The 1,045,348-nt window shown below is 38.9% G+C and overlaps 46 protein-coding genes and 1 long non-coding RNA gene across 59 annotated transcripts; 22 read left to right on the top strand and 25 right to left on the bottom strand.

The window, feature by feature from the left end:
• Nucleotides 1-11,083: 11,083 nt before the first annotated feature.
• red (LysM peptidoglycan-binding domain-containing protein red) lies at nucleotides 11,084-36,457 on the bottom strand. Its single transcript, XM_028175623.2, has 4 exons — nucleotides 36,141-36,457; nucleotides 35,773-36,062; nucleotides 18,778-19,002; nucleotides 11,084-12,929 (listed from the first exon to the last, which is right to left on the bottom strand). The coding sequence occupies exons 1-3, from the start codon at nucleotides 36,333-36,335 to the stop codon at nucleotides 18,795-18,797; spliced, it is 693 nt and encodes a 230-aa protein (XP_028031424.1). The 5' UTR covers nucleotides 36,336-36,457; the 3' UTR covers nucleotides 11,084-12,929; nucleotides 18,778-18,794.
• Nucleotides 36,458-37,275: 818 nt separating this feature from the next.
• Nucleotides 37,276-150,445, top strand: Myo81F (unconventional myosin 81F). The gene is made up of 39 exons (XM_028175524.2): nucleotides 37,276-37,620; nucleotides 71,811-71,875; nucleotides 110,160-110,287; nucleotides 111,142-111,204; nucleotides 111,670-111,759; nucleotides 115,147-115,306; nucleotides 115,834-116,024; nucleotides 116,570-116,791; nucleotides 118,484-118,648; nucleotides 119,788-120,030; nucleotides 121,002-121,127; nucleotides 121,668-121,928; nucleotides 122,079-122,212; nucleotides 122,818-123,024; nucleotides 123,850-123,991; nucleotides 124,995-125,227; nucleotides 126,118-126,358; nucleotides 126,819-127,185; nucleotides 128,427-128,604; nucleotides 129,410-129,560; nucleotides 130,236-130,410; nucleotides 130,916-131,070; nucleotides 131,785-131,913; nucleotides 132,469-132,741; nucleotides 133,213-133,448; nucleotides 134,161-134,299; nucleotides 134,749-134,925; nucleotides 135,939-136,086; nucleotides 136,438-136,609; nucleotides 137,178-137,414; nucleotides 138,781-138,949; nucleotides 139,579-139,764; nucleotides 140,422-140,607; nucleotides 141,437-141,644; nucleotides 142,055-142,181; nucleotides 143,161-143,296; nucleotides 144,496-144,735; nucleotides 148,088-148,291; nucleotides 148,786-150,445. Exons 3-39 carry the CDS (start codon nucleotides 110,165-110,167, stop codon nucleotides 148,891-148,893), a joined length of 6,702 nt encoding a protein of 2,233 aa, XP_028031325.2. The 5' UTR covers nucleotides 37,276-37,620; nucleotides 71,811-71,875; nucleotides 110,160-110,164; the 3' UTR covers nucleotides 148,894-150,445.
• Nucleotides 82,009-86,346, bottom strand: LOC149499825 (uncharacterized). The gene is made up of 2 exons (XM_089738296.1): nucleotides 85,195-86,346; nucleotides 82,009-82,119 (listed from the first exon to the last, which is right to left on the bottom strand). The coding sequence occupies exons 1-2, from the start codon at nucleotides 86,119-86,121 to the stop codon at nucleotides 82,027-82,029; spliced, it is 1,020 nt and encodes a 339-aa protein (XP_089594422.1). The 5' UTR covers nucleotides 86,122-86,346; the 3' UTR covers nucleotides 82,009-82,026.
• Nucleotides 150,446-152,412: 1,967 nt separating the features above from the next.
• Nucleotides 152,413-156,261, bottom strand: Rpb7 (DNA-directed RNA polymerase II subunit RPB7). The gene is made up of 6 exons (XM_028175578.2): nucleotides 155,875-156,261; nucleotides 155,687-155,796; nucleotides 154,706-154,865; nucleotides 153,518-153,568; nucleotides 153,155-153,292; nucleotides 152,413-152,598 (listed from the first exon to the last, which is right to left on the bottom strand). The coding sequence occupies exons 1-6, from the start codon at nucleotides 155,884-155,886 to the stop codon at nucleotides 152,548-152,550; spliced, it is 522 nt and encodes a 173-aa protein (XP_028031379.1). The 5' UTR covers nucleotides 155,887-156,261; the 3' UTR covers nucleotides 152,413-152,547.
• Nucleotides 156,262-156,478: 217 nt separating this feature from the next.
• Rab8 (RAS oncogene family member Rab8) lies at nucleotides 156,479-164,120 on the top strand. Its single transcript, XM_028175614.2, has 5 exons — nucleotides 156,479-156,677; nucleotides 156,911-156,971; nucleotides 158,007-158,211; nucleotides 158,332-158,472; nucleotides 163,573-164,120. Exons 1-5 carry the CDS (start codon nucleotides 156,554-156,556, stop codon nucleotides 163,672-163,674), a joined length of 633 nt encoding a protein of 210 aa, XP_028031415.1. The 5' UTR covers nucleotides 156,479-156,553; the 3' UTR covers nucleotides 163,675-164,120.
• Nucleotides 164,121-164,146: 26 nt separating this feature from the next.
• LOC114243923 (mitochondrial inner membrane subdomain organizer) lies at nucleotides 164,147-165,579 on the bottom strand. The gene is made up of 5 exons (XM_028175575.2): nucleotides 165,370-165,579; nucleotides 165,232-165,291; nucleotides 164,988-165,161; nucleotides 164,765-164,908; nucleotides 164,147-164,685 (listed from the first exon to the last, which is right to left on the bottom strand). The coding sequence occupies exons 1-5, from the start codon at nucleotides 165,439-165,441 to the stop codon at nucleotides 164,323-164,325; spliced, it is 813 nt and encodes a 270-aa protein (XP_028031376.2). The 5' UTR covers nucleotides 165,442-165,579; the 3' UTR covers nucleotides 164,147-164,322.
• Nucleotides 165,580-166,392: 813 nt separating this feature from the next.
• Nucleotides 166,393-167,901, top strand: Sec13 (nuclear pore and COPII coat complex component secretory 13). The gene is made up of 2 exons (XM_028175532.2): nucleotides 166,393-167,116; nucleotides 167,464-167,901. The coding sequence occupies exons 1-2, from the start codon at nucleotides 166,547-166,549 to the stop codon at nucleotides 167,833-167,835; spliced, it is 942 nt and encodes a 313-aa protein (XP_028031333.2). The 5' UTR covers nucleotides 166,393-166,546; the 3' UTR covers nucleotides 167,836-167,901.
• A 457-nt stretch (nucleotides 167,902-168,358) lies between these two features.
• Nucleotides 168,359-208,368, bottom strand: DNApol-epsilon255 (DNA polymerase epsilon catalytic subunit 1). Of its 2 annotated transcripts, none has more exons than XR_016325401.1 (41): nucleotides 208,144-208,368; nucleotides 207,946-208,069; nucleotides 207,401-207,619; nucleotides 206,225-206,454; nucleotides 205,643-205,963; nucleotides 204,785-204,885; nucleotides 203,721-203,862; nucleotides 202,933-203,065; nucleotides 201,126-201,239; nucleotides 199,661-199,835; nucleotides 198,973-199,240; nucleotides 198,236-198,345; nucleotides 197,751-197,869; nucleotides 197,204-197,343; nucleotides 196,519-196,701; nucleotides 195,761-195,879; nucleotides 193,865-193,983; nucleotides 193,052-193,253; nucleotides 192,359-192,680; nucleotides 191,651-191,882; nucleotides 190,802-190,972; nucleotides 189,869-190,039; nucleotides 189,332-189,419; nucleotides 186,588-186,706; nucleotides 185,207-185,439; nucleotides 184,350-184,475; nucleotides 182,724-182,817; nucleotides 181,006-181,187; nucleotides 180,254-180,450; nucleotides 178,600-178,750; nucleotides 177,530-177,685; nucleotides 176,908-177,113; nucleotides 175,084-175,228; nucleotides 174,055-174,239; nucleotides 173,770-173,894; nucleotides 172,859-172,939; nucleotides 172,099-172,259; nucleotides 170,570-170,732; nucleotides 170,240-170,359; nucleotides 169,171-169,303; nucleotides 168,359-168,560 (listed from the first exon to the last, which is right to left on the bottom strand). XR_016325401.1 is itself a non-coding variant. In XM_089738582.1 (41 exons), exons 1-41 carry the CDS (start codon nucleotides 208,224-208,226, stop codon nucleotides 168,393-168,395), a joined length of 6,684 nt encoding a protein of 2,227 aa, XP_089594708.1. In that variant the 5' UTR covers nucleotides 208,227-208,368; the 3' UTR covers nucleotides 168,359-168,392. The 2 variants fall into 2 exon arrangements, 1 of the variants encoding a protein (XP_089594708.1); XM_089738582.1 differs by having other exon boundaries at nucleotides 170,240-170,412.
• Nucleotides 208,369-211,236: 2,868 nt separating this feature from the next.
• Gle1 (Gle1 RNA export mediator) lies at nucleotides 211,237-213,952 on the top strand. Its single transcript, XM_028175616.2, has one exon. It carries the CDS (start codon nucleotides 211,734-211,736, stop codon nucleotides 213,729-213,731), a length of 1,998 nt encoding a protein of 665 aa, XP_028031417.2. The 5' UTR covers nucleotides 211,237-211,733; the 3' UTR covers nucleotides 213,732-213,952.
• Nucleotides 213,953-217,028: 3,076 nt separating this feature from the next.
• Nucleotides 217,029-231,477, top strand: LOC114243956 (DDB1- and CUL4-associated factor 10 homolog). 2 transcript variants are annotated; one of them, XM_028175621.2, is made up of 11 exons: nucleotides 217,029-217,490; nucleotides 218,251-218,364; nucleotides 219,458-219,827; nucleotides 222,376-222,531; nucleotides 224,332-224,391; nucleotides 225,655-225,776; nucleotides 226,279-226,378; nucleotides 227,080-227,165; nucleotides 228,920-229,024; nucleotides 229,911-230,052; nucleotides 231,171-231,477. In XM_028175621.2, exons 1-11 carry the CDS (start codon nucleotides 217,276-217,278, stop codon nucleotides 231,444-231,446), a joined length of 1,746 nt encoding a protein of 581 aa, XP_028031422.2. In that variant the 5' UTR covers nucleotides 217,029-217,275; the 3' UTR covers nucleotides 231,447-231,477. The 2 variants fall into 2 exon arrangements, with proteins under 2 accessions (XP_028031422.2, XP_028031423.2); XM_028175622.2 differs by lacking the exon at nucleotides 228,920-229,024 and having other exon boundaries at nucleotides 217,087-217,490.
• A 1,777-nt stretch (nucleotides 231,478-233,254) lies between these two features.
• Nucleotides 233,255-236,003, bottom strand: Etfb (Electron transfer flavoprotein beta subunit). The gene is made up of 6 exons (XM_028175577.2): nucleotides 235,839-236,003; nucleotides 235,217-235,375; nucleotides 234,789-234,947; nucleotides 234,628-234,708; nucleotides 234,139-234,279; nucleotides 233,255-233,542 (listed from the first exon to the last, which is right to left on the bottom strand). The coding sequence occupies exons 1-6, from the start codon at nucleotides 235,887-235,889 to the stop codon at nucleotides 233,372-233,374; spliced, it is 762 nt and encodes a 253-aa protein (XP_028031378.1). The 5' UTR covers nucleotides 235,890-236,003; the 3' UTR covers nucleotides 233,255-233,371.
• A 10,889-nt stretch (nucleotides 236,004-246,892) lies between these two features.
• Nucleotides 246,893-262,290, bottom strand: Sf3b2 (splicing factor 3B subunit 2). The gene is made up of 13 exons (XM_089738345.1): nucleotides 260,305-262,290; nucleotides 258,792-258,922; nucleotides 257,924-258,075; nucleotides 256,937-257,129; nucleotides 256,137-256,346; nucleotides 255,632-255,834; nucleotides 254,636-254,786; nucleotides 252,308-252,511; nucleotides 251,683-251,758; nucleotides 250,584-250,740; nucleotides 249,606-249,712; nucleotides 248,115-248,305; nucleotides 246,893-247,059 (listed from the first exon to the last, which is right to left on the bottom strand). The coding sequence occupies exons 1-13, from the start codon at nucleotides 261,215-261,217 to the stop codon at nucleotides 246,991-246,993; spliced, it is 2,757 nt and encodes a 918-aa protein (XP_089594471.1). The 5' UTR covers nucleotides 261,218-262,290; the 3' UTR covers nucleotides 246,893-246,990.
• A 3,346-nt stretch (nucleotides 262,291-265,636) lies between these two features.
• On the top strand, nucleotides 265,637-267,470 carry LOC114243961 (ubiquitin-conjugating enzyme E2 J1). The gene has a single exon (XM_028175629.2). The coding sequence runs from the start codon at nucleotides 265,822-265,824 to the stop codon at nucleotides 266,581-266,583; it is 762 nt and encodes a 253-aa protein (XP_028031430.2). The 5' UTR covers nucleotides 265,637-265,821; the 3' UTR covers nucleotides 266,584-267,470.
• A 2,719-nt stretch (nucleotides 267,471-270,189) lies between these two features.
• Nucleotides 270,190-274,716, bottom strand: eIF4AIII (eukaryotic initiation factor 4A-III). Its single transcript, XM_028175617.2, has 5 exons — nucleotides 274,520-274,716; nucleotides 273,899-274,234; nucleotides 273,080-273,302; nucleotides 271,957-272,211; nucleotides 270,190-270,611 (listed from the first exon to the last, which is right to left on the bottom strand). Exons 1-5 carry the CDS (start codon nucleotides 274,668-274,670, stop codon nucleotides 270,359-270,361), a joined length of 1,218 nt encoding a protein of 405 aa, XP_028031418.1. The 5' UTR covers nucleotides 274,671-274,716; the 3' UTR covers nucleotides 270,190-270,358.
• A 948-nt stretch (nucleotides 274,717-275,664) lies between these two features.
• On the top strand, nucleotides 275,665-284,104 carry H (transcriptional corepressor hairless). The gene is made up of 3 exons (XM_028175572.2): nucleotides 275,665-276,560; nucleotides 279,374-280,717; nucleotides 281,071-284,104. Exons 1-3 carry the CDS (start codon nucleotides 276,386-276,388, stop codon nucleotides 281,097-281,099), a joined length of 1,548 nt encoding a protein of 515 aa, XP_028031373.1. The 5' UTR covers nucleotides 275,665-276,385; the 3' UTR covers nucleotides 281,100-284,104.
• Nucleotides 284,105-287,337: 3,233 nt separating this feature from the next.
• On the bottom strand, nucleotides 287,338-365,438 carry MTA1-like (metastasis associated 1-like). 3 transcript variants are annotated; one of them, XM_028175574.2, is made up of 17 exons: nucleotides 365,068-365,438; nucleotides 349,324-349,485; nucleotides 321,627-321,734; nucleotides 302,794-302,987; nucleotides 301,562-301,679; nucleotides 300,735-300,937; nucleotides 298,599-298,787; nucleotides 297,034-297,167; nucleotides 296,414-296,526; nucleotides 296,169-296,269; nucleotides 293,823-293,942; nucleotides 292,908-293,121; nucleotides 291,832-292,041; nucleotides 291,303-291,416; nucleotides 289,341-289,498; nucleotides 288,316-288,422; nucleotides 287,338-287,665 (listed from the first exon to the last, which is right to left on the bottom strand). In XM_028175574.2, exons 1-17 carry the CDS (start codon nucleotides 365,093-365,095, stop codon nucleotides 287,551-287,553), a joined length of 2,388 nt encoding a protein of 795 aa, XP_028031375.2. In that variant the 5' UTR covers nucleotides 365,096-365,438; the 3' UTR covers nucleotides 287,338-287,550. The 3 variants fall into 3 exon arrangements, with proteins under 3 accessions (XP_028031375.2, XP_089594704.1, XP_089594705.1); XM_089738578.1 differs by lacking the exons at nucleotides 321,627-321,734; nucleotides 349,324-349,485; nucleotides 365,068-365,438 and adding an exon at nucleotides 312,410-312,677; XM_089738579.1 differs by lacking the exons at nucleotides 287,338-287,665; nucleotides 288,316-288,422; nucleotides 289,341-289,498 and adding an exon at nucleotides 290,157-290,188.
• Nucleotides 365,439-365,844: 406 nt separating this feature from the next.
• Sec23 (transport protein Sec23) lies at nucleotides 365,845-384,100 on the top strand. 3 transcript variants are annotated; one of them, XM_028175526.2, is made up of 14 exons: nucleotides 365,845-366,011; nucleotides 366,099-366,386; nucleotides 366,480-366,735; nucleotides 367,501-368,074; nucleotides 368,642-368,784; nucleotides 369,605-369,744; nucleotides 370,598-370,713; nucleotides 372,162-372,315; nucleotides 373,832-373,983; nucleotides 374,430-374,604; nucleotides 375,831-375,986; nucleotides 381,576-381,641; nucleotides 381,889-381,909; nucleotides 382,878-384,100. In XM_028175526.2, the coding sequence occupies exons 2-14, from the start codon at nucleotides 366,108-366,110 to the stop codon at nucleotides 382,965-382,967; spliced, it is 2,322 nt and encodes a 773-aa protein (XP_028031327.2). In that variant the 5' UTR covers nucleotides 365,845-366,011; nucleotides 366,099-366,107; the 3' UTR covers nucleotides 382,968-384,100. The 3 variants fall into 3 exon arrangements, with proteins under 3 accessions (XP_028031327.2, XP_089594707.1, XP_089594706.1); XM_089738581.1 differs by lacking the exon at nucleotides 381,889-381,909; XM_089738580.1 differs by lacking the exons at nucleotides 381,889-381,909; nucleotides 382,878-384,100 and having other exon boundaries at nucleotides 381,576-381,815.
• LOC149499824 (uncharacterized) lies at nucleotides 377,262-380,473 on the bottom strand. The gene is made up of 4 exons (XM_089738541.1): nucleotides 380,314-380,473; nucleotides 380,083-380,232; nucleotides 378,590-379,051; nucleotides 377,262-378,324 (listed from the first exon to the last, which is right to left on the bottom strand). The coding sequence occupies exons 1-4, from the start codon at nucleotides 380,460-380,462 to the stop codon at nucleotides 377,367-377,369; spliced, it is 1,719 nt and encodes a 572-aa protein (XP_089594667.1). The 5' UTR covers nucleotides 380,463-380,473; the 3' UTR covers nucleotides 377,262-377,366.
• Nucleotides 384,101-385,351: 1,251 nt separating the features above from the next.
• Nucleotides 385,352-389,122, bottom strand: elm (calcineurin like EF-hand protein 1 elm). The gene is made up of 4 exons (XM_028175606.2): nucleotides 388,750-389,122; nucleotides 388,311-388,574; nucleotides 387,864-387,957; nucleotides 385,352-387,123 (listed from the first exon to the last, which is right to left on the bottom strand). Exons 1-4 carry the CDS (start codon nucleotides 388,814-388,816, stop codon nucleotides 386,979-386,981), a joined length of 570 nt encoding a protein of 189 aa, XP_028031407.1. The 5' UTR covers nucleotides 388,817-389,122; the 3' UTR covers nucleotides 385,352-386,978.
• A 744-nt stretch (nucleotides 389,123-389,866) lies between these two features.
• Nucleotides 389,867-573,670, top strand: lobo (coiled-coil domain-containing protein lost boys). Its single transcript, XM_028175557.2, has 14 exons — nucleotides 389,867-390,292; nucleotides 391,036-391,161; nucleotides 561,407-561,601; nucleotides 562,282-562,443; nucleotides 563,631-563,816; nucleotides 564,929-565,139; nucleotides 565,857-566,004; nucleotides 567,213-567,322; nucleotides 567,653-567,800; nucleotides 568,680-568,953; nucleotides 569,347-569,568; nucleotides 571,160-571,369; nucleotides 572,136-572,227; nucleotides 573,254-573,670. The coding sequence occupies exons 1-14, from the start codon at nucleotides 389,867-389,869 to the stop codon at nucleotides 573,408-573,410; spliced, it is 2,667 nt and encodes an 888-aa protein (XP_028031358.2). The 3' UTR covers nucleotides 573,411-573,670.
• On the bottom strand, nucleotides 393,537-398,952 carry LOC114243965 (protein distal antenna). The gene is made up of 2 exons (XM_028175634.2): nucleotides 398,546-398,952; nucleotides 393,537-396,181 (listed from the first exon to the last, which is right to left on the bottom strand). The coding sequence occupies exon 2, from the start codon at nucleotides 396,163-396,165 to the stop codon at nucleotides 394,666-394,668; it is 1,500 nt and encodes a 499-aa protein (XP_028031435.2). The 5' UTR covers nucleotides 396,166-396,181; nucleotides 398,546-398,952; the 3' UTR covers nucleotides 393,537-394,665.
• On the bottom strand, nucleotides 573,536-587,863 carry Bili (FERM domain-containing protein 8 Bili). The gene is made up of 11 exons (XM_028175543.2): nucleotides 587,634-587,863; nucleotides 586,104-586,321; nucleotides 585,438-585,563; nucleotides 582,258-582,497; nucleotides 581,416-581,581; nucleotides 580,408-580,569; nucleotides 579,520-579,705; nucleotides 578,884-579,013; nucleotides 577,114-577,254; nucleotides 576,361-576,478; nucleotides 573,536-575,541 (listed from the first exon to the last, which is right to left on the bottom strand). The coding sequence occupies exons 1-11, from the start codon at nucleotides 587,762-587,764 to the stop codon at nucleotides 575,357-575,359; spliced, it is 1,803 nt and encodes a 600-aa protein (XP_028031344.2). The 5' UTR covers nucleotides 587,765-587,863; the 3' UTR covers nucleotides 573,536-575,356.
• Nucleotides 587,864-589,913: 2,050 nt separating this feature from the next.
• Saysd1 (SAYSVFN motif domain containing 1) lies at nucleotides 589,914-592,191 on the top strand. Its single transcript, XM_089738577.1, has 2 exons — nucleotides 589,914-590,329; nucleotides 590,893-592,191. The coding sequence occupies exons 1-2, from the start codon at nucleotides 590,165-590,167 to the stop codon at nucleotides 591,274-591,276; spliced, it is 549 nt and encodes a 182-aa protein (XP_089594703.1). The 5' UTR covers nucleotides 589,914-590,164; the 3' UTR covers nucleotides 591,277-592,191.
• Nucleotides 592,192-592,548: 357 nt separating this feature from the next.
• LOC114243955 (post-GPI attachment to proteins factor 6) lies at nucleotides 592,549-613,247 on the bottom strand. Its single transcript, XM_028175618.2, has 4 exons — nucleotides 612,719-613,247; nucleotides 609,220-609,468; nucleotides 599,582-600,724; nucleotides 592,549-597,665 (listed from the first exon to the last, which is right to left on the bottom strand). The coding sequence occupies exons 1-4, from the start codon at nucleotides 612,999-613,001 to the stop codon at nucleotides 596,932-596,934; spliced, it is 2,409 nt and encodes an 802-aa protein (XP_028031419.2). The 5' UTR covers nucleotides 613,002-613,247; the 3' UTR covers nucleotides 592,549-596,931.
• A 1,846-nt stretch (nucleotides 613,248-615,093) lies between these two features.
• LOC114243970 (piggyBac transposable element-derived protein 4) lies at nucleotides 615,094-621,051 on the bottom strand. Its single transcript, XM_089738575.1, has 8 exons — nucleotides 620,909-621,051; nucleotides 620,182-620,277; nucleotides 619,603-619,707; nucleotides 619,453-619,530; nucleotides 619,253-619,309; nucleotides 619,119-619,157; nucleotides 618,957-619,024; nucleotides 615,094-618,627 (listed from the first exon to the last, which is right to left on the bottom strand). The coding sequence occupies exons 1-8, from the start codon at nucleotides 620,914-620,916 to the stop codon at nucleotides 616,883-616,885; spliced, it is 2,196 nt and encodes a 731-aa protein (XP_089594701.1). The 5' UTR covers nucleotides 620,917-621,051; the 3' UTR covers nucleotides 615,094-616,882.
• A 2,654-nt stretch (nucleotides 621,052-623,705) lies between these two features.
• Adss (adenylosuccinate synthetase) lies at nucleotides 623,706-656,052 on the top strand. The gene is made up of 10 exons (XM_028175625.2): nucleotides 623,706-624,014; nucleotides 630,228-630,330; nucleotides 641,487-641,620; nucleotides 645,314-645,459; nucleotides 646,391-646,596; nucleotides 649,850-650,004; nucleotides 651,317-651,441; nucleotides 652,074-652,200; nucleotides 652,637-652,757; nucleotides 653,374-656,052. Exons 1-10 carry the CDS (start codon nucleotides 623,829-623,831, stop codon nucleotides 653,424-653,426), a joined length of 1,356 nt encoding a protein of 451 aa, XP_028031426.1. The 5' UTR covers nucleotides 623,706-623,828; the 3' UTR covers nucleotides 653,427-656,052.
• A 6,222-nt stretch (nucleotides 656,053-662,274) lies between these two features.
• On the bottom strand, nucleotides 662,275-666,167 carry Sgf11 (SAGA associated factor 11kDa). The gene is made up of 4 exons (XM_089738576.1): nucleotides 665,235-666,167; nucleotides 664,469-664,658; nucleotides 663,962-664,105; nucleotides 662,275-663,364 (listed from the first exon to the last, which is right to left on the bottom strand). Exons 1-4 carry the CDS (start codon nucleotides 665,593-665,595, stop codon nucleotides 663,124-663,126), a joined length of 936 nt encoding a protein of 311 aa, XP_089594702.1. The 5' UTR covers nucleotides 665,596-666,167; the 3' UTR covers nucleotides 662,275-663,123.
• A 302-nt stretch (nucleotides 666,168-666,469) lies between these two features.
• Nucleotides 666,470-668,471, top strand: LOC114243915 (SCAN domain-containing protein 3-like). Its single transcript, XM_028175566.2, has one exon. It carries the CDS (start codon nucleotides 667,100-667,102, stop codon nucleotides 668,348-668,350), a length of 1,251 nt encoding a protein of 416 aa, XP_028031367.2. The 5' UTR covers nucleotides 666,470-667,099; the 3' UTR covers nucleotides 668,351-668,471.
• Nucleotides 668,472-673,943: 5,472 nt separating this feature from the next.
• On the top strand, nucleotides 673,944-949,675 carry LOC114243932 (N-acetylneuraminate lyase). Of its 2 annotated transcripts, XR_016325399.1 has the most exons (9): nucleotides 673,944-674,217; nucleotides 676,057-676,500; nucleotides 680,861-680,990; nucleotides 681,791-681,936; nucleotides 685,497-685,665; nucleotides 685,930-686,075; nucleotides 686,750-686,921; nucleotides 687,934-688,131; nucleotides 949,631-949,675. XR_016325399.1 is itself a non-coding variant. In XM_028175585.2 (8 exons), exons 1-8 carry the CDS (start codon nucleotides 674,020-674,022, stop codon nucleotides 688,074-688,076), a joined length of 1,548 nt encoding a protein of 515 aa, XP_028031386.2. In that variant the 5' UTR covers nucleotides 673,944-674,019; the 3' UTR covers nucleotides 688,077-688,307. The 2 variants fall into 2 exon arrangements, 1 of the variants encoding a protein (XP_028031386.2); XM_028175585.2 differs by lacking the exon at nucleotides 949,631-949,675 and having other exon boundaries at nucleotides 687,934-688,307.
• LOC149499823 (uncharacterized) lies at nucleotides 677,389-680,025 on the bottom strand. The gene is made up of 2 exons (XR_016325400.1): nucleotides 679,619-680,025; nucleotides 677,389-677,628 (listed from the first exon to the last, which is right to left on the bottom strand). It is a non-coding gene; the product is annotated as an uncharacterized LOC149499823 (long non-coding RNA).
• LOC114243906 (N-acetylneuraminate lyase) lies at nucleotides 688,131-698,393 on the bottom strand. Its single transcript, XM_028175556.2, has 7 exons — nucleotides 697,862-698,393; nucleotides 696,960-697,086; nucleotides 692,407-692,552; nucleotides 691,412-691,580; nucleotides 690,861-690,994; nucleotides 690,198-690,369; nucleotides 688,131-689,136 (listed from the first exon to the last, which is right to left on the bottom strand). Exons 1-7 carry the CDS (start codon nucleotides 697,862-697,864, stop codon nucleotides 688,991-688,993), a joined length of 897 nt encoding a protein of 298 aa, XP_028031357.2. The 5' UTR covers nucleotides 697,865-698,393; the 3' UTR covers nucleotides 688,131-688,990.
• LOC114243926 (N-acetylneuraminate lyase) lies at nucleotides 701,145-711,843 on the bottom strand. Its single transcript, XM_028175579.2, has 7 exons — nucleotides 711,684-711,843; nucleotides 708,665-708,788; nucleotides 707,692-707,837; nucleotides 706,107-706,272; nucleotides 704,158-704,297; nucleotides 703,268-703,442; nucleotides 701,145-701,341 (listed from the first exon to the last, which is right to left on the bottom strand). The coding sequence occupies exons 1-7, from the start codon at nucleotides 711,762-711,764 to the stop codon at nucleotides 701,187-701,189; spliced, it is 987 nt and encodes a 328-aa protein (XP_028031380.2). The 5' UTR covers nucleotides 711,765-711,843; the 3' UTR covers nucleotides 701,145-701,186.
• Nucleotides 714,507-721,928, bottom strand: LOC114243963 (N-acetylneuraminate lyase). The gene is made up of 7 exons (XM_028175632.2): nucleotides 721,770-721,928; nucleotides 720,768-720,888; nucleotides 719,790-719,935; nucleotides 718,684-718,858; nucleotides 716,334-716,473; nucleotides 715,462-715,636; nucleotides 714,507-714,764 (listed from the first exon to the last, which is right to left on the bottom strand). The coding sequence occupies exons 1-7, from the start codon at nucleotides 721,839-721,841 to the stop codon at nucleotides 714,610-714,612; spliced, it is 984 nt and encodes a 327-aa protein (XP_028031433.2). The 5' UTR covers nucleotides 721,842-721,928; the 3' UTR covers nucleotides 714,507-714,609.
• LOC114243964 (N-acetylneuraminate lyase) lies at nucleotides 724,958-733,307 on the top strand. Its single transcript, XM_028175633.2, has 7 exons — nucleotides 724,958-725,093; nucleotides 726,404-726,533; nucleotides 727,109-727,254; nucleotides 728,657-728,834; nucleotides 729,347-729,486; nucleotides 731,956-732,133; nucleotides 733,075-733,307. Exons 1-7 carry the CDS (start codon nucleotides 725,028-725,030, stop codon nucleotides 733,224-733,226), a joined length of 990 nt encoding a protein of 329 aa, XP_028031434.2. The 5' UTR covers nucleotides 724,958-725,027; the 3' UTR covers nucleotides 733,227-733,307.
• On the top strand, nucleotides 735,050-760,928 carry LOC114243962 (uncharacterized). Its single transcript, XM_028175630.2, has 13 exons — nucleotides 735,050-735,412; nucleotides 741,746-741,871; nucleotides 742,366-742,478; nucleotides 743,329-743,454; nucleotides 748,782-748,906; nucleotides 749,868-750,097; nucleotides 751,343-751,497; nucleotides 754,469-754,582; nucleotides 755,307-755,363; nucleotides 755,660-755,804; nucleotides 756,641-756,770; nucleotides 759,136-759,361; nucleotides 760,634-760,928. The coding sequence occupies exons 1-13, from the start codon at nucleotides 735,196-735,198 to the stop codon at nucleotides 760,775-760,777; spliced, it is 1,908 nt and encodes a 635-aa protein (XP_028031431.2). The 5' UTR covers nucleotides 735,050-735,195; the 3' UTR covers nucleotides 760,778-760,928.
• On the top strand, nucleotides 743,706-748,031 carry LOC149499822 (uncharacterized). The gene is made up of 2 exons (XM_089738343.1): nucleotides 743,706-744,541; nucleotides 747,936-748,031. Exon 1 carries the CDS (start codon nucleotides 743,706-743,708, stop codon nucleotides 744,192-744,194), a length of 489 nt encoding a protein of 162 aa, XP_089594469.1. The 3' UTR covers nucleotides 744,195-744,541; nucleotides 747,936-748,031.
• Nucleotides 761,936-771,726, bottom strand: LOC114243905 (uncharacterized). The gene is made up of 5 exons (XM_089738361.1): nucleotides 771,368-771,726; nucleotides 771,029-771,100; nucleotides 770,434-770,566; nucleotides 763,269-763,428; nucleotides 761,936-762,110 (listed from the first exon to the last, which is right to left on the bottom strand). Exons 1-5 carry the CDS (start codon nucleotides 771,545-771,547, stop codon nucleotides 761,936-761,938), a joined length of 720 nt encoding a protein of 239 aa, XP_089594487.1. The 5' UTR covers nucleotides 771,548-771,726.
• LOC114243971 (uncharacterized) lies at nucleotides 764,123-767,198 on the top strand. Its single transcript, XM_028175640.2, has one exon. It carries the CDS (start codon nucleotides 764,849-764,851, stop codon nucleotides 766,922-766,924), a length of 2,076 nt encoding a protein of 691 aa, XP_028031441.2. The 5' UTR covers nucleotides 764,123-764,848; the 3' UTR covers nucleotides 766,925-767,198.
• LOC149499821 (uncharacterized) lies at nucleotides 767,194-769,758 on the top strand. Its single transcript, XM_089738362.1, has 4 exons — nucleotides 767,194-767,300; nucleotides 767,799-767,902; nucleotides 768,547-768,771; nucleotides 769,179-769,758. Exons 1-4 carry the CDS (start codon nucleotides 767,216-767,218, stop codon nucleotides 769,710-769,712), a joined length of 948 nt encoding a protein of 315 aa, XP_089594488.1. The 5' UTR covers nucleotides 767,194-767,215; the 3' UTR covers nucleotides 769,713-769,758.
• Nucleotides 774,538-780,033, top strand: LOC114243972 (uncharacterized). Of its 2 annotated transcripts, none has more exons than XM_028175641.2 (5): nucleotides 774,538-774,698; nucleotides 776,248-776,392; nucleotides 777,819-777,975; nucleotides 779,100-779,286; nucleotides 779,849-780,033. In XM_028175641.2, exons 1-5 carry the CDS (start codon nucleotides 774,628-774,630, stop codon nucleotides 780,003-780,005), a joined length of 717 nt encoding a protein of 238 aa, XP_028031442.1. In that variant the 5' UTR covers nucleotides 774,538-774,627; the 3' UTR covers nucleotides 780,006-780,033. The 2 variants fall into 2 exon arrangements, with proteins under 2 accessions (XP_028031442.1, XP_089594472.1); XM_089738346.1 differs by having other exon boundaries at nucleotides 774,595-774,698; nucleotides 776,236-776,392.
• Nucleotides 781,262-796,543, bottom strand: PpD3 (protein phosphatase D3). Of its 2 annotated transcripts, XR_003624711.2 has the most exons (10): nucleotides 795,987-796,543; nucleotides 795,635-795,876; nucleotides 794,810-794,957; nucleotides 792,891-793,012; nucleotides 792,352-792,622; nucleotides 791,366-791,596; nucleotides 789,175-789,394; nucleotides 788,244-788,325; nucleotides 787,453-787,576; nucleotides 781,262-786,622 (listed from the first exon to the last, which is right to left on the bottom strand). XR_003624711.2 is itself a non-coding variant. In XM_028175582.2 (9 exons), the coding sequence occupies exons 1-9, from the start codon at nucleotides 796,078-796,080 to the stop codon at nucleotides 787,514-787,516; spliced, it is 1,473 nt and encodes a 490-aa protein (XP_028031383.2). In that variant the 5' UTR covers nucleotides 796,081-796,543; the 3' UTR covers nucleotides 781,262-787,513. The 2 variants fall into 2 exon arrangements, 1 of the variants encoding a protein (XP_028031383.2); XM_028175582.2 differs by having other exon boundaries at nucleotides 781,262-787,576.
• On the bottom strand, nucleotides 797,685-844,811 carry Chbp (chlorophyllide A binding protein). Of its 3 annotated transcripts, XM_089738568.1 has the most exons (58): nucleotides 844,658-844,809; nucleotides 841,030-841,234; nucleotides 840,698-840,784; nucleotides 840,058-840,290; nucleotides 839,262-839,475; nucleotides 837,048-837,143; nucleotides 835,982-836,211; nucleotides 834,864-835,080; nucleotides 834,538-834,633; nucleotides 833,492-833,721; nucleotides 832,946-833,162; nucleotides 832,322-832,414; nucleotides 831,287-831,516; nucleotides 830,184-830,391; nucleotides 829,757-829,852; nucleotides 829,169-829,395; nucleotides 828,636-828,852; nucleotides 828,464-828,559; nucleotides 827,026-827,255; nucleotides 826,336-826,552; nucleotides 826,127-826,219; nucleotides 825,334-825,563; nucleotides 824,702-824,909; nucleotides 824,532-824,627; nucleotides 824,001-824,227; nucleotides 823,462-823,678; nucleotides 823,290-823,385; nucleotides 821,842-822,071; nucleotides 821,271-821,487; nucleotides 821,062-821,154; nucleotides 820,275-820,504; nucleotides 819,644-819,851; nucleotides 819,472-819,567; nucleotides 818,941-819,167; nucleotides 818,261-818,477; nucleotides 817,489-817,584; nucleotides 816,585-816,814; nucleotides 816,282-816,498; nucleotides 815,763-815,855; nucleotides 815,249-815,478; nucleotides 814,161-814,365; nucleotides 812,858-812,953; nucleotides 811,945-812,171; nucleotides 810,682-810,901; nucleotides 809,664-809,753; nucleotides 808,663-808,895; nucleotides 808,192-808,399; nucleotides 806,824-806,916; nucleotides 806,286-806,518; nucleotides 805,540-805,750; nucleotides 804,876-804,971; nucleotides 804,029-804,255; nucleotides 803,112-803,319; nucleotides 802,054-802,134; nucleotides 800,585-800,811; nucleotides 799,271-799,493; nucleotides 798,622-798,717; nucleotides 797,685-797,998 (listed from the first exon to the last, which is right to left on the bottom strand). In XM_089738568.1, the coding sequence occupies exons 1-58, from the start codon at nucleotides 844,781-844,783 to the stop codon at nucleotides 797,787-797,789; spliced, it is 10,302 nt and encodes a 3,433-aa protein (XP_089594694.1). In that variant the 5' UTR covers nucleotides 844,784-844,809; the 3' UTR covers nucleotides 797,685-797,786. The 3 variants fall into 3 exon arrangements, with proteins under 3 accessions (XP_089594694.1, XP_089594695.1, XP_028031446.2); XM_089738569.1 differs by lacking the exons at nucleotides 840,058-840,290; nucleotides 840,698-840,784; nucleotides 841,030-841,234 and having other exon boundaries at nucleotides 844,658-844,811; XM_028175645.2 differs by lacking the exons at nucleotides 824,001-824,227; nucleotides 824,532-824,627; nucleotides 824,702-824,909; ... (4 more) ...; nucleotides 828,464-828,559; nucleotides 828,636-828,852 and having other exon boundaries at nucleotides 844,658-844,806.
• Nucleotides 857,548-867,018, top strand: LOC114243975 (bilin-binding protein). The gene is made up of 4 exons (XM_028175644.2): nucleotides 857,548-857,712; nucleotides 862,593-862,806; nucleotides 863,184-863,285; nucleotides 866,105-867,018. The coding sequence occupies exons 1-4, from the start codon at nucleotides 857,605-857,607 to the stop codon at nucleotides 866,284-866,286; spliced, it is 606 nt and encodes a 201-aa protein (XP_028031445.1). The 5' UTR covers nucleotides 857,548-857,604; the 3' UTR covers nucleotides 866,287-867,018.
• LOC114243974 (lopap) lies at nucleotides 873,203-877,662 on the bottom strand. Its single transcript, XM_028175643.2, has 4 exons — nucleotides 877,462-877,662; nucleotides 875,983-876,208; nucleotides 874,689-874,793; nucleotides 873,203-873,462 (listed from the first exon to the last, which is right to left on the bottom strand). The coding sequence occupies exons 1-4, from the start codon at nucleotides 877,570-877,572 to the stop codon at nucleotides 873,269-873,271; spliced, it is 636 nt and encodes a 211-aa protein (XP_028031444.2). The 5' UTR covers nucleotides 877,573-877,662; the 3' UTR covers nucleotides 873,203-873,268.
• Nucleotides 883,762-890,715, top strand: LOC114243973 (insecticyanin-A). Its single transcript, XM_028175642.2, has 4 exons — nucleotides 883,762-883,998; nucleotides 886,656-886,887; nucleotides 888,996-889,097; nucleotides 890,442-890,715. Exons 1-4 carry the CDS (start codon nucleotides 883,777-883,779, stop codon nucleotides 890,630-890,632), a joined length of 747 nt encoding a protein of 248 aa, XP_028031443.2. The 5' UTR covers nucleotides 883,762-883,776; the 3' UTR covers nucleotides 890,633-890,715.
• LOC149499820 (apolipoprotein D) lies at nucleotides 893,064-896,758 on the bottom strand. Its single transcript, XM_089738574.1, has 4 exons — nucleotides 896,386-896,758; nucleotides 894,334-894,541; nucleotides 893,746-893,844; nucleotides 893,064-893,272 (listed from the first exon to the last, which is right to left on the bottom strand). The coding sequence occupies exons 1-4, from the start codon at nucleotides 896,500-896,502 to the stop codon at nucleotides 893,082-893,084; spliced, it is 615 nt and encodes a 204-aa protein (XP_089594700.1). The 5' UTR covers nucleotides 896,503-896,758; the 3' UTR covers nucleotides 893,064-893,081.
• LOC114243977 (uncharacterized) lies at nucleotides 896,652-906,345 on the top strand. 2 transcript variants are annotated; one of them, XM_089738573.1, is made up of 4 exons: nucleotides 896,652-896,768; nucleotides 901,733-901,946; nucleotides 902,741-902,836; nucleotides 905,917-906,345. In XM_089738573.1, exons 2-4 carry the CDS (start codon nucleotides 901,733-901,735, stop codon nucleotides 906,132-906,134), a joined length of 528 nt encoding a protein of 175 aa, XP_089594699.1. In that variant the 5' UTR covers nucleotides 896,652-896,768; the 3' UTR covers nucleotides 906,135-906,345. The 2 variants fall into 2 exon arrangements, with proteins under 2 accessions (XP_089594699.1, XP_028031447.2); XM_028175646.2 differs by lacking the exon at nucleotides 896,652-896,768 and adding an exon at nucleotides 901,191-901,348.
• Nucleotides 949,676-1,045,348: the final 95,673 nt, after the last annotated feature.

Raw genomic sequence — 1,045,348 nt, 5'->3', positions numbered from 1 at the left:
CTTTTGCAACTGGAGCAACAGCACCTTCTCTTCTCCATGTGGTAGCCAGTCGCAGATGTGTAGTGTAGTTGCGGTGTATCGCACATTCTCTAGCCGACCCACGAAGACATCTGTCTTTGTTGTCCCATCCATACACGTGTTCCAACTGGTCGATCTTGTGCAGCCATCCCTTGACGTTGCTAGATTTTTCATCCGGCCGGAACGTTGGAATAACCTCCGCATCGGTTTGGGTGACACGTCGCATTTTGTATCGCCTGTGTTTCTCAGCGGTCTCAAATCCGTCAATGTATGGGCCTGGCATAATCCCGCTTCTGAAGTATAAACGGATCCTCAGGGTGGCGGCGACAATTGAGACAATTTACATCCACACGAAATATTATATTCTCTTTAGTACACGTTACGGTGGGTAGAATACGAATGCAATAGAGATATGCTAACCGCCGGTATTTATACAATCATCTTGACCTATTTAAATACAAACTTAGTAGGTAATATTAAACATTGTTCATCTTAATTATTCTGCTGATTATTTACGTACAATTATTATTTAATAATATCGAATTATGTAACATAAATAGCATTAAGGCTTATTGCGCCGTAAGGTTTATTGCGCCGGAAGCTGTCAAGCGGAAGGCGCCAATAAAATATTATAAGTATAAAGAAATATGAATGAACTATTTACTTGATTATGAAATTACTAATTATATTATAAGACAATAATAAGTTCTATATATTTCCTAAGTTCGTAAATAATTAATTATGTGAGGCCGGAAGTGTTGCTCGATAACAGTATATATTTTACGGTGTAGGCGATCATTGGGAACTTTTATGACGAGCTAACTAACATAGACACAACAAACCCACTGAGTTTCTCGCCGGATCTTCTGCGGAGCACTGCTCTTGCTAGGACTAGGGAAACTACAAGCTGTGTGAAAGCATTTTGTACTGCCTCCTGGGAAGAAAACTTTTTATCATGTAGAAAATTGTTCAAATTACGAAAATTCCGTTGGAGCAAGGTCTGGCGAATATGGAGGGTGACGAATGGTTGCTAATTGCAGTTCCTGTGGAGTTAAAACGGTTTCTCGTGCTGTATGAGGTCTCGCGTTATCATGGAGCAATAATGGTGAAGATCGATTATGAGTCGGGGCTGTTTGACTGCATTGTTTTGCTATCAATGAAATGTGATGAGATGATATGGAATGAAATATAATCTCAGTAAAATGGTGGTCATTTACTGAGATTTTTTTAGTGGATTTTTTGGAGGAACCCAAAAAAAATTACGTCCAGCGTCTTTGTTTCATTTTCCCACATTTGTGCACTTTTACAGATATTAAACAGTTAATAAACCACCGTTATTACACATTAAAACCTGAAGACACACTAAATAGACAAAATAAAACAAATCACACAGCTTCACTCCTCGCGTTCCCGCCAAAAAGTCTCATCACATTTTTTTATTTTTTATTGTACAGATTAAATCTTTTTCTCCCATAGACTTGTAAATATTTTATAATCTGTGGAAAACTTATTAACAGTAATGAAGTTAGCGTTATCGCATATCAGCTTGATATTTAGACTCAACTGGCTATAGTTACATGTAGAACCTGCTAGAGATAACAACAAATCTTCAACAATTTAAAGGAATTAGGCTTTTCACAAATAGAGATGGGAACGTTACAATACATATTAGTTTTGGGTTTTATTTTTATTAAAGCATTTATTTTAGTTATAGCTTGTATTAATTATGCCTGGTTTTAAGAGGTTACAAAAGCCTGTTGATATCACAAAATGTAAGCCGACATCAACGTCAACGAGACATGAGGTCTTTTTTTTTTTTTTTTTTTTTTTTTTTCCTACCTATGCTGATAGCCTTGAGAGGCTATTTCAGCTTCACCCTAACGTTAGCAGGTGAGCTCGCGGGGCTCAACCGGAGAGTTGCTAACACTGACCCTAGCGAGAGCAGTGCTTCGCAGAATCTACCACCGGATCGGAAACGCGACCCACTGAGAAGATCCGGCGAGAAACTCAGTGGGCTGTGTCTATGGGTTAGTTCGCTCGTCGAGCCCTTCGTCGCAAGCGACGGGTTCGACGAGGACGGTGACCGGTGCTTGTGGTGCCTAAAAGCACCGTTAATGGATCAGGAGGATCCGTAATGACGTGCTTTGGGCGACGTCGACGGTTTACCATTCGGTCTACTGGGTCGGGTATGTAATTTCCAGCGGCTACGATGAGAGGGTTCTCATGTCGTGCCGCCTTCTCAAAATGTCGCAGCGATGCCGACTGTAGATACTTACTAAAAGAGTCGAGCTCCAGGTCGTCGTGGAGATCCACATTCCTAAGGAACCAAGGCGCTCCGACGGCTATCCTGCAGAATCGTGATTGAATAACCTGAAGGGATTTCAAGTTGGTGCGGGCTGCGTGAGCGAACACTACGCTTGCATACGTCATGACGGGGCGTATACAAGTTTTGTAGAGAGTTACCTTATTGCGGAGGGACAGTTTGCTTCGACTACAAAGCATTGGATAGAGTCGTCCTAGAATAAACGCGGCGCGGTCGCGTACCGTTTTTATATGGGGACGGAATGTCATCCCTCTGTCGAGGGTGACGCCTAGATATTTGACCTTCGAGACCCACGGAATGGGCTGGCCAAAGAGAGTGATGGGACTAACGGCGGAGGTGTTTGCGCGCCTACTACGGAGTGGGATGCTCGAAGTGATGTTCGGAGGGCGACCCCTTTTGAAGAGCACCGCTGCGCTTTTCGTGGGGTTGATGTCTATTCGCCACTTCCGGAACCACTGTCCCATGGTGGCTACTGCGATCTGGAGTCGCCGATGAAGCAGCGACATCTTCCTACACGAGTAGTAGATAGCCGTGTCATCGGCGAAGAGCGCTAGATGGGTCTCCGGAGACCGGGGTATATCATTGATATACAAACTAAATAATAACGGGGAGAGCGCGGAGCCTTGCGGGACTCCGGCGGTCAGTTGGCGGGGACGAGAACGAGTTCCCTCTACTCGATATCGAAACGAACGGTTCGACAAGAAGTCTCGTATGATGAGCACGAGTCTGTCTGGCACTCCCATGTTGTACAGTTTATAAATTAAACCGTTGTGCCAGACTTTGTCGAACGCCTTCGCGATGTCGAAGAAGAGGGCGCCGGTCGGGATTTGTTTACGCCTATTTAGTCCTATCAGAATGTGCTCCGTGAGGCGGTGCACTTGTTGTACGCACGAGTGTTTAGAGCGGAATCCGAACTGTTCGTCAATGAGAATTTTGTTCGCGGTAACAAAATCCCAGAGGCGTTTCCTAAGGAGCCGTTCGTAAATTTTTCCTATCGTCGAGAGGAGACTAATCGGACAGTAACTAGAAGTTTCGTTTGTCGGTTTGCCCGGCTTATGTATACCGATAACGTCCGCTTCTTTCCACACCGCGGGAAAGATGCAGTGCGTCATAGCGGCATTTAAAATTGTAGCCAACATTGCTATCAGTTGGACTGGCAAAAATTTTAGCGCGCGGTTGTGGATGCCGTCGGAGCCGGGTGCCTTCCTAGGTTGGAGGTTGTGGATCGCGTCTCTAACTTCGTCAGTGGTAATGGGGGGTAACGCGTCCGAGGGCGGCAGGGAAGCTCTGCGCTCGACCTCCCTGTCGACTAACTCGGTGTGTTCGGGGTCCGCGTGTTGAGTGCTGGTGGTGCACTGCTCTTGCAGTGCATCGGCCAGCAGCTCAGCCTTGTCATCGTCATCGAATGCCGGTGGTTGGCCTGAAGGGCGTATGAGGGGAGGCATAGTAGCGGTAGTTTCGGATTTGAGAGTCCTAGCTAATCGCCAGTATGCTTGGTGGGAGGGCGCGAGTTGTTCTAGATAACTATGCCAATTATCGTTACGCGCGTCGCTTAAGCGGGAGTGGACTTCGCGTTGTAGACGACGCATCCGAATCCGGTTTGAATGCGTGGGAAGACGATCGTAGGCCCGGATTGCCGCGTTCCTAACTCTTAAGAGATTCCTAAGATCGGGGGACAGTCTGATGCGGTGGAAGCTGTCCTCCACATCGACTTCTTTTGAAGATCTAATGATCGCGGAAGAGATGTGATCGGTAATGATGTTTATGGATTCGACGGTGTCCTCGGGGGATGGATTCGAATCCGGGCCGCAAGGGAGGATTGGCGGAGCGGCGTCGGCTAGGCACGTGCCCAGCTTATTCCAATCCACCATGGACCTCGTAACAGTGACTGGGTTGTGAGGGCGACCGAGCTGCATAACGACAGGTCGGTGGTCTGAGTCGAGCTCTGACATTGCTTCGATGGAACGCAAGCGCAGAGTTACGTTCCTAAGCAATGCCAGGTCTATAGTGCTCGGACGGAGCGCGATGTTATACGGATAACATGTTGGAGTTGTGGGACCGACTATTTCAAAGGTGAGGTCGTCTATAAACGCGTCGAGACGCCTACCGTTGACGTTTGTACGATGGCAGTTCCACCTAGTGTGGTGGCAATTTAGATCGCCTGCCAGGATGACAGAGTCTCCCATGCCGAACAGTGACTCGATGTCACTGCTCAGAAGGGGCTTGTCCGGGGGGAGATAAACGGATGCGATGACGATCGGCTGGTGTCCCGTCAGCGAGATACGGCACACTGACGCCTCGATATGTAAGAGCGAGGGAGTATCGAGAGGGACAACGTGCAGGGCCCGTCTATAGTAAATGGCAGTCCCGCCTTTGGAGGCGGTGAGTCTGTCATTCCTAACCATGACGTAGTTCGCGACTTTCGGGTCGCGACGCGAGGGCTTCAGACAGGTTTCCTGCACTAATAGAATATCTACAAGATTATCGCGGAGGAATTCAAAAATTTGATCGCGTTGCCGCGCGAGTCCGTTAGCATTATAGAATGCTAACGTAAGGGAATACGGTTTTTCTCTACCTTTTTGCGCCATTGATTATCGGTAAAGATTTTATAACGTACGCGACACGGACTCGTAGACGTCCATGTGATCGAAAGCGGCCGCGAGCCGCTGTTCGGGGGTTACCGACCTACGTATCGCGTCTGCGAACGATCGCAGACGGTCGAAGTTGACTGCGGTGACGAAGTCACGCACGAGCGCGAAGTCGTTGACGGCAGAGGGTTGCGGGGGACGGAACGCGGGCGCGGGGCGAGGTGCGAGCAGGGGCTGGGGCGCGGGGCGTGTCACGAGCGGGGGCGGGGGTGCGGTTTCCGTTCCCGCCTTCGTATACGGCAGCGGTTTTTTCCACGCCGACACCGTGGGAACTGCAGCCGGCACGAAGGCGGGTTTCGGCACTGAAGGCGCCGAAGTCTTTGGGCCGACGGTTCGGGGGGCTGGGTGGGTCGGACGTTTTCGCGGAGCCCTAGGACATCCACGGTAGTTCGCGGGGTGCCCTTGCTTAAGGCATAGGACACAGCTTGGAGGTTCGGTCGCGGTTTCCCTAACACGCGAGCAATCTAGTGTGGCGTGGTCGCCGAGGCACTTTACGCAGAGGGGGCGCGCGTGGCAATTACGAGCCGAGTGGCCGTAAAGCTGGCATCTGTAGCACTGCCCGGGAGTGCCACGTCTATGGGGGGCTTCAATTGAGATCCCGGATAGGCCGCAAATTGTCGTGAGACATGCGATCTTCTTCGCTCGCTTCGAGGAGCTCGCGGTCCTCCTGAAGAGCATAGGTGTGAAAACCTATGTTCTCCTTTCGGAGGTATGAAGAGAGGGCCCTATGGTCGCCCGGCGTTGCGACCTTTATCTGAATCCCATGCGCGACGTTACGCGCATGGGTATAATTAATTTTATTTGCCTGAAGGGCCTGGGAAACGCGGTTCCACGCAGTTTTTTCCTGGAGAATCAGCGGGGGCGGGGCAGCTACTTTAGGAGCGGGCGCGGGTTTGGGACGCGGCGGTGGGGTTACACGGCGAGCGGAGTCCGACTCCGGTGTCACGACTACCTGCGGGCGGGAGGCGGTCGCGGATTTAGTCTGCTTCGTCGTGGAGCTCCGGGACTCCACGGCGCGAGTACGCTTTTTACCGCGCGTTACGGTTTGGAACCCATCCGAAGTTCCAGGCTGAGGGCTTGACGCGGATTCGAAATCCATCTCCGATTCGGTATCGGAGCCTGAACTCGAAACGATCGAGGTCGCGACGGACGAAACGCGCGATGACATAGTCGACGCGGGCGCGGGGGTGGGGGTAGCGTTAGGCGCTTCGTGAGTCGCTACGTCGGAACGTGCGCTCGAACTTGACGCGGCGGCGGGGGGCGCGCGGCGTGCCTCCGAGGCACGTTTGAAGTACGCGGCGACGGACGCGGGGGGGGAGGGATTGCCACGGGCGGCCCTAAACTCTAGGTACTCGGCCCTAATTGACGGGTACCTATCCCGGAGGAACCCGACAATATCACTAGCACAATCTTCTTCCATTTTTCGGTCTTCTTGCCCGGGGGGGGCGGCCCCGGGACTTTTGTTGAACTCGCCGAAAGGCGAGGCCCCGGATAGGATTTGTAACCCCCCCTGTGCTGCAGGACAGCAAGGAGCAGGGGGGGGGGGAATGTCTATGCCGTGAAAACGGCAATCGGCGGGGAAAAGGAAAGGAACCCGCTCGGGCTGTATAGTGCTACAGCAGGCAGAATCGCGAGCGGGGGTCTAGTCTTGAAAAAGACTGTTGTTTTTGGGAAGGGTTAGGAAATCGCTAGCCTGTGAGTGCCACAGGAAGCTGAACGTAGCGATTGGTTTTGCCTTGAAAAAGGCAGTTGGTAAGGGTGGGTTCGCGGTTACAAAACTTTAGCGCACAAAAATGGACCTCGATACGCAGATCGCAAGCGACCAACGGATCGGCACGTCCGCACTACTGAATTGTACGCACGATGTATTCACGGTCACTACACTGTCGAGCACAACTGTGAGTTCAGAGACGCAGCTCGCAAGCGGGCCACGGATCGGAAAGCACGTCCGCGCACGACCGAGTCGTGAGCGAGAATGTTTTGACATGAGGTCGATGTCTCTGACGTATTAACAACTGTCAGAAAACCTTCAAATCACAAACAGAACCATCTATGGAGAGACAATAATTGTCATTTCATCACGGTCAATTGAATGGTTTAGGAACGCATAGAAGACAAGCACACAAACATTGATCTTTTATATGGACGGATACGGTCATAGCTGAAGGAACAGGAAGGCTTAGCCAAAAATACTTGCCGCTGAGTTCCTCGCCGGATCTTCTGTGGGTCGAGATTCCAATCTGGTAGTAGCCTTAACGAAGCACCAGTATTAGCAATTGTCTCAGGTTGAGCCCGTGAGCTCACCTACACGTCAAGAATCTGAAATAGCCTCTGAAGACTATCAGCATAGGTAGGAAAAAAAAGGTACTCCACCGGTGTTGCTAACACTGGCCCTAGCAAGAGCAGTGTTTCGCAGAATCTCCCACCGGATCGGAAACGCGACCCACTGAGAGGATCGGCAAGAAACTCAGTGGGCTGTGTCTATGGTTTATTTACTCGTCGAGCCCTTCGTTGTAAGCGACGACTTCGGCAAGGACGGTGACCGGTGCTTGAGGTACCTAAAAGCACCGTTACTGGATCGGGAGGATCCGTAATGACGTGTGATTTCGACTGTTTACCATTCGGTCTACAGGATCGGGTATGATGGAGATGGATTAACCGACTGTCAGATTGCGTATTGAATTACGCCAAGCGACGCGCGCGACGAGATCTATTATAAAAAATGCGTAGACTTCTCGCTGTGTGAAATAAATTATTATTAGATATATACATATTTTTTGTATTTATTTATGTATGTCTGTGCATTTAAGTAAATAAAATATGAAATACTAAAAAATATGTATAGGTGAGAAGTACAAAAACAAAGGGTTTTCGTAAAATAAAAAAAGAGTACACATATAAATATATGGTAGGCCACAAGCCTTTAATCAATAGTTGCCGTAGATAACAAAATGAATTCGTGTGTAGATCTCAACATGACACTTAAAAATCCATATTAATATTACAAGAGAGTAATTTTGCCTGTGACGTTTTCACGCGCAAACCATCGAACCAATTTTGATAACATTCAAAATGAAAACAGTTTGAACTCTGATAACTTTTATCCCCCTGCTGAACACGGATCCACGCGAATTGGTCGATCTTTCAAGTAGGTAAGTATTTTCATCGGTAGCAAACTAACAGAATTCATTCAATGTTGCACAGCGTATTTCTATGATCTCTCTCAGAAGGCATTACAACTCTCCATAAACCGGTAAATGCAAGAATATATTGACAAGCGTATTTAGTTGAATGTCAAAATTTCATTAGTAAAATTTATAATTTTTGAAGTGAAACTTCTTTAGGCGCATGAGGGTAACATTTTTACAGAACGTCACGCAGGTATGCAACGGAAGTGACATCAAACTACTATTGAAATTAAGTACTTGTCAAATGTCAGTAGTAATAGTAGTTGTTGTATTTTTCCAACTGGAAAGGCAAATGTATCATCATACCATACAGCCTATTATTTTATAATTTTTTTGTGAAAAATGTTAATAGGAATTGAAATGAAATGAAAAGAATTTGGAACATTAATCAAATAGCATGAAATTAAATTAGTCAATTCAATTGGCAAAATATTAGTCATTTACAATTTAGAAATCTAAACATAATGTGACTGTCAACACTGAGGTTTAAGATTGACATTTGACAGACTTTTGGCGGGAACATATCTTCCTTTTTCCCTTCCTCTTAGTCTCGGAAATCTAAAGTTTTAGATTTGTATAAATATAAGCAAGACTCATAAATTAGTTCGCCAAAAAAAAAAGTTTCACTTCTGACATGTGTACTTTCTACGCACGCACTTTTTTTGATAAATATTTAACCATCAGAATCCTTTAATTATTCACACTCGAAAAATTACAAAAACAGCTATATTATTATTAAATTCGTAGTCCGAATACACTCATTATGTTTTTAAATAAATCTATAGGATTAAGATTCGATTCGTTAAATAAAAAACTGGTCAAAGATTAATATATCACTGATTTTATGAACAGCATAAAAACAATTAACAACTGTTACAACAATTATATTAAAATAGCTTAAAAAAATGTTACATTTTCAAAAATCAACAAATTTAATATATGAAAATATTCAGAAGCGCAAAGTTATAGGAGTCAACCCTAACAATTAGGGATGTGCTGCAATGAAAGCCAGCAATGTTGAAACTCGATTTTTCACATAGTACATAATATTATACCTATATACATATGTGTTAATAATAGTTGCCTAGGATACATTTGATAATATACAAAACGATTTACATTACATATTTTAATTACATATTATTTATAAGCTCAACAAACACTATTAAATATAAAACACGTAAATGTATTTTAGTGCCTCGTTTACATAGGTAATTATTTTTTACTATACAATTTTAACTTTGATATAACTATCTTATATACATACATATAACTGAACTTGGTTCTAAAGATATTTTTGACAAAACAGAAAAATTATCTTTAGGGTCAATTCCCACTGAAAGAGCAGCGGCGCACAGCGGCCGTAAGAGCAAGTGACTGAGCGCGGCGCTGCGCGGGGCAGTGCGGCGCGGCGAGAGGCGCCGCAATGAGCCTCCGCGTGGTAGCTTTGAAAACTAGTGTGCGATCTACTTCACTCAAGGAAAGTTGTGTGGCAATAAATATGGTGGATTTGGATTTATGTATCATAGCACTGGCTGTAGAAGAAGAACAAGATACCCTCTAATAAAATGACGCGAAATGCGCAAGCGGCAGGGCGGGCGGGTATGAAATGGTCGCTCGCGCGCAGCCGCGAGTCTGTCAGCTGCACCGCGGTCGGCCGCACGTCAGCTAGCTGCGCTGCGATCAGCCGCGCGGCGCCTCTTTTGACTAGTCGGTAGAAGGCTCGTGCAGCCTCGCGACGCCACGCTACCCCTCCTTTGCCTTTAAATGACTATGAACTTTTTAATCACGTAGATAAGATTCAAAATAGTTTGTAATATTTTGCCTCAAAAAGACGCTGCCGGCCGCTGCTCTTTCAGTGGGAATTGACCCTTATTGTTTTTATTGGGTTTTTTTTTATTGCATTGTTGAGTGAACGAGATACCGGCCCACCTAATAGTAAGTGATTAGCATAGCCCACACAGATCATAACTTGAATTCCATCTATCTTGAGACTAGAAGTCTGTTTTTCAATTGTATAACAAATTTTCAATTTTTTTTAAATCGATTTTATACCTTCCTTGTCACAATCACTTCTCTCAATATGAGTAAGCCGTGCGTTTGAATCTTCAAACCACGACGACTTCCAACTTCCAACCTTCTTTTTCAATAAGCACATCCAAGAACATTTTTCATTTTGTAAGTTTACATTTTTCATTTTGTAAGTTTTCAAGTTGGTACTGTAGATTGGGGGGAATAGAGACTAGAGCTAACTCTAGGGACAAATCTGGGATGTCACAATACTTTTGTTGAGTTTTTAGATTTAACTTTGTTGAACTGAAAATGACTTTTATTTAGTGTTTAATTAATTTAGTCATTAAAGTTAAAGACATTAAAAAGTTAATTCCCTAAAGTTAGATATCTACCTAAAAACTAAAGAGTGCCAGCCCTATCGAAAAACTCTCTTGTCCCCGTACATACGTAACTTGATTCACCCCAAAGCCAAGGTCAATCGGGTCAAGCTAAATTTTTCCGTTTTTGTGTATATTTTGTAATGAGCTATGTATAATAACGCATCGCATATAAAAATTGAATTTTATTAGTAAGAAAAACCACTGAAAATTTGTGTTGGATTTGGAAAAGGTCCCGATCCCCCCAATCTACGGTACCTAACGCCATCATAACTATCATACTTCAGCTGCAGTTAAATCGTTTAGTAAAATAATTCTCTCTAGTTTTAAGAACGAACCTTGTATCAGTACAATCGTAGATTCAATACTAAGAAGGCAATGTACTGCTCACAACGTGGCTTGAGTCTTCGATAGTCGAACCAAGCCACGAAGTCGTCGTGGCCTAACAGATAAGACGTCCGGTACATTCGTGTTGAAACGATGCACCGGTGTTCGAATCCCGCAGGCGGGTACCAATTTTTCTAATGAAATATGTACTCAACAAATGTTCACAATTGACTTCCACGGTGAAGGAATAAATAACATCGTGTAATAAAAATGAAACCCGCAAAATTATAATTTGCGTTATTACTGGTGGTAGGACCTCTTGTGAGTCCGCGCGGGTGGGTACCACCACCCTGCCTATTTCTGCCGTGAAGCAGTAATGCGTTTCGGTTTGAAGGGTGGGGCAGCCGTCGTAACTATACTTGAGACCTTAGAACTTGTATCTCAAGGTGGGTGGCGCATTTACGTTGTGGATGTCTATGGGCTCCAGTAACCACTTAACACCAGGTGGGCTGTGAGATCGTCCACCCACCTAAGCAATAAAAATAAAAAAAAAATGTACTGCTCACAGCGTGCCGTGAGCTTCGATAGTCGAACCAAGCCACTTAAATAAAGAGGGTACTTCAAAATTAACACGATAATCCTTCATTGACTTCAGAAACAAATTCCGAATAACAAGAAAAGACGATTATCATACATCTAAAATATACCTTAAGATTAAACAACAACATTTATATTGCCTTAGTAACTTATCGAGACTACGTTGACACATCCGAAGAGTCAGTGACCATATCGACGAGTGAATGGCTATTTGGTTTAAGCGACATTTTTGCAACTTTACATGAGAACCATTTAAAGTTTATAATTTGGAAAAAATATAATTACAAAAATAAACTTCTTTAGCTATTTATTGAATGAAGTAAACCTAATTGAAATTCAATTAACAATGTAGAACTGTTGATGCTACTCGTATTCTATACTTAACAATAAAATTGGAGTGTCTGTTTGTAATATTTAAATAACCGCTTTTTACTACATGTATATTTTATGAATATAATATATACGGTATATACACCAAAATAATTTTTTACAATTTTTGTCGTCTGTCTGTCGGTTTTTTCCGGCTAATCTCTGGAACGGCTGGACCGAATTTGACGAGACTTTCACTGATAGGTAGCTTATGATGTCACCCGCGGTACGGCAAGCTATCAATAATAAAATTTAATATTACCGAAGCGAAGTGAGGGCGGGTCGCTAGTACCAAATAAAACGCACATTTAATTACAAAGATAAATGTCGCGTATTAAGTCAAATGTCCCTTAAACCAAATAGCTTTTCATCCGTCGGTACGTGTTCCGATATTCTCAACTGTATTAATTCATATTTTTTTAATTGATTTACTAATAAAATTAGAAAATACATTCAAAGTCAATTTTGACTATTAACTTAATTTTAGAAGTCGATAATGTTACAGAATATTTTCATATAATTTATATACATATTATTATATATTTAGAAACATAACACTGTATAGTTCATCCCGGATACCACTAGGGGTGCTAGTGCTAAATTATATATATACCGAATATTCACATTACGAACATTTTAAATCACAGTACAGAAATTTTGATTTTAACATACAAATTTGCTTTAGACACGACAATGTTTTTATTAATACGCTTTCATTAAGTTGTCCTGTCTGTACATTTGTGACGGAATCTTTCAACGTACGTTTCCAAGTGGTCGGAGATCATATTTGCTCACGTATCAAGGACCGATGACCCTTCTAATGATTTTTTACTATGACCAAAGTCACACACTTCCAGTACAGCTTTCCATTGAAGCGTGCTTTTTTTTAAAAACTATATTTATATATTTATTCTATCGTTGAATTCCATAGTCCTTTTCACCAGACTCACCGTTAGGCTTAGTGGCGGTCGACTGCGCGATCGTCGGATCGTCGCGGCGACCGTTGCGACCCCGCTGCGATATCAATACGATATCAATAGCGGATCGCATTCACTCGAGTCGCGCATACCTGAAAACGTAAACAGTATTCAAAGGTAAACATGTGACCCACGGGATTTATAACCGAGGGACCCTTCAAATGTTACGAGACGAAACTAGATAACGCATTCATATACAATCTATACTAATATATAAATCTACAGTGGTTTTTACGGATGTTCCGTTATAACTACTGAACCGTGCATCCGATTGACTTGAAACCTGGTATTCATGTAGAAAATACATGTACTTAATGGATAGGCTAATATTTATATGAGTGTTGGACTCCCTACACCAGTTGCGGGGGCGTTAATGATCAGAATCTTTGCGGGGGTGAGAAATAATAATGTTAATTTTAAATGCCCAGCGAAGCCGACGGGTACAGCTAGTAGTATATACAATTGCGTATTGCATAATGACAGGTAACTACATTCCTGATCCTGCGGACCGAATGTAAAGCAGTCGACGTCGACCAAAACACGTCATTGCGGATCCCCCCGATCCACTTTTAGGTACCTCATGCACCGGTCATCGTTCTCGTCGAACCCGTCGCTTGATTGCGCTGCCCGGAACATTGTCAAAAGTAGGTATTCTACTTTAAATCAAGTGTCTCCGGTCACCATGCTCGGCGTACCCGTCGATCATTGTGAAGAGCTCGACAAGCCAACTAACCCATAGACACAATCCACTAAGTTTCCCGCCGGATGGTCTCACTGGGTCGCGATTCCAATCCGGTGGTAGATTCTGCTAAGCACTGCTCTTGCCAGGTCCTGTCTTAGCAAACCATTTGAAGTTGAGCCCCGCGAGCTAACCTATTAGCTACAGCGTAGCAGGAACAGCCCCTTAGGTTACAAGCGAAACGTAGAGCACAAAAAAAGACTCACGGTGCGACATGTATATGAATTTCGGTGTTCTCACCTTACGAATTCTACGCGGTTCTTCATTATTCTTTTTTTTTCCTACTTATTCCAGTAACCTCGAGAGGTTATTCTAGATTCGCCGAACTAGTAAGTGAGCTCACGGGGCTCAAACCTGAATACGTTGCTAACACGAACCCTAGCAATAGTAGTGCTTCGCAGAATCTACCACCGCATCGGAAACGCGACCCACTGAGAAGATCCGGCGAGAAACTCAGTGGGCTGTGTCTGTGGGTTAATTCGCTCGTCGAGCCCTTCGTCGCAAGCGACGAGTTCGGTGACCGGATTGGGGCCGGATGACCGTGCTTTGTTCATAGTTATTTATTACGAATGGACAATTTACGAGAGCGGCACTGAAAATTTCGGGAATTAACGAAGTGACACAACATTACTATTTAAAAATGTATTTATTGCTTTTCGAAGTATTCTCCGCGAAATTTGACACATTTTTCCATACAATGGAACCAATCATTGAAGCAACCATTCCATTCGGAAGTTGTTCGGAAGTTTTGTAGGCGTCCACAGCTTCTTCAGGTGATGAAAATCTCTGTCCACGCAATTTATTCTTTATTTTAGGGAAAGTATAAAAATCATTAGGGCTTAGGTCGGGGCTGTACGGCGGATGGTCTAATAATTCTATGTTTTCTTGCTCTAAAAACTCTTTTGTTCTGTGCGCGGTGTGAGAACTCGCATTGTCGTGATGGAGGATGATGCGGCGGTTGCAGTTCTCTTTACGGAGTTCAGAAACGACCTGTGGCAAACAAATGCTAGCATACCATTCTGCATTAACCGTTCTTTGTCCCTCAAGAGGAATAGTCGTAACATGGCCGGTTTTGGAGACAAACGTGGCCACCATTTTTTTTGCAACACTCCGTGAACGAACAATTTTTGTTGGCTTTAACTCATTTTCGAACACCCAAACTCGTGACTGGTTTTTTGTTTCGGGTTCGTACGCGTATATCCAGGAATCGTCACCTGATACAATGTTGTATAAGCATTTGAGGATCCTGCGTGGAATCTTTCGAGAGTTCTGACGCACCAAGTAACGCGAGCCGCTTTTTGCTCTTCACAGAGCGAATGCGGTACCCATCGGGAAAACAACTTTTTTACGCCTAATTGTTAATGCAAGATTATTTGTATTTGACTCATGCCAATGTCTAAAGTTGCCTGAATTTCGCGGTATGTCACATGTCGATCTTCCTCAATCAGCTTACGCACAGCATCAACGTTTTCTTGGGTGACTGCAGTTTTTGGACGACCTTGACGGGGATCATCACTGAGCTTGACACGTCCACGTTGAAACTCAGCAAACCAGCGATAAATTGTGGTTTTGGATGGGGCTTCATCACCAAATGCAGAAATCATCCGGTTAACACACTGTTTTTGTGTTAAACCTCTTCGAAAGTCATAATAAATCATCGCTCTTGAATTTTCTCGAGTCAATTCCATTTTCTCAACGACTAAACAAGTTTGACAAAACCTCGTGACAATACCGAGAATCTTTTTTTAAATAAATAAATGGTATTCGATTTTTAAAACCAAGGAGTTTTCAATTAAAAAGATTTTAATATGACAGGAACAGTGGAAATATTCCATTCCCGATACTTTTAGTGCAGCCTAGTAAATCCGCTAATAAAATTGTACATTATAAAATTTCATTTTTTTTGATACGGATTGAGACGATAGGATGCTGGTCTTTTCCAGCAAAATGATGTTTATTAATATATAAGTTGCACTGCACGCTATCTTTGTATTTACTGTGGTCGATTTATTGAACTACGGACGATATGAGTGTTGTGATGACTTTGTGTTTTGCTATGTGACGCATATCTGCTTTCAACGTATTCTCAGCTACTTCGGTCAAATCGCCCGCAGAGACCCCGATAACTTAGAGAAGCTTATGGTAGTTGGTCAGGTTGATGGGAGAAGATTACGCGGGCGCTCACCTACCCGCTGGTCTGATCTAATAAAGACGCTCACCGGCCTGCCAATAACAGAGGCTATAAAGACCGCCGAGGACAGGAAGACGTGGGATAGTATAATGCATCGAGTGGTCAACTTTTCAAACTAGACACGACCTTCAGCAATGAAGAGACCGACTCAGAAGAAGAAGAAGAAGATGTGATACATGTGTTTTAATATTAGCAGTTTCTCGTGCAAGTGAATTTTGCGTGTTTAGAAATATACTAAAGCTAAATCTGTAGGGCACAAGATAAACTAACAAATAACGCGTTTTCTCCGTAAAATTAACAACTTCCAATTATTAGTATTTTTTTATTGCTTAGATGGGTGGACGAGCTCACAGCCAACCTGGTTGTTAAGTGGTTACTGGAGCCCATAGACATCTACACGTAAATGCGTCACCCACCTTAAGGTATAAGTTCTAAGGTCTCAGTATAGTTACAACGGTTGCCCCACTCTTCAAACAGAAACGCATTACTGCTTCACGGCAGAAATAGACAGGGTGGTGGTACCTACCCATGCGAACTCACAAGAGGTCCTCCAACCACTAGTAAGAAAGTTTAAGAAATTCCGCAAAATAGAAACCGCGTACCTACTCTTTTAACGAGCGCTTCGCTCAAAAACAAAATATATTTTTCACATCTAAAATATGTAATAAAATAAACAGCTCACGCGCTGACGTCAATGGCGTGGTTGCAGCAATAAAGCTGACTAACAACACGCTACGTGTCTACCCACTGATCGAGTCGAGATGACGGACGCGTATCGATCAAAAACTATTCAAGGATAAAAGTGGTTAATAAAACCTACTCGTTCGGTTTACGTTTTCACCGGGGACACAGATAAGCCCTGTACACGTATTATCGATTGGCCTGGATGTAAAAATAACGACATGTATGTCTTTTCATTGTTCTACTTTTTAAATCAATTTTATACGAAACAACTCGATCGGGTGTTCTCGGGTCGAATGTTAGGTTAGGTCGGATTGGATTATTTCGCGTACTGTATCTTCTTTGTGTTCTTTTTTTTTATTGCACTAGGCAGGGTAGACTTGAACATTCGACTAGACTCCTTAAAGTGAATAGCCTCAGATACCTTGAAAGATTACTGGTGGTGGGACCTCTTGTGAGTCCGCGCGGGTGGGTACCACCACCCTACCTATTTCTGCCGTGAAGCAGTAATGCGTTTCGGTTTGAAAGGTGGGGCAGCCGTTGTAACTATACTTGAGACCTTAGAACTTATATCTCAATGTGGGTGGCGCATTTACGTTGTGGATGTCTATGGGCTCCAGTAACCACTTAACACCAGGTGGTCTGTGAGCTCGTCCAACCATCTAAGCAATAAAAAAAAATAAAAAAATGAGGTCGAAATTTCAAATGTATTCGAAAACGGTTCTCGCAGATTTCAAAGCAGAATTGCTCCGAAGAAGAACTCTGCGTGATGCCGTTGCTTGCCCTTGCTGGATCACAGCAAATGGGCCGCAGGTGGAACTCAGCTTGCGTTTCTTTACTAATTCCTTCTTTTTTCTTTTCCCTACCTATTCGCTGGTAGCCTAAGGGGCTATTCCAGCTACGTTCTGCCTGGTAGGTTAGCTCCCGGGGTTGAAACTGAGAGCGTTTGCTAACACTGGCTCTAGCAAGAGCAGGGCTTCACAAAACCTACCACCGGATCAGGGACTCGAACTACTTAGAAGATTCGGCGAAAAACTCAGTGGTTTGTGTCTATAGGCCAGTTCGCACATCGATTACAATAGGAATAACGATGCCATTCTTTATTTAAATTTTAAGACTGACAAAGAACGAAAAAAGGACGGTTTACGATCGAGCATCTATATATTAATACGTGAAGGAAAAACTTTGTATCCCTTTTTAAGAAAATCGCGCGGACGGAGGAGTATGTAATTTCCCACACTTACAGAGAATATAGAAAAGGAGTTCGGAATGTTAATATTTTTTTAAATTATGCCTAAAAAATACATTAAATCAATAAAAAAAACATTACACACACTACCATGTATTTGACGCACACACGCATGCATACTAAATATTGATTTATTGTCAAACTTTTGTTCTTGACGTCTGTGGTCAAATTGAGAATAGATTAAATATTGTTTGTCTTTATTAATACTTTTCTATAGTGTAGTCTTGGCGAAATTTGTGATTATAGAAGTTTAATAGTCTTTGAAAATAGAATCATAATAGTGTACAAACTTACAATTTCAGTTAATTATAGTCGAATTTCGACTATAATTGTGGGACCACTAGTTTTTATTAATGCTTAAATGGGCGGACGAGCTCTCGGCCCATCTGATATTAACTCGTTATCGGAGCCCAAAGGCATTAACAACATAAATGCGGGTGGCGGCATTGGCGACCTTGAGACGTGACTTCTAAGTCTCAGTTCTATAGTACATCGTCTGCCCCGCCCTTCAAATCGAAACGTTTTAATGCTTCAAGGCAGAAATAGAATGCTATGAATGTATGAATGTCGCTAAAACGACGCCGCGACGGTCCGAATATTGTTTGAAGCTCGCATGTATGGAAAGAAAATGCGGTCAGCGTAAATCGAGTTTTAAAAAAAATTGTTTCTGTTGTATGATAGCTACCACGACTTGCAAGTAAATATACTAATGCTCTTATCGCCGGGTGCAATCATGCTTGATTTTCATAGAAAACCCAACCAATCGTAAGTTTATATTGTCATGGGGAGTTATCGAGTTCCAGTGGTAACACCCAAAAACGGACTAGAAAGAGGGTAGACAGTTTCTCTCTACGGACTCTTTCTGTTTTACGGACAGTACGATGGCATTCTGATGTAGGTACGATGAGATGTATAGGAATCACCTTCAATTCTTCAGATTACAAAACAATTTTTATCTACTGCTTCTTCTCAGTCGTTTGCACTCTTGGCAGAGTGGTCGTGGTCATCATGCTTACTGCTAGACTCTCACAATTTATCAATAAAAAAACAATCCCATTATTTTAATTTAGGTCAGTTTACCTGCGCTGTTTCTGCCGCTACAACTGGAACAGGTCGTCGTGTGTCCTCTCCAGCCGTCTGAGCGAGGAGTCGACGCGTCTGCCCTGGGTGAGGGAGACGGGCGGAGGCGGCAAGGGAGGCGGTATTACTTCATTGTAAGACGACGAAGCGCCCATAGACGCGGACTGTCTGAGTCGCGCCGTCGGCCTGTGCCTCACGTAACCCTCATCTATATCCTTCACGAACCTGGAAGGCGTAAACACATATTGATCAGTACTCGCAATACTCGCATTGGTAGCCTAAGAGCTATTCTAACTATGCGTGGTAGGAGAGCTTACAGGGTTCAACCTGGGAGGACTTACTAACTTGCTAAGATGCTTCGCTGAATCTACCACCGGATCGGAATCGCGACCCGCTAAGAAGATTCCTCGAGAAACCGAATTAGTTTTGTCTATGGGCGTTGGTCGGGCCTGACTAGGTTATGGACTAGGAATATTATACTACCGAGTTGGGAGACCTATTATACAATAATTGTTATTTCAAAAAACTGCAAAAATAGTGAAAAAATTTTCTGGACGTGCCCAAATACAAATCTGGGCCACTAGCACAATGTTGTACACGTGTTGTTTCATACAGAACAACACAATAATAATAATATTGTTTCTATATAAATAGAAACTTCTTGTAAGACTATAGCACTTAATTTAGTTACAGCATATTTAAAGTGAGAGCACAACCATTCAGGGCAAGGTGGCCCGCGAGCCTGCCCATTGGGCATAATAGTATGTATGGTGCACTCCTTGCACGGCAGTAATAGGAAGGATGTACTTAACTCTGCCAGTGCCGGTCCCGAGCCCGGATGAGAAAAGAGGAGGGTTGGCGTCGGTATGCTACCTACCCAGCCGTAAAATTATAACGCCTAGCAACGGGCAGCGATCAACCAACCTGAACTAGGGCTTCAGTAGCCCAGAGGAACTAAATCGCCTCTGAAAGTATGGTGTGGAAGGACGCCACCCACCACTAGCAATTTTCCCAAGAAAACCTTTACGTATGTACTCCGTAAAGGTCACGATTCTCAACACTGAGGAACACGACGCGCGGAGGAGGTGATGCACTCAACAATTACGCGACTTATTTAAGACCCTTCTATTGGCTTTATTATTATTTATTATAAATATTTATTTAATAAGAAGCAAAACAGAAAAATGGGCTAGATTAGTAACTGAATGGTACCCTCGAGAGGGAAAAAGATTAAAAGGACGACCGCTACAAAGGTTTTTTTTTTTATTGCCCTTGTAGGCAGACGAGCATACGGCCCACCTGATGGTGAGTGGTTATCGTCGCCCATGGACTTCAGCAATGCCAGGGGCAGAGCCAAGCCGCTGCCTAAATGTGGTAGCCGACGTAAAAGGCTTTACGTGGAAGAGGAAATGCCACGACCGGAACTTATGGCAGGATTTGGGGGAGGCCTATGCGAAAGCAAAACAATCTTAGCCGATGTCAAAGGCAAAGAAAAAAAAAAGAATAGTATGTACCTAAATATGAATTAAGGTTGTTTGTTAATAAAGGCTTCTTTATCTATATCTTTTATTGGCTGTATATTTATGTAACGGAATCTTTTAAAGTCATTTTCATTGACTTCAAAACTTCCTTCGTCACAACGTAACGTTACCGGAAAAATAATATTCAATAAAATTAACAGACGTTTGATATTAAAAGTTTTGCTTTCCACTGCCAAAATGAACTAATAAAAATTTCGCTAGCATGAAATGCAAGAATGTTGCCCGGCAAAGACATCCGTTCGTTATAACAAGACCGACCACAAAGTCGATGACGTATAACGTTATCAATGGAGAGCGGTCGATGACCTCGAGACATCATTTCGGCTAATAAAAAACGTTTCTAACCTAAAAACATGAAACGAATAATTGAAGAATTCAGCGCCCGCGACGGGCGATAGGCAATTTCAAGGCTAACAAAAAAATTTTGATATTATTTTCATTAATTTATCGCATTATGATGCAGTCCATTCTCCAGTGGACACGTTATTATGAACAGTCCACACGTTATTTTAGGCAGCGACTTGGCTTAGGCAGCGGCTTGGCTTTAGGCAGCGGCTTGGCTCTGCCCCTGGTATTGCTGAAGTCCATGGGCGACGGTAACCACTCACCATCAGGTGGGCCGTATGCTCGTCTGCCTACAAGGGCAATAAAAAAAAAAAAAAATATGAACTTAGCTAGAAATGTTTAAATTACATAATATAATACAAATTTCTTTTATTTCTTTACCTGTCCCTAGTCCGGCTATTATTCTCCGCTTTTATTTATTTAATGTTCACACCTTTTTACATGTATGATTACCAGTTTTTCGCGGACAACATTCTGAAATAATATACCCGGTATCACTCTCACGACTAAGAAATTATACCTCATGTGTTAAAATGCTTCAAAAGTCTCGATTGAACGTGCACAAAATTATAAACTGTCAGTTAGATATTGGGTATCAATGACATATATTTTTTTCAGAAAACTAAATATCGTGAGATTCATTTGGCAACGTTACAAATAAAAAGTTGTTTCTATTTTTGGAATCGAGTATTCTCTTTAACAAATTCTCTATTTCCAAACTAATTTCAAATAAGATATTGCACTTTAAAACTGATTTCGACTTGTGACAGTTTGGTTCTGATGTATCGATCGAAACTACATAGGATGCATTGCTCCCAGAAAACCTGAAAATTCTCAACAAGAAAAGATCAAGTAGTGGATCGATCACCTTTTTTTTTAATTGGAGTTTACTCCTTTAGAATCGATTTACATATATAGGCCCGGGGTATGAAAATTATGGGGACCAAAATCGTACTAGCATGTCACACGAAATGCGTTATGCGCATTTCGTGTGACATGCTAGTACATGCGCCGGCAGTCCGCCACAAAGCCTCGTACTGATCGCGCGTTTCTCTCATTATTGTATTTTCATATATTTGTTAGTCGTTTGTTTTGTGTCTCGTTAATTTGTTAATAATCTGTAGTGTATCGTGTTGTCGTAATATAGAACTATTTCTCGTATTGTTTCGTTTAATTTTTTATATCCAGTAAACTCCAGTCGTGCGTCGGAGCGGACACACACACTTTTTTTTTTTTTTAACTCTGGCTAATCCGTTTACGGATACCCAGTCGAGAGGGGGTAACAAGCCGGGTTATTTCGGACTCCGGCGCCTCCAGAGAACAAGAGGGAGAAGAGAAAGACCGAAGTCCTCCTCTTCTTCCAATTCCTGCCGGGAGTATGCGCCTTAAGTAATGGATCACCTACTCTTGATCAAAACTAATACATAGCATCAGTTACAGAAATGCTCATACCTGAAGCACTTAGGCCAGCCGAAGATAAGAGACACGTGGAAAGAAATTTTGCAATGAGAGAACAGTTATCATCAAACTAGACACGACCTTCAGAACTGAATGTACCGACTCAGAAGAAGTATCGAAATGATCGACAAATATTACACCCAATCGGCGGTCGGAAAATAACTTCGATATCTCGGTAAGAATCTAAAATTCAAATGACCAAACCTAACGTATTTTATAAACTAAGATAACTTTAATATTACGTTAAAAATAGATTGTTACAAGGTCGCGTAATATATGTATACAATTTCTTCATTCCGTAACCGGTTTTACGATCAACAAAATACACTAACTTTTATGTAAAGTCGTATCAAATCAACAACGTTTATGGAGCATAACTTTAGCATTGCTTACGAAGGTGCTACCCTACCGACAATTGTCACAGGACATACTAGAAAACAATGTAGCCACTAACTGTTTACGATAATGGAATTATCACTTCCTATAGCAAAGTCAGACTTGCAATATTTATAAGATAGGTATTATTATCTCCATTACGTTCAGACTGGCTTCATTAACGTCGTAGTATCGATTCGAGATAATTTTAATGACAATCGAATCTGTTTACGGTTAATTAAACCGAGAAATTAGCATTACGTACTTCTTACAAGAATTACATAAGCCATTATCTACTCCAAATAAAAAAAGAACAATCCCAATCATCATTATTAATACATGAACATGAAAAAATAAAGTACCTTCAGACAAAAATGAAATTTGAAATATATCTCGAAGGGGAGGTTGCAAATAGACCGCGAATAATTTGTGTAGATGATTACTTTAAAGCCAACACTTCTACGGCCCGTCTCCACGTCATTTCGGATCCTCCCGATCCACTAACGATGCTTTTAGGTACCTCAAGCACCGGTCATCGTTCTCGTCGAACCCGTCGCTTGCGACGAAGGGCTCGGCGAGTAAGCTAACCCACAGACACAGCCCACTGAGTTTCTCGCCGGATCTTCTCAGTAGGTCGCGCTTACGATCCGGTAGTAGATTCTGCGAAGCACTGCTCTTGCTAGGGTCAGTGTTAGCAACTTCGGTAGATTTGAGCCCCGTGAGCTCACCTACTTGTTCGGTTCGGCTGATATAGCCTCTCAAGGCTTAGGTAGGAAAAAGCCCGTCTCCTTCCGAATTACCCTACACCATCATCCGTCGTTAGGAATACTACCTAATTTTTAGCAAGTGTTTCTCTACAATCATCTTGGTAGCAGATGTTTTGCGATTAGGCTAGACGCGATATTCGCCCCCTTTCCCTTTCAGAATTCTTTAGAAAACGCGACAGCATCAAGACCCTCAATCTAACGTCTCGTCGGTCGGCGAACTTTCGGAATCGCTCTTAAATGCGCCGCCATCTCTGACCCCCAGGATACGCCACTAGGTCATAATTAGCGTAGGTCAGGTAGTGCGGTCATCCGTGACCTTGTTGCTCTTTTGCAAGACGCGTGTACGGTACATATTATGTGTATACACGTCGGTTTATGGGGTGTCCCGCACCAAACTCCAAGCCCGTAAACGAAGTCTAACCGAAACACTTATGAGGCCATGATTCGCATCACCATCACAGCGACAAACCGTAATAATCCATCGATATTCGACTTTCCGTAGCCATGGACTTCATCTTAGATAAAAACCAAGGACACAGGCAAATCATTAACACCGTAAAGTCATTCTCACCTACCTCAATACAGAAGCTTACAAAAAACCCGTTTTTGTTTAGTTCATAGAAAGCAAAATGTACAGTATTATCTAAGATTATAAATTTCACATAAATTTGAGAGTCAAATTCGATGGACGTAATGTGTAACATTTCCTTTTTTTGTGTATCACTTTGCTACGAAAAATATAAATTTTCTATTAATTTTTTTTGCGAATAATTTGAGATTTTTGTCATCTTTAGAACGTTTATTTCTAAATGATATTAAAGATTCAACATTTCAAATATCCGCTGATGGTTATTTATTGAGGAGGCATGAATGACGTAATGGGAACTTGGTGTACTATTTTATTTCTAAATTTTCTAATGCATTTGACCGTATTTGTTACAAATAACAGAAACAATACTGGCCTCTAAGAAATCAATTGGCGCCTGTTTTTCGGCATCAACCAGAGACTTTAGATAAACTCAGGGTAAAGGTAAATGGTAAACCAAATGAACTTAGATTTAATTTATTGCATAGGTCGGTAGACGAGCTCTCAGTCCACTTGGTGTTAAATGGTTACCGGAGCCCATAGACATCTACAACGTAAATACCGCCACCCACCTTCAGATATGAGTTCTAAGGTCTCAGTATAATTACAACGGCTGCCCCGCCCTTCAAACCGAAACGCATTACTGCTTCACGGCAGAAATAGGCAGGGCGGTGGTACCTACCCGTGCGGACTCACAAGAGGTCCTACCACCAGTACAACTCAAAAAACATCAATTTCAACAACTCAAAAAACATCAATTTCTCGAAATCAATCAACTAATCACCAATTAACCACAAATTTTATTTTGACTGTATCGTTAGACTGCATATCTCCGAGTGTACCATATTGCGGTTCCGATCACGAAGTCTTTTGTGAGTTGTATGAATCGACAAACAATTTTCAAAGGAAATTTACTAAGCTTTACGTTGTTCAAGGCTGGTCGAATAACGCTAAACATTGCTCATTTGACAAATCTTAGCAAAAAACTTATACTTCGCTAAAACGATAAATATTTTCTCTTAATGACTTATTTCTACTCTACCAACGTATAAGTCATTCACATCAAAAGCATAAGCATGTAATTGTTACGATACGGCAACGATCAGTTTTAAGCGGAATCTTTTTTAGATCATACTAGCTGACCCGGCAGACTTCGTAGTGCCTCAATCGATAAATAAAAGACCTAAACTTATTACAAATTAAACTTAAAAAAAACAAAAGGAATCCGTCCGACGGGGGGGGGGGGGGGGCATCAAAGGGAAAACAAAATTGTTATTTTTATTTAATTCCGAGTATTTTCATATTTATCTACCTTTTAAACCTTCTCTGGACTTCGACAAATAATTCAAGACCAAAATTAGCCAAATCGATCCAACCGTTCTCGAGTTTTAGCGAGACTAACGAACAGCAATTCATTTTTATATATATAGATAAATCTCTCTCTCTTTCTCTTAAACTACAAATACTCGTGTATCAACGTAGAATACTTACATTGGAAACAATAAAAAAATAATTTAATAATTATTCGACAACGAATTATTTATTTCGAAAATTAAAATATCCAATGTAGTGTTGTATCATTGTATTTCTCGCTAATAAAAACTTCACAACATAAATATTACAATTTTATATTTAGCTATCTATATGATTTCAATAATACTGTTACACACGTGAGTCGTGTGTTTCGAAAGTACTGAACTGTCTTGCTTCGTGATTACGATTACAAATGTTTATTGGCAACAAATGGTATCCAAATTCCAATCATATTTATTGCAAATATATTTACGTTAAACTTTCATATTACATGCATTTCGTGAGTGTTTTTTTAGTTGCTTAATGGGTGGACGAGCTCACGGCCCACAACGTGAATGCCGCCACCCACCTTGAGACATGAGTTCTAAGTCTCAGTTTTACTACCCAACGGCTGCAACAATACTCATTGTAAAAAATGAATATTTAAAAAAATATCTAATATTAAAAGACATTCCCGCTGAGTTTCTTGCCAGTTCTTCTCAGGACGGAGGCTAGTTTTTGTGAATTGGCGGTAGTTCTTTTTGACGTCCAACAAGTATATACATAGTCAGGTCATAAGTATTGTCACACAGTAAAAACTTTTCTTTTAGAATGCTGGCCACAAAAAAGTTTATTGAATTCGAATTTCGAATTGTTCATGAAAATAAAAATAGTATACTTTTAGAATTTTACTCATTTTTAAATATGGAGTGGACGCTTAAAGAAGACCGTGTTGCAGTTATTGCGTTGCATCGTTGCGGTTACGCGCCAATCCAAATTTTTAACATACTGAAAAATTTGAATATAACCAAAAGATTCGTTTATCGTACCATCAAACGATACAATGAAGACTCTAGTGTAGATGACAGGTCAAGAAGTGGTCGCCCTCGGTCTGTTAGGACTCCAGCAGTGATAAAAGCTGTGAAGGCGCGAATTCAAAGAAATCCCAAACGTAAGCAGAAACTGTTGGCCCTTCAGATGGGGTAAAACAGAACCACGGTGAAAAGGGTGTTAAATGAAGACTTAGGGCTTCGGGCATATCGAAGAAAAACAGGACATCGTTTGAATGCTCGTCTAATGGACCTGAGACTGAAGAGATGCCGCGCTTTGTTGAAGCGGTACGCAGGAAAAAAATATCGGGAAATTCTTTTTTCGGATGAAAACATTTTTACCGTAGAAGAGAGCTACAACAAACAAAATGATAAGGTGTACGCACACAGTAGTGAAGAAGCGAGCAACCGTATTCCGCGTGTCCAACGAGGTCATTTTCCATCCTCGCTCATGGTATGGTTGGGAGTTTCTTATTGGGGCTTAACAGAGGTACATTTTTGTGAGAAAGGTGTAAAAACGAATGCAGTTGTGTACGAAAATACAGTCCTGACGAACCTTGTGGAACCTGTTTCTCATACCATGTTCAATAACAGGCACTGGGTATTCCAACAAGATTCGGCGCCAGCTCATAGAGCGAAGAGCACACGAGACTGGCTGGCGGCGCGTGAAATCGACTTCATCCGGCACGAAGACTGGCCCTCCTCCAGTCCAGATTTGAATCCGTTAGATTACAAGATATGGCAACACTTGGAGGAAAAGGCGTGCTCAAAGCCTCATCCCAATTTGGAGTCACTCAAGACATCCTTGATTAAGGCAGCCGCCGATATTGACATGGACCTCGTTCGTGCTGCGATAGACGACTGGCCGCGCAGATTGAAGGCCTGTATTCAAAATCAAGGAGGTCATTTTGAATAAACTTTAGTTTCATAAGAATCTATGTTTTATTAAGTTCATTTTGGTATATGAATGGTTACATAATGAATAAACTTGTTTCAATTATTTTACATTAAACATGTGACAGAATTTATGACCTGACTAGCTACTTTCATTTACGTTAAAAAAAATTTTTTTGATTTGAATTGATTTGCCCCAGAAACAGGCCGAGAGGTGGTACCTACCCGTGCGGACTCCCAAAACGCCCTACTATCGTTGAAAATGTATGGGCCGATAACAATTTATTTTGTTTTCTTTCCCGCCGATAATATCTGCTATAACCTATTATGAGCGTAAAGGGGAACCAACATGCCTATATTTAAAACAACCATTACGCTTATTATCGATTTTATCATCAATATGGTCGTTTATAATAATCGTCAACGTCAAAAAAACGTTTAAGCCAACTCTCTCCAAGACCTCGTACATATCACTCACGTGGAGACTGCCCTCACGCAAAAAACCTTCCGAAAAGTACCTACTCAACAATGTACCTCAACTAATGTGAGGAGCATAATACAATAGCGCTACGGTAAAACCGAATCTCCTTGTATTCCTAAGTCAGCAGCTGCGTTGAAAATACCCTCTGGAACAGCACTGGTTTGATGAGGATGATATTCGTACCTACTGTTTATATTGGGAGCTCACACGGGTAGCTTCCACCGCTTATTTCTGTCGCGAGGTGCATTGATGCTTTCCAGAATCAAGAGTACGACAACCAGTTATGACAACAGTTTCGAGATTTCAACTTCACACCTCAATCTTGACTACATCCACTAATCTGTACTCTGTAAGCCGCTAGCTCAACTCCTACTCACTTGCTACACTTAACCCTTTGACTGCCATGTAGGACACCGGTGCCCTACGCGGCGCACTGAAGTAATTATGTCGATTTATCTCTTCGATCTTCTTATTAAGGCTCTGGAATATCTAGTAGACTCTGGTAGACTGGAATTCGAATATACTGGAAATGAATAAATTTCTAAGAAACCCAAAAGACTACATCAAACATTAAAAACAGAAAGAAGGTAAAGTTAGACAATCCAGAGGTTTAGTAATAGAAATCGACGTAATTACTCCAGAGCGGCGCGTAGGGCACCGGTGACCTACATGGCAGGCAACGTGTTAATGTACTGGTAACTAAAATAAATTTAATATAATCAAAATTGCGAAGTGTCACCCCGCATTAGCATTGAACAATGGACGGCTTGCAATCAAACATAAGAACTCTTGAAAACAATTAACGTCACTGAAATGTTTTCAAATAAAGAAGAAAGAACATCCGTGTTCTAAATCTGTTATCGTTTTGTGACAAGTAATGAAATATTTCCGAATCAACGGCGACATTAAAAGCGAGTCTAGAGATCTCTACCAAGGTAAATTCAAGTGTAGTTCTCAAGACTCTTTGATATTTATTCAGTAATAATACGCGTTGGGTAATGCAAATTAATTGATGTATTAATGTTTCGTTCCTTGCAAAATGTGACGTTGTATTTTCAGGACTTGTATTAGGAACTAAATATTAGAATCTCTTTCGGCTTTCACGAGTCGTAGTCGTAATTAAAAATTATTTTACGATTTACTTTCGCGTTTTTTTTTTATGGTTATCATATTATTATTTTCGACGAGTGGTCCGTGACCACGAAAACTGTAAATCATTCGAAAAGTCTGAACTAATACAATGACAATAAAAAACTGGAAATTAAACCCGATTTTTTTTATTGGCTAGCTAGGTAGACAAGCTCACGGCCCACCTGGTTTTAAGTGGTCACCGGAGCCCATAGACATCTACAACATAAGCACCAACCACCTTAAGGCACGGGTTCTAAGGTCTCAGTTTTTGCAGTACAACGGCTGTTCTAAAAATAACGGTTAATTAGAGCAATTATAATCTTCAAAATGGATGTATTTTACAAAAGACAATGGCAGTTAAACAAACACCGCGCTTATATGCCGACGGCTTTTGGAATAAAAGATCTGAACAAAATGGACTACATTGGCAAACGGCCCATTTCAAGGATATTTTCATTCACTTTTTTTCTCGAACAACGTATATTTCAAGTATTTTTGGAAAAATTTGGCTGAATGTTAACACGTTTACTAGCGAGCATTCACGACAATGACACTAGGATAGTTTGTTAATACATTAAAAACAGGATGAGGCCAACCCACGCGCAATTTGCCCTCATTACTGTTATCTATCCTAGCGCCTCTGAAAAATTATTTAGTTATATTTTCCAAGATTTTTCATTGTTTTTCTAATGTTGGAGATTAAGCAATCTATACTAGATGTTCCGTTATAACTACTGAATTATGCATCTGATTGACTTGAAACTTGGTATCCATGTAGAAAATACATGTACTTAATGGATAGGCTAATATTTTTTTTATTGCTTAGATGGGTGGACGAGCTCACAGCCCACCTGGTGTTAGGTGGTTACTGGAGCCCATAGACATCTATAACGTAAATGCGCTACCCACCTTGAGATATAAGTTCTAAGATCTCAGTATAGTTACAACGAGCATATATAACTCAGTATAGTTATATGAGTGTTGGACTCCCTAATAGTAATGACAATAAAAAATAATGTTAATTTTAAATGCCCAGCGAAGCGGGCGAGTACGGCTAGTATTTTATAAATATCTAAATCTGAGAACTGTGACATTATAGAGATGACATTAGTGCAAGTGTCACTTCGCCAGTAGTAACTTAGGAGTGTATTTAAGAAGTGTTCGTCGTGGCCTAAAGGATAATACGCCCGGTTTGCTCACATCAAGCGATGCGACCATGCCGGTGTTCAAATCCCGTAGCAGGTACAGATTTTTTAAATGAAATACGTACTTAACGCATGTTTACCAGGGGCTTCCGCGATGAAGAAATAACATCGTATAGTAAAAATCGAAACCGCCAAAATTGGAACATGCGCAATTACTAAGCAATGAGCTCCGGTAACCAAGTAAAACCAGGTGTGCAATGAGCTAGTTCGCTCTTCTGACAATTGTAATTGCCAAATAAAAAATTTCATGGCATTCTTCCGTGACTGTGTACAATCGAAGAGGCACGAAAGATACAGGCTAATTTACGACTGTCCGTCCACTCAAGTAATAATGTAAACAACCAATCAACTGGGAATAACATCAGAATCCTGAGAACTTGGAAAAATTTATAGTTGTAGGTCACGTGGAAGGAAAGAGATGTCGAGGAAGATTGCCAACCAGGTGGACGGACATTGTCAAGAAGGCCACAAACACCAGCGTCCCGGGCGCCATTAGGCAGGCCGAATGCAGGCAACATTGGAGGAAGCTGGTGCAAAAACTGGACCAAGGTGGTCACGACCCTCAGTAATGAGGAAACGACAAAGAAGAAGAAAAAGAATCAACTAAATCAACTAAACTAAGAATACTAAACTAAATTATGTAATTACCGGTGATAGGATGTTATGGGAGAATAGTGATACCGATCTATGTAACAAACTAAATTAGCCGAAATAAATCGAACGAAATCCTGTAACTTGTGCGAAAATGACAGAGATCGTCACATCGGTGTCAGCTGTGAAAAAGTTAAAGAAAAATTTTATCTTTCAGACATTGTAGACTTACTGAAAATCAGATAACAAATCTAATGCATCAAAATAATGTTATTGAATGTCTGGACAAAAGGTTAACGCTCCTTTTAATGTGTGTGTGTGTGTGTTCGATTACTCAGAATCAAGTTCATTGCCACTTCTTGACTTTGCGTCTTCGGCTTCATGATTAGCCTATTCGGAATCTGCTGCAAATATCAACGGGATATAGTTTCAGACAAAATAGAGCGGATAAACTCATGAATCACATGTTGGGCCCAAAAGCGATAAGATTGGAATACCAAATGCATTTGCAAAACGGTTTAATACATCAACACGATTGATTTTGTCATTGTACAAATGCTGCACTAGAAAATTTCAATTTCTCGGACCGGAATAAACCATCAAGACACACAAAGGACATTATTTTTAGCGAACGAACGTCACAGCGCGGAATATGCCGCAAGTCACGACCCTTTATACGACAGTTTGCTTTCGCGAGATACAACGCTTAAGCCAAGGGGTTAAGGTATTATTTTCATTGATGCTACGATTGTTAACAGACCTCAAGTAAACTTGTACATAGATATGTAGTATAGGGTAGGGACCATTAACATGCACAGATTGCAATATCAATGCCAGATGATCTTGCGTGATAATAATCTATCTGGCTATTTACCACGATAGAGGTATGTGACCGACCTCTCTGAACTACTACTCCCCTATTCGTCCGTAATAATAGAATCCTTAGGTAGTAGTGCCTAAGTCTCCCCCAATTTGTATTATCTTATCTGAATTACTAATGTAAGAACTGTTAACATCGTGAACCTTTAACGCGCTTTATTGCTTAATTACCGGTACCGGGTCGCGAGATCGCACGTACTAATGCTACCACCCAGCCTATTTCTGCCTAAAAGTAGGCATGCGTCATTGATCAGCCGTTACACAACAAAACTGAAAATCGTGCTTGTCTTTACTTTCTTATATCGGTGGCATTCAATTAGTTATATTAGTTTTTTTCTTCAGAAAAAAACCACATCAATAGCTTTCCTCCTTCGCAACGACTCTCGTTTAACACAGCGCAGGCGAAATGTATGACTTTGAAAACAAACAAATGAAATCTTTTCTTTTTGTTAACACAAGTGGATAGTCTTGTGACTTATTACATTATCTCTACACATTTTTATTTTGTTGCATACGTTCAGCTTTTTTTTCTTTTCTTTTTCCTACCTAAGCTGAGAGCCCTGAGAGGCTATTTCAGCGTAACCTTAACTAGTAAGTGAGCTCACGGGGCTCAAACCTGACGACGTTGCTAACACGAACCCTAGCAAGAGCCGTGCTTCGCAGAAACGCGGCCCACTGAGAAGATCTGGCGAGAAACTCAGTGGGTTGAGCATCATGGCTTGACGTTAATACGCTGCCTCCTGATGGCGCCAGTCTCACTTTCGTGCATTAAAATGGACGAGAGTCCAGAGACACCGCAAGCAAAAGCAAGGAGGCAGATAATCCGCAGTATTCTCTTCAGACCAGAAAAAGGACTTATCTGGAGAAGCATCGGGGATTGAACAAAAACTAATACATATAAGATTTCTTAGAGTAGTGTCATCAGTTACCAGAGAACAGGTACCGTTGCGGTCACTATTGGACACCGTATGTAAAACGCTTGGTCATGTGACACGGAATTAGAAAGAGTCAGAATGGTCGCCTCGACCTTGAATGACGCTTAATCACAAGACGACCGTAAAAACGTACTGTCAATTTTTTTGTTTGCATGCTCATTATTTGCTTTAAAAGGATTTTTATGTTTTTATAGATGTAAACAAAAGAAATTACACAGTCAGGCTAATTCTGTAATAATTCTGTTCGTAAAAATTTCTGTAATTAATTTATTACAAAAGCATTTAGTGTAATTTTGTGTTCATGATTTGTTAATATTATAAGAGTTTTTGTTGGGAACACTAATCTCAATCGACATGGCATAAAATTTGACTGATAAGGAGCATCCCCATTTGTTAAATCATAACCATGTTTTACTAATTGAAAAACGATGGAAACAAATGTTCTTAAACATATTAAAACTATAATAGATTCTAAAAAAAAATTTCGCCAATGTAAACAAATAGGTTGATGTTGGTCTATTGGTGAACTGTTACCGGTTCTCGTGAAAATTGCAATGCTTGAAGCACTCTGCAATCCGTATTTGAAGAGTTTGTGGTCTATTGGTTAAATGACAATTCAAATAAAAAACGAAACAAGTAAGAATGTTTCTTAATAAAAAACATGCACCGTGTAATGAAACTGGAGAAAGCATTTTTTTGCATTAATATGTATCAATGGCCCTACCATAATGCCTGTTTCTATCTTGCTACAGATATGTAATATCTAAACGGTACAGCAGCCGCACGACTGGGACATTAACTTCATATCTCAATCATGCGTCCACCTCGTCATCATCAACAATCCCCAACAATTACAGCAAAAACACCAAGACTCATGTTCTAGAAGTTTGATGTTGCCAACATAACTTATTTCATATAATTACGTAACATACTTTTAATTTTCGTAAGCTAGGCGGTCTACCACCTAGGTTTTCATTGAAAATATGAATAATTCTAACTAGAATATAAGTTAAAAGGTCGAAAATTATCTATATAAAACAGATATTTCATCCAACTAAGCATTTCTACTTACATGAGAATGTACTATGGAATATTGTTATCTTATCAGTCACATGTTAACTTGTATTTGATTTGAAATTAATTGTAACCATATAAGGAAATTAGATATTCACATTTATTATTATATTATTATTGCTCGCAAGGAATGATAGGACTAAAGAGTTCATCCATTATGGCACGGCATATGCACCTACTGAAACATTCCCCAAGTATTAGATTTCTCTGATCAAGCATAGATACAGCATAAACTGCACTACTTTTCAATGACAAATTTCCCCATAGCAAAGATTATACTGTCCAAAGAGAGCTTGTAAAGGTGCTTTTGCAGCTTAAAGGGAAACAGTGACGATTCTTCTCCGATGATGGGTCTTCTAGTTTATTGAGATTTATTGTAATAAAATTTTGAAATAAACGTACAATTTTGAAAACATTCTCATAGTGTTCTATCAGTACTCTAGGCTCACCGCCTCCTGACCACACCTTGACCTTATGACACAAAGTCACCTGCCTATTTCTGCCGTGAAGTAGTAATGCCTTTCGGTTTGAAGGGCGGGACAGCCGTTCTAACTATACTTGAGACCTTAGAACTTATATCTCAAGGTGGGTGACGCATTTACATCGTAGATGTATATGGACCCAGTAACCACTTAACACCAGGTGGGCTGTGAGCTCGTCCACCCATTTAAGCAATAAAAAAAAAACACCTAAAATAGAGACAACCAGAGGCACCTTGTTAACTTGCTGGAGAAGATGGTGCTCAAATGAGCACTCTCATGAACATGTAAAATAGCAGATGGTTTACTGAGAAATGGTTTGGATGGTTTGAGATGGTTTTCAGTTTTCAGTTTTCATATTTATAAACCAGTATCACAGTATCCACATGGAACAGATTTTTAACTTATTTTAATATAGTACTGTAGTACATGTAGAATGGAATCCTAGTTTACGGTCAGTAGACGCAGTGAAATTTGTCCCACATTATTCATTTAAGCAATTAAGACTTGCACAACTTGCTTTTTTAAGAAAGTTTTCCATGTAAAATCAACATATGAATACTTTTCTTACTTAACGAGTTTTAACATGAATACACCCACTTTTCATGTACCATGTACCAATGATTTTATTAATAATTCGTTATAATATCTATATATTAATACGTGAAGCAAAAACTTTGTATCCCTTTTTATGAAAATTGCGCTGACGGAGGAGTATGAAGTTTTCCACACTTATAGAGAATATAAAGAAGTGCACAATGCTAATATTTTTTTAAAATAATGCATAAAAGATACATTAAATCATAAAGAAAACATTACACACACTACATACCATGTATTTGACGCACACATGCATGCATACTATTTATTGTCAAACTTTTGTTCTTGACGTCTGTTGTCAAATTGAGAATAGATTAAATATTGTTTGTCTTTGTTAATATTTTTTATAATGTAGTCTTGGCGAAATTTGTGATTATAGAAGTATAAAATACAATCATAATAGTGTACAAACTTACAATTCCAATTAATTATAGTCGAATTTCGACTACTGCGGGACTACTAGTTTATTAGAAGTCTTTAAAATATGGTATAGTGACAGTTTCTAAATTAGTCATTTTCGTATGATTCCTAAATGCTAGAGTGATGTTTGTGGAATCAATTCCCATTTCAGGCAAAGCAATCTTACGATACACAGGTTTCTTTGCTTTTTGTGGGTTTAATTTTTATGTCTGTTTCTTTCACATTATATTTGGGGTAGATGATTATTATGATTAGTCCCTGATTATTTAATTAAATTACTTTCTACAAGCTATGCCAAAAATTTTAAAAATTTACATTCAGTTCTGTGAACCCTTAGAAAAATAATTTGTGGACAGGTCACTGGCATGGGTGGTATATTCAAAAGAGCCTAGTGTACATTGTCCCTGAAATTTAAGGATGCTACGCACAATGCACTTTTTTTACAATTAACAAAAGAAGATAACAGTATTTTTGATAAGACCTATTTAAAGCTTGTAAAGTAGATAAGTAAGGATTAAGGTCAAAGTTACATAAAAACAACGTAAACTGCGCACAGATAAAATACTAAAACAAATAATGTTATCAGGCGTCTTGTGTATATGTACATATAACATTATCACCAGGTACAAACTGTGTTTGCTTTTATAACCTATGATTTTAGATCTCTAGAATATGTAACTAAGAATTGGAATAAAATATACTTTTGACAATTAATTGGAGTTTTTATGAACTATTAATTATAATCACAAAATATAATCTATTTTTCTTTGTCTTTAGTCTCTTCTTTTAGTTCCGTGCATGCACTTCAAATATTGAACATCTTTAACTTTTTTTAAATAATCTTTTTCATATTTGTCTTTGCCTACTAAAAATATACTGTTGAGATACTCACTCACTGTTTTCTTTTGTTTTTTCTACATGTCGCTTTATGTCAGCCAATGATGAGTCTACTCTGTTCAGGAATTCGTCAAAACTCTTCTTCTCATCGGGGCTTCCAGGCGAAAAACTGTTTCTAGTTGGCATGCCTGCTATGGAGGCGCGATGATTCGGGGGAGGCAGCTCGGTTACGCGTTCCCCATTTTCGTAAAAAGGAGAATCTTTGGTCACCGGAATCAATAAATATTCTCTCAAAAACAAACTGTCCGTAGCGAACAATCTATTGGCCCTTCTTATTTTCTCCATCTAAAACAAATACAACAAAGTTTCAACTGCCCGCTCTCTGAATCTTGGGAAATATTAACTTTTTAGAGTGGTACATACAGTTACACCATATTTTAATGCGATCCCTTGCAAGGTGTCCCCTTTAGACATAACATGTTTAATGTATTCCTCGTTCCTTTTCATGTGGTTACAGGTGCTTCCATACTTTTTTAATGGTCGAGCAGACTCTCGAATAGAAACTCTCTCGTCAAAGAGACGTTCCTCCTCCATATTTGACGTCTTTAAATATGACATCCACAACGTCGACGACCCACTACTAAACTAAAATTTAGTGAACGTGACACAATAAGTAAGGACAACTTCCTAACTACAATCACAGATCAGTAATACAACAACAGCACTAAAGACTAAAAAATCTATGAACAGTACTGACATTGACAACAGTGACAAAACCGTATTAGTTCCATTTTCCAACAATAAAGGTTAAGGTATCAAACCATACAGCCTTGTTTTTTATTTTCTTGTTATTTGAATAATAATACGGAGAAAATGATTAGAAGATGCTTTATTTGAGACTGTGATAATTAGGATGAAATAAAGTCTCATGAAATTTGTACCGATTTACTTACTTTAGACTTTAGTGGACTTTTTGGAAAAACCCAAAAAGCTACGTCCAGCGACCGTTTTATTTTCCCATCTTTATGCACTTTTACGGATGTTAAAAAATTATTATAACATTATTATTAATGAATGAACTAATTTTTCAAAATTAAATAAATCACATAGCTTCGCTCTCTCTCCTCGCATTCCCGCCAAATAAAAATAGTGAGACACAACTAACTCTGCTTGACGGTGACATTTTTTTTCTTTCAATGGCAGTTTTAAAGATTATTTAATTTGTAGCGGCTGAAAATTAGAATTTATTATATTAAATTTATATTTCCAGAGTCAAGATCAAAACATTCAATAATGTATTGCTTCATTTCAAGAATTTCTTTAATTATTGCCATCTATTGACGCACAGCGGAGAAATTACAAGTAGTTGTTTGTCTAACGCTAAGGTGACTACAGATGTCGCTGTTAATAAGACTATTGATTGGACAAAGTTCACTCTAAATAACCATGCATTGGTTCATTCAAAATCAAGTAAACGAACGAGCATAAACCACAGATAAAAACACTACATGCGCCAATGTTTAGTTTGGTACAAAACTCAGCTAGGCAGCTAGGTACCGCTTAACAATATTCCGAAGCACCGGGATCGGGCGTGAGCTCAATCGAGCAGCTGTTGCAAAAGCTCGGTTTCATTCATTCGTTATTTCGGTCATTCCGTTCTTTCTTTCAGTCTCGTTTAACTTCGGAACGGTAGTGGTGTTGTTCTTCGTGTTAAAAATACATTAACATAGTAAATTCAAAATATTTAAAATTAAATAACCTTCTGTTACATTACTATTTAAAGTTCAAATTAATGTAAGAAAAAAATACTTGTGTGCAGATTCGTAATTTTTTTATTTCATAAGTGGATTTTTCGTACACATGTGATCGATATTGTTTTCGAAAAACACTTTCGTCGTCGGGGGTATGTACGGATAATGTAATATTTTTATGTTAATGTTAAAAGTTCTACGTGTTATGTGAAATTCGTGAATTGCACGCGCTTGTTTTCCCCATTGCAGTGCACACCCGCCCCGTTGCGAAATTTTCGAGGGTTGCGGTGGTCTATACAATATTCGTCACTTGAACCAACAGTGCTACAATGCATTTACATCAATTCTCAACTTAACAATAAAATTTAATACAAACTATTTTTTATACGAACTACAACTATTGAAGGAAACAAAATATACTTCGGAAAAAACTTAACTCACCTATTAATTATGTACTGTTTACTTTTTAGTTTCATGAAAGCTCTCGTTTTCGTCGGAAGAAATCGTTTTTATTAATCCGCTGAGGTCATAGACCTGCGACCATAATGTCATTAGGGTTAGAAGTTACGGTCGACAGTAACTGCGACATTAAATCAAGTTAATTATGTGTGTACACACTGCGATTCTTGTTTTATAGCGAATAGTTTGCGCCTCGTAAACAATAGATACTATTAAACGATTTATATTATGTAAAGACAATTTTTTTTTTTCCGTATCTAGTGACTGGTAACATAATTAATGACAATTGATTCTAAATAGATATTTAACAATATGCAAGAGATGTAAGTAGTTTTAATTATATTTTTATGCTCCTAGCCATCACGGATAGGTGGCCCCATATCCTATTTCGACCTTGAAGCTCGAACAAATGTCTAGATTTCGTGGGTAAGTTACCCGTTCAGGATTCGAACTCAGGTCTATGGGATCTCTAAAAACCTAATGAGCGTTCAAAAAAAAAAACTGCACCTATTGCTTGCTGTAGAATACTCACCGTATTAAAATGGCTTATGAAGTAGTCCAATAAGACATTGTAGTAATAGGGTCATTTCGCCTGTTCGCGTCCATCGCCCAATTCGCGTCCATTTTACGGATCTCCCTTTCAAAACTCTATAAATTAAGTATACTAACACACTAATAAGTCAAAATGTCATTACTGGCAATACCTCAATATAGAAGAGGCACGCACACATAGTCAAAAGGTCCGTACGTCCAAGCAATCCTTTTTAAAAAAAATATTTAGTGACGGCTGTTCAACAAGAGAGCGCGGACGTCCGGGTTTACGAGACAAAAATAGTGGGCAGCGGTGCGTTTGAAGGTAAGTGTTATAATGTTTTATGGGTCTTTTGGATACATAGCTGTTTCTAGACGTTGATAATGATAAAAGGAATTATATTAAATATGAATTTGCTATTTTATTTTATAGTCAACAGTTAAAATAAGGTGGACGCGAATTACTACACTGAATTTATAAAACTTCCACTTTGCGTCCGCAACGGACGCAATCTATATCTACAGGGAATAATAACAAAATCAAATCGCGTCCATTTTTTTAATTAATTCCCTTCAATTGGTTTGTTTGTAAGTATTTTTGAATACTAAATTTATTATAGGTACATTTTTGAATACTAAATGTATTGTAGGTACATTTTTGAATATGACTACAAGCTTAATACCTATTCTACTTTGAATGAAAAGTATTTTTTTTAATTCTTATTGTTTCTGTTTAAGATGACTTATTCAGAGATAAGAAAGAAGAAGGAAAAAAGAACATACACAGAAGAAGATTTAAGGGAAGCGTTGCATGAAATTCGAGAGAATAAGAAATCGGTAAGACAAGTATGCAAAGAATATGCTATTCCGAAGAAAACAATATTGGACAAAATCAGTGGGTGCAGACCAGGTGGAGTAAACAAACCGGGCCCAGAACCTGCGCTAAGAGTAGATGGTGAAAAAAAGGTAGTTGAATGGCTTCTTAACATTTCCAAATGTGGATTTCCAGTGAAAAAACAGGAATTGCTTGATACTGTTCAGAAAGTAATACGATCTGATGCTGCCTGAAATCTCTAACAAAGCAAGAAAAAATAATCAAAGAACTCCAGCAGCCATATCTTCTGCCGCATGGAGAAAGTACTATGAAGATAAAGAGCAGATCAAGAATGAAAAGCAGGAAGCAATACGAAAAAGAAAGTTAGAACGAATAGAAAAGCAAGAACTGAAAAAAACTTTAAAACACCCTCAAACGGTTCGTAAAACTGCTCCGAAACGAAAAAAGGAAATACACCCAAGAAGTTACAAAGAAAACTGTAGATGTGGAAATTGAGAAAGAAAATTTACCAGCCGTGGAACGAGTGAAATGTCCTGAATGTGACGATATACTAATTTCAGATGTAGAAGAGGACGATGAGAAAAACATTGGCTGTGACAAGTGTATTAGATGGTATCATCTGAAATGCACGCGATTAGTAGGATTAAGTTATTTAGAGGCCAAAGATAAGTCTCTTGAATGTGACTTGTGTCATTAATTAAAATTCTAGGGCTTTAATCATCTTTCATCATTATCAATCATCTTTAATAAGTAAATTATAAAAAATCAAATCTCTCTTTAACTATATTATCATAAAAATATCACCCCTTAATTCCTTTTCTAAGCTGGTGGACGCCAAGTGGTCCAACGGGTGGACGCAAATTGGATTTTATGGACGCAAAGTGGGTAAATCGCATAATTCTTAATTTTGTCTTTAAACAAAAAAAACACAACATGTTTCGAACTAAACTAAAATTTACGTTAAAATAGACTATTATAATGAACACATTACATAAACTTTTAATTGAAATTAGTGCTGGGACGTTTTTATTTTCTCCTTCAAACTTGCCAACTGCACTAAGTGGACGCGAACAGGCGAAATGACCCTACTTATCTGTTTACCGCGGCAAACTGCTTAGAACTCAATTGAAACAGTCAAGTAAATCTAAATATGTTCATATGATCCTTTTAATCTACATGAACGTAAAGGATCTCCATCAACAATTACAAAACAGATTATATTTAGATAAATAGAAAGATATTATAAAAAAATCTCAAACATGCGTGTGAGTCACCGTGAAAGAACGGAACTTGTTTTCAAAACAAAATCTCGACATCTTAAGGTCGTTATGACGTGAGTCATGTTAGCTCTGTGGAAGCCCCCTTATCTGTGTTCTATTATAACATTTTCCTATTATTCGTAGGTGTCCCTATTATTCACAACTCTTATGCGTTTAATAATAAATATGTTTACGAAAAGTACAATATTTGACGGTAAACGGACTAAACGGTTCCAAGTTTTTTCTTAACAGACTTGCCAGTGTTATTAAATAAAACTAACCAGCGACGAACCATCGACATGCGTATGTTAGTGATTGAAAGTTGTCTCGCCAATTATTAAAAAAAAGGATTCTTCCAATGTTCTGCAAATTTCTTGGTGATTGAAATAACTTAAGATACTGTTACTAATTTATTTTACACCTTGAACCTATTTTGTCAAGAACTTTTTTTACAGAAAAAGTAGCAGCATTATTAGTAGCACCATTATTTCAAATCGTAAGTTTTTTTTCCCTACCTAAGCTGAGAGCCTTGAGAGGCTATTTCAGCGTAACCTTAACTAGTAGGTGAGCTCACGGGGCTCAAACCTGGCGACGTTGCTGACACGAACCCTAGCAAGAGCCGTGCTTCGCAGAGTCTACCACCTGATCGGAAACGCGACCCACTGAGAAGATCCGGCGAGAAACTCAGTGAGCTGTGTCTGAGGGGATTACAGTTTTGTATGACTAAAATAAATTCATTAAATTCCTCGCGCGCTTATTCGGTAGCACCGAACGTTTTTTCTGTGACTGAATTTCGCAGCACGGGTCATTTATTATAACTCTCCGTTCGAAATTCGACCATAATTACGTGCTACTCAAGATTCAAATTCATTTAATATACATTTATAATAATAATAATAATAATAAAGATCATTTATTGCCTTTCACATCATAAAATGAAATACAAAAAAAGAAAAGCAAAAAAAAGAGAAAAAGGCAAAAGGAGGTGGCTCAGCTATTGCTGTTCAAGGTTGATAAATTGAACAGCGCTGATTTTCAGTCACCCCCGTTTCCCTTTGGTTCTTTGCGGGAATGAAGACTCCGTACGCGTGTACATACTCAGAATGTGATATAAATTAGTAAATTATAAAAATTTAAGAAAAAACAAAATAAAAATCAAATTAAATGGTGAAACCGAAAACAAAACCAAAAATTTAAGAAAAAAAAAAAAAAACAAAACAAAAATCAAATTAAATGGTGAACCCGAATACAAAACATAATAAGCACACAGTAATAACAACCTGTGGGCAGCTTAAAAAAAAATATAAAAATAAATAAAAATTTAATAAAAGGAAGTTTTCACAAGCTAGGATTAAATTAGTTACTATAAATACTATAAATTAGATTAGTTTTTGTGAGTCCAAAAGAAATGTTTTTAAACGATTAATAAAGCCATGCTTTGTTACAATGTGACGAATAGGTGGAGGGAGATCATTCCAGCAATGCGTAGCTGCGTATTTAAACGCTCCCCGAAAAGCAGCTGTTCTGTATTTGGGCGTCAACAGTGGCTTAACAGTAGCTCGTGAGCCATACCTGTACTGAGTACTTCTCCAATCCAACTTCTCATACAAGTACCTAGGTTCATGTGTCGAAATCACTCCAAATAGTAAGACTGCTAAGTGCAACCTTCTTCTAGCTGCCATTTTCAATATATTGTGATCATTTAAATAGGGCGTTATGTGTCCTCTCACGGGAATGTCAAAGCAATACCTGGCACAGGCATTTTGAATGCGTTGTATTAATTTTTCAGTTCTCGAGAGTAAACAGGGACCATAAACAGTATCACAGTAATTTAATTTCGACAAAACTAGACTATCGATAAGCAACTTCCTAATGGGTACACTGACGTACTGTCTAAACGAGTACAGAATCTTCAGTCTGTAAAAACAAGCTGTTAAGTTCTTTGTAATATGGGCCTCGAATCGCAATTCGGGATCAATTGTCAAACCCAAACTGCATGCTAACTCCACCCGATCAATTTCCTTACCAGAAACAGTCACCTTAGGATCGAGTGATAAAATCTTTGCTATCTGAGATTTACTGCCTAGTATCATGTATTTAGACTTAGAGGGGTTCAGTACTAAGGAATTCTGTTCAGACCAAGAGACAATCCTCTGCAGATCCTCATTGATAAAACTGACAGCAGAAGGGGTATCTCCAACATCAAAAGAATGGTATAATTGTACATCGTCAGCATAAACATGATATTTACAATTCTTGAAACACTGAACGATATCTGCACTGTACAAAATAAACAACAATGGTCCCAGGACAGAACCTTGGGGAACGCCTCTAGTAATCGGCTTAGAAGTAGAGGTTAGTTTAGTTCCATCTTCTTTCCGTATTTGTACAAATTGCGTTCTACTCGACATATAACTGCTAAGTGCAACATTTACCTTTTTGTTTTTTATTTTTTAACTTTTTACCGGTGAAGGTAGTGGGAAAAATGTTATCCTAATTTTTATTGTTCAACCTAAATACCAGCAATAGCCACTAAATCAGTTGAAAAATAGAGATAGGACAAGGAACTGTCCTGTCTTCATACCTTAACGACCGACAAGTCACGCACTATCAACTGCCCCCTAACTAGGATTTCCTGTACTACGGGAACTAAAGACTGATGTACTTTTGGACGCTTAAATATTAACACGTCATAGATATTAAACACGCAGAAAAAAAAAAGCAAACAAACCTGTGTATCACATGAATATTTGACCGATGCGGGTATCGAACCCAGCTCTCGTAGACCCTCGGCCCAGCAATCAGGTGCACTGATCACTCTAGCACCAGGTCAATCGATGCCATAAAAAGAGCAGTGCTTCATTGAATCTACCACCGAATAGCGACCACTATCTGTGGGTCCCTGAGTGAGGGTTTTTTTATTTTTTTTTTATTGCCTTTGTAGGCAGACGAGCGTACGGCCCACCTGATGGTAAGTGGTTACCGTCGCCCATAGACTTCAGCAATGCCAGGAGCAGAGCCAAGCCGCTGCCTACTGTGACACAATTAAGCCACATACAAAGCTCGATATCGAACGAAGTAAATTAACTTGAATATAAAAGTGCCAAGATTTATATTGATATTAAAAATAACTTTTAGATTACCTGACTAATTAATAGATATTTAGTACATTTTTGCCTTTCACTGTAAATTACTTCTTTCAATCTTACTTTCGAAGCTGCTCTTGATATTTTGTACTGGTCCCTGTCTGCACAAAAAAAAAACCTAAATTCAATGCCTCCCTAACTTGAATATCACCCTTATTTAAAAGCGATTATGTTCCATAGAAACCTTTCAAAGTGACAAGTGGGACGAATAAAAAAAGCAATTACTTATATTACATAGCTAAATAATCCGTTTTGACCGCCGACCTGCGTCATCAAACAAATGTAACTTCTTAACCTACATGTTGGTCTGTGAAGATTTTTTTTTAAAATAACCAAACTGAAAATTGTAATTTTATGATTTTCAAACGAGCTATGCAAAGTGACGCGATCTTTTATATCAACAGATTTCAATGAAACAAATACAGAATATTAACCTGAAATTTTATCTAACTCATAACTAGTATATCCAAATATTAGACTTCCAAAAACCGATCGGCGTGCACAAACTCAAAGAAGACAGACTTCGTCTGTTTACGATTTTTTGCGACAAAACCACCATGTATGTATATAATTCGCAAGTCAACGGTCTCATTGTTACAGCTATAAATTAATATCGAATAAAATTCCATATAAAACTGTAATTCAATAACAGCAGTCGTGATTGTCTTGCTAGGAATTGACTCCCGAGTCGTCAAAAGCTTGAAATTCTTAGAACACCGAACAACTTAGTTCATTACGTAAATGTTTATAAATGATGTCAAGCAAGGGCACTCAGACAGGGCCGATAATTTAGAAGACCCGATCCGTTGCCTTTCTATTGTAATGGACTTTCAAAGCGAATTTCACTTTACGTATTCAAAAAAATAAAGAGGTGCAAAAGAGGTTTTGAAGTCGTCGTGGCCTAAACGATAAGACGTCCGGTGCATTCGTGTTGAGCGATGCACCGGTGTTCGAATCTCATGCGGGTACCAATTTTTGTAATGAAATACGTACTCAACAAATGTTCACGATCGATAAAAGTCAAACCCGCAAAATTATAATTTGCGTAATTACTGGTGGTAGGACTTCTTGTGAGTCCGCACGGGTAGGTATCACCGCCCTGCCTATTTCTGCCGTGAAGCAGTAATGCGTTTCGGTTTAAAGGGTGGGGCAGCCGTTGCAACTATACTTGAGGCATTAGAACTTATATCTCAAGGTGGGTGGCGCATTTACGTCCTAGATGTCTATGGGCTCCAGTAACCACTTTACACCAGGTAGCCTGTGAGCTTGTCCATCCACCAAAGCCATAAAAATTTTTTTGGATTGTTTGAAGTTTGTTAAAAACAATATAATAATACTGTTTAACATTAACTAATGCTGTAAAAACACCCTTTTTGAAGTCAATTTTTCAATTAGAGCAAGGTAATGCAAGTAAATAAATAAAGCACAAGGTTTTCACTGGTGGTAGGACCTCTTGTGAGTCCGCACGGGTAGGTACCACAACCCTACCTATATCTGCCGTGAAGCAGCAATGCGTTTCGGTTTGAAGGGTGAAGCAGCCGTTGTAATTATACTGAGACCTTAGAACTTATATCTCAAGGTGGGTGGCGCATTTACATTGTAGATGTCTATGGGCTCTTGTAACCACTTTACACCAGGTAGCCTGTGAGCTTGTCCATCCACCAAAGCCATAAAAAAAAATTTGGATTGTTTGAAATTTGTTAAAAACAATATAATAATACTGTTTAACAACAACTAATACTGTAAAAACAACCTTTTTGAAGTCAATTTTTCAATTGGAGCAAGGTAATGCAAGTAAATAATTAAACCAAAAGGTTCTTAGAATTGTATCCAGCTAGCAAACCATCACACATGATTTTTCTATACAAAAACGAATATTACCTTAGAATTCCGACCACACACGTTTATCCATAATTATTATTATGCTAATCTCGTCAAATCATCTATTTAAAATGTACTACTAAATTTTAACTAGCATGTCATGTTGAATTATTTGAATGCTTGAAAGGCAATCGAAACCCGTTACATTGATTGCTTTGGCAAGTTTTTGTGTGCGACGCAATGATAATGGTATTGAATAATGAATCATTATTAATGATCGTCATTTATCCGATGTCTATTTTAAAAACGTCTCGGACTTTTCAAGCGATTCTAAGTTCGAACTAAGTAATTTTCGTAAAAAAAAAAGTTAAGCTTGATGAACTTGGTATAATATACGAGACTCGTAAAAGTGCGCGCTTTCAATTGTAATACAATATACAACGTAAACTTAATTGAAGTTCCAATTAAAAACATCGAACTGTTGATGCTGATACCAAATAAAACGCACCTTTAATTACAAAGTTTTTTTTTATTGCTTAGATGGGTGGACGAGCTCACAGCCCACCTGGTATTAAGTGGTTACTGAGCCCATAGACATCTACAATGTAAATGCGCCACCCACCTTGAGATATAAGTTCTAAGGTCTCAGTATAGTTACAACGGCTACCCCACCCTTCAAACCGAAACGCATTACTGCTTCACGGCAGAAAATAGGCAGGGCGGTGGTACCTACCCGTGCGGACTCACAACAGGTCCTACCACCAATGTCGCGTATTAAGCAAAATGTCCGTTAAATTAAATAGCCCTCGATATGTAATGCGAAATCTTAACAACAGTAGTGTTGTCGTATACATAGTTCAAACAACTTTTACGGCTTAATCTCGTCTGTGACGACAAAAACGGTAAAATGTTTAAAACTTCTGAAATAATAATACGAGAATTAAAACGGTAGACTAAACTGTAAACTGTTACGGTGATGAATTTCAATGATGTCTAAAAACGGTTTCAATGAAAATGAAGGGGAAAAAGACGCACTGTTTGTACGATGACGTCAACGTTCAAAAGCGCCCGAGTTCGTGTTCTGTGGCGATTAAAGAAATAAATTTGATTCCTACCTAATGCTATTAGGAATAGTAATTATTTTTCAAAAGCTACGATAGCTTGAAGGGTTTTCGCGGATAGATTTTATTTATCGTGAATTCTCTACCTATATAGCAGCCTTTCCCAAGGTGGGCGATAACGCCCCCTTGTGGGCGCTGCAGGCTTAATGGGGGGCGGTAATAGACCCAGAAAAAAATAGGGGCGTTGTGTAGAAGCTTGGGAGGCGATTTGTAATTTCATCTAGGAGGACTCTTAGACACAGACTGAGCTCTGGCTACAGTGGTTTTTAAGTAGGTAGAAAAAATGGGGGCACTAAAAAATAATTTATTCTCAAAGTGGGCAGTAGACAAAATAAGTTTAGAAACCATTGCTATATAGAGTTTTTTGCGTTTTTTGGGTAAAAGAAGAGAATCTTATAAAAAATTCAAACTTTTACATCTCAGGGGATGAAAACCTTTGTAGTTAATACAATTAAATATTAAACTCAATTCCTTACTAAGATTTCCATAAACACTGCATCAGAAAATAACCCATTATAATATTCCTTTCCGTTACCAATTAAATAATTCATTAATTCAAAATATCGTTATAAAAAATTCTTCAGACTCCCAATCTGCATAATGACTGAGATAAGCTTTTTATTTATTTTTGTTGCCCCTGTAGGCAGACGAGCATACCGCTCACCTGATGATGAGTGTTTACCGTCACTCATGGACGTCAGCAATGCCAGGGGAAGAGCCAAGCCGCTGTCTTGGTTTAGTAAGCTAACACTAGTGTGACAAATCTTGTTAATAATATAAATTGAAAGCACTTACAGAACTCTCTCTCTCTCTCTCTCTCGATTATTTTAAACAAAAACTTTTGCAACGGAACAATATTTTAGGAGTAACAAGTACAACACCATTAAAGCATTCAGACTTACTAAAATAGCCTCTAGACCGTGTGCTATAAACAATAAAGCAACAAAACAGACAGAAACCAGACGTATTATAAATAGTTGATGCATTAATTTTAAAGTTTATTGTTAGTAATTAATCATATTTAATGTTGGGCTTTATCACAATGTAACGCCAGATTAATTTGAAATATTTATTTTATAGACTTGTAGGTTTGTGATAATGTATGGTTGTTTTGTATGTTTCCTTTCGTGAGGTTTAAGAATTTTGATTAAATTTTTTCTTCCCTACCTATTCGCTGGTAGCCTAAGAGGCTATTTCAGCTTCTCCTTGACGTGTAGGTGAGCTCACGGGGCTCCAACCGGGACAGTTGCTAACACTGTCCCTAGCAAGAGCAGTGCTTCGCAGAATCTACCACTGGATCGGAAACACGACCCAGTGAGAAGATCCGGCGAGAAACTCAGTGGGCTGTATCTATGGATTAATTTATTCGTCGAGCCCTAAAACTAACGACTAAAGCTAAAAAAAAACGTTCAACACGATACTCAAAAAAATATATATTCGCAATAATAATTATACATAATTATAACAGAATAATTATTTACATAAAGATTATAAACGAAATAAAATATAAATAAGTACTAGCTACTTACTTCATATAACAACATACAGCATTTTTTATTGCTAAATTACCAGACTAAGTACCCTTTTGACGCAGGCCTCTTCTTATTCCCTCCCTTGTGTCGGTCCAGTACTCCACGACTTTGATAGATTGTTATTACACCTTTTCATTTGCGTTATTCTCGACGTCTTTTTCCGTTTCTCAACTGCCAATCGGCAACTCTTTAGTTAATTTTTTTGTCTTATACTTTTAGTTTTAAACCCATTAATATCTTACCTAGTGTGGTACCAGTATAATAAAAACAGATGTCTATTAGACTTTGTTTTTTTTTATTGGTTAAATTGGTGAACGAGCTCAAAGTCCACCTGGTGTTAAGTGGTTACTGGAGCCCATGGACATCTACGACATAAATGCGCCACCCACCTTGAGATATAAGTTCTAAGGTCTCAAGTATAGTTGCAACGGCTGCCCCACCCTTCAAACCGAAACGCATTACTGCTTCACGGCAGAAATAGGCAGGGTGGTGGTACCTGCCCGCGCGGACTCACAAGAGGTCCTACCACCAGTAATTACGCAAATTATAATTTTGCGGGTTTGATTTTTATCGATCGTGAACATTTGTTGAGTATGTATTTCAATAGAAAAATCGGTACCCGCCTGGGATTCGAACACCGGTGCATCGCTCAACACGAATGCACCGGACGTCTTATCCTTTAGGCCGCGACGACTTCAAAGAATAATTTCGAACTGTATAAATGAATGTCCAGAAAAAACAATTAACCGTATTCACTATTACCATCACGGGGATGAACTTTTATTTCCGTATAATTTCTACCTGAATTTGGGTTGTTGCAAAGGTGTTGGTTATACAAGACAGATGTTCGGCCTGTGGGCAACAGGTGTTCACGCGCCCAACATTTTTTTCCCTTGATTTTTTGTCATAATGCTCCTTTAAAATTGAGCTCGTATTTGCATGTGAGCTTCGACTTGAAAATCTCCCTATTCTTACGTGTTCTAAAAGAAGAAGATTATGTGACATAATGTATATTTTTATATTTTGGGATACTATAAAGTATTAAATATGAAGGTATCACATAAAATATTACAAAATTTAAACGAACTAATGAACTTATAAGATTGATTGAAAAATTGAAAAAATACCAATCTTATACCTTTAAACGAGCAATTCTTGTATATATATATAATCTGAATCTCGGAAACGGCTCCAACGATTTTCATAAAATTTAGTATACGGGGGATTTCGGGGGCGATAAATCGATCTAGCTACGATTTATTTTCAGAAAATGTTGTTTTTTCGTGTTTTCAATAATCAACTCTTCCCGACATCTATTGGCGAATAATAATACTATTTTTCTTAATTGAGGGCAACTAACCGCCTTAAAGAAACAACAAGATGGTGTTATAAAAAAAAAAACCTAGCATAGCTCGATCATCATCTAGTAATAATAATAGGAAAGACTGGAATTCGACTGATACAAATCAACCAATAAAATAAATAATCAAGGAACTGTTAAACCCTTAATCACCTAATCTTGGTCGTTGGAAGCGCGTCATCATTAGTGCGTATCTTAAAAAAAAAACAATTATAAATAAGTATGTAGGTACATGTACCTACATACTTATTTATAATTGTTTTTTTCATGAATAATTCAAGACATCAAAATGAAATCTTGAACACGCAGGTGCGACAGAAAGGTGCCCGTGTGTTAGCCAAATAAAAAAATAAGAGTTCGATAATACTGATATGCGATATATCGATACAGGTGCTCGATACACTGGTTTTTCGCGGATCGGCAGATGTATCGCAGAGTTTTTTTACAACTTCGAACATCGATTTCAAATTCGTTAACGACGTATCGATACAATCGGTCTGTTTGACTTTAAATTTTCGTATTTTCGATTACTCCATATGTATTTTATTTAGCAGTCAATGTTCTAATAGTTGTTTTTTTATACTTTACTGTAAACTTATCATTGAATGATTTCATTTGTGTGTGTGTGTGTGTGTGTGTGTGTGTGCGTGCTGTGCTTTCGTTTGTCTCTAAATTATTTAATAAAAGTGAACCGTGAACCGGAAAAATTTTAAAACACGCGGAACATCTCAAAGAATTATAATGACAGTATAAGAAAACAAGACTAAACCGTAAAAGTAGTTTCTCTTAGGTGTGTGTATATAATTCGCAAGAACCGAAGAAGGTTCTATGTATACTTAAGTATATAGAAGAATATACAGTCAAACCTGGGTGAGAACTGGATAAGTGAGAAAACTCTATAAGTGAGAATAATAGCCAGGACCCTTCATTTTAAGCTCCCAAAAACTATTAGCGAGAAACAGAAACCTCTGTAAGAGAGAGTCGTTTTTCCCTCATGGACCTCCGTAAGTGAGACTGCTACTTATCTATACCTCTATAAGCGACAGTCGAGCTTTATTTATTTATATTATTTAGGAGGAACAAATGACATAACAAATTACAAATTTAACATCTGCTATTTGATGACTCATTCTTAACTTTTGTGGAACTTCCTACCATTGTTTTTGTATTGTTTTCTCGTCAATATTGAACCTATTCTATTTCGTAGAACTAAATAACGTTGTTATTTTATCGCATTCTTTTCGAATGGACACGTGTGCCTGTATACCGTCCTGTTTGTTGGACTTACTCAGTTTATTGGTAATCAATTGCGAAGGAAACTTCTGTTCTGCATCATGTCAAAACGGAAAATTAAAGTACTGTCATTAAGTGATAAACTTAAAAAAGGGATGCGTTTGAATCCGGAAAATCGCAAAATGAAATTCAGAGGGAGCATTAACGAGAAACTCGGGTTAGTGAGAAACCTCTATAAGCGAGAATGAGATTGTGCTCCCTTGAACTCTCGCTTATCCAGGTTTGACTGTATAAGATATGATAAAAGTCTCAGACTTACACGACCCCCTTGAACGACTCCTATAACCATAAACATACCTTTTTTTATAAATGAATCTCAGCGTTTCGTAAGTGCTTACTGGTCCCGAGCGTTCACCCACTTTTGCTGCAACCTTTTACAATCTAAAAACAGTTAAATATATCCATCCCGTTTATTAATGGCTGGTTCGTTGCTTGGCCAAACAAACGGTTCAGTTTCATATAAATACGGAACAATTGTTACGATAATTCACGTCACTGTAATAAATAATATTTCTAAATTTGAGTCGACTATTATCAAAGCCGGCAATCTGACTTTTGGACAATGATTGGTAAATCAGAAAAACGAATTATTGACTTTGTATTCCATTGGCAGTCACAAAACTCTTCTGAACGACATCTTAGATAAATAACAGGTTAAGTATTAACATTTATTTAATGCCGGTTTTGAACCGTATTCTTTGAAGGAGACGATTATATTCAAATCAATCTGTATTGACATATCAATAAATTTTTTTTGTCCAAATGCACAGATTGCCACCTTTGATAATAGACGACTCATTTATTACCAGTATATTATAACATCTGAAAACATGGTGTGCTTAGATGCGCTAATGCATTTCCCGTGAAACAAATGTTCGCTGTCAACGCTGCAAAGAATTCCTGAAACTCTTAGGTAAGCAGATACAGACATCAAAGCTATGCACGATGCGGCTCTTAATAGCCATTAGCTTTTAGTTAATCGTATTATTATTATAGTAAAAATTTTTACTTGTTTGGTGTAAAATTGTGTTTTTTTTATTGCTTATATGGGTGGACGAGCTCACAACCCACCTCGTGTTCAGTGGTTACTGGAGCCCATAGACATCTACAACGTAAATGCGCCACCACCTTGAGATACAAGTTTTAAGGTCTCAGTATAGTTACAACGGCTGCCCCACCCTTCAAACCGAAACGCATTCACGGCAGAAATAGGCAGGGCAGTGGTACCTACCCGTGCGGACTCACAAGAGGTCCTACCACCAGTATCGAAAATCGAGTAGTAGAGGGTGTCTTAGGCCTTAAGCTCGCAAATGTTGGCCGTTTCAGCTCTTACATACGGACCCAATAATCGGTGATGTAGCTCTCCAAGTTGTAATTCTATAGCCCATCACTCTTTCACTCCCAGTGCTTTTTTTATTTAATTTATTTTTATGCTTTTGAACTTTGTTTTGGTGCCGAATATTTTTTTTAGCCTATATGAAATATGCCTTGGGCGTTCACTCAACTTTTAGCTATCTACTTATATAAAAATCAGCGTGTGCGCGTATGTATGTTGTAAATAAACTCCGAACTGGACGGATTTCGTTGAAATTTTCAGGAAAACAATAGATTGGCCTAGAACACTCATCCTGTGATGTTTGGTAGCGACCGTATCAAAGTCAAATCGAAGGTCGGCCAGCAAAATGGACCGGGATATGACTGGTTGTTCATAAATTTTACTGGTGGTAGGGCTTGTGGGTCCGCGCGGGTAGGTACCACCACCCCGCCTATTTCTGCCGTAAAGCAGTAATGCGTTTTGGTTTGAAGGGTGGGGCAGCCGTTGTAACTATACTTGAGACTTTAGAACTGATATCTCAAGGTGGGTGGCGCATTTACGTTGTGGATGTCTATGGGCTCCAGTAACCACTTAACACCAGGTGGAGTGTGAGCTCGTCCACCCATCTAAGCAATAAAAAAAAGCTGTCGCCATTACTTATCCATTTACGCAACCTTTCACCTCAATGTAATAATATGTAGTAAGTCGATTACGTCATTTTACACGAAACTGATGTAATGACGGTAGGTGAACATCAATCATGTTAAAAGGTATTTGCTTTTGTAAGAACAACCTTGAGCGAAAAAGACTTTTCATGTTTGCCTAAAATATATTAGAAAAGGGAACAATTGTCCCATAGGAGTATAAAATATAAAATTATGACTTCGATCTCGTGTCTCAAGGTGAGTGGTGGCATTCACGTAGTGGTCTATGGGCTCCAGTAATTAGGACAATAAAAACAAACGTTAAAACTGATGAACTCTAAACCATTAATTGTATTTTTTTTTTAATAAACTTAGTGTTAGTTTTTTTTTTTTTCATTTTTATTGCTTAGATGAGTGGACGAGCTCACAGCCCACCTGATGTTAAGTGGTTACTGGAGCCCATAGACATCTACAACGTAAATGCCGCCACCCACCTTGAGATATGAGTTATATGGTCTCAGTATAGTATCAACGGCTGCCCCGCCTTTCAAACCAAAACGCATTACTGCTTCACGGCAGAAATAGACACCTCACATAGGTGGTAATACCTCACAAGAGGTCCTAGCACCAGTAAATTCATTTGAATTTTAATTATTTGTACAATTCATTTATCCTTGTTCGGAATGGAATTTTTACGTCACAATATCACCGACAATATTTATCGTGTGTTAATACAAACATAATTTCAATGCTAATATTGTTTTTGAGCGTTCATAAAAAATAAAAGATGCCTAACCGGATGTTGGTATTATTTATTTATTTATAACTTCATATACTAGAAAGTATAAAGGCGGACTTAATGCCATAGGCATTCTCTAACAGTCTACCTTAGGGGAGTGCAGAGATGAACCTTGGCAGGTGTAGTGTGAAGGTGATATTAGTTAAACATATGTGTATATATAACATACCTAATATTTATAGATACAAATACTCGTACTTAAATAAATACATATACATAAATATATACATATACATATCATAAATATCTACATATAAAAACATACATAAACAAATATTATCAATTAGATGACTCTGCTTACTCTCTGAGAAACAGTTCTCGAACCTTCGTCTTAAACGCTTCACGTGTAGTGGCCGACCTTATTTTGAGGGGGAGCGCATTCCATAGAAGAATAGACTGAATAGTGAATGAAGAATGTAAAAAGTCAGAACTATGTGGAGGACAGCGAAGAAGAAGATTGTGAGATTTGATTTATGTTGCGCACAGAAATATAAAATTACGGATTCCTTTTTTTTTCTGTGTATATATGTAGAATAGGGATCGCAGCGCATAAAACAAAACTTCCACTATTCCAAAACCTTCTTTTATAATAATAATTAATAATTAACACTTATTACGTCTTGCTCATTTTTCAACCGTCTTCGCCATCTTCCAATTCTCTGTCATTTCGTCTGTCATTCTCTTCTCTCTTTCTTTCCGTTTTATCTCACTCACATCTTAGCGCTCCGTTTCACACTCTTTTCATACGTTCCGTTCTTACCAATCCTACATATTTATACACACATATGTAAAAATATTTTGGTTAAATATGTATTTCATTCGACAAAATAAAGACGGAAGCTCTATACGAAACTCGATATTGCTACGTTTAAGCTTCTCCGAATTTATAAATAAACGAAAATAAGTACCTACTTCGTTTTAAGTCATGTGGTTTTTTTGTACTAATTTTTCAAAACTTTACATCCATTTCTAAAACTAGGGATCGTTTTCATTTGACAATTACCTAAGCAACCACTTAATATTATATTTACACTATTATTTAACGGGTTCTTACTCCGATATTCACATCTAATGAGTTCCCGATATTTTGACGTGTTGCAAGCGCCACGGTCACGGGTAGACTAAAGACTGCGGGCTGGATATTAAGAGCAGAAAAATCTGTCTACCCTCATTCTATTCCAGGTTTCGGCTGTTACCACTAGAACTCGATTGCTCCTTCCGAAAATAATAATAAATACTGTATCGAGCATGTTCTGAACATCTTCTGCGTAGGACAAAACTTAGTTCGTATCCCTTCTCAATATCGTAACATTCCGTTATAAATACCATTAGTGTTGTTATCAAAACAACAATGCATTCGTCCTTCGGTCAGCTCGGGTCGTCAACCCCTCATCTACTGATAACAGAACCAGAAAAGGACCTGCGCTGATAAATTCCTTTCATATAACACTAAGTTATTAATAAGATGCAAACGTTTGATTTTAAACGGCTGCCAATCACTGCAAGCAAATTGTTAAAATAAAATTATTTTATCGCAAAGCCAATGATTTTTTTTTTCTCCCGTCGTGGTCCTAGCCTCCTACGAAGTACACCCGCCTAGGGAAATCGCGAGGTATGTGGGAGTAGGGGGGTTCCCGCGGTCAACACAACAACCTCGCGGCACCACCCCGAGGACGCCCGACCGATGGGTCATCGAGGCGATATTCAACGACCAACGACACCGATCTCCGCGGTACGGCAGCCCTGCCAGGCCGCCCAGACGATGCCGCTGGTTTTCCAGGATACCCCGCTGGGTCAGAACCAGCCGGAACGCGATACATCGCCGACCGGGTAGATTTTCCACAGTATGTTCAGTGACGACAGCGACGACGACAACGCGGACTACAACAAAACCCGCAGCCGCCGACGCGCCTTCCCGTCCTCCTGGTGCCAGGTAGCGTGCGACGCAGCCTCAACCCCCTCAGGTCGCCTCGTGACCATCACTGGGAGGAGACTGCCCCTTCACAGGGGCCAGAGCTGGACGAACGCCCTCCTCCGACCCCTGGCTCGGCGGCAGCGGCACGGCGCCGAGAGGGAAGAAAAGCTCTCCCTCTCCCGTTCCGCCGCCTCCTTCTGCAAGATGGTGGACTCGCAGAAGTCGAGCATCGCTTGTTAGGACTTATCGCTCCTGAGCATCTTAGCCACGACGTTCGGAAGCGACAAGTCCGGTCCTATTTTTGCAACGAGGACGCGGCGCTGCTCCGCGTAAGCGGGGCGATACGCGAGCGTGTGCTTCGCCGTGTCCTCGTTGCAGCCACCGTAATGGTGGCACTTCGGCGTGGGCTCCCTTCGGGCGACGAGGTGCACGAAGAATGAAAGAATATTCAAAGACAACAAATGAGCTAAGGGTATCAAATGTTTCGGGGTCAACGACAAAAGCAAGATGGCAATGTTATCCTTCGGAACTTGTATATGCAAAATAAAGAGTTCGACGTACAACCTAGTCCATAGTAACAAACCACTGAGCTCCTCGGCAGGTATTCTCAGTAAGTCGCGATTCCGATTTGGTGGTATATTCAGCAAAGCGCCGCCCTTATTAGTATTAATAAGTTCTCTCAGGTTGAGACCCGTCTGGGCGTCGTTGGATTCAGTAATTGGTAGGAAAAACAAATATTTTGTCTTCTATGATGTCTACCGCCATATATGGTTTCTGTTGTCCGCCTTTTGAAACACAAGCAGAAATCTCGCATGCATTTCGTATATCGGCCTTTTTTAACATATCACAAGTATAGCGATAACTGTTTGGATTAATATCTTTAATTTAGCATAATATATGAACGAGTTCTTAGACAATATATAATACTATGTGAATATAATTAGGGTGTCGGAGATATCACAACGTGAATGCCATGACCGATCTTGTGACAAGATATCGAAGTTTCAATTTGACCTTACAACCTATAGGTAGTAACAGTAAATCTAAGGAAGTAAATAAAAACATCACACAAAATCTCATGAAAGCTATCTGACCAACCAACCAATCCATCCACAGATTAATGTGCTGTAAATTAATCTCGTTAATCTTCATCCCAAAGATGGTTGACCTAAATATAATGGATATGATAAATTTTCGATTACACGTGGCTGGGGTTATTAACCTATAATTTGACGGGATAAATCAAATAGACCCCCCACGTGTACAATGTAATATCTGTGCAAATATACGCTTTGGTAGGGCTGTCGAAACTGCTGAGTATTTATTCCGTTCGGAAGTATACGAACGAGCACGCGAGCAATTCAGAGACGGAACCCTATCGTTGCTTATGCGAGTTAGTGGCTTCAGGTGAATCAAACGCGATATCTGTGGGCTCAGTGTGCTTAGTGAGAGTTTTTTAAGTTTTCGATAACGTAAAAGTTAACAGCGGCAATAAAACAGCGGCAAACGTACCAACTCCATACCAATTTAAGTGAACTTTTACGCTATAGAGAACGTTAAAAAACTTGCACTAAGCACACTGATATGGCAATTGAACTCGGTCAAGGGTTGCTACGTAAATCACTCCAACATTACATTTCATCGTATTTTCATTGAATTTCCTTTATAATACTAACACCACGAAATCTTCGCTCGTTCACCATGATGGTGATCAAAAATCTAATTCGCTTGATACGGGAAAAAGTTTTTACGGCTTGTGGTGATGACGCGCTGACGGTATAGTATGATGAGCACTATAGACGCCCCGTCGCAGGTCACCAGCTTTGATAACTACAAACAAAGTGTGTTCCACTGTGCGAATGATTTTGCTCGATACACTGTCGGTTCGATTGCTGTTGTACTTAGATTAGCATTATACAAATTTCTATATATAAAAATGATTTGCTGTTCGTTAGTCTCGCTAAAACTCGAGAACGGCTTAACCGATTTGGATAATTTTGGTCTTGAATTATTTGTGGAAGTCCAGAGAAGGTTTAAAAGGTGAAAATGAATATGAAAATGCTCGGAATTAAATAAAAATAACAATTTTGTTTTTCTTTTGATGTGTCCCCCTTCGGCCGGACTCCTTTTGTTTGTTTTATCGATGGAGGCACTACGAAGTCTGCCGGGTCAGCTAGTTTAACATAAAAATGTCCTTATCGCGATTCAAGTTTTTTTTCAACTATCTCCAGCCACGCTTCAAATTACCGACTTATAACACGGCTTGCTCCTGGTACGTTAAACAGGAAGGAGACATTTAATAAGGAGTTTGTTAGTAAAATATGCGATGTTGCTACTCCGAAAAATAGTATCAGTAGGTCAACAAAGACAAGGTCACAAACTATCGTAATTAAAGTCCTCTGACTTAACTGTGAGATGGCTACATACCTAAACAAATAAACACGATGTGTTCATGATTAACTTGACAATAAAAAAATTAATACCTTTTAAAAAATAATAGTGAAAACGGATGGCACTCCGCCGTGACTGTAGCTAATTGTATGAAAAGCATCTATTTCATTAATTTATTTGCGCACGCATTTTGTACCTTAATTGCATTATACGTATTATAGTCTACGTGCTATTATGATGATTAAACTATTTATTTGTGGAATTTCATACACATTTGTCTAGTAGTCTTTTTTATTTTATTTTATTGGGTACCAACATGTTATTCATCAGCACAGAACATTACAGGTATCATATACATTGATTTCACACTAAATGCTAACACAATTACAGGTACCGACTGCATGCATTAAAAAAAAGCGGTTCATTATATAAAAAAACAAAGAAAAACTATATATAACATTGCATTACCTTACATTAGAAGACCTTACATTATTACACATTTACTACCAAATACGCTATTACTATTACTATTTACTACAAAATCCTGAGAACTTGGAAAAAATAATAGTTGTAGGTCACGTGGAAGGAAAGAGAAGTCGAGGAAGATTGCCAACCAGGTGGACGGACATTATCAGGGAGGCCACAAACACCAGCGTCCCGGGCGCCATTAAGCAGGCAGCATTGGAGGAAGCTGGTGCAAAAACTGGACCAAGGTGGTCACGACCCTCAGTAATGAGGAAACGACAGAGAAGAAGAAGACGCTATTACTTAATTGAAAAAACTCAATGAGCTAGGCTGTCTTTGCTTGAAACAGTAACAAACTTAAATTCTCACATACTTTCGCATTTGTTTGCTTGGACACGTGAACGAACTTATAAACTACCTGATCTTAAGTGGTTATCGGAGCCCATTGCCATCAACAACGTAAATGCCGCCACCCACCTTGAGACATGAGCTCCAAATCTCTGTTCTAGAGTACAACGGCCTTTCAAACCGGACCACATTAAGGACTCGTCACAGAAATAAGAGTCGACTATTATCAAAGCCGGCAATGTGACTTTTGGACAATTATTGGTAAATCAGAAAAACGAATTATTGACTTTGTGTTCCATTGGCAGTCACAAAACTTTTCTGAACGACATCTTAGATAAATAACAGGTTAAGCATTAACCTTTATTTAATGCAATTTTTGAACCGTATTCTTTGAAGGAGACGATTATATTCAAATCAATCTGTATTGACATATCAATAACATTTTTTTGTCCAAATGCACAGATTGCCACCTTTGATAATAGACTACTCATAAGTAAGTGGTGCCTACACGTGCCGGCTCACAAGACGCATCCGTAGACAGTCAAAATTAACTTTAAAAAAATTCTCAGGTATGAATAGCTCAACTAAATAACGTCTAATTGGTGTTTTCGACTAACGGTAATGATAATTACTTAACACAAATATAAAATCAATATAGAAAAAAATTACCGAATCTTTTATCTTCCGTCTGGTGTAGTGGTAAGTGACATGGTCACTACACAAGGGGGTCGCGGGTTCGAATCCCGCCAAGGGAGGATATTTGTATGATAAATATAAATGTCTTTTCCAGGGTTATGGATGTATATTAAATATATGTATGTGTATAATAAAAATCTTACATTTATTTCCGATATCTGGTACCTGTAACACAAGTTCTTTACGAACTTATCACGGGACCAGTTAACGTGGCGTGATTGTTAGTAAATATTTATTTATTTATTTATTATTACTTTTTGGAATATTTAGGCAATAGGAAAATTAGGTCAATTACCGGCTTTTAAAACGTTAATTAATTATGGGGCCTTTCCGAGGGCTATTCTGATTATGAGGTTCATTTTAATTGGATAATTGATTTTGCCTTCAATTTTCATTTAATGAATTCGTGTTTACTTAACGGTTTTCGATGTAAAAATTAATTCAGGAATAGCGATTCATTAAATATATTGTAAGAACAGACGTGAAATCTTGAAAAAAAACTAGAGCAGTTGTTAACAGGGATCTTAAGTAAAGAATCTATAAGAATGAGATTTATTTACATTCAAACTCAATGTTATAAGTACTATTTTCATGCAATCAATAACAAACATATACTTACACACATAATAAGAAATCAAATAGTAAAATTAAAATAGAACGTACTTACAAATCCCACCGAATCAAACCGAGTTATCGCATCACAAAATTTTAAAAGCGCCACGACTATTTTCCCCTCTATTTTTTACGGGAACTTTAACAGATAACCTACCCGTACATATATAAAATAAAAAATATCCAACTATTTATATTCTAAATAATCCAAAATATAAAAATAATCTTGCGTAGTTTACAGGCTTCGGAAGCTCAGCCTACATCCATTTAATTGTTACTGCAGTACATAACATTGATGACAATCACGTGACTGTCATACTTCCAGCCGAAACATATGACTGCATCCAAAGTAGAAATACACAGGAAGTTATATATTCCCTTGCAACCGCAAGTAAATTAGCTATCTATAAATCTCACGTATTGTGTAACGTGTGATATGAAGAACGCATATCATGGCGACATATTTATTACAACTGTTAGTTTTTTTTATCGAAATCCCATTTGAACATATCCATGCACACATGTTTAATATGTCGCACGCGACGGACGTGCGGGAGTTCTGTCCGTGATGTGATATCGTTGTTTGCCTTTTGTCCTCCACGCTCGGCTGAACCAATCCCAGGCTATATTAAATCGAAAACTGGAAGTGTCTTTTAGGGTTCCGTATTGCAAAAATAGAAATCTAAACCCATATAGTTTTGCTTGTGGCTCGTATTCGTAGATAATTATATATAATTCGTATGTGGTAATGTTTATCACGGATGTGTATTACTTTGTTGTGTGTTTGTGTGTGTGCGTAGTTTTTTTTGTTGGTATAGGTACCACGTACTCCCGTTTGAGAAGGAAGCGTTAGCCCACTGAGTTTTTCGCCGGATCTTCTCAGGGGTTCGCGATTCCGTTCCGGTAGTAGATTCATACGCGAAGCAGCTGTTCTTGAGTTGTTAGATCTGTCTACAAGGGCAATAAAAAAAAGGTGGCCGGTCTGCCCATCAGCGATCTACAGCTTAAACACCTTGATAATGAACCATAACAGAAATACAATCGCAATTACTTTAATAGTCCTCAACCGCTTCCTGAAGTACCTACCGTAAAAATTACGCCAAAAGAAATAGAATTAGAACGCAGCACAATTTGAATCAAGTTAAGTCAGCGAAATAAGAACCAAGTAACTTCTAATTGCTGTCAATTGAGCATATTTCGTAGAATTCGATGCACAAACCTATTTTAATTTTTCAATAAATAAAACTACATATTTAGTATAATAATCCATACTAACAGAATAAATGCGAAACTAACTTTTTTCTCTTACATTTTCACGCCCAAAGCACTGAGCCGATTTTAACGAAATTTGGAAGAAAAAAAAAACAAATTTAATCCCGGGAAAGAGTACGGGATGCCTTTCATCCCACTACTGAGAACGAGTCTCGCCCACACTATATACAGTTTAGTCGACACGGACGAAGCTAGAATGTAACACTTAACAGAGTACAAAAAACATACGACAAAATCCCCTAACATCAAGTTATCAATTTTTTTATAAATTTTTTTTATTGCCTTTGTAGGCAGACGAGCATACGGCCCACCTGATGGTGAGTGGTTACCGTTGCCCATGGACTTCAGCAACGCCAAGGGCAGAGCCAAGCCGCTGCCTACCGCATTTGTTTGTTCGTTAAAGCATCTCGCTGAAATCGCTCGACCGATTTTGATGAAACTTTTTGCGTTATAAGTCAGCGGCCCGTATTATGCAGATATAATTAACCAATGATACCACACTACCGGATATCTCGCGACGATCGCGTGCTGTCGGAGCCACCTATACTGGCGCTTCATTGTAAGTAATCATGGCTGGCGCACGCAACTCTGTATACACTCGAACATTATAGCTTGTAGATTTGGGTATTTTGCACTACGTTCGTTTTAATACTTTTTAGAAGAACTTCTTCAAGAACTCTGCATAAAGCAGCGTCTTTCGGCGCTCGTGTATGGGCGCATACTATCATTTTTTTTACATATCTCCCGTCGAGGAAATGACTCCATCGAGCGCCTTGTCGTTCAGGGCAAGAAGGCACCAGACAGCGTGAAAGGTTGCTCATGCTATGGACCGACCAAGTCAAGTCTGCATTTGGCGGCTGTTTGCATGAGTGTACCAGACTCACCACAAACCGGGACGAGTGGCGATGCTCGTGAGGCGCATAAAATCTGCCCACGGCAATGATATTAAATAATGACCACGACCGCTCTGACAAGAGTGATACAACAAAGAAAAAATATATATAAAAATGAAGGAATAGCGTGTGACTGAATATGAGAATGAAATAGACCAATATTGCTATTTATTTGCTTTTTTCATTGCTACTATCTTTAAATATAGATGCTGATGTCCATGAACTACGTTGACCACTCACCATCTGGTGTGCTGCATGCTCGTCTAGATACAGTGGCAATTTTGTTTCTTTAACACCGGTCACCGCGCTTCTAAATAATAAGATTTATCTAAACAAGATAAAGATCTAAACAACAGAATGGATATCTGCGATTTCCGTTATCATCTCTATCGATGATTTAACAGAAATCTACGTGCGTGCATATGTGGCGTGAAAAATTACACTTCAACTCAACAGCCGGCGTTCCGCATTGGATATCTATAATAATATTACGGCTTGAGGAAAACAGTACATACAAGGCAATCAAATTCCTTTTACGGTAACAACAGGGAAGTCATTTAAAAATATTCCGTGCCCTTTAAGCGCATTGTTACTTTTATTCGCGACAGATATCACGTGTATTCTGCGTGCTACCTTGACCGGCCCCTCGAACTAGAATGCTTCCTTGCAGAAATAGGCCGGACAGTCATACCATCCTGTATGGCTCATCATATATTACAATCTAAATAACGATGTTGAGTGACTTCACTCATTATAGGCTACATAGACTTGGAAGGGGGCATGTTCGACGCGTCTGACAATTCTCCGCCATTTCACCGTGCTTGAGAACATTCTGCTGCGGTAATTAAAAGAAACTCCCACTGCAGTTCTGATTTGGTCGGTAAATCGCATTATCACTAGGAGTAGAGATCCCGGTAACCGTACTTGTCGAACTCGGCAAAGAGTTCTACGTGCAACCTAACCTAAGTATCAGCCAGTTTCTCGCCGGCTCTTTTCAGCGGGTCGCGGATCCGATCCGGTAGTAGATTCATTCGCGAAGCAGCTACTCTCGAGTTGTTAGGTCTCCTTTGGAGACGCTCGGGTAGCTGTTAGCGAATCCCTTCTGGCTGAGTCCTTGCTCACCCACCTGTCCTTGTGAAACGGGAAAGGCCTCAGGGCCAGCACTAAACTCTCAATCATAAAAAAAAATTAGCATTAGAGACGTCCAGTACGGTCTTGTGCCGTCCACCCTTCCTTGCACGACAAGGCTTTCTATTGATTGGTTATCTCGTCGTGAAACGTATGCAAAGGAAGCTACCATCAGAGTCTGTACTGCGAGTTCTTAAAGTATCTAGATGTTCGTACGAAACTGTCCACGTAACCTCAACCATTCTTTTCCAGCATCGCGTCTCCAGAGCGTCTATTTTTTTTTTCTTTCCAATTCTCGCACGTTCCACATCTCAGCAGCATATACAAATACGGAGTATAATCTAGTGCAGCGATCGGAGAACCGGGCGGGGTAAATTACCCCAAATGGGGTAAAAAGAAATTTTGGGGGGTAAAAATGAAACTTTTGTGAGTAAAAAGTATATATTGTTATATAGTATATAGCATAAAGTATATAGTTTTTTTTCCTCAACTGTATATTACATATATGACTATTATTACCGTTATGTATTACTAGGTATTACATTGATAAATTGAATAAATAATGTTTAAATAAAAATTTTAGCTATTGTTTTCTTTTCAAAATTTTCATGGGGGCTATAATATGAAAGATGCTAAAATGGGTAATATCAACTTGCACAAAAATATTTTGGAGTAATAATTAAAAAAGTTCCCCGACCGCTGATCTAGTGATAACTACTAACATGCCCAATCCCTAATCTGCGAACTTTGATTATTCGGTAAGCATGTTCGCTCGACTGGGCCATAAGTACCTTTCTGTCCTAATGGGTTTGCGATCGCGATAGGGTAGACCTATTCTAGACCTGTTTATTAAAACTTCCTAGTATCCCACATCAGCTATACTCGGTTGGTATCAATTACACCTCTGCTGCTCCTTCCACAACTTCGATTTTCATTGAAGTATAAATTAATAAATACATAATCCGCAGGGGTAGGTACCACCACCCTGTCTATTTCTGCCGTGAAGTAGTAATGCGTTTCGGCTTGAAGGTTGGGGCAGCCGTTGTAACTATACTGAGACCTAAGAACTCATATCTCATGGTGGGTGGAGGCATTTACGTTGTAGATGTCTATGGTCTCCAGTAACCACTTAACACCAGGTGGGCTGTGAGGTCGTCCACCCATCTAAGCAATAAAAAATAAGTTCACAAAGACTGTAAATATTTTATTAAAATTAATTTCGGAGTTCTATACTTATTGTTAGTACTACTAGCAGAAGTATCAGTGACAGGTAATAAATAGTGTTATGAGTTGCAATTTATGCCACAAAGAACTTTTAAACAGGAATTTAGTTGCACGACCTCAATCCCTTATTAGATCGTGGCATATGAAACATCGCTCGATTTACCTCAATTCGTTATTTATTAGATCGTGGCGTATGAAACTCCGACCAGAATATGTGAAGATTTATAATATAAAATATTTATTCTTGAGTGGAGGAATGAAAATGAGGAATGAAATTTTATGCTTCGACAAGAATCATCCTTCAATATTGAAATTGTAATGTGGAACATTCTTGCCAATAAATACTGGCACGCCACAAACTCGTGCGTTTTGGTCTTTCGAAACTTGGAACCAATGTTTCCAGGCAGATGGGGCGGTAGGGTCTATGGGCCATATACCTGCCATAGACGAGGGAAAAATGATCACGTCTTCCCATGTAGACTTAGAAGTATACCTTAGTACCACATAATCCAGATCTAAAATAAACTTAAATATTCGCTGAAGCCATAGCTCACACCAACACTTCGCAAACAAAGGGTTTCAAAGTCCAGAGATCATTCCCGCCCTCCAAACAGGAACTCGCTAATGGGAGTGTTATTGTTTTGCATCAAAAACAACCACGACAAGACTGTGAGGGTCCTTTGTATTAATATTCACGCAGAGCGACTTCTTGACTGGACACGACAATTCAAATAACTATTGCCCATATTCTCGAAAGGATACATACTATCATCCTTCATATTTTTAGATGGAAAATACAAGATGGTACTTAACTAATCTAGTTTTTGAGCGAATCTATTATAAGCATATGTTGTAGTTTGTTCGAAATAAAACTCATTGCAATATCTTTACGTATTTTTCCTTGACCATTAGATTATTATTTTTTGCTTAGATGGGTGGACGATCTCACAGCCCACCTGGTTGTTAAGTGGTAACTGGAGCCCATAAACATCTACAACCTAAATGCGCCACCCACCTTGAGATATAAGTTCTAAGGTCTCAGTATAGTTGCAACGGCTGCCCCACCCTTCAAACCGAAACGCATTACTGTTTCACGGCAGAAATAGACAGGGTGGTGATACCTGCCCGTGCGGGCTTACAAGAGGTCCTACCACCAGTAAAAGCTAAGTATACTCTTGAAACGTTGCGTAAAGAAGAAAGAAATTGCTCTTAAGAGTCAGAAGATGCTTAGCAGAAGAATCTTTAAAACTCACAATTGATTAGCTCATGGTTGTAGGTGCTATTAAGTCCGCTAAGGTCATGCATAGTCCAAAAGGGATAGTGATGGGATCAAATTGTATAATACCTTAGAGCGCTCCAAGACTCACAAGAGGTCCTACCACCAATAAACCTATAATTGAGATTTAATATCAGTCATTGATGTGATTGATATCCACGGCCAAGCATCGGCTTAACCCTTAACACCATTTATGTGAGCTCTTTTTTCGTTCAGTTTGTACGTTAATAAAGGATATATATTTAATTTTTAATCTGCTTACAGTAAGTAAGTAATACGCGAGTTATTACATTACTTACAACATGATTCGTTATTTTACGAGTTCTCATACAAAACGGAAGCTATTCATTGCTCAATACTTTTAATGAGTGCGTTCCCTAATGAGGCGTTCACTGTAATCGATCGTTATAACGTTATTTATAGTTGCAATTGGTTATTTTTATTTATTTTAACGAACCATTCGATTCAATTAGTTGTATATATAAATTTACAATGGTAAATTAAGCGACGTTGCGTTGGTCAAAATTGCGACATATGAGCACTGATTGTTAAGCTCAAGGGTATGATCTATAAGACCATAATAAGGCCTGTTCTTATGTATGGCAGCGAAACATGGGCGGCAACCAAAAGGAACGTGCATACCATTCAAGTTGCTGAAATGAAGATGCTGAGGTGGATGTGCGGCGTGACTAGGCTCGATAAAATCCGCAACGAGTACGTTCGTGGAAGTCTAGGTGTACGGGACATCGCCGACAAGATGCAGGAGAGTATGCTGAGATGGTATGGTCACGTGAAAACGAAGCCACCTGACTACGTCGAAAATTTGGCGCTACTGCTCGACCTCCCCGGTCGGAGACCTAGAGGCAGACCCAAGACAAGGTGGAGGGACGTAGTGCTGAAGGACAAGAGAGAATGCAATGTTGCTGACGAGGATGTCGAAGACAGAGCGAAGTGGAGGAGTAAAAAGTCAGGAAAGCTGACCACACCACCATGTGGGATAAATAGCTGGGAAGAGAGAGAGAGAGAGAGCACTGATTGTACTGATGATATGAGCACTGGCATAATATCGTCGCTGTCAAACCAGAATCTGCCATGTGCAAAAACTCTATTTTGAAATAACGAGTAAAAACATTTTCTTATAAAATTTTATGTGAAAGTCAATTTTTAAGAACTATATCAAATGCAAGCTATAGACACATAACAGTTTTTTTATACGGTATATAGGGCTGTGAACTATACGAAAAGGTCAAAAAGTAAAAACTCAAAAATTGCATATAGCAGATTTTGGTTTGACAACGACGATATGCAAAAATCAGGGCTTAATTTTTTTACTATGCTTTCCGATCTTCGATAAATGATAATTAAACAATCCCTGAAAGCTGTATGCCCCGTGAAAAGTGTTTACGAATGCTCGCTACTGTTTATATTGCGTGAATAGCAATATTTAAAACGGACTGCATGTCTGTCAACGTGTGGAGATTAACAAAATGAATATTGTGAGTTACTGTCACTTCTCTCATAACGAGAGTAGACGACTAGTAGAGAGTAGTAGGTAGTAGAGTTCGGTCAGGTCTGTGGCGCAGTCTTGTGTCCGAAGCTAAAACCTACTTTGGATCGTTGCAAAAGTAATTAAATATTGGACATACCTTTTACAAAACAAATTTAAATCCCGAAAAATACCGTTATCCATTCATACACTGGTGGTAGGACCTATTGTAAGTCCGCACGGGTAGGTACCACCACCCCGCCTATTTCTGCCGTGAAGCAGTAATGCGTTTCGGTTTGAAGGGTGGGGTAGCCGTTGTAACTATACTGAGACCTTAGAACTTATATCTCAAGGTGGGTGGCGCATTTATATTGTAGATGTCTATGGGCTCCAGTAACCACTTAAGACCAGGTGGGCTGTGAGCTCGTCCACCCATCTAAGCAATAAAAAAAAAAAAACAGGCGTGTACCCAACTCCAAATAATACATAGACAATTGTCCTATTTACTGATCGATTTACTGAAAACGCTGGCTTCCGTTTTAGGAGCTGGATTTGCATCAGACGTTTATATTAGTCTCACTAATGAACTGTGACCTCGTTCTTAATTCGAATTTAACTTGACTCTTCTGAGGTTCAATAGGCAACACTAAAGGTGTTGTCATCTAACATAGAATTAAGAATTCAATAACAGTAAAGTTAGCGGATTTTTTTACTTAATGTCATACGCTATGCCATTGTCCTACGCTCAACGTTTAAAGAATAAAATATATTGTTATCTATATATTAATACGTGAAGCAAAAATTTGTATCCCTTTTTACGAAAATTGCCCAGGAAGAGTATGAAATTTTCCACACTTATAAAGAATATTGATAAGAAGTGCACAATGCTAATATTTTTTAAAATAATGCATAAAAGTTACATTAAATCAGTAAAGAAATCATTACACACACTATATAAATGTATTTGACGCACACACGCATGCATACTATTTATTGTCAAACTTTTGTTCTTGACGTCTGTTGTCAAATTTAGAATAGATTAAATATTGTTTGTCTTTGTTAATATTCTTTATAGTGTAGTCTTGGCGAAATTTGGGGTTATAAAAGTATAAAATACAATCATAATAGTGTATAAACTTACAATTCCAATTAATTATAGTTGAATTTCGACTACTGCGGGACCTCTAGTTTTTATTAATCGATTATTTATAGCTTGCGCAATTACTAGTGAGTTGTGACGTCATTTCGGATGCTCCTAATCTACTATCGGTGCTTTTAGGTATCTTAAGCACCGGTCACCGTCGTCGTCGAATACGTCGCGACGAAGAGTTCGGCGAGCAAATTAACTCTCAGACACAGCCCACTGAGTTTCTCCCCGAATCATCTCATTGGGTCGCGTTTCCGATCCGGTGGTAGATTCTACGAAGCACTGCTCTTGCGAAGGCTAGTGTTAGCAAATTCACAGATTAGAGCCTCGTGAGCTTACCTACTCATTCAGTGAATCTAATATAACCCCTCTAGGTTACTAGAATACGTATGAGAAGAAGAAAAGTGAGTTGTTCCCATCCAGGACATAATATACTATTTTACTTTCCATTTATATTTCAAATCGAGTTTTCGTTTCTCTTGGCGCAACGGTAACTGCTTAAAACCAAATCAGACTATAATGTATAAATATTAGGTACATTTAGTTGTGGACATGAAAGCTAATAAATTGCTCGGAACACCGGTGCTAGGACCTCTTGTGGGTCCGCACAGGTAGGTACCACCACCCCGCCTATTTCTGCCGTGAAGCAGTAATGTGTTTCGGTTTGAAGAGCGGGGCAGCCGTTGTAACTATACTGAGACCATACAACTCATATCTCAAGGTGGGTGGCGGCATTTACGTTGTAGATGTGTATGGGCTCCGGTAACCACTTAACACCAGGTGGGCTGGGAGCTCGCTCACCCATACAAGCAATAAAAATAAAGACCAGCAGAATTTCACAAGACGTATCTGTTACAAAGTTAATCTATTTTCGAGCGTTAGAAGCAGATAGCCCCGCTATCAAGTACAAGCCCACTGAGTTTCTCGCCGGATCTTCTCAGTGGGTCGCGTTTCCGATCCGGTGGTAGATTCTGCGAAGCACTGCTCTCGCTAGGGTCAGTGTTAGCAACACTCCGGTTGAGCCCCGCGAGCTCACCTACAAACGTTAGGGCGAAGCTGAAATAGCCTCTCAAGGCTATCAGCACAGGTAGGAAAAAAAAAATAAAAAAATAATCAAGTACAAAATAGAAGCATACGACTAAGGTTAATTAATACTCTTATATTAACATTTCATCAAAGTTGTTCAAAATTCGAACACGCCACTCGCCGCAGGTTCGAAAACCTCAAAGACTAAAATAAAACACATTATGCAGATACGACACGATTGTGCTGGCCCGCTGTCTTCCGGTGTGCCCAACCGAAATTGTACAACATATATAATTGTATTATTTTCGCTTAATAACTGTACGTAATGAGGTTTGGGTGACCGATCGCGTATACACCTTCCAGTTTTTCCTGAATGCAGCTGTGAATATTTATGAGTTATCTAACATTTATAACGAACGGTATTAATTAATATATTAATGGATTTTCCTCTATATAAACTAAGTATTATAATTAAAAACAATTATAGTTGCTTCAATATTATAACAAAACAGTTATTCTGTGAAATTATGTAGTTAATTTCTTTCATCACATAAGCTATCATTCTGAAAGTATAAGTAAGATAAATTAGTTTAAATGTAATCTTGGAGGTATTTGTTATATAACGAAAAGGGTACGTGTATCGCTTAATGACGTCACTTTTATTACATTTGAAGTCGTCGTGGCCTAAAGGATAAGACGTCCGGTGCATTCGTGTCTAGCGATGGCACGATGTTCGAATCCCGCAGGCGGGTACCAATTTTTCTAATGAAATACGTACTTGACAAATGTTCACGATCAACTTCCACGGTGAAGGAATAACATCATGTAATAAAAATCAAATCCGCAAAATTATAATTTGTGTAATTACTGGTGGTAGGAGTAGGACCTCTTCTCCTACCACCTCTGAGTCCGCACGGATAGGTACCACCATGCGTTTCGGTTTGATGGGTGGGACAGCCGTTGTAACTATACTGAGATCTTAGAACTTATATCTCAAGGTGGGTGCCGCATTTACGTTGTAGATGTCTATGACCGTTACGTGTATGAACTGTTTGAAGAGATTCATCAGTGGCAGAGCCGTGTGAGTGACGACAACCACTCACCGTCTAGTGGTCGAACATGCCTTAATAATATCGTCCTTGGATCGCGAAGTTCAGTAATTACGCAAATAAACTTCAAAAACAATCACATTCCCCCACACACATACGATCGTACAACAAATACGTATAGGAAAATATAGTATTGATTCCCATTATCAAGTACACCGTCCTTGTTTATTGGGTAACATAATATGTTATTACACATTGATATGCCTTCATACCCTTCGGCATGTTATCTCCCTTGGCGGGGGTTGGGAACGCGACGCTAGCAATGATTGGATATTGAAATGTTTTCCATGTTTACTTGAAGCAGTGTCTTACACACAAGTGACAATTAATTCTATCTATCAAGAAAAAAACTTATAAGTTCAGTTCTCTTTTTTATTCAGAGTTTCTATAAGTAAACATATTGAAGGTACTTAAAAATTTTGTTGTAACAATTGTACGGAAATCGTATATATTTGTTAAACTTTTAAAATTAACTCCCGTAACATATTATTTTTATAAGATTGTTTATATACAAATATAAAAATAAGTACTCGTGAAATAATGCGTTGCCTAAATTACAATGAAAGTAAAAGTTAAATTCTTATTAATTGTTTATACTTTGAAGTCTAATTGAATATATGTATATTTTTTAAACTGTTTTAATTACTGATACAAATTCTTTTTCTATTATAAAGATTTTAAATCAAACAATAACATTATCTGCACACATTTTTTTTTATTAAATGACTAAATGAGTCGTCTATTATCAAAGGTGGCAATCTGTGCATTTGGACAAAAATTTTTTATTGATATGTCAATACAGATTGATTTGAATATAATCGTCTCCTTCAAAGAATACGGTTCAAAACCTGCATTAAATAAAGGTTAATACTTAACCTGTTATTTATCTAAGATGTCGTTCCGAAGAGTTCTGTCACTGCCAATGGAATACAAAGTCAATAATTCGTTTTTCTGATTTACCAATCATTGTCCGAAAGTCAGATTGCCGGCTTTGATAATAGTCGACTCAAATAATGTTTATTTTATTGTACGACAACCAATTAGTTTCCCAAACTAGTCGCATATAAAAAACAAACATTAAGGATATATTATTTCTATACATACTCTATACATGCGAACGTGACAAGAATAAACACATCGAAACACCAATACGTATGTATATGTATATGTATATATGTATGTATACTTCAAATAAAGCAGGTGGTCGAATAATTAAAGGTTTTTTTTTCTTATTTCCAGATAACCTTACGATGAGGCGACCGTGACGACTTAACCCTTCGACGTGACAAAGACTCAAACAACAGGTGCGTTCATACACCCAAAACCATCACCTGTCTTTAGATACATTCAAATACTTTCCGATCACGTATTTCATACGCGGAGCTTACAGAAGAACAAAACTGTGGCTGCTTTTTATTTAGGAATTTAATTTTTTTTCTCAATTGTATAAAACTATGAATTGTGTAAACGAAGATTGGATAAGTGTAATTAATTGAAATTTTATGAGATCCATTCTCGGATAATGCAGTCGTACGGAGTTTGTAAGGCCAAACTAAAAAAAAAAGAATTCGTAGTTCGACATTATTACAGTCTAGTTCCATGCTTTTTCTGATGCCTACAAATTACACAGTAAATAATAACAAAACAAATCGCAAATTATTCAAAAACGGAAATTATTACACAGTTCTTCTGCAAGATTCATAAATTTGAAACGCACATAGCAATACAAAATAGATTTAACAAAGATAAGTTTCATCTAAATAAAACATTATTCTTAGAGTCATTTGCTGTTTCTTCTGTCGTAAATGTTTCCTAGTCACCCCACACTTTCTCAGTGGGTCGCGTTTCCGATCCAGTGGTAAATTCTGCGAAGCACTGCTCTTGCTAGGGCCAGTGTTAGCAACACCTCTAGCTTGAGCCCCGAGAGCTCACCTACACGCTAGGGTAACGCTGATATAGCCTCTCAAAGCCATCAGCATAGGTAGGATAAAAAAAAGTTTCCGAGTAAATTTCAGGTAAACGTTGTGTCATTTAAAATTTTACTAAATATAGATATTCGGGCACATTCTGTTTTATCGATTATCAGTTACACGAGGAACATCAATTTATGAAATTACTCTACCTATCTTATTTTGATGGTACTATGACAGGAACCTCCTGGGAGAACAAGCAATAATTCTAGCGATCTTTGTCACAATAGCCACAGAATAAAAAAGCTTTCGTTTTTATTTACATAAATTATAGTGAGCTCCTTTTTAAAAACGATGATCCGTATAAATGAACCAATAAAAATCGAGCTGAGTCAAAACAAGTATGAAAATTAAAATTTACTAGAGTTCCCGCAGTAGTCGAAATTCGACTAATTAATTGGAATTGTAAGTTTGTACACCATTATGATTGTATTTTATACTTCTATAATCACAAATTTCGCCAAGGCTGCACTATAAAAAATATTAACAAAGACAAACAATATTTAATCTATTCTCAATTTGACAACAGGCGTCAAGAACAAAAGTTTGACAATAAACAGTATGCATGCGTGTGTGCGTCAAATACATGGTATGTAGTGTGTGTAACGTTTTCTTTATTGATTTAATGTATCTTTTATGCATTATTTAAAAAAAATATTATCATTGTGCACTTCTCTATATTCTCTATAAGTGTAGAAAATTTCATACTCCTCCGTCCACGCAATTTTGCGTAAAAAGGGATACAAAGTTTTTGCTTCACGTATTAATATTAGATAAATAACACTATTCTATTACTAATATAACTTATAAACTGTACAAAAACAGGAAAATAACTTCCCGAGTCGCGACATATTTATCCCGTTTGCGGCTTAAATTATCCCGGCCATCGAGCCAAAGGTGCACGGATGCACCATTCAGGGCACAATAGACAATACGCTGTTTATAATTCAGTACAAAGTTTAACAAAGGAAGTGTAGCGTGTACCGCGGCGTCGCTTCAAGAATATTTTATGACGTCATCCGAAGGAATATGAATTTGGAACAAATTAAGTTTGAAATGCGCTTGATGATTCTTCGATTGATTAAATTTATTTTTTACTGGCAATAATCACACATAAATCAAACAATCTAACCAACATCTCGAAATGGTGAGATTGAACTCTGAAGTGTCACCGTAGCTTAAAGGATAAGACGGCCCGATGCGATGCGATGCGACTAGGGTGGTGTTCAAATCTCGAAAGCACCCAACTCATGTTCACGAATGAAGGATTAACCTCGCTAAAATTAATAAAAATCTTAAAAAAAATATTGCGTAATTTAAAAATATCCAAACAATAATAAATAGGTATTACTCGGTACACTACAGGAAAACAGAGCATTAATAATAAAGCATGGTATGTCATCACATCAAGTGCTGGTATCAGCAATATCATTGTTCTGCCAATATCTGGCGAAAAAATATGTTTTCCGCTATAAATCAGGAAAAACGTTATTTAACTTCAACTGTGAATGCAATCACATGTCTCCCAAATGCCTGGTCTGGTAAGTGCTTAGCGACGGGCGGACAGGTATTCTTCGGCTTCTTTTGTAGTCGTCGTGGCCTAACGGATAAGACGTCCGGTGCATTCGTGTTGAAGCGATGCACCGGTGTTCGAATCCCGCAGGCGGGTACCGATTTTTCTAATGAAATACGTACTCAACAAATGTTCACGATTGACTTCCACGGTGAAGGAATAACATCGTGTAATAAAAATGAAACCCGCAAAATTATAATTTGCGTAATTACTGGTGGTAGGACCTCTTGTGAGTCCGCGCGGGTGGGTACCACCACCCTGCCTATTTCTGCTGTGAAGCAGTAATGCGTTTCGATTTGAAGGGTGGGGCAGCCGTTGTAACTATACTTGAGACCTTAGAACTCGCATCTCAAGGTGGGTGGCGCATTTACGTTGTGGATGTCTATGGGTTCCAGTAACCATTTAACACCAGGTGGGCTGTGAGCTCGTCCACCCATCTAAGCAATAAAAATTTTTTTTTTTGCTAATCACTTATAGAAGAAATCCGATAAAAACTTGAATTGCACTAACGACAGTAAATAGAATCTTGCGTTCTATGACTAAGTACCGAAAAACATTCCGACTGTTGTCGCTCCAAATATATCTTCTCTTTAAAGTCGATGCTAATAAATACAAAAATAAATCTACTTTTTGACAAAGTTCGAAAGCAACGAGCGATTAATACGATGAATATTGAAATTAAAATAAGTATTATCTCATCCACCTCCGACCAGAACTTCCGGAACGCGACCCAGAACATTATCTGTTTTTTTTAACTATTAAATTATTAGTGCTAAAATTAACTTTGCTATGTTAAATAAAAACAATACTGAATAAAGAAAAGTACATCTAATATTAAATAGCAAATCCCATACACGACTTTTTGGTAGGATCGCGATCTATAAAATATCGGAAAACGTCAATGCATTTCGTTTTGAGGGGTGGCGCGGCTGTTAAACAATGCTATCACGAATCCGACCTCATTTCTCATGTGGAACTTGCATTGTGATATCTGCGAGCTTCGATAATTAAAATCAAGTGGACTGTGAGCTCGTCCATACATAGTCAGTGGAAAAAACAAAAGCTAAAAATAGACAAAGCTAAATCAACTAACTGAAAAAACGAGAAAATAACTGCCTAAATTTTATATGTGTAGAGTTCAGTAACCTAAAACTATATGTACACAGTAGATGTACAGAGTCAAGTCGCGCTCACATTCAAAAGCCTGCAACCACTTGACTGTCCTACATTCATCCTTACAAGGAACTTTTTAAGACACTTTGTATCTTGAATGTTTGTGACGCAGTAGAAAGATTCAGATCTCTGTAATTTGCTTTAATAAGTTATGTTAAGTTTTATGTAAATCACGACTAAAATTTAGTTCTATTAAAAAAAAAACATAAATTTTTTAAGATTCTCCAACAAGATTTTCAGATGTTGGATACATAAAACAAACCCACGATAGAGTATTACAAACAGATGTAATTATAGCCATTTCCCTATACAGCTCCGTTCTTACGTCGGCCTCAAAATCTCAGTCATCGACAAGGGCCATAAAACTCCCCTATAGATTCGTGACCTAATTTTTTCAATGATCAAAGGTTCAAACTGAATCTCAACTGGGACTTGGGAATTTTTTCAATTAAGCAATTTAAAGGTCGACAGGAAAGGCGCTTAGTAGACTAAAATATAACACCCCTGGTGTATCTGTATCGAATACTGCAAGTAACTATGCATGTGCTCAACTACCGCAGACCGGTATTATTTTTTTAACGAAATACGTACTTGAAAGGTTGTTCACGAACGATTTCAAAGTTGAATTTTAACAATCCACCTCACAATTTCTATAAATTTCAGTTTCCTTAAGTAATTCTGCACGGGTAGGTGGCAAACTGCTTGCTTTTTGCTCCTAAACAGTTATGCGTTTCTGTTTGTAAGGAGGAAAGCTTGGAACAGCCGTTATATTGTCCAATACTGAAATCGTCACACAGATAAGACACCGGGTGTTTTTGTATCGAATGATGTAAGTATGCCGGTCTTCGAATCCCCTAGGCAGGTACCTATACTTCTTACCATTATCACGCTATGTGGTATCAAACCTCATTATACTGCATATCTGTACTGATACTCTTCTCTCGCGTTTCCTCTTTCACACAGCTTATTAAAGTCCTTTTAGAATGGTCCCTCTTCACATTACCATAGAGAAAGGTACCGATTTTTCTAAATTAAATACTTATTTATCTCATGTTCACCAATGACTTCGCCGACTAATAAATAACATCATTTAATAAAAATCTCGTAATTACATAGAGTCCAGAGATTCACGTTTTGCAGTCTATTGGCTCCTATAACCACTTAACACCAGGTGGGCCGTGAAAATGAAGAGAAATTTGAACCGATTTTCTTAATGTAATCTATATATTAATACGTGAAGCAAAACTTTGTATCCCTTTTTACGAAAATTGCGCGGACGGAGGCGTATGAAATTTTCCACACTTATAGAGAATATAGAGAAGAAGTGCACAATGCTAATATTTTTTTTAAATAATGCATGAAAGATACATTAAATCAATAAAGAAAACATTACACACACTACATACCATGTATTTGACGCACACACGCATGCATACTATTTATTGTCAAACTTTTGTTCTTGACGTCTGTGGTCAAATTGAGAATTGATTAAATATTGTTTGTCTTTATTAATATTTTTTTATAGAGTAGCCTTGGCGAAATTTGTGATTATAGAAGTATAAAATACAATCATAATAGTGTACAAACTTACAATTCCAATTAATTATAGTCGAATTTCGACTACTGCGGGAACTTTAGTAAATTTTAATTTTCATCTAGTAATCATTATTTTAGAGAAGTTGTGAAAATTACATATACCTTAAGAACTTTGACGGTGATATATTTCTAATTTTCAATAATAACTACATATTTTTTGCGAAACAAATTATGTTAATTTTAGAATTTTAGATTAATAAATACAATTAATTTTCTATACTAATATTATAAAGAGGAAAGATTTGTTTGTTTGTTTGTTTCGAATAGGCTCCGAAACTACTGGACCGATTTGAAAAATTCTTTTTCCATTAGAAGCCGACATTGTCCCTGATGAACATAGGCTACTTTTTTTTAATTTTTTTTTATTTATTTTTTTGTTTCATGTGTGTTTTAATGTTTCCGAAGCGAAGCGAGGGCGGGTCGCTAGTAATATTATAAAACCCAAAAGTCGCAAACGTATTTGAATTTTCTGTTTCACGGCTGAACTCATTTCGAATCGCGATTTTAAAACGTCTTCAGCCTAATTTTACCCTACATACACCTATCTACGTTAACCGTCTAAAACATGTCAAGAGGTTATTTGAGCCCGCATAAACTACAACGTAAAATAATCCGTTCTTCTTTACACATAAAGTCGAAAATTGAAGTAGAGCATAGCTATACCCTGCTAACTCCTAATAAACGGCCGAAGAAACTTCTTTCGTATGAAACCCAACAAACAGCCTCATTTCAAAACAACAAAAACTAATCTAACACTAAATAAGTATTTGTAAATTAAATTATGTGAAGTCGTCGTGGCCTAAAGGATAAGACGTCCGGTGCATTCGTATGTAGCGATGCAACGGTGTTCGAATCCCGCAGGCGGGGTACCAATTTTTCTAATGAAATACGTACTTAATAATTGTTCACGATTGACTTCCACGGTGAAGGAATAACATCGTGTAATAAAAAACAAACCCGCAAAATTATAATTTGCGTAATTACTGCTGGTAGGACTTCTTGCGAGTCCGCACGGGTAGGTACCACCGCCTCGCCTATTTCTGCCGTGAAGCAGTAATGCGTTTCGGTTTGAAGGGTGGGGCAGCCGTTGTAACTATACTTGAGACCTTAGAACTTATATCTCAAGGTGGGTGGCGCAATTTACGTTGTAGATGTCTATGGGCTCCAGTAACCGCTTAACACCAGGTGCGATGTGAGCTCGTCCACCCATCTAAGCAATAAAAATAAAATAAAAAAAACAACAAAAACTAATCGAACACTATATAAGTATTTTTAAATTGAAGTATTTTTACGTTTGCCTCAGTATTCCCACCCTTTTAATTTAAAGTTTTAATGACTGTACACGAAGCATGTTGCTTTTACCCTACGTCTGCAAATCCCCTGCCGCTAAACATTCTCGACCCAATTCAAACGCTCGAGCTCTCCGGGATAACCTAATTCGTTGATTAGTTTAACATGAGTCTCTAAATTCACTTCATTAGTGCTCTGTTTTTGTTATCATGACACACGTTGGACGCTAAATGTGTAACAGCTGTGAATTATAGATTAGAACCCGTTGAAACATAACTACAATACAATAAAAGGGATTAATGCCGCTTCCATGAATTTATAGCTCTGGGACCGATGGTCAAATAATAGACCTGTCGTGTTAAGTTACGAAACTGACTAACAGTAATCCAATGGACGTAGCACAACGAACTAGTTTTCCTTTAATTTTAGTGAATTTAAAACTACATATTTCTATTTTCCTTCAATAAAATCTAGAAGCGTATTCAATAACATTTGGAAATAATAAAGACAAATAATTTGACACCGTCGTGCGCTCTAGCTAGGTTCCGTTCGAAAATGGTATTAACAATCCGGTGATAAATCCTTCGACGCGGTTCGTAATACAACCCCCAATGTGATACTAAGGAACATAGTAGAAAGGGCTTTGAAAGTGAAATTGTAAGCTTCAGGCATTCCATGTTCACGTAGTCCCTTTGACGCTGCCCTAGCTCGTGCTAGGCTCCTTTTGAATGATGATTTGCCTTTTGCTGTAAACGAAATGGATTTTGAATTGATCCGATTGCCACAGTCGCCGACGGAGGGTAGCGGGTTCGATTCAAACATCATTCAAACATTTGTATAACGAACAGGTTTCCTTGCTTTGTGTTTGAATGCTTAATATCTATATAAAAATCTCTGGTTCCATGATACAGGGAATCCTATCATCGGGGCTAAGTGACTGTAATTCGTTCCTAATTATGCCTATTATTACATGTATAAATGAAATAGAAATTTACTTAGAATACCCAACAGTAGGCAGCGACTAGGCTGCAACCTAGATGTTACTGACGACATTGAGCGACGGTAACCACTCACCATCAAGTGGGCCGTATACTCGAATGCCTTCAAGGTCAATGAAAAGTATACACTATTAGTTAGCGCCACAACGATTTACAATCGAGAATTTCTTAACAACATATAGAAAATAAATTTTAACGCGTCTAATTCACATAATAATTTTAGATATCAGTTTCGTATATAATAATGATTTATAAAATAGTTTACTACTTGCTAACCAGAATTGAATAAACCTGAATAAAAGATTAAAAACGCAAGCAAAAACTCTTATTATAACGCTTAACGATTGATACGTTCAGTAGCTTAATTGCGAGACGCTTAGTTAATCGTGCGTAACGATAGAGCGTTATAGCAAAGGGATTAGAAATGTAATCCTATTGGAAAAAAAAAAACGGTAAACTACTCACCACAAGATTGACGTATTTTAACTTTGACTCATTTTACGTTTATGAAACTACCGCTTACTTTCTATCTATCTTATATATAGAACATTTGTTTTAAGCGTTATTTTTGCAACCTTACAGAAGAGCCATTTAAAGTTTAAAATTTGGAAAAAATATCATGTCAAAAAAACTTTTTCAGCTATTTGAATGGAGTAAACTTAGTTGGTTGAAGTTGAATTAAAATCATCGAATTTTTGATACTAATGTGGCGGGTAGCCATCATACAACGCAAGATAATTGACAGATGCCTAAATCTCGCTTACGACATTTTCAAGATAAAGCGCATATATACAAGTTCCGAACAACAACATATGGACCGTCGGTCTACCGAGCAATGTCACCCGCTCGGTGGAAGATCTTCCCTTTGTCGTATATAAGCCCCAAAGTGGTGACCCCGACGTGATGTGAACACGCAACCTTCTGATTCATCATCAGCGCATCAAGAACTTCGGCTACCACAATCCCCGCATTCTCGCTGATAAATCACGTCATTGACAGTCGTCCCACAGCAAGCCAGCATCGTAGCCTCAACAGGACCATCGCAGCCGACTCACCGCGCTTCCTGGCCCTACGGCACGCACCTACACTGCCTCATCGCGCAGCATTTAAGCTCAGTCTCGACTCACCGCAGACTTCGAGCAGCACTGGCGACAATCACGCAGCATTCAAGCTCAGTTTCGACTCACCGCAAACTTCGAGCAGCACTGGCACTTGCAAGCTAATCTCAGCACGGATAACGATAACTAAAAATGACATGACCTCCGGCCTCGGAGGGGAGTGATGTGGCGGGTAGCCATCATACAACGCAAGATAATTGACAGATGCCTGAATCTCGCTTACGACATTTTCAAGATAAGCTTGCATATATACAAGTTCCGAACAACAACATTTGGACCGTCGGTCTACCGAGCAATATCACCCGCTCGGTGGAAGATCTTCCCTTTGTCGTATATAAGCCCCAAACTAATACCAAATGAAACGGACATTTAATTACAAAGATAAATGTCGGGTATGAAGCGAACTGTCGCTTAAACCAAATAGCCCTTCACCCCTCGATACTTACTTATTATATTTTTAATGATTTGAGCTGTACTTTTTAATTTATGTAACAGACAAGTCAACGGCCAACTGCTCTTTATTTGTGACCGATGCATTGAAACAAAACGGTTACCATCACTTATACAATGGTATTAGATTAGAATTTAAAAACTTTAAAATCGTAGTCTTTCGTTACCGTGGTCTGTCAGGAAGTCTTTAACTTCTTATCGAAGTCATATTTGTAGATGCGCCAATTCAAACTTCGGTTTTAACAAAATCATAGCTTCTAAAGCTAACAAGTGTTCACCAAATGATCGAAATTAAACTATAAAAGAGACTCAAACCTCCAAGTTTTGATTAATTTTACATATTACATTTCCTTTTTGTTTTGTTATTAACAATTTGAAAATGAATGAATAATTACTTACAAAATATTCATAAAGATCATTAATAGCTGTTAAAGATAAAACAAAAATGGTGAATGGGTTAATAGAGCAGAGTAGAATTTAATTGTTAGATGATAGTTCAAAAAAATCTCATTTTTGTCTATTAATAATGTTACGCCGGTAAGAGTAACGCCGTCTATCGCCGAATAGTTTAACGAATATCGAAGGATCTAGTAGCGCCCAGAACGCTCGAGAAGTACAACGCCATCTATTGACAGATAGCGGAAACTACTACTAGAGATGTGCCGAATATTCTCGATAATTCTAAGGATGAGGTATCGGCTATAAAAACGTTGTAGAGATGGCAGGCAGTCAGTCAGTAATCGGAACTACTCGAAGCGAAACAGCGAACGAATCACCTGAAGCGAAGCGGAACAAGTGAATTGAGAGTTTTAAAGTGTTTATGAAGTGTTTAAGTGTGCTAAGTGCTGAATACAGTTATTAGTTGGACTTTGGTAAAATTTTATTTATCCCGAACCCCAGAGGGTAACAATAACTTCAAACACCTCAGTGGGGAAAAAAATAAATAAAAAAATTGGTTAAAAACTCCGGTGAAATGGTACTTAAGTTTTGTGTCTCGGCCTATTTAACTACATATAAATAATAATCATAACAGCATTTTTCATTAGCCGGTATATATATATATTATTAAATCGGACCATAAAAGTAGATTCAGAGGATTCATAGACGAGTACAATTCAAAACCAAAGAAATCGCTTTTTTAAGTTGTAATAAATTCAACACTTACACTTTTTTTAACTTTAAGCTCCATTTATATGCTGAAGTATTGTAATAACTGTATTTAATTAGTTAGTAAAAGGTTATTAAGACAACTGTAATGAAACACATAAGTATTCACACGCGCCATGTTTATTCTGTAGTGCCGTCCCCCGTACATGTCAACCACAGCTTATACCAATAAGTATCTTCACATGACATCTCCCTTTCTTTACTCAAATAAACCTACAAAGTAACCAATTTGAAGTTTTATTTAACTTAGATTCTAACTTAATATAAGACTTGACCCTTTAGCCAACTTGGTTGTTTTACCTGCCTTCCAGACCTTGTTTGCCTTATGTCTGTATTTACATTTTCCAAAGTTACTGACTTCCTATTGCTAGTAGCGTCATTAGACTGTATATTGTCATTGTCACTCTCAATATTGTCATTGTCACTGCCAATGCCACTACTACCAATTGAATCTTCTATATCACCACTGTTATAGTCTCTTTGTCTATTAGAAGAGCCTTTGTAAATATTGTATCTATTTCTTTTAATCACTTGTCCTTGCTCTGTTAGAATATTGTATGCTCTATGTTTGTTTTTTTGTATTATTTTCCCCCTAAGATTTTTATTTTTACTATCCCTTATAAACACATTTTGACCCTCTGTAAACTCAATTCCTTTTTGATTATTTCTTCTATCATGATAATATTTGTATTTAATTTGCTTTTTCTGCAAACTATTCCTAACTTTCTTTAATTTATTTTTACCTGGCAAAGAAGATCTGGTAGGTAACAAAGTTACTGTTTGTCTTCCTAAGAGTAACTCATTAGGAGACATGTTAATTTCTGAATCTATAGGTGTGTTGCGATATTCCATCAAGGCCATATAAATATCTTTCTGATCAAAATCACATTTTTTAAACATTTTTTTAACAATCTGAATGTGCCGTTCAACCATACCGTTGGACCTCGCATAATATGGACTAGATTTAACTAACTGAAATCCCCATTCTTTCACAAATTCTTGAAATTCGTAACTATTAAACTGTGATGCATCATCTGTACATAGCTTTGTTGGAATACCCCATCTCGCGAACATCTGCTTTAATGCTAATATGTGACTTTGCGTGGATTGATCCACCATATTTATAATTTCCACATATTTAGTTAAATAATCTACAACCATTAAGTATATATTATTTTTATAGAAGAACATATCAGCTCCTATTATATCCCAAGGTTGTTTCGGTATGTCCCTTAGAATTAGGGTTTCAAATGAATGAGATTTTTGATATTTCAAACATGCTTCACAGTTTCTGATGTGGTCTTCCAGCTCTTTATTCATAAATGGCCAATATAACAATCCTCTTATCTTATTTTTGCATTTTTCTAATCCTAGGTGGTTGTAGTGAATTAAGTTTAATATTTCTTTCCTCAGTGACTTTGGTACAAAAACTGCATTATTTTTAAATATTAACCCATTTGCATAATACAAATCCTCTTTTATAGAATGATAATATTTTAAATCTGTTGGTAATTTTACTTTATCTGGCCATCCCATTTCAATATTTTTTATAATTTTTTGACATTCTTCATCATTTGCAGTTTTTTTTTTAAAATCTTCTAATTTTTGTTCTGTGAATTTTAATCCTTCCGTTATCAAGCAAACATGCAATTCTACATGCTGATCCAAATCTTTATTACATATTTTGTCTGGTAAGCTATTCCTAGACAAGGCGTCAGCTACAAATAATTCTTTTCCTGGTTTATATCTTATTTCCAGGTCATACCCTTGAATTCTCAATCTAAGCCTTTGTAGTCTTAGTGGAGTTTCATTGATTGTTTTTTTAAATATGTATTCTAAAGGCCTATGATCAGATTCAACTATTACATGTTTATCATAAATATATTGATGAAACTTTTCACATCCATATACTATTGCCAACATTTCTTTTTCAATTTGTGCCCATGACTTTTGGCACTCTGTCAAGGTCTTTGACCCATAAGCAACTGGTAAATTATCCTGTAGGAGTACCGCTCCCAACCCTGTGGAGCTACTGTCGACTGAAAGAGTCACTGGTTTGTTGACATCAAAGTATCTGAGCACTGTTGCACTAGTGAGAAATTGTTTTATTTTTTTAAAATCTTCTTTTTGTTTGTCACCCCAAATGTACTCTACGTTTTTTTTTAGCAATTGTCTTAGTGATTCTGTCAATTCTGATGTATTTGGTATAAATTTAGAAATGTATGTTATAATACCCAAGACAGTTTGTAATTCCTTTTTTGTTGTTGGCTCTTTCATGTCCACAATAGCTCGCACTTTTTCTGGGTCTGGCTTAAGGCCCTCACTAGATAGGATATGACCCACATATTTAACCTCTTTTACACCTATGACACATTTCTCTTTATTAAACTTGACCCCAGCCTGCCGAGCCTTTTCTAAAACTTGGAGTAATCTTTCATCATGTGTTTTTCTCGTATCTCCCCATACTAATATTTCATCAACATAAGTTACTACACCCTGTATATCATTGAAAATTTCTGAATAACACTTAGTAAATACCTCAGGGGCAGAATTCAGGCCAAATGGTAACCGCTTAAAACAATATCTTCCAAATTGACCTGCATTGAACGTTGTTAGCAGTTGACTTTCTTCTGCTAACAAAATCTGATAAAATCCTTTGTTTGCATCTAACACTGAGTAATATTTGGCATCAGGCATGGCTGAAGTAAGTTCCTCAAAGGTAGGTATTTTATGACGTTCTCTAATGATACATTTGTTTATATTTTGTGGATCTAAACACAATCTAATTTTATCTTGACTTTTTTTTACAATCACCATAGAGTTAACCCACTCAGTTGGTTCTTGCACTTTCTTTATTACATCAAGTTGCTCCAATCGATCAAGCTCATTTTTTACTTTATCTACTAATTTAAAAGGAATTTTCCTTGGTGGCTCCACTACAGGTGCACAATTGTCTGTTAATTTAATTTTGTATACATAGTTCAATTTTCCTAAGCCATGAAACAAATCTTTGTATTCACCAATGTCCTGAACTACATATTCCTTTGAAATATTTTCAACTTTGTTTATTAAACCCAACTGCACAGCAGCTTTATAGCTCAGCACATTAGTAGTTTTAAATTTTACCACATAAAAGTCAAGTACATACTTTTTTTTATTGAATTTCACTATAGTTTTAGTCATACCTACTGTTTCTATAGTTGAGCCATCAAAGTTTTTTAATTTTGTACAAGTTTCTGTCATTTTTAAGTCTAGTTTTTTCACTATAGCACTAGTCAAAATATTAACCTGCGATCCTGTATCCACTTTGAACTTCATCTTCTGTCCTCTCACTTTTGCCTCAACGATCCAGTCCTCTGTATCAACCTGGCCCACAGTTACTGACCCCACTACTAATGAGTCATCACTATCATCATCGCTGACATACACAGCACCAACTGTTCTGCACATCTGCATGTAATGTCCATATCGATTACACTTAGCACATCTCCTTCCAAAGGCTGGGCAGGATCGATGAGAATGCACTCCTCCGCATCTTTCACAATTATTATTCTTCAACCTTACTGATCCTTCTCCACTCTTACCTAGATGTTGTTTATTATTAAAACTGGTTTTATTCTGATTAGGCATTCTGCTTCGAGATTCTTGTTTTCTTGTAACAGCTTCAACTGTCTTTTCTGTCATGACTTGAACCTGTTTTGCAGCACTCTCAGCCACTTTACATATTTTCATGCAGCTATCCAATGTTAAGGTCGATTCCTTAAGCAATCTTTCTGTTAATTTGGCATCATTTAAGCCTAATATGATTTGGTCTCTTATTAAGCTTTCTTCTAGGTCTGCAAACCCACAGTCTCCCGCCAATTTTCTCAACGTACAGAAAAATTCATCAAAACTTTCTCCATCTCTCTTTTTTCTGCTGAAGAAGACATGTCTACTAAAAGTTTCATTTCCGGGTGGCGAACAATATTCATTAAACTTCTGTTTTACTTCCACATAAGATAACTTTTCTTTGTTCTTAAAACCATTGTATATGGTTAGTGCTTCTGCACCTAGACAGTGCAAATAGATTGCCTTTTTCTGCTTATCTTTAATTTTTTCATCACCTTCCGTCCCGCTAGCAATCATATAAATATCATATTGCTGTGTCCATTTTTGAAAATTTTGTTTCAAGTCGCCCATGAGGCATAATGGTGGCGGTGGTTTTAACGAATCCATCTTCCGTTTACAACGGTTTACTTCCACTTAGGTTTTTATATTTATCTCAATAAGTTCTTTAAGTCCTCAGCGCCATGTAATAACTGTATTTAATTAGTTAGTAAAAGGTTATTAAGACAACTGTAATGAAACACATAAGTATTCACACGCGCCATGTTTATTCTGTAGTGCCGTCCCCCGTACATGTCAACCACAGCTTATACCAATAAGTATCTTCACATGACAAGTATCCACTTATCCGGAGAATGTTTTGAGAGTTTTTTTTTTCTGTGACGTAATTTATTGGACGTTTAACTTTTAGGTGTGATTGAAAAAAATATAATTGAATAAAATATACACTAAACGTGGCCCGCGATTTCGCCAGCGGATCCGATTTCTTATTCAGTAACATATATGTACTCCGCTTTATATACTTTTTAAAATCTACAGTCGTCTGTAAAAGGACTGTTCTTACAAACGATCCATATCCTTTGTTCCGCTGCATGCAATCACGGGATGTCAGTCTGCTGCGGTAGTCTAGCCGGTAAGTAATGTTTTCCTAGCTGCGGAATCCGACGTCTTTGTGTGACAATTGCGAGCCCATTCAAACCTTTTTGCTTCGAAGCTTCACAGTCATTACTACTGCGGATCGTAATAGACCGCTGAGTAAAAAAAGGCATTTTTGAATATAGAATTATTTCTATTTTATGGCTAATAATATGAACGCATAATTCATCTTAATTATCATTTATGAGAAACCCTAAAAACATTTTAAAATAATTCATTACACACAAACATTATATGATTTAAACTTGACGAACTCATAATTATATATTTCCCAATAAATTTCAATCATACGTCTAGAGCAAAGTAGCAGTCATCAATTAAACTATCATACTGTTACACCGGTAAGAGTAACGCTATCTATCGCCGAATAGCCGAAACGAATATCAAAGGATCTAGTAACATCTAGAACGCTCGAGAAGTACAACGCGATCAATTGTCAGATAGCGGAAACACACGTCGAAAATACTCGACTTGTGAGAAATGTTCTCGATAATTCTAGGGATGTCGTATCGACTATAAAAGCGTTGCAGAGATGTTACGAAGCAGTTAGTAATCGGAACTACTCGAAGCGAAACAGCGAACGGATCACCTGAAGCGAAGCGGAAGAAGCGAATTGAGAATTTTAAGGTTCTCGTTAAGTGTTCTAAGTGTCAATACAGCTTTAATTTATACTTCGGTAGAATTTTATTTATCCCGAATCCCAACGCGTAATAATACTATGACAAAATTTCGGTTTAATAATTAAGATGTAAATATTGCAACACCAATACTATGACAAAATTTCGGTCTAATAATTAAGAAGTAAATATTGCAACACCATTACAATTAAGAAGCGACCATCAATCACGACAGACTAAATTCGTTCAGTAATAAACTATCAGTTAATGTAACGACCCAGACGACAGGTTAAACGCTCTATTCGATCTGCAAACACCAACGCGATCGTTTCATTCCTTGATTGTACTTACACAATATCCATTAAAAAAAGCACATACAAATTTAGACTATAGTACTTTGCAAATAAAGGTCATTCATATAACGGAGATGTTTGCTAATAACCTAAAGCTGGTGGAAAGATGCTATGGTATTTACAAGCAATTTTACGTGCCTCGGAGGATTTAGGTCGCTTCACTTTTTTTTTCATTAAAATTGATTGATGCAAATGAAGCTAGTAGGTTCATTTGTTATTGTTTTACAGCGGTGTAAAATTTTCGCACGGATATCTTTTTTTTTTTTTTTTGCTTAGATGGGTGGACGAGCTCACAGCCCACCTGGTGTTAAGTGATTACTGGAGCCCATAGACATCCACAACGTAAATGCGCCACCCACCTTGAGATACAAGTTCTAAGGTCTCATGTATAGTTACAACGGCTGCCCCACCCTTCAAACCGAAACGCATTACTGCTTCACGGCAGAAATAGGCAGGGTGGTGGTACCCACCCGCACGGACTCACAAGAGGTCCTACCACCAGTAATCTATGTGAATTGTAATATCTATGTGAATTGTGTATACATTTGTATAAAAATATTGAAATAAGTACAGTCAAAACCGTTTACTGCGACATCGTTTAATACAACATGCCGGTTATAATAACCAAGAACAAAGGTCCCGGCTGAATGCCATAAGACCGCCTTATTAAAAATATTGCTTTCTACGACATTGGTAATAACGACATACCTCATAAAACGACCACATTTAACTAATATTTCGCAGAATTAGATCTGTTAGAATGACCGGCTAAGCCGTATTGTAAACAATTTGAATAGGTATCCACATTTGTCTTCAATGGCTTTTAAAATCAGGAAGGAAAACAATAGGATTTAGTTTAGTGTAGGGTATTTTCTAATTCTTCGAAACAAAACACGTGCATGCGGTAGTCAAAGCCCACTTCTTCATATCTCTTCAGTTAGTTTGTTACTTATCTATACACAAGACGCACCAAAACTTTGTGGAGTTATTCGTGAAACTTTCAAAATCTCGCAAAGAAAAAGAAAACAAATTAATATTGAAGAAAAATCGCGTATTATGTAAATATATTTTTCCAATAATTCCCTATCGATTTATTTGTACTTGCACGATACACATTAAGCATCACCGGTTGTTACGACTATCGGTTTTTACGACTGAATATGGGCAGTCCCTTCGATGTCGTTATAACAGATTTTGACTGTATAATGAAAATATTTATTCAACAACATTACTTATGGTTCGGTAATTTATCGCAAAATCATATTTAGTCCATAGTTGACATAATTTTTCTAAATGTTTTTTTTAGGGAGTTTATGACCTGGTAACTAAGACCTTTAGGTCATGTCTTATTTTAATTTATATTCTTATTGATATGAAAAATGATAATATCAATCATTCTTAGTAGGTCAAATAGATAACAAAGTTTATATCGCAAAGACAACGCCACCAGAAAGCTACATCGCCATTGCGATCACGACCCGTCAAGAATGCCGTTTTCTAAGCGACGTTAATTTTTACACGCTCATTCTAGCCACTCTTGAGAAACGGTCTGTAGCTTACTTCGTATTACAGTTAAGCGGACGAGCTAGTGGGCAATCAATAGTTACTGAACACCCGTGGACGGAACAACGTGGGTGTCGCCTGCCTTCAAACGTTTATTGAAGTCCTCTGCTGCATTGCGGAGTGTCTGCCCACGCTTCAGACCGAAACCCACGATTGGTTCGCACCAGAAATCTATATATTAATACGTGAAGCAAAAACTTTGTATCCCTTTTTACGAAAATTGCGCGGACGGAGGAGTATGAAATTTTCCACACTTATAGAGAATATAGAGAAGAAGTGCACAATGCTTTTTTTTTTAAATAATGCATAAAAGATACATTAAATCAATAAAGAAAACATTACACACACTACATACCATGTATTTGACGCAAACACGCATGCATACTATTTATTGTTAAACTTTTGTTCTTGACGTCTGTTGTCAAATTGGGAATAGATTCAATATTGTTTGTCTTTGTTCATATTTTTCATAGTGTAGTCTTGGCGAAATTTGTGATTATAGAAGTATAAAATACAATCATAATAGTGTACAAACTTACAATTCCAATTAATTATAGTCGAATTTCGACTACTGTGGGACCTCTAGTACATATCAAAGAGTGAAATGCTATTTGGTTTAAGAGACATTTCACTTAATATGCGACATTTATCTTTGTAATTAAAGGTCCGTTTTGGTATTTAGCAACAACAATTCAATGTTTTTAATTGAACTTCAATTAAGTTTATCCCGTTGAAATAGCTGAAAAAAGTTTTTTTTTGTTATGGTATTTTTTCCAAATTTTAACCATTAAATGACTCTCCTGTCGCAAAAATGTCGCTTACGCTAAATAGCTTTTCAGCACTCGATATATTGTACATACTATATTTAATGGGTTATTGCAACGGTTTTCTGCCTTGAAAGCTTAAAACAATTAGTAACACGTACATATATATGTATAGTGATAACTATAAATCGCTTCTCATCAATAAATTATAATTCACACTATACATTCTTATTAACATATTAACACACTAGCGACCCGCCCTCGCTTCGCTTCGGAAACATTAAAACACACATGAAACAAAAAAATAAATAAAAAAAAATGAAAAAAAAGTAGCCTATGTTCATCAGGGACAATGTCGGCTTCTAATGGAAAAAGAATTTTTCAAATCGGTCCAGTAGTTTCGGAGCCTATTCGAAACAAACAAACAAACAAATCTTTCCTCTTTATAATATTAGTATAGATTGTAAAACAACATAGCGTATAATGCGTTAGCTTAATTTCTCGATCCCTAAATACGACGCTGAACTAAAACCACACTGACCACAAACATTTACGAGCAATTCGATACACAAGCCATTCAATTTTAGTTTTTATTTTTAATCGTAGAGGACTTCTTAATAAGGAACTTCGTTTTAAGGAGTTCTTGTCGTAGCCATATCATTATTTTAGACTTTAAGACGATGTAATAGGCAACCGGAAACTAATAACAAAAAGAAAGTAGTAAAAAGGAATGTTAAATTTATTAATCGTAATTATGAAATTAATTTAATGGCTTAACGAACGATGAAGAAAAATAATTAGATCAAATGTATGAGCTCTTGTTTGGACGCCCATCTTTGCGATGTGTTCGACTAAAATTTGTTATAATAAGGAGTAATTATTCAAAAAGTTTGTCCTTAAAGCTATACAAACTGAAACTAAATAAAAAAAACTTTCACGCTAAACCACCACACGTCATTGGTAATTTAAAAGATCGCTCTGTCATTTTATTCTGTTCTTTTTGATATTTTTACAAAGGCCCACCAAATTGTCTCTCTCAATTATAACAAAAAAAAATGAGAATAATAAATTGTGATCGAAACATTTCGTCAAAAAAACTAGTACTATACGAACATGAATACAGCTCCTCGCCGAAACTCATTAAGTCTGCAGCTTGTAACAGAATATCCAAAAGAGGTAAGCTATTTGCCAGCGTTTTAACAGCTTAGAGTCAGAGCGAACGGAAATTACCAAGCGATGAGAGCTGCAAGGAATGTATGTAGCAACCTCATGTCGACGTAATGTTGTGGAAGTTGAAACACATCCTCGCAGCTTATTGAATTTTAGAACAGATTCTTGCGATTATGAGAACATAATTATCTTAATACATCCAAAACTGTACATGTAGCTAAAATGATAGACTAGTTGCATTTGCTTACCGTTGGAAGAGCATTGACAAGGAATTCATGATACAAAATGGTTTACCATAATATTTGTTCCTAGAAAGTTATCGTCTATACTAATAATATTATAAAGAGGAAAGATTTGTTTGTTTGTTTGTTTCGAATAGGCTCCAAAACTACTGGACTGATTTGAAAAATTCTTTTTCCATTAGAAGCCGACATTGTCCCTGATGAACATAGGCTACTTTTTTTTTTTTTTTTGGTTTCATGTGTGTTTTAATGTTTCCGAAGCGAAGCGAGGGCGGGTCGCTAGTTGTTAATAATTAAACTAAGCCTAAGGCCGTAGCTTACTCTTTATTTATTAAGGCAAAATAGAAAATCGCACCAATTGTGATATAAATAAAAATATCTTGTTAGCAGATCTTTGTTAAACTCGCTGACATGATTAAAAATTATAAGTGAAAACACCACATCAGAAAAAACATAAATTATTTTTAAATATATCGGTTTATTTTTTACGTCAAAACAAATTATCCACTTGTAGACAAGGAGTTTCCTTCATACAAAATTACACGTGTAGGACGATGCTTTTTAAAATAGAAGTGCTCATAAATCTAGCGTAGGAAATGTTATTTATGGCTCTCACAAATGAGAGGTTATAAAAAGGACTGTACGAAAGATTTGAAAGGCGCTTAGTATTTTTAATGAAACAAAATGATTCCAATGGCGGATCCAGGGGGGGGGGGTCATGGGCGTCATGACCACCCCCTGAGCTGGTTCCAGGACTTAGGTGGGCCACTAATTGAATATAATGATTTTATTTATATATTTTGTCAACATACAGATTTTATGTAACTACATACCTTCAATATTTCAATTAATTTAATATAATATAATAACTTTGTATAATGGCAAACGTTTGGGAACGAACGCATCTAAATTTGACTATTTGACCCCCTCCTGTCGCCAAAGCTGGATCCGCCCTTGAATGATTCTCATTAATTGCGTCTCTAATAATAAAAAGGAATACTTTCACAAAATTCTGAAATGAATTTGGATTGTAAGGTTTTTATAAAATGTCTATTTGATACAACTAATTGATGACTCTTTATCTGTTTTACACTGGTGGTAGGACCTCTTGTGAGTCCGCACGCGTAGGTACCACCACCACTCCGCCTATTTCTGCCGTGAAGCAGTAATGTGTTTCGGTTTGAAAGGCTGGGCAGCCGTTGTAACTATACTGAGACATTAGAACTTATATCTCAAGGTGGGTGACGCATTTATGTCGTAGATGTCTATGGGCTCCAGTAACCAGCTAACACCAGGTGGACTGTGAGCTCGTCCACTTCGTGTTTAGATAGCAATAAAAAAAAAGATGTTTTCTTCATCTTGAATACTTCGGTAGCACTCATTGGGAGCTTAACTTAACTTCAGTTATTGGTACTTTGTGGTTCTGCGGATGATCTATCTCCGGATATCATTCAGTGCATTTGTTGGAAGAATACCCAATCGAATCCAAAATAATTTACGAAATTTACTCAACCCAATTAAACAGGCTCAAAAATTTAATATTTGCACACATTTCATCAATTTGCATTATAACTACATCCTGTACGCGATTGTTCTTCCGACATATCAGTCATGTGAATTTAAATAATCACATAGCGTAGGCGATAGTCGATTGTCAACGGCTGATATAATTACATCCATTGTAAATATTTGCATGACTTTTGTTTTGTTTAGCTTGTTTCAGAGGTCAAGCCTATTTTTTTCTTTTTTTTATATCATATTTGGGTGGACGAGCTCGCAGCCCACCTGGTTTTAAGTGGTTACTGGAGCCCATAGACATATACACGTATCCCACGTTGTGGATATTTATGGGCTACAGTAACCACTTAACACCAGGTGGGCTGCGAGCTCGTTCACCCAAAAAAAATATACAACGTAAATGCGCCACCCACCTTGAGATATGAGTTCTAAGGTTTCAGTATTTTGGTTGAGTATTTTAATATTGATATTTTATTACATTCTATTGAGTTGTTTTGAAGTCGTTGTGGCCTAAAGGATAAGACGTCCGATGCATTCGTATCTATCAATGCCATGGTGTTCGAATCCCGCAGGCGGGTAGCACTTTTGGCAAATTCGGTGAAGGAATAACATCTTGTAATAAAAATCAAATTCGAAAAAATATAATTTGCGTAATTACTGGTGGTAGGACCTCTTGTGAGTCCGCACGGGTAGGTACCACCGCCCTGCCTATTCCTGCCGTGAAGCAGCAATGCGTTTCGGTTTGAAGGGTGGGGCAGCCGTTGTAACTATACTTGAGACCTTAGAACTTATATCTCAAGGTGGGTGGTGCAGTTACGTGGTAGATGTTTATGGGCTCCAGTAACCACTAAACAACAGGTAGGCTGTGAACTCGTCCACACATCTAAGCAATAGAAAAAAAACTAAGTAATCTGATATTTTTTTCATAATCGTATTTTTGTGGTCGAATAGGTCCAATAATCTTAAGTCGTTTTACAAATTAATTGTTAATCAACAACAATATACCATCAATAAAGGCTTACGGCAGCATTAGATGAGTGAACGTAACCGAGACCATAAATCTACCGCTACACGTTCGTTCAATCGGTTTAGAGGTGACTTAATTTCATGAAATATGTACATACTAATGAGATTAGCGTTTTTATATGCGCTTACGAGTCGTGGCTATTTTCACATTTTTATCTCGCGCTTACACACTCGCAACTAACTTATTTACTGGTGGTAGGAACTCATGTGAGTCCGCGCGGGTAGGTACCACCACCCCGCCTATTTCTGCCGTGAAGCATTAATGCGTTTCGGTTTGAAGGGTGGGACAGCCGTTGTAACTATACTTGAGACCTTAGAACTTATATCTCAAGGTGGGTGGCGCATTTACGTTGTAGATGTCTATTGGATCCAGTAACCACTTAACACCAGGTGGGCTGTGAGCTCGTCCGCCCGGCTAAGCAATAAAAAAAATAACGCAAACTAGTAAACATATTGATATAAATACCAACATTTTGCCGAAATCTTGCGAAAGAACCTCGAATAAAGTGGAAATCTGCCAAAACAGGATAAGGCCTCAACTCTCATCTCGAACAGTAATGTTGACATTAATATTCTACTCAGCATTTGATCAAACTACCTATTAATTCATTACCACACTCGTCCAATCTCATTTATTTCTAAGAAACTACCGCTAAACAAGACTGTGATAAATTCTGATCTGCCTAAAAAGCATTTTCGGCGTACACGGACGTTTTTTTACGAGAAAGCCAGTTAAACAAAAGGCTCCCGAAATAGCATTCTCATGGTCCTCGGGCCATTGTTTTCCAGATTAGGGAAAAGAATGTACGTTCCTGTTTAGGGCTGACAAGTGTTTGCTTATCGTCTTGGCGTGACAGGCACTTGTTCAAAGATATATTGGTAAACCAAATTAAAATTTACGAAAGCATGCGATAAGTTTACTGGAACAATCGAGAAACTGCTTTTATTTAAAAATAAAAGGGTGCGTGTACTTATGTACGCGCGTAAGAAGTTATACTTTATTTTTATTAAATTTATTTCTTTTTTTTTAAAATGTTAAATAATTAATAATAAATATTTAACGTTAATAATTTAATAATATTTAGTGTGAATTATATTAAATAATAATTTTGTCATTTATATTACTAAAAAATGAATGCTAATAACACTTTATTTTTACGAGTGTACATGCGCGAAAGTTCACCTGCGGCTATATTCAGACTCGCCAAGTTACGTCGGTCGTATTGTAATGAGCGATTTAGTGGGCAACTTCATTCTGTTAATTTTGTGTCACGGTGCGTGCGCATCGTAAAATTTCACTCTCATCAATTTTTTCATAACGCGCCTAAAGAAGTATAACTTCAAAAATATCCCTATTATTTTCAGCGTCAACCCTGTAGTTAGAAGAGTCTACGATGCCTGATTTTTCAGGCTCACGTTCCGTTACTTAAGTTGTTTTTCATGTAACTAGGTAGGTATGCTATTGTCAGAGCTATGAGTCGTTGAGCTATTTTCAACGTAAGCTCTAGACTATAATAACATTGAGAGTAGGCTAGAAAGTTTCTTAAAGCCGGAAGATTTAAAACACTAGATTAGAAGGCCGATACTTTACAATGGTAATCTGCGGATATCGTTTTTGTAAGCACGAACAATATTTTTAATAGTAACTTATCCCTTATTCTTTCTACTTCGACTTTTATTAAGTAACTAGCCGTACTCGCCCGCTTCGCTGGGCATTTAAAATTGACATCATTATTTATTATCATTATTATTAGGGAGTCCAACACTCGTCATATAAATATTAGCCTATCCATTAAGTACATGTATTTTCTACATGGATACCAGGTTTCAAGTCAATCGGATGCACGGTTCAGTAGTTATAACGGAACATCCGTAAAAACCACTGTAAATCTATATATTAGTATAGATTAACTACTTTTCGACAGGATTAGATCTTACGTGATTTAAAAATTACACTGTCAACTTCCAATACTTTTCTCATGAAATAAACTGTCAATTATTCTCAAACTGTGTATTAATAACACATAAATATTGCGATTAGACGGTAATATTCTCATAATTATTTTATATCAATTCGCCACATTCATTATGTACGATTCATTATTATGTATGATATACAAATGATGAATGAAAGTTGAAGAGTCATGATGCGTGGAAAATGTTTCTGCCGTAATTAGTGAGTGATATGTGTAATGATGATTGTGGTATATATCGATTCATCATTCTTTGTGGTGCTGAAATATGGAATGTTCAGAATTATCGTTACAGTGATGTGAATTAAATATGTTTATAATTATGATTTCAAGCAAAACTATTTAAGACTTGTGACTTGAGGCCGAAAAAGGGATGTCCTTTAATAGCCTTAGATTCATCAATCTTAGGCTTAGTTAGACTTTACTATTAATACACCCGCGAAAGAATAAAAAGCAATTCAAATAGGTATATACTTAAAAAAGATTACTGTTACATAAATCTACCTGTTTTTATAACGATGATTCGCGTAGAATATTATTGATTCTTGTCGAACCTAGATGTGTTTCTATGAACACCGGTCATTATTATAATGATACTCATACAGACATCAAATCTGAAGTTCAACTTTACATAAAAATCTTAAAGACTTACCGTCTTTCCCACTTACCCTCATTGTTTGATCAAAAAAATTAACGACTTTATATTCTGTATTTAGTCAATGTATTTTTTTCTTATTATAATAATACAGTTATGTTATTAGATTATTTAATAAATTCTTAGCTTTGAAATTCTTTGTCCTCGTCGATGTCATGATTTAATGGGTGCGCAAGGAGCCACGCCGGCTCCTTTCTTATTCTAATGGTGATGCGATGGTTGGATACGCACGGTGAGTGTCGTGTGAATGTTCCTTCGCTATGTGGGCTCATTGTTATTCACTCATTATCTATACAACTTTGGTGCATGCATATGTAATCAGTCCGATTTGGATTATAATTACACTTCCACTACGTTCACCATAGAAAAAAAAGTCTTTGAATTTGCTTATTTAAATTTTGTTTGTTTTAAAATTAGTCACTATGATAAAAAGTTATCGGACTCTGTAACAACAAGTGAACGGCAAGAAAACCAAAAACCGTCTTATTTTCTGTATATCTTTGTTATTTGTTTACATAAATAGTTGTCGTTTTAAAATTGTTTTCATCGAATTTTTGTACGAGTATTACCGTTAATTCAAAAAGTTTGAGAACCAATTTTGAAACTCGTATGATAAAAGTTTAAAATTTGTCACCTCAATGGTATTATTACTTGACAGTCTATTAACTCAATTTTTGTGACTACGTGATCTCATCACCCATCTGGTTTATAGTGGTTACGGTAGCCCGTACACATTGACAATGCAATTCCGCCACCCATCTTGAGGCACCGAAAGGCATTTCAACTTCGGTGGCAGAAATCGGCAGACAAAATCCTACCCGTGCGATCTGACAAAATACGACCAGTAAAAACAAAAAATGTATTACCTACAAAGGCGCACGCGATTTTATATCTTGACTTTCAGTGTAGTGCTCTAAGATCTTTAGTTATTCGTCCCAGACGGGTCGCAGGATTTGACCTTTGCTGAAGTTACTTTCGGGCGACCCGACATTGTTTAAAGGACAAATTGTGTAAGACTTAGGTTAACTATTTTTTTATTGCTTAGATGGGTTAGACGAACAGCTCACAACCCTTAGCCCTCCTGGTGTTAATTGGTTACTGGAGCCTCTAAACATTAACAACGTAAATGCTGCCACCCCACACAGTAAGATCCAACCGTGAAGTTTTTAATCGGAATCATTATGACATAAAATATATGTTCTGAACAGAGTAGTACCTATATTCAAGCAAAAAAAATCATTGTACCTAGTCAGGTCATAAATTCTGTCACATGTTTAATGTAAAATAATTGAAACAAGTTTATTCATTATGTAACCATTCATATACCAAAATGAACTTAACAAAACATAGATTCTTGTGACACTAAAGTTTATTCAAAATGACCTCCGTGATTTTGAATGCAGGCCTTCAATCTGCGCGGCCAGTCGTCTATCGCAGCACGAACGAGGTCCATGTCATATCGGCGGCTGCCTTAATCAAGGATGTCTTGAGTGACTCCAAATTGGGATGAGGCTTTGAGCACGCCTTTTCCTCCAAGTGTTGCCATATCTTGTAATCTAACGGATTCAAATCTGGACTGGAGGAGGGCCAGTCTTCGTGCCGGATGAAGTCGATTTCACGCGCCGCCAGCCAGTCTTGTGTGCTCTTCGCTCTATGAGCTGGCGCCGAATCTTGTTGGAATACCCAGTGCCTGTTATTGAACATGGTATGAGAAACAGGTTCCACAAGGTTCGTCAGGACTGTATTTTGATACACAACTGCATTCGTTTTTACACCTTTTTCACAAAAATGTACCTCTGTTAAGCCCCAATAAGAAACTCCCAACCATACCATGAGCGAGGATGGAAAATGACCTCGTTGGATACGCGGAATACGGTTGCTCGCTTCTTCACTACTGTTACTACACTACTTCACTACACCTTATCATTTTGTTTGTTGTAGCTCTCTTCTACGGTAAAAAATTTTTCATCCGAAAAAAGAATTTCCCGAAATTTTTTTCCCGCGTACCGCTTCAACAAAGCGCGGCATCTCTTCAGTCTCAAGTCCATTAGACGAGCATTCAAACGATGTCCTGTTTTTCTTTGATATGCCCGAAGCCCTAAGTCTTCATTTAACACCCTTTTCACCGTGGTTTTGCTTAACCCCATCTGAAGGGCCAACAGTTTCTGCTTACGTTTGGGATTTCTTTAAATTCGCGCCTTCACAGCTTTTATCACTGCTGGAGTCCTAACAGACCGAGGGCGACCACTTCTTGACCTGTCATCTACACTAGAGTCTTCATTGTATCGTTTGATGGTACGATAAACGAATCTTTTGGTTATATTCAAATTTTTCAGTATGTTAAAAATTTGAATTGGCGCGTAACCGCAACGATGCAACGCAATAACTGTAACACGGTCTTCTTTAAGCGTCCACTCCATATTTAAAAATGAGTGAAAATTCTAAAAGTATACATTTTTATTTTCATGAACAATTCGAAATTCGAATTCAATAAACTTTTTTGTGGCCAGCATTCTAAAAGAAAAGTTTTTACTGTGAGACAATACTTATGACCTGACTAGTTATTTTTATTCAATTATTCTAATTTCAAGATGTTGTCAACTATTGCACTGTCGATTGTACCTAGAGGTGTAATAGAGTTGACATCTGTCATGAGCTTCTTGTCAATTTGTCAATATTTTATATTGATGATCACTTTGTTGGTTCAACTAACTAAATAAAGAAATATTCCACAGACACCAACTCGAGTAACGTCTTATCCACTGTATTTTTTAGCGAACAATTTTATAAGCTACCAACGGCTAACTGATTGTTAGTGCCATGGACGGTCAAAGATCTCCTGAAATCATTAACAAATAGTATACAGCGTTAATGCCGTTCGAGGCAATCGAATTCGAACTGTCACTTGTGTAGCTATCAAACCGGAACACCTTATGGCTTGGCGGCGGGCTGGTGCCAGCTTATCCGCTCACGATACGCCCGCGCAATCAAAATTTACATTGCGGTGGTATTGTAAAACAAAATCTGATACACCATAAACGAAATAAGATTCACAATATACATACAATATACATATATTAATAATTAACTACTTTAGCAGTTTAGTCGCGTTTTTACTGTCATTCTATATTTTATTATACACATTGATGACGTTACACATCGCGCATACAGTACAATAACGTCACTTATGCAAATTATGTAATTTTTCAGGAAAAACGTTGGAAAATTCAACATCTCATTATATCATTTTTATATAGTTCTGCTAGGCTATAGAAATAAAATGATAATATTTAAACTAGAACTATAAACTTCACCAGTAAAAGCAAACATCTCGCCCGTCTCATATTGCGTTCCCACATGTTATACATCAGCACAGAACATTACAGGTATCATGTACATTGATTTCAAACTAAATGCTAACACAATTACAGGTACCGACTGCATGCATTAATAAAAAAAACGGCTCATTGTATAAAAAAAAACTAAATGTAACATTACATGAAAACCTTACATTATTACACATTTACTACCAGATACGCTATATTACGTAATTGAAAAAGCTCATTGATCAAGGTTGTAGACTTCTCGTCTACAACTGTCAACAGTGCCAACAAAGACGTCCAGAGAATACTTGCTATGCAAATTGTTTAATTCCACAACTAGTCTGCTGAGAGACGCGTTCTGACCGAGGTTAATGTAGTATCTGGGAACCCTGAACATCATCAGCTTCGAAGCCCTTTGCTTTGGTAGAGTCGAGGTGTCATCGCTTAGGTTGAATCGAAGCATATACGTTCCCGTAGGAGGAATGAGGACGTCTCAGAATTTTCTTATTTCAAGCATTCAAGCATTTACCATTATGAATGTTTTCACCCAACGGTCGAGATTCAATTAATTAAGGACACTTCTAGATTTAGTTCATAATAAAATTTACATTTTCTGTTTGGGTGTTCGTAATGATTTTTTATTTAAATTATTTAATAATGAATTTTAGTTTATACGTCATTTGTCGTGAGAAAATAAAAGGTTATAATTAAATCACATTGTTGACAAAATTTGTTGTAAAGAAAAAGAAAAAGAAATTCGGTTGAGAAATAGATGATAAAAAGGTAACTGAATAGTTTTGTTTTTTATTGCAAACAATTCTAATGCTAATTCTTGGTATTATTTGCGTGGTCATACCAACATTTATGAATTTATTTCTGAACACAATTTTGGGTTTTTAATTGGCAGCCGTTTAATATGCCATTGTCAATGTCCAATAGTTATTACCGTAACTTGTACTGTTAGCTAAACCTGTTTGTTTTTTGTTCATAAGATGACTAATTTTCATACTCAAACATTTCGGATACGTGTCACTATCATGTATTATCTTTGAAAGAAAGATTAGTCGTTATGTAGTGGTAGTTTCGACTTTATTACTTCGAATTTAGGAATGACGAGTCTTCTTTTTCGCCACCTTATCCCACTAGGTGGGGTCGGAACAGCTAATTTTTCTCTTCCATTCTCTTCTATCAGCCGTCAACCCAACACTCATTCTCTCTCTCTCATATCGTCATTCACACACTCCATCCATGTCTTCTTCGGTCGATCTCTTCCCCCTCTACCTTGCACTATCATTTCCATACATTTCCTAGTCACATGCATCTTCTCTCTACGCATCACATGTCCATACCACGCTAACCGTCCGCTCTTTAATTTGTTGATTACCGGGGCTACTTTCATACTTCCTCTGATATACTCATTCTTTATCTTGTCCATTCTTGTCACTCCACACATCCATCTCAACAGTCGCATCTCTGCGGCATGCACTCCTCTTTCATGCTTTACTTTCGTCGCCCAACATTCAGATCCATACAGTACGACAGGTCTAATGATCGTTTTGGAAATTTTTCCCTTTACGAGTAAATTCCAAAATATAAAAGAAACGAAAAATATTTTAATTGCAAATTTGTCTTTGGAAATGGTTACAAAATATATATATTGGCATTGCTGTGAGTCAGTTACTTTGTTTTTGAACGAGATTGTACATACAGCTTGTTTGCTCTTTGCACGCCCACTCTATACATATTCGGAGTGTGCGAGTCAAATACGAACCAGTAAAAATGTCGCGTCTGTTTAACCCGATTTCGCGGCTATGAACGATTTTTCTCCTACCTATTGCTGGTAACCTCGGGGTGTTAGGATAATTTCACCGAACGTGAGAGCTTTACGTTGACAATTTATCTGGAATTGTTGAATATCTTCCAATCGTTGTATCTACAGTGCGTAATCACGTCATTACGGATCCTCTCGATCCATTAACGGTGCTTTTAGGTACCACAAGCACCGGTCACCGTCCTCGTCGAACCCGTCGCTTGCGATGAAGAGCTCGACGAGCGAATCAACCCATAGACACAGCTCACTGAGTTTCTCGCCGGATCTTCTCAGTGGGTCGCGTTTCCGATCCGGTGGTAGATTCTGCGAAGCACTGCTCTTGCTAGGGCCAGTGTTAGCAACACTCCGGCTTGAGCCCCGAGAGCTCACCTAGATCTTAGGGCGAAGCTGAAATAACCTCTCAATCAGCATAGATACGAAGAAAAAAAAAGTGCGTGAATTTGACTTTTATTAACAAAGGCTACCGGAAACTTCGATATTAATAATATTTTAACAATTAATAATAACAATACTACTTTTTATGTTAATGAAAGTTGCTAACTAATTTTAAGCCCTTAAAATTACTGAGTAGATGTGTGTATCGGTTGTACCAATCTCTCTGGCTCGCTTTGAATATATTTTATCCATTATATTTGTTTGAATCCGAATTTATTTGTTACTTGCATTCTATATTTTATTATCGTAATATCAAGAAACATCTAGAAATCTACTGTCGGCCTAAATCGCTACATCTTTTGTTTTATTAAACACCATACTACAGACGCACGATCTTCATGTCACGTCAACAATAAACACTTGAATAAATCAATAGGGTTTATGTGAACAACAAAAAAGTGAAAGCGTGTTGTAAACGACTTGTTACCGGAATTGTTCGACAACGAGTATCCCACGTGTGACGTCTCCCGTCCAACAAGCCAGGCATTATTTGTACTCCCACATAGTGGAGTTAAGAATGTAGCGTTTTCGTAATCCATACTATTTCATGGGAAGGCTTGGCCTACGACGGTGTTTTATTGCCATGTGAGCGGTAATTGACGCCTTTTTAATCTTAGTTGACGTTTTGACGTTTACAATTTGATTATGGTGTTGCGGTGAAAATATCGTCGCGGTCGAAATTGCTATTTGAGTCGTCTATTATCAAAGGTGGCAATCTGTGCATTTGGACAAAAAAATTTTTATTGATATGTCAATACAGATTGATTTGAATATAATCGTCTCCTTCAAAGAATACGGTTCAAAACCTGCATTAAATATACGTTAATACTTAACCTGTTATTTATCTAAGATGTCGTTCAGAAGAGTTTTGTGACTGCCAATGGAATACAAAGTCAATAATTCGTTTTTCTGATTTACCAATAATTGTCCAATAGTCACATTGCCGGCTTTGATAATAGTCGACTCATTTATTGTTCCTACCAACCTCGGGATGTTATGCCAGTTTAACCGAGCGAGTAGGTGAGCTCACTCAGCTCTAATCTGATGGCGATGCTAATACAGTGCTCCGCAGAATATACCGCCGGATCAGGAACGCGACCCATTGAAAAGATCCGGCGAGAAACTAAGTTTTTTTTTATCGCCTAAATGGGGATCGAGCTCACATTCCACCTGGTGTTAAGTGATTACTGAAGCCCATAGACATCTACAAAGTAAATGCGCCACCCATCTTGAAATATAAGATCTAAGGTCTCAAGTATAGTTACAACGGCTGCCCTCAGCCTTCAAACCGAAACACATTACTGCTTAACGGCTGAAATAGGCAGGGTGGTGGTACCTACCCGTACGGACTCACAAGAGGTCCTACCACCAGTAAAAAAGTAAAGTGGGCTGTGTCTGACGGTTAGTTTGCTCATAGAGCCCTTCGTCGCAAGCGACAGGTTCGACAAGAACGGTAATCGGTGCTTTTTAAGTACCTAAAAAAACCGCTGGTTGATCTGAAGGATCCGAAATGACGCGCTTAGAGCGACAGCGACTGTATAACGTTCGGTCCGCCGGATCGGGTATGAAGTTTTCGGCGGTTTTCTCTTTGCATTAATAGCCAACAAAAACTGTTGGTTATAGAAAAAGATGCGTATAAAATCATTTTTTACGTCAACGAAACGTTGTAGTGAATAATGTCATTCAATCGGGAATTCGGGAGGGCGTTTCCTACCCACCCATTAAATATCGGGGGATGGGTGCCCCACAAAAGAACAGTTTCAAAGGATAGGTCGTGGGCGAGTGCGGTGCCACTCTCTCTAATGCCTCGTGGCCTAAGTCATAAGCTTATAGCTATTAGCTATATTTTATTTGTAATTCAGAAACTTAACTTTAGTGTCTTTAATTCCATGTAATTTGACTTACATTCTTAAGTAAATTAAATGAACATTCCACAATCCCTCAAATGTGTGGAAAGGAAAAAAATTAAATACTAATACACTAGTCAATCTCAACAAATCAATTTAAAACCTAATTTGGATAAAAAGTATCTCCAGATTCGGACGTCGTAATGTTCTCAACCGCTCACATTTCGGAACGATAAGGGATTTCCAAAATCACTAATTCAATCACTCTCAAATTTTATTGATAATGTACCATAACAATCCGTTACAATGTTTTTTTGTGTGTATGTAATAAATTTTGGATACAACGCATCAGCCTATGGCTCGGTCCACTTTTGTGTGTCTCTCTCTTGAGGACAGGCTTTTGAATCTCGTCATTGACAGTGTCACTAGCCATCTATTGAATAAAGCAATTGCTCTAATAATAACTGGGAGACAGGAGAAAACTTTGAGGGGGGGTAGTTGCTAAATTCGCTATTCAATTATCTTTGGCTATGTTGACTACACGTATTTAGATAATGAAATATATTAGCTGTTTATTAAAACGAATAAGTTAATATAGTTTACCCCGGGAATCATCAGAGTATCAGAGTAGAAGAAACAATCTCTACCACTTTTAAAGTTAACAAAGGCGTGAGGCAAGGCTGCATATTATCTCTTGTTGTACTTGTTGACTTGTGGAGGCTGGGATGGTGGAATTACCATTGGTGGGGTAAAATTGACCAACCTCCGATACGCCGATGACACCACTCTTATCGCGGCTAATGAAAGCGAGATGGCTGCTCTCGTGAGCAAGCTTGAAAACATTAGCGTCGAACTTGGCCTTGCCATTAATTGATCCGAAACAAAATTATGGTAATAGACCGCATGAACAAACACGGGGTCACTGCATCTTAAAATAAAGGAAAGATTCATATACCTGGGCTCCATGATTGCGAATACTGCGTGCGATTGAGCGAACCTGAGATACGAAGACGTATCGGGATAGCAAAATGTGCCATGTATCAGCTTTATAGCATCTGGTCCGACAGAACCATCTCCATAAAAATCAACTTGTTAAAAGTCTTAAGTTTTCTATATTCTTATATGCGGCGGAGACACGGACTCTAAAGAGGCTGATCGAAGTCGTGTCGACGCGTTTGAGATGTGGTGCTGGAGGAAAATGCTGCGGATTCCCTGAACGGGACATGGGACAAACGCATCAATCCTGGAAGAACTAGGTGTCTCGACAAGACTCTCCACCACTTGACTACGTAGGATTTTCTAGATTTTCGGTCACGTTGTGAGGAAAAAGGGTGAAAATCTCGAAAGACTACTCATCACCGGCAAAGTGGGAGGAAAGAGGCCTAGGGGGCGCAGTCCCTTGCGCTGGTCCGATCAGATTAAGACTACTTTGGACTCCAGCATCAATGACGGTATCGACTGCGCGGAGGACAGTAAGGAATGGAGGAACATAGTCCTAACAAAAGTGCTCCGTAAAGGTCACGACCCTCAGCACTGAGGAACACGACGCACGGAGGACGGAGATATATATTTTAATATTTATTGTACGTTGGTCTAGTGTTAAGCAAACTTACCACTGTACCATCAGGTCCGGATTCAATTGGTGCTTGTTTTGTGTGTTAACATCAAAGAAGGTAATATTTGCTCCGAACCCTTGAAGTGTATACTGCTAAACTTGATAACATTACTTTTTACTTCTTGCATTGCATCACGTGAATTCTCAATTATGTTGCCTAACTACTCATCCACCCTTCAAACTAGAACGTATGAATACTTCACAGCAGAAATTGTTGTTCACTGATGGTAGGGCGCCTTGTAGTAGTAGATGATACCACCGTTCCGCCTATTTCTGCCGTGAAGCAGTAATGCGTTTCGGCTTAAAACACCACGGGGCAGCCGTTGTACTATAGAAAACTGAGACACAGAAGTCAAGTCTTTTTTTTTATTGCTTAGATGGGTGGACGAGCTCACAGCCCACCTGGTGTTAAGTGGTTACCGGAGCCCATAGACATCTACAACGTAAATGTGCCACTTACCTTGACATATAAGTTGTCGGGTCTCAGTTATAGTTACAAAGGCTGCCCCGTCCTTCAAACCGAAACGCATTACTGCTACACGGCAGAAATAGGCGGGGTGGTGGTACCTGCCCGTGGGGACTCACAAGAGGTCCTACCACCAGTAAAAAGGTGGGTGGTGGAATTTTTGTTGATGTCTATGAGCTCCGGTAACCACTCTACACACAAGTTGGGCTGTGATTTCGCCAACCAATTTAAGCAATAAACAATGACATACACCCGGTACCTACCACTAAATATCTAATTTAAAAAACGCGCGTTCACATTAATACATTGTACATTAGTTAGATACCTACGTTGTTATATTGAAAAGGACAATGCCCAAAAGTGGGCCAACTTTATGTCAAAACTATTTGTACTTGAAAAACTATGCCTTATTTTTTCACGTTGTTTAGTTTATGTATCAACATTTCTTTCAACCTGGCATTGTTTTCCAAAAAAATAAATTACTTATTTGAATACATCCCAAAACTATCCATGCCATAGTTTTTAAATTCGCCAATAGGCAAAGGGCTTAGCCCATACAGCTTTATAGCAAACCTATATGCTGTCAAACGAAAGAGATGTTAGTGACTAACAACAAATTAAAAAAAAAAAGCTAATGTTTATGATTCACAGGCTGCTTAGTTTATTTTTGTTCAATTCAATATTTATATATTGTAATAATAATTATTACTTAAAACCATGAATAATTTAATATTTTTAGATATTAATGATTCCATTAATAAAAATATCAATGGCCTACCATTACTCTATTCTTATTATATATGATCAGAGAGTTTTGGCAGCAACCCGAGTGAAGCGTCACTTGAATTTTTATTTTTATGTTTTTTTAATAGTTTATTGTGTAATTTGTATTATTTGTATTTGTAATATTGTGTATAAAAGGTCTGCGTAAACTCATGCTCAGTCATTGTGGTATTCGTCGAGTTGACGTCAAAACTCCCAAAAAGCAATAAAAAGAGATACACCGGCTTTTTATTGACATAAAAATATATAACTTCGACAGACTAGGCTGTATAGGCTACGCTCTTTGCCTACTTATTGGTGAATTTAAAAACAACAACAACAATATCGTTGCCAGCTTCCGGATTTTCATTTTATTATTATTATGAGGATATAATAATAATAAAATGTACGTAAGGGCTTATTTCTAGCAACATTAACCACAATTAACTTATTTAATACTGTAAATAATTATGAGAGCGATTATTGATTTCGAAGAAAACAATTAACAACTTAATTTTAGCTGCAGAAAAAAACAGATTTATCTTAAACATGGGTGAGAATATATAAAATCGTTTTCTGAATATGAAACGATATTTCTTTGTCTATCAAATTAAGTTAAAACCATCATGACAGGACAACTTTTTTAGGGGCCCAAACGCCCATAGAAAATGGGCATTGTCCTTTCGTGAAAATAGTAGTGAACTTTGAGACACATAAAACAGATTAACTATTCCCGTATTACGTGTTAAAAGCAATAAAAACCGTTTAATACATCGATCAACAAGATAAAGTGATATTCGAGAAGGTTCGGGGGAGCCTCGGGGCTGTTTAGGGAGCGAAGGGAAGGTGAATGTAAATTGAAACGCGATTGTAAAGTGGTTATTCTTAAATCTTTCGATATTTAAAATTTTAAAAATACATAATTATTATAATTTTTTACTTAAGCTGATAGCCCTGAGAGGCTATTTCAGCATAACCTTAAGTAGTAGGTGAGTTCACGGAGCTCAAACCTGACGACGTTGCTAACACGAACCCTAGCAAGAGCCGTGCTTCGCAGAATCTACCACTGGATCGGAAACGCGACCCACTGAGAAGATCCGGCGAGAAACTCAGTGGGCTATAATTATAATAAGTGAATCTATACTAATAATACATAGATACTGCATATAAAGGGTTTTGAAAACTTTTATTAGTCTTTGTGATTTGACTCGATGAAACAGAATGTACCTTCGAAAAGCGACGCTAAAAGATTGGATATGAATACCTGCGATCGAAAATAGAGAACCTAGGTATGGAGCGGTCACTGTCGCCCTAGACATCAGCAATGGATTATCCCTGAAAGAAGAGCCTTGTAAGAAACACCGTGGAGGGAAGTTAATTTCGACTCACACAATCGTCAACACAAATCAATAAAGGATCCCTTAGTTTGTCTCGAAGTTACACGAACAATTTATACCACGGAGTATCTATGCATATTCCGTTTTATGTTGTTATTTACTGCTGTCGATGCCATACGCAACTTATGGTAATTGTTTACTGTCGCTCGGGGATGTCAACCGCGCCCCGTCAGCTCGGACACGACTTGTCGCAAAGATAATAAAAATAATAGTTGGTAAAACGAAAAAAGTCTTTTATATATCGAGCGATATCATAATATTTTCATAAGAACAGCATGTATTCACTACTTTGAAAATTCACCTGAGAATTATCAGTAATTTTATATTGTATCATTAAAAAATATTTAAAAGTATCATTTGACATTGACGCCATAAGTCAGACATTTTATTTTATATGTTACTAGCGAACCGCCCTCGCTTCACTTCGGAAACTGTAATTTATTATTGATTTCTCCATTATTTAATGGATGTTATTATAAATATAAACCATCCTCTTCAATCACTCTATCCTTTAAAAAAAACCGCATCAAAATCCGTTGCGTAGTTTTAAAGATTTAAGCATACATAGGGATGTAAAAACGTCGTCGTGGCTTAAAGGATAAGACGTCCGTCCGGTGCATTCGTGTCGAGCGATGCACCGATGTTCGAATCCCGCAGGCGGGTACCAATTTTTCTAATGAAATATGTACTTAACAATTGTTCACGATTGACTTCCACGGTGAAGGAATAACATCGTGTAATAAAAATGAAACCCGCAAAATTATAATTTGCGTAATTACTGGTGGTAGGACCTCTTATGAATCCGCAAGGGTAGGTACCACCGCCCCGCCTATTTCTGCCGTGAAGCAGTAATGCGTTTCGGTTTGAAGGGTGGGGCAGCCGTTGTGACTATACTGAGACCTTAGAACTATATCTCAAGGTGTGTGGCGCATTTACATTGAAGATGTCTATGGGTTCCAGTAACCACTTAACACCAGGTGGGCTGTGAGCTCGTCCACACATCTAAGCAATAAAAAAAATATTTAGGGACAGAGAAAGAGACTTTGCTTTATAATATGTAGTGATACACGCGCTTAGTATACGCGTGTGTTACAAACAACTGACCAAACTCTGTATCAACAGCATCAAAATTGTTTACGAAAGAACATTCTGGTACAACCAAGAAACGACCAGCATTACATAAGTTCTCGCCCTTAAACTTCGTTGTACAATTACGTCCGCTACCACAATCGACTTTGAATGCTGCGTCACAGTTAAATAAATTTATTTAGACGTACAATTGGAAGCCTGTTTAGTTTTTAATATGTCTAGACTAAACCTAATAAAGTGAACGAAGTTTATGTATTGTAATTTTCGTTCTTCATATTATCTATATAGATATTAATACGTAAAGCAAAACTTTGTATCCCTTTTTACGAAAATTGTGCGGACGGAGGAGTACGAAATTTCCCACAGTTAGAGAATATAGAGGAGTGCAGAATGCTAATTTTTTTCCCTACTAACTCGCTGATAGCCTAAGAGGTTATTCCAGCTACGACCGGGCGGGTAGGTGAGCTCACAGGCTCAACCTAGAGAATTTGATAACCGCCTAGCAAAACTAGTGCTTCGCAGAATCCACCACCGGATCGGAATCGCGACCTACTGAGAAGATCCGACGAGAAACTCAGTGGGCGGCACACATTAGGCTCTGCCTAGTGGCATCTACTAAATATGCTTTAAATTTCAATAAGCATGCCTGTTTAATTGACACCTGTTGAAATATTGTGATGCTTACGTATGGTGTTTGGGTGCTATTTAGTAGTTTTGATATTATAAGTTATCTTTACCGAAACAAAAATGTTATAGTACTCCTCAATTTGAACAGAAATATACTATAATACCGAACCTAATGATCTTATATAACTTACGTATAATAAATTTTACTTTTGTTGACAGACAAGATGGGGGTGCCGAATGAGAATGACGCCGACCCGGGCGTTCCAGATATGACTATGATGCCCCAGATTACCGAACAGGCCATCAACGACAACCTCAAGAAGCGGTATCTTCGCGACCTCGTATATGTATCCTTTTCGAGAAATACGAGATGGGAATTTTGATGGGATATAACTTTTCGATTCTCAAATATTCCTTTTCTTGGGACAGCATTGTCGGTGCGAATGACAACGAATGTCAAGTCTGACATTTGGAGTTTTGAATTAGTTACAACGAAGTTAATGTTTCATTTTATTTTGCATTACAACCAAATATTTTGAATACTGGAGAAAATGCTCTTGGTTTTATAATTTTCTATCGTCCTTAAGAAAACTTTTCTATTTGATTATACTTTAGCATACTAGTATAGTAGTACAGTTTCGTATACAGAAAATAACATTTATTTTTCTTCTAAAATATCAATGTCCTCTATAAGCCTAATTTAAACATTTAATAAGTTGTCTTCGTTTAAAACATAGAATGCTAAGCTTCACGATATTTGGCGGAATATAAAGTGGCAGATTCAAAACATTACATTCGATTACAATTGTAATTAATCAGTCGTAAAATATCTCAAAACTGTATCATACCTAACCCAACTAAGATAAAAAATCTATCGGTCATAATTTTTCAATAATAACAATTAATTGTTTTTATAGTATGTATGTATATGAAGAAATGGGCTTTATATTAAAATAAACAAATATATTTACAAATGATTTATGTATAAAAATTATAACCTCTGTCTCTCCGATGATTTGTTATTTACAGATTGGTTTAGGTTTATACCGGCAGTTTTAATAAATTATTCTTGCACTCAATCCTGCCAGCCGATCCACCGTATAAAAGTTTGGAGAAATACACAATATAAGCCTTATTGATTAACCCATTTTTTTTACAAAATGAAAGAAATTTCAAAAGGTTCCTTGACTCATGAGCGCAGACATACACTGGCTCAATTCTGGTCGCAGTAAATCCCTACAAGGAGTTGGGATGCTACACAATGGTAAGTGACGATAACATTGTGTTAATTAATTAACAAAAGACAAACAAAAGAGTATGTTCGTTCTTTCAGAGCTATTAACACCTCGTCATTAACATACAATAGTACGTCACTTTCTATGTGTTTATATTTTCCTGTGAAAAAGATGTCACGTTTTTTCACAAGATCTATTTTCCAGCAGCAAAAGGCTCAACTGATTCTATGTAGGCTTTCAAGGAACTACTCTAGAAATTGTCATTCTGCCAGTAATAATACGTGAAAATAGTTTTCTTTACTGTTCAATATAATATGTACCTACTATTTAATTCGTCAAACCGAATTTATTTGGGAATCAATAATGTATTAGGTGATAAGATCTACGACATTGTTTCATTCTATTCGCACAAATATTTGAGGAGTGCACACAAATTTGGCGAGGACCCCGACTCCAATATCGAAATGTACAAACATGATGTTTTGTGTACACAGGAACATATGCAGAACTACAGGAATAAAACCTTTGGGACAATGCCGCCCCATGTGTTTGCGTTGGCCGAATCCGCTTACAGCCTCTTGCAAGTATGTCAAACTTATTTACTTTGATTAAATTGGCAACAATACGTGAACTTAGTGTCATTTTTGGGACTTTTTGGCGGGAACGCGAGGAGTGAAGTTGTGTGATTTGTTTTATTTTGTCTATTTAGTGTTTCTTTGGGTTTAAATGTGTAATATTGTGGTTTATTAACTGTTTAATATCTGTGAAAGTGCACAAATGTGGGAAAATGAAACAAAGCCACTGGACGTAACTTCACGGGATCCTCCAAAAAGTCCACTGAAAAAATCGTAGTAAATGACCACCATTTTACTGAGATTATATTTCATCTCATTTCATTTCATCCCAGTTGATTAATGTCTCAAATTCTTTATTGATGAATATTCTTTTATGAATCTTCATTTCATTTCACTCCTTATTATCATTTCTCATAAAAATATGAATATAAATTAAAATAAGACATGAATTAAAGGTCTCAGTTACCAGGTCATAAAATCCCTTTAAAAAAAGTGTCATTTTTGTATTAATGAATTTTATGACCTGGTAACTAAGCCCTTTAAGACAAGTCTTTAATTTAATTTTAATGAAAACTTTTTATATGAAAAATGATATTAAGAAATGAAATGATGTTGATTAATATGAAACATGGCATGAAATGAAATGAGATGATATGGGATGAAATATAATCTCAGTAAAATGGTGGTCCTTTTTCAGGACTTTTTGGAAGATCCCGGGAAGTTACTTTTAGCGGCTTTGTTTCATTTTCCTATATTTGTGCACTTTCACAGATACTAAATAGTTAGGGATCCACCGTTATTACACATTTAAACCTGAAGAAACATTAAATAGACAAAATAAAACAAATCACACAACTTCACACCTCGTATTCCCGCCAAAATTCCAACTTACGGCCTGGCCACGGGGATCGGCGGTGCGAACAGCGAAGCGGTGGGCGAGGCGACCATTCGCGCAGCACCGTTTGCAGGCCACGGGTACTCACGTTCGCCGCCGCGACTAGTAAGGAAGTCCGACAGCGAAATGTCTATATTGAAATTATCTCGATATTGCTTACAAATTAATAGTTTTTTGGTTCAGGACCTATTATTTGGAAAAGATTGTGAAGTACATGATTTGAATAAGAATCGGAGTATACCTATAGATGGAGAATTCCACAAGAAGTACGAGAAATACTTTGAGTGGCTAGACTTCCAAATAGCTGGTCTAGCTAGTATTTCAGCTATATATATATTTTTTATTGCTTAGATGTGTGGACGAGCTCACAGACCACCTTGTGTTAAGTGGTTACTGAAGCCCATAGACATCCACAACGTAAATGCGCCACCCACCTTGAGATATAAGTTCTAAGGTCTCAAGTATAGTTACAATGGCTGCCCCACCCTTCAAACCGAAACGCATTACTACTTCACGGCAGAAACAGGCAGGGTGGTGGTACCCACCCGCGCGGACTCACAAGAGGTCATACCCCCAGTAATTACGCAAATTATAATTTTGAGGGTTTCATTTTTATCACACGATGTTATTCCTTCACCGTGGAAATCAATCGTGAACATTAAAATTTGTTGAGTACGTATTTCATTACAAAAATTGGTACCCGCCTGATATTCGACTACCGGTGCATCGCTCAACACCGGACGTCTTATCCGTTCGGCCACGACGAGTTTAAAAATATAAAAAAAAAAAATTAATAAAAAATATAAAATATAAAAATTTCGGCGTTCATTTTTCGCGGCGAAAACAACTAAACTCATTTAATCACTGCACTATTCGCCGCGACTACCGCTCGACTCCGTGGCTTGCGCCGTCCTTATTCATGCATTTGTTTTGCTCGCCCGCCGCATCGTAAGTCGCCCGCGCGATTCGCTCGGTACATTCCGCCGGTCGCTTCGCCGGTCGCCGGTGCGCGTGGCTTGTTAGGTACATTTCTATGCGCTTGTTTTAGTCGCTAGACGCTTCGCCGTTCGCACCGCGCGAATATTCGTATCCGCGAATGTCCCGTGGCCAGGCTGTTAGTATCAGAGTTCTTGGCGGGAACGCATGTAGAGATGATGATTATGTGAATCGTTTTATTTTATAATCACGGTGGCTTATTTACTGCTTAATATCTGTAAAAGTGAATAAAATGATCAATATCGTCATTAGTGGCTTCTTGGTTTTTTCATAAAAGTCTGTAAATTCTCACAATTTCGCTGGAACACTATTTCATCGTATCTCGTCTTGTTTCATTTAAGTTTATTCAATCTCATCCTGAAATCAATTTTGTATAAATCTTTATTTATTATATTCTACTTCATTTAACTTTTTAGATTTCCAATTAGATAAATGACCAAAATAATCTAAATAATTACATTGTTTGCCATATTTCTGCAAATATAAAGACGGATTTAATATGTGCTGTCTGTAACAATGTATTTTCGGTATGGGCGAAAATTACTGAAGCTAAAAAAATTGTCTCTTAGAAAAATGAGTGAGGTGTCAGATGTTATTCACGGTTACCTAAAGTGATTCATCCGTTTTGTCTCGAATGTAGATTAGTAATTACTTGTAATTACAGTAGTCACGACTATGACTATGACGTACTCAAGGTTGCGAAATATGTTCTTAGCTATTATAGAAAAATGGCAACTACTTTTAGAATAACAAACAAACATCATCAATACAGTACTTACTATGAGACGAGTATCTTAGCTATCCATAGATTAACCGTGCGGAAGGTGCCGAGTCCATTGTGTTGTTCAGAGAGTTGAAAAATGCCAGTAGACTTGCGATGCTGGTGTGGGCCCCTATTAATGCGCATATTACCCTCACCTCCATTCTCCGCATTCCTCTCTCTGCCAAACAAATGCTTGTAATAAACTCTTATATGTCCGTTTGCAGCGATTTAGCTATGCCCCTGGCATTATTCGTCTAGAGGGCCTAAAAATCGTCACATCTTGAAACTTCGAGCGTATTAAAATTGGTGGTAGTCTAAAAAAAAGACATTTGATGTCCTCGTATCGAGTGATATGGCTATAATTAGGTCACAATCTCGCAGAAGAGTATCAATTATTTAAAAAGATTATGAACCTAAAATACGACACTAACCACTACCAAGATGAAGGAATAGTATAGTTTAATCCAAATAAAAATCCCGCAAAATTATTATCAATATGTTATTCCCGTTCCGGTTTGAAATCTTGGATAGCCGTTACACATTAGACCGAACTCTTGTTTCAAATTCAGTAGTATTCACCGTGTGATATCTATGGGTTTCGGTAATTCCTTAACACCATGTAGACCTTGAACTCAAACCCCAACTGGTACAATAAAAAGTCATATGAAACAAAGCTGCAAAAATGATTACGAAAATTCGGGCTGAACCAATACAGACGGTAATTTATATTTCCTGTTCGTAGAATGGAGAAAAAAATCAATCCGTCGTGATATCCGGCGAGAGCGGTGCCGGGAAGACGGAAACAACGAAACTAATACTTCAGTATCTGTGCGCTGCTGGGGGACAAGCTTCGTGGGCTGAACAACAAATCTTGGAAGCGAACACAGTTTTGGAGGCTTTTGGTAAACAAACGCATACTGTACAGAAACAGAAATGGTGCATTTCTTTTTTTTTATTGATGCACAAAACAAATTACAACCATAGAAATTATAAGTTTAAATATTTAACATAACAATCTGGATTGCAATTCTAAACAGGTGCATACAGAAAAAAATTTACAACTGAACAGAGGCCTAAATACCTTGTGTATATATACATGTATATACATACACACATACGCTCACACACACACACACGCACGCACTCGCACGCACACACGCACACAGACACGAACGCACGCACGCACACACACACACACACACCCACACGCACACCCATATGTAAGTTACTATCTAATTAAATCAAATGTATCATTAACTGGACAATATTAATTATCTGAGAATATTTTTAACTAATTTACAAGACAAGAATTTTCTAGACGTAAAGTTTGTCCAAGGTCCAAATGTTTAACTTGACATCAAGATTTACAATATATTTTTTTAATTACCATTAACTAGATCAAAGAGTTCATCGTAAACATTCCTCACAGGTAACGCAAAGACAGTTCGAAACGACAATTCATCAAGGTTCGGCAAGTTTGTAGAAGTGCGACTCGACCATCGCGGCAGTATCCGAGGTGCCGTACTGAGAGACTTCCTGTTGGAGAGGGCCAGGATAACGGGTCCCGCGCCCAGGGAGACTAACTACCATGTGTTTTATCAACTGGTCGAGGGGGCCAAAGTAAGTTTTCGTCACGATACGGGAAGGATAATGTAGGCAGCGGCTTGGCTCTGCCCCTGGCATTGCTGAAGTCCATGGGCGACGGTAAGCACTCACCATCAGGTGGGCCGTATGCTCGTCTGCCTAAAAGGCAATAAAAAAACCCTGTATAGTTGATGTTTTAGATTTCAAAACCTAATAATTTCTGGGTAATTATGTGTCACAAATGTTTGATCATTAGTTCGGTAACGTATCCAAACATCATAGGACAGAAACGGTACATATGAAACTAATGATTTTCATAAGATCATTCATTTTACTGGTGGTAGGACCTCTGTGAGTCCGCGCGGGTAGGTACCACCACCCTGCCTATTTCTGCCGTGAAGCAGTAATGCGTTTCGGTTTGAAGGGTGGGGCAGCCGTTGTAATATATCTCAAAGCTGGGTGGCGGCATTTACGTTGTAGTTGTCTATGGGCTCCAGTAACCACTTAACACCAGGTGGGCTGTGAGCCAGTCCAACCATCTCAGCAATAAAAAATAAAATAAATGTTTTTTCTTGTTACAGCACAACAATGAGCTGCGGAACACGTTACGCTTACGACAAGAAGTTCACTTCAAATACCTTCGGCCTGAAGATGAAGAGGCTCACAGGGGCCGCGGAGGGGAACAAGGGAAGCTCGAAGCGCTGCAACTGGCATTAACTGTACTCCAAGTACCACCTCACATGTGCGAGGGGCTGTTTAAAGTTTTGGCTGCCGTTCTCTGGCTGGGGAATATTCAGTTTCAGGTATGTATGAAATAATTTAGGAATAAATAGCTGGTGGTAAGACCCCTGTGAGTCCGCACGGGTAGGTACCACCGCCTCGCCTATTTCTGCCGTGAAACAGTAATGCGTTTCGGTTTGAAGGGTGGGGCAGCCGTTGTAACTATAGTGAGACCTTAGAACTTATATCTCAAGGTGGGTGGCGCATTTACGTCGTAGATGTCTATGGGCTCCAGTAACCACTTAACACCAGGTGAGCTGTGAGCTCGTCCACCCATCTAAGCAATAAATAAAAAAAATTGGTAGTAAGAATGGTATTATGCTGTATTGAACCAGGAAAGTCTAAGTTGAATTACAGATAATTTCTAAAACTAAATTACAATAGGCATCCGCATTGTTACGCACTGCAGCTCGGGATAAATAAAAACTTTCACCGAAGTATAAATTAAAATTCATTTTGAATATTACCACACTCGAGGTAGATTTCAATTATCGCAATTCACTTCTTTCGCTTCGGGTAGAACTGATTTATTAACTAACGAACTTCGTGTCGACGTTGCAGAGTCACACACATGTCTACAATTTTCGAGAACATTCCCGATAGCACTAGTTGTTTTAATAATCGTGTCTGCTATTTGGTGACAGATGGCGTTACTCGTATCAGCATAAAAATCCCTACATAGTATAAAACAAAATCACTTTGTCTGTCCCTATATCCCTATCTATGTATGCTTAAATCTTTAAAACTACGTAACGGATTTTGATGCGGTTTTTTTAATAGATAGAGTGATTGAAGGGGAAGGTTTATGTGTATAATAACATCCATTAAATAGTGGAGAAATTTAATAATAAATTACAGTTTCCGAAGTGAAGCGAGGACGGGTCGCTAGTATTGATTATAGCGATCTGTTCCGAAATACCGATAAAGAAATTAAATTCAAATGCATTCTAGTGTAATAATTGAAAATTCTCAGTTGATTTATTGTATAATAATAATTAACATTTTACTGTGGTACAGTAAATACGAACACGTCCAAATAATAATTCGGATAACGGATTTTGTTCAAAATTCTTTTTTTTATTGGTTATATGGGTGGACGTGGTCACAGCCTACCTGGTGCTATGTGGTTATTGGAGCCCATAAGCATCTACGACGTAAATGCGCAATCCACCTTGAGATACCAGTTCTAAGGTCTCAGTATAGTTACAACGGCTACCCCACCCTTCAAACCGAAACGCATTACTGCTTCACGGCAGAAATAGGCAGGGTGGTGGTACCTACCCGCGCGGACTCATAGGAGGTCCTACCACCAGTAAAGTTTAAATTAGAATAACACATAGACTATAATATAGTAGTAATAATAACGTACGACAGGTGGCGCGTTAGACGTTCTGAAGATGAATGCGTGCACATACCTAAAGTCTTGTAAATAGTTCACTACAGGGAAATTTTAACTGTGCTCGCAAAAGTACATATCGACGCTTGAAAGGCAAACGTGACTAAACGAGAATAAGTGCTTTATACATAAATGATAGGCAATAACCATATTCGATGCGCAAAAAATATATATTTCTAGGTCTATTAAAATCATTTCAATCCTACAGCTCTAGATTCGTTAAAATATAGGTATTTCAACTTTAAATTAGTCTACTGTAAAGTTCACGCATTGTCGCTTAGTCACGTTTGCCTTTCAAGCGTCGATATAATCTTGGCAGGATGTTGACGGTGAGCGGTCGTCTCTTGCGCCCGAGGACTCTGAGGCGGTGGAGGCGGTCGCCAGCCTGCTGGGCCTGGCGCCGCCGACCGCAGAGCGAGTGCTGCTCGAGCGACAGATCAACGTGCGGGGAAACGTGACCGACATCCCGCTTAGATTGCACGAGGTAACTAAATCTAATTCGTTGCTTTGCTTCAAATTTATCAGCTTACATTGTCTGCTACGTGAATGTAAGCTGTAGTAATCGTTGCATACGTTTAAAAAAAAATTGGTAAATACTACCCTCGAAAAATAGATACATATATTTATATAATGTATTGTTTTATTCACATCAAAATAAAGTTTAGCCTAGTAAAACTATAGCACAAACCGAGTTGCTCTATGAAGAGAAACAACATTTAAAGCTATTGCTTCACCAGTTTTTATGTTTTTGAAGTGAAAACTTCTTTAGAATCGTTGTGATTTCAAACCGGATGCAACGGAAAAAACGACAGGTAAGAGACACAAATACAAAAATGTGTAGGATGAAGCCAGCAAAGAATGAGACAGAAATATACATACTATTTAATACAGCGCCATCTGTGAGATTTTTTAATACTAACGTGTGTATGAAAGCTCTTGTAGTGAATTTTAATTTAGGATTATACGTGAAATTAAAATATCAATTCACAGAGGGCGCTACCTTACAATTATTTACTAATGATAAAATTTTACATATACTTAAGACGTTTAGGATAATTGTATTTTAATTTTGGAAGGTTTCACTTCTACCACGTGTGAATTGCACACATTTTGTTTTTTTTATATTTCAATATTCAAAAATGTTTTAATATTTCTAATGTTCCTTCTTCTTATGTTTCAATATTCAGATTATCATTTATGTCACCTTTATAACATATTAACCTCTTCTAAGATTTTTGTCATAAATCATATAGTGGTTACATTTATATAAATATTTGGTGGGTATTTTGAAATTGTCGCGTTCAAAGAGTAATGAGATCTCCGATATTTAGTTTCCTACTTGTAAATAATTAGCAAACCTTTACCATATTACTCGTGGTAAGACTTCTTGTGAGTCCGCACGGGTAGGTACCACCGCCCTGCCTATTTCTACCGTGAAGCAGTAATGCGTTTCGGTTTGAAGGGTGGGGGCAGCCGTTCTAACTATACCGATACTGTCTTTGGGCTCCGGTAACCACTTGACACCAGGTGGGCTATGATGCAATAAAAATAAAATAAACTTCTTATAGCTAGATGATGTTGTAATGCCTTGTAACCGAGTTTTAATCCGCGGATTAATTTCAGGCACGCGAGAATCGTCACGCGATGGCGCGCGCCTTGTACTCTCGCACGTTCGCTTGGCTCGTCCGGCACGTGAACAGCTGCTCGGCGCCGGGCCGCGAGGCTCCCCGCGCGCTGGGCGTGCTCGACATCTTCGGCTTCGAGAACTTCGCTTCGAACTCGCTGGAGCAGCTCTGCATCAACTACGCCAACGAGAAACTACACATGTTCTTCAATAATTACGTTTTCGCGTTAGAACAGGAAATTGTACGTCTTTTCTTTTTTATTTTAAGTTGCTTTCAGACTACGTTATACTATAGCAGCCTATACTTAGCCAATAATATATAGTACAGTTTTTTTTTTTTTTTTATGATTGAAGGATTACTGGTGGCCCGGAGGCCTTTCCAGTTTCACCAGGACAGGTGGGCGAGCAAAGGCTCAGCCAGGAGGGGTGGGATTTGCTAACAGCTACCCGAGCGCCTCCGAAGGAGACCTAACAGCTCAAGAGTAGCTGCTTCGCGAATGAATCTACTACCGGATCGGAATCGCGACCCGCTGAGAAGATCCGGCGAGAAACTCAGCGAGCTGATTCATGGGTTAGGTTGCACGGCGAACTCTTTGTCGAGTTCGACGAGTACGGTTACCGAGGTCCCTAAGCCTGCTCCTAGTGTTAGAGCTGAAGGCGTCTAATGCAAAGGTTATTGGATCTGATGGATCCGTAAGGACGTGCCTAGATATAGTACAGTACAGCGTGAACGTGTCCATAACAATGAATGGTGCGCGATATTGTTATGCTATGAGCTATATGCTATTATATTATAGCGTAGTCTGAAAGCAGCTTTGATCACTGTCTAGACAGGCAATTGAGTTAATCGAAATAATGAAAATTCAATTCAATTGAGATTTGGATTATACTAATTACGCTGACACTATTCATTTATTTATAGCAGAGTACCAATCACTTTACAATATGACCACTCATTCCTCGTTCCTTTCAATTTAACAAATCTATATTTACATTAAAATGTGGTCATATAGATTATTCAAAATTTTATGGAATTGTTTACGTCTATAAGTGACAGTAACCCCTTACCATCAGTTAGGCCGTAAACTCGTCTGCTGGCTTAGGCAATAAGAAAACCGTGCCGTAACTTAATGCCTTGAATCATCAAAAACAAATTATTAGCAAAAATCTTAAAAAAACTAGTCTTTATTGTTTGTGCTTTTTTTTATTGCAGTATCGACAAGAAGGCATCGTTTACAATCAGATACAGTTCACCGACAACGCTGCTTGTCTCGAGCTGTTAGAGAAACCACCGAGGAGTCTGCTCAAACTGCTCAGCGAACAATGTCATATGCCGAAGGTAAAAAAGATGCAGTTTTTATTGTTCCGTTTTCTATGATAATTATTCCTACCTTGCTTATGTGTATAATAAAAAAATATCTGACAAAATAATTGTACATAAAAACACGTGTGGCACTCGGGGACCGCCGCGGTAAAGCATAGCACTTTTTATAAACTTATGCAATTATAATTAGACAATGATAATAATTTAATATTAAAGCAATAATAAAATAAGACCACGCTATGTTAATAAACATTAACAAAAGCAAAACATTAACTGTCCCTTTCACACTCATAAGCTAGACCGCGCAAGAGAGAGATGGGCAGACTTTTCATGATGCGCATGCAGTGCGATGTCACGGCGCGCTCTTTTTCACAAACACTACACAAGCGCAACGTGTAAATGTGTTGAACGCGAGCTACATCGTTGGCGGAGTGGGGGTGTTAGGTTTTATTGTCGTAACGGAATTTCTTGATTCGGTCGCCTAGCCGAAATAAAAGCTATGCAATAGCTTAAAAAAATTCAATGTGTTTGTAACAATTTCAATTTCATTGTTAGGGCTCGGACAGCGCGTACCTAACTAATATACAAGGAGAATTCGGCGAACACCAGAGTTTCGTCAAGGGCTCCCGGAGGAAATGGGAGGAAGAGTTCGGGGTGCAACACTACGCCGGTACGGTGTCGTACAGCGTGCACGGTTTTGTCGATAAAAATAGAGATACGCAACAAGACGCCTTCATTGACCATCTAAGTCGTTCGGCGAATCCTTTCGTCAGGGAATTGGCTGATTACGTGCAAGACTTGGCTCCTCCAGGTCATGTGAGTATTAGAAAATTTCATTTCAAATAACGGAAAATAAAAATGTTTTCTCAGACAATACATACATACCATCACGAATAACTTCTACAGATGGAAGAACTTAAATATATTTTTATATAATTATATATTATATATAATTAATTTATACAGGACATGTCACTATCAAGTCCGAATTCAACTGGCACCACGCAGAGGGGCACGTCGAAGGGACGTCCTACTGTTGTCGATACTTTTAGAGCTCAACTGCAATCTCTAGTTGATATGCTACAAGCTACTGACGTTTGGTAAGATAATCATGCAGTTTCTGTTTTTAACCGAAGCTCTCTTATCTTTTCCTAATGCTCTGTTTGTCCTATTCTTTGGAATGTTCCCTCTTATTACGGCTCCAAATAATATTCATAGAAAACTGAAAATAAAAAATCGATATCGTGTAATACTATTGAGATTGTTAGCTTTATCGATGTCAACTTTAATTTCAAATATTTAAACACTATTAAAAATGTATGTCTTATATATTAAAAAACAGTGCGCGTGCAACTTAGTGCACGCGAATGAAGTGAAATTTCTTTTTCGATGTGTAGTAGTATTGTGGTTTTCTTCATTTTTTATTCTTAAATCAGATTACTCTTGTAATAGGGAATGCTGTGTATAAGTGATGCGACATCAAATATACTATAGAAAAATAAATATATATTTATTTTTTAAATACTTCATTAAAATATAGGACGCCACTCGTTGCTAACGCTCGCGCTGGCCTGTAACAGGTATACTACGCGCATGCGTTCGAGTGCCGCACGCATTCACTCTCGCTCTGTCTCTTTCTAGCAGGGCAACCTGTTGGAAGTCGCATTAGATGTTTCACTTCAATTAAAATAATTATGGCCTTTAGGTATGTCCGTTGCATAAAACCTAATGAAAAGAAGGAGGCCGGTAAATACAACGAGCAGCTCGTGCTGGAACAACTCCGGTACTTGGGCATGAACGAGATTGTGAGGATCCGGAGGGACGGGTACCCGGTACACCTGCCGACCCCGATGTTCCAGGCCAGGTACAGGTGTTTACTGCCGCACCCGAGACCCAGCTGCCCGGATATCGCGTAAGTTATTTTAACTCATTTTTGATCGTACTCACTATTTGACTCAATAACTCACTAGCAACATTCATTGGTGGTAGTAAGTTTTGTGCGTCTACACAGGTAGATACCACCACCCTGCCTATTTCAGTCGTAATGCAGTAATGCGTTTCAGTTCGAAAGACGTTGTACTATAAAAACTGTGATCTTAGAGCGTATATCTCAAGGTGGTTGGCGGCATTTGCGTTGTAGATGTCTATGGGCCCCGGTAACCCATAAACACCATGCGAACCGGAAGCTCGTCCATACATCTAAGCAAAAAAAAAACAATCTGCACAACACTTTGTTACAGTACTGATTCAGTACTTTTTAAGAGACATTCAATGTTATCTTTTTCGTGTTTTATATCAGTAGAAGGATAATTCAATAAATAACTATTCCAGTAATAGTATGTATAGAATGTAACGCAAATATATTTTTATGCACCACTTAATAACAAAAAAATTTGCTATCCATTATGCTACATACCCTTTTTTATAATTTAACTAGCTGTACCCGTCCGTTTCTCGGAGAATTTAAAATTAACATTATTATTTCTCACCCCCACAAAGATTTTCATCATTAACGCCCCCGCAACTACTGTAGGGAGTCCAACACTCATATAAATATTAGCCTATCTATTAAGTACATGTATTTTCTACATGGATATCAAATTTCAAGTCAATCGGATGCACGGTTCAGTAGTTATAACGGAACATCCGTAAAAACCACTGTAGATTTATATACATATTAGTATAGATAATATGGATAACAGACGCAGACTCGATAAACGAATTCAAAATCTTTCAGAACAATAACAGCAATAGTAAACGCCACGAATACAGACTGGCAGATAGGGCATTCGAAGATTTTTATGAGGACTTCGGTGCACTCTCCGCTGGAGGCCAAGAGGACCGCGTTATTGCAGGCGTCTGCTTTGCTCATACAGAAGGTGAGTACATTTGATCCATGTAAACCTAACCTAAACATCAGCCCGCTGAGTTTCTCGCCGGATCTTATCAGCGGGTTGCGATTCCGATCCGGTAGTAGATTCATTCGCGAAGCAGCTGCTCTTGAGTTGTCAGGTCTCCTTCGAAGGAACTCGGGCAGCTGTTAGCAAATCTCTTCAGTTGAGCCCTTGCTCGCCCACCTGCTCTGGTAAAACTGGAAAGGCCTTCGAGCCACCAATAATCTCTCAAACATAAAAAAAATTTAATCCATACGAGAATGTGAAATAACCATTTTTTAAACACCATTCCTTTTTAACATGTAGAATTGGATTATCGAAAATGACATCAAAGTGCGTATGGTATTAAATTAACTTCTAGTAAGAAACATATTTGTCTGAGAGGGCCACAATTATTAATACCATCGTCAGACATCGTAGGGGCGAATAGGGTGATCGAGCTATGAGAAATATTGAGTACACCAAAACGTTTGTTGTCTTAGAACAATTTAGAAATCTCTTGACGTTAGCAAACGAAAATGAAAAACAATTCTTAGGACGAAGGCACCGCTCTTCAAGAGGGCTGGTTTGTAAGTGTGATGGCGTTTACGCGCCTCCATCGGCTAGGCTCTGCTGTAGCACGAAATTAGCCGAGTGTTTTATTTTTATTTATTTTTTATTGCTTCAATAAGTGGACGATCTCACAGCCCACTTGGTGTTAAGTGGTTACTGGAGCCCATAGACATCTACAACGTAAACGCGCCATCCACCTTGAGATACAAGTTCTAAGGTCTCAGTATGTTACAACGACTGCCCCACCCTTCAAACCGAAACGCATTACTGCTTCACGGCCGAAATAGGCAGGGCGGTAGTACCTACCCGCGCGGACTCACAAGTGGCCCTATCACCAGTAAACGATCGACGATACCGCAATCGTGCTGCGTTTCGTTTAACTAACTAACTATATATATATAATCGATATCGGCTACATCGTCCCCCCCGCCCGCAGTGGTACAAGGGGAGCGTGCGGCGCCGCCACTACGTGCAGTGGCGGGCGGCGGCCGTGGTGCTGCAGGCAGCGTGGCGCGGCTGGAAGGAGCGCTACACGTTCCTGCGGCTGCGGCGGGCCGCGCTCACGCTGCAGCGACACCTGCGCGGAGCCTTCGCCAGGGAAGTGGCTGCGGCGCTCCGGGAGATGAAGAGGGTCAACCAGGAGATCAAACTGAGGGAAGAGCGCAACAGGTACTGGTTTGACTTTGAATCTGTCTCGACATGTCGAGCGCCTTACATGATGAAACTTTAAGAAACGGACGCGAATATAATGAGAATTTTATAATAAGTCACCCCTTACTAAGGCATTTCATATCGAAATTTGTTTATTAGTTATACTAGTGGTACTTTTTTTTATTGTTTACATGAGTGGACGAGCTCACGGCCCACCTGGTGTTAAGTGGTTGCTGGAGCCCATAGACATCTACAACGTAAACGCGCCGTACACCTTGAGATATAAGTTCTAAAGTCTCAGTGTAGCTAGGCTTCTAACACAGTAAACAAAGAACAGTAGCGTTTGTAAGTGAGCAATTGTGCCTTCTAGTTCTACACCAGATCTGTGGCTACTATATTTTTAGAAGGATGTGAAGTAAAATATAATTTTTACTAGCGTCTGTGGCCATATAAACTCATGGCTCACTTGGTCTTCTGCGAGTTCATATTCCAATGTAATTAAAACATGCCATTAACAATATCAACTAGGTATATTGCGAACAATTTTTTAAGGGATTTTTTAAAAGATTTTATGGTAACTAAGACCATTAAGTCTTATTTTTATTTTAATAAAAAATATTATATTAAAAATTATATTATGAAATGAAGTGAAGTAGATTAATATGAAACATGGCATCAACTGAAATGAAATGTAAACGAAATTAATTGAAATGATATGGGATGAAATATAATCTCAGTAAAGTGGTGGTCATTTACTGAGATTTTTTCAGTGGACTTTCGGCCAAAAAGTCATATTGCGTACAAAATAAAAAACACTATCATTTTCGAATTATTAATCTAGGGCTGCATCTGATACCGTTTGCTATATTATACTTGTAACTGTATCAATATTAACCTAACCCATACAGTCTCCAAGAGAAACAAGAGCAGGAGCGTGCCGAGCTGGAGACGATGGCGGACCAGCTGCGGGGGCTGTCCTGCGCCGCGGCCAACCGGGCGGAGTCCGTGAACCTGGACAACTTGTTCGACTTCCTGGCCGACGTGCCCACGCAGCGGGGCGCGCCCGACGGCGAGCCGGACCTCAGGCAGCCCACCATTGCGGAGATCGGGGACTCCATGGAGAGGCTGGCTGATGATCTGCACCAAGAGGTGGGTGGGAGACGTTTGTTTTTCAAATATCCAGATAATAATGGTATCCAGACTTTAGTTAACTTTACCCCTCTTAGATTTTTAGTAGCAAACTAGCTGACTCGGCAGACTTCGTAGTGCCTCAATCGATAAACAAAAGACCTAAACTTTTGTATAAACAAACAAAAGGAATCCGTCCGACGGGGGGGGACATCAAAGGGAAAAGAAAATTGTTATTTTTATTTAATTCCGAGCATTTTCATATTTATCTATCTTTTAAACCTTCTCTGGACTTCCACAAATAATTCAAGACCAAAATTAGCCAAATCGGTCCAGCCGTTCTCGAGTTTTAGCGAGACTGACGAACACCAATTCATTGTTATATATATAGATATAACTTCTCATTTGAAACCTCAAAAAAGGTACAAGTTAGAAAACAAATTGTATCGAAGAAAATATTTCATAAGAAACTTTATTTTAGCTGGAACATGTCTTAGCAGCTGAAATGAACGAATTAAGCAAATCCCATACGGAAGCTCAACGCAAGCCAGACGGTGCTCCATCGGACGCCATCCCCCCACCGCCCCCCACTTCTCTACCACTTCATTCGGTCATATCCCCACCACCTCCAGCCTCTCCGGTAATGTCGCCATTAAATGGACTGTCGTCACCATTGAGTAACGGCACTCCAATGTCCAACGGTGATGCGATGACGTCATCATTAATTCTGCCGCCTCCCCCTCCTCCTTTGGAACCTTCGGCCGAAGATTCCCCAGTCTTTCCTCCACCTCCAACGCAATGTTCGCTACCGGAACCAATTGGGCCACCGCCTCCTCCACCTGCAAAAGGTTTGTAATGTTCAAAAAAACTACTATTTCTATAACGCAGAAGCTTACATTCAATTTCAAATGTGTTCAAGCATATAAAATTTACAGCTAGACAGAGAGAGCAATACAACAAGGCGTGACGTCAAATCTCATGTACTCTACACAAACGTACCCTTGCTTCGTTTTACGTTCCCCTCAATCATCGTAAGCTTTTATGGATTTTTTGGTTATTTTGAACACACCTTCCTTGTTATTGATGATTGCAATTAAAATATATTCTTTAAAAAAAAGGATTTGAACAAATCCGATATTAATCGCCTGCTTCATTGAGAATTTATGTAGGTTAATACGCAAAGATCTTCTTAAAAAAGATTTAATAGGAAACCTTGCAAGAACTGAAAATAGTCCTAAAATTTCTACATCTCCACACGTAAAAGACAAATACAAAATTTCCCTACACAATATGAATCTCTTCACACATTAGATTAGCCTACAAGTAAATTAAGGACTTTTTGGCGGGAACGCGAGGATTGAAGTTGTGTGATTTGTTTTATTGTGTCTATTTAGTGTTTCTTCAGGTTTAAATGTGTAATAACGGTGGTTTACTAACTGTTTAATATCTGTGAAGGTGCACAAATGTAGGAAAATGAAACAAAGCCGCTGGACGTAACTTCTCGGGATCTTCCAAAAAGTCCACTGAAAAAAATCTCAGTAAATGACCACCATTTTACTAAGATTATATTTTATCCCATATCATCTCATCCCATTTCATTTAATTTCATTTCATCCCAGTTAATTAATGTCTCAAATTAATAATAAATAAATAAATATTTACTAACAATCACGCCTCGTTAACTGGTTCCGTGATAAGTTCGTAAAGAACTTGTGTTACAGGTACCAGATAACGGAAATAAATGTAAGATTTTTATTATACACATACATATATATAATATACATCCTTAACCCTGGAAAATACATTTATATTTATCATACAAATATCTTCCCTTGGCGGTATTCGAACCCGCAACCCCCTTGTGTAGTGACCATGTCACTTACCACTACACCAGACGGTCGTCATTAATCATCTTCATTTCATACCATATCATTTCATTTCACTTCACTCCATATTATCATTTTACATAAAAATAAGAATATAAATTAAAATAAGACATGACTTAAAGGTCTTAGCTACCAGGTCATAAAATCTCTTAAAAACAAGTAAATGAAGCACAGTAAAGTATAGTAAGCACCTCACCTTACAGATACAACACCTCCGGAGTTGACGAACGGTGTAATACCGAACGGGAAGCTGACTGTTATCAACGGCAAGGAGCCGATATACGAGTCGGTGATACCGCGCCCGCCCTCTGACGGCGCGCCCAAGGACGCGGCGGTCGAGCCCCCGCCCCCGCCCCCGCCACCCCTACCCGAGACCAATGGGTAAGAACAACCAAAGCGCGGAAAAATCTTAAGGGCAGATTTCTATTACGAAGTGTTACGCCTGCCTATTTCTGCCGTGAAGCAGTAATGCGTTTCGGTTTGAAGGGTGGGGCAGCTATACTGAGATTTTAGAACTTATATCTCAAGGTGGGTGGCGCATTTACGTTAGTAGATGTCTATGGGCTCCAGTAACCACTTAACATCAGGCGGGCTGTGAGCACGTCTACCCATCTAAGCAATAAAAAAAAACAAAAGCGATCGTTATCACTTATTGACATTATGCTTTGTGGCGCGCAACGTATTACAAATAAATGAAATGACGTACGTTGACCGCGTTTGTGCTTTTGCTATACATTGCCGTTTCACGAGATTGGAGCCAACTAAAACTGTAAGTACTGATGCGACTAATGAAGCTATTTATTAAAGACTTTTTAGTGGTTTACTGAAGTTTTAGCTCACTTTGTATTCAAGACAATAGAAAATCAAATGATAATTATTTTTAGGACAGTAAACTGTTTTGGGAATTGAATAACGCCGTTTTAATTCAAATCGGGCAAGCCGTACTCGCCCGCTTCGCTGCGCATTTAAAATTAACATTATTTTTTATTGTCATTATTATTAGGGAGTCCAACACTCATATAAATATTAGCCTATCCATTAAGTACATATATTTTCTACATGGACACCAAGTTTCAAGTCAATCAGATGCATGGTTCAATAGTTATAGTTCATGGTTATTTTTCTGCTTAAGTGCTGTAACTTAAATAATACTAGGCCATAATCTTAAATGATTGTAACTAAACAGACTCACCGAAGAATACGACGCCGTGCCAGCCGAAGTGCCTCCGCCGGCGATATCTAATGTGACGTCACAAGACACCCCCATCTCCCCTCCGCTTCCAATACCAATGGACACGTGTGTTAGTCCACCGCCCGCAATGAATGGCGACTCCACTGTAAGTATTTTTAAACACGTAAATGAAATGCTATTGCCTTCTAGATTTTTTTTATCCTACCCATGCTGGTAACCTCAAGGGGAAATTCAAAGTACCGATAGTGGATCGGGAGGATCCGAAATGACGTGGTTTCTAATGACGCAGCTTTTTAACACTTATAAGTGACGTCACAGTCCACCGTAAGAATGAGTAGAGACCGTAATTGATCAAGTAATAATTTTGGAATATAGTTTTTGTTTGTTGTATTGTTATTGTTCTTCTTCTTCTTTATTTTTTGGCTCCGGCACGGTTTCTGCATTAGCCAGCGTCAAGTAATAATATTTTTATAATTAGCTGTTTTAATTATTTACAGTTTATGAATAATAAAAACACAAAGGAAACTTAATCAATTGGCATGAAATTAAATGATATGAGATGAAATATAATCTCAGTAAAATGTGGTCATTTACTGAGACTTTTTCAGTGGACTTTTTGGAGGATCCCGAGAAGTTACGTCCAGCGGCTTTTTTCATTTTCCCACATTTGTGCACTTTCACAGACACTAAACAGTTAAAAAACCACCGTTATTACACATTTAAACCCGAAGAAACACTAAATAGACAAAATAAAACAAATCACACAACTTCACTCCTCGCGTTCCCGCCAAAAAGTCTGTTATTGTTTATGTTTGTTCAGAGTACTGAACGTAACGCCCGCCGCAAAGAACGTGTCGAACGTCGACTGAATCAACTAGAGGCGGCATCTCCCCCCGCCACCGCCGCGCCCCCTACCACACCCCCTGCAGAGTCGACCAACGATTTTACGGAATTTGCTAAACTTTGCTTCAATGATCACCCTAGATCGCCTGAAGGTATGTGCCTCAATAAAATAATCCCTATTTTCAATAGTCTATGTAAGGAAAACCGTTAGTATTTAAAACTTTCGTTTTTAAAAAGGATTTTTCTTCAATGTCATGAAGTGAAGTCTGTCATTCAGTAAAAAGAGAGCTGAGTTTTATATAGTTTATTAATACTGTTAATTTTAAAAGAGATTAAAGGCTTTAAATATTGTTTTCTTATTGTATAACAGAAAACGCAATTAAGTCTTTTATTGCTTAGTCATTCTGAAATACTCCATATCATTATGATCTATCTGAACTGATTAACATGTTACATGCACTAAGGCACTCCGTCGTCACATATAAAGTAGAAGCTAGAAGTATAAACTTTAAATCCACTCTTAAAAATAGTCAAATATAATAGAGATAGCGCTGTGCGATTTCTTTCATTCAATTCTTAAGTAAACATTTAATTAAGACTATTCCATTCATTAACCTGTGTTTTTTTGTAAATTTTACATAAAATTGCCGTTAACAGGTACAATCATGGCAACACTGACACGCAAGAGCAAGTCGATGGAGCTACTCACCAAAGAGGAGATGGTGACTTATCACAAAGGGAATAATATACCAACTTCGCATATACAACTTCATGATCCAGATAGCGTCACGACTGCTGTCAATATATTTAGGGTGAGATTTGTTTAAAGTATATTATTTATTATCTGGTTCAAATTCAATATTTGAGAATATAAGTCGGTCAGATTCATGCCAAATAAAACCTTAATAAATATAGATTTTTTTATTGGGTAAATTATTGAACCCACCTTGTGTAAAGTGTGCTAATGTACCATTTTTATTTTTCTCTTCTTCTTTTTTTAATTAACGATATACTTTTTTTTCAATTAAACACCACATAAATTTTTTTTTTTTTTTTATTGCTTAGATGTGTGGACGAGCTCACAGCCCACCTGGTGTTAAGTGGTTACTGGAGCCCATAGACATATACAGCGTAAATGCGCCACACACCTTGAGATATAAGTTCTAAGGTCTCAGTATAGTTACAACGGCTGCCCCACCCTTCCAACCGAAACGCATTACGGCTTCACGGCAGAAATAGGCGGGGCGGTGGTACCTACCCGTGCGGACTCCCAAGAGGTCCTACCACCAGTAATTACGCAAATTATAATTTTGCGGGTTTCATTTTTATTACACGATGTTATTCCTTCACCGTGGAAATCAATCGTGAACATTTGTTAAGTACGTATTTCATTAGAAAAATTGGTACCCGCCTGCGGGGTCGAACACCGGTGCATCGCTAGATACGAATGCACCGGACGTCTTATCCTTTAGGCCACGACGACTTCAAAAATCACTTATGAGTTTACGATATGTTTTTTCTTTTAGGAACTGTGTCGATACATGCGAGGGGAGTTGACGGCGGAGAAGGAAACCCAAGTTATTCAGTCACTGATCGGGAAAGGATTGGAAAGAGAAGAATTGAGAGATGAAATAATCGTTCAGTGCGTCAGACAGGTGAGGCGTAGATATTGTATCGAATAATGGATTCTGTGATATGTTTCTGTACATAAATAATGACTCGAAATATAAATTTTATAGTAACATTTCTATTAAAATACGTTTAACTCTACACCTTCGTACCGCACTGTCAATATGACCGGTAGTTAAAAACAGTTATCGTTTTTAGTATTACCATTTTTTATCTTGTATAAGTGAAAAATAATTCGACGTAGAGTGAAACAAACTGTATGCTACGAAAGAGAGAGAGAGAGAGAGAGAGAGTGTGTGTTTTAACGGTATTCAAACGTTTAAAATATGTGTAATATTTCTAAAAGCTTGAAAGAGATCAATTTGACAGGTATTAATAGGTTTGGCGCTAACATATATCAATGACACGGTCAGTTAATAAAACTAGTATCAAAACCGTAAAGTGGTACTCATTTCTCTTATATAGCTCGATACATTTTGAAGAGCAGTGGATCCTGAATGAACGTGAACATACTTCAGAAATTTTTAATTGTTCGTACATGTTTATGTTCCAATATAATTTTGTTTTATAATTGGTTTCAGATAACAGATTGTCCGGTGGAAGAATGGGCGGAAAGAGTATGGCTGATACTCTGTCTGATAGCTGTGGCCTGGCAGCCCAGCCGGGGCTTGGCTCGGTACTACAGCGGCTGGCTGCGAGCGCGCGCCCGCCTCGCCGCCGACGCGGACTCGTCGCCGGCGGGTGCACCCGCCAGCACGCCCGCCGCCCGCGCCGCACACTGCGCGCAGTGGTGCCTCGACAACTGCAGGGGGGCCGCGCCGAGACAACTGCCGCCCAGTACTGTGGAGATCGCGGTACGGAAACTGATAGTTATGGATCTCAAAAATAATCCGCTATTTTGTTCCTTATATTCCATTAAAAAGAATGACATCATTTAAGTCGAACTTACATTTCCTTGCGTCGATAATCCTCAATGCTGGGGGTCGTGGCCTCCCTTAATAACATCCTCCTGGACTACCAGGTCCAAAGCAGCAGCCTTTCTAAATAAATTGTCACCTCATTCTGGCAGTCATCATCATCATCATCAGCCTTTATCTGCCCACTGCTAGACATAGGCCTTCCCAAATGCCTTCCACAGAATGCAGTCCTCCGCCTGTGTAATGTGTCAAAGAATTCAGAACTCCTAAAATGCTCATCAGTAAATAAAATTAGTATAAATACGTTCAATCCGTAAGTTAATACGCCCTGTTGCAATCTATATTGCTCTACCAAGTTCTCTGACCCAAACAAATGATGTGAATGTCTCTATGGATGTGTGTGTACAGGCGATGCGTCGTCTCGGCACGATAGTGTGCCGGTTCTTCTTCCTGGACGGTCGCACGAAGGCGATCGACGTGCACCCGGCGGACACGGCGGCGGCGGCGGCGGCGCGGCTCGCGGACAAGCTGGGCCTGTCGCCGCACGCGCGCGCCGGCTGGGCCGTGTACCAGCAGCGCGCCGGCAAGGAGGAGCACGTCCGCGCCACGCACTACCTGTACGATGTTATCGCCGCTTGGGAAATGTGAGCCTTATTGCTATTGTAAATATAGATCATTTTAGTGATGAGCTCATAATAACATGTATTAACCAGGCTTATCCCCGAAGGCTTTAGAGGCCACACCAGTCTTACTATAAAATGACATGTTAAGTTTTGGTATTGGACTTATCATCACACAAAGCGACCCCGATCCATTAACGGTGCTTTTAGGTACCTTTGCGTAATTACTGGTAGTAGGACCTCTTGTGAGTCCGCGCGGGTAGGTACCACCACCCTGCCTATTTCTGCCGTGAAGCAGTAATGCGTTTCGGTTTGAACGGAGGGGGCAGCCGTTGTAACTATACTTGAGACCTTAGAACTTATGTCTCAAGGTGGGTGGCGCATTTACGTTGCAGATGTCTATGGGCTCCAGTAACCACTTAACACTTGGTGGGCTGTAAGCTCGTCCACCCAGCTAAGCAATAAAAAAAAACTCAAATTCGAAAATTTGGATTATAATTAAATATTTCAAAACTCCTACCTTTTTTACTGACTACCTTTTTTTTCGGCTTGACAGCTATGACGTCACAATATGGCGCAGGTCCATATACATTATTATTTGAAACGCATTATAATTTTGTGTATCTACCCCCCACCAAGCAAGAAAGTACTGATGTTTTTACGAGTCTTATGGATAACACTTGTATAGTTATTAATGTCTTACGGAATTTAAGATGTCATTTTTTTATCCTCGAAGGCAACAGGGTCCAGGCGGTGGTTCGGCCGACAATCGGTTCGTCTTCAAACGCCGGTTGTTCCGCGGCGGACGCGAACTACCCCACGATCCAGTCGAAGTGGCCTTGCTCTATGCACAGGCGGTCCACAGTGTAGTCAAGGTAACTAAATATTATCCAACCTAATTGCGTTGACGTGTAGCTTTCGTTAACTCGAAGTATACAAGATTGTTTTGTGAAATCTTTGACCTATTTTTCGTGGCTATGGGACTTGGGACTATCTCGCTATCTCTCTCACACGCACACACTTTAATGACTGAAAAAAAAAGTTTACCATTTTTTTTTAAATCCTGCGCTGATTCTATTTGTGACTTTTGATTCATTTCACTCTTCAATCTATACTATTTATACTAATATATAAATCTACAGTGGTTTTTACGGATGTTATATTTATATCAGTATTGGACTCCCTAATAATAATGACAATAAATAATAATGTTAATTTTAAATGCCCAGCAAAGCGGTCGAGTACGGCTTGTCGTATCTAAATATCATGAAATATCACAACTAACATTTACTCTACTAATATTAAACATGTAATATGGGTACAGCTGGACGAGTTCCCGGTGTCGGAGAAGGTGGCCCTACAGCTGGCGGGCCTACAGGCGCAGGTGTCTCTGGGCGAGCCGCCGCCGAGCCCCCCACCCCCGCACACCCGCGCCTACTACGCTCACCCCGAGCAGTTCCTGCCGCAGCGGATCGCCAGGCCTCGTCCTGCCCATCAGTGGGTCGGTAGCAATCAATCACACGGACTTTGTATAATGAATAGCACCAGTCTGACAATTCGAACCGATACACACGTTTGTTTAATGAAGAAGGCAGAAATATAATAACTGTCTGGACGAACGATTCTTGAAAAGAAATAAGATTTAAGAATTAAGACGTCCTTTGATTATTTTTTATCCTGTTTATACTGATCAGGATATTACGGTGAAGTTATAAAATTATTGTATTTTATTGTCGGTCCATGATGCGTGTGCAAAATTTCAAATTAGTCGAACGTCGTGAATACTGTGAAAATGACATTCTAGGACTACATCACACACACATCACACACAGAGACGCACAAAATCCATAAATAAAAAGTCTCTTGACACACGTCTAACCGATTTGATAACTACGATGATATCTACAAAAATAACATTTAACGTAGTATCATGGATAGTTACAAAACACGTATATACAATAATATTTGTAATTTTTTATTTTTATTATGGCTCACACGGTTTGTGCATTAACCAGTGGCCTTCTTAATTATTTACAGTTTATGAATAATAAAAACGAAGGGAACTGTCCATTTTGGCCATTATTAATATCAGTATAAGTATAAATTAAATTAGCAGCGTCTTACGGTATAAAAAATTAGATTGAGAAAGTAAGTCGATTAATGAAGTAATTAACTCTGCAAATGATAATATGAGTGAAGTGAAGTGAAACTAAATGAAATTGATTAATATTATGAAACATGGCATGAAATGAAATATAATCCCAATAAAATGGTGGTCATTTACTGAGACTTTTTCAGCTGACTTTTTGAAGGATCCCGAGAAGTTATGTCCAGCAGCTTTATTTCATTTTCCCACATTTGAGCACTTTCACAGATACTAAACAGTTAATAAACCAACATTATTACACATTTAAACCTGAAATAACACTAAATAGACAAAACAAATCACATAACTTCACTCCTCGCGTTCCCGCCAAAAAGCCTACAATGATATTAAGGGGCTGTCTATTTCAGGCGACAATACTCGCTCAGGCGCACCGGCAGTACGGCGCCGGGCGGGCGGAGCTCACCGCCAAGGCTCTGTACCTGTCGTGCGTGATGCAGTACCCGCTCTACGGAGTCACACTCTTCCCCGTCACGTACAAGGGCTACTGGGCACACGGTCAGCACTCATAGTTATTTATTAATATATTATTTAACCCTTTGACTGCCATGCAGGTCACCGGTGCCCTACGCGGCGCACGGAAGTAATTATGTCGATTTCTGTTATTAAGGCGCCTGGATTGCCTAACTTTGCCCTCTTTTGTTTGTTAATGTAACATACATAACATTAGTTCTTTAGGTCTCCTAGAAATAGATTTATTCTCAGTATCTTCGGATTCGTCTTTCCCAGAGTCTACTAGATATTCCTGCGCCTTAGTAATTAATGTAAACAAAAAAAATCCGGCTAAATTCATTAAAAGACATAAAATATTAAATGTTATATTTTTATTATTTAAATGTTATTTTTTAGGTCCAAACGTAATGCTGGGCGTGGGTTCGGAGGGCGTCGTCCTGGTGCGGCCCGCAGACAAGGTCGTACTGGCCGAGTACCCGTACGGCACCATAGCCGCTCTACTCATGGACCCCGTCGACAACGGACTGACCATCAGCCTCACGCACCACGGACAGCACGACGGCTTGAGGTCAGTTTTGTTTTTTAGTCAATCTTTTTTTTTTGCTCTGTATCCCTCAATTGACAACGTCATATTGTACCTATACAAAGACAAATGAACCCCTTGAGTAGGGGGAGACAAACTGGGGGGATCTTTTACAATTTCATGTCGAGTGTTAGTGACTATGAATTATATAGTATGACATATGCATAATTACCTTTTTTTATTGCTTAGATGGGTGGACGAGCTCACAGCCCACCTGGGGCTAAGTGGTTCATCCATAATATATCGCAAGGACGGTTACCGAAGCCCATAGACATTCTACAACGTAAATGCGCCACTCACCTTGAGATATAAGTTCTAAGGTCCCAGTATAGTTACAACGGCTGCCCCAACCTTCAAACCGAAACGCGTTACTGTTTCACCTACCACCATTAACCTATACTTACCTATCACCACTTCTTTCTCCACATGAGGTTTGAAAAAAAATGTACAACGCACAGGTTTGTTCATTGCCTCTAAGTCACGTCACTATCACATTAGTACGGTCATTGGTCTTCACATTGTATACCTATTGATATGTGCTTGTTGAATCCAGATGCATAGTGCTGGAGACGAGTCAGAAGCACGAGGCGGCGTGGCTGATGGCGGCGTACAGCCCGGTGCTGGGCAACGGCCTGGCCGACGAGCCGCCGCGCCGCGCCGCGCCCGCCTCGGAGCGGTCCCGCCTCGCCGTGGCGCTGCGCTCCGCCCGCCGCGCGCTCGTCGACTGCGGCCTGCTGCGCCGCCCCGCCGAGCAGCACGCCGGGAACTTCCTCAGGAACACGCTCAGGAGGTAACCACTCACCTCAGAAATGGAGGACATTTTTTGAAGTTATACTTCTTTAGGCGCGTTATGAAAAATTGATGAGAGTGAAATTTTACGATGCGCGCGCGCGCGCACCGTGACACAAAGTTAACAGAATGAAGTTTCCCACTAAATCGCTCATTACAATACGACCGACGTACGTAACTTGGCGAGTCTGAATATAGCCGCAGGTGAACTTTCCGAACCGTACCGAGAACATAATTTATACGATTTCAAGAAAAGGGATGTCCAATATGCGTGTTTGAGGATGTTGTTTAATCGTTTCTTTTTTCAAATAGATAAAAATTTAAATAAAAATTATTAAAAATAAAGTATAACTTCTTACGCGCGTACATAAGTACATGCACTCTTTTTTTTGTTGCTTTGATGGATGGCGAGCTCACAGCCCACCTGATGTTAAGTGGTTACTGGAGCCCATAGACATCTACAACGTAAATGTGCCATCTACCTTGAGACATAAGTTCGAAGGTCTCAAGTATAGTTACAACGGCTGCCCCACCCTTCAAGCCGAAACGCATTACTGCTTTTCGGCAGAAATAGGCGGGGTGGTGGTACCTACCCGCGCGGACTCACAAGAGGTCCTACCACCAGTAAATTTTCGCCGTATCTTCTCAGTGGGTCGCGTTTCCGTTCCGGTGGTAGATTCTGCGAAGCACGGCTCTTGCTAGGGTTAGTGTTAGCAACTTCGTCAGGTTTGAGCCCCGTGAGCTCACCTACTAATTTGGCGAATCTAGAATAACCCCCCGAGGTTACTAGAATGGGTAATGAAAAACAAGAGCAATGAAAGGGCATAAAGATATAAAGCTGTTTTTTTTTGCCGTGAAGACCTGATATATTTTGCCTTTCAGTTGCTTTTTTTATTTTTTTATTGCCCTTGTAGTTGACAAGCATACGGCCTACCTGATGGTGAGTGGTTACCTTTGTCCATGGACATCAGCAATTCGAGGGGCAGGGCCGAGCCGCTGCCTACCGCTTAATATTCTCCACAACCCTCTTTTAAAGAAGAACATGTCATAGCGCTCGGGAAACACCGTGGAGGGGAGCTCATTCCATAGCCGGATGGTACGTGGCAAAAAAGACCTCTGGAAACACACTATCGATGAACGCAGCGGTTCCAGATGATATGGATGAACTCTGCTCCGATGGCGGGAGGTGCGATGATAAAAAGGAGATGAGGGAATCATCTCAAACAATTCTTCAGAGCACTCCCCATGGAACATACGGTACAAAATACAGAGGAAACCGAAGTCCCTCCGCAGACCCAGAGGTTCTAAACGATCTTGCTCCAATCGATGCTTGTCACTATCTATATGATTTGACGTAACTCCCGCAGATTAAGCAAGCACAGACTTGAGAAGCTGCGTCAAGACATCGACGCGGACAGCCAGAGCGAGTGCTACAAGGGCTTCCCGGTGCCGTACTGGTGCTGGTCGCGCACGCTGCCGCACAGCCTCACCAAGCTGAACGAGGCCGAGGAAGTCGCCGCTATGCAGATATTCAAGGTATCCTTAATTATATTCAAAATCGCTAATACGCTACAGAGAATACCAACCAAAAATCTATCTATACTATGAATATATAAACCTACAGTGGTTTTTACGGATGTTCTGTTATAACTACTGAACTATGGATCCGATTGACTTGAAACTTGGTATCCGTGTAGAAAATACATGTACTTAATGGATAGGCTAATATGTATATGCGTGTTGGACTCCCTACACCAGTTGCGGGGGCGTTAATGATGAGAATCTTTGTGGGGGTGAGAAATGATAATGTTAATTTTAAATGCGAAATCCAGCGAAGCGGACGGGGGTACAGTTAGTCTACATATATAAAAATGAATTGCTGTTCGTTAGTCTCTGCGGAGCGGCTGGACTGATTTGGCTAATTTTGGTCTTGAATTACTTGTGAAAGCCCAGAGAAGGTTTAAAAGGTAGATTAATAAGAAAATGCTCAGAATTAAATAAAAATAATCATTTTGTTTTTCCTTTGATGTGTCCCCCCGTCGGACGGATTCTTTTTGTTTGTTTTAAGTTTATTTTACACAAAAGCTTAGGTCTTTTATTTATCGATTGAGGCACTAGGAAGTTTGCGAGGTCAGCTAGTATTTAAAAAAAAAAACGATTTACAGGATATAATGAGTCACGCCGGTTTGAACACGAACGAGGGTAGTACGAACAACCTCGCGAACAATAACAGCGTCAGTAGCCAGGAGAGCGACAGCGACGACAGAGTCGCCCTAGCTCAGACCCTCCTGCAGCGCTGCCTGCAGAAGGACACGCTGCTCAACGAAATGTACATGCAGCTCATCAAACAGGTGGGCCATGAGTCACGTCAGCGGCTCTCAAACTTGGAGCCGCTCCACTTTTGTGTGCCGCAAAAATTATCATCATAAATATTGGACACAGTGTATTTTAGATAATTAAACAACTTTTGAACTTATCTTCATCTTTGTGTGTCGTCAATTTTTGAATTTAAAAGGTGTGTCGCTACAACAAAAGTTTAAGAATAACTGCCTTAAATAATCATCACTGTTATAAAAACAAGATAACGAGTAGCAACAGGCTATAAATGCGTAATCTCACAGCGGAAACTATACAAATCGTTTCCTAACGGTCTTTTGAAAAAGGCAAATAATATATAGTATGAAGTCGTCATGGCCTAAAAGATAAGACGCCCAGTGTACTCGTATCGAGCGGTGCAACTGTTCCGATGTTCGAATCCCGCAGGCAGCTACAATTTTTTTTAATAAACATACTTTACAAATGTTGCCGAATGACTTCCACGACGAAGGAATAGTATTTTATTAGAATTATTATACAATAGACACATAAATTTGAAATCTCAAGGTGGTGGATTCATGCTGTCATGTCTACGGGCTCCGATAACCACTTAACACCGGCTGGGCCGTGAGATCATTCATTCGTCAACGCAATAAAAATGTAATGGTTGTATCTATGTCCGACCGTTCCAGACGACGGAAGCGCCGGAGTCTGCGAAGCACGTGTCGGCGCGGCACTGGGCGCTGCTGTGCGCGGCGGTGGGCGCGGCGCTGCCGACCGCCAAGCCGCTGCGGAGGCTGCTGCTGGCGCACCTGCGGTACAGGGCCATCGCGCTACACCACGGCCAGGAGGGGAAGTTCGCGCGCAGAGCTGAACAGGTACTCTTCTTCTTCTTTTTCTTCATCATATCCCACTAGGTGAGCAGCGGCTTGGCTGACGTCCATGGGCGACGGTAACCACTCACCATCAGGTGGGCCGTATGCTCCTCTGCCTTTAAGGGCAATAAAAAAAAGTGGGATCGGCAAAGCTAATTTTTCCTTTTCCATTCTCTTCTATCAGCTGTCAGCTCAACACTCACTTTTCTCTCTCTCATATCGTCATTCACACAGGCATGAACTGCTACTCTTCATATAATTCAAGATTGTTAATACCCACTTCAAATTCTTTTAACTGTCTTAGGGCAGTAATAGAATCATGAAATAATTTGAAACGTTTATGTGGAATTGAGTTTACGTGACTCTGTACTAATATCCTCTCTATGTGTGCTGTCAAGCAGACCATTAAAGTTGTGGAGTCTCCTAATACTAGACTTGTGTGACTGCAATTTCTTGCCTACCTAAGCTGGTAGCCTTGGAGGGCTATGCCAGCATAACCGAGCGAGTAGGAGAGCTCACAGGGCTCTTAACCCGAGGACGTTGTTTACTCACACTAGCCCTAGCAAGAGCAATGCTTCGCAGAATTTACCATGGGATCGGAAACGTGACCCACTTAGAAGATCCGGCGAAAAACTCAGTGGGCTGTGTCTGTGGGTTAATTTACTCGCAGAACCCGTCGCTTGCAAAAGCACCGTTAGTGGATCGAGAGAATCCGAAATGACGTGTTTAAGGCGACATCGACTGTTTACCATTCGGTCCTCAAAATTGGGTATGATGACCACCCAAGAGTGATACTTCAAACTAAAAAAATACATTACAATTGCAACACCAGGTGGCGCTGAGTACGGCTCAAGTAGCTCGTCGCTTATCCGCCCCGTCCAAAGAAGAAATACTGTGCGCTGCTGCCCGGAGACCGCTGCACGTCCGAGTGCTGTTGCTGGACGGGAAACAGCACGGGCTCGTGTTCGGACCGGCCGCCACTGCCGATCACCTGGTCACCATGCTCAGGGAGAAAATTGGGCTCAGCGAGTCTGCTACCGGTGAGTCTTAATAGATGTATGCGTTTATAAAAACATGTGTAGATTTGTGTCTGATGAGTCTTAATAGATGTATGCTTTGATAAAAATATGTGTAGACTTTTAATCCGTTATCTATCTAAGGAGTGAAATGTAAACATGTGATTTATTTAAAGTACTGTAACATATTTTCCATTTTCAGTTATTGGAAATGTTTGAATTAACGTAAATACAGCCACATACAACCTAAAATATTTTCACTGTACCGTAACACATATTTTGTACTGAATTGTAATAATGCAAACAGGGGCGAATGCTAAGTAAAAAAATATGTGTATGGACACATTTTTTTATTTTTTTTAATCTCAATTATTCAATAAACACGAAAATGTCGATGTAAATATTCTAGTGTTTGATTGAGGGTAATATTTCAGGTTATGCGTTGTACGAGGTGTGCGCCAACACGACGGGTGCGGGCGAGCGCGCACTGGCGGGCGCCGAGCGGGCGGGCGACGTACTGGCGCGCTGGGAGAAGGCCGGGGCCACCGCCGCCGCCTGCAGGTACGTGCTACCCGCGGGGGAGGGGGAATGTGGAACACGGAGGAACATTTATTGTCCAGGAATTTAACAAAATGAAAAAAATATTTTTTTATACTTGTATTTTGTACTGCTTTTTATTTATTTATTTGGGAAACAAACAGTACAATACAAACATATAATATTTTAAAAAATATAGCTAAAGCAATAACCAAATATGTTTCCACAATCAAAATCACATATTAGTAGAAAGTGAACAGAGAAGAGAAATTTAGAAATATAATTACAAAAAAAAACAAAAGCAACACAATACGCACATATTATTTTGTATATCAACTTATACTATAAAACTATAATACTCATCGGACTAAATCAATATCTTATAAATATTTTAAAATATCTTTTCTATATGCTACAATGATTTTATATTATTTGATTCACATTAAGTTTGCCGCGTGTTGCTTATGTTGTTGGTGTTGCGCACGCGTCTCTCCTCGCGTCTGTCCGTCTTCACGTTTTGTTTCCGGATCACCCCGCACCCCGTTTCCGCGTGCCCCCCACGTTTGGGTATCGTCGCCGACATCTATCGACACACAAATATCACAAGTGACTGTACAACTGATTTAAAACAGTTTTCATCACAGAACGTTTTTTTTTTCTACCTATTCATTAATAGTCTAAGGGGCTATTCCAGCTACACACTGGCTGTGGGTGAGCTCACGGTTGAGAGACTCAAGAGTTGCTAACACTGACGCTAGAAAGAGCGGTACTTCGTAGAATCTTCCACTGAGAAGATCTGGCGAGAAGCTCAGCGGGTTATGACTCCGGGCAAAACGTAAAGTTTTATTTCGGTTGTAGAGCTAGTCTATCAGTCTTCTGGTTAGAGCCCCGTGAGCTCACCTACTCATTTGGTTATGCTAGCATAACCTTCTTAAGATTACCAGCGTAGGTAGGAAAAAAAAACGAAAAAACGTGTCATATTAAAGTGGTGTTTCCTGAATAGGCTGGTGTTCAAAAAGCGTCTGTTCCTCGGCGACAAGCCGCTGCAGACGTCGTGCCCTACGGAAATGGAGCTGTTGTACTATCAAGTGCTGCACGCGGTGCGACACGACCGCCTGCCCATCGAGACCGATGAAGCGGTATGTTGTGTTTTATTTAAAATTAGAAGTTCACAAGTCGTCGTGGTCTAAAGGATAAGACGTCCGGTGCATTCGTGTTGAGCGATGCACCGGTGTTCGAATCCCAGGCGGGTACCAATTTTTCTAATGAAATACGTACTCAACAAATGTTCACGATTGACTTCCACGGTGAAGGAATAACATCGTATAATAAAAATCAAACCCGCCAAAATTATAATTTGCGTAATTACTGGTGCTAGGACCTCTTGTGAATCCGCGGGGGTAGGTACCACCATCCTGCCTATTTCTGCCGTGAAACAGTAATGCGTTTCGGTTTGAAGGGTGGGGCAGCCGTTGTAACTATACTTGAGACCTTAGAACTTATATCTCAAGGTGGGTGGCGCATTTACGTTGTAAATGTCTATGGACTCCAATAACCACTTAACACCAGGTGGGCTGTGAGCTCGTCCATCCATCTAAGCAATAAATAAATAAAACATATTTAAATCACTGAATGCAAAATACATTTGGTTATGTTTGATTTTAAATTTTAATTTAACTTCAGGAACTAATTTAATTGATAATCAAAGATTTATTTTGTATTCGTGATGTGAAAATTACTTCATATCATTCAAGTATGTGACACAAACAAACTTAAAGGGATCTTAAGTAAAACTGTATAGATAGATTGATGATTAATATAATCATTCAAGCCGGTGATTGTTTGTTAAGCCACATAGTTAGCTCAAATTTGTATGCAGTTGGAACAGCGCGCCTAGCGGCAAACGTTTCAACTTCATACAAATTTGTGTTCACTTTTACGCAATTGAGAACGTCAAAAAACTCGCCTAAGCACACAGTTCGTGTACTACCATCAGCAAGCCGTTACGTACTTGCATAAGATCATTTTTACCATATCATTGATCAGTTAATCTAAGTTTACCAATACTAAACTTTTATTTATTTCCAAACATTTACACAAAATATTATTTTAACAACGTAAAAGTACATATTATTATCAATTATGTCTCAAAACCTTGGAGTTGTTGTATGACAACAGAAGGGTGCCTGGACACACTGTACAGATGTGTTTGTGTAAACAGTGTATATGGGTTGGATCAAACAAACGAATGAAACGAATCTTTCGTCTCTTTCCAACATTAGCATAACAGAAAGGATAAACTGTTTGTGATGTAAGAATGGTTGCGTTGTGTATGCAGGTGATGGTGGCGGCGCTGCACGCGCAAGTGGTGGGCGGCGAGTGCTCTGGCGGCGAGGAGTGCGCGGCGGTGGCGGGCGCGGTGCTGCCGGCGCGGCTGGCGGGCGCGGCTCTGCCCGCCCCGGCGTTGCGGCGCCACCACCTGGCGCTGCGCGGGACCACGCCGCACGCCGCCATGCAGCGCGCACTCACGCTCGCCTCCTCCTGGCCGCTCACCAGGGCCACCGTCTTTGACGTCATGGTACGTACTATAATTGGCATTTCGTAATTTGATTTGATAAAATTTCCCTTTATTCTATATTGTGCTTTTATAACAAATGTTTACTTTAAAATGATGCCCTTCTAATCAGTCGGACGAGCAGGAACTTTGCTAATGTGCCCCTAGCGTCGATAACTTTCATGAAAATTATAGGTGATTATTAGTGGTCGAAGTAGGTAGATTGATTTTATATACTTGCGTCAAGATATTATAATATGGACATGCCGTTTTATCCATAATGTGCGGGAACCACCGGAAAAAGTTCCGAGATTTGAACTATAGTATAAAATAAAATAAAAAACATACAGATAGGCTAAGAAAATCGTTTATTATTAATACAAGAACAATTATTTTTAATTAAACAAAAACATACATAAATTATTTTAATCCTCATCGGATACAATATCTATATTTAAAAATGTTAACATTATGCTTTAAAAAAAGGCCTAAAACGTACTTACATAAGAAAATTATTAAAGCTTACCCGAACCAAAATAACTTGAAGTAGAGATCCAATCTAAAAACAAATCGATGTCCGTAGATACAAGCCAAATTCGTCGTTTTAAAAAGGTACCAGAAATCAGTAAACAAGCCAGGGTGTGATTATTATTTACACAACACAGGAATTTCACAAATTAGGAGCACACTACGAACCGAGGTAAACGAGTGAGATACCTGGAACACAGCGCGCGCGCATCGTTTTCTAACAAATACCCAATGATTCATACAGGATACAGGATGATTGGTCGTTGCGTGCGGTCGATTCGTTGTGAACATAGATGAACATGAGATAAAGTAACAAAAGGCCCTGTCTAAGTTTTGTCTCATACTGACAAGCGTCATTTCTAGTTCAACAGAAAAGGGACAAAACACGGTGTAATTATTCCAAGGTGTTTTTGTATAAAATAGAATACTGATTTCTTTCACCATTAGCTAGCACTGGCAGCGTAAATTGATATTATTAATACCTATTTCACCTTAAACAAAGATTCATGCTAATTTCAAAATTCCGGAACAAATATCACAATAAATATGAAGTTCCGGTATTTTGGAGGCATATCCATATTATCCTCTACGTTTGACGTCAACGACCTTAAATCAATCTACTTACTCCGACCTCTGGTGATTATTCACGGTTCTAATGCCCGTATCTTTAGACGTTTTGTAAAATAGTCCTCCACTCTTAACTCATCCGATGATGCTCGAGCATTCCTCCCAAACTTACTCGAGTTTGGTATTTTTAGTCGACCATTACAATATTCCTCAACTGTCCTCGAGTGAGGTAGAGAGGTGTTATTGCGTCACCACAACAACATCAGTTTGAGGAAAATTTGATCAAGCTAGCATCAAACCCATAGAGTTCTGTAGTCTATGGTCATTGTTTAATGTCAAAGTCAAGCTGCCGCTGTCTGTTTGACACTAGATGAATTTGTTTGATGTTTTGGTTGCTGAGTTATTCGTAAATATGTGTGCGTGCGGTAAATCTGAAAGTGTATTATTTATTTTCTAACGTATTATTATTTTAGATTTCGGATCCGGCTTTGTATTTTTATTCGCCGCTTTTGTGTGATTTTGATTGCATCGTGTTGTTGAAGTGCTTTTCCACAACCACCAGTTTATTATTATATAAATAAAACTTATAATCGCATTGACTTTATTTATCAGGTAGTAAGCAAAATATGACTCTTATGTAGGTAAATAAAATAAAGAGTTTCAAATGTCTAACCTCGAACTATTTACTTTATTAATAAATATTATCAAAATATGCGGGAATCATGCACAGATCCAGGCCATTGCACAACAATATCATATATTTCCATTTGCGGTCCACATACTATTTGGACATTGATAGAAAACAAGCGTTGAGGAACGTTCAAGGTACATCGCGACGTACCTTGACTTGACAGTTCGCTTACTTCACTCCGGTTAGGAAAATTTTCCAAGGACGTTTGAGTGGAGTTTATTTTTACGACTAATGCCCGTATCTTTAGACGTTTCGTAAAATAGTCCTCCACTCTTAACTCATCCGATGATGCTCGAGACTTCCCTCCAAACTTACTCGAGTTTGATATTTTTAGTCGACCATTACAATATTCCTCAACTGTCCTCGAGTGAGGTAATAATGATGAAAATTTGATCAAGCTAGCATCAAACCCATAGAGTTCTGTAGTCTATGGTCATTGTTTAATGTCAAAGTCAGGCTGCCGCTGTCTGTTTGACACTAGATGAACTTGTTTGATGTTTTGGTTGCTGAGTTATTCGTAAATATGTGTGCGTGCGGTAAATCTGAAAGTATATTACTTATTTTCTAACCTATTATTATTTTAGATTTCGGATCCGGCTTTGTATTTTTATTCGCCACTTTTGTGTGATTTTGGTTGCATCGTGTTGTTGAAGTGCTTTTCCACAACCACCAGTTTATTATTATATAAATAAAACTTATAATCGCATTGACTTTATTTATCAGGTAGTAAGCAAAATATGTCTCTTATGTAGGTAAATAAAATAAAGAGTTTCAAATATCTAACCTCGAACTATTTACTTTATTAATAAATATTATCAAACTTAAATTATCAAAATATGCGGGAATCATGCACAGATCCAGGCCATTGCACAACAATATCATATATTTCCATTTGCGGTCCACATACTATTTTGGACATTGATAGAAAACCAGCCTTGAGGAACGTTCGAGGTACGTCGCGACGTACCTTGACTTGACAGTTCGCTTACTTCACTCCGGTTAGGAAATTTTTCCAAGGACCTTTGAGTGGAGTTTATTTTTACGACTAATCATACCAAAACGCGCGTTGGAGGTTGAGTCGAGTCGAGTTAAGCTCGTGTAAACGACTAAAGATACGGGTGTAAGCATACCAAAACGAGCGTTGGAGGTTGAGTCGAGTCGAGTTAAGCTCGTGTAAACGACTAAAGATACGGGTGTAAGCATACCAAAACGAGCGTTGGAGGTTGAGTCGAGTCGAGTTAAGCTCGTGTAAACGACTAGATACGGGGGTAAATCTTGGTAAAGTCATCGCCCCAATGTTTTAAATTAAATATATATTTTTTTAGAATTCTATCAACAAGGTTTAATGAAAAGACGCCGGATATAAAAACGATTTTAGGGCATTGTTCTTTTGTGACGTATTGTTAATTGATACATCGAAATATACATAAAATATATATAATTTTATCACGAATATATTTGTAAAATTTAAGTATTACTTTGAGACCCATATAACTTTTATTGTGTTTTTATTTTATTTACATACTTTAACAACCGTCGTAACTTTTTATGTATAACAAATGTCATTAATCTACATGTGTTTTTGATCAGCAATCGTTCACATCGAACTGGCCCCGCGCGCTGTGGCTGGCGGTGGACGCGCGCGGCCTGACGCTGCTGAGGCGCAGCTCGCGCGTGGCGCTAGTGTCGCACGATCACGAGCAGCTGCTGGCGGTGTCGCCGGCGCCTCGCGCTCTCCTCCTAGTCACGCGAGCCGACCGGAAACACGCCAAACTTGTGCTCTCAACTGACCAGGTGTGTATTTAACACTGCCCGCTGAGTTTCTCGCCGGATCTTCTCAGTGGGTCGCGATTCCGATCCGTGTGCTTAGTGCGAGTTTTTTAACGTTCTCGATAGCGTAAACGTTAATTCGAATTTGTATGGAGTTGGAATGTTTGCGTAAGTTTGCCGCTAGGGGTGCTGTTCCAACTGCATACAAATTCTAGTTACCTTTTACGCTATCGAGAACCGACGGGGGTCACATCAAAAGGAAAAACAAAATTGTTATTTTTATTTAATTCCGAGCATTTTCATATTTATCTACCTTTTAAACCTTCTCTGGACTTCCACAAATAATTCAAGACCAAAATTAGCCAAATCGGTCCAGCCTTTCTCGAGTTTTAGCGAGACTAATGAACAGCAATTCATTTTTATATATATAGACAAAAATTTTAGTGTTTTATTTATCGATTGAGGCACTACGAAGTCTGCCGGGTCAGCTAGTAATTAATAAATTGGTGTTTCGACAGGCATATCAAATAGCGACCCTGATCAAGGATTACATTGAAGCCGTGCGCGGCCCGGTGTCGCCCGCCGTGGCGGACGCGTGCGGCGCGGGTGCGGCGCCCGCTTCGTGACCCGCGCCCGCCTAGTGCCAGTGCTTCCACGTGCGCTGAGCGCCGCGCCGCCGCGACACCGCGACACCACCGCACGACGCCGCACCTGAACGACGACTGGCGCGCCACCGCACACACCCGAGCGTTTTTTGAAACTAAGCTTGTCTATGTTAGCCGGTATCGGTCTCCGCTAAAACGTGACGTCATCTCGTTTGATTTAAGTCAATCGAAAATCGTTTTTTTTTTTCGATTTGAATTCGTTATCGATATAGGATACTTAAATAGTCATATTTCGTTTGTAGTGATGTTAATGTGCAGTGAAAATGTCAGTGGCTTTGTTTGAACTGGAAAGATAGTTCGCCATAAACTAAGTTATAGAACGTTGGGCGTAAATAGGTATTTCATGAAATTTAAATTTAAAAACGAATTGAAATTATAAATTTTCGGAAACACCTAATAAATACGTTTTGTATGAAACTATAGATATGGCAATCTCGACTAAGCTGTCACTGCGATTTACGCTTTACTGTGAAGCTTTGTTATAATATTTATACTAGGCAAATTTTTGGTTTATATTAATAATGGTATTCGAGGAATGTTGTTCTTAGATTATACAGTTATTAAATAAACTATTCGCTCAATTATAAACTCCGATAATACAAAAGACTAACGCTAGGACCGGCTGTAAGTGATTATTTTAGAAATGTAATACGATCATACGATCGTGATTTAAACTAAACTAAACGTTTTATCGGGCTTTTTGTTTGCTAAAAAAAATTATATACATCAACTCGAAAAATAAATCAGGTGGTTTAATAGAAGTGGTGTTCGGTTTGGTGTGCAGCAATGGACGATTTAATTTGCCATGCCACGGGGAAGCAATCTACACGAATAATAGTATATGTAATAAATAGTTCAGTGGTTTTAACATTTAAAATTAATCGTTATATTCCCTTCTTGTAGATTTCTGTAGTAGATTGTGATTTTAAACAGGAAAAAATGGGTAAAATATTGACTTGAATATTGTAGTAATCTATGTGGCATGTGAACTGGTCGTATTAAGATCCCCACTTAAGTGGGAACCATCGTATTATTACTGCCGCGAAACAGTTGTGTTCCAATTATAAATGGCGTGATCGTTGTCATACGATTCAGCATTCATGGTTCGTTTGCCCAAATACAGAAAAACCTATCAAATAACGCCATCGGTGGATGCTCGTCTCAAAGTTTTACAACATTTTTTTCAATTTAAGACACAAAATATATTCCGGTATTATAGATGTTATTCGATATCATTAATGTTGTTACTGTTAAGAAATTTTGATGTTTTTAGATAGAGATGTTCCATGATATCGATTACTTCATCATTAGGGTTATCCATTCCCCTTATTCTATGGTATTTCTTTTTAAAACATTTACCGATATTGTAATGAATGTATCGAATGATACTAAACTATACAAAATAATATCGATAACTTGGTGTTTAGCTGAGCCTGACCCACTATTGTTTAACTACATCATAAATAGTGCGTATTCGATTTAAGTATTCTAATTAAATTATACACTTCAAAAATTTGTTGTGTGACATATATTCCCATAATTTTTACCTTATGACTATTTGAAGCTCCAGAAATAAAAATATTAAGAGAAAATAAGTATTTAAATAGTTTACTGAAGTATTAAACTAAATGATCTCTTATTTTTTCATTATTAACAATACTCCCAACGATATACATAGTACTAATTGAATGTGACATTGTGGATTTACTTTTGAAAATGTTTCAATTACAAACATGTATAAATGTCGTTGTTCAATAAGATGAATTGCTTTAAATTCTATAATAGTTCCCATCTTGTTTCGTGCCTTGTATAAAGCTGAAATATGTTGTATTATGTGTGTTTTCTACAAGTCGAAATTGTTGATGGAAATAATAAGATTTCCCTAACTTGTTGGCACACAACAATGCAGTTTCATCTTGCAGAACACATATATTTTCCAACAGACATGTAAGCTTTTTCAGTGATCATTTGTGTGCAAATTTTATTGTAAATGCAAACGATCGACTCTAAATATAATCGTGTTTTATGCACAATGTTATATCTCAAATATTTATTGTAGAAAACAATTAGATATTTATGATTCGATCATAGGATATGATCGACCCACTCGGGTTGAATATATTTAATATTATAAAAAAATATATTATATTATGATAAAATAAAGTGTGAGGTTAGAAAAGAAAAATAAATACTGTACTTGAAAGGTAAGTTAAGTGAACATTAGATAAATTACATTAGGTTTCAATAAAAGTTTGTTTTTGAGTTGAATTGAATTGAACTTTAAATTAAATTCAAAATGTGTTTTTATGTAATAGATTTGTGTATGTTCTAAGTCCTGATATTTATTTTAACAAATACTTTTTCGGATCTACTCCGAAAGACTTGTATTGACAAAAAAAAACATAGTACTGTGTACCTAATTGGTATTGATCAATTTTAAATCAATCAATATAAACGACGATTGGCAATAAGGTAATCTCTGACATTATGTAATATGAATACTTTATTATTTTATAGTGATAATAATAATTGCTTTTAAACCTAAAACCATTTTAGTCCAATATAGTTGTGTGTACTCTGATTTTCTTAATTGATGCCTTCTATATTTACATGCAAATTCATTTGGTGCTTTATTTGACACAGATATATAGGCTTGTGTCTGATCTCAAAACTGAGTATTATTTTCGTTAGATGCCATACGAATAATACGTAGAATTCAATTCACTATTTCATTTGTTATACTAATATTTGCACAGCCGATTCGCAATTAAATGAAATAACTAGTGTCTTTTGTGAAAAACCCTATAACAATTACCAGCAGCGTTATGGCTAACCATAGCAACCATACAAATAGATTTATCACTCTCGAAAAAAATATCAGTTATTTCATCTCTTAAGCGACTAGTAGAATAAAATTAAATATAAATTTGTACATAGGCAATTGGTACACCAAAGACATTACTTTCGATAAAATTTTATTATCGATTTAACTAAATACAACTATCGATTATATTCGATATTGATTATTCGATTATTATACATAAGTGATTACCTATTTATATAGTTATAAAAAATTGACTGGTTGACTTTGAAAAAATATTATAATAATCTGAAATAATGCGAAAGTGGCAAAAAATTAGCTTTTCCTGCTTACTTACTAGTTATGACAGTTTGTGATTCATAGTTCTAATTTTTTTAACTTTGGAAATCCTCTGTTCGATATCCTGTATTCAATTTCTATAATTTTGTTATTCTATTTTCCTTATATGGTTACTCATACAGTCAAACGCTCAATTGTAAATCTTAATAATGTATCAATTTTTATTATTATTTCAAACCACCATGAACACTGCCCAAATAGACTGAGTGTCCAAATATTGAACTTCGTTTTTATGTATGTTTTTGTTATTGTGTACGTTTTGAAGGTTTTTTATAATAGATAATTCGATTATTTTTTTGAATGCCAAATAAAAGAAAGAGTATGAAAATATCGTTTTATTTCATTGTGCTCATTTAATTCTTAAGACTATGAACATTCCTAACGTTAAAAATTGAGGTGTGGTAGTTCAATCCTGCGCATAACGTGGTCTGTAACTGTGTTACATAAATTTCAAGTTATTGTGGTACTAATCCCAAATAGTCTCCAATTAAAGTCCCGATTGCAAACTGTAAAACAAAATTTTCGACATTTTTATAATGATCTAATAATAAATATTACATATTATTTTAGACATTACATACCTGTTTTACATTGATTATAAATTTATGTACGAATTTTGAAATTTAATAAAAATGTGTCGTGCGTATTCGCATATGCATATCGTTAAAAATATTTTTGATGTCGATTGGCAACACTGATAGTAATAATGTAGAACTCTTGTGATTTACAATATACATTTAGGGAAAACTATGAAAAAATTGTCCAGAATTCGCCATTATGTTTAGGTTTTGAATTAAATAAATTTCATTTCAAACTTTTTTTGCACATTTTCAAAAATAAATGTCAGTAATAAAAACAAAGAGATTGTTTTTTTTTCAAAGCAGAATCAGTGATACCTTAGAATATAACACATGATTTAATAGCAATTGTGACTATTTTATAATATTGCACCACCAACTTATGTTGAAAGTAAATGGAGGACTGATTAGTTTTCTACTATATACTTTATACAAATATTCCATCATGGATATTTTAAACATAATTATTAAAACAATGTCTTACAATGCCACTCGCGTCAACCCTCGTACCAACAATCTTTAATCGGATCACATCCTCTTCTTGTATTACGCTATCCTCTTGTTTACTCTTATAACATGGAGGATTTACATTAGGACAGAACTCCATATAGTCTGGTATTGACTGTAAAATAAAAATATTTTTATAATTTAATTTTATGGTACAAAAATTTGTAAGCCTTTCTGGGTTATAAAATATTATTTGGTAGTATAAGACAAAGGGAAGATCTTTCACCAAACGGGTGTAATTGGTAGATGGGCTGAGGGGCTCAATATTTTTAGGAAGGAATACTCTTGATAATTTTAAAATAATTTAAGCTTAATTATATAATTCACTCTGAATACTTACATGATGGGATATAAAACATTTCAGAGGTCCTATTTGCGCAAACATGCCAACCTAAAAACATTAAACATAGTAAATTTGCAATTTTAATTACGACTTGATGTAGCTGTGCCCTTGGCATTACTGACATGAGCGATAAATACTACTTACCATCAGATGGGTCGTAAGAGAGCCTGCCAACAACGGTATTAAAAATATTGGGGGAAAACCTTGTAAACAGCTCTTTAAATTAAATTTGATTTATTCTAGCTTAATAAAAGAGACATTTTAGAATACACCTATCCCCTATTTATACTGAAGATATGTCAGTCATAAAACAGTGTAAAATAAAATCTTTGATTGTGCTATTTGAAACCATGTAAAATAAACTTCCACTGTGCCGTTAATTCAGTCCTTTATTTAAGTAAAACATGTTAAATAGTCTATCTAAACCTACTTTAGATTATTGTGGCCACATTCATGAGAAATATGCTACATCAAGCAAATACATCAACATCCACAGAGGCAGAGTAACTTTTTGCTCTATTTTATGTTCTTAAACAACCCAATATTTTCTTCATTTTTGTTTTCAAAGATCTTATTTCATTAAATTTTTTATGTAGAAGTTTTTTGACACAAATTAGACATAGACTTCAAAAAGTTATAAAATTAATAACGATAAATGCTAATAGCTCAGTCATTTTAAAAAATATATGGCTTGTTCAATTACTTTCACATGAGCTTATTTCTGCTTGGTTACATATTAAGGGTATATAATTCACTAAATGTATGTTGTATGTCACAATACAGGGACTAGTACACTATTGCATCAGTGTTGCCAAATTATTGAGACCCAATAATGTGAATATGCAACCAATGTATACATTTTCATAAATTTACATACTGTGAAAAAGCCAAAATCAAGTATTATAGGTACCATATAAATAGGGGGATAGGTGTTACTAGAGTAAACGGTTGATTTATAAATGGTGGTACTAAAACAGCATACTATAGATTCATTACAGGGTGAAGGAAACTTTTTCTGAAAATATAACCGCAATATAATAAAGTTATAATATTTGTTATTTTGTAAGTTTCTATTTGTGATTAATTTCACTTTGGTAGGAATTACCAGTTCTACTATCTTTATTTCAGAAATTATTCCAACTCATCCTAAATAACATTAAGCATAATTTTAATAGTTTAAGTCACCTTGTTTACTTGTGTGACAATACCATCTAAAACTTCTCCTTTGAATGGTCTGAACACAACAGCTTTGTATTTAACAGGGTACATGACAAACCCTTGTCCATGTTGTATGAGACCAGCTCCAATATTGTCTATTTGAGTTACCGCTATCACAAATCCATATCTAAAAATGTTTTGCTTTTCACTGTATTTTGTTCACAAATTGCACAATAAATTCAGAGAACAGTTAGTTAAATATGTAATGGCAGTAAGGCAAAATTTGAGCTTTTTTCAGTGAATACCAACCACCCTCTAGTTTATTTTTGCCACAAAGCAATCCTTCATTCCAGTTTGAAGTGTGGTAAAGGAGTTTGGAATGCCATTAAGATATCGACTCCATTTATCAGTGAGTGATATTATACATTAATGTTGCTATAATAATTATATACATTGATATTGTAATTTTTATGGGCTCAGATAACCACTTTTTAACAATTGTTCCGTAAATCATGAAAAATTTATCTAGAGCCTGGTTTTCTAACAAGGTTTCTTTTCTTTTTTTTTTATTTGATTGTTAACGGGATCAATTTAGCAAATTTTAAAATTGGTAAGTGTTTTGTATTCATAGGAAAAAAACTACAGAAAGCGTTTTGTAAAAGTGATTTTGCTATGGGCTATGGAAATAGTTTGGGCATCCCAGATCTAGAATAATAAATATAAAAAGCAAAAGTTACTGTCAGTTCCTGTTTAAGCCTATTTCAGACCTTATTTTCTATTCATATAACACTTGTGAGTAGAGTGCGACTTCTGAGCAGCAGCTGCAGGGAAGACAGTTCATTCCAGTATTTATTCCGACATTAAAGATGAAAAGTATTTTATACACTCCATAGTTACAGAAATAAATATAATGTGGAAATTAGCGAAGCGTTACTCACATCGCAATCAAAAGTCGCTAGGTCTTGTTCGAACATAACTCAGTGGGCCTACGGCCTATTAACGACTTACTTGCCAGTACAGGTGCCTTCCACATCAGTGTATAGCTTTTGTTTGACTGTCTCCAATAGTTGTGGACCGAAATATTTCGGATGTAACAAAATTTCGTGCTCCAATGAAATCTGAAAAGTTTTATTTACAAAACTAATGCATTGGCGTTCATTTTAAGCAGAGTGAAACAGGAAAATAAAATTTCATACGTGGTAGAACATTTTTCAGCGGTGGACAAATTACGATTAGTATTCCATTCAATTAGATTTGTTTTATTCTTATTTTTTAGAAATATACATAAACAGCATCAACTCTCAAGACTGCATGCTAAATTTCAAATTTAAACCAAATTGAAAATTGAGCCATGTCAACAGTCAATGTCATTATTTTTCCTTTAATTTGAGCATTGGACAGGCAAAAGGAATGAAACTTATAAAGCTAAACTGCAAATTTTGTTATTGTTGTACTAGTAACGTGGATTGCATTATTAACAAACGAGCAACGACCTCTCGATATTTTCGTCTAGTCAAAAATTAGAAGTAGTTGCTAAAAATACCAAATCATAAATAAACACATAATTTTCAACACTTTTCACCTAGCATAATAAATTTAAAAAAAATAAAATATCAATTGTTTCTAATCATAAACAAACTTCCTTATTTATAGTTCTTATTTCATACAAATTAATTTATGTTACAAATATTTTTTATATAATTTATGTAAATAAATATTTATTTTTTCAATTTAACTATTATTAAAAAAATCAGTATCTCATGTGACTAATTTACTATAGAAAATTAAAATTCGTTTCACATCACTAGTGGAGATTGAAAAATGCCAAATGAATGGCAGGCTATGTGTATTAGCGTAATCAGATTGTTGTAAAAAATGGCAAAAACTTACGATTGTTTATTCAAATTACTCTTAATCGGAGATTCGGGAGTGGGAAAAACATCAATACTATTTAGATTTTCTGAAGATGCATTTAACATCTCCTTTATATCCACAATTGGTAAGTGGTTTCTTCAGATCAAAAGTGTCAATGAAGAATTTTTTTGTACACTTAATGTAGGTAATGGAAGTGTTTTTTGTTTCCTATCCATTGTTTCATTTTTTAAATACATGATGATCAGGGCGCGGCCTTTATAACGGAACCCTTATCAATTTAAAGGATACTAGAATTAATGACATCATACTCACTAATTTTAATTAGTCCCTCCAGTTTCAATGGGTTTTTGTTTCCAGGTATCGACTTTAAAATTCGAACAATAGACCTTGATGGCAAAAAAGTTAAATTACAAATATGGTGAGTTTTATTCTTTAACAAAAGACTATCCTATTTGGATTAAAGAAATCTAAAAGTTGTTTCATTGTTATTTTTACTGTAGATTTATGTATTATAATTATATTTTACATGTTCATTATCAGTATGTAAGTAATAATCAATGAATTAATGTACATTATAGTTTGTCTCACATTGCATATTTAATCTTCTTACATTATTTTTTTTGGTAATTAATTTGAATCACTGGATTATTATATTACAATAATACAAAATTTTAATTGTAAATTACCATTTTTTTAATTAGTACTTATTTAAGTTTAGTGTATCACAAAGTAATACAATGAAGCAGGTGAAAAATAATACTAGTGGTAAATCATATTGTTGAACCCACCAAGGCTAATACCACCATAAAAGTAAAAGCCTACTTTTGACACAAAGAAGTCATGCTTTCTTTTTTGAATGGTGGGACATCATTCAAACATTATTCATGTTTTGATTTCTATTAGCTCTGGTAACTTACAGGACTGGCTTGTAAGTTTTTTTGTCAGCTTGCAAAGAAAGCAGAACATAATAATTCAATCTTAACATAAATTCCTAAAAGTTTTTTGGAAATTTGCCAAAGTTGATATAGTATATAATAGGCTTAGGATAATAATAGACTTTTCGTAAAGAAATAGTCTTTATTAATATTTCATGACAACTTTATGAATAATTGTTTTAAGAGTACCTTTTTTTCAATATGCATGCATGTATTAAGTGTGCATGAGTTGTCTGAATCTTGTATGAGTTGATCCAACTAATGAAATAAATGATGCAACATATAATAGTACAGTAACATTAGTTAACAATAATATTTTAAAAGCTTAATTTTTTCACATAAAAAAAAAATAGAATTTTGGTACAGTGGATTTTTTAATACACATTCAATAGATTGTTGTAGCTTGATGTGTAATTAAATCTCAATGTTTATTTACTCACCATATTTATGTAATTATGGTTCAAATGCTATCTGCCTAACAGAATCAAAACATTAAGTCAATTTCTATATCATTTTAGGGATACTGCTGGTCAAGAGAGATTCCGTACAATAACAACAGCATACTACCGTGGTTCTATGGGAATTATGCTTGTCTACGATGTTACGAATGAGAAGAGCTTTGAAAACATTAAGAATTGGATTAGGAACATTGAAGAGAATGCCAGTGCTGATGTTGAGAAAATGATACTTGGAAATAAGTGTGACTTAGATTCTCAAAGACAGGTGCTTAAATAGAGTTGATTTAAATTTCTTGTGTTAATGATTATAATTGAGTAAATGATACTAATAAGTACATAACATCGCTTATTTGTGTTAATATATGGTTCTCAATGTATTCTACAGGTATCAAAGGAACGAGGTGAACAATTAGCCATAGAATATCAGATAAAATTTGTGGAGACATCAGCAAAAGACTCGTTAAATGTTGAATATGCATTTTACACTTTAGCCAGGGACATAAAAGCGAAAATGGAAAAGAAACAGGTATTTATGCAAAATTTCAATTTAATTGTAATAATAAATTAGTCTGTTTTATCACAATATTGCGTGAAGGTCATTTTCATAAATGTCTATTCCCGCATCCCACTCTGAGCTAATTTTATGACAGTTAATGACACATTGTGTGTTTAATATGACTACATTTCCTTTATAACCTCAGTTGGTGGTATGATTAAGAGATTGAAAAGCAATTGTCTCATGTACAGCTAAAAACGGACAGACATGTTAATAATTAAGACTTTCACAAAAATTAAAAGCTGTGGAACAGACTGGGCGTATGAACTCAACTGTAGTTTGAGACATATAAAGTATTTTAAATCCATACAATTTTAAAAGTTGCCATTATAAATAAATTTTAGTTATCTAAGATTGTGTTGCTCGCAAGAGTATCCGATAATGGTAAAATAATATTACCAAATAAATTAAATTCAGGTAAATACACAAAAAAAAACTTCCAAATTTTATGTGCATACAGTAGTGAAATAATATAACCAAGTATCTAATGACTAAACTTTTTGGGATTTTGATTTCAACATGTAATTGGTCACCTTGAGATCAAATTAAAATGCAAGAAGTCAAGAATGACCACATTTTCCATGGGCGTTGTAAAAGTCGATCTAAGGGAGTTATCGCAGTATTTTCCGAAAATTACCCGTGCGGTGATCTATAACCCCAGCAAGTAACCATACTAGTGTTGTGGTGTTTTGTGAAACTGCACAGGGAAGTGACGCCATTATGCCTACTTCTGCCGCAAAACAAATATGCGTTCCCGTTCGAGAAGTTCTAATTTTAATGCGATACAATAGAGAGGACCATTCTGTGTCTCAAAATGGGCGGTACCATTCACGTAGTGCCCCTTATAGTAGTAGCTAGTAGATAGAACAATAAACCAGGGATCCCGTGTATGCCAGTAATAATAAAATCTAATCTTAGTACTTTGTTTGTTTCATGGCCGCTTTTCGAAATCCAGAAGGTAAAATATACTTTTAAACATATACTCGTGTTGTGTTTTTGTATGATTATTGTTTTGTTTGCCTGTTTTTTATGAGATTCGATATTGTTAGTAGTTTTGTAGAAAATAACATAAAACAGCATACATTTCGTTTTAATGCTGAATTGTAATCATGCTTTCAATAGTAATTTATTACTACTCATAAAAAAAAAACATTGTGTTTTCTTACAATACTACATTTGTAGTGCTGCCAAAATGATGATAGCAATTTGATAGAAGCCTGATAGATGCTTTTGATAGCAAAAAATAGAAGACATTCAATGCTTAGTGACAGAAGTCTAAATACAAACACGGATTCTTTTGTCTTAATTAGTAGCCCGAAGCCTTGAAAAAAAGTAAACAAAACTGTTTCCAAGTCTAAAAATGCATCGATCTGTGGGCGTCTATGAACATTTTTGTTTTTTACAAATTAGGTAAAAGTATACATAATATAATTGCCGTGAAAACTTTACATTAGATGTCTAAACGCAACTACTTTACCTATGACGTCACTTGGGGCCAAAATGTATGTCTAACCACTTATAATAATACACGAATACGTGCTATATATGAGTCGTCTATTATCAAAGGTGGCAATCTGTGCATTTGGACAAAAAAATGTTATTGATATGTCAATACAGATTGATTTGAATATAATCGTCTCCTTCAAAGAATACGGTTCAAAACCTGCATTAAATAAAGGTTAATAGTTAACCTGTTATTTATCTAAGATGTCGTTCCGAAGAGTTTTGTGATTGCCAATGGAATACAAAGTCAATAATTCGTTTTTCTGATTTACCAATAATTGTCCAAAAGTCAGATTGCCGGCTTTGATAATAGTCGACTCATATATTTGTTTCCCTCTCTAATACTTTGCATACAACTTTAAAATCTCTAGAAGTAATAACTTCCATCTTGATCCTTATAACAATATTAGATGTAGGTAATTTGATGATTTGGAATAATAATGTATAGGTATGTACCTAGTTTAAAAATAATGCTAATATAACAATAACCCGAAGTAAAAATTAATTACATTTTTTTTATACTGTTAATACACTACACTACTACAGACATTAGAGCAAAGTTATAAAACCGTCAGTTCCTTGATGCGTATACAGATTTTCAAGTTAATCGGACTTCTTGAAGTCTGCGAAAATGACGTTCAAAGATTGCATACATACATACAGACCAAGTTAATAAAAACTAGTTAAAAACTAATATTTCACAATAAGTATTGGATTGGAATACTAGTTTTTTAATTATGAATTAAATTGTTAGATAGTTCAGTTATTGGTGTGTGTATTGTAATTAATTATAAAACCATCATTCTTTGTGCCTTAACACGGTCAGCTTGTCTTACTCACCATTTCCGTTATCAATGAAGCATCCCCATACATTTAACTTTGTGACTCAGTACTCAGATAGAATAACGATTAGTGCTTGCTGTTTTTATAGTATGCAATAACATACTTATAAGCCTTTGTTTCATTGTGGATTCCATAATACTCAGTAGGCAAAGGGAGAGCTAGAGTTGTTTTTTTTTTATTGCTTAGATGGTTGGACGAGCTCGCAGCCCACCTGGTGTTAAGCGGCTACTGGAGCCCATGGACATCTACAACGTAAATGCGCCACCCAACTTGAGATATAAGTTCTAAGATCTCAGTATAGTTACAACGGCTGCCCCACCCTTCAAACCGAAAAGCATTACTACTTCACGGCAGAAATAGGCAGGGCGGTGGTACCTACCCGCGCGGACTCACAAGAGGTCCTACCACCAGTAAAAGAAGGAGTTGATAAATTTTAACACAGCTTCGTGTGTAAAACTAGCAACGTGTGATAATTAAGTCTAAAATTTACGTTTTTAAAGTATCTCAGGTCTTCCGCATGTCTTTGGCTAGGCTACTTGAAGTGAGTGATATACTTGATCAATGCAATACAGTAAAATTCGATCCCATAGCTCAAGGTACGCTATTCGTGATGTCTATGAGTTTCAGTTACAGGAACACGGAAATAAATTATTAATTTATTTTTGCTCCTTTCACATCTTAAGATTTTCCATAAAATAATAAGTTTTTTTTTTAAAACAGTTCGTTTGGATTGTTGAGTATACGTCGATAGGGGCTGCAGTATAAAAATATATATTTTTAATAGCGCTTATAAAACTTTAGGCTACTCATAGGTTCCAGATGAAAAATAATATGTTTTTTTTTTAATTTACCGACCTATAGAACTTACCTTTGTCTCTAATAAATAAATCGACTTCAAACAAACTACAAGTATGATATAATGCTGTACAGAATCATACCTATCAATGCTACGTATCGTAGTTATCTGATTGAATTGATAAAATCAATTGTATTGGGACAGCGTAACAAGAATGTGACTCGCTTTGCCTTTTGTATTTATACGACGCAACCTATAAAAATTTTGCTAGTGGAATGTGTTGCATTGAAACCATAGACTTATTTTGAAGTAAAAAAAAAACGTAAAATTCATAAAATATGTACGTATTTTTCTTCTTTCAAATCATTATCCTAAACGGTAAATAGTGTAGGATTTACCAGTACTAGAAGTAGAAGTAAAATTATTTGCCGGATTAGCTTATTAGATAATTTATTATTAAGTAGTACTTATGAATATTCTGAAAGACCAATCTAGATTGCGGTCGAATTCAGTAGTTGTGTCAAAAATAATCCAGTTTTTTTTTTGTTACTATAGTAAATCATGATTACCGAAACCAAAAATTAACTGAACATAAACCGTACCCGTCATAAATTATCACGTCACGCGATAACGTTATTTCATATAGAAACATACCCTATACTTGTGCATCGAGTATTGCACGTAGGCGTTTTTAAAAGATTTTGTAAATATGAATGAATGGAGAGACATTTCTTGCTGGTGGTCCACAGAGAACGTTTTGAAACCGAACGCGTCGGAACTATTTCTGAAAAAGTTGTACATTCCAGTTCGTATGATAGCCGCTATTAAAATCAAATGAGACTTCGACCTGATACGTCATGATAAACGAGCAGCAGTCACGATGTCGTGTTTAAGTCCAGAGTGCATAGTGACCATTTTTTAACGTTCTCATAACGTAAAAGTTAACTCAAATTTGTAGGCAGTTAGAACATCGCCCTTGGCGGCAAACGTTCTACACGAGCACACAGCAGAGCCGTGAATTCCACTGCCTAAACGCGCCTATAGAGAATAAAGCAGAAATTAAACAACACACAACTAATATATTATATGTTACGATAAATATACACTCTTGGGAAATGTACACTTACTGGCAATGGCGATTTTGTATTTTGTATGCCACGCTCACATATTTTACCAAAACGACATGGTCATTGTGAATTCAATGTACATTTCCCTTCTTTGAAATTGTAAATGTTAGTTGAATGTACATTACCCAAACGAGGAGGTAATTGTGCACATTTACCGGAAAATGTGTACATTTGCCCCAATATGTACTTTTACACCGGTCACTCACATGCGCACGAATACGCAAACCCGCAAGTGTAGGACGACATTTAATTTTGCAAATGATTATGCAAAGTTTTCGCTGCATTCGTGGTTTTCCAAGCTGTGTCGGTTTTTTAACCGTTTTTAACTGCGAACCTTCGCGTAGTCTCACACACATTCGTTTGACCAGTTGCGTCGACGATTGCGAAGGTAACGGAAGTATCGCCATTTTCATAGTTCGTGACGTCTACTGTGTAGCGTATCTTCATCAAAAGAAATCCCATAAAAACAGCATGGCTGTTAATGATGTCTGGGAAAAAATTCAAAACTCTTTCTCTTCAATGTTCTATTGACGAATTAAAAAGGAGGATAAATTCGTGAGACATTCGTGAACAAGTGTAGGAGGATGCGCAAACGGGTTCGCAAATTGAGTACCGAACCCATTTGCACAGCCGCTAAGTTTGCGAATGAATGTTTGACGGCCCTTCACATGCGCGCAAACATTCGTACTATGTACGAATATTTGCCCGCATGTGAGTGGCCGGCATTACCGTAACATATAGATCACGATTGTTCGTTAATGTTATTAGTGGAAATATGCTAAATTGTTGTTCTGATAATAGGAAGCGAGTAATCCGTCGGGCGGTAGGAGTGGCGTCCACAAGCCGACGCTGAACGACGCTCGCAAGCCGGTGACGTGGCTGTCGCGTTGCAGCGTGCTTTGACCCCGTCTGCACACTACGACCCCCGCCCCAGCCCTATTCTAACACTGTGGTACTTTGAACTGCCCACCTTGACTATATTTTTCTACCTACTTTACTTGACGGTGCGTTGACCTCCTGCGGGGATGAGACTTGCTTTTGTATTTTTATATCCAAGACTACGAATACATACTTAATTTCGTCTTTGAAAATAAATAAACAGTATTGTTCATTAAATTATCTGTAATCGGTTTGTAATTTGATTTTGTATTTAAAAACTTAAAATTTCACTGTGTTATGTTCATATCAATTTTAATGGTAAAAGGATATTATTTCAATAGATTATTTTAGCTGTACTTTATCTTTTGCTACTTTTTAAATTAAGATTATATATTATATATATATATATATTTTAATGTAATATAAAATGTACACTATTTAATTTGAATAAAGAGCTTTTTTTACATAAATCTATTTTGTTTCAATAAAATTCCAATTTAAGTAACGAATTAGTAATTTTTATTTACCAACATTAAATGTATACAAAGATAATTTATTTCACTATATAAATGGAAGGAACATCACTAGTTTTGAAGAGAAACCGAATAATTATAATTGTAATAACTCATTTGGTTCTTTTCTGAACTAGACTTTATATGAAAGTTTTTCATTTCATGATGTTTGTACTTGTTTAGGTTTTGACCTGAATGGAATTAATATTAAATTCTTTGTTCCTATTAAAGCACTTTTGGTGGTAAATTTTAACAGTTGCAGTAACTTCTTGGCTGTCAATACAAATAACTCCAAAGTAAGCTGTGAACCTTTTCTCCAATAAACAATATATGCTGGAATTGGTGGGAGATTCTCAGACCAAATGCCGTTTCTGAGGCTTTTTGCTTGTGCTTCTGCTGATAATAGAGCAGGGGCAATTTGTGACTCAATGGTATTCTTTTTTAATTCTTTAGGAAATGATGCTTTTGCAAATCCAAGTTCCACCAATTTTTTACCAATATCCAATGTTTGAACACCTTTACTCTGAAATGGAAAACATTTTTGAAGAGTAATTTTTAATAATTTAAGGTATTTTGTTGAATTTGTTTAAATTGAAATATACCTTAGGCTGAGGTAAATGCAATAATACAGTAGAAACTAGATCATCATTATCTCTTCCGATTGGCTTTAATGTCACTTGCTGGCCCCTAGCAACACATTCCAGCCAATTGACTGCATTCCCACTAACTACTTCAATTCCCCACAGCTAAAACAAAACAAAAAGAAAATATTTTTATTACTTTGTAGGTAAATTTTCGTACAAGTTATATTTTTATCACATTTACCTTAACTGGTAGTGGAGGTTTACTGGAATGCCATAGCGGTAAATATATTGGGGCTTTGTGATTGACCAGAACACGAACTGGTGAATGTTGCACTCCAGCACATAGTCCTTTCAAAGGTTCATGATTTCTGATGAAATGATCTGGAACTTTACTGGCTTTCGAAAACTTGCTAACCTATCGAAGTAATTTTATTATTTATAGTTATGTAATTATTAATATTGGCTTTTTTTAAACAAATACTTACAGGGCGAATCTTATGAACAGATATGGCGAGACCAGCGGTGGCTAGGGCATATACTGCTATCTGTAAACAACAATCAGATGATGGTGCTTCGTTTACAAAGTTATTATTATCAACATCAACTTGTAATTATCTACATACGTTAACCCCGCGATAATCTTGTTGTAATAAATATTGTATGTTGTAAAATATTCCTCCTTCTTTTTGAGACATTTTGATGTCTACAGATACGAAATTCTCATAATTTCTTAAACTTTCGTAAATTAGCTCATCAATATTTTCAATCCAATTCTGAATTTAGATGAATGAGAGAAAAAACAGCTTCAGACTTGTCAGAATTTTTGTTTGATTCTACTGAGCTCTTTATTATCTTTGGTTAACTACCAAATGTAACCTGACACAGTGTTTAATCTTTGGTTAATAGTTACATAAAGCATAGATTTTTAAATTTATTGGAGGGCTAGTCTTGATATCTCAATAAAAGTATCTTCATACAGTTTAGGTTTAGCTATAAATATAAATGCTTTAAACTTTTGGGAGATGCTTCATAAGTACGCGCAAAAAGTAATAAAGTAATAAATAACCTAACCAAAGATTGTGCTAACCTAAGGTTAACAAATAATACCAAAGAGGTAATTTATGACCTCTAACACACGAGCGGCATTCTGGCACTAAAATATTTGTGCTTTTTTGTAGACTGTGTTGGAGCTATGTGATCAATAATCTCGAATCATCAAGAAAATCTCTAGCTTCCATAACAAAATTGATAAAAAGAATAATTCAGTTGTAGCGTCGCGTATGTTGAAGCTGCAATTAAATTCTGCCACTTTTTAATAATATGAGTCGTCTATTATCAAAGGTGGCAATCTGTGCATTTGGACAAAAATTTTTTATTGATATGTCAATACAGATTGATTTGAATATAATCGTCTCCTTCAAAGAATACGGTTCAAAACCTGCATTAAATAAAGGTTAATAGTTAACCTGTTATTTAACTAAGATGTCGTTCCGAAGAGTTTTGTGACTGCCAATGGAATACAAAGTCAATAATTCGTTTTTCTGATTTACCAATCATTGTCCAAAAGTCACATTGCCGGCTTTGATAATAGTCGACTCAATTATATTTAGTTATAGTTAATCTTACCTAATAAGTTTATAGGGGACGCACTGCGACTGTCTTTGCAATGTCGAAATAGCTCGTGTGGGTGGTTATAAAATATTTTACTGGTAGCACTGTTGAAATTCCACGTCAACTGGTTTGACAGTTGATTGCCCATTTTCCGTTGTGTATTGTGTAGGTTAATAAAAATAATTAATAATGATCACTGTTTTGAATACTATTGATACCGGCCATGAAGATATGATACATGACGCTGAACTGGATTATTACGGACTAAAACTAGCTACATGTTCTTCGGATCATTCAGTGAAAATATACGACATTAAGAATGGTACACAAACATTGGCTGCTGATTTGAAGGGTCATTTTGGCCCCGTGTGGCAGGTAGCTTGGGCTCATCCCAAGTATGGGAACCTATTAGCGTCATGCTCTTATGACAGGAAAGTTATCATATGGAAAGAGTCTGGAGAGTGGACTAAACTATACGAACACACTGGACACGAAAGCTCTGTGAACTCTGTTGCGTGGGCGCCGGCTGAGTACGGCTTAATCCTCGCTTGTTGTAGTTCAGATGGCTCAATCTCTATCATACAATATTCACAAGATACTGGTAATTGGGACGTAAAAAAGATAACGGGTGCACATGCCATTGGTGTTAATTCTATTAGTTGGTGCCCAGCTTTATCTGCAGATTTGAACTTAGATCCGCTTACCAATAAAGATGCTCCAAAGAGATTAGTTACTGGAGGATGTGATAATTTAATCAAGGTATGTTACAAGTTGTGTTTACTGACTCTGTATTACAGTAGTTAGCACTCCTAACTGTTGCGCCGCAGAGAATCCTGATTTGAGGCCAGATGAATGTGTGTGATTTATTCCGGGTTATTTATTTATAAGGTAAAAAAAAACAAGGCAGCAATTATTATTTTTTTAAAATAGATATATAGCAACAATAATTAATTGAACATGTTTTAACATACCTACCTAAAACTACCTTGTCCTTTATTATCCATATGTTCTTAATAAACCCTGTGTTTCATGATTACTATTTAATGACATAATGTTTCTTAATTCTTGTTTTTTTATTTATTAGTTATTCCGGTTGTTGTTTTCAGATTTGGAGAGAGCAAGGTGATCAATGGGTTGAAGAGAACCGATTAGAGTTGCACATTGATTGGGTCAGAGATGTAGCGTGGGCACCCTCTCTGGGATTACAACGTTCAATGATTGCCAGCTGCTCCCAAGACAAGAGGGTTGTCATATGGTCTAGTGATGATAATGTATCTTGGACCCCAACAATATTAAACACATTTGATGATGTAGTATGGAGTGTTAGCTGGTCTCTCACTGGCAACATCTTGGCTGTATCAGGAGGAGATAACAAAGTCAGCCTTTGGCGTGAGAGCACTGACGGCCAGTGGTTATGTATTAGTGAAGTTGCCAAAGGTTTGGGCCAAACACCTAATGATGAAAGAAGCACACTTTGAATTTGCTTTTAATTTCATTTGTTAATTTTGTAATCTGCTAATAGTAATATAAAATATGTACATTAACACTGATTTTTTATAAACTTCATCAAAACCCAGATTTAATATATATATTCAATTTGATAATCCAATAATTGGGTTGTGACATATCTAACAGGTTTTAAATAAATTGCTATGATTATTATTACTGTATGTATTTAACATGGGCTGAAGAGATGACATCACTATTGTCAATGTACAAAATCATTATCAATTAGATAGTGTGTTTTAGAATTTAGTACTATACTGCAAAAACTACAATTATATCATCTTGGATCATGCATGTGGTCATTGTAGTTTCTATTCCAGTAACAGTTTAAAGAGAAAAGTTCACATGTATACTTTTATGATGATAAAAATTAGAGGAATGTACTTTTCACATTGGAAAGTTTATTTTCATTTGTCGCCAAAATAGCTAGAATATGTAAAAATATTTGGGTTCTCGTCTTAATTGTTTGTGACAATAGAAATAAAACAAAGGGACATATATAAAAAAAATATACTTAAAATACAAACTATCACATGTTTTTAAGATTAAAGTCAATTTGTTCTAACAATAATGGCATCTGATAATATTCAGCTATTGTCTTGAAAGTCATTAGTTGGTCTTTGATCTCTGTTACGGGAACCATCAGTGAAAAATCTCCAGCACAATCACAGACCACTGACAAATTCTCACGTTTTACCTGGAAGAAATATACATGTACATAGATTCAAATTCTGAATGAAACCAAACATTTTTTCCTAGTCTTTTTATATGTATATGCAGTCTGCTCACAATCCCCTATGGTATATATTCCTTTATTTCTTCCTTTAAAGAGCCACATTAACTTCTTACTCTGAGTGCTAAAGAATGTAATTTCTTACTAAAGGAGGTTTAAATAGAAAGCTGTAGTTGACTTTTACACACTATCATTAAAAATTAATTATTCTATGAAAATAGTATTATTGTAGTAAAATATTAAAAATAATAAGCTTTTGAGATGAGCTTCCTCATTTAGTCATTTTGTGTTGTGGCTATGAGGTATTTCGATTTAGCCTAGTCACAGAATGATTGAAATAATCAATACTGCAGTATTGATTATTTCAATCTAACTGCTATGCAATGTAACACTGCAACGAATTGCAGTGTTACCTATTGTGCTAACATACTTATTTGATGCTGTTACGTCTATATAAGTTTTAAGTTATATCGATAATGGTGGGTACGGGGTGTGTTCATAGTTTCTCACACGAAAAAAATATAGTTTTTGTGCATACTCTAACAATGAATGTGTAATATTTAATTATTCATACCTGGTGACATCGGCTACATATAAGATCTTGCAGTGTATACGCCATCGTACGTTTGTTCATCGTCTCGATTAGTCGCCATTCTATTTCCTGATTATCATATGCTGTTCCACATGTTGGACATAAACACGCCGGACTGAAAATAAACAAATATTGTACACATGTTTTATAAGTACTGAAATATCAGCTCTCTCGTATTCTACAAAACACATCTTTGGCCAGATGATTAGTCTACAGTCACTTAATTATTCTTAAAAAACATTGTTTACTATTTATCAAATATTAATTAAAATAATAATATTGTACGCGTGGAACTTGGCGCATGTGAAAGAAGTGAAACTTCTTTTGCGTTGTGTAGTATTGGGATTTTCTACATTTTTCATTTTTAAATCAAATTTCTCTTGCAATATGGAATGCTGTGTATAAGAGAAAGGACCTAGCTCGCTTTGTCCTTTCTCTCCACGGTCGAGTGGTTCGCCAGACGCTATCTATTTTCTCAATCTCGCTCTTCCTAAAATCTGTATCTCCCTAGCCGTAACGAATCTGTCGCGAGTTAAATTTTACTGTCAAAGGGCCTAAAGAAGTTTCACTTCAATAAATTAGTGTTCTCGATTCGATTCGAATCGATTTAAATTCATCATTCGCAGAATATTTTTTTTATTGCCCTTGTAGGCAGACGAGCATACGAGCATAACCTCTTTCGAGTTATTACTAATACAGGTTATTTGAATGATCACTGAATCGTGGTTGGTAGGGTCGGGTCGGTTACCGTTCCGTCGACTATCGCCTCGACGACCCGTCGGTCGGGCGTCCTCGGGGTGGCGCCGCGTGTCTGGCTGTAGTGTTGACCGCGGAAACCCCCCTACTCTGACCGGGTTCTGACCCCGGACAGAGATCGGACGTCGGGTGTAAGAGTGCAGGGGAGTCGTTTAGTGCGGTAGGGCCCTAAAATTCTTAGGGCCCGCGGTCTGCTCCCAACACTTTGCAGATCGTCAAGTCCCACATACCCCACGCGTCCCCTACGCGCGAGCACATCGTAGGTTCGGCCCCGGCCCGAAAAAAAAAAGGTTACCGTTCCGTATCGTCTCGCGCGTCCCTGCACAGGTCGAGGTCGCGGCAGTGGTTGCACACGCGGCACGTGAGCTCGGTCAGCACGCACGCGGCGCACGGCTCGCGCCACTCCGCCGCGCTGCTGAACTCGCCCACGCCGATCAGACGGAGCAGGTTGCGCCGCACAAGCGTCATCTGTCAGGTGTTTGTCACATCTATACCGGGTGTTAGGAGACCGCTTCCGAAAACGAAGACAGACGATAGTACTAATGGCGCCTTTGATGATGGAGTTATTTAGACAAATGTTGTATATTATTGATGTAAATGATTGTAAATGTTGTATGATATTCACCTCTTCGTCTAAGGTCGGATCGAGGGAGAAAACTTTACAGACGGCGTTGACGAAGAGCAGGGCGGGCGTGACGTCACTGAGCGCGTCCGCCTTGAGGCCGGGCTGCGGCCCGATGTCCGACAGCCGGAGCGTCGGCATCCGCGTGTTTATCTTCTCCGTTACTCTGTCGAAGTTCATCGATAAGTTTTATTAACTAAATCTATATAAAACTTTAGTACCTAATTTATATGTCTCTGTAGTCAACGATTTATTTGAGTCTATGTATTGGTATTGATGACTGAATGACGCAGTCTGAGATTCCATATTGGGTTCTGGTCAGTACCCATAGACACAACCCGCTGAGTTTCTCGCCGGATTTTCTCAGTGGATCGCGTTTCCGATCCGGTGGTAGATTCTGCGAAGCACTGCTCTTGCTGGGGCCAGTTTAGTAACGAAGTCAGGTTTCAAGCTCGTAGTTTCACCTACTAGGTCGGTGTATCTATCTCGAGGTTACTAGAATAGATAGAAAAAAACAGTGGCGCTAACAACATAGCCAAACATGTGAATATGAAAATTGTTCTTTTTTATTGTTAATTATAAATGAACGAACTCAAGAATATATTCTGTAGTTGTAGTTCACTAAACACATACTTTTCTTTATTTTTTTATTGCTTAGATGGATGATGCGAGCTCACAGCCCACCTGGTGTTAAGTGGTTACTGGAGCCCATAGACATCTACAATGTAAATGCGCCACCCACCTTGAGATATAAGTTCTAAGGTCTCTGTAAAGTTACACTTATACTTTATATTATTATGTTATACTTTTCAATCTGATTGTCTATTTAAATGTTCTTGAGGACAGAACAACCTTTACTTAGAAATATTGGGTTGTTTTTATTATTCTAACATCCCAGATTTATACTTGACATTATACTGAACATTTGTTAACACGCTTTCATAGCCTATACTTGTATCTATTACTGGGTGTTAGGAGACCGCTTCCGAAAACGAAGACAGACTAATAACACCTTTGATGATGGAGTTATTTAGACAAATGTCGTAAATAAGTATTTGTGCGATCGCGCGAGTGTGCGCAGCGCTGCGCCCGGGCGTTCGTTGACCCGATCATCAGCTGTTTTTGATTTTGTGTTTCATTGCTGTTTTTTTTTAAAACAAATTAATGTATCTTTTATGAAAATATCGTTTCATTTAGCTGTACTAACATGGTGAAACGTAAATAATGCTGATATAACGTTTTAAAATTATGATTTTTTTTAAAAATCAGTACGGTATTTTTTCCATACCATCATCAAAGGTGTAATTAGTATTATCGTTTGTCTTCGTTTTCGGAAGCGGTCGGTATCGGAATTTTTCAACTTCATTTTTATTAACTTCAAGACATCTGTTTGACTTAAAATTTTGTCTAAATATCGAGGACCGAAGGTACTACAATATAATGATATTGTAGTTTGTCTAATTATCGAAGACCGAGGGTACTAGAATATAGTGATGTTGTAGTCTAGCAGCGGGCGGGGCGGGTGTACTGACCGGAACAGTTTCTGCGAGATCTCGCCGCGCAGCAGGGCGGGCAGGTCGGCGGGGCGCGTGCGGGCGGCGGCCAGGTACCCGGCCACGGCGGACACGAACTGCTCCCGGACGAAGCCCGGCAGGAACTTGGCCAGGTTCCAGTGCATCACTATCGAACTCTCCTGTTTAGGATTTCAATCGATTATTATCAAAAGCGAGTCTTTTTTTTAACAGAACCCGTCGCTTGCGGCTCGCGGCTCGGCGAGTAAATTAATCCATAGACACAGCCCACTTAGTTTCTCGGTGGATCGCTTTTGCGATCCGTGCTAGATTCTGCGAAGCACTTTTCTTGCTAGGGCCGGTGTTAGAACACTCCCGGTTTGAGCCCCGTGAGCTCACCTACACTAGCGTGTAAAGCTAGCGGATAAAGCTGAAATAGCCTCTCAAGGCTATCAGCATAGGTATGAGAAAAAAATTAACAAAAAAAACGTTTAAATCTAAAACTGATATATTAGATAGAGGCCTCGAAAGACACAGTATAAGTTAAACTCATGTATGTGCTTGATCACACGGGTTGAGTTGTCTTTGAGCAAACTTACTTTACTGGTGGTGGGACGTTTTGTGAGCCCACACTTAATCGCTAATAATTAAATTAGTATGTAAGTGACGTATATTCACAAGTGTCCAATAATAATCAGATGACAGCTAGACAGGTCTATTAAACATTATTATTGCCATCGACAATATAAAGCGTCAAGTGTAGATAGATAAAAATAGGTACCTCATCAGTGTCGCCGTCCTCGTTATTGCTCGGAGGAACTTGAGAAGATCCCACTTCAGTTAAGCCTTCCGGAAGCTTGCCCTGTTCGAGTAAACGAAAATTAGACTTCATTTTGGAAACTTAGGAATGTTCTGGAAGCGCCCTACAAAGTGTAGGATGTTGGAGGTTTTCCAGAAACATCGGTGAGGCACCTTCGACCGGTCTGATGATAACAACAATTTCTATTAATAAGAGAAAATTCACTCGTACTGGTGTGTAGAAACACAAAGTCTTAAAAACACAAGCCGAATCCGGAATAAGCTATTTACGAAAAATGAACTCGTGATAGCTACTTGACCGAATTTAGAATTAATTTAGACGCTCGAGGTCGTTCACCTCACGCGCCAACTGATTTTTTAATTGTAATACATTGCGCGTAATGTCTTTATTTTTGTTTTATTGACCTTGTAGGCAGACGAGCATGCGGCCTTCCTGATAGTGAGGGGTTATCGTCGCCCATGGGCGTCAGCAATGCCAGAGGCAAAGAGCCAAACCGCTGCCTACCGTTAAGTACTCTGCACAAGTCTTGTTTGAAGAAGAAGAAGCGCGTAATGTAAGAAAACGTATAATTTTCGCGCCAACTGTCTTCGGTTTTGAGATAGTTTACAATACGTCCGCGTGCACGTTGTAGGTCTACCGTTTGACCGATACGACCCTTAAGGTATTAAGTGGTGCATAAAATAATCTTCGTGTTACATTCTATAAATACTAGTATTTGGGTAGTTATTTATTAAACTATCATTGTACTCATATCAAAAAAAAAAAGAAAACGTTAAATGTCTCTTAAAATGTAATTAGGTGACTTTTTTTTACTAGAAGAAACAGAATAACCGACCTTATTATGTCGAGTCTTTGAGTTTAATTTATCATACCTGTATCCCCGCATAGTTGGCCTCGTCGAGCCACAGCAGATGCACCCAGCACTGCCGGTACCTAATATCGATGCCGTGGAACAATTCCTTATTCCTTATGCTCTGCACCACGAATTCTACGTATCCTGGGAACAAGGTGGAGTAGGATGATTTACTTGACGCTCGTCAAGTGGTTCACGTGGAATACTGCACGGAGAGGGACCTCTCGGGACCACTACGTTGCTCTGCCATGGGACACAGGAGCGATTCTCATTTATGGGAAACTTTTCATTTGAGCCTCCTTACCTATTCCGTCGACGACCGAAGTCTTCTTAGTGCTGAGCAGGATCTTGTTGAAGTCGGCGTGCACGAGCACCGAGCCCAGCCGCCTGAACTCCGCCAGCAGCATCAGGAACAGCTTCTTCATCAGGTTGTACAGGGTGCGCCGAAGCGCCGGGTCGTACAGCAGAGACGTCGGCGTTTTTAACCACCTGAATTATTATTAACATGATTAAAATGATAACACCGCAACATACCTATTGTACGATATGATAAAAGGGTGGTCTGGAAGAGATCGGTTTTAGCGATAAGACTTCATAATAATAAGCAAAGGATGTCTTAAAAACACTTGGATGGATCGTGTCTGAGGGTGATAGGCCTGAATGGAACATAGGATATGCTGCCTCGACCTCACATAGCTCAGCATAGCTGGATGTAGTTTTATATATTATATATCGACGGGGTCAGAGGCTATTTGGTTTAAGCGACATTTTTACTTACAACGTTACAAGAGAGCCGTTTAAAATTTGGAAAGAATATCATAATAAAAAAACTTCTTCAGCTATAAATGGGGTAAACTTAATTGAAGTTCAATTAAAAACATCGAATTGTTGATGCTAATAACAAATAAAATTACAAAGATAAATGTCGCATATTAAGCGAAATGTCACTTAAACCAAACAGTCTTTCACCCGTCGAGATATATCTATATTAACGACCATCTGGTGTAGTGGTAAGTGACATGGTCACTACATAAGGGGGTCGCGGGTTCGAATCCCGCCAAGGGAAGATATTTGTATGATAAATATAAAAGTCTTTTCCAGGGTTATGGATGTATATTAAATATATGTATGTGTATAATAAAAATCTTAAATTTATTTCCGTTATCTGGTACCTATAACACAAGTTTTTTACGAACTTATAACGGGACTAGTTAACGTGGCGTGATTGTTAGTAAATATTTATTTATTATTTATTATATCCTGCCTCTATCGTCGAATATCGCGAAAGAGATAGTTGATGTGTGCTCGTGGATAAATCTACGAGGTTACATACCTGTAGAAGTGCGTTATTTGGAAGTCTGCGAAGACGTTTTTGTATTGCGTGACGTCACGGAGCCAGGACGCGACCATCGTCCTCAGGATCTTGAAGGCGGCGCTGCACTGAGCCGCCTCGTCGTAGTTCAGGGACGCGTTTGGACCTACAGGGTGTGTTTTATTGAGCATCATTGGCTGTATTTTTTTTTTTTATTGCTTAGATGAGTGGACGAACTCAAGGCCCACCTGGTGTTAAATGGTTACCGCAGACCCATAGACGTCTACAACGAAAATGCCGCCACCCACCTTGAGACGTGGGTGAGAGAGTGAGAGGTTTTGTGTACCTCTAATGTGGATTACTTCGAAATGTCGCAATATTATAGATGGAACAAGAGAGGTTTGGACAAATCATACGAGTTCCGAACATTAGGAAGGTCGCTCTAACGAAGCAATATTAGCCCTCGGATTTTTAATTGTGTAAGTGAGTGAAAGACCTCGTGACCAACCAGTACGCTTAGTGCGAGTTTTTTAACTTATAGTTCGCGTAAAAGTTAACTTTAATTCGTATGGAGTTGCAAAGTGGAGTTGTCGCTAGGGACGCTGTTCCAACTCCATATAAATTTGAGTTAACTTTAACGCGATCGATATGTTAAAAAACTCGCACTAAGAACACAGATGTTAAGCGTTTTCTATATAATACTATGTGTCACGGTCGGTGGCTATTTATTATTACGGTTTATAATTTTACACGGTGTTAGAGAAACTATGAGGTTATTGTACTACTAGTGCCCGAAGCTCCCAGTGGAGATGCGATCGTCTCGACCTTACTACTACAAGACTAGCCATTTTACTTTTTAACCTTTGCATTAGATGCCTTCAGCTCTAATACTAGGGGCAGGCTTAGGGACCCCGGTAACCGTACTCGTCGAACTCGACAAAGAGGTCGACGTGCAACCTAACCCATGCACCAGCTCGCTGAGTTTCTCGCCGGATCTTCTCAGCGGGTCGCGATTCCGATCCGGTAGTAGATTCATTCGCGAAGCAGCTACTCTTGAGCTGTTAGGTCTCCTTCGGAGGCGCTCGGGTAGCTGTTAGCAAATCCCACCTCTCCTGGCTGAGCCTTTGCTCGCCCACGTGTCCTGGTGAAACTGGAAAGGCCTTCGGGCCACCAGTAAACTTTCAATCATAAAAAAAAAAAAAAAAAAAAAACTTTTTACCTAGTTCGATCCACATCATAATTCGTCTTTCAAGACTCTTACCTCTTCGAAATTAAAAATTATGAAATTAATTTATTTCTACAATGTTCCTCGGAGGTTATTCGAAGCAATTTCCTAGTTTGTCAGTAAGTGCTTGTCGTCTAAGCGGTAATAAGTGGTTTGTCCAATAAATTATTCTCTTTGACTTTTTTTTAAAGGGATTTAATGACCTGGTAACTAAGGCCTTTAAGTTATGTCTTATTTTAATTTATATTCTTATTTTTATGAAAAATGATAATATGGAGTGAAACGAAATGAAATGAAGATGATTAATTTGAGACATTAATCAACTGGGATGAAATGAAATGAGATGAAATATAATCTCAACAAAACGGTGGTCATTTACTGAGATTTTTTCAGTGGACATTTTGGGGGATCCCAAGAAGTTACGTCCAACGGCTTTGTTTCATTTTCCCACGTCCGTTATTACACATTTAAACCTGAAGCAACACTAAATAGACAAAATAAAATAAATAACAGGATTTCACTCCTCGCGTTCCCGCCAAAAAGTCCCTTTCTCTATGACTGGCGTGATGAAGTGTTGCCAGTGCGTCAACATGGTTGTCGCCAGGGAGATTAGAGGGTACCGGTGTTGTCGAGCAGATGCTGTAGACTGGTGGGCGCGTGCCCGAAGGCGGTGGCTGCGCTGGTGCCCTCCGCCTGCAGCACGAGGTGCGCCTGCAGCAGCGCGCACACGCTGAGCGCGTCCAGCCCCAGCTCCACGCACACGCCGCCGTGCGCGCCGCCCGCGCCGCCACTCCACGCCCCGCCCTCCTCCGCCTCGCTCGCCAGTCTGCGCGCAACGTAGAGGGTCATACACTACCAGTAAACACATTTAGAGTGGCTTTGTATAATGACTTTGAAAGGCGTGTATAGGCAGGATTTTAGTAATACTAGTATAAATTCACTTATCTTTCTTTTTTTTATTGCTTAGATGGGTGGACCAGCTCACAGCCCACTTGGTGGTTACTGGAGCCTATAGACATCTACAACGTAAATACGTCACCCACCTTGAGATATAAGTTTTAAGGTCTCAGAATAGTTAAACCGGCTGCCCCGCCCTTCAAACCGAACCACATTACTGCTTCACGGCAGAAATAGGCAGGGTGGTGGTACCTACCCGCGCGGACTCACAGAGGTCCTACCACCAGTAAACTTGATATGAATGTCAAGTTCTACAGCCGTAAAGGTTAATAAAGCGACGATCACCTGTTATCGTCGATCTCTCTCCCTCCGAGGTCCGGACGTTCGAGGTTGGAGCACCAGAGCACGAAGTTGTGCTTGACGAGGTGGCGGGCGTAGAACAAGTCCGCGCCGAACAGCGTCGGATCCGCCGGCATGTTGCCCAGCGGCACGTGGAAATATCTGACCAAATACATTAATATCTTAATGTTCGCTTGTTAATCTAAAATCGACCCTAATCGCTGACACTTTAAGTCTTAAATTCATTACGTTATTATGTATAAACTAGCCGTACTCGCCCGCTTCGCTGGGCATTTAAAATTAACATTATTATTTATTGTCATTATTAAACACTCATATAAATATTAGCCTATCCATTAAGTACATGTATTTTCTACACGGATACCAAGTTTCAAGTCAATCGGATGCACGGTTCAGTAGTTATAACGGAACATCCGTAAAAACCACTATAGATTTATATATTAGTATAGAAGTATAGATTACCCATTATTTTCTCTTTTATTTCGCTAAGGACAATTTTAAGAAAACAAATCACTATAGTCATTTCTTTAATTGATGATACTAAAACTCGTCATGCTTGATATTATTATGAAAATACAGAATAAAAGATTAAGAAAGTTCGAATATATAATACATTTTTAACTTATTATTTAAATATCTAAATGTTTATAATAACAAAATGTAAATCCTAGAAACAAAAATGGATGAATCAACAAAAAGACCAAAAAAAAAAGAGAAAATGTAAGACACGTTGCAATGGGTATACGAACATACAGCCTCAGGAGGGTTGAGCGCTAAGGAGGGGAGGAAGTATTGGAGCATGATAAGGGGACTCGCTGAACGTACATAATATTGGCCAAGAACAAGAAGAAAACATTAAAACTCGGACAAGCAGCGGAGAAAATTATTAATACCATACGTAATTTTAATAGGACAAATGATTTTGTCGAAGTTTTTGCAATGTCACAAAATTGTTCATAGATTTTGAGCTTTTGAGTTCTTCTGGAGCGAGATTTCCATTTAATTTACACAGGGAGACGGTAGTCTGCCTGCAGCTGTTTGCATTGCGCACCCACCTGCACTGCTCGATGGTGAGCGCCAGCACCGACTCCAAGTTGAGGTAGTGCCTGACGATGGCCCTCGCGCCTATCCTCTGCCACTCCAACGTGTTGTACAGGGTCTCCACGTCGCGGACGTGCAGCGGCACTATCGGGTAGTCAACCAGACCTGTCGGAACCATGAGACTGTTAAACATTCATCATCTATGTGGTTCATTTGATTATGCTTGTTTCGAATATCGTTTTTTTCTTTAAATTAAAAGGTTAATAATCCGATGAGACCAGATGCAGCTGCTTTAAGATATGAGGTAGAAGTTAATAGCGTTGTAAAATGTGAGCAGACTGTCGGACCGGAGCTGAGGGGTATTGGCGAGCAGGCTGGTAAGGTCGCGGTACCTACCCGTCTAATCTGTGTTACATCTAATCACCAGTAAAGTAAGAAAGAGATTAGAAGCGGAAAGTAGTTCGAAATAAGATCGCTTGTCCGCCGGAACGGAGCAACGGAGTAAGGCGGAGCGGAATTGTGTACTGTGTCTGTCCACCGGAGCGGAACGAGGCTACGGAGCGAAGCGAGAAAGTAATGCGGGGTTTTGTACCTAAGCGACGAGTAAGTTCAGACTACGCGCCCGCACTCTGTTCCCCGCTCCGCTGCCTCGCTCCGCTATCCCGCTCCGCTTACCGGTTTTGTATGAATTTTTAAACTATGTAGTTCGCAACTCCCTGTCTACTAAAGAGGAGCGGGTATTTTGTGCAATCTTATTGGTTAATATTACTCCGTTTCTCCGCTCCACTGCCTCGCTCCGCCCCCGTGGACAGGCAGCCTTAGGGTGTGTACACGTCATTTCGGATCCTCCCAATCCACTAATGGTGCTTTTAGGTACACCAAGCACCGGTCATCGTTCTCGTCGAACCTGTCGCGTGCGACGAAGGGCTCGGCGAGTAAATTAACCCAGAGACCCAGCCCACTGAGTTTCTCACCAGATCTTCTCTCAGTGGATCGCGTATAATAATTACATTTATTTACTCCACAATACAAATAACTTTTCAATTAATATGACCTAAATTTCTAATTCTATCTAAACAATATTACAATATATTAATTATACTTTCAGTAATGTCTCAAAGTCGCATACAGACGTCGCGAGGCGTGCGACGCGAACGGTTCGTCGAGCATGCCTCGGGCTGTGTGGACGTGAGCATTCAACAGAGCATAATATATCTTTTGGGACGCCAGCACCGTTGTATGCCTCAGGTATGCCGCATGCCTCGCGATGTCTGTAAGGGGCTCAAGGAAAGTGACGACATTCACGTCGTGATATCCAGGAGGATTTGGTAACCACTTACATGGGTCTTGATTCTTTCTCAATAAACCAAATAAAAATAAGGTGTTCCATTATACATACACATTTTTTTTGTCATCAGCCGGAAAGCTGATGGTCTTGAGAGATCATTTCAGCATAACCGGGTGAGTAGTTGAGCTCAAGGGGCTCAAACTTGACGTTGTTACAAACACGAACCCCAGCAACAGCAGTGCTTCGCAGAATCTACCACCGGATCGGAAAGGCGACCCACTGAGAAGATCCGGTGAGAAACTCAGTGGGCTGTGTCTGTGGGAGGGCGGTGACCGGGGTGCAACCGATGGTTACGCTAAAGTATAGTGGGTAGCTCGTACCGGGCATGAGCGCGGTGAGGGCGGGCAGCGAGAGCGCGGCCTGCACGGCCAGCAGCGCCGGCCCCGCGCGCTCCGTGCGGCCGCGGCCCAGCGCCGCCTGCAGCCCGCGGCACAGCGCGCGCGTCGAGCTCTCCACCACCACCTCCCACGACAGCTCGGGGCCCGGCAGCGTGCTCTCGTCTGTTCCTTGATTTATTCTGGGGAATTTATCAGAATAAGATATAAGATTGAAGGTGCACTGGAATAACAGTTAAATTTAATTTTTTTATTGCTTAGATGGGTGGACGACAACCCACCTGATGTTAAGTGGTCACTGGAGCCCATAGACATCTACAACGTAAATGCGCCACCCACCTTGAGATATAAGGTCTAAGGTCTCAAGTATAGTTACAACGGCTGCCCCGCCCTTCAAACCGAAACGCATTACTGCTTCACGACAGAAATAGGCAGGGCGGTGGTGCCTACCCGCGCGGACTCGCAAGAGGTCCTACCACCAGTAAGAGTATCTAGACTGCATTGTATGATTGCTACGCAGGATGATGAATTTGACCCGTTCAGACTCGGGAAATATAATAAATAATTTATATGTTTATCATACAGTCTATTAGTAACTTTCAATGGCAGCTATAAGAACTAGTCCATGCATAGTGGGAACATTTCGCTATCTCTTTCGCACACCTGCTCTTCAATAGCAGTGACGTCATAAAATACTACATGCATCCTTTTGACTAAATGTTGTTTATAGGGCTCACTTAGCTGTCCTTTCGGCTGCGTAAAGGGTGCTCATGTTAGGTACTTGATTGGTCTTGACCGTGTCCTGTACGAAAATATATCCTTTTTTCAGAGGACCCAGTATCAATGCCCACATACTGCGACTAGAATTCGCAGACGAATGCTGGTACAGGAATATGTGTTTAATCGGAAACTGTCCATCCTAGAACAAAGTATATAATATTATATTAAAGACTAGCGGCCCGTTCCGGCTCCGCTCGGGTCTTTAACTAAACTTTTAACGAAATTTGACGTTGTTTTTTTTTTTAAATAAAATAACACTTATTGTGGCATAACTATAGTAGTTAGACATATGCTGTCGCGACACTTTTTGTAAATAATAATGTGTTCTACAAAGTCGTAGTACATTATTTTATTCTATCAATAGTTTTCGCAGGGCACGCGATCTAAAGAATACTTTAGGTAATTTTTTTACACCTTGGGTTACATTATTAGTTTTAGTAAGGAACCCTAATTTTTTTATATAAAAATATTATAGCCTATGTCACTCGGGAATAGTGTAGCTTCCAAGCTGTGAAAGAATTTTTCAAATCGGTTCAGTAGTTTCGGAGTCTATTCAATACAAACAATGAACAAATCTTTCCTCTTTATAATATTAATAATAATAATATAGATATTGACACTTTTTTATTGCACTAGAGAGGTTACCTCATCTGTTAGTTTATCGATTAGGTTGCATACATTCAATACAATAAATCGAAATTTCAACCTCATATTTGAGTCGTCTATTATCAAAGGCGGCAATCTGTACATTTGGACAAAATTTTTTTATTGATATGTCAATACAGATTTATTTGAATATAATCGTCTCCTTCAAAGAATACGGTTCAAAACCTGCATTAAATAAAGGTTAATAGTTAACCTGTTATTTATCTAAGATGTCGTTCCGAAGAGTTTTGTGACTGCCAATGGAATACAAAGTCAATAATTCGTTTTTCTGATTTACCAATCATTGTCCAAAAGTCAGATTGCCGCCTTTGATAATAGTCGACTCATTTCAGCTTATCGCGCTTATCTGCATTTTCGTCAAACTTGGACCAGCTTCCATAAAAGTTTTACCACTGTTTGGAAATATTTTGAAGTCATCCTATTTGTTCGATTTGGGGGCTTACATTTTGAAATCTCCCGCTAACTTGCTCGGTACCCGCGCGACACTAACGCTACGCGTTGCCGCAGTGTTTGCAACGTTTGGAAAAGTCAGTCGTGAAATTATTAGCAGTTGAAGGTAAGTCCGTATTTCTTAAAATCTTTAGAATTTAATAAAACTGAGCTATTGTACAGTACTAACCACAGAGTATAATTGGAGTTTACTCCTTTAGAATCGATTTACATATATAGGCCCGGGGTATGAAAATTATGGGGACCAAAATCGTACTAGCATGTCACACGAAATGCGTTATGCGCATTTCGTGTGACATGCTAGTACATGCGCCGGCAGTCCGCCACAAAGCCTCGTACTGATCGCGCGTTTCTCTCATTATTGTATTTTCATATATTTGTTAGTCGTTTGTTTTGTGTCTCGTTAATTTGTTAATAATCTGTAGTGTATCGTGTTGTCGTAATATAGAACTATTTCTCGTATTGTTTCGTTTAATTTTTTATATCCAGTAAACTCCAGTCGTGCGTCGGAGCGGACACACACACTTTTTTTTATTAAATATTGGTAGAAACTATTTACCTGCTTCGGTAAGTAAGGTTGATGTGCGACACTCTTGAACTGTAGTTGATTCAACGTAAACGAATCCATATTGTTTGAACCGAACTGTATCATTCTGGAAATTAAATTTATAATATGTCAGAATGGTTGTGTCTGGTGGAAGGGGAATACCCGAGGTAGGGTGTATTGTGACATAGATGTCACTACCGCCACACAGGCGCTCTATGCTGCCGACAGGCTACCTTCTAGTATGGAGGCATTAGACATTAGGCATTAGATGTCACACATAACAGAGCCTTCGAAAATGATAACGGCACATTAAGGAGTCTATTGAACTCGGTCAGGACTTATCAACATATGCCAGAGACTTAAATACATTCAAATATATAGATAATAAACAGCCAGACAAAGAGCAAACAAACACGTTCATCACACGAATGTTTGCTCAATGTGGGAATCGAACCCACGACCCTGGGCGCGACAGTCAAGCGCGCTTACTACTGCACCGCCGAGTCAGTGTAAATGCAGAAATTTCACAAAACTACTCGTGCGCGATCTGTCGTACTTTGATGGTACTATCCCAAAAACCAGAAAGTCTAAAGCATCAATAACTATGTTACGGGTTTAGTTTAATCTGTGTCGAGTCCATAGATAAAGCACTTAATATTTAAGGTCGAGTTGTCGCAAAATAAGCAGGTTGCAAACTATCGTGTCTTTAATCATTATCGCCCTACATAATCTACTCGCTCTATGTATAAGCACAGACTCAATAAATATAAAAAGTTTCAACTCAAAACTTAGGGTATCCCTTAATTTTTATATATCGAGGGGTGAAAGGTTATTTAGCTTAAGCGACATACTTGAGACTTTACAGGAGAGCCATTTAAAGTTTAAAATTTAGAAAAATTTTAAAAAAATATGACAAAAAACTTCTTCAGCTATTTGAATGTGGTAATAATAATAATTGAAGTTCAATTAAAAACATCGAATTGTTGATGCTAAAATACCAAATAAAACAAACCTTGAATTACAAAGATAAATATAGCGTATTAAGAGAAATTTCGCTTAAACCGAATAGCCTTTCACCCCGCGTTAATTATTACAATATAATCATTACATAGTATATATGAGTCGACTATTATCAAAGCCGGCAATCTGACTTTTGGACAATTATTGGTAAATCAGAAAAACGAATTATTGACTTTGTATTCCATTGGCAGTCACAAAACTCTTCTGAACGACATCTTAGATAAATAACAGGTTAAGTATTAACCTTTATTTAATGCAGGTTTTGAACCGTATTCTTTGAAGGAGACGATTATATTCAAATCAATCTGTATTGACATATCAATAACATTTTTTTGTCCAAATGCACAGATTGCCACCTTTGATAATAGACGACTCATATAAAACAAAGTCGCGTACTTTGTCCCTATATCCCTATGTATGCTTAAATCTTTAAAACTACGCAACAAATTTTGATGCGGTTTTTTTTAATAGATAGGGTGATTGAAGAGGAAGGTTTATATGTATAATAACATCCATTAAATAGTGGAGAAATCAACAATAAATTACAGTTTCCGAAGCGAAGCGAGGGCGGGTCGCTAGTATTTTATTAAACTATTGTGATATACGAAATGTGGTTACCGTCTCGCCTCCTGCGGCTCCACGGCGCAGATGCACCCGAGTTGTACCAGGATCCTGAACTCTAAGCTCATCTGTGTCTCGTAAATACCTTCTATTTCAGGAGCCGATAATTCACCCATGAGCTCTCTGAAATTATTTTATACTTTTTAGTACATATTTATTAATTTTGTAGGCTTTATTATAAGTCCGTTGAACGAGCTTACGGTCCACCTGGTTTTATGGTCTATACAGGTATCTTAATTGTATAGTTCCTAATTATACTAAACTTTTTGCGGATTTAATTTTTACTACACGATGTTATTATACTTTCATCGTGGAATTCATTCGTGAACATGAGTTAAGTGTAATTTGTAGATTTCACTAAAAAAAATTATGCCTGCCTGGGGGATTTGAACACCGGCACAGTCGCATCGCTAATCATGATTGTACACGGGCAGTCTTATCCTTTAGGCCACGACGACTCTTTACTTTGCTTATTTCGGAAGCAGTCACGTGTCATGATTTTATGAGACTTAGACCTGACATACAGAGGGATTAGGAGAAATTGATTTCCACGGTGAAGGAATAACATCGTGTAATAAAAATCAAACCCGCAAAATTATAATTTGCCTAATTGGACCTTTGCCTGGTTGGACCTCTTGTGAGTCCGCGCGGGTAGGTACCACCAACCTGCCTATTTCTGCCGTGACGCAGTAATGCGTTTCGGTCTGAAGTGTGGGGCAGCGGTTGTAACTATACTGAGATCTTAGAATTTATATCTCAAGGTGGGTGGCGCATTTACGGTTGCAGATGTCTATGGTCCAAGTGAACTATGATCTCGTTCATCAGTCTAGCAATTAAAGTAGAAAGTCGCTAACTCCTGATGTTCCCTGTAGAGCTGTTCGGGCACGGAGTACTGGTAGAGGTGCAGCACGGGGTGCGCGCGGGGCAGCAGGCGGCTGCAGCGGCGCCAGTAGCGGCCGCTGTCGGCGCCGCGGCACACGCGCTGGTTCACGTAGAACACGCGCGGCACCGACAGCTTCACCTGGTGCAGCTCGGCGCCGACCAGCGCCCACACCTTGAACAGCCCCGGCTCTGCTGTTTCCGCTACCTGTTCAAAAAAATAAGTACATACGTTTTCAGGAGCACGCGGTGGCCACACCATTTTTTTATTGCTTTGATGAATAGAGGATCTCTGGCCCACCTGATGTTAAGTGATTACCTGAGCATCGACAACATTAAAGCCGCCAATCACCTTGAGAGACGCGTTCTAAGTCTCAGTTTTACAATACAACGGCTGCCCCACTCTTCAAACTGAAACACATTACTGCTTCACAGCAGAAGTGGGGATGGTGGTGGTACCTACTGTCCGCGCGCGAGCTCCGAGGATTTTTAAGGAATGTTGACGTAATGAGCTAGTGTTGTAATTAGTCGATATTGCGCTATCGATACTAACACATCTTAAGCCTCCGTGCGAGTGTAAATTATAAAATAGTTTTATGAGGGTATTATATACTTGAAAAAAAAAAAAAACAATTGATCACGTATGAATTTCATTTAATAAACTGATTTTTATTGAACAAAATGAACGTGATATCTTATTAATTACTCTCGCAATCAGATTAATCAGTAGTTGAAGAATTTGATGTACTCTCCTCTTGATGTCACTCTCCTCACATACTTCAATAATAAATGATTCGACAACGTCCTCCATTAAGCCATCCTTTTGCCAGTAATTTTCCTCTAATGCAAAGACATGTTTATTATGCTAGTGCTCGCCATTCCTTTTTCATCAAATTAAATAGCTATTTGTGCAAACAAAAAGACTTATAAGTGTAAGACTATTTATATTAAAAATCACACGTAATTAACACTGCTATCGCAAAATTAAAAACAACGAGTCGGTAAGCGTACTCTCACGTTAAGGTCGACACTAGTACTGGGAGAGTGCGGGGTATGAAGCGAGGGGCGGGCGCGGTGCACGCCCGCCCGCTTCCTCAGCCCCCGAATACTCGGAGCTCGCGCGCGGAGTTTGCATGACGCCCTACCAACCAGTAAGCATTTGAGCAAATAGTAAGATATAAATCATAGATTATAGGTAAATAGCCTGAGGTGTTTAAAACAAAAACGGCGGCGAGGAGGTCAGCGACCTCATAACGGCGGTCAATGACCCTAGATTTTGTGTGCCTCACATTGCGGCTTCACCAGATGCAGAAATTTTAAAGTATTTATATTTGTGCGTAAGTTAATTTTTACAACCTGTATAATTTGCCATGGTGTATTCAACAAAGTGCGCTGTGCTCTCCTGATGAAACTACCTAACGTGGCGGCCGGCCCGGAGCTCCTCGGCGGCGGCATTATGTCATTGTCCATTTTACCTGTCCATCCACAACATTCAACAAATATCACAAAAAGTTAATAACTAAAATGACTATAAAGAACCTTACCTGGTAGTAGGACCTCTTGTGAGTCCGCGCGGGTAGGTTTTTTTTTTTTTTTCCTACCTATGCTGATAGCCTTGAGAGGCTATTTCAGCTTCGCCCTAACGTTTGTAGGTGAGCTCGCGGGGCTCAACCGGAGTGTTGCTAACACTGACCCTAGCAAGAGCAGTGCTTCGCAGAATCTACCACCGGATCGGAAACGCGACCCACTGAGAAGATCCGGCGAGAAACTCAGTGGGCTGTGTCTATGGGTTAGTTCGCTCGTCGAGCCCTTCGTCGCAAGCGACGGGTTCGACGAGGACGGTGACCGGTGCTTGTGGTGCCTAAAAGCACCGTTAATGGATCAGGAGGATCCGTAATGACGTGCTTTGGGCGACGTCGACGGTTTACCATTCGGTCTACTGGGTCGGGTATGTAATTTCCAGCGGCTACGATGAGAGGGTTCTCATGTCGTGCCGCCTTCTCAAAATGGCGCAGCGATGCCGACTGTAGATACTTACTAAATGAGTCGAGCTCCAGGTCATCGTGGAGATCCACGTTCCTAAGGAACCAAGGCGCTCCGACGGCTATCCTGCAGAATCGTGATTGAATAACCTGAAGGGATTTCAAGTGGGTGCGGGCTGCGTGAGCGAACACTACGCTTGAATACGTCATGACGGGGCGTATACAAGTTTTGTAGAGAGTTACCTTATTGCGAAGGGACAGTTTGCTTCGACTACAAAGCATTGGATAGAGTCGTCCTAGAATAAACGCGGCGCGGTCGCGTACCGTTTTTATATGGGGACGGAATGTCATCCCTCTGTCGAGGGTGACGCCTAGGTATTTGACCTTCGAGACCCACGGTATGGGCTGGCCAAAGAGAGTGATGGGACTAACGGCGGAGGTGTTTGCGCGCCTATTACGGAGTGGGATGCTCGAAGTGATGTTCGGAGGGCGACCCCTTTTGAAGAGCACCGCTGCGCTTTTCGTGGGGTTGATGTCAATTCGCCACTTCCGGAACCACTGTCCCATGGTGGCTACTGCGATCTGGAGTCGCCGATGAAGCAGCGACATCTTCCTACACGAGTAGTAGATAGCCGTGTCATCGGCGAAGAGCACTAGATGGGTCTCCGGAGACCGGGGTATATCATTGATATACAAACTAAATAATAACGGGGAGAGCGCGGAGCCTTGCGGGACTCCGGCAGTCAGTTGACGGGGACGAGAACGAGTTCCCTCTACTCGATATCGAAACGAACGGTTCGACAAGAAGTCTCGTATGATGAGCACGAGTCTGTCTGGCACTCCCATGTTGTACAGTTTGTAAATTAAACCGTTGTGCCAGACTTTGTCGAACGCCTTCGCGATGTCGAAGAAGAGGGCGCCGGTCGGGATTTGTTTACGCCTATTTAGTCCTATCAGGATGTGCTCCGTGAGGCGGTGCACTTGTTGTACGCACGAGTGTTTAGAGCGGAATCCGAACTGTTCGTCAATGAGAATTTTGTTCGCGGTAACAAAATCCCAGAGGCGTTTCCTAAGGAGCCGTTCGTAAATTTTTTCTATCGTCGGGAGGAGACTAATCGGACGGTAACTAGAAGTTTCGTTTGTCGGTTTGCCCGGCTTATGTATACCGATAACGTCCGCTTCTTTCCACACCGCGGGAAAGATGCAGTGCGTCATAGCGGCATTTAAAATTGTAGCCAACATTGCTATCAGTTGGACTGGCAAGAGTTTTAGCGCGCGGTTGCGGATGCCGTCGGAGCCGGGTGCCTTCCTAGGTTGGAGGTTGTGGATCGCGTCTCTAACTTCGTCAGTGGTAATGGGGGGTAACGCGTCCGAGGGCGGCAGGGAAGCTCTACGCTCGACCTCCCTGTCGACTAACTCGGTGTGTTCGGGGTCCGCGTGTTGAGTGCTGGTGGTGCACTGCTCTTGCAGTGCATCGGCCAGTAGCTCAGCCTTGTCATCGTCATCGAATGCCGGTGGTTGGCCTGAAGGGCGTACGAGGGGAGGCATAGTAGCGGTAGTTTCGGATTTGAGAGTCCTAGCTAGTCGCCAGTATGCTTGGTGAGAGGGCGCGAGTTGTTCTAAATAACTATGCCAATTATCGTTACGCGCGTCGCTTAGGCGGGAGTTGACTTCGCGTTGTAGACGACGCATCCGAATCCGGTTTGAATGCGTGGGAAGACGATCGTAGGCCCGGATTGCCGCGTTCCTAACTCTTAAGAGATTCCTAAGATCGGGGGACAGTCTGATGCGGTGGAAGCTGTCTTCCACATCGACTTCTTTGGAAGATCTAATGATCGCGGAAGAGATGTGATCGGTAATGATGTTCGCGCGGGTAGGTACCACCACCCTGCCTATTTCTGCCGTGAAGCAGTAATGCGTTTCGGTTTGAAGGGTGGCGCAGCCGTTGTAACTATACTGAGACCCTAGAATTTACATCTCAAGATCGGTGGCGCATTTACGTTATAGATGTCTATGGGATCCAGTAACCACTTAACACCAGGGCCGTGAGCTCATTCTACTGTCTTAACAAAAAAAAAAAAATCAAGTTTTTTTTAAATTATATTATAGTTTCTATACCTCGTTTGTTTCGATTTCTTAAACCACGCTGCTCCATTTGCCACAGCCATTTTCTTTTTTGAAACAAAATCCAATTTCTTCGTTCTTCCTGTAATATAAATTTAAGCATTGCCCCCGTAAGTCCCGTCGCTTCTGAAGTACTCACATAGAATTATGGAGGGTGGAAGTCAGGAGGATCATCTCGGTGTATTAAAAAGTGTCAGCTGAAAGAGAACCAAAGAAGGTGGCGCCACAGTAGCAGGTAGAAAGATTTAAAAAAATAGCGCCATAAACAACGTACCACATTTCACTCCGTTTAAAATTGCTATATTCATATCATTCCCATTTCCTACATTTACGCTATTTCGGCGAGTCTTCACAATAACTTTCAGGTTACAGATGGATACTTTTCAACTTGTCCCCAAAACAAGATGGTGCTCCTTATTTCAACCCTGCTTCACTGTCCTTTCTACCTATTACTATCGCTAAGTGATGACCCGATGAGATTGGAAAGGCTATTATGGTTAATAATTTTAAAAAAAATCTTCTCGTCTATACCTTAGTATTTCCGAAAGACGGCGGAGGTCCCAGCGCCTCTCTCCACGTGGCGGCGGCGTCTTGAGGCGGAGATTCAGTCCGTTTCCTCTTCATAGTGTGCACTACCGGACGAATTATTGTGGCCCTCCCTGTCTTGTCTTTGCCAATGTCTTCCATGTCCATTTCTGTGTTCTTTTGAAAATTAAAATTTTATTTACTTTTTAATTTAGTTAAATAATGTTTAATTGTAAATTCGAAGTAAGGATGCGGCCTATTTGATGACTTAACATCATTGCCCACGAGTTAGTACCGAACCGACCGATATCCTGTGAACTATTTTTTTATTGTCGTTATCTTTGATTTCGATTTTAGCAATCTATACTAATATTATAAAGAGGAAAGATTTGTTTGTTTGTTTGTTTCGAATAGGCTCCGAAACTACTGGACCGATTTGAAAAATTCTTTTTTCATTAGAAGCCGACATTGTCCCTGATGAACATAGGCTACTTTTAAAAAAAAAAAAAATTGTATTTTTTTGGTTTCATGTGTATTTTAATGTTTCCGAAGCGAAGCGAGGGCGGGTCGCTAGTCCACAATAAGTACGCGTATTTGCCTTAACCTGTTTCGTTATCTTGTACCTTACCTGGTAATTCCTCATTGAAATAGCTTTTTAATTGTTTTAATTTTTTTCTAAAATAACAGTATTAAAAAAAAAACGATGATATTTGCAACGCCGTGCGCTTTGATAGGTAGATCGAGCCACGTAACTAATAGATTTTATAATACTTTATTAATTTCTTAAATAATTAATAAATCACAACTTAGGTTAATTTTCTACATTCTTAGATTACAGAACATAAAAAAAATTTCTATGTTTTCCATTACTGCCATTCACTATGTGCTAAGCTCGTTAGCGAATGTCAGATAATGGCCTCTATGTGTATAGCTCCTCACCGAGGTATCAGCACCAGCGGCTTCCTCCGCGTCTTCCTCCACGGCGCGTAGTTCCCTGGGCTGCGCGCTGAACATGTCCGTGATCTTCCTCGTTTTGTACTTATCCGTTTTGGCGAGCATCTTCTTGTGCAGCCAATCCGGGTACTGCACCCGGGGCACCGGATTGTCCAACTGGAGAACAACAACAAGAGAGTTTGACAACGAGTCTCAACTACCCTCTCTGCTGCTTAATTATAAGATCTTTTCGACAAAACTTCATACATTTGACAATAATTATTGTATTGCTTACTAGCTGACCCGGCAGACTTCGTAGTGCCTCAATCGATAAATAAAAGACCTAAACTTTTGTATAAAATAAACTTAAAACAAACAAAAGGAATCGGTCCGACGGGGGACACATCAAAGGAAAAACTAAATTGTTATTTTTATTTAATTCTGAGCATTTTCATATTTATATACCTTTTAAACCTTCTCTGGACTTCCACAAATAATTCAAACCGAAAATTAGCCAAATCGGTCCAGCCGTTCTCGAGTCTTAGCGAGACAACGAACAGCAATTCATTTTTTTTGTTGCTTATATGGGTGGACGAGCTCACAGCCTATCTGGTGTTAAGTGGTCACTGGAGCTCATAGACATCTACGACGTAAATGCGCCACCCACCTTGACATATAAGTTCTAAGGTCTCAAGTATAGTTACAGCGGCTGCCCCACCCTTGCCCGGCTGCCAAACCGAAACGCATCACTGCTTCACGATAGAAATAGGCAGGGCGATGGTACCTACCCGTGCGGACTCACAAGAGGTCCTACGACCTGTAAAAGATTATTAGGATGTTGAGTGCGGAACTCACGCCTTGCATGGCGGCCGGTATGGTGATGATCTTCTGTATGGCCCCGCTGAGCCTCTCGATGTAGTAGGCCCAGTCCAGCACGTCGCGGATGTCGATGTGCTCGGAGACGCTGGAGTCCTTGAGCCAGCGCCGCAGGTGGTGCCGCTTCACGGCGGCCGGCGACTGGAAGATGGCGAGCGGGATCGCTCGTTCCGTCACCGGAGCACCCTCGGGCTTCTTCGATATTATGAATCTGTGACACAACAATTATTTTTCATTATTTTTCCTACCCATTCTAGTAGCATCGAGGGTTTATTCTAGATTCATCGAACTAGTAGGCGAGTTCACGGGGCTCAAGCCTGACGTCATGACGTCATGCCGTCAGGTCTGTAGTAATGACTAACCCTAGCAAGAGCAGTGTTTCGCAGAATCTACAACCGACCCACTGAAAAGATCCGGCGAGAAACTCAGTGGGCTATGTCTATGGGTTAATTTACTCGTCGCGAACCCTTGAACCGTCGAACCGTCGAACGATCACCAGTGCTTGAGGTACCTAAAAGCACCGTTAGTGGATCGGGAGGATCCGAAATGACGTGTTTTGGGCGACGTCGACTGCTTTCAATTCGGTCCGCAGGATCGGGAATGATTACATTATGCGAATAGTCCATGAATATGAATATAATATCAGTTGGATATTTTTATAAATGAATATGGATGAAGTTCGCTCACCTGCAAGCCAAGCCGGCGTCCTTGACCATCTGATCACCGAGGAACTCGGCCAGTCTTTTAGCGGTCGATATCGACGTAGACTTCTGTCCGCCGTAATCCTCCAGCTTCTTGGACATGGAACGGTTCTCCGATATCAGCTCGAACAGTTCGGCGTCGGGCATGTTGGAGCCCCGGCTGTACAGCACGTCCAGCCAGTAGTCCGCGACCCGGGCCACGGCGCCGTAGCACGACTTCAGATCGTTCCCTTTGAGGAAGGCCTCGAATACGGACGACTGAAATATTTTGATGAGTTGCAGTTCGCCGCGACGTTTTACTTCGAAACCTGAAATTTTAATTAAATGTCATTAATGGTGCGCCCTGATTTAGTAACGTCTTTGGATTTCGCGAGTCGATACTAATGTGGTACCAACTGTGGTTTTGTTGCAGTGAAATGATACCACCAATTACAATTTTATATTTCATTAAAGAGCGGACAAATACAAATGTTAATAGCGGAGCACCCAGCGTATGTTTGTCTCGAACTCAACCGAATGAAAACATTTTGCGAGTACCGTCGAATATCATATATAGTGCGATGCTCCAGCGCAGGGCCGTACTCAGCGCAGGGCTGCACTCAGGCTCGCTATACTAATATATAAATCTACATTGGTTTTTACGAATGTTTCGTTATAACTACCGAACCAAAGCCCTCACCTTTTAATTCCGCTAATGACCCGTCAAAATTGAAGACGGCATAACGCTTCTTCAACCTTTTGCCTTCTTCTTTCGAAGCCGGCAACACCATGGCCAAGTAAGGGCCGTCCACTTCAAAGAATATCGAGTTTTCCGAGCGCTGCTCGTATCTCTTCTGTTCCGGATCCACGAGTTCGAAGTACTGGTCGTTTGTAAAATGATCCTAATGAAAAAATAAAGTTTTTTTAACAGAAAATTGATTGAATAGCTCATACTCGTATTCTGACTCAAAATAAAATGCGAATAAGACGAACATTCTTGCAGCACCGAGATGACAGAATCACAGGTTTATTTTGCTTAATAATCATTATTAAGCTCATACTACTAAATCATACTACATCTTATATATAAAATTCTCGTGTCACAATGTTAGTTACCATACTCCTCTGAAACGGTTTGACCGATTTTTATGAAATTTGATATGCATGTTCAGTAGGTCTGAGAATCGGTTACTATCTATTTTTCATACCCCTAAGTGATAACATGTTAATTACAAAACATCATTCAATGCCTCAGCATGTTTTGTTATTTTTATATTCCCTGAACGTTCACAGCTCTACATGCCTCTTTTACTCATTTACCACATCCTTACACACTTACAATAAGTTAGTTTTTTTTTCTACACTAGAAATTCCCTAGAAATCTTATATATGGCAAAAACAACGTTTGCCGGGTCAGCTAGTACTAATATATTTTTGACCACCACTACCACCAATACTCATTGGACTCCTCTCCCTCTGGCTGGATGTAGGGAAGTGTATGTGTTCCACTGACCTTAACCATTGCATTGAGTACAGCATTAGGGAAGGAAACATTAATCTTCTTTTTCTTAGGATGATTTGTGTGGATGGTCACGTTTTCTGGAAACGATGAGGGTAATATGCACCAGATACCTGAAAAATACCACAAATTTTTAACGATATATTCATTTCTTTCCTTAAATTACTCCTTTTAATAACCGAGTAATTATTAACATATTAGTAAGAAAGGTGACCATGGTCAACACTGAAATTTCGTCTGACCACCAGAGTTAGCGGAAAGATTAATCCGGTAGAACCGCAACTGACGTAGCATATTGAACGTGAGCGCTCGTGAATACACTTCAGATTATATACAGAAGAATTTCAGGTCAGAGTCAGGTCAGAGGATCTTAGTGATAGTCCAATGATCAATTACAAAATCCTCCATCCTCCACGTTAAGAATAGGTTAAGTAGTGTAATTGTTTAATGTGTATTGTGAATAAAATTATTTCCTTACGTGATAAGTTAGATTGGCTTTCGTTATCGTGTTGTTATCTCGTATAGTTGTAAGGACCATTGTGTACAAATTCAGCACTTTGTCTTGCTTGGTCGTGCGCACATGGCTTATGTTGCAAATCAGATTTTGTTTCTTTTTACTTGTGTTTTTTATGTATTTTTTTAGCTTGTGATTTGTATTGCGTGCCTAATAAATAAATAAAAGATACGAAGCAAACCAAAGCTACGTATTACTACTATTCGTATTTCCCTATCGACCGGTATCAGCAGTTTCTGAACCCATTCTTCTTCATAGCTGTTTCGTTCGTAGCTCATACTTGCTAAAGGTAAGGTTTGTTGGTAATTTTGCGAGCCTCACAGACGACACTCCAATTAGGTTGAGCGGTAAGCCTAATCAGCTATAAAAACTGCTAAGTAGTAATCGTTTGCTCATTAAAAAAAATGTAATGCCTTAACCCTTTCACAACCATGTAGGTCACCGGTGCCCTCTACATGGCGCACTGAAGTAAGTTATTATGTCGATTTCTATTACTAAGGCGCCGGAATATCGTATACTGGAAAAGACGATTCTGTATACTGTGAATGAATCTAAGAGACTTAAAACACTAACACTGTGGTCGTCGTGGCCTAACGGATAAGACGTCCGGTGCATTCGTGTTGAAGCGATGCACCGGTGTTCGAATCCCGCAGGCGGGTCCCAATTTTTCTAATGAAATACTTACTCAACAAATGTTCACGATTGACTTCCACGGTGAAGGAATAACATCGTGTAATAAAAATGAAACCCGCAAAATTATAATTTGCGTAGTTACTGGTGGTAGGACCTCTTGTGAGTCCGCACGGGTAGGTACCACCGCCCCGCCTATTTCTGCCGTGAAGCAGTAATGCGTTTCGGTTTGAAGGGTGGGGCAGCCGTTGTGACTATACTGAGACCTTAGAACTATATCTCAAGGTGTGTGGCGCATTTACGTTGTAGATGTCTATGGGCTCCAGTAACCACTTAACATCAGGTGGGCTGTGAGCTCGTCCACACAGCTAAGCAATAAAAAAAAAAAAAAACTAAAACGTACATTAAAAACAAAAGAACGCAAAGGTAGCCAATCTAGGTGCTTAGTAACAAAAGTCGACATAATCACTTCAGTGCGCCGCGTAGGGCGCCGGTGACCTACATGGCACTCAAAGGTTAATCTCGAAATTCTGTGTGCTTAGTGCGAGTTTATTAACGTTCTCGATAGCGTAAAAGTTAGTCAAATTTTGTATGCAGTTGGAACAGCGCCCCTAGCGGCAAACGTAGGCAAACGATCCCATTCCATACAAATATGAGCTAACTTTTACGATATCGAGAACGTTAAAAAACTCGCACTGAGCACAGTGTTCATTGTATTAGAGGCCGTGTAGACGTTAGTGACATACCGTCAGTATCCAGCTCGAGCGGTCTGCCAACTTGTTCGATGATCTCCCGAGCTCGCATGATGATATTGGCGCCCGTGTAGCACACGATCCCCGCCATCTCCATGCTGTGCCATCGAGCACTGCAAAACATTCAGTATTTTATTTCAAATGCATTACATATAAACTATAATGTGATTCTAATCTTTAGATGAAATATACACATCTTAAAGACTTACATCGAAAATCTGACTTAATAAATGATTCTGATTCATAAAGAACATATTCAGAATGTAGAATGATTGCTTCGGGTTAAATTATATTGGGAAAATTGGAACGAAGTTCCTTATGCGACGATGTGGAGGGGTACCGTAACCGGGAAAAAACGTCCGTAACGTAAGATTTTTATTAGTAATGCACACAGTGTACGACTTAACTTTGTAATAACGTACAAAAAATAACATATTTTTATTATAATATTATATATTATTATAAATCATGGTGAATAAAATAAAGTTGATAACTTTATAAAGTAGTTTTTTTTTAACAATGAACAAATCATAATAAAAAATGTATACCCAAATAATTATTTTCTTTATACCTCGAATAGAACTTAAAATGAATATTTTTATAACAAGGAACTTCGTTCCTATCTGGTGTCCCACGACATCACACACCTTTTTTTGTTAATATTTTATTTTTCAATATTGTCGTATTGTAATTCGGTTTTAAGCGACTCGAATGTGGATAGTTTAAAAAAATTAAAAAAGATATATATTTACCCTCTCCTCATGACGTAGCCATAGAAAGAATTGAGAATACATTTATGTGCCAATTGCAGTGAATCGTACAAAACTTCTCTGCTTTTGGCGGATTTGATCTCCGCCGCGTCTCCGCTTGCAACCGCCTCGGAGACCTTCGCTTTCGCTTGCTTGTTCAGAGCTTTGTACTCGTAACGACGATCTCTATAAAAAACAATAATTGCATAATTTTTTTTTCATTCCAACCAACATTATAAACAATATGAACGAATGAATGAATGAAATACGCATACGAGCGAATGAAAGTAACGTACACTAATGAAGTTATTTCTTTATTTTTATCAAATTTACTTTGACAAGGTTTTTTTTTGCAGTTACTTGAGATAGTTTAATATATATAATAACAAATTTATAAACTACCATCGAATCATCAGTCATGTTTTGTGCTATCCATCTTCTTCTTAAACAAATTTAATCGAAAATGTAAAAATTAAGCCAGTACTTGAAACTGATCTGTGAATTTAGATTAATTAAAAAAAAAACCAAACCTTCAATATTAATTCCACGTCCCCACACATATATATTACATATTATGATATACTATTTTTAACTCTACACCAAGACCGGTGAGAGGACCCAAACCTTTTATATAGAAATTAGACAAATCTCATAGTACTCTAGTTAGAGTATTCAAAGTCGATCTCACCTGAACGCACGTACAGTATCCACATAGAAAGAGTTCTCCTTCTGGCATATAGTGGTTGTTCTTATTTCACTTCTGGTAACTTTAGTTTTCTTATACGCGACCTTGCAGTAATCCGCTAATCGTTTTTTCTCGTATGCAGCCTAAGGGCCAATTTAAAAACTAAAGCATAGAGCATTATGATATATGAACTATATAATTAAGAGTGGCGGCTGCCGGACATTCGGTATTAGACGGTTTTGTACGTCGTACATTTTTTATTTATTGCTTAGTTGGATGGACGAGCTCACAGCTCACCTGGTGTTAAGTGGTTACTAGAGCTCATAGACATCTATAAGGTAAATGCGTCACCCACTTTGAGATATAAGTTGTAAGGTCTCAAGTATAGTTACAACGGCTGCCCCACCCTTCAAACCGAAACGCATTACTGCTTCACGGCAGAAATAGACAGGGTGGTGGTACCTACCCGCGCGGACTCACAAGAGGTTCGACCATCAGTAAAATTGCCGGCTCAACAAATAAATGTCATTTCAACTGTTCAACATCTCACCTGTTCCTCTTTCGGCAGTGCGTGGAAGGGTCTGGGTGGGCCCCCAGGATATAGAGGTGGAAATTTTTCAGTTTCCAGCTGCTGTTGTATACGTTGGTACTCGCTCCTCGTAGCCGGTACTGTTTGGTATAAAAGAGTATTAGTTTGACGCATGAGGTAATGTAGAAACTTGTGGTGTTTGCTTTCTACTGCATGGGGAACACGAGATGCCGTGCCATTAGGGCTTATCATATCTGGAGATGTGAGGTCTAAGTGAATAGTATGGTACGGTAGTAATATGGCTAATAATCTCACCCTTCAAATCGGAAGGCAAGGTTTCACGACAGAATGGCGGTACCTACCTAATTAAGCATTTTCGCGTTTTTTACCTTACTGCAACCTTAATGGAAATAATTCGTGAATATGAGTTAAGTTCGTATTTCATTAAGGTAATTGGTACCTGCTTGCAGAATTTCAAGACCGGTCCTAAGATAAATATGTCTTACAGTAATCCCCGCGCCACATCCACTCCATGTGTCTCTGGCATGTGGCCCCGGGCTTGTTGTAATCACAGACTGCGCATGTACTGGCATTCACCATCGCAGAGGGCTGCAATCTATGTAGGAAAAAGAAATGAATCAATATGAATATTATAAGATATGGTTTGGACTCTATATAGCTACAAATTACAGCTACAAAGTTCTAGGCTATTATTTTGGTCGTAAGAACATCGCAATGATTTTTTTATGATATTTCTCCACTTTCATTATTTTTATTTAATAATTATATTCACGAAGATCTAACTTATGTGTTTCACATACATATAATGTGCGGGTGGCAGTATTTATGTAATTTTAAGAAAAAATCTAGCCGACACCACTTCTCATATTCTTCTTCTTCTATGTTTCCTATTACCGCTTTCATTTAGGCAGTCTGTTTTATTATACATATACTTCTCATATTAGCAATAATATCTTGAACTTGTGTCAAGAGTGAGTACAGCTATTCATTAACAATCGAAAAGAAATAATTGTAGTGAAAATTTGGAGGGGGAGGGTGATGGGAGAGATGTGCTCCGCGCTAAGCGCTTCACTCTCCCCCCTTTGCCTTTTGATGAGTTCTGTCTCATGAGAGGCTCGGACGTGGGATGTTGAGCGACAGGGGGTTTTAGTCGGTTCGACACCGACATGCCCCGCCCGCTATCCCCAGTGGAGGGAGGGAGTCACAAAAAAAAAAGAATTACCTATTCGTCAATATGATGTTAGGGTACATAGCGCCGACGTCCAAATGATAAATCAAAGGGTTCTCGTCCCTTCGCGGGTGCTCTTTCATATGTTGTAGTTTCGCTTTAATCTCTCCGCAGACCTCGTCGAAATTCGTGACCATATCCAGCGGTATACCTTCCTCCACCTCTATGGCGTGCCTCATGGTCTTCTCGGTGTTCTCCAGCAGCTTGTCCACGGCCGTTGGGGCGATACGGAACTTGCATTTAATGTCCGCTCTGAATACACCTACAAGCATTTTAAGACATAATTAAATGAAAATTCGATTAATAATAAAGATTTAACCATTCAAGGATTCATCAGACAAGCTTGGAGTATTTTGTGGTATTTTGGAATAGTTGGAAGATTACATTAGATTTATACATGTACATTTTACTCTATGTACGGATTATTTATAAGAAATAGGTTCAAGAGATAAGGCTCTCCAGTTGTAACTTTGTAAAAAGTACTATATTCTCTAATATACAATCAAGTACATATAATCTAGTATAATTTAAAGCATTCATGGCCGTTTATTTTACTAACTGACTGATACAAGTGATGTCTATAAACACAGTGACCCCTCAATCGAGCACCTAGAGCCAAGCTCAGCCAAGCTCAGATGTACGTTCTACTCGCGTGGTGGCGCTAGTATCGTGGTGTACGCACCGGACTCCAGAGCCTCGACGTGTCCCCCGACGTAAGTCTCCGTCTCCAGCACGTGGCCGTCGCTCGTCAGCTTGTTCAGCTCCTCCACCTGCTTGTTCGGGAACACGATGTTCGCGTGGAACGCCTCGACCATCAGCAACGACTCGCACAGCGTACCGGAACCTTTCCGGAGTACCTGACCGTGGACACGAACATTACCTCGTGAACTGACTTGGAACACACTTTGCAATATAAATAGAGCGTTGGAAGGCGAGTAGTAACTAGAGGAAATCAGGGTACAAAACATAACTATCATCGAAAAGTGAAAAATTCACTTTCTCTCTCCGTCCCTTTATTTACTGATTGTAGGACTCATTGGAAAGCTGCGCTCGCCGATACTATCGTCTTGCATAGTTCTGCACACAGCAATATGATCTTTTAAAGCGGATTACATACCAACTTTGATTATTTTTTTAAATGAAATTCTAACCAAAACCATGACACAGGCATTTGAAATTTTAAGTATCAATAAAAAATATACCCATGTCTTAGTATATAATAGAATAGAAGAAATTTACACGATAGATTTACATTTAAACACATTTCGAACAAGATATGTGTGCTTAGTGCGAGTTTTTTAACGTTCTCGATATCGAAAAAGTTAACTTAAATTTGTATAGAGTTGGAACAGTGCCCCTAGCGGCCAACGTACTCAAGTTTGTATAGAGTTGGAACAGTGACCCTAGCGGCCAACGTACTCAAGTTTGTATAGAGTTGGAACAGTGACCCTAGCGGCCAACGTACTCAAGTTTGTATAGAGTTGGAACAGTGCCCCTAGCGGCCAACGTTCCAACTCTATACAAATTTGAGTTAACTTTTTCGATATCGAGAACGTTAAAAAACTCGCACTAAGCACACTGAACTAAGGGTGTATCGGGCAAATATACTCCGCTCAGTGACAGATTTCTCGTGCAAGCCATATAATATACACTTAAACATTTTATTTCTAAATGTAAATTTATGAGATTTACTATAAAGGCTTATTCTCTATCGACGAAAACTATCGAAATGTACAATTACATTTAGTCTATAATATATAATACAATATATACTATAATACAATATATAATATAATACAATATAATATAATATATGTAGTGTATACCTAATATGATATCATATTATTATATCGAGGGGTTTCACTGTGCCTACTTTATTTAAGAGACACTTCGCTTAATACGCCACATTTATCTTTGTAGTTAAAGGTCCGTTTATTATTTTGTATCAGCATCAAAAACTCGATGTTTTTAATTGAACATCAATTAAGTTTACCCCATTTAAATAGCTGAAGTTTTTTTATTATGAGATTTTTCCAAATTTCAAACTTTAAATGGCTCTCCTGTAAAGTTGCAAAAATGTCGGTTAAACCAAATAAATAAACTTTCACCCCCCGATATAATATAGGCAAATAAGGATCGTTTCTCACCTCGTCGGGCTCCAGCGGGATAATGGTGCAGAGGGCAAATATGAACGGATGCACGTACTTCATGTACAAGTAGTACGTGGCGACCGCGTCCGACACTGAGTAGTTCGACAGCACCTATAAATCATTACGTAGGACCCGTTTTTTATTTATTTATTGCTTAGATGGGTGGACGAGCTCACAGTCCACCTGATGTTATGTGGTTACCGGAGCCCATAGACATCTAGAACGTAAATGACGTCGCCCACCTTGAGATATGAGTTTTAAGGTCTCGGTATAGTTACAACAGCTATCCCACCCTTCAAACCGAGTCGCATTACTACTTCACGGCAGAAATAGACAGGGTGGTGGTACCCACTCATAAGACGTCCTACCACCAGTCCATCTCGTATTACGGAAACTGAGACAGCGCGCGACCCACCGATGTCTGCACGACTCGCAACAGTGGCTATTACCGCCATAGACTTCAACCTTAGTTCGATATTACAGATATTTTCTTTCTGTTTTTTTTTATTGCCCTTGTAGTCAGACGAGCGTACGGCCCACCTGATGGTGAGTGGTTACCGTCGCCCATGAACTTCAGCAATGCCAGGGGCAGAGCCAAGCCGCTGCCTACCGCTTAATACTCTCCACAAGCCTCGTTTGAAGAAGGACATGTCATAGCGCTCGGGAAACATCGTGGAGGGGAGCTCATTCCATGGTACGTGGCATGATGGTGTGATGGTACGTGGCGTGATGGTACGTGGCAAAAAAGACCTCTGGAAACGCACTGTGGATGACCGCAGTGGCTCCAGGTAGTACGGATGAACTCTACTCCGGTGGCGGGCGGCGCGTAGGTAAAAACGAGATGCCGGTATCATCTCGAGCAATTCCTCAGAGCACTCCCCATGGAGAATTTCTTTACCTATCTACTGTTAATAACTTCAAGGGGTTATAACTAGCTTAACCAAACGTGTAAGCGACCTTACGGGGCTCAGTCTGAGATACTTTGCTAACACTAGCCCTAGCGAGAGCCGTGCTTCGCAGAATCTACCATCGAATCGGAATGGCGACCCACTGAGAAGAATCGCAGAGAAACTGAGCGGGCTGTGCCTGTGGGCTAGTTCGCTCGTCGAACTCATCTTCGCAATCGACGGTTTCGACTAGAACGGTGACCGGTGTTTGGTATGCCTAAACGCACCCAGACTGAATTGAGAGTCTCCGAAATGACGTCTTTAAGGGGGACGATGACAATTTGTTATTCGGACATCTGGTTGGGTATGTTGGGTAGCACCGCTCACCGCCAAACGCTTATTTAATTGCATTTATTTACTCCAAATGGGTTGGACCCTTGCGAGAGTCTACTTCTCAAAGACGGAGGCAGGGCATTTTAGATTTTGGATGCGGCGGAAGAGAAACCACCCCCTGTAGCTTTATTTATACAATTAGGCCGTCTGAGTAATCTACATTATGTCCTTCGCTGGACACAGGCTCCATGTTGGCAACGAATCCTGCGACATTCATCAGGTCTGTTGTCACTAAAGTACACCTAGTATAGTACTCCAGTAGGATATTTTAGAATTACAAATTAATATAAGTCCTATCGGCCAAGGATTGCTTTACTTAGTACAATTTTATCAGCATCAATTCCTCAGGGCTTGAGATAGTGGGAAATTCCTGGTACCACTTAAACATTGCAGTGGGAATGTGACCACCGTGAGACATGAGGTTGACGTGCCCCACAATGAGTGTGACGTCATGTTGCAGAGCGGATGATGCAGTATGATTACACCTTACAGCGGGTGCGGTCTCGTGCCTGCGTTGGTATTACCTGAGGCTGTTCGGACGCCATCCTGCACATGTCTTCAGGGTCCAGCTCGACGGGGTCGTACCTCAGCTTGGCTTTAGCGACCGCCTTCAGGCCCTGCGAGCCGACCGGCAGATACGAGTCTCTTTTCACCCAGCTGCGGAGAAGGACAACGTTTAAATTTTTACTAAAATCTGAATTCTGAAATTTGAATAGTGAAAGGTTTTCTGGTGGTAGGACCTATTGTGAGTCCACAAATGTAGACAATAAAAAAAAAAAGTTTGTACGACTGGTTCCTATGAAGTGTTTGTAGTCTTTTATGAGTTTTTTTTTAAATTAAATCTACTTTTAAGTTTATATCTTAAGGTTACTAATTTAGCTTTAATAATACTTGGCTTGGCTTATAGTTTTGGGAGGTCACTAAGCCATTCTATAAAAAACAATTATCGACTTTTATAAAACGTAACAACGTAAAGAAACCTTTACGTGCAATTATTTCGGCATCCTTTTTTTTAACTTAGCCCCATCAGTAATTTATACTCACTATTATCTACTATTAACATATTATACTAGGGGCCAATTAGAAAGATAGGCAACACAGAAGCATTAAAATGAAAATAATATGGAAACAAAATTATAAAGCCAAACTTATGAAACCAATAATCAGTTATCGTAAGTTCAATCTGACTATAACTTAAATCATAATTTTGTATAGTTCAAACCTAATCCGGAAAAGAGACTTTATGGTTCTGATTTCTAGATTTTATCTTTGAAAGCAGGCCCTTCTTGTATGCAGTCTTTTTGTTACGCACCATAAGCAGTCCATGTGCATCGCAGGTCTGCAGACGTACGTGTTGTCGCGTGACGTCACCTTACTGAACCCTATCTCCTGCTTCATGTCCAGCCCTAGAATCGCGGCACGAGCTTCCACAAATGGCCAATCGAAGAAATCACCTAAAGCAGAATTTAGAATTAGTAACATAAATAACTCTCGGAATAAGTCTTCTTATCCTTCGGCATCCTTCGGCAAAAAAACCGGTCATAAAGTACGTCTGATTAGTTGAAGGGGTACGAGTGACTTTTTAAAATCTCTACTATATATAACCCAATTAATACACAACGAACAAGGGCAATACCATTATCGTCACCAGATCAGACCTTAGTTGCAATAAATATTCGTTTTTCTTTTTTTTCCTACCTAAGCTGATAGCCTTGGGAGGCTATATCAGCGGAACCTTAACTGGTAGGTGAGCTCACGGGGCTCAAACCTGACGACATTGCTAACACGAACCCTAGCAAGAGCCGTGCTTCGCAGAATCTACCGCCGGATCGGAAACGCGACCCACTGAGAAGATCCGGCGAGAAACTCAGTGGGCTGTGTCTGAGAGTTAATTTACTCGTCGAGCCCTTCGTCGCAAGAGACGGGTTCGACGAGAACGGTGACCGGTGCTTGAGGTACTTAAAAGCACCGTTAGTGGATCGGGAGGATCCGAAATGTCGTGTTTGGGGCGACGTCGACTGCTTTCCATTCTTTCCGCAGGATCGGGAATGTAGTTACCGGCGGCCACGATGACAGAGGGTTCTCGTGTCGTGCCGCTTTATCGAAGTGAAGATTAGTATATGCGTCCAGATATTTTTATTGCATAGTTCTCAAGGCTACAACAAAAACATAATTTAAAAGCTTTAAAACTTTTTTTACATGCCACTTAAGACTATATTCTTGATGGGACGCAAAGATGAAGACAAAATTAACAAAAGAAAAATAACTAAACCGAAATCGTTTAAATCATATATTAGTAGGCAACTGTTATGAAAGTTGTGAAAATTCAGCAATATGAGCTCAGATTTTAAAATTTAATTATCAAATTATCCTTACCGTTATATGTGACAAAGATGTGTGGTTTCACATCCATGATATGATCGAAAAACTTCTGTATAAGTGCCAGCTCATTTGGTTCATTAAATACTATGAATTGGCTGTAAAAGTTATTAAATATTAACCTTCTGTATTCGAATAAGAAAAATGTAAAAAGGGACCAGTTTAAAAGTGGAACTAAAGTTAATCATACTGCTTGAGATAAAGCACCCAATTCGCAACCCATTTGCGTACCAATTTACGCCACTAGGCCAGTTTTTGGCTCTGTTCATCTCCACCTGGTGGGCTAGCATCTTTCGTGCTTTTGCCGGTTTATGGTCTACCCTCAAACCCATTGCAGGGGTCGTTAGTTCTAAGACGTGTATTTCCAATCCATCGCCACTAGCTTGCCGATTCTGTCGGCTATGACGGTTCGATTTTAGTTCACTCAAATAACCTTAGTTAATTTTTGTTTGCATGAGTGTACCAGGCTCACCACAAACCGCGAGGAGTGGCGATTGCTCGTGAGGCACACAACATCTGCTCACAACAATGATACTGGATGACGACCACGACCGCTCTGACAAATTACACGATACGATAATCTTTAAAGAAGTTCCAAGCACAGCTTTTCACATAGCTGGCTGAGCAAACCTTAAGTTCATGAACTAATTATATTTTCAGTTTCCACATCTCAGAGGTACAGTGAGTTATAAACAATAGAATGCACTTGTTGACAGTTGTTAAATGACAATAATAATATTTTTTCACTCTGTTTGAACAAATTTAAGGCATGCTATGTTATACTTTTCTGTAAAATTTTATAGGCAAAGAAGCTGAAAAATAGAACTACGAAATATTGAATCTCTCGAAACGTACCCTTCAAATTCCGGTTTAGGAGTATATTCAAAGTCTTCAACGTCGACCGATATAATTTCTCTGTTTGTTATTAAGTATCCCTGTGCATCGATCATGTAAGAGATCATCATTATTTGATCTGTTTGCGAGTCTGGAAACTTTAATGGTAGTTTTGTAGTTTCTATATCAAAGGCCAGTACTATAGGATCTGGTCTCTCGATGATGTCATCTCGTTTTGTGAAAATAGGAGGGTCAGTACCTCTGCATTTCACCGTGTACCATGTACCACAGAATATTCTCATGTCTATAGAGACTCTTACATGATATGGCACATCGTGTTCCCTGTCGAAATAGAGTTTACTTTATTGATTTGTTTGTTAAACTTAAAATTAAAAATTATATAGAAATAATATAAAATTCGATTGGTATGCATTAGAGGTACATAATTTGAAATAACAGTAAAGGAACTGAATTTAAGAAATAGACTTAGAACCTTACTTAGAATTAGCATTTTTATTTTTATTAAGCTACAAATGGAATTCAGCTACGGCATTCAAGAAGCATCATTATGAATGTAGAGTAATGATTGTTTCTGCAACTTACCGGATGTCCAAAATATTTTCCATGTGGTCAGTAGTTTTCTTAGCGTGTTCGATAGCCGCTGCACTGGTTAATGCATTAGTTAACATTTCAGCATAAATAACATCTTTCTTTTCCCGCTCTTTATTTTTATTAACTGCCGTCAATATCTCCCGTCGGACTTTCATCATATCATTTTGAGACATAAATGATAATTTTATGTAACGCTGTTTCAGACCTGATAAGTGGTTCATCTGAAAATACAGATGAATTTTATTTTTAATGGACAGTCGAAAATTTCTCATTTTAAATTACAGCTGGAGCTTGTAATATTATCACAGCTGACCATTTCTGCCATAGAGCAGATGCTTTACACCAGTACCCTTTTAATACCTAGTAGACCATGAGTCTTTTCACCAAACAAGTGCAATTAGTGAAATAGAAACTAACTCTTTAATTCTTAAGCTCTACCACACTGACTAACACTATGTTATGTGGAATAGAATTAAAGTATAGTGTTCCAGACAGACAGTTGCATTAATTTTATTGTTTATGAGCTTCACTCAGTACTAAACATTATTTGGGTGTGAACTCCTCATCTGTGTGGATCAGCAAAAAAGAAAAACATTACCTTATTATGGCAGTTATGTAATAATTTTAAGAAATGAATAATATAATGTTCAGAGATTCAATTTACAAATTAACAATAGCACCCAATATACATGGATAGATGGACTAATCAGAGGTAATTATCATAGATACATTACACTTAATTGACATAATATTAAAAACACTACTCATGATGCAAATTGGCAGGAAATTAATATGCTGTCCCAAATGGAAAAAACAATTATTTTCAGGGTATAGTATAAATTTTATTTTTAGTGAGTTCAATCATTGTAGCCTGATAATACTGGACTGAAGACTTGCATGTTCTACCACCATTTGAATGACATCTCACAGAACACATGATTTTCACAAATTAGAGCATTAGTAATGTTAAAGTAAGATAACATCTGAACGATATAGGATCTGAGTAACAAAATATACACTACTGAAACTAACATTGAAAATTAATCTCTAGAGACTACCTATTAAAATTATAATATAAATAAGACACTTCAAGAATAAAATCCTTATATAAATTGAATAGTAAAATTTATTTGAACATATAAGTAGAAATAACTTATCACAAAATACCAAGTCCAAATCTTCCTTCTCCAATACTTCAATCTTTTGCACTGAACTAGCAAACTTCTTAGAGATGTATTGTATAACTTCCTGTTCACATTCTCTTCTGGCCATTATTAGAAAATATGGTTGAAACATTAACGAAATTTTGAATCTGGTACCATCCATCTCTATGAAATAGTAATCCATGGCAGCAACTAGTCGTTTGTCTTCATCTAGTACCTCAGCCTAGTTGGAATGTTCAATAATAAATTTTAAACCCTTCTTATCGGCGTATGTAAGTCTTTCAAGTAATTGCTACTTATTACACTGATAAATGGATATAAGTGCAAAAACTTTGAAGAGATTTTAAATAAATTGGTGTTGAGATATCAACTCACCAAGGTAAAAAACGTAATATGACTAAAAATTTACTATACAAGTGATGTATATTAAATGTAGGAGTCTTCTACAATATTGAAATTACAAAAATTTATTACTAAATTGAAACTTCACGCATACTCGTTCTCATGGTTGGGGAGATGTGTATTTAAATATTTACAAATCATAATTACCGTGTGCATATTGATCAAGTAGCCAGTCCTTTCTTTTAAATCTCTCACTCGATCGAAACCATACTTTGAGTCAATTCTGTCATTCTCCAGAGCGGCACGAATTCTAGTTTCCGATGACTCTTCCCTTATAACATTAAGTTTAACGTTAAATTAATATCACAAATGCAATAACTTTAAAAATGTTCTTTCTATACTTACTTGAGCCCACCTGAAGAACTTCCTTCTCTTCTAGCAGAATCATCTTTATCGGGTCGGTATTTTCCAGTGTTTTGAAGCACCATGATTAAAAAAGTACCTCGCAATATTAAACTAATCACGTACCATTCTTATCCAAGATAATTTAATAATATTAAACCCTCCTTGTAAATTCCTCAAAATTATTTTGTATCAACAAATAGATTCAAACAGCTGACCATTAACTCTGCAGTGACACTAGACATGCGTAGTTCCGGACCGAAATAGTTCCTGGAACTATGTCCTCATATGGAACTATATCATTCAATCCGAGTTGTCAAAGCTAACATGTTCAGACAGTTCCATTTCCATTCCAAGTGTACTGTTATGCAGGAACTACGAACGCGTTGAACATGACGGACATGCGGACATGATTAGAGCATAAAAACCGCGCGGCGCGGAGGCGTGGCGCGGCGAGTCCACCCGAACGAGTCCCGAACTGACACGAGTCCACGTAAAGAGATAAGGCGAAATATGGCGCTAATACGAGGGAGTGAGATGGAGCGCGTGCATGCAACTGCGTGTGGAGTTCTTTCACATTACATTTTTATGAATATTGAAGTTATGTTCTACGACCTATGTGTTACAGTCGATAGTTGAATGAATTAAAATGTTTTGCTTAGGATTTTGACCTTGACCATGCATCATTCCTAAAAGCACTTAACCTTAAGTGTTTGTAGACCATTTCTTAGAAAATCATAATAAAAAATTAGAGAATTTTTAAACATTCACCACTTTCGCTAGTTTTGTTAGCTACATTACGTAATGAAAATAAAATATCTTGTTATCTCGGTTATGGGAAAAAGGTTGTAAAACTAAAACGAGCTCAATATGTTGTATATCAGAATAACGTGGTATTTTAATTGACAATTGATAGGTTATAGTTTCCGGTGCATCGTACAATACATTGAAAAATAATGAAAATAGTAGAGTAATTGAAATTATGACAAAGTGGAATAGTACATTAATAAATTATGAAACAAACTGTAACAATGAACCTAAAACTAAAAACCTTACAAAATAATAATTATAATGATGCCATCAGCGGCAATCTATTTTTATATAGTGTTTTAAAAAAATTGTATTAGTAATACCTTTTTTGAAAAATATTGTGTAATTAATAATAATTTAATACGTGATACGCTACACTACAAACAGCTACTAGACTTAACATGTCCGCGGAACTAAACGGCTACATACAGCTACCAGACTTAATATGTCCGCGGAACTAAACAGCTACAAACAGCTACTAGACTTAACATGTCCGCGGAACTAAACAGTTCCGCGAACATGTTTACTGGAACTAGTTCCGACACTCTAAAGAACGATGTCATGTTCAATCCTTTTCCGAACATGATTAGCGCACGTCTAAGTGACACTTAAGCGCTGTCAAATTTCCCGCGAAATTGATTTTACTTTTCGAACTGAACAGGCAAAGTGAACAGGCAGACAAAAACAGACGACCAGAGACAATTTTTTTTCGTGCAACTTTTCCTTATTAAGAAAAGAAGGGGATCTAAGCCCTTACGGCCTTGTCTGTTCTATTTACAACCAGAGACAAATATTTTAAATTGAAAGGACAAACCCGAAATCCATACAAACTTGGGCCTGGCGTTACAGTACTAGCATTTGGGCATAAGTTACAATACCTAAGAAGGTTTCATGAGCCCAATTTTCAGGTCTCCCAGCAATGGCCAAATTGGTAAAATCAGACAATGTTTACATTTTAGGTTATGTTTATTGTTCGAGATATTTGAATAAAAACGATATTTTTGAGGCTATTTCCTACTAAAGATGAGTAATTTTTTACGAAACCTGTTGCAGCAACAGGTTGCTTTAAAATAAAAATGGAACCTGTTACGAGAAATCGCGCGTTAGGTTGTTTACGAAAACGAACGAAAGCCAAAAATTAAAAACAACGTAATGCGAAACGCGCTGCGCACGAAATGATTTTTTTAAGGGATTTTATGACCTGGTAACTAAGACCTTTAGGTCAGTCTTATTTTAATTTTAATGAAAACTTTTTTATATGAAAAACTATTTTTATATGATAGCTTTTTTATATAAAATATAAATCATTACGTGCTCCCATATTATCTCATCACATTTCATTTCATTTTAGTTCATGCCTTTTTTATTTTTATTTTTTATTGCTTAGATACCCATCGACGAGCTTACAGCCCACCTGATGTTAAGTGGTTACTGGAGCTCATAGACATCTACGACGTAAATGCGCCACCCACCTTGAGATATAAGTTCTAAGGTCTCAGTATAGTTACAACGGCTGCCCCGCCCTTCAAACTGAAACGCATTACTGCTTTACGGCAAAATCCAAAATATCTTCAGTTGGCAACATTAAAGATAACATAACACGATTTGATACATTTGTGTTTTTCTATGGCATAGTCACATTAATATAAAAATGCAAAACTACCCTTTCATGCTATATTTAATGTTGTCAGTTGTAGATATTTTGAATTGCCGCCATTGTAAGTAGTTGTGTCACGATTCGATGGCCATACTCTATTACATTGATTAAAATACCTATAAAAACAGTCATTTATCCTAAAGCAAAAGAGTATTAATTATTTTTTACACTTGATTTCCACTAAATCGATCCTATTTTATGGATGTTCTAATTCTAATCCGCACGTTTGTGGAGCTAGTTACGTATATTGAAATAAGTGTTGCAGATGTTTACAAAGATTGTTTAAAACAAAAAATTGAATTCAACTTATTTTCTACACTTGGCCATTGTCAATGAAGCTAAGATTTTAATAGGTTAATCAAGCAAAATAGACGAATTTTTTGGTACATATCCCATTCGTGTAACGCTTAGGCCCAAAATGGGGTTTCTCCAAATTTATTGATGAGATTCAATTCCATTGTTTTTCATTCACTTCAGTACGACTATACGTAATTATGTTTTGATTGGCGTTTTTTATGAAAAAACAGACATAAATTATTATATTTTTACTTAATTTTGGAAAGAAAAATATTTTTTATAAGCTTTAATAAAATATTATCGTCTTAAAGTATATTGTATAGGTTCTTCTACAACCAAGGTGGTAATAATAGGCATTCGTAACATCCATCTCTCTTTATAATATGCCAACCACTTTTTTATTTTTTATTCTAAACCCAAAAATGTGTAACACACATGGAGTTAATAAGTACCGTAACACAAGAGTTCAACGTGCAATCTAGCCCATAGATACAGCTCGCTGAGTTTCTCTTTGGATTATAGCTGGGAAAGTCCACTGAAAAAGTCTCAGTAAATGACCACCATTTTACTAAGATTATATTTCATCATCACATTTGTAAATTTAATTCGTTCCTGATTAGTTTCCGTCCTTTTTCATTATTTATAAACTGTAAATAATTAAAACGGCGAATTGTAAAAATCTTTTTACTTGACGCTGGCTTAAGCACAAATCGTGCCGTAGCCAAAAAATAAAGAACAAGAAGTTTATGGTCTGGTAAAATGGTTGTACAATGCAGGTGCAGGTGTTTGTAGTAATATGTACATTTACAAGTATTTTTAAGGGATACACATGAATAGTACAAAGAATTCATCTTACGACAGCTACAATGATAGACTTGGAGAAATTCTCAATAGAAGCATTACTTCGAAAATGAGAGATTCTAGTATTGACGAAACTTTAGCGGGGTTTGGCAAATTAAGAATATCAGCCCTTACTAAAGCCGTTGAATTAAGTCCTTTAGTAAAAGAAGCGACCATAGGACCTAACAGTCCTGTAAAGAAAGAATTAATTTATGAAGAAAAACAAATCCCCGCCAAAATTGAACCGTTGCCAGAGGACCTTGTTGAAGATAAGCTCCGAGGGGATCTCGGTTATAATCTCATAATGAAAGAATGTGAAGCACAGTTGCATCAATTATCAGTGGAATTTTTCCGAAAATCCTTTGAACAGATGATTTGTAAAAGGGCGGAAATAATGAACAAATGCTTTCAGAAGTATAGCGAACAACGTGAGCGCAGAGACATGAAATACCATAAACGGAAACTACAGCTACAGAAGGATTTTCATGAAAATGACAATTTAAATGTATTAAAAATAGCCAAATTAGATGAACAGAACAACAGTGCAATGATCAACAGGCAGACAATTGACAATATGAATAGAATCTTAGAAGAACAAAATAAAGCCACAGCTCGATTTGCGGCAATAACTGACAGTCATACTAAAATATGCATCTGTTATAATGAAATCACAAACGTAATAGCTTCGGAGCCTCTGTCCCAACAGGTTTGTGACAAATACATACCGACTATCAAAACAGTCATTTCTAATATTAGTGCTATCATGGAACTTTGTAAAAATGCATCTGTTACCGACAAAGAGGTAAAACAAGCAGAAATATTATCTTTGAACTTAGAAAATGTACTAAAAAAGATTTTAAATGAAATTAATGAAATTAAAGAAAAGGAAAGGATTTTGAAAGATAATGAAAGGGAATTATTAAAATTGAAAGAAATAGAAGAAAAGAAAGCTAGAGAGTTGGCTGAAAAGGAAGCGCAAGAAACAAAGGTTCCTGAGGTGACAAAAACTGTTAAAATAGTTCGTCCTGATAAAACAAAGGTCAAACCCATGTTCTACTCCAGTAAAAACTACAACTATTTTAAAGAGTTAAGCAACTTTATGATAAGTTATGAAGCACAATACAGTGATTTATTAGAGAATGTAAACATGAAAAAGTTTAGATTTGACTGCCAAAAAGCTGTGAACACTCCAGTGAATGCATTGTCTTCAGTTAGTAGTACACACATGAAGGACAAATATGAAAAGCTGTACAAACTACTCAAAGGAGAGAGTGTACAAGTGTTAGACATATATTTTACTGTAACTCAGCATCCACATGGAGTGACATACTGTACAGCACTCTTAGCCAAGAAAATAGTGAGGCAAGGGGAGTTATTGGTTTCAAGTCATCCTGAAGCTGCATTCCCATTAGCAGCTGTAGTTATAGCACTTTGGGCTTCTTTCCCAGATTTTGGAAAATTATTGCTAGCCAATTTTCACAAGCAGTGCCCTTATTTAGTTCCCATGTTTATGCCCCAAAAAGAAGGTCAAACAGATAAGGAATTCTACTTGTCTAGAGGGTATACATATAATGATGAAGGTGTAGTTGAAAAACAAGATAAATTCTTGAAAAGAATGTCAGGTATCTTTAGACTCATCTGTGCTATTTGGATAATGAGCACCCCCAAATTTATAAACATACCTAACCCCCATGGATTACAGTATGGATGGCAGTGGCTTGCATCTTTCATCAACTTGAAACCAGAACCTGATATATCTGCCACTCTTCTTTATGATTTCTTTACAGTGTGTGGGTCTAAATTTCTCTTACATTATAAGATACAGTTTATTAAGTTAATAAAATTAATTAGCACAGATTATTTGGAAGTTTTACAAAACATTGATGAAGGAGGGCCGAAAACGAGACTGGAAGTACTCTTACAAAACATACTGAAGACCGGACACATTGATCCTCCCAGTGGTTTGTTACAATCAGATATATGGTGAACATCTCTCAATTATTTGTAAATTTATCCAATCCAATTATGAAATATTGACAATAATATCAATGATAGTGCATGTTTAAAAGTGTTATTATGTCGAACAAGTTAAATAAAGTGAATTGATTTGAATGTATTTCATTAATTATTTAAGCTGTGTACTCATTGTGAACAATCATAAACTTAAATTTGACTGTAAATCATAATAATAAAATTTCTGCCTACTTATGTTTTAAACTTTTTCAACAATGCACTGAAAATATTCAATTAATGTAAATTAAATGTTATCCAAGATCCTCTCTTTAATAATCCCCATCATTTTTTACACAATTTGACTGATGACATCTCTATTGATCTTTCTCAATATCATAATTTTATAAACAAAAAAATGTATGAATATTCATTACTTTGGTTTCATTTTCTTCCCAAGATCAAGAGGACTATAAATATTATTTTGTTTGGCTCGATGTTAACACTTTTCGTTAAACTTTTCGCTAACCTTACAGTTTTTAAACTATTTATGGTGATTGATAAACGTAGTGTTACATACTCTTTGGTGATTGATTTAAAACAATATGTGGTCTACTTCATCATGCGTTTGTCATTGTCAAACTCCTTATCAATATGACTGCTTTGATTTCTTACTATATAACGTAGCAACCTCTTTTTTTCCTATCTATTCGCTTGTAGCCTAAGCCTATTCAGTAGACATGTGTAAGTAATGCGAGTGATATTACTCGGGTAATATTACTCTACGATGTAATGCAACATCACACATTACGCGAAGGAAACAAACATCACACCATCACCCAACATGTTTCTTTCTTTGTCGTGTAATGTTGCTTAATACACGAACGGAACCGAGCGAGCGAGACAGACCGATCGACGCAAAATAAATGAGCAAGCGACACGGAATTATTCCTAGTGATTTGGAACCGTATGTCCTGGCCGCTAGGTACATTTTTATACCTATGGTACGTCTGAATTTTAATATAGGTATTTGTGTTTATATTTCCCCGGTCTCCGGAGACCCATCTGGCGCTCTTCGCCGATGACACCGCCATCTACTACTCGTGTAGGAAGAAGGCGTTGCTTCATCGACGACTTCAGACCGCAGCTACCACCATGGGACAGTGGTTCCGGAAGTGGCGCATCGACATTAACCCCACGAAAAGCACAGCGGTGCTCTTCAAAAGGGGTCGCCCTCCGAACACCACGCTGAGCATCCCTCTCCCGACTAGGCGCGTCAACACCCCCGCCCCCGCCGTTCGCCCAATCACGATGTACGACCAGCCCATACCGTGGGCCCCGAAGGTCAAATATTTAGGCGTCACCCTCGACAGTAGGATGACATTCCGCCCCCACATCAAGACGGTACGCGATCGTGCCGCCTTCATCCTAGGACGTCTCTACCCGATGATATGTAGGCGAAGTAAAATGTCCCTTAGAAATAAGGTGACACTCTACAAAACTTGCATACGCCCCGTCATGACCTATGCAAGTGTAGTGTTCGCTCACGCGGCCCGCATACACTTAAAATCCTTTCAAATTATTCAATCCCGTTTTTGCAGGATAGCCGTCGGAGCCCCGTGGTTCGTCAGGAACGTCGACCTCCATGACGACCTGGACTTAGAGTCCACCAGTAAGTATATGCAGTCGGCGTCGATGCGCCACTTCGATAAAGCGGCACGTCATGAGAACCCTCTCATCGTGGCCGCCGGTAACTACATTCCCGATCCTGCGGACAGAATGGAAAGCAGTCGACGTCGCCCAAAACACGTCATCTCGGATCCTCCCGATCCAATAACGGTGCTTTTAGGTACTTCAAGCACCGGTCACCGTTCTCGTCGAACCCGTCGCTTGCGACGAAGGGCTCGACGAGTAAATTAACTCTCAGACACAGCCCACTGAGTTTCTCGCCGGATCTTCTCAGTGGGTCGCGTTTCCGATCCGGTGGTAGATTCTGCGAAGCACGACTCTTGCTAGGGTTCGTGTTAGCAACATCGTCAGGTTTGAGCCCCGTGAGCTCACCTACTAAAGTTAGGGTTACGCTGATATAGCCTCTCAAGGCTCTCAGCTTAGGTAGGAAAAAAAAAAAAAAAAAAAAAAAGTGTTTATATTTTTCATGCGGCCAGCCGGTAGTTTCCCGCAAGTACTTACATAATTTTTTATTCGCAACTTTTGTAAAATCGCTTGTCGCTCGTAATTGTTTAGTAATATTTCATATTAATTTTTGTGTTTGATTTGCATTACTTAAGCACTTGTTTGAAGATAGTTTTATTATTTGTTTTAATGCGTGTTTAATAAGTGAAAGAAATAACGGCGTCTAAATGAAAGTACAGTCCTCATTGGATGCACTTTGAGGATATCGCGCCGAAACAATGCATCTACTGCTCTTGTATATTAACATTATTGTCGAGCTCAATTTGCAGTCTAAGTCGCCATATGAAATCCGTTCATCCCACAATAAATTATATTAAGTAAAAAATAAAATTATTATATTATTAAGTAAGTCAATCTCTGTCAAGTAATATAACAGTGTATTACAATACAAAGTTCATACTTTGTATTGTAATACACTACTGTAATGACACACCCGAATCATTACCTAAGTGATGTGTTGAATCAACACATCACTTAGGTAATGATTCGGGTGTATAGATACAATGTATTCGTCGTCACAGTATCTATTGAACGCACCGAGTAATGTTAAGAGTGATGTGTAATGTTTTCGAGTAATATCACCTGTCTGTAAAAGTGATGTCATATCACATTACATTGGGAAGTGATGTTTTGCGCAAGTCTACTATTCAGGCAGAGCCCATATATAAGACAATAGTATTATTTGACTCAACAGTATATGGCTTGCTATATTGCAAGCCGAAACAAATACATATCTAGGCAGATAGATCATCATAATCCCAAATGCATAATTAAACATGCTTTCCATATTTGTAAGATTTACTGCTTACGACCTCATACATATTTGAATTTATTAAATATGATCTTTGCTGTTTTTTTTTTAACTCCCAAAACCCAAATCATTTAGCGAAATATTAAGGATTTCATCAATTTCCTAGTACCTAAATTAACTACAGCACAATGTTTGTCGGCACACCGACAATTTTCAAAATAATTTGGTGGTAACGCGAAAAGGGAAGATTGTGAATTTGTATATATCGTAATTTAGTGTATTACCATTTATAATGCTGGAAAATCTAAGTATTAGTAAGTTCTCACATTGTTTCTTAGATTTTTGAACTCATTTTATTCTACTTCATTTTACTTTTCAGATATTAGATTAATTAGAAATGATTTTGGCATAAAACAAATTAGTTGGTACCAGAGAAGAGGATACCTTTGCTTTTATTGGATATGAAAAAAAAAACACACTTAAAACCTGTCAAAAAGACAAGTGTCTTCTGCATAAAAATCGGATTTTATAAATAAAGATGTGATACAAAAATATAAATTAACATTCCATATATTTTACTCAGAGTAGTACTTAACACAGTATAATTGAATCCGTCTTAATAGTGGCATTTAACAAAATGGGTAATCGAGATATTTTCAATTCAAGAAATTCTGCATTCAGCCCTCACAGGCTACGCGATTGGGAGATGGGATTTCAGAAGCCCATAGGGGCGGACGATGCGATGGCAAAGAGTCTGTACTGTGGTATGAAACCCATAGCTTCATGGGAATCTGACAATACAAGAACTCCTCCCACTGGAGGAGTTTTTAACCTTGAATTTTCACCTGACGGGTAAGTACCAACCAGGAACTCAAGAGATTAACCTTGGTTCTGTAAATTCCACCAAAGCTTAGTACTCTGCTGTTACACCTGCAACAATATCCACAGCCTTTGTTGGAATTTATATTTATTTTTCTAATAATACATTTAAACATTCAAAAACAGTCTAAAGTAGGTAACTAAACTATTACATAGTGAAATTTGGAAAAAATATATGTCTGAATAATAGGGATATGGATTCTACACTTATAAAAATATAATAAATACAAAACTATACTAGATACTAATATTATTCTTGAAGAAGGAAGTTCGGTAAAAATAAACTTGTAAAACTTGATTCCTTTCTCTGGCGTATTCTTATCTTGGTATATTTTTTTTGTATAATTATATTATTTAAATTGACCGAATTTAATAAATTTATAATCAACAAAAATATATTTTAAATTGACATTTATGAGTTATCTGGCAGCAAAACAAAAGTAATATAAGAAGATTAGGGGGTAATTTTAGATTTTTTGAAGTCCAAAAATGTGCTTTCATGGTATAATGTCACATTCTGTCACATCTCCATTAAATGGTTAATGGAATTAAAAAATGTCACGGCTATTATCAGAAATGATGTAACACTTGTATATATGTATTAAAATGTGGTCATAAATACATAAATTCACTACAGACTTATATTCTGGTTATCCTGTATGACAACTAAGAAATAACAAATAATTTTATTTAACATCAACCATTTTGTTGTGAAAATAATAATATGTTTTAGATCACTGTTAGTGGCTGCTTGTGAAAAAAAATCCTTACAAATCTTTGATCCTTTAACACACCAAAGGACACATTGTGTGACCGAAGCACATTCGGATTGTGTAAATTGTGTTAAGTAAGTACTTTCTTTAACAAGTTTTATGTTAAGGCTATGAAAGGTGTTATCAGTATACTTGTAAAATGAATTAAACAATTGATCTCAACATTTATGTCAAGTAGGGGAGGAGGGGTTAATGGTTCAGATTCATTGTATAAGAACTACAATTTGTCCTTAATATAAGGTGAAGTGTGAAAATTGATAATATACTCTGGTCAATTATAAGCCTTTAATTTTTTTAAAATCGGCTATGTAAGTAATATGTATAGGTTGACGCCATCCTTATGACAAGTGGTTACTGTAATCCATAGAAGTTGCAAGGTGAATGCTCTCAGCTATATTTAGACATGTTCTCAAAGCCTCAGTAATGTGGTTTAACATGTGACATACTTTGCAATGCATCACAACTTTGAGGTATAAATAGCCAGAGTGATGGTACCTATCCTTACAAACTCACAATGACTTATTGGGGTTTGAGTTTATATAACATAAAAGAAAATTTTCAACTTTTTTTTTTTAATTAAGAAATTTTTGAATCGTTGTTTCATGTTATTAGAAACAAGTGACAAATAATTTGTAATTAATTTTAATAGTAAAAGCCCAAACATAATTCAGAATCACTATGTTATCCAAAACAGAGCTGCATGGTATTATCATACTATTTGAAAAATAAGTATATATAGTAAAACTAACTATTGATAGATAAATTTTATATGGTTTTTAATCAAAAATATACAAATAAAAAAAAAGAAGACAGAATTCAAATATATATCTTTAGCTGGGACAAGCAGTGACAAGTTGATGAAAGTGTCAATGTTGAGTAGTTAAATTTGCATGCCAAAAAGTCGAGCATGGAAATTGTGACCAAAATAGACTAATTTATTACAATACTGCGTTCTAATATATTCAATATGAATAATGTTTAAGTAATTACATCTGTAAATAGTATAATGTTATGCAAATTATAGCTCATGAATAAGAGATTCTTTTGTTGTTCGTTAATGTTATTTAATTGGATTGTAGATTTGTAGGTCATAGATCACGAAACAGTATCATCTGTAAGAACAGTATAATGCCATATTACACGCGTATTTTCTTATTTAATTTTCAGATTCTTAGACGCTAGGATGTTTGCCACATGCTCCGATGACACAACAGTAGCACTATGGGATGTACGTAACATGAAGAAGAAGATACGTTCCCTCTTAGGTCATCTCAGATGGGTCAAAAGTATAGAATTCTCGGTTAAAGATAAATTATTAGTTACGTCTGGTTTGGATGGCAGCATATACACATGGGATATAAATTCATATACAGAATGTAATCTTGTATACCAAAGAGTATTTCATACGTCTAGTTTGATGAGGTGTCGTCTTTCGCCCGACGCAAGGAAAATGGTGCTGTGCACAACTGGAGGTTTAATAATTATTATACACGACCTTAATTTATCAACTTTAGCTCAAGATTTACATGGGTTCAAGGTAAGAATAACATCTTAACAATTGCATAGGATGAATTACTTATGTTAAATTATTATTGACTAGCGGCCCGCTCCGGCTCCGCTCGGGTCTTTAACAAAAATTTCAACGATATTTGACGTTGTTTTATTTTTTTAAATAAAGGAACACCATTGCGGCATAACTATAATAGTTAGACATATGCTGTCGCGACACTTTTTGTAAATAATTATGTGTTCTACAAAGTCGTACATTATTTTATTCTATCATCAATAGTTTTCGTAGGGCACGCGATGTAAAGAATATTGTAGGTAATTTTTTATTGGAGTTTTAAGTAGTAAGGATCCTTAATTTTTTTCAAAATAGATTATCGACTATGTCACTCGGGAATAGTGTAACTTCCAAACTGTGAAAGAATTTTTCAAATCGGTTCAGTAGTTTCGGAGCCTATTCAATACAAACAAACAAACAAATCTTTCCTCATTATAATATTAGTATAGAGTATAGATTAGTATAGACAAACATTTGACTAATCACCAAAAGGTTATTACAAGTGATAATCGTGTCAAGTAGTTCACAAAGTGTATGCCGCCACCCTCTTTGATATGTGAGGTCTTAGTTTTATTCGTATTGTCCAATCGGACAAACGAGGAATGCCTCAAACCAGAACACACAAGTGAATTCTTCGTGGCGTAAAGGATAAGACGCTCTTGGCGTGACTGACTATGGCCAGTATTCAAATCCTGCAGATGTTTGATTTATTACAAGATGGTTTCATCTTTACTAATATTATAAAGCTGAAGAGTATTTTTTTGTTTGTTTGAACGTGCCAATCTCAGGGACTACTGGTCCGATTTGAAAAATTCTTCCAGCTCATTTATTGAGGAAGGCTATAATAATATAGCATCACGCTAAGACCAATACAAGGGCACCAATAAGGAATGTTTCAAAATCGGGGTATTTTTCCCTTTTGATAGCTTCTGCTGTGTGCGCTGCGGAAAGGTATAACGGAATAATAATAATAATAAAATTAAATTCGGCATGTACGATTGCTTTGAAGCAGACACTAATACCTAGTCAGGTCATAAATTCTGTCACACGTTTAATGTAAAATAAATGAAACAAGTTTATTCATTATGTAACCATTCATATACCAAAATGAACTTAACAAAACATAGATTCTTATGACACTAAAGTTTATTGAAAATGACCTCCGTGATTTTGAATACAGGCCTTCAATCTGCGCGGCCAGTCGTCTATCGCAGCACGAACGAGGTCCATGTCAATATCGGCGGCTGCCTTAATAAAGGATGTCTTGAGTGACTCCAAATTGGGATGAGGCTTTGAGCACGCCTTTTCCTCCAAGTGTTGCCATATCTTGTAATCTAACGGATTCAAATCTGGACTGGAGGGCCAGACTGGAGGGCCAGTCTTCGTGCCGGATGAAGTCGATTTCACGCGCCGCCAGCCAGTCTTGTGTGCTCTTCGCTCTATGAGCTGGCGCCGAATCTTGTTGGAATACCCAGTGCCTGTTATTGAACATGATATGAGAAACAGGTTCCACAAGGTTCGTCAGGACTGTATTTTGATACACAACTGCATTCGGTTTTACACCTTTCTCACAAAAATGTACCTCTGTTAAGCCCCAATAAGAAACTCCCAACCATACCATGAGCGAGGATGGAAAATGACCTCGTTGGACACGCGGAATACGGTTGCTCGCTTCTTCACTACTGTGTGCGTACACCTTATCATTTTGTTTGTTGTAGCTCTCTTCTACGGTAAAAATTTTTTCATCCGAAAAAATTATTTCCCGATATTTTTTTCCCGCGTACCGCATCAACAAAGCGCGGCATCTCTTCAGTCTCAGGTCCATTAGACGAGCATTCAAACGATGTCCTGTTTTTCTTCGATGTGCCCGAAGCCCTAAGTCTTCATTTAACACCCTTTTCACCGTGGTTCTGCTTAACCCCATCTGAAGGGCCAACAGTTTCTGCTTACGTTTGGGATTTCTTTGAATTCGCGCCTTCACAGCTTTTATCACTGCTGGAGTCCTAACAGACCGAGTTTTTTTTTTTTTTTTTTTTCTTTTTTTTTTTTTTTTTTCCTACCTAAGCTGAGAGCCTTGAGAGGCTATATCAGCGTAACCCTAACTTTTGTAGGTAAGCTCACGGGGCTCAAACCTGATGAACCAGACCGAGGGCGACCACTTCTTGACCTGTCATCTACACTAGAGTCTTCATTGTATCGTTTGATGGTACGATAAACGAATCTTTTGGTTATATTAAAATTTTTCAGTATGTTAAAAATTTGAATTGGCGCGTAACCGCAACGATGCAACGCAATAACTGCAACACGGTCTTCTTTAAGAGTCCACTCCATATTTAAAAATGAGTAAAATTCTAAAAGTATACATTTTTATTTTCATGAACAATTCGAAATTCGAATTCAATAAACTTTTTTGTGGCCAGCATTCTAAAAGAAAAGTTTTTACTGTGTGACAATACTTATGACCTGACTAGGTACAATGTTAATTGATTATTCTCAGCTTTAAAATCATTGCATTCAACAGCCGAACCTGTACAAACTGATGCAAATGAGCAAACAGCTGATACCGATAGCAGCAATGTACGATCATCTCTTTGATAGTACACGGAAGGAGAACAGAATAGAGTTTGTCTCGGACTTCCCCGACGGTAATGATGCGGAGGTCATCAGTGCATTGCAGGTCAGTAATGCAGCAAACAGATAAAGCAGTAGACACATTCACATAATAGGTAAAGCAGTATGTACATAAATAAAAACTCGTATTTAATTAGGATAAAAGTGTTAAACCACAGATAAGTTTGGACGGAACTGTTTACTGGGCATTTTAATTTGTATACAATAAAATTATGCAACTATTTTGTTTAAAGAAGTCTAGGCTTGGTCGCAAACGCCATATTGAAATAGGCCAATAAAACAATTATAATGAATCGATTGAAACAGATCGTACATACTTTTCTAACGCCCGATTTAGTAAAAAAAAAAAAAATTAAGCCCGTTGTGACAGTATTTTTGTAAAATTGATAAAGATTTGGATCGACGTCGTTCGAGTTATGGAGGGTAGAAGATGCACCATCCTAGTGTATTCAAAAGTGTCCGCTGAAAGAGAGCCAATTAAGTGGCAGCATAGTATAGTAATCGGCACGATTCGTGAGCTCTGACCTTGACATGAGCAGAAGTACAATTCGTCGTGGCCTAAATGATAAAGACATCCGGTGCATTCGTGTTGAGCGATGCACCGGTGTTCGAATCCCGCAGGCGGGTACCAATTTTACTAATGAAATACGTACTCAACAAATGTTCACGATTGACTTCCACGGTGAAGGAGTAACATCGTGTAATAAAAAACAAACCCGCAAAATTATAAGTTGCGTAATTACTGGTGGTAGGACCTCTTGTGAGTCTGCGTGGGTAGTTACCACCACCCGGCCTATTTCTGCCGTGAGGCAGTAATGCGTTTCGGTTTGAAGGCAAAAAAACTGCATTTTTGGGTCTGTTTGGGGAAAGAGGCAAAAACGGGGGTGGCGCCGGCCATATCGATTGCATGATTGGATCTTCCCGCGTCGCGTCACCGTCAGTTGTGATTGGTTTCCAGTGTTCTCCACGCGCATCACTGCAGCAAACTACACTTTCGTGCAATTTTATTAAGCGTATTATTGTCTATGTTTATTAACCACACATTTTTATCAACCTCATTTAATTCTTCCAGACATCAACTATACCAAGTGGAAAGATTTAAAAAACAGCGCCATTAACTATTAAAGTAGGATACTAAATTAAGAAACACTTTCTACGTAAATGAGTAATAAAAATAAATAGTTTAAGTTTTAAATACTGAATAGTTTTTAACTACACAAATTGCGACAAAATTTTAAATTTTTCAACGCAGAACACTTCACTCTGTTCAAAATTGCTTAAATCATATCATTTCCATTTTCTACACTATCGCTATTTCAATGAGTCTTTCAACAATAACTTGCTATTTACAGGTGGACATTTTTTTAACTTGTCCCATATACAATTTTTTTTAAGGGATTTTATGACCTGGTATCTGAGACCTTTAAGTCATGTCTTATTTTAATTTATATTCATATTTTTATGAAAAATGATAATATTATGAAGTGAAGTGAAATGAAGACGAATAATTTGGTCATTTACTAAGATTTTTTCAGTGGACTTTTTGGAGGATCCCGAGAAGTTACGTCGAGCGGCTTTGTTTCGTTTTCCCACATTTGTGCACTTTCACAGATATTAAACAGTTAATAAACCACCATTATTACACATTCAAACCCGAAGAAACACTAAATAGACAAAATAAAACAAATCACACAACTTCACTCCTCGCGTTCCCGCCAAAAAGTCTGCCATATACAAGATGATGCTCCTTACTTCTACCCTCCATAGTTCGAGTACCAAAAAAGAAAACCACAGATAATATAAGATTCTTTGTACTGGAAATTAACAAAGGCGCGTTTTGTTACAGATACACCCGCAAGGATGGAGTGCGTTAAGTCGGAATCTAAGTCACGAGGATAGGTCCGAGGTAATAAATATGTATATTGACGTGAATCATAAACAATGTCAGTTTACTAAGACACCAAACTTTTTCACTTTCGTCCATAGTGCGTTACGAAATATTATTTTTATAACGCCCCGTGTCCTGATATGTATTCCTCTCCACTGTGTTGCCGAGGGTTCTTCTACAATTGAGTCTTCAGCTGCAGACTGCGGCTTGGCTGTGCCCCCATTTTTTTTATTGCTTAGATGGGTGGACGTGCTAACAGCCCACCTGGTGTGAAGTGATTACTGGAGCCCATAGACATTTACGACGTAAATACGCCACCCACCTTAAGATGTAACTTCTAAGGTTTCAGTATAGTTACAACGGCTACCCGACCCGTCAAATCGAAATGCATTACTGCTTCACGGCAGAAATAGGCGGCCTGCGGACTCACAAGAGGTCCTACCACCAGTAATTACGCAAATTATAATTTTGCGGGTATGATTTTTATTACACGGTGTTATTCCTTCAATGTGGAAGTCAATCGTGAACATTTGTCAAGTACGTATTTCATTAGGAAAATTGGTACCCGCCTGCGGGATTCGGATACCGTTGCACTAGATACGAATGCACCGGACGTCTTACCCTTTAGGCCACGACGACTTAAAATAGACTCGCGCTACATTCTCTGGACCCGCGCGCCGTTACTTAGCATTTATAGTACGTATGTATACAGTGGTGGATTTACACTAGGGGCAGTCGGGGCAAGTGCCCAGGGCGGAAATTTTTTTAGGGTGGCAAAATTTTGAAAGTAAAAAAATTTTTTAGTCGTATCAAGATTGCGCAATATAATTAACTACTAATTTTCTTTTTAATTGATAATTCAAGAAATTCAATTCATCCATTATTTGTGAATTATAATTTTGACACTTTTGGTAAAAATTTATAATCAAAATGATTTAATCAATTTATTTCCTTGGAGATTCAAAATAATAATCGATTTTTCTGTAATCAAAGAAATGTTATAATTTTTTTTATGTAATATAATTATGAGTCACCCTTAGTGCATAATTTATAATTGTTAGAAAACAAAAAACAAATATTTATTTATATTTTTGGAATATATGACATAATTTTCTTTCAATATAATATAATATAATATAAAATTCTTTTAATTTTGAACAATAAAATATAATATAAACTATAAGTAGTTAAAATTTCCAGTATTGGGGCGGATGTTTTTTCCGGTGCCCAGGGGCGGTATTAAGTTTAAATACGGCCCTGTACGTATAATGTGTTACGCAGTGGACGTGCATTCACGACATCCAGCCGGAGGACGCGTGCCCGACGAAGCCGACGCGCGACACGAGCGCCCCCCCGCCGCGCCGCAACATGCGTCGCTTCCGTCTGCACCTGCGACTGCGACCGTACGTACCCACCCCCCGCTCCAACCTCAGTGTGCTTAGTGCGAGTTTTTTAACGTTCTCGATATCGTAAAAGTTAGCTCATATTTGTATGGAATGGGATCGTTTGCCTACGTTTGCCGTTAGGGGCGCTGCTCCAACTGGATACAAAATTGGTTAAACTTTTACGTTATCGAGAACGTTAAGAAACTCGCACAAAGCATGAAGGCCTTAAGCAATTGCCAATAAGAGCTGATTTACGCAAGCAGAGTCGCGTTTTAATAGATGGCAGTGTGTATTGTAAAACAGCAAAAGTAGATGCCAATTTCTGTCACGAAGTAGACATTCGCTAATGTTTGAATTGAATATCATTGTTATAAGAAAATTCAATCCTACGCAGGTTTTACCGTATCAATTTTATAAACACACTTCATAATAACTTGACACGCACACACACACACAGACGCACGCACGCGCAAACACACACACACGCACGCACGCAACTTAATTTTTATTGTACGAACAGTTCTCGGACGGAGACTGCAGCAGTTCCGAGCGAGGCGGACCCGGAGCCCGAGCCGGGCCCGTCCGGCGCCGCCGCCTCCGCCACTTCCAGGCTCTCGCCGGTAACATTCAAATATACACAAATATAATAATACTAGTGTAGGAATATACGACAAAGGGAAGATCTTCCACCGAAGATATTGCTCGGCAGACCGACGGTCCGAATGTTGTTGTTCGGAACTTGTATATATGCAAGCTTATCTTGAAAATGTCGTAAGCGAGATTCAGGCATCTGTCAATTGTCTTGCGTTGTATGTAAAGATGTGGTAAATGAGTGAAGGAGGCATGTAGCGCTGTGAAACGATGAGGGAATATAAAAATAACCAAACCACATTCAACCACATAATGCCTCATTATAACAACGACAAAAAAATGTCCAAAAAATTAAAAATAAATGTTAGGGGTGGACAACCCTTATCACTTAGGGGTATGACAAATAGACAGTAGCCGATTCTCAGACCTATTGAACATGCATATTTTTATTTCATAAAAATCGGTCAAACCGTTTCAGAGGAGTATGTTAACTAACATTGTGACACGAGAATTTTATTTATAAGATATACATAGACATCAACAATAACCTTCTACAGTAACTTGACTATGGCACCGGCATTGACGGTGTTCATCCACACCACCAGATGCCGTATTGGCGTGGTCACAGGTCCATTCATTATTCGACTTGATTAGAAGCCGCTTGTCAATATTAACCGTTCGTTATGTGAATGAATAATGATTTGAATTCTTGCATTCCGCTGCGTCACAGCAAGGCCTGTCGAGTATACAGAACGACTTATGGGAGGCGTCGATAACGGTCAAACAAAACAGAATGCTTCAAGACATTTATAGCAGGTATGTTTCGTTTATTTTATTAATTTTATTATAATATATTATTTAATTACTTAATTTACGGGATCGAAACAATTGTGAAATATTCATAGACTATGGCACTAGTGAGACCTGACGTCACTAGCTACTATTGTGTGTGAGAGAGAGAGAGAGAGAGAGGGAGAAAGTATTCTTTATTGTACACCAAAAAATTTATAAACAATGCAATACATTAAATACAGTAAAAGTACAATTTTGGCAGTTTTATCGCTAAGAGCGATCTCTTCCAAACAACCATCAGGTGGACAAGAACCATTGGAAAACGAATTGTGCTCTCTGTCTAGAAATATAGACGTGTGTGTGTATTTTTTAATATTTTTATGATTAGTTTTTTTGAGACGATACTATAACTATCTATTAATATTGGATAATTAAAAATGTGGACACACTGGTCATACTCGACAAAGATGTGTATAGCAGATATGCATAGGCTCTTATTCCCATACACTATTTAAAGTAATGCGCTGTGAACTTTCCTTCGCTATGTCTGTTCTATAAATCTTATAAATATTTGTTCAAAGTGGTTTGGGTCTTTCATTATTTCATCTTTTGTACATATATTGTAACAATTTATTTCAACTTGAATGTCTGAAACATACACTGCACTGTGACGTCACAAGACAGTAAATCAAACACAGAGGCATGACAAAAAAGCTTGACATTAAAAATGTGTTTTTAGTGATTTGTAAGAAATTACAATACATTATGATTATTAATCTCTAATGATGACTCTGAATCGAAACATTTTAACATAGTCAATAATTTATGTAATACTTAAAAATATATATTATAGTAGTAGGGTACATTTTAAGTTTTTTTTTATTGCCCTTGTAGGCGGCCCACCTGATGGTGAGTGGTTACCGTCGCCCATGGACTTCAGCAATGCCAAGGGCAGAGCCAAGTCGCTGCCTACCGAAAAGCTATAAAAAAAAATAATTCGGATACAACATTTTGATTCAATATTAACTTTTTTTTTCCATACCTTAAACTCATGACGAACAAAATTCCCGATTCGCGCCGATTGCGAGAATAAACATTAAGATCCCATAAACTTTTCATGTGGTGATGAAATAAAAGAATAAGCAATGTTAAGTGATTATGCCACTAATCAACATTTTTTATTTCGCTTTCGTCAAAAGGGCTAGCAGGTATGTGTTTTTATTTTTTCCAAAAATAAAGAGCTTTCATTTTGGAAACCAAATACATATTTTAAGTCATGACTTTACCACCGATTCGGGAATTTAGTTACACTACTTATAAAAAAAAGGCAAAGAACTCAGGGATTTATGTACTTTTTCAAATATAATAATGTACATCACACACAAAATTTACATAATCTTATTTTACGTAACAAAAAAGACCTACGTAAATAGACCTAATGACTTCACATGCGTTCTTTATTCATAAAAACGCTGAATTTGCATAAATTTTGATTATTTACTAACATTTTCATCTCTTACACGCTTTTTGCGTAAGAAGGAAGCGAATTTGAGATGTTCGAAATGAAGACTTAACGTGGGTAGGCCTCCCAGTAGATGGATCGACCTATTGATGTTCGCGGGGATCCGCTGGATGCAAGCAGCGCAGGACCGATCTTTGTGGCGAGGCTTGGGGGAGGCCTATGTCCAGCAGTGGACGTCTGTGGGCTGATAGAATAGAAATGAAACTTTTGTTAGTGGGTAATTACATTGAATAAATGATGCAATGTCACAACTCAGGGGCCAGGTACGTCGTAACTTCAACATGCAGCGGATAACCGGGATTAATACAGGGATCACTCCGCCCTCGACGCTTCGAGCGAGGCACCCAAGAGATTCCACATTGTACGACAGGTTTTTTTAAAAATGATAGTGAAATTAGCAATAATTTTGACAGATTTGTTTTTTGACCATCAATTAGATTTGACATCATTGAAATTTTGGGCCTTTGATTCGTGTCTGATTGTTGACTGAAGTCACTTTGGTCATTCCAGAAAACTTCCGAGGAACCCCTATATTCTGCAGTGAAACTAGCCATCCAGTGGATGAACATTGAAAAATTATATTTTCTTAAATCCCATTATCATTCCGTAATAACAGCCTGCTGTATATAATACAATATTACTGTGTTAAAATTAGAGGGCGTCCATAAATTACGTGAAGCATTTTTGTAAATTTTTCGACAAACTATTGTATCAGATCCGGCAATATTTTATTCTAAATATAAAATTTCACGCAATTTTACATCGTTTTCTACTAGATTTTTTTAAACCTGAAACTGCTAAGACATTCCCCTCTCCTCCCCCTAGAACACCTCACGTAATTAATGGACACCTCCTTAGAGACTTACAAGGTTTGGTTAAAGTTGCTAACTTTTATTTTCTTGTAAATTTCCAAATAAAGGTATTCATTATTAATCTTCTCATAAAAAGCGTTTATTCATTTATAACTTACAAATATTTTTACACAGAATCATTATAATTATATTTTATTTTATAATTTTAATACTAATTCTCTAAAAATTTTTTTCATTCTGTTAACTAATTAAATTCAAACTCAGCATGTGATCCACACTTGGAAGACCAGATTGATTCACACGCAATTTTAGGTGAAAAAAAACCCAAATACGAATTAGATGTTTCCCTAAATTGAAGGCTTCTAGCAATAGACATTGATCGGTTTAAATTTTCAGTGGTTTTTCATTAAAACTAACAAAACGATTTATCTTTAGTACGACGCCTTCGACGTCTGGCCACTACCCACGCGAAGTCATCATAGATAAATGCGTTTCATCGAAACCCTTCATCAGACAGAACAAGGATAGACTGCTTTACTACATTGAAGAAACGAATGAAGGCAGAGGATTCATAAAGGTGAACAATTTGATGTGCTCTTTTTTTGTCCTACCTATGCTGATAATCTTGAGAGGCTATATCAGCGTTACCCTAGCGTGTAGGTGAGCTCTGGGGGCTCAAACCGGAGGTGTTGCTAACACTGGTTCTAGCTAGAGCAGTTCTTCGCAGAATCTACCGCCGGATCGGAAATGCGATCCACTGAGAAGATCCCGCGAGAAACCCAGTGGGCTGTGTGGGTTTACCACTTAGCACCCTATTTTTACGAATCTTCATGTTTCAATGTTTTTTTTTATTTATTATTTGTTAATTTTGACTTATTGTTTTGACGTAAATTTTGGGAAACTTGTACTCATTATGTTTTTTTGTTTACAAGGCATATGTTACACTTATTGTAACATTTTACGTAACGATACTCCACTACAAAGAATATTTTGTTGTGTAAGTGTAACATAAATAATTTCGGTGGCCGGGCGCCCTTATTGTCTTGGCACCGTACACTCCGCACACGGGAACGGTGCGGCCCTGGCTGTATGCTCGTCTGCCTATAAGAGCAATAAAAAAAAAATATATATTTATTTATTTATACACAAAACAAATCACAATCATTACAGTACATATTAGCTAAATCGTACAAGTAGTAGTACCTAGATCTAATCTGGATTGCAACCTAAATAGTGTGTGCACTCAGCAAATCCATATTAATGTGCATAGCTTTGGCTATCGAAAACACAATTGAAATTACAAATATTGATAACTAGCCATTGTTAAATAGGATATCCTTCACACATTTGACAAATCCCCTGAGTCTAGGTTCAAAGATATCAAGGTTACCGTGACATTTAGCCAAATCATTATACTGCCTGACCATTCTGACCATAGGGCTATGGGGTTATAGTATGATATATTATTTTTATATGTCCGTAACGTAAAGAAGTTTACCAAATGCGAATTTCGGGCTCTGAAGTGGATGTTTTTTTTTATTGCTCTTGTAGGTAGACGAACATACAGCCCACCTGATGGTGAGTGGTTACCGTCGCCCATGGACTTCAGTAATGCCAGAGGCACAGCCAAGCCGCTGCCTACCGCTTAATACTCTTGTGTGTGGGTATTGATAGAAATATTGTTTTCCAAAATAGGAATTGTGTTACTCTGCGGACGGTCGCATCGTGTGTTCGCCATTCGGGTGCGGCATGCGGCTCCTGGCTCTCAACCAGCAGTGCAGCGAGCTCCCCCACCTCGTCCAGGACTCGTCGGGGCCCAGGGTCATGACCGAAGTTGGCCAGAGTTTGGGCATTCACCAAGATCTCGTAGTTAGTTCGCGGTTCAGTCCTCGATATCACATGCTCGTCACGGGCTGTCTAGACGGCAAGATAGTCTGGTACCAGCCGTACAGCGGAGAAGATTTGTATTAAAATAGATACTTAAATACAATTTCGGAAATCATTCTGTTTCTATTTTTGATCCTGTAGCTTTAATGAATTTTTCTTTTGATTAGAAAATATAAAGTGCCAGTGAAAAGTTTATTACCGAAAGTCGATTCGTGTCAAAGTCACACTTTTGCAGCACTTTGTACTTTAAAATATGTTTGCTTCCTCTTCCTCCTCCCCAACTGAGAGTTGCGAGCATAATTAAGCCTGTTTACGAAAGTAAACGTCGAAGGATAAATAATTGATATAATAAGGAGGGTAGAGGTACGGAAAACCGTCTCATGTGGGAGCTTGAAAAAGTGTCCCACTTTCAGCACTAAATAACAGTTCAAAAATCCTCCAGAATGCCGCTAGCATAGACACAGGGTATGATATTAATTGAGCAGTTGTTAACTGATTGAAGTATGCTGAGTTACGAAATTTAATATATTTAATGACTAGAATAGTTAGCGATAGTGTAATATACAATACTCACATGTTTGCGTAGTCCAAACTAATTTCGTCAATATAACCTAAAATTGATCAATGGCAAGAGATCTCGTGGACGAATCCCCATGCGTTGGACGAATCCCCATGCGTTGGACTAATCAGGTGAAATACCTTACTGAAACCCCACTTAACGAGTGTGTGCGCCGGGCCTCGGTTCGCAAACTGTGGAAAACATCTGTCAAAGCTTTAATGAGCAAGAATTCCACATGACCACAACTGCTCTGCCAAGAGCAACCGATTACGATGATGATGAACCTAAAATTATTGCTGTGGTAAAACGTGGAGACATCGATTGCATTTTCTTATCAGCTTTAAATAAAATACTTTTTGTGATTTTGTAGTGCTTACAGTTCTTTCGTCCTTTTTTATTTCTCTATCTTATTCTAATAACTTTCAGCGCCTTTTTTTAAATTTACCCGGTTGCTACAGTAGCGCCACCCTTATTTAGCAGATTTTAACGGACACTTTTCACACACAGAGACGGTTCTTCTTACCTCTACCCTCCATATGATTTAGGTAAGTTTCTATTCTTTACCAATACATTTAGTAACGCCATCTAGTTATGATATTGGGAAAGATTACCTGTTAACTTCTAACTCATTTGAGACCGCCTAATAATAATATTATACTTATTTGTGGAATTATTAAAATTATCGCCAAAGACGAAGTGAAAAAAATTGTAATCGTATAAAATAAACCAAAAAAATTTATAGTCTCGCATGTTTGTAAACGAACTACCTACATAATCGCAATTCAAATTGCGGTTCGCAATCACCTCCGTTGCTGAAAATTTTCGAGAGAAGAGTGCTGCTGCCCACATGCACAAGTGGTGTAAATAGTACAAGTTAGTGTATGCTGTCCTTTTGGGCATCATCTCGCAATTTTTATAAATTAATTACTACAATATACAATCCACTTCATAGGTGGATTCGCGCACCCAATATTATGCATGGTTGAAACTTTTTTATTTATTTATTGCTTAGATAGGTGGAAGAGTTCACGGCCCACTAAGTGAGAAGTGATTACCGGGGCCCTACAATCTACAATGTAAATGCCGCTATCTATCTTGAGATAGGAGTTCTAAGGTCTCAGTATAGTTACAACGGCTGCCCCGCTCTTCAAACTGAAACGCCTTAGTGCTTCATGGCAGAAATAGGCAGGGTGTTGGTACCTACCCGTGCGGACTTACAAGAGGTCCTACCACCAGTAAATGGTTCGTTTCATTAGATTAACCCAAATGTGAAAGATTTAATTCTCTATTTCTTAACGTTGAAATGGGAGTTTTTAATTAAAAGACAAAAAAGTAAACAATGTCAATAATTACATTAACAATATACATAAAACATGATTCTATAAACATTTAATATAAAAATGTTCCCTATGATTTTTCACTATTGATAAATTAAAGGTTCAATTTACGATTACACATGTCCGCCTTCCTTAAGCTTAGCTACGAGAGTGTCCACGTCAGGTATGATGGAGCCAGCCTGTCTGACTGGAGGATCTTCCACAGACACCACCTTGATACGAGGTGCCAGGTCCACCCCAAGGTCTTTGGCACTTACTTTTTTGAGAGGCTTCTTCTTTGCTTTCTAAAACAAATATAAATTACGGTAGATGAGGATCCTTCCCAACTAAAATAGAGACTATATATTCCATGTATTCAAAAAATTTATCATGAATCAGTTATCTTGATGACAACCATGTTACAATTAATTAATTTAATTTTTTATGTGAAAAAAACGGTGTGCTGAGAACTAAATGAAAATATTTTAGATTTTAGATGTTCATGCTTTTGGAATTTTACTATTATCCTATTTAGTTTTTGTTTTACGTATCAACCGAAATGCACTTCGGTAGTTAAAAATAGCATCAATAGCATTAATGTTAGATTGAAGAACCAATAAGTATATTGAAAACTGTAAACATTAAATTATATGTGACGTTGTTCAACTTATCAAGAATAGTTAGCAATAGTTGTATTGAAAGTTTAAATTGTATGAGGCATTAATAAACTTATCAAGAATAGTTCATCCTTATCAAATTCTCAAAGGAAATCTATACATCAAAAACAACAACAGTTTATCAGGCACAGCTTAATATGGAACTTGGGGTTCTTCATCTGCAGTGTATCAGTGTATGTTCTTCTAATTTTCATATTAATATATCACTTTAGTGTTGTATTTACCATGATGTTAGGCAGTGTAGCATATCGTGGTTCATTCAGTCGCAGATCAGCACTCAGTACAGCTGGGATTTTTGTCTTGATAACCTCTAAACCTCCATCAATTTCACGGGTTATAGTTAGAGCACCATCAGTCTTTTCTATCTACAATAAAGATGAATTTGTTACTGTTTATTTTAATTGAAGGTTTAGCCAGGTTAATTATGCGTATGTCATTAAAATTGTCAATAAATTGCTTACAGACGGCCAACCCAGCACACAGGTGGCACTGTTGTATGTATTTATGTTAATTTATATTGAAGATGTTAGATAATTCGGTAATCTCAATGTTGAACTTATGACTTCTTGCATAAAAGAAGAAAAGAGCATAATTTCAAACAAAATTTAATGTTTTTTTTTAAATCACTGAATTAAAACTCGTAATAATTGATTATTATTGAAAACTAATTATAACTTAATTCATTATTGTTATTTACAAATTATAAAAATTACCTTTGATGCAAATGTGCCTTGTGGCCAATCTAATAAAGCAGCAGTCATCTGTGCTGTCTGGTTGGAGTCATCATCTATGGCCTTAAAAATTAAAAAGAAAGTTTTAGGTATTTATGACACAATGATATTAAAAATATATATGCATTTTTAATTGTTGTTACCTGTTTGCCAACAATAACTAAGTCTGCCTTCTCATCTTGTGACAGTTTTGCTAAGATTTTTGCAACATGAATGGGCTGTAATGTGTCATATTCAGCCCCAGCCACTTCAACATGAATAGCTCGATCTGCACCCATAGCAAGAGCAGTTCTGAGAGTTTCCTTTAAAATAAAATAAACAAGCTTTAGCCTCAAAAATATGTAAAAAAAAATAATGAGACTATAAACATTTTTTACTACTAATAGATGAAATTTATTATTATATTAATTTATTGTTTTTATAAGGAATTTAAGTCATTAGTGTTAAAAAGACCAATTAGAATAAATTCTGTTCTTTTTAAATGAAATTTTATTTAAAATGAATTATAATTTTATTAGTTTAACATGAACATTTAATCAATCTGCATTTTTAATTTTTTTTTAATGGATACCTGTGCTTGTGATGGTCCACAAGAGACTGCAATGACTTCGCTTGCTAACTTTTTTTCTTTCATTCGAACAGCCTCCTCTACTGCTATCTCATCAAAAGGATTCATTGAGTGCTTCACCCCATCTGTGACTACACCAGACTTGTCTGGCTTCACACGAATCTGAATATAAAAATCATATTAATCCTCTTTGTGATACTAAATTTCATATTACATTGCACACACTTGCCAAAAAACTTATTAATATAATTATACTAACTTAAAGTAAGCAATCAACTTTAATATTGAATAAAAAAAATCTGTTAGGATCTAAGTGCGTCATTTTAAACCAACTTTAGTATAGTATAGTTCGGAGTTAAAGGATTTTATCAGTAATGTCATCTTAATTTAAGTGGTCGAAAAGATTGCCAAGTGGCAAAGGGTCATTAATCAAGGCTATTATGAAAGATTATAGATAAGAATAGCTTAGCAACGCAAAGGTACTATATTCCAAATACAATTGTAGTCTTTATTGGTCATATATGTATGTATATATATATGTATTAAAAACTATTAATTCTTTATTAATCTTTTAATAATAAAAACGGTGCATAAAAAATAACCTTTGCACTTTCATATAACTTACTTTTACAGCATAGTCGATAACTCTCTTAACGCCAACAAGAACACGAGACATTTTTCTTTTAATTAGTATCTAAAAGGCGTAATAATTAAAGGACTAAATATTAATGAAAACAAACTAACAGGTAGGTACGAAGTCCAAATTTAAAATATCCACAGATTACTAACAAAGAGAGCAAAACTTTAAAACGTTAATAACATCTATAATAATCTGTGGAACTTCGCTGGGTCACAGTGTTTCCACTTTTAGAGAATTCTCTTTTTTTTTAGGGAAAAACTGTTGATATTTTGGATGGTTAAAGACAATTTGAATAATACAATGATTTAGGGAATTTCGGGGTAAAACGCAAAGCCTATACTAGTAACCTTGTAGTAAAGTAAATCATAGACTAAACCACTGCTTTTTTCTTAGGAATTCACCAGAATCCTAAGAAGTGTAATCCGCCAAAATTTTATTTACCTATGTCACCAGAACCTACTCGTATTGTAATATATAGGTACTTCATGAACCATGAAAGATTATCGTGGTAATTTCATTTACGAAAACCTTGAAGTTGCCGTTTCACTTTTATTAGCAGTTCCTTCTTCAAAGACTGAAGTGGAAAGATTATTCAGTGTTCTTAAAAATGTAAAAACTGACAAAAGAAACAGGCTTTTAATGACACCCCGAAAGGCTTGCTTCATACAAAGCTTAAAATGCTAGCAAACAATTGCTCAATCTTAGAACCGAACAGCGTTATGTTGCGTGCAGCAAAAGAAAAAGCAATGCGTCGACTTCCCAAAAATTCTAATCCTATAGATCTATGATCTTCTGTGGGCGTTTTGTTATTATATATACCTACATTAAATATATGCATATTATACATTAATAATATGCTGTGGTTTATTTTCTGTATTTTATTTATGCTTCCTAAATAAAGGATTTATGAAAATTGTTTGGGGAATTTTAGGGATAAATTCAAAAGAAACTAGGGTAAAATGAGAAACGTAAGTGGAACCACTGCTGGGTCATAGAATATATCAATGAAGTAGGAAACCTATGGAAATGAAACGTCAACCAAAATTTCGTGCCGCTGTGACGTCATCTGGCCACAAAACATGGCGGCTTTAGTGCTGTACAAAAGATTTCAATGTTATCAGGTTTTATCGATAAACGTTCTTGGCTCATTTTATTTTAAATATTGTTGAGTATTATTTATTTGTAGAATTTATACTTTAATGGGAAGTAAGTAGGTATATTGTTATGTGCAAATATGATATGATTTAGATGGGTGAAATCTAAGACAAGTTCGTCCTTCGAATTTGCCAAGTAAACGATATGATGATTTTTAAAAGTTGCTACACTGATTTTATAAAGTTGTCGTTTGTCGCAAAACATAAAGATATGGCGTAGTTCAAAGCCATCAGCCCATTTCTAGCATGCCAAATGTTATCGTATTTTGAGTACGTGTTTTTCTTAGACTATTACAATCTATTTTAATTGTTTTGCTGACTCTAAAGTCCGTAACATACTACCGCAGCGCACCCCAAGGAAGGTGCGCCGCACCATTTGAATCACTTTCGCTTGAGAGTGATTCAAATTTTAAACTTATCAAGGGACCGCGTGAAAAAAAAAACACCTACAGAACATTTATTCATTAATTACAAACGTCATTCCTTGTGACTTCCTCTCTAAAATCACTTAATTATTAAATATTTAACAAATTTACAATAGTGTTTTACTCACTGCGGAATAAAACTATTTTATTTAAATAGTTCCGAAGAGATTTTGTCGGTAGCCTTTTTCCCGAAATATCTAAACAGAATGTCTAAATATGTTTTGATGACATATTTTAAAGTGGTATTTATGATTAGTGTCATGATCAATAGATTCCGACCGAAAAATGGATTTTTCGGATGAGGGCTCCATAATGAATTTAAATACATATAGATAATAGTTTTAGGGCATCGACTTTCTTGAGATCCTATAAAATACGTTTTAATTATTATTTTTGTATGTTTTAAGCATGATAAATTATGAAATTTTATATAATCAATCATATTAAATCGATATCATAGTCAATAAATAATGTACAACCCAAAACAGACGGCCGAACTGACGTGACAATGACATTTGGCGCGCTAAACATGGCGGATTTTCGGCCTCATTAGACGGAGACGGAGATATTTACGTATATTCATGTTTCATTTTATGTACGCACTGAAATACTGTTATATTGTTTTCCTGCGAGTTAAAGTGCTGAGTAAGAACGAGATAGATATATGTTTATGTATGTGCCTTCAAAATGGGTGCTATTTATATAAGCGATTGTACGTATAGAACAATATGTCGTGTCCCTACTATATAGGTCTATGGAATATATCCATTGTTCGAAAGGGAGTTTGAATTAGATTGTAGTTTGTACTAATCTGACAAGTATTTATAAAACGAACATTAAGGAAGTTTGTGCAATTGCAATAGCTAATTGAAGAATATTTCAACCTTTTGAAACTTAACGAGGTCCACTACAAAGTATATGCACGGAATGTCATCCGGAATTCGGACTTGGTCCTGCTAGTTTTCTTCGTCTTTTTTTCAGTAGGTACGGTGATCAGCTATTCTCTCTAATGAGCTTTACTGGTAACTGATTATTATCGATTGTCAAACGAGAGAAAACTTAGGAAAATCATTGGTGATAACTTTTCATTGTCATGTAATTGATTAAAAAATTTATGTATCACATTATGGCCAGAAGTGCCGTATCCTCGTTGAACTTGTCGATTACGACGAAGAGCTCGATGAGCGAACTAACCCTTAGACACAGCCTACTGAGTTTATCGCTGGATCTTCTTGGATCTGGGATCCTCCCGATTCACTAACGATGCTTTTAGGTGCCCTAAACACCGGTCATCGTTCTCGTCGAACCTTCGATTGCGACGAAGGGCTCGACGAGTAAATTAACCCACTGAGTTTCTCGCCGGATCTTTTCAGTGCGTCGCGTTTCCGATCCGGTGTTAGATGCTGTGGAGCACGGCTCTTGCTAGGGTTCGTGTTAGCAACGACGTCAGGATTGAATCCCGTGAGCTCACCTACTAATTCGGCGAATCTAGAATAACCCCTAGCTACTACCCCTGGTTACTAGAATAGGTAAGAAAAAAAACTGCTCTTGCTGGGGCTAGTGTTAGCAAATTCTCTCAGGCTGAGCCCGTCAGGTTACCTACCGGTCCGGGCGTAGCTGAAATAGCCTCTTAAGCTGCCAGCGACTATGTAGGGAAAAAAAAGTGGCATAACAAGGTTCCAAGTTGCGATTTTACTTCTTCTTCTTCATTCATCTTCATTCTTTGATAACACATTCACCGTGCAGGCGGTTCGATTGTGGAATGCTCTGCCGGTGCAGTGAGAAGTGCTCCAACTTTAAACTGCTTTAAAAGAATGGCGAAGGAACATTACCTATCCGCCTAGTGTTGTTTGCTTGTTTATACTTTATCCTTACTGTTAATTTATTATTGTATGTAAGTGTATTGGAGTATAAATCATATGGTGATTTCATATTGTGTTTAACGGTATATATACCTAGTCAGGTCATAAATTCTGTCACATGTTTAATGTAAAATAATTGAAACAAGTTTATTCATTACGTAACCATTCATATACCAAAATGAACTTAACAAAACATAGATTCTTATGACTTAAAGTTTATTCAAAATGACCTCCGTGATTTTGAATACAGGCCTTCAATCTGCGCGGCCAGTCGTCTATCGCAGCGCGAACGAGGTCCATGTCAATATCGGCGGCTGCCTTAATCAAGGATGTCTTGAGTGACTCCAAATTGGGATGAGGCTTTGAGCACGCCTTTTCCTCCAAGTGTTGCCATATTTTGTAATCTAACGGATTCAAATCTGGACTGGAGGAGGGCCAGTCTTCGTGCCGGATGAAGTCGATTTCACGCGCCGCCAGCCAGTCTTGTGTGCTCTTCGCTCTATGAGCTGGCGCCGAATCTTGTTGCAATACCCAGTGCCTGTTATTGAACATGGTATGAGAAACAGGTTCCACAAGGTTCGTCAGGACTGTATTTTGATACACAACTGCATTCGTTTTTACACCTTTGTCAAAAAAATGTACCTCTGTTAAGCCCCAATAAGAAACTCCCAACCATAAATAAATAAATAATAAATAAATATTTACTAACAATCACGCCACGTTAACTGGTCCCGTGATAAGTTCGTAAAGAACTTGTGTTACAGGTACCAGATAACGGAAATAAATGTAAGATTTTTATTATACACATACATATACTTAATATACATCCATAACCCAGGAAAAGACATTTATATTTATCATACAAATATCTTCCCTTGGCGGGATTCGAACCCGCGACCCCCTTGTGTAGTGACCATGTCACTTACCACTACACCAGACGGCCGTTAAATGTAAATTAGTTATTTAGTTAAATTAGTTATAAAATAGTTAAATTAAACCATACCATGAGCGAGGATGGAAAATGACCTCGTTGGACACGCGGAATACGGTTGCTCGCTTCTTCACTACTGTGTGCGTACGCCTTATCATTTTGTTTGTTGTAGCTAAAAATTTTTTCATCCGAAAAAAGAATTTCCCGATATTTTTTTCCCGCGTACCGCTTCAACAAAGCGCGGCATCTCTTCAGTCTCAGGTCCATTAGACGAGCATTCAAACGATGTCCTGTTTTTCTTCGATATGCCCGAAGCCCTAAGTCTTCATTTAACACCCTTTTCACCGTGGTTCTGCTTAACCCCATCTGAAGGGCCAGCAGTTTCTGCTTACGTTTGGGATTTCTTTGAATTCGCGCCTTCACAGCTTTTATCACTGCTGGAGTCCTAACAAACCGAGGGCGACCACTTCTTGGCCTGTCATCTACACTAGAGTCTTCATTGTATCGTTTGATGGTACGATAAACGAATCTTTTGGTTATATTCAAAATTTTCAGTATGTTAAAAATTTGAATTGGCGCGTAACCGCAACGATGCAACGCAATAACTGCAACACGGTCTTCTTTAAGAGTCCACTCCATATTTAAAATGAGTAGAATTCTAAAAGTATACATTTTTATTTTCACGAACAATTCGAAATTCGAATTCAATAAACTTTTTTGTGGCCAGCATTCTAAAAGAAAAGTTTTTACTGTGTGACAATACTTATGACCTGACTAGGTATATTTATCGTATGTGTTGTTAATAGTACACCGCAACATACCTGCTATATCTTTATCTGTCCAAAATTCCGGATAATTAATTAAACGGTTGCCTGGAAGAGATCGCTTTTAGCGATAAGACCGCCTATTGTACAAACGTATCTGCTTGTTGACTGTTTTCTGATGTTAATTGTGTTTTGGTGTGTAATAAAGTATGTTCTCCCTTCTTCTATTCCTTCTGTAAGTAGGCAGTTAGTATGCGGGCCGTAATATGGGAATGGTCGGAGGGCGGTACCTGGTACCTACAGCTTAAATTTTACATTTCGGTTGCGTTTCGGTTCGAAGGGTGGGGTAGCCGTTGTAACTATACTGAAACCTTACAACTTATATATCGAGGTGGGTGGCGCATTTACGTTGTAGATGTCTATGGGTTCCAGTAACCACTTAACATCAGGTAGGCTGTGAGCTCGTCCATGCATCTAAGCAATAAAAAAAAAACTCAAACGTAACCGTTTTTTTTAAATAATAATAATAATCGTTATATCGATTACTACAACTTGTATACTATGTGATAAATAATATATATAAGTAAATGAAATAAAATAGCTACTTATTATTTATATTTCATATATTTTCATCATATATGTTATCGAGCAACACTTCCGGCCTCACATAGTTAAATATTTACGAACTTAGGAAATATATAGAACTTATTATTGTCTTATAATATAATTAGTAATTTCATAATCAAGTAAATAGTTCATTCATATTTCTTTATACTTATAATATTTTATTGGTGCCTCCCGCTTGACAGCTTCCGGCGCAATAAACCTTACGGCGCAATAAGCCTTAATGCTATTTATGTTACATAATCCGATATTATTAAATAATAATTGTACGTAAATAAGCAGCAGAATAATTAAGATGAACAATGTTTAATATTACCTACTAAGTTTGTATTAAAATAGGTCAAGATGATTGTATAAATACCGGCGGTTAGCATATCTCGATTGCATTCGTATTCTACCCACCGTAACCTGTACTAAAGAGAATATAATATTTCGTGTAGATGTAAATTGTCTCAATTGTCGCTGCCACCCTGAGGATCCGTTTATACTTCAGAAGTGGGATTATGCCAGGCCCATACATTGACGGATTTGAGACCGCTGAGAAACACAGGCGATACAAAATGCGACGTGTCACCCAAACCGATGCGGAGGTTATTCCAACGTTCCGGCTGGATGAAAAATCGAGCAACGTCAAGGGATGGCTGCACAAGATCGACCAGTTGGAACACGTGTATGGATGGGACAACAAAGACCGCCAGTTCATCATGCAGATGTCTTCGTGGGTCGGCTAGAGAATGTGCGATACACCGCAACTATACTACACATCTGCGACTGGCTACCACATGGAGAAGAGAAGGTGCTGTTGCTCCAGTTGCAAGAGGGACTGACTTTCAACCGAAGAAATGTTACGCCTGCCGAAGAGAAGGTCGCGCTGCGAGGTGTGCCATCGCCCGGGATACACGTCGGCCAGCTGATGGTATGCGGCCAGCTCTTCACACCCAAACGTGAGTAATGTCTTATTTACAACATACAGCATATGCATAGATTTGCACAAAAAGATAGTGTTAATAATGGCTCTAGTCTCATTGCATACATAGACACGGGCAGCAAATTAAATAATTCTGTGTGGCATATGCTGATAAGTTAAAAAATTCAAGATTAAGTTTTCCGTGGTTACAATGAAAGGTTTTGGAGGCGCATACCCGTCGACCTCTTTAGGAACGTCCCCCGTGAATGTTCATATAGACAATATTATTGTGGCTTTGTGGAAATAACGAATTACGACATCGCTGATATAGATTTAATAATCGGAGAATCATGATAAATCAACCTATTATCAATATCACAAAATTCTGTTAAATTCGTGGGTAGTAGTGGTACTTTTAATAGTACTCTTAGTGAGATAAAATTACATGACAGACTTGTCGAATGTATTTAGGACACAGCTGTATAATACCACAGTAAAGTGCTGCTTTGGTACAAGTTTATCTCAATATTAACACTAATGAAGCATTTCTTGTGAATTCTATATATTTTGAGCTGGGCTGTATGTCCTATTATGGGTGGACTTGTAAGGTCGAAAGATTGCTTTTTAAAAATAATTAATATCTGAGACAAAATCATTGAATGGAAACATAATTGATTAATAAGCACGCGTGGAAATTATAACACAAAATAAAACTACTACAGGATAGAGGCTGCATAAGTTATAAATAAAATCTGTGTGATGTACAACTGATAAAATCTGTGTGATGTACAACTGATAAAATCTGTGTGATGCACAACTGATAAAATCTGTGTGATGCACAACTGATAAAATCTGTGTGATGAACAACTGATAAAATCTGTGTGATGCACAACTGATAAAATCTGTGTGATGCACAACTGATAAAATCTGTGTGATGCACAACTGATAAAATCTGTGTGATGCACAACTGATAAAATCTGTGTGATGAACAACTGATAAAATCTGTGTGATGCACAACTGATAAAATCTGTGTGATGCACAACTGATAAAATCTGTGTGATGCACAACTGATAAAATCTGTGTGATGCACAACAAACAAAAGGTGTGTGATGTACAACAAACAAAAGGTGTGTGATGTACAACAAACAAAAGGTGTGTGATGTACAACAAACAAAAGGTGTGTGATGTACAACAAACAAAAGGTGTGTGATGTACAACAAACAAAAGGTGTGTGATGTACAACAAACAAAAGGTGTGTGATGTACAACAAACAAAAGGTGTGTGATGTACAACAAACAAAAGGTGTGTGATGTACAACAAACAAAAGGTGTGTGATGTACAACAAACAAAAGGTGTGTGATGTACAACAAACAAAAGGTGTGTGATCTAAGATAAATAAAAGTCGTATGAATTAGATAATACAAGATGTAATTACTGCTTAAACATGTGAATTTCAGGTGCCAAACACCAGCGACAAAGCAGGCGCCAATAGCAGCGCTGATCGCCGTGGGACACGGCATACACAGGATGGCCGAATGTTATCGAGCAACACTTCCGGCCTCACATAGTTAAATATTTACGAACTTAGGAAATATATAGAACTTATTATTGTCTTATAATATAATTAGTAATTTCATAATCAAGTAAATAGTTCATTCATATTTCTTTATACTTATAATATTTTATTGGTGCCTCCCGCTTGACAGCTTCCGGCGCAATAAACCTTACGGCGCAATAAGCCTTAATGCTATTTATGTTACATAATCCGATATTATTAAATAATAATTGTACGTAAATAAGCAGCAGAATAATTAAGATGAACAATGTTTAATATTACCTACTAAGTTTGTATTAAAATAGGTCAAGATGATTGTATAAATACCGGCGGTTAGCATATCTCGATTGCATTCGTATTCTACCCACCGTAACCTGTACTAAAGAGAATATAATATTTCGTGTAGATGTAAATTGTCTCAATTGTCGCTGCCACCCTGAGGATCCGTTTATATATATTATCCGAAATTCAACATGGAATCAAGTCACAAATCAATTTAACTAATGCTTGCAAACAATATATAAAATATTAATTATGTACGTTGCGATTCAAATAAGATGACCGTCATTTTGAGCAGTCATTTTAAACAACATTTCGTACCTAGGCATAATCCAATCCAGATGTTGTAACAAAGACAATAGTTTTGCTTGACAAAATCATATCCTTGGCGGTTTATAATTTTATATAATATATTTATGATATAAATTATATGAAGTGAATATAGTTTGTCATAATCTTATTAACAAAATAAATTTGACAGCCTATATCGGTTCAAAACCGATAATATGAAATAAAAGTCATTGAGCTATAGTAAAAGAATTATTCTAGTTATCTTAATTGTGTAGTGTTCTACGTGAGGCACAATTTTAAATGAAAAGATTATCCAGCTGTAAACAACAAATTATAACTTAACAACTGATCACGGTAGCGCTAACGTAGCAAGTGGTATAATCTTTATATATATATATTTATATATAACGGCCGTCTGGTGTGGTGGTAAGTGACATGGTCACTACACAAGGGGGTCGCGGGTTCGAATCCCGCCAAGGAAAGATATTTGTATGATAAATATAAATGTCTTTTCCAGGGTTATGGATGTATATTAAATATATGTATGTGTATAATAAAAATCTTACATTTATTTCCGTTATCTGGTACCTGTAACACAAGTTCTTTACGAACTTATCACGGGACCAGTTAACGTGGCGTGATTGTTAGTAAATATTTATTATTATTTATTATTATTATTTATTATTTATATTTCTTCTGTGCGTGTGTTTGTCACTGAGCTCCTCCTAAACGGCTGGATCGATTTGAATGATTTTTTTGGGTGGCACCCTGAATGGTTTAAATTCACAAATCAGCCCGGCAGATGGCGCTGCAGTCGATATCTAGGTTATTTAACTATACTACAACTAAACGGCTGGACCGACTTGAATGAATTTTTGCAGGACAACGTCTGTCGGGTGAAGTATGTGCAGAGTTGAAATTCCTTAAATAAGGACTCTGGGCGCTATCTTTGAAATTAGGCTCATTTAGACATAATTTCAATTAGGTTTCCTTGCATACTTCACTGTCGTATTAGTACAGTCAGTCGATCATTTCTCGTGACCCGTTCGTGATATAAATCGATGTTTCTGTAGGTTGCTGTATGCCATTTTAAACGGACATAAGCTAGATAAAATAATCGAGACGCCTAGAGTGTTCTTGAACTCCTGTTTTTAACGAAGAACCTAAACAGTTCGTGGGATTTTGAAAAGGCGTACAATGAAATCAAAACGATGAATAAACTATATTTGCTGGTGGTAGGACCTCTTGTGAGTCCGCGCGGGTAGGTACCACCACCCCGCCTATTTCTGCCGAAAAGCAGTAATGCGTTTCGGTTTGAAGGGCGGGGCAGCCGTTGTAACTATATTGAGACCTTAGAACTCATATATCAAGGTGGGTGGCGGCATTTACATTGTAGATGTCTATAGGCTCCGGAAACCACTTCACACCAGGTGGGCCGTGAACTCATCCATCCATCTATGCATTTAAAAGCAAAAAAATTGTTTTGTGGAAATTAAGACCAGTTTAGGTTTTAAGGCATCGCCTTTCGCTTCTATTGTCTGCACATCGATAGTGTATACATAGTCCATTGAAATGTTACAGGAGCTTTGCATTTTTTAGAGGACGCAATTTTATTTTTGGGACATGTGTGGGGGGTCAATAGAAGCTTAACCTCAAGTTAGTGGGGTCGCCACCCTTGCTTCTCCCGGCTGCCATCTTGGGAAAAGGGGTGAAAAACTTTTTTCGCGATATCTCGGAAACGATGCGTCTTACAAAAAATTGTAGTCATAATTTGTAGCAAATTGTTTTGCCTACAAATATGTTTATATAACTTTTTGCCCTAAATTAAAAATTAAAGAAGTTATAAGCAAAAGAGTGAGAGCCCCTAAATCACACATCCTCCAAAAATAAAATATCGTCCTCTAAAAATGCAATATTCGTTCCTTAAATTGTAACATTACAATGGACTAACACTACACTAATTGACGCATATAAAATACAATCGAATATTTAAGCGGCACGTCATTACGACCACTAGTGTTCCGCTGAGATCATGTCAATCATAATAAACTCTTCAAGATAGTCTTCAAGTTTAGATTCACAAACCACATCACTTACGATCAGAGCCTTTCTAAAACCAGACATTACCGATTTAGAAATAATGAATTAAATATTTAAATACTTAATCTAAAAAATATTTTTTTTCTATTTTCGGTTGATTTGTCAAAATCTGTATCTAAAGAGAGAGAGAGAGAGCAAAACCCAAAATTCGTTTGTCACTTTGAAATATTATTTGAAACGCATAGTACACATTCCTTTATTCACAATAATACTTAATACTAAATGTAATGATAAGTCTGGAATCACTAAAATTTGAACTCCTTGTATTTCTTCGCATGTTTTGAGTCCGTGTTCTGTTGACGTTTCCTTTTGTTCTGTAAAAAAAAATATTTTACTTTCCATCAGCGAGTTCTCGTAAACTTTATGAGACGGGTAAGTTATTATTATAATACGTTTTAATGATCCATCCCAACGTGTTTGATTACAACTCGAATCAAGGTGATAGTTATCATGAGAATTCAAATCTAACTATAAGACTGCGCGTTGCGGTATCGGCGATAGGGAGTAGGGTTGCCACCTTTTTTTTGCAGATAAAGTACATTTATTATTATAGATAGGAAAAAAGAACATAGTATTAAAATAAAGTACAATGTATTTTTAATTATTATTATCTTTAAATACGTATTTTTTATTACAATTGAACAAACTAAGAAAACGAGTGCTTAGGTGATGTAACGTTGGCGAGTGACGACATCGATTGAGCAATCGATGTATTTCGGTTACAAAAAAATTATGTGGTGTCGTGGGACACCAGGTAGGAACGAAATTCCTTCGGCTAATGTAGAATCGACACAAATTGCAAAAAAAATCGTGCTCAATTTTATGTAGGTTTTCTTGATTTTTCTCTTAAATTTTGCTGATTAGTTTTTATTTAAGTATATTAAGGTATTTAGGAAATTCAGTATTTTAGGAAATAATAAATTACGTAAAATAGAAAGAGAACGTATGAGAGAACGAAAAGAAAGAGGGAGAAAGAGAAAGGTATTATACACTACTCGCTTGTGTATGCGACTGTCGCGCCTGCGCACGTCTCATTTAACGGTTTTATTCCACGCACTTTTTTCCACGGATTTTTTCCACGCACTTTTTTCCACGGATTTTTTCTTACGGTTTTACTATCACCTTTTTTTCAGTTCGGTCGCGCAGCAAAATCCCTATCCCCTCCAAGCCTGCCGTAAGGAACTTCGTTCCAAAAAATACATATGACTAGACTTTTCAAAATCCCTAAGAAACCAAATCATGCCAAATAGAGTACATATTTTCGTGTACCTTATTGTTGACATAAAGTATAGAGTAAAAATACCTAAAATAAAGTACGGGTGGCAACCCTAATAAGGAGCGACTCAGCTGTGTCTCTGGCATTGCTCACCTTCTGCCTGGCCACGTGGTCCGCGAGCATGTCGGAGAGGTCCTCGTGGGTGTTGGGTCGCTGGTCACGCAGATGGCGCTCGTAGCGCGCCGCCACCGCCTCGGGCTCCAGCTCCAGCTCGGACGGGTCCAGCGTGACCTCCACGCCGCCCGCCGGGCCGTGACCCGTTGAGGTCGCGCCAGCTCGCTTCACTATGCACCACATAATATTATTACACCCTATTCTTATCCCTATAGTTCGTTCGCGTTAAGAATGCAGTGAGTCACCAGTGCAACTGCGAGTAAAGATGTATTCACAGTGGTGTAAAATTCATACAAATTATATTTTCAAAGATTAAGTTTAATGAATTTAAAAAATACACTTAAAAGTAAAAAATCAAAATTCAGTCATTAATATTTTAATGGTATAATATAATAATCCGAGCTCATGCATTATTTTGTAAAGTGTGGTACGTTTAAATGCTGGAATATCTTCATCAGCTTCACAAATTGTCATAATTTTATTTAATGTCGGATTTTCATTATTTAAATATATTGAGTGTACTTTTTTCTTATCGCACATTTGTCTAATTCAATCATAGACAATTCATAAATTTATCAACTGCTCAACTGTGAACTTGATCTTGTAATTTTAAAAGATTTGCGAACAATGATGACTCACTGGATTCTTAACGCGAACGAACTATAGCTTAAAATTAACCTAAAAATGACCTTACACAAATACAAAACATTATATTATAAGAATGTACTTGTTTAAGCTAAAATTAAAAGTGCCGATACCTCAACTTCAAAATACACGCGGGATGGGATTCGTTATACATATAAGTTATGATTTATCATGACACATAAAGTTGAAAGGCTTAAACCCGCCTAATTCCTAAAACCCCGCAACTAATTCAAGTTTTTTTTTTAAATCTACATTTACTGACAGATTCAATCAGAAAGTATGCCCGATGTTTCATCTTCAATTTATATTCCTACATAGTATAGTTTTATAACATTGTTCGCTTATGACATCTCATTAACTCTATTTAAACCCATCCTAAAATAATAAATACAAAGATGAGTTTGTATGTTTTCTCGTAACAAATACTCAATAGATTATCATGAAATTGTGCAACAGACGTTGACAGGGATGTAGAGCGTAACATGATGTATCTTTTAACTAGAAAAATAATATGTCTCTGAGAGTCTAGATCTCTATCACATTAACGCGAACAAAATCCTGTTTAAAATATAATTATCAATAACTAGCTGTACCGCTTCACTGGGCATTTTAATTAACATTATTATTTATGGTGGTCATTATTATTAGGAAGTCCAACACTCATATAAATATTAGCCTATCCATTAAGTACATGTATTTTCTACATGGATACCAAGTTTCAAGTCAATCAGATGCATGGTTCAGTAGTTATAACGGAACATCCGTAAAAACTACTGTAGATTTATATATTAGTATAGAAGTATAGATATAGATGAGTGCACTGACCGGGGTTCGTTGCGTTAATGTCGTACACGTGCGTGGACGCCATCATCCCCGATGTCACCCCGACGCGGCGCTCCGGCAGTACTTGGTACAGAGCCGGAGTCTCTCCTCTGGAAAAATATAAAAAAAAATATTTAAAACAAATCCAAGATTTTTTTATTGCTTCACATCTGCAACGTAAATGCGCCACCCACCTTGAGCTATAAGTTCTAAGGTCCCAGTACAGTTACAACGGCTGCCCCACCCTTCCAACCGAAACGCATTACTGTTTCACGACAGAAATAGGCAAGGTGGTGGTGCCTACCCGCGCGGACTCACAAGAGGTCCTACCACCACTATTTTTCACGACACGACTCTATTGTTCGTGGTGTTGATGGATTCCCAAATCTATTCGTGGCGTTCAGATTGGCATTTAGATTTAATGCTAACGTAGTGCCAATTACGTACGACAGGTGGTGCGCGGGTCGTTTCAACAAATAGATTTATTTTAGACATGTGGGCATAGTATAGCAGTAATATTTAAACAGGTCCCAACAGTTGTAACATCCCCTTAAAATTTCGAACTTACTTCTTCTTCTTCTTCAGTTTTTGGCTCCGGCACGGTCTGTGCATTAGCCAGCGTCAAGTAATACGATTTTTATAATTCGTCGTTTTAATTATTTACAGTTTATGAATAATAAAAAACGAAGGAAACTTAATCAATTGAAATTAAATGAAATGGGATGAAATATAATCTCAGTAAAATGGTGGTCGTTTACTGAGACTTTTTCAGTGGACTTTTTGGAGGATCCCGAGATACGTTTAGCAGCTTTGTTTCATTTTCCCAGATTAGTGCACTTTTACAGATACTAAACAGTTAATAAACCACCGTTATGACACGTTTAAACCCGAAGAAATACTAAATAGACAAAATAAAGCAAATCACACAATTTCACACCTCGCGTTCCCGCCAAAATTACGAATTTACTCAAAACGAATTACCCGTCAAGATCGGAGTCCAGTTTCTTTTTCCTGAGTTCAATGCTGTCGGGAGTCTCGAGTCCGGGCGGCACGGAGCTGAGTCCGAGCGGCGTGGCGAGTCCCTCCGCGGGAGTGCCGACCCCGCCCATCTCTGCCTCGCCCTCCTCGCCCGATTCCTCTGTATACATACATTCAAGACGAAATCATTTCACCATTTTCATTGCAATGTTATTCTACTTTGACAGATTATTCGACATGCGGAATTATTTTCAAATATCGCACTAACAATTAATTAATGACTTTATGACTTAAAGGTCTTAGTTACCAGGTCATAAAATCACTTTAAAAAAATTATTAATGATTTCGGTTCAAAGTTGTAGTACTCCGAATCGGGAAGAAAGAAATAGATTTACATTAATTGTATGAATTCGTGAAAAATTAATGAAATTTTAAAACGTATTTTTCTTATTATTTACATATAACAGCTGTGTTTCTTCCACAGGAGAAAATCGCCGGATCCCCATCCGCGCAACGGGTGGTTTATGTGGGAGTTGAACCTCACTAAAAACTCCTGCCGCTCACAGCCGGCGCCCTACCCCGGACCAGGCCGGAGCCCAGTCGGAGTTATTGAGACGGCGGGACAGGGTTTACGTAGAGCATTTCATCCATCCATCCCGCCGTACCCCAGACGCCGGACCGGCGGTCGTGTCGCCGGCGGGATGGATGTGATATGCTATGGATTCCCACGGTCGACGGGCCGGCAGCCCACCTTGAAGGGTAAAAGGCTATTTGGTGTAAGCGACATTTATCTTTGTAATTAAAGATGCGTTTTATTTGATATTAGCATCAACAGTTCGATGTGTTTATTTGGACTTCAATTAAGTTTACTCCATTCAAATAGCTGAAAAAGTTTGTTTTTTATGATATATTTTCCCAGTTTAAAACTTTAAATGGCTCTCCTGTAAATTTGCGAAATGTCGCTTCAACCAAATAACCTTTAACCCCTCGATAAGGGTTGTCAGGGTTGAATATTAATTTATTATTAGTGCGATATTTGCAAATAATTCCGAGAGTTCCGCATACGTGCAACCAAAGAAAAAAAAAGCAACCAAATACTGACCCTCCTCCGACTCTTCTTCTGATTCAGACTCCAGTTCGCCCCACATTGTCCTGTCGATGTCCACGTCTTCGCCGTCCTAGAGAATTAAGGTTAAACAATAAATTACATTAACATTATGTACTTATTATGAGATAATTCATTTGTGCATTTCAATTTGCAATATGAGGTATCACTTGATTGAGACTTTAGTCTTGTATGTACCCAAAAGAGGGTAGGAGAATTCTCGTTATGATATCTGCAGGTTCTGGTAACCATTTAATATGAGATAGACGGTCAATTAATTATTATGTAATGTTGACAATTATGAGATTAATTCAGAAAATTATTCAGAGATTTACATAGGACATTTAATATGAGTTTATTGTAATATTTAATAGGGGAAAGAAATGAAAAAAAAGGAATCATCTTTGAAAAAGTCAAAGTTTCTACGGATATGTTGACAGAGTTTGAGCCTTTTTATCATTGCCACACGACATTACTATTTCATCCGCAACATAGTATAACAAAATTCATCAGGTTTGAGCCCCGTGAGCTCACTTACTAGGTAAGGCGACGCTGATATAGCCTCTCAAGGCTATCAGCAAAGGAGGATTAAAAAAAAAAAGTATGACAAAGTCCAACTCACATCTTGTCCACTCGTCTGATGTCCGAAGACATCTCCGTAGAGCGGTTTTCCCATTTCGTCGACGGGCGGTTTGCCCCACCCCCCGGCGTGGTAGCCGAAGGCGCACCCCTCGGGTATGGGCGCGTTAAGGCCGGGGATCTTGAGGTTCGGGTACGAGGGCGGCGGCCCGTACCGCTGCTGCGCGATCAGCCACGGCGGTGGTACCTTAAAAAATTTAATTTAACGCCCTTCGTTAGCAAATATTGTATTTAATAATCTATACTAATATATAAATCTACAGTGGTTTTTACGGATGTTCCGTTATAACTACAGAACCATGCATCCGATCGACTTGAAACTTCGTATCCATGTAGACAATACATGTACTTAATGGATAGGCTAATATTGATATGAGTGTTGGACTCCCTACACTAGTTGCGCGGGCGTTAATGATGAGAATCTTTGTGGGGGTGAAAACTAATAATGTTAATTTTAAATGCCCAGCGTAGCGGACGGGTACACCTAGTTAAATATAAAAATGTTTTGAAATTAAAATATTTATTACATAGCTATGTAATGTTTTCACTTCAGAAATATTAAAGAACAATGGCAATTTTTTACCTGAATGTTTTAAAAGGCGTCTAAGATTAAGACATAAATGAAACTTCATCATTTTATTTGCTCGTTTTTTATACGATGTTAGATTTACGTGGCAAAGCCACGAAAAAATGTTAATTTAATAAGCTTTTAATTAGATTTTTGTGTACTTCCGGTTTAATACATTTGTAAAGGATGGCATTTATACTATTGGCACAAAAAAGCAATATTTTTTGATAATTAATAATATTCAGTATTTAAAATGAAAATAATAATATTAATTATCCTTTGTTACAATTAGTACTTAATTAAATAACTAAATATGTAATAGTAATGGCAGCACTGCAGATGAAATGATTTTTACAGTATGACAACTGACATAATGCGCATCACTGTGCCCGTCCATAAGGCTCGTGAGTGGAAGAGAGAGGGAAATACTCGCTTCACCGCTCCGATTTTTTATGACCCAAACGTCCCAAACTGCATGGACAAAATAATTCTACTAGGTATAGTAAATTAGCTTTGCAAGCCTTCGTTTGTCGCAAATATGTGACTAATTCGTTCAAAAGGTTAAAAGTACCTATCTCTGACACACATTTTTACACATTTACAAAGAAGAAAGAACACACTATATAATATGTATATGTACCTAGGTAGCTCTGCAATTGCTAAGGGTACCTACTCGAGTACTATTAGAGGTGTATCCTTGGTTCATCTATGATAATGAAACTAAAAATGTTATTTAAACATATCGTTTACTTATTTTTTCAATTTGTTATAGTCCGTGCCTACAAAAATCAGAGACATCTCTTATTGATAGATAACCTCAAATTATAAAGTAAACATGTTGATATCTTTTTTTTGTGACTTTCTAATACCAAAAATATTTCTGATTAAGCTTAAGCTATGTTATTCCTATCGTTTTAGTATTTTTTTGTTTCAAGACGCCTCAAATAGATATCAGGTAAAATGTTGTATAGAAAGCTGCCATTGTTCTTTGTTACTGGGAAATTTATTGTAATATTTCAATTAACTTAATACCATTTAGATTCGAATAAATCAACCAGGGGAATTATTAATTACATTTGAATAAAATAATCTGTTTTATATATTATATTTCGAGTAACAGGGTCAAATAAACTTAGCACAACTTTCCGAAATTTTTACCCCTCACAGACTGGTACCGTCACCCTGCCTATTTCTGCTACGAAGCGATCATACGTTCCGATTGGTACTGCCTAGACGTTGCAGACAGCTAGTATTTTGAATTTGGTCTCCACAATTGCGGGTATTATGAATTAAGATGTTATCCACAACAATCGGGACTTTTTGGCGGGAACCCGAGGAGTGAAGTTGTGTGTTTTGTTTTATTTTGTCTATTTAGTGTTTCTTCAGGTTGAAATGTTTAATAACAGTAGTTTATTAACTGTTTAATATCTGTGAAAGTGCACAAATGTGGAAAAATGACACAAAGCCGCTGGACGTAACTTCTCGGGATCCTCCAAAAAGTCCACCGGAAAAATCTTAGTAAATGACTACCATTTTACTGAGATTATATTTCATATGTTTTTTTAATGACTCAAATTAATCATCTTTATTTCATTTCACTACATGTTATTATTTTTCATAAAAATAAGAATTTATATTAAAATAAGATATGACTTAAAGGTCTCAGTTACCAGGTCATAAAATCCCTTAAAAAAAAAAATCAACAACAATCCGACATCATTGAGATGTTCACGTTAATGATACCTTCTGTGAGCCGGGCCCGACGGGCATACCGAGAGCAGTTCTCAGTTCTTCGGACAGATCTCCGGGCTTCTTCTCGCGCAGACGAGTCTCGAACTCCTTGCCTTCGTAGTACAGATCTCCGTGGATTGTCATACGCGGTTTTGTTTGCCATCTAGAAATACAAAAATATGAGAATCAAATATGATCCGAGTATATTATATTATTCTGAGTCCGCGCGGGTAGGTACCACCGCCCTGCCTGTTTCTGCCGTGAAGCAGTAATGGGTTTCGGTTTAAAGGGCGGGGCAGCCGTTGTAACTATACTGAGATCTTAGAACTCATATCTCAAGGTGGGTGGGGCATTTACGTTGTAGATGTCTATCGGCTGCGGTAACCACTTAACACCAGGTGAGCTGTGAGCTCGTCCATCCATATAAGCAATAAAAAATAAATAAATAAAAAGTCTTCACAAATATGCGGATGCGTTCCTAAATCGTTAATATAATTGTTATGAAACTTGGTTTCAGTGCTATTTCTATTTTATTTATTATTTTTATTATTATATTTAATTTTCTATTATAGTAATATCAACGAGCGACCCGTGTTTTCTAGGGCAGTGTGTATTAATATTATGGTTGCATTAGACTATAAAAAACAAAAGATTCATAACTTACCATTTCTCATGTAGAATTCATGTTTCACTTCTGAGCCTGTCCTGAGGTAAAACGGACCAGTTCTTACACTGGTGTATATAAGAACAGAATGTTTTTCTGGTCCAATACGAAAGAATTTAAGATATGCAGGGAGAAGCTACACTAATGTTTTAAAGTGTATTTAGTTTTATTATCCGAATTCTAGGGAGACCGGTGTGGATAGCAAGTCGGTTTACCATGTCAGTGTTTATCCAATGATAAATACTAACCAGGTGTGACAGTTTAAAAAAAATTGAAATTAATTTTAATTCTATCTTCTATCTTCACACTTACAATTCAAATTATTCTCAGATAATTTAACTCACTTGAAAAAGGCATCATGCAATTTCTGGTAGTCAATATCGATCTTGCCCAATTTTGGTCTAGAACGTTCCCTCATCTTCGCTTTAAGGGTTTTAGTCTCTTCTTTGTCCTGCAGCGATGCTCTCATTTCCATGATTCCTGTCTTCTTTATAAAGTCCGGTAGATCGAAGGGAGGTTTTTCTATACCGCGTTTTCCTTGCAAGTACTGCAATATAAGAACATATTGTTTTTTTTTGTTTTTCCCTAACAATATTACTCTAAGATGGAACTATTTTTAGTACTATGAATAAAAACTTATTAACGAATACAAAAAACTTAATAACAAATATATTCTAATTTTAATATTTAATTCTTTGTTTCTGTGTCTGTAACAATTAAAAGCAAATCAGAAAATTTGTTTACCTAAGAATTCAAGCTATGACAACGTGAAAATCTTTCTACTTGTTTTCTGGAGTCTATTTAGTTTAGTTGAATTAGTTTTGATAGCGTTTCTTTTATCCTACTCACCTTCCTCTTGTAACACCAATGTCTGGGTACTTGGACAGTGTTCCTGTGTGCCTTTAGCTGGACCAGTAGTTTGGGATCCCGCGCGGTCACATCGTACATTTCCACGACGTCGGGCCGAGCCACTAGCTGCTTCAGTTCGGCCACTGACAAACGCGACAATTTTTTTAGTTTGCGTTTTGATAGGCGCTCCTTTTCGTCGGCTGCGTTTTTCTGAGAACATTTGTACAATACAGTATGTAGGCGACACATATCAATATTTTAATTATTTATTTAGTTACATTTAGAATTATGTGTTTTATAACAGTGTACATGTTTTCATTGTTAATTATGATTCACGTTTATTTCTTTAATAAATACACGAGCGCACCCGGTCGTCGACGATGGTTTGAAGAACTGTGACATTTTTTGATACAGTCAGTCGGGCAGATACATCGACACCGCGCGAACGACAATCGCGCTCATACCTCAGTAAAATCTCGTCTTTTATTTACATCGCCTACACAGTAGTTTGCTAGCAATTATATAAAATTTTCGTGAAAATTTTTAATTGTATTTAATATGTTTATTGAATCATTAGTTTAAATTCTGATATATATATTAGCATTTCAAAGTTGCTGTCAAAGGTAGTTATAGCATTTCAAAGTTGCTGTAGGTTAGTACAGTAATTGCAATGCAGTGTAAAATGTTGTTAAATCCAAATGTGGAACAAATTTATTAGAAAGTTTTATGTTTTTATGACTTAATTTATCGTTATGTATGTAGAGTTGGTAATTTTAAGATGAATTTGGTTATTTACATACCTCAGCTGCCTCATCATCCGCTGCGAACTGGTCCTGCACTTTATCCTGATGTTTTGTTGGTTTTGGAGCATCCATACCCTCATCTTTGATCGTCTCTTCCTTTTTCTCCGAAATTTTAAATGCTTCCAGTATCCGATGGAACTGACGGTACATTGGTTCCATTTCATGAAACTGTATGTTTTCTTGCACGTATCTGATTAATTATGTTTAATATAAGTATTTAATATGTAAGTTAAACTATCCAAAATTTGATGGTACGCAATTTGAGATATTGAAGGATACTTTTGGACCATTCCCAACTATAACTTAAGCAAGCTTTTATTTATTTATTGCTTAGGTGTGTGGACGAGCTCACAGATCACCTGGTGTTAAATGGTTACTGGAGCCCATAGACATCTACGACGTAAATGCGCCCCCCACCTTGAGATATAAGTTCTAAGGCCTCAAGTATAGTTACAGCGGCTGCCCCATCCTTCAAACCGAAACGCATTACTGCTTCACGGCAGAAATAAACAGGGTGGTGGTATCTAACCGCGCGGACTCACAAGAGGTCCTACCACCATTTATTACGCAAATTATAATTTTGTGGGTTTGATTTTTATTACACGATGTTATTCCTTCACCGTGGAAGTCAATCGTGAACATTTGTTGAGTACGTATCTCATTAGAAAAATTGGTAGCCGCCTGGGATTCGAACATCGGTGCATCGCTCAACACGATCTTCACCGGGCGGTCACCGGACGTCTTATCCTTTAGGTCACGACGACTTCAGCTACTGATTCCTATACGCGCTTGTCAAATGAAACCATATTCAAACGCAATTATTTTATTATTATTTACCAAAAAAGTTTAACGTTAAGCAGAGAGCAAACCGCGGTCAGAATAATTGAAACGACACAAGTGAAAAAAAAGTGGTTTTCAGTAAACGGTAACAGAAAATAAAATCTTATATTGCAATTTAAAATATAAAAGCTTTTTTACACTCACTCAATATCTGCTTCTTTTTCATTTTCTTTGTCACTGGATCTCTTTTCTTCTTGTGCGTTGTTCTTTGTCTTAGACTCTTCATTGCGTTTCTGTTTAGCCAGCTTCTTTTTCTTTTTCTTTCTTTTGTTTTTATTGGATTTGCTAGCTTGGGACTGAGGAAGTAAAATGAGAATTAAATAAAATCTTTATTTCTTAATCTTGTAACACAAGTAACATATTTTTTAAAAAACAAAAAAAACAAGTAACATATTTTTTGACGAAGCATGTTGCTGATAACTTTATTTCTGTAATCTGACGAAGCATGTTGCGGATAATAACATGTACTTTTAGGTTAGGAATATTGTGTTCTTTTTTTTTTATAATTTAATAAAGATTATTTAAATATTTTTTTAAAAAAATACTTAAATCAATATTATGAATATGATGATGAATTTTCATATACATACACAATAGTATTTACGATCATTGAGTTTATGGTTTTCGGATTATAAAGTCTGGGTCTTTGCTTATACTTACAAAAGATTTTAAGAGAGTTAGAGATTAAATGTATATCTTTTATTTTGTTTTTTTTCTACACAATATTTTTAGTCAGACTGTATATAAACAGTATCTATAAAAGAATAGGAAATGTATGAAATATTCTTCCGGTTTTCAAAGTAAACTTGCTTGTATGCAACAATATTCAGATCATAAGCTTAGAGAGTAATATGATTGATATCATATGAATAATATGATACCTAGTGTTTATCGTTCACACCTGAAAAATAAGGAAATTTCAATATTTCTAATTCAATGAAATATGTATCCTATTTTTTTTTAAAGGTTGTTTTGCTTAGTGATAACTAATATATACTTTAATAAAAAGTACCTCTTGTTTGGAAATTACTGGTGGCATAGGTGGATCAGGAATGTTTTCATCGTCGGACTGTTCATCCTCTTCCACGTCATACTCCGTACTGATTACGGGAGCTGGCGGTGCTTCCATGTCTTTTTGCACATCTGTATAGGGGCAAAACATCATTATAAGATACTGTTTAATGTGCTATTTTTTTTATTGCTTAGATGGGTGCACGAGCTCACAGCCAACCTGGTGTTAAGTGGTTACTAGAGCCCATAGATATCTACAACGTAAATGCGCCACCCACCTTGAGATATAAGTTCTAAGGTCTCAAGTATAGTTACAACAGCTGCCCCACCCTTCAAACCGAAACACATTACTGCTTCACGGCAGAAATAGGCAGGGTGGTGGTATCTAACTGTGCGAACTCACAAGAGGTCCTACCACCACCAACAAGGTAAATGTGCTATTTTATATACAAAATATATAACTTTATAACTGACCCTCTTTTACAAAATAGAACTCAAAGTAAAGTGCTTGTTTGCCAATGTAGTTACCTCAATTTTTTTCAGAATGTCTATAGGATTGTTGAAAGAAAAGATGTAGGGAACATTTTGGATCTTAAAAGAGCAACATATACTGGTAGTAGAGTATGCTGTGAGCATGCACTAGCGTGTACCATCACCTTGCCTATTTCTGGCATGAAGCAGTAATGTGTTTCGATTTGAAGGGTGAGGCAGCTGTTGTACTATGAAATTTAGACTTATAATTCATGTCTGATGTTGGGTAGTGGCATTTATGTGTTGATGTCTATGGGCTAGTATTTTCTGCAGATGTTGCATGATATAGGTATAGTTAAAGCTACAGCTACAGTTTTACAGTTTACATCAGTGACCAGAAAAACTGTAGCTGTTCAAAACATTGAAAGCAATAAAATCACAATTAAAATTTGAAATTAAACCATAAAAATGTTCAGTGTGATAAAAAAAATTAATATTAAATATGGAAGTAATTTAGATTGCCGTGATAGATATATAGAGATACTGGATAAAACAATAAAGGCTGGGCTATTTTCATTTAGGCTAAGAAACATAAATTTAGTTAAGATGGATGTTTAAGTTTACAATCATCATAATTAGTAATAATGTGCTCAGACTTTTAGAAATCCCAAATAGTTATGAATTTGTAGTCATCTCCTAGTAAAAATGAAACTTAAAATCGATTACAGACATTGATTTGGCTATTGACAATGATTAACTATAAAAATAACATAGAAATGATTAAGAAGAGAGTATCGGTATGTTTTGTCTTTCATTTTATTATTCGTTTTTTGTTTCATTATCAATAATAAGTCCATTGAAAAAGAATACATTTTTAAACACCTAAGTGAATTAAATCGGGATGGCAGTTCTAAAATACAATTGAGTCTTCAACCATATATAATGGTGGTGGCTTTCATGTTGTGATGCCAACGGGCTCCATTGATAGTTTAATAATGTGTGGGCAATGGCTTGTTCACCAATCTATAAAATAAAAAAGTTACCTGTTTCTTTATCTTCTTCACTACCAAGAGCTGCTTGTCTTTGGTCTTTGTAAGCAAGAGCTTCTTCCAGAGCCTTTGGGAGTACTACACCTCCAGCATTTCCCTGTTTATTTTTAAATTCTTCTGGTGTTTCAATCTTCATGGTCAAGAGTGATGGCAGAGAAGAATGTTGGTCAGAGGATAAATCTTCTTCCCCATCTTCTTCTTCTTCTTCATCATCATCATCTTGATCATTCCATCCTGGCGGACCATCACTCTGCATTCCCCACCCAGGCCCAGGGGGGCCAGGTGGACCAGGTGGACCAGGTGGTACAGGACCTGGTGGTCCATCCCATGGTCCCATAGGTGGTCTCATCCCAGGTGGTCCCATGTCCATATTTTGATTATTATAATTATTCTTATTACGCATCATATTTGGTGGCATTCGGGGTGGACCCATTCCTGGAGGTCCCATTCCGGGAGGACCCATTCCGGGAGGTCCCATACCGGGTGGACCCATACCAGGAGGTCCCATACCCGGGGGGCCCATTGGAGGTGGACCCATTCCAGGCGGCCCCATTGGCGGTGGTCCCATTCCCGGAGGCATCATTCCTGGTGGAGGTGGACCTATTCCCGGCATGTTTGGAGGTCCACCAGACGAGCTAACAGGTGGTGGTCCAGGCGGACCCATTGGTGGAGGCCCCATGGATCCCGGTGGCGGTCCCATAGCTCCTGGTGGCGGTCCCATAGTTCCTGGTGGCGGTCCCATAGTTCCTGGTGGCGGTCCCATAGTTCCTGGTGGCGGTCCAATGGACCCCGGTGGCGGTCCCATAGATCCCGGTGGTGGCGGCATCGGAGGAAAGTTTGGCATCCCCGGTGGAGGCCCCACCGAAGCATTGTTATTCGTAGATCCGGTCCCTGGTGGACCATCCATAGCTAATTCACAGTACTGCTATTGAATTCACTGTATAAAATAGACTTTTAACTACAAAGGTATGATTTAGTTAGTGATTATTAAGATCTATTCATTTATAAATTTACAGTAAAAAACAAAACTGATTTGTTTGAGGTTAACGCGGTTGACAATAAGTGTCAACATACCACAGAGACTGTCTTGTCTATGGTATAATGTGGAATCTATGTGCTTAATTATCTATGTTAATTATAGATAATACTTACTGTTCTTTAAGTCGTCACTTTTTCGGTTCTTTTTTGGCCTTTGGTTTTAATAAAACTTGTGAAGGTCAATTTGACAATCGTCTTCTATTAGAACTATCGATTTAACCACAAAAAAGGTTTCCAAGTAGATAGTTTCCGAATAAACAGTACTTAAACATATCGAACAAACCTCCCTTGAATTGTATTTTCTCTTAATGCTTAAGGACGAACGAGCTAACAACCCACGTAATGCTAAGTGCTTAAAGAAGCCCATAGACTTCAACAACGTAAATGCCGCCTTCCACCTTGGGATATGAGTTTTTACATTTTTTACAATACAACGGCTGCACCACCCATCAAACCGAAACAAATTGCGTCACGGCAGAAATAGGCATGGTGAGCCCGCATACACCTGCGCGGACCGACAAGACCCTTCCAGCCCTAGCACCAGTTAGTACCACCAGGAAGTAAATAATTATACTATTACAGATCGTACAAATTGCGTGCGCACACTGAATAGTTTTTCTTTGCAAATAGGCACTGTCCTTGTGATAGCACTTTCATTGAGCCCTGTGTGAGCATGTGATGAGGAGAAGATATTTTCTAGAGAGAATATATCTTCTAGATCAAGGTTATAAGTAAGTAACTACTTAAATCACTTTTATCTCAAAAGGTTTATGACCGTAAACCAAGTTTAATGCATTGAAAGGTAAAAATTATTTTATAAAACTAGACAGTATAAGAATTATTGTAAAAATCCCATCACCTTCGGATTGTTCATTAAATTTTTTTTTGGTGACCTATTGCTAGTAAACACAAGCGGCTATGTTTGTTTCGCCGAACTTGTATGCGAGTTCACGTGGCCTAGCCTATAGTCGGATTTTTAATTAGACGAAGCCAGCTGACAGTAGCTAATGTCACTTTGTGAAATAATGTTGCTATATTTAAAGTAATAGTGATGCGTTCAGTTCTCATTCAATCACATAAATGAACTTGTGAAGAGTTAATCATTAATTTCAAACTATAAAAGAATATTATTTATATTTTACAATAAAATTGTATTAAAGTGATCCAATATAATAATATGTTACTAGTAGTATGTAACTACAATCAGTTTTTTTTATTTTCATTACCTATGTACCTATAATTGTTATATTTTATACATCTATAGTTTCAACTATATGATGCATTGGAAATAGGACAGTCTTACAAGCTTCCTCGCAATGTTTTTCTTAATGTTTAAAACACTCGGTATTCAGTACAGGTAGATACCATAGGAACATAATGTTTCGTCGAAAACTCGTTGGTATGTACAAAGCACGGCTAAAATTCGAACCCCATGCCCGATATCGGCAGTTCGGCACACTAACTATTCACTAGACAATCGAGGCAATTTCATTAATTCAGGAGTTTTTTCAATCGTTCACTTTGTCACAACACTATTTTTATTTCTTCAAAAACTGACAACACAGTAAACGTCAGTTTACTTCGTCTAATAAAAAATCCGACTATAGGAGACTTTGCGAGCATCAGCCCTAGCAAGAGCTGTGCTTCGCTGAATCTACCATCGAATCGGAATTGCGATTCACGCGTTGATCCGCTTCGACAATGTTGGCACATCAAAGAGCTTCTTTTTATCTTTGCAGTAAAGTTGAAATTGAGTAACATTCACCGTAGTATATTTAAAATTTGCAGAAGCTTTTGAGCCTTACGTAGAATCTAATAATAAGATTCCATTTTTTGTTGAATTTATTGATTTAAATAAGTTGAATAAATCTAGTAATGTCTATCTCGTTCTGACGCTTTTACCAGAATGAACAGCGTACATAACAGCACTTTTTTTGTATAAATTTAAAGCTGCCGTCGAAAAATTGAAACAATTAACAAAGTAGTTTTAATTAAGACGTCGATTTTTATCATTTTTAATCTGATTTACATTGTTGACACTATAGCTACGTTTCATTCGTTACAGCTTATTTCGGAAATAAAAAGCTAGTAAACCAAGAAGAGGGCCTCAAAAAAATTAACGGATTGAATCGGATAAAATGCGCCATGGGAACTAAATAAGGGATTTCGGATTTTATGACCTGGTAACTGAGACCTTTAAGTCACATCTTATTTTAATTTATATTCATATTTTTATGAAAAATGATATTATGGAATGAAATGAAATGAAGATGATTAATTTGAGACATTAATCAACTGGGATGAAATGAAATGAAATGAGATGATATGGGATAAAATATAATCTCAGTAAAATGGTGGTCATTTACTAAGACTTTTTCAGTGGACTTTTTGGAGGATCCCGAGAAGTTACGTCCAGCGGCTTTGTTCCATTTTCCCACATTTGTGCACTTTCACAGATAGTAAACAGTTAATTAACCACCATTATTACACATTTAAACCCGAAGAAACACTAAATAGACAAAATAAAACAAATCACACAACTTCACTCCTCGCGTTCCCGCCAAAAAGTCCGGAACTAAATAAGAATTTTTTTTAAAGGATTTTATGACCTGGTAACTAAGACCTTTAAGTCAACTAAATAAGAGACAATATGGAATCATAGATTATGCAAAACATAGGTAAAGGTTTAATAAGCTTAAATATGAATAGATACCGTAAAATGGGGTAAATAGGGACAAAATCGAACTTCAGATTGAATTTTAAAATAGTTCTAATTAAATAGTCACTGCCCAACCAAAGAAATAAGTTGAGTCTTGAGCGTACCTAGGTGATAAAAACCGTTACATTATTTTAATTATTCAATTTAAAGAAATAATCGGAAAAATAATGGCTATCCCAATTTTCCCCGCATTCGGGGTAAATTGACACGGGTAAGGGTTAAATTGGGATATTTGTAAGGGTTGTCAGTTCGCGGTACTGCGATATATAGGTAGGTAGGTAGGTGCCATACAATTATTTATATGGACCGAAATGATGAATACAATCCATAATTTAAGCACAATACACAACATAGTGTAAATTAAGCTGGTTTCTATTCCGAAGCGATGTGACGTGAATGATAATCAACAATACAATGATCAAAAAAAGTATCTGCATGTTATATTTTAGAAAATTATTATTTAATTTCCTTAAAAATCACAATTCTAAAACAAAATCATAAAATAGAATAAAAAATAGAAAACAAAAGGACTGGAAATGCAATAATACAATTTTATTTAATCAACATTTTCAAAATAATCTTTGAGCAAGAGTAAGATATCAGGTGAATAAGATAAAAAAGCAGATTTATCTGATTACTGCCTATAATAACAAAATTATAAGAAATTTTTTATATGCTAAATAACTAAACTCAATTAATTCACTCACTCATAATTGGAACCTAGATATCTCGGATTTTTAATTAATGTTACATTTAAAATCTGAGGCCTGTTTTTATTTGTCTGTGCGTTGTGAATGTTAAAAAAATCATGATTCGACGCGTGAATAGATTCTGAAATTACAAAAGTTTTGATTCGTTTGAGTTCTTTTTAATTTTTAATTTTATTTTATGCTATAAAGGACATACGACCGGGCAGATATTACAAGGTAAATGTCGCGAAAAAATGTAATTATATATATACTTTTCTTTTACCTATAGTACTTACATAAACTAACTGATAAACACATTAACCTTCTTTACATCACGCAATTGAGTGATAGTATAGGCTAAAAAATCTATTATAAGATATCAGTGACAACCCTAACAAGCCATCCCTATTTTGTCTTTTGGCGTTCCAATTTTGTTTTTTCTCGTCCCTAATTTTTCCAGTCTCGTTCCAAATTACCCCACATACGTCCCAATTTTCCCCAAAAAGAAAGGAAAAAATATACATTTTTTATTTTGTCGAAATATTGTATTTAAAATAAGAATATTGCAACTTACCGTTTGTTGTGGTATTTCGAGGTGTATTAAAAACTTATATAAACTGTGATCTTATTGAAAAAACAACGATAATATTACTTTTTTTAAAAGTTCTTTAAGCTGTTTTAAAACGCACTTTTCAACCACTATTTTCAATTTATTTTGACGAATTTTTGGGACCAACTTAACTCATATTTAGTACTTCCATAGTTAACTTGGTTTTTTTTCTATACATTGATAAATATTAACATAAACAAAATTAGGTAGATTCCGTGCTACAGGTACTTTGAGAATCTTCCGCAGGTTTGTCCCAATTTACCCCAGGATCCCAATTTACCCCATGTCATGGTACTACATCAAAATAGACGACAAATGGGAATGGGTATAAAAACTTGTTGAAAACAGATGAACAATTTCCTTTTTGTTATCAAATTTGTTTGATTAGATTGCTAACTTGCTAGTGTGGAAGTCAATTATTGCGTCACCAAAATAATAGTTTAAAATTAAATAAAATGGCCGAAATAGTTGAAAAATATAATACGAAATGTCCCGGAGTAAAACGATTAATGCGAGAAGCGATCGAACTAGCCGAGGCCACTGAGGAATATTGTGCAAGGCCTTTGGAAGACAATCTGTTTGAATGGCACTTCACCGTACAAGGACCTAAAGGTACGGAATTCGAAGGAGGCATTTACCATGGAAGAATATTACTACCTAAAGAATATCCCATGCATCCACCTCACATCATTTTATTGACACCTAACGGCAGGTTTGAAATTAACAAAAAAATTTGTCTATCTATATCTGGCCACCATCCTGAGACATGGCAGCCTTCATGGTCAATAAGGACTGCATTGCTAGCTCTCATTGCATTCATGCCAACGCCTGCCGAAGGCACGATAGGCTCGCTTGACTATACACCAGCAGAGCGTAAAATATTAGCTAAAAAGTCCACCAACTGGTCTTGTTCTCATTGTGGAGAAATAAAGTTATTATTGTCGTCCACTGCTGCTAAACCTCTAACAGAAGAAGAGCAGTCCGTGTTGAACCAGATAGCATTCAAAGGCGAAGATGATCAAAGTTCCAAGCCACCTCCACCTACAGAAGAAGAAACTCCAGAACCTGAACTACAAGTTTTGGAGTCTACTGAACCAGTTACTGGCTTTTTAGATCAACTCACAGAAATTCTTGTAGCACTTCTTGTAGGTGCAATTGGAATATTCATATACAGGCGTTGGAATGCTTTTTATGCAGAAGCAGAAACTGAATTGTAAATTATTTAATATTATCATAGATTAAGTTCAATATGGTGTTTTCTTTGATACTTCTATTAATAAACCATTCCGCTAGTGTTATTAATAATTTTAAATTAAAATTTCTATAAATTAAAAAGCAAAGCTTGTTTTGAACTATTTTACTAAGTCAAATGTTAGTATTTTTGCAATAAATATTTTAGAAGTGACTCAAAGAAATGTTGCATATTATGTTTTGTAAGTAAATTATTTTATTAAAGATTTGATCTAGTTTGATTAGTGTAATAAATCTAATATTCATTGATGCAGTAAACACTTGAATTGTTACTAATTGCTTTTTACCTAGAGATAAACTACCATTAAAATATAAAAAAATAAAATAAATTTAAAAAGAAAATGTATAAATTTTATATTCATGTAAATCAAATTTCATTTAGCATAATTATATACTGTGATTAAAAAGATTAATTGGTTACTGGTGATTAAATTTTCACATTTCATGTAGTTGATAAGAATTTAAAGTTAATACCTATATAAAATAGATTGTTTTTCTTTGATTTATGTGGCCAATCTTTAATTGTTAAATGTATGTGTATTGAAATTATTGTCCTTATTTATTTTGAAATCAAACAGCTCGTTAATTTTGTACCTTATTAATTGGAAATTTTGTTAAATGTCTTACTAGTGTGAAGGAACAGCATCTAATAATAAAAATAGTTAAATGGAGTAATCTCAGCCATATTATGTGTTTCTGGCTATTGAATTCGACAATCTCTAATATATGAGAAACAGTTAAGTACGATTGTATTATAAACATCTTTTTCAAATCATTGTGAAAATGAGCTTGTAAATTTATTGTCTTTGTAAATATTATAATTTCAATAAACTCATTGCTCTTTTACTCACAAGTACTCATATGGCTTACGGGATGAATTAATGTAATGTTAAACGATACCAACTTCCACTATGTTTTTTTTTTTTCCTACCTAAGCTGAGAGCCTTGAGAGGCTATGTCAGCGTAACCCTAACTTTTGTAGGTGAGCTCACGGGGCTCAAACCTGATGACGTTGCTAACACGAACCCTAGCAAGAGTCGTGCTTCGCAGAATCTACCACCGGATCGGAAACGCGACCCACTGAGAAGATCCGGCGAGAAACTCAGTGGGCTGTGTCTGAGAGTTAATTTACTCGTCGAGCCCTTCGTCGCAAGCGACGGGTTCGACGAGAACGGTGACCGGTGTTTGAAGTACCTAGAAGCACCGTTAGTGGATCGGGAGGATCCGAGATGACGTGTTTTGGGCGACGTCGACTGCTTTCCATTCTGTCCGCAGGATCGGGAATGTAGTTACCGGCGGCCACGATGAGAGGGTTCTCATGTCGTGCCGCTTTATCGAAGTGGCGCATCGACGCCGACTGCAGATACTTACTGATGGACTCTAAGTCCAGGTCGTCATGGAGGTCGACGTTCCTGACGAACCACGGGGCTCCGACGGCTATCCTGCAAAAACGGGATTGAATGACTTGGAATGATTTCAAGTGTATGCGGGCCGCGTGAGCGAACACTACACTTGCATAGGTCATGACGGGGCGTATGCAAGTTTTGTAGAGTGTCACCTTATTTCTAAGGGACATTTTACTTCGCCTACATATCATCGGGTAGAGACGTCCTAGAATGAAGGCGGCACGATCGCGTACCGTCTTGATGTGAGGGCGGAATGTCATCCTATTGTCGAGGGTGACGCCTAAATATTTGACCTTCGGGGCCCACGGTATGGGCTGGTCGAACATCGTGATCGGGCGAACGGCGAGGGCGGGGGTATTGACGCGCCTAGTCGGGAGGGGGATGCTCAGCGTGGTGTTCGGAGGGCGACCCCTTTTGAAGAGCACCGCTGTGCTTTTCGTGGGGTTGATGTCGATGCGCCACTTCCGGAACCACTGTCCCATGGTGGTAGCTGCGGTCTGAAGTCGTCGATGAAGCAACGCCTTCTTCCTACACGAGTAGTAGATGGCGGTGTCATCGGCGAAGAGCGCCAGATGGGTCTCCGGAGACCGGGGTATATAATTGATATACAAACTAAATAGTAACGGGGAGAGGGCGGAGCCTTGCGGGACTCCGGCTGTGACGTGACGGGGTCGGGAACGCGTTCCCTCGACTCGATATCGGAACGAACGGTTCGACAAGTAGTCTCGTATGATGAGCACGAGTCTGTCTGGCACTCCCATGTTATACAGTTTGTATATCAAACCGTTGTGCCAGACTTTGTCGAACGCCTTCGTTATATCGAAGAAGAGGGCTCCTGTCGGAATGGGTTTCCGCCTGTTCAGCCCTAGTAATATGTGCTCCGTGAGGCGGTGCACTTGATGGACGCACGAGTGTCTGGCGCGGAATCCAAACTGCTCGTCTATAAGAATTTTATTCGCGGATACGAAGTCCCAGAGGCGTTTACGAAGGAGCCGTTTGTATAGTTTGCCTATCGCCGGGAGGAGACTGATGGGGCGGTAACTCGCGGTTTCGTTCTTCGGCTTGCCCGGCTTGTGTATGCCGATAACGTCCGCTTCTTTCCACGCCGCGGGAAAGATGCAGTTCGTCATAGCAGCATTTAGTATGGTGGCCAACATCGTTATCAGTTGGGCTGGTAACAATTTAAGCGCGCGGTTGCGGATGCCGTCGGAGCCGGGAGCTTTCCGTGGTTGTAGGCTATCGATCGCCTCCTTAACCTCGGAAGTGGCAATGGGGGGTAACGCGTCCGAGGGCGGCAGGGAAGCTCTGCGCTCGACCTCCCTGTCGACGAACTCGGTGTGTTCGGGGTCCGCGTTTTGAGTGCTGGTGGTGCACTGCTCTTGCAGTGCATCGGCCAGCTTCCACTATGATTGAATAACATTGTGCAATAAAAATGAAACCTGGAAAAAATTATAAATTTGTAAAATTAGTCATAGTTGGATGTAAGCCAGTATGGAGAGGTACCACTGTCTATATTTGCCATGGAGTAGTTATATGGTCCGGTTTGAAGAGTGGGACAGAAATTATACAATTACTTCAACCTCATATCGTAAGGAAACAATTTTTTTTTAATTGACCTTGTAGGCAGACGAGCATACGGCCCACCTGATGGTGAGCGGTTACCGTCGCCCATGGATTTCAGCAATGCCACGGGCAGAGCCAAGCCGCTTCCCTACCGCATCTGGATTCAGTAAACTTCCGTATACCCGATCTTGCAGACCGAACGGTAAACACTCGCCGTCGCCCAAAACATGAAATCCTCTCGATCCACTGTCGGTGCTTTTAGGCATTTCAAGCATCATTCTCGTCGATGGCAAAATTCAAATTTAACTTTCCAAGCTAATTTTGGAAAATTAGCATGAATTCAAAAACAGTACAAGATATCTGTTTTTGTTGTGACACCCCATTTGTGTGTGTTTAAATGGGGAACATAAAGATAAATTATTTCAAAGAAATTTAAATTCATATTTGTCACATGAGGACTATCATGTGGATCAATAGAGCCCTATGAACTGCTTAACATTAGATGGGTCTGTCATATTATAACAGATTAGGAAAATCTCTCAAAATAAACAGTGTGATATATTATGCAATTTTAGATAGAGCTTTAATAAATAAAACTGCCTATTATACAATAAAACATTTATGTTTTGATAATACAGAAATACAGATATTACGGCTAAGTTATATAATGAAGTATTGGTAAATGTGCCTTTAGTGTGCTTAACCAGGCTAATACCCTGGGTAGACAGAAGATCCATTCCACACAAAGATAATGAACACAATATAAACAATGTTATATTAAGTCAGCCACATTCATTGGCATTTCATCTATTTGAGTAGAATAGTACTGTTCAATGTCTCTCAAGATCCTGATGTCATCTGATTTAACGAAGTTGATGGCGACACCCTTACGACCGAATCGACCCGATCTACCAATTCTGTGAATGTATAACTCACGATTGTTGGGCAAGTCATAGTTTATAACCAAGGATACTTGTTGGACATCAATGCCTCGTGCCCAGACGTCAGTTGTAATGAGAACACGGCTGAAAATAAAAGTTATTTAATGTATATTATGGGGATGATGAGAAGCCCAGAAATTAGTGGTAAGCCACATTGCAGTATTTATTTCGATTATTGTCATAAAGAGAACTATAATTGAGACTTAAGAATAATGCCCGTCCAGTGTTGGCCTTAAGCTTAGTATAGAAAAAAATGAATAATAGTGGAACCATGAAAAATATGGTTCCTCTAAAAAACTGACCAACATATTGAGTGATAGCCTTAACCAATAACTATTCAAAACTGAATTGAGGTTGTAGTTGCTATAATTTCTAGACATAGTCATCTATTACATACTATATAACACTATAAATTAGATATTAGACATTAAGCACTTTTTTTTTTTTTTTCGGGCCGAGGGCCGAACCTCTTACCAAGTCCCCGCGCCTAGAGGGCGCGCGGAGTACACATACATGCAGATCTTGTGAGACTCAACGATCTGCATCTGCAGGTGTTGAGAAAAGACCGCGGGCCCAAGGAATTTAGGGCCCACCCACTAAACGACTCCCCTGCACTCTTACACCCGGCGTCCGATCTCCGTCCGGGGTCAAAACCCGGTCAGAGGGGGGTTCCCGCGGTCAACACTACAACCAGACACGCGGCGCCACCCCGAGGACGCCCGACCGACGGGTCGTCGAGGCGATAGTCGATGACCAACGACGTCAGTCTCCGCGGTAGGGCGGCCCTACCAGGCCGCCCGGGCGATGCCGCTGGTGTTCCGGGATACCCCGCTGGGCCAGAACCAGCCTGCCGGGTCGGAACGCGATACACCGCCGACCGGGTTGCTCTTCCACAGTATGTTCAGGGACGACAGCGACGACGAAAATGCGGAGCGCATCGCAATCCGCAGCCGCCGACGCGTCGTCCCGTCCTCCTGGTGCCAGCGCGCTAGATTGACGGTAGCGTGCGGCGCAGTCTCAACCCCCTTAGGTCGCCCCGTGACCATCACCGGGAGGAGACTGCCTCCTCATAGGGGCCGGAGCTGGACAAACGCCCTCCTCCGACCCCCGGCTCAACGGCGGCGGCACGGCGCCGAGAGGGAGGAAGAGTTCTCCCTCTCCCGTTCCGCCGCCTCCTTCTGCGAGATGGTGGACTCGCAGAAGTCGAGCATCGCCTGTCAGGACTCATCGCTGCCGAGCATCGCAGCCACGACGGTCGGAAGTGACAAGTCCGGTCCTATTTTTGCAACGAGGACGCGCCGCTGCTCCGCGAAAGCGGGGCAGTACGCGAGCGTATGCTCCGCCGTGTCCTCGTTGCAGCCACTACAGTAGTGGCACTTCGGCGGCGTTCAAGATCGTATTGTTTTTATTTTAATAGAATTTCCATTACCTTTGACCAGAACGGAATTCCTTCATAATGTTGTCTCTCTCTTTCTGTGGCATGTCACCGTGCATTGAGCTGACAGTGAAATTTGCCTCTTGCATCTTCTGTGTGAGCCAGTCAACCTTCCTCTTTGTATTACAAAATATTACTGCTTGGGTAATTGTCAGTGTATCATAGAGGTCACAAAGTGTGTCAAACTTCCATTCTTCTCGTTCAACTGCCACAAAGAACTGTTTGATACCCTCCAGTGTCAACTCATCACTGTAGAAAAAATGATTCTTAATTTCAAATACATTTACCATGATAGAAAATTTGTTTACTTAATTACTATTTAGCTTGCATAGGTTTATGTGTTGAGCAATTAACAAAACGATAGTCCATACAGAAATAAGCTTCATCCTAGAAATTGTATAGTTCATAATGCTAAAATAAAACAGATAGTTTTATACACTTAATGTAACTTCTTTTCTTAATCTAAATCTCCTCTAGTGTTTCCTGAGTACTGTGACATAATTTTATTCAAGTGAGATATCAGGCAAATTACCCCTAGCGTTACTAGTGTCCATAGGCGGCAGTAATCACTCACTATCAGGTGGACAAATTCCTTCAAGGGCAATATAAAACAAATATTTAATTTAACTTAGTGGGTGGATGAGTTCAAGGCCCACGGTGTTAATGGTGTTAAGTGGTTACCAGAGTCCATAGACACCTAGAACAGCTTTGCTGTACTGAATTCCATGGGCGATTGTCACCACTCACCATCAGATGGGTGGTATGCTAGTCTGCCTACAAGGAGACTAAAAAAATAAAATGACATGAGTTCTAGTGCCTCGCATTTTACAGTACAACAGCTGACCCACCGTTCAAACCAAAACACATTACTGCATCCCAGCAAAAATAGACAGGATCTTGGTACCTACCCGTACGGACTTACAAGACATTCCTACCACCTACCACCAGTAATTACGCAAATTATAATTTTACACGTTTGATTTTTATTATAAGATGTTATTCCTTCACTATGGAAGTTAATCGTGAACAATTGTGAAGTACGTATTTCATTAGAAAAATTAGTACTTGCCTGCAGGATTCGAACTTTAATGTATATTTTTGAAATAATCAAACAAACCGTTTTACTAATATCCTTATTGGATCAGTCATAAACTTTGATGTCATTTCCAATATCTCATGGGGTAGTGTTGCTGATATAAGCACAACCTGAGTTGCAGGAGGCAGATAGCGGTATACATCATAAATTTGCTCTTTGAAACCTTTGTTCAACATCTCATCAGCCTCATCAAGAACCAGCATCTTTATTGACCGGGTTCTCAACACACGCCTTCTGATCATATCTGAAAATAAGATCGTTTTCTTAAAATCTAGGGCACCCTACATCTTGCAGTGGATAAATTATTTAACTTTTTCAATTATTGCACAAGGATGACAATTTATAGACACCATCCCTGTTCCGAGATGCCTGAAACCATACAGATGGGTTTGTGGTGAGACTACTGTAGTGAGTAGTACTGTTGGTGAATTTGCGAAGTGGAAGTTATGTTACTACTTTTAAGAAATAAAAAGGTGAACCAGCCAGACAACAAAAAAGATCACAGAAGGATTTATCTTTGGATTTGGAAACTAAAACAATTAGTACTTTTTTTATTTATTTTTTATTGCTTAGATGGGTGGACGAGCTCACAGCCCACCTGGTGTTAAGTGGTTACTGGAGCCCATAGACATCCACAACGTAAATGCGCCACCCACCTTGAGATATAAGTTCTAAGGTCTCAAGTAAGTTACAATGGCTGCCCCACCCTTCAAACCGAAACGCATTACTGCTTCACGGCAGAAATAGGCAGGGTGGTGGTACCCACCCGTGCGGACTCACAAGAGGTCCTACCACCAGTAAAAACTTATTTACTTGGATTAGCAATTTTCATTTATTTACCAAAAACTCTGCCAGGTGTGCCAGACACAACATGCTGTCCGTAATCCAATTTCCTTATATCTTCTCCAAGATTGGTACCTCCAATACAAGCATGACATTGAACGTTCATGAAATCTCCAAGAGCTAATATCACTTTCTGAATCTGAGTTGCCAGTTCACGGGTCGGTGAAAGAATAAGTACTTGAGTTTCACGCAGAGTCGTGTCTAAAGTCTGTAGTATTGAAATTGAGAATGTCGCAGTCTTTCCTGTACCAGATTGTGCTTGAGCTATTACATCTCTGCCTTTGACTATAGGCAAGATGCTTCTCTGCTGAATTGCTGAAGGTTTTTCGAAACCTGTAAATTAACGTTGGTTATTACTAAGTGGTTACTGGACCCCACATACATCACAATACGGAATCTACCAGCCCCCAAGGTTTAACAGTGCGATTGATTTTAAATGTATTGTAAATTAGTATGTTACTCTTCGAAGCCGGAACGCAGAACTGTCGCGAAAAAACAGGACGACAGTCTGACGGACGGACGACCATAATACGGTCTAAAGCTGGTAAGATAATGCCCACATGATCGTTTATGTAGGCAGTAGTAATAACTGTAAATAACACCACAATTTGTACTAACCATATGTGTATATTCCTCGCAATAACTCATCTCGAAGTCCCATGGAGTCAAAAGTGGGTATAACTTCGACATCTTCACTCGTGTCGAACTCAACATTCGACAAATCTTCCGACAATATTTTTCTATTGGACGATACTTCAGACGATGTCATTTTTCGAATCTAGTTCGCTTCTAAGTTTTTAAAATAACAAGTTAAACGATAGGTGAAAATCTCTTAGAATCTGAATTTCTAAATTACCAAAGGGAAACTCAGGAAACTGTGTCCATAACCATAGATAACACCATAGATAATGCATTTAATTCCGTAAGATAGATAATACATTTCATACATAAGATCCATAGACTACTAAGTGTATTAAATTTATTATTACGCTTTTATTAGCTCCATACCTATGTAGGTATGTAACGGAATCTTTGAATATGATTTTAACCACCTTCAAAATGTCGGATCAACTCGAAATTTGGCATACTTAGGTATTAAGGACCGATGATAATTCAATATTTTAAACAGTAGACTCGTTATTTAATTTCGGCAGTCAAAACAACAAATTTTTTTCTGCGCCTTCTTTTCTTCACTTAGAAAATTTGGAAACTGTTTTATTTGCCTGAATGCACATTAAAGAATAATTTATGATAGATAATAAGTAGGTAAACTAAAAAATGAAAAATACATAATAGTTTAAAAAAACTAAAATACATGTTTTTATAGAAAATCCAACTAAAAAATGGAAAATAATGTAGTGTGCAACAACGTTACTTCCCACACATCACAATAAATTTATTTTTAAAAAAGCATGGGATGCTTTTTATGAGATTATCAAAATGATAAGACTTAGCTACCAATTTCTGTCAATAAAATATTTAAACTATTGACACCGCGCATCTCACGATTTTCTATAAAAACGTGTATTTTAGTTTTTTTTAATTATTATTTATTCATGTATTCTTAAGCCGCGATAACCGGAGTGATGGTAAGAACTCATCCGAAAATAATATGATTGTTTATAGTACTGAAAGGCGACGACGCGACGCGGGGGCTCATAGCTACTGACGAAACCCCTTACTAAAATAAATTAATAATGTTGATTTGTAGATAGTCTGTGGTTTCAAGAGTCACAGGTAACAATCTAAAATGGAAAAGAAATAAAACGGCTATAGATTATACACAAAGTAAAAAAAACGTGATACAAAACGCGAAAGAAGAAACGTTAAAAAAAGAAAGTTTTAGAGCGTAATCAGCAAAAGATATAATGCGGCTACAAATTTTAAAAATACATGTAATATATGATTCTATAATTTAACTGTTGATATTGTTAACTGTGCTTTACAAGATTAATTTGAGATCTAAACATTTTTTCGACTGGGTCGAAACAAAACGCAATTAACAACGCATTCGTTCAGAGGTCGAACTGGTCGAAGGAATTTCGTTTTAATTTGTGGCCAAAAGAACGACCGTATTTGATTTTGAACGAATCAAAATGGATGCTGGGTGTGAATGAACTGTATACTGAAACCAACAGCTTTTCAATAAATTGTGTCGCGGGTTCGATTGATGATAAAATTCCTACGTAGGGGTATGAATTTAAAATTTTAAACAGTGAGCAAATCGGATTTCTTTCCTTTGCAGAGTCACTTTGCTTATTGTTGAAATCAGTAGTCACTGTGTCGGTAATGTGTTTTTATTACGGGATTCTGGGCGAGCCCACAGCCCGCAGGTGGTCATAAGATGAGGATTTCCAAGGAAATGTTTCATGTCGACCGTAATTCGCGAGTGTTTGATGTGTCGGTATATCCATGTTCATGTACGTCATGGCGAAAAAATTCGGACTAATGTGTCGACGCGCTGTTTGAGCGGTCAGAAATGAAATGCATATACAGGAAGGAACCAACACAACCCTGACAACATGTACCAAAATGACAGAGGAAGTAGACAGAAGACATGGCGTGAATGGTAACAGCAGCAGTAAGGGTACAAGTGATGATGTTCCAGTTCACAGCTCAGCTATCAATGCCACTGGAGGAAGACTCAAGTTCTTTAAAGGTTCGTACTACCTATTCATATTTCTCAGTCACATTATTTAATTAGATTAGCTTAAAAATGTAAGCAGAATTAATAAGAACTCAATATGAAGTTTACAAAACGAAAAACTAGAAAGTTTTCATGCTCTGATAATTGCACAGATATAAGCACACTTGATGGAGTTGTGAATTATCCTCATCTAGCCTCAAGCCTATTGTTATTTTGTTTCGCAAGCAGCCTTGATCACTGTACCAGAAAAAAACACAATTTAAATAATATTTTTTTTTATGCATAGTTTAAAAATACTACTTAACAAAATTGAAGTTATCAGATATTGTGTTCGATAAATTAAAATGATTAATTTAGCAAAATAAAAAGCTAGAGAACTAGAATATTGAGTAAAGCTGTTTGGGCTGTATAAAAAAAAATTGAAACAAATGCATGTTACCATATTGACTTATCTGAACAAAAAATATTTAAATAAATTATATGTGTTAATTATTATACATAATTGAAACATTAAAGAAAAATAGTTCACTGAAAAATATCATATTTAATGAGTCTTTGTACTAAAACCAGATATCTAAAATTATTTATTGCATATTTTTTTGTATTACCAGGTTATTTTATTATTATTAAGTTATGTTACTTGGTTAGGTTACATTATTTAACCATTTTAAAAAACTTTAATATTTCATTACTGGTAGTAGGACGTCTTATGAGTCCGTACGGGTAGGTACCACCACCCTCCTTATTTCTGCCGTGAAGTAGTGTTGTGTTTCAGTTTGAAGGGTGGGGCAGCCATTGTAACTATACCTGAGTCTTTAGAACTTATGTCTCAAAGGTGGGGGGCGTATTTACGTTGTAGATGTCTATGGGCTCCAGTAACCACTAAACACCAGGTGGGCTGTGAGATCGTCTACCAATCTAAGCAAAAAAGAATCTATCATATTTATGTATTGATTTTTAAATTATAAGTACTGATTCAGTATTATTATATAATAATATTTTGTAAATTTTGTGTCATTAATATCAACTTAGAAAACAACAGACTCCGAGTCTCTCATAGATTCTACTCAGTGATAAAACTGCAGTCTAAATTGGTGGTAAAGTAATATCATATTAGAAGCACCACTGTAAGACCTTGATTAAAAAACTATTGCTCTGATTTTTATGGTGCAGGCCTAAAATAAATTCTAAATTTATTTCTCATAGCTTTGGCATTCTTGGGAATTACTTTTTGATTAAATTATGAATGTTGTGTTATTTTATCATACCAGAAATCTAATGCTGCCATTAATTTTATACATTGTACTTTCTTCAGTTTTTGTGAGCTGTAGACTTAGACTATAGACTAACTTATATAGTTTTAAAAACATAGAAAAACAAAGTAAAATGCATTCCTAAGTGTATGCTTGCACATTAACAGTTTTTCCCCGTGTGTGCCTAGAGAGAGGTAATTAAAAACTGTGTGTGAAGTGTATTTGGAATTGGGCCTCATAATAAGTCTGTACAGAAATTAGCAAACTTTTCTTTATTGGTCTAGATAGGTGGACAAGCTCACAACAAGTGGTTATCAGGGCTCATAAACACAGTATGAGCCATCAAACCAGAATTAATGTGAAACTGGGTGGGCACCCTATGCTTTGACAAATTTTTACATTGAAATTATGATTTATAATTGTCATATAACATCATAAAACAAGTACTACGAAAAAAATAACTAAAACAACCATATTGTATTTCATAAAGTTATCGTAATATTTAGTTGGCCTATATAATGGAATGTTTGTCTCATATTACACTACTAAACAGTTATCATGAATAAAAGCATAATGCTGTTGCATCTAAAAATCAAAACGAAATCTGTCGATACAGTAATGATATCACTTTACAGAACTAAGAAATTGAAAAAGCAATTTTGTAGCACATTTGAAATCTATGCAAACAAACTAATTAAAAACATATTTCGCTAGCTTTTTTTTTTATTACATATATCTTTAAAGCATTATGAAAGTCTTATTGTTTGTGCTTGAACAACTTTTCTAACAGCCTATAAGATGTGATAAAAATATGTTCTTGCAGATTTTAGATTTCGAGCTTGTCTTGTGCTGCTATTTTCTGTGCTCAAAACTCTTTGACCATGTCTAACACTTAAAAAAATCTCAAGGATAAAGACAGCAATCACTTTGCAAGCGTATTTATGCATTTGAGTCAATCCCGAACATTGATCTGTTCAAGCCCATTTAAATATATTGACTGTGACAGCAAAGACCTCAGTACCATTAATAACTACTTTTTTTTTCAAACCTTAAGGCCTGTGCTCATGAAACATTGTTGATTTTCTATTAAAATGATTTTAATTGTCTGTACTGTATATCTGATGGTTAAATTGTGCAGAGTAAGGTTTGTATATTTTAGCCCTACTATAAATGGGCAATAAAATTCTTTAAGTAATAAATAAGCAATACTGAATTATGCTATAATAATAATAAGTGTTAAAATAAAACAATAAGCAAATAAATTATTATTAAAAACAAACAATTCAAGCAACTTGTCATATTTAGATATCTAATGTAAACTCAAGATAATGCACTAATGTAAAGTGTTCCTTGTCCTAATCTAGTTTTGCTTATTTAGTACAATAATAATACATGATTATTATGAAGGAGAGGAGGAGAAAGTAGGCATTTTATTTATTAAAGAAATAAGGTCAAAATGTATTGAATGTGCCAGTGTTGACAGTAATTAGGATTAAACAATATTGTATTATATTATCTAAATAGTATGAATTTGTTCATACAAGTAAATAATGAAATGATTGTTTTTTTCAGATGGAAAATTCATTTTGGAACTGGTACGCGGATGCCCACGTGAAGGCGAGCGGGCTGGATGGGTGTCAGTGCCGCGGAAGACATTCTGGCCGCCCGCCGCCGCGCCCTCCACTCCGCCTGCTGGCGCCCCGCCCTCCGCTGCGCTCAGCCTCTCCGACGATAATAGTTCCGTTCAATCCTCGCCTTGGCAGCGCGACCATTGCTGGAAGCAGGCAACGCCGCGTCGAAACATATCCAAAGAGTTAGCAATGTACTACTGCAGGCCGAGCACGTTGCAGATATCTGCTATAAACACGGCAAGCCGCCTTAAGCGGAGACGGCCCTATGATCTGACCCATCTCGACGGGCTCGTGAATGGAGGCAGTTCTAAAAAGTCAATCAGTAACGGCATCTACGATAGAAAGCGTAACGGCGACGTGGCATCGCCTGAGCCGCGGGGCGAGGACGCTATCGACGGTGTTACGAAAACTAAATCGAGCTCTGACGACGACAGGTGGACGGATTACGATCGAGAAAAGTACTACCATATGAAATTGAAAAAACCATACCAGTATCGGAAGCTCAGGGTGTACAGGAAGACTCGATCCGCCATAAGGCGTAAAGAGTTAACGAAAACGATTAACAGACTTTACGAACGACTTCCGCCGATTCCGGCGCCCGTTAACGCGAAACTAGCGAGCTGCCGGCAGGAACACATGATGGTTTCTCCAAGAAAACGAATCCTCCGGGAGCTCGAGCGGGTCAGCCTCGAAGATCAAGGCAGCAAACGACGCGCGAAGACCGCCCCCGCGCTCAGCACCGCTTCGTACCCGTCGTCGCCGGGCCCGAGTCACGCGGCGCACAAACCACCGCAAGAAACGCCTACGCGATCTCACAATGGAACTGCTGCACCACGAAAAGAGGCAGCCGTTTCAAAGAACGTGAGCAGCTACAGCATTCATTCCCTGTTAAGCATGCCCGACGAGAGTCCAACTCGACCGGCGCCGCCTCTCCCGACGGAATCTCCGTCGAGCGTACATTCGCCGGACCTGAGCCCGAGTCCGGACGGATACCGGTACCGGCACTCGCTGGGCGTGCGGGACTCGCCCACGCCGCCGCACGAGATGGCTCGGTACCGCGCGCTGACGCCGTACGCGCGCCACTGGAGCCCGGCCGCGTACCGCTCGGCGGCGCGCGAGGAGTGGCGGGACCTGCCCTACGTGTACGGCTACGGGTACGTGCCGCCCTACGGGTACCGCGCCCCGCCGCCGCTGTGGATGCACTACGCCGTGCCGCCTAGTCCCTGGGCGCCGCTCACGCTGCCCCTCCTCACCGACCACATCCCTAAAGATGAATCCGCTTCAGGTCAGTTTCATTAATCTTTTTGTACGAGTCATGTATCGCACAGGGCACGCGCGTATTCACATCAGCACTTTAACATCGCTTTACTCAAATCTTAGTATAAAGCGCCAGTACACGTTCAGCACTCATATACAGCGGTACTCACCACATCAACATAGATAGATAGAATTAGTTACTTGTTAGCGAAGTATATAATAAACGGATTTGCTTTGACTATCAGTGGTTTCTTCCTATCTAAACCTCAAGTTGTGTACGCCACATTCAGAATCACACACCAAAGAAAAATACTTTTTAGTTAAAATAAGTGCAAAGGAAGTATACTGTGGATCTCCTAAATAATGTTCTTTGTTTTTCAGATTTGCCGCTGAACTTGTCGAAGCACTGAGCAGCGCTGCGCCCGTCGCAAGTCCGACATGCGAGACTGATAATAATCCTGGTGATGTGAAATGTTATTCGTTCAGAGGTCAATCGAACTAATATTGTATAGATTTTAATCGCATGGTGTGTTAAGTTCCATGATGGATTATGTATTCACGAAGTGCGAATATATCGTCCATAATCATCTCAGTAAGCCCAGTGTTGTGGCTCATGGTCAAATTTTCGAAGCAACATTCCATTGTCGCACCCTTTGATTGGCGCGTGTCAAAGTCCAAAAAGTACATCCCACCTATCTCAGCGTTCGATTGTTTATATGAATGACTAGTGAATTGCGTTTTGCAAACTCGCAAATAATATTTTTGTATAGATCATAGTTTCCGAGCGACGTTTTTTTTTGTTCGGGAATCTATTTACAAACTACTGTATATTACATTAAAATATATTTTAGTATAGATGTATGTATGTATGCAGAGTAATGTGTGTATTTTCATACGAATCATTTTGATATGCAAGTTAAATATTTTAACATTGGCTATTATATTAGTATAAGATGATCAAATTAAAAGCCATTATCAATTGTTAGCAATCAGTGCCTTGGAATATAAAAATATTATGAACATATTTATAAATGAAAGGTGTGACATAAAAATCTGGCTTCGTCCAATTATACAAAAAATATGACAATAGTTTACATAACATGGGTACTGACAGTTGTCTTTAAAAAAAAACTCAAATGATTGTTCAGTAAATAGAATTGATGAAAAATCCTGTTGATTTCATGATATTGCGAAATTCCATAAATATTTATGTTCGATCTCATTATTTAATTTAGAAAATAAAACGAGGTAAAGACTACAGTTTTTTGGGATCAAATTTTGGATGTGTGTTTATGAAACCTGTATGAAATATGTATCTAAGAGACCTTGTAAATAGTTTGTGAATGGTGTATTATTGAGTCGTCGAGGAGTAGATTTTTATCGGAGCATTAATTTGCTATACAATATATATGTAAGAGTTTATTACCTTCAGAATAATTATTGTAATTGTACAGTATTTTTATAATGAGTATTTTATGGTGTTTACGATGAATGATGTGAAGAGTTATAGAGGGAATGTTGCGAGTACGTTGCGCAGTGTTGCCAGCGCGTCGCACGCCGCGCGCCACGAGCGGCCTCTCGCGGCCTCACGCGGGACTAACGAGATTAAACGTAGACGTAGATTAATTGCAATGACAAAGCTACGGGGTTATGTATTATAAGGACAGTTATGACGGTAAGGGACTGATTTCAGATGTAATATTATCATTAAAGGAATTGTATAAAATAGTTGTGTATTCGGAGGCCTATTTGTTCACATCGTGTTGTCCGCCAACAAAGTTGACTTAGTATATAAACGAATAGCTGTTAATACATCCTGCTCAATTTAATTCTTGAGTACATGTAGTGTACAACGTTTTGACATAGCGGTTTTACGGGAGGAAATTTGTGTCTAAAAATATTGCACAAAAGTGTATTTTTCTAATGATTTTATTTGCATGTTTTAATAAGTGCAACAACAGACATGAGCAATGTTAATTATTTAAAATATGAAAACAATATATATTTGTGCGTTGACAGTTTTGAGACTATTAAAAAATTAGTTGTTATACAATTAATAGTATGACGAAAACAAATTTACAGCTAGCTGTCAAGAGGAAATCAAATACGAAATGCTCGTGTTGTGTACATTTCATTTTTTCAATTTGAATTGTATGAACATGACCATAGTCCAAATGTGAATTTGATTTATATGTTACTGTACTAGAATTTTATACAATACTTGGTGCTTCTCATTCTCTTGTGTGAAGGACGGGATTAGCGATTGGCGATTGTTAAAAACGATGAAAGATATTTTTGCTTGTACAATGAGAGAAATCAAGGTGTCCTTATCAGTCGACGGCGGTACCGTTTTAATGTAAAGCCCTTGTGTGAAAGAATATGGCTTGTAAAGCCTTATTTAATAAATAAAAAACCTGTAACAACATAAAAAGTGCAGTCAGCCATTATGAGCTTTGTGGCCTTAAACGCGTCGCGCTTTGACAGACCCAAAACTATTATTGTAATTCACTATTTATTAGTAACGAATTTAGTACATAATGGCGCAATAGTCGATTTGAAATTTTTCATTGAACGATCGCCAATCTCTTCTCTGGTCGTGGTATTCTTCTCGCAGTCGATTCAATTTCAAACAAGTTTTTTCGCCAGCTAAAGGTCAGCCTCAAATGTCTACTGATTGACACAGCGTTTTGTTTTCAGTCTGATATTAAAATATTTCTATGATTACTTCAACATAAACTAAACCCTGTCTATTTGCTAATTTATACATTAATACTTATCGTTGTAGTAGTACATACTTTGTATGCTTGTACTGGGAGTCAGTCGGCGACCCTCCCCTCGTCTTGCGGAAGCGTGGCCACGCACCGGTTACGTTCATACAAAAATCATCAGTAAAATATGTTTTATTTTGTAACGACATTTTTTACATCGCAAACACTGTCTGTTTGCAAAAGATCCCACGAATTCAGTAGATTTATTTATAACGAAGAATAGCAAAAATGTTAAAAAAAAATTGTTCAATTTGGTCAACTGTAAAGAGAAATGAAATGAGGACCAGAAACTTACATTTTGTACCATTTTTATAATATATATAGGTGCAAATGTTTTTATTTATCCAGTTATATTTAGTAGAGGCTTATTTGAATTATTGATGTTTATGATCAATTACATTTTCCTCCCTGCCACACTATTATTTGCCGATGTTGAGAGAAAAAAACCACATATTTTTGTACTCAAAATTTTGTATGTTAATGAGAAACGTTGGATCCTTTAATAATAAATAAAAGACTTAAATATATCAACGGATGTCTTTAAACCACTTAAAATAATGTATTTATCAAGCGGAAAATAGTGTTATTATCCATTTATATTAAGATGTAGTTATGTACTCGAATAAATATAACTTTTTCAAAAAAAATTACTTTTTATTGATTTTTAACCGACTTCAAAAAAGGAGGAGGTTCTCAAGTCGACTATGCTTTTTTGTTTGTTACCTTCTAACTTTTGACTGGGTGAATCGATTTTGATGATTCTTTTTTATTAGAAAGCTGACGCTTCCCGTGTGGTTCCATTTCAATTTAGTTCAGTTCTGATAATGACATCCATGATACAACCATATAAGTCTTAAATTTGCATTAAGTACGTGCGCGACAAATAGATGAATAACTCAATATCACGCCAACCCATTTCGATGATTATTGTTTTTAGTGTATAATAATTTATTTTGGAATAACTTTTTTTTTCTATTTGAAGTCGTTTTGTTAAAGCATGTCCATTTACAATACTTTCAATGCGTCGATGTTACCGGGACGGCAATTAGTTTTTCAAGATGTCTTCCCTTCCTTTAGATGTCTTCCCGATGCCAGATTGTTGCAGTAAGACATAAACAAATTTTTAATTGTTTTAATATTATAATAAATACAATCATTAAAAATATGAGCTATGCCCTTGGTGGAAGCTCTGTCTACCCATGGACGTCTGTGAGCTGATGATATAAACTATGTTTAGTTTTCATAATTATATCTATGATACCGTGACATTAGACATAGACGTACGTGTACGCGTGCAGTGCCGTCTGGTGAATAATTGCATGACTAATTGTTCTTTCAATCATATCTTCATGAACTTGAATGACATAGATAATACAGTTAATGTTTGAATAAATCTACAGGCTCCCGTTATGGTTGTTGTTATATACGTAAAATAATCTCAGTTAAATTTAAGTATTTTTTAAAAATCGTTTTTAAAATGAAAAAAACCGCGATTTACTTATTCGATACCTACGACATGCGTAAAATCATAAAATAATTTTTAGTTCATAAACCAGCCGATTTTTAGATTCGTTGCTATGAAAAATCACTAATCACCTAAACGGTCGTATTTATTAATTATACCATATTCGGCACCCGGAGTCACTCGAGTTATTTACCATTATAAAAAGTTAATCCGAGTTGTGTACGAAGATTCAGCCAATCCACATAGAGTTTTTTTCATTTATATATATTATACCGGTCACTCACATTCGCACGAATACGCAAACCCACAAGTGTAGGACGACATTTGCAATTAATTATGCAAAGTTTTGTTGCATTCGTGGTTTTCCAAGTTGTGTCGGTTTTTTAACGGACATCAAAGCGCGCGAGCCGCGATCCTTTGCGTAGTCTCCCACACCTTTGTATGATAGGAGTGGGTGATATAAATCGTATATAGATTCAATATCTATATATCGCAGCAATATCGTTGAATCCGATATCGCCCCGCACGAAATCTATATATCGATATCAGCCGACACACGATATTGCTCGATGTGATGCGCATCGCCATATCGTACCGATTCGTGAATCGACATCTATATTTCGATATCAGCCGATACACGATATCGCTCGATGTGATGCGCATCGGCATATCTTACCGATTCGTTAATATCAGCAATATTCGTTTGGTTCGTATCGAATCGGCCAGAGTGAGTGAGCGCACGATAGGGATATCATGTGATGAATGAAACAGAAACAGGCATTATCCATACAATTGTAAACCTTATATTTAAGTCCATATGTCTGTAGATTATTCTTAGCGTATCAGCAGGATACAATTAAGGAAAGAAGTTTCAACTTTCGACCCTAACTTGAATGCAGTATAGCCTATTTGCATCGTTGAATTTAATTTCACGCGCTTTGACCTTGAACTAGAATTTTTGGACAAGTGTTTATAAATACTTAAAAGTTTTTTGTGTTTGATTTTTAAAGTACACATTTTTCTATTTTTAGTTGAATCCAAATAATTGAGTTTATTTCTTGTGTTTGTATTAAACTTTTGAAATCTACACTCTTTTGGTATATTTTGTAATTTTAAATTAAGACACAAAATACTAAAAACTGAAAATAATGTAGCCAGTCCTAAGCCTGGTAAAAGCATGAAGGAAAGTTTTTTTGATATTTTTATTTTCATGTTCTTTTTATTACTTTAAGATCATATTATAAATTGATATCAGAAAACCAACCGTATAACGTTGACTTAAATCTATATCTACTACGATATTATATCAGCGTATCGTTTCAAATCTCAAATATCATGAATCGAGAAAATCTACTAGCATCCATCAATATATAGATTCAATATCCGATATTGATCCTCGATATATAGATACGATTCGATACGCGGCAAAACCGATATTACCCACTCCTATTGTATGACCAGTTGTGCCCACGACTGCGAAGGTAACGGACGTTTGAATTTGTTGTTGAACTCCTGCAAAATGAATCGACCACATGGAACCCTCAAAATAAATCCCATAAAAACAGAATGGCTGTTAATAACGCCTGGGAAAGAATTAAAAACTCTTTTCCTCTTCAATGTTCTATTGACGAATTAAAAAAGAGGAGAAATTCGTGAAAAATTCGTAAACAAGTGTAGGAGGAAGCGCAAACGGGTTCGCAAATTGAATACCGAACCCATTTGCACAGCCGCTAAGTTTGCGAATGAATGTCTGACAGCCGACAGCCCTTCACATGCGCGCGAACATTGTACGAATGTTTGCGCGCATGTGAGTGGCCGGCATTATAGTACAGACACGTGGTTCGGCTTTAGCTGAAAACGTCATCCCCTTAAATACCATGATTAAAAAATTTGAAAAAATATTGCATTTTTGACACATTCTAAGGTCACATAATTTATTGATGCTTCTTATGCGTGGCACTGAACTGATAACAAATTCAGTGAGGCATTGTTGTTAGATTCGCCTGCAAATGCTTCAGTTTAGATGCGATGTGTTTGTCTATGTATAATTCGAGGGGTGAAAGGCTATTTGGTTTAAGCGACATTTATCTTTGTAAGTAAAGGTCCTGTATTATTTGGTATTAGTATCAATAATTCGATGTTTATAATTGAACTTTAATTAAGTTTACTCCATTCAAATAGCTGAAGATGGTTTTTTTTATGATATTTATTCCAAATTTTAAACTTCAAATGCCTCTCCTGTGATGTTACAAAAATGTCGCCTACACCAAATACAAAGAAATTACCCTTCGAATTATAAATATAATTTTTTGAATGACGCTTTCCAATACAGTGATCAAACGCCAATTTAATTATTAATACTGCACCACGAGTGGAGCGACAAACAGGAGAAAGAAACAAAGAAAACCAGCCAAAGTTTCGATTTGTGCTTTATTTATGAAAAAAATTGTAAATTATCCTACAATGAATCTCCGAATGAAATAGACTTACATATCGTTTTATGTATCAAATACATGATTGTCGCGGGACACGAGTCGAGTCGGGTCGCGGTTAGAAGAACATAGTCGAAAGTATTATCTACAGGGGCGGCGGTCAGGCGAGCAGCGCGTCCACGGAGTGCGGGCGCCGTCAGTCCAGGATCACGAGCTGCAGCGGCGGCGCCTTCCCGCCCGCGCGCACCGCCCGCCACGGCGCCCGCGCCCCGCGCCGCACCTCCCCGCCGCTCAGCGCGCGCCGCGCCGCCCTGCACGCACACAAGCACGATTACTGCTGGTAGGACCTCTTGTGACTCCACCCTGCCTATTTCTGCCGTGAAGCAATAATGCGTATACTGAGATCTTAGAACTTATATCTCAAGGTGGGTGGCGCATTTACGTTGTACATGTCTATGAGCTCCAGTAACCACTTAACACCAGGTGGGCTGTGAGCTCGTACACCCATCTGAGCAATAAAAAAAACCAGGGCAGGAGGGGTGGGATTTGCTAACAGTTGCCTGTGTGCCTCCGAAGAAGACCTAACAACTCAAGAGCTGATGCTTCGCGAATGAATCTACTACCGCTGAGAAGGTCCGGCGAGAAACTCAGCGGCGCCACTCGCGTCTTAGGTATATTCTTAGTAAAAACAACTCTATGAATTGTTTTATACATTTAGTCAGCACCTACCATGTAAAATTAAGTCGAAACTTCAACTAAATAAATGAGGATGGATTTTTAGGTCTGAAACTTAAAAGAGCTTCTATTTCTTTCAATTACCATTATTTTACCTCTAATAACTTTACTTGGCAGCATTTACATTCATTTTTGTTAGAGGCTCGTATATGACATAATGTCGATTCTCACGATACCTATAGGCTCGGTGAGCACGTACAGTGGTTAAACATTAGAAAGCACTCACTTGGCCGCATCGGTGGCTCTGAAGTATAGGTCGTCGGGGGCGTCCATCCACGAGATCACGTGTCGGCGGCCGCCGCGTCCTGTGATGTTTGTCGGTTTGCCATTTACCTAACACGTACATTTATTATTAACTCAAATCTATCTTTTTATTTGTTATTAAAATCAATTTAATTTTATTAATTTAAAAAGCGGTTGTCATAAATTACAGGACAATCTTCTAGAAAACAAGGTCAACAACATAATTCAAATGTAATATGTTTTTCTATATTCTAAATGATTAGTTGAAAAGTATCAATTGTTAACAAACTAGGCGCGTCTCGTTAATTTAGGCATGCTAAATTAGTAACTCGCGAATAATAAAACAAATTGTATATTGGGATGAATCGTTACTATCTGGTACAAAAAGTTAAGTCGATTAGTAGTACATTTTTCTCCTACCTATTCGCTGGTAGCCTAAAAGAGCCTATTCCAGCTACGCTCCAAGTGAGCTCAGGGCGCTCAATCTGAGGGGCCTTGCTAACACTAGCTTTAGCGGACTTTTTGGCGGGAACGCGAGGAGTGAAGTTGTGTGATTTGTTTTATTTTGTCTATTTAGTGTTTCTTGAGGTTTAAATGTGTAATAACGGTGGTTTATTAACTGTTTGATATCTGTGCACAAATGTGGGAAAATGAAACAAAGCCGCTGGACGTAACTTCTCGGGATCCTCCAAAAAGTCCACTAAAAAATCTCAGTAAATGACCACTATTTTACTGAGATTATATTTCATCCCCTATCATTTCGTTTCATTTAATTTCATCCCAGTTGATTAATCTCCCAAATTAATCATTTTCATCTCATTTCATTTCACTCCATATTATCATTTTTAATAAAATTAAGAATATAAATTAAAATAAGACATCACTTAAAGGTCTTAGTTACCAGGTCATAAAATTACTTATAAAATATATACTAGGGCTGGCAAGAGCAGTGGTTCGCATGAGTGTAGGAGTGAGGAGAGTGAGCGGTACAGTGCGAGCGGTACGTACGTGCGCGAAGACGTGCGGCGGCAGCGGCTGTCCGGTGGCCTGCGCGCGCGCGCACATGGCGGCGTACTGCTCGCGCGAGGGCCGCTGCATGGGCGCCGGGTGCTTGTTGGGGCGCTTGGCGGGCGGCGCCAGCGTCTCGCGCGACCGCTCGCCCACTCCTGCGACAACCGCATCATACATATATGTACAATTGTAACAAGAACAATGGAAAACATTCAACTGTCGAAGGTACAGTACGAACATTCAACGGTAGGTGAAGTCCATGGGTGACGGTAAATATTCAGGTGGGCCGTATGCTCGGCTGCCTACAGGGGCAATAAAAAATAATATGAATTTAACAAATGACATATCGTTGTTGCAAATTTGATATCTCCTGTGACATTCTGGGCCAGAATGATCTTTTGAGATTTTGACTTTACGAAATGGAAGGTTTTTGAAAGGACTTTCCCTTTAGTTTCCGAAACAAATAAAGCTCAAGGGTATTGTGATTCCTTAGCTATGCATTCACATATCGTTTTGGTAGTTTTGTTTCCTACTGTAGGGGAATGATACTCCGTCCCGCTTAGCCTCCTATGCAGTAAAAGTAATAGTAATAAGCTATATACGTCAGTGGTTAACGTGCAGCGATCCGACGCGGTCGTTGACGCGAATAAACATATAATTATACTAAGTGTTTTATTGACCACTCTGATGAGGTTTGCGGAGGACAACTCGACCAACGCACACAAACCCTCACAACACCAAAGACCTCACACTACATTTTCCATAAACTTGTGAATTCATAACATTTACTTTTTCCCCACATTTATTGATTTTTATAATTCTCATTTACTAACCTGGTGTTGTTGCTGTTTCCGTAAAGGTAAGCATTTAACAAATTATACATTTATTACTCATTATTCTAAATACAATATTATCTATTTAATTAAAAGGTTAATTAACTTGCGAAAATATTAAATATTTTTTTATATGATATAATTCGTTGGTCGTTTGAATATAAGTTAACACGTTGACTGCCATGTAGGTCATTGGTGCCCTACGCGGCGCACTGAAGTAATTATATCGAATTCTGTTACTAAGTTCTACTAAGTTCTTTTGTTTGTGAATGTATGTTTTAATCTTTTAAGTTTCTTAGAAATAGATTCATTCTGAGTATCTACCGCTTTTTTTTTCAGTCTACTATATATTCCGTGTATTAGTAAGATGATCGAGGAGAGAAATCGATATAATCGATAAACCATGAGCTCCCCTCCACGGTGTTTCCCGAGCGCTATGACATATCCTTCTTCAAACGAGGCTTATGGAGAGAGTACTTAACGGTATGCAGCGGCTTGGCTTTGCCCCTGGCAATGCTGAATTCCATGGGCGACGGTAACCACTCACCATCAGATGGGCCGTATGGTTGTCTGCCTACAAGGGCAATCTATACTTCTATACTAATATTATAAAGAGGAAAGATTTCTTTGTTTGTATTGAGTAGGCTTCCAAACTACTGAATCGATTTGAAAAATTCTTTCACTGTTTGGAAGCTAAACTATTCACGAGTGACATAGGCTATAGTCTTTTTTGAAAAGAAAAAAAAGGATCCTTACTAAAACTCCAATAATGTAACCCAAGGTGTAAAAATATTACCCAAAATATTCCATCGCGTGCCCTGCGAAAACTATTGATCATAGAAAAAAATTATGTACTACGACTTTGTAGAACACATTATTATTAACAAAAAAGTGTCGCGACTGCATATGTCAAACTATTATAGTGATGCTGCAATAAGTGTTCTTTTATTTAAAAAAATAAAACAACGTCAAATATCGTTGAAATTTGTTGTTAAAGACACGAGCGGAGCCGGAGCGAGCCGTTTGTATAAAAAAAAAAAAAATACACTTCAGTGCGCCGCGTAGGGCACCGGTGACCTACACGACAGTGAACGTGTTAAGTGAGCGAGTGCGGGGCGGTACTGACTGTCGAGTCCGTTGATGTCGTCGTAGGCGCGGCGCTTGAGCGGCGGCGCGGGCTCGGCCCGGCGCGCCTCCAGCTCGCCGCGGGACAGCACGCGCTCGTACAGCAGGCTGCCGTCTGTAACGCACACGCACGCGTCACGACCTCACTTCTAAACTACTTTAGACTCTAGACTACCTTTTATTAGATTTCATATGACGTAAACGTAAATCTCACTAACCGATTTTATAAATTACTACTGAAACTTTGCTTAGGTAAATATGATACAGTGTCGTGCGTCGAAGGCACTATGACACAGATCTTCCAAAGAGTCAACGACTACAAAAAAAAATCAATTTAATCATAAAAAAACATTTGACTAATAATCATTTGAATTTTTTGGGAAATAGTACCACGGTTTTTCGTAGTGATCCTTAAATTCTTTGGGGAAAGGTGTTATTTATTCATTAAGTAATGCAGCGTATATGGAGTTTAATTTTATTTAAAGGCAAGTTATATTAACGATGTATTGGAGAGTTGGAAGCGCACTGACCTGGTGCCTTGGGCGGTTTGGGGAAGGCGACGTGGTCGGGCACGGGCATGCGGTCCTTGGGCGTGAGCAGCAGCCACTCGTGCGTGGCGGAGCGGGACAGCGGCGCCCCGCGCGCGGCCGCCAGTCGCGCCGCCACCGCGCCCACCGGCCCGCGCACGCGCGCCGCGCCCGCCGCCCCGCCCGCGCTGCCCGCCTCCGCCCCCGCGGTGCCTGGGCCGAAAGAGCGTCACGTTCACATCAACATATTAACAACAGATTATTATGCAAAAATGAATACTAACCTAACCAAAAGATAGATTGCAGGTTGCTTTCATTATTGATTTTTTTACGACTTTAAGAGAATGTTGTCTATTTTAGAAAAGTACAATATTCATTGGAAAATTTTATAGATCAATTAAACATCTGTTGTCACAAAGCTTATTATAATATGGAAAAAAAAAAACACTTGAGCTTTGCACTTTCTTGGCCGACTTTAACAGATATTTTGTCCAAGTTTCATTAATTTTGTGTTTATTTTTTTATGTTTTTGAACTGAAAAACTTATTAGAAGAACTATTAGGAACATTTAAGAAATCCATTATCTTGGGCTCAGTGTGAGTTTTTTTAACTTCCCGTTCGCGTAAAAGAACACTCAAATTTGTAAGGAGTTGGAACAGCGCCCCTAGCGGCAAATGTAGTGAGTTAACTTTTACGTGATCGAGAAGTTAAAAAACTCGCATTAGGCACACGAGTTAGAGCAGTTTTTCCAAAGTGGGCGATAACGCCCCTTGTGGGCGCTGCAGGCCTAAAGGGGGGCGGTAAGAAACCCAGAAAAAAAATGGGGGCGTTGTGTAGAGGCTTGGGAAGCGATTGGTAATTTCATTTAGAAGGACCGACTGAGCTCTCGCTATAGTAGTTTTTAGGTAGGTGAAAAAATGGGGGCGCTAAAAAATAATTTATTCTCAAAGTGGGCAGTAGATGAAATAAGTTTGGAAACCTCTGGGTTAGAGCGTTAAATGAACAAATTTTGTTTTATTATATTAATATTTTTGTTATTAATTTTGATTGCAACTATGACTAGTAGGTTAGGTACTCACAGTCGTTCTTGAGCAGCGTCAGGTTGATGGGCGAGAAGGGCGAGCGCGCGTAGTGCTTGGGGCGGCGCAGCGTGCGGGACAGGCGGCGCGCGAGGCGCGTGTAGGGCGACGCGCGCAGGTAGAAGGCGGCGCGCGTCTTCATGACGGGGCGCGCGCCCTCGCCGCCGTGCGCGGTGGCCACGTGCCGCGCCAGGTGGGCGCGTAACTTGAACTCCTACGCCACAACACAACTATATTATTACGGACGTACGACAATATGCCACGTACCATCCGGCTATGGAATGAGCTCCCCTCCACGGTGTTTCCCGAGCGCTATGACATGTCCTTCTTCAAACGAGGCTTGTGGAGAGTATCAAACGGTAGGCAGCGGCTTGGCTCTGCTCCTGGCGTTGCTAAAGTCCATGGGCGACGGTAGCCACTCAACATCAGGAGGGCCGTATGCTCGTCTGCCTACAAAGGCAATAAAAAAAAAAGAAAAAAAAACGCAGCCAGCCAATATACAATTATGTCACAAATTTAAACCTAATTTAAAGCCAAAACTTAGATTCACCTCAGGTGACGTTATATTTTTTTTTTTTCTAACCAAGTTAAATTATATTCTGCAGTGACATAAAACTCAAGAAACGAGAATTAGTCTTGTTACAAAAATCAAGTAATAGAAAAAAGTTTTGTTTCGAGAAGCTTGTCGTTATGAGAGAGGTATTATCATAAATGTCAAACTCTTTGTTTAGGTTGAGTTCTTCCTACTAAAAGTTGATATTCTATCGTCCAATAAATTTATCAGGGCGGTAGGTCGGCGGCGACGCGTGACGTACATTAAAGCATTGCAAAATTGAAAGACATGTCAATGTGTGTAAGCTGTGATGTGATATTGGCCAGCAGGGGCGTGTGGAGAGGAGGGGGGGGGGGGGTCACCTTGGCGCAGTTGAGCACGGCGCAGCGGTGGGGCCGGTGCGGCGCGGAGAGCGCGGTCTCGTCAGGTTCCCTCACACTCTTGGTCGTCTCCGCCTCGCTCTCACTGAACACACCCGCCGTCTGTACCGAACAAACGTCTCATACAATGCGTTATTTCGTGACAGCTGTACAGTGTGCTTAGTTCGAGTTTTTTAACGCTCTCGATAACGTAAAAGTTAACTCAACTTTGTATGGAGTTGGAACGGTTACCTACGTTTGCCGCTAGGGGCGCTGTTCCAACTGCATACGATTTTGAGCTAACTTTTACGCTATCGAGAACGTTAAAAAACTCGCACTAAGCACACTGGTCTACTGATTCAAAGGCACCGGTATGTGGCTTTTATTTCACAATATCTTTGTGTAATAGGAATATTGTTTATTTTCTACATTTAGTTCATGTTGTCCCGTTGCTCCAGCCTGGGTCGTTGCTCCTCTAAATTTCAAACTGGACCCATGAGCCAAGCGACTTAACATCAGATGGACAGTGAACTTATCAGCCTATCTAAGCTAATTGAAAATAAGTTTTCAAATCATTGCAAATTTACTTAAGTTCCAGTTTGTAGATTACAGTTAACAATCTAATGAAGTGTAAGGTTCTCGTTAACCAGTTAAGCTTAGCATTTTTCAGTTTTGATATTTTTCAAATATCAAAATTGTTCAGTGACTCAAGATGTTTTTGTGGTTACTTGACAAACATTAAACTTAAATAATTACAGAATTTATAGGAACCGAGACAACAATTCCTCTTCGTATTGTCTAATGTAAGTCAAACTAAGGTCATATAATATATAGAGGGGTCAAAAGGCTATTCGGTTTAAACGACATTTTTGTAACTACAGAAGAACCATTCAATAGTTAAAATTTGGAAAAACGCCATAACAAAAAAACTTCTTCAGCTATTTCAATGGGAAAAACTTAATTGAAGTTCAGTTGAGAACATCAAATTGTTAATGCTAATACCAAATAAAACGCACCTTTAATCACAAGATAAATATCGCTTAAAACAAATAGCCTTTCACCTTTCGATATGTTTTTTTTTGTAAGTGTCGAATAATAACAATTGTCTAGTACACTATACAAATGTACAAGACAAAGTCAGTTTTGTAGTAATTTTCTTACTAAAGTTGTTTTGAGAATATTTTTACAGCACCCAAATGTAGCTATATAAATGTATGTACTGTAGACAGAGCACCGATATTATTTTGTAAAACGGGGACAGGCTTTTAAGTTTTATTACGTATTACAAAATGTTATGCATTTTGTATTTAAAAAAAAAAGTGAACATTTTGATTGTGATTGTACAATACTTTCACTGAAGCGGTATAATTGTGAATGAAGTGAAATTATTGGCAGTATATTTCAGCTTAATAATTTTCATTTTTGCAATATTATGTTCTTTTATCTGAATCAAAAAATTTATACGTTTTCTGAGGATTTGAATGTCTATTTCATCTTTTATATCACTCGATGTTGTCAATGTATAAAAGAAATTTTTTTATAAGATAATTCAAGTAAATTTGCGAAAAATCTAATTCTCTAGATTTTTAGGTCCCGAGTGATCAGGGGCTACCAACATTAGACGGTTTACCGCTGCTGCTAATTGCTAATGTTATTTGTGCTGTAGTAATTGTTGAAAATCAGAGGTTAAGAAAAATCCTTTTGTTAAACAATGACAATGCATTAGAGGGTTTTTAAATGAAAAAAATGTTTTTAAAATTAAATCTGCGTTATTTTATTAAGTTTGTTTCATGTTTATGCAGCATCATTATATTATAAATCACTTACGTAAAAGTATCAGGTAAATATTCTACTTTTTTACATTATAATTGTTGACATAAACAGATAAATAATAAGTAATTAATATGAATGAGTATTTCCTTAAGATAATTTTTCAGTTAAAATATGACCGAATAAAAATCCAAGATTGTATCATTTGATGAAATATGTGATGAATTCGAAAAAGGTCTTATAAGCCCTAACGGGCCCTTTTCTCTATTATTTATTAAATTACATATAAATGAATAAAATGTAATTTGAACTTTGAAATGAGCATCCAAACGATTCGTTATTGTTTCGCAGCGGGTCGCCACTAGAGCCATTAGTGCTGCCCTCTATAGCCCCCTCTCGGTCCCTATTGTAATTCCGGAATTTAAAGAAGTTTTGATATTGCGATCTACAATAAAGAATAATTAACAATTTGTAATGATTTCCGTTAACAGTTCAATGTTGCTATACGATGATTTCTTTTATGTTTTTCTTTTTTTGCATTAAGATCTATTTATGAGTTTTATGTATTTAAATTTTCACCTTTAGACCGCCATATTTTTTCCAGTACTGCCAACATGAACCACACAATCTGTACTGTAAATGCTGTGGTCCCCATGAATACCACTGGTTTGAACTTGTAACTGTTGACAATAAATAACAAAAAATTAAGATAGAAACAATGAAATAAAATATTTTAACAATTAATTTAATGTTACATTTTTTGTGGATAAACGAAAATACTCCTAAATTATATTTAGTCGTTATTGTTTTAGAGCATAATTTACCTTGACATGATGCACAGAGTTGCGGCGCGGGCGTGCCGTTCGTGCCTCCGTTTAGGACACCGCTTTTGCTACCACTGCTGTTGTTCGTAATTAACGCCGGATTCGGTTTGTTACTGAAAATATATAACTAGAATTTAGAATCTGTTATGTCTCCAATTCGGCATTGTTGAAAATAAAATTCATTCTCATTATCTTAACAGCAAATTTTAACTCCGAACGAAAAACTCTCAGTTTAATTAATTCTTAAACTAAACTGAACTTTATAATGTGACCTCCACACATACAAATCAACAAAACTGGGTTAAGATCGACTTTCAAGATTCATTAACATAGTTTGTAACAAATCAATTTTAGTTTTATATAGTTATTTTTATATCATATAATGTATGCATTAGCAACATATAATAATATTTATAAACAATATCCCAGGAAATAATTATTAGATTAAATAGGCAGCGCAGGACCAGTCTTTGTGGCGAGGCTTGGGGGAGGCCAATGTCCAGCAGTGGACGTCTTTGGGCTGATAAGAAGAAGAGGAACCCAGGAAATAGTTGTATTATATATTTAAGCAAAATAATAATAATAATAAAAAAGTATAGTTTGTCGGTACAAACACTCACTAGTTGGGAATGTACACTTGTTTCAGTTTTGACTCAGCTTCGACCGCTTTCACGCGTTTCTGTTGTACATAGCGATCCGTCGTCTTCCACATGTAGTAGTACTCCACTAAATTCTTTAACGTTTTCCATGGTAACTGTGACGAAACGAAAAACTAAAGAGCTTACATTGAAGAAATATATTTTTGATAATAATATTATTATTACCTATGGTTAATATATTGATTTTAAAATCTGGAGAAGAAAGGAAACCATTGTCATTAAAGTATGTATGATGTTGTTTTTTATTTTTATTGCTTAGATGGGTGGACGAGCTCACAGCCCACCTGGTGTTAAGTGGTTACTGGAGCCCAGACATCCACAACGTAAATGCGCCACCCACCCTTCAAACCGAAACGCATTACTGCTTCACGGCAGAAATGGGCAGGGTGGTGGTACCTACCCGTGCGGACTCACAAGAGATCCTACCACCAGTAATTACGCAAATTATAATTTTGCGGGTTTCATTTTTATTACACGATGTTATTCCTTCACCGTGGAAGTCAATCGTGGACATTTGTTGAGTACGTATTTAATTAGAAAAATTGGTACCCGCCTGGGATTCGAACATCGGTGCATCGCTCAACAAGAATGCACCGGACGTCTTATCCGTTACGCCACGACGACTTTAAAATGATGAAGAAAAGTACTACTGAAATCTTATCATGTAAAGTTCAAAGTAAGAGAATTCAGTCGATACTGATGCAGTATGATTGTTCACACTCATTCATAATAATGTGGATCGCAACATCGTTTGTCTTCGTTTGTAATTCTCGAACTTAGTGCACTGTTGTATTTCATTCAATATGTATTTATGTTATCTATATCGCAATCACTCTTTAATCTATGGCATTTTTACGCTTTCAGTTCGCGCCGTGGATTTTTTGGCGCGAACGCGAGGAGTGAAGTCATGAGATTTGTTTTATTTTGTCTATTTAGAGTTTCTTCAAGTTTAAATGTGTAATAACGGTGGTTTATTAACTGTATGTATTATAATATCTGTGAAAGTGCACAAATGTGGGAAAATGAAACAAAACCGCTGGACGTAACGGGATGCAGGATCTCGGGATCCACCACAAAGTCCACTGAAATGACCACCATTTTACTGAGATTATATTTCATCCCATATCATATTCTCATCTTATTCCATTAATTTCATTCCAGTTGATTAATGTCTCAAATTAATCATCTTCGTTTCATTGCATTTCATTTCCCTCCATATTATCATTTTTCATAAAAATAAGAATATAAATTAAAATAAGACATGACTTAAAGGTAAGACCTTTAAGTCCAGATACCAGGTCATAAAATACCATTTAAAAAAATCAGTTCGCACTCATTTCGTTAATTCCATTTTCGAATTTTGAAAAGATAGTTTGGATGTACCAACACCCTATTGTATATTTTAATTTTGTTTTTATATTCGAAATACCATTGAATTTTCCTTTAAACGTTCAATGAATAATTGGCAAGGAAGTTATTGCTGAATAACGAGCCTTATGCAATAGGTTATAAGGTGCAATACTAACAAAGTCCTGTCGTATATCAGCGAAGTCCTTTCCGTATTTGTCGAGTGCCTCCTCGAACAGGTTGGCCTCGGAGGCGGACCACTCCTCCATCTCGTCGCGGCACAGCACGGGGCCCGACGCCGGCACCAGCGACGACAGCGCCGACTCTATGCTGTAGCCAGACTTGTGGAGGGTGTCCATCGCATGGAACTGCAAACACATTATCATCGTTTTAGTTAGTTTCTAGCTTTTTTTTCCTACCTAATCTTATAGCCTTGAGAGGCTATGTCATCGTAACCGGGCGAGTAGGTAAGCTCATGGGGCTCAAACCGGGAGTGTTGCTAACACTGTGCTTCGCAGAATCGACCACCTGATCGGAAACGCGACCCACTGAGAAGATCCGACGAGAAACTCAATGGGTTGTGTCGATGGATTAGTTTACTCGTCGAGCCCTTCGTCAAGCGACGGGTTTGGCGAGGACGGTGACCGGAGTTTCTAGCAAGAGTCACCAATTTATGGATGAAATTAATGTTCGTATTGTAATTTTTGTTTAAATATTTTAATGATTTAATAATAAAACAATTATAGGTTTTTCTGTCAACGTTAATGTGCGTTATATTGGTACAGTTCAGATATAATTTAACAACGTGGTACGCGGGTAGTTTTAAGAAATCAATGTTCTTTATAGAATTAGCTATAATCACATATTATCATAAATAATCACGTATTATTAAAAATAAATTATATTTAAGTTGTTAATAATACCCAATATTTATATTTCGTGAATTTCGTGGCAAGAATATTTGATTTAATTTTGGCATATTAAGACCAAAGTATTTTTATACAATTCAAAACATTGATTCAAGTGTCATGTTTTAAATTATACTTATATATTATATTTATATTTATATAAGTTATTTGTTATATTACTTGTGGACTTTGTTGCCATTGCTATTTGTTGAGTGTTTGTTGTTTTTTTATAAAACATACACTATGCCGCGACAAACTGGTGTAGTATTCAAAAGAAAGGGTAGAAAAATTGTGTACGACGTATATTGCTTCATTATAAAACAGGGGAAGAATTATATGGAAAAAGTAAAACAGACTTCGGAAGCAACAAAAACATTTAGGTGCATTATTAAGGAAGCTAAAGGCTCTGGCTTGCTCGCCGTGTTTCGGACTCCGGGTAAGAAAAGATCAGGGAAGAAGAAAGTTACCGGAATGGATAGTTTCGTTCAATCTGTAATAAAAAGATGTAATCATAATAACTACATAACAAGCAGCGAAACTCCGTACCGTAGAAAGGCTTCGAAAATTTTAAAGAAGATATAAATTTTAATGGCTCGGAATGAAGCTTACGACGTATTATGAAAGAGCTAGGCTTTAGATGGAAAAAAAGAACAGAAAATAATCGGAAGCTGGTAATTGAAAAAAGTAACATTCGATTACTACGAATCGAATATCTTCAAAAAATAATTAATTATAGACAAAAAAGAAGACCGAATCGACCGAGTTGTAAACTACACCGATGAGCCCTATGTCGACTAATCACTATGATAGCGACTCGGGTGATGAAAACAGTGATGATGATGATGATGGTCAAGATTATGATAACGAAAAAAATAATACAAATACCAGCTTCGCTTCAACTGAACCAAGACCTGGCAACAGCTCTAGTTTTGACTTAATAGAAGGAATATCTATTTTACCCCAAGATTAAATTATTACAATTATTAACCTACATTTTTTGTTGATGTTCTAATAAATATATAAAAAAATACATATGTTGATTTTAATAATTTAATTGCATTATGACGCAGAGTATATAATGTTTTTGCACGTGAGTGTACCATGCGCAAACTTAACCCCACTACGTCAACAAATGCTCAAGAAGTTTGCCGGCTATTATACGAGACAGTGTGAAAATCAGTGCAAGCTTTCTTTTTGCAAGATGTACCCTCCTTTTCAAACTGAACCTATTGACTAGTTGTTATTAATACAATGTTCTCAAGTTATAATATATACATGTAAGGTATATAAATTTGGTTGAATTAAGCTACAAGACTGTTTGACATCGCAATACCACAAGCAAAGTCAATTCTTTGCACGCTGATCTTATCAAGACCAAGGTAAATCAGGATAGAAGATATGATTTACCAGTGTGATGTCCCTGCTCGCGGCGGCGGCGGACATGTGCAGCGAGGGTTGCTTGACGCTGGAGGAGCAGTCGAGGGCTCGTGCGAACGTGCCCACGGACCGCGACACAACTAAGAACTGATCTATCTGCCGGTCCGTGAGCCCGTGCTCCGGTGTCCAAACCAACGTTTCTAATTCTTCACTGATCCGTGGGTCCTCTTCGCCTGGAAAACACAATTTACACCATTAAAATTATATTCTCCTCAGAATATTATTAGTTTATGATGATAGAAAAATAGCAACCATTAAGATCTTGTGGCCAATGCCACCGCTTTCACTTTTAATTGAATAAAGTATGTAGAACTGAAGTTTCATAACATTAGAACAACCACTATAATAGTGTACAATACAGAATTGCTTAGCGGCCTTAACTCACAGGATAGATGGTGTATCAATCAACTCTAATAACATGCTACCGGTACCTAATATAAGTAGGAGCGTTGGTTAAAGAAAAAGGGTAGGTAAAGATTTTAATTAAAGGAATTACTATGTTGAAAAAAGGATGTGACTAACTACTAGTAGAAGGTTGGAGTTATTTATCAATAACATCTGACTGACACTCTCTCTCTCTGGTCATCTCTGGTTTGAATTATTTTGTAAGCTCATTGACACACAATTTTATATTTATAAAGATTGAATAATTTGAATCTATAGGGGCAATCCACATTTATTCAGATTAGTACTGTAAGGTCTTTAGTACATTTTTAGTGATTATGATATCATCCTGTTGGAAAAAAAATACAAACAAATGTTCTAAATCTTTAGTTTATTTGTTAGAATTGACATACCTTCTTTTAATAAATTAGTTACTTCAGTCTGATATCTACTTCCAACTCTGATTTCTCCCTTATCTGCTAATAAAGTCTTTTGTGAAGGATCAAATACTAAACAATAAAAAAATGCGTCCTGAAACAAAAGAGAAAAGTTTTTTAATTAAAATTCAATTTTATTATTTTGATTTTCCTTTTGGTTACTTGAACTTTAAAATCTTCTTTAATCTTCATAATTGGATACATTTCAATATAATTTTATATAATCAAGATCAGACTTTTATGAAATGGAACGTTTGAAACATTTTATTGTTTGACCAAAATTTACTTCAAGTTTTACAAGACGCAACTAATTAATTACTTTTAAAAGACATGTAATTATAATTCAGGTCAGTATTGAATATTAGTCGACTAATTTAAAAAAATCTTTGACACATACATAATGAGCTTTTGAGTACATTATCTGTGGTTTTTTTCTAATTACAAATTGACACTCTTAGGGTAAAGGTCTATCATAATTAAGACAGATGTATTAACATTAAGAGTAATATTTTAATACTTCCAATTACTGTATTTTATATTTATGTGGGAACGATTAAGCAACTTATCTAATACATTGAAGCCTTTATTTCATAATATATCAGTTTATGTACTTAAAACAATCGTACTAAATCTTTAATTCGATGTTAATAACAATTTTTATTTTTACATTTAAATCCCAAATTAAATTGTTCATCTCTATGGTGTTATCCAAATTTAGTTTTAGTATCCAACTGGTTAGTTTTTATGAGAGACTAGCCGTACTTGCCCGCTTCGCTGGGCATTTAAAATTGACACTATTATTAGGGAGTCCAACACTCATATAAATATTAGCCTATCCATTAAGTACATATATGTTCTACATGGATACCAAGTTTCAAGTCAATCGGATGCACGGTTCAGTAGTTATAACGGAACAATCGTAAAAAACACTGTAAATTTATATATTAGTATAGATATCTTAGATTCGAAAAAGGCAAAGGGAGGACGGTTAAAAACAAAAATCCCGATATGCTTCTCCTCCTCGCGTCGTTTCCTCACTGCTGAGGATCGTGACCATTATATGTCGACAGGATTTTGCTCCTTGTAATGTCCCGCCAGCGCCTCCGATCATTGGCCGCATGAAGGGCGTCGTGGAATGGGATCTCTATTGCGATATGCTTAATGTAGTTTTGTTATCAGTTCGTTCGTGTCCCCGGGTACATACTCACATCCTTATTGAGATAGCTGAGCAGCGACTCCGTCTCGTTGAGTAGCGTGACGGTGCACTTGCCGCGAATGTGCGTCGCCGGCAACGTTTCCACGTGCCTGGACAGGAACAGCTCGCGGTGTTTCGCTTGGTGCCGCTGCTTCGGCGCCAGGCCGTCTGTACCTGGCAATTCGGTAGATTCCTCCTCCATCGCCGCTGTAACAGAGAAAATTATATTGTTTTTTTTTATTGCTTAGATGGGTGGACGAACTCACAGCCCACCTGGTGTTAAGTGGTTACTGGAGCCCATAGACATCTACAACATAAATGCGACACCCACCTTGAGATATAAGTTCTAAGGCCTCAATTATAGTTACAACGGCTGCCCCACCCTTCAAACTGAAACGCATTACTGCTTCACGGTAGAAATAGGCAGGGTGGTGGTACCTACCCGCGCGGACTCTCAAGAGGTCCTACCACCAGTTAATATATCAACCGTTTTTATAGTGTCGCGTCAACTTATATCGACAGATCAAGTGAGCTCAACCAGAAAGAAGGGAAGACAGCATCATCTAATTCAATAAACCGTTTATAAAAATCACTATCACTACATAATATAAAACAAAATTGCTTTCTCTGTCCCTATGTATGCTTAAATCTTTAAAACTACGTAACGGATTTTGATGCGTTTTTTTTAATAGATAGAGTGATTGAAGAGGAAGGTTTATATGTATAATAACATCCATCAAATAGTGGAGAAATCAATAATAAATTACAGTTTCCGAAGCGAAGCGAGGGCGGGTCGCTACTTTACTATAAAATTTAGTCAGTAAAAGTTGCTATAAGATAAGAGAACACACATCATCAGTACCTTTTCAAAACTACAGTAATTCTATAGTACTTGTAATAAAATAACTAACATGATTCCGATTTATGTTTGTATATATGCTCTTTGACACACAACTCGTACGTAATACCCAAAATCAATGGCTTCAATAGAAAATTGTGTGGCGATCGTACGAGGCGAGGGTCCAAGAAGGGTGACAAATCCGCTACATTGTCTTTTTTGTGTATTTGCGACAATGCATTATTTAGTTGGTACGCAAACCTGGGCTTCTCCTTATTCATATAAAATATGTAACTATGTTGAGTTCTCATGTAGAGCATCAAATCCGGTTTTTACAAATCGCGATTACAAGATAGTAACCCCGAACCGGTAACGATCAAGACTCATGCGTAAATATTCAAAATATGTATATGAAGACAAATTTAAATGCACTGAATATTATAAAATCATCAGTAGATTGAATATATAATGAGAAAACATAATATACAACTATATTCAAATACTTTACTAAGCAGGGATTATCGTTTGCCGTATTCGCAGTTCTAAAATGATAGAAACAGAGCAGGGAATTTAAGTGTTGTTCATTTAAAAAAAAAGTTTTTAAGGTTCTGGTGGTAGGACCTCTTGTGAGTCCGGGCCGGTAGTTACCACCGCCTTGCCTATTTCTGCCTAGAAGCAGTAATGCGTTTCGGTTTGAAGAGTGGGGCAGCCGCTGTAAATATACTGAGACCTTAGAACATATATCTCAATGTGGGTGGCAAATTTACGTTGTAGATGTCTATGGGCTCCAGTAACCAATTAACATCAGGTGGGCTGTGAGCTCGTCCACCCATCTAAGAAAAAAAAACATAATTCTAACACTATACATCTACACTACACTACACTACACTATCAATCCCAAATGGGGTATTTGGGTTCATCAGAATCGGGGTAGAGCACAGCAGCCGGCGAGCAGGTGTTGCGAAACGAGCCCACGTCAACTTTTGATTTTAACGTACCGATGTGCGGCCGCCATTACGACACGCGTCCTACACGTACACACATACGTATCGACAAACATGTCCGACTTTCCGTTGGAATCTTATTATATTAATGCATCGTAAGAGATGCGTGCGTGTAACAGTCGTGTTTATTATTGTTTCAACAAAAATCCGTTTTGGTAATCTCACGAGACCTTGCCGAGTGAATGCCTTAACGTGGTTGAGTTGTAGTACCTGTTTTATTGAGAAAGTGGGAATACACAGTACAATTTAAACTCGTTATCAGCGAGAGTTTAATACCAAACTTTACATCATACGCGCGTTGTTTGAATCGACCTTCGACGACTTATGATTTTATTTCACGTCTTATCTCTTTTACATCTGTTGTATTTTTAAATGTAATGATGATAAATAATGATTTTGTATTCGAGTTAATTTTTGGAAATTTTACAAAACATGTAATTTGAAATCGTAAATGAATAACCATTAATGTTGTTTTTCGCAGGGTAAGCCGAGCTGGGGTGTGGACGAGTAGGTAAACAAACAAAAGGGAGGCTCGGCTGCAAAGAGCTCACAAAAGCGCGACCCCTGCCGAGAAGTTGGTCGTGTCGTATTGACGCGTGCCCACGTCACAGCGGCTACCATCATCATCATCATCATGCCAATCTGCTGACCTTGCATACAGTTACAACATTTTTTTTTTTTTTTATTGCTTAGATGGATGGACGAGTTCACAGCCCACCTGGTGTTAAGTGGTTACTGGAGCCCATAGACATCTACAACGTAAATGCGCCACCCACCTCGAAAATTCCTTCCCCTAGTTTTACATTCGTCCAACAATTGTTTTACTACAAACATAGATACACAAAAAAAATAACGAGGCCACGTCACGTCTATTATGGGTCATTAAACTATTATTTAATCATCTATTTTAATACGTTTTAATTGGTTTGAGCCCTATCTGTCTTTGAACTGAATTTTTCAACGTAATGTTTATCACCTTCGAAACAATTAACTTCGACAGTTACACACGTGTCGAGAACCAATACAATTTTACTTTGATCCAATATCCTCAACAGGATTAGTAAGTAGGATTAAAAAAATATTATTTCAATATAATACTTCTAGTCAACAAATTTTTGTAAGTCCGATTTAACTAAAAATAAAATCGTATTTTTAAGTTTCCAAGTTTACGTTACGTTTATGTCTTTAGGTTAAAAACGTGTACTATTTCCCGGACAATTTTAAAACGTAATATAATCGATTCCAGGATTATTTTCGTAATCAATAAAGCCCGCAACGTAAGTTTAAATTGTTTTAAGAAGATTCGAGACCCTGGCGGTGGGGTGGCTCGAGGGGTGAGTTATAACGGCGACTTATTGTTGGCACACATACACGTGTAGACAGATACGTCAATAGGCAACATGTATAATAAAAGTCGTTCGGTGAACTGGAATTAAATTAAGATCAATATTCTGCGACTCCTTAGGAATATTCGTTATCGCATGTTATACGTCTCCAAAACCTACTTTATTACTATGCATAATATACATAAAATGACTTAATTTATTTTACCAAAATTAAATTTAAACTAGTATTTAAAACTAGTTAATTCGCTTCATTGTTCGAATTTTTGTGTAGTGGTAGTTTATAGAGTCAAATTATATAAGTAGCTATTCAAGGAGCATGCAGCGGTGGTATCCGCATAGACACAATATTAAGCATTTTGAATTTAATTTAAAATTCAAACAGTAGAATCGAGTTTGAAATACTGTAATAAATTGTTACTTCAATCGTAATTTACGTCAACATTTTTTGTCAAAAACTACACGTGTACAAAGTACAAAAATATTTATATCGTTTGTTATTCGTTTTAAAAACATAAGGTTTACGAAAAACATATTTTGTAAGTGTTAACCTATTTTGACCTGTCTAAAATTTTTTTAAAGATGGCATGATGTATCTTATGGTTCAATTTTTATCAAAATTATGATAAATAGCGGCCCGCTCCGGCTCCGCTCGGGTCTTTAACCAAAAAGGATATTTGCCGTTTTTTCTATTTTTTTAAATAAAAGATCACTTATTGCGGCATAACTATAATAGTTAGACATAATAATATGCTGTCGCGACACTTTTTGTAAATAATAATGTGTTCTACAAAGTTGTAGTATTTTATTTTATTTTACTATCAATAGTTTTCGCAGGACACGCGATGTAAAGAATATTTTAGGTAATTTTTTAGGCCTTGGGTTACATTATTAAAGTTTTAGTAAGCATACCTCATTTTTTTCAAAAAAGATTATAGCATATGTCACTCGGCAATAGTGTAGCTTCCAAATAGTGAAAGAATTTTTCAAAGCGGTTCAGTAGTTTCGGAGCCTATTCAATACAAACAAACAAACTTCCAAATATCACCGAAAAAAGTAATAACGATCTGAATTCGATTTGAAGTAGTTGATGATAATTATTTTATCGATACGATCGTGACGATTTTCGATAGCCAACACTAAGAGACGCGGCGGCGGCGAGGGTCTGCCATTTACCGCGACGACGCCCCGCTCCGGGGGCGGTCGCCGAATTGCGGGGGATTTACTTTATGATAATTATTTCGATTGCCATCGCGAGGAAAAGGAGGAGTGAACTCGAAGCGGTCTCGAATACGGTGTAATGTTTGTGAAAATCAATGCTTTTATCTCGTATTTCTTATATTATATATAGCCTATTTATATATGTATAACGTATATTACATATAGTACCTAGTCCAGCCATAAGTTCTGTTACAAATGAAAATATATTTTTTTAAATGAATTTTTTTTTTTTATTGCCTAGATGGGTGGACGAGCTCACAGCCCACCTGGTGTTAAGTGGTTACTGGAGCCCATAGACATCTACAACGTAAATGCGCAACCCACCTTGAGATATAAGTTCTAAGGTCTCAGTGTAGAGTTACAACGGCTGCCCCACTCTTCAAACCGAAACGCATTACTGCTTCACGGCAGAAATTGGCAGGGCGGTGGTACCTATCCGTGGGGACTCACAAGAGGTCCTACCACCAGTAAAATTACGTACATATTTCATTAGAAAAATTGGTCCAAGCTTGCCGGATTCGAACAACGTTGCATCGCTCGACAAGAATGCACTGCACGTCTTATCCTTTAGGCCACGACGACTTCGAGGTCGAAAATCCATTATTACAATTGCAAACAAATTAAGGTTCGGTAACCGTTTTGAAATAGCGCATACCATAATTTTGGAAATAGAAGGTAGTATGCCAGATTTCTTGTAATTAAATCTGAAATCAGAAAAATCTAATTGCTTCGCTGCAGCAATGGATTATAAAGGATGGTACAATGCCGGCTCTTAACCTTAGATCACAAATATTTCTACTCTCAATAGGAATACTGGTGAGTTACAAAACATTTTAAGAACCTAACAAATGAATCTTATTTATTACTCATGATTTTTTTTCAATGATTATTTGATAATGCTCAATTTTCAATATGTTTGGCCTGATTTCATTGTTTTATATTATTATTTATGTATTTGTAAATAATAATAAATTTGTAAGCCTACATTTAAACGAGTTGTTACCATTTGTTATAGACGGCAGAAAGCACAATACCACGTTAAGTTTAACGGTAGGCAGTGGGCTTCGCTTAGCTCCTGTCATTCCTGACGTCTATGAGTGATGGGAACAACTCACCATCAGGTGGGCCGTATGCTCGTCTGCCTACAAGGGCAATAAAAAGTAGCTATCGTTCAATACCCTCCGGAAATCTCGTTTCAAGAGGAATGTGTCATAGCGCTCAGTAAACAGAGGAGAAAAGTTCATTCCAAACCCTGATGGTAACGTGGCAAAAAAAGATCTCTGGAAACGCATTGGTTTTTTTTTTTTTATTGCTTCGATGGGTGGATGAGCTCACAGCCCACCTGGTGTTAAGTGGTTACTGGAGCCCATAGACATTTACAATGCAAATGCGCCACCCACCTTGAGATATCAGTTCTAAGGTCTCAGTATAGTTACAACTGCTGCCCCATCCATCAAGCCGAAACGCATTACTGCTTCACGGCAGAAATAGGCGGGGTGGTGGTACCTACCCGTGCGGACTCACATGAGGTCCTACCACCAGTATTACGCAAATTATAATTTTGGGGGTTTGATTTTTTATTACACGATGTTATTCCTTCACCGTGGAAGCCGATCGTGAACATTTGTTGAGTACATATTTCATTAGAAAAATTGGTACTCGCCTGCAGGAATCGAACACCGGTGCATCAACCGGTGCACCGGTGCTTCAACACGAATGCACCGGACGTCTTATCTTTTAGGCCACGACGACTTGTACGCACTTGTACTTGACTTGACGCATTGTGGATGAGCGCATTAACTAGAATGGATAAACTCTGCTCCAGTGGCAGACAGTGTGATAATAAAAATGACATGACGAGATCATCTCCACCTTTTTTATTAATTCACTATTTAATTAGCAAATAATAAGAAACTATGTACACAGCTTGAACAATAATTTTAAAAAGGAACCTTCGAATGCCTTTACACAATATTATTGATGACTAAAAGTATGCGCGACTAAAAGTATGGTATATTTTAAGATGTTTAATTAGTATACGTGGTAATTGTGACGATTTTGGTATCTCTTTGCATTTTATCATGGCATTCGCAGAAGTAAATGGAATGCGGAATAACGACAATCACCGTGCGAGGCGTATGAATACAAAACAATTACCATAGAAGACAGTCTTACAATGCTTTTTGACAGGCACTTACAAACGTTGAACAGTTAGAATATTAGTTTGAAAAAATAAAAGCATATATTTTTATTTGGCGGACCACAATTTACTTTATCACGCTGGTATATATTTTAATAGTTATATGTTTATTGTGTCCTCACAGATAGATGCACCATTTCGCCCACCTGCCGCGAAGCCAATCATGTGATATGAAAGGTGGGAAAGCCGATTCACATTTACATAAACTTGATACTTTAGCCTCATGTCTCAAAGTGGATGGTGGCATTTATATTGTGAAGCCTGTGGACAATGGTAACTACCTGATATCAAATGAAGTTATGATATGATAAGTGTAGGATATAATAATTAATACTAGTGGTCCCCTGGTAGTTGAAATTCGACTATAATTAATTGAAATTATAAGTTTGTACACTATTATGGTTCTATTGTCAAAGACTTCGCCAAGACTACACTTTAGACAAATATTTATAAAGACAAACAATATTTAATCTATTCTCAATTTATGCTCGACTTCTGCGAGTGCACCATCTCGCAGAAGGAGGCGGCGGGGCGAGTGAGGCAAAGCTCTCCTCACTACGCAGAAACCCGCCGCCGCCGAGCAGGGGGTCGGGACCGGGGTCTCGTCCGTAACCCGGCCCCCTAAGAGCTTCGGGCTCCACCCGCTTTGTGCGGGGAGGAGCTTAGGCGTGGGGCGGCGTGGTAGGTCGCGTTCCCCCGACCGCTCCGGGGGAAGGTGTAGCGCGGCGCTATCAATCGGGCTCTTGGCCCGTCGACCGAGGGAACCGGCGGTCATGTTGCTGGCGGCCGCCGGTCCGGCGTCTGGGGGACGGCGGGATGGATGTAATGTGCTCTGCGTAAACCCTGTCCCGCCGTCTCAATAACTCCGACTGGGTTCCCACCCGGTCCGGGGTAGGGCGCCGGCTGTGAGCGGCAGGAGTTTTTAGTGAGGTTCGACTCCCACATACCCCACCTGCCGTGCGGGTGGGGATCCGGCGATTTTCTCCTGTGGAAAAAAAAAAAAAAAAAAAAAAATCTATTCTCAATTTGACCACAGACTACGAGTATAAGCAATAACAGAAGTTTGACAATAAACAAACATGCATGCGTGTGTGTGTCAGAAGTCGTCGTGGCCTAACGGATAAGACGTCCGGTACATTCGTGTTTAGCGATGCATCGGTGTTCGAATCCCGCTGGCGGGTACCAATTTTTGTAATGAAATACGTACTCAACAAATGTTCACGATTGATTTCCACGGTGAAGGAATAACATCGTGTAATAGAAATGAAACCCGCAAAATTATAATTTGCGTAATTACTGGTGGTAGGACCTCTTGTGAGTCCGCACGGGTAGGTACCACCACCCTGCCTATTTCTGCCGTGAAGCAGTAATGCGTTTCGGTTTGAAGGGTGGGGCAGCCGTTGTAACTATAATTGAGACCTTAGAACTTATATCTCAAGGTGGGTGGCGCATTTACGTTGTAGATGTCTATGGGCTCCAGTAACCACTTAACACCAGGTGGGCTGTGAGCTCGTCCACTCATCTAAGCAATAAAAAAAAAAAAAAAAAAAAAAAAAACATGGTAGTGTGTGTAATGTTTTCTTTTATTGATTTAATGCATTTTTTAACATAATTAAAAAAAAAATTACATTCTGCACTCCTTCTCTATATTGTTTGGGAAATTTCATACTCCTTCGTCCGCGCAATTTTCATAAAAAGGGGTACAAAATTTTTGCTTCAAGTATTAATATATTGTATAGTATTAATATATTATATAATTAATATATTCCTTTGGCGGTCTGTAGTCTTCAAGACCTAAACCTAACCAAAGTTCGAAGTCTCTTAATTTAATTGCATTTAGTATCTTAAATGGACAAGAATATGTATTTGTTTAGATGTTACTTTCTCCAAATGAAACGAAATTTTAGCATTACTTCCACCTGTCCCTTCAAGACAGGTTTCCAAAGCATTGCCTTAAGTGTTTTATTTTAAAAATAAATTTGTACGTTATCTACATTCCGACCATTGTCTTTGTGTGGACTGGTTTTGTCAATGCTTTTAATGGGTTACGAAGGTGCATTAAAATTAAAAGTTCTGAGAATCGTTAAATATAAAAGCCTTATTGTAGTATTGTTAGTTGAGCATACTAACTTACGATCCAGCCCGTGTTTAGCGATTACCGGAATCAACGGATTATTATAACGTAAAGAACGTTTTACGGGTTTGAATTTGAAATTCGAGATTTTTCAAGATTCTTACATGTCAAAATTAAGAGTTGAACTATTATATATTATTAAAATATTACGAGATCGTCTTTGTTGTCAGCACATTTCAGGTGCGTTGCGTTGCTTGAACTGTGGATATTATCAAGCATTATCTTATCTCGTTTCCATGGTTCGTACTCAATGCTTGGTACACACACGGTTAGAGTAATATTATTTTTAAATAATTTTAAATACAGTACTTTGGATTGAAAAAAAAAAAACAAAAGCTGATCAATATTTTGTCTATTTTTCGGGCAAGTTGCAAGAACGATTTCGTAGTTATAGTAGTTTAGTTTATAGCTTGTACGGGAAGATTTTACCAACACATTAAAGGAACTAATAGGTACACATTACACATATACATTACGGTATTAACTTAGTAAGCTCCTATTAGGACTGTGATATACAGATAAAAATAGTAATTCCTGCATTGTTATAGCTTATCGTTTTTTATGTTAGTTTTGCTCGACTTATAGATGGGGGGTTAGTGAAGTAGTTTTTTTTTCAGTTGCATTTTTTAACTAAAATACGGTATAGTTGTGAATGAGTCATGGTTTGTAGTTAGGAATTAAGGTACAACGATGTGGCGAGTGAGAGTATATAATTTATGGAATATGGGATTATGGATACACACGCATCAACACGCAACTAATTAAAGCGTAGGCAAAGAGAAAATGGCAATCTGTGGAGTCCTCCTACTGCTAGTGGGGGTGTCGGTTACGTGTGCCCCCTGGGGGTGGTTGGGTGTATGGTTTTTCTGCTCGGGCATCCTTTGCTTACTTATTGATCCAGTCAAATGTGTGGAGGTGGCGCGGTGGGTGGCGCGCCCGGCCCCGCGACCCCTGAAGGGGTACGTCCAAATAAATCTGCCCGCCGCGAAACACCGCAGTGACAACAGCGGCGGACGGTAAGATGCGGCCACACTATATCCATTGTCGTATCCACCTTGAGGGAAGCCGCTGACCTCCGTCCCGGGGGCCGAGGCCGCTCGACTCGTTCCGGCACACAGACAAAAAAAAATTGCAAGTGCCATTTTAATTGGAATGATTTCCATCGAGAGGCAAAGCGGCCGGCTCGACCTTAGAAACAGGCATGCGCGCGACTGTTGAATGTACCTAAAAACCGCGACGCCTTTACTCTCTTCAAAAAGGTCAATGACGTTTCTTTATCAAATACGAGAATCCACGCCCCGTTTAATATTTACGTTTGAGAAATTAAGAAAATATTTCAAGAGCTAGGCGGCGTTATTAATTCATAGTACCTATGTATTACACATAATTTTATCGAGTTCATAAAATCACTGCCGCTTGTTAAAAATATATGATAAAACGTAATAACCGACACTGAAAATTTAGTTTGATTACGCAAAGTCCACACAACAATGACCTGTCTTCATTGCTTATCTTAATAGGTCACAGGATGAAATGAGTAATAAATAATAAGTACTCCATTACTTGGTTGCTTTACATCAATAAATATATATTGCGACATCGGGTATTATAAAAAGCCACATTTTCTCTCGGAAATTGTGGATGACTAATGCTCGACGAGATATTAATTTATGTAAGATATTTTGAACCAAAATCTAGTCACCTTTGGGATTTAGCCCGACTGAAAACATCTAGTCGTACCAGTAGAGTACTACTAAACTAAGGTGTTCGATTTTCAACGCGGTAATCTGTCCTTTCTTTCTTTGTTATCGAAATGACAAAATACGTCAGATATTTTATATGATTGGTAAATTGTTTTCATTTTTTTGGTAATGTGACATGTACCTAATGAATATACTTATAATATGTATTAACACTACTAAGTAACAAAGATCTTGGGATCGAAATTTTCAGGGATTTATTCCCAGTCTTGACCGGTGGACATTAAAAAAAAGGGATATATTTCAGAAATTAGTACACTAATCCGTTATTTTATTATTACACCACGTGTCATTGGAATTTTGCCACAAATCTCTCTGGCGCTATAACCTTTGTCCTTCTTCTAATGAGGTTGTCAAAGAATGCACTGGCATGCAATGGCATTGCCGATATGGATTGTGCTTAAGTGTGTTGTGTGCTAGTCTAACTTTAATGTTTTTAAAAAAATAACGTAATAGAGCATCAATTTAATTAAAAACGATACGAAAACTCAATGGGTCTCAACTCACTCGATCAAGGATTATAAAAACAAACCAGGTCAATTTTTTTTTTATTGCTTATATGGGTCGACGAGCTCACAGTCCACCTGGTGTTAAGTGGTTACTGGAGCCCATAGACATCTACCCACCTAAAAACCAATTTCCGTAATTACTGGTGGTAGGCTATTGTAAACCCACAAAGGTATCATCATTGGACACCATTTCTGCCGCGCAGCAGTCACGAGTTCGGGTTTGGAGTCTGGGACAGCCGTCATACAACAAAATAATTAATTAAGACTAAGATACGGATCGGAGACTAATGTCTCAAAGTGCCTCTAAAAATCTAAATAAATATAAAATAAAATCCAAAATATTTCGTTGGTGAAGTGGCATAAGCAAATCACCATTATTTTTCTTTACTTATTATTTATCAATGAAAATTCGATAGTTCATTCATTCATTGCATTTTTCATTTTTTACAAAAAATGTTTGGTTAAGGAAATGTTGTTATGGTGTGCTCGACACATTTTATCATAAATTAGATAGTTTAATAACCCAACTAGATGGTAGATAGACAGTAAATCAGTTCTATTAGGTATTATCACAGATTTAACGTTGAGATCAAATTTCCGAAATAATAGAATTAAAGCCGACAACGTTTGAACAAATGACTGTCCTCCGCTACAAACAAAAATGTATGATTACTTTACGTAATTTATAGAATGGTAACAACTGGCGAACGCCTGTCTGCCACCTGTCTGCAACTCATAATGCGCTACTTTGGCCACGTTGCCCACAGATGTGTAGATAACTTGGAACCTCTGATGATCACTGGAAAAGTAAAAGGAAAACGTCCTAGAGGCCGGAGCCCCAAACGTTGGTCCGACCAGATCTCCGAGCAAACCAGCGGACCACTTAGCGCTGCACTACACCAGGCAACTGAACGGAACCGATGGAGGCTGGCAGTCGACAAGCTGAAACGGAGTCACGATCCCTCCCTAAGTAATGAGGGAGCGATGGAGAAGAAGAAGAACAAATGATGAAGGCTTAAACATCCCTAGAAAGTGTAAACGACAATTTCTTGCTGCTGGCCTTCAGGACCCGCCTTTACACCGGTGATTACCACTATCGACTTTAGTAGACGGGGACGACGATTCAATTTTCGACGGTACTCTCAGGTATATGCTTATAATACTCCTAAATTCTACAAAAACTACGAATTTATTATTATTTAGTAACCTACATTTTTTTGCACGATAATTTTCCCTAAGCCTGGATGTCATGTTTTACATGATTATTTCAGAGGCACTATGATGAAATTGTATTTAACTTTAAACTCAGGCTCGTTTTTCTTCGCCATACATCTTACGCCATTCTGCCGTGAAGTAGTAATGCGTTTCGACTTGGAGTGGGGCGGCCGTTGGTAAAACTATACTGAGACCTTAGAACTGATATTTAAAAAAAAAAACATTTTTTTGATATCGTACCTACTTTGATCGATTTTCGCGAGTCCTAAACATAATTATACTGGTGGTAGGACCTCTTGTGAGTCCGCACAGGTAGGTACCACCACCTTGCCTATTTCTGCCGTGAAGCAGTACCTACTACGTTTCAGATTGAAGGACGGGGCAGTCGTACTGTAAAAACGGAGACCTTAGAACCCATGTCTAAGGTAGGTGGCGCATTTACGTCGTAGATGTCTATGGGCTCTAGTAACCACTTAACACCAGGTGGGCTGTGAGCTCGTCCATCCATCTAAGTAATAAAAAAAAAACTTCTAGTATTCGTAGAGTCAATATTATTGGTTATTTATTGGCGGTCATTCGCTTAGCACAATACCATAGCACTTTTTGTGTTGTTAATAACCGACCGTAACGTTTCCAATGCCCAAAAACAACTTGTACATATCGAATATGTTTAATTGAGATTCTTCGAATCAACTGCCCCGGTAACGACATCATATTTCGTCTGTTTAAAAAACCAGTTTTCCTAAACAACAAGAGACAACGCATTAAAAACTTTGAACGGACATTTTGTGGCGTGAGACAGTTCGAGTTGAATGTGTTTCATGAATTTTAAGAATTAGACGTATGTAAGTACCGTTATTCAAAAGCGACATCTTTTTTTTTCACTCCACTCGTTTACTGTCGTCACCAAATTTTATGTATTGGGAGCGTTTCAGCAATATCTTTTTTTTTTTATTGCCTAGATGTGTGGACGAGCTCACAGTCCACCTGGTGTTAAGTGGTTACTGGAACCCATAGACATCTACAACGTAAATGCGCCACACACCTTGAGATATAAGTTCTAAGGTCTCAGTATAGTTACAACGGCTGCCCCACCCTTCAAACCGAAACGCATTACTGCTTCACGGCAGAAATAGGCAGGGTGGTGGTACCTACCCGTGCGGACTCACAAGAGGTCCTACCACCAGTAACATCATTTTAGAAAACAAGTATAAAACGAAAAGCATTACCGTAAACTCTTGTTTTTCAACGCATCATATTGGCATTTGAACAGATGTCAACAGATTTGAACGCATTCAGACTGCTTCCATTAAATAATAAAAGATTTATGAAGTTTACATTTTTTACTGGTGGTAGGACCTCTTGTGAGTCCTTGCGGGTGAGTACCACCACCCCACCTATTTCTGCCGTGAAGCAGTAATGCGTTTCGGTTTGAAGGGCGGGGCAGCCGTTGTAACTATACTTGAGACCTTAGAACTTGTATCTCAAGGTGGGTGGCGCATTTACGTTGTAGATGTCTATGGGCTCCAGTAACCACTTAATATCAGGTGGGCTGTGAGCTCGTCCACACATCTAAGCAATAAAAAAAAAGGGATTTTAGTTGGGCTTTTGAGGCCTAAGTCGACTCGCTTGCGTTTTATTCACATTGTCGATCAGTTGAGTATCATTTTAGTTGTAGCCAATCACGGGATAACGCGATATTTGGCTTTAGAAAATACCCTATCTAGCAAATTAATTAGTTCTGCCCAACTACTCGAACTTCTAGAGAGAGAAAAACACACGATTAATTAGACATGCTTCCTGCTTGGCTTTAATGTTGAACCCATAAACACCACAAATTGGATGGCACCCAAATTGAGATATAAAAACGAAGTGTCAATTACATTCATATATCCTTTCTTTTCTTACCTTTTACATTTATTTGGCAAACGTAACCAAGAAGGTGAAAAGTTACTACTGTCCCTACCACATGTACTAAAGATGTAAGGGAAGATTTTGGTAGGAAAATAGAATTTTACAAGCAGTTGACTTAAAAAAAAGAACTGATTGATCTGAACAAAAACAGACAACGTTACATTTCACCATATTTTATATGAAATTCGTAATTCAAAAGTTCCACTATTCTAATATTTTTTGACAATTGTGTACGTGTGTGTGTGCTGGAATAGTTTCCTTTTCTTTGTCAAAATTACTCAAGACTGGAAAAGCACATCTGAGAATTTTAACTATTTTAGTGGTCTCATTTTATGCAAAACGATTTCTGTCGCAAGTCGTTAATGGGAGTTCTGGGTTTTCACCACTGTCTCGTTCTTTCTAATTTTTATATTATTTGGTACGGCGTTCGATAGCCAAAATGTAAAAAAAAAAACCAAATCTTCTGAATTAGGCACGTTCGGCCATCAGTTTATGTGATACGGACTTTTTTTTTGGGAAACCATTGGTAATGTAATTAATGTCCGGAAAGTAGGACAAATTCCTATTTTGTATGTTGAAATCACGAAAAACATTTAGAGATGACATTCCGATGAATATATAAATAAGTGTACACGAAGGATTTCTTCAAATCGTTTTAATGTATTAGCTTTATACTTATATCTAATGGCTAAAGCTGCTGTAATATGTTCATAAGCGAACAATAGATGCTGCTTTTTTTCTAGACCACTCGAACCTTGATAACGACACCTTATCCACGACCTAACCACAGAGATATTGAAAGTAGCATACAACATAGAACGTATAGATATGTTTAAAACATAGATTACCAAGCTTTTTGTTCCGTGTTATAATTGCAGGGTCGCCTTACTTTCCTATTTACGTGCATTTCCTATAGATTACGTCGAAATAAAGATATAAAAATGTGATTAGACTGAATAAAACAATTAAAATTTTGTTTCAACGATATGTTTTCAACCAGATAAAACAATGTTTATAGCTTTCAGTTAATTCTTGAATCCAAAGAGATTTGAAAAGTTCATCTACTTCACATAAGCTAGCGTTTGTAATGAAGTAGTTAGATAGTTGGGCATATTCAAATAAAAAATTATTAAAGGTTTGTGATATTCACTTTTGTTACCTATTTTATTGAATTTACGGTAAAAAAGGAGCTTTCATAATTTCCCTATGTTAATTACTCATTTTTTTTTTTTTCAATTTGTAAGTTTCGTCTTTCTTAGTAAATATAGTTTTATATTCTGTTTATCGTTCAATAGTACGATGTAGCAGTTTTTTTTTACTATCAAGTATTAATGATACACATTTTAGCTTTAACTTTATTAGGACGTACCTAAGCCCCGTTCCATTTATCCATCTCACGGTCGTCGATAAGAAAACTATTCTAGAATTAATCCAATATGGTTTAGTTTAAATTATAATTCTTTAATGATCTTTTTTTTTTGTGGCGAGGCTTGGGGGAGGCCATGTCCAGCAGTGTGGACGTCTGTGGGCTGATAAAAAAAATTGCTCTTTTTTAGAAAGAACCAATTTGTGTTTTGCACTTCTCTGGATATCGAAGTTCTTCAACGACCACCTGAATGATGAACTGTAATCATTATTGTTGGAAATGGACGCAATTTTTCTAGTCAAACTTTAAAACAATAAATCGAACGATTATCTGGATCCAATGTTTTGAGAACAAATAAAACACATTCGAAATCAGCGGCTGGAACGGTTTATTTTTAACTTTAGGTAGCGCATACAAACATAACCACCTGTTAACAAATAAGATACGGCTAATGAATAAATGACTTGTATGTTCTGTGTTGTAGCTTTCCTCTAAAAATTTTAATTATTGAACAATTCTGCAGTCTCCTCAGTCGCCCTATTTGACATATTTTAATAGTACGAAATAGTTGAGCCAGATAAGTGAAAGGCGTCTGTAACATAACATAGCAAACATAAACTATTACAGATATGAGGCATACAACACGCCGAGTGCAAGTGGACCGCAATGCTCATTGCACAATAGTGTACCAAGTAGATATTACACAAATTGTGACGTCACACGTTATACGTAAACAATTAATTTGTTTTAATTTGCTTACTGAGAGTTTTTTAATAATAATGTATCAAAAACAAAACGTTTGCTCGGCGTCAGTACGTTTCTATATTAACTATTTTGAACCTTAAGAGAAACGACAAAGAAATCATATTCATTTGAGTCGAAATCGTTTTCATTGTTTGGCAACGTTGTCGTGTTTCAGTTACAAAATTTACACACATTATGTGCAACTGTTTTAGTTCTACGAGTGTAGTGATTAATTAATCACGTTTCAATTGTGTCAGAATATTGATATTTGTGTTAGTCGAGTCGAAGCTGTCGTATGCAAGGTGTTAATCGTGACCGGAGGGGTCGGCGGCGGTCCTGTGCGGCGCCGCGTGATGTGGCTCTCGGCCGGCCGGTCGTGGGGCGGGAGGGCGCGCGCGGAAGGAATGCGTCGTTTTCGCATCGGGAGAAACGAATGCGTTTAAGCGTCGCGGGTATACAATGGCGGCGTGACGAGATCCGGTTCGCGGGCGACGTGGGGGCAGGGGACGGGGCCTCTAATCGATAGCCGGCGAGCGACGGTCGGGCAACGGCGGCGCATAGGTGACAGTTCAAACCCAATCAAATTACCGGGCCACTGAGGAGTGGTGCAGCGTCACGCACAAATTCGAAACAAGGCAACGTCGCTTGCGCCGACCCCGCTCTGCACGAGCCGCCTAAACTACACGTACAAGCACAGCCTCACACTTTGCCCTCACCCACCATTGCATTGACGGACTGTAGTTACTTATCACGTCACTCGATACGCGAAAGCCACCTATATCCCACCTCCCTCTATGCACTTTGATAGTTATCATCTAATACAGGCCTACAAGTGCGGGGTACAAGTAAATTGTACCTTCAGTTTTGTATTTTTATTACTAATTTCAGCAGACCTAAACCATAATTAAGGAGGTCAATCTATATCTATATCTATACTAATATTATAAAGAGGAAAGATTTGTTTCGAATAGGCTCCGAAACTACTGGACCGATTTGAAAAATTCTTTTTCCATTAAAGCCGACATTGTCCCTGATGAACATAGGCTACTTTTTTAATTTTTTTGTTTTTTGTTTCATGTGTGTTTTAATGTTTCCGAAGCGAAGCGAGGGCGGGTCGCTAGTGTTTGATAAAATATCAAAATCTATGCACGTATATGTGATATGTAGCTTGTTATTATTGGCTGAATTATTTTTTGACATATTGTGTAAAACAATTACAGAATTAATTGTTACTAATTTCGGTACAAACTATAAACAGTAGTATCTGAACATAAGCTGATTTTACGATTCAAAAATGAAAGTTCGTCGACGCCATATTCAAAACATATTCTATTGTAAAGTCAGAGCACAGATACGTTACAGTGATGCAGAAAAAAATATTTGCAAGTCCGATTGGTATCCTCCCACTCAATAAAGTAAATATCGGTAACTATTCTGCATAGCATACGTCAGCGGATGTAGAGTGAACGAGACATCTACGTGTTCCAAGACTGTGGAATGGTGTACGCGCATCTAATTATAGGTTATTCCACCCGCGTACCACACAACAGATTCACGTTGTACCATTAACGACCTGTGCACGAACGTCTGTCTACCCTCTACCTATACTAAACGCTCCCGATACCGCATACGCCGCCGATAAATGCAGAGAAATGTGATGTAACCCGTCCAGGCTATGTGGACTTCACTCGGCCCCTCTGACCATGTTAAAGCGGCTCCAGAATAAATGGCCGTTTAAACGTTTACAATAAAACGGAATCTTGACATTGAGAAAGGGAATCAAACCAAAACACAACGTAAAAATATAACGACGCCGTAAAGTTTCCACAAATCGATCGTCCGCGTTTCGAAGTTATTGAAGCTTGTTTAGACGGAAGACTGAAATAAATGTCGCTTTTATAGGTGGATAATGAAATGGCCGACGTAATTAAATCGATGACATCATACGTTGAGTGCGTGGCATTATGAGATATAAAAGCACAATTCAATCGACGGAGATCGCAAACGGGACTCTGTGACGAGTGCTATGTGTAGTCTTCAAGTAAAATGTGCGGATATTTCAGGTTAAATTAAATACTAATAATAGTAATTAAAGCATTTCCAAAACATTTCAATTTGTTTAAGAGAATACGCGATGTTGTCGACCGAATAACTAATAGCTATATTCACCTTGAAAAAACTGATAAGCGAGACTCGTCCTAGGGAGGTAATTTTTGTAGTTACCTCATTGCTTCGAGTCGATATAGTAATATCAAATACACAAAATACACTTATTTGTAATCTTGATTTGCGTTTTCTTTAATTCCAGACCAAAATCACTGGATACCTCAAGATTTAGATTAATTTTATATATTATATTGTCACCTTTGTTTCGATATTGAAGTTTACCAAAAAAAAAAGATAAACAACATTGTTAATCGATACTTACATAACAACAACAACACAGTTGACAAACACAGTGGTAATGGTACTTAGCTAATTTGTCTTTGCCTAGATAACTAGTCGAATGATAAATGTAATTTTCTCTCATTATTACTATTACTCGTCTATAGGAAAGGTATTACATACATACGAATAATATGTTTCTTCGTTTCTTACCTAACGCTGGGTCGAGAACTGCTTGTGCCGCCTGTTCCTCGCCAACCGGCGTTTTAAGGCATATTTTCTTGAGTTTCATCGCGACCGGTGAGTCTTCTGACTGGGCCACTGAAACAAAAACAAATTACTAATGCGACACTCAAATAGGTTCTTTGTTCTAATGTAAGACAAATACAAAAAAAGATGCGTGGTGTCGTGGGATACCAGATAAGAACGAAGTTTTCCTTATTATAAAAATATTAATTTTAAGTTCTATTCGAGGTATAAAGAAAAAAAATATTCGGGTATACATTTTTTTATTATAATTTTTTTAGGGATAAAAAAAAACTACTTTACAAAGTTATCAACTTTCTTTTATTCACAATGATTTATAAAAAATATATAGTAAAAATATGTTATTATTTGTACGTTATTACAAAGTTAAGTCGTACACTATGTGCATTACTAATAAAAATCTTACGTTACGGACGTTTTTTCCCGGTTAGGGGGGTACCTCTCCGCATCGTACCATAAGGAATTTCGTTCCAAAATAATTGAAAAAAAAAAAGCTCTCGTAGGTCATGAGATGAAAGAAATCTACATAACGGTTTAATCTATGAGTTGCGGCTCGATATTCCCTGACATTAGCAATGTCACTGAGCGACTCACCATTTACGTCTGTGGTGTGTGGTTACCAGATCCCACGAAAACAAAACGTCAACGCTGCTGCCTACCTTGAGACGTAAGATTGAAGTGACATTTCCATAATGATTATGCCATCCTTCTAACAGGACCGTAGGATTGCTTCGCGAAAGATTTCCAACAAATACATTAGTAGTGGTCACGTAGGACTTCGTTGACGTCGTCCAAAACACGTGATTACGGATCCTCCCGATCCATTAACTGTGCTTTTAGGTACCACAAGCACCGATCACCGTCATCGTCGAACCCGTCGTTTGCGACGAAGGGCTCGACGAGCGAATCAATCCACAGACACAGCACACTGAGTTTCTTGCCTGATCTTCTCAGGGGGTCGCGTTTCCGATCCGGTGGTAGATTCTGCAAAGCACTGCTCTTGCTGGGGCCAGTGTTAGCAACATTCCAGTTTGAGCCCCGTGAGCTCACCTACATGTTAGGGCGACGCTGAAATAGCCTCTCAAGACTATCAGCATAGGTAGAAAAAAAAAGGAGGACGTAAGTTTCCTCTGTTTGATTTACTAATTCAATTGAATAATTTCGATATCACTCTAGCTACCATATAAGCAATTAAATAAAAGTGAACATTTTGCTTTCTTTCTGCATGGTATGTGTCCGCAACTGCGAGTTGCTTCTTAATTTTTCTGATTGAGCCGAAATATCCGTAAAGTTACTGTCAGCACTTCAGAGAATATTCCTGAGATAGAGCAATAAAACGTACTACAAATTGCGCGCGAGTACTTTCAATGCTTTTCATCACCAGTTAAATACAATATTTCGTTAGATATAGTCGCAAGCATCACAATGAATCGAGATCACGTGCCAAATAAAAAAAACCTTTACTGTCCCAACATTTTTTTTTCACTAGCACAGAAAGAATAACAGTATTTTGAAGTTGGTCAGATTCTTCGACTTGATGTTTTATGTTTACAAGACGAATTCTCGGATATTACAAACATACCCTTACCCTGTCCAAATAAAAAAAAGTGGACTCTCAGCACACCTGTTGTTAAGCGGTTATCGAAGTCTATGGAAATGATAGTGTGAATTCTGCCATTGACCTTGAGATATGTTCATTGAATTCGCGGCACATATAGCAAAGACCAAAGTTATAATTCACCAACTCGTGCCTTAACATAACATGGAACCCGCTCCAAGCAAAGCTAAGTTTTCATTTTGATTGTTTGGTTCAAATCGTATGATGAATTTATCACAATTAATTTTAATAATTTATTTTGAGCACAATTTGTAAACAATTCGAAGATGTTAGTTTCACGAATACATGAGCACATACACGTACGAGTACTATTAAATTTAAAATGACCAAGCTAAATGTGCGTAATTAGACTGTCAATGTCGAGCGATATGAAGGTGCTGTTCTTGTGGCAGGTATAAATTTTTAGAAATTAATACGTGTAATGAAAATTATGTAAAATTGGGTAAGTACTAATGGTTGCCCGCACGAGTTAATACCCCCTCCTGTTTATTTTTGAAACGAAACATCCGTGCATTTCAGACTGAAGGGTAAGCCATCTTTACTACTGAGACTTTTATCGCGTATTTCATTGTGGTATTCACTTGCATGGGCTTTACAACAAATTAACTATGAAATTGACCACTTATACTCATCAACGCCAATAAAATAATCGCATTGAATTCAATTTAACATTTAAGAAAGGGCTAATTAATACCATAACGATATAGTTCAAAATGTGTGAGTGCGCCAGAACTAGTTTGTGACCTTGAAGTTATGAACGGGGGCCACCGGAGATCAGGCCGGCTTAGGTGTCGAGGGCGCGACATGGAATCCCGAGTGAAGGTGGGCGCACACTGCCGACTACGTTATTACTACTACAGGCACGACCTACGGCAATATTATAAGATGCCGGCATGAATGGAAACGACCAATATCAGCATTTATGTCCTTTATGAACGTAAATATCGATTTTTGAAGAGCATCCCAAAGGGTCTGCCTTCGTCGAGAACATCAGCGTTATACAGCCTGATGATATCAGTGTCTACCCTTTTTATAAATTACGCATTGCGTTTGAAACGCTAACTTTAGGTCAGAACGCATTGAAACAATTAAGATTGTAAGGTGGTCACATGTGAACGAGTGTGCAGCGTTCATAGGCTGAGCGTTGTGACGTAGCTATTGTGTCGCGGTGGTTACGGGCAGGTGCAAGCCAAGCTGCACGCTGCGCCGCGCGGAGGCTGAGACCACCCTCGCCACCCCTCGTCACGTCCCCCCCTCCGAAATCCCCGCGCACGCCATCTTAACAAATCGATAGGATATGACTGTTCTCTACTTCGCGGGCACGACTTTTGGGCGCGGACAGGATGACCCCTTCATTACATAACACAAATCCACTTTAACATTACCACCCTGTCTGGGATACTAAAACTCATTTATAGTTCTACTTAATATTTCTTAAATCAAATCATAAGTACTAGTTGGTTTATTACATTTGACTTTATTAATTACTGTAATTACGATCTTTTACATTTATTATTGGACATTTGTATTATATGTCTTATTAGACGATTTCTACCTTTGTGGTACATACCGCTCGTGGACGTCAAACAATAGGTACAGCTTAGGGTGAATATTTTATAACAATCTTTAACATTTTTTTTACATTGCTTTAACTCTAGGTTGTTTGCCTGTGAATAATTACATTAACGAATCGGTATTTTTTCTTCTTTGAAAGCTCACTCACATTAACCACTACACAAGTCTAAAGGAGTTACCTAAAAATAAAATTCGCAGTTTCACTCAATGTAATTCTCCTGTTTTCGTAAATGGGTATACATACATAGGCGCTTTTTTCATCTGCAAACAGAATTAATTCAATGAGAAGGTAATCCCAACCGTCCCATAACCCAAGCTCGGGAGCGAAACCGCGACCCGCCACCTCTACTTAAATATTCACGCCGTCTAATGACACGCTGCCGGGGTTCTTTGACAAGCTTCGAGATCTGTAGCTTGTCTTTATTGATGTTTTTTTCGTACTAAAACGATATTCTTTAAATATACTAGTTGCCCGTCCATTATTGATCAGACTTTTGACACCTAAAAATTTTGTTATTGACGTTATGAAGAGAGAAAAACTGACTAGTTTCGTGTATACTTAGTCTGGCCATAAATACTGTTACAATTAAAAATAAACAAAATATTACATTTGAATTTGGAATCTGTCATTTTTATATGATTGCTCATTGAGTTTTCTCATTTTGGCGCCAATACATTGTACAATATTTTGCGATATTAAAATGGAGTGGGGTGATAAAGAAAACCGAATCGCTGTGATTGCATTACATAAAGCCAGCCAAATGCAATTTTTAAAACTCTCCATACGCTTGGTGTTAGTAAAATGTTTGTGTACCGGGCTATTAATAGGTGCAATGAGACCTCCTCTGTTTGTGACAGAAAAAGATCTGGCCGTCCACGTAGTGTTCTTACGAAAAAGGTGGTCAAAGCAGTAAGGGAAAGAATTCGAAGAAATCCTGTCCGAAAGCAAAAGATTTTATCTCGGGAGATGAAGATAGCACCTAGAACCATGTCGCGTATTTGAAAAGATGACTTAGGACTTGCAGCCTATAAGAGACGTACTGGTCATTTCTTAACTGATAATTTAAAAGGGAATAGGGTGGAAAAATCGAAACAACTACTGAAACAGTACGCAAAGGGAGGTCATAGAAAAATTTTGTTTACGGATGAGAAATTTTTTACAATTGAGCAACATTTTAACAAACAAAATGACCGTATTAATGCTCAAAGCTCTAAGGAAGCTTCCTAATCAGTCGACAGAGTGCAACGTGGGTACTATCCGACTTCAGTGATGGTTTGGTGGGGTATTAGCTATGAAGGAGTGACTGAGCCATACTTTTGTGAAAAAGGTATAAAAACATCGGCACAAGTGTAACAAGATACAATTCTTGAGAAGGTAGTGAAGCCCCTTAACAACAACATGTTCAATAATCAAGAATGGTCCTTCCAGCAAGACTCGGCGCCAGGTCATAAAGCTCGGTCTGCGCAGTCTTGGTTGGAAACGAACGTTTCGGACTTCATCAGAACTGAAGACTGGCCGTCGTCTAGTCCCGATCTTAATCCGCTGAATTATAATTTATGGTCAGTTTTAGAGAGTACGGCTTGCTCTAAACGCCATGATAATTTGGAGTCCCTAAAACAATCCGTACAATTGGTAGTGAAAATTTTCCCATGGAAAGAGTGCGTGCTTCTATTGATAACTGGCCTCAACGTTTAAAGGACTGTATTGCATCCAATGGAGACCACTTCGAATAAGCTTTTTATACTTTAAATTGTTTTATATTTATGTATTAAACTAACACACTGTAAAAGTAATAAATGTTATTTGCAATAGAATTTTTTTTTTCCTTTGTCTCAGTATTTATGGCAAGACTAGGTATTTTAGCACAAATATGCTTTGTTTCAATGTTGCGAAAAATACTACGAGAGAACGATGCTGTTCCTATTTACTAGTTGTCCGTCCAATGATCACTCTTTTGACACCTCAAAATTTTCTTATTGACTTTATTTTAGCGGAAATACGCATCGTTTCAATGAAATCGGATGTTGCGAAAAATAGTTACCATCGTTATTGTTTGTTGGAATTTACATTAATTATTGAATCAGATGCTCGTTAATAGCTATTTAGAAAATACGGGTTGAGAAACACAGGTACAGATATAGATTACTAGTGTGAAAGCCGCGCGTCGCTATTACTAATTGAATTTTAAATGAAAATATATCATTTGTTGAAACTACTTGGGCGCGCAAGCGGTCTCAACAATATGTTTCAACTCACTGGAAAAGAACTTGCAAACGCGTATAACATGAACAAAAAATAAAATAATAAATATCATAATTATCTATAAAGTTGATTGTTGTGTAGCTTTACTTGTGGTAGAGCATATTATTTATAAGACCTTACCGGTAGGTATCATCAGGCCGGTCATCTTTCTCGTCGAACCCGTCGCTTGTGACGAAGGGCTCGGCGAGTAAATTAACCCACAGACACAGCCCGTTGAGTTTTCTCGCCGGATCCTCTCAGTGGGTTGCGTTTCCGATCCGGTGGTAGATTCTGCGAAGCACGGCCCTTGCTAGGGTTCGTGTTTGCAACATCGTCAGGTTTGAGCCTCGTGAACTCACATAGTCACTACATAGTTAAGGTTAAGCTGATATGGTATATATGGAAGCCTAATTTAACCTCTGTGAAATCCTGCATTCGACGTTATCATCTCATCTCATCTTTTAATAGCGTAATGAATAGCGTTCGTCTGCCCATCTACATAAAAAAGAGACTAAGAGAAATGTTGTATTTGGGTATTGTCGATATGTGATTATAATATTATATTATATTGATATTGTTGTTGTGGTCGTGTTAATAAATACAGATTCACAGTCTGGCCATTCATAATAATAAAAACCAGAGTATTATTACATTTGAATTTGGACCAGTTATATTATGAATATTCACTGTGTATTCTGATGTTCGCGCCATATTACATATCTTTGATATTTCTTGTGATGTTAAAATGAAGTAAGGTGATAAAGGACCTAGTTTCTGTGTTACTATTACGTAACGTAGGTGGTAACATAATCGTGTACTTAACATTTTCAGAGAAATGGCCGAAGATAAACATTATAATGTTTCTTGTAAATTACGAACAGATTGGCGTTCCTGTGCTGATGAAGCTGGAAAGGTCTCCAGGCCTCCAGTAAGCCTTCAAACATAAAAAAAACGAGTTGATTGGTTTATACTATTGGTTACTAGTGGAGCTTAACAATTCTTTTCTATTATCTATTGCTATTATCTTTACTACTATTGTATAACAAACGGATCTACAAAATAGGTGGGTAGTAGTTTTTTAAGATAGGATTCCTAAAACGAAAACCAAGAAAAAAAGGGGTGAGAAACTATGTTTTTCTTTGTACGTAATGGATTGCAATTTATATTCACATGACGCTCGGAGTTAAGATATGGAAGGTAAGGTTTCTTAATTTCAAAGAACCTGTTTTGAAATTCTAGAACGGAAAAAGAAAAATAAAACATTTTTTTAGGGCTGGACGAACAATTAAGAAACTAAGCAATCCAATTGCACATTAGCGTATCGAATGTCTGACAATTAACTCCAAGCTGGTATCCTAAAGACCTTCTTTGGGATTCAGTGGGATATCATGTTAAGGTTTTCAAAATGATAGGAGAGGTTCTAAAGGAGTTATAGTAAGTAGCAAGTAACATGTGAAATATTCGTGTTAGTACTCTCTAAATTCTCATTTAAAGGGTACAATATAGACAAACGAGATCCGACAACTTAATTAATTAATTAGCAAAAGATAATTCAACGAAGTTTAATATTTAACCAGTGGAACCCGCTATGGATTGACTGTGATTATTGTTGCATGAAATAAATCGATTTCTTGAAACTACTTGCGTCCCACGTATCGTAAATACATTATTGGTACTACGACAGAAGCCCTCCCCGGTGTGCCAAGAATAATTGTAGCAAATTCATCACAATCGGATGAATGGTTAAGAGGAAAAACCTCCATAGCAACGTTGGTGTTTATTAATTAAAATGGACAATTTAAAATTTGAATCGTAAATGTTTATGACAAATATGGAATCATCCAAGATGCCTAGTCTGGCATGCACTCGGTTTTACGGTGTGTAAAATTTGATCTTAGCCTCATTATTATTTTATTCATTGCATCAAGTATTTCGGAAACTTGTGCTTGTATATTCTCGTGCCAATGCGTATTGTCATGTCAGGATTTTTGGAAGATATACCCGATCCTGTAGACCGAATGGCAAACAGTCGACGTCGCCCAAAGCATGTCATTACGGATGTACCACATGTACCACAAGCACCGGTCACCGTCCTCGCCGAACCTGTCGCTTGGGATAAAGGGCTCGACGAGCGAACTAACCCATAGACACAGCCCACTAAGTTTCTCGCCAGATCTTCTCAGTGGGTCGCGTTTCCGATCCGGTGGTAGATTCTGCAAAGCACTGCTCTTGTTAGGGTCAGTGTTAGCAATACTCCGGTTTGAGCCCCGTGAGCTCACCTACATACGTTAGGGCTGCTTAGCTGAAATAGCCTCTCATCTCAAGGCTATAAGCATAGGTAGGAAAAAAATGGTAGAATTAAAATACATTTTTTATAGATATTTGCACGAATTTACGCTCCGTCTCGCTTTAATGGTTAGCACAGTCAATATACATCAACTGATGCCAATCACTGACACCAGGAGAGCCAACTCGTCCGGCCATCTCTACGCCGATAACAATACTAATGACATGACTATTAATAATAAAATATGTATTACTTTAAAGTGTCATCTGCGAGTTCTATGTTTGAACGACCTTGGTGTTAATACAACGCAACACACATTTAATACTTGATCCGATCACCGCTCAATACATCCTTAGCAGAATAATTGATATTATTATACAGTCTATAACGTTACTGTACGGAATCAACTCAATTTAAAATTTAAAATTATCTGCGTCCGAACGACGCTTTTGCTCTTGAAAAACAATTCTGTAACATGGTTAAGTTTTAATATTTGGATAGATTATATAGTATAAATAGATTATATGTTACTTAGTTTTTATTTTATTTTATTGCTTTGATGGGTGGACGAGCTCACGGCCCACCTGGTGTTAAGTGGTTACTGGAGCCCATAGACATTTAACACGTAAATGCCGCCACCCACCTTGAGATATGAGGTCTAAGGTCTCAGTATAGTTACAACGGCTGCCCCACCCTTCAAAAAGAAACGCATTACTGCTTCACGGCAGAAATAGGCAGGGCGGTGGTACCTACACGTGCGAACTCACAAGAATATAAGTAGTTAATTTCAACGCCACGTGGTTTAGATTAGCACGTTTCCACGTTGAATTATTGGATTAGAATTTTATATCTTAACTATAATTATTATGAAACTACCAGCAATAACATTGTGTTTTAAGTGATGTCGCATGACGTCGAAAGTGTGTATGACCATTGTCGCCGGGCGACGAAGCGGATACCCGCTTCACCTCACTTCCGCTAAAACTAAATGCATAAAAAATAACTTAACTCTTTATATGTTTCGTTTCATAATTTTTAATCCAAAAAAAAACTGGTCAGTTAACGTATATGTTAATCTATAAATGGTAGGTTTTATTGGTGTCGCGTTTGAGTGTGAAGTACGAGATGGTGAAACAATGCGACCGTCGGTCTTGTACAAGTGCGGATCGGTCGGATGCGCGAGGTTCAGTGACCTCGTGTCCTCCCCGCTAATGCCCCTCCCGCGGTCTCACTTTCGATGCGCCGGAGGCCTTCCACGAGTCCACGTGCCTGCGCACCGGCTACGGAGTCGTCGTAGGTGACGTAGTAATAATGCATTTACAAATCTGATCAAATCGCATCAAAAGCTTTTACATTAGAATCAAAAGTAATACCGATGTATGTATAACTATTTAAAACCAAATCAACCAACGTAGTAACATTAAATTATGAAGTACTGAATTTTATTTTCACCTCTTAGTTTCTCAGTTACAGTTTAGATTAACAATATTATTAGTTAGAACACATATGTACATAATATGTTACAAGTTGTTACAATGTGTTGTAAGTTTTTTAATTAGCATGATACTATTTTATCAACTTAATGAAATAGTGTTGATTCGTTGTTTCAAGTACAATTATATGCTGACTTTTTTTAACCGATTAAGACGTTGTACTTTTTTGTATTGGCCTGTATGAAGATATGAGTTCACAATCCAACTAGTGTTTAGCGGTAAGCGAAGTCTATCACAACGTAAATTCCTTTTTTTTTCAACCTAAGCTGATAGGCTTGAGAGGCTATTTCAGCGTAATCTTAACTAGTTGGTGAGCTCACGGGGCTCAAACCTGATGATGTTGCTAACACGAACCTTAGCGCAAGAGCCGTGCTTCGCAGAATCTACCACCGGATCGGAAACGCGACCCACTGAGAAGATCCGGCGAGATACTCAGTGGGCTGTGTCTTTGGATTAATTTACTCGTCGAGCCCTTCGTCGCAAGCGACGGGTTCGACGAGAACGATGACCGGTTGTGAATTGCGTCGCCTATACTACACTAGGCTGATGTCTTAATTAAACGGTATAAAAGTTATTCTACTCTTCATAGCGGAATGCGTTTATTTGTTGATTCTCTAGGCAGATGAGCAGACGAACGAGCTGAAGGTGAGTGATTACTGTCGTTGCTAGACGTCAGCATAGGCATAGACAATCCCTTGCTTACCACTGAGTACTATCAACAAAGCTCGATTGAAAAAAGACATGTCGTAGCACGCGAGAAACGCTGTGGGTGAGTTCATTCCAGTCCGATGGTATGACTGAGTCGCGACAATATGAAGCACGGCACACTGGTAGTTTTTTACTGGTGGTAGGACCTCTTGTAAGTCCGCACGGGTAGGTGCCGTGAAGCAGTAATGAGTTTCGGCTTGAAGGGTGGGGCAGCCGTTCTAACTATACTGAGATCTTAGAACTTATATCTCATGGTGAGTGGCGCATTTGCGTTGTAAATGTCTATGGGCTCCAGCAACCACTTAACACCAGGTGGGCTGTGAGCTCGTCCACCCATCTAAGCAATAAACAAAATTATTATTAATTTTTCAAATACAAAATGAGCCGTGTATTTTTCTCGACAATGAATCTAACAATAAATATTAAACCAATTTCCCCACAAACTTGCAAGGTCTAATTCATACCCGCGAAATGGGGTTCAACTTATTGGTGGTCACGATTGTGGAAGAAATCTCGGTTCGTCGTGACAAGTTAAAAAAAACATGTAATGTATCCATTTTTTAAGTTTACACTTAATAAAATATTCAAATTGCGTAAAACAGTCATTTTGATCTATCACCAACTAAACGAAGGACGCATTGGTAATCAAGCAAAATTCTAAAGTTACGACTTTTTGAAATAAATAACGACGTACATTATAATATTTTAAGAAATTACTTTAATTGAAAAAAAAAAAACACACACACACAAAAAAAACAAGACGATAATTCGCAACAAACATACTCAACTTAAATTCTTAACATAATTTGTAAACTTGTTTTGTCTATAGATAGTTTGAAAACGACTTTAAGAAAGTGACAAATGTCGCATATTAATGCAAACAACACTAGTGTGAAGTTCAAATCAAAACCTGAGAAACGAGACAGTAAAATCTCAAGTTTGTTGACAATGGTCAACATTTAACTTGCGTATTCTCGTATTATTTATTTATACCTTATGCACAAAATAAAACTTGTGCACACAGGCGGACTTAATGCCATGGGCGTTCTCTTCCAGTCGACCATAGGGTGGTGCAGAGACAATGCATGGTAGGTGCATTAACAAAAGAATAACAAACAACCACAACAAAACAAAAAAAGAACAAAATCAAAACAAAAATCTTCCTTAAAATAACATCTTAGTATTATAGAATACACATAATGTTAAATATAGGTACTTATATAGATTACATATTACTTTGTATGCATAAATAAACAAACTACAATTTAATATACCTATGTATAAAATAGGAAAATACATACATACACATAATTACACACAATATAATATACATGTAAAGTAAAATAAATAGTAATAAAAATGTTATAATTTTTTTTTTAATAAATATTTACTAACAATCACGCCACGTTAACTGGTCCCGTGATAAGTTCGTAAAAAACTTGTGTTACAGGTACCAGATAACGGAAATAAATGTAAGATTTTTATTATACACATACATATATTTAATATACATCCATAACCCTGGAAAAGACATTTATATTTAACACAAATATCTTCCCTTGGCGGGATTCGAACCCGCGACCCCCTTGTGTAGTGACCATGTCACTTACCACTACACCAGACGGCCGTTAAATTGTATTGTATATGTAATTGTATTGTTGTATAAATAGTATTAAAAATGTCGACTTTAATAATAATAAAAAACAAGTCGAATTTAAAATCCCAGTTAATTCCGCTGATGATAGACCAGTGCAATAAAATAATTACTGTACTGTCATCGATCCTTGATGTGTGTCATGTTAATCGGAGGTGGTGAATTAGTGAGTGAAAATTGAATGAATTGGATTGACAAATATAGGTTACGCTAATAGTTTTAAAAATACTTTTTGGCGGGAACGCGAGGAGTGAAGTTGTGTGATTTGATTTATTTTGTCTATTGAGTGTTTCTTCAGTCTTAAATGTGTAATAACGGTGGTTTATTAACTGTTTAATATCTGTGAAAGTGCACAAATTTGGGAAAATGAAACAAACCCGCTGGACGTAGTTTCTCGGGATCCTCCAAAAAGCTTACTGAAAAAGTCTCGGTAAATAACCACCATTTTAAAGAGATTATATTTCATCCCATACCATCTCATCTCATTTCATTTAATTTCATCTCAGTTGATGATGAATGTCTCAAATTAATCGTCTTCATTTCATTTCACTCCATATTATAATTTATCATAAATATAAGAATATAAATTAAAATAAGACTTGACCTAAAGGTCTTAATTACCAGGTCATAAAATCCCTTTAAAAAAAGTGATTTAAAAACAAGGGCAATGTGGAAATTTACGTCGCAAAGTCACTTTGACACTATCAATGTAATCAATGTCGCGACGTAGTGAGTAATTTGAAATTGTGAAAAAACCGGTCTTAAACAATATTTTTGATGAGTAATAAACGATTTTCTGAGTACAAACAATTGAAATCTATCATAATTAAATTACTTTCTTTTATTGCCTTTGCAAGTAGGCGAGCGTACGGCCCACCTGATAGTAAGTGGTTACCGTCGCTCATGGTGCCCAGCAAAGCCAGGGGCAGAGCCAAGCTGCTGTCTACAAATAAGCTACCAAATAGACTATAGTCTACTTCTTATGTACTTTATAAGTTCGATATTCATAATGGATTTTTAACGAACTAATCTCTATTTTTACATTTTTAATGCATTAGACGAGAGCACATGGGCCAATTGGCCTTGAGTTCATAGACATCATAAAGTGAATGCCGCCGTCATCTATCTACCTTGAGACGTAAAGTCTCAGTACAGTTACAACAGCTGCCCAACCCTTCAAATCGAAACGCATTACTGCTTCACGGCAGAAATAGGCAGGGTGGTGGTGGTACCTACCCGTGCAGACTCACAAGAGGTCCTACCACCATTGATTACGTAAATTATAATTTTTCGGATTTGATTTTTATTACACGATGTCCTATACCGTGGAAGTCGATCGTGAACATTTGTTGAGTACGTATTTCATCAGAAATCTTGGTACCCGCCTGCAGGATTCGAACACCGTTGCATCGCTAGATACGCATGCACCGAAAGTCTTATCCTTTAGGCCACGACGACTTCTAAAATACTTTAATAAGAACTTTATAAGTCTCGAGGTAACTCATGTTGCGCATTCAGTGTTCAATTATTTAATATCAATAGTCCAGGATCTTAACATGATTTGCGGTTATGTGCTAAATAGATACATAAACACTGAACAATAATGGGGAAGTTTCAAAGAACATTTATATTTCGCAAAAAAAAAATGGATTCACATCCTAATAATATACGGCATGTTCTTTAGCTCACGATTTACCTGGCGTGTAATTGGTTAACGGAGTCGAACATTGGGTCCAAATCTCAATAATAATTGTAATGTGCAACGCCTTATAGCAAGATGATGGGCTACTTTTGTGGCCAATAATTACGCATATTTATGTAATTCATATCTTACACAATTGTTTTAAGTGCGTTTTTCTTCGTATCTAAAAGGAGTATGATACATATGTATGTAAATAAAAAGTGACAAGTGCCGAATTTGAAGAAAAGAAAACAAGAGACACGTGCGGTAATCGAAATTTAAATATATCATGTTAATATCAACGTTCAATTGGTGTTCAATGAAAACTGAAATCCTCTTATAATGAAAACGAAACCGCAAAACTAAAAAACTACAAAAATCTTATCTACACCCAATAACACTTACAAGAAATTACCAGACTTATGAGTTCGTTTTTAAAATCTATTATGAAATTTAGTTATACGAAATTAATAAAATGCTTAAAGATCAGAGCGATAAGCGTTTTTAGTGTGTCTACAAATCTGTGGAATAAACATTTGGATTAACTAAAAATTCAAGTGCCTCCGCAGAAAGACACTCAGTGGCTTTATGTTTTAATTATACGTATGTTGTCTCTTTTTAATTTTGTTTTAATTATACTTGTCTTTTTAACAAAAAACACCTTAGGTACGATAAATGTTATGCAAAAAGCCTTATTTAAGGAATCTCTGGATTTTACAGTACAGATAGTTAGTTACATGTACCACTCATTTTTTTCTCGTAATTTCAGTTGAAACGGTGGCTGATGAAGAAAATTTTCTTTTAATTTACATACAAAACTTGTGTTTTTTTCTTTTTATTTAAACTCATGTGTACTAACTAAAAACACAGAGTACGTTCACGGCGGTCACGTTTGGCAATCTATTCTCATTGTTATTGTCATGGGTGATGGTCGCGGGTAGCCTAATAATAAAAGTTTATCATTTTAAAAAGCAACGCCTTGGTTGTGCAGATATTTCATCACCATGGTCTAAGGTCCAGCTTCGACGGCAGTAGATAACGAGTTCCAGGAAGGAACAAAAAAAAAAAACCTTTGGTGTTCACTCCTTTAGAATGGCATGTGAGCGACGTCAGTTTCATACGTTGGCTATGCATATTTAAATTAAGCAACACCTTCCAGATCTTGCGCAATGTCTGTTTACTGGGGCCGATAAAACTATTACCAAAGAAGTCAGCGTAGCGAGTTATCGTGATAATTGCTGAAGATTTATTAAATTAATAATAGTGAATAGTGAAGTCGCTGTGAAACATGCATTTCGAAAAAGTTAAGTTCAAAACCAGAATGGATCTCAATAGTCGAGTTGGACTCCGCAGTACAGTGCATATTGAGAAGTTTTTTGACTCGGATAATCACTTAACATAAAGTGACCTCGTCATTCTAACTATCTCGTCTTAATCTTAATGAATAAAAAAATCTCTAGAAATAATAAAACTCGAAGACGAAAAATCTCAATATTTATATTTGGTTGTATTCTTAACGAACCTATGATCCAAGAATTGCTGGAAATAATAGCATTCTTTTAGTAGCTTTAGGCGTAGACGTAAAAAAACGAATATAAAAAATAAAAATGTTTAGTATTATTATTACTAAAATATTCTCGGTCTATCATCAAGCTTAAAATGTTACTGTTAAAACTAGAAACATATTTTGCCTTATTTTTAAAGCGGTACGTTTATTAGAGAATAAACGTTGGCGTGTACATCCGAAGCCAACAATTTACTAAAATTATGTTGTAAAATGTCTATAAGTAGACTTATTAGGGCCTGTTACGCGTCATTATTGCGATTATCATCTATAAAAATTATCTAATTATTATTGTTGTTTACTTAGGGATTTAAATACGATTTATTTTCAGGATTGACTCAGGGCTGTCGCGTTCTTGATATATCGAAACACAGATTTATACAGACAGACAGCACCGAGTCTGAGTCGTGTGAGATTAATTATCAATTATTAATCTTTCAACCCACAGACGTCCACTACTGGACATAGACCTCCCCAAGCCTCGCCACTACGAGCGATCCCGCGCCGCCGGCATTAGGCAGGTTCCTCCGTCGTTCAACAGGTCCGTTGGTCCACATTGTGGAAATTCTACCCACGCAAGCTACGTCTTCCAGTACGCGATCGCCTCTTGAAGACTTTTTGGCCCTCTGTTCTACGATCACTTTGCCCTGCCCACAGGTACTTTAAATTCGAAATCGTTTGGGCTACGTTGGTTATAATTCTTCTGCGATTCTCCTGATTTGATCTCGCAGGGGAACTCCGAGCATAGCGCTCTCCACTCCACTCTCTTTGGGTGATCTTCTAATAAGGCCTATTGTGAGCGACCAGGTCTTAGTGCCATATATACTGGGCAACACACATTGGTTAAAGACTTTCGACTTGAGACACTGCGGTATTTGTGATGATAAGATTCTACTTAGCTTTACCAATTTTATACGACGATTGATCTCTCTTTGGAAGTTAGACCAACTTAGCTGGGCAGTTTGGATCAAGTAAATATATTCGTCAACAACTTCGAGCGTAGATCTTTCGACTTTTACTGCAGTTGACGTTAAATAGACATTCAAAGTAATTTTTTGTTTTTCCCATGTTCAATTTAAGGTTTACTCGAGTTCAATTCTACTGAGGTCATTGAGCATTATATTGAAGTCCTTCAAGGTTTCAGCCACAATATCAACGGAAAACCGAAGGTGAGTTATATACTTGCCGTTGATGTTGATGCCTAGCCCCCCCTTCCGGGCCTTAGCTTTGAAAACATACTTCAATGTCGCGGTAAGCAGTGATTATGAATAATGTTGAATTGGAATTATATTCAATTAAATTTATATCAAATCAAAAGTTTCTCTTGCTTTTTGCGAGTTTATAAAACTGTATAACTTTTTATTTTATTTTTATTGCTTAGATGGATAGACGAGCTCACGGCCCACCTGGTGGTAACTGGTTACCGGAGCCCATAGACTTATTAACGTAAATATCGCCACCCACCTTCAGACATGAGTTATAATGTCTTAGTTTTAACAGTATAACGGCTGCCCCACCCGTCCAACCGAAACGCATTACTGCTTCTCGGCAGAAATAGGCAGGGTGGTGGTACCCACCCGTGCGGACTCACTAGACTTTCTATCACCAGTAAAAACGTCTATACGTGATATAAATGCGCAGCTTCTGCTCACGGGACACTTGGTTAAGCGCAGCGCATAGACACTTTTTTGAACATTCTTGAGAATGCAACAACTGTTATAGCTGTATTTTATCTTGATCATCAAGGGCGAAAGGCGAAGCACACTGCGATAATATGTCACTAAAATTAATTTCAGAGGGATGTTAAGACAAAATATATTAAGAATTTCACTAAAATGTATGCTCGGAGTCATTGTTAAACTTTAGAAAAACACGATAAGCTTTCAATCCTCCATCTTTATCCTTTCAATCAATATGTTTCACTGTTCCGTAAAAAAAAAATACAATTTAACAAAACATAACAATAATTTAAAAAGAATCGAACGATAAATTTATATATGAACTAATTAATTATCACACTGAGAAGAGTAAAAACTCTGAAAATAATATTGATTCAAACAAAGAACAAATTTCCGTTTTTAATCATCGTCTACAAAGATTAAACAATTTTATTTATTTATAAATCGTGAGGCACGCAATGCATACATATGTACATACATAATACGTAAGCGATATTATACAGTCTTACGAGAAACCGCGCGCAGGACTCCGAATCATTTGGTTACAATCAATTTGTGACTGCTAACTATGTGTCGTACCTATGTATCATAAAATACAAATCATCTACTTTCAGTAATTTCGATTTTCCTTAATTATTATTAAAACTGGTTATGCGTCAAAGGTGAATGTTAATGAAAATCATCGGTTATTAAACTAGTTATGATAGTCAAGATGTCGTAATCAACAAAAAGTGAACACGGCAGATTGACAATTCGTAGTTTGACAATGACGATGAGCACATTTAAAAAAAATCTTAAAAAAAAAAAAAAACATCTTACCGTCTCCCTGAAATTAATTTTATTGGCATATCATCGTAGGGCACTACTAGAGCATTTGTGTAAAATTAGGACGCATATACTTCAGTGTTAAAAATAATATGATAATTTTGATTTGTCTATTATAACAGTACAGAAATCGGATAGGGTCATCAGTGCGTGGCGACAATTAAAACCGGGGATAAGTGTTGCGTGTACCTGCGAGATGAGGACTTCACGGTCGATACGAGGTGGCCAGGGGAGGTGGGGAAGGCAGCCATTCAACGAAAGGTGTTTAGAATACAAGACACGGAGTATTGATGTCTCCGTTGTTTTTTTTGCTTACCGACGAATTTAATTAGATCCAGACCGTTTTTTGATTCAGTCTCAAATACGTACAAGTTCTCATTTATTTTTCCTATGGTTGCGGAAAAAATATTTCGAAGAATTAAGGGGATCGGAATGATTTCGCAAGATAATTTGTTTGATTCGTTTCAACATCTGCGTCACAAGACGTGTGGGCGGCGGTAGAGAGCGTGGCGTGGTGTGAGGAAGGGCGCGGGCGAGGCAACTCTTCATTCCCGTTTAGCTACTGAATTGTACAGCGGGAGGACTGAGGAGGCCATGATTATGTTTACTAACGCCGGCCGCCCGCGCCCCCTGTTCTACGCGGACCGAATTAACACACGATCTTTGTCCCGAAATCAGCAAATCGTTGTTGATACATTTTCGATATTTGCTATCGCTTATTTATTTTTGAACTACACAAGACTGTAGATATAGTTTATTGAAATTAGGTTTGCTTAACATAGCCACAGAAATGTAAGGTGTACGAGTAAAACAGATACACGAATTTAGTTATGATTTTGTTTTATTGAAATTTGTATAAATCTGCAAAAATTCATATATGTATGATGCAATTCCTGTGGCTTAGATATTTGGCATCGGTTTCTTTTTTTAAATTTCGAATTTAATGCGGATAATACGCTCAAACTCTCAAAATCAAATAATAGGTCTTTACGTATTATGAAGTTGCCGTTTTAAAATAATGACCATAAATAAATTCTTAATTCGAATGAATTTTATTTAAAAAAATACGGTATCCTATTTTCAAATTCAGCCTTTTCTTTTCACTAAATTTCTATATTTTTCAACAATATGGACTCTATAAAAACAGGAGTTATTATGGAATACGAGTTCCGTCGCGGTAGCAATACCACTCAAACGGCTCACAGCATTAATGATGTGTACGGATTGAACACTACAAACGAATGCACGACTCGTTATTGGCTTGAATGATTCCGAGATGGAAATTGTGATCTAAAAAATGAACCCAGTGGTCGCCCGAAAACCAAAGTCAACAACAACGAATTAAAGGTTATAGTGGAAGCTCACTTTTTTATTCCTTACCTAATCGTTGGTAGCCTAAGGGGCTATTACAACTTCGCGCGGACCGGTAGGTGAGCTCACGGGCTCAACCTGAGAGAATTGCTAACACTAGCCCCAGCAAAAGCAGTGCTATGCTGAATCTACTACTGGATCGGAATCGCAACCCACTGAAAAGATCCGGCAAGAAACTCATTTGGGTTGTGTCTATAGGCTAGTTCGCACGTCGAACTCTTTCTTCGTCGGAGTCGGCGAGTTCGACGAGGAAGGAAGATCACGATACTGGATCTACTGCTTAGTTAGCAGCGGGTTTGAGCGTTAGCATCAAAACAATAAAGGTATATTTGCGTCAAATTAGCATGGTAAGAAAAACTTGATGAGTGAGTGCTGTGCGAGCTGAACGATCGCCAACAGGACGAAAGCGTTAAGATATGCATTGTGTTGCTTAAAAGACACAGATACGTAGATATTTTGATTGGTAAACATATAACATATTTAAAAAAAAGACTAGATTTCTGTACACTACACGGCAATTTCGTAGTTTAGGATCTAATATTTTTAACAGAATGATTCCAACCTATAATCATAGACAAATGTAAGCTATCCAAACCGTCCGAAATATTAAAACTAAAATAATCAACCTGAGATTAATCCGTAAATTATTGTTTTATTATGTCTAAGGCTCGCGAAAACCAAAGGTTGTTTGTTGGTCAGACTACTGTTCTACGGGGTCCGGTTCGATTCCTGGTCAGTCTGTATGGTACCTTCGATTAAGAAGTTAGGCATTCGAAGTCGTGCACTCGTATGTGTTCGTATCTCATAACTGATGTTTCCCGTTTCTATAGGCTTATATCCTAAGTTTGGCCTTGTTGAATGTATAGCATTTAGTCTTTTTTTTTTTTGTAAGCGCTTAAGTAAGCTCACGGGCGACTATTATTTTAAAGTGGATGACCGCACTCTTACTGCACCCGTTTAACACCAGATGGGCCGTAAGTACCACCACTTGTTATGTTACAACAAATAAAAAAAAACGATTTATTCATAGCTAGTGTAATACTGACATTCGTAAAAAAATCGATAGAATTGAAGTAAAATAAATACTGAAATCCAGTAAAATAATAAATCGAACACAGACGTACAAGTTCAAGATTGATCACGGTTATATTGTTTAGCTTGTTCCGTCATCGAACCCACAAAAATAAATGATCAATATATTGATGTAAATACATATTGTGGTCAAATCATTCTATACACATTCTGTTTACCCCGTGTATAAAACCCAAAACAAACGGGCTTAATACGGAGTGGGATTGCTAATTTGCTCATCAAAGTAAATAACAATTCCCACGTCAGATGTACATATTTACTTTTATCAATATTGTTTTGCACTACATAGTTAATAATAATATTGCCTTATCGCTTTTATGACGTTCTTATATTATCTATTATTTGTAAGTATTACGTAACTGACGTTTGACCCAAAGTCAACGGTATTGCCAATTATTGCATTTAAAATTTAAAGTAATTGATAATAATAGTGTACTTCCAAGACGGCACGACACGACTTAAGTACTATACGATTCCGAGCGTCAATTTTTACATGAACGATTTTCAAACAAAATTTATACAGCTGTCACATCGGTCCCGATATTACGTTTTAATAATTGATAGTATACAACCGGTTCACGAAACAAAGTTCATTTTTGTCACGAACGATAGCACGACACAGGGCACGATTTTTATTTCTCAAAAGCGCTGGTTGCAAAGTTTATAGCTAGTGAAAATCGGACGATATGTCGTGTGTAGTACATACATTTATCATGACCGTGAATCGTGTCGTGCAGTCTCTCTCGAGGACAACTATCTAAACGTTCAATGCGTACTACAAAAACGATTCATTGCGATTGTTATGTGTTACGTAGTGATTGATACTTTAAATAGAAGAGCGCACAGTGAAGTTCAATCAATTATTATGACATTTAGTGGTGGTAGGACGTCTTGTAATCCGCACAGGTAAATATCACTGCCCTGTCTATTTCTGCCGTGAAGCAGCATTGCGTTTCGGTTTGAACGATGCGGCAGCCGTTGTAATGTAAAAACTTAGACCTTAGAATTCATATCTCAAGGTAGATGGCGGCTATGGTGGTATATGGACTCCGGTCACCACTTAACATCAGGTGGGCCGTGAGCTCGTCCATACAACTAAGCAATAAAAAGAAAACATCGAAGAGAGATAAGGAATGTTTGTCACACGTTGTCTTTGTTCGGAAAGCAAATCACGAAATTTGGTAGATCAAGATTTTACGCGACATATTAAACAAGATTTGGTCCGAAGATCTTAATAATAATAATAATTAGTTTTGCTTTAATGTGAGTACTCGGACCTGTTCTTTATTACCAACCATAGTACCAGCAACCTCATCTATTTTCCTACCACCTACACTCTTATCATTAGTACTGGTGGCAGGCAGGCTTTGCTACAAGCCTGCATTGGTGAGTACTATTATGCTTCTATACAAGCTACTACCACGGATATCTTCTTTGAATAGGCAGCCGTTACGCATTATACAATACAGTTGAAACTCCGATCTCACGAGTTAAGGATTTCACTCGGCATTATCATTGTCACGTCTATGGACTCGGACAACCCATTAACACTAGGTAAGCTCGTTCGCTCATCTAGAGTAATGAAAAATAAGATACATGTACACGTAAATGATAGAACTCGCGTATACAAAAGGCGGTGTATAAACATATGAAGTCGTCGTGGCCTAAAGGGTAAGACGTCGGGTGCAATCGTATCTAGCGATGCAATAGTGTTCGAATCCTGCAGGCGGGTACCAAGATTTCTGATGAAATAGGTACTTAACAAATGTTCACGATTGACATCCACGGTATAGGATTAACATCGTGTAATAAAAATCAAACACGAAAAATTAAAATTTGCATAATTACTGATGGTAGGACCTCTCGTGAGTCCTAACGGGTGGGTACCACCATCCGGCCTACTTCTGCCGTAAAGCAGTAATGCGTTTGGGTTTTAAGGGCGGGGCAGCCCTTGTAACTATACTGAGACCTAAGAACTTATATTTCAAGGTGGGTGGCGCATTGACGTTGTAGATGTCTATGGGCTCAAGTAACCACTTGGCACCAGGTGGGCTGTGAGCTCATCCACCCATCTAAACAATAAATAAATAAAAAATGTATAAAGATAGAACGTCAAGTATAAAGACCGATCCGCGGACGAGACATTCCGTATATTATAGCTATAGTACTTAAGTAACGCAGTTCAGGTAGAGGGTCGCCTAATGAAAGTCGATGAGATGAATGTTTCGAGCTTAATTAGTATTAATTTAAGTCACCAGATCTCTGCTTTTTCTTCTAACGTAAGCGTGCGTTATTTTGAATGCATCGCCGAATCTGGCTTTAAATACAAACGTGACTGATTGTAAACGGTTATGTTCTAAAACGCGAGTTATAAGTCTGGTGGACATTTTGTAGATCCAATCTTTTAATTTAAGAACCGTTTATCTAATCATTGAATTTGTTGGATAATTAGTTTTGCTTTATAAGGCACGTGACTCATACTGGCTACTAATGTTAGTGTTATGATCGATACATAAAGTTACAAGTGGAAAAAGTAAATTCCCATTAATATCTATACTAATATTATAAAGCTCAAGAGTTTGTTTGTTTGAACGCGCTAATCTCAGGAACTGCTGGTCCGATTTGAAGAATTCTTTGTGTTAGATAGCCCATTTATCGAGAAGGCTATAGGCTATATAACATCACGCTAAGACCAATGCAAGCGGAGCACCAATAAATAAAGAATGTTTCAAAATCAAGGTTTTTTTCCCTTTTGAGAGCTTCCACTGCGTGCGCTGCGGAAACGGTTAAAGTTTCGCTAAAATAATGTACGAGAGAATCGTTCCCCTTTAAAAGATCTAAAAAGAAGTCCGCGACAGCATATGTCTATATGTTAAGGTTGGCTCTCTATAACGTTTTTTATGCTAACCATAAAGCATTATTCGTGACATTGTAACTATACTGAGACCTTAGAACTTATATCTCAAGGTGAGTGGCGCATTTACGTTGTAGATGTCTATGGGCTCCAGTAACCACTTACCACCAGGTGGGTTGTGAGCTCGTCCACCCATCTAAGCAATATAAAAAAAAGGTGTTTTTATAAAGATGATATTTTACGGAAATGAAGAGGCGGGTAAAATTTAGCGTTATGTCAAACTATTTCACGCGGACGAAGTCGCGGGCACAAGCTAGTATAACAATAAATTCAAACGTTGCCGTGGACATCTGTTCATAGTTCGTAATACAATTCATCGTTATTCAAATGGTAAATAATAAATGATGAAGTATACTTTACAAGTCAGTTCATATATATTAAATAGTAATTTGACGTAACTTCATGCACTTACATTGCAACGGATTAGATATAGATACCAACCAACTTATTAATGTATTCTTAAAGAATATTATTTATTCGCTAACTAGCTAAAATTTTACGTTTAAATAATGAAAGATTAGTCCAAAATTACAAGGTCGAATGAATTAACCTTGAATGCTGACTCTAATCATACTGAGTAATTTCTTAACTACATTAAAATCTTGATCGTACATATTATCTATAGTTTAGCAGATAATCCAGGGGTATAAATGTACAAATATTAATCACTTCTTTGTATAGAATATGATTTAAGGCAAACTAGTACGTTTTTAATTTTTTTTTATTGCTTAGGTGGGTGGACGAGCTCACGGCCCACCTGGTGTTAAGTGGTTACCAGAGCCCATAGACATCTACAGCGTACATGCCGCCACCCACCTTAAGATAGGAGTTCTAAGGTCTCAGTATAGTTACAACGGCTACCCCACCCTTCAAACCGAAACGCATTACTGCTTCACGGCAGAAATAGGCAGGGTGGTGGTACCAACCCGTGCGGATTCACAAGACGTCCTAGCACCAGTAATTACGCAAATTATAATTTTGCGGATTTGGATTACGCGGGTACGTTTTAATAAGAACTAAAATTCATTAAGAAAGCTATAAATGTTTAACTTATAATGTTAAAAACTTATGTTTTTGTTGCTTGAATGGGTCAACGAGAATAGGGCCCGCTTAGTCTGAAGTTATTCACCTTGAGGCGTTACGACGAAATCTGAATTGAATTCTATAACCGCTGTACTATCCTTCAAAACGGAACGCATGACCTCATCGCGGCAGGAATAGGCTGGATTGTGGTACCTAACCCCTACGGACTTCAAAACGCTCTTCCAAACGTAGACGACAAGTGTTAACGAAGAGATTTACAGTAAAAACCTGGATAAGCGAGAGTTCAAGGGAGCACAATCTCATTCTCGCTTATAGAGGTTTCTCACTAACCCGAGTTTCTCGTTAATGCTCCCTCTGAATTTCATTTCGCGATTTTCCGGATTCAAACGCATTCACTATTTTGAGTTTATTACTTAATGACAGTACTTTAATTTTCCGTTTTGACATGATGCAGAACAGAACTTTTCTTCGCAATTGATTAACGATAAACTGAGTAAGTTCGACAAACAGGACGGTACACAGGCACACGTGTCCATTCGAAAAGAAATCGAATAAAGAACAACGTTATTTAGTTCCACGAAATAGAATAGGTTCAATAGTGACGAGAAAACAATACAAAAACAATGTTAAGAAGTTCCACGAAAGTTAAGAATGGGTCATAAAATAGCAGATGTTAAATTTGTAATTTGTTTGTCATTTGTTCCTCCTAAATAATATAAATAAATAAAGCTCGACTGTCGCTTATAGAGATATAGATAAGTAGCAGTCTCACTCACGGAGGTCCATGAGGCAAAAACGACTCTCTCTTACAGAGGTTTCTGTTTCTCGCTAATAGAGGTTTTAGGAGCTAAAAATGACGGGTCCTGGCTATTACTCTCACTTATAGAGTTTTCTCACTTATCCAGGTTTGACTGTATATCTATACCGTAACCATTTTAAGGCAAGAATAAATTAACATCATTATTTCGTTACATTGAAACAATCGTTGGTTCAACTGAATTCTTTAACAACTATTTAATAGATAATATGAATTGCATTGCAAATCATACACTATTAAACTATGACGAATACTATTTAATAATGATTCAACTGTAAAATATCTGACAGAATTCCCATGCTAATCAATAAGCAGATTATTTTTAATCACTTTACTGAGCGCACTGTCCGATACGAACTATCAGACAAAAATCATAATATGAGTATTGAATATGTTAATTTTTAGCATATTATAACATTCCTCCGATTACAAAACAATTGGGATTAGTAACAGACGCAGGTATAGAGAAGCGTTTGTACACGCGCCCAATTCCAGACACCCGCTGAGTAATCTAGTTTCGTCTCATGATAAACGTCTATTTATAGAAAAGAATCAAACACGCGTTAATCCACATGGACCCACGTGACGCTCACGTTACAATATAATATTAAAACGCGAGTACGCGATGCCCGGTGCCATGTCTCTGTATGTTCCAGCGTGACCGGTCTCAAACACGAAAATCGATATTAATACAATGTACACTTTGTAAAGTTGAACTTCAAGGATGACTGTGTGTTGCGAGAGTTAATAACGGCAATAAACAACAGTCGGCCTAATCTATGTACAAGTAGGTATCTATCGTGATTTGGCACTAATGGTTAATAGTTTTATTCGCATTGAGCTATTTTATTGGTTAACGTTCATAACCGAATGGTCTTCGATTTAACGAAAACGATTGCGTGTTTTAAAATTATATTATACATATAATTCACGTTCATTACATTACTTATGATATGGACCAATCACTTATGTTAAGGACCGGTTTTAAATGTTTTTTTTTAATTTACTTATTTAATATTTAATGCAACTGTAAGATAAATGATATTAAGACCCCGTTGTATTGTTTAATTAATAAGGTGTGATGGTAAAAATAGCTAAGAACAAGTCACCAAGACGTATACTTATATATTCTACAATGTGGTAGACCTGGTAGAGTATACATACATATATCTATGAGTATCCAATATGTACTTGGTAAGGTGTATTGTGAAGCTCATACCAGTAGGTGCACTACCTAGTAGTCTATTTTTGTCAAGAATGAGTTATGTGTTGCGATTTCAAGAGTGAGACAGTCATTGCCTAATACAATTGATATTTTGACCTCATGTCAAAATAGCATCCACGTTGCATTGTCTATGAACTCGCATAACTTATTAGCAAGCACCAGCTGAGCGGAGACATTGGCCGTTCATATTCATTTTTTTCCTACCTAAGCTGATGGTCTTGAGAGATCATTTCAGCGTAACTTTAACTAGTAGGTGAGCTCACAGAGCTCAAGCTTGACATCGTTGCTAACACTACCCTACCAGGAGCAGTGCTTCGCAGAATCTACCACCGGTTCGGAAACGTGACCCATTGAGAATATCCGACGAGAAACTCAGCGTGCTGTGTCTGTGGGTTAATTTACTCGCCGAGCCCTTCATCGCAAGCGACGGGTTCGACGAGAACAATGATTGGTGCTAGGGGTACCTAAAGGCACCGTTAGTGGATCAGGAGGATCCGAAAAGACGTGTTTTGAGCGACGTCGACTGCTTACCATTCGGTCCGCAGGATCGGGAATGTCTTTGTATTGAGCACTAAAAAAAGAACACAACAGATTTCGATGATAGAACTACATATATCGTTGAGCTATGATCTTGGAATGGAAAAGCCATGCTAGCATTCGCGATAAGGAAATATTGCTTTGTCGAAAGATCACATGCCAGTATGTTGAATCTCTCGTCATTAAGTGTCTCCTGTATGTTTCTAATGTAATCGTTTGATTATAAATGTGAGAAACCCGGTATAGTATCATCTTTTGTTACTATTTTACTAAGGTGTGTCCCGCGATTCAAAAAGGTGCGATCGGAAATAAATAGATACATGAAAAGGGACTAGAGAGTTCACGTATAGTGAGTGATACGTCGCTAGCATTTGTTTGTAAAATAAAAGCGGTTTATTGTTATATCTCCAGCTCGCGTTGTAGTAGCAAAATGTCGGTTTAATTTATGATCGGATGGGTCATAATATATATTGTCTTCAGAGGTAGTAAAAAAATTAAGTCTAGTAATAATAGGCTTTTAAGCAGCACTAAAATCTAAATCATTATCTTACTTTTTACGTCATAACCGAACAAACAAAAATTTGGGCATACCTAAAGTTCAGACACTTCTGCTACGTTCTAAAGATTTTTTTTTGTTTAGACCACGTTGTCACATTTTCGTAGGAAGTAGTGGAATAACACACAATTTTTATTATATTATTATCAATGAATTTCGCAAATGCTGGCTCATATGGTGATAAGATGTAAACCGTTATAAAAGTGGACTGTAATTGTTACGACATATTCTTTGTTATTCGAGTTGGGTCAAGAATTATTAAATCTCTGCTTAAATGAAGTCGTGGACTTAATATTGTTATCATATTCCCCGAGGATATTTTGTTAAAACTTAAACTAATGACAGCTCAATAAACTTTTCGTTAATTATTATTAGAATCTATATCGTGTTTTCAGAGATTATCATCTACACACATACATTCAAGCAAACAAATTCTAAAATTAGTGAAGATAACAAAAGTGTGATAAGGATACCTATAAAGATCAGCTTGCCTTTTTTTTCTCTCAAATCAAAATTAATAAGTGACCGCATGCCGTGCCTTGCAAAAAGTTAAAATTTAAGTTAGTTCAATGATATACAACTGGTATTCTTTTGTCAGTATCATTGAGAATCATGAAGACAAATGGGTTTAAGTGAGACTAATTCATTTCTAAAAAAAACGCGAATTGACTCGATCGGGCATGAATGTTTCTTCGAAATAAAAATGACGATTTTTCCTGGTTCCAACCCCGATATTAGCATGCACAATTCAGAATACTCACTTTGATGCTTATCAGCTAATTGTATTAAGGGATTGGGTAGGTCTCGCCGCCTGTAAAAACACAAGACTTTTGCCTCGACGTTGCCCGAAGTCGTCTTGTTAAGTTCCTCTATCCGCCGGATCTGGTACGGAGACGTCGACGACGTCTCGAAATAGACGCAGTCTGCGGACAAACAAATTGGGTATCGCTTAGATTTAATGTAAGATTGTAGTACGTTAACAATTCGTAGACATTCGACTGCACATGCTCTGGTTCGACTACTGGTTGTTAGCAGATTCGCAATTTACGTACACCAGTGATTTTAATAATGGCTAACCAAATAAGCCGTTTTATGTTCTCAATCAAATTATTATTGCATTAAAATTTACGATTTAAAATAATAATTTACATTTCAGAAATGTCGGCATAAAACAATGACTTTTTGGGTTTTTGATTATGAAACAATTCTTATTATGTAATTGTGTAACGTTATCACACTTTGTTTATTACATAATCACTGGTTCTCTTATATAGTAATAGTAGGTAATAGTAGTAGATGATATGTAATTAGGTTTGAATTGAATAGATTGTAAACAAACAAAAAAAAAAACAATATTGAATAACGCCAATATATTGCCGTGATAGCACATACATAAGAATTTGCTTCGTATTTACAACAAGAATTGTTTATAATCCAACGAGCGTTAAGTTTTGTTTTTGTTTTTATTGAATAGGGGGTGGCTGAGAGCTCACAGCCCACATGGTATTAAGTGGTTACCGGAGCTCATAGACACGTAAATGCCGCCACCTACCTTGAGATATGAGTTCTAAGGTCTCTGTTTTAACATTACATCGGCTACCCCAATCTTCAAACCGAAACACATTACTGCTAAGTTTTATTATATAAAAAAATATTGGCTACCCACGTATTATTTGAGTGGGTTTATTAATTTGGCATAAAATCACTGAAAAATGCGCTGCCACTGAACTACCACAATGTTGTTAATTGTTCCAAATGAAGGAACATTCATCAAAGCAATATCCCAATGAGGAAAATAAATCAAAAATCTCTCAAATCAAAATTATCCTGGTCTACTAAATTTAGGGGGCCGTGTTAACTCTAGGATTAATTTCAACTTAAGTTCAAAATTTCGTAATGTCATTGTTGTGTGTGTGTTAGGTTTTCAATTTTCTTTTGATCAAGTATTAGGGTTCATACTTCTTTCATAATATTTTAGTTTAAGCAGCATCCGTTTATTTCAGTTTAAGCATTAAACAAACCTTAAATATCCATACTCAATCATTTACTTAATGGCCACAACTGACATCCTTTAGTAATCATATTAAGGTCAACATATAAGAAAGATTATGAATACACGTACAAAAACAACCGTTATTTTGGTGCGGTCCCTTCCTTTATAGCACGCGTTAAGCCCGTAACCGGAAAAGGGGAACAGAATCTTTGAACATTATCGGCCTTGGTAATAATACAATTACCGGAGTTCTACACAAATTAAAAAATAAATAATAAACGTGTGGCACTCGGGAATTGCCGCGGTAAAGCGCATAGCATTTTTTATCAACTTATGCAATTATAATTAGACAATGATAATTTAATATTAAAACAATAATAAAACAAGACCACGCTATATTAAACATTCATAAAAGCAAAACATTAACTGCCCCCTTCACACTCATAAGCCAGACCGCGCGAGAGAGAGATGGGCAGACTTTTCATTATGCGCATGCAGTGTGACGTCACGCCACGTGCTTATTCACAAACACTAAACAAGCGCAACGTGTGAATGTGTTGAACGCGAGCTACATAGTAGGCGTAGTGGGGGTGTCAGGTTATTTTCGTTACGGAATTTCTTGATACAGTCGCAGCGCTCAAAGCCCGCGATAAAATCTATGCAATAGCTTAAAAAGTCAATTTTTTTAAGGTACAAAGAGAAGGCTAAAAAAGATCGTTTGAGTTATAATTCCGCGTTCGGCCTGTCGCGTCGGTGCGGAACGTTCCGATGTTCGAGTGATACTTATGTAATTGGTGCACTATCACATGATCGACTAATTTAAAATGGCGTTTTTACTTTACCGTTACGCTCAACGCGACTAAATAACTCGCGCGGATAATGACACGCTTCGAACCTTTTATTCGGAGCGGTGACTAAGTTTAAGTCGCTTTAGAACGATTAATCTCATGACAATATCTTTAGAATGTAAAAGGATTAGAGTAGAACAACCGAATGGTTTTTGAACATTTTACCGGCTATACTAACTACTATATATGTCAGTATCGTAAACAAAAATATTATTACGATACACATTCACATTCAACGACTCCAAGCTAAGATTTCTCGTGTGTTATGGCTACAGGATACACATAGACAAAGATAATTTCATATATTTCACAAGGACACTGACAATGACAATGACAAACTAGTCAGGATCGTTAGCAACTCAATCGACGATCAAAAACAATGAATAAATAAAAACTTTCATACCATGGATGCATGCGTTTTTAATTATTTTCTGAATTTACAGTTCTTACGGTAGTTACCCGTCGTCGAGTTTGTTTCTTTCAAATTAGGACCAAATTATTAATTTATTTTAATAATTATTATTAATAATGATTAAAATAAATCGTTTCCTGAAAATCTAATTAGAGCTGTGAGATAAACGGTTGTTACGTTTAATAATTTAAATATACATGCAACTTTTAAAACTGTGGCGGGTAGCCATCATAGAACGCAAGATAATTGACAGATGCCTGAATTTCGCTTACGACATTTTCAAGATAAAGCGCATATATACAAGTTCCGAACAACAACATTCGGACCGTCGGTCTACCGAGCAATATCACCCGCTCGGTGGAAGATCTTTCCTTTCGTCGTATATTCCCAAAAAACTAAACCTTCCGCGATTAAAAACTGTAACTCATAACTTGTTATACAAGGCACGTTACAATTAAATGTTATGTTAATTTAAATACATTTTTAACAACGTTGATGTTTTGCTGACACACGGTTTACGTAGCGTTAAGTGATCACCGGAGCTCAAACCGACTATAAAATTAATGAGACCCTCTAAAACTACGTCTGGGAGTAACGCCTGTTGCAACGTTTAAATTAGAATTCATACTAACCTATGCCTCACAAACTCTCAACAAAACTTTTGATTAATATATTCATGCGACTGTCATACTTATTTTTATTTATAAAGTTTAATACGATTTATTTTAATACATACCTAGGCAAACCTTATATAAGTTTATAAGGTATTACTTTTCATTTAATGTATTTTTGTGCCACCGAAAATAAGAAATAAAAAAAACCTGATAATTACAGTAGCCCAGATCTGCGGCTATTAACCATAAGCTATTAATGCCCTTACGTCTGAGGGGGGCCTGGGGTGTTTTAAAGCCGCACAGGACGATAACACAAGCCTTTATTAGTTTTACCGTGAAGCAATCTTGCCTCTCGGTCTGAAGGACGAAATATCTTTTATTCAACTGGAACCATGAAGATATATCTCAATATGTTTTTTTTCCTACCTATCATAGTAACCTCGAGGGGTTATTCTAGGTTTTGAGCTAGTAAGTAGGTGAGCTCATGGGGCTTAAACCGGGAATGTTGGTAACACTGGCCCTAGCATGAGCAGTGTGCTTAGTTGCGATTAGCCGCAAATTTGTATGCAGTTGGAACAGCGCTGCTAGCGGCAAACGTTGCAACTCCATACAAATTGCAGTAACTTTTACGCTATAGAGAACGTTAAAGAACTCGCACAAGTACACAGTGCTTCGCAGAATCTACGGCCGAATCGGAAACGCGACCCACTGAGAATCTCAATATGATTGGCTGTACCATCCATAATGGTGGGATCTGTTACGTTCGGTAGCCGGTTGAAACCAGGCAAATTCATCAACTTAAAAAAGTTAAAAACTAATCAAATATCGAATGTATCAGTAAAGTTGTTGAATATCGAAAACACGCCTACTTACACAGCTAGGTACTATATAGTCAAAGTGGTCTGTCGCAATGTTTACTAAATTAAAACAATAATATGATCGCGCTATTGATTTTATCATATTGAATAATTCTTTTTAATATCAAGGAGCAATGATATCAATTTTTTTACTGGTGGTAGGACCTCTTGTGAGTCCGCGCGGGAAGGTACCACCGCCCTGCCTATTTCTGCCATGAAGCAGTAAAGCGTTTCGGTCTGAAGGGCAGGGCAGCCGTTGTAACTATACTGAGATCTTAGAACTTATATCTCAAGGTGGGTGGCGCCTTTACGTTGTAGGTGTCTATGGGCTCCAGTAACCACTTAACACCAGGTGGGCTGTGAGCTCGTCCACACATCTAAGCAATAAACAATAATAAAAAATCAATTTTTTTTATTGCTTGTGCGGGTGAACCAGCCTACAGTCCATTTGGTGTTAAGCGGTTATCGAAGTTCATAGGTAACAACATAAATGCTGTTACCTACCTTGAGATGTGATTTCTAAGTCTCACTGGTATTGCTGCTCCATCATTCAAATCCGAAGGCCGCCGGTTTGTTCTGTTACGCCGCAGAAATAGGCGATGGATGGTGGTAATCACCCGCGCGAGCTCACAAGATTCACTACTACATATAAACATTTCATTTACAATTAAATTACTTAAATTACCAATTAAAAAAAAACGCAAGCCAAAATTAATTCTTCAGTTTGGGTGTTGACAAACAGAAATCACTGCTTCCGTTACGTGCAATACTCGAGTTAGCTAAACTTTTTTTCCATTATTTTTTTTCAATAATTCTTGTGTGAAGACCTTGATTTGTCATTAGATACAGACTTTGTGCAAGACATTGATCATTATTGTAATTCGGCAAGTAATGCTTTGATCTACTGATGTTTGCTACTATATAAAGTACGAGTAATTATAGGATGCATGTGTCCAGCATTTTCTACATGCTTGGTAGAAGTTCATGAATGATTATGTGAAGGATAGTGCGAATTGCCCAGGATTTCTGGTGTGCAAGGTCACGACTTTGACATAAACTGGTGGCAGGACCACATGTGAGTCCGCACGGGTAGGTACCACCACCCCGCCTATTTTTGCCGTGAAGCAGTAATGCGTTTCGGCTTGAAGGGTGGGGGCAGCCGTTGTAACTATACTGAGACCTTAGAACTTATACAGGGTGGCCCATAAGTCCTTTGAAAAGTAAAATTTGAATAAAACGAACAGGGCGCGCGTGAGCGGTGCAGGGGAAGCGTGGGGAGTAACTTCGGTTTCTGGGAATTTAGTCGCGATGGAGCGTTTTACCGGAGCGGACCGTGCGTTTTGTGTGCGCGAGTTTTATAAAAACGACAATTCGGCAACCGTTGCGCGGCGTAAATTTCGAGAACACAAAGGTTTACACAAATTTGACGACACTCCAACTCTTCAAACGATTAAGAACTGGGTTGCTAAGTTCGAGGAGACCGGTTCGACGTTAGATAAACCGCGGTTGGGTCGCCCAAGGACGTCACGTACGGAACAAAACATAGACACAGTGACACAGTCTATTCGCGAAAATCCGACACAGTCAACTCGTAAGCGATATGTGGCTATGATCGAAGAGTTTTTCATACCAGAATTGCAAAACTTTTCAGGCTTTAATGCCAGGACGTGGTTTCAACAGGATGGGGCCACTTCTCACACCTCTAACACTGCTATGCCCGTTATCCGTCAACTTTTTCCTGGCAAAGTTATCTCTAAGAGAGGAGACATTTCCTGGCCTCCACGTAGTCCAGATCTGACCCCGATGGATTTTTTTTTGTGGGGCTACCTTAAGGCTAAAGTATACGACACAAACCCGCGGTCAATTGAGGCCCTAAAAGAAAACATCCGCAGAGAAATGACAAGCATTTCAGCAGTGACGTGCCGCGCAGTCATCGACAATTTTAGACGTCGTTTGCAAGAGTGCCGTGATCGCAACGGATTACATTTAGGAGATGTTATTTTCAAAAAATAATTCCCGTTTTTTAAGCTTTTTATGTAAATAAAAATTTAATTCATAATGTAATTAGTTTTATTTTAATAATTTTTTTTCATATCAAAGGACTTATGGGCCACCCTGTATCTCAAGGTGGGTGGCGCATTTACGTTGTAAATGTCTATGGGCTCCAGTAACCACTTAACACCAGGTAGGCTGTGAGCTCTTCCACTCATGTAAGCAATAAAAAAAAAACTGAATAAAATCTATGAAATGTAAGCGAAGCCTGCGGAGAATATGTTAATTAGGAAAAATCACGATTCACCTTCGTGTGCGTTTTGAACAAATGATCAGCTTGTTCTTTATTGGTTACTTTCTTCACAAGAATTATTTTAGACACCTATTACAACAATGTTTGACGCAACCAGAATTGATAGACCATCAAAAGATATTCAATCAATAACCCTGTCAAAAAATACTTAGTGCTGCTTTCATGAAAATGGATGTATAGATATTCTTATTAAAAATATAATAATGCTAGATTTTGCTTGCAACTTGGCCCGCGTGGAAATAGTTCACAAAGAATGCTTTATTTTAGAACAAATTTGGTTAGCATAAAAAACGTTATAGTGAGCCAACCTTTACATATTGACATATGCTGTCGCGGACTTTTTTTAGATCTTTTAAAGGGGAACAATTCTGTTATACATTATTTTAGCGAAACTTTAATTGTTTCTGTAGTGCACGCAACGGAAGCTCTCAAAAGGGGAAAAAACCCCGATTTTGAATCATTCTTTATTGGTGCTCCGTTTGTATTGATCTTAGCGTGATGTTGTATAGAATTTTTCAAATCGGACCAGTAGCTCCTGCGATAAGCGCGTTCAAACAAACAAACTCTTCAGCTTTATAATATTAATAGTATAGATATATTTTTGTAGATTCAGTGGCGGCAACAAAAATTGTATTCAAGGGTGACGGAAAGTTCTATTAGCTGTCGCCGAAATAATCGCAAGATTTGTTGACACATTTAGATGCTTATTACTGTACAAAAGGTGTAGGCTTTTAATAATCTTGTTAGACATATTTTAGACAGAGCTTTTTGCATCGCTATGTGACAGACTGAAAAGATTATACTATGTGCTATCTAAATATCATACAATATATATGCACAGAATGAAATCTTATTCTAATTGGTTGTATAACTTGCAACAACAACAAAAATTATAATTTTTTTATCACAGAAGGAAATCATTTACCAAATCGTTTTTTACATGTGCCTACAAGTTGCGGTATTATGTAGCTGATAGCGGTGTTAACGCCCGTTCAGTTTTGCCAAGAAGTGTATTTTTGGAACGTGTCAATAAGTAAGTGTATAGTAAATTTAGCCAAGACACGTCATGCGCAGGGCGGAGTAATGATTGAATTCACTCTCTGATTACATTTTTTATTTACTAACTACATCGTCCACATCATGGATAATGATATTATCATGAAAACGAGAGTGGGACTTAGAATATTAATTCACTAGCTTTTACATGCGGCTTCGCTCATATTAATGTAGAAAAAAATGAGATCCCTCGGAGATATTACTTTTCTGGATGAAATGTACCCTCCCCTATGCCTTTATCTGAAAGCTGTTCATGTGTATGCAAAGTTTTATTGTGATCGGTTTAATAGTGAAGTCATGAATAGTAAACAAACAAACACAATTTCGCGTGTATAATATTAGTATGGTAATAGTATGGATATAAAGTCCTCGCGAATGAGTGTGGGTCAATGTAATTAACCGAATATGAATATTTCGAACGTTGTGACTTTAGAAGAATCACTAGGAAATGCGTACGATCTTGATAATCATGTTCTCAAAAAAGAAGTAGGTACTCTCGTCTTTGGAAACTAAAATCTCTGGAAGCACATCGAGCTGACTCGGCAACGGCTAACGTTATTCTTTTGTTGTTAATTACCATAACACGATTCAGGGTCACCCATTATGACCGACAGGCTGTCGCCGCTTAGGAATTAACATTAAAATAAAAGTAAATGAAATTTAAAACTCGAATGTAGAAGATTTGATTCCGGCATTGTAAACTACGTATTTTTATCAAAGATTTTTTTCAACATTCTATTTAATGTTTTGATTTTTTATTATTATTGCTCTTGTAGGCAGACGAGCATACGGCCCGCCTGATGGTGAGAGGTTATCGTCGCCCAGGGACTTCAACAATGCCAAGGGCAGAGCCAAGTCGTAGCCTACAGTTAAGTACTCTCAAAAAGACAAGTTTGAAGAAAGACATGTAGCGCTCGGGATACACCGGGGAGCTCATTTCAAAGCTGGATGGTATGTGGCATAAAAGATCTCTGGAAACGGACTGTGGAAGAACGCAATGGCTCCATGTAGTATGGATCAACTCTACTCCGGTGGCAGGTGGTAGGATGGTAAAAACGGAATGATGGTATCATCTCAAACAATTCCTCGGATCACTCAAATAATGACATTTCAGTTTCATTGTAATACTTTTACATGCAAATAACTATGTATATGTATTTGAAGGTTTGTCGATTTGAACAATAACGATATAAATGCAAATTAAATCAAATAGCACGACTCGCGTTCCGGTGTTCTGCACGTATTCGAATTAAAGAAGCCTGAATTAACAATGTTAATTTAAATTTTCAACTATTATTTGACTTAATATTATGTATTTTGAATGAGTGATGTCTATTTGGTTTAATAATATGTACGACTTTTAGGATAATCAGATACACCTAAGCACAGAAACTAATAAGGGCATTCCCTATATCTGCGTATTATGTAGGAATATAATCGAATTTCTATCGATACTTCTCGACTTGTTTTTGTTGTTGTTCGTAACACCGTCCTTCCCTTGATTACTTTATCTTTCCGAAATTCTTACATCATCCTCGTTTCTAATTTCACTGATGGTAGGGCGTATTTTAGACGCACCCATATATCATCATTACATACTACACATCATCATTATCTACTATATACCATGATTATAACCGTTTCTGCCGCAAACTATTCGTGCGTTACGGTCTGAAGGATATAATTACCTTAATTTTCCTACTGCCTTGGCTATGAATTGATTCAACATTATCGAGACCAACACCTCACGTTTGAAAGTGGACGAACGGCGCCATTGTCTTTCGGTTATCACTTATGACACCAGGAACAGCGTGAGTTCCTCTGCCAATTTAATGCAAAAAAACAGAAGAAAAAAAAACTGTTTCATAGTCTGCACAATGTGGCCTTAGCAATTTTTTTTTTTTTTTATTGCTTAGATGTTGGACGAACTCACAGCCCACCTGGTGTTACTGAGCTATAGACATCTAAGACGTAAATGCGCCACCCACCTTGAGATATAAGTTCTAAGGTCTCAAGTATAGTTACAACGGCTGCCTCACCCTTCAAACCGAAACGCATTACTGCTGCACGGCAGAAATAGGCAGGGTGGTACCCGCGCGGACTCACAAGAGGTCCTACCACCAGCAAATATAGTTTATTCATATTATAATATAGAAATTGAATGGGTATGGTTCACCTAAAATATAAATACTAAGTGACGTGTCTTTACAATACCCAAAATCGGATACAATGATAATATTCGATTATAGGTAGTAGCTGTTAACATTTTAGTCCTATACGACGCATAGAGGTTTATTAGGACTGCTTGACAAGCTGTTGTATATTTCACGTGCTTTTTCTTTTCGTTTTGTCAACCAGTGTTTTATAGGTTCTGTCCGTTATATCTAAATCTAAAGACAAGATTCGGTTGTGGTCTTATAAGCAAGAAGTCGATTATACCTATTCGTAATCGGGCGATCATGTGTTCAATTATCGTACGAATGTCACGATGAAGATATGTAGATGGTGTAAATTTATAACTACTGGTTGTAGAGCATAATGTAAACCGCATAGATCAGTACCTACGTCTCACTTGTCTTTGCCGCAAAGCAGTCTGTTTTCCTATTTGAGGACCGTCATACTAATGCACTGCGACCTCGTGATTCGAGTGGGGCGACGAGCGTGTGTTATTCATGGTCGAAAACGGTTAACATCACCTGGTTTAAAGCCGTTTCGACCGAAGTACCACCTGGGTAGGTAGGATCATATGCTTGTCTACGCCAATAAAAAAAATACAACTGGTATTATTAGTTTTATTTCTGAACGCATTGTCTGGTCTATTGTAATGGATTGTTCGATTAATAAATGTGACTTAGTCGAAATAAAATTGCTTTGTTGTAGGACTACACGTGTTCAAGAATGACTTCCGCGATGAAAGAATATTGAAAACGAAATAACAAAAAATCAATTTATTTGCATAAACACTGGTTGGTAGTATGACATACTGCTTGCACTGGTAGGTATATCCTACCTATTTCGCTTGCTACCCTGACTTCACTCTGAGTGGATTTCGGCAATCACGTTGTTGTTTTAAGCTCTTGCTACCACTGAACACCAGGTGGGTTGTAAGCTGGTCTACCACCCACTTTGACTAGCAAAAAACGTTTTGGTTTATAATTCAATATACTTTCACAGCGGTTTCACATTTTTGTAGGTGGGAAATATGTTATTATTGGTGTTATCCTAAACATTTTAAATGTATTAAATATCAGTTATTTTGCAGCTTTTTCTTTTAATTAACGTAAGTATATGGGCCCGCTTATAACTGATTGAATACCGAAGCCATGAAAATAGGTGTTTGAGCCCACTGAGTCCGCGACCGAATCGGAATCGCGACCCATTGAGAAGATCCGATGGTAGATTTTGCGAAGCATTGCTCTTGCTGGGGCAAGTGTTAGCATATTTTTTCAGGTTGAGCTCGGGAGCTACCCTATTCGTCCGCGAGAAGTTGGAATAGCCTTATAGGCCATAGGCTAACAACGAATAGGCATCCGGAAAAAAATAATTATGACATGAATTACATTTTAATAACCTATCGGCGCTTGCTCACCGCAATCATTGACTACTTTGCTGTAAAAATAGACAGATCAATGGTACTAATGCGATTTCACATTTAATTACGTAAATGTTGGTACTGTGCCGGTGAATTTATTACAAGCAGTTGTTCTACTGTGAGTCCTTTTTATGCTATATTCGTTTCTTTTAAAGTTGGCTATATTAAAAAAACGAGGTTTTAAAAATCAACAAGTGTGCGTAAAAATCTGAACTGATTATTTGGAAATATAACATTTTCTATACGGTTCCTACTATACGGCGGCATCTAACATTGAATGAAACAAAAAAAAAAATCAATTCAACATTTTTTTTTTTTTTTTTTATTGCCCTTGTAGGCAGACGAGCATACGGCCCACCTGATGGTGAGTGGTTACCGTCGCCCATGGACTTCAGCAATGCCAGGGGCAGAGCCAAGCCGCTGCCTACAAAACTGAAGGAATTCACTTGAGATTGCGTAAGTAAAAACTGGCATCATCTAATATCTATAGTTATTTTTAAAACGTATCGAAGTGAGTTCGTTTCGCAAACCATTTTTGTCAATTTTACTATTCACATTTAAAATATATGTTAAAGGTTGACATGTATTTCTATTGAACAAGAAATAGAAGAGATATAGTCAGACACTTTGTTGGTAGAGTGGTTAGTAATTTTGGCTATTAGATCACAAGGCCCAATTATCAGTCATAGATTTAATCTTTATAAGAAAAATCGCTAATCGGTGTCTGGATATACTAGTTCTAGGGAAGTACATATTATTATGTGTTTTCGAAAACTATAACTGAGAAGAAAACCTTTCAATTCTGTTGAATATGAAACATCTAATGAATATGAGAGAACAAACGACCGATACTCTTATAGACAAAGATAACTAAAATAGCTGTCACTATTATCTAAGACGTCTATTTAATAATACTTAAATAAACATTATCACCTATTTTATAACCGACATTGTATAATCGATGTTAATATCCGATTTATATTATTATCATTGTCGGCTCACGGGCGTGAGTCGTTTTACTATTTTCATTTATAACTGAGCATCCGTTGAAGTAGTTTACGAGTTCGTACACACTGGTTTTAGTGGTTGTTAAACAAATATTAGACCAAAAAAAAAGGATATATCGTGCGTCCCGGAGCGTCGACCGACAAGATTTAAGAGTGTCATGATGTCACAGATACAATGTTGCGCTCCACTTGGGTCTTGAATATCAATAGCGTGTGTTGACTCTTTTGCTTCGGGTTATGAGTAAGTAAATAAAATCATTAATCTTTTTGATATCGACCGGTTTTTATTTAGATGATTTTCTTTTATGCAGTATATGAATTGAGTTTTCGGTTCACCTGGTGTATACCGTCACTTATTTAGAGAGATGAGGTCGGAAACTCAACTGTATATTGTGAATATGACGTGCATTTTCTGATAAAAGGATGAACATCTCGATTTTTTGCGTAGTTATCTACAGCAGCGGACTGAATTTCGGCCTATCTGTCGTAAACACGACGCAAATGCGGCCACCCCTTTGGAACATGAAACCGAAGTAACGGCTACTTTACTATTCAAAACTCTACCACATTAATGTTTCGCGAGATAAATAGGTAAGATGAATAAGAAATAGCTTTACATAATTAAATTTATTTATGAATGTAAGGTAGTGAAACCAAATTGCCTCCTCTGTCTATTTTTTGTTTTTATTGAGACTTCATACTAGAAAGACATTTTACAAGATTTTTACGTTTGTTATGGTGGGGTCGTATGAATGTGTTTCGTATCGTCTATAAAAAATGAAAAAGCTCAAATTGACACTGCTGTAGCCCCTGATCTGCCCAGAATTTTCTCGTCATTTACAATAAACTAATAAAATTTTCGAGTACATTACATTTTAAGATAACTACAAATGAAGTATCCTGTTTGTTCACGAAAAATAAATTACTTAATTTCATGATTATCTTTGGTGATAAAACTTAATAACGACATGTAATAATATTATCAATGATTCTCCATGACGAGACCAGTCAAACCAGAACTTTAGCCAAAACTTTCACAATCACGCCACAATTGATACGCCTTGGAGTCTTTAATAAAACAATGCCACAACTTTAACATTCACAATATATTCTCAGGACTTGTTTCATTGTAATATTATATGGACATTACTGATCAATTTTTATTCTTAATCGTAGTAATACCAGCGTTACGTAATATAATAATTGATCTCATCCCCCGTCGTCTTTAAATACGTTGCTTGATAAATAATTGGCGACAGGGCATAAGCGTGGTGATACTACCAAAATAAATGATTCAAAATGCATTTAGAAAGGATTTCCTTATTTAAGGGAGTCTGACATTAAGCCTTGTATCCCAAGATAGGTGATCTATCTTATTTATTATTTATTAACTCAATAAAAAAATATAGTACTTTAAGAAAATGCTAGAGATGTTTTCGTAAAACTTGGCAAGCAATGTAATAATATAAGGTCATTTGTTTTAAATTACATATTTTCACACACACCACATTTTAATTTTATTTAAGTTACTTTCTTGATAACTGTTATATTTTTATTATTATTATGTTTAAAATGAACTTCAGTAATCCTATTACATTATATAGGCTTATAACACTGATATTATTAGTGTAGGTATTAGCGACATAAGCAGGAAAAATAGAAGAAGAATAATGTATGATTAAATATATTTAAGGGGACTTTGAAAATGGATAATTAACTTATTTTATTAATGCTATTTTATAAAATACTTTTAGTGTTAATTTATATAAATACATATTAAATATTTTGAAATTTCTACTATTCAATTTATATATGCATAGAAATACTATGTTAGCTTATATAACAAAAAATAGTTTTTAGTTGGACAAAACTAAGCATAGGTCATTGAGCTCAACCAATTTTCAAACGCTGAAGGTCACTGATAAAGACAATTTTATACTTTTATTGAATAAAAAAACACTTGAAAAAAACTACTATTTTCCATTTTCATTATTGAAATTTTAATAATCATCCTAGTGATTTTGAATTTATTTATATCTGTATGTGTATATCATATGGTTTCTTATTGTACTGCGTCACTGTGTTTTTAGTGTATTTTCTTTACTCAGCACCTAAATTAAATTTATATTATGCAGATGTATATTATATATCTGCATGTTTGCATTAAAATTGCAATATGTAGAAATTTATAAATAGAATACAATAACAAACTAGAGTAGAGCAGAGACGTTTTGTTGTAGATAAAAATATTCTATTACAAACAAATATACTTAAAATAACACTACGCTAACACAATACTATTAATTTAAACTGAAAGAATGCAATGTATTGTTATGATTCTTTTCCTAGATACCCTGAAATGTTTTAATTCATTTATTGCAGGGTCACTGAATGACAGCTGACAAACCCTTTAAACTTTTATGCCAAAATAGATTTAATAATCACTGTGATCATGGTCTATATAAATCATTGGATTAATAAAATACCTTGTAATTTTGAATCCTTTGCATTTGCAATATTAAACTTTCAGTTTATTGCAGCATATACCTACTGCTTTCAGTACATCTGAAGTATTTGTGGTAGCCTTGATAGAATAAAGAAATGCATGTTTGTTTATGTTATTAGTGTTGATTGCAAAAAATTGTGTTTGACAGCATTTTCAACATGTTTTTATTATTTTAATAATGAGAACAGTTTGGCAGTAGTTTGAGAATAATAAAAAAATGTGTATAGCTCTTTTAAGTTTAAAAGATTAACAAATTTTAACATTAATTCATTGAACTGACAATTTAACTTGATTTAATAGCAAAGTAAAATTTTATTGGCTTTAGAACATATTTTATAATTGTTGTATAGGTAATTAGAATGAAATTGTTAATTTTATGTTTTGGAGGGAAAAAAATATTTCATTTTAAGATTTACTATATTGACCTAAGGTAGTGTAAAACTACGGGTCAAGATTTAATTTTAAAATTAAAAACTTTAATAATCCCTAATTTATAGTTGATAAGAGAGTAAGTAATATTTATTTACCCATTTAATGAAATTATTAAATAAAATACATTCCATCGGTTCTAACAAAATTATTTTATTAAGAATTAGCTAATTTTGAAACAAAGACATAACCTTAACAGAAGCATTACATTACATGATAGGAAGTGATACAAAAGGAAGGGCTAATTAACATTCGACGCGACGGACGCCGAGTGCGGTACATGAGGCGCTCGTGTTGTTCTCGCGACTCGCGGCATCAATATCCTACAGCAACCGACATCCTCGACTAACACCGTCCATACACAAACAAACCAATAATTTATAATGACTTGCGACGCTACACTTTTACTGTTTACTTTCTTATCATCCCTAAACCCTTCCAAGATATACCAAATAACCCAAAAACAACCAGCTCTCGTATCAAAATGTTTTGACAACATCGAATATAACCTAAAATCTCACGTCAAAATCATCAAACTATTCTAAAAAACTATCATCTCAGTTAGGTAACTAAAGACGCTTCATGCCTAACCGCCCGCACGCAGATACACGAGCCGATACAATGATACCTAGACGTAAATGCTAATGTCCTATTTGATTTGACGAATTTTGGTAAAATATAACTTTTCCGCAAACTTTATCAAACGGTTATAAACACGATAACCTCCACGGATACATAAAAACCGGCATTTTTTGGGTGTTTAATATGTTTGGATTAATTAATATAAGCAATTAATGAAAGTACGACAATCAAAGCAAAGCACCGCTAGTCGGCTGGCGGTGAACCGGCGAAGCTACAACAAAAATAACCAATTATTGCTACTCACCGCCGACTCTGTACATATTCGCAGCCATTTTTATACACAATCACTATTCATTAACACTTAATTAATCTACATCTGACACAATTAATAACTATAACACTATGTAATTGAGCTTTTAACAATGTTTTTCATCACGTTAACTCCGGACGCCTTTCGCTGATCGCCATTTTCTTTCACACTACTAATTTGGCCAGTGCGCAGTCGCAGTTTTTGGCGTAAACTTCCTGCTTTTGAAACAAAGCAATGACATGTCATTAATTTTGTGTCCACAAATAAAATCCAAATGATTATTATTTTGAATTATAAAAAGAATTGTTTGAAAATAATATCGTCCATTGAAAATTTATTTTACGATGTCCTAAAATAAAAAAAATAATTCATTCAACCACGTTTCGTTCTTTTAACGGGAACAGTGTTGACAAGATTTTAATTACATTAAATATTTACTATAATTTTTTTTTTCAACAAGAAGTAAGAAAGTTTCTTTAATTAAATAATTTTTAACATAATATTTATTTGTATATTGAAGACTGAATATAATAAATTGTGTTTTATATCTAAAATTAATTTTAATTCGAATTTGGAATGTGGAAAGGAACGTCAGAGAACCATAAACAAAACCAAAAATTTTTATCTTTTTCTCGCTTAAAAGTATTCTTAATTAAAAATGTTATTTATATATTTTAAGATTTATTATTTTGTGGTTCGTTTGATGGTAAAATTTCAAATTATTTTTATATGTTGTGATGGATGGCGTGTAAAAATGTGACGTGGCCAGTATGACAGCTGATTTGTCTATGGTGTTGACAACTGCCAAATCAGCCAGCCTCTCCCGTCTGCTTGGTTTCTAAAAAATTGAGAAATTTATGGGATTTCTGAATGAAGACATATTGTGATTTAAGAAATTTGCTCATGTGCTTATAACTGATTCGCCGCATGACTTTTTGGTACGTACATTTGGTTAATAGTGCTTCTAAAGTTACCAGAGTCTGTGTGCATTTATGATGTTTTTGTAATGTATCTTTTTCGTATAGATCGGCGATATGGCCACATACGAGGAGTTCATCCAGCAGAATGAAGACCGCGATGGCATACGGTTCACTTGGAACGTATGGCCATCAAGTAGAATTGAGGCTACGAGGCTTGTTGTGCCTTTGGCTTGCTTGTACCAACCGCTTAAGGAGCGCCCCGATTTACCACCGATACAGTACGAGCCTGTACTCTGTACACGAAATACATGCAGAGCTATATTGAACCCAATGTGCCAGGTGGATTACAGAGCTAAATTATGGGTCTGCAACTTTTGCTTCCAACGAAACCCAGTGAGTAATAGAAGAAATTCGCTACTAACTCAATTAGTGCATTGTTTTTTCTTTTAAAGTACTTATAGAGTAATCAACATATTTTAATTTCAGTTTCCACCTCAATATGCTGCTATATCAGAACAGCATCAACCTGCAGAACTGATTCCTAACTTTTCCACCATAGAGTACACAATAACGCGGGCACAGGCTATGCCCCCAATCTACCTGCTTGTTGTTGATACTTGTTTAGATGAGGAAGAACTTGGGGCTCTCAAAGATTCCTTGCAGACTTCACTTAGTTTAATGCCTCAAAATGCACTCGTTGGACTAATAACATTTGGTAAAATGGTACAGATTCATGAATTAGGTAAGCAATATGCTTAAGATGTTATTTTATTTGTTTATATCTCTTATCTAAAATATAATATGTAGTCACAGAAAAAATAAGAACATAAGCTTCCTGCAGACTGAGAGAAGTATCAAATTAACATGATTAACCATTAAATAAATATTATTAAATAAAGTTTCTTTCGATGCCTCCAATGAACACTACGCTAACTCCAAATTTGTAGCTTTACAGGAGGAGTGTTTAAACGAAAAAAGTTGATAAAATCTTTATGATTGCAGATATATTTATGGTTTTTTCTTGTGTAACTAGCTGATTTACTCTTGCGTAGAACCCCATCAATAACATCAATACTTTTAAAATAGTGAAGCGATTTGCGTGAAAAATGAAAATTTCAAAATTTTGAGTTAGAGTAGTGTTCCTTGGAAGCATCGATTTAAATTTTAATATTTTGTTTAAAGTCATGCTTCAGTCAAGTTAGTGTCACAAGTATTTTTTTAAATATGTTATGTTTTATATGATGATTAAAATTTTAGTATGATGACATGAGCTTTGTCAAAAAAGGTGTGAATGTAGACATCTGCACTATTGCCAATGTCCATGAGTAATAGTGACTGAAAATTAAGCAAGGCATTTAAAAGATAATCATATTAATGTAATATAATGACAATTGATTTTGAAGTTTTTTGGTATACAGGCTAATTATTTTTAAAAATAAATTTTGTCACATATTTTTAATGCCATTTATGTATTTAATTAATGACAAAAAAATCATTATCCTTTCAGGTACAGAAGGCATATCAAAATGCTATGTTTTCAAAGGAACAAAAGATTTGTCAGCAAAGCAAATTCAAGAGCAACTAGCTATTGGCCGTGTGAATGCACCAAATCCTCAGCAGCAGCGTCCTGGTGCTCCTGTTCCACAGCCTCCAGCTCACAGATTCTTGCAGCCAGTCAAACAATGTGATATGTCATTAACTGACCTGCTCGGTGAACTTGGGAGGGATCCTTGGCCCTTAGGTGTTGGAAAGAGACCCTTACGTAGTAGCGGAGTAGCACTTTCATTGGCTGTTGGATTACTGGAAGTTACATATCCCAACACCGGCGCAAGAATCATGATGTTCCTAGGTGGACCATGTTCTCAGGGACCAGGTCAGGTTGTGAATGATGAGTTGAAACAGCCCATCCGATCCCATCATGACATTCATAAGGATAATGCTAAATATATGAAAAAGGCTATTAAACATTATGAAGCTTTGTCTCTAAGATCAGCAACAAATGGTCATTCTATAGATATTTATTCATGTGCTTTGGACCAGACTGGCCTGATGGAAATGAAACAGTGCTGTAATTCTACTGGGTAAAATATATATTGATTATTTTTAGCTACTAAATTTTGAACCTGTATCAGCAATGGTTTATTTAGATTATAGCCATAGGCTTTGTAATTTAAATTTATAGTAGTAGTTCTGGGTTATCAGATAGTGCACACTCAGCCACCACTAGCTACTGTTATTACAACCTTTTAACTGATCCATAGTATTTAACACAGTTTGGTGCCACCATCTAACATATTTTGGAGGAAATGGAGTCATGGGGTCAGTCTCAATTGCATTGCTGCTTTAATTGCTGTCCCATCATTCAATCTGAAATGCATGACTGCCCGTACACATACCCAGCCATAGACAAGGTGGTGGTGCCTACCTGTTTCTGATTATAATGCACTATTTGGCTGGAGTACTGGCTCTACGAAATCTTTTTCACTTTGGTAATTGCTCAACAGCAGATGATCAACAAATGTAGTAAATTATAGATATACAGAACTTATGAAATGTGAAAATCATGATAGGAACCAAATAATAGTGTTCCTAATGTAGATAGTCGTGGTGAATTAAAACAGTTCATAATGCAAATAATTTCTTTTCAGAGGTCACATGGTGATGGGAGACTCGTTCAATTCATCTCTGTTCAAACAGACGTTCCAAAGAGTGTTCGCTAAAGACACAAAAGGAGATTATAAGATGGCATTCAATGGTACTTTAGAAGTCAAATGTAGCCGTGAACTGAAAAGTAAGTAATAAAGCAAATTTTACCCCTTTTGAAATTTTTTGTGTGCCAAATTTTACAGGTACGAATATAAAAGGTTATATAAAAACTAAAACAAGGGCTACCATATTTATGTGACCGACTTTAACTCTTATTTAAGCTTGGATATAAAGAAGGAAAGACTATTTGGTTTAAGCAACATTTCAGTTAATAAGCCACATTCTTTGTAATATAAAAAGGTCCGTTTTATTTGGTATCAGTATTAAGAATTCGATGTTTTTAATTGAACTTCAATTATGTTTAAATTTAAATAGAAGAAGAATATTTTTTATCATGATATTTTTTAAAAAATTTAAATTGTTCTCCAGTAAAATTGCAAAAATGTCGCTTAAACCAAATAACCTTTCACCCGTCGATATATAAATGTGGTTTGTTACAGTAAGAAGATATATTTTTTAAGGGATTTTATGACCTGGTAACTAAGACCTATATGAGACTAAGACTGGTCATGTCGCATTTTAATTTATGTTCTTATTTTTATGAAAAAATGATAATAAGGAGTGAAATGAATATGATTGATATGAAATAAGATGAGATGAAATTGTGGTCATTTACTAAGATTTTTTCAGTGGACCTTTTGAAGGATCCCGGGAAGTTACGTCCAGCGGCTTTGTTTCATTTTCCCACAATTGTGCACTTTCACAGATATTAAACAGTTAATAAACCGCCGTTACACATTTAAACCTGAAGAAACACTAAATAGACAAAATAAAACAAATCGCACAACTTCACTCCTCGCGTTCCCGCCAAAATGTCAGTAACAAGATAAGATTTTTGTTTCTAGTATCTGGTGCGATTGGTTCCTGCGTGTCTCTAAATGTGAAGGGACCGTGCGTGTCCGATCAGGAGGTCGGAATGGGCAACACGTGTCAATGGAAGCTATGCACTTTCACTCCCAGTACTACCATGTCCATATTCTTTGAGGTAAACTTTATTATTGACTAGCTGACCCGGCAGACTTCGTAGTGCCTCAATCGATAAATAAAACACCTAAACTTTTGTATAAAATAAACTTAAAACAAACAAAAGGAATCCGTCCGACGGGGGACGAATTTTGTTTTCAAAGGGAAAACAAAATTGTTATTTTTATTTAATTCCGAGCATTTTCACATTTATCTACCTTTTAAACCTTCTCTGGACTTCCAGAAATAATTCAAGACCAAAATTAGCCAAATTGGTCCAGCCGTTCTCGAGTTTTAGCGAGACTAACGAACAGGAATTCATTTTTATATATAAAGATTGCCATCACTAATCACATCTATTATATGTTAGTTATTTTTAATATTCTAAATGAAACAATTATAAAGTATGACTCTTCTTCAAAATAGTTTTTAGCACCTTTAGTTGATGACATGATATATAAGTCTCGGTTATTTCGAGTAAATATTATTGCTGACATAATGCTATTAAGGAAAATTTGCTGCACCATCAGTTAATACTTTATATTTTAAAATTATCATTAGATATTATGATTTTCTTACACACACAATTGCTTAGAAATAATTTGTATTTGCTATTATCATAAATAAGATCGCATGACAACATAACACACCGGCTCTCTACATTTTTTATTTATTCCATTACACGATGTTATTCCTTCACTGTGGACGTCAATCGTGATCATTTGATAAGTATGTATTTCATTAAAAAAATTGGTACTTGCCAGCGGGATTCGAACACCGGTGCATCGCTAGATACAAATGCAGCGGACGTCTTATCTTTTAGGCCACGACGGCTTCAAATTGATATGTAAAGAGACATTGATTGTTTATTATAGGTTGCAAACCAAGCTTCGACGGTACCCCAGGGTGGTCGCGGCTGCGTACAGTTCATCACGCAGTACCAGCACTCGACCGGACAGAGACGCGTCCGAGTCACAACAGTGGCTAGAAAGTCAGTATTGCCATACATTAATACACATACTTTTTTTTATTGCTTTGAAGGGTGGACGAGCTCATAGCCCACCTGGTGTTCAGTGGGTACTGGAGCCAATAGACATCTACAACGTAAATGCGCCACCCACCTTGAGATATAAGTTCTAAGGTCTCAAGTATAGTTACAACGGCTGCCCCACCCTTCAAACCGAAACGCATTACTGCTTTACGGCAGAAATAGGTAGGGTGGTGGTACCTACCCGCGCGGACTCACAAGTGGTCCTACCACCAGTAATTCTTGTCAATAGTAGTTCCTTCGATAGTAATATCACTATGATAGATTTTAGCTGTAGATATCCAGTTGATATCGTGGTTGTGAAACATTTCAAGATATCTATATATATAAAAATTAATTGCTGTTCGTTAGTCTCGCTAAAACTCGAGAACGGCACGACCGATTTGGCTAATTTTGGTCTTGAATTATTTGTGGGAGTCCAGAGAAGGTTTAAAAGGTAGATAAATATGAAAAAGCTCGGAAATAAATAAAAAATCCCCCGTTAGACAGATTCCTTTTGTTTGTTTTAAGTTTATTTTATACAAAAGTTTAGGTCTTTTATTTATCGATTGAGGCACTACGAAGTCTGCCGGGTCAGCTAGTCAATAATAAAATTTAATGTTTCCGAAGCGAAGCGAGGACGGGTCGCTAGTTTTACATAAATATATGTCGGAGGAACCGCATTATTAACACCATCGTCAGACATCGTAGGGGCGAGTAGGGTGATGGAGTTAAGAGAAATATTGAGAACAACAAACACGCTTGTTGTCTTAGAACAATTTAGAAAGCTTCCCTTGAGGTTAGCGAACGAAAACGAATGACAGTTCTTAGGACAGAGGCACCGCTCTTGAAGAAGGCTGGTTGGTAAGTGTGTAATGGCGTCTACGCGCCTCCATCGGCTAGGCTCTGTCGTAGCACAAAGTTAGCCGAGTTGCAACGACATCGCGGTCGTGTCTGTCACCTCTCGGGAATCATACCGCGTTTCGTTTTGCTACCAAACTAATAACCGTCTCCGAAATATAGATAAGTTCCGAATAACAATAGTGGAATCTGTTTACTGGGTCAAAAGCCGGTCACCGTCCTCGTCCAACCCGTCGCTTGCGACGAAGGGCTCGACGAGTGAATTAACCCATAGACACAGCCCACTGACTTTCTCGCCGGATCTTCTCAGTGGATCGCGTTTCCGATCCGGTGGTAGATTCTGCGAAGCACTGCTCTTGCTAATGTCAGTGTTAGCAACACTCCCGGTTTGAGCCCCGTGAGTTCACCTACACGTCAAGGCGAATCTGAAATAGCCTCTCAAGGCTATCAGCATAGGTAGGGAAATAAAAAGGTCAAAAGCTTTCGTTTTTAGTCGTATCGTTATTATCAAATGAAAGACATAAATTAAATATATTTTTTGTAAAATACAGCTGGGGCGACGCAGCGGTGAGTCTCCATCACATAGCGGCCGGCTTCGACCAGGAGGCGGCCGCCGTGGTGATGTCGCGGCTCGTGGTCTACCGCGCCGAGATCGAGGACGGACCTGACGTGCTGCGCTGGCTCGACCGGATGCTCATACGATTGGTATGCCTTGTCAACTTTACTAATATTTTGGTGTACGATCAGCACATAAGGAAAAAAAAACTATTTTTGTTTTTTACAATATAGCGCATTCAAAACACGTTAGGTAAGCACAAATGGCACTCATCACGATCTACTCTCACGGCTTGGTGTAATTTAGATACTCCGTAGGATATGTTAGTTTAGCACCTTTCTTGCTTAAAATAGAAGGAAAATATTTTCTTGTTCTCAAAAATTGATCGTTCCTTTTTATTAACGAATTCGTCACCATGGCAACGTTACCGAAGATTTTAATTTTTTTTGTAAGAGGTCCGATTGGATTCGAGTGTGCCACTTGACAGACTTGAGGTCGTCTGCATCTGGCGCGAATTTTTAAAATGTGCAAATGAAAAGATTGTCGGGACGATACATTTGGAATCCAGACAGATGGTCTAATTGGACCCGAATGGATGGTATCTACAAAATCGATTTTTCACTGTATGATACTGCTTGTATTTATATAAATTACAAAATTTATTTATTTATTACAAGAAGAACCAACAACCAACTCAACATAATATAATAATATAACAAACAATAGAAACAAAAGCTAATTAAAGGTCCTCACCAATATAAACAAGTTAAAACACTAGAGAACCAAGAAAATAAAAATAAAAACAATCAGCAAGCAAGAAACAACATAAGCAAAGGAAGGAATACACCAAACTAATTTAAATGTACACTTCTAAATAAATGTTAGAAATCAATAAAAATCAATTGTGCTGCACATCACACACACATGACCCTCAACACTGAGGAAAAATCTGGCACTAAGCTGACGTCTCATCCCTGTGATAGAGGAATAAAGTTGTTTACAAAATGTTTATAAATAAATATAAATAAAAATAATTTAAATCAGATCATTAAGTATATAAGTTCATATGTTGTTAGTAGAGTAATACTTATAACTATGATAGTAAAACTAAAATTCTTAATTTTATATTGCATAATTTTTTATTAAATATAGATTTATTTATAAAAAATTATTTATAAAATAATATAATCTATAATAATAATTCATATTATAAATTACTTTATAAAATTGCCCAAGATATTTATATGCTATTAACACATCGACTCCAGTCGCAAATATAATTAGATACGATCTAGGTCCCAAACTTGTTGGACTAATGAGGCGAAGCACTATAACATTTCCTAAAAAAAATTTTATTGCTTAGATGGGTGGACGAGCTCAGAGCCCACCTGGTGTTAAGTGGTTATCGGAGCCCATAGACATTTACGACGTAAATGCGCCACCCACCTTGAGATATCAGTTCTAAGGTCTCAAGTATAGTTACAACGGCTGCCCCACCCTTCAAACCGAAACGCATTACTGCTTCACCGCAGAAATTGGCAGGGTGGTGGTACCTACCCGTACGGACTCACAAGAGGTCCTAACACCAGTAAGAAATATAATCCTTGATCGTCATTGATGTAGTGTAAATTTTTTGTTGTCAACAATTTTATGTCATTTCAACAGTGCCAGAAGTTCGGTGAATACGGCAAAGACGATCCGAACAGCTTCCGTCTGTCGGAGAACTTCAGTCTGTACCCGCAGTTCATGTACCATCTGCGACGCTCGCAATTCCTTCAGGTCTTCAACAACTCACCGGACGAGACCACATTCTATAGGTTCATTTTTATATTATAGCTATTATCTATTAAGGGAAGCGTATTTGTCGTTACGTATTTCTTGAATACGAAATTAAAATCGAATAAATCGCCGTATTCTTTCGATACTACATTCTGTGCGCCTATATGGTATTTTAACTAGCGTACAAATGTAAGAAGTTGAACTTCTCCGGTGTAATTGTATTACTAACTTTTCGTTGTTTATTACATACAAATAAATGCTTAAATAGACGCAAATCTATATGTAAAATAATTACAATGAAATCAATTATTATATTATGTAACGTTGGCTCGCGCAACTTCATCGAGCTATAAAAGAATATACTGCGTTCTATTTTCGCGATCAACAGAAGTCGAACTACAAAAGCTATAGCATATCAACTTTTACATCACTATACGACATACAGTAAGTACATTTTGTTTTTAGTTGCATCATTTGATTTCAGGCACATGTTGATGCGTGAAGATCTGACCCAGTCTCTGATCATGATCCAGCCGATCTTGTACTCGTACAGCTTCGGAGGTCCCCCGGAGCCGGTCCTCCTGGACACGTCCTCCATACAAGCGGACCGCATACTCCTGATGGACACCTTCTTCCAAATATTGATATATCACGGCGAGGTAATTTTCTATACAGCCTTAACACGTTAACAGCCGCGTAGGTCACCGGTGCCCTACGCGGCGCACTGAAATAAATATGTCCATTTCTGTTACTAAGCCCCTGGATTGCTTAATTTTGCCTTCTTTTGTTTGTTAATGTATGTTTTAGTCTTTTAGGTGTCTTAGATTAGATAAAATTTTGGTCTCTTAGATTATGTGGCGGGTAGCCATCGTACAATACAAGATATTTGACAGACTTTTTGGCGGGAACGCGAGGAGTGCAGTTGTGTGATTTGTTTTATTTTGTCTATTTAGTGTTTCTTCGGGTTTAAATGTGTAATAATGGTGGTTTATTAACTGTTTAATATCTGTGAAAGTGCACAAATGTGGAAAAATGAAACAAAGCTGCTGGACGTAACTTCTCGGGTTCCTCCAAAAAGTCCACTGAAAAAATCTCAGTAAATGACCACCATTTTACTGCGATTATATTTCATCCCATATCATCTCATTTCATTAAATTTCATCCCAGTTGATTAATGTCTCAAATCAATCTTCATTTCATTTCACTCCATATTATCATTTTTCATAAAATTAAGAATATAAAGTAAAATAAGACATGACTTAAAGGTCTTAGTTACCAGGTCATAAAATCTCTTAAAAAAAAAAATATATTTGACAGATGCCTGAATCTCGCTCACGACATTTTCAAGATAAGCTTGCATATATACAAGTTCCCAACCACAACAATCGGACCGTCGGTCCACCGAGCAATATCACGCGCTCGGTGGAAGATCTTTCAAATCGTCGTTTAAGCCTCCCACAATTATTACAACTAAATAATGAATTGCCGAGACCTATCTAGATATACTAGATGCGATTCGCGACTAATGTACCATAAATATATGTATTGTTAACACGCAATGTAAAGCAAAGGCAGATGAAACCTCGCTATCCCATAAACATACGGTCAACTCATCTTTAATTTTTTATACTGTATTATCAGAAATTATTAGCTTTAACAGTCGTCTTGCTGTGGGTGAATATAAAATAAAATATACAGTTTTGGAAGACAACGAATTGATAATGATGATAAAACCGACACTCGACGGCCGACCAGCGTTCGCTCCAACGTTGGGGCCAATACTATTTTCTGGGTCCACACGTTGGGCGAGTGGCGTTGGGTCTATGTTGGGGCCAACGTGTGACGCCGGTGTAAGTGTTACCTAAACACAGATGTGTTACAATAGACGATAGCACAATGGCGGGCGCTGCGTTACCAAGACATGCCGGAGTACGAGAGCTTCGCGCAGCTGCTGCGGGCGCCCGTGGACGACGCGCAGGAGATCCTGCAGAGCAGGTTCCCGGTGCCCCGGTACATCGACACGGAGCACGGCGGCTCGCAGGTTAGTACACGCCGAGTTGTATAATCAAAATTTACTGGTGGTAGGACCTCTTGTGAGTCTGTACGGGTAGGTACCACCACCCTGCCTATTTCTGCCATGAAGCAGAAGTGCGTTTCGGTTTGAAGGGCGGGGCAGCTGCTGTAACTATACTTGAGACCTTAGAACTTATATCTCAAGGTGGGTGGCGCATTTATGTTGTGGATGTCTATGGGCTCCAGTAACCACTTAACACCAGGTGGGCGGTGAGCTCGTTTACCCATATATGCAATAAAAAATAAATAAAAAAACGATCCCGGGGCGTACTTTTTAGCGGGAACGCGAGGAGTCAAGTTGTTTGATTTGTTTTATTTTGTCTATTTAGTGTTACTACAGGTTTAAATGTGTAATAACGGTGGTTTATTAACTGCTTAGTGTATGTGAAAGTGCACAAATGTGGGAAAATAAAACAAAGTCCACTAAAAAAGTTTCAGTAAATGACCACTATTTAAGTGAGATTATATTTCATTCCATATCATCTCATTTCGTGCCATGCCATGTTTAATATTAATTAACTTCATTTAATTTCACTTTATAATATAATTTTTTATATAATTTTCACATTCCGGTTTTAAGGGTGAAGCAGCCTCGTGGCTCGGGGTGGGTGGTGACATTCCGTTGTGATGTCTGTGGACTTTATTAGTAATAGCGTTACATCAGATGAGCTTATTCACTCGTCTACGCAATAAATATCGTAAAAATACGAAATGAGAGCACACCAAAATTAGGGACGGAATTACAGACATTTTTATTTTTGCAACACAATTTGATGTAAGATTTTGTACGTAGTTTTTGAATACGTCGACGAATTGAATTAAAACTAGATTTTCTTAAATGTAACACAAATACGTGCCCATTAATTTACACATTCTCTGAAATTTGCTTATAAATTTGAAATAGTAGTTTGACTCTTCGTTTTATTATATGTTATTTTTGTATCTTGTTTTGTAATATAATACATTACACATAATACGGGTTATAACCCGATATATCTTATCTCGAAATATCAAAGCACAATCAAATCGTTTCAGAATTTCATCCCTTTTTAAAACTCATATATCAAATATTTATTATTTGTTTGTTACATATAACTATAGACCATCTGATTTGTATGTGATCGGGTTTGAGCGGGTTTGTTCAAATTATCAATGTCGCATACGACGTAACTATTCAAAAAATAAAGGCGCAAAGTCGCCTTTGAAATAATTTTAGTAAATAAAAAAAATAAAAAAACTTGCATGTAACTTTTATTTATTTTTTAATGCTTATAATTGTCGTTTAAAATGGAACCTAACTAAAGTTTAATAAAAAAAGCTACAATATAATAAGAAACTGCTGGTAGTGTCACGTAGTTTCGATGCTTTTCGGTTTTTCATCTTTGGTTCTGCTCGCCAAAATCTTTTCCAGCATATCGTTAACCTTTTGCTGCGTTCTAAGAAAATTTCTAAAACGTGCATCATCTTGATGTTTCTTTGCGTCACTCAACGGTACTTGTTGTCTTGAAGAAATTTTCGCTTTGCAACAACCGTTGTCATAGTCTGAAGACTCTCTGCCTATGTTATCTGTTCTCTCCAATTTTTCATGGTAACCCCTAACGTTGTTATTTCCGAGTCTCTCATAATCAGTGTTTTGCGTTCGATAGTCTCTTAGTCTACTACGATATTTCTCTTCGTATTTTGCATTAAAATCTCTTTCGTTCGGTTCGTATTTCACGTACCCCCTTTTATCCTCGTAAAATCTGTTCTTAGTCCGATATCTTTCAAAATCCGTATCAATATCAATCTTGGTCGCTTCCTTTGATGCTCTATGCGTTCTATCCGGGCCGTTATTTGAATAGTCATCTCTGTAAACTTTGAGCGAGAAAAATGGATTTCTCGTTGTGACAATTATATTCTGGTGAATCAGTGAATTTGTTTTCGGTAAATGTACACCTAAAGGTTTTATTTCGTTCGAGTTTGTTTGAATAGTAATAGGAACTGATCTGGTTTTTGTCATGAAAATATTATTGTTTGTATGTTTGTTAATGTGGTAGTTTTCGTAAGGAATATCTTGGTATTGGTGGATGTTATTGGATAATGGTGGATATCTTAATACTGGGTGGGGTTTGTATGGCGTCGGAGGTGTTCGAACCAAATCTGTTTTAACTGAATATTTGTTTTCGTTACGTTGCTTAGTTTCCAGTTCTGTTATGATTTTTTCTTCTTTATTTTGTAGCTGTTGGAATAGTTTCATGAACTTTTTCAGTACGTCGGTAACGTCGATTAGAGTTTCGGATTGTTTTTCGATTGCTGTTGTACTTTTTCTGAAATTATAGATATAGCTTTAGTGTATTGTGCTCTAATCTATAGTTGTTTTCGATCAAACCTGACAGAGGAACATTAAAACGACGATTTGAATAATTAATTCCAAAGGTTTGAATCAATTAAGATATAATCACTGAGGTATGAGATCAAAGTATTGAGTACATGCAACAAAATATCTAATATTATCCCCTAAGCCCTTTACAAAATACTGAGGTACCGATTTTGGTCGTGGTTAATTTACGCTACACAACATTATTTCAATACTCTATTGGCTCTTTACCTGTTGTTACCGTCGTTGTTATTGTTGTAGACATTATTGGAGTCATAGTTACAATGTCCTTTTTCAAATCATCCAATATTAATTTTCTTATTTTATCCGCTATAACTTTCAATGCGTCTTCAGGAGCAGAAGTCGTGTGATCTAAATTGTAAATGTGCCCTAATTTCGAATACATGTCATTAACTGCTTGTATGTTTAAGTTATTAATGGGAGCTTGGAATATTGTTGGTTGTGAAATGCTTTCTATTTTACTCTCTTTTGTGTCGTGAAGATTATCATTGGTTTTCGTTACCGTATCGACTTTTGTAGTTTCATCCGAACGAAACATATTGTTTATATAATTGAGTGCATTATTCTTTAGTTCAGTTCTTTTTTGTTCTAAAGCGTTTAGTTCGACATCTCTGTTTGATACGCTCATATCGTTCATATCTCGTGTAGGTTGTCCACTGTATTGCGCGTTATTGTTATATATAGCTTTATCCGTTTTCGCATTTTGTTTAGTACTGTCCCTTTTAAATTCATTCAAATTAACGCTTCGAGATCTGGGATCGTTAGCAATAATCGCACTAATTTGCTTGGCTATATCACCCATACCTAGTTTTTCTGAGTCATTCAAAATTTGAATGTTTTTTGTTTTTAAAAAACTATCAATTATCTTGTTAATACCAACATCATTTCCCTCTAAATCGGTTTTAAAGTAATTCTCTTTTTGTTTAGGTTTTGATGTTGTCAGTACATGGGAAATTAAGTTTCTTTGTTTCTCTAAAATATTAGCGTTATCTGAAGCGTAAGTTTTCCATAATTTTATTAAACTTTCCAAATTAGGAATTTGATTGTTTTTACGTGTGTCATCTAACTTATCTTTTATTATATCTATATAATCTGTCGACATGTGAACAATAGCTGGCGTTATTGTCGTTTTGTCTTTATATATAAATCGAGAATCTTCGATAGTTTCATTTTTAGAGTTTGGTATGAATTTTAGCATTTCAGAGATGTAATCATTAATGTTTTGTTTTCAAGTTTAATTAACTCTTCTCTTTCATCGTTATTTGTTTCTGAAAAGTTTATTTTCAAAATATTGTTTAAATACATATGTACTAATATCTAGAGACGGTTTTACAAGGTGGGTGGCGCATTTACGTTGTAGATGTCTATGGGCTCCAGTAACCACTTAACATCAGGTGGGCTGTGAGGTCGTCCATCCATCTAAGCAATAAAAAAAAAACGATTTCGCCGTTAACAACTTTTTTTGATTAACTTTAATAATTCTATGTTGCCACACAGTTAAGCGTTATCTACAGTGGTTTGGCGTACTATTATAAATATCATAATAATATGTAAACAGATGCTTGAACATTTTCACGTTATGTTTCAGTTGTCAATCAGGTTTTATCTCTAAAAAACGCATAGAGCTTTTTATCTATTACTTATTATATCGCAAACGAGAATATGTAACATTATAAAGAAATTTTACTAGTTATTGTCATTTAGAAAATCAACTAAAATTACATTACCTAATGCTTTTGTGTTATTGTAAGTGAATTTTTTTTCATCATTCCTCGCTTCGTAGGTTTCAACAGGATTGTTTATAATCGAAAGATTTTTACATGCACTTGCTATATTTCTGCAATATAAAAGATGTAACGAATGCTGGAATAAATGTACATTTTGTATTGGAAAAACAAAAAAATACAATAAAACTCACAAATTCGCCACATCGTCAATGTTTATGTTGTACTTTTGAAGTTTTTTCACAACATTCTCGCTCAAATCCCCCTTTTGTAAACCGCTCAATAATAACAGACATAGAAGATCTGAAATTTCATTGTCCTGTCGTAAAAAAATCACTGACATATTTAATGAATATTCATTATGAATTAACTTTTTTTATGTCGCGCAATTATGTAACTCAATAATGAGACATTTAAATTGATATTTCGAAAATTTATTGACATTTTTAAATTAGTATCCCGAGCGTTTTTTTGATATGCTCAAAATCCGTTTAATCTCGTGTTCAATGTAATTTTCTAATAAAAATAATACGAGATTAAATCTTAGAAACGTTTTTCGATCAATATCGCGCTATTTGACGTTCGCACGTTACACGTTACGACTAGTGTTTTTTGTTTTTTTTTATTACATATTTATTATACCCTTTATTTGTAACAAACGCGTGTTTCCCTGACCGCTCGTTTTGTTTAACGTACATGTTGCAACCACAATAGTCAGCAACGCGCGGCACAGCATTGTACAGGCTTATCGCCGTCGACTCGTTGTTTCATTGTTTCGATCACAATTCAAGACGAACACAGTGGATCGTATTTTTCAATTAGAGTTGTGAGTGTGGCAGCACTTACGTAATTTTAGCGCTAGCCCACTGAGTTTCTCGCCGGATCTTCCACGTGTGTTATTTTTTTTCTCCTACCTAATCTTGTAAACTCGAGGGGTTATTCTAGATTCATCGAACTAGGAGCAGAGCTTACTAGGCTCAAACCTGACTAACTCTAGCAAGAGCAGTGCTTCGCAGAATCTACCATCGGATCGGAAACGCGACCCACTGAGAAGGTCCAGCGAGAAACTCAGTGGGCTGTGTCTGTGGGTTAATTTACTCGTCCTTCGTCGCAAGCGACGGGTTGGACGAAAACAATGACCGGGTGTGTCAATGCCGTAGTCAGTTCGATAGGTGTGATCGAAATCTTAATTGCAATGTAATAAACACTGCTTTAACCTGCAAACTGGATCGCAAAAATGCTTTACAGTAGAAATAGGTTAGATAATATCTACTATAAAATATACTTTTTGAAGTGAAAACTTCTATAACACTTCTGATGATGGAACTAGACGAAACGGAGCCAATAAGCGACAAACTATAAACATCCACAGGATTTAGGCTGCGAGAGAAAGGGATAGAAGATTTCGGAAGGCTTCACTTGTGCCGCGTGTGAAATATATTTTCTTTTTTCTCAGGCTCGTTTCCTCCTGTCCAAGGTGAATCCATCGCAGACCCATAACAACATGTACGCATACGGCGGGGTGAGTAAAACAAAATATCCTGATACTTGTACCTTATTAAAATGTTCATTATTTTTTATATTAATTAAACTTTTAATTTATGATTTTTTAAATATTGTTACGGAAGAAGCATGAAGTGTGTGCCTTCCGAAAACAAAAAAAAAAGTTTAACTACTTAACCGAGCATGTATAGAGTTGTCGTGTAGAGCAAGCACGGTGTGAAAATTATTGTTTTTTTTTTGTTTCATCTTTGTTTGGCGATATCCAGGCGATGCCGATACCATCTGCGGTATATACCTTTTATATTTACAATCTGGGTGTTGGGTGTCCTTAATTTTTACTAATTTATTATTATTTAAAAAAAAATAAGGGCTGACATTCTTTTGTTGAAATACGACGTAATTTTTTTTTCCTACCTATGCTGTGATAGTCATCCCTATCCTGATAGCCTTGAGAGCGTTACCCTAGCGTGTAGGTGAGCTCTCGGGGCTCAAACCGGAGGCGTTGCTAACACTGGCCTTAGCAAGAGCCGTGCTTCACAGAATCTACCACCGGATCGGAAACGCGACCCACTGAGAAGATCTGATCTGGCGAAAAACTCAGTGGGCTTACGTCGTAATGAGATATCAGCATTTTAAACCGCTTATTGATCTGTCCTCTTTACTGAATGAAGTTGAAACGTGTCCGAGTCTCTAAATAAAATCGTTATGACACACGGACAAAACGAATTAAATACAATAAGGACTGTTATTTAATTAAAGAAATATGAGTATGAGATTGTTTTTCAAAAGAATGCCAGCTTGCTACGGTCTTTTGATTGCTTTTTTTCTTTCTTTTGTAACTAATTTGTGTAACACAATGCATGTTTTTTTTTTGTTTCCTGCATGAAACACGATGAATCATTTTTAAATATCTTTTCATTTAAAAAGCTTTTGATAAACTTCAATGGTAAACTGTTAAATTTGGTTGACCTCACATTTATCGTAATAATATAAAATTAATTAGATACGTACTGGACATTGTTACGTTTGTATGTGAGTAAATAAATAAATTATTTTTTTGTTAATTCAAACGGGCAAATGCTTTCTTTTTGGTTGAAGAACATTACAAATTTACGTTAAAGTTTGTGATGCTGTGACAAACTATTACAGTGTATAGATTCTTCAAATTATTGCATTGAGGGTGCATATTATAACTGGTGTTGGTAAATTTTACTTAACATTTCAAGAGAATTGAAGCGTATTTTCCCATAAACAGGACGGTGGCGCTCCCGTGCTGACCGATGACGTCTCACTGCAAGTTTTCATGGAACATCTGAAAAAGTTGGCCGTCTCTTCGACTGCTTAATTTTTCCTATGAAACTAAAACTTTTCCCTATATTGATCAAACGTTACAAAGTTGACAACACCGAACTTAGGCTGATGACAAGTGACAGACGACAAAGATGACAGTTGACAAGTAATTTCTCGAATACGAGCTGCGAGGTCATCGCACGAGATTTTGGCGTGCCGGAACACTTCTAAGATCTTCGACTGTTTATATAGAAGCTTAATATTTCAACCTTGAAGAAGACTTGGACTTTCGAGTGCTTAAACTAGGCAATAGTGTTCCGACATTCTCGGAGTTCGTATTCAAGAGACTGCCTTCGTCTAAGTCAAACGTTCCCGTAGTCAATTGTGATTCGTGACAAACACTGTAGATTTAACGAAATGGCTTTTCAAACGGACCTTTATTATTTCGTTCGATAGTATATCAGATTGAATGCTTCGTGCACAGATGTGATCGCGGGACATAAGAAAGTTCGAGTGTTACTTAAATCCAATTAAATTTGTTTACGTATAGATCTTAGTTGTAATTCACTCATATAATGAAATAGTTTTTACACAGATGTCTGAGAGGAATTCGTTGCTTACCTGTTAAAGTTTTGCTTTTGTCGGTTTTGAGGGTATAGGGATCACTTTCATTAACCATTAGCTCCTGAAGTATTCTTATGTATACTTTAGATAAAGAGCTCTACTGTTTAACGAATGTTTTTGAGGTCACAATTGAACCTCCTGTGACTTAGAACACCTGGATGTTGGTACTGGTATGCTGAAGAATGTTTGGCCTCTGGCCACTTGAGATGCTGTTAATGGGATTCCTAGTATTGGATGATAATCAGCTTGAGGAGACTCAGAAAATATTTTTTTGAGCTGAGCTTGAAACATATAATAAAATTGGAGTCCATCAGAATATATGTAGATATAAAAAACGATTTCCCATAGCTTCGTAATGTTTATTCCTGATTGTATTCAATATGTAAAACTAATAATAGCTAGAAGACGTTTGTATGTAAGAGTTCTAATTTCAACACATAGGGAGTGCTGTTATGGAGATTTTGTGTGTATGGATAAATTAAATTTCATTAATTAATAATACTTTTAAGTTATATTTTCTACAAATTATTGTAAATTATAATATGGAATAAAATGTTTATGAAATTTGTGTTTTTTTTTCAATAGCGTGGCCTCTATCGCGCTTGCAACTTCTTTGACAAAAGACGTGTTTTAATGTGAAAAAACTTTTTTCATTTTTTTTTTATTGCTTAGTTGTATGGACGAGCTCACAGCCCACCTGGTGTTAAATGGTTACTGGAGCCCATAGACATCTACAATATAAATGCGCCACCCACCTTGAGATATAAGTTCTAAGGTCTCAGTATAGTTACAACGGCTACCCCACCCTTCGAACCGAAACACATTACTGCTTCATGGCGGAAATAGGCGGGGTGGTGGTACCTATCCGTGCGGACTCCAAGAGGCCCTACCACCAGTTAGTACGCAAATTATAATTTTGCGGGTTTGATTTTTATTACACGATGTTATTCCTTCATCGTGGAAGTCAATCGTGAACATTTGTTGAGTACGTATTTCATTGGAAAAATTGGTACCCACCTGCGGGATTCGAACACGGGTGCATCGCTACAATACGAATGCACCGGACGTCTTATCCTTTAGGCCACGACGACTTCTCAAAACTATATAACACTATATGTATCAACAGTCTCTGGGAAGCCCGCTTGATAACTGATCATCAGTGTCCTACAATTTGAATGCAAGACTAAAATGTATTCTAAACCGTTTAAGACACAATGGCTACCCCACCCTTCATAACGGAACGCTTTGCTGCTTCACAGCAGAAATAGATAGGGTGGTGGTACCTACCCGTGCGGACTCACAAGACGTCCTGCCAACAGTAAATGCAGTAAATAATCAACTTTGTTCAAAATGGATATTCAATCGAAATAATATATGTATGAGAATATGTATATGGATGTGTAAATTGTATATTATTTTATATTATAATATTTACGGCGATGTATGTTAAATCTCTAAATTTATACTGCATGTGTTCTGTATATGTATTTATATAATAGATTTTGAATAAACCAATGCAGCTAGCTCAACACTACTCCACGCTTTGTTCACTGGTAGGGAATGCCTTAGACATTTTGGTCCGCCAATGTATTCTTGTGCACTACGATAAATATTTCTAACATCCTTTAGAAACATTTACTTCAAACTTGGTTAGGATGTGTATCTAGTACAGGCGAAGCATATTCAGTGCACCAGCACGTCCGGTTTCACAGACAATAAATGTCATTAAAACTTTTTTTACATCACAAAAAAAGTGTGAGACACTAAGCTTAGAATTTGGTACGTACCGAACGCGCAGAGTAAAAAACAAAGCGATAGTTTGGTGAAACATTTATTTCCATTTGTAACACCATACAATGATTATTATATAAATAAATTAGACAGCCCATATCCGATTAGTATTTGGTAACGCGATTCCTCTGGTCCACTCTGGTACCACAATCAAATCATGATTGCGTTATTCAATCAGTCATACATCTTTATAGTTGCTTCTATATTTTTCCCTTAAAGAGAAACCCTATTTGAACGACATTGTGATCATTGACTAATCATTTATCTATATTCCCTAGATAGCGTGCTTCAATTTACTAGTTTTAAAAGTTATAAACGTCGGGCTATGTATGACACTGATTGAAACTAAAGTTTGTATAAATTAACTATTTATAGCCTTTTTTATTATATTTAAAATACATTTCCTGGTTACTAAAAATTCTTACTATGTATTTTGTTATAAAGGTATCAAATACCAATTGTTGAATAACTACATTTTTCTAATACTGCACACTAGACTACAAAGACCTACTACATTGATTTTATCTATAGACACATTTCAATTATGACATGTCAGTACAAACAGATGGCCTAAGAGCTCCTTCACTTGGAAACGAGTGATGCTTTGTTTCATCCTATCTATAATACCTAATTTCAAAATTTCCCTACACTAAACGTTAACAAGTATCACAAGATAGCATTGACCGTTTGCAATGTTCAAATAAATTATATTCTACAAATTAAAACCGTGATATACAAATAAAATATTACATTATACCAGTCAGACATATTTCTGCGTGCTTAAACAATATAATGTAACGTCTACATTTGCTATGGTGAATCAAATTTTAAGTTAGGGTCAGTGTACACATTTTTTAAACACGCGTTTGTAGCGATACAGACGCGATACGCACGCAAGTCACGCAGCCTGTAGACCTTTGCACACCTGTATAAATCCAAATACGCGTTTGTATCGATACAGACGACAACAAACCGCTCTGTAGGATAAAAGCGCGTTTAAAAAACGTGGTGTACACAGGAGCTTAACTGTAAAACCTAAACCGCCTTTGCTTATAATCGAAAGGTAATGCGATACTTTTAAAATATGACATTTCAGCACAACTGTTTTTCATTTAACACGTTCCGTGTCGCGTGTACATACTGCTATTGGTACAAGAAGCAATATATTAACAAATATATTACAACAAATAATATTCACAATGCAACGCAAAAAACTTATTTGTTCAACTGTTAAATAAAAAATAATTAATAATTTTATGGTGTAATATAACAATATTTAGTTAATATATGAAACTGCCTGAATAACAATTTTACGTGTAAATAAATTGTTTGGCACGGAACATGTCAACTCTTCAAGTATGAAAGTTTTTAAAATTGGATATCTATTAATTCCTTTTATCGTGCAGTTTATCTTTTAATCAATTTAATAGAAAAAAACAACCATGCTATGAATCTTAACTTAATAAAAAAAAAGAAAATAAATACGCTGCCCCCATGATAAGTATCTAACTAGTTAACCCTTCACGATAAGTTCATTAAATATGTACAAGTTTCGCATAAATTGTTCATTTTTCTTGTAGAGCCCATAGACAATGACTATTAGTACAATTGTCAGAATGTACTTGATGTACGCGGTTCAAGAGTTTGGAGGTCAATTGAGGAATCGAATGGACATCTTTTGTTCCACATCGGTCCTCTCGAGAGCCCGGCAGAACTCCTCGAAGGATATCATTTGGTCATTGTTAGTGTCCGCTTCAATGATTGTTCGTTCAGCAATACTCGTCAGCTGTTCCTCACTGGAATTCCAAAAGAAAAATGATTTCACTATCTCTTAGTAATTCAAAGGAAAATTGTTTTTACACACATTTTCATTGACGGTATCTATTTGTGAAATGGAATGGAGTTATTTTCTTTTAACCAGCTTTAAGTCGTCCAATTAACTTGAATAATTGCTCAATGCTCAATGACAATGCAATAATTTTATTCCTTTGGCCAAATACCTCGACTGGGATTGTCATGATAGAAAAACTATTTTGTCATTTTTAGTTCACTTTGGTTTTGGTTTTTATATGTATTTTGGTCTCGGTTGATAAATGAATTTTAATAATATTGTATCACAGCAAGAATTCTTTACAAAATATTTCAAGTTTGAATCAGTCATTTTATACTGCATAATTATTGTTTATATAACAAATCAATAAGTTTGTATTGTTGAAGTATGTTTGATAAATTAAATTGACTGATAAGAGATTGCAAGTAACATGTATGATGCAAAACCAGTTCCATAAACAAATATTATGCAATTAAAGTATTAAAACTTTTAGATAAATATTTCAAGAAAAACAATAAAATTTTGTGACACAATATAATTGAGATTTCGACCTGTCAGAAAAAAGGTGGCAACAATCACCTAAAATCAGGCAGGCCAATCATTTGTCCAACCATCAACAGTTATATAGATCATTGGAAAAGCTACTTATATTTGAATTTGATTTTATTTTTCATAAAAATTAACTGAACAGACAATTTATCTTACCTAATATTGGCTCCAACCATCATGTGCAGTATAGCGAGGAGTTCATCTCTGGATATTTTACCATCACTATCCAGATCATACATAGAAAATGCAACTGAAAGTAAAACTCATTTTCATTTATAGCTTAATGATGATCTAAAATATTTCCTGCAGTAGCCTGTTAGGAGTGGACAGAAATAGCTTGGGGCTGATTTCGTATATAAAAAAGATACATCATCGTCGAAGGTGGTGCGAGATGGTGGCTTTTTAACTCCCCCTAACCCCCATTTAAGGACACAAGATTTCTCAAATTCCCCTTCTTCCTTTTATATAGGATTACATCTAGATTTCAGACACTAGACAATGTAAATGGCATAAACCTTAGACTAATGTGAATGTTTTGCGATGAGTTACAATGGCCATTAATGTAAAGTAGTTACTGAAGTTTGCAGACAATTTTTTACTTACACCTCAATTTTTCTTCTCTGCAATTGAGTTTATTTTCCCTATTCTTCTTGATGGGCCTAAAGTGTGCAAGAACCCTCATGAACTGCAGGAAGTTAACTCTGTCATCGTGGCTTTCGGCAAAGAATGATTGCACAATTCTCTCGCTTAGTGGATTGATTGCTAACTCTGGAATTCTCAGGAAGTCCTCACGAGATAATGTTCCGCAGTCATTTTTGTCTAGTGATGTGAAACGGGAATAAAGGCGTTCTATTTGATTAGGTGTGACTGAAAATTTTAAACATTGATTAGGTACAGAATGGTGTTTCAATCAGTTTCAGTGTATTATAAATGTTACTAATGTTTATTCATTTTATTAAAGTATGCATGGACATATCACTTGCTGACTACATCATAAATAATTACAATAACAAACAATTGATTTAATAAGGAAATAACTTACACCCGGTTTCTTCTTGTATTTGTGCAATTTCCTCCTCTCTCAACAACAAAGACGACTTATTTCCCATCTTTCTGTGAAATCACTACTAACCTTTGTGCCAAGACCTTTGATAAGGGAGCCCTGATAGCACTTAATTATTAATTAACCGCAGAACTAAAATTTAATAATTTACATTGGTTATGTGTGATAGTTATGTTTTTCAAAATTTTTATAACATGAAGTGTATATAACTATTCCATTTGAAATCACAGTGAAAAAATTAAATTTCCTAAATTGATTTGAAGTATTTTGCCAATCAATTAATGAGCAAACTATGAAATGTTCACGATCAGACTGACTGACATTTCACTTTTTGACATTTGAGAGTGACAGTAATTGTGACATGTACGGTATGCAGACATGAATAGTGTTGCTAATGATTTTTTCGAATTCTGGCCTCTGAAAAAAACCTGACCTCAAACCTGTATGTTAAATTATCAATTTTGCAGACAATGCTTTACTTACACCGGATAGGATAAGATTTAGGTGTGTACGAAAATTTACACATACTAAAATGGTCGTTGTGGAAAGGGTTTCGGAGGACCGCACGGGTATAAGCACTAAATAATTCCGGCTTAAAGCGATAAGGCAGCTAAAGATCTGAATAAAAAAAAATGAAAGGTGGTGTTTTTTGCTATGTTTTTGCTAGAATTGGATTTAAATATGATATTATTTTACACGTAAACTTGTCAATTTACTAAATTCACATAACCTTCCGCATTGCACGATCGGTTGTCATGGTCTTTTTAGTTAGAATTTTTATTTCCCCAACCTATGTATCGTATTATAATTTTAACTTTTAACATAGTTGTAGCTTTTGCGGTCGTTTTATCCTCAGAAGTTCCAAGCCATCCTAATTGATGGCAATAGTTCTTAGTTTGCAACACAAACATACCCTAACGTTTTGATATTGCTATGAAATTTTGAAATTACTAATGGAAACAGACAGAATGTTACACTGAAAACGGCTGTATTCAGGAAAGTTACGTGGTTGCGTAGGTAACTGAAATTTGAGTAGTCTAGTTATGTTTATGTTAAATGAATCCAATTAATAGAAGTTGTAGCTTAATCATCTACAATGAGTGTTCCAAAACTACAATCAGAAACGTTTGGGACAGAAAGGAAATCGGAATTGGAGCCTCTGGACCCATTATTGGAGGTAAATGAAAATGTAGCGAGTGAGATATTAGATGAACCAGATAAAGAAGAAGAATTCGATGAAATATCTCCTAAAGTGTTTAGTTTGAAAGATGTGAATGAACCTTTAACATTAGAAACGTTGAACAACACCATCTATGAGCTCGGTGTGATAAACTTATGCTGGCCGGATATCGTCGAACCAGTGTTCGAGACGAGAACTAAATTTCCAGAAAGCTACTACACGAACAGTCCAAAAGAACGCTTACTACTTGCTCATGCGGAATGTTTTAGGCGACAGTTCTTATTTCATTACAAACCTCGGAAACCTTTGTTGCTACAAGCGCCAAACGAATGTGGATTGCAGGTAATCTTTGTCAACAATAGATGTCGCTAGATGTAACTTTGACCAAATGCACTTACGAACATTGGATAACGAGCTTAAAATACTATTACATACTAGTAATTTTTTAAACACACATACTTCGATTTGCTTCGGTTTACGCGTAGACATATTAACCTTACGATTTAATATCGCGTTTATTATTATCGGAAGCTTCAGCGTGACCGAGAAAGCTTTTTTTTAAATTGTTTTTCCTACCTAAGCTGATGGTCTTGAGAGACCATATCAGCGTCATCGGGATGTGAGCTCACGGGGCTCAAACCTGATGTTGTTGCTAACAGGAACTCTAGCAAGAGCGGTGCTTCGCAGAATCTACCACCGGATCGGAAACGCGACCCACTGAGAAGATCCGGCGTGAAACTCAGTGGGCTGTGTCTGTGGGTTCATTTACTCGTCGAGCCCTTCGTCACAAGCGACGGGTTCGACGAGAACAATGACCGGTGCTTGGGGTACCTAAAAGCACCGTTAGTGGATCGGGACCACGAAGTCTGTGAAGTATTCGACAAATCGGAAATATTGAACTCAAGATTAATTAGTAAAAGTAGTTTTAAATAGATTAATGCTTGTTTCTCTGAAATAATAGAGTTAGATGTGTGTCAATGCATCAATCAACCAGTAAGTAGGTTGTAGGATGCAATAAGGATCCTAAAATATAGTTTCTTAAAGGTTGCGAATTTCATAAATGTCCGTTACTTTTTTATCCAAAGAAAATGGTGTGCACCTCCATACGTCCAACGAAGCTCTGCTATTCTGACACGTCTACCTGGCAGGGGCTGGCTTCTTTAGTCGCAGATTACTTCGATTACGAAGCACTTAGCAAGCCGATGTTGCACGTAAGTTATTTAATTTTCCATTAATTGTTATATACAATGGATAGCAAGAAGATATGCAGAAGGAAAAATGTAATTTAATAAAAAATCTTGTTATCTTTAAATCTGTAACCTCGCGCGACTTTAAACTTTATTTATCGACTGCGTACGGGTCTATGTTGGATCCAATGGTACAGTCAGGGTTGTAATCACAAGACAAACAGGCGATAATATTTTATTCTTGAATTTGGCCCACACTAAGAAAATAACGGCTAAGGATGGGTAAAAGGAATTTGGATGAACGATGAAAAATCGCAGGTAAGTGATCAAAGACATTTGACATCAGAATTTTATGTGGTAATAATAGAATGGAATAGAACGTAGTACTGAGGGGTCATCGAGCCTAGTAGATAGTACTGAGTTAATGACGTCACAAACCTTAACACACGGGTGTGAAGTCTTAACAATATTGTTATGCTGGATGAATCTTTAATCATACTCTTATGACTATAAATGCTTGGCGGGAGATACAGAAAGGGTGGTATCCAGGGCTGCATTTACCTCAAGTGCACTTTGGGGTAGCTACCGTGAAAATTGGGAAACGAGTTTATTTATATGTATACCACGATTATTCATTGAAAAAATATATTGGAATAACTATTTAAAACGTCAACTGAAAAAAAAAGAAATGTATACAGTACAAACAAACATTGTAGGCTCTGGTCCTAGAATTGCATAGTGCAATTCTGTTAGTAGGGACCCTGTGTAGACTCTGATTCGCTATGATTCATAAAGGAACGTATGAATTGCCAACGAAACATTTAATGCCTCTCTGTGACATCCCGTTGCGTAGAAGTAGTCTAAATGAATGAGCCGTTTGTGTCTATGTCGCGTTATGTGAATTATTTATCTGTGGGTATTTAGAAAGCGATTCTCTCTGGAAGAACTTTTTGGCGGGAACGCGAGGAGTAAAGTTGTGTGATTTGTTTTATTTTGTCTATTTAGCGTTTCTTCAGATTTAAATGTGTAATAACGGTGTTTTATTAACTGTTTAATATATGTGAAAGTGCACAAATATGGGAAAATGAAATAAAGCCGCTGGACACAACTTCTCGGGATCCTCCAAAAAGGCCACTGAAAAATTTTTAGTAAATGACCATCGTTTTACTGAGATTATATTTCATCCCATATCATCTCATTTCATTTCATTTCATCCCAGTTGATTAATGTCGCAAATTAATCATCTTCATTTCATTTCACTCCATAATATAATTTTTCTTAAAAATATGAATATAAATGAAAATAAGATTTGACTTAAAGTTCTCAGTTACCAGGTCATAAAATCCCTTAAAAAAAAAAGATTCTCACTCGAAGGACTTTTTGGCGGGAACGCGAGAAGTGAAGTTTCTTCAGGTTTAAATGAGTAATAACGGTGGTTTATTAACTGTTTAATATCTGTGAAAGTTCACAAATTTGGGAAAATGAAACAAAGCCGCTGGACGTAACTTCTCGGGATCCTCCAAAAAGTCCACTGAAAAAATCTCCTCCTCTCCACTCCTATACCAGCGGCTGTCAAACTCTCAACTTTTTTTTCTGAGCGAGACGCTAACTCCAAAAATACGCGGCACTCTTAAATAATTATTATTAAAATGTGATACATGAACTAAAGGTACCTATTATACCTATACATGGTTATAAAATCATACATCGATAATTTAATAAGTTGTACAGGTATCATCTAGTAAATAGTTGTATATTTACTCCATACGTAGTTCAGAGATGCAATTACCCCGGGTCATCATAGATAGATTTTTCCTGCCTAATCATTGGTAGCATAGGAGGCTATTTCGGCCACTCATGGACCGGTAGGTGAGCTCACGGGCTTAACCTACGAGAATTGCTAACACTGGTCCTAGAAAGAACAGTGCTTCTCAGAATCTACCATCGGATCGGAAACGTGACCCACTGAGAAGATCCGGCGAGTAACTCGGTTAGCGTGTGTGTAAATCTCCGACAGACTTGACAGCTTGCGACATACTAATGTGTCGCGACATGATGATTGAGAGCCACTGTTATTATAGCAAACATATTAAAAAAAACTTCTGTTATTATGGTCAAGGTGGTCAACTACGGGTGGTAGGACCTCTTCTGAGTCCGCACGGGTAGGTACCACCGCCCTCCCTATTTCTGCCGTGAAGCAGTAATGCGTTTCGGTCTGAAGGGTGGGGCAGCCGTTGTTATTATACTGATACCTTAAAACTCATATCTCAAAGTAGGCAGCGAATTTACGTTGTAGACGTCTATGGGCTCCAGTAACCACTTAACATCTGATGGGCTGTGAGCTCGTCCACCCATCTAAGCAATAAAAAAAAGGTGGTAGCGATGAATAAAAGTCAGCCTTAAAGTTCAATCAAGTTTAATCATTCAACATTATCGAGATCACAAACAAGTGATTAAGAGAATCATTTTATAATCCTATTATCTCCTTCTTTTTTCTTTTACTTTTTTTTAAATCAATTTTGTACAAAATATCAATCTCTTCGATAAATTTTTAGTGGAGCTAATACAATAAAGACGAAACGCATTATTATAATATTTGATGGCGTAACAGTCGCCATAATCTGGAAGTTGCTAGAAGTAGCAACTTTTTGATCTCGAAAAACATTTGTCACGACCGGACAATCTCTCTTATACATAACATTAAGATTAATACACTCTATACATTAATAATCTCTCAATAATTTATAATTTTGATCACAGTGTACTTAACTGTTAAACTTTAACGTATAATACAATTCCGATTTGAGACACAGAACAATGTCTACGATATAAAATACTGAGCACATATTACAAAACAATTAGACGAATGCTAACGCGATAGAGACCTATATTTTCTTAACAATAATATTATGTATTACCTTGTTCGTAATGTTGGCACAAGATGCGGGCGAATCCTTTTAGTTTTTTTTTGGTATCCTCCGCGACAAAGGCCGCGTTCGCCACACGCACACGTACACCATACGCCGATACAGTCGGTAGTGTGTCGAGCGTGACTTAACATAGTTTTGACTTGAGGTAGTAGAACATAATGATTTAACTATAAACTATAAATAAGGGTACAAACTAGGAATGTAATCGTCGAATGGCAACATAAAATATATCCCTTAAAACTAAAGTAGAAACACTTTCCGGGAAACGCGGAAAGCTATTGTACATTTGAACTTGTGCTACCTATATTCTATTAAATGTATCCGGAACACGGAGAATTTAACTATAATCTAGAGCGCTTAGCGGCACGCTGTGTTCCCGCTAGCGTTAATGAGCATCATTGAAAACAAAACCGATATCTTTTCTCCTCGACACGTTTGCCTTAAACTAATAATGTAATTAATGCATAGCTTTCCTTTTAGAACAAAGAAATTACGCAAATTTTGGCTACACATATCACAAGTGAACGCTTAATGGCGACGACGTAGTTATGTACATAATTGAAGTATTCCCTGTAGCGAGCTAGACCGGGGTCCGTGTTTACTTGCGGCGCGCGTGCTCGGCGGAGGGGGCCCGGCGCGCCCGCAGGTTGTGCAGCAGGGCCCGCAGCTGGTGCACGTGCATGCGCGTCACGCTCGGGTCGCCGCTCGACTCCAGCCACGACAGGAACTTGTCGCCGTGCTCCAGAGCCTCTGCGGCCCCCGTTTCCCACTCTTCGTTCGGTTGATTCTCCAATGCCGAGTCCTTGTTCGTGGTCGCGCCCGAATTGTTGAATAATAGACTATCTAAGACGGTTCTGGCTTTCGTTTGGTTTCTCGGGGCATCGAGACTGCGTTCGGTCATGGGTTCCTTGTTTTCTGAACCTATTTCGGGGCTGGCGACCGGGGTGGCGACGCGTGTGCCTTCATTTGGCATATCGCGTGTGTCCTCTTCGCGTATCTGCGGTCTGTCGGGACTTATCGCCGCTCCCTTCTCCGGCTTTCCTTTAGTGAGTTGCGAATAGAGAATGTTCTCCGCCGTCTTTTCCTTTGGTACCTGAGATGCTGGCTTATGTTTGTCTTCGGGTAGCGGCATAGCGCCACCGAACTGTTTATAGTATTGCCACAGCCACGAGTTTCGGTTGTAGTCGAGATGTGGATTGACCGGGGCGGCTGGGGCCACTGGTTTAGATGGCATGCTTGGCTCGGAGGATTTGCTCAGTTGTAGTGGATGAGCAGCCGTCGTTTGCGCGGTTAGATCCAGCATCGCCTGTTGAGTTTTTAGCCAATACCAGAGAGTGTCGTCCACGGGCTGAGTGGCCGCCGATGGTAATGATCCGTGATGATGGCTCGACTTGGACCCTGAGTGACGATAAGGATCGGAGTGATGTGACTTGCGATGTTTGGTGTCACTCAAGTTGAGTCCACCATTGTGTGCTGGTTTCGGGGATCGCACCGAACGCAAAAGACTAGATGGCTGGGCGGACAAGGCCGAGAGGCCCGGGTTGAGCTGTGCCAAGAGCGTGAGATTGGTTGCTATTTCGTTGAAACTGAGTCCGAGATGTGAATGCGAGAGGCCAGGAATGTGACCGAGGCCGGAGAGTGGGCTGATGGCGCTCATAGAAACACTGGCCCCGGGGTCCGGTCTGCGCTCGCGGGGTACATGTGGGATGGGTGATGGTTCGCTGCGTTTTGTTGTGAGTTCCACGGGAGCGTCGGCCGGTGCCGGCGGTAGTTGTGTGGCGGTGGATGTAGGTATAGACGCGGCGGTCAGGTCGAGGCCGGAGGGCGCGGGGGGTGAGGGCGCGGCCGGGGACACGGTGCGTGCACGTTTCTCTAGAGGCTCGCCGTCATTGCTCTTGTCCGTGTCGGGCGACGATAATCGTGACGTCATGTAGCGCAGTTTGTCCTCGTTCTTGCACCAGCCGCGCAGTGTGGACTCTGGCACGCCTATGTCTCGTGCGACCGATGCCTTGGACTCTCCGTCGTTGACCCGTTGTATGGCCTCGATTTTGTCGCCGGGCGTCAGAGCGCGCATAGGTCGCTTACCCTTGGTTGCCATAATGGCCACTCGCTTACTGTAACAAAAAAAAAAAAGAACCGATTACTAATAGAATAAATCATACACGTCGCTTTATGAACAATCATCACAGTCGAAATTTTCGAAGCAATAAATTGTTTAAACTCTTCAACGAATGTATAATGATACAATTCATAAAACGCGTTAAAGACACATTAAAACTCTTTGCGAGCACGATCGTAATAATTTCGTTTACAGGAAGCCCATAAAAAACTGTATAAACGTGGCAAGTTGTAAAGTTACGAAAAAGATAAACAAAAAGAAATAAAATTATGACCTACGACAACAGTAGGCGGCAAAAGTTGTCGGGTCGTTGACACGGTGACCTTGCGAGCGGTCTCGGCCCGTTCACTCGGTCACCGCTAGATGGCGCCACACGTATTAAACACGAACGAATTATACGCGAATTTTTATTTGTCGTTTTTTGTTTATTAGTTTTGTTGTTGTAGTTTTGTTTATTTATTTCATTGTTTGTTTATGTACACGTGAACTTTTCAAATTTGTGGCTCCTTGTGTAACTTATGGATAATAGTAGATCTTGGGATATTATTAAATCCTGTACTTTTGAGATGTTGTTTCTGCTCCTCTATCGTCCGTCTGTAGCAGAATTATCTTCAATCGTTTTTTATGTTAACTTCCTATTCTTTACTTAGCGGCTCTCTAAGTATTGATGGTATATTGCTAGGCTGCAAGGATGGGCATGAATTTAGCTTTTTTTTTGCTAGCCTAAGGGGTTATTCCAGCTACATTCAGAATGAGTGATGAGTGAGCTCGCGGCCTTAACCAGAGAGAATTTGCTAACACTAGCCCTAACAAGAGCATTGCTTCGCTGAATCGATGAACGGAATCGCGACCCACTGAGAAGATCCGGCGAGAAACTTAATGGGTTGAGTTTGTGCGTTAGGTTGCATAGGCGATCGCATAATTTCCTCGCCAAGCAATGTTTTTAGTTTTAGTTTGAGCGTCAGTTTTGTCAATGTCACTTGTTCAGTCTAGGCTCCACGAATGTGGCTCCCGTTACCGAATAATATCGAAATGGGCCGTCACTTCGTGGCCGATAACCAATTATTTAATGTACTTTATGATAATTATGTAGATAGAGAGAACACCAAGTTTGCCCTGCATTTTAAAATTTGATTACTTGGCAGTACGTTTAATAACCCGCTGATAATTTGATTTAAAAAAAAAAGCCGGCGCTATCTTTTACTAAAATTAAAATCACAGGGAATTTTCTCTAGGAATTACGTCAATAACGCTTTAAACTTTTCGTTTTCCATTAAAGAAGAACAAACGTTACCTATGAATAAAATTGAGTACATTTTGTATGACTTGTTATTGAACGCATTTGAATCAAATCAGCAAATTGTCTTAAACTCGATGGTGTTCGAATGCGATGTGAATTACATGTGTTCTAATGACATTTTAATTTAAATATTAAAGTGTTCTAATTGATAAAAAGGTTTTGTACAATTTTATGATTGGGAATTAAAAAAAAACAATAATCTTTCATGATGTATATCTTTCGTGATGTATTCTGTTTACATTGCATCAAAGACTCTTGACTGTCTTAAGGCTTTGAAGGAAGCATTATTTTCATTATATTCTTACGTTAACTTAACGTTAAATAACTCATTAATTTGGACATCATTTGCACTAAAACGTTTGAAGCTATATCGTCAATATTGTTATGTTTTCTTTTTTATTTTATTAATAATTGTTATTTAGAAGCGCGCTTTAATATCGAGACGAATAATTGAATAATCATTTTGTTTATTCTACTTATTCCGGATATTAGATCAAAGTACAAAAATTATAATATTGTCTTAGAATATATTCTAAGAATATTGTATTGAATCGTGCCTCAATGCGTCTGCAAATTTTTAAGATAATCGGAAATTAATTGAAGTCGGTGAAAAAACAAGGGTTAAGCTAATCAAGGTGTTTTTAAAAACAAGATATTTTTAATTTTGAAAAAAATATATATTTTAGGCGTCTTGTATGTATTTCTTTGCATTGCATTCAGATGTCACGAGTCGCCATTTTTTCTTTGCACTATTTTTCTGATATTATTAGTTTAACAGCTTTACCAATTTGATTATTTTCTATGAAATACACTGAATGATAATGATGCAAGTCATTATCTTTTTTTTTTATATTTAAATATCTATGTACCTACATGAAATTACCATAGAATCTAATTCGATAAAAAAGTTTTACAATATACGTTAAGGTTTGATTCACGAAAGGACTTTTAGATTTTCTATTATTATTCTTTTACACAAACACTTTGTTAGGATTTAAGTTGCTGTATCAGGAAATCGGAGCAGGCTGGACATGAATGAGCAAAAGTTTTGTAACTTACTTGCGAGCCGGCGTGTGTTTTGTTTACAATTTTTGACAGGGCAGTCGTTATCGCTTTTATGAGCGTACGTTGAATGGACGAATCCCAACCAATAAAAATATAGTGTGGATGCGCAGTGCGCGGCACGTGTCACTGATTTCACAGATGCGTTCACAAGTCACTGAGCGAAGACGCGCGTAACGCGATGCGGCGATAGGTACGTACGTCGCGGACCGCGCGAGCCGACTGTGCGCTCGCCGTGATAAGGGCGCCGGGCCGCGGCCGCGTCCGCGACCAGCCTTTGTGTCCGTCCGGCCGCCCCGCGCGCCCCGCGCCCGCGCCCCGCCACCGAGCCCCCGCGCGATATTACCCATACACCTTAATTACTCGCCGAGTTGCCGCTCGCTGTCGCACCCAAAAACGAGACTAAACTTTTTTCGTCGAAGGACCGAGAACTCAGACCTAAAGTTCGTTTCCTAAGGTTTCTTTAACTTTCCAAGTGCGAAACTTTGAGTCGCGATGTCGTCTCGCGCCTGTCTGTCGCGCGCGTATTAGTTCAGAAGTAATAACACTCTCGGCGTTTCTAGTTCGCGTACCGGAAAACGAGTTCAAACAACCTTTAAAAACATTAAATAAAAAATTTAACTCGATATGCCGCGTAGAGCATCGTAGGTGATGTCTACGCCGGGCTATGTTTGTCTTTCATTGCGTAGCACCCAAGTTGCGCGGATCATAATTATATTCTCTTGCTCAAATACACCGATGCTATTGTATTATAACATATTAAGCATTAGCTAAATAGCATCGTTATGCACTTTTAACAATGTGTAAGTAATGTTTTAATCTAAACGTGCATATATTAGTCGCGAACAATGCGTCTGTCTGGTCTATGGTCCAACAGACGATCCCACTTGTGCACGCGTCGAAGGAAATGAAAGTGTATAATATACTTGTGTGTTACCTGTATCGGTCGGTGAAAGCGCGGCTAGACTTGCATATTTTGATGATGTTAAGCAAGAACTTAATGATGCGACTTAATTCGTTTTGCGATGTATACTGTACGAATTTTACTGGTTACGGTGGGTGCGTTTTTTTAGGGGGGAAAGATTATGAATGGACCGAATGGCTTCTCTAGTTACACTAGGATGGGTGGATGAGCTTGGGCTCAGCTGGGAGGAGTGAGATATGTAGCTGTCCGAAAACCTCCGAAGAAGGCTTAGCAGCTCGAGGGCAGCTGCTTCGCGAATGCACCTACTACCGGAATGAGATCGCGCGCATTGTCTGTGGAATGACAGCAATAACTTAAGATTCGGTTGACCGTGGGCTGGACGTCGAAAGCGATATACTTACTATGTTTAAGAGCAGTTGGTTGGTTTTCTGAGTCCATGCGGGTCGTTACATTTTTCCTAGTTAATCGTTGGTACCCTAAAGAGCAATTCCAACTACTTACAGACCGGTAGGTGGGCCCATGGGCTCTAGTAAGATTAATGCTTCGCTGAATTTACCACCTGATCGAAATCGCAGCCCACTGAGAAGATTTGGCAAGAAAAAGTGGATTCTGTCTATGGGCTAGTTTGCACGTTAAACTTTTCGTCGTGATCGACGAGTTCTATGATGACCTGTGCCTGTAGGTAAGCTCACGGGGTTCAAGCCTGACGACTTTGCTAACATTAACCCTAGTAAGAGCAGTGCTTCGCAGAATCTACTTCCATCGGAAACGCGACCCACTGAGAAGATCCGGCGAGAAACTCAGTGGGCTGTGTTCGTGGATTAATTAGCTCTTCGTCGCAAGAGACGGGTCCGACGAGAACGATGACCGGTGCTTGAAAGGCCTAAAATCACTGAGAGTAGATCTTGGGGATCCGGCATGACATGTTTTGGGCGACGGTGGCTTTGCTACGTGTGCTATTTTGCCTTTTAAACAGTTAAGTTTAATGTCTTTTTATGGATCTAGATCGACGGACAATCTCAATGCTCAATTATGTTTAGGACTCGCGAATATTTATGAGAGTAGGTACGATATAAAAAAAAATGTTTTTGTGATAAGGGAGGGAGTACTGGTGATCTGTAAGCCTTTCCAGTTTTACCATGACGTTTGGGCGAGTACAGGGCTCAGCTAGGAGACATGGGATTTGCTAACAGCTGCCCGAGCGCCTCCAAAGGAGACCTAACTACTCAAGAACAACTGCTTCGCGCATGAATCTACTACCGGATCGGAATCGCGACCCGCTGAGAAGATCCGGCGAGAAACTCAGCGGGTCGATGTATGGGTTAGACATATGAATACTTCTATTTTATTATCTCATTTATTGTTTCGTTTTGTTAATGCCGGGTGTGAAGGAGACGGTAATGTGAGCAGGGGGCATCTTAAAAAGATTTGGACGGACCGTGTGTAAGAGGATACGCGAGAGAAGAGCATGAGTGCAGAGATGACGTACGATAGGCCTGAATGGATAAAGAGGATATGCTGCGACGACCCCACATAATGTGGGATAAGGGTAAGAAGATGATTGTTTCGTTGTGTTGCCGTTGAATAGGTTGACATTATTAAAATACGTTACAGTTGCCAGCCTTTAATTATTGTAAAGTTGAATCTAATGCTTTTTTTTCAGCTTAGTTTGGACGAAAATTTCGAACGAAAAATTTGAAAATTTCGATTGGTCTATTGAATGGTCGAATGAAAAACTGGTCGATACGACACGAACTATAAAAAATAAAAAATCGGATCGGCTTGACTAATATATTTTAGTAGTCAAACAGTGCGTTTGCTACGCACTGTTTTACTATGAAATGGACCATCTCAGGTCTTGCCTGGGGCCTATGACGTGCCTTTTTTCAAACGTGATGAGTTTTAAGTATTAAAAAAGGCTTTAAGTACCTTAACTGCGCACCTAGGATTGTTCTAATCCTCTTATTATCAGCATATTCGTTTGCCTTGGAAGACAATAAAAAAAAACTTTAATTGTGAAGTGCAAACGTGTCTTTTCAAGTTTGTCTTATTGCTGTGTGTGTAAGGGTAGATTCGTAACGTTTTTGTCGTTAGCGTGATGCGCTTTAGCTGGGTTAGGGGTTTTTGTGGCTCGGTGACCAAACTAAGACGTCCCTCGCGCTTATTTACGAGACGCGACGCCCGCACTGTATTTTGGGCATTGCCGTTGTGCCTTGCACGTGTGAAATATTGCGGATGTGGCACTTTTAAACTAAATTCATTTGTGATCGTTGTGCTTAATGCGAGTTTTTTAACGTTCTCGATAGCGTAAAAGTTAACTAACGTTAAGTAAGAAAACGTTCCAACTCCATACAAATTTACTAACTCCATACAAATTTAAACTTACTAAAACTTTTACGCCATCAAGAACGTTAAAAAACTCTCACTAAGCACACGATACACCATCGGTCTAAAGACGTCCGTTCTTGGACCGAGACCTCTAAGTTAATGGAAAATTAACTAATTTAGATGCCTATGTCGAATGTTAATTCGAGCACGGTATTATTTAAAGGTGGTAGGGAAAATGGTGAACGCGGCCGGGTAGGTATAGCAATCCTCTATTTCTGCTGCAAATCAAGCGTACCTTGAGATTTGAAGGATGGGACTGCCGTTGTACAATACAGTTGAGATTTTGTCGTCATTGTCATGAAGTTGTGTTAGCGGTAAGTTGAATTTAGGACAAGTGGACAACATTCGCATATATGACAATTTCACGAATCTTAGCATAAATACGAGTGTGCGTGACCATAATAAGACGAAGGAGGACTGTCTTCATGGAAAAACGCGCGTGGTCTTTCTTTTGTAATAACGGAGCTGTTAACGATCTTTGCTAAAAGATTAATACACAGTAATAAATTAGTAGGTACTTAAAACTTGCTGTATTTTACTGTAATCACGCTTATCAGATGATACTTCTGAGTATCATCTGAATATCATCTGATACTGTGAGTTCTGCTAAGGTACGGATTTGAACGGTTAATTAATTGCGTCTTACGCATATTTACGTCATATTTTTAACTGGAACGCGTCATTTTGGAGAAAATAATTACGAAAATTTATAAACAAGCACTGCTTAAAACAAAATGAAGACGTAGTAATCAGGGTTTTTCAAAATGGTATGCCTGATTGCGCGAGTTTTGGGTTGAAAATTTTAAATCAATCTTCATTGCTTTTGTAGGAAGAAACATTAAGCATAATATTGCGACTTCTTAACAATGTCAATAAGGACTTGGCCATAGGTAGAAAGATATGGCTTACAGTATAACGTTCTGGTTATCGATGAACTATTTTGTTTCATCGTAGGGCCAATTTAGTTCCGCGAATGTAATGAAAGGACACTTTGTTTTAGAATCTACCATTACGTCCTGTTCTTTGTCGAACTACTCGTAATACAAAAGAAATGTCTATCGTCTTTTGAATAGATTAGTCATCGTTATACCTGAATATTGGAAATGTTTACCACTTTTAACAACTCTCGACTCTAATGAATAATTAGAATATTTTGTACATGTTCTTGTTACCCTCGTGGTAGTTTCAAAGTGGTTCAAGGTGGTCAATGTAGGAGATGTTTACCGAAAACCATGGTGCGATTATGTGGAGATTAGGGACGTCTTTTTAGGGTAGCCCTTCTGCTGGCTGAATCAGCTCTACGTAACTAATTTGAGAAGATGCATATTTAGACATTATATATCGTCATGGTGTCGGAAGAATACTTGATGCCTGAAGTGAGAGGGACTAAGGAAAGAGAAAAGATTGTGTTGTTTCGTCTAGTCGTTATCTACGTTCTGACTAATTCGCCGATAAAGCGACCACCCGTTCTCCTTTGAAGACTACGACTAATAAATTGTTATTGAGTCCTTATGCCGTATGCTCGTATGCATGTACTTTTTTTTGAGCCGCAAAGTAATAATCCGGTCGTGATGCAATATAATTGAGAATTCGACCTTATACCTCGAGGTGATTGAATTCATTCGTGTGACGTCTATGGTTTGTTGGGATGTACGGTCGTGCGTTCGTTTACACGTCTAAAGTAATGAAAAAAAAAATTAAATTCTAAAATGGAAGGTCTACATTATTTCGGTTGAGGTGCGTTCGTTGTACAGCGATTTCGTTATCGGCGGCGGCGCGGCTCCCCCGGCGACATCCGACGCCGCGCCATTACCGCTCGCCGCCGCCGTGACCCTGCCCCGCCGCCCGCGCCCCTCGCGCCCGCCCCCGCGGACACGCTCATTAGCTCCGACTCTCAGAGCTTTATCTGGTACAGCCATTCGACCATTATGTACTAAACCTACGCACTTATTAGCAGCTCAATAAGAACTAATCGACGGAAGATATTTCAAATGGACCACCTGTTAAGCGAGTCTATTAAGTAGGAGAATTTTGGTTAAAAGTCGCTTTCGTTTCTGACCCGGCTTGCAAACGGAATGATAGCTTCGCAGCCATTGATGTATTATATCAATGTTCGGAGCAGAAACATGCCTGAAGGTGGTGGCACAGACCCGTGCGGGCTCACAACAAGCTCTGCCACCAATCTTGTTTGTTTTTTGATTTTAGTGATCGCCCGATTACCTACATATATTAACAGTCTTAGGTTTAGTCTAGACGTATTTGTCTTCCCATAACAACAATACGTTATAATTTTAGAAATGCTAAGTGACGCATTCGCGTGTCATGCTCGTTCTCGGGTTCTATAGCACATTAACGAGGTCTCAGCGGTTTTGTGGTAATAGATAAGGGGTCGTGGGCCCGGCCCTGGACTGAGGAGGAAAAACAAACGTTATTGTCTGAGCTTGTATTTGGAATAACTAAAAGTCTACCAGTCATTGATGCTTAAGGTTTGCATCGACATATGTACGTTTCGCCTTTTTTTATTTTATTGCTTAGATGTGTGGACAAGCTCACGGCCCATCTGGTGTTAAGTGGTTACCGGAGCCCATAGACATCTACAATAAAATTCCAACACCTTAAGACATGAGTTCTAAGGTTTGACGTGTAACGATACAACGGCTGCCCCGCCCTTCAAACCGAAACGCATTACTGCTTCACGGCAGAAATAGGCAGGGTGGTGGTACCTACCCGCGCGGACTCACAAGAGGTCCTACCACCAGTAATTACGCAAATTATAATTTTGCGGGCTTAATTATTATTACCCAGTGTTATTCCTTCACCGTGAAGTCAATTGTGAACATTTGTTAGGTACGTATTTCATTAGAAAAATTGGTACCCGCCTGCAGGATCCGAACACCGGTGCATCGCTAGATACGAATGCACGTCTTATCCTTTAGGCCACGACGACTTCAAATTCAAATTCGCCTCTCCTCATCCACTTCTTGCTGGTCACCGGTCGGAGGTCATTGCAATAACTAACTAGGGTGGATGAGGGAAGCCGAAGACCGGGCTCAGTGGTGTGGATTGGGATATGCCTATGTCCAGCAGTGGACGACTGTGGGTTGATGATGATGATGATGAGGTTCCAAAGTATTCACAAATTTGAATTTAAGGGTTGTCTCCTGATGGTTCGAAAGTGGGCCGAACTTAGCACCTCCTGGTCATTTAGATGCTATTGACCTGTTTGGAGTTTAGGCGCACTACCGTAGACGTAGATCGCGTCTTAATCTGTGTTGACTTAAATGGAACGCTGTCTATGTTTTTGATGTATGGAGAGTGTTTATTTATTTATTTGGTACTCTCATAAATACATCGCGGTTATATCAGGAATCATGGATAAAGAATTATCCGTGCCCTAAACAGGTCATCGAAACAATGAACTTAATATTTATGGTTGAGTTAGTAACGAGGTTCTCTTTTGCGCACAAAAGCGCGCTGCGAAAGCTTTGGCTGACAGTCTAATAAAAATATGACTGGTTCAATTTGCCGGTGGTGATGTTAAAACTGCTTCTGACACTGGGAACACTCTGAGGAATTCCTTGAGATAATCCCGCCATCGAGAGATTTGTAGAGATATTTTTGCCACGCACTATTGGGTTTTGGTATGAATACTCACCAAGAACCACTTGGCCCAAAACCACTGCGTTGATCCCCAGAGCGTTTCCAGAGATATGTTTTGCCATGTATCATCCGGATTTATAATGAACTTCCTCTATGTTTCTTGGGCGTTATGACATGTTCTCTTTTGAAGTCGTCATGGCCTAAAAGATAAGACGTCCGATGCATTCGTGTTCAAGTGATGTACCGGTGCTTGAATCCCGCAGGCGGGTGGGTACATTTTTCTAATGAAATACGTACTCAACAAATGTTCACGATTGACTTCCACGGTGAAGGAATAACATCGTGTAATAAAAATCAAACCCGCAAAATTATAATTTGTGTAATTACTGGTGGTAGGACCTCTTGTGAGTCCGCGCGGGTAGGTACCATCGCCCTGCCTATTTCTGCCGTGAAGCAGTAATGCGTTTCGGTTTGAAGGGTAGGGCAGCCGTTGTAACTATACTTGAGACCTTAGAACTTAAATCTCAAGGTGAGTGGCGCATTTACGTAGTAGATGTCTATGGGCTCCAGTAACCACTTGACACCAGGTGGGCTGTGAGCTAGTACACCCATCTAAGCAATAAAAATAAATTTTTAAACGAGGCTTGTGAAGAATGCTCAATAGTAGTCAATGGCTTGACCGTGTCCCTGGTAACGTTGGCCTCTGTGAGCTACAGCAACTACTCACTTTGAGGCGGGCCGTATGCTTTTCTTCCTGGAATAACAATAAAAAATTACCCAGCGTGGGTGGTGGCAATAGGTGATGTCTGTACGTTCCGATGACCACTTGTAACCAAACGGTACGCAAGACCATTCACCTGTCAACACATTTTTTTTATTTATTTCTATCTCTCAAAGAAGTCTAGATAGTGAATAATTCACTATCTAGATCTGTATCCGAAATTATAGCTTTATCTTTGATTATGTGATAAATATGAAGTTGAAATGTGAATATTGAGTGACGGCAACCCTTAAAAAGTCGCAAAAAACTTAAAGTGTATTCTCTCTCTCTCTATAAAATTATTGTCTTATCATCGGTCCTTGATGCGTGTGTTTAAGTTAATCAGACGTCTTGAAAAGTAGCCCTAGCAAGAGTAGTGCTTCGCAGAATCTATCACCGGATCGGAATAGTGACCCACTGAGAAGATACGGCGAGAAACTCAGAGGGCACTCACAGTGTAGGGCGAAATTTTTTAAGGTTAAGGCATCCGTCTTATTATAAAAACTCGTCTTAGAAGGTCATATTACAATTTGAATGGCGTCTAAGCAATAAAAAACGTACCAGCGTCAAATCTATTATGGTATGAGGCTCTCGTGCGTTCTGGCTTCAACGATGCATCGTCCGAATCCAAAAAAAAAGACATCAACAAAACAAATAAAATATTCGTCTCGAGAATTCAGCAATCGATAGACAATTAATCGATTTCAAACAAAAAAGGGGTTTGTTGTTATAAACTTGATTTTTTTATGAGTTTATCGAACTGAGGCTTGTATCTCGATTGTCCACGTTCGCGCTCGATACATCTCGTGAGCTCGGTTTTATTTGAAGACAACACAGCTACCGAGAAACGTGTAAATGAGCTGTAATGACCGAAATTTACGATCGATATTTAAAACAAAAGCAATACGTTTCATTATCGAATGTACCATAAAGCTATACGGGATTACGCAGCTACTAACTAAACGATTTTTTTTGAAAATGTTGTTTTTTTTTTGTAATTATCCTAATATTAAAAGAGTATTTCGTTGTGGTCATTATTAAATTACGTAAATACCTAATAATGGTACATTAGTTTCTAATTATTTTTTACGGTTAAAGCGAACTATGGTTCCATCCCAAATCACATTAACATTCACCTACCTCTTACAAACCGTTTCCCGAAATCATCAAAAGCCGATGGTTGGCACATAAAAAAATGGACATTCGGGGATGGTCCATCGGCGGCGCGCTCTTCTCTCTCATTAAACTGAAGCAGTAAGGTCGAAAATAGATCGTGTCGTGTTTCGAGTAAACAACACAATAAGTTTTCTTTGTAATTGTTATCGCGCGCGGTCGCGAATGGCGCCGAGGCCAGACGACGGCCGGCGCACAGATAATGCACGCCCTACCCTGCAACCTTCGCATGGCGCGGCGTTAAGTGTTGTTAATATGTGAAATTGGAACTTCGTTTATCGTCCGCTACTGGTGTTGATGCACTCGTATTTGTACGATACATTTTACGTACATCTCGAGTGTGTTTGGTTTGGTCATACTTGGAATAGCTGTGCTTTTAAAAATGAAAAAAAAAATAATCACAATTTCCTTCCTAGCTGAGAGCCTTGAGAGGTTATTTTAGCGTAACCTTAACTAGTAGGTGAGCTCACGGGGCTCAAACCTGACGACGTTGCTAACACGAACCCTAGCCAGAGCCGTGCTTCGCAGAATCTACCACCGGATCGACACGCGACCCACTGAGAAGATCCGGCGAGAAACTCAGTGGGTTGTGTCTGAGGGTTAATTTACTCGTCGAGCCCTTCGTCGCAAGCGACGGTTCGACGAGAACGATGACCGGAACTACAAGGCTACTAACTTGTTGCATTATTTTTTGGCCCGGCTATCGAAATTTAATCACTGACACCTCAAGGCTTAGATTCATTTTATGAATTCACGTTTCCTTATTTATTTTTTAATTAACATTTCTTTTTGTCAACGTAGAAAAATGAAAACAAAATGTTTTTGAATTGAACACATAAAATGTAACACTAAAAGTTATGAATAGCTCTGATTTAAAGTACCTACAAGACAAAAAATGATAATAGGTTGAAGAGCATTGGAGAAAAGGGCACTGAGCTCTATTCTCTTTGGCTATTATTATTCAGAGGCATAAAAGTGAAAAATACCCGTCATTATATTATGTCCGATACATACCTACTTTAAATACTGCACAGAGTCTAATTTTGTAATTTAGGCACTTGTTTGACATAAATCCTACCCAGAATGCAAAATCAATCAATCATCGCGTAACAAAAGTTGCCATCGTAACCGTTGCTATAAGACTGATAGTCGATTAACCAGAGAGTGATAGAAGCAACTTTTATCAAAAAAATTCAACGTGCTCCTATAGACACTGCCCACGGAATTTCATAGTAGGGTCGCGATTCGTGTGCTTAGTGCGAGTTTTTTAACGTTCTCGATAGCGTAAAAGTTAACTCAAATTTGAATGCAGTTGGAACAGCACCCCTAGCGGCAAACGCAGACAAACGTTCCAACTCCATACAAATTTGAGTTAACTTTTACGCTATCGAGAACGTTAAAAAAGTCGCAGTAAGCACATCGATCCGGGGGTGGATTCAGCGCATCACTGCTCTCACTATGGCAGCAAATTCCATAAGGCTGACTCCGCGAGCTAATTTACCGGTCTTTAAGTAGCTAGAATAGCCCCTTAGGCTACTAGCGATCAGGTAGACAGAGAAAAAAGGGAAATGTGATTTATATCACGTGAGCCCGTAGTCTAAAGCGGAATTAGCTAGCGGATTCTGTCACTGCGTCTCTTGAGGCCGTTGACCGCGCAAATCAGCTGATTTTCGATTGTTATATAGTGGATGCAATTCGATAACAATGATAAAATCCATATTTATCTTATCAGGAATTCTCAGCACTATCGCATCTCGAGTTGCTGTACTGTTTAATTCTGTCCTGTGTCTCAATGTCGGCGATGGTACCTACGTGATCTTCTGTCTCGCTCACACTAATGTGTTACGTGACGCGTTATGCGTACACTGCCATCCAAATGGTGAATTAACAACATTAATTATTATGTACCAAAATTAATAATAATTTTGTAGAATCGAAACTATTTCAGGCTTTGAACTTTACGTTTATTTTTAATTTTACATATTAGATATAATGTATTTTTAGGGTTCTCTGTTTCTCTGTGGCCACGCGTCAAGGACCGATGACAGTACAATAATTTTATAACTTCGCTTTAATATCTTGACCAGTATCAACAGAATAAAAAAGATGACATTAATTATTAATTCGTGGTACTATTTAAATGTGTTTTAACTTTTTAAACTACATGCAACTACAATTAGTATACTTATTTGTTTTGTTTAGTGGCTTGACTGTTTAAACTAGTCAAACCGGGCCTGCTTTGTTTGTCAATCATTGATTTAACTTTGAGCCAATCTCTACCAAACATCACATAATCATCCGCTAGGTTAATCTGAATGTCTTTTGAGAATTTCATCGAAATGAGTTTAGCCGTTTTTATTTTTTTATTACTTAAATGGATGGACGAACTCACGGCCCGTCTGGTATTTATTAGGTGTCCATAGACATCTACAATGTAAATGCCCCACCCACCTTCAGGCACGAGTTCTAAGGTCTCAGTTTTTACTGTACAACAGCTGCTCCACCCTTCAAACCAAAACGCGTTACTGTTTCACGGCAGAAATAGCCAGGATGGTGGTACCTACCCGTGCGGACTCACAGGCCGTCCTACCACCAGTAGTCTAGTAAAGTCTATGGATGACATACATATAAAGATAAAAGGAAAGTCCAGTATTTCCTTATAACAATAAAACAGAGCATGTTACATATAAAATTCATATAGATCTTCATGCGTTTTGGCTTATGTTTGTTATGATCGGATCGCAATCATTGAGTCTCCAGTGAGGCAATAAGGATAAATATAATGTATTTATGAATTACTAAAAAACATTGTGAGTAGTTAGTTGCGCCCGCGTACTTTCCCGCCTCTTCAAACTTATCGTAGCTGTTCAAGTTTTGACCGCAAGCATGTTTTTTTTACACGCTTTATATTAGCTTCACTTGTATGTATGTTTGTAACGGACTCCTTTAGACGCGATTTTGACCAACGTTAAACGGCCAGATTTCATTCAAACTTTGTAGATTTATCGAGGATAGATAACGGACCGATGACAATACACTAATTTGATAAGATTATTCCGTTATTCAATTTGCAAAATAAGATGGATTGGATACTTAATTTTAATAACCATTAGCACAAAATAATACCTTCATAGTCAAATGTTCCTTTCTGGGAGGCCATTGTGAATTTGGTGTCGAAGAATAACGGGGTAATGTCAATGATAATTAGTTAATCAGGAGATGGGATAGGTTATTGTTTTTCTGTAGAAGTGCTCTCGGCCCAGTTGATATTAAGCGGTCATCTGAGTTCACAGATGTCACAATGGGAACGCCGCCACCTACCTACCTTGAGGTATTAGATGTAAGTCCCCTTTGTGTAGTGGCTGTTCTATCTTTCAACCTGACCTGATGACTGCTTCTTGACGCAAAAGAGATGGTGGTTGAATCTAATCGCGTAGGCTTGCATTATGACCTATGATACAAATACTCAGAGTCTCTTACTAACATTTTAATAATTCACTTTTTTTTCTTTCCACGCGATCGTGCTCAGTGACGTAATCAATTCCAAAGATCTGTAAAACTTACCTGCGCATGCCATCCGCGTTGCAACGCGTACTAACCCAGCACAACCGTTTCTATGCGGACTGCATGGATAAATCGAGATACAAGTTAACTACAATAATATTAGTTGCCATTAAACATAACTAACTGATTAGTCTATTAATATATATTGTATCTATATAATATCTAACACGCGTAATAAAGGCAATGAAGTTGTTTTTCGGTATTGTTTTTTTTGGTTCAACGATTCGCAAAATCTTTTCAACTTAACATCCGTTTCGGAGAATACTATGACTGTATTTATTTGTTGTTGTTATGTTTTAAGTTCCGAGCGATTCTGACTTCATTTTTGAAGCCGAGCGGCGGCAGAGTTGCGTCGGTATATTTCGGCATATACGATGCGATAACGTCACATATGCAAATTATTTAATTTTTCAAGAGAAACGTTGGAAAATTCAACGTCTTCTATACTATAATAATATTATAAAGAGGAAAGATTTGTTTGTTTGTTTGTTTCGAATAGGCTCCGAAACTACTGGACCGATTTGAAAAATTCTTTTTCCATTAGAAGCCGACATTGTCCCTGATGAACATAGGCATTTTTTTTTTTTTTTTTTTTTTTTTTTTTTTTTTTTTTTTTTTTTTTTTTTTTTTTTTTGTTTTAATGTTTCCGAAGCGAAGCGAGGGCTGGTCGCTAGTATTATATAGTTCTGCTAGACAACAAAAATTAAAACGATAATATTTAAAAAAAAAGTAAAAGAAAACACCTCGCTGATATGTATATTCGATGACAATTGTGTTTATGCATTTTCATGGTATCATTCATATTGCGGACATCTCAACATGAATCCGACTTTGAGAGATCCGACACTTCGAGAAAACGGCACGATATGAAAACCCTCTTGTCGTGGCCGCTGGAAATTACATACCCGATTCTGTGGACCGAATGGTAAACAGTCAACGTTACCCTAAACACGTCATTACGGATCCTCCCGATCTATTAATGGTGCTTTTAGGTACCACAAGCACCGGTCACCGTCCTCGTTGAACCCGTCGCTTGCGACGAGTGAATTAACCCATAGACACAGCCCACTGAGTTTCTCGGCGGATCTTCTCAGTGGGTCGCGTTTCCGATCCGGTGGTAGATTTTGCGAAGCACTGCTCTTGCTAGGGCTAGTGTTCGAAACACTCCGATTTGAGCCCCGGAGCTCACCTACACGTCAAGGAGAAGCTGAAATTGCCTCTCAAGGCTATCAGCATAGGTAGGAAAAAAGGGAGTTTGAATTTCATTAGAAATCTATGCTAATTTTCGACCGGTGTGAATTTATTCTTCGTTCCTTGCAGGAATATATAGGTAGACCGGTATAGTCCACCGGTATAGTCCACATAGATTTGTAGTACACTAAGCTAGGTCCAACAAGGACGGTAGTTGATAAAATTACCATCTTTGCCAACTTTGGCTGTAACTAGTTTATTTTTATTTTACTAAAAATATCCATAGCTCGGCCACAAACAGAAGTGAGAGAGAAATAATGCTGGTAAATCAATGCTATTCCAATTTCGTATGAAATTATTGACGTAATTATTTTCAACGCAGGCAGAGGAAAGAAACATCGAAATGATAACCATACGATATTTCACAGCTAATGATCCCCATTAATGTAACTATCTTGTTGATTTTCTTGTTTAAATTATAATTATACTATTTAGTTAATTATGATAATTATTTTACGATTTAATGTGGACGTTTTATCTACTTATTTTATGGTTTTCTTTAACTATTTACGGGTAAAATGACAGTTTATCAGTATTAGGTTTATTGGCGTTTGAATTTAAAATTAAACATATATTTTCGCATGTTCTTCCTATATTTGAATCTTTTGTTGTTAGTATTGCTGTTGTTAATGGGTATTTTAATTATAATCAAATTTTAAGTTTCGTGATGTAACGCTAAATTTAACAACAAAACGTAATGAGTCACGTGTTATTTTTTCGGCACATCCATTCCGCATCTATCTGGTTTTTCTGGTGAATGAATGACTTATTCTTCGCACAATTGTATCGTTTCATTGCTTTACTGTACTGTGGATACTGTACACTGGAAACTAATTGGGTCTGTTATACAGTTCATAATATATGTTCATCAAGTCGTCGGGGCCTAAAGGATAAGACTTCTGGTGCATTCGTGTTGAGCGATGCACCGGTGTTCTAATCCCAGGCGGGTACCAATTTTCCTAATGAAATATAATACGTACTCAACAAATGTTCACGATTGACTTCCACGGTGAAGGAATAACATCGTGTAATAAAAATCAAACCCGCAAAATTATAATTTGCGTAATTACTGGTGGTAGGACCTCTTGTGAGTCCGCACGGGTGGGTGCCACCGCACTGCCTATTTCTGCGGTGAAGAAGTAATGCGCTTCGTTTTGAAGGGTGGGACAGCCGTTGTAACTATACTGAGACCGGCACGACACGAGAAGCCTCTCATCGTGGCCGCCGGCAACTACATTTCCGATCTTGCGGACAGAATGGAAAGCAGTCGACGTCGCCTAAAACACGTCATCTCGGATCCTCCCGATCCACTAACGGTGCTTTTAGGTACTTCAAGCACCGGTCACCGTTCTCGTCGAACCCGTCGCTTGCGACGAAGGGCTCGACGAGTAAATTAACTTTCAGACACAGCCCACTGAGTTTCTCGCCGGATCTTCTCAGTGGGTCGCGTTTCCGATCCGGTGGTAGATTCTGCGAAGCACGGCTCTTGCTAGGGTTCGTTTTAGCAACGTCATCAGGTTGAGCCCCGTGAGCTCACCTACAAAAGTTAGGGTTACGCTGAAATAGCCTCTCAAGGCTCTCAGCTTAGGTAGGAAAAAAAAAAAAGAAACTTATATCTCAGGGTGGGCGACGCATTTACGTTGTAGATGTCTATGGGCTCCAGTAACCACTTAACACCGGGCGGGCTGTGAACTCGTCCACCCATCTAAGCAATAAAAAAAATCATTATAGACTTCTTCAACCTCTAGCCCAGACTTCGTATTATTTAGGAGATTTTAAAGGAGATTTTTTGGTCACAGATTTGGTAGTGCCATTCATACGATCATCTCTATGAGTTGAGTGTCCTTAGTGCGAGTTTTTTAACGTTCTCGATAGCGTAAAAGTTAACTTAAAATTTTATGCAGTTGGAACAGCGCCCCTAGCGACAAACGTAGGAAAACGTTCCAACTCCATACAAATTTGAGTTAACTTTGACGCTATCGAGAACGTTAAATAATTCGCATTAACTAGATTTGTTGTGATCATATTATTATGTAGCCCTCTAGTGACATGAAACCTATTAAGATTGAAATCTTACCATTATATGTTTTTATTGCTGCGATGCGTGAATAAGCTGACAGCCCAATTGTTGTTAAGTGGTTACCGGATGTCTAACAACGTCAATGTCGTCGTCACCCAACTTGAGAAATGAGTTCTAAGTCTCAGTCCTATGGTACAACGGCTGTCCCGCTCTTCAATACAGATCGGATCGGATTACTGCTTTGTCGTAGGAATATTAAAATTAAAAGAACATTTCTTAGGGACAGCAATGGAATTTAACGTACGTCGTAAAGTCGACAACAGCTAAGAATTTTTTTCAACATTACCTAAACAAAAGAATAGGAACGGACATCGAAACTTTTTCGCGAGATAAACTCATCCTATACGCATCTCTGTTTGGCTCAAGAAAAAAGATAGAGACGCGAATAGACGAGACGGTAACTCGCTTCGAATTACAGGGTGCATTCTGACAATGCGAATGAGTAATAAACTTTTTGTTTTTTTTTTCCTCTTCCTCTCTCGCTCTCTCATTCAAATAGATATACAAAAGATTGGGAAATTTCAAGTTTTTGAATGTTTGTTATGAATTAGCCGGGGGACTAGTTGAAGAACAATAATTAAGCGGTTATACGATATGCATCGCGTTATGACTTGCAATGGAGAATTGTTGTGTGGTGTTTCCTTCAATAATTTCACGTATTGTTAGAGATATTATTATTATCTGATTTATTATATATATATTTTTTTATTGCTTAGATGGGTGGACGATCTCACAGCCCACCTGGTGTTAAGTGGTTACTGGAGCTCATAGACATCTACAACGTAAATGCGCCACCCACCTTGATATATAAATTCAGGTCAGCTCAGTTAAGGTCTCATCTTCTCAGTGAGTCGCGTTTCCGATCCGGTTGTAGATTCCGCGAAGCACTGCTCTTGCTAGGGTTAGTGTTAGCAACTCTCCGGTTTGAGCTCCGTGAGCTCACCTGCAAACGTTAGGGCGAAGCTGAAATAGCTGAATAGATGTCAGCATAGGTAGAAAACAAAAAAAAAGTTAAGGTCTCAAGTATAGTTACTACAGCTGCCCCGCCCTTCAAACCGAAACGCATTACTGCTTCACGGCAGAAATAGGCAGGGTGGTGGTACCTACCCGCGCGGACTCACAAGAGGTTCTACCACCAGTAAATAATATATCTACAATAATGTATCTACAAATATAATCTACAAGTATCTATTATCTGAGTTAATAATTGTCTAAAAACTGTATTTCTGCTGTTTCCGTGTTGCGGTAAACATGTGGGGCTATTTTTTTTAATTTAAAGTAAATTTGTAATTAATTCGATTTTTAGATATAGGTACGTTAGTTTTAGGACAACTTTGTGGATTCTATATGGATTGGGATTGAAGAGTGATGGGGGTTGAATGCTTCCCGCTTCCGTAGGTTTAACCCGCGATTCCCTACAAGTAACCCCTGGGTGGTGCAAAACGGGAGCCGAAAACGTAACCGGTGGTAGGACCTAGTCCGACTGGCTGGCGACCACCCTCCAACTAGAGTCCGCCGCCAAATAGCCTAGCTGTGTTCCGGCGTGTGGGTTGGAGAGCCAGTTTTATTCCTTCCCTTTCCTCTTCCTTGTTGGAGGTGAATCTTGATGATACCTGGAACATGCGGAGCAAACGTGTGTGCGAGCTTGCGGGACGTGATTGTTTGACGGGGGTATAGGGAGACCCAGTGAAACGGTGTTCGCCGCCGCCCGCCGGTCAGTAGGGGACCTGAACCCGGGTGTCACTACTAAACTCCGCCCCGGGAAGCTGTCCCGCCAACCGGTGTAAAATCCTGTCGTGCGGTCGTCGTGCCGGAGTCGGAGACCGGAGTGGATCCCGGCGATCGCACGCAGGGTGGACTGGGGGCCCTTCCATGCCCTGCGTCGGTCTCTCACGCAACCCGTGATCGACCACACGCTATGTTCCGCGCTTTATTCAGGTGTTGTCATGATTTCACTTCGAACATCCTACCTCACCCTATCCCACTCTCCAAAAAACAACAAAAATGAAAATCATAAACAGAAAAAGGGTTATATCGGCGATCCCCTACTCCACATTTAATGTGGATTTCAGCAATGTCAGGGGCCTACATAGCAACCTTGACGCCGTACACCACCATCTTGAGACGGCGCAGCCTGCCCTACTGTTTCTGACGGAGACGCAGATATCAACTCCGGATGATACCTCGTATCTTGAATACCCCGGCTACGTATTGGCGCACAACTTCCTGCGTAAAGCCGGGGTGTGTGTATTCGTTCGGGCTGATGTCTGTTGTCGCCGTCTACGAGGCCTCGAACAACGGGACCTGTCCCTCTTGTGGCTGTGCGTGGATCACGGGGGTTGTACCCGAATCTACGCCTGCCTGTACAGGTCCCACAGCATTGATGCAGGTTCAGCTCTGATTGAGCATGTGCAAGAGGGGACTAACCGCGTGCTTGAGCAGTACCCATCTGCGGAGGTGGTGGTCCTTGGAGACTTCAACGCTCACCACCAAGAGTGGTTGGGGTCCAGAACCACTGACCTCCCGGGTCGGACTGCCTACGATTTCGCCTTGGCCTACGGCTTCTCCCAGCTGGTGACACAGCCCACCCGTGTCCCAGATATCGAGGGGCACGAACCTTCTCTGTTTGACCTTCTGCTGACCACGGATCCGGCCGGATACAGTGTGGTGGTCGACGCTCCACTTGGATCGTCTGATCACTGCCTTATCCGTGCTGTTGTACCACTCTCTCGTCCGGGTCGTCGAACGACGACCGGGTATCGAAGAGTTTGGAAGTATATGTCAGCAGATTGGGATGGATTGCGTGAATTTTACGCATCTTACCCATGGGGGCGGTTCTGCTTTTCCTCTGCTGATCCTGATGTCTGTGCGGACCGTCTTAAAGACGTGGTGCTCCAGGGGATGGAATTGTTTATTCCCTCCTCTGAGGTGCCCGTTGGGGGTCGCAGTAGACCCTGGTATAACAATGCCAGCAGGGATGCTGCACACCTCAAGCGGTCCGCATACGTGGCATGGGATAATGCCAGGAGACGTCAGGATCCTAACATCTCAGAGGAAAGGCGGAAATATAACGCTGCTTCCAGGTCCTACAAGAAGGTTATTGCCAAGGCGAAGTCGGAGCACGTTGCTAGAGTTGGCGAGCGACTAAATAGCTATCCCTCTGGGAGCCGTGCTTTTTGGTCGCTCGCCAAAGCTGCAGAAGGAAACTTTTGCAGGTCTAGTCTCCCACCACTGCGCAAGTTCGATGACAGTTTGGCCCATAGTGCGAAAGAGAAGGCTGACCTTCTGGTCAAACTCTTTGCCTCGAACTCGACCGTGGACGACGGGGGTGCTACACCACCGAACATCCCCCGGTGTGATAGCTCCCTGCCTGAGATCTGCTTCACGCAGTGTGCAGTCAGGCGGGAGCTCCGACTCCTGGACGTCCATAAGTCGAGTGGGCCAGACGGCATCCCTGCTGTGGTTCTGAAAACGTGCGCCCCTGAGCTGATGCCTGCGCTAACGCGTTTGTATCGCCTCTCTTATTGCACTAACAGGGTTCCGTCTTCATGGAAGACCGCCCACGTCCTCCCTATCCCCAAGAAGGGTGACCGGTCGGACCCATCGAGTTATAGGCCTATCGCGATAACTTCCTTGCTTTCCAAGGTGATGGAGCGAATAATAAATATACAACTCCTGAAGTATCTGGAGGATCGCCAGCTGATCAGTGACCGACAGTACGGTTTCCGTCACGGTCGCTCAGCTGGCGATCTTCTTGTATACCTTACTCACAGGTGGGCTGAAGCCTTGGAGAGCAAGGGCGAGGCTCTTGCTGTGAGCCTTGATATCGCGAAGGCCTTCGACAGGGTCTGGCATAGGGCACTTCTATCGAAGTTACCATCTTACGGAATCCCCGAGGGTCTCTGCAAGTGGATCGCTAGCTTTTTGGATGGGCGGAGCATCACTGTCGTTGTAGACGGTGACTGCTCTGATACCATGACCATTAACGCTGGCGTTCCACAAGGTTCGGTGCTCTCCCCCACGCTTTTCATCCTTTATATCAATGACATGCTGTCTATTGATGGCATGCATTGCTATGCGGATGACAGCACGGGGGATGCGCGATATATCGGCCATCAGAGTCTCTCTCGGAGCGTGGTGCAAGAGAGACGATCAAAACTTGTGTCTGAAGTGGAGAACTCTCTGGGGCGAGTCTCCGAATGGGGTGAATTGAACTTGGTTCAATTCAACCCGACAAAGACACAAGTTTGCGCGTTCACTGCGAAGAAGGACCCCTTTGTCATGGCGCCGCAATTCTAAGGAGTATCCCTGCAAGCTTCCGGGAGTATCGGGATACTTGGGGTCGACATTTCGAGCGATGTCCAATTTCGGAGTCATTTGGAAGGCAAAGCCAAGTTGGCGTCCAAAATGCTGGGAGTCCTCAACAGAGCGAAGCGGTACTTCACGCCTGGACAAAGACTTTTGCTCTATAAAGCACAAGTCCGGCCTCGCGTGGAGTACTGCTCCCATCTCTGGGCCGGGGCTCCCAAATACCAGCTTCTTCCATTTGACTCCATACAGAAGAGAGCCGTTCGGATTGTCGATAATCCCATTCTCACGGATCGCTTGGAGCCTCTGGGTCTGCGGAGGGACTTCGGGTCCCTCTGTATTTTGTACCGCATGTTCCATGGGGAGTGCTCTGAGGAATTGTTCGAGATGATACCAACGTCTCGTTTTTACCATCGCACCGCCCGCCACCGGAGGAGTAGAGTTCATCCATACTACCTGGAGCCACTGCGGTCATCCACAGTGCGTTTCCAGAGGTCTTTTTTGCCACGTACCATCCGGCTATGGAATGAGCTCCCCTCCACGGTGTTTCCCGAACGCTATGACATGTCCTTCTTCAAACGAGGCTTGTGGAGAGTATTAAGCAGTAGGCAGCGGCTTGGCTCTGCTCCTGGCATTGCTGAAGTCCATGGGCGACGGTAACCACTTACCATCAGGTGGGCCGTACGCTCGTCTGCCTACAAAGGCAATAAAAAAAAAAAAAAAAGATTGTCCTGTGGTATTTATAGGAGATAGTACGCTTCAACTATGGCGTGAATATTAGTAGGTAGCGACTTGGCTGTGGTCCAGGTATTGCTGACGTCATACGCGACGGTGAACCCGTCGTATGATCGTCTGCTAACTAAAGCATAAAAAAACCTGATAATATGCTTTAATGTCGCATATGCTTATATGTACTACATTATCTGTGATTTCTGTGTCTATTGCTGAGATAGACCCATAGATATTACAACACATATGCTATACTTATAGACATGCGACCGAAGTATATACATTACTTAAGTGATCGCTTTCCGACACAAATACACGGGGTGGCCCTAGTAACCGTACTCGTCGAACTCGACAAAGAGGTCGACCTGCAACCTAACCCATGCATCAGCCCGCTGAGTTTCTCGCCGGATCTTCTCAGCGGGTCGCGATTCCGATCCGGTAGTAGATTCATTCGCGAAACAATTGCTCTTGAGTTGTTAGGTCTCCTTCGGAAGCGCTCGGGCAGTTGTTACCAAATCCCACCTCTCCTGGCTGAGCCTTTGCTCGCCCACCTGTCCTGGTGAAGCTGGAAAGGCCTCCGGGCCACCAGTAATTTTTCAATCATAAAAAAAAAACACGGGGTGGCAATTTTAAGCCGCGGGGTTAATATTGTAAAAATTTCTTAATTTTCTTTCGAATCAAACCTTAAAACGAAGTAAACACCAATCTATTCACAAACATCTAATGTGTACAAAATTATGTACCTACACATACAGTTTTGTAACTATTATTCTTCGCATTGATTGGAAATTTCTCGAAAAGCACGTAACCGTAACTAATTTGAACGCGTAACAACAAAATTGTTTCAACTAATACATGTTCAATCACCAAAAATTATCTTTGCCTAAGCAAACGAAACAGCGTGTTTTTTTTTTTTTTTGTGAGCATCGGAAACTACGCATTTGTTCTGGAAGGTTCCCATAAACCTGGCGTTTCTGGGTCTCGTGCCCATTATATCGCAATGTGTAATAACAATGTCGGCGAGGCGTCTTTCGTCCCTTTCAATTAGTTTTTACGCGTCCGATGTAATGATTTACTGCTGGCTCGCTGTATGAACACTATCCCAAACCGATCCCTCGGCTGTTGGCTGGAGACGAGAGGAACAGTATGCCAACGTGTGTTCGTATAATTCATCTAATTGAATATGCAATTTCGAAAAGGGCACATGTCGCATATTTTGTCAAATCCTTTTTTTTCATATACAATGTAGTTTTCAGGCTTACCTACACCCATTTTATAATAATTTCAGTAATTTTCAATTGCTAATTAACACTAAAATATATCTCAAAAGTTAATATTTTAAATTTTATACTGCTTTAGAAAATAATCAGTTTTTTTTCGTTTCCTGAACATTTCACATTATCAGAAATGTGCCCTTTTCGAAATTGCATATTCAATTATATTCTGAGTTGTCTTAACTGATATACAGCACTGCAATATGTATTAGCGTGCTCTGCAGGTCGAATTAAATCATTAGCATTCATATGTAACCTAGTTTTACTTATTATTGTTTTTCTTTCTAATAAAATATGTAGATCTAAAATTGTTTTGTTACTTAGTGAATAAGTGTTACTCTGGATTTCATATTTCTTAAAATGATTCATTGTATTTTCATTCAATTAATCTTACTTTTCTAATTTCAAGATGTTGTCTACTAATTGCACCTATAATTGAGGCGACATCTGGCATGTACTTAATGTAAATTTGTCAATGTTTTTACTGATGATTAAGTACTTTGTTGGTGCAACTAAATAAATAAATATTAGTATGGACAATTTTCATTACTTCAGCTACAGCAGTGATACTTTATTAATGTAATGCTTATGCTCGTTTTTGTGGCTTAAAGTATTTACGAATTTTCGTAACAATAATCGAGTAACAAAATTAATCTATTCTAATTTGTTAGTCTCAAATTCTCAATCGTCTACGAATGTAAGTGTATTTACTCCTTGGAGTCGCATCGCCTTACCGTTTCTTTTGTATACACATTATCGGTTCGCGGTGTAATCGCGGGCGGCCATCTTTTCCCGGAAAGAGAGACAATGAATGCACGCGGCACCACTCCCTGTTTCTATGGGTCCTGTTTAAAACGCTCGCCGCGTGAAAGCTGTGCGTGCTTGCTCGTGATACGTGTCCCACAGCGGCAAGCGATGTGACGCTAAGCGACCCGCGTAGCATGTGGGTTCTGTCCGTTGTTTTATTAGATTGTTCTCGGGGTTAATAGCAATCGTAATATGGCGAATAATTACAATACTGTCAGGTTGTCTAATATAAAACTCTGTTATTCTTGGAAGAACTTTATGTACATTTGAAAGAAAAACTATAACTAGTTTTAAAAGAATTTGAATAACACCTTTGTCGTTGTTTTTTATCTGAGAGAAAGAATAGCTGGTGGCCCTTATGCCTTCCCTATTTCACCAGGACGGGTGGGCGAGTATAGCCTCAGCCAGGAGGGATGGGATTTGCTTGTTAGCAAGCTTGTTGCCCGAGCGCATCCAAAGGAGACCTCACAACTCAAGAGCTGCTGCTTCCCGAATAAATCTGACCTCCGTCGTTCGTGTCCACGGAAAACTGTAAACAATCCGAAACGTAGGAAATAATAAAATGCAAATAATACAAGCGAGATTAAACTGTAAAAAATGTACTATGGAATCATTCATACAAACATATATACAATGGAGTCTTTAAAACTAGCCCTTTAACCTTTCTGGTCGTCCGTTGATAGATTCATCATTATTAACATTTCATAGTATAGCGTATCTTTATGTTATATGTTATGTATGGCATCAGAGTGCAAATAAAGCGCAGTAGGAGGCAGTGACTGAACGTATGCGTGTCAGATGCCGTATTGAACGAGATGAATGTGTCAATAATAGATTCTTCTTAAGCAAAGCACGATAACGCTCAAACATCCACCCATATACGCGGTGCGTACAAATATCTATCTGTGAACATGGTAACCGAATGTTTAGGATTCATAATCGGATTTGGATATTATGGCGGGCTTTCTTCATTTGTTTTTTGTTTAGATTCCTCCGCAGGTTGATGGTGGTTAATCAAAAATTTCCGTTCATGTTTCATCATCATCATTATTCTCCCCTTCTCCCAGGGGGTCGGCGCAACATGTTTTCTCCTTCCATACTCTTCTATCATATACCATTTCTTCGCTTTGTTCATGTTTCATGACGTCATTTGTGTCTAAATTTTTTTAATACAATTTTTTTGTAGGATCTTTAATCTTGCTTTGATTTTGGCATTAATATTTTCTATAAATAGCCTCTAATTTTGATCAGCAGAACACACAACTCGATCTTCTGTTATATTAAATGAACATTGACCGCTGTGGTGTTTTGTGGTTTTTTTTTTTCACCTGTTGACGAATAGACAACTCTTTAATTATAGTTATTGAGGTACTAGAGTCCGTAGACAGAACGTGAGTGTGGCCAGGCACTTTAATGCTTCATGTTGCAGGTTTGAGTCTACTGTAGAATCCTTCAAGTTGGAATTGATTTGGGGCATAAATAGGGAGCTAGAGCAAGCTTATTATACAGAGTTAAGAGCAAGCTTATTATAATACCCCCTACCGGTAATGAGGAAATGTAGTAAATTATTTGAGAGTCGTTCGTGTACACGTGCTAGGTAGGTGAAGATAATTTAGGGAAAATAACAAACGGAAAATCTGTCACCGAATGAGTATATTGCTCAGCAAAATGACACTTTATTGTTATTGTATATAGGCAAGCTTATACTGAAAATGTCGTTGACGCGATTCAAGTTTTTGTCTCTTCCATTCTATGATAGCTGTAGGCAATACTGATTTACAAAACCTTTATCCAGATATTCCAATCTCATGATCAGATATCTTTTTTGCCGCGTACCATCCGGCTTTGAAATAAGCTCCCCTCCATAGTGTTTCCCGAGCACTATAACATGTCCTTCTTCAAATGAGGCTTGTGAGTAGTACTTAACGGTAGCCAGCGGCTTGGATCTGCCCCTGATATTGCTGAATTCCACGGGCGACGGTAACCAGTCACTATCAAGTGGGCCGTACGATCGTCAGCCTACAAAGGGCAATGAAAAAAAAAATACCTATACGTCATGGTGATATTTTACAGAAAATTCATTCATACCCTAACATTCTCATATTAGTTCGTTGCTTCCATAAAATATAGTCATTCATTTCGTACCAAACGATGTCCTACTGAGACACGTGTGGGCTAATATGCTTATTATTATTAACGATGGGAATCACATACTTCGAACCACCTTGGAAAAAACACCTGGAGGGTTAAAGCTGATGGGAAAGTGTTACTACTAGTGTAGTACAGTGTTACTACAGTGGATGATTTAGCTTTGATCATTTCACAAATTTGCTGGGTCACTCTTAATCGCACTTCGACTTTGCAACATTCGTGATTCTATTCCAGGATCGATCAGGTACAAGAACCGTCCGACGCAAGACTCCGTCAGCGATTCTTGAGAAAAAAAAAATGTCGCGTCTGTTGGCTCCAGCGGGGCGGACGCCGCGTTCCCGACAGTGATTTTTTGCTTGCATGAGCGAATTACTGGTACGTCTAGTGTTAGGTGGTTACTGGAGCCTATCTATATCACAACATTTTTTTTTTTTTTTTTTTTTTTTTTTTCTCGGGCCGGGGGCCGAACCTCCTACGAGGTCCCCGCGCCTAGGGGGCGCGCGGGGTATGTGAGACTCAACGATCTGCAGGTGTTGAGAGCAGATCGCGGGCCCAAGGATTTTAGGGCCCACCCACTAAACGACTCCCCTGCACTCTTACACCCGACGTCCGATCTCCGTCCGGGGTCAGAACCCGTTCAGAGTAGGGGGGTTCCCGCGGTCAACACTACAACCAGACACGCGGCGCCACCCCGAGGACGCCCGACCGACGGGTCGTCGAGGCGATAGTCGACGACCAACGACGTCGGTCTCCGCGGTACGGCGGCCCTACCAGGCCGCCCGGGCGGTGCCGCTGGTGTTCCGGGATACCCCGCTGGGCCAGAACCAGCCTGCCGGGTCGGAACGCGATACACCGCCGACCGGGATCTATATCTACTATATCTACAGATATCTACAGATCTATATCTACAGCGACTCATACCTATTACTACTGTTATCATTTAACAGAAATCAAAAAATTTCTAAAGACTTTATCGATCGGGCCTAATAGAAGTGCTACTAAAATAATATTGAGTAAAGTTGTCAATTGCAATGAGTGCAAATTACGAAAAGCAAATGTTAATCGATTTTTTTGAATCAGTTTATTTTTTTAAATTAGATCCTAATTAGTCCAAGTTTTCCGCGTGAGCTGTGAATGAATTTTTTTAACCCACTAATAACCAAGAAATTCCGTACAAAAAAGTCGCCGATTTTTTTTCAAAAATAGAACTGTAATACGTTTCTTTTTACTAGCGTCCGTTAGTTAGTAAAATTGTTTGCTATTCGAAAAATCGATATTTAAATTTAAAAAGTTCGAACAGTTGCTAATGTAATTTAAAACATTATAGACTAGACATCTCTCGCGGCTTACTACTACTGCTACTACTACTACTACTACTTTTTTATTTTTTATTTATTGCTTAGATGGGTGGACGAGCTCACAGCCCACCTGGTGTTAAGTGGTTACTGGAGCCCATAGACATCCACAACGTAAATGCGCCACCCACCTTGAGATACAAGTTCTAAGGTCTCAAGTATAGTTACAACGGCTGCCCCACCCTCCAAACCGGAACGCATTACTGCTTCACGGCAGAAATAGGCAGGGTGGTGGTACCTACCCGTGCGGACTCACAAGAGGTCCTACCACTGGTAGATATTAATAGATCCGTTGCTATGTAAATTCGCAATTATAATCTATTTATTCGGCGTTGTCTTGTCATTAACCATGATAAAAATAATACCATAATATGTTGATCCAGATTTTAAACTATCTTTGTATGAGGTTTCATTAAAATCTGTTCAAGTATTTTTGCGATTTAGTAACAAAAATACATACTATTATTACACATACGTAGATATTTATAGTTTTTTATTATTATTCAAGAGTAATCAATCGTATTTGTTTTAAACTCAACCCAATATTAACACAGTTTCTTGTATGAATTATAAAAAAAATGCAAGGGTCCTTAAGTAATAAGTGGATGAGTAATAGGGAGATGCGTTATACTCGTCGCAGGTAGAAGGACGCTTGCTCAGGTATATCGCTGTTATTGTGGTTGAGGACGGGAGGGGGGTTGGGGGCTTGCAACGATCTTGTGTGGACCCCTTTGCCGAAAGACAACTGTTAACGCATACATATATTATCTAATTTTTTTATTGCATAGATGAGTAGACATAATTACTTCAGTGCGCTGCGTAGAGCACCGGTGACCTACATGGCAGTCAATGTGCTAAATCGTAATTTTTTTTTAAAAATAGCTTGCATACATTTCCTTATCTAAAAAAAACATCTATGATACGGAACATAATTCGTAGGTATGCGAATATGTTTGTCCTCTATGCGTTCTCAAGCTATTCATTCGATTGTGACGAAGATCGGTACATCGGTACTTTACTGGTGGTAGGACCTCTTGTGACTCCGCGCGGGTAGGTACCACCAGCCAGCCTATTTCTGCCGTGAAGCAGTAATGCGTTTCGGTTTGAAGGGTGGGGCAGCCGTTGTAACTATACTTGAGACTTTAGAACTTATATCTCAAGGTGGGTGGCGCATTTACGTTGTAGATATCTATGGGCTCCAGTAACCACTTAACACCACGCGGACTGTGAGCTCGTACACACATCTAAGCAATAAAAAAAAAGCTATCGGCACTCCAGGGTAGGTTTCTCTCATTATATCATAACAGTCTGAACACTGATGCGCGTCTAGTTTAAATAAATCAAAGTGTGGAAAAAACTGTGCTGGAAGCAGCGGACTACACTAGTATGACAAGTCCTTATAATCTGTTTGAGCATAAAACAATTTCGAGCACCTAATAACAGATAGAAATGGTGATTTCGTCCGGGTAGGCGACACGTTCAGGTAAAAGGTAATGAGGTGGGTACAAAATACAAAACCCCTTCGGAAACAATGTGTATTATCCGAGTCCAAAGGGTGTCGCGGACACATCCGATCTGCAGCTGTGCGCACCGGAGATTTTGAGTGACGTCAGATGTGTGGAAGGGTTAATTTCGAGTTTAATCTATGGTCATTATTAAAATATATCTCGAATTGAGTGGCATGTCGGAAGGGCTCTTTTTTGATGGACTGGCGATATCTTACGTCATACGTGGTGTTAGTGTTTACAGAAACCTATAGATCTAGCAACTTGAATGACATCACAACGTATAGCTTTTTATCACACGATATTATATCTTCATTGTGGAAGTCGATCGTGAACATGTGTTAAGTACGCATTTTCTTAAAAACTGGAGGATGCCTGGCTGCGGGGCTATGCGTCATGGCGATAATACCATTGCCGACCTTAGATGATTGAGATCTTAATAGCACCGGCACGAAGTCTGTCTTACCCTTAAGATCACCTAACCATACATTAAAGAGCATCTAAAAAAATCCCTTTACTTCTACATCACGTATTCAATAACATGTCATCCATTATCGGCGTTGTCACTCACGGAACGCATACTCAAAATAATGATACCTTAACGTCACCGTCCGATATCGGGAGATCTACGTATTACAGGGCCACGTATGTGTCAGACATCTCAATTTATGTTGGGTGTGGTACACATTCGCGCCCTTTGCAGGAGCGGCGGTCGCGTGTCATTCGCCTCGAAGAGACGATTGATGGCTGCAATTTTCACCACCGGCTCACCGCTTGTGAACTGATGCCATATCTATAATCGCAATTTGGTTTAGGCACATCTGTCTTTTGTACTCGCACTAAGCGATTTCGCCGTAAGAGTAAACGGGACGGATAGATTAGCGATAGTTGAAGCTTATAGATTTGTCTTGTAGTTTTATAAATATGGATATGTCTCGGTTCAGTATTTTTTAGTTTAAAGGTAGATTAATACTGACGATTTCGATCGGCGAGGGACATCTGCGTTGTAGCTACAAGCCTGTTTTCGCCTTGTTTTTGTTTACTAAGAGAATGTAGTGTGCAGAAATTGACATTCAAATTAGCGTTACGTGACACTATTATCGATGTCCGGTATGATAAACATTTTACCCACTTTATCTATATATTAATACGTGAAGCAAAACTTTGTATTGTAACCCCTTTTTACGAAAATTGTTTTTTTTTTTTTTATGATTGATAGATTACTTGTAGCCCGGAGGCCTTTCCAGTTTCACCAGGACATGTGGGCGAGCAAAGGCTCAGCCAGGAGGGGTGGGATTTGCTAACAACTGTCCGAGCGCCTCCGAAGGGGACCTAACAACTCAAGAGCAATTGCTTCGCGAATGAATCTACTACCGGATCGGAATCGCGACCCGCTGAGAAGATCCTTCGAGAAACTCAGCGGACTGATGCATGGGTTAGGTTGCACGTCGACCTCTTTGTCGATTTCGACGAGTACGGTTACCGGGCGAAAATTGTGCGGACCGCGGACGGACGAATATGAAATTTACCACAGTTATAGAGAATGTAGAGAAGGTATGCGCAGAATGTTAATATTTTTTTAAATTAAGGATAAAAAATACATTAAATAAATTAAAAAAAACATTACACACATTACCACGTAATTAACACACACAGCATGCATACTATTTGTTTGTTGTCAAACTTTTCTTATTCTTTAAAGTCTGTAGTAAAATTGAGAATAGATTAAATATTGTTTGTCTTTATTAATATTTGTCTAAAGTGTAGTCTTAGCGAAATCTGTGATTATAGAAGTATAATAAACTTGGAAAATATAATCATAATATTTACTTACTTACTGCAAACTTATAATTTCAATTCATTATAGTCTAATTTCTACTAGTAGTCCGCCGGTACGGACTACTAGTTTTTATTAAAGACACGTAAATATTAACATGATAATAAATGTGGGTTTTTTAAATATTTAGATGCGCTACGTAGGTACTTTGGGCCCGCATGGATAGATACCACTTCTTCTTCTTATTCTTGTTTTTACCCCATATTCTGTGAAGTCGGCGCGGCATGTCCCCTTTTCGTACTGTCTAGGTATTAGGCATGATTTATACTACTGGTCGCCTGTATGACGTCAACTTCCCTAGGGATGGGTGTGTCTCTAATAGTATATATGTTAACGGAAATGTATGTAATCCGTCATTGTATACAATTCCTAGGAAATGTATGTAATTCCTAAAATCGCACGGAAATGTGTGAAATAAATTATATTATACTTACACATTACACATTTCCTAGGAAATCTATACATTTCCTAAATAGCAATCGGAAATGTAAAACATTTAAGAAATTGGTGGGTACGCGGGGACAGCGGGACGAGTCTTGCACTACGGTCAGTTGCCAACTTGCAATCCACTGGAACCGGCCAGGGATTTAAGAAGTGCTTTTGCAAAAAAAACTGTGCTACATCATAAAGTATTATGTACTTCCAAATGCCATTCGAGCTTACCCTGCAAAAATAAATAGCTATATGGACTGATAAAGTATTATAATATAAAGATTTACTTTTATACTTTGACATTTATAATTACTTAATTATCAGACTGATTACTTGCCAAATGAAAATTTGATATAATAAGAATAAATATAAGTTGATTTTGTGATACGTTAAAAGTTAATAGATAGTTGATTTTAGAAGTTTTAATTAGTAAGATAATATGAATATATTATTATTATTTTACGGTATGACTGTTACGATTGTCTCAATAAGTGTTATAATAAAAAAATATTATTAACAACGTGTTTTATTACAGAAAGCATTTACTTTATACATTTCCTAATACGATATTGGAATTATATACAATTCCGAGGAAATTTATACATTTCCTAGGATATCTATGCATTAAATAGTTTTTCAAACAATATTTTATACATTTCCTAAATAGTATCGGAATTGTACACATTTCCTAGGATTTGTATACAATTCCTTGATTTCATACATTTCCGGTAACATATACATTGCAAAGTGCCATACATTGGAACTTAGCATAGGGAGGGACTTTTCCATTTCTTGTCTTGGTGTTTCTTTTACTTCATCTAGTGCTGAACAAAATTAGTCTTGTTCTTGCTTTTTCGTAATCGTATAATAGACTGTAGACTAGTAAGACCAGGACTAAGACCTAGACTATCATAGACTAGTAAGACCAAGACTAAGACTATCATAGAATAGACAAAGACTCTAAAACTGTCCAAGTCTTGATATTGTTTTTGCTCATCACTAACTTCGTCCGTTATTTTATTTTATTTTTATTACTTAAATGGACGAGCTCACGGCCCACCTGGTGTTGACTGGTTACCGGAGCCCATAGACACCTACAACGTTAATGCCGCCACCCACCTTGAGACAATAGTTCTAAGGTCTCACTTTTAACAACAGCTGCCCCGCCCTTCAAACCGAAAGCCTTCACTGCTTCACGGCAGAAATAGGCAGGGTGGTGGTACCCGTGCGGACTCACAAGACGTTTTTTATTCTCTGATTCATATTTAATAATTACAAACAATGAAATATAAATTTGTATTTGCAATTACAAAAAAAATACTAAAATATTACGCTTTTATTCGTTGATCTGTATTTTTTAGATAGATACCACCGTGCCGCCTATTTCTGCCGCGAAGCAGTCATGAGTTCAGCTTTGAAGGGCGGGACATCCGTTGAATATACCTAATAGGGATTTCTATCCCAAGTCTTATACACGTTGCAACGCCTATGAGTTCCGGTTCTCACTTAATACCGGATCGTGAGTTCGTCTACTTATTTCACTAATAAGTCTAATACTACTAATAATAAGTCTATAAATCATAAGAGCACTTGGCACGAGTTCCACGGTCTTGGGTTTTTCCTCGGCGTCGTCTCAGAGTATAATGCATTCAAAATTTAAATGCACGTCAAACAATAATGTCGCCGAACTGTATAGACTTGTTCATTATTTAGCCAAGAGCGAACGGCAACCCAAGCCTTACCTTAATGCCGGCCACTCACATGCGCGCAAATATTCGTACAATGTACGAATATTTGCGCGCGTGAAGGGGCGTCAAACATTCATTCGCAAACTTAGCGGCTGTGCAAATGGGTTCGGTACTCAATTTGCGAACCCGTTTGCGCTTCCTCCTACACTTGTTTACGAATGTCTCACGAATTTCTCCTCCTTTTTAATTCGTCAGTAGAACATTGAAGAGAAAAAGAGTTTTGAATTCTTTCCCAGACATCATTAACAGCCATGCTGTTTTTATGGGATTTATTTTGATGAAGATACGCTACACAGTAGACGTCACGATCTATGAAAATAGCGAAACGTCCATTGCCTTCGCAATCCTGGGCGCAACTGGTCACACGAATGTGTGGGAGACTACGCGAAGGATCGCGGTTCGCGCGCTTTGATGTCTGTTAAAAAACCGACACAGCTTAGAAAACCACGAATGCAGCGAAAATTTTGCATAATCATTTGCAAATGTCGTCCGTCCTACACTTGCGGGTTTGCGTATTCGTGCGAATGTGAGTGACCCGTATAACACCCTGTATAGCAGGGGTGGCCAAATTGATTAAAACCAAGATCTACTGTTTGCTGACGAAACAACTCTATGATCTACCAATACCATATCTTGAAATTTAATAAAACAATGTAGTTCAGTATACAAATAAGTAGTATATTTTCTTTTATTAAAAATATTAACATAAAAGAAAACTATTATGTGAAAGAGAGGATAATGTGACTTAATGTTCATTAACAAATGATACAAGATGAAGATGATGCGTGCAGCAATTGGTGATTACATTGCGCAGTCTGTTCTATGTATTTATATTTTTTTGCCTTGCCACGATCTACTGAACTAATAGCCACGATCCACCAGCCGATCGCGATCTATCGGTTGGCCACCCCTGCTATATAGTATGATATATACGGTGTGTGGTTTTTTTAATTACCATCATTCGTTTATGAGATTGTTTGATGGGGAAAGTCCACTGCTGCCCAAGGTCACCAACGTATCGTTTCTTTTTAATAATCAAATTTATATTAATTTAGTAGAATTGGGACCGTGGCACATAAAGTAAGGCTATTCCGTTTTTACACTTTTATTGTTCTTTTCTCAAATCTTCTGTATTATAATAATTAAAAATTATCTGACACATTTTTTACGCTTTGCTCATTAAATCGTCTTCGCCATCTTGCTTTTTCTTTCATTCTCTTTTAACTTTCTTACTGCATTTGGATAAACAGGTTGATCTCCAATAAGTAGGTTAAGTTTCCAATTTTTCCCGCGTAGCTGCTTCTTCTTCTTCTTTGTCAACATCTTATTCCACTAGGTGGGGTCGACACAGTGAATTTTCCTATCCAATTTTCATCTATCATCCGTCACCTCAACACTCACTCCTCTCTCTCTCATATCGATCGTCATTCACACACGCCATCCACGTCTTCTTCGATCGACCTCTTCCCCCTCTACCTTGCAATACCATTTCGATATATCACCTAGTCACATGCATCTCCTCTCTACGCATCACATGTCCATACCACGCTAACCGTCCGCTCTTTAATTTGTTAATTACCAGGGCTACTTTCACACTAGCCACGTAGCTGCTAACTTAGCATAATAGTGATTTTATTTAATTGTAATTGTGGGTGGCGAATTTATTGCTTCAGTAATCACTTATATAAAGTTAAAAATACATCAACACATCTTTTATGAGTGGTCTTCGATAATTGTGAGCATATAATACATATATGAGTGTATAATATGTCCGTCTTATCAAATAACCGATACCTAACTGATACAGGTACCGATTGCATTGACTTATTCATCACATACACCGACAGAACACAGCTTTGAGTCACCTTATCTGATATTCAATTGTTATGAAATGAAATTTGTATTTTATTTTAAATAACCTAAGTATGTGCTCATGAAAAGTGAAAAGATGAAAGGCGATTGCACGCAGCAGAGATGCGAATGTTGCGATGGATGTGTGGAGTAACGAGAATGGATAGAATATGGAATTAATATGTTAGAGGAAGTCTGAAAGTGGCACCTGCGACAGAGAAGCTGAGAGGTGCGCGTTTGAGATGGTATGGACATGTGATGAGACGAAATGAAAAAGAGGTTGGTAAGAGAATGTTAACTATGAATGTCGAAGGATATAGAGGAAGAGGTAGACCTAAGAAGAAATTGATGGATTGCGTGAAAGACGATATGGGTAAGAGGGGAGTGAGTGAAGAAATGGTATATGATAGAAGAGTATGGAAGGAAAAAACATGTTGCGTCGACCCCAGGTGACTGGGAGCAGGGCAGGATAATGATGATGATGATGTGCTTATGAAAAGTCTTTAGACATTTAAAAAATATTGATATGACTAAATCGCTGTAAAATTGTAGTGTTATTTGTGGTAGCGGTTGCTACAACATTGTAGAGAGCTAGCGAACCTGATAATCGTTGTCCTGTATACGCGTCTTAAATTCATTAATTTCAAACTTATTTTGAATAAGTGTTAACAATCTTGACCGCTTTGATCATTTATTATATAATATACTATAGATATATCAAATTGTTTAATCTAAATCATTCTGGAATTCACTTAAACGTAGATCAAAAATTACAGTCACACACATATGCACAGAAGAATAATATTTATAACGATAACTAAAAAAATGTTGAATGAAAAGCTAACGACATTTATAAGATGGCTGTTTACATCTTTGCATCTTGCAAAGAACAATATATCCAACGCATCGGTCTGCGGACTAAAAAAAACATGTTAGGTTTATTTAACGTAAAGCGCCGCATTTATTAACAATTGGCTCGAAGGATCAAACTTTGAATGTAAAATATTTATTGGTTGTGGTACGAGTACTCGAGGTATGTATCAGCTTCATGCCTACTTAGGCAATCATGCGTTGCAGCATGGAAGGAAGGTTGGTGTTTATTATAAATGAAATACCTTGAACTCCTGATCAACACATGAGTGATGTCTATGGACAACAGTTTTATTAAAAGTATAAATGTTTAAATAAAATTCAGTCCGTGTAACATAAAAACGAACATTACAATAATTTTATCAATTTAGAATAAATAATAGTAAAAAAAACAAACAAAAAATCGCTTTTTTAGAAAGAAAATGAATTTGAATTAAAATAGTGTACGAAAAATGATTTTATTGTGACAAAGACGTGGGGTGCATGGTATTATTTTTTTAAATATTGAATTGTCATCGGTCCTTAATAAGTATGCCGTTTTAAAGTTAATCCGACGTTTTGAAGGGGGTCAAAATCATGTTCAAAGATTCCGTTACATACTAACATACACACGTCTGAAGCTAATAAAAACGTATTAAAAAGAGTCCTAAGCGATCGGCAGCTACTCGGCAAGTCCAGCTGTGATATCACCGGCAAGTTGATCATATGCATTTCTCTCTAAAAACAAAACAATCCAGCGAAGCGACCGATAATAATTATTTCATTACATATAAAAGTGAATTGCTGAATCCGTATTACGTGCCTTATCGGTTCGGTGTTCCGTGGGAGACGTTCGGTTTGTCGCGACGGCATACCTCCGGCGATGCGCGCCTTCACAATCACCAGAAGTCCAGATGTGACGACCGGCTTTCTAGGAACACCGCGAACATGATATAAGATTGCTACATGATCGAAACAACTTTTCTCTGGGGTTAATCGCGCGTTTTTTTACTGTCATTGTGTTATTTGTGACGTTTTGAACATATAGAGTTTTCTTGGTCATGAAGTTGGGAAATGATAAATGGTTTTTACGGACGAAGTTGCCGTCTAACATCGCTGGCCATTTGAAACGTAATCTATACTAATATATAAATCTACAGTGGTTTTTACGGATGCTCCGTTATAACTACTGAACCGTGCATCCGATTGACTTGAAACTTGGTATCCATGTAGAAAATACATGTACTTAATGGATAGGCTAATATTTATATTAGTGTTGGACTCCCTAATAATAATGACAACAAATAATAATGTTAATTTTAAATGCCCAGCGAAGCGGGCGAGTACGGCTAGTTTATGTATATATTTATGCCTCGCAATGATCAACAAATTCAAATATTCTTTTAATTTAAAAAAATATGTAATTGTATATTTAAATTCAATCATTTGATTAGTGTTTTAGTTTCACTGCATTTGTATATTTTTCATAAATGTAGACAAGATTATGAATATCTAATCGTTTGTAGCTTAAAAAGCTATCTCAACTACGCACGGTTTGTTACGTGAGCTCACGCGGCTCAAGCTGAAAGTACTTGCTAACACTAGCACTAAGTTAGCGAAAGTCTAGATACTAGTTTTGAGTATTAATTATAAATATAATTAATTAATTAAAATTATATTATTATTATATTATATTGACATATGTATCGATTGACTACTGAATTAAAATGAAACATTGGTAGTTTTTGTAAATATTCTAAAATCTTACTGGTGGTAGGACCTCTTGAGAGTCCGCGCGGGTAGGTACCACCACCCCGCCTATTTCTGCCTTGGAGCAGCAATGCGTTTCGCTTTGAAGTGTGGGGAAGCCGTGGTAATTATACTGAGACCTTAGAACTTATATCTCAAGGTGGGTGGCGCATTTACGTCATAGATGTCTATGGGCTCTATTAACCATTTAAAACCAGGAGGGCTGTGAGCTCGTCCACCCATCTAAGCAATAAAAAGAAAAAGCGCCAGCGAGAGTCTAGATATTAAATTAGTTTTGAGTATTAAGACGCATGTATCGAATGACTACTGAATTAATATTGAACATTAGTAGCTTTTGTTATTACTAGAGGTCCCGCAGTAGTCGAAATTCGACTATAATTAATTGGAATTGTAAGTTTGTACACTATTATGATTGTATTTTATACTTCTATAATCACAAATGTCGCCAAGACTACACTATAAAAAATATTAACAAAAACAAACAATATTTAATCTATTCTCAATTTGACAACAGACGTCAAGAACAAAAGTTTGACAATAAATAGTATGCATGCGTGTGTGCGTCAAATACATGGTATGTAGTGTGTGTAATGTTTTCTTTATTGATTTAATGTATCTTTTACGCATTATTTAAAAAAAATATTAGCATTGTGCACTTCTTCTCTACATTCTCTATAAGTGTGGAAAATTTCATACTCCTCCGTCCGCGCAATTTTCGTAAAAAGGGATACAAAGTTTTTGCTTCACGTATTAATATATAGATTCTAAAATCTTGGATACAAATAGATTCGTAGTCCGGGCTGTCACAGATTTACATATTAGATATTTATATCTAGAAAGTTCTTTCACGGTTGCACACAGTTGTCACATTACAATGGCCCGAATGTTGCTTTTACGTGGCAATGGTCGACGGGTGCTAGACGTGGATATCCGTGGGAACCAGTGAAGGGTTCTGCAGTCGCGGTTTGAGGAACCTAAAAAAAAAACGCGACATCCAGTTCGCGTGAGATCATGTCGTAGCGAGTCGGTAATTGAACCCCTATATAAATTTTTTTGGTTGATACAGCCTTTATTAAAAGTTTCTCCCCTATTTATGTTTTAAATAATTATTTCGTTAACGAGTAGTTTTTTTTTATGTGTTGTGACTGAGCTTCATTTAAAGGGCCGGAACGAATTTGTTGAATTTCTTATGTATTTTAATCCTGGATGGCTTAGATTTTAAAATTGGACCTTGCAAGTGGCACTGCAATCATCATCATCATCAGCCTTTATCTGCCCACGGCTGAACTTAGGCCTTCCCCAATGCCTTCCACAGAATGCGGTCCTCCGCCTTCCGCATCCAACGGAACTGCATAAAAAACGTTATAGTGAGCCAATCTTAACATATACACACGGATATGTGTGTCCTGGACTTTTTTTAGATCTTTTAAAGGGGAACAATTCTGTCATACATTATTTTAGCGAAACTTATCGTTTCTGCAGCGCACGCAGCGGAAGCTCTCAAAAGTTCTCCGCTCGCATTGGACTTAGCGTTATGTTATATAGCGAATAGCCTTCCTCGATAAATGAACTATCTAATGCTGAAAGAAATTTTCAAATCGGATCAGTAGCTCCTGAGATTAGCGCGTTCAAGCAAACAAACTCTTCAGCTTTATAATATTAGTATAGATTTGCAAGGCAGGCTTTCGCTTATTCAGCCCTATGGGAAACATGTCTTAAATCAACACTAATACCTCCGCTGTGGATTATTTCTGTTCACGAGATATAAAGTGGAACCCACACAGGCGAAGCTGTCTATGTTCTACTTCAAATCTCGGTCTACATGTGAAAACCACACGAAAATCCGTAGCTACGGAGATGTGAGCGAACAAACAAATTGGCCGATAGCATAAAGACAGCAAAATATTCGACAAAGTGTTGGTTTCTATACTATGACCCCTTTTCCAATTCGATTACTTATCTTCGAAGTAATTCTGCTGTTTTGTTTTATTATTATTCATCTATATAAAGGTTTTATTTATTTATTGCTTAGATGGGTGGACGAGCTCACGGCCCACCTGGTGTTAAGTGGTTACCGGAGCCCATAGACATCTACAACCTTGCGCCACCAACCTTGAGATATTCAAGGTATATATTATTCAATAACAGTATTGTTTTCATCAGTCGGGCGTTGTTTGTTAAACACATTTTCCTAATGCACACGGCTCTGTATAAGTGAAACTATGTATAATATCCGTAAATGACAATGACGCGACGTCAGACACGTATAATTGAGAGGATATATCTTTGCAGTACTGACCTAGGGGAACGCCGTCATTGGACTTCCTTGTTTAATATAATCTGCTGTGCATGTTCATGTTTTATTCTGAACAAGGATATTAGCATACGGAGATAAATATGTTTGATTTTGCATTACGTACTTACATTATTTGTAGATCAGGCGGTTAATGTGGGCGATGCGACTTTTTTCCCCTACTACTACTACCCCTACTTTTTTTCATTGGTAGCCTAACCTGGTGGTAGGACCTCTTATGAGTCCGCGCGGGTAGGTACCACGACCCCATAGGCGGTCCTCCGGCATCCCGCAGGCGGTTACCAATTTTTCTAATGAAATACGTACATAAAAAATGTTCACGATTGACTTCCATGGTGAAGGAATAACATCGTGTAATAAAAATCAAACCCGCAAAATTATAATTTAACTACACTCAGACCTTAGAACTTATATCTCAAGGTAGGTGGCGCATTTACGTCGTAGATGTCTATGGGCTCCAGTAACCACTTAACACCAGGTGGGCTGTGAGCTCGTCCACCAATCTAAGCAATAAAAAAAGAGGCTATTCCAGCTACTCCGAGACGGGTAGGTGAGCTCACGTGCTCAACCTGAGAGAATTTGCTAACACTTGCCCTACCAAGAGCAACATGAATAATAAGAATAATAATAAGAACAATAAGTCTATAGCTTTATTGAATGGGGTAGCATTAATGCGCTTCAATGTCTTTGGTAAATGTGAGGAGGGGGTGACCAAAAAGACTAGGATGATGGACGGATCGCTTGAAGCCCCTGGGTCTGCGGAGGGACTTCGGTTCTCTCTGTATTTTGTACCGTACTCTGTATTTTGTACTGTATGTTCCCGTTTTCCCATTCCATCATCTTGTTTTTACCATCGCACTGCCCGCCACCGGAGTAGAGTTCATCCATACTACCTAGAACTGCTGCGTTAATCCACAGTGCGTTTTCAGAGTTCTTTTTTGCAATATACCATCCGGATTTGGAACGAGCTCCCCTCCACGGTATTTCCCGAGAACTATGACATGTCCTTCTTCAAACGAGGCTTGTGGAGAGTACTTAATGGTAAGCAGCGGCTTGTCTCTGCCCCTGACATTGCTGCAGTCACGGTAACCACTCATCATCAGGTGCTCGTATGCTTATATTATGTTCGTCTGCCTAGAAGGGTAATAAAAAAAACTGAAAAGGATTTGCGAGAGGAGGGTGGTGACGTATGGCCTGAATGGAAAACACGCTGACCCCACATAGTTGGATAAAGGCAAACAGAGGAATGTTTATCGTAAAGTTTCATCAACAGTCTGATATATTAGCTTATGCTCGCAGAATATCAAGTTAATATCAGCTATTAATTACGCAACTGCTACTCGCGTCATTAGTAATATGAATACGTTAGCAGGGGACTTGCTGACTGCAAGTATTTGTGGATAATGTGGGGCGCTTAGAGGATGTTTGGGAGCTTAGTACAGAGTGAAGGTTTTTCAATAAGCGTGTATATCTGGTTGGGGGACAGGCTATACTTGAGACCTTACAACTTATATCTCAAGATGGGTGGCGCATTTACGTTGTGGATGTCTATGGGCTCCAGTAACCACTTAACACCAGGTGGGTTGTGAGCTCGTCCACCCATCTAAGCAATAAAAAAAAAGGGTTCAGCGTAGCCCACAGAGATCGAAACGTGACACGAGCTTTGAGAGCCTAGATCAAAGTTTCAATTGTTTTGTATAACGCCTACCCCCCCTCCAACCCGAAAAATGTCTCGCGGCTACCACCAGTAAAAAACCCTTGACCGCGGGTGGACCGTAAGGTCGTATATATATATTGAGTGCAATAAAAACGTGGTTTCCGGTCCATTAACGGTGCTTTTAGGCACCACAAGCACCGGTCACCGTCCTGTGTCGAACTCGTCGCTTGCGACGAAGGGCTCGACGAGCAAATTAACCCATAGACACAGCCCAGTGAGTTTCTCGATGGATCTTCTCAGTGGGTCGCGTTTCCGATCCGGTGGTAGATTCTGCGAAGCACTGCTCTTGCTAGGGTCAGTGTTAGCGACACTCCGGTTTGAGCCCCGTGAGCTCACCTACACACGTTAGGGTGAAGCTGAAGTAGCCTCTCAAGGCTATCAGCATAGGTAGGGGAAAAAAAACGTGGTCTGTTGGTATCGTTTAGCACGGTGACCCACATACAAAGCGTGAACGTACACGATCCGAGTGCACCGCGACTGACCGTGACTTCAAATCGATCGTTATATTCATTCGAACAAATTATAAGAACTAGAGGTCCAGCAGTAGTCAAAATTCAACTATAATTAATTGGAATTGTAAGTTTGTACACTATTATGATTGTATTGTATACTTCTACAATCACAAATTTCGCCAAGGCTACACTATAAAAAAATATTAATAAAGACAAACAATATTTAATCTATTCTCAATTTGACCACTAACGTCAAGAACAAAAGTTTGACAATAAATAGTCTGCATGCGTGTGTGCGTCAAATACATGGTATGTAGTGTGTGTAATGTTTTTTTATTGATGTAATGTATCTTTTACGCATTATTTAAAAAAAATATTAGCATTGTGCACTTCTCTATATTCTCTATAAGTGTGGAAAATTTCGTACTCCTCCGTCCGCGGAATTTTCGTAAAAAGGGATGCAAAGTTTTTGCTTCACGTATTAATATATAGACTAGTGTTGGCGCGGTAATAGAAATTCGACCGTATTCACTGTAACGTCAAAATTCAGATTCGTTTAATGTATCGCATTCATTACTTTGTTTTGTTATTGACAAAACAAGACTAGTAGTTATTAAACAAAAGACGGATGAAGTAAATGAGACACCAAAAGAAGAAACAGGAATAACTCTCCCGGTGGCACGACGCAATGGATAAATGGAGATTTAAACCAAAGAGGGTTGACGTTCGAAGGTGGCTGGTCGTAATACTTATGTCAAATCCCTATGCAGTATGGAAATGAAATGGACCTTAATCGATCTTTTACTATTTGTAAAAAAAAAAAGGAGAAATAACATTACGTAGAACTTATTTCAAAACCTACAAATTGTTCACACATGAAGCACGTGTATCAAAAATAAAAAGAAAAAAAAAGAAAATCGATTGTAAAATAGTGAAGAAAAAAGAAATAGCTGTTAAGTTTTTGACAACTTAAAAATAGATATTCGCACGTGTAGGTAATAATAACATTTAGTTTTTATGGTATTATTAGATTTTATAGTTATTATTATTAGATTATTATTATCGGGTAGTCTAAATTAGTTCATTTTATTAAGTGTTTTGTAAGTAAATTGTTCAATATAAGAGTAACAACGATTAGAGATATGACATTTTGGAGGGCTTTCAAGCTTGTCTTGAAAATGTCGTAAGCGAGATTCAGGCATCTGTCAATTATCTTGCGTTGTATGATGGCTACCCGTCACAGCATCATTAATATGCAAGACCACATGTATGTGCTAGACTATATGTATATCAATTACTTATATACAGAATTTTAAAATAAGAACTGTGTGGTAATTTTTCCGGTTGAAAATATGTGATATATTCTTCAGATGGTAGCTTGCATAAGACTGATGCGATTTAACTTAACTTCAAAGACATCAACCCCACGAGATAACTCGCCGTGTGTAGAGAGACTATTGGATTTATCTCGGCTTATCTTAGCATAGCCGGTGTCCAGGCAAAGGGAATGCCAAATTTCCCCGTAACAGTTTTTTTTCAAGATCAACAGTCATAAATATCGACGAGCCTATTGTTTTTTGAGCAAATATTTTCAATGGTATACACGGGTGGGCCAGTTTACAAAAAACTGAACATCCTTGAGCCTTCGCGTACCGTGTATCGGCAATTCCTAATTACGGTCGCGACGAATGGCTTCCGGCCCTTAGCTTGACTCAGCGTATGTCGCTGCTCTCGCCTAGAAGCGCCCACGCTGGCGGCGCATGGCGATACCGCGTTTCACGCGCCATCGGACCCTATCTGCTAGGGATGTCTACATTTGGTTTTAATTTGTATATTCCATCGTTCAATACCTATAATCGAATATACAAAAAAAAAAACACGCTACCAATCCTAATTTTAAGCCACGTATTAATAACAAGCTTTTGCTTGCGACTCCGTCCGCGTGGAATAGTTTGGCATAACGCTTAATTTTACCCCCCACTTTATTTACGTAGAAAGTGAAAATATTTTTGAATTGAAATGTTAAGGAAGCTATTTTGAAAAATTCTTTATTGGTGCTCCACTTGTATTGGTCTTACCGTGATGCTATATTATTATAGCCGATAAGCTTCCAGTAGTACTTGAGATTGGCGCGTTCAAACAAACAAACTCTTCCGCTTTATAATATCACTAGCGACCCGCCCTCGTTTCGCTTCGGAAACTGTAATTTATTATTGATCTCTCCACTATTTAATGGATGCTATTATTCATATAAACCTTCCTCTTCAATCACTCTATATATTAAAAAAGCCGCATCAAAATCGGTTGAGTAGTTTTAAAGATTTAAGCATACATAGGGATATAGTCCACAGTGCGTTTCCAGAGATCTTTTTTGCCACGTACCATCCGGCTATGGAATGAGCTCCCCTCCACGGTGTTTCCCGAGCGCTACGACATGTCCTTCTTCAAATGAGGCTTGTGGAGAGTATTAAGCGGTAGGCAGCGGCTTGGCTCTGCCCCTGGCATTGCTGAAGTCCATGGGCGACGGTAACCACTCACCATCAGGTGGGCCGTATGCTCGTCTGCTTATACGGCAATAAAAAACAAAAAATAGGGACAGAGAAAGCGACTATGTTGAAGTATAGATAATGACATTTTTAAACACAACAACACAAGTTTATTTAAATTATCTGAACGCACTAAACCCTCAGCTTGCTTCAGCGGTAATAAACGGATCGATTGACCGTTCCGACCCTCACAAGGCGCGTTGGTGCACAAAAAACTTGTACCACGCCAGCCAGCCCTGTTTACCTGCCTTGACGTTCGCGATCTTATTACCGCGCCGGCGAAATAAAAAAAATATATACAAAGGAAGGCGGCTAGTCAGCGGCGAGGGCCTCCGAGATTTATGGAGGCGCGGCGCCGCTCGCGGCTTCCAGGAAGAGAGAAGCTGCCCCGCACGAATATTGATCACCCGTTGCCCGGTTCTATTAATAGTAGTTCGGTTGTCGGCCCGCGGGAGTTACCGTTTGTCCGATCGTTGCCCACGCAAACGTGTGTGTACATTTCTGTTTTATGTATCCGCTAATTGCTTTGTTACCTACGTTGTATTTTAATACGATTTTTTATTTATTAGCTTCAGACGTATATATGAGTCGACTATTATCAAAGCCGGCAATGTGACTTTTGGACAATTATTGGTAAATCAGAAAAACGAATTATTGACTTTGTATTCCATTGGCAGTCACAAAACTCTTCTGAACGACATCTTAGATAAATAACAGGTTGAGTATTAACCTTTATTTAATGCTGGTTTTGAACCGTATTCTTTGAAGGAGACGATTATATTCAAATTAATCTGTATTGACATATCAATAACATTTTTTTGTCCAAATGCACTGATTGCCACCTTTGATAATAGACGACTCATATGTATGTTTGTAACGGAATTTTTGAACATGATTTTGACCCCCTTCAAAACGTCGCATTAAGTATTAAGGATCGGTGACAATTGTATATTTATAATAAAAAAATATTGAAAAAATTGAAATTTTAACTAATAAATGAAAAATAAATAATAGTTTAAAAAACTAAGAAAATACGCTTTTTTAGAAAATCCAACTAAAAAATAAAAAATAAATTTGAATTAAAAATAGTCTAAGAAAAAATGATATCACTTTATAACTACTGATACCATGCACGCCACGCTTTTTTTTACAATAAAATAATTTTTCTTACACTATTTTCAATTCAAATTTATTAAAGTTTATTTTCTATTTTAGAGTTGGATTTTCTATAAAAGCGTATTTTGTTAGTTTTTTTTATAACTTTTATTTATTAATTATTAATTGCGCTTGAGCTAAAGCTAAATGACGTAATGAAATCACCCGAATCGAATAGTAACGTTAAATTATCAAAGCTAAGATAGGACAATTAATGTTCTAAAGAACACTTTTTCTTTTATTCCTTAGATGAGTAGACGAGCTCACAGTCCACCTGGTGTTAAGTGGTTACTGGAGCCCCTAGACATCTACAACGTAAATGCGACACCCACCTTGAGGTATAAGTTCTAAGTCTCAAGTACAGTTACAATGGCTGCCCCACCCTTCAATTACTAGTTACATTAATAGTTCTAGCAAAAAAAAAGAAATTTTTGAAATAAGACATGATTGACCGTAAATTTAGAACAGTTTCTAACAATATTATTCTATTTAAATATTCGAAATATTGTTTTTCTTTGCTTGGACTTGTAACACTGATGATTTATAATGAATTCACCGGAATTGTTTAGAAGTCCATAGTTCAATTTTAAAACAAAAAGAATAGCCTTATCTATGTATGTTCTCAATAATGAGTTTTTGATTGAGCCTCTGTTAGCCCGATGAGTACTGATGCATGTTAAAAATTAATTACGGTCGTTTACAAAGATAAGCCGATGCTTGAATTGTAGTGATATTTCCCTGTCTAATCACTGGTGGTCTAAGGGGCTATTCCTACTCACGGATTGGTAGGTGAGTTCACGTGATCATCTTGAAAGAGTCGCTAACACTGAGAAATAACTTACTTCTTCTTTAAGCGACATTTTTGCAACTTAGAACTTTAAAATTTGGAAATATGTAATATCATAACAGAAAGACTTCTTCGGCTATTTCAATGAAGTAAACTTAATTGAAGGTTTTATTTTATTTTATTTCCTTTGTAGGCAGACGGGCATACGGCCCACCTGATGGTGAGTGGTTACCGTCGCCCATGGACTTCAGCAATGCCAGGGGCAGAGCCAAGCCGCTGCCTACCGCTTAAAACTCTCCACAAGCCTCGTTTGAAGAAGGACATGTCATAGCGCTCGGGAAACACCGTGGAGGGGAGCTCATTCCATAGCCGGATGGTACGTGGCAAAAAAGATCTCTGGAAACGTACTGTGGATGACCGCAGTGGCTCCAGGTAGTATGGATGAACTCTACTCTGGTGGCGGGCGGTGCGATGGTAAAAAAGAGATGCTGGTATCATCTCGAACAATTCCTCAGAGCACTCCCCATGGAACAAACGGTACAAAATACAGAGGGAACCGAAGTCCCTCCGCAGACCTAAAGGCTCCAAACGATCCGAGAGAATGGAATTATCGACAATCCGAACGGCCCTCCTCTGTATGGAGTCAAATGGAAGAAGCTGGTATTTGGGAGCCCCGGCCCAGAGATGGGAGCAGTACTCCATGCGAGGCCGGACTTGTGCTTTATAAAGCAAAAGTCTTTGTCCAGGCGTGAAGTACCGCTTCGCTCTGTTGAGGACATTTTGGACGCCAACTTGGCTTTGCCTTCCAAATGACTCCGAAACTGGACATCGCTCGAAATGTCGACCCTAAGTTTTTTTTTTTTTTTTTTTTATGATTGAAAGTTTGCTGGTGGCCCGAAGGCCTTTCCAGTTTCACCAGGACAGGTGGGCGAGCAAAGGCTCAGCCAAGAGGGGTGGGATTTGCTAACAACTGCCCGAGCGCCTCCGAAGGAGACTTAACAACTCAAGAGCAATTGTTTCGCGAATGAATCTACTACCGGATCGGAATCGCGACCCGCTGAGAAGATCCGGCGAGAAACTCAGCGGGCTGATGCATGGGTTAGGTTGCACGTCGACCTCTTTGTCGAGTTCGACGAGTACGGTTACCGGGGTCCCTAAGCCTGTCCCTAGAATTAGAGCTGAAGGCATCTAATGCAAAGGTTATTGGATCTGATGGATCCGTAAGGACGTGTCTAGGGCGTCGACGGTGACTGGCTCCTGCATGATCAGGATTCGGGGAGTAGTCAGCGGCGGCAACGATAAGGCGATTATCATGACGCATAGCCTTATCGAAGTATCGTTCCGACGCTGACTTCATGTATTTCCGAATTGATTCGAGGCCCAGGTCGTCGTGTAAGTCAACGTTCCTCACGAACCACGGAGCCCCGACAGCTAACCTGCAAAAGCGGGATTGTAGGGATTGGAGGGTGTCTATGTGTGTGCGGGCCGCGTGAGCGAACACCACACTCGCGTAAGTCATGACGGGCCTTATGCAAGTTTTGTAAAGTGTCACCTTGTTCCGAAGGGACATTTTACTCCGCTTACAGATCATGGGGTAGAGTCTACCGAGAATAAACGCGGCACGGTCACGGACTGATTTTATATGCGGGCGGAATGTCATCGATGCATCCAGGGTAACGCCCAGGTACTTGACCTTCCTGGCCCAGGGTATGGGTTGTCTAAAGAGAGTAATCGGGGGTGTGAGATTCCTCCTCCTAATCCGGGAGGAAATCCGTGTGGAGCTTCCCCTCTGAAATAGCACCGCAGTACTTTTCGCTGGGTTGATGTCTATGCGCCATTTTCGGAACCACTGTCCTAGGGCTAGGGCTGCGCTCTGAAGCTTCGTCGCGATTAGGGACTTGTTTCTACTGGAATAGTAAACAGTCGTGTCGTCGGCGAATAAAGCTAAATGGGTCGGCGGCGACCGGGGAATATCGTTGACGAATAAGCTAAATAGGAGGGGTGAGAGGACAGAGCCTTGCGGGACTCCAGCTGTGAGAGGTCGTGGGGAGGAGCGGGTTCCCTCGACTCGATATCGAAAAGAGCGGTTCGACAAGAAGTCCCGTATGATGAGCACGAGACTATCCGGCACGCCCATGTTGAATAGTTTGAAAATCAAACCATTGTGCCAGACTTTGTCGAACGCTTTTGCGACGTCGAAGAAGAGAGCTCCCGTGTATAACGGTTTTGGTCGATTAAGCCCCACAAGAATGTGCTCCGTGAGGCGGTGCACCTGTTGAACGCATGAGTGATTTGTACGGAATCCGAATTGTTCATCGATGAGAATACCCTTGGATGAGACGAAGTCTCTGAGGTGTTTGTAGAGCAGACGCTCATACAGTTTGCCTAGAGACATGAGGAGGCTAATCGGGCGGTAGCTCGTCGGATGATTTTTTGGTTTACCGGGTTTATGTATGCCGATAACGTCCGCTTCTTTCCACACCGCGGGAAAGATACAGTTCGCCATAGCGGCATTGAAAATAGATGCCAACATCACGATGAGTTGGACGGGTAGAAGTTTGATAACGCGGTTAGATATACCGTCGGAACCGGGAGCCTTGCGAGGACGTAGGTCTTTGATCAAGTCTTTAACTTCTATCGGGGTGACGGGTGGTAACGCATCCGAGGGTGGCAAGGAGGCTCTGCGTTCTACCTCACTGTCTACTAATTCTACATGAACAGGGTCCACGGATTGAGTGCTGGGCGTGCACTGGGTTTGCAATGTATCGGCCAGCAGCTCTGCTTTTTCGTCATCATCGAACGCCGCGAGTCGGTCTGAGGGGCCTACGAGGGGGGGCATAGTTACTACCGTATCCGATTTGAGAGTACGAGCTAAGCGGTAGTAAGACCTTTGGGAGGGCGCGAGTCCTTCTAAGAAATCAGACCATCTGGCATCTCGGACTTCGGCGATGCGAGACTTTATGTCGCGTTGTAGGGCACGCATTCGAATACGATTTTCCGCGGTGGGATACCTGTCGTAGGCGCGTATCGAGGCGTTCTTAGCTCTAAGGAGTTCCCTAATATCGTCGGACAATTTGAAGCGGTGAAGGAAGTCCTCCGCTACAACTTGTTTCGATGACCTATCTAATGTCGAGGTGATGTGTGACGTTAAGATGTCTATGGCTTCAGCGGTATCCTGAGGAGACCCCAAGTATCCCGATACTCTCGGAAGGTTGCAGGGATACTCCTTGGAATTGCGGCGCCATGACAAAGGGGTCCTTCTTCGCAGTGAACGCGCAAACTTGTGTCTTTATCGGGTTGAATTGAACCAAGTTCAATTCACCCCATTCGGAGACTCGCCCCAGAGAGTTCTCCACTTCAGACACAAGTTTTGATCGTCTCTCTTGCACCACGCTCCAAGAGAGACTCTGATGGCCGATATATCGCGCATCCCCCGTGCTGTCATCTGCATAGCAATGCATGCCATTAATAGACAGCATGTCATTGATATACAGGATGAAAAGCGTGGGGGAGAGCACCGAACCTTGTGGAACGCCAGCGTTAATGGTCATGGTATCAGAACAGTCACCGTCTACAACGACTGTGATGCTCCCGCCCATCCAAAAAGCTGGCGATCCACTTGCAGTGACCCTCGGGGATTCCGTAAGATGGTAACTTTGATAGAAGTGCCCTATGCCAGACCCTGTCGAAGGCCTTCGCGATATCAAGGCTCACAGCAAGAGCCTCGCCCTTGCTCTCCAAGGCTTCAGCCCACCTGTGAGTAAGGTATACAAGAAGATCGCCAGCTGAGCGACCGCGACGGAAACCGTACTGTCTGTCACTGATGAGCTGGCGATCTTCAAGATACTTCAGGAGTTGTGTATTTATTATTCGCTCCATCACTTTGGAAAGCAAGGAAGTTATCGCGATAGGCCTGTAGCTCGATGGGTCCGACCGGTCACCCTTCTTGGGGATAGGGTGGACGTGGGCGGTCTTCCATGAAGACGGAACTCTGTTAGTGCAATAAGAGAGGCGATACAAATGCGTTAGCGCACGTGTCAGCTCAGGGGCGCACGTTTTCAAAACCACTGCGGGGATGCCGTCTGGCCCACTCGACTTATGGACGTCCAGGAGTCGGAGCTCCCGCCTGACTGCACACTGTGCGAAGCAGATATCCGGCAGGGAGCTATCACACCGAGGGATGATCGGTGGTGTGGCACCCCCGTCGTCCACAGTCGAGTTCGAGGCGAAAAGTTTGACCAGAAGGTCAGCCTTCTCTTTCGCGCTGTGGGCCAGAGTGTCATCGGACTTGCGCAGTGGTGGGAGACTAGACCTGCAAAAGTTTCCTTCTGCAGCTTTGGCGAGCGACCAAAAAGCACGGCTCCCGGAGGGATAGCTCTTCAATCGCTCGCCAACTCTAGCGACGTGCTCCGACTTCGCCTTGGCAATTACCTTCTTGTAGGACCTGGAAGCGGCGTTATATTTCCGCCTTTCCCCTGAGATGTTAGGATCCCGACGTCTCCTGGCATTATCCCATGCCACGTATGCGGACCGCTTGAGGTGTGCAGCATCCCTGCTGGCATTGTTATACCAGGGTCTGCTGCGACCCCCAACGGGCACTTCAGAGGAGGGAATAAACAATTCCATCCTCTGGAGCACCACGTCTTTAAGACGGTCCGCACAGACGTCAGGATCAGCAGAGGAAAAGCAGAACCGCCCCCATGGGTAGGATGCGTAAAATTCACGCAATCCATCCCAATCTGCTGACATATACCGCCAAACTCTTCGATACCCGGTCGTCGTTCGACGATCAGGACGAGAGAGTGGTACGGCAGCACGAATAAGGCAGTGATCAGACGATCCAAGCGGAGCGTCGACCACCACACTGTATCCGGCCGGATCTGTGGTCAGCAGAAGGTCCAACAAAGAAGGCTCGTGCCCCTCGATAGCTGGGACACGGGTGGGCTGTGTCACCAGCTGGGAGAAGCCGTAGGCCAAGGCGAAATCGTAGGCAGTCCGACCCGGAAGGTCAGTGGTTCTGGACCCCAACCACTCTTGGTGGTGAGCGTTAAAGTCTCCAAGAACCACCACCTCCGCAGATGGGTACTGCTCAAGCACGCGGTTAGTCCCCTCTTGCACATGCTCAAACAGAGCTGAACCTGAGTCACTGCTGTGGGACCTGTACAGGCACGCGTAGATTCGGCTACGGCCCCCGTGATCTACGCGCAGCCACAAGAGGGACAGGTCCCGTTGTTCGAGGCCCCGAAGACGGCGACAACAGACATCAGCCCGGACGAATACCCCGGCTTTACGCAGGAAGTTGTGCTCCAATACGTAGCCGGGGTATTTAAGGTATGAGGTATCATCCGGAGCAGATATCTGCGTCTCCGTTAAAAAAAGCAGGGCAGGCTGCGCCGTCTCAAGGTGGTGGTGTACGGCGTCAAGGTTGCTATGTAGGCCCCTGACATTGCTGAAATCCACATTAAATGTGGAATGGGGAACCGCCTGTGAAACCCTTTTCTTTTTTTTTGTCGACTTCATGATTGTAAAATTTTCGGAGAGTAGGATTAGGAGAGGTAGGATGTTGGAGGTGAGATCGAGGCAACACCTGAATGAAGCGCGGAACATAGTACGTGCTCGACCACGGGTTGCGTGAGAGACCGACGCAGGGCATGGAAGGGCCCCCAGTCCACTCTGCGTGCGATCGCCGGGATCCACTCCGGTCTCCGACTCCGGCACGACGACCGCACAACAGGATTTTACACCGGTTGGCGGGACAGCTTCCCGGGGCGGAGTTTAGTAGAGACACCCGGGTTCAGGTCCCCTACTGACCGGCGGGCGGCAGCGGGTACCGTTTCACTGGGTCTCCCTATACCCCCGTCAAACAATCACGCCCCGCGAGTTCGCACGCACGTCTGCTCCGCAAGTTCCAGGCGTCACCAAGACTCACCCCCAACAAGGAAGGGGAAAGGGAAGGGATAGAACTGGCTCTCCAACCCACACGCCGGAACACAGCTAGGCTATTTGGCGGCGGACTCTAGTTGGAGGGTGGTTGCCAGCCAGTCGGACTAGGTCCTACCACCGGTTATGTTTTCGGCTTCCGTTTAGCACCACCCAGGGGTCACTTGTAGGGAATCGCGGGTTAAACCTACGGAAGCGGGAAGCACCAACCCCTACAATTTATTTAATCAGAATGCAAGGTAGCATAATAACCTAAAAGTACATATTATTATCCGCAACACGCTTCGTCAGATTATAGAAACAGAGTTATCAGCGACATGCTTCGTCAAAAAGTACACACAAAAGAACACATTGAAGTTCCAAATAAAACGCACATATAAAGACTAGTGGTCCCGCAGTTGTCGAAATTCGACTAATTAATTGAAATTATAAGTTTGAACATTATTATGGTTCTATTGTCAAAGACTATTTATTATACTTCTATAATCACAAATTTCGCCAAGACTACTCTTTAGATAAATATTAACAAAGACAAAAAATATTTAATCTATTCTGAATTTGACCATTGACCATTTGAAGAAAAGTTCGACAATAAGCAAATAGTATGCATGCGTTGTGTGTCAAATACATGGTAGTGTGTGTAATGTTTTCTTTATTGATTTAATGTATCTTTTATGCATTATTTTAAAAAAAAAATTGCATTGTGCACTCCTTCTCTATATTCTCTATAAGTGTGGGAAATTTCATACTCCTCCGTCCGCGGAATTTTCGTAAAAAGGGGTACAAAGTTTTTGCTTCACGTATTAATATATAGATTAATGTGGCGTAATAAGCGAAATGACGTTTAAACCAAATACACCTTACACCCATCGATATTATAATCGATAATTGCAACAACAAAAAATAACCAAAAAGGGCATCGGTTCGTTCCGTGTTCGAACTACATACGTGTGTATAATTTATAGAAAGTTAATATGAATGTGTGAAGTTTGCGCGTTAACAGACGAGACGAGACGGACGTGGCGCAGTCAGTAACGTGACCAGGGGTGTATTCAAGGTTAATTTTAAATTAATATTTTTTTGTATTTTTTATTGCCTAGATGTGTGGACGAGTTCACAGCCCACCTGGTGTTAAGTGGTTACTGGAACCCATAGACATCTACAACGTAAATGCGCCACACACCTTGAGATATAAGTTCTAAGGTCTCAGTATAGTTACAACGGCTGCCCCACCCTTCAAACCGAAACGCATTACTGCTTCACGGCAGAAATATGCGGGGAGGTGGTACCTACCCGTGCGGACTCACAAGAGGTCCTACCACCACTAATTACGCAAATTATAATTTTACGGGTTTGATTTTTATTACACGATGTTATTCCTTCACCGTGGAAGTCAATCGTGAACATTTGTTGAGTACGTATTTCATTAGAAAATTTGGTACCCGCCTGCGCGATTCGAACACCGTTGCATCGCTACGTGCGAATGCACCGGACGTCTTATCCTTTAGGCCACGACGACTTCTCCCAATAATATTGTTTTGGAACGAAGTTAATTATGGGACGATGCGGAGGGGTACCCTAACCGGGAAAAAACGTCCGTAACGTAAGATTTTTATTATTTATGTATAGTCTTAGTATGATGGCTATACAGTGTCTAATGTATAGTCTACGTGGTGACGGTTATTATTATTCATATAAATAGCTGTTTCTTTGTATATTATTATTATATATTTTTCACAACTCATTGTGAATAAAATAAAGTTGATAACTTTGTAAAGAACTTAAAATTAATATTTTTATATTATGGATCTTCGTTCCTAGCCGGTGTCCCACGACACCACACATCTTTTTTATTTTTTATTCTCTATCGTAATGTAATACGCATGCGTTTACGTAAGAAAAACAGTGTAATTGTAATCGAGAAATGATACGAATATTTGGAAAATTTATTTTAGTATTGAAGTGTTTGTTAGTATTGTAAAACCTTATTCCTATACCATAGATATAATTCGTGAGCACGCCTTACATTACTTAGAATTTAACGCTTTCTTTTTCGAGTCCGAAGCTTCTACGAGGTGCATGAGGAGAACGCGTGGGGTATATGGATCTCTGAAAATGTTTGATGCAACCCACTGAGCAACTGGATTTTGAGCTTTGGTCGCATCAGTTGATACGAATGCATTGAGTGTAGACCCATTGGGGATAACTCAGCCATTTATTTCTGTAATATCGGTCATTAAACTGCCCGCCTGACTGCGGTCCTGTCGAACTGATTATCACGCGGACGCGACATGCGCGGACGCGGAGCTGGCGACCGCGGGCGCGCCGCGTCGCTGACCTCGCGTCCTACACGTCATCGCTAAAATACCTATTGCTTATCCGACGTAGTACTTTATACTTTGACGCCATCAGCTCTTATTACTGGTGGTAGGACCTCTTGTTAGTCCGCACGGGTAGGTACCACCGCCCTGCCTATTTCTGCCGTGAAGCAGTAATGCGTTTCGGTTTGAACGGTGGGGCAGCCGTTGTAACTATACTGAGATCTCAGAACTTATATCTCAAGGTGGGTGGCGCATTTACGTTGTAGATGTCCATGGGCCCCAGTAACTACTTAACACCAGGTGGGCTGTGAGCTCGTCCACCCATCAAAGCAATAAAAAAAAACACTAGGAGCAGGTCTAGGGACCCCCTGTAGGTGGCGGCCTCCCCCCGGTGAAGGTCAAGGGGTGACCTGAGGGGGTGAGGCCGCGCGGCGCGCTACCAGCACTCTAGCGCGCTGCCGTGGAGTGAATAGAGTGACCGGTCGACGGTGTATCGCGTCCCGACCCGGCAGGCTGGTTCTGGTCCAGCGGGGTATTCCGGGACACCAGCGGCACCGTCTGGGCGGCCCGACGGGCTGCCGTACCGAGACGGCCGACGTTTCAGAGCCTTCGATTCGCCTCGAAGGCTCCGTCGGCTGGGCGTCCTTGGGGTGAGCCGCGCCGTCTGGTTGTAGTGTTGACCGCGGTAGCCCCCCTACCTCATCCGGGTCCTGACCTCGGAGGGGATCGGACGTCGGGTGTAAGAGTGCAGGGGAGTCGTTTAGTGGGTGGGCTCTAAAATCCTTGGGCCCGCGGTCTGCTCACAACACCATGCAGATCGTTGAGTCTCACATACCCCGCGCGCCCCTTTTGCGCGGGGACCTCGCAGGAGGTTCGGCCCACTACCCGAAAAAAAAAAAAAAAAAGGTCTAGGGACCCCGGTAACCGTACTCGTCGAACTCGACAAAGAGTTCGACGTGCAACCTAACCCATGCTTCAGCTCGTTGAGTTTCTCGCCGGATCTTCTCAGCGGGTCGCGATTCCGATCCGGTAGTAGATTCATTCGCGAAGCAATTGCTCTTGAGTTATTAGGTCTCCTTTGTAGGCGTTCGGGCAGCTGTTAGCAAATCCCACTCCTCCTGGCTGAGCCTTTGTTCGTCCACCTGTCCTAGAGAAACTGGAAAGGCCTCCGGGCCGCCAGTAATCCTTCAATCCTAAAAAAAAACTTTATATTTAAATATAGCGTGCGTTTTTTTCTGCTGCCGATAGATAGACGAACTCATCAAGGGGTTGTTAGAGATCACGGATACTACATCTGTCTCTTTTCTCATAAATAATACACATAAATTAGTTATAGATAAGCAACTCGAGCAATCAACAAAAATGTTTACGGGCGTCGGCCACTAGATGGCTTCGCTTCGATTAGTTTCTCATTGCTCCTGTAGATGGCAGTAACATGTTACCTATCTTATATTTTATTTTTAATAAAGATTTTTTTTAATTTTCAAAATCCACAAAAATCAATAAAATTTAATCAATTTGTCTATAACTAATAAATATTGTATGGTTTATAATTTTTTTAATTTCTCTGTTTAGTTACACAATAATTTGATGGCTTAACTTTAACAACATATAAGTTTAGGGGAATCCGCTACAAGATGTCGCTAGTTTCCATACAAAAAAAGATTTGTCTTAACGTATCGCAGTTTTAGGGCCCTGTCTCTTCTTCTAGCTGAGTCTACCCAAAGCTGAGTGTAGGTCTCGTCATATGCACTCCATTCTTTTCGGTCTCTTGCCTTTCCGTACAGTTCTTATCAGATATTTTGACAAGGTCGTCGGTCCACCTCATTGATCGTCTGCTCACGTTACGATGTCCAGTACGAGATCTTCATTCCAGTACTTTTGTGCCTGAGCGATTGTCAGTGCAACGACATATGTGGCCGGCTACCATAAATGACACCAATCAACTGTGTCCCATCATACAAACTGCAACATATGTCTTCTTGCTGTGTAAGCTCACAGTACATTCTACCACCACGAAAACTATTAATATATAGGTATAATGGCGTTTTGCCAAGGAAATAGTAAATAACAACGTTGCATACCGTAAAGCAACCTAATCTGTTACCCGACTCTAGCGAAGTCAAAGTATGAGTTAAACCATTCTTTGTTTCAAAACTTTAGTACTGGATCCAATGATACTGTGTAATTGTATACACGTCATTACGGATCCTCCCGATCCATTAACGGTGCTTTTAGGTACCTCAAGTACCGGTCACCGTCCTCGCTGGACCCGTCGCTTGCGACGAAGGGCTCGATGAGTAAATTAACCCATAGACACACCCAACTGAGTTTCTCGCCGGATCTTCTCAGTGGGTCGCGTTTCCGATCCGGTGGTAGATTCTGCGAAGCACTGTTCTTGCTAGGGTCAGTGTTAGCAACACTTCCGCTTTGAGCCTCGAGAGCTCACCTACACGCTAGGGTGAAGCTGAAATAGCTTCTCAAGGCTAACAGCATAGGTAGGGAAAAAAAGACGTGTAATTCTTATTACAGTATAGTTTCAAAGTTCGTGAGCGAAGATATATACATATACACTGTATATGGAAGCGTCCACGTCGTAAAAACCAGCAACGAACATCGAAAGCCGAACGATTAGAATCGCATTAACAAAATTATCATCGTTAGTACGAAAATAGAATTGTCGCATACCGGGCCCATGACTGCAGAGTACCTACCAAGGATCGCTTAGATCGCGTAGCGTCGCATTTCTCTTATCGTACGTACGTTACGTCACCTTATCGTGGGTCGAAGCGGGCCGAAACAATGCACCATTATCGTGTTTATATGCGTCATCGAGTCACGAAAACTATACCGAAAAGTACTCTATTCGCGTCATATGTCAGTTTTCAATATGAAGGGTCGTTCGATCCGAGATACCGCGCTGTCGTATCGATTTGTTGTTATCGATATTAAATGCCGCAAATTTGTATAATAAAATGCATTAAAGTACATACTCCCACTACGTTTTTTTTGCTAGATTAATGTTTAGTGTATGTTTATTGCATGGGACTTGCGGAGAACTACGTACGTCATGTGGTCTATGGGTCATAACTTCTTAACTTCAGAACCGTGCGCTCATCTATCTAAGTTAGAAAAACAACCTAGACTAGATATAATTATTTATTTAAAATAATATGTATTTAAGTTGTGGAAAGAACATTATACTTGGAACTTTCCTGATGAAAACTTTTGAAAATAGTAATTTTTTGGCTAAAGAAAAATAGTTAGGTTTTTTATTTTGTTTTATTGCTTAGTTGGGTGGACGAGCTCACGGCCCACTTTGTGTTAAGTAGTTACCGGAGCCCATAGACAATTACAACGTAAATGCCGCCACCCACCTTGAGACATGAGTTTTAAGGTCTCAGTATAGTTACAACGGCTACCCGGCCTTCAAAGCGTTACTGCTTCACGGCAGAAATAGCCAGGGTGGTGGTACTTACCCACGTACGGACTCAAAAAACGTCCTACTACCAGTAATTACGTAAACTATAATTTTGCGAGTTTGATTTTTATTACACGATGTTATTCCTTTACCGTGGAAGTCCATCGTGAACATTTGTTAAGTAAGTACGTATTTCATTGGAAAAATCGGTACCTGCTGGCGGGATTCGAACACCGATGCATCGCTACATACAAATGCACCGGACGTCTTCTCTTGTAAGCCACGACGACTTCCATTATGCTTATAATAGCAATTTTTCTGGCTTCCTTGGCCTCAGTGGCGGAGAGAGAATAACCGCCATTCGCTCTGCTGATCCTCAATTATATAATGGCCCAAACGTGATCTCACTGTTTCACGGTAGAAACAGGCGGAATGGTGGTGACTAGGAAAATTTGAAGTCTAAAGCCTTAATTGCTTTATAGTATCAGTTTTCCAACTATATTCCACGGCTACTTTGTGTAAGGTTTATGATTATTTATATTAATATGATTATATAAAGTCCTATAGATATTTAGAATTATTATTAAATATGAGGTTTGTATTGCAAAACATTTAAATATTATTGTTTATTAGTTGCTCAATTGACTGCTTTTAAAGTCACGTGACTAAGCCACGTGACCAGTCAAGAGGGGATAGGCGGCTGAGACATATTATTTAAAAGAGAATCCAGACGGTCAGAGCACACACGTCATTACGGATCCTCCTGATCCATTAACGGTGCTTTTAGGCACCACAAGCACCGGTCACCGTCCTCGTCGAACCCGTCGCTTGCGACGAAGGGCTCGTCGAGCGAACTAACCCATAGACACAGCCCACTGAGTTTCTCGCCGGATCTTCTCAGTGGGTCGCGTTTCCGATCCGGTGGTAGATTCTGCGAAGCACTGCTCTTGCTAGGGTTCGTGTTAGCAACGACATCAGGCTTGAGCCCCGTGAGCTCACCTACAAACGTTAGGGTTACGCTGAAATAGCCTCTCAAGGCTCTCAGCTTAGGTAGGAAAAAAAAAAAAAAAAAATCAGAGCACAGAGCACAGAGCACAGTAGTTGAATAAGACGCATCAATGTAAAATTGGTAGATTAAACCAGAGTGTGAATAAAGTTAGTCTGTTTAATTTATATGTCTGACACCCAAAATTTGTAATGGTGGTAGCGATTTCATCACTCACGAACATTGCATAGAATAATTTCTCTCACTTTAATTAGAAAGTTGTCAAATGTGTAATAATACAGTTCGACAATGGGTTTTCGCGAATTGGCTTCCCTGGCCAACAAATCAGGTTCATTATCACCCATAAGGCGGGGATAGTTTTCGTATCGATTATGTAAAGCACTGTTGTTTATACACCGATTATTTCGAAAGACATTCGAACTCTCAATAAAGCATCGTACGTTAATCTTAAGTACGTTGAACGTTATCCTTGACGTTTGCAGGTTTCCACGTGTAACGGGGAGCCGACGATGGCCGTTTGTAATTCAGTTTTCACTTGTTAAGCGCTAAAGGATAGCTTTCGTCGGCAATTTGCGTCGAATGCCCCGAGGCGGCGCGGCGCGTTACGGAGTGCTTCGTAGAAACGACTTCTGTTCTGTGCCCCGGGTAATACTACTTCAGCGATCTGCTAATCGATACATACCCGGGTACTTTAATAGTATTCGATTATCAAAAGACGCTACGGTCTAATATTAGAAACTTGGGGTATTTTTTTTGCGTATACTTTAGATTTGATCCGAGCTGGATTAGTATCTATACTTTCGTAATTTTGCATATCACAAAACTAGCAACAAATTAATGCACCACCGGTAAGAGTGACACCATCTATCGCCGAGTAGCCGAACGAATATCGAAGGATCTAGTAGCATCTAGAACGCTCGAGAAGTACAACGCCATCTATTGTCACATAGCGGAAACACACAATACTCGAATTTTGTGGAATATTCTAGATAATTCTTGGGATGTGGTATAAAGCGTTGCAGAGCTGGCACGCAGTCAGTTAGTAATTGGAACTACTCGAAGCGAAACAGCGAACGGATCACCTGAAGCGAAGCCGAAGAAGCGAATTGAGAATTTTAAAGTGTTTGTAAAGTGTTTTAAGTATTCTAAGTGTTGAATACAGTTTTTAATTTGTACTCTGGTTAAATTCTATTTATCCAGAACCCCAGCCCGTAACATTAATAATATAGGGACAATATACAAGGCGGTCTCGCTAAATATTGTTTCTAAAGGTCCGTGGCCTCCGGCTTCGTTACTGTCTTAGGCTTTGTTGTTGTTTACATTTGTAGTGGAATCGATGGGGTGCCTGAATATCTGGTAATATCTCGGGTCAGCCTTTGAAATGTTACGGAGTGAGATTCTAAAGTTGATTTGTTATCTTCATCTTCGGAACGATCGACTGTGTTTTGTTCGCATTCGACAAGCAACCTACCGGACAAATGATAGGGTTCGTTTTTATTCAATCGCTGATTCGAACGACGCAGTTTCATGATTCTGTAGTACTATCGCTGCGCTGAACATCTGAAAGGGAGAGAATGTTCTAGAAACTGAAAATGCGAATCTGATGCTTGATTCGGTAGGCAGCGGCTATAGTGGTGAGAAATAGTGGTTGGAGCTGCTTGTGACTTTGACAAATCGGTTCAAGGTGTCTAATGTATTCTAACAGCTACTTTACCCTTCAAACGGAGAGGCGATGCATCGCAGCAGAATTAGGCAAGTTGGTTGTGCCTTTTCGCCCGAGTTCTTAATACCATCAGTAATTAGACATACAAATTAATTAATGCTAGGTGTTTGATGTTTGTTACACAATGTTACTCTTCTATTATAATATGTAGTAAGCCGTCGTCATCATCGAATTCGGCTCGTGTACGTATTTCATTATAAAAATTGGTACCCGCCTACCGGATTTCAATTCTAGAATAGTTACACGAAGCGTTTTTCACATAAGATCAAGCACGCTTCCCTTGGCATCGTTCTTCCAATTTCTGCCACATATTCAATTGTGAGCTTCTCAAACTAATTTAAGAAGTGGAACCTTTATTCCATGTATTGGGCTTTTGACTTGAAGATGACTTCAGAATGTACAGTGTGATTTTAATGGGCCGAGAGTTATTCTTCTCGACAGCAGAACGCTCGTAGACCGGCTACGAAAAAAAAACTGTCGACTTAAGTGAAAGCTCATTCCAGACAAAACTTTCTAAACTCAATATGATGTAATTCTAAAGCCATTTCAAAACGACTGCAGATCATGCATAAGCTGTTTCAAAATCGCGGACGTTCTGCAGTGACTGCGTCCGCAGCTGCGCAATGTTTTTATGCTCCCAGCCGAGTGCAGATGGGCCACACCGCTGACACTGTGGCATACGCGGAAGCGGGCGGTGACCTCGCCAAACTCGTTTGTCTTATTTGGCACGATGTGAAAGATATTAAAGGACCCGTCGTGTTAATATCCGCTTATTCTAGTCTTCTGTGTAATTAATATCAATGAGGATAACTTATAATTAGGTGATTTATTAGATCGTGTAATAAAAATCACATCCGCAAAATTATAATTTGCGTAATTACTGGTGGTAGGACCTCTTGTGAGTCCGCATGGGTAGGTACCACCGCCCTGCCTATTTCTGCCGTGAAGCAGTAATGCGTTTCGTGGCGCATTTACGTTGTAGATGTCTATGGGCTCCGGTAACCACTTAACACGAGGTGGGCTGTGAGCTCGTTTACCCATCTAAGCAATAAAAAAAAGGTGAATGTAAACGTGACTTAGTCAATTTTGGTCTAGCATAGTTAACTCTTTAAAGGCTACCTTAAAGGGTATAAGCGAGCTGTCCTGGAAAATGTGTGTTGTTGGAAGTATGATTGAAAAATCCTTTTTAGGATTCTCAGAAAGTATAAGCAGCTTAAAGTCGCTCCAAGAGCGCAGTAATCTATGCCAAGGTCAAAGTTAAGACACGACTTACCGCATAGCTTTTGTGGCCTAGGCTATAGTGAGAGAACCATAAAAAGTCTAATTAATTCAGATAATAGTACAAAATATAAACATACTTACTGATGTTATTCATATTAAACGCAATGTATGCTGTACAAAAAAAAATACATTCCCTTGTTACGGCCGTGCTTAATATTGCAGTTTCACTACGATAATCCTTGACAAGTGAGATTGCTTAAAGGGGTGAATTCTTTTTACATAGTGTATATTTAAATTTATAAAAATGAATTGCTGTTCGTTAGTGTCGCTAAAAATCGAGAAGGGCTGGACCGATTTGGCTAATTTTGGTCTTGAAATATTTCTAGAAGTCCAGAGAAGGTTTAAAAGGTGAATAAATATGAAAATGCTCAGAATTATATAAAAACGAATAATTTGAAAATATTTTTCCTTTGATGTGTCCCCCGTCGGACGGATTCCTTTTGTTTGTTTTAAGTTTATTTTATACAAAAATTTAGGTCTTTTATTTATCGATTGAGGCACTACGAAGTCTGCCGGGTCAGCTAGTTATTGATATAAATTAGGCACTGTGTACCCTTATTGTTTTGTGATTATGTTGTTTTTTTTCGTACCCCGCTATCGCTCGTGTACCCTGTGTCTGGTCTGACGGCGCGGACGCACGTAACTGCATCGCGGTGACAGGGCACCGCGCATTATCGCGTCTCGGTCACGGGCTGACTCATCCGCTCAGCCGTCATCGTCTACCGACTGTTGCTAACGACCACGCGAACGGAATACAAAAATATCGAATATTTAGCTTATGAAATTACTTTGAACGGGATTATGGGTATTTTGCGTCGCAACTTTACGATTTAATCCTATGCAATGACGTTCTAGATATCCGCTAAGTTATAAAGGCAACAAATGGTATTTTTTTAGTTAGGACTAATTAGCCGGGCTTCACTGACCGAACAACACTAATAGCTTTCTTTGGTTACAATGAAAATAATTTAAGCGCCCAGTCATGGTCCAAACTGAGCTCGAATAGGCCAAAGGGGATAAGATGGCGTGATTTTAAGTACTACCGTGAGTAATCAAAGGGCTAAACTCTGCTATGCTATGCTGTATTGGTCCAAATTCGATCTTCTAATATGAATGAAGAAACTATTAAAAATATACACGCCTTGCTTTGTATAATAGCGATGACTATGCGAACTGTATGTGTTCCTTAGCAGTGCACTGATAAATCGATCATCTATCTCGCTCGCACCTCATTATGTCTTTCTGATAGGAAAAAATATAAGTAGACAGTACGAGATAGTTAGCTGTTAGCCACATAAATCAGAGCGCAGCATAGCTTAGGCTTAGTCAAGACGGTCACAGGGTCCTTGCGATGTTCGCGGAGAATCCTAAGTGGTAGGCCGATATCCTTCAGAGGTGGCAACGCCTATAGCATACATTCATTTTTTAATCTCATCTAGACATTTTACTTGACACCCTAGTTCCCACAACTTCTATATTGAGTAGTTTTTTTGAGTTTCTGTGATAAAGGGCAGATAGCGTTTAAGGAGTTTCACGATTCCATTCGGGTTTTGAGATTAGCGTTTCATTTCTCTTCAAAACGGTTGGTTTGCCAGGTTACCAGTCGCCAGTTCTTCGGCCTTGCCTGGGAGGACCACATTCGCGTCTTCCTCGAGGATTTCAGTCTAGGACTTGTAGTGGAGGAGTGTCTCGATGCAAGTTGGTACGAGTGGGTAATAACGTTAACAATAGCCTGCGTACTTTTCCCGCGAAGCCGTTGTGTCAACGTAATAAATCAATAATTGGGGCGTCAGTCTTATGTATCAGGGTGGGTAGCGTTGTAAAATAAAATATGGCTATCAGTAAATGCTTAAGATCAGGTTAGCCATGAGTTCATCTGCTCAATTTAGCTTGCTTGATATTTATTATCAATATCATTTTTCAATGTCACCTGAAAATAATAATTTAATGTTGTATAAGCAATGTATATTAAAGTGGACACCAATGAGCAATGCATTAATAATAAAATACGAGGGTACAAAGATGTTTTTTACAAAAAAAAAAACGAAACATTAACATAGTGAAAGTTATCAAAAGGGAAACTTTCGGTCTAAGCAGTGAGATATAAACCTGTAAAACCCTTTACAAAACGGCTCATTTTAGTGTCGAATGCTCTTGTAAAACGGCAATATAAAGTAGCCTTTATGTTAAATGTACTAGAAATCAAAATACAATAAAACATGAAAGGCAACGATAATAACAACAGGACCAGCAATCGTCCAGTTTAAAATGGCACACTTCGTTGCTCGGTTCGTTCTTTATTTCGCAGCCCAAAGAGATTTCTGTTTCGGATGAAAAGTGTCTCGTTAAATTGGACATTTTATTGAGTTAGTCGCAAACTTTTGCAGATATTGAAACGAATAGTGGCACCTGTTGAGCTCTGTTTGGAACTTCGTTAATAGCTCTGAACTGATATGAGGGTCTAGAGACAATAGAATTATGAGTTGGGGAAACGGACGGGCCAATTTTGATACTTTTTATTATTGCACGAAATTATTTAATGAAATGGCTGTATTATGAAAAGCGGTGTAATTGTATCGAGAGGTGATACGATGCCTATTCAGTAGGATGTCTCTAGAAAATACTATCGGCAATGTTGTTTTTTTTGCGTGTGAGATTTTGACCGCATGTTCCAATGGTGTTGATTTTCATGACATCCTGTGAACAAGATTCGTCACTTAACAACAGTTCGCCAGAGGTCTATATATCAGAGAAGTTATAACTATTTAAAATATAATAAATAAATAATAAAAAATTTAAGTTGATTTTTCGAGTTTTTTTTTTATTGCCCTTTTAGGCAGACGAGCATACGGCCCAGGTGGGTGAGTCATCAGGCCATCAGGTGATGGTGAGTGGTTACCGTCGCCCATGGACTTCAGCAATGCGAGGGGCAGAGCTAAGACGTTGCCTACCGAGCCAAGCCGCTGCCTACCGCTTATTAATTATTAATTAATTTTTCTCGTGGACCAGAAAGGCCTTCAATATTCAAATTGCATTCTAGTGCATACATACATACCTAGGGAAACGTAGCGTGTGAAATTCCTTCACAAAGTCCTTTGTTACTGTAATAAAACTGGACGCTTAATGTACGTTGATTCAATCCGATGCATTCACCTATCTCTAACTTTAGCGAGCGCTGAACGTGTTCATTAATTTTCTGGCAGTTCGCGATTTAATACGAAATCTATGGACACAGTTATTCCTTTATTCTAAGAGTTATTCCCGGAAACTTGTCGGACTGACCGTAAACTAAATTAATAATGTTGTCCGTTCATTTTATGCTGGTAGTTCATTCGATTTCCCGTCTCGAAGAACGTTCTCCTAAACACTTATACTGTACGACTGTTTACTATAATCGTACAAAAGTCTTCATTTTAGTCAAAGTTTTACTGGTGGTAGGACCTCTTGTGAGTCCGCACGGGAAGGTATCACCTCTCAGCCTATTTCTGCCGTGAAGCAGTAATGCGTTTCGGTTTGAAGGATGGGGCAGCCGTTGTAACTACATTGAGACCTTAGAACTTATGTCTCAAGGTGGGTGGCGCTTTTACGTTGTAGATGTCTGTGGGCTCCAGTAACCACTTAACATCAGGCGGGCTGTGTGCTCGTCAACCCATCTACGCAATAAAAAAATTAAAAAAATCATTACTTCGATTACGATGAACTGTTAGGCGGCGGCTGGCGTCAGTCTTTTAAAAAAACACAAGTCCTTTTCTTCACCGGTGTGTTATTTGTTTTAACAGCCGTCTGGTGTAGTGGTAAGTGACATGGTCACTACACAAGGGGGTCGCGGGTTCGAATCCCGCCAAGGGAAGATATTTGTATGATAAATATAAATGTCTTTTCCAGGGTTATGGATGTATATTAAATATATGTATGTGTATAATAAAAATCATACATTTATATCCGTTATCTGGTACCTGTAACACAAGTTCTTTACGAACTTATCACGGGGCCGGTTAACGTGGCGTGATTGTTAGTAAATATTTATTTATTTATTCAGAAAACGCTCACAATAAGTGTTTGTATAATACCTCTGTTTCAATTCTTTTTCTTATATTCTGACACTGCGCGAAACGACTGAACTTTACGACTTAATTGGCTTTTACTGCACTGTGACTATCTGTCTGACGGACTGACCGAGACTAAGAAAGAGACTGTAAGACTGAGTTTTTATTTATTTATTGCTTAGATCGGTGGACGAGCTCACAGCCCACCTGGTGTTAAGTGGTTACTGGAGCCCATAGACATCCACAACGTAAATGCGCCACCTACCTTGAGATATAAGTTCTAAGGTCTCAAGTATAGTTACAACGGCTGCCCCACCCTTCAAACTGAAACGCATTACTGCTTCACGGCAGAAATAGGCAGGGTGGTGGTACCCACCCGCGCGGACTCACAAGAGGTCCTACCACCAGTAATTACGCAAATTATAATTTTGCGGGTTTCATTTTTATTACACGATGTTATTCCTTCACCGTGGAAGTCAATCGTAACTATTGTGGAGTACGTATTTCATTAGAAAAATTGGTACCCGCCTGAGATTCGAACATCGCTCAACACGAATGCACCGACGTCTTATCCGTTAGGCCACGACGACTTCATATCCGTTAGGCCACGACGACTTAAAATGGCCGACGACTGGCCCGATGACTGATGATTGTCCCGACGATTGTCCCACGATTTTACCGACGATTGTCCAGTGATTGTCCAGTGCCCACGAGGCTGCCTCCGTTTTTGTATTATTCTATACTGATTGTCCAAGCAAATTAGTGGAGTGATGAAAGTGTGTTACACGTGCTGCTTGTTCAGCCCATTAACAGTATTGCGAAAGGGTATATGAGAAGAAAGAGTTCGACTAGTGAACTAAACTACAGAGACAGCCCACTGAGTTTCTCGCCGGATCTTCTCAGTGGGTCGCGTTTCCGATCTTTCTGAGACACACAGTGCTCTTGCTAGGGCTAGTGTTCGCAAATTCTCTCAGGTTGGGCCCGTGAGCTCACCTACCAGTCCGGGCGTAGCTGGAATAGCCTCTTGGGTTACCAGCGAATGGGTAAGGAAAAAAAACCGTACAAATTTGATTGCATGAACATCATTAGCGGATGAAAAGAAACGTTGAAATCTCACACAATCCGGTTATTAATCGCGTTGAGTAATGTATTTATATATGAAACGCATTTGATAATTTCTTATTAACGAGTTTTTCTTCTCGGTATTCGACATGCGTTAGTTTTTAACCAACTTCAAAAAAGGAGGAGGTTCTCAATGCTTGACTGTATGCTTTTTTTTGTTTGTTACCTCATAACTTTTGACTGGGTGAATCGATTTTGATGATTCTTTTATTTATTAGAAAGCTGATGCTTCCCGTGTGTTCCTATTTCAATCTAATTGATCTTTCTATTCTACTTCTGATAATGGTATCCATGAGAAAATCATATAAGTCTTAAATTTGCATTAAGTACGTGCGCGATAAATAGATGAATAACTCAATAACTCAATCACGCCAACCGATTTCGATGATTATTGTTTTTAGTGTATATTAATTTGTTTTGGAATATCTTTTTTTTTGCTATTTGAAGTCGGTTTTTGTTAAATCATATCTATTTACAATTATATATGTATAGATAGATTAACGATTATCGGATAGTTTGGTTTGTCCGGTGGTAGATTCTGCAAAGCACGGCTCTTGGTAAGACCAGTGGTATCAAATTCTCTCAGGTGGAGCCCGTGAGCTCATCTATCCGTCCGGGCGTAACTAGAATAGCACACAAGATTCTGAGGCCCTTTTGGAAAGTAAAAAAAGCGAATTATAAAAACATTTTTTACTGAGTATGACCATTTATTATAGGTAATCAAATACAGTATGATATAAAATGTCATTAATGGTATTAGAATGCTGCTGGTTTTTTGGTTACAATTTCGATAAAGGTTTCTTTCGGGATGTCTGTTGAGCAAAATCTTCTATTATAGGCATAGTATATGCCTTGTGATTACTGGTTTGTGAAAAAAGTGTAATGTGCCCGACAAAAATGTTTTGAGAATAAGCGTGTGAGAGAAATCGTCGGTCTTTCGGGGCCCGCTGAGAATGGGGGCCCTGGGCACGGGCCCCGTGTGCCCTTATGGTAAAGACTGTATTGAATAGCCCTCTAGGCTACCAGCGAATAGGTAAGAAAAAAAAGCAACGGTACGGTTTTATTCGCAGATCCTGTTTTCTTAGTAACTAAAAAACGGACGACTCCGAGCTTTGGCACGTACCCAAAGGTTGCTCATTCTAACAATAAGTACATTGAACTGCTCACCACAAAAACGTCGCGTCACTACTTATTTTATTTACAATGTCTGCACTAACAAGGAGCAAAAAACGCCAAACGTCAGGCAGGTATAATACGTCCGATCTTGAAACGTTCAAAATGTAATTATTATTTTAAATCAATACAATTAAGAGTCGTGATGTAAATAAATAATACGAAATTTTATGTTTACATACATCGTCTTTTTAAAGTTTTGTCAAAATTATTAGCGCTTTAAAGGTGGGGCAGCCGTTGTACTGTTAAAACTGAGACCTTTAAAATTTCGTCTCAAGGTGTGACAGAATTTACGTTGTAGATGTCTATATGCTTCGGTAATCATTTGACACTAGATGGACGGTTAGCTCGTCGATCCATCTAAGCAATCTATATATTAATACGTGAAGCAAAAACTTTGTATTCCTTTTTACGAAAATTGCGCGAATGGAGGAGTATGAAATTTTCCACACATAGAGAATATCGAGAAGAAGTGCACAATGCAATTTTTTTTTTAATATTGCATAAAAGGTACTTTAAATCAATAAAGAAAACATTACACACACTACATACCATGTATTTGACGCAACACGCATGCATACTATTTATCGTCAAACTTTTGTTCTTGACGTCTGTTGTCAAATTGAGAATAGATTAAATATTGTTTTTATTAATATTTTTTATAGAGTAGCCTTGGCGAAATTTGTGATTATAGAAGTATAAAATACAATCATAATAGTGTACACAGTTACAATTCCAATTAATTATAGTCGAATTTCGACTACTGCGGACCTCTAGTAAATAAAAAAAGCTTAATATTTTCAAATATGGCCGACAATAATTTTTTACGTTTTCCCTCCAAAACAAGATGTCTTTATTTAAATTTAAAAAAAGAACAACTCTATCGAAACTGATCACGGATAGATGAAAACGGTTTTGCGACGTGTTGCAAGTACGTAGTCTGCTATTCATTGAGCCAACGATGGTAATACAAACGGAATCAATAGCCGGGAACTCGGGACCGGGAATTCGACGGGTCACAGCGAGCAGTCCGCATCGAAATTACAAGGCTTGGACGTGCGTTCCTTTGAGCACCATTTGCGACAGAAAGCAAGCGAAGCAAGCCCCAGATTATGAAACGCTTTGGCAAGAGTGATCGTTATCTACACTAATAATATTATAAAGCTGAACAGTTTGTTTGTTTGAACTGTTGGTCCGATTTGAAAAATTCTTTCAGTATTAGATAGCCCATTTATTGAGGAAGGCTATATATATAACATCGCGGTAAGACCAATACAAGTGGAGCACCAATAAATAATGTTTCAAAATAGGGGTTTAAATAGCTCCTTAACATTCTATAATTAAAAAAAATATCTTCACTTTCTACGTAAATGAAGTGGGGGGTAAAATTTTGCGTTATGCCAAAGTAACTATTCCACGCGCACGGAGTCGCTGGCAAAAGCTAGTTATAACCTAAAGTATAGTAATTGTCGAGTTAATTTATTTATATCGTATCCGTTTGATTGTTGTCAAGTCAATTCGTTTAGTGGATTTCGACATTCAAACTTTCGATTTTGTTGTAAGAACGAATGCATTCGCGATGGAAGTATCGTTCGATAACTATTCCGAGTTCGGGGGCTTATTACGCTGGCTCTCGCTTTACGGCCGGCCCGGGGTCAGTCGGGTTTTTTGTCGTGGCACGTACCACCCGTCGGGAGCGGAGACCGACCGCCTCGAGATTCGCGCGACTCCAGATCGGGGTGGTAGCGACGCTTTGACCGCGACTAGGGCGGTCGTATGGGGACCGGGATGTGTGTGCTCTGGTTAAATAATTCCGGATTTTCAATTCGGGCTCTTATTTGTTTACGTCAAATTTCTCGTCGACTAAAATAAGTAAATTGTACAGTTCAAAACTAAATAGAAGAATAGAAAAAAACAAATCCTTGGTACATATGCAAATTTTCTAGTTAAACAGGAGTCTTGAAGTTTATCTTGTATTGTATTTCAGTTACAGGGGAATACAAAAAAAGAATTTTCAAAAACAAGGAAAATCATTTTAGTCACAAATGATTCTAGAAATATTTTCACTGTGTAGTAAAGTCGCATCGAGTTAACAGACAAAATTAATCGCAGGAAAACCAGACCCAGACCTTTCGAAGTGGTATTTCTTTTTTTATACAAGAATGTAGTAAATATTGATTTAGCTAAAAATGCAAGTTACGACATTTCGACTTTCTCCCATCCCATTTGTTGGTAAGAAACCGTTAAAGAATGGCGTTAAAAATTCAAATACCCGCGAAGGTTTAAAATAATCGATTTCCCACGAAAAACTGGGATCTGGTCGGTCTCATCTCTAACCCAATCCCTGATCCGCAAGCATCGTAGGTTTCACTGTAGCGCGGCGCCCGAGGCGGCGTCCCGTCGTCATAGCAACGCCGCCCCCACTCGCCCACCCCGCGCTACCTGCCCTCATTAATATGTACCCGGCCGGACATCTTCCACGAGATAACTCCTACTAACAAATGTCACTTGGATATCGGCTAATGAAAATTTTATCAGATGTCCTCGGCACGGATATGTGCCTATATATCGGCACACAGAGGATCTGTCATATTTCTGCGTATCTTTGTTACAATTTGTTTTTATAAGGTAATAAATAAGTAGCTGTTAATCGCGTCTTCGTCCGCGTGGTTCAGGAAAATGTCCATTATTTTGTCTAAATTAGCTCGGAATCAGTAAGTAAAGATAATAATACATTTCTCCCGTGGCGATAAGATATTTTTTCGGGTTAAAAGTAGCCTAGCGTTTCTAAGGTCAGTCTGTGTTACTACTATTCCGATATAAAACTATCGATTTAAAAAACTCATTTCTCCGTTCAGACACGAGAGAAGGACAAACAAACAAAGAGACATTCCCATTTATAATATTGTGATGAATTAATGCACAATTAACAATCAGTTTCTTAACTAAAAGGAGCTTACAAACAAAGGTATGTCGTTATAAATAACTAGTCAGGTCATAAGTATTGTCACACAGTAAAAACTTTTCTTTTAGAATGCTGGCCACAAAAAAGTTTATTGAATTCGAATTTCGAATTGTTCATGAAAATAAAAATGTATACTTTTAGAATTTTACTCATTTTTAAATATGGAGTGGACGCTTAAAGAAGACCGTGTTGCGGTTATTGTGTTGCATCGTTGCGGTTACGCACCAATTCAAATTTTTAACATACTGAAAAATTTGAATATAACCAAAAGATTCGTTTATCGTACCATCAAACGATACAATGAAGACTCTAGTGTAGACAGGTCAAGAAGTGGTCGCCCTCGGTCTGTTAGGACTCCAGCAGTGATAAAAGCTGTGAAGGCGCGAATTCAAAGAAATCCCAAACGTAAGCAGAAACTGTTGGCCCTTCAGATGGGGTTAAGCAGAACCACGTTGAAAAGGGTGTTAAATGAAGACTTAGGGCTTCGGGCATATCGAAGAAAAACAGGACATCGTTTGAATGCTCGTCTAATGGACCTGAGACTGAAGAGATGCCGCGCTTTGTAGAAGCGGTACGCGGGAAAAAAATATCGGGAAATTCTTTTTTCGGATGAAAAAAATTTTTACCGTAGAAGAGAACTACAACAAACAAAATGATAAGGTGTACTCACACAGTAGTGAAGAAGCGAGCAACCGTATTCCGTGTGTCCAACGAGGTCATTTTCCATCCTCGCTCATGGTATGGTTGGGAGTTTCTTATTGGGGCTTAACAGAGGTACATTTTTGTGAGAAAGGTGTAAAAACGAATGCAGTTGTGTATCAAAATACAGTCCTGACGAACCTTGTGGAACCTGTTTCGCATACCATGTTCAATAACAGGCACTGGGCATTCCAACAAGATTCGGCGCCAGCTCATAGAGCGAAGAGCACACAAGACTGGCTGGCGGCGCCTGAAATCGACTTCATCCGGCACGAAGACTGGCCCTCCTCCAGTCCAGATTTGAATCCGTTAGATTACAAGATATGGCAACACTGGGCGGAAAAGGCGTGCTCAAAGCTTCATCCCAATTTGGAGTCACTCAAGACATCCTTGATTAAGGCAGCCGCCGATATTGACATGGACCTCGTTCGTGCTGCGATAGACGACTGGCCGCGCAGATTGAAGGCCTGTATTCAAAATCACGGAGGTCATTTTGAATAAACTTTAGTGTCATAAGAATCTATGTTTTGTTAAGTTCATTTTGGTATATGAATGGTTACATAATGAATAAACTTGTTTCAATTATTTTACATTAAACATGTGACAGAATTTATGACCCGACTAGGTATAATAAATTTGTTTTTTTCGTCGACTGACAGGCAAGTTGACGGCCCATTTGCTGTTAAGCGTTTGCCCGAGCCGTTGGATTGGCCGACGTTAATGCCCCTTTAAATACAACATTGATCGGAATAATAAAGAACTTAGGATTGCTTTGCTGCAGAAATTTTGAAGTCGTCGTGCCCTTAAGGGTAAGACGCCCGGTGCATTCGTATCTAGCAATGCACCGGTGTTCGAATCCCGCAGGCGGGTACCAATTTTTCTAATGAAATACGTACTTAACAAATACGTAACAATTACTGGTTGGACCTCTTGTGAGTCCGCACGGGTAGGTACCACCGCCCCGCCCTTTTCTATATAAAAACACTAAAGCTATATCCCTTGTAAAAATAGTCATGTTGGTGGAACCAAGCTGGCTGGATTGAGAACCATATCATCATTTTTTTATTGCTTAGATGGGTGGAGGAGCTCACAGCCCACCTGGTCTTAAGTGGTTACTGGAGCCCATAGACATCAACGTAAATGCGCCACCCACTTTGAGATATAATTTCTAAGGTCTCAGTATAGTTACAACGGCTGCTCCACCCTTCAAACCGAAACGCATTACTGCTTCGCGGCAGAAATAGGCGGGGTGGTGCCGGTGGTGGTACCTACCAGTGCGGACTCACAAGAGGTCCTACCACCAGTATTATTATGTATTCATAATGAGGTATTCAAGATGAAATAAGTAATAGTTTATCCGTGTTTTTATTAAATCTAAGTATTGTGCGTCCTCACATAGTTAATTTGATAAATATCCAAAATTAATCATTATATATTATTAACACACATGACATCACAGATATTTTTTTATTTTTTCATATATTTACTTAGGAAAAGACAAAACAGCTTAAATCACCTTGCTTGTATGATTTTCAAACAATTTCCTTTTTAAAATCATCAATGTATTTGTGTAAAAGGTTGCTTTTCTACCTACACAAGAAAAAAATTAAATATCGAAATAAAAGAGTAAGAAAAATCAATACATAAATTGAATGTAAGCCTTGAAGTATTAGTAATTAAGGACGAATTTCGACCGCTTGGGAAACACCGGTAGCTTTGAACGAATACAAAATACAAAAAAGTTAAATACAAATCGAAAGAATGCAACTCATATTTTACTTATTACATAATAATATGTATAAATAATATGAGTTTAATTATTTTTTCATTAAACTCTCGAATGAACGTTTGACAAAAATATTATTATAATTCGTATTCTTAAAAGACATCAACGGTGCTCCAGCCAACGTCCATACCTTCGACTTCAGAATTTTGAATTTTTTTTTTTTTTTTTTTTTTTTTTTTTTTTTTTTTTTTTTTTTTTTTTTTTTCCTACCTAAGCTGATAGCCTTGAGAGGCTATGTCAGCGTAACCCTAACTTTAGTAGGTGAGCTCACGGGGCTCAAACCTGACGATGTTGCTAACACGAACCCTAGCAAGAGCCGTGCTTCGCAGAATCTACCACCGGATCGGAAACGCGACCCATTGAGAAGATCCGGCGAGAAACTCAGTGGGCTGTGTCTGAGAGTTAATTTACTCGTCGAGCCCTTCGACGCAAGCGTCGGGTTCGACGAGAACGGTGACCGGTGCTTGAAGTACCTAAAAGCACCGTTAGTGGATCGGGAGGAGAACTTCAGAATTGTTTTGATGTATGTATCTTCCGGTCACCGTCCTCGCCGAACCCATCGCTTGCAACGAAGGGCTCGACGAGTAAATTAACCCATAGACAGCCCACTAAATTTCTCGCCGAATCTTCTCAGTGGGTCGCGTTTTTGATCCGATGGTAGAGTCTGCGAAGCACTGCTCTTGCTAGGGCCAGGGTTAGCAACACTTCCGTTTGAATCCCGAAAGCTCACCTACACGCTAGGGTGAAGCTGAAATAGCCTCTCAAGGCTATCAGCATAGGTAGGGGAAAAAATATCATAATTTGCACCGGTAGATAACGGGTATGGTCTTTGTTCTATGCCACGATTACCACTTACGCTCACTTTAAAGCTCGCCTGAAGAAATCCATTGGCGACTACAACTTTCATTTTTTTCATCGCTTAGGTGGGTGGGCGAGCTCACAGCCCTCCTGGTGTTCAGTGGTTACTGGAGCCCATAGACATCTACAACGTAAATGCGTCACCCACGTTGAGATATAACTAGTCAGGTCATAAGTATTGTCACACATTAAAAACTTTTCTTTTAGAATGCTGGCCACAAAAAAGTTTATTGAATTCGAATTTCGAATTGTTCATGAAAATAAAAATGTATACTTTTAGAATTTTCACTCATTTTTAAATATGGAGTGGACGCTTAAAGAAGACCGTGTTGCAGTTATTGCGTTGCATCGTTGCGGTTACGCGCCAATTCAAATTTTTAACATACTGAAAAATTTGAATATAACCAAAAGATTCGTTTATCGTACCATCAAACGATACAATGAAGACTCTAGTGTAGATGACAGGTCAAGAAGTGGTCGCCCTCGGTCTGTTAGGACTCCAGCAGTGATAAAAGCTGTGAAGGCGCGAATTCAAAGAAATCCCAAACGTAAGCAGAAACTGTTGGCCCTTCAGATGGGGTTAAGCAGAACCACGGTGAAAATTGTGTTAAATGAAGACTTAGGGCTTCGGGCATATCGAAGAAAAACAGGACATCGTTTGAATGCTCGTCTAATGGACCTGAGACTGAAGAGATGCCGCGCTTTGTTGAAGCGGTACGCGGGAAAAAAATATCGGGAAAATCTTTTTTCGGATGAAAAAAATTTTACCGTAGAAGAGAGCTACAACAAACAAAATGATAAGGTGTACGCACACAGTAGTGAAGAAGCGAGCAACCGTATTCCGCGTATCCAACGAGGTCATTTTCCATCCTCGCTCATGGTATGGTTGGGAGTTTCTTATTGGGGCTTAACAGAGGTACATTTTTGTGAGAAAGGTGTAAAAACGAATGCAGCTGTGTATCAAAATACAGTCCTGACGAACCTTGTGGAACCTGTTTCTCATACCATGTTCAATATCAGGCACTGGGTATTCCAACAAGATTCGGCGTCAGCTCATAGAGCGAAGAGCACACAAGACTGGCTGGCGGCGCGTGAAATCGACTTCATCCGGCACGAAGACTGGCCCTCCTCCAGTCCAGATTTGAATCCGTTAGATTACAAGACATGGCAACACTTGGAGGAAAAGGCGTGCTTAAAGCCTCATCCCAATTTGGAGTCACTCAAGACATCCTTGATTAAGGCAGCCGCCGATATTGACATGGACCTCGTTCGTGCTGCGATAGACGACTAGCCGCGCAGATTGAAGGCCTGTATTCAAAATCACGGAGGTCATTTTGAATAAACTTTAGTGTCATAAGAATCTATTTTTTGTTAAGTTCATTTTGGTATATGAATGGTTACATAATGAATAAACTTGTTTCAATTATTTTACATTAAACATGTGACAGAATTTATGACCTGACTAGGTATGTTCTAAGGCCTCAAGTATAGTTATAACGGCTGCCCCACCTTTCAAACCGAAACGCATTACTGCTTCACGGCAGAAATAGGCAGGGTCGTACCACCAGTAATTCAATTATTCTATTCAAAAGATCAAAAATATTTTAGTTATGTTTTTTACGTGTATCTGTATTTTTATTAGCGAGAGAAGGTACTCCGAGTGGAATGGTTTGTCCTCGGACGTTCTAATCGGGTATTGTGAAGCTTTTAGAATGTTTCGTAATCGCGACACTGCGTGCACACACGTGCCCCTAGACTCGTTAATTGTGTACCACCAGACTTGGACGAGTGAATGCGAGATGTGACCATTCATGTTCCAATAATAAAGAGCGCGAATTTACTTACATCCAATTATTTACTGTTTCAACAAGACGGTGTTAATTATGTGAAGGGTTTTTATTTTCGAATAGTTTTTGTTAATCAATGGTAAAAAAAAACGATATCTATATTTGTCTGTAAAATAGAGGTTTGTTGGATAATAATGTTTATACGTGTTTTAAGGCCTTGGTTCTTTTCGTTTTGTTTTTGTGGTTCTTGGTGATGGTCGACATGAACCCATCTCGTACGTGTCACATCTGGCACAGAATGCGGCTGCGCGTGTGTGCACCGTGAAAGCTTGTCGCCAATCGCCAATAGCCCACTCGTCTAGCCAGCGACGCAACTCTCAACTTAAAATGCTTGTCGGACAGTTTTTGCTAGTGATTTTCTTATCTTCTGAAGACAATTGAACGCGCACATGTGTTCAGCTAGTGGCCAACGTTGGCCGTATCTAATCGCTGGGTAGTTTTTTGTTTGACCAACATTTGTTTGTCAAGTGACGCCCTCAAAACGAATGTCTGTGATTTGAATTATGAGTTTCGGTGAAATTCGTGCACGACTGTTACTTTTTTTGTTAGGTTCTCTTTTCTTATGTTTTTTTTTTTCAAAATCGATGATGCCTTCTTTAGTAAATGCATTTAGATTTTTCTGCCCTGCCTATTTCTGCCGTGAAGCAGTAATGCGTTCCGGTTTGAAGGGTGGGGCTGCCGTTGTAGCTATACTTGAAACCTTAGAACTTATATCTCAACGTGGGTGGCGCATTTACGTTGTACATGTCTATGGGCTCCAGTAACCACTTAACACTAAACAGCTGTGAGCTCGTCCTACCCTCTAAGCAATACAAAAAAAAAATTAGTGTAATTATTTTAAACATGTAAATAATAACATTTGGTCGACGCATTAGTTAATTTCGTAGAACAAAACGCACTCTTAGAATTGAAGTGGCGTAACTAAAAAGTTTATGAAAAATGAGTTTTACACTTTGGACGACTTTTAAACACGTATCCTCTACATCAGTCTATAAAATTCAAAATGAATCCTTTTCTAACAAAGTATAATACACTTTCCGTTTCTTTTAAATCACGCGACTACCTTAACTTTAAGGCAGTGGCGCTTTAAGGCTTAAAAAAAATTAAGGCTTAGTATTAAAATCAAAACTGAACAATTAGAATTCTTCAATTTCATTTTTGGCGTTTACCAAAAAACAAGAATTTTGGATTAAGCCGCTTCAATTCTAACGGTGCGCAAAGTATCTTAGTTAGTAATCTTAGAGTTCGAAACCACAATACTATCTAGACTTAGTTGAACAACTGTTTTCATCTGCGAGACGCTTTAGACCGATGTAATTAGTGAAATTAACAATTCTTTCTCAAGGGATGTACGGCTGAGCTAAGTGTAAAGTTTGTGTAGTGGAGTCGGTCCCAGTAGGCACGAAGGCTTGCCAGAATTCGGCAATTATTGTCCGTCAGCAGGGCCCGGGAGGGGGCCGGGGGGTCGAGGGGGTTAAGATGGCCACCGTAATTAATTGGCGCGACGCGAGGGGCCAACCGCGCGTCTCGTTCGAAGCGCGGTATTGCGCGCTCCCAGGGTGACCAACATTTCAGAAATAATAATATTAATAATGCTGTAAATTATTGTTCTAATGGAAATACAAATTAATTTTTAAACAAATTAATTTATAAAATACTACGTGCAATAGTTTTACTGATGGTAGGACCTCTTGTGAGTTCGCGCGGGTAGGTACCACCACCCTGCCTATTTCTGTCGTGAAGTAGTAATGCGTTTTGGTTTGAAGGGTGGGGTAGCCGTTGTAACTATATTGAGACCTTAGAACTTATGTCTAAAGGTGGGTGGTGCATTTACGTTGTAGATGTCTATGGGCTTCATTAACCATTTACCACCAGGTGAGCTGTGAGCTCGTCTACCCATCTAAGAAATAAAATAAAAAGTTTAGACTTCGCAATTTCAAAAAGTATTACTTGCAGTGCAATACGTTCATGTAGCAAGTTAAATATAGGTATAAAATCCATACCAGCTACCATTATTATCAAAACGCATGAGCCAATAGTAAGCTTTGATTCAAATGACTGCCATCTATAATTATAATAAAAAATATAATCCTCAAGAGAAGTCGGATGATGTCAAAAACATTGAATATATCCTAAGGTTGAGTCTGGACAAGATCGTAATTCGTCTTATTATCAGCATTTCCAACAACACTTCATTTGTAACATGCTGTTATTTGAAAATTTACTCACTCATCAAGTGTTGATGTTGAAACAATAATTTTACGAGTATATAATTTTCTTCGGTTTCCACGATGCGTAGCAAATATATTTCGAATATTAATTAGATAATAAGTCTGTAAACGGCATCAGCAGGATAAATAAAATATTAAATTAATTTTTAGTTAGATTTTTATGTTTTAGCGTGTTTTTTTTTTATGGCCTTTGTAGGCAGACGAGCACACGGCCCACCTGATAGTGAGTGGTTACCCTCGCCCATGGACATCAGCAATGCCAAGGGCAGAGCCAAGCCGCTGTCCCCATACTTGAATTTAATTTTAGCTACCTTCAACTGACTTTGACGTTACTGAAACTACAGATATTTTAATAATTAATGGTCACCATATCGCGTCGACCAACGATCCGACCGTAAACGTCTCACCCACACGCCGCGGGCACCCGCTCGCCACTCGCCATACCTACCGTAATATACTGCTTCAGCTGGCCAACCTAAGCGAAACTCCGAACCGGTCAACTCTAACGTCTAAAAGCTCTTGCATCTTAACGGTAGCTTATTCCTTGAGGCTCAACGTGTTCTGGACTATATCGATGCCGTTCCATACGATAGTTTGTCACGCGTAGACCTCTGGTCACAACTAGATACGACCCCCCCGACGTCCTCGCTACGAAGACGCGCGGGGACGTTGGAATATCACGTTAAGCTAGCCGTGTATCTCATACAAGTTGCATGGGTGTGAGTGACTAACGCGAGCACGGACTGGACCCTGGTTCGCTTAAGCGTAAATTCAGTTGCGTAAGTCGGCGAGTTGCCTGCCCCGGAGATATGCCCGGGGGGCTTGAAGTCGTGAGGCCGGAGACGTAGAATTAGACGAATCATCATTGGAATTTCTCAGAATCTTTGTCTCTATTTCAAATGTACACATTATTTGATCGATTTTGAAGTGGCTGGCGCGACGAAAGACATGACCCTATATAACATTGCTATAGCCGTGTTCGCTGATAGGATGGCTGTGTGTATAGGTAGGTCGTGATATAGAAAAAACAAACCGAAATCTGAGTCTCGTTTTTTTCGCATCTACGTTAAATAATTAGTCGAGCCCACAAACTTTTTACCGTGGATGTCAACACCGACCTCAAGACATGAGGTCTGTCGACGCGACTGTCTCGCCTTTTTTTAAAATCGAAACATGGCTGTTTCTCGGCAAAAGTAATCCGTCGTGGTATTTACTCGGTGACAACATGTCCTTCCCCAGCTGTCATTGCGAGGATTTACGTCGTGGGTTAAATGACAAGCCGCCCTGTGCATTCGTATCGAGCGATGCGACCGGTGTTCGAATCCCGCTGGCAAGTACCAATTTTTCTAATGAAATACGTATTTGACATATGTTCACGAATCATTTTCACCATGAAGGAATAACATCGCGACAAATCAAACCCACAATAATTATAATTTGCGTAATTGCTGGTGGTAGGGCGTTGTTGTGGGCCCGCACGGGTAGGTACCATCACTGTACCTATTTCTGCCGTGAAGCAGAAGTACTTCGGTTTGAAAGGTGGGGCAGCCGTTGTACTATATACATTGAGACTTAGAACTCATGTCTTAGGGTCGACGTCGCCCAAAAACCGCCATTTCGGATCCCCCTGATCCACTAACAGTGGTTTTAGGTACCTCAAGCACCGGTCATCGTTCTCGTCGAATCCGTCGCCTGTGACGAAGGGCTCGGCGAGTAAATTATCCCATAGATACAGCCCACTGAGTTTCTCGCCGGATCTTCTCAGTGGGTCGCGTTTCCGATGCGCTAGTAGATTCTGCGAAGCACTGCTCTTGCTAGAGTTCGTGTTAGCAACGTCGTCAGGTTTGAGCCCCGTGAGCTCACCTACTAGTTCGATGAATCTAGAATAACCCCTCGAGGTTACTAAAATAGGTTGGAAAAAAAAAGTCTCAGTGTGGGCGGCGGCATTTACGTTATTGTGGTCCATGGGTTCCGATAACCACTTAACATCAGGTGGGCCGTGAGTTCGTCCACCCACTTAATTAATAAATAGAAAAAACCTAATGTTAAATAATTACCGGCGCCCATAGACAGCAACAATCTAAATAACGTCACCAAGTTTGAGACATGCGTTCCTAGTCTCAGTTCTCGAATACGTATCGGAATGCATTAATGCTCCGCGGTAGCAATTCGCGTTTTATTGGTATAGAGTGGGTGCTTTTAAGGATATTATCAAAATAATCCTTCTACTCATATCTGTTCATAAAATATTTATAACTACTGATACCGTGCACCCCACGCTTTTTTTACAATAAAATCATTTTTTCTTACACTATTTTTAATTCAAATTTATTAAAATTTATTTTCTATTTTTTAGCTGGTTTTTCTATAAAAGCGTATTTTTTTAGCTTTTTTTAAACTATTATTTATTTTTCATTTCAATTTTTTCAATATTTTTTTTATATTGAATTGTCATCGGTCCTTATTAAGTATGCCGTATATTTCGAGTTATTCCGACGTTTTGAAGGGGGTCAAAATCATGTTCAAAGACTCTGTTACATACGTACTAACATACACACGTCTGAAGCTAATAAAAAGATCATTGCTCAATGAATAATTCCGTGTCTTCATTAAATGGTATTTTGTAATAAAAAAAAGTAGCTAGACTGCCGATCGTCTCGCGCGTTCTGTTTATCCGGAGCTCCCCGCGATCTTCGACGCTCCCCTCCTTTGATGTAGATAAGGTGCCAAAAGCTGAAATAGCCGCTGATACTCGTTGTCCCCTACTAAAAATCTATTTCGATTACATTTCGCTCAAATGCTATAATACAAGTTCATACGGTTTTAAACACAATGCTATTCGACAAGAAACTAAATAGAGCACTCCCTTAAATGTTTTTTTTAAACTATATACAATCTATATATATAAAAACGAATTGCTGTTCGTTAGTCTCGCTAAAACTCGAGAACCGCTCGACCGATTTGGCTAATTTTCTGGAAGTCCCGAGAAGGTTTAAAAGGTAGATAAATATGAAAATGTTCGGAATTAAATAAAAATAACAATTTTCCGGGGATACCTTTTGTTTGTTTTAAGTTTGTTTTATACAAAAGCTTAGGTCTTTTATTTATCGATTGAGGCACTACGAAGTCTGCCGGGTCAGCTAGTTATTAATAATTGAATGATAGCTATGTGATTCGAAAAAAACGTTGGCTATTTTTAATTTTTTTTTTAATATTGAGAGTAGAAGAATTTCGTACATCAAAGTTAACAGAATCACGAATCAAAGAACTCAAATGGGAACGTGTTTTTCCATGGAAACTTATCCGTCATGTGTTTTCAACCGTATAACTTTATGAATTTTAATTACGAATTCGGATAACCGTTCTCGGCGTCGTGGTAGGGGTCGGGTTTCCTCATTACGAGCAGAATTCCTGGCCGAGCCGCTATAAACCCTGGTACTAGCGAGCCGAATGTAAAATGGGATTCGTTTTATGTACGCTGTACGACGGCTCTTTGATGGCCTTTTAAACAGTAGACCGGCCAGTAAGTACTCAGCTTTATAACGGACATTCACGGAACGCGATCGAGTGGCTCGTTTTGAAACGTGCATCGAGCTATGGACGTTGCCTGCAATCTTGTTCGATGGTGCATGTCTCGCTTTAGTACGCCCGCGCCGTCGAGTTAATAAAGCTCGCAGGGTGCCCGATCCTTGTAATTACAGCTTATTGAATGCGGTAATGAATTTGGTGGATGATTTTGTCGTTACATCGCAATTATTTTTGAGTTTCGAATAACACATAAGTCGCTCTTCATGAGGTCACAATCTTGTATTAATATAAGTTAGATAGGGCACGGCGACTTTGTGCATTTGGAAAATGGTAATTAATGAGATTTGTAATACAAAATGATCTATTTAGTTATTCTATGCATGTGGTTTTGGTTAAGTAATACTTTTTTTATGTTTGAGGGATTACTGTTGGCCCGGAGTCATTTCTAGTTTCACCAGGATAGGTGGGCGAACAAGGGCTCAGCCAGGAGAGGTGGGATTTGCTAACAGCTTCCCGAACGCCTCCGAAGGAGACCTAACTATTCAAGAGTACCCCCCTACTCCCCGCCCCCAATCAATCCGTTCACGAGGGTCGTCGATACGTAACTTTTTTTTTTCTATGCTGATAGCTTTGAGAGGCTATATCAGCTTCTCCTTGACGTGTAGGTGAGCTCACGGGTCTCAAAAGGGGTGTGTTGCTAACACTGGCCCTAGCAAAAGCAGTGCTTCGCAGAATCTACCACCGGATCGGAAACGCGACCCGCTGAGAAGATCCAGCGAGAAACTCAGTGGGCTGTGTCTATGGGTTAATTCACTCGTCGAGCCCTTCATCACAAGCGACGGTTTCGGCGAGAACGGTGACCGGAGCTTGTGGTACCTAAAAGCGCCGCTAATGAATCGGGAGGATGCGTAATGACGTGTTGCTACATCACGATGCTCCTTCGTATTGAGAAAATCAATTGAGTGTCTCTTATGCCGCTAAGTAATAGTTAATTACGGCATTTATATGTTTTTTAATGTTCAGATGGGTAAATGAACTCACGGCCCATCTGATGTAAAAGCGGGGCGTACCATAACATGAATACCGCCAGCCGATATTCATCCTGAGATATGAGGTTGTAGTCTTAATTGTGTCGCGTAAAATGGTTCAACCTAGCGGACTCACAATTTTTTTTTTATTATTATCTTTGTAGGCAGACGAGCATACGGCCCACCTGATGGTGAGTGGTTACCGTCGCCCATGGACATCAGCAATGCCAGAGCCAAGCCGCTGCCTACCGCTTAATACTCTCCACAAGCCTCGTTTCAAGAAGGACATGTTATAGCGCTCGGGAAACACCGTGGAGGGGAGCTCATTCCATAGCCGGATGGTACGTGGCAAAAAAGATCTCTGGAAACGCACTGTGGATGACCGCAGTGGCTCCAGGTAGTATGGATGAACTCTACTCCGGTGGCGGGCGGTGCGATAGTAAAAACGAGACGTTGGTATCATCTCGAACAATTCCTCAGAGCACTCCCCATGGAACATGCGGTACAAAATACAGAGGGAACCGAAGTCCCTCCGCAGAGCCAGAGGCTCCAAACGATCCGTGAGAGTGGGATTATCGACAATCCGAACGGCTCTCTTCTGTATGGAGTCAAATGGAAGAAGCTGGTATTTGGGAGCCCCGGCCCAGAGATGGGAGCAGTACTCCACGCGAGGCCGGACTTGTGCTTTATAGAGCAAAAGTCTTTGTCCAGGCGTGAAGTACCGCTTGGCTCTGTTGAGGACTCCCAGCATTTTGGACGCCAAATATCGACTATCACCGATAAATGCCAGCTTACGAATGCCGTGTGCTGGTGTAATACTTGGAGAACGCTATTGCCCTTTCTCCGGCGAATACCTTAGTCGAATTTTGCACCATTAACGAGAAGAGATGCGCTCGTGCTAAAATAGATCAAACCACGCGCAGTTTCTAATGAGTCCCAGATAGTTTTCACTGCGCCTAAATAGACAATTATCAATTGTCATTGTCAATTATCATACAGACAAAACGAATGTCGCATAAAGTAACAGAAAAGTTTCCATAAAAATGATTTGACTGTTTTGAGTACAATAATTCGCTTCGAACGATAGATGAGTCACGCGACGATCACTCCCGCGACGTGTTCTCGCCCCTCGCTGTTGTGCTTTACCTGCCAAACTAAACAAACGGGCATCGACGTCCTGCCTCCCCTTGGAGCTTTCTCGGCGCGTTCCGAATTATCGAACCGTGAGACGCGAAAACCGCAGCCGTTGCTGTCCCGACGATACCTACTTCCATTGTGACGAAAACTGTGTGAATTTGGGCGGATTCCTCGGTAAGAATTAAACTTTTTTTTTATCGCTTAGAAGGGTGGACGAGCTCACAGCCCACCTGGTGCTAAGTGGTTACTGGAGCCCATAGACATCTACAACGTAAATTCGCCAGCCACCTTGAGTTATAAGTTCTAAGGTGTCAGTATAGCTACAACGGCTGCCCCACCCTTCAAACCGAAACGCATTACTGCTTCACGGCAAAAATAGGCAGGTCGGTGGTACCTACCCGTGCGGACTCACAAGAGGTCCTACCACCAGTAAAAAAACTCGCTTTTGACGAAAACGGAAAATTTAATCGTGATGTTGGAGAAATAAGATCTTACGACTCGTTTACCGATTTTGAAGGTAAACATGGTACACAGACGGTATCGTGAAATTTCATTATTAATTATTAATAATGTATTTTAAACAAAGTGAGAGGAAAGTACGCGTCGAAATAAATCCGAAAAGCCTAAACAGCACTACAGTGTTGGCCTAAAGTATAATGAATTTCAGAATTCGAACTGAGTAGTACAGTAGGAAATGAAAAAAGGTTATCCCGCCTTTTTCACGGAATACGTACCTACGTACGGCACGAACTGACCCGAAATGCGTCTCTCTTCATTCTCCCAGATATTTTCACTTTGAAAGGGTTCGATAACTTAAATTTTATATCATTTTTAATCCCCGTCGTTTCGGTTATTATTATTATTCATTCATTTGACCTAAGCAATGTCTCTTGATCGCACGGATTTTCCTTACTTCCTTTTTTTTTAATGCTAGATGGGTGGACGAGCTCACAGCCCACCTGGTGTTAAGTGGTTACTGAAGCTCATAGACATTTACGACGTAAATGCGCCACCCACCTTGAGATATATTAAGTTCTAAGGTCTCAAGTACAGTTACAACGGCTGCCCCACCCTTCAAACCGAAACGCATTACTGCTTCACGGCAGAAATAGGCAGGGTGGTGGTACCCACCCGCGCGGACTCAGAAGAGTTCTTACCACCAGTAAACAAACTCCTTACAAACAAACTTCGTTTTGGCCGTGATCCGTTTTGTATTTAGTTTCCTACGAACTTTGGACTTGTGTCATTGTAGCACCGCTGATAGCTTATACTTATAGCTCCGGTTTTGTCTGCGTCTCGATCACTCAGTAAGTTCTCGACCCGCGTCAATGTCAGAACGACGGAGAAACGCCCCGGGTCATAATACCACACACAGATATTTCACTCCTTAATGTAGATAGAACGGTGTATATATTATATACTAGCTGGCCCGGCAAACGTTGTTTTGCTATATAAAGTATTTCTAGTAAAGAAATAGCCTAGATACCGACTGCAGCGCCATATGCTAGGCTGATTTGTGAATCTAAACCATCCAGGGATCACCCTAAAAACGTCCACCCAAAAAAATCATTTAAATCGGTCCAGCCGGTTAGGAGTGACAAACACACGCACAGAAGAAATATATATATATACTAGAGGTCCCGCAGTAGTCGAAATTCGACTATATTAATTGGAATTGTAAGTTTGTAGACTATTATGATTGTATTTTATACTTCTATAATCACAAATTTCGCCAAGAGTACATTATAAAAAATATTAACAAAAACAAACAATATTTAATCTATTCTCAATTTGACAACAGACGTCAAGAACAAAAGTTTGACAATAAATAGTATGCATGCGTGTGTGCGTCAAATACATCGTATGTAGTGTGTGTAATGTTTTCTTTATTGATTTAATGTATCTTTTATGCATTATTTGAAAAAAATATAAGCATTGTGCACTTCTCTATATTCTCTATAAGTGTGGAAAATTTCATACTCCGCCGTCTGTGCAAATTTCGTAAAAACGGATACAAAGTTTTTGCTTCACGTATTAATATATAGATATATAATGATATCCTTTGACATACTAAATTCAGGAGTTCGAAAATTAAAGAATATTATACTATTCTGCAACTGTTTTTTTAAGTACACCTCGAAAATAGATTGCAGTTTCAATATTGCATTAGTGTGTGTAGGGTTTATAGTATATTAAGAAATGACATCATCAACATCAATTACACGTCATTTTTCGATTTTTATTATTTAATAGGAGACGATGTTTTATAGATGTTTAAGTTACGTAATATGTGCGTAAGATAACATCGAAAAAACCATTGTTGTTGTTGTTTTTGAACGAATAAATTTATCTTAGGTCTTAGCTTGACTATGTGATACATTGCTCGCTAGTAAATACATTGCGTGGAATTATTAAATCGAACGCAATAAGGAGGAGAGAGACGGGCGTGAGCTGGTATCGGGCCAGCGATAACAAACACGGTTCCGTAAAAAAGCACTCGCCGCGACCGAATCGATGACCGAGGCATTATTTCAGCTTTATCGTTTTTGCGGCGTCCATAAGTTGGCACCCCGCACGCTCGCCGAAAGCCAGTAAGTATGTAAATTACGGTCGCGAACGTCGGCCCCGGGGTGCCCACTTATCTATTCAAATTCGGGTGTCTCGCTGGCTCGGCGTCCCGCGCTAATCAAAACCCGATCAGCCATTAAGTCCTCTCGCTATCTGCGCTTAGTTTACGAGCGGGGTGCGGGCGGCGGGGTATCGGCGATCACTTATTTACGTGGCCGGGGCTGGGTAGCTGTTCGACGCCTGAAAAACTACCCTCGCGTCGTGGAGCGGCGCCGGGACGAGCGTCCTGTGCGCCCATAAACCCGACGCGGCTTTCGCAATCAAGCACGCCGCGGTTTTATGAGGCCGCGCTCGCTGCTTCGGATAAACTCAACCAGCTATCTGATATTGGAGGTTTTATAGGAGACATGCGGCGGCTTACCTGTCTTATTATACTATTTTATATTATATTAAAATAATATACATATACCAGCAGACCCGGCAGAATTCGTAGTGCCTCAATCGATAAATAAAAGACCTAAGCTTTTGTATAAAATAAGCTTAAAACAAACAAAAGGAATCCGTCCGACGGGGGACACATCTCAAAGGAAAAACAGAATTGTTATCTATTTTTATTTAATCCCGAGCATTTTCATATTTATTTACCTTTTAAACCTTCCCTGGACTTCCACAAATAATTTAAGACCAAAATTAGCCAAATAGGTCCAGCCGTTCTCGAGTTTTAGCGAGACTAACGAACAGCAATTCATTTTTATATATATAGAAGATAGAAGATTATAAGTTAACGAGGTATTTCGTTTTAAATTCCGACAGCGCTCAACTGAAGCGCGTTACAATAAACAGATGCACCAGCGTTTGCACTTTAGCAACTTTTAAGGTACACGCGAAATGCCTATACAATTTTAAGGTAGGTAATAATTATTCATTGGGTTCAAAGGCAGACGTGTTGTGACTCCCCTGACTTCAGCTTGTACTATAAAAACTGAGACCTTAGAACTCATATCACAAGGTAGGTGGCGGTATTTCTGTTTGAATTGTAGATGTTTATATGCTCAGTTAACCACTTAACACCAGGTGGGCCGTGAGCTCGTCTACCCACCTAAGCAATAAAAAACAGGAATACCTAACAGCAAAGCAAACGAGCTGTCTAGATGAGAGTATAAATTTTAAAAGATAATAGTGAAATAAATGCTTAAATGAAGGCGAAATGTAGCGTCGAGGGGTATATTATTGTCGACCGTTCCGTATAGCTTGTATTTTTTCCCCCCCGTACGCAATTGGGAATGTTAAGCTTATTAAGGGATGTTCGGATATTAACCGCTCTCTGACACATTACATTAGGGCTAATTCAATCGTTCGGAGACATTAAAATTCATTTAGAAAAACAAATGTAATATTTAATTGTTGAAATATATATTTTTTACTGGTAGTAGGACCTCTTGTGAGTCCGCGCGGGTGGGTACCACCGCCCTGCTTATTTCTGCCGTGAAGCAGTAATGCGTTTCGGTTTGAAAGGTGGGGCAGCCGTGTAACTATACTTGAGACCTCAGAACTTATATCTCAAGGTGGGTGGCGCATTTACGTTGTAGATGTCTATGGGCTCCAGTAACCATCTAACACCAGGTGGGCTGTGAGCTCGTCCACCCATCTAAGCAATAAATTTTTTTATTATGTATACTAGCTGAGTCCCGCGATGTTATTGTCCCGCCGTTATTGTCGTACCGCGGGTGACGCCGCGGGGCTAAGCTACTCTAAAAAGAGTAGCCTAAGTTACTCTTTATCATCATCCTTATCATCAGCTAGCTATCAGTGAAAGTCCTGCCACAATCGGTCCAGCCGTTCCAGAGATCAGCCGGAACAAACAGACAGACAGACAAAATAAAATAAAAATTATTATTTTGGTATATGTACTATATAATATACATACTTACGCATTTAGTAAAAAGTGATTATTTTATTATTACAAACAGAGACTCCAATTTTATTTATTTGTATCGATGTATATATGTAAATTCAATATATTTTGATACAGATAAACTTAGACTACATTTTAGTGGCATGTTTATTTGTATTTATTGTTATCGGTTGAGAAATGAAGAATCGGATAATTCAAAACCCAAATATATGACTAGTACGTTACGCGTTCAAGGTGGGTGGCGCATTTATGTTGTAGATGTCTATGGGCTTCAGTAACCACTTAACATCAGGTGGGCTGTGAGCTCGTCCACTCACCTAAGCTATAAAAAATCACCTACCTGATATTGATTGCGACTATGAAATCAAGGGCACACATACATTTGTAATTTGAACAGCTTCGTATATGATCTTAGTACATTGTTGCCTTTACCATCATTGTATTTGAGACTCACTTAAATTCGAATACTCCGCTAATCATTCGCTACATCAGAGCAATCAAACATACCAAAATATCTATGTTCCATCTGTATTTATTGTAATTTCTACATTAAATAAATATGAAATGTTTATACTCTATCTGTTCCTAAAACATTTATCTAATCGTGAAGAAACTTGGCATAGTTGCTGTGGGAGCTTCAAGGAAGGATCTTAGCACCACCGACGTGCGACAGCTGGTACATATGTAGTTTCAAAGAATGTGTATTTTATATAAATTTAGATATTATTGGACGTATAAATCGGACTAAAAAAAACACGTGTGGCACTCGGGGACTGCCGTGGTAAAGCTATTATTGCATAGCATTTTTTGTCAATTTATGCAATTATAATTAGACAATAATAATTTAATATTAAAACAATAATTCAATAAGACTACGCTATATTTATAAACATTAACAAAAGCAAAACATTAACTGTCCCCTTCACACTCATAAGTTAGATCGCGCGAGAGAGAGATGGGCAGACTTTTCATGATGCGCATGCAGTACGACGTCACGCCGCGCGCTTATTCACAGACACTAAACAGGCATAACGTGTGAATGTGTTGAACGCGAGATACATGGTAGGCGGAGTGGGGTGTTAGGTTTTATTTTCGTTACGGATTTTCTTGATTCGGTCGCCGCTCAAAGCCCGCGATAAAGGCTATGCAATAGCTTAACAATTTTATTTTCACATTAATTTCGCACACAGTAAATCGTCGATACGAAGCGATTACCTTAGATTCAGATGCAAAGATGATACGAATAGTGATGAATAGGACAGTTCTACGTATAACTCGACTAAGAAATCTTAGCCTAAAGCAGTGTGTAATATCAACGTCGATATTACGATTACTTATTTAAAAATTCTGGTAAAAATGGTAAGGCTTATAATAGAACAAAAAAAACTTCAAAATTGAACGATTCCGCTTTTTCTACTATAACATGTTTGATACCTTTACAGCGAACAACGGCAGTGGGTAGGTATACTGTAGTATACGTCATGCGGTATTATCGTATTTTTACAGAGATGGATAACGCCGACGCCACCTGGGCTTCCTTCGCTCCAAGCATTGATTACACATCGGTGTGCTTAGTGCGAGTTTTTTAACGTTCTCGTAAAAGTTAACCCAATTTTGTATGCAGTTGGAATATCGTGTAATAAAAATCAAACCCGCAAAATTATAATTTGCGTAATTACTGGTGGTAGGACCTCTTGTGAGTCCGCACGGGTAGGTACCACCACCCCGCCTATTTCTGCCGTGAAGCAGTAATGCGTTTCGGTTTGAAGGGTGGGGTAGCCGTTGTAACTATACTGAGACCTTAGAACTTATACCTCAAGGTGGGTGGCGCATTTACATCATAGATGTCTATGGGCTCCAGTAATCACTTAACACCAGTTTTTTTTATTTTTTATTGCTTAGATGTGTGTACGAGCTCACAGCCCACCTGGTGTTAAGTGGTTACTGGAGCCCATAGACATCTACAACGTAAATGCGCCACACGCCTTGAGATATAGTTAATATATTATATAGTTAATAAAAATTGGTACGTACATTCGACTGAATTATGTAAAAATATAACATTTTCGATCCGAACCTAGCGCCCTCGTGGCAGCCTAGGGCTCCGGAACCGGCATGAGGTGCCCGTCGAACATGTGCCGCGATCCGCGACGCCGTATGTATTATTTTAACAAAATATTGTCTAATCACCCACCGGTACTGATGACCCCGTCGACTCACGCCGTATCACTTAGGGAGAAGGCTTTAGGGCAGGAATGGATAAGGATTAGTGATAATGCAAACCGTAGCGTAGACGTACATGAGTGTACCGTCCCGTTTGAGAAGCCAGCAAAAAGTGACAGATGTCAAGTCGCGACAGCACCGTCAAATCGCGACCCGTGTTGCCGTGGTCAAAACTCAAATACCCACAGATTGGTTTCGAAAATAACATATTCATCATCAAACAGTATACACAGCGGTTGGTGTAATTCTCGACAATGTTCTACGTCAAATTATATTACGGTTACGCACGTGTGTTAAGGGATATCTTGGTTGCACTGAAGCCGCGTCCACCACAAGAACCAATGGTATGAGGCGGCCCGCGGTCGACAGCTATATACAAGATATCTCAACAAGAATTTTTATAGATACGATTTAAGCTACAAGGGAGTGATTTTTTCAGTGGCGGATTTACCCTAAGGCTCGGTAGGCCCGGGCCTAGGGCGGCCCCAATCTTGTCAAAAGACTTATTATATAACGTATGGCGGGCGGACTGCACTGCATGGTGCAATCTATACCGCATCCTTAAATACTCTATTTATCATCTCAGCATTATTATTATTTATTATACTAAACTTATGGTTACTTTTACCCACACTTCCCACCCGCACTTGTGATAACAAGTAGCTCCAAATTAATTGTGTTTAATTAGATATTCAAATATTTAAATCGCAATTAAGTGTTGAAAGTTGATAACACTCGTGTAAAAGTTATCATAACCAAGTATGCCAAGTTGGCGGGAGTATGTTAGAGCAAATAACTAGTTATAACAACTTATGTACCATATGCTTGCGAAATAAAACTATTTAATTTCCTAAATTTCTAAATCTATTTAGATAAAAGTTTGCAATAAAGTAATTTCATTATGTAGTCTCTATGGTGGATGCTGAGAAAGAGGCAGCTGATGGCTTGGGGCCTAGGGCGGCCGAGACTGCAAATCCGCCACTGGATTTGTTCTATACTAACATGTGCCTTACGTTGATATTTTTGTTACAGAAAGAATGAAACATACCGCATTTTCCCGGGATATACAGTTGTCAGTACTGTTCTCTGCCTCCCCAAACCACTGCCAGTCGATTTGTCGTGTTTTTTACGTAAAATCGCTGATTAGTTCCTCAAGCATCGGTCACCGTCGACGACGAACTAATCCACTGAGTTTTTCGCGCGGTCTTCTCAGTGGGTCATGATTCCGATCCGGTCGTAAATTCTGCGAAGCACTGCTCTTGCTAGGGTTAGTGTTAGCAACGTCGTCAGGTTTGAGCCCCGTGAGCTCACCTACTGAATAGGTTACGCTGGCATAGCCTCTCAAGGCTACCAGCTCAGGTAGAAAAAAAGAAAGTTACTGTCAGGACCAGATTTGCATGAAAGAAAATTCAATAAGATTCAATAAGATTAATGATAAATTACAGCTCTCGAAGCAATGTGAGGGCGGGTCGCTAGTACTGTATACCTAAATATGTGGGTATATAACTAAAACGATAAAAATCTGCATAACGTTTGTTTGAAGTGAACAAATCGAATGAATTTCCGAATTCGATTGCAAATTGCTACTTTCTAGAAAATTCGAAAACTCCGTGCCCGTAAGTAGGAAGTTTTGAATTTGTTTCAAGGTCGAGGTCATAATTTATGCCTGACCATGCCAACTCAGCGTTCTTTGGACCGAAAGCGCGACCTAGGGGGTGGTTTCAATGCAAAAAAAGAATAACTCCTAACCGTCTCGAGATAAGGTTTATTTTTGAAAATTATTTGCTGTTATTCTTGACGTGTACCGTGATCTTTTTTTCGTCGCGTTAAGGTTGCTTTTCGTTTGTTGATCTCGCGCGTGTTCGAGCCGAGAGTGCATTGGCTCTATATAAAGTTTTACGAGAGATTTTGTACTTAACTTGTATTAGTTTCATCAACAAATGAATTTAGTTTTCGCTTGCCGTTTTAAGGTATACCAGACTGCTTTTTATTGGTTTCGATTAGTGGAAACGTTCACCGCGGCAATCTTGTGTAAGAGGTTGTCAGACCCCCAAAGGGATGACAAGGTGAATGTTTGAAGTTTCAAGTCGTCGTAGCCCGAAGGATAAAGCCGCTTTCAGACTACGCAGTAATATACATAATAGCATATAGTATATAGCTCATACCTCAACAGTAGGCAGCGGCTTGGCTGTAGGCAGCGGCTTGGCTGTAGGCAGCGGCTTGGCTGTAGGCAGCGGCTTGGCTGTAGGCAGCGGCTTGGCTGTAGGCAGCGGCTTGGCTTTGTAGGCAGCGGCTTGGCTCTGCTCCTGGCATTGCTGAAGTCCATGGGCGACGGTAACCACTTACCATCAGGTGGGCCGTACGCCCGTATGCCTACAAAGGCAATAAAAAAAAACACCCTCAGACATAGCCCACTGAGTTTCTCGCCGGATCTTCTCAGTGGGTCGCGTTTCCGATCCGGTGGTAGATTCTGCGAAGCACGGCTCTTGCTAGGGTTCGTGTTAGCATCGTCATCAGGTTTGAGCCCCGTGAGCTCACCTACTAGTTAAGGCGACGCTGATATAGCCTCTCAAGGCTATCAACTTAGCTAGGAAAAAAAACAACAATATTGCACACCATACATTGTTATGGACACGTTCACACTTTACTGTACTATATATTATGGCTGTATTATATAGTATAGGTATAGTGTATACTGTAGTACATAGTATATATGCTAATGCTATACTATATGGCTCTATAGTATAGCGTAGTCTGAAAGCAGCTTTAGACGTCCGGTGCATTCGTACCGAGTGATGCGACTGTGTCGGTGTTCTAATACCGCAGACAGGTACCAATTTTTGTAATGAAATTAGAATTGCTTAGATGAGTGGACAAGCTGATCGCCCACCTGATGTTAAGTGGTTACCTGAGCTCATAGATATCAATTACGTAATTCCGCCACCCAACTATTCGTTGGTAGGCTAAGAGGGTAGCCATTCAAGAGCAGTGCTTCGCTGAATCTACTACCGGATCGGAATCGCGACCCACTTAGAAGATCCGGCGAGAAATTCAGTGGGTTAGTCAGTCATAGTAGAGTTACTTTTGCTCCGATGTTTTTAACACGCTTCCCCATATGTTTACGTAATTTTTGTAATAAATAATCCACGTAGCAGTGTTTACTATTTCAGTTTAGATCGTACTTACAATTAACATTAACACATGTACATTGTCAGCTAATGTTTTTAGTTACATCCACCTTTATGTTTTTTTTCTCTTAATGAGAAATTGACGTCATCAGCCGAGAAACGTGTAGGTTCCGAAGTGAAGCCATATAATAATTTTGTGATTGTTCGTTGTGAAGCGAGTGAGCTCCGAGTTCGCGAGTTGTGTACGCGATGTTTTGTACACAAGCAATAAACAAATACAGAGCGTTCAAAGCATAGAAATTGCAATTTTACGTAATCGTTCTGAAGCTAGACAATTTTTGACGTGACAACGTGTTATAATTCGATGGAGCCGGCTGCACGCACAAAAAAACATGACTCATGCGGCGTTACCTCGCTCTGAGGCGTTCCATTTAAAGCTTGAAGTGCAAGCGAGAGCGCGCAAAGAGCGACAAAGAGGCACAATCGGCCTCCGCGTTCGGCAGCGTTCGACATCTGTCTCTCTCCCACTTGAGTGAGCGATGCATCCGCGTGGACAGCTGCTATACAATAATACGTTTACATGTTTTCGTCAAGTATGAAGTTCAGTGAAAAGTGAATGTGGTGTCAATTGTTTATAGCAACGATAATTGCGATAATTGAAAAATGAAACTATTCCATCAGTATTTTCTAATGGCGTTGTCACGTTCAACTATCGTCAGTAAACCGACTTTACAGACAACCGATTTTTTTAAAACTACTTTTACGGTATGCATCTACAATTCGGAAAAACCGAACAAAATACTACACAATTTTTATCGATTTCATTATTTTTCTGTATGCGTCTTTTTATATTGTTTATTGCATACCTTGTTCGGAAACGCTTCAAGAAAACTTGACAAATATTCACACGAAAATGGCCGACATTTTTTCAGACGGCCGTCTGGTGTAGTGATAAGTGACATGGTCACTACACAAGGGGGTCGCGGGCTCGAATCCCGCCAAGGGAAGATATTTGTATGATAAATATAAATGTCTTTTCCAGGGTTATGGATGTCTATTAAATATATGTATGTGTATAATAAAAATATTACATTTATTTCCGTTATCTGGTACCTGTAACACAAGTTCTTTACGAACTTACCACGGGACCTGTTAACGTGGCGTGATTGTTAGTAAATATTTATTTATTTATTTATTTACTTTAATAAAAAAATAATAAAAAAATGTTTTGAAGAAACATTTAGAAAGCAGACATGACCATCGCTTATTATAGGTTAATACACGGCTCGTTGAAGATAATAGAGAGAAACATCATAATATTTTAAGGTCGTTCATACTGTGATACCGTCTTATTACTAATGATATTTTTTTAAGTTATACTTTTGAAGCTATACTTCTTTAGGCGCGTTATGAAAAATTGATGAGAGTGAAATTTTACGTGATGCGCACGTTGACACAAAATTAGCAGAATGAAGTTGCCCACTAAATCGCTCATTACAATACCAAGCTACCGACGTAACTTGGCGAGTCTGAATATAGCCGCAGGTGGACTTTCCGAACCGTGCCGGGAATCACCGAATGTCAAGAAAAGGGATGTCCAATATGCGTGTTTGAAGATGTTGTTTAATCGATTTTTTTTCAAATTGATTAAAATTTCAATAAAAAAAAGAAATAAATTTAATAAAAATAAAGTATAACTTCTTACGCGCGTACATTAGTACACGCACCCTTTTTTTTATTGCTTAGATGGGTGAATAAGCTCACAGCCCACTTGGTGTTGAATGGTTACTGGAGCCCATAGACATATACGGCGTAAATGCGCCACCCACCTTGAGATTTAAGTTCTAAGGTCTCAAGTATAGTTACACACATAGATCGCAGCAACAATAGGAAGGGTTGTTTGTCATCAGAGAGACAGTCCTATAAAAAAAAAAAATATTTTTATTTTATTGCCGTGTATACAGGCCAGCATACGGCCCGCCTAATGGTAAGTGGTTACCGTCGCTCATAGACGTCAGGAATTCCAGGGGCAGAGCCAAGCCACTACCTAGCGTTTTGATTAGGTTTTATCTTTTAAAAAGCCTCGTCTATGCCTTCTGTTCGTTTCATGCGTTGTGTGGGTCGCGGGCGCCGCGTCCGGTCGCTCGCTATCGCTCCAGGATGATCGGAATCGTTGACACCGCGCCAGCCGCCTCGCGGAGGAATGACCGCGCCTCGTTAATTGTCGACTCACCTTCGCGCAAGGGCGGCCCCTCCGCCCCCGCGCCTCGCACCCGCCCCACACCCGCCGCTCACATCTAGGGCTCCTACTTTATAACTGATCTTAGAATACATACATGCGAACACAATGAGACATGTACGTATTCTACAAGACGTAGAGATCAAGAGCAAAGGCGAAACATATTTAAAGAAACTAATGGTCCCGCAGTAGTCGAAATTCCACTATAATTAATTAGAATTGTAAGTTTGTACACTATTATGATTGTATTTTATACTTCTATAATCACAAATTTCGCCAAGGCTACTCTATTAAAAAATATGAATAAAGACAAACAATATTTAATCTATTCTCAATTTGACCACAGACGTCAAGAACAAAAGTTTGACAATAAATAGTATGCATGCGTGTGTGCGTCAAATACATGGTATGTAGCGTGTGTAATGTTTCATTTATTGATTTAATGTATCTTTTATGCATTATTTAAAAAAAATATTAGCATTGTGCACTTCTTCTCTATATTCTCTATAAGTGTGGAAAATTTGATACTCCTCCGTCCGCGCAATTTTCGTAAAAAGGGATACAAAGTTTTTGCTTCACGTATTAATATATAGATTAACGTTATCAAATAATAATATTCATTTGCTCAGCTGAACAAAAATAATTGTTAATTTATTGGACTTTTATTGAAACAGAGCAATGTAACGCGCCGCTAACACGCCCCGCACTCTCTCGAACCTTTAAGTTATTGTCTATATCATAATTTATAATCGTGATAAATTGCATGAAAATTGTTCAATGCAACAACTATTATTATTCCACCCTATTTCTGTCGTGAAGCAGTAATGCGTTTCGGTTTGAAGGATGGGTTAGCCGTTGTAACTATACTTGAAACCTTAGAACTTATATCTCAAGGTGGGTGGCGCATTTACGTTGCAGATGTCTATGTGCTCCAGTAACCACTTAACACCAGGTGGGCTGTGAGCTCGTCCACCGATCTAAACAATAAATAAATAAAAGTTTCCTACTTTTTATTCAAGTTTTTAGACGAGCATACCTGATGGTGAGTGGTTACCGTCGCCCATGGACTTCAGCAATGCCAAGGGCAGAGCCAAGCCGCAGCCTACCGACCAAGCCGCTGCCTACCGAAGTTACCGAAAGCACCGTCCTTCCTTTTCCCAACACCCTATATACTCGTCCTTACATAAATATTAATAATTGATTTCGTCACTGTCGTCGTCCGATAGCTAATTTCTTGATAGGACGTCAAATTATTACAACCAACGATAGCTCCACCAGCCTACCCCATTCGAAAGCAAAAGATCTTATCGCTAGAAATAAAGATTCCCGCTAGGACTCCGTCGCGTATTATAAAACAAGACCTGAAGCTCGGTGTATATCGTCGATATACAGGACATGCCCTAAATCAATCTTTAAAATTAAAGCCATGCCCTGCTCTAAAGCCTTGTTCGGACTAGGCGAGTATTTTAGTCGAGTACCTAGTAATTTAGTGGCTAAACTACTCACTACTCGCCCGAAAAAATAGAGGAAAATGGATTGACTTGACTAAATTATTTACTAACGTACTCGACTAAATTTTTGGTGCTCAGACACATTTAGCTACTAAATTACTCGGTACTCGACTGAAATACTCGCCTAGTCCGAACAAAGCATAAGCGACACGGCGACATTGAGTCCCTTAAAAAGTCTTTGGAGCAAGCAGTGGCGAAATTTTCCTTGGAAGCAGTGCTTAAATCTATAGAATCATGGCCAAACAGATTAAAGGCCTGTATAAAAGCCAAAGATGGCCATTTCGAATAGAATTTTTTTTTTGCTGAGACTTTAATAAATATGTAGATATACATTTTTTTTATATTTTACATTATACTCCATTAAAAAAAAAAAATTTTGTAGCAGTACTTAAGCAAAGCAGGCCTGTTGGAACAGGGTTCGACCTTACGGCTCACAATGGCTACATTTAAGCTGTATATATACAACGAAGATTAAACAAAATGTTTATTAATTAGAATGGTCTCTGACAAGTGACAGCCCTAGGTGTCACGTTACCTATGACGGTCGCCAACCCGCGCTCCTGTTTCTACAAGCGTCATCGCCTCAGGTCGCGTGTTGTTTTTTACCGATAAGAATGATCGTTTGCTTCGTAATACGTACATAGGTACTTGTAATTGCATGAAAGCAGCATCGGTAATGTTAAAACTTTGAGAGAACGTTATTAACATGTTGAGCGATTTTATTATTTTTGTCTAAAGTCTTACTTGTGAGTCCACACGGGTAGGTAGGTACCTCCACCCCGCCTATTTCTGCCGTGAAGCAGTGATGCGTTTCGGTTTGAAGGGTGAGGCATTGTAAGTATACTGAGACCTTAGAACTTATATCTCAGGGTGGGTGGCGTATTTACCTTGTAGATGTCTATGGGCTCCAGTAACCACTCAACGCCGGGTGGGCTGTGAGCTCGTCCACCCATCTAAGCAATAAAAAAAGTTTAAAAGTGTGAAGATCTTCGTTGTTTTGCGTCTAGGCCGTATCAACCTCGAAACCGGATCGCAAGACTATTTTGCAGCAGAAATAGGCAGACTGGCTACATGTCTTCAAACTATAATTGAAAAAATTCAAGTAGCGTTACCGATTTCTTCGATTTACTGTGGTCACGTATCAATGTGAATGTTTGTACAAATAGAATTTAACTACATGACATACGCTTTCGTAATTTTGTACTTACTACACACAACGCCATCTATCGTATTCTTTGTGTACTAGATGATTATCTTATTGATGATTAGTTATTATTGTAATCTCTTTGGAACGTTGTAACGTGCCAATAAAATGTCTAATCGCCTCTTTGGTATAATGGCTATGACTACAACAATACTGCGGAGACTGAGTTCGATTCCCAACAGATAAATACATTACAAAATTTTCATTCGGGGCATTTTGACAAGAAATTTTATTTAAATCAGTATACCTACTATATTCGACGGTTGAAGGGCTATTTGGTTTAAGCGACATATTTACAACTTTACAGGCAACCATAAATACAAGAGCCACATAAATGACTATAATGGACTGAGAATTCATATTTTGTCCACTCCCAACGAAAGATCTTGCCAAAATCCACAGACTAAAAATCGGAAGAAAAAAAAAACAGTTTAAAAAAAAAAGAAATGACGTAGTTTTCAATACACATACAGCCTGTAATACGATTGTTATGATGAAGACATCGAGCGCGCCCTTTCACTTTCATTCATGCCGAATGCTCGACTAAAACAAACTTTATATTTCGATTTTTGTATGTGTGCTGTTGGCACCGACGGCTGCACTGCGCATGTGTGCGCGCGGAAAGTCAAAGATTATGAACATTTTAAAATTACTTTTGACCGCGCTTAACCCGTAAAATGACGGTTTGGTAAAATACTAATTTTGCTATTGCTGTGGGAGGCGTATTGTTAGCTAGTCATTATGCCTTTCGATTCGAAGACACGAAACTTGGACCTCACAATCGAAACATCAACTTCATGTCTCAAGGCACATGGTGGCATTCATGTTGTGATGGAAGAGGGGTGAGGGGGGGGTGTTAATGGCCACGACGGAGAGAATCGCCATCGAGCTGGTCACTATCTGTAGATGTTGATGAAATCCTTCTATTTGAAGCACACCAGCTCATGAGTATAGAACAACATAAACCAGTAGTCGTTTTAATCGATATATCTCGTTAGTTTATGTTAGGTATTAAACGCAATCTCTTAATGGTTTTAGTTAAAGAGAAATCATCGGTATTTTTTTTATATTTGAGATTACCTAAGTTTCGTTAATTTTACGCTGAAGTATTCATATGCGTCCTCAGTTTAGTTTACTCAGCCTACTAAGGTTAAATGAGGTCTCGATTTGCTTGGAATAATCTAGTCATTCCGGTATTTGTCAAACACCTATAATCGATTAATATGACAAATTCTTTCCATTTCTCTTCTTTTCAATTCACAAACACTAAGGATTATGTTTCTACTTAACATAGCTTGACGGCTTCCCATTATCAAATGCTAACCTCAGGAAATTTTGACATTGAAACCTTTAAGGCACAAACGACCATTTGAGATAGCCCACAATCACAAGACATTTTGTTTTTGTTGCTGTATTTTTCAAAATAGGATTCATAAATACGAGTTAATAATTGATATTACCGTAACGACTGGTCTTCTGTCTAGAAGTTGTGTCTCAAGGTGGGTGGCGGCATTTACGTTACGGAGTCTGTGCTTATATATGGAGCGTGTATTTTATGTAGGGTGACTTTGATAACAAAACACGACAGTGTATTGTGCGAAGACTCGATCAGACTAAACTAAGCCCGCTACAACGTTGTTGATGTCTATGGGCTCCAGTGGGCTCGGGTGAGCTCGTCCACCCATCTAAGAAAAAAAACATTTTCAGAATAAAGTTTGCTCATTGTTTTTTTTTAGTTTTTGTTGTATTCAGAACGTTACGTACGTAATATCCGTTAAGCGAACCCTACCCATCTGTTTCAGTTATTAAATTCATGATCTATGACCTGCCCACAAACATAAATATGTACGAGGTATCGCCGTCAGATAAACTTGTAAAAAGTTATGAATGGAGCCGAGAGTGGCCCCGTAGTAAAGTTGTAACCTACAATCGACCTCCCCCCCCCTCTCGAGTTTTGCCGACGATCCGTTTCACCCATTAGTTTTATTCTGTTTTTACTTTTATGGCTCGAGCATTATAGACTGTTACCCTTCGCCGTTTATATTGCAATCCGCGACAGTTAATGTTGACAGAACGTCAAATGTTTTATTATGACGTTTTAGAAGTTTATCACTCGGCTAAGTTTTGACAGTTTCGTGATGTGCTCTGAATTTAATTGTGGTTGATACATGAATTATTCATGAAGTCAGATGTTTTCACGTTAAAATGCTTTCAGTCCCACGTCATCTCGGATCCGCCCGATCCACTAACGGTGCTTTTAGGTAATTCAAGCACCGGTCACCGTTCTCGTCGAACCCGTCGCTTGCGACGAAGGGCTCGACGAGTAAATTAACTCTCAGACACAGCCCACTGAGTTTCTCGCCGGATCTTCTCAGTGGGTCGCGTTTCCGATCCGGTGGTAGATTCTGCGAAGCACGACTCTTGCTAGGGTTCGTGTTAGCAACGTCATCAGGTTTGAGCCCCGTGAGCTCACCTACTAAAGTTAGGGTTACGCTGATATAGCCTCTCAAGGCTCTCAGCTTAGGTAGGAAAAAAAAAAAAAAAAAAAGCTTTCAGTCGACCAGTTCGAATAGTTTTATTGCAACGATATTGGTTTTGTAAAAAAAAGAAAGTAATTTGAATTGTGATAAATTTAAATAAAAGACACAAAAAAAACGCATAAGGAATATAGAAAAGTTCATGGCTCACCTGGCTGTCCTAGACACATCCTCACCGATCCAGTTGATCCACTAACACCTTTGTTGGACGCCTGTAGTTTCGGGTTCACGCATAGGTACACCTACGTGCTTAGTGCGAGTTTTTTAACGTTCTCGATAGCGTAAAAGTTTACTCACCTTTGTGTGGAGATGGAACAACTTGCCGCTAGGGGCGCTGTCCCGGCTGCCTACAATTTGAGTTAACTTTTACGCTATCGAGAACGTTAAAAAACTCGCACTAACCACACTAACCATACTCGTCGAGTTCGTCGAAGAAATCGTCGTGAAGCCTAGCTTATAAAATCAGCCCACTGAGTTTCTCGACGGAACGTAGCGGGTCGCGATTCCGATCCGGTAGTAGATGGATTTGGAGAGAAGTTGTTTTTCAGCTCTCCAGTCTCCTTCCGAAGCACTTGAGCAACTGTTAGCATATCCCACCTTCTGGCTGAGCCTTGCTCGCGCACCCGTCCTGGCGAAGCTAGAAACTGCTTCGGGCCTACAGTTATCCTAGGAGGGAATCTAGTGCTTTGTGGAAGGCGCACCCTTTCCTATTAATTGAATCGATTTTTAAATCAGTATGAATCGTAACTCGTTATATCGATTCGTGATCAGAATCGAATTCTCATGAATCATCATTATTTCAAAGAACCTATCACTATGCGAAGTAAACAAATGAAAAAAATCATTTGTTTCTTTTTAATAATTATGAAAAGCTTGAGAGATTTTATGTAATCCAATTTCTAATAGTAAGATTTTTACAAATAATAGCAATGGCAACCGTTTAAGGTCCAATTTGATACGAAGATTTCATTCAAATCCAAAATCAGAATTTGTCAGCGTCTCAAGTAAACAAAAAAAAATCGATTCTCACAATATAATTTTCAACACGATCGATAAACATTCACTGCTCCAGTCCAAGAGATACGATATTAAAATTAAATACGCAAGGTGAACCAATTCGTATCGCAAACATAATACATACATACGTAAGTCGTATGTAGCATGTTTGCATATAAAGCTTGTACACACGGTCCATTTGGCCGCTTGCAACGTTTATGAGGCTCGGTCACGTGCGACCGCCGCGGCTCTAAGTCTAGTGTGTGTACTCAGCTCTCGTTTGTAACAAACTCTAGGGATAGGAAAGGCATATTGAATTGAACATACTGAATTTGGGTGTCTTAACGACGAAAGGAAATATCTTCCACCGAGCGGGAGATATTGCTCGGTAGACCGACGGTCCGAATTTTGTTGTTCGGAACTTGTATATATGCGCTTTATCTTGAAAATGTCGTAAGCGAGATTCAGGCATCTGTCAATTATCTTGCGTTGTATAATGGCTACCCGCCACATCACTCCCCTCCGAGACTGGAGGTCGTGTCATATTTAGTTATCGTTGTCCGTGCTGAGATTAGCTTGCAAGTGCCAGTGCTACTCGAAGTTTGCGGTGAGTCGAAACTGAGCTTGAATGCTGCATGATTGTCGCCAGTGCTGCTCGAAGTCTGCGGTGAGTCGAGACTGAGCTTGAATGCTGCGCGATGAGGCAGTGTAGGTGCGTGCCGTAGGGCCAGGGAGCGCGGTGAGTCGGCTGCGATGGTCCTGTTGGGCTGCGATGCTGGCTTGGTGTGGGACGACTGTCGATGACTTGCTTTTATCTGCGAGAATGCGGGGATTGTGGTAGCCGAAGTTCTTGATGCGCTGATGATGAATCAGAAGGTTGCAGTTGTTCTGTCGGGGTCACCAGTTTGGGGAGGCTTAACGATGAAAGGAAGATCTTCCACCGAGCGGATGATATTGTTCGGAACTTGTATATATGCAAGCTTATCTTGAAAATGTCGTAAGCGAGATTCAGGCATCTGTCAATTATCTTGCGTTGTATAATGGCTACCCGCCACACTGAATATACACGGACAAAAACATCGAAAACGCTTAGTGATAATTGTTAATTAATACACAGTCAATGCCAGCCTATACCTATCTCTATCTTCTATCTCTTTCCGTGGGTGCTGTAAAGAGGACTAAGGCATTCGCCTGAGAATCCGGTCATCGTTCTCGTCGAGCCCTTCGTCGCAAGCGAAGAATCCATGAAATTTTTGTTAACCCGAGCGGAGCCGGATCGGGCCGCTAGTCATTAATAAGAAGACTTTAGATCAATCATTGAACATCACTTCATTACATGCCGTGATAACACACTTCCTGCTTATCGCATAGCAACGCGACGACGTAGAAAACCGGTCATTGTTTTTATATTCCCGTGCTGTTTCGCATCGCGTCGCTTTGTACTCGTGTCGCGAACGCAGTAAGTACAAAGTACACACATCAAAGGAAAAACAAAATTGTTATTTTTATTTGATTCCGAGCATTTTCATATTTATCTACCTTTTAAACCTTCTCTGGACTTTCACAAATAATTCAAGACCAAAATTAGCGAAATCGATCCAGCCGTTCTCGAGTTTTAGCGAGACTAACGAACAGCAATTCATTTTTATATATAGAGATAGAATATAGATAATAAACGCCCTGACAAAGATCAAAAAAATTTGCTCATGTTCACAAATTTTTGCCAGATGTGGAAATCGAACCCTCGGCGCAACAATCAGGGCTGCTAACTACTGCACCACAGAGTCGATCATTTGCAATATTTATATCTATGGGCCCCGCTAACTACTTAACATCAAGTGAGCTCGTTCACCCATTTAACCATTAAAAAATAAATAGAAATTTGAAATTTAATCTCAAAAATCTCAATACGTCCCTCACAAGACACGTAACGTGGTAATAGTTTGAAAACTAGATTAAATCTATAACGTTTATGTAAGGGCTAGGTACAGCTCGACAGACCTCCGCGGAACTTTAGCGTGTTGTGCGCTCTGGCAATCTATATATTAATACGTATCAAGCAAAAACTTTGTATCCCTTTTTACGAAAATTGCGCGGACGGAGGAGTATGAAATTTTCCACACTTATAGAGAATATAGAGAAGAAGTGCACAATGCTAATATTTTTTTTAAAATAATGCATAAAATATACATTAAATCAATAAAGAAAACATTACACACACTACATACCATGTATTTGACGCACACACGCATTGCTTACTATTTATTGTCAAACTTTTGTTCTTGACATCTGTTGTCAAATTGAGAATAAATTAAATATTGTTCGTCTTTGTTAACATTTTTTATAGTATAGTCTTGCCGAAATTATTGATTAAAGAAGTATAAAATACAATCATAATAGTGTACAAACTTACAATTCCAATTAATTATAGTCGAATTTCGACTACTGCGGGACCTCTAGTTATCTTAGATAGCCGTGTGTGTTGCGACGTTTATATACCTACTAATATATTATTATGTAATATGCTAATATAATATGCAAGTTCTCGTGACCTAGTTTATAATGTCGCACGGTTATTTAAATCCTATATCGTACCAAGATATGTGTGATTGTATGTTAGTGTTGACAATAAAATTATATTCGCAAATATAATATCGATCGGAGCTTAAATGTGTTGATATATTTTTGTTTTTTTTTTATGTTTTAGATGAATGGACGAGCTCAGAACCTGGTGTTAAGTAGTTACTGAAGCCCATAGACATCTACAATGTAAATGCCGCCACCCACAATGAGATATGAGTTATAAGGTCTCAGAATAGCTACAGCGGCTGCTTCACCCTTTAAACCGGAACGCATTACTGCTTCACGGCAGAAATAGGCAGGTTGGTGGCACCCACCCGTGCGGACACACATGAGGTCCTACCACCAGTAATTTCGCAAATTATAATTTAGCGGGTTTGATTTTTATTACACGACTAGCTGACCCGGCAGACTTCGTAGTGCCTCAATCGATAAATAAAAGACTTTTGTATAAAATAAACTTAAAACAAACAAAAGGAATCCGTCCGACGGGGGACACATCAAAGAAAAAACAATTTTTATTTAATTCCGAGCATTTTCATATTTATTTACCTTTTAAACCTTCTCTGGACGTCCGTGCGGACCCACAAGACGTCCTACCACCAGTAACTGTATTGAAAAACCTGACTAAACAAAATAAAATGAGTTATACTTGTGTTCATAATGAGTTAAAATGCATTGAGGATCATAATAACTCAAATAAATGACTAGATCAGATTTTCGACTAGACATCGTATCGTTTCACCTAGAAACTAGCTTTAAGATAACACACACACACCCAAAAACCGTCGAATCGAAAACCTCTTCATTTTGCGAAGTCGGCTAAAGATTACACACTTAATATCAGTAAGGTGTGTTTTAATATTTTTACCACTTCAATTGTAATGTTCGTCCAATTATCTAATTCGATTATAATCACTGACACAAATATTTTTTTGGTTTTGTTAATAACTTTTAAAAATAATAATTGACCGTTTGAAAATTTTTATCTATATATTAATACGTGAAGCAAAAACTTTGTATCCTTTTTTTATGAAAATTGCGCGGACAGAGGAATATGAAATTTTTCACACTTATAGAGAATATAGAGAAGAAATGCACAATTCTAATATTTTTTAAATAAGTCATAAAAGATACATTAAATCAATAAAAAGAACATTACACACACTACCATGTATTTGACACAACACATATAAATATACTCTTTGTTTATTGTCAATTGTCAAACTTTTGTTAGTGTTTAAAGTCTGTTGTCAAATTGAGAATAGATGAATATTGTTTGTCTTTATTATTAATTAAGTATATTATTATTTATGTATAGTGTAGTTTTGGCGAAATCTGTGATTATATTGTATAAGTATAATAGTATTTGACAATAGAACCATAATAATGTTTAAACATAAAATTTCAATTGATTATAGTCGAATTTAGACTACTGCGGGACCACTAGTTCATAATTAATTGTCAACAGCTACAAAACAAATAATAAAATCGCTTGCCAAACAAAAGAGGAATTGGCAATGTACACATTTGTATTAAAAGAAAATGCCGATTTCAATTTGAATAACAAAAAAAAACCATATAATTAAAGTTAGTCATTGAAGTCGTCGTGGCCTAACGGATAAGACGTCCGGTACATTCGTGTTTAGCGATGCATCGGTGTTCGAATCCCGCTGGCGGGTACCAATTTTTGTAATGAAATACGTACTCAACAAATGTTCACGATTGATTTCCACGGTGAAGGAATAACATCGTGTAATAGAAATGAAACCCGCAAAATTATAATTTGCGTAATTACTGGTGGTAGGACCTCTTGTGAGTCCGCACGGGTAGGTACCACCACCCTGCCTATTTCTGCCGTGAAGCAGTAATGCGTTTCGGTTTGAAGGGTGGGGCAGCCGTTGTAACTATAATTGAGACCTTAGAACTTATATCTCAAGGTGGGTGGCGCATTTACGTTGTAGATGTCTATGGGCTCCAGTAACCACTTAACACCAGGTGGGCTGTGAGCTCGTCCACTCATCTAAGCAATAAAAAAAAAAAAAAAAAAAGTCAGTATTTACCGTAGACAGAAAGGATCGATTCACATACAGAAAAGGAGAGTCTTTGCATATTTTATATAAATCTTTTATATAAAATATGCAAACTCGTATTCCATGCCGATGCGCTAAAATGTATTACAAATCAAATTTAAAAGCTGTTTATTACAAAAATAGATAAATGTATATAGAGACGCTTTTCTGTGATGCATTTTTTTTTATAAAAAATAGAAAAATATATGACCGAATCCAGAATCTTCTTTCTATTTGGAGTCTCTAAAAGAAAAGTCAACTATTGTGACTCTAGTTAATATGTATGTTGTTATCCTCGACGCGTAAAAATAGTTGTAACCTTTTTTCTAGTAAAATTTTAAAAAGTATCGAATTTCTTCATTAGATTCACTCATCTTGGACAGTACGAAAAATAAATAAAAATCACACATTTTCCTAATTTGAATTTGGAATTATCTTCTTTAAAATTTTTACTTTTAATGATACCAAAACCAGCCAGATACAAATAAAATATAGCCAAAGAGATTTTATTACAAGTTTACAAGTTCATACATACATAATGCGAAAAGACTTTTTTCCCCAACCTATTTTATGTATTTTGTCATCATCGACGCGTAAAAAAAAAGTTGTATCTTTTTGAAGTTATACTTCTTTAGGCGCGTTATGAAAAATTGATGAGAGTGAAATTTTACGATGCGCGCGCACCGTGACACAAAATTAACAGAAATGAAGTTGCCCACTAAAGAAAAAATGCTACCAACAAAACAGAAATGGAACCTCTGTTAGTGGCGCATGTTGGCACGCACGCCGCCTCTGTTCACTGTGTATTTATATTTATAATATTTATCCACATGCTTTGAGTTTCTACATTTAAAACACGTGTTTTCATTTTGTTTTCATTATACAAGTGCGAATTTTATATGTGCGTCTGAATTATAATCAGAAGTGATTTAATTTGAATATTTAAATCAATACTAATTAATATTAGAAAATATTTATGGAAAGACTGTGCTCATCAACCTTCCTAAGTGCTCCAATGCAATTGAGGTTAACTATCCGTATGTATTATTTAGTAATATAAATGACAAAATTATTATTTAATATAATTCATACAAAATATTATTAAATTATTAACGTTAAATATTTATTATTAATTATTTAATATTAAAAAAATAAAAAATAAAAATAAAGTATAACTTCTTATGCGCATACATAAGTACACGCTCCCTTTTTATTATTACAAAATATAAATATCTTCAAGGCTCAAACGCGCCACCGGTTGTATAACGCTCTAGGATTATTGTTGTTAGCATTTATTTTCGTGATGTTTTCTGATCGAGCGCGTAGGTGTTTCTAGAATCTAGTAGGTGTTATAAATCCAAAGTGGAAAGGTCACATGTTACGTTCCAGGTTATGTAGCGGAGTGTGTTTGTGTTTATGTACCTACTGCGTTATATAAGGCCTTTATGTCTCAGAGTCGCGGCCGCGTCCATTTTCATGACGTTGCAGCTGCCAGCCGCAGAACCGTGGCGGCGCCTCAGTGTTGAGAGGAGCGACTAGCGATTTTTTTTTATTGTTTAGATGGGTGGACGTACTCACAGCCCACCTGGTGTTAAGTGGTTACTGAAGCCCATAGACATCTACAACGTAAATGCGCCACTAACCTTGAGATATAAGTTTTAGGGTCTCAAGTATAGTTACAACGGCTGCCCCACCCTTCAAACCGAAACGCATTACTGCTTCACGGCAGAAATAGGCAGGGTAGTGGTGCCTACCCGCGTGGACTCAAATGAGGTCTTACCACCAGTAAAAATACCAGATTTAAAAGTTATTCACGTTTTGTTCAAATTCGATAACTTATTAGATCTCGTGATTGGTTTAAATTTGACACTTAAAGAACTCTGGGTAGCAAGTATGTACTGCAATTGTCGTTGGACTTAATCTCTGGAGGCTATGGCTATCTCGAGAGGATATTTCAGCTTCGACAGTTCGGTAGGCGAGCTCACGGGGCTCAGCCTGAGAGAGTTGCTAACACTTGCCGATGACTGGTGCTTGGAATGCCCAAAAGCACAAGGCCATTGTTCTGTTGATTTTTCATGCTGTATGTGGTAAAATATTGTGAGCCGTACTTTATAAAAGATTACGATAGATATAATTTTTTTTACTGTTTTGCAATTTTTTGTCAAAAAGTCAAATTTCGAAGGACGTGACTATATTAACCAAATAAAAATATAGCATTGCTATATTGATATTATATATTGGAATTAAGGTAAGCCGAAATGTTAAAGACCTTAATCACCAATTCATTCGTACGCGATTCACGCTTCGCTAGTCACAATGCACGTTACCTTATATCGTCATCAGAGAAGCTTGTATTCTAAGCCCGTCCATGCAGGCGAACCGTTCGCTTCTATATATACCTAGTCGGCAATATTCATGTGCCTACTAGTGTGCATAGTTCACGTACATAATCTTGGGTCATTCGGAAGACAAAACGAAAATGTCATAAGGGCATCACGTCCTGAAACCGAATTTTCTCGAGTCGATATGACTAAAGACACTTTTACAGTTTAATTTCCTATTTATTTCATTAACGCTTCGCATAATTTTTCCGGTGATGCTCGAGAAATGTATGATGACGGAAATCCTACTCTAGAACCTATAGTTTTAAGTCGAAGTTTCAATTTCATTGTTAACGTGTCCTCTGCCTTTTATAAATTATTACTTCGTGGCGGACATGGCCGCAGGTTCTATCAACCCGGGCGGGCTTACAACGCGCCATACCACCAATGCAATGGTGAAACAGAGTGCTTAGTGCGAGTTTTTTAACGTTCTCGTTAGCGTAAAAGTTAACTCAAATTTGTATGGAGTTGGAGCGTTTGCCTACGTTTGCCGCTAAGGGCGCTGTTCCAACTGCATTCAAATTTAAGTTAACTTTTACGCTATCGAAAACGTTAAAAAAATTCGAAAAGTGTGCTTTGCAACTGTGTGACAGTTGTATGGGATACGTATAGTGAAACGTGAAAATCTATATATTAATATGTGAAGCAAAAACTTTGTATCCCTTTTTAAGAAAATTGCGCGGACGGAGGAGTATGAAATTTTCCACACTTATAGAGAATATAGAGAAGAAGTGCACAATAATAATATTTCTTTTAAAATAATGCATAAAAGATACATTAAATCAATAAAGAAAACATTACACACACTACATACCATGTTTTTGACGCACACACGCATGCATACTATTTATTGTCAAACTTTTGTTCTTGACGTCTGTTGTCAAATTGAGAATAGAATATGGTTTTGTGAATATTTTTTATAGTGTAGTCTTGGCGAAATTATTGATTAAAGAAGTATAAAATACAATCATAATAGTGTACAAACTTACAATTCCAATTAATTATAGTCGAATTTCGACTACTGCGGGACCTCTAGTTTCTGTCAAAATATGTACGTAAGTACAGTCTTTTAAAACGACGAATAATCGTGGTATTCGTGGTAAGTCTGAAGTGCGGATAACGTAAAATATCAGGCAGTCTAATTTCCCTCCTGTCTTGAACACGGTGGAAATAATTCTTTGTCGGGTGGCCACTTAGAAAACGAGCTGAGCATAGCTGAGTAGCGGAGCCACGCCGCGTTGCGAGCCGGACAGCGTACTCAGCGCTGAGCGACCGAAGTTAGGCTGTATACACGGCTAAAGAAACCGTCCAAATAAATGTTGGTAAATAAATTTTACAGGTGGTAGGACCTCTTTACTAGTGGTGGGCCCTCTTGTGAGGCCGCACGGGTAGGTACCACCACCCCGCCTATTTCTGCCGTGAAGCCGTAATGCGTTTCGGTTTGAAGGGTGGTGCAGCCGTTGTAACTGTACTTGAGACCTTAGAACTTATATCTCAGGGTGGGTGGCGCATTTACGTTGTAGATCTCTGTGGGCTCCAGTAACCATTTAACACCAGGTGGGCCATGAATTAGTCCGATTATCTAAGCAAAAAAAATATATTTAAAAAAACTTCAAGGTATCCTCTGGAAATGTTTCTTGGATTTTTGGAGATGTAATCAATCGCAAACGCTAATCTTTAGTAGTGCCTTCTCTTATGAATAGTATATTTGAACCGTCTTAATAGCTTATCGTACTAAGGCACAAGCTAAGTCTGCAAACGTCTTAATTCATTGTGCACTTCAATTTTTGCCGCAAATATTTATAAATATTAACATCTTTGGCCAGGCATGAGCGCCGTGTGTCTCAGAACGCGAACCATCGGCGCGGTATTTTAGCTGCGTCGACACGCGAACGATATCTCTCGTCCCGAGATTGCGAAATAGAGTTCACCGTAATAACCCACCTCATACAGTGAAACTTATATCAATATAACTAAATGTCATTGCATACGTAGTTCTAGGACTTCTAGGAACTCTCGTCGTGTAATTATGACAATGTAGACTTTATCGATTATAGACGTGGTCGTCGTGGCCTAACGGATAAGACGTCCGGTGCATTCGTGTTGAAGCGATGCACCGGTGTTCGAATCCCGCAGGCGGGTACCAATTTTTCTAATGAAATACGTACTCAACAAATGTTCACGATTGACTTCCACGGTGAAGGAATAACATCGTGTAATAAAAATGAAACCAGCAAAATTATAATTTGCGTAATTACTGGTGGTAGGACCTCTTGTGAGTCCGCACGGGTAGGTACCACCGCCCCGCCTATTTCTGCCGTGAAGCAGTAATGCGTTTCGGTTTGAAGGGTGGGGCAGCCGTTGTGACTATACTGAGACCTTAGAACTATATCTCAAGGTGTGTGGCGCATTTACGTTGTAGATGTCTATGGGCTCCAGTAACCACTTAACATCAGGTGGGCTGTGAGCTCGTCCACACATCAAAGCAATAAAAATAAAAAAATAAAAAAAAAGACAGGGCCTGGACGGGATCATGCAACATTTCATATTCCATAAAGAACAAAATGGCAAAGGAATCGGTCTTGTATATTCTGTTAAAATTCGGAAAATTAAAAAGTTTAAATGTATCGAAAAACACGTTTCAAATAATGGTAAAACTGTATTACTTATGAAATCATGTCTTTAAATAAATAATAATGAATAAAATACTGTTAAAATTGTCGTAAACGAAAATTTCCATTTCAACAGTTTGACGCTAAGATTATGCCAAAAAAAATTAACTACTTTACGCAATTGATTTATTACCAACGTATCGCCCGATGAACGAAATTCGACCATAATCACTGATCTGTTATGATTGAGATTCATTTGATATATGAATTATATGATACCTCTTCTGCTCTATCAATATTTTGCAAGAAAAAATAATCTATTCACAAACAGAAGTGAAAATTGTATTTAACTCCTTTCTTTGTCTGTGCATATTTTTATACATAACACCGGTTACCAGATGACCTGACGTTGACAGTTTGAATTCAAAATCAACTCGACTTATTTACGTTCGGACCGGCATTGATGGTAGGACGGGTAGCCAACACCGAGTAGGTACAACCACCCCGCGAATTCTTTCTTCCTCCTTTCTGCCGCGAAGGAGTCATGCGGTTCTCTTCGAAGGCATAGTGCCAGTTTTTTAACGCACGTACTGAGACTTTGATCTTAAGTTTCAAGGTAGGTGGCAACACTGGCGCTCTGATCTATATTACCTCCGGTTTCAACTTAACATTAGGCAGATCGTGAGCTCATTCGCCGATTTGATACGAAAATTAATTCGGAAAGAAAACCGTAAAAGAAATTTCACCTTTATTCAGATAAGTTTTAGCTTTTCGAGATTTATAAGGAGTGACAAGAGAAAAACAAAAGCACTGCTTGTCTTTATCGTATTGATTTTTAAAACGTAAATATTTTTCGACGTCAAACCTCGTACAAGTTGATAAAGGAACGCAGTGAACTCGTAAGAAACACCCGATCGTGTATGCGAGTCAAGTCGATAAAGGTTTGCGAGGCGTGAAACCAAGTCTATCTACGTACATATAGTAAGCTCTATGTACTAGGGTTATATAAGCTGAGCCGGCGACAGCTAGACGGACCCGACCGTCCAAAATACGGGCACCTGACGCTCTCGCACTCATCTGAGACTACGGTCAGTGTGGTCGGAATTTAGCGATTTAATAAATTTTATCGATTAGCCTAATGGCGGATTATTGTTTTGCTTGGTGTAGTCTGAATTGTAGCTTAATAGGCTTTGGGCGAAGATGTGTGAACGATCTTACGACCGTAGTGTAGATTGAGACGGAGCTTGAGGTCGAAATCTCACTAGTTTTGTAAAACAGCTTAACATCTATCCCACCCTTAAAATTGGAACGTATGACTGCTTCAGAACGGTGATATAATTAATAAGACGATAATGAGAAATGAATTTATAATCTCAAAAGAAAAATCGGGTTTCATTAGCAATGTAGTATTTATTGTTTATTTTCTTTGCTTTAATTATGTAACTATAAATAATAACTCTGAAGTAAATTTAAATAAAGTACTGAATACACAAAAATGTCACAAACGCTTGCTTGGTCCTATAAAGTGATTTTAATTTTATTGGACAGCAAATAACACAAGATATCTCATCGAATGACTCGATGGTGCAGTAGTTAGCGGCTCTGACTGTTGTGCCGAGGGTCGCGGGTTCGATTCCCACATCGGGAAAACATTCGTATGGTGAACGTATTTGTTCGCTATTAGTCTGGGTGCTTATTATCTATATAAGTATATATATTTGAACACATATATGTATGTTTATCCTTTGGTACCCATAACAAAGGAAATCCTAAATTGATGTCTAAATGACCGTGTGTCATTTGTTCCCAGTTATTATTATTATATATGGTTACTGGAGCCCATAGACATCTACAACGTAAATGCGCCACCCACCTTGAGATATGAGTTCTAATATAGTATATAATATAATATACTTTAGTTACAACGGCTGCCCCACCCTTCAAACCGAAACGCATTACTGTTTCACTGCAGAAATGGGCCGGGTGGTGGTACATACCCGTGCGGACTCACGGATTTTACCACCAGTAATTACGTTAGTCTCACCGCGTCAGAAAGCTCTGTAAATTCACCCTGTATTAACTCGCTTCGCTTATGACCGTGTGAGCGGGGTTATTCGTGTAGTAACAAGCACAAAGGCTGCCCGCTGCGGCTGCTCGTCTTACCATCGCCGCCCGATATGTACCTACGTCTATGTAACAACATTACCTATTGTACTACGGTATTTAGTGTTGTACTAATTAAATTAATATAACGCGATGGACAAACCGCTACGTCAGACTGAACGTTTCTTGAAGTTAAATCAAGAAAAATATTAGTCGCAACGTGAGGCAAAACTCAATAATCCCCTAGACCTTTTTTTCCCTGCTTATTCGATGGTAGCCTAAGAAACTATTCCAGCAACGCCCGTACGAGTAGGTGAGCTCAGGGTCTCAACCTGAGAGAATTTGCTAATAAAAGCCCTAGCCAGAGCAGTGCTTCGCCGAATCTACCACCGGATCGGAATCGCGACCTACTGAGGATTCTGCCGTGAAGCCAGCCTATTTCTGCCGTGAAGCAGTGATGCGTTTCGGTTTGAAGGATGGGGCAGCCGTTGTAACTATAATTGAGGCCTTAGAACTTATATATCAAGGTGGGTGCCGCATTTACGTTGTTGATGTCTATGGGGTCCAGTAACCACTTAACACCAGGTGGGTTGTGAGCTAGTCCACGCATCTAAACAAAAAAAAAACAAAAAAAAAAACTCAGTGGACTGTGTCTATGGACACCAAGCCGTTGTCAAACAAAAGAACCGAATATGTATGTATATATAACACACAATTGAAACTTACTCAGGGACTCATTTGGTAAAATATTTCTTTAGCCTTGTGTTTCAAAAACGTTAACTCGTCTCTTATTTCGTACTTGGACGAAACATTTCGCAGAGCTATAGCCGAGGAGTCAAAAAGGCGCAAGTGTCTCACGAGCCGCGGTTTGCTGACTACGAACCTAGACAAAGATGTTTTTAGAACACTCATCGACTCGAATCCAATGATAGTTTTAAGGGTATTGGTATCCGACGATTGCGGATTAGCAGAAGCAACTCTGGTGAGAATTATGTTCGACCGTCGCTTAAAAGCAGATAATGGCAATAATCTCTTTGCGTGCCATTCGATTTGGGGTTTGATATATCGAATTTTGAGCACATTGTCATGTATATGAAGCTCGAGACGTGAGTTCGAAGTCTCGTTAGTATTGTATAATGGCTGTCTCACTCTTCCAAACGGAACGCGTGGCAGCTACGCGGTAAAAATGGCCAGAACGATAGTTCCCACTTATAGGAGTTTGTCTTGTTATCCCTACATATTCGTTGGTAGCCCAAGGGACTATTTCAGCTGCGCGCGAACGGGTGTGTGAGCTCACGGGCTCAACTTGAGAGAATTTGCACGGGTAGGTACCACCACCCTGCCCATTTCTGTCGTGAAGCAGTAAAGCGTTTCGGTTTGAAGGGTGGGGCAGCCGTTGTAACTATACTGAGACCTTAGAACTCATATCTCAAGATGGGTGGCGGTATTTACGTTGTAGATGTCTATGGGCTCTGGTAAGCCGTAAGGTCGTCCAGCCATCTAACTTCATCTAAGTAATACATTTTTTTAGCAAAAGCAGTGCTACGCAAAATTTACCACCGGATCAGAACCCACTGAGAAGATCCGGCGAGAAACTCAGTGGGTTGTGTCTATGGCATGAATTACACCAACTGAATTAATTAGCCTACGCTGATTAATAAGCTGGTTAGATTTTTTTGGTGTATTCACACTCCAAGGAATTTCATGTAGTACCCACGTATAACAAAATTGCAGACTCAATTTATGATTAACTTGTAACTTTAATCTCGTAGTTCGACTTTAAGGTGTTCAAACTGAGGAATTATTCGAGGATCCTTTGTGGAGAAGGTTGGGTAGCGTTTGTCGTCTATTAAACTTGGTTCGATCATAGTTCGGTCACCATGGCGACGCGACGGCGCGACCCAATTTATTTACGCTCCTAACTACATATTTTTTAGGACAAACGCGACGATCCTTAAGACGCGCACAACCCTTGTAGAACTCCGTTAATGTTCTCGTCGTAATAATTTAGCTGTTTGTTTTTGGTTCAATAACAAAACGGAACTGTTAACGGTAGATACCTTCTCAATAGTAATACGTGTTGTTTGACGTGAAACATCACGAAAATACATTTATTTTTGGTGCATTAAAGACTTGGTCGTGAATCTATACTAACTAGAGGTCCCGCAGTAGTCGAAATTCGACTATAATTAATTGGAATTGTAAGTTTGTACACTATTATGATTGTATTTTATACTTCTATAATCATAAATTTCGCCAAGACTACACTATAAAAAATATTAACAAAGATAAACAATATTTATTTTTATCTATTCTCAATTTGACAACAGACGTCAAGAACAAAAGTTTGACAATAAATAGTATGCATGCGTGTGTGCGTCAAATAATGTCAAATGCGTATGTAGTGTGTGTAATGCTTTCTTTAATGATTTAATGTATATTTTATGCATTATTTAAAAAAAAATTTGCATTGTGCACTTCTTCTCTATATTCTCTATAAGTGTGGAAAATTTCATACTCCTCCGTCCGCGCAATTTTCGTAAAAAGGGATACAAAGTTTTTGCTTCACGTGTTAATATATAGATACTAGCTGACCCGGCAAACGTTGTTTTGCCATATTATATTATAAGATTTCTAGGGAATTTCTAGTGTAGAAAAAAAAATTAACTTATTGTAAGTATGTAAGGATGTTGTAGATGAGTGAAAGAGGCATGTAGCGCTGTGAACGATGACGGAATATAAAAATAACAATACCTCATTCAACCACATAATGTCTCATGATAACAAAAAAAAAATGTCCAAAAAATAAAAAAATAAATCTTAGGGGTGGACAACTCTTATCACTTAAGGGTATGAAAAATAGATAGTAGCCGATTCTCAGGCTTACTGAATATGCATAAAAAAAATCATGAGAATCGGTCAAGCGGTTTCGGAGGAGTATGGGAACGAACATTGTGACACGAGAATTTTATATATTAGATATAAATCTAGTGGTTTTTACGGATGTTTCGTTATAACTACTGAACCATGCATCCGAATGACTTGAATCTTGGTATCCATGTAGAAAATACATGTACTTAATGGATAGGTTAATATTTAGATGAGTGTTGGACTCCTTAATAATAATGACAATAAATAATAATGTTAATTTTAAATGCCCAGCGAAGCAGGCGAATACGGCTAGTTATGCATAAAGTATTTCCTTCGTTTTTCGCGAGCCGGAGACTTAAATTACTTTACGGGCTTAATATTTGTATATATTATGTAGGTACATATATATGTGGAGAAGATCGGTATTTTTTAGTTACCTCACGCTGGCCCAGTAGATTTGTTTTAAAAGAAAAGAAATGTCAATATGTCAGTCATCGATTGAGATTACGATGCTACGAGGTTTTTTTTATGAAATTAAAATTTTTAAGTTAAAATTCATGTATAATTTCGTCCTACAATCCCACATTGTTCTCCTGCCTTTCTCCCAGTCACCTGGGGTCGGCGCAACATATTTTTTCCTTCCATAGTCCTCTCTCATATACAATTTCTTCGCTCACACCCTTACACTCCCTCCACTCTTACACATATCGTCTTTCACGCAATCCATCCATTTCTTCTTAGGTCTACCTCTTCCTCTATATCCTTTCACATTCATAGTTAACACTCTCTTACCAATCACGTTTTCATTTCGTCTCATGGCATGTGCATACCATCCCAAACGCGCACATCTCAGCTTCTCTGTCACAGGTGTCACTTTCATCCCGCGGGAGTTGCTGGACTTCTACCGGGCGCGTCCGTAGGTGGCGGATAACGGGCCTCTGGGCTCTATTCCCAGGGGTATCGTCCGGTCTCTCTCGTTCTGTTACAACGAGAGAGACCGAACGACGTGGACCAAAACCAGCTCCGGGGGTTCCAAGCTCTCCTCCCCCTTCACTTGTTGAAGGGTGGTCCTCCTGGAGATGCGTGGGCCTCCAACTTTTATCCTTTTCCCTTTGATTATTTCGTTGATTTATTTACTGTCTTTTTGTTATCTTCATTTGTTTTATTTATATTTTGATTTGTAATCTGTAACTTTCTTCGTTTTACTGTTTGGTTTATCATTTTGTGTTATTCTCTATCTGTCTTTCTTCGCCTTTGGTTTTTATTTTTGGTTTTATTTGTTTTATTTTCTTCTTCTTTTCATTTCAATCCTAATCCTAAGCTTTGACACCCGGTGAGAGGATGCATGGCCGGTGGGCGACCGGTCGCTAGGGTGTCCCAGGGGACCGCACCCCGGGCAAAAAACAAAGGGAAACCAATGAAGATGTCCAGTTTGCAAAGAGTAATACCCCAGGAGGGTACCCGCCAAGCGGGAGAATCCCTCCGTACTACTGACTCGTCGGTAGTGCGCAGCCCCTCGTATTCTGGGGGGGGCACAAACTGCACTGAGATAAGGTCCGGGAAGGACGGCGTCAAAAAAGGAGCAGGGTCCGGGAAGGACATAAGTAGGAAGAACGAGTCCGCGAAGGACGTAGTAGCTATAGGGTCCGTTAAGGACAATGAAGGGAGATCGTCCGGAACCGCTCTCGTGTCGGACGATAGCATGGCCACAGCTGGGTCGGCCCATTCGTCGGCTCGCTCTTCGCCGACTCGCAGACAGCGAAAAAGAGTACTGACGATCAGTAGTGACGAGCTTGGAAGCAGTTCCGGCTCTGACGGAGCAGCCTCTACTGGCAAAGGTGGTGTCATGCCGCAATCAAAGAGAAGGCGTGGTCGTCTGCCGACCACTGGTCTGACTGCGGACAAACAGACGTGTCTTAAAACTCAGCGCTCTGAGATAAAGGCCACCGGTAGCATGAGTAGTATGCGCGAAGTAAGAAGCGCAAAAGCCACGGAAGGGAGCCCTAAAAAGGATCCTGAGTGTCGTCTGAAGGAGAGTGCCGCGATGGCCCTGAAGGTATGCAGTAAGCCCGGCAACCTGAGGAGTACGTATCAACGTGCCCTAAAGGAATTGGCGGTGACAATAATGGAGGTCACAGAAGAGCTGGCGAACCGTCCCGCGGCCCAAGAGACGGAAAGGCTGCGAGCGGTAAACGCCGGTCAGCAGGAGGAGATTTTACAGCTCCGACAGGAGCTGCAGGAGGTACGCAAGGAGCTGGCGCGCATCCCACGGGCTTTGACGTTGTCCAACCCAGTCGAAACCCCAGCCCCAGCTTCAACCACCACGACAGAGGACCAGGAGGAGCTACGTGTCCAACGCATTATGCGTGCCGTCGGCACCATGGTTGACGCTCGCTTTGCGAGTCTGGAGATGCGGCTGCCTCCGGAGCCTCGCATCAGGCCACCCCTGGCGGCGGATAGACGGAAGACCTGTGAGAAATCGCCAGACCCTCCTCTCATCGTTGATGCTACGCTGGAATCAACATCGGTACAAGCAGCATTGCCGCCCTCCGCGAATAAGAAGACACAAGGCCCTAGACGCAAGACCACGGTGCTAGCACCCCTGTCCGAACTGGGTGCCTTCCCTCCGGCTCCAGTTGTTTTAACCGAAAGCTGGTCCACGGTCACCCGTAGGGGTGCTAAGTCAAGGGGGGAGGCCGTGAGAACAGTCGCAGCTTTTCCACCGGAGGAGAAAGCACCGTCTTCAAAGAAGAGGACGAAGAAGCGGCTTCGAGCTCCGCGTTCTCAGGCTGTGGTATTAAAACTACAGCCAGAAGCCGCAAGCCGCGGCCTTACATATCGGTCCGTCCTTGCGGAAGCGAGGGCAAAGATCGACCTAGAATCGTTAGGCATCCCGGTCCAGAGGATTCGGTCCTCTTTAACCGGTGCCAAGGTCCTGGTGGTAGATGGAGGCGATCAAGTGGAGAAGGCCGATCTCCTGGCGAATAGGCTGAAAGAAATTCTGCCCACGGAGGGCGTCGAGATCTCCAGGCCATCGGTGACTGCAGCGATGCGCATCAGTGGCCTCGACGACTCGGTGTCGCGTGAGGAGATCGCCGATGAGCTCGCCAAAATCGGGGGGTGCCCGCCTGAGAGTATCAAGGTCGGGGAAATAAAGTCCGGTCCAGGCGGGATGGGCCAAGTCTTAGTTCGATGCCCGGTCTCAACAGCTGCGAAAATCGCAGCAGTCCCCAAGCTAAGGATTGGCTGGAGCGTACTCCGCGCTCATTTGTTGGAGGCCAGGAGGCTGCAGTGCTTTCGGTGCCACGAGCTGGGCCACGTGAGCGCACGTTGCCCGTCGTCAGTTGACCGCAGCCGGGATTGCTACCGGTGCGGCCAGGCCGGTCACGTGGCCTCAGGCTACTCGCTGGCGCCGCACTGCACCGTTTGTGTCTCTGCTGGCAGACCGGCGGACCACGTCTCCGGGGGCAAGGCTTGCGCCAAGCCCCCGAGACAGAGACAACGACGGCAGGATTTCGCCACGCTTGAGAGCGCGCGGAGTCGGCCCGGTATGGCCTCGGCGACACCGATGGACGCCCAGTCATGACAGACGTCCTTCGTGTTCTCCAGGGGAATCTCAATCACTCCGCCAGGGCTCAAGACCTTTTGTTTCAGAGCATGGTGGAGGGATTGACCCACCTTGCGGTGGTTGCAGAGCCATACCGGGTCCTTACGGGTCCCGATTGGGCAGCTGACCTTGACGGCCGGGTTGCCATTATTCGCCGTGGTTGTGTGGGCGCTCCGCCCGAGTTCGCCGTCGTTGAGAGGGGTCGCAGCTTCGTCGCCGTCCTCTGGGCCGAGATGATCGTGGTGGGAGTATACTTCTCCCCCAACAGGACACTTGCTGAGTTTGAAGGCCTCCTCCTTGAGCTCAGCCGCGTCACTAGGAGGTCGCACTCCCGGCAGATGCTTGTTCTCGGGGACCTCAATGCCAAATCATCGGCTTGGGGTTCCTCGAGGACGTGCCCCAGAGGAAGGGCGGTGGAGGAGTGGCTGGTCGAAAGCGGTCTCGTCATACTCAACCGCGGCACGGAATTCACATGCGTGAGACGTTTAGGCGGGTCCGTGGTGGATGTCACGTTCGCATCGCCGGACGTCGCGTGTCGCATCCGCGGTTGGGCGGTGATGGTTGGTGAGGAGACGCTTTCCGACCACCGCTACATCCGTTTCAGCATCGTTGTGACCCCAGGAGCGGTGTCAACGTCTTCATTCTTCGGTGGAGGCACGGAGGGTCCTCGTTGGGCCCAGAAGCGCCTAGATGTCGAGCGGCTGCACGAGGCGGCTGTCGTCCAGGCATGGCGCCTCGACTCACTTGGCGAGCCGATGGACGTACGAGTGGGGGCGGAGCGTATACGCGAGGCCATGTCGCGGGTGTGTGATGCTGCCATGCCACGCATCAGAGCTCTCGCCCCTAAGCGCCGCGTACATTGGTGGACTGAGGAAATCGCCAACCTGCGCCAGTCGTGCAACGTCAGTCGTCGTGCGTACCAACGGAGCCGACGTCGAAGGATGCATCGAGACCCGGAGGAGCAAGACCGCCTTTACGTAGTGTACAGGACAGCGGTGAGGGCCCTTTGCGTGGCCATCAGAATGGCAAAGGAAGCCGCCTGGAACGATCTACTCGCCTCGCTCGATCGCGATCCATGGGGGCGGCCCTACAGGCTGGCGCGCAATGCGCTTCGACCTTGGGCTCCCCCTACGACCAGCACACTGCCGCCCGAGACTTTGCACCGGGTGGTCGGGGGTCTATTTCCGGACTCATCCGGAACGGCTTTCGTCCCTCCTGTAATGGCAGCGGTGCAGGTCGCTGACGGCGGAGAGCTGGAAGGTGTGTCCCAGGCGGAATTCAAGGCGGTGGTGGCGAAGATGCGCTCGAAGCGCACAGCGCCCGGCCCTGACGGTCTGTCGAGCAGGGCATGGGCTCTGGCCCTAACTGAAGATGGTTTGGGACCTGCACTTCGAAGGCTTTTTAGCAAATGCCTCCGAGAGGGCAGGTTCCCGGAGCCGTGGCGTACGGGCCGGCTGGTGCTCATCCCGAAGGACGGTCGCCCTAGAGATGAGCCCTCCGGGTATCGCCCGATAGTCGTGTTGGACGAGGCCGGTAAGCTCCTTGAGCGTATCGTTGCCGAGCGTCTTGTTCAGCACCTGGAGAATATTGGACCGAATCTAGCGTCCAACCAATTTGGCTTCCGGAGAGGTCGGTCGACCGTGGACGCGGTCTTGCGCGTCCGTGACCTTACCGACCAGGCGTGCTCTGGGGGGGCGTGCTATTGGCTGTGTCAATAGATATAGCCAACGCCTTCAACACGATCCCCTGGAGTACGATCATGGAGTCATTACGATTTCACCGCGTGCCCACCGGTCTCCGCAATCTGATCGAAAATTATCTCTCAGGGCGGGCTGTAATCTTCCCCGAGCGGAGTGGGTGGGGACGGAAAACAGTGTCGCGGGGAGTTCCACAGGGGTCGGTACTGGGTCCGCTCCTGTGGGATATAGGCTTCGACTGGGTCCTCCGTGGGGCTAACCTGCGTGGCGTCGAAGTGGTTTGCTACGCTGACGACACGCTGGTGACGGCCCGCGGAGACGACTACCGGTCAGCAGCCATCCTGGCTGTAGCAGGTGTAGCGACTGTGGTGAGTCGAATAAAGAGACTCGGCCTCGAGGTGGCCCTTCATAAATCCGAAGCAGTGTGCTTCCACTCGGCTCGGGAGGGGCCGCCTCAAGGCGCGAATCTCGTAGTCGGGGGTGTCACCATTGCTGTCCAGCCGAAGCTCAAGTATTTGGGCCTTGTGTTGGACAGCAAATGGAGATTCGACCACCATTTCAAAATGCTGGTTCCAAGGCTGATGGGGACGGCGGGTGCACTGACCCGTCTTCTTCCCAACACCGGTGGATGCAGCGCCGGTATCCGGCGACTGTACCTGGGGGTGGTGCGCAGTATGGCCCTGTACGGTGCTCCCGTGTGGTCGCCCGCACTTACCGCGCGAAACGTGGCTCTGCTGCTCAGAGCTCAGCGGGCGCTCGCGGTGAGGGTCATCAGGGGGTACCGTACCATCTCTCAGGATGTGGCCTGTGCCCTCGCCGGATCCTTACCGTGGGACCTCGAGGCCGAAATCTTGGCTGCGACATACCGACGGAGAACACAGTCCTCGACTCGGGAACGGACGCCCGGCCCGTCGGTTGTGGATCGATGGAGGCGTGCTGCGCGTGGTCTGGCGTATGCCAAATGGAGAGAACGCTTGCTGGAGGAGCTCGGCTGAACTTCGGCCACTCGTCAGCGCACGCTCGAGGCACTGGTGCCTGTGCTGGAGGCATGGTCGGACCGGCGACACGGTGAGCTCTCCTTTCGCCTCACCCAGGTCCTTTCGGGGCATGGATGCTTCGGGAGGTATCTGTGGAGAGTCTGCGGAAGGGAGCCACATCCGGGCTGCCACCAGTGCGGGCACCCGAACGATGACGCCCAGCACGCGCTAGAAGCGTGCCCACGGTGGGAGCACCCGCGGCGAAACCTCGTCGCGGTGTTGGGGCAGGACCTCTCTTTGAGGGCTATCGTCGCCCGTATGGTAGAGGACCGGAGTTCGTGGGAGGCCATGGCTGGGTTCCGTGACTTGGTCATGGCGCTTCGTGAGGCTGAGGAGCGCGAAAGGGAATGGGATCCCTCTTCGGCTCCTCAGCGCAGAAGGCGGGGTAGACGGCGCGTGCGAGAGGCCGCCGCTCAGCCCTCGTAGGGACTATGGAGTGCCGGGTGCGGGGGCGCCCGGCACTCGACTGTTTGTCCGGTGGTGAAGCGGTGCAAGGTGGCTCCTGTGCGCCGCTCACGGTGTGTCTCCCGAGACGAGGTTCTACGGGATTTTCCCGGGGATGAAATCCCGTCTTAACATCAGTACGGGTACCGCCTAAGGCGAGACTTTCGGCGCGCATCGCGGTACCGTAAGTTTCGTGTAGTCGGTGTGGTGGAGCTCGATGGGGTTTAGTCGGTAGTCGTTCTGCGGGGCAAGTGCTTCGCGCGCCTTTTTCAAGGCGTAGTCTCCTGTGAGAAATTGGGGGAGGTGAAGGACCTCGGTCCTTCTCTTCTCCCCTTCTTCCTCTCAGGAGGCGCCGGAGTCCGACATAACCCGGTCCGTTACCCCCCTCGACCGGGTATCCGTAAATGGATTCCCCAGCGTTAAAAAAAAAAAAAAAAAGGTGTCACTTTCAGACTTCCTCTAACATATTATGTTGTGGCCTACAATCCCACATATATACATATTTAAAATAAATGAAACCCGAAATTAAACCGTAAATTTAGTTTTAATCGAGTCTTCCTTATTTAGAATTCATGCCATCACGTGAATGTATCAGTCATTATGAAGTAGACTTCAAAATGACTAAAGGCGGTATGTAAAAAAAAATTGCTTCGTGAGTCAGCTATTATAATAGCCACTTTGAGACATGAGGTCGAAATTTCACTTACGTGTCCGCCCCACCCGTGAAACAGTAGTTCGCAGTAGATATATTTTAGACAGTACTACCTACCCGCGCGGGCTAACAATACTCACTACCCTCATTCTAATATCATATTTAGAATAATTATTGAATTATAAAACGAAACATGGATCGTATAATTATCGTTAAGTACAAAAATCGAAACTTAAGTTACTAAAATGACCTTTAAAGACTTCTCACTGTCCATAATGGTCGAGTGATTTGATCCTTAAAAGCCGTTGCCTTTATTAGACACGAAAGACTGTTGGCATAAGTGAAGCGACAGAAATTGTACAACATATATACGGAGCTCAGAGCTTGGTTATGGCCGTTCGAAGCCATCGGGCGCAGTCAGCGCTGGGGACACGATTACACAAGCGAGAGCGGAGAGCCGTGGCTCTGGAATTTACGGTTATTTCGGCCATTGGTATCTTCTTTAGTAGAATGGATCGCGTATTACGAATTTCATATTTTCACGGTTTTCGCGCGCTCGAATGGATTCCATGTTCGGATTACGTTTGTAGTTTGTTGGTGATCGAAATATGTTAGTGTAAAGATTTGCTTGCCTGTCCACGTGATCTGATTGATTTAAGAGATACATTATAAAGCTATAAAGCTATAAAATAAACTGCAACTCCAACATAAATGTACGACTGCGAAGAAGACGAAGCAAGCTATTAATAGGCGCTACTACACTATTTTTGACAAACGTTTTAATTTTACCAAAAAAAATCCACAGCAAATTTCCATGACATTAATGGATAACCTAATGCATAACCGTTGCAGGGCCGTTCGGATTGACGATAATCCCATTCTCACGGATCGTTTGGAACCTCTGGGTCTGCGGAGGGACTTCGTTTCCCCCTGTATTTTGTACCGTATGTTCCATGGGGAGTGCTCTGAGGAATTGTTCGAGATGATACCGGCATTTCGTTTTTCCCACCGCACCGCCCGCCACCGGAGTAGAGTTCATCCATACTACCTGGAGCCACTGCGGTCATCCACAGTGCGTTCCCAGAGATCTTTTTTGCCACGTACCATCCGGCTATGGAATGTGCTCCCCTCCATGGTGTTTCCCGAGCGCTATGACATGTCCTTCTTCAAACGAGGCTTGTGGAGAGTATTAAGCGGTAGGCAGCGGCTTGGCTCTGCCCCTGGCATTGCTGAAGTCCATGGGCGACGGTAACCACTCACCATCAGGTGGGCCGTATGCTCGTCTGCCTACAAGGCCAATAAAAAAAATATAACCTTAACATGTTGTGCTTTAGGACAAAAATATACTGCCGGCCAGCAATGGACAGCGCACCAGAATGCATCCATTACTGGCAACGTTGCCGTATTCTGTTTACGTACATAATAACCCCATGTAGTGATCGCGGTAGCGGCACGGCGACGCGGTGACGGCATTGCTTACCCAAACCCTACTGTAATAATTGATTTGTCAAAGGGCGGTTCAGTTTACTGAGAAATTATAAATAAATACTATGTCTAGATACCAATAGCATTAACCTATATCTGTAGGTATGTCGAAACCGCGTGATTAGTAAAATGGTTCATCAAGACACAAACGTTATAAATGAGTGGGTAGAATGAAAAAAGTGGCAAGCGGATTATGCAATACCCTACTATTATTGAGTCGAAAATATTGCAAAAAACATAATAACTAAAAACTTCTCCAACTATTTGAATGGGATAAACATAATTTGAAATTAAATCTAAACATCGAATTGTTGATGCTAATACCAAATAAAACGGACTTTTAATTACAAAAAAAAAAGTCGCGTATTAAACGAAATATTGCTTTAACCAAATAGCCTTACACCTTTCACTACTCGAAATAATACTTGAAGTAAATAAAGAGAATGAAATTTCGCTTATTTCAACTATTCATAACACGTAACCAAAGTAAGACGTGAGACGTTATTGTACTTCTTTAAAGCAACAATAAATAAACAATCCGCTTTGTGCTTTGTTGGATTAGGAGCCCCGGTAAATGAACAACAACTAGTGGGTGGTTCATTCGACCCTTTGTTCGACGTTTTACGGGAACATTCTGTGTGACAGCTTATGAAAATGTCTAAGATATTCGTACGGGTTCAGTTTTTCTGAAATGTTCTAGGTCAAGGATGAACAACACGCGGCCCGCCAAGTTTTCTTAAAATTTAATTTATTTTATCTACTTTCTCCCATCAATATACTATTATAAAATCTTCTATATATATATATATATAAATGAATTGCTGTTCGTTAGTCTCGCTAAAACTCGAGAACGGCTGGACCGATTTGGGTAATTTTGGTCATGAATTATTTGTGGAAGTCCAGAGAAGGTTTAAAAGGTAGATAAATATGAAAATGCACGGAATTAAATAAAAATAACAATTTTGTTTTTCCTTTGATGTGTCCCCCGTCGGACGGATTTCTTTTGTTTGTTTTAAGTTTATTTTATACAAAAGTTTAGGTCTTTTATTTATTGATTGAGGCACTACGAAGTCTGCCGGATCAGCTAGTCTTTCATAAAAACCTTAACTTCGGTCGGGAACCGATCTAGTACTATCTAGTCGGGGAACAACAAGGCGATAATATTTCGTGTCCGTTAAAATTCCGTGAATTTATTCTGGGAAAGTACTATAAAGTACGTTTCGCTACGTTCGGTGGCTGTTAATATCGAAGCTAGTAATGACGTCAGCACGGACGGTATCGCCGAACCTGGCACAAGCGTCGCTTGAGAACGCGCGTTTACGAGTCTGCCCGAGCGATGCGCTCCGGTTTATTGTACCGTATGTACCGCCACGAGGATTAATTGGATAAGCCGATCGCGATTCATTGAAATGACACTGATGTAATTGCTTAAAAAAAAAACACAAATTTTTGATTAAGAATAACGAATCGCAGTTTAAATGGACGATTAAGTGCATTAAGTTTATCAATCGTAATCAAATTGTAAGTTGCATCGCATCGGTAACACGTTGGGCGCCAATATTCTAAACCTACTAGTGGTAGGACTTCTTGTGAGTCCGCGCGGGCAGGTACCACCACCCCTGTCTATTTCTGCCGTGAAGCACTAAAGCGTTTCGGTTTGAAGGGTGGGACAGCCGTTGTAACTATACTTGAGACCTTAGAGCTTATATCTCAAGGTGAGCGGCGTATTTACGTTGTAGATGTCTATGGGCTCCAATGGTTAACACCAGGTGGGCTGTGCTCGTCCATCCATATAAGCAATAAAAAAAATCATTATATATAAAAATGATAATTTATTCGATGATATTTTAAAATGTTCATCGCGACACGTAATAAGTTAGCTGAGAACAGAGGCGAGCAGGTGAGAGTCAGCCAGCGCCTGTTTACGACCGACGTACTAACGAGTACACTCATGATAATAAACTCGCTGTAAATAAAGTCATTTACTACGTGACGATCAACGTTGAAATTACGAAAAATATACTCTAGTTTAGGAGCTGTGACCTAAGGTTTACCTCTCGGTGGCCCGTAGTCGTCAATACGAATTTAGAGCAGTGAAGTGTTTTTATGGTAACAGTTTTTTTTTTTTTGTGACTTTATTTTTTTTATCACGAATGAATCTTGTGTGAAGTCGAACCGGCAACGAGAGATATGACGTGTGTATGTAATTGTGAATCACTAATTTGTGCCGATTCGTATGTCAGATATGTCAATTTGAATCAATTAAATCTTACCTTTTTTCTGGCTGTTTTTTACGACTTTAGATTACGTTTTTGAAGCGTCCTGTAGGTATATGTATGTCGCTTTATAACGAATTTCAACATATCATGAGGTATCATAAGATTTGTGTCAGTTGTGCGAGAGGGAGATAGCGTACATAATTTTAGTATCATGTAAATGAGAAAAAAAAAGATTTTTTTTCTAAATCATCTTTTTATTATAAGCATTGTAGGTCGTTTGTTATTAAAGTCGCTAAAACCAGACGCTCTGGCGTATTTACATCTATCTGCCTTTGTTGGCAGACGAGCATACGGCCCACTTTTTATTTATTTATTGCTTAGATGGGTGGACGAGCTCACAGCCCACCTGGTGTTAAGTGGTTACTGGAGCCCATAGACATCCACAACGTAAATGCGCCACCCACCTTGAGATACAAGTTCTAAGGTCTCAAGTATAGTTACAACGGCTGCCCCATCCTTCAAACCGAAACGCATTACTGCTTCACGGCAGAAATAGACAGGGTGGTGGTACCCACCCGCGCGGACTCACAAGAGCTCCTACCACTAGTAATTATGCAAATTATAATTTTGTGGGTTTCATTTTTATTACACGATGTTATTCCTTCACCGTGGAAGTCATTCGTGAACATTTGTTGAGTAAGTATTTCATTAGAAAAATTGGTACCCGCCTGCGGGATTCGAACACCGCTGCATCGCTTCAACACGAATGCACCGGACGTCTTATTCGTTAGGCCACGACGACTACTAACGACCACTTGATCTGATGGTAAGTGGTTACCGTCGCTCATAGACGTCAGCAATGCCAGATGCAGAGCCAAGCCGCTGCCTACTTCCTTTTTTGTCATATAGTAATGTAAGTATATTTTCTATAATTTATTCCACCATTGTGGACAGATGGAAAAGGTCGTGGTCGAATGGTCAGATGGAAAAGCATATGGGCTACGAGCGATCTCTTCAATTGGAAAAAAAGTTCTAGTAATGTAACTACTTATATACTGAGACCTTAGAACTTATATCTCAAGGTGGGTGGCGCATTTACGTTGTAGATGTCTATGGACTCCAGTAACCACTTAACACCAGGTGGGCTGTGAGCTCGTCCACCCATCCAAGCAATAAAAAAAACTCAATGTTGCCCTCTTTTGGGATTCGATTAAAAGTAAGCAATGGCATTTATTTACTGAATTTTAAAGATATATTGAACAATACTCATTATAAATACAAGAAAAAATTTAACAATTCCTTTGAGTTTTTGTCGTACAAACTCGTGTTCTCGGGGGAGATGAAATGGAGTCTCCATAGGAGCGACACTTTTATTCTTTTTGCGTTTCTTTCCGATGCAATGCGAAATCCGCCAGAGCATTCGTTCAACGCTAGAGGCGATCTTACTTAAATGTGAATAGAGAATTTTTCACTAATATAGCTTGAAGCGAGGTCCTGAACACCAGGTGAAAGAGAAACAAAACTGGATGGAAGAATTAATTATAAACTATATATATATATATAAAAATGAATTGCCGTTCGTTAGTCTCGCTAAAACTCGAGAACGGCCGGACAGATTTGGCTAATTTTGGTCTTGAATTATTTGTGGAAGTCCAGAGAAGGTTTAAAAGGTAGATAAACATGAAAATAACCATTTTGTTTTCCCTTGGATGTGTACTCCGTCGGACGGATTCCTTTTGTTTGTGTTAAGTTTATTTTATACAATAGTTTAGGTCTTTTATTTATCGATTGAGGCACTACGAAGTCTGCCGGGTCAGCTAGTCTGTCTATATTTACGGTTAGTTAAATAGGGGTATAGAAATGGATATACTTCTGGTCTAGAAATGATTACTGTTTATAGATAGAGACTTGTATATGTTAACGCGAGTATATTTAATTAAAATCCCGATTATTTTTAATACGAAACGAATCGCAAAAAAATGAACGGGCCAACGCACGATCCAAGACGAATTCGGTCGCTTTTTTTCACAATTTTTTTATTTCTCAGACGGATGGACGAACTCACGGCCTATCTGGTCTATATAAGTTTGTAACGTAAAAGCAGCCACCAATCTCGGGACATGTGTTCTAAGGTCTCAGTATAGTTATAACGGCTGCCCCACCCCTAAAACCGAAACGCATTACTGTTTCACGGCAGAAATGGCAGGGTGGTGGACAGATACTAACTTTTCTAATGAAATACCTACTTAACAAATGTTCACGATTGACTTCCACACGGTAAAGGAATAACATCGTGCAGTAAAAATCAAACCCACAAAATTATAATTTGCGTAATTACTAGTAGGACGTCTTGTGAGCCCGCACGGGTAGGCACCACCATCCTGCCTGTTTCTGCCGTGAAGCAGAAGCGCGTTTCGGTTTGAAGTGTGGGACAGCCGTTGGGGTGTAAAAACTAAGACATTAGAACTCATATCTCAAGGTGGGTGGCGGCATTTACGTTGTAGATGTCTATGGGCTTCGTTAACTAGAACGAAGTTAGTCATTACTAGTTTACACCAGATGGGCCCTGGTGTAAACTAGTAATAAGCTTGTCCACCTATCTAAGCAAAAAAAAACCTTTAAGGCTTAATATAGCGTTTTCTATCACGTGGCTATATTTGTCAATAAGTTTCAAATACTTTAAATTTTACAGTTTTCGTCGGCCGTGACCATGAAAAGTTATTCGAAGCGTTCGGACACTAAATATTGGCTATAAAAAAAAACGCGATATTCAACTATAAAAATAGTTTTAATTACATCTAGGACAACACGCATATTTCGAAAGAGCACCCCAAACATATGGGCCAGTCGAGTGGCATCGTGCGAACTCCATTACGTAGGGGTTTTGTTCCCGCGATCGGTTCCCGCGGCCCGGGGCTAGCACGCGCGCTACCTCGTAAATCAATATCGGCGGACCCTTATTAATTAGTGCGTTCGTTACGCGGACCGCACCCTCCGCCCCGCACAACACCCCCGCCCGCCCGCTCTTCCGCGATGAGAGTTTTTAATTATCCCAACGGGAACGCCGCGCCGCGCCCGACGACCGTACCGTTGACACCTCGCTCGCGAGACTCTCGGTGCGAGACTTAATAAAGTCTTGATCAGCGGGAGCCCTTTGTGTGTGAGCCCGGTACGACGCATCTGCGGAGTAATGAGAAACAGCAGGCGTCGCGTTCGTTGTGTTTCTTTTTCCTTCCGCTATTCCTCCTATATTTGCGTGGGTTTCTTAAAATCGATGTGTGGGTGAATCGTTGACGTCATTAACCGGACACGGTGTGTGGGTACAGGCAGGCGGATTGGACGTCTTGAGGATCGCAAAGTCTGTCCACAATAATATTACCCATATATACGTACTTTTTTTATTGCTTAGATGGGTGGACGAGCTCACAGCCCACCTGGTGTTAAGTGGATACTGGAGCCCATAGACATCTACAATGTAAAAGCGTCACCCACCTTGAGATATAAGTTCTAAGGTCTCAGTATAGTTACAACGGCTACCCCACCCTTCAAACCGAAACGCATTACTGCTTCACGGCAGAAATAGGCGGGGTGGTGGTACCTACCCTTGCGGACTCACAAGAGGTTCTACCACCAGTGATTACGCAAATTATATTTTTTTAAATTTGAAAACGTATTATTTTTTATTTTCCTACCTATGCTTACCTAGCCTTGAGACTTGAGAGGCTATATCAGCGTTACCCTAGGGTTCTAACACTGGCCCTAGCCAGAGCAGTGCTTTGCAGAATCTACCACCGGATCGGAAACGCGACCCACTGAGAAGATCCGGCGAGAAAATCAGTGGGCGAAAATGTATAATGAGCACGCTTAAATACCAAACCGAACTAACAATTAATTTCTTCTTTTTTTATCCTCTCGATACTGGCCAGGTCGTATCATAAGGAACTTAAAAAGTTATTGTCTTGTCTGTGATTGTTATAATAGAACAATTTGCAGTTATTCCCATTTCCATTAATTTGATCTTCGTCGTTAATATTCATTATAATTGGCAACCTCATAATGAAAATATATCCAAATATTATCCAGTAGTTTTTATTGCACTAAACATATAGATAGATGTATGTACCTACGACTCACTTGGTCTAGAGTTACACACAATCTTCATAAGCGTGGTAGCTTTCATCAAACTTGAGGCATAAAAACGCTTTAGTTGGTTGTGTAGTGAAAGAGACAGGTCGTATTGTGGTGTAGAGAGCGGTGCTCGAGCTCCCAACCACCAATAGAAATGTTGTAATTCAAGAAATCGTTGAGTTTGGTTGGAGAAAGACTCCGCTGGAGTCGCGTCGCCGATCTTTGGTTTGGCGTCATATTGACGGGTCAATCTGGGTTGCCATAGGATAGATTTTTTTGAGCAAAATTATTAGAAAAGTAGCCTATTTTAAAATGACATAACAAAACCATAGATATATCATAGACGAGTTCACATACGGAAAACTTGGTTCTAAGCGGACACTGGAGCTTTCAGATACAAACACCACAGCACCGATATTTTAAACCGGAATCCATGATCAAATACAATTTTACCGTTCCAAATAACATTGTGCTATTTTCTCATTGCCTTTGTAGACAGACAAGCATATGGACCACCTGAGGGAGAGTGGTTACTGTTTTCATTTTCTTATCGAAATAGGACACAGAATAGAGTCCAGGGTATTTGTTCCTAAATCCTCATGTCCCTGTGCGGGCGCCAAAATTTGTATCTGATGTTACAATGAAATTCCGTTTTGTTGCTTACGAGCCTTTATTTATCTTTCTACAATAATTTGTTTAGAGATGCCTATTTTTTATTTTATTTAGTTAAATTATGAATTGAAGAAGCGGGAATGTTTCCCTCGTAAAAATTGTTAGTGACAGAGAGTAGTTAGATGCAGTTTTATGTTAAAATTACAGATTAGTTAACTTAAATTAAATTACAGATTAATAGGATTAGTATAGATTATATACGACACACAGACGCGGCAAAAGCGTTAACAGCTACTAATGGTATGCTAAAGCAATTGCACTTATTCGCATCGTTGATACCTGTAAGTATACTGGTCGTTAATTCAATTAAAAAATTTTATGAATTAAATTGGTTAGTAACATACAAAAAAAGAACTAGATTAACATGATATTTGGCGTAAAAATTCCTAATCGAAACATTATTTACCCGAAGCCTTAATTAGTTTTAATGTATGGCAACACGAATCCATGGATAGGGAGGAGAGAGCACGCGAGACGCCGTCCACGTATCTATTGATACGACGTTAGGTATATGCCGGAAACACGATCCGCTGTATGCCTCGCTCGCCTTAGGCACGGTAATTAATACCGGGGCCCGGTCGGACCTAATCTTCAACCCTGATTATTATTCAGGGAGTTTTTCTCTTGTTTATGCCTCCGGAAGACGCGAGATGAAAGGGATTGGACGCCTCAGCGGACTGCCTTACGTGCGCCCCCCCCTAGTCTTTTATGTGTATTTTGTGAATCGTTAATGTAAATTGGCGGGGGCTCTCATTATTGTGATGCCGTGTTTTTCGTTTTTTTTTCTTTCTTTTTTTTCTTGTCTACGTTAACGAATGAGACGATAACCTATTTGCTGGTTGAGCGGCTCCGGAGTGTCGACTCAGCGTGAATTGGTTTTTGCTCATCCATTTAATTCGTTTATCTTGATTTTTCACGAGAGATTCTTTAGTTAATGACCGGTGTTTTTACTAAAACACTTCCTGAACACTGCCCATAATTAGGTAGGTATCTGACTGACTCTTTACTGGTGGTAGGACCTCTTGTGAGTCCGCACGGGTAGGTACCACCACCCTGCCTATTTCTGCTGTGAAGCAGTAATGCGTTTCGGTTTGGAGGGTGGGGCAGCCGTTATAACTATACTTGAGACCTTAAAACTTATATCTCAAGGTGGGTGGCGCGTTTACGTTGTAAATGTCTATGGGCTCCAGTAACCACTTAACACCAGGTGGGCCGTGACATCGTCCACCCATCTAAGCACTAAATAAAAAAACGCACTTTTCCATTGGCGAGAGAATTTTATGATGTCATCTCAATATGAATGCGCGCGTAATAAAATGCTAACACACACCAGAAAACTATCGAGTTCATTTTGAACAATTACACAGCATTGCGAGGAGGAGAAAAAAGTTGTGTACAATAAAAGTTCATCGCTCGTACAAAGTGGGTCAAAGTTGCGACGGCAGGAAATGTATACGAGTATATCTATAAATATATGTAAAGAGTTCGTCTGGCTGTAGAGCGAACTTGTCACGACGCGACGTGTTACTAGCTCTCTAAAACTCCCTGGAATCTGAAACATATCAATTTGATAGGGAAATGAAACTTCATTGTGTGATATAACATACGTAGCCACTATGAATATTGATGTATGGCCGGTACCTAGTGCTGTAAGAAATTCTTTCAACGGACACCAATATGCTGACGAGGTAAAGGTTAAAATGACTTCATTAAAAGAAGTATGTTCTAGATCGATAGCGTAAAGAATACCACAGATAAATTAGCAGTTCGCTATTTATCAATCAAAGATATTTTCAGTACAATTAAAGACTTTAAATTAAAATGGGTTGACGGATTTCTTTTTTTTTTTGTATATCAGAAAATGTAGTATCCGTTGTTGTTAAAAGTGTGCGAAGATAATTTTTTTTTTCTTTCATCTGGTATCATTCGTCTCTGAAAACGTTAAACTCGTCTGTCTGACCAGTTTCTTGTACGTGATCAGAATGTTATTAACTACTGTTTTTTTTATATCTATACTAATATTATAAAGAGGAAAGATTTGTTTGTTTGTTTGTTTGTTTGTATTGAATAGACTCCGAAACTACTGAATCGATTTGAAAAATTCTTTCACTGTTTGGAAGCTACACTATTTCCGAGTGACATACTTTTTAAAAAAAATTAGGTTTCCTTACTAAAACTTAAATAATGTAACCCAAGGTGTAAAAAAATTACCTAAAATATTCTTTACATCGCGTGCCCTGCGAAAAATATTCATGATAGAATAAAATAATATACTAAGACTTTGTAGAACACATTATTATTTACAATAAGTGTTCTTTTATTTAAAAAAATAAAATAACGTCAAATATCGTTCATATTTTTGTTAAAGACCCGAGCGGAATCGGAGCGGGCCGTTAGTTTAATATAATTTGATTTTTATATCTGACAGTGAGAGTGATTGCATTGTATCAAGGATAGTGGATGGACTCTTAAGCATGAATAGAACAGTGCATTTTTCGCGTTATCACTAAAGATGATATTCTTTCTGGTCTTATTTTTTCAATAAAATTATCATACCATTTAGTATTATGCTGCTTTCATTAATAACGTCTGGTTTATAATATACTAGCTGACCCGGCAGACTTCGTAGTGCCTCAATCGATAAATAAAAGACCTAAACTTTTATATAGAATAAACTTAAAACAAACAAAAGGAATCCGTCCGACCGTCCAAAATAACAATTTTGTTTTCCCTTTGACGTGTCCCCCACGTCAAAGGGAAAACAAAATTGTTATTTTTATTTAATTCCGAGAATTTTCATATTTTTATACCTTTTAAACCTTCTCTGGACTTCCACAAATAATTCAAGACCAAAATTAGCCAAATCGGTCAAGCCGTTTTCATGTTATGTCGTGACAACGGAAAACGGGTTTCATTTTTATATATATAGATTGAATAGCATACAAACCATGATCGCTTAAGAATGCATCTATTTTGTTAAATATCAAGTTCGAGAGTGTGCACAAATTATTGTGTTTATATTTCTTTTTAGCTTTTGCACGGGACTGAAAAATATCACTATGTTTACCTACGTTTTTCTTTATGTTTAGCAAGTTCTGTACCGAAAAGGATTTTTTTTTATTGCTTAGATGGGTGGACGAGATATGAGTTCTAAGGTCTCAGTATAGTTACAACGGCTGCTCCACCCTTCAAACCGAAACGCATTACTGCTTCACGGCAGAAATAGGCAGGGTGGTGGTATCTACCCGCGCGTACTCACAAGAGGTCCTACCACCAGTAATTACGCAAATTACAATTTTGCGGGTTTGATTTTTATTACACGATTATTACACGATGTTATTCCTTCACCGTGGAAGTCAATCGTAAACATTTGTTGAGTACGTATATCATTAGAAAAATTAGTACCCGCCTGAGATTCGAACGTCGGTATACCATTCAACATGAACGCACCGGACGTCTTATCCTTTAGGCCACGACGACTTCATAAAACTTGTTGTTTTAACATATTCTTAATAGGTATTTACGGATAACTAATACTAATGATTGCGAAAAAATACCATACGATTTTTAGATATAGCGTTATTGAATCAAAAGTGAGAACATTTTACGTACCAACAAAATCTGTATTAAATACGCGCCAAGCTGTTTTCGAGTCTGTTTAGTGAAGGGAATAATTATCTCGCAATGTGGGCAGCAGTATTTGAGATGTGACGTGTATGGGGTGTGATAAGTAGATTGGCCGTGAATTCTTCCACCCAAACATACAAAATATTGGCGATCCTACTGCTAATTTATGTTTTCTTACGACCTACTTCTAATTATTACAAATTTACGTAGCTAACATAAAAATAATGACTTAAATACCGAAACGATCAGGATTAATCTGTCGAAGAATCAATCTGCAAAAGAAACCACTTCATACACTTTCTTTTGATACATACATAATTTACTACAGCTCGAAGCTTCTTCTAAATTCAGAAACATCTAGACGGACATTAGACCTGGCATCTGTTAGACACGGTTAGTCCTAAAAGGCGGCCTCTATATACTGGTATATAGACGTTATGTACCCGCCAGCAGCTGAACACAGAGACACGCTGTAGTGATGTGCCCAATTACGTTTTAAGATTATCGATAATCTCGATATAGTGGTCACTGGAGCCTATAGACATAAGAATTTTAATGCTGCTCATCTTGAGACTTGAGGTTATAAGCCTTCAAACAAAAACGTGGCTGCTACACAAAAATAGGCCTACAAAATGCCAGTAATTACTCAAACTATGCGTAGTACTATTTGCGGGTTTGATTTTTAATACATGATATCCTTTCATAGTGAAAGTCATTAGTGAACACCAAGGTCAAGGGAAATCTTAGCCGAAAATGTTCACATTCATATTTTATTCATTTGTGTTGCATGCGGTACGACGCGACGAAGGGCTCCACGAGTAAATTAACCCATAGATAGAGACAGCCCACTGAGTTTCTCGCCAGATCTTCTCGGTGGGTCGCGATCCCAATCTGATGGTAGATTCTGCGAAGCACTGCTCTTGCTAGGGCCAGTGTTAGCAACACTTCGGTTTGAGCCCCGTGAGCTCACCTACACGTCAAGGAGAAGCTGAAATAGCCTCTCGAGGCTATCAGCTTAGGTAGGAAAAGAAAAAAATGTGTTGCATCTTTTCTGCATGTTTAGTTTTGTTATATGGATGTTGTGAACAGTAATAACAAATTTTATCGATAAGCCCGTGTCGCAGCACTGACCAGCGGCGGTGGCGGCGAGTGTGCGCGTCGATAAATTCCGAGCGCGTTGTCAATCGCTCGCGAGAAGCGTTCAGGAATTAACGGCGGAGCGCTGTCAAGGCGGACCTCCTCTTCGTAGCGCAGGGTTGCTAGTCAAGAAAAAAAAACGAATATTTGCACACAAAATTGGGCATCTTTTCCCGTTATTTTTTTTAATAATGGCACCGAAATGAACCTTAAGAATCAATTACAAAAACAATAGACAACATCTAATTAAAGCCACTTTTACTCTTTCGAATACTTTAGTTTTCGTAGTCACGGACTACTTACGACAGTATTATATGTAATCTTTCAATCATAAAAAAAAAGACAGTATTATATATTAAAAATAGCGAGATAAAACTGTAAAAGTAGTTTTAATTATGTAAACGACTTCCGTGAGCTGAAGAAAATACTAGGCAGCACCTACTTTTCCTATGGGACGGAGCAGACGGTGAGCTTATGTCCGTCGAGTCATCCACGCTGTCACAATGATGCTACTCCATCCATTAGAGATCCATTAGACCATACTAACTTCTTAAATAAAATTGTCCCAAACAAAACCACAAAAGCAAAAAACGTAAATGCGCCACCCACTTTGAGATAAAGTTCTAAAGGTCTCAAGTGTAGTTACAACGGCTGCTCCACCCTTCAAACCGAAACGCATTACTGCTTCACGGCAGAAATAAGCGGGGTGATGGTTGGTACCTAGCAATGCGGAGTGCTCACAAGAAATCCTACCATCAGTACAAGAGGTCCTACAACCAGTAGAAGAGGTCCTACCACCAGTGATGTCTGTGGAAGTATTAAAATATTGAAAAAGGAGAGGCAGCCCTAGTCAGAAGGCCGACCACGTGACTTAATGCTCCGTGCCGTGCGAGGGCGAGCCTCCGGTATCGGAGCTCATCCACTCTGATAAGGCGCGCTGATGACGTAATTAGCTTTTAACGCAACTTCAACTCGAGTGTAAATATCTATATATTAATACGTGAATCAAAAATTTTGTATCCCTTTTTACGAAAATTGCGCGGACGGAGGAGTATGAAATTTCCCATACTTATAGAGTATATAGAGAAGAAGTGCACAATGCTAATATTTTTTTTAAATAATCCATAAAAGATACATTAAATCAATAAAGAAAACATTACACACACTACCATGTATTTGACACACGCACATATACTCTTTGTTTATTGTCAAACTTTTGTTATTGCTTAAAGTCTGCAAATTGAGAATAGGTTAGTATTGTTTATCTTTAATATTACGAGTATTTGTCTATAGTGTAGTCTTGGCGAAATCTGTAACAATAGGACCATAATAATGTTGAAACTTATAATTTCAATTAATCATAGTCGAATTTCGACTACTACGGGACCACTACTAGTATTTATAAAACTTCCTTTGACTAGGGAACCAAGCAAGCTATTAACTGTGTCGACTTTAAGAGACTGTCAACCCTATGTATGCGTCAAAATGAATGTCAAACGTATGAAGGCCAAGTCCTGTAGATGTTACAATATATATATTTAATTTGGTTCTTTTCAGTGTCGCTTTTTCGTTTCATCGAGTATCCAATCACAACGGCAAAGATGTGGTGCTAAAGATTTTTTGACTTCAAAGATCATCTGAAATCGTATTGGTTCTTGAAACGTTTTCAAATTGCGATGGTTCTGATGGATCCGAAAGCACGTGTCTAGGCCACATTTATTTTAACGTACATAACTCATTGTAATTATACTGAGACCTTAGAACTTATTTCTCAAGATGGGTGGCGTATTAGCGTTGTAGATGTGTATGAGCTCCAGTAACCACTTAACACCAGGTGGGCTGTAAGCTCGTCCACCGTTCAGAGCACTAAAAAAAAAAGTTATATAGGATTTCATATTTTGGATCAGATGACCGTGTGTCTAAATTAAAATTAATAAAGATGGAAAGTCCTATAACCTTTCTTAGTAGACAGACAACGCAATGCAAATGTAAGTTCTAAATTGGTCTCGCAGTCAAAGCTTTATAATACGTTCGAGCGAATTTAGCAGAGTTCGAAGTTCCGATATCCATTAGCATACATCGTGGATGCACGATTAGACTTTTGCGAATTTCCTGAGGGCGCGCGCCACGAGAATTAGAACGCTGTATGGCCGCTACATTGGACGTTTTGCTGGCCCCCCTTCACGCTTTTGTGCGCGGCAAAAAATCAACCAAGCATTAAGGGGCGGACGCGAGCCGACGGAATGTGCCGTCGCCAACAATTCGTATAGAAATACGTATTATGTATACAGAGTACTACTTACTACAAGCTTACGTTATCGTGTTTATAAATTACATAATATAATATGCTAATGAAATATTTTTAGCTAATTTTAGAGAGATGTAGACGTGATCAAATATTAAAAGGTGAAATGGTATTCGGAGAGCCATTTAAAGTCGAAAATTTGGTAAATATCATAACAACAAAAAAATCGTCAGATATTTCAACGGAGTAAACTTAGTTAAAGTTCAATTAAAAACATGGAACTGTTTGTTGATGCTAATACCAAATAAAACGCACCTTTAATTACAAAAGTAAATGTCCCGGATTATGCGAAATGTCGCTAAAACCAAATAGCTTTACACCCCTCAATATGTTTTATTGTTTTAAACGTGTCTCAAAAAGTGCCCGCCAAAATTTGAACAAAACAGCAAATGGCGCCACTGTACCAAAAAGTGTGAATTGTAAACTTTTTTATGATGTGTTCCGGATATTTCGGTGGTGTTGCTAGAGCCATGATCACAGGTAGACTGAAGTTAAATATTAAGTGTATTATCTATGGATTGAAGACTGCGGGTAGGATATTATAAATATACAAACCTTACCTGTTATAGTCTGTACTTGGGTTTCGCCACACGAATGCGTGATTTAGGTATTTAATTTCTTTAAAAATTGTTCTTGCTGGATTTGATCCAGGACAAAGTCGTAGCGCTCGATATTACCACACTAAACGTCTTATTCTTTAGGCGACATTAACTTCGAAACATAAAGAAAGGCTTATTTAAACAATGACTAATTATGGTAACGTTATTGTTTAATATTCTAATGCAACATTACGAACGCGCTAGTATACGAAGAACCGAAATAATCCTCATCAATTATTCTCGATTCCTATCGGCCATCCACACGGAATTAGGTACGGAGGTTTTCCTTTATATCTGGACGTGTGCTTTGCTTGAGGGGTGACAGGAAGGGGGAGGGTCGCGTAGCCATTAGCACGGCGGCGTCGTCGACGACGACCGTCCACTGCCAACGGAAATTACAAGCACTTTGACCGCTATCTAAAGAGAAATAAGGCGGTTTTTTGCTTGAATCGAGTGTAGGCGAGGTTGTCACGTCGTGCATAATTTACGCGCGGCCGATAGACGTTCGCGATTGTTATTACGCGTACGGATATTGGATTTGGCGGGAACGCGCGGAGCTGCCGTCGCAAGATAATGCCCGGGGACAGGCTTACGCTGTTATTTAATAAGGTAGCGCGGCTCGGGTCGCGAGTTTGTTTTTTGGGTGATATTTAATTAGGTCGGATAAACTTTTTGGGATTTAAAATTTATAGGCGCGATAACGAACATTGTTTGAGTTGGCTCGTTTTTTGACAGGAATTAGGATCCTCACGGCCGGCAGATTGTGCGAATTTGAACTTTAAAATACTTTTCAAGGCAGTTAGCCATATTTATATACTCCTAAGAATTATAGACGTGAAATAATTTCAGAAAATAATTACTACATTTATATTGTGATTTAACCTAAAACGCCTATTAGAACAGTCAAATCACAGTCTTCAAAACTCCTTTGAAGAAGTAAGTACCATTAATAATACAAACAAATCGCTCTTCAGTCTCCAGACAATGTTCCCTGTACGAAATCCCCTCGGTTATTCTCTATTGCTCTATGAAAACATCCAATCAATCAAGCTACCGAGTTTGCCAGCCCTGTCCTTACAGAGGGACTATAAAAGGCACACGAATGTTTGCGAGCGCGCTCCGGGCTACCTAAGCGGGCATTAGCGAAGGACGCGTGGGTTCAACAGCGTCCAAACTAAAAAGAACTTTTGAAAGCGTTCACCAAACGCTTCTGCGAGGTCGACGTGAAATGGACGCGTTGGTAATTTACGCGCGAACGGTCACCGCTGGTGATTACACTCGCTTGTTGGCGTGTTGGTCGAACCTAATCCAACGTGGGAGCTTCCAAGATATTCTCTGAACTAACTATGTATTAAGATTTTTAATTTGACTAATAAATACTAGGTATGTGTTGACTAATCAATACTAGGTATGTACATACTATTTATTTGTTAGTCTTATTTGGTTTATATTCTCTGCGTATTGTTTTGAACTTTTTTAGTTCTAATGTTCTTCTTTGTCATTATTTAATGATATTTTTTTTCGAACTTCGATAGCTAGAGTGGGAATTCTATATACATAATACCTATTTAACACGCTATATTCCTTGCGTATCAACAGTAACGAGTGACAGTAAATTGAATCTCTTTTTTGATAATAGTGTCATAAGCTACTTTTATGTTGACTAAGCGTATTTTGCATTAAAATTTCGAATCGCTCAAATTAGCAAGGGGTTTGATCTGGACGATCAAAGATATTGACTGACTTGGTGGTGCAGTAGCTAGCGCCCCTGACTGATGGGCCCAGAGTTGTGGTTTCGATTCGCCGACATCGGACAAGCATTTGTATGATGATGTGATTGCTCTTACGTAAAGTTCGAGTTGTATATAGGAAAGTTTACTTATGTTTTTATTGGAGTTTACTCCTTTAGAATCGATTTACATATATAGGCCCGGGGTATGAAAATTATGGGGACCAAAATCGTACTAGCATGTCACACGAAATGCGTTATGCGCCTGATTGGCTCCTGATTGCGTGATGCGTGCGCGCGCCAATCAAAATCGTACTAGCATGTCACACGAAATGCGTTATGCGCCTGATTGGCTCCTGATTGCGTGATGCGTGCGCGCGCCAATCAAAATCGTACTAGCATGTCACACGAAATGCGTTATGCGCCTGATTGGCTCCTGATTGCGTGATGCGTGCGCGCGCCAATCAGGAGCCAACGCGCGGCCGCGTTATCGCAGGTGACGCCGGGCTGCTGCGCCGGCAGTCCGCCACAAAGCCTCGTACTGATCGCGCGTTTCTCTCATTATTGTATTTTCATATATTTGTTAGTCGTTTGTTTTGTGTCTCGTTAATTTGTTAATAATCTGTAGTGTATCGTGTTGTCGTAATATAGAACTATTTCTCGTATTGTTTCGTTTAATTTTTTATATCCAGTAAACTCCAGTCGTGCGTCGGAGCGGACACACACACTTTTTTTTTTATTTTTATTGCCTTGATGGGATGACGAACTCACAGCTCACCTAGTGTTAAGTGGTTACTGGAGCCCATAGACATCTACAACTTAACGCCACCACCCACCTTGAGATATAAGTTCTAAGGTCTCAGTATAGTTACAACGGCTACCCCACCCTTCAGACCGAATCGCATTACTGCTTCACGGCAGAAATGGGTTGGGTGGTGGTACCTACCGGTGCGGACTCACAGGAGGTCCTACCACCACTGAATGAAGTATAATTGACAATAGGTGTAAGAAATTAGATATCGGTAAAAACAAATCATTAGGACGACATTAAACGCGATGTTTTCAATAATACGTGACGCAACGAACAAAGCTTCAAGGATGATGCCGAAAGATAATCCAGCTCGCATTTGTCCCCGGCAACCTTTACTGATACGTGTTGGGGCCTTCGATAGCGACCCCCGCGGATCCCATTCAAAGACGTCAGGATAATTTAGCGCTGACTAGGCGGAGGCTAAATTGACGCGCCCTCGGAGCCGCGGTGTCGCCGCGCTCTGTATCGATCACGCGTTTTTCTACAAGAATCACCTCGGGGACCGGATCGAGTGCACACGAGCGACCCTCGTCAATTTTACGTGGAGATTACTCGCGTAGAAAACTTTATTCGCGCGAAAGAAAAGTATCAGGTTAATGTAAACTGGGTATAATAGAACAAACACTGTCTGGGTACTAAAGCGAAGTTATAGAATGATTATGTGGTCTTTAGTTATAGAATGTTTACTGGTGGTAGGACCTCTTGTGAGTCCGCGCGGGTAGTACCACCACCCTGCCTATTTCTGCCGTGAAGCAGTATTGCGTTTCGATTTGAAGGGTGGGGCAGCCGTTGTAACTATACTGAGATCTTAGAACTTATATCTCAAGGTGGGTGGCGGATTTATGTTGTAGAGATCTATGGGCTCCAGTAATTACTTAACACCAGGTGGGTTGCGAGCTCGTCCACCCATCTAAGCAATAAAAAAAAATCGTAGGTCTTCAGTGCGCGCAATTTTTTAAGATGACGTATTTTTTCTTTTATTGCCTAGATGAGTGCTCGAGCTCACGGCCCACCTGATATTAAGCGGTTTACGGAGCCTATATACATACATTAACAAGGCAAATGCCGCCACCCAACTTGAGACATGAAAGTCTCATTTTTTAAAGTATAACGTCTACACCAAACTTCAACGAACGTATTACTGCTTCACGGCAGAAAATAGGCAGGGTGGTGATACCTACCCCTGCGTACTCACTAGACGTCCTCCCGACAGTAATTGCGCAAATTATAATCGACGTTTTTGAAGTCTATGAATGATGACGTTCAATAATTCAGTATACATATAAACAAACCAAGCTAATTATGGTGTGTTATACTCGTAAATAAATTTAGATTCGCGCAAATAAATACAAGTGAGGTTGTCATTGGTTGAGCAATGTCACCCGACGAAAAGTCATACTCATTATTTTAAAATTTTTTCGTTTTGATAAGGATACATTATGACATCTATATATTATTATATAAAAGAAAGTCGTGTTAGTTACACTATTTATAACTCAAGAATGGCTGAACTGATTTGGCTGAAAATTGGTGAGGAGGTAGCTTAGAACCAGGAGAAGGACATAGGAGGACCTTTTATCACATTCCCGTGGGACGTGACATAAAACGTGGTATAACAAAACGTAACTGATATGGAATATGGATCTTCTCAGTGGGCCGCATTTCCGATCCGGTGATAGATTCTGCGAAGCACTGCTCTTGCTAGGACCAGTGTTAGTGACACCTCCGGTTTGAGCCCCGAGAGCTCACCTATATGCTAGGGTGAAGCTGAATAGCCTCTCGTGGCTATCAGCATAGGTAGGGAAAAAAAGCAAGAGACGATCCGGTAGTAGATTAATTCGCGAAGCAGCTACCCTTGAGTTGTTAGGTATTCTCCGGAGGCGTTCGGGCAGATGTTAGCGAATCCCGTCCGTCCTGGCTGAACATGTGCTCGTCAACCTGTCCTGGTGAAGCCGGAAAGGCCTCAGGGTCAAAGTAATTGATCCTTCATAAAAAAAAAGATATCACATCGTATGGCGCCACTCGCTTTCAAACATGAGGTCGATGATGATTATACAGTAAACTTATAAAAAATAAAATGGAAAAAAAGGGAACCTAACCTGGATCCTGGGTTGGAGTAGTTCAGGTCGCTAACCACTATTGCTCGTTAACGAGGTTAATTCCAAATGAAGCGATCCACCGAACCAGCAAATGGAATTCATTGAATCCTTCATACATCTGAAAGAGTTTTGCGCTAAAGACAATTTTATACGAAGTATCTTACACGCGCGACGTCTTTTCTGGATACCGCCTTCGGTCATTGTCAAAGAGTAGCTAAACAGATCTGCCCTTCATAACTTTAAACGCCTAAGTAATTTCGTTATATAGCGGAACGTGTCTTTACGAAATTTTATACATTCAAATACAGATTGAAAGCTGTCTTCAGTAGCACGTAAAAAGTAGCCCCGGTAATCAACAAATTAAAGAGCGGACAGTTAGCGTGGTATGGACATGTGATGCGTAGAGCGAAGATGCATGTGACTAGGAGATGTATGGAAATGGTAGTGCAAGGTAGAGGTAAGAGGTCGACCGATATGAGAGAGAGAGGAGTGAGTGTTGAGATGACGGCTGAGAGAAGAGAATGGAAGCGAAAAATTAACTGTGCCGACCCCACCTAGTGGGATAAGGAGGACAAAAAGAAGAAGTGGCACGATATTAAAATAACAGTACCTATTTTTACTAATAAAATTAACAAAAACAGATCTTTGTTTTTTGGAGATCCATGTCTCATTATCAACAACAAGGGACTAGGAAGGTCTTTTTTTAAATCATCACTCAACATATTTTTTTTACCTACATTTCAAGGGTTGAGATCCTACCCTGGCGACTTTGCTAACACTAGCCCTAGTAAGGAAAGCACTTTACTGAATCTACCAACGGATCGGAATCGCGACCCACTGAGAAGATCCGGCGAGAAACTCAGCGGCAAAACTCTACTGAACGCACTATCAGATGCTCCATTATATTTAGCCTCTGAATTTTAGCTGTAGCCCAGACATTACATCGTGTATGCCTGCCAATACGTCCTATCATTGATTAAATAATCAATAAGGTTTATTCCGAATTTAACTGGCTACGATGCATAATCTTTGGCGGATCGTAGGAGGGGGTTGTTTTAATTAGAGCGTGGACCGCGGCCGGTGGGGCTGTCGATGTTCTGAGCGGGTGGGGGCAGGACGTACTACGTCAGCCCGAACGAGATGAGTACGTTACGTTTCTCGAAATTACATTATAGGTGCCTAATGGATGCATCTAACCTTAGAGCGGCGGGGCTCCGTCGAACGCGCAATGGTAATCGAATTTCTTGATTGACCTACCGCGACGATTGCTTGTATTTAGTATCAACATTCATATTGCACCGTCCTTTTAGAGGAGTAACGCTGACAGCGTCACGGACAATGAGCCGCCAAGCCGTTTCTCTCTGCAATTCCTCAAGTATTCTTATTTTAAGTATTCTTATCAAGTAGTATTATTATTTATTATTTTGTTATAATTTATTATTACCGTGTAATAAAAATCAAACCCGCAAAATTATAATTTGCGTAATTACTGGTGGTAGGACCTCATGTGAGTCTGCACGGGTAGGTACCACCACCCTGCCTATTTCTGCCGTGAAGCAGTAATGCGTTTCGGCTTGAAGGGTGGGGCAGCCGTTGTAACTATACTGAGATCTTAGAACTTATATCTCAAAGTGGGTGGCGCATTTACGTTGTATGGGCTCCAGTAACTACTTAACACCAGATGGGCTGTGAGCTCGTCCACCCATCTAAGCAATAAATAAAAATAAAAGACTTTAATGAGCTTCGTTAAAGTTTTTTTCTGCGACCGCCTGCTGATGTATCGATCTTATTCCTCAAATAGCGTTCACAAAAGGTATCTATATGTGTATATTCTATCAAATACATTTAAGTTCCATTTGCGTAACCCTCCCGCAGCGACCCGTTTAAAGATTCAGTGGGACCGCGGGCTAGCTGCTGCGACTCGGTCCGTCCGACCGCTTTGAAGATATTTCGCCTTCATTAGCGTCGGGTCCGGTTCACCCGCGGGCCCGGACCGACGTCCTTGTGACTTCAGACCGTCACGCTCGGTATTGCGAAGGGTCTTCCGCGCGCGCGCCCCTCAGGCGTTGTACTATGACGGCTGTTCCGAAATTGGTTTCGGACTTTGAGAAAATAATTCAATGATTTAAAGTCGTAATAAAACGTTTTTGCCTGGAAATTCCTAATGGTTTCCAGCAGGGTGCCCTGTATTGATGATGTATCACTACATAGTATAAAACAAAGTCGCTTTCTCTGTCCCTATATCCCTATGTATGCTTATATCTTTAAAACTACGCAACGGATTTTTTAATAGATAGGAGTGATTGAAGAGGAAGGTTTATATGTATAATAACATCCATTAAATAGTGGAAGAATCAATGATAAATTACAGTTTCCGAAGCGAAGCGAGGGCGGGTCACTAGTTGTTTCTATATTAAACACAAAAGCTCTTGATTGCTACGTAAAGATTGAGCTTTGTAGAAATAGTTTTTTGAGGCGGTTAATTCATAAAACACATTTTTGATGCTTCAAATTTGACGTATACAAGAACTGTATGAGATACAGCAACATTACCGCCCCATCAAATTAATCAGTAAATGTATTTAATTCCGATCCTTCCGATAAATTCTTGAGTTTACCTCCATATAATCTACGCAACGTCAGCCTGACCCCCTAACATTTGTATCAAGCAAATAAAGAAGGAAACAAGTTAGATGGAGTGGAGCTGGACCGCGTTCGCGACTAATTAACCCTCCCAGCCCGCCGCGGGGGCGCGATCGACCCCCGACGGGGTGACCCCGGGCTGCGAGCCAGTTAAAAAATATGCGGCTCCCGCGAGACGCGAACCTAGGGCTTTAAGAATTCCGCTCTGCGAGTGCAACCTTATTTTGTGCCGATTTTATTTTAGCTTCAGCTAGCGATGCTGGTTTTTTGCAATCGTACAGTGCATTCGGAATGAACTTGATGCTTCTTTTGTTTCAAGAAATTCTCCATGTGTAGTATTTTCTTTCGCCAGCCGTAAATATAGTTAAAACAATGTATCCATTTTCTATTTTGCGTTTATTATTGGCTTTATATTATTATCTTTGAATCCTTTGCAGAGTTCGTAGATTTTCGTAGAACCACGTGACAACAAAAAACCTGATTCTAAATTGTAAAACTAGTTTTAATGATGTTGTGTGTCTGTTGATGTGAGACTTATTAGAAGATTCTTTATTGCTGCAAAGGGTAGATAAACCATTTCTTTTTAATTGATTACTGAAGCTCGTGAGATCTACCACCTTAAGACGTGAGATCCGAGTATCGTTTATGTAGAAAGACGGTCCCGCCCTTCGAACTGAAAACCACTACTGTTTTTCTTCAGAAATAAGCAAATGGTAGTAGCATTGGAGCTATGCTTACCTCTTTTGCGTTGTTACATGTTGTAGATATGTTGATTTAAAATTTCCGTTTTTTTTTTCCTGCCTAAGTTGATAGCCTTGAGAGGCTATATCAGCGGAACCTTAACTAGTAGGTGAGCTCACGGGGCCTAAACCTGACGACGTTGCTAACACGAACCCTAGCAAGAGCCGTGCTTCGCAAAGTGCAGACGTGTTTGGGGCGACGTCGACTGCTTTCCAGTCTTTCCGCAGGATCGGGAATGTAGTTACCGGCGGCCACGATGAGAGAGTCCTCGTGTCGTGCCGCTTTATCGAAGTGATCATTTCCGACTGACAAACCCTATCTCTTTTTTGCCCCCTACCTATTCGCTGGCAGCTTAGGGGGCTATTCCAGCTACGCTCAGACGGATATGTGAGCTCACGGGTTCAACTTGAGTGAGTGCTGTATCTACGTAACGCGACGGGTGTTCACGAGTGCTCACAGTTGACGAAATTTTAAAGTTTTCTTTGTTCGCTCAAACACGAAACACGAAAAACTTTATGAATACGATGTAATGGATTAAAATGGAAAAAAATGACAAAGTTTCGTATATAACCGACGGGTCTCTGTTGGCGGGTTATCGTTCGGTTTACGCGCGTGTTTACGAGGATGAGTCGCGCCGTTAGCAGCGCTGCAGATGCGCCCAGGTAAAGACTTCCGGGACATCGGAAAATGGCATCGCTTTTACGAGGACCTTCTTACTTCACATATTTATCACGAGAAACTGTACACCAAACCAAACGTTAAGTCTTCATTTTTCTTACCTGTGCTGGTAATCTCCAAGCGAATAGGTGATTTAACCTGACGTAGCTGCTAATACTAGGCCTAGCAAGAACAGTGCCTCGCAGAATATGGTACTGGACCGGAATTGCGACCAACTGAGAAGATTCGGCGAGAAACTCAGTGGGCTGTGTCTTAAGGGCTAACTCTTCATACATATGAGTGTATATTTCGAGCTAGCATTTCAGCAATTTCAATTCGTGCTACATTTGGCCTAGCTTAAAATGTATTTTATTTACGTAGCAGATATTTTAACGCGCTAATCCTAACGGCGCGGAAATATTCTAAAACTTTTATTGCAAAATACCATAACTATAACCGACGACATGGGAACTGTAAAATAATTAAAAATATAAAAATTGATTATGTACGAGTAGGTATGCGATATAGATCCAAGAAGCGAATGCCAAAGAATTTTTTTTTTTCATGCTCTCGTCCGATTTCCCTTATTGCGCGACCGGAAATGCGTCCGCAGTGTTAGTAATTACGACTCGTGGAGCATTTAGCGTGCATCGAAGGCAGGATGTGGTCACGCATCGCGCGAGAGATCGCATCGCCCCCGCTGGGACGGAGCCTCGCTTTCGCGGCGACATCGCTGCGCGTGTGGCGTCCATTAGTGACTAGAACGATCAACGCTAAATACGTTATCGATGTTTTAAATAATGAAGCAGCCTTGAATTTGAACAGAAAAAAAAACATTAGACCGATCGCCTGAAGAAAAGGTAAAGGATGTGTTAAGAGAAATCCAACCTCAAGTTGTTTGAGTGCAGCTGATAGATACAACAATAATTAGACTAACGCCGTCTGTATTGCTGGATACGGATTGTTCTCGATACATAATAAGGCTTACCGCGTGAATAGGCTTTCGTATAATAAAATTTTTGTTATTGTCTAAATGGTTCGACAAACTCACGGAACACCTTTACCGGAACCCATAGACATTGACAACGTTAAAGCTGCCACCCATCTTCACAAATGAGTTCTAAGGTCTCAGTTTTACAGTACAACGGCTGCCCCACCCTTCAAATCGAAACGCACTACTGCTTCACGACAGAAACAGCCCGAACAAACTCACACGACGTGCTACTAACAGTATTAACTACCTAAGTGACATTTATAAAATTTGAAAATTAAATTCTGTTATATGAAGTTACTTAAGTAAAGTCAGTAAAATTTAGTACGGCTCGAAGGAAAATCTTTCGGTATCGAGGGTCAACGACCGCACAAGTAACAGATAGACATCATCGTACATCGCTCCCAATGTATCGTAATACATATTGTCGGGATTCGGGTTCTGCAATTGTACAAAATCTCAGTAGCCAATATTTAATTCCTATCGTGTTTTGTAATAAATTCGGACGGAAAGACGGTTAGCGTGGTATGGACAGGTGATACGTAAAGAGGGGATGCATGTAAGACTAGGAGATGTATGGGAATGGTAGTGCAAGGTAGAGGGGGACGAATTTGACCGAAAAAGACATGGGTAGTGTGTGTGAATAACGATATGAGAGAGAGACAGAGAGAGGAATGAGTGTTGAAATGACGGCTGATAGAAGAGAATGGAATAGAAAAAATCCTTATAATAATAAGGTGGAGACAAAGAAGAAGTGTTTTGTAATAAATTCGTTGTCGATAATGTCGAATGCGAACGATCCCCGCCGTAACGGATGCGCGCTTGGACAGCGCGGGCGCACGTCTCTCCCCCAGAGACGGACTCATCCTATCGGCTATTCGCACTCATTACGATGCGACACCCGGTCCGCCCGCGAAGCAACACATTCGTATCAGTTTCACAAAAAAATAAACAGTTCACACGTTCAAACTATGATAGAAAATTAAGGTATTTGACAATTTCCTGGATCACGCAAATGACATTTTCAAGAGAAGCTAGCTTATATAAATGTTCCGGACACAAATATTCGGGCCTCCATTCGATCTATTAGCTCTTTTATTAGACGCCCTCAGCTCTAGTACTAGGAGCAAACTTAGGGACCTTGGTAACCGTACTCGTTGAACTACCTAACCCATACTCTCGCTGAGTTTCTCGTCGGATCGTCTCAGCGGGCCGCAATTTGAATCCGGTAATAGATGCATTCGCGAGGCAGCTGCCTTCAAGCTGTTAGGTCTCCGATCTACCGAGCAATTACACCCGCTCGATGGAATATCTTACCCTCAGCGTTAAACCTCCCAAACGTACATATCTAACAACTTAACGAATAAAACACTGCTCGCGGGTCTCAGAGCACGAATTTTTAATACGATACGTACTTTAGAAATGACCTATGAAAGTATGTTTTAAGAATAAGCCAATGTGCGGAATTGGCTATTTCCGTAATTAGTGATGATAGTGACCCCCCTCGCTTGATTTAATTGGTCACTAGGCCTATGAAAGAATCTTAAATCTGAGTTATAAAAGTAAATATTAAGAGACCAACTTATCGTCCTGTTCTTATCGTGTAGATGAAAACACTTGTCAAACTGACTGCGAGACCTCGAGATACTGTTAGTGCTTTCTGTGTGCAAAGAAACTTAAAAATCAAAGAGTATAATAAGGTTTATAGAAAAATAGACACTCGTTCGCGACTCTATCAAATACCGACGAATAACAACTACAGTCGTCCGCGTCAGTGACCACGAAAATTGTAAAGTATTTGAGAAACGTCGGTTAAATTAAAAATAACAAAGAAAGAGAGAGAGAGAGAGAGAGAGAGAGAGAGAGAGAGAGAAAGAGAAACAGAAAGCGCAAGGATTAAGCTGTAAAAGTAGTTTTTATTTATAATTCAGACGTGAAACAACCCCTACGAAACATTTCGCTTCACACAATAATACACTTACTGGTGACAATCGTTCGCGCTTACCAAAAATCATAAGCGAACCAAAAAAAAAACGATTAAAAAAACAAAAAAGAAACTCAATTAACCTAACAACAGGTGAAAGCAGTTGAAACTCTGTGACGTGGCTATAAAATAACTGTTAATGTGACCACTTGTTGCGTGCGGAGGGCGGTCTGTTACAAAACAAAACATCCGGGCAGATCCGGTTTCAACTGGAAATTTATTTGGTTTTTTTTTTCAGGTGGATCTTTTCACAGGATCTACGAACAAAAGACTTGTGCTCATTGAGTACTGCGTTGAGCCACATATTAGTTAATGCGTTTTGTTTAAAATTTACAAACTACCGTACTATTTGTCTGTTTTAATGTTTGTAATAATTGTAAATTGTTGTAAAATAACTAATATTAAAATTATTATTAAGACAATCTTCAGATTACCAAATAGCAACACTGTTAGTGGGAGCAGTGTCAGTAGTGGGGACGAGACATAATAAAAAAGGCGGTAGTCTGAAAAAATGACAGAGAAAGCGATGTATTCTATAGTGAGCACATACCTAAAGATTGTACAAGTTGACTTACTAATAATGCAACACAGAATCAAGTAAACTATTCCAATCTGTGTATTTATTTCTTGTCTGTCGGAAGCGAAGTCTACATAATATAATTTTACCAGCTTTATTAATCTCTCGCTACAATTAACTGGATCAACCAGTGAGGTAAACGAATGCCCTAAAAGCGCTATAACGTAATCAAGTTGAAATAGCTAGTAATTTATTGAAAACGCCATCTGATCGTGTGTAATATGACAACGTAATAAGTATTTTGCGTGCGTGTACCCGAGTCTCGGGTTATCCGCGTAATTCCCGAGCCGGCACAAACAGAATTAGGGCTGCACGCACGTCGCCAATCGATATCGCGTGATTATCGATGATAATGGCCGACTCGGCGGGGACGCGGCGTGGGATACGGTCGCGAAGCCCACGGGCCTCTTCACTCGGGATTCGAACCCTCGAGCACGATAATTGCGATATTCTTTCTATACAGGGGGAGGCGAGTAATGATAAAAGTGCTTTGTTAGTCACAAAAATATAGAATATTTTTCGCTTGTTTTTTGTTTTCTTTTTTTATGAAGTATAAAAGACGTTTTATTGACCTGTTACATACCTTAATGACATGAAACACTAATAAAGATAAATAATTAGATTTCCAAAGGTTTTTTTCGTAGAAGGAATAAGTGATTTCAATATTTAATCCTGTTATACAATCAGATGTTAGAATCAAAAAGCCTCTAGATACCGTCATTAATACATTTCGCTTGAATATTTTTTATAGCATTTTGATTGGTCATTGCGAAGGTTCTATTTGCATAATTGGCAATTAGCATTTTGCTTACCGTCAACTTTTGTTTCGGACAGAGCGCTCGTGTGTCGCTCGAGGCGATATCTTTGGAGCGAAGAGATGGTAATTTGTATTGTTTTATGCAAAATATCTACCTCCAGCTCTGTGAGCCTGCAGTTGTATAAATCTTTGGAGCTTTGAAATTTCAAATTTCCAGTTAAACTAAACGTAAACATTATAACATGCTTTTATTAGCTCGGTATGTATGTACGTTTGTTTGTAAGCAATGTACCTAATATTTGAACGTAATTTTCTTCAGAAGACGTCCGATTGACTTGATTTACCGTACTCGTCGAAATCGGCAAAGAGTTCGACGTGCAACCTAACCTAAACATCAGCCCGCTGATTTTGTCGCCGGATCTTCTCAGCGGGTCGTGATTCCGATCCGGTAGTAGATTCATTCGCGAAGCAGCTGCTCTTGAGTTGTTAAGTCTTCTTCCGAGGCGCTCGGGTAGCTATTAGATAATCCCACCCATCCTGGCTGAGCCTTTGCTCGCCCACCTGACCTGGTGAAGCTGGAAAGGTCTCCGGGCTACCGGTAATCCTTCAATCATTAAAAAAAACTTAAAATTTTGCACGCGCATCAAGGACCTACGACAATACAATAATTTTATAACTTCCCTGCAATATCCCAGATCAGCCTCAACGGGTTTGAAAAAGGATAAATTGAATTGTTGATTCGGTTTGCTATTTAAGGGTGTTAGTGTTAGTTTGTACTACATGCAGTTAGCCCTATAACACGGTAGGTGCATTCCTACAAAGACCCGTGTTGTGCGAAACCGCGTTATATGGGACTAGAAGCCAGTACAAAAAGTAAGAGTAATTTTTCTGTAACATCTCAACTATGCCTGTATGTATTTTTTTACCTATGAGACTTAAAAAATAAGCACTAAAATTTCGGCTATTCCTATATATTGTCTGTTCATAATGTAAATTTCGAAATTGTTTTTAAACAAAAATCTCGCTATCGTGTTGTAGATGTACCGTGTTATAAAGAGGGTTTTCGGGGAATTTTCTTTTCGTGTTAGAGTCGAACCGTGTTGTAAAGTACCGTATTATAGAATGGTTACCTGTATACTTTTTTTTCTACTTAAGCTGATAGCCTTGAGAGGCTATATCAGCGTCGCCTTAACTAGTAGGCGAGCGCACGGGGCTCAAACCTGATGACATTGCTAACACGAACCCTAGCAAGATCCGTGGACTTGTGGTTGTACTATTAACTGTCCAGAATTGTTATTTAGTTTGTTTTTAAAGGACTTCGTGTGTCGTGACAGCGTGGAAGGGATTAACGAAAGCCGTCCGCCTCATCAATAAGGGTCCGAGCGAAATTCCGTCTCGAATATCTTGGCGGCCCCCGTTTGTACGTAAACACGCAAAATCCCTCTAAAGGTACGCCGCGGTCTCTAGACATGTGCGGGACATAAATTTGGCGAGCGTTACGTAGGTACAGGCCGGCCTCTATGTACCGCAGTACATAAGGCGTACCTATGTACCGAGCAACACGGGCGTCACTTATCCGCGCGGAGGATGCGGTGGCCGTCCGATCACCCCCGGGCCACCCCGGGCGGGCGCGACTCCCACCTCCCTCGCGATTCATTAAGTCGGGCGCGGCCGACGCGGCGGACGCGTCGCGGAGTCTCCGTGAATTCAAATTAGAGCCGGCTCGGACGTCGTGTGGATAGGGATGGACCATTAGCGTTATCGAAATTTTATTAAAGAAGACTTTTAATTCAAAAAAAATAATTACATTCTTCAAAAAATTTTGATGACATCGACGGGTGAAAGGCGATTTAAGTGACATTTTTGCAACATTACAGGAGATATATTTCAAGTTTAAAATTTTAAAATATGTAATATCATAACAAAAAAACTTCTTCAGATATTTGAATGGGGTAAACTTAATTGAAGTTCAATTAAAAGCATCGAATTGTTGATGCTAAGACCAAATAAAACGGACCTTTAATTACAGAAATAAATGTCGCAAACTAAGCGAAATGTGGTTAAACCAAATTACCTTTCACCCCTCGTTATGATTGTTTTTTTTAATATCAGCTATAGAAGATGTAAGGAGAAGAAAATGTCACAGTAATCTATCAATTTATTTTCCGTTCTTAAATCCTCGAATATAATTTTTGTTACGAAATTACCAAAAAATCTGAATGAACGTGTAACTCAAAATTTTGTAAATAAATATTTTAAATGAATATCGATTTCGCAATTCTCATACAGGACAATAAAAAAGATATGTGGTGTCGTGGGACACCGGATAGGAACGAAGTTCCTTATTATAAAAATATTAATTTTAAGGTCTATTCGAGGTATAAAGAAAATAATTATTCGGACATACATTTTTTTATTATGATTTTTTTATTGATAAAAAAAACTACTTTACAAAGTTATCAACTTTATTTTATTCTCAATGATTTATAAAAAATATGTAATAATAATATACAAAGAAACAGCTATTTATATGAATAATAATAATAACTGTCATCACGTAGACTATAGCCATCATACTAAGACTATACATAAATAATAAAAATCTTACGTTTTTTCCCGGTCAGAGTACCCCCCTCCGCATCGTCTCATAAGAAACTTCGTTCCAATAATTATTTAATATTCCATTCACCCTAAATTGTATCAATTGTGAAACAGTATAAAGACTCTATTTTATTACCTAAATAAAAAGAAAATAATCGTATTTTTTTATTGGCTTGATGTGTGGACGAGCTCACAGCCCACCTGGTGTTAAGTGGTTACTGAAGCCCATAGACATCTACAACGTAAATGCGCCACCCACCCTGAGATATAAGTTCTAAGGTTTCAATTATAGTTACAACGGCTGCCCCACCCTTCAAACCGAAACGCAATACTGCTTCACGGCAGAAATAGGCGGGGCGGTGGTACCTACCCGTGCAGACTCACAAGAGGTCCTACCACCAGTAAAAAAGTATAGTAATTTAATCGATAATAGACACGAGATGTATCATAGCAGCACTAGTGCCCCTTTGTCTCGACAAGACAGACGCGGTGCGGGTGGCGCGAGGGGCATGCTGCGGCGCGGGGCGGGCGGGGGCCGAGCACGTGCCGGACGGAAGTCGCGCAGGGCGTCGAGCCGCACCGCGCTAAATGATTCAAAACTCGCTCCGGACCTGCAAGATTTATGCCTCTACCCGATCCCTAGATTAAAGATGTCGCGCCTTTATTGAAATACGCTTGAGCGTTACGCGATAGTGCTGGCGCCAACCGCTGCTCCACTTCATTCCGATTCACTCCTCGTATTCATTTCATTCACTTCTTTATTGTTTGTTTTCCGTTCGGTTTGTTGTGGCACGACGAGTTTCCTCGTTAATTTCGCCACTCCGCTTGCCAGTTGCTGAAAAACTTTTCCTTGTCTTCTTGAATGATAATTTTATTACTCAATGCTTTTTATTGGGCTTAGTAGAATTTGTATATATGCGCTTACAACCTCACTATGACTGCTCAAGAACATTCACGAGAAAACAGTAGTTAAAATTGGATGTCATTTGGATTTAATCATAGCAATATGTATTAAAGAAACAATATAGTTTTGACAATAAAAAGAAAAGATTCGTAATTGAGTAAATGTGACAAATGAAATTTGATGGTCGCTGAAATTTAAAATAAAATCTTCGGCAATGGGCATGGAACTATTAAGTATTAACTGAAAAACAATTGGAAATTAAATTTAGAATTTGAAGAACGTAAATAACTTTAAGAAACAAAATTACACAGTCCGAAGCTACTAGATCAGTCACAATAACAAAGGGAAGTCAGTAGTAGCATTTATCCGAGTAGCCAAACTCCGAATCCAACAAAGTTTGTCGCAAAGTTGGCGACGCGAAGGCCAATATGCAAATGTGAACTTTCCCTCTTTCAAACGGAGGCTGGAGGGCGGGAATTTGCGGAATTGCTGCACTTGGCCGATTTACGACTCTCCCGCGCTTTCTATTCAAACTTACTCGAATTGTCTGCGAATGTGATATCTATTTCGAGTATTTTTGCAGTATGACTATTGTTCATGGACGCAAAAGTTGTTTTTATGGCTCTAAGACGAATTAGCGAAGTGATTTGTGTGACATTAGAGCTCCAATACATCCCTAGCTTTTGTCAAAAGTTGATATCAAAAACTTTCGTACTAGTGAAACAGTAATGAATTCATTATTTATGACTGAAATGAATAGAACCACAATGGCCTACGAATTTTCTCGAACGGGCATATGTGAAGTGCTTTTAGAGATTTTATTTAAAATAAACATCATATCTCGTATTAGCGTTTAATATTGATGACGAAATAATATCCATTATATTGTGTAGTATCAAATTAATTCTGTTTCAAGTTGCACAATTTCTGTTCGTATCGTTTATCATCGAGAGCTAAACTATCGTCTGAGTAATTAACGCGATTGCGAGAACTGTGCGAACTGAAGCCTTGTTCGAAATAGAGACGTTCTTGTCTAGGAGATGGAATGGCCTATATAACGGGTGGGATATCAAAGCAATCCTGGCGGCGACCGTTCGACGTGCAATTCGGGTCTGCTCCTTGCGCATATTGCATGCACGTACCAACGAAGTTTGCTTTGTAGGCGGTAATCTGCGGGGGTGTATCGGCCGGGGTGGGTGGTGGCGGGTTATGTACACACGAGCCCGAGGCGTCGAGGTAGGCAAATGGCCGGCGAAGCGGACGCGTAGGCCGAGATCTCGAGCCGGCGATATCGATCCGCGGCCGACCGTCGCCACGGACACAATTCGCGGCGGGAGGGCGGCGCTGCGACACAAGAACACTTCTTTGTTCGCCGCCGGCACAAGTGTTGTCCGTTCGTCACGCGATCGAACGGAAATCGACCTAGAGCGTTAGCAATATTACGCCTCGCTCATATTCTGACGTAGCGCATACAAGCTTCAAGCAAAACAATATCGTTTCGTTCATTCAAATACATCTTTAAAACGTTTATCGATGAGCTAAAGATAAATACATATGTTAATCCTAATACGATTGATGTTAACTTTTAAATTATAGAAATATTTTATTAAAAATGTGTTAATGTGTAGCAACCCTAACAAGTCGCGACCGCGCGGCGGCGGGTGGCGCAAATCACTCGCGCGGACTGCCGTTCTTGGAGAACGCTTCCATTAGCGTTGTGCACGATAGCTGTGAATTTATCAGCGCGTATCGACAAATTTTAATTTAATTTTAGTTTTAATAATAAAAAAATATAGTTTTAAAAATGTATTTTAATTTGGACATTATAACTGATGTGCAGTAGCTGACAGATTAATAAAATGATTCAGATAACCTTTTATTCAATTACAACTGTGAACGTTAAAATGTGTAATTAATCTTTATGCGTATTACTAAACGTTAATGTTAATTACTATGGGAAACAATGATCATAAAGTTATTAAATAATGAATCCAGCTATAGTTTTTGCTACTACAAAACAGTTTATTAGTTATTGTACATAAATACACGATTAATTAAACTACATGATTAATTAAAATACATGATTAATTAAACTACTTTTTAAAAAGCATACTACATAACTACCTAGTCAGGTCATGAATTCTGTCACATGTTTAATGTAAAATAATTGAAACAAGTTTATTCATTATATAACCATTCATATACCAAAATGAACTTAACAAAACATAGATTCTTATGACACTAAAGTTTATTCAAAATGACCTCCGTGATTTTGAATACAGGCCTTGAATCTGCGCGGCCAGTCGTCTATCGCAGCACGAACGAGGTCCATGTCAATATCGGCGGCTGCCTTAATCAAGGATGTCTTGAGTGACTCCAAATTGAGATGAGGCTTTGAGCACGCCTTTTCCTCCAAGTGTTGCCATATCTTGTAATCTAACGGATTCAAATCTGGACTGGAGGAGGGCCAGTCTTCGTGCCAGATGAAGTCGATTTCACGCGCCTCCAGCCAGTCTTGTGTGCTCTACGCTCTATGAGCTGGCGCCGAATCTTGTTGGAATTCCCAGTGCCTGTTATTGAACATGATATGAGAAACAGGTTCCACAAGGTTCATCAGGACTGTATTTTGATACACAACTGCATTCGTTTTTACACCTTTCTCACAAAAATGTACCTCTGTTAAGCCCCAATAAGAAACTCCCAACCATACCATGAGCGAGGATGGAAAATGACCTCGATGGACACGCGGAATACGGTTGCTTGCTTCTTCACTACTGTGTGCGTACGCCTTATCATTTTGTTTGTTGTAGCTAAAAAAATTTTCATCCAAAAAAAGAATTTCCCGATATTTTTTTCCCGCGTACCGCTTCAACAAAGCGCGGCATCTCTTCAGTCTCAGGTCCATTAGACGAGCATTCAAACGATGTCCTGTTTTTCTTCGATATGCCCGAAGCCCTAAGTCTTCATTTAACACCCTTTTCACCGTGGTTCTGCTTAACCCCATCTGAAGGGCCAACAGTTTCTGCTTACGTTTGGGATTTCTTTGAATTCGCGCCTTCACAGCTTTTATCACTGCTGGAGTCCTAACAGACCGAGGGCAACCACTTCTTGACCTGTCATCTACACTAGAGTCTTCATTGTATCGTTTGATGGTACGATAAACGAATCTTTTGGTTAAATTCAAATTTTTCAGTATGTTAAAAATTTGAATTGGCGCGTAACCGCAACGATGCAATGCAACAACTGCAACACGGTCTTCTTTAAGCGTCCACTTCATATTTAAAAATTAGTAAAATTCTAAAAATATATATTTTTATTTTCATGAACAATTCGAAATTCGAATTCAATTTTTTTTTTTTTTTTTTATTTATAAAATTAGCCGGATACAAGTCCATTGGCAATTCGAATTCAATAAACTTTTTTGTGGCCAGCATTCTAAAAGAAAAGTTTTTACTGTGTGACAATACTTATGACCTGACTAGGTATATTAGAAAAAATGATTAGCAATTATCGTATAAATGAAAATATCAGTCAAACAAAAAACCCGACCTTATTACTTACTACTTTTTACTTTTACATTTTTAATTGAGATATAGACAGCACAAATGACATCATATTCTAATGTCGATGAATTTACTGTAATGTATTCGAAGCTTCGGAAGTAATATGGCAATAAAAAAAGCGAGATTAAACTATTTAAATATGTTTAATTATGTCTACACGCGAATATCGAATAAAATCGATAAAGGCAAACGTTCCAAACGTTTAGTTTCTTAGATTTGTCACGCTACAATCGAATAGAATTACCGAGATCAAATAAAAAAAATGATATCGATAAAATAATAGTTGTCTATTCAATTAAACGTAGAGCGCAGCCTTACTGCCCGCATGAGTGGCGCGTCTATATGCGACGACAATGCTCTCGCGTACCCTCCCCCGAATCGATACTCGAGTGTCTTATCGATAACTCGCGCTGCACTAGTTCGGGCGTCTTGTTCGAAATTCGAATAACGCTTGGTCAAGCGCAACTCAAAGCTAGGAACGCGGTACGGTCTAATTTGCGCCAGTGCGGTGACTACGAGGCTTTTGCTCTATATGCTTGTGTACCTACACGTTGGCTTAGGAAAGCTCTTACCGAGGATTACGTACCTATATGTACCTGTGATTAGGTACTGTATATTTAAATAGTACGTTTGCATTCGGTACAGAGGATTTAGGTGAATCGTAGTTGTGCAAACAGAGTTGTTTGTTCTAGTCTTAGCGTCGGATTTTCAGAATGGCGCTAGGTTTAAATTATAGGTTCTTTAACGTCGTAATTCTGATCAAAGTAATTCGTTTAGAAAGATCTCGTAAAATAAGTACAAAATTCGACCCTATGTCTCAAAGTGCATGGCGACAATCAAGTAAATCTATCAATCAAGTAAACAATATTAAGTTTAATAACATCCCAAAAAGAAACTAAAAAGTCTCTGGAAATACAAAAGTACTGACAATAATAAAATCAGAAATCAAACACCTGTAATTAACAAAATAATGTTTGTATAAATATTTCTAAAGATTTACATAAGAATGACGTAATACGTCAAACATATTATAACTAGCTGACCCGGCAGACTTCGTAGTGCCTCAATCGATTAACAAAAGACCTAAAATCCGTCCGACGGGGGACACATCAAAGGAAAAACAAAATTGTTATTTTTATTTAATTCCGAGAATTTTCATATTTATCTACCTTTTAAACCTTCTCTGGACCTCCACAAATAATTCAAGACCAAAATTAGCCAAATCGGTCCAGCCGTTCTCAAGTTTTAGCGAGACTAACGAACAGCAATTCATTTTGATATGTTTTTATATAGATTATAATTTTGCCTTAGCCAAAAGAAAACTTCAGTCAAACAGCCTTAAAAAAAAAGAAACAAAAAAGTTTAAAAAAAAAACGAATATGACAGTGAAAGTGTCGGAAAAGTTTACAGTGGAAAGCGAAAGTTGTGGAGTCGCAAAAGTTGGCGAGCGTTGACTTTGTTTTCGTTCAACTTGGGATTCAATGCGGAGGGCGGTAGGGAGGGAGCCACCCAGCCCGGCGGCCCTGTAGGCCCTTTTGAGAGTTGTACTTGTAACTACAGAACGATTATGATAACGATATTCCCGCGCATTACTGACAAGTGACAGTTCTTTTTTTTTAATTTGCAAGATTATAAGAGATATTTTAGGAGCACGGTGGCTTGCTCCTAAAAGAAATTTTTCGTCACATATGTTTATTTGGTTTATGGATTTTAAAAAAATGTGTAAGGTAATAAAAACGTTAAAGAATAGTGTACAGAAGTACTATTTACTTAAAAGGTTATTGAAATTCATATGTTTTCTTAGATTTGAGTGTTTTTTTTATGGAGTTGATATTGCTGGTATTAGAAACTGTTGGTGTACCATTAAGAAACATAAAATATTTTTTCTAGAGTACTATATAATTTCCAAGCCCGTGTTAATTGACCACTAATAAATTAACTCAGCGGAATAATCCTATTTATGCAAATGAAATTATTTCCTCTTAAAAAAATCTCATAACATCGCTTTTGTTTCGTCATTAATTTTAAGTAATGTCTAATAACCTTTTGAAATCTCCTAACTCAACAACAACTAAGCACCTAAAATCTAGCTGATATTATGTATTCAGTTATAGGCCGCAAGCTATATCCATTATGATGTCTAGACTCTAAACTCATTAATATTACATAATGTTTATTGTTTTTGCAAGGGAACAAGAAACGATCAACAAGTGCCTCAATAACATTTTGTAATGTTAAAGCATCTAGTGCCATCTAGCGATGATTGAATTAACTTATTTAAAACTTTGTTAACGTAGAGAAAAGACTACGATTTTTCAAATAGTTCCAAGGAAATCCTACAGGTGTCGTTAAAATAAAATAAAATTTTATACCAAAAACTTTTAGCAAACAATAACATAAGTCAGTGGGTCTATTAAAATTTATAACAGCATTCTATCAGCATACAATACATAGTATTATCGGTCGAATCGGCCATTTAGCTCTTTCGTTTCATTAAAGTTCCTGTAAATAATAAAATAAGTTTCATTTCAATCGTGCACTGGAAGCAGTAATGCGTTTCGGTTTGTAGGCGGGTGTAGCCGTTGTAACTATACTGAGACTTTAGAACTTATATCTCAAGGTGGGTGGCGCATTTACATTGTAGATGTCTATGGGCTCCAGTAATTAACACCACCTGTGACCCCACAGACCACAGTCCAACCATCTAAGCAATAAAAAAAATAAGAATAGATTTAAAATACAATACTCCAATGAAGGTGGAGTTTATTCAATTTTTAATCGTTAATAAATCGCTTATGATATTCAATTACAGCCGGAAAGAATAATGTCGCCGTACACGGTGATCATCAGACGCAGCGGGAACCCCTTCGAGCTAGCTCACGTGTTGGTGTCGTGGCTAATAGGAGCTGGATATGACGCATACGTGGTCGTCGGCTGTGCCACCAGAGACACTTGCATGGCTATAAAGTACAGGAGCATTTGTACTGACATCCCTGATGAGAGCGAGGTTTGGGTGCTATCATCATGTTTGTTGCATTCTGAAACTATATCTTTTGGTAAGAGTATGGAAATTGGTTAGTGCCCAAATAGGTACCTCCCAAATATTGAGTTGGAGACAAGAATTGCATGGGTTCTACCATGTTCGGTAAGAATAAATTTTAAATACTTTTTAGTTTGAGGGAGCGGGATTTTTGCTATAATTCCATGTCTCAAGGTGGGTAACGGTTTTTACGTGATTGTTGAAATATGAAATATTTTTTGGGGATGGAATGATAGTGGTTTGCGTTTATAAGCCTTGCGTTTTAACAGGCAAAGCCTGCTGCATCTGAAGCTTCCTCTAACCTAACAGCTCAAGGATAACTGCTTCGCGAATGCATCTCTGCTATACGATATCGGAATCGCAGTAAAAAAAAGTTCAATTTTCATTGCTTAGATGGGTGGACGAGCTCACAGCCCACCTGGTGTTAATTGGTTACTGGAGTCCATAGACATCTACAACGTAAATGCCGCCACCTACCTTGAGATATAAGTTCTAAGGTCTCAGTATAGTTACAACGGCTGCCCCGCCCTTCAAACCGAAACGCATTACTGCTTCACGGCAGAAATAGGCAGGGTGGTGGTACCTGCCCGTGCGGACTCACAATAGGTCCTACCATCAGTGAACCTAACCTTCATTTATGTATCCAGAAAAAAGAAGAAATTCCACCACCTGACGAAGAGCCCAGATATCGCCTGGTGCCCCTACCGGATCTCACTTCTAAGTACTGCCGTGATATGGACAAGAAAGCCGATGATAAGAAACAAGCTGAACTGAACAAGATCGAGAAAGAGCGACTTCGTAAAATTGCTGTTAGCATCTTTATGTATATTAAATTTAAGGTGTCTTCAGAATCCACGTAAAAATTTATAAAATAATTAAACAGATATGTACTTAACTGTGCTTACATCATTTTTAGTTGGAGTATAATCAGTATAATAATAATGTCCTATGTTATTTATAACATAAGATACCTGTTTTACAAGAAATAATTATCTAGTACTAGCTGACCCGGCAGACTTCGTAGTGTCTCAATCGATAAATAAAAGACCTAAACTTTTGTATACAATAAACTTAAAACAAACAAAAGGAATCCGTCCGACAGGGGACTCATCAAAAGAAAAACAAAGTCGTTATTTTTATATAATTCCGAGAATTTTCATATTTATCTACCTTTTAAACCTTGTCTGGACTTCCACAAATGATTATCAAGACCAAAATTAGCCAAATCGGTCCAGCCGTTCTCGAGTTTTAGCGAGACTAACGAACAGCAATTCATTTTTATATATATAGATGTATATGTATATAGATGTAGATTGGAGTATTTACTTATTCAAGTGTTCAGCCCAGCGGTCGAAATTCGTCCAGTAGCATCCACAAAGCAATACTTAGATTCAATTTGTGTATTACTTTTTTTTGTTATTGTCATATAGTTCGACGTAGCTCTTGGCTCATAGCATCAGCGCATTAAGGGATGGGACAGTTACGAATGAGATTTAGACCTCATGGTCATCAAGCTGGATAGAAGCGTACAAGTTGTAGCGTTTGTCGGTGTAATTTGTTTGCGTTGGATGCTAAAGTCGTCGTGGCCTAAAGGATAAGACGTCCGGTGCATTCGTATCTAGCGATGCACCGGTGTTCGAATCCCGCAGGCGGGTACCAATTTTTCTAATAAAATACGTACTTATCAAATGTTCACGATTGACTTCCACGGTGAAGGAATAGCATCGTGTAATCAAAAAATCCAACTTGAAAAATTATAATTTGCCTATTTAGTGGTGGTCGGACCTCTTGAGAGTCCGCATGGGTAGGTATCACCGCCTTGCCTATTTCTGCCGCGAAGCAGTAATGCGTTTCGGTTTGAAGGGTAGGGCAGCCGTTGTAACTTGCATTTACGTTGAAGATGTATATGGGTCACTCAACAACCAGGTGGACTGTGTGGTCGTCCATCCATCAAAGCAATAAAATAATAATAATAATAATAATCGTTGGGTTTCAGGATCTAGAAAAAGCTCCGGCTGACGCTATAAACGGGTGGCGAACCCACGCCTGGGTCCTCGTGCTGCCGGGATACATGGGGATCGACGAACCTTTCTTTATAGAGCCCAGCGAAGGCGAAGGTCATCTCCTCGACTCAGAAAAATACCAATTCATAGACAGCGTGTACAATCACGTAAACTACTATGTGAGTTTCAGCTGCTAATTATATTCGAATCCGGCGAATTCCCCTTTCGAATTTCAAGTAATATCAACAAACTCATAGTTTTTTTTAATCGGTCCATTGAAAAAATATTTATGTTTATATTAATCGCGAATACTTTATATTATACTAGCCGTACTCGCCCGCTTCGCTGGGCATTTAAAATTAACATTATTATTTATTGTCATCATTATTAGGGACTCATCTAAATATTAGCGTATCCATTAAGTACATGTATTTTCTACACGGATACCAAGTTTCAAGTCAATCGGATGCATGGTTCAGTAGTTATAACGGAACATCCGTAAAAACCACTATAGATTTATATATTAGTATAGATAGTATAGATTACGTAATGCAACATTAATTATAATTGTTTTGATTATTGAGTTATTGTGTATTATATTTCTAGAACTAGTATTAATTTTTATTAAGCCTCGGTCGCCCTTTTCTCTGACTCTTATTTTTTATCCCCAATTTATCTTACTAAGTGGGGTCAGCACAGAGATTTTTTCTATTCCATTCTCTTCTATCCACGTCATTACGGATCCTCCCGATCCACTAACGGTCCTTTTAGGCACCACAAGCACCGGTCATCGTTCTCGTCGAACCCGTCGCTCGCGACGAAGGGTTCGGCGAGTAAATTAACGCATAGACACAGCCCACTGAGTTTCTCGCCGGATCTTCTCAGTGGGTCGCGTTTCCGATCCGGTGGTAGATTCTACGAAGCACGGCTCTTGCTAGGGCTCGTGTTAGCAATATCGTCAGGTTTGAGCCCCGTGAGCTCACCTACTAGTTAAGGTTACGCTGTTATGGTCTCTCTAGACCATAGCTTAGGTATGAAAAAAAGGCGTCATCTCAACACTCACTCCTCTCTCTCTCTCATCGTCATTCACACACTTCATCCCTGTCTTCTTCGTCAACCTCTTCTCCCTCTTGTACTACCATTTCCATACATCTCCTAGTCACATGCATCACCTTTCTCTGACTATCGCTAAATAAATAAAATTATCAGTGAATTTGTTGGTACCACCTGTGTGGTGTTAAGAAATAAATAAAAGAGTACAACTACATACCTACCTACAACTTTTTTTAAGGCAAACGTCCAAAGCACAGACATTGGATTGGACAGCCTGAATTATGATCTGAGCGACCTCTCAGCGTGGGAGCATCTTCTGGCCGGCGAACCCCACCATCGGAGGCAGATGGTCGGCATTGACATCGCGGACAAGAAGACAGCTGTGCAAACAGAGAAGCATCTGGATATGCCAGTCAGTTGGGTTGAGAAACTGGAGATTAGTACCGATGGTAAAATTACGTTCGCAATTCTGAGTCGATTATTGTCGATTGTAAATCTGAACCGGACGGGATATCCGTTAGTCGGATGTAATAATTTAGGGTGGTTGGCGACGTTAACTTGTAAGAGTCTTATGCCCGGTTTGTTAATTTAACCGGTTTAACCCGGTTTATTAGTTTTTTAATTTTAAAATTTATTGTCATGTAGATTGCCGGTGCTCTAAAGTAATCATGTCGATTTACTGTTGCTAACGCGACGGAATATCTAGTCGATACTGAGAAAGACGAATCCGAAGATACTGACAAGGAATCTATTTGTCAGATACCTAAAAACTAATAAAAATTAAACCCGCAAAATTATAATTTGCGTAATCACTGGTGGTAGGACCTCTTGGGAGTCCGCGCGGGTAGGTACCACCACCCCGCCTATTTCTGCCGTGAAGCAGTAACGCGTATCGGTTTGAAGGGTGGGGCAGCCGTTGTAACTGTACTTGAGACCTTAGAACTTACATCTCAAAGTGCGTGACGCATTGACGTTGTAGATGTCCATGGGCTCCAGTAACCACTTAACACCAGGTGGGCTCTGAGCTCGTCCACCCGTCTAAGACATAAAAAAAAGACAATCCAAGCGCCTTAGTAACAGAAATCTACATAATTACTACTACGCCGCGTAGAGCACCCGTGACATACACGCCTCTCAAAAGATTAACAAAACAATACCCTTATCAGAGTACGGTCAAAGATATCCGGGCAGCCACAAAGTGATACACTACAAGAAAGTTTTACTGGATAAGTTCTCGCCCTACTCCGAGAGGGACGCCGTCGTGAAGAGGATCAGAACGTTTGACGACTACGCTTTGACCGTCCCGCTGATCACGTGAGTGCGTCTTCGACTTTACACAGTCCAGAAACGAGGCCTAATACGCCTCGTCACCACCGCTAAGAGTACCCTAGACTTCTCTGACGTGCGAAGACTGTAATTATGGAGGGTAGAAGTAATGAGCACGCATCTTGTATAGGGAACCAGTTGAACATTTATCTATATATTATATAAAAATGAATTGCTGTTCGTTAGTCTCGCTAAAACTCGAGAACGGCTGGAGCGATTTCCCTAATTTTGGTCTTGAAATATTTGTGGAAGTCCAGAGAAGGTTTAAAAGGTAGATAATTATGAAAATGCTCGGAACTATATAAAAACAAACAATTTTGTTTTTCCTTTGATGTGTCCCCCGTTGGACGGATTCGTTTTGTTTGTTTTAAGTTTATTTTATACAAAAGCTTAGGTATTTTATTTATCGATTGAGGTACTACGAAGTCTGCCGGGTCAGCTAGTCGTGTAATAAAAATCAAACCCGCAAATTTGCCTAATTACTGGTGGTAGGACGTCTTGTGAGTCCGCACGGGTAGGTACCACCACCCTGGCTATTCCTGCCGTGAAGCAGTAATACGTTCCGGTTTGAAAGGTTGAGCAGCCGTTGTAAATATACGGAGACCTTAGAACTTATATCTCAAGGTGGGTGGCGGCATTTACGTTGTAGATGTCTATAACACCAGGTGGGCTGTGAGAGTTCGTCCACCCATATAAGCAATAAAAAAAAAGTGTCCACCTGGAATCAGAAGGTTATTGTTTGAAGAATCACCGAAATAGCACCAGCGTAAGAAATGGAAATGATATGAATTTAGTTTAGTTTTAAGCAGAGCGAACTGGGCTGGATTGAAATGAAGTGTGGTAGTTTATGGCGGTGTTTTTAAAATCCTTCAACTTGCTACTGTGGCGCCACCTTAATTGGCTCTCTTTCAGCGGACACTTTTTAATACATCAAGATTATGCTCCTTACTTCTACGCTCCATAGCTGTAAGATCAATTTGATTTAGGAAACAGATGAATATACATCTATGTTGTCCTATTCAAATACAATAAACGTGTTACTAGTACAAATATTCTACCGAGATAACGCTCTGCGAATCCTAAATTAGCCGATCGTCTCTTTCCAAATGTCGATGGGCAGCATTTATCGGCGGGCACTGTAGTTGTTTAAAATTCCAATTAAAATATATTAATGCAGATAACGGAATGCTTTCTAGGTACGAGTGGTACAAGCATCGCGTCGACAAAATGGAGACCGTTCGAATAGATCACACGAAGCGTGAGATACGCGAGACGTTCGGTATCGGACGGAGGGATCATTTACTCAGTAATTATTGTGTTTTTGGTTTTTTCAATACGCTTTTATCAGCTTGCTGTATTGATGGAGGAAAGCGGAATTGTCGTAACTCGAAAAAAAAACAACTTTATACCAGAGCCATACGCCGGGTGGACGAGCTCACAGCCCACCTAGTGTTAAGTGGTTACAACGTAAATGCGCCACCCACCTTGGCTTGCTATCAAACGTAGGCAAACGTTCCAACTTCATACAAATTTGAGTTAACTTTTACGTTATCGAGAACGTTAAAAAACTCACCCTAAGCTCGTCTACCTACTTTGGTAATCGTAAAGTTTTACTATGGTAAAAAATGTTCCACAGAGCACGTGTACTCCATGGACGCGCTGGTCGGCTCTGTGGAGGCAGTCAGGACCATGGAGTTCAATTACTACGCCCGACTTGACCACCTCACGAGGCTGGTCTGCACTACCCTTACATTCGATGAATATTATTCGAACAGAAGCGACAGGTACACTCTTAATGCGGTCCCAAATTTACGTTAGAATGCTTTTGGAGCTTGTCAGCACGATTAGAAGTCTAAGGGATATTTCGACCTCAAATTTCGAAGTAGGAAAAAGTGATTGACATTTTGGTCTCATCGACTACGGCAGCCACTAGATCAGACGGGCCGTGGTCTTTTCCAGCATCATTTACCTAATTATAGTATTTTTATCAGCGTTTAATTCAGCGTCAAACTTGATTTCAATAAGAACATTACTTATTCAATTCCAAAGAACAAACTATGACTCGTACGAATTATTATGCATCGTAGAAATGTGAATCTACCTTGAGGCGTTTTAATTAAAAAAGGCGTCTAAAAAAAACTATTTAAATGTTACTAGTGGTAGGTTGTCTTGTGAATTCCCACAGTTAGGTAGTACCACTACCCTGCTTATTTCTGCCGTGAAGCAGTAATGTGTTTCGACTTGAAGGGTGGGGAATACGTTATACCTACTGTAAAAACGGGACCTTAGAACTCATTCTTCAAGATGGTTGGCGGTTTTTACGATGTAGTTGTCTATGGGTTCCAGCAACCACTTAATAAGTTAAAGCCAGGTTTTTTTTTATCCTACCTAAGCTGATAGCCTTGAGGGGTTATTCAGCGTAACCTTAACTAGTAGGTGAGCTCACGAGGCTCAAACCTGACGACGTTGCTAACACGAACCCTAGCAAGAGCCGTGCTTCGCAGAATCTAGCACCGGATCGGTAACGCGACCCACTGAGAAGATCCGGCGAGAAACTCAGTGACGTGAGCTCATCCACCCATATAAGAAATTTAAAAAAAATTGCAATTTTAAAAGCATTCCCTAAATCACTTTTCAATCGTTCATTCTCGGATTGTTCTCAGACTAGAATCAAGATTAGTAATATATACAGAAGGATCAAAAGAAACTAAACGTCAAATAAAGGACGTAACTGAGACGTACAGCAGAAACCACGAGATCCCATCAAAGCAAGACGTCTGGAAGAAGATCTTCCACCTCCAGGACAATACTATAGAACTGCTGTACCAATACGCATACAATTACGTGACTAACAACACAAGGAGCTACATAAAACCCAACTTGGCTGAGACCGGCGGGAAAATTTTGTTCTATCCCGACAAAACCTCCGGGTATATCGTGAGTTTCGTTAAACAAACTTTTACGAAGAAAGAGAGAGAAAGGAAGAGAGAGAGAGGGGGAGGGAGAGGGTGGAAGAGAGAGAGGAGGGAGGTAGAGGGTGGAAGAGAGAGAGGAGGGAGGTAGAGGGTAGAAGAGAGGGGGGGAGGTAGAGGGTGAAAGAGAAAGGAAAAGAAAGAGAGAAAGAGAGAGAGAGAGGAGGAGGAAGAAGGTGGAAAAGAGAGAGAGGGAGAGAGTGTATTCTTTTTTGTACACAAAATTAATACAATAGAATCATAATAGTGTACAAACTTATAATTTCAATCAATTATAGTCGAATTTCGACTACCGGGGAACCACTAGTAGGTATTTGTAAATAATGTAATGTGGTTACGCCGATTCGCGTGATTACAGGCCGACCCGAACGCTAAACAACCCCGCGACTTGGAAGTGTATTACGCCCTCTGCGAAAACATGGAGTGGGAGCACGCGACCACGAAGCAGATACGCGACAGAGAGACCGACGTCAATGGATATCTGCGGCAGAGGCACAAGGAGCTCACCGAACCGATGCTGGCCGTCGCGCTCTTCGATACCGAGAAGAACGAGGCCGCCAAGAAAGGCTGGAAGGAGCAGGTGAATAGCCTGCCTTATGGACACATACATAAGTCCTTTGCTCTCTTTTTGAAGTGAAACTTCTTTAGGCGCGTTGTGGTTACCGTTGCTTATGGACGTCAGCAATACCAGGGGCACAGCCAAGTCGCTGCCTTCCATTGAGTACTCTCCGCAAGCCTCGTTTGAAGAAGGACATGTCTCAAAGCATTAATGTAATTTTGCAGCGTAGTATAATGTATTGTAGCAGAATAATGGGAAGGTATCTACCTTATTATTATAAATATAGAAATTATCTAATTTGACGCGACGATTGAATTAAAATGTCACGAGTCGAGAGTCAGGATGAATAAAAACTCTACATCGAAATGCTAATTAAAATATTTCCATCGTTTTCCTCGAGTCGTAGACAATTTAACGGTTTAAGCTCGCGTTTTTTGTTTGTTTGTCATTATATTATTTCCCACGCTTCGAATACTGTACGGTTTTCGGACGACATAAACGAACAAAAACTATAAAGTATTCGCAAATCAGTGCAGCGAAGACAGATTCCCGTTCCTGAAGGGATGGAGATTCAATCCCCGGTTTACCCGATTGTTGTGGAACATTGATTCCCAAAAGAGGGAACCGGTCAGAATGTGGGAATCACATGGGGGCTGGGTGAGACTCAGTCCCGGGGGACACTCATGTGTCCTCTCTGGTGGAAGGTCTATTGTTAAGGTATTATAAGTTAATCTGTAAGTGAGCTAAGGTCTTATATCGGTCACCGCCCTCGTCGAAATCACCGATTACGACGAAGAGCTTGACGTGCGAACTGATTTATAAACACAAGCTAGTCTCTCGCGCATCTTCTCAGTCTGTCACGATTCCAATCCAATAGTAGATTGAGCGAAGCAGTGCTCTTGCTAGGGCCATCATCATCATTATCCTGCCCTTCTCTCAGTCACCTGGGGTCAGCGCAACATGTTTTCTCCTTCCATACTCTTCTATCATATACCATTTCTTCGCTCACTCCCCTCTTACCCATATCGTCTTTCACGCAATCCATCCATTTCTTCTTAGGTCTACCTCTTCCTCTATATCCTTCCACATTCATAGTTAACATTCTCTTATCAACCTCATTTTCATTTCGTCTCATCACATGTCCATACCATCCCAAACGCGCACTTCTCAGCTTCTCTGTCACAGTTGCCTCTTACAGACTTCCTCTAACATATTAATTCCATATTCTATCCATTCTCGTTACTCCACACATCCATGGCAACATTCGCATCTCTCCTGCATGCTATAGCCTTTCATCCGCCACTTTAGTTGTCCAACAAGCTGATCCATACAAGACCGCGGGCCTTATTAAGGTCTTATATATCTTCCCTTTTAGGGGAAGAGGAATGTATGATTCACATGTGGTGCCCGTGACCTGCCACCATTTCATCCATCCTGCGTCAATTCTGTGCCTCACAGTACACTACTCTTGCTAGGGCCAGTGTTAGCAAATTCTTTCAGTTTGTGCTCGTGAACTCACCTATTAGTCTGTGTGTTGCTGGAATAGTTAGGCTACCAGCGATTAGCCAGGGAAAAAAAAATTATTACTTACTATATATACTACTTTCTGTAGGAAGCAAAAAAAGCCGAAGTGACCGAACGTGAAAAGGAAGCTGAAATCGATCCGCTAGCTCCGTACCTGGCTCGGATGTTCGGCTCGGGGCACGGCTCCGGGAATCCGCTCACCGTCAAAGAAGCCACTCTAATCAGGGAACAGTGCATCAACGATTTCAAATCCAAGCAATTGGCCCGACAGATGCTCGTCCAGGAGAGGTTTGAAAAGGTGAACAGAAATTACGATTACGTAATCATTTGGCATCTTAAGGCTAATACTACACGGGCGGTTTTCCTTGGGAATCCGCTCGACAAAGCTGCCGCAGAACGTCAAACTACACGGATTGCGGTTTATCGCTGTCTTTTGTTCATTTCAACATGGATCCGCCAGTGATAACTGACCTTGCAACTCTATTATCAATATAATTATTAAAAAACAAAGTAACGCGCAATGTTTGGGTGGGAATATTTCATTCCATGTTTAGTGCATACCGCGATAGCCTTCATAAGTTCTTCTCTTACTACACAATGTCTGTGAGCTCATTTGATGAATTTCTATCAATGTCCCGTGCACAATGACGCAATAGCGGGAAACCGCACGAGTAGGTACCTACCACCACCCTGCCCATTTCTGCCATAAAGCAATGCGTTTCGGTTTGAAGGATGGGGCAGGCGTTGTACAATAATATCTGATACTTAGAAATCATGTCTGAAAGAGGGTGACAGTATTTACGTTGTTGATGTCCATGGGCTCCAGTGACCACTGAATGCCAGGTGGACCGTGAGCTCGTATACACATCTAAGCAAAATTAAAAAAATACGAGATAAAGCCGTAAGAGATTCTGGTTTTAATTACTTTTTCGCTGCACAAAAATTTGCGAATCAGCAATGTGTTTCTTATAAAATAATTGGCGATTTGGATAGCTTTCTTCATAACTATCCGCAGCAGCCTCTATTGCTGTATTAAATTTGTTATTCATTTTCAAATTTAACAGTTGAACAACGAATACAAAAACAAGAGACTGTGGTATTTAGCGAACCAATTCATTCTGACACCCGAGAAAGAGAGTAACTACTTCACTATGAGGTCAGTATACGTTATCTATTCAAGCAATCCATGAAATAGATCGTAAATTTCCATTTTATTTTGACGTATTAACTTGACGTATTGTCTGGCCGCAAAAAGTATGGAGGGTAGATGTAAGGAGAACCGTCTCTGTTGTGAAAAAGTGTCCGTTAAAATCTGCTAAATAAGGGTGGCGCTACAGTAGCAACCGGGTAAAATTTTAAAAAGGCGCTTAAAGTTATTTGAATAAGATAGAGAAATAAAAAAGGACGAAAGAGCTGTAAGCACTATAAAATCATAAAAAGTATTATATTTTATTAAAAGCTGATAAGAAAATGCAATCGATGTCTCCACGTTTTACCACAGCAATAATTTTAGGTTATATTGACGAAATTAGTTTGGACTACGCAAACATGTGAGGTCTTTAATATTACAGTCTTTAACTACTCTAGTCATTAAATATATTAAATTTCGTAACTCAGCATACTTCAATCAGTTAACAACTGCTCAATTCATATCATACCCTGTGCCTATGCTAGCGCCATTCTGGGGGATTTTCGAACTGTTATTTAGTGCTGAAAGTGGGACACTTTTTCATGTTTCTCCCATATGAGACGGTTCTCCTTACCTCTACCCTCCAAAGCTAAAAGTCTGCGCACCATAAAATGCTTGTAATGGGCGATCTGGCTTAAAAGAGGCTTGGAGTCGGAATTAATATTTTTTAATTTTTTTGGCCTACTAACGAATGATTTATTGTGATATTATCAGTTTAAAATTGTTGTCGGATTGAATGCATTCTCGCAGTGGCCAGTTGTTAGAGACAAAAGGTCGCATATACATGATTTCATAATGTTAATTCTAGATCGAAATCAGCTATTTAAGGCGTCCATTTTTTGTGTACGCTTCTTTTGGTGCGAAACTATTGTTCGGATCTAATGACCTCTAATACTAGATGAACGGGGACTCCGACTCCCTCTGTACGTCTACAGAAGTCGTTTTTTTTTTTAAACAGATCTGCTATAACATCTACAATTTTTGACATTTCAGTGCGGAATTAGCATTCCAAGTACACACACTAGAGGTGCGATTGACAAGGCATCAAGATTTGTCAGGTCCAAGATATAAAATCCTCCTAGAGTATCTTGACAAACATCCATTACTGAAGGAATATAATCGTTCAAAGAATTATTATGGCATAAAATAGTATTACGTTCATCTTCAAATTTATTTTTGGGTTGGTATATTTTCTTAAAAAGGGCCCGTGTGGACAGACTGGCAAATTGTAGTCAAGCGCGGTATTAAAAAAGCGTAGGTATTAAAAATACAAGAAAGTTTCACAGCCCTATTAGGCCTGTTTAATTTTGAATTTCGAGTTTACAAGAAGACTAATTTTTATTTTCAAATATGTAGGTACTTAATGTACGATTTTGTTTTTTGATGAAATAAATAAAATTTGTTACGGTGTTATCGTTGTATGAATTTTAAATTAGATGACTTACAGGAGAAACTTATTGATAAATAAAAGCAAGCGGAAACCAATAGTGAAATATACGAAAAAGTATTTACATTAGATCTTAAATTAAAAGCTTCCAGAATTTTATTTATATATTTTTTAAAGAACCTTAAATGTAACATAATATTTTCTCGTCAAGATTAACGCTACTCACAAACAAATGACTTCACCAGATGCAACACGTGATGTATATATAGCATGCAACTAGAAGTGGTACTTAGTTTCGCGCCCATTTCGAAAAATGAAATATCATCATCAGCCTTTATCTGCCCACTGCTGGACATAGGCCTTCCCCAATGCCTTCCACATAATGCCTGACTTCCCGCCATGTGCACTAAGTCGTCAGTCCACCTGGTTGGAGGATATATGAAATGAAATATATCAGTTCTAAATTGTGACTAAAAAAATAACACTATGAAGGGACTTTGAGAAATAATGATCATAATCATTGTAGTATCCGGTACTATTCCACCTTCATGTTCCATCAGTAGTAATAATTTAATACGCCCAATAACTAACTTAACTAAAATTTATATCACCTATTTCTATTTTCACGGAATTCTAAAGATATAAATCGGTTAGCTCTTGTAGTTGTTCAATTAGGAACGATGATCAACAAGAAAACGAAATAATTAAGTTTCAATCTCATTTGAGGTTAGAAATAAAACGTCGTTCCAAAAAATTAGTTTTAATATACAAACAGACCGGCTTAAAATTTAATTCTACAGACATTGATTTCCCACAACTATATTTTTATGTGCGTACGCCTAAGAATATAATACAATGTACTTCTCAGTTCAAATTGTTTTCGCGCCCAATTCCAGAACGTGACTGTTCAATTTACTCTATTTCTCTATCTGTTCTAAAAGGATACGAATAAAACTATTTAGGTACTAAACTAAAATAAACATATTTACACTATATGACATAAAATAAACACATAAAAACAGTAACATTTATTTAACGCGAGATCACACTCGCACTGTGAATTAAAATTCGCGCCATTTATTTATGCAACGATGCCCGTATACTATAATATAGACACTGGGCAAGAAATAATGCACATCGACCTCTAAAAAGAGACATTCGGCTAATTTCGGCTTTGTAGAGCATTGTCCCTTTCGCACACTACATAATATGTTATACGTACTTAGTATGTTTTTGGCCTACCTATACTAGTAACCCCGAAGGGTCTAGCTTCACAAAAACTAACAAAAGCAGTGCTTCACTGAAGCTGGTCCTCGTTCGCATAATAGTTGGATGTTATACTTTCCCCGTCCCGCAGATAAAGGTTTATTCGCGAAAAAATGTCATACTGGAATTAGGCATGTTTTTTTATTTCTAACATATTGATTTAGTATTTCAGTCTAGTCTAATAGCTCTGCTGAATCGCTGTGTTCTTCGCTGGATCGCGATTTTAGTGGTACATTCAGCGAATCACTGTTCTTGCTAGGGCAGATGGCAAATTATTTTAGGCTAAGCCCTGTGAGGTCGCCCACCAACCAATGCAAAGCTAGAATAGCCCTATGACGTTACTGGTGAATAGGTAGGCAAAATTAAAAGACAAAGTAACGAACACATTCGGACTAGATAATCACAAAGAAGTTCAACAATTGCAAAAGTCTCTATACATAATTTTAGTGTTTGGGTAATATCCAAGACGGCCGTTGATGGTCTAAGTCCGCGCCCCAATCTCCAGCTCCGCCCAGCAGGTTGCCGCGTCCGTCGTGCGTGGCCAACGCCAACCTAGACAACTTGTTGGCCAATCTACGTTGGGGAGAATCTGGCCTTGATAACGGAGGCAGGGATATACTACCGGAATCTATAATATAATATCAGTCCTAAAATATTTATTGATAATAATAATAACGAACAAGAGATAGACGATCATTTGGGATCCCTTGTACTATGGGAAACAGAGACATACGTTCCCGATTTGGGACCCGAAACCAACACCCTTGGTTAAGCTCTTGTTAAAGGTTGGGATTTGTGAAAGGTTAGAGGCCACACCGAATACAAGAGGGGGTAAATTTTGTCCACTGCTTAGAGTACAACCCTTTAATAATGTCGATTCGAGGGAGGCAAAAAGTCGATTCCAGCCAAAGCTTCATGTTACCTGGAAACTTGAAGATCCTTTGTAGTAGGAAATAATAAAAATGGGTAAAAAGTCTGTTAAAAAGCCTGTAAAAGCCTGTTTTGAAGTCGTCGTGGCCTGAAAAATAAGACGTCCGGTGCATTTATATCTTGCGATGCACTGGTGTTTGAATCCCGCAGGCAAATACCAATTTTTCTAATGAAATAGGTACTTAACATGATTGACGGTTGATCTTCCACGGTGAAGGAATAACATCGTGTAATAAAAATGAAACTTGAAATGAAATCACTGGTGGTAGGAAAACTTGTGAGTCCGCACGAGTGAGTACCACCCCGCCTATTTCTGCCGTGAAGTAGTAATGCGTTTCGGTTTGAAGGGTGGAGTAGCCGCTGTAACTTTACTGAGACCTTAGAACTCATGTTTCAAGGTAGGTGACAGCATTTACGTCATAGGCTCCGGTAACCACTTAACATTAGATGAATTCGTCCACACACATCTGCAATAAAAAAAAAATCGTTGCATATAAGCACAGAGCTCGGTACCAACCTGAATGGTAGTCGTAATTGGCGTGATCACTTGGCGTCTCCTGTCCAAGCCTCTTTCTGTATTCCCCAGCGAAGTGCTCTATCAACGTATCCATCATGCTAGCTTGTCTCGAGAATACCTAAAATTGCATTGAGGACTTTTGTCGGCGATTCCTATTTCGGTTCAAATTTCTTCCTTACAAGGTTACACTTTTATTGGGTACGATTCAGAATTCTTTAGGCAGTGTCAGGTTAACATCACGAGAGGACTGCCAAAACCAATTGTCGCGGTATTTTGATCAGAAGCCCCAAAATTTCTATCGCAATGGGATCATGTCTCTACCTACAAGATAGCAAAAAGCTATCGAACAAAATGGTACCTACATACTTTAGTTAAATGTAAATAAACTATATTAAAAAATGTTGTGAATTTTCTTAAAAAACGCGAAGATACTTTTTCCCCAACCATTATGAAGCTTTTCAGATTCCACCTATTTCTTCCGAAGCAGTCATGAGTTACGCTTTCAAAGGACACTACAATTGAGATTTCATCTTCACGATTCAAGGGATTTACGTTTCTATGACCAAATCACATAACATTAAACTTAATTTTGGTTTTGATTATTTGTCGCTTTCACACAACGCAAGCGCAGTAAGTACACAAAAACATTACAGTGAATACGCTGATATTAGGTGTTTAATTTCGTCCATTAATATAATGTAGCCTTACTAAATTTAAGAAGAACGAAAGTACAAACTAGAAGTGTTTGTTCACCTGCAAAATTTTGGAGACTCTTAAACCGTTTTCGACAACCATGAACTGCAAGAATAGACACGGTAGACTCTCTTCGTGTTCCTCCGAAGGTAAGCCGATGTCCCAGGACAGCTCTTCATACAGCAAACCAAGTAGAACTGTCTGTAAATATCTCGAACTTGCGGATCATTTTGCTTACTGATGGGAGATTCACGACGGACCTAGTTTGAAGTTAGGAAAGGAAGGAAAGGAAGTTAGCTGGTAGGAATGGGGGGTTTAGGTTAAGTTATAAGACCGGACCTGTTGCTGCCGACCGCTCTCAATTGTCTTGGGCTCTCGTCTCTGGCGAAGACTGGCGAATTACAGGTGGTAAGACCTCTTGTGAGTCCGCACGGGCAGATACCACCACCCTACCTATTCCTGCCGTGAAGCAGTAATGCGTTTCGGTTTGAAGAGCGGGGCAGCCGTTGTAACTATACTGAGACCTTAGAACTTACATCTCAAGGTGGGTGGCGCATTTGCATTGTAGATGTCTATGGGCTCCAGTAACCACTTAACACCAGGTGGGCTGTGAGCGCGTCCACCCATCCAAGCTATAAAATAAAATAAAAGACGTTTGGGGTCCCGTTTAATAACTCGCAAGTCCCTGACCGAACTCATTAAAAACAGATTTGGAATAAAGGAAGGATATTGAACATAACTTAGGAGATGTTTTTTTTTTTCCTACCTTTGCTGATAGCCTTTTGAGGCTATATTAGCGTTACCCTAGCATGTAGGTGAGCTCTCGGGGCTCAAACCGTAGGTGTTGCTAACACTGGCCCTAGCGAGAGCAGTGCTTTGCAGAATCTACCACCCGATCAAAAACGCAACCCATTGAGAAGATCCGGCGAGAAGCTCAGTGGGCTGTGTCTGAGAGTTAATTTACTTGTCGAGCCCTTCGTCGCAAGCGACGGGTTCGGCGAGGACGGTGACTGGGGATGAATTCGAGGGCCACAACAAGGAAAATTTGGTGTCAAAAAAGCATGTATCGCATACCGTGAACCACTCTGATAAGTGACCAATCTAAACTAGATTAGTTGACTATTGCAACGAGACTCAAAGATTTGCTGTAAAATTAATCCACTTTATGTATTTTAGTGGCGTCGACACAATCACGACATAAGTTTGCCTAATGTGAAACACCACGGTTTTTTAAATTGTAATTTGTTTTAGCTAATAATATTATTTTGTATGAAAAGCGTTTTAAATACATAAGAGATCTTCGAAACAAATATTAGATACGGAATACTTTTGGACGAAATAAAAGTAAATTGAGAAGTCGTCGTGGCCAAAAGGATAAGACTTCCGGTGCATTTGTATCTAGCGACGCAACGGTGTCCGAATCTCGCCGGCGGGTACCAATTTTTCTAATGAAATACGTACTTGACAAATGTTCACGATTGACTTCCACGGTAAAGGAATAACATCGTGTAATCAAAATCAAACCCGCAAAATTATACTTTGACGTCGTGGATCGTTGGTGGTAGGACGTCTTGTGAGTCCGCACGGGTAGGTACCACCAGGCAGGTAGGGGCCTACTTCTGCCGTGAAGCAGTAATGCGTTTCGGTTTGAAGGGTGGGGCAGCCGTTGTAACTATACTGAGACCTTAGAACTTATAACTCAAGGTGGGTGTCGCATTTACGTTGTAGAAGTCTATGGGCTCCAGTAACCACTTAACACCAGGTGGGCTGTGAGCTCGTCCATCCATCTAAGCAATAAAAAATAAAAAAGATTATGAGTACATCACATACGCTTTCAGTATCATCAATCACGTAAACCCCATTGGAGTTGACAGCCACCAAGACCGGAATATCTTCGTGGGTCAATAGACTGGTCAAACTCCGGACTGGCTGCTCGATTTGCCCTTGGAAGAAGGCGGCCCTGCATCAGTAAACAGAATTGTGGGTATAGTGCAGGTATAAATGTGGGTTTCATTTCGATTATACGACACAAATCCCACATCGTCTATTTTGACGTCTGTCATAAAATTTGAAAACTGGCAATCATATCTTTATATATATATATAATTCTACTGTATGTTACTGAACTCCTAAACGGCTGTACCGATTTGAATGATTTTTTTTGTAATTTTGGGTGGATGGCTTAGATTCATAAATCAGCCAGGCAGATGGCGCTACAGTCGGTACCTAGATTATCTATACTGCAACTAAGCGGCTGGATTGAAATGAATGAATTTTTGTGTATGCGTTCACGAGACAACGTCTGTCGGGTCCGCTAGTAGTTATGCATATATAGTTACGAAACTGGGTGTTTTATAAATTCAGCTACGGAAGGTACTATTGTCTTCTCATTCCCTTGGTAGTAATCGACTGGCTTCTATGTGGACTTTCCTAGACAAAAAAGATCATAAGTTTAAATAGACAGACCCATAAGTAGGGAGAGTTCTGGTGTGAGCCAAGTATTTATGTCGTAGCTTCCTCGGTGAAGCGGCAGGAGGTCTCTGCGCTTGTTCTAACAGTTTGGCTTCGGGGCTGCTCTTCCTGCCGGCTGGCAGTAGTTGGGCCCAACGCCCTGAACGCGCATGTTTCGGCAAATATTTGTCTTGATGCTCCCTGAAAGAAAACAAGACATATATTTTTTATAATATATGTCGGCGCAACGTCACTATTTAGTTAACTTAAAAAAGTTAAAATTAACTGTTTCTTTAACCTTACGCATGTCAACAACTGCTTAAGACGGTATTCGAGAGAATTCATGACTAAGCTACCCCCACTTTCTATTCTAAATACGAGTGAATATTGTCGCACAAAACATTCAGACTCGAGTAGCCGACCGAGGCGGAGCTCTCTGTTGTTATCGTTGTACACTTGAAATGGAATAAATACATTGGAAATGTTAGACTTAATTACTGTCACTATGAAAGACAGTTATAATTATGAAGAGAATGGTGTCAGCAACGCTCACGTCATCATTTTAAAAATCCCATGGAATCAGCCTATCCGTCATATGTATACAAAAGTTGTTACGTCTTACGTAGTATCTCAATTACCAACCTCTATTAACCCTTAAAAGAAATACTAATGAAATTCTCATCTTTGGGTATCATCACTCCGCTCATTCTGTCGCGAATTAGTCATGCGTTCTAGTTTGAAGCGTGGGTAGATATAATTAGCAATAAAATTAAGACTTAGACCTCATACTCATACTGATATCATTTAAGATGGGTGTCGAAATTCACTTTATAATATATGATCTAAATAGAGAGGTTCCATAATCCTCTAAGAGCTGGTTTACACAGAGCTGCTAGGAAATACCTAAAAAATTTAGCTGTATGTCGGTGCGGATCGTAAGGGCCAAGTTGTATCCTAGCTTGCAGCCCTCCAAGCATAACAGCTTGAGCACTCTCTAAAGGATACCTCCCTGTGACCACGTTGTGACGAGCTTCTTCATATAACAATTCTTGTATACGGGAATCTCTGAAATAAAGTTTTTTCGTTCACAGACCCGAAGCTGGGAATTTCTCTTGTATAAAAAGCGCCGATGAAACACATACAAGCAATGTACGAAAGCTTATACGAAATCTTTCACAAAGATACTGCTTAAAGTCACGTACACATTTAAATAGATATAAACATAAACAGATTGAACGTTTGCCCCAAGTGGGAATCGAACCCACCACTCCCAATCCAGCACTCAAGTATGCTGACAACAACGCCATAGAAACCCTAAAAAATGTTACCCATAATTATTTGTAAGAAGTGAATATAGAGAAAATCTATTTCTGCTTCTTTTTTAAAACTCTAAAATCTCCGTGCTCGGTCTTTTGTCACATTATGTTATAGAATGTGATTCGCCAAATTTAGTAAATATTATTTTGATCGTAGTAGAAACTAAGTACCATAATAAATGCATGTTACTGTCAAAAAAAACAGAAACTGCGAGAGCATGCCTAAAGATGCGACCATATTCAGGTCACTGAATCCATCGCAACCCAAAACCACGTGTAGAACGTGAACTTATTTGTGTTTTACTGCAACATACAACCACAATTCAGAACCTCCTTGCTTTTATTCCAAGTCACTTAAATATAAATGATCAATGTCTTTCTAAATTTTTGTTGATCTGTTGATGATGAAATTGATGTTGAAGTTGATGATTGAAATTATCTGTTTTTCAAGGTGTGTGGCGCATTTACGTTGTAGATGTCTATGGGTTTCAGTAACCGCTTAACACCAGGTGGGCTGTGAGCTCGTCCACACATCTAGGCAATAAAAAAAAATCCTAATACAGACCAAGCTCTAATTATCTGCTTAAAAGCTTACTTGATTCCTTCTTCGAGGTGTTTGGGAAAGAAAACGTTTCTCTGTAATCTCAATACTGGCTGATCCCGACGTCGCTTCGATTCTGACCCATGTCCGTAACGCAACAGTAGTTTCTGCCAGTTTGCCCAGATTTTCCATGGACTGTGATGAGGCTTCAATTGGATTTCTACAAGCATTTTTACGTTAATATTGTTATGCACCATGACCATATTCTATAACATAAGAGCCTAACAAATAATCTCATTGTGGTAGGGCGTATATTGAGCCTATACGGCTAAGTACCACCATTCTGCACATTTTTATGTTATCGGTTCATTGTGGTAGTCGGTCGTGAAGATATCTTAGGTACCAGATCCGGTTGTAGTCTTAACAACGAGAACCCCTCTACACTGACCGGGTTCTGACTCTGGGTGGAGATCGGACGTCGGGTGTAAGAGTGCAAGGTGGAGTCATTTAGTGCGGTAGGGCCCTTAAAACACTCTTGGGCCTGCGGTCTACTCGCAACATCTGCAGACCGTCCAATCCCAGATTCTATGGACTCTGGTAGGACCTCTTGTGAGTCCGCACGGGTAGGTATATCACCATCCTGCCTGTTTCTGCCATAAAGCAATAATGCGTTTCGATTTGAAGGGTGCTTCGGCAACCACTTAACACCAGGTGGGCTGTGAGCTCGTCCCCCCTTCTATGCAATAAATAAGAATAAAAAAAAACCCCGCGTGCGTCTTAGGCACGGATACCTCGTTGGAGGTTTGGCTCCTTGCCCGAGAAACCAGCTTTTTGTCTCAGTATACGTTCTTCAAGTGCCTTAATTAACTAACCTAGTTTATCTAGACTAAACTTACCCAACAGTGGACTGCACATCCACAGCGCAAAAACGTTAGCCGCCACGCTTCTGGTCGAAGGCTGCGACAACCCTAACTCTTCAGTGGCCAGAACCGCATTAAGGAATCGTGCTGTTGTCACATTGGCCGGTACTTCTTCCGAGCTCATCTCCATCATGATCGCGGTACGAGACATAAGGTAGATGCAAGTGACGGGGTTCGATGTTACCGTCGATGAAGAGGCTGTGCTACCCGAGGATCCTGGGTGAAGAGATCTCTTTATCAGCGGCTTTGGATATGCATCAACCAACATTGACGCGAAACATTAACCAGTACGAACGTAGCTTATGATTAACGTACTTAAATACTTCAGATAAGTTAGAAGTATGGAGGGTAGAGGTAAGGAAAACCCTCTCATATGGGAGAAGCTTGAAAAAGTGTCCCAATTTCAGCACTAAATAACAGTTCAAAAATCCTCCAGAATGGCGCTAGCATAGGCACAGGGTATGATATGAATTGAGCAGTTGTTTTGAAGTATGATGAGTTAGGAAAGAACAATGGCAGCTTTCTATACAACATTTTACCTGATATCTATTTGAGGCGTCTTGAAACAAAAAAATACTAAAACTATAGGAATAACATAGCTTAAGCTTAATCAGAAATATTTTTGGTATTATAAAGTCACAAAAAAAAGATATCAACGTGTTTACTTTACTTTATAATTTGAGGTTATCTATCAATAAATAGATGTCTCCGATTTTTGTAGGCACGGACTATAACAAATTGAAAAAATAAGTAAACGATATGTTTAAATAACATTTTTAGTTTCATTATTATAGATGAACCAAGGATACACCTCTAATAGTACTCAAGTAGGTACCCTTAGCAATTGCAGAGCTACCTAGGTAAATATACATATTATATAGTGTGTTCTTTCTTCTTTGTAAATGTGTAAAAATGTGTGTCAGAGATAGGTACTTTTAACCTTTTGAACGAATTAGTCACATATTTGGGACAAACGAAGGCTTGCAAAGCTAATTTACTATAGTAGAATTATTTTGTCCGTGCAGTTTGGGTCATAAAAAATCGGTGCGCTGCAGCGAGTATTTCGCTCTCTCTTCCACTCACGAGCCTTATGGACGGGCACAGTGATGCGCATTATGTCAGTTGTCATATTGTTAAAATCATTGTTTTTTTTTTTTTTTTTTTTTAATTTATTTACGGCCAATGGTTACAGGACCTTATAGCCTAAATTAAAATCATTGTCATCTGCAGTGCTGCCATTACTATTACATATTTTGTTATTTAATTAAGTACTAATTGTAACAAAGGATAATTAATATTATTATTTTCATTTTAAATACTTTATGAATATTCATTATCAAAAAATATTCCTTTTTTTTCTAATAGTATAAATGCCATCCTTTACAAATGTATTAAACCGGAAGTACACAAAAATCGAATTAAAAGCTTATTACATTAACATTTTTTCGTGGCTTTGCCACGTAAATCTAACATCGTATAAAAAACGAGCAAATAAAATGATGAAGTTTCGTTTATTTCTTAATCTTAGACGCCTTTTAAAACATTCAGGTAAAAAATTGCCATTGTTCTTTAATATATTTAATGACTAGAGTAGTTAGTGACAGTGTAATATACAAGACCTCACATGTTTACGTAGTCCAAACTAATTTCGTCAATATAACCTATTATAAAATTATTGTTGTGGTAAAACGTGGAGACATCGATTACATTTTCTTATTAGCTTTAAATAAAATACTTTTTGTGATTTTGTAGTGCTTACAGCTCTTTCGTCCTTTTTTATTTCTCTATCTTATTCTAATAAGTTTCAGCGCCTTTTTTAAAATTTACCTGGTTGCTACTGGAGCGCCACCTTTATTTAACAGTTTTTTACGGATACTTTTTACACACAGAGACGGTTCTCCTCAGTTACAAGGTCAAGTCATATTTGCTTTGATGCTCTGTCGGTCAGGTGTCTGGTATTAATAATGTAATTATTAACTTTAATAATTGATGTTATTCTTATATCGTATCCCCCAACACTTGTTAGATACGTATTTGTTTAGATATAATTGATTTTTTTTTAACAAAAAGAAAAGAAAACAGACAACGACACAAAATGAGAAAATCATCAATGTAATTGAGAACAATTAAATAGTATGCATTTTTAAGGATAACTCAATAAACACTGGTCAGATCTTTATGAAATTCGCACCATAAATGATGCATTAGCTTTATAAATAAATAAATAAATAGGTAAAAGAATCATCAATATCGGTTTATCTATACTCTATTCCAATTATGAAATTCCTTTTGACACTTCTTAGAACTTCAGGTTTCGCCTAATTTGAAATAATAATCTTTTTTTGTTTAATGTCGTAAACATTATTTAAAAAATACACAATCAATCTAAATCATTAGGTATACAATTAATTCACACACACAATAACATAATAATAACATCTGTCTCATGGGACTTCGTAATTGAAATAGAGTATAGAAAAAAGTTTTGAGGTGACAACATTGTCAGCATCAGTGTTAACATGCTTCAAAATGCAGACCCAAATGATTATGTTTCATGAGTCAGAGGCGTTTCGGTATCACGAAACACTAGACTAATACTAAGACTAATTTAATTTTACACGTATTCTTTATTCTTTATTCTTTATTTGTACACACTGTTAATAAAATACAGTAATTGGGATAAGATATAAAAAATGGCGAGCTTAACTCAACAATTATCTAACTATGAGTTGATTGAATTTGGGATTATTTGTTGTTGATTGAATTGTCGCTACGTAATAACGTAACTTAGTAGTTCTTTGCTTACTTATAACTTAAGGCTTCTCGTGACGGGACTATGCAATAAACTTAATTACATACTAAACTATAATTAGGAACTTTTTATTTATTTATAATTATTAATTAGTTGCAACAACAAAGCGTTCACTATAATTCAGAGCATCGACGAATTAGAACAAGACATAGAAGGCGATAAATGTCACCTAGTTAATTATTACAGACGCGATTGTCGACATCTTGAATTAAAAAATATATTTAAACACTAATAATCGTGTTGTAGCCACAAAAAAACCTTCGTAACGCATAATGGGATCATGCTTGAGTGAACTATAGGAGTTCTCGTCATCAATATTGATGATAACAACCTATCAGCCTTACCTGGTAATGGTGGGGATATAGCACTAGACGAACTCCCTCCACTGGTAATAGGTTCTGTTGTGCTGAAGGAGCCGGCCGCTATGCTACTGGATCCGGTTTGATTAGAACAGCTACTCAGATTGGATCCTGGTAATATATGATTATTCTAAGATTTTCACTAGTCGCAGACGCAACGGAAGCTGTTCAATGTATTAGGTATGTCTTTAGAATATCTTGGTAATGGACGCGACGTATGGACAGATGGATAGGGCAAACAATACGTACGTACAACTCGAGAGATGATTCACCATTTTGTTTGGTGCGAAAATTCGATGTGCAGAATTGATCATTGACGTCTTGTTTATGTTTTTTTTATATCTGTTCTTAACGTTATTTTTGTCTTTTGTACTTAAATGATGTGCTGTGTGTTTAGTGCGAGTTTTTTAACGTTCTCGATAGCGTAAAAGTTAACTCAAATTTGTATGAAGCTGGAACGTTTGCCTACGTTTGCCGCTAGGGGCGCTGTGTTAACTTTTACGCTATCGAGAACGTTAAAAAACTCGCACTAAGCACACTTAGCGATACTCGACTCTCGTGTGCAATGGGTTAATTAGCTCAATACCTAATTTCTATATACGAAAAAAATTGTGGTCGATCCGGAATCGATTGCCAACAATCTTAGCTTACCCATGACGCTTTTCTCGAGGGAATCGGAGCTGTTGCTCTCTTTCGAGTCGGACTGGAGGGGCTTGTGGGGATCGTGTTTGTCCCACTCATTATGCCGACCCAGCGGACTGTACGAGAGGTGGGGCAACCTTTGCGAGACCGAATACAAATGCGCGTTAACCTCAGCCTGTAACTTTTGACTTTGAACGCTGTAATATTCTTCGCGGGATCGAAACTCGCTGAAATAAAAACGTTTTCATTTATTCGTAGAGGAATTTTTATTTGTGATGATTCCGATTACTTCCTATTGACTTTCTCCACTAAAAAGGCAGTCTACTCGCTTGGATCTTTCATACACGCTAATAATATAAAATTGTAGGTAGTTCCTAATAACCGTTCAATTCAAAAATTGTTAAACTAAATAGGTAACTTTATTTTCGGGTCATGTCTTTAAATGTAATGTAAATATCTTAGCATAATTACGTTGATACCTCCACTAGCCGACGTTGGCAAAGTTGTACGTACTTAAATTTAAGTAACAAAAGTCAGAAAAAAAAAACTTATCTACCATAACACACATTCTACCACTCGAAGTTGGCAGAATTCGGACTACCCGGAAAATACAGCCTACCACAGTACACATATGATTCTAAAGAATATTTTTGCCGAATACCATTCGTCTCTGGAAAGAACCCATCTATAGTTTTTTTCCACAGCGCAACGACACTTGAACTTTGAAAATAGAGCTCTTAAGTTTGCATTCGAAGTCAACAAAAGGCACGACACGAAAAGCCTCTTGTCGTGGCGGCAGGAAATTGTCAATCCTGTGGACTGAATAGTAAACAGTCGACGTCGCAATAAATACGTCATTACGGAACCTCCCGATCCCTTAACGGTGCTTAGGTACCTCAAGCACTGGTCACCGTTCTCGCCGAACCCGTTTGCTACGAAAGGCTCGACGAGTAAATTAACCCATAGACACAGCCCACTGAGTTTCTCGCCGGATCTTCTCAGTGGGTCAAGTTTCCGATCCGGTGGTAGATTCTGCTAAGCACTGCTCTTGCTAGGGCCAGTGCTAGGAAGTCCGGTTTGAGCCCCGTAAGCTCACCTACACGTCAAGGCGGAGCTGAAATAGCCTCTCAAGGCTATCAGCACAGGTAGGGGGAAAAAAAAGCTATCACAGAGGATTGAGTTCTACTGGTTGTAAACCGTATTGTGACTACGAACTACTAGGTACCACCATACTGCCTATTCTGCCGTGAAGCAATAATGCGTTTCGGTTTGAAGGGCGGGGCAGCCGTTGTACTGTAAAACTGAGACTTAGAACTCGTGTCTCAAAGTATGCCGGAATTCACTTTGTTTATGTTAATGAGCCCCGATAACCACTTAACACCAGGTGGGTCGTAAGCCGAGAATATTAAAAATTCATTAAAATAAAACAAGTCAACAAATCACCGATCCACATTGAATGAACGTAACTCAGATTTGCACTACTGTGTTATGTGTGTTGGAAACACAGAAGTTTTTTATATGTAATTCAATAATTCTTACTTATATTGATATTCTGCTTGCATCTGATATCCTCTACGTGTGTAGTCCACAGGTATTATTGTAATATAGTTTCCACTGTTTTGCACGTTAGGAGTATCGCCGTAAACACCCATTTCTGATTGATGTTCCATTTAATAATGAATTCTCTAGTCATAAATCAATCTAGTCAATGTCGAAAAGCGAATTATATGGTAGTACTCATTTTAACCGGAAGTTCCTACATCGATCGTGCGCGCCTGTACTTTTTTTCATAATTTATTTACGGCCAACGGCTATAAGACCTTATAACCTAGCTTAGACAATTTCTACTTACGGAGTACCTAAATTAACAAATAAAACAATTCATACAACTTCGATTCTAGCATTCCCGCCATAGTCTCGAGCCTGTCCTGTAGTCTTAAATCTATATCTATATCTATACTAATATTATAAAGAGGAAAGATTTGTTTGTTTGTTTGTTTCGAATAGGCTCCGAAACTACTGGACCGATTTGAAAAATTCTTTTTCCATTAGAAGCCGACATTGTCCCTGATGAACATAGGCTACTTTTTTTAAAAAATTTTTTTTTTTATTTTTTTGGTTTCATGTGTGTTTTAATGTTTCCGAAGCGAAGCGAGGGCGGGTCGCTAGTATTAAGTATGTTTATTTATTATCTACGCTAAACAGTCAGTGTTATAACCATGGAGTTCATAAGGTTGATACTAACTCTATGGTTATAACATATCATAAAATATCAAACCCTAAAATTTAAGGAAAATAATATTTAGATAAACAAAATAAAAATCAGTTCGTTCTCTTTATCTGCTCAAATGGAAAGCAAATGACAGTGTCAATTTGAATTTCAATAGTCTGTGTTAAGATATAAAAAAAAACTTATTAAATTGGCTCATGTAATAACATTTCACATAGAATTTGTGTAATATTTTAGGTACAGTGACATATTTTAACATGAAATTATTGACTGACACTGAGTGCTACTACTATACTGACCTGTGGTAATGACTGTTGACACGTGTTTATTTTAAAATTAATTAAAATAAAAAATCGTTGAAATGAATTATATTAAATCTTAGTAATTGAGATAATATTCAATATCATTAAAAATAACCGAATTTATTAAAACCGCGCTAATCATACTTTAACGACTAATTGGCCGTCTTCACTGACATTTTTTTGTTGAAGTATTGTTGAAGTTTGTTGGAGTTTTCAATATTTTTCTGATCTACATAAGAAATAATTAGACAGTATAAACGCACTTGTTAACAAAACGCTAGTATAAATATAAACATGATATAAATCTGACTAGATTGACAAAACCGGCGCATGCGCAATGTAGGCGTGAGGTGATGGTTTGCGTATTAGATATAAAATAATTAATAATTGGGAAATTAATTGTTTTTATGATCGAACAATCACCAATAGTCGTCGAACAAACGATAATTGATCAAAATTAATTAATTTGAGCGATAAAAATAAAAATATCTAGTAAGAGGGGGTAACTTAAGGGTGATCATTTGTTTAATTAATTAATTATAAATAAAAGACGAACAAACAATTTTACATTCGAACATTAACGAACAAACGACGAATAAATAATAAAAATCAAAAAAATCCGAAAATAAAAAAAGAGGGAGCCAAATTCAGTGAGACTTTTGTGTATGACAGTATGAATATTTATTACACCGGTCACTCACATGCGCACGAGTACGCAAACCCGCAAGTGTAGGACGACATTTGCGAATGATTATGCAAAGCTTTCGCTGCATTCGTGGTTTTCCAAGCTGTGTCGGTTTTTTAACAGACATCAAAGCGCGCGAACCTCGAACCTTCGCGTAGTCTCCCACACATTCGCTTGCCCAGCTGCGCCGACGATTGCGAAGGTGACGGACGTATCGCCATTTTCATAGTTCGTGACGTCTACTGTGTAGCGTTTCTTCATCAAAAGAAATCCCATAAAAACAGCATGGCTGTTAATGATGTCTGGGAAAGAATTCAAAACTCTTTTTCTTTTCAATGTTCTATTGACGAATTAAAAAGGAGGAGAAATTCGTGAGACATTCGTAAACAAGTGTAGGAGGAAGCGCAAACGGGTTCGCAAATTGAGTATGCGAACCCATTTGCACAGCTAGGTTTGCGAATGAATGTTTGACGGCCCTTCACATGCGCGCAAACATTCGTACAATGTACGAATATTTGCGCGCATGTCAGTGGCCGGCATTACACTAGTTGTAATCTATGCTTAGACTATCCGTTGTCTACGTTTGACCTAAAGGTCTTTAATACCAGGTCATAAAAAAAAAGTCGTCTACTTTTATTTATTGTTTAGAATTTTACGTATTTGTTTTTATTAATATTTTTGTTTAAACCTCTTTTTTTTTAAACTTACCTTCTACAAAAGATCTGATTATATGAGTCTGTTATCATAAAGTGTATTATAAATTGTGTGATAAATTAAAACTTATGCCAGCTAGTACAGTAGTAGTAGATAAGAAATTAAAAGAAAAGTATTCAATAGCCCAATTTCTTTACGAATGGAGGCAAAATTAAAGGAATATCGGGCCTTAAGACGCCGAAAAGAATTGGTAGAAAATACGAAAGAAAAGATAAGAAAGTCGAAAGATAAAATTGTCAACTTTCTGATACCACAAGTTTTTTTAGACATGACCAAAGATAGAAGCGAAGAAGAGGTTTTGCTCGTGAGTTTAATTATTATTAAGATAAACCAATTAATTTTAAAGTGATAAAAAAAAGACTGAATATAAAGAAAATTACTTTTGCAGTTTAAAATCTAGTTTAATTATTTCTGACGATACGAATACTTTAGTTAGTTTACGTGGCGACTTACGACTGTAAAATATTCGAAGCGTCGAAAAAAACTGCAAGATGAAACTGTTTAAATTTTTAAATTTAAAAAATAGTTATAACTGTCTATGGCTTAGAAATCACAGAAAAGATCATAAACTTATATTTTATAACATGAACTAAGAACTAACTATAGAAGGGAATATAAATATAATCTATAAGGTTACTTCGAGTTTTGATAAACTCTGCATTTTTAATATCAATAGTTCTTGCTATTAATTGTGTTTATAACTAAAACTTCTAGCTAATATAATGTATCTTGATTCTACAAAAATGTGTTTCAAAATAAAGACCGACTGGCAAAATAAAACTGACTGTTTGTTAAAGTTTTTGATAAAGCTATAGGTCAATTAACATTAAACTTAACAAGAGTAAAACGCATTAACTAACTTTCCAGATTGAAAATGAAGAACAAATACCTCAGAAATTCCAACCTCTACAAACTGAAGACCCGAGTGATATAACTTCAGAAGCAAGTGAACTGGAATCCTTAGAAGATGAGCCGAAAGAATCTTGGCAATATTTCGCAATTAAATGGTCAATCGGCTCTATTATCTGGTTATCTTTGTACATGTACTTCTTACAGATACAGTTTGGTGCTGTATTTTTTGTAGTATCTGTTTTAATAGGTATTTGCGTTAACACTAGGACAACGCCTAAAAAGCGGGGTGAAGTTTCAGCATACAGTGTTTTCAATGAAAACTGTGTGAGTATAGATGGCACGTTGAAAGCTGAGCAATTCGAAAAAGAAATACGGTATGGAGCTGGTACAGTACGGTAATTTTAATGATATGAAATATTCAAGAGCAGTATGTGACACCATAAATGCCGATATATTGAGAAAATTTTGTAGGTTTCAGCAGTGGATTTGTACTAGGAACACTATTGTTTAAGTAATTATTAACTGTTTTATTCACTTCAGATTAATATTAACTTAAAATATATTGTATTTATTTGTTGGAGACTATTTTGTTGGTAATTAAATATGACTGAAATACTTGAAAAATGAAATAGCACTCAGCTAGTGTATTACTGTTAGTAAATGAGAATTAATTGAAGACTATGAGGATAAGAATATCCATTCCTATGTGAAAATTGACAATACCTCAAAGTGAGCAAGTATTAAATGTTATTTTATATATAAATTGTAAAGAGAATAAAACTTTTATATAAATCAGAATTATTTTAAAACTTTTATATAACTATAAATTTAATTTAACATTATGTATAATATGTTATTTTTTAGAACCTCATGTTTTATAATTTAAATCTTTTTTTTTATTTTTTATTGCCTTTGTTGGCAGACGGGCATACGGCCCACCTGATGGTGAGTGGTTACCGTCGCCCATGGACTTCAGCAATGCCAGGGGCAGAGCCAAGCCGCTGCCTACCGATCACTTAACAGTCAGATTTTCAAGAATACAGGTGTGTTTGACCTATTCCAATTGTATTCTTTTTCAAACAACGGGACTACTGTTATACATTAAAATAGAAATTTCAATATCATGGTGGGAGGTCCAGTCAGGTTGTGACATCTATGGGCTGTAACCACTAAACAGAAAGTGCTGTGAGCTTGTTCATATGTTTAGCGTAGTAAAACGTTATTAGAATAATCAATAGATATAAGAGTCTGATATGTGTGTATTTACATTCAAGAAAATTAATAAAAATATAAATTGTGTATATTAAACACAAATCAATATTATTATTTTTTGTCTGTGAGGTTTGTTTGTACACATTATACATCTCTATTCTCCTGTAGTTTCTTTTCTATGGGGTTTCAGGGTTATCAGATTAATTCGGATTCAAAATTAAGGGTTTTTTTAGACGAAATTCGATATGGAAACAGTTTGAATCCTGTGAAAGAGCTACCTTTCATTCCACTGCTGAGAACGGGTTGTCGCCCGCATTTATCTCATATGACATCATATCGGTATACCTTTCATACCGATATATAGTTCACGAAGCGAGAAGCGAAGGTAGTACTATTTATTTAATTGTTTTACTATTACAGTAAAATTTAAACCGATCGAATGAAATAAAATAAAAAATATTGCGTATTATTTATTGGCAACGTAATTATAAATGCGAATAAAGTTCAATATAATCATAATAATAAAAAAAGGATACGTACATATTTTTTTTACAGAAACCAGAAATTTTGAGCAAGTGAATAATTGAAATCGAGGAATGTTTCACATTTTCATTTAGAATAAAATAAAGACTCGTTTTTTTTTTGCACGCATAAAATTTTTAATTTTTAAAAGGAACTACAAAATTTAAGGTAAAATACATCAACTCCTTCCTTTATGAATTGATAAACTCTAATAAAGGCCTCGATCAAAACAAATGTATATATTATTATTATGCGCTATATAATCTACAAACAGTTTATAATAAAAAAGCTTTGGTATTTATCACGGTAACTAATTGATAGTTCTTCGTCCAGTACTCATAGTGTAATGAGGTAAGAAATGAAATCACAGTAAAGCTTTTTAGACAGTCAAAGCTCACTCCTGACTCGTGCGTAAGCATGTAAACCAATTCGTGGACACTGAACATAAAATTTATGTTATATTACAAACAAGATTCTTGAAAAATATACATTTCACGATTTCGTCAATGAATAACTCTCGTAAAATCGTCAATTTGATTTGAAACTGAATAAAATAAATATGATATTATGAAACAGGGTTAATGTGCTTAGTGCGAGTTTTTTAACGTTCTCGATAGCGTAAAAGTTAACTTAAATTAGTATGCAGTTGAAACAGCGTCACTAGCGGCAAACGTTCAATTTTTACGCTATACGAGAACGTTAAAAAACAAGCGAAGCAAATCAAGACCGGGCTCGTAAAAATGGGTTTAATTGATCGATTTTATTGTAATGATAAAATAAAAACAATCTAACGCTATTCGCGTTCTCCGTCAAATGGTAATACCACTACAACGGAATGTTGAAAGCTGAGTAGCAGTAGGAAATAATTCGAGGGAAATCTTGTAACCATGAATTGATTGATGATGAATTCCTTTGTTACCGCATTAGATTTCCAAATCTAAAAAGGAAATAATATTAAAAATAATATTTTTTTACTATACCGAAAATGTCCATACAATATAGAGCCCCTGGGTGGTATTAGATTCAAAAATAATGATCAATTAAGAGACAAAAATAGGGAAATAACGCATTAGAGGAAGACAGGGAAACTTGGTTCTATTAGCGTTTAATGGTATTATGATAATGAAGGTGATTTATAATAGTCCAACTAGCTTATTTGATTATTTTATGAATATGTTTTTGTTTTCAGTGATATTGTGATTAGAGAGAGAGAGAGAGAATACACTTTATTGCACACCAACGGCGTCCGACGGTTTCCTCACGTTTACCGCCAGAGGCGCTGTTCCAACTGCATACCAATTTAAGTTAACTTTTACGGTGTCGAGAACGTTAAAAAACCTCTCACTAAGCACACAGACGAATATATTATCTCGCATAATTAACGTTATATTTTACACTTTGTCGGGTAGGGAAGGAAACCGTCGGACGCCATCCTTCCATATTTTTTTCATTGAGGAGATGTAGTATATTTATAATGACGTAAGTCATGCATTCAATATAAGTAACTGTAAGTGAGGAGGTCTTTAAAATAAATCAGTATTAAACCAACTTGCGTGTTTTTCACTATACATTCCATTTGACGGAGAACGTGAACAGCGTTAGATTGTTTTTATTTTATCATTACAATAAAATCGATCAATTAAACCTATTTTTACGAGCCCGGTCTTGATTCGCCTGGTTACAGACGAGGGAAACTTGGTCGTAACCTTGTGGAAAAAACGCATCGCTGGTCTGTAGTAACCCTTAGAGCAACATTCTCAATAGTGGTGAGCTATTAGAACGTGTCTTAATAATACTAATGGCAAAACGATGGCACTATATGGTCGACCATTTTCAAAGGCAATACCTGGCGGTAATTTGTTAATTTTTTTTTAGAAATTTGTAAGCAAATAAATCTTAATGAGTTTAAATTTCATTTTCACGTGCTTCTGTAATTAGTCGAGCATTAGGTACGTATAAAATTTAATGAGTATTACAATAAGGCACCTTTCAGAGTATTTAAACGTTATTTTTGGGACAGTGCTGATTAACGGATTAACTTATATTTAATCATTATCTTACGGAATTTTAAAAACCATTTTCATCTTATTTAATGTCCTAGGACATTGACAAACGTTACGTTCCCACAATAGGGGCTACGTGATCACCCGAAAACAAAAGAAAAATTATCATTTGTCATTCGTGAACATTCCGGACGGAAATGTGAATCAAACAACTCCGATTCTGAATTCCTGATAGGGAAACATGACGTTAGCGAGCAACCTGAACACGATGACTTTCGGTAAACTTTAAAATCAATGTCGAATGTCGTATTTAAATCATTTTATTGGTACAGTTTTGGTGTACCTCTTTAACATCAAAACAAACACAAAAAACCTTTTGAAACCTTTAAAACCTTTCTATATATAAATGAATTGCTGTTCGTTAGTCTCGCTAAAACTCGAGAACGGCTATACCGATTTGGCTAATTTTGGTTTTGTATTATTTGTGAAAGTCCAAAGAAGGTTTAAAAGGTAGATAAATATGAAAATGCTCGGAATTAAATAAAACTAACAATTTTGTTTTTCCCTTGATGTGTCCCCCGTCGGACGGATCCTATTGTTTATTTTAAGTTTATTTTATACAAAAGTTTAGATCTTTTATTTATCGATTGAGGCACTACGAAGCCTGCCGGGTCCGCTAGTTATTTATAAAAATGTCATTTTTTCACCGAAGGTCGTGCGTTAGTTACATTTGAATAGTATCAAAAAAATCACAGAATCAATATTGATATAAAATTCATTAAATTGCACAAAATTATTAGCGAGGATTTTAAATTATTTACCTACATAATCTGTGAACTTACATGATCGAATTTTCCATAAGTCATTCAAAAATTAAAACTACCTCATTGAATTGTATAACAGACATTACAATTACAAAAACTATTAATTATTTTGAAGATAGGCGTTCTGTAACAAACGATAGTTTTTCATTTATATTTATTATAACATTCGTATACGTAATCATAAGAAAACAAACGTGAACCTTAATTATAGTAATAGTTAACACTACAAAGGAATGTAAATGAAAACAGTCGAAAGATGAAAAAAAAACACCTATCATTTACATTTATCACATTTAACTACTTATCTGTGTGCATAGTGCGAGTTTCTTAAAGTTCTCGATAGCGTAAAAGTTAACCGAATTTTGTATGCAGTTGGAACAGCGCCCCTAGCGGCAAATGTACGCAAACGATCCCGTTCCATATAAATATGAGCTAACTTTTACGATATCGAAAACGTTAAAAAACTCGCACTAAGCACACTGGTAATATAACAGACTGGCAACACTATTAACGGACGAAATTTTAAAAATAAAACTATGGATGAGTAAAGGTAAGGAGAACCAGATTTCATAGGGTGCAAGTTGAAAAGTGTCCACCTGTAAACTTGACAAGTAGAAATAGCGTTAGTGTAGGAAGTGGAAATTTTAATAACAGTTTTAAAAGCAGTGAAGGGTTCAGGAATTTAATATTTTTTCTTGAGTTTTGTAGTTAAGAAATATGCAGTATTTTAAATATCAACTATTAATAATATTTATTACTAAAATATTTACGTAGCAAGTGTTTCATTCCTTTTTAATTTAGTATCCTACCACTTGCAACAATGGCGCCACTTTAATATACAGTTCCATTTCATCGGACACTTTTTATTAAACTGAGATGATCTTCCTTACCTACCCTCCATAAATAAAACGGAACTTTACATTGGACTTGAAAAATCTAAATCCAAAATCATCATTACTAGGTCAGTTACATTAGAAAAAACGTGTACAAAAAATTATTTACACTTGACTAGAAGTCGTTTTGTATAATTATATTTATGACATTTAAATCTTAAAAACTAATCCGTGACACGTTTTAATCTGTGGTAACTATCTCAATGTGTTGTGTCACGGCAATTATAATTTATTTTAATCATTTTTGACGTATAAAAATAGAACTATTTTAATATTTATCTAGATTTACATACGAGGCCATCAGCGCAAAGGTGGCCTAACCCACATTTTTTTATATTCAAGCTTATATGACGTATATTGGAATCTATTTAAAATATAATAAATTCTGATGCAAATCCGGCCTATCCATAGTTTCTTTCATCCATAGATAACAGATAGCTTTGTAAACATTATTTTTGCGCGTATTGTTTTTTTTTTGCCTACCCAAATTCAAATTCATGAAAATTCCAAACCTAATTGCCTCCATACTAACTATACCATAGTTAGGCTTAGGTCACTTTTGCGCTGACGGCCTCATATATAACAGGAATAATTGCTTCATCATTCGGCAATGGGCGTGCGAGATCTGCGGAAGTATCTAGAAAACTTACCCGTATAATAACTCGGTGTCGGTAGGAAGGGGTTCGCATTCGGGCCCCGTTTCACATCGGGCAACAGAAACACAACGCTAAACGCTATTATCATGTGCCAAATCGAATGAACGATTTTGTAATTCTGTTCAGTCTGTAAAAACGCGTAACATATCAGACCGGTGCTGACCAGAATTATACCGATCGGCATGTACTTCGAGTAATAAGACCACGGGTATCTCATTATACCGGTCTTCATGTAATCGAGATACCAAGAGACCAACAACACGGTCACTCCTATAGCCACCGGCAGGAGAAACGATACGAACGAATGCATGTTCCAGGTCGTGAACAAGGCCACGACAATAGCTCCGGTCAGCTGACAGAAGGACCTTAATTCGTCACTGACGATACTCATAGCCAGTAGCGTCACCCAAAACGACATAAGGCCGCAGTAAAAGTCGCCGAACTGAAGGATATTGCCTCTGATGATGCAGTAGGCGACTTGGGACGGCGCGTCGCAAGCGTGGTAGAACGTCGAGAACAACATCGTGAAAGCGTACATCATGGCTTCGGTGTAGTAGAAACGTATTGTCGCCACGTATATCGAGAAAAAGAATACGAGATTGCTTAGCGTGAGCAGCAGGATCGAAAGTAGCATATACGCTCGGCTGTCCATTCTTGAATCGTCCGAACAATCCCAACCTAAAAAAAAAGTTTATAAATTTTATTTTTTTATTTATTTATTTATTACACTTCATGTAAAATTTACATTGGCGGACTTAATGCCTAAGGCATTCTCTACCAGTCAACCAAAGGTAGTGCAGAGTAAATAGTGGTAGGTGCAATGAAATTTATATTAGGTAACGAATACATACAAAAAAAGTATATCTACATATATACAAAATCACATATATACATACATACATATATACACACATACATACATATAATAGTTTATACAGTATTAAAAGGAATATATTAATAAATTTCCTTAACAAATAACTTCATCAAGTTCATGACGATTCCGCTAACTTTTCCAACAGCATTCGCCGAACCCTTAACTTGAACGTGCAGCGGTTAGTAATAGTCCTGATCTCGAGAGGAAGCGCATTCCATAGCAGAACAGATTGCACGACGAAAGAGTTACGAACATAACTAGAACTATGTGTGGGACAACGAATTAATAGGCTATTGAGAGAACGTAGGGCCCGCTCATGGCTGGAGTGAAGATATTGAAAATAGGAAGTTAGATAGGAAGGAGGTAATTAATAAATATAATATAAATAATAATAATTGCTACCAGTTTTTTTTTTATCCTACCTATGCTGATAGCCTTGAGAGGCAATTTCAGCGTAACCTTAGCTAGTAGGTAAGCTCACGGGGCTCAAACCGGAGTGATGCTAACACTGACCCTAGCAAAAGCAATACTTCGCAGAATCTACCACCGGATCGGAAACGCGACCCACTAAGAAGATACGGCGAGAAACTCAGTGGGCTGACTACCAGTGCAGTCTGACCTACTATATACAATACAATCAACCTTAAGATCCATTTAAATACACTATCACCGTTTAACTTCGCGTTTATTTTAATTTTAGTAGATTTTCGTTTTCACAAACTCAGCCGGTCAAACGCTCAAGCTCAAGCCGGTCAAGATTAATGAACTCTTCCACTCACTTCCACCACGAATAAATCCAACTATCTACCTTGAATCGTTTTCAATTTTCTAACTCGTAGTACACGAGGAAATTGATTTTTGTAATGATAAAATTTCAAAAATCGATTCAGAAAAGAATGTTCATGTGTTATCGATATCATCGAAATTCCGTAATTTATTCTTGATTTAATCAATATAACATTTTTTATATCTACCTTGAATCGTTTTCAATTTTCTAACTCGTACACGAAGAAAATCGATTTTTGTAACGATAAAATTTCCAAAAATCGATTCCGAAAAGAATGTTCATGTATTTACATCAAAATTCCGTAATTTATTCTTGATTTAATCGATATTGCACTTTATTTAATTAAATACGATGATATTCAATGCAATACAGAGTTGCAAATGTTGCAGTGGTAGTTTTGATGCGAAAAAAAAGCACCTTGAGATTCTTGGCACGTCACACTTTCTTTCTTGGCACGATATCATCATACTTTATTATGGTACACAGTTCTAATCAAAAGCTTTACCTTATGCTTAATTGACTCATTAGAGTATAATAATACAAAATTATAAGGTAAAAACGAAAACCGACTTTATCAAAATAGTTTAAGAATACCGCAGTCGAAATAATTTAAGTATGCATTATTAAGGATAACTCATAATATACTGGTCAAAATTTTACAGGATTAAAATTTTATGTGGTCCCCACATGAGAATCAGTTTTCAAATAAAACAGAATCATCATAATCGGTTCACCTAGAAAATAATTCTGCGAGACCAAAAAAAAACAGTCGAATTGATAATCCTCCTTTTTTGAAATCAGTTAAAGGTATATAACTATAAGCATTAAAAATTGAAGTGCTTTTTTTTCTTCTTCAGAACTACAAGTCTGATCTCAGAGACTGTTTATGTGTATGTTTAAATAAACCTTGTTTAAACATAAGTAATTAATTACCTCCATATCCTGCAGAGCACGAACAAAAGGACATGACCATCCCTCCAAAGGTATTCAGGAGGCAGTTCCCGTGGTTGCTACAGCTCCCGCCCACGCACGAGCTCGACGACAAGGCCACCACCACACTCGCGTTGCACTCCGAGGAGCCCTGTCTAGTTTTGTTGCTGGACAAACCGACATCTGTTATCCCGCTCGAATTCACATAATATTTCGTTCCGTCCTCCGAAGTGGGACAAGGACAGACGGTCGAGTCGCAGAACAGCCGAAACGTTAGATACCAAGTGCCGCTCTCCGGAAACGGTATTATAGATTTCGAGTACACCGATTCGGAATCGGTGCTATTCAACACGAAAAGCGCCGGTGTGACCCGGTCGTTGTATTTGCAATGTCCGCTCTCCAAAGGCACGCTAGCGTGGCCAACGTTCAAACAGATTACTGCTTTCATAAACTGATTGTCTTCGGTGAATTCCAATAAGTCCCCCTTCGTCGATTCTCTCTTGTAATTACCCATGTAGTACTTCAGGCTCATCAGCAGGCTAGCCTCGATCGAGAGGCTGCCGCCGATATCCAGAAACTGATTGACTTTGAATCGCATACTTTTGATTTCGGATGAGGTAACGTTTAGGACGCTGGTCGCGTCCTGCAAGTCTGTCGTCGGGAGACCGTAGTCGAACGTGAAGAACCTTCCTTTGTCGTCGCGCATAAGGTCGAGAATCGTTAAATTTTCGGCGTCACTTAGGTCTGTCCGCTGATACGATTCGCAATTCGCTATCATGGTTACGTTTTCCCTAGCCTGGTCTACTCGGATGTAGTGCCACGCGTTCGGATTGGGCGTAAACGTTACCGAAAGTATATTGTTTATTTTCGGATCATAAATACAATATATTATGTAATTATCGTCGGACGGCAATGACAATGACTGCAGTCTTAATGTCACGTAGGTGTCTGCAGACGTATCAATGTCGAGAAACGTGATATTTAACGAGATCGGATCGGGCTTATCTGTGGCCATGCATTTCAATGTGACCGGCATGTCTTTTTGGTCCAAATTAAAACCGCTGTAGCAATCTACAAATCGTATTTTCTCTTCTTCTTTTACTTGTAAATCGGTGTACAATATCGTTCGACAATCTGCTACTAGACCTGGTAATGTGATAAAATTATATTATTAGTTAACAAGAAGTTTTATTGTATTATTTTATCGAGGGGCGAAAAGCTATTTCTTTTAAGCTACATTTATTCAACTTAACAAGACAGCAATTTAATATTTAAAATTTGGAAAAATATCATAACCAAAAAACTTATTCAGCTATTTCAATATCTTGATTGAAGTTTAATATAAATTATCGAATTGTTCCTAGTATAATAATACCAAATATATTTAAATGAATTGCTGTTCGTTAGTCTCGCTAAAACTCGAGAACGCCTGGACCGATTTGGCTAATTTTGGTCTTGAATTATTTGTGGAAGTCCAGATAAGGTTTAAAATGTAGATAAATATGAAAATGCTCGTAATTAAATAAAAATAACAATTTCATTTTTCCCTTAAATTTGCCTCCCCCAAAAGTTTGGGTCTTTTATTTATCGATTTGCCGGGTCAGCCAGTACCAAATAAAACGGACATTTAATTACAAAGATAAATGTCGCGTATTAATAGAAATCGCTTCGCTTAATACGCGATATCATACTGATAGACTGCTTATAGTATTCGCAGTTGTATTCATGGCATGGTATAAAAGTATTGGTCATAGTCTACAAATCTACGAAGACAAGCAAATGTCCTATTAAATAACTAACATTTTTATTGCTTTAGAAAAATTATAGCGGAATCTATTGAGAAAAACTAAAAAAAGAAATATTAGACGCACAAATATGTACCTTTAATATTAAGAATATTTAATAGTTCCACAGTGCGTTTCCAGAGGTCTTTTTTGCCACGTACCAACCGGCTATGGAATGAGCTCCCCTCCACAGTGTTTCCCGAGCGCTATGACATGTCCTTCTTCAAACAAGGCTTGTGGAGAGTATTAAGCGGTAGGCAGCGGCTTGGCTCTGCCCCTGGCATTGCTGAAGTCCATGGGCGACGGTAACCACTCACCATCAGGTGGGCCGTATGCTCGTCTGCCTACAAGGGCAATAAAAAAAATTAATAATAATAATACTAAACTTTTACAAAGAAGAAGAACACCGCCTTAGCAAAATAAAATAACACTAATATTAGGCGAAATCAATGAATATCTATAACAGTATTCATTATAAACGATGACCCAAAAACTACTGGTCAAGTCTTGATAAAGAACCATCCAACCAAAAAAATAATAATAATCGAAATCTGATCGCCTAGAAATCTAATTGAAATTCACTTATTTTTTGAAGCCGGATTAACCAAAAATTATTATCAAATATGTTACGCAAATGTATTATTATCTATTAATCCGTAATCTAAGTTCGTGATTCGCTCGGAATATGTACACAAATTTGTTAATATTGTACCAACCAAATGTCGTACACCTACGTTTTTGATGAAGGTTATGTGAAACAAACATGGCATTAGTTAGCTCAAAACTTGAGATGGGCTGAACGAACATGATTTTTATTTGCTCGAATTCCAAATGTGGTTCTTGCGAAAGAACAAATTTATTGAAATTCGGACAAGACAAATTCTATTGGATCAACAGAGTCGTCTATTATCAAAGGTGGCAATCTGTGCATTTGGACAAGAAAATGTTATTGATATGTCAATACAGATTGATTTGAATATAATCGTCTCCTTCAAAGAATACGGTTCAAAACCTGCATTAAATAAATATTAATACTTAACCTGTTATTTATCTAAGATGTCGTTCAGAAGAGTTTTGTGACTGCCAATGGAATACAAAGTCAATAATTCGTTTTTCTGATTTACCAATAATTGTCCAAAAGTCACATTGCCGGCTTTGATAATAGTCGACTCAATTTACAGTGATTTCAATCCAGTCTGTTCAATCATAAAAAATTATGAATAACTAGCCCGCTTCGCTGGGCATTTAAAATTAACATTATTATTTATTGTCATTATTATTAGGGAGTCCAACGCCCATATAAGTATTAGCCTATCCATTAAGTACATGTATTTTCTACATGGATACCAAGTTTCAAGTCAATCGGATGCATGGTTCAGTAGTTATAACGAAACATCCGTAAAAACCACTGTAGATTTATATATTAGTATAGATAAGTTAATTTAACCTCGACTCTTTATGGTCAATGTAAAATAAATAAAATGAACTGCTTTTTTTAAGAAAGATTTTGTATTGCTAACACTTCAAGATTTTGTATTAATAACACTTCATATGGAATTTAATTCTGTAGGCTTAGTGCGAGTTTCAAAAATCGAATCGAATGACTCGCATCGAGTGTACGCTCTTCACGGTGAAACGTGCGGAGCTCTGAGTGCGAGTTACTCGATTTGCAGGACGTTTATTCATCTTGAGAAGCAATAATTTTTTCTTTTATATTGGTAACACGCAAGGTTTTTTTAAGGCGTTTAATTGAAATGCCAAGCTTTCTAACGATATTTATAATTAGTCGGGTAATGGGTAATGTACCTGTGCTTAGTGCGAGTTTTTTTAATTACTCAGTCGATGTTAATGTTATGTTTAATTTGTGTGAGTTTGTATCAGTGCCACCTAGTGGTAAGCTTATGAATCTCATTTTGTGGGAGAGAGAAGGTTTGTTTATGTTGCTGTCTCATGTATCGAATAGCTTTACCGAAGTGAGGCTCTCGATTATTGTATGTGCGAGTGCGAGTTGCAAATTAATGGATTTTGAGAGTATTTCTTCACTTTCAAGCAAGTTAAGTAGTCACTAAAAATTTTGCCGTGAAACCAATACAATATCAAGATTTTTTCTTTCGTTTTTAATAATAATGTTGTTTTTTAAGGTTTTATCTATTCTAATGGTTTATACACATATATTTTTTCGGTTAGAAAATTTTATAGACGTCTAGCTAGTTGTAAATACATATTAATTCTTTGCTTTTTCATTTAATTCTTATTAAATCATTGCTTTTTTTTAAAGAGTTGTTTGATGAGAGAGAGAGAGCGAGATAGAGTTTTTTTTTTTTTATTGCTTAGATGGATGGACGAGCTCACAGCCCATCTGATGTTAAGTGGTTACTGGAGCCCATAGACATCTACAACGTAAATGCGCCACCCACCTCGAGATATAAGTTCTAAGGTCTCAGTATAGTTACAACGGCTACCCCACCCTTCGAACCGAAACGCATTATTGCTTCACGGCGGAAATAGGCGGGGTGGTGGTACCTACCCGTGTGGACTCCCAAGAGGTCCTACCACCAGTGAAAGAGTATTCTTTATTGTACACAAAATGAATAAATATTGTGAAACATTTTTTCTTGGTCTTATCGCTAAGAGTGATCTCTTCCAGACAACCATTAGATGGGCAAGAATAATTTCGAAATGAATTGCACACTGTGTATCTATCTATTATAGAAATATATACACACACGCACATACACACGCGCACACACACACACACACACACACACACACACACACACACGCGCGCGCAATATACATATTTACAGGTACATACGTATAGATTTATATTTATAAATTATATAGAAATTTGAACAATGTAATAATAATTTTGCTTCTTTACACATTTATAAATAAGGATGGATGCTCGTAATAATTTTAGTATATTTGAGCCACCTAATGAAGATCATCAACACTATTACCGTAAATACAATCATTTTATAAACGTTCAACGGGTAAAAGATTAAACCTATGTAAAACATAATTTCTTTAATTAAAAAAAGCTGCAATAATTACCTATTCCAAGATTAATTATGTTAAGTATGTCTAAATATGTAATTACAATTAAATAAATTCTATAATAAACTTCTAATTCTAATACTTCTATTAAAGTTACTAAAAAAATATGTTTATGCTGGGCAGTTTTCGTGTATTTTAAAGGTTACGCCATTACGGCAAAGTTTGTTTACGAAATTGCACCCTTAGAATGGAAGTGGTATAACTAAAAAATTTAAGATTCGTTTTATATTTCAAAACACTTATGTATTATTATTAAGAACCTACATTTTAAGTAGGTAATACGTGCAGCAAAAATGTTGGACTCCTTTTTACGAAAATTGCGCGGACGGAGAAGTACGAAATTTCCCACACTCATAGAGAATATAGAGAAGTAGTGCAGATTGCTAATTTTTTTTTTTTAATAGTGCATAAACAATAAAAAAATAAACTAAATGAATAAAAAAACCTTACACACATTACCATGTATTTGACACACACACACACACATGCATTTATACTTTTTTTGTTTATTGATTTATCAATCTGTGGTCAAATTGAGAATAGATTAATATTTTTTGTCTTTAATATTATTTTTCTATAATGTAGCCTTGGCGACATAGAGCAATGATTATTATAGAAACGATGATAATAGAAAGGTGACAATGAACTATAATAATGTTCAAACTTCAAATTTAAATAAATTATGGTCAAATTTCGACCACTGGACTACCATTAGTAGATAATAATAAAATCATTTATTGCCTTTCACACAGATTTAGATTTTTACAGGCAGCCTACAAGGAAACAACAAAAAAACAAAGCACTATTATATCATTTCTGGCAAGCAGCTCAACATTTGCACTTGTATATTATTAATAGGAATTTTATTAAGAATATTGACAATTTATGAGGAATTTGACAAGTACGGATTAGTTATAGATATATGTAGTTACATATTGTAAATTAAATTAGTTTTATAAGTGCAATAAAAAATAATTTAAATGATAAAATGATAAAGCCATACCTTTTTCCAATGTGACGATTAGAGGGTATCCTATTATTCTTTTCTATATTATTCTATCAGCTTATAAAATTAAACAGTATCTTTTAGTCTAGAAAAGGACAAAGTACTCTTTCTGTCTTTTTCAAATAAAATGGCATGCCTTAAAGTGTTTAAACCGAAAAACTAAAAAAATACAATTATTGTATTACAATATTGAAGTTTACCAGAAACTAAGAATTTTGGGTTGAGCCACTTTAATTCTAAAGGTACAAAATAGTATTGAACACGTGACATTACCCGAATAATTTTGAAAGTGGTTGGTTCTCATTAAAATGCTGTTAAAATACGTTGTATTTCATTTAGACGGTCTAATGCCAAAACATCACGTGCTACCAATATACGAGAAATAATATTATTGCTGCTCTCGGTGAATAAACGCCCTGCGAAGCGAGTAGCATATCTCAACTCACACTCACAATTCTTCATTTTTCACCGTATAGAACGTAAACTCGATTTGATTTTGATTTATTCATTTACAATTGAACAACTAGGAAAAAAAGGTGAAAAGACATTTTGGAGGGACCGCGAGGAGCTAAATTGTGTGAATTGTTTTATTTTGTCTATTTAATGTTTCTTAGTTAATGCGTATTTAATATTTCTTCGTGTATAAGTGTAATTTTGAGACCGTCCTGGCTTAAAGGTTAAGGCGTCCGGTGTATTCGTATCTTGCAATGCACCGGTGTTCTAATCCCGCCGGCGGGTATAAATTTTTCTAATGAAATACGTACTTATCAAATGTTTACGATTGACTTTCACTGTAAAGGAATAGCATCATGTAATAAAAATCAAACCCGCAAAATTAATTTTTGTAATTACTGGTGGTAGGACGTCTTGTGAGTCCGCACGGGTAGGTATCACCACCCTGCCTATTTTTGCCGTGAAGCAGTAATGCGTTTCGGTTTGAAGGGTGGGACAACCGTTGTAACTATACTGAGACCTTAGAACTAATATCTCAAGGTGGGAGGCGGCATTTGCGTTGTAGATGTCTATGGGCTCCGGTAACCACTTAAGATTAGGTGGGCCGGGAGCTCGTCCACCCATCTGTGCAATAACAAAGTAACGTGGGTTTATTAACTGTTTAGTATCTGTGAAAGTGCGAAAATTTAAAAAAATTAAACAAAACCGCTGGACGTAGCTTCTCGAAGTCTTCGAAAAGGTCCACTGAAAAAAATCTCAGTATATAATCAGCATTTTGCAGAGATTATATTTTATCCCATATTATCTGATCTCATTTCATTTCATTCCATGCCAATTGATTAATGCTTCAAATTAATCAAATCCATTTCACTCCATATTATCATTTTTCATAAAAAAAAATTAGGCTCTATGGCATGATATTTTTGCCTCTCTAGTTGGAAAAATAAAACTACTAAAGAAATACTCGATCGAAACGTTAAAATCCACTAATTTGTAACACGCACTCGCACAAATGTTATTCGTAGTACTCATTTCGGTAAAATTACTCGGTTACGAGATTACAACGTTAATATGAACTCGCACTCACAAAATAACACCGAGTACGTTTGCCGCTAGGGGCGCTGTTCCAATTGCATACAAATTTGAGCAAACTGGCTCGCTAGTGAGAACGTTACAAAACTCGCACTAAGCACACTGAAATAAAAATTTATTATTATTATTAAAGGCATAATTGAGTCGTATATTATCAAAGGTGGCAATCTGTACATTTGGACAATTTTTTTTTATTGATATGTCAATTCAGATTGATCTGAATATAATCGTCTCCTTCAAAGAATACGGTTCAAAACCTGCATTAAATAAAGGTTAATAGTTAACCTGTTATTTATCTAAGATGTCGTTCCGAAGAGTTTTGTGACTGCCAATGGAATACAAAGTCAATAATTCGTTTTTCTGATTTACCAATCATTGTCCAAAAGTCAGATTGCCGGCTTTGATAATAGTCGACTCAATTATAATGTGAAAAGTCAACTAACAAAAGACGAACGAAATCTTCTTATATTTCAATGTGAACTGAAGTAAAGTGTCCTCCGGCTTAATAAAGGATAACGAGGAGTAATAGTCGCTGTAATGGATAATGTTTGTGAAATTGACTGCACTAGTCCACAGGAAACAGGGAGGCGGACAATCAGATTCCGAGGTCGAATATCTAGTACGGATTGAATCGTTATTTGTGATGTAATATCTGCCATACTGTTCATTTGATACGTAACATCGGTAATTCAAAACCGGGCAATTTACGAATGTTTTAGTCTGAGTAAGGCCAAATTGCCAATTGAATTATTTTTGAATTATATTTACTGGTGGTAGGACCTGTTGTGAGTCCGCGCGGGTAGGTACCACCACCCTGCCTATTTCTGCCGTGAAGCAGTAATGCGTTTCGGTTTGAAGGGCGGGGCAACCGTTGTAACTATACTTGAGACCTTACAACTTATATATCAAGGTAGGTGGCGCATTTACGTTGTAGATGTCTATGGGCTCCAGTAACCACTTAACACCAGGTGAGCCTGTGAGCTCGTCCACCTATCTTCTAAGCAAAAAAAAAAAGTTCGTTCTCGAATTTCCACGATAGAGCCAATTGATTGAATTGTTATTAGTGATGTAGTAGTGACGTAACCTCGGTAATACAAAACCGGCCAATTTACGAATGTTTTAGTCTGAGTGAGGCCAAATTGCCAATTGAATAATTTAAATGATCGTTTGTTCTCGAATCTCGCCACGATAGAGACAGCGAAGAATTTAATTATTTATAATTCAATACAAGTACGTTCGTTAGGTAAAATTGCGATGGACAGGACATATAACGAGGGAAAGCAGAATGAAATGGACTAAAATTATAACAGAATGGCAGCAGCAGCAGAAAGGCAATAAAAAAAAAAAAAAAAAAAAAAAAAACAGAATGGCAGCCACGTGATGACAAAAGAAAAAGAGGTAGGCAAGTTAGAAGATGGACAGATGATATCAAGATGATTGGAGGGACAATCTTGTCCAGAAAAGCTACCAATAGAGAAGAATGGAAGCAGCTGAAAGAGACTTATGTGTCACAGGACACTCTGTGTCCTGTGTGCTGATCACTGAACCGGGAAACCCGATGTATTAGATTCAAGTTAAAACAATTTGCTACTGTATGTAAAGTAATTGTTTAGTATCAGCAATAAAGGCTTATATATTAAGTACGTTCTACCCAAATTTAGGTTATTTATTACAATAACTTTTCTTAATACAGACGGTAGATAATGTAAGTTATGTTCATGAATAGAACAAGGAGTCAAGTTAGTACCCTACCATAGGCGCTTATCTAAAAACGTAAGACACTGTGAATATTTATTAATTTATTGCATCAATGGTTGATCGGGTTCACAGCGCCCCTGGCGTTGGTTTTTTTATTTCCTACAAAGCTGATAGCCTTGAGAGGCTATGTCAGCGTATACTAACAAGTAGGAGGTTACCACAGACATCACAACGCTGCCGGACACCTTATTAGATGCGGCATAAATTTTAATTTTACGAACTATTGTCTCAACCTTCAAATCAGAACCTACGACTTTTAGACAACATAAATAGTATTGCACGCAATAGGTCCTTCCCACGTCCGATAATGGTAGCATAACCCCTCGTGATTACTAGTAATAGATAGGAGAATTAAAAAAAAGTGTGACGCTCATTAGCATTACTGTCGCGCGTCTCAAAAATACATTTTTTTACTAAGTCATTTACTTTACCCAGCCCCATCGCGTTATTGAAAAAAAAACAATTTCCTCTAGCTAAATTAATAGACGTACCTTCCTGTTCTACTTTTTGCTTCCTCGGATCTTCCCATTTTATGTACACAAGAGCGTACCAGCTCCCGGGCTTGGGATACCTTATCGTGTAAGTCCTGTTTCTACCATCCGATAGTATGTCTATGGTGTGAACCTCTTCCCTCAGACTTGGTTCTATGAAATTCTTCGGGAAATCGTAACCGTCGGGATTAACTGCAGGATACGATCCATGTTTTAATTTGATCAACACTTCTTGCGGACTGCACGATCCTGAAACACAAAAACGTTCGTTTCCTGTTCGTATTGATTATTCAATTTTATTATTGGGCCAAACAGATAAGATTTGAATCATGGGCCAAGCTCTCGGAAGCGTATTAACATAATAATGATAACGAGCACAGTTCATTGGACATTTAAAGGGCTTGATCGGAATCTCGCTTCGCAAATACTCCTGCTCGTTCTACGTATACAGCCCCTATTTTTTTTCTACCTAATCTGAAGCCTTGAGAGGCTATGTCAGCGTAACCGGGCGAGTAGGTGAGCTCACGGGGCTCAAACCGGGAGTGTTGGTAACATTGGCCCTGGCAAGAGCAGTGCTTCGCAGAATCTACCATTAGATCGGAAACGCGACCCACTGAGAAGATCCGGCGAGAAACTCAGGGGGTCTATGGGTTAGTTTACTTGTCGAGCCCTTCGTCGCAAGCGACGGGTTCGGCAAGGACGGTGACCGATGCTTGAGGTACCTAAAAGCACCGTTAATGGATCGGGAGGATCCGTAGTAACGTGTAAACTGTTTGAAAGCCCTTCTGATATGGTCACCAGCTATTCCAATGGCACAGCTGAGCCACCGCTTACCGCTAAAGATTCGTTTCAAATTAATATAGGGCACATCACAGCGCTTGTGCACAATTTTGATTTTGATACAGGATTTACGACAATAAATATTTCTGGAAACGCGTCGTGGTTCCAGAACACGTATTGTTAATAGGTAGGACATGCGTCACAGTAACTTACCGCCCTAAAATGTAAACCTTTGCAAAAGAACAATCACTATTAATGGTACTAAGGAAATCCATGTCGTGCCTATTTTTGTCAAAATGTAGTAATGAGTGTGGGCTAAAGATGAAGTGTAGCTGTTTAATCAAATGTTATAATTTGGCCAAAGGACGGTAATAAAAAGCGTACGCGAACTATTGCATAATTTATACTGTACTAGGAAATCTATACAGAAGAGAAAACGAAAGAAGGATCTACAGAGGGGACTTTGGCTTTCTATTTTATGTACCGAATGTTCTATAGAGAAGGCCCTGAGGTATTGTTTGAGATGATCTATTATCATCTCATTTTTATTATCGCACCGCCACCGGTTCTGAGTTCATCGATTCGATTACCCACAGCGCGATTCCAGAGACCCGGCTTTCGAATGAACTTCTCGGCTTGATGTTTCGTAAGCGCTATAAGATATCTTTCTTCAAATAACGTTTGCGGGTTGTACTCAGCGATAGGCAACGACTTGGCTGTGCCGCTAGAATTGCGCTACCCTCGACTACCTACAAGGGCAATAAAAATATCTGCCACATGTGAGTTTGATGTGTAAAAGAGACCGTTTTCTTAAAGCGATTCGCATGTGAAGAGCGTCCGAACAACAAACAACCAAAAAAGTTTACGGCGACGCTGCTCTGAGCCAAACAACTTGTCGTGATTCGTTCCGTAGCTGCAAAGACGGTGATTTAGACGCACACGACCGTCAGATGCTTCAGCATTAGACATTTCAAGGCGATTGCATGCGTTGGAAATGATTCAAAAGCAAGGAGCTTGTGAGTTGAAGCCAAGAGATGTTGAGCGTCATTTTTTCGACAGTGAACAGCTGCTCCAGCGGTACAAATGTAGGTACTGGTTGTACTGTGTACGGCCGTCTGGTGTAGTGGTAAGTGACATGGTCACTACACAAGGGGGTCGCGAGTTCGAATCCCGCCAAGGGAGGATATTTGTATAATAAATATAAAATGTCTTTTCCAGGATTATGGATGTATATTAAATATATGTATGTGTATAATAAAAATCTTACATTTATTTCCGTTATCTGGTACCTGTAACACACGTTCTTTACGAACTTAGCACGGAACCAGTTAACGTGGCGTGATTGTTAGTAAATATATTTTTATTATTATTATTTATTTGGTGGTACCAGGTCAGTATTATTTACCATGAGCATTTGAAACCAAACGAAATTAACACTGGGGAAAGATATTAAACTCAATTAATATGATTAAGCTGAGCATTGCATGGAAAATGGCCACAATACGGCTAGAGACAATATGGCTATTCTCCAGCATGACAGCGATCAGTCTCATGTTGTCAAAGCCATTAAAACCTACACCTACATGGTTAAAACCTTAACCATCAAATGGGACATTCTACCCCACTTGCAATATATTAGATGAGGGAAAGGAGATTAATCTATAGCAGACATCAAAGAATTACTTAATTCTCCTGAACAGCCCCGAAAGATGAGAGTGATTCTCATCTTCTCAATCTCCTACAATTGAAGATGACAATGCACCAGTAGCTCGCAAAAATCTATTACTACAGAACCAAGGATTGAAATATTGGAATTGATAACAAAGATATTTATCAATTTCAATGCATATCTCCTAATCTGACTAAAATTAAATATTATCATAAGCTTTATCAATTATCTGGCTTGCTAAATTCAAAAGAAATCTGAGTCTCAGAAAGTCAACATAGTTGTTGCAGAAACACCTTAATACAAATTTTGTTTTGCCTCTTTGCTAGTGCCATGACCCCTAGACTTTTTGATTGTATTCATAGAAATTGTATCAAGAATATGGTCACATGTATATATATAAATGAATTGCTGTTCGTTAGTCTTGCTAAAACTTGAGAATGGCTGGCCCGATTTGGCTAATTTTGGTCTTGAATTCTTCGTGGAAGTCCGGAGACGGTTTAAAAGGTAAATAAATATGAAAATGCTCGGAATTGTATAAAAAAAATAAAAAAAAAAACCTTTGATGTGTCCCCCATTGGACGGATTCCTTTTGTTTGTTTTAAGTTTATTTTATACAAAGGTTCAGGTCTTTTATTTATCGGTTGAGGCACTACGAAGTCTGCCGGGTCAGCTAGTTTACAATACAAATTTTCTTTACAATAGGGCTTATTATGAACACAAATTATTTTCATGCATATTTCAAATCTTTAAGCTAAAATCAAATGTTATTTAATATTCTTTTAGATGACTGGGTTAGGTATTGTAAATGCTATCATAGCTTTATTATAAATTATATTTCATTTGCTGGTATTCTTTCTAGAGGTTCCTACACCACAAACACTACTAAACCAACACAACAATACACATAGATATAATGTATAGATAGACATACAATTACGAAAAACACCTAATGAGAAGCTTTAAAATAGAATGACCTTAAACTAATGATAGGCGGAGTACAGATAAGAGAACATCGTATTTAAAAAAAAAAAAACATTATAATATACAGACCTATGTTATTTAGATGAAGCTCTTCTGATTGAAATGTGAATTGAGCGTACGTTAAATCACTATTCATAGAATAGAAAAGCACAGAAACTGTACGATAATTCCTATACATATTTACTTCTGTTGCAATATGTCTTGTTACCAAGTGGTAATCATCTAATAGCACCGTTTTAGTCCTCGTCAGCTGATCGATTATCCTCCTCCTGTTGCCTTCCTCTTCGGCTTCGTGGTCCACACTTATCACTACTGTGATTGTATACAACAATAAACAGTATAGGAACCGCATCTTGTTCAATATTATCTATTTTCTCACATTAAATCATTAACGATGCGGATGTAAAAGAAAATTTTATATTTCCATGAAACATATTACAGGGACTGTAGTTACAGTAACGGTCCTTGTGGTGTTAACTCTTTTCTTTCACCACTCTTCACTACTCTAACTATTTTCGAAGGAACCACACACTAAACAGGAACTACACACCGACGTCCGACTCTACAGGCACGGACAAAACAAGAATCACAGATTATTTACGGTACGGTATAAAATGTTGGAGTAACTTTTTTACGGGATTTTATGACCTGGTAACTAAGACCCTTAGGTCAAGTCTTATTTATATTGTTATTTTTATGAAAAATGATAATATGGAGTATTATGGAGTGAAATGAAATGAAGATGATTAATTTGAGACATTAATCAACTGGCATGAAATAAAATGTAATGAGATGATATGGGATGAAATATAATCTCAGCAAGATCACTTACTGGAATTTTTTCAGTGGACTTTTTGGATCCCGAGAAGTTACGTCCAGTGGCTTTGTTTCTTCTATACTAATATTATAAAGAGGAAAGATTTGTTTGTTTGTTTGTTTCGAATAGGCTCCGAAACTACTGGACCGATTTCAAAAATTCTTTTTCCATTAGAAGCAGACATTGTCCCTGATGAACATAGGCTACTTTTTTTAATTTTTTTATTTATTTCATGTGTGTTTTAATGTTTCCGAAGCGAAGCGAGGGCGGGTCGCTAGTAAGATAATAAACTTACACTTATCAGGATTATTCATATCCTCTAGTCCACTTCGTTCATCTATTCTACTCAACGGCTTACTGAATTTGGCCCTTTTTTTGATTTTCGGTTTTTTTTTTTATTAATAATTAATTAAACAAATGATCACCCTTAAGTTGGCCCCTATTTATTTATTTAATTTACTTCAGATTTTACATCCATATTACACGTCTTCATTACATTGCATTAACATTTCATTTATACTAAAATTAAATAAAAATAATAACTAATCTCGGACTAAAACAAAAACAAAAATAATAATAATAATAATAATAAAAACAAAAAATCAAATAATAATAATAAAACAAAAACTCTAAATTAACATGAACACTACCTTAACCTAAAGGCTGGTTTGGATCCAGAGTGCTCAAAATGCACACGTGTCCAGTGTTGCATTATTGGGCAGTCCAGATCCATCCGTGAGGCGAACAGCCGTAGGTAGCGGTTGCGACTGACCCGCACACGGCGAATTAGGGAAGCAATTCGCTTACGAATGATTGCTGCGAAGCTATCTCTATTCGCGCATCCGCAAACATCCCCGACGCACCGCAGTAACGCGGCAGCCCCATCAGCGCTCTGAAAGCGTTATTATACTGGACACGCAGGGTGTTGTAGGTTTTCTTGGTATACTTAACCCATAGGCTGCACGTGTAGAAAGACTGGCAGTATGCTCTAAAAAGAGTAGCTTTCACCTCTGCAGTACACCGCGCGAACTTACGGGCCAGCATATTACCCCTGATTGACAACGCCCTGCGCTTCCTGTCCATGTCTACATCGTCTGCAAGCGTCTCAGTGACCCAGTGACCCAGATACTTGAATTGCGATACTTGTTTAAGGTTAAGGACACTGCCGTTGAGTATGACTGATGGGACCGTTTCGTAGGTTTTTCTGCCTGATTTATATACCATCAGTTCGCTTTTAACGGCATTATATCTGAGCCCATGTTCCTCGGCATAACGCTCGCATATCCTAATCAGCTTTCTGAGAGCCCTGATCGATGGGCTCAGCAACACCATGTCGTCTGCATAACTGATATTATTAACACACACACCATCAATGGAACATCCGACATTGGAATTGCTGAGCTCACGAATCAGGCGGTCAATGTATATGTTAAAAAGGCTTAGCGATGACAAGCCACCCTGTCTTACCCCAAAATCCAGCCTATACATATCCGACTGCGATTACTAGATATTTAAAATTTAAATTTATAAAAAAACTGAGTATGTTCAATTGCAGCCTCACGGAGTTTTTTATGTTTCAGAACCACAATGAGTCATTTAATTGTGATTTTTTGAACTACATAATGCATTTTGGGAATTATTAATTTTATTATAAAATACAAATCATCTCCTATTGCAAGGTAATGAATAGTACCATTTTAATACGAAAGTTGTACTCCTAAAATATTCTTAGAATAATTAGAAATCCCTGAAATTTCTTTATGCTTGTTAATATTCAATATCATTAAAAATAACTGAATTTATTAAAATCGCGCTAATCGTACTTTAACGACTAATTGGCCGTCTTTACTGACATTTTTTTGTTGAAGTATTGTGTAAGTTTGTTGAAGTTTTCAATATTTTTTTGATCTATATAAGAAATAATTAGACAGTATAAACGCACTTATTAACAAAACGCTAGTAAATACGGCCATTGCCAACTGACTGACAAAACCGGCGCATCCGCAATGTAGGCGTGAGGTTTGCTTAAGCGTATCGCCAAGCTATTTTAAGCAACGACACTTTGTTTTATTTTACAGATCTTAAGTATGAACGTCTCAAATATGACACTCAAAATTAGTGCAAAAAACAGTGTCTCGTAAAAACTAAGATTTTGCAAAATATATGTTTGCAAGTAGTATAATAATTAATTATTCAAGATTTACATGAATTACTTATTACTTATTATGAAAATTACTAATTAAGTATAGATGTGTTTATTAAACATTATGATTTGTGTTCTTTTTTTCGAATTTATTGACTTATTCAAAATAAAAAATAAACATTATGATTTGTGTTTTTTTTTCGAACCTTTTTGATTGATAGGTCAAATAAACATTTTTTTTAATGTTATCGTGATGAAAAAATAATAATAATAATAATTAATAACAACTAGGTAACTTGCAACTAATCGTACCTAGATACCACACAGTTAAAAGATCGCTTATAAATAAAATAACCATAAATAAACCAACACCCATAATAATCCAGTTGCGTACTTAATTTATGTGCCACCTCTAATGAACAATTGCGAATTGCATTGTTGACACGACGCTGGCCCTAACAATCCGTTCACACATAGTCTCCGTGTATACGGTACCCGTTTTAGCAGATACAACAAAAAATTGAAAAAAAAACACAATATCATAATGTACCGGACCTTTTTTTTTACTGGTTACCGAATACTGTCGCTGGCTTGCCCGAACGGGCTCTTGACGCTCACCCTAAGTGCCACGTCATTTTTTACAACTGCGCCGCGCGGCTCCGTTATCACAAAACCATTCATTGTACCTCAAGCAAGTGTTATGTTTTTAAGCTTAGTATGAATTATGCTTCACATTGAAGTATTTTGTTTTTTAGTATTCAACTACGGTGCACAATGATGATACGCTGAACACAGAGATAGCGCGTTTTCGAGCACGACTATTAAGCGATAACATAGTTCTTTTTTAATTAATTTTAAATTAAAATAGATGGCGGGGGAACAGAAGGCCCATGTCAACTGGTAGTTGATATGAGCTCATATGAGCGGCTATGTAAAGTCGCTCATACAACTTCATGCTCCATCGATGAAAAAAAAAGTATACGACAAAACGGATCAGTAAAACGGAGACCATGTGTGAAAGGACTGTCAGATAGCAAAAAAAAAGTGTACAACCCACGCAGCTTTTTCTTTAGTACTGTGCAACAATATGGATGGTAACAATAACAAATTTTACGGTAACCACTTACCATCTGGTATGCCCAGCCTAACTTTTTACGGTAACCACTCACCATCAGGTATGCTCGTCTGGCTACAAGGGCAATAGAAATATCTTTAACACCACTGCCTATATACCCTGTATGTGTGCATGCGCGTGTGTGTATAAAAATAAGTGTCAATAACCGGTAAAGTGTCGGTGTGTAGTGTGGTATGTCTCGTAGCAAGTGAAAATGCACATTGCCACGTTGCAGGCCTTGCAATATGTGTGAGTCCGCCTGGAGCAGACGGCACACTGGCGCCTAAGGCGGTCTGATTTACCGCTCTTGGTCAGGCCATATTGCGCTGGGCAATGTACATGTGTTGGGGTGAGTGTGCTAGGTGGTTGTGTACGGTGTGCACTCAATAGTTCAGTGATCAACACCGTCCGGAATTTCCGGTGTGAGAATGACTGATTTTGGTGTAGTATGTGCGAGTTCAAGACACTAGCGTTCAAGAGCCTTCTAAAGAATCTCTTGTACCAAACTTTTGTCCTTCTTCTTTCTATGGGATACACTGCAAGCTGCTGGTCCTTGCGGTCTACTCCGCCCATACAAATATTATAATCGTACGCGACAGTCGGCTTCAGTCTTTCCTCAAACGTAACAGATGCAAGACCATGGTATGTGGAAATAAATGCCACCCGGCCTTTATCTTTCCACACCAAAATATCCACATCTCCCGAGGTGCATCCCATCACTTGACCGACTGTCATATCCCTTTTTGTAAGGGACGTCACTTCGTACGGCACAAATTGTCGGTTAGTCCGCAGTGTGCCCACACAGTCAAAGCCGCGTGTCTTAAGTTCTCGGGCTAGCGCTGGAGAGTTATAAAAATTATCCATCCATATTGTGTGCCCTTTATGCTCAAGACCATTTAAAAGTCTGAGCACGAGAGCTGGTACTGTGCCAGAAATTGGATCGTCCTGTGAAGCCGAGATGTCATGGCCAGCGTGAACTTCAAACCGCCACAGGTAACCACTCTGCGATTCACAAACTTCATAAGTTTTGATCCCAACTGTCGCTGCCTTTTGTGGAATGAACTGGTTTATATCAAGCCAGCCTTTCCACATCGTCAAACTTTCATCCACTGCTAAATTTTGACCCAAATTGTAAAGTTCCGCAAATTTTTTATTTAAGTGGTCTATTAACGGTTGTATTTTGTACAGCATGACCTGGCGTCGTGTCAACATTGCAAGATCACAAGCAGTGTTATTAGAAAAGTGTAGGCACCTTGACAGCAGCCGGAAACGGTCATACGACATTTGGGCGGAGAAGCCTGGTGTATAAAATACGTCTTGTGCCGTGCACCAATACTCGGTCAGGCAGCTTTTGATGAACACCCCCATAGCCAGAATGATGGCAAAATACGTGTAAAGTTCGTTTACATCCGTATCTTGCCATCGAGTAATCCAGCTATGAGGGCGGATCGTCCCAGTCTCCAGCATGACCGTTGCCAGCTGCTGTGCGTAAATGTTGGTTTCCTCGACTATCGATTCCATTATTTCACGATCCCATATGGCAATGAATGCATCATACGGAGTCGCGAAAGAAACCTTTGGACCACTAATTTGGGAGAACGGTTCTCGCCTTAAATCAGGTTCGATTGCAGGCATTGGCGCCGTTCTCCATTCAAAAATAAATTTATTAGTTGGCCCTAGCGCCACAGAGGGCGAAAGAGCCGTCGGTGAGGTGGATGTGGATAGGCGAAGAGGTTGAGGAGGTTGCTCTATATTAATGTTATCTCTTGGGAGAGGAGGGATCCTCTCTTCACCTCTTTCAACTTCCTCATCCTCTTCGTCTAACCACATCCTGGTCGAGTGCGGCACCGGCAGCCGCTGCATAGTCTCTTCGTCCTCCTCTTCCTCCGACTCTTCTTCGCTGCCTGAAAGGAAAAAGTTTCGATTGTAATAGGTATTTTACTTTCGCGATTATTGATAAAAAGGTTACTGGTGGTAGGATCTCTTGCGAGTCTGCGCGAGTGGGTACCACCACCCCGCCTATTTCTGCCGTGAAGCAGTAATGCGTTTCGGTTTGAAGGGTGGGGCAGCCGTTGTAACTATACTTGAGACCTTAGTACTTATATCTCAAGGTGGGTGGCGCATTTACGTTGTGGATGTCTATGGGTTCCAGTAACCACTTAATACCAGGTGGGCTGTGAGCTCGTCCACCTATCTATGCAATAAAAAAATAAAAAAGGTTGATATCACTTACCGTAATTGAGCAATGCCATAATCTCTTCGTCGCGAAGAGATCGAGAGGACGAAGAGGACGAAGGGATTCTACAAAATAGAAAGAATATTTAAATCAATGCTGGTAATTATTTTTTATGGTTATTTTATATTCTATATTGGTAGTATACAGAGATGAACTTACAATTCACGCCGAGCTTCCTTTGAGACGTGACCCAGACTTCTGAAAAATAAAACAGATATTTAATAACATATATCAAAAAAAATAACGCATCAAAATATGTTTATGTGATGTGTAAAAAATGTATAGGTACTTACGGAGGCCGCTCGGTGGTCGGCGTGCTTGCCCCGCTGCTAGGCCCACATTCTACGTATCTATAAAAATTTTGATTTAAGAAATGAATACAAAAAAAAAAAAAAATTTAATATAAATTTAATGGCTCAAAAATTTTGTTTCTCAAATATTTTTTTCTTTATTTATTTATAAAATAGGTTACATTATTGAATAATATAGTTACAGGGCAGGTGATGGCACCGGAGGCGTCTCCTGGTCCCTCCTGGCCGGGGACGAAGCGTTGGATCCCCACATTTCTGATCTGAAAACAAAGCTAGGATACTGTTTTGCTGTTAAAAAACCTAAATATATTGAAAAGTACCAGAATACACACCTTGGGTTTTCCACTACGGGCGCGAGCACCCTTACCCTCTTCGGGTGCATCGGCGTCTCCATCGCTCGACCCGCCGGCAATGCCTCGATTGGCATAGTGACGAGTCTGAAATGCGTATTGGCATTAAAAAAATATATCAAATGAGCTTGTGTAAAAAGTTGTAAATGTATCCGGGCTTCAGTAACCACTTAACATCAGGTGGGCCGTGAGCTCGTTCACCCATCAATGCAATAAAACAAACAAACAAAGTTGTCAATGTATCTGGGCTCCAGTAACCACTTCATATCAGGTGGGCCGTGAGCTCGTTCACCCATCAATGCAATAAAACAAACAAACAAAAAAAGTTACCAATGTATCTGGGCTCCAGTAACCACTTAACATCAGGTGGGCCGTGAGCTCGTTCACGCATCAATGCAATAAAACAAACAAACAAAAAAGTTGTCAATGTATCTGGGCTCCAGTAACCACTTAACATCAGGTGGGCCGTGAGCTCGTTCACCCATCAATGCAATAAAACAAACAAAACAAAGTAAATAAAAATATATCTTAATTTAGGTTTTAGTTATAAGAGGTAATTACGATTCAGAGGCCGAAGGTCGGGCTTGGTGACGACCACGAACACGTTCACCGCCACCATGACCACCTCTACCTCGACCCCGGGCTGCAGCACGTTGACTGGAAATAAAAAAAGTATGAAAATGCAAAGAATCCAATCTGAACGGTCGAAGAGAACGGTCAATTCGTTCTTTTTCGTCTTTTTCGAAGTCAAAAAATGTACTGCCGTGCCGCTGGTCACGTACGCCCTCGTGCCATTTCTTTTCGAATTATTTTCAATTATCTGTCTTAGTTTGTCTATGTCGTCCTGTCAGAGGTTGCACGCCACGACACAATCACTAGTACAAAATGTAAGAAAATCAAATACTAAATGAAAAAATACAAAAAAATGATTAACTTTATTGCCGTATCTTTAATAATTGAGCTTCTGTTATTTTTTTACATAAAACCCGGCGTGTTATGAGTACGTAGTATGGACGCCTATGTGTGTTCACATCTTTGAAGTCGAAATTTTTACATTTGCGACTGAAATACACGTCCTTTGTAATACTTTTAATTAAGTTCATTATAATATTGATCTCATTACAAAAAATCGTTTGGATTTTATTAATTTTTCTATTAAAAACGACCAACTAAAGATGACCGTTAGGTTCAAAAAATGACGAGGCCGTTACTTCAAAGATGTTTTTTTGTCATAAAATGCAAATAACATTCACTTCATGTTAGTAAAATACAATGAATAAATACTCACGATTCCATTATTAACAATTAAAAAAAATCACCACACTTTGATTTTCGTTACTGTTTAAATACGTGTACGTGCGTCCAAACTGAAATCGTATTTCACAATGATTCACTTCACAGTTCACACAGCCCCCTTCCAGTGTTGCCACCTTAGATTTTTTTATGGCGCTAGGTCAAGAGAAAAATTTCGCCAGATTTCGGAAATGTTGTTAATAAAAAAAAAAACCAACTTCCGCTAAGTTTTTGAACTTGAATCAGACTAAAGAAATCCTAAGTCGATTATGTTTAGTGCCAGTTGCACTAGTTCCGTAATAAGGCATCTACGATTGGTTAAAATACAGTTTTGAATGAATGATTCGTTAGCTTTATACTACGGGAGCTCATCTGGAAACTGTAAAACTGGCTCCTAATATTCTATTGGCAGTAAAATAAAACCAAATTAATATGTTTATTTTTTAATCAGAAGAGCAAAATAAGAGAAGAATAAGAATTAGATGAGTAATGTGTGTAAATTAAAATGTAGTCTAAAAAAATTCTAGTAAAAATCATCTACAACTTTATCATCATTCTTACTCCTAGATGCTACCGTCGACGCTAAAGGTGTTGATAGCTGTAGTCTTGTGGTTTTGTAAGATTATTTTGTGTTTAGACCGTTATTAGGTGCTATGACATCGCTTGGTAATTCATAGTTGAAATACTTTGCATCAATAGCTTTAAGCCTATTTTTTATAAAAATAATAGTATTTAAAAGTGGACCAGCCATCCTGTTCCGCAGTTTACTTTTTACAATATTCATTACACTAAATACTCTTTCGATACCCGCATTAGAATGGGACAAAGTAAAAACAAAACATTCATTAACAAACGATCTCCCCTAGGAATTCCCCGGTTATAGAGTACCTAAGCTGAAAACATTATCATGAAATTTCGGGATAACAGGAGATTCCCTATCAAAAGTATCTTGCCAGATTCCTTATTGAAAAACCACCAAAAACCACTAAAAATAATAAATGCGCTATAGAATGAAAAAATACCACTAAACGCCTCGAAAAATCACCAGTCCTGGTGGGAAAACCACCAAGGTGGCAACACTGCCCCCTTCAGCTATTTTGTCGTAAATATTGTGTGAGAGAGAAAGTAAATTCATTGGTTACAGTCATGGAGTATTAGAAAGAGTAAACTATAATTTTATAATTATTCTGAAATCCGGACGACGCGCCGTCCATGGCATGGACTCTCGAATATATTAAGTGTATAATCTATGGCATGGACGGTCAACACGCAGGCAAAAGTAAAATGTTTGACTATAATAGTTGATTATGTGACTTGGCTATTTTTGTTTAAATTACTCAATCAAAACACGAATAGAAATAAAAGATTATGACAAATGATATTAGTATGTAAATTCTCTTTAAATTTTTCTTTAATTATTCGGACCGGACCTTTTTTAGAACTTGCATCAACTTTAAAAATGCTAAAAGCAAGAAGAAGTATGTTACGATACAGGCTAACAATCCTACGATTATTGTTCTATTTGTCTAAATCTACAATGTATTATATCTGTGTGACAACACTGGTTACAAGAAGACTATTTTTAACAAATTCTACCACAAAAAAGTGGTAATAACATAGGTCCTATAAACATTGTCAATCCCCGTTCGGTTGTAATGGAATCACCGATTTTTACTAAAAAGAAAAACTATTAAGCAGAGTTTTTCATTATCGAAATCAAAAAACCAAATATACCAGAAAAAATTTCCGTTTTAAGCAATGTATTCTCAACACAATTTAATCATCAAAATAGTGTGTTTAATTTGTGATCTTAATCCATAGACCTATATCTTAATCCTTTACATTAGAATCAATTATATTATGTCAGTCTATGTTCGTTCTATTCTAACACCGGTCACTCACATGCGCACGAATACGCAAACCCACAAGTGTAGGACGAAATTTGCGAATGATTATGCAAAGTTTTCGCTGCATTCGTGGTTTTCCAAGCTGTGTCGGTTTTTTAACAGACATCAAAGCGCGCGAACTTCGAACCTTCGCGTAGTCTCCCACACATTCGCTTGCCCCGTTGCGCCGACGATTGCGAAGGTAACGGACGTATACTATACGCCATTTTCATAGTTCGTGACGTCTACTGTGTAGCGTATCTTCATCAAAAGAAATCCCATAAAAACAGCATGGCTGTTAATGATGTCTGGGAAAGAATTAAAAACTCTTTTTCTCTTCAATGTTCTATTGACGAATTAAAAAGGAGGAGAAATTCGTGAGACATTCGTAAACAAGTGTAGGAGGAAGCGCAAACGGGTTCGCAAATTGAGTATGCGAACCCATTTGCACAGCCACTAGGTTTGCGAATGAATGTTTGACGGCCCTTCACATGCGCGCAAACATTCGTACAATGTACGAATATTTGCGCGCATGTCAGTGGCCGGCATAATATCTAATTTCCTAGCACCAGTGCTGCTAGATTCAAAAAATATTTACTCTTAAACATAACTTAAAAAGACATTAAATTCTAAAATTACTGTAAACTCCCCTAAAAATTTATGTTCATATTTTATCTTTTTTTATAGATTGATATAGTTTAAAAACCCCTAAAAATTCCATCTAGCAAAAAGAAAAAACCTTTAAAAACAGGCTTAGTTTTAATGGAATTTACATCGTGGCGTATAAGCTATGAATTTTATATTTATATTTAAAGCCGAATCATTACGCTAAATAAATTATAACAACTGTCAAAAGAAACGTATGATAGTAGATTTGGTAGTTTTAAACCTGGTATGTATGATATAGTAGTATAAAGGAAAAATATAATTGGTAGCACCGTTAGTTGCAGATGGAAATCGATGGAAGACAGTTGAAAGTACGGGAAAAACTTGCGTGAGCCTCTAAACTTCCGGTTCTACTCTTAAATTATGGTTACAACAGTGAATTCGATTAATACAGAAATTAACGGTGAATTGTCGCGTTCGTGCCCGTCAAAGAAAACCAAAATGGAAAACAAAGTAACTGTTGTTTTGGGTGCTCAGTGGGGCGATGAGGGTAAAGGAAAAGTTGTAGATTTACTTGCGGTGGATTCCGACATTGTTTGCCGTTGTCAGGTAATTTTATTTCAATTAATAACTGTGTGTTAACATAGTTTATGCATGTATAAATTGTTATATTTCATGTCGCTAAATCGGAAATCATAATGCCAAAAGCATTAATTAGTAAAAAATTTGAGGTTATAATATCTTTGTGAATTTCGGAAGTTTTTTTCTATAATTATCTTTGTAATAAGAAACGTTTCATAAAGCGTCCTTAACAGTTTTAATCGTAACTATTTATATTTGGCAACGTGCCAGGGTTTGTTTGAAAACATGGATTGCGGAGACATTGTTTTTCTTCGCGCGAAAAACATTTGCCTGCCAACTCTTCGCGGGAAATGGGAAATGTTCTGATTGCGTTCAATGTTGTGTGAACTGGAATAGCCCCGGATTACCAGCTCGGAAAATTATGTAACTATTATTTTTGTAGTCAGTTTATCTAGTCATGTGACTTTAAAATGTTATAATTTCGAAGCGTAGAAATAATGTAGGTATTGAAGTAAGGCATCGTGGAATTTTGCCAAGGCTCTTGAATGGTTTTTATTACTGAAAATAGTAGATAAAAACAAACATTGTTTTATTCCTAGGGTGTGGGCTCGGATTTTTTTCAAATATTTTTTTATTTCAAAGATGTGTTATCTATTACTAAAACAAATTAATAAAAAAATAATTCTTAAAATTTACTCGATTAGTTTTAATTTCATTTGTTAAATAAATAAATAAATCTCGAAATACATCATCACCATTATAAACCAGGAATGTAAAATAGGGATAGAAAAACAATGAAGAGTCTTAGCATCAAAACTTTTTGTTACTGTTCTGACAAAATGTTTTTATAATAATAATTGGTATGAGAAATTCTCAATATTTTTCCTATCTAGGTCTATTACAAACAAATGTGAACTACACTATTTGAAACATTGAGGAGAATATAATAATGATAAAAAAAAATGGTTCTAGAAAACATTTATATTGATTTATATTGAGAAAATTTGGAAAAAATATCATAGTAAAAAAACTTCTTTAGCTATTTGAAAGGGGTAAACTTAATTAAAGTTCAATATTGAATTATTGATAATAATACCAAATAAAACGATCTTTAGTTACAAAGATAAATGTCACTTAAACCAAACAGCCTTTCACCCTTTGATATTTCAATATGTACATACAAAAATAGTTTACTTTATGAAAACATAAACACCACAGGTCAGAAATAATCAGCACTAATTTTTTTTAGATTTTTAAAATTTGCTTTGACTATTCATTGAGCTCATGGCTTACCCGGTTAATGAAGCTCATAGACAACACCAATGTAAATAGTGCCACCCACCTTTGATACATAAGCTTTATAAGTCTTGGTTGTAAAGGGCAATGGCTACCCTGCCCTTCAGATCGGATTGCATTACTTCCGAAATGAGTTAGATGTGGGATATGACGTCCAACCACCACTTCTGGCATTAAAATGTTTCTGACGCAAAAGAAAAAAAAAAAAAAACAGAATGTATTTGTTTTTTGGTTTTTTCATAATTGTAAATAAGTGGTTAAAAATTATAGTGGACTGGCACAAAGCTTGAATTAACTGAAACAGGTTGATGAACTCTGTTATCATAGGCTTACTAGTAACATGATAAATTCTTGTTATTATCAAGACAAAAGTTTTAGGATGCTCAAATCCTTACTTGATATTTGATTGTGGGCTGGTCTGTGTAGTTCGATGACTGTGCACCATTTCTGCTAAACTGCAGGGATTTTGCTCTTTCACCCTAGTTGCTCCAAGAAATCTATCAGTGCCTTAATGTCCTTGTGAGGAAACTACAATTTGCCAAAGTATTTTACTTGCTACACTAAGACTTTGTGATGTTATGATGCTGTCTGTTCCTCTACACCAAAATAGTAAGGTACTTACGTATTAACGCCACCGTGGCAAAAATTCGGTTAAACTTTCCTTTATGGTCCATCGATTTTCGGTCGGGATGGGGGTGGGGGAAGGGTTTAAAAGGGTTTACCCCTTGCACCATTCCCACCCCGCGGAACCCCATGGTTATGAAGATATCCACGGTATTTTTTTAAAATTAAAATTGCATTATTTAGTAAAACTCGAAGGGAGCTTAAGTTTGAATCCGCCATATCTCCGGCGCTGCGGGAAGAGTAGCCTTTCCGCCCTTGCGTGCCGAAGCAAGGTCACATGTGCTCTGCTTCGCAGTTTCGGCTTGATTGATGGTCGTCTACGGCAACCAGCCTCAGCCGCTCCGCCTCGCACTATTTCCATGCTCCGTCACAGCGAGCGAGGACTGCTCTCCCTCGGCGCCTCCGGTTTTAATATACACTCTAGGGGTAGGGCAGACAAGACCAGGTGGAAAGTGAGGTGCTCTGATTCGCTTTTCCATATTTTTCGAGTTGCCCACACTTTCTAACCATTAAATTTTTGCCGCGGTGGCGTTAATACGTAAGTACCAATAGTAATTAGTATTTTTAACAAGGCGCTTTGGGCTTATCTTCACTAGCTTTTAATGATAAGAAATTTCTTAATATCTTATAACTAACGAAATATAGTTCAAAACTGCTATCAGTAAACAACAAGGAAATAGGTAAATTGTAAAATTGTATGATAGATAAGACTGTTTTTAGTGTCTGAAATGATAATGTATGTGCACATACATTGAGATAAATCCACTGTTTTCAATTTTGTTTTCAGATTGTTATGCAAAAACTTTAACTTATATATTAACAAACCTTTTCGTGGTTATGGGTATATAAACACAGCCTTTTTACTTATTACCCTGCTAATAATCATAGTTAAACTTAAAATGCATAATTAGAGGCAACTAACACATGGTCATCAGGCCTCTAACTAGGTTTCCTATCTTCCGGAAATCAGAGGCTGATGATATATATTTAAAAATATATGTAGAATTAAGAACAGACAAAAAATGCATCTTAAACATCAAATGCACTTACTTGACTAGCAGAGTCAGTTAGTCCTCGAAATTGTCATGGTTCAGGGTACTGGGTTTCTGTCCTGGTTGATATTATCTACTATAGGGGGTACTGGTGAGGTGCTGTGAGCACAGAACTGTTTTAGTACCACTTCCTCTTTCTGCAATCACTCGTTTCAATCTGTGGAAAAGGTCAGGTTAGCAACAGCAGATTTTGGGGAGCATGGTGGTTCTTGCAGTTGCTTCACATTAGATGGGTCCTGGACGCAGCTGTATGTGACTGTATGTGTGTAAATTTTCACACAATCTCAATTTCAATTGAAAATATATTAAAAGACGCTCTCTTCTGAACCAGTGAAAATTGATACCGACATGGTTTCATTGTGTGAAATCAATATTTATGAGAATCTACATTGACTCAAGGATTGTTACACTATAGTTATTGACTCAGATGTTTTCACTATCTTTCACTATACTGTCTAGTTTATCTAAAAGGTATGGAGAAATTATTTGAGAACTTAATTACAGTCTCTTATATAATCAGAGTTCATACTCTGTTGATTTGGGAATAAGTTACAATTATTTCTAAATGCTTACTCAATCACAAAGAAAAAACAGTATTTTCGTGCTCTCCATTTTCTTATTAGAGAAGCTTATGGTAGTTGGTCCGGTAAAGACGCTCACCGGCATGCCAATAACCGAGGCTATAAAGACAGGAAGACGTGAGGAAGTATGTATAGTGCATCGGGTGGTCAACATTTGAAACTAGACACTAACTTCAACGATGAAGAGACCAATCAGAAAATGAAGATTTTCCTCTTGACCGTATTCATATAAGATAATGAAAAAAAAACCTGCAATTAGATTATGCATTAATTTGCATCTTCATTAATTGTGATAAGAGAAACCTTTTATTGGTCAAGGCGATTTCTTTCCACGTTTTTCTTTATTTGTACAACGAAACGTTTTCTATTTATTTCTTAATATTACAATTAAGGTTGCATGAATGTCTATCGACGTTGACTATTCGAATTAAACTCCAAATTGAAATTGGTTGTCCGTTTTATTTTCTAATTTACCAAATATGACCTTAGTATACTCGTATATTATTATATGGTTACGTAAAAAGGTGGCGGAAATTTGGTACGGCAGCTCGACCTCGCGGTAGACCCAAGACAAGGTGGAAAGATGTAGTACTAAAGGATAGGAGGGAAGCAATGTTATTGACGATGACATCGTGGAGAAGAAAAATAAGGAAAACTGACCCCACCATCATGTGGGATGAATAGCTAGGAAGAGAGAGGAGAGACTTTGGTCGATGTTCCAATACGAGTACGTATTGGAATATTAATATGTTTGAAGTGAATGCGATGGTTTGTGCTTTAAAAGAAGTGACGAAAAATGGCTCGGAAGTACAAAGCTGCAAGACTTTGGTGCGAGCTAGTTCTAAATTTGCTGGAGCATAAACTTGACTATGGGGCTTTCGATTATCTACTTTTTGATCAAATGATCGAACGATGGTCATCAAGTGAAGATTTGATGATCGCAGTCATGTCTCAAGGAGAGTGGCGGGATTTACGTTGGCGATATCTATAGGCTCCGGCAACCACTTAACAACAGCTGGGTCGTGAGCTTGTCCACCGATCCAAAATTTAAGTAATATTTATTTTTCTAAATGAACGGAATGTAATAAGGAAACTTTGACACGTCCGTTTTTTTTTCTACCTATTCTAATAACCTTGAGGGGTTATTCTAGATTCATCGAGCTCACGGGGCTCAAACCTGACGACGTTGCTAACATGAACCCTAGCAAGAGCCGTCCTTCGCAGTATCTAGCACGGGATCGGAAACGCGACCCGCTGAAAAGATCCGGCCAGAAACTCAGTGGGCTGTGTCTGTGGGTCACATGTCCGGAAGCAGGACTCGAATATAAGAATTTTAACCTTCGAGTATTCCACTAACAAGGCAAATTGAAGTGTGCAAAAGAAAATAAAAGACTTTCATGAAACAAGAATATTATTATTATATAATATATAACAAGTATTGGGTTACAAAATCTAAACAAAAAAAGACTGACACATCCGTCATTTTCAACGCTGGAATTTCCTGGTGCAATTGACATCGTATAAATATTTACATTCAATGAAGACATTCCAAACATCTAAAAGATTAATGCTGATCTTAAAGGTTAATGTATATGAAAATGAAGTCGTCGTGGCCTAAAGGATAAAGCGTCCGGTCCATTCGTATCTAGAGATGCATCGGTGTTCGAATCCCGCAGGCGGGTACCAATTTTTCTAATGAAATACGTTCTTAACAAATGTTCACATTGACTTCCACGGTGAAGGAATAACATCGTGTAATAAAAATGAAACCAGCAAAATTATAATTTGCGTAATTACTGGTGGTAGGACCTCTTGTGAGTCGACACGGATAGGTACCACCACCACCCCGCCGTGAATTTCTGCCGTTATTCGATATTTCGAGCTATACAAGACTTCTTTGAAAATGTCATTGGAACAGTTCAGGCTTTCGTCAGATATACTCCTAGCGTTACAAACTTATCACTAAGGTTCCAAATAAGTACTTAACATGTAAAGAAACTTTAAAAAAAATCAGTTTCAACAAAATATTAATTTTAGTAGTTTTTGTGAAACGGGTGACGGAAGATGATGACGAATTCAATTATTAATTTTGAATCGTGGATGTTGATAATGCGTTGTAATCTTACACACCAGTGACCTGTTTGTTAGTCAAGCTAATTTCTTAACAAAAAGAACGAGAAACTAAAGTTAATTTGAAAATTAATTATAAATATAAAAACCTACCTTTCTTTATGCTGTTGATACCGGCTAGAATAGTTGAACAAATTGAATTTTGATCTTTCTTTGATGCGTCTGCAAATTTTCAGGTCGATCGGACGATTTGAAGTAGGTAAAAATAACGTTGAAATATTCCATTACATACAAAACAAACATTACGTACTAAACTAATAAAAGCATGTTTAAAATTCCAGTATAATTATACATCTACTCTCTTATACTTTGATTCTAATAGTTAACTAGCGACCCGCCCTCGCTTCGTTTCGAAACTGTAATTTATTATTGGTTTATCCACTATTTAATGATGTTATTATACATATAAACCTTCCTCTTCAATCACTCTATCTATTTAAAAAAACTGCATCAAAATCCGTTGCGTAGTTTTAAAGATTTAAGCATACATAGGGATATAGGGACAGAGAAAGCGACTTTGTTTTATACTATGTAGTGATTTTACTTCTTATCTACAGGGCGGGAACAACGCTGGACACACAGTGGTAGTTGACGGCAAAGAATTTGACTTCCATCTGTTGCCAAGTGGCATCATCAACCAGAAGTGTACGTCTGTCATAGGTAAGGTTTAATGTTGTTAAAACTGTTTCTTTTTTTCCGCTCAGTTTCCGTCTGAATAAGTGATTACTTTATTTTGTTTGTAGTATAACCAAGTAACCAGATAGAGAAGCTAATCTCTATACCTAGTCAGGTCATAAATTCTGTCACATGTTTAATGTAAAATAATTGAAACAGGTTTATTCATTATGTAACCATTCATATACCAAAATGAACTTAACAAAACATAGATTCTTATGACACTAAAGTTTATTCAAAATGACCTCCGTGATTTTGAATACAGGCCTTCAATCTGCGCGGCCAGTCGTCTATCGCAGCACGAACGAGGTCCATGTCAATATCGGTGGCTGCCTTAATCAAGGATGTCTTGAGTGACTCCAAATTGGGATGAGGCTTTGAGCACGCCTTTTCCTCCAAGTGTTGCTATATCTTGTAATCTAACGGATTCAAATCTGGACTGGAGGAGGGCCAGTCTTCGTGCCGGATGAAGTCGATTTCACGCGCCGCCAGCCAGTCTTGTGTGCTCTTCGCTCTATGAGCTGGCGCCGAATCTTTTTGGAATACCCAGTGCCTGTTATTGAACATGGTATGAGAAACAGGTTCCACAAGGTTCGTCAGGACTGTATTTTGATACACAACTGCATTCGTTTTTACACCTTTCTCACAAAAATGTACCTCTGTTAAGCCCCAATAAGAAACTCCCAACCATACCATGAGCGAGGATGGAAAATGACCTCGTTGGATACGCGGAATACGGTTGCTCGCTTCTTCACTACTGTGTGCGTACACCTTATCATTTTGTTTGTTGTAGCTCTCTTCTACGGTAAAAATTTTTTCATCCGAAAAAAGAATTTCCCGATTTTTTTTTTCCCGCGTACCGCTTCAACAAAGCGCGGCATCTCTTCAGTCTCAGGTCCATTAGACGAGCATTCAAACGATGCCCTGTTTTTCTTAGATATGCCCGAAGCCCTAAGTCTTTATTTAATACCCTTTTCACCGTGGTTCTGCTTAACCCCATCTGAAGGGCCAACAGTTTCTGCTTACGTTTGGGATTTCTTTGAATTCGCGCCTTCACAGCTTTTATCACTGCTGGAGTCCTAACCGAGGCGACCTGCTCCTTGACCTGTCATCTACACTAGAGTCTTCATTGTATCGTTTGATGGTACAATAAACGAATCTTTTGGTTATATTCAAATTTTTCAGTATGTTAAAAATTTTAATTGGCGCGTAACCGCAACGATGCAACGCAATAACTGCAACACGGTCTTCTTTAAGCGTCAACTCCATATTTAAAAATGAGTTAAAATTCTAAAAGTATACATTTTTATTTTCATGAACAATTCGAAATTCGAATTCAATAAACTTTTGTGGCCAGCATTCTAAAAGAAAAGTTTTTACTGTGTGACAGTACTTATGACCTGACTAGTTATATATAAAAATGAATTGCTGTTCGTTAGTCTCGCTAAAACTCGAGAACGGCTGAACGGATTTGGCTAATTTTGGTCTTGAATTATTTGTGGAAGTCCAGAGAAGGTTTAAAAGGTAGATAAATATGAAAATGCTCGTAATTAAATAAATATACTCCGGCGTCGGACGAATTCCTTTTGTTTGTTTATTTATCGATTGAGGCACTGCTCTGTCTGTCTGCCGGGTTAGCTAGTAATTAAATAAAAAAAATGTTCTATTGCTATTTACATGAAAAATATTTAACGCTCTGTATTCGACGTCTCTAAATGAAATCTATTTATTAACCAATATACCATTCACAATGCATGATGTCATCTGTGGCGATTAGTTAATAAATGTATACCATTGTTTAGTTTATTAAGTCGTTGTTAATTTTGGCCCCAAATGACGTCACACGCAGCAGCAGCGTTGTGTAGTTTCCGGAACAGGCTTGTTTCTTTGAGTTCATGTTGGTTTGAATTTCTTTTATCAAGCTAATCTAACAATGCGCAAACATTCAACACAATCAGTCACCTGTGTTACGAAATAAACTATCGATTATAATAATAGATTTACAAGAAAATTTTAAACGCCCTTTTCTACGTAATTGATTAAAAACACTTTCACAGCTTAACATGACCTCTAATAAACCATGAAAATGTTATAATATTGTGAACCATTGCGAAAATTGAAGAAAAAAAATTAATACTGGAACCCGTTTTTTAAGTAAGTGGTTACCGACGCTCATGAACGTCAGCAATGCCAGGGGCACAGCCAAGTCGCTGTCTACAATTTATATACATACTTCCAACAATTCTGATAGGGCTAGGTAATATTTTGGGCGCGCGCGGATAGTTCTATTAAAAGCGGTCCGGCGCGTTTGAAAAATGGAATTGCAAATTTAATACACTTGATAAAGAAATGATGTATAATAACTTACTAAAAAGATTATTAAATGAGTATTATGTTTAGAATCAGATGAATGTTTTTGAAAAAAAAAAATGTTTGCTCCAATTTTTTATTTATTGATGTAGATGAGTTAACACAGCTTAGCTGGTTTTAAGTGGTTACCTACGTGATTCTTCTGATTTTTTATAATTTACCTAATTTATCTAACATTAAATGTCCTTGTTCTGCTGATTATTTCAAAGATAAATTACGTAAATCTTAATTACTGCGTTGTTAAAATTATATTTTTAATTAATTATTATACGATGCCATTATCAATAAAATAATTATACGTAATTATCTCAAACTGATAATTGTGGTATTCCCTTGGTCCAGTAATTTGATACTGTAATGATTGTAATGTTTGATTTGTACTGAAAAATCGAATTAAAAACGGGCCACCAATTATATTGACATCATAATGAAATGTCGGAACTGTTTATTATAAAAATATTTCTTAAACGCTCGCGCTTATTATTTTTGGTTTATGTTTCATTTTTCTTGGGATGTCAATTTAAGATTTAAATTTTTTTGATGGATTGTCTAAGGTTTTTTTTAAATTATGCATAAAAAATAGATTAAATCAATAATAAAAACATTACTCATACTACCGTGTATTTAACACACATCACACTCTTTTATTCATTGCTAAAGTCTGCTGCTGAGAATATATTAATTTTGTTCGTCTTTATTATTATTAGTCTATACTATAGACTCTATAGTGTAGCCCTGGGGAAATCTGTGATTATAGAAGTTATAGTCTTCGACAATAGAACGATAATAATTTTCAAACTTATTATTGAAGTTAATTATAATTATAGTCGAATTTCGACCACTGAGCTAATCAATTACGTAAGGATTATTCATTAAAAAATGTAAGTTTGTATTTCTTAATCGCACCATTCTAAATTTATCGCATATAACATCTGAATAATATAAATAGGGAGTTACAACATTCTCACTGCTGCTTGTCAACCGATATCTTTTGTTTAATAGCTACGAGTAATATCGTGCTTTAAACGTGTTATGAATAAAAATAAATGACAGCTGTCAGTCTTGTTTTTCTTCAGAATGAGAATTACACAATACTAGGGAAAATTAATAACGCGATATGATTAGATGTTCGATTACTAAGCAAACACTAGTATAAATTGAAATTGAATTGTAATGTGAAGTAGTCTTACATACGAAAACAAAATCTTTGTTATTTCATAATCTCGGTTATTATCATGACAAAAGTAATTATTCTATTTTTTAAAACGTCGTGGTCAAACCTATGTATATGTATATACCTAGTCAGGTCATAAATTCTGTCACATGTTTAATGTAAAATAATTGAAACAAGTTTATTCATTATGTAACCATTCATATACCAAAATGAACTTAACAAAACATAGATTCTTATGACACTAAAGTTTATTCAAAATGACCTCCGTAATTTTGAATACAGGCCTTCAATCTGCGCGGCCAGTCGTCTATCGCAGCACGAATGAGGTCCATGTCAATATCGGCGGCTGCCTTAATCAAGGATGTCTTGAGTGACTCCAAATTGGGATGAGGCTTTGAGCACGCCTTTTTCTCCAAGTGTTGCCATATCTTGTAATCTAACGGATTCAAATCTGGACTGGAGGAGGGCCAGTCTTCGTGCCGGATGAAGTCGATTTCACGCGCCGCCAGCCAGTCTTGTGTGCTCTTCGCTCTATGAGCTGGCGCCGAATCTTGTTGGAATACCCAGTGCCTGTTATTGAACATGGTATGAGAAACAGGTTCCGCAAGGTTCATCAGGACTGTATTTTGATACACAACTGCATTCGTTTTTACACCTTTCTCACAAAAATGTACCTCTGTTAAGCCTCAATAAGAAACTCCCAATCATACCATGAGCGAGGATGGAAAATGACCTCGTTGGACACGCGGAATACGGTTGCTCGCTTCTTCACTACTGTGTGCGTACACCTTATCATATTGTTTGTTGTAGCTCTCTTCTACGGTAAAAATTTTTTCATCCGAAAAAAGAATTTCCCGATATTTTTTTCCCGCGTACCGCTTCAACAAAGCGCGGCATCTCTTCAGTCTCAGGTCCATTAGACGAGCATTCAAACTATGTCCTGTTTTTCTTCGATATGCCCGAAGCCCTAAGTCTTCATTTAACACCCTTTTCACAGTGGTTCTGCTTAACCCCATCTGAAGGGCCAACAGTTTCTGCTTACGTTTAGGATTTCTTTGAATTCGCGCCTTCACAGCTTTTATCACTGCTGGAGTCCTAACAGACCGAGGGCGACCACTTCTTGACCTGTCATCTACACTAGAGTCTTCATTGTATCGTTTGATGGTACGATAAACGAATCTTTTGGTTATATTCAAATTTTTCAGTATGTTAAAAATTTGAATTGGCGCGTAACCGCAACGATGCAACGCAATAACTGCAACACGGTTTTCTTTAAGCGTCCACTCCATATCTAAAAATGAGTAAAATTCTAAAAGTATACATTTTTATTTTCATGAACAATTCGAAATTACAATTCAATAAACTTTTTTGTGGCCAGCATTCTAAAAGAAAAGTTTTTACTGTGTGACAGTACTTATGACCTGACTAGTTATATATAAAAATGAATTGCTGTTCGTTAGTCTCGCTAAAACTCGAGAACGGCTGAACGGATTTGGCTAATTTTGGTCTTGAATTATTTGTGGAAGTCCAGAGAAGGTTTAAAAGGTAGATAAATATGAAAATGCTCGTAATTAAATAAATATACTCCGGCGTCGGACGAATTCCTTTTGTTTGTTTATTTATCGATTGAGGCACTGCTCTGTCTGTCTGCCGGGTTAGCTAGTAATTAAATAAAAAAAATGTTCTATTGCTATTTACATGAAAAATATTTAACGCTCTGTATTCGACGTCTCTAAATGAAATCTATTTATTAACCAATATACAATACTTATGACCTGACTAGGTAATGATTGACAATGCCAACATGGCGAATAAGAATAGTTATAGATTATGGATATTTACCGTAACCACATTTGTTTTAAAAAACTTGTTAATCTATATAATTGTTGTTTTATTTATGAGACTGTAATGAACAATGAACAAGAATTAATCATCGTTATAAATTGATAAAATTATTTAAAAAAACGTGTTTCTTTGAGGAAATTGGCATTTTAAAATAAATATATATTTTATCGGAATAAACAACATTGGAACGAAGATGTTCTCGACGTAGTTACGTCTGTGAATTTCGGTAAACCCTCCGATTATTACAGAGCAGCAGAATTTTTGTTACAGACTGTTCTCTTCCTTTTCTCCACCTTATCCCACTTGGTAATTTTTCCCTTCCATTCTCTTCTATCAGCCGTCAACTCAACACTCACTCCTCTCTCTATCATATCGTCATTCACACACTCCATCCATGTCTTCCTCGGTCGACCTCTTCCCCCTCTACTTTGCACTACCATTTCCATACATCTCTCTATAGTCACATGCATTTTGTTACAGACTGTGTTATAACGAGATGTTTTCTAAAAAGAAAGAAATTTGATAATAATTTACGTAAACGCGAATTGTTTCTGACCGATAACGTTAACGGTTTATCCTTGAGTTTCTGCCAAAAGCTTACGTAACTTAATGTGGGTTTTGTTGTACGAAACGTAGAGTTAATAACAATAATTTCAATGTACGAATACTTTGTACTATACAATTTTTTCGGGCTTAAAGAGTAGTCGTGAAGTCGTCGTGGCCTAAAGGATAAGACGTCCGGTGCATTCGTGTTGAAGCGATGCACCGGTGTTCGAATCCCGCAGGCGGGTACCAATTTTTTTTAATGAAGTACGTACTCAACAAATGTTCACGATTGACTTCCACGGTGAAGGAATAACATCGTGTTATAAAAATCGAACCCGCAAAATTATAATTTGCGTAATTACTGCTGGTAGGACCTCTTGTGAGTCCGCGCGGGTGGGTACCACCACCCTGCCTATTTCTGCCGTGAAGCAGTAATGCGTTTCGGTTTGAAGGGTGGGGCAGCCGTTGTAACAATACTTGAGACCTTAGAACTTATATCTCAAGGTGGGTGGCGCATTTACGTTCTAGATGTCTATGGGCTCCAGTAACCACTTAACACCAGGTGGGCTGTGAGCTCGTCCACCCATCTAAGCAATAAAAAAAAAGTATACTTGTAACAATATAATCGAGATTACCTAATTTCTGGAATAGTATTTAATCAGTGTTCTTGTAAATCTAGTTTTATATTCGGTGTAAAGTGATCTGCCGGTGCGACTAAAAAAATCTATCTTCTTTTTGGTCCTAGTGTACCGATAAGACATTAAAAGCTGACTCTTTTGATAACTTTTAGGCGATTAATGTAATTAAATGAAATGAAATGAACTTTCGATAAAATGGTGGGGATTTTATATTGGAGTTTGGATGAACTCTAGGAATAATGTCCAGAGATTTTGTTACACTTTTCTTACTTAGTTACAGATAACTAAACGGTTAATAAGCCACAATTGTATGTTTCTATTAAAAGTTTAAACTAGAGGAAATACCAAATTGACAAAATATAATAATCGCATAACATCACGCAGAGAATTCTCGCCAAAAAGTAATTAGTCGTAAACAATAAGTCATTTTATAAAAATATGAATGTTTATGGAAAATAATGTTTTAATTTCAATATCGGTTCGGAATAGCCGCGTAAACGTAATCTGAGTACTGACGTCAAAAATGGGCCTATAAGCGAAATATGTACCTACGAATGACGTCATACGCTGTTGTTTTTTTTGGGACAGTTGCAGAATATAAACAAGTAAAGTAAAGTAAAACTAATTGACATTACTATTATCAATATTATCGTCCATAATTATTAATAAAATATTTTGTATCTCAGGAATGTGGACAAGATAGGATCATAATAACAAATTACATTATTATTTTTGCAACGTTTCGGTCTTTTATTAGACCTTCATCAGGCATCTAGCATCGGCTGGCATTACTGAAGTCCATGGGCGACGGTAACCACTCACCATCAAGTGGGCCGTATGCTCGTCTGCCTACAAAGGCAATAAATAAAAAATTCTGAAAATTACATTGTTTTTAAAATTATATTGTTGGTTATCAATATGTGTAATTTTCAGATGCTTAATGAAGGTCTAATAGAAGACCGAAACGTTGCAAAAATAATAATGTAATTTGTTATTATGATCCTATCTTGTCCACATTCCTGAGATACAAAATATTTTACTAATTGACATTTTTCAAAAATACTTAATTACCGTTTTATTTTAATAACGAACGTTAATTCAGTACCTATTTTTAATACGCTTTTATTAGCTTCAGATGTATGTATGTTTGTAACGGAATCTTTGAACATGATTTTGACCCCCTTCAAAACGTCGGATTAACTCGAAATTTGGTATACTTATTAAGGATCGATGACAATTCAATATTAAAAAAAAAAATAAAAAAAATAATTGGAGAAATTGAAATTCAACTAAAAAATGAAAAATAAATAATAGTTTAAAAAAACTAACAAAGATGCTTTTATAGAAAATCTAACTAAAAAGTACAAAATATTTTTTTTATAATTAAATCATTTTTTCTTACACTATTTTTAATCTTATACCTTTAAACGAGAAATTCTTGTATATATATATATTATTATATAATCTGAATCTCGGAAACGGCTCCAATTTTTATAAAATTTAGTATACAGGGGATTTCGAGGGCGATAAATCGATCTAGCTACGATTTATTTTCAGAAAATGTTGTTTTATTCGTGTTTTCAATAATCAACTTTATCGATAATCAACTTTATGACTCCTCCCTACATCTATTGGCGAATAATAATACTGTAAAGAAACTAACTGCTTTAAAGACACAATAACACTTAAGCTATTTCAGCAGATGGCGTTGTTAAGCCACCCGAAGCCAATGAGTGTTTGGTTTAAGGTTAGACCAAAAAAATGAATTGTTTATTTATATTATTTTTGTCTGTTTAACTAACGTGCTCACTTAAAAATGCCTAAATGATCTTGGAATATTTCATCATTTTATCGATATGTAATTCGTATTTAAATATAATTTCTAAAAAACACAATTTATCAACAACAACAAAAAATTATCGTCCAGTTCAAATTTATTAAAATTAATTTTCAATTTTGTTAGTTTCTTTAAACTATTATTTTTGAGAAATGTCAATTAATTTTACTTTACTTAGCATATTTGGCTAATAGTGATCGTCGATTTTCAAATAACCGTTATGTCTCCGCACTGTTTCTAGGTATCGGCTTAAAGGCGTACTGTAATCTTTTTTTTGTTTATTTAACATGAACATGAAACTTTTATTGGCGTACGTTTCCTGATATGAGGTCATGGCCCAACTGATGATAACTATGTTAGGAGACCGTTAATCGTATCCATCGAACAGACTTGGAACACACGAATGCAGATTAAATGTACATACATAATCACACTGCATATATGCAGCGGCTGATTATTTTTTATAAACAAAGCTGCTCTGTTGTCGGAATCTAATGATAAAGGGAGCATTCTGATTGGTGGGTGACTTTAAACAATCGCTCCAGTGTCGTTAAGTTGTTTTAGAAATGATTGATCCCGTCCGCGAACCAAACGTGGGTCTAATGAGTTGGCAATTAAAATAAATTTAGTAACAAGTCTATTCCGCTGAATCTCAATTACCTTATCAGCTGCCAGTCAATTGTAAACGCTTAAAACCTAAACAAACTTCCGCTTCTACAAACTATATCATTGTCTAGTTCAGAATCACATGGAAATATTTCGTCATGCAACGTGATCTGTTTGCTTACGTTATTAGTAGCCGAGTCATAAGCGATTTTTTTTTATTAACTCGAATTTGCAGATGCTGCTCTGTCCGACTTGACTTATCGGCTTAGGTGGCCAATTCGGAAATCCATTTATGACCTCCGTAGGCAGACAGGGATGCAGTTCTTATGATGGATAGTGGTCAGTGATGTTTATAGGCAACCGCAATACTAAGGGCGTAAACCAATTCACGACCCGCCTGGTGATTATGGTAATCCTGGTGTATATGCGTCACTTTCCTGGCTGAGCCCTTGCTTACCCATCTGTCCTAGTGAAACGAAAGGCCTCCGGACCACGAGTAATCCCTCGAATCAAAAAAAAAACCTGAATGTCATCACCAACCTTGTGACGTAAGGTCGGAGTTTCAACTGCTTTGCATAACGACTGACACACCCATCAAAATGGAACGCATCACAGCATCGCGGCAGAAATAGGCAAACTGTCAAGAGACCGCAATTTGTTCTAAAAGATTCGAAATGTTTATTTGAAAACAAAAAGCTGGTACCACCAGTGACATGCCCACTGAGTTTCTCGCCGGATCTTCACTGGGTCGCGTTTCCGATCCGGTGGTAGATTCTGCGAAGCACTGCCCTTGCTAGGACTAGTGTTAGCAACGTCCTCGAGTTAGAGGCCCGTGAGCTCACCTTATCGCTTGGAGAATCTAGTATAACCCCTCCAACCCTGTCCCGCCGTCTCAATAGCCCCGACTGGGCTCCGACCCGGTCCGAGATAGGGCGCCGGTTGTGAGCGGCAGGAGTTTTTAGTGAAGTTCAACTCCCTCATACCCCACCTGCCGCGCGGGTGGGGATCCGGTGATTTTCTCCTGTGAAAAAAAAAGTATAACCCCTCGAGGTTACTAGAAGAGGTAGGAAAAAAAACCGGTGACACTCGGAGCTGTGCTCCTGAACAAAAAAAAAAGAAACCATTGTGAACATTAACGTAGCGAAATTTAATTCATATCGTGCATAGTAAATTAGCGTAACCTTGGAACGCAATGGAGCGTTTTAAATGCGAAATAAACATTAAACTTCGCCATGGTAGCGCTGTGACGTCGCCGCGTCGCACAGAGCGGTACAAAATGTTTCATTACCTTGTTTGTCTTGACATTAGGGATTATCATAAATTTTTTTGAAGACGGGGTAAATATTGTTTTATTAATTCCTTTGAACCATAAACTTTATTGGTCTGGGCTATGTAAAAATGATTAGAGCGTTTTTGCTTGTGTTCGTTTCCTTTTAAACCTTCTCTGGACTTCCACAAATATAATAATTCCAGAACAAAATTAACCAAATAGGTCCAGCCGTTCTCGAGTTTTAGCGAGACTAACGAACAGCAATTCATTTATATATATATAGTTATTCACCGCTATGTAAGTTACTCAACACTGCTGTGATTTAGATAGTTTCACTAAAAACAAACGTTTAAATCTAAAAATCATCAACTACACATTTTTGACGCGCTTGTAAGTAATCGGCGGTAGGTAAACATAGCTTTTGATCAGGGGTGAGGAAAGTAAGTTGTCTTTGGACGCAACGAATTGTAATTTTTATTTTTTTTATTGCTTAGATGGGTGGACGAGCTCACAGCCTTGTGTTAAGTGGATACTGAAGCCCATAGACATCTACAACGTAATGCCGCCAACCACCTTTGAGATGAGTTCTAAGGTCTCAGTATAGTAACAAAGGCTGCCTCGCCTTTCAAACCGAAACGCATTACAGCTTCATGACAGAAAAAGGCGGGGTGGTGGTGCCTAGCCGTGCGGACTCACAAGACGTCCTACCACGTAGTTACGCAAATTATAATTGTGCGGGTTTGATTTTTATTACACGATATTATTCCTTCACCGTGGAAGTGGATGGACCGTAATCGTGGAGAATAAGATCGAATAGAGAGAGAGAGAGAATAATAAGATCACTACTTCCCTTAGGTAATGGCGTGGTGATCCACCTGCCCGGACTGTTTGAGGAGCTGAAGAAGAACGAGTTGAAAGGCATGAAGGGTTGCGAAGGCAGACTCGTGATCTCGGACAGGGCTCATCTTGTTTTCGATATACATCAACAGGTATAGTGTTTTTTTCGACTTTCGTGTTTTTTTTCAATTTTTTTTCCTACCTCAGCTAACCTTGCCTTGAGCCTTGAGAGGCTATGTCAGAGCAACCTAACAAATAGGTGCGCTCATGGGGCTCAAACCTGGCGATGTTGCTAACACTAACCATAGCAAGAGCAGTGCTTCGCAGAATCTACCAACGGGAACTCTGTGGGCTGTGTCTGTGGGTTCATTTACTCGCCGAGCCTTTGTCGCAAGTGACGGGCTCGACGAGAACGGTGACTGGTACTTGATACACCGTTAGTGGATCGGGAGGATTCGAACTGTCCTGTTTGGGGTGACGTCAACTCGCAGCCGGTATCTACATTTCCGATCTTGCGGACCGAACGGCGGCAATGATGAGAGGGTTCTCGTGTCGTGCCGCTTTTCCGAATTGCCGCACTAATGCCGGCTGTAGATACTTCTTTTTGCATAGAGATTAGAGATAATTAAGCTAATCTTTCGTCACGTCGTTCGCGACTATGATAACTGTAAAATATACGAAACGTTGGAAATAAAATGATGTTAAAAAATACATGAGATAAACCGGCAAAGTAGTTCTAATCACATTAACAGGTACTTGGCTGGCGTTAGTCGTTTAAGTAGAGGTGTTAATTTCGTATATACGTGGATTTATTGGTGGAAGGGCGTGTCGTGAGTCCGCACGGGTAGGTACCACCACCCTGCCTATTTCTGCCGTGAAGGGGTAATGCGTTTCTGTTTGAAGGGTAGAGCATCCGTTGTAGTATAAAACTGAGGCTTGGGACTCATGTCTCAAGGTGTTATTGATGTTTATGGGTCCGTTAATCATTTATTATCAGGTACCCACCTGTCACCGTCCACCTATCTAAAGAATAAATAAAAAATATCGAAGACTGTACTTAGTATTGCGTATTTAGTACATACATAATGTATGCTCGGCAATTAATCGAATTATAATTTTCAGTACTAGTTGGTAGTGGTTGTAGGTAGGTACACAGAGGAATAGGCGTTATTAATGCAATCGACCTATCTCTTATCGTTGTTACTAGCATTCACGTTGTTGTATGAATAAAGATGTAGGAGTAGTGGTAGTTAGTAAGATGCTATTACTACTCTCATCATCCATCTACCATGGTTTTACTAGACTCCAGCAAAAATAAAACAAAAAGGTTAATTTCGATTTATTATTTGGTAGAAAGATTTCTTTTGTGGCAACATCGAGATTTTTAAATATCTCGACGGTTAGTTATGGAACGTAGATCCATCTTGATGACTGTTAGGTTCGTAGGTTATATGTATGTACATGAATACATCGTGTTGCACTAAAATGGGATTCCCCCGAAAATAACTTTTAACATTGTTATGTAAGTGTTATCTAGTAATAGTACAGATAAGACAAACAGAGATAGGACGCGTATGTGTGTGTGCAATGGGCGGAAATGTCACGTCCGTTATTCATAATAGTTCATTGTGCATGATTCTTGTAATTACATAATATTTTCTACTGGAAATTGAAAGTTGTATAATGCAATGATTAGTAAACAGAGGTACCTCACCTTTTTTATTGGTTTTTGACGCATCATGAGACGCGCTCGAAGTGTCAACATCGAAGCTAACAGATTCAAATAAAAACAAATAATACTAATAGCAATAATTAATAAAAAAATATTAATACGTGAAGCAAAAACTTTGTACCCCTTTTTCACGAAAATTTCGCGGACGGAGGAGTATGAAATTTCCCACACTTATAGGGAATATAGAGTAGGAGTGAAGAATGCTAAAATTTTTTTTAAATTATGCATACAAAATACATTAAATCAATAAAAAAAACATTACACATACAACAATGTTTTAGACGCACACACATGCATGCATATTATTTGTTTATTGTCAAACCGACTCCTAATGGTCCGCGCGAAATATTCAGCCTCGATTGAGTTCTCGCTTGAGGCTAGGATGCAGGTTGATGTGCACCCTCAAAGCGTGGAAGTCTGGCGATTTCCTCCCGAACCCAAATCAATTAAGCACTTGCAGTCTTTAAAACACTATAATGAATTTTACTAAATGATAGGGATCTACTTGTTGCTCTAGTTGCCAGTGACCCCTTCGTGAAATTCAATCTCTGCTTCGTTGAATGTGTTACTACGCGAAGCTTTCGCTGCGAACGGTCAATTAGATTACATTCGTTTGTAATAAATATAATAAACCTTAACACCAGGTTGGCTGTGAGCTCGTCCACCCATCTAAGCAATACAAATAAATATAATAAACATAATACGCAGAAATTACGAACGCAAAACCTTTAATGGAGCATAAACCAACGTCAGTAAAATACGATATTGGGCTGTTTGATAAAAATCTACTTTAAAATACTCCGGACATTATACGTACTAAAAATATAACACCGAACAATACAGATTTATGATGTCCCTAATGCATAAAGATCTCATACGGGCTTTGATATAGTCAAAGCAAATCTTATTTATTACGATACATTGTACGAATTATAAATATCGATTTGAAATTGTGTTTTATAGTTTAATTGAACGATGATAATTGATCATTTACACGTGGGTGATGCGTGTTTACGGGTGAGCTTTTTTGAAGTAAGAACTTTGTCATTTGAAACGCAATGAAACGCAAAAGCGACAGTAAAAAGAGACAAACGCATATGCATCTATAGGAGAATGAGATGATATAACTTTAAGGTTTCACTTTTACCTTGTTTGCGCATCTCATGGATGGCTCACTGCATCCAAAAACGAATTCTCAATTTTGTCGGATTGCGAGTATCCCAAACTTGAAACCGGATTATATAACTGATTCAGGACGCTGGTATCCGTCAATCGGGGTATTAAAGTGCGTCCTAATACAATTTTCAAGAAAACGTTTCCTTACTCCCATTTGCGTCAATAATCCTCAATGCTGAGGATCGTGGCTTTATGAGGCTTTCTTGGGAAGCTATTTATTTAGAAATTAGCCTTAGCGTAAATTTCTTTATTATCGTAATTTACCTACCTATTTACCTACTCGTAGCTATCTATTGACGAGCAGTACATATCCATAAAAAAAATGAAAGTATTCCTAGGTACTTCAAATGTCAATAATTAAACGATGAATAATAATAATAATAATAATAATAATTCCTACACCAGTTGCGGGGGCGTTAATGATGAGAATCTTTGTGGGGGTGAGAAATAATAATGTTAATTTTAAATGCTCGGCGAAGCGGACGAGTACAGCTAGTATAATATAAAACTTGAGGTGTCAGCGTTTTGGTCAAATTTCGATCATCGAGCGAACAGTAGGAAAAAATGAAACGGCAATGGTATCCTGCATTGATTTTGGTCTATTGCCACTATTAATGGCGCTTACTTATTTAACACCAAAATGTCTATTTACTGGTGGTTTCGGTTTGAAGGGTGGGGCAGCCGTTGTAACTGTACTTGAGACCTTAGAACTTAGATCTCAAGGTGGGTGGCGCATTTACGTTGTAGACGTCTATGGGCTTCATTAACTACTTAACACCAGGTGGGCTGTGAGCTCGTCCACTCATCTAAGCAATAAAAAAATGTCTTTAAACTCGTCTGCCTCTACGAAAAAAAGCACAGCATCCTTGTCTTCTTTTTGTCGAATGCGAAGAACGTTATCGCGGATTTTATTAGTTCGCATGCCCTTTGATTCCAGGTCGACGGTCTCCAGGAAGCGGAGAAGGGTAAGAACTCGCTCGGTACCACGAAAAAGGGCATCGGGCCGGCCTACTCCGCGAAGGCAACCAGAAACGGCATCAGAATCGGCGATCTGCTCGGAGACTTCAGTCTGTTCGAAGACAAGTAAGTGAATTTCTTACTGGTGGTAGGACCTCTTGAGAGTCCGCGCGGGTAGGTACACCACCACCCTGCCTATTTCAGCCGTGAAGCAGCAATGCGTTTCGGTTTGAAGGGTGGGGCAGCCGTTGCAGCTATACTTGAGACCTTAGAACTCATATCGAACTTATGACTAAACTCGGTTTATGGCGAGAGTCGTAGTAGCTTATCTCAGTTTTCTTTACTGTTCTTTAACAGTCGTTATATTATTACCGCTGTTTGTATTACATTGCAGATTTGACATTGTGTAGCCGACGATTGTAGTGTTCGTCGAAATTTTGGTAAAACCATACGCTGACCAAATGAAAAGGTCATTTCGTTTTAATATCACTACCGTTTTCAACGTTTGTAACTATACTTGAGACCTTAGAACTTATATCTCAATGTGGGTGGCTCATTTACGTTATAGATGTCTATGGGCTCCAGTAACCACTTTACACCAGGCTGTGAGCTCGTCCTCCCATGTAAGCAATAAAAAAAAAATCGGGTGTCTGTAAAGTCAGTTTACTGACGATAGTTGAACGTGACAACGTCACATAAGAAAATACTGATGGAATGATTTCATTTTTCAATTATCGCAATTATCGTTGCTATAAACAATTGACACCACATTCAGTTTTCACTGAACTTCATACTTGACGAAAACATGTAAATGTATTATTGTATAGCAGCTGTCCACGCGGACGCATCGCTCACTCAAGTAGGAGAGAGACAGATGTCGAACGTTGCCAAACGCGGAGGCCGATTGTGCCTCTTTGTCGCTCGTTGCGCGCTCTCGCTTGCACTTCAAGCCTTAAATGGAACGCTTCATGAGTCGTGTTTTTTCGTGCGTGCAGTCGGCTCCATCGAATTATAAGACGTTGTCACGTCAAAAATCTTGATTGTATATTATTTTCAGATACCGGACCCTTGTGGCCTCGTACAAACGCATGTTCCCGGCATTGGAGTTGAACATCGATAGCGAGCTGTCGAAGTACCGAGCGTACGCCGATCTGGTCCGGCCGATGGTCAAGGATACGGTCTCGTACCTGCACAGGGAGATCGGCTCCGGGAGGAAGGTGCTAGTCGAGGGAGCGAATGCCGCCATGCTGGATATAGATTTCGGTATGCATACCTCTTTTTTGTTTTTGTCGGTATTTGAGCTCACGGGCATAACCTAAGAGAATTGCTAATACTGGCCCTAACAAGAGCAGTACTTCACTGAATCTGCCACCAGATAGGTATCGCGACTCACTGAGAATATCCGGCGAGAAACTCAGTGGGCTGTGGTGTCTGAGGGTTAATTTACTCGTCGAGCCCTTCGTCGCAAGCGACGGGTTCGACAGGAACGATGGCCGGTGCTTGAGGTAACTAGAAGCATCGTTAGTGGATCGGGAGGATCCGACATGACGTGTAACTCAATGGGTGAGACGCCTATCGTTAGGTTTGGGTGCTCAATGAACTTGTTACATTTGGGCGCTAGGGTAACGATTGCACGCGGGCGTTACTCTGACTAGAGATGTCTCCGCGTACGCCACAAATGAAATCTCTCAACGAATTCAGTGATGCCCACGAAAATATCTCTGTTTACATGCTAACATTAAACTTAAATATTAACGCGTCATGTGTGAAAATAATTAGACATTCGGATCACGTTTTCGGTCCCAGTACCAAAAATTAGTGCTGGAGCGTGTATTTTAGTGACGCTGGTTGTATATGCGTTAACTTAAATTTGATGTTCACAAATCTGGGGATCCCTTTCCGGGGTAAGTGCAGATGTAAGTGGATGAGGGTAGGAGGGTGTTTTTTGCATATAATTTTGTCAGAGCAATTGAAATAAACTGAAAAATATATTTGCTCAAGAACCAGTATCGGGTTTCTTAAGCAGACGGTAGAGGATAGGTATTATGAGCCCTGATCACTGTTAGAAGCCACCCGAAGAAGAAGATATTAAGTTAGATACAAGATATAAGATGTATTTGTTTTTTTACTAGCTGACCCGGCAGACTTCTTAGTGCCTCAATCGATAAATAAAAGACCTAAACTTTTGTATAAAATAAACTTAAAACAAACAAAAGGAATCCGTCCGACGGGGACACATCAAAGGGAAAACAAAATTGTTGTGTTTATTTAATTGAGAGCATTTTCATATTTATCTATCTACCTTTTAAACTTTCTCTGGACTTCCACAAATAATTCAAGACCAAAATTAGCCAAATCGGTCAAGCCGTTCTCGAGTTTTAGCGAGACTAACGAACAGCAATTCATTTTTATATATAGAGATTTTATTTCTTTTTTTTTATTGCTTAGATGAATGGACGAGCTTACAGCCCACCTGGTGTTAAGTGGCTACTGGAGCCCATAGACATCTACAACGTAAATGCGCCACCCACCTTGAGATATGAGTTCTAAGATCTCAGTATAGTTACAACGGCTGCCCCACCCTTCAAACCGAAACGCATTACTGCTTCACGACAGTAATAGGCAGGGTGGTGGTGCCTACCCGCGCGGACTCTCAAGAGATCCTACCACCAGTTTCACTTTTGCAATACCCAAAATATAGAAACGTTGCAATCCGAACATAACTGACTTTAACCGGTCTCACATTAGTAGTACAACTATTGATTAGAAGTATTAAGTATCATGTGTAAAAATATACTCACCTAAGTTAGATTAAAATAAATATTTAAACTAAAATGTTTTTTAGTGTACAAACAAATTATAGATAAATAAATCACGTCTACAATAAAAATGTTAGTTTGTATATATTAAAAATTATCAGACCTTTATCTTAATCCCGAGGAAGACTTGTAAACGTCCAATTATTACGGATAAAGATGTACCTGGTATTAATAAAATGATTGAATAGTTTCAATCGATCTTCGGGTATTAGAGCCTTGTAGATAATGCAGCTACGTGATAGTGAATCTTTGAATTGATAAGTGACAGTATTGAGTATTTTAGACAATTTAAAACTGGTTTCTGCGGGAAACTTCTGCCATATATCGTCTTATCGCATTAAAAGTGTACTATTTCCAAAAATATTCGAAATTGAGTTAATATGCGGAATCATTTGGTATCACCAGTTTTTTTTCTCAATAGAGCGTAGCGCTCAATAGAGCAAATACTGTCAAAAGAGCGTAGTTTAGTTTTAATTTTTTTTTAGTTTACCTATATTTACTGGTGGTAGGGCCTCTTGTGAGTCCGCGCGGTTGGGTACCACCGCCCTGCCTATTTCTGCCGTGAAGCAGTAATGCGTTTCGGTTTGAAGGGTGGAGCAGCCGTTGTAACTATACTTGAGACCTTAGAACCTATATCTCGAGGTGGGTGGCGCATTTACGTTGTAGATGTCTATGGGCTCCAGTAACCACTTAACACCAGGTGGGCTGTGAGCTCGTCCACCCATCTAAGCAATAAAAAAAAAATTTTGACTACTATTAACAAAATTAATATATAATTTTATCTTACTTTAAAAGACAGATATTTAACGTAACTGATAAAAAATTAAAAATGTATGCTGGAAAGATGATTAATATTAAAAATATGTTAAACCTTTAAAACACTCTCCTGTAAAATTACATAGTTACTTTTGAGATTATACAGTTTTAATGCGAGCAGACGATATGTCTAAGATAATCCTAAATTTTTCAAGCCGACGATAGTTCAATTGTGTAATTTTACATATAAATCTATATAGAAATTAATTGGTCATAAATAATAGCCATCACACTTTAGAATAATAGTCTAAATTGTGGATATTATATAATATGATATTGTCTATTTCGCCCATATTTCATTATGGTGTCTATCTGGACTGCATAAGTGCAGGTAAGATTTCGGTTTAAAGGATGAGACAACTGTTGTACTAAAAAACTGGGACTTGGAACTGCAAGACGGGTGGGGGAATTTACGTTGCTGTTGTGTATAGTCTCCGGTGACCACTTAGCACTTAGTGAACAGTGTGCTCTTCCACCGATTTTAGCACTAAAAAAATTAAAACTAGGGGCTCCAGTAACCATTGAACACCAGGTGGGCTGTGAGCTTGTCCACCCATCTAATAAACTAAAAATAAATAAAAAAGTGTCCGTTAAAATCTGCTATATAAGGGTAGCGCTACAGTAGCAACTGGGTAAATTTTAAAAAAGGCGCTCTGAAAGTTATAAGAATAAGGTAGAGAAATAAAAAAGGACGAATGAACTGTAATCACTATAAAATCATAAAAAAGTATTTTATTTAAAGCTGATAAGAAAATTCAATCGATGTCTCCACGATTTTACCAGAGCAATAATTTTAGGTAACCACTAAACACCAGGTTGGCTGTGAGCTCGTCCACACATCTATGCAATAAAAATATAAAAAAAAATGATTTTAATTTCAGGTACCTACCCGTACGTGACGTCATCGAATTGCAGCATAGGCGGCGTGTTGACTGGTCTCGGTCTACCACCCAACGTGATCGGGAACGTTCTGGGCGTCGTGAAGGCGTACACGACGCGCGTGGGCGACGGACCCTTCCCCACGGAGCTGCACGATGTTAGTACCAGGGCTTGGGAACGGTTCGAAAAATACCAGAAAAATACCTAATTCCCAACCAGGTTTTTTTTTAGGGGATTTTATGACCTGGTAACTAAGACCTTTAAGTCATGCCTTGTTTTAATTTATATAATCTTATTTTTTATGAAAAATGATAACATGGAGTGAAATGAAGACGATTAATTTGAGATATTAATCAACTGGGATGAAATGAAATGAAATGAGATGAGATGATCTTAGTAAAATGGTGGTAATTTACTGAGATTTTTTCTTTGGACTTTTGGTCCTTTTGGTTGGTTTGGTTTGGGTGGACTTTTTGGAGGATCCCGAGAAGTTACGTCCATTGGCTTTGTTTCATTTCCCCACATTTGTGCACTTTCACAGATATTAAACAGTTAATAAACCACCGTTATTACGCATTTAAATCTGAAGAAACATTAAATACAAAATAAAACAAATCACACAACCTCACTCCTCGCGTTCCCGCCAAAAAGTCTCACCAGGTTTTTCGCGAACACTCACTAGGAGCGGAATCGATACGCGAACACTATATTCGCCAGGATTAACCAGGTTAATTTCAAACGATTTGGGGGCGGGGCCTCCCGGCACTTTTCAAGACAAGTTAGTTCTTGAGTTGTTGCAAAGTACGCACGCGCGTGGCCTTCATTTATAGTTGTACTAGCTTAGTACTCGACGATTGGAATGTACTCCGCAAATCAGACATGTTCGATTACCATTAAATGGCTATGTAAATTGTTTTATTAATATTATGTTAATATTTGAAGTGGTCGTGGCCTAAAGGATAAGACGTCCGGTGCATTCGTATGTAGCGATGCACCGGTGTTCGAATCCCGCAGGCGGGTACCAATTTTTCTAATGAAATACGTACTCAACAAATGTTCCGATTGACTTCCACGGTGAAGGAATAACATCGTGTAATAAAAATCAAACCCGCAAAATTATAATTTGTGTAATCACTGGTGGTAGGATCTCTTGGGAGTCCGCACGGGTGGGTAGGTACCACCACCTTCTTCAAAAATCTTCCTTTGATTATTGTATAAACTACTATATATGTTATTGCAATTTGTATATTTATTTGTGTGTTAATTTTAGTGCACCATCTATTATTTACTCTGTTGATCACCTTTGGTTGACTGGTAGAGAATGCTTAGTCCACTGATGTAGATAAATAAATAAAGTTATTTTGTGATTGTCCCCAAAAAAATCTGAAAAACACCCCCTTTCGTTTATATTTATTTACACTTCATGTTATAAATAAATGAATAATGTAGATTATACGAATGGTTCACAGGAGACTGGTCAGCTACTCCAGGAGCGAGGACACGAGGTCGGCGTCACCACCAGACGCGTCCGGCGCTGCGGCTGGCTCGACCTGGTCGTCGTCCGCTACACCGCCATGGTCAACGGATACACGTCGTGAGTACATCCCATGAGTGGTACTAGACTAGACAAGGGGACAGACCTGCTGCAAGACACAAAATTCGTCTTCTCGCATTAAAACTGTATAATTTCAAAACTTACTAATCTTACGGGAGAGTGTTTTAAAGGTTTTTAAAACTTGTGATATTTTTAATATTAATCATCTTTCCAACAATTTTATTTTTATTTTTTTATACATTATCTGACTTTTATAGTAAGATAAAATAATGTACTAATTTTGTTACATAGGTATACTAAAAAAAAAAAAACTAAACTACGCTCTTTTGATCGTGTTTATGAGTAAAATCCTGTTGATACCAAATGATTCCGCATATTAACTCACATTTCGAATAATTTTAGAAATCGTACACTTTTAATGCGAAAAGACGAAATGTTCAACTTCTCTTCAAGCTATTTATTAGCATCAGCTACCACAGCTATGGACCGAATTTTTATATTAATATTCTAGAACAGAGCTGTTTTAAACTTTACCTTTGTAAGCTAATTAAATTGACTACAAAAGCCGGAGGGCCAGAGGAAACAATATTTTTGAATACAAAATACTTTCCGGGAATTCCCCCAATATTATTAAAAATAGCCTAGCTAATTATACTTTTTATTGTTTACAGATTGTGCCTAACGAAACTGGATATTTTGGATACCCTGAAGGAAATAAAAGTCGGTGTCGCTTACAAACTGAATGGCAAGAAGATTGATTATTTCCCGTCTTCGATGGTGGAACTTAGTAATGTAGAGGTAAATTTGTTTTTTTTTATGGCTTAGATGGGTGGACGTGCTCACGGCCAACTTGGTGTTAAATGGTTACCGGATCCCATAGACATCTACAACGTAAATATGCCACCCTCCTTAAGATATAAGTTCTAAGGTCTCAGTATAGTTACACCGGCTGTCCCACCCTTCAAACCGAAACGCTTTACTGCTTCATTCTCAAGAGGTCCTACCACCAGTAATTACGCAAATTATAATTTTGCGGGTTTGATTTTATTACACGATGTTATTCATTGGACCCTTCGTCGCAAGCGACGGGTTCGACGAGGACGGTGACCGGTGCTTGTGGTAGCTAAAAGCACCGTTAGTGGATCGGGAGGATCCGTAATGACGTGTTGGTATTTATGTTGCTGACGTCTATAAGTTTCGGTAATCATATTATTTTTATTTTTTTGCTCTATAGGTGGAATACATTAGTTTACCCGGTTGGGCGTGCAGTATAGAGCACGTGCGGGAGCTGGACAAGCTGCCGGCGGAGGCCCGCGCCTACGTGAAGGCCATCGAGGACTTCCTGCAGGTGCCTGGTCAGTATCTATACTAATATATAAATCTACAGTGGTTTTTACGGATGTTCCGTTATAACTACTGAACCATTCATCCGATTGACTTGAAACTTGGTATCCATGTAGAAAATACATGTACTTAATGGATAGGCTAATATTTGTATGAGTGTTGGACTCCCTAATAATAATGACAATAAATAATAATGTTAATTTAAAATAAATAAAACTGCGCGCGTGCAACTTGGTGCCCGTGAATGAAGTGAAACTTCTTTCTCGATGGGTAGTAGTATTGTGGTTTTCTTAATTTTTTATCGTTAAATCAGATTGCTCATGTAATAAGGAATGCTGTGTAAGAGATGCGACATCTTCAACATTTATATTATATATATTTAAAATTGTAGATAGAACAATAAATAGTGAAATTATATATATTATTATTATAAATGTTGGAGATGTCGCATCTGCTAAACACAACTATATAGTTCCGCGCACACAATATCGATAAGACCGCTCATTTTTTATCGCTCATACTTTTTTTTTGTACTTAATGCTTAGTTTCTTTTGTTGGTGTACAATAAAGAATACTCTCTCTCTTTCTCTAAATTTAACTTAGCTAAATTACTTTTTCTTTTTACAGTTAAATACATTGGCGTGGGTCAAGGACGGGAGTCGATAATCAGCGTCGACTAACATCGCGTCCCGGCATCGCGTCTTCGCGTCGCTACTTAGTTTCATTATTGTAACTGTTAATTTTATCTGCAAGTCGACACGCGCACGCGCCGGCTTGCTGATTCAACGCTCTACGTGTCCGGTCGGTCGATGATTTAGTATTTTACCTTGTATGTTCGTATTAAACTGCATATGGCAACGTTCATAGATTAATTAGAAATGAGCGCGCTTTAACCCTTTGACTGTCGTGTAGGTCACCGGTGACCAACGCGGCGCTTTAAAGTAAGTACGTCGACTTCTGTTACTAAGGCGCTGAAATATCTAGTAGACTCTGGGTAAGACGAATCCGAAGATAAAGAGCGTGAAAATATTACTAAGAGATCTAAAATGCTAAAACGTACATTATTTTTTTATTGCATAAATGGGTGGACGAGCTCACAGCCATCCTGGTGTTAAGTGGTTACCGGAGCCCATAGACAACGTAAATGCCGCCACACACCTTGAAATATGAGTTCAAGGTCTTAGTATAGTTACAACGGCTGCCCCACCCTTCAAACTGAAACGCATTACTGCTTCACGGCTGAAATAGGCAGGGCGGTAGTACCTAACTGTGAGGACTCACAAGAGGTCCCACCACCAGTAAGAAACAAAACAAAGCAAAGTTAATCAATACAGGAAATCAATATAATTACTTGAATACGCCGCGTAGGGCACCGGTGACCTACACGAGAGTCAAAGGGTTAAGCGATTATTATCTGTAGCACAACTTCAGAAGAAAGGAATCTAACAACAGCTTTCTCTATATGAATATATATTTTACTAGCGACCCGCACTTGCTTCGCTTCGGAAACTGTAATTTTTTATTGATTTATCCACTATTGAATGGATGTTATTATACATATAAACCTCCTCTTCAATCACTCTATCTATTAAAAAAACATCAAAATCCGTTGCATAGTTTTAAAGATTTAAGCATACATAGGAGATATAGGGACAGAGAAAGCGACTTTGTTTTATACTATGTAGTGATTCCTATCCTACAATCAACACATAAATAATGTCTTCTAAATAAATGAAAGACCAGAAGATTAGTATTTTTATGATGAAAGGAAGAAAAATATTAAATGTCCTTTGTATGTAGAAAAAATTGTCATACATTTTTCTCGCTTAAGAAAAAGTAATTTTGAAATGCGAAGTACAATTAAATTATGTCACTTACAAACTCGAATAAAGATATCAATCATATCGACCGACCAAACAACGGAAGAGCAGTTTTTTTTTTTTAAATAAGTAATTAATGCAGTTTTTTGTTTAACAAGCCCAAGTAAATTAATTAGTTTAATTCGATCGAATAAAGAAATCTCTACATCAGGAGCAAAATGCGGGACCTATATAAAAAAAAATATCGCTTTTATTCGGATTACATACGATGGTCTGTCTTGTCGCGTGATAACCGCGAAAAATAATTATAATCTAGAATAGCGAATTATTTAGAAAAAAAAAAAATAATCCTAATTACAGTTCCTTAAAAAGTGGTTCTACAACGACCAATAAACCAATTTTAATTTAAAAATATGATCATGGATAATCGACCTTTAAGGCTGTGCTGTCGTAGGTAAAATTATTTCCTGTTAAAAAAAAATGTTTCCGCTGTGCGACATTTTCGTGCCAACCCAGTGTAGAGATATACACAGTAACTACATTTTACTTGATTGGTATTTATCCAAAAGTATTCAAATGATTCGCAATTAAAAGCAATAAGTATTGTCAAATTAAATTATATTGTCATATATAATTTTTTTTTGTTTTCACAACTATTAAAGTAGGTCTTTTGAGTATTTTTTTCATATAACATAATTAACATTTTTAGTGATCACAATTTCACGATTGGTATTCAAAACTTTAATGTACAATATAGGGATTGGCAACTTACCAAGATCAAAATACAGATTTTGTAGTGAAAGCACAAATCGTTTAAACTTGAATTAAAATATTTTTTTATTAATACGTTATTAACATCTGACTTAATAGATTTATACATTTCCATTATATTATTCACAGTAGTTCTAGATAAGCAATTCTTATAAGAGATATCATTGCTGGTTCGATGAATATGTAAAGAAATCGAGATCGTAACAAAAAATACAAGTACCTATATTTTTTTTTTGCTTAGATTGTGGTTTGAATATATTATATCGTTACAATATAAAAATTCTAGTGAATTTTATGAACGCGATAATGTTTAATTGAATGCACAAATTTATCAAGACCCTTGTTTTTATCATGACCACAGAGAGAGCAGGCAATGAATGTTTTATTATGATTTATCAAAATTATTTTTTAGCAATTAATTTTTGGTTGTTGTCTGGCAACGCAGACTTGAAATGTTTTCTTTTTCTAAATTGTTTTAAACTATTTTAAAATATAATACTAACGTTTCTTAAATTTTCTTCTAATATCTAATTTCTCTCCCATTCCAAAGATCTATGTTTGAAATTTGAATGAACGAATTTGTTTTTTAGTACTTACATTTTAATATCATCGCTTAATTTACATTGTGAAGTGTTTTATGTGATATCTTTAATTATTAATGTAAATATTTTGATGCAGTTATTATGTATGCGAATAAAATGTTTTATTCTTTTAATTGTTCTTATTTTTCTAATGCATGGTTTATATTATACGACCTGGGACTTGGAGCGTCTGGAAGTTATAAAACTGCTTGTACTAAAACTTAATTGGTGGCAATCTATAGAAAAGCCCGCACGGGTAGATACCACCGTCTTAGGCATTTCTGTTGCAAAGGAGACCTTTATTTCGTTATTAGTCCGGTCAATCCCTGCCTGACAAGAACACGCGGACAATAAAAATAAAAGTCCAACATGAAACTACATGAATTTATTTAAATCACGGATGACACCAATATTATAGTATATATCAAGGGGTGAAAAGTGACTTTGGTTTAAGCGACTTTACAGCATTATTACATTTAAAGTTTAAAATTGAGTCGACTATTATCAAAGCCGGCAATGTGACTTTTGGACAATTATTGGTAAATCAGAAAAACGAATTATTGACTTTGTATTCCATTGGCAGTCACAAAACTCTTCTGAACGACATCTTAGATAAATAACAGGTTAAGTATTAACCTTTATTTAATGCAGTTTTTGAACCGTATTCTTTGAAGGAGACGATTATATTCAAATCAATCTGTATTGACATATCAATAACATTTTCTTGTCCAAATGCACAGATTGCCACCTTTGATAATAGACGACTCAATTTGGAAAAAGTGTCCTAACAAAAAAACTTCTTCTGCTATTTAAATAGAGTACTATTTAAAGTAAATTGAAATTCAATTGAAAACATCGAACTGTTGATGCAAATACCGAATAAGACGAACCTTTAATTACAAAGATAAATGTCGCGTATTAAACCAAATAACTTTTTTACCCTTTGACATAATTAAATTTCGACATATATTTTCGAACAATTAAATGCTTTGAATTTCTAATTGAGAGTGGTTAAGGTTATGGTTACATATTGAATTGTCTAACTTCATTGAGGATTATTGAAGCGAAAAATTTGAAGACCATCTATATCAATAATTTTAGACCTTACAAATTACTTCTTTTTGTTTTATAAGTGTGAAATATATCGTTTTATACATAACAAAGGCAGGTTTTACAGTAAAATTATCAGTACAATAAGATAATCTTAATTCTCTACGAACATTATGTCATTAATAAAGCATAGCAATGTTTTTATTTTATTTTATTATTATGGATATTTTTCATTTACGCATAAAATCACTGCACGTATAAGTTACGGTAGTAGTTTCTGACGGATGCAGGGTCGGGCCTTCGTTTTAACTTTAATAATGCAAACTCTGTTTCCAATTGTTTTTAAAGAGCTACAAAAATTTGGCGGCGACTAGCACATATGGAGATTGGCTGATTTCTCTTAATTTTGTGAAAAAGGCCAGTACTATATTTTCGCTTAGCTACCCAGGTTGGCTCCTAAGACGTGTTATTATTATACCAACGACCCTACAAGTCTACGTTGTCACAGGAACTTCCATAGTTTGGGCCTTAGATTTCTTAATGGCTAGCTGCATGGCCTTCTGTTTTTCGCGATAGGTGGCGTGCAGCTGTGCTCCCACCTCAGACGTTTCGTTGTTTGGTTGGCGACGACGGTGCCTAGTGTACTGACGTTTCGCCTTTATGCACTCTGTGCGAAGTTTCGCGATTTCTGGGGTCCACCAGTGTGGCTGCTTCTTGGGAGGTCGAAGACAACGGAATAACTTGACCTGTGCCGGTTTTGGAAAGCACCATGCCGCCACTATAGAGGCTTCCATTAGAAAATCTTCGTTCCCAGCGGCGAACTCTCCGGCCGCTGTTGTGGCCATCTTTAAGGTTTCAGGAATATCGTCTCCAGTCAGCGTTATTGTGAGTGAACGGGGCTTCTGTCGAGCTGCTGCTTTTGAGGTTCTGTGCCTGCCCGGATTTACTCTTGCGGACGGCGATGGAGTAGGATATGCTTGTGTGGAGGTTGTAGCGGCTACCTGACTTTGGCCCGGTGCTAAATCCGGGCGATTTACTCTTGCGGACGGCGATGGAGTAGGATATGCTTGTGTCGAGGTTGTAGCGGCTACCTGACTTTGGCCCGGTGCTAAATCCGGGCGATTTACTCTTGCGGACGGCGATGGAGTAGGATATGCTTGTGTCGAGGTTGTAGCGGCTACCTGACTTTGGCCCGGTGCTAAATCCGGGCGATTTACTCTTGCGGACGGCGATGGAGTAGGATATGCTTGTGTCGAGGTTGTAGCGGCTACCTGACTTTGGCCCGGTGCTAAATCCGGGCGATTTACTCTTGCGGACGCCGATGGAGTAGGATATGCTTGTGTGGAGGTTGTAGCGGCTACCTGACTTTGGCCCGGTGCTAAATCTGGGCGATTTACTCTTGCGGACGGCGATGGAGTAGGATATGCTTGTGTCGAGGTTGTAGCGGATACCTGACTTTGGCCTGGTGCTATATCGGGCGCAACTGCGGTGGCTACGGGTTTCGAAACCGTAGCATCAGTCGGCATAAGCAGCTTGTCCCTGGCGTCCATTTTTTTCTCAAGCTCTGTGAGCCTTATGTCGAATTCATGTATGAATGCACGCGAGAGTCCATTAACATTCAACTGCTGGAGTGGCAGTGGAGGTAGTGTGGCAGTTTCCGTGGGACAGACGGCCGGTTCCACGAAGAGGGAATTTATTTGTTGCACCTTCTTTCGAGCAGCCACTATTTCTGCTAGTAACCATTCCTTTTCCTGTTGCAATTGTCGATTTTTTTTCTGCAACTCTTCATTTTCTGCCTGCAACTGTTTTTCTGTCTGCAACTGCTGTTTTTTTGTCTGTAACTGTTCTTCTGCCTGCAACTGTTTTTGTATCTCCAAAAGCTGTCTTTCTATCTCCAACTGTTTCTCTGTCTGCAACTGCTGTTTTCCTGTCTGACAGGGCTTTTTCCGATCTTCCACATCTTTCGTTAATAAAACTGACCTTAACCCCCTGATGGCGGTCACGCTGACCTCAAGACCCTTCGCATAAATATCCTCAAGGTCCGGCGAGTGTTCCAATACTTGTTCGACTACGAAGGCTGTTGAAGCCATTTTTGCATATGAGTCGTTGTGTTCTGATGGTTCTGGGCAAGACTCAACTGAGATAGAACGACTAATGCGAAGCATCCTCTCGATCCAAAACTCTGATGGATTGAATTTCGACGCAGATGGAGGCCAGGAGGCAGACCGCTGCCTGCGAAGAGATTGGCCACCGTTCGCGTGCACTTCATTTTCCATGAACTCCGGTTTACTTGCAGAGCTCCTGCTCCTCGAACACATCGAAAGCGTGCTGTTTTTTTGCGATTTTGCGACGGTAGGGACGTCCGATGATGTCCTAGTAATCTCGCGGCCCGCGCTGCCGCCCCCTAAGCCCTCTTGGCAGTTGGTGCCCCCCCCAGAATACGCGGGGCAGCGTGCCGAAGCACGGAGGGATTCTCCAGCCGCTGAGCGGTCGGTACCCTCCTGGGGTAATTCTTTTCCCGAACTGACGTAATTCATAATGATATTCCTTTTTTGAGGGGTGTGGTCCCCGAGAGACGCCCTCGGGACTGGATTCCCTCCAGCCATTCATCTCATCGCCGGGCGCCAAAACTTGAGATTGGGTTATTTTTTTTAAGAGGTTTACATCCTCTCAGTTCCTACAAGGGTTGATAGAAAGCTTGGTCCCCATTACTGAGGATTACGGGTCAGCGGTTAGTCCAAAGCCGTCTGACAACATTTCATCGAAACGAGTTTGCCGGACTGGCCGCCTCGTACACCGGCGGACCATTACACTACACCAAATAAAATATGCTGTCGCAAGCTGGTACTGTAGCAGTGGTGTACAAGAAATTGTAATATTTTTTTTTAACATTTATCCCTATCTTCATATCTGTAGATGTTCAAAATACATTTTCGATGATAAATGATCATGATGATTTACGGATTTAAAAAAAAAATTCCTTTTAAAATATTCGATTCAATAGAGAACACGTAGCAGATGTCGTTTTAGGACAGAATAAGGCTATTGTACGGTGTATGGCTATTGTGTATGGGCTCCAGATACGACTTGGTCACCAGTTTATGTAAGAGAAAAAACGAAAAAAAGCTTAGCCTTGCGACTTCCGGAGGAAGGTTTCTTTGTTTGAACAGTACAAGGAATTCGAATAATACAAAAGATACCTATTCCAAAAAAAAACTAAAAAAAATGTTCATGCAACTAGACATGTAGTTTCAGTACATACTGCAGTACCTATCCGACTAACAAACATATCACTGAAGACAATACACAAAGAATAATACATAAAAAACAAATATTGAGGATCCTAAAGTAATCAGTCAACTAACAGACTAAATTTCTGATATTACTTAACGTATAGAGCCCGCTGTAAACTGATCTCTGGGACTCCAACAATAACCTAGTGAGAATGAAAGAATGCAAATGACAGAGACCTAATATTAACATTATAATTACTGTTAGCAATGTTTAATTACCTCCCTCAATGTCACCCTAGCAAAAAGCTAACTTAAATAACCAATATTGGTTTTATTACACACTATCATCTGGCCCAAAGCTGGGATTTCCTGTGCTACCAAAACAATTCACGATTCCAAGGTGGAAAAAAATCAGTTGCAAAAAAAAGGGGAAAGGTTACTGAAATGTTTCGTCATTGTCTATTTAATTTTGTATATCGAGGGGTGGAAAAGCGTTTGGTTTAAGCGAAATTTTTGCAACTCTACAGTATAGTACATTGTGTATCAAGGGAGAAAAGTTGGACATTTCCTCCCGCGTGTAAAATTAACCTTCTAAATTAAAGGTAAAAAAACACCCGGCAAGAAATGTCCAACTTTTGTCCAGCGGTGCACATACTATTTTTTCTCCTACCAAGCCAAAAGTTAGTGGAGTACCGAGTCGGGGTCCGGGGACGAAGCCCTGGCGGGGGGTAGGGGGGTGGAGCCCCCCATACTCATAAAAAAACCAATTTACTGTTTTTTAATTTTTAAATAAACTACTACTAATTGAATAAGAACTGTCTGATGAACTCATCTTTGTTTAATACTTCACTATTAAATTTTATTGCCTTTTGTTTATTTTACTTTTACACTAAATACAATACTGCAAATAACTCGAGCACAACAATGGCCGAGAATTTTAGGTGCGTGAGAGCAGACGTAGACACTAACGCGCATGCGCACTTGTACCCAGGGAGAAACAGTTACACTTTCTTCCCTGTACAGCGGGAAGAAAAGTTACACTTTCTTCCCTGTATAGCGGGAGGAAAAGTTACACTTTCTTCCCTGTACAGCGGGACGAAAAGTTACACTTTCTTCCCTGTACAGCGGGAGGAAAAGTTACACTTTCTTCCCTGTACAGCGGGACGAAAAGTTACACTTTCTTCCCTGTACAGCGGGAGGAAAAGTTACACTTTTTTCCCTGTACAGCGGGACGAAAAGTTACACTTTCTTCCCTGTACAGCGGGACGAAAAGTTACACTTTCTTCCCTGTACAGCGGGACGAAAAGTTACACTTTCTTCCCTGTATAGCGGGAGGAAAAGTTACACTTTCTTCCCTGTACAGCGGGACGAAAAGTTACACTTTCTTCCCTGTACAGCGGGAGGAAAAGTTACACTTTCTTCCCTGTACAGCGGGACGAAAAGTTACACTTTCTTCCCTGTATAGCGGGAGGAAAAGTTACACTTTCTTCCCTGTACAGCGGGACGAAAAGTTACACTTTCTTCCCTGTATAGCGGGAGGAAAAGTTACACTTTCTTCCCTGTACAGCGGGACGAAAAGTTACACTTTCTTCCCTGTACAGCGGGAGGAAAAGTTACACTTTCTTCCCTGTACAGCGGGACGAAAAGTTACACTTTCTTCCCTGTACAGCGGGACGAAAAGTTACACTTTCTTCCCTGTACAGCGGGAGGAAAAGTTACAGTTTATTCCCTGTACAGCGGGACGAAAACCGAACGTCGGTAGGAGAAAAAGCCATTGGGGGTTTAAATTTTTGAAAAAATACCATAACAAAATAAACTTCTTTAGCTATTTGAACAGAGTAAACTTAGTTGAAGTTCAAGTAAAAATATCAAATTTTTGATGCTAATACCCAAACAAAAATAAATGTCCCGTAATAAGCGAAATATCGCTTAAGCCTTTCACAACTCGATATAATGACTCGGTGGCTGCAGGGCCAAAGGTCGTAAGTTCAATACTGTGAGAAGCACCGGGTAAAAATTCATTTGATGAACAGGTTTCTTTGTTCTTAATATTTGTTATATATACAATATATATGTATTGAAAGGTATATTTAGTCTTCTGTTCCCATAATACAGGAAACCTTGAGGCAAGATGATCATTGTTTTTGTTGAAGTGTGGTGATAATTGTTTTTTTTTTTAAATAATAGCACACTTTCACCTGCTTTCAATCAAATGCGAATTTCACGACAAATTATTTCAACCTTTTAATTTTTCAATATGTTCTGAAGATACTTCAGACATTTGATTGATGCAGAAAGTGGTATTAAATGACATACATCTAACATCTAATAATTACATATGGCAATATTCTCACAAACATCCATAAAATACTTACATTAACCAAATATTGTTTGTAATGATATAGTTTGATTATCAACATTATATTGGCTTTTATGATTATATTTTAATTTTTTTTTATATTTTTAATTCTTTGCTCTAACTCTAAGCACTCTTATCTATTTACTGTACAAAGAAAAGTGCAGATATAGGTCTTATATAATAATATGTAGAATGCATGTTTTACTTTTAAAATAATAAATGCTTCATGCAATTTCTTACTCTCATACTACAGTACATTAAAAAAAAAACAATATCAAAGGAAGTCCTAATAACTAATTTCGTTGAAATAATGAGATCCATCGACAGTCGCAATCGAAACACCAGACTTAGTTATACTGTAACAGAAGAACATCTCAAATCATCTTTTTACTTTGTTAGAAATGTCTCATCACAGAACTAAGTATTTTAGAGCACCTGAACCAGTAGTACGTTATCCTGAAATGTATCACACAAAAAAAAACACCAGTTCACTTTTTATCAATCACCAGCTCAGCCTTCCAAAAGTTCCGTGCCAATCATCTGAGCAGGATCTTGTGTAAACTCTATTCTCTTTGGCTCGGCGAGATGTTCCTTTCCCGTTTGTTTTTCATCTTTGGTGGGGCTCGGTGGCGATCGCGCTTGCGACTCGACGATGAACAAGACGAAGATGGACTGGAATCGGGCGGAGAGCTGGCCTCGTCGGGGGTTAGACCCATCATTTGAGACTCTGGAGTTGAGGGCTCTAATACACTGATACGCACGGCCCGGCGTTGCTCTTCAGTGTGCTGGGGACACCGAGTTGACCTGAGTAATAAATATTTTTGATCAGAATTTAAAATTAATTTGAATAAATGATATTGAGTTTATCTTATTCAATGGTTTTCATAAATTGAAATCTCATGATACACAATAATTATAATGTAACAAATACGATCTATCTGATCAGATCTATCTGACAAATATGATCTATCTGATCAGATCTATCAGCACCTTCAGTTTTTACTGGTGGTAGGACCTCTTGTGAGTCCGAGCGGGTAGGTACCACTGCCCTGCCTATTTCTGCAGTGAAGCAGTAATGCATTTCGGTTTGAAGGGTAGGGCAACCGTTATAACTATACTGAGATCTTAGAATTTTTATTTCAAAGTGGATGGCGCATTTACGTTGTAGATGTCTATGGGCTCCAGTAACCACTTAACACCAGGTGGGTTGTGAGCTCATCCACCCATCTGAGCAATAAAAAAAAAAAAGTTTGTAGAGAAAAGCCCATCAGCAGACCATGTTTAAGACAGGCGTCTTACTAAAGGGTGATGTCGGATAAAGTACTTTATCAGTTTAGCCAAATAGCAGATATTGGTAAAAGCAACTGTCTGGAGAAAAGAAGAAATAACAACTCAAAATACCTGGTGCAAAACTTCTTAGTGTGTTCAGAAACAACACCACAGCTGTGTAATAATAGATTTTTCTTCTCATTGGCAGTCATTGTTTCATAGGTAGTACTGCCATCATTAGCATCATTGTTCAGGTGACCATTTCTGCTGTTACCACTGTAATTATAAAAAGTCCTCTATCCACCTTAGTCATCCAATGAATCTGGGCAATTGTCCTTGGTCATCAGAAACTACATTAATAGAGAGAGAGAACAACATGTTTTTCTTTCTAGAATTTAATTGAGGGGAAAGACCACAAATTTGTATAGCTCTAGAATTTGTAATTGTGTGTTTATTACTTTCTGGAATAGGAAGGCTTCAGTTATTCTCAATTAACCAAAAATGTTTTTACAAAGAAATTATATTGATCCACTACTTAGATAAAAGAAGAGAATGAACCAACAAATATATGTACCATATTGCTTACAGCATAGTGGAAATAATTACTTTATTTCAAACAACAAATTGGTGCCAACATACTTGTGCATTTTATTTGGTTTCCTGTTATTGTTGTTTTTAATTCGTCGTTTCCGGCGTTCATTTTGCATTGAGCCCCCGGCCCAGTCAGCATCATCATCATCATCACTTAGTAGTCCAGCATAAGAGGTAGGTTCACGACTGTTTGAGGCAATCCGGCGGGATGCTATACGAGAACTGTTTCTACCCATTCCTATATACAATATAACAAATACACGTTGAAACAATTTCTTACTACTTTGCACTCCAGGTGGAATGATAGGACAAACTATATTCTAGTTTAATGTGAATGGCATGAGGCTTGATAAGAAACTATCTCATGATCTTGACTGATCATCAGGCGATTAAATATATCAATTGTAGTTTGTAAGATGACCAGTGCTGGTATTCGCGTAGGTTTCAACTATTTAAAACCACATAAGCCATACCCCTCCCTACTTTTCTCAAAATTGCAAATAAAGTCTTCAGTTACACAAAGATGGTTGTGCACAATCTAGATACTATTACTAGACTGTGAATCCAATCCAAAAAAAAAAATTAATAATTTAGGTATGTTAAAGAAAATAGCAATCTGCAAAAACACTAACATAGTTCTAATTTTAAATATATCTCTATTACAAAATGTTTAAGACTGTAATAGATTATATTAACTGGTAGTAAATGGGGTTGACGCTTTGACTTAAATTCACCGTTAAAATAATACCGTTTAATGAATTACATGTACTACATGTGATAAATCAGTGAAACAGTATTAGCAACTTGTCCTTACCCATACATTTCTCTAAGTGAGGCGCGAACCTCGTTGCCGACACCGGTCGCTCACAATTTGGACACGAGCAGTTTGAATCTGGGGTCTTTTTCATCATTGAAAATCCGAATACGTCACACTCGGATGTATTTACTATTTTATAGGGCTCTTCTTCTTCTTTCTCCCCTTCTATCAGATCTGTAAGGCCGGTCTTCACCCCATGATGGAATTCAAACAAGATGCCCAAGGTTACGTCGTCAAACAATTGATCGTATATAAAATTTGTCGCTTCGACGGCGTTGTCTTCATTTTGCATTATTTCAAAGAATTTACTGTTTAAATCGTTCATACTGAGCTCGCTGGATATTGTATTCATTTTCATTGATTTTTCTTACGTCTATACTTCGGAAAATTTTTGACTCGGATAGATTTGGCGTTGCTTTTTTTAGGAAAAGATTTAAATATTAAAGACTCAACAAACTAAACTACTTAATATTTTGTCTGATTCTCATTGGATGGGCAATGGGAAACGAAGACCGTAATTCTAATCACTAATGTTTTGTATTAAAGGCCGAAGCCATGATTGTTATATAGAAATGTAAAATAGAACGAAGGGTATAGAAATTTATCATTAATGAAGGAAATTAAATGAGGTGAAATAAAACAAAATCCATAGTGGGTGTAGGATTATTCCATAAAACAAAAGATGTTAAACGGATATAAATATTTACCAATAATAGACGGTTAAGCATAGAAACAATAAACAGTTAAAATAATTCAGCTAACTTCACACCTTCGATTTATGAAATAAGCTTATAAAAGCACCCTCGCGTTCTAAACTTCCAACTTAAAAATTAGAGTGGCTTTCTGGATTGACCAATCGAAAAATCTATTTTTTTACCAAATACGGCATGTTATTATGGTCCAGTGCTAAATCAAGATTCATCAAAAAACAATTACGGATGGCAGATATGGTTTTTTAATATTGAATAGAACGGAAGTACAAGTAAATGATTTTTTTTTGTATTAAATCAATTAATTTTAGTGTAATTTAAATAATTTATGATTTATTGAACGACCGTAAACATGTAGAAAGATATAATTTAGTTCTACTTTATCGATTTCTGAAGTCGATCAATTGATTGAGTTCGACTAAAAGTCCGGATTTCCGATTTATGAGTAAAGACTACAGGATTTTAATCCCTATATTCAGTGTATATTCTATGTGCCTTGTTTAAAAAATAAAAAAAGAGACTTTTTGGCGGGAACGCGTGGAGTGAAGTTGTGTGATTTGTTTTATTTTATCTATTTAGTGTTTCTTCGGGTTTAAATGTGTAATAATGGTGGTTTATTAACCGTTTAATATCTGTGAAAGTGCACAAATGTGGGAAAATGAAACAAAGCCGCTGGACGTAACTTCTCGGGATCCTCCAAAAAGTCCATGAAAAAATCTTAGTAAATGACCACCATTTTACTGAGATTAGATTTCATCTCATATCATCTCATTTAATTTCATCCCAGCTGATTAATGTCTCAAATTAATCATTTTCATTTCATTTCACTCCATAACATCGTTTTTCATAAAATTAAGAATATACATTAAAATAAGACATGACTTATAGGTCTCAGTTACCAGGCCAAAAAATCTCTTAAAAAAAAAAAAAAAACTCGAAGAAAAATACCGTAAATAAAAAATAAAAAATGCAAGAATCAAGGGGTTTTTTTAGATCTGAAATAAATGAAAAGGTTTTCTGATTAAATCAGTAGTCCGTTCACACACCCACATGTTTAGTTATATTTTTTCTTTAAGGTGCCTTTAATAGTTACTGTAATGTCTGTATCTGTAATCGAGTTAAAATCTATTCAATAACCAATGTATTTCAACCATGACTTCAAGCTCGCTCGCAATGAAACAAATGTATTCAATGAGTTTAGAAAATAAACTTTTGAGTGAGGTTTGGACTAGATCTAAAGTATCATATATCATAGACTGCCTCAATGGGAGTAATAATGAAGTTCCAAAGTATTTTAATTTGAATCGGTTTTGCGTTACTAAAGTTAACGACGATGTCATATTGAATAGAATAACGCAAGACTATGGTTTCCAGAATGTATTAAGGTTGATACCTTGCGAAGATGCCTTTGAAATTATTTGGGAAGCACACATAGCAGATAATGTACATCGCACTCTCCTAGAAACAATGAGAATAATCAGAATAGATAACTTTATTGAATTGAGTAATATTGAAGCGGTCCTAAGCTTATGTGATGTTTGTAAGGATAAAATGGGCAAGCAGATTATTAATAAGCAATGTGCAGTAAACATTGTAAGCATGACTGACAAGCCTGTTGAGGACTTCAAGTTTATTTTGGTGTATGAAGACTTGGGTACCGGCTTAGTTCAGCTGAGGCCTTTAGCAAACAATAGTGACGTTGAAATAGCTATGGAACTGTATAAAATCTTTGCCGATTTTGGACAGCCAGATGAACTCCTTGTAGATGATCCAAGTTTTTTTTCTGTGACAAGAACCAAATTGTTACATAAATGTTCAAAGTTTTTGCTTTTAGGTCATTTTAAAATAAAACACAGGCACAGTTCAAAAAAGTGGCTTAAACACATTAGGACATTGATGGATAGACTGATGGAATATTTGAATGTAACTCATTGGGTAACATTGTGTTATGTTCTGCAATGGAGAATCAACAATACAAACTTATCTAGAGTATCACCACATAATTTAGCATTCAAAAATAAATTTCTTGATGCACAACAAATTGTTAAGCACATTACACAACCTCCAATAATTCCTGCTGGAAATTTAAATCATCTTCATCAAGAAAAAACTGGTCATAAAAATACAGAGCAAATAATTGTCTCTGACAATTTTTGTGGTTCAAGCACTAGTTGCTCTGAACCAATTATATTGGAAATCTTAGGTGTTTCACCTGTACTAACAGTTAAAGGTATGGAAGATAAAACGTCTGCTTCGTGTAAAGAGTGCGGAAAAGAAATTCTTACAAAACTTTACAATTGTCAGAAATGTAAAAGTAATTTGCATTTGTACTGTGGTCATAGAATTGTTGCAGCTGAAGCAAGCGTCGTCTTAATTGTCTGTAAAGTTTGTAGAGATTTATGAGGTCATGAGAACCACAGTAGAACAAATAAACAGACAGAATGATGATGTTTAGGGAATCCATCCTAACCTTAATATAATTTTATGATAAATATTGCCTAATATTATGATGGCAACACCAGCATTCTTGGGTTTTATTTATGATTCCAATTTCTTTACAAATTTAGTCACTTGAAAATATTGTCATAGCTTCATAATAATATTAATTACAGTCAGTGTGAAGAAAGACCTTTCCTGAGCTATTTTTTTGACATTGTAAATCTGTTATTTACTTAGTCCAAAGTTTAAAAAATATCATTCCTGAAATATTAGGTTCAAATTGGATGAACCGCATTATTATATATATATAGCTACTATCACAAAAGCAATTAGGTATACAAATTTTTGCAAATCATTATTAGGTTCAGAGATATCAATAATTTATGTTAAAGTTCGGTTGAATTGGCATAATTATGGTGCTTTGGCGTCTTATGTGGGAACACAAAATATCACATTTTGTTTTTCGAAAAAATTGCCATCGTAATTTCAATTGAATTTTAAAGCGAAATTTATTGACTGAAACCAGGAAAATCTCTGAAGGAAAGCTGTCATATTGCTCCCTAAAGTTCCCAATCGGTTTTTACAATACAATTTAGATCTTGCCAAATCTGAATCTATTCTCCCGATTCTATCCAAAGTCTAAAATAAGATTAATATGATTGTAAATTCAATAATTCTAGGTTTTTCCATGTTCATCAAGGTTAAATAGTTTTTTTCCATCGCAGCTTCGTTTAGGACTTAGGAAAACATTAGACGTTAAAAAAAATTTTTTTTTCCCAGTTTTTTCGCATTTTGCATTTTATTGGAATATTGGTACGCAAGGGCAGATTAAACTCAAGCTGTCTTGGAAACAAAATTGTGGCCTATTAGAAGAATGGGTTACTGTTCAGTTATTATAAATCGTAAAAATAATCTCAAAACGAAAAGCAAATAAAAAGTTCGGATTAATCTATACTAATATTATAAAGCTGGAGAGTTTGTTTGTTTGTTTGGTTGAACGCGCTAATCTCAGGAACTACTGGTCCGATTTCAAAAATTCTTTCAGTATTCATCAGGCAATTGACATATTTAATATCAATTGTCAAAAGGCGATTGTCCCATAGATATATGAATTAAAATTATTATTTATGCAACGTGGGTAGCTTATTAATTAGGAATAGGCTTGAAAACATGTTTGTAAGGAAAAAAATGGTAAATATATTATATCAGTATTTTTTTTATGCCGCGGGCCACATAAATATCGTCCACGGGCCGCAAGCGGCCCGAGGGCCGCAATTGCACAGTATAGAATAGGCTATATAACTATTGGAAGGTCGTGATGCTGTACACGTATAATTGTCTATGATGAAACCATTGTCAAAAGTAAAATTTGAAAGACACTGCAAGATTAATGCATGTATAGAAACGTGTCTCGGCAACATGAGTGAACATCAGGAGAAGGTGTTGGAAGATCGTGATGCTGTACACGTATAATTGTCTATGATGCACTATATTTGAATTTGTATTATGTTCCTTTTTACTGTTGATGTACGGTGTCATTCTGAATTATATTTTCTCTTATACAAGTCAACACAATGTTTTCAAGTATTTCATTTACGTTTTAATTAATTGCTATAGCCGCTAGTCCACCCTATCAATAACATCACGCTAAGACCAGTACAAGCGGAGCACCAATAATTAGTAATGTTTCAAAATCGGGATTTTTCCTTTTGTTTCGCTACGTTTCGCTACTTTAAAGTATGACACAATTGTTCCCCTTTAAAAGCTCTAAAAAAAGTCAGTGACAGCATATGTCTACATTTTAAAGTTGGCTCACTATACCTAGTCAGGTCATAAATTCTGTCACATGTTTAATGTAAAATAATTGAAACAAGTTTATTCATTATGTAACCATTCATATACCAAAATGAACTTAACAAAACATAGATTCTTATGACACTAAAGTTTATTCAAAATAACCTCCGTGATTTGAATACAGGCCTTCAATCTGCGCGGCCAGTCGTCTATCGCAGCACGAACGAGGTCCATGTCAATATCGGCGGCTGCCTTAATCAAGGATGTCTTGAGTGACTCCAAATTGGGATGAGGCTTTGAGCACGCCTTTTCCTCCAAGTGTTGCCATATCTTGTAATCTAACGGATTCAAATCTGGACTGGAGGAGGGCCAGTCTTCGTGCCGGATGAAGTCGATTTCACGCGCCGCCAGCCAGTCTTGTGTGCTCTTCGCTCTATGAGCTGGCGCCGAATCTTGTTGGAATACCCAGTGCCTGTTATTGAACATGGTATGAGAAACAGGTTCCACAAGGTTCGTCAGGACTGTATTTTGATACACAAGTGCATTCGTTTTTACACCTTTCTCACAAAAATGTACCTCTGTTAAGTCCCAATAAGAAACTCCCAACCATACCATGAGCGAGGATGGAAAATGACCTCGTTGGACACGCGGAATACGGTTGCTCGCTTCTCCACTACTGTGTGCGTACACCTTATCATTTTGTTTGTTGTAGCTCTCTTCTACGGTAAAAATTTTTTCATCCGAAAAAAGAATTTCCCGATATTTTTTTCCCGCGTACCGCTTCAACAAAGCGCGGCATCTCTTCAGTCTCAGGTCCATTAGACGAGCGTTCAAACGATGTCCTGTTTTTCTTCGATATGCCCGAAGCCCTAAGTCTTCATTTAACACCCTTTTCACCGTGGTTCTGCTTAACCCCATCTGAAGGGCCAACAGTTTCTGCTTACGTTTGGGATTTCTTTGAATTCGCGCCTTCACAGCTTTTATCACTGCTGGAGTCCTAACAGACCGAGGGCGACCACTTCTTGACCTGTCATCTACACTAGAGTCTTCATTGTATCGTTTGATGGTACGATAAATGAATCTTTTGGTTATATTCAAATTTTTCAGTATGTTAAAAATTTGAATTGGCGCGTAACCGCAACGATGCAACGCAATAACTGCAACACGGTCTTCTTTAAGCGTCCACTCCATATTTAAAAATGAGTAAAATTCTAAAAGTATACATTTTTTTTTTCATGAACAATTCGAAATTCGAATTCAATAAACTTTTTTGTGGCCAGCATTCTAAAAAAAAAGTTTTTACTGTGTGACAATACTTATGACCTGACTAGGTATATAACGTTTTTTATGCTAACCAAAGTTCTAAATTAAAGCATTATTTGTGAAGGTGTTTTTATAAAGATGATATTAATCCTTATCCAAATAAATACGTTATTCATTACAAGTATTTAATTTTAAAGAAATTTCTCCTCACTTGATTTTAATGAGTATCTCGACTATTGTGACTATGACTATTTTAATGGGTGTGAGAAGATATTGCAGTTTTAAAATAACATCTCAGCAAAATCATGATCCAGCGCGTAATATGTAGGTACGATGTACGATGTACAAGGCGCCGGCCGGCCGGTGCGCAGCGGCACAGAATAAGAAGAATAACAAGAAACACCCAAATTACTTCAAGATGGGCTTTGAAAATTATAGATTTTTGTGGATTTCTCCAGGATCCCATCATCATATCTTAATGATTACAGGACCATTTAAGAAATCTACTCTTAAGAACAAAAAAAAGAAAAAAAGAATTATTTGAATCGGTTCAGGCATTCTTGAGAAATCTGTGAACATACATAGATAAAAAATAGTAGTCGAATTGATAACCTCCTCTTTTGAAGTCGGTTAAAAAGTGTGATTTTGGTATCATAAATAGCTCCCATTCTGTTATTCAAAAATATTTTCACTTTCTATGTTTATAAAAGTACTTTACTCTATCACTTTATACTATTACTAGAAAAGGAACTTTCTATTAAATTTAATAATTGCAAAAAATTAAACACTTGATAACAAAATTTATATAAGTTTAGTTTTAAAGTACATATTATTATCTGAAATAACAATATCTTGTTTAATAATTTGAAGTGCATAGATAACACACATAAAATTCTTTTGTACTGTTAGTTTGCCTTAGTTTGATTGCCTGTTGTGAGCGTGACGGTCGTGTTTTTTGAAGAAAATGGTAAGTTATAGATAAGATGTATTACTGAAGGTAAATAAATAATTGCTACCTATCTTTACCAATTTTATTATTTTAAAATACATACCTATAAACAATACGTATATTGTTGCATTTTTAAACGGATAATTCTAAAGAAAACAATATTAATTTATTCAAGAAACTGCTTCTTAAATAATATAGTTTAAAAAGATGCTTGCAAGTTGTTAGCGTTGTCAATATTTTGGATTATTGAATTTAATTATATATTGATATAGATGATTTGACAATGAAAACAACTAAATCAGGGCTTTCCAATCTAGATAGGTACATTTACGGGCTAATTAAATTAATAGGGCCTGGAAAGCCTAAATAACAGGTATAATAGGTTAAACTATAGTTTATTAACATTCAGTGTACACTGGGCAGTGTCATTAGGTATGCACTAGAGTCTAGAGTCTAATGCATAATCATTCCCGATCCTGCGGACAGAATGGAAAGCAGTCGACGTCGCCCAAAACACGTCATCTCGGATCCTCCCGATCCACTAACGGTGCTTTTAGGTACTTCAAGCACCGGTCACCGTTCTCGTCGAACCCGTCGCTTGCGACGAAGGGCTCGACGAGTAAATTAACTCTCAGACACAGCCCACTGAGTTTCTCGCCGGATCTTCTCAGTGGGTCGCGTTTCCGATCCGGTGGTAGATTCTGCGAAGCACGGCTCTTGCTAGGGTTCGTGTTAGCAACATCGTCAGGTTTGAGCCCCGTGAGCTCACCTACTAAAGTTAGGGTTACGCTGACATAGCCTCTCAAGGCTATCAGCATAGGTAGGAAAAAAAAAAAAAAAAAAAGGATAATGTCACTAACTCAATTATGTTTATGCTGGTTCTACTAGATTTCTCTCGACAGTTGGGAACGGCGACCCCGAATGATAGCGATGATACTAAATCGATGTTTCTAAAATAATAGATAATTTTAATGCCAAAAGAATACGCCGTTATTTGTGATACTGGCCAGTTGATTAGGCCAAGATGCTAAATTTATTTTCAAAGGTCATTAGTTATTAATGATCTTTAAAATTATGTTGGTAGGTAATAAAGCCAATAAAATTCATTTAAATGAAAGAAGAATATTGTCTATAATATCTTATAAACCATATAATATAAAATATAAACTATATAATATCTTGAAAACCAATAAATAATCATATATAATAAGATGTAATACCTACGTAAATAAATTGCTTGGTACATATTTGATTTTAATTTAACATTTTTAAAATATCGAATATGTAATCGATATTGTAATCTCTTATCTGCACTCCTATTGCTCTCTGTTGCTGTTATATTTTACAATAAGGAAGTTTCAATTTTTTCAGTTTTCTTTTTTAAATATCACACTAAGACTGCAATAAATCCTAGTGTTTTTTTTTTCAATTATCTTCATAAATGACGGAGTTCGGAAGCTTTTCCCTTTCATTTTGAAATCGTATGACGCGCGACCGGTCGGCCTAGCGCTGACGTCACAAGTCTCGCCCGTCTCGGGACGACGCTTGACTGACTATGCGACTGTTCGCCGCAGTGTGCTAATGTGCTTTTAGTACTTGTTAGCGCAACACAATATCAGGTATTATCATGGAAACTAAAACTAAAATACATTATAAATACTGCATCGTGCCTTTGTGTACGAACACGACTGTAACTGCTCCTGATAAGCATTTTTTTACGGTACCAAAGCAGAAAAAAATAAGAGATAAGTGGTGCAAAATTATGAATAGAAAGGAATCTTTATCAGAAAAATCAGTACGGTATTGCTGTGAAGACCATTTTGATGTAAGTATCTATGTCAGTATCTATTTATCTGTGGTTTGTTATTAAAATTTGTCCCTCGTATTCGCGGGATATTTTACTGCGAACATATAAAAGTCAAACACACCAATTCAACAATATCTATAATGTGTACAATATTAAAAAATAAAATCAAAAGTAAAGTAAGCAACGCTATATAGGCACTAGAAGAAACAAATTAAAACTAAAATTACGTTTTAAATTTAACTTAAATCGAGGCACGCGAATCTCGTTGCATGACGTCACGGGACACCTGCGCGTTCGGGAACTCCCGATCGCGTCCGATGACGCCCGAGTGCTACCGAATGTTGCACGCTACACATCTATTAATACTTATAGTAATCGGCAAACTTCTTGAGCAAATGACCTTGACTGCGCAGAACCGAATTTTAGATCACTTTGGTGGTGAGGGTGAGGCGCGACGGCAGGGGAAATCGTATCGAGTGCGTTATTGGTAGATCAGTCGAACCTTTCGTCCCGCACCGCGCCCTCATTCCGCTTGCTCCCAAAAGTACGCTTGCGTACAGTGGAAAGTCTATCGTTATTAATCGTTAAGTTATTTGTTATAATTGCTTGTGGACTTTGTTGCCATTGCTATTTGATGAGTGTTTGTTGATTTTTTATAAAACATACACTATGCCGTGACAAACTGGTGTAGTACTTAAAAGAAAGGGTAGAAAATTTGTGTACGATGTATATTGCTTCATTATAAAACAGGGGAAGAATGATATGGAAAAATTAAAACAGACTTCGGAAGCAACAAAAACATCAGTGAGTACTGTTAGGTGCATTATTAACGAAGCTAAAGGCTCTGGCTTGCTCGCCGTGTTTCGGACTCCGGGTAAGAAAAGATCAGGGAAGAAGAAAGTTACCGGAATGGATAGTTTCGTTCAATCTCTAATAAAAAGATGTAATCATAATAACTACGTAACAAGCAGCGAAACTCCGTATCGTAGAAAGGCTTCGAAAAATTTAAAGAGGATATAAATTTTAATGGCTCGGAATGAAGCTTACGACGAATTATGAAAGAGCTAGGCTTCAGATGGAAAAAAAGAACAGAAAATAATCGGAAGCTGGTAAATGAAAAAAGTAACATTCGATTACTACGAATCGAATATCTTCAAAAAATAATTAATTATAGACAAAAAAGAAGACCGAATCGACCGAGTTGTAAACTACGCCGATGAGCCCTATGTCGACTCATCACGATGATAGCGACTCGGGTGATGAAAACAGTGATGATGATGATGGTCAAGATTATGATAACGAAAAAAAAAATACAAATACCAGCTTCGCTTCAACTGAACGAAGACCTGGCAACAGCTCTAGTTTTGACTTAATAGAAGGAATATCTATTTTACCCCAAGATTAAATTATTACAATTATTAACCTATATGTTTTGTTGATGTTCTAATAAATATATAAATAAATACATATGTTGATTTTAATAATTTAATAATATTATGACGCAAAGTAAATAATGTTTTTGCACGTGAGTGTACCATGCGCAAACTTACCCCCACTACGTCAACAAATGCTCAAGAAGTTTGCCGGTTATTATACCTACTCATATAATTATAAATTTATTAAGGGAGATACTTTAATTACATTTTAAATTCGTAAACTTAGCGATTATTTTGAAACGTTAAAAATTATACCTGTGACAACGGACCTCTATTGTATAGTACGAACCTTCCTATTAATAGCCAAAAAGGACAGATGTTCAATTACTTAGGTACTTATTTATTTTTATTGGAAAATATTGTTTTACTTGCAAGCTATTGCAAGAGTTTAGTACGTTCTGTTCTGTATTTTATTTTTTAGGTCGACAACGACACTCAAAACTTTATGAGACATCGAATTGCTGGTGGCAGACTACTTCTGAAAAAAGACGTTATACCTCATAAGTTTGCTTGCCAAAAAACCAAGGTAGTTACTCAAGAACGGTCTGCAGTTGCGAAGCGTCGTCGAGCAGAGTATTATGAAAAAGTACTTTCAAAAGAAGTTCCAGCCTCTGTTGCCCAAAAACCCATAGAATTTATTGAATTTGTTCAAAGTGATGAAGTAATTAAAGATCCTGACAGACCTATTTTTGTGCCAATGGACTGTTTTGATGTGGATATGGAAGCCAGTGTGAAAATAAAAACAAAAAAGAAGGGCACACAAGTACATATAATGGGCAAAAAAAAAATAAAGGATGTCAAACAAAATTCAGGCAGAAAAATATTAAATCTTCAGGCAATGAAATACTCCAAGGCAACGACATTAGTGAGTGACGTTATTATAGAAACTTCAGACATTGTTAATCTGTCGGTCTCTTTCAGTGGAAACTCATGCGACGAATTCACAGATCTTAATTAATCACAGGCTTTCCAAAGACACTTACTTTTTGATAGAGACTTTAGTTAATAATGTTCAACGACCTCAGGTAGATATCCTGATAATTTAAAAAAAAATAAGATTGACTGATCCGTATTCTCGATTAGCTATAGATTTTGGGCTTCGAAAGGGTTGCAAAAGTTATTGGAAAAACTTTATCGCCTTTAGCACATTTTATGAGAGTTAATATATTTTCCCGAGCAAGCAGATGTCGCAACTAATTTGCCTATGGCATTTCGAACTCGTTTCTTTAAAACCCAAAGCATTATTGACTGCTTTGAAGTTCGAATTAACAGCCTAGTAATGCAATTCACCAGTCATTAACTTGGTCCAATTATAAGGGAAATTTGAAATTTCTTATCTCAATAGCACCCAACGGATTTATAAACTTTATATCTGGTGGTTATGGTGGAAGAGTGGACGACGCTACTTTGTTTGAAGATTGCAATATAACCGATAAGATACCGACAGGATCAACCATTTTAGCAGACAAGGGATTTAAACATATCGCCTCCATAGTAGAGAGGAAGAGACGCCGGCTTGTTAGACCAAGTACTATCTGTTCTGGTACTATCAGTGACAAAACAGAAGTAATTGATACAAAAAGGATTGCTGCTGTTCGAATACACGTTGAAAGATCGATAGGAAGATTGCGAGATTTTAAAATGTTTCCACCACATGCATGTGTAAACGTGAAAATGCTGCCTTTCTTTGATAACATTTTATTAATAGCATGTGGATTAGAACTTGCAGAGCCGTTTTAATAAAACAATAACCTTTTACTCAAAACGTGATTATATTCTAACTTACAACATTAAAACTTTCTTGAATACATTTTTTCCGCAACATACGCTTATAACCTGTACAGTCTCTTTATTACATACAAATGTACAACGACATGGCTTGCTCCTAACTTTATGCTCTGGAGTTATTCTAGCTTTTACCGTGCATAGTTGGCCTTCTCTTTGCATCTATACATAGCCAATGGCGTTGTAATCGTAGCTTTCTCGAGCAGATCTGTAAAACATTTTACTAACTTTATTAGATCTTCGAATCGTTGATTGGTTAAATCTAGATCTACCTAGGCGGCACTGAAAATTTCGGGAATTAACGAAGTGACACAACATTACTATTTAAAAATGTATTTATTGCTTTTCGAAGTATTCTCCGCGAAATTTGACACATTTTTCCATACGATGGAACCAATCATTGAAGCAACCATTCCATTCGGAAGTTGGGGTCTCCAAAATGGCCTTTTTGTAGGCGTCCACAGCTTCTTCAGGTGATGAAAATCTCTGTCCACGTAATTTATTCTTTATATTAGGGAAAGTATAGAAATCATTAGGGCTTAGGTCGGGGCTGTACGGCGGATGGTCTGATAATTCTATGTTTTCTTGCTCTAAAAACACTTTTGTTCTGTGCGCGGTGTGAGAACTCGCATTGTCGTGATAGAGGATGATGCGGCGGTTGCAGTTCTCTTTACGGAGTTCAGAAACGACCTGTGGCAAACAAAATTAAATGCTAGCATACCATTCTGCATTAACCGTTCTTTGTCCCTCAAGAGGAATAGTCGTAACATGGCCGGTTTTGGAGACAAACGTGGCCACCATTTTTTTTGCAACACTCCGTGAACGAACAATTTTTGTTGGCTTTAACTCATTTTCGAACACCCAAACTCGTGACTGGTTTTTTGTTTCGGGTTCGTACGCGTATATCCAGGATTCGTCACCTGATACAATGTTGTATACAGCATTTGAGGATCCTGCGTGGAATCTTTCGAGAGTTCTGACGAACCAAGTAACGCGAGCCGCTTTTTGCTCTTCACAGAGCGAATGCGGTATCCATCGGGCAAACAACTTGTTTACACCTAATTGTTCATGCAAGACTATTTGTATTTGACTCATGCCAATGTCTAAAGTTGCCTGAATTTCGCGGTATGTCACATGTTTTTTTTTTATTTTTTATTGCTTAGATGGGTGGACGAGCCCACCTGTTGTTAAGTGGTTACTGGAGCCCATAGACATCTACAACGTAAATGCGCCACCCACCTTGAGATATAAGTTGTAAGGTCTCAGTATAGTTACAACGGCTGCCCCACCCTTCAAACCGAAACGCATTACTGCTTCACGGCAGAAATAGGCAGGGCGGTGGTACCTACCCGTGCGGACTCACAAGAGGTCCTACCACCAGTAAAACATGTCGATCTTCCTCGATCAGCTTACGCACAGCATCAACGTTTTCTTGGGTGACTGCAGTTTTTGGACGACCTTGACGGGGATCATCACAGAGCTTGACACGTCCACGTTGAAACTCAGCAAACCAGCGATAAATTGTGGTTTTGTATGGGGCTTCATCACCAAATGCAGAAATCATCCGGTCAACACACTGTTTTTGTGTTAAACCACTTCGAAAGTCATAATAAATCATCGCTCTTGAATTTTCTCGAGTCAATTCCATTTTCTCAACGACTAAACAAGTTTGACAAAACCTCGTGACAAGACCGAGAATCTTTTTTTAAATAAATAAAGGGTATTCGATTTTTAAAACCAAGAGTTTTCAACTAAAAAGATTTTAATATGACCGGAACAGTGGAAATATTCCATTCCCGATACTTTTAGTGCAACCCTCGTAGAGTACCTAAATAAATATTTGTTATTTGTTCAATATCTACGATGGGTCACCAAGTTGCCACTTATCACCGGTGGGGCGGGTTCGGTTCAAGGCGGTCAACCTCACGAGGGATTTTTGTGCCGATTTGTTGTTTTGTTTATTTGTTGAATGGAACAAAGCGGCTAATAACAAACAGAAATCTATTTTAAGGTGTTTAATGATACTATACTAGGTAGTTATACAAAATATTGTTGGACTGCACTGACTTATTTAGTACTAAGTCAGATTCCGTAGATAGTTTCTTACCAAAATACAAATAAAACGGTAATAAATAAGATGTTAAAGTATGTACGGCAGATAAAATATTAAGTAGGTAGGTATGTAGGTAGTTACTTACTTTGAAATCTCTACGATTTCTGCACTTGTATACAACGGATTTTTAGTCAAAAATCTAAAACCATACCCATGTCAACCTATTAATAACCTACAAATTATTAGACTGTCCGCGTACAAATCCAATCTCCATCGTGAAAACTTAACGTCAATAGCCTAAAATAGCTTTTTTATATACCAGTATAATAAAAAATATAAGAATTGCAATACAGCATACACCCACCACGTCTGAGAATGCGAGCATAAAACACGCATCTCCTTGCCGAGATAACCAGTTCTAGTGCGTCCCGCCCCGCACAGGGCGACCTGCAAGACTTGTGACGTATGACAATGAATGGTTCGCGCGGTTTTTTATTTTCTTGTGGGTGATATTAAAAAATTCACAGTGTCGTCATTTTTAGAGCTATTCAAGTAATTTATTTACTAGCTTTTTTTTTTTTTTATTGTCTTTAAATTTATATATGTAATTATTTTTTGTTTTTATGTGATTGGAATCTTCCTTGTTATATACATTTTCAATTGGTATGTTTCTTTGAAGGCAGACGACCATATGGTCCAATTAATAATCAGATTCGTCCAAGGACGTTAGCAACGCCAAGGGATGCCTAGAGCTAAATATTGTTTTTCAAACTCGTTTGAAAAATTAAGTGGTGAGCAATAAGGGGTTGAACTACTATTTTTTATTTTAGTAGTTTCGTGAACAAGTTCACAGTTACTTTAAAACGTGAGATAGAAAATCCAACCGGTCTTGTGATTCACGATGGGAATATACAGCATGATAATAAGAGCTTAGGATAAAACAAGAAAAACATCATGAACGCAATAACTGTAATGGGCTTTGAACAAATACATCTCAATCATTTCAAAGTCGTCTGTTACTGCTTAGTGCAGATAATACTTTATCATATACCAAAGTATACCAAAATAATAATCAAAAAAATACCCTAGTGCTTATTTGGGTATTTTTTGAAAACGTTCCTATAAGCTTGATAATTATGTAACATAGATATTATGTTTATTTTTATCAAACAGAATCATTTTGACCGATAATTTCACTCTGATCTTGACCGGTATCAACAGGGTGAAGATGAAGTTAGCCATTAGTTCGGTTCGCTATTGCTAATAAACGTGTTTTACTTTTGTTTTTAAATTACTTATGTATATTTATTCTGAGTGACTCCGGTCATTAACCTGTGTTAGTGGTGTAGGTATCTTAAAATTATTTTAACGCGTATTGTGTTGACAGATTGACTTTGAAACACGTGGTTTGATGCCCCCGGTCTTCACACCGCTGAACGATGATCTCACAATCAACTATGCGGCTATACCTGGATATGCCAAATATATGGCGGAAGCTGGCTTCAAATGTGTACTCGGTATTAATCATTTTTTTTTTCAAGAAAACATGTTTTTGGACACATAGATACATACTTAAAGAAGTCGTTTTGGGCAGCGTTTTGTAATTAAAAAAATCAACTGTCTCATGATATTGGAGTATGTCAAATGTTTGCTTTAAGTTTGTACTCGGATTTTACAACACAGCGCTGTATCTCTTCGTATCTGTTATCATAATCATATCGCACTAATAATAACTAATGAATTTAACAAACGTACGAAATTATTTTCATTGGTAATCGAATTAAATCAACACTAATTGAAATTTTGCAAAAATATATCATTTGCGAAAATTGAATTGAAGCAGTACCTAACGCGCTTGTAGGATGGAATTGGGGCTGGTAAACAATACTATTGAGACTTTGATCTCGTGTGTTAAGCTTAACGTTATCATGCTTATGGACTCCGATTACCACTTAAGATGTGGACTGTGAAATTGTTAATTTAACTATGCAAAAAAAATTTATGAAAATGGTTTGTAGTTTACGATAGGCAGTGGTGTTGTTGTGGTAATTGAGCGTGGACTGTATTTATTGTTTTGAGATATCTAATGTACCGTTAAATGAGAAATTAAAGACTAAATATAAAATGAATGCGTTGCTTTTGGCGGCTGGATTTCAAAAAGAGAATTGGTGTCATGGCGGACGTCGCTCGCTGACATTTTGACGTTCGGAAACTGAACAAGTGGTCCAAACTCATGTCGTTTTCTCACCACTCTGTACCGATTAGCGATGGTGGTCTTTTACGTAAATGAATGATGCGTTCATTTTTCTCGCTCCAGTTGGTGGTACTACAGGAGAGCATATGTCTCTAAACGTAGCGGACAGGAAGAAAGTTATCGAAGAATGGGTGAAAGCGGGAAGGAGCACTGGTCTTCACATACAGGTACAAGTCGGTGGTGCACCACTCCCCGACGTGCAGGAATTGGTGAGTTCTTACACATCTTTTTAATACGCTTTTATTAGCTTCAGACGGAATTCGAAATTTGGTATACTTATTAAGGACCGATAACAATTAATATTTAAAAAAAAATTAAAATTTTGAAATTCAATTAAAAAATGAAAAATAAATAATAGTTTAAAAAAACTAACAAAATGCGCTTTTATAGAAAATCCAACTTAAAAATAGGAAATAAATTTAAAAAAATTTGAATAAAAAATAGTGTAAGAAAAAATGATATTATCAAAATAACCCTTCTACTCATATCTGTTCATAAAATATTTATAACTACTGGTACCATGCGCCCCACGCTTTTTTTTACAATAAAATATTTTTTCTTACACTATTTTTAATTCAAATTTATTAAAGTCAAGTACTTTATTGGTTGTCAATATGTAGATTGACTTTAACATTGCCAAATAACACACTCGGGGTATGCCAGAGAGAAACTCACCAATCGAATTTAGAATATTGATCCTGAATTGAGACGCCATATTGGCGAAGTGGAATTTGAGAAAGACCCAAATAACAACTTTCCGAACCCCCAAAACTCAACATTGACGAAAACCTATTACCTACAGGCTAGTTTGATTCCAGCATTTACCACGGTATATTACAGTGTAAAAAACAGTAAAAAAAATTGTTTATAGGCTCCATGACAAAACTACTCAATCAGAGGAGAGCAATAATGTATTTAAAAAAAAAACAAGCGTATTATTAATGGAAACACATTTATTTTAAAACAATTGATTAAATTACATTAAATAATCATACTCATAGATTATGTAAGTAAACTAAAAACATATAAACGAAATCAATGAAAACACGAATAGCCGAGTATTTTTCTCGGTCTTACTTGCGTTTTATCTTTGGCTCATGTTATCGTAATGAGATAAAACACAAAAAAAAATATATAATATAAATAACATTGAACATCTTAGCGAAAACATAAAATTCGTTACGTAATATTCGAATTTTTATATCTCAACTTTGTATGTAAAGTTTCTCAGTACCTACAACTCTCACTCTAGATCCTCAGTACAATTTCTAAATTAATATCCTTTTTGAATGTTATTTCGTATTGTATTCAATTTAATAATTAAATCATGTTCTTTAAAATATACTTTTTAATAGTTCTGCTTAACAGAACGAACAAATTCAACAATGAAGCTTTTTTATGTTTGAAAGATTACTGGTGGCCCGGAGGCCTTTCCAGTTTCACCAGGACAGGTGGGCGAGCAAAGGCTCAGCCAAGAGGGGTGGGATTTTCTAGTAACTGCCCGACCGCCTCCGAAGGAGACCTAACAACTCAAGAGCAATTGCTTCGCAAATGAATCTACTACCGGATCGGAATCGCGAGAGACCAACTGAGAAGATCCGGCGAGAAACTCAGCGGGCTGAGTAACGAAGCTATGGCGGATACCCATCATAGAACACAAGATATTTGACAGATGCCTGAATCTCGCTTACGACATTTTCAAGATAAGCTTGCATTTAAACAAGTTCCGAACAACAATATTCGGACTGTCGGTCTATCGAGTAATATAACCCGCCTGGTGAAAGATCTTCCCTTTGTCGTGTGTACATCCACAGAGTCAATAGCGAAAAATCTCTTATAAGAATTCTGACTTCGGTCACCGTCCTCGCCGAACCCGTCGCTTGCAACGAAGGGCTCGGCGAGTAAATTCCACTTCGATAAAGCGGCACGACATGAGAACCCTCTCATCGTGGCTGCCGGTAACTACATTCCCGATCCTGCGGACAGAATGGAAAGCGGTCGACGCCGCCCTAAACACGTCATTTTGGATCCCCCGATCCACTAACGGTGCTTTTAGGTACCTCCGTTTAGGCACCTCAAGCACCGGTCATCGTTCTCGTCGAACCCGTCACTTGCGACGATGGGCTCGACGAGTAAATTAACCCTCAGACAGAGCCCACTGAGTTTCTCGCCGGATCTTCTCAGTGGGTCGCGTTTCCGATCCGGTGGTAGATTCTGCGAAGCACGGCTCTTGCTAGGGTTCGTGTTAGCAACGTCGTCAGGTTTGAGCCCCGTGAGCTCACCTACTAGTTAAGGTTACGCTGAAATAGCCTCTCAAGGCTCTCAGCTAGGTAGGAAAAAAAAGAGTAAATTAACCCATAGACACAGCCCACTGAGTTTCTCGCCGGATCTTCTTAGCGAGTCGCGATTCCGATTCGGTGGTAAATTCTGCGAAGCACTGCTCCTGTTAGGGCTGGTCTTAGTAAATTCTTTCAAGTTGAGCCCATTAGGCTACCAGTGAACAGTTAGAGAAAAAAAAATATATCATATAAATTGGATTCGTAATATTGATAAACATTTAATGTTAAGTGTATTTCATTTTATCTCGTGATAATGTCACATAACGTCTTCAACAAGACCCCAACATCGTGATATCGACGCAGTGTTGTTATTTTATTATTATCATAAAACACCGCGATTGTTGTTCTCAAGGGGAATTTTATCAAATGTTTTTTTCACCGAAACTGACAATTTACGAGACGAGATAAACATAATGGTGACTTAGGTAAAAGCGTTAAAAAACAAGAGATGTAATTGTGTAAAATGCTGCAGATAGACATTTTGCTTAACCAATTTATCCATTAATGAAATTCTTACAATTAGAAATAGGTCAGATTTGAAGTAGTCGTGGCCTAAAGGACAAGACGTCCGGGGTATTCGTATCTAGCGATGCAACGGTGTTCGTATCTCGCTGGCGGGTACCAATTTTTCTAATGAAACAAGTACTCAACAAATGTTCACGATTGACTTCCACGGCGAAGGAATAACAACGTGTTATAAAAATCAAACCCGCAAAATTATAATTTGCGAAATCACTGGTGGTAGGACCTTTTGTCAGTCCGCGCGGGTAGGTACCACCACCCTGCCTATTTCTGCCGTGAAGCAGTAATGCGTTTCGGTTTGAAGGGCGGGGCAGCCGTTTTAACTATACTTGAGACCTTAGAACTTATATCTCAAGATGGGTGGCGCATTAACGTTGTAGATGTCTATGGGCTCCAGTAACCGCTTAACACCAGATGGACTGTGAGCTCGTCTACCCATCTAAGCAATAAAAAAATAGGACTCTATTCAATTGGGACGAAATTAAATGCAAGGAGATGAAAAAGAAAGGAAATAAAATCTCAATAAAATCATGGTTGTTTACTGAGGCTTCATCGGAGCTTTTGAGAGAACCCGAGGCGCCATGTTCAATTTTATTTGTTTCATTTTCCAACAATTTTGCACTTTCACAGACTCCAACAGTTAATAAACAACCGTTGTTATACATTTAAACACGAAGAAATACTAAGTTAACAAACCAAAATTATTCAAACAACTTCATTCCTAGAGTTTAGGCCAAAAAGTAAAAAAAAATCGAGCTTACTTTGTAGTACACCACAAATACAAAAACAAAAAAAAAATACAGCCAGAACTCTGATCTTTTGTAAGGCTATACGAATAACTTATTATTTATTCGTAGTTTTAAGGTTTATTTTTCCATATCGCAATACATACGTCGTTTTACTTCTAGGCGGCGTTCTGTCAAAAAAATGGCGTTGGTTCGATTCTAACGCTACCGGAATTATACTTCAAACCGAGCAATGTTGATGAGCTGGTGTCTTACGTTGCCCTGGTAGCCGGCGCGGCACCGAAATTGCCTGTGCTATATTACCACATTCCCAGCATGACTCGGGTTGAGAGTAAGTTGTAATATTATTTTCACAGTGACGATACGTAATGCGAGTTTTTTAACGATCTCGATAGCGTAAAAGTTAACTCATATTTGTATGGAGTTGGAATGTTTGCCTACGTTTGCCGCTAGGGGCGCTGTTCCAACTCCATACAAATTTGAGTTAACTTTTACGCTATCGAGAACGTTAAAAGACTCGCACTAAGCACACGTTATGTCTCCGATGATACGTTTGATTTACAGTTTGGTTTACAGTACATTTCAACTCTTTCAGTTAACATGCCTGCCTTCGTCACGGAGGCCTCAAAGAAAATACCCAATTTCTCAGGCATCAAGTTCACTTCGAACGATTTGAGCGAAGCGTCTCAAGTGCTTCGTGCCATGTCCGAGAAGGAAGCACTATTCCTTGGAGCGGACACGGTAATGACCAATCTTATTTAATATCAAATCTCTGATCCCTTGAAGTCGTGGCCTATAGGATAAGATGTCCGGTGCATTCGTGTTGAGCGATGCACCGGTGTTCAAATCCCAGGCGGGTTGCAATTTTTCAAATGAAATACGTACTCAACAAATGCTTTCGATTGACTTCCACTTTGAAGGAATAATATTGAGTAATAAAAATCAAACCCGCAAATTTTAATTTGCATAATTACTGGTGGTAGGACCTCTTTTGAGTCGGCGCGGGTAGGTACCACCACTCTGCCTATTTCTACTGTGAAGAGTAATGCGTTTCGGTTTGAAGGGTGGGGCAGCCGTTGTAATTATACTTGAGACCCTTAGAACTTATATCTTAAGGTGGGTGGCGCATTAACGTTGTAGATGTCTATGGGCTCCAGTAACCACTTAACACCAGGTGGGCTGTGAGCTCGTCCACCCATCTAAGCAATAAAAAAAAATGTTAGTTGTGTATATGCAGCCATCGAAAAAGAGTAGCACACCGCGCGTCACACACTACGCTTGTATGTGCGTAGTCTCACGACACTCGCTCTTGAGCTCTCATCCACCCGCTACCATTCAGCTCTGTGCTCCAGCACACCGCGCGTCACACACAAAAGCTTTTTGTTTATAAATTCACAATGCACGGAAACTTTCAGCTTTTAGCACCAGCTGCCCTGCTCGGCATAAAATCGAGCATCGGGACGTCTTTCAATCTCTTCCCGAAAATAGCTCACGCTATCCTGAGCGCTGTTCAGAATAAGGACGTGGAGACGGCGAGAGCCCTCCAGCACAAACTGTGTCTGGCGATCGAATCATTAACCAAGGAAGGTAGGGTACACTTAATAATAATGTAGACTTCGACGACTTAAGCTATAGTGATCGGGGGTGTTGCTATATTTTTTTTATTTTTTATTGCTTAGATGAGTGAACGAGCTTACAGCCCACCTGGTGTGAAGTGGTTACTGGAGCCCATAGACATCTACGACGTAAATGCGCCACCCACCTTGATATATAAGTTCTAACGTCTCAAGTACGACGGCTGCGCCACCCTTCAAACCGAAACGCATTACTGCTTCACGGCAGAAATAGGCAGGGTGTTGGCACCTACCCGCGCGGACTCACAAGAGGTCCTACCACCAGTACTAAAGATATCCAACTTGAAATTTTTAATATTTCGTTTTCTACTGCCTAGTTTGTTGGACGAGCTTATTGCCTGGTGTAAAGTGCTCACCGGAGCTCATAGCGTTCAGGTTTGAACGGCGGAGCAGGGGTTTTACAACTGAGATTTAAACCTCATCTTTTACGGAGGGTGGTGGCACTTACTTAGTAGTCCTATAATGTATATCATTTTTATGATAAATAATTTAAATCATTTGATTTACTTGTGAGCAGACTCTGAACAAATTACGCGAGCTCTGTGCTTAGACGGTATTTTCCGAGCGCTACGACATGTCCTTCTTCAAACGAGGCTTGCGGAGAGTACTTAATGGTAGGCAGCGGCTTGGCGCTGCCCCTGGCATTGCTGACGTCCATGAGCGACGGGGACCACTTTCCATCAGGTGGGCCTATGCTCGTCTGCCTACAAAGGCAATAAAAAAAAGGACCACTATCTAGATCCCGTCAATCACCTTGACGAAAGAGTTAAGTTCCGAATGGTATCGGAATTAAAATGACATTATCGTTGCGAATTTTCAAAGCATTGTCTAATATGCAGTACGGATTGGTATCTCTTGAATCGGCTAATAGATACGAATGATAGGTTATTGTTTTAAGTTGTCTTGTCAATAACATTGTTGACCGGTGTGTTTGTATGAGCTGTAATGCTGATGCGTGATGACAGGTCCGTGGGTGCCCGTTATGAAGGCCGGAATGGAAATCGTGACCGGAATCAGAGTTGGGCCGCCTTCGCTGCCTCAAAAGCCGCTTAGTTCGGAAGCCATAGAGCGGATTCGTGGCAGGCTCAGGGTGCTGGATGTAGCCTAGATTTTCGGGTTCCGGAATAGCTAAAAATCGGGACTGAAATAACGAGACAGTATATTTATAATATAACACGTTTCTATATTTGAAAGAAAAGAAAAAAAACTTTAAAACTAATTAGGTTGCCGGTTTTATTTTTTGTAGCATTTAACGAATATTGAACAAATGTACGTCAAAAAATATATAGATAATAAAGATCAAATTAAATATTGATTTTATTAAAAACATTTCTTGTTATTTAATAGAGTTTTCGTTTCCTTTTTCTTAAATTTTTTATATTTATATCTAGCAACTGTTTTAGCAAATGAAGATAGTGTGAACTATACGTTAGAATGTTTATTGGTATGGTGATTTGTTAAAATATAAGAAGCACAATTTTGACGCAAATCGGCGCGCAAAAGTTGTTTTTTTAGTATTTTTCAAAGGAATTGAAGTTCGCATATCCACTGACGCAAAACAAGAGCTAAAAGGAAATGACTCTTTTTTTATATATTTATCATAACTAGAGGTCCCGCAGTAGTCGAAATTCAACTATAATTAATTGGAATTGTATGTTTGTACACTATAATGATTGTATTTTATATTTTTATAATCACAAATTTCGCCAAGACTACACTATAAAAAATATTAACAAAGACAAACAATATTTAATCTATTCTCAATTTGACAACAGACGTCAAGAACAAAAGTTTGACAATATGCATGCGTGTGTGCGTTAAATACATGGTATTTAGTGTGTGTAATGTTTTCTTTATTGATTTAATGTATCTTTTATGCATTATTTTAAAAAAATATTAGCATTGTGCACTTCTTCTCTATAATCTCTATAAGTGTGGAAAATTTCATACTCCTCCGTCTACGCAATTTTCTTAAAAAGGGACATAAAGTTTTTGCTTCACGTAATAATATATAGATTATGTTCAGGAAATTATCTTTAAGGCTTTCAATCTGTCTTCTATGTTTTTCTTCGTTGTCTCATCTACAGCGAAAAGCGGCCGTCTCGGTGGGCCCACTTGGATTCCAGTGATCATCGGCATGGCTGATTTCATGCAGGGCAGGAATTCACCTGTAAAATGAAACACTTATTATGCTTACGATTTAAAATCAGTTAGTTAACAAAAAATCGTCTTTATCGCATTAAAACTGTATAATCTCAAAACTTACTAATCTTAGAGGAGAGTGTTTCAAAGGTTTAACATGTAATATTTTTAATATTAATCTTCTTTGCAACATTTCTTTTTTACCAGTAACATTATCTGTCTTTTAAAGTAAGATACAATTATGTATTAATTTTGTTAGTAGTAGTCAAAACAAAGGTAACCTAAAAAAAAACAAAAAAAATAAAACTAAAACTAAACTACGCTCTTTTGACAGTATTTATGAGAAAAATATTGGTGATACCAAATTATGTTATATTAACCGCATATTAACTCAATTTTGAATATTTTTTGGAAATTGTTCACTTTTAATGCAAAAAGGCGATATATCTACAAACGGCCCAATTTCGTACATGATCCGGTCTACTGTTAACCAGTTTCTAAGCCCATGTTCTCTGGGCCTGATTTCATTAAAGCTTTGATGGACTTTAAGATGTGCTGCTTTTAAAATGTACTGTAATATTATTATGTGGATTGAGTTTTGAAAATGTGTAAGGTGTTGTGCGGCTAAGGCCACCTCTGGATGCCACTCTTTATTTTTTCCTTCTCTTTTGGTACTTTCCTTTCTATCAGCCCACAAACGTCCACTGCTGGACGCTAAGCCTCGCCACAAAGATCGGTCCTGCGCTGCCTGCATCCAGCGGATCCCCACGAACTTCAATAGGTCGTCGGTCCATCTTGTGAGAGGCCTAACCACGCTACGTTTTCCGGTACGCGGTCGCCACTCAAGAACTTTCCGGTCCCAACCGCAATCCGTTCTACGAGCAATGTGCCCTGCCCTCTGCCACTTCAACGTCGCAATCCTTTGGGCTATGTCGGTTTTTTGGTACAATTGAAGGTAAATTTCTTAGTAATCACTGGTCTAGTCTATCGCAGAGACCACAGTAAAATTAGTCCTTTCGCCTAGCCATTTAAACAGGCATGAACAAAATATTGATAGAAATATGATTGATATGTACAAAAGGCAAACCTTGTTCAGTAATGTTATCAACTGCCCGATTAAGGGTCTCCTGTAGTTTCCTTGCAGTGTTCACGTCGCCAGTGCTCACGGCATTCACAATAGTTTGTACTAATTCCGGGAACATGTTTGTAACCGTTGCAATACTCGATTCGTGTCCCATTAGTGCCGCTTCCGCTAAATGCTGCAATGTTAGCAAGATGTTTTCAATCTTTGTTGCTCCACACAGATTAGTACTACCACCCTAATCATTAAATTTTATTGGGTACAAATCTTGCGTTTCGATTTTATTCAGGTTACGTATTTAACGTAAAGATTCTGTGTTTGGTGTAAGAGCTTTTACTAGTTTAATAAGGTAACGATTTTAAATAAACAATTTTAGTCCCTAAAAATTAATGGGGAAGCGGCTCTCGATTTTGGCACTCAGTAATTTATTTTCTGAAGTATTCCTCCTCCTTGCATCGTGTTCTTCAGTGCTGAGGGTCTTAACCTTTACGGAGCATTTTTGTCTGGACTATGTTCCTGCATTAATTCCTGTCCTCTGCGCAGTGGATAGCGACATTGATGTTGGAGTCCCATGTCGTCTTAGTTTGATTAGACCAGCGCATGGGACTACGCCTACTTAGCCTCTTTCATTTCTTTGCATATGTACAGATAACATCAAAAATAACTTACGTGATTAGCCATGAATATTTTCTGATCGGGTGCAAGCAAATCAGCGACTTGTACAGCAACGTTTAAATCCGCTTTCATTCCCATGAAATTTGGAATCCTCGATGAAGCCAGTGCAAAGAACCTTTTCATGTTCACTGGCAAAGAAACATCACTACATGGTAGGACCTCTTGTAAGTCCACGCGGGTAGGTACCACCTGCCTATTTCTGTCGTGAAGCAGTAATGCGTTTCGGTTTGAAAGGTGGAGTATCCGTTGTAACTATACTGAGACCTTAGAACTGATATCTCAAGGTGGGTGGCGTATTTACGTCGTAGATGTCTATGGGCTCCAGTAACCACTTAACACCAGGTGGGCTATGAGCTCGTCCACCTATATAAGGAATAAAAAAAAAAATGTAAAATGGTTTTCGAAGTTTTGGACAGCACAGAGTTAGGTAATTTATTTTTGGATTTAGATTAGACTTAGGGCTACGCACCGTGTGATGGGTTTGCGGAGGATTTAAATTTTTATCAAACTTATCCAGTTGGGATATAGAGCACGTGTTTACTTACAGTCCACGCCGCTCATCATAGGAAAGTGGTAGTAGATTAAAGGTAGTGTAGGTGCCGCCTTAGATACCGTCTCTAAATAGGAGACCAGCTGCTCTACGTTTCGGGGCTTGTAGTAAAGTTCTGGAAGAGTCATGATGGCGTCAACCTCCACATCTTCAGCGAATTGTGCCTGAAAGGAGACAAATTTTGGATTTAACTTTTAACTTTTATGATGATTTTTCTATTACACACGTTTTACTTAAATATAATTATAATTAAGGTAAATAGGGTTTTTCGAGTAATTATTTATAGGTAGGAATTATTGTAGCCAAGAGATAAGTTTAGTTTAGTTTAGTTTATGCAAAATTATCCATACTAATTAATGTTATAAATTCGAAAATGATTTTTTTTATTGCTTAGATATGTGGACGAGCTCTCAGCCCACCTAGTGTTAAGTGGTTACAGGAGCCCATATACATCTACAACGTAAATGCGCCACCCTCCATGAGATATAAGTTCTAAGGTCTCAAGTATAGTTACAACGGCTGCCCCACCCTTCAAACCGAAACGCATACTGCTTCTGGCATACTTTAACGGCCGTCTGATGTAGTGGTAAGTGACATGGTCACTACACAAGGGGGTCGCGGGTTCGAATCCCGCCAAGGGAAGATATTTGTATGATAAATATAAAATATCTTTTCCAGGGTTATGGATGTCTATTAAATATGTGTATGTGTATAATAAAAATCTTATATTTATTTCCGTTATCTGGTACCTGTAACACAAGTTCTTTACGAACTTATCACGGGACCAGTTAATGTGGCGTGACTGTTAATAAATATTTATTATTTATTTATATTTATTCCTACCAGTAAATTACTTTTTTATTTTTTTTGTTACGCTTCAAAAACTTTATCTATCATCATGAACATACCAACTACCGGATTGACCATCAACGTGTGAGGTATCCTTTTTCTGTACGTTAACGGTTAGAGAAAGTAGTCATTTATAAATACCATTTCAATGACATCAGGCAGAGGTATTCCGCCGATCTGTGCGATGACCTTGATTTTGTGCCTTCTTGCGCTCTGTAGCCAAGCGTTGAGTACGTCTTTCCGTTCTTGTAAGCTCAGAGATGCTGCTTCTCCGGTAGTACCACCAACTGTTGGTTGGGTTAGAATACCAAATGGTACTTGTTTAATCTTTTTGTGATTGCGTTAGTTAGAGCTTTCGGCTTTGAATCTGCTGTTATTTAATTACTAGAGCCCTTATATATCACACTATTTTTTAAACTTGCATTGAAACATGAGGTTAAAATTTCAGTTGTGTGGTTCCATCCTCCGAAATTCGCCTTAGCCCACTGAGGTTCTCCATGGATCTTTTCAGTAGGTCGCGTTTCTGATCTGGTGGTAGATTTTACGAAGCACTGCTCTTGCTAGGGTTAGTGCTGGCGACGTCCTTAGGCTAGAGTCCCGGGAGCTCACTTACTCGTCCTGTTACGCTGATATAACCCCTAGGTTAGTAAGATAGGTAAAAAAAAATATATATTTGAAAGCATGTTCTTCTATGTTTTCAAGGGTTATTAATATGTAATTAAAAAAACTTTATTTCCACACAAAGTAAAAATAGACTTCAAAGTTTAATAATAAAACCTACTTTTGGTATATATTGGGTATTGGTATTTGGTATATATAACATACCCGATCATTATATGTACCGTATGCTACATCACGATCAACTTCACTATTTTAATTATTTTTTTATTGCTTAGATGGGTGGACGAGCTCACAGCCTACTTGGTGTTAAGTGGTTACTGGAGCCCATAGACATCTACAACGTAAATGCGCCACCCACCTTGAGATATAAGTTCTAAGGTCTCAGTATAGTTACAACGGCTGCCCCACCCTTCAAACCGAAACGCATCACTGCTTCACGGTAGAAATACGCGGGGTGGTGGTACCTACCCGTGCGGACTCACAAGACGTCCTACCACCAGTAAAATACTATATGTACTTTGTTAAAATTGTTTTAGTGTCTTATACGTACGTGTTTTAGTACCCTAAGGTTTAAATTAATTTATTCATACTTAAGTGCCATTTTATGTGAGAATCGTGCATGCAGATAACGAGGTTTTCTGAACAGTTCGAAAGTAATACCGTAATGTTACTAATGAGTATTTAATTTATATTAATCAGTAAGTATTTAGCTAAATAGGTCGGTCATTTATTTAAGTTACGTAATACTTGTTCTGTGGCTGCAACTTCGCTAATTATGAATAATATTGTGTAACTGGTTCTAACCAAGATTTATAAACATTATTATTTCCTTTTTTAGGGAGTATATTTTTGTATACATAATTTTCACATGCTGTAGTTTTCGACGAGGTTAGTTACCTTATTACCCAGTAACTCCTATTTTTTATTTATTTATTACTTAGTTGTGTGGACGAGCTCACAGCCCACCTGGTGTTAAGTGGTTACTTGAGCCCATACACATCTACAACGTAAGTGCGCCACACACCTTTAGATATAAGTTCTAAGATCTCAGTATAGTTACAACGGCTGCCCCACCCTTCAAACCGAAACGCATTATTTTTTTTTTATTATTGAAAGTTTACTGGTGGCCCGAAGGCCTTTCCAGTTTCACCAGGACAGGTGGGCGAGCAAAGGCTCAGCCAAGAGGGGTGGGATTTGCTAACAACTGCCCGAGCGCCTCCGAAGGAGACCTAACAACTCAAGAGCAATTGTTTCGCGAATGAATCTACTACCGGATCGGAATCGCGACCCGCTGAGAAGATCCGGCGAGAAACTCAGCGGGCTGATGCATGGGTTAGGTTGCACGTCGACCTCTTTGTCGAGTTCGACGAGTACGGTTACCGGGGTCCCTAAGCCTGCCCCTAGTATTAGAGCTGAAGGCATCTAATGCAAAGGTTATTGGATCTGATGGATCCGTAAGGACGTGTCTAGGGCGTCGACGGTGACTGGCTCCTGCATGATCAGGATTCGGGGAGTAGTCAGCGGCGGCAACGATAAGGCGATTATCATGACGCATAGCCTTATCGAAGTATCGTTCCGACGCTGACTTCATGTATTTCCGAATTGATTCGAGGCCCAGGTCGTCGTGTAGGTCAACGTTCCTCACGAACCACGGAGCCCCGACAGCTAACCTGCAAAAGCGGGATTGTAGGGATTGGAGGGTGTCTATGTGTGTGCGGGCCGCGTGAGCGAACACCACACTCGCGTAAGTCATAACGGGCCTTATGCAAGTTTTGTAAAGTGTCACCTTGTTCCGAAGGGACATTTTACTCCGCTTACAGATCATGGGGTATAGTCTACCGAGAATAAACGCGGCACGGTCACGGACTGATTTTATATGCGGGCGGAATGTCATCGATGCATCCAGGGTAACGCCCAGGTACTTGACCTTCCTAGCCCAGGGTATGGGTTGTCTAAAGAGAGTAATCGGGGGTGTGAGATTCCTCCTCCTAATCCGGGAGGAAATCCGTGTGGAGCTTCCCCTCTGAAATAGCACCGCAGTACTTTTCGCTGGGTTGATGTCTATGCGCCATTTTCGGAACCACTGTCCTAGGGCTAGGGCTGCGCTCTGAAGCTTCTTCGCGATTAGGGACTTATTTCTACTAGAATAGTAAACAGTCGTGTCGTCGGCGAATAAAGCTAAATGGGTCGGCGGCGACCGGGGAATATCGTTGACGAATAAGCTAAATAGGAGAGGTGAGAGGACAGAGCCTTGCGGGACTCCAGCTGTGAGAGGTCGTGGGGAGGAGCGGGTTCCCTCGACTCGATATCGAAAAGAGCGGTTCGACAAGAAGTCCCGTATGATGAGCACGAGACTATCCGGCACGCCCATGTTGAATAGTTTGAAAATCAAACCTTGTGCCAGACTTTGTCGAACGCTTTTGCGACGTCGAAGAAGAGAGCTCCCGTGTATAACGGTTTTGGTCGATTAAGCCCCACAAGAATGTGCTCCGTGAGGCGGTGCACCTGTTGAACGCATGAGTGATTTGTACGGAATCCGAATTGTTCATCGATGAGAATGCCCTTGGATGAGACGAAGTCTCTGAGGCGTTTGTAGAGCAGACGCTCATACAGTTTGCCTAGAGACATGAGGAGGCTAATCGGGCGGTAGCTCGTCGGATGATTTTTTGGTTTACCGGGTTTATGTATGCCGATAACGTCCGCTTCTTTCCACACCGCGGGAAAGTAACAGTTCGCCATAGCGGCATTGAAAATAGATGCCAACATCACGATGAGTTGGACGGGTAGAAGTTTAATAACGCGGTTAGATATACCGTCGGAACCGCGAAACGCATTACTGCTTCACGGCCGAAATGGGCAGGGGTGTGGTACCTACCCGTGCTAGTCTAGTCAACAAGTTGAAAATAGTACATTACTTGGATTTTTAAGTTTTTGTTCAAGTAAAAAAATTGTTTTAAACAAAGTATAAATATTTTTTTAACTTTTATGGCAGGATCTTGTTAAGTATGTATGTAAGAAAGGCTCTACGAAGCGAAATTTTTTTACGACCATTATTTAAACATTTTTTTTCACTTACAATTAAGACGGTAGTTCGAGAAAATTTTACCTTAATAATATAATACCTTAAATAAAATTAATTAATGTGCCGTACTCGCTTTTGACGCCACGCGCGCAACCTAAAAATGTCGCGCGCAGACCTATTTTCAGCGTTAAATTAAAATTATAAATAATGGAGATAGAGTTCCGGGAGTTAGGAGTTTTTTATTGGAAATTTCCTAAATTTCCTTTAATTTTTTTAAAATATTAATAGTTTATGAAATATTGGCAAAACGAAATGCCATTTTTTTTCATCTTTAATTGTTTATAACTTTTGCAATTTTTTATGTGCCAATACACGCTTTTAGCACATTTTTCTAGGCGTCATTCTGGATCCAATGAGGTATCGCACATAATTTTAAGAGCAGTATCTTTATTTTGTACCATTTTCAACTAGTCGACTAGACTATGCGGACTCACAAGAGGTCCTACCTTGATGTCTGTGGGCTCCAACCACTCAACACCAGGTGGGCTGTGAGCTCGTCCACCCATCTAAGCAATAAAAAAAAAACTTATATACATACTTATATACGTTGACATATATAAAGAGATTCATCACACGAATGTTTGCCTGATGTGGGAATCGAACCCACGAACAAGGGTCAGTCGACAGAAGCGCACTGTACCGCACATTAAAAACCGTGTTATATATCTTATACCTTTAAACGAGCAATTCTTGAATCTCGGAAACGGCTGCAACGATTTTCATAAAATTTAGTATACCGGGGATTTCGGGGGCGATAAATCGATCTAGCTACGATTTATTTTCAGAAAATGTTGTTTTATTCGTGTTTTCAATAATCAACTCTTCCCGACATCTATTGGCGAATATTAATACTATTTTTCTTAATTGAGGGAAACTAACCGCTTTAAAGACACAACAAGATGGCGTTATAAAAAAAAAACCGAGCAAGGCTCAGTCATCGTCTAGTAGCCTATTATAAGGCGTACTGTTTCAAAACAACTCAGAATCATACCTAGGATACCGTTTATGTTCTTCCGTTTTAGAAAACTCAAATAATCCGCTATCGCAGAATAGTTAAGTTCTCCGTCTTCGTACATCGGAGTGAACACCGGTGCCAAAATTCCTTCAATGTTAGATGCCTGAAAATTGTATAATAATAAATAATAATAACTAGGAACTAATTGCGTACGATTATCCGGCCCCAATTTACGATTAACTGCGTTATATACCAGAGACTGACATACATACGTTTAAATATATACTTTTATAGATGATAAACATTCAAACGAAGACCAAAAAAACCTGCTCATTAGATAATGTTTGGCCGATGCGGGAATCGAATCCACGACCCTCGGCGCAACAGTCTGGAGCGCTAACTACTGCGCCACCGAGTCAATCATATACAGGGTGTCCCCCATAATTTTGTGTCCCCAATAGCTCTACTATGAGGTGCTCTACTATGGGCGAGCTCACGGCCCACCTGGTGTTAAACGGCTACCGGAGCCCATAGACATCTACAAGTCTTTAAAGATTTAGTGAGACTGACGGGAAAGTATCTTGAAAGACTTAGAATTTAATCTTTAAAATCGAACCAGCGCTATTCCGAAGGTATTGAATAAGAATAATAATAATTAATAATCTACGAATTTAAAAATTAAATTATTATTACAATATAAATAAAAAAATTAAATCATTAATCTAATATAAGTTAATCAATAAAAATATAAATAAATAAATTATAATTAAAATGGAGTGAAAGACCTTCCATGACTTCCTTGGCTCTTGTTTATGAGATTTGGTTAAAATTCCACAATTAGAGCATACGTAATTCATGCACTATTCATATTAAAACAAGTATTCAATACATTACTTAATTATTGTAAGTCGATTTATATTAGATAAAAAATTACGTACCATTCTTTAAACAATTTTAAACAATTACAATACTTCGCACCGGTCGTTTACTGAACGAGAATAGAAGAAAACTGAGGGATATTTGATATAACGTAACTTTATAGTGAAGCAAAACCGCATTCTCTAATTATTCTAAACAGATACGGAATCAGACATTATAATTGAATATGCAATTTTGAAAAGGGCACATCTCTGAAAATGTAAAACGCTTAGTAAGTTTAGTAGTGCTCTGAGGAATTGTTCGAGATGATACCGGCATCTCGTTTTTACCATCGCACCGCCCGCCACCGGAGTAGAGTTCATCCATACTACCTGGAGCCACTGCGGTCATCCACAGTGCGTTTCCAGAGGTCTTTTTTGCCCCGTACCATCCGGCTATGGAATGAGCTCCCCTCCACGGTGTTTCCCGAGCGCTATGACATGTCCTTCTTCAAACGAGGCTTGTGGAGAGTATTAAGCGGTAGGCAGCGGCTTGGCTCTGGCCCTGGTATTGCTGAAGTCCATGGGCGACGGTAACCACTCACCATCAGGTGGGCCGTATGCTCGTCTGCCTACAAGGGCAATAAAAAAAAAAGTAAATGAAAAAAACTGATTATTTTCTAAAGCAGTGTAAAATATTAACTTTTGAGATATATTTTAGTGTTAATTAGCAATTGAAAATTACTGGAATTATTATAAAATTGGTGTAGGTGAGCCTCAAAACTACATGTATATGAAAAAAATGTATCGTCTTTGACAAAATATGCGACATGTGCCCTTTTCGAAATTGCATATTCAATTATATCTTAGATTTTATTTCTGTTTTCTTTTGGAGTTTCTGGAAAATTTTAAACTCAGACGTATGTCTGTAATCCTGCTTCAGTCGTGCTCCTCATTTCTGAAGGTCATGACCACCTCCATCTGCGACTTTCGTCCTCACGAGGCTCTGTCATCTCATCCGGTCGTCAGATACTTGGAGTGCTTCACAGACACTAGCTATAAACCAGTGTTAGAACAGAGCACACACACACAGCAAATTTTACCGGATTTATTTTACTCATCAGGATATTTCTTCAACAGCGATGACATACGCGAAGAAGTTTTTTTATTTTAGCCCACCTGGTGTTAAGTAGTTATTGGAGCCCATAAACATCTATAACGTAAATGCGCCACCCACCTTGAGATATAAGTTCTAAGATCTAAGTATAGTTACAACGGCTACCCCACCCTCCAGACCGAAACGCATTACTGTTTCACGGCAAAAATAGGTGGAGTGGTGGTACGTATCCGTGCGGACTCACAAGAGGTCCTACCACCAGTAAAAAAATGCTGCGAAGATACTTTTTTAATTATTAAAAATTACTATGTGCTCGGACGAGAAATAATTATATTGAAATTTTAAATACAGGATATATACCATATTCGTATTTTAAGAAGTATCAGGTTCCTCATTACTAGACCACGCTTGTAGATCGTCGACTAATACACATCAATAATATTATTATATAACAAAAACCACAATTCAGGTGATTGTTTGGTTTCGAAGTAAAGGATATCTTTCTGTCTTAGTTATCGCGAGCTCATTTCATATTTGGTATATTAAGGGCTCTGAAAACGTGAGACAATGTTTTTGTATGTTCAATATCCTAATTCGAAAAACATCTTTGTATACGCATGATCACACTATGTAATAACCGGTCATCGTTCGAGTAAATGAACCCACAGACACAGCCCACTAAGTTTCACGCCGGATCTTCTCAGTGGGTCGCGTTTCCGATCCGGTGGTAGATTCTGCGAAGCACTGCTCTTGCTAGGATCCATGCTAGCAACGTCGTCAGGTTTGAGCACCGTGAGCTCACCTACAAGCTCGGCGAATCTAGAATAGCCCCTCGACGTTACTAGAATAGGTAGGAAAAAAAAAGGAAAGTAAAGTAAGTAAGTTTTTAATCATTGCGACACATTGGGCAACAAACATAATAATATAATAAATTAGAATGTAATTAAAAACGTATTACTTGATACGTATATCTTTGTATAATATACTATAGTAGTGTACCCTGTATATTGCATATATAATATACTTAATATTTAAGATATAATAACAATAAGAGACCTACCTACTCCGGCGAGTTAACGTTGTGAGCATCCAGAAGCGATTATGTGTGTGTGGTGTCAGCTTAGAATAGCATCACCTCATCTCTTTCCGGGGGTATTGGAAAAGGCGACTGATGGATTCACCGGAGAATGAGCAGTAGCATTTGAGTACTAGTGTACTGTATGCTTAATGCGAGTTTTTTAACGTTCTCGATAACGTGACAGTTAACTCAACTTGTGTGGAGTTGGAACGTTTGCTTATGTTTGCCGCTAGGGGCGCTATTCCAACTGCATACAAATTTACGTTAACTTTTACTTTATCGAGAACGTTAAAAAGCTCGCACTAAGCAAACTGATATCGTCAACACGCATTAACTGGTAGTAAGGCGTATTTTAAGCCTGCACCGGTAGCTAAACACTGTGAGGCCCTTTCTATTGAGAAGGTGGAATGCATTCCGGTCGGAAGGGTATCTTTCAAACAATGCTATAGTGATTTCGATTATATATTCCAAGGTAAGGGGTGACTTTTTTTTTTGCTTAGATAGATCCTGGTAGGTAGACGAAGCTCACAGCCCACCTGGTGTTAATTGGTTACTGGAGCCCATAGACATCTACAACGTAAATGCGCCACCCACCTTGAGATATAAGTTCTAAGGTCCCAGTAAAGTTACAACGGCTACCTCACCCTTCAAACCGAAACGCATGGGGTGGTGGCGCCTACCCTTGCGGACTCACAAGCTGTCCACTGCTAAACATATGCTTTCATTGGCACCTGCACCCAACGTGACTTAACGATTTTCACTAGGTCGGTCTATTCGGTAGGTGGCCCTCCCACACTGCGCTTGCCAGTACGTGATCTCCACTAAAGAACCTTTTTGCACATAGGTCGTCCGATCTTCACGCTGTGAAGTCTATAGGCTTCGGCAATAACATTACACCAGTGGACCGTGAGGTTGTCATATACGCGAATGAATGCTTTGGTTCTGATTTTACAGCACGATTGCTTCTTCATCGTAGAAGTTATTTGCAAAGACATGTCAGATACGTATTTACTTAGAAGAGTACCGGCTTGCGGAATTTGAATCACGGGACAGGTTCCATCACTTGAAATGAGTGGCCGTCTTATCCTTTAGGCTAAAAATCTCTCTACAAACAAAATTAAAGGCCAATAAAAATAGAATACATAACAGGAAAAAGTAAACATAACACAAATCTTGCAAGCGAATTTATTTTCGTGATTCGAAAATTAGAACTAAAATGCGGAGATTCTGCACCCGTTTTCTTCTAAGATGGTCTTGATATCATTCTTGTCTTCTTGGGAGACTGGCTGCAGGGGCTGTCTGGGGTCCCCGAATTTGTAACCGGTAACGATTTCCGCAGCTGCTTTTAAGCCTGGTATGACTCCGCCTGGGAGAGTATGATTTTTAGACGTTAATTTGAAGGTCACTCGACATTTCACATTAGCCTGCCTCTACGACTAAGTTGAGATTTCAAACAAAAGTGGTGTTTAAGGCTAACTATAGTCGGATTTTTAATTAGACGAAGCCAGCTGACAGTAGCTAATGTCACTTTGTGAAATAATGTTGCTATATTTAAAGTAATAGTGATGCGTTCAGTTCTCATTCAATCACATAAATGAACTTGTGAAGAGTTAATCATTAATTGCAAACTATAAAAGAATATTATTTATATTTTACAATAAAATTGTATTAAAGTGATCCAATATAATAATATGTTACTAGTAGTATGTAACTACAATCAGTTTTTTTAATTTTCATTACCTATGTACCTATAATTGTTATATTTTATACATCTATAGTTTCAACTATATGATGCATTGGAAATAGGACAGTCTTACAAGCTTCCTCGCAATGTTTTTCTTAATGTTTAAAACACTCGGTATTCAGTACAGGTAGATACCATAGGAACATAATGTTTCGTCGAAAACTCGTTGGTATGTACAAAGCACGGCTAAAATTCGAACCCCATGCCCGATATCGGCAGTTCGGCACACTAACTATTCACTAGACAATCGAGGCAATTTCATTAATTCAGGAGTTTTTTCAATCGTTCACTTTGTCACAACACTATTTTTATTTCATCAAAAACTGACAACACAGTAAACGTCAGTTTACTTCGTCTAATAAAAAATCCGACTATAGATGATGACCTTTTTTTGATAACGCCATCTTGGTTGGTTGCCCTCAATTAAGAAAAATAGTATTATTATTCGCCAATAGATGTCGGGAAGAGTTGATTATTGAAAACACGAATAAAACAACATATTCTGAAAATAAATCGTAGCTAGATCGATTTACCGCCGCCGAAATCCCCTGTATACTAAATTTTATGAAAATCGTTGGAGCCGTTTCCGAGATTCAGATTATATACATAGGTATATACAAGAATTGCTCGTTTAAAGGTATAAGATTAAAGACTTGAAGGATAAAATTGTTCTGTTTTTATTCAAGGAAATTACGTGACCGTAACGTAGAGATAATCCACATGGATCTAAGGATGTGGATTCAAAATTTAATCTTAAAGTATAGATAAAAAAATTATAATAATATAACACCATTATCAAAAATGTGTCCAATTCAATCAATTTCAATCAAAATATGAAAAAAAGCGGTACAAATTTATATCGTATACGTATTTATACCAAAATAAAGCGTATGAAAAATAGTAAAAGATGTTCCAAAGCACCATCCGTTGCGTCATTTTATATTCTCATTTGGTGCTATAATTCCACAAAATCCTCTAATTTCAATTATTGTACAAATAACGGTCGGATTGCTAAACCTTGATCTCAGTAACAGCGCCAAAATATCGGAAAACTATTAAAACTAAACATCGTGACAAGAATCGGTTAAATAATAGTTATCCTTATTAGTAGGGGTTGGGCGTCTTGTAAGTCCGCACCGATACGGTTTTTTTTTTCGGTCCGGGTCCGAACCTCCTACGAGGTCCCCGCGCAGAGGCGCGCGGGGTATGTGGGTCTCAACGATCTGCAGGTGTTGAGAGCAGACCGCGGGCCCAAGGAATTTTAGGGCCCACGCACTAAACGACTCCCCTGTACTCTTACACCCGACGTCCGATCTCCGTCCGGGTTCAAAATCCGGTCAGAGTACCGGTTTCCGCGGTCAACACTACAACCAGACACGCGGCGCCACCCCGAGGACGCCTGACCGACGGGTCGTCGAGGCGCACCGGTACGTACCACAACCCTGACTGAGTATTGTGTTCCAGTCTGAAGGGTGGGCTAACCATTACATCTCAAGATGGATAGGCACACCCGACTGCGCGAATAACAAAGATCAATCAAATACGAACCTTTAGCGATGATTTTATTGGTAAGATGTGATAGTTTCTGTTGAGCTTCAATCGCTGCTGTGTCGTCGGAGTTTTTACACGATTTTATTATTTCCAAGATCAGTTCGGGGTAAACGCTAGCAGTCACGTCGAAGAACGTATCAAATCCTACTTGAAGTGCCGATGATATGGAAAGCTGAAATATCAACATTTATAAGAACTAATAACTAAAGAGTTGGTTTTATGCTAAGGCGATATAGTATGTAGGTACATCGGATTGCGAATTACACCACTCATCTTGAGATACGAGATCTAAGTCTTAAATACAAAACACCTCGAAATAAATGTTTATAGTGACTTCCAGAAAAACTACCTAGACTGGATATAATTATTTATTTAAAATAATATGTGTTAAGTTGTGGAAAGAACATTATAATGTACTTAGAAATTTCCTAATGAAAAATTTTGGAAATAGTATCTAAAGGAAAATAGATAGGTTTGTTATTTTATTTTATAGCTTACGTGGGTGGACGAGCTTACGGCTCACCTGGTGTTAAGTGGTTACCGGAGCCCATAGACATCTACAACGTGAATGCGCCAACCACCTTGAGATATGAGTTCTAAGGTCATGCCCGGCTGCCCCGCCATTCAGTTCGAAATAGCTTCACGGCAGAAGTAGTCAGGGTGGTGGTACCTCCCCCTGCGGACTCACAAGAGGTCCTACCACCAGTATTTATGCAAATTATAATTTTGCGGGTTTGGTTTTTATTACACGATATTATTCCTTCACCGTGGAAGTCAATTGTGAACATTTGTTAAGTACGTAATTCACGTAGGTATTTCATTGACACGAATTATACCGCAAATGACGTCATTCGTTAGTATTTCACTTCCAAGCATAAAAAGCTTACGTGATCCGATATGTATATGTTCTGATCTTCTCTCAAATTATTTGACGATTTTACGTTGAGAGCCACTTCGAGTTTTGTCTTCAATCCTTTGAATTGTGGTATCCTTTCTGAAGCCAGCTTAAAGAAGCTCACCATGTCAACTGAAAATTAAGATGTCATCTATAGTTACAGTAAACGATCTTACATCGACGGGTGAAAGGTTTAGATAGGTTTAACTAATTATAAGTACTATTTCGTATAACTATGTAACTATACTGAGAACTTACTTTAGTCTTATCTTCGATTTTATTTCCTTTTTTAAATCTTCGGATAATGTTACCTTAATGTGCCCTACCGTTTGTTAGTGCCTTGTTTTATGCGCTATGTTGTGGCTATTTGTTGTTATATAATATAAAAACATAAACATAAGTAAACTCTGATAATTATTATCTTCATAGTCAGATTGAACAAAGCTATTTGTTTCTGTCGCAAAGCGTTCATATCTAAAGTTTGGGTCTTAAGCTCTGTTGAGTGCTATGACAACACTTTTTTGTTTGTTGTTAATATTTTCGATTGAGCTCACGGTCCGCCCAGTATTCAGTGGTTATTGGAACCAACAGAAATCACCTCGAGATAAGAGGACGAAATCTAAATAGTATAGCTATATTATAGTATAATATAGTAATCTCCGCTTTCTCCCGCCTTTTTTACTAGACTCAAAGCCTAAATTACATTATTTTTTACAACAAATTACAACTGAGTGCGTTACCGAAAACAATAAATATACAGACCAAAAACATATGGCTATAAACGCAAATAGAATTTATTTTGAATTCTCAAATACTTTCGGATTAATTATTTATATATTTTATAGCGGAGGGGACCACGGAATAGATAAATAAGGTGAGGGGATGGTGCGATTTGTCGCGGGCACCTAAATACATAGTACATACTAAAGTGACCTATGAAATCTATTTGTTAAAGTAAAAAACGTAACTACGCAAACGCTTTAACTAACTTAATTAATTAATTCTTAATTACTTTGCGAATTAATGATAAATTTGCATTTAACATCTGCAACGTTCTAAATGTCAATTCATGAATGTTTGTACAACTGTACAAATTATGATTTTTCTCTTCGTATTCTCTTTGTAATTTACAAGAATTATTTTCGAAAGGATCGAAGTATACTTTGCTCGATTTTGAAATTATTTTACCACGTTGTTTTACCACGAAAATGTATACGAAGTATCGGAACTTATAAAACAAAATTAAAAGGAAAAAATGTAATCAAATTTTCGTATACAGATAGGAAAAGGCGTCCTTTTTATTATTTTTATTGCCCTTGTAGGCAGACGAGCATACGGCCCACCTGATGGTGAGTTGTTACCGTCGCCCATGGACTTCAGCAATGCCAGGGGCAGAGCCAAGCCGCTACCTACCGCTTACCGCTTTGCCCCAATAAAGCAACGGTGAGGTTTGTGAGAAACCTATTTCAATGCTTTTGTTTTAACTTCAATAGGTCGACACATTGTCAATCTAAAAGTTTCAGTTGAACTGGCCTAAAAGCGGTTAGCCTTTAACTTAAACTATAGCGGTGACTTTTGATACAAACCATGTGGTACAAACCTACATCCAGTACAATTACCCTGTATGTTTTAAGCTTGGATCATTTATTACTGGTGGTAGGACCTCTTGTGAGTCCGCGCGGGTAGGTACCACCACCCTGCCTATTTCTGCCGTGAAGCAGTAATGCGTTTCGGTTTGGTTTGGTTGGGGCAGCCGTTGTAACTATACTTGAGACCTTAGAACTTATATCTCAAGGTGGGTGGCGCATTTACGTTGTAGATGTCTATGAGCTTCAGTAACCACTTAACACCAGGTGGGCTGTGAGCTCGTCCACCCATCTAAGAAATATAAATAAAAAAACAGGCTGTCCTAATCCTCAACACAACGAATAAAAACAATACCATTCAATCCAGATAAGTGCGAATCATTGTAGATGATAGGCAGTGAAGGCGCTGCCTTGGCAACCAGTTGTAGAAGACTGACCAGTTGCAAAACGTCTTCAGGTTTGTAGTAAGGAGTTGGTAGAACGAGCAGGGCGTCTACTTGAAGGTTTGCTGCGTATTTTGCCTGAAAATTAACATTCCCTTCCTAAATATAAATAAATAATATTATAAATATAAATAAATAAATTTTCTAAATAAATTTATTTTCTATTTTTTAGTTGAATTTTATATAAAGCGTGTTTTTTAGTTTTTTTTTAACTATTATTTATTTTTCATTTTTTAGTTAATTTTTCTATAAAAGCGTATTTTTAAAACTATTAAGTACTTTAACATCAATTACTGCCTTATCGACTATAGATAAAAATTATATAAATTGGCAAAAATCTTATTTTGTAAATTGAATAATGGAATAATCTTATCAAATTAGTGTATTGTCATCGGTCCTCGATGAATCTACAAAGTTTGAATGAAATCTGGCCGTTTAAAGTGGGTCAAAATCACGTCTAAAGGAGTCAGTTACAAACATACAAACATACATACAAGCGGAGCTAATATAAAGCGTGTAAAAATAGAAGATTGAACGTGAAAACTTTGAGAAACATTTTCTTCTTTATCGTACATCAAACAGCATTAGCGGAAGCGGAATTAATTATGGTGTCTTATTATTTAAATAACAAGGATCAATTTAAATAAGTTTTCATTATTGGGAACAGAATATCTGATTTTATATCGGGATATAAACATTTAAAATTAAACCGATCGAATATCTAAATTTATTACACTCTTAGTTTACATAAAAGTACATTAGTTACATAAAAATATTTTCTTTCGGTTTTTGCTAGTCGCTTAATTTGAAGTATGTCATTCAAACGAATTACACCCCAGTGGTTTGTTACCATGAAAACTGTTTAGTATCAGAAACGTAAGAAATAATAACAACCTAGAGGTCCCGCAGTAGTCGAAATTCGACTATAATTAATTGGAATTGTATAATAAGTTTGTACACTATTATGATTGTATTTTATACTTCTATAATCACAAATTTCGCCAAGGCTACACTATAAAAAAATATTAATAAAGATAAACAATATTTAATTTATTCTCAATTTGACCACAGACGTCAAGAACAAAAGTTTGACAATTAATAGTGTGCATGCGTGTGTGCGTCAAATACATGGTATGTAGTGTGTGTAATGTTTTCTTTATTGATTTAATGTATCTTTTATGCATTATTTAAAAAAAATATTAGCATTGTGCACTTCTTCTCTATATTCTCTTTAAGTGTGGAAAATTTCATACTCCTCCGTCCGCGCAATTTTCGTAAAAAGGGATACAAAGTTTTTGCTTCACGTATTAATATATAGATATAATAACGGCAAAAATATTCGAGATTAATTCAAACCTACTTTAAAAGGTAGGTTTGAATATGGTTACTTACATTCGTTGATTCGTGCAGCCAAGCCGCAAAACATTTGGATCTTCTAATAGTTCTCCTAACATAACCTGAAAGTCATAAAGGCTATAATAGATGCATACTACTTACCAAGGAGATGATGACAGGCAGAGCGCTTCCTCCGATTTGGGCGACCACCTTCAATCCTAAGGGCCTTCCAGCAGTTGTCCAAGAGTCAAGAAGTTTCTTCGTCTCACAAAGGTTCAAGTTCGGTCCCTCTCCTGGTGTATCCGCGACTGTAACAGGTAAATTTAAGTGCAACCTTGAATACTCCGCGTTTTTAGGCAATTCAATAACACTAGCCCTACAAAGAGCAGTGCGTCGCTGAATCTACTACCAGATCGGAATCGCGACCCATTGAGAAAATCAGTGGATGATCTCAGGTGTCCCTAAGTTTGGGTTCAGAAGGAAATCGTCGTACTTCCGCCTACGCCTGGTGATAGGCAGGGCATGTTGGAGTCGAACCGACTAAAATGCCCTGACGCTCGGGCATGTCAGAGTCGAACCAACTAAAATGCCCTGATGGTCAACAATCCGCGGCTGAACCTTAAATGAATCGCAGCTTTTTTTATTTTATTTTATTGCATAGATGGTTGGATGGATGGATGGTGTAGGGTTTTCGTTTAGTGGATAGGCCCAATGAGCGATGGTGTTCTCTTAACTCGTATTCACGAGCGATTTCCAAATCCCACATGATAAAAACAAAAATTAAAATTTTAGTAAGGTCTTACCGGTATCTGTATCGATTACCATTCTGCCTACTCGTGAAATAAAGCTGTCATAGGTTTGGGTTTGAAGGGTTGTTGTTGTTGTTGAGACTGTTTATTTCATATTGATTTTCTGTTTCATACTATACTATATTAGCCAATAAAGATACTAACCAACACAACCACATGCCTATGTGCGTCAAAAAAACGCTGTTATCTACGCATAAGCCCACAGCTTAGATTTCGAAGTAAAAAATTGTGTTTCCATTGTATGGGTTATGGCTATTATCTAGCTCGTCTACTTATTAACGAAAATAAAAAAATACACACACGCACACACAGGTTAGTGAACTCACCAACAACTCCATCAATCCCGTTATACTTCAGATAGGTCGCGATTTTGGGGATGACTTTGTAGTTGACGCTTCCATCGTCGTTGAAGGGAGTGAATACTGTTGCAAAGACACCTTTTTGGTTGAACTGTTGGTGAAGTTGTATTATCAATTCCCAAAAGAATGAGGTGAATTGGTTAAATGGTAATTAAAATAATTTTGTGAATACGAGAGAAAATAAAGGTAACATTCTGGAAAAATGGTAAAATCGATTACTATTATTCTATTATTATAGTATATATATATAATATTAGAATCAATAATTACTATAATTACTCAGAATAGGTATTATTATATTTTATCGTTATATTATTACACTTAGAATCAACCATTTTACCATTACCTGCTGCAATTGAAGATGGTGTTTCAGAAAACAAAACTTATTTAAATATTTAACAAGGAAATTGCGTCATTTAATAAAAATTCATTGCAAAACTCCGGTGACGTATTTCAGTTGGTGCCAAAGTCGAGCCGGCGGTCGTCTTTGATATAATAGTTGTACCAATAGCTAAAAATAAGACTGGAGACCTTGCAGATAGCAGTAACTATAGGCCTATCTCACTAGCTACTGTTATATCCAAAGTGTTGGACAGCATGCTTAACTTTAAACTAAATAAATATGTAAATCTTCATGATAACCAATTCGGATTCCGTTCAGGTTTGTCGACAGAGAGTGCAATCTTAAGTCTTAAGCATGCTGTCAAATACTACACGCGGCGAGGAACACCTGTTTATGCCTGCTTTCTTGATCTGTCCAAGGCGTTTGATTTGGTTTCCTATGACCTCTTGTGGAAAAAGTTGGAAAATATTAAACTACCCACGGAAATAAATAACATTCTAAAGTTTTGGTATGGGAACCAGATCAACAATGTGCGATGGGCTGGGGCTTTGTCTCTTCCGTATAGGTTGGAGTGCGGGGTGAGACAAGGCGGGTTGAGTTCGCCTACGCTCTTCAACCTGTATATGAATGAGCTGATCGGCGAGCTCAGTAGGACCAGGATTGGTTGTTTCATAGACGGGGTGTCCGTAAACAACATCAGCTACGCAGACGATATGGTGCTGCTGAGCGCGTCTATCTGTGGCCTAAGGCAACTTGTTTCTTTGTGTGAGGGATACGCCAAATCACACGGTTTGGTGTACAACTGTAAAAAGTCGGAGATCATGGTCTTTGAGACCAGGGGTGGGACGCATGATAAAATACCTCCCGTAGTACTCAACGGAACGCCATTGACAAGAGTTTATAAATTTAAATATCTCGGCCATGTGTTGACCCCTGATCTCAAAGATGATGAAGATATTGAACGAGAGCGGAGAGCGTTGTCGGTTAGAGCAAACATGATAGCTCGCAGGTTTGCACGGTGTTCACTTAAAGTCAAGGTCACCCTCTTTAGGGCCTACTGTACTAACTTTTACACGTGCAGCTTGTGGGCTGGATATACTCAAAGATCGTACAATGCTCTCCGTGTTCAATACAATAACGCGTTTAGGGTGCTGGTGGTGCTGCCCCGCTTTTGTAGCGCATCAGGGATGTTTGCAGACGCTCACATAGATTGTTTTTACGCTACCATGCGTAAGAGGTGTGCATCTCTGGTAAACAGAGTGAGGGCCAGCTCCAACAGTATCCTGAGCATGATCGCAAGCAGGCTGGACTGTATATACATGGGTCGCTGTGGTGCCATCTCCCATGGGATGTTACCACAGTAATTCATTGTGATCTAAATATAACTAATAACATAGGTCAAGTTTTATTAACAATTTATATGAGTCATGGATACTTGAAATAAAAACATTATTATTATTATTATTATTATTTGAATGTGTTTTGATCGAAAAGTGGCTTGAATGTGTTTCGAGCCATTTTTTTTTATTTTTTTCTTATATGGGGGGACGAGCTCACAGCCCACCTGGTGTTAAGTGATTACCGCCATGCGCCACCCACCTTGAGATACAAGTTCTAAGGTCTCAGTATAGTTACAACGGCTGCCCCACCCTTCAAACCGAAACGCATTACTACTTCACGACAGTAATACGCGGGGTGGTGGTACCTACCCGTGCGGACTCACGTGAGGTCCTACCACCAGTAAAACCAAGTTTAAAAGTACTTTTAACTAGAAACCAGACTTATTATATGATTTTAAAATGATCTGGCCGTGGCCACTTCTTAAGCGAGATACATTTTGCCGGTTATACAATATAATCGAGTTCTCGAGAAGGTGAATCGTGGCATTCATATTGTGATGTCTATAGGGTCTTATAACCATTCTACATCACATGGGCACTGAGTTAGTTCACGTAGTCTATTCAATAATTAACTAATAGTCTAGCTAAAAGTTAGCTAAGAGATTTCATTAGTAAGTTTTGAATTGTACATGACATACGCATTAGAAAATTTTGACGGAACTGTATTTAATGGCAGATTATTATGATGATTGGCAAAGATTGTTAGTGGCCGTATTTCTAAGGAAATCTCGTTGTAAAACTTTTCTTGTTTAACGCAATTACCCAAGCCTTGAACACAACTGAGAAAAAGCAGTGGCCCATTTTCAGATATTCTTGCTAAGTTGGAATCGTTTAAAAGTGCTATGTTGCAATACGAATTTGCTGTTTGGTAATTAGCAAGACAATAAATAAACATTATTACTATGATATGACAATGAGAGAAAATTTTATCTCTTTTTAAACCGTAAAACATATTGAAAGCCGTGAAAATTATTATCACGTATATGATTTTCTTAGGGACGACATTCAAAATAAATGGATTTTTTAAATTATTTGTTGAATTATGGATGAGTAAAAGATTAATTATATAATATCATAATATCTTGCACTGCAGTAAAAAATTCACAAATGAAAATTGCATGTCAAATAATGACAAAGCATACGCGCTGCTTTTAACGTAATAACTCATTTTCACTATGATTAGCGAATAAATGATTTCTTTCTTTCTTTCTTTCTTGGTAAAAAAAAAACCATTAGTAATTACCTCGGCATAGTCTTCGCATCTTGTATTAAACACATTTATTATCAAAACACATAAAAACGTTAATCCAGATATCGAGTACATGTTTTTCTTGTACTCTTATTTGTACAACTGACTCTGAATTATATTCACGAAACAACTTATACGCTAATATAAAATTTTAATAGTGATGCGAATGTATTTTATTCTTCGATTAATCAATTGCTTAATTTTTTTTTTTTTTGTTGCCTAGATGTGTGGACGAGCTCACAGGCCACCTGGTGTTAAGTGGTTACTGGAACCCATAGACATCTACAACGTAAATGCGCCACACACCTTGAGATATAAGTTCTAAGGTCTCAGTATAGTTACAACGGCTGCCCCACCCTTCAAACTGAAACGCATTACTGCTTTACGGCAGAAATAGGCGGGGCGATGGTACCTACCCGTGCGGACTCACAAGAGGTTCTACCACCAGTAATTCACGAAAAAGCATCAACTTGGATTTGAAAAAGAAATAAAGCACATCGAAATAGACATGGTCTTTGCATCCGATGGATTTTGTGTGTGCCATGCATCTATTCTAGAGCGAAAATCTTTGTTCATATTAGGGCACAAACCTATTTTGCGCGAACGCAAGAATGATTTCCATTATGAGGGATGGATAATAATATGGATTTTTCTTTTGTTTTTGTTAACTAAATTCAGTATGAGTGTTTTTTTTGTGCTAGGACTGTTAGAGCCTATTTATTATATATTGTAGGCCTATATATTATAGGCCGGATCCACTGGTGGTAGGACCCCTTGTGAGTCCGCGGGTAGGTACCATCACCCTGCCTATTTCTGCCGTGAATCAGTAATGGGTTTGAAGTTTGGTTTGAGTTCCTTTCGGTTTGAAGGGCGGGGCAGCTGTTGTAACTATACCTGAGACCTTAGAACTTATATCTCAAGGTGGGTGCGCATTTATGTTGTAGATGTCTATGGGCTCCAGTAACCACTTAACACCAGGTGGGCTGTGAGCTCCTCCAACCATCAAAGCAATAAAAAAAAAATAGATGCGCACAAATGCAAACCATGGAGAATACAAGAAAATGAAGAAAAAAAACAACAACTTCAACACGAGACCCTGTTCGGTTGTAATCCAAAAAATATAATTTTTCTTGTATTTTTTTTTATCCTTTTGTTTTCTCGCAAACGCTTTCCTTGTGTGACGTCAAAATTAAAAAAAAAACACAGACAATTTCTTAGTTATACGATTTAAGAATTTATTATAATATAAGTTTTTAAGAATTTAATTCTCTGCAGAGTTGTAATTGTGATTAAAGCATTGATAAAATCGTCGTTGAGCGATAATTTACAGCTTATTCCAGATGTTTTAGTTTAAAATCATACTGAATAATATTTGTTTGTTATTACGTGTATAAATTATGTTAACAACGCGTTGTGCTTAGCACTCTTAATAATATTTGCATGAAACGTCATTAGAATTAGTTAAGTGTTTTGTTTGAAGTGCATTAAAATATGTATCTAATTTAATGTGGCATTTGAAAAATAACAACATTCATCTGATAAAATATGCAAAATAATATATTATAATCTACCATTTCAAGGTCGTTGATATTACACGTAAGATTAAATATTTTTAAGACATTTCGCGCGTGTTTTTTTTTTTTTTTTTCCTACCTAAGCTGATAGCCTTGAGAGGCTATATCAGCGTCGCCTTAACTAGTAGGTGAGCTCACGGGGCTCAAGCCTGATGACGTTGCTAACACGAACTCTAGCAAGAGCCGTGCTTCGCAGAATCTACCACCGGATCGGAAACACGACCCACTGAGAAAATTCGGCGAGAAATTCAGTGGGCTGTTTGAGGGCTAATTTACTCGTCGAGCCCTTCGTCGCAAGCGACGGGTTCGACGAGAACGGTGACCGGTACTTGAGGTACCTAAAAGCACCGTTAGTGGAAATGACGTACTTTTTAGAGAAATCTCTATTACACTCGTAGTTTTACGTTCTAATTTTTAGTCATTTGAAGTCGCTTTTTTTAAATTTTATTGCTCAGATATCTGGAGGAGCTCACAGCCCACCCGGCGTTAAGTGATTACTGGAGCTCATAGACATCTACAATGTAAATGCTGCCACCGACCTTAAGATTTGAGTTCTAAGGACTCAGTATAGTTACAACGGCTGCCCCACTATAGTCCTAATATAATTTATGCCGACATTAAACAACAACGAAGGGAAAACTTCCAGAAAACGAACCTATGATTTGTGTAGTTGTAGGTGTTTATAAATATCATCTCTCGATAAATGCAACATTTGACGCTGGAGCCAGTCCCCATCGACGCCTTAGACGCATCCTTACGGATCCATCAGATCCATTAACCTCAGTAGTAGACACCTTCTAACACTAGGAGTAGGCTTAGGGATCCCGGTAACCGTACTCATTGAACTCAGCAAAGGGTTCGACGTGCAACCTAGCCCATACATGAGCCCGCTGGGTTTCTCGCCGGATCTTCTCAGCGGGTTGCGATTTCAATCCGGTAGTAGATTTATTCGCGTAGCAGCTGCTCTTGAGTTGTTAGGTTGCCTTTGGAGGCGTTCAGGCAGCTGTTAGCAAGTCCTGACCCTCATGGCTGAGCCTGTTCTCGCAAACCGGTCTTGGTAAAACTGGAAAGGCCTTCGGGCCACCAGTAAGTCTTTCTTCACAAAAAAAAAGCAATTTGGCAATTTTTTCAGCGTTTAAACTCATTTTTATTTGTACTTACGTATGTAATATGATAGCATAGTAAAAAATCTTGTCATAAACAAAAGGGCTGGTCTGAACGAATATAGGATTTAAATAATGGCTGTCAGCAAATTCATTAAGTTTATTGGATTTGTTTTCTTCTTTTTTTTACATTTAATGTTAATGAAAAAAAGATTATCACTGCACACTTTATTCTTCGAATTATTATTGTTCAATATATTCAATGTCGTTGTCATTAAGGATTTCCTTGATCTCCGTGATGTCCCTATTTGAGAGTGCCGGATGCGGAGCTCTCATACCGCCCAAGCTAATACCGGACGTTAATTCTGTGGCGGCCTTCAACGCGGCGATGGAGTCCCCTGAAATGTAATCAGTTTAAATAAGGTCTTTAAAATAGGCAAGGTTTTTTAAATAAGATTTTAACTAGCATACGGCCGTCGACAAGGTCAAGGATAGGAGGTAGGAGAATCATCAAAGAGATCATAATAACTACCCTCAATAATGAGGAAGGTAACGCGAGGGCGAAAATGGCAGTATTCATTTACGTAATGAACGTTTTTTTGCCCTTGTAGGCAGACGAGGATACGGCCTGATCTGATGGTGAGTGGTTATCGTCGCTAACAGACGTCAGCAATGCCAGGGGCAGAGCTAAATCGCTGCCTATAGAGTACTATTGAACACTACTTATTTGAGTTTCATTGCGTGTTCGGAGCCAGCAGATTAGGTATCTGTCCTGCCCACTTCTGGTGTCAAACGGACATCTATCCCAATTTTAAGGGTGCAACAGTTTTCCCCCTGATACCCTAATTATTAATGACGCCAAACCCATGTAGTATCAACATACAACCAGGTGTCACGTTAAGGCATCTAGAACAGTAAAATGACAGTTCCTCTCTTCTTTAACCCACGTCCATCCAAGAGTGAGTGTAGGTCTCTTCATATGCGCTTCATACTTTTTGGTCTCTTGCCTTTCGCGCGACAGGCCCCACTCACGTTCAGAGTTAAATACGAACTAGTTGATTTCAAAGTGCCCTTAAGTCAGAAAAATCCTTTTACCTTGCTCCATAACGAGACTAGTGATGTGATTTAGCCTGTCCTGTGTCTCTGAGGCAGCATCACTATCACCGCTATTGCTGTAGTTCCTGATCTCACGAATGAGTTCCGGCAAAAAGTTTAATATTGGGGTAATATAAGAGTTAAAGCCCATGTACATGGCCCCGGCGACCGCAAGCTGAAAACAAGGTTTGGCGTTTTGTAGGTTTTATTTAAATAAAACATTTAAGGTTATTCTTCAAACTGGAAAGGAAAGATTGGAAAGGAAAGGCCTACACTGCTAATAGTGTCTTCGGCTACCATCTCTCCCCCTCTAGTTTTACCGCTGGAGTCACTAGTTCTGGAGTGGGTATTACCATTTCACCAATTTCTGCCGCGAAACATTTGTGCGTTCTTCTTATCTTAAGGGTGGGGCAGCCGTATCCTATTGTCATACTGTTGATGGAATCGTTTTTGTTTCAAGACAGATATCGACGTTCACTTTGTGACGTATATATGAACTGTTAGCCACTTAATATGACACATTGCCTTGTGCGCACTTATGCAATTAAAAAAAAAGCATAGAGGTAGAAAGTCATGCAGACTAAAAATACGGGAAATTAGACATGAAAACAAATAGTATTTTTGCTTTTACTCGTACATATTTACAATTTATATTTCATGTATATGATGTTCATGTTAGTTACGCATCTCCTAAAATATAAAATTTGGCCTATATAGGCGAGGACAGCAAGGAATGTGGGATTATTTGGGATAGATTAGGTCACGCATGCTTCTTCAGCAAAGTGTTGATGTTGCAAAATTCCACGTTGCTGTACTAGACAGAGGCCAAGCGGACCGGCTCTTCATTAGGGTGATTCAATAATAAAACTCACATGTTTGTTCAAGAAAAACTCCTGGTCACTTCTGATCTCTGCCTCGGACGTGATGAGCATAGCGTCTCTAAAGCTGCCCCTCATACCTTTGAAATTTTCCACTTCGTTTGATGCCCTCTCGAAGTATGGGGCCATAATGACTGCAAAGTCACACTTTATAAGACAAAACTGTGCCGGTGAGTATAGGTAATCCTAATTAATCTATCGCTCCGCTAGAGATAAGTCGGTAGGATTATTAAGCGATTGGTAAAAAATAAAAGGTCCATTAAACTCTCCTAGCTCTATGTTCGTATAGTAATAAATCTTCTTCTATATATATATATAAATGAATTGCTGTTCGTTAGTCTCGCTAAAACTCGAGAACGGCTGGACCGATATGGCTAATTTTGGTCTTGAATTATTTGTGGAAGTCCAGAGAAGGTTTAAAAGGTAGATAAATATGAAAATTCTCGGAATTAAATAAAAATATCAATTTTCTTTTTCCTTTGATGTGTTTGCCCCGTCGGACGGATTCCGTTTGTTTGTTTCAAGTTTATTTTATATAAAAGTTTAGGTCTTTTGTTTATCGATTGAGGCCCTACGATGTCTGCCGGGTCAGTTAGTAATAAATAAATATATATTTACTAACAATCACGCCACGTTAACTGGTCCCGTGTTAAGTTCGTAAAGAACTTGTGTTACAGGTACCAGATAACGGAAATTTAATGTAAGATTTTTATTATACACATTATATATATTATATATAATATACATCTATAACCCTGGAAAAGACATTTTATATTTATAATAAAATATCTTCCCTTAGCGGGATTCGAACCTGCGACCCCCTTGTGTAGTGACCATGTCACTTACCATTTCACCAGACGGCCGCATTTTATTAAGACTTGTATCTAGAGTTTGGATAACAACGTTTTCTTGCGGCTCGTGTCCTACGCTGTTCTCTGTCCACCTGAGCTTCGATAAGATCTCTACCTTTAAGTAGAGTTACAAATTCTAGTGGTGCTTTTTTACGAAGCAGCTTTTTTAGTTGGCTTATATGGCAAACGAACTTTCGGTTTGGTGTTAATTGATTACTGGAACTTTTGTTTTTTTTGTAATTAAATAAAGTCGAGGTTTCAATTCTAATTTGTACCGACGGTCCCATGGTTCGAACCGGAACACATGACTGTTTCGTGGCAGAGATAAGCAAGAGAATGATGCGAGCTTATCATCAGTCTTAGTATCTGTAAATGCTGGTATAATACTTAGAGAGCGCTACTGCTTATTGCCGCCATTGAATTCCCTAGTTGTCTTCCATGCTGGAGTCATGGTCCAGACGGCTGGCTGATTCTTCGGCCGGTCGTAGGACCGTCGAGGCGATTCGCCCGGTCCTTGTGGATTGGGTGAATCGTGACAGAGGACGCCTCACTTTCCGGCTCACGCAGGTGCTCACTGGGCATGGTTGCTTCGGTGAGTTCCTGCACCGGATCAGAGCCGAGCCGACGGCAGAGTGCCACCATTGTGATTGCGACTTGGACACGGCAGAGCATACGCTCTTCGCCTGCCCCGCATGGGAGGGGTGGCGCCGTGTCCTCGTCGCAAAAGTAGGAAACGACTTGTCGTTGCTGAGTGTTGTGGCATCGATGCTCGGCGACGACGAGTCGTGGAAGGCGATGCTCGACTTCTGCGAGTGCACCATCTCGCAGAAGGAGGCGGCGGGGCGCGTGAGAGACGCACAATCCCGCCGCCGTCGAGCGGGGGCCAGGGAGGCGGATCTCGCCCAAACCCTGGCCCTCTAAGTGTTTCGGGTCCCCCCTCACATGTCGGTCTGGGGACCGGCGAGGGGGCCTAAGAAGACGACGTGCAAGCTGCTCTGCACGCGTTTTACGCAAGAGCATCCGGGTGATGGAAGGCCGGCTATCCTTGACCCACGCTGGTTCTGACCCAGCGGGGTATTCCGTAGGATAGCTCACTCTAACCGGCGCCATCTAGGCGGGCTCCGGATAGCCTGCCGACCGAGAGGGCTGGTGGTCGTGGCGCCGACGACCGCCAGTCCGGCGTCCCGAGGGGGAGGGTGATGGGAGAGATGTGCTCCGCACTAAACGCTTCACTTTCCCCCCTTTGCCTCTTCATGAGTTCTGTCTCATGCGAGGTTTGGACGTTGGTTGTTGAGCGACAGGAGGTTTTAGTCAGTTCGACTCTGACATGCTCCGCCCTTTATCCCCAGTGAAGGGCGGAAGTCCGGCGATTTCCTCATGACCAAAAAAAAAAAAAGTTTTCTTCCATGGATAAAGTCTTTATGGAAAGAGATGGGTGGGGCTAGTCTAAGACGAGACCTCTCAGCAAACACTAGGAACCTGATTAAACTTACACAAAGCTGCTATATTTGGATTCGCAATCACGTTGTCGTAGTATATAGGCAGACCTCCAGAGCAGCACGTGAGAAACTCTATATATCTGGTGAAGTCTTCAGGGGTTTCTGGACTGTAAAACGGTGGTGGTAACGCTAGGATGCCATCAGCGTCTTTCGATACTGCATAACGGACCTTGAACAAAGAGAACCTGACGTCACTATTAAGTCTATATCAATAAAATTTTAATGCCGGTGGTGATTGGTGAACGCGTTATGTGAGAGTCTTTCGTAGTTTTGTGGTGTTAATGGCAGTATCAGGAGCCCACCCGGACATAAAAATAAGCATACCTATCCCCATTCTGCCGTACAGTAGGACAGTCGTTATACTGTACAATTGAGACATTCAACCAAGGCTCCAGTAACCAATTAGTATCTACTGGTACGTCAGCTCGTATATTATTTTTCTTGTCCTTTTCTTAATATATAGGTTCGGCGCAGCGTGTCCTCCTTTTTGATTCAGCTCTGTGATGTATGTACGTCTTTGCATCCACACTTTTCTCTGACGTATCATCATTCACACCATTTTTTATGTATCTATCACCGCACAGATGTCCACAGCTGGACAAGGGTCTCACCAAAGCCTCGCCAAAACGGCCGACAACAGTCGTTGTAACGGTCACACAGTTTACCAAAATTCTATTTAGGAGGAGGAAGGAGGGTTCCTTTCTACTTTCGTATTCAGGGTCTTTTTGGCACTCTACGTATAACATACCATGATAACTTTCACTGGTGGTAGGACCTCTTGTGAGTCTAGACGGGTAGGTACCACCACCCCGCCTATTTCTGCCGTGAAGCAGTTATGCGTTTCGGTTTGAAGGGTGGGGCAGCCGTTGTAACTATACTGAGACCTTAGAAGCTCATCTGGGTGGCGCATTTACGTTGTAGATGTCTATGGGCTCCAGTAACGACTTAACACCGGGTGGGCTATAAGCTCGTCCACCCATCTAAGCAATAAAATAAAATAAAAATCTTTCCACTCTTTGTATTTTCTGTTGTAGGCCTGTCCACAATTAAGATAATCGAATTGCTAGCTTTAATATGAGAGTAAAAAAAAAACATATTACCAGTTCAATGATGTCAGGTGATGGTACTCCTCCTACTTGCAGCATGACCTTCAGGCCGAGAGGCTTAGATGCCGCCACCCAAGCGTCCAGCAGTTCCTTTTTTTCTCTTACACTGAGGTTGGAGCTTTCGGGGATGTTTGCAGCCACTGTTGCAAGAGATATTTTTGATCATACTAGTAAAATATTTTGTTTAAGTTTATTATGTATATTCCTTTTTATATTGTCCATATTATATATATTCATTCTTCTTGTTATTATCATTATATAATTATGTATTGTGTATGTATATCTATATACAGAACAAGAACAGTCTTCATTGATGGAAATTAAAAAGTTTATAGTTTATTATAAGTAGGTATACTATTATGTTGTGCAGGGTTAGAGTCCATGGTAAAAGAACTCGTGGACAGTTATGATACCCTCTGGTGATCCCTTTACGCTGCCACCGATTTGTTATACGGAATTGAGATAATATCTTTTAAAAAAAGTTTTTATTGATGAAATAGACATATCAAGATTTCACGACGACAATGACGGCAAACGTGCCGTGTGGACTAGTCAGTCAGTCCTATTTAGAATCCCGAATCCCGAATAGTATCAGCACTTATGATCCTTTATTAGAGAACAATCCCCTCCCTTAATGGAATTAGGAATAGGATTGACTAGTCAGTCAATAAGTATCAGCACTTATGATCCTTTATTAGAGAACAATCACCTCCCTTAACGGGAAAGGTGAGGATGAAAGCAAAGCTAGGAACCAGAGGGTATCATAACAGGACGAAGCCCCATACACTGGACTGATCAAGCGAAAGACCTTATCAAAACCCCACTAAACGAGTGCGTGCGCCAACTATTGAGAACAGCTGTCAAGGCTTTAATAAACAATGAATCCACATGACTACGACTGCCCTGCCAAGTGCAACCGGCTATGATGATGATGATACTGTTATAAGTTCTATAAAATGTGAAATTACGTACCCACTACACCATCTACGCCTTTATCCTTTAAATATTTGGCATAATCTGGTATCACGCTGACATTGACTTGGTACTCCGAGTTCAGCGGAGTGAAGACCGGACAGAATAATCCTTCGAGTTTCTGGGAATGTATAATTCGAGGATTATTATTTTTGAAGTTATACTTCTCTAGGCGCGTTATGAAAAATTGATGAGAGTGAAATTTTACGATGCGCGCGCATCGTGACACGAAATTAACAGAAATGAAGTTGCCCACTAAACCGCTCATTACAATACGACCGACGTAACTTGGCGAGTCTGAATATAGCCGCAGGTGAGCTCTCTGAACCGTACCGAGAATTACCGAATTTATACGATGTCAAGAAAAGGGATGTCCAATATGCGTGTTTGAGGATGTTGTCTAATCGATTTTTTTTCAAATTGATTAAAATTTAAATAAAAAAAAAGAAATAAATTTAATAAAAATAAAGTATAAGTTCTTACGCGCGTACATAAGTACACGCACCCTTTTTTTGTTAGAATGTTTGTTCGAGCAACAACGCAATTACTACGGGATTCATTTTGATGGAAGTAGGTTTGAGAAATCAAAAGCTGAAAACGCTTTGATTTCAAGGTTGGGGGATGAAAAACATAATGTTCCCTTTTACTTTATACATGCATATAATATGTTTTACGGTTTTAATCGCTGTGATAATAGAATGATTAAAACAAAGGCGAAAGCTTCTGATAGTGTCGGTATTTTTAATCATTTTGATTTAATCAGGTACGTCAGTCACGCGTTTCTCTTTGTAGGATGGGCCGTCGTTATACATTACATCGGAGACCTTCTGTCTCAAGGTGGTTGGTGGAATTTACGTCTTGAAGTCCATGGGCTCGGTCTATGATCACTTCTAGATTGCTTTAATTAGCTCGTAATACATTTGAATTCTGACATTTCGTTTTTCCTATTGTAGATTAGATTTTATTAGGTACATATTAGAACAGAAAATAGCATGAACTTACTTGTGTGGATGCGTGTTCTATGCTTCCCACTAGCAACAGACAAAAAACGAACAATACGAACGTACGCTTCATAATAATTCTTTAGTCAAGGGCCCTATATGAATTCCCCTCAGTTCGCAATTACATGCACTGCCTTTGTGAAGGTTCAATTAACTTGATTCTTATTTTATACGATTAAAAATAATTGGTTTTATCAAAATGTTAATTATTAGTATTGGTTGAAACATCCAAAGACCGATATATCTTTTTTAATTGCTTCATGTTGTATCCGTGACATAATAATATAGTGATGGATTTAAACACTTCAATTAGAATGATTCAAATAGAAGTATTAATAATAACTTTTTACCTCAAGAAGCAGTAATTACTCTTCTAATTCTTTTAGGAATATTAAATAATTGACAAATTTATATAGGTATGATTTGTGAATTATTGTGTGTTTGTGAATTTGCTAGTGTGAATATAGACTTCGTGAATTTTTAGTTTCAAATTAAAAGATATATAATTTTTCTAATGAAATACGTACTTAACAAATGTTCACGATTGACTTCCATGGTGAAGGAATAACATCGTGCAATAAAAATCAAACCCGCAAAATTATAATTTGCGTAATTACTGGTGGTAGGACCTCTTGTGAGTCCTCACGGGTAGGTACCACCGCCCCGCCTATTTCTGCCGTGAAGCAGTAATGCGTTTCGGTTTGAAGGGTGGGGCAGCCGTTTTAGCTATACTGAGATCTTAGAACTTATATCTCAAGGTGTGTGGCGCATTTACGTTGTAGATGTCTATGGGCTCCAGTAACCACTTAACACCAGGTGTGCTGTGAGGTCGACCACACATCTAAGCAATAAAAAAAAAGACATCCATAAAACAAAATATTAAAGGGAGCAATATTAAGAAATTTATATCTGTTTTATTGTATTTTCTTTTTGTGTACAATAAGTATAAAAAAAAAAAAAAAAGAACCAAACGCTATACAATAAATTTGCATTGTCACCCATCATCGGTGATAAATTTTGACTAATCCCCTTGCTGTCTTAGCAGTGGAGTTCTTGACTGGATATTAATATTAGTTTTATCTTTGGTTTCCGGTATTCGTTGATACAAACTATACTCGAGAGCAATGCATGCGGGTCACCTAAAGAAACCTGTAAATCTTGGAAACTAAGAATGCTGGCTTAATAAAATAAGCGGTGTTCATTGGACAATATAATGCCCCTTCAATGAAAGCAATAAAATTTATAAGTCACTAGATTTTATTTACTCAAAATTACATAAAGAAAAAAAACTGCTGATCTCGCCTTAACCTTTTAAGGTTAAGGCGAGATCAGCGTTTTAACGTAAATAGGAAACATGACATTTTTTTACGACAATATGATTTTGACAATGACCACAAAAAATGCGAGATCAAACCGCATTTGTATTGTGTCATGTCGTATCGTGTCGTGTCGTATCGCATCGTGTCGCATTGTATGGTATCGCATTGCATTGCATCATACTATTTCCGACCTTTAGAAATACCTCACAGTTTTGGTGGTCACGAACGCCTAAGGTGTTATTAATCGACAATAAATGAATATTGTGTTAATTGAGTGGTCATTCATTATCATTAGGAGTTCCGTCGGCCACTACCGCACCGCAGATTTGGTGTGCTTAGAGTGGGTTTTTTAACGCTCTCGATAGCGTAAAAGTTAACGCAAATTTGTATGGAGTTGGAAGGTTTTTCTACGTTTGCCGCTAGGGGCGCTGTTCCAACTGTCTACAAATTTGAGTTAACTTTTACGCTATCGAGAACGTTTAAAACTCGCACTAAGCACACGGCTGTCTAGCTCGAGGGGCTGTATTAGTTATTCACTGTATACTGATTAAATATAAATTAAATTTATGTATGTGTATAATAAAAATCTTACATTTATTTCCGTTATCTGGTATCTGTAACACAAGTTCTTTACGAACTTATCACGGGACCGGTTAACGTGGCGTGATTGTTAGTAAATATTTATTATTATTATTTATTTATATTTATTTAAAATCTTATTAGTTAAATAATATTTTTTTAAAAATATATTAAAAATACAATTTTTAAAAAACACTATATAAAAATAGATTGCCGCTGATGGCGGTGTCTACGACACAAGCCTCCTCACAATGGGTGCAGTATCGAGGATAACTGCTTTCTGTATTAGGCCCTTAACCCAGCTGGATAACGAAAGTTTCTTGAGATGTTGATCGAAACTTTTCGCCATCAAGCCCTGTACCGACACAACTATTGGAACAATGATGGTTGAATCAACATGCCACATGGCGGTAGTCTCGTGGGCCAGGTCTAAATATTTTATTAATTTGTCCTTTTCTGCCTTCACGAGGTTCTCGTCATGAGGAATGGTGACATCAACCAACACTGCTCGACGCGCAGATCGATCTATTATCACAATATCAGGTTTATTGGCTACAATATACCTATCCGTGATAATAGATCGGTCCCAGTAGAGCTATTTATTATTATTATCTATATATATAAAAAAGAAACCCGTTTTCCGTTGTCACGACATAACATGAAAACGGCTTGACCGATTTGGCTTATTTTTTTTTTGTAGTTTTCTAATACTCTGTACAAGGTTCTTACGGAAACAAATATTAAGAAAATCTCTCAAAAATATTGAAAAATATACATTTAATTTTGCATATTTATTTGTGAACTAGCGACCCGCCCTCGCTTCGCTTCGGAAACATTAAAACACAATTGAAATAAAAAAAAATAAAAAAAGTAAAAAAAAAAAAAAAAAAGTAGCCTATGTTCATCAGGGACAATGTCGGCTTCTAATGGAAAAATAATTTTTCAAATCGGTCCAGTAGTTTCGGAGCCTATTCGAAACAAACAAACAAACAAATCTTTCCTCTTTATAATATTAGTATAGATATAGACTATTCCACGCGGACGAAGTCGTGGGCAAAAGCTAGTTACTGATATATATTATTATTGTATTGTCTTCAGAAGTCTTTAAGCCAAATTTCGTGATATTGCAAAAATTTTAACCAGGTACCTGAGTGTTTTTTAAGCGCTGCACTCACATTCATCTTTCTGTGCTATCTTCATTACTTTATTTAATTAAGAAAGGACGTGTCGTTTCAAGTTATGAATGTCTTAATGATAAGAAAACGAATTAATTGCTTGTGATAATCATTCTGTATTAACTTTGGGTATAAAACTACAATTACTCGAATGATAATTTTCAGATGTAATCGAATTTAGTCACGATGATTCGTTTTCTTTTTTCTTTTTTGATTGTGCTAGTGAGTATATCGAAAGAGGCGTACGGGCAGGTAAATATCAGTCAATATTTGAAATAAAATCGGAAGGGATGATTTTTGTTAAAGTTCAATAAAAAGTAATCAACGGAGTAAACCCTTTTTTTATTGCTTAGATGGGTGGACGAGCTCACAGCTCACCTGGTGTTCAGTGGTTACTGGAGCCCATAGACATCTACAACGTAAATGCGCCACCTACCTTGGGATATAAGTTCTAACGTCTCAGTATAGTTACAACGGCTGCCCCACCCTTCAAACCGAAACGCATTACTACTTCACGGCACCCGTCCGGACTCACAAGAGGTCCTACCACCAGTAATTACGCAAATAATAATTTGATAATAGCAACTGATGTCTCAACCAACAAATAAATATTAACAAATATATTCGTTTAGTATTTTTTTTCGTGTTAATGATAATTAAAATTTAACACATTCAATTAATTCTTTTAACGCAGATCTATGCAGATTTAGCTTTTTGTTTCATAGTAATATTCGTAACTGACAATAGATGACAGCGCGTGTATTTATCATAAGACATGATTCATGTACTCATGTCATGTTCTCATCAAATTAAATTATATTAGTAAAGCTATAAATATGCTTTAAGCATTAAAAGAAGCGTGATTGTTTATTCTCTTTGGCTATCACTATACTGATTTACTGTATCTTTAATGACAATTACACTTAAAGAGGAAACTCAAAAGGTGCGACAAGACGTCATGCACTTTTTCAAATTAACTGGCGACCGGATATTAGCGACTAGTGGCTGTCCACTTTGTTTTAAATTTAATTTATTAATTATATTCGAGGTCTTCGTGGCCTAAAGGATAAGACGTCCGGTGCAATCGTATCTAGCGATGCAACGATGTTGGAATCCCGCAGGCGGGTACGAATTTTTTCTAATGAAATACGTACTTGACAAATGTTCACCATTGACTTCCACGGTGAAGAAATAACATCGTGTAATAAAAATTAAACCCGCAAAACTATAATTTGTGTAATAAGTGGTGGAAAGACCGCACAGGTAGGTACCACCACCCTGCCTATTTCTGCTGTAAAGCAGTAATGCGTTTCGGTTTGGAGGGCGGGGCAGCCGTTGTGACTATACTGAGACCTTAGAACTATATCTCAAGGTGTGTGGCGCATTTACGTTGTAGATGTCTATGTAACACTAGATGGGCTGTAAGCTCGTTCACACATCTAAGCAATAAATAAATAAATAATAATAATAATATTACAGTAAGCATATTGGATGCAGCGTTCTTTGATCGATCGTTTTTTGACTTTAATCACGTATGCTATTTCTGTTTTTATGGATTTTAGCAAGAAGCCCTTTCCGGAATGTACAGTCCCGTGTTCACTCCATTTAACACGTCTAGTGGAGAAATCGACCTATCTGTCATTCCCGAGTATGCGCAGTTCTTGAAGGATGGCGGAACTGATGGGGTCTCCGGTACGTAAACCACATATAGAGTAAGCTAGCATAGGTAGAATCTACTATTTTCCATAGACTGCTTCACCGTAACGTCAGTGGGTCGTGTTTCCGATCCGGTGGTAGATTCTGCGAAGCACTGCTCTTGCTAGGGCCAGTGTTAGCAACACTCCCGTGAGCTCACCTACACGTCAAGCAGAAGCTGAAATAGCTATCAGCGTAGGTAGGAAAAAAAAAACTTAACGTGTTTCAGTTTCAAAGCTCAGCCAGTTTAAAATACAACGTAGCCACTACATAATAAAATTCAATTTGAAGTTGTCGTGGCCGAAAGGATAATATGCCCACTGTTCTCGTGTTGACTTTGCTGGTGTTCAAATCCCGTGGCCAGTGTGCTTAGTACGAGTTTTTTAACGTTCTCGATAGCGTAAAAGTTAACTTCAATTTGTATGCAGTTGGAACAGCGCCCCTAGCGGCAAACGTAGGCAAACGTTCCAACTCCATACAAATTTGAGTTAACTTTTACGCTATCGAGAACGTTAAAAAAGTCGCATTAAGCACACACTGGTCGTCTAATTAATGCTGTAAATTTCTCGCAGTGGCCACGCTTACCGGGGAGGGCTTAAGTTTGAGTGTAGATGAAAAGAAAAAGCTATATGAAGCTTGGGTGAATGCAGCCAGGCCTCTGGGTCTCAAAATTATCGTTCAAGTAGGAGGAATACCCGTGCCTGATATCATTGAACTGGTAATATAAATTAATATATAATAATAATATTGAGGGTGCGAAAGGCTATATTATATGGTTTAAGCAACATTTATCTTTGTAATTAAAGGTCCTTTTTATTTCATTTTGGTATTAGTATCAACAATTCAATGTTTTTAATTGAACTTCAATTATGTTTAGCATATTGAAATAGCTGAATAAGTTTTACTGTCATGATATTTTTTCAAAATTTTAAATTTTAAACGATTCTCCTGTAAATTTGCATAAATGTCCCTTAAGCCTTAAAGTAGCCTGTCACCTCTTGAGTTATAACCTTTATAACAATTTAATTTAAACTATTTTCTAAATTTAATCTCACGTTTTTAATATAATTATATTATTAAGTCATAATATGTAGCCGACTTAACCTAATAGGTGTATGGCTCTAATAAAGAATTAAAAAAAAAAAACATAATAAAAATATAAAATGTAACGTAATATAATTAGAGATTAAGCCGTAATGGCAGTTTTAATTATCTCGAATAAATAATTCTTTATAAATAATTATTTATTAGTAGTATCTCAAACGAAAAACGGGAAAGCGCCAAAACGGAAGAGGTTAAGTTTTTTTTTTTTTTTATTGCCCTTCTATGCAGACGAGCATACGGCCCACCTGATGGTGAGTGGTTACCGTCGCCCATGGACTTCAGAAATGCCAGGGACAGAGCCAAGCCGCTGCCTACCGTTTAATACTCTCCACAAGCCTCGTTTGAAGAAGGACATGTCATAGCGCTCGGGAAACACCGTACTGTTTAATTATTTGTGCGCACGCCGTGTTTGTATCATGGTTGTATTGACGTTGTTTGTATCTGTCATGAAGCAATCATGAAATTGTAGGTTTCATACTTCAGTGTGAAGTTGCCTTTCTGTGAAAACTTCATACAAGTATCAGAACGCAGACCTACCAAAACTCCAAATAATATTCCAAAGCGACACTGCACTCTAAAGAAAACGTTACATTTCCCGCGCTTATTGATTTAACACAGATTATGTCAATTTTTAATGTTAAGCATCTTAATATACTTTTTAAGCTATTGCATAGCTTTTATCGCGGGCTTTGAGCGCGGCGACCGAATCAAGAAATTCCGTAACGAAAATAAAACACCCCTCACTCCGCCTACCATGTAGCGTATCGCATCGCATGCGCGTCATGAAAAGTCTGCCCATCTCTATCTCGCGCTGTCTAGCTTACGAGTGTGAAGGGGACAGTTAATGTTTTGCTTTCGTTAATGTTTATAAATTTATCGTGGTCTTATTTTATTATTATTGTTTTTAATATAAAATTATTATTGTCTAATTATAATTGCATAAGTTGATAAAAAATGCAATGCAATAGCTTTACCGCGGCAGTCCCCGAGTGCCACACGTGTTTTTTTTTTTCCAGACACATTTTGCTGTCAATATAAGTGTGGACGGCATTCAACTTCTTCCACCGCCTTATTATATTATAACGAATTCGGACGAGTTCGTTGCCTTACTTGAGATAGTGGCCGAGAACGCTGGCGACCTACCTATTTATTACGATGATTTTTACGAATATACACTCGAAGAAGAAGACGACTGTAAGTGTTTTTATGACTAAACATTATAGAATAGTCAAAGAAGTGAAGCTTTTATTGGATACTAGCTGACCCGGCAGACTTCGTAGTGCCTCAATCGATAAATAAAAAACCTAAATTTTTGTATAAAATAAACTTAAAACAAACAAAAGGAATTCGTCCGACAGGTGACACATCAAAGGAAAAACAAAATTGTTATTTTTATTTAATTAATTTTAATTACCGGAAGTAGTCCTTAGAAATCCTAGACCTTAGAACTTATATCTCACGGTGGGTGGCGCATTTACGTTGTGGATGTTTATGGGCTTCAGTAACCACTTAACACCAGGTGGGCTGTGAGCTCGTCCAACCATCTAAGAAAGAAAAAAAGAAAAAAAGTAGAATGTTGAAATTATAGGCTATGATTTCTTTGAGTTCATTTTTTCGTAAAGCATGTATAGGTACAAATGGTAGTTGAGTCCAGGTAACCTTAAAGCTTAAATGGCGTTTTGGATTAAGCTCTACGTCTATTCCAGTTTCTCTACAATCTTACTTCGATTCGGCCTCTAGGAGAGTAGCGCAATTCAAGGGCATGGTCGGTACATTTAGGGTCGCAGTGTATGCATCTCTAGAAAACGACCCGAGAAGCGACCAGACCATCTTTATTTATAACCAGGTAAGTTATTGCGAAAAGCAGCGTCAAAGATGTCGGAATCGTGAATTTCAGGGATACCGTCGTAATATTATTATGATGATATTTAATGTCTGTGTTGTATATATTTGACATATTTTGTGTTTGAATTTGAGACAAGAGTTCTAAGTCTCCGTGTTATTGGTATGGTCGCATTGTTCGACACATCGGCGACAAAGAGGTCGACGTGCAACCTAATCCATGCATCAGCCCGCTGAGTTTCTCGCCGGATCTTCTTAGCGGGTCACGATTCCGGTTCGGTAGTAGATTCATTCGCGAAGCAATTGCTCTTGAGTTGTTAGGTCTCCTTCGGAGGCGCTCGGGCAGTTGTTAGCAAATCCCACCCCTCTTGGCTGAGTCTTTGCTCGCCCACCTGTCTTGGTGAAGCTGGAAAGGCTTTCGGGCCACCAGTAATCTTTCAATCATAAAAAAAAAAACATCGGCGTCTTACTTTTTATGCCGAGATAAACATTACAATGAAAAAAAGAAAATATATGATAAACAGTAGGAGATAATAGTACTTAAGTGCTTAGTCTGTGTCTATAAAGTACGGTTTGATTTACCGTTGTTTTTTTTAATTGTCAATTTAAATTTCGGACGTTTCAAATACCGAAGAATGTTAATACTAGTACAGTATGTTATACATATCTATATATTAATACGTGAAGCAAAAACTTTGTATCCCTTTTTACGAAAATTGCGCGGACGGAAGAGTATCAAATTTTCCACACTTATAGAGAATATAGGGAAGAAGTGCACAATGCAATTTTTTTTTTAAATAATGCATAAAAGGTACATTAAATCAATAAAGAAAACATTACACACACTACATATCATATTGACGCACACACGCATGCATACTTTTGTTCTAATCTAATATTGTTTGTCTTTATTAATATTTTTTATAGTATAGTCTTGGCGAAATTTGTGATTATAGAAGTATGAAATACAATCATAATAGTGTAGAAACTTACAATTCCAATTAATTATAGTCGAATTTCGACTACTGCGGGACCTCTAGTATATATTAATACGTGAAGTAAATAAAAACTTTGTATCCCTTTTTACGAAAATTGCGCGGACGGAGGAGTATGAAATTTCCCACACTTATAGAGAATATAGAGAAGGAGTGCAGAATGTTAATATTTTTTTAAATTATGCGAAAAAACATTAAATCAATTAAAAAAAACATTACACACACTACCATGTATTTGAACGCACACACGCATGCATACTATTTATTTATTGTCAAACTTTTGTTCTTGACGTCTGTGGTCAAATTGAGAATAGATTTAAATATTGTTTGTCTTCTATACTAATATTATAAAGAGGAAAGATTTGTTTGTTTGTTTGTTTCGAATAGGCTCCGAAACTACTGGACCGATTTGAAAAATTCTTTTTCCATTAGAAGCCGACATTGTCCCTGATGAACATAGGCTACTTTTAAAAAAAAAAAATTATTTTATTTTTTTGGTTTCATGTGTGTTGCGAAGCGTTTTTTGGTTTCGTGTTTCCGAAGCGAAGCGAGGGCGGGTCGCTAGTTATTAATATTTTTCTATAGTGTAGTCTTGGCTGTATTTGTGATTATAGAAGTATAATAGTCTTTGAAAATAGAATCATAATAGTGTACAAACTTACAATTTCAGTTAATTCTAGTTGAATTTCGACTACTGCGGGACCACTAGCATATTATAATAACATAGAAAAAATATATTAAAGAACAAGCTAGACTGCATCTTAAATTAAATGTCAAGCAAGCAACAATAAGCAACAACTAGATATATACAGTACAGTACCCGTGGGAAAGAGACGGTGAATTTTTGCTTCGTAGATCGTTATACCTGTCGCACATTACCTAATTGACATTTGGTTTCCATAGACACCGGATCGTTGATATTTCGTCGCACACAGGTGACACAGGTAACGTTTCCTACAACAAAAACAAAATTAGACGACTGTCTCTTTCTAGGTATCGATGTGCAATATTTATTGCCTAGTACTGTACAGTTAATATCTATTTAGGACGTATAGTCATTTGAAGTCGTCGTGGCCTAAAGGATAAGACGTCCGGTGCATTCGTGTTGGGCGATGCACCGGTGTTCGAATCCCGCTGACGGGTACCATTTTTTCTAAAATCTAACCCGCAAAGCTATAATTTGCGTAAGTACTGGTGGTAGGAACTCGTGTGAGTCCGCACGGGTTGGTACTGCCTATTTCTGCCGTGAAGCAGTAATGCGTTTCGTTTTGAAGGGTGGGGCAGCCGTTGTAACTATACTGAGATCTTAGAGCTCACATCTCAAGGCGGGTGGCGGCATTTACGTTGTAGATGGGCTCCAGTAACCTCTTAAAATCAGGTGAGTTGTGAGCTCGTCCAACCATCTAAGCAATAAATAAAAATAAAATAAAAACTTGGTACACATATGTATAACACATTGTGCTTTTAAATTCCAACAGCCAAATGTTGAAGCCGCAGCTTTCATGGACTGTAATTCGTTCATGCTACCGGCAATGAACATTTTTCCGAGCCTTTTCAAGCAGATCGTCGACCTGAGCTCTAACGGAACTAGATCAGAAGAAGCTCTCGCTCTTCAGGACAGATTGAACGATATCGTCTACGAGATATTAGACAAAGGTGAGAAGTATGTTGTTTATTTATTTATCTATACGCGAAGCAAAAACTTTGTACCCTTTTTACGAAAATTTCGCGGACGGAGGAGTATGAAATTTCCCACACTTATAGAGAATATAGAGAAGGAGTGCACGATGCTAATATTTTTTTTAAATAATGCATAAAGATACATTAAATCAATAAAGAAAACATTACACACATTGCCATGTATTTGACACACACACACACACACATATGTATAAATACTCTTTGTTGATTGTCAAACTTTAGTTAATGCTTAAAGTCTGTGGTCAAATCGAAAATAGGTTAATATTGTTTATCTTTAATTTTATTTGTCTATAGTGTAGTCTTGGCGAAATCTGTGATTATAGAAGTATAATATAGTCTTTGACAATATTACCATAATAATATTCAAACTTATAATTTTAATTAATTATAGTCGAATTTCGATTACTGCGGGACCACTAGTAGATTTAATTGCACAAACAAAAAAATAAGTACATGACAGATGTCACCTCAGGGTGCAATCGACAGTGCAATAGTCGACAACATCTTGAAATTAGAAAAGTAAAAATACAAAGAGTACATAATTTTAAGAAATATGAAATTCAGAATAACGCTTTGCCCGCTGATATAGTCTCTCAAGGATAGCTTTTATATATTTATAGGTACTAACTATACTACATTGAACTATATAACAATACTAGCGACCCGCCCTCGCTTCGCTTCGGAAACTGTAATTTATTATTGATTTCTTCACTGTTTAATGGATGTTATTATACATATAAACCTTCCTCTTCAACCACTCTAGCCATTAAAAAAAACCGCATCAAAATCCGTTGCGTAGTTTTAAAGATTTAAGCATACATAGGGATATAGGGACAGAGAAAGCGACTTTGTTTTGTACTATGTAGTGATAATGATTTCTTTACTGCTTCCTTCAGGAGATGATGTAGCAACGTTAAAAGCAGCCGCTGAACTGGTATCAGGGATTAAGCTTGGCGGCGTTCGTCCTCCAATGCGTGCGTTATCCAGGACGACGTACATGGAGATCAAGGATATACTTGAAGACAATGACGTCGAAACACACGACTAGAGCGCAGCTCGACAAGTGAAAGCGCATTGTGTGAATTGAATGAGTTTTACTACATAAAATAATAAATTAAAATAATATTTTGTCGGATATTTTTCATTTTTTTGGATGGTTTCAAGTATGTGATCCTGATAAAAAAAGTATTAATTTTTTGCTTAGATGGATGGACGAGCTCACAGCCCACCTGGTGTTAAGTGGTTACTGGAGCTTATAGACATCTACAACGTAAATGCGCCTCCCACCTTCCAAAATTGGAAGTAGTTTGCTGAAAATAATTTTTAATGACTTCGAAACGTCTGATCAACTTGAAAATTTGCAGACGCATCAATGAGCGATGATAAGACAATTTTATAATTTTGCTGTAATATCCTGATTAGTATCAACTAGATAATTGATAATTCTGATTAGTATCAACTAGACATACACTACTAGATAACTAGTATAATTGATCATTACGCAATAACTAGATTGCGTAATTACTGGTGGTAGGACCTCTTGTGAGTGCGCACGGGTGGGTACCACTACCTCGCCTATTTCTGCCGTGACCCAGTAATGCGTTTCGGTTTGAAGGGTGGAGCAGCCGTTGTAACTGTACTGATACCTTAGAACTTATATCTCAAGGTGGGTGGCGGCATTTACGCTGAGATGTCTATGGGCTCCGGTAACCACTTACCAGTTAACAGCTTAGTTAGCTCGTCCACCCTTAAAATTACGTATTTTCATTTTTAATATACGCCTGCCTATATATTATTGTGATGTTTACGATCTTCACATTTCATCCTGTTTATTTATTGTCCGGACGCGTGAGTTTCTCATCAATAATGATAATAGTCTTGTTTACATTTAAATTGCGACAGTACATAATGAAATAAGTAAAGCTGTTACGTATTATTTGTTACACTAACGTCATTACGTAAATTAATCCTAATAGGTTCAGTGGGTGTGGTCGACGCATATGCTAGAAAAAAACTAGATGTAAAGAACTTTATTTATTGTATATGCAAAAAAATGTTCAAAGCAAAGCAAACGATTTTCACATTGATTTTCTTAAGGACGACATTGAAAATAAATGGAATTTTTAATTAAATATTAGTTGATTTATGGATGAATGAATGGTAAATTATATAATATTATAATATACTTATACTTAATATTATTATATACTTACTATATATTATAATCTTGCACTGCACTAAAATTCGCATGTCAAATAATGACAAAGCATACACGCTGCTTTTAACTTATGTAATAACTCATTTTCACTATGCTTGGCGAATAAATGATTTCTTTCTTTCTTTCTTTCTTTTCTTTCAAAAGTTACTCTACGGTTTTATTAGGAAATCTCAATTCCAACAGACCTGAGAGTAGCATAATTATTATTAATACATTAGAATAGTCGTTTAAAGATAAATAAATGAATATCAAATTATAGTCAGGTCCGGACTTCAAGTAAAAATGAAACTCTAAAACAACTGCATGCGAATTCGAATAGTACTTATTTAACTATATATAATTAATGCATTATTCAGAAGGCAAAGCAAGCCCGCCCTTATGATTGTCTTTTCGAGAAATAATCAATAAACAGAAGAAAGAATTAAAACGTTAATAAGTATAATTTGATTTAGAAAAATAATAATAAAGATATTAATTTTTTTTAACCGCTCTATATAGTTAAGATTTCATTAAATAAAAATTTGATGTGTTAAGCTATAGAACAGGGACTCCCCTTGTGTTACACGATAAACTGAGAAACAATAACTCTAAGATAACAAAGCAACACAGACTCACATTATGGAATATTTCCTCTCAGCAACACTAAAGATTGTGTTTAATAGTGGCTGGCGGCGCGGCGCGGCGGTCCAAGCCCGCCAGTACGTAAGCTTAGTATCAAGTGTATAATCTATGTTTAGTATTATTTGCCGGCAGTCCGACGGAACACACGACAGGCCGAATTAAAAAAAAAAAAATCGAAATGTCACTTATAAATCTAGAATGTAGTGTCAATGGAGTTAAGAAAATATTCTCGAGAATGGAATCGCGCGATTCTAATCATCGGAACGAGTGTAATTTAGAACGTAATGATTCAGTTTGTAGTAAGAATCAATTGAAAACGTTAGACGGTAACGATAGAAGAGTTTTAGTTATTTATACAGGTGGCACAATTGGTATGGTGTGCAATTTAGAAGGAGGTGAGTTCCTAATTTATTTTCCCTCCATACCGGTCGGTTACTATGGCAACGCGTAAACTCCGCGTCCGTAAAAAGTGTGTCAGTCTAAAAATATTTTACTCAAATGTAAATAAGTTTAGTCTAACCGTGTCTGCTCTCATAGAATTAATTTTAATAATATCTTCGATAACTTACCTATTTTTATATACAATTTTAAGTGTATTTTTGTATTGTATTTGATCTTTGACATATTTTGTTTAAAAAATCAAAGTCATTACTTTAGTGTTTTATATTAGGTCATTAACCCTTTGAACTATTCACCAGAAAATGTACAGTTAACAAAGCTGTACAAAAAATGTCACTTTAATCATCAACATTATATTTTAAATACAAATTAAATAAACTTTCGTAGTAATAAAAACTCCAAAAAAATTATGTCTATCTTTTTATCTGCTAGGGTTCACATGAGCTACGTTGAATTTTCGAACGCAACCAAAGAATATGATTTCGTAATATACACACATTATTAAGATGATAAAAAATGATGCCAGCCGCTGATATGTTTCGTAATGCGTATAGTGTACAATGTACACTTATGAAACTTTTTATGGTTTCCGTTTTATTTTATTTACAAGAGAACTCAATAGACGTGTACAAAAGATTCAGATAAATTAATAGTCAAACTCTTCACGGGAAAATGAGAAATTACTTTATTTTTTATCAAACCACTATTTCATCTAATAATGGTGATTTATTAACCGATTAGAATCTGTAGAGATGTGAAATAAATTCATTTGATCTCATTTCGTTATATTTTGGTTTTTCATATAGCAAAGTATGTTATATGAAGATTCGGTTAAAATCGACGGTGGAATGTATAGCCTCGCTCATCTGATATCATGTGTTGTGTGTCTCATTAGTGGTATCAAGGTTAGGATAGCCGTCATTCTGATAACCAGAAATCTTGACCTTGGTCATATGTTTTACGGCGCCGCGGCGTTCAGATTCACACAACGCATTCACGCATCAACCCGTCACACAAAGCATTTATCACTCTGCTAGTTTACTCGAATAAAATATTTCGTTTACATATAGCCATTACTAATTTTGTTTGTATTCGAATTTTTCAATCTTGAATTATTTCAACCCACTTAAATTGAACCCATTTAAATGAACGCCACTGTATGTTAATCATACATTAACAATATCACTGAGTAATTTTGATAAGGATCTCATCTAGACGCTGAGTGCAAAGTCAACCATTACTATTTTTTCTATTTCCCTTGTAGACGGACGAGCGTACAGCCTACCTAAGTAAGTGGTTACCGTCGCCCATGGACTTTAGCAATGCCAGGGGCAGAACTAAACCGCTACCGTTACTATTTAGTTTTACTGTGGCAGCATCGAGTATGTGAGCAGTTTTTGTAGCAGGGCATTTTAGGCCCGCATGGGCAGATATTATCCTATCTATTTCCCTAAGAAAAATTCAGAGTACCTGTGCCGTGCTATAAGCGTAACAACTTAAATCATTCGCATAGGTTTATGCATGTATGAAATGCATTTCACTTTCACCAAGTATTGAAAGTGTTTCGCTTTCTTCGTGAATGGTACGAGTGATATATCCAATTATGCCAAAAATCTGTATGGCCGAGTATATGGATCAGATGTCCAACTAAAAATCTTTTCAATTTATGATCCTAGTTGTGTTTATCTTTATAGAGATAACTATCATATTAGTGAAACGCAAGCAGGCTTCGCCATTTTTAAAGCGCGTTTTTTTATACAACTCGCGTGCCATAATAATATGTCGGTAAAGTTACTACGATAGAAACTTTCTTTGAAATTTCAATAATAACTGTTATTTACGCATCAACTCCTCTTTCGCGAAGTCGGGAAAGACGGAGGCAGCGCGGCGCGGGAGGGGGCGGCAAACCGGCGGACCGGCGAGCTCCGCAGCGCGAACACACACAACCACCTTCACTTCTAAGCGGGACTCAACAGCTACAAGACGCGCAATTGTGTACAATATTATTTTGAATTAAAACCAAAAAGAATTCAATAGTATTTGTAATTTAACGGCAGACTTCACAAACCACCTAAGAAAAGAAATCACAAAGGAAATACAGTCTGAGAATTCACAATCAAGAATAACTGTAAAATGACTAAATATAATCTGATAAGTGAAGTTAATGCGTGAATCACGGACAAATCCAGATATCTTATACCTTTAAACGAGCAATTCTTGTATATTAATATATATGTATATATCTGAATCTCGGAAACGGCTCCAACGATGTTCATAAAATTTAATAAACAGGGGATTTCGGGGGCGATAAATCGATCTAGCTACGATTTATTTTCAGAAAATGTTGTTTTATTTGTGTTTTTAATAATTATCAACTCTTCCCGACATCTATTGCCGAATAATAATACTATTTTTCTTAATTGAGGGCAACTAACCGCTTTAAAGACACAACAAGATGGCGTTATAAAAAAAAAAACCGAGTAAAGCCCGGTCATCATCTAGTTTAATTTAACAAACACGATGTCGTACTTTTGTATTAGGTTCATCATCATTCTCCTGTCCTTCTCCCAGTCACCTGGGGTCGGCGCAATATGTTTTATCCTTCCATACTCTTCTATCATACAATATACCATTCCTTCGGTCACTCCCCTCTTACACATATCATCTTTCACGCAATCTACCAATTTCTTCTTAGGTCTTCCTCTATATCCTTCCACATTCATAGTTAGCACTCTCTTACCAACCTCATTTTCATTTTGTCTCATCACATGTCCATACCATCCCAAACGCGCACTTCTCAGTTTCTCTGTCACAGGTGCCACTTCCAGACTTCCTCTAACATATTCATTCCGTATTCTATCCATTCTCGTTACTCCACATATCCATCGGAACATTCGCATCTCTCCTGCACGAAATCGCCTTTCATCCGTACTTTTGTATTATGTTAACGTATTATTATCAGCTCTAGAAAGTAGCCGTCGTGGCGTAAATGGTAATCTGCTTCTTGTACTCATATCAAAGCACATCACCATTTTATCACTGGTGGTAGGACCTCTTGGGAGTCCGCACGGGTAGGTACCACCACCCCGCCTATTTCCGCCGTGAAGCAGTAATGCGTTTCGGTTCGAAGGGTGGGGGTAGCCGTTGTAACTATACTGAGACCTTAGAACTTATATCTTGAGGTGGGTAGCGTAATTACGTTGTAGATGTCTATGGGCTCCAGTAACCACTTAACACCAGGTGGGCTGTGAGCTTGTCCATCCATCTAAGCAATAATAAAAAAAAAACATCAGTAATTAGACTTTCCAAAAAAATTGTCGCCTTAATTTTTATAATCAATGCTATTCTTTCTTCGTAGAAATCTTTTCTTAATTTGAGTATATACTTACATAGAAATAGAGTACCTACCGTAGGATTTGAATCTCTGCATCTATGTCAGTGACGTCGCATACATCACGTCTTTACAGGAGTCCACGATGGCCACGGAGTCTTCCAAATTTGTCCACTTTTTTTCTTTCCTCTCAATCCATTCAGCATCCGTTTTCGGACTCGCAATTGCTAGGTTGTATAAATATTCGATCAGATTAGATTACAATTATCGCACCAGTAACAAAGAGTTATTAATGTTTATCACATTCGATCGGTTAGGATCATAAAAAAGTATATATCGAAATGAAAACATTAAAATACTATTATCGCAGTGAATGCATTACGATTTTTATGTGTCGGATTAAATTAGAAATGCTTTTTATTTTTATTAGGTACTAGCTGACCCGGCAGACTTCGTAGTGCCTAAATCGATAAATAAAATACCTAAACTTTTGTATAAAAAACTTAAAACATAAAACGAACAAAAGGAATCCGTCCGACAGGGGACACATCAAAGGGAAAACAAAATTGTTATTTTTATTTAATTCCGAGCATTTTCACATTTATTTACCTTTTAAATCTTCTCTGGACTTCCACAAATAATTCAAGACCAAAATTAGCCAAATCGGTCCAGCCGTTCTCGAGTTTTAGTGAGACTAACGAACAGCAATTCATTTTTATATAATAATATATAGATGATTTGTAATCAACCAAAAGCACTAAGAAATAGCCATTTTAATATACATTTATTTACGGTCATTAGTTATTCTTTAAACAATCATTAAATAAAATCTACAGTAAAAATAATATTGACTACGTAATGTTGGTCTAACATAGCGCCCCATATCTTTTCGTCGGTGTTGTAAAAGGCGGCTAAGTGATTTCGACTTACCCCAGAATATAGATCAGTATCTTCTGAGTTTTTTCCTTCCTTCCTTATCTTTGATAACCTTTTCCAACTAGTTATGGACTGGTAGGTGAGCTCACGGGCTCAACCAACTTGAGAAATATTTGGTAACACTGTCCCCTAGTAAGATCAATGTTTCACTGAATCTTCAATCGCATTGGAATTGCGGAGTATTATACCAGTATACAGCTTACACCCCCCAACATTGAATGGAAATAAAGCACATTGCTAGCCTCATTGAATGTACATCAAAGTCTTGTCTATGTCTGCCGTGAAGCAATCGTGCGTTCCAGTTTGAAGGGTGGGACAGCGGTAGATTATAATTGCGGTGATCAATCTCACGACCCAGGGATGGGTGGTGGAATTTAGGTGGTGGTACTTGTGGGTTCCTATAATTACCAGGCGAGCCATGAGTGCGATCCGACTAATGCAATAAAAAGTAAACACATTGCTACATTGCAACGGTAGGCAGCGGCTTGGCTCTGCCCCTGGCATTGCTGAAGTCCATGGGCGACGGTAACCACTCACCATCAGGTGGGCCGTATGCTCGTCTGCCTACAAGGGCAATAAAAAAAAAAAAAAAAAAATACATTAAAATATTGCGACTTAAATAGTCTTCTTCAGAGAGCACGCGGAGCCAATAGTAATTGTTACCGACCGTTATCTAACTAATGAGGTCATCGTGCCCCCTTACGGGGCAAGGAACAAACCTCGGGGCAAGCCCCTCTGCCCGGGTATGATGAGCCGGTACTAATTAATTAACTTTACTAGAATTTAAATTTATTTTCATTAACACTTGGTAGCGGCATTTCTTCTCGTATCTAGTTTCGATTTTAACTATTCATGATCTAAAACAAAATTAGGATACAGTAATTCCCCCTATAACACGATAGATTGGTTCCGCGTTATAGGAGAATTCTCGCATAACATGCTTGTATGACCCCATATAACGCGTTATGTACAAATATAATATAATATAACCAATGTTTTTACAATTTAAAAACTAGGAATGGAAATTAAATAATTTTTTTTTTTTTTTTTTTTTTTTTTTTTTTTTTTTTTTTTTTTTTTTTTTTTTTTTTTTATTTTTTTTATTGCTTAGATGTGTGGACGAGCTCACAGCCCACCTGGTGTGAAGTGGTTACTGGAGCCCATATACATCTACAACGTAAATGCGCCACACACCTTGAGATATAGTTCTAAGGTCTCAGTATAGTCACAACGGCTGCCCCACCCTTCAAACCGAAACGCATTACTGCTTCACGGCAGAAATAGGCGGGGCGGTGGTACCTACCCGTGCGGACTCACAAGAGGTCCTACCACCAGTAATTACGCAAATTATAATTTTGCGGGTTTTTGATTTTTACTGCACGATGTTATTCCTTCACCGTGGAAGTCAATCGTGAACATTTGTTGAGTACGTATTTCATTAGAAAAATTGGTACCCGCCAGCGAGATTCGAACACCGGTGCATCGCTCGATACGAATGCACCGGACGTTTTATCCTTTAGGCCACAACGACTTATAAATAAATAAATTTAATTTAAAATTTAATTTAAAATTTAATAAATTTAATTTAATTTTATAACAACACAATTTGACACAACGTGCAAAGGTACGCGAAATTGATTATGAATCGTAAAAATTATAAGTTTCACAGTATGTACAGGAATATAACGTGTGAAATCCCCGCATTATGTCGGGGAATATACGTGTTATACGAGGGACTAAAATCGCGTAATATGAAAATGCGTTATAAGAGTATTGTGTTATAAGGGGGATTACTTGTCAAATAGCTACTGGTTTTAGTCGTTTCACTCTTGGTTGTGATCGTTATGTAGCCTTGAAGGGGCAGATCTGACGCGTCCAATGATTCTACTGGTATGTTTTTTTTTTATTGCTTAGAAGGCTGGACGAGCTCGCAGCCCACCTGGTGTTAAGTGGTTACTGGAGCCCATAGACATCCACAACGTAAATGCGCCACCAACCTTGAGATATAAGTTCTTAGGTTTCAAGTATGTCTCAAGTATAGTTATGTGCGTATTGTTTGCAGTGCTAGCGCCGCAGAAGAACTTGTTCGAGGGTCTCATCAGGGAGTTTCCTCAGCTCCACGACCCCGCTTTGTGGGAGCAAAGAACCCACGATCCCACTTTTGACCGAAGCTTCCTTGTTTTACCAAGTCTGTATTCATTTTTTGCATTTTAAATTAATGTCCGAATATTGTTTTAATACGTAGGTCATATACGAGCAGTCAGCTTTTATGGACAATTAAAATACTTATTTCGAATAATCCTTATAAGGTACTAGCCGTATTTGTCCGCTTCGCTGGGCATTTAAAATTAACATTATTATTTATTGTCATTATTATTAGGGAGTCCAACGCTCATATATAAATATTATCCTATATGGATAGCAAGTTTCAAGTCAATCGGATGCATGGTTCAGTAGTTATAACGGAACATCCGTAAAAACCACTATAGATTTACATATTAGTATAGATCATTAACTACATCAAACAAATACTAGAAAGTACCTACCTAGTGTAAAACAGATGATATAAAAGAAGATTTTAATTTTTTCTTACGTCAATGAATAAAATTATATAGCTTTAAAAATTAATTTTAAGTTCTTAAAGAAATATTGAGTAATTTTTTTGGTAACATTATTATTCAGAAACAAACGATACGAGTCTTAGAATTTTCTACAAGATACAGGAGTATGAAAATCTATTGGATTCTTCGAATATGTCAGAGGAAGATTGGATTTTCCTAGCTGAAGATATAAAGGTAGGAATAGTTATTAAGCGTAATTTTTATTAATTATTTGGAAATTATAATTCTCTTAATCGGGGTGTTGATTTATTATAAATACATTCCAGAGGGTATTTATTTTTATTTAATCATTAGAAACTCTTGCCAGATAAACTTGCATGCATCTCCTGTGAGCTACCATTATTAAGATTATTTTCCGTTTTTTTGCTCTAGACGGGTGATGAAACTTACAGACCGCTTTATACTAGGTCGTTGTCGAAACCCATTAAAGTCGCAACAAGAATACCACCATCCAGACTGAGATATGATGGTAGAAATGGTAATATTATTGTGTAGCCCAGCCGACACTTCAAAACCAAATGCATTACTGCTTCGCGGTAGAAATAGGCAGGATGATGGCACATAGATGTGCGAGATTATTGTAACATCCTAGTCATCATTCTCCTGTCCTTCTGCCTGGGGTAGGCGCAACATGTTTTCTAATTTCATAATCTCCTATCATATACCATTTCTTCGGTCACTTCCCTCTCATACACATCGTCTTTCACGCAATCACACAAATAATTATTAGGACGATAACATCCTGTAACATCCTAGTAATTATGAAGAAAATTTCAGAGGTTTGTTTTTTATTACAAAACGTCATCAATGACTGTTAGATACGCATGTCCCTACAGACTTATTCACCAAAGTGGCGAATTCAATTATAACCATCTCAATTGCAGCCTAGAGGTCAACACCCTAAGATGGATTACATGGATGGACATTTTTGTAAAAGCTTAATTGGCGATTTGGTTTTTATGTCGTGAGATTTAGCGTTTAGATTGGCAAATGTGTATTATTCTCCGTTTGTTTTATACAACAGAAATACTACGAGCAGTATGATGGTTTTGTGGTACTCCACGGGACGGACACGCTCAGCTACACCGCGTCAGCCCTCTCGTTCATGTTCGAGAATTTGGGGAAGGGAATCGTGATAACAGGATCTCAGGTACGATGCATACTCGATTTTAATTATATAAATGACGTCATAGATACAATTTTCCTTTTTTTCCCTACCTGTGCTGTAATCTAGGTGGCTATGTGCAGTGTTTGTTATGTACTTCGTATATCGCGACCCGCTCCGCTCACAGTAGTAATAAACCAGCTGTTATTACGTACGGTCGTTTCATTGCCCCTAAGTTCTGATATAACAACTGGCGACGAATTACCCACAAGTGCATATTATATATAAAAAAAAATATGGCTCAACTTATAGGAAACATATCTGAGTTTGATTATAAAACCCAAGAATGGCAGATCTTTTACAAGAAATTAGAAAATTTCCTAAAGTTGAACAAAGTTTTAGCTGAAGATTGGTGCTCCGTGCTTATTGCACATCTTTCAGATGATTCGTATCGGCTTGTGAGGAACCTCGTACATCCTAAGGAGGTAGAAACAATACAATGGACTGAGCTGGTTAGAGTACTCAACGGACATTTTCAACCGAAAAGATCGACTTTTGCCGACAGGGCAAAATTTTATGGTGCGATCAGAATGGACGGTGAGAAAGTCGAAGATTGGGCGGCACGTCTGAGGGGACTCGCCGTGCACTGTAATTTCGGTACAGAATTAGATACGTTGCTACGTGATCGATTTATTCTAGGCCTGAAGGTAGGTCCAGAAAGAGATCGATTGTTCGAACAAGACTCGAACTCCCTAACGCTTTCGAGAGCTATTGAAATAGCCTAGGAGACTGCGTGTGCGCGGGCGGCGAGAGCTGATGTTGATGGTGGTGAGCAGCTTATCAAACAAGAGATGGTGTATCGTGTCAGCGAGCGTCGGGCACGGGGCGCCTCGGCGCAGGCGGAGTCGTCGTGGGCATCGGCGGCAGCCGCGCGCTGTGCAGTGTGCGGGTTGAAAGGTCATTCCGTAGAAAAGTGCCGTTTCAAAGACTATAAGTGTATGATTTGTGGTAAAAAGGGTCACCTTAAGAAAGTGTGCAGTGTCAAAAAGGTCGGAAAACTGTCGTTAAATAATATGGATGATAACGAAAGCGATGGACACGAATGTAAAAAATGTGATTTGTATAATTTAAGGTATGTTCGCTACGATCCTATTAAGTTGAACATTTCTATAAATAATAAGTTTTATTCTATGGAATTAGATTGCGGAGCTGCTCGTAGTGTAATTTCAGAAAGATTTTACAGGGATAACTTCCCATTATACAAATTAAGTAAGTCTGATATAGTATTTTGTCTTTATACTAAGCATAAAGTTACGCCCGTAGGTTATTTCGATTGTGAAGTAAGTTACAATGGTATTATGAAGCCTATGTCGTTTTATGTAATTTCAGAAGGTGGTCCACCATTATTAGGGCGGGATTTCATGACGCAATTTAATATGAGTTTAGTTTCTATGTGTAACAATAATAATTTATCAGTTAGAGCGGAATACCAAGAGGTGCAGCAGATCTTGAATGAATTCCCTGACATTTGGAGAGATGAATTGGGCCGTTTTAATAAATATGAAGTGCATTTACACTTGAAAGAAAATACAACACCTAAATTTTTTAAGCCACGCCAAATACCGTTTGCTCTAAAGGACAAGGTTGAAGAAGAATTACATAGGCTTGTCGAAACAGGTATATTAGTACCAGTACAGTTTTCAGATTATGCTACGCCCATAGTACCAGTTCTGAAGGAGAATGGTAAAGTGAAAATAGCTGGAGATTTTTCCTGTACCCTAAATAAAGTTTTAAAAATTGACAAATATCCATTACCCCACATAGACGAGGTTTTCGCGAAGTTAGGCGGCGGAGAACATTATTCTAAGCTAGATTTAAGTAATGCCTATAATCAAATTTGTTTGTCTCAAGCCTCTCAAGACCTCACAACTATAAATACACCGAAAGGCCTTTTCAAATATACACGCTTAGTGTACGGTCTCGCGAATGCCCCAGCTATTTTCCAGCGCACAATAGAATCTCTAGTAGTGGGTATTGAAGGAGTGTCGTGTTGGTATGATGATATTTGTTTAACAGCCCCAAGTAGAACCGTACATTTGCAGAGACTTCGTTTATTGCTAGGTAGATTACAAAATGCTGGGTTAAGGCTTCAAAAAGAAAAGTGTTCTTTTTTCCAGGACAGTGTCACATATTTAGGTTTTAAAATAGATAAAAATGGTCTTAGAACATGTCCCAGTAAAGTAGATGCAATTCTAAAAGCCCCAATCCCCACAAATGTCCTAGAATTAAAAAGATTTCTCGGAGTAATTAATTACTACAGGAATTTTATTCCTAACGCATCCTCATTATTAAGTCCGCTGAACGAATTATTAAAAGACGACATAAAATGGCACTGGGATAAGCGACAGCAGCTTGCGTTTGATTCCGTGCGAAAAGAACTCGCCTCGGACCGCGTACTATCACATTTCGATCCGAGGGCGCAGCTAACATTGACAGTGGATGCGGGCCCGTCTGGTCTCGGCGCGGTACTCGCGCAATGCTACAGCGACGGTACAGAACGGCCGATCGCGTTCGGTTCGCGTTCCTTATCGCCAAGCGAAAAGAATTATAGTCAGATTCATAAAGAGGCGACGGCTATAGTGTTTGGCGTTAAGCGCTTTCATCAGTATTTGTATGGGTGTCAGGAACCATTCATATTAAGAACAGACCACAGACCGCTCCTATCTATTTTTGGTAAAAAAAACGGCATATCAGTGACCGCCGCGCTACGCTTACAAAGATATTCTATTATGTTATCTGCTTATAACTACGTTGTGCAATATATAAGTAACAAAAACAATATTGTGGCAGATTACTTTTCCCGAGCGCCGTTAGCTTACGAACCGAACGGGTCAGCTGATAGGAAACAAAGCGAGGAACATAGTGCTATCTCCTTTATGGATGCAACACAAGAACCAGTCTCTTTCGAACGAATACAGCATGCCACCGCCAATGACAAAACTATTAAAACAGTCATTAATTATATGCAGCAGGGGTGGCCGCGTAAGATTAGTTGCAAATTAATATTACCCTATTTTATGTGTAAAACTGATTTAGAAGTTATCAATAGTTGTTTGTTTCGTGGACATAAAATAGTCATTCCGGCGGTATTTCGAGATCGTATGTTAGAAGAACTACATTGTGCTCATTTCGGTATCGTTAAGACGAAAAATATGGCACGAAGTCGCATGTGGTGGCCAGGTATTGACAGCGATATTGAGCGTTTAGTTGGCAGCTGTGACGTATGCGCCGCTCAGCGCAGCGCGCCGGCCCGTGCGCCCCCCGCGCCCTGGCCGCGCCCGCCTGCCCCATGGCACCGTATTCACATAGATTATATGTCTATAGGGCAAACGGTACACTATTTAATTGTTATCGATGCATTTAGTAAATGGCTCGAATGCATTCATATGAATTGCGGCACCTCCACTAGTGCGTTAATATTGAAACTGAAAGAATTATTCTCAGTTTTCGGTATCCCTAACGAAATTGTATCAGATAACGACATTAAGATATGTTCCGTGGAATTTCAACAATTTTGTAAATATAACGGTATAAATTACTTAAATTCACCGATCTATCATCCAGCAAGTAACGGCCAAGCCGAGAACTCGGTGAAAACTTGCCGAAAAATGTTAAAATGTATAATCGAACAAAATAAATATAATACTAATTTCAATCCACGGCTTATTCAAGAAAAATTAATTGGATTTTTGTTCGATTATCGTAATAGTACACATTGCACAACAGGCGCATCACCTGCAAGTATGATGTTTGGACGTAATTTAAGAACAAGATTAGATTTAATATTACCCACTAAAAAAGTGGAAGATAATGCAGTTGTTCCTAATAAAGAACTAAGTAAATGTAGACAATTCCAAATAGGTGAAATAGTCTGGGCAAGATTTTTTATTGCTCGAAAGGCTAGCTGGATGAAAGGAAAAATAACGAATATCTTAGGCAATAGAATGTTTCAGATCAATTTTGAAAACTGTGATTCAACGTGTGTCAGACATTTGGATCAGATTAGGAAGTACACGGATGCTAGGTCAAAAACAATTGTGAGCGATGTTGGTTCCACCGAAGGCGCTAGTATTTCCGTCCCGGATCGACCCACAACAGTGCAATCAGTATCGCAGCCTAGCTCTGAGTTAGTGCTGTCTTCACCTATGTCGTCGCCGCCGGTACCGGAGCCGGCACCAGTATCGGCCCCCACGCACGGCAATAACGTTGACATTGTGAGGGGGGAGGATGAGGAGGGCGAAGAATGGGAGGAGGCTAGTGAAAACATCGCAGCTGCCAGCCTGCCGACCGAGTGTGAACCTGATTACCCTGTTGTAGCATCAGATGACCCCGATAACGTGAGATTAAAAGAGAGGGCGCCAGATAATGAAAGACAGTGTGGTCGACCAAAGAGGACAAGAAAAGTAGTAGATTATAAGAAGTATTTTTAAATTAACGATAAGCTAATTAGTTGTTTTCTTTGTCAGGATTTCAAAATAATGAGGGAGGAGTGCAGTGTTTGTTATGTACTTCGTATATCGCGACCCGCTCCGCTCACAGTAGTAATAAACCAGCTGTTATTACGTACGGTCGTTTCATTGCCCCTAAGTTCCGATATAACACTATGCCAACGTAACCGGGTGAGTAAGTAAGCTCACGGGCTCTAATCAAGCGAATTTGCTAACACTGGCCCTAGCAAGAGCCGTGCTTCGCAGAATCTACCACCGGATCGGAAACGCGGCCCACTGAGAAGATCCGGCGAGAAACTCAGTGGGCTCTGTCTGGGGGCAGATATCACGACGATCAAACTAAATTTCATAGTACTTATAGTAGCATTAGTTAATGAGGCCCAGTTGTCGAATTCATACAAAATATCAACATTTCCTTTTCAATTCGAACATTAATTAAACAAAAAGTCGCACTCCGTTAATCGCGTAATGCGTTGAAGAAGTGGATATTATGTAAAGGCGTATTCATGTTCTTTACTTTTGCTTTTTGATATTAAAATATGTATTAAATAACTAGCTGACCCGGCAGATTTCGTAGTGCCTTAATCTAAAAAAAAAAAACACCTAACCTTTTGTATAAAATACACTTAAAACAAACAAAAGGAATCCGTCTGACGAGGGAGATAACAAAGGAAAAACAAAATTGTTATTTTTATTTAATTCCGAGCATTTTCATATTTATTTACCTTTTAAACCTTTTCTGGACTTCCACAAATAATTCAAGACCAAAATTAGCCAAATCGGTCCAGCTACTCTCGAGTTTTAGCAAGATTAACGAACAGCAATTCACTTTTATATATATAGATATACAGATTTTGTAAACAGATACCGATTTTCGAGCCAAGAAGCGACGGCGTGGACAATTTTGTTTCATCGCTTCTGATCGCGGGCGGCCTTAACATACCTGAAGTTACAGTTTTCTTTGGAAGTAAACTGTACAGAGGAAATAGGTGATGTTTTTATTATTATTATTGCTTATATGGGTGGACGAGCTCACAGCCCACCCGGTATTAAGTGGTTACTGGAGCCCATAGACATATACGACGTAAATGCGCCACCCACCTTGAGATATAAGTTTTAAGATCTCAAGTATAGTTACAACGGCTGTCCCACCCTTCAAACCGAAACGCATTACTGCTTCACGGCAAAAATAGGCAGGGTGGTGGTACCTACCCGTGCGGACTCACAAGAGGTCCTACCACCAGTCAACATCCAATAGATGTGAATCCAACATACTAGAATATTGAAAGCCATCAAACATTTCATATAATTAAATACATGTTAATAATATCCTAGTTTCGAAGATTAAGATATCAATATCACACACTTGTGAGATGATCAGGAAGTCAAACGATCAGAGTCATGGTGAAAAAATATACATGTTTAATGATTTTGTTAATCCGAAATGGAGCAGCGAATGGTTTTATAAGACATAGAGTCGAATAGAAGATACTCTTAATCCTTTAGACGCCTATTAAGATCTCTTTAATTTTATTATTTCTAATAATTAGTAATGAACAGAAATTTTACCTCTTACCCTTAGATTCTCCAGCCTTCGATTTTCAGAAGCTTTCAGAAAAAATCTTAAGTTTAATTTGTAATTAAAGATAACCGACATTTAATTTATTTATTTATTTTATTTATGTACACACAAAAAAGAAGACATACTACAGAGTAATAGGAAAATTATGTACAAAGGCACTGCTTATTTCTTTAAGAAATCTCTTCCAGCAGACCTGCGAGTGGATTATGAGAATAATAATTATTAAAAGTGATGAGTGTGTGTAGAACAGCTAAAATAACAAATACAACATGAGAATTATAGTAATGCACATACACATAGAAAATATTGATTTAAATATCAATCAACAAATGGGTCGATTAGTAACCGCTGTCTTCACTCCGATATAGAACACGAAAGGTATCAGCGACTCATCTCCACGCTTTCGATTCTCCAAACTGCGTGCCCATAGTAGAAGTTGGCCTTGAGATGGAAGTCAACAAGGCTGCCATATTCAAACCCAACACGATCGAGAAGTTTCACGTGCACGCCAGAATGTCCAAGAACGTGGGCTTGCTGAGGATCTTTCCGAGCATCAGCATTGCTGTGGTTAAGGCTTTCTGCCAACCGCCCATCGAAGGTAAATTTCATCATTGCCACATCGACCTGTAATGGTTTTTTATCGCGTAGTTAAATTAACTAGTCAGGGCGGAAAAAAATCCGCCCCAATACTGGAATTTTACCTGAACTTATAGTTTATATATTTTATTATTCAAAATTAAAATAACTAATTTATTGCGGAAACTTTATCATAATTATGTCATATACCTATTCCAAAAACATAAATAAATATTCGTTTTTTTTTCTAACAATTATAAATTTTGCACTAAAGGTGACTCATAATTATTATATTACATCAAAAAGAAAAAAAAAACTAATTAAAATTCTTTAATTACAGAAAATAGAAAAATCGATTATTATTTTAAACCTCCAAGGAAATAAATTGATTAAATCGTTTTGATTATTAATTTTTACCAAAAGTGCCAAAATTATAATTCACAAATAATGGATGAATTGAATTTCTTGAATTCTCAATTGAAAAGAAAATTATTAATTAATTATATTGAGCAATCTTGAAAAGACAAAAAAAAAATTTTTACTTTCAAATAAGCCGCCCCAAAAAATTTGCGGCCCTGGGCACTTGCCCCGACTGCCCCTAGTGTAAATCCATCACTGTAACTAGTGGTGTCTCAATAGCCGAAATTCGATAGGAATAGGAATAGGATCATGATGACTACGATAAAATACTAATAATAATATTGTTTATTTCGGCTTGGTATATTAAGCGTGCTTTTTATTTTTTAAATAGACACATCTGTTATGCTCTGCCCAAAGTCTATAACTAATATGGCATTACAAAAAAAGGGACATAGTGTCTATTCAATGTAGTACGTCGATCTATTAATAGATTTAGAAGATATTCGACTTCCGTATTTTAAAGTTAACCAATTGTGATAACATGCAATTTAAGGTCTGATCATTCGATCATGAGATAAACGTTATCCATCTAATAAATCATAAACTGACGGACTACTTATACAGTTTGATTGCTGACCGAAATACAATATCCAAATTATTCGTGTTCTATTTTACAATCTGAATAACTATTACTTCCTTAATAAAATACTTTTTTGACGGCCCTTTTCCGATTCGTATTGATCTGACTTTAGCATGGCTCATTTCCTGTACATTATTCAACTCCAAAGTAGGTATTATATAACCCTTAACACGTGAAGAAGAAGTAACATTTTTGCAAAATGGCTTTCTCCCCCACAAATCGCCCCACTAATAGTAGCGATAGTAGCAGATAAATTTTTATACACAGGAATGGTACTAGAATGCTACGGAGCCGGCAATATTCCTATCAATCGCGATGACGTTTTGAACGTTTTGGCTGAAGCCGTCAAGAGAGGAGTCATTATGATTGTGATCACGCAGTGCAATACCGGATCTGTGGCGGCTTTGTACGAGACGGGACAAGTGAGTAAGACCTTTAGTGAGTGCAAAAAAGGTCTAAAGATATCCGACTATGTATTATTTTAGTAAAATTGTTCCGTATCTTCATTTCTGGAGGCTGTGTCTAATTTGAAGACTGTTATCTGACGATTGGTCGCATAATTCTTTTCCGCGTTTCTCTATCTTCAGCAGTATTGGTTCAAGCATAGGCACGCGGGTGAGTGATGCTATCAGTTTTGATCAACTGGTGAGGTGACAGTCCGCGGGATCTTAATATATCAAATCAAATCAAAACAAAAAAAAATTTTTCAACATAAATGAAAGTACATACTTGTTGAACGTCAAAAAAACTACCGCCAATTCACAAGAACTAGCCTCCGTCCTGAGAAGAATTGGCAAGAAACTCAGCGGGCATGTCTTTTTTTTTTTAAATATGAAATTATTATTATTTATTTATTTTTGGAACGAAGTTCCTTACGGCAGGCTTGGAGGGGATAGGGATTTTGCTGCGCGACCGAACTGAAAAAAATGTGATAGTAAAACCGTAAGAAAAAATCCGTGGAAAAAAGTGCGTGGAATAAAACCGTTAAATGAGACGTGCGCAGGCGCGACAGTCGCATACACAAGCGAGTAGTGTATAATACCTTTCTCTTTCTTTCTTTTCGTTCTCTCATCCATTCTCTTTCTATTACCACTCCACCCCGCCAATGCATAGTATATACTCATGAATTCATGGACAAGCACGTGGCGAATACTCACATTATAGATACATTTTACTCGTGAGTAGCCACGTTTATTTTAGTTGATAATTTGAATTACGATGTTTTTTTATTTTAAGTAATTTATTATTTCCTAAAATACTGAATTTCCTAAATACTTTCTTGTACTTAAATAAAAACTAATCAGCAAAATTTAAGAGAAAAATCAAGAAAACCTACATAAAATTGAGCACGATTTTTTTTGCAATTTGTGTCGATTCTACATTAGCCGAAGGAACTTCGTTCCTACCTGGTGTCCCACGACACCACATATGGTTTTTTTTAATATTAATGAATATGAAATTTATACAATGAGTATTATAACGTTACAATTACTACAATATTGAAATTCCCGGAGCGAGCAACTCATTCCCACTTTGTGCAATCTTCTAGATAATCATTGACTTTATAGTAAGCTTTATTGCACAGATGTTCTTTAATAGTTTTCTTAAACTTATGTATATGTAGGTTCTGAACATCTTGTGGGATTTTGTTGTACAGGCGCACAGACAAACACCCGAATGAATTTCGTATCTTATGTTACCTACTCATCGGCACAACAAGCTTGTGTTTGTTCCTAGTATTTCTATTATGTATGTCCGACTTTTTAGGAAACTCCTCAATATGTTTACGAACATACATCCAATTTTCAAAAATGTACTGGGATGGCATAGTGAGAACTTTAAATTTCTCCCTCAGGGATTCCCTCCCTGAGGGAGAAATTTAAAGAAATTAAAGTTTAGTTTAATTTAGATTTATTTAAGAAATTTAGTTTAGAGTGCATGTTATAAATAGCACGTATAGCTCTTTTCTGCAGAATAAATATCATTTCTACATCGGCCGCATTGCCCCATAGCAAAATGCCATAGGACATGACACTGTGGAAGTAACTAAAGTAAACTAAACGAGCCGTGTCCGCGTTTGTTAACATTCTAATTTTTTTTACTGCGTATGCTGCAGAGCTGAGCTTACTCGCCAATTTATGAATATGAGGTCCCCACTGCAGTTTGGAGTCCACTGTTATACCAAGAAATACGGTTGACTCAACAAGCTCCAATGATTCCTCAGAAACAATTACATCACTATCCACTTGTCTCACATTTAAAGATGATTTAATACATTTTAAAGTAAATTTAATACATTTAGTTTTCTTACTATTCAATAATAGGTTATTGATACGGAACCAATGAACCACACACGAAATCGCATCATCGCATCTGTATATGTACATATATACACATTATTATATATACATTTATATAATAAGTCGTTGTATGTTCTCAATGAACTCCAAAAAGGCATACCGATTTCGATAACATTGTGTCAGGAAATCTTCAGATTGTCCTAGTGGTGGATTTTGTGAAGTTTGGTACCGATCGGATCAAAATCACATCAAAGATCGACCAGTCGGCGGGGCGAGTGAGGGAAAGCTCTCCTCACTACGCAGAAACCCGCCGCCGCCGAGCAGGGGGTCGGGACCGGGGTCGTATCCGTGGCCTGGCCCCCTAAGAGCTAGGGGTCCCACCCGTTTTGTGCGGGGAGAGACCCAGACGTGGGGTGGCGTGCTTGGCACGCTCACCCGCAATAGGAAGCCGGGTGATGGTAGACCGCGTTCCCCCGACCGCTCTGGGGGAAGGTGTAACGCGGCGCCATCAAAGCGGGCTCTCGGCCCGAGAACGAGGGAACTGGTGGTCGTGTCGCTGGCGGCCACCGGTCCGGCGTCCGTGGGACGGTGGGATGGATGTAATGTGCTCTGCGTCAACCCTGTCCCGCCGTTTCAATAGCCCCGACTGGGCTCCGGCCCGGTCCGAGGTAGGGCGCCGGTTGTGAGCGGCAGGAGTTTTTAGTGGGTTCAACTCCCACATACCCCACCTGCCGCGCGGGTGGGGATCCGGCGATTTTCTCCTGTGGGAAAAAAAAAAAAAAAAGATCGACCAGTAAAACGGACCGGGTTCGACTAGTATAATATAACACGCTTAAAACTATATCTTTTTTTTTTATAGCTTAAATGGGTGGACGAGCTCACAGCCCACCTGGTGTTAAGTGGTTACTGAAGCCCACAACGTAAATGCACAGTATAGTCACAACGGCTGCCCCACCCTTCAAACCGAAACGAATTACTGCTTCACGGCAGAAATAGGCAGTGGTACCCACCCGCGCGGACTCACCAGAGGTCCTATCATTAGTAAGTCTGTGTTGCGTTTCTTTTCTAGAAGTTCATTATCGTTACATTACAGTTGATGGCGAAATACGGTGTTGTGTCTGGCTTTGACATGACCCCGGAAGCGGCTTTGACTAAGCTATCGTATGTACTGACGAAAACCGAACTAAGTTATAAAGAGAAAACCGAGGTGATTTAATAAAACATTTTCATTAAACTGGGCATAAGAATAAAATTTAATGATGATATTAAGAAATATTTCGATAAGACCTTATTTTATATATTGGAATTATTTGAAATAAATTGCAATGATTTGAATTAAAATGTTGTATGGTGACGTCACTGTACAAGATTGCGAGCTATTTGTGAAACCGCTCTATAAGTTCCTTAATTTTCAAACATTTTTTCATCGCCTTGTGGGTATTCGTTGTTCACATACATTACATGCAAAATGTCAAAGGGTCTGCCTGCCTCCCGCTTTCTTTTAAGGTGAGAGATGAACTACGTTTATCCATGATATTCCAACTGTAATCCCCATTAGTTGTGTCCTTCGGGTCCTATCTCATGAAATTTGCGATGAGCACCAGCTCGGCATTGGCATTATTGACGTTCATGAGCATCGGTGACCGCTCACGATAAGCTCACATCAGCCATAAAAGGCATTTGGTATCAACGAGCCTATGGTCTTTTCGGTGCTAAGTGGCTACCGGAGCTTGTAGGCATCAACAAAGTAAATACCATTCCCCACCTTGAGACATGAGCTCTATCTAACTCTCAGTTATGTAGTACAATGGATGCTCCACACTTAAAGTCGGAACCCATAACTGCTTGCCTGCAGAAATTGGTAGGGTAGGTAGGGTAGGCTCATAAGACGCCTTACAGCAACTATTATAACGAAAAAGTTACCTTTTCAGATGATGATGAGGAATATCAGAGGTGAATTAACCAATGTCTCTTCTATGGCTATCGAGGTGAGCAATACTAAAAATTGTTGTGTTTTATTAAGTACCGTCGCGTGTGATTTAAATTGACCTCACAACATTTCTACATCATTCTACAATAAGAATGGTGCTACCTATTTGTTTTTGGCCTTATGACCGGAATGCCGCCACTCACCATCAGACACGAGGGCGAAGTCTTAATTAGATTGTATCACGGCTACATCAACCTTCGAACGAAAGAACCGTAGCTGCTTTGTGACATAAATATTACCAGTCAAAAGGTTGTGCCCCAATTTGATTAGTCAAATTGTTAAATTGAATCTTAGGACCAAACTCTCAAAGAAGCTCTAGCGAAAAGTTTAAATATCCAATCGCCGAAGAAGTTGTTGGAGGTGACTGAGCGGGTGATATCTTCGTTGCTGTTATACGGTATCGAGCGGAGTGATGAAGGGGTCATCACGAAGCTTTTGGGTTCGTATGAAATGAAATTTTCCACATTTACAGGGCCTAAGGACTTTTCTCTTCGTGGACCAGGTGTTGTGTGTGTGGTGTGTGTGTTGTAGTCCTAGGGTACCCTGCTGGTACCCTGGCCCTGACAAGTTGGCTCCACTTGTCCCTGTCTTGCGCTTGCTCCTTGACATCACTCCGAGTCACGTTGGCAGTCCTCATCTCACTCTCCACGGTGCATCGCCAAGTGTACAGGGCGACCAAATCTTCTCCTGCCAAGCGGTTGCCACTCAAACGCGATTGATGCTGCGTGGACCAGACAGATGCCAAATACTAAACATCTTTAGGTATTAACTCCGACTCGGAACCTAGACTGTGTGTGGTATTTGTTCGTCAATCACTAATTCCTTTTTTTATTGCTTATATGAGTGGACGAGCTCACAGCCCACCTGGTGTTAAGTGGTTACTGGAGCCCATAGACTCCACGCACCTTGAGATACAAGTTCTAAGGTCTCAGTACAGTTACAACGGCTGCCCCGCCCTCCAAACCGAAACGCATTGCTGCTTCACGGCTGAAATAGACAGGGAGGTGGTACCTACCCGTGCGGACTCACAAGAGGTCCTACCATCAGTAAAACCACCACCGTTACTACACTAACGGAGTGGTTAAGTTAGTTGTTAAGTTAGTGGTTAAGTTTTCATCATCATCGTTATGTCGCCGGCAAGATGATAAATACAATTATGACCTGTAGCCAGCCCGTTACAATTGGTACCATATGGACCACTCTAAAGTAAACTGAAGACATGGTGTGGTCTATTTTGAAATTGGTGCCATGAAATTTTACATTTGCACTGTACAGAAATGGGAGCAGACGTTAATGCCCAGGATTTAGAAGGTAGAACTCCACTTCACGAAGCCATACTCAAAGGATATGTTCCTATTGTCGAGTATCTCCTCAAAAATGGTGCGAACGTGCATTTGAAAAATTGGTAAGCTTTAAAGATAATACAGGGTGGCCCATAAGTCCTTTGATATGAAAAAAAATTTATTAAAATAAAACTAATTACATTATGAATTAAATTTTTATTTACATAAAAAGCTTAAAAAACGGGAATTATTTTTTGAAAATAACATCTCCTAAATGTAATCCGTTGCGATCACGGCACTCTTGCAAACGACGTCTAAAATTGTCGATGACTGCGCGGCACGTCACTGCTGAAATGCTTGTCATTTCTCTGCGGATGTTTTCTTTTAGGGCCTCAATTGACCGCGGGTTTGTGTCGTATACTTTAGCCTTAAGGTAGCCCCACAAAAAAAAATCCATCGGGGTCAGATCTGGACTACGTGGAGGCCAGGAAATGTCTCCTCTCTTAGAGATAACTTTGCCAGGAAAAAGTTGACGGATAACGGGCATAGCAGTGTTAGAGGTGTGAGAAGTGGCCCCATCCTGTTGAAACCACGTCCTGGCATTAAAGCCTGAAAAGTTTTGCAATTCTGGTATGAAAAACTCTTCGATCATAGCCACATATCGCTCCGACGTAACAGTAACTGCGCGCCCTCTGCCATCCTCAAAGAAGTAAGGCCCTAGGATACCATGGGCTGACATAGCGGCCCAAACAGTCACTTTCGGACTATGTAAGGGCTTCTGATGCTTAAGTTTTGGATTGATGGGGCTCCAATAGCGGCAATTTTGTTTACTAACATGCCCGTTAAGATGGAAATGAGCCTCGTCAGAGAACATTATGTTATTGAAGGAAGTAAACCGATTCAACATTTCATTCGCATAATTTTGTCTTTGAATACCGTCAGTTTCCTTTAATTCTTGAACCAACTGAATTTTGTAAGGGTGCATATGTAAATCTTTCTTCAAAATCCGTTGTAACGATGTCCTGGATACGTTTAATGCTCTGGCGCGCTTACGAGTTGACTGTGTCGGATTTTCGCGAATAGACTGTGTCACTGTGTCTATGTTTTGTTCCGTACGTGACGTCCTTGGGCGACCCAACCGCGGTTTATCTAACGTCGAACCGGTCTCCTCGAACTTAGCAACCCAGTTCTTAATCGTTTGAAGAGTTGGAGTGTCGTCAAAGTTGTGTAAACCTTTGTGTTCTCGAAATTTACGCCGCGCAACGGTTGCCGAATTGTCGTTTTTATAAAACTCGCGCACACAAAACGCACGGGCCGCTCCGGTAAGACGCTCCATCGCGACTAAATTCCCAGAAACCGAAGTTACTCCCCCCGCTTCCCCTGCACCGCTCACGCGCGCCCTGTTCGTTTTATTCAAATTTTACTTTTCAAAGGACTTATGGGCCACCCTGTACAATACAATAACACCTCAATTTATAATTCGGTAATTACAATGTCCTTTTTAAACGTGCTTACGCACCGCAGACCCATCAGTTCATGTGTTCCCCAACAAATTTATGAAATGCAAGCGCAGGGTTTTTGGTATTTTCTGTGTCGAAACAACATAATACTAATAGGTGAGTTCCTAAAGACATCAACTATTTACGTAAATCAAATACCGCTATTTTCCTGTATAAAAGACGAGGCATAAAATATAATAGTGCCAGATATTGGTGTGTACAAAATCATCACAGAAATAGACAAAAAAAATTGATAAGGAAACCTTCTACTGATACTTTAGCTTCGGCGACAATCACTTGCTGATGTCTGTAATGGACTCTCAATGCTGTAGTTAACAGACGAGCTTACGACCCTGGTCTTAAGTTTGCCAGAGCCCATGTACATCCCAAGATGAACGGTCACTGTGGAGGTAGAAACCTCAATCGTTTTGCACAGGACGGTCCAATCTACCGGATGGGAAAATTGGCCCTGCCAGCAGTAAAGATTGAACATTGACAAAACGTCGGTTTTAGATATGCAAAAGAAAGTGTTAGGAAAACGCACTGGCACCAAAGTCTTCTTTAATATCTGCTGTTAAGCATTCATGTGTCAGTTAAAGAGATTTAAAACTAGTACGGTTAAAATTAAACTCAGAACCTTTTGTTGAACCAGTCATTCCCTGAAAATGACAAATGAATTCTTGGACAATAATAACGCTCCTTCAATATTCCCCCATTGAGTTTCTCGCCGGGTCTTCTCAGTGGTCGCAATTCCGGCCCCGGTAGTAGATTCTACAATGCACTGCTCTTGTTAGGGCTAGTGTAAGCAAATTCTTTCAGGTTGAGTCCGTGAGCCTCCCCCTAGGCTACCAGCTAATAGGTGGGGAAAAAATTAAATTTGGAACATTTCCGCGAATGGGTATTGTTTCAACAGAATCTCTTACTAAATGAGGATGCGCTATTCATGAGCGCAAAAGTAGGTAGAAGCATATGATGTTTGCGATTTCAGCAATGGCGAGAGTCCGTTAATGACAGCCGTCCAGCAAGACGCTCCGACTATAATCAGCTTGTTGATGAAGTGCGGCGCTCATTTCGCGAGTCCAGACAACAAGCAGGTCTCGGAGATGCTGTCTCTAGCGTCAAGGAACGGAGCCACAAGGAAGCTGGAGTACCTCAAGATGGCCGGAGCGGACTTGAATCTGATCGATGAGATGTACCAGACTTCACTGCATAAGGTATCTTATAGTAACACTATCTTTTGCCCGCGACTTCGTCCGCGTGGATTTGTTACTTTGGCATAATGCTAAATTTTAACCGCCTCTTCATTTACGTAGAAAGTGAAAATGTTTTTGACTAATAGAATGTTAAGGAGCTATTTAAGGTACCAAAATCAAGCTTTTTAACCGACTTAAAAAGAGGAAGTTCGAATTGATCGACCCTAATTTTTTATCTATGTATTGCTCACCGATTTCTTTATTGGTGCTCCGCTTGTATTGGTCTTAGCGTGATGTTATATAGCCTGTATATAGCCTTCCTCAATAAATGAGCTATCTGACACAAAGATTTTTTTAAATCGGACCAGTAGTTCCTGAGATTAGCGCGTTCAAACAAACAAAGTCTTCAGCTTTATAATATTAGTATAGATTATTTTTCATTGGGCCAATTTGGCATCGGCCTAAGCGCTGGGGAATCCATTTACGGATACCCAGTCAAGGGGGGTACCGGACCGGGCTATGTCAGCCAAGGTCCTCCACCCCGTCAATTCCTCGTAAGAGACTAAGTCTCGAAAAAGGCGCGTGAGGCGCTCGTCCCGCAAAACCAACTACCGACTAAACCCCATCGAGCTCCACCATACCGGCTACACCAAACCTACGGTACCGCCGGCGTTCGTTGGTAGTCACTTGAGCACTTAGAAATTCCAAAGCCACCTCCCATTTTAAGACATTAAGTCTTGGCAACTGTTAATACATCGTTCTGTTCAGACCACATGATTGCTTCGGTGAAGCAGTAGGTAGTATATTACGTAGGTAGTAATGGTGGGCGCTACCTATCGGTGCGAATTTTCGATACTATCTACCACTAGTAAATGCTAGTATACTGGTATACTTAGTATAATTCACCATAGTGGTAATTTTTTTTATTGCCTGGATTTGTGGACGAGCTCACGGCCTACCTGGTGTTAAGTGGTTACCGGAGCCCATAGACACCTACGACGTAAATGCCGCCACCCACCCCGAGACATGAGTTTTTTGATCTCAGTTCTCACAGTACAACAGCTGGCCCCGCCCTTCAAACCGAAACGCACTACTGCTTCACGGCGGAAATAGGCAGGGTGGTGGTACCTATCACGGACTCATAAGACGTCTTACCACCACTAGAGAATAATATGTATATAATATACTCAAAAAATTCTGTAGTCCATTCTCTCGTCTCATTTTATTACGGTAGAAGATAGGGCATTGTCAGATAGCAGGATTCCAATATCTTCCAGGACATTTCATTTTCAGGCTGTCATCTGTAACTACCCTGATACGGCCAGGTTCCTCATAGACAATGATGTTGTGAAAGAGGCAAAGGATATCCTCGGCTATACGGCTTTGGATTACGCGGTCAAATTAAATAGAACGATATTTGTTGACATGTTTAAATAGTATTTGTGTAACTAGTGGCGATGGCGTAAATCTGTGTCATCGATTTATGTGATCTTCACTTTCAATGGTAGTTCAGTTAATATAAGTTTTATATATGTTCCTAAGTACTAATTGTAAATAAAGTTAATAAAGTAATTTGTTTTGGTGGGTATGTTTTATTTTTCCTTAAATTTCACTGTTGATTACTTTCTCACTTTCATATGTATAAAAGTGATTAACTCAGAACTATAGGTGTAGTAATAATTGACAAAAAAATAAGATATAATAAATATAGCTGTCGTGGCGTGCAACTTCTTGGACAGGGCATAAGACCTACAACGACTAGACATAGACTGGACACGGAAACATTACCAAGCTGACTTTAAGATTTATCATCAGTTTGTCCTCCTATTATGATAGTATGTGCCCGTAGTGAAGTCGTTTGAAGTCGTCATGGCCTAAAGGATAAGACGTCGGTGCATTCGTATGACGCGATGCACCGGTGTTCGAATCCGGCAGGCGGGTACCAATTTTTCTAATGAAATATGTACTTAACAAATGTTCACGATTGACTTCCACGGTGAAGGAATAGCATCGTGTAATAAAAACCAAACCCGCAAAATTATAATTTGCGTAATCACTGGTGGTAGGACCTCTTGGGAGTCCGCACGGGTAGGTACCACCACCCCGCCTATTTCCGCCGTGAAGCAGTAATGCGTTTCGGTTCGAAGGGTGGGGTAGCCGTTGTAACTATAGTGAGACCTTAGAACTTATATCTCGAGGTGGGTGGCGCATTTACGTTGTAGATGCCTATGGGCTCCAGTAACCACTTAACATCAGGTGGGCTGTGAGCTCGTCCGTCCATATAAGCAATAAAAAAAAAAAAAAGTCTACTTAATCAATTGTTATTAGTTTCTCAACATCGATCCTGATTAGCTTATGTTTCTAAGACAGGGACTTGACAAGAATTCGAAAAGAAACAAAAGAAAGAAATGGAACGAGGGCGGACGTGACTAGGGCCAAGATCTGGATGTCAATATATATTCTTCCCTATTTCTATTCTATTTTAAGCCTTAAGGGTTGACTATGATGTGGCTGGTTATGCTCACGAGATAGCTTGATTATGACAGAAAAACAAAAGAAGGACGTGTACATGGATCAAAAAAATTAAACAATTTTTCAAGTAAAATTCAATTGTTTATTGATTAACATAGCCGCGTTCTTTAAAAATAAATCTAAATATTCTTTCCTCAGCGGACAAGGTCGATAAGAGACACAGTCTCTTCCGTTTAATCCTGACAGCATTGCGTCTTCCACTGCTGTTGAATTCACTATCATTGATAGCAGTTTGTTGCTGTAATTAAATATTATATGTAATTAATTAAATCGATTTGTGTTGTCATATGTTGGTGATAGGACCTCTTGTGAGTCCGCGCGGGTAGGTACCACCACCCTGCCTATTTCTGCCGTGAAGCAGTAATGCGTTTCGGTTTGAAGGGTGGGGCAGCCGTTGTAACTATACTGAGGCCTTCGAACTGATATCTCAAGGTGGGTGGCGCATTTACGTCGTAGATGTCTATGGGCTTCAGTAACCACTTAACACCAGGTGGGCTGTAAGCTTGTTCACCCATCTAAGCAATAAAAATAAAAATAAAGTACACGAGCTGAGTGCTTATCTGCAAGCTTATTGCAACTACAATTGTATCAATTTCCGCCGTAAGATTAATACCGCAGTCATCTTCGAGTTTTAACGGCAAGCCAAAAAGCCCTCATATTTATCATATTGGTTTTGATCATAAATAATACGAAAGGGTATCGCACTTAATTGTCCAAACCATAGCATATGTAAACTTGCGTTATTCGGGAATCGAAAAGAATGGCGAAACCGGTCTTCCAACTTCGGATTTAACGCTAGATAAGGATACATAATAATGTATCTGCCGTCTGTCCGTTATCCGTCTGTCGATCTACCCTATTGGGTAGATCGACAGACGGGATAACGGGTCGTTCTATTGTTAATTATTTAGTGTGGCCATAAACGACAAGTCGTCGTGGCCTAAAGGATAAGTCGTCCGGTGTATTCGTGTCGAGCGATGCAGCAGTGTTCGAATCCTGCAGGCGGGTACCAATTTTTCTAATGAAATAAGTACTTCACAAATGTTTAATTGACTTCCGCGGTGAAGGAATAGCATCGTGTAATAAAAATTAAAGCCGCAAAATTATAATTTGCGTAATTACCGGTTATGACTCCACACTGGTAGGTACCATCACCCTGCCTTTTTCTACCGTGAAGCAGTAATACGTTTCGTATACTGAGACCTTAGAGCTCATATCTCAAGGTGGGTTCCGTATTTACGTTGTAGATGTCTATAGGCTCCGGTAACCACTTAACACCTATACATGCAAGAAATAAATAAAAAACAAAAAAGTACCACCCAGACTAGAAAATGTTGCCCATTACCCAACACCACACATGCAGCATAACTTAAGACCTTAAAATTTAAATAAATACCTGACAATAAACTCAAAGACCCTCGCTGGTTCGATGTAATCATTCGTTGCCATCCAGCATGCTATCCTCAACACGCAACCTTGTAAATTGCGTTTGTCATTCAACATCTGACCGGCAAACTCAATTAGTACATCAGAGCCGAACTCTGCGTCGTCCAAAACTGTAAATTTCGCACCAATACAATTTTATATTTATTTTAAGTAATAAGTACTTAGTGCCTGTCTGGAGCACCAAAAGGGATACGGGTATTCGACGCGAACCACTTGCAGTTGCTGCTTCCATAACTAATGGGAGGGTATTAACAGTGTCTCGAGGTCTGGCAGTTCGTTTGATTTGGGATTCGTTCTTGCGATATGAGAATCTCAAGTGCTATAATTGGACTTTTAAAAAATAATAGCTTAAAAAAACTAACAAAATACGCCTTTATAGAAAAAAATTTTTTCAATTTTTTTTTAATATTCAGTTGTCATCGGTCCTTAATAAGTATACCAATTTTCGAGTTAATCCGACGTTTTGAAGGGGGTCAAAATCATGTTCAATGATTCCGTTACATACTACATACATACGTCTGTAGCTAAGAAAAGCGTATTAAAAATAATGCCCAAGTCGCCCTAGTTTGTGGTTAATGTATGTAATCAATGCTTTAAATTGATTCTTCTTTTTAATCGCATACTTAATTGCTGAAAGTCGTGTCCTTGAAAGGCCTTCGTCGCTTTTTGTACAATCATTTACCATTTTGTTCGGCTTCTTTTAGGGTGGTTGTAATATAGAGTCCGGGGAGCGTGGCTAGTTGATCCAACCAACGGCTTGGTGATCGGTCGGAGGGCCTTTTCCCTTCTACCTTGTCTACCAGTTTTTTAAGGCTGTCTGGTTAATTTGGTTGTGGTGGGCAATTAACTTAAATTGATTATTCATTTTGTGTTGAACTTAGCAAGGATAATGAATTATTGTTTATGGCAATTCTGACTCTGGCACCGTGTGCGTAGTTTGTTTGAAACGTATTAAAATTATTCTCCACTAAAGCAATAAGGTTTTATGCGCTAATCGTTTTAATAAATATTTATTCAAACATCGAATGACAAGTCCAGTGATAAAATGTCATTATCCTATTAGGGCCATGGCGAAAATAATATAACGGGTTACAAAATAAAATTTCAGTGTGTACAATAATCAAAATTTCTGCGTAGGACCGGATCAGGGACCAATTGGCAGTAAGTATAATAACTTTACCTAGATTTTTTCCCGTCATTTTGACTAGCTTGCGCGTTAAATTATAATCTAAACTGAGTCTAATTAAATATGTATAAAAAGGTTAAGAATTACTGATAGGTAAGTATTAATCTGAAAAAAAAAATTATATTCACAACCGGGCCACCGCTAGGGTCACTTGATAAAATTTTAAGTCTGGAAGTGTAAATATTCTTAAATATCGTTTTACAACTGAAGCTTTAGGGCTGGTTCATAAATGTGAGTTTTCGGATACAACCACACGGGAGTTTAGTGTGAGACTCCCAGATCTCGCTCGAAAAAGAAGATTAGCATTCAAATGTTCTGATGAAAACTATTGGTATCGACAGGTCATGGAGCAAATGTACCTGATAGAGATATTCATTGACAAAGTGACAGTTTTTGCATCTGACGAGAACGAAAAGAGCGGAGCAGACAAGAATTTGATTATCAAAATAAAATTCGGTCCTAAAGTGCAGTTCATCATCAAGGAAGGTCAGTTGGCAGTGAATGAAAAGACAACGGACGACATCGTGGAGTGTGACGAAAATGGACGGAGGAAATGGTCACGGACAATAAGGGTTGGAAAATCTTATCTGTTCCCTTCATATCCTGACACTGTTCTGATGATCCTCAGCAAGTTTCCTTTAGAGATTGAGGTTTGGAACGACGATGAGAATGAGGTTGAAATCTTCGTTGGAATCGGTACAATGCACTGGGATACGAAGTTTTTCCATATGCTCAAAGATACTGCAGAAGCTTGTAAACTCCACGAACCATTATCAATCAAACAATGCACTCCGCTATTTGCTGAATGTTGTTGCAGGCAGGTCGGCGAGATATCCTTCATTCTTCGGCTAAGTGCTTTAGGAGACAGTATTATAACAGAGTTTCAACAATTAATGAAAGATCCAGAATCTTTCGTATTTCGGACAAACAAAGCGCCTAGTATGTTTCAGTGCAAGAGAGTAGATGGTGCTGATCCCAATTTTTGTATGGTAGGAAGTTTGTATGAAACAACAACATTAGAAGATCCGGACATTGCTGAATCGGCACGTAAAAAGATTGAAATTTGCACAGAGCTCCAAAATTGTGGCGCGGGGGGAGGAACAGGGCAAGCGACATGCGACCATGGAGAAGATGATATGATGCAAACTCAAAAGAAATACCCCATTGATAAAATAAGAATGGGCGATATTACGGGACCGTGTGGCAATGCAAATTGTGCACTAGCACATAAAGTTAAGACGTATTTAAGAAATCTAGATAGCTACAAAGTTGCGTCTGGTGGTGTTTCTGGGACAAAAGATGAAAGTAGCAGAAAAGCATGTGGAACTTGTTCATGTAAAGACGACCGTTGGCATAGAGAGACTTGCCCTGAAAATGAAAATTCAGATGGTGCACAAAATAATGCTGTGTGCACAGGATGTAGTGGAATAGTTAAAAAAGGGGATACTTGTGAAGACAAGAAAAATAAAATGTATGGTACTGGGGCAACTCCTAAAGGCAGCAAAACGCATGTTGCATACGTATTTAGTGTCACAAAAGTACCAGACTTTAACCAAAGTTTATTTGGCCAGAATTACACTATTGGCAATTTTACTAACAACAGTAACGGAGCTCCAGGCGTAAGCAAAATTGAAAACCAAAGATTCAATGAAGTTGGATGCTGCTGTCAAAAGTTAGGTCAAGTACAGATAGAAACAGAGAGACAAAAAAGCACTAAATCTATTCCGCAAACTTCAAATGCACAATACAAGGAAATCATGAATTCTCTCGTTTATCTCGCTGATACAAGCGACCTAAAGCGAAAGATACCCATTTATAATTGTACGGAGTTTACGAACGAAAAAGATTGTAAATGTGATCCCCCAAAACCGAAACCTCCATGCAAAACCTTAGACTGCGACTGCATAGCAGAAACTGCTAATATTGCCGCCAGAAAAGCTCATAAACCTTACTGCCCCTCTTATAAACACAAAAACAATTGTCCTGTCACTTATTTAATGCATGAAGACGAGGAAAAGAAGAAACCAGACGACGACGAAGATGAAATAGAACCATTACCGTACGGCTTGCCACCAGTTCAGCTGGGTCCTTGTCCGGTGCTGGGCAGACCTTGCACAGTACCCGATGGTTTTGCGAGAATGTACAAGACAGCGGCATTGCCAACGCAACCACCGAGCTACAGTGACGCCGGCAAAGTTTGTTGCTCTAAAGAATACGAAAGAATTAAAAAGGCTATCAGAGAATATATGAAGAAGGACAAAGATGATGATTTCAGATGCGTTAATAAGTTTAATGTGGATACAGAGCGTCGTTGCTGCGATAAGGAGCAGCGTCTCTTTCCGTTAACCGGCAAGTCTTGTTGTGGCTCGCATAAGCTATCCATACAAGAGAAATTTAAAGAGGAAAAGAAGCACGAGTGATTTATACATTTGTATCTCATTGGTGTTTTATTTTGTAACCCCAACTGTCCAAATAAACCATTAAAAAACATTTTTCGTAATAATTCATTGTTAATTTTAAGTACCACGTATTGTTGGAATTGCAATTACTTTTTGAATTGCTGTCAGTTAACGGTTTCGGGATTTGAATCGATCGTGAGTATTATACCTGTATAATATAACATCCTTTTATACTACATATATATTACATACATAGTTAGAATATAAAGTTATGTTTATCGCAGGTTTATCAATTAATAAGAACCCGAAAACATGGGAGACGAAGAAGAGAATGAACAAAAGAAGAAAAAGAAAAACTCATCGAAATACAACTACACTTTTGGTGATGTTCATCCAGGTACTGTATCATTGAACGAATATAAACAAGGGCTTGTACAGTCGAAATATATGTGTTTATTACAGACTAGGGGCCCGCTCCGGCTCCGCTCAAGTCTTTAACAAAAATTTCAACGATATTTGACGTTGTTTTATTTTTTTTAAATAAAAGAACACTTACGGAACACATTATAACTATAATAGTTAGACATATGCTGTCGCGACAGTTTTTGTAAGTGATAATGTGTTCTACAAAGTCGTATAGCCTACGTCACTCGGGAATAGTGTAGCTTCCAAACAGTGAATGAATTTTTCAAATCGGTTCAGTAGTTTCGGAGCCTATTCAATACAAACAAACAAATCTTTCCTCTTTATAATATTAGTATAGAAGAAGTATAGACAACAACAGTCATTTTTTCTGTTGATTTTAATTTCTAATCATTCTGCGGGATTCTATTCGATTTAAAATTCCGCGGGCTGATTTAAATTGTCGAGGGTTGAGACAAACAATATGTTGCAGGAGTCGTCATCGGCCACAAGCCGTGCATGTTTTTAAGACCAGGTTTACCGGTGCCAGCCAAAATGGGGTGGCTGTGGAATGCAGCAGATACTCCGGGAGCGAAGGTATAATGATATTCTAACAGGCCAAATTTATTAAGATTTATATACCTAACATATATACCTAACAAGTCATAATATTCACAACAATCTAGAAATAAGAGAGAAAGAAGAGAATAAGAAATAATGTTACTGGTGGTAGGACCTCTTGTGAGTCCGTGCGGGTAGGTACCACCACCCTGCCTATTTCTGCCGTGAAGCAGTAATGCGTTTCGGTTTGAAGGGCGGGGCAGTCGTCTTAACTATACTGAGACCTTAGAACTGATGTCTCAAGGTGGGTGGCTCATTTACGTTGTAGATGTATATGGGCTCCAGTAACCACTTAATACCAGGTGGGCTGTAAGCTCGTTCACCCATCTAGCAATACTATGTATGCTAATACTACAATAATACGGGATAATAATACCCGCGCGGACTCACAAGAAGTCCTACCACCAGTAATTACGCAAATTATAATTTTGCGGGTTTGATTTTTATTACAAGATGTTATTCCTTCACCGTGGAAGTCAGTCGTGAACATTTGTTGAGTACGTATTTCATCAGAACAATTATTAACCGCTTGCGGTATTCGAACACCGGTGCATAGCTCAACACGAATGCACCGGACGTCTTATTCCTTTAGGCCACGACGACCGATATTTGATTTACAGCCGCGACGTGGATGGCAGCCTGGGGTCATTGGTAAAAGCGTTGCGAAAATGATGACGTTTAAGTGTCCAAGAGGCGGGCAAGACAAAGACAAGAACAAGAAAAAGAAAAAGAAGGGTAATAAGCCTGGTGCTGCGATTGGAGGAGGGGATTCGGAGCCGGATGAACCTCTTGAACCGAAGCCAGCTTTAAAAGTACAGAGAAAGGGTGACGTTTTCACTATACAGGTTATTAATCTGTGTAACATTCTTAATTTTTGACAGTTTATTTTTAATTGAAATATTTCTTACTGGTGTTGGACCATCGCCCTGCCTATTTCTGCCGTGAAGCAGTAATGCATTTCGGTATGAAGATTGGGGCAGCCGTTGTAACTATACTTGAGATTGGGTGGCGCATTTAGGTTATAGATGTCTATGGGCTCCAGTAACCAGTTAACACCAGGTGGGCTGTGAGCTGGTCTACCCATCTAACCAATAAAAAAAAATCAATTGATACAAAAGAAATGTTTTTAGAATAAATATTAAAGTAGATATTGATCTGATTAAGACCACGGGCGCTTAGCTATTGACTAAGGTTTAGTATACCAATGATAGTGCATTTCAATAAAGTACTCATAAATTATTCCTAACAACAGGTTAATCCATTGAAAGATCTGACAGAGATAGCACCGAACGAGGATCCATATGTTGACTGCGATCCTTTAGTATTTAAGATTATCAAGAAGCGCAGCCCCGAGGAGCAAGCGAAAGTGGAAGCACGGAAGATGGTCAAACTGAAGAAGCAGCGAGACGCAGAAATCCGAAAGGCCCTGGCCGAAGCCGTCGAAGACATTTGCAAATGTGCCTATATGGATGTCTATTGTAATGATCTAACTGCCATCGATAAGGTTATAGACAGTTGTCCAGCCTTTAAAGAACCAGAGTGTATATGCCACGAGGAATCACTAAGTTCGTTGTCCAGTAACGCGACTTGGGACATAGAGTATACCCCACCTTTTGGCTGTTTCGATTTGGCGCCAAGGAAAAGGAGAATGTGTATACACGTGGAGACGCAATATATACCAGCCGACGCTGGAATCGTTGATGCTCCAAAGTTGAAAGGAAAAAAGTCATGCTCTTCTATAAAGCCGAAGAAGAAATTGTCTAAGAAGTGCTGTGGTCCTTGTTAGTGAACTCAAGCCCAAAATAAATAATTGTTCGTTCTTTAAAGATTCATTTCCTCAAAAAGTTTAATTTCCTCACTTTTTCAAAATTTCATTTCTAACATTTTATTTCACGTTTTCTTGTTAATGTTGTTTGGATTGACGTCCAACTGTTGACGTATGAAAAAAAAACAAAGATAACACTATAATTTAGGCAATCGTATCGGTAACAGATGTCAGAGTTATCTTATCTCGACATCTCGTCTCGTCTAGAATAGAGTGGATATAGAAAAATCTGGACTAGGTTATATAATACTTAATTTTATACTATACATGTTTTTGAAACCACCTTATCTTTTATGTAATGTGCAATTTCCTTCTCTCCTTAGGACAACGACTTCGTTAAAGCTTTCTGTCGGTATCTATTTTGAAGAGACGGTTAAGATGTAATCATCATTCTCATCATCAATGCACTACTGGACCCAGTCCTCACTCAATTTACGCCACTGGGCTTGGCTCTCTTACATTTCTACCAGCCATCCTCCACAAATTATCGCTCCACTTGACCGGGACACACACGGGCCACATTATTGATGTATTTCGACATCAATAATTCGAAAAACTGATTCACGAGAGTAATAGTGAAGTCAGCGAGTTACAATTCGCAATACGAGGAAATGTGCCTATTGAAATTGCTGAGTTTTCAGATCTTTTAAGCATTATAAACCTTTTTAAAGTTTTTGCTTACCTCTGAAATACTTTTTTGGTAAATAATTTTCTGTGTAGCTCTTTGCAAGAAAAGGCAGTATTACTGTGGTTCCGAGTACCACAGCGCCGCCTAATGCTAAGCCAGCTGGATTAATATTCGCTACAGGGAGATCCTGTCAAGAAATTGGAGTGTCATTTTTTTTAATACATCCCTTTCTAACACATAGCACTTTGATCATTTTATAAACTCAAATTGAGTTTATTTTAACTTTTTTTTAATGTTCTTGTAGGCAGACAATCATATAACCCATTTGTCTATGAGTAGCAACCGTCGTCCATGGACTTCAGCAATGCCAGGGACAGAGCCAAGCCGCGGCCTACCGTTAAATACTCTCCAGAAACTTCGTTTGAAAAAGGACATGTCATAGTGCTCGGGAAACATCAAGTAATTTGAGTTTTTTCTTAGAACACTTCGTCAGTCGCTCGAGACTCGAGTAATTATTTACTAAAGTAGAAAGGCGTATTTTTAGTTCGTTTGGACCAGTTGGATGAGGTTGCCTGTGCACCTAATTAAAATCATAACTAAAATAAAATAAAAACCGATTAAAATTTTGTAAAATAGATGTTTGTCTTACCAAAAATCCAGAAGAGTGTTCCGATTTTTTTATTGGAATCGTTATGAACGGGATCGTAAGGTCAAGATCAACCTGGAATTTGAGTAACATATTGGAGGTACAAATATTTTCACAATGTTTTCTGACAGTGTAGCTTATAAATATCTTGTATAATACTTTCATATTAAAATGCTTCCTGTTGGTGACCTGAGGTTGACGCTTAGGCTTACAGCAAATATTGTTTTTTTTTTGTTTGTTTGCGGTAGATACGTATGTAGGTATCAAGAAGTGTGTTCACGTGGCTGTCTGAAGCAACCTATATATAACACGTAAGATCTTATAACCATTTCGAGAACTAACCTTAATCCTCTCCTCCAAAGTATGAAACGTTAGGAATCTTCTCTCTCGATAACTCTCGCTTTTCGTTGTAGTCGAAAACAAACTAAATAATAATAGTATCTTGCCCATTTTCATTTTAATGACAACTTCGGAGAAGCTAATTACGGTTTCCCGCCGAAACGGTGGATCGAATGACGCCATATTCGTTTTAATTTTGCTGAAATAGTGCAAGCGGCGATGTGCATGTCTAACGGTATTCTTCCGTGTATTGTTGGAAAACGAGATTGTAACAATATAATTCTACAGCCACAGATGTAGATTGTAGAAAATAATAGACAGGTCTTGAGTTGTAATGAAAGGAGTAGCTTGTAGATACAGCGATTTCAGTCATCGTGGCCTAGAAGGATATGACGCCCGGTGCATTCGGGTCTAGCGATGAAGCTGTGCCAGTGTTCGAATCCCACATTGGAACTATATTAATTTCCAAATAGCATCCTCATATTTTTGCCTAATTCCTAAGTTTCCCACTCAATATTTTTCAAAAGACGAAGTGAGGCTTGTACAAATTTTCACGCACCGCTGAATCATGGACCAGGGTTCGACTCCCAATTGAAGTCAATATTATTGTTAGAGAAATCTGGTTTTCGTGTTGTGCGTTGTAATTTGTATGTATTAAATATTGCATTAGACCCGCCGACACTGTTACGATCAGATGCCAATAAGAATATTAGATGATTAATTTAAAAATAAAACTGTTCAAAATAACTTCTAAATTGATTATTAACTCTGTCACGTATAAGAGAATTTGAACGTTTACACGGATAGTGAATGTAGCGATTTCTTTCTAAACACTAGGTTTGTATAAGATCTAGATTAGTCTCGAAGTTTTACGCGGCCAGCTAGACAAATTACTGTCATTATGATCTTTCCTTTCTAGCGAATACAACATTATAAATAATATTTTTATTGTTATCATCATTGATACATTTGTGTTTTGTTATTACACGCGTTTAATTTTCTTAATCGTATATTTAAAATTAGGGACCACAGGCATATTGTATTATAAGTAGTGGTAAGTTGAAACCGCATTTTGCCTTTGATGTCGAAAGAAAAAGTCAACACTTCGTCATAAAAAGTTTCTTTGTGATCAATAGCGGATGTCTGTAATATGGACATAATAATGAAAAAATATTAATGATAAGTGGTTTTGTTTTTAAAAAGTCCTAAACAAAATTGTACGAACGAAAATATACCGCTGTAGTGGTAACTCGTTCCGTCGTCTTTGGAAACCAACAGTGTCAAGGTACTAACTAGGGTTAGCCAATTAGTATGTAGTAGAGCGTACTCTAAGCCCGCTTGACTGGGTACTAACAGCCTGGTTACCTTACTGGTGGTAGGACCTCTTGTAAGTCCGCGCAGATAGGTACCACCACCCTGCCTATTTCTGCCGGGAAGCAGTAATGCGTTTCGGCTTGAAGGGTGGGGCAGCCGTTGTAACTATACTTGAGACCTTAGAACGTATACCTTAAGGTGGGTGGCGCATTTTCGTTGTAGATGTCTATGGGCTTCAGAACCACTTAACATCAGGTGGGCTGTGAGCTCACCCACCCATCTACGCAATAAATAAAAAACCTACCCATTTATGCCGCAAAGCTGCCTTGTATTCCGATATGAAGGATACGACAGGTGTAATAGAATGATAATGAAACTTCAGCCTCATGTCTCAAGGTGGGCGGCGGCATTAAGGTTGGTCTGGTATACGTCTTCCGAAAACCATTTCAGACTGGGTGGACCAAAAATTTCACCCGTCCATACAATAAAATAAATAAAATAATTGGTATAAAATTTTATAGTATTATATTTGGGTGTAGCATATTTGATGCATGTGTGTTAATAAAACACGTAAAATATTAAAAGAATGTCGAGCAACAACCGATAAAACTTCTAACATGAACGACCAACGTGCGTTTGAAATTATTTGGAGCGTAAAGAATTTTAGTATTGTTCTCAAAATGCTCTATACAACATCACTAACAACCATATAGTATTTCGTACATTACACAATAATGTTTCGGTAATAGCTCTCGAATGTTATTAAAATCGTTAAACAAATTAAGCGTTGCGTTGACAATAAATAATTGAGCTAAGCCGTTATTGTTATCCGCTTCGATGAGGTTGTGATTAGTAAGATTGACGATCGAAATATCATCCGAAGTAAGTTCATCGAAATTTTCTTGAATGCGGGCATTCGTCCATTTTAAATGAACAAAATTATAAAAACTTGTTGTTGAACCTCAGCCTCAGCCTTGGTCTGAATACTCGGGTATTACTGTCCTTGTTGTCTTTCTTTTGTTTTTAATTTTTTATTATTATTAATAGTATTGTTAAATCTCTATTGATATATTAATGTAATGCATGCTGTCATTGCCTCTAATTAGAGTTGCAGTTATCAATTGCTCTATACATGTCAATGTTATTTTATGTCTTACTGTAAACCCTGTCGGTAATCCTTAAATAAATAAATAATATAGAATTGACATTGTGAATCGTACATATTACTATACTGTCATAACTGAATTCATTTCTATCAGATTCTTTTTGGAACGAAGTTCCTTATGGGACGATGCGGAGGGGTACCCTAACCGGGAAAAAACGTCCGTAACGTAAGATTTTTATTATTTATGTATAGTCTTAGTACGATGGCTATACAGTGTCTAATGTATAGTCTACGTGATGACGGTTATTATTATTATTCATATAAATAGCTGTTTCTTTGTATATTATTATTATATATTTTTTATAAATCATTGTGAATAAAATAAAGTTGATAACTTTATAAAGTAGTTTTATTTTTATTTTTATCAATAAAAAATCATAATAAAAAATGTATACCTGATAATTATTTTCTTTATACCTCCAATAGAACTTAAAATTAATATTTTTATAATAAGGAACTCCGTATCCGGTGTCTCACGACATCACACATCTTTTTTTTAGTGGTTGTTGGACGTAATATTAGCTCGCACGACTGGGTACCACGAGGAGAGCTGGTCTCCTTTATTAGGCAAGGCAATATTATACAGCTAAACGTTCCGATTGACATTATGTAAGTTAGTAGGGAAGTTAATGTTCCTTCCAAGATAACTACAGGGCAGAACGCGTGACGTTGCATAACGGTTGACATACGACAAGTTTCCTCATTCGATTGTCTAAAGGCATGCTTCGGAACGTCTTGTATAAAATATAATACAGACACCGAACGTGACAGTAATACTCTCGAGATGGACATGATCGTGAGTCTGCTTGTGCTTGCCGCGTGCTTAGGATCTAAAGCTGAATACAGGAACGACGGGTAAGACACCAGCTAACTTCGACTAGACGGTTTTGTTTGCTGTAAAAATTCCGGAATTGAATCTGGGTTGTAAATAAACTTCAAGTCTTTACTTCTGTGTATGGCTTCGATAAAACACGCACGCTCATAGATGTGGTGATGTATATTATACTATCTGCCTGGTAGATGACATGTATCCAATGTGCCATCTTTTAAAGCAGACAATATGTCGATACCTTAAACTTTAAGGTAGGCGCTTTAAGACCTTAAAGTATAAATAAATCAAGACTGAAAAAATCAATTATATATTTAGCCTTTAGAAAAAAAAAACAATAATTTTGGGTTAAACCACTTTAATTCTGAGATGCAATTTATATACAGCGATTACTTAGATTGTGGGATGCTCTATTCGATTTCGGCCAACAAAATAGTTGATTGCTTCACACAAACTTGATTTTAATTCCGCCTTTCTTATAGCAAGTAAATAAAATATATACCTACCCAGCTGTTGCGTCCAGTCATCATCATCATCATTCTTTCCTATTACCCTCTGCTGGGGTGTAGGGCTCGAATAAAATTTTTCCATTTATATCGGTCTTGGGCAGTCTGTTATAGCTCCTCCCACGTCATGCCCAAGACCCCTAGCTCCTGCTCCAACGAGCGTCGCCAAGTTGTTCTGGGACGGCCTCTCTTCCTTTTGCCAGACACTTTCCAGGTCAGTGCTCTCTTTGATAGGTGGGTATCGGACTTTCTCAAAGTGTGACCAATCCAATGCCACTTCCGCGTAAGGATCTCCTTCTCCATTGGTGTCTGCTTAGTTGCGTCCAGTAACTACCCTCATTCCTTTAAAACTATGTGTCAAACATTCTATCGCCGTCTCTCTTATCTTCCAACACGAAATCTCTTATCTCTCACTCAGACATGCTCCATATCTGTCATTCATTCATACATTCCTATGTTCCTCATTCATATGTTCATATGTTCCTACATGTATAGACAGCTATTAGTCCCCCTCGAATCTTTTTCAACAGTTCTAACAAGTATCAGTTAATGATGCTAAACTTAACTTAACAGAACTTAATGCTGAAATTTCCGGCTCACGGGACGCCATTTTATGACCATTCCTTTACGGTTGAAGCAGTCCGTTTATGGAATGCACTACCCTTAAGCGTCAAACAATCGTCCTCGCCGGAAATTTTCAAGTTCAGATTAAAATCGCACTACCTTGCACAGTAATATGGCTCCTATGATATAACTGTACAAGTTGCTACTTATTTTGTATTTACTCGCATATTTTTAGTATTTTTGTATTTATCGTATGTAAGTCTATCTTATATTGTATTTATTTTTCACATGTGTATATAAGTATATATTTTTATGTAAGTTTATTAAGATATAGCACCGTCCAGTTCACTTATTCCTCTCCCTGCAAGGTTGCCTGGAAGAGATCGCTTTCAGCGATAAGGCCGCCAATTTATATCACCGACTATTATTTGTTTTATTATCTTACTTTGTACATATGGTGTTAAATAAAGTGTTATATTATTATTATTATCAGTTTCGATTTCAGAGGCTTCGTGCCGAGTTTCCAACGCACGGAGGACCAGCTTGCGGAGCCCTCGGCGAGGGTTGACAAGACTCGGGAAGAGAGAGACAGTCAGCCAGAAAGGACACAGCGTTTCGGGATCTCCACTTACGGCACCACAGGGAGTCAGGTACCTAATTATTTACGAACGAGATTGTTCATGCGAATCACGGCATATGAACTTCATGCATGCAAATAAATGCAATATTATTATTACATAAGTAAGTAGTAGTAAGTACGTAAGCAGACACTAATGTAGAAGGAGATCCTTACGCGGAAGTGGCATTGGATTGGTCACATATTAAGAAAGCCCGATGCCCACCTATCAAAGAGAGCACTGACCTGGAAAGTTTCTAGCAAAAGGAAGAGAGGCCGCCCCAGAACAACTTGGCGTCGCTCGGTGGAGCAGGAACTAGGGGTCTTGGACATGACGTGGGAGGAGCTAGAACAGACTGTCCAAGACCGATGTAAATGGAGGGATTTTATTCGCGCCCTACACCTCAGCAGAGGGTAATAGAATGATGAATAATAGAATGAGGGTAATAGAATGATGAATAATAGAATGAGGGTAATAGAATGATGAATAATAGAATGAGGGTAATAGAATGATGAATGAATCTATGCTAATATTATAAAGAGGAAAGATTTGTTTGTTTGTTTGTTTGTTTCGAATAGGCTCCGAAACTACTGGACCGATTTGAAAAATTATTTTTCCATTAGAATCCGACATTGTCCCTGATGAACATAGGTTACTTTTTTTTTTTTTTTTTGTTTCATGTGTGTTTTAATGTTTCCGAAGCGAAGCGAGGGCGGGTCGCTAGTGAAGAATAATAAGAATGATGAATGATGAATAAAAGAAAAAAATAATTATACGCTAATGTACTACAATAATTATGTTGTATATCCGATCCAAGTTCAGACGTCCATATTAAACAACTGCCACCATTTTTATACTGGAACGCATGACAGTTTCAAGCCAGAAAAATGCTAGATGCTGATATAGGGGAGGGTTTCATTGAATAAAAGCAACACGGCAAAAACCCGAGTTGCTCTAAAGACATTTTTAAGATCGTTTTCACCTACCGGTGCAAACAGCTTTTCGCTGATCGATATGATCATGCCGAATGTGATCTTACCATTTTCATTTGCGATAAATATCTTCTTCGCGAAGAGTTTTCGAGAAGCTTTCGTTCTAAGGCTTAGTTAAGGGCCTAGTGCCCAAAGCAGTTATTCTTGATACGGTGAGCAGTGTGCTTAGTGCGAGTTTTTTAACGTTAGGTACGCGTAAAAGTTAGGTCATATTTGTATGGAATAGGATCGTTTGCCTACGTTTGCCGCTAGGGGCGCTGTTCCAACTGCATATAAAATTGGGTTACCTTTTATGTTATTGAGAACGTTTAAAAACTCGCAATAAGCACACAGGTTTTTAATTCTGGAGCCCTAACTACCGTTGGCTTGAGTCGTAAATACCAGCGCTAATAAGTTTTTTGTATTGTATTTTTTAACAATCCTGATTCTTATCCATATATTTTATTTATAAATATTGTATATTTTAGGGTGGATACGGTAGTACAGCACCCGGTTTGTACGGTCCCCTCAAAATCGATCTGGGCGGAGTTCTGATCGGTTCCATAATAGGATTTGGAGCCGTCATAATCTTGCCGAAGATTATCCAAGCTCTATCCTACAGCTATGGTGGAGGCTATGCGCGGAGTAAGTTCAGTAATTGATGATGAGTATTACTTACATTATGAACCAAATTATGCTTGTTATTAACGCCTTGTCGGTGAAGTGATTATTAATAATTGAATTATTACGACGGGCCTGTATTTGATTTAGAGTCGACGTTGGCATATTTGCGAAAGATATCTGTTATTCACGGTCTAATTGTTGTAATTCTTTTGTCACATGTCTTTCCGGAACGCATATAACAAAAGAAAATCGTTTGAATGTGGAACTTTTATAAATTTATTACTTTTTAATTTACGCTGAAGATTCTCATTCAACAATGTAAACGACTAATATAATATATCCAAAAAGTGATATTACGCCGTGTTAGGGTGCATGGCCACCGGAGCGGAGCGGGGAAACGGAGAAATATTAACCAATAAGATTGCACAAAATCTCCGCTCCTCTTTAGTAGACAGGGAGTTGCGAATTAGTTTAAAAAATTATACAAAATTGGTAATCGGAGCGGGATAGCGGAGCAAGGCAGCGTGCGCGGGCGCGGGCGGAAGGCGCGCTCGCAGTGTGAACTGACTCGTCGCGTAGGTAATAAACTCTGCTCCGCATTACTTTCTCGCTCCGCTGCGCAGACTCGCTCCGCTCTGGTGGACAAGGCTCGGGTCTTTCTGAACGAGCGAGAGGGTCCTTTTTTAAATTGAATACAAAATACGTGTATTAACTACACGGAAAAGTCCTGTCTAATAAGGTAAATATTGTATTTTTTATTTATTGCTTAGATGGGTGCTCCCAGCCCACCTGGTGTTAAGTGGTTACTGGAGCCCATAGAAATCTTACAACGTAAATGCGCCACCCACCTTGAGATATAAGTTCTAAGACCTCAAGTATAGTTACAACGGCTGCCCCACCCTTCAAACCGAAACGCATTACTGCTTCACGACAGAAATAGGCAGGGTGGTAGTACCTAACCGTCCGGACTCACAAGAGGTCCTACCACCAGTGTATGGTAAAGGTTTATCATCATGATGATGATGATGAACCCTTATTGCAATGACAGGCCATTTGATTGTACATTTTCCTATGGGAGTATAAATTCATTGCAATAAAGGTTATTTTCGCCCAGCTATATTTCTTGTCTTTACGTTTTTTTTCAGGCGTAGACTCCGATTACTTTCAATTATCAGATATGTTTAACAAGATAGAAGACACTTTGAATCGAAACAACATAGACTCGTCAGTCTGTATGCAACGACTTGCCTGTTCCTATGTTCAGTTAGCTAACGAGAATATGATTACTGGTAATGCTACGGATTATGATGCGCTGTTATCTTCATTGTCCAGGTTAGTTCCTTTTAGTTCTGCATCAGTTGTCAGGTTTATCGTGATTGATTGGCCACCGTCTGTCTAATTCTGCCGCGAACAATTCATGCGTTACACTTTGAACAGGAATGGGAGACCGGTGTACAATACAAAAGAGACAGTCACGTCAATATATAATAAGATATGTATTTTTTTTTATTGCTTAGATGGCTGGACGAGCTCACAGCCAACCTGGTGTTAAGTGGTTACTGGAGCCCATACACATCTACAACATAAATGCGCCACCCACCTTGAGATATAAGTTCTAAGGTCTCAGTAGGTATAGTTTTGACAGCTGTCCCACCCTTCAAACCGAAACGCATTACTGCTTCACGGCAGAAATAGGCAGGGTGGTGGTACCTACCCGTGCGGACTCACAAGAGGTCCTACCGCCGGTAATATATTAAGCATACGACCCACCTGATTGTGAGTGGTTCCCGTCACCCATGGACATCAGCAATGCCAGGGGTAGAGCTGAGCCGCTACCTACCCAGTTCTAGTATGTTAAGAAATTTTAACCGTATTCTTGTTCTATACATTACAGTAACTCTCTGGTCCGTCGGATGTTAGAAGGAACTTCTTTGTACGAGGCAGTGGAAGCCGGGAGAGCTCTGAACACCGACTGTCACGTGCTCTACCAGAAATGCAAATTAGATAAAAATACTGTTATAAAAATGTTAACGCAACTTGTACCTTCGTAGGTTAAAATAAAATATATAAGAGCTATAACCGATGTTTCAGTTGCAAACCAACTGAGTTTCCCTATATCTATTCGTATTCTTACTATAACCCAAAAGTGGTGGGCAACACTGCGCTGCCTATTTCTCCAGAGAGGCCGTCATACAATCGAGAATTCATTATGCTTCAAGATGAGATCCGATTAAGGATCTCCGACAACGTCACATAACTCGATCCACCCACATGTTTTTTTTTTGGTTGGATGGGTGGACGAGCTCACAGCCCAACGGGTGTTAAGTGGTTACTGGAGCCCATAGACATCTACAACGAAAATGCGCCAGCCACTTTGAGATATAAGTTCTAAGGTCACAAGTGGTCCTACCATCAGTAATATATAATATATGTGATGTTTGTGTATTGTAAACACTGAGACATGGAAATCATGTCTCAAGGTGGGTATTTACTTTGTTGACGTCGATGGGATTCGGTAACCACATAAAACCAGGTAGGCCACGAGCTCGTTCACCCATCCAAAAAATAAAATGTATAACTGAGCTCAAGCTACCGCTATTTATGATGCTAAGAAACTTCTCGACAACCTAACTGCTATAAGACATTATGTCGATTCATTGCAGCCGGGTAAACATCTTGTTTATTACTGTAACTATAATATAATAATTATTTAGTATGTTTAATGACGAAGCGGTCCACCGAGCGGGTGATATTGCTCGGTAGACCGACGCTCCGAATATTGTTGTTCGGAACTCGTTTATATGCAAGCTTATCTTGAAGCGTAAGCGAGATTCAGGCATCTGTCAATTATCTTGCGTTGTATGAAGGCTACCCGCCACAGTGCGTTCTAATTAAGAGTTCAGTAAGGTCAATTTAGTTCTATTTTACGTCTCAAGATGGATCTCAGAATTATGCAGTGGGTTCTTTTAAACGATTAACTAATCAAAAAAGCGGTATATAGCTTGTCCCCTGAACAAGCCTCTGAACGATATAATCCATTGCTCTTTTTTTTGGGTCAGCAGGAAATCGCCTGACTTCCGCCCTCCACTGGGGATGGAGGGCGGGGCATGTCAGAGTCGAACTGACTAAAACCTTCTGTCGCCCAACAACCTACGCCCGGATCTCGCAAGAGACGGAACTCATGAAAAGGCAAAGGGGGGAGGGTGAAGCGTTTAGTGCGGAGCTCATCTCTCCCGTCACCCTCCTCCTGCCTATCAAGTTCCGGAGGGAGATGAGGGGATTTAATTAAATAAAACAACACAAAAACTACAAATTTAACAAGTTTTATTCGTGTCCGTCTCGAGAATTACGTAAAATGATACGTATTGATATGCCGCGGAAATAAATAAAAAATCCGCCACTCGATACACGGATACAGTTACGTTCTGCATATCACGTTAAACCACTAGTATAGATGATGAAGACTTATTTACTAGGTAAATATTTTGTGCTTGTTGAGCATCTATATAATAGGTAATCGGACAACCATAACAGACCAATCGCAACAACCAGACCAATTATTATTTTCTGTGAAATATGAATTATAACTATTTAAATAAATTAAATCGCATTTATATATATTTTATTTATTGCATCGATGGGTGGACGAGCTCACGGTCAACCTAGTGTTAACAGATTACCGGAGCCCATAGACATCTACAACGCAAATGCCGTCACCCACCTTGAGATATAAGTTCTAAGGTCTCAGTATAGTTACAATGGCTGCCCCACCCTTCAAACTGAAAGGCATTCTATCTACGCGTCGAACCAAACATATGTCGTAGCACGTAAATTCATACGTGATTAACTCGCAGTTAAAAATTAGCCCCAAATGACGTCACATGCAATGAAGTTACGCTGCGCCTAGATTTATAAGGTCTGCGCGGCAATTTTGATATGTCTGTCCGATTCCCTATTGCACAATGATTTTCAGAGTTGACATTGCGGACACAACAGCTTTTTTAAGGCTTCGCACCTTGACAAAGAGAGAATGCTTCGTTGGTTTTCTCTGTAGCAAAGGACATATCGCGCACCACTATTTGATTATTATCTTATCACAATTGCTTTGATTGTTACTTCTTTGGAGTCCTTAACTTACAACAATCAATGGGCTCTAATTAAAGGTACTTGTTCCATAGTGAATCGTATCTCAAATCAGCAGTCGTCAGTAAGATGAATAATCAAAAATCACAACCCTTCTGTCAAGATTAACATCAACTATAATTACGAAAAAACAGAAAGAGATACAGATATTTTCGTCTCGTCTATCTCCCTTTCTCTCGTATTGGACAATTCATTAAAATTACGTTTTTTTTTGTATAAATTACTTATTAATTATCATTAAATGGATTACAATTCCTACGATTATTAATTAGTGAAATCCTTTAAAAAAGTTAAAATGTCTAGGCCTATTGTTGTGATAATCGATTATTGGATAAATATTAGCTTTCTACATGAACATCTCTAGAGTTTCAAAACTTATGCGTTTTGATGAATAACTATAACTGTATTAATATCTGTCACAGTAAAACTTTAGATAGTAGAGTGCTTTGAAAGCAAAATTATTTAGTTACTGGATTTAAAAAAAAAACCGTCGCATCATGTCTTACAATTATGACATCGTTCACTTCAAAAGACTTGTAAACATAAAAGCAAAAATAAAATTAACCCATTTCTTTATTTATTAATAAAAAAAAATTAACATATCATTTACATTTAAAATAAAATCTATAAACAATGATCTATGGCAGAAAAAAATATCTACAATACATAAAAAAAAAAACAAAAAAAAAACATCGATGCATTCCGTAAATAAAAGCAAACATTTACATGTTTTTTTTTTCTTCATGAAGTTAATTTACTTTAAATTTGGTTTTATGCAACGCGCATATAAGGTCTAAATTTGACACCTCTGACGTTTCAACATTCTAACACACGAATGTGTGACCCAGTTTTGGAGGAACTCGATGGAGTTGTCACAGATATTAAATTTAGACAAAAATAAAATGCCGAACACCTAGACTTTGGCCTCTAGTCCAAATTTTAATAAGGAAATATCGATTACACCGGGCTACCCTGATTTGAGTCAACCCCAACGTTCACAAATAAAAATAAAAGTGTGATTATTTTAAAATTTGGGCAAAAATAAACGGCAAATTTAACTATCTGTTCGCAAACACTCTGTATTAATTCATTTAAGCTGTATACCCTTTTAAAAAGACAAACGATTCAGTACCCTCTTTTCTCCTCTGTTGGCCAAGCGTCCTTTTTAAATTTAGCAAGTATTGACGAGCTTTAGTGCTCCGTTATTGAGTAAAAAATGAAGCAGTTCTTTTCCCGCGTTTTTTTTATTGCTTAGATGGGCGGATGAGCTCACAGCCCACCTGCTGTTAAGTGGTTACTGGAGCCCATAGACATCTACGGCGTAAATGCGCCACCCACCTTGAGATATAAGTTCTAAGGTCTCAAGTATAGTTACAACGGCTGCCCCACCCTTCAAACCGAAACGCGTTACTGTTTCACGGCATAAATAGGCAGGGTTGTGGTACCTACCCGCGCGGACTCACAAGAGGTTCTACCACCAGTAAGTTGTGGTAAGAAAAAAATATCGAAAAGACACAAAAATGTGGATACAGTAGTTGAATTTCGATTGAAAGAACACCAACATTATTGATAGGGTTGGTAATTCATAATTATTGATAACAATTATAATATACATGTATCAAAAAAATGCGTAAGCGGTAAAATGCTCTGTGGATCTTTTCTATAAATTCTCAGTCAATAACCAAAGCAAATTTGTAGCAATATTGTCGCTGATCTTACAAAATACCAATTAATTTACTTCGATGCGAAGGACATATAAGATTCGCGACTTCCGCGAGCTTACCTAAATTTTTTTAGTATCAAAAGTACGGTCAGCGTACAAATTATAAAAATAATATATTTATATATATTTTTTTATAACTCACTCCTAATGGCCACGTTCCTTTGTTTAACGATAGGAACGACTCCGTGCAGGAAATGTGTTCAAAAAGCGTGTTTTTTTTTTTAAATCCGAAAAGGCCCCTCTAGTGTCTATTTACAAAGCACTTCTTCGTCACTCCATCTATTTACGACATTATCATAGGACGTTATCAAAACGGAAATGAATGGACATTCTAATTGTTTACAGCTCTGTGACGTCAGTGTTATCGATCTTCGAGGTTTTTAGAAAGAGAGGTTATATTCGTCTTTCTCATTCATACATTTTCGTGTGACAGAAATAACGCTATCCATGCTCGATGAAGATAAAGAGAAGACTTTGCTTGAGGGCATCGCAGTCACTACCAATATAAATCTAATAGGCTGCCAACCGTGAGCACCTATGAGCACCCGTGACCACACAACACGTTTCACAAAATACTAAAATATAACCATACGAGTCCCTTCTCGAACTTCAAGAAGAACCACGAGGGCATTTGTCGCAATAATTGAATTAAGAAATTAACATTTCAATTATTTTCACGTCGACGACATTTCTTAGGTCATTTTCGTTTAATTATAATAAATTTTCGTGAAGTTTGTCAAAGTTTGTCCCCAAAAAATTTCACAAAAATGAGGAGAATATTGTATGGTGACCATAATAAATATAATTTACTAGGTATTTTTTTAAAGTCCATCCTATCAAATCCGTTTTGACCATGGTCACAGCGATTTTGACACATATTATGTCTTGTCGCTGTAACATCTTACATTTTATATAATAATAAATTAAAAAAAAAAAACATACAAGAAATGCAGAGACGCGTAGAAAAATTTGTTCAATTTTTTTTGTGCTTCTAAGGATATTCAAATTATAGGCAGGAAGTATGATAGGCGATTCCGAAATCCAAAAATATCGAAATATTCCGCATGAGTGAACTATTTACACCTTCATTCATTTCCTTGAAAGCACATAATTACAAACAACAATATTTTAAAAGAATAATATTGTCGCCCTACATGTTATGTTCGTTTACATTCCGAAAATCAATTAAAACCTTATTGCATTGAAATAAGGTTTACATTTATATTATTTATAGTAGGTACCTTATTTGCTAATATATATATTTATAATTAACTAAGATTAAACTACATTCATAATAATAATAAATCAATCCAGTAATTCCTAAATTATTTTGGAAGCTAAATAGTGAAAAATATACATTGAACAATGACGTCAATGTTTATGTGGACCATACGAATTGAATACTGATTGACGCTGTGCAGAAAAGTGGGTAGATAAGCCCGTTTGAATCCGCATTACTTTAAATTTAAAAAGCTCGACTTCAAATGTAGGAGATTCCCAACATTGTTGGTATGAGTCCGGTCGCTGGTCAACGAATTGTTTTATTTATTCGCTAAGCTTTATGTTATTGGTGTTAGAGTATAATCGGTATTATTGGGTTGATTTTTAGATAATGACGGTAATTTTGTTCGCGTGCGTACAACGTCACAAATAAGAGACGCTGATCTCTGAGAGGTGTACTGACAAACAGCTTGTCTTGATATTCAGAATTATTTTTATATTATTAAAATAATAACATTGTATGACGAGTATTTTTTTTAAAATAAGAATTCAGGTAAACCTTGAAACGGCAATGTACACAGGAAAATATTCCTTATTCCTTAAAGCGCAAAGAGTAATTTACACGAGTAAATGCATCGAAATGTTACAAGTACAAAAATTCATAAGAAACCTCAAAGCATTCAAATATCAACCTCACAGTGAGAGTATATAAGTACTAGTTTCGTTTGAGCAGTTACTTCTCATTATTCTTACAAAAATTACTGGCAGAGCGAAATATTGGAGGAATCGATTTTTGCATGTGTGAGTGATGATTAAGCAGAAAGTGGCGATGCTGCGATATCTCCTGATAGCTCCTCTGATTGGAAGGTCGGATTGGAAATTGGAGGTTCGACACTCGGCCCCAAAAATAAGAGTTACTATATGAGTCGTCTATTATCAAAGGTGGCAATCTGTGCATTTGGACAAAAAAAAATTATTGATATGTCAATACAGATTGATTTGAATATAATCGTCTCCTTCAAAGAATACGGTTCAAAACCTGCATTAAATAAAGGTTAATAGTTAACCTGTTATTTATCTAAGATGTCGTTCCGAAGAGTTTTGTGACTGCCAATGGAATACAAAGTCAATATTTCGTTTTTCTGATTTACCAATCATTGTCCAAAAGTCAGATTGCCGGCTTTGATAATAGTCGACTCATATACTATGCTGTTAAAAATCGATACTTTATTCGATTCGATTTCGATTTCGATGCATTCGAATATTACATCGCATTTTTTTTTTTCTCCAAAATACTTCTTATATATTTTGGACGCAGTTACGTATTATGAAAAAAAAAAGGCAAAAGCAAATAATGTCAGTCATGAAATTAATAAAAATAAACTTAAATAGCGACGAGTGCAAGGCCACGTAAAATAAAAACATTAATGCTTAATTTTTTTTTTACTATTTCTATTCACTAATGTCTCAAAAGAAACATAATATTGCAATTTCATTGAATAGCATTATCAATACATTTCTAAAGTAAAAACTTCTTTAGCACCGTTGTTAATTGGAATCCGATGAAACGAAAATGTGTCACTAGAAAGAGACAAACATAATTGCATTTATAAGGTTGAGCATGTGAGAGTGAGAAAGAATATTTTTGAAGGTTCCTCTTCAATCGTGTGTGAGCTATACAATGTTTAAGTGAAGCTTCTTTAAGCGCGTTGGAAATAAAATTTTACTCGCGACAGATTCGTTACGGCTAGAGACAAAAGATACAATTTAGGAAGAGCGAGAGTGAGAAAATAGATAGAGCGTCTCGCGAACCACTCGACCGTGGAGAGAGGGGAATGAAAAAGCGAGCTAGGTCGTTTCTCTTATACACAACATTCCCTATTATAAGAGAAATTTGATTTAAGGATGAAATATGAAGAAAACTACAATACTTCACACTGCAAAAGAAGTTTCACTTCTTTCACGTGCACCAAGATGCATGCGCACCATTTTTTTTTCCAGTTTTTGCTATGTCATAAGATTATATCAAGCGATGGTCCTCAGAGAATCCGACTACAATACCACACGGTCTGGGTTCTCAATTCGCGAAGTCAGCACCTAAATGTTTGGTATACAGTCTGTGTGTTATTCTTATCTTGAATGTTTGTTCTGGTGTACATAACACAGGAGAAAATCCTAGCTTTCTATCCTAGAGAAAGCCCCTTTATGGCTTTCACCATATTACGAAAATCACTCACTCACACATCGACAAATTTCATCCCCATGTTGTTCTAACTGTGACTATCAACTTTACAAACAATTTATGAAAATTGATTGCGCACACAGCTTTTTCCCTATACTACTATCAAATCACTACGGAGAATTTTCAAACTTACGACTATTGTATTAAGTGTTAAAATCGTTTGTTTTACCGGTAACGTTTCGGAGGAGTGCTTTAAGTCGAGCTTAGACCCGTACGTGAGCTGGTTTCGATCATTGGCAGAGGAAATTGAAGAGGGAATTCGCGTACGCCATCGGCTTCACGTCCGGATGGGGCTGTAATGATAAAGTATTGCAATGATAAAAATAAATTTTGCTCATATTTTTAGGGAAATATTTTGTCATCGTCTTAATAGTAAACAGTCGACGTCGCCCTAAACATGTCATTACGAATCCTCCAGATCCAATAACGGTGCTTTTAGGTACCACAAGCACCGGTCACCGTCCTCGCCGAATTCGTTGCTTGCGACAAAGGGCTCGACGAGTAAATTAATCCACAGACACAACCCACTGAGTTTCTCGCCGGATCTTCTCAGTGAGTCGCGTTTCCGATCCGGTAGTAGATTTTGCGAAGAACTGCTCTTGCTAGGGCCAGTGTTAGCAACACTCCGGTTTGACCCCGGTGAGCTCATCTACGCGTCAAGGAGAAGCTGAAATAGCCTCTCAAGGCTATCAGCATAGGTGGGGAAAACAAAAAGTCGTCTTATCAATGTTGCAACGGAAATTGCTGCTGTTATTTCAGAAACACACATGATACTGTTTCGATGTTTTTATTTTTACTTTTTTATTGCCCTTGTAGGCAGACGAGCATACGGCCCACCTGATGGTAAGTGGTTATCGTCGCTTCAGCAATGCCAGGAGCAGAGCCAAGGCGCTGCTTACCGTAAATGTTTATAAATATATAGATATCAAACGATAGAATGTTTCGATTTTATAAACTCACCACTGCTTCGTATGTAGTGAAGTGAGGCACAAGATCCTTTCCATTCATAGTGATGAAAGCGCCTAGATTGCCCATTGTGTCGCTGAAACAATTTATTTTTATTTAATCAAATATTAATACGTGAAGGAAAAACTTTGTATCCCTTTTTAAGAAAATTGCGCGGACGGAGGAGTATGAAATTTTCCACACTTATAGAGAACATAGAGAAGAAGTGCACAATGCGAATATTTTTTTAAAATAATGCATGAAAGATACATTAAATCAATAAAGAAAACATTACACACACTGCCATGTATTCGACACAACACATATATCTATATAAATATACTCTTTGTTTATTGTCAATTGTCAAACTTTTGTTAGTGGTTTGTCTTTATTATTATTTATGTATAGTGTAGTTTTGGCGAAATCTGTGATTATATTATAGAAGTACAATAGTATTTGACAATAGAACCATAATAATGTTTAAACATAAAATTTCAATTTATTAAAGCCGAATTTCGACTTCTGCGGGACCACTAGTTTAATCAATTTTTTAATAAACACATTCTTATTTGTATCACGTTCAGTGAAGCTGGTATATCGCTTCGGTGTTACTACTAGCAATCGGTAGGCAAACACAACGCACATATTTGTATTTACGTCATTGTTTTATGTTAATATTTATCAGCTCGTGACGTCACTTAACGTGATACGAGTATCGAGAAAGAAAAGTCTACCGCAGAAAGACAAAGGTTGTTTTTTATTTATTTATTGCTTAAATGGGTGGACGAGCTCACAGCCCACTTGGTGTTAAGTGGTTACTGGAGCCCATAGACATTCACAACGTAAATGCGCCACCCACCCTGAGATATAAGTTCTAAGGTCTCGGGTATAGTTACAACGGCTGCCCCACTCTTAAAAAAAAAATTTTTTTTTATCGTAATCTCACCAGTAGTTGGGAGCCGAGAAGACTGTGATGCACTTTCCGTCGTGGGCAACCTCGTAGCCGTCGTTCTTGACTTCGTGACTGCGGATGATGTAGTCGAGCTTGTTCCTCTGCAGGAAGTTGTGGGTCACGTCCGGACCGAACTGGCAGCCGACGCCGCGCTTGGACTGGGAACGTCCTTGCATCGGTTGAGGGTCAGACCAGAGGAGCTCGCACATTATACCTGAAATTTACGTAAGGTCCGTTTATGACTCGACTTGTATTAACTACTAGCTGACCCGGCAGACTTCGTAGTGCCTCAATCGATAAATAAAAGACCTAAAATTTTGTATAAAATAAACTTGAAACAAACAAAAGGAATCCGTCCGACAGGGGACACATCAAAGGAAAAACAAAATTGTTATTGTTATTTAATTCCGAGCATTTCCATATTTATTTTCACCTTTTAAACCTTTTCTGGATTTCCACAAATAATTCAAGACCAAAATTAGCCAAATCGGTCCGGCCGTTCTCAAGTTTTAGCGAGACTAACGAACAGCAATTCATTTATATATATATAACGGCCGTCTGGTGTAGTGGTAAGTGACATGGTCACTACACAAGGGGGTCGCGGGTTCGAATCCCGCCAAGGGAAGATATTTGTATGATAAATATAAATGTCTTTTCCAGGGTTATGGATGTATATTAAATATATTTATGTGTATAATAAAAATCTTACATTTATATCCGTTATCTGGTACCTGTAACACAAGTTCTTTACGAACTTATCACGGGACTAGTTAACGTGGCGTGATTGTTAGTAAATATTTATTTATTTATTATTTATTATTATTTATATAGAATAGATTAGAGACCACATACATGACAAGTTTCCTGTTTTTTTTTTCTACCTTAACTTTTCGATTTTCGATTTAATATCGATAACCAAACGTTGGTTAATCAACGAAATGATATACTATTAACTTGACTGGCTCATGAAATTGGTAAAACAGTACAAAATTATACGTCGATTTTGTAAGATTTCTTCTATGTAAAATTATAGTAGGTTCGGAATCTAAGGAACTGAATATTACTTATAAAAGCGACTTTTTTTTACCTACCTAAGCCTAAGCCTTGAGAGGCTATGTCGGCGTAACCTAACAAGTAGGAGAGGACACGGGGCTCAAACCTGACGACATTGCTAACACTAGCCCTAGCCAAGAATAATGGTTCGTAGAATCTACCACCGGATCGGAAATCGACCCGCTGAGAAACTTAGTGGGCTGTGTCTATGGGTTAAAATCACAACGTAAAGGTCCTTATACACCTTGATCCATGAGGTCAGATTTGCATTAAAGTTGTAACTCAGAAAGAATTCATTAAATTGTATTTTCCTGGGATATAATGTGTCCGGTCAACAAAATGTCAGTCGATTTGCAATTCCATTCCAAACCAACGAGCACACTGTTATAATATTGCATTATGCCAAATATACATGGCGTTGCCTTGATAAAACATAGGCACTTACGTTCCTAAGCTGTAAACTCTTACTCGACTAAGTCTTCATAATTCTCCTGCCCTTCTGCCAGTCACCTGGGGTCGGCGCAACATGTTTTCTCCGTCCACACTCCTCTACCAGATACCATTTCTTCGCTCACTCCGCTCTTACACATATCGTCTTTCACGCAATCCATCCGTTTCTTCTTAGGTCTACCTCTTCCTTTATATCCACATTCATAGTTAGCACTGTCTTACCATCCTCATTTTCATTTCGTCTCATCACATGTCCATACCATCCCAAACGCGCACTTCTCAACTTCTCTGTCACAGGTGCCACTTTCAGACTTCCTCTAACATATTCATTCCGTATTCTATCCATTCTCGTTACTCCACACATCCATTGCAACATTCGAATCTTTTTTTTTTATGCTTATATAGGCGGACGAGCTCACAGCCCACCTGGTGTTAAGTGGTTACTGGAGCCCATAGACATCTACAAAGCAAATGCGCCACCCACCTTGAGATATTAAGTTCTACGGTCTCAGCATAGTTACAACCGCTGCCCCACCCTTCAAACCGAAACGCATTACTGCTTCACGGCAGAAATAGGCAGGGTGGTGGTACCTACCCGTGCGGACTCTCAAGAGGTCCTACCACCAGTAATAATCCTGGTCCACTCAACTAAGTCTTCGAGACGACAAAAAAAGGAACTCACCATCTTCAGGTGGCTGTTTGTTTCGGTCCACGTTCTTGATGTCCTCGAGTGTGACGTCATCTTTTGAGAACAACCCCCCGTGCATTACAAGCACTCGACCGTTTATACAGTGAGCTAAGGGTAGCCAGTTGTAGACCTCGGTGAATAGATCGGCCATTTGCGAGGTATACTTCGACGTCACTTCCCCGCGGAAACCATACACCCGATTCATGTCCAGTGTCTCATGATTACCTATGATAACGGGTTCAAATTAAACACTTTTTATATTATTATTGAAAAGGGCATTCTTCTTCTTCGATATCGTTCTCTCACTGCTGAAGATTGCGACTACATGTGACGTTTCTCCACAGTGTTCGGTCATAGGTGCCATGGACCGCATGGTACAGACTACCACCAAGTGCTTCCCTTACTAGATCTGACCATCTGACTAGTGTTCTGACTTCGGCACACTTGCACTTTTCATAATATAATTCACCACATAATTATATTATGAATATGTGGCGATAATCATGAGTATGTGAATGCTGCAGCCTAACCTTTAATTGGTTCATCGAATAAAATAGGCAGGATTGTCCTAACTGTGCTAGCATAAATCATTGAAATAATGCCATTTATGACAGATAAAAAAATTATTGGCCATACTTCAATTCAACAATATTGACCAAGTTTCGCTATTGTGTGTCATCAAGCAAAAATATTTATAACAATGTTGAGGTTAATATCATCAGCTTATAATGAACATCGCAAGTGCAAGCAAGCATTCACATATATTTAGCGATAGACACAGTAATCATGATTTTGACCTCACGTGTCAATGTGAGCAGACAGCATTCATATTGTTCTATGGGCTCCGGTAACCATTTAATATCACGTGAGGTACAGCTTTGCTGAGTCGCTGATATTGCTAATTTCCAATAGTTACAGAGACAATTCATCATCAAGCCGGCTGTACAAGAGACTGTTAAGGAAGACAATTAAAAATTTACCTCTGGACATGTAAAAGTGATCTGGATACAGCAACTTATAGCTGAACAAAGTGAAGATACATTCGACACTGAATGATCCTCGATCCACGAAATCTCCATTGAACAGGTACGGGTTTTCATCTGATGGAAGTCCGTTCAATTTAAATATATTCATTAAGTCATAGAACTGGCCATGGATGTCACCACACACGGTGAACTTCTTGTCGTCTGGGACTTTGATGTCAACAAGAGATGGCTGGTTCTGAAGGTATGTCTTCACATCTAGCAGGATCTGTGGATTGAATTTTCGGTAAGATATATTCACTGGTGTCTATAGGCAGTTGAGAGATTTCTATTATATTACTTTATGCTGCGTGGTTTCTTGTAATGTTTTTTTTAATGGCCTACTATGGCAGACGAGCATAATTATGGCACAACTACTAGTGAGTGGTTACGGTAGCAAATAGATGTCAGCAATGCAAGAGGCACAGCCAAGCATACATATGAACAATTATGTAAAATAAAATAAAATATTTTTAATTTATGTTTTATTGTAATACCTTGTAGGCATATTTCTTGTGAAGTTTCTTCTGCTGTTTATAGTATTCCATTAGCTCTTTGACGAAATTCAAAGTAACTTTTCCATCTTCAAGCATTGGCCCTTCGTACTCATCTTCAATGGCTGTTAAAAAATACACAATTACAATATTTTTTATATTCCAGGATTGTAGCAATCATACAACGGGGGTAATCTGGCAAAAACCAGAATAACAATAAGAATATTTTCAATATAGGCTTATAAATCTGCAGGTTCAGAACAACAACATCTACAAAGTAATATCAACTGCACTCGACTCAATCAACGGGACAACGCAAAATCTCTTTTATCATCCTCTGGATCATCTCTCTGTGCTTTTAGGCTCTTCAAGCACTGGTCACTGTCCTCATCGAACTAGCACATAGACACGACCCATTGCACTGCCCTTGCTAGGGCCGTTGTGTTAGCAAACTTTCCTCAGGTAAGCCCCGTGAGCTAACCTACCAACTATAGCATCACCAGAATAGCCCCTTAGGCTACCAGCAAAAAGGTATGGAAAACATATATATATTTCGACTGTTTGGTGGAAGATTTTCCCTTTATAATCTCCCCAAAAGATCCTAATAAATTAGTCACATTATATGGCATAATATTACCATCTTCTGTGAATGCTTCAAGTTTCAAATTAGTCCAATTCTTGTGTAAATACAGTAAATCAATTATAACTAAATTAAATTCAGCTCAAATTTAAGAAATTAATTGGTATTAGAACTGCTTGCATAGAGCAAAATACATATACACAATATCAATTCATGATCAAAAACCAAATTTTATATCACTATTAATTAAAATTGTTTTGGCCTAGAAATTAATTATTATTTTTTATATTGCCAGTGATGGTAAACCAGTAAAAAGAATTACAAAGCTAAAGTAATAAAAAAAGTCATATATTTTGTGGTTTACGAAACAAAAGTGAATTTAGCAGAGTTCTGAAAGCTGTAAGGCTATTTGGTTTAAGCAATATTTTGCTTAATATGCATCATCTATTTTTGTAATTTTTGTAATTAAAAGTCTGTTTTATTTGGTAGTAGCATCAACAATTCGATGTTTTTAGGTAATTGAACTTCAATTAAGTTTACCCCATCCTAATAGCTGAAGACATTTGTTTGTTATGATATTTTTTCCAAATTGTAACTATTAAACGGCTCTGTTGTAAAGTTGCAACAATCTTGCTTAAAGCAAATAGCTCTTACCCCTCGAAGTGTAATGTCACTTGTTTGTAACATAGTCGTAAATATATATTCTCCAACTATGTGTTAGAAAATATGTACTTAAATTATATTCGCATATAAACAGAAAGTTTCAACTCTTTTTTTTTTTAATATTGCCATTGTAACCACAATGGATTCAAGTTATAGTTTTTATGACATAAAAGATAAAGGTACTTAGTATACCAATATTAAACAGTGTGACTTTACAGGTTTGTATGTCCACTATGTTTAGTGAGTATCACCTTCATATTTTACAGACAGCTAACAAACTCACAAGCGACTATGTTTAGTATATTTAATAGGTATAGACTTTTTGGTTATTTTGGCCACATCATTCATGTATTTCGATGACTTTAACGTACCATTTTCTAAAGTAGCAATCATATATAACCTTCAGTATTCATCTAATTTCCTAATTGCCAGCAGAATTGCAACTATCATTTTTATAATTTTAGCAATAAGCATTGCCTATATAATGTCTTAAAGGAACGATTTTAAGTGCTGGGTATTAATGAAGATACTTATTCCCTTTTCTTAACAATTAGTACTGTATGAAAATTGCAGCACTTGATTGAACTGGCTTGTTACTCAACACACATGTTTATAATTCGGTTAGATCTAACGAAGCATCACAATAAGTGATTAGTTGTATTGTTGTAATGTAACTTACTCATTGAATCCAAATTAATACTGTCAGCAATGTTAACTTCTTTTTTGTCCACTGATATGGCTTTTTCGAAGGCGATCTTCTTAACTATCTTATTGCATTCACTGTACTTGAGTTTCGCATCTTGATCGTATGGTCTTACTGTAGTTACCTTAAGTTTAAAGAGGAACTCTCAAATATTTTTAATAACAATTTTTTATATTTACCAAATCATTATTATTAATTTATATCATTAATAAAAAGTGTTTAAGGTCTAAGGGAGTATGGCACAGGGAGAGAATGAGCAGCAGTAGCGGTATGGGACATTATCTATCTTGTGGTACCAGTATGTACCACTATATCTACCACGAATACACAGTTATTTATTCCAGTTTGAGATGCAGGACCACCAATAATACAACTGAGACTTTAATCTCATATTTCGAGGTGGTCAGCATTCATATTGTGCTATGTGGTCCAGAAACTCTCAGATTGTAAGGTTTCTGGTATATTTATTAGAGAATACAAAGAGAATCTCAGTCCTTTTAATCTTAAGCAAGTAAAGAAAATTTTTGCTTTTCACAAATAAAAGTTTAAAAAAATTCAGACCAAATCTGTTTGAGTATTAGCTAGAGGTTCATCGTTATCATAGAAGAAGCAAACTTCCCAATTTTATGAGCTGATAAAACAAATGAAGTTTGTAAGAATTATCTGCAAGTTTATAGTGGAAATATACAGATGAATATATCATTTGTGCATGTTTTGAAGCTTAAATGAAAGGGGTAAGCTTGATTTATATGTCCATTTGGCTACTGATAAAACAAGTATAAGCTATGATATCAAACTCACATATTCAAAATCCGTAAGCGCCAGTTTGTACTTTCCCAAAGACATATGCGCAGCGGCACGTCTGTAATAAGCCTTGGTGTAGCCTTTGTCCAAAGCTATGGCTTTGGAGGCATCACCTAAAGCATAACCGAAGTTCTCTAATCGAAGATTTGCTATACTCCTGTTCGCGTACAAAACAGCGCTGTTAGGATTCTTCTCGATGGCCTGACTGTACAACTCGATCGCCTTATCATAATTTTGCTCTGAAAATTTTAGGTTATGTCTATCAAATGGTTAATTGAAAGTAAATAACATATTCATATATATCATTTACTACAAAGATTGTTTTTTCATAAAAACAAGAATAACTTACTTTTAAAATATTCATTTGCTTCGTTTTTCAATTTGTCTGCCGCTTCGATATCTTCTTGGGTGCTTGGTGCAGTGATTTCTTCGTGATTAGACATTGTCTCGAGTTTTAGTATTGATGAAATCAATAAGATCAATTAAACAAGTATTTTCAATACCTAATCTTTAAAAGACTTCTATTCCGATTTCCGATTTACATGCTAATCAATCAGTAATCGCAAATCACGAAAATAATTTTTATGGAAATTGACAGATCAATCGTCACTGGTCAATAGTGATGGGACTAAGACATAAAATTTTCACGAAACTTAGCTGCGTGTATTTTTGGCCGTTTTCCAATTACAATAGCGCTTATGCTGTAATTGGAAAACTACCATTAAGTAATGGTTAATTGGCATTTGTAAGCGTTGGATTTCTTTTCATTTCAAATACAATGTACACTTAAATAACTTTATCCCCAGAATTCAACCGAATCAAGAAATTCCGTAACGAAAATAAAACCTAACACCCCCACTCCGCCTACCACGTAGCTCGCGTTCAACAAATTCACACGTTGCGCTCGTGTAGTGTTTGTGAATAAGCGCGAGGCGTGACGTCGCACTGCATGCGCATCATGAAAAGTCTGCCCATCTCTCTCTCTCGCGCGGTCTAGCTTATGAGTGTGAAGGGGACAGTTAATGTTTTGCTTTTGTTCATGCTTATAAATATAACGTGGTCTTATTTTATTATTATTGTTTTAATATTAAATTATTATTGTCTAATTATAGTTGCATAACTTGATAAAAAAGCCTATGCAATAGCTTTACTGCGGCAGTCCCCGAGTGCAACACGTGTTTTAAGTTTTTTAACAACAGATACAGAATAAAATAATTAAGCAAGAATTACAGGTACCGCAAGTATTACATAAGAAATTTTATAGAATTTTCAATTATTGTATTTTCATCATGATAGATATAATATCTAGTCTTCATTATTAATTGAATTCAATTCAATGTTAATTTTGATAACGTGTTTGTCAATGGCAATAAATATGGCGTAGACGTGCAACCCACTGCAGTAATGTAAACGGATTTTGTAATACACAACAGTATCAGTTGTATTATTAATCGGACATATTTTAAGAACTAGATTAAATGTAACGCATCCTAGTATATTCAGAATACAGGAGGAAGCACGAAATGTTTTTTTTTTTTTAGCATGTTATTTGCATTTGCTTGAAAGTTTAAGCGTTTTTAGCTATTTTTTTGTATCAGTGAATGCCTTTTTTTATATGATTTGTTTATGGATACGGGTAACTCAACCTTTTAGCCATGCTTGATATTCCTGATGCTTTTTCACAATCAATTTAAAGGAATTGATCTACTATTATGAAATTCAGGACTTCATAGGCGTGACTTTACTGACAGCTGTCGTAGAGATCAAGCTATATTTTATGAAGTATAGTGATTTGCTTCTAGGTTTCGGTAAGTTGGTAACATTGAGCGAAGTGCCCTATGCCGGGCAAAGTCGAAACGGTTCTCGATATTAAGGGCCACAGCGACTCTACTTTATTACGCGACCTCAGTATTACACTCAGACTTCCTTGTCAGCAACTATCGTCACGAAATACGTTTTATCGGTCGCTGTACTATATATTATTATGTACTACGCGAACGACCCTATTTCAAGCCAGATATGCTATCATACACAGGAATAAAAAGTCTTTTGTAAATAAAAGAAAATAACTTTTATTTCTTGATTATAAACATAAAAAAATATACAGAAAACACTTAATTTAACTTAAATTATGTTAATATTACATTCATTAGGCGAATACCTGTAATATTACACATACAATCATAACTAAAATACTGCTCCTAGCTAAGAAGGCGGAGTTCGGTTCTTCACAGTTTTCATTTTGTTCCACCTGAATGAATATAGGTTGGTGGAGTTCTTCTCTTTGTGCCATGTAGGCGTCGATAGCCGTTGTTCCTGCTGCAGGCATTGTTCGGGTTCTGCTGAGTTTCCATGCACCGACTGAAAAAGAAGTACGTAGGTAAGGTAGGTAGGTTTTATTGGTGGTAGGGCCTCTTGTGAGTCCGCACGGGTAGGTACCACCACCCTACTTATTTCTGCCGTGAAGCAGTAATGCGTTTCGGTTTTAAGGGCGGGGCAGCCGTTGTAATTATACTTGAGACCTTAGAACTTATATCTCAAGGTGGGTGGCGCATTTGCGTTATAGATATCTATGGGGTCCAGTAACCACTTAACACCAGGTGAGCTGTGGGCTCGTCCACCCATCTAAGCAATAAAAAAGAAGGTCATTTCCTTGTATTTTTTCTGCACATATAACATTAAGAAACGTTTTCATTTTAATGCAAATAACTGCTACATTGTTAATACAAATCGAATTAAATTCGTTATAGAATTAAATACATCTAATATTTGACATTAAAAAAAGAAGTAGGTACATAGATAGAGGCGGTTTCATCTATGATTCAGGGTGAGGCCACTTCGGCATTTTTAATAGTACATTTGTGCCTATTCCATTTTGACTGCACGCTTATTAAAGGGCGCTATGATGATGATTGCACACGGGCTAGAGACTCATTTGTACATAAACAAATAATGATTTTCTTGAAACTCGTTAATAGACTTACCGGCTCTCTGGAAATTGTTGATGTTTACACAGCTATAGGCCAGTGAGTAGCTCTGGTAATCAGTCGTAAGGACGTAGAGAGGCGTGGTCACGGTTCCTAGAAGTATATTTTGAAATTTAGTCGCTGTTGCAGTAGTAATACTTGTGAAGTCGTCGTGGCCTAATGGATAAGACGTCCGGTGCATTCGTATCTAGCGATGCACCATTGTTCGAATCCCGCAGGCGGGTACAATTTTTTCTAATGAAATACGTACTTAACTAATGTTCGCGATTGACTTCCACGCTGAAGGAATAACGTAGTGTAATAAAAATCAAACCCGCAAAATTCTAATTTTTGTAATTACTAATTGTAGGACCTCTTGCGAGTCCGTAAGATAGGTACCACTACCCTGCCTATTCCTGCCGTGAAGCAGTAATGCATTTCGGTTTGAAGGGCGGGGCAGCCGTTGTAACTATACTGAGACCTTAGAACTCATATCTTAAGGTGGGTGGCGGTATTTAGGTTGTAGATGTCTATGGGTTCCGGTAACTACTTAATACCAGGTGGGCTTGTCCACTTATGCAATAAATAAATAAAAATGTAAGTTCTGGGAAAGAGGAAGAAGTTAACATTCGATAAAGCCCGATGAGAGGATTCGAAATTAATTCACCTTCTCTACCACGAACGGGTAAAGTGACTGCCAATTTTGCGCTTCCATCAGTCGAGGAGATCACAGCGGTGCCTCTAATGGTGTCTAGGACACCGTCAATGACCTCCCAGTTGAGGACGTCCACGACTCCAGTGGTAGAGTCCAAGATGTATCGAGCTCCAGTACACGTGCCTCTTTCGTGGATCTGGCTGTACCTCTCAATCTGGTACCAGGTTCCGGTATACTGTTAAAAGAATTAAGTTCGAGTATCTTCGTAGTCTTATAGTTTGAAAATGTAAAACTAGATGATGGGGTTTTTTTTTGATAACGCCATCTTGTTGTGTCTTTAAAGCGGTTAGTTGCCCTCAATTAAGAAAAATAGTTTTATTATTCGCCAATAGATGTCGGGAAGAGTTGATTATTGAAAACACGAATAAAACAACATTTTCTGAAAATAAATCGTAGCTAGATCGATTTGTTGCCCTCCAAAAATCCCCTGTATACTAAATTTTATGAAAATCGTTGGAGTCGTTTCCGAGATATATATATATGTATAATAAAAGATAATTAAAGGAACGCGAGACAAAACCAAATAAATAAATAAAGTAATTTAATTATGGTTTTCATTATAATTTATAGTATGTATGGTATGTATAGTTAATTGTAATTTAATTTTTTTATTTAATATATAGTAATTTAATTTTTTATGTAAAGCAATTTAATTATTAAGAAGTATAATGATTAATTAAAATCACAGGACAATAAGTAGGTCAAGCATTTATTCACAGGCAGTCAATTCATAGATTAAAAATGGAAAGTTGATAATATTTGAGGTAACATTCTTCAAGTATCGCAAAGTGACTTGTCCTAAGGAAGATTCTTTTGAAATTCTACTACTGATGAAGTGAAAATCTTCAAAACGCAATAAAAGAAAGAAAATGGAGCTGAATTAGACTGTATATTGTTGAATTATCTATTAGATTATTTTTTTGTTACATCTAGATAATCTATTATAATATTATAAAGCTGAAGAGTTTTTTTGTTTGAACTACTTACTGGTCCGATTTGAAGAATTCTTTCAGTGTTATATAGCCCATTTATTGAGGAAGGCTATATATAGGCTATATAACATCAAGGTAAGGCAAACATAAGTGGAGCCCCAATAAAAAATGTTTCAAAATAGGGGCTTAAATAGCTCCTTAACATTACATAATTCAAAAATATTTTCACTTTCTACGTAAATTAAGTGGGGGTAAAATTTAGCGTTATGCCAAAGTAACTATTCCACGCGGATGGAGTCGCAGGCAAAAGCTAGTAACAAATATGATATCTTACCGCATTAGCATCGAAGTTCTGTACAACAGGTATATTGGTATCGCATTGTCCAGGCAAGATGACCTGTTGACCAGTCTGCTCGGGATAGTGGAAGCAGGCTCGGTCAGACTGGTCGACGGTTAAATAGAGCTCTTGATGGAGTACTCTGTTAGCGGTGATGATAGGCGTCATTGCGTTTTGTGCAGCTTCGGTCAGCTGTCTGGCTTTGCTGTGCTTCGCGCTCCATACTAAAAGGAATGTTTAAAATGAGGCCGAGAAAAGAAAAAAGGAAATCACCGGACTTCCGCCCTCCACTGGGGATGGAGGGCAGGGCATGTCGGAGTTGAACCGACTAAAACCTTCTGTCGCTCAACAACCAGCATCCAAACCTCGCATGAGACAGAACTCATGAAAAGGCAAAGGGGGGAAAGTGAAGTGTTTAGTGTGGAGCACATCTCTTACATCAGCCTCCCCCTCGAGGCCGAGCCTAAGAACTCTTGTCTCTAGTTGGGGGTGTTTACGTTGTTCATATCTATAAGTTCCAGTGACCACTTAAGCCAGGAGGGTGGTCAGCTCCTCCACCCATCTTAGCAATAAAAAAGACCTGATCTGATCTAACTGCTTATTCTTCATATTCTCAATCGTGTCACTCTTGAAAAAGTGGTTGTGATCGTCATGTAGTGTTGGAAAGGGCAGGCTTGATGCGTCTCACAATGTCCCGCCATCTTCCTGCTTGAGGCCATTCTAATGAAACCATTTAGGGGATCTCCCATTGTAGTTTTAATTTTGTCCGTCCCTCGCATTGGTGACCTCCCACGCGGTCTTGTATCAATTTTCCAATTGCTTATATGATGTACAACATATTATGGCCATACTGTCGGAGTTTTAAGTCTATAAACCTTTCGCGACGAGAATTAGGAATGTAGTACGGGTCGAACTACAGGATTTAGCTGTTGGGTTGGATGATCAACGCAACGGTAAACATCTATTTCGGACAGCGTTAGCTGAGCTTACCTGCCTTTATCTCCTTGTTTTATTTCATTTACTTTTCCATATTTTTCTGTGCTTCAGATATTTATAGGGCAATAAAAAAAAAATTGCGTATTTTTATCGCCCTATAAATATCTGAAGCACAGGCCGACGAGCATACGGCCCACCTGATGGTGAGTGGTTACCGTCGCCCATGGACTTCAGCAATGCCAGGGGCAGAGCCAAGTCGCTGTCTATCGCTTAATACTCTCCACAAGCCTCGTTTGAAGAAGGACATGTCATAGCGCTCGGGAAACACCGTGGAGGGGAGCTCATTCCATAGTCGGATGGTACGTGGCAAAAAAGACCTCTGGAAACGCACTGTGGATGACCGCAGTGGCTCCAGGTAGTATGAATGAACTCTACTCCGGTGGCGGGCGTTGCGATGGTAAAAACGAGATGCCGGTATCATCTCGAACAATTCAATTTTTGGGTAAAATGTACGTGTCGAAATATCATACCTCGTCTGTGTTCGCTGTCGACGTTGACGCAAGAATACAGGAGAGCGTAATTCTCGTAATCAGTAGCCAACACCCAAATGTCTGTGAATACGAAAACAGATTTAACTAAATCAAATTCGTTTGTGCCTCGATTTCAGATGTTTCTATCATACAGCTAAACGAGAACATACAAATTTCTACCGTCCGTTTTGGGATTTAAAGTCGAAGTTTCAATTACATTAGATCATTACACATGAGTCCGTGATCTACCGTCTCATGTGGAATTGTAAATAATTAATCGAAAATATAATCAACATGCTGTAATTCGTTTATAGAAAAAAGTTTTTTTTTTAATTTATTCATAACCAGTCACATTCCTGTGTTTCAATAAGTTGTAGTTTGGTCACATATTTAAAAAAAAATAACCTAGGTTTACTATCGTATGACGTCAGGGGACAGTGAAACAGTCTGATTTATTGTGATGCGACTTTCGCATCAAAATAATGAAATACACCACGTCTGCTACGTATTCAAAAGTGAATATTGTGTCGTCACAAAATATCATATTGTTGATTTTGTTATCTATATCTTCTTCTTCTATCTATATATATTATATAAAAATGAATTGCTGTTCGTTAGTCTCGCTAAAATTCGAGAACGGCTGGACCGATTTGGCTAATTTTGGTCTTGAATTATTTATGGAAGTCCAGAGAAGGTTTAAAAGGTAGATAAATATGAAAATACTCGGAATTAAATAAAAAATAATAATTTTGTTTTGCCTTTGATGTGTCTCCCGTCGGACGGGTTCCTTATGTTTGCTTTAAGTTTATTTTATACAAAAGTTTAGGTCTTTTATTTATTGATTCACGCACTACGAAGTCTGCCGGGTCAGCTAGTTTGTTATAGTTATTCATTTATCAAAAATAAAAACCCATGTTTTCTTTTTTGGTTGAGTCTTTGTAGTTTAGTTATTTTATGTTCAATAGCGTATCTACAAACCAATCCTATTCTATTTATTTTTATTTCATTAATTTATCAGTGCTATATACTCATAATATGATAATGTATGTCTATTTTACCTTCAACTCGCCCATTGGCCAAAGTCCTTCGAAGCCTTCCATCACTAGTGGCCGTTACGGTACCGGCGGCAACAGTAGCTGACCCACCAGAGACGCTGGTGTCTACAACTTGGTACTGGTTTCCTGATGCTGTGTACTGTGAGCTGATACACTCTCCTGCGTTACCCTCAGTTGGGTACCGCTCAATTTCATGCCACCAACCAAGGTACTGTAAAATTTCATTCCATTTAGTGTATTGAAGGTATTACAAACTTTCTGCCAATCATCAGTTGCAGTGCACTTCGAAGTTTTCGAGGATTTTCAATATATTATTATGACATCAGTAGTTGGCGATAAGCGGTAACCGCTTCACGCAAAGAGCCCTTTTTAATTTATCTGCCCGCTGTTTATTGTATGAGCAATATTAAAGATACTTTTCTTGTTTCTGGGGTCGGCGTAGCAAGTCCTCTTTATCCATTCGGGCATATCATACGGCATCTCTGCACTCACACTCTTTTTACGCATATCCTCTTTCACACAGTCAATTCAAGTCTTTTTAGGGCGCTTTTAAAGAATACTTTTCCTTAGAAAAAATATTAGTTTTGTTTAATACTTAGATCTGATGGGAGGAGCTCTTCACCCATTGTATCAAAAACGTATATGCCTCCATCCACCGCGAGACTTGGGGTCTAAGGCTCACTTAAAATGACAATGGATGCTTACGAATCGAAAGGCATTGTTTCACGGCAGAAAAACGCAGGTTGATGATACCTACCCTTATGGGCACACAAAACGATCTACCACCAGTAGAACCTGCTTGTCTAACTATACCAGATCGCTCTATATGAGTACGACTGATGTTAACATATGTTTATAGTTGTAGGCCATTGTTAAATAAAGGTCATTGTAAATTATGAATTTGTAATCACAGAACTTACCCTCTGGACATCGAAGTTCTGAACGCCAGTGATGCTTTCACACTGTCCTCTAAATACAGGGGGGGAGGTAGGATTGAGTGTGGGTACATAAAAGCAGGTGTCTTTGCTTTGGCTGGTAGATTGATAGTAGTCTTCCAGTAGACCCTGGGTGTTCGATATGACCGCGTTCATGACGTTGTTTGCTTGAGTGCTCAACGACGTGGTCCTACTGAGTTTCCAGCTGCCGACTGTAAAAAAATGGGGTGGAAAGTGCTATTATATTCCGTCCTATAAAATGTCCTATTAAATAGAATTGAGGCTTAAAAATGTTGTTTTTTTACTCTTAGTTTGTTATTTTACTGAGTAAATAAACAAAAAATCAAATTTTCAAGAATAGTCCCTACGAAGTTAGGTCTATACGTTTAAATTTGTTTTTTGGGTTGGGGTATTAGACCAAGGGCTTTTTACCAGGATGGGTTACTGTGGGTCTGCCAAGAGGGATGTTGTTCTTTAACCTGACAGCCTGAATGCCTGAAAGTGCTACTACCGTTTCCGAATCGCGATCTGCTGAGAAGATCCGACGGGAAATGAAACGAGCTCATATTCTTGGCTAAATGTCAAACGAACTCTTCGACGAGTTCGGTTACCTTGGTTAGGGCTACTTATAGAAGAACTACTTATAGACTAGAAGCGTCTAATAGTACTGGAACTGAATCAGGTAGATTTATTAGGACGTGTCTAGAGGTTTCGCAGTGATTGGCTCCTGTGCCAAAATTATTAGGGATGTAGTTAATGGTCGCCACGATTAGGGTCTATCGCGTCGTTAAATACATTAGATCGAATTAAAATTTGAAATAATTTGAATTACCTCTTCTGTTTCCATTAGCTAAGTTCCTACAGCTGTATACCAAAGCGTAGTTGGTGTAGTCTGTTGCCAAAATGTAGTAGTTTGCAGTAACAGTAGCTGTGGAAGGTTTTGTATTATTAATATCCTCGTTCTTCAGTGGTGCTCCTCATGTCCGAGGGTCATGACCGACTAAGACATTGTTAATATCAATTGCAATTAATTAATCCTGATCTTCAGTCACTATGTTTGTTGATAATTAACATCGTTTAACTCATTCAACACGATCTATATCGACTGTTAGTGGCTCTAGTGATATCTCACATGTTTTAAAAATATAACTATATTTATTGGACCAGATGATTGTTATTTATTCGTTCAAAATCACATTCAATAATCAAAATTACTCCTTGTTACCTTTTTGAGCAAGGGCTTTCAATGATATATGAAATTTTTAAAGGTTACAAGTTGAGTGGTCCTGTTTTAGATATCTAATGTTAAATAAACCATAACAATAAAACCCACGGTCTATATTATTTGGCATGAATTCAATTCCTCTGCGAGTTTTCGTGAGAGTAAGCAGCTGGTAGATTATACCTCGAGTCACACGTGATGTTTTGGTTTGTACCTATCTTCAATTAGGGTGTATTTTTTATTAACTCTATATGATATGCCATCGTGAACTTACCACTAGTACGGACGATTGTTACTTCCAATAAGCCTGATCCATCAGTTGACTTGACAACAGCTGTACCACGGACAGAGTTAAGACGCTGGTTGAGCACCTGACTATTCGTTAGAGAGATGATGTTATTGCCAAATGTGTATTCAGCGCGGTTGCATTGTCCTTGCTGTGTGGTTTGTGGGTATCTGGCTATTTCGATCCAACGGCCCATGTACTAAAACATCACAGAACTATATTAATATTGGTTCAAGAACACCGCAATAAGAAAGGAAAGATGCAAGAAAATTTGTTCGCCATAAGAAGTAACAGAATTGGTAGGAGAGACAATAATGTGTAAAGTGCCATGAGCAGTCGAGTAGAAAACAAATGTACTACCGAAAAAAAAAAGAAGACCACATAATATCTAGATAAGACAAACCAAGCTGTTAATAAATAGAGAAGAGAAAATAACGGAGACAAGACGAAGAAGTTAGTAAGTATTGTATATTTTGAATACTCATCATCACCTCCATTCGCTGAATCATCTTGATGTTTCTGTTCGGAATTCCCGTAATGGAATATTCCCTGTAAATCTCTTAAATGAATACGAAGTTATTACAGGAATCTTTATTGTGCATCTTCGAAATATACTTAATCGTAACCAAACAAAACAAAAATACCAAATCACACATTTTCGCAACAGTCGCAAATTTTTTCACTTTCATCTAAACTAGAGTTTTTAGTCCCTAAGAATTATTGTCGACACTCACAGCAGCTGTGTTAAAGTTGGCGACACCTCGAATGCGTTCATCACAAGGTCCCGGTAGCTCTATAGCCGTGGGTCGGTCAAATACTGGGTAGTGGAAGCAAGCATCGTTGCTTTGATCCGTGTTGGTGTAGTAGCCTTCGAATAAGTCGATGTTGTTTGTAACTACGGTATTGATAGCGTTGTTAGCAGCTGCGGAGAGTCCACCGCGTGTTCTGCTGAGTTTCCAGCTGTAGACTGTGAAAAAAACAAAAATATTTTTTTATATCTTTATCATAACAAACCATTAATAATTCATCAACGCATAATTCTTTATTTGCTAACTAGAGCGAGAATAATTATTTATTCCCTATGTTATTTTTAAAAAAGGTTAGTCACAAATAAACCTTGAAATAACAGGTAGTAATTAGAATTAATTTTTAGAAGAAAACCATCTGAAGACAACATAATTATTAGAACCGGGATTTTCGTTTGGGATTTCGGTGCATTTGGATAAAACAAATTGACTTAATGCTCATTGGGTTGAAAAACGATGCACTTACTTTGTTTACTGGCGCTGTCGATGTTTCTGCAACTGTATACCAGGGCATATTCTGTGTAGTCGGTAGCCAGAACGAAGATGCTGTTGAATGGAACTGTGAAAGAGTCACTGATTTAGTTTCGGTAATTCTAGTTCTAGAATAAGGTAGCATTGTCAATTACATTTTACATATCTTATACCTTTAAACGAGTATATATATATATACCTATATATAATCTGAATCTCGGAAACGGCTCCAACGATTTTTATAAAATTTAGTATACAGGGGATTTCAGGGGCGATAAATCGATCTAGTTACGATTTATTTTCAGTTTTATTGTGTTTTCAATAATCAACTTTATTGTTAATCAACTTTGACTCTTCCCAACATCTATTGGCGAATAATAATACTATTTTTCATAATTTCAACTAACTGCTTTAAAGACACAATAACACTAAAACTATTTCAGCAGATGGCGTTGTTAAGCCACTTATCAAAAAAAAAACCGAGCAAAGCTCGGTCATCATCTAGTAATTATTAAACTGTTAGCTATATTCAGAACAATAATTTATGGGTTAGAATATCAATTAATTTTGTTCAGAGAATCCTAAATTAAAAACAATCCAACCGGCTACCGCAACCGGGTTGTTGTCTGGGCGAAACACTTGTATTCTGTTAAGTGAAAATGGCATATGGGAAAATGAGGTCACGATCCGCCTGGTGATGCGTGATACACATAGGTATACCATAAGTTGAAGGTACTTGATACATGAGGTCGTAGTCTCAATTATATTGTACTACAACGGCAGTCCAACTCTTCGAACCGGAATGCGTGACTGCTTCATGGCAGTATCACCATCCGGTCTGGTGATACTTACTCAGGCGAGTTTATAATATGCCCTGCCAACGGTAATAAAATCGTGTAATAAAAATCAAACCCGCAAAATTATAATTCGCGTAATTACTGGTGGTAGGACTTCTTGTGAGTCCACACGGGTAGGTACCACCACCCCGCCTATTTCTGCCGTGAAGCAGTAATGCGTTTCGGTTTGAAGGGTGGGGCAGCCGTTGTAACCATACTGAGACCTTAGAAATTATATCTCATGGTGATTGGCGCATTTACGTTGTAGATGTCTATGGGCTCCGGTAACCACTTAACACCAGGTGGGTTGTGAGCTCGTCCACCCATCTAAGCAATAAAAAAAATGCTGATTAGTTTGTATTGCAGTACGCTGTATATGACACTCAGAGAATTTTCCATTTTCCAGTTATTGCTTTAGTCATATTTACAACATCTACGCCAAGAGATGAGGTTATGCTATTCTAGGTTAATATTAGTCAAAATTTTGAGACATTTGTCTTGTTGATCAATGAAAAGATGTTTGTTACCTCCCGCAATCGTGGCACTGATGACTCCTCTTCCGTTAGCAGGTACTGTTGCGGACGGTATCGAAGTTGTGAATTGTCTTTCGGTCCTGACAATACTTTGTACGACACTGAATGAATTCTGGCTCCGGACTGTGTAGTCCGTTGCTGCACACTGGCCATTTTGCAGGTTCGACGGGAATCTGGCCACCTCATGCCACGTGCCAGAGAACTGTGGAAATGCGAGCACGAATAAACCTTGTATACACAAATTGGTATGGGACTAAAAAAGGTAAAATGGTGTTGATCTTCAAGTAGGCTAGGCTAGTGAATACATAATATCATAACAACAGAATAAGAGCATCCACCAGTTCTTATAATAGGAAATCTCTCTCTCTCTCTCTCTTAGATCATTTTATCGTTCTTCCATATATAAGTATAGGCATTTCCAGATTGTAAAGTGTGTTTGGTGGCCCTTACTTAAATATTACTCACCGCATTCAAGTTGAAGTTCGGAACGGCCTGAACTTGATTTTCGGCAACACACTGCCCTCTAAGAATGACGTCGCCACCGAAATTGTCAGGGTAATAGAAACAGCCGCGCTCATTGTGCCCTCGGTCTATGAAGTAATCTTGGCGCAGCACTAGGATGCTATTGATAACGGTATTGATGGCATTGTTGGCGGCAGCGGTGAGGGTAGGCTGTCTGCTCAATTTCCAGCTGTACACTAATAAAAATCAAGGGGTTTTTTAATAGTTTAAAATTATTTTACTTGTAATCGTGTTTGGAGTTCAAAGGTACCACACGCCTTTCTATATCAGGATAGTTTGGAGCATTTGGAGTAAGGATTTTTTCAAATCTTATAAAGAACTTAGTAGTTTGTAAAAATGTAGTCATTATGATACATTACGTGCAATGGTGATAAGTAAAAACGCAATTAAAATTTAAATTTGTAATTTTCCTTTGATCTTCAAGATGCTTTCGTGGGAAACATTTGTAAGAATTTTTTATATAATTATTTATTATGTAACCAGTTGATGCGACTCTCGGGGTTTTTGAGGAAGCATGTGAGGATTTTTAGTAGTGAAACTTCTTTAGAATAGTTGTGATTTCAAATTCGATGAAACGAAAAAATAAGTCCATAGAGACACAAACACATAAATGTATAGGATTCAGCCGGCGAGAGAATGAGATAGAACACATTAGACGTTCTCAGTGTAGTGTTATTTTAATACAGCGCCATCTATGACATTTTTTAATACTAACGTGTGTATGAAACCTTTTGTAGTGAATTTCAATTTAGGATTATACGTGAAGTTAAAATATCAATTCACAGAGGGCGCTACCTCATACTATAAAAGATGATATACAATTATTTACTAATGAAAAAATTTTACATATACAAACTTAGACATTTAGGATAATTGTATTTTGATTTTTGAAGGTTTCACTTCTACCATGTGTGAATTGCACACATATTTTTTGATTAATTTACCTTGTCTGCGTTCGCTGTCGAGGTTCGCGCATGAATAGACCAGGGCGTATGAAGAGTAGTCAGTTGTTAATACCCAATAATCAGCAGTTACTGAAAAAATAAATTTTTATATTTGTTCAGCATCATCAAACATAGATTGTGGGTGGTGCTGGTAGGGTAGGGATAGGTATTGTAAGCTCGTAAGGGTAGATACTATCTTTTTTTTTTTATTGCTTCTTTTTTAAACATCTTCTGTCACTGAGCCCGACATAAGCGCGAGCCCTACATGCGGAAACCCCGTGTTGGGTTCGATCTCGGCCCGAGAAAAAAACAAGATAGCTGTTACAAAGTACAAATAAGACTTTGATCTTATAGATGAGGCAGTATTCGCGTCCGTTTAGGAAGACAAGAATATTTTAGATTTCTCTTTTAATATTGATTGAGCGTTTTACCTCAGATAAAAGATAAATTGACAACTACTAGTAGTAGGACCTCTTGTGAGCCCGCGCGGTTTGGTACCACTACCTTGCCTATTTCGGCCGTGTAGCAGTTATGCATTTAGGTTTGAAAGATGGGGCAGCCGTTGTAACTATACTTGAGACCTTAGAACTTATATCTCAAGGTGGGTGGCGCATTTACGTCGTAGATGTCTATGGGCTCTAGTAACTACTCCTCACTAGGTGGGCTGTGAGCTCGTCCACCCACCTGAGCAATAAAAAAAAATCTTGCACTCGAATAGTCTTCGAAAGAAATATCTTCCCACAAGTTTGTCTTGGTTTGATAAATCGACGCTCCTGATGTTAGGTATTGTTCGTGAATTATAAATGTATTTTAAAATTGCAAGTAGCACCATACAGGCTTTTGCCAGATTTATTCTATACTATTAAAGCTACTTATATTGTTCAGTATAACTGGACAGGAGTCACTAGAAACCTCACTTCTATTTCTATTCTATGCAATTACTGTTAGTTATTGTAATTCTGTTTCAAACTGGTAAATTCATGTCTTTTAAAAAAGGCTTCAAGTTGGAATTGCTCACCGTCATTGCCACCGATGTTGAATGTGACTCTGTAACGTCCAGTTCCATCATTGCTTGTAGGAACAGCTGTACCGCTAATCGTTTGCAGTTGTTGATTGACCACCTGAGTGTTGTAGACGGTGATAGTGTTGCCAGTGCCCGATCCGTAATAGGCACTGTTGCAAGTACCTGGCTGGAATCTCGTTGGATACGATTCGATGTTGTACCAAAGACCTAAGTACTGGAAGTGGAAAATTTATTTTAGAACAATACCCGGCAAGAGTAACGCCATCTATCGCCGAATAGCAGAAACGAATGTCAAACGAACTAGTAACACCGAGAACGCTCGAGAACTACAACGCCATCTATTGTAAGATAGCGGAAACACACATCGAAGCTACTCGACTTGCCCAGAATTTTCTCGATAAATCTAGGGATATCGTATCTGCTATAAAAGCGTTGCAGATATGGCACGCAGTCAGTCAGTAATCGCATCTACTCAAAGCGAAACAGCGAACGGATCACCTGAAGTGAAGCGAAGGAAATTGAGAATTTTGTGTTTTAAGTGTTCTAAGTGTTAATATAGTTTTAATTTGTACTTCGGTAGAATTTTTATCTATCCCAAGCCCCAGCGCGTAACACCAGTAATGCTCGGTGATGATTCATTGTCTGTTTGACAGACTTTACTTTGTACTGCATGTTTTTGGTATCTATTTAATTAATTAACAGGTTTGACGAGCTCACGATTCATCTATTATTGTGTGGTTACCGACATAAACATCAACAAAGTAAATTCCATCATCCACGAAGTCTTCTAAGTCTCAGTTTTATGGTAAAATGGCTGTCCCACCCTTCAATCCGAAATTCGAAGAGTTGTCCGGATCGAAACAGAAACAAAATCTTATCGGGTTTCACTCAACAAACAAAATCACCACATATGGATTATCTGTTTTGTTTTGAAAATCATTATTTTGGTAAAAGCTATTAAGCCTTAAATCCCTTATCGCTATTTATAATTCGACGCTTGAAATGCAAAAGTGACTAAGCGACAATGCGTGAACTTTACAGTAGGCTAATTTAAAGTTGAAATACCTGAAAAAAATTCTATTTTAACGAATCTAGCTGTAGGATTGAAATGATTTTAATAGACCTAGAAATATATTTTTTTTGCGCATCGAATATTGTTATTGCCTATCATTTATGTATAAAGCAGTTATTGTCGCTTAGTCACTTTTTCCTTTCAAGCGTCGAATTATGGTGGTTAAAAACAACAACAAAACTAACTCTGTTTATGTCAAAGTTTGTCACAACAGGAATGTTCTGTTCGCATTGCCCGCGGAATATGACAGAATCGCCTCCTGGCACCGGGAAATAGAAGCAGGCTGTGTCCGATCTGTCCACTCTCTGGTAGTAGCGCTGATCCAAAACGTCCACGCGATTAATCACGGTATTTATCGCTGTTACAGCCGCCTGCGGGAGTGTGTTCTCGCGAGCCAGTTTCCAGCTCCAAACTGGAATATTCACAAACATTTAAACGAGTGTACCGAAAAAGTTTCGAGCTTACCCAGAAATGAGCTTTCATGGCCTGAACGACAAGACCGAGATTATGCTTCTAGTCTTGTAGGCAGACACCGAATTAGTTATTAGAATTTTCGTACCTAACACATGTAGACTTGACCATGTCCTCCTATGATGAACTTATTGGGTATTTATTGCTTGCAAGGCGTATCGCTCTGCTGGATTAGGTACCACATCCTGCTTATGTCTTGCGCGAGGCTAATGCATTCTAGTTTAAAGGACAGATATTGTAGCTCCACTACTGACGATTTGACTTCATGTCCCATTGTGTCTGGTATATACTCGTATTTAAATTCTAGCCTCAAAACATAGTAGGAACAAATCACGCACGGTGTTCCAACCCCAAATTAGGATTCTCTCTGTCATGAGTACCAGAGACTGACACACAAAATTATATACGTTTAAATATATGTATAGATAATAAGCACCCAGACAAAGAAGACGAAACCTGTTCATCACACGAATGCCTGATGCGGGAATCGAACCCACGACCCTTGGTAACAGTCAGGGCCGCTTACTAATGCGCCATTGAGTTAGTCATCAGTCACATACACATGTAATCGTGTTAAAGCATGTTTACAAACAATTTAAAGGTTTACAAAGAATAGTATTTGCTCACCCCTTCTTCGGTTGTTGCCCTGATTCGCGCATGAGTATACGAGGGCGTATGAAACATAATCGGTATCCAAAATCCAGTACTCAGCGGGCTCGGCAGCTAAAAACAATGGACGACAATAGAATACAATTGCAGACGTTGTCGAATTTTTTTTTTTTTTTTTTTTTTTCTTTTTTTTTATTGCCCTTGTAGGCAAACCATACGGCCCACCTGACGGTTACCGTCGCCCATGGACTTCAGCAATGCCAGGGGCAGAGCCGCTATCTGCCGTCAAGTACTCTCCACAAGCCTCGTTTGAAGAAGGAGACGTCAATTAATCTATATACGTATTTTTTTTTACTATTTAAATGTTGTTTGAAGAAAGCACACACCGGGGAGGTAGATCAAAACTGTATCAATACAAAAAAAAAATATATATATATAAATAAAGACTATGGAACAAAACAAATAAATCCAATATTATAATGACACACAGTGAGAGGGTGCGGTGCACTCACCGCTTTCAGTTGATGTAAGTAACCCATGGATGCTATTGAATTTATATATTATGTGAATGGGTGAACTTCAAATGTGTGATGGTTACTGAAGCTCATATTCATAAATGTGTATGCTGCCACCCACTTTGAGACATCAGATCGAAGTTTCAAATGTATAGCGGCTATCCCAATCTTTTAAGCCGATACGCATTACTGCTTCGCGGCAGAAATAGGTAGAATGGCGGTGCTGACTCGTGGGGGCTCACAACGCGCCCCACGTGCGTTAATATCTGGCCAGCTGGTATAATATCCAAGAAATGCTACTATCGATTCTCAGACGAATCCCTTAAGTCACATTTTCAGGTACCCATGGAGACAAGGCCTTATTCTTTTTCTGAGTCGGTCTCTTCATTGCTGAAGGTCGTGTCTAGTTCAAAATGTTGACCACTCGATGCACATTACTTCTTCCTGTCCTCGGCGTTCTTTATAGCCTCGGTTATTGGCAGGCCGGTGAGCGTCTTTACCGGATCAGACCAGCGGATACGTGAGCGTCCGCGTGAGCTTCCCTCATCAATCTGAACAACTACTATCAGCTTCTCTAAGTTATCGGGGTCTCTACGAGCGATGTGTTCGAAGTACGTGAGAATACGTTAAAAGCAGATAGCGGACAGCCTTGTGGTAATACCGAGCTCCTTCAGAATGGATAGGTTAGTGCGGCCTTATTCTAGGTTGAAACTTATTCTAGGTTGAGCTTTGGTCATCGAGAATTAAGATCGCATTTGTGTGCTACATATATTTTTTTGTCGGATAAGAATTTTAAAAAAAATTACCAGAGGGGAATGACACCAACAATTTGGCGCTACCGTCCGCGGCCAAAGTAGCTGTACCGGTTATAGTATTGAGGTTTTGGTTTAATACTTTGGTGTTGAATACTGTAATAGTGTTGTCCGAGTTCAAAGTGTAAGTCGCTTCGTTGCAACCGCCCTCTTGGAAGTCAGACGGGTAAGATTCGATCAGCCTCCAACGTCCAGTGTACTGAAATATTACAGGATATTCATATTGATCTATTTATAGTACTAAATAACATAGTTCTAATTTATTTTCTAAATAAATAGTATAGTTTTAAATAATATAGTATCTGTTTCCCGAGCGCTACGATATGTCCTTCTTCAAGCGAGGCTATTAAGCGGTAGGCACCGGCTTGGCTCTGCCCCTGAAATTTCTGACGTACACGTGCGACGGTAACCACTTACCATCAGGTGGGCCGTATGCTCGCCGGACTTCTCGGGTAAAAATATATATATAGGTGTTTAAATGTGTGTGTACTGGTGGTAGGACCTCTTGTGAGTCCGCACGGGTAGGTACCACCATCCTGCCTATTTCTGCCGTGAGGCAGTAATGCGTTTCGGTTTGAAGGGTGGGGCAGCCGTTGTAACTATACTGAGACCTCAGAACTTATATCTCAAGATGGGTGGCGTATTTACGTTGTAGATGTCTATTGGCTCCAGTAACAATTTAACACCAGGTGGGCTGTGAGCTAGTCCAAGTAAGCAATAAATAAAAAGATGTAGATACGTCGATGACATTTGCAATTTAATAAACTGATGTCAATTGTCTTCTCTGTATGTTTTTTGGTCGGACTAATCTCTGAAATTTCCAGCCGATTCAGAGTGAATTCTGAAGCTTGGGTTTTTATTTATTTCAAGGGCCGCGTCCGTCATACATGCCATTTAGTTTTTAGTAGTAGTAGTATTTCGTTTTCAGTATTTAGTTTTCTTTAACTAGAAGTCGATTATGTGAAATCTTAGAAAAACGTACTACAATGGAATTAATAAAAAGGACAAACAATTTAAATCGCGTCTAAGACTGGTTCAAAGTTATTAGTATTAGATTTCATTATTAATTGCTGTGTACTCACTCGGCTGGGATCGAAGTTCCTCATTACGGGTATATTAGGATCACATTGCCCAACAAAGACAACTGGCTCGCCAGGAGCAAGGTCGGGTAAGTAGAAACAAGCTCTGTCACTTTGGTCCATGTTCTCGAAGTATCTATTGTCGATTACGTTTATGTTGGCAATGGCGGTGTTAATAGCGGCATTTGAGACAGCTGTCAGTTGCTTTGTCCTGCTCAGTTTCCAACTCCAAACTAAAATAAATTTATAAATACAAACAAGGAAACCCTGTACTCTTAGAACTAAGGATTGATATTGATTGATAAGCATACTTTTGATATGTTTTAAGTGTATGTACTTAGCTATTATCCATTTTGAGAAAGAACAAATAAGCATATTCGGTATATGAATGTTGGCTCCATATAAGAATCGAACCCAATGCCATCGGTCCAGCAGATAAGGCGCTAATTGCTTTCCCAATAGAATCAGTAAATAAAACAGAAAATACATCTATAGAGCAAAAATATTCGATACCCACCTCTTCTGTAGTCGCTGTCGATGTTAACACAACTGTAGGCTAAGGCGTAGTTGTTATAATCGGTGCTCACGATCCAGTAGGGAATGTTTATATCTGAAACAATATCCGAAATCATGTTTTTATAGCTCTAGGTAGGCAAAGGAGCTTACGGTCTCCTGGTGTCGAGAGGCTACGGAAGCTCGTAAACTTGATTGAATTCACAATTTTTTCCTGTAAGACTCTCCAAATGTATCACAGAGACTGGCTGCATAGTGACACCTACTAATGCGGGCTAGATTAAAAGGCACTACCATGAGTGATGCTGTTAATTCATGGAATGATCTCCATTCTTGTTGAAATTGTTCGTGAACACATGTTAGATATGTATTTACTAAAATAGCTGGTATCTACATATGGAATTTAAATCCAATTTTCTCATCATGAGTATGATCGCATGGCTGTTTTATGTCTTAGGTCACGTCAATGAGAGCATTGCGGATATTTGCATGTAATTAAAAATAAAACAAGAACTTTACTAACTCGTGCCTCCCACATTGATTGTAATCGTCAATCTTCCAGCTAAATCGTTGGAAGCAAAACTGACGACTCCTCTCGTGATACCAAGAGCTTGATTAAGTACATTTGAAGACACCAAATTGAGGGTGTTGCCGGTTCCCGATGTGAATTGGTGGTTTACGCATTGACCAGGCTGATCGTCTTTGGGGTATGCTTCGATTTCGTGCCAAATTCCTTGGAACTAAAATATAAACAAATTTGGAATTGTGCCAGAAATTGCGTAATTGAAAATAATTACTATTGTCAAGTTCCTCGGTTATATTGTACCTGCGCCATGTTGAAATTGGGTACAACTGGAATAGTAGTTTCACATTGTCCAGGGAATTCTACTTGTACTCCTGGGCGAGGTTCAGGGAAGTAAAAGCATCCTGCTGGAGTCTGGTCGGTTTGACTGAAGTAACGTTGATCCAATACGTTGATGTTGTTCATAACGGTTCTGATAGTAGTTGCTGCAGCATTAGTCAACTGCTTGGTCCTGCTAAGCTTCCAGCTGATAACTGATGAGAAAAAGTGTTGACAGGTAATTAAAGCCCATAGATGTTTCAACGTGATTGTATGCAGAAGAGAAGCGAATGTTGCGATGGATATGTGGAGTAACGAGAATGGATAGAATACGGAATGAATATGTTAGAGGAAGTCTGGAAGTGGCACCTGTGACAGAGAAGCTGAGGAGTGCGCGTTTGGGATGGTATGGACATGTGATGAGACGAAATGAAAATGAGGTTGGTAAGAGAATTCTAACTATGAATGTGGAAGGATATAGAGGAAGAGGTAGACCTAAGAAGAAATGGATGGATTGCGTGAAAGACGATATGGGTAAGAAAGGAAATGAGCGAAGAAATGGTATATGATAGAAGAGTATGGAAGGAGAAAACATGTTGCCCCGACCCCAGGTGACTGGGAGAAGGGCAGGATAATCATGAGATGTTTCAACGTGAATGCCGCTGTTGACCTTAAGAAATGACATTGAACTTATAATGGTACTTCTTTCTATACGTAACTACGTAGATCAACGCCAGAAAGGTTGTTCTTGCACTACAGGTGCCATAATAGCTAGGCTGATTGGTCAGATCTAGAAAGGCGGTTGATGGTTTCACATTCTTTCATCGTTAAAGCGAAAACTGTCCATGTATTTTGAAAAAATAAATGCATTAAATTGGCTACAACTAACCTTGTCGCCTTTCCGAATCCAAGTTTCTGCAGGAGTATACCAGAGAATAAGACGTGTAGTCTGTACTCAAAACCCAGTAGTCAGTTTCGATTGTTTCTGAAAATAAAACATAAGTATCTTAGAATTTGAATTGCAATATTACAGTAACGCTAGATCTCTAAAAAGCCACTTGAGATTCTTTGTTTTGTGAAACGTTCTTACGTCTTGAGGTCATCGTGGTCTAAGCGATGCACCGGTGTTCGAATCCCGCAGACAGGTACGTATTTCATTAGAATGGTACCGATTTTTGTAATGAAATACGTACTTGACAATAATTATTGTTCACGATTGACTTCCACGGTGAAGGAATAACATCGTGTAATAAAAGTCAAACAAGCAAAATTATAATTTCCGTAATTACTGGTGGTAGGATCTCTTGTGAATCCGCACGGGTGGGTATCCCCACTCTGCCTATTTCTGCCGTGAAGCAATAATGCGTTTCGGTTTGAAAGGCGGGGCAGCCGTTGTAACTATACTGAGACCTTAGAACTTATATCTCAAGGTGGATGGCGCATTTACGTTGTAGATGTCTATGGGCTTTAGTAACCACTTAACACCAGGTGGGCCGTGAGCCCTTCCATCCATCTAAGCTACAAAAAAAGAGCCTTCAGTTTTTAAGGTCTATATACACAGAATCCCTCTTAGTGGGTATACTGTGTATTCCAGATGGACAATTTTGAAAATATACAGATAACTAAAATTGATATTTTAAAATGAATAAAAAAAGACTTACGTGTGGTGCCAGCAACAGGGAAAGTAACCTTTAATTTGGCGCTTCCGTCAGTGGTCGCTAAGACCGCAAAACCATTGATAGATTCAAGCCTCTGGTTGATAACTTCGGTATTGATTACATCGACGGTACCTCCGGTTAGAGAGTATCGAGCATTGGCACAAGTACCCTCTTGGAATGGAGTTGGGTATCTCTCGATTTCGTGCCAAAGTCCCATGTACTGAAACAAAATTTTATGTGCGTGATTACGAGGACATCGTACAAATAATATGAAAAAAACTGTTGAAATTAGCATAAGCCTTCAATTCAGATCATTACCGTTACCTCTTAGAAACCAATTGAATACATTACTGGTGGTAGGACATCTTGTCAGGCCGCGCGGGTAGGTACCACCATCCTGCCTATTACTGCCGTGAAGCAGTAATGCGTTTCGGCTTGAAGGGTGGGGCAGCCGTTGTAACTATACTTGAGATCTTAGAACTTATATCTCAAGGTGGGTGGCGCATGTACGTTGTAAATGTCTATGGGCTCCAGTAACCACTTAACACCGGGTGGGCTGTGAGCTCGTCCCCCATCTAAGCAATAAAGAAAAAAAAACTTTAGAAGAGTAGAAGACGAATGGCTTAAGAATCAAAACAAATCAATAAAATAAAATTTATATGCGCGTTCTTTATGATATTTACTGCATTTGCATTGAAGTTTGGTACAACGGGAATCGTCGTATCGCATTGTCCACGGAATACGACTGGTTGTCCGGTCGGTTCTGGGTAGTAGAAGCATGCGGCATCAGAACGATCCACAGTTTGGTAGTACCGGGCGTCCAAAACGTTGATCCGGTTCACAATTGTATTAATGGCGGTAGTTGCAGCTTGGGTTAGAGTGTTCGTTCTGCTCATCTTCCAGCTCCAAACTGATGAAATATTAAAAAGATTTCGTATGTTTTATAGCCGTATACAGGTTGCTATACTCTATTCCAATTACGAAGTCCCATATGATTAAAAACAATATTTTGATTGTGTGTGTGAATTAATTTTATATAATGATGTAAATTGATCATGTATTTTTGATTGATGATTTACGAACATGAACAATAAATGATTATTATTTCAAATTATGCGAAACGTGAATAAAGAGCTAAGTTCTAAGAAGTGCCAAAAGGGACTTCGTAATTGGAATAGACTATAGTCGCTTTGTTTTGGAAATATGAAACATACCTCGTCTTTGTTGGGTATTTAGATTTACGCAGCCGTATACAAGAGAATATGAATCGTAATCAGTGTCCAAGATCCATAATTCGAACGGCGTAGAAGCTAGAAATTAAAAAAAAAACAATGCTACGGCCACTCATTTACTAATATTTACCATTGATATCACAAACATACGTACTACTGGGGAAAGTCACTAGTAGCTTGCCGCTACCATCGGTCGTAGCCGGAACTGCAGAGCCTGTTATTTGACCTAGAGCTTGGTTGGTGACTTGTGTGTTTTGAACAACAACAGTATTACCAGTTCCAGCTGTATAAGTGGCTTCATTGCATTGTCCTCTCTGGTTGTCCGACGGATAACTCTCAATCAAACGCCAGCGTCCCAAATACTGCGATTAAAAATCGATTTTATGTGAATATTTGCAATCATTAAGTAAGATGAACAGTAATAATAATAAGACATATGATAATGGCATTAGATTCAGTACAGGTTGTGGATGGATCCATGTTTCTAAACTAGATTACAGATAAACCAGGTTTATGGTGGATTTTACTTTCGATTAATAAACGGTAGGCAGCAGTTTGGTACTGTCCCTGGCATTGCAGAAGTCTATGGACGATGGTAACCACTCACCATTAGGTGCACCGTAGTTATAATCTCAATAAATAAGGGCTATTTAATTATTCACTTTCCTATAGCTCCCAGGTTCCAATATGAGCAAAAGAGAGGAGCAAAGTATCAATACTACAATCAAAACTTGTTTGTCTAAGAGCACGTAAGAATAAATTAGCAGCTATTTGTTGAAACTCACTCTGGCAGTGTTAAAGTTTCGTACAACTGCGATATTAGGATCGCACTGTCCTGGCAGGATGACGGGCTCGCCAGGCGCCAGGTTAGGGAGGTGGAAGCAGGCGTCGTCGGACTGGTCAATCCTTTCATAGTAGTCATTGTTCAAGACGACAATAGGTGCAATGGCATTGTTGATTGCATTCGCAGAAGCCGTTGATAAATGTCTTGTTCTACTCAACTTCCAGCTCCATACTGCGAATAAAAAGATAACACGAAAATAAAATAAAAACCTTTAATATCAACTAGCTGACCCGGTATACTTCGATAAGTTATCGATAAGTAAAAAACCTAAACTTTGTATAAAATAAACTGAAAACAAACAAAAGGTCCAACGGGGGGCACATCAAAGGGAAAACAAAATTGTTATTTTTATTTAATTCCGAGCATTTTCATATTTGTCTACCTTTTAAGCCTTTTCTGGACTTCCATAAATAATTCACGACCAAAATTAGCCAAATCGGTCCAGCCGTTCGAGTTTTAGCGAGACTAACGAACAGCAGTTCATTTATATACAGATAAGTAAATTTAATATATTATGTGTACCATTTTCACGACAGGATTTGAAATAGAATTCCATTAGCTTAAATCGGTATCTTTTATTCGGATTCATTTAATGATTGAGCGAAACATCCTTAACTTTTTTCAACTGTACAATGTTTACAATGGAACTTTCTATTTTAAATTTGATTTAGCATTTTAAAAGCAAGATCAGACTTTCGAAATTAAGCAGTCATATTTCAAGAACTTACTTCCCCTGAAGTCATTGTCGATGTTCACACAGCTGTAAGCCAATGCGTAGTTAGTATAGTCCGTGCTGATTATCCAATATGGTATCGTTATGACTGAAAATAAAAATAAAAATTAATGATCTGATACGATAGACATCGGGTCTGTTGTAACAGAAGATATTATGGCTGAGCTTGGATTTTACTTGGTCGATAATTAGATATCGGCTTACCTTGACCATCAACGTTGATCGAGATTGAGAGACGAGCGCTGCCATCAGTAGACGTGAAGGATACAGTTCCGGTATTTGTGTTCAGTGTCTTGCCGTTTACGTTCGAAGAAATCAATGATAGAGTGTTGCCTGTGGCGACTGTAAACCGGTGGTTGACGCACTGTCCGGTTTGCTGCTCTTTAGGGTAGGCTTCGACCTCGTTCCAGATTCCTTGGAACTGAAATTATTTTAAAATTGCCTTTGAGCTCCGTAAGCATTGACTTCAATTTCTATTGCTAATAGTTCAAGATTGAAAAATTTGTTGTGCGACCCCACTTAGTGGGATAAGGTGAAGAAAAAGGATAAGGTTTCATTTTTGAATTTTTTTCTTGTGAAGGTGGAAAAGAGGTTTTCTATTAATATATATTTTTTATTTATAAGGCCATAGCTGCTAAACAAAACCAAAATTATTCCGGCAGAATGGGTTATAAGCTTGGGATCCCAAATTTTGTACAACTCTCTCGACTTTGGGCAATCGTTTATTCAGACACTAATAAAAATATATGATTATTCCCGAAAGTCTGTAACTTACTTGATTCAAATTAAAGTTTGGAACGACCGGAATGTTCGTTTCACACTGCCCAGGGAAGACTACTGGAACTCCTGGTTGAGCTTGGGGGAAGTAGAAGCAGCCTGTAGTGCTCTGATCAATGCGATTGAAGTATCTTTGGTCGAGGACATTGATTGGATTAATGACATTGTTGATGACGATGTTAGCGGCTGCTGATAACTGCTTTGTTCTGCTTAATTTCCAGCTGCTGACTGTAAAATTGAATTTATTGTTATATTTGAGTGTACCAACATGCTCAAAGGCTGAAGGGTTCTCTAAAATGGGTTTTGATAATGAAGTAAGAAAAGAAAGACCAATTAGGATGGTTCATAATTTACTGTAAGACTTCTCCAAAGTCAAATTAACCAGGAGACTTATATAGAGTAAGGTAGAAGAAGAAGTTTATTTAGCGCTCTCGTTTCAGTACACGGGGAGAGCCTACAACCTATAACTTAGTTAAATCTGGCTGACAACAAAAGCCACCAATTTTGCATAGAGTAGTTAGAATCCAAACATTATATTGTTAGTTTGGTCCAACAATTACAGGAACGAATAGCCCACGAGTAGCGCACCAAACTGTCTATAGGCTCTTATATCTCCAAGCGCTATGGCAAAATACAATCGGTGTTTGAAGTTGAGGAGTTAAAGACATGGCAGTGGCACAAAAGACCCCAAGAATCAAAATCTCAAAAATTCTCTGACCAGCCCTTAAAAACGAAGACAAGATAAATGATATCGAAGGTAGATCAGCATACGATGATCATATGGGTATATTTTTTTTCACTCTTTGACTGCTGCTAAGGAAACTCCCACTTCAATTGAAAAATGTTGTGTTATACCGGCCAGATCAACACAGTGGAGATTATAATATTCCAGAACCGGATCGTATGTGGTAAAAAAATTATCGGGAATGCGCTGTAGATAAATACGATGCAAAATGGTTGGAACACAGTCGAACTACATTTTGGACGAACCGCCATATTCGGCAATACTGTCTATACGTTAGTTTACAAAATTATAAAAGCCAGTGTTAAAACTACAAGCTTTACTGGACAGTAATTCGCCATAAAAAAATAGTCGATATGTTTAGAAGAAATCACAGATATCATCAAGTGGTTTTCGAAGCTTAGTAAATGCCGCCAACCGTACAACTGTAGGATTAGCGTATTATTGGACATCTGTTAATCTATCTATTTATTTCTTTAATTAATCATTGCTCTTCATGGACACAAGAATCTTCATCATATCTGATGCGAAGCCTCAATTTTATTGTTAAAGGGTTTCTACCCTTCGAACCAAAACGTATAACTGCTTTACTAGAGAAGCAGATGGGTGGGTGATATCTGCCCGTTTCTTGCGGTCTATAATATACCCTATTATTACCAATTTTAGGTTTCACGTTCTGTTTATATTAAACCTTTCAAACTAACCTTGTCTAGTTTCTGAATCAATGTTGGTGCATGAATAAACAAGAGAATATGTTGTGTAATCGGTTGCCAAAACCCAATAATCGGTTTCTGTTGTTTCTGAAAGCAAAACGAAAAGTATTAAATTCCATTTTGCTCATGGATTACGTTAGCGTTCCTTTGAATATTGTCTTACGTGTTGTGCCCGCAATCGGGAAGGACACTCTCAGTTTGGCGCTTCCATCTGTAGAGGCAACGACAGCGACACCGTTGACAGTGTCCAACCTTTGGTTTATCACTTGTGTGTTCTGTACTAAGACGGACCCACCGCTCAGCGAGTAGCGAGCATTGCTACACGTGCCACTTTGGAATCGGCTTGGGTATCTTTCGATATCGTGCCAGAGGCCCATGTACTGAAATCACGATTTCATTGTTAATGAAGTAATTGGCGTGGTATATCTATTCGAATATTTAAAGTTAGATTCATTACAAAATTATGAGGAAGGTTAGCTGCAAGTTCAGCAAGCCAAATTTTATGCGAGTGATTTTTTCGAGGGCAATGTTCAAATAATATACAGACTGTTGAATGTAACACAAGCCTTCAACTCAGAATATTAACGTTATCTCTGAGGAATCAATAATTGAATACATTAGAAGAGTAGAAGACGAATGGCTTAAGAATAAAAATAAATCAATCAAAAAAAAGTTCAAATGTGAATTCTTTAAGATATTTACTGCATTTGCATTGAAGTTTGGTACAACGGGAATCGTCGTATCGCATTGTCCACGGAATACGACTGGTTGTCCGGTCGGTTCTGGGTAGTAGAAGCATGCGGCATCAGAACGATCCACAGTTTGGTAGTACCGGGCGTCCAAAACGTTGATCCGGTTCACAATTGTATTAATGGCGGTTGATGCAGCTTGGGTTAGAGTGTTCGTTCTGCTCATCTTCCAGCTCCAAACTGATGAAATAATAAAAAGATTTAGGATTTTTCATAGCTGTATACAGGTTGCTATAGTATATTCCAATTACGAAGTCCCATTTGATTAAAAAGAATATGTTGATTGTGTGTATATGAATTAATTGTATAATAATTTAGATTGATTGTGTATTTTTTAAATGAGATTTACGAATATGAACAATAAATGATTATTATTTAAAATTATGCGAAACGTGAATAAAAAGTTAAGTTCAAAGAAGTGTCAAAAGGGGCTTCGTAATTGGAATAGACTATAGTCGCTTTGTTTTGGAAATATGAAACATACCTCGTCTTTGTTGGGTATTTAGATTTACGCAGCCGTAAACAAGAGAATATGAATCGTAATCAGTGTCCAGGATCCATAATTCGAACGGCGTAGCAGCTAGAAAGTAAAAAAAACAATGTTACGGCCACTCATTTACTAATATTTACCATTGATATCACAAACATACGTACTACTGGGGAAAGTCACTAGTAGCTTGCCGCTACCATCGGTCGTAGCCGGAACTGCAGAGCCTGTTATTTGACCTAGAGCTTGGTTGGTGACTTGTGTGTTTTGAACAACAACAGTATTACCAGTTCCAGCTGTATAAGTGGCTTCATTGCATTGTCCTCTCTGGTTGTCCGACGGATAACTCTCAATCAAACGCCAGCGTCCCAAATACTGCGATTAAAAATCGATTTTATGTGAATATTTGCAATCATTAAGTAAGATGAACAGTAATAATAATAAGACATATGATAATGGCATTAGATTCAGTACAGGTTGTGGATGGATCCATGTTTCTAAACTAGATTACAGATAAACCAGGTTTATGGTGGATTTTACTTTCGATTAATAAACGGTAGGCAGCAGTTTGGTACTGTCCCTGGCATTGCAGAAGTCTATGGACGATGGTAACCACTCACCATTAGGTGCACCGTAGTTATCATCTCAATAAATAAGGGCTATTTAATTATTCACTTTCCTATAGCTCCCAGGTTCCAATATGAGCAAAAGAGAGAGGAGCAAAGTATCAATACTAGAATCGAAACATGTTTGCTAAGATCACGAAAGAATAAATTAGCAGCTATTTGTTGAAACTCACTCTGGCAGTGTTAAAGTTTCGTACAACTGCGATATTAGGATCGCACTGTCCTGGCAGGATGACGGGCTCGCCAGGCGCCAGGTTAGGGAGGTGGAAGCAGGCGTCGTCGGACTGGTCAATCCTTTCATAGTAGTCATTGTTCAAGACGACAATAGGTGCAATGGCATTGTTGATTGCATTCGCAGAAGCCGTTGATAAATGTCTTGTTCTACTCAACTTCCAGCTCCATACTGCGAATAAAAAGATAACACGAAAATAAAATAAAAACCTTTAATATCAACTAGCTGACCCGGTATACTTCGATAAGTAATCGATAAGTAAAAAACCTAAACTTTGTATAAAATAAACTTAAAACAAACAAAAGGTCCGACGGGAGGCACATCAAAGGGAAAACAAAATTGTTATTTTTATTTAATTCCGAGCATTTTCATATTTGTCTACCTTTTAAGCCTTTTCTGGACTTCCACAAATAATTCACGACCGAAATTAGCCAAATCGGTCCAGCCGTTCGAGTTTTAGCGAGACTAACGAACAGCAGTTCATTTATATACAGATAAGTAAATTTAATATATTATTATTATGTGTACCATTTTCACGACAGGATTTGAAATAGAATTCCATTAGCTTAAATCGGTATCTTTTATTCGGATTCATTTAATGATTGAGCGAAACATCCTTAACTTTTTTCAACTGTACAATGCTTACAGTGGAACTTTCTATTTTAAATTTGATTTAGCATTTTAAAAGCAAGATCAGACTTTCGAAATTAAGCAGTCATATTTCAAGAACTTACTTCCCCTGAAGTCATTGTCGATGTTCACACAGCTGTAAGCCAATGCGTAGTTAGTATAGTCCGTGCTGATTATCCAATATGGTATCGTTATGACTGAAAATAAAAATAAAAATTAATGATCTGATACGATAGACATCGGGTCTATTGTAACAGAAGATATTATGGCTGAGCTTGGATTTTACTTGGTCGATAATTAGATATCGGCTTACCTTGACCATCAACGTTGATCGAGATTGAGAGACGAGCGCTGCCATCAGTAGACGTGAAGGATACAGTTCCGGTATTTGTGTTCAGTGTCTTGCCGTTTACGTTCGAAGAAATCAATGATAGAGTGTTGCCTGTGGCGACTGTGAACCGGTGGTTGACGCACTGTCCGGTTTGCTGCTCTTTAGGGTAGGCTTCGACCTCGTTCCAGATCCCTTGGAACTGAAATTATTTTAAAATTGCCTTTGAGCTCCGTAAGCATTGACTTCAATCTCTATTGCTAATAGTTCAAGGTTGAAAAATTTGTTGTGCGACCCCACTTAGTGGGATAAGGTGAAGAAAAAGGATAAGGTTTCATTTTTGAATTTTTTTCTTGTGAAGGTGGAAAAGAGGTTTTCTATTAATATATTTTTTTTATTTATAAGGCCATAGCTGCTAAACAAAACCAAAATTATTCCGGCAGAATGGGTTATAAGCTTGGGATCCCAAATTTTGTACAACTCTCTCGACTTTGGGCAATCGTTTATTCAGACACTAATAAACTGGTAGGCAGCGGCTTGGCTCTGCCCCTGGCATTGCTGAAGTCCATTGGCGACGGTAACCACTCACCATCAAGTGGGCCGTATTCTTGTCTGCCTACAAGGGCAATAAAAAAAATAAAAAAATGTGATCATTCTCGAAAGTCTGTAACTTACTTGATTCAAATTAAAGTTTGGAACGACCGGAATGTTTGTTTCACACTGCCCAGGGAAGACTACTGGAACTCCTGGTTGAGCTTGGGGGAAGTAGAAGCAGCCTGTAGTGCTCTGATCGATGCGATTGAAGTATCTTTGGTCGAGGACATTGATAGGATTAATGACGTTGTTGATGACGATGTTAGCGGCTGCTGATAACTGCTTTGTTCTGCTTAATTTCCAGCTGCTGACTGTAAAATTGAATTTGTTGTTATATTTGAGTGTACCAACATGTTCAAAGGCTGAAGGGTTCTCTAAAATGGGTTTTGATTATGAAGTAAGCAAAGAAAGACCGATTAGGATGGTTCATAATTTACTGTAAGACTTCTCCAAAGTCAAATTAACCAGGAGACTTATATAGAGTAAGGTAGAAGAAGAAGTTAACTTAGCGCTCTCGTTTCGGTACACGGGGAGAGCCTACAACCTATAACCTAGTTAAATCTGGCTGACAACAAAAGCCACCAATTTTGCATAGAGTAGTTAGAATTCAAAAATTATATTGTTAGTTTGGTCCAACAATGACAGGAAAGAAGAGCCCACGAGTAGCGCTGTACGTATAGGCTCTTATATCTCCAAGTGCTATGGCAAAATACAATCGGTATTTGAAGTTGAGGAGTTAAAGACATGGCAGTGGCACAAAAGACCCCAAGAATCAAAATCTCAAAAATTCTCTGACCAGCCCTTAAAAACGAACACAAGATAAATGATATCGAAAGAAGATCAGCATACGATGATCATATGGGTATATTTTTTTTCACTCTTTGACTGCTGCTAAGGAAACTCCCATTTCAATTGAAAAATGTCGTGTTATACCGGTCAGAGCAACACAGTGGAGATTATAATATTCCAGAACCGGATCGTATGTGGTAAAAAAATTATCGGGAATGCGCTGTAGATAAATACGATGCAAAATGGTTGGAACACAGTCGAACTAAATTTTGGACGAACCGTCATATTCGACAATACTGTCTATACGTTAGTTTACAAAATTATAAAAGCCAGTATTAAAACTACAAGCTTTACTGGATAATAATTCGCCATTAAAAAATAGTTGATATGTTTAGAAGAAATCACAGATATCATCAGGTGGTTTTCGAAGCTAAATAAATGCCGCCAACCGTACAACTGTAGGATTAGCGTTTTATTGGACATCTGTTAATCTATCTATTTATTTCTTTAATTAATCATTGCTCTTCATGGACACAAGAATCTTCATCATATCTGATGCGAAGCCTCAATTTTATTGTTAAAAGGTTTCCACCCTTCGAACCAAAACGTATAACTGCTTTACCAGAGAGGCAGATGGGTGGGTGATATCTGCCCGTTTCTTGCGGTCTTTAACCTATTATTACCAATTTTAAGTTTCACGTTCTCTTTATATTAAACCTTTCAAACTAACCTTGTCTGGTTTCTGAATCAAGGTTGGTGCATGAATAAACAAGAGAATATGATGTGTAATCGGTTGCTAAAACCCAATAATCGGTTTCTGTTGTTTCTGAAAGCAAAACGAAAAGTATTAAATTCCATTTTGCTCATGGATTACGTTAGCGTTCCTTTGAATATTGTCTTACGTGTTGTGCCCGCAATCGGGAAGGACACTCTCAGTTTGGCGCTTCCATCTGTAGACGCGACGACAGCATTACCGTTCACAGTGTCCAACCTTTGGTTTATCACTTGTGTGTTCTGTACTAAGACGGACCCACCGCTCAGCGAGTAGCGAGCATTGCTACACGTGCCACTTTGGAATCGGCTTGGGTATCTTTCGATATCGTGCCAGAGTCCCATGTACTGAAATCACAATTACATTGTTAATGAAGTAATTGGCGTTGTATATCTATTCGAATATTTAAAGCTAGATTCATTACAAAATTACGAGGAAGGTTAGCTCCAAGTTCAGCAAGCCAAAATTTATGCGAGTGATTTTTTCGAGGGCAATGTTCAAATAATATACAGACTGTTGAATGTAACACAAGCCTTCAGCTCAGAATATTGACGTTATCTCTTAGGAATCAATAATTGAATACATTAGAAGAGTAAATGACGAATGGCTTAAGAATCAAAATATCAATCAAAAAAAAATTGATATGCGAGTCAAGATATTTACTGCATTTGCATCGAAGTTTGGCACCACTGGAATGTTTTCATCGCACTGTCCTCGGAAGACTACAGGTTCCGTCGATGGTGTGGGGTAGTAAAAACACGCCGCGTCAGAACGATCCACCGGCTGATAGAACCTATTGTTTAGAACATCAATGCTGTTGACTATCTGGTTAATAGCGTTCGTTGCACTTTGAGACAGCGTGTTGGAACGACTCAGTTTCCAGCTCCAGACTGAAACAAAAATAAAGGTTAAGTAGGAGCGTGTTTACCGTGTACATAAAATTGCTTTGTGGCTCATTCGGAGAATAAAATTTTATGATCTGATCGTTTGTCTGTTTCTTTTTTTTGAAATCCGATCATCCAACCAGATACCGATCTTACGCAGTAGAATAGATCACTCTTTTTCAAAATAGGAATTAGAGAGAGAGAGAGAGAGAGAATTAGGTTCAGAATTAGGTGAGAAAATTATAAAGATCCTACTGTTACTGCTAATAGTTGGCCTCAGAAGCCGTTTATGAGTTTAATATTTATTGGAAACTATGGTTTTGGAAAGAAAAAAAAAAGTTTCAAATTAGCAGCTGCAATTGTTTACCTCGTCTTTGCTGGCTGTTAATATTCACGCATCCGTATACGAGGGCGTAATTGTCGTAGTCCGTATCAAGAATCCAGTATTCGAATGGTACAGTTGCTGTAAAGATAACGTGCCTATGAGATGTTTACTTTCGCATTGTAGAATTCTTCTTATACATATAGGTTAGAAGCCAAAAAGACTATCTTTAATGAATCGTAATAAAAATGTACAATATGCTTTCAAGTTAATTGCAGGTCTCGAAATTGGTGGAAATTACTTTGAAAAATATACCAGCGTATATATACTTACGTATATTAGATAAACAGATATAGCTAGACACCGCTTTTTACTTGATTTTAAATTTTAATAACAACGCCATATGTGCATTACCAGTTTGTTTTCGAAAAAAAAAAAAATCTTTGTAATAAAATTTTGCACAGTAACTTACAGCTAGGGAATGTGACGAGTAATCTTCCACTGCCATCAGTAGTGGCCAATGTGGCAGTTCCTCTTATTTCACTGAGAGCTTGATTTCTAACTTGTGTGTTGTGGACTGTTACGACACCGCCCGATCCTGCCAAGTACGTAGCTTCCTGGCATTCACCTCCTTGATTATCTGAATGGTAGCTCTCGATCAAACGCCAGCGGCCTAAGTACTACAAAAAAAAAGAATCCTATGAAAAATCCTGACGTTACCAACGAATCATGGCAAAGAGAAATACACGCTATGCTATTCTTAAAAATACACTAACCGAATACTATAGCTTTATAAAGCATACCCACAAGCTAGGCTTCGCCATTGAGGACACCGGAGAACCCCCTCTTTTTTTACAGTGTGACTGTTGTGCGTTAGGTAAAAATACATTATCACTATCCCGAAAAAAGTCACAAAAATATGTCCTAGGAAAGAATTAAGTCCAGTAAATCCGTTTAGAGCTGGACTCGAGTCTATGGTTTTAAATACTTCGAGGTGGTCACAATAGATCAACTGAGTCGCAGTGACGGGTGGGATTTATTATTCGCACCGCGAGCTAATATAAATAGTAGCGAATCGGTGGTAACGAAATAGCATTGTGAATTTAAGAAGGTCACAAAATATTAAAGGTCATCGGATATATTGCACTTGGACTTAGTTTGGACTTTTTGATATACAACTACTACTTTCCCGTGGTGGTATTATCCTTAGATTAGATACACAGCTTGCGACAGACTAAAAATTGTAGAGCTATGATTCCCCTTCCTATGTTTGCTTTATATGTAAGATTTAATAGTCAAATTGACTATCCAATACAAAAACATTGGACAAAGACGTTTTAAATACAATGAATAAATAGAATAGAATAAAACTTCAATTTTATTCCTGAAAATGGACAGGAGTATCCCTGCTATGATGTCTACAGAATCTGTTAACTCATTTACACCAAGTGGGCCGATAGGCAGTTAAGTATGTTCATCTACCTCTAAAAATCCCAAATAATTGGATTACATATGGTGGCGTCCAAAACAAATCTTTGGAATCTTTTTTTTTTCTATCTCATAATTTAAACTTACTCTCGTCGCATCGAAGTTCCGGATCGCGTTGATGTTAGGGTCACATTGGCCTGGTAAAATAACAGGCTCTCCGGGTGCCAAGTTGGGCAGATAGAAACACGCCCTGTCCGATTGGTCGATAGGCTCGTAGTAAACATTATCTAATACCACATTGGTAGCAATAACATTGTTAATAGCCGCGTTTGCAGTGGCTGTTAGTTGTTTCGTTCTGCTCAGTTTCCAGCTCCACACTAAAAATATATAAAAAATACATAAGTAAATAATTTCGCTGCACTTAAGTTTGTTTTGACACAATGTAAACGATAAATGTTGACTTTATTAAGTATTGGGGTGATGTATTTAAATGATGAAGGATGTAGGCGGAATTGTAGTTTCCGATTTCACAAATATATTAATAGTTTTTTTTAAGTGTAATTCTAATTTTATACAGTCTCAAATTCGATCTCTGCTTAGTGACAACTTCGATGTTTACTAATCAGTTTGTCATTGCGAATTAATTCAAACTAGAGGTCCCGCTGTAGTCGAAATTCGACTATAATTAATTAGAATTGTAAGTTTGTACACTATTATGATTGTATTTTATACTTCTATAATCAAAAATTTCGCCAAGACTACACTTTAAAAAATATTAACAAAGGCAAACAATATTTAATTTATTCTCAATTTGAGAACAGACGCCAAGAACAAAAGTTTGACAATAAATAGTATGCATGCGTGTGTGCGTCAACTACATGGTATGTAGTGTGTGTAAGTTTTTCTTTATTGATTTAAGGTAACTTTTATGCATTATATAAAAAAAATATTAGCATTGTACACTTCTTCTCTATATTCTCTATAAGTATGGAAAATTTCATACTCCTCCGTCCGCGCAATTTTCGTTAAAAGGGATACAAACTTTTTGCTTCACGTATTAATATATAGATGTTAAGAGTGTATTTGCTAAGCTGTGACGACATAGAATAAATTTAATGACTCAATGACTGTTATACATATTTGCACATTTTCATCGGTAATAATTTCTTATAGTGTACATACCTCCTCTGAAATCGCTGTCTATGTTGACACAACTATAAGCCAAAGCATAGCTAGAGTAGTCTGTGCTCAGAATCCAGTAGGGAATTGTAATTGCTGAAAAATAAATTCATTGTGATGATTAAGCTTTTAAGCAATCTTGACTTACAGAAAAGAGTTGTAAAATTTCGAGAATTTAATAAAACGCCTAATTTTATAGTAACTGCCCCTTGAGTTCTAGTTCTTTAGAATAAATCGATAAAATTCGTTCAATTGAGCCGAAAATATCCTGATGATAATGTAAATTAGGGCTTAGATTTGAATAACTTGATTAGGTTTTAAGGATGGGGCAGTTGCACTGTAAGAACTGAGACCTTAGAACTTATATCTCAAGGTGGGTGGCGGCATTTACGTTGTAGATGTTATGGACTTCGGTAACCACTTAACTCGTCCACCCATCGAAGCAACAAAAAAACAAAATTATTATTACGCCACAATTTTGGTTCATCGCGGAAGTCATTTGTGGACTAATGCCTGACCATTTCAACTCCAAATATCAATCGATACGTATACGGCAAGAGCCCTTCCCATTAGACTATCTAGGTTGTAAACTCAGTGTTGTAAAAAGAAGAAAAACCATTGACTTACTTTGACCACCTGATGTAATGGTGATTGTCAAACGGGCGCTATTGTCATTTGAGGCAAATGAAACAGTGCCCGTGGTCGTATCCAAGAACTGGTCGAACACATTAGATGAAGTCAAGGCGAGAGTGTTGCTGGCCCCAAGCGAGAATCGATGGTTGATACACTGGCCAGGTTGTTCGTCCTTCGGGTATGCTTCGATTTCGTGCCACAACCCTTGGAACTAAAATGCGGTAAGTGATACTATAGATTTTCATCAGGCTGACAGTAATAATGTTAGTAGTAGCATGTACTATTTTGCTGTAGGACTATTTCGAAGCAAGTCTCCTAATGAAGTTGGCTGTGCATGCCATTTACAACAAGGAAATATTCTAGGACAAGTACGGAAATTTCAATTCTAACTTTAACATCCCAATAAAAGTATTGACGCATTCCCTAAGATTTTGTATGTAACATGAACACCAAATCGACTATTTGTCAACTGAAGGATGCTTACGACACCTAGGATCATAGACATCCTATTATATAATTATATGAAAGCACATTTATTACCTGATTCAAATTGAAATTTTGGACCACTGGAACATTCGTGTCACATTGTCCAGGGAAAACGACGGGCACGCCAGGCTGAGCTACGGGGAAGTAGAAGCAACCAGTCGGGGTCTGGTCGGTTACTTGAAAGTATCTTTGGTCAAGAACGTTTATACTGTTGATGACATTGTTCATAACCGCGTTCGCTTCAGCAGACAGTTGTTTGTTTCGGCTTAATTTCCACGCTGTAACTGTTGAAAGATGTTTTTGATATATTCTAAGATAGGGGCTCCCAAACTTATTTCATCTACTGCCCACTTTGAGAAGAAATTATTTTGTAGCGCCCCCATTTTTTCACCTTCTTAAAAACTGCTATAGAGAGAGCTCAGTCGGTGTCTAAGAGTCCTCCTAGATGAAATTACAAATCGCCACCAAAGCCTCTACACAACGCCTTTTTTCTGGGTCTCTTACCGCCCCCTTTAGGCCGGCAGCGCCCACAAGGGGGCGTTATCGCCCACTTTGAGAAATGCTGTTCTAAGATAACAAGCATGACACCAATACGAACACGGAATGATGACCACGACCACTCAGCCAAGAGTGCAAAGGACTGAGAAGAAGAAGATTAGAAGCTATGTTGCAGCAACGCTTGAGCTTTATTAGCGTTTAAGATTTGTATAAGTTTATTTTTTATTGGTCGACACGGTCGGATGTGTTGCGACCAACCAGAATTTGGATGAAAATAAGTTGATTGACATCAAATTGTACCCTTGAAACGTGAGACTGAAGTCTCGACTGGATTGCGTAATGGGTGATCCTTCATACCGGAATTAAATAAATAAATAATAAATAAATTATTATTATTATTTATTATTCATACCGGAATTCATGACTGGTCAGCAACAAAATCGTCAGTACACCATTATTTACTATTGTTTGAAAAAAAATAACACTTCAACTGACAAACGCGAAAGAGGGGAAAGAGTCTATCCAATGGTGATCCAATGATTTGCTCGAATACATTTTATGATTAATTGTTGTCTGTAATGTAATGGTCTTTAGGCACTTACCTCTTTTGTGATCGTTGTTGATGTTCGTGCAAGAATATACAAGGGAGTAGCTAACGTAGTCAGTTTCCAAAACCCAGTAGTCAGTTTGTGTAGTCTCTGAAAGTTCATATAAACTGTGCATTCTCGTATATTTTATTTAAGACATTTTTGTTAATATCCCGCTCTAGAAAACTTTATCATTGGTCAAGCTACTTTTTAGAGCTAATTTCAGATTATTGAGAATAAGTGGCCTTCGATGAGGCTCACCTGGGACCTTGTCTACTCAGGACCCATAAATGGCAACAAACGGCTGGCAAATACCCGAAATAAAAACGGCTCATACTTACGTGTTGTCCCAGGAATTGGAAAGGACACCGTTAGCTTGGCACTGCCGTCGGTGCTGGCAACAGTTGCTACGCCATTGATGGTATCAAGACGTTGATTAATGACTTGGGTATTGAAAACATCGACTCTTCCGTCTCTTAATGAGTAAAAAGCGTTACTACAAGTTCCACTTTGGAATTGCGTCGGGTATGATTCGATTTGGTGCCATAGACCCATGTACTGGAAAGAGATCAATTAGTTTTTTTTTATTGCTTAGATGGGTGGAATAACTCATGGCCCACCTGATGTTAAGTGGTTACCGGAGCCCATAGACATCAACAACGTAAATGCCACTACCCACCTTGAGACATGAGTTGTAATGTCTCACTTTTAACAGTACAGCACAACGGCTGCCCTGCCCTTAAAACCGAAACGCATTACTGCTTCACGGCAGAAATAGGCAGGGTGGCCTGGAGCCTGGAGTGCTGGAAATAGGCACAAAGCGTCCTTCCACCAGAAAACGTGTTTTAATGGTAAACGAGAGTTTTTATTACATCTATAATTTGTTACAATAAATCGACGAATAAGAATGAAGCTTTACGCAGGTCATAAGCCGTAACAAAAATACATACGTAGATCGTGTAGAAAATGATCGAGTTTTTGTGATTTATCTGTAGTTATATTTGTAGTCCTTGTTAATGAGTTTTATAAATGCCAATGAGTTATGACGGACTCGATGGTGCAGTAGTTAACTGCCCTGACTATTGTGCCGAGGGTCGTGGATTTGATTCCCACAGCGTGTGAAGAACAGGTTTGATTGTTCTTTGTCTGGGTGTTTATTATCTATATATGTACATATTTAAACGAACATAAGTACGTGTGTCAGTCTCTGGTACCCATAACACAGGGAATCCTTATTTGGGGCCGGATGACCGTGCATGATTTGTTTCCACTATTATTATTATTATTATGACTTTGAATTTGGCTTGAGAACAGAGGTCGTCCTCGTAAGGATTCAATCTATGTAATTTTACGGTCGAACTAACTTCTAGCCTATTTCTAACTATCTAACTTCTGACTATTTCTAGCCTCGGCACAGTCGAATCAATCAATGGTAATATATAAAGTAATATTCACTGACCCGGTTTGCGTCGAAATTTCGGACGACCGGAATGTTCAGGTCACATTGCCCTCTAAATATAACCGGTTCGTTTTGCGCGGGTTGAGGGTAGTAGAAACAGTCTGCGTCAGATTGCCTTGCCGGCTCGTAGTACTGCTGATTTAGCTCGACGTTGGCGTTGATCACTTGGTTGACAAGCGCTGTGGACTGGGCTGAGAGAGTGCGTGTTCTGCTGACGATCCAACTATAAACTGTTTTCGAAATTGATTACAATTTTTATCTAGCTATTTTACAATTAGCTGAGGCTTGGGTGAAATTTATTTTACAGTTTGAATTTATTTTCATATGTTTTCTTTGAGCTTCGCAAGTGCTACTACGGTTACAGTATTGCTTGCTGCTTAAGACTCTTTTGCGTTCAGGAAATAGGAATGTGCAGGAAAAATGTGCAGGATGATCAACTATTGCGGGTTAATCACACCTGTTTTTGGGCGTGGGGAAGGTGAAGGTTGGAGAAAGTTAATGAAATAGTAGCAACCTGTGGATACCAGAATTACGTTTACGAATCTCCTTAATAATAGCCGAACAGATTATAACCGTGTTTGCAATGGGCAGACAAGATTAACAACGCAGTAGTTGCTCATTTGCGAGCATAGGTTCAATCACGTATTGAATTTTGATGTCGGCAAGTTTCCGGCTAGGTGATGCGATGACCTCCGAACAGTAGGCGGCAAGAAGTGGATGAGGAGAGCCGAAGCTCAGTGGTGTGGATTGGGAGAGGCCTATGTCCAGTAGTGGATGACTGTGGGCTGATGATGATGATGACGATGAAGTTCCCGGAAAGTTCTTTGAATACACTTTATACTAGACCTCACTTGCGGCATAAGCTTGATAGATTGTTGGTTCTTCTTCAATACTCGAGTTCGAAAGACATAGAGAAACTACAAAGTAATTGCGATAATAAAAAAAAATTGTATTATGAAGATGAAAAAACTGGCATCTTCGCCGCTGTTATTTTGAAACGGGTTGACCGTGATTAGATAGCTAGGTAGGATTTAATAGTTAATAAATAAATAAAAAACAAACATACTCCTTCTTTGGTTGTTCGGGAGATTCGTGCAAGAATACGTAACAGCATAATTCACGTAATCCGTTGCCAAGACTAGCAATTCTTGTTCCGCCGTCACTGGAAATAAGATATTATTAGTCGTTAATGAATAAAACATCTCTAATTAGTAAAGTTATTTTCAGTTTTTTAATAAAAAAAACTAGTACAATGTATATATAGATATTAATTTGTATAGAGACAGAGATTGGTGTGCCGCCAAACGATTAATGGCGTGGTAATTATTTTTTTTTTGAAAGACAATCACGCCACTTTAACTGGTCCCGTACTAAGTTCGTAAAGAACTTGTGTTACATGTACCAGATAACGGAAATAAATATAAGATTTTTATTATACACATACATAATATGTATATCTAATATACATCCATAGCCCTGGAAAAGACATTTTATATTTATCATACAAATATGCCCCGAACCCCTAGTGTAGTGACCATGTCACTTACCACTAAACCAGACAGCCGTTTTTCATGACATCAAGTATTGTTTTATTTATTTATTATTATTTTGCTAGCGACTCGTTTCATTTTAAATGGCTATCTCGTAGTCACCCTGAGTTATGTGTTCAAGTCTGAGTTTTGTTGTAGGAGCGTTTTTCCATTCCATTCAAAGTGGAACACACGACCCATTTACGGCAGAAACAAGTGGGATAGTAGTACTGGAGCGGTTTCAGAATATTCCCAACCATTAATAAACAGAGCAATTATTGGATTGTTTTCCTCATCATAATTCTCCTGCCCTTCTCCCAGTTATTTGGGGTCGGCGCAACATATTTTCTCCTTCCATACTCCTCTATCATATACCATATTTTGGCTCACTCCTTTCTTACACATATCATCTTTCACGCAATCCATCCATTCCTTCTTTGGTCCACCTCTTCCTCGCCTACTTTTCCTCGATTGTTTTCCTCATCGAAGACGGAAATTTATGCAGAAAGCGTTGAAGTAATAGTGTAAAGATATTACTCAAGATATTTACATAAAACTATAATTTACAATAAATATCTTAAACTCAAACAAGAGTATTTGTTGTATATATTACAGTGTCTACGTATTTTGTGGATAATTGATAAAACCGATAAGACGTTTGTTACGACTTATAGTACGAATTAATCTTAAGTTTTTTTTTATCTCAATCGGCTATCATAGCATCGTAAAATTTTATGTAGGAAAATGATACTATTTCCGACTACTAGAAACATCCACAAAAAATATTAATTATCTTTTTATCGCATTGATTAGGTATGGTATGTTTTTAGATATTATATTTATATACATATATATGATTCACAATTGTTTTTACGAATAGGAATTTTTTTTTTTTTTAATTGCTTAGATGTGTGGACGTGCTCACAGGCCACCCGGTGCTAAGTGGTTACTGGAGCCCATAAACATCTACAACGTAAATGCGCCATCTACCTTAATATATCAGTTGTACGGTCTCAGTATAGTTACAATGGCTGCCCCACCCTTCGAATCGAGACGCATTACTGCTTCACGGCAGAAATAGGCAGGATTGTGGTACCTACCCACGTGGACTCACAAGAAGTCCTACCACCAGTAAATTGAAATTAGTAGTGAATTGGCTGAGGAATTCATTGTACACATATTTGTTCGTTGATTGCTCTACTAAATCTGGTTACTGGAGTCCATTGATCAACGACGTGCCTGTATTCAGCCACGAGGTCAAAGATACAATACTATTCCACGACGGCTGTGTCACTCTGCGAGCCGGAACGCGGGACTGCTTCGTGGAAATGAGCAGCATAGCGGTATCTAGTCATGCGGGGCTTTAAATCAGAACCAGGAAGAAGCCCTCCCTATCTCTACCGGGTTCGATCTCGGAAAGATGAACATGTAAACGAGCAAGGTTGCTTCGATTGTCCATCATATCCTGCGAGCATCTCGAATGTGATTCGACACGAGCAAACAAAGCCCAAATATATCACAATTCACTACTAAAAGAAACAGAATCGCATCGGGACCATTATTCAGAGTCAACAGATTGAAAATCTGGTTGGACAGAGATAATAAATATAGTATTAATTACGTGGATCTTAGTTAAAGTGCTGTAGAAGTAATATACTTTTGTGGAATTTTTATCCAACCATAGTTAACTGGAAGAGCTATTGACTGGCGATTAAATTTCGATTTTAGGATTTAGGCTTTTAAAGACTTACCTCCAGGAGCGACGTTCAAAAGAACACGTAATCTGGCACTTCCATCGTTGCTGATGACTGTGGCTGTACCGGTCACGGTTTCCAGAGCTTGGTTAACGACTTGGCTGTTCACGATATTGACGACGCCATTGCCTAAAGTGTATTCCGCTCTGGGACAGCTACCGGTGGAGCTCTCGGAATAGTAGCTGGAGATCTCATGCCAAACACCTAGGAACTGAATAAGATTTTTGTTAAGTCCTTGTTTCAACAAACATGGTGAGATAAGTATTTATTGTATACAATTATGTATTTATATATAGTATACACTCAGCATTAGAAGGAGACGGGTTGAAGAGAACAGAGAAAAGGTATTTATGGACTTTCAAAACCAGATTAAAATAATTAGGAAATATGCTGCATCTGAAAGTTCTCTTGGCGAAGAATAAAAAAGAACTATGGCTTGCGTTAAACTAAGCGAGTTTCTTCTTTTAGTAGCCTTCACAAAATGCCACGCCATGAAATGAAAAGTCAAGATCTTTTCGATGATGGTTTTCTCGATTGCTTTTCTATGATGAGAATCGTTTCTAAAAATGCCTTCGTAAATTAGCAAATTTGAAGTAAAAAAAAACACGACTGCGCCAAAATTTTTGAAAAGTGAACTTTTAAGAATAAAAATATTAAAGGTAAGTAAAACACCATTTAAATGGATTGTGTGTTAGCAATTGTTTATTAAGGACTAATTGAATTATTGCAGTCTGTCAGATACATATTGTGCAGTCTCCGGTCATCTTGTTTTTTCACATCGTATCATACTTACGTTAGCCACATCGAAGTTTTGTTGACCATTAATATTAGCATTGCATTGACCAGGCAGTACAATGGGCTGGTTAGGTTCAATTACAGGCAGAGCAAAGCAAGCGGACTCTGTATGTTTGACGCTTTCTAGTTCACTAGCGTGGATGGCGAATAAATTGTAAATAGTTGTGTTCATAAGAGCGGGGATCATCTCGTTTGGATATTGGGGCTCCCTTCCCAGGTGCCAGATGTAAACTGTAAAATAAATAATTGCGTCACGGCCACGCAGTGTCTATATCCCAGACGCAGAGTAGAATTCGTTTGTCGTATTTTCCGTAATCGTTTTATCTAATGACCATGAATGATGATGAATTTCTGACTTGGCCATAATTTGTAACTGAAATTATTGGGATTCGCCATGCTGTTGTAATTGTGCACATTTTTGGCAGGTCATGAATGTCTTTCGTTGTATCCGAGCTAATTTTAACCAGTGAATAAAGTACCATAATTAAAATAAGTGTAAAATAAACGTCTAGGCGTAGCGTAGCTATGGTAAATATTTTTATGTAAAATCACGCCTAATGTATTAAATATTCATAGAAAATTGGTTGGATCGCAAGCTCATATTATACTTGTACAGTTATACTCCTGTACATACTTACTCCTTTTCTGGTTCGTTCCGACATTTTCGCAGGCGTATGTCAGAGCAAAATTATTATAATCCGTTAGTAGTACCCAAAAATCGAGATCTGAAAAGAACAATGGAATTTAATTAAAACACTTCAAACAAGACCTTCCCTAGAGGTGCCATCAAACCCTTTATTTAGGAAGGTTAAATAATAAATAAAAAGGGGTTGGGTATTATATCCAACTTTGCCTAAATCTCATTAAGGTTCTTTTTATTCAGAACAAGAAGTTGCAAGTATTGAAAAAATATTATAAACTTACTGCTACTCATACACGAGGATTGCTGAAATGATCCCTTGAGTCTTACCTATATTCGGTGAGATGTTCAGTCTCATTCTGGCCGTTCCAGATTCGACAGAAACGGATCCTCTTAATTCCGTTTGAAAATTTTTTGTAACATCTGAAGCGTATATATTCAATTGATTGTTTTGCTCGGTGAACTCCAAAGTCGCGCAATCGCCACGTTGGAAAGTATTGTCTGATCTTGCCACTTCGTACCATTTGCCGAGGAACTGTGGGGACGCCGAACTGCTTACATTTGTAACTTAATATTCAGCATCGATTAAATTAAAATTAGTCGACGGTTTTCTTGAGCTGTTCTAGTGGAACTTCGAAATGCTAGGAACAAACAATGCCACCGTAAAACTTTTATCTTAGCCCTTTAGGACACTGCCGAAACTATTTGTGTAGTAGACATAATCTACTTCAATAGATTTAATTTAGAATTAGTAGAGGAAGAAGTGACAAAAAGCCAAACAAAAATGTTATTTTGTTCTCGATATTTAGTTAAAAAGACTCGATATTTGGAAAAAAGACGAGAAAAGTTTACTTTTAAGGAAATTCTAATATCTTGATTTGGGGTAGAGATGCTTATGCTTGAATTTTTGATTGGCAAACCTAGTTTTCTAGTCGTGAGAGTGAAGTCGCGGGGATCCGCTGGTTGCGGACAGCTCAAAAATTATTATTTTGATGATCTTTTGGAAGGGCCTAAATATAGGACATAATACGTAAATCGTATATAAGAGCGGAGATCGGACGTCGGGTGAGACAGTGCACGAGGAGTCGATAGGTGCGGTAGGTCCCTAAAAATATCCTTGGGCCCGTGGTCTGCTACTAACATCTGCAGACCGTCAAGTCCCGCATACCCCGCGTGTCTCCTAAGCGCTGACACGTCGCAGTAACTTCGACCCCGTGCCCGAAAAAGAAAACACCAAGCTCGTAGTTTTAGGCTTATAGTTATGATAGCGACTCTGCACGTATTTTCTTCATATGATTTTGATTATTACACGACTTTTCTCTTCTTCGTCTAAGCTACATACGTGGTGCTTAATTATTTACAAAATTAGGCTCCGAATCGAATCCAGGCATAATAGTAAATTAGCTACCAGAATAATACAAAACAATTTAAGAAGTACAAAATACTAAAGTTCCCAAGAATTTAGTCAGTATCGTAAAGTTATAAAGTGACTATCGAACTGTATTACCGAGTCAAGGTCTTGTCTCTTCAAATTGTTATTTGCACTTATCTACAATCTAATCTTTTAGATAAACGGTTGTTAAAGAACTTTAACAATATAATTCAAATATTTGGTAATTGGCATTGTCTAATTTTCTGGTCTTAATTATCGTTCTGGTCAATATAAAAAGTGGTTCGATTGATCCTTTTTATTTTAGTGCCATATATAAATCAGGGTAGCTCTGTATCTGAAGTAGTTAATATAATTCGTAAACAAAGCATTGTAAAGCATTCCAATTCTGGATGCGACTTTGAGGTCTCCGAAAAAACTGCTATCTTAAATAGATTAATTTTACCAATTAAATCTTTGATAATAATTTAAAAGATTGTAAGATTAAATAAAACACGGAATAAAGTAATTTGGTTATCTATTTCTATTTTATCTGTTCCTGTAATTATTTATTTGAGTCAAGTAATTTTGATAGCGTAAGGTATTAGCCGAAAGACAAATAGCTTGGTTAGAGAGGTTCACAAATGCGTTGCAAAATAACCTAAATGTGCCTCTATGGTCTTCATTTGTTTAATTAAATCTGTATCTGAATTTAAGTGAAATAACTTTACACTGGGATGATCTTGGCGATTCTAATGCACAACGGGACTTACGATGCGATTAAATATTTAATAATTTTCAACCCTCTTGGTAAACCTCGAATGTAAAATAACTTTTTCATCCATAATACATCCGAACTTTGTATATCCGAACTTTGAATCATATTAAAAGTCGCTTCATAGCATTTCGAAGCAACTGGGGATTTTAATTCAAAATTGGATAAAAATTCCTGCTGGGCACGACTTCTAGAAATAAAGATTGGGGACTAAGATGAGAGTGTATCTCTCTAAGAGAATATAATCTTAATCTTATAATTTTTATGATATTCTAATTTCAGATATCGGACGGCTACGGTACCTTGTCCACCAGTTAGTTCTAACGCATATATACATACATACAAATACGTTTTCAAGTCAATGTCAATGTCATACGTACTCAATTTATTAGTCTTAAGCGGTCAATTGATTACCTTATAAAATACCTTCTGTTAAGATATAAAATAGAGTGCGAATGAGATTTGAGCCCAAAAAACCAAACAAAGGAAAGAAAACTGTTCATTCAGTTTTACTGGTCAGTGACCAGTGTTTCAGGAAAGATCAGATATTACGAGGTAAAACTATTAAAAGAATTGGGTGCTTTGAATGAAGAACTTTTGAGTTATATTGAAAGCAGCCATCTACGTATTTTAGACGCTGAGCGGTTTTTACTGGTTTTTTTAAATTATTGCTTAGATAGGTGAACGAGCTCATAGCCCACCTGGTGTTAAGTGGTTACTGGAGCCCATAGACATCTACAACGTAAATGCGCCACCTACCTTGAGATATAAGTTCTAAGGTTTCAGTATAGTTACAATGGCTGCCTCACCTTTCAAACCGAAACGCTTTACTTCACGGCAGACATAGGCGGGGTGGTAGTACCTACCCGTGGGGACTCACAAGAGGTCCAACCACTAGTAATTATTCTTGACACAGGGAGCAACTGGCCATTTCGTACAGCATCAAAGAAGACTCTACTCTACATCATTCACAGAGTGATGATGATAACAATTCATGCAACAACTTAGTAGGGTCAGGATTGTTTGCGGGCCAGAATATCATTCCAAACAACTCTCAGAGCCCTTTTTTCGTCAATTACGACCCATACGTCTATTCAATGGGTAAAACATCAAAGTCCTTAGATTAAGAGCATCTCAAAACCAATATGAAGTCTAACAGACCCCATCAAAAGATGATCTCACTGTATATCATACATACTGAGATATATGAAATTACTCTATTGATAAATGCATCTTTCTTGCGATCATTTTGAAATTTCAACATTGTGTGATGAAAAATTGGAAATAACTCGATCGATAGCGATTAACAGAGAACTCCATCAATTGTTTAAAGCGTAAGTATTATTAATGTCCGTGTGATCTTCCATTTGACAATAATAAAATTAGCCACCTATGACACATATAGATGTTTGTTTGAACAATAAATATTAAAATTGTCCTATAGAAAAAGGTAATAGAATTATTGGTAACTAGCGACCCGCCCTCGCTTCGCTTCGGAAACATTAAAACACACATGAAACCAAAAAAATAAATAAATAAAAAATAAAAAAAGTAGCCTATGTTCATTAGGGACAATGTCGGCTTCTAATGGAAAAAGATTTTTTCAAATCGGTCCAGTAGTTTCGGAGCCTATTCGAAACAAACAAACAAACAAATCTTTCCTCTTTATAATATTAGTATAGATTGAAACTTTCCGTCATATTAGGATTTCAATTTACGTAATTCAATTCCAAACAAAAATGTTCAATTCAAACAGCAAAAACGAAACGAGTACTCTAATGAAAAAACAATTAAAATAACTTTCAAAAACTTACTTGTTGAACTTGGAAATTCGGTACGGTCGCTATGTTCGGATCGCACTGGCCATTTTGTATGAATTGACCGACACAAACACCAAACAGTCCTAGGATACTAAATAAGAATAAATTTAAATTTATCATATTGAGATCATGTTCCGGTGACAGTCACAGCACAGCAACATATGTGAATAGCGTTACGCCTAATGGTGTAGCGAATTTATATCTTTTTTATTATCGAATCGCCTTATTATCTCAACGCGGCGGCGTTCAGAATCGTTAGTCGCTAAATCTTACGTTTTGTTTTCGATAAAATGTTTTAATTGTTTTTTATTGCATCTGAGCGCAAGCGATAGTGAAATACTTAGATTCAGATTAAATCTCAAACCGGTGGGATTACCTACGCGTACGGGCTACGCGCCAATGTCCAGAACCTGAAAGATGTTGGTAATGTATAAAGTCAATACAACAAAATAATCAATGAAACAAACAACGAACACAATACGGACATGCCCAAAAAAGCATCGCTAAGCACAGAAAAATTCATGACTAGAAGAAAAGAATTACAGAAGATTATGAACAAAACCAGAAGTATAAGAAACGAAATATCAGCTCTATACAAGATTATGGATGTATGGATTATACAGGCAAGATTATGCAAAATAAAGACAGAACACGAAGGCACTTACAACAAAATGCTTATTAGGAGCTAACACAAAATAAAACATGTATCGAAAGACTTAAATCATCAGGAAAGCAATCTACAATAACATACCGCAATGATGCCGCTCACTTCTTAGGCAGGATGCTCTTGAGGACTTTTTGGAAAGTTCCTATAGAGTCTTGGAATAAAATAAAATTGAAAACGTCATATTTGTCGGCGACTTTATATAATCTTGCATAACCTGAAATTTTACTAATAACATGCAGTCTCTTAACTGTAAGTCTAGTAATGACCTATTGTCTAATATGCTTCTGGATTTTTGCTTGATGAATAAATTATAGTATTATAACCGCACGCTCAACAGTGACGCCAAGGTCTTGGATTTGGTCATCAGTAACAGAACAAATATTATCAATTCATGTACAAGCAGCGATCCACTATTGAAGGTTGACCGTTACCACCCACCTTTTGTTTTCAGCATATCTGATTGTGGTAGAAAAATTGGTAACAATAATTTGATTCCGGACAACAATAACCGTCGTTATTTTTATAAAGCAGATTACACCAACGTAATCAGAGATAAATCTCTGATTATTAAAATAAACGTCGATTGGTATGACGAACTGGAAGTTTGTCCGTCTGTCGATTATATGCTTTTGGTATTTTATAAACATATTGGCATGGTTATCGAGAAACATGTACCAAAGCGTTTATTAAGAAGCAAGAATGACCCTTCATGGTTTTTTTGTGACTTAATTAAACTTCTTAAGGAAAAACTGAAATATAGAAAAAAGCTTAAGAAATTTAATAAAAACCCCTTGGGTAAATTATCTTTCGAGTTGGCCAAAAAGCGATTTGGTCTTTTATCAAGAACAAAAGAAGGGATAGAAGCCTCTTCCCTGCACGGATGACTCTGGAGGGCAAGAGTGCCTCGAGCGGCAAAAATATTTGCAATCTCTTTGCTCGTAGCTTCTGCTGTATACAATAATACTGCTCTACATTCCTAGCCCCTCATGTTGCAAAATTATGAAATAATAACTTGTCGATTATCCAATTTAATGACGCAGATGTACTTAAAGTTTAAAAAAAACTTGATCCGAGTAAGATATTCTTGCTGAATTTGCAAAGATTTTTGACCAAATTCTCCATCCGACTTTAGCGTGGCATTTCAAAAATCTAATTAACTCTCATCAACATGGTTTCACGAAGTCTAGATCTACGTGAACGAACGAACTTGAGATCTTTCATTAACATTGCTGTCGAGGTCGACAGGTGCTCGACTGTTGATACTGTGTACGCCGATTTCAGCAAAGCGTTTGATCGCGTGAATCACAGAATCTTTTTGCATAAGCTTACTGATAACGGTATTGCTGAGCCATTGCTGACTTCGTGTTCATCGTATTTCTTGGCAAGGCAATCAATGGCCGTAGCATCTTTTCTGATCCCTTCTCGACACCCTCTGGTGTAGGTGGGATCTCATCTCGGTCCTCTGTTTTTCAATAGATTTCTTTCACTAGATTGTGGATTGGTTGCTATTTAATATTTTCTTCAACCTTCGCGAGTCGCAGGTATAATTAAAAGTACATCATGAGTACAATCATGAGATTTAATTATTAACGTATTTAGATATGATTAAAAGTGGTATTAATTGATAGTAGTAGTTAGATTGTGATTTTAATTAGAAATAGTTTGAATGGTGATAGGACGTTTTGTGAGTCAGCACGTGTAGGTACCACCGCCCTGCTTATTTCTGCTGTAAAGCAGTAACGCCTTGAATCGGTTTGAAAGATGGGGCAGCCGTTGTACCGTTAAACCTGAGATATTAGAAATCATGTATCAACTTGGGTGGCGGAATTTACGTTATAGATTGTGTTTATGTGTTCCAATAAGTACCGGACACCAGATAGGCCGTGAGTTCATCAAAAATCTAGGCAATAAAAAAAGCTGTAGTCGTCCGTATGATCAATAAAATCCAAAAACCAAGGTAGTCCAGTTCACGGGCATTACACCACAACGCCAATACCCCAAGATATGAGGTTGAAATCTCAAAATACACTGATTAATGCCTACCCTACTCTGCAACGCGGAATCTTTCAACCTCGAAAACATTTTCCTTAGAAGTAGGCAGAGAAGGGGAAGCCCTGCAAAATCGCTCGTCGGCAAGTACCAAATTAATCATGAACGGTGCCGAAAACAAAGAATGTGTGACGAAGCGAGGCGGTGATTTATCATTACCTATCTGTAATTAGCTGGATGTAAGACGATAATATTCTACTTTAGCAAACAACATTAAATGAGTTTATCGTCGGCGATGTGTATTTGCGTGATACGGAAAAAGTCGTTGAGGTTTTGGGGTAGTTTCATAAAAATTATAATTATGTTCAATAAAAATATATAGATCCGAGAATTTGTACTTCAAATTCGGATGGTTCACGAGGTACTTGGATGTGGTGCCTACTTTATGTACGTACGCTTGTGCAGGATAAAATATCCATCACTACATAGTATAAAACAAAGTCGCTTTCTCTGTCCCTATATCCCTATGTATGCTTAAATCTTTAAAACTACGCAACGTATTTTGATGCAATTTTATTTAATAGATAGAGTGATTGAAGAGGAAGGTTTATATGTATAATAACATCCATTAAATAGTGGAAAAATCAATAATAAATTACAGTTTCCGAAGCAAAGCGAGGGCCGGTCGCTAGTTATATATAAAGCATTCTGTATTTGTAATAAATTTAACCTTCGACCTTATGTTTTGAGCTAGGATGACAAGGCTTCAGAAAGTGCTTGAAATCATCTAGCCATCTGTGATCATTAGTGTTATCGTTGGTCGAAATTCGATCGTAATTATTGACACTTGAAGGTTTAGATTCATTTAAGGTATCATCTTTTCTCTGTTTCTTGCATAATTGAGAAGATTAAACGAATCATCTCCAAATGTATTTTTTAGAATTCAGAACCTTTGTTGACTAGCAGAGTAGAAAAGGTAAATCCAGAAAACGAAACTTAGAGCTTTGAAAACAAAATTTACGCTATTCACTAAATGGTTAATGTCGGTCGTATCTAGTTATTTTACAGCCACGTTGTCATCTACTATTATATTATTATTGGATACTGCGTCTCTCTAAGAGGCCTAATCGCTTCATTAAACTGCAACACAAATGCCTATTGTGATTCTCTGTAATTTGTCAAAATGATTCATCGTCAGAATTTGTTAAATTCTATATACAAGTGAACGAGCTTACAGTCCACCTGATTTGATTGAAATTGTTACTGGGTATCAGAATACATACATCGACCCAACTTGAGACAGTAAAAAAACAACAAAGTTGATGTCTCAGTTTTAGGTATAGTAATTTTAACATACAAGCTAACTCTCCGGACTTTACCAAGGCTCAAAAAGAGTTAGTCAAACGCGGCCGCATTGCTCACCGATCTTTGATCTGACTTTGGGCCGATCGCTACTAAAGTAGTGATATTATAACCATTTGTTAAAGATTTTGTGAAACTATTAGCAAAATCGATCCCGCCGTTTCGGAGTCTATAGGAAACAACACATATATACTCACCGACTATTATTTTATACGTACCTATATTTATGGATATAATTTCGAACATCTGTTCGGTTATGGCTCCTAAATTATTATCGTTAACAACAGATAAGGGTAGGCGAATATTATCATATGACAATTTTTTTTATCGCACCACTATTTAGTTTTATGATATACGGATGTATGTGAGTATATTTTTATTTCAATACCTCTTATTTTCCTACAATTTTTTTTTAAGAAAAAAAGAAATGACTACTAACAGCTACTAAAAAAAATAGTGGGCGTGGAACTTGGTGCACTTGAAAGAAGTGAAAGTTTATTTGCGGTGTGTAGTATTGTGGTTTTCATCATTTTTCGTCCTTAAATCCAAGTTCGCAAGACGCTCTGCCTATTTTCTCATTCGCGCTTGTCCTAAATTGTATCTTTTCTCTTTAGCCGTAACGAATTTGTCGCGAGTTAAGTTAATTTTACTCTAAAGTTGAGAGTAAAATTAACTTGCGACAAATTGAGAGTCTCAACATGTCTAAAGAAGTTTCACTTCAAAAAGAAGTTGTTGACCAAGGGTTATTAGAGGAGAGAATGATGATACTCAATATTTTCTTTCTTCCTAAATTGGGGGTAAATATACAGGCTCTTTTTTATCGTCATGACTTTCATGAGTTTAGTGACGAGTTTTACTACCGGGAGCCACTCCTTCCCGCTGCGGGCCTGATGTTTATGTGCCGGGTACAATTCGCTGCATCTTTGACTTGGTCAGTTCATATTAATGGAGATCTGCCGTGCATTCTGGTTCTCTGCTTTATCCTATTAGGATAGAGGTGATCGAATATCATTAATTATTTTTTATAATTTTTCCTCGTTATATACATAAATTCAGAATACAAGGAAACGCGTGTTCTTTTTTCGAGTGTTGGGGTTGCTCTCCGAATAGGTAAAGTTTTGACGATTTAAGAATGCATTAAGTAAAGGCCTATTTGGGATTGATATATTTCACTTAGTTTAAATCCGTTATCTCTTCTTCCAGAATATTGAGTGGATGGGAATGATCTATCGCTCCTTGTTTGAGTTGGAATCGTTTTCGCAAACTATTAAAATGGTCAGAAAGTACCACCATAATATCGTTGGTGTCCTAAAACTATGCCAGGACTACATAAATAGTCTTCATTTTTATCGCTACAGTTAATTTGAACTTCCTCTGATACCCATTCACGGTCTTGTTCGTTTTAGTCAAACCACACATCCACTTTAACATTCGCATACAAAAGTGAATAATCTTCTTTAATAAATGCAATAAGCGGCCGTGGAAAGTTTAAAGGAAGGGAGTGATTCAACAATTTGGCGGCGCATTCAATTGAGTAATACCGCTGTGTGTACTCGTACGACCGCGACGTTTCTAGAAACTTCTACACGATGAATGTGAATTGTTTTTTTTTACCATAGGTAGTTTTTATTTCAATAGTCGAAGGTATTTTTAACACACAGACACAGCCCACTGAGTTTCTCGCCGGATCTTCTCAGTGGGTCGTGTTTGCGATCCGGTGGTAGATTCTTTTTTTTTTTTTTTTTTTTTTTTTTTTTATGATTGAAAGTTTACTGGTGGCCCGAAGGCCTTTCCAGTTTCACCAGGACAGGTGGGCGAGCAAAGGCTCAGCCAAGAGGGGTGGGATTTGCTAACAACTGCCCGAGCGCCTCCGAAGGAGACCTAACAACTCAAGAGCAATTGTTTCGCGAATGAATCTACTACCGGATCGGAATCGCGACCCGCTGAGAAGATCCGGCGAGAAACTCAGCGGGCTGATGCATGGGTTAGGTTGCACGTCGACCTCTTTGTCGAGTTCGACGAGTACGGTTACCGGGGTCCCTAAGCCTGCCCCTAGTATTAGAGCTGAAGGCATCTAATGCAAAGGTTATTGGATCTGATGGATCCGTAAGGACGTGTCTAGGGCGTCGACGGTGACTGGCTCCTGCATGATCAGGATTCGGAGAGTAGTCAGCGGCGGCAACGATAAGGCGATTATCATGACGCATAGCCTTATCGAAGTATCGTTCCGACGCTGACTTCATGTATTTCCGAATTGATTCGAGGCCCAGGTCGTCGTGTAGGTCAACGTTCCTCACGAACCACGGAGCGCCGACAGCTAACCTGCAAAAGCGGGATTGTAGGGATTGGAGGGTGTCTATGTGTGTGCGGGCCGCGTGAGCGAACACCACACTCGCGTAAGTCATGACGGGCCTTATGCAAGTTTTGTAAAGTGTCACCTTGTTCCGAAGGGACATTTTACTCCGCTTACAGATCATGGGGTAGAGTCTACCGAGAATAAACGCGGCACGGTCACGGACTGATTTTATATGCGGGCGGAATGTCATCGATGCATCCAGGGTAACGCCCAGGTACTTGACCTTCCTGGCCCAGGGTATGGGTTGTCTAAAGAGAGTAATCGGGGGTGTGAGATTCCTCCTCCTAATCCGGGAGGAAATCCGTGTGGAACTTCCCCTCTGAAATAGCACCGCAGTACTTTTCGCTGGGTTGATGTCTATGCGCCATTTTCGGAACCACTGTCCTAGGGCTAGGGCTGCGCTCTGAAGCTTCTTCGCGATTAGGGACTTATTTCTACTAGAATAGTAAACAGTCGTGTCGTCGGCGAATAAAGCTAAATGGGTCGGCGGCGACCGGGGAATATCGTTGACGAATAAGCTAAATAGGAGGGGTGAGAGGACAGAGCCTTGCGGGACTCCAGCTTTGAGAGGTCGTGGGGAGGAGCGGGTTCCCTCGACTCGATATCGAAAAGAGCGGTTCGACAAGAAGTCCCGTATGATGGGTAGATTCTGCGAAGCACTGCTAGTGTTAGCAACATTCCGGTTTGAGCCCCGTGATCCACACGTCAAGGAGAACCTGAATAGCCTCTCAAGGCTATCAGCATAGTTAGGGGGAAAAAATAAGGTCTTTCGATGAAGCTGGATTTCGAGTAGCCATCCAAAAGTGACCCTAAAATTCGATTAATTAGGAAACCGGTCTTAAAATCCCATAGTAGGTCTTCTCCTTCAACCTAAGTCGACCCAATGCTGAGTCTTAGGTCTCTTCGAATGCACACCATTCTCTTCGGTCTCTGGCCTTTCGCATCCAGTCCCTATCAACCACTTTGACCAGATCATCGGTTCACCTCGTTGGCTGTCTACCCATATTACGACGTCCAGTATGAAATCGAACAGTAGGCACCAAACAAATTTGAAACGCGTAAGGTCAAACACACAAGGTCAAATACATAAGGATTCTAAACACCACATCTGATGCGACGATACAGCTATCTGCGAGCTGTATCACGCGGGTGAATCAGATGGGCAGCAATGTCTCTAGAAAACCACAGGATTTGTTCAAATCGATAAGATTGTCTAATTCGAAATGATAAAATTGTTTCTAGTTTAGTCATCTCGTATTTTTATCTCAAAAACACTGATATTGTCGATAATGTATGGAAATGTTTCTTTTTTAGACATCAATAAGATATGATCGTAAAAAGTTTGTTGTTCTACATTCGAAGCAGGCTTTCGTGTGTGATATGTTTTTATTAGTATCGCTGTTGATGGTCAGATAAGCTCACCGCTCATTCGGTATCGCGAGGTGGGAGTGGTGGCCCGAGCCTGTAAACCTCATGCGATACCACCAGCATTAGGCACGAAGTCAGTCTCAGTTGCTTTTTATAACGGCTGCCCCACTCGTCAGATTGGATGCGGGCGATGCGATGGTAATAACGAGATGACGGAATTATCTCAAAGAATTTCCCAGAGCACCGAGTGAGCTGATTTCCCTCCGTAGACGGTTCCAAACGATCCTGTACATCCGGGATTCCCAAAGAAAATCAATCTTAATTCATCAATACAATCTATCATATTATGTGTGTCTGTAATAATAATAACCGAGAACTAGTCGCGCACTTGTTATTAATATTCTCCGTGTTATGGGTATCCGATACTGACAGTATTTTTATACGTTTAAATATGTATAAACACTTATTTATGATAATAAACACCCAGAAAAGGAAAAAGAAAACCTGTTTATTAAATGAATATTTGCTCCATGAGGGAATCGAACCCACGACCCTCAGCGCAACAGTTAGAGGCACTAACTATTGCACCACCGAGTAAGTCAAAGTATGTTGTACAAGCTTTTAGCTAGATTGGTAGAAAGTCAACAGGGTTATCCATCATACTGATTTTGTTTTATTTGTCTATATTTTTCTAGTTTTTATTTTAATGCATTTTCAACGTAATACCAAGTGGGTAGTAAGCTCACCCACCCGTCTAAGCAAAAAAGTTATATTTTGATCACTCAACCAACCGCAAAGCTTTTCAATTGGTAGTAAGTAAGGTAAACTCCAGAGCGCAGCGTTAACCCTCGGACAAAGATTCCGAAAATGGCGCATAGACATCAACCCAGCGAAAAGCACAGCAGTGTTATTTCAAAGGGGAAGCTCACCGTTTATTTCCTCCCGCATTAGGAGGAGAAATCTCACACCTCCGATTATCCTCTTCAGCCAACCCATACCCTGGTCCAGGAAGATCAATTACCTGGGAGTCACCCTGGATGCATCCATGACATTCCGCCCGCATATAAAAACAGTCCGCGACCGTGCCGCATTTATTCTCGGCAGACTCTATCTCATGATCTGTAAGCGGAGTAAAATGTCCCTTCGGAATAAGGTGACACTTTACGAAACTTGCATAAGGCCCGTCATGACTTACGCGAGTGTGGTGTTCGCTCACGCGGCCCGCATACACATAGACACCCTCTAATCTCTACAATCCCGCTTTTACAGGATAGCTGTCGGAGCTCCGTGGTTCGTGAGGAACGGTGACCTACATGATGACCTGGGCCTCGAATCAATCCACAAACACATGAAGTCAGCGTCGGAACGATACTTCGATAAGGCTATGCGTCATGATAATCACCTTATCGTTGCCGTCGCTGACTACTCTCCGAATCCTGATCACGCAGGAGCCAGTCACCGTCGACGCCCTAGAAACGTCCTTACGGATCCATCAGATCCCATAACCCTTGCATTAGACACCAATAGCTCTAACACTTAGGAGTAGGGACTCCGGTAACAGTACTCGTCGAACTCGGCAAAGAGTTCGACGTGCAACCTAACCTAAGCATCAGCCCGCTGAGTTTCTCGCCGGATCTTCTCAGTGGGTCGCGATTCCGATCTGGTAGTAGATTCATTAGCAAAACAGCTACTCATGAGTTGCTAGGTCTCCTTTGGAGGTGCTCGGGTAGCTGTTAGCAAATCCCACCCCTCCTGGCTGAGCCTTTGCTCGCCCACCAGCCCTGGTAAACTCAAAAAAAAACTGGAAAGGCCACCAGTAAATTCTCAAACATAAAAAAAAATCTGCTATTATCTTGGTTTGCATAAAACTCTATTCTACCTTACTCTTCTTTAAGTTTGTAGCGTGAATATGATTTGTATCCAAAAAATTTAATCTCTAGACAGATATCTGTTATACATAAAGAGAAACAGCATTTTATCGGTGTTGCTAGGCTTTCAATAAAATTATCTGTAAGATGTTATCTGTAAATTTTCGTATCAAATATGTTTTGGCCTGGTTACGTTTTTTTCTGGCTTTAAGCATATTTATTATTTCTTTATTTATGATCATCTCTGAACATCAACATCCACAATGCTCTTCATGAAGCTAAGGATCGCAGCAGATGGAGGAAAATCGTACGGTAGAAACCGATCAGCGGGGGAGTCACGACCCTCAGTAATGAGGAAAACGACGAGAGGAGGAGGAGGAAACATATTGTTACGCCGGTAAGAGTAACGCCATCTATCGCCGAATAGTCGAACGAACATCGAAGGATCTAGTAGTATCTAGAACGCTCGAGAAGTACAACGCTATCAATTGTCAGATAGCGGAAAAACAGTACAAGAGATGAGTGGAATATTCTCGATAATTCTAGGGGCCGACCATAAAAGCGTTGCAGGGATGGCACGCATTTAGTAAGTAATCAGAACTACTCGAAGCGAGACAGCGAACGGATCACCTGAAGCGAAGCGGACGAAGCGAATTGAGAGTTTTAAAATGTTTATTGAGTGTTTTAAGTGTTGAATACAGTTTTTAAATTGTACTCCGGTAGAATTTTTATTTATCCCGAACCCCAGTGCGTAACAATATTTGAAAAACATCGATACTGTAATCCTGATTCGGATTTAAAACACTCATACGTTGCTGTTAAAAATGCAGAGCGATTGTGGTATACGTTCAAACGAGACTATGATATGTTCTATTTTTTTTTATTGCTTAGATGGGTAGACGAGCTCACAGCCCACCTGGTGTTAAGTGGTTACTGGAGCCCATAGACATCTACAATGTAAATGCGCCACCCACCTTGAGATATAAGTTCTAAGGTCTCAGTATAGTTACAACGGCTGCCCCACCCTTCAAACCGAAACGCATTACTGCTTCACGGCAGAAATAGGCGGGGTGGTGGTACCTACCCGTGCAGACTCACAAGAGGTCCTACCACCAGTGACAAATGAAGTTAAACTATCTATGAAGTTAAACAATTGCTTGTCGCTCGAGCACATGTTTTAATTTATCTTTCCGCCCACAGAGGTCTACTGTTGGATATGTACCTTCCCTAAGCCTCTTCACAACGGCTGGTCCCGCTTTGCATGCATTCTGCGGCTTCCCGTGACCTTCAAAAAGTCGCCGGTCGACCTCGCGGGCGTTCTACCCACGCTACCGAAAGACGTCTTTCTATCTTATTATAGGAGACTAATCAGTTTGATTAGAGCACTAAAAGTAAAATGTAGGCTTAAAGTAAAATGCACACTTAAATAGCAAACCGAACTAACAATTAATTGAATATATTTTTTTGTTATTGATACTGGCCAGAATATCAGAGCGAAGTGGTAAATATTTTGTTCAGTATTTCCATCGATCCTCGATGCGTGTGCAGTGTTAGTATTTTCTTTGGTTTTTCCGAATCTATACTGACTAGAGGTCCCGCAGTAGTGGAAATTCGACTATAATTAATTGGAATTGTAAGTTTGTTTACTATTATGATTGTATTTTATACTTCTATAATCACAAATTTCGCCAAGACTACACTATAATTTTTTTTTTATAAAGACAAACAATATTTAATCTATTCTCAATTTGACCACAGACGTCAAGAACAAAAGTTTGACAATAAATAGTATACATGCGTGTGCGTCAAATACATGGTATGTGTGTGTGTAATGTTTTCTTTATTGATTTAATGTATCTTTTATGCATTATTTAAAAAAATATTAGCATTGTGCACTTCTTCTCCATATTCTCTATAAGTGTGGAAAATTTCATTCTCCTCCGTCCGCGCAATTTTCGTAAAAAGGGATACAAAGTTTTTGCTTCACGTATTAATATATAGATATATAAAACTAAAGTGTTATTACGGATGTTCCGTTATAATTACTGAACCATGCATCCGATTGACTTGAAACTTGGTATCCATGTAGAAAATACATGTACTTAATGGATACGCTAATATTTATATGATATATTATGATATTTATAGCGAAGCGGGCGAGCACGGTCAGTCGTATATACTATTATTTCCGATGTTCCGAGTACTATACGGTTGTCGTTGTCACATACGACGGAGATAATGTGACGAAAGTTAAAAAATGCGAAATAAAACTGTAAACTTTAAAATTATAATAGTTTTAATTAATCAAGTCAATCGTACGTTTTGTAGTCGGTTAAAATGAGGTCAACGGCTCATACATTACATACAAATTAACATATGTACACATAGTATACGAAGCTAATAAAATCGTTTTGACAATACGCACTATTATAATAAGTCGGCGAAAAAGTTTCTTAGCATTTTTTAAGAAAATTCACAACGTTTTTTAATATAGTTTATTTACATTTAACTAAAGTATGTAGATACCGTTTTGTTCCATAACTTTTTACCATCTTGTATCTGGGCTCAATTACAACTGTCTGTTTATATTACTTACTGCCAGTCTAAGGTTTTATCAACGCCACTAGAGACCAACGCGAATAATACGGTCACCTTAAACCATCAGGTCCAGGCCCTATACTGTCGGAGTACACTTGGCTAGGTCAGAAGGTGGATTTTCTTTGTGGATTTTCTATGGCTTTGATAGGTTGACGAGCGCACGGCCCACGCAGTTTTAAGTGGTTACCAGAGCTCATAGACGTAAATGCTGCCATCCACCTTGAGACATGAGGTGAAAGTCTCCGTTTTACAGTACAACGGCATCCCCAACCGAAACGTACTATTCCTTTACAGCAGAAATAGGCAGGGCGGTGGTACCTGACTATACGAGCTCACAAGACGCCTGTCACCACCGGCAAGCTGACAGATAAGAAGCTGTTTTACAATTCATATTAAATTCGAATTGTCCGATATCAGATGGGCAGTGAACTTGGCTCTGCGCTGATAAAATCAACAGCCAAATATACATTATGGAATAAATGTCGTTGCACTTAAAAATATTGGCATTTAATCAATTTGTACATTCTAGAAAATGCGAACATGCCAACAGATCGTTCTGGAAACGCGGGTACCAACCCCCGCAATAGAAGTAATTTTCTCAATTAACTAATCTCGCGTTCGAAAATTGAATCTCGTCCATGACCTCTGCACCGGTATATAAAGGCTCATCTCGACGCGAGAGAGCCAGTCTTCACCCGACTATCAAGTGTGACCGTTAAATTCTAAATCCAAAATGCTGAGGCTAGTGCTACTGACTCTGCTTGCGGCGGCGACTGCTGAAGTTATTCACGAAGGCACCTGCCCTGAGCTGAAACCGGTGAACAACTTCAACTTGACAGCTGTGAGTAGATTTGAAACATCTTGCTGTATTATCTGCTCCTATTCATTTATCTCTGAGAAGTTTTATCTTTTCAATGATGTTCGAACGCTATCAAAAGATTTTTGCACGAGAATACTCTTCAAAGATATGTTTATTTTTGTTAGGTTGTGTAATTCGTTCGTATAATTTTGAAGTTACTAAGGTTAATGTATAAAATATTCGACCATTATTGTTGGACATTAGATAAAGCCGTCGTATTTCTACCGCGAAGCATAAATTGAGATCTGGTAGAAAACCAAATGATTTTATGACGGTGTTGGTCGAATATAGATCTAAGTAGTGGAAGTCGTCGTGGCCTAAGGGATAAGACGTCCAGTGCATTCGTGTTGAGTGATGCACCGGTGTTCAAATCTCAGACGTGTACCAATTTTTCAAATGAAATACGTACTCAACAAATGTTCACGATTGACTTCCACGGTGAAAGAATAACATCTATACATATAAAAATGAATTGCTGTTCGTTAGTCTCGCTAAAACTCGAGAACGGCTGAACCGATTTGGCAAATTTTGGTCTTGAATTATTTGTCGAAGTTCAGAGAAGGTTTAAAAGGTTTTTTTTTTGTTTGATGTGTCCCCCGTCGGACGGATTCCCTTTGTTTGTTTTAAGTTTATTTTATACAAAAGTTTAGGTCTTTTATTTACCGATTGAGGCACTACGAAGTCTGCCGGGTCATTTAGTCGTGTAATAAAAATCAAACCTGCAAAATTAATATTTGCGTAATTACTGGTGGTAGGACCTCTTGTGAGTCCGCACGGGTAGATAGATACCACCGCCCTGCCTATTTCGGCCGTGAAGCAGTAATGCCTTTCGGTATAAAGGGTGAGGCAGCCGTTGTAACTATACTGAGACCTTAGAACTCAAGGTGGATGGCGCATTTACGTTGTAGATGTCTATGGGCTCCAGTAACCACTTAACACCAGGTGCGCTGTGAGCTCGTCCACACATCTGATTCATGATTTCAAGGCGGGTTCTGGTAATCTAAGAAACGAAAACTTGAACACGAAACAACAATTAACTTTAGTTTATCAGATGTTAATTAGTGTGTATTGAAATATGCGGCTGTGTGATTATATTTATAAATAGAATCGTGTAATCATTTGTTTGTTACTAGGTTCGGTTCTGTTCTGTTCCTTTAGACTCTAGAGCTATCTAGTATTAATTATAGTATTACTAGTGGTAGGACCTCTTGTGAGTCCGCACGGGTAGGTACCACCATCCCGCCTATTTCTGCCGTGAAGCAGTAATGCGTTTCGGCTTGATGGGTGGGGCAGCCGTTGTAACTATACTGAGACCTTAGAACTTACATCTTAAGGTGGGTGCCGAATTTACGTTGTAAATGTCTATGGGCTCTAGTAACCACTTAACACCAGGTGGGCTGTGTGCTCGTCCAACCATCTAAGCAATAAAAAAATGAAAAGTAATATACTAGTAATAATGACAATTTAAAAATATTCAATTCGAGCAAAGACGATGATACATATCTCAAATCATCTCTAGTTTGGTTTTCGCTACTAAAACTATAATTATTCTGTCTTCTCCGTAAAAGGGTCGTATAGGATTTAATTACGAGCGACGCTTGATATTCGTACATACATTAAAAAAAAAAAATATGTAAATATTTAGCCGAGTCCAGGCGCGCCCGGTAGATTCCCAATCCGTAAATTGGTATATCTAAATTGAGTATCCGTATCATCTATTTAAATAAAAATGAATTGCTGTTCGTTAGTCTCGCTAAAACTCGAGAGCGGCTGGACCGATTTGGCTAATTTTGGTCTTGAATTATTGCACGAAATTAAATAAAAATAACAATTTTATTTTCCCTTTGATGTGTCCCCCGTCGGACGGATTCCTTTTGTTTGTTTTAAGTTTATTTTGTTCAAAAGTTTACGTATTTTATTTATCGATTGAGGCACTACGAAGTCTGCCGGGTCAGCTAGTTTTAAATAAAATATAGCCTATTTTACTCTATCTGTACGAGAGAAAACAAAACAGCTAACACGTTATTGATTATAATTTTTATTAAATCACGCGAAACGTAAAATACTATAGTCAATATATTTTTTTCAAACGTAATTTTTTTTGTGTTGTCACGTATTTGCTTGTTCCAATTTTATTTCAATAAGGAGGAACATTTTTATGAATACTTTCGGACCTTCGAAGTAGGAGCCGTTAAGGACGAAAACCTTTTCCATTAATACCGTTTTCCTAATTTTGATCAATTGATGAGTAAACGAACTAAGCGACTCCATTCACAAATGAACAAATTACCCAATGAAGGCTGGTAGTTGTCGATAATTTACATTCAAGGATTGTTCGATCTCAATGGCTTGAATCGATAAATGGGGCTTGGGCCTTATCAATTGGTTCTTTGGACCATGAAGGACTGGTTTCAAAATGCTTGTGTTTAATTGTATTATTGTCAAAACTGCCTTTATAGATATAATGTCCGTCACATTTCATTGTAGTATTTCTTCTGTATACGTTGTGGATGTATGTGGACTTCATATTGTTGAAGGAAAGGTGTGCTCATAAGAGGAAGCTAAAACCTGAACTGTGGATAATGATTAGTGAATCTTAGAAGAATGGCGAAATAAGGAAGACTTTTACTAATGGTATCTTGTCAGTCCGCGCGGGTAGGTACCACCGATCATGTCTATTTCAGCCGTGAAGCAGTAACGCGTTTCGGTTTGAAGGGTGGGGCAGCCGTTGTAACTATACTTGAGACCTTAGAACTTATATCTCAAGGTGGGTGGCGTATTTACGTTGTAGATGTCTATGAGCTCCAGTAACTACTTAACATCAGGTGGACCGGGAGTTCCTACACCCATCTAAGCAAAAAAAGATGATAAAATGTATAGTGGAGGTACCTACTATAAAGAAATTACAGTTCTTACGAACTGAACTAGTGTGACGTGTGTCATATAAGGTCAAAATAAACGGTGATATGAGCATTCACGAATGCCAAACATGATATTTTTCTCTGTGATTGGTGTTTGAGGTAGTTTTTTATTTATTTTGGTGTCAGAGTTAATATCCTTATGGCCAAATAGCCAAAGTAATAGAAATATTGTATTGTCATTGTTCCTTCATAAATCGAACATCTTAGACGTTTACGTTGAAAGATTTCTTTACATAATAATATTTGATTTGTATTGTTTGGAGTGTAGGTAGAAGAGCTTATGGAGCATTTGATAGTGAGTGGTCACGGTCGCTCATAGACATCTTCGCACTTCCAGAGGCACAGCCAAGCATTCAAGAATGTTTTGAGGATTTCTAAAATATAGAATTGTTTTAATTTAGCTATTGAAAGGGGGAACGCTGCCAGTATCTTCGGAACCTTGCCTAAAGGGACTCCTTTTAATAATATCTTTTAGTTATTAAATTATTATTATTATTATTTTAAGGTTTTTAGTTTTAGGTTAATTTTTAGAGTTGATTTGCATAATTTATATATAATTATAAACTATATTACCATTCAATTAAATATTTAATTAACTTTGTTAACTTTTAACGTTCAAGTCAACATAACGATGAATGGTACGGAGCGTCATAGCCTGGTGCTGCGATACTAATTCTTCAATAAGGCGATTACAATTCAATTCACAATTACGCACGAACCAATCGAAATGCTTCACTTAATCCTATCACTGTTTTATCATTCTAATGATGCATGTTAAAACATGGTGACACGCGTAAAACGACACCCGGCAACATAGGACAACGTCCATTTCTTATTATTAAATAACTTGATTAAATATCGCTTTGATTACATTATGACGTGTTCTTAAATTCTCGGTTTCCGTGTTCTGTTTGCTTAAACAATTACGATCTATTATTTAGCTATGACAATGATGTCATCTAAGTATTTTATCGATTTGATAATTGAAATTTAAACACCCTTTTTCTAATATGGTTTGAGAAGATCTTCTGTACAGTGGTTCGGCTTTATTTCTGGCGTTGCAGATGTCCATTAGCGACAGTACCTAACTACCCACAATCGTATGGACTGTGTGTCGACAACAAACAAATTATGAAAAAAACGAGAGATCAAATCGCAAAAGTAGTTTTATTTAAAGAAATCGAAGTCATAACTTCGAGAAATATATAAATAAACCAGAGAATGTTTGTGCTCGAATAGAGGCTTTAAGAATAGAGGCTTTAATGTCGATCGTGTAACTGGATTAAGATTGCTTATGTAATGAAATAAGTTTCCTAATGACTAGTAAAACCAGGAATGACCAGGAAACCAGTAAAACAATATTTTTAGTACTTTTTTTTACTTCAATAAACGAATGTTCGAAGCAGAAGCGTCACTGTCGTTCAAATATGAGAAAAAACATGGCGGATCAATCTCGCAAACCGACGCGAGCGAACATTTAGCGGCCTCAGATTTTTTCCACTTTGAATTGGTTTTCTTTTTATGGAAATCACAGACTAGAGATTAAGAGACTTCAGATTAAAGTCTCGATTACCAGATTCTACCCAGCCGTTATAGCTATATAAGTTCAAATTCATATACCATTCAAATCTTTTTATTCTTCTTGCTCTCATTCCACATTTTGTTGGGTCGTGGCAGTAAATCCTCTTATCAGGCTGATTAGGGATTTGGTTTGAGTTTTACGACCGGTCATTCAGATGACCGATATCCAGTAGTATATCCATTTGCAACGTACCCCTCAAAACTTAAGACATGAAAATGTTTTGACAGGAATAGGTAGGCCTAGTTTAGCTTACGGCATTTCCTTCCATCAGTACTACAGCAGTAGTAGACGGGGTATATTTTAGTTTTTGTACTAAATATAGCCTACTCATTCTAAGAAACGTTTAATTTTTCTTGCAGTACCAAGGAATCTGGTATGAAATCTCGAAATTTCCCAACGAATCTGAGAAGAACGGCAAATGCTCTTCAGCTGAATACAAACTGGAAGGTGACGTGGTGAAGGTCAAGAACGTGCATATCATCGACGGTGTCAAGAAGTATATAGAAGGAACGGCCAAGCTCACCGACGATGCCAATAAAGCCGCAAAGCTAACAGTCACTTTTAAGTTTGGAGGTAGTTAACGATCTTTCTGAATTCCTTTCATGTGTGTGCGTTTTTTTATATAGTAGGTCAGGTGTCGTCTCTTGATTCATTAACTTAGACATCATAATGAGAATATATAAAATTGTATTGCATATAAACTGACCTACTCACACTTACATACATGATCATATTTCTCGGTATAGTCGAGTTGCTGGTCAACCTACCTGCTCGAATTCACAACACGGAGCCATCAGTAAACCCACCTACCTAAAGCCTACCCTCTTAAAATGTTTTAGAATATTTTTAGCTGATGTCTCTTGTTTTTTTTTATTTAAATTGACATGACAACAGGTGAATTCCATTAAACACCACGTAGTAACAACGACTAATCGACCTTTTTTTTACAGAAATATCTCGCGATGGATCAGTGCAGGTCTTGGCGACTGACTATAATAACTACGCCATCGCTTACAACTGCAAATACGATGACAAGAAAAAGTCTCATCAAGGTAAGAATGTTGGTCCTAAATCTTAGTCTTTTTATATTCCCAGATAAATACAGATTATTAACAATGCGTGATAAATGTTCTTGGGAAGACAATATCGCTCATAGGCATCGACAATCATAGAGGCACGCCTATAACATGGATCGGCAGCAACTCTTTTCAAAAATTTAGCTTAAAGGTTTTACTAAAGAGCCAGATTGAATGTAGTAGATACGAAAGCGTGCTGTGCATGAATATCCTAATATTTACTGCAAATGCTTCTTACAGTCCGGTTTGATAGATGGGACTTGTATCAAAGGCATTTTAAACTTCGATTTCATATCTTGAACTGGACTGGGGTATTTATGTCATGGTGTTTTTAGGCTTCGAAAAATGCTTCAGATCTAATGGCGAGTTGCTAGTTCACCTGTCCATCATATTGCCCTACAATATTAAACAAAATTTTGTTTCAAAAAATCTCTCATACAAACTTGGGTATTGTAATCTAGTTCTCGTGAACAATGTTCGTACCCATTTCAATTAGGTAGAAATAATAACATTACCCAATAATTGACTTAAATTCTTGTGCAAAACGATTAACGCGTCACGTTTTCGGGCACACTGTGACTGTTGTGCTTTGAGTCACTAGCCTGATAAAAAACGATAATATTCGACGATAAGTTTAATTATCTAAAAGCAACGAAACAAATTAAGTTTTTAGTCATTCTTTATTTTATCTCACTTTCATATTGTGCTCTAAATTCAACAAACCGTCCTTTTTATATGCATTTTTTCCTTTTTTTTACCTACCTATTTGCTTCAATCCTAAACGCTTCACTGGCTCAACCTTAGAGAATTTGCTAACACTAGCCCAAACAAGATCAGTGCTTCGCAGAATCTATCACCAGATCGGAATCGTGACTCACTGAGAAGATTCGGCGAGAACCTCAGTGGGCTGTGTCTATGAGTTAGTACTTGTCGAACTCCTCGTCCTTGTCGACGAGTTCGACGAGGATGGTGATCGGTGCTTGAGGGGCCTAAAAGCTCAAAGAGTGGATCTGGAGGATCGGCGATGGTGGCTTTGCGTTGCGCCATAACCTGGGTCGGATTTGTAATTAACGACAGCCACGATAAGAGAGGGTTATCGTGTCGCACCGCTTTTTCGAAGTAGCGTTCTGACGCTACCTTTAGATACTTACGTATCGGTTCTAAATTTAGATCGTCGTGAAGGTCGACATTACCCATGTACCACGGTGCTCCGATGGCTATCCTGCAAAAACAGGATTGGATGACCTGGGAAGAGTTTATGTACGATCGGGTTGCGTCAGCGAAAATACACTTGCATGACTGCACGAACGTATGCAAGTTTTGTAGAATGTCACCTTGTTAAAAAAGGACAGCTTATTTCGTTTCCACATCATGCACGTAAATGCAAGAAAGTTGCCACCATGCCTGCCTTTACAGCGGAAGTCGATAGAGAACAATTCTTCTTATTCGTTGGTAGTCCTTGATGGAGAATGAGTTAGCACGGTACTCTCAAAGCTTGCTTCAAAAGTCAACCCAAATATGGAATTGTAGATCTGGGCCTACTGATTCAAGGACCAGAAAAAATATCTGTAAAATACTCAAGAAAGAGATTATTTCTACTACTTTTACTTATAGCAGCATGGATTGTGAGCTCGTCCGTACCAGTTTGAGCGTTCAGTGTAATCGTGACCCTTCATTTTTTAAGGTGGCGTTCATGTCATAATGTACTAGATTCTCGAAAAAAAAAAGTAATCATATCCTTGACTTCTTTATTGGTGGCTCCGATTTTCCACTTCTATGAGTGCACCATAAGGCAAGTGATTGGTGAGATAGAGAGCACTCTTATTTTTCTGCACCAATCCACCGTCCTAGAGCTTGTGCATGAAATAGGGATGTAGGGAATAGGGCTCGAACATTTCGGCAACCAGTGAGGGAGACAAGGTATAAGCTACTACTGTTACAGTCGTCTTGTGAAGAACTATGGCGTTGACGAATGGTTGCCGGTTCAGCGCCTAATGAGGGCAGAGTAGTGGGAAGAATGAAGTGCTCATCCAAAGCGGGTTCCACTGGAGGCGGGTTTTGAGCGACAGGGAGCTTTAGTTGGTTCAACTCTTATACACCCTACCTACTGCCTTCAACGAATGGGCTGATTTCAATTGTCATAAATTCTTAGAGCGAGAAAATATTTCGTAATAGGCATTCTTAAAGAGCTTTATTAATCAGTTGAATAGTAACCGATAATATTAATAAGGACTTGTGTGAATTCATTCACATATGTACCAATAATCTAAGACACTAAAACCAAGGCTGCTGAATATTGATAAAAAATATGTTTATTTCTTCACGTAACTGATAAAGGTCATGAACAGTTAGTCGCGTCCAAGCTATCTTTATTGTGATCATATTATTGTATAATTTTTCTAAATCATGTTGTAAATCAATTACGAAGGCGCAACGTGTAGCGCTATCAGAATTATTTTACATTGTATCATTTGTAAAGAATTGAGGTTAATTCTCCTGAATTTAGATACTTCATATTATCCTGTAAACAATTTTCCCATTGCAAACTTTGAAATATGCATTTACGAGTCATTTAATATTTCTTTACTAAATCGAAGAAAAACCATAAGGGATATCTGAGTGCTTTAAAGATAGATTTCATTTCTGAGCTATCAAAAATATACGGAAAAGCCGCAATATTTGTGTTGTAATTAATAAATCAATAAAAACATGTTTTCAATCGAAATACTGGAGCGGGTGTTTGCCACACAACAAGCCCTAGCAAGCCAAGTTTAATAACTGAAATTTCATTTCAGTGTTCGTCTGGATCCTCTCTAGAAACAAGAAGCTTGAAGGCGACGCTAAAACTGCTGTCGATAATTTCATCAAGGAGCACTCCAAAGAGATAGACTCTTCGAAACTTGTGCATACCGATTTTTCAGAGGAAGCCTGCAAATTTACCAGCTCCAGCGTGATAACCGAACACGGAAAACATTAAGACTGAAAAGATACTTGAAGCATTGCGGGGAATCAAACTGAATAGTAACCACAGTATTAAGATTAACATAGGGTTTGGTTTTATTGGTAGAACCTGACTGTAAACTCCATAGCCAGCCTATTACTGGTATGACCATATTTTTCGCAATTTTCCCTAATGTCAGTTCGGCCTAAAATTCTTTGCCTTCGTTAAAGACAGATTTGCGTTTATGGAACTTTTTAAGATCGCAAGAATATTTTTTTGGATTTTTATCTACCAATAAGGAACTTTTCACAAATTTATTTCATAGTAATAAACTAGACATCGATGGGTAATATCACTCCTACACACTTCCAGGAGGGGACTGTTATTTTATTTGTTGGCGCTATTGGAACCGGATCTGCCTTTTCCTTAGCCTCAACAACGATCGGGGCTTTGTTCTACCAATATTACTGGTTTAAACAACACAGCTGTGTATTTCAATGAACTCAAGAGTACCTAATAGTCTTGATCGATATCATACGGATCCAAATGTGTTTGTACGTTGTCAAGAATTTCAGCAGATACGTCTATCTGTTGGATGAGAATAAAACTATTTTCTAGATCACTCTAGACATACTCGTATTATGTTTAGACGATATCTTCGTTGCGTTAATCGTGACACATTATATATATAGTTTATATACTTCTACTGTTTATTTTATATACTTTATAATAGACTTCTAAGCTTTATTAAATTGTGTTTATGTGATATTTTCGTGTTTTTTTTTCCATCCAATTTTTAAACATCTGTGTAATTTTACTGCACTAATATTTTAGTCCCAACAAGTTAGTAACTCTATCCTGTCTAATTATGCGGCAAAACGATTGAGTGTTTAGATTTGGTTATCCGTTATTTCAATGCAATTGCAACTTTTCTATTTAGATAATCGATTAACATTAGATCAGTTTTTGTTGTAGTTTTATTCCTGGTTCTTCTGGACAGGCCAATACCAAATAAAATAATTGTGAAATTATTTTTTTAACTTGTACAACTCTTGCAACAATGTAACACGATCAATAATCAGTCGACGCGTTGGGTCAACGGCTTTGAGAAATTACGATAATCAGCTGCCAAATGCTTTCGTATTTCATTGTGGGTTCTAAAAGTATGTAGTTTCTATTATTTTCACTACTAGGTTTCTCGGCTAGGTTTTGAGTTTCAGCTTATAGAAATCACAAACCACCCAACTTGATACGCTATGTCGAAGTCTCACTTGTGTTGAAATACAATACTTTTCGCATTATAGTATGTATGAACTTGTAATAAAATCTCTTTGGCTATATACTATTTGTATCTGGCTGGTTTTGGTAACATTAAAAAGTTTAAATTTTAAAGAAGATAATTCCGAATTCAAATTAGGAAAATGTGTGATTTTTATTTATTTTTCGTACTGTCAATAAATGAGTGAATTTAATGAAGAAATTCGATACATTTTAAAATTTTACTACAAAAAAGCTAAAAATGCAACACAAGCCGCAAAAAAAAATTGCACTGTTTATGGACCTAGTGCAGTGTCTGTGAGAGTAGCACAAATTTGGTTTAAGCGTATATAATGGCTCTCCCACCGGACAATTTGAAATGTACAATCAATTTACGGCAGAAACAGCCAAGATGGTGGTGGTCTACTCGTGCTGGCTTATTATCCGCCGTATCACTAGTAAATACCGATTGTGAATCGTAGATATCATACTAAAAAGTCTGCTGCCCAGTTGCCCGATTACAGTACTGCACAATATTTTTGTGTAACATAATCTATGTGTAATATTTAACTCAATAAAGACGGATAAGTACAAATAAGAATATGTAAGCTTGAGGGTAGACATTATTTTGTTGAACACCAAGTTAAACGAAGTCACCTTTGATTTCTGATTTAATCAACAATATGTTATCTTAACAATTCACTTTAACACTTGTCCAACTTTAACCAGTACGTACAACAGTCACTGAATCACACAACGTAACAACGATATAGTAAGTGCACCAGGCAAACGCAGTCCAACGAATGTCTTTCGCAAGGCACGCACCGCCTTTTTATACTAGCCGGCGCAGCTGGCTTATGAGTCACTTCTGTTGCACGAGTGGAACGACACGGCCGGCGCACCCGGCTTGTGTGAGTCACGCCTGTTGCACGTGATGTTTATTAGAAATATTGTTAACGCCGTCACGGCCATACTGACATGCGCTCGTCCTCGTGCGCCTTTTTATGGTTGTTCTGTAGACAATAAGCGTATTCGTTCATCCTGACATTAACGGATGCAACTTAAAACGTGGTCTATGATATTAACAATCTAATACGGTTCGGTTCGCATAATTCTTCAGAAAATCCTATACTGGCTATAAATACTGACTGCTTACATACCTGGGCCAGTTCATTTAAATCTCTTCAGGTATGTAAGTATGTCCCTTTTAACTTAAATCGGAATTGTTATCCCTTCAGTTTTTCGAACTGGACCGGATAATGCTAGACCGGATCGCAATCCCTGTAGCTAATTGTTGTGGCTAGTCCGGATGAAAATCCCTATAGCCAAGCCATTGGACCGGACAGACCCTTCAATGACTTCACACTTTTTTTTTTCTTTTTTTTTTTTTTTCTCTTTTTTTTTTTTTTTTATTCTTTGCTAGTCCGGATCAACATCCCTTTAGCCAAGTCGTTGGACCGGATACACCCTTCAACGACCTACATTTTTTTTTTTTTTTTGCTAGTCCGGATTAACATCCCTTTAGCCAAGTCATTGGACCGGATACACCCTTCAATGACTTACAATTTTTTTTTTTTTTTTTTCTCTTTTTTTTTTTTGCTAGTCCGGATTAACATCTCTCTAGCCACATACAATTCTCTTTTTTTTTTTTTTTTTTTTTAATCTGCGTGTACGGTAGCGTTTGTTAAAACCTCTCTTAAACCAGAACATTTATACGGAATTTCTTCAGAAATAGTGCGAGCCCGACCATCGTTTTCTACATTTCCAACACCTGCACCTGAGGTGCCTGAGCTTACAGACATTGTATCACTACCCGCAGACTATGTTTGCTGTATCGCTATTTGCGGACAAAAATGTCGCTTCTATTGTCAGTGATAGAGTCGTCATCATTAAGATCAGTTTCATGAACAAGATTACTTAACCCATCTGTGTACGCCGTCACGTCATCGTCACTATAATTTTCAGAAATTTCTAGTAGGCCTGACGGGCCTCGAGGTACTTCGCGTAAGTTTTCATGGGAAACTTTGTACACTAGAACCATTTACATGTCTCAACTTATACCTATCGTTTTCCAAAACTGCAGATGATTGAAAGATTACTGGTGGTCCGGAGGCCTTTCCCGCTTCACCGGGACGGGTGGGCGAGCAAAGGCTCAGCCAAGAGGGGTGGGATTTGCTAACAACTGCCCGAGTGCCTCCAAAGGAGACCTAACAACTCAAGAGCAATTGCTTCGCGAATGAATCTACTACCGGATCGGAATCGTGACCCACTGAGAAGATCCGGCGAGAAACTCAGTGGGCTGATGCATGGGTTAGGTTGCACGTCGACCTCTTTGTAGAGTTCGATGAGTACGGTTACCGGGGTTCCTCAGCCTGCTCCTAGTGTTAGAGCTGAAGGTATCTAATGCAAGAGTTATTGGATCTGGTGGATCCGTAAGGACGTGTCTAGGGCGACGACGGTGACTTGCTCCTGCGTGATCAGGATTCGGGGTGCAGTAATGTTGAAGGGACCTTTATATTTTCGGTCTAATTTACGAAAACAAAACCCCCAGCGGAAAAGAGTTTGACTTTAGCTTTGCCTCGACTAAACCAAGCTTCTGTCTGTGCCCATTTTTTTTTTTTTTTTTTGTTTTCGCAGGCCTTCGACCGTGCTAAATCAAGATCTAATCTAGAGGGATTATCACTCTGTTGAAACTTAGATATTTCAAGTGAACTACCCTGAACGGTAAACATCTATTCTATTGGAGTAAACCCTGTTACTCGACAACGTGTACTATTAAGGGCGAGTTGAATATCCCCTAACTGCTCTTGCCATGATTGGTCCGAGTTACTGAGTGACTTGTTCATGAAACCGCTTACCATTGAATAAATTACTATGTTTTTTTTTTTTTTTTTGAGACTACATTCTGACCTTGAATGGAACATAAAGGGGAAGCCAAAACCACTTATCTGTAACACACTGAAGCTCTGGAACACACGTTGACGTCTCTGGTTGGACCTGCCACAGCACAGTCTCCTACGAGGCGGCGCACCCTAGCGCAAGTGCAGCCGGAGCGCGGGGGCTCCAATATCGGCAGTCCGTGCTGGAGGCGTGATCTCGTCGTTTGGCGGACCCGTCGGCCGGCCTCCGTACCGTCGAGGCGATCTGCCCGGTTCTCGCGGACTGGGTGGGCCGCGACCGCGGAAGTCTCACCTCCGGCTACCTGTGCAGACTCACAAGACATTTTACCACCATGCAAACTTCTTACCGCAACAAATCTTACCAGCCACCACGCAAACTACAATTTTACGGGTTCCACCTCTCTTACACGATGTTACTCCCACACTGAGGAAGCCAACCGCGAACACTTGTCAAGCACGCACAAGCACGCACAAGCACGCACTTCACCGGAAAAACCTGCATCCGCCAGCGGAACCCGAACACCGCCGCATCGCCAGACACGAACGCACCGGACGTCTTATCTTACAGGTCACGACGACTTCAGATGTGTCAATTTTTCTTCCCCACGGAAACTTGCTTTCTTGTTTGCTTGCTTGCTTGCTGGAGCCCGAAGTCATCGAACGTGTAGTGTTATTGGTATTGAATCGAGTAGATTCTAAAATTTCAGCGACAATTCACAGTCTCATGTCCTGGTTTACTGTACTAGTGCCATATAACTCTAGCAGTAGTCATTGGCTTAAAAACGATTCGTGTCGGAACTACCCACTCGTCGTGACAGATCCATTATTGCGATCGAAGTTTCACTTGAGATTTGCACTTGCCTTAATTTCTTGCAATAGCTTGTTACGTGTTGTATTTCCGTTAGTAAACGCCATGTGATGAAGTCGACAGTCAAACTGGGCAACATGAGCCAGAACGTAAGATGTGACGATTTCTTCGTGGCTCAGATCTTCCATCGAGGTAACAGAGACGTTATTACACGACTTACGTATGCTGCATTCACGTTCTTGTGGCGTACCACTACTAGTATTCTGATCTGCATAATGTTTTTTTTTTTTTTGCTGTACTTCGAACATGTTCAAACACGTCACGCCAGTGAGAGTAGAGTCCTGATCTCACTTCTGATGTAAGCTTGAGGGTAGACATTATTTTGTTGAACACCAAGTTAAACGAAGTCACCTTTGATTTCTGATTTAATCAACAATATGTTATCTTAACAATTCACTTTAACACTTGTCCAACTTTAACCAGTACGTACAACAGTCACTGAATCACACAACGTAACAACGATATAGTAAGTGCACCAGGCAAACGCAGTCCAACGAATGTCTTTCGCAAGGCACGCACCGCCTTTTTATACTAGCCGGCGCAGCTGGCTTATGAGTCACTTCTGTTGCACGAGTGGAACGACACGGCCGGCGCACCCGGCTTGTGTGAGTCACGCCTGTTGCACGTGATGTTTATTAGAAATATTGTTAACGCCGTCAAATACATAGAAACTTTTAGTATTAAGAGCCCCGTTTGCTGATTTTTATTCATTGACAATCAAAGGGTAAACTACAGTCGCGCATCGGAGCTGATATGCACAATTTTTTCCTTTGTTCTCGAGAATAAATATGAATATCAAAGGATATGGAAATATTGATCTAAATATTGAGAATAATTAGGAATGAAATTGTGATAATTCTGGTTTTCTGTCTGTTTAGAATCTGAGAGACTACACTATTGAAAAAGAAACGAAATATCGGAAAGATAGATTCTTGGGTTCTTGATAAATTATAACTATTTTACATAGACAATACCAAATTTTATTTAATCTATTTTCATATTAATGTATGTATTTCACTTTTCAAATTTCAACCACTAGCCACTTAGCATCCTGTGTATTTTTTTTTATTGTTAGTAAAAAACAGCCTAAACTTAAATCTAGGTTATCATCGCCTCTGAATTAATTTTGACACAGAATTTGTCATTCCAATGTAGTTAATCGAATTATCTAAAATAAAAACTTGTAGTTTATTTTTATACCTATCTGATTGCACTTTATTATCGAAATTCCACGAATCAGAATCGATTTAGGATCTTTTTATTATCAACATTTACCGTAACATGTATCTATGCGAAATTATCTTACCTCCATAAGCCGTGGCGGTATCATAAAAGTTTTTAACTTTAGTGGAGTTCCACGTCTGACGGTGGATCCGCTGTACCTTTTAGACCCAAATCTAGGTATTCTATTGGGTATTAGTGAATTATTTTCCAATAGATTTTAATGTCTCCGTCCATTTTGAAAGAAATTAAAATTAATTACATTATAGTTTGGTACCCAATTTAAGTTCAATGATGAGAGTCTAAGAACAGTATGAGAAACTAAAAAAATATATTTTGTTCTGTCTCGATTCCCTTTATGGGTTTTATTTCTCCAGAAAAAATACAATACATACATACACACAACGGATACAAATATAAATGTAGATAGTCCAAATGAAAGAAAGTGAAGTGTTGGCTCACAAATAGCGGTAGGCAGCGGCTTGGCTCTGCATTCTGCTGCTCTGGCATTGCTGAAGTCCATGGGCGACGGTAACCACTCACCATCAGGTGGGCCGTATGCTCGTCTGCCTACAAGGGCAATACAAAAAAAAGGTTAAAGTTAGGCAATGAAGAAAAGAAGTCTCCAATATTGGTCCACAATTCAAGAAATTGATTGCAGTGATTACTGTTGGCAGAAGATAAAATAAATTCAAAATCAATCGAATCAATACAAAATACACAATTATTCTTTATTTAATCACAGTCAAGTAAATAAATCAAGAAACAATCATCACCAGAAGTTGCTTGTAAAGAAATCGGTCTTGAATTGATCCGTGTAGGAGCAGTCTTCCTCGGAGAAATCTTTGAAGACGAACTGCTTTCGGTGCTCGGCCAGTTCTAGGTAATTCGAAAGAGCAGTCTCTACTTTCTTTTGGGTATCGCCTTGCAGTTTGTTCTTGGTTCTCGTGAGGATCCATGTGAAAACTGGAGATTAAAGCGTGAACACACATCCACAATTAGTTATAGGACCATTATTTAAATTGTTCATTTGTAAAAGATCTCGTGGACGAAGCCCCATGCGCTGGACTGATCAGGTGAAAATCCTTACCAAAACCCCATTTAAGGGCGATCGCGAACTATGGAGAACAAATGTCAAGGCTTTAATAAACAAGGATTCCACATGACCAAGACTGCTTTGCCAAAAGTAACCGACTCTGATGATGATGATCTGTTCATCAATCAAAATATACATTCGGATTCCACCATTTCTAGTAACTACATTTTCTCTGCTCATAAGGGACAGAGAAACTCAGGACTCACTCAGTGTTAGTTTGTTACCGTAGCCTATAAAATATATTATCATATGACTAGCTGTACCCGTCCGCTTCGCTGGGCATTTAAAATTAACATTATTATTTCTCATCCTCACAAAGATTCTCATCATAAACGTCCCCGCAATTGGGGTAGGGAGTCCAACACTCGTATAAATATTGGCCTATCGATGAAGTACATGTATTTTCTACATGGATACCAAGTTTAAAGTCAATCGGATCCATGGTTCAGTAGTCATAACGGAACATCCGTAAAAACCACTGTAGATTTATATATTAGTATATAGATTACTCCCGCCTTCCTTGAAAAGTGTGATCGAAGTCTCAAATTGTATTTTATTTAACGAATATCTTTACAACAGGGCGCTAGAGTAAGACCGCACGAGTAGATGCCACCGCTCAGCCTATATCCACCACGAATCAGTCCAGCGTTCCAGTTTGACGGGTGGAACAGGTGTTATTAATTTTTTTCCTACCTAAGCTGATAGCCTTGAGAGGTTATTTCAGCGTAACCTTAACAAGTAGGTGAGCTCACGGGACTCGAATCTGACGATGTTGGTAACACGAACCCTAGCAAGAGCCATGCTTCGCAGAATCTACCACCGGATCGGTTCGACTAGGACGCTGATCGAGGCTTGTGGTACCTAAAAGCACCGTTAATGGATCGGGAAGATCCGTAATGATGTGTTTTGGGCAAGGTGTTATGTAGTTGAGCCTTCGTTCTCATATCTATAGCCGGGGATGGCATCCACGTTATGTTAACTGCTTAAGGCGTAGTGGGCGATGAATTTCCCTTCGTCTTAAGTTCTGCTACAATTATTAGAGCGGTTACTATGACCCCAAATAGAATAAAATGTTTGAAGTTTTGGTTTCACTGACCATAATGAGTCCTGGTTTTCTTCTTTAACGTTTTACACGTGTACGCTATGGCGTATTCATCGTAATCAGTGGACAAGATGAAAAACGGAAACTGCAGAACTTTATCTGTAAAGAAATGTAGTCATTTTTACAAATCACGTTAATCGATTTTCGTAGACCTGTCATTGTGACCGATTATTGGAAATTCTGTTAATTAATTACTATCATAATTTAACCTCTTTTTTTATAGCATAGATGGGTGGACGAGCTCACAACCCACCTGGTGTTAAGTGGTTACTGGAGCCCATAGACGTCTACGACGTAAATGCGCCACCCACCTTGAGATATAAGTTCTAAGGTCTCAAGTATAGTTACAATGGCTGCCCCACCCTTCAAACCGAAACGCATTACTGCTTCACTGCAGAAATAGGCAGGGTGGTGGTACCTACCCGCGCGGACTCACAAGAGGTCCTACCACCAGTAATTATGCAAATTATAATTTTGCGGGTTTGATTTTTATTACACGACCAGTAACTACTTAAATGTTCTTCAAAATAATTTGTATTACTGAAAGCTTAAAATAAGGAAAATAAAAATCGGAGCCTTAAAATAAGAATGTCGCTCGTCTTGAAGAGAATTATTCATAGAAGCAAAAGCCGAAGAAATAGACGTAACGGTTGTATAGTCTGTAGTAAAGTGCACGAATAGTAAGCAGTAGAATACTAAAAAAGGATACTCGATCGAGATTTTATGTACGTTATTTTGTGTCTGTTTGTCTATTGTAAAATTGTTATTTATTACAATCCTTATTTCCAAACTCGTATTCCGAATATGATTTGTCTCATATCTATTTGTCTGTTGTCAAACTGCTATTTATTAAAATTCTTAATCCAAACTCGTATTCCAAACATGTATGTGCGTTCATTCTTAGCTACTTCATGGGTAACGAACTTTTTTTTTGAAAACCTCAGAGATACAGAAAGGACCTCCATCATCCAAGGTACATTATTTATTAGGTTGTCTTTGGCCGAAACTGAAAGACATGATCGTCAGACCGACGTCGAGTATCAAAGTGCCCCTAACCATCGGGCTGAGTAACTTGGGGTGACCAAAAAGATCATTACCACATCTAAGCAAAAATACTTTAATCGATTTGGAGGACAGAAAAAGAAAGAGGAAAAATGTGAGATGACAGTGAGTAAAACGGGCTTTTGTAAAGAAATTTGAGACATTAATAATAAATATTTTATAGATAACTGTGCTCATCAAAGTGAACCTATATGAAGGGTCTTTATACTAAAGGACTCTTTCTTACCACCGCCCTCGTGGCTGACAATAAACTGAGCCTTGTTTCCAGCATCAAACGTGGGGTCGACTCTTGCCAGGTAAGACTTCTGGGTTCTATTACCCCCGTCGACATTCACGTACGTCTCCCGTAGGGTGTAGCCAAGGTTGTCTTCCTGGAAGTCCAGGGTAGCACAATCGTAGATTGGTCGTCCATCGCTTGCGTAGCTTGCAACGTTGTACCATACCCCTGAAAACTGTAATTTCACCATAAATAAGTACGTACCGATTTTCACACACAGGGTGAAAAGGACATTTGTCCCTGAAATTGATGTCGTCGTGGTCTAAAGGATAAGACGTCCGGTGCATTCGTATTGGTTGCGCTATGCGGTTGGTAGACCAAAATTGTAACGGTCATCTATTACAAAAAATGAGTGTGGACTGTATTTGCGTTGTTTAACTATGACACTTTCTCGGGCCGTGGCGGGAAGAAATAAAGGAACACAACCCGAGGGAAATTGTGAAGGAAAACGCCGTACCTGGAGACGATGGAGTCGTCCGAATCGCGGCTGCTAGAAGTGCTTGAAGCCAGTTGGTGTATCTTCTATCTTGCGCGACACTGTGATACACTGACACTAATGTTGTATAAGAATAAAGTCTTAGGCCATCTCAATAATTAAAACACAAAATAACTGATTTCTGTAATGCGGAGCGCGCGCTAGGTAACCGCCATATTTTTCTTCTTTTTTCTTTCTGCCCACGTCGCTCGTACTAGCCAATACAGGGCGCGGGGGATGAGTGAGGAAGGGGAAGGGAAAAGTGTCATAGCTGCCATATTATTATAAAAACATCTATCTACAAATTTGTTATGACGCTGGCGCAACCACGTATCAAGCGATGCGCCGCTGTTCGGATACCGCAGGTAGGTACTAATTAATCTAATGAAATACGTACTTAACAAATATTTACGATTGATTTCTACGATGAAGGAATAATATCGTGTATTAACAATCAAACCTGCAAAATTATAATTTGCGTAATTACTGGTGGCAGGACGGCTTTTGAGTCCGCACCGGAAGGTATCACCGCCCTGTCTATTTCTGCCATGAAGTAATAATGCGTTTCGGTTTGAAGGTTGGGGCAGCCGTTGTACTGTAAAGTGAAACCTTAGAACTCATGTCTCAAGGGGCGGCGGCATTTACGTTGTAGATGTCTATGAGCTCTGGTAACCACTTAACATTAGATGGGCCGTGAGCTTTGCCACCCATATAAGATATAAAACTGATATTATATATACGGTATACAATACAAATGAGACTTGTACCTCATTTTTGGGGGTAAATGGCGGTAGTCACGTTGTGATGCGTGAAAACTGGGTATCAGATGAGTCGTTAGCTGGTCTTTCAGTTTAGGGCCATAAAACAAAGTAACTCGGAGACGTAAAGCCGTTTGAATCTACTATGGAACAGCACGACTCTAGCCTAATATATCTGCATACATGATCACTTACCTTAGTATAATCCAAGTTCTCTTGCAGCTTCATATTTGGACACTCACCCGGTAGCGTGAACTCCGCTCCTGAAGCGCCATACAAAGAGATACAGAGCAGAAACAATAACATTGTTAAAACGAGCGATTGGTACGAACGTTGCAGATCAAATGGTCTCCCACCCCACGCGGTAATTATCCAATAAAACCGACGATCTTAATAAAGACGGCTCGAGCTGAAATGGTCGCGAATCGGACGCAGAATCCAATTGCCGAGACGAGGTATTCTGATAAATGCTTAAGGCGTATGTATAGTGGCTGATTTTTTTACGATATATCATTTTTGTATCATTTTCCGTAAATAGGTAGAAGAGCTCATGAACCAAATAGTGTTTACTCATATTTCGATCATGTTGAGATAAGAGGTCAAAATTTCGATTATCTTTCTAATAACAAAAATATAAACGACTATTTTTTTTATTGCCCGTGTAGTCAGACGAGAATACGGCTCACCTGATAGTAAGTGGTTACCGTCGCCCATGGACTTCAACAATGCAGGGGCAGAGCCAAGCCGCTGCCTACCGTTAAATAGTTGGATAGGGGCGGGTTTGGAGGTACAGAAGCAATTAATTTCAAATTAGCAAAATTCATGAATTCACCCAACAGTGGTATTGAGTCTTGCCCTGAAGGCTTTATGGGTCAGTACTGACAACCTGGCTCCATTTGCAATCCTGGCTCCATGTGTACCAGTTTCAAGGGAGTGACGATGTCTATGCGCTCTGGTAGCCTTAATATCAGGTGCCTTGTGAGCTCGTCTGGCTGTCCAAAACGAAATCAAATATATTAAAAAAAATAACCAAATTTCATTTATTTATATAAGTATGTGAACAGTGCCTTATGGTTAGGTCAAATTTATTTACAGATTCCATTATGTTATCAGCATGAGCATTATATAAAATAATTAAAATGAATTAATGGATAGCGTACGAAAACATTACCGAGAAATTTTGTTATTCTGTATTGTTTATGTTAAATAAATTCGTTTGAAGAAATACTTAGATAAGCGTTTTCCAGAAATAGCATTACTACAATAACGATATAATCTAGTTTGGCGGGCGGACATCATTATTCGCAATTGGTATTAATGACGTTCATCTAGAAAACTAAAATCGGAGAACCAAAGTCGACGACATTTTTTTTTTTTTTTTTTTTTTTTTTTTTTCTACTTTAACACCTGCGATCAGTCGCCAAGACTATAATCAGGTGAGTTGTGACTTAACAATTGGTTTGGAGGGACAGAGCCAATGCTCCGTCTCTCCTTAGTAGGGTAGCACGTCGGCTCTCTTGAGTCTTCTAATCGGATTTGGCTGCAATAGTAAGCTGGACAACGGGTTTGGGTGAGCTTTCAAGCGGTTCTTATAGTTGGCTGAGTATCGTTTAACTTCATCCAAGACGGTTGGGATTTCCAGGTACTCGTGGATTTCAGAATTTCGAGTATACCAAGGCGCCGATGAGAGTACTCTCAGGATACTGTTTTGAGCTCTCTGGAGGCACATAATGTTGGATTTGCTGGCTGTCGACCACAGTTGGATTCCATACGTCCAGATCGGTTTTATTATTGAGTAATACACCCGTAGCTTGTTGGATAGGGATAAGGCAGCCTGTCTACCGAGAAGCCAGAGTAGGTTTTTAAATCTAATGTTAATTTCATTACGTTTCGTTTTTATGTGGTCTTTCCATGTCATCCTTCGGTCCAAGTGGAATCCAAGATACTTAACACAGGTTGATTGCGGCAATGTATCGTGGCCGAGTTTGACTGGAGGACAAGTAACACGTCTTAGAGTAAATGTGATGTGGTGAGACTTGGGGGCGCTAGCTTTAATGCGCCACTTGGTCAGCCAAGTGTTAGTGACATCGAGCTGGGTTTGCACCAGTCTAGTCGCTTCATTAGGATCGCTGCTACAACTGAGGAAGGCTGCATCATCGGCAAAGGTTGCTACAGCTATTTCTGGTGACTGGGGTAAATCGCTAGTAAAAATGTTGTAGAGGACCGGACCAAGTACGGAGCCTTGGGGCACTCCGGCTCTGCAGGCAAAGAGAGAAGATCTGGCATCACGGAGCTTGACTTGAAACCTTCTGTCACTGAGATAAGACTCTAACAGCAGAAAGTAGGAATGTGGAAGGTGCTTTTTAATTTTACAGAGCAGTCCCCTATGCCAAACTCGATCAAAAGCTTGTTGTACGTCGAGAAAAGCAGCAGAACAGTACTCTTTCCTCTCCAAACAATGTCTTATTGTACAATACACTCTGTGTACCTGTTCTATGGTTGAGTGGTGCTTCCGGAAGCCAAATTGGTGGTCAGGTATTACATGGCATGCATCCAGGCAAGGGGATAATCGTGCCAAGACGATCCTTTCCCATAACTTTGACAAAACCGGCGTCAGGCTAATAGGGCGATAAGAAGACACCTCGTTAGGCGGTTTACCAGGTTTTTGGATCATCACAATTTGGGATGTTTTCCAGAGTGCAGGGAAATGCGATATTCTCAATGTAGCATTGACAAGAATGGTCAAAAAGAGAATGCACCTCCTAGGGAGCTCTTTCAATAGTCTGGGGGTAACCAAGTCAAATCCAGGCGCTTTATTATGGTCCATTTTGGCTATTTCTCTAGCTATCTCTTTTGGTGTTGTAGGACTCAAGGGTAGGCATAATTGCAAGTCTTGCTTTAATACTCGGTTTATTTCGGGATCCTCTGGACTATCCGTACTGTTGGGTTTAAATACTTCAGCCAGGTATATAGCGAAGGCCTGAGATTTTTCCTGGTCAGTTCGCGCCCATTTATTACCGGATCTTAAAGGCGGAGAGCACTGCTGCGGCTGTGGGAGGTACTTTGTTGCCTTCCAGAGGTTGTGAGAGCCATTTGCATTTGGAGACATTTTTTCCAATCTCTGCGTGAGTGATTCGTTTGAAGCGTAATCCAGAAGATCTTTGAGTTCTTTAATAGCTCGATTTAGTCTGGTTTTATCCGCACATCGGTGGGTTGTCTGCCAAATTTTGCGAAGGCGACGTTTGGCGGCGATTTTTTCCTTGATAGCAAGAGGGATTGGAGCCCCTCTCGAAGGACCCTTCATTTCAGGTGTACTAGACCAAGCCGCCACTTGAATAATGTTTGTAATATAGAGGCATGCGTTGTCAACGTCATCTTTGGTTTTGAGTGGGATACATAGGTTTATGTTTGATTCGAGGAATTCCCGAAAACATTGCCAATCAGTTCTATAATTGTGGAGATAGACGGTATGGGTATCGCTGGGCATAGCCATTGAGCTAAGCGTAAGCAAGACAGGTGAATGGTCAGAGCTGCCGTCGAGACTTGCCTTTATCAGAGTATTTTGTGCGCTGATACCCTTAGTAATAAAGAAATCCAGGAGGTAAGGTATTTTGTTACTGTCCGTAGGCCAATATGTCGGCTCTCCAGTTGTCATAGCTAACAAGTGATTAGTTTCAATGCTCTTTTTCAATTCCCGACCTCTAGTTACTGTTAATCTTGAGCCCCAGTATGTATGCTTGGCATTCCAATCGCCACCAGCAATGAATCGGTTGCCTAAAGACATAAAAAACTCAGTAAACATTTTTTCCTTTATTGTGTGGCGCGGTGGACAATATATCGCAGAAAGGATTAGGGGTCCGGAACGATCCTCCACCCTTACAGTTGTGGCTTGGAGATAGGGAGCCGCAGTAGATTCCAGGAGATAATGCTTTATACCGTTCTTGATAATTATCGCGGTGCCAGCGTGGGCCCCTCCATCAGGATGACAGGTGACGTACACGGAAAAGCCTGGAACACATATTCTGCTTCTTGGTGTGGTGTGCGATTCAGAGACAAGACAAACATCAAGCTTGTTAGATTTGATGAACGTCTCTAGTTCGTTTTTATTAGGGGCAAGGCCGTTGATGTTCCAAGTGGCAATATGCAGCGAAGTCATTTTAGAAGCTTGGAGACGAGAGAAGTAATAAGACTCACTAAGGAGCCTATTTGTTGTAATAGGAGGTCCATTTTCTCACTTTGTTTAAGTAGGATGTTTTCCAGTTTGTTGTAGGATTGTTGATTAGATTGGGAATTCCTTCCATCAGCGACTTCAGCATAAGTTCGTTGGTGAGTTGGTCTTTCGATACCTTCAGTTTTTGTCGATATGGAGCTGATTGGATTAATGGGCAAGGCTGTGATAGCTAGAGCGGGTTGTCTTTCTCTTGGAGTAAAGTTTTTATTTCTTCGGGCAAGGATTTCCTTGTAAATTTCGCAGCCTTTGTAGTTAGCCGGGTGATCACACAAGCAGAGAGCGCATTTAGCTGGTGTGGTTCTATCTTTCTTTTGGCACTCCGAGGTTTTGTGACCCTCACCGCATTTAACGCACCTATATGGTCTCATACAGTTATTTTTCGAGTGACCGTAGCGCTGGCAACGTTGACATTGAACAATACTTTTTGATTTGCGAGGATCCTCTATCTTGATCTTTTGGTTAAATATATGAGTTATATTCTTGGCTGCAGGGTTATTTACACTAGGCTCAATGTTTACAAAGAAAGTAGATGTAGGTTTCTTGTCGGGTCCGTAACGTGCATTGATGATTTCGCCTTTAATTTTATTGTTAGTTGCCTCAATGGCTTCTGTTATCGCTTCATGGGGTGTGCTGTGGTGGAGGTCTTTTATGACAATGCGATAGCATTTGATGTCTTTAGGGGTGAATGTGTGTCCTATGAGTCCATTTGCTCTTATTACCGCTATGATTTTCTTATACTCCTCAGCATTGTTAACCAGAATATGGAGTAGGTTTTTATTAATTAGTTTAAATTTGAAATCATCTTTGCTGCTGACGGTTTGAAGGAGCTTCGATAGCTCTGTAACATCTTCTATACCATTGAGGACTATAGGTGGAGGTTTGCTGGGTTTAGGGCGGTCGGTAGTACATGGTTCATCCGTTGCGTCTAAAGGTAAGGTGCTGAAGCGGTTTTTCACGGTGGTACTTGGGGCCTCTGGTGAGGAACTGGAGTACTTTCTTTTCTTACTGCTTCTGCTATTGGGTGATTGTACCCTTTGCCATGGTGGAGGAGCAGGGGGTTGAGGAATATCTTCCAGCAAGGTTGCTACTGGTGCGATACTGGCTACATTTGGTTGCTCTACATTGGTCGTGTCTTGTGGTGACCTTCCCAGGTCAGAAAGAGATGACGAACGTTGTCTGTCAAACAAGCCTGGAAGGAGTGCTTGTTGAGTAAGCTGTTTGTGTTGTGGTTGAGGGTTTTTTAAGGGGTTTAACTTCATTTTTGTTCCCACGAGAAGGGTCGAATTATTGGTAGCTCACAGGGTGACGCCCATTCCTGTGAGAAGGCACTATACAACGATGTGGCCAGGTCCATCGAGGTTGGCGCTAGAGACTGAATTCCCTCAGCCATTCATCCTATCGGCGCGGTTCCCACCTTAGGATTGGGGTTATTTTTTATGGAGGTTGTCTTCCTCTTAACCCAGGCAATTAAGCCAAGGCCACCGTTCTCACGAGACATGACCGCGAGTTTACGGCTTGAAGAAGTCATTTCCTACTTCTACAGGAGCTAGCTGCTAAGCCCGCTAGTAGGTTAGTTGACCGCCGCCTACGACTCGGCGTTTGTTGTTCTTTAGCACCACCCAGGGGACACGTATAGGGTTGTGGTTAGGTAGCTCCTACGGACGCGAACAACTTTGTCCCCCAGTCGACGACATAGCTCTCAAAGTCAGCTAAAGTGGCAATGGGCCGGTTACGTCTGTCGAACCAACGACGCCAGGTGGGGGAGGAAAGTCCTCGAATGGAGGCCACAGATGGGCACCAGGAGCGTGGGGCGTCCTCCAACTAGGTGGACCGACGACTTAGTGCGTACGGCGGGAAGTCGTTGGATGCGGAAGGAGGAGGCATTGGGGAAGGCCTATGTCCAGCACTGGGCAGATAAAGGCTGATGATGATGATGATCTAGAAAAACTTTGTCGTAATTCAAATAATCGATAAATACATTCGTTACGAAGCGATTCACTCGCAATCTGTCAGCGACTCGTAGTATTATGACGGTAGTCAATATATTAACTATTTTATTGTTTTATCTGTAAGGAGACACAGAGTCAATGACACTTACGCTCCACAAATACTAGGTACTCTCTCATAAGCTCGTCCTTAGAGACAGAAAAAAATAATTGCATCCAGGACCTACTACAAAAATACATCGACATTTTCCTGACATGAATATCTTGCTTAACGCAAGACACATAGTAGAACAATTCTTATTATACATTTCTCTGGAGCCAGCGTCATGACCTATGATAGCCTCTATATTTAATTATATGAAAAACAGATTATCGCATACACAACGCTACTCAATTGCTCAATATTCGTTGTCCCACGAAGACTCGTTTCGAACTACAATGTTAATAAAACATTTAATATTTGCTGCCAGTTTTTGTGTTGTTCACGCATACTTCACTTTACCAGGAAAATGTCCGGCAGATGTTCAATTACAACAGGAATTCAGATTGGCTGATGTATGTATCAACGTTATATTATTAAGATTGTGACAGAAATTTTCCCATCCGTTACAAAATATTAAATAGTTTTAAGGTATCATATTTATAAAATCACCGATTTTTACATAGGCTGCACTAAAAGTATCGGGAATGGAATATTTGCACTGTTCCTGTCATATTAAAATCTTTTTAATTGAAAACTCCTTGGTTTTAAAAATCGAATACCATTTATTTATTTAAAAAAAGATTCTCGGTCTTGTCACGAGGTTTTGTCAAACTTGTTTAGTCGTTGAGAAAATGGAATTGCTCGAGAAAATTCAAGAGCGATGATTTATTATGACTTTCGAAGTGTTTTAACACAAAAACAGTGTGTTGACCGAATGATTTCTGCATTTGGTGATGAAGCCCCATCCAAAACCACAATTTATCGCTGGTTTGCTGAGTTTCAACGTGGACGTGTCAAGCTCAGTGATGATCCACGTCAAGGTCGTCCAAAAACTGCAGTCACCCAAGAAAACGTTGATGCTGTGCGTAAGCTGATTGAGGAAGATCGACATGTGACATATCGCGAAATTCAAGCAACTTTAGACATTGGCATGAGTCAAATACAAATAATCTTGCATGAACAATTAGGTGTAAAAAAGTTGTTTTCCCGATGGATACCGCATTCGCTCTGTGAAGAGCAAAAAGCGGCTCGCGTTACTTGGTGCGTCAGAAATCTCGAAAGATTCCACGCAGGATCCTCAAATGCTGTATACAACATTGTATCAGGTGACGAATCCTGGATATACGCGTACGAACCCGAAACAAAAAGCCAGTCACGAGTTTGGATGTTCGAAAATGAGTTAAAGCCAACAAAAATTGTTCGTTCACGGAGTGTTGCAAAAAAAATGGTGGCCACGTTTGTCTCCAAAACCGGCCATGTTACGACTATTCCTCTTGAGGGACAAAGAACGGTTAATGCAGAATGGTATGCTAGCATTTGTTTGCCGCAGGTCATTTCTGAAGTCCGTAAAGAAAACTGCAACCGCCGCATCATCCTCCATCACGACAATGCGAGTTCTCACACCGCGCACAGAACAAAAGAGTTTTTAGAGCAAGAAAACATAGAATTATTAGACCATCCGCCGTACAGCCCCGACCTAAGCCCTAATGATTTCTATACTTTCCCTAAAATAAAGAATAAATTGCGTGGACAGAGGTTTTCATCGCCTGAAGAAGCTGTGGACGCCCACAAATCGGCCATTTTGGAGACCCCAACTTCCAAATGGAATGGTTGCTTCAATGATTGGTTCCATCGTATGGAAAAATGTGTCAAATTTCGCGGAGAATACTTCGAAAAGCAATAAATACATTTTTAAATAGTAATGTTGTGTCACTTCGTTAATTCCCGAAATTTTCAGTGCCGCCCTCGTATTAGTATATTTTTGTATGTTTGTGATACAAATTCGTAACTTCATACGGTAAATTGTTCTCGTATTCCATTCTTCTGACAAACGTAGATAGATATTTTTTTTTAATAAACTGGTCATTTTGATTTTTGATACTATGCACTTTTTTATCTAACAAGACCATAACCTAGTGCAAGAAAAGCGCCGCGGCGCAACAAATTTATGTCCCAAATACCACAACTAATGATACTTGGTGAAGGAGAACCGGGTTACTTAGGTTAATTTATATTACGATGATATTTAAAGAACTTGCGATTGAAAATATTATAAATAAACAGCGCTTTCCTTATTTTTGATCGACCATACGTTTTCCCGCCGTGCGCACTAGGTCGTCAGTCCACCTGGTTGGAGGACGCCCCACGCTCCTGGTACCCATCCGTGGTCTCCATTCGAGGACTTTCCTCCCCCACCTGGATGCGGAAGGCGGAGGACCGCATTATGTGGAAGGCGTTGGGGAAGGCCTATGTCCAGCAGTGGGCAGATAAAGGCTGATGATGATGATAATGATGATGATACGTTTTGGTTTTGACAGCGAATTCTACAGTGCTGTTTGGAGTTTCAGTGACTGTTGATGAAAACGAAATTAGAAACAAACATTAGTATACCTGGTAAGGTTGTCTGTGATCCCATATCACATTGCAACTGAACCAAAAAAAAACAGCAAGTAGTCACTGTGTTTATGCTGGGGTCTAAATATTTGTTAGTGCCTAAAACAGATTTTTGGAAGAGTTGCTCCATTTACTGGTGGTAGGACCTTACTGGGTAGCGTGGGTAGGCCTCCCACAAGGTGGACCGACGACCTATTGAGGTTCGCGGGGATCCGCTGGATGCAGGCAGCGCAGGGCCGGTCTTTGTGGCGAGGCTTGGGGGAGGCCTATGTCCAGCAGTGGACGTCCATGGGCTGATAGAATAGAATAGAATAGAATAGGACCTTACTGGTAGTAGGACCTCTTGTGAGTCCGCGCGGGTGGGTACCACCACCTTGCCTATTTCTGCCGTGAAGCAGTAATGTGTTTCGGTTCGAAGGGTAGGCAGCCGTTGTAACTATACTTGAGACCTTAGAACTTATATCTAAATGTGAGTGGCGGCATTTACGTCGTAGATGTCTATGGGCTCCAGTAATCACTTAACACCAGGTGGGCTGTGAGCTCGTCCACCCATCGAAGCAATAAAAGAAAATAAAAAAAACCATTCCTATTTTAATTTCTTTCTTTTACATTTCAGTTCTTCGGTAAATGGTATCAAGCTTATTATTATTCCAGCGATGAACAACAGCAGAATAATTGCTCGGTCCTAGAGCTTCAGACCAAGCCCAGCGGCATATACCTGAACCAGTCAAGGATAGATAGGGGCTTGTTTCACCGTTATAGTATCGCTAAATTGGAGATACCGTCGAATTTAGAAGACGCTGCTAAATTGAATGTCAAGTTTTTCTTCGAAAACGCTCCTAGGAGACGTAAGTGCTTCGAGAAATATGTATTTATACAGTACAGACGCTTCTTTTTTTTCTTTTTATTGCTTAGACGGGTGGACGAGCTCACAGCCCACCTGATGTTAAGGGGTTACTAGAGCCTATAGACATCTACAACGTAAATGCGCCACCCACCTTGAGATATAAGTTCTAAGGTCTCAAGTATAGTTACAGCGGCTGCCCCACCCTTCAAACCGAAATGCATTACTGCTTCACGGCAGAAACAGGCAAGGCGGTGGTACCTACCCGCGCGGACTCACAAGAGGTGCTACCACCAGTAATGGCAATGGCAATGAGTCGAATTCATTAAGCAAATGCGTCGGGCGAGGCGTTCCGTTTCATGGTTAATTCTTAACGACGCTCATATCCGACTCAGGCGACAGGGTAATACAAAGCCGCCGTCGTCCAAAACTTGTCTTGTCCGACCCCCGGATCCTCTCTCGGTGTTTTGGGCTCTTCAAGTACCAGTCATGGTCCGTGGACGAGCGAACTAAAATCTGAGTGGGTCGCGATTTCGATCTTGTGGTCGATTCAGCGAAACACTGCTCTTGTTAGGGTCAGTGTTAGCAAACGTTTACTGGTGGTAGGACCTCTTGTGAGTCCGCACGGGCAGGTACCACCGCCCCGCCTATTGCTGCCGTGAAGCAGTAATGTGTTTCGGTTCGAAGGGTAGGCAGCCGTTGTAACTATACTTGAGACCTTAGAACTTATATCTAAATGTGAGTGGCGGCATTTACGTCGTAGATGTCTATGGGCTCCAGTAACCACTTCACAACAGGTGGGCTGCGAGCTCGTCCCCCCACCTAAGTCATAAAAATAAAATAAAAAAACTCTATAAGATTGAGCTGCGTGAATTCGCCTACCAGTCTCAGCTTAGATATAATAGCTCCTTTAGGCTATTAGTGAATAGGTAGAGGAAAAAGGACTGAAATTTCTTGACGGTACGTTAACCAACCCTGGTAGACGACAGCAACAAATACAGAAAAAAGTAAATTAAATTATTTCAATGACTAATCCACCATGTCGGATGTGAGTAATCGCGTTCAATAACGAACTTAATCTTGAACTAGGTGCGTTCTAAATTAGTGATAATTTTTAGTAAGATTACGACGATAATAATCGTTAATCGACGTTATCTAAGGCTGTACACGGAGTCGGTTTAGTTAAAACTCAAATTACAAGTTTGTTTAATTATTTGTCTGTACTAAAAATAAACTCGAAAGGCACACTGTTGTTTACAACGATTATCGGTGCCGGGGGTACATTATAGGCGCAGGGGGCGACGCAGGAAAAATCGGTAGGAAAGGCCCCTTAACACTCGTATTGATTAGCGGAAGAAATTAGCGGAGCAGTGGTCCCTAAACTCCCCTGTTAGCTACAAGATACTGGGTCGGCTCATATCATCGTCGTGCCCTAAAGGATATGACGCTCGCTGCAATTGTATCAATCGATGCAATGGTGTTCGAATCCCGCAGGCGGGTACCAATTTTACTAATGAAATACGTACCTTAAAAATGTTTACGATTGACTTCCACGGTGAAGGAATAACATCGTGTAATAGCAATTAAACCCGCAAAATTATAATTTACGTAATTACTGGTGGTAGGAAGACTTGTGAGTCCGCAAGGGTAGGTACGACCACTCTGCCTATTTCTGCGGCGCAGCAGCAATGCGTTTCAGTTTGGGTGGGGTAGCCGTTGTACCATAAAATAATCTTACTCATGTCTCAAAGTGGGTGGTGATATTTATGTTGTAGACGTCTATGTGCTCCGGTAACCACTTAACACCAGGCGGGCTGTGAGCTTGTCCATTTATTTAAGCAATAAAAAATAGATCATGTCACTTCCGAATGATTTATTAGAACAGTATTTTGATGAGAGTTTTCAGAATTTATGTTGGTTGAATTCTACGGTAGATCCCAGTACTCATATTAAGATATCCAAGATGGCTACAAGGGGACTCTGCTGATAGGAATCTCACATGATTCGATCACTCCAACAAGCCAGTAAACAGTTTGTATAGAAGAATTTTCCCAGTTATCATGACAGCCAATCCGTTTCAAGTTTTGTACAAATATTCATTTTTTGTTGCAGTGAGGATAAGAAGATATCCATTTTCCGTTTTGGCCACTAATTACCAATATTACGCTACCGTCTACACGTGTCAGTACAGTCCACTGACAGATAAGCATTTTAGTAAGTAAATTTTTAGGACATTTATTATATACGTATTGGCTTTATTAATCAATTGATAGATAGCATCCAAGTGCAACCAGCTGTTGTCACCAGCGATTCCCAACTTGTGGTACGTACACTCCGGGGGGTACGCGAGGTCGAGGTCTCATTGGGGGCATATGAAAATTATATTTGGAATGGAGGAAATGTTGAGCAGTTAAAACACTAAGCTTTATATAAGCATTATCGTAGTGCATTAAGTCTAAAATACTAGCTTAAAATGATTTTAATAACTAATAACTAACTATGATGCTGGACTATGAGCATTGGCTTGGTGAAATGCAGTATTATATGCTTATCGAAGATTATGCCTCTTAAGAGAAACCAAACGCATTTTTAGACGTATGGAGTACGTCCCTCCTTCAGGAGAGGGATAATCATAACGAAAAAGTTTTATTAAATAGGGTAAGTCGGTGTGTCATAATGGATTTTTGTTTCCTGCCTATTCTAGTGGCCTCGAGGAGTTATTTTAGATTCACCGAACTAATAGGTGAGCTCACGGGGCTCAAACCGGGAGTATTGCTAACACTGGCCCTAGCAAGAGCAGTGCTTCGCAGAATCTACCACCAGATCGGAAACGTGATCCACTGAGAAGATCCGGCGAGGAACTCAGTGGGCTGTATCTATGGGTTAATTTACTCGACGAATAATGGATAAGAGACCCGCAGTATTCGTATCTTTTTTTTGCCTACCTGTTCGTTGGTAGTTTAAAAGATTATTTCAGCTACTTTCGGTAGGTGAGCTCCAGGAGTCAACCTTACAGAATTTCCTAATACTGAGCAGTATCCTAGCTAATGCAGTTCCTAGCTTGACAAGGGGTACTTCGCCTTCAAGGCCCAATGCCACTGGTCAAAGAATTATATAGCGGGAGTGGAGTTGTTGCGCCTAAAACAGTAGTGTCCGGGCAGCGAGGCCTTTTGAAGATCACAACTGTGCTTTTCATGGGGTTGATGCAATGCGCCACTTATATTCTTATATAAATATAAATACTTATAAAACTGAGACTTAGAACTATGTTTCAAGATAAGTAGCGGCGTTTACGAATCTGGTAAACACTCATCTATCCATCTAAGAAATAAACTAGAAGGGAACGAAAAAAGGTTGGGAAGCACTGGCACAACTAACATTTCCCATACAACAAAATTCTTCAATGTAGTACCTAAAGATGGAATCCGTTTGTCATTTTTGTTCCAGTCTACTGATTCTGAATGCCCCCTTACTAACTCTTGAATTCTCTCTTAAGAAATGATGGGACAACCGACTAACTGAGTCAATAAAACCTAAACATGTATTTATCTTTTTCAGTCTACATCTGGATTTTATCAAGGAATCCAATCTTGAACGATGTGTCGAAAGAATTAGCTACGAAGCCACTAAGTCAACTTGGCATTGACGTAACGAAGATCAAGAAAGACGATCTTACCAGATGCACTCCGAAATATTATGAGGATTCCCAATCGGAACCAATGACCTTTAGATATCCTGTACCAGTATAGATAATACATCTTTGTAAAACGTACAAATAAAAGAAAGGGTGAATAAATCCTGTATATACATTAAACATTTTATTGAAGTGATATTTATTTATTTTTATTATTTGGCAAATTGCGAAAACTATTGTGGATTGTTTGTGAATTTATCAAGGTCAAAAGATTAATGGACGCTACAATTTTAAGCTATTGTTAATTTTCTTAAAATATATGTCCGTAATGTGTAGGTTTATGGGTTTTTTTTGTCACATCGCCCGTAAAGACGAACTGTTATATCCCTAGCCTGTATAGACTAATGCTTACCAAACACCTTACTCATCATAAACCCTCTTACAATGATTTCATAAGAACATACCAGTCTCAGTTCGGGTCAGATCTTCATTGAAGTGGGACGTTTACCAATTTTCCTCACTATCTCCAAATTCTTATATTGTAATTAGTTATCTATATATATATAAATGATATTTATTTATTTTTTATTGCCTACATGTGTGGACGAGCTCACAGCCCACCTGGTGTTAAGTGGTTACTGGAACCCATACACATCTACAACGTAAATGCGCCACACACCTTGAGATAGAATTTCTAAGCTCTCAGTATAGTTACAACGGTTGCCCCACCCTTCAAACCGAAACGCATTACTGCTTCACGGCAGAAATAGGCGGGGCGGTGGTACCTACCCGCGCGGACTCACAAGAGGTCCTACCACCAGTTGCTGTTCGTTAGTCTCGCTAAAACTCGAGAATGGCTGGACCGATTTGGCTAATTTTGGTCTTGAATTATTTGTGGAAGTCCAGAGAAGGTTTAAAAGGTAGATAAATATGAAAATGTTCGGAATTAAATAAAAACAACAATTTTGTTTTCCCTTTGATGTGTTGCCTGTCGGACGGATTCCTTTTGTTTGTTTTAAGTTTATTTTATACAAAAGTTTAGGTCTTTTATTTATCGATTGAGGTAATACGAAGTCTGCCGGGTCAGCTAGTTCTTTATAAATATTTTGCAGTGTCGAATAAATTCTTTTTTAAAAAGAGTTCGGCCTTCTCACTACTAACAGAACGTAACTTCGGGTCACTGGCAATATCAGTAGACGAAGACCAAGAGGCCACAACCCAAGCAAATCCATTGTCAACATCAAGCTGCATGATAGTTTTTTTTCTTACCTACCTACCTATGCTAATAGCCTTGAGAGGCTATATCAGCGTTACCCTAGCGTTTAGGTGAGCTCTCGGGGCTCAAACCAGGAGGTGTTGTTAACACTGGTCCTAGCAAGAGCACTGCTTCGGAAAATCTATCACCGGATCGGAAACGCGACCCACTGAGAAATCCGGCGAGAAATTCAATGGGCTGTGTCTATGGGTGATACTCTCCATGACGCGTAGAACAGACACAGATGGAAGAGCTAAACGAAAGACGAGGCACAGAGATAAATTAATCACACATTGAATGAGTTTCGGTAATGAGGAAGATGAAATACTTCTGATGATGCAGAATGGTTCTTTCGACCCATGCGGACTCACATTACCTTCTACAAGTTATTAAATGAGAAATTTTATTAAGAGTGACTTTGATTTTACAATCTACACCTTAGAGGTTGTTCGTGACTCGTTTTATTTAGTAAATAATTTATTAAAATAAAAAAAAGAGCGCGTCACACTATTTCAAATGCGATTTTCATTGAAAAAACCGGAAAGCTTAATATAATTTCATTTATATTAATTAGATAAAATTAAATTATTACTAACAGATTAATCTTACTTAGAAATATATGTGCTGCCATCTATTATCAGGTATGTATATTATCGCTTCACTGTAAATTATTGAATTAAGATACTATGTGCTTTTACAACGCCAAAAACTTAATTTAATGTTTTATAATAAAATTAATATATTATGTACTTATATATTAAATTATTTACTCTAAACCGAATATTTTATTACTATGTTAATTATTCAGGGATTATAAGAAATGTTAGTACACTAACTCAATAAGTATAATAATAGTAGTAATAGAAGATTAGTAGAAACCTTATTAAACTAGACACTAGATGGAGTTACACAATTTAATACAATTCAAATTGATGTTTAATTGTTTTTAGCTAAGTCTATTTTTGAACTTAAATGTTGAATACCCATGTAGGGTCCACTCCAGTCCAGTGTGGTTAGTGCGAGTTTTTTTAACGTTGTCGATACCGTAAAATTAGCTCATATTTGTATGGAATGGAATCGTTTGCCTACATTTGCCGCTAGGGGCGCTGTTCCAACTGCATACAAAATTGGGTTAACTTTTACGCTATAAAAAACTCACACAAAGCACACAGATCGGAAGCTCTAACCTAGAAGTTGTTTATCTGGATCGGACTACGTAAGTCCAACTCCAAGAAATAGGTCAATCGTCGAATCCAACTTTGATTGGTAGCATCCGTAAAATTAAAATCAATTGCTTTTATAAGAGTATTTAATTTTCATCAACGGTTTTATAAACTGACTGTATGTGAGCTGTCCAATGATAGTTGCAGTTATATTCGGTGTGGTTCACGGGCATCAAGTACGCGGCGTTGGCAAACGGTATAGAGTTCAGTTTCCTTCGTGTTTCATTCAGCACTTCGGGAGGTAGAGACTGCTCACGTGATAAGATCCAAGCTAGAACTAAAATAATAGAGACGTTAATTTTTTTTTTATAACAAAACTAGGTTCAATCAATGGTTACTGCCTGATTTGACTCTTTAATAAAAGGTAATGACCGATTTTTTTGGGAGCATATAGTCGTTAATTCTTCTTCTTATATTTAGTTGCTTCACTCATGACAGAGACATCGTGATGTAATATTGAAAGGAACAGGTTTGATGTGTCTTAGGATGTCTGCTCGTGGCCATCTTTGCTTATTGTGTGCGTTAACTTATCTATGCAATAAAAAAAAGAATAGCCTATGTAGCTATTAAGAAAAGTTACATAAAATGTATTTCCTCAATCAAGGCTTACGGAGAGTACTCAACGGTTGAGTTGTGCCCCTGGTATTGCTGACGTCCATGGGCGACGGTAACCAATCACCGTCAAGTGAGGCAAATGCTCCTTCAGCTTACAGCGAAGGCAATAAAATGCACCAATCTCGTGATACTCACTGTATTTCATGTCCATCTGAACATTGAATTTGCAGCCGAACAATATCGCGTAGTTATTGTAATCTGTTGATATAACTGACAGTGGAATTCCAACGGGATCTGTTGAAAGATAAAAAGAATGGTCATAAAAAACGCTTATGTGAATACAAATGCTAAATTTTCGATTGTGTGCAATGGGTTCATTTAGGTACTTCATGTTTCAAAGTAGAAACCGTACTTATATGGTGATGTTAAAAGGTAGAATTTTTATTTTTTTATTGCTTAGATGGGTGGACGATCTCACAGTCCACCCGGTGTTAAGTGGTTACCGGAGCCCATAGACATCTACAACATAAATGCGCCACCCACCTGGAGATATAAGTTCTAAGGTCTCAGTACAGTTCGATGTAGCTGCCCCACCCTTCAAATCGAAACGCATTACTGCTTCACGGCAGAAATAGGCGGGGTGGTGGTACCTACCCGTGCGGACTCACAAGAGCTCCTACCACCAGAGCTAGTTCGCAAACTTAAATAATTTATTATTATTAGTGCTATAACCCCACAGCCAGCAGCCGTGAGACTAATAACAAGAAAACAACTCTTTCTCACCAATATTGCTAGGCTGGATATCAAATATAGCTTCGTCGCCAGGATTGTAAGAGCTGTTCCGGTGGATAATGAATCGGATCCCGTCTCGTATAAAAACTTGTTCGATCTCCACTTTCCTGTTGCAGTATTGAAAACGTTTGTAAGCGCAGTGCCCTTTATCCTCGAACCAAGCGGGGAATCTTTCAATCTCGAACCATCTGCCTAAAAACTAAAAAAAAAGGAGCAGTCACAGCTTGTGGACATTGATTCACGGACACAGCCCACTGAGTTTCTCGCCGGATCTTCTCAGTGTGTCGCGTTTCCGATCCGGTGGTAGATTCTGCGAAGCACTGCTCTTGCTAGGGCCAGTGTTAGTAACACTTCCGGTTTGAGCCCCGTGAGCTCACCTACATGTTAGGGTGAAGCTGAAATAGCCTCTCAAGGCTATCAGCATAGTTAGGGAAAAAATAGTGGACATCAGTCAATAAGTACTTTTTTGCTCGCCTATTAGCCAGTAGACTCTAAGGGTTGGTTCTGGCTTCACCAGGTCTGTAGGCGAGCTCACGGGGCTGATCCTGAGAGACTGATAAAATCTGCTCTAGCAAGAGCTTCGCTGCATCTACCATCAGATCGGAATCGTGACCCACTGAGAAGATCCTGTAAGAAACTCAGTGGGGTTTGTCTGTTGCACATTGAACCCTTCATTCCATTCGACGAGTTCTACGAGAACGGTGACCGGTGCTTGAATGCCTAAAAGCGCCATGAGTAAAAGCGCCGGGAGGATCCGAAACGACGTGCTTATGGCGACGGAGACTGTTTGTCGTTCGGTTTTCTGGATCTGATATGTAATTAGAGACGGCCACGATAAGAGGGTTATCGTGTGGCACCGCTTTCTCTAAAACGCATCTGACTCGGCCAAAGAGTACTGATTTTAGTATTATTTTATACGAGACCAGCAGTCCCTTTTTTTTAATCAAAATTTCTCTCTAATTATTGCCGTGCTCATGGCATAATTTCTTCCACGTATAATCCGGCGATTCAGGAAGTGCTATGACGTATTTTTTTGACACGAGTCCTTTACGGCAGGCAGTGGCTTGGTTAACACCCCTTTTTTATGTCCTCGAGCGCTAACGACCATTCACCATCAGGTCAGTCAGTGTTCTTCTTCTTCATTATAACGCAATAAATTAGACTTTTCTACAAGAATTACTTGGATCGCTATCAGAGCACACGGGACATTCCAACCACCCTGATTAATTCTGCCGCGGAACAAATTTGCGTTTCGCTTTAAAGGACAGCCATTAAGACTTAGAGCTCTTGTTTCATGGTGGGTGGCGGCATTCCTATTGTGACATCTACGGTAACCACTTAGCACCATGTGGACCGCGAGCTCTTTCACCTGTCTACCCAATAAACAGAACAAAAATAACCTTAAGTCGATTTTTTTATTGCCCTTGTAGACAGACGAGCATGCGGCCCACCTGATGGTGAGTGGTTACCGTCGCCCATGGACTTCAGCAATGCCAGGGGCAGAGCCAAGCCGCTGCCTACCTGCCTATTCATTTCAAACGATATATTTCAAAATAATTATGTACCTAACACGTGTACAAGATAACCCACGAAAAAGTAACAACGTAATGTTTGTAAAATTTAACATAATGAAATCTTTCATAGGTTTGCGCACTGTATTTTCTAGTATACTGGCCTGCCGTCAAACACTTGCCTGTTACACCAGTAATGTGTGAAGTATACAAACAAAGCTAACAATAAATTTGTAGTAAATATATATATATATATATATATAACTAGCGACCCGCCCTCGCTTCGCTTCGGAAACTGCAATTTATTATTGATTTCTCCACTATTTAATGGATGTTATTATACATATAAACCTTCCTCTTCAATCGCTCTATCTATTAAAATAAACCGCATCAAAATCGGTTGCGTAGTTTTAAAGATTTAAGCACACATTTAAGCGCATAGGGATATAGTGGGATATAGGGACAGAGAAAGCGACATTGTTTTATACTATGTAGTGATTATATACAGTAATTGTTTGGTGTCAAAACTCACTCGGACCAAATCGAAATACTCCATCGTTTCCACCTCAGGGCATTGCCCGAACTGCAGAACCTGCCCTCCGCTGGTATTCACTAGCACCACCACGAGAAATAAGTTTACTACATTCATTCTTAACTATTTGATACAAAACTGTCTTGTGCTAAATGTTCTGAATGATAAACGAAAAGTTTTTATCTTACTCATTCGAAGATAAAAACGATATTTTTGACAGATGAAACCGGTGTTTCGTTATTGCGATTGAATTTATTTATCTTTGGCGATTTTGTCGGCCGGTACTGTGAAACTGATAGAGATTGACCTAAATATAAGACCTAAGACGTACCTACGCATATGTAGCGACTATGCCGGAGTACGAATCATAAGCGACAATTTTTGTAAGTACTATATAATCTATGTATCTATTACTACTAGACAAATATTAATAAAGACAAACAATATTCAATATATTCTCAATTTGACTACCGACTTTAAGCAATAACAAAAGTTTGACGATAAACAAAGAGTATATGTGTGGGTGTGTGTCAAATACAGTTATGGTAGTGTGTGTAATGTTTTTTTTTATTAATTTAATGTATTTTTAATGCATAATTAACAAAAAATATTAACATTGTGCACTTCTTCTCTATATTCTCTATAAATGTTGAAAATTTCATACTCCTCCGTCCACGCAATTTTCGTAAAAAGGGATACAAAGTTTTTGCTTCACGTATTAAGATACTATTGCTTAAAAAGTGTTGCCAGAATGATTACACGGTGTTGGAATATTTATTCGCTCGTTTAATTCTTATTCTTAGTTCTCTGTCTACAAATGTCTTCTTTTTCTATACGTCATCTCTACTCTTACACCGTTCTCTCGCATATCATATTTCAAAAGTTCTTCTTCTTCTTCTTATCAGCCCACAGCCGTCCACTGCTGGACATAGGCCAGTTCAAAAGTTCATCCTGGTCTTTTAAGAGGCCCTATCTTATTTTTAATTTTTTTTATTGCCTTTGTAGGCAGACGAGCATACGGCCCACCTGATGGTAAGTGGTCACCGTCGCTCATGGACGTCAGCAATGCCATTTTTCATTCTTCACATCATTTACTTTCATAGCCAGAGAATAAATTCGTGTAAAATGAAAACTAAAAAATAGCAAACCGAACTAAAAATTTAAATTATATTTTGTGATTCTAAGTCGCAATCGTCAGAGTAATTAAATTATTAAATTATCATCAGTCTTTGATATGGCTGCAAATTTTTATGTTAATTGGTCGTCTTGAAGTTGGTGTAAAATTACGTTACGGTGTTTGAATGCGGCTGGCAAGTACCAATTTTTCTAATGAAATACGTACCTACGTAAGAAATGTTCACGATTGACTTCCACGGTGAAGGAATAACGTCGTGTAATAAAAATCAAACCCGCCAAATTATAATTTGCGTAATTACTGGTGGTAGGACCTCTTGTGAGTCCGCGCGGTTAGGTACTACCACTCTGCCTATTTCTGCCGTGAAGCGTTTCGGTTTGAAGGGTAGGGCAGCCGTTGCAACTATACTTGAGACCTTAGAACTTATATCTCAAGGTGGTTGGCGGCATTTACGTTGTAGATGTCTATGGGCTCCAGTAACCACTTAAAATCAGGTGGGCCGTTAGTCCAACCCATTATGCAATAAATAAATAAAACAGAGACTTAACACACTGCTCAAAGCAGGCGGTGACATTTACGGTTTTACGGCATTACGGCAGTTATTGATGTCTATGGACTCCCTTAAAAACCAATTAACAGCAGCTAGTAAAATTGGTGTGTGTCCTGTTTTAGGGCGATGGATTCCAAAGTGGTCTACAAATTAATCAGAGGGAGAGAAATATGTTCCACTAAAACCATCACAAGTTTAATACACAAAAAAAGTTTGAGTACCTCTGGCCTCTCGTATTGTTCGAAGTAACTCACTTATCATAAACTCTTTTTCCTCTTTTTAACCGACTTAAAAATGAGGAGGTTCTCAATTCGACTGTATGTTTCTTTTTATGTTTGTTACCTCATAGCTTTCGACTGGGTGAATCGATTTTGATGATTCTTTTTTTATTAGAAAGTTGACGCTTCCCATGTGGTCCCATTTTTTCCCAATTTAGTCCAGCTTTGATAATGGTATGCACGAGAAAACCATATAAGTATTAAATTTGCATTAAGTACGTGCGCGATAAATAGATGAATAACTCAATAACTCAATATCACGCCAACCGATTTCGATGATTATTGTTTTTAGTGTATATTCATTTGTTTTGGAATATCTTTTTTTTTTCTATTTGATGTCGGTTTTTGTTAAAGCATGTCTATTTATACAATTGTCCGGTCGCACACTTCAGTTCAACAGATGACAGAGCTTCTAAATATTTTTGACACTAATCACGAATTAATGCCTCTTCGGTTGTCTCAAATGCCGTGACGCATGATGCGTCTGCCTATTTACGAGTATTACCCTACTAATAAAATCATCATGGCCGAATTTATGGTACCATCATTTGTCATTGCGTCTATATTAAGACGAACAAATAACAAAAGTCGACCTCATTTTTTTGTTTCCCAAATTACAGTAATTGTTGTATAGATCACGAGTAATTCAAACAAAAACGATTTAGTTTCCGATTCCTTAGTAAAAAAATGTGCGATTTTTGAGGATTTATTGTGTTGTCGATTTTTTTGGGCTGCTCTAAATAATTGTTATTTTGTTTTTGTTTGTTATCAGTAGCAACATTTTGTTTGTTTTACTTACCTGCTTTTTAATAGGTTTGCAGACTGCAATGTCCTTGCTACGGCTACTTAGAAAACTTAATCTCAGGCATCAGGCAAGTAATAAGCTGTATGAACTTTTTGCTGGCGGAAGTATGATATAACGATCAGTAGGTACCATCGTCATGATAGTCCGTGTTACGCGCAATTTTCTTCTTCTTCTACGTACGCCTTTATACTACTACTAGCTTTTGCCCGCGACTTCGTCCGCGTGGAATAGTTCACAAATAATGCTTTATTTTAGAACAAATTTGGTCAGCATAAAAAACGTTATAGTGAGGCAACCTTAACATATAGACATAATTATGCTGTCGCGGACTTTTTTTTTTTTAGATCTTTTAAAGGGGAACAATTCTCTCATACATTTATTTGGCGAAACTTTAACCGTTTCCGCAGCGCATGTAGCGGAAGCTCTCGAAAAGGAAAAAAACCCCGATTTTGCAACATTATGTATTGGTGCTCCGTTTGTTTTAGTCTTAGCGTAATGTTAGCCTTCCTCGATAAATGGGCTATCTAACACTGAAAGAATTATTCAATTCGGACCAGTAGTTACTGAGATTAGCGCGTTCAAACAAACAAACTTTTCAGCTTTATAATGTTAGTATAGATAGTCGGCACAATAAGTCCTCTTTTCCCATTCAGGCCTATCATACGTCTGCACTGGGATCCTTCACGCGTTGATGCGTTCCAACTTGAGATATTCGTAAATAGTTTTTTTTTTCTTCTTTTCAAATGAGCTCACGGCCGATCCGTAGAGAAATACCATTTGTTCCATTCTTTAAGTTGAAACGCATGGCTGCTTCGCGGCAGCAATAGACAGGATCGTGGTAGCTATCCGTACGGGTTTACTTTACGCCATACCAGTGGAAAATCTCGGTCGCGACTTCGACTTTAAATTTCAAGGTTGAGTCTTTGACCTTCAAGATAACTACTTAGTTTGTAATCGTTGAGGACTTCAGTAGTAACTTGACCCCAACGTTGAACTTGTCCACCCAACTCTTCTTCAACCCGTGTCTCCCCAATGCTGAGTGTAGGTTTCCTCGAATGCACACCATACGGCTGTCTGGTGTAGTGGTAAGTGACATGGTCACTACACAAGGGGGTCGCGGGCTCGAATCCCGCCAAGGGAAGATATTAGTATGATAATTATAAATGTCTTATCCAGGGTTATGGATGTATATTAAATATATGAATGTGTATAATAAAAATCTTACATTTATTTCCGTTATCTGGTACCTGTAACACAAGTTCTTTACGAACTTAGCACGGGACCAGTTAACGTGGCGTGATTGTTAGTAAATATTTATTATTATTATTTATTCTCTTCGGTCTCTTGCCTTTCTCATCCAATCTCTACCAACTACTTTGACCAGGTCATCGGTCCACCTCGTTGGCTGTCTCCCCACGTTACAAGGTCCAGTACGAGGTCTCCACTCCAGTACTTTTGTGCCCCACCGATGGTCAGTGCGACAGCATATGTGGGCGGCCCACTTCTACTTTTTCCGAGCCAACTAGATAAATGTTATTTTTAGTCTAATTTCGATAGAATTTCACGTGACCTTTACCGCATCTTCATACAGTCCGACAGGTGGATTGTAATCTTCTTTTCCCATTCACAAAAAAAAAATAGGTCTTACCGAACTGTGTTCCGTATCGATGCTCACAATTTCTCCTCAATTCTGCCGTGTAGCAGTAATGCGTTTCGGTTTGAAGGTTGGGGCAGCCGTTGTAACTATACTGAGACCTTAGAACTTATATCTCAAGGTAGGTTGCGCATTTACGTTGTAGATGTCTATGGGCTCCAGTAACCACTTAACACCAGGTGGGCTGTGAGCTCGTCCACCCAACTAGGCAATAAAAAAAAAATCGTTTCAAATACCAAAATTTTATTAAAAGACAAATCTAAGCTTTCAATTTACGTGTGTAAAAACGAAATTCCTCTAAACAAATCTCCGACTGAACGCCAGTCGAGACTCAACAAAAAATACCTTTTATAAAACAACTTCTTGCTTAGGACGCTCAGTCAATGTCGGTATATGATCGCCACAAGTTCAATTTGTCGGCGTTATTTAACCCAAAATGTTGGTGTATAGTTTAGTATTTTTTTTAATTGTCAACAGTGACGCAGTGGTCAGGAATGAAACGTGTCCTGTGGTGACTCCAAGAGAATTAAATTGGAAAGACGTAAGGATTTCTTTTACCACTTTGGGTCTACAAAAACCTTTTGTGTAACCACACGCGTAACACTAATGTATCTCACCGAGTTTTCTCGCCGGATCTTCTCAGTGGGTTGCGATTCCGATCCGGTAGTAGATTCTGCGAAGCACTGGTTTTGCTAGGGCCAGCGTTAGCAACACCCTCGGCTTGAGCCCCGTGAGCTCACCTACACGTCAAGGAGAAGCTGAAATACCCTCTCAATCTCAAGGCTATCAGTATAGGCAGGGAAAAAAAAAACATATAAATCAACTTCTTGCAGCATGGTAAAAGCGAAATTACCGTTGTGATGTCCACGAGCAGTAACCACTTACGCCAAGCAGGTCGTATATTTAAAAGCAATTTTTTTCACAGATGGACGGAACATGGTATGTGGCAGCGGTCGCCACAGACATGCAGGTCCAGGGTGACTGCGCGATGATAATCTTCGACCACCAGGAGACCCCAGACGTTTCCATCAGGTGGATCACCAACAACACCGCTTCCTTCTATAACGGCTCTGTGGCTCTGACTCCTGATCCAAACGGCAATAGTGCAGGCGGTGATCTTTTACTGGTGACCTATAATGGTTAGTTTATTTGTTCATTATCACGTGCTCTGGTGTAATGAGCCAGGTTTGTTTTTTATTGCTTAGATGGGTGGACGAGCTCACAGCCCACTTGGTGTTAAGTGGTGGCTGGAGCCCATAGACATCTATAAGGCAAATGTGCCACCCACCTTGAGATATAAGTTCTAAGGTTTCAAGTATCAAGTAAGTCAAGTTACAACGGCTGCCCCACCCTTCAAACCGAAACGCATTACTGCTTCACGGCAGAAATAGGCAGGATGATGGTACCTACCCGCGCGGACCCTCAAGAGGTCCTATCTACCACCAGTAAGAAATGGCTATTGGAGTCAATTATAAAATACATTTTTTTTGTTTCATTAAATTTTTATTACTTAAAACAAAGCTTCTAGAGTCTATACTATCAAAACATCTATTCTTCATTTTAAGAGATTTAATTTGATTCTAAAATGTATGTAATCAAAATTTTTGTTATATTAAACAATTGAACGTTCACTCAGGATTTTAATGTCCCCGAACTTAAGAATCCTGAAGTATTATGCACTTCGCTTTAAAAATTGTTAAAATTTTCCTGCCGGGCATAAGAGGACGGTTTATTTATTGGGCAAAATATAATTGGTGATTAATATTATTAATATCAGTATTATATTAATTAATAATTAAACAGTTGATCTTTCGATTGGGGACGGTGAAAGCGTGATAATTTTCCTGTCAGACGTGAGGGGGCCGTTTATTTGCTAATATAATTGCTCACTCATGAATAACCGATTCTGAATTTATTTTTATGTCCTTTATAGACAACAAAACGGAGACTTATTCGTTTCTGGACATCAACTACGAACATTATGCTGTCGTGTTCGCATGTTACAACAACGACGATGGTAGCAGCACATGTAAGTTAAAGTATTTTTACTGGTGTTCTTTAACGCTGGGGAATCTGGATACCCGGTCGAGGGGGGTAATGGACCGGGCTCTGTCGGAATCCGGTGCCTCCAGGGATTAGGAATGAGACGAGGAGGGCCAAGGTCCTCCACCTCCCCCAATTCCTCGCAGGAGACTAGGGTTTGAAAATGGCGCGGGAGGTACTCGCCCCGAAAAACCAACCACCGACTAAATCCCATCGAGCTCCACCACTCCAGCTAGACCAAACCTACGCTACCGCAGAGTACCGACACCCAGCTTATTTCTGACGTGAAGCAATCACGCGTTTCAGTTTGAAAGGTAGGGCAGGCGTTTTTTTTTTTTTTTTTATTGCCTTTGTAGGCAGACGAGCATACGGCCCACCTGATGGTGAGTGGTTACCGTCGCTCATGGACTTCAGCAATGCCAGGGGCAGAGCCAAGCCGCTGCCTACCGCTTAATACTCTCCATAAGCCTCGTTTGAAGAAGGACATGTCATAGCGCTCGGGAAACACCGTGGAGGGGAGCTCATTCCATAGCCGGATGGTGCGTGGCAAAAAAGATCTCTGGAAGCGCACTGTGGATGACCGCAGTGGCTCCAGGTAGTATGGATGAACTCTACTCCGGTGGCGGGCGGTGCGATGGTAAAAACGAGATGCCGGTATCATCTCGAATAATTCCTCAGAGCACTCCCCATGGAACATACAGTACAAAATACAGAGGAAACCGAAGTTTTACTGTAAAACTGATACTTAGAGTTCATGTCTCAAGGTGGTGGCTGCGTTGATGATTGCTTTGCTGATGTCTATAGGCTCCGGTAACCGTTTACCACGCGCAGCGAAATATCGGCAAATCATTAAAAATTTAAAGGAACATCTATAAGAAACATCTTCAATGAAGGAATATTTATAATAAGCTATCTAATCTAAGGCTGTAATAAGGTTGATAGTTTGATCTTATGCGTTGTGATGGAGTCCTTTCGTCTTATGTATACACTTCACTGGATTTGGTGACGTAACTTTACTTGAGCTGCAAGCTCGGCTGCCTATCGATAAAACGTAAGTGAAATACAAACAACAGAAACTGTTGTAGACGAATTTCATTAAGCCCTTCACACTGCTGAAACAATGAGTTAAGGACTACCCAAAAAATTTCCGTTGAAACAACTCGAAGTGACAAAACGTTCTGATGCCGAGTCAAGCAATCAATTGGTTGAATGGACAGAGGACGCGGTCGGACGGAAAGTCATTACTACAATGTTTTCAATCAATTAATTTTGTTTGCAGTCTTAGATAATCCGTCATTGCTTCCTCGTGTTCATTATCTTCCTGTTTAATTTTTTGTTTATCGTTTGATTCGTCTTATTCACTTTCTAGCTTTTGTTTGTGACTCCGTCCGCGTGGAATAGTTACTTTGGTATAAATCTAAATTTTACCCCCCACTTCATTTACGTAGAAAGTGACAATATTTTTGAGCTATAGACTGTTAAGGAGCTATTTAAGCCTCTATTTTGAAACATTCTTTATTGGTGCTTCACTTGTATTGGTCTTAATGTGATGTTATATAGCCTATAGCCTTCCTCAATAAATAAGCTATTTAATACTGAAATAATTTTTCAAATTGGACCAGTAATTCCTGAGATTAGCGCGTTCAAACAAACAAACAAACTCTTCAGCTTTATAATATTAGTATAGATTAACGGGCCTTAAAGGAGTCGGGGAATAATGTTGAACATTACTAATGCGATGGGTTTTACCAAAATTTTTAATAACAACAAGCTCTCGATAGCGTTATTGGTAAGCGCTAGGATTTTTAGATAAGAAAACGAGCTATAATCGAAATAGGGTATACATGTTTGTCTGCTCCTAACTGGTATTTAATTCCTATGTCGATATAGGAATTATTAGCGCCGACATATCAAGAACTCATTGTAACTAAAAATCGCGGTAAGAATCCATTAAATAATAGTGTTCATAATGTGGATAACAGTAAATGTTCAAAACAATTTATAATGTACTAGGGATCCCTAATTTTTTTCAAAAAATATTATAGCCTATGTTACTCGGGAATTGTGTAGCTTCCAAACAGTGAAAGAATTTTTCAAATCGGTTCAGTACTTTTGGAGCCTATTAAATACAAACTAACAAACAAATCTTTCCTCTTTATAATATTAGTATAGATAAATCGCTAAAAACTAGAAATCCGTTCGTTCAATATTCCTTAATGACGACAGTATATTTTGACTCTCAATAAGTTTATAGCCGGAAGACACGATTACCCGAAAACGGCTTCCACGATTATTATTTTTTCTTTTTTATTGCTTAGATTGGTGGACGAGCTCACAGCCCACCAAGTGGTTACTGGAGCCCATAGACATCCACAACGTAAATGCGCCACCCACCTTGAGATAGAAGTTCTAAGGTCTCAAGTATAGTTACAACGGCTGCCCCACCCTTCAAACCGAAACGCATTACTGCTTCACGGCAGAAATAGGCAGGGTGGTGGTACCCACCCGCGCGGACTCACAAGAGGTCCTACCACCAGTAAAAAACGAGATAATATAATATAATTAATATTAATATAATATTATATATAAATATTATTATAATATATATATTATTATAATAATATTTATATATTAAATTATTAATAATTATTATATTAATAATTACTAAGCTTCCAGTTGCTATTTTATTAGTTCACATTACTTTCATCTTGCATGTTTTATCCGAGAAGCTACCTCGTTAGAGAAAAACAAAATCTTGCATCGGCAATAAAAATCTCCTTCGATAGACGCTACGAATGTTGTTGTCCGGAACTTGTAGTGCAAACATATCTTGTAAATTACATTAGAGCAATTAAGGTTCTTTCCGGACATCTTATGAGTCCCTCTTCTATAGTACAGTTTGAAACTTGGACCTCTAAGGAGGGCTACGGCGTACTCGTTGTGCTAACAAGTACCATTAATCATCTAAGTGAACTCCACCATCATCATTAAGGCTAGCTAATGAACTTGAGAAAAAAATTGGTTTTTTTCTTCAAAAATATGAAAAAAAAAATTTATAATCTCCAGATGAAATTTGGAAATTGACCCGCACGCCACACCTGAAGGACACGGACGCCGTGAAACTAGACCAGGCTATAGCGAACTACAGTCTCCAGGGAACACCGTTCATCAATTTTAATAATACAGAAGACACTTGCCGGATTAATGCTGGTAGACAATTGGATGCGTCGACTCTCATAATGACGTCAGCGGCTGCGATCGCGCTGCTCAGGCGAATGTTCTAGATGGAATAGCGAATCGGACCGCTCTTAATACTGTTACGCGCTGGGGTCCGGGATAAAAATATGTTCCACCAAAGTACAACTTAAAACTGTATTAGCACTTAAAACACTTCACAAACACTTTAAAATTCTCAATTCGCGTTTTCCGCTTCGCTTCAGGTGATCTGTTTGCTCTTTTGCTTCGAGTAGTTCCGATTACTAACTGCATACCATTTCTGCAACACTTTTATAGTCGAGACTAAATCTCTAGAATCCTCGAGAGTATTCCACACAAGTCGAGTATTGTATTTTTCCGCTATCTGACAGTAAATGGCGTTGTACTTCTCGAGCGTTCTAGATGCTACTAAATCCTTCTATATTCGTTCGGCTATTCGGCGATAGATGGCGCTACGCTTACCGGCGTAGCAATATGTTGATCGCGCAACAATTCGGGTGGAACGTGACGTTGTTTGTGGTCAAAATAAACTACAGTCTAGCCATAGGGCTTAATTAACTTAAATGATTAGGCACATTTGACATCTTTATTAATGTTTAATTTGACTGGAACAAATGAATGATCGTCTTTGTATATCTAATTGATACAAGAGTTTTATTTATTAGAATATACAACTTTTTTTGTAGGTTGTGTATAACTTAAATTTGTAGGCATTGATTATTCAGCGCTGGCTAGATTTAAATTGGTTAGTAAAGCAGAAAACTTAATGTTTATAGAGGCATATTGTGCATACATAATGTTTTTGGCAATAAGTATTATTGGTTCCGAATAATGTCTTGTGGACAGCTGGAACGGAATTCAGAACCCTATCCATAAGTCAGAGTCTAAGTTGTAGAAAGTTAGAGCATCAAAATTTTGACCATCAATATTTGGATTAAGTGTAAATCAATTTTAACAGTAATTAACTAAAAGACGGGTGTTATTAAATTATTTATTTAAATTTAAAATATTATGAATATTAAAATTAAATTATTTTTAAGCTATAAATGAGTAATTTTATTTATTTTTCAAATGTAAACCTAAAAATTTTTCAATAACAAATGTTTTAAGTTCTCTTCTGCAGAATTATATTGCACTGACATCTAGCGTAACATTCAAGAACCAAAAAACTTGTTTAAACTGTGGAATGATCTCAGAGCAGTAGTTCAATGTATTGAAATAGATGGCGCTGTTTTACATTTAAAGTCTCAAGTTTCTATTTATGTTAATAAATTATAGGAAATTTAATGGTATCACTAACTACCAAATAAAGATATAAAGTTAACGCAAATACTATTATTTAGAAAGATCAGTGTGCTTAGTGCGAGTTTTTTAACGTTCTCCATAGCGTAAAAAAACAATGCCCCTAGCGGCAATCGCAGGCAAACGTTCCAACTCCATACAAATATGAGTTAACTTTTACGCTAACGAGAACGTTAAAAAACTCGCACCAAGCACACTGTTCTTAAAAGTTTTCCTTTATGATCATTCTAGTATCTCCTTGATGATCATTTCTATTTGGAATTTAAACTGGTTCAACATAATTCTCTGTTGAATTGGAAAATTCATGAATTACATAATATTTTTTATAATAAAACGCCCAAAACGTGATAGTACTACCATAATTATTACGAGGCACAAGTAGCACTACTGAAAAGTAATAAAAATTCTACTACCCTCGACTAGTCCAACTACCTCGAATGCGGTTCCTTATAACAGACTTCCGTATCCATAAAGCAGCAAACTTCAAAAGTTTTTCCGAGCTCTTTTATCGACACTAGAGCTTTCAAAGTTGTCCGTTATTACTGTCTCTACTTTACGATTACACCTCTAGCTAACCAAGCAAACTTACCGAGTTAGGTCCTCATTGACTTTTATGTTAGTTTTTACACCAGCGAGCGTCGCTCCGTTTCCCAGCGAAACCACGAATCCTTGACCCAAACTGCTACTTATATCGGAGACTTAAGGTTTGTATTCGATTGAACTTGAAAATTTAGGTAAGTTTCTATGTTTGGTTAGGAACTGATTAGTACTATAGTTGATAACGTAGTGCTATGCTCCCGGTAATCTTACGTACGTAAAGGCATACCTTAGCGAAGATAATGGGACGACGGAAAGTAATTTTTTTTAAAGAATTTTCTGGATCGAATCAATTTTTTTTTAAGTGATCATATATCTTTGAAGTGAGTTAACGAAATGCTTGGTATTATTATTATGCGGTTAGCTACGTTACTTTTAATATAGGACAACGGTTTTATAGTATTTCGGATAGTCTTATATTTCTTGATCTTGAAATTTAGCAGTAGGTAGTGTTGGGACTTCCTTTTCCTTATTCCTTCCTCAATCCCCTATCCACGCCATCTGTTGACACTACAAGAAAAACTATGCGCGTATGAAAATGGCGCGAAGTGTGTAAAAAAAAAACTAAAACACGGTGCCGGTGCAAAAACAATAAAATTGTGATTTGTTGATCAATCAGCACATATAACTCTCGCCAGTGAGAAAATATAATAGTGCATCAACGAAATACAGAGTGAGTCCTAAAACTTATCCTTTTTCCAGTCCCAAACATCTAAATTCAAAACATATTTAGTGGTCCGTTTCGAGCGCGAATAACCTATGGTAACTAGGGGCATATTCGTTAGAAAACTCTAGTTCTACATTTCATTTCGCTTTAATCTTATCCTAATAACAATATAACTATAATTTATAATATTATTTTACTATTTAAAGCATAAAATAACAATATATTTTTTATAAATCTCGAGTGACGTAGGTAGTTCAAAAAATTTATCGGTTGTAAAAATAGCATTCATTTGAAACATAATTTTTGTATTCAGATTCAAATTATATTAAAATTTGTATTGTTACTATAATTTACGTATTCTATAATGTCAGAACTCAAATTAAAACTCCTAACAAGTCAGCGTGAATATGTTTTTAAGGACATACAAATACTTTATAACTTATCACAACAAATTGCATCAGATTCGTCAAAATTATCTCAATTCAATGTTCGATACAAACGTCTAGATGTTTTACGGCAAGAATATTTAGATCTAACTAATCAAATAAATGCGTTAAAACTTGAAATTAATCCTAAAGACAAAATCGATATGCAAGTTGTTAAGGCATTTGACGACATGTATTACGCGATATCGGAAGCGTCTAACGCCGACCCCGGCAACGCCGGCGCACCCGCGTCGCATTACGTCTCACCCAAGCCGTTTGGTCAGCAAGTACGTTTACCAAAAATTAATTTAATCAAGTTTGATGGTAGAATTGAGCAATGGCGGACTTTTTATGATACATTTACGTCGCTTGTACACGAGAATGAAAATATTACAGCAATTGAGAAATTTCATTATTTAATATCGTGTCTATCGGGTGCTGCTTTATCGATTGCCAAAGGGGTACCTGTTACATCTGATAATTATCAAATAGTTTTCGACGCACTAGTGGGTCGATTTGAAAATAAAAGGTTATTAGCTACATCTTATTTAGACAAAATTATACAATTTCAGCAATTGAAAAGTTCTAACATTAATGATTTATTGACATTAAATAATTTATTATATGAAAGTGTCAATGCCCTCAAGGCAATAAACATTCCCAATCTTGGTGAATTTATATTATTCTATTTGGCGTCCCGTACTTTAGACAGTGACACTCGTAAAAGATTTGAATCACAGTTACAGGAAAATTCAAATAACCTACCTACTATAAACGACTTACTAACTTTTTTACAAAACTATGTTAAAATACTAGAGGTTAGTGAACCAAGCTCGTCATCTGTTGTACGTATACAACAAACTAATAAACAACTCACAAATTATAAGAGTGCACCTCGCAATGAATGTTTTTCTAAAAAACCTTATTTGAAATCAACATCATTGCCCGTTAATTCAAATATATCTTCAAGTGTCAACACCGGCGCACCGTGTAGCTGTTGTGAACAACAACATAATCTATATAAGTGTCCTAAATTTCAAGCTTTAGGCATACAAGACCGGCTTAATTTAGTGACATCAAAATCTTTATGTAAAAACTGTTTACGCCAAAATCATAACATTAACAAATGTTATTCAAAATTAAATTGTTCTACTTGCGGACAACGACATCATACGCTTCTCCATGAGGTCAATACAGCTGTGAGTGGCATGGTCACAGTTGACGTACGCCCGGACGAGATCACGCGTAATCCCACCTTCGAGTCTAGCACTGCAGCCTCCACTAATGCGTATGTGGGCTACAGTCGCTCGGTGGTTCTTTTGGGTACTTGTGTAGTTCGCGTTCGTCATCTTCGCAGTACTAATCAATCATTTCTTGTACGTGCGTTGATTGATAGTGGTGCTCAAGATTGTTTCATTACCAAGTCATGTTGTCAACGTTTGGGCTTACCATTACGTCGCTGTCCATTAACCGTAGTTGGTCTAGGTCAAAATGCTGTACATCACGTGACTGGAGTTACTTCTTGCACTGTACTTTCTCGTACTTCAGAAAATCCTCATTTCAACATTAATCCTATCGTAGTAAATACTATAACGAGTAAAATGCCTGCTACAAACTTACCTAGTAATCTTCGTGAATCTTTTAAACATCTGGTCCTCGCTGATGAGAATTTTGATAAACCATCAAATGTAGATTTACTACTCGGCGCAGAACTGTTCCATAGTATTTATGATCTACCGGTAGCTTTACACAGCGTATTTGGTTGGGTCATTACCGGTAAAATTGATACAAACCATTTACCTCCGCCAACAATATCTTCTCTCTTAGCATCCACACGTTCTCTGGACGAGGGACTCAAGCGATTCTGGGAGATCGAAGAACCTCCAAATCAGGTTATTTTAAACCCTGAAGATATTAAATGTGAACAAATGTACTCAAATCTAACGTATCGTAATCCCGACGGCAGATATGTTGTACCTATGCTTCTCAAAGAACCTATCAGTCAACTAGGCGATTCTTTCAATCAATCTTTCTCTCGGCTCGTTAACCTAGAACGACGCCTTGATCGAAACTTAGAGTTGAAAAAAGAGTACACCGCCTTTATGCGCGAATACAAGTTGTTAGGGCATATGGAGCTTAGCGGTGACTCGAATAAAATCGGGCAGTATATAATTCCTCATCATTGTGTCATTCGCCCGGAAAGTACAACGACTAAACTTAGGGTTGTATTCGATGCTAGCGCCAAAACTACCAATGGCAAATCTCTTAACGATCTTGTATATACTGGTCCAAAACTTCAAAACGATATAGGAGATATACTTACAAAATTTCGGTTGCATGCTGTTGTTTTTACTGCCGACATCAGTAAGATGTATCGAAACATCGAACTCAGGCCAGAAGACCGAAGATGGCAGCATATACTTTGGCGCGATTCTCCTTCTGATCCTGTAACTGAGTATGAGCTGAAAACGGTAACCTACGGGGTTACGAGTTCCCCTTATCTGGCAATACGTACTCTGCATCAATTAGCCTCTGACTACGAAAAAGAGTGGCCCTTAGCTGCTGCTAGTCTTCGTCATGATACTTTCATGGATGACATCACCGTTGGTGCTACATGTATTGAAACTGCACTGAAACATAGAGAAGAGTTAATACAAATGTTAGCGCGTGCTAAGTTCGAATTACGTAAATGGAGTAGCAACTCACCCGAATTCCTCACCCAGATACCAACGGAACATTGTCAAGTTCCAAAAACATTTTGTGATGAAAAACAAAAACAAAGTATCAAGATTCTTGGAGTCCAATGGGATCCAGCTGATGATAACTTCACTTATGCTTTATCAGAACTCGCTCCAGGGAATACAAAACGTGCTATTCTATCAAACGTCGCCAGAATTTATGATCCACTCGGATGGTGGGCCCCAATGGTTCTAATAGCTAAGCTTACCTTACAAGAACTATGGCGCCTTCAGCTTGACTGGGATGAAACTGTACCGTCAGATATGTTGTCTCAGTGGCATCTATTTACATCTGAGTTTCACTATCTGAAGGATATTAAAATTCCTCGACTAATTGTACCTCCTCATTCAAAATCATACGAACTTGTAGGTTTTTGTGATGGATCTACCAAGGCTTATGGTTGTTCTGTGTACTTACGTATCACTACCGACACTGAAATTACATCTCACTTGCTTATTGCAAAATCTAAAGTAGCTCCATTAAAAGTTCTTACTGTCAACCGATTGGAGCTATGTAGTGCTGTATTACTAGCAAAAATATTGAAGCATATTAGTAATTTACTAAATGAAACTCAAACCTCAAACATAACAATTTCAAAGATATGGGCATTCACTGATAGCTCGACTGTACTATCATGGCTGCAAACAGCACCTCATCGTCTTAAAACTTTCGTTGCACACCGTGTCGTGAAGCTGTTAGATAATTTGTCTGTCGAAAATTGGTATCATGTGCCAACGTATGATAATCCAGCAGATTACTGCAGTCGTGGTCTTACCTGCTCTCAGCTTGTGGCTTGTTCCACTTGGTGGACAGGACCCAAATGGATAATCTCGAATTCTTCTACATGGCCGGTGTCTGAAAAATTACCTTATTTAAAGGAATTAGCCGAAGTAAAATCCAGCTTCTTGTGCCATGTTCTTTTGGAATCTTCTAACAATAGTATTCTAACTCAGTTAATTGAGAAGTACTCTTCATTGTTGAGGCTACAACGCATCTTTGCCTGGTGTCGACGTTTTATTGCAAACGCAACTCGTCCGCCAGAAAAACGTATCAAATCTTTTTTAACTTTTACAGAACTAGAAGACTCTCTCTTTACCATTGTAAAACATGTTCAATCTCTTACATTCGCTAGCGAAATTAGTGCCATTAAAAGTGGAAAATCTTGTTCTCGCACTATAATAAAGTTAGCGCCAATTCTAGATCAACGGGGTCTGTTACGAGTGGGGGGACGATAAAAAAATGCAAACTTGCCACAATCAGCTATAAATCCGTTATTGTTGCCAAAAACCTCCCATTTTTCTCTGATTATTATTGATTATTACCATCGTTTATTTCTACACTGTGGACCTCGTGCGTTACAATCTTTAATTCAAAGAAAATTTTGGATCCTAGGTATTCGTAATCTTATTAGATCGCGGCTTTCAAAATGCGTCACCTGTTTCAAAGTAAATCCTATACCCCTTCAACCTGTAATGGGTGATCTTCCCTCTATCCGAGTTCAAGCAGCTCGTTGCTTTCAAAATATAGGTGTCGACTTTGCAGGACCTTTTATCGTGAAAGAAAGTCGCAGACGAAATGCCAAAACATATAAAACTTATGCCTGTATATTTGTCTGTCTAGCGGTTAAGGCAATTCACATTGAATTGGTAACTGAGCTCTCCACCTCGGCCTTTATTGCTGCTCTAGATAGGTTTGTATCCCGTCGTGGTTTATGTAGTACTATTATTTCGGACTGTGGTTCGAATTTCGTGGGTGCTAAACGCTATCTTAGCGAGATGCATCAATTAATGCTAAGTAAGAATCTTGAAGTTGAGTCTATTTTGATAAACCGAGGAATCCAATGGAAACTAAACCCTCCAACCGGAAGTCATTTTGGAGGTATATTTGAAAGTGGGGTAAAATCGATGAAGTATCACCTGAAACGGGTAATCGGAAGTCAAATATTAACCTTTGAAGAGCTAACAACAATTCTTACCAAAATCGAAGCTATTCTCAATTCACGACCATTAATTTCGGTATCTTCTGACCCTAACGAGGTAGACGTATTGACACCTGGGCATTTCTTGACAGGGAGCCCTCTAGTGAGCTTACCCGAGCCTCTCCTTGCTGATATACAAATGTCAGTTCGTTCTAGATGGCAGATGTTACAAAAGCTAACTCAACGTTTTTGGCGTGTCTGGCATTTGGATTATCTTCATACATTACAGCAACGCGCTAAATGGTTTAAACAACACGGTAACGTTAAGCTGGGAGATATAGTTATGATCGTGGATCAAAACCTTCCACCGTTGGAATGGCGTATCGGCAGAATTAGCATAATTCATCCCGGTTCTGATAGCGTAGTACGGGTTGTCACTGTCCAAACAGCTCACGGTCTGCTGCGCCGACCAGTTACAAAGTTGTGTCCTTTGCCAATTCACGAAAACTTGTAACCTTTATAATTTACTTTATACTATTATCTAATTTAATATAATAGTTTATTTATTCACATAATTATTATTTTTATCTTAATTATTACTTTATTCTTACCATATTATTATCTCTAATTCACTAGGTACCTTAGTTACCACAGCTTATTATCTTATTAAAATCTTTTGAAATCCTCCAATGATTTCAAGTGGGGGGAAATGTTGGGACTTCCTTTTCCTTATTCCTTCCTCAATCCCCTATCCACGCCATCTGTTGACACTACAAGAAAAACTATGCGCGTATGAAAATGGCGCGAAGTGTGTAAAAAAAAAACTAAAACACGGTGCCGGTGCAAAAACAATAAAATTGTGATTTGTTGATCAATCAGCACATATAACTCTCGCCAGTGAGAAAATATAATAGTGCATCAACGAAATACAGAGTGAGTCCTAAAACTTATCCTTTTTCCAGTCCCAAACATCTAAATTCAAAACAGGTAGGGTACGACCGCTTTGCCTATTTCTGCCGTGAAGCAGTAATGCGTTTCGGTTTGAAGGATGGGGCAGCCGTTGTAACTATACTGAGACCTTAGAGCTTATATCTCAAGGTGGGTGGCGCATTTACGTTGTAGATATCTATGGGTTCCAGTAACCACTTAACACCAGGTGGGCTGTCAGTTTGTCAACTCATCTAAGCAATAAAAAAAAATTGTCTTGATAGCATTCATTTTTGTTGTCCTATATGAATGGAAGGTATCGCTTGAGCGAATCCTAAAGTACTCGGTACATGTTGTCAAGAAAGACGAAGACGATCTTGAAAAGCTGGTGGTAGCTGAGAAAGCGAAATAAAATATGTAGCAGGACCAGAACCCAATGCGTGGCGAAATCCACATCACACTTGATTTTAGGGTCTAAGATGCTCTCTGAGTAGCCAAAGACAGGGTAAGGAGAACAGGAAAGTCATGGATGGAGGTGCACACGACCCTCAGACGTGAGGAGTACGACTAGAGGAGCATGCTTATGTTTTAGTTGCTACCACATTTTCTTGGGGTTTGAAAGATTATTTTTGAGTTCGATCGCTTTGTGTCGCAAAATGTTATCGGTAGTAGGTAGGTCTTCTTGCGAACCCACAAGATTGAGTACCATCCCTCGACTAGTTTATGCTGCGTAGCAGTACGCATTGTTATTTGAAGGGTTAGATTACACAATTGACGCTTAGACTTCCGTAAACGCTATGATGTCTAGTGGCTTTGGTGAACCGGTATGTCGTCCGCTGGATGCGAGCAGCGCAGTACTGATCGTTGTGGCGAGGGTTGGGGAGGCCTATATTCAGCAGTGGACGTCTGTGAACTGATAGATAGACAGATAAACAGTGCCGTCTCGTTCACCGGTTAAAATCACGTTTCTCGAACTATGAAATTTCAAAAGAGATTTGCATGAAAACGTAAAACCAAGCAAACTTTTTTTTTAAAGCTAAAGCGAATGAGAAAAGAATCGAGAAACTTTCATCAAATCCAGTTAATTGAGTAATAGATTATTCTTTTAAATTATCACGATTGTCGGCCATTGTTATATTCTTTTGTTTCAAAAGAAAAATCGTCGCCATTGTGGCGTGATGGCGTCAAATGAGCCTTGAAAATGACTTTTATGGTATTGTTTACTGGCTTTCGTTACAGAGGGAAAGGTTTATGATTCTTTCAGTACATAAGCTAACGTGCGTAATGACGTAGTGATAATTCTTATGGTGAGTCCAGTAGGTCAACGTCAAAAGCTCAGAAAGCCAACATCTTATCAGCTGTTCTATAGCGGTTTTTGTTTTTTTTTCCTACCTAAGCTGATAGTCTTGAGAGACCATATCAGCGTCACCAGGCGAGGCTATCACGAAGCCATTGGGCGTTCGTTATAAAGGTCGGATTGTTGTGTCTCAAAGTGGGTGATTTCCATGGGCTCCGGCAGCAACATCGATTCCGATCCGGTAGTAGATTCATTCGCGAAGCAGCTACTCTTGAGCTGTTAGGTCTCCTTCGGAGGCGCTCGGGTAGCTGTTAGCAAATCCCACCCCTCCTGGCTGAGCCTTTGCTCGCCCACCTGTCTTGGTGAAACTGGAAAGGCCTCCGGGCCACCAGTAATACTTCAATCATAAAAAAAAAAAAATACGTCCAATTGAACCTTAAATTCGTGTAGCCTATACAAAATTAGAAAAAATAAATTATTTTCCAAGAAAGTCCGAGTATATATGCGTTACGAATAGTGCTAAAACAATAATAATATTGCCAATAAATAGTTCGTAGCGTGTGTACTCTCTCAAAAGTCAAAATACAAAATTTATAGAAATAGTAAATAGCAATAACAATGTAGACGAACTAAATTACTCTAACGTACATCTAAAGTACCTAACTATTAAGTTGAATGTCCGTTGAAAATTTCTTATATAATAATTTAAAGCCAGACTTTTTTCGGTTTTTAACTGGACGCCATTTTAACCTAATTCGTCGAGAAAAATACAATGTGTTCATCCGTAATAAAAAACACGTGCTTCAAGTTTAAAACAGTAACCGTTCTTTTTACGAAGGTTTCGTTTTTCATTAGCAGATGCATTTTCACACTTCGCTGCGATGCGGTGCTGCTACTATGGGTTTTAGAATACGAATTTGTTTTTATTTTTATTTTGTTACAGTATACTGAACAGAGCAGTCTGGAGAGACATACCTCTCAGACCTCTCTGACCTCTGTCGAGGGTGACGAGGCCCGCCGTATGGGCTGGCCAAACAGAGTGATGGGGCTAGTTGCGGAGGTGTGAACCTGAAGGGGCTTCAAGATGGTGCGGGCCGCGTGAGCGAACACTACGCTTGCATACGTCATGACGGGGCGTATGCAAGTTTTGTAGAGAGTTACCTTATTACGGAGGGACAGTTTGCTTCGTTTGCAAAGCATGGGGTACAGACGTCCTAATATGAAGGCGGCACGGTCGCGTACCGTTTTGATGTGGGGACGGAATGTCATGCCTCTATCGAGGGTGACGACTAGGTATTTGACCTTCGAGGCCCATGGTATGAGCTGGCCAAAGAGGGTGATGGGGCTAACGGCGGAGGTGTTAATGCGTGGGCTGCTCGAAGTGGTGTTCGGAGGGCGACCCCTTTTGAAGAGCACCGCTGTGCTTTTCGTAGGGGTTGATGTCAATGCGCCACTTCCGGAACTACTGTCCCGTGGTGGCTACTGCGATCTAGAGTTGCCGATGCAATAGCGACTTCTTCCTACACGAGTAGTAGATTGCCGTGTCATCGGCGAAGAGCGCGGAGCCTTGCGGGACTCCGGCCGTCAGATGACAGGGGCAAGAGCGAGTTCCCTCTACTCGATATCGAAACGAGATGTTGATAATATTCGTAGATGAGCTAATGATCCATAACACAATGTTAAGCGGTTACCGGAGTTCACAAACTTCACAAAATAAATATAGCTATCCACTTTGAGACGCGAGGCCCATAGCTCAATTAAAAAGTGTTATAAGTCCTATCCTTCAAAACGGAACGCATGCCCGATCCTGTAGAGTGAATGGTAAATAGTCGACGTCGCCCAAAACACGTCATTACGGATCCTCCCAATCCATTAACGGTGCTTTTAGGTACCACAAACACCGGTCACCGTCCTCGTCGAACCCGTCGCTTACGACGAAGGGCTCGACGGGCGACTTAACCCACAGACACAGGCCACTGAGTTTCTCGCCGGATCTTCTCAGTGGATCGCGTTTCCGATCCAGTGGTATATCTGCGAAGCACTACTCTTACTCTACTAAAACGGAGTGTATTACTGCTTCAGATTTGAAATAGGTAAGGCGACAGTACCTATTTCTTTGACCTCCAATGGAGGCCTATCCGTCCCAATATTTGAATTACGCTAACCACCTTGACACGTGAGTTCGAAGCGCGAATATAATTTTAACACGACTGCTCGTCCAATGGGAACCCTGAGTGCTTTGTGATAGAAACTGGTCAGCTGGGCGCCTACACGTGCGGACTCGAAATACCCTCTACCGCAAAGTCAGTAAAATACATAGTAGCATATTACGACTTACAAATAAATTCTAGGTCACGTTTTGCTTTAATTGAGTTGTAACAAATGATTTCAGTTATAGCTTTACTTTTGAGGTGGATTCTTTTGTTCAGGTGATTGTTGTAGTGCATCAAAAGCATACAGCTGTCCTGATGGTAGTGGGCTGTGAACGAAGATCAGCAATGTCTTACTGGTCGTAGGACCTCTTGTGAGTCCGCGCGGGTAGGTACCATCACCCTGCCTATTTCTGCCGTGTAGCAGTAATGCGTTTCGGTTTGAAGGGTGGGGCAGCCGTTGTAATTGTACTTGAGACCTCAGAACTTATATCTCAAGGTTGGTGGCGCATTTACCTATGGGCTTCAGTAACCATTTAACACCAGGTGGGCTGTGAGCTCGTCCACCCGTCAAAGCAATAAAATAAAAAAAATGTCGGAGAGATAGTCCAAGTCTCTGCCTATCACTGAAAATCTACCCACCAAGCGCAGTAATTAACTGCTACTGTTCTCTAAGGAAATCTTTGAGGCGATATAGTATTTTATTTTATGCTTAAGGCGTGCAGTCCACCTTCTAGTAGCACAAAAATTCAAAAGGCGTAAGGTCGACACATATGAAATAATTCATTTGTTAGAAAACAGGCCTGGAGATATATATATATTATCTGAAAAACCATTTCGATAAATAGGCTAACTCATTAGGGATAACTAATTTTCATCTTCATTCTTGTGCCCTTCTCCCAGTCGCCTGCGGTCGGCGCAATATGTATCTGACCAAAGCCTGACTAAAGCTAGTACAACCTAGGATCAAAGTAAACAAAAGCATTTCCAAGGAGGGTTGACGTCAGACAGGGGACCGGTAGTAAAAAAAAGAATGCCAAAGCTTAGAGAAACATGAGAACGGAAAACCAACTTTCAATGAAAAATAATCTATCTGTCAATCTTTTTGTCCACAGATATCCACTACTGGACGTAGACGTGAATAATAATAATTTGCCTAATAATTTGCCCGAAGTGGGATAGTGGTATGGTAGTGGCAGTCGCATAGTAGGAGACACGTTTGTGATGTGTTGATGTTTTTTTTTTAAATGTACCGTCCACACGTTCTCTGCAAACAAACCAGGCGTCTCACAAAAAACGAAAAGCATTACAATCGACTGAAGATCGTGCGTGCCTTATTTTTCCATAAGTTTGATAGTTTGATACATGGAGTCAAATGAAGTTATTGTTCGCTTCTGCAGTTTTTTCTTCTTCTATTTATGCAGTTTCTCATTATGAGTGGCAAATTTCGTGAATAGGGTCGCCGGAGTCCATAGACATCACGACGTGCTCTCACTGTCTTGTAAGGGTTCTTTTTTACGGGCAAGGCACTTAATCTCTCACGAGGGGTCCGCGCGTAGGGGCTTGCTGGGTATATGGGAGTTGACGGTTGCAGATGTTGGGAGTAGACCGCAGGCCCAAGAGTGTTTTAAAGATCCTACCCACCAAACGACTCCACCTGCAATCTCTCAACCGACGCCTACAAAACGTTGCCTGTTACGCTAGTAAGTTTTGTAGTGAATGCTGTTGCCCATTCACCGATGCAACAATTCGTCGCATTTCACGACACACACGGCAAGGCATAGGATAGTACTATGCTTGCTACTGATACCACCCAGCGAACTTAAATGCTGCTTGAGAATGACAAAATACCTTTTCCCCATTAATAAAACCCGTATTCCCTACTATATGACGTTATGGTATTCCTGCTGTGGTTTCTGTGAGCATAAGTAGCCTTCAATAGGTGATACGTAATTTCTTATAACTATATAATAAGCTTTGGAAAAAAGGTCTGATTCCTTCTCGAATAACTAAAACCAAATAGGATTATCTAGAGCCACTTTTAGGCTGAATTATGTAAAGAATTTTATTCGTTCAGTCTAGCGGCTGAACTGTTAAGAATTTAGGATCACAATGGAATTCATTTGTTATTATTCGGGATTTACTTTTTATCTCGTCTTTATAACGTTTTTATTCAAGTGTGTACTTTAGTTTCAGAATAATTTTCTTTTATTCATTTTCTATTAAAGCAAATAAAGTCCTTCATTTGTTACTAAATTAAGTTCTTTAATAAAACATTCCTCTAGAGTGGTATTTAATTTCATTATAAAAATACAATTTATATACATTTATGTAGGTTCCATACTATTTTCTTTCTCTTGTATATGTCACATCTTTTTTCGGCCTTATCCAAGCATGTTCAAATCGTTCTAGATTCTAGATTAGGTTGCCGCTAGTTAGCTTGGTTAGTTGGTAGAGAGATTGTAGCAGCGCCTTTTGACGAATAATACCAATATACCTACCGAAAAAAATAATTAGCTAATTTTAATAACCAATTTTAATTTGCGCGAGTCATTAATCGGTCGAGTCGCCGTTTACTGGTGGTAGGACCTCTTGTGAGTCCGCATGGGTAGGTACCACCACCCTACCTATTTCTGCCGTGAAGCATGGGTTTCGGTTTGAAGGGTGGGGCAGCCGTTGTAACTATACTGAGACCTTAGAACTTATATCTCAAGGTGGGTGGCGCATTTAAGTTGTAAATGTCTATGGGCTCCAGTAACCACTTAACATCAGGTGAGCTGTGAGCTCGTCCATCCATCTAAGCAATAAAAAAAAACCCTACTCGAGTTTTGGAGTTTGGTAGCCAAGGGGAAACTAATCACTGAGCAATGTCTTTCGTTCATCCAAACGTCAAATTTAGAAAGATACAATTAGAAAAAGTAGCGATATTTCACGTAAACTAAAGCCATGGGAATAAAAACCATCGTTGATATTGCCGTCAAGCCAACAACCTCTCTTTTCAGAGTTGTTGTTAAGCTAATTCATCAGCATCTTCATTTCCATCTAAAACAATGTTTCTTATAACATTTTCTTCGGGTGAGTCTGAATCATAACTTTTATGGCTTAATCAGGCGTTTAATATTCTCACTTTATTACCTCCAAACTTTGATTCACTTCACATGACTACACGAACGACTGCCGTCGGAAAATAGGTTTAATTATGTCAATACATACTTGTCTTGTGACTTGAATCATTTTAACACTGGTGTGCCTTAAGTGATTCAGTGTTAATGAAATCTATTCGATAGGACCTTAAGAGGAGTCTAGATCAATCAGAATTTAGATTAAAGCAGATGAAAATATTTATAAATGACATCGCGTTAACGTCGAAGTTCTTATTATCAATACTACGTAACTTGTCATTTTCTTACTGGCCATTTGAAATTAATTTTATTTATTAAATTTATTAAGCAACTAGGTAGCTGTACCCGTCCGCTTCGCTGGGCATTTAAAATTAACATTATTATTTCTCACCACCACATAGAATATCATCATTATTGCCCCCGCAACTGGTGTAGGAGTCCAACACTCATATAAATATTAGCCTATCCATTAAGTACATGTATTTTCTACACGGATACCAAGTTTCAAGTCAATCGGATGCATGGTTCAGTAGTTGTAACGGAACATCTGTAAAAACCACTGTAGATTTATATATTAGTATAGATATTATGGAATTTTCTTTTCAAATTTAGTTACTTGTTTATTAATTAGTATTTATTTTGTTTTCGCTGTATTAATATCTAGGCTAAACTCAAAGATGTAACTGTGGAATTTTCAAATTTATCTAAAGCTTTTTAACTTTAATCAGAACACAGATCGTAATGCGATAACATAATTATGAATGTTTGATTCAGAACTCGGAATAGTTCAATTCGTACAGCGTAGAATTTAACGCCTCCCAATAGTTACGATTCAGCGAAATATGGCACAATGTTTTCCAATAAACCAGGTTATGCTCGAACGAGTTATTAAAAGTTGTGTTGCTGACTATGGTCGCCACAAAATAATAAATAGACTGGATAATACTATGGTTTTCTCGACGTTTTGTTCGGTATAAAAGTGGTTTCGTTTGCAAATATGTTTTGCAGGCGTAGCTGGAAATAAGAAATTGATCGGTTTGCCGTGTACATGGCATGCATGCGTGCTATGACATGTCCTTCTTCAAACGAGGCTTGTGGAGAGCACCTAACGATAAACAGCGGCTTGGCTCTGTCCTTGGCATTGCTGACGTTCATGGGCGATGGTAGACACTCATCATCATCAGGTGGACCGTATGATCATCTCAAAAAAGCTCAGCCCATTGATGCCGTGGATGCTCCCGCCATTAATAGTTGTTATCAAAGATAATTGTATTAGGATAATGGGTATCCTGTACAACAAATAAAAGTCTTTATTTGTTTTTATTGGATAAAGATATTAGAGTTGTATTAGTACCCTTAGTTTTTAGTGAGTAGGCAAATACTCACACACGACTAAACGCAATATATATCGTTTGACGCCTACCTCATATCAAGACGTAGAATAGATATGAGAAGACTTTAAAAATTAAAAAAATACAGTTAAAAGCGCGAAGTGTTCGGAAAACATGGTCACCCTGTTTCTCACTCACGTTACTTTATATATTTGAAAAATGTACTCAGAATTTTTTAAATGATACGCTCTTAAAATTCTTGAGTATACTCGTGTATTGAGTTGTATAAAATTATTTAGGTTGTATTGGGAAACTGTTAATATTTGAATCAGGAGAAAATATTTTTAACAAACTAGAATTTTCATGATTTTTTTTTTATTGCTTAGATGGGTAGACGAGCTCACAGCCCACCTGGTGTTAAGTGGTGCCTGGAGCCCATAGACATCTACAACGTAAATGCGCCACACACCTTGAGATATAGTTCTAAGGTGTCAGTATAGTCACAACGGCTGCCCCACCCTTCAAACCGAAACGCATTACTGCTTCACGGCAGAAATAGGCGGGGCGGTGGTACCTACCCGTGTGGACTCACAAGAGGTCCTACCACCAGTAAATAAATCATGAATATTGATTTTACCATGTCTTTATTGGTACGGTGATAATGTTGCTAAAAGAAGCGCAGCGCTTAGGTGCTTTGCAGGTCTATTTTTTTCTTCTCCATTCAAACTATATACCCTGCCCATCGTAGGCGTCCAATTTTTATAGTTTTTATGATACATTACATCCATACATACTTTTATATTACCTACTTTTTAGTTTTAACAGAACACACCTTACCGCTATTATTTTAAGAAGTAACAAAAATTGTTACTGCATTAACTTTATAAAGAAAACACATTTCGCAAAACAAATACGGTAAACAAGAGAATAAAATTGTACATATACCTAGCAGTTCAGAACTATACACAGGCGTTAAGTCGGGAGTATAAAACGTTGGAAGTGGCCACGCAGATTGTTTTGTTCGTCTTCCGTCTCAGAGTGAATTGGCTTCGCAAAGAAAGCTTGGAACTTTTCAACTGGATCCACCACAGTGAATTGCGAGCAAAACAATGGTGACACACTGACTCTTTGGTCGTATAATATAAACGCATACAAAACAGATTTTCTAGTGGGAATCCAATTATTCATAGTTATATGTAAACATATATATTTTTGCTCAAACTATAAATCAAAGACTTCGCCGAATCTTCATAGTGGGTCGTGTTTCCGATCCGGTGGTAGATTCTGCGAAGCACTGCTCTTGCCAGGGATAGTGTTAGCAAATTCACTAGATTAGAGCCCCGTGAACTGACATACTCGTTCGATGAATCTAGTATGACCCCTAGAGGTCGCTAGAATAGGTAGGGCAAAAAAAGGTGAAGTCTGTTTAAAGTGAAGTGAAAAATTTTGCCAATTTGTATTTGATGCGAGGGCTTTTTAAATCGGGTCGTGATTGTCTGAGATGATGCAACAATTTTTTTTTACTATCATCCACCCCCGAGAAGATTTCGTTGTTATTATCTAGAACTACCCCGCTCATTCACAGTGCGCTCTTAGAGATCTATTTTACCACTACCGTTCTACGGAAGAAATAAATGCCCTATTTTCTGTTTACATTTGATGCAATAAAAAGTATACCGGTTTTCTTTCGCCGGCCCTTCTTGAGACCTTTTTGGAACCGATTTTTCCCGATTTGATTCTATATCCTATACAAACGAGACTGGAAAAAAGTCTTCAGCGGCAAGCAGTGATTGGACCATGCCCTTGACATCTCTGACGACTGAAAATTTCATTTATCCGCAGGTCAATTGTAAGGTTTGCTTTTCCAAAGAGCCGTGTGTTAAGTGTGAGCTAAATGCAAACCCAAATATAATAGGTACAGAATTGAATGCGACGTTTATATATTTATATTCAAATAATGTTTTTGTTATATAAATAACTATATTTGGACTTGAATACTTGTTGTCTATGGTGATACTAATGTTGTAACGTTTCAAAAACAAACTATTTATTTATCGAGTCGATAGATTCTATTGAGATACTGTTATGTAACTATATCATTGTTTTTTCTAAATTTTAGTAGGGCTGTTGTTTTAGTAACATGTATTTGTTATCGTTTTTGGATTAGTTTTTGAAGTGAAAACTTTTTTAGAATCGTTGTGATTTCAAACCGAATGCAACGGAAAAAACGACAGGTAAGAGACGCAAATACAAAAATGTGTAGGATGAAGCCAGCAAAGAATGAGACAGAAATATACATACTATTTAATACAGCGCCATCTGTGAGATTTTTTAATACTAACGTGTGTATGAAAGCTCTTGTAGTGAATTTTAATTTAGGATTATACGTGAAATTAAAATATCAATTCACAGAGGGCGCTACCTTACAATTATTTACTAATGACAAAATTTTACATATACTTAAGACGTTTAGGATAATTGTATTTTAATTTTGGAAGGTTTCACTTCTACCGCGTGTGAATTGCACAAATGTAATTTTTTTTTTTAGAAAGCGAACTTTTGAATACACAGTTTCAATCTATTTGATGTTTCGTGTTTCTAATAAAATGAAATGATAAATCGTAATGGCGCTTCTGAGCTCGTCATGTAAAGTCGAAATCGAGTACACTCGAGTAATAATTAGTTTTGCGATAACAGCACTTACGTTCGCGTGTGTGCGAAACATGAAAGCAATATCCGGTAATGCGGCGGCGGCGAACAATTAAAAGTAGTTTAGTGAGTTAGGGGCTGTCGCGAGCAGCCGTCTTGGCGTAATACCGTCTCCCGTTTATGTTCTCCTGGTACGTTTTACGGAGTTTTAGACGGATTTTCTGAGAATTTCACTCGGTGCTTATCCTCCGTTTATCGGTTTATTAACTAACAGCTTCAATTTATTGAAAAGTTGAATTAAAACAAACGGTCCTCTTGAATAAATATTTGTTGGGTAAACTACATCCCTGCTTTATCTATACTAATATCTATACTAATATTATAAAGAGGAAAGATTTGTTTGTTTGTTTGTTTTGAATAGGCTCCGAAACTACTGGACCGATTTGAAAAATTATTTTTCCATTAGAAGCCGACTTTGTCCCTGATGAACATAGGCTACTTTTTTTTTATTTATTTTTTTGGTTTCATGTGTGTTTTAATGTTTCCGAAGCGAAGCGAGGGCGGGTCGCTAGTAATAATATAAATCTACAGTGGTTTTTACGGATGTTCCGTTATAACTAACTGAACCATGCATCCAATTGACTTGAAACTTGGTATCCATGTAGAAAATACATGTACTTAATGGATAGGCTAATATTTATATGAGTGTTGGACTCGCTCATAATAATGACAATAAATAATAATGCTAATTTTAAAAGCGCAGCGAAGCGGGCGAGTACGGCTAGTTATTTTATATGGATATACTGCACTAATCTACAGTACGTTTCCAATATTAATCTATGTCGTACATTCGGCTATGGAATTTAATTGATATTTAATTATATATATTTTTATATGTATACATTTATCTATATGTATTTATTTCAGTATGAGTATTTGTATCTATAAATATTATCAACGCTTGAAAGGCAAACGTGACTAAGCGACAATAACTGCTTTGTACATAAATGATAGGCAATAACCATTTTCGAGGCGCAATAAAAATATATTTCTAGGTCTATTAAAATCGTTTCAATCCTACAGCTACTAGCTAGATTCTACTACAGCTAGATTCGTTAAAATAAATTTTGTTTTCAGGTATTTCAAATTTAAATTATTAGTCTACTGTAAAGTTCACGCATTGTCGCTTAGTCACGTTTGCCTTTCAAGCGTCGTTATGTATGTTATATATTATTATATACGTATGCTTAAGTAATATCACTATAACACTACACCTTCCAAGGTTCATCTCTGCACTCCTCTACGGTAAACTGTCAGAGAATGCCTATATGGAATTAAGTCCGCCTTTATAATGTCAAGTATACAATGGTATTCTTCTTACAGTTTAAGGCTAGACTGATAGCCTTGAGAGACTATACCAGCTTCTCCTTGACGTGTAGGTGAGCTCACGGAGCTCGAACCGGGTGTGTTGCTAACACTGGCCCTAGCAAGAGCAGTGTTTCGCAGAATCTACCACCGGATCGGAAACGCGACCAACTGCGAAGATCCGGCGAGAAACTCAGTAGGCTGTGTCTATTGGTTAATTTGCTCGTCGAGCCCTTCGTCGCAAGCGACGGGTTCGACGAGGACGGTAACCGGTGGTTGTGGTACCTAAAAGCACCGTTAATGGATTGGAAGGATCCGTAATGACGTGTTTTGGGCGACGTAGACTGTTTACCATTCGGCCTACAGGATCGGGTATGTTATTCGATAAGCCGCGATTTGACTATGACCCCTAGCAATTTTGAAATTCTAATATTCCACACAATCTAGACATAATATTCTTCCTCTCTCGCTCCAATGAATCGGCGGTCCAATTCGCAGTATCCCGAGATATGAATAAGCCTGCCGGAATTAATAATGAAAACAATTGAACGAATGTGCTGCATTGTTTTCAGATTCGGCAGTCACGTGCGTGTGTTAGATAGGTAGCTGACGATTTATGCTTTACGAGGGCTAGACCCTATCACGTAGCACGGACCGTGCTTTAGGGCTGTCGCTTTATTGGCTCTAACGAAATATGGGGGCAAGAAAAATTCAAGCGTTGAATAAATTTGAAACAAAAAAAAAAACTGATCAGTAGTTTGCATGTGTGACTGAAATTTAAAGAAGGTAATTTCAAAGTTTTTAACTTAGGTACTTTTTAATATGAGGGTATTTTACGTATTGTTGTGATGGTCCCCTTCACTGCGGGGCCGATAGTCGTAAGTTCGATTCCCACATATGGCAAAACATTAGTGTGATAAGTAGTTTTTTTTTTGCTCTTTTTCTGAGTGCTTAATGTTTACTTCCAATTCCAGGTGTCTATAATAAAATATTTCTGCAGTGGGTATAATATATGTGTGAGTTTAGAGTTGTAGTGATTTTAATGCAGAATCTAGGCTTTTAGGAACATAACGGTACTGCAGGCTATTACTGGTGGTAGGACCTCTTCTAAGTTCGCTCGGGTAGGTACCACCACCCTGCCAGTTTCTGCCGTGAAGCAGTAATGCGTTTCGGTTTGAAGGGTGGGGCAGCCGTTGTAACTATACTTGAGACCTTTGAACTGACATCTCAAGATAGGCCCATAGACATTTACGTTGTAGATGTCTATGGGCCCCCGTAACCACTTAACACCAGGTGGGCTGTGAGCTCGTCCGCCTATCTAGGCAATAACAAAAAAAGTTTAAATAATGACTTCTTTTATTTGTCAAAAATTATATCTACATATTTTTTGTCTTAGTAGGTAAGTACACGGCTTGAAGAAGTTTACGTCCCCCGCGCCGCACGAGGTGATTAACCCGGTCCTCTTTTTTTTTGCAATATAATGCGCGTTGGAACATTAAACGTTTGTTACTTGCCGGGGGTGTCAGTTGAGGGATGGCGTTCGAGCCGAGGACCTGCGCAGTGTCATCGCTGCCAGGCCTTCGGACACGCCTCCAGCAACTGCCACCGAGCGGTCCGCTGCGTACGATGTGCGGATGAGCACATCGTGGCGGACTGCCCGAGGCCAAGGGAGGGACCCTTCACCTGTGCCAACTGCGGGAAGGGCCATGCCGCTGTTGACAAGCGGTGTGTGGTCTACCGCAGGAGGGCACGGATGATGGGGGTCACTATTCCTCCCCCCGTACCGCCAGCGACGCGTGCTGTTCAAGCCCCTACCCCCGCTCCACGTATCGCTCCACTCCCATCTCGGAAGGGCAAGGGCAAGGGAAAGACATCCCAAGCCCCTACTCTCCCTCCGGTTAACAGACAACCTGCTACTGTGGAGGCCAGCCCAACAGCGGCCACCCTAATGGCAGAGGCGAACCCACAGCGACAGGCTACAAAGCCGCGACCTGCCCCTCGTGTTAGCAATAAGGCAGTATTTAATTTGCAACCTGCCCTAACCAAAACCCAAAAAAAAAATAAAAAGAAAAAAATTAAGGCCAAAGAAAGGAAAAAAAAGGAAATGGAAGAAGCAGCTGCCCTTAGGGAAGGCCAAGTTGCGCCAATGAATGAGCCTCCGATAACGACTGAACCTCCATGCCCCTTGGAGACAACAGACATCGACCCGTCCCAGAACGTAAATATCACTCTGGGCGACCCACAGCCCCCACTACCACCCCGCCCGCAGAGAGAGCGGCGCAGTGGTCGACAGGACACGCAGCCTGCCGGCTTCGCTGCCTGGCTCCTCTCCCTGTGGGAGAAACTGTCCGAGGTGATCTCCGGAGTAATCCGAGAGATCGCCTCGGGAGCCAGTCCCTTCGGGGCCTTGCTCGCGGGGTTCTACCGGATGATTGCGCAGCTTAATGGCTAGCCAGGAGCTGCGCATCATCTATTGGAACCCCGACGGGATAGGGTCCCGGAGGTCGGAGCTGATCCGACTCGCCCAGGAGTATGACCCGCAGGTTATCCTCCTGGGTGAGACCAAGCTTAAACCTCGACAAGATTTTAGGATGCCCAACTACTTCGTGTACCGACGGGACGAACTGACCTCCAACGGGCGCCCGTTCAGGGGCACTGCGGCGCTCGTCAGGAGGGACGTGGTGCACGAGGAGCTTGAGCTACTGACCTTCGCCTCTACCAGAACGGTCGGGGTGAGGGTCCACGTACCGGGGGCCGAATTGCGGATTTATGCCGCGTATCGACCCCCGGGTCCTGATTTTGTCGAGGACGATATTAGACGGGCCTTGAACCATGATCGCCATCCGGCCTTGGTGGTCGGGGACCTCAATGCGAAACATGTCGCTTGGGGCTCCCGAATCATCACGGCGCCCGGAAGGCGATTGTACGAGGATGCCGAAAGGGGGGACTACTGCGTGGTCGGCCCCAACGAACCCACCCACGTTCCAACGTCGGCCCGGTACCAACCGGACGTCTTGGACGTGTGTGTTCACAAGGGGCTACGGTGCCCTCTAGCGATAGAGGCACTGTACGACCTGAGTACCCCTCACCTACCGATCTTGGTCACGGTGGGTTTGGGGCTCACTCGGGTCGCGACATCCCCTCTCAGGCCTAGGGTCGACTGGCAGTCCTTTACGGGACTGCTGGCCGACCAATCCTTGTTTCAAGACCCGTCTACCCCTGATGAGGTCGACACGGCGGCTTCCCGTCTCGTCGACACCATCAGGGGAGCCCTGGACCAAGCGACGACTCTGGTACCCAGCGGGGGGCCCAGAGCGGAACTCCCGGTGCACCTCAAGACGTTAATTCGTCGGAAGAGGGCACTGAGGAGGCTCTGGGCGACATCTAGGTGTCCCAGGATTAAGCGCGAGCTAAACCGACTTGAGGATGAGCTGGTGACTAAGATGCGGACTTACCGGGGTGACACCTGGGAGGGGAGACTGTCGGACGCGTCCGACGACCGTACGATGGCCCCCCTTCACCGCATCTGTCGCCGGCTCACAAACAAGCCTTCCCCCACTTGCCCCTTGGAGGACGAGGGGGGAAGACGGTGTTTTACACCGTTGGCTCGTGCTGAAGTCCTGGCCAACTCGCTGGAGCGGCAGTTCACTCCGAATGTCTCTGCACCCTCGATGGTTGCATTCCATCGGGAGGTGTCAGAGGGCGTAATCCAACTCCTCAAACCGGAATCGCCGGGAGTCGAGCTGGGAGGTGACGATCTAGTCACTCCCAGGGAGGTGCGCCTCCTCATCAAGCTGATGAAGAGGCGCAAAGCCCCCGGCGAGGACGGTATTCCCCCCCTCGCCCTAAAAAATCTCCCTCCTTCAATTGTGTCAGCCATGACACGATTGTTTAATTCCATTCTCCGGGTAGGACACTTCCCTGGAACTTGGAAACTGGGCAAGATCATCGTCTTGCCCAAACCCGGCAAGGACAGGAGAAAGCCCTCCAGTTACCGACCGATTACCTTGCTTTCGCACGTGGGCAAGTTGTTTGAGCGGCTGCTCCTGAGGAGAATATCGCCGTATATTCTCCTCAGGCCGGAGCAATTCGGCTTTAGAAGCGGCCACTCGACGACTCTGCAACTGACCCGTGTCCTGCATCACTTGGCGGACCGGCGAAACTCAGGCCAATACACGGTCGCGGTCCTTCTCGATATCGAGAAGGCCTTCGACCGTGTGTGGCACGAGGGGCTGGTCCACAAGCTGCGGGACGCGGGCCTACCGCACGCTCACGTGCGACTGCTCGGGTCGTATCTGGAGGGCAGAACCTTCTTTGTCGCGGTCGAGGGCGCACGGTCTTCCGTGCGTCCCATTACGGCCGGGGTTCCCCAGGGTAGTGTCCTATCACCTATCCTATACGCCCTCTACACTAATGACATCCCCACACTGGAGGGTCACCTTCGGGCGTGGGAGGAGGACGTGAAGCTGGCCTTGTTCGCTGACGACTCGGCCTACTTCTCGTCCTCTCCGTTCCCCTCTGCAGCCATTATGAGGATGCAGAGGCTTTTGGATTTACTGCCCCAGTGGCTGGACCGTTGGAGAGTCGCGGTCAATGTGGGAAAGACCGCGGCCTTACTCTACGGTCCGGTCCGTATCAGAGTCGTCCCAAAGAAACTCAGCCTCCGAGGTGTGAATGTCGAGTTCAGGACCACGGTCCGGTATCTCGGATGCGACATCGACCGCTCCTTGAGCATGGTCGCGCACGTCAACCGAGTCATCGGTCAGACTCGCGCGGCCAGGTTCTTGTTGCGGCCGGTGCTTGCGTCCGGGCTTCCGACCAGGACCAAACTCGCCATTTACAAGACATACGTCCGTTCCCGCCTCACATACGCTGCTGAGGCCTGGTATCACCTGTTGTCGCCGTCCCAGCGATCTAGGTTGCAGGCCCAGCAGAGTCTTTCCCTCCGCATTATCGTCAAGGCCGGGCAGTACGTCAGAAATGACGTTATTGCCCGGGACCTAGGTGTGGAGTCGCTCGTGGAGTTTGTGACTAGGCTCGCCCGTAATATGTACGAGCGAGCCGAAAATGGGCCCCATGAGCATCTCCACAACATAGCCCCGCTGCACGCCAGACCACCGGATGGTACGGCGTTGCCGCGGGAGCTATTGGTACCCCCGACGATCATTCGGAGTTAAAGCTCCTCGCCGGCTGTGAGGCCGGGGAGGACCTATGAGCGCCCCTCTCGGAGCTGAGTTTCATCAGTCTCTAGTCCCACGCCTCTTGCCCGTTTGGCGGGTCTCCCGTATGGGGACCGCGGCTGCACCCCGTAGGTGCAGCCTCATTTCCATTAGGGGCTTTGACCCTACCCCCCACCCCCTTTTGGGATGGGGTGTTCATACCCGCTACAGTCCTCCCTCCCATCAAAATTGTAACAATGGGGAGAGGGGGGGAGGACTCTAGCGAGGAGTGCGGCTTGCTCTCTCCCCCATGCTAGGTTAGATTAGGTTATGTTAGGTTAAGTTAGATTAGGTTTAGGTTTAGGTGTGACGGCGCGCGCTGCCCCGGCACTCCACGGAGTGCAGGAACGGCGCGCTGCTGTCACTTAGATGTAAGTTAGATTAAGTTAGGTTTAGTTTAGGTTAAGTAAAAAAAAAAAAAAAAAAAAAAAAAAAATAAAAAAAAAAAAAAAAAAAAAAAAAAACATGTTGGAGAGAAGCGGCCGCCCCCTGCTGACGACGAAGAAGTTAGAGAAGGAAGAAAGAAGAAAAAGCGATCCCACCCAACATCACAACTCCAAGCCTGCTTCACTCAGTCCTGCAGTGCACCACCCCTGCCTCGATAGGCGGGGAGTTACATGCCCGGGCAGAGGGGTTTCCCCGAGGCCCGCTCCGTGCCCCCGCAAGGGGGTACGACGACCCCGACTGCTAAACGTTTGCATTCTCGCTCACGACTCGGTCGTGCGCGGACGTGCTTTCCGATCCGTGGCCCGCTTGCGAGCTGCGTCTCTGAACTCACAGTTGTGCTCGACAGTGTAGTGACCGTGAATACATCGTGCTTACAATTCGGTAGTGCGGACGTTCCGATCCGTTGGTCGCTTGCGATTTGCGTCTCGGAAGTCCATTTTTGTGCGCTAAAGTATTGTAACCGCGAACCCACCTGTTACCAACTGTCTTTTTCAAGACAAAACCAATCGCTACGATCAGGCTTCCTGTGGCACTATCACAGGCTAGCGATTTCCTAACCCTTCCCAAAACAACAGTCTTTTTCAAGACTAGACTCCCGCTCGCGATTCTGCCTGCTGTAGCACTATACAGCCCGAGCGGGTTCCTTTCCTTTTCCCCGCCGATTGCCGTTTTCACGGCATAGGCATTCCCCCCCCCCTGCTCCTTGCTGTCCTGCAGCACAGGGGGGTTACCAATCCTATCCGGGGCCTCGCCTTTCGGCGAGTTCAACAAAAGTCCCGGGGCCGCCCCCCCCGGGCAAGAAGACCGAAGCATGGAAGACAATAGTGAAAGTGTTAGTGTCAGTGACAGTGATTTTGTCGGGTTCCTCCGGGAAAGGTACCCGACAATTAGGGCCGAGTATCTTAGGTATAGGGCCTCTCGTGGCAATCCCTCCCCCCCCGCGTCCGTCGCCGCGTTTCTCAACCGTGCCTCGGAGGCACGCCGCGCGCCCCCCGCCTCCGCGTTAAGTTCGAGCGCACGTTCCGACGATGCGGCTCACATAGCGCCTAACGCTACCCCCACCCCCGTGCCCGCGTCGTTTACGTCATCGCGCGCTTCGTCCGTCGCGACCTCGATCGTTTCGAGTTCAGGCTCCGATACCGAATCGGAGATGGATTTCGAATCCGCGTCAAGCCCTCAGCCTGGAACTTCGGATGGGTTCCAAACCGTAACGCGCGGTAAAAAGCGTACTCGCGCCGTGGAGTCCCGTAGCTCCACGACGAAGCAAACAAAATCCGCGACCGCCTCCCGCCCGCAGGTAGTCGTGACACCGGAGTCGGACTCCGCTCGCCGCGTAACCCCGCCGCCGCGTCCCAAGCCCGCGCCCGCTCCTAAAGTAGCTGCCCCGCCCCCGCTGATACTTCAAGAGAAGACAGCGTGGAATCGCGTATCCCAGGCCCTTCAGGCAAATAAAATTAACTACACCCATGCGCGTAACGTCGCGCACGCGATTCAGATTAAGGTCGCAACGCCGGGCGACCATAGGGCCCTCTCAGCATACCTCCGAAAGGAGAACATAGGTTTCCACACCTATGCTCTTCAGGAGGACCGCGAGCTCCGCGTAGTAATACGCGGAGTACCGAAAGAACTAGACATAGACTACGTTAAGGAGGACCTGATCGCTCAGGCACTCCCTATAGTTAGTGTGCATCGGATGCACAGTGGGCAGGGCAAGCAGCCCTACAACATGATACTCGTCGCGTTGGAGCCAACCCCGGAGGCAAAAAAGAAAATCTCATGCCTCTCGACAGTTTGCGGCCTATCCGGGGTCTCCATCGAAGCCCCCCATAAACGTGGCACTCCCGGGCAGTGCTACAGATGCCAGCTTTACGGCCACTCGGCTCGTAATTGCCACGCGCGCCCCCGCTGCGTTAAGTGCCTCGGCGACCACGCCACATTAGATTGCTCGCGTGTTAGGGAAACCGCGACCGAACCTCCAAGCTGTGTCCTATGCCTTAAGCAAGGGCACCCCGCGAACTACCGTGGATGTCCTAGGGCTCCGCGAAAACGTCCAACCCACCCGGCTCCGCGAACCGTCGGCCCAAAGACTTCGGCACCTTCAGTGCCGAAACCCGCCTTCGTGCCGGCTGCAGTTCCCACGGTCTCGGCGTGGAAAAAACCGCTGCCGTATACGAAGGCGGGAACGGAAACCGCACCCCCGCCCCCGCTCGTGACACGCCCCGCGCCCCAGCCCCTGCTCGCACCTCGCCCCGCGCCCGCGTTCCGTCCCCCGCAACCCTCTGCCGCCAACGACTTCGCGCTCGTGCGCGACTTCGTCACCGCGGTGAACTTCGACCGTCTGCGATCGTTCGCTGACGCTATCCGTAGGTCGGTAACCCCCGAACAGCGGCTCGCGGCCGCTTTCGATCACATGGACGTTTACGAGTCCGTGTCGCGTACGTTATAAAATCTTTACCGGTAATCAATGGCGCAAAAAGGTAAAGAAAAACCGTATTCCCTTACGTTAGCATTCTACAATGCTAACGGACTCGCGTGGCAACGCGATCAAATTTTCGAATTCCTCCGCGACAATCTTATAGATATCTTGTTAGTGCAGGAGACCTGTCTGAAGCCCTCGCGTCGCGACCCGAAAGTCGCGAACTACGTCATGGTTAGGAATGACAGACTCACCGCCTCGAAAGGCGGGACTGCCATTTACTATAGACGGGCCCTGCACGTTGTCCCTCTCGATACTCCCTCGCTCTTACATATCGAGGCGTCAGTGTGCCGCATCTCGCTGACGGGACACCAGCCGATCGTCATCGCATCCGTTTATCTCCCCCGGACAAGCCCCTCCTGAGCAGTGACATCGAGTCACTGTTCGGCATGGGAGACTCCGTCATCCTGGCAGGCGATTTAAATTGCCACCACACTAGGTGGAACTGCCATCGTACAAACGTTAACGGTAGGCGTCTCGACGCGTTTATAGACGACCTCACCTTTGAAATAGTCGGTCCCCCAACTCCAACATGTTATCCGTATAACATCGCGCTCCGTCCGAGCACTATAGACCTGGCATTGCTTAGGAACGTAACTCTGCGCTTGCGTTCCATCGAAGCAATGTCAGAGCTCGACTCAGACCACCGACCTGTCGTTATGCAGCTCGGTCGCCCTCACAACCCAGTCTCTGTTACGAGGACCATGGTGGATTGGAATAAGCTGGGCACGTGCCTAGCCGACGCCGCTCCGCCAATCCTCCCTTACGGCCCGGATTCGAATCCATCCCCCGAGGACACCGTCGAATCCATAAACATCATTACCGATCACATCTCTTCCGCGATCATTAGATCTTCTAAAGAAGTCGATGTGGAGGACAGCTTCCACCGCATCAGACTGTCCCCCGATCTTAGGAATCTCTTAAGAGTTAGGAACGCGGCAATCCGGGCCTACGATCGTCTTCCCACGCATTCAAACCGGATTCAGATGCGTCGTCTACAACGCGAAGTCCACTCCCGCTTAAGCGACGCGCGTAACGATAATTGGCATAGTTATTTAGAACAACTCGCGCCCTCCCACCAAGCATACTGGCGACTAGCTAGGACTCTCAAATCCGAAACTACCGCTACTATGCCTCCCCTCATACGCCCTTCAGGCCAACCACCGGCATTCGATGACGATGACAAGGCTGAGCTACTGGCCGATGCACTGCAAGAGCAGTGCACCACCAGCACTCAACACGCGGACCCCGAACACACCGAGTTAGTCGACAGGGAAGTCGAGTGCAGAGCTTCCCTGCCGCCCTCGGACGCGTTACCCCCCATTACCACTGACGAAGTTAGAGACGCGATCCACAACCTCCAACCTAGGAAGGCACCAGGCTCCGACGGCATCCACAACCGCGCGCTAAAATTTTTGCCAGTCCAACTGATAGCAATGTTGGCTACAATTTTAAATGCCGCTATGACGCACTGCATCTTTCCCGCGGTGTGGAAAGAAGCGGACGTTATCGGTATACATAAGCCGGGCAAACCGAGAAACGAAACTTCTAGTTACCGTCCGATTAGTCTCCTCTCGACGATAGGAAAAATTTACGAACGTCTCCTTAGGAAACGCCTCTGGGATTTTGTTACCGCGAACAAAATTCTCATAGACGAACAGTTCGGATTCCGCTCAAAACACTCGTGCGTACAACAAGTGCACCGCCTCACGGAGCACATTCTGATAGGACTAAATAGGCGTAAACAAATCCCGACCGGCGCCCTCTTCTTCGACATCGCGAAGGCGTTCGACAAAGTCTGGCACAACGGTTTAATTTACAAACTGTACAACATGGGAGTGCCAGACAGACTCGTGCTCATCATACGAGACTTCTTGTCGAACCGTTCGTTTCGATATCGAGTAGAGGGAACTCGTTCTCGTCCCCGTCAACTGACTGCCGGAGTCCCGCAAGGCTCCGCGCTCTCCCCGTTATTATTTAGTTTGTATATCAATGATATACCCCGGTCTCCGGAGACCCATCTAGCGCTCTTCGCCGATGACACGGCTATCTACTACTCGTGTAGGAAGATGTCGCTGCTTCATCGGCGACTCCAGATCGCAGTAGCCACCCCACGAAAAGCGCAGCGGTGCTCTTCAAAAGGGGTCGCCCTCCGAACATCACTTCGAGCATCCCACTCCGTAGTAGGCGCGCAAACACCTCCGCCGTTAGTCCCATCACTCTCTTTGGCCAGCCCATACCGTGGGTCTCGAAGGTCAAATATCTAGGCGTCACCCTCGACAGAGGGGTGACATTCCGTCCCCATATAAAAACGGTACGCGACCGCGCCGCGTTTATTCTAGGACGACTCTATCCAATGCTTTGTAGTCGAAGCAAACTGTCCCTCCGCAATAAGGTAACTCTCTACAAAACTTGTATACGCCCCGTCATGACGTATGCAAGCGTAGTGTTCGCTCACTCAGCCCGCACCCACTTGAAATCCCTTCAGGCTATTCAATCACGATTCTGCAGGATAGCCGTCGGAGCGCCATGGTTCCTTAGGAATGTGGATCTCCACGATGACCTGGAGCTCAACTCTCTTAGTAAGTATCTACAGTCGTCATCGCTGCGCCATTTTGAGAAGGCGGCACGACATGAGAACCCTCTCATCGTAGCCGCTGGAAATTACATACCCGACCCAGTAGACCGAATGGTAAACCGTCGACGTCGCCCAAAGCACGTCATTACGGATCCTCCTGATCCATTAACGGTGCTTTTAGGCACCACAAGCACCGGTCACCGTCCTCGTCGAACCCGTCGCTTGCGACGAAGGGCTCGACGAGCGAACTAACCCATAGACACAGCCCACTGAGTTTCTCGCCGGATCTTCTCAGTGGGTCGCGTTTCCGATCCGGTGGTAGATTCTGCGAAGCACTGCTCTTGCTAGGGTCAGTGTTAGCAACTCTCCGGTTGAGCCCCGCGAGTTCACCTACTAACGTTAGGGCGAAGCTGAAATAGCCTCTCAAGGCTATCAATCAGCATAGGTAGGAAAAAAAAAAAAAAAAAAAAAAAACGTTTGTACGCAACAATAAATCTTTTGTAGATGAAATTTTAAACTTTATTTTAGTTGCGATTAGGTTGTTTTTTTTTTGTAGTAGTACTAGTTCGAGTAACTGATCCGAACCGAATCGAACAAGCGTTGAGTTCGATAAGGTGAAACTAAACTGAGAATGACTTGCGTATTTGATGAGGGAATATAACAAACGTGCTCGCGTTATTAATGAACTCTAGGGACCTGTATTATTTCGAATATCTGAGCTATTGATGATTGTTGAGTACATTGCGGGCTGAGTACCAAGGGACGAACGTTGCGAAAAATGAAGCAAGAGTTGTTGAATGCTAATAACTTAAATATTGGCTGGTTTTTTTTTAAATCAAACCTTCATTTAACAGCAGTGGAACTAACATTTTATCTTTAGCTTCTCGTACGATTTAATGATTAAAATGTGGCTTTTGTGGTCTTATATTAATTAAGTATAGTAGGTGTCAATGTTTAATTAACTCATCAATAATAAATTTGTTGAAGGCAAAAATATTCTATGTAAATACTTTTCAACATTTCACAATCTCAACATTTAATTAACCTTGATGTGTATGTAGAATTTTATTTTTTTCTGATAGTTGCTTTCGGTATATTTATTATTTTAATGTATAGATATGTCAACTAGCACACGGCCCACTTGGTGTTAAATGGATACCGGAGCCTATGGTCATCACAACATGAATTCCATCGTCCATAAATTAACGATAACGTTCTTAAAACAAGGCTTGTGAGCAGCACTTAACGGTAGGCAGCGGCATGGCTCTGCCCTTGGCATTGCTGAGGTTCATGGGTGACGGTAACCACTCACCATCAGGTGGGCCGTATGCTCGTCTGTCTACAAGGGCAAAAAAAGTCTTGAGGTCTATCTCTCGATCATCGTGGGAATAATTTGTGAGTACATGACTACGTATTTGACTATAAAACTTAGTGTCTGCAAGATATCGATATAGTCACTTCGCAAGAACTAATACCCTAGGCGCTATATCATTTAAGCAATGATGACTTCAAAGGTCGTGAGACATCCATTATAACTATACATAATATTATATAATTGGGACTTCGAGTTTCGTAGTAGTTGGCTGAATCACATTGCCAACCGTTACAACTTGCCACATTACTGGTGGTAGGACCTCTTGAGAGTCCGCGCGCGTAGGTACCACCACCCTGCCTAATTCTGCCGTGAAGCAGTAATGCGTTTCGGTTTGAACGGTGGGGCAGCCGTTGTAACTATACTTGAGAACTTAGAACTTATATCTCAAGGTGGGTGGCAGATTTACGTTGTAGATGTCTATGGTCTCCAGTAACCACTTAACACCAGGTGGGCTGTGAGCTCGTCCAACCATCTAAGCAATAAAAAAAATAAAAAAACCGAAAAATAAACAAAAAGTGACACGAAAAAAAGTAATTCGATTCTTGCCAGCATATGCTCGATTTTCAATCAAGAAATTATCTGACTCGTCAAAACAACAAAACGTAATACACACATAACGACAGTGAATTGAGCAGAACGAAATAAGTCCGAATCCGTATCAGTAAGGCGAGCACGTACTTAATTCGCACCCCACTTCAGATGAAGACAGAAGCACAGAGTGTAGTCAAACTTATCGCGTACCTAGTCCGTGTGAGACTCGATTCGATGCTAATATCACTTCATATTAGATTTTAGAGTAGATTGAAATTCTAAGGCGAACGCAGATAACTGTCTCGCTCATGTTTCGAAGTAAATAACTCACCGAGCTAAGATCGTTCACAAGTCTTGTAGTTTTTATTGTAGATAAACCAGTAACCCTCAACTTTTATTTTTTGCGCCTTAAATTTAACGATTTCATTTTGGCGTCTCATAAATAAAAATAAAAATAAAACATAAGTTTAAAAGTTAAGAAAACTTTTGCTTGTTTATTAAATACCGTGTAAAGTAATTTAATAATATTTTTTTAATGAAAACAAAAAAAATGTGCAATTGTAACTTGGTACACGTAAACTATTTTCGCGTTCGCGAGACGATCTGTCTATTTTCTCACTCTCGCTCGTTCTAAATTGTATCTTTTCTCTCTAGTCGTAACGAGTCTGTCGAGAGTAAAATTTTACTCTTAACGCCCTTACGTTTCACTTCCAAAAATTCCCGGACGTGAAGTTTTAGGGGCGCACGGACGTACCGCGTCATCTTTGTTTGAAAATAACTGGGCGTTCTTGCTTAAAGTATAATATTACTAGGTCCTACCTATTAACAGAAAGATCTATGTGAAAAGTTAACTATCATTTCACGCTCGCGAATTATGGTCGTATCGTAATATGCTCAGGCGACTTTAAGCAAGGCTTTGTCAATTCCCAATCTTTTTTTGTGCAATATGTATGTACTGTTCATAATTTTTCTTTTCTACTTCAAGTGCTTGACCATAATCATCACAGACCCAATTAGAAAAAACGTATTTCTGGTTTTAAATTTTTATGGCATATATAAAATTTTAAGGCAGTGATAGAAATCACAACTCATCTAATGCTTAGTGGTTACCAAGGTCCGTAGAAATTACAAATACATTGATTACAAAGACTGTCGTAAAGTGCGGGCTCGTGCGGACCCACAATACCTCCTACACCAAGAAATAGAGAGTTACTAATACAGAAGATTGGTGTTTATCGAACACCTGGGGATCTTCGTGTCCTAAAGATAAATCCAAGACAAATCTTATAATACTGTCAGTTCTTTTGAACACCCTCATTTAAGGGCTTCGCAAAGATTTTCGTATTTGGTATGTTCACGATATTTCGGTGCTATTGGAAGCGCCATGGTAGACTGAAGACTGCGGGTAGGATGTTAGGAGCGGATAAATCTGTCTACCCTCTTTTTAGTATTTTTTTAGTTTTTAATGCTTAGAGGAGTGGACGAATTCTATGCCCACACGTGTTAAGTGGTTACCGGAGACCTCAGACACCAACCAGTTCGATTTCGCCTTCACCTTGAGACATAAATTGTAAGTCTCAGCTTAATAGTAAACGACTGCTGTAACCTTCATACCCTTGACTGATTCACGGAAGAAACAGACACGGCGATGTACCCACTTGTCCGGACTCCCAATGCCACATCAGTAAAATTCTTAAAATTGGTTGAGTAGATTCGAGGAAGTTTCGAGGCGACGCAGAATACGGATTCTACCCTAACTGTTCCAATTCTGCATATACCAGTGCATAGCTTGGCGTAATCAGATTATCGGCTTGCACATTCTGATTTGCATCAGTAACAGCGTTAAGAGCGCTTTCAGTATACTTTCGTGCATGTAGCGTGTATTGGCAACGACATGGACTTTTATTGGAATGCACCGATTATTTGGCCACCGCGAGCGATTTTTCTATCAAAAACATTTAAAAATTCTCTACGCAATATATAATAAATAAAATTGAAGTGTCTGTTTTTCTGTCGTTACACCACGTTACGTAAACCGTACGTGTGATAAAAAAAAAACATTTTTCAAACTCTGCTGTTTGTTCTGATTTTTTTTTGTGTATTTTGATGAGACTTTTATCATTTTATTTTAAAAAACTTTAACTTACTTTGAGATTTAAGTTACACCACATCATCATCCGAAGCACATTCAGCAAAAATTTACTTACTGTGAGCTAATTGTTTCTCTACATATAGTGAAGTTTCACAGTCTGGTACTGATTGACATAAATCCAAGAAGTTTTCTTTGAATTCTTTCTTCCATTCAGTAACAACTATAGAAACTAAATCGGTGTTCATAGAAACTTTTTAATTTCCTCAACAAGATATAAGGCCACATTAATTTTTTTTTACTGGTGGCCCAGAGGTCTTTCCAGTTTCTCAAGGAAAGATGGGCGAGTACGGTTTCAGCCAGGAGGGGTGGAATTTGCTAACAGCTGCCCGAGCGCCTCATAATAGCTCAAGGGCAGCTGCTTCGCGAATGAATCTACTACCGGATCGGAATCGCGACCCGCTGAGAAGATCCGGCGAGAAACTCAGCGAGCTGATGTTTGGATTGCACGTCGAACTCTTTGCCGAGTTCGGCGAGTACAGTTACCAAGGTCCCTAAGTCTGTTCCTGCTTCTAGAGCTAGAGCTGCAAGCGTCTAATAATAATGTCAAAGGATTGGAAAGGTCCGTAAGGACACGTTGAGATTCTATTCTAATTGATTAATGTCGTAAATTAATCAATTTGACTTCATTTCGCTCCATACAATATTTCAATAAAGACATTAAACAAAAAATTAGGTCGTACGGTGTTGATACCTTCGCCTTTGCAGTTGGAAAAATGAAACTACAACTACTAGAGACCGAAAAGAAAAAACCCGTTCAATTTTCAAACACCAAATACGAAGCAGAAGCCGTTAAAGCGAGTCCCGAAAGCGACCCGTCTTGTCCCCCTTCTAAACTCATTAAACAAACGTGCGACTAATGTCTTCCAATGAGTGTTCTGGATGCTCGTTCGAAGCTGACAGCCGCTGTTTGAATTCGTTCCGGTTTTTACTATAATTAGCATTAGTAATAGCGGTCGTTGAGAAATTTAACCCTAATACCGTGCGGTATTTACAGATGGAGGCTTAATTCTGAGTTGCACGTCTGGCCCATCTTTCATAGCAGACAGCTTGGTATGAATGCTGTGCGTCAGAAATAGGATAGGTTACTGGTGGTAGGAGCTCTTGTGAGTCCGCACGGGTAGGTACCAACGCCCCGCCTATTTCTGCCGTGAAGCAGTAATGCGTTTCGGTTTGAAGGGTGGGGCAGCCGTTGTAACTATACTGCGACCTTAGAACTTATATCTCAAGGTGTGTGGCGCATTTACGTTGTAGGTGTCTATGGGTTCGAGGAACCACTTAACACCAGGTGGGCTGTGAGCTCGTCCACATATCTAGGCAATAAAAAATAAAAAAAGGTTGTGGTTCATGAGTTAATAGGTGCGTGCCAACACCGATCTATATATGAGTATTTAAAAGTTGATGTAGTATGTTCCCTGTAGATACCGAAACGACCGGACCAATGTCGATGAAATTATCAGGGAATCTTCAAATTTATCTAACCGATGGTCCTATGAAATTTGGCAACGATCGGGAAAAAAAAGCCAAACCCAAATATTTAGTAATTAATAAATTTTCGATTTTATCATATGGTATTTATTATTCTTTACATCGCGGCAGTCACCCCTCTGAATATAAAATCAAGTACGTATTTGCTAAGAAACAAAGCATTATACTATTTAATATTTACTTTAGTTTTCCTGTTAGTAAATAAAGTCGATTGTGTTCATGAGCACTCATTGTTGACGGCCTACCAACGATCTGCGATCTCTTCACTCGAACACTACTTATGAATAAATATTTAACAGTCCCGAGATCAATTACACACAGAGTACTAAGTATCTTTCCTAAACATACTGACTTCAGCCGTGAACCTGGACTTCGTATTATAAGTAGTTAGGATGATTGAACAATCACCATAAATTGAGGCTTAATCTTTCGTCTCAAGGCAATTTCATCAACTTATTAAACTGATTAGAAATATCTGACGACATTGTCATTATGTATCTTCGCTATTTATAATTGCAACCCAAAAAAGCCTTGTTTGAATCATAAAAAAGTAATAAAAAAGATGTGTGGTGTCGTGGGACACCGAATATTAATTTAAGGTCGACTTTTAAGAACGACTTTCTTTATTATAAAAATATTAATTTGAAGTTCTATTCGAGGTATAAAGAAAATAAAACTGGAGGCTTCGCAACAACCCACAGTAACGTGCGAGCTTATTCTGGTACACTTCATTCATGGTTGTTTGCGCAAGAGTTAGTGTATTCCGCAAACGAACGCACTGAGATCGTGGTCAATAAATGATAAAAAAATATGCTATTTTTAGTTAAGTCGTACAGTCTGCATTACTAATTGTACGTTATTACAAAGTTAAGTCGTATACTGTGTGTATTAATAATAAAAATCTTACGTTACGGACGTTTTTTCCCGGTTAGAGTACCCTTCCGCATCGTCCCATAAGGAATTTCGTTCTAAAAATATTACTTTTCAAATGTAAAAAATTGGAATTAAAACAAAATTAAATTAAAGTGAATAATGTTTAGGTATATTATTATTATTAGGTACATTATTATATTGAACATTACAATCCAAGACTCATCACTCTCGTCCCTTAACCCTTGACATTTGAGTGGCTAATAAAAAGCGTACACTCAACCGAGATTTGAATATGCATTAAGGGTATTTTGTTTGAGACCCTTTCTGAAGGTCGATGGGTTCTGAGAGGGCCCATTAGAACGAGTGTTATTGTAACGCCTACTATCGTAGGTCTTTCTCGTACTCATCGCATTTTTTAATTTTAATGTTACAGCTTTCATCAGTGCTTATTCTGAAGCGTTTTTTTTTTGAGGGGTAGTAGAAATCATTAAATCTGCGTTTTTACGATAGGGAAAACTTTTACCCGCATTCAAACTTAATCTATAGGATGGACCGATTATGAATGATTGATGATTTGAAGAATCAGCTTCTCAGTCCGGAGACATAGAATTTCTGAGGCTACACGATAGCAGCTGCCACTGCATAACCCTGTCTAGAAAATCTGACAACAACGTTGGCTGCACCACTCTTCGAACCAAAATCCATTACTGTGACACGGAAAAATAGGCACGGTGGTGATACCTACCCCCTGTGCGCTCAAATGACGCTCAACTAGAGCATTATTGGCGCGAGAACAAATTTAATCTATAAGTCTCAACTGTAGAAGTTATTTTTGCTTGCAGAGTATTCAAAGCGTTACCGTGTTAATACAAAAAGCATTTGCTTTCAACAGTTTGTGGTGTTAAGCCGGCCTCAGTTCCCGTATTAGCGAATTTTATATCAAGTTGCGCCCCCATTCTCATTTTCCATGCAAATCCTTTGAGTTCCAACTAGGTTCGAATTCGAATGGGTTTTGGCGGACGTCAAATGTGTTTTCAGTCTCTTTGCTGTTCAATTAAATCGTTTTTTTTACCATTACCACACCCATTATATCAGTCTAGCTTAGTAAAACTATCACTTGAAGTAGATTTATGATCAATTTTGGTTTGAATTTGTTATGAGCCATGTCGTTGATGTTATACAAATTTTATCTGTATTCAATTATTTTTGTTAGCTACCCACATGGTTGGTACCAAAAAGATCACAAAGCTAATTCCACCAACTGCGTTCAGACATGAGATCGATGTAGTACGCATATTTAAAAACTGCTGTCCAACCTTGCTCCATGGTAGTATTTTTTTTTATTGCCCTTGTAGGCAGACGAGCACACGGCCCACCTTATGGTGAGTGGCTACTGTCGCCCATGGACTTCAGCAATGCCAGGGGCAGAGCCAAGCCAATGCCTACCGCTTAATACTCTCCACAAGCCTCGTTTCAAGAAGGACATGTCATAGCGCTCGGGAAACACCGTGGAGGGGAGCTCATTCCATAGGTCATTCCATAGTAGTAGACAGGACGACGGTACCTACCTGAGTAGTCTCACAATAGACCTCACCATCTCTAGTCTCAAGATGTATGACAACATATTGTAATATACACACATCTTAGAGGTATACAAAAGGTTCCAAAACAAAACAAAGAAAAAAACATTTTTGGTATCTTCCAGAGCCTCGGGTACACTTATGTACTTCCCTTTATTTTTATTTCTCATCGATTTTGATATCTCAATACCGTAGAGTTAGGTAGGGCTCCGTTTTACGCGAGGGACCCCCCGAGAAGAGGGTAGACTGAAATTACAACGGCCGTTTATCTGTTATGACCCATGCAATCTGGCGAGCATAGAGTTTATGTACGTAATCTATGGGCTTGCCTTCTAGGGGGACAAGGTGGAATGTCTTTGATAAAACTTTGGTATATTGTTTAATATTTTTTGTTGTTATTAGCATTAACAATTTTAGTGTTTGCGTGAGTATCTTCATAGGCATCCCAATGTTAATACTGATGAGGTTTGCTACAACTAACATTGCGAAAACTCCGATATCATCCAACCATCTAGTGCAATGCGAGTTTTTAAATGGGCAGTGTCTTAGTTATGCCCTGGACTAGCGCTTCTAACAATTTTCTAGCAAATACGGCCGTATAATGACCCGCAGCTAGGCTATTTGTCGTTACAGAAAAATCAGATGATCTTTGGAACGATACAATATTATTGTTAGACCAGCTTTTGTCAAAGTGGACGATAACGCCCCCTTGTGGGCGCTGCAGGCTTAAAGGGGGGCGTTAAGAGACCCAGAAAAAAATTGGGGCGTTGTGTAGAGCCTTGGAAAGCGATTTGTAATTTCATCTAGGAGGACTCTTAGACCCCGACTAAGCTCTCGCTATAGTGGTTTCTAGGTGAAAAAATTGGGGGAAAAAATGGAAAAAATAATTTATTCTCAAAGTGGGCAGTATACAAAATAAGTTTGGGAGCCCCTGTGTTAGACGATTGCAATTCTATAATCAAAACTGAAATGAGTTGCAAAGGATTTTCGTGGACACGACAAACGTCTGTAATCACGCAAACCGTATTGTTCGGAACGACAGAAATTATATAAAGAGAATAAAAAACGCGAGATTAAAATGTTGAAATGTATACATTAATACGTGAAGCAAAAACTTGTATCCCTTTTTATGAAAATTGCGCGGACGGAGGAGTATGAAATTTTCCACACTTATAGAGAATATAGAGAAGAAGTGCACAATGCTAATATTTTTTTAAATAATGCATAAAAGATACATTAAATCAATAAAGAAAACATTACACACACTACATACCATGTATTCGACGCACACACGCATGCATACTATTTATTGTCAAACTTTTGTTCTTGACGTCTGTGGTCAAATTGAGAATAGATTAAATATTGTTTGTCTTTATTAATATTTTTTTATAGTGTAGCCTTGGCGAAATTTGTGATTATAGAAGTATAAATTACAATCATAGTAGTGTACAAACTTACAATTCCAATTAATTATAGTCGAGTTTCGACTACTGCGGGACCTCTAGTTGTTTTAATTATGTCTAAAATGCTGAAAATAAAAGAAAATACACACCCAACAAAATAATGAAATCCATCAGTGCTCTAAATATACTATGAGCGATACGAAATTACCATTTGTGCATCGGCGCGGCGCTCCACGTGAAAGCATTCGACTGAACTGTACATCTATTTGAATAATTCTATTTCGTTTATATGATGAGATAGCGTTTAGGTTAGAGATCCAGATGGTACAATTTACTATAGCGGGTTCGAGCTACGGTTCTTCCTTGGCAACGTCAAACTCTTATGTGAAATTGGTTGTTTGGAATGTGTTTTTATTAAATACTAGCTGACCAGGCAGACTTCGTAATGCCTCAATCGATAAATAAAATACCTAAACTTTTGTATAAAATAAACTTAAAACAAACAAAAGGAATCCATCCGACGGAGGACACATCAAAGGAAAAACAAAATTGTTCTTTTTATTAAATGACGACCATTTTCATATTTATCTAACCTTTTAAGCCTTCTCTGGACTTCCACAAATAATTCAAGACCAAAATTAGCCAAATCGGTCTAGCCGTTCTCGAGTTTTAGCGAGACTAACGAACAGCAATTCAATTTTATATATATAGATAATATATATTATTTTATTTAATATAATATATAATATTTTATTATATTATATGATACTAGCGGACCCAACAGACATTGTCCTGCAAAAATTCAGTCAAGTTGATCCAGCCGTTTAAGGGGAGTTCAGTGACAAACACATGCACGGAAGATATGCTTAAAATACCTTACTTAGTAGTAGCCAGTTGAAGACAGTGGTATTAGTGTTCCGAGAGTACAATCTAGAGAAAAAATAATTGACTGTTTATAAAGTCGACTTACAGACGATAGTTTTACGTGATAACAAAACATTGATAAAAAAAAAATTATACTTTTATGGATTTAATTGAATTATTATCACTGAATTATCATTATTGTCATACAAAAATGGAGTTCATTGAAAATTACAATTTTTTCGATAAATTAACGCTTGAGCAAATCGTGCCTCCCTATCGTTCCGCGCTCTCGCTTGCACGTTCAGGCTCAGGTGGAATGTGACACTTTTTCGTGCGTGCAGCCGGTGTTCATCGATTTATAAGACAAAAAGTTATGTAACAATCGTACAGGAAAAATCTGGTGTCGATCATTTTCCAACTAAATAAAACCTAACCTTAATTAATATGATCAAATGTAATCAAGTTTTCTTTTTCTCTAATAAGTGTAATTTTAAAATTTTTGTTATTTAGTGAAAATGTACATACTATTCTGGGTTTCATATTTCTTAAAATTATTATTGACTTATTCTTATTTTTCTAATTTCAAAATGTTGTCAACTATTGCACTATCGGTTGCAACTGTAATTGAGGTGACATCTGTCATATTATTATAATTCTTGCCAATTTGTCAATGTTTTATATTGACAATCACTTTGCTGGTGCAATCAATGTAATTATTTATATCAAAATACAGTCTAATGAAAATTCGAATACATATAGGCAAAATGAAAATATACTAATTTACAGATATACAAGAAGTGAACATTTTGATTGGCGCGATGGTACAGTGTTTAGCACTCCAGACCGCTATCCAATCGAAATGAGAATAGAGTCTGATTTGTTTTGATTTGTCTGTTATTGATTTTCAAGGTAGGTGGCGGCATTTACGTGAGCTCGTCCACACACCTAAGCAATAAAAAATTAAAAATGACTGTGTACGAAGAGCAAAATTCACACAGAGTATAGCTCACACTGTTTTATCACCTCAAATTGTCCCATACGTTCTCAAACTACGCGACATGAGCACGTGTAGCATCTGCTTGTCTTGTCTTATTGAATTCGCAATCCAATATTGATTCTTGATGGTAAATACTACTAGACAAATTAATGTCTTATTAAACTTATAGTTTGGTGACGTGTCTGAGAAATTGTCAAATGTTAGTTAGTTATTGCTCATCGATTTTTTCTTCTTCTGAATCGGTCGTTTCATTGCTGAAGGTCGTGTCTAGTTTGAAATAATGACCACTCGATGCACTATACTTTCCTACGTCTACTTGTCCTCGGTGGTCTGTATAGCTCCGTCGATTTAATAACGTTTATTTTAATTCCAATTCATCCTAACATATACAGGGTGTCCCAGAAAGAATGGATAATCCTGAAACACCTCATAGTAGAACTATTGGGGATACAAAATAAAAAATGAATACTTGTGGTAGGAACTCTTGTGAGTTCGCACGGATAGGTACCACCATCCTGCCTATTTCTGGCATGCAGCAGTAATTCGTTTCGGTTTGAAGGGTGGGGCAGCCGTTGTAATTATACTGAGACCTTAGAACTTATATCTCAAGGTAGGTGGCGGCATTTACATTGAAGTTGTCATAGCAATAAAAATAAATAAAATTCTACCTATTTCTGCCACGAAGCATTAATGCATTCCAGTTTAAGGGCAGCCGTGTTGTGAAGTGTGACTTAGAAAGCATGTTACAAGATGGTCCGTTTACCCATTTAAGCAATAAAAAAATCAAATTCGAAATATATTACCACCGCACATATTATATTACCATATACATACATATAGGATTGGTAAGAACTGAACGTATGAGAAGAGCGTGGAAAAGTGCGTTAAGATGTAAGTAAAAGAAAGTAGAAGGAAGGGAAAAGAGAATGACTAAGAAAAGTAAGATGGCGAAGACGGTTGAATGAGTAAGGCGTAAAAAAAGAGTCAGTTAATTTCTAATTATTATAACAGAGAAGATTTTGGAAGAGCACAACAAAAGTGCAATTGTTGAATAGTTTTATTTTATGCACTACGATCCCAATTCTACTTACTTAACGACGCTTGAAAGGCAAACGTGACTAAGCGACAATGCGTGAACTTTACAATAGACTAATTTAAAATTGAAATACCTGAAAAAATATCTATTTTAACGAATCTAGCTGTAGGATTGAAATGATTTGAATAGACCTAGAAATTCCCCACCGAATGCAGTTCCGCCTTGTCGTGGCGGTGGGGCTTAAGCGTGCGTCCCTAAAATCGCGTGCAGAGGAATCTGTGTGGGACGCCGCGACAAAGAGAACTGCACCCAGCTCTCCTCGGCCGCCTCTGCATTCTGCGGGGGCTACCTTAAGAGAGAGCGAGGGACCCTCTCCACGCCCTTTGCACTGGCAAAGGGTGCCATTCTGGGGATGAGGGATTGGCTCTCGGGAGCCTGATGAGCCAGCGGCACTTTTGTGTCTTCCGGCTGCGGGTTGCCATGTCCCCGGCTTCGGCTACAGGGGAAAGCCTTCCAGATATGGGAGGTACCGGTTCGCCGGCGTGGCTCCGCACCGCGTTGTGGGCGATGGACAGGCTTCGGCCACCGTCGGCCAAACCGTAAACCCCAGTCATGGGGAACGGGGGCTTCTGCCTTTACTGGTCGAAGCCGCGAGGATGCAAACCTCTTCAAAAATGCCCCAATCCCAAGCTCGACACCCGGCGATGGGATGTATGGCTGGAGGGTTTCCAGTCCCGAGGGTGTCGTAGATCCCAGGGGACCAAACCCCTGGTTAATAAAAAAGGAATTCATAGACATGATGGACAATTGTGCAAAGTTAGTACCCCAGGAGGGTACCGCCCGCGAGTCGGGTGGAGAATCCCTCCGTGCTTCCACCTCAGTGGAAGCACGCTGCCCCACGTATTCTGGGGGGGGCAACAATTATCAGGATGAAGGAGGCTGTGCGACGGGCAGCGGAATTCCCGTCGAACCGAGGTGCTCCCCGATCGCCGGCTCGATGCGCTCTGCGCTCGCCAGCGACTCGGGTGCAATCAACCCCACCAGACCATCGGTGGGGAAAAAGAGGGGGCGAAGAAAAACACCATTGCCAACTTCCAATGACGGCAGCGCGTCATCCTCCGGCACTGAGGTGCCGGAAAAGACGATGGCCATCGAGGAGGTGACTCCGGTGGTTTCGGGGTCTGCTGCTGCGTCGGAAGACGCGATGCCTGCTCCCCAGTGGGCACCAGTAAGGAGGAGGGGCGCGGTGTCACCGGCGACGTCGGTGGAGTCGATGTCGACGTCGGCTGCGTCCCTGGCTAGCGGGGACGAGACGTTCCGGGACCTCGACCTTGCGCTTGTTAATTTAGGTAAGCTGCTGTCGACTGTGGCTGCCAAGGGCGCCGAGCCAGGCAGCAGTTACCGGAAAAGGCTCCGGGAGGCAGCCGCTATGGTTAAAACGAGGCTGATCCCCACCATGTCCAAGCTCCATGACTTGGTAGCGAGCCGAGAGGTGGAGAGCAAAGGTCACGTCTCTCAGTTTGACTCCAGAGAGAGTCGCATCCCGGGAGACACCCCGGCCTTGCGGGGAGGGACTCCCCTGTTGTCGAGGCCCGCGCTGGCACGCGCTGGGCCCCCCGCGGGGGCGATGGATACTACTGTGCACTTGCGGTCCGCGATGAGTGTGGTGGCACCCATGCCAGAGCCCACCTCCGAGGCCCCTGTTCCGCTGGCGCTTACTCCTGCGATCCCTCGCCCTCCACGAAGGGTTGAGCTAAGGCCTGCGCCACCTCCGCGGATATCGGCCGCCCCTGCATCTGCACGTAGAGGAAAGATAAACCCTACGCCAGCGCGGGCTGAGGACATCCGTTCGCCACTGGCGAGGATGGTGGATGAGTGGCCAGCGCTACCGCGGCCCAGGCCTGCAGAGCCGCCTCTTTCGCCCTCGCGTGCTGCGAGGTCACAGAGGCCATACAACATGGCTGCTGGGACGGAAGAAGTAGACCACTCCCTCCCAAGCAGAGAGGAAATGGTGGCCTGCATTTCGCGGGCGGTGGCGGTTGAGGTTGGCAAGCACTTTGCCAGCCTCGAGAAGATACGCCGCTCCTCCATTGGCTCCGGGGACTGTGTCCCGGTGCCAACAAACGCCGCCGTCCCGCGGGGCCAGGCCGCCCGGCCGACCTCCACCCCCATCCCATCCACAAGGTTGGCACGACGTGGAGGCCGCAATGAAAATAACAGGGGTACGGGTGCCCAGAATCCTGCCCTGAAATCCCAGCCCCGTCCCCTTCCTCCTCCCCCGTCAAGCATGGACGAGGGCTGGACGGAAGTGGTGAAGCGGGGCAAGAAAGGTAGGCAAAAGACAGAGGCTCCGGCAGCTCCCAGAGGGGATCGAGCGCTGACCGCTGCAGCCCGAAGCACAGAGCTGGTGGCCGTGGCTGCTCCTCGCGAGGGTCGAGCACCGGCCACCAACAAGAAGCAGAACGCCAAGAAGAAGAAGACGCGCGCAGCGCGGTCGGCTGCCGTCGCTCCGCGTGGCGCTGCCGGAGAATGAGGTGCGCGTGCACAGGCCGGTGAGGATGGCCGAGATCAGGATCACCGGCCTGGACGACTGTGCCACCAAGGAGGAGGTGGCAGCTGCGATAGCCGCCCAAGGTGGATGTGCCTTGGAGAGCGTGACCGTGGGCGAACTTCGCTCAAGGTACTCCGGAGCTAGGTCAGCGTGGGCGCGCTGCCCTGTGGAGGCAGCCACTTCCTTGGCCACTCCTCCGCCGGGAAGGTCAATGGGGGATCCGGGGAGACTGCGCATGGGCTGGATAGCGGCCCACGTGCGTCTCCAAGAACCACGTGCCTGGCGATGCCTCCGGTGCTTTAGCACCGGGCACGGCCTCGCTAAGTGCACCAGCTTAGTTGACCGCAGCGGTCTATGTTTCCGCTGCGGCCAACCGGGTCATAAAGCGGCGTCCTGCACGGCCGCCCCGCACTGCGCTCTGTGCGCTGCGGCCGGGCGTAGGGCAAACCACCGGGCGGGAGGCAAGGCTTGCTTCCCGTCCAGTGTTAATACTGAACGCAACCGGCGCCGAAAATCAAGGCGCCGGCAGAAGAGAAGGTTGGCCAGAGGAGCACTGGCCAATGTTGCAATCCCCACTGCGGCGCCGGTGCCGGAGGGTGGGGGCAGCGGTGAAGAGGAGGGGGCGATGGATGTGGTTCAACAGTAATGGACCGCACCTATCGCTTCCTCCAAGGAAACCTGAACCACTCCGCCAGAGCTCAGGACATGCTGTCTCAGAGCATGGCGGAGTGGTCCATAGACGTGGCTGTGGTCGCCGAGCCGTACTTCGTTCCCCCGGCAAATGATTGCTGGTTCGGGGACGATAGCGGCCTGGCGGCCATAGTCATAAGAAGAGACGCGACGATCCCCCCTTGGCGATGGTGACCAAGGGCCAAGGGTTCGTCGCGGTACAGCTGGAAGGGACCGTCGTGATCGGGGCGTACTTCTCTCCGAATAGGCCTACTGTCGAGTTCGGGCATTTCCTGGGCGGGATCGGGGCGATTGCTCGCCGCCTCGCTCCTCGTCCAGTGATTCTTGCGGGGGACCTCAACGCGAAGTCTGTCGCATGGGGCTCCCCCCGCTCGGACGCTCGTGGTAGGCTGTTGGAGAGGTGGGCGAACGTGACCGGCCTCTATTTGTTGAATAGAGGGTCGGTTGCGACGTGCGTGCGGTGGCAGGGCGAGTCTATTGTGGACGTTACGTTCGCAAGCCCGGCCATCGCACGTCGTATCCGCGACTGGAGAGTTTTGGAGGGGGCGGAGACACTGTCAGATCACCGATATATTCGGTTTGATCTCTCCGCCCGCTCCGCAGTCGCGGACGTCCACGGGGACCACCCCCGTGGTGCGTCCCGGTCATTCCCCAAGTGGGCACTGAAGCGCCTGAATAAGGAGCTCCTGATGGAAGCCTCTACGGTGGCGGCGTGGGCGCCCATGCGTTCACACCCAGTTGAGGTCGAGGACGAAGCGGGGTGGTTCCGGGACACGATGCGTCGCACCTGTGACGTGTCGATGCCCCGGATTAGCCCTCGACCTCCCAATCGCCAAGTGTACTGGTGGTCGCCCGAAATCGCGCAACTCCGCGTGGAGTGCGTTCGGGCGAGGCGCCAGTGCGCGAGGCATCGCCGCCGTCGCCTGCCGCGGCGCAACGATCCGGTGGCGTTCGCGGTGGTAGAGGCCCAGCTGTACGGCGCATTTCGCGTCGCACAGAGGGCGTTGCAGCTGGCCATCAGAAGAGCCAAGGACCAACACATGGAGAGTCTCCTGGAGACGCTGGATGAGGATCCGTGGGGGCGACCCTATCACATGGTGCGCAATAAAATGCGCCCATGGGCCCCCCCAATCACGGAGCGTCTCCAGCCTCAGCAGCTGCGGGACATCGTCTCGGCACTGTTCCCGCAGGAGCAGGGGGGATTTGTCGCTCCCGCTATGGGCGCGCCGCCGGAGTACGACGGCGTCGCCCCTGCTGAGGTGCCCCATATAACAGGGGCGGAGCTCCGTGTGGCAGTACGCAAAATGTGCGCAAAGGACACTGCACCTGGCCCGGACGGCATCCATGGCCGGGTTTGGGCCTTGGCTCTTGGTGCCCTAGGGGACCGACTCTTGAGGCTTTATAACTCCTGCCTCGAGTCGGGACGGTTTCCTTCATCGTGGAGGACGGGCAGACTTGTGCTGTTGAGAAAGGAGGGGCGCCCGGCGGATACTGCCGCCGGGTACCGTCCCATCGTGTTGTTGGATGAGGTGGGCAAACTGCTGGAACGCATTCTGGCAGCCCGCATCATCCATCATCTGATCGGGGTGGGACCCGATCTGTCGGCGGAGCAGTATGGCTTCCGAGAGGGCCGCTCAACGGTGGACGCGATCCTTCGCGTGCGGGCCCTCTCGGAGGAGGCCGTCTGTGGGGGTGGGGTGGCCTTGGCGGTGTCGCTCGACATCGCCAATGCGTTTAACACCCTGCCCTGGTCCGTGATAGGGGGGGCGCTGGAAAGACACGGAGTGCCCCTCTACCTTCGCCGGCTGGTCGGCTCCTACTTGGAGGACAGATCGGTCACGTGTACCGGACACGGTGGGGTCGTACATCGGTTCCCGGTCGTGCGCGGTGTTCCACAGGGGTCGGTACTCGGCCCTCTTTTGTGGAATATCGGGTATGACTGGGTGCTGAGGGGTGCCCTCCTCCCGGGCCTAAGCGTAATATGTTACGCAGACGACACGCTGGTCGTGGCCCGGGGAGGGAGCTTTGCTGAGTCTGCTCGTCTTGCCACCGCTGGGGTAGCGCATGTCGTCGGCAAAATCAGGAGATTGGGCCTCGACGTGGCGCTCAGTAAATCCGAGGCCATGTGGTTCCACAGGCCCCGGAGAGTGCCACCTGTCGATGCCCATATCGTGGTTGGAGGCGTCCGGATCGGGGTCGGGGTGCAGTTAAAGTACCTCGGCCTCATTCTGGACAGTCGTTGGACCTTCCGTGCTCACTTTCAGCACCTGGTCCCTCGTTTGTTGGGGGTGGCCGTGGTTAAGCCGGCTTCTTCCCAACATCGGGGGGCCTGACCAGGTGACGCGCCGTCTCTATACGGGGGTGGTGCGGTCAATGGCCCTATACGGAGCACCCGTGTGGGGCCAGTCCCTGGCCGTGGGGGTAGCGAAGTTGCTGCAACGGCCGCAACGCACCATCGCGGTCAGGGTCATCCGTGGTTATCGCACCATCTCTTTTGAGGCGGCGTGTGTACTGGCTGGGACGCCGCCTTGGGTCCTGGAGGCGGAGGCGCTCGCCGCTGACTATCAGTGGCGGGCTAACCTTCGTGCCCGGGGCGTGGCGCGTCCCAGCCCCAGTGTGGTCAGAGCGCGGAGGGCCCAATCTCGGCGGTCCGTGCTGGAGTCATGGTCCAGGCGGCTGGCCGATCCTTCGGCTGGTCGTAGGACCGTCGAGGCGATTCGCCCGATTCTTGTGGATTGGGTGAATCGTGACAGAGGACGCCTCACTTTCCGGCTCACGCAGGTGCTCACTGGGCATGGTTGCTTCGGTGAGTTCCTGCACCGGATCGGAGCCGAGCCGACGGCAGAGTGTTACCATTGTGGTTGCGACTTGGACACGGCGGAGCACACGCTCGTTGCCTGCCCCACATGGGAGGGGTGGCGCCGTGTCCTTGTCGTAAAAATAGGAAACGACTTGTCGTTGCCGAGTGTTGTGGCATCGATGCTCGGCAACGACGAGTCGTGGAAGGCGATGCTCGACTTCTGCGAGTGCACCATCTCGCAGAAGGAGGCGGCGGGGCGCGTGAGAGACGCACAAGCCCGCCGCCGTCGAGCGGGGGCCAGGGAGGCGGATCTCGCCCTAGCCCTGGCCCTCTAAGTGTTTCGGGTCCCCCTCATATGTCGGTCTGGGGCCCGGCGAAGGGGGCCTAAGAAGACGACGTGCAAGCTGCTCTGCACGCGTTTCACGCAAGAGCATCCGGGTGATGGAAGGCCGGCTATCCTCGACCCACGCTGGTTCTGACCCAGCGGGGTATTTCGTAGGATAACCAATTCAAACCGGCGCCATCTAGGCGGGCTTCGGACAGCCTGCCGACCGAGAGGGCTGGTGGTCGTGGCGCCGACGATCGCTGGCCCGGCGTCCCGAGGGGGAGGGTGATGGGAGAGATGTGCTCCGCACTAAACGCTTCACTCTCCTCCCCTTGCCTTTTCATGAGTTCTGTCTCATGCGAGGGTTGGACGTTGGTTGTTGAGCGACAGGAGGTTTTAGTCGGTTCGACTCCGACATGCCCCACCCTCCATCCCCAGTGGAGGGTGGGAGTCCGGCGATTTCCTCCTGACAAAAAAAAAAAAAAAAAAAGACCTAGAAATATATTTTTTTTGCGCATCGAATATGGTTATTGCCTATAATTTATGTATAAAGCAGTTATTATCGCTTAGTCACGTTTGCCTTTCAAGCATCGATATATAACTAGTCAGGTCATAAGTATTGTCACACAGTAAAAACTTTTCTTTTAGAATGCTGGCCACAAAAAAGTTTATTGAATTCGAATTTCGAATTGTTCATGAAAATAAAAATGTATACTTTTAGAATTTTACTCATTTTTAAATATGGAGTGGACGCTTAAAGAAGACCGTGTTGCAGTTATTGCGTTGCATCGTTGCGGTTACCCGCCAATTCAAATTTTGAACATACTGAAAAATTTGAATATAACCAAAAGATTCGTTTATCGTACCATCAAACGATACAATGAAGACTCTAGTGTAGATGACAGGTCAAGAAGTGGTCGCCCTCGGTCTGTTAGGACTCCAGCAGTGATAAAAGCTGTGAAGGCGCGAATTCAAAGAAATCCCAAACGTAAGCAGAAACTGTTGGCCCTTCAGATGGGGTTAAGCAGAACCACGGTGAAAAGGGTGTTAAATGAAGACTTAGGGCTTCGGGCATATCGAAGAAAAACAGGACGTCGTTTGAATGCTCGTCTAATGGACCTGAGACTGAAGAGATGCCGCGCTTTGTTGAAGCGGTACGCGGGAAAAAATATCGGGAAATTCTTTTTTCGGATAAAAAAAATTTTATCGTAGAAGAGAGCTACAACAAACAAAATGATAAGGTGTACGCACACAGTAGTGAAGAAGCGAGCAACCGTATTCCGCGTGTCCAACGAGGTCATTTTCCATCCTCGCTCATGGTATGGTTGGGAGTTTCTTATTGGGGCTTAACAGAGGTACATTTTTGTGAGAAAGGTGTAAAAACGAATGCAGTTGTGTATCAAAATACAGTCCTGACGAACCTTATGGAACCTGTTTCTCATACCATGTTCAATAACAGGCTGGATATTCCAACAAGATTCGGCGCCAGCTCATAGAGCGAAGAGCATACAAGACTGGCTGGCGGCGCGTGAAATCGACTTCATCCGGCACGAAGACTGGCCCTCCTCCAGTCCAGATTTGAATCCGTTAGATTACAAGATATGGCAACACTTGGAGGAAAAGGCGTGCTCAAAGCCTCATCCCAATTTGGAGTCACTCAAGACATCCTTGATTAAGGCAGCCGCCGATATTGGCATGGACCTCGTTCGTGCTGCGATAGACGACTGGCCGCGCAGATTGAAGGCCTGTATTCAAAATCACGGAGGTCATTTTGAATAAACTTTAGTGTCATAAGAATCTATGTTTTGTTAAGTTTATTTTGGTATATGAATGGTTACATAATGAATAAACTTGTTTCAATTATTTTACATTAAACATGTGACAGAATTTATGACCTGACTAGGTATATTACCTATCATATAAGTTTATTCAGCCAGTTATTTGGAGAAATTAAACTTTCACTGAAACATGAATCGAGTCTTATCATTTCTTATGCGAATACACTATAATTTAGAGATAGTGTAATATCGATTTAGGTTAGAGTACGGGCTAATCGAATTACCTCAGGACACGGACACGCAGCCAAGGGTGCCCCGCAATCCTATCAGTGTATACCGATTGTGGGATATTCGGAGATTAGTTATTTCCAACCAATTAGTCATAAGATGAAAATCCTATTTAAAGAACGTTTTTGGTTATAAGCGATATTGTTTTCAGCTGCAAGCAACACGACAGATGAAGTCTCATTTTCATTAGATATTTCTAACTCTTAATCTAAAATGGGTTTAATCTCCGTGGATTATAGCGAAAGTTACATCTGTAATATTAGGTACTTCGATTGACTTTTTGGTTAGCGCTCCTGACTCCCGAGGGAAGTGCGATCAATTCCCACATCGGACAAACATTCGTATCATGAGCAAGTTTATTTTTTCTTTGTCTGGTTGTATATTAACTATATACTTACCTATATATTAACAGCATATATAAGTGACGGGGTATCCTAGTTTGAAACTAGCGGTAGGCAGCGGCTCGGCTCTGCCCCTGCTATTGCTGAAGTCCATGGGCGACGGTAACCACTCTCAATCAGGTGGGCCGCGTGCTCGTCTGCCTACAAGGGCAATAAAAAAAAAGACCAGATGACCGCGCGTGACTTTTCTCCGGCTATTATCTATATATTAATACGTGATGCAAAAACTTTGTATCCCTTTTTACGAAAATTGCGCGGACGGAGGAGTATGAAATTTTCCACACTTATAGAGAATATAGAGAAGAAGTGCACAACGCTAATATTTTTTTAAAATAATGTGTAAAAGATACATTAAATTGATAAAGAAAACATTACGCACACTATGTACTATGTATTTGACGCACACACGCATGCATACTATTTATTGTCAAGCTTTTGTTCTTGACGTCTGTTGTCAAATTGAAAATAGATTTATTATTATTTGTCTTTGTTAGTATTTTTTAAAGTGTAGTCTTGGCGCAATTTGTGATTATAGAAGTATAAAATACAATCATAATAGTGTACAAACTTACAAATCCAATTAATTATAGTCGAATTTCGACTACTACGGGACCTCTAGTTATTATAAAATACTAGCGGCCCGCTCCGGCTTCGCTCGGGTCTTTAACAAAAATTTCAACGATATTTGATGTTGTTTATTTGTTTTTAAATAAAAGAACACTTATTACGGCATAACTATAATATGACTTATGCTGTCGTGACAGTTTTTGTAAATAATAATGTGTTCTACAAAGTCGTAGTACATTATTTCATTCTATCGTCATAGTTTTCGCAGGGCACGCGATGTAAAGACTATTTTAGGTTATTTTTTTACACCTTGGGTTACATTATTTGAGTTTTAGTAAGGATCCTTAATTTTTTTCAAAAAAGATTTATAGCCTATGTCACTCGGGAATGGTGTAGCTTTCAAACGGCTATCTATTGTGGCACTACGAAGTCCGCGGGGTCAGCTAGTGTTTAATAAATATTCTGGTTTTTTTTTTTTGCGGAACGTAAGCACAAAGTATTACGATAATCGTTCGAGATATTTCCCCTAAAGCCGCTTGATAAGTAAGCCATCGCAAAAAGCGCTTCGTTTTTTTTTAAAAGAAAATTTCATATTATTTTCGCATCTCCCTTTTGTGGGACCGATTCTTTGAAGTGGAAGGCTTCAGTGGATTCTTTTGGGCGACTAAAGAGTTATGAGAAAAATAGATTACATCGGACCAAGGGTAGCCCTGTATATTGAAATTCTTATTAGTAGTCGAAGCGCCTACTGTTGGCCTAGTTTTTTTTTTGCAAATACACATTAAAATTCTCATTTAATTTTAGAAATATGTTTAATACAAGAGGGTTCAAATAATTCAGCTGTTAGTGGTGGTAGGAGCCTTGAAGTCATTTAAAATAATGGAGGGTAGTTTAAGGCTTTTACTGGTGGTAGGACCTCTTGTGAGTCCGGACGGGTAGATAGACCTTGCCTATTTCTGCCGTGAAGCAGTAATGCGTTTCGGTTTGATGGGTGGGGCAGCGGATGTAACTATACTGAGACCTTAGAACTCATATCTCAAGGTGGGTGGCGGTGTTTACGCTGTAGATGTCTATGGGCTCCGGTAACCACTTAACACCAGGTTGGCTGTGTGAGCTCGTCCAACCATCTATGCAATAAAAAAAAAAGGTTTTTTGTTTTATTTTTATTAACTTTTCAGAGAGACGACCATACGGTACACTTGATAGTGGTCACCGTCACTCATGGACTTCACCAATGACGGTGCTGAGAAGTGCGACGGTTAAATGGAAAGGTGAAGGGATCATCTCGAACAATTCTTCAGAGCACTGGAACACACGGTACAAAACACAGAGATAACCGAAGTCCCTCCGTAGACCTTGAGGTAAGCTGGCTAGTTAAGCTGTTGATGCATTGTTGATGCATGCTAGTTAAGCTGTTGATGCATTGTTGATGCATGCTAGTTAAGCTGTTGATGCATTGTTGATGCATGCTAGTTAAGCTGTTGATGCATTGTTGATGCATGCTAGTTAAGCTGTTGATGCATTGTTGATGCATGCAAAACATCTAGGAACGACGTATAGCTGTCCAATTCAAGGTCTATCTATCTACACATTGACATCGATAAATCGACGCGTCACTAGTCTAACTAGAATAATATAAAACTTTGCAAAAACATCGCAGTTTTGGTAGTCAACCAATCCGGAACTTCTGAATGCCTATACAATTAATTTCTTCAACAGCTAAAGCTAGTGAATATTTTATTACCGAAACTTTGGGATTGCGAAATTAATAGCTGTTAATAATGTACAAAAGCGGACCTTTCGCTGGCAGCTTAGACGCCGGATAAAGAAGTTCGGTACCAAGAAAAGTATTATACATTCAGCTACTATAATTCCATTATCTATATATATATATAATATATAAAAATGAATTGCTGCTCGTTAGTCTCGCTAAAACTCGAGAACGGACCGATTTGGCTAATTTTGGTCTTGAATTATTCGTGGAAGTCCAGAGAAGGTTTAAAAGGTAGACAAATAAGAAAATGCTCGGAATTGAATAAAAATAAACAATTTTATTTTTCCTTTGATGTGTCCCCCGTCGGACGGATTCCTTTTGTTTTTTTTTAAGTTTATTTTTTATACAAAAGTTTATCGATTTAGGCACTACGAAGTCTGCCGGGTCAGCTAATTGGTTATATAAATGTCAATTTAATTATTAAATAAATAATTCACGGGTCGCTTAAAAATCGCTGTATTTTTCGAACCAGACGATGAAAAAACGAAAACGTTAAAAATCAAAATCTGATCTCCGATTAATTATTGGGTAAATGAACTCTTGAGCTTAAATAAAAAATAGTTCAAATTACCTTGCTTTAAATATTGATAATAGCTTAATAAGATTCAAAGGAATCTTCGTTCTTTACATAGAAGTTAGCATGTGGCCTTCGATTTTGGACGATATATATTTAAAATTTATTTTCAAAAATCTAACTTATTTAAATTAAATTAGTATATGTATTATGTTGTGTATATTTATATGCAGAAGGTCGTCGTCAAACACATGTATGCTTGCAACTTTATTGTTAAATAGAAAATATTAAAGTTTTCGCATTTTTCACTGTACCCAAGCGAGACAGACTTTTATCTATAAAGATTTGCGAGTTTTCTGAAGGGACAAATTCATCTGTTTTCAATTTTAAGTCACCGTCGAAAGCAGAAGTGATAGTTAAGAATGCCAGTCCACTTGCATTCCACTAATTTGTATACAGTTGCAATACAGGAAGTTTTGTCCGTCATTGTAAGGCAGCGAATGTTTTATTTTACGTTCAAGGCTTATTGCTCTAGGACCTCGGTGCCTTTAACGGTTCCGATTCGCTTGGTAGACTTAAACGTTAAGTGTTTGTTTAACGACACATTTCGAGTCTGCACTTAACTTTCAGGACTTGAAGCCGAAGCAGGTTTAACTATCCGAACTATTTGTAATTTTTAAGGGTTTTCAGTCTTTTTTTTTTTGTCAAATTTGTAGGTACATTGTCACTATGTCTCATGAACATTAGCAATGCCAGGAACACAGCCAAGGTTCTGGTTTATATGGAACATTCACACTTCTGGGTCAAGTGGTCGAAGTTTCAAAGTTTCATAGGGATTTAGATAAGGCTTTAACACATTTTGGTGGTAGCGGTTATCGGTAGGCAGCGGCTTGGCTCTGCCCCTGGCATTGCTGAAGTCCATGGGCGACGGTAATCACTCACCATCAGGTGGGCCGTATGCTCCCTTAATAATCCCTTATTAATAAAAAAAATATTACATTTATGTTGCCATTCATTGAACTCCTGTTTTTATGTCGTGAACAGATATTCGCATTGTATTCAGTGGCTTGCAGAGTCAATAAAAAATACTTAGAAGCTATGTACCATCTCGTACTTCCTCATTTTATAGGAATCACAATAAATTGTCAAATTATCGCAAAGCTAGGATATGAGGAGGCATTGTCGGGGCATAGCTTACGCAATACATTGGGTATAACGTTAGGATAACTATTCAATGCTAGAAGTGGCTTATAGATGTAATAAATGGCCTACTGCACTTTATGGGTAGACTTTCTCGTGTTAATTGGATATCGGGGCCATGGACATCAGAACGTAAATGCCGATCTCAATCTTGAGACGTAGTACGAAACCTCATTGAAATTGTACATATAATATTTATCCATGTAATCGAAACAGACTATCTCATGCCAGAATTAACTAATATCGTGGTACGTAGTCCCAGGGACTTTATTTATTACCAACTTATTAGATTAATCGCAATTTGTAATTAAAATTAAGGAATTCAAGGCAAGGATTCGTGTACAGAACCATTGTCAATGGATATAACTGATTGAAGGATAGAGTAAAATGTAGTGCGCACCAAAAAATAATTAACACTGAATACAAGTCAACATGTAGATATAATTTTTATAGTAGGCGGACTCATCGTTGTCTCTCGCGATCGAAGCGATCTCTTTGAGACCGCCGTTTCCATCTAGAGAGATTCTAAAAAGGATATATTATATACTACAATATACATATATATAATATATAATATATATGTATAAAGGATCTATCAAAATGTGATGTATGTATTATGTATTGAATTATGAGTATTTATATGGCCATGTACGTATGATGGACATATCTATCATAATATTGTTACGCGCTGGGATTCGGGATAAATAAAAATTCTACCGAAATACAAGTTGAGACTTATTAACACTTCGAACACTTAAAACACTCAACGAAACTATAAAACTCTCAATTAAATTCTTCCGCTTCGCTTCCGGTGATCCGTTCGCTGTTTCGCTTCGAGAAGATCCGATTAGTAACTGACTTCGTGACATCTCTGCAACGCTTTTATAGTCGATATGATATCCCTACATTTATCGAGGACATTCTGGGCAAGTCGAGTAGTTTTGATGTGTGTTTCCGATATCTGACAATAGATGGCGTTTTACTTCTCGAGCGTTCTCGATGCTATTACTTCCTTTGATATTAGTTTCTGCTGTTCTGATGCTGAAAATTGAAGTTTCGTAGCATATAAACATATACATTATGTTTAAGGTCCTTAGAAATGTAGCGCCCAAATAGTATTCCTACTCAAAGCTTACTACGATTAAGAAACTATACTTTCTTGTTAGATAATAACGTTCATGTTGAAATATATTAAAATATTATTATGTTTTACAAATAAAACCCTTTCAAATGAACAGTTAAGGCATTAGTTCGAAGGCGTAATACAAAACTTGCCAAACTCGAGTACAGAAACTGGCTTGAGCAAGTTCCTTTTCACACTGTCCAATATTGGGCCAGCTTGGTTCAACATTTAATAGAATTTATGGTTTCATTATTGTGTATTTTTTAAACTAAAATTTTGTAATTTATTAACTAGCCTACATTTTTAATTTTTTTATTGCATCCGTAGCAGCTGCTTTTTAGGTATTAGATCTCCTTCGGAAGCCCTCGGGTAGCGGGTATCAAATTCGATACCTATCTAGAGAGCTCCGTATTCGCCCACGTGTCATAGAGAAGGTTGAAAGCTATTGGGCTACCATTAATCCTTCCATCCTAAGAAATCTCGGGAAGAGATGAGACGGTAATATTCTAAGCTTCAAAACTGAATCAAAAACGACTTCCCCCGTAATATGAGACCCTACACACCGCCTCTCTATTATTTTTTATAATATTACCATCATCATCATACGAATAACTGGATTTTTTACCGAAATAACAGAAGTGGTTAATATTGAAATAATTTCTAATACAAATGTTTGGCCCAACATTGGTTGTCGAGGGCCATCATGGCACAAAGTAGTTTGTTAGTTATATTATGAGTTATGATTGATTGTGTGGAAGTAAATGTGAGATGTGAAACTTTGCCGAAACTTTCACATAAATCGTGTGATACAATGTTGTGTAGAACGTACATTGTCAAAGTAACTTATAACTTAAATTCAGATAAGGTTAAACTTTATATACTTACTTATAACTTAAATTCAGATAAGGTTAAACTTTATATACTTGAAGGATTTGTGTGTTGTATTAACATATATTGCAACACGCATTACATGTAGGTGTAGTCAGTGGTTTCGGTGTGCTCTCAGCATTGTTGATGTCTATGGGCGACAGAGTCGACTACGTCATCAACTGGACTGTACGTACGCTTGTGAGCTTACAAACGCAAAATCTTAATTAAATGTTCGTGAATTATTGAATCTATTTTTATATGTTTTAAACTTTTAAGTTATGCCCCAAAATGGCTTCAATAGAATGGATTCCAATTAATTATTTGTTTGCGAATTAACAAAAGCTTTCGCTCCATTAACCAATAAAACACGATCGGAATGAAAGAAGAGCTTTTTAATTTCCCGTTTTCCGTATGTGTCCGATTTCAAATTTAAATCCATTTCGAAATACGAACGAAAACCGTTTTTGTGTATGGAATACGTTTTTATTTAGACCAGAATATTCTAAAAGGTTGTCCATTTTAATTGTAATCTTCGTGGGTTTGGAATGATTTGTTATTTGTTCGCTGCCCATCTGAAGTTTAAGCACTGCCATGTGCTTTGGTAGGCAGCGGCTTGGCTCTGCCCCTGGCATTGCTGAAGTCCATGGGCGACGGTAACCACTCACCATCAGGTGGGCCGTATGCTCGTCTGCCTACAAGGGCAATAAAAGAAAACGGTCACTAGAACGTTAAATTACAACGAAAAGACACATAGATCGAATTCTCAATTTTATTATTAAAAACATGTCTCACTGTTCAAACCGGAACCCGTGATGGTTTTGTTGCGGAAATAGGTAGAAAGTATCTGCACATCATCATAGTCTGTATAGCATATTTAAGGTTTGCGGGGCGGAACCTAGGCGTGGGGCGGCGTGGTAGGTCGCGTTCCCGCGACCGCTCCGGGGGAAGGTGTAGCGCGGCACTATCAATCGGGCTCTTGGCCCGTCGACCGAGGGAACCGGCGGTCATGTTGCTGGCGACCGCCGGTCCGGCGTCTGGGGGACGGCGGGATGGATGGATTGTGAATTGGCGGTAGTTTTTTTTGACGTTCAACAAGTATGTACTTTCATTTATGTTGAATAAAATTTTTTGATTTGATTTGATTTGATTTGATGTAAAGTGCTCTGCGTAAACCCTGTCCCGCCGTCTCAATAGCTCCGACTGGGTTTCCGCCCGGCCCGGGGTAGGGCGCCGGCTGTGAGCGGCAGGAGTTTTTAAGTGAGGTTCGACTCCCACATACCCCACCTGCCGTGCGGGTGGGGATCCGGCGATTTTCTCCTGTGGTAAAAAAAAAGCATATTTAAGGTTACTAACATAGTAAATGAAACATTTGAATTGTATACCGTTATTGATTACATAAAATTCAAAGTCATCGTGGCCTGCGGGATAAGACGCCCGGTGCATTCGTATCTAGCGGTGCGACTATACCGATGTTCGAATCCCACTTCAGAGGTACCTTTACTACCCTACAAGGGTATGAAATAAAATAGGATATCGTAGCACTTGGGGAATACCGCAAAGGACACTTTATTCCGGATAATATATAACAAAAATAATACTATAAACGCTGTGTTGATGGGCAGAAAAGGTTCATCTGAAACGATTTCTCGGAGAACTCATTCTTTGTCGAGCATACCTACACATACATATATACATATTGTAAGGCAACATACATATTGTAAGGCAAATGATATATTTGCAAACTCAAAGGTGACAGTGCCGGCAGCTATGTGATTTGGTACCGCCAACCGAACTATTCCTAACGCAAAGTATCGGAACGTGGACGGAAATATAAATTCTAATAACACTAAACTAAACTTTACATCCTGTAGAAGCTTGTGCCTGCTTCTAGTCTAGTCTATTTCAAAAACAATGTTCTCCGGGAGCATTCGGTTTTATGGCTCCTCGTTCGTACTAAAATTCTAAATAATTCAGCTATGCTCAGCGCTGTTCCTTGGAACGTAGGAAAATTCAGGAAATTTCATGTAGATAACAATAAAATTTATCTCGAAGCGTTTTGCAGTAGGTACTGTTATTCACCGGCTGTTGACGTAATCGTTTTAAATTTAGCGCCAACTGTAAATGTTGTATCGGCCGTTCTTATTTATACGGCAGAACATTAATTCTATAGCGGCTATATATATATATTAACGGCCGTCTGGTGTAGTGGTAAGTGACATGGTCACTACACAAGGGGGTCGCGGGTTCGAATCCCGCCAAGGGAAGATATTTGTATGATAAATATAAATGTCTTTGCCAGGGTTATGGATGTATATTAAATATATGTATGTGTATAATAAAAATATTACATTTATATCCGTTATCTGGTACCTGTAACACAAGTTCTTTACGAACTTAGCACGGGACCAGTTAACGTGGCGTGATTGTTAGTAAATATTTATATTATATTTATATTATTTATATTATATATTATATTATATTATATTATAGCTGTTTAGCGAGAGCTAAATGCGTCGGGTATTGTTGTAAGTCATGATCACAATCACTTCACTGTTGTTTCCGGTAGAGGCGGGTTTATCTAACGCAGTGGCATTAGGGGGCGCCTGTCTCCGCAGTTTCAATGAATCTTTTTCATTTGTGCCTATTCTGTTTAGATCGAGGGTGCTAGAGTAATGATTGCATATGAGTGCTACATGACCTTTGATCTTCGGGCTCGGAGGTCGCGAAAACGGTTATACAACAGAATCGAGATTACGTCCCACAGGATAATCGCAATTTCAGTGCCAGTCGTTACGCCATTTAGACGCGACGCATTGCTTCACTGTGTTTTGGATTTATATACCTATCGAGTGAAAAGTAGTTGGTGACCTGGGGTGACCAGGATGGACAGAGTTCGGAATGAATACATACGGGGGAGCTTTAAAGTCACATCAATCACAGACAAAATGACGGAAAATCGCCTTACATGGTATGGTCATATCATGAGACGGGACGAAGACAATATAGTGAAAATCGCATTAAGTTTGCGAGAAAAAAAGAAAGGTAGAGGCCGCTCGCCATCGACCTGGTAGTCAAACATCGAAAGAGACCTTAAGAAAACCCAATTGCCAAAACCGACAACCCAGGACAGATCAACCTGGCGCCGTAGAGTGAGGAGACCCGACCCCAGATAACGGGAACAGGGACGGATAGTAGTAGTATCGAGTGAAAAGTAGTTGCAGCTAAATCGCCTAAACTGTCTTATTCATTCAATAAATGATTGTTTACGTCTTCTGCAATAAAATTTCAATTTTCACACGGTAATACCGTAATCCGGGTATCCGCTAATGTACTTGGGACGCACGCAAGCGAACGCCGGAAAAACAGATAGCAGAATAGTGAAATAATGTAATCCGCCCATAAATTATTCACGGAACCTTGCGAATTAATTCAGAGGTTTTTTGTTTCATAGCGCACGTGGCAGCTTAACCTCGAATTTTGACATTTTAGCGAGGGACTAGTGTTTTTTTTAAAGCTTACCAACTTTTCCACTCTCGACAGGACGAGACCGGCCGACAGACCAACCGACGAGACGGGATGACTCTGACGACTCAGGGGAATGCCTTGTGGTGCAGGGCATGATCGAGGGTACAAGACCGCACGGCAGATTATCATTACGATGGACCGACCAAATAAAGGCAGCTCTAAGTGGTCCCGTCAACGAGTGCACAAGAAAGACCACGATACGCGAGTAATGGCGACGTCTTGTAAAGCGCACGACCACTTTGCCAAGAGTGAAAATGACTAAGAAACTTTGCCATTGTTCTGCTTACAATCGCTCGATAACAGAAGCAGATTCATGGATTATTCTTTCAAGAATCTCCGGATTTCTGATTCGATAACGAACGCAAAAATCAAGCAAGTCGTCTACTAACGAGGTGGAGTGACGTTCTGATTAAGTATTTTTTATTTTTTTATTGCTTAGATGGTTAGACGAGCTTACAGCCCACCTGGTGTTAAGTGGTTACTGAAACCCATAGACATCTACAACGTAAATGCGCCACCCACCTTGAGATATAAGTTCTAAGGTCTCAAGTATAGTTATAGTTACAACGGCTGCCCCACCCTTCAAACCGAAACGCATTACTGCTTCACGGCAGAAATAGGCAGGGTGGTGGTACCTACCCGTGCGGACTCACAAGAGGTCCTACTACCAGTAAAAGTCGGTTTAAATTGCAGAATGATAACATGATGGACTATTAAAATAAAGTATTACTTAAAAAATAAAAAATAATATCCTTAAATATACAAATTTTAATGGAATATTGCAAACATTTATGTTAAACGCAAATACAGCGTGTTTGGTATTTTCCAATTTTATTTATGGATTTACGTATCGATTGATTATTTATGGAACATAGAGTGACAAGCAACTCCTTATTCCATTATGTATCACAAGTTTAACCTAGATTAACACGCAGTTACGTCTAGTACTACGCAAATCAAAATCTGTTGCCGCATGTATATACCTATATAGCTCGAAAACAGCTCGATCAATTTGACCGGCGAAATTTGTTTTCGCAAACTCTAGAAAAGGTTCTAACGGAATAATTTTTTTTTTTTTTTTTTGGAAAATTGATTAGGAAAGCCGTAAATTTGAGTGGTATTTTTAAATGAAAAAGTTTATATTTCAATTTAATATTGACGTGTGACATTCTTTGACATTACACGAAATTGGTCTAATAAGGCAAATCTTGAAAATTCTGTTGGCTATTTACATTGACGGGACATCGGCGATCAGGTTAGTTCGTATACAATAAATGAATTAATAATTATATAATAATAATAATTTATTTATGAACCTTGAAAATAATAATTTATTTATTCACCTTTTCAAGGTTAATAAATAAACTATTATTATTTACATTGACGGGACATTGGCGATCAGGTTAGTTCATATACAATAAATGAAGTAATAATTAATCAGCAAACGTAAATTTCACGCAAACCATAATTTCAAAGTTCGACTGCAACACAAACCTACGAGTTCGCTTTCATAAGGGATGCATCTGCATTAACAAAATGGCCGCCGTAATGGCATTACATTCTTTCCTTGCGCCTCTCTCTTTGTGCAGAGGACCAATCTACATACATTTCTATATAGAGTCTCGTTTTAAAAGCTTTCAGCATTTTCCGTGTCAATCATCCGTTTATCTCCCCCCGGACAAGCCCCTTCTGAGCAGTGACATCGAGTCACTGTTCGGCATGGGAGACTCCGTCATCCTGGCAGGCGATTTAAATTGCCACCACACTAGGTGGAACTGCCATCGTACTAACGTTAACGGTAGGCGTCTCGACGCGTTTATAGACGACCTCACCTTTGAAATAGTCGGTCCCCCAACTCCAACATGTTATCCGTATAACATCGCGCTCCGTCCGAGCACTATAGACCTGGCATTGCTTAGGAACGTAACTCTGCGCTTGCGTTCCATCGAAGCAATGTCAGAGCTCGACTCAGACCACCGACCTGTCGTTATGCAGCTCGGTCGCCCCCACAACCCAGTCACTGTTACGAGGACCATGGTGGATTGGAATAAGCTGGGCACGTGCCTAGCCGACACCGCTCCGCCAATCCTCCCTTACGGCCCGGATTCGAATCTATCCCCCGAGGACACCGTCGAATCCATAAACATCATTACCGATCACATATCTTCCGCGATTATTAGATCTTCTAAAGAAGTCGATGTGGAGGACAGTTTCCACCGCATCAGACTGTCCCCCGATCTTAGGAATCTCTTAAGAGTTAGGAACGCGGCAATCCGGGCCTACGATCGTCTTCCCACGCATTCAAACCGGATTCGGATGCGTCGTCTACAACGCGAAGTCCACTCCCGCTTAAGCGACGCGCGTAACGATAATTGGCATAGTTATCTAGAACAACTCGCGCCCTCCCACCAAGCATACTGGCGACTAGCTAGGACTCTCAAATCCGAAACTACCGCTACTATGCCTCCCCTCGTACGCCCTTCAGGCCAACCACCGGCATTCGATGACGATGACAAGGCTGAGCTGCTGGCCGATGCACTGCAAGAGCAGTGCACCACCAGCACTCAACACGCGGACCCCGAACACACCGAGTTAGTCGACAGGGAGGTCGAGCGCAGAGCTTCCCTGCCGCCCTCGGACGCGTTACCCCCCATTACCACTGACGAAGTTAGAGACGCGATCCACAACCTACAACCTAGGAAGGCACCCGGCTCCGACGGCATCCACAACCGCGCGCTAAAATTTTTGCCAGTCCAACTGATAGCAATGTTGGCTACAATTTTAAATGCCGCTATGACGCACTGCATCTTTCCCGCGGTGTGGAAAGAAGCGGACGTTATCGGTATACATAAGCCGGGCAAACCGACAAACGAAACTTCTAGTTACCGTCCGATTAGTCTCCTCTCGACGATAGGAAAAATTTACGAACGGCTCCTTAGGAAACGCCTCTGGGATTTTGTTACCGCGAACAAAATTCTCATTGACGAACAGTTCGGATTCCGCTCAAAACACTCGTGCGTACAACAAGTGCACCGCCTCACGGAGCACATTCTGATAGGACTAAATAGGCGTAAACAAATCCCGACCGGCGCCCTCTTCTTCGACATCGCGAAGGCGTTCGACAAAGTCTGGCACAACGGTTTAATTTATAAACTGTACAACATGGGAGTGCCAGACAGACTCGTGCTCATCATACGAGACTTCTTGTCGAACCGTTCGTTTCGATATCGAGTAGAGGGAACTCGTTCTCGTCCCCGTCAACTGACCGCCGGAGTCCCGCAAGGCTCCGCGCTCTCCCCGTTATTATTTAGTTTGTATATCAATGATATACCCCGGTCTCCGGAGACCCATCTAGCGCTCTTCGCCGATGACACGGCTATCTACTACTCGTGTAGGAAGATGTCGCTGCTTCATCGGCGACTCCAGATCGCAGTAGCCACCATGGGACAGTGGTTCCGGAAGTGGCGAATAGACATCAACCCCACGAAAAGCGCAGCGGTGCTCTTCAAAAGGGGTCGCCCTCCGAACATCACTTCGAGCATCCCACTCCGTAGTAGGCGCGCAAACACCTCCGCCGTTAGTCCCATCACTCTCTTTGGCCAGCCCATCCCGTGGGTCTCGAAGGTCAAATATCTAGGCGTCACCCTCGACAGAGGGATGACATTCCGTCCCCATATAAAAACGGTACGCGACCGCGCCGCGTTTATTCTAGGACGACTCTATCCAATGCTTTGTAGTCGAAGCAAACTGTCCCTCCGTAATAAGGTAACTCTCTACAAAACTTGTATACGCCCCGTCATGACGTATGCAAGCGTAGTGTTCGCTCACGCAGCCCGCACCAACTTGAAATCCCTTCAGGTTATTCAATCACGATTCTGCAGGATAGCCGTCGGAGCGCCTTGGTTCCTTAGGAATGTGGATCTCCACGACGACCTGGAGCTCGACTCCCTTAGTAAGTATCTACAGTCGGCATCGCTGCGCCATTTTGAGAAGGCGGCACGACATGAGAACCCTCTCATCGTAGCCGCTGGAAATTACATACCCGACCCAGTAGACCGAATGGTAAACCGTCGACGTCGCCCAAAGCACGTCATTACGGATCCTCCTGATCCATTAACGGTGCTTTTAGGCACCACAAGCACCGGTCACCGTCCTCGTCGAACCCGTCGCTTGCGACGAAGGGTTCGACGAGTGAACTAACCCATAGACACAGCCCACTGAGTTTCTCGCCGGATCTTCTCAGTGGGTCGCGTTTCCGATCCGGTGGTAGATTCTGCGAAGCACTGCTCTTGCTAGGGTCAGTGTTAGCAACTCTCCGGTTGAGCCCCGCGAGCTCACCTACTAACGTTAGGGCGAAGCTGAAATAGCCTCTCAAGGCTATCAGCATAGGTAGGGAAAAAAAAAAAAAAAAAAAAAACCGTGTCAATAATTCGCTCTTTTGCAATACATTTTATTTCATTGAATCAAGACTCCATGGCTTCTGATAACAATACCATAATTGTGTCCTACTTTAAAAGAAAAACAATAAAATGCTCTTTCTTTTTATTTTTTATTGCTTAGATGGGTGGACGAGATCACAGCCCACCTGGTGTTAAGTGGTTACTGGGGCCCATAGACATCTACAACATAAATGCGCCACCCACCATGAGATATAAGTTCTAAGGTCTCACTATAGTTACAACGGCTACCCCACCCTTCGAACCGAAACGCATTACTGCTTCACGGCGGAAATAGGCGGGGTGGTGGTACCTACCCGTGCGGACTCCCAAGAGGTCCTACCACCAGTGATTACGCAAATTATAATTTTGCGGGTATGATTTTTATTACACGATGTTATTCCTTCACCGTGGAAGTCAATCGTGAACATTTGTTGAGTACGTATTCCATTACAAAAATTGGTACCCACTTGCGGGATTCGAACACCGGTGCTACGCTACACACGAATGCACCGGCGTCTTAATCCTTTAGGCCACGGCCACTTGATGCAATGTACATTCAAGACTTTGTCGTCTTAACTCGAGATGCCAGGGCGTCTAGTGCATTAAAACAAATGTAATTTTATTAAATTTCAATTAATATTTAATGAGCAACAATAAATCTCGGACGGGCATCGTTTTGTTTACAAAATATTTTGGGTTGTACGAATTTCACTTAAGCGGGCTCCGAGCAAACTTTTATGGGTCTCGGCGCGGCTATAAAAGCAACTGTACCCCGACCGCTATATTATTATAATTTAATGCTTATTTTGAACGAAAGAAGTAAAGTTTTAATCATTAAAATTGTGCTACAAATCTTATTAGGGGATTTACGAAACGAATTCAGTTATTTCGCTTATAATATATGACGGAGTAACAGGGTCCATGTCGTTCTTAAAATGATGACGTCATCGTCGCTGACCCATTCTGTTCATCATTATCATTGCCTTCCATAGTGACAATAATTAAGACTCACTTTTTCAATGAATTCTATTTATTACACTTCAAATGCACAACAGAGAGCTCCGCTCCGTTCGACTGCTCGAACCGCAATGTTTTGTGTGCGACAATAGTTTCTCATATTTATAGTACAAAATGGGGGTAGTTTAATCACGAGTTCTCTTGAATACCGTCTTAGACAGATGTTGATATGCGTAACATTAAGGAAACAGTTAACTTTAACTATTTTAAGTCAACTACATAGTGACGTTCCGCCGACATACAGCATCGGTCATTTTGAGACGGGACACGGGGAAAAAAACATTTGAAATTGGGATAGGTCACCAGTTTATACGTAAAATTCTGAGCGTAAATCGCAAGAAGTTGAAAATTCTACACACTGATCTGGGAGGTTCTGGGGATTCACATGCTACTCCTTACGGCTGATCCAGTCTGTGGTTGCTGCAAGACACAAGAATAACTGTGTAACCGCTACGTTTCAATAAACAAAATGAACTGTAACAATATCTGTCCAGGAAAAGTAAGTTTATGCTGAATTACGAGTGTTACACTATTAATATATTTATGAGTATTAAACATAGATCATTTAGCCCAATAAATTAGTCGCAAGATCTGCTCAGTGGGTCGCGATTCCGATACGGTGGTCGATTCTGCGAAGCACTGCTCTTGCTATGAGTAGTGTTAGCAAATTCGCTCAAGTTCAGCCCGTGAGCTCACCTACCGGTCCGGCCGTAGTTGTAATAGCTTCTTAGGCTACCAGCAAATAGGAAGGGGAAAAAACATAGATCCTCACACAATAAATCCTTAGGCTTACAGCCCTATCATCTCTTAACTATGAATAATAATATTGCTTGGCATTTCGAGCAGAATTGAATCCGCAATAATTATTTTATCAATATTAAATATCGAAATTGTTTTAAACTCGAACCAGATCACTAATCTAAACATCGATGTACACTTCGTTCACTATTAAATTTGAAATTTCGGCAGCCGCCCTCAAAATTCCAACAAAACAAGGCCTTTTCATAAATACCTCGGTACTGGCATTTCTCCTTTATACTATATGGGACAAAAGATTTGTATCTAACCCTTACATTAATTAATTTAAGGCCGCTATCTAGTTCACAGTCCAGTGGCGGCTATTGTACGCGGCGTATCGCGCCCTGCAGACACTGCTCCGTTTGTTAGCATAGAGTCACTCGTAAATATCAGATAGGTCATAACGATTGATGACCATTTCTATATTTGTTTTTTATTGTCTTTCCCAGTTACCTCATGATCCCTATTTAATTAACTTTTGATGGTTAAATGTAATATTATTGAGTTGTATATATGCTACATATTATTACTAAAATTTGTCGCCTAGCATGCCAAAAAATAGGTACAGTTTCAACCGAGCAAAGTGCAACCGAGAGCGCGCAACGAGCGACAAAAAGGTACAATCGGCCTCCGCGTTCGGTAGCGTTCGACATCTGTCTCTCTCCTACTTAAGTGAGCGATGCATCCGCGTGGACAGCTGCTATACAATAATACATTTACATATTTTCGTCAAGTATGAAGTTCAGTGAAAAGTGAATGTGGTGTCAATTGTTTATAGCAACGATAATTGCGATAATTGAAAAATGAAACCATTCCATCAGTATTTTCTTATGACGTTGTCCCGTTCAACTATCGTCAGTAAACCGACTTTACAGACAACCGATTTTTTTTTGTTAATTAAATGCTACGTAAAAAAACAGACAAATTTTATTTGCTGGAGACGAATAGTTAATTGTTAATTATAAAATAGACTGTTTTTGTTAGTTTACATGACAGAACAGGTATTTGAAAATTTCAATTGCATATGTTGGATGGAACATTTCAGCCTGAAATCATCGGGTCTGTAAATTAAAAGCATTTGTATCACCTTTTATTATTACAACCAGTCTGCGTAATCTATGGGATATCGAACCCGTCACAGTGAATATAACATAGCTTCAGGGTAATGTTAAATTTTGACAGAGCCTACATGGAAATCAACGAATAATCGAGATACTAACATAAAAAATAAAATGAAATAAGCCTTTATTGCTGTTTTACTTAATAATTACTAACTTAATAAATTATGTAATTCTAGTGTGCGGCTTTTGGTATGGTTTTCAAAACAGCTTGTTTCTCGACAAAGGCCTCCTCTAAAGATTTCCAATAAGATTGGTCATTCGACTGTAAATCGAGATATTAATTAATCCCAAATAACTCAAGTAACTTTTAAGCAATATTGCTGGAACCTACCTGTTGTTAGACCGTATGCAAGCATTCTGACGAGTTAGTCGCGATCCACCTTGAAACAAGTGATTAAAATCTCGCGGCGATCGAATCGAAGATGATCGCCTCGCAGCAGAAGAAGAAAGATGATTGAACCTACTCGTAAGGTCGAAAATAATTGTGTTGCTGCAAAAGCCCATCTTTACGCAAAATGTTCACACCCGAATATCCCGGATTAATGTGTTTCCTATTCATAACAGCTATGTACTCATATCAGTACGAACGTAGTCGCAAGCAACAAAAAATACTACGCAGCAAACACGTAAAGATATAATCTATATATTGTGGGCCTAACAATTGTTTAAGCATTACTGTTCTCGTAGTTAATAATAATTCAAATCTGACGGTATTTCGTCACACAATAAAGTTCCAACGACGGTCGCTGTATCGAGAGATTATATAAATACGCTTTGACGTTGAAATTAAAATCTATTGTATAATTTCATTCAAATTTTGTTTTTTCGAAGCCAAGGAAGGACGAGAAAAATTACTTATCATAAATTAACGTAAACAAGAGATCCCTCAAAGATATGAATAACTTAAGCGGGATGCGTAATTTCGGTACATTTGAATAATTCTCATTCTTGTCAAGATTATGAAGGTTTTTCTCGTGATTTTCTTTCTGAAGAAGCAAAAATTTACAAAAGCTTTTTTAAAATATTCACCATGTTTACTAAGCATTATTGAGAATTGTCAAGAAAATACCGGCGTTCGTGACCAATCTCCTCGACTTAGTTTTTACTTTTGACCTGTCGTCATTCGTAGTAGCTTTATCTTCAACTTATATTCTTCTTCTGGCTGATAACCTAATTATCGCTGGTTGGATTTGTTTATTGGGGACCCATCTCTTCGTATCTATCGTTAAGCATTGGTACGTATGAGTTTAGAGTGTATTAGAGCTGTGTTCATATATTCAATAGTTCAGACTATAAGAATGGGTCACCCGGCTTACTGTATAACATAGACATTGCGAATGACACCATTTGCCTTGGGACATAAGGTCGAAGTTTCAATTAAATTGTATACCGGCTGTAACTCTTCAGAATAAACATGTGATTGCATCGCGGCAGTGATAGACAGGGCGATTTCAATTAAGACTTTTGCCTTCCGTGATAGGGTTGGCGTCTGCATTGAAATCTCCGAGTATGCATCATATTATACTTTGTGATTATGATTGCATGGACGAAAATGAATTACGGTCATGAGCAATGGTTACCCGGCCTTGGTCGCTATAGACTTCTGTCTGCCAAGCATGAATCACACAGGCGTTGTTTCGGGATGAGAAATAGAGGACAAGAGAATGACATGACCACTTGGATAGTGTATTAGAATATATGATAGATGGCTGCAGAATTTAAATACAAAACATCGCATTAGTCGATACGATATCGCAATTCACTTTGAGATATGCAGTCAACGACCCGATTGTATTCTATAACGCTCACCTCATCCTTCAAAATGAAACGCATAACTGCTTTGTGACAGTAATAGGTAGAATGACGGTAATTACCTGTGCCGGCTTACAATACATCCTACCACCAGTAAGAACTTACATATCTATCAGTAGTTTATACCTATCTCTGCATTAACAACTTTAATTAGATCTCTTTACTTTTTTATTGTCGTTTAGATTGAGCATGTGGCCCATCTGGTGATTCATCACCGTCGCTCATGGACGCCAGGAATGCTAGGAGGCGAACCAAACCAATGCTTACTGCTGAAGGCACTACTCAGAGCTCGATTGAAGAATGACACGTGATAGTGCTCCAGGAAAATAGTAGAAGGGAGCTCATTCGAGAGCCGTCACTAAATAAGCACTGTGGATGAACGCGGCGGACGAACAATTTAAAGAAAGCTCATCTTTTTTTTTATGATTTAAAGATTACTGATGGCCCGGAGGCCTTTTCAGTTTCACCAGGACAGGTGGGTGAGCAAAGGCTCAGCCAGGAGGGGTGGGATTTGCTAACAGAATCGCGAACCGCTGAGAAGATCCGGCGAGAAACTTAGCGGGCTGATGCATGGGTTAGGTTGCACGTCGACTTCCTTGTCGAGTTCGACGAGTACGGTTACCGGGGTCCCTAAGCCTGCCCCTAGTATTAGAGCTGAAGGCATCTAATGCAAAGGTTATTGGATCTGATGGATCCGTAAGGACGTGTCTAGGGCGTCGACGGTGACTGGCTCCTGTATGATCAGGATTCGGGGAGTAGTAGAAAGCTCATCTACGTTACAAGCACAGCACGTAAGTAATTTTGTAAATTCGAATAGCTTTTAAACAAAAAACACAACAATCGATTTCGGACCCAAAAAGCACAGGACAAATAGACAAACATGTTATGTAAATTCATTCATTCATTGCCTTCGAAACATCATTTAAGGTCTCATCCGTGTTCTGAATCCGTGAAAAAACTCGTTTCGCTTTAATCCCACCCGCGTATAAAGAAAGTTTCTCGAGTTGGCAACACTAAGCCCTCGCGGCTATAACGCAATGTATTTAGTTTTACTGCAAGTATACATAGATGTTTTAAACGAAACTATTGCTTTGTTTCGCTCTTATTTCGTGGAACATTCAAGTATTTGCGTGAATTTCAATTGTTTTTGTGTCAATGAGCGTATGATAAGTTTTAAAACACCTTTAAGAAATTCACCTATATCTATAACTGTATCTTTCAGCACAATGTTCTACGACTTGAAGACCTCCGAATAACTTGAAAAATTTCACACCAAGGACCGGCGAGAATTTTATTAATTTGGCTAATACGACCAGGGTAATAGGATTGATTTTTTTTTATTTTATATATGTACATTATTACTTTTATATTTATTTTATTACTATTATATACATTTTTACTATTTATATATGTAAATTATTATTATTTACTTCGATTTGCTATTAAATAGTGTTTTTTAGTTTTTAAACTACATACAATTATTAATTTTGTAAATCATATAATAGTATTTCAAATATTATTTGTAGAAGAGCATGTGAAGGCGTTCAGTAAATTTTATTCAACAATTCAATAAATTCATATTTCTTTATCTTCGATTTACAAGAATTAATCTTCCGGGTTTTGCAATCCCAGGGATATTTCACTTCAGCTGTCACTTAGCTTTTCAGCGACGTAACTTAGTTGAAACTTTCAATATCTATGACTCTGCGGACGCTACGTTCCGATATCCATTACAGTTGGCTTCAAAGGAATGAAATAATGCCAATATTCATTTCTCTTTAATGATACAGAACATCTAATCAAGCGCCGTACTCAGGCGAAGCGAAATATCGAACCCCCAATTTTTTTTTAAATATCGTTATCTTCGAAGACAGACAGACAGTATTGGCCGATTGTGAGTCGTGAATACCAAAGGGTAAAGGCAAGCAACTGATTGCTGACAACAAAAATTAGGATAAGGAAATGATTCGTGAATCGTGAATGTAAACAATTAAGATTTAGACACATCAAGCTTTGTTAGTGTGGTGTAATGTTCGCTTGGTCAATCAGCGATCCAGACTCTGCTCTGAGGAATTGTTTGAGATGATACCTTCATCTCGTTTTTACCATCGCACCGCCCGCCACCGGAGTAGAGTTTATCCATACTACTTGGAGTCACTGCATTCATCCACAGTGCGTTTACAGAGATCGTTTTTGCCACGTACCATCCGGCTTTGGAATGAGCTCCCCTCCACGGTGTTTCCCGAGCGCTATGACATATCCTTCTTCAAACGAGGATTGTGGAGAGTACTTAACGGTACGCAGCGGCTTGGCTCTGTCCTTGGCATTGCTGAAGTCCATGGGCACAACGGTAACCACTCATCATCAGGTGGGCCATATGCTCGTCTGCCTACAAGGGCAATAAAAAAAAAAGACTGTCCATCTGGAGACAAACGCATATTATGATAAACTTTTTCGGTAGGCAGCGGCTTGGCTTTGCCCCTGGCATTGCTGAAGTCCATGGGTGACGGTAACCACTCACCATTAGGTGGGCCGTATGCCCGTCTGCCTACAAAGGCAATAAAAAAAAAAAAAACTAAACTGGTTCGATTGAACATAACGACGTGCGAACGACATAGTTTAATTGGTTTTTTTTCTCTTTGTAATTTAAAAGGTTTGCGGCTAAAATCAGCGGCGTGCTAAAGCTTCGTAGATCGAGATCCAACTTAGGTCGTTCCACCAGCGAAGTAAGCAGGAATACAAAAAAAATTGAAATTCAACCAAAAAATGAAAAATAAATAATAGTTTAAAAAAACCTAACAAAATACGCTTTTATAGAAAATCCAACTCAAAAATATTATATTATAAAATATTATAAAATATATAATATTATAAAAATATTATAATATTATATTATATGATTTTATTGTAAAAAAAGCGTGGGTCGTTTTTCAGGATATTATCAAAATAACCCTTCTACTCATATTTGTTCATAAAATATTTATAACTACTGATATTAAGCAGTTAATTGGATTTTCTATAAAAGCGTATTTTGATAGCTTTTTTAAACTATTATATTATTTATTTTTCATTTTTTAGTTGAACTTCAATCTTTTCAATTTTTTTAAAATATTGAACTGTCATCGCTCCTTAATAAGTATACCAAATTTCGAGTTAATCCGACGTTTTGAAGGGGGTCAAAATCATGTTCAAATATTCAGTTACATACTAACATACTAGCATACATACGTCTGAAGCTAATAAAAGCGTATTAAAAAAATACATTTTTACAGTAAATGAATAATTCAAATACACCTCTGTACTTCGCGAATTTCTTTTAAAACTCGACCAAAATACAGAGCTCTCGTCTATTTGACGGAGAGGCTGAGCGAACTTAGTTTCATTTCCGTTTTGTTTGTAGGTCTTTGCTGGGTTGTTTATTTTATAAATCTAAATTAGTTCTCCGAGTAGAAGCCTCAATCTCTGGGAGAGTTATAATTTTTGTAACCATATCCTGGTCTTCCTCCTCCAATAGATCGTCGAGCATCATCATGCGCTCGCCTGAGAGTTTTTCTTCTAATTTGTGGCCACTTATCTCAGCCTGTGGCACAGCGTAGTGCGTAGTTCAATCTCTTGTCCAGGCGCTTGGATATTTGATAATTCCTTCTTTTTTTGGTCCGAGCTCTGGATCGTCTTCCATTCACTTTACCCTATGAGTCTCTCCAGGCTGTCAGAGGGTTTGCTTGCTATAAACTCTCTATATAGCACTATACACGCATATGGTAGTTAGTAACCATTTACACTGTAGTTATTCTCATATTTAGGCTTTCAAAGTCCTACGTCTGACGAATGTTTACCAATGAATTGTTTTGTCACTGATGGAAGATCGTATCGGACAACTTCATCCTGACAATAAATGTAAGTGTGTAATTCTGTAACACCGAAAAAAAAATGGCGTCGGCGTAATAAGTCACAACAAGTAAGCATCATGTCGATAGGAACGTTCCTAAGTGATCTTTTCGCCCTATAGTGCCTACGTGCTCAGATAACCATTTTACGAATCTACGCCTATTTATGTAAAATATATGCGATTGAAATTATTTTTATAATTATATACTTGGGTGGAAGAGATCACGGCCTACCTGGTGTTAAGTAGTTACAGGAACCCATAGAGTTCTACAACATCTACAATATCCCCACCATTTTGATGCGCAATGATCTATGTATCTTTCCAGTCCTAACCTAAGACAAAAAACTTAAATGAGTTATAATTCGATTTCGTTTTATATATATTACGTTATTTCTCTATTTATACAAATAAACCATGGTATGCAGCGACTTGGCTTTTCAATTAGATGGGCCGTAATTTCTTTTACCTACAAAGGCAATAAAAATACTAATTCTTCCCTGAAATCGTATACCCAAAAGGTTGGCTAGTCCAAAGGGATAGATCAGAATGGGTCTTTTGTTGTGAGTTTAGGAACAGTTTTTATTTCCGGATACCATGTTCACCACAATACGGACGATGATACCCACCTTGTGACACATTGGCATATTGCCATCTCCTCTATTCATCGAACGCATGAATACTTTTTTTTTCTTGTTCTTAGATGGGTGGATGAGCTCACAGCCCACCTGGTGTTAAGTGGTTACTGGAGCCCATAGACATCTATGACGTAAATGCGCCACCCATCTTGAGATATAAGTTTTAAAGTCTCAGTATAGTTACAACGGCTTCCCCGCCCTTCAAATTGAAACACATTACTGCTTCACGGCAGAAACAGGCCGGGTGGTGGTGCCTACCCGCGCGGACTCACAAGAGGTCCTACCACCAGTTCATTAGAGATAGGAATGGTCATGACTTAACATTTGAAATGAAAGGCTCGAATCTGTTCGTGGGATCTAGAAAATAAAACTTGCCATAAAATAACTTCTAAGAAAGCTCCGCGCCACTTACTGTCATTTAATTATTCACTGTCCTTTCTCGGTAGTTTCCAGTTAGGCACTTTGAAATGGCACTCGGAAGCGAGCGCGCATTCAACGCTTTCTAGGTAAGCTTTATTTGTCTTAAGTTCTATTGCTTGATTGTATCCGCCAGTTTAAGAGTTATTAAAACTTGTATAAAACTGTCACGTTAAACTAATGTCCCTACTTGTGAGAGCTATGAGCTTATGAGGTAATATTTGTAAAGTGCTAACAAAAATCCATCATAAGTTTCAAATCTATCTGATGAATAGAATGCAAGGATAATTTTTTTTCCTACCTGTACTGATATTACAAGGCTATTTCAGCTTCTCTTTGACGTGTAGATGAGCTCACGGGGCTCAAACCGGGGGTGTTGCTAACACTGGCCCTAGCAAGAGCAGTGCTTCGCAGAATCTACCACCGGGCAAGGACAAGTTAACGTGCATATTCATATCTGCTGTGAATGCACGCCATGTGAGCTCACGGCCCACCTGGTGTTTGTTATGTGGTAACCGGAGCCCATAGACATCTAGGTACAACGTAAATGCCGCCACCCACCTCGAGACATGAGTTGTAAGGTCTCAATTTTAACAGTACAACGGCTGCCCCACCCTTCAAACCGAAATGCATTACTGCTTCACGGCAGAAATAGGGGTGGTGGTACCCACCCGTGTTGACTCACAAAACGTCCTACCACCAGTATGTTTCTTGAACGCCATGACATAATCTTCTAGAAACGAGATTTAAAATGAGTTCTCGCAACATTTGGGGGTCATTGGTACGTCAAGAAGCATTCGTTTTCTGATAAATAAATAAATTAATATTTACTAACAATCACGCCACGTTAACTGGTCCCGTGATAAGTTCGTAAAGAACTTGTGTTACAGGTACCAGATAACGGATATAAATGTAAGATTTTTATTATACACATACATATTTTTAATATACATCTATAACCCTGGAAAAGACATTTATATTTATCATACAAATATCTTCCCTTGGCGGGATTCGAACCCGCGACCCCCTTGTGTAATGACCATGTCACTTACCACTACACCAGACGGCCGTATGTGTATGTGTTCGGAAGCTCGTCTAACTTTGAGAAGAACGTCTCAACTAATTGCTATGTTCACTGATATCTATGTATGTGTTCGGAAGCTCGTCTACCTTTGAGAAGAACTTCTCAACTAATTGCTATGTTCACATTGTGTGTACACACATCTTCAATACACTCAGTCGCTTACCTACCTTTGAGAAGCATTTTTCACGAGTCTAAAAGTGTGTAAATTTAAAGAAAAACTCCGGCTAACTTCTCGCGTTAACTGCTAGTTAAGAACTCTCGTAGCTGCTGTGTACACAGTTATAAAGTTCTCAGCGCTGAAGGCAGTCCTAGCCGCGTTTAAAATATAACCGAGAACGAGTTATTTGTGATTTGACCTACTTTTGAATAAATATGTGGTTTGTTATTCGTTGTTCGTATTCGCGGGATATTTTCACTCCGAATATACAAAAGACAAACACATCATATCAACAATATCTATAATGTGTATGACGGCGTTAACGATATTTCTGTTATATAGCACGTGCAATAGGAGTGACTCACACAAGCCAGGTGCGCCGGCCGTGTCGTTCCACTCGTAAACAACAGGTGCAACAGAAGTGACTCATAAATAAGCCAGCTGCGCCGGCCAGTATAAAAAGGCGGTACATGCCTCGCAATGGACATTCGTTGAACTGCGTTTGCCCGGTGCACTTACGTTCGTTCCTTGTTACGTTGTGTGATTCAGTGACTGTTGTACGTACTGGTTAAAGTTGGACAAGTGTTCAAGTGAATTGTTAAGATAACATATTGTTGATTAAATCAGGAATCAAAAAGTGACTTCGTTTTACTTGGTGTTCAGCAAGATAATGTCTACCCTCAAGCTTATATGTACAATATTTTAATATAAACTTAAAAGAGTAAACAACGCTAGGCACTAGAAGATACGAATTAAAACTAAAATTACGTTTTTACATTCAACTTAAATTGACGCGCGCGAATCTTGTTGCATGACGTCACGGGAACTCCGATCGCGTTCGATGATCCCCGAGTGCGACCGAATGTTGCACGCTACAAATATGATAATAATATCGTTTTTTTATAGTTCGCTTTACCTTATTATTGTAAAGTCTGATTTTTTTTTAATTTACTGATGTCAAATTGTGAACAAGATTTCCTTTTACATACGAGATAACAGCGGCTACTCTAAAATAATTAATAAAGAAAAACATATGAAATTTTTATTTAATTTTTTAAACGAAACGAGAACAAGAATTTTGATAAAAATATATATTTTTAAAACAGTTTTTAGTCTGTATTTTTTCTATCATAAAAAACAGTAAATCCTTTATTTATGCGAAATCCTAAAATTTTTAAGCTATTGCATAGCTTTTATCCCAGGCCTTGAGCGCGGCTTACTGTAATCATGAAATTCCGTAACGAAAAAAACCTTACACCCCTCACTCCGCCTACCATGTAGCTCGCGTTCAACACATTCACACATTGCGCTTGTGTAGTGTTTGTGAATAAGCGCGTGGCGTGACGTCACACTGCATGCGCATCATGAAAAGTCTGCCCATCTCTCTCTCGCGCGGTCTAGCAGCTTATGAGTGTGAAGGGGACAGTTAAGGTTTTGCTTTTATTAATGTTCAATATAGCGTGGTTTTGTTTTATTATTGTTTTAATATTAAATTATCATTGTTTAATTATAATTGCATAAGTTGATAAAAAATGCTATGCAATAGCTTTACCGCGGCAGTTCCCGAGTGCCACACGTTTTTTTATTATTCTTTCGCAAAACTACTTTTACACATACATATATATTCCTTATAAGGAAAAATAGCGGCCATTGATACAGTATTAAGTAGCGGGATTTTCTTATCTCGGGCAGCTGACAAATAGCAGGCATTAACTGAATATAACGTATTAAATAGCAGTGTTAGAGGTGGGCGACAATGAACGAATGAATTGACCCGATTTCTAGGTCAAGTAATTTCCACTTGATTCGGATTCCACTTTGATACTAAAATCTGTTAGTCGGCTCTTTTTGTGAATATCATGTCATTAGTAAATATCGTATCACGTATTTAGTCGATATTTCAGTAAATTTTAAAGTTAGTAATTTACTTATCGAGGACTGAAAAGCAATTAATTTGGTTGGAGCGACATTTTTCCAACTTTATAGGAGAATCATTTCAAGTTTAAAATTTGGGGAAACGCTACCCCAGCGGTGGCAAGACGAGCAGAATCAGCAAAGCTCCCTCCCCGGGCCACGACCAGCGTGTCGTCTGCGTAACAGATTACGCTTAGGCCCGGGAGGAGGGCACCCCTCAGCACCCAGTCATACCCGATATTCCACAAAAGAGGGCTGAGTACCAACCCCTGTGGAACACCGCGCACGACCGGGAACCGATGCACGACCCCACCGTGTCCGGTACACGTGACCGATCTGTCCTCCAAGTGGGAGCCGACCAGCCGGCGAAGGTAGAGGGGCACTCCGTTTCTTTCCAGCGCCCCCCCTATCACGGACCAGGGTAGGGTGTTAAATGCATTGGCGATGTCGAGCGACACCGCCAAGGCCACCCCACCCCCGCAGACGGCCTCCTCCGAGAGGGCCCGTACGCGAAGGATCGCGTCCACCGTTGAGCGGCCCTCTCGGAAGCCATACTGCTCCGCCGACAGATCGGGTCCCACCCCGATCAGATGCTGGATGATGCGGGCTGCCAGAATGCGTTCCAGCAGTTTGCCCACCTCATCCAGCAACACGATGGGACGGTATCCGGCGGCAGTATCCGCCGGGCACCCCTCCTTTCTCAACAGATTTAAATGGTAGGACAATCGATATTCAATTCAATTGACACCTCAACGTCTTTTTCTCAAATTGGGTGATAGCACTCATCACGAAGTGCTCACAATGTTTTTCGCCAATAATTGACCACTCAAAACACCGTGTGGCTTATTGATCTATTTTTATTGCCTTTTTTTATTGCCCTTGTAGGCAGACGAGTATACGGCCCACCTGATGGTGAATGTTTACCGTCGCCCATGGAACTCAGCAATGCCAGGAGCACAGCCAAGGCGCTGCCTGCCATTGAGTATTCTCCGGAAGCCTCGTTTGAAGTAGGACATATCATAGCGCTCGGGAAACATCATGGAGTTTCACTTCAAAGCCGTATGGTACGTGGCAGAAAAGATCTTTAGAAACGCACTGTCGATGAACGCAGCGGTTCCAGATATTATGGTCTCTCTGCTCTGGTGGCGGCAGGTGTGATGACAAAAAGAAGAAAACGATAGAGTAAAAATTTGTTTGCAATTTTTTTTTTCTAATTTTGCGGTTTTCATCTTGATCACACGATGTTATTTCCTTTATCGTGAAAATCATTTGTAAGTATGTGCTGATTACATATTCCTTTAGAGAAACTGGTATTTGAATGCTGATACAATCATACCTTACGAGTCCCACCATCTTAGTCCACGATGATTTGAAACATGATATCAAAAACTTTTAGCCACGAAGCTTAAGCCTGTAGCCTCACGACAAAATTAAATTCTAAATTCTAAACTAATATATAAATCTACAGAGGTTTTTACGGATGTTCCGTTATAACAACTGAACCATGCGTCCGATTGACTTGAAACTTGGTATCCATGTAGAAAATACATGTACTTAATAGATAGGCTAGTATTTAAATGAGTGTTGAACCCCTACATCAGTTTCGGGGGCGTCAATGATGAGAATCTTTGTGGGGGTGAGAAATAATAATGTTTATTTTGATGCCCAGCGAAGCGGACGGGTACAGCTAGTCTATATATACCTATATAACTATATATAAATGAATTGCTGTTCGTTAGTCTCGCTAAAACTCGAGAACGGCTGGACCGATTTGGCTAATTTTTGTCTTGAATTATTTGTGGAAGTCCAGAAAAGGTTTAAAAGGTAGATAAATATGAAAATGCTCGGAATGAAATAAAAATAACAATTTTGTTTTCCCTTTGCTATGTCCCCCGTCAGACGGATTCCTTTTGTTTGTTTTAAGTTTATTTTATACAAAAGTTTAGGTCTTTTACTTATCGGTTGAGGCACTACGTAGTCTGCCGTGTCAGCTAGTAATATCTAAAATTGAATTCACAAAACATCAAGTCGCACCCGATCGCGAAATCCGAACAATTGTTCATTTCAAAGAATGAAAACGAAAACTTCTTGATTTGTTTGAGCGAGTGCTTGTACAAAGAATAACAAAACTAAGATTGAGCGGTACTTCAGTGAGAATTTCGAGTGTCCTCTTACAGTCCCATTAATATATAACTAGAGGTCCCGCAGTAGTCGAAATTCGACTATAATTAATTGGAATTGTAAGTTTGTAGACTATTATGATTGTATTTTATAATTCTATAATCACAAATTTCGCCAAGACTACACCATAAAAAATATCAACAAACACAAACAATATTTAGTCTATTCTCAATTTGACAACAGACGTCGAGAACAAAAGTTTGACAATAAATAGTATGCATGCGTGTGTGCGTCAAATACATGGTACGTAGTGTGTGTAATGTTTTCTTTATTAATTTAATGTATCTTTTATGCATTATTTAAAAAAATATTAGCATTGTGCACTTCTTCTCCATATTCTCTATAAGTGTGGAAAATTTCATACTCCTCCGTCCGCGCAATTTTCGTAAAAAGGGACACATCGTTTTTGCTTCACCTATTAATATATAGATATAAAGATATGTTTTTGTTTAATTTAGATTGACAGACGCTTTCTGTCTGTACAGGGGGTCGAATTGTGCTTTGACTGTAGGTAAGCTTTCGTCCGCGGCCTCGCCTGCGCATTCGGCCCTACATCGCAGATGAAATGTAGTCTTTAATTATTACGCACGGGTAGGTACCGCCACCCCGCCTATTTCTGCCGTGAAGCAGTAATGCGTTTGGGCTTGAAGGGTGGGGCAGCCGTTGTAACTATACTGAGACCTTAGAACTTATGTCTCAAGGTGGGTGGCGCTTTTGCGTTGTAGATGTCAATGGGCTCTGATAACCACTTAACACCTGGTAGGCTGAGCTCGTCCTCCCATCTATGCAATAAAAAAAGAAATAAAAAGAAGGTTACATAATTTGTTAAGTATTATAATTAATCAATATTATGTCATAGACGAAGAAGAAAACATTGTTTAATTTGATTGAAGATAATATAATTTGTAATTAAATATGTAATTAATGTAATTATATGTAATTAAATATGTTACTGTTATACATATTTAAAATGCTTGATTGAAAGGCGATGACCTTCAAAAACTTCCAATAAAGTTTAAATATGAAATAACTAAAATGAAACACCTTGTATAAGTCTTCATCATCTTTTATGTTGAATTGTTTTAACTGATCATAATGAAATGAAAACAAGAAAACTAATGAAAATACTTAATAGTTAAAATAACTAAAATAATGCTGTTAAAACGAAATCAATTTTGTTAGAGTACAAATTAATAATGTAAATTTACTCTCTTAATTACATATTATTAATTGAATAATTAATTATTGTAAATGCGGCGATAATTTTGAATTTTGACAAATAATTTAACTACTATAAATGTTTTTTAATTAACAAATCGTGTTTTTCTTGAAAATATCCTTATATCTATTTTGTTCGTTATGCCGTAATATTTTTATGCGTATTGTCGGTAAAAAACAATTTTGATTTTTTACCAGCCGTTAATAAATTTGATACCAGCCGTTTCGTGACGCGTGACAATGTTCCTTTTTTCTTCACGTCACATTAAAACCACACAAAGTTGCAAAGCCCAATGATTGTCAGCCTAATTTATCAGACGAACATCCCCAACAATCCTTAAATTAATTACAACTCTCAAACCCTCGTTATGAAGCAGAAAGAATGTTAATTCGCTTCCAAATTAATGTGAATAGGTTTTAATACTTTTGTAGCTCAGTGTTACCACATCTAAACCGCGGTTGAAACTGTAAATATTTATCTTTAGCCAGTTTCTTAGCGTCCGTGTGCTTATTAGTAACGCGCACTCCGGCTATCGAATAATGTTATTATGCCTGTGTTCAAATGCTGTGGCGACTGGTGTGTGAAAACTTTAAAGTATGCCGAAATATCGGATATAATATAGTGACAAAAAAAAGAGAGAATAAGCCGTAAAATTACCTTTAATTAAAAATAGTTACGTTTAATCGTTGTGGTCGAAAGAGGCAGATAAGCCAAGACGATGGTAGATACATACCAGTGCAAATTTAAGATGTGGTCATAGATGTCGTACAAAAGATATTTGACAGATGCCTGAATCTCGCTTACGTTATTTTTAAGATAAGCTTGCATTTATACAAGTTCCGAACAACAACATTCGGACCGACCCTGGTAATCATACTCGTCGAACTTGGCAAGCAGTTCCACGTGCAACCTAAGTCGTGCGTCAAACTGCTGAGTTTCGCGCCTGATCTTTTCAACGGATCGCGATTCCGATAGTATCATTAGCCTGTATCTCTCCACTCCTAGATGTAGGCCTCTCCCATAGTCTACAATGAACGGTCCTTCATCTTCCGCATCCAATCGTTTCCCGCATATCATCGCAAGACATCGGTCCACCGGGCAGGGGGACGCCCAGCGCTGCGCTTACTGGGTACGCTCATTCGAGATTCATTAGCGAATCAGTAATCCGACAATCCAAAAAAAAAAAACCACACCTTCGGTCTACCGAGCAATATCACCCGCTCGGTCGAAAAATCTTCCCTTTGTCATTGAGCCTTCGAAAAAGAAGAATGAGTTTTCCCAGAACAATGTGATCGTACTTAATGTCGAGCGAATATTCGGTGGCGCAGTAATTCGTGCCACGATTGCTTGGTCGAAGGTTGTGGGTTCGATTCTTTAATCAGGCAAACATTCTTGTGATGAACAGGTTTGTTTGATTTTTGTCTTTATTTAATATCTATATGTCGTGGATCGTCAAGTCTGAACAGTTGGGCATCTTCGGGAATTGAGGCTGGCAACACTATGCAACTTTTTTTTAATTTATTTTTTATTGCTTACATAGGTGGACGAGCTCACAGCCCACCTGGTGTTAAGTGGTTACTGGAGCTCATAGATATCTACAACGTAAATGCGCCACCCACCTTGAGATATAAGTCCTAAGGTCTCAGTATATTTACAACGGCTACCCCACCCTTCAAACCGAAACGCACTACTTCTTCACGGCAGAAATAGGCGGGGTGGTGGTACCTACTCGTGCGGACTCACTAGAGATCCTACCACCAGTGATAAGATGTCAATGTCAGTTCAGTTTGAGCGGGAAGATATGATATTTATGAAACTAGCTGTGGCATGTTCAGGAATGGTCAATACTTTGAGCATTTAAGCGAGATAGCAAACGAAAGAGCGCATATACCACGATCACAATGTACCTTTTCCCATAGTAAACATTGCTGTGGACATTAAAAACAACGGCTACGGACATTAGCACGACCGACGCTTACACCGTGAGGTAATTGATTTATTTTTAATAAAAAAAAATTAAGGGTTCAGTAGAATTTATTTATAGTATCTGACTAGTAGATAAACGATCCCTGGAAACAAAGGTACGGGTTAGTCTATGCCTCTTTCTCAAGAGCATCCATGACCACTATTAAAGGGGGTTAAATGTACAGCTGTGTTTGATAGCAAAAACAGGGTAATAATATCTTCATAAGCTATCAAAACATTAAAAAAGAACACAATAACATTACCTATAAATGAATATGGAAGTGAATAGAAAATGTTTATTAATACCTACGAACCCGATTTATAGCGAATTGATCAGAAATCGGCCGCTAAAGTGTTTTTTTTTTAAGTGATTTTGTGACCTGGTAACCTTAAGACCTTGGTAAGACCTTTAAGTCATGTCTTATTTTAATTTATATTCTTATTTTTATGAAAAATGATAATATTAAGTGAAATGAAGTGAAATGAAGTGAAATGAAGTGAAATGAAGTGAAATGAAGTGAAATGAAGTGAAATGAAGTGAAATGAAGTGAAATGAAGTGAAATGAAGTGAAATGAAGTGAAATGAAGTGAAATGAAGTGAAATGAAGTGAAATGAAGTGAAATGAAGTGAAATGAAGTGAAATGAAGTGAAATGAAGTGAAATGAAGTGAAATGAAGTGAAATGAAGTGAAATGAAGTGAAATGAAGTGAAATGAAGTGAAATGAAGTGAAATGAAGTGAAATGAAGTGAAATGAATGAAGTGAAATGAAGTGAAATGAAGTGAAATGAAGTGAAATGAAGTGAAATGAAGTGAAATGAAGTGAAATGAAGTGAAATGAAGTGAAATGAAGTGAAATGAAGTGAAATGAAGTGAAATGAAGTGAAATGAAGTGAAATGAAGTGAAATGAAGTGAAATGAAGTGAAATGAAGTGAAATGAAGTGAAATGAAGTGAAATGAAGTGAAATGAAGTGAAATGAAGTGAAATGAAGTGAAATGAAGTGAAATGAAGGTGAAATGAAGTGAAATGAAGTGAAATGAAGTGAAATGAAGTGAAATGAAGTGAAATGAAGTGAAATGAAGTGAAATGAAGTGAAATGAAGTGAAATGAAGTGAAATGAAGTGAAATGAAGTGAAATGAAGTGAAATGAAGTGAAATGAAGTGAAATGAAGTGAAATGAAGTGAAATGAAGTGAAATGAAGTGAAATGAAGTGAAATGAAGTGAAATGAAGTGAAATGAAGTGAAATGAAGTGAAATGAAGTGAAATGAAGTGAAATGAAGTGAAATGAAATGAAATGAAGTGAAATGAAATGAAATGAAATGAAGTGAAATGAAATGAAATGAAATGAAGTGAAATGAAATGAAATGAAATGATATGGGATGTAATATAATCACAGTAAAATGGTGGTCATTTACTGAGTTTTTTTCAGTGGACTTTTTGGAGGATCCCAAAAAATTACGTCCAGCAGCTTTGTTTCATTTTCCCAGATTTGTGCACTTTCACAGATATTAAACAGTTAATAAACCACCGTTATTACGCATTTAACCTGAAGAAACACTAAATAGATAAAATAAAACAAATCATCTCTCAGAAATCTCGCGTTCCCGCCAAAAATTCTCTAAAGTGTAACAACGTGAATTAGTTCGCGTAAGATGCCGGAAAACAGGGCGGGTGTAGCACAGACAATAATTACCCTGAACGATAGTTCTAATGAGGGTGCGCTGGTTGAATGCTAAACGGTTGCTATGGCAACGGTGTCACATGCTGAATAAATAATAATGGGCTTCATTTGCTTATTAAAAAATGGTAGTAGGGACCTGAATGCGAGCTATGTCTACGCAGGTATCTTCATGCCTATAGCAAATTAGTTGAAAGGAAGAGAAAGTGTAAATTCTTGGATAATCGTTACGCGATCTTAGTGTATTTGCGAAATTAAGACTTTAACTCCTAATTCTAACGGTCCTAATACGCTAGAAAGTAATTGCTATCCAGGTTTCTTGTTAACTGTCAGGAAGTAACAACGAAGAATAGGATATTTCTTATTAGTATAGGCAGTATAGTATAGGCAGACGAGCGTACGGCCCAGCTGATGGTGAGTGATTAACGTCACTCATGGACTTCAGTAATGCCAGGGGCAGAGACAAGCTGCTGCCTACCGTTTAATACTCTCCAAGAGCCTCGTTTCCGAAGTATCCGAACGGCTCTCTTCTGTATGGAGTCAAATGGAAGTAGCTGATATTTAGGAGCACTGGCCCAGGGGCGGAAGCAGCACTCTTCGCGAGGCCTGACCTGTGCTTTGTAAAGCAAAAGTCTTTGTCCAGGCGTAAAGTAGCGCTTCGCTCTGTTGACGACTCCCAGCAATTTGGATGCCAACTTGGTTTTGCCCTCCAAATGCCTCTGAAATTGGACACCGCTCGATATTTCGACTCCAAGTATCCCAATACTCTTGGAAGGTTTCAGGGATACTCTGTTAACTGAAGTTTGAGCACTGCGTACAAATTAAAAAGCGACGCTCCTCGCCGTTGGTATTTGTTGGAAAATAAGGATATAAAGGAGTCCGCATCTGAAGGCGTTTTTTTAGCCCGTACGGTTAGGTACCATCATGCTGGGACAGGATTTCTGTCTATGTGTGCTGCGGGTAGCCATATTTTGTAATTTAGTGATATATTCGTTTATAATTTGTTGAATATTGTACTTTTTTTTGAAGCGACGTGCTAGGGTCCATATTGGAGAAGAGCCGTTGGTTTCGCGCCGATTCCTCTTTGTAATGAAACTGACTAAAAATCGATCGTATATTTATGACGAATGTGTATGAGTGCCTGTTAATCCTGTTATACATGAATAAAGACATGTGATTTTTTGTGAAATCAAAATTCAAACTTCGACCATTTGTCTCAAAGCGGGGCAAGCGAACAACTAGTTTCCGCATTAATGTTTTTATTTTCCATGAGCTTTGTCACTTAATACTCAACAACAACAAAAAATCCCAATTTCTAGTTTAATATCTGAAGAGGGAAAACATTTTTCAATACAATTACAATCAAAACAACAAATAATTTCGCATCAGCCGGTTCCCAGTTTCACCTTCGTGCCTATCCCAATCTAATTGCGTCGTGTCGGTTTGTCACAAAGGCTCCTCCTCTTATTCATTCCGTCTTAAGTGGCCTCGTTCAAGACGTGTGACAGACCTTAATTAAGTGCCTGCTTAGGTATGTTACGTAAATGTTATATGTGTAACGTCTCTGAAATTTACGAGTGAAATCCTCGAGGTATGTCTGGGAATTTTGAGGGTATATTAAAATGTTTATTGTGCTCGGAATTACGCGAGGAGATGGCGCTGAAAAGTTTTCACATTGAATTTATTTGGCGACCCTTCTGGGTTTGGTTTTACGGAATATTTTTGGTAAGCCAAGGACTGCTATTAAAATTATTGTATTATTGACTATTGATTTTATTTATTTTAATTGGATTTAATCATACAATATTGTAGTATCCTCATCTCAAGTACCTTCTCCTAATTCTGCTCCTAATCATCATTCTCCTGCCCTTTTCCTCGTCACCTGGGATCATCGCAACATGTTTTCTCCTTCCATACTCCTCTATCATATACCATTTTTTCACTAACTCCCCTCTTACACATATCGTTTTTTACAAAATACATCCACTTTTCTTAGTTTTATCTATTCCTGTAAAGTCTTCTTAGTTCTGCTTCTAATGTCCCACTAATTTTATCACGTGCAACGTCTTATCCTTTAGGATACAATGATTGTGTGTTTGTGTATGTGTGTGTGTGTGTTTTAAGGGCTTCACCACTTAACCATTTAAGACATGTGGATAGTTTATTCATGAATTCAATAACAAAATATTTATAGGACAAGCGTATTACTTCACCCTTGACTTTTCAAGATGTTAGACGTTCACGTAGTGATGTCCATGAGCTCTACGACTTAACACCAAGTGAAGTGTGAAAACTGTTGGATCATTTTAAAATTCAATTGCCTCTAATTAAAAACTAGAGAGGCGATTGATTAATGCCCCTTCAAAGGAAACATGAATAAAACACGAAGATTGAGGTATCTTTACTATCAAAGAGCTCATCCGACAAATTAATAACACAGTTTATATTTTAACAGAAGATTAAATTCAATATTACAAGTGTAAAAATTGTATTGGTGGGTGTGTTTGATAGTTTAGTATCAGTTGACTAAAGGATGAAATGTTTCGGACTTCAAATACACTGGTTTTTTTGGAACGAAGGGAAAAAACGTCCGTAACGTAAGATTTTTATTAGTAATGCACCCAGTATACGACTTAACTTTGTAATAATGTACAAATTAGTAATGCACACAGTGTACGATTTAACCTTGTAATAACGTGCAAAAAATAACATATTTTCTTATCATTCATATCACCAGGATCTCAGAGTGTTCGTTTGCGCAATACATTAGCTCTTAAGCAAACAGCCGTGAATGAAGTGTACCACAATAAGTTCGCACGTTACCGAATGACCGTGGGTTGTTGCGAAGCCTCCAGTTTTATTTTCTTTATACCTCGAATAGAACTTAAAACTAATATTTTTATAATAAGGAACTTCGTTCCTATCCGGTATCCCACGACATCACACATCTTTTTTTTTCAAAGTCATTCACTCACCAATAAAGTATATACTTCGATTTTTACTAACCGTAAATATAATTAAAGCTATCTTTACGGCTTAATCCTCCTTTATTTTCGATATATATAACATTTTATAACATTTTACAGTATTCGTGATAAGGGAAGACCACGACCTAGATATGATGTGATAAACGCGGCATAAACTGTAAATAAAGTTTTAATTATACCCAATGCGTATTTACAGTTGCAATGGAAAAACTCTAAAAACTATAAAGTATCATTACAAGTTGCAGCAGGGCGTTTTGTAAGTCGAACTATACGAATCTACAACATGATTTCATCTGGGAAGGAACAGGACGTAAATGAAATTTAGTTAAAATGCTAAAATTAGCGGAATAGTCATAAGCTTATTAAGTTTTTGTTAATACACAATATATTCCATTGAATATTGTTTAAATTATATATGTATAGTGTATTTCTATGTTTGTTTATTTAATTTATATTTCAATCCACCTACCATTATTTACTCTGCGCTAACTTTGGTTGACTGATAAATAATGACTTAGGAAATAAGTCTGCTAATCTAAATATATGACGTGTTATAATTTAATAAAAAAATGTGTATTCATGTCCACCTAAATTTTTTAAATAGCATTGTTATATTTTTTTGTGAATACTGTCTCCACTTAAACTATGTTCATAAGCAAGCCAGGCCGGGTTATAAATTGAAGTTAGAAGCGTCCCGACGATGCAAATCGAGGCATCGCAGCCAGAGCCTGTATTACTATTAATAGGTCTATAGTATTTTAAAATTGCATTTAAGACTTCGTTTAGTAAATCGAGAAAGTTCAAGATATTAGATTTGAAATTAATTAAGATTGAACTGAAAACGAGTGTCTCTTAGGATCCCTGCAATTAGTTTAACGCTTGTTGCCCGGCGAGATTACCTGCGCCTCGTTAAGACATAGCTTCGATATTTGGTGAGAAAATCAAAGATACATCCACTAACTAGACCTCCCCTAACGTTTGCTACAACATAAATAAACAGGTTGGCTAGTAAAAACTTAAGTAATTTTTTATTGCCATTGTGGTCAGGTCCCAGGTGGTGAGTGGTCTCTTTCACTCATGGACATCAGCACTGGCCATTGCTAATGTTGATTGATAAAGGATTGTTGAAAAAATACCTATATTGTTGCAGTTCTAAGCAAAACACTTTTTCTTCTTCTTTTTCTTTGTCTCCACCTTATCTCAGGAGGTTTTTTTTATGTTTATTGCTTAGATGGGTGAACGAGCTCACATACCACCTGGTGTTAAGTGGTTACTGGAGTCCATAGATATCTAAGACGTAAATGCGCCACCCACCTTGAGATATAAGTTCATAAGTTTTAAGCTCTTAGTATAGTTACAACGGCTGCCCCACCCTTCAAACCGAAACACATTATTACTTCACGGCAGAAATAGGCAGGGTACCTACCCGTGCGGACTCACAAGAGGTTCTACTACCAGTAAAAAGGTGTAGTAGTAGGTAGGCAGTAGGGGGGGTTATCACAGCGAATTTTTCTATTCCATTCTCCTCTATCAGTCGTCATCTCAACACTCACTCCCCTTTCTTTCATTTCGTCATTCACACACTCCATCCATATATTTTTCGGTCGACCTCTTCCCTCTCTACATTACCATTTCCATATATCTCCTAGTCAGACGCACCTTCTCTCTACGCATCACATGCCCATACCACGCTAACCGTCCGCTCTTTAATTAATCACTTACCTACATTCACACTTCATCTGATATACTGATTCCTTATCTTTGCCATTTTTGTCACTTCACACATCCATCTCAACATTCTCAATTCTAAACAAAACACATTCTTAAGATAATTTAAATAATCTGTATATTAATACGTGAAGCAAAAACTTTGTATCCCTTTTTACGAAAATTGCGCGGACGGAGGAGTATGAAATTTTCCACGCTTATAGAGAATATAGAGAAGAAGTGCACAATGCTAATACTTTTTTAAAATAATGCATAAAAGATACATTAATACAATAAAGAAAACATTACACACACTACATACCATGTATTTGACGCACACACGCATGCATATTATTGTCAAACTTCTGTTCTTGACATTTGTGGTCAAATTGAGAATAGATTAAAATTAAATATTGTTTGTCTTTATTAATATTTTTTTACAGTGTAGCCTTGGCGAAATTTGTGATTATAGAAGTATAAAATACAATCATAATAGTGTACAAACTTACAATTTCAATTAATTATAGTCGAATTTCGTCTACTGCGGGACCTCTAGTAGGTATAAAACGGTGGAAATTTACATTTTTATTCAATAAACAAAAGCATGGAGGGGCTTTATTTTAATACATAAAACAGCTATCAAATTTCAACAAGTGTAGCGTCCTATGTCACGGGGGCTTGCAAAACTGTCACGTATCACCGAACAGATGGCCGCTAGGGGGCGCTGTACGTGCGCAATACACACACACAACGTAGCGAAAATACTGAAATACATTTCTCGGCGTCAAAGGCATAACTCTACATAGAGTCTACGTTTTTTTTTGTTGTTGTTAAACACGTTTTTAGTTTTTTTTTTAAATCCTTGTGGCTCTCACTCGACTTCTCAGACTCAGATTCTTGGATCAATTCCGACCAATAATTTGAAATGTTTTTGTTTTTCTTCTGCTTGAAATGTTGAAACCGTGAATTTTAGATTTCACGTCTCTAATGTCGAAATTTTAAATTGTATCTCTTTTTTACGATAAAAACGAAAATTCGGTGTATGTACATACATACAGCTTAGCTTGAATTCGGAGTGAATTATAAAATACGTATAATATAAAATAATTTTAGGCCAAAATAACATATTTATTCTATTGAAACATCATTTATACCAACTTGAAAATGGGTATTTTTAAGTTGGTAAAAATGACGTTAAAAATTTTCGATACAGGTCATAACTAAGAAAACATTTCAAAATGTATCATTACCACACTATTTGAAGTCTACATATTATTATTCAGTTCACTTTAATAGAAAATCTTTGCTTTAATAGTTGTTCAGGATTTCTATGTCAATCCTGAATCAATATTTAAATAGATACCACAATCCATTTGCATTTCGGTTTAAAAGGTGGGACAGCTGTTGTAACTGTACTTGAAACCTTAGAACTTATATCTCAAGGTAGGTAGCGCATTTACGTCGTAGGTGTCTATGGGCTCCAGTAACCACTTAACACAAGGTGAGCTGTGAGCTCGCCCACCCATTTAAGCAATTAAAAATAAAACGTGTTTTTTTTTTTATTTAACTTCAAATTCAGTAAACTATTACTTAAATTTTTTTAGTGGTGGTGGTGGTTGGTGGTATCTACCAGCGCTGTCTCACAAGAGGTCCTACCACCAGCAAATATTTACAAAAACTATACTAATGCTGTCACTCTTTGAATTATGTTTTTATCACCTTCAACGTTAAATGGCAATACGGCCTACCATTAAGGTCACGGTTGCTCATGGACATTAGCAAAGCAAGGAAGACAGTGCTTGAAGAAGGAAATGTCAAAGTGGTCATGAATTAAGCACTGTGCTAAAATGAATAGTGCCACCACTGAGTATCTATATACTAATATATAAATCTACATTAGTTTTTACGGATGTTCCGTTATAACTACTGAACCATGCATCCGATTGACTTGAAACTTGGTATCCATGTAGAAAATACATGTATTTAATGGATAGGCTAATATTTTTATGAGTGTTGGACTCCCTAATAATAATGACAATAAATAATAATGTTAATTTTAAATGCCCAGCGAAGCGGGCGAGTACGGCTAGTTTGTTTATAATTGTGTTTATAATAGTGCCAATAGTCTCCGAGTGAAATAAATGACAGCGAAAAGCGATCAAACGAATAAATTATAAGGGTTCTTGTGCCGTTAGCTACGGTATCTTAAATGCAAAAAGATATTAGACACGAAATTAATATTGATGAAGCATAAGATGAAATGCCAGAAACCAAAGGTCTAATTTATAGCGTTATTATGTATTTAATACTTAAGGTGTTTATATTATAATTCCAAATTACAACCAAAACTTTTGTATTCTTTATGTTTCTTGTCGCAACTGAATTAACTTAAAAAAGTAATCAAGGGTAATTTTATGGATAGCTTTACTGACTCTCCTGTACTGTACTCTCCACAAGCCTCGTTTGAAGAAGGACATGTCATAACGCTCAGGAAACCTTGGAGTGAAGCTCACTCCAAAGCCGGATAGTACATGGCAAAAAAGATCTCTGGAAACGCAATGTGGATGAACGCAGTGGCTCCAGGTAGTATAGATGAGCTTTACTCCGGTGGCTGGAGGTGCAATGGTAAAAACGAGATGATGGGATCATCTCAAACAATTCCTCTGAGCACTCCCCATAAAACATACGGTACAAAATACAGAGAGAATTGAAGTCTCTCCGCAGATCCAGAGGCTCCAAACGATCCGTGATAATGGGAATTAACGACCAAAATGAAATTGAATCTGTATGCATATGTATATATATATTCGATTATCTAACGACTCTCTATCACTACATCTAACCACTCATATGTATGCGGTAGCCCAAAGATCGTGGACCGCCTGTTTGGGACCACGGTTTGGCTTTTGGGACGTCTTACACCCGATATGCATGCTACTTAGCCGACATGTGAAACATCAGATTGATACCAGGTCACGCGACGAAGAATTTAAATTCTGACCTACAACCAAATAGACTTTAAGCTGCCCTGTCCCTCTCAATGCATTATAAATTGGTATTTAATCAAACTTTACTTTACGAGCGGACACGTTATTCCTCATTCAAAATTGATCCTCTTAATAAAGGACCGTACAGCTTAAGTTTAAATTAAGACAATGTGAAAGTTTATACGATTCTCAGTTAATTAATAAGTAAACAGGGTGCTGGGATATTAAGTTTTGAGTTAGTAGGGTCAGAAATTGCGGGGTCTTTAAATTTGGAAGTTGGTTTGGGATCGATTGGGGTCTTAGATTTTGATTGACCAAGACCGCTTGGTCCGAGTTTGATTTTGTACGGATTTCAGCTTGCAACGCTGGCTAGGATTTTATGCATATATTATACATATTTGCTTTTGGTTTGTTATGGGTTTGTCATGATCCTGTCTACACAGTAACCTTGGATATTTTTATCTGTCAGTAATTTTCACGTTTCTGCGACATATATAATTTAGTTCGTTTTTTTTTTAATAAATAAGATGGGTGAACTTTCTCGCAGCCCACCTGGTCTTAGTGGTCACCGGAGTCCATAGACATTAACAACGTTAGTAGCGCCACCCAACTTGATACATGGGTTCTAATTCTCAATTTTCACAGTAGAACGTCTGCTCTACCCTTGGCTGAAATAGGCAAAGAGCTTGCTTGCTCCTTGCGGACTCACGAAACACCCTATCACCGTGTTAAATCGATAAAGCCAATCATCATTTGCGATCCAGCAATCATTAGAATTACACAGAAAGACGTAAAGAAGAATCATACACAAGTAAAGTGAATATCAAAATACACAGGCTTGTACGACTAACTGTTCACTGCCCTATTTCTGCAAAAGGATCACGCACTCCTTTTTGAAGGAACTAAGGACCATGGGAATAAAACCGAGAGCATGTGCTAGCATAACCTGATTTACCCATTCAGTTTGCTTCAAGCATCCAGCCTGCCGTCTGCACTTTTGTAATCGCCTGGGACTAAGCTTATAGTCCATCTTTTTGTTTATTTTTATTGCGCAGATGGATTGCCGAGCTATGTAAGTAAAAAGTGGTTGCCGGAATTCATAGACGGCGTGAATGCCGCCACCGAACTTAAAACACGAGGAAGCCCTAATTATATTATACAGTCCTCGGGTGACGACTGCGTACCGGAAGACGTAGCGTGTGTATGCCTTTCACAAGATGGACCGAAAACCTATTGAGTTCACAGGGATATGTTGAATGCAAGTAGCATAGGTCGGCCTTTGTGGCGGGGCTTTGGGAAAGCCTATGTCCAGCAGCGGAAGTCTGTGGGCTGATAGATAGGTAGATAGGTAGTTCTCCACAATTTCTATTTCGGGAGATATAGGCAGGAAGTCGGTATCCACCCGTGCGAGCCTACAATACGCCTTTAAAATACCTACCTAAAATTTCGGGAGTACAGCCAAGTCATTACCTAATGACATCTCAATTTTTTCTGTTTAAAGCTGATCACAATGAGCCAACATGGAAAGATTTAGTTGTTCGTGATCCTACCTGCAGTGAGGCTTGATGAACCGCCGTAACGTGGAAAGGACGTTGGTCGTCAACGATTGCCTCAACGACCCGCCGGTCGGGCGTCCTCAGGGAGACGCCGTGAGTCTGGTTGTAGTGGTAACCGCGGAAACCCCCCTGATCTGCCTTATCCTGACCTCGGGCGAAGATCGGACGTCGAGTGAGATAGTGCAAGTGTAGTGGGTTGGTAAGTTGGTGGGTAGGGTTTTAAAAACATCCTTGGGCTGCTGTCTGCCCCCAAGTCAAGTGCCAGGTATGCCGCGTGCCCCCTAGGCGCGATCACTTCGAGTGAGTTTCAGTCCTTTGCCCGAAAAAAGGGCATTCAGAGTGTTGAGTCTATTCGTCAGTAACTAAAAAATGTATTAATTACAAAGTAATAAATGTATATACTCAAAAACAAATACACCCATGAAGGCGATATTGTTTAAAAATTTAAATAAATTAAACGTTATTAATTCAGATAAAACAGAAACACATTTATGGAGGTACATTCCAACTTCGTCTATAACAGTTATATTCATTATGACTTTATAATAACAAAATTACTTTCGTTCTCATAAACGTAACATTAGCTTATTCCTGCTAGAGCGCTGTTAAAACGATTAGTTAGTTAGATAAAAATAATGGCAGCCATTTTGTCTGTTCTATGACGTCATTGTACAATTATTCGCATGAATACCAGTTTATATAGAATATTATCTATGTAATGATTTTAGTTTTATTTTACACGTTTGATTATTTGTGTTTGTGTTTTGTGATATTTAAATAAATAAAGGGGGAGTATAAATAATGATTAACAGTCAGTATAATGAAACAAATCATAAAATGTGAATAAGAGATATAAGTTCTAAGGTCTCAGTATATTTACAACGGCTGCCCCGTTCTTCAAACCGAAACGCATTAGGTACTGCTCCACGGCAGAAATAGGCAGGGTGGTGGTACCTACCCGTGTAGACTCACGAGAGGTCCTACCACCAGTAATTTTGGTAGGCAGCGACTTGGCTCTGCCCCTGGCATTGCTGAAGTCCATGGGCAACGGTAACCACTCACCATCAGGTGGGCCGTATGCTCGTCTGCCTACAAGGGCAATAAAAAATAAAAAAAAATTGCCCTTGTAGGCAGACGAGCATACGGCCTACCTGATGGTGAGTGGTTACCGTTGCCCATGGACTTCAGCAATGCCAGGGGCAGAGCCAAGTCGCTGCCTACCAAAATTACTGGTGGTAGGACCTCTCGTGAGTCTACACGGGTAGGTACCACCACCCTGCCTATTTCTGCCGTGGAGCAGTACCTAATGCGTTTCGGTTTGAAGAACGGGGCAGCCGTTGTAAATATACTGAGACCTTAGAACTTATATCTCTTATTCACATTTTATGATTTGTTTCATTATACTGACTGTTAATCATTATTTATACTCCCCCTTTATTTATTTAAATATCACAAAACATGCTCGTCTGCCTACAAGGGCAATAAAAAATAAAAAAAAATTGCCCTTGTAGGCAGACGAGCATACGGCCTACCTGATGGTGAGTGGTTACCGTTGCCCATGGACTTCAGCAATGCCAGGGGCAGAGCCAAGCCGCTGCCTATCGCTTAATACTCTCCACAAGCCTCTTTTAAAGAAGGACATGTCATAGCGCTCGGGAAACACCGTGGAGGGGAGCTCATTCCATAGCCGGATGGTACGTGTCAAAAAAGACCTCTGGAAACGCACTGTCGATGACCGCAGTGGCTCCAGGTAGTATGGATGAACTCTACTCCGGTAATATCAAATAAAAAAAAAAATAAAAAAAATTACGCAAATTATAATTTTGCAGGTATTTCATTTTTATTACACGATATTATTCCTTCTTATTCCGATTATTCCTTCACCGTGGAAGTCAATCGTGAACATATTTTGTTGAGTACGTATTTCATTAGAAAAAAATGTACCCGCTTTAAGATTTGATAACGAAAAACTCCTTTCAATCAGTTAATTGACTGTGTAAATTGCAATTTACATGTCGCATATAAACTTCAATTAAAATTCTAGATCGTATACAATATATTATTATATTTGCGTTAAAAATCTATAGCAGAAAAATCATTTAGGCGTTATTCAAATAGAAACATAGTTGTAGTGAACACAAAGTAACTCTCATCTTTGGTGTTTCCTGAGAGCTATGATCCTGTTTCGAATTAGGTTTGAAAGGATTTCGTAGCAGTGCGCGACACGAGCGACGTCCACCTTTTTAGTTGCGATAGAAACGTCCGAAACATTCATGTCTATTATGAACTACAGGAAATAAGGTAGCGTGGAAAATAGCTTTTAATGTTAGCAATGTTAGGAGCCTCTCTGTCCTTTCCTGTTCTTTCATTATTGTTAACGACAGCGCACTTTAGATACCGATTATTGGGTCTAATAGTCGTGGTATATGTTCGTTTTTTTTCTGCCTATGCTGATAGCTTTGAGAGGCTATTTCAGCTTCACCCTAACGTGTAGGTGAGCTCACGGGGCTCGAACCAGAGTGGTGCTAACACTGGCTCTAGCAAGAGCAGTGCTTCGCAGAATCTACCACGGAAACGCGACCCACTGAGAAGATCCTGCGAGAAACTCAGTGGGCTGTGTCTATGAGTTAGTTCGCTCGTCGAGCCCTTCGTCGCAAGCGACGGGTTCGACGAGGACGGTGACCGGTGCTTGTGGTGCCTAAAAGCACCGTTAATGGATCAGGAGGATCCGTAATGACGTGCTTTGGGCGACGTTGACGGTTTACCATTCGGTCTACTGGTCGGGTATGTAGTTTCCAGCGGCTACGATGAGCGGGTTCTCATGTCGTGCCGCCTTCTCAAAATGGCCGCATTCAAGGAGCATTCTCACATAATCTTATACTAGCACACACGCGCACACACACAAATACACAAATACGTTTTGAGTAGACTGATTTTAATCATAAATATATTAATTAGTTGTATTTATTTTTAAATTGTAAATTGCGTGATTAAAAGAGTAGAGAGCCCACCACAAGTATCTATTAGATTACTCACTGAGAAGACTTAACAAACCATCACTGTATAATTAATTAAGAAATAAATACATAAATAAAATTGTTTAAACGGCAATTCGGTAAAAACGATGATCAAAAGCATGCGTGAAATGAACAAGCAAAGCAAACAATGTATTTTATATTGCGATGACCAGTTTTACTTAGACCTTAATTGTAATGCATCGCGGGTAATTTTGAAGCCTGCAGTGGACAAAAACATCGATTGAATCAACGGTAGGCAGTGGCTTGGCTCTGCTTCTTGTTGAAGTCCATGGACGACGGTAATCATTCAGTATCAGGTGGGCCGTATCCTCGTCTGACTACAATGGCAATAAAAAAAAATTGATTTTATTCTAACTTTTTTTTTATTGCTTAGCTTGGTGGACGAGCTCACAGCCCACCTGCCGCCTCCTGGTGTTAAGTGGTTACTTGAGCCCATAGACATCTACAACGTAAATGCGCCACCCAGCTTGAGATATAAGTTCTAAGGTCTCAGTATCGTAACTGCCCCACCCTTCAAACCGAAACGCATTACTGCTTCACGGCAGAAATAGGCAGGGTAGTGGCATCTACCCGTGCGGACTTACAAGAGGTCCTACTCCCAGTAGTTACGCAAATTATAATTATGCGGCTTTGATTTTTATTACACGATGTTATTCCTTCACCGTGTAAGTCAGTCGTGAAAATTAATTTCTTTTCGTGTCACTAAAAATCGTACTTGTTATATTTATATTCTCTTTCTCGTTCACTCTTTATAACCCCGACGACAAATCTAAACGGCTGTTAGAATAAAATTAAAATTCCGCGTGCGACCCATTTGCCCATTGTCTGCGCAAAATGTCCTTAATTACGTCAAACGCCCGACTCTTTAGTGTATGCAGGGCGAAAGGCTGAATGGTTTTCGTAAATTAATATCAACTTTTTCAAAGAAATATTAATAAAAAGATTGTGGAAAAGTCTCTCATACTGGAAGAGACGAATAAACAGGTGATAGATCATCAATTTGAAGTCAGTTTTTCGTAATGCTCCGACTTCTATAGCACAAACTTTATGAATAAACTTTGTAACTATCTTCTAAAAATATATAGCTCGGTATGTGTTCAAAATTGAGAAGCAGCTTCAAATAAAGTTGAAATAGACGAAATAAAATGTCGATTTCTTCATTGATCACAAGCAATACGCCCGAATGTGTCTTCTCATGTATACCGATATAAACAAACAAAATGAGATTCCGAACACACATAATAATTTCAATATTCTCCACGTCAATATTTAGATAGCAAAGTTCGCGATATGAACATAGTTGCAGCGAATTTGAGGCTTAGAATCGTTAACGTCAAGTGTTTATGTTTGTGACGTATCCACGCCGATCGGTAATAAAGTTTTGCGAACCGGGCGTTGAGAACTATGCACTAAATAACGTTTTTTAAATTACTTTTTTTATCTCTTAGACAAAGTTGGGCACTTCGTGGACTTTTTGATACGACTACTGTAAAAACCAGGTCTGAATGTTTATCATTTTGAACAACAAACTTCTAGCCAGACGCGTTCATTGTAGATGACGTAAAACTCATTTAAAAGTCTACGCGCGGCCATCGCGATTCGTGCATCAATGTATTCGAAGTGATGAAACACTAGCTTGGGACTGTCTCAGTACTAAAATAACTTCATGATCCTAGTTAGTGCCTGTATAAGTTTATTATAATGAAACTGATAAATGACTTTCGAAAAATTATCAAACGATATAATAATACATAACACGCAATGGAAGATATTGGAAAGACAGTTAATGCACTCAATATACCTACTATGTATTTTCCATATGTAACGAAGACTATCATAGCTAATCGTTATCAACAATACTACTTCTCCTGCATACAAAAGAAAACAAAAAGAGATTACTAATGCATCATTATAATACTGCAATCATGTTTGGGTTTTTATGTTAATATTGTTTTTGTTTAATTTACCATCTGTATAGTATTCCTTCGTATTTATAAAGTAAGTACATTGCGGCTTAATGAAACGTTATTACGAATTACCATTAACACTTCGATCCCATGTCAGACAGTCGTTGATGATGTAGTGTTTATAAGCTTTAGTAACCACTTTTCGATTCCACCACCATGGTAACCACACTTGTCTAATAAAAGATCTACCGTCAACTAGTCTACATGTCTATTATCTCAGGCTGTCTACTGTCCACTGCTGAATATAGGCCTCTCCAAGTGGTTCCAGTGCGGCAGGTCCGTTGCCACTTGCGTCCAACGTGACCCAGCGATTCTTACTAGGTCGTCGGTCCATCTGGTAGAAGGCCGTCCTACACTGCGCTTGCCAGTACGTGGTCTCCACTCGAAGATCCTTCTGCCCCATCGGCCGTCTGATCTTCGCGCTATGTGGCCTGTCCACTGCCACTTCAGTGTGCTAATCTTAAGGGTTATGTAAGCAAGTTTGGTTCTTCTAGGGATCTCTTCATTGCTGATTCGGTCTCGTAGAGAAATACCAAGCATAGCCCTCTCCATAATTCGCTGCGTGACCCTGAGCTTCCCAAAAAGATCTCTTGTGAAGCACCACGTCTCGGAACCGTAAGTCATCACTGGTAGCACACGTCGTTTGTACACATTTGTCTTCAGGCACTGAGGAATTTTGGACGAGAACACATTTTTAAATTTACCGAACGCTGCCCAGCCGAGTTGGATCCGCCTACTGACCTCTCTCTCGAAGTTGGACTTACTTAATCGGACATGTCTATATCAGAAGAAAAAAAATGACGTGAATTTTCACTCAAAACTGTTTATGATTCTCTTCTGATAGATTGAAACGACAATTCATTTTAAAGATAGAATATGTTATATAATAAGCAGGTTATAAAATAAATTAATATCTCGAGTATCCCCAAAACTATGACGCATCGGCCGACCCGAAACGCGTCGCTGCTTCGAATCAAGGTGACATGGGAAGGACCGAAAATGGTTTGCTATTCGCAATATTGTAAGCGTATTCAATGCTCTTTGAATTAAATTTCTAAAACAATGTATTTATGAAATCGTAATCTTTTAAAATTCGATGATTTAAATTTAGAAATTATTAAAACGCATACATAAACCGATAGCAAGCGTGTTAACATTATGTTATGTCTTTTAATTAAAAAACATATAGGACTAGAGAAATCCGGTTATGATTTTCTTTTTCTAGATGGACAAAAGCCGTGATGCTGAGTGGATACTGAGCACAATTATATCAACAACGTAAATGCCACCACCCACCTTAAGATATGAGTCTCAGTTTAACAATACAACGACTCCTCAAACTCTTCCGCGTCCTGAACTTTTGCGGATTAACTTACCCACCATAATGCTATAAAATAATTTAACTAATAGACACAGTGTGAATGAGTATCGAATCTAATAGCCAGAGCAGAGTTCACGCAAACTAACTACCGTCCCTTCTACGACCGTTGACTTTCTCCACTATTTTTCGTATAAAACTAATTTTGTGCCTTGTTGACTTTCAGTGTTATATTTTCATTTCGATTGCTTCGCTCGGCGGCAAACTGCGTCTGCGGACCAACGATAAGCCTTCGATCAACACTACATTGGTTATTTTCATTACCCTTACAAACAGAACTGTTGACACGTAATATTCTTGGAATAATTTTCCATTTTAGTTTGTAGTGGCCAGTTCAAGTAATTCGATAAAAGCGGCAAGTTTTTTCAAGTTATACTAGTTATGAAAAATTGATGAGAGTGAAATTTTACGATGCGCGCGCACCGTGACACAAAATTAACAGAATGAAGTTGCCCACTAAATCGCTCATTACAATACGACCGACGTAACTTGGCGAGTCTGAATATAGCCGCAGGTGAACTTTCCGAACCGTACCGAGAATTACCGAATTTATACAATGTCAAGAAAGGGATGTCCAATATGCGTGTTTGAGGATGTTGATTAATCGATTTTTTTTCAAATTAATTAAAATTTAAATAAAAAAAAAGAAATAAATTTAATAAAAATAAAGTATAACTTCTTACGCGCGTACACGCACCCTTTTTTTTGTAAAGCTGCTGAACTTGAAGTTATGCTTGGTCACTGAACTTATTTACCATAAAAAGAGATCAATCTCATCAATCCTTTGCTTATCGTTTACGAAGTATTGGTTTTACTAACATGTTTTTTTTTATTAATCATCTGGCATGCACTACACACAAGATATCCGTGTCGTTTCCTTTGCTGCTCTGATTGCATTTTCGTATGAATTTTAAGTTAATGGGCACATTTTTCTGGCAAAATCAGATAATTCATGATACATTAAAACAGTCCGGTTCATAATCGACAAATGAAGTGGATGGAGAAATAAAAAAATAGCGTTTGTCTAGTTCATTTTTTATGAATAAGGGATTACTGGTGGTCCGGAGGCCTCTCTAATTTCACCAGGATAGGTGGGCCAGCAAAGGCTCAGTCAGGAGGGGTGGAATTTGGTAACAGCTGCCCGAGCGCCCCTAAAGCAGACCTAACAACTCAAGAGCAGCTGCTTCGTGAATGATACCTAGTTCACTAATTCGATCCGCTTTATCCACTACATTTGAACATCACAAGAAAATTTGACAAATATTATTACTATAATGAGAAAGGAAAACGGTTACTCATTCGAGAATCATAGGTTCAAATGTAAATGTTTAATTAAAGTCATTTTCTTTAGTTTCCCAGTGATACATTTTTCTATTTATACATTTGACGATTCTTTCCCGTTTTGCAGTTAAGAGGAAAAGCATGAGCGGAGTCAGTGGCGATCTTATAAAATAATTTATTAGCTTCGATGAAAAGAATATGATTTCGAAGTATTTATTTTCGGTGGCGGATCTTCAGACACAAATTGTAAATCGCCTAAATGTGAACCTACGTTCAGACGTTGCAAACCCGTCCGTTTATCTTCCACCGGATAAGATCGTTCTAAGCAGTGATATTGAGGCGCTGCTCGGTATGGGGAGCTCTGTCATTCTGGCGGGCGACCTAAATTGTAAACACATCAGGTGGAACTCACACACCACAACCCCGAATGGCAGGCGGCTTGACGCGTTAGTCGATGATCTCGCCTTCGATATCGTCGCTCCGTTAACCCCGACTCACTACCCGCTAAATATCGCGCATCGCCCGGATATACTCGACATAGCGTTATTAAAAAACGTAACTCTGCGCTTACACTCGATCGAAGTAGTTTCAGAGTTAGATTCAGACCACCGTCCCGTCGTCATGAAGCTCGGTCGCGCTCCCGATTCCGTTCCCGTCACGAGGACTGTGGTGGATTGGCACACGCTGGGCATCAGCCTTTCTGAATCTGATCCACCATCGCTCCCGTTTAACCCGGACTCTACCCCGTCTTCTTAGGATACCGCTGAAGCCATAGACATCTTAACATCACACATCACCTCGACATTAGATAGGTCATCGAAACAAGTTGTAGCGGAGGACTTCCTTCACCGCTTCAAATTGTCCGACGATATTAGGGAACTCCTTAGAGCTAAGAACGCCTCGATACGCGCCTACGACAGGTATCCTACCGCGGAAAATCGTATTCGAATGCGTGCCCTACAACGCGACGTAAAGTCTCGCATCGCCGAAGTCCGAGATGCCAGATGGTCTGATTTCTTAGAAGGACTCGCGCCCTCCCAAAGGTCTTACTACCGCTTAGCTCGTACTCTCAAATCGGATACGGTAGTAACTATGCCCCCCTCGTAGGCCCCTCAGGCCGACTCGCGGCCTTTGATGATGACGAAAAAGCAGAGCTGCTGGCCGATACATTGCAAACCCAGTGCACGCCCAGCACTCAATCCGTGGACCCTGTTCATGTAGAATTAGTAGACAGTGAGGTAGAACGCAGAGCCTCCTTGCCACCCTCGGATGCGTTACCACCCGTCACCCCGATGGAAGTTAAAGACTTGATCAAAGACCTACGTCCTCGCAAGGCTCCCGGTTCCGACGGTATATCTAACCGCGTTATTAAACTTCTACCCGTCCAACTCATCGTGATGTTGGCATCTATTTTCAATGCCGCTATGGCGAACTGTATCTTTCCCGCGGTGTGGAAAGAAGCGGACGTTATCGGCATACATAAACCCGGTAAACCAAAAAATCATCCGACGAGCTACCGCCCGATTAGCCTCCTCATGTCTCTAGGCAAACTGTATGAGCGTCTGCTCTACAAACGCCTCAGAGACTTCGTCTCATCCAAGGGCATTCTCATCGATGAACAATTCGGATTCCGTACAAATCACTCATGCGTTCAACAGGTGCACCGCCTCACGGAGCACATTCTTGTGGGGCTTAATCGACCAAAACCGTTATACACGGGAGCTCTCTTCTTCGACGTCGCAAAAGCGTTCGACAAAATCTGGCACAATGGTTTGATTTTCAAACTATTCAACATGGGCGTGCCGGATAGTCTCGTGCTCATCATACGGGACTTCTTGTCGAACCGCTCTTTTCGATATCGAGTCGAGGGAACCCGCTCCTCCCCACGACCTCTCACAGCTGGAGTCCCGCAAGGCTCTGTCCTCTCACCCCTCTTATTTAGCTTATTCGTCAACGATATTGCCCGGTCGCCGCCGACCCATTTAGCTTTATTCGCCGACGACACGACTGTTTACTATTCTAGTAGAAATAAGTCCCTAATCGCGAAGAAGCTTCAGAGCGCAGCCCTAGCCCTAGGACAGTGGTTCCGAAAATGGCGCATAGACATCAACCCAGCGAAAAGTACTGCGGTGCTATTTCAGAGGGGAAGCTCCACACGGATTTCCTCCCGGATTAGGAGGAGGAATCTCACACCCCCGATTACTCTCTTTAGACAACCCATACCCTGGGCCAGGAAGGTCAAGTACCTGGGCGTTACCCTGGATGCATCGATGACATTCCGCCCGCATATAAAATCAGTCCGTGACCGTGCCGCGTTTATTCTCGGTAGACTCTACCCCATGATCTGTAAGCGGAGTAAAATGTCCCTTCGGAACAAGGTGACACTTTACAAAACTTGCATAAGGCCCGTCATGACTTACGCGAGTGTGGTGTTCGCTCACGCGGCCCGCACACACATAGACACCCTCCAATCCCTACAATCCCGCTTTTGCAGGTTAGCTGTCGGCGCTCCGTGGTTCGTGAGGAACGTTGACCTACACGACGACCTGGGCCTCGAATCAATTCGGAAATACATGAAGTCAGCGTCGGAACGATACTTCGATAAGGCTATGCGTCATGATAATCGCCTTATCGTTGCCGCCGCTGACTACTCTCCGAATCCTGATCATGCAGGAGCCAGTCACCGTCGACGCCCTAGACATGTCCTTACGGATCCATCAGATCCTATAACCTTTGCATTAGATGCCTTCAGCTCTAATACTAGGGGCAGGCTTAGGGACCCCGGTAACCGTACTCGTCGAACTCGACAAAGAGGTCGACGTGCAACCTAACCCATGCATCAGCCCGCTGAGTTTCTCGCCGGATCTTCTCAGCGGGTCGCGATTCCGATCCGGTAGTAGATTCATTCGCGAAACAATTGCTCTTGAGTTGTTAGGTCTCCTTCGGAGGCGCTCGGGCAGTTGTTAGCAAATCCCACCCCTCTTGGCTGAGCCTTTGCTCGCCCACCTGTCCTGGTGAAACTGGAAAGGCCTTCGGGCCACCAGTAAACGTTCAATCATAAAAAAAAAATAAAAAAAAAAAAAAAAAACGTTGCAAACCAAAATTATTCATTTAACGTTTGCAAAAGATAATCATTAAAGCAGCTCTTTGCCTGCGAAGGATTCTTGAATACTTTGGCCACATTGCAAGGAAACACAGTGACAACTTGGAGAAATTGGTGATCACTGGAAAGGTCGAGGGCAAGCGACCAAGAGGCAGGAGCTCGACCCTTTGGACGGACCAGATTCATGCAGCCCTTGATACAACAGTGCACGATGCTCTGCACTCAGCTGCAGATAGGAACAGATGGCGGTGCATTACAAACTGTTTCAAGGCCATGACCACGACCCTCAGTAATGAGGAAACCGACGCAAGCAGGAGAGAGCAGCTCTCAAAACGTTTTTCGTTGTCGTAAGAGCAACGCCATCTATCGTCGAAGAGCAAAAACTAATATCAAAAGAACTAGTAAACTCGAGAACACTCGAGAAGTACAACGCCATCTATTATCGAATAGCGGAAACACATAAAATATGTATCTGGCCCCATAGATAATGTTTTCAATAATTGTAGGGATATCGTATCGACTATAAAATCGTTGTAGAGATGCCACGAAATCAGTTAGTAATCGGAACTACTCGAAGCAAAACAGCAAACGCATCAACCGAAGCGAAGCTGAAGAAGCGAATTGAGAATTTTAAGTGTTCTGTGAATGTTCTAAGTGTGTATTCTAAATAGTTGTAATTTAAAATTCAGTAAAATTTTTATTTATCTCGAACCCCACCACGTAACAATAATATGATAAAAATATAATAAATGATCTCCATGTTGTTGTCAGAGTGTTATGATTTTATATCCAGATGTTTTCGTGTCTTCAAATGCAACAAAAATATCTTAATGCGACCCTGACTACAATTAACAGTTATTTAAGAACGTACTAATTGGCTATCGAAACGGTTACCGTTCAGTCAATTTCACAGTCAAATGAGGTTCACAGCTTCTACTTTGAAGCTCCAAAGTTATTGTGTAGTGGAGCAGCGCGTTAGTGTTGATGCCTTTTTTTTCCTACCCAAGCTGATGGTCTAGAGAGACCATATCAGCGTCACCGAGCTAGTAGGTGAGCTCAAGGGGCTCAAACCTGAAGACATTGCTAACACGAACCCTAGCAAGAGCCGTGCTTCGCAGAATCTACCACCGGATCGCGACCCACTAAGAAGATCTGGCGAGAAACTCAGTGGGCTGATGATGCCGGATCGTATTATGACAATGTACATTTCGGTATTTTGATATATTTTTTTATAAAATAATTTAGTGGTATTTACTCCTTAAGACTTTTTTAGATATTTAAAAACTACAAGCTAAACACAATAAACTACAAACATATTAAAGTTTTGATATATTTTCACATCTAAATAGAAGCGCTTTCAGTATTGAAAGATATGCATTATTTTAAGTGCATTGCACTTTTTTTCCTACCTATTCTAGTAGCCTCGTGGGGTTATACTTCACCTATGATTTACCGAGCGATTAGGTGAGCTCACGGGGCCCAGCCGGGCGAATTTGCTAACACTAGACCTAGCAATTCACCTCGGAAAAGCGATCCACTGAGAAGATCCGGCGAGAAACGCAGTGGGCTGTATCTGAGGGTTAATTTTCTCGCCGGATCCTTCGTCGATAGTGGATCGGCAGGATCCGAAATGACGTGTTTTTATTCCATTCTACATTTAATGACTATGGCATTTAGAGAGCAGAATCTGGCAGTGTGTTTGTCAATATAGACTCGGAGCTTACAAGTTATCTTGATTTGAAAAGCTTACTGGAGCTTGCAGGCATCAATCACAAAGGGAATACCAATGACCTTGACAAAGTAGTTAAGTCTCAATATAAAAACAATCGTATTACTTTGATTATGAAGTTTTTATTTATTTATTGCATAGATGTGTGGACGAGCTCACAGCCCACCTGGTGTTATGTGGTTACCGGAGCCCATAGACATCTATAAAGTAAATGCCGCCACCCGTCTTGAGATATAAGTTCTAAGGTCTCAGTATAGTTACAACGGCTGCTTCACCCTGCAAACCGAAACGCATTACTGCTTCACGGCTGAAATAGGCGGGGTGGTTAAATAGGTGGTGGTACTTTACTGGTGGTATATACACCCTGTAAAATACACCCTGTCTTGTAAGCCCGTTCGGGTAAGGACCACAACCATGCCTATTTCTGCCGTGAAGCAATAATGCGTTTCGGTTTGAATGGTGATAATAAAACTGAGACTTATAAGTCATGTCTCGAAATGAGCGGCAACATTTACGTTGTTGATGTCTATGGGCTCCGGCGACAACTTACACCGAGGTGGACTGTGAACTAGTCCACCTATCTTTGCAATAAAAAAACTAAATATGGCTTAACTCGCGTCAACGCGTAGGCGAAAGATTTCTTTTTAAGCCCAAACCATAAATAGAAAAAAAAACAACACTGTCGGTTTGTGTGCACATTTAATGTTACATCGTAAGCGTGAATGGCAATCGAATTAATAAGTGTACGCTCCCGACTTTTCGATCAAACTATTCCATTAGGTTTTTACAGTGTCGCGCCGCCATTCAGTGCAAGTTACACAATTTTGACCTATATAAAGCCGAGGTGTTACTGCACGAGGCGGTGTTTTTTTAAGCGGAAGCTTAGACGATCAATTATATTGCGCAATATTGCGTATTGGGCAATATTATTTAGTGCTTAGGATTAATATTGAAGATTGCGCAATGATTGAACGAAAGCTTAAGCCAGTTGAACTTTTATTGGAGCATATTTTTTCATTGCGTCTTGTAGGGTCAGTAGGTGTTGCGCAGTATTTTTTAGTGATACGTCTTGACACACATACACCTTGGTACACCCATAAACAAAACTAGAAATCATTGTGCAGTTCGTATTATTGTGCAAATTAATTTATCGTTTGGATTCAGAGCGCCTTTCAATCTTCTTCTTCTTTTTCTCCACCATATCTCACTAATCGGGGTCGGCACAGCTAATTTTTCTCTTCCATTCTCTTCTATCAGCGGTCATCTCAGCACTCACTCCTCTACCTCTCATATCACACACTCCATCCATGTCTTCTTCGGTCGATCTCTTCCCCCTCTACCTTGCACTACTATTTCCATACATCTCCTAGTCACATGCATCTTCTCTCTACGCATTACATGTCCATACCACGCTAATCGTCCTCTTTTTAATTTGTTAATTACCGGGGCTACTTTCACACTTCCTCTGAGCGCCTTTCAATCTTATTGCAATAAAATGCATTGTAAAATGTAATTCTAAGTCTAGGGGCCCCCTAACGAACGCGCTTCTAATAGCTTGCTATGTACGCATCTATATTTCGACGCAACGGAATCTTCGAACGTCATTTTCGTCGATTTAAAGACGCGCGTTTATCTTGAAAATTAACACCCGCGTCAAGAATCGATGACAATACAGTAATTTTATATAATTTCGCCTTAATACGCTAACCGCTATCAACGGGATATAAAAGTTGTAATTAGTTTTATAAGTGTGTTTTTGTTTTCTTTTAAAACTAGATATATTATTTTAAGGAGACAATAGTGGTGTTCCTTTTGCTCTCTTGCCTAGTGGAGATGTGGCTCGTGGTAGTTGAGAAGTTTTTAGTTAGTTACTGCTACACTACTAATGAGTTACCAATGGGTACGCCTCCGTGGACCAGATTTTCTTGCGAATTTATTTAGTGAATAAAAATATGCGTAGACAAGTTCTTAGCCTACTTCACGTTAAGCGGCAGCCCTAACTATCGCCTATATGATTTTAAAGTGATTTATCTGTTTGTAAGTCTGAAGTATCAGTTAAATTTGGAAAAGGGGTCTCTTATTGAAAATAGTTTGGTATCTATACGAATACCTCCAACAAACTCAAGACATTAATTTTAAATCTAATTCGTATTTTATATTTTGATATTTCGTCATTCGTAAACATAAAATAAACGTAACGAACAAATAAATCAATTTAATATAATACTTGCACTACTTCACCTGTCTGCAGTAACTATACTCCCTTTGAAATTCGAATATGTTCTCATTAGGATACAAAATACGTAATTTGAAGCACCTCTAAAATCAACCCTCTATACCAGGCTTCAGATTCGATTGGTCATGTGTATAATATTATATAAATTCAATTATAGACCTTCGATGCTACGGTATAAAGTTTGATTTTCAATCATCGAATGCAAAAGCGTAATAGTCTTTGTTCAAAATGAGATTTACAGTAATATGATAATTATGTTGCAGTCAGGTTTCAAAATGTTTCAAAATCACGTTTGAGATCGTCACTGTACTATAAAATCCAAGATTTTCAAATTCAAATTTAAAATTAGCCATTACTTTGGCGTAAGAACAGAAATAACGATTACGGAGTTGATTTGAATAGAACCTTAGACCATGCCTTTGGGAGTAAGTGACAATCGATCCTAAGTTTTAAATATTTTAAGTTTTATCTATGCTAAGTTTTGTATATACCCGCAAAATTATAATTTGCGTAATTACTAGTGGTAGGACCGCTTGTGAGTTCGCACGGGTAGTTACCACCGCCCCGCCCCGCCTATTTCTGCCGTGAAGTAGTAATGCGTTTCATTTTGAAGGGTGGGGCAGTCGTTGTAACTATACTGAGACCTTAGAACTTATATCTCAAGGTGGGTGGCGCATTTACGTTGTAGATGTCTATGGGCTCCAGTATCCACAACAGGTGGGCTGTGAGCTCATCCACCCATATAAGAAATAAAATAAAAATTATTACACCAGTGCGTTTAGTAATGAAACCGCTTTATTTTTGGCGATGAAATAATTCCGTATTCCACGTGACCGTTGCCTAATTAAATGTGGATCCAATTTAAAAAGCTTTAGAAGATATTAAGCACCGTTTTAATATGAAGAATATCACTAAAAAGTAATGTTGATTCCTTTAATATCAACCTGAAGTGACAAAAGAAACACTGCGCGTTAAGGAGCTGACAGTCTCCACTATTCAAAATGTAGTTTTAGACTATTAAGCATAAAAGATAACACTAATAGGAAAGTAGTAGATGCAAAAAAGGCGTAAAGGATTATTCTCTCTAGAAAGGACACTCTGAATACTGAACCACAGATGGCGAAGTCGTGGATAAAGTATGGATGTATACAGTAAGAGTATGTATGAGGCTTTATCCTCGTGTCTCAATATGGGTGATGGTATTTACGTGATGTCTGCAGGTTGTGGTGACCAGCTTAGATCCGGCGGATCGATATGTTTATGTGTATAATCAAATTAGGTCTACATCTCTATGTGGATCACAGATCTTATCTTATACCTCACGCGTAAGTTTTATGATACTTTCTATCTAGCTCTTAACCTGTTAATAGCTTGATTATTTGTTTGGTAGAGTCGGTGGGTGGTATTACCATATCTGTTTCGATGTGTACTCGTGTCAAGCATCGCCACTACATCGAGATTTATATCCCGCAGGCTGCAAACATTACCTATTAAATTTTTTTTATTGCTTTGTTTGGTGGACGAGCTCACAGCCCCCTGGTCTTAAGTGTTTACTGGAACTCATAGACATCCACAACGTAAATGCGCCACCCACCTTGAGATATAAGTTCTAAGGTCTCAAGTATAGTTACAACGGCTGCCCCACCCTTCAAACTGAAACGCATTACTGCTTCACGGCAGAAATAAGCAGGGTGATGGTACCCACCCGCCCGGACTCACAAGAGGTCCTACCACCAGTAAAAAATTTTCAATTTTCAAATTTTCAAATTGAATTCAACTTCAATTTGATATCTCAGTGATATTACACGTTGTACTGCCTCCGGGATTTCCAACAACTCCGACCGGTTTGTTTACACAATTTAAACTAATAATTTTTAAAATTTTATTAATCTGTTTTTTAATCCGCTGACACCATGACCGTATCCCGAAAGTCGAAAAGGGTAGTGCTCCGCAAATAGAGTTGAAATCTCTCGAGTGAAGTGAAAAGATCGATCGTTTTCTCGCGGAAGCGATACGAAACGAGATAAAATGTAGCATTTTCATACAAGTTTGTAGCACATTGTCAATATTGAGTCGGAGGAGTTCGCGACGAGTGAAACCTTTGTGATTCGCTTTGGGTAATGTACATTTCGAATTTCGAAGTGCGACGTGCCCTTCGTTGCTTAGATAATGTGACGACATTCGTTCTGACGTCACCAATGTTATGGGTAACGCGCAAGTAAAATCTTTAAGTGCTGGTTTCCTATCGTATGAAATTTCGATAATTTTTATATTTCACATCATCAGTTAGTAACGAGGTTGTTACCCTTAAATGAAACGCACCCTGTTAGCTACCCTTCTCTTTGCTTAAAAGAGTCTGTTACATTATTTTAGTTTAGAATAATTATGAATAAAATTATTCTATAAAATAGCTATAAATTTTATAAATAGCTATTATAATAATAATTCTATAAATAGCTTCTACAAAAGAAAATGAGAATATCATCAATATAGTCGGTGACTGTTATCATTAATAAGGATAATTAACTTGTTAAGCATAAAAACGACAGCTCAGATCTTGATAACCAAGACATAAGAAGCATCAGCTTTGAAAAAAATAAAAATAAAACAAAAAGTTTTTTGAAAATAACAACACAGTGCTTTTTTGTAGTTAGTTAATTAATAATCGAGATGAATGTTGCTTTTGGTACTATGTAAGTCATCTGAATCAAAACTAAGATGTGAACACACTCGAAGGTAATATTGAACGTCTCCAAAAAACACGCTATGCAGAATGGGACTACATAGTTTGACGAAAATGTTTCGACGTGGAATCACTTGTTTGCCTGCGCCTTATTAAAACGGTCGTACAGTCACACAGAAAATACCTTGAGCGAGTTCTTATAACGCCTTTTGGGAACCGGGCGTTACTTACTACATATTTATCGATCACTTAATATGCTTTGTTCGAAACCAATCCGTTGGAATTTGAATTTTTACCACGGCAACACGGGTCGCGATTTGACGGTGCCTTCGCGATTTGACATCTGTCACTTTGTCTTGCTTCTCGAACGGGACAGTACCCGCTTATGTGACGGTCTACGCTAACGATTTGCATTATCATTAATCCTTATCCATTCATGCCCCAAACCCTTCTCCCTACGTAATACGGAATGAGACGACGAGGTGAGATGAGTGACTAGATGATATTTTGTTAAAATAGTACATACGGCGCCGCGGATTGCGGCACATGTTCGATGGGCACCACGTGCTGGTTTCCGGAGCCCTAAGCTGCCATGAGGGCGCTGGGTTCGGATCGAACATGCTTAAATTATTATATTTCCTTAGAATACATAATACTTCTCTCAGTCGCACTATACTCTTGGCAGAGTGGTTGTGGTCATCACTTCGGGTGGTGGTGCGCTTAACCAGACATCGCCATTCTTCGCATATCGCGGCCCTTCTTGTGCACTCGTTAACGAGACCGTTTAGAGCTGCCTTTATTTGGTCGGTCCATTGTAACGGTGATCTGCCGCGCGGTCTTGTACCCTCTATCATGCCCTGCACCACAAGGCGCTCAACTGAGACGTAACCCCGCCGCGACACATGCCCAAAGAAAGTGAGAATGCGACCCTGAACGATGGAGGATAGTCGCTGCTTGGTGCCAAGTTCCTGTAGAATTGACTGATTCGTTCTGAACTCGGTCCACGATATTTGCTTTTTTTTCCTACCTAAGCTGAGAGCCTTGAGAGGCTATTTCAGCGTAACCTTAACTAGTAGGTAAGCTCACGGGGCCCAAACCTGACGACGTTGCTAACACGAACCCTAGCAAGAGCCGTGCTTCGCAGAATCTACTACCGGATCGGAAACGCGACCCACTGAGAAGATCCGGCGTGAAACTCAGTGGGCTGTGTCTGAAGGGTGGATATTTGCTGCATTCTTCTCTAGCACCACATTTCGAGAGCATCTATCCTCTTTTTAACATAATATTAGTATTTCTTAGTTTCAGCTGAGCGAGGTTGCCCACGTGTAGCCTCTGAATAAGAAATAAAAGGACATGCTCTTATTTTATTAAATATCTTGGCTATTATTAATGAGTCACTTTATTTGTGAGTACTGGAACTGTCTTCATTTCTCATCTGCGCAATTGTAAATTAGAAAGTTTTTAAATTCCTACTTTCACTTCTGTTATCGAATGTACACTCAGCGGGCTGCACTTCTCAAACCGCGGCTCAAGTAAACAAAGCCCTTAAATATTTATGGAAGTAACGTGAATGTAACGCGGTCCGGGATTAGCCAGCCAGTGGAAACGCGAGAAACAGGCCGGGGAATATGGAAACGGTAATGCTAAAAAAACGCATCGGTTTTTTGATTAGATTTTTTTTTGTAAATTTTTTATATTTTTTTCTATTCTAGATGCGCTTTGATTATCCGGAACGCTCACGGGGCTCAGCCATAAAGGCTTTGCTAACATCTGCCTTAGCAAGAGTAGAGCTTTGCTGAAACTTGATTACGATATATGAGTTTCTCGTAATACTCTCGTATCTAACCATACACATGGTGGTAGGACCTCTTGTGAGTCCGCACGGGTAGGTACCACCGCCCTGCCTCTTTCTGCCGTAAAGCAGTAATGCGTTTCGGTTTGAAGGGTGGGGCAGCCGTTGTAACTATACTGAGACTTTAGAACTTATAACTCAAGGTGGGTGGCGCATTTACGTTGTAGATGTCTATGGGCTCCAGTAAGCACTTAACACCAGGTGGACTGTGAGCTCGTCCACCCGTCTAAGCAATGCTTGACCACGGACTTTAAAAACAACAAAATAATAATATACCTAGTCAGGTCATAAGTATTGTCACACAGTAAAAACTTTTCTTTTAGAATGCTGGCCACAAAAAAGTTTATTGAATTCGAATTTCGAATTGTTCATGAAAATAAAAATGTATACTTTTAGAATTTTACTCATTTTTTAATATGAAGTGGACGCTTAAAGAAGACCGTGTTGCAGTTATTGCGTTGCATCGTTGCGGTTACGCGCCAATTCAAATTTTTAACATACTGAAAAATTTGAATATAACCAAAAGATTCGTTTATCGTACCATCAAACGATACAATGAAGACTCTAGTGTAGATGACAGGTCAAGAAGTGGTCGCCCTCGGTCTGTTAGGACTCCAGCAGTGATAAAAGCTGTGAAGGCGCGAATTCAAAGAAATCCCAAACGTAAGCGGAAACTGTTGGCTCTTCAGATGGGGTTAAGCAGAACCACGGTGAAAATGGTATTAAATGAAGACTTAGGGCTTCGGGCATATCGAAGAAAAACAGGACATCGTTTGAATGCTCGTCTAATGGACCTGAGACTGAAGAGATGCCGCGCTTTGTTGAAGCGGTACGCGGGAAAAAAATATCGGGAAATTCTTTTTTCGGATGAAAAATTTTTTACCGTAGAAGAGAGCTACAACAAACAAAATGATAAGGTGTACGCACACAGTAGTGAAGAAGCGAGCAACCGTATTCCGCGTGTCCAACGAGGTCATTTTCCATCCTCGCTCATGGTATGGTTGGGAGTTTCTTATTGGGGCTTAACAGAGGTACATTATTGTGAGAAAGGTGTAAAAACGAATGCAGTTGTGTATCAAAATACATTCCTGACGAACCTTGTGGAACCTGTTTCTCATACCATGTTCAATAACAGGCACTGGGTATTCCAACAAGATTCGGCGCCAGCTCATAGAGCGAAGAGCACACAAGACTGGCTGGCGGCGCGTGAAATCGACTTCATCCGGCACGAAGACTGGCCCTCCTCCAGTCCAGATTTGAATCCGTTAGATTACAAGATATGGCAACACTTGGAGGAAAAGGCGTGCTCAAAGCCTCATCCCAATTTGGAGTCACTCAAGACATCCTTGATTAAGGCAGCCGCCGATATTGACATGGACCTCGTTCGTGCTGCGATAGACGACTGGCCGCGCAGATTGAAGGCCTGTATTCAAAAATCACGGAGGTCATTTTGAATAAACTTTGTGTCATAAGAATCTATGTTTTGTTAAGTTCATTTTGGTACATGAATGGTTACATAATGAATAAATTTGTTTCAATTATTTTACATTAAACATGTGACAGAATTTATGACCTGACTAGTCTAGACTAGACTAGAAAAACAATTGTGTGATATTTGTGCGTTTATATGTGGGCAAAATGAGGTTCAAAGTTTTGGCTTTACGCATTAATAGTTAGAGTTAGGTAAGCGCTTACGGAACATCCCTTTTTTTTTTCGGGCCGGGGGCCGATCCTCCGACGAGGTCCCCGTGCCTAGAGGGCGCGCGGGGTATGTGGGACTTGATGATCTGCAAGGTGTTGGGAGCAGATCGCGGGCCCAAGAAATTTTAGGGCCCTACCCACTAAACGACTTCCTTGCACTCTTACACCCGAGGTCCGATCTCCGTCCGGGATCAAAACCCGGCCAAAGTAGGGGGGTTCCCGCAGTCAACACTACAACCAAACCCGCGGCGCCACCCTTACGGAACATCCCTAGCATAGCACGCATCCAGAGTTTGCTCCAAAAATATTGTCAGGCGCATTTCCGTTCACGGGGCCTACAGCGTGGACAGCACCGCAACGCGTGCAATTATTTATTATGGATTAACGAGACCATTACTGTATTTTATACGATGACCCATTAAGAGAATGCGGAAGGAAAATTACCGGCCATTCATACCGCAGCGACGCCGAATAAAATTGTCGAAAGAATTTCGCGTCAGAGTGTGCTATATGAATTTTGCGCGGGTAATTTCGTATATATAAATGTATTTGTATTCATATATCTCACTCTCTCGTTGTATCTTTTTCGTAAGTTCCCTATATGACTTCTGTTCTCTGTAAGAGAACGCTGTTAGCGATAAAAGCGCCTATTGTACAACTTATTTATCTGTTTATACTTATATTTTCAATGATAATTATGTTTTGGTGTGCAATAAATAAGACGTAGCATGGGTAGGCCTCCCACAAGATGGATCGACAACCTATTGAGGTTTGTGGCGAGGCTTGGGGGGCCCAGTAGTTTATGTCAGTGGGCTGACAGAAGAAGAATAAGTGTAATAAAGTACTCTCTCTATCTCTATCTCCCGCTCCTCCCTCCCTCTCTGTGCTGTGTTGATTATTATTTTTTTAGGAAGGAAGGATGACTGGTGACTCTGAGTCCTTTCCAGTTTCCAGAACGAAAACAAACAGGCACATATTACGTGAAATCTGTTAGTGGGTACATCCCTATTAAGAAGTGTGAGCTGTAACACAACACTAGTATACATAAAAGGTCTATGAAGAGTAGCGTCATAACACTATGGTCAAAAAGAGAAAATATATAACAGTAAAAACGAGTAATGTCTTAAATAAATAATATATATTAATAAAAGGTTTGTTTCTCTCGTCTGAGCATCTCCATACCCTTCAAAATCAAGTGCCTTAGTAATATGAAGCGGTGTTCAATAGTGGCTGAAAATCCTGTAAGCCCATTTCATGTTTAAAAACGTTGCACGTAATTTAGCCTACCTAATTTGAAATTCAAATTGGGCAATCAAATTTTATTATCCATTTATGATGATTACATTTGTTACGATTAGTAGATGAATTTGTTATAATTGTAAAGCTCAGTTCCCATTTCCACTGAGTCAGGTGGTCAGGTCAACAAAGATTCGGTTTGAAGGGTGGGGCAACCGTTGTAACTATACTGAGACCTTAGAACTTATATCTCAAGGTGGGTGGCGCATTTACGTTGTAGTTGTCTATGGGCTCCAGTAACTATTGGTCCTATATTAGATTGAACTAATAATAGGCAATCAGAGACAGAATAATCAAAAACTACTTGGAAAAGCATAGGGCTGAACAAGCTCACAATCCATCTAGTGTTATATAGTTACCAAGCCCCATAGGGTGTTATTTGGAAGTCACAAAATACCTCGCAATTTTTTTATTTTTTTAGTATTGAACGGTGGAATTACTGGTGGCTCGGAGGCCTTTCCAGTTACACTAGGACAGGTGGGCGAACAAAGGCTCCGTCAGAAGGGGTTGGATTTGTTAAGAACTGCTCGAGCGCCTCCGAAGGAGAACTAACAACTCAATAGCAGCTGCTTCGCGAATGAATCTTCTACCGGATTGGAAACGCGACCCGCTGAGAAGATCTGGCGAGAAACTCAATGAGCAACACACCCCCCCCACTAGTGAATACCGGTCGCCGCCTGGCAATCAGGGAATCAGAGAACAACAAGAGCCCATTCGCTGATGTAATCCGTTTGATAAATGTAGTTAGACAATTAAACACAATAATATCCAAATACAGTACCTTATTATAATTGTATAATTCAAATGAACCACGTTCGTATGTGACATCAGAAAATTACTTTTAAGTAGGTACAAAAATTCGCCAACATTCCCTAATAGACCCGACCCTTGCAATTTTCACCTAAGCTCATTACTAACGTCATGTAGAAAGGGAAACGTTTTGGGTTTGTCACCTGCTCCTCTCATAGTATAAGCCATATCGGATTTTCATATTATCTTGAATTGATATCAACATGATGGAACCAAGACAATATTTGCCATCGCAATTTTATAGTAATTGTTTTGTCCCTTATTGCTGTGGCGTTTAAGTTATTTTTCAAATACCATAGCAGTGATCTGGCCGAATAAGAACACTTTTTGGTTGTCGTAAAAGGTGACTAAAGATTTTGCAGGAGATTGGGCAGCAGCGCTATAACAGCTTTTATTTAGCAGCTTTTACTGGTAGTAAGTAGGACGTCTTGTGAGTCTGCACGGGTAAGTACCCTGCCTATTTCTGCCGTGAAGCAGTAACGCGTTTCGGTTTGAAGGGCGGGGCGGCCGTTGTTAAAAGTAAGACCTTACAACTCATGTCTCAAGGCGGGTGGCGGCATTTACATTGTAGATATCTATGGGCTCCTTAACCACTTAACATCAGATGAGCCGTGAGCTCGTCTATCTATCTAAGCATTAAAAAACAGCGTTATGGTATTGACAGCTGGGACGCATTTGTGACGGGACACATCGTAAGCACATTAATAAGTGGCTACTATCATATTTCTGTGTCGCTACAGTCAAGAGTCCTTGCTCACAGGATAACTACTTAAGCTTTCTAGAGCAATAAACAAAAGCTAATTAGCACGCACTTCGTCATAATAATATGCCGAAATTTAACCAACTTAATACATAAAATATTTTCGTCATACAGTGCAATTCTGTCTTAAATTTTAAATGAAATTACGTGAGCCAGTAATGAAAAGACATTCCGGAATCGCATCGCATACGTTTTTGTTTCAAAACATTAAATTGTTTGTTCAAAAACTTTTATTGGTTTATATTATTTCAACACGATTCTCAATGTGTGCTCATAAAAAGCAAATATGCGTTTGCTTGCATTTTCCAATCAATTCCATTAATGCTTCTCAAGCCTGGCATTTCTTTCTCTTATTCATTTTGACCTTTTTTATAAGCTTGGTAGGCGATAAAGTATGGCAATTGACTTCTTGCGTTTCCGCCAACAACGAGCCCATAAAAATCTTTAGGTATGAAATGCATATATTCTGTTACATGCAAAAAGAGGTATAGAGCGAAATGAGTTGAAGTCGATTTATTTAAGACTGCCCCATCTCAATCAGTTTAAAATATATAGTTGAAGCCCATAGCTTGAATGCAATTACTGACCTTGAGCCATGAGGTCGAGCAATTAATAAGACACTAGCGGCCCGCCACGGCTTCGCTTGGGAAGTAGCGCACGCGATGTAAAGAGTTTTAGGTAATTTTTTTACACATTGGGTTACATTATTGGAGTTCCAGTAAGGATCCCTATTATTTTTTTAAATATAATAAATATAGCCTATGTCACCCGCGGATAGCGTAGCTTTCCAACAGTGTAAGATTTTTTTAAATCGGTACAGTAGTTTCGGAACCTATTCAATACAAACACACAAACAAATCTTTCCTCTTTATAAGATTAGTACCTATAGATAAACATACAAATATAAATTGCGTCTATCTTTGAACTAATTCGTAAGTCTGTATTTAATTTTTTTTCTCCTACTTAATCGTTGGTAGCCTAAGTGGCTATTCCAACCTCACGCGGCCTGGTAGGTGAGCTCACGGTCACAACTTGAGAGAATTGCTAACACTAGCCCTAGCAAGAGCAGCGCTTCGCTGAATCTACTACCGGATCGGAATCGCGATCCACTGAGAAAATACGGCGAGAAACTCAGTGGGGAACTCTTCGGGGTCGACGAGTTTGACTAGAACGGTGACCAGTGCTTAAAGAGCTTAAGCTAATTATATTTAATAGTTCTATTAGGGTAGAGAACACAAACTAATTATTACTAGGAAAAAATGTACATATCTAAATATACAAAAATGAATTGCTGTTCGTTAGTCACGCTAAAACTCGAGAACGGCTGGACCGATTTGGCTAGTTTTGGTTTTGAATTATTTGTGGAAGTCCAGAGAAGGCTTAAAAGGTAAAGATAAAAATGGAAATGCTCGGAATTAAATAAAAATAACAATTTTTCAATTTCCTTTGATGTGTCGTCCCCTGTCGGACGGATTCCTTTTGTTTGTTTTAAGTTTATTTTATACAAAAGTTTAAGTCTTTTATTTATCGATTGAGGCACTACGAAGTCTGCCGGGTCAGCTAGTTAGATAATATTTATAACAACAATATGTTTGTGTATCTTCTCATATGTGTATTTATTTTTAACCACTGTATATAAAGAATCAATGCTATCCCACTCTTCAGAAGTACCTGTTTGATTTGAATATATAGACAGTTCGATCCACTGCTTGGCGAATATTTGCTGAACGCCGTCCATAAATAGGATATTTTGTTATATAAAAGGCTATCCTTATTCCAATCATAATTTGATGATGCTCGTAAATATTTAGCTTTATTACAGAACAATAAATGTGTTGTAATAGTATTGGCGGATCGGAAGTACGCGTGGTAGAACCATTCCGTACGAGGTCACAATGCGTCGTACAATCATTAATAAAGACATTTAACTGACTCGGTGGTGCAGTAGTTATCGATTCTGACTGTAGCGGCGAGGGTCGTGGGTTCGATTTCAGCATCGGACAAACATTGTGTGATAAACAAGTTTGTTTGCTTTTTGTTTATTATCTATGTACGTATATCTGTAAATATATATATTTTTATTTTTGTCTGTCTGTCTGTTTGTTCCGGTTAATCTCTGCAACGGCTGGACTGATTTTGACGAGACTTTCACTGGTAGGTAGCTGATGATATAAGGAGTAACTTAGGCTTTTTAGACTAGCTTCGCTCCACGGCGTACCCGCGGTACGACAATAGCCGCGGGTAACACCGCGGGACTCAGTTATCATCAATAATAAAATTTAATGTTTCCGAAGGGAAGCGAGGGCAGGTCGCTAGTATTTAAATATAAGTTATTGCAGCCTATAGAGATCAATAAGGTAAACGCAGCCCTCCGCCTTGAGACATGGATTCTAAATCGCACCACTGCTTCACGGCAGTACCTACCCGTACTGGCTCTCAAGACCTCCTACCACCAGTAAACACGGATGTTGTAAGCAACTCTTCAGTCTGTTACGGCTTCACGTACAAACCAGTGAACTGATTTTGATGATTGATCGGCATAGAAACAGCTCTGGGAAATAATATGGGATATCTTTTAACCCACTGTCAAGCACGAGTCTCCGCCCAAGTGATATAAACCGTAGTCAACGTAGGTGAAGCTACGAGCCGGATTACACTTTTGGTAGTCAAAATAGCTAACAATACTATTATCTTTTGTCATTAGCATTTTCAGACATCAACAACAGAACGAAAGCAGTGAATACAAAAATCCGGTAGCGACATCTACCGGAGAGCGACAGACTCTTGATAAACAATTTTAAACAAAATAAAAGCTGTGCGGTGTTATTATTATCTGTTAAATACGAAGAGCCATGGGTCCTAAGATTAGGTCTTTGGATGTCATTATCATATCATGGACTTTTTAAGTTACATTGCAAATATAATTTAATCATAAAACGTAAAATAAATAAGCCGAAAAATGTTTTTTTTTATAGTTAAATGGTTGGACGAACTCATAGCCCACCCCACCCGGTGTTAAGTGGTTACTGGAGCCCATTGACAACTACAACGTAAATTGCGCCACCCACCTTGAGATTTAAGTTTTAAGGTCTCAGTATAGTTACAACGGCTACCCCACCTTTCAAACCGAAACGCATTACTGCTTCACGACAGAAATAGGCGGGGTGGTGGTATCTACCCGTGCGGACTCACAAGAGGTCCTACCACCAGTAAAGTAGTCCTAATTGATATTATGTCTATTACAATCTATGGATTTTCCATCACTAGGACACTTTTTCATTCATTTATGATTAAAGCACATTGAAAACTAGCTCAAGTAGAAAATATTCATCTTAATCTCTATAATTTTTTGTATAAAATTGTCGACTAACATTTTTATTTATAATAAATTTCCAATCAGACTTCAACAAAACTGACTGAGCCGCGGCTCCGAGCTTAAATCCGTGAAATCTATTGCGATAACAAATGTTATCCCCTTAAAAGCTTTCGACTTAAATACTTATCGACTTTAAACAAACCCAAATTAGTAGCAAATAAACAAAAACATGTTTATTAATTAACGCGGGCGTTCGTTACACCGTAACGTGACAATGACAATGACATGTTAAATGCGTTCGGTAATCAGATGAGACGAGATGTATTAGTTACGTGAATGTATGTGAATACTAATCAGTACGTAGGTGTCAGATGCGGAAGCACTGCTCTTGCTAGGGCCAGGGTTAGCACCGCCTCCTGGTTTGAGCCCCGAGAGTTCTCACCTACACGTTAGCGTAACGCTGACATAGCCTCTCAAGAATATCGGCATAGGTGAAAAAAAAGGTCTCAGAATATTAGCCACACACTGATCCTGATAAGTAAGTTGCCACTTCGGCACAGCGACTAAGCGGTGAGTTCCAGGCTAGCCTTTTTTTTATTGCTTAGTTGGGTAGGCGAGCTCAAAGCTCACCTGGTGTTAAGTGGCTACTGGAGCCCATAGACATCTGCAACAAATATCAAAATAATAAAGATTAAATTATTTTTTTTGCATTACTTTATTAAGTACTTAAATGATAAGAGCTCCACGAAGGGAAAAATTTATAGATGAATTATTGAAACTTTTATACTGTAATTTATAAAAACAGAGATTGGAAAAAAGTTAGTTAATTAACAATGGTGTAAATTTTTGAAAAATCGATATAATTTTTTTTTCCACCGATGTTTTTTTCGTTCAAGTGTTTAGATTACACCATAATTTATTCAAATTTTTAAATTGTTATTTAATACTATAAAAAAAATATTTTAGGTGATATACCGGCTTTTTAAACGGCGAGCCTATGCCGTAACGACATCGCGGAGCGCTATTTTCAGCGTTAAAAATTTTTTATAAATAATAGAGATACAATTCCGGGAGTTGGGACTTTTTTATTGGAAATTTCCTCCTCTTTCAGGATCTTGTTTCAAAATTCCTTAAATATCATTATTTTAGAAATTATTAAGGAAAAACCAAATTCCTTTTTTTTAAATCTTATTTTGTTTATAACAATCGCAATTTTTTATGTGCTAATAAGCCCTTAAAAAACATTTTTGTAGACATCATTCCGCATCCAATGAGCTATCGTACATATTTTTAGGAGCTTTATGTCTATTTAACACGTTTTTGAACTTGTTGACTAGACTAATATACTTCCTAAGAATTTAGACCATTAATACTTTTTAGAATCAATCATGAGTCTCACTTTGTTTTACCTTATTTCTTTAGTCTCGACAATAAGTAATCGGAACTACTATTAGCATTCGGAATCTAGCAATAATTAACATTTTGAGTTCAAGTTTAGGCGTTGCATCCAAAAAAGAAATCGCTATTGTAAATACATCGTTATTAATTTTTTTTAAATGTCAATTTTGTAACTTCATTTAAAAAAAAAGTTTGGATTCGAGAATTTTCCGAGGAAACTACAAGGAGATACAACAAACAGTCGTTCGTGACCACAGATATAGTAAAGTACTCGAAGCGGCGGAAGCAATAATAAAACAATAGTAGTTTTAATAATTTCATCCGAAAACCGCATAAAAACGTAGTAAACAGAAGGTCTAAAACTTTTGATGGAAAATGACAAGCTACAGAACCTGTGTTCGCGGAATCGGCTCGCGCTTTACGCGAGTTATTTTCAGAATGGCCCAAAATCAGCTATTCTTTTTTTTTACTTACTTTAATGAGATGGACGAGCTCATGGCTTCGGTAGTGTTAATATTAAGCTTCCGATAGCTTATAAGCGTCACAGCACGACTCTCAATGAACTTTTTTACTGATGGGTAGGACCTCTTGTGAGTCCGCACGGGTAGGTACCACCACCCCGCCTATTTCTGCCGTGAAGCAGTAATGCGTTTCGGTTTGAAGGGCGGGGCAGTCGTAACTATATTGAGACCTTAGAACTTATATGTCAAGGTGGGTGGCGCATTTACGTTGTAGATGTCTATGGGCTCCAGTAGCCACTTAACACCAGGTGAGCTGTGAGCTCGCCCACCCAACTAAGCAATAAAAAATAAAAAACTTGAGATCCAAGACTTAGTTATGCTGTACACAACTCCACTTTATGCATAGATACAACCTATTGACGATCTCGCCGGGTATTCTCAGTAGGTCGCGATTCCGATCCATCGGTAGATTCAGCGAAGCACTGCTCTTTCTAGCTAGGGCATATGTTAGTAATTCTTTCCGGCTGAGCCCCATTAGCTCGACCCCCAGAACAAATTCTCGAAGTTACCGCTTAATAGGTAGAAAGAAATGACTAGTTTTCGGTACATAGGTTAGATCGCATTTGTGCAATCTCAGAACACACTCTTCCGTCAATATTCTGTTGGTTGGACCGTTACTAGTTACTGATTCTGATTTTCAAATTTCCCACGCGAATTCTCCAATTACTACCGCCGCCATTAGCTCAGTGCCGAAGAAATTAAGCCAATCAAATATTATTCAAAAATGTAAAGACGCTGCCACGGAGAATGATATCATTAGGAAAACGTAAGGCTATGCGTAAGTCTAATTACGAAAGAGAAATGAGAAGACCCCGAATAAATGGTAATGATGATGGGTAGTATGAGGAAGTTAAATAGAACTGCACGGATCGTGGAGCAATGGCTGTAGTGTTACTGGATGAGACATTTTGATTGTGTAATGTTGTAACTATTTGTAAATATGTGGTATGCTTATTGAGTTTTTTTTGGAACTTCTATCAACAGTTTGTATCCGATATCCCGTGTGGTTTTAATTGCCTTTGGAAGCAAAGTAAGTTGATTTAATTTGATTTGAAACGAGCATATGGCCCATCTTGTGAGTCACTGCCCACCGTTGTGGTCATTAGCAATGCCAGTCAAGTCGCTGTCTATCTTGAAGAAGACCATATCGTATAGAGGCGTTCTTTCCAGAATCAGATGACATCTGACAAAAATTTATGTCACATAACGCAGTGGTTCTAGATTGTATGAATGAACTCTGCTTCGATGGCGGGAGGTGCGATGGTTAAAAGATGGACAGATCATATGCATCAATTGCTTAGAGGAATTCCTCATTCCGATTCCTTTATTGTGTGTGGATAAGTAAAAGTCCTAAAGACCTATTCGATGTAAGATGAGAGCCATAATAAAGTGAGTACCGCCAGTAATATCGATGCAATAAGATCGAAGGCTCAATTCTATGATAAAGCAAGCATCCTAGACTTCAGACCGGAAAATCTAACTGCTTCGCGATAATAAGATTTAAATATTACTTCAACATTACAACCATAAAATCGGATATCCATTTTTTTTATATTTCAAAACCAATCACTTTACCAAAATACGTAATCTGTGTCGTAATATTTTCTAGTCATGTCTCTATATCAAAGCTATTTTCGGAGAGAAGGAATGGCAAAGAAATAATATTCTTTTTTTCCCAAAGCATTGGACGCAGATTCGGCTCACGTAATTCAGACAATAAGCTTTTTCATGACACAATGGAGCTTTTTCAGACTGAATTTACCTTTGTGCGAATTGAAATATTGACTGTTAAATTTCATAACGTGATTCAATGTTTACGTTACAGTCCTCCTTCTCGCTTCAACGTTCTACGCAATGCTAAGTCTCGTGCCCTGCTGCTACGCGGATAACCTCGAAGACTGGGGTTCCGAATTTGGGCCGACACTGGATGTAGTCAAGCGTCAGCCTCTGAATCTATTTTCTTTTACTCTCCCATAATTTTAAAGAATGTTTCGGAGACAGAGACTGTTCTTAACTCCTGAAACCACTGCGCTCAATTGCAGCGCATTTCAATAGAAAACCGCGCAAATGAAGCAACTACCTTCCTTGGTATTTTTTGAGCGCAGTGACATTTTCTTTAAGCAAATGTTGAAAAGGACGTTAATTGATAGGTTCAGACACTGTGGCCGTTCAGAAGTATGTACACTCGTCTGCCGTTGCAACCATTTAGTACTTCTTACCATTAAGTCCGGCCCTGATCCGGTGGTAGATTCTGTGAAGCACTGCTTTTGACAGGGCCAGTGTTAGCAACACTCCGGTTTCAGCCCCGTGAGCTCACTTATGAAGGCTATCAGCATAGGTAGGAACTTAAATAGCAAACAGAACTAGGTAGCTAGTAACCGCATGCTAAATAGGTGTATGTGTCGAATACTTCGTAATTCTATAATACTCTCACCCATAACTTGCAAATTCGTATTTAGCTAGTGACATTTGAGTAACTTTCGCCTGTCATCGAGACACAATAAAATTATATTTATCCAAGTCACATTTCATTTCAACTACAAAAATCCAAGAATAGATCCCACGATTAATCTCGAGACGGATTCTTATTTAAAAAAAAAAAAAAAAACGAACTGCGCCTCTGAAACTAGTCGCATTTTCCGAAAACAGAAGTTGAAGTCAAAACAATGTTGTTAACATGAGCATCGTATGCACACGGGACCGGACAAATTGTGGCAGCTGTACGCCGGCGAGTGACGACGAAAATACGATCTTATAGGGCGGGGAATAGCTCGATGCGATATTAGAATATCATTAAGATATCGATATATATTTTTTGTGATATTCGACAAATGTGTTGATTATTACTCATCCGAGATGAAACAGTTACTGGAATCCTACTTCTGCCTATTTCTGCCGTGAAGCAGTAATGCGTTTCGGTTTGAAAGGTAGGGGGGGCGTTGTAACTATACTGAGACCTTAGAACTCATGTCTCAAGGACTCCAGTAACCACTTAACACTAGGTGGGCTGTGAGCTCATCCACCCATCTAAGCAATAAAAAATATAAAAGTCAGATATGCAAATGAAGATCATGCGACCATGAGTACAAGATACTCCGCTGTTACCCACAATACGTGTCATAGAGACGGATCACCATTAACGTTGTGCTATCTGGTTTTCTTAAGCTGCACTTAACCAGAAAGCTCACACTATCCTACCGACTTCAAGATCTCCATTGAAGAGTCAGTTCAGAAAATGGTGCTTCTTCGGTCATGCATTCGCTCAGCTTTGAGTTAAAAGAGTTAAATAGGCTTTAATGTACCATTAAGACGTTAACAACTGTGGCAGCGTTGTAATAAAACATTGAGATAATGATTTAATACAAGATGAGCCTTAAGATAGCCACTTACTTCAGAAAATCAACTTTAGCGTTCCATACCACTACCCACGCCGTCCTATCACTGAAATTTTCCATATTCCCGCAAGTAGAACAAACCTCCTTAGATATTCCCCCCTATTAAAAATTTGTAGTGAATATAACCAAATATGTGCATTAATTGACGGCATTGACATTTTTAACGAAACGTGTCCTGGTCTCAAAAACAACCTAGTATCCAAGTTCCTTTGTTTATAATTGATGAGAGAATGTTAAGTAGTTAACTCTTGTTTTCATGTTATTTTGAAATATACTTTTTTTTGTCATACTGTTAACATATAAATTTAGCCTATTTTTCCGCTGTTTGTAAAATTGCTGTAACATGTCATAGTTTGTTATAAGAGATTGCTGTACATGCCTGTAACTGGCTTACATACCAGTACTTAATTATATACATGTTAATTTTAAGCTTGAATGTTTTGTGTGTATTGCTGTTGGTGTGTCTAAATAAATTAATAAAGATTATCTTAGATTGTTAATTAATATAAACTCTATAATTGAATAACAAAACAACCTTTTTAAGTAGTCTAAAAAACTCATATATCGATAAAATAAATACGTCTAAACAAAAACACTGGTGCATCCCTACAAAAAATGACATAAAGTCATTAAACTGAAGATTATAAGCATCGCAATAATCGTAACTCAATTAAATCTTTGTATTTATGAGTTGTCGTTAACTCAACGCTTTCTAGTGCTAAATTAAACACTGAGTGATGACGATAATAAAAATATTAAACGTAGGTATTTTTGTAGCGCTCAGAGCGCTTCGTTTTGCGCCATCTAAGAGATGACTAAATGATGAGAAGAGATGAATAAATAAATAATGTTTAATTTTTAAAAAAATTAAAAAACACACATATTTTCTTTTTCAAAATTTAATTTGTTATAAAAAAAAAGAACATATTATTCCTAACCTAAAAGTATATGTTATTATCCGCAACATGCTTCGTCAGATTACAGAAATGGAGTTATCAACAACATGCTTCGTCAAAAAGTACAATACTTACTTTCAGCTACAAGCTTGTTGTCTTAAGTAGCATATAGGTCCACGCTAACAGCAATGCGCGCGTAGGCATCGGCTAGATATAAATTAACAGTACCTCGCCTCGACCTTGAGGTCTCTCAAGCTACGACTTACAGTGTGCGGTGGCCACAGCTGCCGTATGCTCTACGACCGATGTGCCCTGCCAATTGCCACTTCAACCGCACAATCCTTTGGACTGCTTACTGGTGGTAGGACCTCTTGTGAGTCTGCACGGGTAGGTACCACCACCCTGCCTATTTATGTCTGTATAGCAGCAATGAGTTTCGGTTTGAAGGGCAGGGCAGCCGTTGTAACTATACTGAGACCTTAGAACTCGTATCTCAAGGTGGGTGGCGGCATTTACGCTGTAGATTTCTATGGGCTCCGGTAACCACTTAACACCAGGTGGGCCGTGAGCTCGTCCACCCACCTAAGTAATAAAAAAAGAAGAAAAAAAAGTTATTATGGTTCTCCTGTGAATCTTTTAGAATATACTGGAGGCCAACCGTTGAGGCGTGTCTTAGGGGAGACCTAAGTCCAGCAGTCAAGGTCTGTAGGCTAAAAGACAGAACAATTCATGTATATAAGCGCTAACCGCCATTACTGGCAATAATTAATCATGATTTATAGTCTAGTTTACCCTACATTGATATTTATTTATTGTTATTGTATCATATTTAATGCTTAGTACACATTGTTTTTAAGAGAAAAGAAGAAGAGAAGAATTTATCTTTTAAAATCACAAATAACTTTCTAAATAATGAAACATTAATAAGCATAGCAATTAAGAATAATACCTGTTACAATTAATATTAATACTTTGAATAAATATTTTGTTAATACGTCATGTTTGTGGAGCTATCTATTATCAGAATATTTAAGGATAATCTTTATATTAGCTAATGGTAATTGTAAAATAAATTCCTTGGAATCACATAAAATTCACTACAATGTTGCATACTAAGCTATATTTGAGTCGTCTATTATCAAAGGCGGCAATCTGTACATTTGGACAAAAAAATTTTATTGATATGTCAATACAGATTTATTTGAATATAATCGTCTCCTTCAAAGAATACGGTTCAAAACCTGCATTAAATAAAGGTTAATAGTTAACCTGTTATTTATCTAAGATGTCGTTCCGAAGAGTTTTGTGACTGCCAATGGAATACAAAGTCAATAATTCGTTTTTCTGATTTACCAATCATTGTCCAAAAGTCAGATTGCCGCCTTTGATAATAGTCGACTCATTTAATACATTTTTTCCCATGTGAGTGCTGGCATTTACGTTTTTTTTTTTTTTTTTTATTGCTTATATGTGTGGACGAGCTCACAGCCCACCTGGTGTTAAGTGGTTACTGGAGCCCATATACATCTACAACGTAAATGCGCCACACACCTTGAGATATAGTTCTAAGGTCTCAGTATAGTCACAACGGCTGCCCCACCCTTCAAACCGAAACGCATTACTGCTTCACGGCAGAAATAGGCGGGGCGGTGGTACCTACCCGTGCGGACTCACAAGAGGTCCTACCACCAGTATTACGCAAATTATAATTTTGCGGGTTTGATTTTTACTGCACGATGTTATTCCTTCACCGTGGAAGTCAATCGTGAACATTTGTTGAGTACGTATTTCATTAGAAAAATTGGTACCCGCCAGCGAGATTCGAACACCGGTGCATCGCTCGATACGAATGCACCGGACGTCTTATCCTTTAGGCCACGACGACTTCTAACCTAACCTTCTAACGACGTTATACCTAAAACCTTACCTTATACCTTGGGCTCATTCTCCTGTCGACGTAATAAATAAATAAAGAGGCGCCTACTGATGCGTTATATGCGTAGGCTACAGATGTAGGTACCACCATTTTCCCTATTTCTGCCGCGTAGTAGTCATCCGATGCGGTGTGATAAGTGCAGCATTATTATAATAAGATATACAAGGTACGTAGTGCAATCAACTTCTGCTAAAAAACCGTGAGCATTGGTGAGCGCACGGACGCCACAAAACTGCAGAACGCCGAACAGTAACGCGTTAGGGTGTGATAAGCACAGCATTATTTCAATGAAATATACAAGGTACGTAGTGGAATCAACTTCTGCTAAAAACCGTGAGCATTGGTAAGCGAACAGTAACGTGTTACGGTGTGATAAGTGCAACATTATTTAAATGAGATATACAAGGTACGCAGTGGAATCAACTTTTGCTAAAAAACCGTGAGCATTAGTAAGCGAACAGTAACGCGTTACTGTGTGATAAGTGCAGCATTATTTAAATGAGATATACAAGGTACGTAGTGGAATCAACTTCTGCTAAAAAACCGTGAGCATTGGTGAGCGCACGGACGTCATAAAACTGCAGAGCGCCGAACAGTAGCGTCACCAACATTTTATTGTACAAGCCGACTGGATTTTTCGATCGGGTAACATTTGAAATGAGCCAGCAAACGTTAATTGCCCATTTTCCAGTAATTATCGTTGACGTGTCGAATTAACCGCAACACGGCGCTGCGAGTTTGTGAACTAATTTTGTTCGGTTAAAATGGTTTATGTGAAATTATTTTTAACCAGCTGATCCGGCAGACTTCGTAGTGCCTCAATCGACAAATCAAAAGACCTAAATTTTTATATAAACTAAACTTAATAAAACAAAACAAAAGGAATCAAAACAAAATTGTTATTTTTTTCGGTTTATCCTGTCATTGTGAAAGTTGTGTGTGTTGAGTTTCAATAATTATTATTCAAAAGGTTTTATTGACTTTTTATAAACGGAGTTCAACCAAATACGAGTGATGACGGAAACTACCGCTTAGCCATCCCTGACGTGCGCCGACATATAGATTATCCGATAACAGAATTCAAATTTCTAGGGTGGGACCGGGGCGATGGCTGCGGGGTTCGAAGCGGGGATGGAAATCTGCGAGTCACGGTGGAGGATCGTCCCACTCATATCCTCACCAAGGAAGGGAAGCCTTCTTTTTATCTGTACACCCTGATCGTTTACCTCTCACTTTTCATCCTTTCACCCTCATATTCAGCAATTTTTTTGAATATTTTTTATTGCTTAGATGGATGGACGAGCTCACAGCCCACCTGGTGTTAAGTGGTTACTGGAGCCCATAGACATCTACAACGTAAATGCGCCACCCACCTTGAGATATAAGTTCTAAAGTCTCAGTATTAGTTACACAACATCATCGTTCCTATCATTATTATCATTGACATCGCCTTTTACTCAAGCTTCGTCGCGCGGAATTTTTAAACATCATTTTCACCGACTTCAAACTAACCGATAAACTTAAAAATATACACACGCGTTAAGGGCCGATGACGATACATTAATTTTATAACTTCGCTCTAATCCTTACAGAATCATACACATAAATTAGTTATAGATAAGCAACTCAAGAGCTGCACAAAAATTTTTAGGGGCATCCGCCACTATATTGCTTCGCTTCGATTAGTTTCCCATTGCTCCTGTTGTAGATGGTAGTAACATATTAACAACTACCCTACATTTTATTTTTAATTAAGGATTTTGTAAATTTTCAGAAACCACAAATTGATAAAATTTAATCAATTTGTCTATAACAAATAAAGGCTTGTATGATTTATATTTATTTTTATTTTCTGTGTTTAGTTAATACAATAATTAAATGCCTTAACTTTAACAAGATATAAGTTTAGGGGCATCCGCTACAAGATGTCGAGAGTTTCCATTTTAAAAAAAATGTCTTAAAGTATATCAGTTTCAAGGTCCTGACCAGGATGAACAGGATAAAAAAGAATTCAACTAATTTTTTTTTTTTCTGTTTGTTATCTCAGAGTGTTCCTTTAGTTTTCAAACAACTTTCTTTTTCTTTCTTTTCCGTGAATGAATTCATAGCTCTTTCGATTTTATGGTTACTGGAACTCATCAATGTTACACCGTGAACACTACCATCTTGATACATGAGGCTGAAGTCTCAGTTTTACTGCGTAATGCCTGCCGATCCCATGAAACTAGAATACATGACTGTTTCGCCGCAGAAACACCCAAGATCATGAAACAACCGGGTTCGATAGACCCCAAACAAATCGTTTCAGCAAATCAAATACCAAAACCCCAAATAATAAGCTGAACATTGAAATGAAATATCAAAGCAGACACCGCATTTGTTGTCAAGTAAAATAGAAATTCATACTGTCCGCGCATAGAATCAATTAAACGCGACACATTGACATCAAACAAATCACGAATACAAATCAAACAATGTAACTGACGGTTGTTTTGTTTCTTTTTTTTTTTTTAAACAGAACGGCGCCTAACGTTTATTTTTGCCGGGCACCTGGCAACTAATGCCGTCTGCCATGAAATTGGCTGAAAATAAAAGTTAGTATCAAAGGGCGCGCTGCCGTTTGTTCCTTGTGTCCCCACAAAAGCGACGCTACGCAGTGCGTTAACGTTTTAATGCTATATTTAAATTGTCGAGTCCTCGATCGGAGGTTGGTGGTGTTATTCTTAAGAAATCGATATTTAGAATGGTGTTTGTATCGAAATCGCATGAGTGAAGCGGTCAATACAATAATAGTGGCAGTACATACAGGTCCTAACGGATCCATCAGATCCAATAACTCTTGCATTAGACGCCTTCAGCTCTAGCACTAGGAGCAGGCTAAGGACTGTAGTAACCTTACTCGTCAAACTCAGTAAAGAGTTCAAACGTAACCCACTGAGTTTCTTGCCGGATCTTCTCAGCGGGTCGCGATTACGATCCGGTAGTAGATTCACTCGGGAAGCAGCTGCTCTTGACTTGTTCGGTCTCTAGCTGTAAGTTTAACCCTCAGACACAGCCCACTGAGTTTCTCGCCGGATCTTCTCAGTGAGTCGCTTTCCGATCCGGTGGTAGATTCTGCGAATCACGGCTCTTGCTAGGGTTCGTGTTAGCAACGTTGTCAGGTTTGAGTCCCGCGAGCCCACCTACTAGTTACGGTTACGCTGAAATAGCCTCTGAAGGCTATTAGCTTAGGTAGGGAAAAAAATCTGTTAGTACATCCCACCCCTCTTGGCTGAGTTCGGGCTCGCCCACCTGTCCTGGTGAAGCTGAAAAGGCTTCCGAGCCACCAGTAATCCTTCAATCCTAAAAATACAATTGTAGCGACCTTTATATTGTGATGTCGATTGGTTAGATAATCATTTAACATTACTTGTACTCTGAACTTGTACGAACCTTGGAGCCACGGAAAAAATACTAAAATACTGGTCGATTCATACGTTTCTATTGGTAATACAAGTCATTTCAAGTCACTTGACAAACTCTGTAGTGCCTTTTTTTCAATGAATCTCTTGGGTACTGGTCCACCAGATATTATTATTAACTATATATTATTTAAGATGAGCTCCAAACAATGTCGGATGATATAACTAAACGAGCCGGTCAAAGTATTCTACATTTTGTCGAGTTAGTACAGAATTTACGCGTGTTTATTTATAAGCGCAGAGTTTGTCGCGAATGACAGAACAGTTTTGTGACGGCCGCGAAATGAATTGCATTCTTCGCGGCAGAGTGTACCGACTCGCAAATTATGGGCGCAGATTTTGTTAAATGCATGATATAATCGTTTCGATGAATATTTTAATTGGGCAATGGGAAATGACTATTTTATAAACTAAATTTATACTCTCTGAGTACGTGAATTATATCGACGCTTGAAAGGCAAACGTGACTAAGCGACAATGCGTGAACTTTACAGTAGACTAATTTAAAGTTGACATACCTGAAAACAAAATTTATTTTAACGAATCTAGCTGTAGTAGAATCTAGCTAGTAGCTGTAGGATTGAAATGATTTTAATAGACCCAGAATTTTTTTTTTGCTCATCGAATATGGTTATTGCCTATCATTTATGTACAAAGCAGTTATTATCGCTTAGTCACGTTTGCCTTTCAAGCGTCGATATGTACAATGTTGTAGCCTAATAGATAAAGCGTTTAGACTATGAATGGCGAGTGAAACGGTTATGCCAGAATTAAAAACCGGCAGTTTGGTTAAACAAAATTTTAAAATTACAATTATCATAACATGTATTCATTTTGGTATTTTTTATTGCTTAGATGAATGGACAAGCTCACAGCCCAACTGGTGTTAAGTGGTCACCGGAGCTCATAGACATCTACAACGTGAATGCCATCTTGAGACATGAGTTGTAAGGTCTCACAAGACGTCCTATCACCAGTACAGGTTATTATTATGGTAAGGTGTTATTGTAAGCCGACAGCGATAGTTATGACCACTTTGGCTATTTCTGCTGCGAATGAGCAAAGCGTTATGATTTAAAGAATGGTCAAAACGCGGTACTATAGAACTGAGACCTAAAACTCATATCTCAAATGTGGGGGTTGGCATTTACGCTGTTTATGCTTTGCGGGTGATATTTCTCGGTAGACCGACGCGACGGTCCGAATATTGTTGTTCGGGACTTGTATATATATATTTTTTTTTTTATTGCTTAGATGGGTGGACGAGCTCACAGCCCACCTGGTGTTAAGTGGTTACTGGAGCCCATAGACATCTACAATGTAAATGCGCCACCCACCTTGAGATATAAGTTCTAAGGTCTCAGTATAGTTACAACGGCTACCCCACCCTTCAAACCGAAACGCATTACTGCTTCACGGCAGAAATAGGCGGGGTGGTGGTATCTACCCGTGCGGACTCACAAGAGGTCCTACCACCAGTGAAAAAAATATGTGCAGGCTTGTCTTGAAAATGTCGTAAGCGAGATTCAGGCATCTGTCAAATATCTTGTGTTACATGATGGCTACCGTCACACTGCCTATGGACTCCAGTAACTAGTTAACACCAAGTGGACACTGCCCGTCTAAGTAATAAAACAAATAATAGTTTAAAAAAAACTATAAAAATACGCTTTCATAGAAAAATCCACTAAGAAATAGAAAATAAATTTTAATAAATTTGTATTAAAATAGTGTAAGAAAAAAATATTTTTGGTTGGATTTTTCTATAAAATAGTTTTTTTTTTTTAAACTATTATTTATTTTTAATTTTTTTGTTGAATTTGAAGCTAAGCATCGCAGCAGGGAAATCGTACGGGAGAAACTGATGCAGCAGGGGAGTCACGACCCTCAGTAATGAGGAAAACGACCCGAGAAGGAGTTGAATTTCAATTTTTTCTATTTTTTTAGAAAAATTCTTAAAAAATTCTTAAATTTTTTTTAAAAAGTCCGAGAAATAGGTGAACGGCGCGCCTCGTAGTTTCCCTTCTTGGTCATGACGCACACACTCCGGGTCTCAGGAAAACAAAAAAATGCTAACCTGATTATCCTAGTAAGGATAACGGATCAAACTATTTCAAATATTGAATTGTCATCGGTCCTTAATAAGTATGCCAAATTTCGAGTTAATCCGACGTTTTGAAAGATCAAAATCATGTTTTTTTTTTTATTGCTCAGATGGGTGGACAAGCTCACAGCCCACCTGGTGTTAGGTGGTTACTGGAGCCCATAGACATCTGCATCGTAAATGCGCCACCCACCTTGAGATATAAGTTCTAAGGTCTAGTATAGTTACAACGGCCCTACCTTCAAACCGTAACGCATTACTGCTTCACGGCAGAAATGGGCAGGGTGGTGGTACCTACCCGCGCGGACTCACAAGAGGTCCTACCACCAGTCCGTTACATACTAACATACGTATGAAGCTAATAAAAGCGTATTAATAAAATCAATTCTAGATTATTTGAAAGTCTTTAATTCGTGATGTCTATAGATTACAGTAGCAGCCACGAATTCGTCCGCCGATATAAGCAAATAAGAAATATTATAATAATATCTGTATATCTCATGAATATCCGTGCGCTTACAGTCTTTAGAGCGTCGTCGAAATTGCAGCCGGAGGCGGAGAAGCCAACAAAGCGATTTGTCAGTAACATTGAGAACAGTGTTAGAGAAAATTGCCGTCGTTTACGTGTGCGCGTAGTCTTTGGATTTGAGAATATAATCATGTTATACGAGCCTTTTATTACCATAGATTAGCTGGCGAACCCACGCCTACCTAATCGATCTTCTAAATGTTATTTGTATTGACTCGCTTAATAATGCAATGCAAGGGAATGTTTCGCGGCAGAAATGGGCAAATTGAAAATCTAAAAATCCGTGCTCCCAATGTTGAAAAGTCTTAATTACATTGTGACATCGTCTGTCTTCTCTTCACAATTGATCGCGGCAGAAATAGGCAAATTGGCAATGTAAAAAATTATGTTGAAAGTTGAAGTGCTATTTTATTTTAATATAATTGAAACTATAAAATTAAGAACGCGGTAGAATAATGGTATTTCAGGGTACAGGCGTATAATAATTCCAGTAATTCCACAAATATTCATTAAATACATTAAATGATATTAATAAAAATATACATAATATTATTAGCCAATTATTTTTACATAAACTAATGTTGCCAAATGAATTTGATAAAAACATTCATCATAATGAGCTAGGAAAGGCCCGCGGATTTTCCATCTAAATGAATTAATTTATTCAGAATGCTGTTTATTAACGTTGACGCGACGCTTTTGGTGCTTCTTTTGTCTGTCCGTGTGCTTGTGAATTATAGCCGAGAGTGCCCCTTTAGGCGTATAAATCAAAATCTTAGCGAGATTATTAATATTTGTTGAACGAATATGAAGATTATATTTGCTGGATGCGTGAAATAATATTAGAATAGTGAAGTTTTATACGCACCCAAATTAGTGTTGAAGCGAAAAAGTTTCAATGTAATGGTGGTATCTCAAGCACCGGTCACCGTCCTCGCCGAACCCGTCGCTTGCGACGAAGGGCTCGACGAGTAAATTGACTCATAAGCTGGGTACTCACCTAGCCGTGTAGCACGTAACGTAACAGATACAGTATCCAGTGAGTACGTAGGCACGAGGCCGCTGCGAGCCGCTCGCGGAAGGAGCGCAGCAAGTTCGCAGTGACCCGCTGAGTGGCGGTATCACTGCGAACACAAAGGCGGCTCGCAGTGTGCTCGTGGCAACTCGTAGCTAGATACGCTGTAGACCGTGGACCAGCCGTACCCACTTGCAGGTTGATACAGTATCTGTTACGTTACGTGCTACACAGCTAGGTGAGTACCCAGCTTTAGACACAACCCACAGAGTTTCTCGCCGGATCTTCTCAGTGGGTCGCGTTTCCAATCCGGTGGTATATTCAGTGAAGCACTACTCTTGCTAGGGCTAGTGTTAGCAACACTCCTGGTTTGAGCTCCGTGAGCTCAACTACACGTTAAGGAGAGGCTGAAATAGCCTCTCAAGGCATGAGCATAAGTGGGGAAAAATAAATAATGGTGGTTTGAAATTGTACGCATAAGCCTCTACATAGACTCTTTGTATATTTTTTAGTATTCAAATAATATATCAAATAAGATACATAAATTCGAATTGTTTCACAAACCATTCTATAGTAATAGAAAAAATTCAAAGAGAAGCGTCTATATTAATTGCGATATAAAAAAAAAATTAGAATACCTTTAAAAAAAATTATTGCTATTGTTGTATTTGAAGACGAGCTCGACAGAAGATACGAAGCGTATAGCCACCACTATGTCAATTCCGCAAACACTGAGTCATGAAATCTAAATCATGATGGTATGCTATAAAGGGTTTTCATTCTTCAAACCGAAACGAATGACTGCTACGCGGCAGAAAGAGCCGGATTAGTGGCACCTATCCTAAGAATTCTAAGATGCTCATAATACGCCCAGGAGTTTAAATAAATAAAGATATTCACGATTTTTTAAAATAAAAACGCTACTACGTGTGTGAAGGAACGGTTTCCTAACATTAAATATAAAAAACTCAACCTATTTCAATATGAAGATTAATTTCATTTTTTAATCTAGCAACACTATTAAATGACTTCAATTTACAAGCGGAAACTGTCTGGCGGCGTCCCGTTTAATATTTAGTTGTGACTGTACAGCGCGACAGCTCTATTCGTATTGTACGCGACTGTACAGATGATACTAAAATTAAAAACTTTGTTCGTTCGCTAGACAACTTACGTTGTTAATGCACTGAAAACAAGGTCGACAATTGCTTAATAAGATTTGATCGTTTTGTGACATCGTTGTTATTAAATTATAGATGTTTTTTAGAAATAGTTTTCGAACTCATTGCCCAAGTTGTTTGGGCTATTTGAGGTCTATTCAAGACAAATTCTCTCAGGTTGAGCCCGTGAGCTCACCTACCCGTCTGCGCGAAACTGGAATAGCCCCTTAGAATACCAAC

This window comes from Bombyx mandarina, chromosome 25 (assembly GCF_030267445.1).
Source record: "Bombyx mandarina strain Sakado chromosome 25, ASM3026744v2".
In the NCBI taxonomy this organism is placed as follows: Eukaryota; Metazoa; Arthropoda; class Insecta; order Lepidoptera; family Bombycidae; genus Bombyx; species Bombyx mandarina.
This window is presented reverse-complemented; position numbering and strand designations above follow the sequence as displayed.

What these genes read in the sequence shown, in the direction of transcription:
- H (XM_028175572.2), top strand. Translation starts at nt 276,386, where the DNA reads ATGCATATACAGGAAGGAACCAACACAACCCTGACAACATGTACCAAA. An exon ending in AAGACTCAAGTTCTTTAAAG is followed by an intron (nt 276,561 to 279,373) that starts GTTCGTACTACC and finishes TGTTTTTTTCAG; the next exon opens with ATGGAAAATTCATTTTGGAA. An exon ending in TAAAGATGAATCCGCTTCAG is followed by an intron (nt 280,718 to 281,070) that starts GTCAGTTTCATT and finishes TTTGTTTTTCAG; the next exon opens with ATTTGCCGCTGAACTTGTCG.
- LOC114243975 (XM_028175644.2), top strand. Translation starts at nt 857,605, where the DNA reads ATGCTGAGGCTAGTGCTACTGACTCTGCTTGCGGCGGCGACTGCTGAA. An exon ending in ACAACTTCAACTTGACAGCT is followed by an intron (nt 857,713 to 862,592) that starts GTGAGTAGATTT and finishes TTTTTCTTGCAG; the next exon opens with TACCAAGGAATCTGGTATGA. An exon ending in CAAGAAAAAGTCTCATCAAG is followed by an intron (nt 863,286 to 866,104) that starts GTAAGAATGTTG and finishes ATTTCATTTCAG; the next exon opens with TGTTCGTCTGGATCCTCTCT.
- Sgf11 (XM_089738576.1), bottom strand. Translation starts at nt 665,595, where the DNA reads ATGAAAATGAATACAATATCCAGCGAGCTCAGTATGAACGATTTAAAC. An exon ending in TCACTTAGAGAAATGTATGG is followed by an intron (nt 664,659 to 665,234) that starts GTAAGGACAAGT and finishes TATTGTATATAG; the next exon opens with GAATGGGTAGAAACAGTTCT. An exon ending in ACTAAGAAGTTTTGCACCAG is followed by an intron (nt 663,365 to 663,961) that starts GTATTTTGAGTT and finishes TTTATTACTCAG; the next exon opens with GTCAACTCGGTGTCCCCAGC.
- Rpb7 (XM_028175578.2), bottom strand. An exon ending in AATGTTTTATATCCCATCAT is followed by an intron (nt 153,293 to 153,517) that starts GTAAGTATTCAG and finishes TTTATTTTACAG; the next exon opens with TCAATACCAGACTATATGGA. An exon ending in GGGTTGACGCGAGTGGCATT is followed by an intron (nt 152,599 to 153,154) that starts GTAAGACATTGT and finishes TTTGTTTTACAG; the next exon opens with TTTGCAATCGGGACTTTAAT.
- LOC114243956 (XM_028175621.2), top strand. Translation starts at nt 217,276, where the DNA reads ATGGGTAATCGAGATATTTTCAATTCAAGAAATTCTGCATTCAGCCCT. An exon ending in CACCCAAGAGATTCCACATT is followed by an intron (nt 229,025 to 229,910) that starts GTACGACAGGTT and finishes ATTTATCTTTAG; the next exon opens with TACGACGCCTTCGACGTCTG. An exon ending in AAGGCAGAGGATTCATAAAG is followed by an intron (nt 230,053 to 231,170) that starts GTGAACAATTTG and finishes TTTCCAAAATAG; the next exon opens with GAATTGTGTTACTCTGCGGA.
- LOC114243974 (XM_028175643.2), bottom strand. Translation starts at nt 877,572, where the DNA reads ATGTTATTGTTTCTGCTCTGTATCTCTTTGTATGGCGCTTCAGGAGCG. An exon ending in AGAACTTGGATTATACTAAG is followed by an intron (nt 876,209 to 877,461) that starts GTAAGTGATCAT and finishes GTGAAATTACAG; the next exon opens with TTTTCAGGGGTATGGTACAA. An exon ending in GAAAACCAGGACTCATTATG is followed by an intron (nt 873,463 to 874,688) that starts GTCAGTGAAACC and finishes TTTAATCTCCAG; the next exon opens with TTTTCACATGGATCCTCACG.
- red (XM_028175623.2), bottom strand. Translation starts at nt 36,335, where the DNA reads ATGTCATATTTAAAGACGTCAAATATGGAGGAGGAACGTCTCTTTGAC. An exon ending in CATTAAAATATGGTGTAACT is followed by an intron (nt 36,063 to 36,140) that starts GTATGTACCACT and finishes TATTTGTTTTAG; the next exon opens with ATGGAGAAAATAAGAAGGGC. An exon ending in AAAACAAAAGAAAACAGTGA is followed by an intron (nt 19,003 to 35,772) that starts GTGAGTATCTCA and finishes TACGCCTTCCAG; the next exon opens with GTTCGTGAAGGATATAGATG.
- LOC114243963 (XM_028175632.2), bottom strand. Translation starts at nt 721,841, where the DNA reads ATGAAGCGTACGTTCGTATTGTTCGTTTTTTGTCTGTTGCTAGTGGGA. An exon ending in AGGCGTAGATGGTGTAGTGG is followed by an intron (nt 719,936 to 720,767) that starts GTACGTAATTTC and finishes CTCTTGCAACAG; the next exon opens with TGGCTGCAAACATCCCCGAA. An exon ending in TAGTCTCGTTATGGAGCAAG is followed by an intron (nt 714,765 to 715,461) that starts GTAAAAGGATTT and finishes ATTACATTTCAG; the next exon opens with GGGACTCCATCGCCGCGTTG.
- elm (XM_028175606.2), bottom strand. Translation starts at nt 388,816, where the DNA reads ATGGGAAATAAGTCGTCTTTGTTGTTGAGAGAGGAGGAAATTGCACAA. An exon ending in AATACAAGAAGAAACCGGGT is followed by an intron (nt 388,575 to 388,749) that starts GTAAGTTATTTC and finishes TAAAATTTTCAG; the next exon opens with TCACACCTAATCAAATAGAA. An exon ending in ATGGTTGGAGCCAATATTAG is followed by an intron (nt 387,124 to 387,863) that starts GTAAGATAAATT and finishes TTGGAATTCCAG; the next exon opens with TGAGGAACAGCTGACGAGTA.
- Bili (XM_028175543.2), bottom strand. Translation starts at nt 587,764, where the DNA reads ATGGAACATCAATCAGAAATGGGTGTTTACGGCGATACTCCTAACGTG. An exon ending in CAAGCAGAATATCAATATAA is followed by an intron (nt 586,322 to 587,633) that starts GTAAGAATTATT and finishes TTTTTATTTCAG; the next exon opens with CGAGTTTCGATCCCGCGAAG. An exon ending in CCTCGAGAAAAGCGTCATGG is followed by an intron (nt 585,564 to 586,103) that starts GTAAGCTAAGAT and finishes ATATATTACCAG; the next exon opens with GATCCAATCTGAGTAGCTGT.
- LOC114243971 (XM_028175640.2), top strand. Translation starts at nt 764,849, where the DNA reads ATGGAGCAAATGTACCTGATAGAGATATTCATTGACAAAGTGACAGTT.
- Myo81F (XM_028175524.2), top strand. Translation starts at nt 110,165, where the DNA reads ATGGGGGTGCCGAATGAGAATGACGCCGACCCGGGCGTTCCAGATATG. An exon ending in CAATGAATGGCGACTCCACT is followed by an intron (nt 129,561 to 130,235) that starts GTAAGTATTTTT and finishes ATGTTTGTTCAG; the next exon opens with AGTACTGAACGTAACGCCCG. An exon ending in CTCAGGAACACGCTCAGGAG is followed by an intron (nt 137,415 to 138,780) that starts GTAACCACTCAC and finishes TAACTCCCGCAG; the next exon opens with ATTAAGCAAGCACAGACTTG.
- LOC149499824 (XM_089738541.1), bottom strand. Translation starts at nt 380,462, where the DNA reads ATGTCAGTGATTTTTTTACGACAGGACAATGAAATTTCAGATCTTCTA. An exon ending in TTTCTAAATGACAATAACTA is followed by an intron (nt 379,052 to 380,082) that starts GTAAAATTTCTT and finishes CGCGCAATACAG; the next exon opens with TGGACAACCTACACGAGATA. An exon ending in ACAGGTAAAGAGCCAATAGA is followed by an intron (nt 378,325 to 378,589) that starts GTATTGAAATAA and finishes CTATAATTTCAG; the next exon opens with AAAAAGTACAACAGCAATCG.
- lobo (XM_028175557.2), top strand. Translation starts at nt 389,867, where the DNA reads ATGAGTGTTCCAAAACTACAATCAGAAACGTTTGGGACAGAAAGGAAA. An exon ending in ACGGAGGGATCATTTACTCA is followed by an intron (nt 567,323 to 567,652) that starts GTAATTATTGTG and finishes AATGTTCCACAG; the next exon opens with AGCACGTGTACTCCATGGAC. An exon ending in TATTCGAACAGAAGCGACAG is followed by an intron (nt 567,801 to 568,679) that starts GTACACTCTTAA and finishes GATTGTTCTCAG; the next exon opens with ACTAGAATCAAGATTAGTAA.
- LOC114243955 (XM_028175618.2), bottom strand. Translation starts at nt 613,001, where the DNA reads ATGCGGTTCCTATACTGTTTATTGTTGTATACAATCACAGTAGTGATA. An exon ending in GCTTCATCTAAATAACATAG is followed by an intron (nt 609,469 to 612,718) that starts GTCTGTATATTA and finishes TTTGTGTTTCAG; the next exon opens with GATCGTGCAGTCCGCAAGAA. An exon ending in GCAAAAAGTAGAACAGGAAG is followed by an intron (nt 600,725 to 609,219) that starts GTACGTCTATTA and finishes TCACATTACCAG; the next exon opens with GTCTAGTAGCAGATTGTCGA.
- LOC114243906 (XM_028175556.2), bottom strand. An exon ending in GAACATAAACGGTATCCTAG is followed by an intron (nt 692,553 to 696,959) that starts GTATGATTCTGA and finishes CCCAACCAACAG; the next exon opens with TTGGTGGTACTACCGGAGAA. An exon ending in AAATATTCATGGCTAATCAC is followed by an intron (nt 690,370 to 690,860) that starts GTAAGTTATTTT and finishes CTAACATTGCAG; the next exon opens with CATTTAGCGGAAGCGGCACT.
- LOC114243972 (XM_089738346.1), top strand. Translation starts at nt 774,628, where the DNA reads ATGGACATGATCGTGAGTCTGCTTGTGCTTGCCGCGTGCTTAGGATCT. An exon ending in GCTGAATACAGGAACGACGG is followed by an intron (nt 774,699 to 776,235) that starts GTAAGACACCAG and finishes TATTATTATCAG; the next exon opens with TTTCGATTTCAGAGGCTTCG. An exon ending in CTGTTATCTTCATTGTCCAG is followed by an intron (nt 779,287 to 779,848) that starts GTTAGTTCCTTT and finishes TATACATTACAG; the next exon opens with TAACTCTCTGGTCCGTCGGA.
- Sec13 (XM_028175532.2), top strand. Translation starts at nt 166,547, where the DNA reads ATGATCACTGTTTTGAATACTATTGATACCGGCCATGAAGATATGATA. An exon ending in GATGTGATAATTTAATCAAG is followed by an intron (nt 167,117 to 167,463) that starts GTATGTTACAAG and finishes TGTTGTTTTCAG; the next exon opens with ATTTGGAGAGAGCAAGGTGA.
- LOC149499825 (XM_089738296.1), bottom strand. Translation starts at nt 86,121, where the DNA reads ATGGATTCGTTAAAACCACCGCCACCATTATGCCTCATGGGCGACTTG. An exon ending in AAGTGGATACAGGATCGCAG is followed by an intron (nt 82,120 to 85,194) that starts GTTAATATTTTG and finishes GTTACTTTGTAG; the next exon opens with GTTTATTTGAGTAAAGAAAG.
- PpD3 (XM_028175582.2), bottom strand. Translation starts at nt 796,080, where the DNA reads ATGTCTAATCACGAAGAAATCACTGCACCAAGCACCCAAGAAGATATC. An exon ending in ACAAGAAATATGCCTACAAG is followed by an intron (nt 792,623 to 792,890) that starts GTATTACAATAA and finishes TTCAATCCACAG; the next exon opens with ATCCTGCTAGATGTGAAGAC. An exon ending in CAAACAGCCACCTGAAGATG is followed by an intron (nt 789,395 to 791,365) that starts GTGAGTTCCTTT and finishes CGTAAATTTCAG; the next exon opens with GTATAATGTGCGAGCTCCTC.
- Adss (XM_028175625.2), top strand. Translation starts at nt 623,829, where the DNA reads ATGGTTACAACAGTGAATTCGATTAATACAGAAATTAACGGTGAATTG. An exon ending in ACATTGTTTGCCGTTGTCAG is followed by an intron (nt 624,015 to 630,227) that starts GTAATTTTATTT and finishes TCTTATCTACAG; the next exon opens with GGCGGGAACAACGCTGGACA. An exon ending in TTCAGTCTGTTCGAAGACAA is followed by an intron (nt 645,460 to 646,390) that starts GTAAGTGAATTT and finishes TATTATTTTCAG; the next exon opens with ATACCGGACCCTTGTGGCCT.
- eIF4AIII (XM_028175617.2), bottom strand. Translation starts at nt 274,670, where the DNA reads ATGACATCGTCTGAAGTATCGTCCAATAGAAAAATATTGTCGGAAGAT. An exon ending in GCGAGGAATATACACATATG is followed by an intron (nt 274,235 to 274,519) that starts GTTAGTACAAAT and finishes GTTAATTTACAG; the next exon opens with GTTTCGAAAAACCTTCAGCA. An exon ending in CACACCTGGCAGAGTTTTTG is followed by an intron (nt 273,303 to 273,898) that starts GTAAATAAATGA and finishes TCTTATTTTCAG; the next exon opens with ATATGATCAGAAGGCGTGTG.
- LOC114243973 (XM_028175642.2), top strand. Translation starts at nt 883,777, where the DNA reads ATGATAGCCTCTATATTTAATTATATGAAAAACAGATTATCGCATACA. An exon ending in CGAAAACGCTCCTAGGAGAC is followed by an intron (nt 886,888 to 888,995) that starts GTAAGTGCTTCG and finishes TTTTTGTTGCAG; the next exon opens with TGAGGATAAGAAGATATCCA. An exon ending in ACTGACAGATAAGCATTTTA is followed by an intron (nt 889,098 to 890,441) that starts GTAAGTAAATTT and finishes TATCTTTTTCAG; the next exon opens with TCTACATCTGGATTTTATCA.
- LOC114243915 (XM_028175566.2), top strand. Translation starts at nt 667,100, where the DNA reads ATGACTTCAAGCTCGCTCGCAATGAAACAAATGTATTCAATGAGTTTA.
- LOC114243923 (XM_028175575.2), bottom strand. Translation starts at nt 165,441, where the DNA reads ATGTCTCAAAAAGAAGGAGGAATATTTTACAACATACAATATTTATTA. An exon ending in AAGATTATCGCGGGGTTAAC is followed by an intron (nt 165,292 to 165,369) that starts GTATGTAGATAA and finishes TGTTGTTTACAG; the next exon opens with ATAGCAGTATATGCCCTAGC. An exon ending in AACCTCCACTACCAGTTAAG is followed by an intron (nt 164,909 to 164,987) that starts GTAAATGTGATA and finishes GTTTTGTTTTAG; the next exon opens with CTGTGGGGAATTGAAGTAGT.
- Chbp (XM_089738568.1), bottom strand. Translation starts at nt 844,783, where the DNA reads ATGATAAATTTAAATTTATTCTTATTTAGTATCCTAGGACTGTTTGGT. An exon ending in TGATTCAGAAACCAGACAAG is followed by an intron (nt 827,256 to 828,463) that starts GTTAGTTTGAAA and finishes TCAATTTTACAG; the next exon opens with TCAGCAGCTGGAAATTAAGC. An exon ending in CGACAGCGAACACAGACGAG is followed by an intron (nt 800,812 to 802,053) that starts GTATGATATTTC and finishes CATTCCTTTTAG; the next exon opens with TATGGAGCGCGAAGCACAGC.
- LOC114243965 (XM_028175634.2), bottom strand. Translation starts at nt 396,165, where the DNA reads ATGGCAACCAAGGGTAAGCGACCTATGCGCGCTCTGACGCCCGGCGAC.
- LOC114243970 (XM_089738575.1), bottom strand. An exon ending in CGACCTTCGGCCTCTGAATC is followed by an intron (nt 619,708 to 620,181) that starts GTAATTACCTCT and finishes TACGCATTTCAG; the next exon opens with ACTCGTCACTATGCCAATCG. An exon ending in TATGGCATTGCTCAATTACG is followed by an intron (nt 618,628 to 618,956) that starts GTAAGTGATATC and finishes TTTTCCTTTCAG; the next exon opens with GCAGCGAAGAAGAGTCGGAG.
- LOC114243961 (XM_028175629.2), top strand. Translation starts at nt 265,822, where the DNA reads ATGGCCGAAATAGTTGAAAAATATAATACGAAATGTCCCGGAGTAAAA.
- LOC114243977 (XM_028175646.2), top strand. Translation starts at nt 901,244, where the DNA reads ATGTTGGTGTATAGTTTAGTATTTTTTTTAATTGTCAACAGTGACGCA. An exon ending in GAGAATTAAATTGGAAAGAC is followed by an intron (nt 901,349 to 901,732) that starts GTAAGGATTTCT and finishes TTTTTTTCACAG; the next exon opens with ATGGACGGAACATGGTATGT. An exon ending in TTTACTGGTGACCTATAATG is followed by an intron (nt 901,947 to 902,740) that starts GTTAGTTTATTT and finishes TGTCCTTTATAG; the next exon opens with ACAACAAAACGGAGACTTAT.
- Sec23 (XM_089738580.1), top strand. Translation starts at nt 366,108, where the DNA reads ATGGCCACATACGAGGAGTTCATCCAGCAGAATGAAGACCGCGATGGC. An exon ending in GGTACAGATTCATGAATTAG is followed by an intron (nt 366,736 to 367,500) that starts GTAAGCAATATG and finishes TTATCCTTTCAG; the next exon opens with GTACAGAAGGCATATCAAAA. An exon ending in CAGTGCTGTAATTCTACTGG is followed by an intron (nt 368,075 to 368,641) that starts GTAAAATATATA and finishes ATTTCTTTTCAG; the next exon opens with AGGTCACATGGTGATGGGAG.
- LOC114243962 (XM_028175630.2), top strand. Translation starts at nt 735,196, where the DNA reads ATGTCACTTATAAATCTAGAATGTAGTGTCAATGGAGTTAAGAAAATA. An exon ending in AAACTGTACAGAGGAAATAG is followed by an intron (nt 748,907 to 749,867) that starts GTGATGTTTTTA and finishes ACTCCGATATAG; the next exon opens with AACACGAAAGGTATCAGCGA. An exon ending in AACGTGCATTTGAAAAATTG is followed by an intron (nt 756,771 to 759,135) that starts GTAAGCTTTAAA and finishes TTGCGATTTCAG; the next exon opens with CAATGGCGAGAGTCCGTTAA.
- Saysd1 (XM_089738577.1), top strand. Translation starts at nt 590,165, where the DNA reads ATGGAGGCAAAATTAAAGGAATATCGGGCCTTAAGACGCCGAAAAGAA. An exon ending in GCGAAGAAGAGGTTTTGCTC is followed by an intron (nt 590,330 to 590,892) that starts GTGAGTTTAATT and finishes CTAACTTTCCAG; the next exon opens with ATTGAAAATGAAGAACAAAT.
- LOC149499821 (XM_089738362.1), top strand. Translation starts at nt 767,216, where the DNA reads ATGGGAGACGAAGAAGAGAATGAACAAAAGAAGAAAAAGAAAAACTCA. An exon ending in CAGATACTCCGGGAGCGAAG is followed by an intron (nt 767,903 to 768,546) that starts GTATAATGATAT and finishes TTTGATTTACAG; the next exon opens with CCGCGACGTGGATGGCAGCC. An exon ending in GTGACGTTTTCACTATACAG is followed by an intron (nt 768,772 to 769,178) that starts GTTATTAATCTG and finishes TCCTAACAACAG; the next exon opens with GTTAATCCATTGAAAGATCT.
- LOC114243932 (XM_028175585.2), top strand. Translation starts at nt 674,020, where the DNA reads ATGGAAACTAAAACTAAAATACATTATAAATACTGCATCGTGCCTTTG. An exon ending in ACTCCAAGGCAACGACATTA is followed by an intron (nt 676,501 to 680,860) that starts GTGAGTGACGTT and finishes TTGTGTTGACAG; the next exon opens with ATTGACTTTGAAACACGTGG. An exon ending in TCCCCGACGTGCAGGAATTG is followed by an intron (nt 681,937 to 685,496) that starts GTGAGTTCTTAC and finishes TTTTACTTCTAG; the next exon opens with GCGGCGTTCTGTCAAAAAAA.
- LOC114243926 (XM_028175579.2), bottom strand. Translation starts at nt 711,764, where the DNA reads ATGTACTCGATATCTGGATTAACGTTTTTATGTGTTTTGATAATAAAT. An exon ending in TGCCTGTCATCATCTCCTTG is followed by an intron (nt 706,273 to 707,691) that starts GTAAGTAGTATG and finishes GTTAATTTTCAG; the next exon opens with GCAAAATACGCAGCAAACCT. An exon ending in ACATATACATATCGGATCAC is followed by an intron (nt 703,443 to 704,157) that starts GTAAGCTTTTTA and finishes TTGATATTTCAG; the next exon opens with CTTTCCATATCATCGGCACT.
- LOC114243964 (XM_028175633.2), top strand. Translation starts at nt 725,028, where the DNA reads ATGATTCGTTTTCTTTTTTCTTTTTTGATTGTGCTAGTGAGTATATCG. An exon ending in TGCCTGATATCATTGAACTG is followed by an intron (nt 727,255 to 728,656) that starts GTAATATAAATT and finishes TTTTTTTTCCAG; the next exon opens with ACACATTTTGCTGTCAATAT. An exon ending in CTACGAGATATTAGACAAAG is followed by an intron (nt 732,134 to 733,074) that starts GTGAGAAGTATG and finishes TGCTTCCTTCAG; the next exon opens with GAGATGATGTAGCAACGTTA.
- Gle1 (XM_028175616.2), top strand. Translation starts at nt 211,734, where the DNA reads ATGAATAGTACAAAGAATTCATCTTACGACAGCTACAATGATAGACTT.
- LOC149499822 (XM_089738343.1), top strand. Translation starts at nt 743,706, where the DNA reads ATGGCTCAACTTATAGGAAACATATCTGAGTTTGATTATAAAACCCAA.
- Rab8 (XM_028175614.2), top strand. Translation starts at nt 156,554, where the DNA reads ATGGCAAAAACTTACGATTGTTTATTCAAATTACTCTTAATCGGAGAT. An exon ending in ACTTAGATTCTCAAAGACAG is followed by an intron (nt 158,212 to 158,331) that starts GTGCTTAAATAG and finishes TGTATTCTACAG; the next exon opens with GTATCAAAGGAACGAGGTGA. An exon ending in CGAAAATGGAAAAGAAACAG is followed by an intron (nt 158,473 to 163,572) that starts GTATTTATGCAA and finishes TTCTGATAATAG; the next exon opens with GAAGCGAGTAATCCGTCGGG.
- Etfb (XM_028175577.2), bottom strand. Translation starts at nt 235,889, where the DNA reads ATGTCTCGTGTTCTTGTTGGCGTTAAGAGAGTTATCGACTATGCTGTA. An exon ending in TTATCGACTATGCTGTAAAA is followed by an intron (nt 235,376 to 235,838) that starts GTAAGTTATATG and finishes TTTTATATTCAG; the next exon opens with ATTCGTGTGAAGCCAGACAA. An exon ending in AAGGCACATTTGCATCAAAG is followed by an intron (nt 234,280 to 234,627) that starts GTAATTTTTATA and finishes TCTTTATTGTAG; the next exon opens with ATAGAAAAGACTGATGGTGC.
- MTA1-like (XM_028175574.2), bottom strand. Translation starts at nt 365,095, where the DNA reads ATGGCTGCGAATATGTACAGAGTCGGCG. An exon ending in TCAGCTATCTCAATAAGGAT is followed by an intron (nt 301,680 to 302,793) that starts GTGAGTATGTAC and finishes CTTTTGTTTCAG; the next exon opens with GACGCATTTTTTTATTGTTT. An exon ending in CGAGCAGGGACATCACACTG is followed by an intron (nt 298,788 to 300,734) that starts GTAAATCATATC and finishes ATGTGTTTGCAG; the next exon opens with TTCCATGCGATGGACACCCT.
- DNApol-epsilon255 (XM_089738582.1), bottom strand. Translation starts at nt 208,226, where the DNA reads ATGGTGCTTCAAAACACTGGAAAATACCGACCCGATAAAGATGATTCT. An exon ending in AGTTCTTCAGGTGGGCTCAA is followed by an intron (nt 208,070 to 208,143) that starts GTAAGTATAGAA and finishes TAATGTTATAAG; the next exon opens with GGAAGAGTCATCGGAAACTA. An exon ending in GATGTGGCGCGGGGATTACT is followed by an intron (nt 197,870 to 198,235) that starts GTAAGACATATT and finishes TATACCAAACAG; the next exon opens with TACCGGCTACGAGGAGCGAG.
- Sf3b2 (XM_089738345.1), bottom strand. Translation starts at nt 261,217, where the DNA reads ATGGATGGTCCACCAGGGACCGGATCTACGAATAACAATGCTTCGGTG. An exon ending in GAAAAAGAAGCAGATATTGA is followed by an intron (nt 257,130 to 257,923) that starts GTGAGTGTAAAA and finishes ATAATTAATCAG; the next exon opens with ATACGTGCAAGAAAACATAC. An exon ending in TCGGGCCCGGCTCACAGAAG is followed by an intron (nt 252,512 to 254,635) that starts GTATCATTAACG and finishes AAATTTTTTAAG; the next exon opens with GTACCACCGCCGTGGCTGAT.
- LOC114243905 (XM_089738361.1), bottom strand. Translation starts at nt 771,547, where the DNA reads ATGGCGTCATTCGATCCACCGTTTCGGCGGGAAACCGTAATTAGCTTC. An exon ending in CTTTGGAGGAGAGGATTAAG is followed by an intron (nt 771,101 to 771,367) that starts GTTAGTTCTCGA and finishes CTCAAATTCCAG; the next exon opens with GTTGATCTTGACCTTACGAT. An exon ending in ACCAAAAAAGTATTTCAGAG is followed by an intron (nt 763,429 to 770,433) that starts GTAAGCAAAAAC and finishes CGAAATTTACAG; the next exon opens with TTTTGGACGACGCAGAGTTC.
- LOC149499820 (XM_089738574.1), bottom strand. Translation starts at nt 896,502, where the DNA reads ATGAATGTAGTAAACTTATTTCTCGTGGTGGTGCTAGTGAATACCAGC. An exon ending in AGTATTTCGATTTGGTCCGA is followed by an intron (nt 894,542 to 896,385) that starts GTGAGTTTTGAC and finishes CTTTTTTTTTAG; the next exon opens with TTTTTAGGCAGATGGTTCGA. An exon ending in TCAGATGGACATGAAATACA is followed by an intron (nt 893,273 to 893,745) that starts GTGAGTATCACG and finishes CTATTATTTTAG; the next exon opens with TTCTAGCTTGGATCTTATCA.